The following is a 975,090-nucleotide window of genomic DNA, read 5'->3' on the forward strand; positions in this document are numbered from 1 at the left end:
TGTTACTAGCATACTGTAGGAAATAACTTCCGAATTCTACATTATCTAGGACTAAAGTACCTAGAATGTAAATATCTGTTATTTTACGAACACACCTATTCATTTTTAAAATTGTTATGTATTAATCAATGTTTTAGAAAATTTACAAATAAAATAAATGTCATATTGTAAAAAATAACATTATTATACTATTAATCTTTGGGGAAATATCACTATACTCATACATAACTATACGTAATAAAGTAATCTTATTAAATAATATTAGGGTACTTTTTAGAATGTTCTTATTTAACATACTTGCAATAGCTATAAGGAAAGAATAATTAAGGATAATATAACTTCTATTCTTGGTTTTACGATAGCACTAGATATTAGGGAAGCTAAAATCAATTTTTTACAGTAGTTTCCCCTCTATGATGTACTTTTATGGTATTAATGGGAATTTTGGCTTGATAAAGGCACATTCCTGATGCAACAAAAGTTGATGACAAGAACTGTCAAAATATTAGACTATTGACTTAAAGGTGTTCATAATTTTTACATAATGAACTTTTAGTAATCACAAAGTCACGTGAGTATAGTCTTTTGTTTCTCACTACAGTAGTACCAGTTATATTGGTTTTTGAGTATTATAATGTTGTGTGCAATTTTATCTAATAAACAATTAATAAAAAAATATATTAAGATAAATTTAGTTTAGATTTTCACAATAAAAATTTATCTCTGAATGCTAGTATTATATTATAGTTATTACCTATTCTGTTTGCTTTGTCTGACTTTCAACTTTTAAATAAAATGTCTAGGATTTCATCAAAGGAGTATTTTACCCCGACATTTATAATGTCATCTGTGCAGCGGGCTTTTACTCAAAAATTGAGTAAACAGCATGCAGCTGACGTTAGACGTCAGATTGCTACCTCTACCTCATATTCACGTGATCTGTCAAAGAGTGGCAGCTCATTCTCAGGCTTTTCTTCCACGGTACATCCTGAATTGCAATTTGTCTACATAAGTTGTAATTCGTACATCAATGTAATTAATAAAAATATTTTAAAGATGTCACTATGTGAGGTATTAGAGCCACTAGACTATGAAGAATTTTTGGCTCAACATCAGTCAGTTCTTGACCGTGATCCTCTTAAATCAATATTAGATTTTCCACCTGGTGATGTTGAATTAAAAGTTGTAAAAAGAAAAATCAGAACAGAGGAACCAATTGTGCCTCATGAATCTATGTAAGATTTTTTATATCTTACAACCAACAAAATCATTATTTTTGCATTTATATTAATTTTATTGAATTTTTGCATTTATATTAATTTTATTGAATTTTTTAGGGACATAGTATCTCCTTATGTCAGAAGATGTATTGAAAGTTTCACTTCAGATTGGGTAATAGTGCACAGAAAATATAAACGTCGAGTTTCTCCAATAGCAAGAGACAGACTTCTTCAGGATACTCCAAGACAAGATTTTGAGGTGCTTGAATAAAAATAAAATATGCATGGCATATAATTGAAGAACACATTTAAATCAGATATAAAATAGGTGGATCAAGAGGATACAAATGGTTCAGGATCACCAAATGAAGAGGAAGATTTATCTAATTGTGGAGATACACCAAGAGGATCCTGGGCAAGTTTAGATTTAAGACATTCGCAACATGATCCTCTTCTTCCCACCTTATTGGACAGAGTTTGTCCAGAAACCATTGATCAAATGAACGAGCAAAAACGATCAGAAGATCGTCAAGTGAGTACTGTATGCACAAGCAAGATTAGATTTTAGTAATTCTGATCTACTGATATTAATTTTAGGAAGCATTATTTCCACTCTATGCACCTCCAGCTTCCCCTGATGATGAGTGGCAGGAAATTGGCATAGCACCAGAACCTACAGAACCTTTTTCACATAAAATTCTTGTGAAATGTCTCCAACTGAAATTGGAATTGGAAGTTGAACCAATATTCGCGAGTTTAGCTTTATACGATGCCAAAGAAAAGAAGAAGGTATATGAAAATAAAAAATCTTGAAAGATATTTACACATAATTTTCGTTTTCCTAATTTCTTTGGAATCTATAGGTATCTGAGAACTTTTATGTAGACATGAATTCGGAAGGCTTAAAAAGGATGCTTGGTAGTCATATTGCATACAGTGATGCCAGTACTTTAGCAAGAAGCTGTGTTATGAGTATCAGCAAGCCTAGTCCAGATTTATTTTTAGTTGTTAGACTTGAAAAGGTATTGCAAGGTGATATCTCTGAATGTGCTGAACCATATTTGCGTGAAGATAAAAACAAAGAAAAAGTAATACATCAAATACAATCCATAAATCATTAAATTATAAATGTGCTGAATAAGGTAATAAGAAAAATTTGATCCAAAATAGGTAAGGGCAGCTGCTGCAGCTGCATGTGAGCGTTTAGGTCGATATAGAATGCCACTTGCATGGACTGCCATTCACATTTCTGGTGTGATAGGAGGAGGTGGAGATACAGATAGCACAGGAAGTGCTGGATCTTTAGACAGAAAATCGGGTGGACTGGAACAGTGGCGTAAAAAAGTGGAACCACCCGCCAGAAGAGGATCTTTAGAAAGAAGAAGTTCAGATAAAAGACGTAGTTGGTCGCCAGACGATTTTGCTAATTGTCTTGATACATTTAGGTGGATATTTTTATAATTTTTTTTACATCTAACGTTTTTTATATTTTTAAATAAATTACTAATATTATTAATTTCTAAATTATATGTTTAATTTTTTAGGCCTATCACATTGACTGTTTCAAGTTTCTTTAAACAAGAAAGTGAACGACTGAGAGACGAAGATTTATACAAACTTTTAGTCGAACTACGGAGACCTGGTTCTAATTTAAAGAGATTAAAATGTCTACCAGGTATACTAAAATTGGACCTTAGTCCTAGACCAGAAGAACTGCCTAGATGCTTGGATCCTGATCTCAGAAGATTAGTGCCATATCCTGATGAAAAGAGTCGGCCAGTCAAAGAAATACTTGAATTTCCGAGCGAAGTTATTTCGCCAGATTTGACGTATCGAAATCTCCTATACATTTATCCAAAGGTAAATTATCATTTAGCTCTTTAATACTTAATTACTGCTTACCATGAATAAACAAAATATACTTTTTATTACAGGAAGCAAACTTCAGTTCAAGGACTGGTTCTGCACGAAACATCGCCGTAAGAATTCAACTTATGGGTGGTGAACAGGAGGCTGATGCACTAACAGCTATTTTTGGAAGATCATCGTGTCCCGAAATGACTCACGAATGCTTCACTTCCGTTTCTTATCACAATAAGAATCCAAACTTTTACGACGAAGTGAAAATTCGACTTCCTGCTGATTTGAGTGCAAAACATCATTTGCTATTTACGTTTTATCATATTAGTTGCCAGAAGAAGGCGGAACAACCGAATGTTGAGACTGCTGTAGCATATACAGTAAATAATATGAAGTCAAATTCTAATCAAAATATATTATTTCATGTAAATTACACTGAAAGATATTCTTAATATTTCTTTTATTTAGTGGTTGCCACTTTTGAGAGATGGACATCTACAATCAGGGGAATTCAGTCTACCCGCGATGCTGGATCCACCACCAGCAAATTATTCATACATTGCACCTGATGTTCTTCTACCAGGTACAAGATGGGTGGATGCTCATAGAGGCGTTTTTACTGTGATTTTGGAACCAGTTTCTAGTGTTCATCCTCAGGATAAATACATTGATAGGTAATATTCCAGAAACTTGAGCTTTTAATTAGATATTTCAATGAAAATATTTCAATAAAATTAATAATCTTATGATCATTAATGGATTAATAATACTATTAATATTTTAACGGCAACACAAAAATTATAGATTTCTATCACTGTGTGGTTTTTTGGAAACTGGTCAAGTACCTCCACGCATTGGTGAAGCAGGGATGGAATCGGAATTAAAATCAGCTCTATTGGAATTGGCAAGAGCATCACATTCTGCTTTAGTACGATCGCTACCTCAATTGCTAGATCAATTAATATCCCTATTAGTGCGACCTCCAACACTACCATCTCAACCACTGAATGTGGCAGCAACCGCATTCGAGGCTATAGGTTTGCTAGTACGAAATATTACCAATCTACCTGATGGTCAATTAGATGCTCACGGGAGACACGCGCTTCTAGCAACCTATATTGCTTATCAATGCTCTTTACCAAGGATGACACATGCTCCTGGTATTGTTCGAGCTCAAAGCAACCCTGACCTGCCTCTAGAAGATTTAGAAATGGAGGTACACTCCAGAGGATTGGATCGAACAGCCTCTATGCGTCAAGAATCGCCTTCTATAAATAGTCAACCTACCAGAAGGCTTCTACACGAAGAACTAGCGTTACATTGGGTTGTATCGACAGGACAGGCACGAGAATTGGCTGTTACATATTCATGGTTCTTCTTGGAATTGATCGTTCGCTCTATGGTTGTGACATTAGCAGAAATGGGAATGTTGGAGGCTCCTCGAAAGTCGAGGTTCTCTCCCCAGTTCTGTGATGACGTGGCAACACTTACTGCAACGTTGACTTCAGAGGTGACTTCACGATGTGGAAAGGAAAACAGGATACCCAATAATCTAATATCGAGTCTAGGCAACTTTCTTTCTGATCTACTATCAGTGATGGACAGAGGATTCGTTTTGTCCCTAACTCGTGCTGCCTGTTGCTCTCTGTCAGATGCATCTATGCACATTCCTGATTCAGCTGCACTTTACGCGTTGAAATTGGACCTCGTACGGACAATATGCTCTCACGAGCATTATGTGGCACTGAATTTGCCGTTTGGAACTGGATATACGTCGGGATCGGCGCCAGCTTCTCCCAGTCCATCAACTGGAAGTTCTGGCAGTCTGATATCTACCCTAGTACCTGGAGATCGAGCTAGATTTTCTGAGCTCAGTCAGGAGTTCCGACAGCAACACTTTTTAGTAGGAATTGTTTTATCAGATTTGTCGAATACTCTAGAAATACCAAATCCTATGCTTCAAAACAAAGCTATTGGGACCATTCGACATCTTATGGCGTGCCATGACGTTGATTCACGATATTCTGATCCTGCTGCGAAAGCTAGAGTCGCTGCTCTCTATCTGCCACTTTTGAACATTATAATGGATGCTCTACCACAACTCTATCATTGGGATTCAAAGGACAAGAGCGTTTATCCTGACGAATCTGGTTCTATTACACAATCTGTGGCTTTAGCCATAGCTGGTGGAGTTTCTGCAGACACTGCAGGAACTCAATGTAGAGTTTCCTTGAGTTCAGAGGCTACAAGACATCTCTTGATGTGTGTCTTGTGGGTACTTAAGGGGTTGGAACAGTCTGCTTTAACACAGTGGTGTTCAGAACTAAGTTCTAGACGTATACTGTGTCTTCTTCAAGTTCTCAATATTGCCACTGCAGCTTTTGAATATAAAGGGAAAAAGGCGCTGAAGAGACTGCCTCCACAGGCGGCAGCTACAAGTGATATTCGATCTAGATTGGAGGATGTGATTCTTGGCCAAGGAAGCGCCAGAAGCGAGATGATGTTGAGAAGAAAAGAGAGAATGAGTGGGGACAAACTTAGGTGGCGTAAAGATCAGATGCCTTATAGGTAGGTAAACTTCTGTATCTACACTACAGACATTTATGCAAATTCATTTCTTTCTCAATATAATTAAAGTGAAGATTTTAAATCTGAACAATCTTTTTTTGTTTAAGATCCTGCGAACAGTCAGAAGGCAGAGCTGTGGAGCAAGATGCTCATATAGAAGGTGCATTAGCAGCAGAAGCTTCCCTGGTAGTTTTGGATACTTTAGAAACAGTTGTCCAAGCTGATGGAGGAGGAGGTATATATATGTACTTATACAATATTTTTTATAAGTTTTGTACCTTTATATTTACAAAATTTTTGTGCTTTCTAGGTGCGGTTGTAGGAGCCGTATTAAAAGTGCTTTTGAGAGCATTAGCAAGAAATCAGAGCACATCTGTGTTACAACATATGTTTAATACTCAGAGAGCTTTGGTATTTAAGTATCATAGTGCTCTGTTTGATGAGGAAAGCGAAAGGTGCGGAGATCTGTGTTTGACATTACTCACTAGATGCAGCTCACCTCTAAGTGCTGTTCGGAGTCATGCTGCTGCCAGTCTTTATTTATTAATGAGGCAAAATTTCGAAATTGGAAACGTAAATATCTTAGTAATATACTTCAATAGATCTATAATGATTTATTTTATAAATATATTAATTAATTTAATATGTTTAGAATTTTGCCAGAGTTAAAATGCAAGTCACCACGTCTTTGTCTGCCCTTGTTGGAAGAGGGAGAGCTCCTAGTGAAGGAGCACTTAGGAGAGCATTAAAAACAGTGTTAGTATATGCTGAAAGGGATACAGAATTAGCAGACACAAGCTTTCCAGAACAAGTGAAGGATCTTTTGTTCAATCTACATATGATCCTGTCTGATACTGTTAAAATGAAGGAATTCCAGGAGGATCCAGAAATGCTTTTAGATCTCATGTATAGGTAATTGTGTTAAAAACAGAAACTTCTGATAAAATATGATATATGTAGCATATTGAATCAAAATTGACGATTTCACAGAATTGCAAAGGGATATCAAGGTTCACCAGATCTTAGACTCACATGGCTGGCAAATATGGCTCAGCAGCATATGGAAAGAAAGAATCACACAGAGGCAGCTATGTGTTTAGTGCACAGTGCTGCTTTAGTAGCAGAATATTTACACCTTTTGGAACCAGGAGGCGGCGGGCGACCAGTAGGAGCTGTTGCTTTAGCTCCTATCACACCAAATGCTTTAGAAGAGAGTGCAGTAGGAGATGATGTACTGGCAAGAAGAGAAGAAGGTTTATGTTTAGGACCAGACTTTTCAGAAAGTGGTTTAGCTGGTTTGCTGGAACATGCTGCCAGCTCTTTTCATACAGCTGGAATGTATGAAGCTATTCCTGATGTATACAAGGTGCTGCTTCCAATAGCAGAAGCCGCACACGATTACAAAAAATTAGCTAATATTCATGGGTATGATATCCTTCAGATTTTGAAAAACTTAATATGAAAACGAATCTATGTCTTAATTTATGATCCTCTAATCACAGGAAACTTCATGAAGCATATACACGAGTAGAACAATTAGCGGGAAAACGAGTATTTGGAACATATTTCAGAGTAGGATTTTATGGTGGGCGTTTTGGTGATCTTGCTGGTGAAGAATTCGTTTATAAAGAACCGACTTTGACAAAGCTACCAGAGATATTCTCGAGACTCGAGAATTTCTATGCTGAACGATTTGGCGCGGAAAATATTGTGATAATAAAAGATTCGAACCCTGTAGACTCCAGCAAGTTAGAACTAGATAAAGCCTATGTTCAGATCACATATGTGGAACCATATTTCGAGCCACATGAGCTCAGGCATAGACCAACTATTTTTCATAGGAATTTTAATATTAGTAAGTCCTGTTCTGAAGAACTTTAAATAACTTAACAAAATTAATTTTCCATTTATATTAATGTTTTCAATCATGTTTAGAGCGATTTGTATATGCAACGCCATTTACTCCTGGTGGTAAAGCTCATGGAGAATTAAGAGAACAGTGCAAACGTAAAACTATACTAACAGTAGCTACACACTTTCCTTATCTAAAGACAAGGATTCGCGTGGTTGCTAGGAAGCAAATAGTTTTAAGTCCAATTGAAGTTGCAATTGAAGATATACAAAAGAAAACTGCAGAGGTATGTATATATGTTCTTCTGTTATAAGATAAATTCTTCTTTTATAAATTAACTCTGTTTTATGTAAATTTGTTGAATCAGGTTGCAGCAGCTACAGCTCAAGAACCACCTGATGCAAAGATGCTGCAGATGGTTCTTCAAGGTTGCATTGGAACAACAGTTAATCAAGGTCCTGCAGAAGTTGCTGTTGTGTTTCTTTCTGGATTAAGGGAACAGAATGCACAGCCCACTCGACTGCAGCATAAATTACGCCTATGTTTCAAGGATTTCTCAAAGAAATGTTTGGATGCTTTGAAAAGAAACAAAAATTTAATTGGGCCAGATCAACGAGACTATCAACGAGAATTGGAAAGAAATTACCAAAGATTAACAGAAAGACTTTCTCCTCTTATTGCATGGAGGTATGAGAAATTTAGTTGAAATAAATAATAGTTTAGCCCAATATCTGTTACAATATGTCTATCTTTTTCTTCTTCTTGATAATACAGTGGACCTTCATTAACAAATCAACAAAGTGTACCATCAACATCACCTCGTTGGTAAAATGGCTGAATACTGCTAATCAACAGTTACCAAAGATCACTGATGCAAGTATTTAGTGTTCATAAAATATCAGCAGCATGTGCTCTTATATAGACATATATATTATATTTATATCCATTCATTTTCTATAAGGATAAAGCATTTTGATCTGCTGGTATCAGAGTGTCTGCCTTAGACAGTTTAAAAATATAAGACTAGATCAAAATATAAGATTAGATCATTATTATTAATTTAGAACGATTATTAAGTAGAGAAGGGCAACTTATTTGAGACAACAGACTTTTTGATAATAATAAAATGAAAGCATTATTTCTTATAGAAATAACTCATTTTTTCAAACAGATGATACAGACACATGGGAATTGATATTTTGCTTTTCATAGTCTTTTTATACACTGCTTTTGACTAAACATTACGTAGTGACAATTAACGTAGTAAGTAAACAAGAATGTCAATACTAAAGTTATAACAATAATTTTTTATCTAACCGTCTTTTCAATAATTGTATTTTGTAATTATATTTAACATGAATTTATTTACTGTGTTTATGTTTTGCATTCTAATGCATAACATACTGCCTAGAATATAGAAGTTAAATGTCTATTTATGTATTTAGCTACTAAGGAAGCTGTGATCTTTCGATTAAACATGGAATTATCATAACTGCAGAAGCTTGTAACAATAGATATTTTATCCAAAAGACTTGTTTTTTTTTATAACTGACAAATAAATTTATTTATAACGTACAATTTATATTCTTGCAAGAAAATTTCTTTGGTTTGTGATTAGTATTTTATATATGATTATCTTTTAGTTCTTTTATGATGATAGTTTTATGAGATCTAATTATTGTATCGAATAACAAGTCTATTATTAGAAGTTTCTTCAAAGTTTCTAGAACATCATTAATGATTGTCTCAATGTAAAGAATGTTTGAAGAATGCTAAATCTCAATATAATTGACAAATATGCTTTTTACAGTACTAGGCACATTTTTAACAAATCTATTAGATTTTTCAAAACTATAAGCTTCTAGTCGAAGACGCAAGTAATCTTGTCATTTAGAGTAATGCATTGCTCTCTAAATTAACTAATGTTTGATGATATTTTATATGAATATACTTATATTCATTAATATTGGTAGCGTGATTTTGCAAGTAAATTAAAAGATTGACAAATGAAAAGATTTATATGTATCATTTCGATAAAAATTATTTCACGCAATTAAGAGACTATTATAGAAAAGCTTGTGAAAACTTCTTCAAACATTATAAAATTTTACTTTAAAAATCCGTTACTTGCAATGGCAACACACATTATATTTATACGGAGTAATTTAGCGAAACTGCCGTGGATGTAAACTTTTGTATGTCACAGAATATTCAAAATATATATCCATTTTATACTTCGCTATTTCTGAACTTTTTCTACTTTGTTTTACGAATAACAAGCGTAATAAAGAATGCAACTCACCGAGAAACTCCTGCTATCACGATTCCAAAGCGCGGTAAACTAAGATGGCGTTGTTGATTCTTTCCGTTTATATAGAAAAGTTAGTGAACAACATAGAAAAAAAAATAAAATATAAAAGCAGAAAACTATCCATTAACATCACCGAGGAATCTTTCAATTAGTAAGAAGTAAACAATAATTATACTACAGATATATATGTTTCTCCTACAACATATACATATATACATGGTAGAAATTCAAATTTTAAAAAATGCGGGAAATCATCAGTAGTTTTAAAATAGTACAAATAATCCTATACAAACTGGAATGTCTATTGGATTACTTTTTCCCATTCCATTGTTCGTTTAACGAAACTTGTTACTTACTAGCGATCCCATAAAAAGAGAAAAAAGAACAAATAAACAAATAGAAAAAAGAAAACCTGGTATTGGAAAACGGGAATCGTGTGTTAATTATCGGAACGGTTACAGTTTACACGTGCAACTGTTTTTCTTTCATTAAAGGTAACCATTCGTTATCGAAGATTGACATTCTTTGGTCCGGATATATTTGAAGCGAATCGTTGCTCTAAATTAAACGTCCGAATCCGATTTTCAGCTTAATCCCTTTGTCCAGAACGAAAGGATTGAGCGCAGATAAAGATATCACGAGTTCAAAGGGGTACTTAATTAACAGACACAAGTATTGATAATCGCCGCGTATTACAATGAAACACTTTGTACCCATTTGAAAATAGTCCCCGTAATTTACATTTTGAAATTACCACTTATAATTAATATTTCAATGTTTCGTTACATCCCATTTTCTAATAAAACTGCTGTCTGTATTTTAAAATCCTGCTTTAAATAAAAAGACTTACAAACCTTTAATGAAAATATCAAAAGTTTTACAATCAACTTAGAAAAATTTTATTTTAATTGAATACTTCCATTTTATCGTTTTATATATCTTTAAGTAATTTCTTATATGCCTTTTTCTTAATTCTTCTCTACGTTGAAGTAATTTATATTTATTTATAGATTGTGAATATTTATATAAGTTCATAATTTTATGAAAAAATAGAAATTTGTTCCATTGTACCGAATATTATAACGAACACTTTGGATATTTCACATATATACCTCTGCATGTTTCACATAACCTGTGCATTTTTGCACTTTTAAATTTTTTACGACATCTGCAATGCACTTAAATATAAGCAAAGAGAATCCCGATCACAGAGAGATTTAACTAGCATTTTCCTTCTATAACTGAAATCTTTATAACTTTTCACGCTAAATCGTTTGCAAGCCATGAAATCTCCGCTCAAATATTCACCAAGCAATATATGGTGTAACGGTGATCATGTTACGACATAACGCATAAAGGTAAAACACGAATAATAGGACGATATAAAAACGGTCATGGAAAAGATTGCCTGGACGATTTCGGAAAAATAATATTCCCTGACGAACCCACTCTGCGGAATGCAGTCACATAACCGGCAACTCTAAACGGCGTATCGTCGGTCGCTAATCTGTCTAATCTGTCCCCGAAATGAAATAGTTGCGATTCTTTCAATGGCGTGCCCCATCCTTGTGACGCGTTTAAGTGGCTGAAAACACTTGACCCCCGTGGCTCGATGAAGGGGATGGTGGACGAGTAGTTCACAGCAAGAGGGGATCACATTCGAGGGACAAAATGACTGTCGAAGATAGGATCGTTCTTCCCTTTAATCGGCTACGGCAACATGCCGGCTGACCTTTGATCCAGCACCCTCGCGCGCGCAAGAAACGTTTAATGAATCCATGCGAAATTCCTGATGCTTTGCTCCGCTCGTTAACGCTCTCATCGCTAGATGTATCAGGTTTGATCGGTTCAGCTCCCGTGGATCGTAAATGATAGAATATAAAATCGCCTTCTCGATATATGAGGTTGTGTGTGTGTATTTTGAAGATGGAATTGACCGTGGGCTTTACACGTATGAGAATATTTGAAGGATTGAAGATCACTACAAAACAGAGGCTGAAGATAATATGTACAGTCTTTTAATTTCTAAAATAAAATTCTATTTGCGCTACTTTTTCTTTTTTTTATGACATTCACAAAAAATTAAATCATAAAAAGAATCTTTCTTGTGGAAAACAATACGAAGACTCAAAATGAAGAAATCTATTACGTTTATTCCGTAGTAAAATTAGGCACATAAAATTAAAGTAATAATTTTCTACTTTCTTTAAATTTGAAAGATACACGATCGTCTCTCGATAACAAAGTAAGAAATCTAATTTATAGTAATTTTAAAGGAAACAATGCTTGGTGCAATTCTATAAAAAGAATTCATATTCTAAAGAATGAAATTATATTCTGAAATTTATACATATTTTGAAATTTTAAAGAATAAAGCCTTGCATTGCTTCTAATCTCATCGTTTCGCGTTAATTATACACGCACATAATCTGCGTTCATATAAATGGATATAGAGGAAAGATACAGAGGTTTGTGGAAAAAATTCGTGGACGGAGAACGTTACACAATAACGTAGGTCCGCATCGTTGCTCCCTCGTCGCTTTTTGATTCACCTACGTTCCTCTGCCATCCCTCCAGTTCTCCAGGCGAAGGTGGGGACATAGCAGGAAGAGTAGGAGGGAGTGGTGACTTTTATTACCCCGCCTGATGTTATGAATGCGAGCTGTACGCAACCCCTCTGCGTACATCCCCCGTTCACCTCGCGTTCCAACAAAGCGGTTATGCTTTTTACGACATGTATATTCGTGGTCGCGATTAGCGACAGCTATAAACCGAGAAAATACTCGAAGTTCTACTTTCTGGAAAATCCCGAAATAAATAATTAAATGGAAATTCGAGGAAACCTCTCAAGTGTTTAATATCTTTTTATCGTTGTGTATGCTGTTTCATAAAGCATAGTTTTCGTATGTTGAAATATTCTTTTAATTTATCTAATATAAAATGCGACGTTCTAGGTATAATTTCGATTTATATTTATGGAAAATTTGATAAATAATAATTTTGATACGAAAATTAGATAAATATGTAAATAAAGAAAAGATCATTTCAGTTATAGAGTATTATAACAGAATCATATATTTCTGTGGAATACTTAAATTTTTTTGTAAAAGATATTGCTTTCCAGTGTAATATCTATAGAATTTTGTGAATTGTTGATTAGTAATTTTGAACCTTAGGAAAATTTATAAAACTGATATTTATTCAATTTTACAGTCTTTACGAAAATGGACTACATTTATAGATTTGTATCTTAAGAATTATTTGTTAGATTCCATTCATCTCTCAAAAAAGTTAATTTTGTTCTGTGAAATGTCAGCGATCTGCTGGTTCGTAGCTACCACTAGATAGGGTTTGAATGAGATTGCATCGTTATTGAAGCTCCTCGTGCGGTGGCGAGACCCGTGATCGAAGTGATGATATATGGTTGCCGGGTTTCAGAGATGCAGGTGCAGTCGGACGGCGACGACGACTAATCGTAACGGAAATATTTGTATGCTTCTCGCCCCTTAATAACAGGAGCATCGGTCATGCTGTTCGGTGACGCTGGACGACGAATCTCGGAAGAATATTGCAATTTGTCGCTTCGTTGTACGATAAATTAAACACGGGCCACTTGTTATCGCATCTACAACGTTAATTGGACCGGTCGACCTGGGCCACCGTTGCCTCTTATATAATCATTGAACGACGCGCAATAATCTTCTGCTTTGCGGATTTTATGCTGCGTCTTCTTCTTATTCCACCTAATTGCTTCTTTTTGCTCCTCGATGTAAATTGATTCAATTAATTTGTGACCGACCGTCTGTTTGCTCTTAGAAAAAGCGTTTAAGGCTGGAATGAGTAATAGGAAGAGGAGAATTAGGTTTTTATTATTTAATCCCATTTATTAGCAGGCGTTTAATATTTGGAGATATCGATATGGTATAATACATTAATAATAATGCATCCCAGTTCTTTTATATTGATTCTAATTAGAAGTATTTGAACTATAACAAATATAAAAATCTTTTCATTCAATTGTATTAAATATCCAAATTACTTACGGATTAATACATGGGTATGTATCCGAAACATTTGACTTCTATCACAAATTATTAACAGTCGCTGAAAGACATTTAGAGAATTATGGAACAATATCAAGATTTTATTAAATATAGCAAGATAAAGAAATATTCGACGTACAAAGCGAATCGAATGGTTGATTGCTTATGCCAATTATAGATTCAGTTACGGTTCGATATGAATCTAACGCGGCTTGCCGGTATGTTTCGCGCAGAGGAATGTTCTTTGATCGTGCCGACATATCCCGCGATCGCAGCCTCCTACGCATCGCTGCAATTATTCCCTTTGCTCTTTGAAAAATTCGTAATAAACGAAATATTAGGGACTCGTATCTCTCACGATATTACGTAGGACGATATATCAAAAAGGGTACGGTTAAGTATCTCTGAAATTTCCCTTTGACAATGTACGGATACAAAAGGCGAAGGAAATGATTCACCTAAAGTCAGTTTCTTTATCGTTTTATCCTAATATTCGAAGGAAAAGATTTAACGTGCAGGGTAAAATTGTCTGATGCTTTGAAAATTTTAAAACATGGGAATTTGTTCAATTGCTATATCTTCTTAACTAAAAGATTTAATCTATGTATTTTTCAAAAAGAATTTTTCAATTTCTCTCTCTCTCTCTCTGTTTCTTTTTCTTTTAACAAAAATTGAAATTATCCTCTACCTATATATCTAGACTATCGTAGTGAAAGGGTTAAGATAACAAGTCACTGAAAAATGCGGAGAAACTTCCGGTAACACTAACGATAGAAGCTGATCATACAATAACATCTCTTTCTCCATTCAAAAGTAAAAATCGTGTCTCTTGCCATCAATATTCGTACCGAACAATTGCCATCAATTTAAACAAAACCTAAATCTCTGCAAATTTCCGCTAAAAACAATAGTCAAACTCGGAATACCTTACCCTCTCTCATCCAAACTTACAAATCGTATTTCTTAGCATCAATATTCTTTATACAAATAAAAGCCAAATATGTCTACAACAGCAACCACGTATTCACAGTACGTTTCTTGCCAGGAAATCTCATCAAAGTGTACGCGACATCAGTCTCCCTTGTCAAATCAAAGAATAAACGAATACCGAAAAAAATCGTCCCCCTGTTTGGCCGACCAACACGTTGCTCTCCTGAAAACGGGATCTGCATGCACACGGGCGCTCTTATGCACACAAACACACATACATACGCACACAGAGAAAGAGAGAGAGAGAAAGAGAGAGAGAGAAAGAGAGAGAGAGAACAGGGCGAGGGTCGCCAAGGCTAATTGAAATCGGAGGAAACCGCTCGTGACGTTTCCCCGCGGCCGGCCGCGACGAAGCGGCAACACAAATTTTATTACGGCGCGCCTCTATCCACTTCGTTAGATACCACTTTGTTTATCATTCGCGGATATTAAAATCGGCCTGGTGTTTCATAAATGTGCATCACACACCCACAAAACACGAACACGTACGTACATCGTCCGATTTCCATAAATCCGTGCGACATTCTTTTTTACTTGTCTCTCTCTCTTTTGGTATCTTTCAACCCACTCTGGCCTACGTTCTTTTTTGGAGAACGCGGCTCTCGGTGTACCTACGGAACGAATTCGAGATTAAAATCCACGCTCGCTAAGGATTTCAACGTTCGAGCGAACAAAACTCTTTTTCATCGTCCTCTGCGGTGGATACGCGGAATTATTACCTACATGGTATTTTTTCGCTAATTGCCGCGCCATGAACGAGCGTCCTCGAGCGACGGAGAATGATTGAAAACCGGGCCGGTAGAGATCGATGTAACGGCGGAATTATGTCAAAGCCCGGCCGCGCGTTATTAAATATAGATTTTTTAATCGGCCACGAGCACCGGCCAATTGTGATCAAATATTTGTAATTTTATCAGGCTTGATGGGGTAGCGTTCGAGCACCGTTCGATTCAATCATACCGACGAATGATTTTTCGGTATTCGTTTATCTAGCTTTGTGAAACAGATTTTTAAATGCTTTATTTGAAGTTAGAATAGGCCACTAGAATGAGGCATCGTTGCTTCAAAGTATCTTGACTATTTCTCCTAGGAAACCGAATCAAACGCCGCGTTCTCCAAAAAATTCTATCGAAACGAAGGACAGAATCGCAGCATGTATCGTGGCATAAAAACGAGGGGAAAAAAAGCATATGCACCTTCTACGTGTATGTATGTACATCGTAGCTATACGCGCGTGTGAAACAGAGACAGATTCCGGGTAGTAACCAGCCGGAAAGCAGGAAGAAGAAAGGAACGATCGCGAGAAAGAGGAAGAGCGATACGAGGCAGCCGGAAAGAGAAGCGACGGTTAACCTGGCGGGGGTGAAAGAGGGAAGGAGACAGTTTACCAGGGGATAGGGGGTGAGACCCCACAAAGGCAGTGGGGCTCTTTTGATTCGCGAGCTAATTGGAATGCCGCGGATGCCAACGACGATGGAACACCGGGGGTTGGGTTACCCCCTCTGCACGGGGGTGGAGGGTCCCAGGGGGTTCTTGGAAGTACCGGTGTAACCCCAGGGATAGGCGGAGCTTACATCTCGCGCAGGGGGTGTAGCTCGAGATATCGAGGCTTATCACCTCTGCCGCTCTTTTCTCTCCCTCTTTGTTGCTTTCTCGCGCGGCGAATTTCTATCGCGTCGTGATTCCTTCCCGCGAAATAATCTTACTTATACTGCAACTGGGATACGGTTCGATTCAACTGAGTTCGATATACATAATAGGATGGTTTGATGGTGTCTCTGCAGGTTTTATTGTCTGATTAGAAGATGATTTTCTTAATACACTTTTAGTATCTTGAAATAAGGGATAAGAGATATTAGGGTGGATTAGTATGTAGAGCAATTTAATTTTGGTTGATATCTTGTAGCTTCTGTGGGCAAAGAAAACTCTATGTTACTGTTGAATTATACAGTTTAAGTGGAAGGCGAGGAAAGTGTCAAGAAAAGGAAAAGTTCAAATAACAGAGTAAAAAGAATAATTAGATAAAACATGCGGTAGAAAATGCTGGTACAATTTTTCCTACCTCTTAAGGAAATTCCAAGTATATCCAAAATAAAAGTGCAGACGAGAATAAACAAAAACTAACAATCACTTGTTCTTTATATTAAAGATCTTTATTTCTGATATATACTTACATTGTATGTTATTTCGCTTCCTTTATTTTAGATTAGATTTATTGGATTCAATTCATATTATAAAAATTGGAGATCTCATGAGTGAAGATTTTGCTGTATGATTCTACTACTACAGAGACAGCATCGTATTTTTCACATTTTTTACTTCCAATCTCTTTAGCGTGACCTATTTCCTAAATGCGACATTTTTACCATCGTTTAATGTGTATTTGTTTCAACAGAGCAAATTTAAAACAATTCTAGTCGTTCGCGCTTCAAGAACGAGATTGCTTACCTCCATATCGGCTTACCACCTGCACAATCGAACCGAAACATCGAGTCGAAGGAATTAACGTTAGTCACGACTCTATTAACGCGATTATTGTCTAATGGAGGCAAACGTTGCATCGAACGGAGGCCGATTTGACAAACAGATTAGACAGTGGGGCATCTTTCATTCCCGATCGATATCACTGATGCTTCCAGCTTGATAGCGAAGTTCGTATGATTCTCCATCGAAGGTTTGCTTTCTTTGTGGCCCTTTGACATGGGTCGACGGCTAATTTATCACGTCGACAAAAGGGCTGCACGTAACGAGCGAATATTAGTTACCGACGTCATCCGCGTCAGATTTTTCCATCATGGAATTTCGTTGCCGGATGGACGCGCGGATATCTCGCGACGATTACAATTTTCTGCCCGTTTCACGTTGGCTGACGTTCGATTTGCTTACGCTACTTGGCTCCGTGGAATTTAGAATCAGCAGAGGCAGAGAGAGAAAATCTTACTTCAGCAATTTTTCGTAGTCTTTTTTTCAGCAATTATACTGATATCGAAAAGTTCTTTCGGAATTAGATTAAAACAAAGGTAGACGAATATAAGATTGCATGTGATGTCTATATACATAGTAATTAATTATAAAGCTAGAAACGAATGTTTTTAAAAATTTTGTATACTACTTTAGACTAACCACAGTTCAAATAATGTACCTATTCCTAGATATGATAAAAAATTCACATAGTTGAAATCCAAATGATTGAAATGAATCCAAATATACTACAGTCCTCCTTACATAAAAAATATTAGAATAAATATAAAACATTATACGAATGGAAAATATAATATATATTGATTCGTTAATAACAACTGTTGAGAGCGAGATTGAGATATAGAAATTCTAGGATAACAGCGTAGTTAAATGAACATGGCAATACAGCGATTGTATGCTTCTTCTAAACCCTTATATAAATCTGAAACTATATACAAGATTTAATTCCCCACCAATTTCCGCCGGAACGAAAAACAACAGAACCCCGGTTTCGAAGGGAAAGCTGGCTTCCTCATCCCACGGCGACCCGTTTTCCCGACTTTCGCCGCAATAAATAATATCCGCTTTCGACGCTCCGATATAATAAAGATATTAAGTTTAATTGAACAAAGCACGGCCTTCCGCCCGCGGTCAGAGAGCGACAGAGTTTCCCCGCGTTATTAATATTTAAACAAAAGCTCAGGCGAAAGCAGCCGCCTTTGTGGTTCGACAAAAAGCTGCACCCCGCTCGTACCTTCGCGAATAAAATTACGGAAAGAACGTAAGACACGCCGCTAATTAATTAGTACCAATTGCTGCACGGAAAAAGACGATTCGGAGAAAGTTCCTCCGGGGTTTGTTCTTCTACCCGTTCTGAACCGAGAAACCAGTCTGTTTCCGGTTTATTTTTGGTTCTAAGAGTACATATTAAAATTTTAACCTTTGAAATTTCATGAATAATTTTATGGATTTTTTGTTTGGATTATATTTTGTATTGCTTTGCATGTTGAATCTTAATTATAGTTTCTCAAAAATTTGTTCTTGTGATGTTTCCAGATTTTTCTAGGATTCTTCTCTGTATTTTATTGTTTTTGACTTTTAAATCGTATTTCTTAAATTTTGATTAATTTTTTGTATTGATCTATTTTATTATTTTGTATTGAATTTCACTAATTTTGGAAGAAACGTGAATTATGTTTCATAAAACAACAGATTTTCCTATTTAATTTTCGAACCTTTTGTAAGAAATAGTTTTTAAATATTGTTGTTCTGCAAATCAACCTTGCGTGTTCCAATCCTTGAATTTTCCTTAAGAAATATAAATGTTATATATTTAATTTTCAAAATTTGTTATTTTCGAAAGAAACTTGGAAATGAAATTGGAATACACTGCGGGATACTTCCATGTTGCAGAATCATTATTCATCCATTACCTTTCTCTCCAACTCTTCCCAACGTGCTTCCACTTTCACCAAATTATTCTTCTCCCTAGGAAAGTCTTAAAAATCAATCTAGGAGGTACGGAATATCATTTTCCTCCGGTTCCTTCTACCATCTTGCCTCTTCTGTCAAACAACTTTCTCATCTAATAATATTTCAAAAATCAATCGCAACAATAAGGAATAATATGAGGACGAGATAAAGTAGACTGGGCTCGGTGCACAGATTCGAGGATTTATTCTTCTTGCGAACATGTACGCGTACATGTGTACACAGAAATCGTAATCGAAATCGTGGGTGTCTTGTATATACAGTCGATTTCGTGCCGAGGGGAACGGTGATATTACCATTTAGAAGATCATCGAACACCGAAGACGTGAAGCAAAAGATTTCTTTTTTTGACGGTCACGTTTAAAATCTAATCGATTTCACCTAATGCGTATGTACATCGTGCAACTAACGTTAGCCTCGGACAATACGTACAGTGTAACATCTACAAGACCCGAGAGGACAGTTACAAAAATATATATTACACAACCAGTAGAAGGGAAACGATCGAATAGGAGCGATTCTTTTCTTTTTTTTTCTTTTTTTTTTTTTATTCTTTGCTCTACGATGGCCTTTCCGTTGCTCTCGTGGATCGAGTCTCTCACGTTGATGAGTTGCAACGAAATGGACTTTGTTTCTACCTTGTTCGACACACACATCCTTAAACAGCGATACAAGGACGAATTCCTTATACGAAAATAGTCGCGAGAATCGCATGGAAACGAGGGAAAGGATTTTCGATCCTGAAATGTTACTAGAATGTTCGTGGGATTGCTTCAATGATTAAATTCTTTTCACAAGATTCGATTCGATATTTTTTTCTCGAGTCCAACGCTTATACAATCTTCTCGGTTCGTTGTTCTTCTTCTTTGATCTCCCGAGGAGTCAAAAAAACGATTTTATTCGACGTGTCGAAAAGATGTACGCGCAGTACCGTGAGAAGTGTGCAACGACCGTTTCAATTTTTCCGTGTACGCGTCCGTAAGTTTTCTTTGGTATCTCGATAAGGATCGCGGATAGTCGGTCGAGAGCTTGTCCTGGCTTTGCTCTGGCACCTCGTAGATAGTTGGGGATTTTACTTCGCGGGATCTGCGCGATTTCATGGTGTATAAGGGCGACGGGATGTCAGTGGCACCGCAGGGATCCTTGGAGTTGTACCTCACGTTGCAGCGGCCGCAGAATGTTTGCTCGTGGTTCTCGGACTCGTCGCCTGAACATTTGAAAGAAGAAATGGTAATCGGTTAAGAAATTGTGGCTTGCTTGAGACGAGTATTTTATCGTTTCTATTTTATAATTTACTATGTCTGTTCATTAACGTAAGTACTACAAAGTTTAATTAGAATCAAAATCTTACATTGTTTCATTTATGCATATACTAGACAGTATATTTTTATGCAAATTCATATTTTTGAAAATATTATTTGAGAAGTACAGATTCTACAGAAAAATATTTCACCTGTTAAATATTTTCCCGTGCAATTTTTCACTTTAAAATTTCGTATAAATGCGCAAAAACTGTCAGTATGATCCATGTATTCCATGACACGGTATAATGAAATACAAAATACAATGCCCAAAATTCCAAAGTATAACGATACAATATCAAAAAGCAGAGTTAAATACAGAATCTTACCGATTGGTCCCTTGATAGGAATATTCGCACAATCGTCGAATCTACAGCTATTCTTCAGAGGCGGTTCGTTCTTTTTGCTCGACAGGTTACCACAACGATTGCACCTTTTCGTTCTGTTCAACTCCGACTCTATCAGCCGATCCACATCCGGTTTAGTACGGGCTCGTCGAGTCGTATGGATCAACGTCGTCGTGTCGTCGTATCGATCAGGTTCGTTTCTCGATGACGACCATTGGCGATAGTTCGCAGGTTGCCGTCTCGGCGGACTTTTCAGCGACGTTCGGACGAAGTCTTCTTCTGATAAGGGCTCGGGTACTTCGTGCTCAGCCACGTTGCGGTAGTACCTAATCGGAACTACGTTTCAAAATAACGATCTTCCATTTCGAATCGAAGATCTTTAACTTGCTTCATAAATGAAACGAGTCCCGTTCATCAAATAATTTCAACACTATGGTTTCATTCTTAACAGTGATATTCTTCTTCCATTGGTTTGAATTTATTGTTAGAAAAATGTCTGATTTTATCGTTATGTGTGCAGGATTTAAATTGTGTGTATATAAATATAATTTATGAACAATGTAATATGCTTCTAAAATCTGGTATCATACTTCAAAAACGTACTAAATTTATTCGAATAGTGTGAAGACGATGTTTTCAACTAAAACTTCAAAGTGTGTTTATGGAAGTAATGTAAAATGATAAAAACAGACGATGATTGTAAGAATCAAAGGCTACCAAATTAGTAAGTAAAATAACACGGAAGTGTCAACCTCCTTAAGATTGAAACATTTTCAAAGAATTTCCGATCTTACCTGGGGGATGAAGGATGATTGTGTATCATAGCCACATGTTGCTGGTAACGAAGTTTTCGCGTATCTGGCTGCTGCTCTACGTTTCCCCATCGCTGTTGTCTCAGCAATGCCTCTGTTTTACCTCCTCTCGGAGATCTATGAGTCTGCGGTGACCCGTCAGATTCGTCGTCTATTTCATCGTCCGCTTCTTGTTCCTCGTAATCCTTGTCCAAGAATTCAGCTGGCACTTCGCGATCGTCCTCTGCCACGAAAAATTCCAAGTTTTATAAACTCTCTCTCTCTTTCCCTCTCTCTCTCTTCCCATATGTTGTATTTCATAGCATCACGAAAATTATAGTATGTTATTTGTATCGGATTACAAATACACAGAAATATAATTTAACTTAAAGAATTTGAAACTCAAATAAAATAAACCTGTAAGTTCCTCTTCAACGTCTTCTACTATATGGTCTTCTATAAGATTTCCTAATCCTTCGTCGGTAAATTTCAATTTATCGATATCTCCCAGCTCATCGTCATAATGGGTCTTCCCCTTCGATGAAAATTTCGAGGAATAACTCGAGGAATGCTTATCTCGGTTGGGTTTAGAATGAGTCCGGATATGCGGTGCGTCGGTACTGTGAACCGACGTGTTCTTCGGGTACGTCAGACTGGAACATACGTGACTCTTCTGTGGCTTGTAAGAAGTCGACGAGGAATAGTAGTTCGTGGTCGATTCCGGATTCCTTAAGAAGATTCCCATGAGAAAGTGTTTTCCTAGCTTCTGGCGAAAGTTATGTTTAAATCGTTTTAGGAATAGAATTCTTTGACCCTGTGTAATAGTACACCTACACACAATTTCATTAATCCTATATAATATGGAATATTGTTGTACTATAACCATGAAAACTAAGCGAAAGATTAGAGAAGACATCACTTTATTAATATAAAACTCAAGTTTAAATGAGTTAAGATTGGAATTTTAGAATAGCTAAAATAAAAATAAAGGGGAAATGCAGTTTTATAATATTATAGTATCCTAGAGTTAGGCGAAATCTTTGAAATTCGTTGAATGAATATGTTATTCATAGAGTATATAAACCATAAGAATATCATAAACCATAGAAATCTTGCATAAATCATTTATATAAATGATACGTTTTATTTTTATTAACTATTTAATTACAATGCTTTTTTTATTTCCCCTATTTTTTATATTCTTTATAAACTAGTAGTATTCTATTAAATAATACGTGTAATTTTAAAGATGGGGCTTAGAAGAATTACATTTCCAAATTTTCCTAGAAATCTCAAAGAAAAATTGATTAGACGTTCAAATACTCACTTGCTGATTTTACTAATCGGAAAAGACTGACTCCTCTTCTGCGTATGCCTCCAACACGAATCAGGGAGATCCCTCGTGCCAAGATGCGAATGGATGCATTTTGACTTGTAATTTTCTACTTGTTTCATCGTTAAATTTCGTCGTTCGTCCACAGCGTCCGGGAAAGAATCGTGGAACAGTAATCCTTTCACTTCTACACTTATTAGACGATAATTTACATATTTCGTTTAAAAAATTGTGTCTTTTATTTCCTCATGGCGTAATGGTGTCGATACAACACCAAAGATCGAACAATAAAATGAATCAATCAATCCTATCTTCCTTTCCAACAAGGCTCACGAATCCTTCAAAATCTTCATTGAAAATCCATCCAAGATCTCAATATTCAAAAGTAAACGAATCGTTTCCTCCTCCGATTACATCAATCGTAACATTGAGTTTATCTTTGCTAAACCTTCGTTCAAAACCGCACGAATCTGATTTCCAGTTTAATATCCTCAAGATCTACAACTTCCTCCACGAGACTATCAACGTTCTACGTTGCTGCAACCTTTCTCTTCATGTTCCACACGAAATCAATCTAACCTCAAAAGGATCGACCTCAAAGTCTTCGCAAGAATCAGAGACTCATCCGAAGGAGTTGGAAACGAAGGAACACTTATTTGGAAATACGATCGAACGTATTCGGTAGAATCCTTTTGAAAAATGGTCAAAGCGCGTCGAAGCCGCGAGAGAATCGTCCTTGGCCGTCGATCAAGCCCTCCTCGAACGCGAGCAGTCGAATATTTCTAAGATCGGAAAACGGAAGAAGCAGGGGGGAAACGAAGAAACGAAGTGGTGCTTCTCGATCGAGGAACGCGGTCTCTTTTCACCATTTGTCGGTCTCGTTACTGTCCTCGTGTTCCAGCGAAGAGTTCAGCGACCGTTGGAACTCGTGCACCCTTTGGCTCTGTTGCTCGTGATGATGTTTCCTCCACTTGATGCGTCGGTTTTGGAACCACACCTTCACCTGGGCCTCGGTCAGCCTGAGTGCGTGCGCCAGGTACAACCTCTCCGGCCCGACCATGTACTGTTGTCGCGCAAATTCTCCCTCCAACCGTTCCAGCTGTTCCGCAGTGAAGATCGTACGCACCCTCTTTAGCTTGCCGCCGCCGCCGGAGCACGAGCTTGAACCGCCGTTCTTCGTCCCGCCTTCCTGACCTACGGTTCGATTTTTTATGTAGAGAAAAGTAATTCCTTCTGAATATATGATTTTTTAAAAATTCTGTTTCTTTTCTTCGATTGCCAGGTGCGTGATATTTATAGACTGATCGCTTCTTTGAGATTAGCACAACTCAGGGTGGTAAAATTTCTTCGTGATATTTTTCTGGCCGATGATTCAATTTTTTTTTATGTGGAGAGCGATACGCGTTATATTTAGAAACTGAGGTGATTGAATTCAATTTTAGCAATTGAATTTATGTTATTTTCTTTAACACATTCGGGAGCTGCAATTTTATGGACATTTTAAAACAGAGAATTGCAAGTTTTGCTTTGGAATTTTTAAAATCTTTTAGTTTAGGATTCTTTGTAATTAATAGAAGGATGCGAATTTGGATAGTTTGTTTTCAAATATTGTACTTTGTGCCACTGATTATGTTTAGTATTCGTGATATTCTAACCATAAAGAAATGTAGTATTGTAATTATGTAAGTATTCATGCAATGAAACTTTCCTTGTACGATAATCTATGTATATTTTATAATATCTGTCATCTATGCCATAGGCGAATTCAAGCTTGTTATAAAATTTATTAGTATTGGTAATTTGTAATCTGTATCTATTGATTTAATTTTAAATTAGAATGTCAAATTGAAAAAATATATATTTGATGATGGAAGATGGATGATGGAATAATAATTGCTAAATATCTATTAACTACCGAGAATTTTATACTATTTGTCAATATGATAAACAGATACTTTTTAAAATACGATGATATTTTCCTAGTAATACGATGGGAAAGGTTCCGAGATGCTATTATCAAAATTTGTGATATTCCTCGATTCTTTCTCAGGTTAACGAGAATTTTGCAGATCATGAGCACGATTGACAGCAAGATTTTCACCACAGCTATCGTCACGCTATTTGCATTTGTTTTTAGCGAAAATACACCTGAAGTTTGATAGAACTAATTTACAAGGAGCTGTTTTAATAATAATCTGCCGAAGATTTGCATACATAATTGAATCATTCTTTAGTTCTGATTATTTTAATTAATTTTCATAATATACCTGCGCTAAAAAATAGTTAATAATTGTATTTCTAAGTATATAAACAAATAACAAATATAGTAAACGCGTTGTAGTGTGACAATATCCTTGACAATTAATTTTAATATATTATTAAATAATGTACGATTTATTTTTATGATGAATCTAAAACTACAACTCTACACTCTACAAATTCGGATTATTGTACTGTCTAAAATGACCAAATTCAACTATCAGATTTGGAGCTTCACGACTCAATGAAAATCTCTGTATTTCAAAACTTTAAAAAGATCAGGAGCATAGAAGAATCAAATTTCGAATGACTGGAATTCATTCAATAATTTCACTTAAAATTCCTACGATTCTCCCGTCATGAAATTCATGCAACATGCAACAATCTAAAAAAACCATCAAAAACGTCATTTCAAACACCTTGATGCTTTCTGTACTGTTGCTGCTGACTTCGTTTCTCCCTGGGATTATTCCTCAAACCAAGAATCGCGTCGATAGTAAACGACTTAGCCTGTTGTTGCTGTTGCTGCTGCGAGTGCTGCATCTGTGTGATAGAATGCGGATGTGGTATCTGCGTGGACAAATTTTGTGCCGAGAGATCGGCTCCCAACAAGTGCGATCTTCTCATACGTTCCAACGCGATAGCTTCCAAATCCTGGTTCCTCGGTTGCATCTGCATACTTTTCAACTCATTATGCTCTAATATCGGTGGATTTTCCAGCAATCCAGCTCCCCCTCGAAGTCTCTCCAGAGCAAAATTCCCAATGTGACTATCCCTCATCCTATCCAACGACAGATTAAACTCCTTCATCCGATCCAGACTGTAATTCTTGAGCAATCCAAAGTCCTTGATATCCTTCTCTGACACAGCAAAATTCAAATCCTTGCCGTACCTATCGAGAGACAACGTTGCGTGAGCATTTTTGTGCCTGTTCTCGCGAAGATTGAACAACAAATCCTTGGCCGTCGGATTCTTGGTCCTGCACAGGTTAGCCGTTTCCAGAGACTCGTCATTTTCACTAGATCTGTCCAAGGGATAGGCCATCTCGTTTAAACTACCGGTAATATAACCAAAATCCTTGCCTTTGTTCAATGATAGTGGAAGGTTCCTGCTACTATTTTCAAATTCGTCGAAGGACGAACGAATAGAGGTTCTACCAGGTTCCAAACCTAGATGAAAGTCTTTAGGTTCAATCGCAGGATCTTCCTTTGACTTGTCCACAGATAAGTTCAGTTCCTTGATGCGTTCGTAGTCTTGGAAGGCTCTCAATTGGCTCTCCGAGTGACTGCTCTCGCTCCTGCAGTCGGACAAATCCTCGACGGTCAATCTTGCCGACGGATCGTTCGGCTCCATACTCGTCCAAAGTATTCCTATTTGCAAACTCACTTTTCAACCTCAAAACTCGAAATCCAACAAATCAACAAATCAATCTTCCAAGTCCAATTACTTTGATGTCAAACAATATCTTTCTTTGACACAGATATTACGGCGAACCATACCACGAATCGTCCATGTTTCTAAAAGCTAATGCCAGATTTTTAATCTACCTCGGTCCCGCAGTTTCCGAACAATTTTTCCGTCACCACGTCCACGTCGTCGAAGTATCACGTCACGAAGATGCAACTCGATCGTAGAACCGTGTTTGCCGCACCAACATCACAGTGCAAACGATTCCGACTATACGAGTTAGGTGGCGAAACACGGTATCGGCAAACACACGGGAGAGAAGGGCAAAACACGAGGAACCGAACTGGAACGATACGAGGGATGGCCTCGAAGGATGGTCTCACCGCGCTGGCGCTGAACGGCGTCCCAGGATAATGATGTCAGGCACGAGGATCACCGCTATCAGAGAGGGTTGGCGAGCAGGACTAAGGATATCCGGCTAATGATCCCGTACGTGACGAGGGGGGTATTCACCCGGCGGTATCCAACTCCCCTGCACCCCGTTCGCCACTTTCCTGGCAATCAGTCCGACGTTGTGTTTCACCTCCGCAACCCCCAAATGGACCGCAGAATACCCCCTCGCCACGGTCAATATTTTTTCATTCGACCAGGCTAGCCTACGGCGGGGTTGTTCGGGGAATTCTGATTGGCCGAACGCTGCCATCACCATACAGCCAGACCACGCCTACAGGGAACATTGTGGGGGTTATTTGCCGGGAGTCTGTTACTTTTTTTCCACCCTCCACCTCAAACAATCCAGCCACGAGCAGCAGAAGCTCGAGCAGCAGCTTTCAAGGCCCGTGTACACTCGTTCTTCCTCTAGCTGCTGTTCTAGGCCTTTTACCCCCCCCCCCCCCCCTCGACCATCCCCCATTAATAAGCTTTCACCCCCGTGTACAGAGATCCGTCTCATCCTCTCTGACTTGGTCGTCACACAGACACAACTGGGTACAGGATGGTGAGGAGGGTGGTTTTGTAGGGATGAGAGGCTGTCTCGCGTCTTCCACTCGGTAGCTCGATTGTCTGTGCTCGTCGACGATGTCACCGCGTCTAAGACGTTCCCGGTAATTAGGTGGTCGCGTTCTAATGATGATGAGGTCGTTTAATTTTGTCCCGGTGATCTTTCTTGCCTCCAACGAGCAGGATTGAGATAGTCGACGATGCTGAAGGATTCACTCGGTTGATTTCGGTGAGGATGATTTTAGTTAGGCGGCTTTGTTGTATGGCAACGCGAAATTTATATTTTTTCTGTCTTTCGTTTCTTTCTCTTTCATTTTTCAATCAAGGGGATAGAAAAGTGAACGTTGTGATTTTAAAACTGTGAATATAAATAACGAATTCTATAAAAATTTTGTCACCTTAGGTTGAAAAATCATTTCTCCGCTGAAAGTTTCCATCGTTTTCATTTTTACTCGACAGAAACACGTAGCTAAATACGTAGTTCGTTACGTTGTTATAAAACGTGTTTTTGTAAACTGTACGATCTATATAATAACGAACAAAAGATTTTTACTATCAAATTTGTATTTGAGAATGTCGTTATATTATTCGCGAATAATCGAAAATCATCAAGTTGCTATTGTGCGCAGATCCTTCAAGAGCTAGAGCAAACACGGTTTTCCTAATTGCTCCTTTCCAGCCTGAATCTTCATCCGCAATCCCCTCATTAGACGTTGACGGGTATGCGGGAATTTCAGTGCCTCGGAAAACCTCTAAGGAGCTCAAGTTCAAGAGCAAGAGCTTAATTACGATAATGTTTTATGTCGTCTTGACTTTTCTCTTCTCCGTCATTATTTTATTACCTCCGTTTTACCTCGTTGCCAAATATGTCATAATTACTGATACGTCAGATTATAGTTTGATAATTAGCACACATGTGTAATTAAGTATTCAATTATATAGGAAATCCTAACAATAGTAACTATCACGTGGGCGACGACAGACAAAGGAATCGAAAAGTTTTCTGGATGGTCATTTTTAATTACCATTACTTTTATAGAAAATTTCATTCAGTGTACAATTTTTCGGTATTTATTTATTTCGGCATATATATGAATATAAATATTACGATACATTACAATATTAAAAAATTACGAATATGGGATATTATTTTAAATATTCTATTTATAGAAGCAGAATATTACTAATATAGTGATAGTGCATTATTGGTTACTGTAATAGTTAAATTGTAACGTTCTATTAGCATTGAAATTGGCTGGTTTTCGTTGCATAAAATATAAGAAAATTATTCGCCATATTAATTGCAAGCTTAAGCATGACACGAAATATTCTGTAATTTTTCAATAATTTAGCCAATATCGTAACAATTTAAGGATTTTTAAGTTACGCTTTTTACAAACGAAATAATAAATCTCGTTTTAATGGACGAAGAGTTCAGCCCCCACGAAAAGTTCCACGGAGCCATTATGAAGTTGAGATTGAGCGATAAATCCGAAATTTACTTCGGCCGTGTCTTGCATATTTTAGAAACCGAATAATAGATCCGCGCGTAATTGCGTCGTATATTTCCCGATGACGCTAAGTTCGCGTTCACCCATTTGAGTTGCTCAAGAAACGCCATAAAACTGAACGTTAAGAGCATTTCTAATTCACACATTACGTCGATCATGGTAGTTCAAATACATATAATTTTGTAAATTTCATCTATCGGAAGATTCTTCGTCTTCTTTGAAATCTAATTTATTTTTCCATCAATAATAGGAATTTCTATTAAGGAATACTTCAACTCAAATAAAATCTACGAAATTTATAGAATCAATTATATCTCTAAAAATTGCGTTATGGAATTCTATATGCTTATCTTTAAATCTTAAATCTCTGTTATGACGTATAATTTTGTAACATTCTAAATTTCTCCAACGAAAGACAACAAAACCATAACCATCCCCAAAATTAAATTTCCAAAACGTTTTCTAGTATTAGTATTTATTCTATTCCACAATTCTTAATCCAAATTCACTTTTTCTATAACCCAATCAATCCACTTTCCAATAAATAATAAATATCATTAACCAGAGATGCTCCTTAATTTCTCGTCGAATTGCGTAAAATCTAACGAATAAGATACAAATTCCCCAGAACTGTTCTACAAAGCACAATATCGTAAAATCCTTAACTTCTTCACCAAAGGGTAGGAAAATTACTCCGTTACACCCTAAACGCTATCGCTGTACAATTTCACGACTGTACATTTTAATTTCGATAACAACTCAACAACCCAACTTTTGCATCCGTACCCACTTACCAAGGCAACGATATTAGCAAACTCACCCTTTTGCAAGTTCTTACCCTGTCTCCACTATGTTCAGAACTGGTAATTATTAGCTTTCGACTGGAAGAAACTGGAGACACAGATCGAATGAGATCAGCGACAAATGTTTAAATTAAACGATGTTGCGCGCGCGCGCGCGCGAGCTTCCACGACGACGCGGTGCGACGGTGGGGGTTGGAAAGAATTTCTATTGAAGCACCGATAACCCACCCTCTTCGTGAGCCCGGCCAAATGACTTGCGACTCACCCTTATTACAGGCTGAAATTTATCACGGAAATTTCGGAGAGTATTTTACCCGGATAATTGCTCCGCTTTATAAGAGCCACCCTTACGAGCCAATATAGAAGACGAAGACGACGATCCAACGAGTCTCGTTCGAGCCGCCGACGAAATTTCCCTTCGTCTTTAATTAGTCCTCGTTCCACGAGCTGGGAAAAATGAACACGCTCGGATGAACGAGTGATTTCATCTTCGAGATTATGGAGCTGCTCTTTCAGCAAAATTCTTCGTGCTTTCTTCGGAGGTTTTGGAATCTCATTTTTGGGCGCTTTTGGAGGAAACAGGGAATTATATGAAAAGGCAGATTAGTGGAATTGGTTTTGGTTTTGGATTAGTTGGATTGGAATTTATTGGAAGCGTAGAACTAACCATTTAGAAAGACCAGGAGAGAGAACAAAGCAGAAGTCGATTGATCAACTCCATTGAAGTCAATCAATTGATGTTTCGACAATTAAATGTTTATCGTTAATACCAGAATTAAGAAATTTTCAGGAAATAGGATTCAGTGTCAGGTTCAGCAGTATCAGTGTAGCTTCTCAGTGACTCATATATGATACGAATATTGTTAACATATCCATTCTTTGAGAATTTGGACATTTTATACGTCGATCATTACAGAAAAGCTATATCACCCAAGACGTTTGTGGTTATGCAAAGAGTGAGTTAGTAAAGATAATAAGCAGATTTCATATAAATTTCTCAAAGATTCCTATAACTTCTCCTATTTTTTATTCACGATCCTTATAACATTCGTCAATTCCTTAAACTCACTTTTGTTAGTAAAAATTACTCGAAACTTTAGGTAAGGTTCTTTCTCGAAATTTCCAAAATAAATCTCCTTACATCTCAGGCCGGAAATTCGCAAAACGAATCTCTCGAAATCGATGACTCTACAGAACCAACCACATAAATGCGGGACATCATCGAGCAATGACGGTGAAAATAGACTCGGCCGTTCTCGTCGATCAATCTCTCAGTTACGCATCGGCTCCTCGATCATCGTCGGGATCATTAATAAAGCAAACCGGCCATTGGCAAATTGGCCCCGGAAATCCTACCGTGTATCGCAATGCACCACGTAAAATCCGCAAATATGCACGCGTACATCGCCTATGCACCCCGTTTTCTCCACCCTTTGCCGTTGTCCACCCTCTTTTCTCTGTTCGATGTAGATGTCACAGAGAGGATGCACACAAAACGGGCGCAGCCTCCGTTTCCCCGGCTGCTCTTCGGCATATTCTGCTGCCTTATCATCCTCTCCGCCCCTCCACAAGTTCTCATTCCACGCGTGATATTAAAGCCAGGGCAATTAGCGGTGGGGGTTGCTAGAAGAGGGGGTGGAGGCCGAGGACGACAGTTTCAGCCGGTTCTTCCAGTCTCGGATATAGCCGTGGTGGGGCTGTCTTGGATATGATTGGCTGTCAGACGGGGTTAATCCCGGGTCCGGCCACACCCCACCGCGTCTCAATCCACCTCCGTCGTGGCGATTTTGCGGCGCGGATGGCCGCGGGGGCGTACGGCGCGCGTCTTTCGAGACACGGTCACGGATTGATTGAGATCTTCGCCGTTGCGACCCGGTCGTCGAGAGGGAAATCTTGATGGACTCGCCGAGGAAACGTTCAACGTAAGCCTGATAGGGTTGAGGTAAGTAAGGAGTAAAGAGTATCGCGTAGCTCGCTAGCTTCCAGATTATCGGCTTGTTTTTGCGAGAATTCCTGAAGGTTGCTGCGTGTTTGTGATTCTTAGGCAGGTATTTTGAGTGTTTTGCTTTTGGGGTTTTTGAAATTGTGCCAATTAATTATGAAAAAGGGATAATTATTCGGAATAGGCAACTCGTTGATTTTGATGAACTTAAAGTATGTTATCAAGGTCAACATTTTTGAATAACTTTACCCTATGCGTGTATATAAAGCCGTCCGGCCTTATTATTAGAACTATAGTTCTAAAGAACTATAAGCAAAAGTATTTTTAGACCTATATACGTGTTCAATTTATGACAAAGTAATGCCGTCCTAAGTATTATAGCTCACTATATATACACTTCTCGACTGGTTCCACATTTTTTCAATACAATCACAATAGCCGTGTTTCATTATAATGAAATTTCACGAAGTTTTGTATAACGCACGTAAAAAGGTTGCTGGATGGTAATGAATTGTTCGTTTAATAGGGGCCGCATAATAAAAGTGCTGGCGTAAGGAGAAAGGGAAAATGGAGGAAGAGGCAGGAAATGGAATCCAGGAACACGGGGGAATGGTGAGCGCTTGATGAGAAGGAAAATGAGGATTTTTCGTTCGAAAGATCACAAGGAGGTAATAATCGTCCTAGAGTTAGTTTCTTACGTTAATACTGTATAGAGATAATTCTCCTTAATCCGATTTCCGGCTTATAGCTTCGTTTTGTTATATGCCGTTGAATTTAAGCGTGCAATTCTTCCTTCATTTAATGCTTCTTGAATTTCGAATAATGTGTTAGCTATAACATATATCCATTTCATTTTACTGTGGAATTCAGCATGAGAATTTCTATCCACAGGAACGAAATTATAATTGATATAATGACTAATATTGTTTCCAATGTTACTATTTAATTTTTACATACACATATTCCATAATTAATATTATTGTTAAAACCATTCGTATTTTCAAAATTTCCACCACCTATTAACATACTTAGTTATTTTACAATCTCAAAGATATATCCAACTATCTACAGCAATCTACTCACTAATATTTAATCAGTTCTGTTTTAACTGTTAACGCATTTAGATTTTTTACAATCTCAAGGAAATATCATTCTATAGCAATTTATCAAAATTTAATTATTTTTTTTTTAGTCAGTTAGTGGAAAATATTTCTATGATCAGCACGATTACAATATTTTAGCATATCTTCCTTCGGCTGACGTATGCGTGCCGTCACGTCAATTACAGCACAGTAATTGCAGCTGAACATTATTTTCTTTAAATAATGGAACACAGCTCAGTACCTCAATCTCTGCGGAGTGCGTCTCACTTGTTCGTCGTTCCTAGAAGTCTTTTGACGAATTCAACCGCTAGGAAGCGTAATTCTACCTGTAAGATGTTCGACTGGACATTTTTCAAACGGAAGCAGACTTCCCAATCAAAGATCGCGCACAACACCCACGGAAATACTTGGATCAGGTCATTCCCAAAAGTTCTCTGGGTGGGACTCACCTCAATGTGAGTACCATTGAATTTCAAATGCATAATATATCACAACACATTATTAACAGTATTCTACATTATTAACTATAATTTTTAATGTAATCTTGAAACAAAAAATCATTTTAAGCTCGCTTTTTGAGAATATTTAAACCGAACTCCGTCTCGCTTTTCTAAAAAAATATTTCCCTCTATTTTTTTAGGCACAATTGCTTGTTTTATTAATTAAAATTTTTTACTCTTGCAAAAAAAGATAATAAAATTCTACAATTTATACGTTTTTTTCGCTACGTAACTTCCACAATCTGTGATTTTGCAAAAATTGTGCAGAATATTCCAATCGTTTAACGATCATGGATAAACGCTTGATTAAATTTGTCATTGTACTCGAATCCAAAGGTGATAATTGAAACGATGATAGTTTCAATTGCCTCTCTGAAAATTCCGGTTGTGCCTATCAAATGAAAAATAATCTTTTAAACGTCAGCAATCGTCGTTAACAATAATTTTGCTTAAATTGCTGGTTACGTGAAATGTAATTTGAGTGATGTCACAATTATTATTGCTGTTAATGCAGAATCATACGTGACACACGCGCTCTTATCAGCATATTTTAGCGGTTAATATGCAATGTTGAGGAAGGATGTCAGATTTCAGGCCGGAACCTTCAGCAGTATCATACTTCGGGGAATAACATCTATTTCCTTATTGTTATATTTATCACTTAATTATGACATGCATCATGGGGAAAAGAATGCGATATAGAGTGAAAAAGGGAGCAGTAAGTACGTGCTCGATTTTATTAGAATCGTGGTAATAATAGCGTTTTTCCCACATATGATTTCAGATTTAATATTTTAAGATCTATATATAACACGGTTGCAAGCGATAGACATACGAGTACACTGTGGTTCAAGAGTATGTGAACACCAATTTTATTTTCATTTTACTTTCCTTTTAAAGAACCCAATCAAAATTAAACAAAAATTAATAATTTTGAACCAATATTCGAAATTTATTTTTATATCACTTTTTTTTAAAGAACGCACTCAAAATTAAATTAAACTCCATAATGTCATAATAACGCTTGAAACGAGAACTAATTTCAAAAATAAAATAATCACAAATACAAATAGTAATCACTCTTTTGTCAAGTTTCTTCCAAATTACGAAACATCCTATGTAACATCATATTTTCGTTCTACTTTCATTAAAATGAACAATATAAACTCTTGATTTCAAAGTGACGGTAAAAATTCAAATCCTATAATTCGACGAAGTATGATGGATATACTTAATTGAAGTCTTCGAGGGAAGGAAATTTTTTAAGAGACCTTAATGTACCAGAGGAACTTCTACAAGTCCTATTTCCGATGACTTACAGACTCAGTGCACAGTGTAATTTGTATAAGCAAACGTTTTTTAAGCAAATCGAAATCGGGGAACCCAACATCGGAGCTGGTGGGAAGTCATGAGTGCCCCTACTCCGAGTAGAACAGCTTGCGACCAACTACATACTATATAGTACTTCCATTTGGAGAACATTCACGTACTTATTGTGAGTGTGGCTCGAGCTCAGTTCTACAGTTTTGCGCGCGCTATTCACACGAGCCACATTGTACCCTAAACCCCGAACAGTCATAACAACATAAATGAAACTGTCGTATTTGAAAGTGAAAATGAAGTCTTTAATACTCATCGCGTAACGGTGCCATAAACTTTTACACTTGCTTCGAGCGAAACATTCAAAAAATCATAACGAATCCTGGAACGAATATGTTATGAGTACTGAGAAAATTATACACCACTTTCTATAACGATGTTAGCTATTTTTGAGAAGCTGAAACATCGTCGTAAGAAGTCGTCTAAACGTTTATCTTTTAAGTCAACCGAGGTTAGAAACATAGTGTTAGAATTTGAGAAAACAAAGGATAAGAAGAAGGCGTATAAAAATAAGTTTACGTCAACTGGTATTAAAACCAAAGTTTTCGGATATAGGAAAGCAAAGGATACAAAGGTTCGTAACAAAAAATATTTGCCTTCTAAATCAAGCGAGATTGAAAACGGTGTTCCAAAGTATGAGAAAACAAAGGATTCTCGTCCGTATAATGAAAAATATTTGTCTCCTAAATCGAGTGAGATTAAAAACAGTGCTTTGAAATATGAGATAACAAAAGGCACAGAGGTGTATAATAAAGAATATTTGACAAATAAGAATTTATCGATTATGACTGACGACGAATCTGACTCATGTGTAGAAAATTCTTTTGTTGGGGTGAATTTAATGGAGAAGAAATCTGGCAAGGCTAATGATCTTTCGAGGAGAAGTTTAGACGAATATATAATTGTGAGTATCGAAGAAAAGCCTGCGACACTTATCACGAAGAATGTACATGATAATAGTGATTCAGAAAGCGTGAAGACGAGTATTGTCTCGGGGAAGAACTGCTGTACAGCATGTAACGATAGATGGTATAGGAGGTTCAAGCAACTAGTTTCGAGGACAAATAGGATTTCTCCTTGTGTGGTAACAGGGTGAGTGTAATTTACGAATATGGAAAATTTATTAATGATAAAATTTGTTAAGTGGTCAATTGTTACATTATACTGGATTAGTAAGAAGAAATTCGTACGTTGAAAAATAAATTGATTTGAAATCTTTCTTTGGAGAAAATGCTGCAGAATAAAATTTTCTAATTGTACATATGCGTATATCATGCATGTCCCGTCAAAGTATTGTGAATTATGAAAGTAAATTCATATAAGGAAAGTACGATAACATTCGAAATCATGTTTCCACGTAGAACCATATGAATGAACCATGGCAACTTGGATGAACAAATTGCCTGATTATTACGTTCTCAGAATCGCATTAAGTATCAAATCGTATGCAAATCCACATGCCGTTTGTTTTCTCTTTTCTGGATGTATTCTTCCATAGTGGCTTAAATAACTCGATGAACGAGTAACAATTAAAATTTATGTATACGCATCGCAATCGATGAAACTGTTATCGATTTTGCTAATTTAAGGTTGAGGATGTTCGATGTCGGAAGCGAAACAAACGATATCAAAGTATTATACGCTTATAATACAGTATTATATCATATAGTATCATATCATACATTATATAGACATCATATGTCACTAAAGTACGTTTCGTCTAAATATTACAAACAAAACTGAGCTAAAAAATATAGATTTAACAAATTTCAAAAACTCAATTCGAGTCGCAAATCTCTCTGATCTAGATAGTATCACGACATAGAATTGCTAATTCGTTATCAAACACGATGCACCTGACGACGAAATCGATTAACAGTGGCATCGAAGAGGCTACAGTCGTCGAGTCGATTGGATCGTTGGGTGGCCATCGTGTTTATACACCGAATAGATAGAGAGCCACGGAGAAATCGACGGATGTGACCGACGATAATGCACTTCTCACGGTTAGAAGACACGGTGCACGTGGCAAGGGAGTTTAAAGACCCGCTGGAAAAGCCGGCAGCCGTTGTTTATGCAGGGAAACCAGCGTCGGTGAGTCATTCGAGTAAATGACAGCGTGGTGTAACGCTTGCGTGCCCACCATCGCACGAAACGATAGCCAAAACGATAGTTGAATAGATTGTACGTGGGGAATATTTAATTTTACATTCAATAGACAAGAGGTTTAAGGCAATCTGTTGTATAGGTTTAACAAAGAAGTAGGTTTCTAAGACGATTTCGTCGATTTTGAAAATTAGTTACGTAATTTATTGTTAATAATCTATTAAGGACCAACATTGCATCAACGTTGACTATTGTTCGAATCGTTTTGAATAAATATTTATCTACGACAATTATCCGGACAAATTCCTTTTGTTGGAACGACTATAATTGAACTCGGGATACGATAAGATAAAATTTTAAGAATAACTTTGATGAGATTAATTGTTGAGTGTGGCGTACTTCTAATTAAATTATATTGTGTTGTATTTCAGCGATTTTAAAAGAATTTCATTCTCATGTCGTTTTCTCGAAATCTGAGAATATACATCAAGTAGTATTATGTTCAAAAATAGCCATACTCGCTTATGCGTGTCGACAATACGAAACGTCGTTGCGCACAATAGTTTCTAATTACGTATTACCCAAGGGCCCTGTTCGAACTTCATTCAGCCCTAAGTACACGGTACGTGAGTCGAGTGGCTGTGTATGCGACAGGATCTTGCGCAGAACGTGCGTAATGGACTTCCTGCGTGCATCGAACCTGAACACGCCTGTCTCTGTATTCTGGCATTGGACGCGGCTTTTTCATCTTCCTGGAAACGACTATTTTCATGCTATACGTGGAACGTGAATCCTTGATCGACTGACTATCGATTCGATTGATTTATATAGTCCTTAGTGTCATTTCGAGAATAAAATGGCCAACCTCTTGTAAACAAGCATATTTTCACAATTTCCGTGAACAAAATTGTTTATATTCACATCTAATGTTTTTATTATTCTGAGCTTCCGAAACGTCTGCAAAAATGTTGGGACGCACATTAAAGTCTTTACTATACAAATAATTTTTCAGTCAAACGTTCGAAAGGTTTCTCAAAAAAAATTAAAATTCGCTTCGAAGAAATTCACGAGTGGAATTTCACTGGGATCGTAAGAGATCCGCGTAATGTACGATAGGTTAGTGCATAGGTTAGTTCCTAATTCAGAATTTTCAGGTATTTACTCTGTCGACATAGACTTCGAAATTTGAATGAAATACTATTTATACAGATAGATCATTCTTCCTACAACGTTGCATATTTCTTCAGCGATTTGTGTCATCTTTAGATTTAAAAAAAAGGAAGTGATTAAGAAAAGATAATGATAATAAAGATATGAAAAGAGAGGAAAGACTAGATGCAACTTAATTCGCGGTTGTGAGGTTGTACTTCGATGTACGTTCATACACGCACAAGAAACATTCTCTATATTTGTTGCGATAAACATACGTAAAAATGTGAATAAAAGCTATTGATTATTGTAGATTCAGGAAAATATGAGTTACAAGAATATGTGAAATAAAATAAAAAGAATACTCATAAGTTAGGAAGAAGATATTAGATTTTGCGTGCATTTCTGCTGGCAGTTTGAACGATTGCGTTTGATAAATTTGAGTGTCATACAGAATAAAGAACGTTTCATATCTTGGGAAACTATAGATGTCATGCATTTTTCTTGTAAATTGCTGAAAATTACTGTTACCTGCAAGTAAATAAATTATATAAGTTGGAAGATTAGAAGAAATAGCTATATAAACTTCTTGATCTATTGTATTTTAGGATTTATAGGGTCCTTAGCAAGTGTACGATGCCCGATATGAATGATACTAATTTCAAAAAATATATCTTGATAATTCATAAATTTCTTTTCTTTTACATTAGACAAATATTATATTATATATAATATTATTTACTAATAATATTTATATAGTTTATTTCATTCGTCTTGTCTATGAAATCTATAAAAATTATGAAATTAAAAATTTTTATTGAGAAGCTCAAAGATAAGATTAAAAAAATATAAAATTCGATTCTTTTAAATAACAATCCATAACACTTTGTAATAATTTAATTAAAATAATTAGTTAAAATAGTAAATGGAGGGTAGGAAAATAAATTAATACAGATTTATCACAATAGAGATCCGAAGGATTTTATTTCGCACTTTTGTTTCACAAAGCTGTGTTAATATATATTAAGTACATTTAACAAATTGCCTGAAAATAAATTATGACTGAAATGAAATTCTTCAATAATTTGTATTTACTACATTGGATAAATTTATTTATTATATTTATTTACAACTATTTTGAAGATTACATAGAACTTTTGTGGTTTATTCAGAATTAATTATTCTCAGAATTAATAATTAAAAAGAGGATATTCACGTGAGATTAAATCGATAATTTTATCGTATTCAGAAAAATGCAACGATCCATGTTGACGGTTCCATTCGTCGTCAAATTCTAAAGAAGTTTCCTCACTCGCAATTGGTCCAAAACAGTATAAGGAAGAAACGAAGCCCATAGTTTCCATGAATATCATGACTAAAAGAAGATTATTAGCAAGAGAAGTCAGCATATCTTTATTGGTCGCGTTTCGATGTTTGGTTAGGTGATTCATTGATTTCATTAGACTATTCATAGAGCTGTCCACATCTTTTATTATCTCTGTAAATGAAACATTTATCTATATTACGTTCGTACTTCATGCTTAATAATATACTTTATATCTTCTTCGTACAAAGTTTATAAAGAAAATTTCTATGTATTTAATGTTTGGCGAATAAAAGGGAAATTATCGGACCTACCATGACCCGAAAAATTTCTTATAATAAAATGAATAAAATATCTAATTCAACTGTAATGTAATATAAATCGTGGTAACCTAATTTAGGACGAGCTACAACACGCTCCCGGATATTTTCAGAATCCAAATCTTCGTCGCTATTCCACTCGACTTGCGATGTGCTCGTGTCTGACGAGCTCGTGTCTGACGAGTGCGGTTCCTTCCCACTGGAGCTTCCGCCGCTGTGGAGTTCCAGTAGCTTGGTCATCCAGTCCATCAGACTAGATAAAACCTTCACGTGGCTCTGCCAAGCTTCCTTAAAGGTATCTCTCATTCCCTCCGCGAAGAATTTTTCAAAATCGACCGCAGACCGGTGCATTTTATTTATCGCTCCGAACGTTCTTACCATCGCTCCCTTTTTGTATGATTTCAGAGCTTCCGAGATTTCACTGCGCCTGGTTGAAAAGCATATATGTATAACTTTCACATTTCTAAATTTTTATAGAAATTTTTTAATTCCTTTTGATTATTAACCCTTCTAAAGGATTCTAGTTACACATACTAAAATTTAATTAAATCAACTTCAATCGTATAAAATTTAATCATACTAACTTCACCGCTGCCTTTTTGTTCTTACTCGCGGATTTTGAAAATCTACTTAGTTTCTTTTTGCCATCCTCGTAAATACCAAAGTATTGGCACAACTCATCGATAAATCTTTGTCCCCACTCGCTTTCCGAAAATGTATCGCTAAGATCACTAACAGCACGATGGAAAGAAGATCCTCTGGGTATCTTTCTGTCCAATATTCTTTCAAACACGTACTTCGTTTTCTTTTTAATTTTTCGTGGCATTCTTCGATCGGGTTTACAAGAGACCTCCGTTTCTCCATATTTATCTTCCATAGTTTTGCAATGACTCAATCTTCGAATCGCCCTTGTCCACGATTTCGCGTCAAAATTATGCATTTTCATATTCGATGATTGTTTCGAGCTGCTTAGACATTCATCGAAGCGTTGCAATTCGCGAATGCACTCGTCGTAATCGATTCCCCTGTTTCTCGCCGTTGAAAGACAAAAGAAAATGTGCCAGGACTTTCGTCCTGGATGATTCTTTAGAACATTCGTTTGTGAGATGTTCCTTAAACTAGTTTCCAAAGTTTTAAGGGTGGTTTCCGGTGTATGTTTCATCAGGTCGAGGATTGCTCGATTTAGACTGAAAGAAGATCTACGCTTCCTATTGTTCGTTATTTGCAGCAGACATTGCGATAATCTGTCGCTAAATTCTGCTGCATCGTTCACTACGCCGAGGAATTTGAAGCCGTTAGCGTGTCTATTCAGTTGCTGGAACTGTGTGAATATTTTAGCTTATGAATTTTTGGAAGAGTTAATCGTAAAGATAGTACCGAAAAATTTCCTAGGAATCTTTAAAACTTGTATAATTGATTATCAGGTTGTTTGCTGATATACATACATAGAATAAAAGGTTTCACATTTTTCAAGTTTTCGATAGTTTTCGAGTTTTAGTAATAAAAATTAATAACATAGAATTAATTACATATTCTATACTTTGATGCAGTAATTTACCTTATTAACAGAATTTTAGTGTCATATTACTATATTAATTGTTTTAATTTATTATCAATTATATATTGATACATAAGTTCACCAATTAATTACTTGAAAGACAGAAATCTTTATCATTAAAAACATTGACTATACAACGTAAAGCACAATTAACAAGCAAAATACCTCGTTCAATTTTCTCATTTGCACAAACCTTACTTTCTCGGAAAGTCGTATTTCCTTCTCCAAGATACAAACCAGTCGATGATCTAATTTCATTAATCATGTTTCCTAAGTCTCGTATCACGTATATACTTTGCAGCAGCAACTCAGAGAACCAATCATCGGACAATGGATCCTGACTCGAACGTTTTTCGTATCGTTGAACGGTATTAATTAGTCCACAATCATTAGCGAATTGCATGAGCTTTTTCCTTATACTTTCACATACTTCTCGAATAGTTGATAGCAGACCATATGAATTAGACGATGTAGATCTTAACACAATCGGTTTGTCTATAGGCTCTGCTATTTTCGAAAAGAAATTTCGTATCGTCCTTTCCAAACGATGCACTTGATTTGGATTAACTAACACAAAGGTATTTGGATCTGATCGAGTATCATTTGGAATTGGAGAATTGCTTCCAGTGGTATGTTTAGAAGTTGAAGAACATAAAATGAGGCCTGTGTGAAAATATAAGTCTCTCTTGAGAATCTTTCAATTTATGCAATTAGTTAAAAAATATGAATAACTGAGAAAGGAAAAGAATTCAGTTTTAGAGGCTTACCTAAGAATACGAGAAACGAAATTAGCTTGAAAATCATGGTGAAAATAATATACTCGTCTGTAACACTGCTCCTTCTTCGCTATTTTATATATACTTCGGTATATCTAACTTTCTCGTTCTCAAAATATCGAAGAAGACACATTTTTGATAACACGATATGAAATATTGCATCGTTCTGCTATTCTCAAGTGCATTACAGATTAAACTACCATATGTAAACCCTCATAAACGTCGCTTTACATCTGCAGTTTTTATGAATGTCTAGTGAAATATTACCAAAGAAACGAAATAAATAGAGATAAGTAACAGAAAGCGAGACTTACAACGTTAAAAATAGGATCGAGGATACATTGAGTAAAAAATTCAAGGACTTCTTTGCAGATTCTTTTGGTTTCCTCCAACCACTACCAGCCAACAATACGATATACGCTCCCGTTCATAACTATTAGGCCACTTACAGAAAATGAAATAAACTCAATTCTATTTCTACTTATTAAATTCCTCGTGTAATTCTTGCAAATAATTTTTATAAATCTTTTGGACGTCATCCTGCATGAATGCAAAGTTATGATCGACTAAATCTTAATAATTTCAACCAACCATCAAAATTAGGAAGTGTCCTCGTACGAACCGTACTTTGTAATGACATTGTACTTTGTGGAAAAATACTCAGAGAAATACAGAAGACACTTAAGTAGCCAGCGATAAGAATAGAAGCCACAGGGAGGAAAAATTAGCATTTGTTAGACAAAGGATCATCGACTTCCGACAAAACAGATGTACCGCGATGCCAACGACACTCGACGAATTCGAAAATCATCTCAGTTACTTAAATCATCCTTGGCAACGATCTGTAAATTCTTTTGACACACCTGCCGTGTAAACAGCACGGTACCATTCTGATGACAATTCTCGTTTCTGAACGTTGACTCACCGGTGCTATTTGAGAATCATGGCGCCATCAGGATTACCAGTACCGACCAGTTACCAAGATTCACACATCTCAGTTTCCACGGAACGATGTTCGTGTAAATCCGCGTTTCCTATCTCCGTGCGAGCTATCTTCGATTAAAGAATAATTGAACAGATAAGGAAGATTGTAAACGCGTCAGATAAGAAAGTAGAAGATCAAGGATAGTCGAGAAGTTATTGACGCGCGGTCTGTGAGCATCCGCCATCTGGTGGCTGGAGAGGAAGCAACAGTGAATGGAAAATGTCAAGGCGTGTTATTCACGGCAGTGTTGACTGCTTCGAGCTGACCTACCGGTGTTAACTTGTTGTTCGCCGGAATTTCTGACGATACTCGTTGAACATTGCGTGATTTTAGCAATGAGCGACCCGTGGCTCTTGCTCGAGCTATAGAAGTGACGTTTCATCGACGAGAGAAAGTTAATTTGGTCTATTAAAGAACGTGTAGGAGGATGTTATGAATTTCATTTGGGCGTAAAGAACATACCTGCCAGAATGGACGAGGAGACGATGTGGAAAGATTTCTATCACAAGATTGTTGTGGAGAAGGAAACGAAGGAAAAGGAGGAGCAAGAAAAATCGGAACACGAAACAAGGTAGAGAGAAAAAGAGAGAGAAAGAGAGAGAGAGAGAGAGAGAGAGAGAGAGAGGAACCTCTGCAATAGACAATTAATAGACTGGAAACCATAACTTTCATTTTCTTATTTACGTGTGTTAGTCTTTAACATATCGTTTGCGCTATTAACAGAGAAATGGGACTGTGCTCGTGGAATATATGTAATCATAAACGTATTAATAATTAATCTTACGCGCTTATAAGGATTAATGCAGTAACGTACAAACATTTCACTTTATATCGCAAAAGTAATATTTTAAAGAATTGTAACTAATATTACATAATCACATAATAGTTTTTACATGTACTGTTATTTGCTAGCGTTTACTTGCCATCCTGTAATGCAGTTAACATTAATTGTTAGCTGAGATTTGTTTAGTTTTTAGTTATTAACTAAAATTAGTAGATCTGTAGTCGCATACAAACGTAGATTAGTTCTTTTAATAGAATTAGTCATGCTGCAAAATAAATTTCTATTAATTCTAATTTATGCGACTGGAGTTATTTGATTTAACTTTTCAAATCCAAAGCGAAACAGTAAGCTTCTTCAGTATCATTTCCAAAAATGGACAGGTGTCGTTCAGTAACCAATCGCTTTTGTAGAAATTATAACTCTCCAAAATAAGGCAACTTCAAAGAGGAATTTTGTTCGATCACAAGCATTCAAATGCAAATACTTCTCGCTTAAACGGAGTCTGTAGCACGTCGATCTTATGACTCAGAATGATTGCCAATGCAAAATGTAATAGATAAAAATGAATCAGGTGACATAAACGGCGGAAAGAGTCGCTTAACTTGTTTCTGTTTCTCATGCACTTTTCTCCACGTTTTATCGTTTTCGAGAAAAGTTCAGTGTTAAAAGTTAACGTATTCGTCGATGTTTTCACGATGGAATACCACGTGTTCGTCTGTGATGAGTCGTTGTTGCAGCGGTCTCGTTCCAGAACAGACGCTCGTTGCGTTTTACTCGTTGGCACGTTGGAATGACGATCTGAAACTCTCGTATGTACCACATACGCGCGATCTATTATTAAAACCAGACTAACGCGCGTTGTCCGGAACATCTGTAGAGGAATTGTTTCTCCAGGTCGCGCGAACGAGCGTAACGAGCCACTGGGATCCGTGACTCAAGGTCGACGTTTCGCGATTTATTGCCAACGTAATTTAAGGTATCGCGATAATCGCAGTGACAAAATATTAATTGCATCATAGAGATATGCAAAGTATGATTGCAATGGCAAGTGCGACAATTGTAACGGAGAAATATTAATTGCGATACGCTAATGGCGATTGCAATGCAAATTTGACGGTACAAATTTGTTGCAAGATTGGGGTAATCCATATGGAATTCGTTTTTAATTGCAGACGTTGAACGCGTTAAATAGGAAGTTTTACATAAAAAAAAAAACAGACAACTTAAAATTACAGTATCTTTTAACGAAGAATCTATCGAAATACAAAAAAAATTGAGAATTACAATTGACCAGAGATTTATTAATATAGATGCAATTGATAAAATGATTCGAAATTTTTGGACGTCATTTGGATTTCATTACGTGTATAAGAAAGCGTCTTTGTTTATATCAAGCGGCATCTATAAATATGCCAGACAGAAGAGTTGGTCATCCGTTGATGTCACACGAGGAAAAACAGTTTGCACAAAAGTAAAATGCAAAGGAGGTTTCATCCTACTCATACAAATACTCTACGAAGTATAGCGTGTAAACTATATAACGAGACTGTCGTATTCCACACGATCTCCTTAAACAGAAAAGAAGCAATGTGCAGACATACGTGTTAATTAATTCTTTCATGATGTCTCAACTATTGCATTGCCGTCGATGACAGAAGCTCTACGAGACGACTAAAGTGGCTACTACAATCTGTTCAGGAACCATTAAACGTGTATATAAAACGTTACGAACGAATACCATTAATTCTTCTTATCATTTACAAATATTTAGTAAAATCTAAATATACATGACTCTTGTGGAAACCAATGATAAAGGCAAGAAAACTAAAAAATAGGCTAATAGGAAACGTATGTAGCAATAAAGAACAGACAAATTTTGGACGTAGAATCGTTTTAACAGAATTAAAAAGATAAATTAATATAAAATATACTAATAGACAAAAACATAGACACAGTGTATATACACGTTATAACTACATATATCGTCCATCTCCAAAAAAATAATTTCACACGTTGTTCACTTGTAATTACAATTACTGAAAAAATATAAAAATATACATGTATATTCTTTTTAAAAGCCAACGACGAATAGCAAAATTACATTTCTAACAAATTAATACGAAATAGACGTAGTAGGAAAAGTCAGTATAAAGTGAGAAACAATACACATACGATCTTATACCAAGAATATACAAATGCTATAAATTACTAGCTTACCTATTTTCAAAAAACCATTTCTCACGATCATGCGTTTAATTAATAAAAAAGACGTAACACTATACGATTTTCCAATTATGAAATGTTCATAATCAACAATAGCGAAGTGAGTTAATTAACTGCAATTGTCGGTGTTACTACGTATCTAGTCAGCAGAAATCGCGATGCTTTTTCCCATAGGTCAACGATATACCAATGTCGGTGAAGACGTCATCCTGACTACCCCGGGAATTCCTTGTTTCCGTGGCGGATACGCAACTGTGCAGAACGTTAAATCATCAGCGCGTAGGTGTACGTCCCACGGGAAATTAACGTTTAAAAACAGGTTACAGGATAAAGGAAAATATTGATAAGCTTGAAGGCGTACGAATATAATTTTGATACTTTTTTGAAAATAATACAATGACCATTTTTCGTTTGCATTTGTCCTCGAAAATTACAACGTGTACATGGTCACGCGAAATCACATAAATAATCGGACATAGAAGTTAACGCGAAGCGGATCGAGTCCGCTCGAATTTTGTAACGATAGGGACCACTGAAGGCCGTTCGTGACTTACATCACTGAGGACCTTGTGCTTCTTGCTCGCAAGACAACAACGTTGCGTTACAGTCGTATATCTGTAAAAGATTACGTAAAATTACAATATATACACGGTGTCTCGTCTAAGTATATTCTCTGAATAGATTAAACGTTTATTTTCTGGAACTTTTGAGAACAAATATCCAACATTAAAACGTTGTATGCAATTATTAATACATTCTCAGTTTGTATTTTGTTAAATATAGGGAACAAAGAACTAATTAAGTTCGATAATATTATGTACTTCTTAAACCATTGAAACTGATTCAAATGAAACACGCTGTATGTACGCTGTATATGTATATTAATGCAAATACACATATATCAGATGCAAAATCACCCATAATTATTCGAGAGACGAAGAAAGAGAGAATTATTATAAAAATAAGATATCTTGCGAATGTTAGAATACACGTTCCTTTATGAGAATGGTTAATATTGCTCCTATTTTACGTTGCAATTGTACGTGCCTTAAATCTAAACTATTTAAGCAACGTACGTTAAATTCTGAAACCGTCCAAAATGGTAAGTTCGAATTGAATCAGAAATAATTATGAGCAACAGCTTAAATAATTACAGCCGAATATTTTGCGTAATTATCGAATACTTTTCTTTATTTTGAAATTGTCTACATTTCGTACAGTTCATTATTTAATCATTTTTACAATAATTTTGGAATGAATTATTTAAAAAATGATTATTAGATTGCATTAGTATTACTTTATGACACAGGATTTTAGTTGCATATAGTTTTCCAGAATGTTACTATAAAGCGTAGCTAATTGAACTATAATTTATACTTCACGCTGATATTTTCCATATCCTGTATGCTGAAAGCAAAAGACTGCAATTTACCATGATAGTAATCTCGTTGAAGCATATCTTTAACATTTTGATGTATGTATATTATAATGATATACAGATTTAGTTATTTTTTTCGTAACCTGTTTTAAAAAATATATTCCCTTCGTGTAGTCAAGTTAATCCACGAGTCAATCCACATAAAGTCTATTAATAATTTAAAAAAGAATTCTCAAAGTTTCTAAAAATATACATCACCGTGAAAAATAATTAAAGAGCATAGTATAAAGAGCAAGAAAGTATTTTTGTTCCACTTAAAAAATATCTTTCAAGCAGATTTTTTAATTCTTCGATATTTCAAAACTGTTATGTAACTCAGGACATTTAACAACTCAGTGCATATTTTAGCACACGATAATTATCGTAGGTCGAACAAGTTGTGCTATCATCGTTTTCTATGTGGTCATTTAAAGAACAAAAAATTTGCAAGTTATAAATGGTAATCGGTACCCGATATACTCGCGCCAATCAAGCGATTACAAAGCGTAAAAACAAAAGCAAAAAGTAGAAACGTGTTTGGAGAGCCAATCCGCGATAGTGTACCAAGACGAAGAATGTAGTTCGGTGAATCATGTCTCTTCGGTCAAGTTAAAAATAAAAGAGGCTAGTTGGAAGCAAGATGTACCGTAAAATAAAGATGTTAGAAATACCGTAAGAGCGTGTGGTTTTCCTTTCCCTGCTACGCGAAAGCTTGAAAAAAGGGGAAATGTGTGCGTGTGTGATTTCGCCCATTTTACAACACAAATATTTTATCATTTTATGCCATTAGTATTTTGATATTACATTACATTAAAAATATTATTGACATGTAAAGGAGTGTGAAAATTTCCTTAATTTTCATATCTTCCAAGTTAAAAGAGTTTCCTTAATTTTAATGATCTTTAAATTGCTAAATTTTCTTACATATTATCATATTTTAAGATGAATAACTGCTCTTAATTTCGTTATCTTCTAACAAGGCTTATTCAGTGACAAAACAGAAATTTATAGAAAATCCAGAATAGTTTGCAATTAAATGCAATGACTGGGAATTGGAACAAAAGAGCACCTTGAAATTGCAAACAAAGTTCCGGAGAATCTACAGCTTCTACGATACACATGCATTTATTATCTTTTTTATTGATCCAGAAGTAAACGTGAATCATGCATATACCGATATTTCCAGTAGAGTATTTATTGCACAAGTAGAGTCTGTGAATTGGTACAGGGAAGGTAATAAGCGGGGAAGTTCTGATTTTATTAATTATTCTCGAGAAGAGCTGATCGTATTCCAGCTAAACAATCGAGAAATTACTATGTATGTTGTTACAATATATCGTGAAAGTAGTTTCATTGTTAGGAATCGTTGTATCGTATCGAAATAATGAACAAAGCGGTGACAGTAATTAAAATGATTGAAACTCGCATTGCTTCGTTTTCTCGATGAACGAGAAATAGTTGGATAGTCACATTATTATCAATTACTTTCATAAACAGCACATTTCAAAAGTATAATATAAAGGCATCTAATTTTCTTATTTCATTCAATTTCATTGGACAGCAATTTTAGTATAATAATTTTAGTAATTTTCTCGCAATAGCAAAATACCAAAAAATTGTTAGCAGATATACTAAACCAAACTTTATTCTCTATTCGCTAGTAATTAATTATATTTACGAAATTCTACAACTTAACTACAAACTGTAGATCAGTTACACTATAATTTTAGTAGAATAATATTATTAATGTTTCAATAATATAAAAGTTCCTAAAATCGTTAAAAGATATGATAAATTAAACATTATTTTTTATTCCCTGCCAATTATATTTATCAAACTCTACAATTCTCCAGTTCTACGATGCTACGATACGGTTCTTGAGCTATAAAATATACGTAACAAGAGATGCAATAATGATACCTGACGCGCTTGAATTATGGGAAAGTTTGATGTACCATTGATGTTGATATTGCACGATATCTACTTCCTTCTTCTCTGGTTCGCCTGAAGTCCTCCGGCAGTTTGTTGTCAGACATGCTCCGACTGACACATTTTACATCGACGTCTCATTCTCCTGCAAGTATACCGTTCTACTAATAGCAGGTCTAACAGTGAAGTGAGCATTTATCATACATTATGATAAATTAACCGCGCAGATCAGTCAAATATTACGTGCAGTGAGGTTTAACAAATATTACTATAAAATCACAGAATTATTAAAACATTTATGTTTATTCTTCGGTGAAGGATTTCAGGATATTTTTCTGGAAATTACGTTTGACGATTATCATAATTATATAATTTTTAATAAAATTCTATAATTTAAAATAAAATAATTCTGAATTTCAATTTTATGGTTAATAATTAAATAATTTCGAATATAATTTTATGATTAAAAATTAAATAATTTCAAATATAAATTTAAATTGTGAAATTAACTGTTTAACAAAGTGAGATATAACATTATAGAATACAAAAATTTGTGGAGCAGGAAATATAAATATTCATTTGCAAAAAAGGAAATAAGAATGTAAGTACATTATCAAATATCATTGGACGCACAGTCTGATCAAATCTACTTTCCGTATGCACAACCATGATACGAATTTATCTGTCTTCCAATTATGACTCTTCGATAATTCCTTAACGGCACAGAAACCATTGAGAAATGATACACAGAAGCATAAACACTTGGATAAATTATTTCATAAAAGTAAAATTATTTCCTAAGAAACAATTTATTTCACATATTGATTGGTTTCTAACTAAATCAAATACAGACTCTCGTAAAATAATTAGTATGCCTATGTTGGATCGATTTTTCAATTATTTCAAATGGGAATTGCTCATAACTATCAGACATATAAAAATTGTCAACCAGTCAGCCAAAAACAATTAGAGCGTTTCGTGAATCGTCAGTGTTATTTCGTGAAGCACGTGTGAAATGGAGAATTTGTGTTTTTCTTCCGAAGGAGAGAGAGTCGAAAAATGGCGCACTTCCAAAAGCTGGACGAGACGCATCCTTACTACGCGATCGCCGCGGCTCGAATGTCGCAAAAGCCGGAAACGAAACCGGTCACCGTAGGCAGATTCTATTGGAAATTCGCTGCGTTCAACTTCATTCATAAAAGGTGAATTGTGTTGTTCGTTGCTTAAGTAACGGGAGTGTACTATGCGACAGAGCTGTATACTTTCTCTTTTCAATTGCGAAATTTTACAAAAATTTACTTACATGCTTTTTCTTAGAAAAATTTTGAAACATATACGTACACACCATTGGCCAAATATCGAATCATTAATATTCCATAAAATTTAAGAAGTTAGGATATAATTATTTATTTGAAGTCGTAGTCACTTTTTATGTCCAGCTCTGAAGTATAGTCTACTAAATGGACTCTACCTGATTTATATAGTAGAATTCAGCGTAGTTGCTTTCCAAAATATGTTTGAACGCTGCAAGGTTTCATTGTTTTTCTATGAAACTTGTGACTTATCTATAAGTCATAATCGCATGACTATGACTGATAGTATGCATATTTATCTTTCTTGAGTTATACGATTATTGATTTTCTGATAATGCTTATTTACGTGGGTACGAAACACATTAAATATCAATAAGTCCTATAATATGATTTTCACGAGGTATTAGGTTATTCTATAAACGGTGCAATTTTTCTGTTAGATATAAGTTATAATATTTACGAAAACACGAATTCTTCATAAATTGCCAAAAAATAATAAAATAATTTTTTACGAAGAAGAATAAAGAATGTAAACGTTCACATTGGCCGTGAAAATGAGCTATTATGCAGTCGGTGGTTTCAAATAGCTCGTTTTTCAGCACACTTAGCGAAATCGGTCGGAGACGAAGAAAACAGGAGTTGCTTCGCATCACAATTAACGTGGCATTAAATAAGACATTTGCTTTCATCATTCACCACTAGCTTCTTGCAACTTATTCTTAATATTCCACCTATTAACCGCAACGTTTTCCTTTAAATTATCACGCAATATTTTAAACGATCATCGCAAACATAGCATTTGCTTCAATGGAACATTGATCCTTTATACTTCACTAGCGCCACTAAATTGATACAGTAAAACTTTCATCCGATTTCTTTCTCACCCGTGAAAATTGAAAAAATAAAAGAAAGCTATTATTTAATACAAAAAATTTACAAAAATTCATAATTTCTTTTATACGAAATTTTTTCTGACTTTAATCGACGCTACTATAAAATTATGTTGAAATCGTTGATCGATGCAACAAAAAATTCTCAGAGTAAAAAGGATTGATATAAATGTTTAGATACAATTTTTAGTATTATCTTCTACAATTAATTTCCTTGTTTCCTAATACGTATGTACAGAATACAAGAGACCGACGGCGGTTTTTTCGAAAATCTTGGAACATTATTGGCTGAGAAGGTTCGGGCGCAGGAACAGGAGGAAGGACCGCTTCCAAAGAAGAAAAATGAGGTTCAGGAAACGGGAGAGGAAGAGGACAATTTCAGTGAAGAAGGTAGTATCGAGGAGCCTGTCGATGCACTTTTGGAGACTGACAGCGACAGGGACGAAAATGAGCATGCCACGAATTTCTTAGCCGAATCTATGGGATGGAACGTGAGTTATATACCACTTTTATTTTTTTCAGTGTATTTTAAGTTACCGGATATTATTTATTATCAATTTGTTTTTTTACTATGATCATTGATACGAGATACATTTCTATCGAATTTTTAGACAAATTTAAATTGTCACTATATATGACAATTTTGTTAAAAGATTCTAATTATTCCTGCCGAACTTTTTGAAAAATTTCTATTGCATTTCGCCGTATTTAAAATTATCGACAGTTCTCTATTATTATTTTATTTTGAATGATAAGATTTAAGATCATTGTATTTCAAAGATGCTACAAAATATACATTTTAAGACAATTGACGCGCGTTTCTATCGAAATTTCCTGAAGAATCGTGTGCAACCCAAAGAAACGTTGTTCCTCTCTTCACTCAAGATTCGATTATTTAATCAACACATAAAATCGCTTAATGTTTCTTCTAATTCCTCCAAGAAATTTTATCGAGTCTTCTAATTTTCAGAATTTCATTTGCTTCGAAATCTCCGACTTTGAAAACATACGTAACCACAGTGTACTCTTCCTAATTGCGAATCGGCCATAAAATCTTTCATTTTTTCGTTTGTCCGTCTGTTGATTTAAATGGCGGATGTTAAATGTCCGCCACATCTCGAAGTTCGAGTGTTTCTTTTCTTGGCTTGCTGAAATTTCGAGAGCCACCGGATAACTCGAAATATCAATGACTTCCGCGAATGGAACGCTCGACGCCTCATCGAACCGCTTAAAATACTCTGATAGACTTATCTACGCCAATACGAATACGAGTGGTCTGTTTATCGTTATTTGCTTGGTTTATAGAATGCTCTGTGGGAAGTTATGGGAAACAGATGGAGAAAAGTCGTGGGAAAGTATCTTGAAATAATGATCAAATATAATGTATACATAGTGAAGAGCATCGTAACCTGATGGTATTAATCTTGGATTTAATTTTCGATTTAATTTACTGATAAGCAATTAATCCCTAAAACAAATTTTAATTACATGGTTCGGGAAGTAACCTGTTCTGCTAAAATTTTTTTTCGTTTAACTTAAAATATTATGTTTAATAAAAAATTGAACCCTGAAGTGAATTCCAATCCAAGATTACTTGACAAATAGAGCTTTAAACTAATAAATAATAGATCTGAGAAATAGAAATAGATTACTTAATTTAAAAAACTTAATTCTTAACATGGATTTCAATCAGATTATTCTCGATAGGTAACATTTTGCTTAAATTAGTTTTGTTGCCTTTGTGTGATAGAATTTTTGCAAATTTCCCTCTAAAAAATCAAATTTTTCAAAGAACCGAATTTCTGTTTTTTCAATTTTTTTTTCAATCTTCGTCCTATAGTTACAATGTTTAAAGTATTATAATCAAATATTCTATAACTACGTTCGAATATCATTGTATTCTTTATTTATCTCGATATTGGATATTGATGACTGAATCATGCCGCCGGCATATTGCATCGTAGGGTGGTAACAAGACGATATTGATCCCACAAAGGCCCCAGTTCGAATCGAATGTCCGAACAAGTTACGTGTCCTGGCACGAGCAACATTTTGGTCGCCTGAAAATGTGGTAACTTTCAGGTTACCTGAAATATTAGCGCACCCTCGATTATATCTCAATTTCCGTGTTGAGAATAATGCGACTGGGGATATACGACTGGCCAGTTTCCCTTCGGCTCGACGAGAAATATGTGAGTACTATAACGTTCTTATGAAGGTAGTAGAGTTGTTTCAACTTGTAGTACTCCATAGGATACATTTTATTATATCATTTTTACTTTTAGTTGAACAATTATTAGAATTAACTTCATTTTATCCTGTTTTTTATTTTGGACTCTAGCGACTTATTATGTTTCATCTCCACCCTTTTGTTAGTTTTACTATGGTGTGTAAAAATAGAACTATGCTTGTATCTGTATTCAATAGTATTTTTATGCCATAATAATTTTTACGTATCTCTTAATTCGCAATTTAGTCCGTAATTGCTGAAGGATCGTGTCTATCCAATTTATGAAAGGACAGACTATGAGATTTATTTCACGGATTCCGCTACATGAATCTTTCAGTGACATTGCTATACATATTTTCTTAATTAGGGCTTTATAATATACTGTTTCACGTATTCCCTAATTTTCTTCTTGAACTCGATCCAATTTCAAAGGATCAATTCATCGAATTATTAACACGGATTTGGATTGGCCGAATTTGAAAAAAATATCAGAATTCCTCCAGAAGCATTGATAATTTCTGCAATAAATAATTCGCATAATCCATTCATGAAAATTTCTTCAGTTTCTTCGACAAGTTTTCCTTAATAGTTTTCCCCAATATTCCATAATTTTTCTCGTATTCTTCCAACTTCCACCAATTTTTGAACTTTTTCCTAACTTTTCGTAATATTTCTTACTTTCTCCTAAAATTTTCCGTAAAATATTTATATATAGTCCGCTGAACATTATATACAGTCTACTACAATTATCCTTCTCTAATTTTATCCCGTACCGTAGTAAAATAATTTTCTGATTCTACCAATGTTATTTAAGAAATGTTATCTAAGAAAATGTTATCTAAATGTATAATCATTTTAATCGTTCGATTCCCGACAAAATCATCCGAAATAGAAGATCAAAGGGAAAGAACAGGTAACGTGAATGATTGCGTAATATTATTTCACCGATAGAATGGAACGGTAGTACAACCGGTAGGGTGTTATCCTCTAAGCTCAATTAACAGTTAAGCTCAATTTGAAACGCGACTCTGGTTTTGTAGCGTAGCCAGCGTGTGACGCTAGTTGAATCGTCGACGTTGTCGACGACGACTCCGATCTGTCCGTCCATCTATTCCTGGCAGTGTGCTACTCGCCTTCGTCAGGCTCCTTTCTAGCTGACGAGCTACCACGATTGTCCTGTCCGTGTACTTCCGTCTGGAGCTACCACCACGGAAGTGCTGGATGCCTCTATTTGAAAAGTGTAACACAAAATGATCAAACATTATAAGGACGTATCGTAATCTGCCAATAGAGTAAAACGTGTGTAAAAAACAATGAAAGAAACTGTGGTGTGGACTTTGTATCGTCTCAGTGTGTGGAAAAGTACTCCGAAATGAAATATCCAAAATTCTGCCCCTCTTCTCGCTTCTAAATTAATTTCATACCTTGATTGAAATTTTAAATAAATATAAATAAATAAACATTTAAATAAGAATTATTGAAATTATCGTTCGATCGGTGTGAAACGCGCGGTGATAGAAATTTGTCAGGTAACAGGAAGCAATGGGATCGAAGGTATGTAACGTTGATGGGAATTGTTGAGGGTCGAGATGTGGTGATCGTGGTTTCAGCTCAAGAGGATAAGTTGGTATTGTGTGGCAATTGGCTATTCGACAGAGTCTTATTTGTTGGCAATTAAGGCGCAAAAGCCCGCTCATCGAAAGTCAGGCAGCAGTCATAAAAATAAATCAAACCTAGCGAGAAAACTGGGTTGATCAATCGCATTCTGCTATGTCTTCAAAAATTGACAAACTATCAGTAACATAGCTTCATTCTGTATAGAAATGTTCGTAAAAAATTTCTCCAAGACATAGACCTTGAAGAACATCGTATTTCATACGTTGTTGACATAAAGCGTTTAAAATGTCTAAAAATTTATTGCAGCCCAAATAACACGATTTCAAATTAATTAAAATAGAGAAAATTATAAGTACGTTTCGTTTAAATTGTATGGTTTGCAAAAATTGAATGAAAAATAATTATAGTTAGAAGATCTTTCGGTAGATTCTAGATATTTATATATATATATATATATATATATATATATATATATATATATATATATATATGTATGTATGTATCTTGGAATTTTCATGTTATAATTAGAAGATCAGTGGAATCTCAGACTAAATTCAATTCCATGTAGCTCGAAGTACATTTTTTTCGCTGTCAAAAAATTTCCAATTTCTCAGTGAACTTTTTGGCCGTTTGCTCAAACGCGTAATAACTTTGATGTCGACGATCAAGAACCTTTAATACGAAATTTGGAATTCGTTGTCAATCGACAACTGTTTTAAAAGGTTGTTGCTGAATGTTTCGCATACCCTTCTTTAAAATTCATGCTGAGGTCAAGCTTTCCACAGACAGTGTATATTTTCGAAACATGCAATAGCATCAAAAAATAAACCCGATTCTATGCAACGCGAAGTCGATTCAGTTTGCCAAAACTTTACACGAATTCTTATTTTCTACCGTTTTTAAAATTTCCCAAGCTTCTCTGGAAAACTTTTGCAATTAGAGATTGTCTTAAATTTTCCATCGGCATTGGGCAACAATAATTATTCATAGTTCGGCGAAACGTGCGCGATTCGATTTACCAGAACGTTTTACATGAATTCTCATTTGTTTCTGCTTTAAAAATTGTTAAAATTTCTCTAAAAAATCTTTGGAATTAACGATAACATTCCACCAACGTTAGCAACAAAAATCATTCGTGATTTGGCGAAACGAGCGCCATTCGATTTACCAAAACGCTTTACGCGAATTCTTATTCATTTCTGCGCTCAAAATTGTTAACATTTCCCTGAAAAATCTTTGTAACTAACGATAATTCGTAACATTTCGCCAATATCAGATAGCAATAAAAATCATTCATGGCTCAGCGAAATGTCCTAGAGGCATCCGTCTCCGAAATTAATTCCTGTTCCCGTAGCAAAATAAATCCGGCTGGTACGTGGGCGGTCGAATTTAGGCGAACTTGCATAATGCATCGTGAAAATCGGGACTGGTCACGAAGGACGGGAACGTCGACGTCGGCGTCGTAGGCTATCTACGCGTGCCTCCTCCGGTCAATGAGCTAATTGCCGTGGTATATCAATTTTCATTGGGCGCAATTGTGCGAACACACGAATACGCATTGTGGTTGCACTTGTCCCGTGGGTCGCTTCAAACAGGATACGGCATAGTTTCCCTTTGTGCAGATTCATTGTCTTGTTTTCGCGTTTTCCATTGGTCAGCCAGTTAACCGAGCGACCAATGAGTACGCCAGATCTTCGGTATTTAAATTGCCGCCGTGCACGGCGTAGAGAAATGGGCGAAAGAAATGTGAGACCGCGAGCAAATGTCGTGCATCTTTGTTCCGTTTCAGATTGAATTGTAATTTGAATGGGAAAGGAAATTGCTCTTCCTTTTTATTTAATGATTGGCTTCTGTCGATGACCTTTCGGATTCGTTGTACGGTCCCAAAAAAATTTTAATCGTATTAATCGAATTTATATTATCTAGATATGTTGAAATTTTCTTGTAACTGCATAACGTTATAATTAAACCGCGGATTTTTATGTAAATTTGTATCTTTACGAACACGATTAGAAACGTAGAAACAAAATAGAGCGCTTCTTCACCCTCTAAATATCGTCCTTTACCTGTATACAGGGTGGTTGGTAACTGGTGGTACAAGCGGAAAGGGGGTGGTTCTACGCGAAAAAAGAAATCGAAAATATAGAATAAAAATTTTTCGTTTCGATCTCACTGTAGATTTTTAAAAAAATTTAAAAAAAAAGAAAAATTAAAAAAAAAATTTTATTCTATATTTTCGACTTCTTTTTTCGCGTAGAATCACCCCCTTTCCGCTTGCACCACCAGTTACCAGCCACCCTGTATATTTAATTGGATTTTGAGATACAAAAGAGTCAAAAGTATTCGTATAGTTGATTTCCTGTAGAGATAAAAACGGAAATATTACCTATGTTATTAAATATATTCAAATATATTTAACTGCATATTATATACAGACATTTAATCCGCAAATAGCATATAATATCATCAATCAATAAAATCTAAGTCAGTAAGACAAATATTATTCCCGCTCTAAGGCTTGATCAAGCCAAAAGGGCCAATGTTAGGCGAACCACAAAACGCGTACAAATAAATGGAATCTCATTGTCAGAGTCAATCGGTCTTGGCAACCACTAGTATGCGACGATGTTAAAGGCTATGGCCCAGTTTTTCTGATTCTCAGTGAGTCGCTGGTCCAAACGGATTTTCTATCTCTCTTTTATATTCCTCCCTTTCATTAGATATAATCAGTTTCAAAGAGACTCTTCTCTGTTTAAGCCAACGACGAAGTATCTTGGTCGATTCACCAAGTCTTTTTGCTGCATTGAAGAAGAAGTTAGATAATTCAATTTGATGATTGAAAAAGATTTTGCAACTATCACGATGAACGATTCTCTGTAAGTAGCAAAGGAGAAACAACTATTTTGGTCAGAAGTCGTCGCGTTGACGACGTTCTTTTCAAGAGGTCGATCGAGAGGAACGCGCTAAAAAAAGAGTAACCTTAGAAATTTGTCTGCTACAAGGCGAGCAGAACGAATGATTTACAAGTGATGCTTACGCAATGGAAAATCCAGAAAAATGTGGAATATAAGTGGTATCAGAGTAGATTCTGCGTTACCGGATTGCGGACTGAGAACGACGAGGTGAAGATTAAATATAAACTTAGCGAAAAACTCCTGATAAAAAATTGTTAACTCTCCGTGGTAGAAACAATTTTTTGTTTATCGCATTATAAATGGTTAATTTTGAGGTAATTCCTAATAATGCTCGAAATAACATCAATAGCTTTCTATAAATAATAAATTCGATTGCCTGGCAATGATCCATCGAAGATTAAATATAAATTAATCTGAAAGTTTGTAATATCGAATTATTAAATATGAATTAGTTGAACTAAACATATGGAACGATTTCTTGGAATAACTCCCTTCAACTGAAATTTAATAAATAGTTTTATAATAGCCCCTTATAAGAAATAAATGCGATTAGATTATTATAAAAATGGTATCTGGAAGATTAAGTAGAAATCTCATAAAATAAAAAAATAAAAATACTTCAGAGGCTGAAAAATTCTGATATTCACTTTTTGCGTATGAATCAGTTCTAAAGATATGGAACCGTTTATTGGAATAAGTTACTTGAAATAAAACTAAAAATATATGAAGTCTATAAGTAACTCCATTTGATTATACAGACGGCTTATTGAAGAATACATATAAATTAACTACGTTAAATATAAAAATATTTCAAAAATATGAAACATCTATTGAAATGAGATTAGATTTTATGATTGATGAATGAATGAATTATGATTGATGATGAACAGTTTCATAAAGAATTCATCGAGATTTCATAGAACATTGATAGAAAGTTCATGAATTATACATTTAGAAGTTACAAATAACAATGGAAATAACAATAAATTATGTATAGACTGAGATTTAAATTCAAGATGACCATCGTTATTCAGCACAAGTTTTAATTATTCTTTTGTCTGGTCATACCACTTCCGAACCACTTTCTAAACAGGAAGGTGCATTTGTAACTCTCCATTTCGCTGAGTAATTAATTAAATGGACAAATGTAGCCGCTCTACATACTGGAATTAGGTCAATGCCGTGAGAAACATCACAGAGTTTCTCCATAAATTTCATCATATACCATTGGTAACTAAAACTAATATCCAAATTAATCTTTGATTTCGAAACCAAACAGCAGGTATGCAGTTAATCTCCAAAAATTTGTAAATCAAGATCTATTTTAAGACCACTAGATTGAAATAAAACTATCTATCTATCTGTTTAGTTAATTTCCAGCGAATAATCGAATTTTGTTATACCGACTTCGAAAGAATAGGCAGGAAGCTATCTCAATTCAATGAGTACATATTTTTTCTTATTCCATTGTTTATAATACTTATTTCTGTTACTATTTACTCGTCCTATGTTTACAAAATCTTTCAAAGGCAAGAAGATAATACAAATTTTATGTTTCGAAGTCTTCGTCAATGTTCGTTAATGTTCCACGATTTCGTTTTTCAAGTAACTAATTTTATCAATATATGTTATGCTGTTTATTTATCTCAGCCATTTAGCAAGTATTGATAAATTTAATAAATTCGGATTTGCAAAATCTTCTAAACACAAAAAAGCCATTGATATTCCATTATCTGTACTTCTATATTATCTTTGCCTTTCCTCAAACAACGTCCACGTTCTCGTAAGTTGGACTAGATACTACTCTTCGATTATGCATACTGCATAAGCGCGCCCGAATAAATATACGTAGCACCGATAACAAAGGTCGCGGTCGTCGAAGTTCATCATCGGCCAACAATGTACTAGCATACGCTACGATTCTTGCTTTTTAGAGCAGTTCGATACTCGTCGTGTGTGCAGCACTTTCGAAACTTTGCCGATCCTCGAGCATCCGTATCGACCCTCCTATTCTACCAAAGTCATCTCAATCCAAAATGGAATAGTAAATATTTCGTTATTCTTCGAGCATTTACATATAATTATTAGACTGCAGATTTTTACACAATTTTATATTTTCATTTCATTGAAGAAATTGAATCTAAATTGGAGCCTACTAAATATCATAACAGATTTATTATTAAAAATTGAAGAAGCTTGCGTCCCACATTACGACTGGACATTAGAATTTTACAAGATTGCAAGATTTTCAGAACTTACATATTAAAAAATTTTCGTTATAAATTACAACGTAATGTAACGTCACAAGACTTTCATAATATATCGAATATTTTATATATTTTTGTATGTTTTGTCTACACTTTCAAATTCCCTGTAAATGCATAAATATCCGTAGTCTCTTTATAATATTCATCTGTACCTTATCCCAATCTGTACGTGATTATAAATCTCTACCATTTGTACAGCGAGTGGTTATTCTAATTCAAAGATGAAAGTGTCAATAAGAGGAAGTGAGGTCTCGATCGAGTGTCAGTGCATAAACTATATTGTTCTTGGCTGACAGTTTGTTCGTTCTTTCGAAATCGTGTTTCGACATCGTTTAAGAGGAAACCTTGACAGTTAGTCGTGGCAATGAATGAAAGATTTTCTTCGAACAGACGGTGCACAGAAAGCTCGGACGAATCGATGTTTACATCAGATGTTGAATATATAAAAGTGTAGCATGTCGTGATACGTGATATTGGTTTTGTTCTTTGAAAGTCATCTAGAAGTGAAGTTTAACGAGATGAGATAGTATAGTGCTGAAAAATAAGAAAATGGTGAGCACCAACCCACCCCTCGGGGTGGCCACGCTGAATCGGGGAAGGAACACTTTCCGTGGCGTGCCCAAAGCGGAAATCGAGCGCAGAACCAATACTCTGCTTCAGGCTATGACGGTGAGTCTATTCGGTGATGATTTCAGTTTGTTGATAGAAATATTAAATACGATGGTGGTATGTCATACGTACTGAAAATTTTGTGGTTGATATGATATAATGTATCATACAAATTTCACAATGTTTGACAGTAGAATTACTAACTTGATATACTAAAAAAATATATCACATAAATAATTATAATAAAAGTGGTGTAATACAAATAGATAGGTACATAAGTATAATTCCGTGTCAATAAAGATCAAAGCTAATCTTATATAATATATTTTTATATCAATTAGCGAAATGTGAAATCCACGCTAATTTGCAACAAATAATTATCAAGTATAAAAAACTTCCAACTTGCAACGAGGATCTGTAAACCTGTACGAGTCTCGCAATTTTGTAAATCTGAATAAATATCATAACGTAGAATAAAAGCTTTTTAGAAGCAATAAGAAGCTTTAAATTTTGCAAAGTTTACAACCTTGCAAATCTTCCTGTAAATTTTATTGCATAATATATTTGTTAAATTAAACAGCTGGATTTTAAATTCATTACGTAAAAAGAGAAATAATTTTCTCTGCATGTAAAAAGAAGAACGGTGAAAATAAAGTGGTTTTGAACTTATGCGCAGTTCATTACTCAACTATATCTGAATATTTGAAGGTGCCACTAATAAAAAGTAAACAAAATTGTTCACACAATACGTATCTGTTCGCTGCCAATCATGTGCTCGATTGAAGCATGCGTTTAATGCTCCGGCTGAAGAACTTTGAACTGTGAGTATATCGTACCACGAGCGATGCTTCGACAAACGACTAGCAGCTAAAATCTCCTCGCTGTGTCTTATCAACGCATCTTGTGACTAGCAGATGGTACAATTATGTGTGACGTAAATCGATTGCACATTGTTCTTACATTATTTAATTATCAACATTTGTAAACCAATTGAAGGTTATTTACTGATGTTTACGATACGTTTGAGAAGTAATTGCCCTTCTATTTACTTCTAAATACTTGTGTAACTTATTAATTTATTTTTTAGAAAAGATTCGATAGAAATGTGTCCTATTTTATTAGATTGTGTAATATGTACTTTCATTCACGTATCAGTGAATCAGCTATGTTTTGTGGAATATTATAGATATTATTATATTACATATATCAGCTGCAATGGACAATGATGTATTAAGTGATACAGAATGTCTATAATTGTGCCATTTAGTGACAGTAATAGAGAGAAAACGAATATTATCAATGTTTAGTAAAAGAATTTCTTATTATTGTTACATACAATGATGATACCACAAGGGAAGAAGAAGTCACATTTTATCTTTTTGCACCGAGTATCTAGATATTAAAATATTATGTCCTGTCCACTCCTCTGTTAATAGTTATATCTTTGACCTTAGTTTATAACGTTTGATATTACTGTAGATTGAGGAGCTCTATGCTGCTTTGGTGTTCATGACCCAACACCAAGTCGGTTATGACGTTTCTAAAGAGTGTGAATTGGAAACTCTGTTGAACTACCTTCAAAATGCGTTCAAAGTCGACAACGACATGCACGAGAGAGTTTTGCACGAGACAAAAAACATGGAGGTAAGAATTTCGTCGCCAATTCCAATTCCACGTGTCAATATTTCAACAAATTATAAAATTGTAAGTCACTTATTTATAATTTATATAGCCACCGGAAATGCATTTGAACGTCGAAGTGATCGAAGCCAAAGAACTTGTGTCGAAAGATTCTAATGGTAAAAGCGACCCTTTCTGCGCCCTTTACCTCGAATCTGCTCCCACGAGGAGGTACAACACTGCCGTGAAAACATCCACACTGAGCCCAGTGTGGGAGGAACACTTCGAACTGTGAGTTGACAGACGTATGTTTGTTTAAAGTGAAGTTTAAGAAAATGTTGTTTGACAAAAATCACGTTTTTTCGTTATATGAATCGTCCAGAAAGCATACATTGGAAGAGTAGAGAAATAATGATATTACGAATATCGTTTATTAAAATTTACCTTAATTTACCCATTTATTAAAAATACTAGAAATTTACGACTATTCATTCCATTTTTTATGATAAATAACCTTGAGGATATACGCAATTTCTTTTTTGAGAAGTTGGACGCTAATCATGTACTGTAATAATTAAATTAATATTAGCATTATCTAATACATATTACAGTATTATCATTATTTTCATGAATAAATAATCAAATATTTGAAATAGTGCTGAATTTTAATTCATAGGCCAATAAAGTATAAAATATTAAGGTGAAATATAATATAAGGTATTAGAATCTATTAGATTAAATTTCGGCACTGTGATGCATAAATTGTAATATAACTTCAATCATGATTTCTTGTAGCCCTCTAGACGACCCAGAAAACGACGTACTGTATCTAGAAGTGTGGTAAGTTTATAACGAAGACTGTAATCGGAGTAAAATTTGTTAACAACATGTTTAGATATGATCTTTTTATTCCTCGATTTAAAGGGACTTCGACGCTGCTGAAACAGTTCCTGAGAAAATGAGTAAAGTAAAAGACGTGAAGGGTGTTCGAGGGCTGGTAAAACTAGCGAAGGAAATTGCTGTTACTGCCACTACTGGTTGCCATGATAACGAATTTATCGGTCGCTGTAGGATACCTTTGAAGGTACATAAAATAATCAAACGTCACTATCATTATTTAACTTCTACTCTCAGTTTGCTTAAATTCATCCTCTGATTTGTCACTAAAAATCTAGTTTAACTGCCAGTAGTCCAGAGCACTAAATATGTAGGAGTTTTTCCTACTTTCTTTTTTAAATCAGAAACTACTTGCTAAAAAAATGTTAACTAGAATTCAGATCGTAAGAAGCTTTAATCTTCATATAATCGCAGATCAAGAACAATTTCGTTTCACAGAACTATTACATTCCTTAGAAGATTCTTCAGATAATTTACATTAAAGTCTACTACAGATGAATTTCTCATAACATATCAATTCTCATTAGTGCATTAATAAATTATGAATCTACTAAGATTGATTTCTCGTTCAATATCAGGACATACCAACAACAGGCCATACAATGTGGTATTCCCTCGAGAAGAAGAACAAATCAAAACGACGTGGTGTAGTGAAACTAAGGCTGGCCTTCAGTGCCGAGCACAATGCACAGGTGGCCGCACAAGAGTACAGACACCTGATCAGGGTGCTATTGTTATACGAAATAGAGACCCAGAAAATAGAGAAATACTGTTGGTGCGGTCGATGGTCAGCGCCAGCGGAAGTTCTTCTTCTTCAGCACAGTGCTCAACGTGGTTTACTAGCCAGAAACGTGACGCTAGCTCAATGGATAGAATATTCAAGGATCCATCAAGAACATCCGTTAAACTTTATTGTCTTCAATAAATTAGCGATCGACCTTCTGAGGCCCATGGAGAATGGTCTTTTCTCGGCAGACGAAACAAGATTATTTTGGGATGCCACGAAGAAGTTGTTATACTCGTGTCTGAACAGTATTCGCAAGATCAGGAGGCTCACGATTGGAGACAAGAACGCCATGACACAGTTGTCCGCGATTTTGGGGTGATTATTAATAAACTATGTGAATCCTAAGTACAGAATTTCCGTGTTAGCTGGTCGTAGCTTGGGATCGTATCTGATCAACTATCAAGGAAAATAGAATTCTAGAGAATTGGTGTATTTCGTTTGCATTGAATGCAAATGAAGTAAGAATCTAGTTAAAAAATTTTAGAACAGTTGCTATATTAGCTGCAAATTGGAAAAAGTTTAATACATAATCTACGTTAAACGTTAATGTTTTGCTAGAAATAGAAGATGCTCTAAGATTATTAACCAGAATCTTACGTAATATCTCACGCAATACTTCACGTAGAATCGATTCAAAATCTGTTAAAACAATTCTTACAGAATACTCGTTTATACAAAGAGATTAAATTTATACTTTATTATCACAATCTAAAAGAGAATTTTAAAAGCTGCAATTGATATGATTTTAAGAAATAAAATTATCAGATAATCTAAGAAATTACAAGCGTGTACCAATGTAAAGAATAAGAACAGCAATAATCAGCTAGCGAAGATATTACTGTATTTGTGTTTAAAAGTTTATGAAAACAGTCAATCTTCGAGGTTCTCAAAGCGAATTTTTCTCTTTCATTAGAATTCTGTCGTCGATTTCGTCCCTTAAAGTGCCTGAAGACATTAACCTATTCCCTGCAAAAATGTATCCCTGGTTTCCAGACCCTGACGAGACACTAAGTGTCCTTCAAGCTTTAGAGTACACTGTTGAACAGGGTGGTATCGAATGGTGAGCGTTTGTACAATCTTAAGAAAACATTAAAACTTATAAATAGCGAATTAAATAATTGTACATTTTATTTCTATGGTATTTTAGGTTTGACCATATATTGAATAATAATTTCCCGGAAAACGAATCGGACGAAGATGCGCTGAAGTATCACATCAAAGTGATTCAACTTGTTAGAGCAGATTTACAAAATGCTATTGATAATTACGATAGGCTGTTCATCAAGTGAGAATTAAAAATCTTTTAGACAGAATTCTAGCATGATGTTGAATATTGTTTAAAATTAATTTCATTGTAATTTCAGGCGAATTAATTTTCCTTATGCAAGATGTCTGTACATGATGTACGAGAAGAGGATCAGTGATATATGTATGATTGTTATAGAGGATGTCTGCGGCAGGTTGAAGAGAATTGAAATTGAAAACGCCGATGTGGAATTAAATCTGGGAACGACTTTATTCGAACTGTATCTTGCGTTGCAGAGATACGTTATGTAAGTCGTTATGTGTTCTGTATATAATTTTTTAGCTGCCAATATTCTAATATTCAGAAATAACTATAAAATATAATTTTTTTAGCCTTGGTCAAGTGCTATGCGCCGAAGGGCAGCTGGAAGGGATGAAAGTACAGACTTACTATAACTGGTTCAGAGCTGGTGTGGCACATTGGCTCGATATAGCGGTGTACAAGGCCCTGAAACGAATAGACAGAGCCGTGGAGTTTGACACGTTGCAAGCAGTCGATAACTCCGTCCAATACAGCTCAAGTGCTGTGGATACATTAACGATATTCTACCAAATCAAAGTCTTTTGGACACAACTCGCATGGCCGGACACGGAAGGCTCCTACACTTTCATTGCCAAAATTATAGACGTAAGTCCATAGAGAACGACTTTTTGATCGAAAAATTTGGAATATTTATTTCTTATTTTGCTACATACATGCATATCTTAAGATCCAGATATAATCCAAAATCCATATTAAATTGTACTGGCAATCCTAGCTCTAATTTTTTAATATTACTTATGTTCGTGGGAAGTGATTCAAACTTCGTCTTTCTTATTACGAAATAAAAATTTCATAATAATTCTACTATGGAAAATACATTTGATACCTATACACGTAATATACCATAGACATGCAGATTCTTTTCTCAGAAAACTCCTAAACTGTACGAGTTAATTGTATCTTAGTATAGCTATTAATGAAAGAAAAGTGCAAACTTTGAAAATATTTCTATTTCCTGAAAAATATATCGCATTACATATTTTTAGGATATCTGCAAATGTTCTATTGCATACGCAGATAAAATGGCAAAGAAGGCGGAATTGACCACAGAATTGGAACAGTTGTCAGAAAGTAGCGTGTACGAAAGGAAGTTCTCCGTATCAACGGCGTGGTGTTTCGCGATCAATAATATCGATTACATTAGAACGTCAATTGCGCCATTAGCCAACGATCTAGGACTTCAGAACATCGTGGATGAGCTAGCGGAAAAGAAAACCCAAGAAGACGCAGACAGATGTAAACAGACGCTTCAGCTGATCATCGATAATGCCACTGACACTGTTAAAAACAAGATTATAGAACTTTTACAAGTCGTCGCGGATAAGATGTCTCCTGCCATGAACAGGTAATTATAGCAAACTTTTCACATTTTATGTAATCCCAATTATCGAAACTTATAGGATAAACGGTTCATAGGTTCGATAATTTTTCTCCCCATCTATTATTTTACGTTCCATACATATTTTACGTCCATAGTTCACGTTCATATAAATGGGTTTAATTTTAAAAATTTAACTAAAATTTCGTTCCATTAAATGAGGTTCTACTGTATTTAATTTCTCATTAATTGTTACCTTTATAATTTGGATAAAGGTATCTCATGGAGGGGGCAGAGTTGATAGACGCGACCAGCAATACCATGGATCGACTTCTACAGTATCTTGATAGTAACTTATCGACGTTGCACGATCATCTTAATGAAGACAATTTTGAGAGGATCTTGCATGTTATTTGGGACACGCTATCGGAAAGCTTATATCAATTAGTACATAATAACCTAGAGGTACTAGAAACTATTCTTCGTCATTCTTTTATTCTTTTTTCTCCAATTATTTTTCCCTCTTTAAACAATCTTGCTCTTATATAAATGGCAAGAAAATGGTTTTTAGTAATTTGCGTATCGAAAAAGTATGAAAGCTGAAAATCTTTGCATTACAGAGAAGAAGGCCACCATCGTTTTATTCAAACCTCCATCGCACTCTGCATACCCTCATTCGATATTTTAATGTTGGAGCTGACGAGACGGCGAACGTGAAGGTTCTGGAAAAGATCGAACACCTTCTGGAGCTCCACGGCCTGGAGACAGCTGAGCTGATACATCGTTACCATCAGGAACGAATAAAGGAACAGAACGAGTTGGAAGAATCCGAGTACGGACAGATCACCGTGAAGGCCCAGTTCGTGGATAATTCGTTGAACATTCAGATATTGAACGCGAGGAAGTTACGACCGGTCGACAGTAACGGTAAGAGAAGAAAAATTGACATTATTTTCTAAAGAACATTTGAATTCGAAATTACAATTTAAGGCATGAATGTTAAAAACAATATTTTAGACGAGACATAATTTATTATACACTTTTTAATTTCTACGGGTGGTTCTGATGAAGCGAAAAGTGCGATTATCTTTGGAATTCATAGAATACAAAAGAGTTTGATTTGAAACTTAAATATTGTTTCTACTGTACGACGTCTTTTTGATAACCAAATATTTTAGCAAATCAATTGTCACATATGTATCATATAGAATGTATAAAAATGTTGAATGATTTATTCGTAGAAAAGTTAATGCTATAAATAATTGTTATCGATGACATATTCATTATCTACAGACGGAATACATAGAAAACTATAATGTGCATTTAAAAATTACAAAGCAGACGTAATTAATTCATGAAAAATTCTTTACTGTAATATTTATAACTTGTCATCTACAAAATTAACTGTGCATAGGTCAAGTACCTTTTATTTCTTTATTTAGTTAGAAAAAGAAATTTATTAAGAGAATTTCTTTCAGAAATTTTGCAAAATCGTTTAATTAAAAAATGATAATCGCATCAGTCGTTTTATGAGCATCACTCAATACGTTATACCGAATCATCAAAGAGAAGCAGAATTGCACACGTCGATAGACAAAACGCAAAGCTCCATCATCGACGTAAATTGAACTTAGATTTTCATTCTGTAGCTCGTTAACGTTTGCTTGTTTCACTGTACATCGGTTACGGGAATGAGCGGGTGGTTCGCGACAAAGAGAATGACCTTTTCTTTCGATTTTGTAGGCGATTTGGTAGGCAAGGTGTCTACTCTCAAGCACAAGCTTCATACAAAATCTAAACAAAGACTGAAAGAAGGGAAGACAAGTATGTAAACCGTGGATGTCAAATAAAGAAATAAACAAAAAAAAAAAAAAAACACGCTCTTCCTCATCACTGTTAAAATTAGAATCTCTCATGCCTGCCCTCGCAACAATTAGACTTACAGATTTGCATGAACACGGCTGACCAAACTGTTATATTACATTTTCTGTTACTATGTATTTGTAACTAGAGAATGTACGAGTATTTTAGCATATCGAATAATTTCCCTAAGTTAGAAACATGGAATTGATCACGAGTGATGCAAACTTCTATAAGGTTCCAAACATAACAAATAATTTAAAAATTATTTAACGAATGTTTAACCGTTGTAAAATGTGTGTTTTTTCGTTTATGTCATATTAAATTGCTGCATAAGTTCTGTGTATGTTCATCAGAGTAGATTTACAAATTCGATTTACTACATTTATCCGTAAATCCTTATATCTTTATTTTATAAATACCATTTTATAAATACGAAACACCATTCTCATAAAATGATTTTATCGTAAATTGTCTATTTGAAACTGTTTTTCTTGTCAACTTGTCTTCTTATCTTCAGAAACAGATATTACTTTGTCTTCAACCTAATAAAAATCCTTCTGAGTGGATGATTATTGACGGATCTGAATGGACTAGTGAGAATAGTTTATGTCGATTTACATAGCGATATTATATTTATTATAACATTGATAGCGTGTTTATATGAACGAAACGACGAAGAAAATTTATGCAGCAATTTAATATATTAAATGTTGTTGACACTGTGGAACCTCATAGACAAAAGACCCATCAAGAATACAGACAGTCACCTTTCATCGTGCATGAGCCTATATCGGGGTCTTTCTGGTGTTTCGAAAGAGCAGTTTGAAAATACTGTTCCACCTATCTTCCAGGTAGTTGCGATTCATATGTGAAGGTGAAGCTACTTCCGGAGGAAAAGTTCGCCGACGTAAAATTGCCTAAAACGCATGTGCAAAAGGAAAACCTCTATCCGCTGTACGACGAAATTTTCAACATGTGAGTAATAGTCAAACTTTTTTTTTCGATAGAGAATGGATCGTTGGAAACATTACATGTAAATATTATATTATATCTGCCCATAATAGATGTATGTATAATACGTAGAAATATTAAGAGAATTGAATACATAAACAAGATATAGATTGTGGATGAAAATATTATATAAACAGAGAAGAGTTGAGAAAAGTATAAAATTAAATTTCTTCATCCGTAGTTTATTTTTCAAGAATATCGATTTTGAGAATCTTACTTACATAGATGATATATAGTTTATCGAAAGACAAGAAAAATATCAAACGTTCTAATATCAATGTGACATTTTGGTACTACAATATACAGTGTGGTTGGTAACTGGTGGTACAAGCGGAAAGGGGGTGATTCTACGCGAAAAAAGAAGTCGAAAAAATAGAATAAAAGTTATTTTTTTAATTTTTTTTTTTAATTTTTCCATCGAGACAACGATCTACAGTGAGATCCGTTATAACGAGACGTGATAAAGTGCACGCGTACCGAGCGAAAATTCAAAGTCGATTTTCTCGAAAACAAAGCCTCAAACGAAAAATTTTTATTCTATATTTTCGACTTCTTTTTTCGCGTAGGATCGCCCCCTTTCCGCTTGTACCGCCAGTTACCAACCACCCTGTATAAGTACGTTTATAAATAAAAAGTAAACTTTGGATACAAAAATTTTAATTTTTACATATTTTACTTCCTTTTCCATAACAGACCACCTTTCGCCTAATTTTATAACATTTCAAAAACACCATATTATTATTCTCCAAAATGTTATTCATTTCCAAAATTTCCGATTTAACTAATGTAAATACTTTCAGACCTCTAACAAGCGAACAAAGAGCCACAGAAAACGCAATCGTAGTTTTCGAACTAAAGGACAAAGATTTTCTTCGATCGAGATTCATGGCAGAGGCTTTCCTACCATTCAGCGAAATTCCTGAAACGGGACCAGATCAAGGAATTGAGTCTCTCGACCAAATTCACTTGAATCTTTCACGTCCTACAAGGAAAAGTAGGTTTTCTTTACTTTTCCTCTAATCATAACCAACTAATTGCCTTTATCTAATCTACTTTTATCTCTTACATTTTGATTGTTGTTCTATGTTCAGGTACGGACGTAATTCAAGCGTTAGAACACAGAAAGGGAGACAATCAGGCGACAGAGTTCTTATCGAAGCTTAGTTCTAAGGCTGAACGAAAATAATGCCTATCGCTTGTAAGAAAGGCGATTGAAATTATTTTCTATGTCATACGACAACGAAGCAACGCTCCCAATATCTAACTGATGCTGATGCCCAATATCTAAATGAATAAAAATGAAGGAATTGTTAATTTTACGAGATACGTAATTTAACTCAATACGTGAATCGTTAAATTGTATTATTACTAAAGTTTAAGACTATTTTACATCGTCACTATTTTTGTAATTAATTTATCTCAAACCATTTCACAAGAAAACTCGATACGTAATAAGCATTTCTTAAAATCTTCAACATCAGACATAAAGTTACTTAAAGGATTTTTGTTATTTTAAATATTACGTTAACAGCTACAAATTTTGTAATTTATTAAAATCAATATTTTTAATTGTTCATGAGTCGATGCGTCGATCATTTTATCATATGAAATTAAATAAATTAGCTAGTCCACGAGGAACAGAATGCAAAGAAATAATGAACTATTTTTATAAAGTTTTCATAAGTATAGGTACGCTGTTGTTAACAGCTAATACCCATTTCTAGGCTGTGTATCGCTTCGAATATTAAACATCAAATGTATTTTCCTTCGCGAGACACGAAACGTCGCATTTCAAGACTAGGAAAACTGTAAGGCTGAGTAAGTACTACTTACGAGCAACATTGCTATTTACCATTAAGTCCAAAATACACGTAATTGCAATAAATACGAATCAAAAGAGTTTCTGACAAGAAAACTATAAGAATAAGAAGAAATCAAAATGATGTTTGTAATATACGTGTAGATAGAATTGCTACTATGAATCGAACGCATATATGTTTTATACGATGTTGTTTACAATGTATGTATAACGAAAGTATATGTTTTATCTAGTATTATTATCTTTGTCGAATCGATCAATTCAGAAGGAAATCGCGGTCGAGAAATTTGTTATCGAGAGATTCTGAGTACTCTTTGTTTATCAAACTATGCTGCATTATATTGCGTATAATATCACGAAGTTTATAAAATATATAAAATGAAACTTGTTCAACATTTTTTATTATGCGTTATTCAAATTTGGGGAAATTAATTATGTTATTAGTTCAGGAAGTTATTTTATTCACAGAATAGACAAAGAGTAATCATAATATTATTGTTTTAAATATTATCTATATTTGTACGCGAAGCAACTCAAAGTTACGAAATGTAATGAACGTTGAATAAATTATTAAAACATATTAACACGAGCATTGTTATTTTCGTGAGGGCTGCTTAAAAATTCTATAATACTCGATTAATTTCTCGAATTGTAACAAGTTATTATTAAATTCATCTGTTATTTACGAAAGGAATTCCACACTGTGCACGTGGTTAATGTTTTCTCGTTCCTCGTTCCTGTCTACGTGGAATGCGTTCTGTTTAAAATTACATGCACTTTATTCAGTTTGCGTGCTCGGCAACGCAGTTAGAATCGATTATTCTCTTGAATTCTGTTCGCAGAAATGTTAAAATTTCATTAGTTGCACTACAGAGGTCTACTATATCATCCGCTGCTCATAAAGATCTCAACAAAGATCCCCAATATTAAATATGTTCATCCTGATTTTTTAGAAATATTCTCCAGTTCCTTATATAATTCGTATTCTAATTAAAAATATTTATTTTCTTTGTATCAATGTATTTAAGTTTCATTAAAATAAAATTTTTCACGTTCTTTTCTATTTTAGTTTGTAATGGATAGATTATAACGAATGATTTATTTGTGTTTATCAATTCATTTAAATAATAAATTTGATCAAAATGATTTATTGTATTTCACTCATTATCTTCGAGTCTTTCAAAATACAAAATTTCATGTTCTTTCTCAAAAATTTTATTTGATAATGAATAGGTTGTCGTTATCATAGAAGATACATATATTTCTGTTTATCAATCGAGTTAAGTGATAGGTTTATTTAAAATCATGATACGATTGTGTGTCTATTGTGAATAGATTGATTGCGGTTTTCTTTTCAGTACACAATTCAATTTTTATCTTACCACTTTGCGATCACGTTACCGATACTGATGTTCTGGAAATAGGCTAGTACCACAATGCGTCATCATCGAAGACTGGAAGAGGGAGCTGAAATATCGAAAACGAACTTTACTCGAGATTATACCACTTTTTGTTACGTTAATCTTAATTTTATCTTGTATAACTTTTCTTTCAAACATATCACATGGAGAATTTATTTTATGATAAAATGATTTTAATGAAAAACGTTAAATGTTAACTAAATATTCCTTGTGTATTCAATGGTTATATATATATATATATATAATATCTGAAATTTTAAATGATTCTTTAATATTCTTTGATAAATACATAAAAATTCCGTAAACACAACATTATCAAAAAATATAGATATAGTAGCTTATTTATTGTTCTGTCATAATACAGAAATTTTAATAGATATTTCAGAAATACAAAAGGAATTCCTGCGATTGAGAAAAGAATTAAGAATTAGATGATTGTGAAGTTTATCATAATGCTATAAACATGTCAATATTTTCGAACTCCAGAAAATTGTAAGCTATAGGATGTGACGAAAAAGATATTTAAGCAAATGCTCGATATTGAGAAACAGAATTCAATAATGTAGATTGCCTGAGAAAAGATTACAAATGTGATATATTGCGCTAGAGCAATGTAGACGGTTAATGGGTCAAATGACAAGATTTAACGATCATGAATAAATGTATGACTTCCCTTAGCGATAACTAACCCAGTGTTATTTTTCCAAACAAGAATCGTGTTGAAAACCCAATATTGCGTGGCTAATGCGTGTAACTCGGATTACTTAATTGACTCTATTTCGTAACACGTTATCTCGTTATCATGGCCCTTTGCGTTGATGATTCAGTGGCGTGCAGAAAGTCATCTACGTAACTCTCACAGCTACAAGTGCACGCAATGCGAACTAATATTGCAATTTTCTATTATAGCTCCATTTTCCCTTCTCCTTTTTATCTTTTCTATACATATGTATCACAGAAAACGAAAAGAGAAGAAAGAAAGAAGATACGAAGGCTATAGGGGAGGACGATGATAGGTCATACAGCTTCTATCTTTTAATGTACATAATTTTAAAATTCAATACACTATGTGTATGTATATGTATATCAATGAGTTTCATATTATCCAAACTATATTTTCATTTATCCTAGGATTAAATATATGTCTTTGTTATCCGTCTACTCTTGAGCATATTAAAAATATCGATAGTAGTCTTGCCAAGTGACATAAGAATTAGAAAATCGACAGACTTATCGTGTCTTTCGCGTGTGACCTTTACACGTATAATATGTAAAGATTCCATTCCAATCGAAATGTTACAGAAAATGGATATGACAATTTTATTAATAGGATACTCTGCAAAAATATATAACGAGGAATATGCTCAGGGGATCGGGTACAGGTTAATAGAAGTAAAATGAGGTTTGCCTTTTGGCGTATTAATTAAAATACGCAAACAAAGGTTCCCCTTAATGATCACGTCGATAGCACAGACACTGTGCCTTATTCGAACTGCGACGCTGGACCCCAGTAATTGCATATAATGAAATCTATGGCATCGTTTTAAAGAAAGATCGGAAAAACTGTTTAAAATTCAAATGAATGCGGCCCGCCGCGGTCAATGCAAACAGAGCGCAATAACCGGCGCTCACTTTTCGATCGAGTTTCGGAAGTTTTATGCGCGAGACAACGATGGCTCTCCGCTTTAATTGCCTTACAATTGATTTCATATTACTCCGATTGAGTTTGCTCCGTGCCGGTACTACGATTACGTTCCGAAAGGAGGATCCCTCAAAAGTTACGAAATTAGATATCATTCGGTTTTGTGATCAAGCAAATTGTGCGAATAATAAAATCTTCAGTGAAAAGAAGGAAGCTTGCGGGATTACTTTACGTACATATGTGTATATATAGGCAAAGTACGTATGAGCATACACTGAATAAAATTTGAATACACCACAATATGGAAGTACATGTTACATCATCGTACCTTGTTTTGTGCACTTTGTATCTTTAAACAAAAATCAAATGATAATTGTCTAAATGTAGCAATTGGAAAAATTACAAATAATGTAGTTTAATACAGAAATGATCAGTAATCATAAATCGGAAGGAAATTCCTACCTATTGTTGTAATAATCTACGATTGCAATGTAGATAGGATATCTTCAAGAGAATAGTGAAAAATTATGAAATTTATCCTTGAGACCAGATATCGATAGATTTTTATTTAATCCAGTAACTACAAAATGATATAAAGGAAAAACTTAGTAAAATGAAGAATTTCAAAGGAGTAACGTAATAATTTAGGATCGAATCTTAAAATATCTGAAAAAAAATCTTAACGTCGTCAAGGAATTGAAACAGTTTTAAAAAATAATATGCAATAAATAATAAAATATTTTTAAGCGTGGATTGATCTAGTATCTGAAGAATTTGCGAAAAATTAAGAAAAATTGTCCTAGAAAACAATAAATTATATTATTTGTTAGTAAATGCTATTAGGATAAAAATATTTTAAATATTTCAAAGCATAAAATAACATAGTAAATTGCTTTAGATTTCCTCCTAATATTTTTATTCTTACATTAAGGTAATGTACAGATCTGTGAATCTGCGAACACAATCACAAACAAACATAAAAGGATAAAACTGCGTCGTTATATAAGAGATACGAGGTACATACTTTACATAAATATCATTATTAATAACTCAAGACGAAACTCCGCGCCACGTTAACTTTCCGCCCCTGTCCATGACTCGACGATGCACCGGATACTTTCTTGTCTCGATGTTTATTAAAATTTTCGGTGCACCGCCGGAGACGAAGGACCCTTTTTGTCATGCATAACCTCGCCCGTGGCTCAAAGGGAAGCTTCTAAAAACGAAGATCGTGTGCCTGTGCAGAAAAAAAGGAGAAAAGAAGGAAAAAAACGGGTTGCCACTTTCGCGGAGGAGCCGCCTCCTGTAACGGAATGCGAAGTTTCGTCGCGACAGAGTGTCCTTAAACGAAACTTTTCGGTCGCCGGAGATAACCTCGGATTATTACGCGGAACTTTTCGGCGTAGACAGCCAGAGGAATATCTCTGGCGATATATATTCATGCATAGAGTGTTTTTTTAGAAACCACATTGCTACTAGCTCGCAATCATTTTGAGCACTTGAAATTCTTCGAAAATATTGACACGAATTATGTTCGGTCATATCGTGAACGATATTCAAGGAGTGTTTTGTCAGGTGTTCAGAGAGATCGTTAGAACGATATACACAGGACATGATTTGGAATGCACTACCGCTTTTATCTGGTCGTTAGTCATCAATTTTTTCCCGTAATTGACAGTCGGCAGCCGCTGGACTCGCGTGTAACGGATCCAGTTATATCAAGTAGCTTTTCACGCGATCAATTGGAAATCTTGTATACATTCGAGTCGAATCTTGATTTAGTTTACAGTACATACAGAGGCTACTGAAAATGACGTTGTTCGCATTTGATAAGGATTTTATCGGCTCTAATCACTTTCGCGTTTTTTCAACCCCGTTCGATCGAGGAACTTCGCGACGAACGAAGCGATAGGAGATCGCTGTTTTTACCGGTGCATGATGAAACCGAGATATACATGTATATCGAGTTCCTTGCCACGACATTTTTCTACCCGGTACACGATACGGCGCAGATAAGTCGTATGCTCGGCTACCTTCAGATCTGATACGCGAAACAATAATAAAGTATGTCAGGAACGTCACGGTGCAATCTTCCACGATAAATAATCTCTCGGAGAAACGACGATGAATCGCTGAGTAAAATTTGCATGGCGGATGCGCGGTGTTCCGAGGAATAAGAAAATTCTCTGAACAGAGTATATTTCTCGTTGGATCTCTGTCATTTACACACGTTTTGTTTGCCACACACCGATATTGCATAACAGTGTGTATGGACGTAGATCCAGCAGTACAAATATGAGACAATTAAGGAGCTTGAGACGTGCAGATAAACTCGTAATTACAGTGACGAAGAAACGCGATAGCCATAGAACGGTCGCTTCCACTGGATGTCTGTTTTCACTATTAGCTGGGGACAATTTAACGACGTTAAACAGAACTTTAGATAACGTTCCTTTTTTGATGGATTACATTGTATAAACCTGTTTGCATCATTTTTTATCCATGTTATTTCAGTGCCAGGGAAATGAACAAAGTTCTTGATTTGATATCAACGATCCGAGATACTTCATAATTCAATGAATTCGTCTGTGTATTAGATAAGTACCATTTCCACCAGAGCAATAGAGACAGCGAGTTTATAAAATAAAATGTATAACGTGATAAAAATGAATATTTGCTGTCAAATAGGTACTCGTAAATGAGGGAAATATCCTTAAAGAGGAATTTAAATATGCTGTTATTTTAGTAAAAATATTTAGTTTTCACGCTAGAAATAGCAACCTTTTTCCCATTGGTATTTTTGCTTTATTTTATTAATATCCATTAATCTTCCTTTCAACTTTATTAATATTTTATTACTGTTTACTCTGATACTGGAAATATCGAAGCTTTCCCTTTAAAAACACGAGAAAGATGCTCATCTTTAAAACCGAAGACTTTCGAATTATTCTACTTATTACAAGATATAACAATACTTACCGATTAATTAATAAACCAAAATAACCTAACTGGTCTTTACAGGGTTAGATAAAATATCCAAAAATGTTGAAATTTGTAACTATGTTTTTCCCGAAATGTCTAAAGAACAAGACACGATGGTTCTTTTTCACAGGTAGGTCGTATTAGTGAAAGTTTACGAGTCACAAACTACCAGTACTAACAAACTGTCTTGTATAACAATACGCCAGGACAATTAACAGACTAAGATAAATTTAGAAATCAAAGTTTATAAATTACAAATTATCTAATTATCCTATTCGACACAGAATTCAATCATAAAAGAGGTAAAATCATAAAAGAGTAAAATCATAAAAGAGGAGACTGAACCTGCAATTTATGACTTATTAATTTATTAATATTATCGACTGCTAAAGTATTGTTCCAGAAGTAAATCGTTTGAAGCACATTTGCCTGCGAATATCCAAATTTCGAAGAAGTCCACGGCTGTTTGGACCAGGATACCTAACCTACAAAAATCAGCGGAAGTCAGTCCATCTATCCGCGTCGGAAAACACTGGTACAGAGAAACGAGTGGTCGCAAATCAAACTGAATGCCGCGCACAGTGAGCGACCAATTTTTTAGCTGTATCCAGGAAAGTATCTAACTCGGTCGCCTCTTCCTGCGGCGAACGCCATTTTATTGGCAACGTGGAACGTGTTTGTGACACGTTTCACGGAACCGTCGCGTCGTGACACACGCGAACTGAAGTCTTTGTAAGGTGTTTGTGTGCGTGTTTGCATACGTATCCGCCAATGTGTATGTATATGTGACATGCTATATACGTGTGTATGCGAGCGCATAATAGCGACACGGCAGCGTTCTACAGACAATACGTAATTACCGGGAATGTCGATCGATACGAGGCGGCTATGTAAACTGACCAATGATGACTGTTGACCGATAACAATCGTTTCGAAACGTGCAATCTAAAACGACTTTAAAGCAGCGGGACACCGGCTATTTACGACGATGCGGCAACCGCCGGTTACATCCTCTCTCTTTTCTCCTTTTTCCCTGCCCTTTGCCATATCCTCCTCGTCTTCATCCTATTTTTTCTTGTCTCTTCTCTCACTCTCTCTCCCCCCTTTTTTTTTTGTTGTCTTTGTAATTTCATCGTATCACGTCATGCAATTTTGAGCCTTGTAATTACACACGCAACACGTATGCATAATGTTTGCTCGTGGAAAAAGAGATTCAACGGGCGCGACGAGAAAAATGAGTAGTTGTTTGGCCAATTTAGCGTTGTTTAACTGTGACGTTGCGCTGCCGCGTGAATAAAAAAAACGACACAGAGATATACGCAAGAGCTGTGCTATTATCGGCACCTGTGTGGAACGCCATTTCTGTGAAAACAATTGTCGAAAAACAACGTTCCACGGTGCAGAGACGATTTCACGTTTAAACGCTTGGAGATTTGTAATAATATAAAAAGTTCCAGGAATCTTTTAAGTAATTAATTATAAACCCCTATATGTTAAGCAAAATTCCTTCTTTTCCTCTATGAACATGTACAATGTACAGATACGATAAATGCACCCAATATTGCCTAGTCATGGTATAAAATGAAAAAATTATTGATGCAACTTGGTGAGAGATCATTATGTATAGTATAGAAACAAAGCCCGACGAGAAATACTAAAGACACAAATACAAAACAATTTTACTCCGTACGTTTTTTTCTTTTTCGCTTTTTTAGTATTTCAACGGATGAATCGAATCCGGCCAGTAATGAAACACGCGACGAAGCCCATGTTCCAACGCAATGCGTGTTGATACGTTCAGTGAAAAACTTTTAATCTGACGCTCTTAGTGCGTAGTTTCGCTGCCGAAATGAAAGGATTCTCGGTGACAAAGAGAGATCCGAAGCCTATTGAAGCGTCGGTTATTATTTTCATTGAGAGGTACGCGCGAATCGAGAACCGGATTTTAATCCGGCGTGACAGTGACGAGACGCTGACACGAAGATCCGCACGAACAATTCGTGGACTCACACCCCTAAGCAGCTCATTCAACAGCCTTTGGAATTAGCATAAGCGTCATCGTGGTCCATACCACGCCACCGTAAATGAAGGTACATGATATATTGGATTGTTCGGAAAGTTCATTTTCGTCACTGGATTTATTTTATTCTATTCTCTGTATTCATTGCGTACTTTTACAAAAAAATTACTGGCTAATATTTAGGTTTCGGTTGGACATCTATATAACAATCAGAGAAAATATCTGTGGTATTGATTAACAGAAAGATCCTCGTTTTTCAAGAAGAAAGGAGGATGTTACATATTTCAATAAGAAGTTTATATAAGATGCTTGATATTTGTTAAGAATTTACTGATGAATAAAATAACATCTTCAAATTCTGGCTATATTTCATTATGAAGTTTCCAAAAAATCCTTCTTTGACGCAATCATAAAAGTAGAGAACATTTAACCGAGTCAAGCAATTCAAGTAGATAAGGGCGTTATTCAACAGACATATGCTGTGCTTAAATGCCAAAATCACCTGAAAATCAACTAATTATTATATCTATGACTTTTTCATCATTGTAGTAAAATGATAATAAAAGTGCAGATATAGAAATTATTTAATAATATACAAATCCTACAAGGATATATTAAATATCGATTGTACAGGTGGAACAGATGTTTTCTTTAATTCTTCGCTATTTTTTCTTTAATGTGATTGATGATTAAAAAGTGGGTAAAATGAGTTAAAAACACTACTTTCTAACATTCACCTAGGTATAATACTGTTATTTATGCTCTATTGTGATAGGTGAACTTATAGAAGTAAAATTGGGAATTGAACATTACTCATGTTTCATACGTAATAAAATTTATTTGCTTTACAACGTTAAGAACCCTACAAAGTTAATGTTGAAAAATTTACAAAAACAATTTTTCGTTCCTGAGAGGCTCAATTGACGATCAGACAAAATTTTATAAATGACACTGATTCGTCAAATTCGAACTTGAATGAATCGATATTTTATATGCACCAAACTAATAATATTATGCACAAAATTTTCGTTCGATACGGTACTGTAATAATACTTTTGCTGCATCGATATTTTATTTTTTTCTTCTTCAGTTTTCGTTGTTTTTCCTTTCTTGGTGGAGTAGGCCGAGTGTTCACGGAACACTTGCATCGTCGAAGCGGTGGAAAATGTAATCGACTGGGGGTAAAATTGTTTAGGGCGTGTTATTTTATCCTTGCTCTTTTCTTTCCTTTAAATAAATACAAACCACACAGGAGAGAAAGAAAAAAATGACATATTTTCCATATCGCGGACGAAGAAAGCTTTTTCTGGAATCACCAAAGGCTGACCGCAATTTGCGGCTTGTAGCTTCAAAGGATTAATAATAATTATCCGATCTACGATTATAGCTTAATCGTCCTTTTATAACAACCAATCGCCTCGTATTATTTTTCTTTTTTTCTTTTTTCCTCTCATATCGAATCGACGTTTTCGCCCCAGTTCTCCGAACAGACCTTTTACTTTATATAATGCTTTGACCAATATATATCATGCAGAAGAAAATAGGAACAATATGGGAGAGAATACAGGAACAGAATTTTGTATTGTCTTCGAAAGAAACATTAGCTTCCATTATGTATTTTACTACAAATATATCACTTGAAATTATTGTGCAACTTTATAGTTCAAGAGTTTCAATTCTATTCCAGTCTAATTACATGCCAATCGTTATTGCACATCGAGCATCTAATGATCTAACAATCGAACAATTATTTATCTCTTCAACATATTCAACATTATATAAATTACCTAAGAAATGTACCTTACAGATTGACTTTCGAATCGCATGGACAATATGTACCCTCTTCACAGGATCATTCTATCAACCTCCCACTCAATTTCCAAAACAACCTACTACATCCAGGGCTCTCAACTTCATTCAATATACTTCAAACAAAAAGTAAAAAAGAGAGATCCCTCATCCCAAGGGATATCCCGTCACATTCACCCTAAAAAACAGACAAATACCCTATCAAAAACTATACCGTGATAAACAATAAGGCGCCGCGTGAAGGTAAGAAGAAAATCCGACAATCCAGGCTGGAAAAGTGAAGTATAAAAAGCGGGCGAGTGTCGGATGTGCGAGCAATTACCATCAATACATACGAGGATGTTGTACCTGAGCAGTCGATCCAGATGGTGGCAAAACGAGGCTTAAGCCGCCGCCCGCTTGCCATGGCACGCAGCAACATTGGCAACACCCTCGTACGACCGTAATTTCGACTTAACGTCGATTTATCGCGCGACCATGAGCCGGTCAGAAACGCGACACGCGTCTTTTTTTGTTGTCCAGTGTCGTAATAGTGTCGAAGGTGCGCCGGTCACGTTCGTTATATCAATGCCCAGTCGTTTCTCAGTTCTTCGACTCGTTCTTTTCTCCATCGTCGTCCCTTTTCTTCGTCTTCCTCGAATCGTCAAAGCCGTGAAGGAACGGTTCGTGACAAGTATCGGCGGAACAGGATCGACGTCGAGCTCCTTTTTCTAGCGTCTTCTCCACCGAGACAGCCAGAGGCCAGTTCGCTCGCGAAGGGCAATCCGCTTCTTCCACCTTGGCTTCCTCCTTTCTTCGTGAAACAAGGCCGTCGCAGGAAGTGGATCTTTTTCGTCTAAGACGCAAGAACTCGTAGAGAGAAATCGTCCCATCCTGAATGATGGTGCTAAGTGGAACACGAGATAGTTCGCGTTTATGGCGGGATGAAAAGTATTCTTGCCCCGCGGTGATTCGCTTTGTGACGAAACGCGATTTTGCATGCTTTTGTGGACGCGGAAGCTGACGGAAGTAGATGCTCGGAGGAGTTTAAGTGACCCATTCTGGAAAATTTGACAGTCGCTATGCTAGACGTTGCTATGCTAGATGGATTTGTACCCTTTTAAAGGCATTGATATCTATAGCCAGTTTGGAGTACTTTAAACGTTTTGGCCGCTGAGAGCTTGTTCTTTATTGTAGTAGAGTATCCAAAAACAAAAAAGGATGAAAATTGTCAAAAGTGACAGTTCTGAGATTATTTTCACGAAATAGCTCCCATTGTGGAAACTTTGGTAGTGGAAATTGTATATTTGGTGGAATGCTACGTGAATTGCGCACCCTTTCAAAAAAATTCTTTCGAAATACAAAACATATTTTTCACGTTATAAAATGAAGTATTGAGGAACAGAAATAACGACAACAATTTTACGGGAGAACTAAATTCTTATATTAAAGTAATAATCTTCTGTCTCTAGAAAACATTTTAAGGATAAAGTTTTGTATTGCAGAACTATGTCCTAATGAAAGTTCAATCGAGGAAAGTGTTTAAAAGTGTAAAAATCTCAAAAGACGGGTATTTTAAGCGCGTCAATATTTTGATACTTTTCGGAGGAAATACCGTTTCGGATTTCGTTAGTTTTGCTAATAAATGGAAACGTTGCTCCGTCGTACATACATGATGTTACGACACGAAGATTTGATTACGTACGCCGCGCCGTTGCGTACGATCAATGGAACGGGTCGTAAATGAAAGCACGGAGTAGCAGAGTGCTTCGACGTGAAAGTAACTCGACCTTTGCGGTCCGACCAGTCTCCGTTATCTTCGTGTAACGAAGCCGAATCTCATTCTTGCCTTAAAGCGTTTCAAGTAATACCTTTTTGTCAAAGAGAATCGTTTAAGCTCCAAGGAATTAGCTCAAAATCTCGAAATATTTAAAGCAATTTGAACTTCAACTACTGGAGCTCTTTCTTTCCGCAAAGGTTCAAGAGACCTGTATTTTCAACCGCTTAATATTAATTACTTCCAAAAAGTATTAACTTCAATTTTGATAACTTCCATTAACATTTAGGAATTGATAGGTGTGGTATGAAATAAAGTAGAATAGATCAATATCATTCATAACAATTGTTAGACGTAATTGTTCTGATTAGATAAAATATTAATTAATGCTTGTAACAGTTACTAGATATAATTGCCTTTATCAGTTAAACCTACTAAAAGTTCAACTTGTTCATTCTCGATGATGCGTACGTGCGATAATACGCTTCAACAAATTATCAATTAACAAAACGATAAATGTAATTGTTTCCAATATAACTGGTATTAAAATGTTACTAGAATTGTAAAATATTATGTCTTCATTACGAAAACATTAGAACAGATGTGTTTTTACCATTAATAATTAAACTAATAAAAAAGAATTTTTTTAGCCAGTCTCAAAAAAATTCAGCTCTAAAAGTGTTAGAAGGTAAAGATTGCAGAGTAAGTTCAAACTATGAAGTCTTGATTGACTTTTGGCAAAATACCTAGGATGTAGAATCGAGTAATGGGGTGGAATCAGCAGGAGCAAATGTACAAGATACTATTTCTAATGGCTTCCCTTCCCATTCCATACCTTCACTTCCTTTTGTTTGCTATCCTTTTTCTTTACTTTCTTCATTTGCTCCTCTTCCTGCCTCCTCTTTATTTTCTTTCTTTCCGTTCCACTTTTCCTTTCCCTTCTTCTTTTCTATTCGCTTCTTTCCCTTGTTTATTTCATTTCTTCCCTTCTCTTTCTTTTATTCATTTGTAAATTCCCTCTTCTGTACAATCATCTCTCCCTTCCTTCATAGTTTAACACTACGGACGTAAATGTAACGTGCATTTCTTTTACATACAACTAATATTAATCGTTCGTGGGAGTACATCGTCGGAACGATGCTGAATGATTATGATATCTCGAGTTGTACACAGCCCCTACCGTTTGATCCTCAGAAAGCGTGATAATTGGCACACAAAGAAGCACATTAATGCGCATAAAATGGGAACAGGGAACGGTGAGTTGCATTATCTCCGCCACCGCAAGTAAATAGCAAGAAAGTCCTTTGATCGTACGTACAAAATACCACGCCTTTACCATAACGGCGCGAACTTCTGTTACCACGAGCACCACGCGAAATTAAATCGTCCCTGTGACGTCTGCCGCTTTGAACCAAACGGAACGCAAACTTTTTCGTTCCTGAACAGAGGGAAAAATACATAGGCCAGCGAAAGATGTTGAAGAAATGGCTTTCTCTTTGTTGCTTCACTCGATTATGTGATTATACTAATGTTTCGATCCACTTTTATTCGTGAGAATAAAAGGGCGTTTTCACAAATTCATATAGGCACATGCAGTTGAAAATTCTCATCTGTTATTTAATAATAGCTTGTTTACTTGTTCCAAATAAAAAAGGAAAACAACATACGCCACAATTCATTCCACGATTTTTCCAAAGATATCAGATAAGGTGTTATAACCGCTAGAAAATTCGAAATCATTGCAAAATTATTGACTAAAATTTATTTTTTAAGATATATACAATAATATAGGAGAATTAATTATTTCATATACGTGAAAAAGATGTTATAGAATGATCGCTAGAAACATGCAGAAGGTTGTTATTTTCTTTAAACGAAGTGACCTAGTAAGTTTTTTTAGTCAACTAGTGTTTCTATTGAGTTTAATAAGACTTGAGATTGTTTTGCCTTACATAATTATAGAGTTACGCCAGAGAATGCTCTTCTCAAAAGAAACTTCGACAAAACCTCAGGAAATATTTAAAATAAATTAAAAGATCTAAATAATTTATCAGCTGAAAATTATTTGGATAATACATTTTACTATATGTTTTAAATAAATAATGCCACATAGTATTATCACTCTTTTCATTAAAAAATATTGCAAGTAGAGTCGATGTCACGATGCCATTTAAAAAGCGACAGAAATTGCGAGTTTTGTTCGAAGACTCGTTTCTATCGCATGATCGGAGAAATATGAATGCGTACACGAGAGTAAACGGAGAATCATCGATTATTTAGTGAATGCCGCGGCGAGCATAGTTCCAACCGTAGCCGGTACCGGGTTGATAAAGTACGATCGTTAAATTCGAGTCCCAGAAAAGTGGCCTCTCTCGTGGCAAACGCGGCGTAAGCGTCGTTAAAGCATAGTTGACGTTCCTCTTAAAATTAATAGTACGTATCGTTAAAACCGGTATGCGAAGAAACGGAGCGCGCTTCGAAATTTTACGACACGGCCCGCGCCTTCTAAAAGCTTATTGCGGAACGATACGGTTTTGGGCCTTGGGCGATGCGAAACGTACGCTTTCAGAACGATCCCGCCGGAAGAAATTCGCGAGTGGAATTTTCTATTGCTCTAATGGTACTTGCTATTTGCTAGAATTAAAGTTGAAGGCTTAAAATGTTTAGTATCCCAGGTGATTTCTGGTGTTAAATTCCGGTGAACTTTGAAATATCGTTTCACGCAATATGAGATGTGTTCATATATAGAATAACACGAACGGCTAGAAATACATCAATATAGAAACAATTTAATTTTATACAAGAAATATTCTGACAACTGCGTAGATCAATGAATCGACTGACGAACTTTTTTATCTATTTCAGTATAACAGCGGAAATTTTATTATTTGTTTAGTCAGAATATAAATAGCAGCTACCTGAGTATATCGAACCAAGAAAATTGTCTACTCTTCTGTCAATTAGAATTCCTACTTCTTAATCACCATATATTTTCATGCGAATACCTTAATCATTTTAAACACAAAAGAAGCGAAAAATGGATCTCTTTCTCTCTCAAAGTTGAGCAAGAAGATCGATTCTTTCCGCCCCACGTAAGTCATTCGAAGAACAGAGAAACGCAGGTGAAGGGAAACTAGTTTCTGATCCGCTGCTGCCGTTCCAGAACGAGATTCCCAGTCTGGTGGTCGGCGAATGAACAACGACTTCCGGTGTCGCCTCTTCTTCGCTATAAAGGGGTACTCGAGGCGGGTAACCGCGGAACACAAGAAGCAAGGTGCGCTCCGATAAGGAGCGACTGTACAGAAGGTGTCGCGGTGGTTGTGTTGGAAAAACAAGTTAATCGTAACTCGTTTAGGGAGTTGGTTCGCGGAGGAACAATTCCTCCTCCGCGCTGAATGCATTAAAGGGCGTCCAAGTCTGAATCTAATCCGAGAGTCAGTGTTTCGGCGATCTGGCGGATGGGGTGGGTCGGTCGCGAAGTTTTATCACGGTTAAAGTGGCGGCCACGGCGGAGGTATTAGTCGCTTTCGAGCGGCAGATAACTGTAACGAGGAGCTCGTTAAGAACTCACTTAAATCCCACTTGCCGGAAACAAACCGAGTTCGAGTGTGTTTCAAAATTGCGCCGCGAGCGCTGAATATCATCTCGAGCTACTTTACGACCTGTTGAAACAAAAAGTTGATGCCGATTCTGTCAATTACGAATCCGGTGCGAGTGTGCAATCCGTTACGTATTGCAAAAAGTGTATATTGCGAGTAGAGAAAAACGCACAATCTCTTGACTCTCCAGAAGACGATATAAAATCTTTAAGTATATTTTTTAAAAAACATCAAATGATCTTATAAGATTTAACGACACAATTTTGATGATCATCCGTTGAAAGTAATCAATATAATATCAAATCAATATAATCGACGATAATATAAATTTGACGATTTCCTGTGATTTGCAAATCTTTCCCCAGTGATACTACCTCGATGACCTTTTATCAGCTGCAAATCGCATTATACCATAACCAAACGTTATGACCTTTTCATAAAGCTCGTGTGAGCTTTAAACGATCGATATGTGACATTAGATACCAATGTCATGACTTTAAACTTCGATATCATGACCTTAATAATTTTCATAGTCTTGGAGTAATGTAGAATGTCAATATCATGACCTTGATAGTGTTGTCATCGTAATATAGTAATATTGTACAACACTCATCCCCTTTTAGTGCCACGAGAATGTTTAAAGTAATTATGAGATGAGATTTTACATTACACGATGATACTGTGACTCAAAAGTAACCTTGTAATTCATTTTACATTGCTGGCTGAATTATTAAACTCTTGCCTGATGCGCGTGGTAATCGAAGCGGGCATCCATTCATTTGATAATTTGGCCAAATGCGAATTCGCCACTGAAACGTAGTTAACGCTGACGCGAGTCTATGACGCGCTTTTAATTGCATACGAGTACGAATCGTGATCAAAGCGGGTGACGGGCGCGGACTATGGTCGGCGCTTAACATTAACGAGGGATGAAGAGAAAGAGAACGAGAAAGAGAGAGAGAGAGAGAGAGAGAGAGAGAGGGAGAGAGAGAGAAGCTGCCCTGTTTAAACCCTTTGAAGGAAAAGTCAAACAGGAACAACCGCAGAAAGTTCTCATCGGGAATTGCAAGACTTTTCTGCCGTGTTTAAATGCGAGAAGAAAGTCTGTTTCTGGAAGCTCGTTCCTATGCAAAACTGAATTGCCGTTGTTGTCCAGCCAAGCGCTGCCAGCAAACTCGACGTAATCCTGGCTACGCGGCGAATTTGAAATATACTTTTACGAGGAAGCGTGTCCGTATTTAACGAGGCCTTAATGCTACGACTATCGACAAACCACCAACCGCCAAGTTGGAGCGTGGCGAAATTTCAAGGGCGACTTCCTCCCTTGAAACGTTCTCTCTGCGACACTGCTCTATTTACACAAGACACCAACGGCCCATTCCCCACAAGCTGATTCCTCCGTTGGAATCCTCACCATCGGCACAATTAAATCGTAGTAATGGACCGAGAAGTAGCTTCTTTATTCTAATAAACGTTTTACGTTGGGAATTCGGTTTAACGCCGTCGTTTCGTGCTCAAGTAAACTCAAATTCCGTCGAACGGTATGATACTTACGAGGAAACGCTCGAAACTGTTGCACCGGAAATTAATACCGTCACCTATGATTTTGTAGTTTTAGTAGAGGATATATGGGCTATAAAACGCACTTATAATCTTTTAATTTCCGGCCTAACAGTCCCCTTAAATCTAATGATCGAAAAGAGTCAGCTTTGAATTCAATTTGCGGGTTAAATTGTTCATAGAATGGGAGTTCACCATGTGGATTTGAAATATGTGAATTTATTCAACGAAAGTTCGGTTAATTCAGCAATAAGTAGTTAAAATTCCATTCATTCAACCAAACGTAGTTCTACGCTATGAGAAACATATGTAATATTGTACCGTGAAAGTTTATGCATTTATGAGAATGCACAGAATGTATATAATATGTAAAAATATAGAAAATATCTAAAATGAAATGTTTTTTTATACATGTCTTCTTTATTTACCGGTACTCGCGAAAGTTTGTCTACACTTTATTAAAACCTATTTTTGTTTAAGTAAAAAATGTGTAACTGTGTATAACATAAACGATAACGCAATAATAAAACATCTCGTAGCCGCCTGATCATAAAAAGAACTAACTTTGTAATAAAACGTAGCATTCCATTTTAATAAAAATTTCCTGTTTATAGAATATTTTCGTTATTGGCGTGTTTACCTACGGATCGACATTGAATTTAAATCGAAGTAAGATTATATCAAAAATACCACAATTACTAAAACCAAAATAGTATCAACAGGAATTAGTCCATATGATAATATCTTAATAGGCATAATTTGGACGTGTTCGATTTAACAGCGAGTGAACGGACGCATGTTAAAATCGAGGGAAATTTTTGTCGGTCACGATGATCGCTGTCGGTGTCATAACGCGTAGCAATATCGGCGGGTAACAACGACCTAGCCGGGCCGCATTCAGCATGGCCTTTTACGAGTATTTTCTTAACATTATGCAAAACGATTCCCAGCGGAATTACCGAAGGCACTCGGATAATTCACGGGAGCGCGCCTCCGGGGGTACCGACTGGATTCCGTGTTGTGCACGAATGGAAAGTCGTTTCGGGGAAAAATTCGCGTCACTCGGGGCGACCGAACTACAGATACTAGGACCTTGTGTCCCGATGTATACCAAGAGGGCGGCCTGAAAAAAAGCATTATGTGAAACCCCCTGTGGAATTACTAGGGAAAGACGGAGGGAGCGAAAATAAAGAACAGAGACGGCGAGATACTGGCAGAGGGGTGATGGACGCGGAAGATCGTAAGTACATGCGACTATAGGTCGTAATAAACGAACACGAAGTCGATATGAAGGGAACTTTCTTTCGACGCTCATGTTTTTCGGTCGTCGTCGTCTTTCGTATCCTGTTACGTCTGCAAAGGAAGTTGCGTAAAAGTTACGTAACGTTACATGGGTTGGTTCACTGCAAAGAGATCCCGCGGAGATTTAAGGTGGCATGGACGTAGATACGCATGGTGTTATATTATGAGGCCGCGTGTTTTTCGTTATCGAATAAGCGAATATTTATCGACGCTTGCATTTTATGACTGTTTATATTGTATGCATTTTACTCCGGGCGGTAAACTGACAATATTTGCAAATATTTTGCCCCTCGTGTATTTCGAATAAACACACCAGCGTTTTTTAAGTAATATTTATCGAGGAAAATACATCAAGTACCGTATACAGGTGTATTGAGGAGCACCGCGGTTTTTGTAATTACCGAAATGAGAATAAGGATGATAAATACACGGTAAAATGACGATTTTTGAGCCGTGTAATTATTATTTGTGATGTACGAGGTATCGTTGAAGTAGATTTATAATGTATTGCCACGATATTGGTTAAATAAAAGCTGAAAATCTGACGATGTTAATATTGATACATTTCATGATGTCAGATTTTGAAAAATTCAATTTGCTGCTTTTTCTATATACGTATATACTCTGCCGGTTATAAATATTTGATACAGTTATTCCTTACAGTTATTTGAAAAGTCTAACAAATTTTACTTTATTTATTATTTTACGTTATAAAATACGTATGTTGCAAATGAGACAACAGATTTATAACAAAATATGAAACGCGAAAATACAAGCAGCGAAAAACATTCAATTTGTACGAAACATCAACAAATTTCTCTAGCACTATTAAACTAATATTATTATTTTTCAATAAGTTCAATGAAATTTTATAAGTCATAGGTCATAAATTACCAGCACTGATAAATTTTTTTGTATGATAGTAACAAATAAATTTTTATAAACAAATTTCTCAAACCACAGATCATTTGATTATTCTATTCGTCGTAAGATTACAAAAATACATACAGTACTCATTATCAATATTTAAATCGTGAAACTAAACAACACTATTTACATTCCATTTCTGTAGTTGTATGTATAAAAATACATATGAATTTGCACAAACATCATAGTTTAATTATGAAGGAAAAGTCTATAATTTGCAATTTGTAACTTGTTAATTTACTGATATTATTAATTGGTAAATTATTGTGCAAAAAGGTCCAGGTTAACAATGTAAATATTTTATCCTTCTCCACTTCTATGCATAATATATAGATACTTCGTAAAAATTTCCTAACCTTTCTTCGGATATAACAACGCATTAATTTGTTAACCAAATTTATCAATAAGGAAAATAAGGCTCAAAAATCAGAATCAAATGTCATTTTTACAATTTACAGTTTACTTCATTGAAAAACGTATGTTCGAAATTGTGTCGCCATCGCAAAAACTTTGTTCATTTAACAAATTTTATGAATTAGACATTAAATAAGTATAACTAACTGTAACTCCTTTTAATTCATAAAAAAATGCCAACTACGTCGAAGCGAAGAAATCGAATATGCGACAGTTAAAGGGTATCTAAGGGAATGCTCAAGAGGAATTTCGGTAGGTGAAGACGTCAAAGAAGATAGTCTAACAAGTAGTATTGATAATAGAGTTCTGTTACGTTTCGTTTCCCACCGAACTTTCTCCTTGATATTCTAATGCCTCCCCCGACTTCCTTCAACCCTCACATATTCACCGTTCAACTCTCAATGTACTTTCCCATATATATCCATTTATAGATTAAAATGAGTCACCCCTACGCATGCAAAACTATAAATCTCCTGTCTACTATATTGCGCGTTCCTTTGTAGAGTAATGAATTCATATAACATATCAGTTATAAAAGTGGTGCGAAATACCTTCATATTTTTCTTGAGAAACTTGTTTATTACATGCATTTGTTTGGATTTTTTCATTCTGATAAGCATTCGTAAAGGTTAGGACTTTATGATAACCATTCAAATCAATTTTAAAGCGTTGTACCAAATAAAAGTTCCAGTCAGGTTAAGTTTCATAATTGTCATATTACGCAATTTTGTTCTTATCTGCATATGATAACCATAAACGACAAAAAAATGCATGTTTCAAAGACTATTTTCATTTATCGATTGCATATGATAAATAAAATAATATAGATATGACACATGCACACTAAAAAGAAGATGAACCGACTTACAGTATCGATGTGCAATAGTTACAGTTTTTCCTTGATACGTACTCTAGTTGTGGTTTCTTCTTCACACGCATTCTTTAGTTACAATTTCTTTTTCACACGTACTTTAGTTTCAGCTTCTTTTTACACGCACTGTCTTACGAGTCACATTTAAATAAGGTTACATTCAGAATAAAAAATAAACTACACTTAGAGCGAATGTAAGGGCAGACCTAAACTGCCCCCTGGCGGCGTTCTCGCAAACTACTGCGCATTCTTTTAGCGCATTACATACATACATTTTTGTCACCATGTCAGTTTATGTAAAAATGGCGCGAAGGAATGTCGAAAGTGTCGAAGTGTTGCAAATCGCAAGGAATATACACGGATCTTAGCACGCGACAGCGAAGAGTTTATGTACGCTGGAGGCTGCGTCTAAGAAGCAACAACTTTACATCCGTGAAAATACAGATCAACCACGGGTCATCCTTTAAATCTATCTGTAAGTAGCTCGAACGATCCTGTTACTGCAGTAATGGCGACAGGTCGTATGGCGAAACGTATCAAGTTTCCACCATGATGATTTGTCGAGATTCTCGGAGTAACGACCAAGTTGGAAAGTATAGTCGACGGTCGAACGACTAACAAGAATAACGTTTTACGGAAACTTACACGGAAGTGATCGGGACCTTTGCACGATTACGTTCGTCGAAGTGTTCGACTCAAGGAACTCCGCGAGAGGAAAAATTGAATGGCCATCGCTACCCTTGTATAGAGTTTCCCGATAAAAGAGCGAGAGTGACGAAGAAAGGGAACGAAAAAGAAAAAGAAAGAACGACAGGGATGAGGGAGTGAGAGAGTACAGCGACACGCATTTCCGCGGCGGGGGAGGGGGAAGGAGCAATGCCGTGACGGGGGTTAAACCTAAGGTACGATACACACGAGGCAAAGTCGCGGCGCGCCGCGCAGTCTCGACTCCGATTGGCCCATGAGAAATCCGCGCCAACGAGCGGAGACCAGTTGAGCGCGAGACTCCGAGCCGAACGGTTGTACGCACGGACGCAGCCCGGTGACTGAATCTACGATACGATTTCGTACCAAGCATTTCGTAACATAGTTTTTGCCCTTAATCGGAAGTATTCACTGTCATATTTCGCTATTGCCTACTCTCTGAAATAGTCGGATATATTAATACAATTATTTCGAACTTGTGACAAGTGACACGTAATCGCGTATGTGGTGATCGATTGTCATCGAGTCTAAACAGTGACTCTGTGGATTTCTCAAGTTGGCGTTTTGACGTTTCTCCGAGGGAATTCGAGTGGCAGAAAGCATCGTGTCATCCGGTATCCACCGGTGAGTCGTTGCATTTCATTTTTTATTTACACGTCTTTCCTTGTATTTTAAACCGCGATCGTATTTTTCTACGGACGAAATGAAGTGTCTTGAGGGTCTCGTATCGCGGTACTTTGCGGGTTTCTTGCGTGTATCGATGCACGACATGGAACGCGTCGCAATATTCTTTTTTTCTCGATGTTCGTGCGTCGAACAGGAAATAATGCGAAGACCTTTAACAGTTCGGGCAGCTGCCACCGACAAGCAAGAAAAAAACTGGTCCGGTGTTGTGCCGGTGCGTTGAAATACCGTGGCTGTGGTGTCTGGCACGTGACTAGCCGACTGCTTCCGAGTTACCGCGATTACCGATCGAAATTTCGCTGATTGTTTCGTGTTCAGTTTTGTTTTCTCTCCTCACACTGGCGTGTTATACGAATTCCTTAGCTGTAGACAGCAAGGTGAACGGAAGTGGATGAGATAAGCGTCAGACAGACGGAAATTTGGCGGGCGTTTGAAGTGCACGGTGTCTGCTGTTTTCGTTGAAGTTTATCGGTCGAAAATTAGATAGACGCCGTTCTTAGAGAGCGTCTGGCGATTTGAATTTCGTCTCGAACGTAGAGATGGATAAAGAGAGACACGGTGAACGTCTGGAATGTTTCTCCGCTCGTCTCAAAGCGGTGTAATGTTCAGATTAATCGAGTGGCTTTGAAACGTTTTACCTTTGACGATGATGCGCCTTTATCGTGAAAGCGAAATTGCCGAAAACGTTTCCATCATATAAGTGCACAATATAAGTTGACGATTCTTTCCAATGATTTGTATCATCGATTATACGGAAGCATTTTCTCGCGTTGGAAGTTTTGCCGAGATCGTCGTGTCCGGCTATTAGGTTATAGAACTAAGTGCGCGCGGCAACGTCTGTAATTATACCGTGAGCTGAGCAATTTCTTCGTGCTGGCCTATATCGTTGACGTTTAATTTCACTCGTGTAGTCCCGTCGTTACAACATGTTAACTTTCTAGCGTGAAGGTGAAGTGCAATCAATAATTCGAAAAACAAATTGCTGTGGAACGATTTTGAGACAAGTGTCGGATAGTTTTCGTTTCTATGTGTTTTCCCTTTGTTTTGCAGTTCTGTTTTGGTTTCTTCTAATCTGTTGTGTGGTGTTTCGTAGAAATCCTGCGTATCTAGTATTCTCCGCACAATAATTTACCAAATGATAGTACCTGTAAACTAGTCGCGAGATCTGTTGCTACAATTTTTTGTACGATAATCGGTTGGCTTGAATTTTGCTTGTTTTTATAACTTATGACCTGTAGAATTTCTTCGAAACGATTTTAAGCTATGCATCTGGTATTTTCGTTCCTATTTGTTTTTGTTGTTCTTTTTTGTCCGTGTTCAGTTTCTTCTAATCTGTTGTGGTAATTCGTGGAAGAGAAGTAATAATTCTAAGTACTTGGTCTTCGTTGCGCAATAATTTACGAAACGATAATATTTATGAATTGGTGACAAGTTTTACTCTAACAAATTTACGTCGAATATGATAAATAGTCGATTTCTAGGATCATGCATGTTTTCGTAACAAACTAGTTTTTATACGTCGTGATTTATGAAATTTCGCTAATAATGTTAAATAGTACAAAAAGACTATGGTGATTTTAAATGTAGTAATCGTAGTGATCGTGTTCACTGTAAGGTGTAATTGATATTTGTCTGAAAATCGACTTGTTAGTTATTTTTATTCGAAGTTGTTTCTGACAAGAAATTATGATTCTCTTATTACATATTACATCAGGATATTTTTAATTGAAAAGTCAGTTTTTGAATTATGAAGGTATCATTCTGTACCTTCATGTTAACACGCGGTATAAAATTATCGCGCAGTTATAACAGTGAATTATTGGAAGCAAGCAAATAAATCTCGTATTAAAATTGTGATTGTCATTGTTATCAGTATAGCAGGTTGTAAGAATAATTCTGAGGTATAGCTCATTTAATCACTACATGATCATTTCTTTTTCGAATATAAGCCTACTCTGATGGAAAATCATAAACGGCTTAAAGTGATTTCTGACTGTAATACGTTCTTTTAATTGACAATACATTTTCATATCACGATACATTATTCCGTGCATTTGTGCCAGGAGAACATAAAATATTGCGGAATGTATTAAAATACTAAATTATTTGAATCACGCGAATAAATTCTGTGTTAAAATCATGATTAGTACTGCCACTCCTATGAATATAGCAGTTCGTTGGTATAATTCTGAGATATAGCTCATTTAATCGTTACATCATGAATATTACAAATTTGCCTGCGGGACTTGACACGTTCTGTACTGTATTTATTAGCAGGATGCAAATAACTTGAATATTCTAATATTTTGAGCAACGTGCCGTCTCGAATCTTTCTCCAGTGAGTCATGAAATCATTTCGCCAAAGTTGTGTTATATAGTGAACAAAAAATAATACATATTGTGCTTTTATAGCAACTAAACTAACAAAACTGCGAATGCTAATACGTAAATATGCAGAAATATATAAAATATATATAGGTATGTTAAAATGTATAAAATTTCCAACATACTGTGTACGTAATTCGTTTCTTGGCTGACCAATTTAATATTGGGATATTGAAACACTTTTCAGACATTACTTTATTTATGACGAGAAAAGGAAAAACCACCATGTCGATAAACTGGTTTTTAAATTAACTTAAAAATACCATATCCATACTACGGAAATTAAACAATAGAAACGAAGTAATTTAAAACAGATCAAAAGAAAAGAACAAGATTCTAAACAACATCGTATTCTTTTCTCTCTTTCGAAAGTCGCTTCGTCGCGGCACGGCGTTATTCTGGCGGAAAAACTCGTGACAATTAAGGAAGCTGGCGAGAACTCAAACATTTGCATAACGTCAGATTTACGAGAGTCGTTGCCTCCGCGGAATTATCATATTTATACGTTACTTAACGCGGCTCCCGTGTATTTCACGCCGAAAAGTTGCCGTGAGCCAGAGCCCACGGTGGTCGACAACGATAACTTCTCTCGCGATTAAAAGTTTCCAAGGCTTGTCTCTCGGAGCTCCTCGAAACCGAGTAGTTTCTGATATCGAAACCCGTGGCCGGGAAAACAGAGGGGACACTGCAATTGGTTCGCTCGGATGCTCTCATAAGAGGGGTAGATTCTGCGACGAGAATCGATGACGAAATTGAAACTCCGGTGAAACAATGAGACGTAGAAATCGTGATGCAGGAATAGAGGGAAGGTAAGGTGCGTAGAACGGAGTGAAAAGTTGGAAAAATCGAGTGGAAAGTAGGCCTCCGATGGAGCAACGTGTCCCGGGGAGAAGCGAAGACACTGACGAGATCGATCCACTTTGTCAGCGTGAAAGACGGGGGTGGAACTTGAGACACGGAGGGGTTGGCCGAGTCCCTTTTTAAAAAGGAGCCAACCAAAGGGAGCCTGCCGGTACTTTCGACCGCGTTGAAAATCTTTCTCTTTCTCTGGCTCGTTTCAATAGATTCCGTGGTATATACGTCTGGTTAGGTGTTTACTCGCGATCGTAAGGAGAGTTTTCTCGTGGACTGAAAGAATGAAACCCCCTCGGCGAATGGGAATAGAAAAAGGTGGATGTCGTTTAGTGGCGCGTGGGGCGTGGCGATCTCTATTTCGAGGACCACAGCTTCTCCCGGTAAGCTTTATTGCATAAAGAAGGCAAAGTTGCCATGAATCGAGGTCGCAAACAAAAAGTGTAACGTCGAACAGGGTTCGTTCCAGTCTGTGCATCGGTGCTCGCATTTTTACCGCTAGTCCGTTAAGCCGCTTACTTATCTCCTTTATCGAACCCTATTAGGGCTAACAGGAATATCCGTTCCTCGATAACGAAAACGCTCCGTTTATCGGTCTAGGTAAACTGCACACAGTCTGATCCGATCTATCTGATAAACGGCCGACGTCGATCACCGCGAATCTCTCGATCGATCGTCGAGATCGTTTTAATTGTTTCTTCTAGATGATCTTGATAGGTTTTCTGGTTTCCACGGAGCTTCGAGATGGTTTGGAGATTAGTCAAGCTATTTGAATTTGAATTTATGCAAATCGAGTTACTTGACTTTGAATCATTTAATTGAAGACCTAATCTGATTTCAAGTGTATATAATGAAAACTGGTGCTATTAGATTCAAAAAGGGTAGTTTAAAAAAAGTTGGTTTAAGAGTTAATCAGCAAGCATAAAATGACATTACGTTATCTATCGACTGTTATTCTTATCAAGTCAAGGAATAGTTGGTAAAACCTCTATCGCACTTAAGTCTGTCTGTTTAGAAAAATTTAAATTTTATTTATCTATCATTAAAGTTTTAGAAATTAATGTTTCAGAAATTACGTGAACCTATGTAAATGGCAGATATTTCCGTTTGAATTAAAAATAATTATATGAAAGATGTGAATGTAAAAGCGGTAATAGTAGAATAGTTTCAAGTTGGTTAAACTCCGAAAACTTGGTTAATCAGGATGAGGTTTCTTTGGGTTTGTGAGGTGCAAAAGATTTTCTGTGCCGATTATGCTGGACAGATTCGTATCTTTGTCGCGTATCGTTACGTTCACCTTCGGACGACATTTTTTTAGTCTCGTTCATTAAACGCGGTGACTCATGACGTCGGGCTCGTTATGCCTCGTCATAATTTTCTCGAGTACTCTGAGATTACGACGCGCGATAAATCCATAACGGCTTAGGAATTCGTGGCTATTCGTGGGCCTCGTTTGTCAACCATTTCCGTGCGCTTTGTTGCCTGCTAAGTGGCTGAAGAAATCGGAACTGGCGCCGTACTTAAATTTCTGGTTTTAGCTGTGATATCTGAAATCTCCGAGATTTCATATACAGATCTCCATAATTCTTCATCACTGAACATCGTATAACAACAATGTGATTATATAACTCTCTGTTGGGAGTTGTATTATATTGTATTGGATAAAGTATTAGACATTTTGGAATATTCGTATGTTTATTCAAATTAATTTAAAAATATCGTTTCGATACACGACATCTTTTTATGTTATAGAATGGTGTATATTTGACTTATTTTTACTTTATACATACACCTACGTATATACTTACATACAAGCCTCTGGAAAATCAAACTGATCAACTGCACCCTTTGTTAATTACCCTAATCACATTATATAACTAGAAGATTAATATTCAATTCCCAATAAACAAATTACTCAATGTCATAAGTTGGTCGCGAGGGAATTACATAAGGAATAGTGATTTCCAAGATGAATTTAAAAAATAATTTGTAATACCAGCAATTTATATACTTTTCAATCTATGAAATTGATCAGAGTGATTTCTCAACGGCTCGAACAGAAGCATTCCGTTCTATGAGAATTTCTAGTTTTCTCTTTAGCATAGACACTTACCTCTAGATATACGAATCTAAAATATGTACATACACTTAAATATACTTTACATGGATAACTGTAATTTAGATAACAGGATAAAGATGATATGTGCCTTCATAAAAGTCAACATCATTTCTCTCTAAAGATTGCGTACACATTTTTAGTCATTTCAAAGCAAATACCTTAAAACCTTTCGTTTCAACACGTTCATTAATTCCGACGTTAATTCATTATCCTGCAATCTCCCAATTCGTTTACAACCTTCCAACTCATTCGCAACTATCTTCACCAATGTCCCCACGATTCTTCGATATCCTTCCGGAACACTAACTCCACACCTCTGTAAGCCCACCCATTTGCCTGCCGTTCCTCGAAACCCCGGAACAATAGCAAAATCGAATCGAAACTTGCCGCTTAATTGCTCCCGACAGAATTCGGCCCGTGCCGGTCCTAATCTTGTTTCGAGTTTCTGAAAACACGGTAGCCCATCCCTCTCCGGTCCCGTGAAACATTTTATGCAACCATCGGACGCACAATGGACGTCTCAATTCCTGGCCGATCCACGAGACGCGAAGTTTCGCTTGGCGAAGCACGCGGCGACATATTCGTGGGGTTCTGTCGACGGAACAAAATCCATTTGTCTCGCATCGGGCCGGGTACCGGCCTTAAAAAGCCTTTCCATCTCGCCTCTTTGCCCGTCTCCGCTCGACGGCCGGATGAAAATTACTCGTAACAAGATTTATTTCATTTAAATGAGGATGTGCGCTAGGCGCCCGGCTAGAGACATTCCATCTCGCTTAGTCGTTCTTTTTCTTCCAATTTTTTTCTTTCTCCAATTCTTCCTTTCTTCTCGTTTTTGTTCACGTGGCCGCCACCGGTTAAATAACGCGGCCGTGCAGTCGGCCATCTCGAAGGCGTGAAACGAATCGTCCTTTAGCGTGCTCTTTCTCGACTATTAGAGAAACAGGTCGACGATCGATCGATCCGACTTTCTCCCCTCCTCGATCGGAATATGTCTGTCGATAACAGGCAGATTTCACCCCCGTCTACTATCCTGCCGCGTGTACGCGAGTCTTAAAGCGTGTAACGTGTTTCAGCCGAAAGGACGGTTAGAAGGCTGAAGCTAATTTAGCTTCAAAGCGTCTCGTTGCTCCATTCGACTACACTGGTTAAGAATTATATCTATGTTTCACTGTGGTTCATTCAATTACCAAACTTTCTCTTAACCCGGCTGTCCATCTATTTCGCATTTTCTACACGCAGCTCACACGCCAGGCTGGGAAAATTTGTCCCAGATCTTTCATACTAGCCGGCTTACCCAACACCCACTACGGAGAGCCATAAATCAGCGTCAGCCGACTCGCGTTCCGGCGAAACCTCGGAATCATTCTCTAATAAGACGCCTAAAATAACCCGCTAGTGAAACCTCGAGGAATAACGCGATTCCGCGACTGGAATCCAAAGAGAACTTATTAGATCGTCATTTCCACGAAAGAAGTAGTTCGTTTCCTTCCATTATCGACGTCTTCGATCGAACTTTCGGATGCATCGCGTGCCAGAGGGACTAGGTAGTGAATGGGAATCAACTCTCGCCAGTGGAAGAACGTCGATACGTGGCATCCACTCGAGGACTCGTCTTTTGCTCTTACGTTCTCAAAACTTTTTCGTTCTGATCGCCTGTAATGTGTATGATGCATGCTTGGATACTTATTAAGAGTGACGTAACTGAGAAAAGTAGATTTTCATAGGAAACGGTGTAAAATAGAAAGCTTGAGTTGGAAAATTATGAATTACTTTAATAGCATTTAATAGAATATTGTCTATGCGTATTGGCTATTATCAGAAGATGGATTAAAAATATTTCGAATTTTACTATTTTGGTTTGACACATTATTCTGGTTATATAATACAGTGAGATTCATTAATTACGCTAGAATCGCTAAAAGGTTGACTTTGTATAGAAAAATTGTTTTAAGCAGCGTAGATGAATTTTAATAAGCAACTAAAATCTAGTAATGACTGTTCGATCAGCGTAATAAATTTCTACAAATATAACTTATATATAATCGCCTAAAGGTATCCGTCTATATTTCAAATAAGTATGAAACGATTCAACGCGTATCGTCGATAATACATGCAACACGAGGGACATGTTATAACAGAATAGCCATAAATCCAGTCTGAGAAGGTGCTGGCATCTCGTCGTAAAAGAATACCTACGTAAGAGGCGTGTCGGGGCGAGGCATCAGGGCGCACGTTTTCGAGCTATATTCCTGCGTTTGAGCGAAAACTTTGCCCGTATAAGTCGACGTTCGCGATCTTATAAACCTGTAGCCGTTGGATGTGTTGCGACTATCGTTAGGAATCGGGGCGGTGAATATTTCATAGCCTCAAGGTATTGCCCAGTCAGTGGCGGCAATTTGTCGTTGCCTCGAATTCGCGGCCGGTAATCTGCATAAATCGGCTTGTTACTCTCGCGGAGGACTTTTTAAAAAAGTAACTCGCCTGCCGTCGGAAGTTTGTTCGAGGAGCTTCTGAGTTACGAGTGGCTGTTCGTTTGCTGCGCCTTGGAACTTTTCGTAGCAGATTCGATCCGGCAAGGAACACGAGGGATCAAGGCGTTTGTATCGCCAGTCGTATTTGAGTTACAGATCTTTCGGGGGAATTTCATTGGCCCGGAACCATTGATACGATTGCCTGCGAGTAGTTTATCTGTTCTTTAATCCGGGTCTCGATCGAGAGATCCCGTCCGTTGTCTAGGGTCGCTTTTTGTGTTTGATCGAGTACAAAGCAGTTGTGTTAATCCTGTCGACCGAATGAAGAAAGTAGATTGGATATTATTGACAATGAACTACGTTTTCATGTAGTTTCGGGTCATTTTTCAACCATCGTTTCGTTTCGGGAAGCTGAACCTTTTTCTCGGTTCTTTCGAAACAATTTGAAAACATTAACCGTATGTTAACATTAACCGGAATGGATATTTGGTTTGAACAGAAACGACTTTAGGATGGCCGGCGATGCTCTTATATTTGTATGAAAATCAAGCGTTGAATTAACTGCGCCATCTCAGCAGGACGGAACTATTAGACGGCAAACAAGCGGCGGACATTACGCGCGATGGCGCATAAACGGTTCAAGAAAATTGCCTCGTCGAAAGTAGAACGGTGTTCCGCTTGAGATTTCGATACAACTGGCTACGAATTAAAGAAGGCGACGCAACATTGTGTTAGATATAACTTCCAACCGTTAATCCCTTCGGTACGAAGGGTGTATAAACATGAAGAACGCAGGTGAAAAATATATGTTATACATATATACGTACTCCCTGTTTTTTTTTATAGAAGAGCAATTTTAAAATTCAGTATATAGTTAACCAATTCTTTATTGAAGCTATCTTTCCATTTTTATATAACTTTAATATTCCATACGTGCTTTTGTCGTCTTGAACATTTAAAGAGTCTCTCTTAAAGAATTTCCTGACTTGAATATTTAAAGAGTCTCTCTTAAAGAATCTCCTGACTTTATCACTCGTTTTTAAATTACTTGTTCTTTCGAATTCTGGTTTTCAACTATAGAAAGACACGAAAATCAGAAAAATCTGAAACAGAATGGACTTATCGCGTTTGCTTCCTACGATCTTCGATTAATTTATCATATTTTTCTCGTATAATCATCAAATGTTTACGCGCGTGTAGCTTTTCTATTAATGAAAACTGCTTTGCTGAAAGTACTTCAGTTTCATGTGTGACGTATCGAAAAGTTGTTGGAAGCTTTCACGAAGAACGAAGGAAAAAATGGTTCTTTGAAATCTTTGTAAATTTTCCCCTCGTTGTTTGCCACGTATGTAAATGTATCTCGAGTTTCCTGCGACGATCCAGGAGCCTCGATTTCTTCCCCCATACTTGGGTCGGTCCCTCCGTTCGAAAAACTCTTCCTTCCGGCGGCCTTTCTGTCTCGACCTCTCGATGCTGCATTTTAGACGCGATAAAGAGCATAGGATGGAAGATCAGCCGGCATAAATTCGCCGGTGTTGGAGAAGGGTGCCCGTCAGATCATCGGAGTAGATCTACTTGGTGCAAATTCGAGGCTCTTCGGTGACATCGATTGTCAGCGCGCTTGTCAGCCATACTTTCACCAGGACGTGGCACGTCGAGATGGGGACAATCCCCGATCGAAGAAACAGAATCTTGTTTTCCTTTTTGTCTTCTTTTCCGTGTCCCACGTGACGAGACTAGTCGACATCTGTCGCGTGTCATACGGAAGGACACGTGTCAACGCGCTCGTAAACGCTCGTCAACCAAATTTGATCTCTCTGGTTTGTACGTCTGGTTCGAACTGTTCGTCGTTTTCAAAAATGGTAGGAAATATGTACAGTTACTTCGAGAAATATTCGGATGGTAAGAACATTTGAATACCTATATTGTGAAGTATCTAATTGGGTCCTAATTATCGAAGAATTTAGTCGAACCGAACTCCGTATCGCTAGTTTAATACATTTTTATTTTACTTTTATGTACAAAATGTTTATATATATAATATGTTCATTTATTCCGAGATAAAGATATTCGTTTATCGGTTTATTAAATTTTAAAGTAATTTAGTAGAAATGTTTCTTTAGAATCACCGATATAATTGTAATATTTAAGAATACTCCAGCCACGAGAAAACGTAATATTGCATCATTAACTGTTGATGAATTGACATAGTTACATTATCACACGGAAAAAGGAAATAACCTAAATAAAGTAAGAGTGGTACTCTAGAACATTGAGCAAGATAAATTTAAAACTCACCAAGCTAATTTAAAAGCCACTAAGATCAGGGCTAACGAGATTAAAGTCGAAAAAAAAACAATAGTAAATACGCAGACGACTAAAGAAAGATTAGTCGTAAACCGAGTTATATCATTTTTATGGGAACAGTTAGACTGCGAGCCTGGCCAGGTGGTAGGTTGGTAATTAATTACAAGAACGGCATAAACTACGACATTTTCCAGTGTTATACGTATGTTCTGTAATTAATTAGGACTCAGACGTGCACGTGTGAGACGAGGCATCTTAATTAACAGGACTCTGCGTCGCTTTTTACTCGACCGCGTAAGAAGGCAAGCGACTGTTATTTAGCGGAGACGTACCGTGACGCGGCTTTTCGACCGGATAAAGAGCTGGTGGCGACCGTAAAAGACAGACGCTCGAGTGTTCCAAGCCGCGTGAAAGCTATTTGTTAAGTCAAGAAAAGTTAAAACACGGGTGAATTGCGGTTTACGCGAAATTTGCGTGATCTGCGGTTACGAGCTACCTTTCATTCAGCCCAGGATCGAACCGGTCTGCTCAATTTTTCTGCCTTTCTTCGTGGTCGAAGACGTGGTTCGAGCTGCGTTCAAGGTCTGATAGACAGAGATAAGAGCGATTTTTATGGGCAGCACGTTACGAAATTCGGAGGTTGGCCGATGTTTGTCACAAGAGATAAGATGTTAACGTCTCTTTGTATCCTTCGAGCTGTTGAAACCTTCCTTTCATGATAGTTTTTGCTCGATAGAGTGGAAAGTATAGGAAGTAGGTATCCGGACATTCGAAAAGATCGTTAGAATTGTTATTTGGAAATCTTGTTGGATATTTTTTAGAATCTTATTTAATATTTTAACATTATTACAAATGACGAAAAGACACATGTTTCGTTTCAAGACCAAATAGGAAGATAATTTTGGCATGGGACTGATTGATAACATACTGAATTTTAAAACTGCTGTTCCATATAAAATGTTTGACTTGTCGTGCTCTTTCTCTATACTCTTCATTTATATAAACAAATAATATTTGTTGATTATTTATTTCGATAAGAAGTTGGCAATTTTCGTTTATTTATCTTAAGGAATGATAGGAATAAACTGAAATTTAAATTTTTATCTCCTCTTTTATTTCATTTCAAAGGCGAAGAAGAATCGATCCTTCTCTTCATAAGTATGATCGATTGAAACAAAAACCGATCAAATTACAGTGAAATAACTATTAACCGAAATTTTTCCAATTTTTCTTGTACTTTCGATTTAGAATTTATTCAAAAGAAGCAACTTTCAAATTTTTCTGATCAGAAACGGAGTTCTGCTCCTTTTTCCGATCTGGTTCTTTTCGACAGATAACACGAGTTTCTCGAGATCTTCCTCTCGCTGAAAGTTTCACGTGCAAGTTGTCGAAACGAGAATCGAAGTTCAGACGGCACTCGTTGAGTTGCATCACGTTTCGATCGATTGCTCGGCGAGTTAACGCGCGTCGGCCGAATTATAACGACGGACGCGTACGCACCTTGTCACACGGTACGCCGATTTCTATCGGGAATTCTCCGTGTTTGGTGACACACAAAGAGAACGTGAAAGGAAGAAAAGGAGAGAGAAATAGCGTCGGCATATCGTCAGCAGACTTCAAACGCGTACACTCATACGCCGCGTTTCTCGCATTACTTGCACCATAAAATCTCGAAAGAGGAACCACGGGGAAACAGGGCCACCCTGCGCGTTTTACGGCAGCCGATTTGAATTTTAAATCTTCTACCCGGCTTTTGCGTACTTCGCTAATTTTCAGCGGCATCATCGCGTCCGCTCAGGCTCTACCGGAAAAATAATTTATTCGACTTTCTTTTTTCGCCGGTTTGCAGATCGTACGCTATTCAATTGCCGGTAGTACGACCCGTAGTGAACGAGGGAAAATGTTTCGAAAGGGATTCTTCGTTTTCTACCAACGAGTTCGCGATGCGTTTCGTGGCGGAACCAGTGAAATAGTGATAATTCAACGATTCTATATGTTCGTTTGTATCCGGAGAAAATATGTTGAAACGGAGGATTAAAATACACTGCGTTCTGTAACGTGTTGAATTATAAATCTTGTTAATTCTTTTATACGATATTCTTCGTAAAATCATACCTGTTGGATTCATTTGGATAATCGCGTAATTGTTCGGATACATTTATCCCTCCTGCGTTCAGATATCTTTCGTAACAAATATCGCATTCGGAGAAATTGTATTTCGCGAGGTGAATATCATAAGTATCATTTTTAAACTTTGTTTCGAACGATGGACTTGATGAGGTATCGTTTAAATATATTTTACGTCAAGTTTTATAATGAAAGACACTTTCTATGCAATAGTTGCAGACTGACTTGAGAAAGCACCTGGTATGTTGCAACAGGTTGATTCCAAACCTACCCTAATAACTTACAGTATCTTATATATAGTTGGTCATAAAGGTACTTATTAGATTACGTTAGATATTTTGTATATTTTATTTAAAATCGTAAAACCGCAAGAAGACTGATATAAAAGACATTTATTTCTGACAGATATTTATTGCTTTATGTTACAAGCATAGCGTGAAAGTTTGAAAATAAAGTATGACGTTATACTATATTTGACATCGTTTCCCGACGCTAATTTTTAGTACCAAAACTTAATTACTTACCTTTATGCTTTATCAATGGCATATTCCTCGCCGCTTTTTCACTGTCGATTCCATTCCAACAAATTTTAAATATTTTATATCACAAACCTGCTTCACAGACTGCGTTTAAAATATTGTGCCAGTCAAATATTTTTACGATCAATTGCATCAATTGTATCAGAAATGTATATACCATTCGCTTTTTTATTTTTATCAAAGTCTCAATACAAAAAAAAACCTGTTCTATTCTCACGTACAACAAAAAGGGACACGAATTCTATTTAGTCGCAAGTTACAAACCGCGCATCCCGTCTATTGATTTTTCATCACGGGACTGGAGGAACGAGCGCGTGTCTGTGTGAATCTCTTTTACCGTGGCGCATTCCATTTATAGATTCAAATGGAAACACCCTATGAATCTCGAGCGTTCGTACTCGACGCATCGTCGACGTAATCGTCCAGCGCAGCAGGTACCCCCATAAATTTCGTGAACATTATTATTAATAAAAGCAGGGCATAAAAGCGACCAGGACGTTTACCTAAATTTCCCCGGCGTTTTCAGCGGCGACGACAAGTACTGTTTTTATCGGCGGAGCTACGCCTGTTTTCCTTCTTGCTCGTAAAAACAAGCGTCCCAGAAAATCATTCGAATTCATGCTCTACCGATAAGGGTGGAGAAAAGAAAGTGCGTATAACAATCGTAAAAGAGAAAAATCGGACCACGTAACGAGCGATGGGTGTAAAAAGTACATACTCGTTAATCGTGATTGACAAGGATTGGTACCGGTGTTACGCGACATTTAATTGCTCGAAATGACGTACAGCGAAACAATACGTGTAACACACTTGTTCTATGGGATTGTGTTCATAAAGTATAATCCGCGTGTAAAATGGTCGCAACAACCATTATTTCCGAACGGGCAAATCCTTTTTACCGAAACTCGCTGTAATCCGTTGATTTATGCTCGATATTGGCGTTAAATAGTTCGCGGTTCCAATATCTGCTAACGTCGTGAAAGAACACAGTGATCTCTTTTTATTCATCTGACGTGTTTTGATTTGAATTGATGGGAATTTATATCATCGCGTATTGTTAAAATTCTTTTGTGATACTGATTTTCTAACTGAGTCTTGTCGAAGTGAAATATAGGAAATTCCAACGCGGATTTCAATTTTCGAAGAGTGGTTAAAACAGTGGAAAAATTTGATCGGATTAAATTAAAATCCCGATCGAGGGGAGAATTATATAATTTTGTGGTATGCTGGAAAAAAAGTTCAGGCACCATATCTCTATAAACGAACTATCAAAGTCAGCACACGAGTAACAGAAACAATTTTCTCCGCTTGAAATTCAGGAACTAAAAATTTCTTCGTATTCTGAACGTTATGAAACTCTTTTGAAGCATCGCGAAAGCTAAAGAAAACTATATTCAGGGAAATATATCCGGAAGCAGAGTCGACACGGAATGACCTGTCTGACATTCGAGGTTATAAGAAAGGAAGTTCCCTTGCTGTCATTCTCGATCTAGCCGTTTCAATCTCGTCGGAAGGGGTACGTCTTCTTTCACGTGACTTTCTTCTTCTTTGGATGATAAGGGGAGAACAAGAGAATTCGTCGACTTCACTTCGGTTCTTTCACATTCTCTCCGAAGGCGAGGTTATTTCGTGCAAACTCTTGTCGTGCGAAAGCCTTCTCCCTCTTCCTCTGGCCGTCTGCTTAACCTTACGGTGCCGCGATCTCCCTAGAAACGCCTCTAAACTCTCCGAGATTCCTACTTTCTGCCGTTCTTGATATTGATTACGTTAATAAAACACGCAGGGTAAACAACGTAACCGTATAAGCTTAGGGAAATTTCGCCTCCTAAAAGTATAGTATAACGCCGGCGAAAAATGATCTCGAGACATTTTATTTTGGCTTTTCCTGCAACTTTATTAAACTACATAGATATATGGTGGGCAATTGATACGATAATGTTACTGAAAGAACGAATTACGATTCAGGAGTAATTATTTTTGACTTAATGCTCTTTGAATTATGCTTATTAAATGGATTGTGCTTATTAATTAAAGTATAGCTTTCGATACGGATTGCATTTTATGGTACACATTAATGTTGAGTAAGGGGGTTCTTTATTCGAGAACAAATAAATGCGGAAATAAGGCTCAAAATCAGAGTTTCGATAGTACACTTTTATCAATTTTTTGTATTTTATATAAAAATACAAATAAGAACCTTTGTCTCTTGATTTTTTACACGTGTACGTTTACAAAAGTGTACATCACGTACAGACTCTAATTAGAACACTGGTTGGATTAAGAAAAGACGCTCGATATTCCGATTGTGAAGAATATAACCACGAATTTCAATGAACATTGGTCATAACAACGGAATATTTTCTGATAACTACGCGTATTCATAAACAAATTGGTTTCTGCTTAACATTAGTAATAATGGATTTCAGATTTCTCGTTTTTGTGATTACTTAAAACACGCTATAAACGTGCATTTGGTAAAATTAATGTTGACTTTTATTGAGATGGAAACATAATTATACCCATTTATTTTCATTACACTTCAATTATAATTATTTATGTGCAGTATATTGTATTTAATATGTCACGTAGTTAGGTAATTTTAGTATTAACATGTATGAACTGTTCTGAAACCACTGATCAACTCTATAAATTAAAAGAATACGCAAGTAATAATTTTGCAGATATTATTTAGTAAAACGTAGCTTGAAATTTACGATAATTTATTCCACTTCTTTATCGTAAGTAACTGTACGGTACTAAGCCATTTATCTTTTAAGAAGTACAGTCATGCACACGGATAACGAAATTAAAAATTTATAAAAAGTGGAGTTCATCAATTTGGTTTCTGAGAAGCTCATATATCAAGACGTAGGCATTTGCTAATTTATTGAAGCTATTACTTCGTACATGTCTGCTTTTTCAATTAATTACTAGAACATGGGAAAGATATTTCTGTTGAACTAAATCGATATATGAAAGCAAATCGTTAGAGAATATACGGTAAAATCTTATATCGATAGACATCTATATTCTGCTCTCCTTAGTTAAAATATCTTGTCTAATAGTTTGTCATTTTTAAAATATATTTAAATGCTAACTCTTTTTACCCTTGAAGTACAGCTATATCATAAAGACTGTTATAAAATTGGACTAGACGAAGAAAAACAGAGATTGCATAGAGAAAATGATAGGACGTCAATTTTCTTTAATTTCGAAATGGTACATAAGCCATTTTAAGAAGGGCAGGATTACTTTAGATTAAAAATTGAACGAATTTATAAAAATGATAAAACCATCTTGATTTCTGAGACTTATACAAGCATTCCTTTGATCAAGATCGGATGATCGTATCGGCATAAACTTTTACATTTCCACTAAAATTTTCGAAATCTTCGTTTCACGAAAAAATCACGTTTTAACAGACCACTCGAGTCCTCTGTCGTTTATCTAGCATTTCCTTCTCAAAACGCGTTGGCACAGCTTGGTCGTTAAAGTTGGCGACACCCTGTATAAATCTGCTGAACAACACGGCGATATTTTTCTCCGCGAGGTGTGCAGCGCCGTGCTTGATTCATGAATTCGCTCCGATCATAAACTCCAAGGTAATGGCGAATAGGATACAAGGTAATAAACGGTCTTCTATCTTGAGCAAGGGTCAGACAAGTTTCTCCCTTTTCCTCCCCTTCTCTTCTATCCGCGAAGACGTCCTCCGACGCGTTTATCTATTCGCTCGCGAGTCCTCGTGCGTAAAGTTAAATTGGCCCGGGGAACGACAAAAGCGTGTAAACCGACATCGCGAACGAAACGAAACAGCGAATATTGTTAACGACTTTGTCCGCTTCCGAGCACGCCCCGGCCGATAACATTTTCATTTTAATACGTTCGACGTAAATCATCCGGCCGGCGACTTGGATGAAATATGGAAATTTCGTACGCACCTCTTCCTCTTGTCTTTTTCGTCGCATTTCTTTTTTCGAATCTTCTTCTTGTCCCTTCCCATCGGCGAGCCATTATCGGAATATAAATTCACCGAGTTCGTTCGCTGTTTATACGCGAGGCTCAAGCTAAACGCGCAGACGAGGAAAAATCGTGCAATACCGAGGGAGATCGCGAAACACACGCTGCGCTTGGGACCTTTATATTTTACGTGAGTTCTGACCTCCCATTTGTCCGATTTCAGTCATGCGACTCGTCCGCTCTTTCATACCTACGTTTTCTCGTTTCTCCCTGTTCGTTGATATTTTTTTCCCTTTCTTTCTTCTTTTTTTCTCCCTGTTTCTTTCGTTTGGTCCGTATGCTCCGATTCGCGCTTCTCCGCGGCTCTCTCCGCCACGCCGGGTCCAGCTTCCATTTAAATTCATTAGTCCATTCACGATTCCTTCTTTGTTCTTGTTTCGCCCGCTGCTCGACCCTTGTCACCTATTCGATGAAGTAGGTTGTAGTTCTCGGCCTTCACTCCACTCGAGCCTCGTGCATTTCATTGTAAGGACCTGCACAAGCTTGCCTGGAAATTCTCGCCGATCGTGATTTGCACTGAACTTGCGAGGTGTGCTCGGAATGGTGACCTATCTCTGCTTTCTTTTTCACTCAGGACTCGAGGGGATTCGTTGTATGGAAAATAATTATAATTCTTTTTAAGAAAGTTGAAGAGAGTTCCTATTCTTACATTTGGTCTTTAGAAGATGTGTAGCGTTATATAACGGCATAAATCGGAGGGTGTAATATTTTAGGGAAGTAGAAAAATATTACGTTATTTATTCTTGATTGAATCGTTTCCGTAATTTTGCTTCAATCCTCTAGTATAGCACTATATAATTTAGCGATTATACTTGTATACAGTGTCTATTCGAATGGTATGGAATTAAACTAATATTATTCGTTTCTTATAACATTTCGCGGATTCATGACTATTTTCAAAATGTTTATACTTCCGAATTCATCTCGTATTTTATATTAAGATACTTCTTGGCAACTGAATAATATAAAAGTTAAAAAGTCATCAAATATAGATTTACTATATTCTTCTCGCGAAATCTTTAATTTCTTCTTCTTACAACTCAATAGAATTCCACTTACAAAAAATTTTAAGTCTTTCCTTGCCACGAAGCAATCCCCAAAATTTTATTCAACCGCGACACAAGTTTCGCTCGAGTCTGAAGTCTCGAAGCTAATTTCCTCTCCCGCAAGCTAATTCAAGTCACTTCGCCAAACATAAAATACCTCGAAAAACCGTGAAGTCGGAGGAAATACACAGGCTGCAGACGTTTCGGCCAGATTTATTTATCCCCGCCTACCAATCGAAACGAAAGGAGACCACGGTTACGTCCTCGTTCCTTTAAATTTAGTCCTAACCTCTGACAGAGGCGTCCAAACGGGAGAAGCATTAATAACTCGGTGACGACGGGCGGCCTTCGAGCGACACTCGTCGGACATCGTGCGACGAAAATGTTCGTCGATGATCGCCGCGGCGTTTAATTTATAGAGAGAAAGATGTGAAACGAGGGAGGAAAGGACCGCGCGGCTGCCTGGTCCATCGTGGCAGTTGAATTATTCATGCTTCTGCCATTGAACCGATGATAAGGAGGGCTGAATAGGGAGCCGCAGATCCTCGTAAATTTCAATTTACAAAACTGTTAACCGTCCGACCATGCGTTCGGTTTTTACCTGCCTGCGACTCTCTTTTTTTTTGGCAATCTCTATGCCCGCGCGTATGTATAAAGAGCGGTACACAAAAATCGTGCGATTCTATCAAGGAAGAAAAAGGCAGAGACAGGGCGAAAAAGGAGAATCGTGACCCGGTGATTATGCAAATATTATGAAAAACAAACCGATTTAAGGGCTTGTAAGTTGCCACACGGTTCGCTTTGCTAATTTCTAGTCACATAGAGTAAGGCAAAATATTATCCAAAAGATATTCAAATTGGCGTGTAAATTTTTTGCTGCGCGAGAGAGTCGGAATTAATACAGAGACTATTGGAAACAGCGTTCAACAAATATAAATCGACATTAAAATGTACGTGTAGATTCCTTTCACCGTAGTAATTTCTCGAAATTACCAAGTCCCGGTTGAAGATACTGGACCACGGTTAAATTCCATTCTCCCGAAAATCCTGACACGAGTAAAGAGGTCCATTTCGCGATTTTGTTGCACTTTTCGCCGAGCACTTGCTCGGCAACCGGTTGCGCACCGATTTTCGCCTCGCCCTTCACGCATACAGTCAAGCGCCATCGATCTCTCTCGCTCTTTCACGGCTGTCGTCGTGTACGTGCACGTTCCGTTCCACCTGTCCTGTTTTACCGCGTTTCCGTCGTGTTGTACCTATAAAACGAGCCCTAGCTGGCTCCCATGGGGTCGTGCTAATGTTCGCCGAGAGGATGAGGAATGCCTACGCGTGTACGGGGAACCGGCACACAGCCGCGTGACCGCTTCCATGCCTTTCTGTCGATGTATAAATACGTGGATGTGTTTCGTCGTATGGTTGCGTATGGTTGTATGTGGATAGATTTGAGAGGCGTGTGTTAGCTTGCCCTATAGGGGGTATTTCGCATACCTCAAGCGGTGGCTTTTCTTCCCACGTTTTGAGGGGTGAAAATGTGCCCCTGGCGAGCAGGAAGGGTAGGTAATTGTTTTGCTCGAACTATTCCTGTCCTCGTTCCTCATTCCTGCGAGGCTCTTCTTGCCATATGACCCTCCAACTATCTCCCTCGCGGGTAGCACCCTTTCAGATATGGCGGAAAAGGCGCTGGCATTAAGTCGTTTCCCGCAAACGGGTATTTTTTCCCCCTTTTTTTCGGCTCAATTTTTCTTCCTTTCTCTCTTTTAGTGTGTTGAAACGTCTTGCTCTCTTTTTACCTTCCTCTCTTGCGAAAAGAACTTACCTGCTGCTCGATGACTGGTGTGTCGGGGGAAATGGAAAACACACGCGCTTCTGTTCGCTTTTGCGAGCCCACGTGTGCTTTTCTCCCTTTCGTGGTCGCTGCCTTTGAAATTTTAGTGTTGTGGATTCTCTTCCTGTTCTTCTTCATCTCTTTTATTTTCTGCTAGCGTTTTTCCCTTCTTTCTTTTTTAATTGAAAATACACCGCTTTGGAGTTAAAAACGCGGGCACTTTTGCGTGAGGTGGCCTTTCCGAGCTCGCTCTCTGATGCGCATTGTATATCTTGAGAAACCTCTTGCGAACGCACTTCATTTTTTCGTTAAACAATACTCCTCTGTGTCTTTGGTATATCGTTTTTGATGAATGGTGAATGGGCTATGTTCTGCATAGAAATTCAGTACTGAGAGACACGAAAGAAAGGAAGACGATATAATATATGTCAGCATTTGAGTAAAGATCAAATGATTTAACTAACGCTAAATATGCTTCGCATCTGAATTGGTACTTTCATGTAGGAGAATAAGTAATTCAAGAAATTGTTCGAAAGCTTCCATACTAATTCACGTGAAGCACGTATAGAAAGTCAGAAATCGATCGGAATAAGCCAGTCTCTCGTTAAACATGACTCACACCGTGTAAGTATCTTTTCATTGCAAAAAAGACTTTCAGTCAATGAAATGTATTTGACCATCAGAACATAATCATTTATTAAATCATTTTATACGATGACTAAACTGTTTCGTTGACTGAAAGTTTTCGCAATGAAAGGATAATTTAATTTCCAATCAACCTCATAGCAATTCCTCCATCTTTTACAATCGTTGAACATCCATGTTTCCAAATTTCTATTAGTCAAATAATCTGATGCCAAATAATTTAAAAAAAAGAGGTCTAATTTCCGATTAACCCTATAACAATATTCATATTATTTATTATATTATTATATTTGTCAAAATTTACAAACGAGCGACAAGAGGCGAAAAACTTAGGAACCACGGCATGATCGCGGCTTAGTTCTTCCACTCGAGTCGCTAACAAGGATCGACATCCTCACGAACCGCGTTCTCGATGGTCGCGATGAGCCGCACAACCTTCCATTTGACACCGGGGGGTCAGCTCGTTCGACGTACACAGCCGGCATACGGTATTTGGCATAGCTCGTGGCCAAAAGATCCGCCGCTGCTTTCGGTATGTATGGCGGATAGCCTGAGGGAGATGGAAAAGGATGTCAGGTTAAAGGCGTGTGCCCGTCTCTGATACACGAACACACACACACGTATACACCGCGAAGCCTTCTAAAATCGCAGCGTCACAGTCGCGATATTTATCATAATTCACGGTAGTCGACATACTTTTCCCCGGGAAGCTCGTGAAACGAGAATTTCACCGTCCTCTATCAGCCCCTACTACCACCCCTGTCTGCTTTCTGTTCCCTGTCTGTTCCTCCTTCCTTTCTTCCGCGCTATCTTTCCTCCGTTGCTCGGCTGGCCGCCTCTATCTGGCTGATCCAACCTCTCCTGGACTGCCTGCACGGAATAAAGAATAAAGCTGCGAGACCCGTGGCTGATCGCTATCTATAGCGAAAGAGCGCATCTCCCCGTCGTTGTGGTCCCGGTACTCGTGATTCTGTACGTACCACGCCGATGTATACAGGGTGTATTGCGATTCTACGTCCGCGTACACACGCCTCCCGTCCTGTCGAGGTATTTAGGGGAAATGGAAGTCCCGTCTCTTCTTCCCTCTTCGTTCTCCGTCTTGTTTTAAAGTTGACTCGAGACGAGCTTTGTTCTTTATCGTCGACTGCCGCGATAATTGCAGAAGTAGGTCTTTGTGTCTCCGTCGTTTTGTTCTACTTTATCGCCGAGTAAACGCTCGGATATATTGTCTGCTGATGTAGTCGTCGCTAGCTAACGCGTTCTTGACTATCGGTGACCCGTGATAGGCACTGCACGTGAAACTTTAATTAGGCAGAAGGTAGTCTTCGTTGTATTGTCGAGTGAGATAAATGGATAGATTAAGAGACTATTTCTTTGCTTTTGGCTGAGTGCTCTACCGAAGCACTTTCACTTAGATTTGGAACTCTGCCAGAGAGCTTGGGTACTTATCTACGGGCACAAGTGTCAAACCCTGAAACTCTGGGCTAGAAACACTGAATTGGACACTTTAAACTTCCTTTTGAAGTATCAAAAATTTCTGATCGATTTCGATAACAGACAGACTGACAGAGGATACTACGCTAGTGCATACGGAGATTAGGAAACTGTTGAAATCTGACCTAAATTCAAGATTAACCGTAATCTGATTCAAACTGTAACTCAAACGTGACTTAACCTAGTTGAAATCTAAACTAGAACTGAAACCTAACTCAAACACAACGTCACTACGTTGTGCTATATACTACAAATGCACTACGTCGTGCATTTATTTTTCTTCGTCAAATTCGGCTCAAATTATTTGTCTCCCATATGAAGACAAGAAGAGTTAATAAACTCAAATGTTACAGCTTTCTCGTGTCATACAATCGTATTTTACACAGGATAAAAAACATAGATGTAAGAGATATAAACCCCGGGTGCCAAATATTCGTTCCGCCCATAGAAAAGAAAAAAGGGACCCGTTATTTCTATCTCTTTCTCGACGAAGCCATTTTCTCGACACGACATCCTTGGCCTATGCCTCTTATGTCTATAATAAAAAACATTTAGATCGCAAATCGATCAAAGATTGCCTGAAATCAAAATTTAACTCTCCTTTTATTGCCAATCAAGATTATACAAATCTCAGCAGTATGGTGTATCACATGCTCTACGACTACAATTTGTATGTAAGTTGTATCAAAGAAGCTAATCAAGCCGCACAATGTACAACCGTAAAGCGCATACGTCACAACACGAACAACTCCGCCTTCAGCCTCGTTAACTAAACGTCGTCTACCTGACGTAATCTCATTCAAAAAAACTACACGACGGAATTTCAGCGCGCGTGCACGCGTACTCATTTTAACACTCGATAAGCGACATAATTGATTAACAACGAAACGGAAACGTGCGCATTTCCTGCGCAACGGTTCTAGGGTGGTTCAAGAGGGAGGATGGCAGCAACGTGTACGAGCAACGAATTAGCAGCGCTTGCTAATGCACCGGCATCGTTATCGGCCGGTGAATCGAGATTTGAAGCACCCGGTGAACCACGACGAGGCGCACGCTCGCGCGCGCGTGATCGATCGTGCTTAAGTGCAACGAACAAATTTGTTCTTTGTGTGCTGAATCATGCATCGATAGACTCGTGATACACCCTGTATACAGCACGCGGCGGGCACACGAGAAATTTGTGTGTTGAAGCGCGCCACCGTGAACGTACTCGTGTACACGTGCATTTTCCCCGCCAGTCGAAGATAGGCTGATCTTCATCCTTTATCCCCGGATAGCAGCCTGCATTATTTCCGTGTTGAACCATGGGAAGAGAGGGCTTTTCAGGGCTAACGATGAGTGGCTTCGCGAAGTGCATCGACGTGTCTGGGCAACTTAACGTTCCCGGTGAAATATGTTTTTCTCGTTACACCCTGACGAATGGAATTTTACATATGAAGGAATGGTTAGTAGATATTGGTTTGGAAATTATAGATCTCCGTGCTACATCTAGGTAGTGTTTAACGTACTCGGGTAAGGTTGTATGCCGGGCTCGATGTCAATATTTAATGCTACTCTACTTCCTTATTTTATGGAATTACATTATGTATAGGAAGCTCCAAGAGGTCAGGCTCATCCATTTTTTGTTAATTTTATAAATATATAATCTCATAAATATAGCACTGCTATTCGATTCTCAAAAAACAAACGATGTTTCGTATGTTATCCGTTGAATTGTAGAATTGAATCCGTGATCTTGTAGAATTGTGCTAACTTTATGATATAAATATAAGGATCGATTCTCAGGATTGAAATAATGACTTATACGATGATGTAGTAGAATATAGAAAGTATTACAATCTTTCGCAGGTTTATGATTATGACTTCGAATATTCCTTTGTAATGTTTCCTTTTTTCTTTTCCAAGTAAAAGATCGTTTACTATAAAAATAAAAATTCTTTCTGACAAAAGAACAAAATTATAGAAGTTTAAATAAGAAATAAAGGACCGAATGAACGACATATTCACCACGCGTTACGTTCCACTTTAGTCACTCCTATTCGCCTTCATGATATTATCGACATACCAATAAATAATCGTTACTAATATGTCTATTTTACGCCGTGACATTTACTACGTGATTAAACTTTAGTGCCGTTAAAATTTATTGTTCTTTACTATAGGCTCGACAACGGTATACAGATATATACTATTGTCCTTTTTTTCTTCTAAAATTACCTCATTCCAACAATAGTTGGAGAAATTAATTAAACTGACGGATATCCAGAATTCTCAAATGAGCGCGTACATCATGAATAACGCTTGATACTGTATATTACATGGCATAGTCAGCTTAACGTCAAGTATTACTAATCCGCTGCTAATTAATCAAGTTCAGTCTACTCGAGAACAACGAAGCATCGAAAGGCAACCACACGATTTTCAAAGGAAACTCGGTCACTGAAGCCACAGTACAATAACTCTCTATCTCGAATCCGCGATTTCTGCATCCATCTGCGACCGTTCTTATCTCGTATAGTTTCTTACGTACTTATTCTCGTTAATTTTCTTCCTTAGAATTTCTTATACGTGCACGTTTATCCGTCACCGTCGATTTTCCAACTCCATTCGACATGAAATACACATCGGAAGACGCAGAAAATTGCGCAACCGAACATCCACCATTAATCACGCGGATAGATTCCGTGGAATTAAAAAATAAACGAGGTATAGCTGGCCCACGTGAACGCGGAAAGGCGTAAATAACACATTCGGAGTGGGAACAACGCCGGTTTCCGCAGTATTTCATTCCACGTCGTGTTTCACAGCCTCGAACGATGCGTTCGAGGGACACCTATACTTAGGTGGTTTGTTCTCGTGCACGCGTGCGCCTGTACGATCATGGTGACGTGTAGTTACACGCGGGTCAGAGCCGTATCTACGTTCATGCGGCCAATTTCCAGAACTGTTGTTTGTGAAATGATAACGAGCCATCGCGACGACAACGACGCTTTAAGATAGGACACCGACGAAATGACACGGACCGTATCGAAGCGTTTAAAGTTTAGATCGTTCGGGGAAGCGGTGATTTTCTTTGTTAAGGATCGTTCAGAGAAATCGGGAGTATATTTATTAAGAGACAATCGTTGAAGGAAATGAGTTTTATAAATGTATATATTTATTAAGCGGAACAAAGTTATCTAATGCAATAATTAACATACCTATGTTAATGTTAAATATGAGAAGTAATTCGTGAGAAATACGAAATATACAAATATAGATGAAAATATATAAGAGATGATGTAGCTACATTCTTTTTATGGATCGAGACTATAAGAAAAGTCTCTTCCAAATTTCGTGGTTTATTTAACATTCATATTTGAATTCATCTCGTGTATTGTAAAATTCACGTTTCGATTCACAGAGAATTCATGTCACGAACGTGTTAATGAGCAATTATCAACACAAAGGGATTTTGTAAATTTGAATCGGATACAATCTTTACAGAATTCCATATCACAATTTTTAATTCGTTAATACGATGGATTTTTATAAAAATTTTTATATAATTGAAATGCAGGTTTTCCGAGTTTCTACAACTTTTTAATTTATTTTATGCTCTCCATTTTAATCCTTTCTCATTTGTTTTACTCTTTTATTTCGATTATTTGGGATCAAAATAACAATTTTTGTTCTTAGAAAAAATTTATGAAAGGATCCTATTCGTGGAAATGATTCGTGTAACAAGTAAATGCCGCGCATCGATATTCGTGCAAACAATACGGCATTCTATCAACTCCCATCATTGTTTGAATATCATATTGATTTGTATGGAATTCTATGCAGAACTTTATTATTTTGTTTTTATATTTTTATTTAATTTTTTATATTTTACCCGACTGCTCTGATAATATTAAAAATATGATCTTCTATAATATTTAGCTTCTTATTAATAATAAAATTTTTAATAAATTTCTAGTATTATGATTCTTAATATTCTTCAATATTTTTAATTACGTGTTACAATTGTCATTTCCATATATTTTATATTATCTACTTTTAAAAATTTATCGTTCATTCAAAGTGAATCACTTTACTCCTTTTCTCTTTGCTGTATTCGACGAAAATCGAAATAGATACACACACACACATATATATATATTCTTTTATTCAATCCCCGATAACAGGGTTCCTTCGATACTCAATAATATTTCAATATTCGCAGTCACGGTCTGAGCAATGCAGTTCTTCCAGTTTCCCCGCGGCGTAAGGAGTGCAGTTGATTATGCAGCCGATTATGCAGTTATCAGAAGCGAAACGCCTCTATCAAGTTGTTCATCTTATCAGAGACACGCTGTTTCGCTCGCCGCCGCGTTTGTACGAACTCACATTAACCCTTCTCTAACCTGCGGCTTACCTGAACGATTCTCGTTCTAGATCCCGTACTTATCAATAATTACATCCACGTACAAGCTGCAAACACCATATCAAAACATCTTCACCTACCTCGTACAAAAATTATCACGTTATTCGCGTCTCACGATCCATCGTTTTCACCCAAAAACAGTTCCTTCTATCTCGCAAGCTGGCCATTGTCTTCTAGGAAAAAGAAATTCGACAGTTGGAAGTGTAACTCTTGGAAAAGGAGCAAAAATCTGGCGGATTCTTTCAGGGACCATTATAGATTTGCCATTAGCACGCGTGGATGACGTTATTTAACGTGAAAGAGTCTGCCGGTTGAAGAACGTCGAGTCTAAATTCACTTTTTTCTTAGACCTATCTCTTTCTCTCTCTTTCTCTTTCTGTTCTTGATGGAGTCGAATGCTCGATAGCGAAACGGTTGGGAATGGATTTTCTTGCACTGTCTGCGTGTCGTATGATTGATACGTCGCGTGATAAGGCGGCGGAGTGTCAATATTGGTACACGATGGGCTCGGACATTGTCTCGCGCGTTAAACACCATTCACCGGACGTACCGCGTCCACCCGATAAGGGTGGAAAGTTTGATGACCTCCTCGGATCAATGACAACTCCTGTTCCTGTACGGTTACTTTGTTGGGATTGTTCAACGTATGAATTTCCTCTATGGGATTCGACGAGATAGTCCGACGACTCGTTTGGTGTACACGCGGAGTACGTTGCTCCGACGATTCATTGATATGATAATATAAACCTTGACCGTCGATTTTCACGTAGCCTCATTGCTCCTATGACCCCTACTTGCCCTCGTTCGGTCAATTGACATACTTATGTGCTCCAATGATCCCGACGCATTCCTCGTCTATTAGGAGAGGATGGTCGTAAATGTTTTAGGATGCTTTCATGAGTATTCGTGTCTAGCTATCGATTAGACTCGTTAAGGGTGACTTTTTTTTTAATACGACGTATATTAATTCATTGGTTTGGAATAGCTTTACTACCGGAACGAAATTTAAATAAAGCAGCACATTACACTAAGAGAGAAACTATTTCAAAATGTATAAGCTTGCGAAGAATTTGTTAATTCCTGTTAGTTGAATTCTTTGCAAAATTCCGAGTCTTTGAAAATATATTTAAAAGGTATAGGCTTAAATCTACTCAGTACTCAATCCTTTATATTTTAAGTTATATGTTTTAAATGAAAAATTTGCGACAAAAGAAGGACGCTACGTATCAATACAAACCAGTCACTGCTTTTGAACTTTGTTTTTAAAAAATAACGTATCATATCACATAAAGAGTTATACCTTTCTCGAATCTTCGACGACATTTGACGCCCAAGAGCACCCAAACCTCTTAATTCGAAATGATTCACGAACGATTCGTTCTCGAGGCAAGAAAGGAAGAAAGAACAAAGAGCGAGAGAATCGAAATGGTCAGGTTTACTTCGGAGATGACAGCTTCGCTCTCGATATCACTAGTTCCGGGTAACGGAAAGCGAACAGGTCCGAGTGAAATCCTCCATCTATCTAGGCAGACGATTGCTGACGTGTCCCGCGAACGTTAACTCGAGAGGCAAGAAAAGTGTCCCCTTGGAACTGAAGTGGTGGGAGTAAAGAAGAAATGGTCAAAGAGAGAGGAAGATCGCCGAAGAGGGAAACGAGGATTTCGTAGGACAGGAAGGTTGGAAGGATAGCAGAGAGCCAGAGTCTAGACCGATTAGCGTTTGGCCGCCGGAACTCGGAGACAGGCTCAGAAAACCGACGGAAGTGGCTAGACTTTCCCTCCCAATAGCGGTGAGATGGAAAGAGGGCTGGGAAGACAAATAGAATTCGGAAGGAGTTTTTGCCACCCGGCAAGATTTAATGGCCCATACGTTCGTCCACCCTTCGGATGGCTCTCTCTCCCTTGGCTGAGCCTTGATACACGCGGCCTGAGTGCATTGCTTTGCACGATTGACGTCCATCGATCTGTTGAATGGTCCTGGGTAGTCCATATATTTGTCATTTGATGCATACAGCAATCCTATTTCTATTATACGTTGTTATTTGAAGATACGTTTGATTGCGATTATTTCCAAATAGAATGGGTGATATACTAAAAAACAGAAGATTAGAAGGTTATAATATTATAATAATCCAGTGTTCCTTGTAAACTGTTACTTGAGAAAGAATTAGTTTCAAATTTTGGTTGGAATCAATTGCAGTAGAATCGAGGTTATTATAAAAGGACATTATAGAATTTAATAAATAATACGTCAATATCGGCTAAGAGATCATGATCATACTAGATTAAGAGATTATAATAAAAAATTAAACTAAAATTTAGTAATGCCACAAAGTAACTTTCTCGGAGTTAGCGGACAAATGAACTTAAACGGATTATATTTTGTTTGTTTCCAGATAGAAATTCTATAAGCTGGTGATACGTATACTGATAGGGTTAATGACATTTGATGTCTGATTAATGCTTATTGTTCGGTCGGTTGATTCGGAAATCATTTTTGACCAGATAAAGAGCGAGCGCTTGATTTCCGCGAAATCAATTGAAGCATAAATTGCGAGACGTTTGGTATGCTATTTCATCGACGAAGCAGTCGGTACTTACCCGTTGTTTATGACAGAGTGCACTCGTTAATTAGCATATTTGGTATAGTGAACAGGCATATCGTAAATAACGCGATACAAAATCGTGTATTGCACTTTCCTGTTTCGTGTTTCCTGCAGTCTCCTGTGGCTTAAACTGGCTATAGTTTATATTTGTCTCTTGACCCGTACGGTCTTGGAAATGGTCCTGAGATAAAACGGTTAAACAGGAACTCGGTCGATTCATTCGTTTTTGAAAAATATACTTTTTTTCCTTCAAAATTTTTGATACTCTACGAATATCGCATTGATACAACATTTAATCAAATACGCGATCCATCGCACCCTTCTAATAATATGAAAGTTCCAAGATAACTGAATTTTACACCGAATCCTTTTGCTAATTCTTGTCTCTTATGAATCACGTAGTAATTCGAAATTTATGTTATTTATAAACCAACGATACATACCAATTCGATATACATGCGCATCAAATTACCATCAAAATCACTAAACATTAAACATCAAACCCCCAAGAAGAAATCTTTGTAATTCTGCACAAATGTTCACCTGTCCACCACGAAGCAAACCCGAACGCGTTAATTATCAAGCAGGCCACTCCCAGTGCACCAGGAAGAAACAGCCTTCGGAGTTCTCCATGGAAAAAACCTCATCTCTCGATCCGAATACCGAATCGAGCAGCGAACCCCTCGGCCACGGTTCCGCGTGCAACCGTTCCCCGTAGACGTTGCGTGAGATAATTGGAGACAGGCGACACAGGCCGAAACGTGTGGTCGGCGATCGGCCAAAGAGAAAGAGACCAGAGAGTAGCGAGAGTGCCGAGGACCAGATTTCTTCTGCATCCCCTTGTCCGGCGATGGCTGTGCTGGCAAGCACGCAATGCCCGTGTACTCGCTAATCAATGCGGTATCGCGCAAGAAAATTTATAGATCCGCTGTAGGTGACTCGTAATCTAATATACGATAATATATACGGGGACAGTTAGCCGCAGGTGGTTGTTGAACTGTTCGGTAGCGGTCGTCTCGCGATACTACATACGTCTGGTAATACAGGTCCGTTATCTTAGCGCGGTATCGCGTGGCGGCTGGGTTTTTCTCGGTTTTTAAACACCGTTCTCCATGCAGTCTAATTGAATGGTCGAGGAACGTTAATCGGTTGAAATTATCGCTGGCCAGCTTAGACCTGGCGGAGATACTGGCGGTCTCTCTTTCTCGATTTATCGACGGAATTTCAGGATCGAACTTCTTGCCGGAACATCGAGATTTCGTTGGTTTCCGTCTTGTACCTGTAAATTGTCATAATTACGGGAATATATTATCTCGTATTAAGTTCACAGTCTTAGAAAATAGGAGAAAAGCATTTGATATTTTATTTCTAGAGTAGGATAGGGTTAATCGAGTCAGAAGTAATTTGCCCCGTAATTCACCAAATTGGGTAAATGATTGGATGAGCAACTTTTAAGCAATCTCTATTCGAAAACAGGATATTTAACTCGTTACGCTGACAGTGATTTAAACGACAAAGTGCGTATATCATTTACATTCAAGAGGTCTTTTCTCGTGTTGGAATAGATTCGAATCTCAACAGTCTGAAAGAGCTTCGAATCGCTTTAAAGTTAAGATTCGATCGCCACCCGTGCCTCACGTGCCAGGGACACGCGCGGTTTATTCTCGCAATTTCTGAGCCAACGTCAGCCCAGGAAACCTTTTAATTGATGGAAAAAGGAAACTTTAGTTCGCTGGCGGAGCACGATTTATGAGACTGGTTTGTGCTGCACTTGTTGCCGCGCGTGAAGTGCTTGTTTCTCGTTGCCTGGAATGAATATAATGAATCTTGTTTAGGGAAATAACTGTATTAACGTAAGTGCTAAAATGGTATTGTGATTTAGCATTTCGTTCTCTGTGGATGGTTCTTTGAAGCATAAGTAGGTATATTTAGGTGAAATACGATTATACCACTGACGAAATAATATTTCTCTGACCGATATTGAATATATTATATACGTTTTACGAATTGAAAATTTTATTATGGATCCCGTATTAATCCGTTAACAGTTAACCTGGATTAGGATAAAACCTGGATGGAAAGAAAAGTATAACGAAAATTGTTGAAATTCTGTTTTGTAATTGCAATGATAAAAATCAAATTTCAGTAACATGAATCGACTGCGAAAGATATTTCTATGTACTGAAATTTCAACTATTATGGATCATTTAGCGAACCTAACTCAACAACGACTAATCGATGACCATAAATTGCCACGCATCGTCCACCCAGCAAGTTCGCGTCATCTTTCCTAATTCGTTATCATTCCCGGGACTCCGAGTATCGATTCGTGGCAATCACCGACGTGTCGATACACCGTCCAGAAATACTACCTACTGGATAATCCTTTCTTGTCCCGTGTTGTTCCCCGAGGGTCGCAAAACTGGATGCTCGAACGAATGAAAGAAGATCCTTTCCCGATTAATACACTGCCTCGTCTCCGATGTCGCCAAGGGCCGTTCGTGTTCCATTTGACCCTCTCTTTTTCCCATGGACCACCTCTTAACCACGTTGAAAGGTGAAAGAGAGAAGGGTGGTCGCGCGAACAAGCGCGCGCGCGCGCGCGTGTGTTCACTAAGGGTGGAGGTCCAATTCGTATCTAGTGTGATTTCCCCGGGGTAAAGTCGACCGATCAACCGATCGAGTGGGTGGTTGAAAACCGCACTGGGAAACCTAATATCCGAGGGTCTTCCCTTCTTACTTTCACGTTGAGAGATCTGTAAAACCTATAAAAAAAGGTATACTCGTCAGTGTGGCGAGAAAGCGTGATCCAGACTTCGTCGAAGCTGTTCCATTTGTTGTGTCAGCTCGATATGATTCTCCGTAGCGATGCTTCTTTTTTAAGCCGGTGATAAGGCGTGCAGGCAGGGTTAGCAGGTTATTTCGTTTCTTTATCGGTAGTGGATGAAACGTTTTAGCGATGGAAGTTCAACGACATTCTTTGATGCGACGTTCTCTTTCTTTTTTGTCTTAGTCCAATATATTTAATGCATCTTACCGTTCGTGTTACAAAACATACAAGAAATGTAACATTTAACTAAAATCACTTGATCATTTATATCATTTCTATAAAAGTATATAACTTCTAAATTTTTCTCAAACTTCGCCACGATATTCCCAAAACACTTGCTAAATCTCTAAATTTTTTAAGCCCTCTATATTCGTCTGTTTTATCTCATCCCTATTAGCTTTCTCCATTTCCCGCCACATCATTTATCGAACATCCCACGTTGTCGTTACCGGTATCAGCGTTTCCATTTGTAATTCAATGATCTCATCCGCAAAATGGAAAGCTCTCGCACGTGTCCTATCGTCCTCATTGGCCGTCTATCGGACGTCGATGCAATTAAATTCACCGTGAAGGCGCGAATGGTGGATTTAAAAAGCGTGCACCTGCGCGGCTATGCTGGTTACGATCGATGTTCGTCGATACTACTAGCTGATGTACTAGACCGCGTTCATTATGCGTCCATGGAGGGCCGGATAACAGTTACGTCGTCCCTATCGGCTTTCGATCATCGCCACTCTCTCAGTCGCACACATACGAGTGTCAACATCGATTTTCGATCGGTCGCGGCACGTTCGTTCCCGACGGGCCCGTCTTTAAACGGAGACCTTAAAAATCCATTTCGCACGGGCCATTAGGCACACATGTTAACCAAACATCTCCGCTTCCAAAGCAAACCATGGCTCCAGGAAGTTTTTCACGAAAAATCATCCACCTTGCCTCTGTGTATGTATGTGTGTTCTCGGTGGCATAGTAGTCTGTACAGGAAGCCTTTAGTGTCGTGCTGCAGGGAAACCGTGTTACGGGAAAAGTTTGAAGGAAATGGGAAAAGGAGCGCGTGCCGCTGTTATGCTTTCTGCCGTTACGGTCTTCTGTTTTAAAAGGGGATGGATGCCGCCCTCTCTCGATCTTCCTCTTCGAATTAAGTGGCGAACCTTAGCGTGTGTTACGATTTAAGGTTGCCGGGTTTAAAGTCTGTTTTTGTAATAAAATTCGTGTTCGAGCTTTACCTTGTCTCTTTTTTCCAGTTTTTTGTATGGATCCCGAATTTTGAATTCTTATTTTATTTCCCCTATTTTGGTTCTCTTTATTTCGTATCCTTATACAAAATACTGGATTAAAACTCTTATTATCGCCACAATCGTACACGTCATATATTTTCCAAGGAAATGTTTCCTTGAAACAATTTTATGAACACTGTCACTTGTTCCGCTCGTTCACTAAACAATTTCACTGCGAATTACCATACTCAAATAATATATTACCTATACTTGTCACTTGTTGCAGTAACTCGCAGAACATGTAGTAAACGATTAATTACAAACTCAGCCGTTCTTAAAACCACTGAACGAGAACGTTCAACGTTTCACTTACCACCTAGGAAGTCATAACTTGGCTTAATTACTAATTACAGTCATTGCGCCACAAAGTAAAATTCCAATAGTTATTACCTCTCGAACACCAAGCCCTTTCTGTTTCTCAATAAAACCTAAGAAAAATCTATGCTTTGACTCGGAGGATTCTAAGCGAAACTTTTTATTAGTTCCGTTACCAAACGAAATAACAAAGAGAGAGAGTGTGTGTGTGTGTGTGTGCGTGTGTGTGTGTGAGAGAGAGAGAGAGAGAAGGAAGAAGGAAGAAGTAAACGAAATGTGGAATAGAAGAACTTCCGTTCGCCATAAACTCTCAACTCCTTTTCCTTCCTTTGTTTCGTCGAGCTTTCGACAAATAATCGGTTCCTCCCCTCTGGCGCAATATAATGATATACCTCGAAGGAATACCTTCGTGTATATCCACCTGTCTACATTCGTGCCCGCATCGAATGAAATTGTCTCGCGAAGTGGCTTACAAATATATTACAATAAGGACGCAATATTCCAGCTTCGTCGCCGTATTGGCTATCCCAGAACCGTCTGATTTTCCCTTCTGTTCGGCTCAAAGGGATTCCGGCTCTGTCTATATGTTGTATACCGGTACGCGAGCTCCACAGAACCCGTCTATACGACGAATACGTACCATGCCGGCCAGGGAAAATATAATTCAGTCGATACGTCGGTCTGTTCTGCTCGAAATAGTCGATAGAATCGCTCAGTTCTCGATATTAGTTTCTCCATTCTCTCGTTTTCCAACGAGTTCATTTAACCCTTGTGTTGGCCATCAAGCTGTTGTTCGTGAATCTTCGTAACGATTGTTCTTGCCTTTTCCATTTCAATGTTCCACGGTGATTAGATGATACATTTACGGGTTTACATTTACGTTCCTCGGTTTTCAATTAATACGTTCCGCTTTTCAGGTATGCCTTGAAGAAGTGAACTGGAATGTTCATAAAACGACGGAACAAAGCGCCACGAATAAAATGTCGCGCCGCAATTGAAACGCGAAGAAGCAAATATGTGAATTTTTTGTATTCTCGTAAAAATATCACGAATCTTCAGTTTTCCGTTCTTTCAGTACCTTTATATCAATTTACATTTTCAAAATAAGAATTTATGCACTTTTAAATATTAACCGTTGCGTGGGTAATTGGATAGCATATTTTAAACAACTTTTATCCTACGAAAATATCGCAAATAGATCTGATATATCGGAGTGGAAGTTTGTCCGCGAAAATGTTGATCTTAGAATGCGAAGATTTTATCTGCAAAAGTCGAACGAACTTTTTCATTCGCCCTACTATTTAAGAAATTTGCACCGTCTATTTGCACGGTTAATTTGATTAAAACCGAACGCAGCATATGTCTGTCGGTTTGCGTTTTACTCCAAGGTGCACGAGGCCTCGCAACGTTGCAGGGGGTCGCGTCGTATCTCTGTCAATATTGTCCCTTCTGTCCTTTTTCGTGCAGGATGGGAGGGGTGCATCAGCGGAGCTATTGTTTGGCCAGGAATTTTAAAAGCATTAACGCACTCTTCAAACAGGCGACGTTAGAAAAATAAAGAAACAGAAGCGAAAGGGGAGAACAAGGTGGACGAAAATCGTGAACGGAATCATGTGTTTATCGACGAGAACGGCGTTGAAGTGTCAATCAGTCGAGCGTCGAGAGGTCAAATATTTGTGCTGACAATTATTCCGTCGACACGCGAGTCGACGACGACAAGGGACTTCAAGGCTCCAGTGTTCATCCCTTTCACCCTGGAACAACCTACAGCGGCTCACGAAAGTATTCGAATATCTATAGAAACATTTTACGGATATATTATGCGTGCTATAGGAAATTTCATTTTGAAATTTCATTAGCATCCCGACTAGACCTGACTATCGGGATTGCATTCGTAAATTTCCAAACGAATTTGAAAATGTACATAAAGATTACAAGTTATTTATGTCTTTTTAAAAGTCAAACTAATCAACTCCGCTTGTTATTCGTTTCTCAATTCCGTTATATAAGTACACGATTAAATATTCAATTTCGAGAAACTTACTTCATATAAAATGTTTTACATAACACGCATAATGAACTCATAAATACGTAATGATAATAATACACGTTTTCTATAGCAAGTGCTCGAACACTTTCATCAGGCACAGTACGTTCGCGCACTTCGTTTGCCAGTAGCACGATTTATCGTAAAGTATAATTTCCCCAATTACGTCGAATCTACACGCACCGTGCGTGTCGCGGCGAACAACACGGTGCTCGATCGGAGGAGAGAATCGATTTTCCTCCCTCTCTCGACGTCTTGTTCACGCGTTATACGTGGCGATATATCGGAAAGGGTTGACGCGACACGGGGCGAAAAGAAAAAGTTTCGAACACCGACGCTCGCTACTTTGCCTCAATTAATGCGAGCTAACGTTATTAATTAATGCCGAGCACCCGTGAAACGAACGCTGGAGGTAGGGGGTGGGGTTGAAAAGAGGGCGAGGAAGAAGGATTCCTCTGGACGATCTCTCGTCTGGTCGATGTGTCACATCGAAACGGTTCGCCACCCCTCGGCGTCTTAACTTCGAACATCAGAGGCTGCCAGGGCTCTGGAGATATTATCTGCAGGAGAGTGCTCGAGAATATTATACGTGCGTGGTGTACACACCCCCTCTAACCGATCCTCTGTATCGAGGGCTGGCTACTTTAACCGTATACTCGAGCGTGGCTCGAGTATCTACAGAGAAGACGCGTCCCACCTAACTATTCTCAGTGTCGACTACTGCTAATCGAATTATCGATCCCTGTCCCCTGGCTCACTCCGGAGGGAATATTAGATTTTCCACGAATTTCAATGCGAGACGCGAGCCATCTACGTCACCGTACGGGCTTCTTTCGCATTCCTGCGAGTTTTGTCGCGCTTCTTGATACGATCGAGAAATGGATCGGATAGTAATTTTGGAGAATGTTGATTGTGAATCGATTTAAACTAATTCGAAACTAGAGTTTTGTTATGGAACAAATTCTTTTAGATCGTGTCACAGGATGAAAGAAGCAATGTACCTGCTGCGTTGTTGACGGTTTTCGATTAAGAAGGAATTACGCATTTGAGTTCTCTTGCAAAATAATTTATTATATAATCGTTGACCAACGATTTGCCAATTGACAGATTACAAATTATAGGCTATAAATTTCTCCTTTATAATTTTACAATTTTACATCAAGAGAGATTGTAAAATTTACTTGTAAAATTGAATTTCTCGTATTATCAAATTATCGTTATGCAACAGGATTTGTTCGTACTAGTAGCTTGTAACTCTCGACTTTTCACATTTTATACACGTGCTATAAACTATATACTATGTTGAACTGGATTGCATCATTTATTCTTGCACTTGAGCCTGATCCAAAATCATGTCGATGGGAAAGTCGGTCAATATAAGCTTGGCAGCAAGAAGGCAGAGTCATTGCTTCAGTCATATGGGTTTAAGTTGCGACGAATTTCAAATTAGACGTCAAGTCTTTGTTTTATCCTTCTGCAGTTGTTTGACGAATATTATCGAATTCTCTGCCGCTTGGAATAACGAGCACCCTTCAGAGTTCTTTATCCTCTGCTAACAAGTATGTTTGACAAATATTGAAGTTACGCAGTCAACATGTGCGGCTGCTTTAATGTATATAATTCAGTGCCGTAGCTGTTATTTTCTAACCAAAGTAGAGAATTATTTAATGGATCAGTTTTGTTAATCGTATATTATATTACGTTACCTACTCTAACAGAATAATCGAAATGGGGACATTTTTATTTCCATATTTCAATAATGTCAACTTTCCTAAATTATCTTTTCGTTCGGTGTCAAGAAAATCGTAACATCGTGGATAAAAAACTACAAAATTTCAGAACACTAATCACACAGATTTTCTAAAAACTGCGAGCTTCGATTTCGCTATTTTCAACTTCCAATTGTGAAATAATTGGAGCCTATCTTATCTTCTCCTATAAAATAACCAATGATCCGCATACAAAAGATTCAAAAAATAACAGAACGGAGGTAAAAATCCTGTAAAAGCCGGGGTTTTCCCTGGAAGTCAGCCTGCAATTTCCAGCCCTAATAGAAACTGCCAGACGCGCAACTTAAGCCAGGGAACAGCCGGGACCGCGTATTATTTCGCGCAGTGGCCACGACAGACATTCTATTTCCAGGTGTTCCCAGGTAGTGATAAATCGTGAAAACGTATCCGGGGGCACTTAGGAGCGCGAGCAACATGTATATGAGGGACATCACGTGCGTTCAAGGCACGTTTGCATGGCAGACGAGCGCGGGCGCGGGGGAAATGAAAGAAAGCGGTTGGAGATGGTGTTTCAGCGGAGACGAAGGAGGAAGAACGTCGGAGAGAAATTCCAATATGCCTCGCAACTCGGAACGGCTGTGCATGGAATGCGTTCGAGTCCTTGATTGTGCTTCGAAAGCATATTTTTCTCGTACTTCCGATATTGCAACGGCGAGTTCCTCTCTTTGTAACTGGCTGCGCCATTCGGTTCTCTCTCCGCTTCCTTCTCTTCTCCTTCGTCTTGCTGGAAAACGAGACGCATCTGCTTACAAGATGGAAGATGTATTTTTCGGTGACGCGTGCACACAGGCACGCGAGCACGCTACCGCGGAGGGGATGAAAAAAGAAAATATTGTCTGCCACGTTGAATCGCGATATCTAGTCGCGCGAAGGGGGACTAACGCGGCCTCCCTTCCGCCACCGGAGAATGTATGCAACTTCCGCCGATGGGGGAATATATATCATGCGTGCACGGAAAACACCTATCCGACCGACTGAATTGCGGCTCTATCGCGGTCGAGCTTGTACCTGCCTCTCTCGAGCAACTTCCGCCTTTAAATATCCGCTGGGAGACATCCGCGTGCATACCGAGCTAGAGTTATTAAAACTCGGTCGCGTAGCTTGTTCGATGAAAAATTTCTCGAGTACAGCTGGTACGTAATATATATATGTATACTCAAGAAAGGTGTTTCCTTGTTACAGGTGATGCATCACTGTCGCATCGAGCGTGTAGAAGAAACGACTGGCAAATCGACTCACCAATCGCCGACTATAATGCCCGCGTAACGAGCAATCGACAATCGAGAAAGCCAGAGTGAACGGAAGCTCGAGTAGGGGAAAGAAGAAACTGACAAGCGTTAGCCGTAGAGCTTCGTCGAGCACGGGAGAGTGTAAAGCGACACGCGTTTCGTAGCCCGAGTATACACGCGTATGTAACACGCGTACAACCACAGCGCGATATCTGTGCACAACGTGAGAGTTAGATTAATGATCAGCGATTAGAAATAGTCGACTAGAGGGACATTGGACGGAGAGTGAAACGCGGCATATAGGAAATTGGTAAATGACTTTGGCCGTACTGTCGCTGGACGCGCTTCCCGCGGCAAGGACCACGTACCCGCGTCGGGTACGGTAGAAACTAGGGCACAGACCAGCGTCAAGATAAAGTCAGTGAGAGCGGTGCCCCAGGATGCGCAGGAACGGGTGGTGCCGTTAGTGGTGTCCAACAGCTTGTCGGAGGGGCGCGTAGAACGAGAAGGGGGCCACGAACACGGCCCCCAAAAGGGCCTGCTGGATGGTCTAGCTCACGAGCAGCCATCGTCAGTACCCGGTGGTGGATCGCGGATCGACTCTATAGAGGCAGACCGCGAAAAGGTCGTCGAGATATCGACGGAGGACCTTGGTACCGCGTGTGGTCCAGGTCAGAGGGACGTGGATGCTGGTCAAAAAACGAGCTTCACGGTGGACGAGCAATCGAACAGTATCGTTGTTGGGCAATCAAAAGCCTGCGAGGCGTTGAGGATCGAGGATCGCGGCGGTGGCGTGACGTTGACGGAGACGCCTGTGTTGGTCCATCAGTGGCGTCATCAGGAGGCAGCGTTGGATCTGCAGTTGATAGCCGACAACGGATCGGGGGTCCGTTCGAAGCGACCGAGAAACACGTCGTCGTCGGCCGATAGCGTGGTCGTTGGTGAACCGTACGAGAGACGGGGAGTGTGTCAGGCGCATAGGCAGCGGGCGACTGGCATTTCGGGCAGACATCACGTGGACGGCGCGCGAAGGAATTCGAATCGATCGTGTCGGGTTCATGGTCGAAGGAGGGATCGATCGCGAGGAAAAACCACGGAACGACATCAGAGTCAGAATACACGGGATTTGACGTCAAACGAGTTCGAGTGCTCTGTTATACGATTGGAACAGGATCCTATTCTCGAGCCGGTACGGATACTCGGTTGTCCACCAGCCGAAGGATTGGAAATCTCGTCGTTCTTGGAGCCGGCGCCCAATTACGTTTATCCGGGCATCAACGTCGGTCGGCTGGCGGGCAACGAGGCAGCCTGCTTCAGTCTGTACGATCCGAACAATATTCGGCCGAAGAGCCGGGCCGGGAGCATCGCCAAAATCCTCGAGGGACCTAATCGTGCTGTGAAGGACATTAATCGGAAGGTCTTGGCGATGGCACGTGCCATGACGCCGGCTTGGTCGCTGCGTTTGCTCGGCGTCAGCTGCGGTTCCGTGGTCTGCGCCTGGGGACTTCTGCTGATATTGTCCGTGCTGGGCGGTGGCGCCTCTCATGGTACCGCCCTCGGTAACTTCGGTCTCGGAAGTTTGTCGGGTACGATGGAGGAGATGAACAGTGGTAGATGCCCGTGGTTGTGCACGTGTACCGGTCAAGAGGTCGACTGCTCTCAACAGGGACTCACGCAGATTCCTGGAGACCTGGCCAGCCTTCTTCTCGCCGAAAAACTGTGAGTGCTTTGATTGGCTTTGTTTTTTTTTTTTTTCTTTATTTACTTTAAATTACGCTGAAAGTTCACTGCGAAAACCTATGCTTTCATGGCGAATTTAAAAATGCAAGAACGTATGCGGCACAAAAATGTATACAAAGTATCCGGGTAATGTTTGGTAGGTGAAAGAAATAGCTATTCAATTTTCATTTTTTTTCTTTTTTTTTTTTAGTCATGACCATAGTAATAACGTTGTATAAAAAGCCGCAGTCTGTAACTACGAATAGCGCAGTTTTCTGCAAGTTGTGTCTAAAATTTCGAAGATGTTACGCGTACGTAGATTTAAAACGTGGTACATTATAATAAAAATAAAAACTTATTCGCAATTTATCTTCCTCTTATTATTCAACGAGACGAATCGATTATCTCGGATAAATTGCCCATCTTGCGAGCAACTCTTTTAGCTGTAATCTTCAAAAATCGACACTTCTATCGAACTCTTAATCCACGCAGCCATCCGCGATATAAATTAAAAAGCAGGCGAACATATTGACAACGGTCTAACCGATAACCGGACCGAGTAGCAGGTTGATCGCGAGGTATTCAGAAAAATGGGGCTGTTCCGACTCACTTAACCTGAAAATTACTCGTGAAAGCTCTTTGTGTGGGGGTTGCATTAGTCGATTGGAAAAGAACGACGAAGGCACATGCGTATATCGGTGGCTCTTGATAATAGAGCTCTACGTAGCCATCGCGATTATTGTTCATCTTGCGTTCGACGACAGGTCGAATTGCTTTTCTTTTTTAAATGGAAGGAAATATTGAATTGTTTGAAAATTTCGTTGCGAAATGGAAGAGAAATTTAAAGACGGTGTATTTTTGTAGAATTAACGGTTCATGGAATAATGGTTGGTTTCTTTCGATGACTTTCGATGTTAAATAAATCATCGCTTCGAAACCTGCTTACTTCAGGCCTGCAAATCGTACAGGTATTCAGTTTTTCATCATTGAGGAAATGTTATGAAAAGAAAAGGATGAATGATGCATAACATACGTTATTCGAATAACAGAACAATTCTTTTCTCGTATCAAAGATCGTTTATTGTTGACTGTTCTATAAATATTAATATCAAACAGAGACAGACACTTTCGAATAAAAATATAACATTTTTTTTAATTTCTATTCTTGTTTCTCAATCTTTCTAACGACTGGTTATCTTCAAATCTTCTCTCAATTAATGTCCCGGTAATTGATTGTTCCCGTAATCGATAGTCTGCTAATAATACAGCTTCTATTGTACTTGTGCTATATTTGGTAAGATGGTGAGATATCTATATTTGGTGAGATGAAATTAGATTTACTATATATGTAATATCTAGTTCACATCAACCCGCAATGCAATTTTAGTGACGAACGACACCATTTTAAATAATTAATTCCAATTTTCGTCTTAAAATAGGAATAGCGTTTAATTAAATTTTGCATTTTAATATTCGATAAAAAATTTACGATCAGCCAAATTTTTTTCAATGTATTATTAAAATGTCAATAAAATTTCAAGATCTTTTGTATAACATGTATAATATTTATAAATTTTTCTGTAAGCATTGAAATAATTTCATGAACCGTTGTGTCAGGTTGTAACATATGTATGTTCGTCTCATTTTCTCCTCCTATTGTTATGTCAGTTTCTCTTATCAATCTCGGATCAATGTCAGATCAACATGATCTTATTAACTTCATGTCTAAAAATTAAAAATTCATTTCATTTTATTCAGCTTGATACAAACGTATTACGACAGGTGACGCCTGCTATTTTTCATGAAATTCCAAACATATCGGAAACTAAATGATATTTCAAACCTATTTTATAAATATCGTGTAATAAAATATAGAAAGAGGAGAAATTTACGTTACAACCTAATATATCCATTGTCAAAAACTTTCCAAATAACTCACTATTATACGATGTACCAAAACGGTTCACAGTACTCGCTTCATGCTTTTCTGCTCGTTTTCGCTCGACAAAGTTATCGCACAAGAAGCCGGTAATTTAAATGAAATTGCTTTTAGTCGAATGTCGATGCATCGGCAGACAACTAAAAAACGAGGAAAGAAGAGAGGATGAGAATTGAACGGTTGGTCGTTAAGCAGCGTGCATATTTCCTCGCAATGCGATGTGGCCACACGGTAGGAACGTCGGTTTAATAGTTTTGCATTTCCTCGGAGTGACGGTGGTCGAAGTGGCGCAATAAAAACGCAACGGGTGCAATAAAACGCGTTACAACGCGGCCAGAGCGCAAGAATAAAACGTCAAGAGTATCCTGTATCCTCGAAGGACTGCGTCGCTATTTTATCGATGCAGGATCGCGATGAACGACGTGTTCGCTAGAGTGTTCGTAATTTGCGACGTAGATAGGCAAAACGCTGCCACCGAACAATGTTGTAAAATTATTAAACGCGGAAACGTTGCTGCTGCATCTTGCTCGATGACACGTCAATAACGCTTAAGAGTTCTCCACTACGAGTACGTAGCTATCGACCACACGTCCTCGCGACGAAGTCGAGTAATTGATGGTTATGAATTAGACCCGTGTACAGTGACTCGTGAAAGTATTTGCAGACTTACCATAGAAAGCTTTTCTGAATATATTATGTGTCTTATATGAAACTGCTTGAAACTTGATTAGCATTCTAACGAGACAAAATTATTATGATTATATCAGTAAAATGTAGAATCAACCAGAAAATGTATATAGAAGTTTACCGCAAGTATATATTTACTAAGTATACAGGGTGGTTGGTAACTGGTGGTACAAGCAGAAAGGGGGTGATTCTACGCGAAAAAAGAAGTCGAAAATATAGAATAAAAATTTTTTTTTATTTTTTATTTTTTTATTTTTTATTTTTATTTTTTTTCAATTTTTCCATCGAGACAAGGATCTACAGCGAGATCCGTTATAACGAGACGTGATAAAGTGCACTCGTATCGAGCGAAAATTCAAAGTCGATTTTCTCGAAAACAAAGCCTCAAACGAAAAATTTTTATTCTATATTTTCGACTTCTTTTTTCGCGTAGAATAACCCCCTTTCCGCTTGTACCACCAGTTACCAACCACCCTGTATATTTAGTATGTTAATGGATAATCCCTTTGAACATTGAAGTTTATTTGTATAATGGATAATATACATATGCTTATTATAATATTATTATAAATATACATATGCTTTTGCTAAATGTCCTGTTGCTTCTTCGTACGTTTCTACATTTGTTGAAAACTTTAGTAGTGTAATCGTGATAATCGGATTTCATTATAGTGCTAAGCTTAGAATGTTTCGTGTATCGCATATAATATATTCATAAAAGGTGCCAGTAAGTGCTTGAATATTCTCGCGAGCCCCTTTACTTCTCGGTGTATGTTAGCGTTCAATTAGAGAGGAGAGTAAATGACTACGAGAAGCAACAAAATGATCTACCAAACAAATAGCTTCTTGTCTTATTGCTTTCTTTCGCAGGTTTGCGTCGCGACGAACTCGATGTAACGGAGATCCATTAATGACGACTGATTAGCATACTATTAATATGCCGCCGACAGACCAGAGGACATCGTGAATAATTAAATCCTCGAAATACGTTATTACCGACGCCGAAATGAAAGCTCGGTGCTTCTAGCTTTGGAATGAAACGCCAAAACCTCACTTGGATTGCATTTGTAATTTTTGGTCGATGCGAAGTTTTCTCTTTTTATTGCCGTTGTTCTTCTTAGCGATCAGATGATATGAATATTTCCCTCGTGTGCTTTTCATATTTTAATATCAAGTATTCAACTGTTACAATGACCAATCTCATAAAATGCGGATAAGTCACGAGGTTGCATATTACTATTAATTATGGTACATGTTATTTTTAAAAATTTATCTTAAAGTCCGACTATTTGCACGTTTTCTTACAAAGTATAAATTGATGTGAGTAAGTCTTATTATTCCTTAAAACATGAACGTTAATAATGTATCTCTGTAACGAAATTGCAAAATTTATAAAAAATAGAATTGTCCTGCTTATTTTTTGGGGGAGCACAAAAAAGAAAATACTTGTGTTAAGTAGAAATCGATGGTTATATGAAAGCAAATTGGTAGATAGTACCTATATCGCACTCGCGAAAATGACAAAATCCAATATTATACTCGTGTCGCGATCGACAGCTATTCCATTGGACTACAAAACGAACGAATCTATAAAAGCGATAGAATTATTCTCGTTTTTTCCCTCTCTTGTTAAATTTGACCCAGTACGAGAAATATATTTTATTCCGGTCAGACAGATATGAATCACTCGGGTAAATAATTCCAGATAGTAAATCAACCATCATAGAATATTAAAGATTATCTCATTTATAACAGCACGTCGAACCATTGAATACATCGAATGGTTTACAAAGTCACTGAAGGATTTTTCTCATTTTCAATACTGGTTATATTTTTATCTTGCCACAGTATCTGTATATTAATCAACAATTCTATAGAAGTACTTTATCATTCTTTTTATATGTTCTATTCAAACGATTCTGAGATTCTTACGTTATTTCATAATTTTCTTCAACTTTTTATTTTACGTTTTTCTTTGTAACTATTTTTCCTAGTATTAGTTGATACAATGAAAGTGATAGGTCATGCGTAAATCTCAATTTTATAAATCAAATCGATACCTGGGATCGATAACATTTCAATCTCTTTATATCTCGCCTCTTTATACTAAATATCTTTCATAACAACATTCTTTGAAATGCAGTGAGAGTTAAAATTGTGATTCGTATAATCTTGACTTACCTACGGACTCTTACCTATGTTTTTTATTCCTACATATTCCTTATATCTTTCCAATCAATTTTCAATTTATGCAACATACGTGTATGAGTTTTGTATTATTATATATTTGCGTATACTCACTTTTGATCCTCGCTGCGTCAAATCATTTGATGAAATATCCTGTCGTATTTAGATAAAACAAAAATATAAAAAAAAACATGATAAAGTATGTATCAAAAAGAATACAAGTTACATATATACGTTTGTTTCCAAATCACAAGCGCTGATGAATCCCCCTTCGTGTTGCTCCTTCATTTTCTTGCCTCGCAGGAATTTCTACCTGTTCGCTCGCAGCTGGCCGCCGTCAAGATAATTAGGGACTGGGACGGTCAGATCTAGTTGTTTGTAACCCTATCTAAATCTGCGGTCTGCGGACCGCTAAACAGTATTGCGTTATACACGGGTGCAGGTACATCGATTGTCAGTGACACTCAGGACCATAGAAGTTTCCAAAGCGGATCTTCGGAGGTTCTCGTACTTCCGTTTCTAATGAAGTGGCCGAGTCTTCGCAAGTGATTTTGATAATCTCATGAAACGAAAGATACGATTGCTTCGCCGTTTATCGATATCTAGATCGATCTTGCGTGTCAAAACTAGATGGCAATTTCGAAATTTCTAATTTGAATATATAAATTTGATGCTATTCCTAAGTTCTTTTAGGTCAGTGTTTTCCAATACTTTTCCAGTCACGAATCTTGTTTACAATAGTCAAATAACTTGCAATCTTTTTTTTTTTTAATATCTACGGCTTGAAATAGTTTCCTCTCATTTATTTAAGATTGCCACATAGATCAGACAAAAGTCAAAACTATTAATATATATTACGAAATAATCTTATATATATAATTTTTTTTATTATATATATATGTTATTATTTTATTAATAAATATTATATATATATAATTAACATATATAGTCACAGCCTTTAGTGGAATATTTCAGCCATATTGAAATAAGCAAATATTGAAAATCTTCATGATGAAATTTTCTGTATTAATAATTATAACTGAAAAAGAGTGACCCCGTTTAGTTGTCAGAACATCCCTTATGATTCACATATTAAAGTTTCATAGTAGTATAAAAATATTTTGAGGAAATACGAATGAGAAATATATTTCTGGCAATGAGTGAAACGTCCAGTTTCGTTTAATATGTCGATCATCAGACTCGATGATTACATACGTGTGTGCACGATAACTATAGAGGAAATCGAGTTTGTTTATTCGGAGCCTTGTTACCATTTCTACCATGGGCAAATTGCCAATGATTCTGAAAATAGTCGTGCAGAGAGACAACCAATCGATCATAAGCAGGGACAAGAAACTATCACTGTTTGTTCTACTTTCACAACGTGAGAAAATGTGAAGTATGTACAGCATCCGATATTTCAATTATCTCTGTCAATCGTCAAGCTAATATTGATAATCCAATTTCAATTCACACAAGCCAAATCATGTAATCAATATTCGATCGATATCACACACATGTTACACGTGTACTATTCTAATTAGAACCACCCTAATTCCCCCTTGAAAATACAGGGATTTTCGTTTTAGATTCGATTTCGTTTTCGAGTAAACAGATTATATACAAATTTTCTAACATTAAAATTACCTTAATTATTGCGATACAGGTTGCTGAAATTTCGTGGATATAAAAACTCATGAATTCGAAAAATCACAAAATGAAAATTTGGGAATTTGGAAGTTCGCGAATTCGAAGATTTTGAAATCTGGAAATTAACAAGTTTGCAAATTCAGAAATTAGAAAATTTGGAAATTTGAAGAATCGGAAATTTGACAATTTTACTTAATAGTTTAACGCTTCACAGATTCTGTTTATTTCTGTTTACTTCTACTTAAATTACACTACAATTTTTAATCATAACAATATCAATCAAAAGAACTTAAACCCACTCCCATGGGAGATCACATCCGTTTCGGGCGTTAATCACGGCAATCTAAAGACCAATAACAACTCATCCAACAAACACATCATCGAGAGATCGAGTATCTGTTTTTCCACAAGCGTTCCCGATAAAACCAACCCCTTTTTCCATAAAACAACCACTACAAGGAGGAACGGGTGCTTATGATTTTTCGATTAGGCTGTGCAAACAGTAGCACGCGGCAAGGAAAACAATCGTAACGGCTGAGCTAAGTGTTTGAGGAAGCTCCATGTTTTTCCAAGTAACGTCTGCGGGAGACATCGTCCTACATTTCCTGCCACGTATCTTCAGCACGTTTTTCGTCGCCTCGTGAATGTCCAACGTGCCACGTGGATGCCATCAGAATGTTCCGATGTAACTCAAATTTTGTATACTTCTTAATAAATTCAGCATTCCAATTCTGATATTCTTGTATGCATCTCATACTTGGAGGTCTCATAACTTCAACGACCTTTGTCTATGCTTTTTTTCTTGCTCGAGAGCAAATGAATGCTCCATTTTATCTTCTATTCGGTGAAAGTGTAAAATTTTTATTGGCTGACGAATCAAGATATTTTATAGATGGATACGTAGAGGACATGTATATTTTTTTAATAGCAATATATATTTTTTATTATGCGATACAACTATTCATTATATATAAAAAAGATTTTGATGGAAAGGAAAGCTAAAAGATATTTATGTGAAGAAGCTATTAGTTCAAGATATATTTTAACTTCGCTGTAATCGTAACTATGAATGGATCTGTCTGCAAGAGTTTCATTGCATGTCTAAGCCCTTAAACCGGCCTTTCATAAACCAACAATTCCATAATTTATTTATTTAATCGCATCTCCTGAATATCCAACGCGTCACGTGGCCATTTCCGCTACGATCAATATCTCCTGTGTCCTAACTCGATTTTTCCTCCCGCGCAGCTTCCTTCCTCCACGTTCCCGTCGAAACGTTCGCCAGAAACTTTGTCCCCGCTGTCGCGTCTTGGTCCTGTGTACTTGGAGATTCTTCTTGCTAGGAGGCTTAATAAAATTCATCAGAGCCGATAAGCAAGCTAATGATCCAAGTTAATCCGATTTGGCTGGTTCAAAGGAGAGACGCGTCGAGCCGCCTCGATTATCCTCTCCCAGGAACGAAGGACAGCCTTTCGAACAGTGTGACGAGAGCGAAAAGAAGAAAAGAGAGGAGAGCCGAGTAAATTCGCGATTTCTTTCTCGTTGGTATATCTCTCGACATCGGTGCCGACCAACCCTGCCGAGAATTGTAATTAAATTTTTTCGTCGCGATGTCCCGTGCCTGGCGGCGCGTGAAATCGAGGGACACGCGCGCTGTCCCATTCGGATTCCTCGAGTGCAAACGCGGTAGCCCGCATAGTTGCTCGCGCGGCGTGAAACTGCGCGTGTCACCGCACCGTAGGCGCGGGCCGAACTCGCGAAACCGTCCACATGTCTCTAAACGGCATCGTATTTCAACCTCTCTCTTTTTCAATTGCGAACAGCGGCTCATTTCGTCACATTTCGACGCATTTCGTCGAATTCCGGCGGATTTTTCTACCTTCCTCCTTTTTTCTTGCTTCACGCTGTGTTTCGCGCATTCCGTTTTGTTTTGTCGCGTTTTTCAAGACTTCTTCGTATTTTTGCCCGTTTCATAGGCATTTTATTTTGTTTTGCAATTTTTCACAGATTCCATCGTGTTTTGATGCTGTCTGTTTTGTTTTAATGCTATCTGTCGCGTTTCAACTATTACGCGTTCCATCGAATTCCGACGGATTTTTTTCACTTTCCTCCCTTATCGATGCTTCACGCTATGTTTCACTGCATTTCCAGCCACTCTGCTATGTTTCGATGCGCCTGTCACTTTCAAAGCTTTTTTCGTATTTTAACTCTTTTCATGGAATTCAGACGTTCTTCTACTTCGTCAAATACCATTTCCTTTTAATATTATTTATCATATCTCGACACATTCTTCTTACGTTCCATTGTACATATTACGACGCGTTTTGTATCATTTTCATGCGTTTTATTTCTTTGTTCGCTTTGAAATAAATAATCATTGCAACTACAATTGAAACGAGAAAAGATGTAACAACTTGCTAATAGAATTACAAGATTCAGACAATTTATCTTTCCTAGAATATACGTTGTTTATATTAATGATGATCATGATATGATCATGATGATGATGATGATATGCCGGTTAGTTAATCAAACAGAGTATTATGAGGCTAAACAAAAAATAAATCATTGTACCGTAAGTTTTTCATTATAACATTAATTTTTACGTCCTTAACAATGTTCGAACAGCCAGCACACAGTTGTGGAGGATGAAAGTTCACGGAAGACCACGATTTTATAAAATAGAATTATATTTAACAACAAAAACAATGAATGAGTGTAACATGTATCTATCCCAGAATAGGTTGCCAATATGGCAGACGATGTCAAGTACGAAATTATTAATTTTAACGTTTTCTTTGTCAAGCCATATATTTTTCTTGTATTTCCCAATGTGCCCATATCAAGCTCGGACATTCTTGTCCAACAGTTGTGGCGTTAGAAAGGAATCAGTTTCCTCATTTTCCAGTAGACCTCAGTGTCTTCCTGTTTTTATGGATCCTCTCACGAATTCTGTCACGTTTCGTGTCGTTTTAGACGATTCGTCGCAAGAAGCAAGACCTAAAATCGTCGGCGACCGGACGGGGCAACCGCTGGGCGGTTTTCATCGTGCAACTATTTCCCGTAGCCATGCATAATACGCAGAGGTTCGCCACTATATACTAACCGGCTGGATGGCAGTTGCTACATTTCGCTGCCGCAAAACGGGGAAACGGTCGGCTAACCGCAAATATTTTACCGCCTTCGAGCGGGTCTCGCGAAGCTTCGTTTAGCCGCGGTACACGGTCTCGAGACTCGAGTTCTGTGTCTCCTGGACCTGGCACGCTTCCCTCGTTCCCCGGGGATTCCAATTCCGTGCACGCGCGCACCTCCGTTGCAAAGGATACGTCTAATGGCGTCGAACGACCATGTCGTCTTATCTTCGATTTCCTGCGAAGGAATGTTCCCTAGCTCAATCGTTGCACTCGATACTTGAAGCTGTTGATAATCGTTTTATTTCGAGTTTGTAACTTTTGGTCGCTACGGATTTAGGTATTAACTGTGATTTCGAAGCCAGTTTATGACTTTTAGGTTTTAAAGCGTGTGCAAAGAAATGAGGGAATTTTCTATTCTCTCGAGAGCGAGTTCCTTTTAAACTGTCGAAAAAATATATTTCTATTAATTATTAGTAATAGATACATAATTTTCCTGAAGCTTTTATATTATTTTATTACGATATTTGTTCTAAGGGTTAGATGCATCCTGCTCTTTAATTCGAAGCGTTTTAACTTCGAGTTTTTGGTAACTAAAATTTTCAACACTAATGTATGTAATCTCATAATAATCTAATTTCCTCGTGTATGTTATTTATACATTTTTACCGTGTTTCGTTTCAAAATCTTTCCTTTTTTCCCAAATATATGAGTTAACGTAAAAACTTCTTATAAATTGATTGAGCACAAAATGAACGAATAACTTGCGGTTATGCAACCAGCGCAATCAACGCAATAAATACTTTTAGCTGTAAAACGCAAGATAATTTCATATCGCCGTCAGGGGACTACTTATTCAATATGACAAACTCCCAAGCACAACAATTACGATAATCAGCCAAAGAAAAACAGAGTAGATAAACATCTAACTAGTATCAAACGCAACCATACAACCTGTCCACACAAATTGACTCGTAATTATTATGCTGTGTGCCCCAATTGCTCACAAAGCACCTAGATCATTTGATAAAAGTCGATGTTACGTCCGTGTGCCGCGATTTTACCTTCTAATTCGTTTCACGGCGTAGTTTCACGTCTAAATGTTTTCCAAGTCTATCCAGCACTGAAGGCCGCTATCGTTGTATCTTCGCCTGTCACGGCCCCCCGACTGTAGCTGTAATTAATCCGCCGATCTATAATTAAGTCGATGATAAACGGAGCGTCCGCACGATGATTAGCATTATTATTTATAATAACACTGCGAGCTGTCGAGCGTAACGCGCCTCCAAGCGTGTGTAACACCGTACGACAATTAATCACTCGCTCAAACAACAATTACGTCCGATTATACCGCTCGTGGACCGATCGGGATGTTTCGTAATTAGTATCGTTGCGTCGAGTTGACGTACGTATTCTTGAGAAAGTAGCTTAAGATGAAGATGCTTCGTAATGGAGAGGCTTGAGCATTCTGTTGGCCTTTTCTCACGAATTTTCTTCTTTTTTAGATAATTCTTTTTTCTTTTTTTTTTTTTTGGCATATTTTAGTGTTTATCGCATGTAGTGGTAATAATAATAATTTGTACAAACTGTGACATTTGTCATGGTTAACGACACGTGCACGATATTTTGCATATTGTGAAACGTCTTACAATTGACAAGTATTAAAAAACATTAATGTATTTTGTGTGAATTTCTCTACAAAAATATTAAATTTTTTAAATTCCTACCCTACAGTATTCAGAGGTTTAAAATACCTTCCTTACCAGAAGAACGTTTTACTATATTTTATTCGCAGCACTGCATTTTATTGTCGCTTATTTCAGCACGATATACATATTGTAATATGCGTATAATGTACATCTTATTAAAAACTAAAATCGTGTAAGCGTTTTATGGCGCATTTAGTATTCATTTTACGTTATTATCGTAGAATTAAAAAAAGATTAAAAATTTTACGCGCATGACTGTTTATGTCATTCGAATACGCACTTCCATTAATTCTGGCAGACAATACGTTAATTGGGTTCTTTATACGTGGAATATTGGATGATCAGTGAATATTCTCGACATAAAAGTGCTTTTTGCGCTATTATTACTTAAAAAGATGAATATGCATTAGATTTTGAAAGATGGACATTTTTGTCTCGTTCGAAAAGTAATACGATTCTTTACTGCTTTTTGGACATGTGTTTTTTAAATATTCTCTGGAATGTCCCTTTTTGATCTTTGTTTTTGATTTTTGTTTTAAATGATCTTTGTCCACATGCTGCGAGTGACTTGGAAGTATCCCATCTTGCCGAGATTACGTCAGATTTGTCTCGAAAGTTGTTTCAAACTTGCTGTCATGAGGAATTCTGAAATATATTTCGTCAAAGGTATGAATGCGCTAACGAGAAGGCACACGTGGTTTCTCTTCGAAAGTGCCTTTAATGATGCTGAGTGGCAGTCGAAGTACTAATGACAAGCTTGATTGAAAGATCACATAGTCATACAACTGAAACGTAAATTTCAATTTAATATTTGTTAAAAGTATTTAATTATCTATGATTACACAAAGCAATCGGTTGAAGGTGAATTTTACGAATATATTATAAAAGTAAATCAATTATGTGTTTTCTATTATCGTTTGCTAGAATTCTTGCACTGCTTTGGAACTTTTCTTCACGCCATCTTCATAGAGAAAAGCTGATTTTGATGTTATTGTTCGGCTTGAATAGTTCTTTCTTTATATTACTTCCATTTAAATATTATATAATATAATATTTATACCTTTTTAAAGTTCATTTGCTGTAACTGACTGAATACAGATGTTGTTTACACTCTCTGTGTACGTGTGCTATGTGGTTAAGTTAATATTGCTCAATCAATACTGATTTCTACGGTCAATGCTTTATAAGTACAGAATACGATTATAAGATAATTCTTATTTTATTATATCTATTGCTATTAATAATCCACATTGTAAAATCTTTTATTTAGAGTAATCTTTATAAAATAATTTTATCCTGAACTATGATGTATGACCCATCCAACATTCAAAAATCTATATTACCTTCGCATCGACTGAATACTTAGATTGTATTACACGAATGAACTTCGTAAACATCACACGTGACATTCTCGTGCATCAATTTCCAAAGATAAGAGTTTAGAAAGTGCGAAAGGTATCAAAGATCTGTTCTATGTATGCGAGTCTGTTCCGAATGAATGGATTTTAGAAATCCGACAGAAGTTTGAAGCGTGAGAAGATGCATACTACTGGTATACATATATTGTGCATACACCGGCGTACAAAGTACGATAGAATCAAAGAGGAAGTTTGGTTCTGTTCGGGGAAGTTACGGGCAGAGAGTGGAGCACTACGGAGAAACTGCATAGCCAAAGAGAGAATCAAGATAATTACAATGTTCATGCATATGCAACGTCTAAAACCATCGAAATAATAACGAAGAATACACTGTATATGTAGTGATGTATAGCTCGAATCTTGGAAGTTTCGGAGCTGAAACTTAAAATGAAGTTTCTAGAACTGACATCACGAAGCTCGAAGATTCTACAACCCTTCAACCTTCCGCGATTTTATGTAAAATTGTTCTCGATATTCTTTCAGTCGATTTTTTCTAATAGTCATCGTAGAACGTTCTACATTTTAGAGCTCGATCAGAGTTTAAAGAGATTTTTAAAGCCTGAAACCAGAGAGTTGTAGAGTTTACGGTTTGTACCACAACTCGAACCGACTTATTTTAACAACAACCGAAGAACGTATAATCGAGCGCGAAACCTTCCACGAATATTCCAAAAGCTGCGCAAATACCGTAACACTTTGTAAACTTCAAATTCCACAGATTTTTCTGGAAGTTGTTTCATTCGATTCGAAGAGAAATCGCCTTACAAATTTTCATCGATGAAAATCCAATATACTCCATAAAATCTGGAGCAATCGGGTATCTTCTCAAAATTGTTGGTTGCCTCTTTAGATCGATTCGCGGAGATCGCCGAGAAATCTGGTACACGACGCGTTTTCCCCACACACAGAAGAGAAAGAAGGCTTCCGTATCGTCTCGATTCTCGCAACACCATCTCCACCCCCTGGCATTGGCGTTGGTTTTCTTTTATTGTTGTCTGTTTGGGGCATACCTACGAGTGCACTTTCATCGAGAGAGCGGCGAAACTTCCATTAGACGGTTGCGGGAGTTTCCATTGGAATTCAGGAAAGGGTGTCGATATGTCTGGCCCGCACGATTTTCTACCTGAGGTCTGGCCCGGTCCATTCTGATGCTGAAATTAATGGTTTTTTCTCGACGTGAGAGTGCGCGCGGGGGTCAAACAAAGAATTATCGTGACCGAATAGAGATGGCCAAAAGGGAGGAGGAAGGGTTTGTCGAGCTACATTTTTCCACGTTACCAGGATTTTAAAGTCCTCAGATTTCTACCGAATATCGTTCCTCGATGGCGAACTATTACGTTGATAAACGATTCTGTTTTGCTAATTGAAAGGATTTTAACGTTGGTATGTAACGAGGAAGTTGTATTTCCCACGCATTTTTGTTATATTTCTTTAATTTCCATTAATCGATGTTCGGATAATCGATCGTTCCATTAATCAATGTTTTAATAATCAAACTTCCGACATACTATTATCACAAACCGATCAAAGTATATTCAACTCTCGGTGCTCTCTGAAATTCGATATTAACCACGTGTCCATCTTGTCCTACCATCATTCCAGAGACATTTAATCACAAGCTGCTTCGTTCCTCGCTCCTGAATTCCAAACGAATCACCCATCTAAATTCACTAATTTCATTCTCCCTCGCTTTTTATGCAAAAATTAATGGCGCTGTCACCCTACCTCCTTCAAAGAGGCAACCAGCCAAACAAAGAAATTAGTCTCTGGAAGGGAAGAAGTTGGTGCGTTTCTTCGCGTTTTTTATCCGTCTTTTTTTCTTTCTCTCTGCCCTTCCTTTTTCATTCCGGCATAATGGACTCCCGCTGCGTGTATACCGAGCCCGGGACTCTCGTCACGGGGGCTGTAACCGTTCGGGGGCCATTTCCGCGGCCGGATTAATCGACCACCGTAACACCTGGTAATCATGGACGCGTGGCACGTGACTATGCATCGGTCGCGCGACATTTCCGAATTTTTCGCGGATATCCTGGCCCAGCCGGTTTACACGTGTCCCTTTATGCACGGGCACGTTTTAAAATCCCCGCTTGATCGCCTCGGTGGTCGGTCCCCTTTTTATCTGCTCATTTCATCGATGTCGCGGACGCTCGCGATGCTCTACCAATACCAAACGAGCATGATCGTCGGTGACATTACCGGTAGCCAGCGGCGTTTTCAGGCGTTTTTTGACGACGTGTGACGTGGTTTATAGGCGGACGTGGGATTTGTGACAGGAAGAGTAGACGATGTCGCAGGAATTGTGAAAATGTGGATACGTTTATGACCGGGGGGCGAGTTTTCTCGAGGATGAGTTGTGTACGCGGTGAATGAGAATATAGAAAAATAGGAGATTCCCTCTGATATGCTTTGTGAAATATGAATATGTTGTAGTCGGGATAAAAAAAGAACTGGACAATGTATAATTCATGATTTTTCCTTGATATCCTGATATCGAGGGTCGGGGTTCCTTTGTAGATAAATAGGAAAGATAGATTTCAATGTATGGGGAAAAGCTTTTGTGTAATGCAATTAATCACTCGATGTTTGTGTCGCAAAAAGTGAAATGATATATGATATAGGTTAATTAGGTTCGGATATTGGTCGTTATCGAACTTCGTTTTTCAGTTTCCGAAGGATAAGTTAATTATATTGGTTTCTTTAATACTTTTAGATAAGAGGCTGATACAGTACGATTTAATTTGCAGTTAATATCGAAAATCGAAATTTAAATTTGATTATTCAGGACTGATACAATATGAAGCACCTACGCTGTTATTGTACACAAGGTATTGAAAAATTCATACTACACATGCCAAACACTTACGCTATTCCCAAAACGATTCTCTAAAACATTTCTGTTATCACGATGAAACCATCATTTTTACTATCAAATTACGATTCCTTATTACAAGACTCATCTTCAAATTATTGATAAATCTCGTTATTCGTCAGACACTAAAAAATTGACACGCTGCTTCCGAAACGATTCTTATCATCAACGAACCTAACCCCATTGAAACAATCAATTCATCGCTTCTATTATCAACGCATCTCGGCTCCTAATCATCGACGCCACAATTCAATATTATCCAACCCGAAGAAAGGGTACACAACGGTTTCTCGATCAGAACGTGTATCGGCTGGATCGTTGAAATCCATTCATGAGAGCCTGTTCGATCGATCGGAATTGAACGCGGTTGGGGGGCAATCGGGCGGAAACATTTTCCAAGGGCATACTTTGGCTGTCGTTAACGTTCGGCCGGATTAGTCTCGGCCGATAATCTCGTAAAATGTGCCGCTGTAACCGTCGTGGCACCCTTCAACAGGTTCTCCGGTGCAATTGAAAACCCGAAATCTGACGATGCTCAAACGGGTTCTCTGCGCGCGCGCGAGAGTGAGAGAGAGAGAGAGAGAGAGAGATCGTAGCCTCGGGATCTCTGCATGGGCGCGTAATCCTCTGACAATGGCCCCTCTAAACGGAGATTTGTCCGCTGACAGCGGCGCCCTTATGCTCACGGTTCGACGTCCTTTGACTAAATCGACCATGCCCCGGCAGCCCTGAGCCCTAATTCTGATTTATCGACGATTTCACGTAAACTCAGCCGAAACTTGCCCGTTACGCCGATCATGGCTCGTTCTTTACTGGTCCATTAAGGGCAACCTCGTAATCTCTGCCGACAGATATGTTCGAAATGACGAGAATCGCGACGGTAATGGAGAGAAGTCAGTTGTCTGGCGAAATGTTCGGCGAAGTTCAGAAAAGAATGGCAGTTTTATTTGATTTGGGTTCGGGAGGTGGAATTTAGATCGCTTGGGAAGTTCGGATCTGTTTGCTTGCGATATTTGTCGAATACTAGTGTAGTAATGGCTATTTTAGAAGTCTTATTGATTCGGAAATTCTTTGGTCGCGTACGTTCTAACGGTACTTTGCAAGAATTCGTTGTAAGAGTGAGATAAGGTTCGATGTAGTTTGTGTAAAGGTGGTAGTTTTATTTGATTTGAACTTGATGAGTAAAATAGATCTTGGAAAACCTTTGGTTATATATATATATATTCTTTTCTAACAGTACTACCAGCAGGAATCTTTTCCTTTACGAAGAATAACTTGGAACGAATATTATCGACGTTGCATTATTCTATCTATATTATTCTACCTACTAATAAAATTACTTACACAAAATTATTGTTACTGCGCAAACACCTGAGGACACACCTGTAGAACAACTTATCTGTAAGATAAAATGTCAGATTATTTTCTTTCTAATAAAATGTAATTATTCCATCCTTGCAACGACATCGATGTACCTTAGCATTCTAACAAACTTTACATCGTACCAAGGATATCTCTCTCTCTAAAAAAAAAAAAAAAAATTAATCATGCAAAAAAACAAAGATACGCTCTATCTCCGGTACTTCATCTCCCATCCACATTACCGCAACAACCCAAGAATCCATCGAACTTATCAGGTCCAACGAGACGCTTAAAAAACAGCCAGGAGGATGCTAGTACCCGTGTTTGTGCTGGAAATTCACACGAAATGACGCCCGGAGAACGACGCGAACAACGCTCAGTTAACTGGCCCGTAGATCAGGCAGCCCGTCGCAAAACGACATCGTTCCCTGCCACAGATAAATCCGTGTGTCCCCTTTGATCGTAAGTTTTCACAGTGGCGGCACCGGCGTGAGTACGCGCGCGGGGCATTCCTCAAGGAGTATCCGGAATCTCGGCAGGAACGTAAATAACGGGAAAGAGGGCCGGGTACGGGCCGGTTGGATGATGTAGAACATCGCGGTTTTCACCGCGGAACGCCCCTGGACTTTTGGATCGTGTCCTCCACCCCAGGGGGCGAGACTGCGCGTCCGCCTCGAAGCGCATGAATCACCCGGTGCATGCAAACGAAAAAGGTGTGTGCGGGGGTGGAAGCGACTTTCAAAAGATCGTAAGTGTCGAGGTGAGGGAAGGAGGAGGAACAACACAGTGATTTCGAGCGAAGGATGAGGGAAGAGAGATGAGCGATGGGGAAGCGGAGAATTCTTTTTTCCGCAGGACAAACACGTAAGCGCGCGGCGAAAATGTTGCGGTTGCTCTCGGTCACCGAAATTTATTGCGATGCGGCGCTACATGGCCCGCCACGGGAACACGCAGCTGTACGCGAGAACCGTGTTGCGCTGCCCCTTGTAGCACCAGATTTGGGGTAAAGAGTATTTTGAGGAACGTCTTTATTATGGGTGGGAAGATGCGAGATTGGAAATCGAGATTGGTTTGGGATTGGTTTGGAATTGATTTAGGTAGAGATTTTGTGGCTGACGAAGCGAGTTGAAGTATCTTCTGGATAAACTATTTCCAGGCACGAGTTTCTCCAGGCACATATTTTTGCATAGAGAGAAAAAAGATGCATTGATACTCGTAGTATGACTTAAGGGAGACAATGATAATCTGGAAATTTTTTAGACGTTTCCACTTTCAAGACACGTGCATCATTTGAAATTATTTGTTTTGTTCAATGAAGTATATTTATATTCCTTACATATTGTTCTTTTACATTTACGTTTTTAATGAATCAATTGTGAAGCATCTTTCTATCGAATAATAGCTTGGGTAACGTAAAACTATCATCTAGTATAGTATAATTAAGATAATCAAATTTTTGTACACACGCATGGTCCTAATTGAATGTCCAAGGACAATTTGCTATTTATGGCATAGTGTCGCAATTACAAAAGTGAGATACCACGCGATCCTACTTCTACGGCCATGAACCGTCCTTCTCTGTATCTCTGTAACGAAAGAACATTACAATACCACTCCACATCAGCAACTTCCATATTCAAAAACCCCAGAGTATTCAATTCCTTAGACACCTCTACCGCAGTCTGTTAGCTATCGCATAAACGTTGGAAAGTGTCGTATCGAAGGTAGACGACAGACACATCTACACCCTTGTAGAAGGGTGGGTAGAAAGCAGGAAAAGGGTCGAGAAACATATAAAGCGGTGGAATCGTTCGGACGGACATTTCCATGCGTTTTCCCTGCGGTTTCGCCATCGAGCCGTACATCTTCGTTCCGTCGTCTTCTAGATCGTTTAAATTTATCTTTTTCTTCTTTCTCTTTTTTCGTTCGCGTCTAACACCATTAACATTTATATTGGACAGGTTTTCGGTTTCACCGTCAGTGCTCCACATTTTTTGGACAATATAGACCGCCCGCGGAGAACCGCGCGAGAATCCACGCTCCAAAGGTTCCAGGTGCTATTATTATTCGCGCGAACTGCGCCACAAACACCTGGGGGTCAGCGTGTGAATTTCACCAGGTTGACACGGGATGGAATTTCGAGATCAATCAAATGGAACTCTTGACCCCTGAAACAAGCCTCGGTTACGCGGCAGCCTTTATATCCAACTCCGGTTTTCCTTTGTCAAGCGACGAGAACGTTTCCTCTTCTATTTTTTTAGTTTTTTTTTCTGTTGGTTAATATACGGCTTGTTCTTTCTGTCGGTACTAATACGGCTAGTTGCTTTGTTTATTGATAGGTTTAGAGGCTTTCGAAGTTTTAAAAAGCTGGTGTGAATTTTTATTGTACGCGGACTTCGAATACGTTGATGATCGTTAGGGATTAGAATTTTTCTAATGCTTCTGTTCATTCTATTTATTGGTATTGGATTTGGATACGCTGAAAACTGAAAAATTATATAGTTTGTTTTATAATACATATATGTGTTATTTAATAAAATTACAAAATTCTACGTATCGTTTTTGCGATAAGTCGTATAAAGTGTAGAGGTTCGACGATTGTAATAAAAATGTTTCGCTTGAAGTGCCGTTTTAGATTGATAAATTTTTCCTATCTGTGTCTAGGACTCTACATTTCTTAATTTCGGACGTAATGACACGTTTTAATATTTTTTGTATGATAATCTTTATTTGTAAGACAGCCAAGGTAGAGAAGGAATAAATAAATAAATGACATGTAAATTCATCAACACGATAACATTCATAATATTCATCGCATTATTTGATACAAAAATAAAAATGACAGAAGCATAAAATACAAATCAGCTATAACATGTGTAATATAAATGATCGCAGAATCTTTCACATGAGCACAGAATATATTGATCGACTACATCAATATATATCGTTCTATTTTTGGAAGTTTAAGCATTAATCGTATACTCTGATACAAAAATTTTATGAAATTTCTACAATATTGATAAGTCAACCAGCGTGAAACGTTTCGTTTCTGAAAAGTTACAAATTAATCGTATACACTGGCGAAACCTCAAAATTCATAAAAACAGAAACCAATCGATTAAATTTACGAATAGCTGAAACAACACAAAAAACATCGAAACAACAGGCATAACGATCTTGCCCGACAAACTGTCCCAAGTATTCGTATTCGTTGGACAAATTTTACAGCCCAACCTCCGAAATAAAGAATGTGCGCCCATCAACTACGCTAACCATCGATTGCCAATACGAAACTTCAATGAACCTCCTCTTCGCGAACCCCGCCAGGCGAAATATCACTAGCGTTAAGAAGCTGCCAACGTGCCACACAATCTGTTATTAATCCAACGTGAAGAACACACTGACATCTTAAAACGTCTCGAACGGAAGAGTGGATCCGGTACTTCGAGATTTCATCGTCGAACGATCGCGATAGAAAGAAAGAAGGGGTAGGGTCGTACTGTCGTGATATTTTAACAGGGCGAGGTGTCGCGGTTGCTTATTTTTTGGCGGAGGATCCGGTAGGCGATGATGCGCGGGTGTTGAGCGCGAATAAGATTTATGTGGGCAGCGACGCGAAGGAAAATAAGGGCACGCGCGACGACGAGATGTTAGAGGATTGAGCGGGATGATAGGAGACGAAAGAAGGAGGACGACGTATAGAGCCTCGCAAAAATATGGGAATACTTGTCATTAGACTACGGGCTATCGTGTATTTCTGGGAAATTCTAAAGTGCAAAATACACATAATGCATATATATATGACGTGCAAAAATATATAAAATATTCAAATTTAGATGATGAAATAAATTTCTATTTGGTTTTCAAATTTCTTTAATTATGTCGATTAAAGTATAAAAATGCACAAATATGCAGAATCTACGTATCATGGAACAATTTTATGGATATATTGTGTGTGCCATATGGAATTTTGTGAAATTTTATCAGCACTGTGACAATGATTATTATAGTGTTCTTGGCAAAATTTAAAATCAATCTAAAAATGTATATATATAATGGACAAATGTTCTTGTAGCAGCGTTACATAGTTTGAATTTTTACGCTGTTGTATTTTGTGATAGACAAATAATAGTAGTAATATGTGTGTTTTTATGTGTCAGATTGGTTTTAAATTTTACCAGTATAACTTATAATGGCCATTTCTCCTTGCAGTGCTAATGAAATTTCAAAATGTTTGGTTGCCATAAGAAGTTTTTATAAGTGTTTAAATATTGTAGGATGAAAGGGAAGTGGGTCGTCCAAAAGACGAGCAAACAAAATACGTGCGTATATATCTTTGGCGTCTGTCAAAACAAGCGACGCCTCGCCAGAAAGCTTTCTGAACAGCACCCATCATCATCGCTTTCTTTCTCTTTTTCTCCTCCTCCTCTTGTTTTCAAGCTTTTTCTTCGCCACTTTTGACTGACAGGGGCCAGCTTGAATAGCACGTTTGGTGTTTTAATACTTTGTTAGAAATTTGTCGAATTTTTTAGACTTGCGACTGACAGGAAAACAATTTGGATAGTAAACTTTGGGGAACTGATTTGTAAGAGGAATATTTTGTACTTTGGTAACACTCGAGATGACGATTACGGATATCGGGAAAAAAAATGTCTTAACGTTTGAGGAAACTCCTAGGAGTGGAATCGAACTGATTGGTTTTCATTTGCGCGAAGCAGTTGCTTTGACCGACTCTCGTCTTCGGGAAATTGTCGAAATTTCTTTGACTTAAATATTTTTCTCAGATTTATGCTGAGAGATAATCGTCTTTACAAAGAAATCCAAAAAGAAACAAAGACATAGAGTCCCACATTCAGGAAGAAATATCGTCCCAACCCAATTCTTTACAAACATTCCACGATACATATCCTCTATTTCACAAACTAAATCCTCCACTCAGCAGCCACAATAAAGAAAATGGAGAAAACGGCTATAAAGTCATCATCAATTCAACACGCATTACCATAATTACAGCATGACCGAACAAGCCACCGTTATCGAATTTTTTTTCCCCCTTCGTCGATACCTTGAAGACTCTATTCAGAGTCTCTTTGATCGGGCCGGCGTCGATTAATTAACCAACTCGTTCACGTGTTCCATCATCCGTTGCTCGCCGAGGCCACCGAAAAATTGATTAATTCCCGAAACAGGCGGAACCGAGCTATATATCCTGTCAGACGTTTCGAAACCAGCCTTCCGGTTCGATCGATGAGAAAAAGGAGACAGGGAAGGTTTAGTAAAGTAAAGAGAGGAGCGGTGGAATTTGGTCGTAAGCCTGGATTAAGTTATGACAGTGTTCCTCCGGGTCTCCCTCGGTCTTTTTTCCGCGTGGACGTCGCGCGGAGATACACTGGCTCGGATTCACTTCCGTTCCACGGGTCTATCGGCACCGGTTCCCCGTCGTTATTGTTTCCCTTCGCAGCAGAAAAGCCAGGGTTGAAAATAATGGCGAGGATAGGCCGAAAGAAGAGTAAGAAGTTGGATGGAAAGGGCGCACAGAAAAAGAGGGTTGGGTGCTGGTCGAAACAATTAGGAGATCGCCTTTATGGATTCCGTTCGTGGTAGGAGTAAGCAAATATCGGGGATGAAAGGAATGCCCTGTATTTAATGCGCGGATGAAAGGAGCAGCCTGTGTTTAATGCAGCGACTTAAAAGGTGCCACGGTGTTTTCGAGTTCTGCAAGAGTGGCGAGGGATTTCGTCGAAGTACCAAAGTGCTATGGAATTGTGAATTTGATGCGTTTAAGTGGCGAAGTGGGACAGAGTGGTGTCCTTTTCGGAGAGCACTCCCCCCTCCCCCTTCGCAAATGGGCATTTGCTGTCTGACTTTTTCTCAGACGGTGTGGGTTGGAGTTTAGTATTCTTAATTTCTTTTTGTTGTTTGAAATCGGCTGGGAATAGTTAACGATTTTTTTATGAGGAATGACGTAGACGATAGAATTAGCATTTCCGTTTCCGAGTTAAATATCTAATATAATAGATACAAACATTTCTTTGTAGCCTCCTTTTTGCTGCTAGACGCGTCGAACTTGTTGAGATTACAAGTGAAATAAGACTTTCCAGGAATTCTATAATTAATTTCTGACGAGAGTAACTTGCAGTTAATAATTTTACATTTGTACTCATACCTAATACTATCAGGAGAACAAGCGAATTAATTAACGCTGTATAAATCGTTATCGCTATGTAAATAAAGACTATTGTTTCCATTATTCATTCTATTTATTCGTAATAAAATCCCAATAGGAAAGTATATCAAATACAAAAAATATATACTTTCACGTTTTTATACGTAATGATCGCTATTAATAGTCGTGTTACACAGAACAAAATTCCAAATGTTTAAATTTATATTAGAAACATTGTGACAAGCGTTACACCGTTAGAAGGTAATCCATGTCATCGTCATTCTTCGAAATTTAGTCCGAAATATTTTTTCACCAAAAGCATCCGCTCCCATTAAATACGTTTCGATAAATCGTCCTTTATCTTCCCCCATTTCTCTTCTTCTGATTTAATTTCTTGTTACGAAATCAGTGATCTTCGAACGATTCGTGAAGTTTAGAGCATAGCCTAGGCGTATTAGAGCCTAGTTGAATTGGTCGTTAGTAGGGGCTCGTCTCTCTCTTTGTAAGTACATCACCGCGCGTTCCTGCGTGTTCCTCCGCCAGCATGAAACGAGGAAACGGCGGTTCGCCTTATCGGGAGCACCGTCCGGGATATCATTTCCTCCGGAAAATTACCATCTCTTGTGAGCGGGACGATCTTTCGCTACGGGGATGACAGAAATACCTCTTATTGCTGCGTCTGATGATGAGACGTCAAGCGTTTCAGGCCTGGTTTCCATCGCAACGTCGATGGTTCGCTCCACCGTCGAAGACGTTTAATCACGAGGCCGGAGAAACGTGACGCAATGCCGGGGGAGCAGCGAAAAACTTGTCTCGGATGTTAATACCGGCATCGATTCCACGGATTCGAGAGTCTATCGTGGAAGAAAACAGGATTCTTCCAATGGGAAGCCTGGAGTTTTTTTTTATTGGGCTTGAAATTATTAGACGACGGGGATCGAAGGTATTTTAAGAAAATGTTCTTGTAGACAGCTCGTATGTATCGCTTTGAAGCCGAGATATATAAATCTTAACTCTTTCTACATAACAAGGATTATGACATATTCAAGTTTAGAAACAAGTAAGTTATCTAATAGGATCATATATACCGATAAATTTCAGTAGCGTGAGAAAAATTACAGAAATCAGAGAGCAATCTTTCCGAAACACTATCCTGAAACTTATTGTCTCGTTAATGCGAAAATTCGTAAACTCGTACCAAGCAAAGTGCAAGAATCGATCAATAGCCAAAACCTCTGGCAATATATAGAAAGTTCTCGCGAAAAAGTTTAAAGAATAACTAGGCCCGTGAGGTGAAACATTGGAACGCAAACCCGTGGAACGCTGGAGATTTCGGCCGATTTACGGCTGAGCCACGAGAGGACAGGTCGACGTTTATTCGATGCCACGTTATTCCCAGAAATATGCATGAAATTCGTTCGAAACGCGTGCATTATGCCGTCGAACAACAACGATGCGGAGCGCCGTTTTTCCGATAAACACGCCACCAACCGGCCATGTATACACGTCGGAGAAAATGATTCGCCGCATGAATCTTACCTTCGAACGTGTTTCTATCCCATTTATTCGGCGCATTGTGGGCTGATTTAGTGACGCATGATCATCTCTTTTCCTACCTAACCTCCGTTATATGTGTACATTATAGGGTATATATGTATGCTACGTATATATGTGTAGTGGATGGAACTCGTTTATTGGTTTCGCAGTTGTGCATCGAGCAAAATAATAGCGAATCCGTGCTGCCAATACTCGATATCCGCGGGATCGAATTTAAAGGGAATCGTCGTCCAGGGGGTGGAAATCGGGTCGAGGACGAGTCTGCGAGAGAAATCTCGTGGTTCAGGGGAAAAATGTGGGCAAACAATTAGCCGGGTAAACGAGCGGCGGGCGATTAACCGAAGATTCGCTCGCGGTTCTCTGAACATCGACAGCTGATTCCAATGGCTCGGTTTTATTGTCATTTCGAACGGTTCGATTGGATCCAAAGCTTTGCCCGGGATTTTCGCCCCGAATACGGGAATGCATTATCGTACTTTCAAAGTACTTTGCCTCCAAGTATTACGAAACTGCAAATGACGCTAATTGCTTTGATAATTGTTCTCCCTTCGAGGCAACAGAGTTGCCGCGATTCGACACAGATTTTCTACAACAAAGAGGATTTTTATATTTCTGGTATCGGGATACGTTTAATACTTTCGTGAAGGGGTTGATTATGTATTTTTCATGATTTATGTAACGAGATTAAATTCGTTACGTGAATTTACCTATCTTTATAATTTGTGTGAATTATTTTCATACTCTTTATGTATTCTACGTATTAGACTGACTCTGTTTACGCATTTATGAAACCATACATTGATAGTATGGAAATAGAATAATTGTGAATTTATATATATAAGCAAATGTGATGGATAAATTAATGTCCCATAAACCCACTTTCGACATCGTCTAAACAGTGCTATTATCTGATTTGATAAAAAAAGAAATTTTATTTTATTCGTGATACTGTCAGGGCCAGCATTTAAAATTTGATAAGTTGTTGAAATTATCCTATTATGAATATAAAGATGATTCATTCTTTTGTAAAAATTTGTTGCATTTAGCGAATAAAAATCGTCTCTGAAATTCGACCCGCGAATTTTAATTTCGATTATCAAAATCAAATAGGAAAATTTAAAAGCAACATTTAGATATCCTCAAACTGTATTGAATACCTTCAGTAAGCGAAAAATGCAAATATATATATCGTTATGCACAATAATAATATAAAATCCATTACGCGATAAAAATATAATAATTATGTTGAACGCGTAACAAATAACATAAACGTTTAATAATTGTGATCGTCGCGTAATATCTGTGACACCATAATATCTGCTACACCATGCTAGGATTAAGTACCCTATCAAAGCTTTTCATCGCCCTCTCTCATCCAAGACCAAGCCGATATCGGTCCATCAAATTACACTCTTTATCGCGTTCCGCTGAATAACCTCCACTAAACAATCGGTGGTTGACACGATGCAGGCATTTCCTAACACCTATCGAGGATCCGTCAACAGTTGGCCGTTGCTGTCCAACGGAGAGATGTACAACTGTGATGTAAAAGTGAAAGCGTGAAGAATGGCGATTCCCTTCGGTACAGTGGTATCGGTGCGTCACGATCTTCTAACAGCGCGAAAACACAGAGTCGAAGGCGCGCGGATTCCAGGCGATCCCCTCGAAAGCGTAGAAAGTATGAAATCCAAACAGGCGAGGATCGCCGACGGGTATAGTTATTTGTTCAAAGGCGAGCGTGGCAGCGTTTCTCAGCCGTAATCGCACCGCCACGGAACACACCTCTGCTCCGCCTTAATTTATTGCCGGTGCACCGCTTCGAACTCCATTTATACTATATCATTACACTTTCCAACGGTCTTCCTCCCTCGTTCGAGCCGCGCAATTAACGATCGGCCTTAAGCGCGCTCCGTGAATCCCTCTTGTCCCGCGGACGGCCAACACATTTCGCCAATTATTAATTGCGATGGGCCGGCGAGCCTGTTATCCACCTCTGCTAGCTGGTATTTTGTTTAAACAGTGAAACTTTCGGCGGAAAGTTATCTATCAGGGTTTAGTGTGGATTTTATTTGGTGGAAATGAACGACGCACCGGTTGCATCGTATATCGTACATATATATTGTAGCGGACACATTTAGGAATGGACATTGGACACGTGTGATTTTGTCTTTTCCATTTGTTTTTGCTAATATTTCATAGATAAGATGAAATATTTTATAGCACTGTACGAGGATAAAATTGGTATACGATCTATCATACTCGGCATAAGCGTTCTTTTGTGTAAGTTCTGCGCGATTAATTATGTGAAAAGTAATATCGTCGAAATTTATTTAAGCATGAAAATAGCCTGGTAGATGCATCAATTCTTGCATGAAGTATCTCACAAAGAAATGTTACCTCAATATAAGAAATGTTATCTCAAAAGAATGTTACTGCTACTTGAGAAAGTTGAAACAAGCAATATTGATTCTGAAAGTGAACCATTTTCTAGGTTGTTATTCTAACAAGATCTTCGATTTCAAATGAATTCATTTGATTTTACGATTAACTCACTTTCGGTGAAAGGAGGGAGAGAAAGAACGTATCGGTGCTAAGGTGCAAACAGCGAGTGAACGTTGAAAAACTTCAGGATGCCAATTATTAAGGATTGCAAAAGGAACCTGCAGAACAGGTTAACCTAAATGTTACGCAAAATCGGACAGAGCCGAAGACGTATATTCTTAAGGAAGCACTCGATAAACCAACATATTCATTCTGACCTAGAACGCTTTACAGGGAATAAGAGTTTTCTTTTATTTATTCGCATATAAAGTCAAATGTCTGATGTTGCATAGCAATCGATAATTCAGAATCATCTATGATTCAGGCCTTTGTAATATTAACTGCTTGGCACGAAATGATGTTTCTAGCATATCATGCGTTTCCCACGCTCAGGTGTTGTTATCAGAAATATGACTCGGCGTCAAGTAGCAGAGTGACTTTGTATTACGGGAAAACATTTTCTTATAGACAAAATATATGACAAAACAAAAAAGAGAAAAAATTTTGCAAGCATTAAATACCATATATCGTTACAATGAACTGTCCATAAATTGTCAATAGCTATTTTATATAACACACATAATACATACATAAAAATCTTCCATGGTAAAGTTGAAATAAACAATATTAATTCTAGAAACGAACCGCTTACTGGATGTAATTTTATTTCATACGAATCTCGAACACACACGTTTCCATGGTAGATGTTCAAATACTTTCGCGAGCATGTGTAGGTTTCAAAAAATATCGAAGAATCGTTCCAAGTCCATTCACGCGAAATTTCCCGCATTCTCCGCTTCTCTTCTTCTCGCGAGCACCGTTGGAACTGGCTGGTGCACAATACAGCCGCGATTAACTTTATTACTTAAGAGCTGAGCATTAAAAGGGCCGGTCCCTCGCGGCACCTGCACGGCATCGGTTTGAACATCGGATACGAGGCGACGTAATTGCTTTCGGTTTTGATCCAACGTGTTCCCGAAACGGAGATTTATCGCCGCACGGTCGTCGATGCTAATCTACACGAGGATACACGGCTCGGGCTTTTGTATCTCGTTGTTCAGTCTTTTGTTGCATCGAGCCGCGGATCCGTTGGTCAACTCGTACAATTGAATTCGAGCCGTGCTTCTCGTGGTGATTGCTCCTTTGTACGCGCACCACGATGAAATACCGGATTACGAGACAAGAAACGTGTGTTCAATGATCGCGCGAAACCATTCCTTCCTCGGTTTACAGTTTGTGTCGGTTTTGTTCCGGTCGTTTATTAATGGATGGAAAAGGATGGTTTATTGGGAATGTTCAGTGGATTGATTGCAGTCTTTGTTTGCGTTGGATTGGCTGGTTTTTTGAGGAAAGTGGTTCTAATGTTATTTGTTTTATATTGATTCATATATCTTTTTGAGGGAGGCAATCAATTATGGAGCGTTGCTTCGTGTGAAAATAATTGGTGTGATTGAATTTTGTACAACAGGACGTAAATCATTCTTATCACATTCTTCGTCTGTGTATGTATGCGTTCATCATCTTTTCTAAAAAGGTAGGAAATAATTATCGGTTCTTGCGAACAGGTATTGACGAAATGCATAAAATCTAACGGTTATATATTTTTCACAGAAATAAGAAAAATAATTACTCTTTTCTTGTCTTGGAAAATTTGCCCGCGAATAAAATACCTGTATAATTAAAAAGATAATTAAAAGCATAATTGATTGCAGATTTAATCAAACCTACCAGAAGGGAATATATACAATTTCACTGTGGGTACTAAAAATACACCATAGATTGCCAAGAGTTCGAAGACTTAAAACATTCGGGACTATTTAACGACCACCGACTTCGAAAACTGAAACTGCCCTAATCCATCGAAATCCTCTCCTGTACGAGCTTAAAACAACCCGGCGAGAAAGGTACTACGAAACTTCGGTTTATATACTTTTTCATCATCGAAGTAAACAGAACAGTTTCCTTTAAGAGAGCCATCTCGCCTCGAGAACTACGAAGCGACGTTAAACTTTGGGGCGAAAGAGTTTTCGTAACGTCGATCGCGCCGGAAACGGTGATCGTCACGGAGGAAACGGTTGTCCTCGCGGAAATAAATGTCCGAACACTCGTAACTGTCGTGTCGGAGCGAATCGAATTACAGTCAAACGTTTCGACAACGAAGATGCTCCTCACCAAAGGAAATGATAGGAGAACTCGTCATTGTTTTACTGTAAAATTGATTCCGCGCTACAATTACTTCCAAAAGTATCTGGACCGTAACAAATTCGACTATGTGTTGTTTTATTGTGAGATAAAACAACCTGCCTTGATTATGTTGGTACATAACATTTTCAATCAGTCTGAAAATAATATACAAGTTATAAGATGACATATTTGTGATTTTTCTGGCTCCAATCGTGTTATTAGTAAGATGGATTAGATCATTTACGCTTTGTCCGGATATTTCGCGAACATCTCAGTTCATGTCTTCGAGACAGACTTGAAAATTTTTATAATTGAAAAAATAACAAAATATTTATCACAAACATACATATATTTAGTATAAAATTAGTACACAGCACGAGTTAGCCATGCCAAGCATATAGTAATACTGATGGCCAGGTTTCATTACGGTATTAACGAAATATCGAAGTGTTTGGTATAACACACGCGATAAAAGAGGTTTGCAAATGTTCGAATAATTTCGCGAAACACTCATTTTACTGACATTCGAATTTTGTTACTAAGAATCAGCTAAAATGTTCGAATATTTATAAACGCTAACATATCTCATTATTAACCTAAGTCTCAAAGAATTTTTATGTTCCTACATTGCTACAGAGTGGAAGATCATTTTAGGAGTACGTATAATACGAAAGTTTATTCCGAGACCGGTAACGTCGACATCAGTTGTCGTCGTCGACGTCGCGCCATTTTACATCCACGTGTTCGTCGTCGTACGACGGCGAAACTCAAACGTCAAGTTACTGGCTGACGGTTAAATTCGTTAAGAGCAGTCGTAATAAGGTTGGGACAAAGTTTTGCGATGGTGCAGCTGCCGACGCGGATCCGCGACAGACGGTAGTCAACTGCTGTTTTCATACGTCTGTAAACGTGATTAGCCATCGAAATTCGAGCGTCGGTGTGAAATTTATGTGGGCAAATAAGATCAGTTTATGTAGATAAATATGATCAATCTGTGTGGAACTTTTTACAAGATTTGCGGACGTGTGCAATTTATCGTTTCTTTGACATATCGTTACATGGGGCAAATTAAAATAATTAAAATAACGTATGTATAGTATAAGCGAAATATCGTAAGATTATATTAATAAAATTATCGACGCGTACAAACGGAACTGAAAGTATGTAAGCTTTCTGTTGGAAGCTCTGTTACCTACTTTCTTACGAATTCATCGGTTTTCATTTGGTTTTGGAAGGAAGGAACTTTTGGTCTTTCTTTTTCAAACAGAGATTCAATTTTCTTGATGATGAGTTACTTCCAAAGGCAGTGGTGTAGTTAGGAATAGGATCCTCATAAAGTAAGACATACTTTTAATGTATCTTTAAAATTGCTTTGATTTTCGATGCGATCAAACTCCCACCCCTTTTGATAGGACTTGATAGGACTTTTAATCATCTTTAAGAGGGTCTAATACTCTTTTATAATATTACATAATATTTTAATACATCTGTATAAAGTTGAATTTTCTTCTTCATAACCTTTTCAATAAATTTCCTTAAAGAATCGAATTAATTGTACAATTAATGATTATCATTAGTCGTATTATATGTTTCACTTTTTCACAATTTGCCGTCTTTCCCAGAAAATTGTCATAATCATGTATTTCAAACATGATTAAGGGCTTTAACATATTTAATCCTCTTTTTTTTTCTTTCTATCTTAACCGAGATGTTTCCAGCAAAATTATTTTGTCCCATGAAATGAAACAGGCGACGTTCGCTAATTTACTTTTAAAAACTCGTAACCGCGCTAATTATATAAAACTAATTAGAAATCGCAAAACTCCTACGAAAATGAATAAGTTCTCCGAAAATCCCAACTAATCGCTCCGAGCCTCACCGAATATGTTAGTAAAATCCGTTAACCCAAACGACATTCTAACCTGCTTCCACATTTTAATCTACCGATCTCTCATCAGCAAATTAAACTCCGTAGACGTGTACCGAAAATGAGAAGACAGCGAACTCGATGCTTCGATCTTCCGTGAACAATTTGTCCCCGCTTCGAGTATCGAGCAATTTCCACTCGAACCACTTGGCCCACATAACGAGCACGTCGAACGCGAGAACGTAACGCGCGCGCGACTCGCATTGGGTCACTGGTGCGCGGGGTTAATGGGATTCGTTTGGCCCCAACCATCTCCAACCGCATCGCTTATCGTTCGTATAACGTCTATGCAACGAAATAATCACCGGAGCGTGCAGCTCCTTCGGGAACGCGAACTGTATCTACGATTAGGATTAGCTCATGGTTGTTCAAACGGTGATTAAAAGCTATGATGACACAGTTAGGCTATGACGCGTACCGTTTCTGCTAGATCATCGATTAAATTGAGATTAAGCTTATTATGGGAATTATTAGGTACTTGTATTTTATAGATTTTTTTTTTATTTTTTCCAACATTTTTCCCTCCAGTTCCCTAGCAAAATTTTAATACTAGCTTTTAATTTAACCTGCTTGAATTAATAGCGAACTTAAGCATGCTACCCTCGGATACCCTACGATCCTCGGATTTTCATATTTCGTATTTCATATTATTATTTCATGGATGGTATCCCACTGGGGGTAGCCACCCACATGATAATCAAACAGCTAAAACATTCTACCAAATATCCAAACTGGACAAATTGTGAATTTAAAGAATTAAATAAAAAAAAAAAGATATATTATTATTTCATATTTCATATTATTTGCACATTGCTCCATTTATTTTAGCAAATAAGGAGGGTTTGTAATATTTTATGAAGTTTAATGTGAAATTCAAGTGGGAAACACGTATAATAATTTTTCATATCTATTTCATATTTGAGATATTTTTAAAGGTGGGAAAATACAATTGGATCGAATACGAAAGAAAGGGTTTATTAATTTCTTATTTCTTTTAATCATTTTCTATTATACTTTCTAGTGAAAACATTACGAAACCGCACTGGTTCTCTATAATGGAACAGGTATAAAAGATTAACACAATGAGAATTCTGTAGGAATAAAGAGAGCACATTAATAATTAAACGACGCTTGCTTGCATCTAGACTTTTTAAAATCTTCTTTCTTCACTTTGATGAAGTCTCTGACAATTCTCTCACGACTCTCGGATAATAACTTTGGCTTTTCAGTTATACTACACTCTTAACCCTTTGCAGACTGAGACCCCAGTGCAGTATTCAACATGCTATTCCAACTTTCATAACGAATGAGCTACTTTCAGAAGCTGTTCATAATACGAATACACTCTCTATACTTCCTAACTAATGACGTATCCCATTTATATTTTTCCATCGAATTAAATTATTAAATTATAGCGGGAAAGAAGAAAGAGCAAAGAGCTACGTAACTACCTTTTATGAAAACCTACGGAATTGGAAAACCACCAAGTACGTCTTTAAACGTCGCCGAAACATTTTATATTATTTTACGTTTTAAACATAATTACATTTTAAATAATTAAGAGGATGCATTTCATCGATAGCGGCGAATGTGATTTCACATATGCACTGCACATTCTCATCTATGTTCTATCTTACAGTCAAATTCCTATGCATTCCAGTCAGGCCACGCGTTCTCAGAACCCTTTTCTCACCATCCATACTCCTCAGTCACTCGTCATCGACACAAATTTTATCACTGCCACAAAGGAGAACACCAGAATGCATAGCGCCCGCTTTGGTTTTGTTTTAACGACTTCCCGTTGCTGATTTAAATGGGGCCAGCCGAGTGGCGGAAAATTAGCTTTCTCCGTCGTAAAAACGGTAATAACCGTGGCTTCCTGCGCGTACGGGGCCTATTTCGATCCACGTGGAGACCGGAGAAAGAGGAGGAGAAGTCGACGGCCTTTCGTCGCGACGATGCACCGTCTTCTCTCGAAAAGGGCGGCTACCTACTACCACGGCCAGCCGAGTGATTAACCGTGCACGCATTTATTTCTCGCTGGGCAATTTGTCGCGTTAATTAGCCGTGTAACGAGGGCCTAGACACGCGCGTCGCTTCTTCGAGCGTCCTCCAAAGTGGCTCGAATATGGCGACCCGTCACGCCATCTTAGAGATCGCCACCGATGAATTCGACGCGTGAAAAAGTCACTGGACCGATACCGACGTCGTAAGCCCGACTCGTAACTCACGTCACCAGATTCGAATGAGTTACGGATTCCATTCATCTGAACGTATTAACCGCCGACGGACGAAAATTTCAATTCACGACCGATCTCGATCCCACTATGTCACTGTCGTCCCGTTTCTACGGCTTCTGCTTGGCCCACGTGCGTTCGGCTCGAGCTTGAACAGGCTACCGCCGGGTTATTTACGGCCTTGTAATGAGCTTTCGACGCTCGGAATGATCTTTTTGACGGCGCGTTACGTCTCGAGGGTTGACACGCTCGCGCATTCGGGTCCGGGGCTGTCGCGAACTTTGACGCGTCTTCACCCGGGGTTAATTGCTCACCGATGCCTCGTTTTTGGCTTGGATATTCTGGAATTTCTGTTTACGTTACCTGGTTTCGCGGTGTGATTTATTGGTAATTTAAGGGACGTCTACATATCTTGTCTTTTTATTCTTTAAATGTGGATGCTACGTTTTCTCGTTATGAGCGGAGAATTAAGTTTCGTGCCCTTTTAAGTTTCGGAAGTTAGGTATGTTTCTGCATTTTTCGACTTAGGAATGCATAGTGACGAGAGAAGTAGTCCATGTTATAAATACTAGTTTTAAAAATATACTTTAAAATTCACTATTATCTATGCTATATTTTACAGTAGATAAACTTGGAAGGAGAAGTCATCTCATTTCATCGTGATTTTTAGAGGTTGAACGCTAATAATATATCTGGAAAATGAAATTTGATAAATTGGCTAATCGTGTAGTTTAATCAATTCTGTTTCCCAGGAGTTCATTTGTGTTAAAGAAAATTTCAATATCGTATTAACCACAAGCCGCGATCAAGAACAGCCAATTTAACATAGGATTCCAATAGATTGAAAACAAAGAATCGTTCGATTCGCGATTCATGTGACGATAAAATTGGACCAAAACCAAGCACACCGTGATTCGGTTTAATCAGTTCGTTAAATTCCCGATTTAACAACGCATATACGACAGACATAGCTTTGTCTATCGGATGGAAACAAACGTTAAGTTGCGTTTCATAACTCGAAGATAGCAGTCGTATTACGAAATACTCGATTCCCCAAAATGTATGATGACAAGGACACGCAACCACTGGGGCTGCATTACGCACATGGTACTCGGTAACTTAAGCTGTAGCACGATAAAACGGAGCTAAAGCCCATTCTCGTTTATCCGTTGCGCTCGTTTGACACCGATTGCGGACATAAATCTCTACGCATCCCGTGCAGTTTTGTAATAATGTCCACCGGTCCTCTGAGACGTCATCAAATATGCTATATTACGTTGTTTCAGCCGGCGACCAAGGTTTTATCTAAATTATCCTACTCCCTGCGGTCATCCTGTTTTGCTGATTACTTCGCAGTTATTGCTCGCGGTTCTTCCCCAAATTTTTGGCAATGACGCGCCCGTGCTATGTCAATTATTTTGGAGTCTTTCGGGGAAAAAGAATTTGAGAAATATCGAATTACTGAAAATTTAGTTAAATTAGGATTGTTAGGATCGCGCTAAATATTTGGATGATCTGTCGTTACCACGGTGTAAATAGTAAAATAAAATAAAATAAAATAAGTTAAAGTAAAATAAGTGTATCAATAGAAAATAGAGTATTATTTCTTCTGTTAAAATGTTTAAAAGTTTGTATTTCGATCGATTCAAAAATACTGGTGAAATTCGGTGAAATTGCTCATGTTCCTATAAACTTACATACATGGAAACTGATATCTATATATAAAGGACATTATAATTTACAATTAGATTGAAAAAGGAAATTTCAGAATTGTAAATGATCTGGTTTCGTCGTCATAATTATTACTTTATTTCATTCCTCGAATCATAGAATTTTTGTTATTTAAATTTTGATCCGAGCAGATATTTGATATTGAATAGAGAATATTGGATATTAGCGAGTATAACGCAACAACACCAGCACAACCCAACCAAAGCCACGAATCCTGCAAACTTCTGTGATTCAACTCTGCGCCACTTCCTTTCACCGAACGTTAACATTTATACCCCTCTTTCAGCCGGGTAAACGGAAGACCCGGAGAAGCGCAAAAAGAGAAACTTCCATCCACCACACGCCACGATCACATTCATTCGAAGAGAGCCTCTATTATGCAACCGCGAGTCCCGTTTCAACCCATTATATCGATCCGTACCCTTCTTTAAATACATTACGGCTACGGCACGAGCTCCGTCTCAAAAGCACCGTCTGATGCTGCACGCTGGTGGATAGGTGGCGGAAGGATGCGCAATTTCGGCGATACATCGCCTTTGGTAAGAGTTAGAACCGGCACAAAGTGAAAGAATGGACAAACGCGACACTAAATAAAAACGATTCTCGCGAGAGAGCGCAAAAGCTTTAGCCGGTTGTACGGCCGGCTGCGCTCGTTCTCGTCTAAAACACACTTAACGCCAGAAGCTATTTATTTCACAAGGGTTATTCCCTCGGCGTGTAGTGTGTACGCCTAACATTTTTGTAATTAGTTTGCTCGCGACTCCGTGGAAGAAGGGAACAAAGGAGGGTTGAAACGCGACCGAGACGACGGAACACCGGCATTTATGGATACGCGTGTGCTGTGCCTGTGTCTCACCACCACCATCGCCGTCGTCGTCGTCGTCGTCGTCGTCGTCACGGACAAACTGTAAAAGGTAGTTTGCCAAAGAACAGTTAGCGAGTGAAAGAAGAAAAGTCGGGAGAGTGGGACACGAGAGGGGTGAGAGGGGATTCGCGTTTCCGTGTAGACGATCGCGAAGGGAAAAAGGGGACAGAATACGAGAAGGGGTGCGTTTGAGGGGATGAGAAACAGAGTAGGATAGAAAGGAAGGGAAGAAACGTAGCGAGTAAGGGCTGTGAGTAGTCTGAGTCTGAGAAAGAGAGCGAGAAAGTGAAAACCGGAGGTGGAAGGAACAGAAATTACGACGTATGCGATACGAGCGCCTAATTGCTGCCGGCGCGTTACGGGTGATTATTTTTTAATTGCTGCGATTAAAAGAGAACAAGATCACCACGCATCGGTGCGTGCATTGGTCGCGTTTGATGTCCGCACTGGTCGAAACGCCTTCTCGACAAGGGAAACAGCCCGTGAGAACGATCTTCGTGGGGGATCGAGTATATGGAGAGAACAGAGGGTGTGCAGTCCTTGGGATTAAAAGTCACTGTCGTGTATTGTCGGTCGCGCGTGAGTGCGTGTCTTCGTGCAATGTCGTTCGAAATGTTTTACGATCGCTTAAATATCATCGAAGATCTCAATGCCGGGATATTTGGATTATTTGAAGACACGGGTACCGTTAATGGAATGTTGTTTTTCGAGAAAGCAATTATTAGAATGGAATTAAGTTCTTCCCTTCCAAGATGATGAGTGATTGATTATTGTACCTCGTACGCCACTAGTAGCAAGAGATCACGTGTGGTTTATAAAATTTCGAATACGAAGAATTCTAAATAGATTTTGATGCCATTTCTATCGAGATTTATAAACACGATTACGACATTTACAATTTACTTCGCCCTATGATACTTTCATCCTTTCTAGCAATTTTAAAAATACAATTCCAATTACGTAGATACATAGTTTGTCGCATCACATGGAGCAACATGCTATTCTTCGGATACCATTTCAGTTCGACTTTCTGTGACTAATCTCACAAAATTCAAATCGAAAGGCGTCGCGTGTCGTCGTTGCAAGCAAGCGTGGCTGGATTTACAATCCCGCGCTATTCAAGATTACCAACCTGTAGTACGCAGGATGTAGCGTAGCGAATGATGCGTTGCCTCGTTTCAGATTGGGTTTCACGTAACGACACGGTGAAATCGCGACGGAATCAAAAAGAATTCTGTGTCTCTTCCTTCTGCCCAGTGAACTCGCAGGACACGTAGAGGCAGTCCATTTGAGCCACTCTCTTACACCGGCCCTCTCCCTCGGTTCGTCATCGATTTTACACGGCTCGTTATTTGCATACTTTACGCCGATACGTTGTCGCCGCCTCCGCGTTGCCACCTAACCATTGACAAATTTATTAGACGACCCGACCCGATGGACTTTACCGGTGGATAAGTAGTCTTCGTTAAATCGAGCGGCGAAATCGGCATACGTTCTGTTCAAGCTGCGATTTTTTTTCCGTGGAACTAACCTTCGGGGCTAACTTGGACGATGCCATGGTGTATATATGTGGATATTTCGTTGACATTTTCGATTTGCAGCTTTTGCGCGTATAGTACCTACTGCTCAAAGGTTTTTGACAGGATCACGTATTTCACGAAACGAGCATCTTTTATATAGCAGAGTATAGGGAAGAGTTACGAACATTATGAGAAGTTAATTGTCTAATAAGATAAAATGATATGATGTTTGTAATATATTAGAATAACCTTCGCACTGGAACGTTTTATAATTTTTAACGCTTTTATTTCTACGTTACGTGGAACTGTTCGTAGTAGACGACTTAAATGTAAACGTGACGATACACGATGAGCAGATCTTATACTATTAGATCTTTAAATATAAAAAAAATAATCGACTACGTTATTTTTTCTTTTTTAAATCGTGAACATTAAAAGTAAAAAAACCGAGAGGGATGGTATAGAAGAAGAGATCGTATAAATTGTTAAGATTGAATGAATGTAGTTTGATGTATCGTACCTTTGTAGAGGAAATGGTTTTTCAAATTATTCCGTTAGATTGGTCCTCTTTTATCTAATCGTAAGAGTTTTTCACCTACGATTTCGATATTTATTTATGGAACGGGATAAACGCGGGAGAAATGAATTTGATGGAGCTGACTTGATTATAGAAGGAGATTTGTGTGCATGTTCATTTCTATTTTTTTCCTTTTTTTTTTTTTTTTTTTTACAAAGATATTCGCTTCTTGTAAATATTTATATTGTCCTGGTATGAATATTTATACCGTGACCGGAGCTGATTGTATTTTATGAAGCCGAACGGTGTAGAGCTGTGTCTTTATTTCGTATCGACGAATACGAAACATTTTATGAAAATTTAACTATCACATGCATTATTTGTTACACAAATAATTCATTCCTGGTAATTTAGATGTATCTCTGAAAAAGGTCAATAAAGTACACGAGTTGCGCTGTTTTCATTTGTTTCAAAACTTATCTAGAAATGTATCAAGCTGCAATAGTAAACTTCGTCGACGTCCATCCCTTTCAAAAGTAATATACTACGAATCCCAAACAATATCCAATAAACATCACAGGAATTCTGCAAAAAGTATGTCCGAGCAAAATAAATAAAACAAATTACCAAAAATTCCAGAAAGAACGTAAAACGCAAAATGCCATAGTGATAGCCGTTATCGTGAAAATAATACGCCAAAAATTTTACGAAAAATTCTTCAAAGAAGGCATCGTCTATTAAAGCAAATAGAAAAAGAAAGAAAAATTAAAAATTCTAACGGTGCAAAGTGCGTTTCTCTGATTTTTTACCGGTGGACGCGAATGGTTGGGGCGGCATAGCGCCAGCGGCGTCAGCGGTAATGCATTAGTCGGGACATTAGCGGAGATATCGAGCCAGCCATCGTATCGTATCGTCATCAGGTTGGTATGCTAAAATACCGTGTAATCTCGAGGAAATTACACGGTCGGTATACGCGCACGCCTCTTTCCCTCTCTGTTTCGCCGCGGTAATATCATTGTCATACATATTTAGAAAATGACACCGATCGCGATAAAGTAGCGGCGAAGTCGTCTCGTTGAGACGTGGGTATAACCTTCGCTCAAAATTCGATCAGCAGAAAACCACGAAGATAATTTCGATTTCAGCGATCGACGTCGCAAGCTTTTGCTGCAATTTTCGAGCTCCTGTTCTCGCAGCGTGAAGCAATTAGTTTGTCGAAGAACCAACCTCCTTTTTGTCCACGTTTTGTCCTCTTTAGGCTCATTTCGATATTCGAGTTTAACGTTGGTTTAAATTTTTCTCCGACTTTTCCGATTTCTTTGAATGAGATTGGATCATAACTAACGGAAGCGATGGGATGATATTCGAATATCACTCGCGTGTCAGATCGTGGATGTTTAGGCATATGCGACAAATTTAAATGTACAAATATGTACAGTTTATCGATTTATTCTTAGGATTTAGATTCTACTCCTTTATTCGTTTTTACATGTAGTCTTAGTATTATTATGTAGAATTTGCATACAGCGAACAAAGGACAAATTTGAACTTCTATTTCTCCATCCATTCTTCTATGATTATTATTTTACACGGCTGAAGGAATTTCATACTTAACGCTTGTACAAATGGAACACTTAGTATTAAATTCGTGTTTTAGTCTTTAATCTCCTTGAAAAAAATTTTCATCCCTATAGAAGACAGTTTTATTTTACGTACGGGACGATTGTACTTAATGGTGAAATTCGTAATAAACATCACAGAATTTTCCTAGATTTATTAAGAGATTAAAACAGTAAAAAGGTTAGGTTTGGATATGAATGATATGATCAACCTAGTTAGTTCATGGACTGTGAGAAATTGCGTTTACCTGTCGAGAGTTAATTATCGAAATCATATCAGACTTTCGTGCCTGATATCGCAGATACAAATGCCTTAAAGCATTCGTATATAAAATAGACATCTTTTATCTCCATTTCATTTTTCCTCCTAATTTACTATATAGTACGAAGAGGATAGTTTATTTTATCTTATTTCACTGAAATGATTATATACATATAATATAATCTAATATCTTAATTATTTTACCGTTATATCACGAAATTATCGTATTATTAGAACCCTAGATTTCGTTATTATGAAAAGATATTCACTCTGCGAATTAAAAATTTAATCAAAATTTTAGTTTGACACAGAGAAGACGATAAAAAATTGTTGGAAAGAAATTCATAATACTTTCCTTAAATCTTATTAAATCCTATTAAATCTAACGACTCAAAAGCAACTTATTATATCAGATAAAGAATCACCAGTGAGATTAAAGAAATTGATACGAAGAATACCGTAAGAAATAACATAACCGATGCACATTAGCGAAATATTAAAAAAACACTGTCATATCGCAATTTCTAACATTCCGCAACACGTCTCAAAATCAGGTAATGAAACCTCGCGTTCGCTTGAATTCGCAACACGCTAGGGAATTTTCATCGGTTTCTCATCACCTTTCGAGTTACATTCGAGCTGAGCATCGAATTCCTGTCTCGCGTCGAGTAGGGTCGCGAAAATCGCTACGTCGGTAATTACAATCGAACGAGGTTCGTGATCGGCTTTCGGGAAAAATCGAATCTCCTCGTAGGAGGATCGAAGCAACGATTATCCAACGTCACCGATAGCGCTGATCGGTGTAATAAACGGGTATGTGTACGGGACGCACTCGGGTAACGGGCGAGAAGCCCGTTGCCAGCTAATGAGTCGGTCGCTTTGAAACGGTGTTTCTCTCTTTTCTCTCGCTTCCGCCGGTTTCGCCCGGTCGCTGTTGCTCCCCATGCTCGTCACGCTTGTAGAAATGTACGTGGGACGGCGGGCGGGACACGCGAGGTTATAGTAATAATTAATTTCGAAGTCGCTTTGAAGTCAGCTGCGACGAACGCCGGGACTCTGCCGGCTTTGAGAGAGGCGTAAACGTCAGACGAATATCCGCGCTACTCGCGCACCCCATCGCCCTCTATGCTTGCACCCTCGGATCCACCTGAATACCTCGAATTTAGCCCACCTATTCCAGGGCACAATGGCCGATATGTTGATACAAAGGGGTTCGATTTGACGCCACTCCAAGACAATTAACGGCTGCTGGAATTTATGCAAATCCGAGGTACGCGATCGCTTTATTCCCGCGTTGGCTCGTGCTGATCCGCTTCCGCGATTCCGAAAGAGGAATCGGCTTTTGCCGTGTCGACTCGTTTCGAACTACGTTGTCAATGTTATGAGTTTTCATGCAGATAAGCTTAGCAAGATTGGCTAGTTCTAAGGGAAACGGAGGTTGTTTTTAAAAACTAATTAAAGTTAAATGTTTTAGATGCATTAGGTATTGTATACTTCCGTCCACAAGTCACGGAATACTTGATAATCTTGAACAGAATCTTTTTCTTAATAAAATAGGTCTGTAGTAAAATGTCTGGAATATAGTTGAATTTAATTTTCATAACGTAACGAGTATATTTTAATTTGATTATGGAATTGTAACGTCGAGTTATTTTTACCTTAATAGATTAAATGTTCCATTAGCTGTTGAACGATATTATAAGTACTCGTTAGTTTAGGTATTATGTAATTATTATGTGATATGATGTTTTTATTAATAGCTGTGAAAATAAGTACATAAATATATTATCGTCCATCTTTCTTACTCTTATTACTATTAGTAACACAGAATATTTCAATAAAAGTTATGTCATTTTGTTAAAGTAATTCATTAACGTTAGAAATATCGTACTAATTCTTATCTGCACGTGAGAAAATTATTTTTGCTAAAGACTATAGTGTTGATTTTCGTTAATATTCTATGGAAACATGATACAAAATTAACGGAAACGCTGGATCGCAGTCATGATAACAAAACAGTCCTGACACATTACGCATTTCACAGATAGTTTGTGAAATACTCACCTGGTCGTTCCTTCCGGCTGTCCAACTGTATGTGAATTATCCCACAGGTTGTCGAGATTTTGTGTATGACGAAGTGATGAATTGTACTATGTTCGAATAGTTCGAAACACGAGACCATGACAAAATCGAAAATGCAAACCAGTTAGCGATATTTAAATGTTTCCATTTGGAATTAAAAAATTTAGAAACTTGGACATTTCACAATTGAACTTCGCCGTTTAGACTTTCAAAAATTCTACGTATCCTTTCTAACAGATACAATTTCAAAAATGCTTATCTGATCTCTGCATCGAATAACCTTATATGTACTAATTCCGGATTAAGTTTAAAAGTCTCACGTTTCCTGAGAAAATCTAAAACTTTCCTATTTTCCAGAGATTCGGACCATGTTTTCGTATCTCTTCGTATTTGGTGCCTCGCAACCCCTTCGTTTCACGAGTGATTAGAGTTTGAACTAATTCTTACCAGTTTTTATTGTATCCATAATGGATAAAGCCCTGCTTTAGCACCTGATAGAAACACGCGGCGAGTCTGCACGCGATCCTCGAAAGAAGGTTTAAGTAATAATAACGATAAACTACAGAGACCGCTAATCTGCCGGAGAGGATTAATCTAACGTTGCGACAGGTTTCCATTTGACGTGAGGCCGTTGGGAAAGTCCGTTTTCATTTGGTTTATCGATAAAATCAGTCTCACACGGCCAGTGACATTTAATCCATACACTCTTTCTCTCTCTCCTTCTCTCTCTCTCTCTCTCTCTTTCTCTTTCACTCCTTTTCCCCATACTCTTTCTTTTCATTACCGAGTTCAAGGGGTAAAGCGAAGTTTCTTGCACGCAAGAAACGAAGTGGACGCGAAGCTTAGAGTTTCATTGCAAACTAAATTATCGAAGCTTTGGGGCGTTTTTACACCACCTTGGTTTGAAAAAACCAACCTTTGAAGAGCACCGCGCGGGCAGTTTTAAATATTTCAGAACGGAAGTTGGACTGCCAATCTAACCTACCGATCTGCTTTAACACCGACGTTTTTCTTCGCTGTAACATATTTGCTAAGTTAATTATGTTCTCTGTTCTCTGTTCACGTCGGAGTAGATTATATGGTATCCGTGTGTGTTTATCGGAGTGGATAAAACTTTAACAAGTTGATTTCTCTCGGAATAGTAGCTATTAAGATACAGATATTGACTAAACACAGGAATTAAAAATACCTAATATTCGATGTGTGATACTTGAGCAGTTAACATTCGGTGTTTTTGGTATTTACGATTTTAGTATTCTACTTTGGTAAGTAGCTGATACTTTAGCTATTTCTTATTCGGTACTCGTTACCTATGGTATTCGATATTTTAATTTGAGTTATTCTCGGAATTCGATATTCGGAAACTTAATATCTTAATCCTTGGTACTCTCGGCACTCGAGTCTTCAATACTTGATATTTATTACCTTAAAATTTGGAATCTTAAATTTTGTGTATTCGATATTTTGGCGTTTGCTATTCTTGGTATCTGGTATCTTGAAAGCCATTATTCTCGTACATGAGTCGTATTTGATATTTATAATATTTAAGATTTCTGCAAGCAATATGTACGTATGTAGTGTGCATGCCATATAGGTATATGTATAGTGTAATAACTTAATGCTAAATACTCGGTGCTCTCGGTATTTAATACCTCAAAACTCGATATCACGAGTGTTCAATTAAATTATCGGAACCTCAATATGTACTACTCCTAGTATTTGGAACTTTAACGGACGCTAATCTTGGTATTAAGTATTTCAATATCTGGCATTTATTGCCTAGAATCCAGCACTTGTTATCCTTATGTTCATTTCGTAAATCGTAAGGCCAATCGTGTTCGTTAGAAACAGCATTCACCATTGTATAAATCAGAAAACTTTATTGATCTTGAACTTGTAGCCTATACTCGTACATTACAACTGTTCCCGCCCGTGCTAAGGCGTGTAGCAAAACCAGATCTGCAATGTTGCTTTAGACTCAGCAGCCGGAGAACCTTAACACAATCTTCCACGCTCTTCAAACGTTCAATTCGATCCTTTGTTCTCAGCCAGTGACCATAAAATTTATTCCTCCTGGCTTTATGCCTCGTATCGCTTACTCCCAGGCTTAAGTTTTACAACAGCAATTTGTGCTTAACCTCCGCCATGCCTGTACACGCTCTACTCCATTCCGTAACATTTCATTTCCAGTTCGAACAGTGCGTGTATCCACATCATCTTCCTGTTCTCTCATTTTCACATATGAGAAAACAACGCCAATCGCTATTAATTCTACCCGACAAAATCTAACCACCGTGTTTTGCATAAATAACGCTATGCGTGAAACTGTGGAACAGAACACTATCGGAGTTCTAAAAAATTTTTTATTTTAAAAGAAAGATAAAGTTCTAAATAATTCCAAATTGGCCCCTCCTCGATATTTCAAATGAACGATCGACGATAATCAATTTTCCGATAATCATATCCTGGAAAAATTAGTCACCGCATTTGTTTGAACCACCGTCAACCGCGGATACGTGAGTTTTACTTTTATTCGAGTATCACGCAAAGATCCAAGCCCATCCTCACAAAGATTCGTTCTGAACCGCTAAAGACGACGGACAATTTGCGGTCTGAGCCAGTTCGCCGCTACTAATATATCGTCGACTGACGTGGGAGTCCGTATTTTCCGGTCGAATATGATGCCATCTCGGATGCCGGCCAAACGTTATTGCTACGGAACGACGAGAGAGATAGATCCGTTAAAACGGGGCTGTCTTCGTGGTTCGCCGCCGTTAACGACGTCGTTACGCCTTCGATCCATCTGCATTCGCCGGTGATGCACGCGCGCCGCGGCGCCGCAGACACGCGTTCATCGCGGACGCCGTGAAGATGAGCTTTTCGTGGACCGCATCTGGTGACCACCGGTCAGGCGGAATTACGCTCGACTCGCGATCATCGTTTTCGTCTCATCAACGCTCGTAAATCACGATTAAAAGATCGTGCAAAAGGCCACGCGGCTAAATCATGCCTCGACAACCTATACTTAGATGCACTAAGGGGGTTGATCCTGAAGTATACCGTTGGACTTTTATTTTTCATCGGTGCTGCTGGACCGGTAGCCGCGCAAATGTTTATGACGATGGTGATTGGAATCTCTACCGGCGGTTATACTTATCGGGATTCTTACTCGCGTAAAATTTTTTGCACCTTCCTAAAGATTCTCTTTTTGACAAAAGTTGGTTTTATCGTTGTTGAAGAGAACGTTACGTTTCGAATTTTAGGTAGTTTTATCAACTAGGAATTAAGAAGAAACTCGCATCTTTTCGATTTTTCTTTATGATACGGTACCTAAATCTTGTTTTTATAGAAAAGGAGCTTTTATTCATCGAGTTAGTTGATAGTTTTTGTGCACGTTTCAAATTTTAAGATAGCGTGTTTCTATCTATCGAATGCGTATAATTAATAAAAATCATCTTACGAGCGAAACAAATGAAACAAAATTCGACGCTGAGTCCACGCCTACGTAGAATCGCGAGGGGTTAATTCTTTGTTTTAACAATAATTCAGTCTTCTCTGTCAAATTCATCGATAAAATAAATTTCATTGAAACACAAAGAGTAACTAAAAAATTTCATAAAGAGTTACGGAAATCACCAATTCGAAGAACATTATCTACACAATCCCAGCAGGTCTTTTGTGTTACGTATTCAATGAAGCCAGAGCATGGTAGATCCCTTCCCAGAAGCGGGGTTCCTTTTGGAAGGTTATTAAGTAATGAAATACTCCTCAGTGGAATGTAAAGGCGCATGACAGACAGCTAATGTCCGTGGCGGGATAAAGGAAGGCGTAGCGTGGACTGGCAGGTCAAACAAAACCTGTTCACCCATGTCGCCGAACAGTGAACACACGGAGTCACGTTGTTTGTTTCTGCAAAACGATCCACTCCTCGCGTGAATTACGATCGTCTGGCACGATCTTGCTTCGTCGGCGTGTGAGGTCCAGTAGAGCTCCTCGATTTCGCGTATATATATAACCACCGTGCACCATTATTCGCTTTTCCCACGTTCTTCCTCACCTTTGACATCTCTTTTTCACTTGTTCATTTCTCTGAAGTCCTCTGCATCCAATTTAAGCAGTCATCCTGGGAAATTCCTAACGATGACGCTTCGTTGGATTCGAATCTGGAAAATTTGAATATTTTTCCAAAGTCGAAAAATTGACTGTCCTCGGACTAGTTTTTATTGCAGAATGAAATTGTTCTAAGATATTCAATTGTTTAAACGAAAAGAAGATTCGATGTTTTCTGTAACAAGGACATTTGAGAAATTCAAATCTTTTGCTGCAGAATGAACTTTCGTTAAATTTGGTTTGAATTACGGGATGATTGTTAAAAAGAATTATTAGATTACATTTTACTAGAATAAAGACACTTATGACAAAAATATAGAGGGATTAACGTTCTTTAAAATTCGTCACTGCCAGGAGAATTCAATATCAATGGTATAAAAACAGATTTGTTCGATAAAAAGATCTTAAAAGCTTTAATCTGTTTTATTTTTGGTACTGTATCCTAAAGAAGAATTAAATAGATTATTTGTAAATATTTACAATTAAATAGACTTTCTACGTTGCTCTTATCCTAAACAAAGAACATTTAGTCGTCACATCCATCAATTTCACACGTTTCACGTTTCTATCGAGCACTGTACGTTGCCTCCACGAATCGCTCGTCCTTTAATCATATTCTCACCACCGTTGTCATCAGCTTGTTCAGACGCCAGCGCATCGATGTATCTTTCCTTTCGTCGACGCCTCCGTCGTTGCAGCATCCACGCGGCTCGTTAAAGCGCGAAAGGCAAACGGGCATCGCGAGACGATCAGGTTACCCTCCGCGGGCTTCGATGTCTCGTATTCCTTCCGATTGTCTTCCACGTCCGCGCGATACATCATCATCTCGTAGTAGAAGCTCGTAATACGAGTTTCCCTCGCATTAAGTCGTTTTCACGCGAAACTCTCTACTCTTGTACAAAGTAGTTTCTTCTTAACACTGAATAATGAAACACACGTTTTAGCATTCTGTTCGTGTGGAAAATGAGATTGGGAATAGGGGTTAACTCATTCGAAACTAGACTATCTTGTAACACTATTTCGGAAAATTAGTTGTGAATTGTTGAACAGTTTATATGTTTGATTAATTTTAAATAAGCTTTTTCATTTTAACCAAAGTTTTATTTAATTCATTCAACTAGTGCTGTTGTGCTTATGTCTGGTATAATTTTGATGAATTTTTAAATACTCGTTTAATTCTTCAATTCGTCTAATTCAAATTTTATGCTTCGAATTTCCAATAATTCTTTCTTAGCATTAATTTACATGTTATCTTTTTAAGAGCTTTTTAACAGTATGATGGTATTTAGTATTATTGACGAGTCTCGTGTAATAGGTCATCGATTGTACCGAATAGATAACGTAGTGCGCATTCCGTGTTATACAGTCATCGATAGTTTAATGATCTATAATTCCGAACCTCGAAAGAGTAAACTAAATTTGTTCATATTGATTTGTACTCCATATTTTAAGAATGTGAAACAAAAAACTCGAAGTTTTATCAATTATATCAGTTAAAAGTGCAACAAATGCGCAAAATCTAAAAATCTAAGACAATAACCCAAAGAACCCAAAAAATTTGCAACTCTGAAAACATCGTCCCTTCAATTTTCTCACATTCCGAAACCTTTTCACCCTCAAAATATTCTCGCCCGAGAAATCAAATGGAACTAGTCGAAATCATCGTTCGTCGCGTTCGAGCCAATATTTTCCCACCCTTGTAACGCTTGTCGAAGGTAAACCGCAAGAGTTATCCGATATCGGGTTACAAATCGAATAATCCACGCGCTTCTATCTACTCTAGACCTGTAGATAAATCGTCAGGTCAAACTCTTTATCAGAAAGGGTGTGTTAAATCGACGACGCCCTTCAACGTGGTTCTGCAACTTCCTCTTCGTGTAACAGATACACGTGAGATTATCGAGTGACTATCTTTCGTTTAGTTATGATTCACGAGCGGTTAACAAGATAAACGGCACAGCTTAACACATTGACTGGCATGGTAATCATCAATGATCCATGCTACTACATTTTTTTTAGAACGGTTAAAATAAGATAGGTTTCATGGAATGAAAAATGTTGAACAATGTGAATTGGCACACGGCAATTTAGATAACATTGGTAAACACAGTGTGACATTTTGCAAAAATTAAGCGTTATGAAATAATAGTTGTGTTTCAATCTAATCGCGGTTCCCACGGAAAAATACATAAAATTTGCGTGGCAACGGACGCGTTAAAGATCAGTTAAAAGCAACTTAGTTCAAAGACAGCAAAAGTTAGTTCAAAGTCACGCAACTGAATGAGTTACACCGTGGCTGGAAACTTCTAAGGAGCCCTCTAAGAGTAATTGCTACGTGCAAACCGTCAGTTCTCGAAGTTACACCCAATTGGAAATGGACTTAGTACATATACAAATGGTGCGTGTGTTTTTTGTATTATCAGAAGGCTTCCAGCAAGGCTGATGAAGTTAAAGTCTAGGACCAGCGTTTCCTGCGCTAAGGCAATAGGCTGCCGGCCTCTCCTCTCTTTTCTGTTGGCTACTCAGACGAGTGCAAGAGTCCTCGGGGATCCCTCGTATGACTCGTATCCCTCCGCAGCGTGTGCCTCTCTCTTCATTCGTACACTTCGTATCCCTGCGTGCTCCAATTACGAGAAGGAATGCTCATTTGCCGCGCGACGGGGGACTCGTAATGGTCAGCGACCACTCGAAACTATTATCGAGCGCCGGCCAAAAGGGCGGACGTATCCTTCCTCTCCCCTCCCCCCCTTTTTTGCAGTCCACACTCTCATCCAGAGATCTCTCCCGGCCGCCGAATTTTTAATCCGACCGGCAATCTCACGGAAAGCACTTTCCGGTTGAAACAACGACGACGCTGGTCTGGTGGCGTCTTTCTAAGAAGCCCACCACCCAAGGAGACGACCACCGGCTTGCATTTCTTATCGTGGTGATGGTGCACCGCCGCTCGAGTGGAAACACCAATCGAGCGATGGAGATTGCGACGCTAACCTCCGGGAAAAGCCTTTTCTTCTAGAAGCTTCCTCTACCTCTTGTTCTCCCTTTCTCTTCACTTTCCTTCTCGCTCGTTTTCTTCTTTGCAATGCTTAGCCGTCTCTTGTCTCTTCGTCTTCATATTCGTCGCGAAGATCCCCGATCTTGCATATTCGATGCGTCGCCTCCGAGAGATTAGATTCCTGCCCTTGTTGAAAGGTTTCCTGAACGGTTTCAGACCGTGGCCGACCCTCTCTAACGGACTGTGGAGGTTTGAAACCGTGGTTCTAGAGGATAATGGTCAATGGAGAGATTCGGGGTGGAAGGTGATTAATGCTCGGAACACGTTCTGACAGTGAAAATTTGCTGTGATTGCTTATAGATCGTCTTTCAAGGGGCTTGTTCTGGGGGTTTTGATACGCACGTATTTGGAGGTGGTTTTGTGGAATAAAATTTTGTGTCTTGGAAAACTTGTCAAGCAAACAAAATAGTTGTGGTAAAACCTTATATCGTGGGAAATAGCACGTTTACTAGAATTTTTCATCCTTTTGCTTTCTCTGAGGTTCAAATGTGATAGTTGTTGCTGGTTAAATAATAACATAAACGAAAATGAAAGAAGCAATATATATATATATATATACATATATATTGTTTATATATTGATATATATATATATATATATATATATATATATATATATATATATATATATATAGCGTTGTGTTAGATCGCAGTGACTACTAGGATCGAGGAAGTTTGTGCATTTTCGTGTACTGGCGGCAGAATGTCTTAAGTCAATTTGAAAGTGATGAACATCGTAAAGGGTTTCGCTAACGAGGAGGGCTCGCGAATACAAGTACATTTAATACACCGAAAACCTTTGAGATTGGAGTTTCAACAGTCCGTGTACAGACCGCTTAGACTCCGATACTACTTATACTTTAAGGCTCTGAATAATGAACATCTAAGTACATGTAACTCCATAGTCAGTCCACGGTTAACTAATGACCAGCCAGACGTTAGCTTTCACACTTACATTAGCCACACCGCTTGTTCGGACTCTCCTTTTACAAGGGTCGAGAAACGCTTTTGTTCGAGTGACATCGACATTTGCTCAAGAACAGAAGAAGGAACGTGATTCTTGGTTTAAGAGGAGAGGACAAACACGCCAAAAGGATGACCAATACTATTCACTTTGCCAAGAGGGTGGAACAAATTGTTAAGTTGTTATGTGACAGACGATCATCTTTTAAGAGACTACTTCTGGCCATACTTAATATAATACTGTGGTATCGCTACGTTGTTAGTATATACGTTATTTCTCTGTATGATTAATTAAAGATGTAATTAAATGCCAGTAAAGTTTGTACTTCACGAATATAAGGATTATGTAGTTAGCAAATTAAAATTCTGTTAGATTTAATTGAACATATTTTGTAAAATTACATAGAGTCGCGTGTTAGATTTTATTCACTCGATTAACCCATTCTCTCAAACTTTACTCGACGACTGCAGAGATGAAAAATGTAATAGTATGCAAAAAGACAATTGTAGTAACGTGATAGTGATCGTCATTGTACTGAATTTTCAAACTGTTTTCTTGTAAAGGATCATACTTTTCCCCGCTTTATTTTTCCACGTGTATTTTCTCAACAATCGAATGCTTTAACGATCTACCGCTGTTGAAACAAACGATTCTCCAAAAGTTGGAAAATCGTCTGAAAAGCTCGCGCGCCTCTCTTAATTAAAACAAGCGATTAAGTCATCGCGACACGAAACACCAACTCTTCGAATAATAACAATGTTTCTACATTCTCGATTCGCGTGCGTGGCCAACTGACGAGGCACGATAGCAACGGCACGTGCGTGCCAACTATTGCCCAGCATGAACGTAGAAAAAATAAGGAAATCGTATAATCCGGAGGAAGCAGAGTGCCGCCCAGGGGAAAAAGACGATCTAATTTATTTTTAAAATCAGGCAAGGTATTAACGTTCTTCGCGCCATACATACGCGTCCAGATAGCCGGCCCTCGGCGCTTACATTAACCATTTTTATCCGATACGCGGTAAAATGGTTCTCGTGTAGTTTTATCAGCCGCAGGTACCAACCGCGTGTGCAATTGATACGCGTGTAAAGGAATTTAGTGGATTAGGATCGGCGTGATTAATCGGGATTGTCGCTTTATTCCGTCGCAGGGGGGGAATTCAAATGAACTACCCTAAGGGGACACGTGTACCGTGATCCACAACGAGCTCGTACGATCGCTCGAATTTTTGAGTATCGTGTAAGGTACTTATGTACCGTGAGTATAGTATGGCGTGGGAATGCAGGTTCGCCTTGTTGGGAATTATCTGTTAGGGAAGTGGCACTGTTTCTTGGGAACTAGATCGTAGCTCTTTCACAGTGTAATAAAGTTAGGAATTAAAACAGAGGGTAAGTGTGTTTCTTTTTTTTTCTTTTTTTCAAAAAAGTGGGTTATGTATAGAGAACGATACATAAGATAAGAATAATGCAATAATTTAATAACACAACGACGCGACACTTATTTTTATTTACGATTTTTGGAAAAGCTGTCTGTTATTCGCTTTTCTTTGATTCTGCATTAACTAAGCTATCTAAATACGTATATGAATATGTGGAGAAGTATTTTGAATTTCGAAACCTTCATGAGTAATTTTATATCGAGTTTCGTTTCAACTGCGCTGTGATAGTGTTAGATGTGAATTCTTCCGCTATAGTAAAAGAATACCCTTGATGTACTGGAAAGAAGATAGAATTTTTTGTAAGATCTGACAAATTCTATGTCAGCAAACCTGTAAATTCAAATTGAACGGAATTAAATGCAGCTTCTGAACTTTGAGAACTTCGCCCGCAAAGAGATAAAGATCGTATGCATGCGAAGAGTAAAAAAAATAAGAGGAGGGAAAAGCTAACAGCGATGATGGGTAAAAAATGGAGAATATTTTTCCAAGCCCGTGGGATACGAAACTGCCCCAGCTAACGGACATTACGAAAACGTTTGCCGCCTGGTGTACAAATATTAGCGCGGCTATTATTTCCTGTAATTATCCGCCGCAAGAACAAAAGTCCTTGCAACGATAATTTACCCTTATGCTCGCGGCCACCCTTAATCGTTATCGTATACGAAGCTATATTCTCGTAGCGCAACCCCTTTTTCGCAGACATTGCGTACAGTACTTGCACGCAGCCTCGATGCGTGTAACGTGCAAGCCGCGGCAAACAGTTTTCTCGTGTTTCTCTAAAGTTCCACTGGTATACTCAGGAATTCTAGCGAGAGGAGGCCACCCTCTCTAAAACGGCTGATTCTATTAGCCAGAACTCCTGTTTCTGAACTTCATTTGGCGCAAGAATGTTCATGGTTGTTTTGCCGCAGCTTCCCCTTTCTACTTCGGCTACTTTAGCTACTTAATGTACGGAACAACCTCTGGCTTTCGATTATTCGATATTAAACGAAGAGTCTCGGCTGCATGGTAATGAGCATAACGAGGCGTTATGTTTTGTGTGAAATTCGGTAGGGCTCGAATGCGAATATCTTGAAATATGGAAAGATGAAAGAGGAATTTTGAAGATATATAGGACCTCTGTGTATTATGCTGTAGTGTAAGTACATTTTGTCAAGGTTCGCTTAAAATACTGTTGGAAGGAAATAATAATGATGCGTAAATAAAGAATGAATTTTAATGTCGCACGATTTCTATTTTCATTCTTGGCGTACAATGTAATATTAGGTAAGTTTTATTGCGTATTTTACGGAGAATTTATGTATAGATCTCGCGAGTACACGATTATAATGTAGTAATTTCCGTGGGTTTGGGACACGTCAATAGCTATTGAAAGTCAGAGCGGGACTCCATTCCCCTATTCACAAGTGCTCATCGACATTCCCAAGCTTTCTCAGCTCTCGTATAAAGAAATCGAGACTCAAAGAATAGTGTTCATATAAAATCCATAAAAAGAGTTTCATTTCCTCCAATCTTCTTCTACTCGAAATGTCAAGCATCTCTTCCACCGTCCAATTTTTCTCTTCACAATTTCAACGACCCCCGACCGATCCAAATCCTTCCGCATCAAAAGTTGTCAAACCAGAATTGCGAAGGTATACGCTCATTGTTCGAATGTTAAAAACAAGATTATTAAGCGAAATAAAGTCTTCTTATTTTGTCAAAATAAGAAAACTGAAGTCTAAGCTAGATCCTTCATAGAAAGTTGTTACACATTAGAACATTAGATATCGCTGGACAAGTACAGATCTCACATCTTGCTTCCTCAGAGAAATGCGCTTATACTATTTCTCTAGTCTCCGATTCTACCAATTCCATCGATGAATTTAAACGAATAAAGTTCGACTTTGCCTTGAAAGCTGAAGCTACGAAAGAAAAGACGTCATAAGTTACAAGTAACGAAATAACCCTTTTGTCAAAGAGACACAAAAATCCCCATCACGCTTCGCGAACAGAAACACACCGCCGATTCTCGATACATACTTCCCGTCACGGAGCAGCTCTGGCATACGCGTTCGTTTATTTTACGTGTCAGAAATAGATCGACAGTGAGCGTGAGAATTGGACAGCGGTCCTGGAGTGTGTTTGCGCGCGCGCGTAAGAGCGTGTAAGAGTGCGTGCCCACGCGTTGAATGCCTCAATCACTGCGGGCTGATTGTGCGTATCCAGCCGCGTCACGTAGCCTCCTCTTTGTCCGTGTAAAAGTGGATGCGTTTCCTCTCTGTGTGCGCTTGTACATTCAACTGTTTTAAAAAGGATCTAAATTGTCTCGAGGAACCGAACGAGAGAAGCAGAGAAATGGAGGGAGAGAAAGCGCCTGAAGAATATCGAGGGATCGCACCACCACCGTGCCGTTAGGAATCTATACCTCCTCTTTTGGCACTCTGCGGAGTACCATTCGAAATTCGCATTATCGCAACGAGTGTACTTTATGAGACTCCGTGTTGCAACGAACGAGGCAACCGGTGAAACAGAGAGACGGTGGAAGTGGTTTGAAGAAGGTTGAGAGGTTCGAGCAAAGGATTTTCTGGCAATCGTTGCTTGTTGAATGCAAAATATATGTCTTTTTAGGCTGCTGCTTGGTTTTTATCGAGATAGAGCGATAGAATCGTAGAAGCAGAGACAAGTATCTTCTTGTGTACGTATAATTGTAATTACCTGAATAATATTATGAAATAGCGAAAGTATCGGTAAAATAACAGCAGCACTGTTACGCTGCAAAACTCAATAGTACACTTATACTATGTCAAATTGACTAAGATATGTCGTATGCAAATGTTCATACATTTCTAAGAAATAGACATATTATTTATGAGATCACCTAATATATCTTTTCATTTTTATTCGATTTAATATTTCTTTTTTAGAGCTCGGTTAGCCTGTTCGATCGCATCTGTCAGGTGTAAGATCGGTGAAAAATTATAGATACTCGTTCTTCAAAAGTATGTATTAGCTAGATAGCCGAGGAAACGAGTGAATTGAATTAATGATGATTTATTTGACACATGATCGTTAGGTCGTGTACAAGTATCGATGATTACCTATGATAGGATTGCTTGTGAGCTGCAAGAGATTTGAATAATTTTATTGAGAGTCTCGAAGGAAGGTGATTGACTCGATGTGTCATATTACGTTACTTTCGATTAATTTTGATCATTTTCACCAATGATAGATAATAAATACCGAAACGGCGATAAAAATAGAATCTCTTCTTCATTTTTACCACGTGAAATCCCTTCGAATGAGAGAATCTTTAATGGAGTTTGACGCGCTTCCAACGGTAAATTAGTGAATTAAAAATTCGTTTCGCTGTCCCATAGATAAACGGGGAATTTAAAACATCGTTTAACAGCCCTTTATGTAAATCCGCCTCTCTACCGTCTCTTGAAACACGCCGGAAGAGAATTCTCATTGTAACCTGATACACGTGTATCGCAATAATGCTCACTTTCTTCCCTTTCACCTTTGATTTCCTTCTCGGAACGAAGTACAGGGGAACCGTGTTCGTCTCATTGCGGCGAATTACGCATAATTTGCCATTCAATCTATTTGTTGTGTCGGATGACAGCCGACTATACCGTGTGACTCACTGATCAACATATACAAACTTCTTTGTCGCGATAACGAGTTCCTGCGTAAGCAATCTAATTGCAAATTTCATCGGGGAATATACGTACATATAGATACGCGATACGCGATGCAGATTCAGAATCAAAGTTTTATACCTTTTAATCCGGGCACATTTGCTGAACAAAACGAAGCATAGTAGCTTCGATGATATAGCGAGATTTTAAATTAAAGTTTTGATTGCAGTATACTAAATCTATATTCATGTGATCTTAACATCATTTATTTCACTTTTTCCATTATGCTATTACTATTAGATCTAAATGGTTAATTTTTCAAGATTCTATCGGACTTTTAGAGTTACGCTTCGATTATATCCCATCTACTGTGCGTAGGTACTTAAGTTTGTATTTCGATACATACGTACATTAGATATAATGCAAGTATCAGGCGATACAGAATTTGAAAATTATCGTAAGATCTTAAATAACTACGGATTGCATTGCTACGGGCACTTACGTATTATTAAACCATTTTATTAAACCACTCGATACGAAAAAGGGTGATTTTGGAATTTTGGACAGAATTTTAAAAGAAATTCCAGGAACAAGAACTTGCATGGCACGAGAAATTCCAGCAACAGAGTGTAACTTGAGACTAACAAGAAAAAAATCCCAGCAATAAAAATAGCAAAGCGAGAAAATTTTGAAAGGAATTCCAGTAACAAAAAAACGCAAATTCTGCTAATTGAGGAATTCAAGCAATAAAGTAATTGGTATGAGAATATTCTGAGGAACGTTCTAATAACGAAAGGCAATTCAAAAACACGCAGAAGGGAATTCTACAAATAGAAAGAATAGAGCAATTTCAGTTACAAAAAATATATACGTTATACAACCAGTTGGATCAGTCAGTGGCCATTATTTAGTGATCACATTCTTCAAAATAGTTTTGCGCAACGATGTGACTACCGTGAACATTTTTCAAGCTTTTCTGCTATTTCTAATTGTTTTCCTGGACAGTTTCCATTTCAAATACGTGACAGGCAATAATTTATCATACTGACTTTCCCTTTGGTACTAATACCAGCCGCACAATTTCGAGAGTAAAATAAAGAACAAAAGTCGAATAAAAAGAAAGTACAATAGCACGTCAAGAAAAGAGTAATCTTACCAATATAAAGCGTAGCTCGGATATACTAAAAAAAAAAAAAAAACGAAAAATGATTCTAGGAATAAAAATCCAACGAAAAGATGCGAGGGAAGAATATCCAACTATTTCAAGACCAAATGCAATACGCAAACCGCTGCCGATGGAAACGATCAAAATCGAGAGCAAAATTTCAATCCGTGTTGCTCCCTTTTTTCTCTGCTGTCATCCGGCTCCGGGAGCAATGTAATTTCCCCGGCCTTCCTCTCCTTATCTCGAACTTTAATTACTTCGTTTTATTCCGAAAGGAGGGTTCCATAATGAGAAGTCGACGGCGATGTCTGCCCCTTCTGTCATCGGCGTTTCGTTCTGCCAACAGGATGGAGAGCAGGAGGAAGAGAAAAGAGATGAGACTTAACGGTTGGAAAAGGCGGACGATGAGAGACGAACGGCTGCGAGAGCTAACTTCCGCGTCCGGAGTCCGGGTTTCCGGTCTTTCCTTGCAGGGCGTCGTCTACAAAAGAGAGGATGCGGTGACCAGTTTTAATTAGCCTGAAACGCGGTGGCGATCCACTTATTGAAACGACCGAAAGACCTGTCCCTTTGGCCGGATCGGTCATTTGTACACCGTCTTTCCTCGCTTTTATTAACCCCAGCCGTCCCTTCTCGTCTCGTTCACGGCTGTTCTGCGTCTTGGCTCGTTCAGCCGCTCCAATATCACCGTTATTGCACTCCGCCGCCTGCAGTGTCGCTATAACGTGGCCCCAAGTGTGTAGGTGGTTGCTCATCTAGCTCCTCCCTGGTTCGATTTATTTCCCTTTCTCGTTCCATATACAAGAGAAAGAAAAAGAGAGGATACCGTTCTCCATCGTGCTGCTTTATTTCCACCTGCTCGGTGTGTCCACAATACGCGGCAATAACCGAGAAATCGACGGTTAGCTCTCGATACCGCACCAGTGTCCGCCCACCGAGTCTCGTGACAAAGCTACGCCGAGAAGACTCTTTGTCCGGCTCTGTCTCGTGCCTTTTCGTGGCTTTTCTTCTTTCGCCTTTCTTCGTTCACCATACACCGATCTCTTTCGCCTCTGTTCTACACGACACGCGCAGCTCACGACTTTTCGCTGCTCGATCCTATCGCTCGATCTAAATCAAACTGCTCGTCGCGTGGAACGAACGCGAGTCAGTTGGTTCGACGTGAAGTTCCTGCGCCTGAGGGGAAATTGTGTCCCCTTTTTCCATGGAATCGCTGTCGAATCGATGCTGTCTGATAACGTTATGAAGATACGACCGGGGAAACTTGTTACCGAATGAATGGGCCACGGTGTAGATGAATGGAGCTTCCGTCGATCGGTTGTTGTGTATCTTAATAAAACTCTCTTTCGGTGAACAGGTTTGAGCTGTTCTCTTAAGGAGACTATTGTGAAATTTAGCTGTTTTTAGTCTTGGGTGAGTGGATGGATTAGGAAATACAGTGACGAGTGAAAGATATTTAAAACATAAGTGGTACGAAAATGTACAGCTTTTATATTCAAAGCTAAACTTATCAACTCAATTTTTTATAAATTTCTTAGTTTTAAGATTCGAAAGATTCGGTATCTTTTTACTTTTTAGTATTACGAAATTATTACGATACTATTTAATCCTAAATATTATTGAACACTTAGTACACTGATAATATCTATCTCATGATGATCCTAAATAAAAATGAGTTAATTTATTTTGACATTTGCACAACTTATTTTTATATTTTCTACTTACATCATTTAGCATAAACCCTATGACCAACGATTTCTTCGTTAATTACAACGAAATTTCTATTTCTTTCATACAATAAGTCAGACAAATGTCCAGTCTCATTTCCACGACATAAATCACCTGTATTTAAAATAATGGAAGGTATAACCTTCTAATTTTATAGTACACTACGCAACGGGCGTGTCGTTATTAATCAATATACTTTTTTTCTGTTTCAGGTAAGTTCAATGCACTCACACTCTACTTACGCGGCGATCCCCTACCAGCGGTATGTCAAGCATTTCATTCAGCCACTTTCTCTCGAGGTCCACTTAATTCACAATTCCGTTTCGATCCAAGTCTCTTTTTCCCCCCTCTACTTTCGCGTCCACGTGCTTGATGGTTTCTCACTCTAAAAAAGAAGGACCATTTCCATAGCTACAAACTCGGTAAAATTCATGATCGTAACGTCGTCGTATCTCGTAAAATACTGGCCAAAGCCGGAAGACGAATCGGATGGCCAGTCGACGGTAACTTAATAGAAAACCCCGATGTCCATAACCGATGTTCCAACGCTGGACACGCGGTATCCATCAGTTTGAATCGTTCATCTTCCACGGGCCACTCCTCTTTATAGCCCAGAGAATCGTTCGACGAGCGATCGTTTCCTCCTCGTACGGATCGTATTTTTACGACTAATTTCCAAATTCATTAGCACAATTTACGACATCGGTACGTACGTTGGTCCCGAGTAACGTGATTCCGAATCGGTCCATTAGTTCAGCTCATCGATTTCTTATAAACGGTTCCAAGGGACTTCGATCGTGAAATCCGTAGACCGCGAATTTTCATTAGTCTATGAAGGGTACTCTCACGAGTTTAAAGTACATAACTGGTGACGTGGTGCGCGTGAGATATTGCACGTTTTACGAGTTCCGATTCCGGCACTATGTAATGGAGATAATGGAAAGCATTCCGCCAGCGCATCTGGTGCTGGCCGCTTGTGGATTTTTCTGTTTTTTTTTTCCTCGACTTTGAGAGAACCGCGTATGCAATTTGCTGAGCTTAGTTTTCGATCGATATTTTTGAATCGTGGTACGTATTGGACTGCAATACGACATTTCTTACCAAAAGGAAAATAAACGAACGAATTTTATTTATAAAACACCGGCCCAAAAAGGCCAAACATTTATTACGTGCAATTTCACTTTTACAGACTCTGATAAAAATTACCTTTGATAATTGACGATTGTGATGAACAATGGTATTATTGGTATTATTGATATATTGGTGGTATTATTAGATAGAATACTAGGTGGTCAAAGTTCTTAAAAACAGCATCATCTTATATTAGAAAAATATACATTTGAAAAGAAGTTAGAAATGTAAACATACTTAAATGATGATATTTATGAGCCGATTTTGATAACGACATAAGTTCCTAAAGAAAAGCAACAAACTGTTTCATCATCGAAGATAAAATCTGTAGTTGTTAACGACTTTGGCAAAAATGTAATTTTTGTCGTTCCCACAATTTATACTCAAATAGTTTGGAATCGTTGATTAAATACTAAAAAAAACTTTTTATTTCCGACCTAATACATATTAATAAAACGATATAAGAAACGAAAATTCTTCGCGACCAATACAAAGGAATATCCTAGTGCAACATACGCATATATTAGACACACAAGACTCAAAACGAACATAACACTAACACAAGTTTCTCAACTAACTGATATACGGAAGAGGAACAATGGAATAAGAAAGGCATTGGTTTCCGTGCGCCGTCAAATTTTTGTTTCTCCCTCCCTGCTTCTCCCACGCCGTTCCATTTCCATATGAACAAGCCAGTAATTCGATTGTTCGTTTTTCATAAGCACACCGGGACAAGTGCATAAGCAATGCAGCCCGGTAGTTGCAACACTCGATGCTATGCATGATTATTAACGCTGGCCGCACCCCTCGCCATACTCTTCCCTCTCTTACTTCCTTTCTTTTTCCAGGTCGAGATACAGTGACTCAAGAAAGTATTTGAACATCCGTAGAAACTTTTTATGAATACATTATCGGTATCATAGAATGAACTCTGAATTTTCGTCGGTGTCGTAACGAGATGCGATTATCGTGATTATACATATCGCTAACATTTGAGCGAAAACTGAGAATCTACATACACAGAAGTTACAAACTATTTCGTATCTATACATTTGAGTCGTTCATTTACCAAATCGATAAACTCCGCGAAACTAAAAATAGAGAAAGTGGAATTGTATAAAGAGAAGATGTTTTATGTAATACGTGAAATATATAGAAATTTTCAGAATCATAGGTAGATTTGTGTACCAGAATGTTAAGAGCTCGCGTAATTCCTCGTTGCAGCTTTAAAATCAAGCTTCGTTCCTCCCAACTTATAAAAAGGAAACTCTATAAAAGGGATTGACACTCTCCCAAGCGAAAACAAACGCCACAAAGTCACCCGCAGATGCTATTAAAGTCAGTTTTCATAATTCCCATTATTTACGTTCTGACCACCCTCGTAGTTCCAACCTCAACTCTTAACCTATTCCACTCAGCGCGCACTATTTCCTTTCATTGAACGCTATTTTTCTCATTCGAAACTCAAACACGAAGTCCATCAACGCCGATGGAAATTATTCCACGATCGTTCGACAGTCCCTGGAACGATCGGTAAGCGATGTGTCGCGGCCAATAATTTCGACACGTTCACAACGTAACGGGCCACTTAATTTCCACGAGGGAGATCGTAATGAATCACGGGCCTCGGTCACCGTGAATAATGCTGGTCGAATGGGCAGAGGCGGTCAACAAAATCCTCTGTATGGTGTCGTGGCGAGCCGCCGCCTTTTTCCTCGACCTCCTTCATAATATAATCTTCCCGCGAGTAGTTACGATCTCGAATTACATTATAGATGAACCACACTGTGGGACGATCCGGCATATTTGTCAAAAGAGATCCGGGCTCCTCTCCGCTCTCGTATAAGATTACAGGCTGCGTGAACATTGTCTGAGCACGTGTGTCCTTCCACTTTTCGTCGTGCAAGATGCCGCTCGAACATGCGAATCGGTATCGTGGTTTCGTTTTCGAGTCTTGGATTCGCCAAAAATCGATCGAGATTCAGCGTTTATCCAAGGATGAGTTAAAAGTTTAGTTAGGTGCAAAGTTGCCGTTGCACATTTTCTTTATCGTCATTATAATTCCGCTCGATAGTTAACAGCCGTCGTTGCTTCTTAGACAAAACAGACTTTCTCGTATATGTTTCTGAAAGGTAATCGTTATCTCCAAAATGAATGGAACAGGATTGGTTTCGGAGGGTGGATAAGGGAAGATATGAAACAAGGTTCTTCTGTGCTTTCTAATGGTTTATCCATTTCTTGGAACAATTTTCGAAATTTCAAATTGAGAATAGTTTGCGGTTACCTGCGGAGTGTTCTTCGTAATTGTAAATCTAGTTTTTATTCTTCTTTCTTCATTTCTTGGTAGAATATTAAAAAAGCAAGAATAATTGCTAATATCGATTACTATAAGCAAAATTATAAGTAAAAAATATGCGTTACAATATTTTGCTAATATTCTAATTTCGTTATAAAAAAATGGAGTTCTCCGTAAGCCGTAAACATTCCTAAAATATAGTTGAATTTAAATTAGGTTTTGAGCGATTAATTCAAGTAATCGTAACGTTAAATCATTAACGACAAGTGATGTGATCTTATTATATAAATAAGAGTTTTAAAAAAATGGTAAATCCGATAAACATTTATTATGATAGTGTTTGCGGAGAAAAGATTTATCAAAATTATGATTACGTTTAAAAAGTATCATTTTCTACATATAGCAATGTTTCTTATTGTTAAATAGAATAAGGAAATTTTCTTTCTACAGAATGTACTAATCGTAATAGGTAAAACCTAGCAAACATTATGATTCGATTATTATCGAAGTTTCCGGAATCTATTGATAATCGAAGCTTTTTGACGGCTTTCTGTGAAAGCCTATCTGCTCATTCGACCACAAATGATGTTGTGAATCCACGGCAACCACAAATGAAATGGAAGCGGTCCACCGTGTTATCGAAAATCCATTTTTCCGACTTTTACGTTGCATTCGATTGCGCGAACCTCCTCTTTCATCCAACCTTTAACAGGCAAACCTTCGACTATCCTACTTAATCAAGATCTATCAAAACCTAATTACTTTTAATCCATCTTACGAATTCCTCGAAATTCACTGTCATTTACGGGACTAGTTCCAGCTACGAAACGACTCAAGTTCTAGCCTCGTCAGCGAGAATCCAGCGAGCTTGCTCGAGCAGAAAACAGTTTCCAAAACAAGTTGAAACTACCAGAGACAAACAACTTCAACCGCTATTTCACCAATTTTCTGGCAAACCGTGAAAGTGTTCGTATTCGTTGTTATCATTTTCGTTACAAAAATTAGAGAAATTAAAATGTAGGAAAATGTATCGATTTACTCCAATATACTTTATTCGTCTAATTTATGTATAATTTTTCGATATCAAATTAGGATCACAATCATTTCGCTTTTCCAGTTACAAGATCATATGTCATAAATAGTAAATCGTTTTTGGCTATCCAAGTTATTATTAAATATGCAAATGATATAATAGTAATTATACGATTTCTTTGACATATTACTAAAGTATATGGCAGAATAAACAAAAACGTGGAATTTCATTTCCTCGAATTTGACAAGAAAGACGAAAACTAGAAGAAACAACAGTGTACTCGTTGAAAAGAGTAAAGATTACGTACAGATAATGAAATTGAAAAATTGACGAACACTGAAATTGATCAACGTGATTTCTAAAAAATCCACTTTGCTATGTACGTATCACTTCATTTGCGAGTCTTTCAATTTTCACATTACTCCGTTATTATCGCTTCGTTCGTGATTACAGTAATCCCAGTTTACGATCATTCATTAAAGATACAAATTTATTACATCGGTTCTACTTTGCCGAAGTGCTTTAAATTCTAATCGAGCTTCGCTCCATCACTATCCCTAATCTCCTTACCATTTTACGATTCATTCGAAATTCACTAAACGTGAAAGCTACTACCTAATTTACTGTCACCATTAATCTAACTGCCTTAACTCTTCTAAACTTCGATCACCGAATGTCAAACGTTCGAACGAGCAATTACCGCCGAAATTACAAAGAATCAGTGTTCTAATGTCTTTTGCCCTTTCCATCGAGCACGAGAAACGATTGTTCTCGAATTCGCCCCCGACCTATCATTCCAGAAGAAAAAGGGGGGAAAGGAGCAAGTTAAGGCAATAACGAGTCTTTGGACAGCGTTAACCCGAAATTAATTGACCCCAATCGACTGGTCGCAGCCGGTCGTCGGTTCGCAACGCGATTTGTCCGGCACATCTGCCGAATCGAGCGTGCGCTCGAATTAAGTTGGAGCGAAATCGTGGCCCTCGACGACTATCGACCGTCTGTCAGTTATGGAGACGGAAGAAGAGAAGCTGCAGATGCTCTCTTACTGCTCGTTTTTTCAATAACTTTGGTCCAGGCGAATCCGGAAACCAATAGGCGTAAATGAATTATATTAGAATTGTTGTCTTTGTTAAGGTATCGCTTTCTTTGTGATTGTTCGATTTACAGCATGGAATCTTTAGACGGGGAAAAAATCAAATTAGACCCAGATAAGCCCAGTTGTACGGAAAACAATATTGAGTTTACCATTTAACGCGATTCACGAGTTTATAATTTTTATGAGTGACAAAGCTTTGCGTATTATATAAAATTGAAAGAATAAATGAACACAGTTATTACACTACACAAACCAGTTACATCCTCTTACATCCAAACTTTTTGTACTCTGTCTCCAATCTTAATTTATCTATCTTTATTCTGATTCATACAAAATGAGGACAACGCTATTCGCGTTCGAAAGTATAGTAAAGTAATAAGCATAGTAAATCTTCTAATACTTGTAACTTAATTTGTAACTCAATCCCTTCTTGACCTAACGGCAGGTATAGGAGGATCACAAGACCATCACCTAGGAGCTATAACAATGACAATCATCGTAGTTATTTTCGTCAATTAATTTTGGACTTACACGTTATTTGATAAATACAGCGTAGGAACGTAATAATAAGCCACTGAAAAGACAAACCAATCAACCTTGTTTTCGGAAAACTTCTTAATTTCATTATCAGCTAGTGTTCAGTATAGGGGAAAGCAAATTAATTCAGCTTCTTGTGTATCCCATTATATGGTACATAGTATTAAAGTTACGGAAAGTTATCAAAGAAAGCTTCGCAAAATTTAATCGCTAATTTTCTCAAGGTAACTTGGAATTCCGGCAAGAATTAACAAAACCTCGAAGACTAACCTGAACCCATTGTCTCGGTACTTCGATCGGAGTTTCGGGGCTAATTTCTTGGCACGCGAAACAGTGCGGACTCGCCAAACACGGGGAGAACCTAGAGACACGAACGAGAGATCGTCTACGCGGAAGAGAAGGAAAGACACGTTGGAGATAAGGTCGAAAAGGTAATCAAACTCTCGCGCCAGCGTGGCTATTAATTACTGCCTGCCGCTTACGCGCCACGAATTCCAAAACTCTCATCGTCGTCTACCCCCGACCTGTGTATCGTATCGTCTGAAACTCGACGCGGGCGTCGCGACGCCCGGACCCAGCGGCCCGCCGCCAGCTCTCTTCGCGAGCTTTGACTTTATAATCCCCTTCTCCTCTACAGCAGGCTGCCTCTTCTCCCCGCGGAATGAAATTCCGCCTGACAACCGAAACCGTCTGAATAAACATGAATGCGAGAGCGCGGCAGTGTCGACGGGCGCGACACAGCTTCTCGCGTAATTAGCGCGAAAGACGCAATTTAGTTTGGAGAACGAGTATCTCTCGTTGAACCCCGTGAACCTCGGGATAGGCGGTTGCCGCTGTATGCTGCCGACGTTTATTGTTCTCACCAGCACCGCCTGCCGTTTTGTCGAAGTTGCGGCTTTCCTAGCCGCGTTCGAGGCTTTTCGCACGCGCGGAGGTTGTTGAATTGGGTCAGGAGACTGGATCGGAATCGGGCTATGGTCTAGGGATTGATAGTGTGGTTTATGGTGGTTGTTTTTGCGTTGCGACGGTGTTTTCCTTGTTTCGCGTGAATCAGGCTGACGTTCGGGAAATTGGAATTGGAGGTGAAGATTCGTTTACGAATTAAAGTGTTTTGAACAATTTGTGATGTGATATTGATCGTGTTTCTTGATTGTTAATTTTTGATGGAATGTTGAACGAGAGGAAGATTATTTAGATACCGAGCTACTTCAATTTTTGATGGAATGTTGAATGAGAGGAAGATTATTTACATATTGAGCTACTACAATTATGAGCATACATAATTAATCACTGTGTGACACGTGGTTATATTAATTTTGTAGAAAAATATTTTGACTTTAATGTGAGATAAATGTAAGTCCTTTATTCCAATTCTTTTTACTTGCTTCATCTAACAGATTTAAATTTTAATGAATTGTGGTGTATGATAGGTATGGAAAGATGATTCTTCTGCTTTTTTTTATGTATGAATAGAGTCTCGACTTATATTCAGAGATTCCATGTTAAATTAAATACGGACGAAAATTTATTTTTCCAAGCGTCGAACACGTTCCTTTGTAATCTTAAAGAAGGTATGATTGCGCAAGTGATTGAAGCAGCCTTTTAATCGTTTGAGATGTTTTAATCATGTATCAGAGTAAAGTAGGTCGAGATTCTTCTCAAAAGAGTGATAGAAGACACTTGCCTTTGTTGACGGTACGCTTTGATTTCCCTATCTTTGAGAAACAGTCCTCAAGTGTTCGCAAACGTTTCACTCTTTGAAGATCCTGAGTCGATTCACCTGCCATAAATTAGATTGCGCCCCTTTCGAGTGATATTGCCAGGGCTGAGTTATGAAAAGAACGTAAAAGTACGAACTATTGGCACATAACGATTGAAAAAATATTTCATGACACCCTTATATTTCTCTACCCAATTTAACGTCTCAGTTCCTCCACTTCCTCGTTTGCTCGCCTCCAAATTATATTTCGCAAAAGAGCTCTTCTAAGTTTATTAAAAGGGAATTCGCGTACCTCTGTATATCGTGTATTTTTTAACGTGTATTAATTTATTCGTGTATTAATTAACGATTAACATAATGTTTTAATCTTACACCTACATGTTTCTGTGTCTAATTTATTTCTTGTCTATACAAGCATTTTAACTGTCGAACTTTTCCTCTATTTCTTTCATGTTCATTCACATACATTTCATGTACATTTTTGTATTACAGATTCCTTTAATGGAAACAGATCGATATAAATTACTAATTGGTGATGAGAGTTCGAAAATACAGACAAATTACGAACAACTTTTTAAGAATAAATTATCAAATATGAAGGTTACGATAACATCGAATGTAATTCTGACTGTACAAATCTTTTTGAGATAGGATTCAAACACCTTGTAATTTTGCTATTTCGTTACTTCTCAACTATCTAATCTCCTCCATCCTTAAAATCAATATACATCATCTTTTCGACGATCAAAAAAATATCACATTAAATCTATATACTTCTATATTTAATTTACCTTTCACCAATGAACGTTTCACTTGTTAAAATTTTCAGTCTTTCTTCCTTATCCTATGCTGTACTTACTTCAACCACTTACTTTCTTTATCCCGCTAAACCTACTTCGAGTATTTATTTTCTCTGAAGTACAATATACTTGCTTCACGTTATTATCCAAAATACGTTCACAAATCTATAAAAACGGATTTGCACATCGCAATTTCATTGTTCTCATCAGTCTTCGTCCGCGTGTATCTGGAAAATCAATATACACCACTCATCCGGCTGGATCCCTCGGGTTATCCAGCGCGATAAATTCAAAGATAGACGCGGTGTTTAACTCCGTGTAAGGGGCGCGATCGCGGGGCGGACTCGTATATCGCGTCGCGGCGCCTGGAATCGGGATCAAGTTAACCGTACCCCTTGTAACAATCGTCGAGTGCTGCGGTAAGCGCCTTACAGGATGTACAACTTGACGCATGAAGGGTGCAAGAAACCCCGTCACCATTGTTTTCGGCTTATAACCCTGTACGCACTGAACCCGCTCCGTCTTCTCTCTTTCTTCTTCTGTCTCTCTTTCATTTACGGGTCTCTCGCCTGCTCCCTATTCTCTCCTTTGGGGTCTTGAATCTAACACAATGAACAGTCTTCAATGACCGTCTGCCTCTGTCGAGATCACTGCCTTTCTTCCTTTTTCTTCTTCTTCTTCTTCTTCTCCCTTTTTGCTCCTTCTATTCGACCAGCGAATGGTGGTGAAATTTGTCGAGTTTCGATGGTCTACTTGGACGTAGCTATTACCATCGGGGAATTCAGATCATCGAGATTAGCTTTAGTCTGAGATAGTTTCGTTCTCACTATGGTCTAACTTATATTCCTTATATGCGTTATGTTGTATAGTTATTATAAAAATTAATGGTCACGTCGTCCAGTACATAAATTATTTATACTTCTTTTATATTTCTTTTCGTCGTTTTCGCATTATGCACTGCCGCTGTAATACAAAGATAGGATATTAGCGTTAGAATTTTTCAAATATTTAAGTCAGGTTTCTTCTATATCATTACCTTGTCACGTAGAGATTACGAATTGCTTGTTTCTTGAGACGTTAGTTCTTCTCATTTGTTATGTTACTGTTCGGTGTTCGTAATCAATTTATTGTATTTAAGCTAAAATATTTTATGACGATGAACATACTTCAAAAAAGAGAAAGCACGAAGCTAGGCCTCGTTAGTACGGTCCAGTTGCCCGCGCGATTAACTGGAAACCAATGAGCCCTCTCAAACCGAGTTCCGCGATAGAGGGGAAGTGCAGGCTGTGGCTAACAGCGGATCGTCTGTTTTCTTCGTTGGGAAAGTGATTACCGGCTGCTAGCCACGCTCTACCGGCGGCGAACTGGAAAAGCGACGCTCGATTTTCTACCGGGGTAATTAATAGGAGATATGTAGGACTCCCCGTAGATCGGTTTTTCCAGTCAGCCTCCGTGTCGTGAACCGAGATCAGCCATTAATCGCGACTCTGGAAGTTTCCCCGTTTTAGCCGGTGTCGTTCGTGATGCGTCGCGAACAGCAAGATTGAAAGTGATGGCCGGGTTTTGTTTAAAATAGTTTTATATATGGTTAGAATCTCCTATGTGAGTCTATTCCGTTATCAAAGTGGTTCAATGTTTTTGATTAAGTTGTACATTTAGCGGAATTGTTGTTTAACGATAAAATTAATGACCGTAAATCTTTTATGAAAATAAAATGAAAATGAAAAAGAGAAATAATAGTGCATGGGATAAATATGCAGTTCATAATTTTTCATAGTAATTTTATCGGTAAGTATCGATAAGGATGAAGATATATGGTGTTTTTAAGGCTGCGATACTGATTAAGAAACACTCTGTATAATAATACTATACCACAGTGGAAAACTTTTAAATCTCACTGTATACGTAATTTCTACGACAAAGAGAAAGCCCGAAAAAGAAGACTGGTATCTTTGGGTATTAAATAATCCTTAATCTTTCTATAAAATCGTGTTTTAATTCAGGATTTCATTTGGATCGGGAGTTGCAGATTAACGAACGTTAATTAATGCATTTTATCCTTTTCAAATAATGGCGTTATAATTAAGAAACACTCTGTATAATAATACTATACCACAGTGGAAAACTTTTAAATCTCACTGTATACGTAATTTCTACGACAAAGAGGAAGTCCGAAAAAGAAGACTGGTATCTTTGGGTATTAAATAATCCTTAATCTTTCTATAAAATCGTGTTTTAATTCAGGATTTCATTTGGATCGGGAGTTGCAGATTAACGAACGTTAATTAATCCATTTTATCCTTTTCAAATAATGGCGTTATATTTAATAGGAAGATTGATAAAAATGTTGATTAAAAATAAACGACAGATCCCTGGAGGTATTGGTAATCTGGATCAGTATCAATTCAACATATATCTCTCAGTGGATATATTGTAACTTGAAATAGAATACGATTCAGAAATAGGAATCTACTTCAATTTTAAACAGCGTTTGGACAGGCGATCTTTCAGTTTCTCTTGTACATGAATCTTTTACAATTTCGAGAGTCATTTATTGTTCCAAGTTACTGAATTCTCATTTATGGCTCCAAAGTAAAGTTGAACGTTACTCGAATAGAAGTATACTCGAGCAATAGTTAGAACAAACTTTTCGACTAAAATATTCTATATGAAGATTGTTCAATTAAAAGCGTGGGATTTGATTTTCTTAAAATTCTGTGCTCTTCGAATGAAAGTGACTAATTAAAGGAAATAATTCGTTATAAGGAACAAATTTTTACTCTTATTTTCTTTATTATTAAAACACCGTGCCCCATTCAGTTCTGAAATTTATTCATCACAGAGTTCACCGAATAAAATCGTTATTCACGAATAAATCTTGGGCTTTTATTTATTATTTGCTCGGCGCAATAAACTTTATATCCATTGGTTTGGTTTTTTTATTTTAGACGGGTCGAAATGAAAGTTGTCCAATGTTAGTGCCCAGAGTAAATGGGGCAGCGCATTTATTTACGTCAAAATTCTGATTTTTCGTGGAATTTTCGGCAGCTGGAACACACTGTACTTACGTAAACCTTTCAAAACGAAGAGATGATTGATTAGAACGTTCATTTCGTCGTCGAAGGTTTCTTTTTAAAATCGTAGTGTGTGTTCTAGCAAATCCTGGAAAGGATCAAGTTGGGTCTTCTAAAGGACTATAGTACACTTGGTCCAAGTCGACCGCTATAAGGGGTATTCTTGACGTCGTTAGCTGAAGTTTCACCGTTGCACTCATTAGTTACGCAAGATTTAGCCAGTGTGCGACATGTTAGGCTACCGAAACCTGCGTTAAATCAGGCACGTCAAACTTCTTTTTGGTTAAACTGATTGCTTCTTGGAATTCACGTGAAACGCTCGTTTCCAAATTTTTTATCCCGATTTTTTATGATTAATTAAAGTTTCGATTTTAAGAATATAGCGCTTCAAGTAGATAGCATGTATTCGGCAGATTCCTTTTTGCTTCTATATCATTAAAATTTCTTTAAATTGCGATTCATTATATGAAATTTAAATAAAAAGCCATTTTTAAAAATAATATCTAAAAATTAAATCTAGAAAATAGATATTGTAAAAATTCTTTTTATATTTTTATATGAACCAAACCAAAGTGTCCAACGCTCGAAAGCTTTCAATCTTTAACGTCACATTACAATTGCAACAGACCTAAAGGAAATCTGAAAAAGATACACCTTTCGTCGACAGGTTGGCCTTAAAATAAACACGTAATTCGAATTTATTAACCAAGTGCTCTTTGATTTTTTCGCGTGCGGCTGGTCGTTGGAACGGCTGGAACGAGGTTAACCATACAAAAACGGCTCGAGGTACGACGTTGTATCATTACGGGCGTCATTACAGTAATTTCGCGGCAACGAAAACTCTGGGACGAATAATTAAGCAGCCTGAGCTGGGATTGAGTGCCGCTGATGCTCGCCGACCCTCTCACTGACTATCGTCGATAATAGGAAAGCACTTCGCATAATTTCGATGCCTTTTCGTCGGTTCGCCTGTTAATAAGTCGAAAATGCTGGCCAGGCCGTGTTGCGAATTCATGCGGCAAGTCCAATCTCGGCCAGCGAGATTCAATTATACGCGCGTTTAAGCAATTCCGAAAATGAGCCCTGTTGCCTATATACGTATGTATGTATATACTCGCTCATCTCTTCCGAATCCACAGACTTCATTGGAGAGATCTTTCGTTAACGGTGCGTGATACCTTCCAATGCAATATCACCAACTAGTATTAGAGAATTCAGAATTTATTGCTTCTGATATTGCTTTGAAGCGTATTTTTCTTATATCCTTGGATTAGTTGTTAGAAAAAAATCTGTTACTATTCTAAATGAAGCATAGACATTGTGATTAACCATTGCACGAATAAATCAATTAACAATTTTCTCATTATTTATCAGTGACGTCTGTGCCGTTCAAAATCATTTTATAAATCTATGGAATATATTTTTCGTTTTGATGATGTTTTAAGATGTCGATATAAATACTTTCTGAATATTCCGAGAGGTAGAATTTTTTACCTTCATTGAGGATGGTAAATTGAGCGTGTGAAACGGTGGTATGAAAAGATCTTTTTAAAAAATTGCTAGCGTGATTAATGATTTACTTCCTTAAGATCGTCGATTTTTTATCTTCAGCCTTTCCAGTTGATGTAACGTAGTTTCCAAAAAATGTACGAGTAATGACCCTGCAAGCTTCGTATAGACTTTTTTATTTGTAATAAATAAAACGTCATTTTGTATTGTTGTCTGTATGATAAAAAAGCGAAGGAGAAAGTTTTATTAAATGTAAATTCGGCATATGAAGTACTCTTTGCTGTTTAGTTCACTATTCATCATCATTTCAGATTAGATGTATGATATTGTACTTTAACAATTACTAATTAAGTAACAATTACTAATTACGTATTTTTTCTTTATAACTTATAACTTGCTTTCTTTATATTTCTTCTTATTAATAATTGATAAGAAAAACGATTTTTCTCACATTTTTATGCAAATTCTTAAAGGATCGATAAAGTGGATTTATCTGAACATTTTTATTTATCTCACTTTCACCATATCACCAAAGTTTCAATGACACGCAAAGGTAGCCAGTCACTGAAATCACTAAAATGATCAAATAGAACAGAGCTCGTCACGACCCGCCGAAACTCGAGCCCCTAAAAAGGTGATCATAAATCTCGCCAAACACAATCACACTCAGCGCCCCCGTTACACGGATTAACAGCCCCTAAGACAGCGAACTTGTGAAAACGACGGAAGAAAAAATCGTCGCCGGGAAAATTAAATTAGAAGCTCCTTCCAGTCATCGCGTTTGCCTCCTGCCGAGCAAACAGATTCCATGGAACGATCCTCGCCAACTAATTACGATTAATCGTCGACAGGGGTGTACACCCCTGACGCGGCGAATATCTGAAAATTACACGACGCGTTAACGCGTGGCGAATCGTGAGACCTAACGGAAAACAGGCCGATCTTCTCATACAACACGAGGCGAAAGGGGCAAAGTCAAATAACTCGGGATCACGTAGCAGACGGAGGAAATCAAGGTTAGGTTTATGGTACGTGGGGCTGGATGAAGGTAGAAGCGTGAAAAGAAAACTGACATGAGGTTGTAAGAAGAAAACAGGATGCTTTCGAAGGATAAAAAAAAAAAGAAGAGGGGTAGAACATAGAGGGGAGGAGAAGGAATCGTCTTCAACGATCGGTCGTCAGGTTTGTTGCCGTTAAATGGCAACGCGAAGCGCATTATCGTGGTCTCACGTTCCGAGGTAGCGACGTCGAAAATGCTTCGAGGTAACTTCTGTTGGTCGGTTTTTATCCTTTTAAAGCCTTTAGTCGGCCGGAAGTATCGGATTACCGGTCTCGTGTACTTGCGTACGGTTTTCTGAGCCCTCGAACCCTTTATATATGTGTCTATATATATGAAAAATGGACTTAAATCCCTGTTCTTTCAACCTGAATTTTTCTTTCCTTTCTCTCTCTCTTCTTCGTCTTTCTCTTCTTTCGTGTGAGGGAACTGGATCCTGTGCTGGAATTAAGACGAATTTATAGGACGACTACGTGGCCTTCGAGATACGAGGGAATTTGATGTTCAGAGAAGAACAGCGGATTTTTTTTAATGGTATCTTTGTCTTTGAGACGATGCACTGATCGTTAAAGCTAGCGATGGACCGGTAACTATCTCTCCAAATAGTTGAAGTTGTTCGATGTTTTAGGAAGCTTGTTGTCCCATTTAAGAGCGGTACGTAGATCCTGGCAGCGTTTTAGGGGATACAGTAGCTGCTTTTAGATGCCAGTCGCTTGGTCGTTCATACTTGATAAAGGATTTAAAAATTCATGGATTCATTCGTATACATTCATGAATGGAAATAGACTCGGTTATGAACGTTTTTATTTCATTGTGAAGTTCTATTTCAGTCCTGCTGCAGATGGTGATTTATATATCTCCTATTGCGCGAGTAATGCGTTCGTAAAAATGAATCGCGTTAATTCATTTCACAAGAATTTTATAAGTACTTATATGTTATTGGGAAATTTACAGAAGGAGATTTTTGAAAGAAAAATTCATTTAAAAATATATATATTTTTATCATTATCATTATCATTATCTCCTCTCATAATGATCTTATATATATCATATCACTCATAAAAGTGAAATTTGCTTGAAAACATGTACGAATTAGTATAAATCAATATAAAAGAAAATTATATTGTGCGAAACGAAAGAGGATTGATACAAAAAAACCCGTTGATGTATGTATACGTCACTTTCAAAATTCATTTATTACAGATCAATAAAGAGAGATTATATAATAAGTAAAATAGAATTCGCAAGAGTCAAACTCAATTAAAAAAGATATAATTCAATATAAAAGACTATACTATGTGGAACAAAAGAGGGCCCCCCCCCCAAAAAAAGTTCAATTGATCTGTACATCTCTATCGAGATTCATTTAAGTGGAAAATTCGATTGCAAAAGTTCATCCCCTCTTTCAATCAGCGGATAGAATCAGGTCGAAAAGATACGACGCACTGGTTTTGCAACACGATTGGTGGAGGAATATTTCGAAGCGGAGATCGGGCTCAAGACAAAGGACACTCCGGTTGTCCAAACACCCTGGGATCCTAATCATTGATCCCACGAACCACTCATGAATTCAAATGCCCGGGATCCGTCGGAGTGAAGAATTAAATCTCAAGGCTTCTCAAACTCCGTGCAAATTGAGCGTCGATAGCCGCCGGCGGGATGAATAATTTGCATCGGATCCGTGGGAACTGAACCTAATTCCTGGGTTAATTTCTGGCCGTGAGATTTGCTCGCGCAGTTTACCAGGAGTTTCAATGGAAATGTAAAACTATAATGCCGAAACGTTCGCTTGGCGTCCAACCTAGAAGACTGATCGTCGTTGCTTCATAAATAAGCAAATCTTTGGGATTGATTCGGTCAAACTTCTAGAATCGACAAGCTTCGTAATTGAATCGGTGTATTTGAGGGAAATTGCAGAATTATGGGTAATTCTGGAAAGCGTAACTTGGAACGTTCATACATTTTATCAGTTTTGCTGTTGAAATTTTTATGTCAATATTAGATGTGACTCATGCTTCGAGATTCTTTTCACGAACTGTATAATAGTTGCACAGTATAATACGAAAGAATATAGTACACGACTCAGGTAATTTGCCAAATATAGTACTATAAATTTCACATTTTTGATGTTGCTAAATATAACGTAATTATTAAAATTGATTATATGTCAAAAGCTGAAAAAGTCAATTTATAATATTTAACTTCTGTATTCATCTCCTGCAAGTGCAAGGAATCCAGATGATAAAAGAATTATCTTCCATGTCGGTCTGCCTGAATTTTTCATATTTATATTCCGTAAAGTTTAATTTAGTACCCAACAAAGGCAAGTTCCACGAGGCTCATTTCTGATATCTCCAAACAAATCTTTCATCTTCATCTCGCTACAATTTTCTAATTTATATGTATGATTCTTAATCTCACTTTCGTTTCAACAAACGTAAAAGCTTTTAGATTCTTTCAAAACACACCTACTTTTTAAACTTTCAAATATCATCGATTTCCAACTTACCACACAGTCTTCCCCATAATTGTTCGAATTCCCATCCCATATTACCATTCTAATCACAATTTCCCAAGGCAAAGGGCATACTTCGTACAAGTTACATTTAACACGTGTTACGATAACTCGATTCTCGAATCTGACTAAAAGTATATCCATTCTAACTAAAAGTATCGCGAGGCCAATCCCGCGAAAGAACCGAGATGTCACGAACTATGGGAGGTTAGCCTCGCAGGTTCTCGGCATAAACTCGTCGCAGTTAAAAAGCAGCGTGGAAGGGACTACGGAGGTGGTGAACGCGTGCAGTTTGTCCACAAGGTATCAGAGACGGCGGTTGCATAGTCGTTCCTCGGATTCCTTCGCTTTTACGAGGCGAAACTCATTTACGCGCTGGGATTTACGGCGCCCTCGACTCGCTCGACCTTCTAAATGGACTTGGAGGCTCACCTTTCCGCGGTGTCTACGTCTCGCGGTTTTCCTCGAGAAATTATCGAGCCTCGACGGTGCCTTTGGTATCGAACACTTCCGATTGGTATTTTTAAAGCGAACCGTGCGGAATTCCAGTGAATACCACTGATGTTGCAACATTCCTGACTCGATGTCGCGATACTTTTCGTGTATTCGTGTAGTTAAAATTGTATTGTAAAAATTCGGATAATTATTTACAAAACGGTTGGCATGGATATGTTCGATAGCCTTGAAATGGGAGAATGTTTCTGATAGAAAAATAAATATATGTTCGAGCGTAATCGAATATTACGTAGCCGAACAACACAAATGAAAGAATTCATTACGTCAAAGTGGACAAGAAACTTTTATTGGTCATTAAAGTGTAGATAACTAAGAACAGAGCTTTCCTTGTCTTATATTTTTTACTTTGAATTTTTAACAATGTTTTGGAGAAAAAAATTGGTTCTTCTTTCTATTACTCATTATTATTTAACGTCTTGTATGAAGTTGACGATGTCAAATGTACAAAGCTATCAATATAATTAACTACGTTCACATTTACCTTCAAATGAACTACATTAGAGGCTGATTACCCCTAAATATTTCATTAGTCCCAAATAACATCCTTCGTTATCTATAATTAATAACTTTCTTCTGACAATTACGAATAGTCACATTTTTCATTTCCGTCCATCTAGATCTACAATACATTTCGACTACACTACGACATAGTAAATCCTTTTCCGACTGGATATTAATCTTCTTTTGCTTCTTTCTCTCCGATAATGTTTGAGCCATTTTTTTTATCTACGTAGCTCTCGATTTTGCTGAATCTTTTTCTCTTTTTTTAGCGGATTTAGCGGTGTAGAGGAAGATAGGGAGATAGAAGAATGGAAAGATAGTCGAAGCTTGGATGGTTGATCTATGAGTGTAAAATGGAGACGCGAAGGTGGATTCGATCGTAGACGGTAAAGGGTGTGTGGGTGGTTGGAGGGTTTTCTAGTTAGATACGGCGGCGCGTTGCTGCAAGTGGACATTCGATGTCAGGAAAAGTTGGGGTAGATAAGAACGAGGCTTGTTGGAAGGTCTTTTAGTGACTGCTATGGTACGAGAAGTTACTGTGTTCTTTTCTTTTTTTGTTATTTGGGAAGAGTTCATAACTAAACAAATACTTATTTTATTAATTTTTCTTGTAATTGTAGAGTCTAGAATTTTTTTCCTATTTTTTAATGATAAACTGCTTCCATAATTCCGTAAAAGAATTACAGGAAAAGCACTCCATTTTATCATAATCTTTGTCCGACCTCAATATACCTACGTTCATCAGCCGATATTATTAAGATTCTATCTTTAAAACGAGTGATAGGATGAAACAAATATAAAGGAGAAAGTGAAGAAATGTAGTATTGTGAAGTATTATAATAGCTGTGAGCTCACTGATTTTACATATGAATCAAAATATCCCTTAAACTAACGTTATTTCAATTAACTTTATTACGCGAAGTATTTCTGCTACGATTAAAATTTCATGAAAATGTTTTCCACAAAAATTACATAGTTTCGTGGGAAGGCAACGTGCAGTAAATACGTACATGTAGCAGTAGTTTATTCTGTTGGAGAAGGTTAATGAAATAAAAGAGACAACTTTGTTTTAAATAGAATGTCCTATTTTATTTGTTTGTATGTGCTGGCCACTTTACAGATGGATTCAACCACCTGCCATATTAAAATCTCCAAGCCATCAAAGACTATATTAATAATTTTTTCTAATTTCTAATTTTCATCAATGGCTTTGCAAAATAATTTTTTATTTACGCTTCATTTTTTGGGAATGCTTCGTTATAAATGATTCATCACTTTCCTTCATCACATACTGTACTTCATTTTGAAATCACAATTTCGCAATATGTGTATGATTTGAGTCGATTTGAATATGATTTCACGTTGATCGGAACTAATGATAAAGTTAGATGAAACATCGTACAATTTCTATTCTAAAGCTTCAATATATTCTAAAATATACGTCACATATATTTTATTTTATACATCTTGCATGTTATATTTTATATTGTTAAATGGAACACTTCATATTTAGCAAAATTTATTATACCTTATTTTATTATTATATTTAGGTATTTTATTTTATAAAATACATCATATTGCATACTTTATTGTTATTAACTTCTTCTCCAGTATCGTTTTGTATCTTGTGTATTATATCTGCATATTATATTTTGTATCTTATTTCATAAAATGATCCTCTATAATATCCTCTATAGAATATATTACAAATATAATAAATTTCACCAAACTGTGCCATTGCAAAAGTTCCAATACAAAGTTCGATATCATATAGAACAGTGTGTTACGTAACAAATACATTGTACATTCTTTACGAAACCACCTAACAGCCGCACGTTCCTTTTCCGAAAACTGTTCCTACAACCGGACTTCCTCTTGCAGCATGTTCAAAGCAGCTCGCATCTAGCTTGGTCTATGGTTAAACCGGACGCATCTCGTTTCTCTCGCGGCTTCTTCCGCAACTTGCCACATTTCTAGGAATTCCAACGGTTCGCATAAAACAGGGTAGCCACGCGAACGCATGGACCCGTCGTGGTCGCCTCGACAAAGGGTTGCTGGAAAATACTGCGGACCTCCCGGCGCTGGGAAAAAAACTTTTCACTTAAAGTTACACGGTTAATTCGCGAAAACCACTGTAAAATCGTGGTAAAAGTCGAATTCCGGCTCGTTGAAGCCAGAGAAACCGTTTCTTTGTGGGAATTTGTTGTTTCTCTCGTAAAACGAACGAGAACTGCGTTCTAAAAGAAATAATGCTAATCAGGGATTAAAGACTTTGGCGAATATTGGTTGGCTCCCTAGTGCTGTCGGGTTAATCGAGCGACTAGTCTAACGAATTATATGCCAGAATGAGATGAAATAGGGTTCGTTGGATTAAGCTGGCGTTGGAATGTCGTGGAATTGGAAGTTGGAATGGCGTTTCCGAGGCGGATAAATCGGAAACGTTTCTTGTGAGTCTGATCTTTGACTGATTTGTTTAAGGTGTGTAATTGACTCTGTAATCGCAGTTTCAGAAAATGCCATTATTAATTAAGGAGGATAATTTTTAGAACTCTTGAAATAGGTTTCAGCTGTTATTTAATAATTCTTCTATTAGGTTTGACGCGAAATAATTCAAAAGACCATAAAGAATTAGAGAAAAGATATGGGATGACACAACCAATATTTTCTACAATTTACATTCAAATTTACCATTAATTATATCATCTTTTTGTAGTAAATAAACTTATACAAATAGTTCGTTTATTTAGGTTTTGAAAAATTCAATATAATCATATACCTGAATAATAAAGTTGAGAAAACAAAACATGAAATTGGTCACCATATATATACAAGTTATATGTTTCTTATTAATTACAAATCTTGGAGCGTTATAAACATTAAAATTTATATATTGTATAGAAAATAGTTTTGGTAATTTGGAATGTGTTTGAACAAGATGTTATCAAGAATCGATTGAAATTTGATGAAATATATATTCGGAAGACAAATAGATTTTACAGGATATTTTTTAGTACGTGCTTAGGTTACTTTAAACAATAACATTAGATTATTATCACATCATAAATATCCTTAAAGTGTATTGTGTAGTTAGTCTGTCCTCATCTTGAGGCATCTCTCGTACGTTTTCTTCTGTCTCATAAGAATGTAAGTATGTACACGTAGTATGTATTTCAAGGAGTGGTAGGCTGGTGCCTGCAAGATGAATTAGAATGATTATCATACGATTTGAAATAGCCAGGCGTGCAAGCAACAGTGTCACGTAGGAATAAGTCAATCATCCATTCATGACCGATTTAGTCGATGACTTTAAACTAAAGCTTGCCTTAATGCACTGGGTGTTTACTAGACAGCGAGCAGCATCTAATCACTTGGAACGCCTCGATTAGCTATCAAGTATATGAACTGCAGTGTACTTACGAGAAGCTATTATTACTGTGTTCAACATTTTTATAGACATAACAGCTTATTAGATCAGATTGCGATGACACAGTCAGCTTCGAAAATTCAACTTCAGGTTATGATACAAGGCAAGACACAAAGCATGAAATATCAACGATACTGTATTGTTGATACCGTATATAAGCATAATTCTTTAATAAATGACTCCTTTTACGGTTCATATTTATCCGATTATGCATACACATGTTATACGTACAATTTCATGGAATAATTTTTCAAAAGCAAAAATTCTCATTTTACAATCATTAGAATTTAAATACAGTCATGAAATTCTAAAAGACTAGTGCTTATATCATTGATATCAGAGGTCTATGCGAGCACAAGTATATTCCTTTTGTATTAGAATTTGAAATTAGCTCGAAGAAACTAGCACGTACTTGCAATTAGCACCAGTGTTCTATATACATGTGTATTTATTTTCATATGAGAATTTTAATAAAATGGTTCTTTGAAATACCTTCGGAACAGAACTTAAATCACCACCTCAAGAATAGCGTCGAGTTGAATACAGGGGGAGCTCGTGGCTCACCGGTAATCCGGTAATCGTACAGCGACCTCTCGTTCTCGTGACACTCGTTCATTCGTAGAACGAAAGTATAAATTTTACTTTCGATGCTGTATTGCCGGGACGAAGGATCGCAGCGTGGCCAGGGTGGGCGGAACAAATGGGATCGCACGGAAAACAGCGTAGAGGAGGGCCGGCACGTCATAAGATTTCCGTCGGGAAACAAACAACCTCTATTACTAGCTGGCCGACACGAGAGGCAGGCTTAAGCGGCCGCCTAATGATCCGCCGGGACACAATGTAGATCTGGCTGTTCGTTTGTCTTCCGGGCCAAAGCAGGACGGTCTGTAGTACCACGCTTTGAATATGAAAACGCTAACAGGATTCTGATCGTTCGCGAGACCAGAAACTCTCTGCCAACTTCTCCTCGTATAAGGCCACGTATGCACTGATCACTGTAAAATGGCTGACATTTGCATATATCCCGTTGCACACAATTCCATACAATGGCTATGAAAAGTATTTACATATCGTTGTATTTATTATAGGATTTACATATTAATCGAACACGCTCAAGTATGTTAACCTTCATATCATCTAGTAGTTTCGTAGGACTTCAAAATGTTACGAATATAACGCGATGAATATAACGAAATGTATCATACAAATAACATATCAATTTAGCAGCCGATTGGATAATTCATTGCTTTTGTCCTCTTGATTGGTGTAATAGAATCGTTCATACTACTGGCCCTACAATTGTTTTGAACGTTGTATTCCAAGATGAGTAATATATCTTTATTTGTAAGGAAGTTACTAATTACTTAGTATACTATATGTAAGAATTTGGTTCCGATTATTTCATCTCGGTATATTGTATTCGCATCCTCCGCTGTGAAACCACTCCATTTGTAAATGTGACAATTGCAAACAATAGTAAAAATTCGTATGTTTGGAACGGGTCTAAACTTCTTGCGTAACGGTATCGTTGAAAATGCCTCCGGGGCGGTCGAGGGACGTGAAATTAATCGTCTCGCGATTTATCATCGCGTTATCTGCAGCTCGCGTGATAAGGAATAGTAAAAATACCAGGGAGTCGGAGAACAGAACGCCGACGCATTTGTGAGTTCCTACTCCGCTTTACGATTATTCTTGACGCAGTTTTTTTTTTTCTTCTTTTCGAGCGGCTTGCGGTCTGAATGGTTGGGTTTGGGGTTTTCGTTAAAGTAGTAAAGGAAGGGCTAGATGATACGCGTTGGGAGCGGTTGTGGTGAAATTTGTTGAGGTTCTTGATGAGGTTTTGTGGCGGTGGTCACTGAATTAGACCTAATGAGCCTGTTTCAGTTGCACTCGCTAATTCTTTACCGCTCTTTTCGTGTAAGCTCGCTGCATTTAGAATATCTCAACCCCTGTACCGTTTAGTGGGAGAAAGGTTCGCCAAGTGACCAAGGAAATCGTGGCTCAACATGTATTAAACGCAACGCTGCTGTTAAAATTTGTTTTAGCCGCGACAAATTATTTTCTTTCTATACTTCGTTCAGCAGGATTACTTGTAAAGGGACTATCAACTTTAAAGACTTTTTTATTGCGTTATTTTTACAATACTTGTAACTTACAAAATTAAAATTATTGCTTTGTTACAATGTTACAAAAATCAGAAAATTCAAATGAAAAATTTATATTATTTTATTTTTCAATGTAAGGAGGAGTATTTTTCAGTCACATAATATCGATCAAATTATATTGAAACAACAAAATTCTGATCTTTCGTTGAAAAATGTGAAAAAGATAATTACTCTATAAATAATAAATTTACTCAATTTCTGCAGAATTTACCCAGAGCAAAAGGATCGATAATAACAAGCAGCAAAATACCAAGCGTCGATCGTTTCCCGAAACAAGTTATCGTGGTTTAAGACGCGTCGAAATCGTCCCTCGAAACAAAGAAGTCGGAAGTCCGTTTGGGATGGTATTGTGTCCTGTAGATTGGTTTGCATTGTACCAGGGAGAGAAACGGGATACGAAGCGTCCCACGTCAAAGGACCAAGTGTCCCGGGCCGAAAAGTTGGAAGATCTTTGTAAAATGCTGGCAATTCAGCCGCGTTTCTTGCGGGATCGCAAGAAAGGCCGTTGGCATTCTCTCAAGCTCGCGACAAGGTCCAAGGGAAACCGAGGAGAGGTTAACTTCTTAGGTCGTTTCTATCCGCTTCTCTGAATCGTTCCGCCTCGCCGCGATGAAATTAAACGTACCCTCGAATTTCTTTATTCCTCGACGATCGCTCGCCCGATTTTCCTCGAATAATCCTGTTTTAATTAACGTTTTTGCTTCGATGATTGATCGTATAATAGATCGTAACGTTCGTCGTATTTTGAGACTTACTGACAAACATTCCGTATTTTCTCAGTTTTTAGTTTATTTCGTTGTTGTAGAAGGGAAGCATTTTTAATTCTGTGTCGTTTAAACAATTCTCGAGTCGTTTGAACAATCCGCAGGGGCGGCTTGTATCGCTCGGAAACTATTTTTATTTTAATTTTTATCTCATATTCAATAACATATAATTCACCATAAGTTTGAAAATAATAAAGTTGCTTTTCCATGTTTAGAATTATTCGAACGATCCGCTGTACTTATTTCGTGCGCGTTGTGATAAAATCACGAACAGAGAGTCTCCGTTCCCACACGTTTAAATAATTTCAAACTTCTTCATTTCTCTCGCTAATTTTCTTCATCTACAATCCAAGAAACAAAAATGCAAATCTTCGTACTTCAATAATTTTCTTATATCAATAACCATCAAACAATTACCGACACGATACTGCATGGCTGAACAACCCCTGCAACATGCACTTCCATGCGTTCTCCATTCATACACCTATCATAATCTTACGTAATCTTCAAATTATATCCAACAACATATCCCCAAGTTCTCACATAAATTCTCCGAAATCTGTTTTCACATCTTCCTTCCTTTTCAGAAAGAATTTCGCAAATAAAAATTCATGATCTACATACTCTGTACAAAGATCAACGCATAACAAAGAATGGAAAAATCACTTGTCCCGAAATTACTTACTTCCTCTTGAATACCTGCGCATCGTCTCATGGTGTATCCCATGAAAATCGCAATTATTAGCAATGATATACGAGCAGGCGGTATAGTTTGCTCGAAACGCCACGAGACTCGTAATTAGCCATGGATAAAGTCGGAAGAGTACACTTTTACAACCCTTCGTCGGTTTGCACGCAACCAGCGTGACTTTCTCAAGGAATAATCGTTGGAAAACAATTCCCTTGTTACCGGTGGACGCGTTCGTGTCTTCGTAAAAGAGTTTCGAGAGAAAGGGATAGAAAGGGAAAGGGGGTAATGTACACGGGACAAGTTTCTGTTGCTTGGCTCGGTGAACGATTAAGTATATCCTACACGCTGCTGCGGCTTCCTTCGAATCTCGTTGCGTTTTCATTTTCCGTCTTCCTCGTCTGCGGTGTTGGTTCCGCTGGCTATTTCGTTTACCTTAAACGGGGACTCTATGTTGATTGCCAAGCACCACGTGGAACATCACAGGCTCTGCCAGGAGTCTTCTTCTTCGGTGACTAGTTTGAGGATTAAGTAGTGAATAAAACTCGGTTATGGACATTAAATTGTGTCTATTTCTTGGGGGCAAACGAATCGTAATGTTTAGCTGTCGTTCAGTTTCTGTGAACTATCTTTCGTTGCTGAAGAATGATTTTCACTGTTCTTAGAAGGTTTCATTTACGAACACGTTAAACATACGAATTTTCATCGTTTGAACAGTAAGTGATCTATGTATCTTTTCTAAATAAAACATGTAGTTATCATAATATACATAGTTTGTATGGTATACGTGAATATAGAAAGAATTAGATCAATATGTTATTAAATATTTTATCGCATGAGGCTAGTATAAACGTAACCTTGGTAAACGGAACGATACTAACTGTCGTAAGAACGTGAAAAATTATTATTCTTATTAGAAATTACAATTAAGTGTTAAAAGTTAGATTCAGTTCTTTGACCCAATAATACTAAAACGGCTCTCACGTGAAATTTGAAACTTCGAAGTCTCGCTTACTACGCTACATCACTTTACCTAATATCGAGAATACTCGGAGAAATACTAGTCTGTCTCTCGTAGCAGTCCATCTCCATCCGAATTATCCTCAACATCCCCAGGGGAATCAGCTGAACCGATCGCGAAGTCGCATTCCCATGCGTCGCGCGCGATATCTTGAATTACGACCCCGATAAAGAAACTGGATCAAAATCCTCGCCTTTCATCCCCCGTAAATTCCCGGTGACACAAAGCTCTCGAGTACGGCCATGGAGGATCGTAAAAGCTGGGAAATCGGAGGCGCGACTGCACAGAGAAGTTACTAGAAACGAGAGAGAAAGAGAGAGAGAAACACGGAAGTTGGGAGCCTTTTTCACCTTTCGCCGAGCGTCACGCATCTGTTGCATGCTCGGTATTAATTACGGGATTATCCTTTCGACGAACGAGCCCTGTTGGCGTTACTACGGCGTTTCATACTCGTTTTCCCTGGCCGATGGAACAGGTGGATAGCGGCGAAAGATCGTTTCGAGTGGCTTTCGAGTCGGAAACCGTACATTTTTGTCCCGTTTCCGCGAGGATTAGCTTAATGCGACTTACAGTTGCGCGTCCATTGTTCTCGCGGAACAAACATCCGAAGACCTATGAGTTTCCAAGCGCGCGGAGGAAGTTGCAAACCGGTCGAACTTCTTCCCTCTCCGTACGATGTGGACGTCGCGGAACTTGAAACTTGGAAAAGTTTAACGGGAAATCGCGATGTTTACTCTGACGACAGCGTTTCGCGGCTACTGATGCGATCATAACGAGATTAATTAAAAGAGATAGAGATTGAGATAGAGAGAAAGCCTCCAAGATGACAAGTTTTTTTATAACAGCGTTTGTTTTGCGATCCGATGAATGAGATTCGAGTTACTGGTATGGTATTTAATCTGAAGTACACGAGCGTACGATACTTCTCTTTTGAATTAACGAAGATGAAGGATATGTTAGAACAAAAGCTCTTTTTAAATTACGTTAAATATTATTCTTTAAAAAAACATTCCTGTATTTGTAGTCATGAAAGAAGATTAAACGTATAAAATGCAATTATGTGACGTTATGGAGGTGGAATTTTAAATTAATATACGATAAATATAATATTTCGGAGGTGGATTTAAACGACTAATTCACCCCTTTAAATTGTATTTCACTTTTTAAATAAATTGCTTGTTTGCGAAACCTTTAATGTTTAATTTTATTATTATGCACGAACGTGGTAAAGTTTACTTTAGGCAAACAGAATTAATTCGTTAAGAAGCTTTGATTGAAATCCTATTATTTATTAATATGTAGGAACATATTCCATTTGTTAGGGCGTATGAATATTTGTTACAAAGATTGCAAAGTTAAGCGATTCAAAAATAACCGAATACCTTTCTATGTAATTATACAGGACAATATTTTTACTGCCCAGTGACATTCGATGCTAAATTAATAATGGTAAGATCGAAGAATTAGGTACGAAAAGTGAAAATCATTTTATCAGCAATTGAACAAACTTTTGAGGAACTTAGAATGTGCACTATTCCGTCGAGGATTTCTACCAATTTTACGTCAATATAATATTAACTTCAATTCGAAAAATGATTATTAAATCGTAATCTTTCGTCTCGGTTCTATTTACGTTGAATATTTGTTTTTCGAGCACAGAAAATCTCTTAATTATTTCATGAAACTCTTTTATCTGTTATTTCATCTCTTAACAGGATGATAATTTCAATTCATTATGTCTGTCAAATCGAAAGCTCTAACTCTATTTTTACTTATATACTTAGTAAATATCTGTTTATATATAAGCCAGAATATCTTTCAACCACTTTGTAAAGTCTGACAATTTAAATTGCATCTGGATTCGTAATCTACACATACGGTCACTCTACAAATTTTTACCTTTAAGTTTCCCATAAATGCATAAACATCCGCGGTCTACTAATCGCTAACTTCGCCCAATTCCTTCCAATTCGTCTCAAGAATCCCTACTAAACTCTCAAGACTCTCGATTACTTAATTTACCCAACTTCACCAACTACCGCTAGAAAAAAAAGAAAGGATCCTCCACCGCAACGATCTTTTTCCCGGAGCAGAAATTGAGGCAATCGCGTAGCATCAGGACAAAAAAGTGGGTTGTAGAAACTGGTGGCCGAGCAAACATCGATGCGACGCACGCCGCCGCCGGCTGGCCGGGAAACTATATTTCAACTGTCGTCGTCGAGAATTTCGCGAGTAAATAGAGAAGTTGGCCGGCCTGTATGCGACACTAACGAGCCGGCGAAACTTTGCAGTTCGCTCGGCTGATCGCAGCAAGATCCGGTAGCCCTGATCAGGCCACTTTCCAAGTCCTGGGACGCGTCCGTTTTTCCATTCCTGTTGAGTTTCCTCTCTCATAGCCTCAAGTTCCCGCGGGACCTGGTCCCGAGGACTTTTGCTCAGATCTGACGATCCGTTGGCCGCGAGGTCGGCCAACTTATCGCGGCAATTAAGGATCAATTAACGGGCCACCGCCAGGATCGATCTCTAATTGGCCGCTAAATTGCCCCGGGAACCGGAGATGCTCGATTTCGTCGATCGGAATTACGCGGCCGATTATAGGAGCCGAGGAAAAGGTTTTCTGACACGGCGTGTAATTGCTCTATCTAACACGATGCAGTTTCGATCGAGCAAACGAGAGAAAGAGAGAGAGAGAGAGAGAGAGCCGCTTGATTGAAACGTTTGTTCCTCGAATGATAATTTGTTTCCATGGGGTAGAAGTAAGCGATTAGCTCGGCGATTTGCAAGCGATCGATGCCCGCTTTCGGTGATTTTCGTGGAACGCTGCTTCACGGTGGAGAAAACAGAGGTGTTCGATTAACATTTAAAGCAAGGTTTTCCTAGAATTCTGCTACGGTTCTGAGTTTCGCTTTTTGTATTTGAAATACGAGTTTGAATAGAGATGGGTAAATGGCTTTTCGTGGCGGAAGATTGCGGTTCTGGTTTTGAGAAAGAGATAAGTTAACGTGAGGTAATTTAATAAACGAAAAAGTATTTATAATTTATTAGAAACAATTATATTCTTGAGTTTTGATAACTCAGGTGTTAAGGAGTCAAATACAAAGATTTCGCTCTCTTATACTTAACGAACGAAGACTTCGATTTGTCACGCGTGAAAAATAAAAATTCGAAGAATCCTCAATCTCGCGTATTCTCTATTCTTGGATGTCGCTTACGTAGTTCAAACATTGAGATGTCAGACAATTCCAATGCTTTACGATTTAAATAGGAACACATCAATCCTCGCAAAACAAAAAGCGTCAAACATTAAGAAAATAAACGCACCTAATCCTTCACGTGTCATCTGAAAGCAGTCAATCTTCGAGACCTACCTCCGCGAGCACGACTAAAAAATCCCAACTCACTGGCCGCTCCCTGAAACAAGAAGGGGGAAAAAAGAAAAGCCATAGACAATAGAGCAAAAGGAGCAGCTCGATGTGACAATCGCGGGGCCGGATGGATTTACGATCAAAGAATCGCGCTTGTCGAGGCAATCAAGGCCGGACGGTAAATCCTACAGACTATGTGCGAGCTCGCTGACTCGAGAGGTCGATCCGCGAGTAGAGAGATCGGCTCGTCTGCGCCGCGGAATTATTTAATTTCCACCCCTTCCAGCTCTTGCTGGCTCCTCGAGGCTGCAACTTTCCGGCGAAATCGTTAGCGCGGCTCGCAGACGGGACTCTCGCCGGATCCTCGGAAAAGTGAATAAAACTCGCGTCGTTTCACGGCGAGGGGTGGATGCCGTGTTCGGTAAGAGATTCGAGAGCTACGGATGGGACACGTTTACAGGGTGTGCTGAAAATATGCCGTTCACTGTCGAAACGAATAAAAGCGCAGGTACGAAGAGAAAGGTTTTGTCAGAAATCGGGTTTAAACGGAGAAAGTATTTGTTTCTTCTTTCGTGTTGAAATAATTCGAGGGTGGATTAACATCTGACTCTTGGCTTCACATGATTTTATATGATTAGTGGAGATCGTTTTGAGCGTGCGTGAACGATATGGGAGCGTGGAAATGGTTAATTAGGGACGTTATGTTTAGTGCTTTTTGAAATGGATGGATGGAAGACACGTACAATACATATTTTTGTCATGTACGGCAAGAGTGATGGTACTATGTATTCCAGTCCACTCGTACATTTTACGAATTGCTTCTCACTCGTTATCGATATTTTAATATGAACATTCGCTTGGTCCTTTATTAATCGTCATCCACGCGAATTTATCTTCGTCGATATATTACAAAAATTCTCATCCTGGTATATTAAAAATTCTGTCAAATCAACCTTAAGGAAGAACAAATATTAACGATCCGACTTACCATCGAAATCAATCAATTCCGTAACTCCGAATTAACTTCAAATTCTCATTCAAATTCTACCTAATCTCATTTCAAAACGATTACTTTTAAATCACCCTCAGAGCGTCTCCAAAGCTCCGTACCTTGTCTACCAAATCTCGAACCTTCCGCTCCGCATCTGGGATAACTACCCCCTAGAAACGTTTCGTAAACCTCACCCTCGCGATTCGAAACTTCTCGACACACCTTGTAGACCTCATCCCCTAGGACCGGTTAGGAAAAATGTGCCTCCGTCGGATGCTTCCCCGAGCATCGCCAGAGCGTCACGGCGGCGCCCGACGACGACGAGTTGATAATTGGACGCCTCGTTACTCCGCGTTACTTTCATCCCCGTGCCCCTCTAGAAGTTTATTCTTCGGTCGAGCTGGGGCTCGAAAAACATCGCGGCCGCCTGTTTAAATCCTGGCAGTGGTGGGCCGGCGTGGAAGTCGGTTCGTTAGTCGGAAAAAGCAAGAGGAACTCCTCTTCGCGTATACAGAGTCGCCTCTCGTTAACGGTTGCTGCAGGTGTGCAGCCCGTGAAATTACACCGTCGGTGTGTATCGCGCGTGACGAAATCCACGTCCATGGCTGGCTTTTTAGACGAGCATTATGCACGTAAGGGTTAACGCAGTCGGCTAATAAATCTAGCGCGAGATCCGCGGAAGATGGTGTCTCTTTCTCTGCTTATCTGCTTCTGAATCTGATTATTCGTTGCCGTAAAAGTAAAGGTGGCTGTGTTAAAGCGACAGAGCGAGTTCTGTAAAAGTTGGATGAAGAGCAAAATTGTAGAATTTCAACGTTACTTTCAGATTTGATTCAGCGAATCTTGAACTGTTTATAAGGTTTTCTTAAAGGGAATTTTTATTCTAGTTTTATTCTTTGGAAATAATAGCTAACAATTTATTACATAGATTGGTGGCTATATTTGCGTTGAAGGTTTTATATTCGGGAAATTGATTTGATGAATTTTTATTAAACTGTTTACAGGATACATCTGAGCAATTTTTGTTTTAATTCTATTTTCTCTTTAGCTGACATCTACACATAGTTACATTTGAATTGCGAAGTTCATGAAATGTTATTTTTACTTTCATAATGTTATGTTAATTTTATCTTCAACTTCGTATAATTATAATTATAATTTACAAATGTATTTAATAAAATCATATATTGTATGGTATGTATATACAGTATTTTTATGAAATGATAGACGAAGTTAGTTTCAACAAATACAATAATAGCAACCATGTAAAGCAACCTCTCATCAAACAAATATTCCACAACCGTTCAATTAAACAATTCTCTCTCTCTCTCTCTCTCTCTCTCTCTCTCTCTCTCTCTCTCTATACTACCAAAATTAATCTCTCACGCTCAACCAATTGCAAAAGCTATCATCGCACGGCAATGCTCCATGATGTTTCAAATCTTCCAATCCAAGTGATGACTTCTCCTTGGCCAGTTGGTTGGTGTCGATTCTCAATTACGAGAGTTCAGTAAAGGACAGCTCGTTATCGTAAGCCGAAGACAGACTAAGCAACGAGTGGACGATATCTGGACACAGGACACAAGGAAATTTGACGTGCTGGGTGTGTGATATGGTGGTAGAAACGAGGATACCGGAAAGGGCGGTATAACGATAGAGTAAGGAAAAAGTTGTCCGTCACAGGCCATATGCGAACGTCTGCACTTCTAGAAATGATCACGTGTCCGGGAAAAACTCGTGCTCATCGGTTGGACGTGTGACTGGGGAGAAAAGCTGAAACGTAGTCGGGTGGGGAAAAGGTCGCGAAATTGGGCCAATAATTGGTTTCTCGAGTTGAACAACTTGGTACGTGGATCGTTCAAAGAACGAACGAAGAATACAGTAGAATTGCACATAAGAAAGGAATTGGTTAACTTTGCCCCTCGATCGGGAAAAAATGAAAGACCAAAGTATGTTTCAAGATTTAATTAAACGGTTAAAGAGTTGAGCTTCGTTAGCGAGTTAGTTAACGTTACTGTTAAGCTGTTAAGAGGGAAATTAGGGAAGTTGCGCGGTAAGAAAAACAGTAGACAAATACTAAATACGTTTAAGTGGACACTGAAGAATTTTGAAAGCGGAAGCACGAGTTGCGAGAATTTTATTCGATATCGACGAAGTAGACAATCGTGCAATTAGAATAATTTGTCAAGTATTTCATACTTTGCTAATTTTGCATTCGTGAGTTTTAATTTTTATCTCCTTAATATCTGAACAATTTCCCAATAAATAAATTGAGTAGATATCTTGAATTTTTCGATTCTAGATCTATCACACATATCTAGAACAAATTCCAATTTCAAAAAAACACATTTCAAAAACACCACATTACAGTTTAAAACATTATTCAACGGAACAATCTTTCACAAGCACTTGTGAGAGCCAACGTATTGAACCGCAAAAATAAACTACACTTTACTCGTTACCTATTATCACATTCAAAAATCCCATCTCACCGAAACCAAACGCCATAAAAATATCAGCATCTCATTCCACGCTTCCATTCGCCGTCGTCACCTTTGCAAAGTTCGCCACTCCCAAACAAGCACCCATAGTCTACCGATCGAAGGGTGCGTGGACTCCACTAACAGCGAAGATCTCGGTGTACATCGCTGTCGTCTGGCTCATGAAATATCACGGGGTCAGGTCGCTTGGCGCTCGGCAAGTCTTAACAAGGCTCGAACCGGAGGAGGCGTCCCTTTATTTCGCAGGAGCGTCGGGGCCAATTTTCCCCGGGCGCAAGTGTCTCGCGTACGCGTGGTCGGTGACACGCGATAGCCGAATAGTTGGGCCGGAAGCGGAGGACCCAGGAGGCGGAGGCGTCGAACAAAGACCACGCCAGTTAGCCCGGAGCTACTTCCGATCCCTAATTGAGAAGCTCGTTCGGATATCTGTTCTCGTGGATCAGAACTCTATCTGAGCTCGACGATCTCTTCCAGTCTGTCTGTCTCTGTCTCTCTCTCTCTCTTTCTCTCTCACTCTGTCTCTCTCTCTTGGTTCGTCCTCGCGTTACTAGTGCGGAGAACGAAGGAGTCTCTGTCCGGGTCGAAGGCATTCGACACCTCGGGCCCTCGCTCGAAACACCCGTCTCGACTCTGTACGAAGTTTTGACGACGGTCGAACTTCTCGAATCCCTTCCTTTTACCTGTTGAGGCTGGCGAAATACGCTGATATATCGCGAGAGTTCAAGCGTGGGTCATTAAAGAGAGGAACATTTTCTCCGATCCGAGGAACCAATGGAGGTGGTGTTGCAAAAGATCAGTCACTGACAAGGTCAACAGACCAAAGTGGTTAACTCTAATTATAAAATTGCTGAAATTCTAGTACCAAAGCCCTTGATATAATTTTCTTATTTAATTTCTTCAATTTTCTCTATGTTTAGTTTCGTGAAGTTAACCGATTAGGTAAACAGGGGGAACATATACTGACTTGATTAAGTACTTTTACAAATCATTATAACACGTGCGATTTTTACTAATGTAGGGAGGTTAATTCGTGAACAACTGAAATCCGATAGACACTGCAAACGCTTCGGATCGTAGGAAAGTAGAATCGTTGGATCGTTAAACGTTCGATGAACGAGTATTTCTGATCTAGTTTTGTTTCTGCGTATTCGTGTCTCGATGAATCATTAGACAATAACGGTAAAAGATTTTTGAATACGTTTGTAGAGGTTTGAATAGGTTCGAAGGTAAGGTATCGTGAATGGGAGATAGAGGTGGGTTCGTTTGGCCAGAGAAAGGATCGTGTTGTACTCCCACGACTATGGCCGCTTATCAAACTGCGATCACCGCTCCTAGAGGTTTGCCTTTTCGAAACTGGAACGAGATGTAACGATCGACGCTTCGACCTGCCGAAGTCACGCTCCGGGATACAACTGACTGGTGTTGAATCGAATGATTTCGTGGGACTTTAGAGAACTAAGGAGATTAAATCGTTTCAAAATAGATTCTATTCTTTTTTATTTTAGTTGTTAGATTCTGTTTAATTTGGAGATTAGATCGTTTGTTAAATTGGAATTGTCTTTTATCGATAAAATAAAATTAGACTTTGAGGGCATAGAGCATGCAAGTACAATTCGGGAAAATTTTGTAAATAGGTATATACTATATCTGTTACTAACGTAAGTAAAACACCTTTTCAGTCGTAGGTATTTTTTTCAGAGTATTAGATTGTCCGAAAAGTTTCTTTCGTTTCATAAGGTGATAATAGATGAACAACAATTTCTGTTTTATGTTATTTTATTGAATTAGATATGATATATTTCGTTCTATTTCTATTATTATATTCGTGCATAATTCAATAAACTAATATAAAACAAAAAACATTGTGCGTCTATTATTTCCTTATAAAACGAAAGAAACTTTTCGGAGAATCTAATAATATTAAATCGAGATACAAGAAATTTCGTATAAAATCAACGTACTTTTTATGTGACCATTTGCTTAATCACTGATGCTATAATAAAGATATCTCTTTGTATAATAGATATAAGATTCCTTACGATAGAAATTAAAACAACTTCCTTCTTATTCGCAGATAATTTTCTCAATATGAAAACCTAAATTTATTTCAAGCAATCAAGAATCGTCGATGCAAACACAGCGATAAGTCGTCCACTCAGAATAGTTCGCTGAAACGATTTTACACGATCGTTCGAGCGGCGTCGAAAATAAATTGATGGTTGTATCGAAACGGAATAAATGTACGGAGACTGGCAGGTGAAGCCGCGTATGTCGCATTTTTCCTGAGTTTCATCCGGTCGTCGAACGTTAAGCGGCGCGATGCCTAATTAAAAAGTTCCGGGACGCGTGGAACGCGACGTCAATTATAATTTCCAGCCGGTATTAATTGTTCCGTTTCCGCGAACCCGCGGTCGGACAATGCGAATCTCGACAAGGTTGTTAATTTTTCCGTGGAGGACGTCGCTTCGTTAGTTCTCGCGGGTCGAGCGTAATTTCGTCGCGACTCCCGATATCACAGTAAATAACGAACCCGCAGAGTCCAAGATAATTTCCAATCGATTTTTAAACGCCGCTTTGTTATTGGGAAATGTTCGGGAGCTCTAAGAAAATCTTCTAACGAAGATAATTAAAAAGGAATGAATTAATTCTTTCGATTTTCAATTATAACTAGTAGAATTAACGAAACAATTAAAATTACTTGTATAGGGTACATTACTTTGGAGTTATTGCAAATATAATAAACGTCTTTGATGAATGTTGGTGTTAGTGGTATTGAGACAGAAACATGATTACATGTATTAATGGTTGGTAGTTTTAGTGTCGAAGATTACCAATGTGAAATTTCACCTTACAGATTTTTGTTTGTATACTATTGTAATAATTAGCGAAAATAGTAATGTTTCTATTTCCTGCATAGTGTATTAAACAATATTAAAATATTCAATTACATTTGCTTCACTTTATTGATTTCAGAAGTTAAAAAGAATTTGGATGAATTTTCATATACAGGAGGAATTTGTTAAAGAGTAAAAGGAAAAGCTTATTTAATGGCTAGATTGCGGATGTTTATGCATTCGTGAGAAATCCGAAGATGAAAATATACAAACATACGTAGAATACTGATAGTAAAGCACTGCTTATAAAACTCAGTATGAAAATGGATATATCCTCGGATGAAAGACGCCTCTGATTAGATTACATTTTTTTACTCTTATTCGCAAAAGTATGAATTTCCATAAACACATCCGCAAATTTATTAACGGCAAATGTGGGCTGACATAACTTTAAATCGACCCTCGTAATCGTTTTAAATCACGTTTGATAACGGATCGTAATCATGTAAAATCTTAATAAAGAGAGAAGGGAGGAAATGGTTTGGAATAATCGAAGTAGAACGCATTCGCATAAACGATTTCTCGTGCTGCTGACACGTTCGTAGTGCGTGTCGTTTATTTTTCGTAGGAGCGTATAATTTCCAAGGAACCGTACGCGGTGGCACGTATTATTATCGGTATCGCGAGTAATTGCGACTGGCGTATCGATAATTGACTACAAGCGAGGGGCGTGTTGATCGAACTCGAATCGGCAGCTCGAGATGAGAGGCTTAAGAGAAGGTATGTGGTATAACAGAAAGAGAGTGAAAAGGATCTAAGAAATTTGAACAGATAAAAGACATACAAGACGAGAGTAAAAGTAGTAAAAAATGACACGAAAGAAAGATAAGAAAAGAAGGTAAAAGAGATAAGAGAAAAAGAGGTTATAAAAAATTTCTGAAAAAGAGACGGAGTATTATGAAGAGAGACGAAAGAAGAAAGAAGTGGGAAAGATGTAATTTTTGAGTAAGAAAACAATGGGTATGAGAAAATAGTAAATTTAAAAGTAAGTGCAAGAAATGTGACAAGAGGGGACAATGGGGAATGAGAATTAAGTACATGTAAGATTTGTACCATGCAAGGGTTGGTAAAGGGTTGAATATATTTAAAAAAGAATTACAGTCGAGTGTAAAAAATTAGAACATGTAAGACGTATTCAAGTAAAATATGTAGAACATGGAGTAATTTAGATAAAAGAGAAAAGAATTATAGTCGGGGAGTCATTAAAGTCAAGCATACGAAAATAGTCAACGGTACGAAAATATCAAATATAAAGTATAAAGAGAACTAAAAACGACTGAAAACACAGAGTAAAATAATATAGTCAAACAGTCACTACCAATAAAGTCACGATGTACAAAGGGATCGAGGTAAAAGCAGACGCTTCAATTTAAAATCACAAAACTCTGAAATTAATAAAGTATGAATTATCAAAAGAACCTTCTTACCAAACAACAGTATATATGTATTTAACATCTTATAAAACCAACGCTATATAATTCTAACGTTAACAAAGTACAGGTTATTAAGAGGATCTCTTCACAGAACAATGCTTTAACTCTATATGACAGGGTAAAATGCTAAAGAAAAAGAGAATATAATAGCTTTACGTATACAAGCCATAAAAATCAAGCCAAAGAGAAACACCGAAAACAGAATAAAACGAGTATAACTAAGATACAAGATAAGCTCGAAGACATTAAAAGGTTCCAGTAAGCCCAGAAACAAAAGCAAGACAAAGAACCATCCATAACGACTGTCCATAAGCGAGAAGGACGCATGTATGGTAATTAAATCTCAGCAGAGTAACGTAAGCGTAACTGGCCGTGGAGGATTCGTTCCAGCGATGGGATATTTATCGTCGACCGGTGTAATCGAGTACCCTGTCGATGATTTAGCGCGTTTCTTTCTACTCTCGCGAATTGGCGGCCGAATGATGGTGGAAAGCGATCCGTTCGCGGAAAAAGTCCACGACGATATATATCGCCGACCGTGGATTATCGCCGAAACGGCGACATAATCAACGATTCCCCATTAACTATTGAGCCCGGCGACGTTTATTGCCGGCCAGCTGATTTATCGACGCTGATTCCCCGCGACGTTTCCACTCGACTCTCTGTCCCACGGTTTCCGAACGATTCTACTGAATCCACGCTCTTTCCTTCTCTGTCTTGGGATAGTAGCTTCGCGGCAGTATTCGTTTCAAGGCTAATTGTTCTGGGGTTCTGGATTTGTAGAAGTTCGATTTTTCTTCCTTCCTGGCTCGTTCTTGGGATTTCTGGTTGTTTTTGATCTTTTGTAAGTTTTGCGAAATGCGAAACACTTTTGGCGAAAGTTGAAAATGTTAAAAGTTGAGAGGAATTTTTACACCTTGACAAGTAAAAATGTTTTATAGTAAAATTTTATATTATTTAAGAAATCAGGAAATATTACGTATCCTTAAGAATTCGATTATCCGTTTCTAAAAATTCATGAATTTTTTCAGAAAATAGTTCCGGGATGATTCCGTTAACATTTATAAATTTAATTAGAAAATCAATGTTCTCTTTGCTATCTAATTGCTTTCCCAACGTCGTCCGCTATTGTTCATTACCGAGCATAGTTTGCTTCCTCCAATTAACAAATCCCAATCACTCGGATACAGTCAATCTCGCGTTACTAACCTCGTTAGTCCATCTCCAACTTCTTCTTTCCCATCTTCAGTCATTCACATCAGCGCTATTAATTCTACAATTAATTAAACGTAGATTGCAGCAACCAGCAGAATTCACCTTTTAATCAATCTCCCGGGCATGGCCAATACCTTCTAGCCATCTCCATTAATCCCCAAAGACTCTCCATTCCCGTCAACGATATTTATCTCGCAATTACCCTTCCGAAAAACCAAAAGGAGAAAAAGTCGAAATTCGCAAATGGTCGAACGAACAGAGCCAATTTCCAGGCGAACGTTTAATCAAGAGTTCCTCTACCTATGGACGTCGCAAAATCAACGAATCTCTCCTCCCATTCGATCATGGGTTCCACGTCCTAACTAGTCGACATTCGTTTCGTTGGTCAATCGAAACGGAAGGCTCTTGGCCGTGTCTTAATGCGTCGCGAGGTCGATTCGTCGCGGATACGATGTTCTGTCGGTCGAAGGAATTTGTAGTAAGCCGCCATGTCGAATTGGACGGTTCTCCACCGAATTTACGATCGTCACTTAACGAGTTCTCTCTCTGCGCTAGTTTTAAAGAAGGATCACAAGAATGGATTCGGTCGTTAATCCTCGTCGGAGTCGAAAGAATCGTCACGAAACAGCGTTCGATGTCTTGTCCGCGTCTGCTCGGTTGGTCCATTAGCATGTTTACGAGGAAACTGTTTCAAGTGTCCACTCCAACGTTATTGAAAAGCACGCACGACGAGACACTTAACGCGTCGCGTGCTGCCTCGTGCGCTACCATTAACTACTTGGCTACCGCAACTTTCCAGCCAGTCCATTGTTCCAACGAATCTCTGGCTACCCTTAACGAATCGGCCATCGATCTTTGTTTCCCCCGACTACATAGACTGACCGTGCTCTCGCGTCGATTGCGACGTTGGGGTGGAGTTGCGGTTGAAATTGAAATCGCCAAGGCTCGCTTAATAAGGAACGCTTGAATATCGAAGAATATAAGGAGCGGGTGGGTGAAGTATTGAGCGCTGCGGTATTAAGGATTCCAAAGTCTTCGGAGTGAGGTATTTGTGAAATCAGAGATTCGGAGATATAGTTTTCGAGAGTGAGGTATTTGTGTAATCAGAGACTAAAGGATACAGAAATGTAGATAGATGTTCAGAGCTTCGAGAGTTAAGACTGCAAAGGTATAGAGATTTATGGTTTCTAAAGGTTTCAGACGTCGAGAATTCAAGAAAGCAGGAGTTCAAAGGATCAAGAATTCAAGCATGGTATTTTTAAATCCCTCAAGTGAAAATAAAAATATTCGAGAATCCCGAAGAATATGGAAAGCGGTAGTTTAAAGGATCAAACATTTTCGAATCTTGCAAGCGAGAATATAAACATTTGAAGATTCCAAGAATTCCAAGGATTCGTAAGATCCAGTACCAGCTCGATCAAACTCCATTGATATCTATTTCCATTACCTGTCCTTTTATCTTTGTGCCTAACTATAAATTCCCTTCTCGAAATTTTCTAAATAACCACTGCTTTCGATCGTCCGGTGAATACGTCGAACGTCGTTCGTTCCACGCGTTACAATTTGCGCATGGAAGAATGAAACAACGAGGAAACAGAAGGTAGGAAGGCGTAAGACGAGGGACACGAATGACAGGGGTAGAAGAATGTCGGGGAGTCTGGCTGAAGGTGGAAGAAAAGAAGGGAGGAGAAGGGTCGAATAAGAGGCGAGAGAGAGAGAGAAAGAGAGAGAGAGAGAGAAAGAGAGAGAGAGAGAGAGAGAGAGAATCAGGCGAGGAGAAGCAAAAAGCACGAAACTCGCATTTCCCTAAGTATAACGTATGCTCTTAATCCTGGAATTTATGCGAGCGGAATTAACGCGCGCTCGCTCGGCCTGCCTCCAGCCGGCTCGTCTCGATTGCACGGGTGTGGCGTACGCCGGACTGAGAGCTCGACTTAAGTACTGTCGCGAACGACGTTGTGTGTGTTCACGTGCGTGTGCATCGATAACTGCAGGTATCGACCACGTCGATGAAAGTGCAAGTTGAGTTTTTTGGGGGAGTCCTGTTGGGATTTTGTGGATGTTGAAGAGTGGAGAAAGAATTGGATTATGATAGGTTTGATCGATCGTTTTTATACATATTCTATCAAACGTATGCGGTTTAACCCTGTTACGTTCCTTGAGTAACTTTCGACTCAATCCTATCTTTGTATCGTTAAGAAGTTTCGTGAATTTCAGAAAAATATGACGCGATCGTTATCGATGATCTCTCGTTTGAATATTACGTTACAAATCTCCTTAGAACGTTAAACCCGTTTTTACGGCGATTCCAAATTCTAAAGGCAACTCACCAAAACGTAAAAATTCATATAAAGGAACTTCGTTAAAACCAGAAAGCCAGAGGCAGTCTGAATATGAAAATCCTACTAAACGTTATCAAAATTTAAACCAATCTCGACTTTAATCAACCAAATCTAAGATACTTGCTTATCACCCTGTACTCAGATAACATAAACCCAAATCATATCCCACGCTCTCTAAACAATTTCCCTCGTCCCTCTCTCCATAGCACCCTTGCCACAAACTCAACACTTCCTCCCTCGTCCATTATACCATTCCAACCCTCATAGAAGTTCGAGCGCGTCCAAACACGATCCACCCTTCACTTCCGACGTTAGAACAAAAACGGTCGGTCGGAACGGTGTCTAGGTCCAGCTTGATCGTCATTGTATCGATTCGTAGGTCGCCTTCGTTGCCGGATTGCGCGCAATCACGGGTAAATCGCGCGAAATTACGAACCGCTGGCCGCAGAGAATTCCTTTACGGGGTCGCTGTTTGCCAGCGAACAGGGTGGCGTCTGTCGCCAAAGGTCTCTTCGGCTCACGCACCAACGCATTCCAACCCTTTCGTGTCCCTTTCGAAAAGGGTCTCTGTCGGGTCTCCGCGCGGCAAGACGATTCTCGGGGCCGGGTGCGCTCATGCGTTTTCTACTGAGTGCACGGGGGGATGATGAGGAGAGGAGGAGGAGAGAGAGAGAGAGAGAGCGAGAGAAAGGGACGGACGCACGCACGAGAATCCAGGAGTGGAGCGTCTGAGAGGACGGGAGTCACCTTTTGGCTTAAAGGGAAACGGGGTGGTTTGAGGATGTTTGAATGGGAGGGTCTGCGTGATTGTCGCTGGACGGATTTTAATTTGAGGGAGAATGTGTGTTGTTGCGTTGGGAAGACAAGGAAATTTGGGTGGGGGGGGGGGAGTAGTAAGGGTGGTAAGAGTAGGCGGATGTTTATGCAAATTCTAAATTTTGATCAAACAATTGAAGAAGTATCTAAATAAAGGACTGTTTCACTCTCTAAATATTGTAACGATTACTTTATTTTGGATATTTCGTATGTTCTTACATATTACGCGCGTTCTGCGTATCTTCGCTTTACGTATATTTAATTCTTTTTATTAAACGATTAAGGAAATGGGATCTCAGTAGATACTTGTTTCGTTTTCTAAATTTAAATATTAATGGTCACTTCGTATCAAGAAACATGACAAAAGTTCGACATTTTGTACTCGGATACAAAACATTAATACACAAATTTTGAAGAATCAAAAAGTCTGTGTAAAATTGACCAGTTTGGTTTCTGTAAGACTCAATAATCAATTTACGACCACACTGTTGGAAGCAATGACTTGAAAGTGAGATTGCAACTCGACCATAAAATAAATTCCTCTTACGCTCAAAGTGAAAATTGCGACTTACATACAATAGCGTTCGAGAAAAGCTAGGAAAATGCGAAGTAACATGGCGGGACCAGGTTAATAGGCTGTTTGACGTGGCGAGTAGCGAATTGTCGCTGACACACGCTAGCGTTTCACTACGAATCAAATTAGATCGCGTTCTTCGAACGTGGCCGGTAAATCGTCCGCTCTATCGACACTTGAATGACTTCTTTCCCAGAGTTGCATTGGAACGCCCGTCACGTCGCACGCTCGACGCGATCGCCTTTTAAAAAGCCCGAGACAATCGAGATTTTTCCGTTCACGGCACTCCGTTCCTACCGACTGTGAACAGTTATTAACCCTCCCCGTGATTGCCTCCGTGTTACTGAGTCGAGAGTGGATTTTGTTTTTCCTCTCGTTGCGTTATTGCGCTCCTTCGTTCCTACTTTCTCGCCTTTCTTCAATATCTTCAGAGGTAAAGTGCTTCCTTATGACTGAAAATAGTTATTCCGTGATAAAGAGATTTCATCTTTGAAAAATTAATGTCCCCTCAGATGTCAAACGTATTTTTAAAGGAAAGTAGAACTTTTTATAAGTAGATTCCGTTTTAAGGCAGAATTCGAAGGGTGAACTTTTGTTAAGATATAACATTTTGCGTACTATATTTTCTTTATCGATATCTATTTTTCTTTATTATTATATTCTTCTCTGTTAAACATTTTTCAAATTTCTGATATTTTGGGGAATTTTTATAAAAAATTACAGATGTTTGTATTTTTACTATCACTTTCGTTATTGTCACAGATGTGTACATAATCTCTCAAATTATTTGGTAATCTTAATTATTAAATCACTGCTTTACAAAAATCTGACAATTATCTTCTTTAATGATACGTTTATACATATTTGTATTTACTTATAATTGAAAGCTACTTAAATGCCAGATTTTCTGAAATTGATGAAATTATGGTTACGTTTGTCACTCCTATATGATGTGTTAAAGTAGATATTATTTAATAAGAAGGAATGGTGACAGAGAATGGAGAATGTCGAAAGCAAAAAAGACGATAGGTTTCAGTACTTATTGTCGCTCATAAATGAAGCGGAGTAGTTTTAAAAGTATCCAGTCTCCTATATTTATTGCTACAATTGCAATTATAGTTGAAGTGACACAAGCGAAGGAATTCGTTCTTGCATCAGGAACGTCACAGAGCCACTATGTCACTGCAATCTTTAACCGCAATCTTTAAATGCAATCTAGTTCTTGAATTATTTATTCATTCTAATGCACATGTCTTCTGTGCATTGAATATTGCCAAAGGGTAGAATGTAATAACAACCTCTCGCTTTGGGACATTGATCATGACTACTATATCATGATTCAGTTATAAATCATTAGCTATCGGGTACTTATAACCGATAAAAACGACCAATGGAAACTTTTGCACCCTTAGATTTTTGTCGTAACTCTAACACTAAGTGAATAATTCAGAAAACACAGTAAAACTTTCAATATCAGAATTATTAGAAAAACATGATCATTCAATTGGAGTTAAATTTGGACTAATACAATGGGGGATAAAAATCGCTGCTATAGAAATATAATATTGTTTGCATTATATTCATGGACGAAAGAAATTTTTATTGCTGTTGTTTATATTTGTAGCATTGAATCGTACAAAGATAAAATGTATGTAACATAAGCGTAACATTTTTTAATTATATTGATGAGTAAAAAATATCTTTATTAGTGTTCATCAGCTATTTATTACTGAATGGTACAAATTGTTCAATTTATCGTGTAATCTAACGTTAACAAATCACATTTCTATCCATCGTTCCGTAATGATGATCACAATCTCAAATCATCTTGAACATCTCGAAGAGAAAAAGAACTTCATTCTCCTATTGCACCTACGATATTTGTCAATTTGTTACAAATCTATCTCTAAACCTAAATGAAAAGTCGTTCAACCGAATTCTACTCGCCTGGAAACGAAAATCATGCATGTCCGTGCAGAGAGGTTTGAAAACGTTCATAGTGATTACGAAATCAGCGATAGGCTCGTCGAGTGTAACAGGTACCGTAAATTGACGGCGGACGTAGGATCTGGAGCGATTTGTTGGGGGACGGGGTGCGATCGAAGATGAAAATCGGCCGGTCGGACGCGGCTTAAGTGATATCGTTGCTGTCGATCGCGGGAGGAGGCGGTGAACCGTGATCGAGTAGGTGTTAGATCGTATCTGTTGTTGCTCGTGTCCTATGAATAATGGAGGTAATAACGCACGGCCAAAGGGATTTTTGACCCGTTCGAACGCTGACGAGCGTTCTCGCGAACAGAGAACGGTCTTTCTTTTTTCCTTTTCCCTCGTTCCCCTTCGAGAAATCATTCGCGACGTAAGCGTTGCTTGGAAATGTTCCGAGCGTCGATTGGAAACGCGGTCGCGTAAATTATAGTGTTGCACACCTTGCTGCGCCCTCTATGCTAAATCAATGGCGGCGAAGGGTATCAGGGCGAATGGAATTATTAAAATTCCTTTTGGTTAGAATGGATAAGTTGGAAGTAGATTTATCGCGATTTGTTGTTGGCCACAGGTCGATGCTTTTACTCGTTGCTGACCCTTTGATCTTGTTTCGGTATTGTTCAGGCAGTTGTGCTCTTTGATATTAGAGAAACGTCTTGTCTGTTTCTTGGTTTTAGTTTTGAAAGCTTCATGGAAAATGGAAAATGAGGTACCGTGCGGAGAGAAGATTAACATTCAGTGTGTAAATTGGTACATCAAAGATTAATGATTCGGTATAAGAATCCTTTAGTCGATTAATTTTGCCTTCACCTTTCAAAGGCTACATATACAGGGTGGTTGGTAACTGGTGATACAAGCGGAAAGGGGGTGATTCTACGCGAAAAAAGAAGTCGAAAATATAGAATAAAAATTTTTCGTTTGAGGCTTTGTTTTCGAGAAAATCGACTTTGAATTTTCGCTCGGTACGCGTGCGGTACGTTATAACAGATCTCACTGTAGATCATTATCTCGATGGAAAAATTAAAAAAAAAAATAAAAATAAAAAAAAATGTCTATTCTATATTTTCGACTTCTTTTTGCGCGTAGAATTACCCCTTTTCCGCTTGTACCACCAGTTACCAACCACCCTGTATAAGCATTTTTTATTAACTGTGTTGTAAGTAGTAATTGATAACCTTTAATCTGAAGAATTGAATCTATAAAGTTAGAATTATAAGTAAAGTTTTTGAAGCTTCCTATGCTCAGACAACGATTAGAAAAATCATATTGATCGAAAGGTGGATCGTAAAATAAAGACTATAACGTTGCTATTAGTATTTAAAGAAAACCCAAAGTCTGTCACATAATATACCTCTTAGTTCTTTTAATTTTTGTTATAATTGAAAAGATATAGTCAATTTCTGAAAGCTATCTATCTTATAATGATTGCAGTCAGTGTTGAGCGAGTTAGATAGGAAAGAAAGTAGAATGTTATAGAAGCTGAGGGTTATGGCAGGAGCATAAAACTAACGTGACAAAAGGTTCTCAAATCTGTGGTTCTAGCCATCGAGTATAATACCAAAGTAAAATATAATCTTGATACTAAGATTACCTAAAATTAACTTCAACCACTGCCTTAACATAATAAAAAAATATTTCAACGAAATGATCAACCCCCTGTCTGTTCTTTATTTTCCCAACTTAATACACCTTTTGATATTACATCGACACAAGTCTTTTATTGAAAAAATTTTATTAATTCTTTTATTGAGAAAGAAAAATAATACAATTTCTATACATTCGGGTACAAAATCGTTTATATTATTTATGAATAATAAACTAAACTTTTCGTGTGTAAAATTAACGAAGAGGGAAATACGCAAGGGTTTACAAACAGAAGTTGATGCAAAAATTAAAAAAATGGTCATCGACATTTAGTCTCGTCTGCAATTATAGGGATTACAGCGGCTGCTACGTTTTCTTTCTCGTTGCTCGTAGCTACGTGATCGTAAAACGAGGCATCGAGATCGTGTGCAGTCGAACGCAGCTGGATCTGAGTCGAAATTAAATTCCTCGTATCGCAACCGAATCGCTATACCGCGTTGATTCTAGATTGCGTGGAATTCCTTTCAAAGGTCAACTTCGTCTAATCAGACTGGCAGTGAGGTCTTTTCACGGTGCTGCCGTTTAGATCGAAAAATCCGAACAGAAAGTCTTTTTTTTTACGATTCTTCAATAGTTATCGTAACGTGCCCCCGCTATTTCTAAGCGGATACGTGACAAATTGAAAGTGAATAATGAAAGAGCAGAAATCACAATATCTATGATGCAATCTGTCGCTTTCGTAATAAGAATCGTAAATTGTGCAATTCTTTCGACTCGAAATGTTCGTCGCGAACGGTATTTTAATTGTCTATCTATATTCGTTATAGATTGTGATTGATATCATGTCAATATTCTGCATTATTAACTTTAACTCGAATGAATTCGTTTGATCGTTACTGACATTTCTAGGAAGATTGGAAATTCATTTTTTTGTCATATTTCCTATGATAGATATTTCCATCCATAAGTCAATGAATATTTCACAATCGTAATTGAACACGAGGTAGCTGATCACTACATTCGTATAATATCATTAGTTCAGGCTAAGACTACGTTTCTTATGTAATTTAATCTATTCTATGTCATATTCATGTTTAAATGAAAATGAAGTTAAAATTCATGCCTTTCGTTAATGGGGAAGAACTACGCTAACAGTGGAAATATAGATATTGCTCGAAAAAGGTAATAAATCTATTCTTCTTAAATTATTAAAGATATAAGGTATAAGATATGAAAATAGAAAAATCAATAATTAAAATGACCCTTAGCTTTTGTACCTGAAAGAGTTAAGATGAAATCTATCTCTCAGCCAGAGAGAACAACAAACAAATCTTACAAAAGGAACCATTCCATCAACAATAAATTTTACGATCAAGATACGAATGCACGCGACAAGAGATTTTCCCGCAAAACGACGATTAGAAACAGTCGACAAAAATCTGTTTACCATACGGTAGGCTATTCGTAGAGCTACTTTTTGCTCGTGTAATTAACGAGATCGCTCGCGAACCAAATTTTTCTCCGCGCGTGATGGAGATCTCTAAATGGAGATTCCTTGGGAAGTTAAATGTTTTGGTCACGTGACCGCATAATTTTTCATTGCGTCACGATGCACGCTCATCACCACGAATTATACCCTGTAACACATTCGAACTACGATCTACGAACTCGTGATAGATATTTCCACTACGATACTTGCGCCAGAGAAACGATTTTCTTTTTTACAGCTGAACGAACTCTGCGCCAGTGAAATCGTAGATCGTTCGTGAAACGCGAGGCGATCGTTCTACCGCGTATTATTCGCTTGAGATTGTTCGATGGCCTTGTTAATGGGTAAAGATCGACCTGATAGGAAGTCTACAACCTGGAATATTTCGTTATTTCGATATTTACTTTGAATCGCGATCTGCTGTGCGCTCTGTCTAGTGTGTACTCGGCCAGTCAGCGTTTCGATTACCTAGTCGATGCGAGCTAGTTTCGTTTTGTTAGGAAGTTTGCTATTGGATAAACAAATTGAATATTAATCGGTTTTCGACGGTATGTAGTTCAGTGGGTTCGAACGTTTACAATTTAGAATTGTTTCTTTGCTTTAGGAAGTCCCGCAACTGCTCGAGTACTTGGTAACATAGTTGGTTTATTGATCTATTAAGGCGTTTCGAAGTGAATCAGTGGACTTTTCACTCAAGTGGAGAACAAAAGATTTTTTGTCTATATTGTTACTCAATACCAAATAGCGATAATACTCAGAAACCCATATGGTCTAGAAATCTTATTTTATTTTATATCGCCCTCTCTATCCCTCGTTCACAGAAAAAGAATATAACACGAAGGAAAAAAAGACAAAAAAGGAACATAACACGAAATCGGTGAAATCATCGTGCCAAACTTATCAAGTATGTAAACGATGCTTATTTCCATTCACCAGAGGGCATGGTCTAAGGGATCTTATACAGATTCTGGTCGCGTACGAAGCACGCAAACCGATTATAATAAAAATGGCGAATTGCAGATCGAAAGCAAGATGGTCCAGGCAATTTCTGCGGTTCCCAATCACGCAGATTTACATTTTTAATTTCCGCCCTTGGTCGCCGGCCCCTCCACACCGCTTTAATTGACGTTTCCTCGCTTCTTATATCTGCCGCTTGTCGTCTCCTCTTTTCCTCGTTTTCCTCCTCGCGGGTATCGACTTCCTTCCAAGCTATTGACAATTTTTCAATTACTCGAGCGTAAGCGAAGTAAATTAATTGTTACGCCGACTCGCTCAGTTTCCTTTCCCTCCTCCGTCACTTTCTTCCCTTCGTCTTCGTCTTGTTTCTCGTCGTTCCTCCTCCCCTTCCTCTCTGCCTCCCTTCGTCTGTTGCTACGTCTTTTGCTCGCCGTCGACTGGAACAGCGACGTAGTCTGTTCACAGGGGAAATGAGAAGTCTGCAGGCCATCGAATTTCTCCCTGGTTGCGGGATACACTTCGTTAAAATTGGCGGAAAGCTCGGAGGAAAAGAAGCAACGCGGATTTAGAAGGTCGAATTCGTCTGGAAGCCTAGCAGTCCAGGGTACGAATTCCATGGTCTTGAAATTGGCTACCGTACGGCGAGTTGCTTACACTCGGCAGGATCGCTGATAAATTAGATAAACCACTGTAGACCGGAGCTTGTAATCGGTAGAAAAGTTTAATCGCGATCGATCGGTTTTCTTGTTACGTCGAATACCAGACGAAGTTTATTGACTCTTAATGCGTCCGTTGGAAGGCTGTTTGTATCTGCCAATTTGACAGATAATAGCGAATTATTTGATAGGTAATTATTTTGAAGCCTTTATATACATAGTTATACTAATGAAATATTAAGAGAAAAATATGATCTATTGGGTTGACAACTAAGTAATTGCGGATTTTGTCAATACCACTTAATGACAAAATCCGCAATCACTTAGTTGCCAATATATCTGAAATACATAAAAGTATAGTTCAGCTTTTAATATTTATGCATTACTTATGAATGTCAAAATATCTATGTCGATAGAAGCTAGCCCATAAAAGGTATAGCAATGATCAGCTTGGTTATTTTTCCCGTTCCTTCATCTGTGTGTAAGTTTCTTCCATTTCCAGTGTTTTACAATCTGTTTTTTCTATCTTATTACGTATGTCTTTTATTCCTGTTAGGTATCTCTATTTCATCCAGCGCGCTTTTAGAGCAGACCATTAGTAGCTTTAGAAACAACGTTGAAATAATTAAAGAGAATACATATTATAGTTGACTACGGTGTGAAAATTGTTTACCGAGCGAACAATCGTCTGCGTTTTATTTCCCTGCGAAACAAGCAGACCGTTTAACAAGACGGTTTTCCAGGTAAAAATGAAACGAGTCACGTTAGGAATAACGATAATAATAACAATATCCACTTTATTACTGCACGAGTGACAACAAGTGAGGGCGCGCTATAATGTGTGTTTCGCAAAGAGAAAGTTAGGGAAAAGCGCGGTGGGCGAGGTTTGGCATAAACTACTGTTGTAAAATCTAAATTCAAAGGAAAAAGTATAAATTGTAACAGCAGCAGAAATGAATTGTATAAAATGCGAAAACGAAAAATCGGACTCAATGTGTGAAAGTGGTAAGTTACTGTTCTAATATTTCTCTAATGGTCGATTATTTAACTTGTAAAATTATAGAGAGAAACTGTTGCAGTAGTTGGCCATATAAGATCACTGTGTTGTGGATACCGAGTAAATATGTATATACTTGTGTACTATTAAGAGCTTAGTATTGAATTAATCGTCAAAAATCTTGAAAATCGAAAACCGCTAGATTCCAGAATTTTGAAATTCGTAGATTCGAGATTTAGTAATTAGAGAATGGAGAACTTGAAAAGTTGGGAACTTACGAACTTGAGAATTTATATGGACTTCAGGAACCGAAGAATTCGTGATCTTGGGAAATCGACAACTTTAACGAGGAATTTAAGAAGTCGACAGTTTGAGAATTTGAAAATGTTAGGATTCGGAAGATTAGAAATTCAAGGAACTTACGAAATGGAGGGCCTGGAAGGTTAAGTATTATCGAAGATTTGAAAATTTGATGTTTTTGGAACTCGGTGACTTAGGAACTTGAGAAATTCAGAATCCGAAGATTCGAGGAGAGCTTAGGATCTTGAGAGCTTGAGAACTTCGAAACTCGAGAACTCGGGAGTTTCGAAACCCTGGAATTTGGGAACTCAAGAACTTGGAAATTATAAAATGTAGAACCTCGGGAAAATAGTTATTTAGAAATTAAAACCTGGTAAGATTTCAAAATTCGAGAGTTTAGGGATTCTGGTCTTGGAAGCTTCTTGACCATCGGATTTTCAGAGCTTCCGAGTGTCAGATCTTTCAATCTCTGGGTTTTTGGATCCTCGTAACTATAGATCTTCGAATCTTCAAAATTTTGTAACTTTGAAACTTAACATCTCGTGAACTTAGAAATTAAAAAATTTGGAAACCTGAAAACTTACTAACTCGGGCTGCCTAAGAACTCGAAAATTTAAAAATCGGTTACAGATAATCCTGATTTTCTTCTGAAATACTCGTACGAAACTATTGAAAACTCATTGCTATTCCAAAGACGATGAGATCGGATTTCTTAGCGATGAGAGGGAACAGGATGTGGAAGATGGAGACCGAATTTTATTGAGACGTCTCCGATCGAATTGCAAGTTCTCATTTTCCTGGATATGACAGGCGATTGACCGGTTTCGACAAAGATTTCTCTTCTCGTAGCACGAAAAATTGATAGAGTGCCGGCTCGCTCAGCCTAGGGGAATTTCATATTTTTCCTCGTGGCCGTCCGCACGGCGAATGAGAAACAGCTAATGGCACCAGGTGCGGCTGTTCGATGGAATATAAATAAATACGAGACGATCGATCAAAAGCATCGAGTGCGCACGGACCGCGAAGCGACACGCATCGTTGATCGCGAGGGGCGATGTTTCCTACGGTTCTTTCGGCGGGGAACCCGTCGGTTGGCGATTCGTCAACGCTTTGTCGACCAGTTGCGCCTGATTGCACACAAAACTTGACCAGTTCCATAGAATTTCGTGTTCCTCCACTCGATATGTACTCTTTTCCGTGTTCCATTTTCCTTTTACTTGGAATATTCTCGGGCAAGAAACCTTGATCTAAGATCGTATGTGACAGTAAAGTATTTTATCGAAAATGGAATACCGATTCTTTCATAGCAATGTATAATTTCTCCCTAGAGTCACATGTTGATACGTCAAGTTGCGTGTACCTATAATATCGACGAAATGTGAATTAAAAATCACGGAAAGGATAAATAATTTCATAAAAATCCATATTAACCTTAGGAAGCTATCGCGGATGGAAGTTCACTGCAGCACGTCGTTTTTAAATTAAAAAATTAATAATGTTAAATACAGTGTTTCAGTTAAATGAAGTTAAATATAGTATTAGATGAAGAGTAGAGAAACGCCAAGTTTCAGTGGTTACAACATATGTAGTAACATGATCATTGTATTATTATAGGACAATAATACTAGAACAAAATTCCTATGATGCTAAATTAAGTTATACAGCTAATTTTTCTATGAAATTACGCTGATAAAAGTACTTGTACAAATATTCTCGAAAGAGAAACCTACAAGCCATTATTCATCTAAAAGTACATCCTGCCAGCTTTTCCCACAAAAACGTAAAAAGAATCAATTCTAAGTAACTTCTCGTTACTCTTCTAACGAGTTTGCTGAAAAACTTCTTCAGATTGCTCTTTTTCTCCTAGTCGCGTTTCCACTCAAGTCGTAATTTAAGAAACGAGAAAGGTGACGCGCTGTAACGACCAAGATTTTTGAATGATTAATGTCGTGTCGCAAGCAAGGTTTAAGTCGGTGCTCGATTAATGCCAGGCCAAGGGCCCGAATCATTTTTCTTCCATTGAGTGATGCCTGTTCAGCTTGGAAACGTTCCGGACGCGACGATGAAACGCGATACACGAACCCTCTGTCAATCTCTACGATGCTCCGGGATTTTCTTGTTCTTCGTTGGCCACGCATGTTACTCGTACACTGTTTCAATCTAGTCACAAACTTCCTACATGTTACGACCTTAAGATTTCTTGTACACTACCTGTGCCTTCCAGGTGGCTTCGATTCACAAGCAGTTTGGAAAAGGCATGTCGATCTGGCGTGTTCGATTTGTGTCTGTAGCTTATTGTGTTACATGGTTTCGTTATGTTCTCTAATGTGGATTAGAATGTGTTGTAGCTATTTGCATAATTTAGGTTTTGTAGCTCGTCTACGATATTTATGTTTTTGGCGAGTGTGATTTAAATCTCGTGGTTTATTTATTGATTCTTATGATTTTATTGTTTATGTTCACTTAATTTTTTTACTTTGTTTATTAGGGTTTTTAGTTTGTAATCATTGGGTTATATATTGCACTTAGAATTTTTATATTTATATTAATCGAGCATTTCTTACATTTAAGGATATTATAACCTACTGGAATTTCACTTACATTCATTGAATTTTTCATCACTTATATCCATTAATTTTTTCTTTAAGTTTACTGAAATGTTTGCTTTCATTCAATGGGATTTTTGTTTACATATACTGGAAAAATTTATATTCACTGAGCTTTTTATTCTCATTTATCTAGATCTTTATTTACATCTACTGAATTTCTTCGCTTAAATTCACAGGATTTTTTAATGTACCTTTCGATTGTTTATCTATACATTTTTTAATACTGTAGAAAGTGGATGAAATAGTTATAAGATAGAAATATATTTGTAGGTTCATTTCTAACATAAAATTATTTTTCGATACAAAATTTTAGTACAAATCTCCAGCAAATGTTAATAACTTTCTTTTTTCTGTTTCAGGTAAGTGTACCATACATTGCATCAACGCCTAGCATTAGCTTTGGTATGTGAAAGACTACGTCAGTTCTTATCATCTCCCTTCAAGTTCGTGTAATGCCAAACCCCTTACATGTTCTTAAAATCAAGAATCTATTTATCAACCCTTTCCCATTTTATCTAACCGCACCATTCGATCACCTAATCTAATCGCTATCGACGAAGCTCGACTAGGGGGGTCCAGCCATGTCCAAGTAACGTTAGTCAACCGGGCTATATTTTTCACCGAACGCAAACAGTTTATTCTTGGCCGGTCATTCTATTCTAACCAGGATGAACGGAGGGAACCGAAAAAGTCGCGGCAAGTAAATACGAACGATTAGCGTGTCATCCATCATCCAGCGTGACGCTCAGTTACCAAACATTCGTTTGGACAACGTGGTCGCGTCCTGTCGCATTTCAGTTGTCCCTGTCCCTCTCTTTCGGGACCTGTACCCGACCAAGCTGGAGCAGACGTCCCCTTCCGGTGGCTGGAAACGAGCTTTTTATCGCTAATCGGATTTTCTGAATTCCTCGTCAGAGATAAATAGATTCTTCTGTAGTAGAATCAGTGCTACGAAGCGTCGATCCACGAGTCTGTCGATGGACATCGACGTGGTCGATGAAGATGGCGAACGACATTGGCTGAAGATCACGAGAGATCGGTCTATAATAAGATCGTTGGATCAATGAGGTTGTTAGGGTGCAGGAAATAGGGAGAAGCCTCGCGACGTATAATATCGGCCGTCGCTTTTGAAGACTCGTTCAACGAGAATTGCGTTATTGACGGGAAGTGGGTCTGTTCGACGAAGATTTTGCTTCTTACCGAGATGACAAGTGTATAGATTCGCTAGAATCTCAGGCTCCGTTGTGAAAAGACGAATCGGAGATTTATTGCGACATTGTCGAACGATTGGAGCAATTGTGTTTTCTATCGTCGCTCCTCTGTGATACGCTTGTCGATAGTTTCTTTTCTGAGAAATGCTTTTGGGCAACTTGAAAATATTCTGATATTCTAGACACGATTCTGTATGACATACTTATGAATTAAAAGATGTATATAGTGGACGAGGAATTTGACACTGGCTTTGAATCGTACGATGTCAACTAGAGATTATTTTTCCTTTCGTGTTAGAAATATTTAAACCTTTTTTTAAAAAGTACATGCCTCGATTTATTTATTTTTGCATGAAATATTTTTGAAGATTAATAAATCGAATACGACTTTTTCAAAGATTTTCATACTTGCGTAAAATATATTTAAAGATTAATAAATCGAATACAACTTTTTCAAACACTTTCAATTTATATCGCTATATCGTTTTCATCGATTGTACATACTTAGGAGTTGAAATTCAAAATAGATATAAATTTGTAGCAGTTAGAAATAGGTCAAATTTTGCGAAAGGGGATGCTATAAGGAATATGTAAATTAAGTTGGTTACAAATGTGAGGTTGTAATCAAACAAATTTCTGTCACAAGTGTCTCGCGCGCAATGCCTGCGTCTTTCTGTTAGCGACGGTAATGAAATTTTCGTATTCTTCACTCTAAAAGTACCTATGAGAAAGTTCTTCTAGTTCCTCTCTTGTGGATCCAGCAGCGAAACTTCGGATGGCAAAAGTTCTGCTTCCTTCTTCTTCTTGACGTGACGATTTTCAGCAACTCTTTCGTGTATCTTCCGCTGAAATATCGCGGGATATTTCGCCCGAGAAAATGGCAGAAATTTACGCAGCATGTGTGATCGTCATATTCGTTATTCCTCACATCTTGTATTCATTAAACTTGTCGGCTATCTCTAATTTTCTGGAATTCTGTTTTCGCTATTCGCATTTCCCTATTGTCTTATGCTCATGCTACACTTGGTGAATTCAGGAGCCGAAACCGGACAAATTCAGTTTTTCAAAAAATGTTAGCATTGGCATATACATGTAATTATTGATTCATTTTTCAAACCAAACAATTAGATTTGATTAATTTAATTCTTGTGCAGTTTATTACCGACTGGAAATACGATCATATTATTTTGAACGATTCGAAAAGAAACATTTTTTTACTTTCATTAATATGTAAAAAAAAGGCATAGTCTATTTACAAAGAAAAATAATTTTTCTTTAGAATCTCTCTCAATATTCTACATATAGAGTTATTTATACTACATCTTCGTAGAAATACATACTTCTTTGATATCTTCAGACTTTTTCAATTAAAGAAACTAAATTCAATTTATTGAGATATGTGTAATTTTGTGTGTTACACTAGATTAGCCGCGTAGTAGTGATACACATATATGAGTATGAGTGTGTAGAAGTATGTACGTGCACCGCGTCTCGTAAAACAGAATGCAACTGTTCCATTAGTAGTGTGGTAAAGAAGATAGTGAGACAAAGATAGTATTGAGACGCGTGCAAACGTGTATCGACGAATATCTTGTAAATCACGTATCAAATAAATCTGAAACTATTTTGATATCGATTCTAGGCGTAATCTAAGTGTTCCTATACATTTATTTCGGCGATTAAGATCCACAATTCCCAACACAATTAAAGAAAATTGAAGAAATTAAGGTTCTGAATATCCTCTTTATCGTTCTTCAAGATTCTAATAGTCTTGATATATATCCATCGAAAACCCTAATATTTGGAAATAAACGCGAGTTTGGAAACAACGTTCCACCATATCCTTCCATTCTTACGTAACTTGTTCCGAATTTCGGACATCTATACCATGCATCTCATAAAAGTGCGAGAAATCCTCAAGAAGGAATAACCTCCGACGCCGAAACAAGCAACGCCACGTTCTTCAATATCCTCCAACTTCCAAACAGGTTTCCTATTATTCTTTCTTAGTTATAGCTGCGCACTCGTAAGACTTTTAAATCACTCTGTATACCGTAGTCGGTTTCCCGTTGTTTCTTCTCCCGTTCGACTTCAGAAAACAAGACTTTCCGCTGGAAACAAACGAGCCAAATCCACCTTCCGTAAAACCTAGCCGTGATCCCGAAGGAAAGAGAATAGGAAGCAATAGAGGGTTGCGAGGAACGATCGCGAGATGGTCGAGTGGTCGCGTTCGCAATTCCACTGACCAAACGACCGCGTCGCGAACTTGTTTTAAGCTGGTCCACGCTCACGATGGTTCGTTAAGCTCGGCCATCGCCATCAACATAAAATTCCACGAACACCGACACGAACTTTAATTCCATACGCTAGCGTACGGTCGTTTCTTGCTACGAGAATACCCGCAGACTCATAGAAACGAGTCTTAAGCCTCGAGTCATTCGCAAATTCGCCAGAGTATTGTACGTTTTCTTGCCGAGCGATCAATTGCATCGAGCTGGCACTACCACTGGCATCCGCCGGAAAATTTACCATCCCGGATTCCCGATAATTCATCGTCTTTGGGCCCAGTCCAACAGCCACGCGACCGCATTTCTCACGGCCATTTTGTCTCATTATTGCGCGCCACGACCAAGAAAAGGACATTCAGATGAACTGGTCGGTCGGCTCTTGCTGGTTGAGCAATTTGATTCATAACGGTTGTCGGTTAGAGGTTATTTCATGTTATTACGATCGTTTCTACGTTCGACTATTTAAGAATTTTAAGAGGAGTTAAAAGATTTTTCTGGATTTCTTTTCTTTTGTAGAATATATAGGGTAGTGTAGCAGAAAAGAGTTATCTATGTATCTTTGTATTTATAATTAGTGTGTTGATGGGTTCTTTAAATAAATAATAAGACCAACGAGTGAATAATAAAATAATTGTAGAAATATACATAATTGAAATAAACAATTTATGACTTTGCTAATTTATGTATGTAAAATCCTTGTGTTACCCAAATTTGACTGAATTAAACAACTGCTCAACTTCAATAAGGTTCGAATTTCTTTGAAGTTAATGTTATGTTAATAAAATTATGATAGTTAGAGAACACAATGCTCCAGTATAATTGGGTTGTAAGATTAAATATAGAAATAATTTTTAGCTTTCCTTAATTCACGTGTTATTTAAATTATTACACATGCAAATGCATTAAGATCTCAAATATTTAATAATTTAATTTTAGTACCATTTCCTATGACACAACGATTACGTTTTAAGTAACAAAATGATTTGGAAGTCGAAAACGTTTCACGGTTAATTTCGTTTGGTGAATTCTCACATGGACTGCTAGCAAATCACAATTACCGCCGCGTGTATAAATTCCTGAATCGACCACGATAAGGTGCGGAACACGGAGATCCATGGGATCGATAGGGACACGATCACGTCGTCTTTCCGTCGAGAAATTGCGCGTTTCTCGTGTCGTCGGCTCGTAAGGTGTTCGTCGCGCCTCGTGAAACGAGCAACGTGCACGAAACCCCTTATATACTCTGTGTTTCGACAGAAAAAGCTTTCTCTGCTTTGCTCTTTTTCCGCAAAGGATGTTTGATGTAATCTTTAAATCCTTTTAGGAGGCAACAAAAAATGTCAATTCCTATAATCACTACACGAAGCTTTGGTTTTATCAAAGTGGGACAAAATAATGGGAATAGAATCGATTTATTATTTCTTTCTTTTTCATGAAACTACCTACGTATAGTAAATCTAAAAAGATTTCTTCATACTAAACAAGAATTAAGTATATTAAAAATACTGGTCGAATACCGTTTTTGTAAAATTTTATATAATTTAAGAAAGCGGAAATCCAGAAGAGATACTAACTACTAAAACTACTACCTGAGCTACTCTAAGTAACGCAACTAACCACACTAAACTACTCCACATACTAACGAATCCACTATTTGCAACAATTAGAGCCAAACTTCCATTCGTCACCTCCTTACTTGTAGCTCTAAACCACCCCAAAGTCGCATAACGCTCGCAAATCACTTTGACCATCGTTCTCGTACCATCCCAAACGATACCTGTTCTCAATATTTTCAAAAGACCATCTAAATGTCTTCCAGAAATGTCATATTTTAGCTGAAATCTCGATTTACTCTTGATTCAAAATATTTCAAGATATTTTCATAATTCCACGCTTCTGGTTCTATAAAGAAAGTTAATTTATTCTATGTATGCGTATATAACCAAACGAAGCAAAGCAATGTTTCTCAAACTACGAACGAGTTATCTGAAAATCCTTCAAAACGTTACACATCTGTATCAAAACGAATATCCACGATATTCCAAGACACTCGACGTTCCTGGTTCCATGTGAAAAATTAATTTATTTTATCGGACTATTCATCACCAAACTTCAAAGGACCATCTACAAATCCTCTGAAACATTACACAGAATCCATAATCTGTATCCGAGTGAGCATCCCAGATATTCTAAGATACACTACATCCCTGGTTTTACATTGAAAATAAACCCCGAGGTTCGCGAACATGATTGATTTCATCGTGCTCGTCCCCACGAGCATCGACAAAAACGTACAGTGAGCCCAGGAAAAAAAAGAAAGAGAAGAGAAGTCATCGAACCGTGGTCTGGCTAACCCTCCGATACGGATGCTTGGCTGCGTGAACGTAGAAACACGTGACGGGTGGCGGGGGTGTGGATCGATCGCTCTTGTTTCTCTTTTTTCATTCCTCGTACACTCTTTCTGTGTCTATCTTTCTCCATTTCTCTCCCTGTACGTTAGTCGGCAGAAGTAGAGGCATATCGTCGAGCAGTATCTACGTTTCTCACCGAGGGCAATAAAAGTCTCCGCAAATCATGCGACACGCCAGCTTCTCGGCCAAGCGATTTCCCGTTTGGTTCGCTGGCTCGTTCGTTTTCCACTGGGGCAGTTGGGACAATTAGCACCTGCCCTGCGGCGCGCCCTCCGCGTTTCTCTTCATCCGTCCCCGCACGCATCTATCTGTTCGAGCTAGTCTTTTTGCAATACGCGCGCGACTTTCTGCATTAACCTGACACCGCGGCGCTGATTTCCACGCGTATTTTCTTTCCATTCTTTCGCATCTATACTTTTTGGGTTAGGATTTTTGGAGGTTCTTTGTCTGCGAACGATACGTCCATGGATGATTATGCAGATTTATATTTTTCTGAATGTAGCTAAAGGAGTGGAGCTCGAGTAAAAGCTTCACGACAAAATAGCGCTTTAATATAATAAAGGCTTCCTCTTAAGATTTTTATACAGTACTATACGTTCTGTGCATTTTTGCACACTTAAATTTCCCATAAACGCACAAACATACACATTCTCCGCTTTACTAGCCTACTAAACATAACCATTGCTTGTTTCATCTTCACAATAAATACCAATCTCGGGGAAACCTTCTTCTTTCAAATTACATCTCGTAAGAACAAGCGAACTTCTTTTGAGTTCTTGTCGCGTGTTTCTACCCCTTTATGCCGTTCACCTTAATAAAAAGCTGGAAACTCGTCGGATGTACCAGATGGCCATTAACCGTGGAAAGTATTCACGGAACAGGTTTGACGAACGAGGCAGATTGAAATTTCGCGCTAAGAAGCAAAGGAAGGAGGCACCTGGTTTTATTAAATCTTTTTCGTAAAACGATAAACAAAGTTACGTCGTTCGGGCAGGACAAAGTTCCTCAGTTTGTCAACAATTTTTCTCGCATTATCCGTCTAACTTTCGCTTGGTCGCAATTAAACTAGCTAGCCTAGAGAGCGGAACTTTCTTCCGGCACGAAGGGGGAGAGAGAGAGAGAGAGAGAGAGAGAGAGGGAGAGAAAAAAGAAAGAAAGAGATAGGGCGAGAGTGAGAGAGCGTGAACCACCAGGCAAAATAGTAAACGGCCGCTGGTCCCGGGCCAAATTCGTGTGCCTGCCAAAAACGCTAATGAATGCCAACGCCGCGCGCGTCCCTTTCGCGCGATCCGCAATAAACGGCTCCGGGCAGACACATTGTGTGTCTGGCTCGAACCTGCAAGCTGCCCACGAATGTTTGTGGCAGTCGAGAATTGAGAGATTAACCGTCACCGGTGGAAGTTTTCTTTCGTGTCTTCTCAACGAGGAAAATCGTTAGCACTGACATGGGGGGTGATTTATGGCTCGTTCCGCGAGGCTGTTTCGGGGGTTGAATATTGAGATTAAGAGGTGTCACCGAAGAGTCCTTTTTTTTGCGACCCACGGTAGGCTGGATTAAGATAGCCGGCCCTGACAGTTGATTTTTCGGTTATATATTAATCTTGCGCTTTATGATAGTTCTAAGGGGTAGGTATTTAAGTATCTCTCTGATTACGGTGGTACTTTGTTTATGTACATTCCATTTATTTGAATAAAAATTTGGTCGCTGTTCGACTAAATGAACTTCTGAGAATTGCGTATAGTTAATTAAACGTACGTGTTCATTATGTTAACTAGAAATCAGGTATAGCGTTCAAATATAGAATTTTGATAAGAGATGAGTTCAAATATGAACTCTTACAAAATATAGTTTTCATGAGCCAGTTTTGAAATTTTACAAATTAAAATCTCTATCTGGAACTCAACATCTTACTATACTTTTGAAGCTTCTTCAAGTACATATTCTTTTCTATATTCGAGGAACTTTATATTATTCTCTAATGTCAGGGAATTCGTAGTGGAATAATTCAAGCAAAACACATGAGACGTAATACACAGTTATTTTTAATCCTCTTACAGTTGGCTAGTCAGATAACAGGTTCATACTTCATGCGTGATCAGTTGGCTTGTAATAGTTAAACAAATTGCTCAAAAAAATGCAAAGATTTATATACCGCTGCATGTAAAAAAATAAGAAGTCTTGTGCTCTTATCCCGTCTGATAAATGTTACACAAGGACCATCAAGCAAAGACACCTGAGCCATCGATATATTTTCTATATTACATTACAGACATCGCATACACTCGACGGAATTCATCCTATAAAAACTGAAATTAGTTAATGTCTACTAATACTTATCTTCATCGTATATATCTGTCATCTATTTATAATTTTATACACTGCCAATCAAAAAAATGACAACGCCGTAAATACAAGAATCCTATTTATATTCTACTCTAGCACAGTAACGGTACGATATAATTTTTATTCAACAACAACAAGACAACAATAAAATAGAGTAGAGCGATAATAGAATAATAACATGATACAATTTTTATTCAACAACCGAAAATTTCCCAATATTTGCTCTCTATCTCCAAATTCTCTATTCCTCAATTCTTCTTCAAAATCGAATTCTCAACCCTTGCGCGAAACGCGGACGAAAAGACGGTTGGCATACGTAATCGCGTGGACACTCGATAGATTCAAGGTCCTCGTAAGCAAACAGCATCGCGACGATCGATTCGAGCGAGGGAAAGGGGCCACGTAACAGGAATTAAATTCACGTTCGCCGGTATTTGTCGAGTGTAGCATGGACGCGAGTAGAAGGGTGGTCTGTCGGTGGTGGCTCGCGAGAATCGACTTTGGTCCGCGGAAGAGAGGGCCTCGGGCGGTTCCAGCGGCTTTTACACCGGCAGAATATCAAGCGGCCCCGAGCAGAGGGCTGTCTATGAAAATAGGGGAAGCCGTGCAAAGTGGCTGTTATCAGTCAGAACCGTCAGCGGCACTGGGTTGCCTCGAAATCGACCGAATAAATTCCCGTCACGGGGTACTAGCTTACGTGGTCTCTCGAATAATCGGTTATTTTGTCCCCGCCACTGGCGTCGTCTCACCACCCCCACCCACACTGTCTACCCCTCCCTCCCGTAGAATCTGTTATAGAAAAGATTTACGAATATTATTTCGACCCCTACCTACGCCAGCCGCCTTCCATTTCCGAGTTCCCTGTGGCTTCCCTTTTCGGTCTACACCTGCGTCTAGCGGCGATAACTCGTTGCGAGATTTGCCTGGCTACGGCTCCTGGCCACGATGAAGTCGACGCCACCAAGAGGGGTGGCTCGAGTGTAATTGAAATATTATTTACTCTGAAAGGAAGAAAATCGGTTGCCAGGACCCCGGCCACCGGTGGAATTTACTGGAACGTTGCCTGGCTCGAAGTTAGTCTACTTCTAGATTAGAATTCGGCAGAGGGAGTTTGGGTATTGTCGACTGCCGTTTGTTTTGGAGAATTGACGAGGAATGGCGAAATAGATGGGGGAGTTAATTATTAGTTAGGTTGGGAAAGTTTTGAGTTCAATCTGTTGCGTGACAGTTTTTCCTAACCTTCATTACGTCGTAAATAATTAACTTCTATTACATTATTATATATTACGTTATTCAGCTTTTAGTTTGTCGTTTAAACAAGCTCTTATGCAAAGATTTTCGTGTTTCAATGTACATATATGTATTAAGTTTAGGGCATACGTTTAGCTCCTTTTCTTCTTTCCATTATGTATTGATTAGATCGAATGTATGAATGTATATCATACATTATGTAAGCATTTAATACAATTTGTAATTATATATACAGGGTGGTTGGTAACTGGTGGTACAAGCGGAAAGCGGGTGATTCTACGCGAAAAAAGAAGTCGAAAATATAGAATAAAAATTTTTCGTTTGAGGCTTTGTTTTCGAGAAAATCGACTTTAAATTTTCGCTCGGTACGCGTGCGGTACGTTATAACGGATCTCACTGTAAAATTAAAAAAAAAATTTTTATTCTATATGTTCGACTTCTTTTTTCGCGTAGAATCATCCCCCTTCCGCTTGTACCACCAGTTACCAACCATCCTGTATATATATGTAATGTCTATAAATTCTCGAACAAGGACATATACATATAATACGTATTTAATCCAAAGATGAATTTTATATTCACAAGTGTGTCAAGTTACTGTTACAAACCACAGAGAACACTTCTTCAAGCCTTGCGTAAAAGCGCAAATACTAATGTGAAAAGGAAGATAAGAGACCATACGTAAAAATGAAATTCGTTTCACCTCGAATCGTCGATCGTTGTCAAATTCCTACAAGCTCAAGTATTAAAAACGACCCGGTAACGATCGTGCAACTACGATGCCCGAAAAGAACCACAAGAAAGAAACGATAAACACACACAAGAGAATCGAGTTACAACGCGGATACACGGAACACGCGACACCTCCGCGTTGTCACTAGCGGCAGAGGATCGTAATTGAATCTCGTTTCCAAACGGATAAGCGAAGCCGCAAACGCGATCGAACCGATGGCACGCCGTTATTAACGCAGCTACCGGCCGAGGAAAACAGAGGACACTAATTATACGAGGCTTGATGGAAAGAGAGGGCCGACGGTTGACAGGGAATGGCTGACGGTTTGAACCGTTGTAAAAGTGTGCGGTGATGGTTACCGGAGGGAAAGGCTACCCCGTCTGCGGATCGAAAGGGCGAGAGCCCGGGGGCGATGACGTTAATTACAAACGCTTGAAACGTTGTCGTCGTCTGGCCCGTGGATTTCAAAAAGTAAAGTGTGCATCGCGGCCGATCGGCGTGGCCGGCCAGCCGAAAACGCGCTACTCTTTCGCGCGTGTATCAAAATCGAACGCGATTACCCCGTTTCGCGAGTCGTTGCATCCCCTGCTCTTCGCTGGGGTTGCCGCTCGCTCTGTATAAATACACGAAGGGGATGGCTTGCTAAATCGAAGCGACCGCGAACGCGTCGACGGTATTTCAAATACAAATTCCAAACGCGATGATTGTCGTTCGATTTGATACATTTTTACAAAGCTATACAGGCTTTTCCCGGATTTTCTTCTTTTTTGTGACCATGTGGGAGGACAGAGGAGGAGATTTTATTGCGAATGGTGTTAGGATTTTGGGGTAGACTGTTGCCTATGATTTGTTGCGGCTTCGTTGTTGCGCGTAATATTTTTCTTTTGCTGTTTTCGGTAAAGCGTGAAGGATTTATTGAATTTTGTGCTGTTTTTTTGATGTATGTGGGTTTTAACTCTTTAATTCACGAGATTTTCTTTAGCGTGTAGGTGAAAATAACAGAATTTATTAGGTGTGTGTTATTTTTGTAATACATGATATATTATTATTATATGTTAATATATTTTAATTACGACGTCATATAACTTATTCAGAATAATTAAATTAGTAAAGAATAATGGCTTCAGTAGTGGGTAAACCATAATTTACAGTAATGGATGTTTCTCTTTTAATCTTCCAAAAATTTAAGTTACGCTGTTATAATATTGTCAGGTAGATAATGATTTGTTGCCTTAAAACAAACAATCCTTTGAGATGACACGTCAAAATCTTTAGACGAGCTACACATATTTTAATAATTCGCTTCAAGATGAATTTGTTGGTAAATGAACGAAGAATCTCTTGAAATATCCATGTACACGGTAGTATCAAATCTTACTTACCTCAAACCATCTTCATATCCAAACTATCCCAAACTCATCAAACCCACCTCAAACCTTATCCTCACTTTCTCATACCATCATGATCAAAGCGATTCAACCCCTGAATCCAGGCAAGCTCGCATAAAATCCTTCGAAGAACTTCTCAACCGTGCGACATCCGACAAGATCTTTCAACGTAGGACGTAATCCAATGAACCGTCGCGACTCGTTCTTTTCCCCCAGCGGATCCGGATGATCCGGAGGAAAATCGACGCATTTCCCGTTGAAGCCTCGACCCAGTTCCTCCAGGAAACTTTTCCTTCCGTCGGCTGCAAAATGTTTCGCGAGTTTGCACGTCGACTTTCCTCTTCCCCTATCTTCTTCCTCGAGGTGACTCGTTGAGTACACGAGAAACGCTCGCGCGTGTCCTTAATTCCTTATTAGCCCTCTTGGTTAGGATAGAGAGAGAAAGAGATGAAATTGCGAACATGACGACAAAGGAGGGTGAAAGGAGAGGGGTGCGCGTGACTAGATGGCGTAGAGTTTCTTTTGCGTTTCCGCGAGGAGAGGCGATCGTATCTGCGCTCACGATTTCTGATCGTGTCGAGGAGCCGACGTCCCATCGTCGGACGACATAAATTATTAATGTAACCGCGCCGCGATCGTGAACAGCCGCCAGAGATGGCATCGATCGAAGAAATCGGCCGACCGAGCGCGGAACGTATCGTTTCGGGAATAATCGACGAAAGGAATTCGTCGATTCGATGGATTTTGTCCGTGAGTTTCTTCTTGAGGCCGATGGACGCGGAATTTAAAGTTTATTTTCCAGGCTTCTAACGTGAAGTTTGTTTAATGGTTCTTGAGAAATAGCGAGCAGTAGTTGAACCTTTTCAAAGAAAATGTGAAAATTTATTGTGTTATAGAATAGATTAGGAATAAGATATTACGTATTACCGAAAAGAAGTTGACTGTCATGATAAGCTTTTCCTGTGGAAGGTGCGAAAAAGGAGTTTTGAATTTATCGTGTTACTTTTTACCGTAAATTCGTTGATAAGATTGATACTATTTGTTTTAATATTTTTTGTTGTTTACACGAGTTTCATTTTGAAGCCTTTGAGTTCTCTTTGAAACAAATGGAAGTGTCAATGAATTTTACAACTTCCTATTAAAATCGCATAGAGCTTATCTGGATTATTAAATAGTAGTGAGCGATAATCACTTTTTTTAAAGGGATAACAGTAATTTTGTTATGAAGTAGGTTAGGAACAAGAGGTTATGTATCGCTGAAAGGAAGGTGAATGTCATGCACGCTCATTGCAAGAGAATCTTGAGTTTCATGAATATTCAATTAATGTGAATTTCATGGATGTTCGAAGAACTGAAGATTCTATCTTCCTTCGCACGGAATTGAATATAGTTTCGCCGTGCAACAAGTTGCGGAATTTATTGCTATTTGTTGCTGCTCGCCGTTTAGATGGCACTTCCTCCTTTTCGATTCTAATACCTATTCTTAAGAGCTCAACCGGTAAAAATTCGTGAATAGCCAATATCGTGCATGTTGCGTCGTTGCTTTGCAAGGGTTAAATCATAGCAGGAAATACTTTATTCGCAAAAAATTTTTGAATAGCCGATGTCGTATACATTGGGCCGCCGTGTATTACTTTGTAAAGTTAAGTCGAAGCGGGATATAATTTATTCGATCTGTGAGAATCGAAGAGACTACGGATTTCAAACATCGATTATAAAAGTCGTTACATGACTCGTTTAATTTATTTAATTTGCTAGACGCTGGTCATTTTGATTATTCATTGCTATTAATCAAGTCTTTCGAATATGTTTTAGAATAAGATGTAAAGAAGTTTATTTAATTGGCTTCGAAATTGAACTCTTTCAGATGATGTTTGGAATAAGACTATCTCTGCTTTACGATTAAAGAAACTGCATTAAGGAAAAGCGTGGAATTGGTACAATATTTGTTAATTTGTTTGAACTTCACAATTTTAATTTATAAGTTCAGATATACATTTTTTATCGAAATGGTAGAAGAAACCTATCAAAGACTTAATACATTTCCACTTTATTCCATTTCCATACCACGAAAATCCTTAGTTTAACGTTGTCCATCTAAAAAAATCCAAATACTTGGCCTCGTTAAATCACCAAAGTCCTTTCCTTCGTAATCAATCAACTAAACATGAAATTTCAACATTTATCCAACTCCGAAAAAAAAAGGCTACAACACGTACATTAATGCTCTTTCGATTCTTAAATTCCATCGGCTTCAAAGAACCGCGAGTTTCTCTCTGGCGCGTATAGTAAAGAAAAGTCGGAGTCGTTCGGTCGCGCAACAAGTTACGAACTCGGTTCCTCGGGCGAGAAGGTCGCGAGTTCCGTCTGTCGCGCGAGACAAACCGGTGGAATCGAAATCGAGAAGAGGAATTACACTTGTCAACAGAGCCGGTTCGGGGCCCTGTCTCCTCAGATGTCATTAGATGCAATTCCATCGACCGCGGCTTTTTCCAAGCGAAGTTTGCCTCGGTTCTTTTCAACGGCCCAGGCGAAACCGTCCGCGTCGTAAATTCCGGAATCGAATCCTAGCCCTTTTCCTCGCCTTTCTTTCCCTCCTACCTCGGCTTTTTCGCCGCCTCGAATCAGCGGACGGTGCATTACGTGATCTCCTCCTATACTCGATTTTTCAACTAGATGAATATTCGTGTGCGCTAGATCAAAGGGAATCTCGGTAGGTTTTGCTGCTACAAAGCTGAATATTAAGTGGATTAGGTACTGACCTCGTGTAATTTTATAGCTGGTATTTTTTTATTTTTGTTCTTTTATCAGGGAGCTTGTTGTGTGCCTGAAGATTTTCAAGTTTGAAATATAGAGGATGAGTGAGATGATGCGGATTGGTCTTTGAAAATCAATCCGCGTAGGTTAAGTTTGGGACAGATGAATCTTGTTGTATATTTTAGGAATATCGAATATTATACTTGTCGGTTTCTATAGTGAATTATTTTTTATTGGATATTCTATGAAGCTATACTACAGAATCTTTATGGAATAATTCTATAGAATATTTTTACCTGCATTACGCTTGTGTAAGTTAGATAATTACGAAATTCAAAATAAAAATAGATATTCGGAGCTAGATCAAACATAAATCTTTCATAAAGATCTTTGAACATTATTATTCTTCCAAAACTTCGATACCTTCTCACAAAATAATCTAAGAAAGAAAATTCTATATACTTGATCTAAAGCCAAGATCCTAACATCACATCAAAGTTATAATACTTCCGCTACTAAACCTACACTTATAGGCCACGGAAGAAGCTAGATTAGCTACTGAAACTTCCCGAAATTATGTTTCCCAAGCCAATAATTTAAAAACCGAGACCTAAGCCCGAGATCCTCTAGAAATTTGCATTGGAGACGTCCCAAAATGCAGTCTATAATCTCACCTTCTGCTGGCCCACATCCAGTCAAAGCAGAAGCTCACCAAAAAGAGCATAACAGTCGGCAATCTTCGGCTAAACACACTCTAACAAGATTCTAGTTAACAGTATCCACAGATTGAGCGATCGTAGACGAAGCTGGCTGGCCGATTTTCAAGGAGAATGCTCGCCAAAGAGGTTATTCAACAGAAGCGAGCTTATGGTCGATCCTTGATCCCTCCGTCTCAGCCAGAATCGTTCGGGATTAGCCGTTCGAAACTTTGATTGAAATACGTTTTGCTGCCGCTCACCGAGCTGCGGTCGTATTCTGGTTATAAGCTTGACCATAGCGACCGCATCTCGTCCACAATATCCCTAGGAAACAGTCGAGAGCATCATCAAACGAATTGTCCACTGAATGATCAGCAAATTTCTTGCCAGGCCAACGCCTTCTTCCATAATTATCGCGTTCCCTCCTTTTCTCGCAAATGAGATATTATTAGAAAGTACGCAATGAAGTTATGGAATTTTTTCCTATACGAAAAATTGGAGTATTTAGAATATTTCGTAAGTTTTGAGGTATTTAAATAAGGGGAACGGGGAGTATTTGGAGATTTAACGATACGTACTAATTTCTCATTGTTAGTAGGACGTCTCATTATTTATTTTGGTAAATTTTCGATAGATTTTAGTGACCGTACTTTATAAACTTAAATATATGTTATGTTTCATAAGGAGATTTTTTATTAAACGGGAATATTAGAGAGTGAATTTAGATACATTGCTCGTAAAATGTCTTGTCGTTCAATTCAAATGTTTCAAGAAAATTTTCGAGGCTGATAACTGGAACGACTGGAGAGTTGGATTAATAATAATGTAACAGGTATATTAATACATAGTAAAATATATAATTAACATTACCGTGCAAAAATATAGATGCAACGAAATCGTAAAAATATCCTAGTATGCATGTATAAGAAAGAATATTATTTCCCAAGTAAATTCTCAAAATTTAACTGATTTAACTATGAAATTTAACTATGATTCACGCATAGGAATATCATTCCTAATATACATATTTAAGGTAATATATTAATAACTGTATAACTATAGATACAGTTACAAAAGTGATTCTAAATTGTTCATCTACGAACGAGGTATCATCTATACATATATTCATAAAAGGGCTTGCCTTGCAGCTACATCAGCATGGTAGAGCACTCGATGAATTGTTTTTCAACGATCGACGTTTTGACTTCTGTCTATTTGCATGTGTCTACATCGTATCATCGACACTGCCCGGAGGTTAACGTTTCAGTGAAGAATGCGGGACAGGCCTGCTCAGACGTGATTGCCATCATCGTGCCGATTAAGTACAGACTTCCTCGGTTCACGTGAATGAGACGCTCCCCGTTGCGTACTCATCATCGCCTATTATATGATCATGCCGCCATTATATTGTCACGAAGCGCGTCTATCGTTCGAAGGCAGAATATGTTGAATGCTTGAATTGATCTGAGGATTCTCGAACAAAAAATCGCTTATAAAATCAGTCTATTCGTTGATAGAATTATGCTCCTTTTTCTCGACCGTCTTATGGAACGTTTTTCTAGAGGTTAAGAAGGGAAGATTTTGTCGAAGGTAGAAATAGGGGCAAGAGTAGAGGATATTGATTTATAAACTTAATCCCACGTTACTGTTAGGTCGTCACGTTTCGATTTTTTAAGCTCAGAATTACTTCTGAATGGAAGAGATCTGTTTACGGTGACTTAGGGTCACTGAATAAGTTTAGGGTTGAATCGTTCTATTGTGCTGTCACGTTTCAACCTCTGAATATAGAACTCTATAGAACTTTGTACAAGTAGATTATAATAGATAATAATATAATCCTGTAACAAAAGCAGGTAATATAGTTATTGATAATGTTTTTTAAAATATAACAAATTATAGAATGAATGTGTTGTCACGCGACGAATCTTGTAAAGGAAAATAGAAAGTGTCAACAAACTTGCTCGCCGCCCATAAAAGTAAAATCACCAGTACACGCATCCTCAAAACAAACTTCCATTATTTATTACGACGCGATAATCCAACAGAAGAGCACTAAAAGCTCGCCTTCTCCTAGCGGAAGCCATATCCGTAATCAAGAGGTATCAACCCATAATCTGTCAGCGATCGAACATTCCCATTCAACGTAGTTGTACATCGCACGGACCTCGAGAATCTCCTCTCGAAGAAACGGGAAACTCCTCGACGGAGGTTTACGCGCGTATCCAGTGACGAAAAGCGTCGGATAAAAGGGGTGTCTACGGTCCATGAAGAGGAACTTTTTACGGAGCCTGGTCCGTGTGTACGTGGCGCAAACGCGAAGGAAGTCAGAGAGGGTGGTATTCGACTTTTCAGAGGCGACGTTCGACGGCATCGAAAATCCATAAACGGTCGAGGCCCGCGTAGAAACGTCGTTCGTCGATACACTTTTAGCAAGGAAAGCAGAGACGACGACGCCGCTCTGTCTCCTTTTGGACGATCGCGAAATATTGTTTTGAAGAATATTCTCGGACTGTCGTACGCCCTTATTGCTTCTCGCTCCGCTGGCCCGGAATACGATTGTTTTATTATACGGTCTTCGTCGCGGACTTGGAAACTTCCGTAGCTCTTTTTCGCTCTCTCTTTTTCTCTTTCTCTCTCGCTCTCTATTTCCTTTTCCTTCCTGCTGATTCCTTCTTTTCACTGGCCCCGGTGTCGCCTCGATTCCGCGTTTCGTATATCATCGTTTTACTGCCGTCGAACAACGTGCCTCGGCGAACAACTTCGATCGTTTTGCCTCCGGCTTCGGAGACTCTCGCATGCTCTTGATAAACAAGCAAGATTTTTCATCGAACGACTCGTTCGCCACTCGTTGCCGGCGACGTTTATTAACCTCTTCCGGAATGATGACTGATCTAGTACCTTGCGTGGATCCGCTCGCAATCGACCTCGAATGGAACTTTGGATTTTTGTAGATTTGAGAAGATTCTTCTTTATGCTGTTCGTGGCGCATGCTATTAAGTGTTATAAATTGCAGTTATGTTAGTTATGAGATTAGACACAAGAAATTTGATATTTCAGTTGAGCGGAATTTTTATTTAATTTGTAGAAGTAGAAATTTAAGATCTGGGAATGGTAATCTTGTTAATCGCTCTTACGTTGCTTTTAGGTCGTAATTCGAGTAATAGATTCGTATTAAATGTCCCTATCTGATGTTGCTTTTGCTAATGGATAAGAGAAATTGTGTCAGGGTTTAATAGTTGAATTGCTATAAAAGTCATCATTTACGCACTACAACAATGCAATCGTGAATAAGTAAAATGAAAATAAAAAGACAGGCATATACATAAATGTTCGTAACTTGCAAGTGACGTAGCATTGTAGACGGTTAACACATATTCTCCAACCAAAACTACCAAAAAGTAGACCCGTATTCTCATTTGACATTCTCAACTCGACAACCCCAATTTTTACTGCTGCAAGAATCCTCCGTATCTCCATAAAGATCCGCATCACCCTCGGCTCCTTTGCATCGTGCAATCTCCTCGCTTCCACCCGATCCATCTACCTCTCGAAAAAAAAGGAGCACACGGGGTAATTCCGGAAGTCAGTCATCAATCCCTCCGTCCCTCGTAACTTCGCCAAAGACGTAACAGTGAACGAATCACGAGCGAAATCCGGACGAGTCACCCGGTGACGTTTCGAACGCGACGATTATCCTTCCGGCACGCGATGGACGTCCATGGTTTTGCACGAGTGGTGAAACGAATCGTTCGACTGGCAAGGAGTGGAGCGACGAAAAAACCACATTCCTGGATCGTGCCATTTTTCTTAGCGACGCCACGGCACAACGATGTGGCAAAAAGCGAAATAATCAGCCGGCGAACTCGCGCTGGACTCTGTTCATTTTTCGTGCCAGTAGGGGGTCGATGGAAATTGACTATCCCCCTGGCCGAGACCATTGCCCTCTTTTCCTCTCCTCTCCTCTGTTTTTTGCCCCCCTCCCCTCTATTCCCTTTGTTGCCCCACTGATTCATCGAATCTCTGTGGACGACTTCTCGTCGTTGTCGCTGATTGCTCACGAGCCGCCCGCAATCCTCGTTTTATCGCGGCTTTCGTAACGAATTGATTTGCAGGAAATAGTATAAGAAGCTTTGGGAATAGATGGTGTTGATTGAGATAGCGTTTCGCGTACGCTTCGTGCGAATTTAGTATCTCGAGTGACAAAAATTTACACATGACATAAATGTCACACTTTGCACTGTTATATTTACTACTATCGGAGTTAATATTCTTTGAGCTACAACAAATAGAACTTCTTATTTAATGCATCTACTATTCAGAATATAAAAATTGTTATCCGTATTGCCTTTACCAATAAAAAGTGAAAGAAGAATGATCTTTACTTCAAGATACGCGAATCAAATTCTAAATATCGATTCACCTTTCTATCTACCTCGAAACAGACCTCCTCAGCCAACCAACGAAGTCGCCTCTGCGATTTAATTAAAATCCAAATTACCACCTTAACCTCTTAAACACTCGGCAAACAGACGACAGAAAAGATATTTCTTTCCTGTAGGAGATCCAAACGCAATTTCAGGGAGCGTGGGCCGATTCATCGCGTTGACTGAACTATCGAAGGGATGAACCGGAAGTCCTGCGACTCAGCCTGTTTCCCCCCTGTTCTAGCTTCCGGCATGCAGGGGTTAGCTCTGGCTTTGTTCACCGGAGATAGTACAACGATCGTTGTACCATCATCCTAACCACCGTCTTCATCCTCCCATCTTCCCCCTACGTCCTCTTGTTCTTCATCGACCCGTTCCTTCGAGTGTTAGGGGCGGTGCACACCATCTTCGTCGGTCGAAGGAACAGCGAAAGTCACCCTCGGAAGCCGTCAGCCGCCTGCCAATTCGTTTCTTCGCTTTGTTCGAAAGGGTGTGGGGGCTTGAACCACCCCATTACGCGGACGATGAATAAGCAGATACGCCGTGTCGACGAAGTCTTTGCTGGTCGGAAGTCGACGTCGAGCAGGCTCGTTTGCGTGTCGTTAAAGTCGAGAGAACGCGTGCCAGAGGGAAAGGCATAGGGGATGGTTCGATAAAAGCGGAATTGTTTTTTTCACCTCGATTCCGTCTTGTTCGACTATGAGGTGGTTTAGAGGTGGAGGGAGGTTTGCTGGGGGAATCTGTGGGGAAGATTGATCGCTATTTAATTCTGAGAACATTCGCGCCGGAATTAGTGTATTACGGATCGTTCGCGAACGCGTGCCGGGACTGACAGCCTGATCACCATGGATTACAACGTCTTCGGGGCCCCTTTCGATCTGTTTTATTAAGAGAATATATCTGTTAAATAGAGGAGGTTGAGGGAACGCGGGGCGGTCCAAACGGCTGCTCAATTACTTATGGATCGAAAATTTTTTAAATCATGTAAGGAATGCATAAACACGATTACTTCTTTCTTTTTTTGTAGGTTGATTGGGTGGTTTGTTTTGATATAATAGGGAGGGTAATTCTTTATTTGTGCAAATATGGAAACAGCTGAGTTCAGAATTATAAATGTAATATTCGATTGTTAACGTACATGCTTCGAAGTTTAATTATGCGATGTTGGGAATGATATGCTTTAAAGGAAGAAATTAATTTAGAACTTATTAAATACTATTACTATTTCTTGTTGGTCCTATTTTAAATTATAATATTGTTCTTATTAAATACCATTATTTTAATGGACAATTAACCTCTCATCCTAGTCAATAGCTCACTTCTAGAATGAATCTCTAAAAATATCTGAAAATTGACAATCTTTGAAAATACATACATAAAAAATCAACGATACATTAACCGATTAACTAACAATGATACGCATTAGCAGAAGTGAATTTCTCTTCTGGCTTCGAATGCTAACAAAATTGCTTCGGTGCCGACAACTCACACGGCAATTTGCATTCTTGTAATCCTCCGCGGAGTCGGTGTTGCGGTATGGCCCATGCATCAGCCTGGATTTCGTTATCTTACAGCGAATAGTAACATCTCGAAGACACATAATTGAGAAAGGGGACACGGTGGCGGAAACACGACCGGATATCTCGAATGCCCCAGGCCAATTTCCATTCGAGTTATTAGTGCGGGATTCGATGTGTTTGTGCGAACATGCGACAGCTGCACATCCGAATACGAAGATTCGACTCGATAACGCGGAATCGGGGCCATCTGAACGCGAGAGTAGCTCTATTCGCGACAAAGTTCCATGATGTTTCGGAGATCATGGATTGACCTCAGGTCGATCGCTCGAATTTCTGTAGGATGCAGATTTTCACGTAAGAAGTAGGATCATTTGGTATTTCGATAATTGGTACTTTAGATATCGGGTAGGAGAAAGGGGGAGCAAAATGTTTTCCATTTTAATTATTCACCAGGTTATTTTATGATACTAGTTTCTGGGTTAATTCTTGATTGAGTTGTTCAAATATGAAAAGCAGTATTTATAAATAGATAATTATGAAGGTAAATTAAAAACGATCAATGTGAAGTTAATTCGTTGCTTAATTACTTAGACTCTATGTCTAAGTTGTATCTCGTAAGCTTAACTTTAAGCTAATCGCAAATCTCTCTACGTTTACTTTTTCCTAGAATTTGACTTACGAGTAGAAATACAATGTTCGAATTCCTGAATTTAAATTTTAAATATTGATTGGTCTAAAATAAGAGTGTCAGCGATGGAAATTTGAACATAAAACTTTGGAGATGGCATTTGGCTGCTTTTACATACCTGGTGAAATATCGTCGTGATATTTTCACCGAAGTCATTTTTTAGGATTTTTATTCCAACGCAACTGGAACGTGTCAAAATCGCTTGGATACTTTATGGGGCATTAAAAATGTTTGTCGAACGACGCTGTTGCGAAAATACTGCCTGTTTGCAGGGAAAATATGTGCACCATGATTTCCAACATTACTTTTCCAGATGCCTGATGTTTGTTGTACGAGTCCATAACGAGAGACGTTCAACCAGTTTACCTATGATCTGTTATTAGCAACACCCTACTTCAGTTATGCTTCTGCCTTCTGAAAAAGGCAATTTAAATCATATATAATCTAGGTCTACATTTCACTGTTAAATAGGATATGTGGTACTATCGAACTAACAATTATAGTAATCATACTTGCCTTTTCAGAATAAAAGTACAAAGATGGGGCTATCATAGAAATTCTAAAAAGGAATATATTATGTATCGATGTAATTTTAACGCTGTCTGCAGAAGAACCAGAATTTCAAATTATCTAAATTGTCTCAACACCGAAATATTTATACTCCTCATAAAGATTGTAGATTATAGTTGATCGTAGCAAAGACACGTCGTATTTGTAATAACGCGATCGTTTCAACTATAATTTCAACTGCGCTTTCTTAGCATGAATTATTGAATACAAATTATGGATAATTTTATAATATTTTTCACTTGATACCAAGGGTATCTAAACTCTCAAGCGAGGGATAAACCATTCACAGAGCTGAGAAATTTGCAATTATTTACAAAATTCGCAAAAATATCGTTACAGAAGTATATTTGTCGATACATGACTACTCACAGGAATTCATAAAAAATGAGTACAACGAACCTTAATTAAGTAACTATCAAAAACGTTCATAAGACATGAGATACAAGAACTGACAATTTGCGATTACTCTCAAGAATTTCCCCAAAATTCTTATAACAGTCGAACAACGTCCACTCGAATATCTACGTATATAAAAAATCTTGAAGCAAATAAAGGATAACTCCCAAGGAAACTCCCAATAACACGATCTACCATCAGTTGGAAACACAAATCAAGGCCAATGCCAGCCATTAAACGAAGCCAGACAACTCCTTGAACCTAATTCTCAAGTTCCCCATACAGGAGGAAACAGCGTCTCCCAGAAGGAAACTCCAACAGCCAAATCACTCTAGGACCAGCAAGTTTTCCGTAATTCACGGAAGACGTAAACGTCTGGTCTCCGGCAGTCGTTCCCACCCTCGAACTCGTGCATTGCGCAAGAACAAGTTAACCGTGATTTAGCATGTCGCTAGAGAAGGGTTAAGATCGGTGTTCGAATGGTCGCGTAGACGCTCGGAGGAAGCTCGTGATTGACTGAGGCGGCGAACGCTGGACCACGTTATATCGGTACTTTGTCGTTGTCCTCGTAAAACCCGGCCAGAGACCCGGGGTTAACTTATTTACAAGACGACCGCGGTTATGGTCGTGTAAACACGTCCAGCGTATTTACAGGTCCATAACCCGATACGACGAGACGCATGTCTCGCCGCTGCTGCATCCTCTTAAAGGCGCTACGCGCGTCCTTTTGGCGTCGATAGCAAGCGTGAAATATAGTTTTCTGCCACGTTTCTCAGCGGACCGCGATCACTTCGCTCGAGTGTATGCTCGAGCGTCGATGTTGTTACGTGGTAGCGATTGTCGTCCGGATAATGTTCCATAGTTGATAGCTAATGGTAATTGCAAGGGAGGTTTTGATTGCGTGCGGCTCTTTCCATGATGGATGTGTCTTTCTACTGGGATTGCGATGGTTTATTTTATGGTAGGGATCGTGAGATTAATAATGTTAGTAAGGTCAATGTTTATGGGAAATGTGAATGTATTTCTTGATTATGAGTTGCGGTGATTTTATTGTTTCGGCAAAAGTTAGAAGAGTGAAATATTTTAATGAGTCTGCAATAGTAAAGGATTTAATTTTCAATAGGCGATGGATGTATTTGAATTTCTTATATGGATTTTGTTAATTTACTTTGTTGGTAAAAATGATATAAATGTGATATCTTGGAGAGGAGACTAATTTTGAAAGATTTTGTACGTTTAATTTTTGATTATTTTATTATTTAATTATGATTGTTTTCATTCCCTAATAAAAATGTTAATAATATCATACGGATTTCGTCTCGTTCAATCTCGATGAAAAATAGATGTGTCTCCTTATTGATTTGTAATTGCATAACTAGATATAAATTGGTATTGAATCGACATTGAGATACAAATTGATCTAATAAAATAGATTACTTAGATTACGTTCTGATCCTGGTAATGGTGAAAGTATTTAAAGGAAGTCTAATGTTAACGACGTTATTACATTAAAGAACCATTTTATCATCTCAAAATATTGCACATCTATCCACGTAATTACATCCACGTCCTCTTCAAAAGCCATCCTTGAAAAGCTTCCTTTCTGACCCTGAACAAAAAGTACAACAAATTCACCAACTCGAAAGCATCCAGAATTTTCCGGCAAACTTCCCGAATGGTTGGTATCCTGGAAGTCAGTAAAAGCTCGTGTGAGGCGTATTTTCTTTACTGTCGCATTCCATGTCGGGGAAAGTTCGCCAGCAGGCGTAATGGCGGCGGCTCGTCGGATACGTGGTCCCGTAAAAGAGGAGGATAAAACGTCTGCCCATTAAGCCTGGTCGTTTCTGCCGGTCGAAGGACACTGGTCGCAAAATCAATTACGTCACAGCCTGTGGACGAGCTGTAGCCTTGGCTGGAAGGATCAGAAGGATCTAGGGGTCGAAAGTGCAAGGACAGACGTAGTAACGGGTGGAGAGAGGATTCTTGATACAGATATGTGTAGGTACTTACATACATCTTTCCACTTGTACTTTTGGCAACAACAAGAAATGGAATTTTTTTTTAATGTGACGACTTTGATCATTTTTCGGAGGATGAATTCAGTGATATTTTGAAAGAATTAAAAGTAGGACAATGAATACAATGAATTTAGTGCTTAACGATAATGCTTCAAATTTAAAATTTAAAAATAGAGAAGCTTATATGTTAAATAGTTAGGAAGCTGAAAATTTGCCTGTAAGGATAGTCTTTGTAAAAATCGGTAAAGATTAAAATGTTTGAACGTCTGTACTTTTTATGCAATTTCGATGTCCCAAAATGGTGATTTAAACTGCCCTTATTTTCGTATGAACTACAACGACCAATGTTCGTTTAGTTAAAATCGGTCCAAAATCATAAAAAGAAGATGTGTTTCTATTGTTAATGACTAACGACAAAGAAACTTTGTACGCAATGTATAAAAATTCGGCTCCTAAAAGGATCAGAGAAGAATAAAAATGTGATCCTAACAGATCTTAGCACCACCACTTATCAGCATTCCTTTCGCATCTCGAATCTCGAATTTCTTACAATCCTCTAAAAACACTTTCTTCTGTTCAACAATACAACATATCCTTTTCCAAATATCTATAATAGCAGATAAAAAAATCGGCCACCCCTTATATACGAATGAAGACGAAATTCATAATTCTGGCAGAGTTGGCGAGAAGTAAAGCGCGGATACAGACGTTGTCCGTCTTCCGTGCATCCGGCGTGTTTCTCTGCCGTAGCCTTTTGCTACGGATTCACTTTTGTTCGCTGCGACATTATGCCGTCGTTAATCATGCCGTGGCGGTCGTTGGAAAGGCAAGGAAAAAAAATGGAGAATAAAAGGAGAGACTGGGGCAAACGTCCCGATTCTTTCGCGGAACTCGCGTTGGTACATTGAAAAAACTAGGACTTCCGGCGAGGCGGAGGAGGAACCCGTACGTAAGTTTCTTTTCGCGATCGAGAACGGTAGCTGTTTCGAAGATAAGCGGTCGGAGTGTTATTCCACCGGTTATGGAAACAAAACGTAGCAGTCGAGCTGAAGGTATCGTTAGCAGTGAGTTTTCCCGAGCCGAGGCAAAACATTTTTCTAGGATGAGCTGAGTACGATTGTTACGTTTGTCGTACCACGATCTCGCGATATTAATATTTAGATCAGTCGTCGAACCGATCCCTTGGGGCAAACTTACGACGAATCGTTTTTCATAAAAGCTACTACCGTGTTGTTACTGTAGATCATCGTTTGAATTTTATTCATCCTTGATGGTTCTTTAGAAATTTCCTTCTTATAATTTCGTTCCTTAGTTTCTTCGAGTTATCGTTGTGAATGATCATCCTACAGGAATATAAGTTTATGATGAGTTTAGTCAGTTGGTAATAAATCATGGGATTTATGAACACAAGAGAAGACTTAGGGAATTTAAATATTTTATATATTTTTACACAATTACTTATTTATTATGAAATTTTCCATTATACTTAAAGATTACCAGGAAATAAGGTGACAAATCACATTTTCTATTTTTTATAGACAAGCGCTTTTAAGATTCTGCATGTTATTGATTAATTCTATAGTATCGAAATTGTTTTTATATCCGATTTTGAAGCTAAACACTTGTTTTATTACCTCTATCAAAATTTTGAAAGTATTGCTCGTCATAATATTATAATATAGGAGATATTAGAATGTCATTGGTGTTAGTAATTATGCCTTTGCCTTGTATCAAATTTTGTCCACTTATTAATTATTTTTGAAAGGCTTACATCTTTGAACGTAATAGTTTCTTATATTGAAATCCTCCTGTTTAATCGTAAAATGGATTTAAAATCAGAAAACCGACAAAAACGTACTTATCATACTTCTTTCCTGTAATCGTCATTTGTTATGTTGTCGAGTAGATTTGTCAGAATTTCCTACGTAAATTTTCGCAAATTTTTTCCATGCTATTTAGATTAAGAGTAACAAAAGTCGCATAATTGTTCATTCGCTATTTTTCTCTGTTACATGTAGTTTTTACAAATTTTTACTAAATATCTTAACACAAATATAAAATAGTTTTACTCATAATCTGGATTAATAATCGCGTTTCGTACGAAATTTGTAGACGTCCTGGTACTTACGAACGTTGATGTATATCAGGTTGTCGTTCATTCGTCGTGGAATTCGAAACGAGAAACCTGAGACAATTGTTACTGCTTGGTATTCTCTGCCCCTCTGGCAATGAGTGTGTGTCTGTGTGTGTGAGTGTGAAAATTGCAGGATGGACGAGCGAGAAGGTAATGGGGTAAGAGGGAATGTGGAATGAAGTGGATGAGAGACACACGGGGGTTGTATTGCGTTCGCCGTGTGAAATAATGCACTTTTAGGGGTGTGAAGATCCATCCGTGAGATCGTTGTAAGTGTAGCGACTGTGATTGATGGGCTAGAGCGTACAGGTGTAAATATTAATTTGAAGAAGGGCGGATAGCCCGAGGGAAAGGGTGAAAGTCGAGTGAAAATAAATAGCGAAAAAGCGTGTAAATAGAGCCGAGTAAATGAGAACAGAAGGGTGGTTAGAAGAAATGAGGAGTGTTTGAGTCAATAGGATAAAAATGCCGTTTCAGCCAGTGTAAACCGTTGATAATTATTGTAAATTTCCCTTTGTAGAAATTGAGTTCATCGAAATTCTGATTTACGCCAAAAAATTTAGGATTAGTACGTATTATAATTTTTATACTAACACGCATTACATACTAACATTAACACGCGCTGTTTTACGTTATTCTGAAGCATATAAGGTATAACAAAATATAGAGATTTATAGGGTTGATTCTAGACATTGAAATGATAAAAGAAGTTCGTGTATAAAAATGTTTGAAGCCTATTTCGTAAGTGACAAACAATTTCATTTTACGCTACAATGAAATATAATTGCTTTTTGTAAAATTATGATGCTTTTTTCCGCTTACCTACTAAATTTTCTCTTCTCTACCACTGTAGGTTGCAGACTATACATTTTTGTATGCAAACTACGGAGAAAAAGTGAAAAATGTTTAATTTTTAATTTTTAATAAAATATAAATATTCCCTCGGATATAATTCGTTGCGAACGAATATAAAAAATGACGAATTGAATAAATTAATTAGAATTCTCCATTGATAGATGTGTAACATCGATCATATAAATAATATTAATATGTTTGAATTTCTCACATTCATAAAAGTATGGGGAAATACGCATCACGATATAAGCTTATTTATTACGAATATGAAACATGTATCGTGATATTAGCTACTTTTTATCGATAAACTTTGTTAAATAAGACCCATTTAAAAATTAATACCGTTTCCCATTTAATTTTCCAAAAAACCTCTTCAAGATTAACCGATCACTATTTTCTATTTAAATAAAAATTAATATTCCGCTTTGCGAGAGAAAGGTAGGCCATTTCTTTGTAAAAATTTCAAAAATATCTGTTATTTTTGGTACGAAACACTTTCGCAGTCGTTTGAGGGTAATAAGAGGAGAGAAAACACAGAATTTCAGAATACCTACCTTAACGTGGCATCCGAGCAGTCGGCAATCACACTGGCCAGCCTGTCGACCTTAATAAGAGGCAGACGCAGTCACAAAGGGATGCCACGGGAACCTCCTATGTCTCGAAGATGGGAAGCGGTCAAAGGACGCTCGAAGCATGCCTTTTCCAACCTTCCCTGCCGCGCTTTTTCCGCTTTAAATGCAAATAACGCAATTACCACAGCCGTTCGGTGACAGCTGCGCGCTTCTTCGGACATAATTCATGTTTCCGTGGGTTTTGGGGTGGGTCAGGGTTGGGGGAGACGGAGAATTAATTCCTTGCGTCCGGTACGACGTACTGTTAATCGAAAGGATTTCCGGGTTTCGATCGATGGGATTCGGTTCGATTTGGCCTGGGGTTGCTAGTAGTTTCAGAAATGCAGTATTCATTGCCGTCTCTTATGGTTTCCTAATTAGAGATATGGAACAATAGAATTGGGATTTCAATGGTAGCTTCTACGATTGGTCACAATTGTCTACAAGAAATTGTTACAACATTCGATTAAGTAGTTATTAGAAATATCGCAAAACAAAGGGGAAGTTATTCACAACGATTTGGGTACAACTACTCGCAAAAAATTCATTAGAAATTATTAAACTAACGCCTATTTAAATGTTTACTAAAAAAATAGCAAAAGGCAAATAGTTAGATATCCATAAGAATCTAGTACTTATACAATTTTCTTTAGAGATTTGGAACATTGTAACGAATGCAGAACTACTTAAGTTTCATTGGCTAGTTCAACCGTAAATGTACGATAATTATAAAGAATACGCAGCTACAAAGATTTAAATGCAGTTCGTAGACTGTACTTCGTTACATTTACGCTTACGTTTAATTATCAATGAAATAGATTAGTTCTGTAATCTATAATCTAGTAGTCTACAATATATAGAATAGTTAACAGGTCTAGTATATACAATATAATAATAGCATAGCAATCGCAATATACCTATCTATTAAATGCATCGCGCGACTACTTTTAATAGAATTCTCCGCAACCCGGCAATTTCTCCCAAGGAGCAAAAAGCATTTGTTCCATCTCCCTGAGAACTTCCTAAAAGAATAACGAATCCACAAAGGAAGGAATTTCCCAGCGCCACTTTAGGACTCGGACCAATTTAAAAAGAGCCGCGAAAAACCTTAATCACCTTCTCCGCCGACATCAGTATCCAGCATCAAATTTACCAGTGGGAATAAAACGGAACGCTCGGCCGCAAAGCGGTATCACGGCGAATTAAGTAGAGGAGCGTCTAAGTACTCCGCGTTACTCCACTAATTTCCTTCTCGCGAGACAAGGAGGACCCCGTCAATTTGCTAGATTTCCACGAAGCCGCGAGGGTACGCCGCATCCGGCAGCATTTACAATAAGCGTGAAGAAAGAAAAAGAAGGAAGAAAAAGAAGAAAAAGGAATAAACAGGAAAGGAAGAGGGAAAAAGGAGTCGCGAGACGCACTTAGAGCAACTAAAGGGGTGAAGGAGAGGGGGTAGGAAAGTAATCAGCAGCTCTCATCTTTCGGAACGCGTTTTAACAATTACTTCGTCCCAGGCGAAGAAGGAAGTTCCGCGACGCGTTACGCTCCCTCGTGACTTTCTTTTCAGCCCCTTGGGCTGCTTTCCACCACGAAAATTCCTGGCTAGTAGCCGGTTTCACCACCTCTTTCTCGCGATACGATACCCAGCCATTTACCCTCCCCTCAGCCTCGTCCGGCTCTCTCTTATTTTCTTATCGTTGCTGGTCCTCAGTCTTCGCAACCCTCTTCGTCATCCAGCCCTCGTTTCTCCTAGAGAAACCCTCCACCCTTCGCGTGGCAATGTCGTCTCGGCCTCCACGACCGAAGGGACAGCTATTCGTAAAAGGGAATGGGAAGAGAACCGGCCAGGGCAAATTGATATTAAATGCGGAGGTTGGACACCTTGTATATTTCTTTATTAACTTCCCGCCAATGGACCCACGCGTTACACCCTCTATACGTTCTTATGTGAGGGTGTTTTCGAAGAGTCCGTTACGTGGATCGTAGGGTGGAAATTTTAGGTGAATCTGGCTAGAGATGGTGGGTTTCGGCAGGGTTGTGGGGTAATTTGGGTTTGTGGATCGTTCTCGGGTTATTTGTTGCGGCAGGTGGGGTAGAGTTACGTGGTTGAATAATGGAGGAAGTGGAGTTTCGTTTGAGATATTGTTTAGCTGCAGAATTTTATTTAGAAGTTGTTGGAATTAGATTAAATGGAGATGAAATTATTTGGACAAATTTAGTGGAAGCATAACGGTTCGTATTGATAAATTGTTAGAACTAGAAACATAGGTGTCTTTTGGATGTAATGATATCTTTTATCAATTTTGGCAGAATATGACGAATATATTAAAAAATGGACATTACTTTAGTACGTCCCAGTGAAGTGAGTGCCAACAGCGCTTATTTTTTCATTTGCTCCCTTCTTTACGTTTGTTTCATTCTTTCACTTAAACCTTTTACATTTTCAATCCAGTTATCCTCGCATATTTAGCAACAATCCCCAAGAAATCCAAAACTCATCTTCTCTAACTTTCCACAATGCATATTCATATTCTCAGCAGCTACTGTAATTCACCATAATCCTGGAATCAAAATAGAGAAAGGAACTCCAAAGGATGCTACCTAAATCTTCCCTAAATTCTACAAAACGCGTCTTCTAAACTCAAATCACCCATTTTCAACTTCCTTCGACCTTCTTTACAAACTTTCTCTGCTGTCAAGCAAGCAACTTCCAGCAGCAAGAACAAAGTCCCTTGGCAAGATAAACGATCAAAGAAACGAAGAGACGGTGATTGAAAAAAATCGGCCGGTGAAATTCGTCACGCGATCGAGGTCTTGGCTCTTGCTCCTCGCCTCGACTTCCTCGCGACGCTTCCTGAGGGAAAAAACCTGGCTAATCCGGCCGATCGTTCGGTTGGTAGGCGCAGCAGGTCTCGTTTAATTAACAGACACGTGCGTCTCATTAACGGAGTTTCAGCCACAAATCACGGCGAACGCGGCCACAGGCATAAATACCAATTATAGCAGCGAAACGGGCCGGCTGCCCGAAGCTGCGAAGGGTTCGCGAGGCGTTCCCTAAAACGAAGCCACCCGAATATAATTATAATCCATATAGACTGGCGAGGGGTTGCTCGAGATTAAAAACTCCTTTCTCGAAATTAGTCTCTGTTCTGTTCCTATATACAGAACCTTAGTATTTCTTTCTTTCGATCCGGCCAATTCTTGAGTTTAGATATGTCGAGTCGAGAATGAAACGATTGGGTTGCTTTATATGGAATTTTAATAGCGATAGGAGTAACAATGGAAAAATGGATTCGTACGAAGGTTATTGTATTATAATTCAATATATGATAATATAATTAGCGAAGTATTTTTAAAATTATTGGACGATCTGAGATTTTGATGTAGGTCAATGGCAAATGATAGCGGTTTCTACATTCGAAAATCGTGCTAAGATTTTGTAGACTTTTGAGACGTGATAAGGTTTGAAAGAGGTTCTTTAATATTTGAAAGGATGATTCTTTCACCAATGGTTTGTGGAATTTAAATCTTAAATTGTGCGCAGTATTTCGTGGTCAGTGGAAGCTTTTCTAGTATTCTCATATTTTGTCATCTCGTTCAATCGTTTCTGGAAAAAGGTCTCAGTGGGGAAGGAGTCCAAACTTATCACGTTGAGCCGAAGCGAAGGGTAGTTTTAAAGTTCTAAAATTCTGCAGGACACGTCTCCGTTTCAACAGAGTAGATAGAACAAAGCGACAGCGAGCATATCATGCTGTAATCCACACTTATCAAATCGCGAACTCGAGGAACTTGCTGAGTTTCACAGAGCACATATTTTTGTCTTTTTGCTACAAAGTGACAGTTGGAGACGTGCGTCGCTTGTTAAACAAAGAATTTCTCGCGAAGCAAATTCGAAACTCAGAAAATGTATTCTTCTTTCTTGGATGGTATCATCATTCTCTAACGACAATATCTAAAGTAGATGGATAAAAATACAGTTACGTTGTAACACATGAGATATCTAATTTTTAACTCTTTTCAAACGAATTCTAAAAAAACTTCACTGTATTAGTTTCTCATTTCTTTTCTTAATTTCATTAGTCAGGTACATTATTAACGTTCAACTCGTTAACAAATGAACAAATGATTCATTTCTATAAGTTTGTTCATTGCAAGTGACATTTTTACGAATACAAAACCCAAGGGAATCCGAAGTTTCAAAATCACCAAACATTTCAGCTACGCATTGGTTAAATAAAAATGTGCACCACCTGTAGCTATAACGTACCAAGTTTCGCATGATGAAGCTGTAGACTCGCAATATACCAGATTTTTAAAGATAACATTGTTTCAATGACAAGAATAATATGGTAGAAACGAGAGATGGCTAGTCGCTATGGTTACTAAATCCTTCACAGAGTATTACATTTAGTAAATTTTAGACATAGTCATTTGGTTTTCATCCTAGTTGATGTTAATGCAGCAAGTGTTTCAGAGAGTATAATAAATCTAAAGCCTGAAGGCATTCAGTTTCTGAAAAGAGCACATCATATTGTCGAGACTGTGGACATGTTAAGATATCCAACATTAGTGCTGTGTTTCAAAGAGTTCCGAGCTTGGTAAATCCTAAACCCTATGGCTTTAGAAAGCACGGAGCTTTGGTAACAAACTGAATAACATAAAATAGTTGTGGTTTAATCAGTGAGATTCAGAGATTTATCTAATTTTAATCAAATTTCATTGTCTTGTTAGTGTTGTACTATCAATTTAACCCTCTCTATTCGTTATATTATAGCACATCATTAGAATTACATAAATTGTGCGAATAAATATCGCCATAATGCTAACGAAAGCAAGACTTCGTATTATTTCGTATTACGTCGTTCGTAGAACAAACGTATTTAGACAAACGCAAACAAAAATTCACTTAATCCAAATTACTAAAGAGCTACCCCTTAGCAAAATTCCCACTCCAAAAGCGTCTTATGTAGGGAAAGAAAACACGAGGTGCGAAACTACTCGTCGTTCATCGAATAAAACAAACGTATTCATACGAGAGCAAACAAAAATCCACTTAATCCAAACTATTACAGAACTACTTCCTAACAAAATTCCCACCCCCAAAGCGTCTCTTCTATGAAAAGAAAACACAAGACACGGAAATACGTCGAATGAAGTAAACCTACCCATACAAAAACTAACTCAGTGCTCCTAACTCTGAGGAACTTGGCGAACAAGTCTCAGGTCGAAGAAACCGCTCGGTCCCGGTTGAAGGCTCGTTGTCTCAGTAGTGTGTCCGCTTATCAAGCCACAGCACGCTCGATCCTCGAGACGAACGGTCCCAGTTTCTCCCCCTTTTTACTGGCGAAATGTAAACGCGTGCACGCGCGTTTGTAGAAGTTTTCGGCGACAAAGAGGCGACAGAGGGCGAGAGAGGCATCGGGTTCGTTCGCGAGCACTTTGCAGCCGCCATTAGCGAAGTTTCTGCCGGTGATTAAACCCGGAGCAAGTCACTCAGAAGCTTTTCGACGTTAACTCAGGAAGAGCCGGCATTCAAGATCTCGAGCAATTTCGTCGTAGCCGTAGCATCATTGTCCTCTGTCGCTCTTGTCTGTTCTCTGTCTGTCGTTGTCGACAGACAACTCGTCTTCTCGCGCCTCCAATTGTTCGGTTCCGGACCCAAAGAAAGAAGATAAGACGCGCAAAATCGCCGGCGCTTGCCTGTTTGGACTGAAAGCAAGACCAGATTCTCCGCGCTTCTATTAGCCTGCTAACGGTAATTGAAAGAAAACACTCGCGACGACTTCTTAGAACGTCACGCGACAGTTTAGGATGCTTTTGCGTTGATGCGTTTGCGTTAGTCTACTTTGTGATGGTGTTTGCTAACTAATTTTAGTTACAGTTTGGTATATGAGAGGGTTTGTTTGTTTGGGAAGGTGACGATAGATTGCGTGTATCAGGGGTGGATTTTATTGCGATGATTGGGGTTGGTGTTTATTGTGAGACGAGGAAAAATACGATTGTTCTGTGCATGATCGTAAGAAGCGCCTTTTTATGATAGTCAAACATTAAATATGTGATTCAATGAGTATATGTGAAAATATAATATGAAAATACAACGATATCATATGATATACGTATAACATTGCACTGTTAGTTACGAGGATACAAAAATATATCCAAAACACGCGCGGCATTAAAAAGGAGCATGTTGGATGCGGATCAATTGGAAAGAAATTGATACGAGTAAACCACCTAACCCAAATGACACAACCTGTCCTTAAAAATCTACCTCCTTAAACCTCCGTATCCCACTAAATCCTCTTCATCGATGAATCTAAATTTTTCACCGTGTCCTCCCTCTCGTCAAACATAATGAAAATCGTAATAACCCCTCTTCCTCGCTTATAGTAGATAAAGACGTATTCTCCCTAACGCAGGGAGGAGAAGGGACCGGAAATGATGGCGCTTGGAATGGCATCGACTCGCGTAATACATTGTTAGGATATTCGGTAAGTTGGCATGAATAGGGCCATAATATCGGCAGATACGCGCCTCGTCTCCGGAGGAATACGCGCAAGGGATGATCGGTAATGGGCGAAACGCTGCCCCGGGGCTTCCTGCGAGACTGCGGGGGATTCTTTATTTAATATCCCCGGGCTGGTGTCAAGGAATATCGTATATTACCGAGTCGTCTGCGCTCCGCTGGTTAATCGCATCCTTCTTTGGACTCTACTTCTTTATTCGCCTCAATTTGTAGGCCGAATGGAAGAATGTATCTCGCCTCGCCTCGGTTTCTTGGTCGAGCATACACTGGAATAACCATGCTAGAGGAGGGGGATGATGGAAAACGAGGTTACGGTTGAGTGGTAGTTCCGCAGCGTTCGAGTACATGCGGAGATTTCGACTGTGGTTTTAGTGGGTGCGATGCCCTGATCCTGCTACGTTTCCTTCGCTGTTGCTCGAGGGTCCGAATTGTTTCGCCAAGATTCCCCGAGATTGTTTGCAACCTGTTTTCGAGATTTCAAGGTTTTTGTGTGGTGAGAATTTTATGGTTATTGGCTTCTTCGGATAGATCTTTTGTATATCCGAAATTTGAAAGTTTAGAAGGTATTGGGAATTTTCATGGTGCAGGATTCTTGGAGTTGGAAATCTTGAACGTTTCGAAGGTCTTAAAATTCGTAAAACCAGAGATAGTTGAGACCTTTTTATTTTTTAAATGATTTTTTAATGGTTTCAAGATGCTGCGGCCGTGAATTCTTGGGAATGTTGAAGAATTCCTAAATTGTTGAATCGTGGATTCAATGAAAAACATCCTGGAAAGTTCTGAATTTTGAGTTTTTCGAAATTCCTGAAGATATTGGATTTCTCGAAATTCTGAAGAATTTTGGAGGAAGTTGATTTCTTAAAGAGCTTAAAAATATCGATCATTTCAGGATTTTTCAAATTCTTGATGAACTCAAGAGCAGTAAAATATAAAAAAATTTCTGAATTTTTGAAAATTTTAAAATTTTCAGCAATTTTGAAGTTCATAGAAATCTTAACGCTCTGAAAAAGAATTCTAAAAATTCTGAAAGATCTTAAACTAGTTATATTCTTAGAAATCTTGAACAGGTATCTCAAAATTTCATCAAGTTTTAAAAACTTTGTAAAACTTCAAACCCTCGAGGCTGTACCATACTCTAAGAAACTTCGATGTCCTAAAACTTGTAAAAATTTCAGAAACCCTGATCCCTAAAAAATTTCAAAAGTACCCAAATCAAATTCTTACGATCTTCGTGCGCAATCTGCGAAGGTAATCATTTCGAACAACTTCACAAATACCAGGAATCTCTGAAATATTTTTCTGTAGTAAACGTTTATTTCCTTTTAAATCACCAACACGCTGACCTCAGTTTAATAATTCCACGCGGTAAGTTCGAAAGAGGCGGGAACCTTTCGGGCGCAATAACCGAGAGCACAAATTAACCCGGCGTAGATTTCGATTTGAATCTACCGCTTCGGTAACTTTTCTTCCGCTTTGATGTCGCGCGATTTCTCCCGCTTCATGGTTTCGTAACGAACAACCCCCTTAATAGAGTCGGCTTTTCGTCAAACCGTCGCGCAGAGAAGAAACAGAGAAACGAAAACGCGAAACGTATTTCTTGCACGTACCGCGAGGGAAACTTCGATATGATGAACCCGAGAACTTGGAAACTTTTGCCCGAGTGAAACTGTTACACACGAAGCACCACCACTTTTCCTCGCTACTCGATACGTCGCCAAACTCTTCGAGAAGTCGCTGAAAGAGCATCGAACCGTGCTCATCTCTCGCGTATTTTATTCGACGACCAACGCACACGCCAAGAACATAGTCCTTTCGAAAAGACCGAGATTGGAAGCTGACTTGACACGAGATCATCCGTGTCTATAACTTCGACGGTGGTTAAGAACGAGGTGGAATTTTCAATCCTGACCCTTCCAAAAATCTGATCTTACAACTTCGATTTATATTTCAATGTAGAAAAGAGTGATACAGTCGACATACATATTTATTCGTCCATCTAGGACCTTTTGGGTTTTTCATTGAATTCGGCATTTCTGTTAAATATTTATACTTTATACTTTAATACTAAGGCAAACGTGAAATTAGTAGAAATGCAGTAAAGAATATTTGCTATCCATCAACGACAATTTTATCACCGGTTTGTTGCTATGAGACGTTTGAAAACTCAACTTTAAAATTTAAGTAATGATTATGTTGAGACTAGAGCCTCTAAAAGTATATATGTTGCTGTGGTTTTGCGAATTCATCGACAATGAAATATGGACCTTAAACTACGCACTATACGTTCCTGGTTCTCCTCGTCATGTTCCTTAGCCAAGAAAGAGAAATGGAACGGCAATGGATTCGAGCAGAAGAGAAACGCTAAGCAATTTCACACAAACATGGCGGTCGCTGCCACGCCAAGTAAATATCGTTCGCGACGATGTTCTGTATTTACAGGACGATATCTGTTAGTCCCGGAGACACGTGAAATTGAAGGGGACACCCTCTATGTATCGCGGCCTCGCAATATCCAGCAGCCCCCTATCCTCATTCTCTTTCTCTTTCTCTCTCTGTCTCTCACTCTCTTGTGTACAATCTGGCTTACGTACACGGAAGGCGAAACGAAACTCGGATAAAATCACCTGACGCGTGTAATGCGTTTTTTATTAAAGTCTCTCGCCGCCACGAGCGGACGACAAGTTTCGTCGCGTCGCCGCTCGCGTTACGTTTATAATATACACGTATACGTATAATGCGCCACGCGTGTACCAGCCTCTATTTTCACACTCTGCGTAACTTTAATTTCCCTCGTTTCGCGAATTTCACGGATCCCTTTGTGACCATTCTACATTCTTCCTTTTCTTTGTTTGTTTCAGGTAAGTGAACGTCTTTTTTACCGGACCGGTTTGGGTACTTTGCAGTTAATCGCTGCTTGAATTGGATTTTACATTTCTACCATGTGAGTAATAGTTGCTAGATGTTTGAAGAGCTTTTTGGAATTAGAATTTTGGAGGATTTATCTAGCGGTTGAGTTTTTATTTGAGAATTACACCTTTGAGTACTTTGAGGTTAATCGTGGCTCGAATTGGCTTTTAGTTATCTACTGTGTAATAGGTATAAATGTTTTAAAAGCTTCCTAGGATTGAAAGTTGAGAGGGTTTCTCTTTTGGCTGAGATTTTATTTGAAAATTAGATCTTTGGGTACTTTGTGGTTAATCTTGACTTGAATTGAATTTCAGACTATTACTAATTTTGTGAGTAGTAGTTAACAGGTGTTTTAAGAGTTTTCCGGGGTTAAATATTGGAAGTTTTTCTTTCTTAGTTGGGGTTTTAGTTAGGCAACTTGATTTTGTTTGAAAACTTGATCCTGAGTTCTTTGGGGTTAATCGTAACTTGAACCGAACTTTAGACAATTTTTACCGAGTGATAAGTAGTTAATAAATATTTCAAGATCTTTGTGTGTGTGAAGATTGAGTGGTTTCTTCTCCTGGTTGAGTTTTTATTTGGAAATGGGGGAATAAGATGGGGATCGATGGACTATTTCTATCTTTCTCGTGGATTTTTTTCCCTCTTTTCACCCTCCTTAGGTGCCATCGTTTGCGAGATTGGAAATAATTGAGTCATAAAAGTCGTAAATAATTGTAAGGTTGGAAGTAATTTATAACCTGTTTCATTTGGAAATTTCTCTCTGCAATCATAAATTATACTTTCTTCTACCGTAAAAAAGTTGCAAAAGTACTTTATAAAAGAATTTCTATAAAAGTTTCTATAAAAACTGTTGGATGAAATATCTATATGTCTTATAAAAAATATATCGCACATCTACTTAAACTGTTGGTTTTGTCATTTTCAAGAAGAAATCCGAAGAAATATATGCATTAAAAGGCCAAAAAAAAGATTAGAAACAACTAACCGTGAATTCATATATGTTCCATATGAATGGATCGATCAATAATGTTAATCAAGCCTGACATCTACAATAAATGTGGTTCTAATCGTAAAAACAAGAATCAGAAAAAACTCATCCAATTTATCAAAGTGTCTAAATAATCACAACCATCAGAAAGAAATTAACGAAGAATACAGTAATTAAATTTACTCAACGCGAACTTCAACATTTCCCTCTATTCCACTCCGCAAACAGAAACGAAACCTCCAAATAGAAGAGTATTATGTACAAAGACATTCGATCACACTGTTAGTGCAATATCAGCAATTATTAACTCGTTGATTACATTACTTTGCAGAAATATCGCGACCATCGGTATCAAACGAACGCGTCAGGTTCAATGGTCAAAGAATCGAAATCGTTATACTGCGTGATAAATGGTATACTATTTAAAGCTTGTCATAAAAAAATGGTCGCCATGGTGACCGAACGCGTCAATATCTAATAATTATTGCGCGAATGGCAGACATCGCGGTGGATCAGCGTTTCGCGAAAATCTAATTACCGCGTGTGCTCCCGTCCTCGACTTATCGTCGCCGCGCATCTAATTGGTCGCGCAAAAACCGATTTCCGTCCCGGCGACGTACCGTTATCGTGTGCACCGATCCGATAGCAACGATAATTTTTGCTACCAGCCTCTGAACTCGAGCCAAACAGATCGACGAGAAACAAAGGAAAAAGTATGCAAGAGAAAACAGAAACTCGGGGACACAGAGAAAGAGAAAGAGAGAGGGAGAATGGGACGCGGTTTACGCGTTCCGCAGCGATTTTTCGCTTTTGGGGCCACCGCTGCGTGCATAATTCGTCGCGTCCCGCCTCGAAATCGATGCACGGGAAATTACGAGGCGCACCCTCTCTCGAAATGCGCGGCTCGTCATGATTCAACGTTAAATTTCGTCTCTTACAAACGTACCATTTTCAAGATACCACTCTGCAACCGTGTGGAAGAACGTTTTTCATCGTTATGCTACCAGACCTTGTTCATTCTAACTTATATGTCTCTTTTCTTGGATTTTTTCAAAGCTTTAAGAGTTGTTTCGTTTGTTTTTCATTGTTATGCTACTAGGCGTTGCTCTTTCTAACTTATGTCTCTTTTCTTGGATTTTTTCGAAGCTTTAGGAATTGTTTCGTTTCATTTATATTTGTGTTCTGAGCGGACTAGTTTTGGTAAAGTAAGGTACGATTATTTGATTTATCAGTGTACTTGAGTTAAGTTAAGTAAATTGTCTCGTAATTCGTCAAACTTTTTATGTTATTTATATTTAAAAACAGGCTAATTAACTCGTTACTAGCGACATAGCGATGAACGATGAAATATACAATGACTAGATAAGGTATTGTACTTATTATAGCATTACGTAATAATTAATCCGAATATGTTCAATATCATGTCATTTCATACCCAATATTTACCTTCACATGAGCACAAAAGGTTGATACTATCAAAATCATATGTAGAACCTGATAAAAAAAAAAAATGTTTCATCAGAGAATAATTTCGACGGCTATAATTTTCTATGAGGATATACCCTCTACTCATCAAAAGGAATGAAGTTTGTTCGATTAATGTTAATACCGTCACTCGTAATTATCATAATTCATTGCGCATTTCTTTATTCCTAGAAGGTATTTTACTGTTTATTTTAGTAATTCTTATCGAATACTTCCTCGTTGACTCGAATAACGTTGCTATAGTATCGTTTAAATCGTCCTCTCGTTTTTAATATATCTTTTTGCTGAATCTAAAGTATATACAACATCGTCTCATTCTTTCGTTATTTTGCTAAAGACTAACTGATGCATAGAGAAACATAAAATGTAATTCACCTATCTAGAACTGCGAGACCTACCATTTTGTACAGTTATATATTATAGAAGCGCCATTTGCAAAGACAAAGTGTCGACGCATGATCTAACGGGAATATTTTATATGATATACTTTGGAATATATTATACAAGTTGTACAGTATTAGCAAAGTTCCTCGGACTCTTATGTAAGAGCCCACTGGCGCAGCTTTACGAAGGTAGGAAGAAACGCCCGAGATCTGTGTAATCTGATTTCAAAGTAGAACATTTGGATGTCAAGCTTTCCTTAAGCATTTCTCGATCAGAATCTTTATCTCAGAAATATTTTATAGAGAAGGTAGCTGTTCTTACTTTACGAGCGGACAATCTTCACAAAAAGAGAAAAGAACTCAAGGAAGTTGTGCTTTCACGAGAAGATTCCCTTACAGAGCTCCATGAACAGAAAGAAATCCGAAACCTCTACGATCTATTCTTTCTCTCTGTTCTTATGCTGAAGCAGATCGCTTCAACGTCAAATTCTTCTCAGTTTTCTCACTTTTATTAGTTCAGTCGGCAGCTTTATTAATCAAATACCATCTATTAAGCTATTTAAACAATTCTGTTTCCTTTCCAATCACAATCATTTACTTTGTAAATACTGTTTATTAGAAGGAATTTATTAGGAGATAAATGAAATGCAGATTGGAATTAAAGGAAATTTTATGATAGTAGTTTACTTCACAGTTTATTATCTTTCGAGGTTAGTAAGCGATTACTAATAAGCGGTCTATTATCATTCTAAACACAGAAAAATATGCATACCTTTTTTCCCTCTTGTGTTTTACTGTTCATAATTTAATTTTAGAAATGCCAGGATTTTTTGGTTATTTAGGTAGTAAGCAATATTAGTATATCATTGTTTCAAAAACAGAAAAACATTCGTGTTCTCATTTTTTAATTTGAAGGCAACAAGTTTCAAACGATTATAGTTACCGGTGAAAACAATAGCTTTCTAGAATTTATTCATGGACCATTTTCAACCCATTGTTCTTTTACTGTTAAAATGTATTTCTTCCCCGAATGCTCCTCTTTTTTTCTCTTTTTTCGAACAATGGGCTGCGCTCCTTTTGTATTTTGTAATACATATATATTTTTCTCTTTTATATTCTCGAAGCAATTATCAAAGATCTTTCTGATATTACTTTAGCCGCAGAAAAATATCGTTTTTTATTTGATTGCAACAAGTTTCAAATAATCGTATATAGGTAATGTTGAAAATTATAGCTTTCATGAATTTTTCAGCGGACCACATTTCAACCATATTATTCTTTCAACATTAAAGTACGTTTATTCCTCGAATATCCCATTTCCTTTCGAGTTACCACGAACAATCCATTCCATTTTATTCATATTTTATTACATTTTCATTTTTTGCATTTTAAACCATACCAGTCTCTTATCGTTTTAAACATAAAACAACTTCTAAGTTCTTTTAACATTAGCAAATTTCAAATTACTCTACGTTGAAATACCATGAATTTATTAAAGGACCATTACAACCTCAATGCTTTCTCAATATTAAAATATTCTTTGCTTATTCATATCCATAACCCGCTTATTACCTAAGCTTGTAACGAGCGAATGCTTAACCCCTTAACCTACGATTTACGTTCAAGAATTTACGTTTGGTCCGATCATCTACTACGGGCTATGCCCGTAGTTGTAGGTTAATGGGTTAACATAATAACAATAGTAACAGCAATAATAATAATAAAATACATTAATCCTTTGAACGTTACATTTTGTAACTTCTTTCGAACAATATGATCCCAACTATCATTATGACAAATGTGTTATATTAGTTTAAACACAGGAAATCACTTATGTGTCTTTCGAGTTAACATCCGACTCACATAAACTTTTTCAATTAGATTTAGGTCAGGAGAAATTTGTTTCGATGTTTCGTAAGTAGACTGGGGATTCTTCTACAATTTTATACGTTCGTCGACACAGCTAGAAAAATAGAACTTAGATGGAGGTTCGTTTTATCTACGATAAATTAGAGAAATATACGATGTATATTTTTGCATCACTAAATTTCCGCATTTTGCTTATTACCACTTAAACTGCTCAAATATCGTTCGCTCGACTAAAGAACACATAAGTGCAAAGCACGAGGACGGCAACAAAGAAGAAGAAAAACATGAAGAAGGCGAGGAGATGGAGATGGAAAAAAAGAACGGAGGCGTGTCGCGTGCATTGGAGAGAGGACAGGGGGGTCGTTTCGATATCAGCGGACACGGTATCGGGGATCTTGGCTCGGTTGGTTCGCGCGGCGTCGGACGAGCGTCGTAATTTGCAAAAATCGCCGGCCGATCGCGATAAGCGAGCTCGGCCGATGTTTGCCAATTAGCGTGCAACAGCCATGTGCAGAGAGGATAGATGGCGGGGTGAAAGAGAGAAAGAGAAAAACAGAGAGAGAGAGAGAGAACAGTCGCGTTGCACGACGGGTGTCGGCTAATGGCAAAGCCGCGTCTCGTTTTCTCCGCGCGACACGACCCGTCTGACACCCCGAAGCGCACCGAACAGGGCACAAGTGCAACAGCAACAGCAACAGCAACCCTGTTTCCTCGCCGCGGATCTCTTCCTGTTGTCCCGCGGTTTAATGGCGCCACACTCTCTTCCTTTGTTCCGTGCGTCTTCCGACTTTCGTCCGTCATTTCTGACCAGTCTCGGCTTCTCCATGACGTCGGATGATTAGGGAGAACAGATGAGTGGGCGGTGTTTGGAGATCTGTAGTGCGTGGCAGGTGAAAGAAAAGTAAGAGTTTGGGAGATTGTTGAGAGAAACTCGAGTACGAACGAGGAATAGTAAAAATTTGATTTGGATGTACAGTCTGGGTCGAGGTATAGCGAGATCGCAAGATGAATTAGAAGTTAAGGTAAATATGGTTTAGGTGGCAGACATTTTTCTTCTTGTCAGAAGACTGTTTTGGCCGTAAAACTGTGTTTGGTCGTATGACAAGATATTTGGTCGAACGTCAATGTATTCATAAGCGAAGTTAATTATACAATAGAACGATACGGTTAGGACAAATAGATTTTTTCAGAAAATAATTTGAAGTAAAAAGTTCCAGCATTTAACAATGAAAGCATTTCTTTCTCCTATAGTTTGTTAAAGTTTGTGTTTTGAGGAAACAAGTTTTTAAAAAATGCCATTTCGGCATTTCGGGTTTCCAGATCCAAAATTTTGAGCTAGAAAGGAGGTTTACATTTTCTTACCATGTTCTGACTTTCAATGCAGCTTTCATATTCGGTCAGAGTTGTTGAGGGTAATTAAGATTAAGCGTTGTAATAAAAAAAAGAAGAAGAATAAGTAAAGACAATTATAAAAACAATGGAAATCAAATTAGTGGATCTGTTCTTGGATGAAGATTTCTGAGAGTTCAAAATTGTTCAATATTGGGGGGAAGGGGATAATTGATGAAGGAAAATCCCTTCAATAACTAACGTGTGCGCATAAATATATCTTAATTCTGATTAATGTGAAACTAGACCAAAGTTAATTAAAATGAAACTTAGTTCAAGCCTTAATGGATTTAATGGATTATGCTTCTGATCGAGTTTCTGCGTTAGATATGTTTGCAATGATTATAATTGGAACTTAATCCACGTCTTGTTCGTGCAATTCATACTAAGGAATCTCTAGTTAAGTTGTGCACACAGTCAAACTTAAGGCCAGAGGTCCACTTAAATATAAATATGGGTTTACACTTCAAATTGGTACACAAATAATTTGCGCTTAGGAACTAGCTCGATTCGAAATTGCACCTGGACAGACGTACCCTAGAAGATAGATCTACCTCAGGCTTAACGTGGAAGTAATCCAGACTAATCCAGTATAGTTCACGCTTAGCTCATACTGTAGCCAGTGAAACTTAATCCAGTTCAAGATCAGACCAATCCCAGATTTATCTCAAATCTAACACAGATATGACCTAGCCCAATCTACCTTTAATTAACTCAACTTTTGAAGAGTGACTTTAAATTTCTTTGAAAGCTTTCCATTCGATCAAGCAGCTAAATTGACTAAAATAAGCGAAGCTATACTTAACGTTTCTAACGAAGTAAGTCAATTACATATCTTCAGTTTATATTTGTCGCTTAACCTCCCAACTTTATTACATTCCGTAAGATAATCCTTTTAATTTCGTCTTCTATTTTTACGAATTTTATACACTTCAAATTTTCAAGTTATCTAATTTTCAAGCTTTAGGAGGATGACTTTTCCAATTTCCGGATTCCCGAGTTCTCAGGCACTCGTGTTCTTAAATTTCTAAATTTTCGAATAGCGACGTCTTAATGATAACAAAATATTGTACAATAACTGAAAAATTAAACTAATCGTTCGACTATCATCGCACGACCTAAATGTACAAATCTCTTTCATGCAATTAAGTTATCTCGAGAGAATTAAAAAATTCTCAAATCAATTTACTACTTCCATCGGTTTTATCGACGATAGAACGCAAGAAAATTCACATCATGGCGTAACAAATTTCATTCTGTCACAATAACACGTCTGTTCGTTTCGCTGTAAGTCATCACGAGCTTAGCCAAAAAACGAGAAAAGCGATGGATACCGCCGCAGTGGGGATATGGCGTTATTAACTCCATAAACACGAGCAACTTCTCGCGGTAGTTTTGTTCCGCGCGTGGAAATTCTGCAACAAATCCGTTAGTCCGGAGAACGCGATATTTAGCTAATCGGCATCAACAAGAAAAACTGGCAAAATAATCGAGTCATCACGAAACGTAAAGCCACGGAAGACGGTTTCGAAGCTTTCAGGCTTATTAGATATTCCGAGTGAAATGGTACGCGGATTAACGGAATCTCTCGAAATAATTAAGCTGTGGATAATCCGATGCAGCTGCTTAAGATTTCTGTCGCTGATCTGATAGTTCGAGCGATCGTGATCCAAACGTGTTTACGTCGAACCTCGCTCGACGAGATCTTTGACGAGAAGAATCGAAAGATGCCGGTAGAGTCTAATTGCTAGCTCTTTAGAAACTGATTTCCTTTTCGTAGTTCCGTGTTTCGAAGACATTCGAGGATCTTACGCAGGAAATCTTGTGCATTTAGATACAGTGAAAATTTGGAAAAGAAGGCGTTAATTTGGACAAGCAATACTTGGATTTAATAACTAAGTTCACGATTAAATTCATACGTAAGTTCCAATTTTCGTGCATTCCGGAGGCCTGAAGTTTCTGAATCTTTTGCTTTCTTAAGCATCTGAATTAATAGATTTCCGTATTTTTGAGACTCAGAATACCGGAGTTCCTGCAACCTGAGATCCTACGATTCTCGAGTTCTCAACTATCCAAGTTCCTAAAGTCTTAACTATTTAAGTTCCCTATTTCTTAACTATTCAAGTTCTTGTATTCTTGAGTTCTTCAGATTTGGAGTTTCTGTTTTTTCAAATTCTCAAATAGAAGGTTAACGAAACTTACTTTTGTATTAACATATGTACCAAGAACTCAACAAAAATATTCTTAATCCATTGAATTGTAATTCTGTTACGAATGATATAGAATTTCATTCCGAATTAATTGATCAAAGCTATCCTCCTCTATTTGCTCGTGGATACGTACCGCCACAAACTTCGTAAATACAGATCGATGTAATCTGTAGAACAGATATAATCTCAGGTCAGTGATCCTCCAAAAACACGTTACAAATCTTCGCTTCCTTCGACAATAAACCGCTAGCAAACCTCCCTCATCTTCACCTTTCTCTCTTATGTCAAAGAAGTAAGAAAGGACGAGAAGTGTTTTCCTCGAGAATCATCGCGCAATTTCAGCATCGGTTGGTTAACGGTCGCGGTTTCGCGCGTCCATACGAGCGGAAAAATCGACGAGAAGGGTTCTCGTGGAGCGGAAACTCCGAGCAACGGCGTTCAACGGCCGCGTCTCGCGCACGCTTCTCCTCTCCCCCTTGTCGACGGGTAAAATTAATTTCGGTCGTGGCGCGATAACTCACGGCCGCTCGTCGACGCTTTGACGCGCATAAAAATCTCACCGCGGTCAGCCGTTGGCGGAACTGCGCGCGTCCAGCCGCCGCGGCGCCGGCGACGCGTCCCATTCGTCGCCCTCGGGAAAAGGAACGGCCGCGACAATGCGGCCCATTTAAACGTACCGTTCTTAATATTCTTTGCGGTCACCGCAACATTTCGTCCCAGCTGCCTCGTGCTCATTTAGTTTTTAATTATTTTGGAAATTAAGTTTTCGTCTGCCACCTCTCTTGCGTCTGATATCCTGTTTGTCGCGTGTTTCTTCTTCAAGCAAGGCTTAAGCACGGAATAAGCGTGGTTTGTTAGTAACATTGTGAACTTGATGGTTGTAATATGAAACTGTAAACGAAAATTTGGTACTTGTTGTTTTGACGCGGGATGTATTAAGCTTAATAAAAAAAAAAAAAAAGGAGAAAGAAGAAGTTGCTGTTTTTTATCATTTGGGAATGTTTGAAAATGTGTAAATGAATCTTACGAGATCCATTTATTGGCCAGCATATGCGAGTTTCTCGGAAAGTAAACTGATCAGCTGCATATTTTACAAGTTTCTTAATGTCATTATTCGGGTACATGATTTCGGTTCAACTTTTAAGAAACCAGTATGAAATTATTTGTTAATACCTACACAATAACGTGTTGAATCGAATCTATCCCAGATGCAGTGGCTACAGAAAGTATTTGTACGCGAATGTATTTATTATAGCGCTACGTTAATTCATTAATTATTTAGCAATTATTAACTGTTTGAGCCCCAAGCAGCGCGATCACGCTATTTAGATTTTGTGTCGAAAAGTCCCAGTACATCTGAACGCTACGGACGACTGACGGTATTTTGTGTTTCATTGTTATCTTCTGAACAATTTTTATTCACAAAGCTTGAAATATTTATAAGCTAATAGTACGCGTATATAATAATATAGATATATTTCATAAAAATAACAAATATGACGAGCGCTATTACGCCGCTTATTTCTCTTTGCAATCGATTAGGACAAGCGCTATCGCGCTGTTCGATATTTTTCGACCCTGTCTTTTCAGACCCCTGGGGCTCAAACGGTTAATTACCTTGCATTTAACAGCACATAATTTTATATGGCTGCAAAAATTTGAAACTGTGAAAATGAAATGAACCCGATAGAAAGACGCTGTATTGACAAATGAATGAACGTGTGCTGCATTAATTTATATATCCATTTCTCCTTACGTATTCAGCTGATCTCAAACAACTCGAATCGAAGCGATTTCAGGTCAAATAACTTGACCAGCATAAACGTAAATTGAAATCACTAAATTCGAGTAACTCGACTAATCTAGCCACGGGTTTAAGTAGAGGAAGTACGCCCACACGCGAGCACCCTTGAAACGAGGATTTAATTTAAGAAACCCGCGATAAAAACGAACATATCGGGCAGGGCTTGAACGACGTGGCGGCAAATTGATTCTCAAGCCGCTCGTTCTAAGGTCAAAAGCCGTTCAAGAATCGCATTAACGATGCCTACTACCACTGTGTCGAAGCAGCGACGAATCTCGCAATTAGTCCATTACTTCAATTACGCTGCTTATTATACACTGTGGTTTCTGGCCGTGCTGGCCGCTTTGCCGGCCTTCAAAGAGCAATTGTGCCATCGCCGTTCAACGATCATCCTGTCCGCCTCGATGGAATGTTGCTGCACGTCATTATGCAGTTATTAATATTATATCGTTGTCGTAAGTGCATTCAAAGACGGAGGTTAAGTTCTGAAATGGCAATAAGAATGATTTACCTTCTCCTTATTTGTAGTCAAGTGTTCGTGATTTTATGTGCGATAAGATTATTTTTCTGCTGTCTGAGTGTCGAATTATCAAGTCGTAGAATAATAAGTAGCCTGTGGATATTTATGCAAATTCATATTTTTATGAATACGTCTATAACTATACTTGCAATATTTTATAAGCTTCTCCGTGCATATTATGCGTTTCCGAATATTCTCGTGCCTTTAGATCTTACTACAAATACGTAACTATCACGTCAACTACCGCAATTATCGCATAAATTTGTGAATAAAAATAATAAAGTAGTCTAAGAGAGGAAGAGCAAACCGAGTTAGTCTCGTAGTTTTCCAAAGCCAACACCATTTCCGTCAAACAAAAAGGATACATTATATAAAAAAAAAAAGCCACCCTCCTACGCAGAACATCTTTCGTTAAGCGATCTTGCCCTGGAACTCGAAGCAGAATGTGAGATTTTCACTGTACTCGCTCCGACAGAACAACGCTCCTACCCCTTGTGTCTTTCTTTCCTTCGCCGAATTTCGTCCGTATGACTCTTTCCTTTCTTTCAAAAAGGGAACGGCCATAGGGGGACACACGAAATTCCGAGAATTTATTGCCACGAACATGGATTTCGAATTTCACGAGAGACGAAGAAAGAGCGCGAGATGTTTTCGGCGCAAACAAGCAAAACAGGCCATCGTATTAAATAATTAAACGATTACGTGTTGCAGAATATCGAATAAAAGGTCGAGCTTCAAGCGGACCGACAATAATAAATCGAAAGATTACGCGATTCATTATTAACGATATTCTATTATACACGGCCATTTAAATAAATTGCACCGGATCGATCGGCGATAAATCGCGTTACCATGCCGCGTCCCATTAAACGCGGCCGCGGCAAATATTTCCGAATGTCTTCCTTTTTTCAATATTTCCCGCTCTGCATGAATTTTTGGACAATTAACTGGTTGGACAGAGAAAGAAGGAGGATTGCTTGTTTGTGCCGCGCGTAATTGCATCGAATGAAATTCTTCAATTTCATATAAAAGTGAGGAATTTTCGTTTTTGTTTATAATTTATTATATTTTTATAACTGTCTATTGATACATTATCTTAAATATTCACTAGAGTCCTCATTCGCGTTTTCATCGAGTGAAATTAAAAAACAATTAACTATCTACATGTATTGAACTTTCATAACGTGTTGTTCGTCGTTTGTTCATTATTTGATTATTATACAGGATTTCGTAAATGCAATACGATCTGAATTTTAATATTACAATACATTTATACAACAAATATTTCTAAATTGTTTATTCAATGTTATTCAAATTAGATATTATCTATTTAAAATACTTATGTCCTATGTCTACAATTTGCAATTGGATTAAGCAATGATTTGGTTCACTTTTCGTTAATGTATATATGTATATGTTTCCAAGAACATTATAAAAATTATTTACAGAATGTAAAGATACATATCTGATTTTCAAATATGTCTGTAAAGAAATGGGATAAATAAATTATTCTTTGATTTCATACAGATTCTATAAGAAACAAATGACACTTGAAGAGCTCTTCAATAAAATATAGAAAAGCAATAAACATGCTCTATGAAGTATTAGGCTATTAATTAATTCCACCTACCTACGAAACCTACTATTTACCATCGACCAGTTTCTCCCAGAAAATTCAAGCAGCTCCAATCACTCAGTCCTTCAACCAGTTCCCTCATCAAATAATTTTCATTCAATCAACACCCACCGGGTGTCCATCCACGCTCACTTGTACTTGCAACTACTACGAACTTCCAACCATACAAGCAAACCTACACCATCCACAGTGAACAATCTTACACACATCTAATCTATCCCATCAGCATCCATCTCCTACCACCTGAAACCCTGAAAACGACGTTTTCTGAATCGGAAACGTCATTCCACCCACTCGACTCTTTTTCGAATCTTCGAAGGCGGTGCTGAATTCGCCCTCGTGAGTTCCAGGGACTTTTTCACTGGACACAGGGGATCTGCGGGCAGATTACGAGGTCGAGAATCGCGGGAGGCGTGGGAGGGTGGAGACGCGGCCCTAACGAGATAAGTAGGTACGTAAATGCAGGCTGGCTACGGCGTGCGAGCTCCTATGAGAGGAGACGTTGGAACGGGCCAGGAACCAGATACGAGAGAGAGATTTGCCGAGGTTCCGGGTCGTTGGATGTGTGCAACGCCTACGCAGAAACGGGCCCACTTCCACGACTTGTCTTTCTCGCTCTTAGCGCTTCTTATATTTGTTCGACTCCTTTTGACGTTCTTCGTCTTTTGTTTTCGCCGTTTAACGCGATCCTCGGCTACGAAGGTCGCCTGCCGAGGATAAGGACTCGCGTGGCGTTGATTTCCGGGAACGGAATGTTCCATGACAATGGACGTGCTCTCCGTCTTCTTGAGAAAGTTCCAGTCCTCGTTGCAATCCGCGAGGTTTATTCTTCAATTTTGAATTTTCCAATTTTCGTTTGGTCGGACGCGTTCTACGCGTTCTTGGTCTACAGAAAATTTCAATCGGCTGATGAAATTTATTCTTCAATATTGAACTTTTCAATCGTCCATTGCTTGGACACGTTCTTAGTCTTCTTCGAGAAGTTAGACTGTTTGTTAAGATTACTGAAGTTTATTCTTCAATCTTGATTTTTTCAATTTTCGATTGGTTGGACGTAGTTCTTGGTCTTTCCGCGGAAATTTTAGTCTTTGTATTCTTTGATTTTTGGTTATAGGGAGATAATTTTGAGAATATTTGTTGTTAATAATAGGGATGCGGCGAATATAAGGGCCAAGAGCTTGAAAGCAAGATTCTAAAGATGAGCGCGCAACCATCTGAGATCTTTCTGACTACGAACAATTTCTTGTGTTCAAACTTCTCCATCCAAAGGCTGAAGCAAATGCTGATAAAGCATCTATTGGAACAGCGTAAAACACAAACTGCCTACGTTTCACACAATGCTCCTGATAATCAAACAACGTTTTTGATCTACTTTACTAGTTCCCGATTCAAACTTCTCAAAAATTTACTTTCAACGATTAACAAAACAAATGAGATTTTAATTATGTTCGCTAAAGAAACCAGAATGGAAATAGACTGGTTATTTATAGACTCAAAGTCCACAGTCTTGCCCCTCCTTTAATTTAAAACTTCTTTGAAATGAGGGAAAGCAGTTGTTCTGGGTGAATAGTTTGCCAGAAGAAGGTGGATCTCCGCGATCGTTAAAGTATCGTTTCGCTCTAAGGCATTACGCAAGCTTTCGGAGAGGTTATTACGAAGTTTTGTAAGCGATAAGTCTTCCGAAGTATCAGGGCGCATGTGGTGTATCCCGCAATCTTCTTCCCACCGCGGATCTGCCGCTGTAATCTCAATTAGGAAGCCTAACGAGTTTACAGGAAGCTGGCGATATTAAATCGCAATAATTACCCAATTTTGCCGCGCCCGGATTACGAAAACCGCCCCGCGACAATTTCCTGAATATGAACTCTGTGTGCTGGAGTACCTGTTGTAACATCTTTAAACTTCTACCCGTTTGTTCCATGGAACTTGTGTTGTACAACTGCTGTCTTGAAATTAATATTGCAAAGACCTACTTTCAATTGAGTTACAGCCGCTTCAGAAGCGGCGGTTCTATTCTGCTTTGGAATTGAAGATTGAGATTTTGATGCCAGACGGGTTGAACTTTGAATGACGGCGGGATTTTATTATTAATTTATTAGAGTAGTTATTACAACAATTATTAGAAATGCGATTTAAACGTTGTAATTAGCGTATCATCTATTCTATGAGAATTATTGTTCGAGTATTTTTGTTCTTCAACCTTCATTTGTTAAAATAAGTTGTGAGAATTTTTTTCAGAAACTTAACAGAAACTTGCGCAGGAACATAGTGGATCTAACTTTTAAGAATTCTCCTAAAAAATTCTTAAAACAATGAATTATTAATTCGAAATTCGTTACTGAGCTAAAAGCATGTCGTCGTCTCTTACAAACCCATCAAAAACAAACAACAGTATCCTAATGATAAAACGTTACGATCGAAAATCCATCTTAACGAGAGAAGTCATGGACCTAAAGTCCAAAATAAAAATATGTACGACGAACTTAACTTCTAAGGATGTTCTCCAAACGTTTACGAAACACAACTTTTAATAACTTTTAATTGCTATATAGTAACTTTCCTTTTAATCGCTTACTAACTTTTACAAAAATTACGAAATATTTATAAGATACATTCAGACCCAATCTCATTCTAATTTCATTAAATTCATCCCTATTTGTCTTTCAATTCGAACAAAGATCGTAGCGGGAAGAAGTTACGCTGTCGTTAATAACGCGTGTTCGCGGACCACGAACTTTCGCATTTATGAACAACGAGGGTAAGAGGCACGCTGCGACACGGCGAGTTTCCACGACAGCACAGACCCCTACGGCTTTCCGTATTCATCGCGCGGCGCAACGCGAGCGGATCTCGTTCCGCACTTCGCCTCGAGTTCGCTTCCTTCCTTCCTTCCGCCAACTTGCCGGCGAAATTACGCAACACCAGGACAAAGGTGATGCGTCCGTGACGCGCGTTCGTGGCCGGGATGCTCTCCAGATTTCTATGATCGTCAGTCAGGCTCGAGTCAAACCGGTCCAAGGTGTCCTCGAGTTTCGATCGGCTGAACTTCAAAACGTGATCTCCTCTGAGGGATAGAATCGCTTATTTTCAGGCGGAATCTTGAAAAATGAATGCAAAGAGTTGTCGGAATTTTTATCAGAGTTGGTTCGAAGCTTTATACCGAAGGGTGATATTTTTCTGGAAGATTTGTGCGGGGTATTTGACATTGTTTTGTGTTCTTTTTCTGTTAGATACGTTTTTTACATTAGAATTGTCAATATTTAATATGTAGCTAAAAATATACATAATGTAATCGTGTTCTTATCTCGATAAAATAATCCTAGAAATAAAACATCTGAAATTCGTCATTGTAGTAAGTTCGCTAATTTTAGTATTAAACTACCGGAGTAGTTTTTATGGAAAAATTAAACACTTCTCGAGAAAGAGAAAATGAAACCTTATGATAGTATGATTTCTGTTTGTATTAATTGTTTTTTTATTAATTACTCTAGTAACTTCTTATTAATTATTTGACTTGTGTAGGATATTTTAATATACAGGGTGAAAATATAGAATAAAAATTTTTCGTTTGAGGATTTGTTTTCGAGAAAATCGACTTTGAATTTTCGCTCGGTACGCGTGCGGTACGTTATAACGGATCTCACCATAGATCGTTGTCTCGATGGAAAAATGAAAAAAGAACAGAAATTTTTATTCTATACTCTCGACTTCTTTTTCGCGTAGAATCACTCCCTTTCAGCTTGTACCACCAGTTACCAAACACCCTGTATATTTTTAGTTCACAAATTGTATTAACTTTAGACCAACTTATACATGTCTTTAAATCTTTCCTAGTTTAATTTTGAACGAATGTCGCCGACACTTCGCAGAACGCGAACGTCACAAAATTCTTCGACCATAATTTCATGGAAAATAAAGAGGTCAAGCTATCCATTAGCAGTCTTCACCTGCCACTTCTAGCTGACAGCTGCTTTCTAGCGTCCTCACTTCCTTCTAATCATCCAATTATTATACTTTATTTCTACAACCTGAAGCAAACGACTCGAAGCTGCGATCGTTTTCTCTTATATCCTGTATCCCCTTTCTTCGTTAAGAAACGTGCCACTTGTTAAATTATCTGCAGTAACTTCTTCATTAATCAAATCTCATGCCAATAAATTAAATTTCCTATTCTCCAAAAAGGTTTTTAACCGGATTCCAAGAAACATTTATTAGTAAAGTTGGTCGTCTATCTTTGTAAAAATTATAAGACATAACGAGGAAACGTCGTATTAATGAATTTTTGGAAATATTTCTTCCTTCATGGTGTATTAATTCAATTTTACACGATAAAAACACCTTAAATCTTAATAAGAAATTTCCTCTTCTACACTGGTATAGTTCACAAAGATATATTGAAAATTATTAAAAAATTTGTATAATAAGAATCAACAAAGTACTTGATCGAGATAATCACAACTCCACTGTATTTAATTTCCAACACAAAGCGCGATAAACTCAAAGGAAGAAAACAAAGGTAACCGATACGAATCTTCAAGCATCGCTACACCTCTCCAGCCACTTTCTCGACTTCCACTTCGCTTCCCCTAATCGCACCATGTTAAACGACACATCGAAATTGCCATAATCGCGAGATACAAGCCAGACGATTCCTCCACTCGCGGCAGCTTTCACCTGTTCCACGTCGAACCGCGATCTCCGCTCGTGTAGATTTCACGGCCGTGAGTTTCGCGCGTGCAAATCTACGCGATCCCTGTTTCTGATCTGCCCCTTCTGCCCCTTTCTGGATGCCTCTCTCTGGTGTCCTCCCTCTTCCTCCCTCTCTCTCTCTCTCTCTCTGTCTTCACATAGAAAGGCGTCCGCCGTAACCTAAGCGGCTTGCACTTAGTGCCTGTTTATCTCGTTAGAAGCGGGCCTCTAACCTTCCGGAACATCTAGCCGCGCGATCTACTCGTAATCTCGTTTGACTGTTCGTGCTCCACGCCGTGTCGCTGGGAAATCCCATTACCGGGCACGGATCATAGGCATTCCGCAAACATAAAATTCAGGGAACCGCCTCGCGATACCGCCATCGCCATTTGCTGCTTCCAAAGATCCGATCGATCGATCCTAGGCATACGCTGGAGGAACTTCTATGGATGTTACGATGGATGATACGTACGTGCGTGTAGGTACGTGTCCTTTGGTTGAAGGGAATCTGCTCTGTTGCAGATGCTAGGTATTGAGATATTGATAGGTTTGGTGAAACGATTGGGACGAAATGCTGAGGAGACGATTATAGACTTGATATTTAACACAATTGCACAGTTATCAGTTATTCGATTTTTGTTCAATTAGGGTGTGAGTAGATTTTTGTTTACTGTAGATGAAATATGCAAGATATACAAAGTACATCGATACACGATTGAAATTTCTAAAAGACAAAGAAAATTTCTATGTACTTCTGAATCTTTCTTACCAGTTTTCTGAATCAGTTTAAATGTGAAAATGTTTATAGAAATTTATGTTTTTGTGAATGCAATTAAAGGGATGGCACGTAAATAGAGAAATTATTCATACGCCGAATATTATAACTGGTGGAGTGCTATATTTCAGATATCTTATACAGGGTGGTTGGTAATTGGTGGTACAAGCGGAAAGGGGGTGATTCTACGCGAAAAGAGAAGTCGAAAGTATAGTAAAAATTTTTCGTTTGAGGCTTCACGATTATCGATTCCTCTCCAAGCGACACAAGGCACAACTTGCGTGCGTTGTGAGTTAATTTGAAACTTAGCCGAAGCGCCATAAGCTTGTTGAAATGTTGTCAGATGAATATTGGTTTCGTTGTTCGATCGAGGATGTGTAGCCCTAATCAATTGGAACATCTAGGAAGTCAACTAGGATATGTTACATGGGAAGAACCTTTGCTCTTACTAGGCCCTAAAAAAAAAAAAAATTAAAAAAAAAAAATTTTTATTCTATATTTTCGACTTTTTTTTTCGCGTAGAATCACTCCCTTTCCGTTTGTACCACCAGTTACCAACCACCCTGTATATCTCTTCATATTACGTGTCAACAGAAGGTAAATTTCTATTTCTAATTCGGGTGTTCTATTACCAATTTTCTATAAAGTTTTGTTTACCTGTATCGCCATCGTATTCTTGTTATTTCGAAAATAAGTTTATTTCGAGTTTAAAGAAACTGCTCTTGAGGAATTTTTCCAGATACATATTGGTATTATTCAACATGCGTGCATATCTACATATTGTAGCTTTTGGTTCGGGGGAAACTGGTCTGTTGCAGATGTTCACTATTGAGATGCTGGCAACTTGGGTGGAATGATAAGGGATGTGGTATTGAGAGGACAAGTGCGGATTCGATATCGTTTCTGTGCTATTACTATTTACTTCAATTGTAATATGAAATATGTAACACTTTATAACCACTTTTTATGGTCAGTTTACATAAAATTCATTTGTTCGTAAGCTTCCAATTATACTTGATTTTATCTATATTTGAATATCAATTTGCATGAACGTTCAATTACCAACGTTCAGTTACCAATTACTATCAATCTTCGAGTGCAATTACTCTTTGAATATTCGATTTCTTGTATTGAGAGATTGAAACATTTGCACCATTTTAACCTATGCATCTTCTCCAAAAGATTTCAACAACAACCTGATAATTATATTCCTACCCTGAAAACTCTTAAAACTTTCCTCGGCAAACGAATTAGAATGTTTAACGATTCTAGAATGTATGAAACACGTATCGATTTCAGTTGTATATTTTACTCTAGTCTATTTCTACACATTATATAAATTCTGTATATTAGGTTGTCCGAAAAGTTTCGTTTCGTATCATCGTTATGATAATAGATAAACAATGATTTCTGTTTTGTATTATTTTATTGAATTAAGTGTGTTCCATTTCGTTCTATTTCTATTATTATGTTCGTGTATAATTCAATAAATTAATATAAAACAAAAAACATTGTGCGTCTACTATTTCCTTATAAAACGAAAGAAACATTTCGGACAACTTAATATTTTCATCTTCATATTTAATTTTCTACCCTCTTTATAATTAATTTTTCACAAACCTACTACTAACTATATATACTACCTTTCTTGATTGTTTAAGAATTTATAGAATTCTCAATATTTCTGTGGATTTCTATGAGCTCTAGTATACTATTTACGTAACTAAATAACCACGATACTATACGCGATTTAAAGTAACCAGTTGTTGGAGGGACTTTAGCCGTTTCACAGTATCGGTGGCGCGTTTTTCAAAAAGCAGCATGTCTGGAATCGTGGGCGGCTACAAGGCCCCCGGTATCGGAACGCGTCGCACAGAGACTTTCAGATCGTCTGACACGTATTATCCGTGGCGTGTAACGACAACTTATTCGACGTTGCGTTCGTATGTTCGCGGGACAGTGCGAGAACAACGCGTGTAAGTGGAACATCGTTCGTATTGATTTTCTTGCTGCTAATAGCGCAACGTCCCCAAGAAACCATACAGTCGACCGATGAGACTGTTGCGTCGCGGCTGTTGTGGGAAAGAACGACAAATATAGGCCACCATTGGGGTGTCCAATGAGGAGGAAATAGGTATAAGACTTCGGTAAATTGAAAAAGTTAATTTACGAAATGTTGGTTATATTTTGCTGCATTCTATTGAAGTATCGTTTATCTTTATGTCACTGACTGATTTAGCAATTTATAAATTTTACGTATCTAGTTAGCCAGATTCAGATTGAAAGTAACTTTTCCATTCATTAAAATATTACGTAGCAGTTGTTGAAAAAAGATAACATAAAGTAAAGTAATTGGAGAAAACAATTTTTCGGACGATGAAAAGAAAACTTTATTTATAATTGGGTATGTTTTTTAATCAAATAATGAATACATTGTTCGTTGGTCAACAACAAAATAATTTCCGGCATTGTTCGGCTACTTTCTACGTTACATTGATGTATATTATCTGACAATATCTGATATTGCACTTGTATAAAACTAATAAGAGCTATATAAAAATAATAAAATATATTAATCTGTAGTTCCATTTCTGCGCTGAAATGATTGAAAGCATAATATGACATGAAGAATCTTAATTTACATAACAGGGTAATCAATGACTAAAGAATCAATCACGGTATAATCGACATTCTGAATAATAGATGGTTGCGCTGCATCTTGGTGCATTTTTGATGATCGAACGAATTATGTATACTTAAAAGTTCCTATACGATATTCTAAATATATAATATTAAATTTTTATCCAAAAGCTAGTTATTTCTTAGTAAATTTTTTTCCAACGATACTATACGAAATAAAACAACGATGAAGATCTTCAAATTCTTGTAGCTTAAATGTCGCAAGTTATGAGCACGAAAAGAAATTTTAATATTTACATATTAAGAAAGAAATATTTCCAATTTATCCAATGCTTTTTTTGAAATAACCAAAAAGAACAAAACACTTTCTGATTTATTCTATTTAAAATGGTACATGAAAATACATCGTAATAACTAAAGAACATTTATGACCAAAGCCCTCACAAACAATAGAATAATGTTCAACGATCGATACAAAGTTGGTACCAAACGAAAAAGATAATAAACTCATAATTTGCTAACAAAATAAAAAAGATATAAGAACGTAATCGAGTTTCATGCAAAACCAACCAGTTTAACTTCCCTCGCAAAACCAACTAACACTTATAACACCATTCCACCTTTCCACCTCGCAACAGAGTCCGAAGGCCGGGAACGACGCGACGATTCCTCCTCGAGGCACACGGTGAGCCTCGTACGAGAGAGGAACAAGGTCTCGAGCGTGGTTAAAGAGTTCGACCGCGGTGTCGGGCAGGTGTGTTTTGCAGCGAGGTGCCGTAGCCAGTGGAGGAGGCAAAGAACGGCAACACGTGAATGACCTTCGACCCTGCCAGGCTGCCTGCTATTCCTCTGTTCTTCTTCTTACATCCGTGGCCGCCTGCATGGCCTCCCCTTAGCCGCACGCCATTCGTCTTCGTACCTACATGCCGTCGCGTCCCGATTGATTTTCTCTTGCACACGGGGGACCCATGCTTCTTGCCCGTTCGACGCTCTGTCTTGCAAATTTTCCAGCAACCTGTGATCACGAGAATCTTGCAGGGGAATCTTGAAAGATACAACAGAGGTTTTAGTTGGTTTTGTTGCAGGTTGATGAAACCGTCTATAGTATGAAACACGGAGGCTATAAAAGATTCTCGTACACCGTTGTATCATTGTACTAATTATAAAGTATATTAGATTTCATTTTGTTTATATTGTATTATTTATGTTTTGTTTATTATAGATTTACATTTTGTTGATCGCTTTCATACGACTACAAAAACTTGACGCTACGAGAATACACAATTTCTGATGAAAAAGCGTTTCATTGGAGTATAAGGCTATGTACCGATACTTCTTGTAGCCACTGTATGTAGAATTGACTGTTTGACGCATATGTTTTACCGATCTAATACTTTACATGTTCAAGTGATAATTAGTAGTGCAACTGTCGGGTTTCTGTTTTTATGGATTTCAATGAAGAGAGTTAGAAATGTAAACGAAACAAAAAGCAAAGCACTTAAAACGAGCATTATTAGTTAAATCAAGAATATGTTTGATGAAACAAGTACACGCAACAGGTACTAGTGGTAACGAATGTGCTAATTAACGAGGTAGTCGCAAGGAAGATTTTTGTAACGAAACTGCTGAAGCAACATTAGCAAATAATTAACATATATTAAAAGAGAGACAGAGCAATAACTTTGTGCGTCTTATTACAAAACTTGTTTTATTACAATATCTTCAAACCTTCCCATAACCCTGAACACCAAACTACCCGACGCCATAGTACCTAAATTTCTCAAACAATCCTATCCACCTCCAGCAACTCTTATTTCGCACTTTCGGCCTGCAACTTCCTAAACTACCCTCGTTCGTAGAAGAAACCCGATAACGTGGAACAGTCTCTACAAATCCGCGCCATATCTCACTCTACCCTCGGCCGTGGTCTCCATTTATCCTCAAGACACGAGATCCACCTCCAAAAAAACGTGTCTTCCTCCCCAAACTCTATTCCACAATCTAGCAGCGGCATAGTGATTTTTAAATACATATTCATTGTTGCAACAACAATCCCATCATGTAGAAATATCATTAATTTTTCCTTATTATATTTTATTTATATATATTTTTCTCTCCGTTACTTATGAATCTTAGCATTTGTACTATTCCATGTTAATTAAATATTTTCTGCATAAAGTTTAAATTATGAAAATCGTGAACGTGAATACTACTTTCTTACAACTTGTGCAAATCGTTTTCACAGATATTTCCTGCATATTCTGAATCGTTTTCAATTATGTCGTATTAGAATCTTCTTAATCGTAACATGATATCGAAATCAGGAAAAACAGTAACAAAGTACTTATTATGATTTTCTCCTGTCACGTTCTGTTTATACTGAAAATTCTCACTCGTGGTGCTCGCTATACATCATTCACCTCTTCAACTCCTCAATTATCGATCGAAACGAATCGAAAGATCGGTGCAGTCGAAACGATCTTACAGACAGAGAGAACAGCTCGGAAAGCCGGTCGAAGGAGGAGCTCGTGACGCGTCGAAGGAGCAGGATCTTCTCCGTTCCCGCGGCTCATCGCGATCTCGCGATCGTGAGGTTGCATTAACAGTACCTTACGTTCGCCTGGCTCGAATGTTGACCCTGACAGCGCGTGTCTGTGTGCGCCATCCTTCGTATCCGCCTCCGCCTTCGAACGCAGCCGCCCCCATCCTCCAGTAGATTCGTGCGCTCTCTTCGCGAAACTAACACTACTTCACCGAACAAATCGCATGTGTATCGCAAAAGTGACACAATTGAAATAGGTTTTTCAGGAGGAGCGAGAAACTACTTGGAAGCTAACCAAATAATTATTTATCGAATATTTATTTATCGAATGTTCTTGTGAGGGTTTATGTGTATAATGTAAATATCAGTGTACAAATAAGTACATGTAAATATTATTATTTATATAACGATATTATTAATGAAATAATAATGTTGTACTAAATATTGTTAATAATGTTATTTGTAAAAGTAAGTGTAAATATTAATATCATTCATAAATATTAATGAATTTGAATTTGTAAGAGTTTCTTACACTGTTATTATCCAGACTTTTAATTTTCTGTTAAAGAAAGAAACTGGAATGAAATGAAACTGTCGATTTCTTATAAAACTCATCGGACCGATAACACTGCTCGTCGAAACACTTTGTTCCAACTTGGCTAATCAAAATCTTCTCTTACACTGGTAAAATTAAAAAGTTCAAAAGCAAACAAGCTCCCGGGCAAGACCTCCGTTTTATAATCCAACTTTTTACCGCGTACAGTGCAATAAAGAGCAGCAACATCATTACCCTGTAGTCGATAAAGAAAACTTTTTCCTGGAAGTACATCACGTTACAGTACGTTATTTCGTTCTGTTATTCAAACTTCTCAAATAGATCGACTCCATCTGTTTAAAATTTCGAAAAGTACATCATGATGGATTTCTTAGCAAGAAATGAGAATGGAGATGTATCTCAATGGTGCTTGCGCCTTCTTACACAATTGAACCAACGTTATTAATGAAATCCTGCAAGTTCGAAGTCATAAATTACTGTTAATAATTTGTCTTGTAGATATCCTTTTATTTATATCCGCCGAATACATACAAGTTCACCTGACAAAATTTGAGACGTCCTGTAAAATACAAATTAGATAGAATATTTTAAAATCATTGTTACATTTAAGAAACAGATTAAACGAATAAAAACAAGATAAAATAAATGTTATATATAGATATGACGATTACAAATTCTGACTCTGAATACATTAGTAGCTTAACCAACGAAACTTCACTCTCTATAATTAGACGTTTCTTTACTTATGATTTATGAGAATGAAAATTATGATTGCTCTGAATAAATTATTTCACGTCGATATATCGAGTGATATAATGATAAAATAAAATAGCACTTATTAAACACGATAAGTCACGATGGTTTAAAACATTTATCATATACTATGAACTTCCCACGTTGCAAAATAAATAACGCTGTTTTAAAAAATAACTTTTAGCAAAACCACGAAGAAGTTCAACAAATTCTTTCTATTACCCCGCTGAGGTTTTCCGTAAATAAAATATTCGCTGATAAACACGCTCCATTCGTCGATCATTCACCCCCCCCCCCCAACAATCCCCAAAGATTTCTGCCACGCGAGTTACGACAGAATTCTGCCTGATCTTTTATGCAAACGATTCCCGCGACGCGTGCTGTTACGACTCATTAAACAGCCGGAATGGAAACGGCCCGGGCATTTACTTATCGAGAGTCTTCGCGTTCCTCGTTTACGCGGCACAGATCGCCGGAAAAGCGACGCACCAAGAAATAACCGCTTATCGAACCTCGTCGCCACCCTCGTTTGCTTATCAATTGATTTCTGCCTCCATCGTCGTCGAGTCAACGAATATACGAGGACCATCGTGACAATTAGCAAACCATAACATTGCAAACGAGTTGCCCACGGGTTGAAGTTTATCAGAGCACTTAGGGTAAGATACGATATCGAATTTTAACCCTTAACTAGTATCGTTTAAAATATATCGTACAATGGGTAATAAACATTATGTTAACAAATTTATGTTAGCGATATGTAGAAACAATTATATGTCGCATCTACATAATTTTTGTCTTTGTCACGAACAAGATTACGCTATAATAAAGTAGAAATTGTATAGTCTCCAAATGTTAATCAAATCATCCTAAAACCATCATAAAAGAACGATGATTTATATAACGAATAATATGGAATTTTTTTGACAGTTATCAAAGTCACTTATAACGATTTGCAAAAAAGAAAGAGCATCAATGAGACAGAAGAACGATATAATGCCAATCACAGGCGAAAAATAGCTTCTTAATACTCAGAACCTTCTTTTAATCCCTTTTCCAGCACCTCAATGATCGTTACCTAAAACCCAACCCAAACGGACAAACTGAACCGAGGCTCCCCATCTTCCACAACAGCGCTTCTGCCAACCCGAAATCTCCTTTCTTCCGCATACTCTGTTCTTCGTTTCAAGGAGCACAGTGCCACCCAAGTCTCACCCAAGACAACTCGGTAGCGATCGCAACTTTCCAGTCATCGGTCTCGTTGTCTGGGATCCCAGCAACGCTCGAAACAGCTCTCAAAGGCTCGCAACTTTGAGACAGTGGAGAGATCCGTCTGTCTCTCTTCCATGAAACGGTATCCTTTGGTCTATGGCCCCTCGAAGTTGGTTCTTCGACGAATTACCGCTAATCTCCAGCACCCTCTCCCACTCGTCTTTCTCTCACGCGTTATGTCGTTACAGCCTACCTGTCTCTCTCGTAGATGCTCGAATGGCGTCTAAGCGGCCTCATGGTAGTCAAAAGAGGTTCTGTGATGCTAGGAATATATAGTCGTAATTCAACGCAAGAATATGTAAGGGACTATTACATATATGTCGGAGATGAAAGGAAAACCGGAGCCTTCCCTTTGCAATTTTGAGGAAGCCTTCTAATGCTTTAGCCTAGATTTTATCATAACTGTAATTAAGCAATTGTCATTTGTAATTGTTTGATATTTGTGAAAGCGAAAGTGGGTTCGAGGTGACAACTGGTCGCCGAACGTAGCCACGGTCACGGGATAAACGTTTTGCCTGACGAAGGTGTGGATCGGTTGTATTGTTCTCCCTAGAAATCACATAGAATTGTACTTTAGAGATGTCGATATAATGGGACACACGTTGTATTAGGGATCAATCTCCAGACAGAAACTGCCTAGCAACGGCGTTTGGATCTTTCTCGATGTTTCCAAAGAGTATACAACAAACTTTTGACAGAAATTGCCTAGCAACAACGATTGGAACCTTCTCGATGCCTCCAGCGAGCATATAACAAACAAATGCAGTCGTATAGCAAAAAAAGATTTTCATCAGATATTCATTCGTGTGATCGCCTTGGAAAGTGATACATCGAGCAATTTACCGAGTGTCTCAGCAATCGTATTTTTGTGTTAAAAATTATTCTACGTATAGTAAAGAGTTATCCCGTTGACCGTGGATTCGTTTGAACCCCGGAACATTGTTAATAGCGTTAATTAAATTCATTATTCGTAAAACCTATCAATCGTTAATCTCATTATTCGTTAAATTTATTATTCGTAAGACATATTATTCGTTCCTCTTATTGTTCGTTAAACTTATTATTCTTTAATCTAATTATTAGTTAAACTTATCGTTTGTTAATCTTATCATTTATTAAACTCATTATTCATAATATTTTGTAAAATCTTGTTTATTCGCGTAAATATATTCTCTGTTTCGTAAAACAATGGCTAATTCAAACGAAGAATCATTACGCGCCTAAAATCCTAATGATAACCCGACATATATAATAGTGACTTGTTAATGTGCAAACATCACTGTGTTCAAGAGATTGCTGCAGTACAAGTATATTCGTTTATAGTAATATTATTGAACTAATTGTTTTTTGAGATACTCATAATAGTTGGTAGAAGTATATATTCTATTTATTTCAAACAAATACATTATCGTTCATAGGCTCGGACATTTTCAAAGTATGCATTACAAATATGTAAAACATCATTTTCTAAGCGTTCATGTAAAATAATTATTTTTGTGTTGCTGTTAAATTTTTAAGATTGATACCCAAGTTTCAAACTTGCTCTATACATATTCTTAGTATAGTACAGTCGATTTCTTAAAGAAAGGAAAATAGAAGCTAAATGGAAAAATATGGAAGAATTCATGTCGATCTTGATGAAACTAAAAACGTCTATCTTACTTTTACTTACGTGTTGTCGTGGAAAATGTGACCAATAAGACAAAGGATAAAATTCAGGAATGGAGGATGACTAGTTCAAAAAATATTGCTGTTGATTTAAAAAGTTCAATTCCATCGTGCTTCATCATCTCCATCGTTCCTCTATGTCCCTTTCATCCTTGTATTCTCTCAGTATAGTATTACGAGAATGCCTTAGTCGGATCTGGCGCCTCTGGCCACTCGCCACTTTAAAATTCCTCCTAATCTTGGTAACAGAGCTCGCGTTCCACGTAAGCCGCTCGTCTTCTCCTTCTGGGTTTCTTCTTCTTTCTCGTGGGTCTCTGGCCGACCTTCAGCGTTAATGACGACGATAAAAAGATTAACCGGGATTGGCCGGCGCGGATTCAGAGCCGGCTCGAGCGGAATTAGGACCAGACCATGCGACGAGGGAGCCCGACTTTAAGGGCGGCAGGTTGAAAGCCTCTCCAGAGACGCTGGCTCCGATTGAGTGCTCTCACGGACTCGAACTTGGTTATCGTTGCTCTAATGCGAGTACGCTTTGCTCTTTGAGCGACGTCCGCGGAGGGTAGCCGTCGGTGTTTCCGTTTTTGAGTGTCCGACGTGGTATGTGGTATGACGATAAGGAGTGTGGAATTCTAGAAGCGTGTGTCTCCTATTTGGCTTCATCCATTAGAATTGCATACACGAATTTATGTGAAACTGGATTAAGATTTAGCAGGAGAAATTATAATATGTACGACTGATCTTATTTTTTTTTTTTTTTATTTTCCGTGTGACAATGTTCTACTCATTAAGAAAGAAACTCTGTTTTTCCAATTCTCAAAATATGGAGCACGGTTTTATTCCACGACTTTAAAGGTCATTTCGCTGCAGTGGTACAATTGTATATAGGTTGTTCGAAAAATTTTTTCGTTTTATGAGGAAATAATAGACGCACAACGTTTTTTGTTCTATATTATTTTGTCCAATTACGCAAGATCCATTTTATTCTGTTGAGATAAATACCGCGACATTTCACAGACTTGATTTCACGTTTGTATGAAGATGCATTGTTGTAAAAATCGCGTTTGCCCAGAAAAGACACTTTCCGGACAAACTAACAGAATGGTTGTTAGTCGCTGTGGTAATAGCGTGTTAAACGAAGAATATTAAAACATTTTACGACATTTGTATTTAGTAATTGCAAACCTGTAAAGTTGTAATTAAGGTTAGAATTCAGAATACACTTCCCTGCGACAAAAACTTGTTTCCATGTTTAAAATATCATCCAGCATTCGTTATTTAAAAAGTCATAGATACATTGATTTGCATTATATTAGAACATTCGCGTTCTAATAAACAAAGGATTGTACGATAGACTATTGTGGAATATTCAATTATACAAGCATGACGTTTTCTCTTCTCGCAAATATTTTGTTCGATAAATCGAAAAATATCGTTACATTTGCACTGGAAGTTCTGTCTTTAGTTGAGAATAGCTTCGTAGATAATTAATAGGATAAACTCTTATCGGAACTATTTACTGTATTGTTCAAGTAACGTGGATGAGAACGAGGATTGAATGTCTACAACTTGATATAAGGAGTTATTTTTGCTCAATGACTTACTATAAATTCTCCAATTCGATATGCATGTATTTTTGGAACATTTGGTCTTTTACTGATAGTATATATGTATTCGTATATAAAGGAATAAAAACGCTGACGTGTACAGAGCATTCTTCGAAAATAAAAAGAAACGCTCTAGATGCTCTGATTTCTACAGAAGGCAGAATCTCGAGAAAGGACAAGATAATAAATTTACAAACAGCGCCTAATCTTTTTTTCATCTCTTTACATCCTGCCTGTTCTAAAACTCTTCTTTTCTTACAATTTAAAAGCATATTTCTGCGATATCAGGAACAAGGAAGAAGTTTAAAGAGCAAGAACAACGGAAGTAGCTTCAAAAGTTAATTCATTCTTTTGAATCACACTCCAAAGTCAAACTAACGTCTAACATAATAATACGAGACGGAGAAGCCAGAAGTCATAAGAAAAGCGCGAAAGAAATTTCAAGCTTAATCAGAACAGCGTCCTTCCGCGTACACGAGGTCCCTTTCTTCGTAACAAGACCGGATTCCTTTCGTCCTGTTTCACAATTCATCGAATACTCTCGCACTGATTGCAACGCATTAAAAGAAACATCGCTAAAAAGTCCGTATGGAATTCTGAACTTCAACTTCCAGTAACCGCTGACGTCGTTTTATACGAATGTGCCTTAACTTTAACTCGCTTTTTGTTACTGGCACTTGTACAAGTTCAAAAAGCTACTTGTTCAATCACATAGGTAGACTGGTAGTATTTGCAGACGCTTTTGTTTAAATGCAAGTTCGGTTACTTAATGATACTAATGGTTTCAAGAACTGCATGAGAATCTCGAGTAATGGTCTAAGACAGATTTAGCAGAAATTATGAAAAAGAATTTTTAAATTACTTTGTCCCATAAGTTTCAAGCAGCTAACGTGCTTCTTGTGTTCAACATTATATCGCCTTCTGAGGAAATATCTACACTGGTTAGTGTGTGTTAAAACACCAACAGGGATTGTATAAGAGATTCGAAATTCCAAATAAAATGATTAAAGATAATGTTTGTGACGTGATTGTCTCTCTTTACATTAACATTTATAGTTTCAAGCAACAATAAAGTAAAATGAACATTCATCTTCCTAATAAAGTATCCAAACTAATAATGGAAAGCGTGTATAGCTTTCATAAGAAAAAAGAAACACCTCAAATTTTCACTATACATATATTTATCATTTCCAATCCTTTCCAAAAAATTCTCACAAAAGCACGTTCACAATAATACACTTTTTTTCAAATTTCTAACATGTAATACATCTTCCTTCATACTAGAAAGTTATCGTTCAGTAAAAACAAAATTTCTAATCCTCTCTCTCTTTAAAAAAAGGATTTCCAATTTTTCTTAATTCAAACTTTAGTGTTTCCATTTGCCTATATATACACACACAGACACACACAAAAAGAAGATCGGAGAGGAAAAAGCAAAATAAAATATTCAGGAGCCTCCATGTATTACGAGCCAACTGTCACATCTCGTTTACCATTTCCGGCAAACCAAACCTCACACTTTCGCGAACCACAAACCGCAACACAAATTCAAAAAACCTGGTCCCAACGTCGTTATATCGAACGGTGGACCGCGCGGCGGAAAAATGCAGCGATCTGTGAATCGCATAAATTAAAATACAGCCCTTGGTCAGGTCGCCATGCATCTGGTTCGACATTATCGTTGGAAAACGGGGGCTCGAATTCGGTCGGGCTTCCGCGGAACAGGCCGTGGCCGGGCCATCGAAAAATAATTGATCGCGCGTTAATTGCGGCCTGTCGGGCCGCGTAATGCCGTACCACGAATTATATGTAAATAACAAATGACCTGGCCCTCCGTTCGCTGGGATGATAAACGCCCGACGCGCGACAAGCGTTTCCCAATTAATGGATTTCCGGCTTTATCCCTGCTGTTAAGCGGAAACAGGCATCCGACTGGTTCGAACAAGTGCGTCGCGACGAAAAGTGTCGGCTAAACGCTGTTTCCGCCACCTTTGTGCGTAAACGTTGAATTAATTGTTTCTCTGGCTGGCGAAATTGCGAATTCTCCGTGAATTTCTTGCGAGCTTGTGGATTCGTTCTGAAGATGAAATACCCGATTTGTATTTTGCAGGCGGGAAAATGTGACTGAGAATAATTGAAGAGCAGAGTACAGCAATAAGGAATGTTGCGAAACAGTTTCATTGAGAAAATTAATTTTAGATACCGTGAAAATTTAAATTTTGGTAGATTATAACGAATAGAGCAATGATTGCTATCGTTTGATGAAACTTCTAAACGTATTCCTATGATATCGATTTTATAATTTTGTGGTTTAATTTCATTCCATTAATAAATAGATCGATAGCCGCGAAGAAAATTTAGGAACATCCCTGATCTGTAAAATGTTTCTTCTTATTTTTACATATGTTGATGGTACTTTACTGAAAACGTACATTTTACGTTAAAAATTCCTTAAAAATTGATCCGTAAAATATTTCATTAGGATGAAAATAACGTAATGCTTCACATAACAATTCGTTCTATTTTCTTTCCCAAAAGTTCGAAACACGAACGATCGCTATTCAGAGTAACTGTAGGCCATCACGAAGAATATAACCACACTCGCGTGATGGAAACTGTTCTTCTCCCTCCTGTAATTGCAATTACGTCGACTGATTAGCTTTAAACGCGGTTAAAAAAACGTTGAAGTTCACACCGTGTTTTCAGCCCTGTTAAAATTAACGATAACGACAGTAACGGTTGGTTAATTGACCTGGCAATTCGACAAGGTAACGGTTTGCAAGTGGTAAAATAATTACGAGAAAGCGGATAATATCATCGAGCCTGGTGGATACGTTTCGTTTTATCCTGTAAACCGCACAAGACGGCTTAGTGTAAGATAAAACGAAACATGGGGTGCTTCTGCCCCGTAGGGTTTCCGCAGTTCGACTGTCGCTGCAATTTAAGTCGCCGCGATAAAGAAGCTTGTCAAACGCGCGCGAAGAGCAGCACCAGACAAAGCTTCTTTTCGTGTCGATGAAAATTTCATTTTCTACTTGTCGGCAAAATCTAAAGTTACTATAACGTCGTAAAGTAAATTTTATGAAAAATTTAATGGAGAAATTGGAAAATGAAATGGAATTCAGGGGATAGTTATTCAGAATTGTATGTAAGGCACTGTAGACTGGACGCTGGAAAAGAATATATTAAACGTTTGGATAAAATATTAGCGGGTGCAGCTTTCGTTATTAATTCGTCATTATTACTTCATTTCTTTAAATTTAACTTAACAAAATTACATTAACAACAATTAAATTTTCTTTCTTTAGGCAAACTTCTTGTACAATAAATATCGCGTGTTTGTTCATGATCTAGGTATCACATATCCATCAAAGATTTTATATGAATCTTTGGCAAAAACTGAAGCACAAAAAATTCAAAAGTGAATTTTACCCGTAAAATACACACATTCCACTACGCAAACCACATTTTTCCGAAAAGCTGCTTTTTACCAAATTTCCCTAACTACCTTGTCCCTTAAAAAGATGCAGGATAAACGTTTTACCATAAAAGAGCTGGAAAATCCCTTCAAAGAGGCTGAGAAAGGGTAATGTTTGCGGATAGAGTTCGTACAACACGTTTTTCTTTCGTCGCCTTACACTTTGGCCAAATATTTTGCGAACACAGCTTGTACAAAGGGGTGCCGCAGAGATGCTGGTCGATTTTGCGGACGAAGACACGAAGAGAAAGAGAGGAGAGAGAGAGAGAGAGAGAGAGAGTGCAAGTTGCACCGATCGAAGCAACCGCGTGTGGTATTGTGCCGGGGCTTCGGAGCTTAGAATTACAAACAAACGCGATTACGCCACACCCTGTGCCTCTCTACGCTGCTCAGAGATCGTGTCCGCGTTGGACACAGATCCATCGATCCACGATCGAACCGCCGATATCAATGTCACCAACGCGATTCAACCGGGACCTCGCCCTTTTCATGCTCGAAATGTTTCCTTCGTGGGAAGTTTGCGGTAGCAAGATTCTCGCTTAACATCTTCGATGCTTTTACCCGACTTTCCAACCACCCTACCGTATACCAAAATTGGCACACGTTTCAAAGTTTGATGAAAATGCTCGAATTACTCACTTTTTAATATTTCTTCGTTTTTTACATTTTTTTAAAATTTGTTCGAATCGTTTAGTTCTTAAATTTAGGCGTTAACATTTTTCCTTTTTCTATCTTTTGTTTTCGTAAATGAAGTCGTATATGAAGAACGATGGTGATGAATTTAGTTTCTATTGTTGGAAGAGTTGCATCGGCTAGCCATTAATTTTGAGGATAAAGAGTGAGATTGATAAGACGGCTGTTGTACTTTAAGCTTCTTATTGGGCGAACGGCTGAGCTCTTTTGGGACGTGATCGATGTTTCTCGAAGTGATCAATTTTATAATAGCTGAGAGCAATTGTTCCCAATAGAAACTGTTCGAAAGTATTTAGGCCTTCATTGATTGATTCTCGTACATTAGAATATACTCTGGATCTTGAATTAATAAATATTGTAACATTTGGTTAGTACTTCAGTTTAGTAATCCGTTGATAACAATTGAACAATAAAATGACTAAAATATTAAAAACATTGTGGAATAAATTACACATAGAATGTGCACGTAAAATCTGTAGAATATTATAGAATATAGAAACAAAAATACTCGAACAATTAATCGATAATTTTATCGTGGCTACGATAGGGAAAAAACTATCGAGACATTTTATTTCAAATAAAATTCCTGCGAAAGTTTTTTTAGGATTACTACTAAATTGACATTTTTTAGCTTTTCCGAAAATCGTCGATCAGAATCTTCCATTAGCTCTCTGCAATAAACTCCAATTACTCGAAACAATGGAATCTCCATTCACGAGATCCACTACAAAGTGAACTTAACCTTATCTCACACCGAGAACTTTTCACTCTCCCTTCTTCTAAAATTCTCGAAAGTTTCCTATCCTTTGTACCACCAAATCGCCGCACCATGCACCACCGTCTCACCAGGATTGTTCCAGTTTCGGAAATACGAAATCTGAATGCGGCAGCAGACTACGCGCATTTATCTATGTCACTTTTAGCCACGATACCGTCGCATGACATTTAGATAGGAAGGCGTATCCAGCGACGAAAGTCGAATAGACTGGTCGTAAAGTTCGCGGGGCCGCAACGGAATAGAAGTACGAAAATGTCCCTATTTCTATGCGGTTTTTGACAGTGGCGCGGCCGCGAGCAACGCCTCTATCAGCGTTTTATCCCCGTTTCCTCCCTGGCGGCGCGCAGCGTAAATCAAACGGGAATTCCGGACCGACGTGGCTCTCTTTCTTTTTCCGGTAACTCGTTTCTTCGCTGTTCCTTTCTGCGGAGAATATACATTGCTGTACGAGAGTCACAGACTATTTATCAAACGGAAATGATTTGCTTTTACGAATAAATTAAAGCAATCTTAATATTACTTTCAAAGTGTGGGTATCAAATACGCAATATAAAATTTATCTATCGATTTAAAACAATTGGATCAGAAAAAAATCAGACAAACAGATTTTCGAAAAGTTACACAAAAGTTACACGGTAGGTAATCGTATAGTATGGAATTAAAATAAAGGAGTTTCTTAAAAGAGTAAGCTTCGTCCGTATCAACGATTTCCACATGGAAAGATATGAGAAAGAATATTCTTGTTTCACATCTGGGTTGAATGTATTTCTGGCACATACTAATGTAATATGGTATGTAGTGTCACACGTGGACGTTCCATGGATAAATATTTTTTGAGCCGAAAAGAATTATAGGAGAAATTTATGTCGGTTCTATAATAATAGGGTACACGTTAATAATGGAAGAAATATATTTTAAGAGCATTTCCAACACGTGTGAAAATATCACATACGCAAATATCTCGACAACGTGCTTTAGAGTTCTTTAAAGTAACTTCGGTATGAAAAAGGAGACTATCTACAAAACCATGTACAACACTATTTAAACAATTACCTAGAAAGCCACTCCTCTTAAAAAGTATGCAAAGCATTATCTAAGCTTAATTCGTTATTTCTACAAAATTGCCTACTATTTCTAAAAAATTTCCCATGAGAAGTTTAAAGTTTTCAAGTTAAAAATTTTTAACTGAACTGTATAAATGTTAAAAGAGCGAAATTCTCTCTAAATAATCTCTGGATCAAAAGACGATATATTATGGTAATAAACAAAGGTTAAATTAAAAAGATTAGCTTTTCCTTAATTTAAGCCTAGTACTAATGAATTCCTGTGCATAACATTAACAGATCTAATAATAAAACAAATAAAGTTCTGCACAAGTAACCAGGTACTAACCAAGTAATCTTGCAATTCTACAGGTTACCAACTATGTATCCTATTCGAAATAAAATTATAGAATTGCCAAAAACTGCTCGTGCAACTAAAATCCACAATCTGTTGCTTGTCAATTCGCTAATATCATTAATTAGTTAATTACCAGTTCTGTGGGTCCAGCACTGGGCATGTTACACGCACTTGTATTGAATACAATTATCATTTCCTGACCTTAATAAATTTGTCTCTTAAAAAGATTAAAGCCATCCTACCAAATGGTCCAAAAAATTAAAAGAAGAAAAAAGAAAGAAACTGAACCGCAATTAAGATGACCGAAGAGGCAAGTGAAAAAAAGAAAAAGCCGAAAGTAATACTATCTTTAGCAGAGTGGCAAAAAGAAAGAGAAAAGCAGTTCGCGCGTCCAATTCCACGGAGACCAGGTAACTCGAAATCATAAAGCAGGAGGAACGGCATGGGGACAGGCTATTAAAATTCCAAGCGTTCAAGTAGGCCCGGTCACCGGATAAGGCGGTGAATTTATCGACAGAAGTTAATTAAATCGGCGAAAGCTCTCGGCGAACACATCGGCGGCGATCAGCCTCGCGTGTTATATGCCCGCATAGATCCAACGTAATTGCGACGCTTAAGGGCTATCCTCATCGGGCGCGACTCCATGAAGCTATCACAGGCGCCGCTAATTCAGCGATTAATTCGAATCGTCAGTCGTAAGGCTGGGATTGCGTTCCACTGTTAACGGTAATTAGGCGGCTTGATTGCGGCTTCGCCTATCGTCTATCGACTTTTCCTCTGTTTTCCACGATGGTGCCTCGCCTCGCTTTATAGAGTCTTGGATAATGCGTGGTGTTTAACCTTCTAATCGGTGGTTCGTGATCGCATGGGGTTTCGGTGGGAAGTCGCGAATTAAGATATCTGTGCGTGTGCTTTACGAGCTACTGGGTGGTCTGTCATGTTGCCGCTGGATTAGAGCTTCTTTACGAAATAGATCTTTGGTCCCTTATTCTTTTTATTATTATTATTATCTCTCTAGTAGCAGATGAACCTTCGGTTTCATTTCTCCTTTTATTACCAACATATGTTCTTTCACTAGGCTGAATACAAATATCGAATATACTAATTTCGAGTAATAAAAAACCTTTTAAGCTTCCTTCGTTAATAATACAAAAGTATAGATAAAACGGAAGATCGAAATATTTCAAATTGAAATTAGAATTTCATCGCGTAACTGTGTCAAGCGACAATTAATTTCTGCCAGGAAATAAAATTAATTTAGTCGTCGACTTTCATTAAAATCTGAACTATAACAAGAAACTCTCAAGTTGTCGTCGATTCATATTTCCGCCGTGACAAACGTAAATTGGCAGCAGAGGTTCCTCTTCGCCTGGTGTCGAACGAACACGACTGGATGGATGACAGTGTTTGCAACTTAAACATTGTCGAAGTAGCGTTTCATTGAATTCGATATTCCCCGTGTCCCGGGGTGCAAGTAGCGCAAAAGGAAGCAAACAGAGTCGTAATTTACAAGTGAGACAGTCAACAGAGAAGCTTCCACAGTCAAACCATCCATCTCTGCGAGCGCAAACTTTGTAATCAAATAAAGCTGAAGATTTGCACGTGCCACTACATTACATCGTTCATTGTGCCGCTCATACTTTGCATTCTCTGCAGCTAATATCAATCTTACGCTTCTTTAATCCAGTTTATCCTGGTGAACAGGTCGGAGGTGGAACCCGAGAGTACACAACCTTTCTCAGGATCGTAGTTTTTCCATTAGTCTCGTAAATTAATCAATGAAAGTTATTGCTTTGAATAGTCTACAGTAAGCTGTATTAACAGCGACTCCTCAGTTTTAAGTTTATCGAGGATTTTATATTATTATGCAGTGTAATGCATTGTAAATATTCTTAAAAATCAACATCTTTGACTAAAGAATCGTAAACAAACTTTTAAGAAAATATGAAACGTGTGTGAACTGAATTGTTTCTAAATATCTAAACAAATTCAGCAGAGAATTTAGAAGAAACTTTATTGTTTAAAAGCATCAAAGAAGTTTTCAGGAAATATTTTGTAGAAATTTGATTCTTTCAAGAAATGAAACTCTTTTTTCTGCAAAAAAGTTTCCAAGAAATAAGAAAGATTTTGAAGGAATATTTTATACACATTTTAATCCTTAATCTTTACGTTATTTTTATTAAAGTATATATTTCATAGAAACTTTGTAGAAATGTTATACTTCCGAAAAAGTCTATATACCTTTACGAAGAAAAATAAGATTCTAAAAATTAGAATAGTGAAAGTACGATGAGAAAAGTGCAAAGCATTTACAAACAGAGGAGCTTCTGTAGCATGGCACGATCTCATTTGCATGCACCGTCAACGTTTGGCATCGGCGCGGTTAACTTATCTCCCGAAACGGGCGACACTCTTCTCTGGGATACTTCATCTTCGCAACGGCTGCGGAATATACAGAAACGCGGAGGTAGACGGCTATACTTAGAAGTTCTAAACACTTGGCCACGTTCCCGAAAGAGTCGAAAAATATATGGCCCGTCAAAACAACAGGAGGCCGTAACACCCGCACAACAACGCTCGCGAAACGTGTTCCCTTCCGAGATATAATTAGATAATTAATGTCGCTGCTGGCACAAGCGAATGGGTTTCTCTTCGCGAGTTTTCCACGATTCTGTTGTATCTTTTCGCTAACGCTTCGAATTCTTCTTCTATATATACATCACATTATAAATTATATAAATTTAATACAATATAATTGTGTAACTCCTTGAAATTTATTTGGCATAATTTAACACTCCATAGTTTCCACTAAAGTTTATTACCATCTAAATTATGCTAAAATATATTCGGAAAGCGAAGGTTCACAAGAAATAAAATAAAATGTATTTTCCAAACGGAAAGTTTTCTATCGTATGGAAACTTATTGAAAAAGCGAATGGAATATAATAATATATATCCTGGACCAACTTAATAGTCCATATCATTCACAAACGCAGGCTATTAAATTATATACCGAAATTTACAAGTCACATCAAAACCAAAGTAAATATCTCCACTTTAAGGACTCTTATTTCAATCATACAGTAAAATTGATCGAGTTTATTCATTTCAGATTCGAAGTTACACGGATAATCCCCATGACGTGACAGAGCGACGGCATCGTCTCAGCTCCGCGTTCCCTTGCATCCGAAACGGTCTATGAAACAAGTTTGCGATATGAAAGACATCGATTCGATTATCTACGAAACGCGTTTCGACGGACAATTATCAACGCGTGTCTCTAACTCGTTCCGCCAGAATTCTATTCGTAACTTGCCACGATGAAAGAGAAACGGATAAAAAACAGAAAAATAGATGGACAAAATTCGGTGACGATTATTAAAACAGGAGAATCCAGCGGTGAGTCCGGCGGGTTCGTTCGATACTCGCGGATCGTTAAAACGTTCGTGATTAATTGCCACTGGTTAGGTCGGTGTAACGAGCCCCTTCAGACGCGAATAAAAATAAAGGATCGCGAACGCGCGGATGTAATGGCCGGTCGATAAATGAATTTTAATTGTATGGGCCCGGCCAGCCAGGCAGATTCTACACGAACGAGAGAATTTGACGATTGCGGATCGATGCTCCACAATGCATTCTACTGTTTCCTTGATTAAAACGCCTTACAGCAGAATTTTTAGTTTTTGAAAATTGGAAGAATCGAAATAAAAATAATTTTTCATCGAGGTTCTTTTAATATCGGCTAATTATCTGACTGAATTTGAGTCCTTTTGGTGTTCCTTTTTAATTGAAATATTTTAAGATGGATTCTCTAAATGTTTGGAATAGTGTAGTTAGGAATTTTGAAAAGTTGGAAGGACTCGAATAAAAAAATTATCGGAACGTTTTCCAATAATGGCTGACGAGTATAGATATCCGATGAAGTTAAAGTTTTATTTGATCTCTCTTTTGATGGAACCGTTTAATATAAGTGGTCGCAAGTATAAATCGTGAAGGTTTAAAAACTGGATAAGAAGATTTCTTTTTTTCTCTATCGATAAATCTAGAACACAAATCAATGGAAATACATTTCACCTACACTCATCCTAACTTCAACAACAACTTCTGAAAGATTCTTCTCTTTCATACAGTGGCTGCACAAATCGTTCATAGCCTTATTTCCCATGAATTTTCCTAGTATTAAATTTTTGTAATCGTACGAAAATACTACCAAATGGTATGAAACTTAATGCACTTACACTTCAATTAATTACAATATAAATGATACAATAAACGCAAAGCTGTAGCCACTGTACTACAAACCGAATCCGCCATAAAACACAGAATACAACAGCCGAGATATTTCAAGCCTTTCAACGCGCTGCTGCCTCGATACTTCACGAACACGCAACCATAGTTTCGTCTATTCACTGTTCCGTTTTATCCAAACCGCGAAGCCTCACGATCTTCAGGATTTCGTGGCGCGATCCGCGAGCGGCTCACCCGTTGGCCGCCCGTCGTTTATGAATAATGATAATGACGTGTTTAGCCCCGTAGGAACAATAGACGAGTTGTAGCCCACTGCTCGTGGGTGGAGGGACTCGAAAAGATAACGGATATACGAGCGTGTCTTCATCGGCTCGATTCGCTTAATTAAGCCCGCGTGGCTCCGCGCTGGCCCGAGCGCAAATGAGGCTTGTTTTTCTGCGAGGAACCGAGACCGAGGCTGTTTTGGCACCGCGGGCTATGAAGCCTCGTCTTCACGATGACGAATGAGTTCTTGACTATGCTGAATGGAATACGCTTCGCGACCACTTTGTTCGATTTTTTCAGATTGGTTCTAATTCGCCGTTTTCTTTTGTTTGTTTCAAGTAAGTTGGAGATAAGCACTTATTGGACGATAATGGAGACTTTGATACTGCGGAGTCTCTGCGTGTGTGGTAAGCTCCGGGTAAATTAGGGTACAATTGAATTTACAGGTCTTGGAAAACGGTATAAATGGATCGTGAATATTTATGCAAATTTATAGTTTTATGGACGTAAGTAAAGAACTGGAATCTTCGCGGAGATTTATTTTATTCGTAGAAATATCGAAATGTCTTTATACGTAAAAGTATTAGATTGTAATCGCTGCTCTATCATTCCGTAGAAATATTCTACTCAGCATTTAGAATATGATATAACCTCCGTCACGTAAATTAATCACATCATAATAATAATATGATTCTTATTTTCCGGTTTTCCTTATAAGACGTCATCCTTAAATTTTCCATTGATCGATCTTCAAGCAAGCTATTATTCCGTTAATCAATGACCATTGTGATGATCAATAGTCTACGGTATTAGACTTCAACGTCCGAGATTCGAGAAACCTTAGCAATCGTAGGATAAGTTTCACCACATAGCTCCATAGGAAATCATACTTCTGAGAGAAATCATGGCTCGCGTGATCGAACAACTCAAAGTCATCGACGAGACGTCAGTCACGTTTCATGTAAACGTTCCATCTATCGAGTAATCGAGCAAAGTACAAGATACCCTCGCGATACACGGTGACAGGTAAAACTGACTGGATAAAGACAAAAGCCTCGTAGCATCGCCTCGAAAACCCTGTTTAGCCTGGTGTGGCATCGGGTTTGGAAAGCATTCGTGGTCGACGTAACCGCAACATAAACGAACGCGGTCTCGAAAAACAAGCTTGACCAACAAAAAAACATGATTCACCACGTTGAAATTCGCTCCGTGTTTCTCGTCGTTAATTCTTGCATTGTTCTCGTCTCGACTCGCTTCCTTTCCGCAATTTCCTATCGATCTCGAGAAATCGAGTCGGTCGTTCTACTTGAGAAACAATAGCTATACGTGTTTCTAATACATCCGTATCAAAAGTCTTCTTTTCTCAGATTTATATTTCTTCGTCTTTCTAGAGAAGCTTTTTTGCCCACTAAGGTCGGACGTTGCATTGCATAACGTTGCATCGAAACAACATTTTAATCGCAACTTTTTGTCTTTATGGATTTTAATTATTGTTTTCTGGCTTTTAATACTGTGACTTTAGCTCTTAAAATATTGATGCTGAATATTAAGTGTTGAAATCTTAAAATCTCTAAATATTAAAACATTCAAACATTCAAATTCTCTAAATTTTCAAAATTGTAAATTTCGTTTCCCAAGTATATTTTGTTTGATAGATGGATGTACCTAGTAGCGTGTCTGTGGCAATCAATTTCTATCGAAGGACATAATTCATGAAGAATAGGATACAGATTAGCAGTTAATTATAGAATTTTTAATAAAATAATCTTTTTAAATACAGAGATGTTTATGTTATTTTTGTCCTTGCAGTTTAATATTTACCTGGTAACTGGGTCGTTCCCTTATCAGAAGCTCCTTCAGTTGCAATTAAAAATTAACAAAGACGAAACGTTTTTAATTAAATCCGTTTTAATTCCTGGAAACACAAATACGCCAGATGTAATGCATTTTTAGCATAAATGAAACATTCTATTTAGTAAATGAGGAAATTCTGGGTAAATGAGTTATTATGTCCAAAGCTTATTAGCACTGTTGATAAATAATTTAACGATTTAACTCTTTCTCGCCGATAAATGAATTAAAAATACATTTATTGTTATTATTTTATCATTTATATTGATAATTATGCATGTGCAAATTAAGAAATTCTGATTGAGACTGTAAATACAATGGCAGACAAAGACAAGCTCAAGTTTTGTATTAAATATGCTGCAAATACTTTTCCATCATATTCGTAATAATTAAAAATAAAGTAGTTTCGCTATCACAGATAGGAAGATAGGAACTATTGTTATGAATTTCATTTAACAAATACATTTATGTATTACTCTCGTTATATCTACTTTTACTCCAATTTTATACGAACTACAAACTGCGGCGAAAATAGAAAATTGCACAAATTGTAAAATAGAGGCTGTGTTGTATAATGAGGTATTATGGAACTATAAAACTACAAAGAGGTTATAAAAGTTATCCTGTATAATATATTTGAGATGCTACGAAGCTATTGAAACTTGAAACTGTATTGCTTAATAAAGCTTGAAAAATTAAACTTTATTCTCACATTAAATTACTTAATATACTCTGTCTCTTCGAAACATATTAAAGTATATTACATAAATATTTTTAAAATTAGTCGCTTCGTATTTCGAGATTTTGAAATGACGTAACCATATTCATGCGATGGTTAAGCTTTCTTTTGTTCGCCATTGTAACTATATGAAAAATTACACGGAAACGCCTTTGTTACAAAAGAAACCAAGTAATTTCGAAGTTGTCTAAGAGAATAGCTCGTGTATACAAGTTATTAACCACTAAGCCTGAAACTTATGATCGATGATGCATAACAATGAACGAGATGGTCTGGAACCTTATGACCCGTGGCACAAGTGGCTGTACCACATTTGCCATGTTTTTCCTTGGTGCGAGATTACGAAACCGCTATTGTAGACTGTGCGCATAAACGCTCGAAAACTGCCGATTTCAATTAGAGATCGGTAAATGTTACCGGCAGAGATGAATTAAGCAGTCGTGACAGTGAAAGGGAAACGTGTCTCCTTTGTTCACGAAGCAAACTCTCGGCACGTGAAAGCGGCTGTTTAGAACGTGTTCGTTGTATCGATTATTGTTCGTATTGTTTCGAGACCTGTGAAAAGAATTCCGCGGGTGTTACCCGCGTAATACTTTATCATCCGACAGCGCAACATTTTCCATTATCCACGTGCGCGAATCATAAACTACGAAGTGAGAGAAGAGAGAATTTTTTCATATGAAAATTCTGAAACAAAACGGAGGATTTTTTTAATGACAAAATGTTCCATAAAAGGGAGGACGTTTTACGAGAGAAATTTTCGAGAAAACAGCTTATTTTTGGTAAAAAGATTTCTAAAGAACATTTTGTTTATAAAAACTGTTATTTTATCTTTGATAAATGGAATATTTTTTAATTCTTGGAATATTTTTGTGGATTTTATTTAAATTACGTGATCGGATTGTCCGAGATTTTTTCGTGGTAATGTTCAGTAGTTCAAGCATTTTTCTGATGAAATATTCCTTTATTGTTTCATATTCCATGAACTGGGGAATCATTAGGAGATTTTATCGATAGGTGAGAGAAGCGCAAGAAACGCGAGAAACTATCCATCACGGATGCTTCTTCTCTTCCGAAGACGGGATAACATGATTAAAGACCCGGTTGTGATCTAGGTCGGAAAACAAACTTCTTATCTCCTCACTGGTGTGTACCTGGTTGCCATTCTTCCATTGTAATCTTTTACTCATAACTGGTTTTGCGAATGATGTATAAATAATTATATAGATAACCATCGATTATTAACCACTTTGTACGAAGAATGATATCGATTAATAATGTGGTAAAGTATATGTTCTGCAATACAGAACAACTGTTAGTCCCATTTATACATTGCATTATGATTAATCATACAAAATATATAATTTCATATCATTTCTATGACTGGAAAAATGAAATGTAGAAGCTGGTAAAAGTACACTTTGTTAAAAGTAAGCAAAAAATGGCCTCATCTTAAATTGTAGCCACTGTATTTCATCCATATAAGTGAAAACTGTGTTTACATCATTTCAATGAATAATACCAAAATGTTGACCGAGAAAGGTATCGCGAAAAAATTGAATCGTAATCAATGCGATGCTACGTTAAAAATGACGACGTTTGAAGCTTCCAACAAGATCCGAATATCCACCGAATAGCATCCGCGAAAAATATTTTTGCCGTGCAAATCGACGAGGTATACTAGTTTGCCGAGCGTTATCGAGATAGTTTCATTATCGTTTCACTTGATTAGGAAGCCGGCTTGCTGGCGGATCGCGGTTCATGCGATTACAAAATCGAACGATCCGGACGCCACCTAATACGCAACCCAACGGAATCTCGTTGGTATAATGAACACGAGTCCGAAAACGGAGAAAGAGAGGACGAACCTGTGGGGATGGTTGTTCGAGTATCGAATGTTGAATCTCCGGATCGATCGATCGCCTGGCTACGCTCGTCGTTTAACCAGATTATTCACGCTCCACCAATGAAAAGGGGCCAATGAAATTGCGATAAAGCCGAAATTGTGAGCTCGCGAGCACGTACAGGGTTGAAGTGAGAGAAACAGAGAGACAGAGAGGAGGTGAATGGGGATGGGGTTTGGTGATCAGGCCGGCAGCAAATATCGCCGGACGACTTTCATTTTCAGCGCACTAATTATTCACCTAGCCCCAGAGCTCGTTCGTTTGTTTCTGCCGCGTTCGCAAATAAAAGCGCGAGCCGAAATGGATGCGCCGCGACGAAATCGCGACCCAACCCCGGCCTCGTGAAATGTCCAGGACCAACCGTGGCTATTGGCTGGTTTTGGGCCTCCAGAAAATCGTCGACGACCCCGCATCCTCTTTTCCTTGAATTATCCCTATTTTCCAAGGTTTTATTTACTGGGAAATGTTGCGAGAAAAGATTTCTCTTGGGTTATTTCCTCGTTACGAGAGGTTTGTTTGAGCTGCAGGAGAAACGCTTTGACAGGCAGAACGTTGTTCCGTTATGTGCAGGATTATTAGTTTACTGTTAGTCATTTGACATGAGCGGATCATTATTTGAGATTTTAACAGGTTATTTGAAGTTTGTTACGGGGGTACATACCGGTTTTGCCTTTTTCTTTGTGCTAAGTTTTATCATACTGCCCCCCCCCCTTATTTGAAATGTTCTGTCCGAATAAAAGAGACTGCATAAAACCGAAGTTTCGCATTGTTTTCGTTCGTACAACTTGAAATAATTATTTCTTGAAACAACCTATATAATATAACTTTACTTAAAACGTAAAAAACGCAAGGAACTTCAATTATTTCAATTCCAGGCTACCAATCCAATCACTGTAGCACTCCCCTCCTTCCAAATTACCTCAACATTTCACCAAAATTCACTCTGTCGCAAACCCTTTTTAATAACCAACTCTCATCGCACTTCATCACTCATGATCCACAAAACTTCATCGAGAAACAGTTGCCAAACTCTCGGCCGCAGACAGAGCGTGGAAAACGCGACCGACTCCGGCAGAGACGGACCGATTTGTCTAATTAAATCAAGCGGAGAGGTGCGGAGGGTTATGTGTCGCGCGGCCATCCACCGTACGAAATTGCAATGGACCAGAGGAAAGGGTATGGATTAATGGCCCCAGCCGATGATATGTTCGGCCGTGCACGGCACGGTTAAAAGCGATAATTTCCTCGTAATCCCGAAACGTCCTCTCGTTATTATTAATTGGCCGGTGTCAGTTCGCCGGCCCGTGTCAGACCGCCTAGCGCCTGACCAAACGTATCGTGGCAATTTTCTCCGCAACACCCCCTTTGCAGCGCAGCGTCGTGGCCGCTCGGGCGCGCAAAATTTGTCTGGATCGTCTCCCATGCTCGTTAAACTGCTAGTGAAAGCTGAGATCCAAACGCGTCGAACACGACACCCTAACTCCCTGTCGGAGTTATCGCGGCGAATTGGTTTATCAAGCGACACGCTGACCGATTATTTATGGTTACCGGCAGTCAAGGTTACGCTCGGTGGACAAGCGTCGATTAATCGCGCGTGTCCTGCGTTCCAGCGCTCGGCTGCTGCCTCTTGCTTATGGCGATATCGTAGCTGCAATAGGAGAATGTGATTACGCAGGTGATTACGGGGGATTGTTAAGGAGGTGAAAACGTAATTATAGAGGTTTGATGAAACGGGAATCGAATGCTTGCCGAGCTGATGCTTTGGATGATGACGAGACTGTAGAAAAGTGAAGTCATGAGTGATTATTTAGATTTTTCGTATATATGGCAGGGATAAGCTTCGGAATATTTGGTTTTGTTTAGTATTGCGTGGTATAATGATTCGATGATAGGAAAGCAGAGTTACGAATGATTTAATATGTATAGTATGAAAAGGGGAATTCTAGAATATCTGGATTTGTATTGGTGTTATTTGATATTATGACGAGATGGTGGAAAATTGAGATTATAAGTAATTACTTATATATAGTTTCACTAAAATTTTTAACGCGGCTAATTAATTAATATTCTAAAAAAGTTTTTTTAGAATATTTGGCTATATATCGGAGTTGTTTGAAGGTAACTTGTTTGATAATGTTGCTCAAAATTTGTCAACTGAAATCTGGTTAAAGAGGTAGTACATAGTACAGATAGTACTAGATAGTACATAGTACATACATGGCATAAAATATATTCATTAGGTCACTAGAAAAATTCTTCCGTTAGAATTTACGTAGAATATATTAGTACAGAAAAAGTATAGTGTAATAATAGGAGATGGGTGAAAATTTTTCTGTGTTATGCATGGGCAGGATAATATGAGAGTAACATTTCCGTTAATGTCGTTTAACATGATAAAAAATGATGACAAGATCAGATATAAAAATGGAAGTTCATTAAAAATATAAAATAGTGTATGTAAATGGTAGACGATTTTTCTCCAGAATATTTTGTTAAATCTTAAATGCGTTAATTCAATCCTGCTTTTACGAGGCTGAATTCCGTAATCGGCTTAAGAGAGAAAGCTACTTGTGGAAATGTAACGTACGATAAAAAATAATACTGTGAATACTAAATAGTTTCGGATAAATTATACAAAACTCATTAGAGTTTACATAACACGTGCAATGTAGAATTAATTCGAATTTTCCTTAAATTTGTCACGACAAAATCGTACTGGAACGCACACATTCGTCACGCCATATGTAATTAAACTTAACACACAGCATTGGCAATCACAGCTGAAATTTCAGTGGGGACCATCCAGTAGCATTAAATTTCGTGTCCATTGTATCACGAGCTTTCAATCAAACGCGAAATGTAGGGCACTGAAAAACACCGGCAAAATCGTTTGTAGAAATCAGTAGGAATAATCAATCGTGATATAAATTAATTAAACCTTTACATGCCATTTATATAAAATATACAGTTTTTACGAAAAAATACCGCTCTATGAAATTCAATCCTCCTGATATATCATCCTCACTTTAACGTAACTTTTTTACAGTTTAACATTTTTTTTTATCGAACTATTCTTCTCGATTGGTTTGGTTTGTATAAAATGAAAATGAGAGATAAAATCTGCAAAATATATAACGAAAGTTTTGTTTCTGTCGAATAAATCTACATTTGTGTCTGTGGTGAGAAATATTCAAGCTGGCTACGGTATTTTTCGAAACATTCTTCAAAAAATTATCTTTCTAAAAGAATATTCTGTACAGTGTACAATACCTATAATAAACATATAAGATATAATAGATATAATATAATAAACAAAATTCACAAAAAATTCACGAATTCACAGAGATTATAGGATTCTAAATTAAAATGCCGTTTTTTTCTAAGAGCGAAAAATTTCATTTGAAATACTCGTACTATAAGCGTGAACTATGTCAGCGACATAGAGTTTGTGAACTAAGACTTGTAAAGTAAGAAAAGATTAATTTTAAATGAAGACCTCTTCCTTCCAAATTTCAACTTCAATCACGCCAAGAAGTAGAAAGAAAGGGTAAGATCATGAAGAGGTTACGGAATGAAAAGAATTCAAATTACTTCGATTCTCATCGCCCCCTTTCATGAAATTCACGAAGGAAACAGCCGCGGAATCGCGAGTCCCGTTAGTTAGCCCGCAATTTGTTCCAGCTAACGAGAAGTTCGCGCCGGCGAGATTTATAAGGCGGGTTCTCGTTAAAATAGTCGACGCGCCGCTCGAGCCATGCAACCAACCATCGTTGGAAAAACAAAAGTTTCCTCGGGTGAATTCGCGCGATTCCGCGAACGTTTGTTTAATTCGATCTGGACCAGGATGCAATTCTGAAGCGCCGCCTGGTTACAACCACGGCCGAGTTCCAATTATCGCGTTAACTTTTTCATTTACTCGCCATCCTGGTGTATAATCCAACGTTAAATGCGTTTAAACTTCGTCTCCGTGGGACGCGATCTCCCAGTGACGATTGCGAAACAATTCACGTTGCAATGAGCTGAAACACGAATTTCGAGCTCTGTCTGCTTGAAGTAAATGAAACAGCGTTGTTTTCGTGGAAAATGAGAGTTTAAGTAATTCGAAAATATATTGGTACTATCTTTGTTGCGTTGATTTTGTTGTTAATTCAAAATTAATGTTAGCGATACTAATAATTTGACTGTGAATATTTATGAAGATACATTTATGGAGATAAGTAAAGAAATAGAACTTGCATAAGAATTTGTTTCATCTATTAAATATTATAATGAATACGCCTTACTTTAAATTTCTTATATATTTGTACGTTTGGATTTTTTTGTACTTTTTAATTTCTCACGAATATATAAAAATCCAGTCTATTCATAAAAATAGTCCCGACTTTAATAAAAATTTCTATCAAAAGTCAAAAGTTTGTTGTAAAAATATGATAACAGAATAACAAACTGACCTTAAAAATTTCAGATTTTTATGAAGTAAATTGTGATAGCAAATTTTTCGCCAGAGATGTGATCTGAAGGATATTACAAGGAAACAATAGAGATCGACGTTAATATCTCGAAATGATCATAAATTTTGCAAGTGGTTTAATATAGGAGGTACAATTAGAGGAAAGTTATACCGAAGTTGGAATAATTCGATAATGCGTAAATGCTGTATTGAAATAAGCGACAGGTAGATAAAGCATACAAAATTCATTCATCAGTCAATGCGTTATTAATCGTTTGCAGCTCTAATCACATATTATTATAACATAACCACAGCTAAACATCTATAACCACGGCTTTCGTGTATTAAACTTTACCACACTACAAAAGCTCACTTAAAATTCACTCTCTTCGAATTGATGAATTGATGAATCTATTAAACAAAAGGATTTTCTCACATTTCACTCACGTATTTAGAAATGAAATAAATATCAAGTGCTTGAGGAATTAACAATTTTGCTGAAAGATAAAAACAATAACAGTAAATTAGAGTATACTCATATGTCACATTTCTGTTAAACGTTCACGTTCTATTTTTCGAAAATAAACTATATATCAAGAGCAGAATTACTCTTTCAAAGATAAACATAACGATAAATTACAGCAGGTGCAGAGTATTTAGAAGCTTAGTTACACGAATCTCACTGCAACAGGCACGAAATGTAGCGAGAAGGACCAAAGCATCTGCACATCTCCCATTTAGCAGCCGGAATCCGCGAGGATCCTTTAATCAAGTCTTTCAAAGCATGGTTCATTAGATTTTTAGGTAAAGGTTTGTTTGCACATCGAGATAGCGACAGTCGTTGTCGTTCCTTTTTACGTAGCTATCGATAAATTAACCGTAGAGCCAGTGGAACTGGTCAAGCCGCAAACTTCGATACTCGCGGAGCAAAATTTCGTTCTGTCGCGGTGGTTCGCGGCCGAGACACGCACAATGGACGTCGGGACGCGATAATTGCCAGGCGCGTTGCCAATTCGACGTCCTCCTGTTAATTGATTCGCCAGAGAACGGTTGTTAGGCCGGTCGTTAACGAGCCTGCTCCGCTAATCGCGGATACAACGCTTTCAGACACGGACGAGTGTCTCTTCCGATTAGACGGCCCACGAACAGGTGTATTTGTTCTGCTTTTAGGAACCGATCTTACTATTTCACGTATTTTCCTATATATGTTAAACGTAGAACTTAGGTCGATAATTACGTATGTATGAAAAGGACACACCTCACCGATTTCATTGACTTTGATATCTAGAGTGACTCACGAAAGTATTCTGATCGCAGAAAATGGATATATTTTCAATTTCAAGTAATTTCTCAAGATAGTTTTTTACAAGATTTCACTTGTTAAATAACTATATGTAACGTTTGTTACTAACGACTTAGATATTAACGTCTGAGTATTTCTTTTTTTTTATTTTTATTCTTTATCACGAAACAAAATATAAAATGTCGCTCATCGTGTTCTTTCCTTGTGATGTTCATACGTAGGTATACTAATCCTACGATGGTGCTGAAATGAAAAATTGTTTATAACAAACATTGTTTCTTCACTGAAAGCTATATTACACATGTTATTGATATAACCCACCCCATTAATGATAATTGTGATCAAGTTCGATCGAATCACATTACAAGAATTTTTTAAATAAACCATCCAAATCTCTCCGAAATCCTTCGATTCTACTCTTTCCAAAACGAGTTGCGAAATTTAGCCCAGCGGCCTAGATCGACGTTAAATCTGAATTTATTCGCGTTCCTTAACCTTCGATATCAATTTCGCGAGAAATTCGAGCTGGCAAAGAGCCGGAAGCTAGATGCTTCACTTTGCAGTCTCTATATAATCAATTACATTAATACGCGAGAAACGTCGCGTCGAGTAGCAAGAGCGCGAGAGAGTGAGCGTGCGCTTAATCGCATCGGCCGCGACAAAGTGGCGGGCTAATGTTTTCCTTTTGAGTCAATTACACCGCAACCGCGGTTTCGTTCCCCAGCTGACGCTCTTCCACGTATACCCCTTCGGTTCTGACAAGCCTCAGACATCTTAATTACCCTAATACATTTTGCGGTAATCGGACGATTCCAGAGGAACTTTCGCGGACGTAGCTCTGGATGGACCAGTGGATAACTTTTTACTCCCGGTGGTGCCAGTAACGAAAAACCGGGCAAGTTAGCGAGTGGTGGGCCGACCGCTTGAATATATACGACGCCTTTGTAGCGTTCGTTGAAATTTCTTGTTCTAGCTTGGAAGCGAAATTAAGGTTTGTTAATATTGCAGGAAAGATGAACAAAGGTATTCTTTGTTCAAATTCAATTGCCCGCTCCGGTTGGTCCAAAGGTGAATTTTCTACTGTACACTGTATCGTTTAGTAACAAGTTGTACTGTGTTACTTTGTCTTTAGTTTTTGTCCTTTCCTGCGATTGTTGTACTTTGTAATTTGCTTCGAAGCCGGAGTTGGAAATCTGGCTACGGCGAGATGGTGAAGAAAAGGGTTTTGTTGAATGACTTCTTTGGAATGGGAACGGTGGTCTTGAGGAACTAAGTGATTTCAGAGGATACTTTTCTAACCTTCGTTTTCAGTTTGTCTTTAAAGCATCGTCTTTTCGCATATTTTATTCTTTTCTTTACCGTTGTTCAATTTAAAGCTTTAATGAAATAGGTCTACAGTAAAATAGTTTCAAAACAGAATATAATTTTCTTCTCCTTCTCTAATACACGTGACTGATAAGTATTAACTTTATTTTGTAATTAAAACATTTATTTATGTATATCTTAACAATAAGCCTACTATATTCCGTGACTGATATGGATAGTAGAACATTGTACAATACACGATATAAAAGTAAAATCGAAGTAAACTAATAAAATTAATTAAACTTGGATAATAAAATTAAACTCCTATTTCAATTTATAGAAATAAACCGTACATGTCATCCCCTTTTACACATAATGAATCCATCACAAACTTCAAAATTCTCGTCAAAGTGGGACATCAAAGTAGCCACCATTATCGAACAGAATAGATCCAAACTAATTTTAACTACGTTTCCAGAGTATCTTTCATCGTCAAACAGGATCGAAACCTTTTTCCCTTCGACGAGAAACGATAAAGGTTTGAAGGAAGCCGGCGACGTGGCTCGCGAGACGAGGCAGGCAGACGCGATAAAAATTTCAACATACGTCACCCCTCGTTGGAGGGAGTCGTTTCAGTGCTGGCTGTTCCGCTCGTCTTCGTTCTCTTTCACGGGCGAAACAAAAATTACAGATCGTTTGTTGTCGACTGTTAAATAAATAATACGCAAGTCGTTAGGTTCCCAGTGGAAGGTGCTCGGCCTTGTGTGGCCAATCGATGTCATTTCGACGCGTTTTCGTCACGGGGACACGCAACTCCCTTTTTTCTTCCTCCCCTTATCAATTACATCCCTCGGGGACATGGTTCCACTCGTGAATGGAAAAACTTGCGAAAGGCAAATCGATTCAATGACCTAACCGTTCTTGGCTCGTCGAAATTCGTCTCACGATATGACGGAATTGGTCCAACTGATCGATGAGTTTATCGATATTTGAGCCAGTTTGAGAGGTACACGAATTTCTGTGGCTCGAATTGTGCTCGATGAGAGGGCGACGAAGTGGCGAATGGGGTGAAAAGTTATGTCTTGCACTTGAGAATGATAAGTAGTACATATGTACAGTATTGTTGCATTACACGGTAAATTTAGGAAGTTTTGGGTGGTTTAGGGTTCTTCGAGCTTCTTTTTGTAACCGTGTCTTCAAGATCTCTTCTTTATTTTCAATCATTCTTCGCGAATTGTAAGGTAGGTTTAAAATTATAATAATATAATAAGGTGGGTTATAAATATTATCATTATAACTTGTATCGTATGTATATTCCCTTTGTTAAGATAATAACCTTCGTATAATAAATCTCCAAAAATCAAACTTTTCCTTTGTTTTCAATTGTTCTTCGTATTTTTATTTTGCTCGTTTCAAACTGTCCTCATATGTTCCTGTTATACTTGTCAACTATTCCTCATATACAGTAGACGCTTGCTTATTTAGGTTTGCTAATTGATCACATTTTCATCAAGGGGCAAAAATAATATAATATTGTGGTGAGAAATATTAAAGGACAAGATAATTCGTTTGTCATTTATATACAAATACGTACTTTTTGTAGAAACATAATTTTGCTGCAAGAAACAAATTTAAATGGAAAGAGTTATTGAAAATTATTATTTTATCCCTGTACAAAATAGCAACGATGTACTTCCTGGATGGAATTAACTTACTCTACGTGACTCTTGTTATAATAAATTCTTGATACATGCATGATTCAAGCAACTTCCAGTTACGTGAAGTGAAAATATCGACGTACTACTTCACATAGAAATTGAGAATATTCTGGCTTACTCAGGAATTTATTTCCCTTTCCTATTTGACATACATTTGCTCTCAATGATACTATGTACTTGCATTACCACGTATCTGCTATGAAATGAAGGTTACACATGGTGAAAACCGTTTCACTTTGATCTGTCTTTTCCACGATAGAGAGAATAAAATTCTGTAATTTGTTACAAAGGATTAATTAGGATGCGGGAGTACCAGTTACACGAAAATTTGGATTAACAGGGTTTCTGGGTAGTTTGAATATTAGCATTCCCCACGAGGAAACGATAATTTTGAGTTTGATTTACTACGAAATTCTGGAACTACTTAGTCCCAATAGACAGCTTATTTTGCGATCTGCTTCCCTTAGAATTTCCCTTTTTAAACATTCTGTTCTAAACCAAGATACACGTGGTTGCTTATTTTAGATAATAAATGAAATAAAAGAACAGGAAAGATTAGGATGAGAAATGTGAATCTTTTGCACAAGTTTTCGTCAAAGTGTCAAGTATGGAAATCCAAGTTACGTGAAAAGTTTTGTCATTATTTAAAAGCATTTCTTTTTTTAATGTTCTGTGAGCCATTCGGAAAGCATACCGATCACGGTTATAAATTGAAAAATGCGATGATAGTAGGAACATTATTTTTGAAAATTTTTCTCAAAATTTTTGTCAAGTAAATTTATGGGCGGAAATAGAGCACTAATTTTCTAGTCACTCTGACTTTTTACGAATTTGTACAATTTCGTAAATAATTCATGTGCTTCGGTGTAATTTCAACTATTTGTATACTTACAATGTAGAACATAATTGAAACAATAATCACGGATGGCAAATCATTTTTCATTGCCATTAATATCAAGATACACAAAATGTAAACATAAGAAAAGTTTTATATAATTGAAGCTAATCTGTACTATTTACTTATTCCAAAGTGTAATTAAAGCAATTGTAAAAGTTGATGGATTGTGGACTAAATGCTACCAAGTTATCAAGGCTAAATGATTTTATTGCTAAAAACACTATACGAAATTGAATTTGTAAAAATGAATTGTAAATCAAAATATATGAATTCTATGGATGTGAAAAATGGATATACTTTTACATAATTTACTGTTCAGCAGAAAAGACGTATTTTTACATGACCGTAGTGAAAGATGACTAAATGATATATTACATCGCCAGACATTACCAAAAAATGCCAAAACTTCCTACGAGACCCAATGAATACGTTGAACAAAGAACAGATTGTTGAACGAAGTGGAAGATCGTGACAAGATGACCCGTGAGGTACTTTTACGGCAACGAGACGGTTCTACATAAGACAGGGAAAATAAGACGAGCCGAAGAGTGTCGTGTCACGCAGGCAGTGACACGTTTTCGATAGCTTATGCGACGAGTTTTCGCGAAATCTCATTTGAAAGTTTGATTAAAATTTCTGCCGAGCCGACCATGTAATAGATAAACTTTTTTCAGCCGGACGGAGTTTTATGCACGGAGGCTGCGGCGATTTTATAAAACGTAAGAGCTGCTTTACGCCTGGCCATGCATAAATTACCTTCGAGATGTCCCAATCGACCGACTCACCTGCTCCACAAATATATTACTCCTCTGTCTACTTCGCTATCTAGGACTATACACGCGCTAGTGACAATTTGTCACGCGACAGCTTTGTCGCTTCAGCTCGCATAAATATACATCAATTTCTTCTCTTTCTAATAACAAAAACGTTGTTCTGCAATCGCGTCTGTTACATACCTTAACAATGATTGAATTATCGATTCTACTACGGCATGAAACTGATGGAATTTCTTTTTTTGTGTATTTATAGCTTTAGTCGGTAAAATCAAATTTATTTAAGTGTAGATGGTCACGTTTGAGGTCGCGTGATAAAAATAAATGATAATAATAGAATTATTATTAGAAATGAATAATTTCATTCTCCTTTATGAAATCATTTTAATTAGACACGGAATGGAAGAAATTATAGACAGGAAAGATTACAGATTGACAGTAAATGAGATAATAGACAAAATACACGTGTATCTGGTAGATTTTTAAAATCATTCTTTTCAGAAACGAAATGTCACTTACGAAAATTTCACTCGACTTGTTCGGTTATCCTATTTGATTGTAGATAATATAAATATTTAATCGTGTACGATAGCTTGGAAGTTAGTTTCGAAAGGTAAATGTTCAAATTACCTGGGATGAAAAATGTAAATCCCATTTTTCAACACCTTTATCTACCTCACCCTAGCAAACCTAAAGCAGGACCTCCTTTCTGCACTCACAAACAACGAATTTCCAAAGCTTTCCGATACGGACCTCAAGCACGGAACGAACCTTTTCTCTCTCTTTTCTCTCTTTCCACACATACACACGCATACACAAACACAAATACACACATTAGCAAAGGGTTCACCTGTAATCTCGCGGGACAAGGGCCTGCTGACGTGCTGTGTCGCTGACGGCTTAATTAATTCCGAACGGGAAGCCGGAACGTGGTCCTGTGTTCGTAACCCAGATACAACCGAAGCAAGAAAAGAACGTGGAGACGAGAGGTGAAAAAAGGAGATGAGAAAGAAAACGACGAAAGGAAGAGGAGGAAGGAAAGGAGGAAATTTAAGCGATTACAGAGGAAGTCGAGCGCAGCGGGAACGCGCTGCGAATCCGGAAACAGATGCCTCTCGATTTAACAGGCTCGCCGTATAACTCGGACTCTGCTACAACCGAAATCTGACATGGCCACGTGTTCGGATGCTACGCGTTAGTTCTGACGGCTTAATTAAGCTCGGGGCCAGAGAGGGTTAGAGTGTTCCTCGGATATTCAACGGCTGCTCCTGCTGCCCCATACCCCACCGTTTCTCTGCAACCCCCAGCGCACGACGATGCCGTCGCACGGACGCGGAGGAACACGAGGGAGTTACCGACCTCCAAATATTTATAAAGTCTGTCGGTGCGCGTTGATTTATATACAAGCGTTCTGCACCGTCCTGAAGAAAAAAGGAAAAGAAAGTGTTGGAGGCTCATAAATACGATAGGTTCGGATGAAGATGAAGAGAGAGGGAGAAAGAGAGAGGAGATATGAGGTTGTTCTTTTTCTTTGCCATTATGATGGTCGGAATGAAAATTGTTTGATGACTTAACGATCATTTAAGATATAAATCTTGTGTAGGTTTATCATTAGGAGACCTTTACTGCGATGCAAAAAAGGAACGAAAAAAGTGGAAAAAAAGGGAAAGTGGAAAAGAGCTCTGCGGTTAGCGGGTTAATAAAATTGCGTTCGAAAATAAATTTGCGCTATTACTCTTGAATATATGTAGAATTGTTACGTACTTATGTAAGTATCCGGATACTTCTGTGCACTTGTGATAAAGTGTAAAAACGAATAAGTAATACTAAGTACTGGTAAGGGACAGTACCTTGCTATGTAGTTGCAGATTCTAAATGTAGATTAATTAAATTGGAGTTGTCTATTAAAATTATCTGCTTCTTGCTGTTTTCTTTATTCTGCCGTTTGGGATGAGAAAGCAAATAGGTGGTTTAAGCTTGAATGCGAGAGGTTAGGTTTAGGTCGGTGCTGTTTGGTGCATCCGAAATACTGTTTTGTCTATTGAAGTGTGACTAGTTTGACTAGTGGGACTGGGAAGGGTTAGTTGAGAAATTGTTTCGGGATTTGAGTGGAGAGGAACTGTATGGGGATTTGTGCATATTTGTGCTAGAATATTGTACCATTGGTGCTTGATGTAATATTAGCATTATATGTTAGTATAATATAATATTAGTATACAGTATTAGTATTATATTATATTATATGAATATAACGGAAGCTTCGAGGAATTTCACATAAACAAGTTAAATATATTTAAATAAAATATAGAATGCAATTATAAAACCATTCAAACCACAGAATCCGTTCTCCAATAATTTAAACATTTTTAAATACTTCAAATAGTAAGTATTACAATATTTTGATAAAATAATTTTCAAAATTCACAAGAAAAAGATATCAACATTCACACTTAGTGGCAGCCACAGATACGGTTCAAAAAGTCTGCCATGACACAGATAATGAGTAATGACTAATGACATGACCTCCGAAATCTTCATCTCTTCAACACCCGACAAGATGCCCAATCTCGTTCCTTCCGTTCCAAGTTACAAATGGTCACACGATGTTCACATCTCTGAACCGGGATCGTACGACCCTCGTGGGTGGATGATGAAAGATAGAAGGCATGCAAGAATTGCTCTAGAGTGCCAGAAAATTCTTTTAAAGAAGCGAAATATTACAAAAAATTATTTATTGACCATTAATAATTGCATTAATCTCTGTTTCAGGATCAGTCTACCAATCTTCCATAAGCTTTTTGTAATTTCTAACATTAATTGAATATTAACATTACTAACACTAGCTATTAATATTGGATCAGTCAAGAAGTAATAATTTATGACATATAAAGTAGCGTAGTATTAATTCAGAATTACCTTTGCTTTCGTATATTTAATAAAATTGTATACAGCATAATATCCTGGAAAGGGGTTCTAAAAATACATAGTTTACTATTTTTCACAAAATACACGCATATGATAAAGAAAATTATTGAAAATATCAAATCACGAAGAATTTTTGTACTCTGAAATTTAATTTGATTTAATTTACAATTTCACTATATATCTTACACCAATTATATTTTCCTTACAAAAAAACACGACAAAGCAATCACACTGTTGTTCATCATTTCATAACAGGATCTGTAAATCCAAGTACAATCAATCAGTTGATTAAAATTCTATTCATGCATTTCCAAAATTTTGGTATGTAATTTTCTCTGTAACTTGCTGTAAATCAAAACGATTCTCATTTTTAATCGATTTTCGATTTTTTTTTTTCCGAAACGAGAGTTATACAAGAGGCAACTGTTTCTCGAAGGAATTTTCCAGGATCGAAGATTTCCTCTGAAAATATAATATTTCGTAGATAGGAGACCGTCGAAACTCAATTTCAGCGATGACGAGGCGCGATCGGTTCGTTTCGATGCAAAGCCTGGTGTCTCCACGATCGCGTCCGAAATAGCTGTCCCCGCGGTTGTCAAAAAGTCAATTTGGGAGCAGATATTTCCAGGGAAAATTGCGATCCGCAGGTGTGCGTGTGTGACAAAGCCTGTGACACGATTTCCTGGTCATGGAGCGAGAGAAACAGAGAGCGAGAGACAACGAGGATTCGCGTTTAAGTTGAGTTGCGTCGGATAAACGAAAAATTCGCATCGAACGGCCTCGCATCGACGCGCTTACAATCCCGGAAACGTGTTTCTGACTTTGACACGCTTTGACGACGTTCTGCCATCAATCTCCCCGTTTCGTGGTTATTCCCTTTTTTTGTGTGACACATTTTGTGTAATATAACACATTCTGTGTAACACCTGTCGTTATTCTGATCGCGATGACGTGTGCCGGAAGCTTGTCGCTTATACTGCTCACCTTATCGTTAGTTAAAATGCCTACAAAGTTAAAACATTCTATCTAACTTCCGCGAAAATTGAAGTTTTATTATTTTCCTTCTGTCATTTTTGCTTTCTTCGTTCAATTTGGAATATTTGACGATTACTTTATAACGACCAATCTAATTGTTATCAATGATATTACCAATCGATGTATAAATAGAGTATTTTAACTTTCTAAAAAAAATGAGATAGAATATTTTAATACAATGTATACGAAACAAATTTCTATGGTAAATATCAAATATGTTCGTGAGTCTCTGTATGCATGTGCTGCAATAAAATGTTCTATCTCTATTGAAACTTAATATCACACTATAACGCAATAGCACTGTGCTATAATACACATGATATTATAAATTAATAGAACTACCCGAAGAATAGTTAGGATCTAAAAAATTAGAGTCCAAATTAATTGTCTTATTTCTAGATTTCTGCGAAGCACCTAAGGTTTTCTAATTTTACCTAAAAGATAAAAAAAACCGAGGAATTTCAAATACTTCAACGTACTTGCAGAATGAAAAAACGCTAAGTAGGATATTTTATGTAAGAAGGCGCAATATCGTGATCTTGTTAGAAAGAAATAGAATACAGGACCTGAGATTGGATGCTTCTATTACTATTGATGAAACAGAACAGTCCGAATGGAGGTCGACAAGAATTTATTAGATGAACGGGATCAGAAAGCCAAGCAGTATGGTTATCAATGCGCGGATCGACTAAACACGGAACAGGGATATTCTGTTTGGCAGGCTTTCGAGCATAGTTTGAAGGTGGATAGGTATTTCGCGAGAAATTTGCAACCAGTCTGCGAAATTTCGTACGCCTCTGCCGACAGTAACGAATTTCCTTCGACATTGTATGGAATCAAGGAAATTTCGCCTCCTTCCTGTCTCGATATACATATAACACTCTGATTGCGTGGTATTCGAAGAATGCTGAGTTTTGGGTTGACAAAAGCGGGGATTAAAAAATGGAAACTATATTGTTTTATCTAAAAATATTTGGAGACAGTAGAGAGAAAATATGACAAGTAAACTGCGGGATTTAATACAAATCCAAATTTTTATGGATATTTTTCAATATTACATTTTTATACATTTAAATTTCCCACAAATGCATAAAGATCCTCTTTAGTTTTAGTAAAGAAATATTTACTCAAATAAAGAAATGACATTACCTTCTAACAATTGGCTCGTCTTACCCGACTGACAGATCTTTCGAGACACCGACATATGCCTGTACAGCTTCTAGATTACATCGACTTACACCGCCTTAAAAGTTCCAATCGAGAATTACAGCTGTTGCGAAAGAACCTAAACACATCGACCATATTACGTCGCGTTCTCCGTACACGAGACACTTTCAGCTGGCCTATCGATTAGCGACACTTACGGCTCGTTATCGCGCCGCGAATCGACCTTTCACAAGGAACAGCGACGCGGAACGACAAAGAGGCATCCACACAGATTTTTCAAGCCACGCTCGCCGCCTTTCTTTTCGCCTGTCCCACGTCGTTTCAACACGGCGTTAATGGTGCTCGAGGCTATCTATCACCGTGCACAGCCACTACGTATTTCACGCTGTCTGGGATGTCTCTAGCTTGTCTCGAATAATGCTCCTTTTGTTTCCTGATGCGCCTACTTTCGCGTCCCGCCAGAGGAATCCGGATAGCGGTCTACGAACGCGACAAGCTTCCACGTTCCCAACCGTGGAAGAGCCATTGGGTTAAGGATACCCTTGATCCTCGATCTTCAGGAATCCTCCTTCTTTGGATCTGCACAGTCATGAATTCTTACGACACTGAAGGTTTCGTAGGAGGTACTTCAGACTTTCTGGATTTCGAGTTTCGATCATAGAAGGATAAGCGATATTTTAACGCGTGGGCTTTTTCGTGTAGAAATTTATCTTATTGATGGTTAAGTGGAGTTTCATGATGTCTTAATGAAAATGTTTCGTAGTTTCATATTTTTCGAGTAACTTTGGATTTTAGAAGAGTAGGAGGTTGAAAAGTTAGGTGTAATGTTATTGATGAAGGAAGGTGTAGAGGAATTAATGAGGTTAATTGTTAGATGGAGTTTGGTGGTACTTTAACGAGAATGTGTTTTTGTTTGTTTATAATTGAGTATTTTCAAAGTTCTACTAGATAAATTGTTTTAAGTTGAAAACTCAGTTGGAAATCTTTTTGTCTAAGACTGAAATTTCTGTTTAATAATAAGCTTTGAATAATTAAATTGTATTGAATTATTTCTGTGTAAGGAAACATCTCCTGAAACTTATCATTTTGCTAGTGTAATAAATACAAAGGAAATAAATTTTGTCTTCGAATAATGATTCAACGATTGCAGTGTTTCCCTCTAGAAAGATATTTGCCATTTTATAAAATACGTAGCACCGCGTCACGTATAAAAATGAAAAGTTATCAAAGCAAGCTTGATAAGCACTTTCTAAATCTTTCTCGACTTTATATTCCGTTCTGTTGATGATAAAGTCTTCGAGAGGATCATTTCCCTGAGTCACGCGTACGTTACGTTACGCGAAGGACAGCGCATAAAGTGATACTGCAGCCAAAGAGACGAAGCTGGAGATCCACGGAAACGCAATTACAATCTACAAGAAGACGCTATAATTCACGAAACGAGTTTACAGTCTACGAGAGACAACGCTGCGGACCACAAAACCGCTTTACAGGCTACAAAACGACGTAGCAATCTACCTCTCTATCAGTTACCCGTGTTCCCTGGCCATGCTCGTGTCGGTCGAGCGTTCATTTCACTCATTTTTAGTTGTTTGCCAGCTTTCCGTGCGCCGAGATTGCTCGTGGATGTTGTTCCAAACGTTAAACGACGAGATTTATACTTGGACAACGTGTTCGGTCGCGTGGCTTCGTAAATTTCGTAGCTCGTTTAATCGAGAATTTTCTCAGAATCCTTTAAGAGGTTCTGATTGCGATAATACCAATGGCCTGTAGTTTCAATTGAAATCTCTTGTAGTCGTCGAATGATTGTAACATGAGGCCACGATTCTTGTTGCTTCTCGACTTGCTTGTTACATTAATTAACAAGGTTCAACCGGATAGCTTTACGTCACTCGAAACCTTCGTTCAATTTGCTACCTGACGTTTTCAATGAAATTTCTTATTTAATTATCTGTGTTTGAAATCTGCAGAAATATATATTACAAACGGATCAAATCCCGCATTAAAACTTTCTTTGTGGAAGACTTGTAAGATTTGAATCGATCGAATAGAAGGATTAACCCTTTGTAAATTATTTGTAATTTAGAAATGAAAAACTAACGATAATGTAAATTGTAGCTAGTTTGAAAATTGCCTATCTACTTATATGTATATTATGTTATTCACTATCATCCGTAACATTGATTTAGTATTAGATTGTCTGAAAAGATTCTTTCGTTTTGTAAGGAAATAATAGACGCACAATGTTTTCAGTTTTATCTCAGTTTATTGAATTATGCACGAACGTAATAATAGAAATATAACGAAATGCATCATACCTAATTCAATAAAATAATACAAAACGGAAATTGTTGTTCATCTATTATCACCTTATGAAACGAAAGAAACTTTTCGGACAACCTAATATTTACATCTGGGATATAGATAAACGATCTTTCGAATCACAAAATGAAATTTGTTACGCTTACTGATTATCATTCTTCATTATTACAAGGTGAACTAAGTTATATTATATTATTATATTTCAAATTACGAAATGCTTAGCCATTGTCAAACAAAAATGTACGTACTCATTCGCATATATATACAATACTGCCTACGATGCTACATATATGCACTAGAAGAAATACAATACGTTATTGCTACCATTCTCCCACCCATCCAGCTACCCACATAAAATTTCATTCTTTCCTAGCCACAGCCAAAGAATAACAGTCTCCCTCGTAGATATTCCAGCATACGCAGCCCCTCTAAAACCTGCAAGAAAATTCTCAATTCACCTCGAACCCATTCCTACATCTTGTACGCGTGCAGTCAGCTTCGTAGAAACCTTCGACCGCTGTCGCTTTCCGTCCCCAAGCCGAAAGTCAGAAGAAAAGACGAAACGCTGGCTGCAGCAAGGAAAAAAGAAACAGAGCTATACAGGAAGGCGCAACGCGGCCAGTTCAATCCAGGAACGTAATACACCGAAATAATTCAACGGGCCATGGTATTGAACGTAAAAAAGTATCCAGACTGGCCGGCACGGCTATAAAACGCAGCACGCGCTCTACCTCGCCTCGGCCACCTCCCCTCGGCAGCACCCCCACGATCAGAGCGAAAGTAAAGGTTTAAGTATTACCTCGATGCGGCTAGGGCAGGCATAAGCCATCGGTTACACGCACGAATACTCGCGAGGACTCGGTCGATGTACCACGGATTTAAATGGTCTGCCCGTATCCTGTATTCACGACGGATTTATTATTGAGAAGCACGGATTACTTTCAAGAGATAGCAGGTAAAGAGAAACAGAGGGAGAGAGAGAAATAGAAGCTGGTACACCGTGTGTGGGTATATATCGCGCGGCACGCTTTATTTACGAGCAGAAAAATGCAGACACATGATGGTATGGCCATCGAGCAGAGAGGAGAGGGCAGCCCTCCCCTGTGATCGTCTCTCTATCCCATTTCTCTTTTGCCGCGGGCCTTCCCTTTTTCGCATCGTTCCCTCCGTTCTTCATTTGCCTAAAAGACCCCTTTGTCCACTCGTCTTCGTCCTTCGCTCGCTCGCTAAGTCCTCCACGCTCTTACTATCTTTATCTTTCTGTTATATCGTCGAGCGAGCCTGTTTCTTGTGTTTCTGTCTCGTTTCACGTCCATCTATTGATGGCTACCTCGGACAGCAGCGTGATTACAGGTTCTAGGAATTCCTTTGAAGGATCGCGCTCGATGGACTCTACACTGATTCCGATCGCCGATGAATCTTCCGAATATTGGCGAGCTGTTTAGGTAGTCGAAGAAGAATCTAGGGTACAAAGCAAGAATTTTGAAGAATTTGTGGAGTGTGTAATAAAAGATTGTACACACAGTTAAATCTAATTTCAGAGCGAATAACGTATATTTGTTTAACTGAATAGAAAGTAGCGTAGAATCTCACTTATTGCAACGAAATTATAGTTAATATCCGAGGCAACTGCGTTTTTGCCGATTGAAGTCACCTATTTGAACGTCAGCTCTTATTATACGAAGGAGAAATAACAGGTAGTGGGAAAAGTAAATGAGCTACAATTATATAAACTGTCGCTTGACAAGTTCAGACAAATGAACTTCTACTGTAATTAACACTTTAATCTAACCTAAGGATAAATAACTATTCTCAACTGTAACCAAATACAAAATAGTATAAATTTCTCTAGCCTCAAAATTACAAATTAAACTTAGTCCGAATTAACTGAATACGAGGTAGCGTAACAACAACTCAAGATGACATAAACTCGCTTTTAACTCGCTACAAGATAGCATAAACAGAAGTAAAACCCAGTTTAAAAACGGATAACACATCAAATTTATCTTAAACAATTATTGTCAGCTATAATCCGGCGATACCAATTAAGCTTTCGTACCTGTTCGCTGTTTCACTGAGAAAGTACCAATTTAATGTGATATTTCTCTTGGACGAAAGCTTGGCATCCAAAAGCAAATTGTCGGTGAGAATAAACGTAATCCTAGCAGTGCGAGCTGTTTAATAAATCAAAATAAGCCAGACACACGGTATATTAAGCAGCGAAGACACGAAGGTACTACCCTCGGTCGCAATTACTGGGCTGGCCACAAGAAACGGCAACTGGGCGACAAGAAAACGCAATAACCGTGATTAGGCGCGAGAACATCGGAAGCAGCGCGACGATGAATCTTTTATTTCTATTCATTAGAGGTAACAGGCGAGTTTGAGCGTGCAGTGTCGGCCCGTACGCATTGTACGCTTCGAGGAGGGTAAAGCCGCCTCATTAATAAGTCAATGCTCATAATGTACGTGGGCTAAGTGGAGCATTAAGCGAGCGTGGGCCGAAACGCTTGCGAAAGAACGAGCCTCATATTTCTCCTGGCCGGTTTCCCGACCGGAGAAACCGATTATTTCTGCATGCGGATTAGCGAGCTCGCGAGACCGATAATGCGCGACCTTTGCCTAGGAAGATTCATTCGAGCGTATTAAGAGTCGAAGAGTCTTTTTAAGGTGTTGAAGACTTGTCAGGCCACCTATGGCGAGGCACGATATCACCTTTCTTTACCTCTTACGTCATTTTCATTACAATGCTATTATGGATCAAGTATGCTTACAGTTCTGTTATTTAGAATTACAGTAGAATTAGACAAACATTTATTACCTTAGACCAGTAGAATAATTACTAATGAAACGAAAATCGATCAATGAGAATGGGGAATGGTTCCTCTTGCAAGAAAAATTAGTAGAACGCAAATAGAAACTGAATGAAATCGTGACGTATTTATTTAAACATTGTTTTTCCTGTTTGGCTCTGGTATTCATAACATATAATTCAAAATAAATAATGTTCTCTTATATGAAAACGAAATTATTCGATTATTCGAACAGTATATTTGTATATCATAACTCATTCGAATAACCAAGTGTTTCTTCTTACCCCATTTCTCTATCTAAAGAAATAGAAGTTCATATTCATGAATAAATTGTTATAATATATGATAAAACAATCATTGAATCTTGGTATGTTTCTCATCACAGTTCTCTGTATGAATAAGAAAATTATTGATATTTAAAAATGATTTTTTGACGATTTTCTCTCTCTCCCTCTCTCTTTATCTAAATTGGTGAATATACTCATAATCTAAACAATATCAATAAAAGAATTCTTCACTGAAAGACAATCAAGTCTCTAAAATTGAAGCTTCAGAAAATCACCAAACAGAAGGTGAAATTTCTCGATATACGTAACAAAGCACTTACATAAAAATAACCCATAACAATATCTATCACAGCAACAATCAAACTCGCGACGAATTTAGCCCATTTAGACCGGTATTCGCCTGCAATTATCGAGCCTCGCCGTGCAAGAAACGCTGGTGGCGATAAAAATGGGGATGAATAATTCAACGGCAAAAATTCGCCGTTTTCGCGATGAAAAACGATTACGTAACGCGGAAACAATGCCACGCTCGTCGAAGTCCGGCCGAAGAATTCGAGATTGAGGGGGCGGTTTCGTGACGAATAGCGGCGGCTAGTCGACTACCCCACGAGCCAAAGGAAACCTTCTCGTGCTGCTTTTCAAATTGAGCTTACAACCAAAGCTTTCTATATCTTTGAATTATTTAAAAATTGTGAAGCGTTTGTTCTTCCTCTTGCTTTCTGTTACAACTAATATCTATTTCAACATGCTCCATATGCATTGCTGTGTTATTTAATTATTCTAAACTAGCTAAATGTTCTAAACTTTTGTCTTCGAATGAAATAAAATAATAGTCGACGATAACACAGATCACTTTTTTCGTTTTATAAAGATCCTATCTTTTCATTCTATTTTAGAATTTCATATGTTTGGCAACCTCTTCTCTCATAAAACTTCGTGAATTTCTATACATTATTCCTATCTCAATTTCGTAATAACGTTCTTTATTCTCCAAATATTAACACGAAGCTCAGAGAAGGAAGAAAAATCGCCTTGTCCTCGCCATATCTTTCTCATATTTTAGTTTAAAAAATCAAATTTCTGAATGTGATTTTTCAATTGCCAGAGACTGTAATTCTGTATTTTAGCGAACGAGCTGCGTAAACGTAGTCCCAGCGTTATTCGAACATCCGTCGAATTGCGTAGGCGATTCGCGTGTTCGCGTGACTGGCCGACATTTACGCATTGGGCGCAACCCTGTCATTTTTTCCTTTCTTCCGTGGATTCCGTGGCACGCCATCCACCAGGTTACGTCCTCCTCTCTGCGCGCGTCTAAACATCGGCTTATGATTTCGTCGTAACTACTGTTCTTCGCCCTCTTAGGGTTCCTTTCTTTCTTAAGGCATCGTACATTTTCCACCTCCCTCCTTCTAGCGTGCTTGCTCGCCCTTACTTTGTTTCTCGTTGGGTTTTTAGTTTTCTCGAAGCTCACCTTTATTGGTTTATTTGCGGGGAAGGCAGAAGGGTTTATGATAGGGTTTGTGCCCTTTTTAGCTGGGTGTTTGTAAAGTGAGTAACGAGTATTGGGGGCGAGTTTGCCAACGATTTAAACGCTCGACGAGGTTCGGATGGAAGTTTTAACGTCTGTTTTCTTAACAAATTTACTATGTGATATGTCTTAGTTTGGAGTTGATATGTTTCTATTCCTATTTAATATTAATACTTACAAAATATTTTAAAATAAATCGCATCTTACAATCGCATTAATCACTGTGATAGGCTAGCAACGACTCAGCTGGAATCATAGATCGTATCATTTAGTAGCGCTCTTGTATGACTACAAAAATCTGGTACTATGAAAATGATAAAAGAATGCTTCGTTAATATGTGTCAATAATTTTTATTACCACTTATATTACTCCTTTATAATTATCAGAGGTAACTGTTGTATTTTAATTTGGTAGTAATTCCAATATATCATATTTTGATCCAGCAGAAGTAGAATATCTCTTTTCTACGGAAATAGAATATCTCGCTACTCAATTTGATTTTTTTAGTCAGCCTGAAGTTTATATTCTAATCTTAAAATCTATGTGTATCAATTTATCAAATTAATATACATAGATTAAAGCGGAAAAAGGAAAACAATTCTCAGAAATAAACAACATTCAAATTGGAACAGCCTTCAAATCCTTGAGAATTTCAGAATATAAAAGCACAATTGAGAATGAAATAAATACCAGGTAATATGGTAAAAATGGTATGTTTTGTGCGGCAAAGCAGTTGCTTGAAAGCATGTTTCCCTGTTTCTGGAAACGGTTCTCGTTGACTGTAGATAAAATCGCGGGGACGCGTGTCTTGGCAAATTGCACGTTCGAAAACGCAGAGGGGGTCTATCGTCGTTATCAGCGGTGGCAATTAGCTGCGAGGCGTGGAAACTCGGCCGTGGCGAGTAGGGAATTTCTTTGGAAACGGGGGCCGATTACCGATGACGTACGCGTCATGAATACTTAATTCCAGCCGGTCGACCGCCACGGCAAAACGTGTGAAAGTAATTGCGCATAATGAGAACGTTACCGACCGACTGTCGCGCGATAATCTTACGAAAATCATAATATCCTGCTATTAAGCAAATTACCCCCCACGGCCGATAAATCTGTATACAACATGTGAAAACGTCCCGCTGTTCCACTACTCCCTCTTTCCTTCTGCTCTGCTTTTTTGCTTTCGTTTTTATCATCCAGTATAGCTTCTTTAAAACGAACAATGGAATTTCTATGGAAATTCGAGGTTAATATTTCTGTGAAAATAAAGAGGTTGAATGACAAATGAAGTTGGAGTTGGATAATTGAAGATGTTTTTTCGTGGCTTATGATTTTGTATTATTATCAAAATAAACTGCTGGCAAGTGGGGTTTATAATCCATTATGATTTCTGGTTCATTACCATTTTTAGTCCATTACGATTCTGATTACGGTTTTATAAATATGATCAAAAAAGACACATAAGTTTATGATGGTTGATTTGATTATAGGTCGTTCGCAGAACTTATTTATCATTATTTCCTATATCTTGTGGTATGTTGCCACATTTGTTTCCCACAATTGTCACGGACACATATTTGTAAAGAAATACATGAAGTACAAATAGATGGAATAAACAAAGTCATAAAAGGGTGTACCATCCCTATCGTACAATAAAATAATATCCCATGTATCGAAAATATAAACCATGTGTAAAGAATACATACGAAAACTTGAAGAATTAGAAGAGGAATAGCGTATATTCACAAATTTCCAGTTGTTCAAATATCTAAGTAATTTGCCAAAATCCATTGTTGGAAACGAAGAACGTACAAAAGCAGCATTCGAAGAATTTCTAAATACTAAAATCGTTTTTATAAATTTAGAAGAATGAAAATAAAACACAATAATTGGATAATAGAGGTTGATTTCAAAAATCGGATAATTAAATTGAACGATAAAATTGAATAATGAGTAATTAAAAAATCTACGCCATTAAATCCTTTTTTTAAAGAAAAAGTGTCTTTTGTCTCGTGTGTAGCAATGTAATACTTGCACCAAATTTCATACTCGACCCAGACCTAACATAACCTCTCGGAAACCAAGTAGAATTCGTTTCCAAGAAACCAACCAGCACGATCCATGAGAATTCTCTGGTTGAAGCCAGACGGCGCATGCAGCGGTCGTAAAAACCGTCTGCAAGAGCGCATAGGTTCCGCGAGCCAACGTTAGAAGACAAAAGGAACCTCGGGTACGGTTACGTCCGCTGTCATCTTCGACAATCACGGCCGCTCGCGTACGTGCTGCTTGGTAAATTTGTTCGGGCTAGTAGCCCGGTCGCAGCGCGTGCTGCAAGTTGTGCAAACAGCGTGGACGCGTGCTTGAGAAGCGAAGAAAGTAAAGCGGATACACGATCTCTCTACCGGCTCGTTCCCTTTTCCCCAGCACTGGACATCCGCGTCTTCTAATTACTCGCTCGGCCACTTACGACTTAGCACAGTTCAAGACGCTCTTTCACTCTTTTGCCGATCGATCACGCAACTGTGATAAGAATTTCTGACGATTCGATTGAATAATCGTGATTTTTTTAAATCAGGATTAGGTCTGAGTTAGATTTTCTTCCGTGAATGTGGTTTTTTTTATTTTAGGAATGAATTTTTGTCTAGTTAATTTGACCATTTGAGATTTTATTGAAAGTGATATAGTATACTATAGAATTATGGATTGGTTCGTTCTCCAAAAATGTAAAAACGTCTCCTTTTTTTTACAATTTTCACAGGTAGTAATTAAAATTAGATAAACATACAATTAATCGCAGTGTATGAAAGGTAAAATTGTGTATAAGGGAAGAGCAGTATTGGAAACGGCGGAAAAAGTTTATTAAACATATAGTTTAAGTAATCGTAGAACTCGAGTAATTAAATTACATAAAAAATCATATCTCTCCGTTTTCCATTAAAAAATTCTTAGTTATACAGTGTACATATCAAACTTCCTCAATGCACAAAGTTTATAAAAACTTTGCACCAGCAGAGGAACGAGCACAATAAAAAGTGAAAAGCTAGGTTATTGAATCCTCTCGGACACAATAGAATATAATATAATATTTGGAAAAGTTATCGATACGCTGCAAAAATACCTGTTGAAAAAAGGGAGGTATAAAGTCTCGTAACTTGCAATATAGGAATTCTCGATGAACAAAACGACGAAAAAACATTGGATAGAAAGAAACTGAAACTAGATCGCAGAATCCTCGGAATAATTGGACGTTTTCTGCACTAAGGAGGAGCAAAACCCGATAATCGATGGGTTTTCACAAAAAACCGCCGACCATCCTCTCTGAATTCTTCGTTATTCGTAGCTTTTCGTTGAATAAACGCGCGGGAGAGCGCACGATGGGTAAACACAGCGCGAAAATCAGACTTATTGTAACGTGCGTGCCGTTGAATATGTTGAAACGCGGCTCTGTGTTTGCCATCGGTTGCATAACGAAAAAAAGTGATTCCTTTGTCTCAAAGACGAACAATGACGGAATGTAGCTGTTTCTTTGTTCTGGTCGCCGTTGTGCGCGCCGGTCCCGCTTAATTACTTTTTCACGACTGTCAATTCGACGAGGCAGCCTCGCTGGATCACACGAAAAACACTAATCCAATCGAACTTTCTCGTACACCTTTTTCATCCCCAAGAACTACCAATCAATTTCATGGATCTGCGAGTGTCAATTCTATAAAGTTTCAATCCCCATTAAAGTATTCTGGGTGTTTTGGAATGATAGAGCGACGTTTTTTAGATTATTTTGAGGATTTCGCCGGAAAGAGATTTCACGAATTTACGAAAATCAATTGGGTGAAGTTTCATCCGCTTTAAGGTATACTGGTTTCGAATGGTATTTCTTACTTGGAATATTTTCCAGAGAAACCACAAGATATCTTTGTATCGGGCTTTTCACACTTATCTATAAATGTTTCAAGAATATCCAGTATTTTTTTCAAGTGAAAATGATCAATACAACATATTATAATATCGTAACAATTTATCATTAATTTCATTTATCGTCAATAAAAACATTTTCGAAAGATTCACATACCATTGTTACAAATCGAATAACAAAAATAAAAAAGTATCTTCGATAGCATGGATTGCCTTTGATGAAACTTAACAATAAAAAAAAAATCCCGAAAATTTTAAGAATATCATTTTGAAATTAGAGTATCGATTTTGGTCTATGGAAAGCTCGTAAGCTCTCCACAGCAAAAAATACGAAATAGCGCAATGCGGTTTGAACGCCACGAGACGCATGTTCGATCTTTTTGCTTTTCGCCATGGTAATCGTTACCAGAAAGTCCATGGAAGCTGGCGATCGGAATATCCGATAGCAACCGTGACCCATAACCACCCCCTATCCAATTGCGCTTTCTATAGAAAGAGCGAGATGGTTCTCTCAAAGACAAGAAGGAAAAGAAAGGAAAAGGCAACGTTTTCCATCGTGTTTCCTCCACGAGACTGCATACCTCAGACATTACCGCGACACGAACACAGCGCAAAGTATTTCCATTACTGGACGATATGTTTCACTGTTGCATACCTCGTACTTTGCGATTTTTCACCATTTGAATTGTAAACGTCGATTTTCCGCCGAGTTCGATTTCGTTGGAAAAAGCCTCGTCGTCGCTCATTTTCCCTCGATACGACGCTGCTCTCGATGGTTCTTCGATGGGAACGAAGTTTCACGGAAATTTCGTTTGTCTAGGAAGGGTTTATCTTGAGAGAGAGCTTTTTGGGAGATTGGTTTGTTTTTACTGCTATCTTTTACTTTATTGTTACGTTTTTCCTTTTACTGGCTTTCATGTTTTGTAGTTAGTCTGTTAGATATGATTTTATTATCATTTATTGACCCTACTCTGATTCATAAACAAAAATAAAAAATATTTGTGATGTTTTGAGAAGACGTTTACAATTTTTTCATTCTTCACTTTTTTCATTTTGTATATGATAGATTATATATCATAGATAGATATATATCATATTATTTTGTATATCATAGAACTCATAAAGAATCATAGAAATCATAATGTAATGTAATGGTGTAATGTTCATGATACTAGAACATGAAATACTTTGTTTCGATTTATGCTGCTTTTAAATGTTACTGAAATATTCATATTTCCATATCAGCCAGTGTAATACTATAAATACGGATATTCCAGAAAAAGTAATTGTCATCTGCAATTGTAAAAAATATGAAATACAAGACACGAAAAGGAATCAGATTTAATTAATACTTGTATCAATAACATTAAAACGTTTTCTGCGCTTGAGTTAAAAGGTATTAAATATCAACAAATAAATCTGTCATAGAATATCATTGTAATATCAAACTGATTCTTAATTGACTATAAAGAATAAAAATACTAGTACGTCGTTATTTAATTTACTGCTTCATATTCAACTTGCTCTATGTAAATTACTAACTTGCAATAAGAGATGATGGAATGCATAAACGTTTCCAGTGTATGAAGGTGATTAACAATAACTATATACTTAAAGAGAAGTAGAAAATTAGTCTCGCGATAGCAGAGATAAATTTACCAGTTAAATTAATTCACGATTTGATTTTCACGGAAATGAACTTTACCTTAATCGAGGATGTACATATATAAAGTTTTCTGACTGTGCTATTATGAGCGATGGCAGAAGAGCGAGTAGTACACGGGTCGTGCATTTTCCACCGCTGCCTCGACATTTTATATTCAGATATTTTCTCAGATATTTCGCGAAAGTTTCACCCGTTTCGCAGTTGTTTATCGCATCTCCCGCCCGACACAGAGAAAGGAAAAAATGTAATCACGTTTCCTCGTTTTCGATAAATATTTTATGCGTTTCTAATAATTACAAAACTACAAATGGAAAAATAGGACTTTTCCACGATTGTGAAAGCCGATTAGTTATGCTGTGTGATATGTATCAATGCTTCGTATCCATTGCGACACATCGAATGAATCATTATTCTATGCTTTGCATTCTAACTTTTACTAAGAGAGAGAATCCAATTATTAATTCATCACTAATTTGTACATTTTGGCCAAACACAAATAATATTATTATAAATCGACTAACGTGCCTGAATACTCATAAACGTTACTATAAACATTACGTAGTTCACCACGACGAATTAGATGATAATAATAATAATACAATTTAAGCTCCGAATTAAATAATAATATAATCTTAAATAAATAATAATTATATAATTGAAACTGAGAAACGAACACAAAACCAAGATTGAATAAAATTGCACTCTTCTCAAGCCCTCGAACCGGATCAGTCGACCGATCGACAAACCTGAATACCTGAAAGATTCGCAAAAACTTCGGTCCGACGATAATTCGTCCGCGAGGTACAAAAACGGAAAGCCGAGTCGTGCATTTTTCCAGCACTATCTCGACATTTTATGACGTACCTTACGTGGCTGATTAGCTGTCACGCTCGTGCATTATAAATGTACGAATCTACATCTGATCTATGAATAATGCGGCCGGGTCCCGGCCTGATATTCGCTTCGTGCGCTATTCGAATCGTTCGTGAAACGTGGCCACGGCGCGCGAAACGAGGATGGAAAAAGAGGGACACGAGGCTTGTTGTTTGGCCCGTGTTTTGCGAATACGACGCTACGTGTGGCGTGTCGCCAGTATTTCTAGTCGGTTCTCTGTGTTTGTCACGCCGAATAAACGGAGGTCGATACGAAAAAGATGAGATTCGATCGGAAATTCGGGTGTCTTGCGATCGAGAACGATAAGAACCATGTGATAGGGAGGATTTGCGAAATGCGACGCGTTTCTACGGACGGGAATGAGCATTATCACGGCTTATTGTTAACTACGTGCATGCATCGAAGCCAGAGAGAAGCATGGCCTGCCTTATCCGTTCCTACGGTGCTCACGCGAGCTTCCGTTTCCTTCGCAACTGTACACATAATTATTATCTATTGTGGCCGACCTCTTTTCTTTCTTTCTTTTCTCTCTGTTTCTATGTTTCTCCCTAGTATACAAATACACGCGTATTACCGTTGATTTTTTTTCTTTTTTTTATTCAGCCACGAGTACAAGTTAGTTGCATTAACGTTATCGGAGCGAGTGTAGCCGCGGCCTTTTCAAACAACGCAGCCAGACGCGACGCAATCAAACGGGAATCAAATGCTACTAGCACGCGCGCTACCGTTGGTGAGGGCTCTATTCCAGCTGTTTAGTTTAAAAAATCGGAGACATTGCGCGAGGGTTGCGCTCGTTTATATTTCATTTACGAGAGAAATTACAGCGGTCGCGATTATCGACCGCCGCTGGGCAATTTGTACGATGCAAACGAGAGAGAGGGTCCGCGATGAGTCGTCTGGTCGAGCAAGGGGTTCCAGGTCTTCAAGTAATTGTAATAGGACTTTGATTCTTGTCTAACCCTTGTACGGCGCTGGAATAAGTGTTACGTTGATATGGGTGCGGGTGGAATTAAGGATATGGATGATTTCTGTCATGAATTCAACCATTAGGAATCAAGTAGTAAAATAATGCAAAATTTTTATGATGATAATATTTATGATAACAATAATGAGATCTAAGTGGAAGGAAGAAATATATATTAAACGAATCTTTGGAACTTTCAGCTATAATAATAATGTCAAACCACGGAATTGAATAATGTAAATTGACTGAGCAAAATTGCAAATAAAATGTGGCGTTAACGCAACGCTGCTTTTTAATGGATAAAATAATACATTTACTTTCTTTGCCTACTGTTGACAATAATTAATATATTTTATACGCATCATATATTAAGAGAATTGTATTTTACGAAGGAAATTAATATTATCTGATATTATTTGATATTATTCTGGAATACTTTATTTAATGCTAAATATTCTTTTCAAAATAAAAAGGAAGTTTTTATGAAAAAATGTCATTAAAATACGAATTATGATAATACAGTGAAAGTTACAAGGTAATGTAGTTATTTTTACAAATCCCCCCCCCCCCCGGAAAGAAGGAATTAATTACGAACGATCAACATATTGTAATCCATGATGTAATTCAGATTAATCGGAACACAAGTTGCGAATACGACTTTGTCAGACAGGCCAGACAGTCTGATCTAGATTAGAGTACTAGAAACCATAATGTAATCCAGGCCTATCAATGCACCATAGACCCAAGTGTGTCCCAGATCGCAGTGCTGAGACCAGTGATGCAATCCAGATTAGTATGCTCTGTATTCTACGATATGATTCAAATCAATCTATTACAGTTCGTACTATCATTGTGATCCAAGTTATTGAGCAACCGATATCACAAAGGGATCTGAGTTATTATACCGCAGCTAGTACATAGTATGAAACAAGTTACACGACATGATCTACCGTGTAGGATAACCTAGTCTGGATTTAGACGATGATTATCTTAAAGAAATTGCAAATTACTCTATGGTTTAACCTTTGTGCATTTACTATTTCGTATTTGCTATTACAATTATTCTGAAGAAGTGTTAGCTTTATACCCTTTAATCCCCAATTCCTTTTGCATTTTTTATATTACCAGTATACTCGTATACGTAGGAATCCGGACTCTTCGATCATTTTGTAATAATAACATATAAATAATATTAACTTACATAGATTAATGACAAACTAATTAATGGAATATTATTTCATAAATTAATTAATGCAGCCTTCTGGAAACAATAAACGTGCTAATAGTACACTGAAATTAAATATTCATCGATGTACCCAATAATTTGAAATACTTTACTTGAATTACTTAAATTACTACTTCAATTTTCACAGCAGTCTCTCCATTAGGTTGAAAGGATCCTCTTTATTTAATTTGCAGTAAAAAGATTAAGTAATTGAATACATGCAAACAGCAATTTTGTAAGTATACATTTAGATTTTAGAAAGTAATCTCACTGCATCGTAGTAATCCGCTATACATAATAGTAATAACAAAAAATTAAATCGGCGCGAGTTTTTTCATGTATAAGTATAAAATCCTCGATCATTCCTTTATACATACGTATGTACATATATCTTTATACAATTAACATTTTTTCAGAATTATCAAGCAATAATCACATGATTCTACTGTAGGATCACTAATAATTCACTCACAACTCTCTAGTTCACTCGGATTTCTGAGAACCAGGGAAGGGTGGTCTTTGATAAGTATTCGAACCAGCATTACTCCAAACAGAAAGTGATATCGTTGCTTACTCTGCCTTTCGGTTCGTGTTACCTCAAATTTTGATAATTTCTCTTTGACCATAAGAGGAACGGCCACGAATTGAGTGGCCAAAAGAGAAATAGTCGCGGGAGGATAGCGTATATTACCGTGGCTCCTCCAAACGAGATTTGAATCTCACCTAAATTGCGCCCTTATCCACCCGTATCTTCGAATTTCCTCTAATCTTGTTACAAATTCCGAATTCTTTAACCACCTTTCAAACCGTTAAATAAAAAAATAGCAAAGGAAAAAATTAAATACAGGGTTGTATACTACTATAATAAGTTACTATATAAGTATTCTAAGTTACTATATATACTAAATAAGTATTCGGACACTTTACTCGATTTGTAGTAATTCGATTTGTGTTTATGTTTGACCAAAGTGTACACATTAATTATTCACGAATTAACGAAGTAACTTCTTAATGCTCTAACAAATTTAATGAAATCTAGTCAAAAAATGGTTACCTGCTTTCTTCAGAAATGGGATAGGATATCTTATTGCAAGATAAAGAGAAGTAAAGATGAGATAAATAAGAGAAAATTTTTTAAATGAAAATAAATTCACGATATTCTTCATTTTATACTATAAAGAATAAAGTCGTTGCAGTTCGATTTATTCGTAATTTTCTAATTAACTAGCTAAAGGCAATTCTGTAATAAAGTTGGATAGTATCTGACATAATCAAATATGGATGATTTCTAGCGGTGATATAAATGTCACGGATCATATTTTCATAAGAGGAAGTCTGTTTTAATTTCCAACTAAAATAGAGGCTGAGAGCCATGTACGACTCTGAGAACACGGACTTTCGGTTCGTGCATCCGCATTTTTCGCGACGTCTAATATTAGTTTTTACGAGCGGTGCCGGGTAACCAAGCAGATTTTTCGCGAATTTCGCCCGGATGCCGAATTAACGTGGCGCGAAGATTAAATGTAAATAGAATTCGTGAAGCACGACGCTGAAGGCTCGCGGTACGCCTGGTTCCTCTATTCAGCCGGGTACGCTGGCGACTGTGAAATATTCCGCGGCTTTTAAATTTACATCGTTAACAGCCCGACGAGCGGCTTCCGGTGTATAAGATTTTTGCGAAAGCCCAACGCGTCTGGCCGAGAGAAACGCGCGAAAAATGACCGGCGCGTAAGTAACGAGCGAAATTTCAGTTATTATTCGGGATTAAAGCGGAGGTTGATATGCGCCATTGTGAAAAGAGGTGTACGTAATGTATGATTAAGAGGATGAAAGTTTACATACTTTGGAAACGCGGCAAGCATCGGTTAATGGATTCTGATGAAGCTATATGCAGTGGGATATCTCGATTACTAGTCAATTACCAAATGGAAATTTGGTGATAGCACTTTGGGGAAAAAATTGCAAAACGAAAATAGATAGCGAAAAAGATTGTTACATTTTTATTTGGTGCTTTTTATTCCCATTTAGCAAAAATAGTTCTAAAAGAAATAAATCAAAATAAATACTTTTTAATGGTTTACAATCTCATCAATCATTGTAATAGACTACTAGCCACTCAATTGAAATTATACATAGAAGAGGTTTCATAATTGTTACAAAAGATCTGCGTATGCTAAAGATTCTAATATTTAATAATATTTGATTGGAAAAACTTGACCCTCAACAAAACGTATATGGTGATTAATTCGGTAATCAAGATTCCATTACAGTGGCTACAAAAAGTATTTTTCCACCATTATATTTATTATAGTATATTAATTAATTAGCTCCATGTGTGTTAAATTTCATATCATTTAATAGTACTTTCGTGTAATTACGAAGATATTATGAAAAAAGAATATAGAATCTTTATTGGAAAATAATATTGTATGTGCAAATACTTTTTGTAGCCACTGTATACAAGAAAATCTTCCTAGTGTCAGTCAAGGCAATCAAGGCTCTCCACTGGCGTCGTGAAAACCGTCGCACCATACTTCCGGCAGCGTAGATCAAACACGGCGGAACGGTCAATCGCGTCTGCCTCAGCTCGCCAGGGCTTGACACAATTACCAAAGCTATTAATCGCGCTGCGTGCGGTGTCATTCGGTACTCGACAGGTCAAAAAGCAGGCGCCCCGCGGGGACACCATTAGTTATACCCGAGTGAACACGCTTCTGCAGCCAGTGTCGGTCAGAGGGAGAGTCAGGCCAGACGCTCATTCAGCGGCCCTTAGGGCGCCTCGAAAAGGGTATGCTCTCACCCTCTGCGCGACCAAGGACGCGCCACCTCGAAAAGGGTATCTCGGTTGGCCGCGCGCCCGGAAACTTGAAAACGGCCACGAAAGGAACCCGATATAAACGGTCGAAGGTGTCTCAAAGCTTTCACATTCCATTGAAAGGATCGCGTGTCGAACGTTGTCGATCTATCGTATCTACAGGGTGTTCTAAGAAGTTGTGGATAAAATTCACTACCCTCCTTTCTTAAAATATCTGGTCTAGTGTCTTTACAATTTTCAATTTACGTCGAAGCGTTTCAAGTGCCTCCTGTTTTTCATACTTTAAGCAAGGTTAAAGAAGTTTCAAGTGCTTTGTAAAGATCTAGGAACAGTCTACTCTGTTCGTACTAATCGCTTTACTAATTTATAAAATAGTTGCCACAGTTTATGCGTCATTTAGTAACGATAAAGTAGATGGTAACTATGTTTGGATGCACATAACACATTTTATTGTACATGGAATTTGAAACAAGTCTGAAAATGAAAATAGAAGTTACAAGATATTTGTCACAAATGTACATTTCACAGAGGTCATCAAATTATTTGAATTGTCAATTATTCATTATACCAATAATCCTCAATTTTTAGTAGGTTCACTTGTAGCACTAATTATGTGTGTTTAAGGTAAAAATACGTACTGTATACTAATTTCTTTTACTAAGATCTTACAATGTTACATAGGTTGAAAACATTTTAGCGAAACTAGTGATACTTGGAAACATGTTTATTAAAACTCTTGCACTTGTTTTAATGGCTAGTACGTGCTTCTGAAATTTGATCCTAATTTATTTTAAATACCCTATATGTTTGAATTTTTAATTCATATAAACAATAATTAGGATTTACGCTTACCACGTGACGCGACTGATTCTTTCATCCTTAATGGGTTAACGAGCTCCGAGGGTAGAGGAACAGGGTCGAATCAGGCCTCTGAAAGTTTTATTATAGTTGCGGACTACCTGGTTAACGATAATGGCTCTTGAATAAGTTTTTCTACCTTGGTTTAGGAGCTGGTGAGGTTGGCCCGCTTGGTTTCAGCTATGATGGAAAGAACTTTGCGTTAATTTGAAATATTTCGTGGTTGGAATTCTTTCGGCTCCTAATTAGAATACGAATTATTGACATTAGTCGTGGAAGAATGTACCAATTTATCCTTTACTATAAAAGTAATAAAAATCTTTTAAAATTCTAATAATGTTAAATAGAAATTAAAATTTATTCATTCAACGTCACTCTTTCAATTTAAATTTCTTACGATGTATGTAATTGATTCCGAAAAAAGATAATTAGCGTTGCTTACGATCATTTATTTCCTACTAATTAATACATTTCAATAACATTCACATATTATTAATACAAAAAAGAAATATGTATCGTAAAACGTTAAACGTAAATATTCAAGGCATTGTCTCAACATGTAAGAAAAGTCTCCAAAGAAGAACAAAATGGGAGCAACGTCAGATAACTAACGAATACACTATTTTTCCGATCGTTTCAATCTGGAACAGAGGAGCGATCTTCGAGAAACTTTTCATGCAAAGCTTCGATGTTTCTCTAATCGAGGTTTCATTATTCACCGACGGTCCCGGTTATACTTTCGTCTCTTCTATCCTTTTCTGAGTAACGCAGTCGCGAAAATTGTGCCTCTTTCCGGTAGAATAATACGTTCCTCATCGAGTCGAATTGTTTTCGTTCGTTCTGCTCGTCTCTGTTTCCCAACAGAGGTTCGTGTTCGTTTCACGAATTTCCCACAAGTTCACCGTGGCGGAATGAAAATTTTATTCGTTTGTCCGCCGGTTTTCATTAAATCCGCAGACACCTCTCGACACCGTCTGGCCGGCCCGGCGTCTCTTTGAGGGTCCCGCCAAATATTTTCGTAATAACGGATTATCGAACCGCGTAAGTGGCTCGACAACAGTCCAGACAACGTTGTGTCACTTTTTTCCTTTCGTCCTTTCGAAAAAATACACCGTTCTTTCACTGTATCGAACACGGCTTTTTCGCGGTTTTCCTCTCTCGTCTATGGAATTTTTCTTTAGGGTTCCTCTGCATCGCGAACCCGTGCTATTAAATTCGTTTGAATTACGAGCTTGTTATTCGCTTTTTACGAACGTACCTTTCTACCATAGAATTTTAATTATCGGAAAGCGCGGGATTATTCGCGGCACACCAAGGGCCGAAGTTGTATTGAGTCTGCGTTGAAAGCTTGAACGCGAGTGGACCTTACGAGTGGAAGCACTTTCGCCATCTCATAAATACAGACTCTAGTGCAAATTGGATTAGGGTCGTATAGTTCTGTAGATTGTATGATAGGTTTGTACAAGTGTTTGAATATTGTGAGTTCGGAGATGGTCGGGATTGAAGGTATTCATGGAATATGTTGATGAGAGGCTCTTTAGTTACGGCATTTAACAGTAGAACTATCAAACTCTTCGAAATGACGATCTCCAGATTTTTTAGGTGCACTACAATAGATTGCAGATCGTTGTGTAAATTTCTATTTATATACAAAAAGAATAGAATCTACGAAAAAATTATGACGAATATTCTATTTTTGAAATTTTATATATTTATCCGTATTACATGCACTCTACCCATTTTCAATATCTTTAACTTTCACATAAATGCATAAAAAACCATGGTCTGATTACTAAATATATATACCTACGTGCTTCGTCATATTTTATATTGACTTTTATTCAAATAACGTATTGTATTGAAAGTTATGAAATATTTTTCTCAAAATTGAATTACACGAGTTAATAAGTTAGTACCGTTTAGTCTGTGAGCAAGCTAATGGCACTTAAAATGAAGAATGCATCCTGCTTGATTGTGCAATGTGCAAGCTTAAAATAACACATTAAAGAACGTGAAACGAAAGAAGTCTACTCGAGAACAGCTGTAAGGCTATCATACTTCTATTCTCTATAAAGACTCTTGACATATTTTTTTACAATGTTCTAAATCTCCTTGACAGTTTAATTAAAATTCCTCGTGTCTTCGTCGACCGAACTTGACAATTATCGGTTCCACGTAAATTGTATATTGTTTACTGCTATTTTATTATTAGGTTCGCGCAACGGTACGTATGAAATGTTGTCTTTCCAAGTTTAAACGTAAACACATTCCTAACCATATCTTTTCTGTGTAATAGGATCCTATCTCGTAAAATATCACAATTATCGATAGGATTTTCTGGCATTTCTCGTCATTCATTTTCTAACGGAAAATTTAATTACTAAGTTTGAATGTCACGAACCAACGACGGACTATCCCGACATTTACATAATCCTCTGCAAATGTTAAGGTGACGTTGCGGGCAATTTTTGCGACACTTCTAACAAGTTTAAACTCTTATAAAGATATTACACGATACCATAGTAGAGAAAGCATGATAATTTTGTTATTTTCATATTACTTGATAACTAAGGAAAAGGAGTAACCTTATGCTCAAAAATCAATGATTTGTCGTCTAAATATATAAGCGATCTACGATGTTTATTACTATGTAAAAACGCTATGGCGTTAGGTAATATTATGACAATCGATATTTTTAAAGCACTGAAGGGAACCGACATTAAAAATTTGTTAATTGTTCTCTTATATGAAATAAAAATCTGTATGTGATAAAATATATTTTCAGTGTACTTGTGCTTATAACATATAACGACGTATATATTTAATTACGTTTATGAATTACATGTACATATTTGAATAGTATTAACTTATCAGATTCAAACTCCAAATAAATAACATTTCACATCTACCAAATATTTCATCCTATAATAATATATAAATATACATATCCATACGATAATAGATTTCACTTAATCCTAATAGCGTATAAATGTTTCGAGATCAATATTTCATCGCACACAAGGACACACAACGCACTAAATTCATCATAACAGCCAAACAACTAGATCAATCTTCCTCCAACTCATCAAACACGCCATTGAACATCTATATACAACACTACGATAACAAATACTGCAGTACGCTAACAAATTACCTGGTTTATATTCGTTGTTTAAAAAAGTCCATTGGAAACTCTGGGAAGATACACGATCCCGATTGGGGACGTTGTCTCCTCGATTGGATAGCGAGCTCGCGTCTCTCCGCGAGAGGAGGATACAGTAATTCATATTCGATTCCCTCGGTCATCGGAGAAAAATGAATGAGCTGACGGCGCATGACTGAAATGCGATAACAAAATTCGCGACGTTTCGTCAAACGGCTCGCGCAAAGTACAACCTCGTGAAATTTTCAAGCGTTTCGAAGCTGCTAGACTCGCCGCCCTGTATTATCCCGGTAATCGCGGGCGCACGGCTATAGAGTCTCCGTCTCGCTCGGAATCGACATCAATTTTGCATCCTGCGAAAGGCCACGGGCACACTCTCACGCGACCCAGGGAATAAAGACGTCGCGAGCCTCGCTTTCCGTTTCTCTGCTTGACATTCGCCTAGAAAATTCTCCTCGATTGACGTTTCGTGGGTTATCGAAGAGCAAATTGTTCGGCTGTTAACAGATTTTTGCGTGCACGTTTGCGAATGATTTAGATGGCTGTTTGTAGAATACATTGGCGTTCTTTATAGCGTGAAATTTGATGCCTTGTTGATGTATCAATGTGTTTTGTATTACGGCAGATGTATTCAGACGTGTCTCATCCAGGGAGAGTTTAAATTATTGTATCAGGTTATCATAACTTCAAATTGATAAAGCGTCATTATAGAAAATGTGAGTGCATTTATCATTCATCTTTTGACAGGTTAGATTCCTTTTTCGAAATTTTTGCATACTGTAATCGCAAATTTCTTGCAACAAATTAAAAATTCACAATATAAAAACTTTGCATTAAAAAATAAGTTACAATAACCATTCCTACTTCTCGAAAAGTTATCTCTTTTTAATATTCGAAAATAATGAAAACAATGTTATTTCAGTATACAAATTGTATACTTCTTTTTGTACAATAAAAGAATTAAAGAAATTAAAAAGTAATTTTCAATAAAACACTCTTTCTTTAGAATAACTATTACTGTCTGCGAATACTTGCAATACTAATATATTGTTGACTATATACAATGAAATAAATTTTACACGATCTTCGACACATTTTTACGAAATATATCAACGTTTATAAAATGTGCCACGTCTCCAGTTCTCAACGTTTAAAAAATTAAATACCGTCGGTTCACGTCTCCCGTTAACAATGTGTTAACATCGATGTCGAATTTATAAGCCGAATACACCGGGACTCTTAACGTCGAAGAAATAACAAATCACACCCTGGCACGTAGCAAGCGGCAAACATTCGATCGTATCGAGCCGCTGTCAGCTACAGAGCTGCTCTCTCCCTTTGGCGTGCATTGCCTCGGCGAGAAAGCTCGTCCAACAGGCCCGTACCGTTATTGAGACTAGAGAATTCCTTGCAAATCCCTTCTTATGATTGACATGTACGACGCCGCGGCGGGCTGCACGCAAAAACTCTACACGAAATGGTTCAAAGGTCGTGAGACCGTCGACCTTTTGGCATTGCCACCCGCTAAACCATCAACAAGATCGAACGGTAGTTCGTCCGTCGTTCCGAGGATCACAGGCTAGTTCAAAGGAAAGGAAAGGTAAGGAAATGCAATTAAACCGTGTGTCTGGCTAGTCTCTTTCCCTCTGTAAGTTGCTTGCACAGGAATTTCCGCGTTCGAACCCTGTCGAACGATCGACGCCAGTTACTTCCTTGAATTTCCCACGACTTCTACCTTCATGAAATTCTCCTAGCAGTCGAGGTTTCTGTGTTCTTTCTTACTTCTTTTCTTATTTAAATAGTCTTTTAAATGACTCTGTACAGTCATGGTTTAGTTAATGATGAGAGGAAAATTGTGTAAATTTAATAGAAATCGAAGATACAATTTGTTTATTCGAATTAAAGAGCAGTTCTTTTAATTTCATTTCAGTCTCCATTTGATACTTTGTTTTAAAATACTGTATCTTAAATGAAGAAATTGCTCAGTCATACATAAGAAAGAACAACGTATGAACAATGTATGAGACCATTGTACCAAGCAAGTACTGAATATTCAATAGTAAATTCATATTCTAGTGGATCGCAAAATTGACTGGAAGTAATATGAGTGTAAGGACACTAAATAACAGGAACATGTGTATTTGACCATTTTACTACATTAAACACACATATAAGTTCTCGCGAATATCGTTCAGTATAATATGACAGCACTATATGTAATCATTTCTGCAACTATGGACTCCTATATGAGTTTCTGTACAAAGTTCATTGTCTATGAACTATTGGCTAATACATGCGTACATCAAACTTTACGTAGTTTTGTCAAATACCTTTCAAAATTTCAAAAAACGACATTAAAATTGTTTAACAAAATTGTCAGTTGTTCGCAATTTCGGAATAGAACATTTAAAAAATTGCTCAAAATAACTATACAATACTTACCTGTATCATCTGTATCGTCTATACCTGAACGCTACTATCAAACTTCAGTGATATCCTATCAATAGAATATTAAAATTGAATTAAATTGAAATCAACCCAGCTTACAAATGAAAAACGTATACCAACACTTAGACTGCGTATGCAATAAGAAAGTTTTCAAACATGAAACTACGATATTTCCAACACCTCTCGTTTCATTTCCCAGGACAACCCATAAAATGGCCTCATTCAAGATCCTCAAAACTTCACCTTCTGCAAATCCCTGTCACGTTACCCAAAGCCTCTTTCTTTTGCGCCATCCAACAAGCAAATTCGCATTGACAGGCGGAAACGGACCCGGAAAGGAAACGCTCTGTGTCGGAATTCTCGAGATTCCATTACGTTACGTCCTTACTGGAAGCTGGATTCGACGTTTCCTCCAGGACGAAACTTGGAACCTGTGGCGGGAGTGCAATAAAAACGGCGTGGCAACAATTCCTCAGCAGTTGCACGACTCTATCGTTTCGAGCGTGCCGACTTGACGAGCGTTCGTCGGCCCTCCCGGTGGAATTTCTCGGTCCTTTGGACGAAGAGATGCAAGAGAGGCGCGATCCTGGCCGGAAGAAATTCCCTCGAAATTCCGGCCACTCGTCCTACTCGTGTGCAGCGGTAGTGTACCGGTCGAATATTACGTAGTTTCCTGTGTCCCGCTATCCTCTTTTTATCGACGAGTATAAAACGCGGTAAAACGATTCCGCGTCTCTGTCCTTGCGGACCCTCTCGTTTCTTCCCATGTGGCCGCTCGTTCCTGCGGAGATACAGCTATGGAAGATCCTGGCTGACTTCATATCTGCCGGTGTCATTTACCTTGTGATCGATCGTTTCGGCTTTTCTTTCTTTTCGTTCTTTGTTCCTTTTATTGTTGAGGCGAAGAGAGTGGAGGCAGAGGAAGGTGTTGGTCGAACCTGACTAAGAGATTGCGGATTTTTCTGTAATTTCATATTTCTAACCTGATTAACCTGATTAAAGAAATGAAGCTTATATAAAAATTGCTTTCTCCCATGCATAAGAATCTGATGATTCTTTATTGATTAGGAGTTGGAAATATTTAAGTGCCTCGATGGCAAGTGTCAAGGGTTGTTTGTGAACATTTTGAAGATTCAAAGCTGGTGTTGAAATTGTGAACTTTATTTGGCTGCTTTTCGTTGCGAAATTATTACTCTTCCACCTTTTACGGTAACTATGGTAACATTCAACTATTTAACGTCTATATACTCGTTCACTATGAAATTCCATTTTACTTCACGTACGATATAAAATGATACATTATTATATAAATAATATATAGAGCGAGATACAAGTTGGAAACTAAAGAACTTTTTGTCTAAAATTGATACCTTTTATGGGAAATTGGAGAAATTGTTTATTGTAAAGGTCACGGTTGAAATATGTGGGATGGATGGCTGGATTTAATAACATATTCGTAAGTTAGTTTCATGGAGAATATTATGAATATATTCGTTATATAATATTCTAGAGGGAATTTTAAAGTAAATTTGCATTTTCTCTGTGTTAAAATTTTTGGATTCATTAATATGTACATTGGTTATTACCATTAATGGGTTAAATAAAATGGCAAATGATAATGTTGAATTGAAATTTAACATTCTAAAGTAGAAAAATAAGGTGATCTACGGTTAAGGGTAATTTTATTCGCATATAATCACGAGTTTATCGAGATAGTAAAATTACATAACTCTACAAACATGAATTAAAATTTTATAATCGACGCAAATGAAAATACAAGGAAATTATAAAAGATGGATAAAACGTTTCATAGTATATTTATGAGGCCAATAAAGGTTGAAATTATACAAGAAAATTGGGTAATAAAAATGTGAATAATTCATCCATATTGCAAACTTTTCGATGGGAATATCAGATGCACAAAGTGTTCGAAAAAAAGTTCAACGAAACTTTTGGAAGATCGTTTTATTAACTGCGCTGTAAAGTTGCATCACAAAGAATGTTTGAGGGATGATTGATCAAGGAGAGATAAAAAATTACGGTGAAGTTCACTGCAGTAGAAACATTATAGACTCTATCTATTCCTCTATAACCTCGTGTAAGTTTCCCCTAGCTTTGAACATCAGAGAGAATCCAACCCTTCCTTCCAGAAGAAAGTTCTGTGCAGATTAAGGCCTGTTCGACTGTTATGAAAAGGAACGGTGCATATGCTACTGAACGGGCAATCGATTTCACTGAATATTTTACATTTTCATGTTATTGACAAATACAGCTGCATCATCAGAAAAGAGGTCTCTCTTTGAAGCAGACTTCGTTTCAAATTTGTGCTCCTTACAAATCTCGTCAAATGCCCTACGAATTTATTTATTCGATATTCCCAATTTATTTTTAAAATTTTACGAAACTATATCTTCCTATTTGAATGATAAATTATTCTTATCCTGCTACTGTTGGTATTTCGCTAAATTAATTATTAAATGGCATCCTAGTCTATAAGTTTATGTACTTACTTCTTTTTATTTATTCTCAGAATTTTAAATTTCTTGCCGCCTGGATGAATTATTATTCTTACTTGGTCACAATTACAATTTCATGAAACTTGTTAGGTAATATTGTAGTCTATGTAAATCGATGTCTAATAACGATAACGAAAAACAAAGAGTTATAAGGTAATAAAAGATTCGTAGATAAAAATGTTTACAAACTCACAAAGAGGTTCGAAACGATTATAAATATACTCATCAGTGAACAAAATTTCATCCTCCTTTAAAATAAAATTTAATCTGTAAGCTCTCCACGGTTACTCGGTTAGTTTGAAAACAATAATTCCATGATAAAAGTCTTTATTACAACTCTGTTCTCTGTATACAGAAACGTTCCGTACTACAAACTGTCACGTGATGTAGAAATTACCGCATACACACAAAAATCCCTATCAGCTCTACCTGCAAAGATTAAAGAAACACTAGACTTCAAAGACGAACCTACATCAGAAGGTCTGCGTAAACAGCCCCGTGTCAATTATCATTAACAATGGAACGAAGAGAAGAAAGAAATGGAAATGTCAATGTATATGTATACACAAAAAGTACTTCAAGCATTCTACTGTATTCTTTGCTAATAATTTAACACATTATTTGGTTAAAAATTGGTAATTAATATTATTGAAAATTATACAAGAGAAAGGTTTGCAAGAGGAAGTTGAGCGTCGATAAATAATTTAGCGTATTATTTAACTAATAATAATTTGCAACAGATAAAAGTTTTGTCAATCATAAAAATTATGTAAATCAACATTTATGCTGGAGTGAAATGACGAAAATTTCTTTTAATGTGTCACTAATTTAAGCAGATCTATCGACAACTAAATGTATCCGCAAGAAATGAACGTTTTTTCAATTGCAAAATATGTATTAAGGAAAACTTCATGTTCTGAAATCAACAATAAAAGGTAGTACTCCTAAGTAAACTCCCATTGGAATCGTGAGAACGTGAAAGACGCGCGAGGATCAGTAAAAATTTGGCTTACGTCGATTCTTTTTCTTGAAAGAAAGATCGAGAGGAAAAATAGCGAGACGTTGTTCACAATTTCCGGTTCCGTTCGTGGCCAGACTATACTCGCTTTCTATATTTCACAAAACTAACTTCCGCCAGCCGTGTTTCTCGGCCATTGGCCGTCGTACGTTGGAATTCGCCGGACAGCACCACTTCCTTTTCTCTAGAATATTATATTCGCGTAATACGGCGACCGAGAAGAAGGACATCGCCGCAGAAATATCGGTATTACACACGGAAACAGGACAAGAAGCGACACAGTACCGCGTGAAACGGAAAGCGATACGCAGAAAGGGATGGGAGTGTTGGGAGGAGGGTAAGACAGGTGGACTGGGAGGGCGGGAAGGGGTGGCAGAAGGAGAAAGTAAAGTGGTTCTTGCAATAAGGGTGAGAACGAGCATGTGCCGTCGCTTTGAGTACCTGGAATGTACAGGGTAACTCGCTTTGCTCGACGTAGTATGTTCAGTGTTGATTTTGTATTGATTCAATCTTGATAAGTTACATTTTTTCATTTTTTACAGGTCCATATTTTACAAATCCAGTATGCTGTCGATTAATCTCCTCTTATCGATATTGTTCTTTTATCTGATTTTAAAGTTAAACATGCGTGTATTGTTTTTCTTTATAATTTTAAAAATCAAAATCATAATTATAACATTGAGATATTGTATATCTTGAATTATATATTTGGCTTCTATAAACATTCGTCGTTCTTCGTATCTAACAGATTCTTGTCACTTTTAGTTGTTTCATATCACGCTAGACATAAAGTCTCACTGCAACAAAAAGGCTGAAGAAAATGTACCTGTCGCGATCTTTCTTGATCTCCTTATAGAAAATTCATTCGATAATTCATTTCATACAAAAAACTTATTATAAAGTTCAGAACAATACCATGAACTCTATGATTTCGTAATATGCGTGTAATTTATTGTCTCGAAACCATATCGTAAGTCTTTTCAATATCAAGACACATGCAGTGACTACAAATGAACTTAAAGAGTTTAGTTTAAGGATTTATAATCTTTACGAGATATAATCTTGAATAAACGTTCTTTTGCAATCTAAATTGAACAAAGTACACTTACGCAGTTTCTTTAATTTCACTGCTCAAAATGAAAAGATTAAAAGATTCTTAATAAATCTAAATATTGTATCTTTTAATATTTTCTTTTTCAATTTCCTAATAATTATTTACAATGTACATAACAATAAATGACAGATCTTTGATGCATGATGCTATTTGTGCCTATCGACTCGGAAGTATATATGTACCAAGTTTAGCTCCTATTTACATTTTCTTCCATAACTTTCATAAACTACGTTTCACGAAAGCGATTTTCCACATGTTCTGCGCCTATAATGGGATGCGCAATGTATAGGACGTGCAAAATGTACACATACTGTGAAATGAATTAGAATATAGAATATAGGAAGCATCATTTTCGTATCATAATATGAATTTTTTTAGTAACACGTTTAAAAACCTATATTTACATACTTTAATATACATATATGAAATATATCAATGAGTTTGCGAATGTTACTATTGAACCACCTTGTGTGTAGCCCGATATTCCGCTGCTCTCGGCAAGAAACAAAGATCGACTTTTAAAGGAAGGCTCGGCGAGCAAAGAGGCAAAGAGAAAAACTTGTTCGAAATGACATTTCAGAAATAAACGGTTCACTGCGAACGATACGAGCTGAGCGTTTAATGAATGATGCATTTCGATTGTTTTCTCTGTTGACTGGCTGGAAACGGAACAGTTAATTGAGAAAGTAACAACACGCGAAACAATGGGACGATGATTGAAAATTCGTGCACGAATAACGTGTAACTCGCTTGATTATTTTGCGGCGTTGAAATTGCATTATTGAGAGAGAAGATATCAAATGGAAGTTACGATAATACGGTCGGTTGTTAAAATTCAGTGGATACACTGTATGAAATGATAAAAGCACAAATATTCATTCAAAAGTGGCGCCGTCGTTTTTCAGTGCACTTTAAAAAATTCGCTTTTCAAGAAAATTAAGTATTCTTTTTTATCTGTGCATTTTTCGATGTCGCTTTTAATTGTTTTAAATTCGCCATCAATAAACATCGCAGATTAATTTAAATATTTGAAATTGAATTAAAAATATTCATAGCGCAAAATGTGGAAAACTTTAAGGTAAAACTGGACAGAATCTGTAACTAAATATTTCAACTGAACATATATACTTTTATAAATGACGGGGTCGATTTCAATCAATTTTAGAGAAATAATCAAAGACTAGGTCAATAAGAAGATTCTTTTTTTCTCATAATATTAATAGATATATTGTAAATTACGAGAATTATAAATTATAGCAAGGTTAAGAATAAAAATATACCACTAAGAACCCTAAAGAGAACATGAAAATAATCTCGATTTTTCTTTCCATTAAACGACTCTAATCATATTCATCTATTTTGCATCGTGATCGAAACACAATTTCTATCGTAAGGTTCCAAAAAGAGCTGCAAAACCTCTAACTACTCCGTTATCGATAAGAAACAAGTTTTTTGAAAGAGCAAACAGAAAATATTCGATATAGTTTCCATCGCTTTCACCTGTAGCCGCTATTTTGCTCTTTTCCTCATCTCCCACATTTTCCTCTCCTTCTCTGCCAAGAATAACCACTTTGCTGCCGCTCATAAGATCTCTCATATCCTTCTTTCTTTATTGCATTCGTGATCTTCTGCTTTTTATATGGGTTTGCTACTTGTTTATTAAAACACTAAGTTGGGAAACCAGACTCTTGAGATCCAATGCAAATGAATGGTGCGATCTCGTACCCACAATGTGTAATTTGGCAGGTTCAATGTATTCTATAAATATGTAAATTAGTTTGATGTATTTGAGTCTTATCTAAACTTATCAGCTTGTAGTAGTTTGTACTTTCCTGTTCTATTATAAATTTTAAGAAGCTTTGCTTGACATCGTTCAATACTAGAAATTATTCTAATAGTTTGCTTTTTCTTTCGTTTGTTTCAGGTAAGTTGAGATGCAACTAAGCATGGAGTCTTTTCTGCCGTGACGTTTCCGAATGTGGTGAGATCGGGGCAAATTGTACTAAAATCGAACTTCCAAATTCAGAGAAACTTTATAGGTAGACCGCGGATATCTTCGCAAATTCATATTTCCATAAACACAGTTGAAACCAACTCTAAGCCTGACGGAATAATTTTTAATACTTTTTTTTATCATACTATATTATTTGTTTACTAGATATATGTATGTTTGCGGTAAATATCTTGCCGCCTCTGAATTTTCAAACTGCTTTCAAATGTGCTCGGTATAATATCGCAGTCGTGTCTCAAATTACGCTGTTAGAAAAATTTCACAGTGTTTTATATAACGCGTGAAAGTTTTCTACGGTGAATGTTCAAATACTTTGTTGAGCCACTGTGTATACATACAAAGAGAGTTACACAGGGGGATTGAATTCGCGAAGAGGCGACGAAGCGGTGGCCGGGCGTTTTTGCGCACTCGCGCTTGTCAAAGCGGCGGTTCTTGCGGCGTTCGGTAATTCAGAGGGACGGCCAACTCACGATGAGAACCGGAGAAAAAGGTAATGGCGTGTAATGTAACTTTGTGACTGTCCGATCCGCCGTTCTCCACGCTGCGCGCGACCCGCTAGCAAACCGCGTGGGTGGCAGTAAGATACGCGCGACTGGCGCGAATTGTTCGCTGTCTGGGATGGTTCTGCGCGTGAAATTAACGCGGGATAAGTTGGAATGCTGGAGGATTGGGAAATTCGAGGTCGCGCTGCCAAGAAGATGGCGGCGAGAGAACAGAGAGGCCGGTTATCGAAAGGATGATTCGCGGGATGTTGCGTGTTGAAGAATTTTAGGTTGATAGATCGCGATAATCAGATAATGTGAAGTGACGTGGATGGAGAAACAAAGATTGATTTCTGAGAATGTTGGTTTATGTTCAATCGTCAAGTAATTTTACCGAGTGATAACTATGGTGATGCAATAGTGATAATTTGGGTTACGATATTTAATTAAGGTGACAAAAACTGTTAATAATTTTTCTTATAAAATGTAAAAGAATATAGAATAGGAATTACGTATGCTAACGTATCATGATCATTTACAGTCTGTTAATAATGTAACTTAGAAATTAATGTTTAACTCTGAACATTTTTACAGAAAATTTACTCGATAATCCTTAAAAAAACGATATGAATTGTACAATTCTTCGACATGTGTCTATTCGTTGTGAAATCATATTTAGAGGCTACTTGACGTGATTTTGCCAACGATGAAGTAGCTGTCGTAGGATTTGAATATGAAAGACGATAGGAGAGATAGATTAACATAGAAGTGAATAAAATATCGAAGAAAGAATCTTCGTAAGAGATCGTGAAAGGAGGAAAAGAATGAAAACGTTCAAGAGCGAAGATACGATAGATTTTCTTCGAAGCTGTTAGTAGTTGCTGAGAAATTGGATTGGAAGACGTTACAGTATTAAAAAATTTAAGTTTAACGATGGAGGAAGTGATTTATATGGATTTTGAAATTAGTGGGTCCAGGAAATGTTTCACTATCGTAAGCTATAAAATTGAGAAGGAAAAAGCGATGATACGTACATTGTGGCGTATAACAAGGCAGTTTGAAATCTAAATCTCGAATATTCAAAATGATTTTTCCAAAAATGAAGATTGCGAGATAGGATTGTCGCTTACTGTATTATGACAAGAAAGTTGCCAACGTTCGTTTTTTGAAGTCATAAAAAACGCAATAGACGCTTGGATTTACATCGTTGTTTCATGCTCAAACATTAAAGTAACTTGTGGTTTTCATTATCATTTCTACTTAAATCTACGGTAGAAGAAGAGTCATTATAAACTTCGAAAGAAATTCTAATTAGAAAATGGGCTTATTAAAAAAAAAATAATACACACAGTTTATCCAAGACTAATAAAAAATCCATCGTTTACAAAATCAAATTATAATCTAATAAGTTCCAATACCAATTACTATAAATTAACAAATTCTCAAAATACTTCAAAGTTCTAATTCTGTTGAAATCACCACAACTCTTAAGAAGATTCGCAAACCACGAATTCCTGTTTCTCGATTCACACGGCGTTGCCAGCCGCTCAGAAAATCAACTATTCCCATCGCAATCATTCCTCAAGGAGGGGAAGGAGCATCTTGTCCAATCGACTATTTCCATCGTGGCCGTTCAAAGAGTGCCACCACGTCCAGTCGCGCTAGATCGTCAACTGAACGTCATCGATAACGCCAACGTGTGCAGACTTCGTGTCGACGTTTCTCACTTTGAAGCTACAGAGCATGACTGGCCTGGTCCAACTGCAAACAACACAGGCAACACGTAAGATGTCGGCGTTTCGTCGAGATCAAAGCGAGTCCGAGAAACATGTGCGTACCTGCAAACACGCGAAGCTTCGTCTGAATCGTATTCTCCAGCCTTGTTCCCGTTGTTTGTTAATATCCGGTTGACTTTGATCGGTTTGCCGAACTCGAATACGGCCGTCGCTGTACGAAAGAATTATTCAGTGAATTTATAGGCATTATGATAACATCGTTTCGAATGTTTGATTAATTCTAATTCGGTAATAATCCTTTGAAAATAGAAATCTTTGAAGAATTTCTTGAAATCTTTAGGATCCGTTGAATGCTCAACTAGAATTTCTTTCTAGAATATTTTTAAGGTTTTTTTTTTTATTTTGGAAAGTTTATTTGTTAAAGATTAAAATCTGAAATATACGTGACTATTTGTAATGTAATAAATCTAACAAATTTGCAATGTTGTACAAATGTGCGATATAACAAATTTATGGTATAATATTGCAATAAATAATGAATTTTCCAGCTTCCGCTTATTTTAGGACGGCTAAATAGGAAAATTTAATTTTAGATCAAGTGCTTAATTTTCAAGCTTTCATTTATTCGTTTCATTATAATACAATGAATGTTCAATGAATAATTTTCACCAAATTTATAACGTAATACTGTAATAAAAGATAAATTTTCAAGCTTTCATATTTATTTAAGCAAGATTTAAATCTGGATTACACGGTTGTTTATACTGTGAGAAATGTAACAAATACATAATGTAAAATAGAACTAAAGAGGACAGAATATTGCAGTAAAATGACTTATATTTTTAGAGTTGTTGAAGGACAGTAAGAAATAAAATATCGTATCGATAATTCGAGCCGAACCACGCAACTCCTGGCATTTAATTCTATGTGTCAATATTCGCTGTTTTGTAACGTTGTACACGTAACTTAATTATAACGTTTGTATTAGAAACTAATGTGGTGCTGTTGAAACTAGTTTGAACTAGGGATTTGTTGTAGTTTCCCTCATTTACGAGGTACACGCGCAACATTAGGTCGGTCATGTCCCTATGGAAACTGGTACAAACGTGACTTCTTCAAACTTCACATGTCTTCTATTGTTACGAACACTGACAATCTGGCCTCGTTCGAAAAGACAAAGAAGACTATCGGTCCTTAGCGACCGGAAATATTGATTAATCAAGAACAGTATTCCGTGAAATTTCACAGCGAATAGCTACATGTCCAAGAAACGTATAATTTATATCATAAAATGATTATTATTTCATATTTTAAAGTTATCTTGTTTCCGATTATCAATTAGATTCTTTATAGCATTTTTCCACTTATTACTTTTTATTACTTTCTTATTTATTGCTAGGAATATGCATATAATTTATTCGACTCTGCCACCGCCGTGTTATTCATGAAAAATGGCGCTCTTGCATTGTCCTGTTGTATGTTCCAATTTATCATGAGTTCGGGCCATTTATAATATTATTTCTTTACTATTTTCTTTCTATCGAAAAATATGTAGAATTTCTTCAACTTTATCTCCGTCTCGTCCATGAAAAATAGCACTTTCATAGTATTTACTATACATTATACGTTATACATTTTACTATACATATATTCAAATTTGTTACATATCCAAGTCATTCATAAGATTCTTCCAAACTCGAATTTTCTCTTCCACAAGCATTATATGTACATATGTAATCACATCTCTATGAAAGATGTCTCTACTATGCAGCTTCGATACCCTGACACAAGAACCGTGAGACAATATCCTTCTTCTATCATTTTATTTTATCTCTTTCAATAATTTTTGAGAATTTATTCAAAAGACAACGTTTCCTGAAATCATGAAATGGCTTCAGACCTAAGTAACCAAAGTACCTAGAGCGAGACGTTACGCAGAAAACATTATCCCATCGGATCCAAAAAACAGAAAGAATACTTGGTGCAATAAAATTCTCCACAAGGAGTAAGTACTCCTGTCTTTAAAAAGTCAACCAATGAAAAGCTCTACGCCACGATGCATCGTGAAAGATCACAATTAGGAGGCGCCACTCTACCCCTGGTCGTTCATTGTCCCATCGTTATTTGCCTGGCCGTTAATTAGGCCGGGCTCTCTGTTCCATTAAGGCATCGGTGCTGTTCTGAAGGAACATCCTCGGGGCCGGAATCGGCCTTTAATAACGGCTCACCCTTTTCTTGGGACAATCGTGGCGCGCGCGGGGAGGCCTATCCTACCGAAAGTTACCCTTTGAAGTGGATCCCGCGACGAGGGTGGCTTCCATCGCGCGGAGAAGAAACGGGCACCCTCAAAGAGATCGCGATCGCTGACAGGTGCACGATAAATTGGCTGTGCACAGTAATAAGCGGTAAGTCGCTGTTGCCCCCGGGCCAGGACCAGGATACTTTTCTGCCGCTGACATCGTAAATCGTTCACCGAAACAACGTGCAATTTCGACACGTCGTAAATCCGATGTGTTCTCTTGCCTCTTTTTAGTCTTTTCTTGGTTTTTAGGCTATCGGGGCAGAATTGAAAAAGTCGGGGTAGAACAGTGTCTGTAATTGGTAGTGGTAGGCTCGTTTTGAGGTCTAATAGCAGCCAGTGATTGGTACCGATGGAGCTGGGAAAGATTGATAGATGAGGATTTTACAGTGTGGTAACGTTTTATCGAAGTTTCTGAGGCATTGGTACTCTGTGAATGAGATTGTGATATTCCCTGAAGCAGTATGTTTGATCAGTGATACGATGTACGATGCTGCGTAGAATTCCTAATTATGATAATGATTTTATTATGGTGATCGAATATATTTTTAGAAAACGTTTTTAAATTTTGTAATGTATTTTGTTTTTAAATACTCTCTGTATGGTTCCTCACTGTCTGTAGCCGCCTCTGGTTCACGAATTTTTAATTTGATAATTAAACACAGTTGCAAATTAAATGTTACAAAATATATATAGAACGATTTAGATGGAGTTCCTCATAGAAATACTATTTGACAATGTCTCCGAAACAATTTTTGTTGTTAAGGGAATAAGAAAATATCACTTGATTTGATAATTATTTTTAGTCAATCAATGTTTTTTGTAACAAAATACCAATAATTCTTGAATTAAGACGCGATAACAGATTTAAAATATACTAATATAACTCTTTCCGATTAGATAGATGATTATGTTACAGTATTGTAAAGAGTACTAAATCAATGATATCCTGACGAATTATGGGACTTCATATAATAGTGATAATTCAGTGAAAAAGTTTAAAAAGAATATAGAAGAATCCATCAAAAAATATCAAGTTCGTTCTGAGCCAAACTTTCATTTTCCGAATGGAACATCCACGTTAAACTCGATACATCCCTTTCGACGAACAACAGAAAAAAAAAAAAAAAGAAAAAAGACAGAAAAGTGAGCGAAACAAAAAGGAACAAAAAGTCTATCGATAACGCGAGAAATGCCAACTTGTTGCGCCGTGTCGTCGGTTCGCGAAAGCGATATGGTACATCCGGAAAACGTTCCGGGGCTGGCTCGATCTTCAGGATAAACGATTTGTCGCGCAATAAAGCAGACGTTAGCCGCCATTAGCGGCACGATAACGCACGCTGGATCCGTAATTTCGAGGTTGATTAAGTCGGTCATGTATGCGAGTTTGGCGAAACGCGAGCGCAAGCGGACGCATCACGTCGTGTTTGGCAAAGTAAAACTCGATTAACTCTAGCCGTTATTTGCGCTTCTGGCGAACACGATGGAGCAATTCCTAGAAAGAGAAACCGTTCTCTAGGATTTGTGCTATGGTGAATTCGAGATGTCGACGTTTCTGTCTAACAGAAAATTACTAAAAACGTTTAACGTTTGAATAATGATTGAACCTTATACGATTGAAATCTTGTTTGTTTACGAAGAAATTGCGGCTTTTTATGCATTTATGAGAATTTTAAACTTGAACAAATGTGTAGAATGCACATAATATGCAAAAATATGTAGGTGTAATGTTTAGTAGGCAAATGAATTCTCTATCTAGATTCCATTTTTCTAATTTATATTCATCAAAATGTGAATTTGCATAACTATCCGCAGTCTACTTTTAGGAAAGTATTTAAAGATTCAGTTACTTCGAACTTCATTTGTAAAATAGAAACTGATAATTATTGTGAACTGATTGTCTGATATTGATATACCGATGTAGGAATAAAATGCAAAGCATTTTACAGGTTTTCGTACAGATTTTACTTTCCTATTTTGCAACTAAAAACAGTATAAAAATATGAGGTACACGACGGAATCAATTGTAATTAATTGAGCTAAACAAAGGTTCTCGGAGATTTGTTAAAATGTTGTCATTAGTAATAAAAAGAACCAAATGTCCTTTGATTAAATGTCAAAAATTAATTTAATTTAAATAATGAAAATATGGAACGTGAAAGAAATAACAATGGCTTTATTTTCAATACAACACAGGGCAAATATAAATGAATGGTATTTATCTCCTGTAAGGTTGGTTATTAAATTAATATAATATAACGATTTTCTGAATGAATGTTTTTAATCTCAAACGAAAATCATTAAAAGTAATATTGAATTTGCTCGATTAACAAGATTTTAACTCAGTAAACAAATTTTCATCCGTATGAAATATTATTTCTCCTTTTATCTTTCAAAATACATCGAGTCAATTAATTATTGTTTCCTTTGTACTTTATATCTGTATTGCGCCTTTTTAATACAGCATTTACATATTTATCTCATTTTTCTTTAAATAAGAGAGGAAATTTTCCACGATAAACACTGTATAATAACAAACAAACAAAAGCAAGTGAAAATATGTAGAAATGCAACTATCAAGATTTATGGCTTTGTAAATGGTTAAGTGAAGAAAATATCACTAGTTAAAACTGTCTGATGAAGTGCAATTAAGGATTCAGAGAATAATTCGTTGTAACGAATTGTTCATGTACATTGTTGCGACTGGTTGCTCCCGTTTCATCGATTCGTTTCGAGGTATCGTTGAAGACTAACGTTCCCTCGAGGTACTTGTCCGCTCGCTACCAATTAATTCCAACAGCTGTCTGCGCCTCGACTAAAGATTTTTCTTTCCAATGATCGTCTGGATGCTGTTCTTTCTGCTTCAGATAATGTGCTCAGCTAATATTCGTAAATTGTGGAAGTTCATGTGCATATGCATCGAAGAAAATTGAAGAAATTATAAAATATCTTATTACTTATGTCTAAAACTATTTATCTCAAATTGTAAATATTAGTTTAGCATTAAATCTTGTTTTACTGTCAATTATCAACCGCATTAAAGGAGAAATATGAAGTCGAAATAAATTATATATATTCGATGTAAGAATTACAAGAATATCAAAATTTCATTATGCCGACTATTGTGGCTATCAGAACAATTATGTGATTTTCTTATGTGACTATAAATTTGGGAAAAGTGACGTGGAATTTAGTGGAAACATAAATTTAGTATTTGAGGGTGGTTACAGAATTTTTTAATAGACAAATTACTTTCATTCTAATTGTTCTTAAGTTCTAAAACTAACAATTCTTACAAATTTGAATAACTTGACAAAGAAAATGTCGATATTTGAACGTAATATATCCAATTGTTACGCCATGCGGCTTGCCATAGATCATATTCTTAACTGTCGGTCGCGGCACTATAATGTCGTAGACGGATTGTCGCGGCTGCCCGGCAAACATTGTAGTGGCAAGCGCATGGTTCATTAAGCAGGGCGACCTCCAGAAACGTCGATTCGTGGCCGTTATTTTATCTGACGTAAAAGAATGTGGCGTGATCCGAACGTAGTGGGGGTCGCCTTCCAGAAAAAACGGAAAAAATCGAAAGGCGTGCAGAACGTTTCGAGAAGCCGAATAGTCAACATATATCTTATATCGCGCATTACGTAGTTACATTTCTTTTTGTTGTTCCATTTATATCTTTCTAGTTAATAAGTTGTTGCAATAAACATTAATTTATTGTGTTAATTCTGTGAAATTTCATTGAACTACCCTTATTATCATAATCGAAATAAGGGAATCGATCAGTTCGTGGCGTCGATTGTTTAATCGTAACGGGAACTTACAACTCTCGTTGACGTGATATCTCGCGGTCGCGTCTCTCCGCGAATGATCGAAACACCAATATTAGAAAACGTTCAATGAAGAGAGTTATCACACTCGAAATCTGCACAAAGTAACAAAACCAAAATGCAATGAAAAATTATTTTGGTAATATGAAACATTTCAAACCAAACAAATATCGTTGCACTAACTATTATAAAAATATCTATCAGTAGAAACTTGATTAAAAACACCAATCACAATCTGTTCTATTAAATTTTATTAATCCTATTAAATGATCACTCACTTTAGCATATCAAATGAAATCTTTAGTAGAATGGGCCTATCTCTTATAACATCATTTGCAATTGTGAATATTTCTTTATCTCCAATCTTTAACTCCAAAATAAATAAAATACATCAAAACAGAAGAAGAGACAACGAAAATATTACAACTCTATCTAAACTTCCACCATCGTTTGTCAAAAATATCCCATCGGATAATCCTTAAATCTCTCCCCCCCCCCCCCCCACCCCAAATAATAAAAAATAAAAAAGGGAGGAAATGTTCGATCGAAAGACGACGTTCTCGCCGCGAATTGATTTCAATTCAAATATCCTCGACCAGCAGGGAGTTGCGAGGTCACAGAAATGGTTTCCGGTCCCAGGCCCCGATGACGGAATCCTGGTTTGCTTTTTAATTAAAAATCCGCCAGGTTCGCGCCGAAAGTACCGTCATCTCGTGTGACAACTGGTGTCGCGTCGGGACGCGCGGTCGCTTCTCGTCATCGCTATGCAAAACGCGCGTTCGATTTTGCCTTCTCGCGGCAGAACGGAGAGAACAGCTTCCATAAATAAATATCTCGCGCGAAAATGGCTGCGAACCGATCGACGCACGCTCTCACGAAGGGAAAGGGGGTGGTTTTTAATCGGCGAGGGAAAGAAACAAACGCCAGATTGGATGATAGCATTTTTTCTTCCCTCTTTTTTTTTTTTTATCTGACGCCCAGGCCAATCTATTCTCGAAATTCTGTCTCTATTCCCTCGTTCCTCTTTTTTTTTCTTTTATAATGAAAAAACAGATTTTGTTGGGATCATGGAAACAGTTAAGGGAGATATTGGATATTTCGCTAGGGCATTGCAGATTCACTTTTGTGGGAACGAATTACACGGAAAGGATTTTTTTCACAGATTTTATTCAAGTTTTATTGAATTTTTTTTTGGAAATATGAGATATTTCCACGATAAAGTGTATTATAGTTTATTCTGGTGTAATTTTATATCTTTGTTTCCACTCGTCGAACTGAATATCAGCGAAAACACGAAGATGTTTTGTGCTCAGTTTATATGAAAATTTAACTTTCTTTAATCGGACATTTTTTATTAATAAATTTTTTATTATTACTATTGCTAAAGATTCGAACACATATGCGCGCCGATACAATTTATATTATATACTCTTATATACTCTCTCCCTATAATTTATATTAAATACTATATTATATACTCATTATATACTTTCTGTCCAATATTTCTCTATATTCAGGAAATCAAACAAACATTTACGTAAAGGGTTTAAAAGAAGGAAAATTTCGTTGGGTCAAGGGAAGGACTGAAACCTTCAACAGCTTCCGTTCGGCAGGTTTAACCGAGCGAACGTAATCGTGGTTAGTGACACGTGGTTATGCAACTCGAAGCGTTGTCAAGAGCGGCTTTCGAACGCTCTCAATTTTTTACAACCACGTGCCTGGCAGCCCTTGTCGATGGACATCCAGTCAAAACAATCAGCGTTTAGAACATCTGTGCCCCGAACACTTCACGTCCCGCTGCGATCACTTAACACAGTTTCGAAAAAAGCCCTTTGACGACTCTGCTTGACATTAATGACACTAGCGTATATATAAAAAAGAAGGAAAAATATACCATGTTTTACGAAGAAAAAAATAGCTTCCACGCCAAAAGACGAGGCATAACAACGTGTTAGACAGCCGAAGATGAAATGTTACTTTAGGGAACAGTAACTTGTAAAGTTGATATTTTTCTAATAGTTTTGGACACTTTAGAACTGTGCACGACGATGACTTTTTGGAATATGTTTACATCCTTGTTTTATCGGATCTTTCCCGTTTGTATTATAGCGGCACATGAGCGTAGAAGAAGTCAACAGAAAATTCGAATTTTGGAGAGAGACTCATATTATTGTGCCTTTGAATACCAACGATTGTTTTGGTTTACAAGGTCTAGAGGCAAACGAACTTGGGACAGATTCTAGCCTTCTTCTACGTAAGAAAGTTAACTTTTTGTGGCAACGTCCGTCGATATAAATGTTTGAACGTGCTCCCTAGGAGTATTGTTATCCTTTCTGCGATCGACATAGTAGCATCGAGCGAGCGACGATTATTTGGCATACACTATCTATTGTACTTATACTGATTTTAATACAACTGACTATTACGATTTCATCTATTCGTTTCTTATTAAACAACCTACACATTTAATCCACCTGTGTATATTTTATTGAGTATCTTATATCCTAAAATGAGAAAACGAAAAATTATAGTTACGAATTTTATTCAATGTATGAAACTATGAAACTGAGAAAACTATCGAAACTGTATTATGTTATGAACATCATAGAACTATAACGCGCTATAAATCTGAAGCTACGAAGCTATAACAGCTATAATGCAAGACGAATAACAAAACTTATGAACACTATGATACAATATGGCAAGTTTATATTAGATAATGAAGATTACAAAATCGAATTCTGTTGTTCACATACATTTTTCTCCTCTTTTTATAACATCAGATGCGATACAAATACATATATTTTCTATTTCGTCCAACACTTAATTTTTAAATGATCCAATTACGTAGGTAGGTTGCGCGAGGATTAAAATGTCTTCTCCTTTCTTTAATGTTTAAAGAGTAGGTCTACTTTTTGTAATAAAAAAATACAGCAAGTATGTGATAATAGGAAAGCTTGAAGAAAAATTGATATTCTGGTATTGGAATTTACATGATGTTGAAGCATAAACTTTTACAAATTACACTTTCTTATATTCCACACATTAAATATTATTTGAAAGGAATATCTTTTTCAAACATCATAAAATCTAACACAGCGAAACTCATATCCAATGAAGAAAAGGAGCAAATACGATCGCTACTGGGTTTACCATCGAGCAATAATGAGCCATTTCATTTTCACACGATTCGAGATCGACGAATGATCCATGTATTTATACGTAACTAACGCGAAGCGTGCTAACAAGTTGTACGTGCGCGTATAACGCGTTTAACACGAGGCGCCTCGTCTCGTTCATTTGAATGTAAACTAGCGACGGATAGCGGGGAAAAAAGTGAAAAAAGCTGGAGAACGGAAGTCAACAAGAAGGTTAAAATTTCTGCGATTCGGAGGCTGGCTGCGTGCGCAGCTGGCATTAACACTTTTAAGCGGTTGCATAGAATGCGCAAAAAGGGGTGGAACACGATAACTAAACCGATTTAGGATGAAGATACGCAGGTTGCGACTATTTTTGACTGCCCTCGTGGCTTTAACAGTGGGAAGCGAACGATACATTTTGACTGAAAATGGTCGGTTTGCGTGTGTTTCTCATTTCGATCGATCACATCAACGGGACTCGTATGAAAAATCAATCGAATTTATATTTCGAATATGGAATTGTCGATTATCCAACTGAAATTGAATTGTATTCGAAATTGAGCGTCGACACGAATTCGAAAACGTTTTATTTGAAACTGCGATCGATTTGCCTTGCGCCCCACCGATTATCCGCGTGTCAATTATACAAAGCTTCGAACGATTTGCATTTCATTCGTACGTTCGATAAATGAGACTCGCGTCAGCTTTTTTCTTTTGATACTGTGTCTGGTTTAAAGTGGCTTTGAAAAAAACATTTTTAATCTAGTTTGTCTTTTTTCTTGTGGAGATCGTGAAATCATAATTCGTTCTTCGCGAGAAGAAGATCTGGTTTAAAAACAGACTTGCTTTTTGCGAATGTAGATCATTATTTTGTTCTGTTTTTGTTGGACCAAATTATTTGGACCAAATAAAACGTCGCATATCTGAATCAATCCATTCTAAAGATAAATATAACGCAAGGAAGGATATGGCGTTCTTACAAAATTCACGATAACGTTCATAAAAATATTATGGATATTATATTGTATTTACATAAATAAAAATGTCATAAGAATATTATTCCATTAGCTAGTATTTATATACATCAAAATTCTATATTATACAAATCCACTATAACTCCATAACAATTTCAAGCGGCAAAATATTCCACAAAGAGGAACATATTTTTCCTCTAAATCTGTTATAATCTTATTCCACAAAAATGTTATACTGATATTTATACGCATAAAAATTTAGTACCCTATAACCTAGTACTTACACTTTGCACACACAAAAATATTGTGCCATAAGGATACGACAATATAACCAAGTGTATAAAAATTCCAACAACGAAAAGTCCTTCGTATCGTCGATTCTGAGAGCCATGTCCTTCTCTCCTCCTTCTCCTCAAAAAAAAGAAGAAGAAGAAAAAAGAATGGAAAGAATAAAAAGAATAAAAAGAAAGAAGGGAGCCATTCACCTCGGTCGACAATGTCTCCATCGCAACGTTATCATACGGTGTGTCGCATGAACATTTCTCGAACATGCGTCGACCATTTGCTCCGCTCTCTTCGCAGTCTGGACGCAGAGAATAGGAGGCTGCTGGTAGACGGAGTCTTCACGAAGCGGGCGACGTCGCACGTTCGCGGCGGCGGCGACGGCGGTGGCGGCAGCGGCGCGGCATTGTGAGAAAAACAATGCGATTGTTTCTAGCTAATGTGGAAGGCCGCGTCGCGCGCGTCCATTAGACAAGAGCCGAGGGACTCGTTTCCGGAATCAACATGCGTTCCCAGTCTCCTTTCCATGCGCTTTGTGGCCTCTGCCCGTCGTTAATCCGCGCCTGATCCATTGTACAACGGCCAGAGTCACGTTGCGGCTACCTTCGAGACGTTGTAATTCACATTGGGACCGAGCTTTTGTCCGACCTCCGACCCTTTCCCCATCCACCATCACCAAATCGAATTCTTGTTGTTAATTATGGATGTTAACTCTGTGTCGATACGGCTCTGTCCGGTCGAAAAGTGTTGCCGCGAGTACGAGTTAGCGGTTAGAGGGGAAATGCTGACGTTAAATGTTCGCCAATTTTATGGTACTTTTGGAACAGGGTGGTTGTTGCGGACCGACGTGTTCGATTGGTATCGGGTGATGGCTCATAAACCCAGTTTGCTGGGCATATGGAATTTCGATGATATCTGCGAAATGTGCAATTTCATCATCGTCGGATTTTTGGAAATTTGAAGAGACTTCTTTTAGTAGCTTTCAGTTATTTTTTCATTCGCGAGTGAGTTTGTTATGAGTTTTTTATGAATGAAACACTTATGAAACACATTTATGAAACACTTTGTTGTACCATATTTAACAATATTGGGTTTCTATTTTTACCGTTATCAATATTTCGAAACAGAACTGATTTGTATTTACTAATCTGATATAAAATACAAGATACGGATATCTAATAATGTCATTGATCTATAATATGACTTCTGTACGCTGGAAATGGAACGCTATAGAAGCAAAATTACAAATTTGAAGAAGAATAAACGCTTTTATACCAACCTTAAGTTCAATTAAACAAACCGATTATTATTTATATATATTATAGCGGAAAACGGTCTCAAGAGTAGATTAACCGTAAAAGCAACAAAGAATCTCCAATTACTAGACTGTGGATTTTTACGTATTTATGGGAAATCTTGAATATGAGGAAGTACATAAAATGCGTGTAACATGCAAAAGCATATAAATTATGAAAAACGGAGTAATAATATTTAGTAGGAAATGTGAATTTTTCCTTAGTTTCTGTCTCTTCGATTGTATTTATAAAAATATTTTTATTTGCATAAGTATGCACAGTTCATTAATCACTGCTAGATTACTAAACCAACTAAGACCAGGCGGCGAGGAATCTCTAATCGTTATTCGAGAACACGGCTTAGAGACGCATAATCAATCGTTCCAATTTATCCCCCTAATTGTCATCAACGAGCGGTGCAACTCGCCTCTAATTGGCGCTGCGCGGTCTGCGGCCTGGCATCGCGATGCCACCGGCTCTGACCAAGGACTCTGTGGACCTTGAGCGTTTTGCTGAATGGCCGTGCGCCGTTGGCAATTTATAACCAGCCAGGACCGATTTTGTTCGGCCTGTTCGGTGTGCGTACACGCAGACACTCGCGACCGGACCTGGCCTGGAACTGGAAGAACGGGATTGGTACTTGCACGACCTTAATGCGGCCGAAACTCATTTCATTCAGCGATCCGACCGCCAGGACCCTCGTCTTTCCTCCTTTTTAGCTCTCGCGTGCATTCTCTTTCTCTGTTCGACGCAAGCTAGCTGAGTAATGGTTTGGCCATAACCTACAATTTTATGCCCGACATTTAATAGAGAGCCGGTGCAGAAGAAACGTAATGACCGGTGGACGAGGAGGGGACCAAGGTGTATTATCGTTGCATCGACGACCTGCTCGAAGCAACGGAGTCGATTGAAATGAGATTTCTACGGTGATGGTCGACCGGCTGCGCAGGTTGGCAGCACTGGCTGCGATCACTTTTGGCCAAGAAGTTTAGACCGATATTCTGAGTTTTGTTTCTTGGTGTTGGAAATTGATCTCATTTATGGAGTTTCGCAGATGTATCGCAACGCAGAGATATGTATTTATAAGGATTGTAGGGCTTTATTTAACGTACGTTTCTGCTGAAAAATATTCTTAAATACGTCTGATATGTTAATTCTACTAATTTTATACTAACACAATGGAATATCGTTTAAATTAATGCTATATAGGACAAAGAAAGTAGCTGGTGGATAAATTTGTATGAAAAGAGGATGTTAAACACCAAAGAAATGATCAGATTCTGTGATATTATAAAAGCAGTATCGTGAAGCTTGTTTCTTTATACTATATACAGCAAATAAAGATAATTTTATGAGCTGTTTTCATAAAAGATTAATGATGCGCGAGTATCAGTAAGTTCTTAGCATGCGAAAAACTAAAGAAAAATAAGTTTATCTAATATGCAGTCGTAAATCAAGTCTCTCAGACGAAGCCGCGGTTTTTGCAACGATAATGCAAGATATTTATCCGGCTCACGTTTCGTATCTGCATGTTGAAAATGATAGATCATTAAAAGGTACACGGAGATGTGTCTTCATTCTATTAACATGCAAATTAGACACGCTTCCGTCATCAAACAATTAATTAAATCGATGTACGTATATTATCTGAATAAACTCATCTCTGCATATTTTTTTCTACAATATCCTGTCTAAGATTGGAAATTTAAATTATTCTTTAGTATCAACTAATTGAAGTCGAAGACCAGCTATAAATATACATAAATGATCTATATAACAGATAATAATTTATCTTGCGAAAAAAAATTGCGTCAACGAAATCATTAAACTGAACCGTCACTGAGATATTTACTCGTATCATAATCGCAGAATCATATCAAGTAATAATAACAAACGCGGTATTGTTAGGTAACTAGAGCACTATCACGAAGTACAATCTACAAAAGATGTTGAAAAGTGACGATCGTCATTGCATAATCGTCGTGATCATAGATCACTCGTATATAATAGAAATACATATGTTTCTGGTATATTGGCCGTACACCATTTCTTTATTCCTATATTTTCATATTTTTAAACTCAGAAGTAAAACTATAGAATCATACCATTCTCCATTTCATTAAAAATTTTTCGCCTCCGTGTCGTACACCATCTCTTTATCATTGCTACATTGCGTCGTTAAAAAGTCTTAAAACGATACTGTACAGTCAATTAAAAATATATTTGCGTAATAAACTGTTTAGTTCCGCAACCTATTTTATCTTCTAGCGTATTTTCCCAGAAAATGAAAGGAAGTAAAGCGGAAAAGTTGATTAATCGTCTGTGTTGGGGGACGCTTTCATCGGTGGCCTTCCAGTTCTAATTTCAACGCCATTGTCTCGCGCTTTACGGCGGCGCGATCGCGCGCTAAAACGCGAGATTACTTCCGAAACGTGAAATATCGCAGGGCTCACCTGTTGCATGGGGCTCCGCAAGATTTTATTCCGTACGCAGCCGGAGAATGTTGCTTAATGATCCACCCTTAGGCGGAAATAACGTTTGCCAATACGCGACCCTTTGAAAGTCGCCGCGAGCGTCGAAAATTTCCAGGTTCTCGGTAAATTCGGTTGAGAAATTTATCGGGTGCCGCGTTTCGAAACTATCACGGATGATACGGGATCATCTGAGCGATTTCAAAGGATTTGAAACCGAGAGGAACCTACGATGAAATGGAAAATGTCGCTCCTTCATAGCTTTCTCTGTTGTGTTTAAAAATAGGAAAATATAGAAGCGGGGAGATTATCTACGAGGGATTTAACACATCTAAAGCTACTTTATTTTATTTTTATTTTTTATGTTATGCGTATGTATATCTATTATTTATTTATAATTGAAATAAATCTTCATTGAAGTTCAAGTGCATAGTAAAAAGACAGAAAAAGGGGAAAAGCATAGCGTTTGAATATGAGACTGAAAACTTCCTGATCTGTTTCTCTTTCTCGTTTGGTACTTTCGTATACAAAAATAATTTTATTAATTACATTCACAATTAGTCCTTTTATTAGTCACTTACTACCATCTCCACTAATTTATTTCATATTAAGATATATGTATATTCTGGTTATTTTTTACCAAATTTTTGGTAAAAAAAGGAGGGACAGAATATATATTACATTAAAAAAGACAGAAATATATTTACACTTCAGAAGGACAAAAAGGCTGCGTATAAAAATTTGTGTGCGTGCAATGGATGAAAAAAAATATTGCAACACTTATACACTGACAGTATTCGAATTCCCTTCGATGGATTTCACTGCTCGTAAACCCAAGTCAATTTCGGAAGACAGTCTCAAAAGCTTCGAACCATCGTTCAATCTATAAACGAAGCTCATTTTGAACAAGGTAGCATTAATGGGTGCCACTGCGGCCACTAATTGGCTATCAGTTTTAAAACCAACAATTAAAGCCTCTCTCGTAAGAGCGACATGCTAAGACCTGCGGCCTCTAACTTCAGTGATTAGTATTCGACGAAAATTACGAAGGTTGGCTACTTTATGTTAGTCTACCTGGAACAATGTTTCATCTAAAAATTGATCGATGGTCGAGTTTATGGAGCTCCTACTAACTGGAAGGAGTAATAACTTTCCTAGGCTATTATATAGGACGATGTTAAATGGTTTTTGTCTCGAGCACACGAAGTTTAAGCACAGTCATAATGTGTCGGCTTTAATATTAATTGGCATTGTCTACAGTTACTATGTTTGTTAATAATATACCGCGTTAATTCTGTTAACATGTTGAGATATACGGTCGTATTGATCGATGTTGTTAGCCAGTGTGTTAACTGGCGGAGTTAATTAGTTCAGTGGCACCTTGAATCATCGAGTCTCAATTGTACCCTGTGGTTCAATTATACTCCGCGTCGAGTAACAGTGATTGATTGGGGTACCGTGAAGTGTACCACGTTTTAAGCGATTTTTCTTCCTTTTAACTAATTATCATTAAGAGTGTATTACATATTATGGTACATAGTGATCATTTGCTACAATTCCTTTTGAAAATATAAATTTTCTTCGTGAATTTAAGTAAAAATGACAGTTTTACCTACAAATACAAATTTTCTCGAGTCAATTTAAAAAAAGGGAGATAAATGTCTAGTTATCATATTGCGAAAATTTTAGTTAAAAATATAAACTTTTTGAGCGAAAGAATTAAAAAGAAAAAATAGGTCTATAAGTAGTATAAATTCTTATAAATTGCGGATATAGTTTCGTCAACTATGTTTTCTCTTGAATTTTCAATGTACACTATTGTACATGGTTATATATATATATATAATAGAGAAAATTTGTGGATAACATAAGATAATTTGAGAGTCAACGGCGTTCGAGACTGTATCATTGACGTTCAAGACCATTTTATTATTGTGGATAGTCATTGAATGAACATTTTAAGTCATTAACCTGATAATAAATAACTCTAACATATCTAAAGTATACATTCACTAATATTATGCGCGCAAAAGTATATTAACTACAATGGTGCTTGCCTGAAAGGATGAATACACAGTATTTTAAAATAGCAAATTACGTTCCTTCTATGTCATACAAAACTATTTGAAACTCACGACAGCTTTCAAAAGAGGCTCAGTCCATTGTCAACGAAAGAGCTTCTGCATTCTCAAACATTTTTCGCCTACCGTTCCGCAATACTCTGATAACTTCCCCACCTTATAGACGTCCTCTACAAGCAGCGACGACGACGTTCTCAAACCGGACGATAAATAACTCGCAAAAACTCACCTTGCACCGCGTCTCCGGTGGAACAGCGTCCATACTTCGTCATCGAACGACGAAAGAGAGCCGTTCGACACGGAACGATGAATATTTATCGATTTCCCCCTTTCCACAAGGTAGACCAAGTGAAATGAACGCGTAAACCTCTTTGCTATTTCTAATATTCCTAATATTTCACTGGACGGACAAGCAACACGCGTTCCTCGTTAAAAATCCTCCGTGTATTCCGAGCGTGTCTCGGAAGATTCGCACCTGTTCCCCAGCTTCGGGACGTTTATTTTTGGCGGGTGAACGGGGACGGGGACAACGTCTAACAACGTTCGTTCCGTGGAAAGAAAACGCGCTAGTAAGGACCGCTCCTGTTGTATATACGTGCGAAGAGATGTATACCGGAGGAATGGCTGGACGAAAGAGAGAGAGAAGGCAGACACGTACGATATAACTACCGGCACCTGGCGCATAAAGTGCTGCACTGCATACGTTATGAGGGACTGCAGGTCCGCATGCACCACCCGTGACGTTCTCGATTCCGGACTCTGCGTTTTTTACATGACGCTTTTAACGGCCACGGCGATACGCCGATCGAAACGACTTTGATCGGCCCGGTTGCTCCGACCGGAGAAAAGTTGTTTGAAACGGGATTTTTGTCGGATGCACTTTTGGGACTGGATTTTATAATCTTGAAGTTGGGATGGAGTAAATGATGGAAGCGATAGAAGTGAAAGCTTTTAATGCGAAAGGACGTTTGTGTTGAATTTGTAACATTTGTAACATTCATCGCTTAAGCGCTATGCATTTTCAGCACCTGCATTTTTATAGACTTAGTGTTAGAGGGAATAGAAAGGCTGATTAAATTTAGGACGATAAGTGCTAAAAACATCTATCATGAAATCTGTTCTGTCTATTAATTATAATACGACTTCGAATTTTCGAAGCGACGAGTGAACTGAACCAAAGTTTCATTTAAGTAAAGATAAATATACGAAGTAATTAATGGAAAGATTGCAGTGAAGTTTATGTACAGATTTATCTGTAAAGATTTATAGAACGAGTTTGTTGTTCTTTTTTGGATATCTGGGATTGATTAACGAGTTAAGGCGTTTGAATAATTTTAGAAGAATGGAGTTTTATGTAGGAATATACCTAAATACTTTATGAGACTGAACATAGAAGTGTACGCTATCTGTATAGATGTTTGCGATATTCAATATTTATTCCAGTCCTCGATCCACAAAACTCAAAACAAAGACTCATAATCAAAAATTCACACTGCTACATCATCCCTATAGTAGTTGTCAATAGCATCGATAACCAGTCATCATACACTCCACCCCGGTATGTCACGAGCAAACAAATTTCCCGCGAACTCGTCGAGTTCCCGAGAATAGAACAAAAGGCTGACAGTTCTCGTCAACACGAGAATCCCATTTGCTGGCCTAAGACACCCTTTAGGGTTGATCATTGCTCAGCAAACCTTCTATCGTGCTGGATAAATCTCGCAGATCCCTCTCGCCCAAAGAAAACACGCAATCTCTCTTTCCCAAATCCAGAACTGGCTATTTGATGATTCGACGAAGGGTTGAAGATCTCATATTTTTTGGTGTCCCTATGTGTTATACTAGAAATAAGTATAGCACTAATTACTAAATTCAAACGAATCGATATAGGAGGATTCCAATATTTATAACTCGGCATGGACAGCTAAATAACGTGAAAATTTTCAGGTCTGCCTTGAAAAAGTGAACTGAAATTTTCATAAAAAATGTAAAACGCATCGTACTGCTGGTACATAAACGTAAAACATAATATGTACGATATTTATTTGTTCATCTTTCTTGTTGGAAAACTCTGAAACGATCGACGTACTGATCTCTTTCCCAGAATTTAGGATTCAATGATGTGGGTGGCTAGAGAAACCTAGGATTCACGGAACTCGCGTGGCATCCAACTATGAGGTGTACAATGGCGCGAGTGTTCGTGGCGTGCACACGCGTGCAACTGTCCAAACACAGGCACGAGCGTAATATACGCGCGCGGCATCGCGTTATCCCTACGCGTCTGTCCATTATTGCGATAGCAGGCTGCGTCAATATTGGCCCAAAGGGTTTCGCCGTGATTGTCTTCGACGCATGCACACACATCGACTCTGCATTCCCTGACCGTGTTGTATGATTCCGTTCTTCTCGTCTGGTTCGTAGAGTGGGATCGTACCGATGATTTCAGACATTCTGAAGCTTCCTCGATAATTCCGAACGGATCTAGGACGGTTTCTAGGACCGGACGATTGGCGCACGTGAATGAGGAGAGATAATCGCTTTATGGGTGTCTGCCACTGGACTGGCTCGATGGCCTTGGTGAATTTGATGAGATGTTAATGTACTGCGAGTCAGATGGGTTAGCTTGTCCGACTGTCCAGCAGAATTAGATATTAGGCACAAAACATTCTAAAAAGTGCTTCATCATTGTGAAAGTCAGGTTCTTTCTTTATTTATCAGAGATTTAGTTTTAGGTTTTTTGATCATAATTAAGACCGTATTAAATGATAGAATACCTATTAAAATATTTTTTGTGAAATGATAAGTTTCATGTTTAATTCGACTGGACTACATGGAGAACGACAGCTTCTGTTAAAGAATCAATCTAAAACCAAAGAGAAAATTTTTAAGATAAATCGAAGATCCTACGAAATTTAAGATTTAGGATGATGTTAAATTAAACGGTCGTGTTTTCATTTTTAATTGTCTCATGTTTTTAATGATGCAGCTACGCGTGACAACTTGTTGCGAGTGATTGATGCAGGTTTCGGAGACGCGATTAGATTCGACCAGTTTAATCCCGGCAACCCGGGATCCTGCAGATTGCGAACCTAATGGAAGATGACGTTGTAAAATACAACGAGCTTCCGGAAGATAAATCCTCGTAAGACGAAAATAAATCATCGTCCGTACAAAATTGAATCTCCATCGTCGACCCGCCTCCTTCATCTATTGGGCCGAGTTTTTGTGCAAAAATCTTACAACAAAATTGCCTCTTTTTATCCCTGAACGTTTGTCATTAATCCATATAGGAAACATCGATAGAATCGTTTTTCTCGAGCGATAGCGATCCTTATATGTCTATTATTAATTAATATTGATATTCTAATTATATACATCATAATTTGCGAGAGACAGAATACCAGTTTAACTGCATTTCAGATTATTTATAAAATTAGATTATTTTTCATTTAGAAATATAATTGTACATTGAAAAATTCTTCATATTGAAATTAATATTGTAATACATTTGAAATAAAATTTGTTAAAATTAAAATTTAGATTTGGAGATGTTACTTTAATTAGATGCACTTTATTTATAAGTTGAGATCATTTTTAACTTAATAGTACGTACCTATACGAACTATGAACTATGACTACTTGAAATTAAAATTTACATTCGACAATGTTACTTGAAATCTAAAAAAATGATATATCTACCCCAAACGAACGTTAAGATTTCTCAAAGAAAATGGATTTAAACTAATTCTATCTTTTCCAATCCCACGTAGCAATTGGAAGAAAGACGTTGTTTACTCACGAAATGCTGCAACCACCTCAAAGTAATCTTCTAGAAGGCGTTTCTAGCGCGTTCAAAGAGAAAGAGGCGAGAATCTCGTGGCGAAAAACAAGATACTCGGTGGAATTTATCGTTCATCCGAGGAAGTGGATTCAAATGGGATAAGGAATCGTCAAAGCTGATCTATTGTAATGAGACGAGACAAAGGAGGACGTCGAATGACGAACGAGCCAAGATCCCTCGCCACGGTTTCTCTGCTCGTTTATCTTTATCGCGAGACACGGCTGCCGTGTTTCAATAGTAAACCCGCGTATTTCACTTTTATCTGACCTGCTCCCTCACCGAACGACCATAATACACGTATACAGCCTGAAAACCTTCCACCGTGAAATATGAATTTGTTTGGAGGAACGAAGACCCTTTCTCTTTCAACTTCCATTGCTCCTTTGGGATTCTATCGATTCATCGAGATTGAAGGTATTAATTGAGCCACTTAGGAGATAGAATGGCCGACTCTGCTTTTTGAAAATTTTGTAATTGTTATAAGAGTCTTTTCTTTTTGTTTTGTGTTATATTTTAATTCATTTTTTAGAGACCAAAGTGTTAATCTTGGTAACGTCGATTAAACGCTACTGATCAATTCCATTTACTGGAAATTTTCAAATTAGCGAAAGGATTTTTTTCTTTTTCCTTTCTTTTAATTAACTGTCGAAAATGATTTGAAGATGAATAACATTTAAAAATCCTCTAGTTCTTTTTATTATTTACTTATTATACTGGTTTGTTTGAAGTGAATAAAGAGGAGGTTGGGTAATTAAATTACTGGCAGACTTTCGTTCTTTGTGTCTAATACGATGCTTTAAAAATTAATTTAAAAAAAGGCATGCGACGTTCTGAAGAATTCGCATAGAAGAACTGCTGCTAAAAAAGATTTTGTGCTCGAAAAAGCATGTAAAGTAGCGGAAGTAGGTCGGAAAGTAGCATACTCCTGTCGTTATTTTCTCTAGAAAGTACTGCTGTAGGTAAAGTTCAGTGAAATTAAATTAACAGTATCACTATTCTCATTCTAAGCTCACTCGGTGAATTTTCTTTCCTTTTCTAGTGAATCGTAAAAATTAGCGAATGCTAGTCTAAAACAATGTTCTTAAAATTGTAAATTCTACGTAAACGCTATTTTTTTTTTTTCTTTCTAAATAAGTAATTTCACAGACGAGGAACAACAAAGGGGAAAAGAAGGGAAAAATATTCTCTGGAAGAGCAAAGACATCTTTTTAAAGGAACACAAAGGATCAATAATTAAGACGCGGGATCAGTAAAATGGAAGAAATAAATGGATTTCAAAATAAACGCTAGAATTAAATCCTATTTTCCAAAGACGAGAATTCAATAATTTTCAAACGTAGCTATTGGATATCTCCTGAATCAAAAATTAAATAATTTCCAAATACAAGAATTAAAAGTTATCGAACTAGAGAATTAGATAATTTTCAAATATAAGAATCAACTAACTATCAAACGCAGGAATTAAATAATTTTTACAAAATGCAATTAAGTAATTTCCAAATATACAATAATTAAATATAACAACTTGCAAATGTACGAAAATCGACTACGATAATTTCCAAAAGCACGAATCGGATAATCCCCAACTGTAAAAATTGCAAAAAAATCCCGAACTAAACCAAATTATCGTTAAATTTTTCCACTCGCTTACATCTCTTTCCTTAGAAGCTCATCGATGGAGTGAGAGAGTTCGCACGTACACTCGGTTTCTTAGCCGCTTCCCAGGTGTGTCTCGAGGCTTTTCACGGCCAGATGAGAGCTGGTGGCTCGAGTAACTTTATGGCGGCGTTGTTTTAATTAGCTGCAGGCACAATTAGTTCGGTTTAATTCGACGCCCGTTTCGCAGGCTTTAGAGACGCCTCCCTCTTAATTGAAGAGAGCGCCGAATAATTGGCCCCCGATCAATTCTGTCGATCTAATTAATCGCGATGACCGTCACGTTTCTTTCTCTCTGTCCTTCTCTCTTCCTTTCTGACTTCACGCAATCCATTTCTACCAAGTATCGAGGAATTTTCTCGTTCATGAAGTCTCGAGACGCTTTCACGAGACGAGAGCTACGTTCATTTGGCAAAGGAGAAATAATTAAGGGGGCGCGTTGCTTCCCGACGCCTGCGAGTTCCCCAGAACGACAAATGGATCGGCGGAAACACCTTCGATGTGCCTCTTTCTCACTTCCGCTGTCGCGTGAGCCCGGATAATGACTGTTCCTCTTTCAACCTCCGTTGCAGACTTTCCACGGCTTACCGCCGTAAAACTGTCGAGATAATCTTGCTTCGGAAAACTGCCGAGGTGAGACATCGCCAGTTGCTGTAAACATTCAGAGAAGTAATTTCACATTTAGCTAATTGCACGCGGCGCATATTTCGTCAAAAGTATCGAATGGAAATAACAGTTTTTGGTGTAGTGTGAAATTTATTAAATATTGTGAAAGTATAGGAAAACAGATTGAGTTATAGGAAGTTTGAAAAATACTTACATCATTTCAATTTTTATTATCGTACAAAAGTTCATTTTTATTAGAAGTAGTAACAATTGGATAAACCGTAGCTCGTATAATGAATCATTGTGATCGAATACAATTCCATGACCTGATAATACTAATTTTTCCTTACCAATACAATTTTTGTCAAAGATATCAACATCGAACTTTTACTTAGCAGAACTTCATATTTCCCAACTCATCATCTAAGTAACGTTCCATTTCTTACGAAACATATTTCTCAAAAATCACATTCCTATGTTTTCTAAAGACGGATACCATCGACGAGCAAGATTCGAAGATATCAATAGCTGCTGAAGAACGCTTCCTCAGAAAATTATTTCCCCTTCTTACTCGACCCTTCTTGACGACAGTGCTTCATAAAATTCAACTAGATCTGACATTACGCGACTCTAAGAAGCGAATAAATTGCCGTTTCGCTGATTCCAAGGCGGCCGTTTCTTCTTCCATAACTGGAACCCTCACCCCGGATAGAAGTTGCCGATGAGTTTTTTGGGTTGACAAAACTTTCACGATATATCTCCAGGGTCAAGGGTGGAGAAGTTTCCGTAGGAATTTCAGTAGCGGCTTGCGCCGGAAGTCCTCGCTTAACAATGATGCACGGTCCAAGTCTTTTTACAATCTACTATCGCTGTCGTAGCGATACAGGACTGTTAATCCAATAAATATATAAGAAAGCATAAAGTAAATCGCAACTATTTCTAATTCACAACTCTGTTATTTACAAGTATATAAATTAATAAAAAGTGGAATATGATTAATCTTTAAGAACTATCATTGGTAAGATTTCAGACCATGTGAATTTTATTGTAATCTGTAACCCTACTATCTTGGTGTTATTTATAATCATTTTAAGGTTTATAGATATAACAGTAGTTTTTCTAGTCTTAGTATGATATTGAATAATAATAATAATAGAGTATTTAATTGTATTTTTTTACTCTATCGATTTAAAAAATAAAAGTATCAAATATCATAATGGAAGTAGATTTAATTAAAACTGTTTAACTTTAGTCAGGGAAGTTGATCTTTTGATTTTCCGAGAAATTTTAGGTCTTTTTGATCAGTTTGAAACTTCCGATACGTGCTTGGTGCACGGTGAAGATTTTCAAGTAGATTGCGTTATATAATTTGCCTTCTGCTCTGTATTGTAGCGTGTCAGTAAGTAAAATTAGGTTGAAGTCGAGGATGGAGTTGGATATTGCTGTTAAATGATGTAGAAAAGAGGTGCTGCTTTGATAAACGAGCGTGTAATTAGGTTGAGGTGAACGGAGTTCGTTTTGAATACGGAAGTTCCACTGTGCGATTAATTATTCGATAAGGTCTCACGAGATTCTGCGAAATCGTTGTTTTTCAGAATATTACTTTATTGGAGATTCTTTTTTCGAGTTATAGAATAAATGTTTTGTATATCAGTTGCAATTTGAACTTCAATTTTTCATAAATTATAACAGTTTCGTGCGTAATTATAGCGTTTAATACTAAACTTTAAATCATATACGTGAAACCGTGCGATTAATAAGAGAAAACTATACATGACCCCAATCAACATATTCACTGAAATGAGCTGAACATTTCAAGTTAATATGATAATCAATTACGAAATCCTAGTTACAAACATTTCAATACTATTCAGCGATATCTACTACCTGTCTTTTATTTACCAAATAATCAACTTCTCACACAAAACCATGCAACTGACAGTACTAGAAAAATGTATAGCTAAAAGCAACATTTTTACTCGACAACGAAAACCTCTTAAACTAGCAGCTTCGTCCCCTAACTAATTTCGTACAATAATTCATATACACATCGATATAGAAATTTCAGTACTATTGAGCGATACTACCGCTCTTCCATTTACCGTAATCCTAATTGCTCACACAATATCATGCAATTAATAATACCAGACAACACACAGCTTAAGACAAAATTAGGTTGTCCGGAAAGTGTCTTTTCTTTGTGAACGCCTCTTTTACAACACATCTTTATACAAACATGAAACCTAATCTGTCGAACGTTGTGAGCTTTAGGTTGATAGAATAAAATGGATCATATGTAATTCGATAAAATAATATAAAACGGAAAATGTTGTGCATCCATTATTTCCTTATAAAACGAAAGAAACTTTTCGGACTACTTCATATACACATACCAAGCAATATTTTTTTTATTTATTGTTTATGGTCTGGTAAATCCTCTGGTAAGATATTAGTGACTATAGTTACATGTATCCTATAAATATATAAATGTTTACATGCTCAGTTTAATACAGTTATCCTAGTTAGCGTTGTTAATTAGTAAGTAATTAGTTATCTAGGAAGTTGGTACGATTCGTACTTTTCTATAAACGGCGCAGGAGGCCTATTTCTTTTAGGAAGCTTACAGCTTTGTTTACATTGTGTTTTATTAGTTAGAAGTGACTGTACATCGTTGAGTATTCTGAAGTCTTCGGATTTTATGGAGTAGCAAAATTGATGTTCCATGGTGTTGGTGTTGCAATATTCATAGGTTTTGAGTCATTGAGTCTGCTCTGTAGTTACAAAGATCATAGCCGACTTATTTCATGTGTGTTTCTTCTGGATTTATGTAAAAAGCTGTTGCGATTCTGATAGTTGTTCCATTCTTCCCTTATCTTTGTTTTTATGAGGTGTTTGTCTTTTGAGTCTTTGTTACCACTTAGTCCTTGAAATGTGGTGTTGCTTTAGTGAAATGTGGTGTAGGTATGTTTGAACTCTTACGTGAAATGGCTTGACTGCACGTGCTTTTTCCGTGTAATGTGAACCGGTGGGCAGTTTTACTAATATTTTATGCACTTGATTGTTGCGAATATGGTGACATATGAGAGTGTGAATTATTTCCTTCGGAATTCCAGTCGTATTAGATTTGCTTCGGCGAAAATGCCGGAGACTGAGCTCGTTCGGTACGCTCCTATTATTATTCTGGCGTCTGTGTTATGGATAAGGTTTAGAACGTCGAGTTGCTCTTGATGATGCTGAATTATGTACGTCGCAACCATAATCTATTTCGGAGGATATTAAAGATTTATAGGTAAGTCAGTAATATTTATGCTAAGCAAAACATCTCGAATTAACAGTTTTACCCAATAACCAATTACCAAATTATAGAAAATGCAGGAGTCTCATTAGAACAACCCCTTTAGTAGCTCAAAAACCAATCTTTAATTACACTCAACCTTCTCAACGCAGGACAAGAAACAAGCTCATGCTTCACCATCGAAGCCCCAATCAGTTGAACTTGCGAACAGGAGGGTACCTGCCCGAATCGCGGCCGGTTTCAATTGTTCCATTTTGGAAGTCCTGCCTCCGACCCTCCACGGTGCAACCCCTCAAACTTTCCCCTCGTCCCGCGTACAAGCTTTTCTCTATGCCAGGGCAGATAGGTTGCAGTTGCGCGTTTCCACCCCATCGCAGCTTTTAACCCTTGTTTCGGAGTGTCCCGCGCAAGGCCCAACGAGACCCGTGCTATCGACTCCTCTCGAATCCGGTCCAACGGTGATTAAAAGCGTGCCATCGTACGCTAGCAGCGACCTTCGCTCGATCATCGAGCGTGTACGCTCGCCACATGCCCGAGAAATCGAGATCCGTCGGGTTTTGCAAATTACGGATTGGTTTAAAAGCTGCGCAGAGGATTTGCAGAATGTTTTATATCTTGAGATTTTCTCTTGCATTCGGGAATCTTTCGTTCCGGGAAATTTAAATCTACCAGTGGTGGCCAATGGAAGACATAGTAGTCTGGCTTAGAATATTTAATTTAGTTTGTAATCTATATTTAGATAATGAAAGTTTTAAATAGTTACATAGCTTACAAAGCTTTTTATAGTTACATGACTACAGTGGTCGCAAAAATTTTGAAAAATCTCATCCATTTTCCAATAGCACAGTGCAAACTTCCTTTCTGTTGTTTTACAAGTACTCCGATTTTAGCAATTACCATGTTAAGATAAGATCTGCAAGATTATTCGACAGAGCTTTTGCATCATCCAGTAAATATCTTCATATATGGAAACTAAAATTGGACGATACAATCTATTATACTACATAGTTTAACATACACCTATAGTTCGACGATAGTAGCCGAAATTTGAACGAATAATGAAATTAACCACAGCAAAATGTTACCGAAGTTATTGCGGTAGAATTAAATACAAATTCCAATAATACGGTGCAAACTTTGTTTTGACTATTTTTAAGCGTTTCAACTTTCCTAATTGCAATGCCAAGAGAACACTTGCAGATTATTCTACGGGACGTTCGAAACACCCAGTACAGAAACGATTGCTCGGATTGCAGCCACCGTTTGCCTCCGTTTAATCGCCGTAGACATAGTCGAAACGAAGTTGCAGATCGAGCTTAAGACGTTTATCGTCGCGCTAGCTCCAGGCGATGCCAAGTTGCGCGCCGAGTTTGATTGAAATCTAGCGAAGAGAAAGACAAAGAGATAGACAGAGAAAGAGAGAGGGAGATAGAGAGAGCGAGCGTGCAGGGAAACAGAAAGAGAATGTGGGAGAGAACCAAGCCCTTGGGGATCGTTGTTCGGCTATGCTTCTAGCTGGAACACCCGTATCGAGTTTTCCCGATGTTTCCGGTCTTTCACGGTTATTGTGCTTTCTAGTTCAAGCTTTCTCAGCGTTGGCCACACTCGATTTCGCTCTTTGGCTTGGGCCACTGCGCTTGACGGAATTTTCGGCTCGTTGCCGCTTTCTGTTCTAAATAGTCGATATTCCATAGAGTTGCCTTTTCGCTCAGAATACTGGAGTTAGATTGATGCACAATGTTGACGATGTTTGGTGTTTGTACAGGATTGATGTCACGATACGAGCATCATGTTCGTACTTAGACGTTGTTGCACAAGTTTCGAGCCGATGGGTATTTTTCGGTCTGATGGCGCGTGGTACTGACAACGAGATGCTTGTTATATTTATGTGAAATTCTGTTTATCGTGAACACATCCAATACTTCTTGTTGGGAAACTTTGAGATTGATAGCATGGTACCTATCGTTATTTGTAATTTATTCTGCGTAAACGTAGCTCTTATAAATGTAATTTATTTGTATTTCGTCTATTAAATAATTAAGATTTGTTAGTTTTCGATATTGTATATTTTAGAATTATTAATTTCTTTTGTTGCAGAAGTTTAAAGGGGTTGATTGCTCGTTGTTTTTTTTAGCATACCTTGATATGTGATATCGACAATAAGATGTTTAGTACGTAGATATTGTAAATGTAGAATTTTATTTGTTAAATACTTCATTAGTTTCGTGTTTTGGATATTTATGATTTGTCGGAGAAATTTGACACGGATAAGATATACTATTATCTTTTAGGATCTTAATTTGGCATCGTAATGATATCGACAATGAGATATTTGGAACGTAGGCGTTATAAAAGTAGAATTTTGTCTGTCAAATATTTAAGATTATGTCTTGTGTTTTGAATTCTTAAGATGTACTGTTCCCCTTAATCTTGCTTGTTGGACAAGTTTGACAAGATTGACGGGCTGATATTGTGTGGAATTTTAATGCGAGATATTAATCAATGTCAAATGTTTGGCATATTTCGATGAACTTATACCTATATAGATATTATAAATGTAAAATTTTGTTTATTGGGCATTGGAAATTTATAAATCTCGGTTGAGAAACTGATGGGGTCGTATTTTGTTGATATGTTAATATGTAGTACTGACAATGGGTGGATTTATTACACACCTACGCAAATATTATAAATATGAAGTGTTATCTGTTGAATATTTAAGATTTACATTATACTTGTGCGTTGAATATTTAAGATTTATTAATCGCTTTCATAAGTTAAATATATTTAGATTTATTCATCTTTCTTGGGTATGAACTTCTTTAAAATTGGATTGCAAAGCAGTTCTATGCCCTGAAACTCTTATAAATATTTATATTTCACTCTATTAATTACATTCTATAAATTGTAGTGCCTTCACGTTGCCATGAAACATCTTTAAGAAAAATACTAAATACTACCCAATCTAGTATTTCGCATTTATATAAGTACGTTTCTAATTAATTTAGCTTTGTAGACTGAATACAATATCAAGTTACATAGAATTCAAACACAGCGTGAATTAGTGAAGTAGATGTAGTTTCAGCTTCATAGGAGCTTAGATTGCTCGATCTATGTAATATGGCAGAAACTAAATAAATATTGATTCATTGTGCCATTTGTGCATGTCGATTCAATCCCAATCTAATCTTAATCTTGTATTATCTTAACATTACAGTCTTTCAATACGCAATATGCGTATTTTGTATTAATATGTATTTTGATAACATAATGAGAACAACTATATTTATCGATACGAATGTTAATTAATTAACAGCTACGCATAACTAATTTAGATTTGCAAATTTGAAATAGACGTCTTTATAAGTTGATCGAACCACGACATTACAAGGCGATTTTCCAATAAGACTCGGAATCGATCAATGTTTTCGCGTGCATTATAGACTTTCGATTATAGATAGCCGTATGATCGTAAATTTATTCCCAGACAATATTACAGTCCTCAAACCTTTGATCGGGCTCGGCCTTCCAACGAGAATTCGCTTTGGACAGTGTTCTTGCCTCCAGACGAAACTTTCGGACGCAGACCGTATAAATATGCAAATCTATTCTGATATAGTGCTCGAATCCTTAGATCTCTGACGAAGTTAATTACTATGCTGATAAACTGACTGAAGGTGTTAGTATTTTTTCCGATGAATATGTATGCGAATCGGCGTGTCCTTATCGACGAACTTTCCTATCCGTGTGTCCGCGTGGATTTCTAATTTATTCCGATACACGGTGGCCATATATCCTACCATAATTTTTAATAAACTCCAAACGTTATCGAAACATCCAAATTATTAGTTAGTAAATTATTATTAACTGCGATCACGGCGAAATAAATTATAACGATTCCCGCCAATTGATATTCCTTTTTCGAATAAACGTTATTGAAAGGTTATTGAAATCCAAATTATTAGTTAGTAAATTATTATTACTTGCGAAACCGGTGAAATAAATTATAACGACCAAATTTCCCGTCACACTGATTGATATCCTTTTCTCTCTTAATGAAATTATATGCTATCGAAATACTACAAGTAATTAGTATAAAATTTTATAGTAACATGGGTGTCACTCAATACGAATCGCTGCTATATATAATTTGCTAACTAATAATTTGGGTGTTTCGATATTTATAAATAATTACTATAAATTCTTATCATGTAGAAGTTTATTTTCAATGTTAACGTGAGTTGTCTTTATTATAAATAGATACTATTCTAACTATTAGCTGTATAATTATTATGCTCCAGTTGAATACTTAAAGCTAACCTAGACTGATAAGATCAAAAAGCAGATTATTAAAAACGAAATAACAATATATGACAGCACCTTTATTAAATATACATATAGTAATTTTATATTACTATATATAAGATATATTTTTCCTGATGGTAACAAAATTTCTTACTTTTGCTTTTAACTAAAAATTGCTTAAAACAAATTGCCTAAAATACAATTGCTTAAGACCAATGAAATAGCTCGCAATTTAAATCTCCCGTTATACTAAGTGATAGCTAATTTTCTGTTTCAGGTAAGTTCAAAGAAGTTTCACGCTGTCTGTCCAATCGATAAGAGTTTTCGGACTCGTGAGTATGGGAAATACAAATTATGTTCGAATCAGATAGGAACTCGTGGAAAGCGCTGTTTGGATAAACATAGCCAAACGCATTTGCCAGATAGCGCAACGAGCGGTTTTATTTGTTCTTTAAATATCGTTTCAGGTACCATTTGCATTCGCTCAAATATTTTATTCCCTGCTATGGATTTATGTCAAACAATAATTGTTGAATTGCATTTTATTCACTCGTTCCCAAGCCAATATCAATCGTAATTTTGTATTTCGCGATTCCGTGGATAAACCATCGTTGAATCCATCTGACCGTTCAATCTGTAATATAAACGGCTGCCGAACGTTACACATATTTTGTCTCCAAATAAAGAGGATACGTTACTTAATAATTTGTAAAGAGGTGAAAAATAGAGGAAGTTGGAACAGTGAGCGAAAGAATCGACGTATTGTACCCACAACGTAACACGTACTGCTCTGGATTCGTGATAAAATTATGAATCTCTTTATTCGTGATTTTATTTATTCAGTATTTATTAATGGGTTAATAATGCAGAAACCATGTCTTTGAATATTTCATGTTTAAAATTTATACTAAATTTTCGCATTTTCCTGCCGGATCTCGGAATATTGCATTAAATTAAGGTTTTAACCTGATTTTAAAAGTTATAAATATTGATAGGAATTCTGTATGCCCGAATCAAACATACGCGTGGGTATATACAGCTCTCTGAATGTGAAATAACAATTTCGATTTATTATAAATTTTGAGAAATCCTGGATTTCTGTATTTTATATTTTACGTTGAACATTTCAAATTTATTAATTTTTCTTGTCGGAGAAACTAAAAGTCTGTAATTCATATTTGTTTGCTATCTCGAGATATATTTGCTATGAGGATTAAAAAAATTTATATATTTAATTACAGCATATGTACAGTAATAAATATGCGATGTTGAACAGGATTACAGGCACCTAATACCTCATGGATACTTAAAAAAAGATGCAAAAAAATCACGAGACCAAGAAAAATGAACACGATCGACACGGATGATCCATAAATATCTAACGTCGCGACGTCTGAAAGTCTACTTATGTGGACCAGATTGTACGCTGGTTCTCCTTGAGTAGTAGCTCTTATAAATCACATTGTAGGCCGCGAGCAGCGACAACCTCAATTCAGCGTTCGATTAAACGATAACGTGTACCCTTATCGTCGCTTATTTAGTTATTCACCGGTCGTCACTGAAGATATTTTAGTCGATCGAGATATCACCTCTAGGGAATTCATTTGTCCCTGTCGCGATGTCAATTACGTGACGAAAGGAAACTGTCACTCATTTTACACACCGATCTTCGAATTCTCGCGATCTTGGTAAATTTCCAGATGGTCGACTTCCGTGTTAAATTAGCGGAACGGAATTGGTAAAGAAAACAGGGGCATGAGTTTTATTCAAATTCATAAATAGAAGATAAACAGGAGATTTGAAAATAACTTTTGTGGACAGGAGACAGGTTTGACCTATTACTTAATAGATGAAAAGCGAAGTTTCATTTTAATTTGAATTAAAGCAAATGTATTTTAAAAATTTTATATGGTTTATTTATTAGGTATGAAAATCAATTCTAAATTAGTGATCTTTAAATGAAATTCTAGTCTTTACTAAAATTAGTTATCAAGGAAAAATAGAATTTTATTTGTAGATCACGTAATATTAAATTAATCATTGAAACATCTTGATCCTTTAATCAAACTCTAAATAGTATTTACAATAAGAAGAACACTAATGGATGTCCTGTATTGGTATTTCTGCTGTCCTTATATAATTTTTCTAACGATGATACGTTTCATAAAAGAAGTCCTAGAGACGCTATATTCGCCATTATTTCGTAAAAAATATTTTAATATGAAAATCCTCATTTGAAAGTAAAATTGTATAATTTAAAAGAAGCTTAACCCAAAAACTCGATGTACACGTTCCACATAAAATACAATAACGAAACTTCATAAAACTCGTTCACCCACCAAGAATCTGAAAGTCCACCCCAGAGTTTCATCCTCGTCTGAAAGCCTGTCAAACTCCAGCCTCACCCTATCAGACTAATAATAGTCCTTAATATTTTTTCGCACACCCGGCCACCTATGAAATTATTCAAAAGCCCGTGACAGACACGACAGATCCTTTACATCGGTGTATCTCATGAGACGGGTGCACCGTGTGATATTAGCATAATATTGGTTCCGAAATATGAGAGAATGGGGCCAGCTCGGGGAGAAAAGGGGTTCAAGGCTGACGAGCCTAGCCCCGGCTGCTTTTCAGCCATTCGTCCAATAATGCATAAAAGATAAGAGAAGGCTAGCCGACGAGGACCGGGAAACTTGTGCGTGGAAAACCGAAAGAAAAAGATGGCGGTCCAAGGAGAGAGGAGAGAGAAAGTTCCCCGGAGAAACTCGCCAGTCCGTCTCCGGTGCTTCAAAGTTATTCCGAAGAATTATTGAAAGTCTTCGACCGTCTGCACCTTCCACCAACCGTCCACACCCTTCGAGGTCCTCCACGAGGTATCCTCGAGCTGACTGCAGTTTTGCCAGAGGTAGCGGCGAGATAAGGCGGCCACCGCCTCTCCCGCGCCCACTTCCGGTCTAATGAATGGGATCTTAATGGATGCCGCGTTGTTTACGATCCGAGTTTCTCCGATTAATTACCGGCCGTAGACGCGGGCACCGGTTAACACAGTGAACGGCTAACTTTCTGGAAGGCTCGCGCGGACGATCATCTAACCATGAACTACGAAAAAGAGGAGGCTCAAGGAGCAGAAAGAGGATGGCTGGTCCAAGATGGCGTGCTGCACTCGAAGAGAAACGCCAAGGCGAAGGCTCGCCAGGCGAGAGAACAACTTTCTACCGGGATCCTTCAGAATTTCTAACAAATTTTTCACTTCCATCGTTCCATCCCTCTTGAACAGACGGATTGAGATTCGCGGGCCGAAAACTACGTAGTTGCCTCGAGCAAATAACGCAACTGCTGTGGATGATCGACGGAGTTTTCGGGAACGAAGAGAAGCCAATTTCAGTGTTTCCTTTCGTGTTTACCGTTCGTTTATGTGGATCCTTATAGAGCGATAGGTTAGAAGATGTATTTTGATCATCGTACGCATGGATTTACGTGTAGTTCTTTTGAATGTATTTGAAGCGAAAGATAAGCTCATGGAGAAAATTTGATTGCTTTTTTTTAAATTAATTTCTACTAGTTTAGAGTTAAACTTTTATTTTATTCTAGTTGGAAGAGATTTAACATTTGATTTTTATATAAATGTGCGTATGCATTTGTATTTCATGTGGGTATGTATGCAGTTTCATTATTCCCTTCTTAAAGAGTTCTACACATATCATGATGATGATGAAGTATCGCGCAACAATAGTTCGTTGCAACAAACGGATCTTTCATTACAAAGGAATACCATTCGCTTAAAACTGCAATCAATATCTTCGTTCTACCAATCAGAATATCGAAGATAACAAAGATCTCCGAGAACCAACTTCTCCAGTCACTCGAAATTCCCAAGGATTCCACAAAGTACACGAAAATACGAGTGTACAACTGCAGGCATCGCTAAACTCCGAACATCTCGATTCCTTGTAGCGGAGATAAAGGAGCGATTGTCCAGGAGTATCGGTGGGGAAGAAATCCGAGGAACGCGACTGCAGCGGTGAATTTTACTTTTATTGCCGGTGCATCCGTAGAAGAAAACGAGCTTTTATCTAGCTCGCGTATTCCCGTTGGGCTTGCAACGAAAATTTTGTGAACTGCGTCGCTAGTACACGGAGAAAGAAGAACGAGAAACAACAGGCACGAAGGAATGGAAGGGAGGAAGAGGGCATATGAATAGGAGTACACGCGTTAGATCCTTGTCCGTAGAGCCACAGCTGGAGAAACCAGTTGCAGCGGATTCCGTGGCATTAACCGATAACAACTTTGTTTGCCCTTTCCTCTTTTCACCGCAGACAGGCAATTCAGCTTCCTATCGCCGCGCTCCGTGGACTTCATTCATGCGCTGTTCGCGGTGTCACGATGTTCCTTCCAGTTCCGTTCTTCCGTGTGGATTAATATCCCACTTTCTTCTGTTTTATGTGAGACAATATTTGGAGTAGGTTTTGGCAAAGCTTCTTTTACGGCGGACTGAATGTGGAACTCTGGTGAATTAATCTTTGGGCAGTATAATATCTTTTTAATTTTAATAATTTTCTAACACAAGAATTGTGGAGAATTAAAAAATATTTGCACGTTATAAGCAATGAGGAGACTCCACGGTTTACAACCATCGTTTTCCTTCTGGATATTTAACTTACAAGATATGAATAGACACCTACAGATTTGAAACATATTATTAAATTTGAGGAACGAAATATTTATTTTACGTTTATAATTGAAGTATAAAATATATCGTCAATCGTAAGCAGAAAAATTAACATATTATAATAAAACCAAATATGCAAAAACTCATCAGACTCGTAGAGCCAAGGCGCCAAATTATTCGCATTCCCCATTCACCCTCCAGTTCCAGCTTTCGCCCGGCATCTAACAACCCTTTATAAAAAAAAGGACCATTCCATTACACGTTGCACGCGTCCATACACGAACGACACTTACATTTACACTTGCCAGGGACGTGTAAAAATTCCAGTAAATTCGCGATCAAAGAAACAATTTCGAGAGGGGGTGGTCGGCGAGGGTAGGTCGCTGGCGTGGCACAAAGGGTCGATTGCTACCCGATATCGCGCTGGTAACTCGATTCCAACAGCTTTTCATATTTATAAGCGCGAGCTGCGCGAGGCCGTATAGAGGAAAGAACGATTTTTCCAGCACGGTTCACGGAGTAGTTCGCGCGACCAAACAGATAGAACAAAACGAGAAAAAAGAATGAAAAGAAAGGAAAGAAGAAGACACAAAGAAAAAATGGAGGAAGAAAGACGAGGGAAATAGATCCGTGTAGAACGCGTGTATAATGGCTTGTGTGTGTCTTTCAGACTGGCCAACCGGTGCCGGCAACCCCCGTGCAACGTTACCAGGTACGAAATTATTGTATGATACACAAAGGATAACCGCGGTCTCTCGATGATAGCCGGTCCCCGCGTCGAAAGGGTTAGCAGAGCATACTGAAGTGCTTTCCCATTGGTCCAGGGGAACACGGTTGCACCGTGTTTGCAGTGTTCAGAATGGACGAAGGACCCCATTGTCCCGGAGAGCTTGTTTCTATGCAGATGAGATATACGAGCACCGACGGATGAACGGACAGACGGACGGAGATTCTCTTTCCTTCGTTCCTCCACGCTTCTCTTCATCCTATATCCCGCTATTCGTGGTTTCTCTTTTACCCCCCTTTCCTCATCCGGTTCAAGCTTCTCGTATTCTGGTTCTCGTTCGTAACAGCTTGTTCGCGCGTGAGCTTCGAACGAGCCTCGTTGTTCGACGGGCTTCCAACGGGAAACTCAACCGAGGCGGTTTATTACTGTGACCGTAATAAAGAATTAAGGCGAACGTCGCTGGTAAAAATACGGTCGTTTAGGGGTGCTTTCGTAACCTCGTTTTGGGGTGGTTAATCCCGCCTCGAGCGGTAATTCGTGGTCCAAGCGGACACCCTTTTGACCAGAGGATTTTTTCTAGTTTCTTTTCTTGCTTTTTTTTAAAGGGTCGCTGCGAGTGGGATGTACACGTCGATCTCTTGATGGGATTTTCGGGATTATTTTTCAACCGCTCTGAATATGAATTTTAAATGAAATGTGTATGAAAGGGTAGAGTGGGTTTATAACATGTGTTCTGCAGAATGAAATATACAACTGTTGTTAAGAATGAAAAATCAAAGAACAAAAGAGATATTCTCAAGAATATTTTATGCAACGCTTTATATAATTTTATGTACTACAATTACGATATTAAACATGATATTTTATGAATTATTTTTCGACCGTTCTAAATATGTATTTTCAGTGAAATGTGTAGAGTGCGGTGGTTGAAATAATAGAAGGAAATGTGAAAAATATCCTGTATGAAATAACAATGAAATATATGAAAAAAAATGAAACGTATATATATAAATGTATATATATAAAATTTTAAATTCAAGAAAACTATTGTTCTGGTATGCACGAATTAATTCTTCAAAGTATAAGCTGGAATGTTTATTATTTTAATTTTATTTCAATTATCAATTTCAATAAATAAACTGCCCTTTATTTCCTATTAAGTATTTTATCTGAGAGAAATTTTGTACTACAACTGTTCGTTTTGTAGAACTTGTTAATCCCATTCTTACCCATGTCGAGGATTTTACGTGAATCCTTACTGACGATCACAGGTCTCTTATCAGGAAACATCGACACCTGTCCCGAGCGATCGCATTCCACGAAACTCTCAGGTATCTCAGGTAACATCAAATTATCGAAGAATCAGGTCATTAGAAACAGGTCTGAAATACTACAAGTTCGACAACGTTGATCCGCTTTCCCCCAAAAGCCGTAAATATCCTACAGGTGAAACAACTTCGAACCTAGACTCTATCGCTACATTAGATCAGACTGATCATCGTTGTGGAAAAGTCTCGTTTCGTGAAGAGAAAACGATGTTTCTTAAAGGAATGTTTGGGTTACATGATCTTGTATTAAATTTTACAAAATTATCGAGTATCAAGTTTCCGAGATGTTCCGATTAATATCTGCTTCGTCATCTGGAAGGAAAATTGGCTAACTTTTATGTTTCGATGCTCTAATATCAAAAATCTTAAATATCGATGTTTTGATTTCTACATAATATTTTACATTTATATGATACATATTTAAAACTCAGAGTTAGAGGTTTCATCGCGTCTTCCAATATAAGCTGTGTAAAAACGATCAGTACTGTTCCTGTTTATTATCTATGCGTAAAATACAAAACTTCATAATCTAATATCTAACAATTTTAGAAAGAAATTCTAACAGTTTTACAATTTTAGAATCTTCTACAGTCTTATAACCCTACAGTTTTACGTCGAATGGAATAATCACATGGCTTGCAATTTGTAGCATTCTCTTCTAGAATCTCACTTATCGATCATATAAAAGAATTTATTAATCTCGATAACTCGTAATTTGTGACTTATAAAATTTAATTAAAATTATAATATTACCCCAAATATCCATTGTTTCAGTCAACCAACATTGAACTTCAACATTCAATCAACAATATATCGTACATACAACAAAGTTCATAGGATCCTCGTAACCAAACAACGAACACCCAAAATTCCACATTGTCCATCTATGAGCCATTAAACGATTCAAAGACGCCAGATTTCCTTCCTCCTACTCTCATTTCCCTCCCCACCCCTTTACTCTTTCTGTGCGCAGGAGAGTCCGATCTCCGGTCCCGTCTTTCCATCATTTCCTCCGTGTCCCGTCTGGCTCTTTCCCTCCGTTGTTCCAGGACACTGGTTCCGTTCTACTCCTCCCTCGTTCAGCCGTCACGGAAGCAGAGACGAGCGCGAAAGGGGCGAAAGGGGTTGGTCGATGGGAGTTGCGGGGGTTGGAGCGAAACCGACTCCCGACCGACGCTCTTTCCTCTCCGTTGACTGGAAAAAAGAGCGAGAATGTGCGGGGATGCGGCGATCCCCCGTCCACGACAGTTGCTAATAAGAAGGCTGGCTTCCGCCAGTCGCGATCTCTCGACTTCTGGCACAGCGAACTGAAAAATAGACCGGCTGCTCCCGCTTCGAGATGAAGAATAAAGAAAAAAAGAAAAAAAAATAAAGAAAGGAAGAAAGAGAAACGAGAGGGTGGAGGTTGAAAAGCGGGTTGGACAAGCCTCGTCGCGGGACAGCTTGTTATTTCTATGCAGATTCCCGGCACGGATTTGCCATGATAACATTTTAATCGAGAGTGGGCTGGATCCAATTTGGCTGGTCGCGTTGACTAGAAATTGATATCGCGTGGGGCATTAGCGGCATTAGAATCGACCATTTCTATGATTAACAGCTGATTTAATTAAAACCGATGTGCTCCGCCAATGCGCGTCGAGCTTGTACAGCGCACACGTCCCAATGCGCGTGATGAGCGTTGGTTTGGGATTTTAGATTTATTGCATTCGGGAATTTTTCTGTTTTCGTTGTGTAGAAGGGAGTTGATGTATGGGAGGAACGGGATGATTTTAATTGAAATTCATATTTTTGTGACTGTGGTTAGTAAAGAAGTGGAATTTGAAAGGATTCGTTATATCTTCTGGAGATTCTAAATGTTACAACGAGCTCTTCATTTTTCCTAACATAATTTTGTTTTTTAACATAAAATTCACACTGTGATAAAAAGGACCAGCAATGACAGGTATAGTGAGAAACGAAATTGTTTCCATCGTTCACAAATTATAAAGCAAGTACTGTACTGTTATCTGTATCTCTGTATTGTTTATATTTGTGGACTATTTCACTTTTTTAAACGAATATTAGAATTGAGAAATCAGATGTAAAAGCAGAACATAATATTACTTTATGATTTACATTACTTCAAGTTTCTAAAATGCATATTTCAAAGAATAACAAAGTAACATTCCAACATAATCGTTCATTTCCATATAATCCAAAGTACCATAAAATCATTGAACTTCCGCAAAGGAGGAAGTCAAAACATTTATAAATTTGTTCATAAAGTACCCTCGTTCCTATCTCCACTTATCATCGATGAAATGAATACAAAAAACAATTTTCACGTCATCGATACTGTTATAGCGGTATATTTACTACAGGTTAATTAACTCCTCGAATCACGCAAGAAGTCAGCATACCTTCAGAAAATTAGTAAAGCTCATACGATCCTCGAAGTCATTTCTCTTGGCAGAATTACTGGTATCCTAAGAGAAAATTCAATTCCTTCTTCTTCCTCTACCTCTCTCTTTCTCATTTTTTACAAGAAAAATGCGGTCATTGTTCGTCTTCATAATTTTCTATCACCCGAGGGAGCGCCGTGCGTTTGTAATTTGACGGTAATGGCATGACGACAGTCTTGAGAAGGGCACTGACGAGCACGCGAAAGGATTTTGCATCGTGTCGAGATGTTTCTTGGCAACGGCGTGGGTGTCTCGAGTGAATGTTTCACGAGTCACTTTGCATATATCGGCGACCATTGTGCCAAGCTTTGATGTATGCTCGCGCGTTCCGGACACGCTGACGAATGGCCCAAGTTAATGGAAAGATTGTGTTTAAGCGACTTAATGGCTGTTGATCGATTACTCATCTTCGTCATTTCTACGTTATTGAGTTATTCATTTTTCTACCGCGGACCTTTTGATTTTTAGTCTATTAAGAGCTTTGGAATCCCACGTGAGACCTGATACGTGGGAGTTTGAACATTGGTAAATTCGAATACAGAGAAGTTACGTTGGAGAGATATTGCTAGACTCAGATGATTTATGCAAATTTATACAACGTAGAATTTCAAGGGTATGGATGTCCGCTTTTAATGGATTTATAATTACTAATTTTATTAGCGGTAACTGGAAGTATACAACGATTCTTTTTATTTTCTCAAGTTTGATTAGGGTAGGAGTTTCACATCATGTGAGGAAATTCCAAAAATTGTATAATTACACATACGATCATCTTAAAACTCACCTAACCAAAATGAAATAGAAAACCAGGAACCTTGAACTTTTCCACTCAAGTTGACAACCTAGGTACTGCATACTCGTAACCTCCAAAATATAAAAATAAAGTATAATATAATAAAATAAATTTTTTATAAAACTGAGATATTCGATGATTTCAAAAACCAAGAAAGACAAAGTAGAATACGAGGAACCTGCAACTTTCCCAAACAAGTCAACGACCCAAGTACCATATACACTCGTGATCTCCAAAACCCAAGAGACCGTAGTCACACACGTGTCACGGAAGGAACATGGAAACTCGTTTAGGTCCTTGGAACAAGGCGCCACTGAGCCTAGTGACTTACTAATTTATTAACTATCCCATCTTGATTTATTACACCGACCCGTTGCTAAACGACGCCGGCAGAGGCTCAATTGGAGCCGTCGTCGTCCGAATGAATATTTAAATGCGCGATTAGAATTCGCGCGAGCCGAGTAGCCAGCGTGCAAACGACTCTTCGTTCTGCCCCGTCCGCGAATTTATCCGGCTACTCGGATGCAACGAACGTGCATTAGCATTAGCATTTCGCGCGCGACTCGGCTCTCCACCGAGGAACGTCGCGTCGTCGCGACTTTAAAAAGGACACACAGAAGCAAGAAAGAGAAGAGAAATAGAGAAAATTCTCTCTTTCTGTACAGATTCTCCTCGACGTGTGCATAAAAACCGCGCGCGTCTCTTTTTCCGGCAAGTTTCGCTCGGACTTTCCCCGTCTCTATCGTCCGTCTTTCTCGTCTCTTTCATCCGGCAGGGCACAATGCAAAAATTGCTCGACGGCCGCTCCATTGTCCCGCATAGACGTTACAAACTTGCAAAATTGAAAAACGCCGCGTTTCAATGCTTATATTATACATACACGCGTACACGTTTTCTATATACACGGTCACGTGGGTAGCGTATCGTGTATGTGTATATGAACAAATACATTCACGTGGATAGATGTGGGAATACGTATACAGAAGCAGAAGAGACACGTAGGAAAAGAGAGAGAGAGAGAGACTCACCGAGGAACACGAGCATAGAGAACAGTCGATCGTTATTCCAGCGAACCCTTCGTTCCAACACGCTCGCTCGCGCAGCCAGCGGATACAGGGAACGATGACAACGATGACAATGGTGACAATGATGAGTATGACGAACATGGGGTCCCCGTTGGTACAATGGTCAAGTCGCGAGGCTGCATAGATTTTTCCTCTCTTTCTCCTGTAAACTCTGTGTCGCCGCATCTCTCCCTCTGTTCGCTCTGCATCGAAAATCATTTCGTTGGAACACGAACCGTATTTGCGCCGCGGCTGCTCGATTGTTGCTTCCTTCGAAAGCGCGCGTCCACTGTTCTGCCGCTATTATTTATCGGAGATTATATTCGGTGGGGATTTTCCGGGCCGATACGATCGGTTAGAAATTTTTTGACAGCGCGTTTCGGTTGTTCTCCGACAAAGATTCGAACGGTTTTGGTCGACGGCGCGGAATTAGCCGTTGTGCCGGTGATAGCATGGAAAAATGGACAGAAGACGTAGAACGACATTTTTTTGTGGAGGTCGCAGTTTCGTGGGAAATCGAGTTCGAAAATTCGTACAGCGCTCCATCGACTGGCCTTCCATATATTTTTTCTTTTTATCTTCGTTTTTTCAGCGCTGCAACTGTGCGTTATTGTTACACATTGGTGTTACACGTATGATTTTTGAAAATATGATTTGATTTTTCTTTCGTAGGATTAATTGGACTAAATGAACGCATAGCGAACAAATTTTGAAGTTTCTCGAAAACGAAGCCCTGTAGGAAGAAACTTTATTCCACGTCATCGACGTAATTCACATGAAATCGTTGGTAGAAATCGATTTTAAACAAAACTTTCGGCAAACACGCTGAGTTTGACGAGAATGGTAATTTATATAGCTACTGTACAAAATTCCAACTAGAACTGTTAATCCAAATGTTATGAAACGTAGCCACGAGTTTCGTGTGCGCTTCAATTACACCAAGCTCTTGTGGTGGGACAACTCAGGCTACCCAGCCAACAAAATTCTGTCCCCGAACTCGAAACACAATTTTCCTTGGGATTGTGTCGTTAATGTTTGTGTCGTTTAAAATTACCCCGTTTGCTGAAATTCGAGGGTAAGATGCATTCAAAGTATTTAGTTCGACGACTACAATTTGAAAAGTAAGATTAGGTTAAGATAGTTCATGAAGCATTGCGATTTGTCAGCAAAACTCTTTTGTTCGCGATTTAAAACGTACGAAACGTTTCTTCGTTAATCGAGTTTTATGACTGAACAAATTTTCCATTCGAATATTTTCGTGATATTTACGTAAAACATGTATGTAAACATTTTTACATTTTACATATAAATATCTTTCTTCGCCGCTTTATCATGAAGAAATTGGGAAAATAGTATGACTGTATAAATTCGAAAGTTTTTTGCCAATTGTTTGAAAAAATAATAGCAGTTTCTTCCTTTTTAGTAAAAATAAATTCACTAAAGATCTATAAGCCTAATACATATTTGTATCTGCTTTTCTTTCGTTCTTTTATTAGAGCTGGCAATTGTTATTTCCCAGTGGATTTAAACTTGAATAATTTTTCTAGCGGGATAAGTAGCTTTATTATTCTCAATCGCGAGTTCTCACGGTTCGATTGCGGTAAATCACATACTACGTGGTCCCCTTAATCCAATCCCCATGGAATTCTCGCGGCAAACAACCCTTCAGTGACCAAAGTAAACGTCCAACTAACAGGAATCAATAACTATCCAAATCACAATAGAACAATAAACATTATGCGACTGCACGCCTATGGTTAGTCTGTGCGTGCGCATAAATCGGCCCGTAATTAGATAATTGTTCGATAATCCTACCCTAGAGTCGCATACACAGGGATCTAGTTTGTAACTCAAGGGATTTATACACTATTCTGTCCTTAAAATGAATTATACAAACTAATTCTCAAATATTTAGTATTTCGTATTCGAAGGATTTGCACTCTCTGTGTAAATGTGTCTTTTCTGACATAATTTATGAAGAGACTCTCAAATATAAAATTTTATATATGTAGTCATATTAGTTAATCGCTATAACACGGTAATATTATCATTAGTATTTTCTGTTTCGTACAGTTTCCATTTTTATTACGATTTTTACTTTCATTCTAGCTATTAATATTACATTAATACATTAAATTATTACATTGTGCACGTCACAAAAAAAACTGGAGGAAAATTATTCAATTGAAATTAAACTTACTTCTTTTATTTTCAAAATTTTCTGAGATACGAGATTTTATTTCTAATATGCTATATAGTATCTTTGTATTACCATTAGCATTTTCCGTACTTCTTCTTCGTACCATAATCTTCACTTTTAATTTCATTTTTATTTTAATTTTTTTCATCGGCGTCATTTATCTTCATTGCTCTAAGTTTGTCTCCTTTCTTCTATACAATTCTGTAAAAGGCAGCAACGTTTACCTTAATTCCTATCTTTACTTTTACTTTTAATTTCATTTCTGTCCGTATTTTTCCCGCCGCCGTCATTTATCTCCATTCCTATAAGATCGTCTCCTTTCTCCCTCGAAATTCTATAAAACTTAACAACGTCCATTTATTGTACTAAAAGTACTCAACCGTCGTTCCACTGATAGCGTTATTTACCTACCAAGTAACTTTATTGCACTCGCTTTAAACAACAGTGCCGCGTACTCAAGCACTTATCTACACCTCCGAAACACAAATAACGAAACGAAAGGGCCGAAGTAACCGTCCGGAGGATCTTTCGCCAGTCACTTCCGGCTATCTTTCTCGAGGATCGCTGTAACGAGCGCAGCAAACGTTGCTTTCGAAGGGATACAGCCCCCAACGCGAAGATATTTTGTCTTCTCCGGCGAGCTTCGTGCGAACGCATCGAGAATGAGAGCTACGCAACGAAGGGAGGGGGTGGCGCGAGGCTTCAAATGCAAACTAAGCTTTTCGCCGCGGGTCTAATAAATGTAAACCACCAACCCATTGTGATGAAGCTCCATTGAAAAGTTTCGTATGGGCCACCCTTCTCATCCCCACTCCCTTGGCCACGAAAAGCCCCGAGGGTGGCTGACCGCCACTCACCCGTTGTCCACCCCCGCGGCCGGATGGATTTACGTTTGTGTGTCGACACAAAGCCACCCCGCGAACTTTGCAATTTTCTCGCTCGTCCTCACCGCACTGGCCCTTCTCTTTGTCACGCAGATTTTTTTTCTTCTCCTTCTGTTTCATCCCCATTTCGAGATACGCGATACGCGATCATGTTAGGCGCAGCAGGATACTGTGGAGTTTGGAGGTTGAATGGAGATACGGAGTTTTTAGTTGAGTTTGTGACCAAGTTATGACGTGTAGAATATTAAACTACCTCCGAATTAAGAAATTAAGCACTTTCCGGGTGATCGGGTGCTTTGTAGTGTACTTCGTGGAGAAAATATATCGTGGAGATGGGTGGAAAGTGGGAGATTTGAGTTGTTTTTAAGAAATTGGGTAGATTTTACGAAATCAAGTATCCTATGTTTTGAGTAATTAGGTAATTTGTTTTCTTGGGTGGATTGATAATCGGAATTAAGAATTTTCTGCATGATTGGCTACATTGTGTTGTATTTCATGAAGAGGGTGTGTTAAAAATTTCTCTAATTTTATTTTAATTGTATTTAAAGAAACTTTTTTGAAATAAATTGCTTATATTGTTGGGGAAATAACCAATTTACTTTACTCGTACTTTAATATTCTGATATCTTATATTCAACAAGGTAAACAGCGAGGCCATAAAATATCACAAGATTGGATTTCGTATACGTTCCCAAATATCGAATAATTATTTGCTAAAATGCTGATATACTCTTCGTGTAACTTAGTATCATTTTTATGTTATATTTTGTATTTGTTATATCATAACTAATCACACACGGTATACAAATGTTCACGTGCTACAATCTACACAAAGAATCTACATACCAAAAATGCTTTCAGTTCCTATATAAATTACCATAACGAAAGGCTCAAGATAGGTCCTCCATCACCACTGGACCTCCACTATCGTAAGATTTCAATTATCATAATTTACCATGGAATTTTTGCCTACATTCAACTAGACGCCATACAATACTTTCACCTATATATCTCATCGGCAGACAAACAAGCGAACCACCGAAACAAGTATTCGACTCTCACGAGATCAACACCCGCTTCCGCCATTAATCACCGTGAAATAATCCAGTCGAGCCTACCAATAACCCGCTCGGAAAGTGTCTCGTCCAATGATTAATTGCCGAACAACTCGAAGATAATTAACATTCGTGAAGAAACAGTCGGGCCAGGCCAGCCAAGCTGGAAGGAGACGTCGAAAAAGGAGCGAAAGAAATTGTTGAAACGCCGGTGGCATTCGTAATTACGCAAAGCTGAAGCGGAGAAATCTAGTTTCGCCGGCGTTTCCTCTTCTATTGGTTGGTGAATAAAGTTCACAGTGGAATCGATTCTGGAATTATTATGTTCGATCGTGTGCAAGGCTTGCTTTTCGACGGGGCGGCGCAAGCGGTTTGCACCTGTACGTTCGGCGAACGCGCGAGCAGTCAGGACACGCTGTGCTCGTTGTTTAATTTAATTAGCCGGCCAGCAGCACCGAGGTTATCCGCGCTTTCGGTCTTGTTATGGACCCCCAACACTGGCCACCTGCGGTCCGTGGCGGACTTGGCCTCGGCGCGAATTTTCCGCTCGAGAATAATCGATCCAAACGCGCATGGACCTAGGTTTAGTGAGGTTTGAAACAGGTCCGATTGCAGACACGGTTCGATGGATCGTTTGAGATTCAAACGATACTAAGGCGATACACTTGAGGAAAAATATTGGAAAAATGTTTTTACATATTTTTGACACTAGAATAATTGACAATGGAATAATTATAATTGAATAATATAATTTACAATAGAATAATTGTTAGTTGTTATATATTCTTAATATACTATTGGTGAATATGATATTCTTCTTGAGATAATATTCTCAATACTCGATCGTATTGTGATCCTATGATTGAGGTAGCATATATTTTAACGAATCGATTCTTGGATTTGAATTGCTGCGGAGCATTAGTGCGATTGTTTCATGAAACAATAGTGGAGATGCAGATGTGATCGTTTCGTGCTAGGTCGGGAATTAAGTAAAGCGGTTTGATGTTCTGATTGGTACATATTGCAAATTTCCAAGATTGGAAAGCAAGCATATTTGGAAACAAAAGGTCTGATCTTTTGTACTGAATTGTGCAAAGTATATGCTTATATATTTAAGATTATTATAGTGCTACGAAAATATTTAACTTTGAAAATAATAATTTAATCACTTTTATGTGACCATTTAATTTTTTCGTATATTCAGACAATTAGTGTTCTGAATCAGTTATCTGTCATATTAAAAATTCCTCATAGCGTAATTACGACACTGAATTTATAAACTCATCTCGAAATTAAAAAATAGGATAGAATGGTTTCAAAATATTTGCCAATACAAACCATGGAATAATAAACGAGTGCCACGCGAAACGAACGCGTCGTTAGCAAGGAGAATAAAAAGCGGGCGTATAATCGCAATATTAATAGAAGCACGTGTCAGGGTCTCTTTAATTAATACCCCAACAGCTTTTCAGCCACGTTTCACGGTAGCTACCTGCGATGAGCTTTTTATGCCCGATATTATGAGCCTCCGACAAGCTGCAGGGCTGATCAATCTTCTTAATGGTTATTGTTGGGTTCACGGGGCTCTGACATGACGTGCCACGCGGTCCCGGCGCGGTTACTTTGCCTCCAAGCCGCGTCCAAAGGTGTCTGTCATTAATAGTGAACTGATACGACGGCCTTTGTGTACCTGTACAAACAGACCGTCGAAATTTGTACACATCTCCACGCTAATTTCGTCACTGTTCTTCGTGAAACGTCGATCAACGAATTGCACGTTTAAGAGGGCTTGCAAATAAATTGGCTAAGCTTTGGGGAAAATAGAACTAACGAAGAATACACGCATCTTGGTTTATTGAAAATTGTGTTGGTGGAAATTGTATTGATTTGGTTTTAAACGAGGAAGGATCGAAGAAGATGAGTACATTTTTCAAGTTCTACTTCAGAATTTACAATGGCAAAGTTTTGCTTCAAGTTTCGTAATCAAAGTGACAAAATAATAGGATGAAACGAGTCAAAGGATAATGCTATTATCTTATAGCATTCACGTACTATTTACAATTAAGATCAAATATATTAAACTTCGTATCATTTATTACTACTCTATCCTCGTATGACTACAGAAATTTGATATCTACTATGAAACTGCAACTGTAGAACCTGATAAAAAAACGCTTCATTGGGAAATGAAGTATATGCAAATACTTTCTCTAACCACTTTACATGTATATTCCACTTTCTTCCTTCTCTGCGTATACCAGGTAGACTCGCAAAAAAAAAAAAAAAAAAAAAGAAAAGAAAACGGATAAAAGAGAGAAAAACGCGGAAGCAAGAGGTAGCGTGCGATTTCCTGGGAGGGTTTCAGCGAAACTTTCGAACTGTTATCGGCCGCGGAATCTATGAATGGTTGGACCTAAGATTACATTACGCGATAGCCGTGCTATGAGACGCCTCTGGCTAAAGGTAAGAGGGATGAGAAAAAATACGCGTAGGAGGTGCAGGGTGGTTGTATTAGCGAGCGGCGTTATAACGAACGAGATTAAAGGGATAAAGGTTCCAAGATGTTTTACGACGGCGGACATGAAACTCCGTTGTGTCCTAGGTCGTAAAAGTTTGACGCGTACTCAGGTGGTTGGAAGAGGATGGAAAAAGACAGAAAGAGGGGAAAGGGAAAGGGAAAAAATCGGAGGACCAGTCAACGTTAAGCGCGCTTTAAAAGATTCTACCGGCGATTTACAGTTGTTGCAAAGAAAGTAAACCGACGCCACTGGTAATTTTATGACCAGATAAATCTGATTATTTATGATTCCATGGCGTTTTAAGCAGCTTAAGGCCTGGTTACGGATACGCCTCGCTCGTGCATGCTTATTCGGAACAGAAATCCTTGTTCCTGGAAATATTGGAAAGTAGGGGAACACCTTTACCATAGGGGAATAATATAATGTTTGAAAAGAGATTTGTATTTACCATATCCAAGTATCATGTGATGTCAAAGGTTTTTCATGCAAGTCTATTCAATTTCATTGTTGGTGAAAAATTAAACCATGGATGTTTATGCATACACGTATTTTTGTAAATATTGTTAAAGAAATGAAACGAGATCTATCCAGAGATGAATATAAGTATTAAAGTTAGAAGAGAATAATTATGTACTTTCTACTTTTATTGAAGAACATTCATTCGTGGTAATATTGATTGTATTTTTTTGGAATCGATATCGTAATTTTTTGCATAATATTTCTCGAAGTGATACGAAGGTAAAAGATATAGGATCTGAGAGATTTATTTTTAAATATTGCTTGATTTCAGAAGTTTTTCATACGCAAATGTTAATATTGTTAGTTATCAGTAGACGTTTATATCTTCTGCACAGATAAATAATTACACAAAAATATGCTTTGCCTATATTATCACTTAATTGCACATCTGTTTAAACTATACATTTAATACTTCTCAATTAGCATAATTTTTCTGGAAAGAAATTTTAACAAGAATTTTGCCAGACAATTAAAACTAAGTTTTTGCAGGTGACAAATGTAATGCGGGATATATTAAATGAATGTTTCTCTGAGCAAGGGAGCGCTCGTTACAAAGCATCAAGTAATAATATCTGCAACACATACACAACTTAATATTACACTATAATAAATAGAAATTAATACATTAAATGCTAGTAGCTATCTACACTAGGTTCATGTTCATTTCAAATTCTATACAATATTATTCTCTTTCTCTCTCTCCTTTTCTCTCTCTCTTTCTCCCAATCGTGCATAATTAATATCCATTGGGTAGAATATGTTAACATCAAACATTACATGCATATATACCTGCCTTTGTTACAATGTACAATGTACAAGTTACAATGTACAATGCTAATAAAATTCTTACACACCGAGACAAATTCGCAGTAACATAACACGTATAACATTCGACCACGTCAGTGTTAGTTTTCATCGATTAGCCCTTTAAGTTCTATAGATGTTATACACACGGTGAATGTCATTCATGTAGGCCATAGACTGATGGATATTTGCCACACACTTGTATTTGCGCGCGAACCGTAAGTGGAAACAACGCAACCGTCGCGGTAGCGGGTATACGTGTGTATATTCGTGTATATGTAGTACTAGTGACAAAGAAATGTAACGGTTAGGGAAGTAAAATATACGTACGCTGGAAGAATATTATATGTACAATTGTATCCATTTATTATATCTTTAATCGCGAATATCAATTATTATAACCACAATGTGAACACAATGGCCAGATAGTAAGCAGATAAAAGAAAATTTGAAATCGATACATTATGAATTTTAGTAACTTTTGTACTAACAATCCTTCACCATGTTGATAACAGTCATTTATCCTGTGGTACATATCATATTTATTCATCGCTCTTATTAAACGTAAGTCCATTTTGAAAAATTATAGTCTCTTTTTATGCTTTTTATATTATAAACTTCTGTTTCGTCCGTCACTGTATATGAACAACTCAGAAGTCATATTGATCAACTTCAAAAATTAAAAACTAGTGAAGAGATATGCAAACACTTTTTAAAATTTACCTCGGTATTTACAATTGCTTATTTATTATTTTTTAGAAGTTGCCTCGGTATTTGTCAAATATGCAAAAATATACAAGATAGAGCAAGGTATAATTATGGTAGCGTATTTAGCAACATGATTATGGTAATGCTAATGAGATTTCAAAATCTTTCGTATAACGCACATAATATATTCATAAAAACATGTCTATAAGCGTTCAAATACTTTCATGAGCTACTTTCCGTATAAAAAACAGTACACAATAAATTTTAGAATACCTCTGCAAAGTAACACCGGTGGTCTGCATTTTTCTTCGCGACGAAAGAGTCACGAGCTCGCAAAGCCGCGTTAACACAGCGGAATTCGGGACGAATGTAGTAAATTGGCGTTCGTTTCGTGGGCGAGATGCGTGTTTCACGTCAGCTGGCACGGAATAAAGCGGACGTTCGCAATATGGAGGATCTTGCCCCGCGAACGAGTGTCAAAGAGGCGGACGACGAGCGATCGTAAACACAATTAGCGTCCCACAGTGGAGAGCTATGCATAACGCGGCCTCGGTCTCTCGTATTTACCGAAATTTAAGGCCCATCGCGGCGCGCTTAATTCCCTTAATTAAAATTCTGACTGGCCGTGAAGCGGTTAAAAATAAGACGACCTCGGGCCGCGCGTTTATTCGCGGTGGCCGCAGCCACTGACGAATATTTCCTTCGCCAGACTTTCGTAATTCCTTACCCAACGCGAGCTTTTCGTACGCTGTTCGTTATACTAACTGCATGGCATATACTAACTATGGCCTGCATTTGCACACGAGTTTCCAACTTCGGTTGTGTCAGATAAGTTGTCCGAATGATTCTTTGCAATTCGTATTACATTCGATATTTCATTCGAATCTATTTCCATTTGATAAGCTGCTTTCGAAAGCTACCCATTGTATCTAAGCATATTTTTGCATCTTCGTAACCAATGATTTTTATACAAATTGACATTATTTACATTAGCTCATTGAGGATGAAGCAATGGTTTATCATAATCGTGTTATAATACCTATACTTATTCTTTTTCGCAAAATTGTACAATCTAAATGGTAGTGACAAAAAAGATATTAAGCCAATTCTTGGATTCCTTTGTCGTAGCTGTAACGTTAACCAACAGAATTTCATAATGTAAATTGATTAAAAGAAATTTTGATTAAAATGTTGCATTAAGGCAACGTTGGCCGGTAATGGATTAAACCAATTTCTAATGTAAAAGAGTATATTTTGTATTTATTGCACTATAAATAAACGAAACTGTGAAATAAACGAAACGAAGTAAAATGTCGAGACCAGGTCGACGTAGGACTGTAAATAGATATTTCTTAGACAGATTTTAATTTGTCCTTTTCTGTTTGTTTCAGGTAAGTTGGAATGCAATATAGTCATTGCAGAATGGAGTTTTTAATGCTGTGGAGTTTCTGAATATGCTAAGATTGGAATTAAGGTAACGTTGGGCTTGTAAATTAAGCAAAACCTTACAAGTAGACTGCGAATATTTATTCTATGTATTATTTTGGACACAGCTATAAAATAAAATTTATAATAAATATTATTTCATAACAGATTCTATACTTTGGTTTTTTTACATTTATTTTGTAAAAATCCGCAGTCTACATACACTAATTAAATAATATATTTATATATAATTATTTGTCTTAAATAATGTTAAAATCCTCTACGAGGATAAAAATTAGCAAAATTCATTTCAAAATAAATACAAACTATCTCCTTTTACAAACAAGTGTTCTACAAAGTCCATTAGTTAAATCTAGACTGGAGATTATAGATGAAGGTCCTGGACATATCTGTCAGCTTGTTTGTAATGCTCGATCAAAGGTGCTAACAACAAAAATGCGAATATTACGGGATCAGTATACCTGTCGCGTTTGTTCACGGTCGACGGATTAATCGTAGAAGCAAACTGTTTAGAAAAGTAGCTACAGCAACCTGAATCGCCCTGTGTGTTCCAGACACCATGTGTATCGCGTAACGCTACGTTATCAACAGTTATCGGAACTTGTTTAACAAGTAGGGCAACTTGAAGTCAAAGGGCTGGTAATTAGGGTTTCATAGAACTCGTGATGCATTCGATGCTCCGATAAACTCGGTGGCAAACTCGAGTAATTGCTAATCAATTTCCATATTATTGCATTACACCATATTATCGCAATGTACACCGTTCGTACAACTTCGTCACTTGTTTCACCGAATTTGTGTAACTTTCGTCCATCGAATTTTAGTCTCAACTTATGTTTTGTTAGTCTACAAATTTGGAGAAATGTTTGCCTATACGAAACAATGAAAGTTTTATTGGACTTTTCCATTAGGTTGTCCGAAAAGTGTCTTTCTCTTACAGACACGTCTTTTACAACAACGCATCTTTATACAAACATGAAACCTAATCTGTCTGTAATCTTTATCTTGATAGAACAAAATGGATCATACGTAATTCGAGAAAATAATGTAAAACGGAGAATGTTGTGCATCCATTATTTCCTTATAAAACGAAAGAAACTTTTCGGACGACCTAATACATATTTATTTCATCCTTCCTCGTGTTTCCTCATTAATTGGTAATTGGGATGATTCTAATGACGAAGTGAAATATTTATTTTACCATCAAGAACGAACATTTTTTAAGTTCTATTATGGTTAACTCTGCATCGGGGAAATTTTAATTCGTTTTATAATGAATTAAGGCTTGTAGATACATATAAAAGAATATTTTATTTTTTGAATATAGTAAATGTAGGTTTTTACATATTCTTTCCTTCGTGCATATCTTTTCGCCTTCTTTATTCGCAGTCCAATAATTACTTAAACTATGTTTTCGTTATCTATCACTGTTCAAATTCACTCTTATTCACTTGTCATCCATCTCCTCACACAAAACAACCTTTTAGTCAACTACCCCTATCGGGAAACCCCTATCAGACACAGCCAGCCTATACAACTCAACAAAACTCTCTTTTCAACTTCTCTTCTGGAAATTACTCTTCCAGAGGCATCCTTATGAATGTACATAAACGACACAACGTTATTCGTAAAACTGTGCGCATCATCCGTTTCCAACCTATAAGACATTGGAGTGGATCGGTTTCACGATAAGGTACACTTCTATCTCGTTTTCTGTGGGAATTTTCTCGCCACCGGTTGTCGCAACGATCGTCATGGGCGGAAGTTTTCGGTGAATGTTTCACACGATTCCCGGGAATAGGCGTCCGTGATATGCGACGAGTGAAATAGCGTCTAGCGACGTTGAACATTTTTCAACGCGAACATTTCTCGCCCGTCGACGCGATGGTCCTCGTGGACGGCCGGAAGTCGGCTCCCCGCGTCCTCGCCGACTCACTCGGACGTCGTCGAATTTTAAATCGATCTCTGCTTTCAAGCGAATTTGCGCCCGTTTTCCAAAAAGGGGCCACGGCGTGACGGCGATCTTATCGGGAATGTTACAGGAATTATTTGAGGTGGAAATTTACGTGGAAAGGTGATCGATGGATCTATGGTGGAATAATATCACTGATAGATGAGTATGATAGATGGATCTGTTCAGAGTGGAAGAAGAATTATTTTCGGAAAAGTTCGTCATTAATTATCTGAAATTGAATGGAAAAACTTGAAAAATAATGTGAAATTTCGATCATTAGTTTTATGCAATAGGGAAGCAGCTGCTCTTATTAATTTCTGATCTTCATAAAGTTTATGGGGTTCTAAGATGAGATAATTATGTAACTTATAATCAAATGGGAAATATGTCTTTCCACTCCATTTTGATTAAAACTTTTCTTTTATAGCTTCATCTAACGTTCTCTTCTTTCTCATATTAATTTCTTTTCATACTCTTTTATGAATAAAATCTTCATATGCATTGATATCATTAATACCGTTTTATTAGGTCACTTTACAAAAAAAAAAGAAATTCTTTCAAAAAATAGATTTCAAACTAAATTCTCAGAAAAGGAAAGTGAGATCACTTGAGATGCTATGGTCTAATAATAAATCACGATATTACAATGAATTTTGATAGTATTGAAATTTTGTGATCTCTAGATGCATCATACAATTTCAACAGGAACCAGTGGAGTTTATCAATTAATACTTCGAAGCACTAGCAAAGCTTCCAAGGTGTCTGTGTGTCATCTATACATATCATTGCCATAGATCAACACGTGTTATTTTCTGTTGGCACCGTTTTAACGAATGAAACGTGTCGTAAAATAGCTGCCAAGAAACAAAGAGATCATGGACAGGTGACAATCCAATTTCGTATTCAAAATTCCTTGATTTCATCTCGTTGAGCGCGAAGCAAAATTATTTTCGTCTAAAGACGAAGGGATAAACGGAATGTGAGAGTAAAGCGGCAGTGTGTTCCGGGAGCAACCATGAATCTTTTAGCGGTGTACCTTTTCACGGTAATTGCGTGGTGCCGTGGATAGTTAGCGTCTTCTGCCAACGATGGCTGGTTCTTCGTTTAATTGGCCAGTTAGACGAACGACCGGAAGTGCCGCTGCAGAAAAAGGCCATACACCTTCTGCCGCCTTTGTGGACGTATATCGTCGACGTTGTCCATTTCCTTGTTATTAAAGAAATCGAGGATTTTACGCAGGAGTTTTATTTTCGTCCATATTGGATAAATTCACGGGAACTTTAACTTTCGTAGTTTAAATTTCATGACTCGTTAACTGTTTAAAACCTTGGAATTCCAAGTTTCTTGGATTTTTAAGTATTGGAGAAGACTTCTTCCTCGTAGTCAATTTGTAGAAAATTTCAACCTCAATGATTTAAGTTTCAAGATCCAGTAATTGTAGAATTCTAAATTTCTTTCGTTATTAAATATTCGAAAGCCTTCGTTTATTATTAACTTTTATAATTGCTTTTACCTACGAAAGAATTCATGTAATACTGTGATAACAGAATATTTGAAGCGTGATGTTAATCCTGAATTATAAATCACTCTCTGAGAGGAGACTGATTTTTTATTTCATTACCGCAATCTAGACGGACATTTATGAAACACCAACAATTAGACATCTGCAAATATGAAATACAAGTCCAAGTATTAAAAACTCGATTAAAACAAAGGTCACCTACGTTTAAAATAAAATTTCCATGAAATTCATTAACTTCAAATTGATTTTGCAAGACATTTTGTAAATTAATCATCTAGTTAGTAGTTAATCATCTAGAATCATCTAGAAAAGACTTAATAAATTAAAATATTTAAAAGACACTTCAACGACAAGGACGATTTCTCGCAAAATCTGTCTTATTCTCTCGAATGGTAAGAAAATTCCTTTGTATTTACATCGCTTGAACTCTGTCGACGTCGACACTTTATTATCGAAATTAAATCCATGTACATGCGTTTAACACCTGGTCCAGGACAACTTATCGACGCTACGCGACGCTAGAACCAATCCATTACGAGCGTGTTCAATGCATTAACAATTACCTTCGATTACCGACCAGTCAGTCGTTCTGGATGACACGCAAACACGACGCCTAATCGCGAAAACAATTAGAAGCGAGGTGGTAGAGCTCGTCGTTAGGCAAACGAGAAGTAGAACGAGTCGCGTCGTTAATCCTGCGACGATGGTAGCGTTCACTGTGACACTCATGACACACCATCGTGCACCATTATTTTTGTGTAGTACTCAAATTTATTTAAATATTATATAATATTCCAAAACATTTTATGTCTTACAATATTTTTATAAAATCCTATACATATTTAAATTTTTTTTTTATTTTATATTTCTCATTCGTGTTTTGTTAGAATATAGAATATACATTAAAAATAAATTGCTCATAATATAATTGTAGTTTAATATATGCATTTATTTACAAAAATAACTACAGTTCAAAATAACTGCAGCAATCTACCAATAGACGCTTTGCACCTTTTTTGGACTTGTTGATTTACAAGTAAGAAGAAATAGTTAGTTTAAAATTTAAGCGATAGTTCAAGTTTAAACGATGATGAAATACGATGTGTATTAAAGTTTGGAATCCCTATCTTAGTTACACGTATTCACAACAAATCTGTGACGAATGTTTTGTGACAGTCTTCTACCATAGAAGAAATATTTATTCTTGTTAATCATTCGAACTTTTACTTATTTTTATGGTTAAGATATGAGGTACATACTTAGTTTATTTAAATACGTATAGATGTAATATTGTAGATTAAATTTGGCGTTGCAAATTGTTTGAAATATAATAGTCATTGCGATAAGAATTAATTGAGATAATATTTTCGATAAAAGACGCGAATTAGAAGAAGTGCCCATACGTTGCTCAGATTGAAATTTCGTGCTGACGCGATATCCGAGAACGTACATCCGGTTAACAAACATTGACGCAGAGAATACTGTCCAGTTCCGAATTGCTCTTAGTCAAACATCGATCGCATAAAAACTGCATAAATCGGCTGTCGAGTTCAACAACGAGAGCAAGGGTTCTGGCAACTACGTAACCAGCGTGCAATTTCCAATCACCCCTGTCGTTCATCGTAGCTATAAAAATTGCATAAATCGAGCTTTGGATCACCGAACTTCTCATCAACCCTCGATCTCTCGGTATTTCCCTGGAAACCACCTCAAACAAACAAGAATCGGTAATCACCGGTATAATTGACGGAACAAGCGTAGGCAATATGCCTCAAATTCCGACGCGTATTCTATAGTGAACTGTGTATATAGAATATACCTGTAAAGAAGTGTGTTTTCCAAATCGAAAAGCGAGACTTAAAATGGTTGATGGTCAAAGAAAATTATTAATTTCTACAGAGTTGTGACTGAATAAAAATCAGAATTAACTCGACGAATGGCAATAAGTTTACGAAGGAATCTCGTAATTCTTCTACTTTCTCTGTCATTTATATTTTTGGTTTGTAGCTTCTCTTTGTTTAGAAAATAATTTCAAGTTTCAAACGGCTAAACGAAATTTTCTATTTATCGAACGTTATCTTCTCACAATCGCTCTCTTTCACGTCTTTCTTCCATTTATCTCAATTACAATATCCACCATAGATACAACGTCGGACATTATCCTCCAACCTATTACAATCATGCAAGTCCAGCCTATCGACTTTCTCCGAAACTGGTCCATCATTAAGCCCACCCAAAAACACCCTAAAACAGTACCACCGATATTCAAACCTTTTGACCACACAACGTTCTACTGTTTCCAACAGTCGTATATTGCGAGCAGAATCTCCCAAGATTCTCTGAGCAGCCAAAGACGTCGGTCAGAGAGGAAAACGAGAAAATGGATCGTGCCTACAACAGCCATTATCGCATTTCCTCGAAGGGATGCCGAAACGTAGAACGAAATCTTCTTTTCCTTATCACTCGACTGTTCCCTCTATCGTTTCTTCTTCGACGTCGCGTTAAAAAGGGGTCACCCTTGGCACTGGGCCTGTTTTCTCAGGGCGGGAGGGGCAGGGGGGAACAATTTGAAAGGCAATTTGTGCGCCCGTAAGAACGATCGCGATTACCGGTAGACCGGGACTAATGATGATGGCATGGGGAGAGCTCCTCGATTCTCGTTCACGGCCATCGAACATGGAAGACACGGGGAAAATTTCGTTCGACGAGATCCCAGTCCGTTTCTTGCATTTTTCTTCCCGGTTTCTCTTACTTTGTTACGCGGTGAATGGTAGAACGGCTAAGCATGTTTCTCTTCGTCGAGGATTCTCTTTTCGTGGTCTGTCCGCAGGGTTAATCGGAACTGGCGATGCTCTTGCGAGAGGGTATGTTTGGAATGCGATTGTTAGCGAGGGACAGCAGATCGTGGAAGAAATAAATGATCCAGCATAGAAGGTGGAAGATCGATGGATGAGTAATGAGGTGGTTGGTATCTATGCCATTTTCGTGATTGGAGAGTCTTTTGTGGACGGTGACTATTAGATTATGAATGTTTATGCGTTTATAAGAAATTTGATGACGCAGAAATGTATATATCGAGCGTGATATGCAAAAATATATAAAATATGTGTAGAACATCTATGAATAATTTTATTGGATGAAGCAAAAGAGATTCCGTTTTTTTAGTTTCTGATTCTGGTTATGTTTCCTTTATGATCTCGTCGCAAGAAATATAATTATCACGTTACCAAGTATGGTAGGATGTATACGAGTATGTAGAATTAAATTTTTCTTGAATTAACGCTCTTCCAGGATACTGCGCATACGCGTATAAAATAGTTTTATGGCAAACATTCAATTTTCATAGCGGGAAATGAAAGTTCTCAATTTTCGTCATCATTAGTAGATTGCAGATGTTTAGGTATATAAATAATCGAAGCACAATAATCACTGCAATATTTAATGAATGAAATCTTTTCTTAGGTTCCAGGATAATATAACATTGTTTGAATTATTTTCTTATTTTTTATTATACTAGATTATATTAGGAAATGGTAAAAGAAGTTCAAGATTAAGTTTTAAAACATCGAGGTTTAACTGACTCAGATAACTTTATCTTACTCTATTTCTCTTTAATTCGAAAAATGAGTTTATAACGTGAAAACACGAGTTCGCATAAAAATCTGTTGGTTCGTTATTAGATATAATTCTCAAGTTGCTTCAATTTTTGTTGACCGATGTAAAATTGTGAAATAAAGCGTAAAATAATTAATGAGATTTTGTGGCGATGTGGTGTTTGCTTTTATGTATCGAAGTGTAAAAGTGATTGGTGAGGCGATGATAAGGTTTCGTTGATCAATACCTGTTTATTATGGATTTAATATCATATCCGAATTTAATACTGTTTTAAATGAATATTGTGTAATTGATCACTGACGAATGTTCACAACTTCATTACGATATTAATCGGATATAAAAAATATATATTCAATTGTGGTTCGCTTTTGAGTACACTGAAAATACATCTGAAATTAATTGATTCATTTGGACAATTACTCTCGAATGTATTGAAATGTTTCTATGGCTTACCAGGTTTAAAATAGTATTGAAAATGATACGAACATTTTGATAAGGAACATTTTATAAATATTAAATAACATTTTAAGTAATACTCGATGTAAGATAAAAAATTATGATGGATCAGGTTTAAGTTCAATATAAAAGTAATGTCTTTCAGTTTTATTGCCGCATATATTCAATATAATAATAAATATTCTTTAAAATATTTCAAAATTTCAAAGCTTTATTCGTCGAAGAAACATTTTAAATCAATGTCGAGTTTCGAATTCTAATATTTATATACGTTTTACGTACATAAAAGCAACATTTTATCATTTTTTATCACTTTTATACACAATATATTCCTTAACACATTTCAGAACTAAAAAATTTCTCTTCCACTGAAAAATGGTTCAAAAAGTAATATCAGATCAGATGTTTACGTTATATAAAAATAATATTACACACAGATAATACTCCCCGATACATTTCAAAATCTAAAACTCATTCCTCAAAAGATTCTCATATCGTTCAGAGAGAGTGTTTTAAAAATGATCGATGCTCGTTGAACGCTGCCCTCGGGCAAAGAACTCCGCTTATTTGTTAAACAACGGCCGTCGTGTAATTCACTTTCGCTGAATCCCATTTCTCTAGATGTCACTGGAGCCTCCTCGTCTCTCGCGTTGGAGTCGAGTTCCCGGTGTTTCAATTATTCACAGCGAACCTACAGCCGCTCATTGGATTGACTTACGAGCGTTGTACGCGGCCAGCCGCGTTGAAAACTCGCCCGATCGATCCTGAACAAGTCGTAACAACGGTGCCCGCGCACTCGTATCTCGTAATTTCGATACGCGATGAAAGATGCGGTCTCGTTACTTCGGCATCAAGGCATTCATCTTCGAATAAATATTTTTCATTTCCAAAATGGCGGGTGATTATCGTACCACGAAATTACAGGGATTCGTCATTATTGTTCGCTCTTGTTATAGGTTTGTGTAATTAGGATTTCAGTGTTCCTGGCTCATATCGAATATTATAAATTTAAAACACGATATAAGACAAAATATTGATTGATAGAAGATCAGAAGATTAAAAAGTTGTTCAGGATGATTTTCGATTACTGGCAATGTCCTTCCGAGAGAGGATTCATCTTCTATTTATTTAAACACAAATTTACTTTTGATCACCAATTTTATCAATAGAAGATCAAATGTAGAGGCTATTAGCCTTGGCTGTCCAACAATCTAATAGCCACAGCAAGAAGAAACAGCATCACAATAGCGATTTAATGGAGCAAAACACTATTACGTTTTTGTCTCGCAAACAGAAACACATGGGTTCGCATAAAATATTCGAGGCGATCTACAGTCCCGTTAATTATCGGTCCAAATTAAAGATTCCTTTTCTCAGCAAGAAAAGATCGCAATTAATTTCTGCTATTAACCAAACGAGTCTCGATACTTCTTCCTTTCTGCGAAACCGTTTCTTTTCTTATTTCCTCTAAAAACATTCTGCTCGAATAACACCGCGGATAATTCGGATAACGAGATAATCTCAAACGCTGAAGAGTCATCGAAACTGAAGGTAGAACGAAGAAAGAAAAATAAAGGAACAATCGTAGAAGCGGAGATCGACACGAATATTGAGATCGACGATGCTTTTATTTAATGGAAGGATTTATAAATCGTTTCTTCGGGATACTTTAAACACGAACGATCAAATTTGTCCCAGCCGTTTGTTCGTCTCTGAGAATGCGGCCATTATATGATAATTGCCGGAGGGCCCGTCTGTTTATTATTCATGCGTCTTCTTTCTGTGAATTTACGTTTACGACGCATCGTTTCGGAACTGTAATTGCGTATTGCCGTATTAACGATCCCGTTACCAGCGTGTGAGCATCTTTAGTATGCACTAATCCGACCAACTTTCCATTTAAACGCAAGTTTAAACTGGTGGGTCATTCCGATGCAATAGAGAAAACGAGTTATACTCTAATTTTTCATTCTGACGAGTATTGCACGAAGAGGTTCGTGGCTATCGAGTCACGGATAATTAGCTACGGAAGGTTTTCTTTTGTCATTAAGTCGGAAAATGTGTGTACATAGACAACATAGAGATAGAAATAAAGATAAGAAAGTATATATATAGAAACATATACATATAGTTAGTAAGTTTAATTAAATCAAATTTTTAATAGTTCAGGGTTAAATATAGTTTGAACGTTCCAATTTTTAATCGAATTTCAGGTTTATTAGATATGTCAATAATCTTATGGAATCTGAATAAGAAATTTGAAAGTGAATCAATTTTTATGATGAAAGAAAATTAACTTCTCTTACAATAAATGAAGTAACGAAGTAATGACCAGATAAAACGCAATTTGGAGAGCATAAATATATATACACACACCATAGTTCATAAATTACTTGGTACTTATCGTTAAGCCAGACATAAGTAGATATTATAATCGCAAAATATATTTCATACTTATTTGCTGCGTGTATTATAAGAAAGATTAGATCATACGATAATTTAAAAATTTCATTAGAAGCTTATGTTACCAGAGCTTACGTTACAAATTTCGCAATGTCCAGTAGCTAATGAAAGGAATATAACTTTTAATTACAAAATACTTCAGGGGCTTACAATCTATAAATCAACGATAGTTCTTCTCGAATAGCGTGCCAAGCGAATCATCCTTTCATCCCAAAAACAGCAATTTCAAGTCGAACACCCGAAGCTCGTAAGACGACATTCGTCGCTTTCATTCTCAAGAATCGATCTCTGTAGAACAAAGGAGCCGCCCCTGAACGAGACGAATCGGCATACCTTTCACCCCATGCCGTTCTCCAATATTTTTTCTCCCTTTTTTCCCGGCGAGATAATCGGCCCAATCGGCGAGCTTTGTTCCCGCGGCGATCCGTATGGCGGATATGCATGTGCGAGGAACGAAAAAATTGGGTGGCCAGGACAGATCGATGCGTAATGGAAGGACCGGGAACCACGACCGATGGCCGGGTATTACTTTATCGGTGATCGGGCACCGGTCGAAAATTGAAAAACGACGGGGACATCGGCGACGAAAGTGGGTCGTTGTGGCCACGTTTCCAATAAACGGACGTTCGACGGGAATTTCTGGTTTCTTCGAAATGGCTGGATGACGCTGTTTGACGAGACATCAAAGAGGATTGAAGGAAGTAGCGCTTGAATGGTAATGAATGATCGATGAAGATGATGAACTCAAGGCGCGGTGTGTTGGAAAATTTGAAAGCTTTTGGGATTTCATGAAAGATGGGTAGACTATGGTATGTATGCACAGGTGATTAGAAAGTAATTTTTTAAATTTTTGTTTGAACTTTCTGTTATCCGAACAACATATTTCTTATTAGAACGCTGTAAGTAAATGTACAAAATTTATTTATTTTCTTCTGTAGAATGAAATTTGTTCACGATAACTGTATCTCGAATGTACCTCGAGGGCCGCGCATCGTTACATACATACTTTACATGCAGTGAAAATGATCGCTTTAATCAATTGAAAAATACATATGTATAAATAACGTAAATAACATACATATATATTATTTGAATGAGCTTTTTGGGAGATTATCAGCACAACTATATAAGTATTTCAATTGGGTCATATTTAATTAATCTAGTCATTCATCGTATAAAAGTCCTATAAAATATTTTAGGTAGCATATATTCTGTAATGTAAATTCTTTATATTCTTCTATTTTCTATACGAACATTCTCCATATGCTCTCAATTATATATTCTTAAGATATTTTATATTTTCTATTTAAATACTATGAGCCTGTTAAATTTCACGAATTTAACAGTTTCAATAAGGAAATTCGTAATTAAAAGGAGTACAAAAGGGAAAAGAACAATTTTAACATCGGTTTCCATTATTACTATCCTTGTTCGCATTTAAAAAGGTAGTAGATACCATCTGGGACAAATTCTTCACTAGCACGACTATTTTCCAACGTCTACTGCAAACAGGCTTCGTTTAGAGCTTCAGCCCACCGTGCAGAAACTCGATCGTCAATATCGTTCGATTTTTTTCTTGGCTTTCCTTTCCGTTTCCCCTGAACTGCCTTAATGCTGCTGATTCGCGAGAATCCCACGCGTTTACCGATACGCTTCGAAGCTCGCAGAGACGAAATAACTCTCCGGACGATCGTGAAAAAAACAGGAATCGCTGACGGGAGGAAAGTGTTTTCCAGAGAAGACGCTGAAGGTAGCGGAACGATGCGCTTTCGCGCACAGAAATATTAATGCTGCGATGCCGGATTTTCAGTTTCCTCTGCTTCTTTTTCTATTTTTCTTCTTTTTATATCGATCGTTCGTAATAATCCTAATTTAAAAATATAAATGCTTGGAAAGTTTGAAAAATATAAGTATTTTACGCGGAAAATAGGAAGAGCGATTAATCATAAGAAAAGTGGCGGTAAGATTAAAAAAATATATAAAATAAGTTCTTTTTTCTGCGAAGTTCAATTCTTCAGAAACTTTCTGTCATAAGATTTATTTATTTTATCGACTTTTATTTATTTTTTCGGTTACACCATACTGTGATCTCAACTTTGCTGTTTTCTGTATTGCTACAAAACAGAAATGTAGCAGCTGATACAAATGAAAAATGCCATTTGTCGTCAGCAAATATTTTCGTAAAAAAATATAGATTGAAAATACGAAATAAAATCTGTTTCCTGTAAAACTTTATTTTTCAGACATTCTCTGCCATGAAATTTATTTATTTCGACGAATGATTTTGATTAATTATTCCAATTACGCCAAGCTTTGATTTGAAATTCGTGCGTTAAGCGCCACGAACGTTCGCCGTCAATTCTCTCGAAAAAATAAAAACGGATGCTCGCTTGAATAAACCGTTATCACATTTCCGCGATTTATTTTTTCATGCAGCATCTGTATATCATCCGATGTAACAATTGACTCGTCGCTAACGCCAGAAAATCCCTCGTCGCAAAATGAAACGGTCCAGACTCGAACAGTCGACACTATCAAAACAGAGACACTATCAAAAACACTCAGCCGTTTCAGTTGAGCTTCAAAGGAAATCCCTCGCGATATAATCTTCAATAAATCAAATTCCTGTAACTATCCTTTCACTCGTAGTTTTTAATCCTTCTCGAATATAATAGGTACAATCTGCACGATTTTATATAGAAATGATTTTCATACTACCATTGAAGATAACCTTTTCAACTTTCAACAAAAATAAATTTTGAACATTAGAAAAATCATCTCCTTGTCATTAATTCTCTACGTTCGCTGAAATTCATTTCAAATTCTTCCTGTGACGCGTTTCATCACAGATTATTTTAGTAACTCTGTAGAAAATCTGAAATTCCCTTTTAAATCTTTTTCATTGCATATTTTATGGTGCTATAGACATGCTAGAATTTTTTATAATAAGTCATTGATTGCCTATTCACGATTTTTCACTAAAATAGTAGGAGCTCATCGATAATCGAACATTAACTGAATATTCCTTTCCAATAAAAATGTAGATAAATGAAAATTTGCATTTCTTAGGAAATTCCAAAAGTTGTTAATGCCAGGGAAGGAAACGATTTTTAAACAAATCTCCAGCTTTATGATACTATTCTTAAGTATGAGGAACGCATGAAAGAATCGTTATTAATAGATTGCGGATTTCTCTTGGAAATTTACATTTTATGCACGTAATTGAAGTTATTCGTTCTAATTATTAGAGATTATAACGAGTATTCTGGTATATCATATATTTCTCTATGTTATATGCATTTTTGTACCTTCAAATTCTGCATAAATGCATAAAAATCTACTAGTTATTAAATATTCATGATTTCGCATTTCAATCTCATAATAAATTTCCCAACTCGATCTTACGCTTTTTCGTAACAAGACGAAAATTTAGACAAAATATAGCCCGATTTGTTGCTTAGATCTCATAGTAAATTATACAACTGAATCTTACAATTTCTTGAAAAGAGACCCAAATTTAGACAAAATGTCGCTTCGTAATCGCTTTCTGCCTGCGTCAACTTCTCTGCCATCTCCATTCGCTTTCCTTAGTCGCGATTGCGACACAGGGATCGTCAATGACCCTTTAAAGATTTTCCTTCCTGGAACGGGCAAGATGCACGCGCGTACGTACAGTGCCATTTATGCGGCGGTGCACTCGCGAGCAGAGGCACGAATACCCATCGGCACGAATGCACGTGTTACGGATGTAAACGGTGAGCGTGGCGGTGAATTTAAAATCAGGGAATAACTTGCACGATCGGCCGCCTCTTCGACCGCTCTCTTCCCGTTTGCATTGGATCCGCATTTCTTTCCTCAATCTTTTTTCCATCCTCCAGTTTGCTCCCTGCCCTCGTCCGTGAGATTTAACTTCTGTTTCCAAGCATAATTGCGCCATGTTTGTTACACGTTATCGACGTTGAGGAATACAAAATCGCAACTGTTTATAAAATGTGGATATTCAGTGCTGTACGGGATACGCGGGTGCTTCGCGAACATTACTCTCAGTTTTAGGGCGAGCAGCGTAATGGCAGACAGTTTATTGGCGCGTTTCGGGAACGTGGATCGTTTGGGTTGCCAGCAACTCGGTTTACGATGTGAATGCAATTATTCCCAGTTTTTCGAATCCACCGAACTTGTTCCATCTACCTTTGTCTCGCTGCTCTAGTCTGTGGCTGTTTACGGCGGGAAATTTGAAATTGTTATCGGGGATACTTGTAATTTCCTTCATGATCGAATTAATATTGTATAGTGAGATTTTATAAATTACAGTCACCATGACAGCTGATTTTGCATATTAATAACGGTGATAACACGAATAAAGTTTCGTAAGTACAATTTATTTATTAGGGGTTAGTTGATTATCCTGTTTGACGTTTTTGGATTACGTGCGATGACAGGAGTAAGTTTATCAAGTATGTACAAATGAAGAAAACGATTAACCAATACTTAATAAAGTGTCTTCAATCTACTATCACTTGATAGAAGCAACTCATAAGATTATAAAAATCGTTCGTGTAAAAAAATCTACAATCTTCAAATATTAGTATTACTTTTACTATTACTCGTTAATATTTCCTTCCAATTATTATTATGAATATTCTTCGCTATTATCATTCGCTAATTGATATCACTCGTCAACATCATTAATTAGCAAATTATTGTGCGAGAATGCATTGAATGTTCTTTTCTTTGTGCTCCCCAGTGACAATTGAACCGTTATAAATTTACGCAAATTCAGCGTCTGTTTTTCAACTTGATACAAGCAATTATCATGTAGACCGGAAATCTTCGCGGGTTCCGTGATCGCAGTGCTGTCAAAGAGGCAATTCGTTACAGTTGAATGGGTTGCGATCAACGCGGAACGCGACGACGCGAAATGTAATTGGAGTGTAAAGCTCATTACGAGCCGGGACGAAGAATAATTAGCTTCTTCATAATTAACGAGTGCGCCGGATACCGCGATCATTGTGCTTCCCCCGTGGCCTAGGCGGCGATAGAATTCATTCTTCTACGATTCTCGTCGTATGATTATGCTTATTAAGTGACTTCGATAAGAATTCGAGTTTTTGCCTATCGTAATAAAAGTGGAAAATAAATAGGAAACTAGTAAATTAAATAGGAAATGTAAATAAATTTTTGTAATGTAATCCTCGTTTATTCGTCATGTATTAAAAGATAAAAATAAACAAACACCTTAGTTTTGGTTACGAACGATGAATTGTAGATATTTTACGCACAAATTATCGCGTATTAAATGTTACATCGTTATAACGGAAAAATATAAAACTAATGATATAGTTTTATTAGGTTTACTAGGAAACATCGGCTCGTCGGATCGAAATTTCGGGGAAATGGCATTTCATGTGCACCGTCTTAATAGAAGAAATATTCGTAGGTTGAAAATTTCGCGCTATACTATGTATTTATTTGAATCGAACACTGGTGATCGATTGTCCTCGTTACTGTCAAGTTAGACGATATTGTTACAGGTAATCCACGGCAATAGTTCTCCTAATAAGCGACGAAAGAGTTAATTAAACGAAACTCCCTCATCGGAGCTTTGATACTTTGTTAGTGCTAATTACTCTTTGTCGTAGCGACGAGCGAGTTTTACACTTCAATTACAGCCGCCCATAGCTATAGTCTTCGATCAACGGCCGTTCAATTATAACGAACGGATCCTTTGATAATCGTTATTCCTGTAGAAAATTCCTGAAAGGACTGTCTCCTGTCGGTTCAAAGAGAAATGAAATCTCTCTTTCTTTATCCTTTTAGAGCGAATAGACAAACTATCTCTGAACAATCCGCAACTTTGTCTTAAAGCAGGATATCGTTACAGCAGAGAAAGGTTTTTATCGAGGAGAAGAAATTCTAATAAGCCGATGATCATTTCGTTCAACGAAAATGAAACTTTAGTGAAAATTATAAAATCTCATTAACCCAGATATTCTCGAACGTTTTATAACGTTTTTCAAAACAATGTAATTGTCCTGTCGTCTGAATCTGTTAATTAAATTTTTGTATTTCTAACTAACTTTTAACTGGTTTTAAAGCAGCTTTTATAAAATAATTGTATAAAATGGCTTTTTCAAGTGATATTGGGTAGTACGAATAGAGCAAAAATCGAAAAATATAACAGTATCACCTCCCTGTCATTCTTTTTCCAGGATATCGAAGTTACTACATTCATCAACCGCTAATAATATTTCCGCGATGATTTTAATTATTTCGATGGAATTGTAAAAAATTAACAAAAACGATTTCAGAGATTCGACACTTTTTAGGAAGTATTTTCAAATTTTTATATGTTTATAAATTTTACATATAATCGAATTTGTATACGTATTTACTTTACGCTATTATTTGTTAGTACAATAGCTTCACCGGTTAACAAACAATAAACTTTAATAAAACAGAATCCTAAACTAAACGTTATGAAACAATTTATAGCGAACGGAGGAAAACTCATTAATTTTCTACTAATAAACAGCATGCAGAAACGTTGTCCGATCTTCATAAATATGAACTTTGCCAAGCTGTCGTGAAACAGCAATGATATCAAATATTTCCGAAGCTAAAATCAATAAATTCATAATTGCGCGGACAAATCAAATCGAATGTTGAAACGCAAATAGCTTTTTACATAATTTTCGACACTTACGAATCGCGTACACCTCTCATAAATGGAGATTATCGAAGGAATTTATCGTTCGACATGGAACGTGAAAAATCGAAAAATCATGTCATCCGTTTGATTGCGCGGTGTCGACGAGGATTGATCACCGCGTTCAAACCAAAAATTGTATGTTTCTAGAATTTTTCGCACGATTCCACCTACACTATGTAAGCGTCGTTCTATAAAAGCATCGATAGCTTCAATGACACTTTGCCGGCTTATGAAGCGTAACAATGGAAAAGCAAATTGCTCGTAGAAATTTATTTTATACGAAGCTAATGGGATGAGAGTCCAAACCGTAAATTTTTATTACATTTCCGGGGTCAAACCCGGCGGGACTTCGATGAAATAATTCCTTTTTCCATTGTAGCCTCGAGTCGAGTTAAACGTGGAAAGATATTGGCCGCTCATATTTCTGTCCACGTGACAAAAAGATTTTATCGGGTAACAGTTTCTTTTCAATTTTAGAGGACGATTCTACGCGAGCCGATTTTCCAAGTTCTCTGCAATAAAGGGATACTGTACGACGTCCGCTGATTATACAATCAGCAGGTTGAATTTAAAGTGCTCGATTTTAAAAGCAACGAGCGTTCGATTTTTATACAGTTGTATCCAATATTCTGTTCTATGACATATAATATTAATTAAGTATCTTACCAAAGCAAAACAAAAATAATAAAGACCGTAATGAATAAAACACGGATATAATTACCTACGCATACAAATAGTAGAAACACAATGATATTAAAAATGTTTCAGTTAATTACAAAAAGTCTCGATAAAAATACATGTTGAAAGAATTAATTTTAATCGTCACAGAATGTTCATTGTTATATCAGTATTATTTTTCAGCTGTTTGTAACAATATAATGAAGGAATATTACAAACGACTGGAATAACAAAGGAACAATTGCACTGAAAGGGGAAAATAATATAATGATCATAAACATATTGGAAATACATTTTTTCGCTATAAAAGTTTCTTAAATGAAACTGTATTACTATCATATATTATAGAGAATACTAATATGAATAAAGATTAAGCTTTTATTTATACAATACCAAGTTTATGGTAACTGAAATCGTAGTAGTACGACGTATTGGCTCAATTTGTGTACTTATTGTATTACCACAATTTATTTCTATAAAACCTTCATATAAAACAACATATAACTAGCTGGAGTTATATTTTTTTCCACAGTCTGGAGTGGACTTTTTTCCACACTGTTGCAGAAGAAGAGAAAGTTACATTAGTAAAATTTTAAAAACCTAGTCTACTCTTCAAATTCACCGAAGATCAATATCATTTTAAAGAATTTCACTATATGGTTAAATCTCAGATGCTTAATTTCCCAAAATCTGTCAATTGCATTCAAATCTTGTCTAACTCTGTCAACAGAAATACAGAAATGTAGAGCCTTTATCTGAAATGATATCCATTAGCAACCACTTTTCTCGCATATCGTTGCTCCTGAATCTTTTTACGAACCGTCTAATGCATGAATTATCAACGAATGCGTGTAAAATTATAGCTAAAGGCTCAAAGAATAGAACACGAAATACGCGTTATGTACGTAATTGATCAGAGGTATGATAGTTGCAGACGTTGTGATCATATTTTTCTTTACTCATAAAAAGATTCCATTGGTCGGTTCGAATAGGTCAGCCACACAGCCTACATGCTCGACCCGTTACCCAGGCCCGTAGATCTCCGCGTCTCCATCGTTTTATTTGGCAGAAGCGGTGGTCGTCGAACCATCGACCAGAACAATGGTCCATTTCAACGGATACAAGTTGCCCTCGTTCCTTCGTCTCGTGTTCGCGTTCCTGCGGTTGCGGACGAGCGTCCCGATCGCAAATTGCGTTTCGCGCCAATCCAGGAATAAGCTTCTCGCGAATTTAACCCCAATTTTGGATAGTAGATATTATTTTCCTATTTTTGGCCAGAATAGATTACGCTTTTTTCCTTCGTTAAAGAGCAAACTATTGCAGCCTTTTCAACACTTTCGGAATAGGATTGCTATGGGGAGTAATTTTTACTCGATACGATGATTTTATTAAAATAGCATCGAGTACGTCGGTGCTTTTTTTTTTAGGTATTTAATGTAATTAAATAATTATTTCACTTAAGTTTTATGACTTTCTGCGAACATTTCTATGTGTATTGTTATATGTATGTATAACATATTGAACGATGTAATTAATCGTTTCTTTTCTGAATTTAAAAGTTTCGAAAATGTCATTTGCGTCGCCTTGTTTCCTAGTACCTCAATTATCGTAACTACCAAAACTCTGAATATTGGAAAGCAATTCTCCTTAAACACCGATTACTGTAACTCATTCTCAATCCTGTAACTTCAACTTAAAAATCCTACGTAACCTACGTAATCTGACGTTTCCTGACTAACGACAACAGCAAACAGGACGTAACTAAAGACGCAAACACTTCTGTACCACTTTCTCCACTCTTCTGTTCTTCTTAAAGATCCAGACAAACTACTTACAATCGTCTAGCGTTTACCATAAAAACCTTCTGTAAGCGATTGTGACGAAACGCGAACCGTGAAAGAGGAGGAGCTTCAAAATACTAAATATTCTACAACTGTACACAAAATCGTTCGAAATGGCCATGTATACGTAGTACGATCGGCGTTCGAGGACGTATGGATTTTTCGTTTCCTTGTCCCTAAAAAACAATATCGTTCACGTGAACTGGAATAAGAAATGAGAAACGAGAAACGTAGAGAAGTCATGTAGGTCAGGGCTTTAAAAAGTACTAAATATGAATGCGAACGGATGAAGTAGGAAAGGATGTAAAGACGTAAAGGTAGCAAAAGAGTTGAAGCTGAAAGCAGTTCGTTAGAGCGGACAGTGATAAGCGGGTCAACAGGATACGATGAGCTTCATAAATGTAGAAAGCGAGAAACGGCCGAAAAGAGCCTCTTGCCTTTTTCCTACCACTTGGTACGCGTACATTTTATACAGAAAATTCACCGATTCCGCTGGAAATTTGGCGGAAATTGAAAGCAGGATACATACATATGTGTACATACATATATAGGGTACAAACCCCCTTTTGGTTCATCTGCGGCTGTTCCGCGTGCTTTATCCGTATATCGTTCCTTCTTCGGACGTTCGAAATATATGGTAACGTAATAGGACGGTACCTTGGAGAACGTAAAGTATCGTGGTAGTAAACTTCTACGGGGAGAAAATAGTCAACTTTTCCACCCGGTAGAAATGCTATGCCAAGCTGGAAATCTCGCGGACGTTTAATAGTAGAACCACCAAGGATTCCAGATCTTTTGTTATTTATTTAGCATAAAATAAAAATGTCGTATAAAAATATCCCAAAAGATTTTCATCTGCTCGTAAATATCCCATTGCAAGGTTGGCAACTCTACCATCTTTCAAGCTATATACGATCCTGAAATCCGAAACTTCCTTCAACAACATAGAAACTCTCTCGCCCCTGAACGAAACGTATATAAAATCAGTCTCACAATTTCTCACGATTTGCCCGCGAATCCCTCGATGAAACTCCCAAAAGCTGTTTCCAAACGGAGCGAGAAATCGTTGCGAAAACATCCCCTGACGCATCGTGTCAGTTTACACGATTTAATCTAGTTGAAAAACCGCGAACCATCGTCTTTCTGTCACTGGTATAATCAATGGTGACGCAACAACAGCGTCGATTAACCTTCGTTGCCAATCGGTGGAAGCGTGGACGAGATCCCCCTGGATCGTGTTCGTCGCCGAGCCAGGCGCAACAATGGCGATTACACGGTGTGTTCATTGTGCACGGTATTTGAGCGACAAAATGAGCGTGCATCGGACGAGTCTGTTAGCTGGGCGACAGGTCGACGATTCGCGGCCACTTTCTGTCTCTTTTCCTCTTGTTATCTGGCTCTTTCTCTGCAGTTGGCAGGAAATAATTAAAAATAAATTGTACGGTCTGGGTTGGAGGCCGGATAATCAGCGCAAAGCGTTTCGCCTTACCAATTACACCCGGACGGATAACGATTTTGTCCTGTAACGCTATTACTTGCTATAACGTCGTTACGTTGGCGTAACGCAACGTAAAAAGTGCCTCTCCCCGTTTCTGGTTCCGGTCTACCCTGTTCCACTCCCGCGATAGCCTCGGTCGCAACCCTCCACGTGATCGTCTGCCAGTCGTGATCACTCTTTTTCCTCCTTTTTTCCCTTTCGATTCTTCCGTCTTTTTTCTTTCTATTCTTTATTATCGTCGAGCCTCTTCATTGCGAAAGATTGAAAAGGCAACGAGACGAACGGTTCAACGGCCGCCAATGCTTCGTAAATTCTGATCGGACGAGGCGCACCCGAAATTGGGCTGCCCTCGATACACCGTGGGGTGATTTCGAGGGTTTTGATAATTGCGCCGAAACGAGCGTTCGATCCGATGCTCTCTCCTTCTCTCTTTTTCTCTCTCTTTCTCCATCGTCGACGCACACGCGCTGCTTCAAAGAGAATTTTTCCGAACGACTTTAGTGGAAATGGACAAGGTTATGGCGGTCCGAGTAGATCAGTATCGAGTGGCTTCGTCTGTATTGCGGTTTTCGAGGGTGTAGTTACGATATCGGGAATGTAGCTTTCGATTTCTTGCAGAATTGGCAATTGATTTTTGACCGAAGAATTTGTGGGAGAAGTGGAAGGAGAAGATCGGCGAGATCTGCGCTTTTTATGAAATTTTATATTTTATATAAAACCCTTAGGTTATGCGATGATAAAATTTTTACCTTTTTCACTTGCTTCAGTATTTCTTCTTTTATGATATGCAAAAGAGATCGTTTTTAATTAAATGATTCGCTCTGTTAGAACATAACTGATACGATTTGGGAAACAGTACAATTTTGTGAACATTCTACTTACAATCAGAAAGATTTCACGTTATACCGTACATTATACAACATTATACGTATCATACGTTATACGTAAAATACAAAAATTAACAAGTTGAAGAATTAGAAACAGGTCATCGTAGATGTGTAATACTACGAACTTTGTTCAACTAAAATTTACATATCTACGCGAAACATCTTACTAGTCTCTCACCTACATTACTTATAAAAGTTAAACTAATCTAAGAATCATCTTATGCAACGTAGTAAGCATGACTTAAAGATTTACATATTACATACGTTTATTTGCAGTAAAAAGAGAACTAAGAAATTTATCTCTGTTGAACCGAGATTTATTAGCAAGCTCCAATGCAGACCTTTGTCACGATAGATTCTTTCTTGAAGAGACGACCAGGTACAGTCACGTGACTTTCTTTGCAAAGAAGCGCAGTACGAGGTAACGTCACGTTGCTTTTCATTAGAATATCGAGGAATGCAGTCGCATCGGTTTCGCCAGGACAACAAACAGACACGTCACGTTGCCATTCGATAGAATAACGAAGAACACGATTCGTGGCAGCATTCAAAATCACTTTGCTGTACAGCCTCGGCGTGTACTTAAGAAGAAGAACCGTGTCACGTTTACTCCGTCTGTTAAAAAGAAGAATTAGAGAAAAAGAATAACATCGGTACCGACCCTCTTTTCTGCAATATTCGGAACAACTTTGAGAGTACAATTATTTCTTAAAGAGCGATTCCTACGAGGATCATTATGCTCGAGAGCTCGTAATCGATTTTATCCTCGAAGTGTGCCGTTAAACGCTGAAATCCAATAGACGTTTTTCTTTTTCCTTGAGATGTTGAAAGATCGCGATTGGAAATCGTCGTTCGATGGATGATGAATTTTATCCTCGTAAATTATCCCCTAAGTGGAGCTTGTTATGGGTATCGATGGAAAGATTCATTCTTAAAGTATCATTTTATGTTTTTTAGAACAATACTAATCATCGATCGTCTCTTAATCAGAATCTTCAGTGATTATAAAGCTACAAATTAATGAAAATTATAAATTTCAGTCAGGTCTGACCAGACAGGCTTTAATTCCTAATAACCTTGCATTCGTACATTAAAAATGAATTTTCAAAATCGGGAAGCTACGATCAACGAAATCAAATGAAATTTTATTGGTTCTACGATATTACCTCTTCGTGTATTTTTATACTTTTACGAACCTAATTAAAGAAATGGAACCTAAATAAAGATTCGTTTCATCCACAATAAATTTATCATATTAAAACAGGAAAAAAATAACTTTTCCCTCAATGAGCCAGAAAAGAAAACCGTGTGAACCGGCTCGACAGCAGACCGAGTTGTCCTTATTAATTAAATAGCAGCGATAGTTCCATGCCGATAAGTTCGACCAGGTTGGGCGGAAGTGAAACGGGTCTCTCTCTCTCTCTCTCTCTCTCTATCCCTCTCGGATGGTCGTTAGATCGTTGCAAGATTTTTATCACAGATCCGAAGTAACAGAAAGACAATCAAATCGGCCGAACTGAATCACGATTTGAACCCCCGGTTAAAGTCGAGGTCCCGTGCGCTGCTTTCCAGTCAGTCCCGTAATTTTTTCTTCTGGAACCGTGCTCGGACCGACCGATAAAACAATGGCGTTTCTTCGGTGCCAGGGAGTCACTTAGCCCTCGACGTGCATCGGCTACAGGGAACCAATCACGGATAATTAATAGCCCGGTCTCTATCGATCAGAGTCGACGCCACGAGATCCGGAGTAGAACGAACACAATACCACGGTAATTGCTTTATACTTATAAGTTGGCTGGACCGGGCCCTCCATCGCGTATCGTACTGTGTAAAATGCGCACGATACGTGTGCTCGTGATGCCATTATACAAGGTGTTCTGAAAGTAGCCTTGTTTTGGTTTCAAGGAAGATCATTTGCGAAGATGTGCGCGTTAATGGCTTTCTTGAACCTTACAGTGTAATACAACAGTTTTGTTTGCAAGAGCGGTTGAAGCTTCTATGACAGGATTTGTACCATTTTGAAAATATATCACATTAGTGGTAATATATGAGTTTCTCATGTAGAAAGTGCTAAACTGATCAACTCCCTTTTTATTAATTTCTCAATTTCATTGCACAAGTAAGCGATTAATATACTAATTAATAATTAATATGAATTAATTAATGGTTAATATGAATTCTAAGTGTAACCTTAGTGTTCCTTTTATTTCGGCAATTAATTACAATTAATTACAATTCTCAAGACATAAATGAGTCACTTCTATGGATTCATTAATTTCTATAAGTTCACTCATTTCCATAAGTTCACTCGAAAAGACGATATAAAGAATGGTAAATTCTTAAGTAGATTTAGAAATCAGTGTTTGTGATATCATCCGTTTCTATCATCTGTACTTTTTAATTTACAGAGTTGATCAGTGTGTCTTCTGAACGGCTTATGTGTAATAAATTCAACAATCTGAAAATATTCTTTATCTCAGATTAGATAGAGGTATTTTAACCTACTATAATATAGTAACATTTATCGTAACAGAATAAAAGGCAGCGTGTAAAAATTCAAAGACTTTCTTGCCCTTCTATTTTCAATTTTATATCGATTTATAGAACTTTACTCTTAAATAGGGAGGTTACGTTCTGCTGTGTTCCTATTTTAGAAAGATGAAAGACATTTATTATGGCTCAAATACCTAAACCAGTACTGTGACCATATTTTTCGTTATTCACAACCAAGGAAACGCGATTATGTAACTCTTTGAAGTAACAAACTCTGATCACGGCCTCTCAATGAAGCATCGAAGTGTATCGTGTCGATTTTTTATATACCATCGAAAATTACTGTCACACTGCTCTTTACCAGAGAAACATCGAGAAATACCACAGTGATCTAATAAAATAATGAACCTTCCATGACTATGTTAGCGTGTAATAGAAAGTGTACCAGTTGAAATTCTTGTCCTGCTAAAAGAAAGAAAACTCTCGATGATAGTGGTCTGGAATTTCTGTAAAATCCGTTGGTATCGTGCATAGAATGTGCACGGACGTGCATTTTTTACGCAGATTCTTGGAGGTCTGCCTTCCGTACAAAAGTTTTCTTACAATATTTTCTACATACTTCGCATTCTTTACTTTGGTGGAACATCCTTCAATCGACGGAAATACGCAATTCCAAGAAAAATTTGAAAGAAAATGTTTATATTTCATGGATTATTTGAAAATTTTTATACTTTACGAATCAGTATGAAATATTTTACTTAGTTTACTTAATTCAGAGATAAATATAAATTTACCTAAATTAACGAATTTCAAAGTGATTATAAGTAATTGAAATTTTATTATTCAATTAATTAAAATATTCTACCAAAATACGGAATTGTATCAAAAGGAAATTCTTATACTCCACAAGTCTTTTCGTGGAAAAGGAAGAGAAAAAATCTCTACCCACGATGATTTAATTCTTCCACTAATTCATTAAAATATTCAATAAATAGAAGGAACGAAAGACTGAACATGTCCATCGAGCTACCACACTTCAACTATACACCTAGCCGCCAAAAAAAAAAAAAAAAACGCTATCCGCAATAACGTAATTTTTCCACTAGTTGATTAAAACATTGAATAAATAGAAGAAGTAAAAAAAAAAGGTACAACATGCCCATCGAGTTATCACGCTTCGACAGTGCATCTCGCTACGAAAAATCCAAAAGCTTCGAATAAATGTCCTCCGCGCAAAATCTTTTTTCCTAGCAAAAATTCGAAACCAAAGCTTTTTCCAGAGACTGAAACAGAGCGTACATAGCCCAGTGCTGATGTTCTTCCATTTTCTCTTTCGGACCATTATATCTAGATCACTTAATATACACCTGGCGACAGGTATCAGCGAAACACCCTGTACATATTTATAGGAACGCCCATTCGAATGGCTCCCACGCGACCAGAGAAAAAGCTCGTTACCGTGACTTTCTAGGTCCACCTCCTTTCTGGCTTGGCATCTTCTTTCTCTGCGCTTCGCTCGTTCTTCCTCTATCCGACACTGGTCTCTCCCCTTTCTGGTTCAATTACACGGCCAAAGTAATGATTGATACGCGGCTTATCGAGCCCGGGCAACAGCCAAGATCCATTTCATGCCCCTCTTTCTCTCGTTCAATGTCCACGAGATCGTGCCTGTGCACGCTAAAATAATAACGAGTCTCTGCATCAGAGTATACTCGTATGAGTTTATGTACGTGTGTATGAACCTGTGTACACGAGAGTGTTACCGGTACGCCGGATTTATGGGGTTGACTGGTTGTTTTACCGGCCAAGGAACCCCGGTGTACTGGGACTGAATTTATGTCTATATAACTGCGGTATAGTTTTCGGCGCCATGTTGCGATCCCTGACGCTCTACTTCCGTTCGATCGAACCTTCGTATCGGCCTTTATGAAATAATACCGATTCCTTTCGATTCGTTCCGTTCTTTACGAATCACCAGTCGCGATTACTTTGCCTTCTCGTAATATTTCCTGTTCAACGTTACTGATTGAAGTTTTAGAATGAAGAAAGCACGGGACAAGAGATAGTTTGTACGAGAGATATTAGTGATTGAGATGATTTAGAATTTGATGAAATGTTATGAATGTATTTTCTATAATTCCTTTATTTAGAGGATATTCTATTTTTTCTTTAAAGTTAATCACAGTATCTTGTAATAAAACTTCCTTTAATAATTTCTTTTTAGTTAGAATATCTTATGTCTCTTTGTTGGAAATTTTATGGAAATATTTTTTATTGCGAATTTCTTTGTTTTCTTTGGTTAGGGAGTAGTACGTTTCTTTTTCTGACAACATTCTGTGCAAATATTAAAAAGTTTTCTGATTTCTTTGGTTAGAAAGTACCACGTTCTTATTTTACCTTATGAATTTATCTTATGAAGATATTTTTTTGTATTAAAAGTTTCTTTAATTCCTTTAGCTAAAAAGTAATACGGCTCTTTCTCTGAAATTTTTTATTAAAAATGATTCCGTTAATTGCTAAGTATTACGTTTAATTCTTAAAAATTTTATGGAAGTATTTATTTGAAAAGTATTAAACTGGAAAATATTCTGTTATTACTGTTACGTGATAATATAATTTTACGACGATATAAAAAAGATTGACCAGTTGTTTAAATAAAACGAAATATAAATCGCTCGTGTATCAAAATGAACTGAAAGTACGTGACGTTAAAATAACTGAAATTTTAGCAAACGAAATATTACGCCCATTAGTATATGTCACACTGAAAGCACTTGGCGCGCTGATTTTATAAAATTTTCGATGATTCCGCGGAATTATTGATTCCGTTTGTGCATATTACAGGCTAAAATGTTCCTCTGAATGCACGATTTCTCACTTACAGTCATTAACGCAACTTGCGTCAAAGTCCTCCAAATTTCCTCTCTTAACGAATATTTAAAACACGAACTAACGACCACCAAACCCTTATACACTCAAATAACCTTCATAAAATAGAAGAATAATTTTCGATTAATTAAAGTAACCGAATCTCGATGATTTAATCCCATTTTTGAGTTCACGACAATCATTTTAATCAATGAGTCTTCGTACTTTCGACGAAAATACATCATAAAAGAAGATCTTATCGTAATCCAATTTTGCCAAACGCCGTATTTACAATTAGCGAAGTCTCTAGTGACTTATGGACGAGGATCTACCTATGTCGTACGAATAAATTCCGTTAGCCTCTCTTCTGTCGAGCAAAAATTCAGCCGGAAACCGGCACGAAAGCGTCCAGCGTTATCGGTTCTCTGCTAGCCCATCCTTTTCCCCGTAACTGCACCCTTCAACGGGCCCGTTGAAGCGAATCGCTGCTGGAGCACCGAGCGGCTGGCTTATCTGTGCCGCAGCCTCGGCTCTGTTTAAACAAAATACTCGGCGGCGGTCGTAGCCAGCGAGAAGCCCCTCGTAAAATCGACGGTCGTACGACGTACGACGCGACCTGCTGTGCCATCCTCCCATAAACGCCGATTACTTATGTACTCACGTTCACCCCGACGATCTTCTTCCTTCCTCGAGTTAGCGAAATGAAGAAGGAGAACGACACGAAGGAAGCGAGCAAGAGACAGCCTTCGGTCTGTTTCAAGAGCATGTTGCTTTCGATAAATTGTTCTTTACCGTTCGATAGGCGGACGATGGTGAGTATAACCTTGAAAGAGCAGATTTTTTATTGAGATTCGCTTTGTAATAAATTGGTAATGCGTGATTGGTTTATTGGACTGTGATGAAAATTTATGGTAAATGGTATAAAGGATGTGTACCCCTTTATCTTTGAAAGAAATTTAGTATGGATCTTCAATTAGAGGACGTCAAATTTGGTATTTGGGATCGTTGTTAATTTACAATTCGTAACGGTTGGGTGGTTTATTGGATTTTGATAGAAATTTATGGAAAGCATGAGGAGAATATATTTTTTAGTTTCTTAGGAAGTTTAATATAAATTCTCGGTTAGAGACAGAAAAAGTTAATTCGTTAATATAATAAACTCGTAATGCGTGATTTATCGAATAATACTAGAAATTTATAGAAGGAAATTATGCCCTTTGCTTTATGAGAAATTCTCCTATGGATCTATCAAGATCTGTGAATTCTGGTACAATCGTTACCTTCAGTTTTTAATAGATCGGTATGTGCATTGGATTGATTTACTTACTTATGATATCAATTTATAGAAAACACTATCTTCATTGGAGAAGAAAGGGGCTAGGTCAGTTTAATTATCAAAGAGTGGAAAGGGATAATCAAACCAGAACAGATGCCCTGACATCAAAACGATATGTTTTCATATAGAGTGAAATCAAGACACAGTGGTGTCGCGTTAATTCGACTAGTATTATCCGCACCACGTTTTGGAATTAATCCAAGAGAGCGATTGGTCACTGCGTCAGTATCATATTTCAACGATGCAGGGATGGCTCCAGTAGTCTCTCAGAGGGAAACTCCCTAGTGTCTCGTCTATTCAACGTTTCGTCGAGATCATAGTAGCCTATAGTAGGTCAAGCGTTAAAGTTTGCCTATTCAAGACATGCGAGCAAATTGATAGTACTTGAAACAGGTAAGTATCAAAAAGCTCAGTAAAGATTTAATATTATTAAAAAAGATATTGTTTAATGACTTTAAATTTTATTGTAGTGATCGATTTCGTCACATGATGGATTTTCTATACTATAGTAGAACTAGTCTATGTTATACGTGGTGTCTATGGTAGCCAATATACTCTTTGTACCTTTAAATTTCCCATAAATGTATATAAATCTACAGTTCAGTAATCTGTGTTCAATTATTGCAAACCTACATTACATAATATACTAACTTATCAGTAATTTACTGCTACAAACACGTAACTTTCTTCAGGGGAGATTCTTCCTCAATTATTTTGAGAAACTTTGAATGAGGCAGTCATCCGATATAATTAAAAATTATGATGTCTGTCAATTAATTTGATAAGGACACGCAACCCATTTGGGGAGAGTCGAGAGCTCCTTTGGAACATCGACAATAAGGGAGGATTTCGGAAAAGGGGTCGAAAATGCCAGGAGTGGCGCAATTACCATGGCTGGCCATCGGACGCTAGCTATGCAAGCAGATTGCGTTACCGTAATTGATTAGGCGACGGTAATTGCTGGTAATTAGAGGATCGGGAGCAACGCGGTCCTCCCTGTCTCTGGTGTTCTGCTCTCGATCCCGCGAGTTTCTGGACTGGCAATTACGTGATAACTTGAACCGGCTGCTCGTTTGACAATACAGGATGAAACGGAAATCACGTGTTGCCGTATGAGCTAACTAAGTATTAGAAGCTTGCACGATGTATCTATATCGTACGTCGAAAGTGACCATCAAAGGACGTATCCTCGTGGAAGGAGAACTAGAGATTTTTGGATTAGGGCTTAACATTACACGCTAATTTAATAACTTGATGGACAGTAAATTAAGATAAATTATTACAGATGTTTCTGGATTAGAGATCATTGTTACTGGTTAATTTAATTAGTTGATACATTGGGTTAATAAATTAGGATATATAATAATAGAGATTTTTCGATTAGAGTTTAATATTGCAGATTTTAATTCAATAAATTGATGGATTAGGGTTATAAATTAAAGTGAATGGTAAGCAGTGAGAGATGATAAATCATGATAGATGATAATAATTGACGAATAATATATTTGACCACATAAACATCTCCTTGTACCAAGGAGCATAATAAAAGTTTGAAAAATCATTTCTAATATGTTTCTAGTATTAACAATTTAATGAAATTTAACGGATAAGTAATAGGACGAAAGAAATTCATATTTCTTCGTCTCTAATTTCGAAGTAATTTTGTCATGAATATTACTCAAATCGAACGTGAGAAAGATAAACGACTTAAACTTAGCTGAAGATCTGCAAAAGTAATTTTTGCTTTAAATATTTCTTACTTTGACGTTGCAGTATTGTCTGACATAAAAGTAGTCTGTGTAGGAATAGTCTGTTTGTTTCATACTATTTTAAGATCGTCGTCTTAAAATCCTCATTTAACCCGAGACAAGTTTTAATAAAACATTGTTTTGGTAAAGTAGGATCTAAGAGAAGATAGAATCTGTATGCATCAGTCTAAAGTAAGAAGTTTCCTGCAGAAAATGTCAATAAGATAAAATACTGAATTCAGTAAATTTCGTTTTTTTATATATTTTAAATTATACTTATTTATAGTTACGAAATGACTAAAAATTTCTTGGCACCTATACATTATTAAAAAAAGAAGAAATACAAACTTTAAACATTTAAAAATAAATAAATATTTACAATCGACATTTAAAATGTGTAAATATTACAAGCCCATTTTTTAGAAAGCCCCGCAAATATGCAATAAATTTACAATTGTTATTAACCAAAGGCTTCATCACATTACACAAGGCCAATTCTGATTTTTATAATGGCGATTGGTTGGGAGGGCGCGTATACGTCGAATTGGATTTAAAAAATGGCGTAGTTAGCGGAGTATCAGACGCGAAAACGATGTTGTCGCTTAAATATTGGTTTTGCTCGCGCCAACTGTCTCGACATGCATATTTATGGGCGACAATTTGAAGGCAAATATTGGAAAATCGAACGGGGGTGGTCCAGTCGTTTCGCGTCTCTGTAAATAGGAAAAGTTAATCTTCGCGGGGCTTAAGTGTTGCACGGTTTCGATATAATTTTATCGGGAATTTTCCTCCACCATGTTTTCCATTCGTCTACGCCACCTTTCCCCATATTTTTCTCCGATTATTCCGTTGCAAGGTTATGGATTTCGAAGAGGGAAATTTACATTCGACGGATTGTTTTACTAAAACGCATCCTCTGTTACGTTATGCATCGTGCGACACGTTTGACATCGAACGATGTTGAAACTGTGACGTTGATTAAACTGAAATCACCTTTCATAGCTGGAAATGTAATTTTGTCGTATGCTGCTTATTATATTTGCGCGCAAACACGAGATAACGTTCGTGATAAAGCATTGACGCCGCTTGTCCGGCCTGATGTCCGATTGAATTATACAAGTTATTGAAATTTTCATTCACTCCAGGTATTGTCAGTCTTTTGCCGGCCTGTTCTTACAAATTTATCGACTGTATAATCAGTTTAGCAAAAGAATTTCTCTTGTAAAAATCTTCCAGAAAAACCAATCTTTTTTAAAAATGATAAAGCCCGATTTATGACCTCGACAGAGTCGCTAATAACCTGTCGTAATAAAAGGTTATACGATACGACTATAAACAGTCGATTTAAAAATAAACAGACCAGCTCACAATCTTAAAACACCTCGTTACATAATAAAACACGTCCCTGCTTTCCAATTTTCGCAACCCGATAGCTTCCATTTGCAGCGTTTTTCATGAAATGTCCTCGAAGAACAGCGGTCTTTAACACACCGTCGACATCCGGCGGAATGCCTACTTCGTTCAGATTATTGGGTAAAGCGGATTTACGTGCGTTTACGTGGCGCAATGGAGCAGACAGCCATCGAACGAGCCGTTATCGATAAGCGGCGGCGAGGTTCGATCCTATCGGGACACGGCTATCGCGTGCGGCCACGCTCACGTTGCCTTTGAAGCGCGAACCTTCGCGCGCCAACCACTTCCCGTGGACGCTATGGGATCGTTTGTTCGCCGGATGACCTCGATTTCTCGAACAGTCTCCATGGTACCGGAATCTTTCCCCATGAGAAGGAAAAGTATTGCCTGCATTGCACCTTCCTGAACTGCTCGGTGGACTGTCTTTGATTTTTAGAGATCCGGAAAAACAATGCAGTATATTGGAGGCATTTGCATAAAAAGCATTCAAAAATCATTCGTATTAAATCGTGCTGAGCTATTTGTAAAATTCGTAATGGAATTTAAAAAGGTAGTCTATGTAAAATATTTGTGTACAAGTGGAATTTCGCTGAATAACGTGTACCATTTCGTTCGATGATTTCCCTTGTTTGTATATATTCTACAGATGCTTTCTCGATAAATTATTATTCCTTTTTGTTAATGAATTGCCTTGAGTATATTTTATATAAACTCTTAGAGTGCTAAATCTTTTGAATAGATTTTGCAATGGCCACGATAAATATTTAACAGGATCGTACTATATCGAGGAAATAACCAGATCGTGAATTTTCACGCATTTATGGAAAATTTGAAATTGCAATGGTATAATACTCATAACATCCAATGAAATGAAACTTCCTAATTAGCTCCCGCTAATTTAACCAGATTTATATAGAAATTTGAAGTCTAATCACAACCCACGATGATATCGAATACCTTAAACATTCGTTCGCATTAAATATGTATCCCTATTTAGATCTTGCATTATTTAACAAATTTCACGTCTTCAAATATCATTAGTGTCAGTGTTCCTGGAGAAGTCAGACGTCTATCTTCATTTAAGAATTCTCATCCATATAAACATCGAAGTCACGAGAAATTCCTCGCTCAAAGCCGTGCGTCGTCGAAATTCCATCTCAGCAAATATTAATTACCCAGCGGCAAACAAAGCGGAGTTGGGAAGGAAACGAGAGCAACGAAAGCGGAGAATCCGGTGCAATGGAACACGGAGCCACGGGTTGCACTGGCGTTCCCGAGGGTGCATCGAAAATAGAAGAGAGGCAAATAGAGAAGAGGATGGATTAGGTAGCGGCACGTAAACTCTGGCGAACGCCACTGGTCACTGCCACCGATGTGTACAAGCTCGACGTTTGTTTGCGTTCGATTTTAAGTCTGCTGCAGCAGTCGCCGTTGCTCGTTCGACGAAACTCTCAACCGCTTCCCTCTAATTATTGTTGACTGCAGTCTGCGCCGATAATAGGCTTACGCGCCCGATTATTTCCGCGTTTCCAGGATGGCTGGCCATGGTCGTGGTCGTGGTCGTGGTCGTGGTCGTTGCCGCGTAACGCGGTCTGACAGCTTCCGTGGACGCTCGATCGTCGAGAACGTGTTCTGGCTTCCCCTGTTCCGCTGTTGTCGCGCTCATTGTTCTGTCCGCTCGCTTTCAGCTTCGATCGTTTCCAGTATCGAAAGAGTGTGTACACTGGTACGTACATAAGATAGCATCTGGTCGTGCAAATGACGATCATGGATGAATGTCGTAGGTTCAGTTCCTTGGTTAGAGGATTTATGCTTTTGTAGTATGATATGGTTCTGCAGCGGAGTTGGAATAGGATTTTTGTTGATTTACAACGGAACGATTTTGACTCGTATATAGAAACTTAGGTAGAGGCTTGTCTTTCTAAAGATTACAACAAATACTTTGGCTGGTTTTTTGGCTTCTGTTCCGACTTTTGTTAACCGAATATGTAATTGATGCAGAAATAATTTTCAATTTGGATTTTAATACGCTTTATTGCCATCTATTCTTTGAAAATCGTTATTCGTATTTCATAACATTTAATTATAACATAACTAAATCATAACATAATCAACAAATGAATATTTATATTCATAATCTTTAGTTATTATTAACAAATGAATATCTGTATTTCATAATTTTTAATTATATTTGGAATATAAGTAAAAAATTTGGAAATTCATAGAAGATATTTTGCAAAGCATTTCAGGTACTTCTATAACGTTTTGGAGAATGTACTTAATAATAGTTTAGACGATCGAGACAATTCCCATAGGAGGCTAGAGGCGTTCTAGCACGGAAGAACGGCGATTATCAGTGGCAACAACGAGAGAACTTATATAGTTCTGTTCGATTATTGGGTCAAAACTGGTTTCGTATCTTCGCTACAAGAATTTCTGATTGCATACCTTGATAATCGGGAGTCAGAGTTCAATCTGGATAACCAGTTCCTTTGGCGAAATGGTTCTCAAGGTTCCCATTTCAAAAATTGGCTACGTCCGAGACTCTTGTGAGTCACTCTCCGTCAAAATGTTTGTTGCCAATTATGATCATTACAGGATTTGTTTAAAAATTCTCAGTATATCATTTCTGTTCTCTGAGGTATAATCGAAAAGTCATTTCAAAACGTGAAACTAGATTTCAAATATGTTGCTGTAAAATTTTTCATCAATAGAATACATTTGTATGCAGTTATACGAAATTTTAAAAGTGTGCAGAATACAAAAATGCATAAAATATCCAAAGTAAAATATCAATTTGTCATCGTTTTTAGCAGGCAAAACACTATTTAATATTTTATTCATTATTTTCTATTTTCGTTTCTTGTTTGTTCAGAGTTATTTTATTACTCTGTCAAGCATTTAATTTCTAGAATGAATTAATCAGATTTTGCAAATATCTGCAACTGTAACTTATTTAACCATACTGAGAAATACGAATGATTTAATATTCTAACTATAATATTTATGAACATTTATGAACAGTCATCTAATAATCTGCTCTAATTGTTATCTTGATCGATTTTGAAAGTATCTATGCCAGTTTAAATCCCCAAAGAATACTAATTTAAATTTTAGAACTAATTTTCCTGTATCTAAAATTACTTACACACGTCAATTTAAATTACCTTAGTTGATTAAAATTTTTAAATTGATTTCCTGTATTTGAAGTTATCTATGTCAATTTAAATTCCAGGAAAATATCAATTTAAATTTCAGAATTAATTTTTTTATATTTAAAATTACCTGTGTCGATTTAAATTCTGGAAAAGCGCTAAAAAATAGAGCTAGATCTCGAGTTTTGTAACAAAATCCGTGGTATGGCAACGCAAGCGACGATCGTTAGTAATCACAGAGCGAAATGATTTATTTTTTTAATAAAGCTATATCAGCCGGTGTGTACTCTGTCGGGAGGGACCGACGTTGTTTCGTGCTCGTATTAAATCGCTCGTTCTCGTACGGCCAAACATCGGCTGTTTGCTTTGAAATCGTACGTAAACCTGGCGCAACCTCGAATCGATACGTGAAACGAAATCGGCCGCGGATTAAATGACAAAATGGGGGCTGCAGACGATCAGGAAACAACGGGCGGAATTGTCAACATTACAAGGAAAGCGGCGCAGTTTCAGCCTGGATGTTTGGAGACAATACACTTGCTTACCGATCTTCTTATCGAGCCGCTGTTTTCCAGTCGAAATTCTTACAAAAGGAAATTTCATTTGCTCGAGTTTTACTTCTGATCTTCTTACATACATTTACCCGATGCAAGACGATATCAAGGGTCGTTTTTCATTGTTCTTCTTTGACGATAATTTCTTGAATTGCAAATTGAATACTTTCTCTGCACATAATTATTAATTATGATATTTAAAGTGGAGAATAAAATATTTTTTTTATTTTTGTATTCATATGGATGTTTTTTGAATATTTGTAATTAAACATTGTTTTATAAAGACTTAATAATATGACTGAATATTTTTGTAAGATACATTAGACGACTAATACTATACTTTATGGACATTTATTATCTATTTATATCAACTTTTATCAGAATTTGTATTTTGAATCTATAATAATTCTCAAATAAGAATCACGATCATTCACGCTAAATACTAACTTGTACTATTATCTCTCTGTTCCAGGTAAGTCTCTCTCAACTCCAATACCATCAAACTGTTCTTCCAGCTACATAAAATCCTCGGAACAATCCAGACAATCGGTGAGCAACGTGTCAAACCAATATCAGCATAAACAAAAATCCAGTCTCCGTGTAAGTCGCGAGAGGATCAAGACGGCGGCACCAGACGATTCTCAGACTGGGGCGAAAATACGCTGGAAAACAGACGGAAAACGGAATGTCGCGACGCGTCTGGTTGTGGGTGGAAAGTTAAGTGCGTTTTGCGAAACAGCAGAGATTCCTTTGAAGCCTCGTTCCGCGAGAATAAGAAAGGGTTCACTGTCCGCTCCTTTCTCTCTCTCTCTCTCTTTCTTTCTCTTCTCTTCCCTCTATTCTCTTTCCTTCTCTCTCTGTAATCCTCTCTTGTACGTTTTCGCGCGGGGTGACATGCAGATGCCGAGCTCAGCCTTTAAACTCGAAGCTGCTTTCACCCCAGTCCTCGTCACACCGGAGGTCCCGTCGACTCGGATCAAGCTTTCCGCCATTCGTCTCTGTGCGCAAGCTACCTAACCTCTCCGCGAGATTTTCTATCGAACAACAGCGAGCCCACGCGGCTATAAATAATCGGTATCCTTCGTTGCTTGTACCACCGTCTCCCTTGTGACGATTTTTGATTTACTATTTAGGTACTTTGCGCCGTAAAGCGATACAATGCCGAGAAAATCGCGACGTCTACGGTCCCCATGGAATATGGCGGCGGGATTGGCTCGGGACTGGGGTTTGCCCGTGACAGAGAGATAAGAGATTGCTGCGGAGGTGTATTGGGATTGGCGAATGTTTCGTGATTATGATTGAATGGTTCACGTAATTCGATATTAATTTTTAGGGTGTTTTTAGGTCGGGATCAATGTTTGGAGGGCGTGGAATTTAGGTTGAAGTTAGGATGAGGATCTAATTTGAAACTGGAGAGACGTTTAGAATTTATTGATTTAGGGAGACTAATTCTTTTGCTTAAACGGCAATAATAGCGAATATATTGATCTGATATTGTATTTGCACTCAGTATTTGGAATTATTTCTAATATCGCCCGAAGTTCTAATTTGAATGTGATTTGGAATTTTAGAGAGAGATTCGCTGCTTGAACTTGTGTCCGGGCTGAAATTAGGACTGGGATTTAGAATCGGCAGTTACAAATTGACTTGCTCTTTCAATTTATGCTCGACATTCGCAGTCATATGGGTTGTTCAAAGTTTAAGTTGGCAATTAGTTTCCGATATTCGCACCTAAAATCCGATTTCAGCTACGTACATAAGTAGAGCGCAACCAGTTTTCGAAAATTTCAAATGAAATGGAAATATGAAATTTACATTTAAATGAAAAAATATCGATCGTAAATTCGAAACTTTAATTTAAATTAAAGACATGAAGTCGATATTTTTTATGCAATTTTCAAACTTAAATACAAATTTATAAACATCGAAGTTTTAATATGAAATTCAAATTTAAATTTCAACCTAGATAGGAATATTTTATAACCATCGGCATTTAAGCTTCCTTTGTTGCGTAGTCTAGTTATTACAATTTTTATACGAAATTCAATTTTAAGCCTAAACATACATATTAGAAATACGATATCAGTCTTCGCGACTACCACTATATCTCTTTATTTTTAGATCCCTCAATTTCTGTATAAGAAACCAGATTAAAAAAATGTTCCAAACCTGGTAGAAGAACTTTATATGTTAATACTATACTAAAAATATACATATAGCAAAGTGTAAAACATATTATTGTTACACATTTTAATATTCAATTTAAATTTTTTACGCATTTTATGTATTTATGGGCAATTTGAAGACGCCTATTAATTTAACACCTAAAATACTTTTCTACTTAGGTTTTATATTTCTAAATTGCGATATATTGATAAAAGTATGCGTCTGCATAAATATCCGTAGTCCGATCATTACACTCTGTACGCTTTAATCAAACTCAAATATTGTTACTACAAGCTGAATACTTTAATCCCTGGTAGTGTACGTACTTCCACCTGAAGACATTTGTGACCTCTCTCCATCCATTCAACTATCTTACTCGACACTGACATTAAGAAGAAGAGGCTCAATTCCTCTCGCGGCGCGGAGACGAAGAAAGAAACGTAGTCGCATAGCGGCCGACTAATCGTCACTGAAAGAAGTGCCGGCGCCGCCCACAGTTGGCTGTAAATAGCTGGTCGCAGCGGGCGGTAATAAGCGCTTATCTTTAACGCGATAGTAAAGAGCCGCCGTTAACGCCGCGGACAATCGCACGGCCCGTGAGAACGGAAGAAGTCACTCGAGGCGATCTAACGCAAACCTCGGAAGGGACGATGCCTCGAATACCTATCTCGGATTTTCTTCCTACCCTGGCCGGTGCACATGTGCACGAGCCCGCGCGATTGAATCGTGTTCCATACCGTAAAAACGTCCCCTGCCGGAGAACGGCTTTTTTCTGTTAGACATGTTCTCTTGCTCGATTGAACTACGTGCTTTTTATTATCTTTGGATCGCGCGCGTCCTTCCTCTCCTGCCTTTCAACTGACGAGCTCGCGGGAAGAAATGAAGATACCTTTCATGTAGCTGGGAAAGCGTATAGGATTTTTTGATGGCTGATTTCTTAACGAATCATGTCACTATGGTATATGTGGTATATTTTTCTTATAGCTGGTTCATCATTCTTAAGTTTGTTGTAATTTTGTATAATTTCGTAGTAATTTATGTAAAAATGTGCAATAAATGTGTATGTAGTAACGTAAAGTGTATAATAATTGGAAAGTCTTGGAAAAGATCGATAGAAATTGAAGCAGAATTGTGCACATGTGCAGTCTACTTTCTGAAACGTTCCCATAAAAACTATTAGTCGAGAGAGTGAACTTTTCTATCGAACACACGCTTCGCTTAATCGAGGTATTGTACGAAACTTTTAATTACTAATTACTTTTTAAACTGGAACGACTCTTTGCGAAACTAAATACGATCCTCGTATCAAAAGAATACACCATAAATGTGTATTATTGGGTTGTAGACTCACAGAAATTTAGATTAAGGTATAAATAATTTACGCTAATTTACATCCTGTATTTTACACGACATACATCATCGACAGTATTTATTACGTAAAAAGCAGATTGATAATTAAAATCAAACTAAAATAAAAATAACCTAACTAAAATCTACCTTAAATTGTTGTGATCGCTCAAACAGTATCGATTGAGAGTTAGATTTAAAACCAAAGGCAGCAATAGATTCACTGTAATTCATTCGACAAACAAAAGGAGATGCTTAAAATTGGCTAAACAACTAGAACCACCGAAACAACTCCTAATTTCCAGGTTGATTAACATCCGATTCGTACTCGGACCACGTCGATGTTTCCACCGTTGACTCTGATTACCTACTAACGTACATAACACAGAGAATTTCGTCGTGGTGCTCCGGATTCGAAACGGGCAACGCGCAATGCGCTCGAATTACGGAAGCGTAGGGCGTTAAATAACACTAACTCAAAGCGGTCCATTGCGAATTGCAGGAGCTGCGTCGATGCACACGTGCGCCCAGCGGATCTTAATACGTCGCGAGGGACGCGCGTTTCAGCCAATTAACATTCGTACAAGCAGCGGAAACCAAAGCTAATTACATGGAAGCGTAACATCGACTAGAACCATCGTGATTCCCAAAACGGAAACTTGTGTTCATCGTGATAGAGAAATGGATCTTCCTTTGAGTCGAGAAGAATCGAGGAGTTTGAAATGATAAACGATGCAAGTGGCAACAAAAGCAAAGAAACGATCTTTTTAGCGGGAAAATATGTAAATTGTAGAAGGAATACGGCGAAAGATTGTAAACGATAGTAGTATAATGGTATACTTCATTTTAGCTTTTAGAATTATGATAGTATAAAGTTATGGTCGTACAGTTATTCATAAAAATGTGCATACATTCTATAAAAGGCCAATTTTTATTAAAGTTATCTAAAGTTATCTAAAATATATTGAACTGTTGAAATAGTAATTATATTTCAGAAGTATTCGCAGAGATAAAAAGATCGTTATCTTCTCATAACTCTTACAAATAACGTTTAGGAACTTTTGTTCGTATTCTGAAACATCATGTTACATGAATATATTTCTCACGAATTAATCGTTTCATTGATAATCTGGTCGTTATCCTAATTCTTATGTGGATATGTATGGTTTACAATTTCAGCTTGTCAGTTCTATACATTATAATTTTCTCTCTGCTCTTCTTGGATACTAGTTCCGTTGCTTCATGCTAAATGAGCTTCCTCTTCCATCCCGCTGAAGCCGTTTTACTCCTAACTACCGAGATACTCGAGTTAATCCGCGACGAAAAAGTTTTCCTCCGCGAAACGACACGCAGATTTATCTGGTAGTGGTTGAATAATAAATTGGGCGGAATTGAGTCTGCTTTTCTCTCTTCTTTTTTTTTTTTTTTTTTTTGGATAGAGTGGTGACTTTGATATATTCTTTGGTCATTTTACCGGGTAAAATGATTGATGAGTTTTCTTCAGCGTTTTTTGACCGAATTTGCTAAGCAAAAACGGACGTTATTGTTCTTTTTTATCGCATCGTTTTAAAACTGATCCGACTTTTTCTAAACAGGCAGATGCCATTCTATATTATCCGTATTTTATTCGCAAATCTTTTGCTATTCAAGTCAAGTTTCATTTCAATTGGTTAATAATATTCTGTCTGTTTACGTAAAATCCATCCTCCTCAAATCAATCACAAAAGCCAAACTTAAACATAATAAGCAAAAGTTTATTATTTCCTATTTTTCCTATTTCTTTTTCTATATTTTCCTTTTTTTCTATTTGACCTGAAAATGAAGCAGGCAACACATTTTGGCATCTTAAATTTTCCATTGAAAAATGAAACATTTAAAATTTATTGAAAAGAAATAAAAATTGAAAAATATATTGAAAAGACCAATTTCCATTTCTCTGGCCACTGAATGATATCAAAGGATCAAATCCGTTAAATTAAACAATAAAACTTGGCAAAGAAAGCCTGCAGCCAAGATGAACCTCGTCGCTCTTCCATCCGTTCAACGACCATGTCGCGAAGCTGGAAGGCCCGGATGCAAGGACAGACTCTTGTGCACTCTCTACAAGCCGAATCGTTTCTCCCGGCGGCGACGTGGAGGAAAAAGAGGCGGAAAGGAAAAAAGAAAAAAGAGGCGGAAAGGAGAAGGGCAAAAAGAAAACCCGAAGAAGAGGAAGAGAGAAAGAGAGGCGGAGGAGCACGAAATAACGGCCGTGGCCGGACCATTTGTCACTCCGCGAACGTCCCTCGCGAAGGGTCGCCCGGGATCAAAATGTATTCCAAGGAGACCACGAACAGCCAGCCTCCAATTTGGTCCGAGACGAACACAGGTAACGGCCTGTACTCTTCGATAGGATCTTCTTCTAATATATTCGGCCGTTCTCTAGCCTCTACTCGTTCCACCAAACCCTCTCGTGTGTGTCGCCCTTCTTGTCGCGTTTCCTTTGCATTTCTTCTGGCCCTCAGGACCCGGTAACCACTTTTCCTTTGAGAAACCTTCACGCTCGATAAAACCGGGTGGCCACGAATCACGATCCTCCCGGTCAAATTGTCGGAGACCGGTCAGGATGGATCTAACTTGACGTCTCTTCAACCGACTTCCGGCTTACCGGCGTCGCTTCCGGGAGCACCGCATGTTCCGCTTTATCTGCTCGAGACTTTTTGATATCCTTCGGGACAATTCTATGGATCGGCGGTGAATATTTTTGGAGAAGGAAGGATGGTATAAGAAGCATGAATAGGTTAAGGGTACAGGAGGTTGAAGATTCTCATTAAAGTAGGTTTGAGTTCGGTAATTATTATGTTTGGAATTTTGTTATTATTATATATTTAGATATTCAATTTTAGATGCTGAATTTTTCCATCTTATCACGAGTTTCCGAGTTATTAAACAAGTTACCTGTCTAATTCCTATGATCGAAACGAACTTTTACTATGAATCTAATTTTATAATTGTTTTTACTGAAATTTTGTCTTTCTATTGTTACTTGTCTCCTATCTTAATAAAACGGCGATGTACGTAGAAATTTCTTCTTTTACGACATTACCGAAACTTTGTTTTATTATTATTTACCATATTTCACAGGCTTGTTTCTTTTATCGTAATAAAAAGGTAAGAGGAAAGATGGCTGGTTATTTAAGCTACACGACAAAGAAAATGCCTTCCCTGTCCTGACTAGTCAAGATCTCCACTACAGTTTCACTGTTCCACTGTTCCACGGAGAGTTAAAGACGCAGAAATAGCCTCGCAGAATTTCCGCGTTTCTACTGGCCACACGCGTTTCTACGGTCTCTCCTATTCTCAATAACGGTTCACATATCGTAGATCCACGGCACAACCTTCACAGTTGGTGACTTCGAACAATCAATATCTTTTAAATTCAAATCTTGCAGTTTCCTTTCAAAAGAAGTTTGCGTCCATATAAAGGCAAATATTTTAACACATCTTTTATTCAATCAAAATGACTGCTATCAAATCTTTTGTTCTAAAAACGTGCAAGGATTTTTGTTAATGTTGATGTTTACTTTTATGAAGCCAGGATCGTGATCATAATATTATATATATGTACCTAGTTATTTTCTTTAATATTAATTAATTACATATAATATAAGAATGTACATGTGATTCAATTATGTTTCTCTCCTATGATCTTTATTTGAATTCTACAAAACTTCGTCAACTTTATCTCTGGACCTGATAGTTTCTTTTGGCTACTTTTGGCTTCTTTTCCTACTTAAAAAAAAAAAAAAAAAAAACAATCGATTGGGAGAAACAAATCAAGTAAATTAACTTTAAATTGCCTCTTTATTTACCTAGCCTCTCGAGCTTCGAAATTAGTCGCCACGAACCCAGTGAATAAAACATCGCGTCCAACTTCCAGAGTTAACACCACAGTAGTATTTAGACATTTATAGGTAGTAGCGGGATAGAGGGAAAATCCGGGACAAAATGAGCGAAAGAGGGAGCACCTGCTACAAACACAGTTAATCTCGGTAGGAAACATATCCGAGCGAGGGGATACCTTAAACACCGACAGCAGCCGTGACCAGCGAACGTAGCGTGTCGCAAGGAAGAAGAAACGGTCTCTGTTTCTTCAAATCCCGTGTCCGTCGCGCAGATTCCCTATTCGCGTCGGAAATGAAACAATGACCGGAAAACGAGGAGAAAATAAAATTCGCCATCGTCCGTGTATTTCGTTAGAAGTGTTGTTCTCCATTCCCATCCTCGGAGGCTTCTAGACTCCGAGCTTTCTTTTCATTCTGTTCTCGATGTGAAATGGCAAGGGTGAAAGGGAAAGAGGAAAAATGCGGAGGAGAAAATAAGGCGTGGATGGAGAAGAATCCATTATGACGCCAAGCAGAGACGATCTTCTGGCGACCAAGGAGGTCCACAGGAGGAAGAGACACTCGGTAGGAATTGAATAAACATGCGCGGAGAGAAGCGAACGTCCCAAGTCGAAAATTAATGTCCCTGTAGAAGCGGTCGCGGCGGGGGACCTTCGGCCGAAGGGCAGCCCTTTAACTCCGTCGCGACGACCTTTTTCAGGAATCCAGTCTGGTACAACCACCGCAAGAACCGACGTAGACCTGGTGCACACGACGAGACTCCTCTTATTGTACACGAGCAATTTAACATATCCGCGAGATCACAGAGTGACTTCCCTTTCTTTCTCTGTCTGTTTCTACGTGAGAGTCCTTCGAAAACTTTCTAAGTTATGATTCAGCTTTGACGATGATTACGTAATGTTCAGAACTTTTTATATAGATTTTAAATGTTGAGATCGTAACAGATCGTTTGAGATTTGAAATCGTAATATTCCTCTTTCCCTGGTTGAGACTTTCGGATATTCTTGAAAAGAATTGTATGTATCGTTGGTGAATATTTCTGGACAAAAAGAATGGTATGAGAAGCGGGAATAAGATTAGCATAGTAGACGCTAGAGTATTTCGAGACTAGCTTCAAGACAGGCAGCGATTATGTAATATTCAGAATATTATATGTAAATTTGGAATCTTTAAATGTTTCGAATAATTCCATGCCTTTATTCGTTGGATTTTATCTGGTTGAGACTTTTTAATGTCCTTGGAAACAACATTTTTAATATTATTTATTGGAAACACATATTCTGTATTGGAAATTGTGTTTAGTCCAGGTTGTTGTTCCAACTTGGAACTGTATCAATCACGATGGATTTCTTAATCGTTCGTATGACGAGGCTTCTCCGATTGTCTACGACCAATTTAACATATTCGCGAGATTACAGAATGGCTTTCTCCTGTCTCTCCCTCTCTCTCTCTCCTTTTCTCTGTACGTGCCAGATCGAAAGGAGGATTTCTCTGGTTGGAGAGAAGTCTTCGATGGTAATGGGAAAAGGGAGAGGGAGAGGGAGTGGCCCAAACCCCGTAGCTCTTGTCGAAGAGCCGATGCCAAGTGAACGGGAAATTCGTGTCCCTTCGAGCTGTGTGCTCCATGGAGCGTCATGAAAATTTATGGGATTAAAGGAAACTTGTTCCCTGATCGCTTTGTCGTCGACCAGTGACGTCGCCAGGTGACGTATTGTGTAAGCGCGACAGCGGACGTTCTTTTGTTTGTTCGCGGCGATGTCGGGGAAATTGGTTACTATGTACGTGGAAGACGGCCTTTGGTAGCTCGCGTGAATATTGTGTCTCGAGCACAGGCCTATGAATAACTGATTACTCTTTTTTTCAGGATGTTAAAAAATGGAAAGTGAATGACTAGCGATTTCTGTTATGCTTGATACCAGCTTTGAGACGTTTTACATTCGACTGTGCTCCATTTCAATCGTCAGATTTCTTAATTTAGAAGATAAATGACGCTTCCTTTGTATTAATTGTTTTGTCTTGGTTTTCAATCGATTGTGCATTTTTATGTTGTCAATAGATGTAGTAATGTTAAGGATATCTATGTGTTCTTTTGCTGCATACACGATTCGTGTCTAAATTTTTGGGCTCTAAACAAGTAATTTCAAGGCAATTGATCAGTTTAGCTCTTCACGGCTCATATAAAATTTGAGGCTGAATATCTTGACAAATATGGAATCTACCAATAACTACTATTTATTTTTTTATTCATAACTTCGTAGAAATCTTTTAAGTGACATGTCATACATCATATGTAGACATTTATGCGAATTCCTACCTTTATGAATACAACTACAGAAAGAAACTACTCAGAGATTTGTTCCACTCACTAAATTATACTTTGAATATTTCACATATTTTAGCGAATTGTACATTCCATACATTTTCCCACCTTTAAACTTCCCGTAAATACATAAAATTCCCGAGTCTATTTGTCACTCGCCTTACAAAAACAACATACAAAACATTCTATTTATTTATTAAAATAATGTCCACGATATCGAATAAAAATGCTCTCGAAGTAATCAGGATCGAGTTTTCACGCGGCGCGATCGCTCATAACGCCACCACTACTCCGTGAAATCTGTCATAAAAATATTTCCAGCCGACGTAATATCTTCTCATTTCGGCGCCAGAATTCCCGGATGCTTATCTCGCGATTTCTTGGTCGCTCGTGCGAGAAGCCCGCCTCGTAGGTGGGAGGGTTTCCTCTTCCTCTCCGAATCGAATCGACTTCCGGTCCCGTGAACGGTATCATCCGTCGACGCGATGAGAATTCGAAAGCCGTGCCTTCGTTGCACAGTACACGTGTGCCGCACGTGTATCGGTTAAAAAACGGTTTAGTCCTTTCCCTCTGTGTTCGTCTTCCACTGCTGAGGAATCGATATTCCGTCGCAAACCATCACGATTCGGACATCGGCCGCGCAATTTACTTCCTTCACGAGTCGGGCACGCGTTTATCGTCCGTTTCTTCCGTTCTGATTCCGCTTGCGGCTCACCAACGTCACACCGCTAGATATCGAGAATGGAATTTGATTTTAGACGCAGATCGCTGCGCAGAATGGCCAAGATGCTCGAGAGATATATTGGATTGGGAGAGAAATGGATCGAGACGCCTTCATGGCTTTCTTCGGGGGATGATGGGGATGGAAGATTTAGATTTTATCATTTTTGGCCGTGGCGAATTGTTTCCTTGAGGTGTTTCGTTTCTTTCTTAGTTTTATTTAAAGTAAAATATTCAATTTGCCTTATTTATTTCTATGCCTTTTATTGTTGATTTATTTCATAATATTTAGAATATGTAAGATTTTTTAATGCCATTTAATGTGGTAATATTTGATTTGTTTTACTGCTTCTTCGTTTTAAGCATTTTGGAATTAGGGTTTATTTTTTAATATACCTAATATATTTAGTATTTTAGTATTCGTTTTCGAATGAAAGTATTTTTGAACGTTTATACTTGTTGGTGGGTTAAATAACGGATAGGAAAATCGAAATTCTATTGTTTTATGATCTTTAAGTCTGTATTGCTTGTGCAAAAGTGCGTACAAATATCCCGAAGTTGGGGATGTTAAATAATTCGAGAAGTTAGTTGAACCGTTCAGAGGAAAGAGGCTGGAAGAAGAAATTTCATCTTCAATGACGAATCTTTTACTTTGAGAACTGCCTTGTAATTTAAATTTGATGTAATAAAATGAAAATCTATAATTTATACCTCAACAAATTCCAAGCCTTCTATTCGAGGGTTTTGTCATACGTAATATGATTTACTGTATTTACTGTATTTTGTTTCTCTTTCTGCCTTAACTACATTCAATAATAAATCAGTGAATGAACAGAGCAACACGTAGTTTCTATAGATAAATACAATTAATACCTGTAACAGATACTTGTAATTATATCGAACAGGGTATGAAATTATGAAACAGCTCATTACTTTTAATCCTCTGAAGTCTATTAACTCTAGTGCGATCAATGTTTTGCGTACTCAATACTGTGCTTGACGAGTTGTTAATCAATTAAGCGATAAATGTACTTGTTTTCGCTAAAACTGGTTGTCAATTTCAATGTATGATATCTTCTTTACAAAGACATTTGAAAAGATTTGTTTCTATTACTAATAATTAATAAAAAAAGAAAGAAATTTTTCTATAGCCTCAAAAGGATTCAGTTTTGAAACTTAAATACTATTAGTAAGAATAATATCAATACTTGCTTTTCAGAAAAATATATCTTATTCCTTTGTGTTATTATTATATTTTTCGTAGTAATGTATTGAAATTCCCTTTCTGCGTGTAACTGATTAAATAAAATCCCTTCAATTTGAATTCCCAGCGAAACTTTAATTCTCAAAGCAACTATTTCCAGTGGAAACTAGCTATTACAGGGCGAGTTCCCTGAAACTAAAAAAGGAATAAAGGGGTAGGAAAAATGCGACGCCGGAGGATAGTCATTTCCGACAAATAGCGTGGAAAGAAACGGGGATCGCTCGGAATTTTTCGTTTTATTCTCCCAGTGCGTACAACACGTGTCAAATCTTCTCCTCTCCTACGCAGAGAATTTCGAAAAACCTTTTTCCCCTAGTAAAATGCTGTGACAAAGCCGAACTCGAAATTAAATTTCATTTTCGATCACACTAAACTCATTTTACTATTGATCCGAATCGCTTTACGGAGAATTCACTGGTATCAACATGCATGGAGAACATAATTTCCTGTCTGTGTCTATAGAATTCGAATGGCGATTTCAACCATTGATCAGATATGGTAAAATTAGGTGTGAAATTCCAAAAACGTGACAAACGGATAGAATTGCGGATCCTGCTCGTCCAAACGGATTGTAATTCTCGATCGGTCATCGACGAATCGTGATTTGTGGATTTATCGCTTTGCACCGGAAAAATTTCCAATTAGAGGATTCGTTAATGACGTTTCCAGCCATGTGTAAAGTCGCTGGACGTTATGATGACCATGAACATGAGGGAGACAAAGAATCTGATATTTGGTTTATTGATTACAGGGATTTATTTAAAGTGCCACTGGAGTTTTAAGTGTAGATAGAAAAACCCAACTCGTGACAGTGGCTACGAAAAATATTGGCACATAGCTTTCTTCTTCAAGCGTTTTTTACGAGGTGTTCTACGTTTCATTTTTAAAGTATCAAATTATTGTAACAGTTAGGTGAAAATATATGTTACCAGTTATTTGGGTTCAACTAATTAACACACAAATGTTATAATAAATAGAACGGCGTGACAACAATTATTGTAACTATGTATTTCTTAAATAATTTGGGAATGAAACCTACTATGAGTGTTTTAGGAAAACTTATTTTTTACTTTTTCCTATAATCAAATTTCAGAATCCACCTTCTTCGCATCAATCACCTACCTAACATGCTAATCTTCCAGTTCCAGTTCGATCACTGGAACAGACTGCCATCGAAGAACCTTATCCACCTACTCGCTTCCCCCCTCGCTCTCTCTGTCTCACTCTCTCTCTCTCTCTCTCTCTCTCTCAACTCCCATCCTCTATATCCCACGGTGCAAGAGCAGAAAAGGACGTTCGAAGAGTAGGCGCGGCCGACAGCGAAGTGACGTGCTGCCAACGACGCGTTGTCTCGACAGATATAAATCTGCCGAAATTAATTAGGGTAGGTAAGCCGCAATTTAACATAGCGCCAGCCAGTGCCGAGACAAAATTGTCCCTCTCTCTCTCTGTCTCTCCTCTCGTAACACCCACTCACACTCTCTGCGTTCTCTCCCGCCCTTACCTGCTTGCTGACTCGCTTCCTTACCTCAGCCACGCAGTATAATATCCCTTATTAGAACACGCCTGGCAGAAACTGCGGAACGTTGGGTATCGGTAGAGGAACACGAGAAACGACGGTTCAGGGAGCGCGGATACGGTTGACGGTGGTTTACTTGGCAAGTCAAACATCCTACAGCTTGCAATATCCTGCCTGGCCAGGCCTGTAAGATACCGTTAAGGTCGAATTGAACGCAACGATCTCGCCCCTTTTGCCGGTTCCCCTTCCTCTTCCTCAGACTGTTGGGATCGTTGAAACGGAGTGGGTGGTTAGCTGTGGAAGCTTTGGTCCTGACCACATCAAATGGACTGGGCCGCCTCTCGGTATGCAAAGTATGCGAGCTAGGGAAACCGTGCGCGAAGTTTGCCCAGCGTAGGCTTTCGATAGCTACCCGCGTGATTAGAGCGAACCAGGTGACGCGACACCGTTGCAAATTGATCGATGTCTCGTCTGACCGGAAGCAAAAGATCGATTCAATTTGGGTGGGTTGTCTAACGCGCTAACTGAAAAGGTTGGTCATCGATGACCAACGTTATTTAAGGTTTTTAGAATGATTAAAGTAAGATGAATTTCACGGAGCAAGAAGTTTTCAACGATGTGAGTGACTTAAATAACCTTGTCAAAAAGATACGCAAACACAGTATAATATTTTGCAACATTCAACGTCATAGTATAGCGTATTTCTATCCGCTGTGGCTCTCACAGCAAAGTGTATGAAATTTGTGAAAAGGTTTAAATATTCAACACTCGAGCTACACTCAAAATTCCAATCCAATCACCAGCCCACCTAGTTCTCGAACTTCTTCTAACATATCAGCCCGATTCACAATTCACTCCACTCCAATCGAGTTTAATTCTACGTGGAACATCTTCGAGCAAACAGAATTGACGCACCCCAACGAAACACCTCGAGAATCACCTTCAACAATCGTATATTGTCCGAGTTAAGCGTAGCAAGGGAGGCAAACAAATTTGACAGGCGGAGAAACGGCGTCGAGAGACAAGAATATGCCAACAATCCCATCCGCATGACGTTTTACCAACAGAGGAGAACGAGCAAAAGACCAAGAAAGAGAAAGCGGTGCAACGATCGAAGAGCTGTCTCGAGCACGTTCGCGCGGAGTCAGGCGGAGCATCGAGATGTCTGGAGTCTCGTCGAGTATAGGACGTAGTAGAACGCGCGTAGAAGAATTTCGAAGCGTGCGTCGGGTTTCATCGACGAACGAAACGGAATGTGACGCGGTGTATCGAGGCGTGCTCGGTATATAATATTCCCGGTGGCTCCTCGTTCTTCCCCAACCCTCGTGTTTCGCTTCCGTCCACGTCGACGGAGCAAGGCACGTGTTTTCACAGCAAACATCGCGAAGAAGCGTCTCCGTGTAAGAGTCTGGAGCCGAGCAACAAGGGTGCCCCGTTGGATTTTCCTTCCTTTCCACGTCCCCTTTTCCTACTCACTGTTTCGATCACCGTGTCCCTCGCTTGTTCTTCCTGCAAGCCTTCCGAACGATTGCTCGCGCGGAACAGAAAAAGCAAACGTACCAAGGGGGTTGGTTGGGAGACTGGAGTTCGATTCGGGGCTGAGGCGTGTGGTTGAATCTTATTCGACGCGTCGAAGGTTTAGAAGCTATGTATTTTCGTGCTGTATGATGGCATTAGGAGTTTATGGGCGAACAGGGATGCGTTTGGGATTTCATGAGGTATTTTGAGTGGCTGGAGTGCTTGGAGTGATTGGTTTAAGATGGGGTTTGTAGGAAATTGAAGGTCGAGGTTATAGAGTTGAGATATCATAAGAGACTGGAAATATATGTTATGTGTCATAGAAATTTAGTAGATGTGGTTGAAGGAAAAGTGCACAGAATGCGAATAGACTAGGCGTACTCAATCTTCTGGCCAGTCGTATCGCTTCATTTATATTTTATATTATTATGCAATGGCGAACAAAATAAAGCTTAAAGTTGATACTTTGTATTTGAATATAACCAAAATCCATATTACACATTTTGTCTGTGCTAAACACTCCCGTCACTGCACAATATGTGCTATAGTAATACCGTATTATTATATTTCTTCCAGTTTGTAAATTAATTATAATTCCATCCTATGAGATTGGAAACACTATTAATTTTCTTACTAATCCAACCCACCAAATAGTCGCTTTCATAAACTCAATTTCGCTTCCAATCCTATTACCCCGACTTACCTCTTGGAAAAGAGATACTTCCTCAAAAACTATAAAATGCTCACATACACGCATGAACAGAGAAAAGTATGAAACACACGAAGACTAAAAGGGGTGGTTGGTGAGTAACCAAAGATATTTTCCAGGCGAAGCGGTTTCTGAGCGCGTGTCCGCGCGACCGAGCAGGCCGAGTACACCCTGCTTAATTCGATTCGCGTTAATTGACGGCTTCTAACGAACGTTCTCCCGCCCCCTCCTTGGTCCCCCCGTCACTTCCACCCCTAGGCTGTTCGCAGCCGCCCCTCCTCCGTGATAGCCGCATTGCAGCTGCAGCCTCGCAATTTGCAAACGCGGAAAATCCTCTGCGGATGGCTCGATCCCACCGGCGGATTTCTCCGGCCGCTTGAATATGAATAAACTAAAATGCTACTTCTCTGTTCCACCCTCTCTCCCTCCTCTTTCACCTGCGTTGGAATTCCTTTCTACCTCTCCTTTCGTCTCGCAGCGGCCTGCCATCCAGAAACTCGTTACGCTAGTTATGCATTCGACAACGGGGTTGGTGGGGAGCGGGTGGGGGGGAGGGTAGAACGATAATTAAAGGAGAGAAGACGACGCTAGTTCGAGTTCTTACTCGAAGGGGTGGGCGACGAGTTCCACGGGTCGACGGGTCTTTTAATGTTCTTCCGGGGGATAGACGCCTGAACGACGCTCGTTTCTTGCTCGTTCGTCACGTGTTTCCTTTTGACGAATCGATTGCCGCGATAGGGGTTGAAACATCGCGCGAGTTTGATGTATGGTTTTGACTGCTGTTGGTCTCTGTTCTCGGACGCAAAGAGCGTAGAAAGTTGTATCCTTTAGGGGATTAGTTTTAGATTTTGATAGCTTTTCAATTATTCACTGGAGACGATGAATTACCATGGTAATCAAACAAGTCATATTCTGGTCATGGTGATTCTTCAAGCCCTTTTAATATATCAATTGTATTCGTATTGTTTGTTCATCCTTTGTTTTAAAATTGGAGTAGAATCTTCTGATTCAGTTGAACAACTGTTCACGTTACTTTGTTGGAATCGATATTTTTCAAATTGTTAATCGAAATGATAATGGTTATTATTGTTATACTCACATAGACTGTATCTTGGACGTGATAATTTGTTTGCGATGATTTTTATGTGAAAGGATTATATTAAATTAGTTTGCAGCATTAGTACGACATATGACTAAAAAATGTCTACCTAACCAACAAAGTAAAGAAGGCTTAAGATACGTTGGATATATAAAAGAGAAATAATTTGTACTAATTTTTATAAAGAATTAAATTGTAATTAAATAACTACCAGTAAAATTGGTCGGTAACTTGTTAATTCAATGGATAATATGCCTCCAACACGATTTTTTTGGGGAGCCCTTCTTGAAAGATAAATATTCATTCAACCCTCGCTCGACACCCTTTTTGTCCTTTCAACTTTTTTTTTTTGAATAGACCCCAACCTAGTTACATAACAAGTGCTCCACCCTTCTACTTGTAGCTTAATCGATTATATTTACATTCTTCGTCGTTTTTGCTATTCCTTGATATCTTTTTGATACCATTTTCGTGGAATGAATTCTCCTTTGTGGGTGAGTTCTGGAACACTGCCCAGTCGATACTCTTCTTGTTCCTTCAGACCTTTTTTATCGCGATTAAATTGATTCTACGCTAGTAATGTAACAAGTATCCCGTCCATCCCATTCCTCAGTATTCTTTTCCCATTTTTATCGATACCTATAGGAATAATCTTTATTTCATCACTCTTTTCCTCTTACCTATTTTTCTGCTTAATTTTCTCGTTACCTAAATACAATTTTATAATCCTTAAAGGGAATTGCTTTTGGAGTCACTATAATTTTTATATTGTTAATAATAAATATCGCTAATGCGATTTTCTCTGAACCATGTTTTCTCCATGCTCCAAATCTACGAAAAAAGCTAATACATATAACAAAAATTTCAGCCTTTTCTTCATTCAGTGTGTTTTTGTTGTATTGCTATTAATAGAGAAATTTTTTATTCACATAAATACAATGACCGTTCGAAAATTCTTAAAGCGAATTGTTTTCAATAATTTTCACATTTTTATCAGTATATGAGAATGTGATCCGTTCAAAAACTGTTTTAGTCGCTTATAATTACGCGAGCAAACATCAAAGCTAGAAAAAAGTTACCATTCGATAAATCTTTATCATTTCTAATATTTCCATTTATAGTGGCAATCATATATATGAAAGAATGCTTACTCAACTAATTACAAGCTAATTACAGATATAAACATATATTTCATATACTTTACAGTAGTATAGGTGTAAAATTCTACTAAAATTTTCATTTTTAGTAACAATCACAAACTAAATTAGATTAAAGCTGATAAAAGAATATTTCCTCCATCATTTATTTCATTCATTTCATCTCTGCAAACTTGAAAACTATAATAAAAATCAATTCTAAAAAATCTCGCATTTTCAATACTTTCACCGTTCCTTATTCCAGTGCACCCAATGTTTCCCTCGAAACACAGTCACGAATGGTCTCAATCTACATCGATCCCACGAAAGGATCTCCGTCGCGAACTGAATCGGGGCTAATTTCGCACGCTAACAGTTCCTCCCTCGACGTACGTTCTCTCCGTATACGATAGCGAATCCACCCACGGTCGTCTACAATCGAACACGCAGCGTGTGTCGCACGCACAACTCGTTCGAAGCTCGATACGCCTTTTTCTTCGAACGAGAACCTCGTGCAGAGGACACTGATTGCAATAAATTGGCATGCGTTGGTTCGCGTGTCGCCGCGCGGCGTGCGGTGGCTCGTCCCACCCTCTCCTTCTCACGGTCGATACTGCCTTCTGTGCAGGATTCAATTTGGCGAAATTATCCTTTTCTTGTTCGGGAAGTAATTTCATAGAAACGACGGATCGATAATTGCCGCGACGGCGGGCCAGCAAGGTTTTAGGTAAATGCAACGTTGATTGCGGTAAGTTCATTAACCCCTCGTCGCGGCTAGGGAGTGTGTAGAAAATTGCTACTCTTGCCTCTTCTACCTTAGCCGAGGGAGTGGATCCGTCGGGTTAGCCGCATACCTGGCTTCTGTTTTATCTCTTCGAGACCTCGAGAAAGTGAAATTTCACTTGCGGAGAAATGGAGAGGAATACGTTGTTGCTTGACAAAGGAACAGCGCAAATATTCCGATTCCAATTATTCTGCATTTCCCTAGTTTTCTGCTTGCCGGTTGGAAAATGTGGTTAATTTTCGTTCCACCGAGTCCCTGTCTTGTGGAATTGCTTTTTGTTAATAGATCCTGTACCAGGTGGATCGTTAATGGAACATAATAATTGGAGGAAGTAAGTTTCTCTGTGTAAGGAACGATGGATTTTATTGAGTCGTTGAAAGTAGGTATGGAGGTTGGACAAAGTTCTTTAATTAAATATTCTGTTTTATCTCGACTTTAAAATTGTGTTGGAATCTTAGTTTTTTGTTGACATGGGAAGTTAATAAAGGATATTGAGAATGGTCAGAGAATATTATAAGGAATACGCTAATGGAACGAAGGGAAGTAAAAGGAATGGCATAGATTTACGATGAATAAAAAGTATAGTATGACAGATCTAGGGAGACGATTAATGATTATTATCAGTTGAGTATTCATAAAGACTTAGAAATTCATAATACAATTCTGCAAATATCTTTGTGCTCGTATCTTGTTCTTGGTAGAAAAGGAAAGAAATCCATTACCTCAATTAGAATAGTAGACCAATTACTTCGATAATTATCAGGTCTGTTCCACTGTATAATAACGCGAGAAACATACTTCCTCTGATGCTTACATAAATTTCATAATTTGTATTAAAAAATGCTTGCTCTGTTATTATTCTTATTGCCGAATGTAAAACATCAACTACCGTACACCTTCCTTTACGAAACAACTGACATTACAGCCTCGTTATCTACAATATACCCGTTATCAACGACCATTATTAGAGTTATAAAGCACAGGAACCATGGTCGTTGCTTATAAAAGTCCAGTCTGCTGCTCGAAGAAGGAACGTTTATCGAAAAAAGAGGGGTCGAACCACGTTACAATTTTCATCGGCTAATGGCATCGTAACAAGATCAAACAGAGTGGAAGAGAACTGGAGGATCGGTCGTAACGATACACAGTGTTTTTAAAGGGCACTGAAATAGTTAGAAAAAATCGAATTTCAAAAAGACTTGCAGTTTCAAACGTATAGAATATTGCGTGAAAGCGGTTTATTAAAATTTGAAATTCAGATTTAATCGCACTATTAACATCTTTCTTGCGTTTTTCTCGAAATTATATTTTCTAACTTGGCTGCTACAAAATCTCTAGAACTACATATTTCATTTTTTTCGTATAATTTGAAAGAATATCCTATGCGTGTATTCTATAATGTAGCGTAGGATTTATTTGGTATTTCAGTTATTGGATTTTTAGGAACGTTTAAAGTTGATTTCTCTGGGCAAAAAAAGGTTTGCTTTTCTTCGAATTGCTGCACATTTGAACGATTATTAAAATATTTGAGCAATTCTGTACCAAATTTCAGATGATAGATTTTACTTTATGAATCGAAGGGAATATTTTATTTGAAACGTTAAACGTTAAGACAATAGTGTACATATTATTGTATATTCTGTGTATGTATTTAAATAATTTTTATAGATAAATAACATTCTAATTAAGGCTCCTTAACCCTTAAGAGCTACCAAAGCTATCAAAGAAAGAAAGATAAAATACCCGCTTAACAGGTTCAGGATTAAGAATATAACGACTTAAAGAAACCAAGGACCAAATAATAGAAAACGATAAAAGTTACGACTTTTTTCCCAGTCGGGCAGGTGTTCTCAAATACCGAGAGACAATTGGGCAATTGGTCCCGTAGTCAGGAGGCTAAAAACCGTCCCGTGCAAACACGTGGGCCGTGGCGTGAATTAAAACAATGTAACGCAAACAGATTAGCCAGCGATGAATTCCGTAATGGCGTTCGGTAGTATTTATACAAAGTAGTCCATGTCTTGGCTGTTTGACGAGGCCAGGCCAGGCTAGTCGGGGTTGTTTGAACGAACAGACGGCCGTGTATTTACTTTACTCTTCGCCTTGTCACTGGCCATTTCTCTTCGCGAGCAATTACACCGGCGACTCGGTGTTTCGCCGTTTAACATATTTGTTAATGTCACGGTAACCAGGAGCGACGGCCCGTCCTGGAAACTTTCGATCGACCAACGTACGTGCTATATCGTTTTAACTGTTTCTTTGCCTTGCTCTTCTTCTTCTTTTTTTTTTTTTTTTTTTTTTTGAGGTCAGAGAAGTTTGATGGTGAAGAGGGAAGTAAGTACTTGTGATAGGCTCTGGTAGAGTATAGTAATCATCGAGAAATTCGGTTTTAGTTCTGTTTGAATTTCTACGTGCATTCTGTTCATCTTCATTCACAGCGAAAGCTGATGACGATACGTGTATATGTTGGTAATATGAAAAATGAAAAAAGGAGATCGAAGACCAAAGAATTCTCTTCTTTTTCAAATTAATTCTCATCCATTTACTTGCTAACAAATGAACGAATTGGAAAATGTAATACCAAATACTTTATATCAAAGAAAATTATACTTCTGCCATTTGTCATGGTTAAACCATACAATAAGATACAACAATACAATACAATACAAGAGACGATAAGGAAGATAATAGAAGAAGAAAGAGACAGAAAGAGGTGTTCTATCATAAAACAAAGCTTCTCGTTTGGGACCAACATCGTGTCGCATTTTATCACTGCATCGGGGGACTTGTTGAATCTTGGAAAGAGTCCACGGGCAACAGAAGCACCGTGAAAGGAGGAGCCATAAATTGCGTGGTTTGATAACTTTGATACAGCGCTGGTTGGCTCGTGTATTCTGTATTTTTGGGACGAGCACCGAGCACCGGCACTGTCGCGTGAACGCCACAGAGAAAACACGGGTCTAATCGCATTATGATCTGGTACACGGGCCTCGCCACTTCCGAATGCGTGTTCTGGCGTTAAATCGTTAAGCGGCTTACACAACGGTCCCGTTCCTGGATCGTCTTGAGAAACGTTTATTTGTTTCTAAGCGTCAGACAAATAACGTTGAAATCCTTGGAATTGTCGAAATTACTCGGACATCATTTTAATAGTGATATATATAGTAAATTACTAATAGAAATTAGTAATAGAATAGTAAATTAGTTTAGATAATATATTTAATTAATCTTTAATAAGAATATTTAAGGTTAACATTTGGTATTAACAATTTGGATTATTTTAGAAAGAAAGGAATAAAAATTCAAACTGTATTAGAATAATTAAAATCGTTAAAAATATTCGGTCACTATTTTAATATTAGCATGAAAAAACGGGTATAAGTTGATATGGAAAATTAATTGACTTAAGTTTTGGGATTAGATAAAAAAGTAAAAGACAAAAAATTCGAATCGTTCTGAAATGATAGAAATTGTTTGAAATTGAAAAACCATGTACAAATTAAATTAGAAAAATTGTTTCAATCAAATTTGTGTTACTTTAAAAAAAAGATTAAAATTCCAAACTGTGTTGAAATGTCCGAAATTGTCGGAATTATTCTGACACTATTTCCATAGTGACGTGGAAAATTGATTTAGAAATATTGTTTGAGAAGGTAAAAAACCGTATTGATATGCTGGAAATTGCTGCACCTATGCTGTCACAAGTTTAATTGTGATGTAGAGTGATCGTTTGATTTGAACAAAATATTGCAGCCAGATTGAAAACTAAAATTCCGCACTGTGGTCGCAGTGTTTAAATTGTTGAAATTACTCAGTTACTATTTTGATGGTGATATGGAACAATCACGTGTAAATTGATTTAGAAAAATTGTTCGGGTAGTTTAACGATCTAAAAACCGAAACCGTGTTTCAAATTAATGAACTTATTCTGCCATTACCTTAATAAGAATGTAAAATGATGATGTACAAATTAACCTATAGAAAAGATTTGGTATCTTATGTAAATTAAATAATTATAATGATTATATAAATACAAAGAAATATATAGAAATGTGGAAGAGGAAATGACTTAAAAAAAAAAAAAAAAAAAAACAGTGAAGGAATCATAGAAGAAAAATTAATTTTTATAGACGACAAAACATACAGTACCCATAAAAACTCCATAAAAAGAAACCAGCAACATTACCGTTTCTTGTTTTTTCTTCAATCATAAATACCCACTACATAACATTTTATACCTGACACGCTCCCTTATCCTGTCCATAAACATGTCTCACTAAAACTTTTACATCCAGCAAAGAACTTCACGAAATGACCGTCTAAACTAAAAAGAGTTATTCCTGGAAGTGGAAATTAGTCCGAAACAGCGATATCAACTAAAGTAACTTAACGATCTGGAAGCCGGACAACTCGCGACATTTGACGACACGCGATCTTATTTCTTCTTTTTTCTTACTTAGGAACGGGACAGAGCACGTGAAGGGACGTAATCATGCGAAGAGATAACGCAGAGTGTCACGCGGCCATTTTCCATAAATGATCGTTCCTATTACACATAAAATCGCCGTATCGACGCGGTCGGCCCGAGTAACATGTTACTCGCAATTAACCGTCCGTTAGTTCCGCCTAATAAACTTCGCGCGGTTCGACATATTTTCACGCTCGATAAATGTTTCGACACTTACCGAGAATTATTCATCCGGGGCCACCTATATGCAACCAAGACGGAGTACAGTCCCATTTCGATCCGCGAAGAATAACGATTCATCGTAAGCGAAGCATGAGATACGGGTGAAGGGAGAAACGTCTGTTTGAACGTTGGATTCGGATGCGGTGAAATTTCCTTTGATTGAAGGCTTCGGGCGGTTAGCTTCAGGAGAATACCGGGAGATTTGATAAGGAGCTCGGCTTGGAGATTTGGAATGCTTGTGGATTGTGGGGAGGATGAGACTCCGATATTTTGAGCAAACTTGGTATTTTGCTAGGTTGGAGATTTTAGGATAATGGCAACGCGTTTTAAATAATACGTATTTTGAGAACTCCGGAAGATTGATGATCTTGTTGGATTTTGAAGTTTTCACTTAGTAATTTTCCAATTTAAAAGTACAATCTCGGATGACTTGAAAATTGTCAAGAATTCAAAACGAGGTTTTATTGAATTTTTAAGTTTCAATATATCAGAAAAGTGTAGATGTCAATCTGAGAAGGAACTTTTATTTTCTGGTAAACAACCAAAGATGCTTGAACTGAAAGAGTTGAACTTCAATATTCTAAGATATCTAAAAACTGTCAAGCTAGGATAAAAAAAGGTTTGAAAATCATAAAGAAGCTAAGAAAATGTGAAATAAACAATCTGAAACACACGAAATATCGATGAATTAGTAAAACTTTACATCTTCCAATTTCAAATACAATGTTATCTTCATTTTCCAACAAAATTTGTAAATACCTCGGACAAATGTTAGAACAAAACCCAATATTTCTAAGAACCTCAAACGAACCTTAAAATTAGAAAATTACGTATCATAAAATATTTAGAAGCGAGACAGCCTTTCGAATCAATCAACGAGCCTCTTAACAAACCCATCTTCCGACAATCTCACTATTCTTCTCTGAATGGGATTCATTCCATTTTCCCACAAAAGAAACCATAATTGCATGGAAACAGCGCGAATAGCTCGCCATCGCGATAAAAAGCCCTTCGTATCTTGATAATATCTGAAAACAAAGCGCGTAACGACTCTCGTTACGTCGGCTCCGCGTGAATTTCTTCAAAGGCTCGCCCTTTTCTCTGCGTCCCTGCCGCGAACGGGACACGGGCGCGAATAATATTCTGAAAAGCGCGGTTCGAGGCCGGGAGAGGGTGCAAAGACGCGTCCCGTGGATCGCGGCGTCGGTGAATTACATTGAAGAGCCGGTTGAATGACAGCATTTATCCGCTTGTAAGCCAGAGGGACGCGTGCGGATGCGGAATAACCAGTCGGATAAACGCGTGTACGCAGGTAACCTGCTGAAATTTCCACCGGGGGATGGTGGTTAACGCGATTCCACGTGGAAAATAGAGCAAAGTACACGACCACCGTCCCGGCTTTAAGTGGATTACAACAAATTACGCGTATTAAAGGGCCTGGACTAAACCCCCATTGATTCCTTTTCCTCTTTCGCATGTTCCGTACGAGTTACGTTGCTTTCGGACAACAGAACCAACCGTGGTTGGCTAATGCATGGTTTTGAGATGATAATAATGCGCGAATGTGTATAGGTAACAAAGGTATTTGGGAAGCACGATGTCAGTTGTCCTTTGATCTTCTTATCAGTGCTGTTCGGGCCAGTCTCGAGTTTATGATAGGGTTGAGATTACTTGATATTTGTAAGGATTGCTGTATTCTCATTTTGCTATGTTATTTTACATAATTGGAAAAGTGACAAACGCATAATTGATATTTAACAGAAGAATTGTCAGAATGTTCAGAGTTCTATCGACTAACGAAACATTGCTAATGTTTTATGTTGGCAAATGGTTGTTCCATTTTTTAAATAATCGGATTAACGAACGTTGTAGAACTGGACATAGTAGCGGTATGTTGCAGTATAGTTGGTACAACAAGAGAAAATAATGGATAAGATGAGGTGAAAATTGAGGTGTGAATGGAACCGGAGGAATATTTGGAATTTTTTAAAGCTCCAGTGGTTTTTGAACATTTTAGAACTTTATAGTATTTTTTAAGACATCTTCGCGAAATCTTGTTAAATAAAGCTCTCTAGGCCTTTTAGGGTTTCAAGATTTTCCGCCCTTTCGAAGAAGATTTTTTAGCATGTCAATATCCTATTACCTCTCTGATTTTTAAAGTCCTACACATTTTGATTTGCTAAATACAGCAGAGGCAAGATAAATTTACTATAATGCATATATGTAATTATGAACTTAAATATCTGTGATAACAATATACTAAACAGCTTTGACGCATCTCTTAAGCCTCTCTCGAGCCAAACTATTCCGTACTTGACGCTCTACTCGAGTCTCGTTCACTTTGGTAAACTGTCAAAGGGTTAAGTATCATTATCTACATGAAGCAGAGCATTTAAGATTAAAGGGAATATCTATTTTGCAATTTTGTACATTCAATTAACATTTACTGTTGCAATCGTTCCTCCTTTAATTACACTGTAATTCTCACATTGTTATGATTCATATGGTAATAAAACACTCTGTAAGCAACTAACAATAAGACATGTTAGCCTGCAAAAATGTGTATGAGTGCAGTGTTTAAGGACAAGTGATTAAATCACCCCCAGCGATGAAATCGTTAAGAAGTTAATTAGATAACGAGGGTTAACCAGAGACTGAGGGACCAATTCTAAATCCAGCAATCAGCTGACTAAGATAGACATTTATCATAAAAATGACCACTCTGATACCGAATGACCAACGATCTAAACTTAGCGACCAGCTCAGCAGTTAATAACCCATCAGACGATGCATGTGACGTTAAAAGGTTATACTTGTAGCTGGTTTAACCGATTATTATTATAGGAATGTGTATTATCGTAGGTATAATGGGAAGGTAGCAGCATGAGGCAGTTCCAATATCGAGGTAGAAATATAATCAGATACATTAACATCAAAATTATTAATGACAAAGGTATAAAATTTGTACAAAATGTAAGAAAATTAGTCAAGTCTTTAAAACTATACTATTGCAAATTTATAAAATTTCCGTAAGAATTTATGGATTATCATAAGTCTAATACTGAAGCATTTCGAAGTCACAAAAGCATAGTGCAGTATTTCAACGATTATTAGTATTCATGAAGTAACCCATTCAAATACATGTTTACCAAGCCATAAATTAGTCCTCTCTTTTCTTCCTCTTTTTCACAGCTTCTTTATCTTACTTCAGGCACACTACACAAATATTCACCTGACATAATACATTCTAAACCTTGGCTGATCGTAGTACGTACTACGTACTACGTACGTACGTACTTTCCTTTCATACCCTCAACAACAAGGATGATTTAAATCTATCCAATTCAAATGTCGCGACGATGATATTTTTCTAGCATTCAAAATTTCTCACAACATAAAAGATTCAAAACGGATGTAGGTGATCTGGAATGTAGTGAGTCGCGAAGCAATTCTCTGATTAGAAAAAGAAGCAATTGGAAAACCCTGATGCAAATATTAAACGTCGCAATTAACACAATTAGGTTCTCGTATTTTCGTGGTCGATCGACCATTTCGAGATTCGGCTAGCCACCGATGCAGTTGGAAAGGGATTATTAAGGATTCATAAAGCGGAAGAGGAGTTCTGATGGCTGGTCTCAGGACATTACCGCGCGAAATTCATGGAACGTCGAGGTAAAAAGAGGCGAGTTTCTCTCGCGAAGGGAGGCTGGATCTACGAGAGAATAGCCCGATGGATATTTGATGATAGCATTCTTCGTTTCGTGAATTAATGATCGTGTTTGAACAGGGATACGCGCTTTTGTCCGAGCCCCAGCCGGGAAAATTCGAAAATACGAGTTTGGAAATTGTGTAAACAAACGTGGGTGGTAAATACGGGGGATTAACTTCGCGGGAATTCGGGGGTGGCCAGAGTTTAGGGCTTCTCTGTTGGTTGACAATGAAAATAAATTTTTAGTGAAACGCACGGGACCTATCAACTTGGTCCATTTTAAATTATCTCTATTGTTTCAATTATACGTGTAATACACGAATTTTATGTGTAGGGAATTTAGAGCAGTTTTCTTAGAGAAGTGGATATAACACGACTACAATACAGGCACACATTCCTTCTGAATAAATTGTAAAGGTCCTCGGAGTTAATAGAAAAAATATCTCTTCTTATGTTCGAAATACTGAGCATAGAATCGAACAAGCAGAATCGAATAACGTACCTGTAGATAGCTATATTATTGTCTGTAACAAAATGTTAATCTAACCTTTTATTAATAATTAAAAAAGAATCAAATTGTACTGTAAAATTGCATTAACTTAACGATTAATCATTATACGGTAAAAACTCGAACGAACCCAATACTAAAATTACAAAAATACAAAACTACAAAACAACCTCTCAAAAGATCCATATACGTAAAAGTCAATTTAAAATAAATATTCTTACTGAAATTGGCTTTAAAATTACTGCGCAAAAGCCAACAAGAAGAATGCTGAAAAATCGGTCGGAATTAAACCCACAAAACCTCCAATATCTGCGGCCTATTTACGTCAAAGCGCGGGCAACATTCGGTTCCAAATAGCCATACACGTAATCCTATAGTAAAAAGAACAAAAAGTAAAACCAGAGCGGGAGAAAAAGAAACAGGCAAACGAAACGATACGTTGCGCCCCAGTTTCGGCAAATCGCAGCCTGGATATTCGACTAATTCCAACTCTAACGTATCACGGCAATATTCGAGCTTAATTGCGACTGGTCCCCGACTCTGTGGGAAAAAAGCATTGTTTGTCGTCGTCGTCGATCGAGCCCAGTCGATTCGATGCGAGTCGATCGAGGCGGCCGGCTGTTTGCCCGGCTAGATTTTTAATTACGCCGACGACAGTGGTTTTACGGTCGAGCTGGGGAGACAAAACCCATCCGGTATTCTCCACGGGCGACAATTCAGACTGGTTGCTCGGCCAGTGGATCGTCTCGCGTCTAATAAAAGTCGAATGCCGCCCGGTTTCTCGATCGCGAGCCAACGTATCGCGTTGTCCATGTCACGCTTCGGAAAATTTATTTTTTCCTCCCCCTTCTTTCCTCAATGTTCTTGGTCTTAGTCCTTCTTTTCGTCCTGGCGGTTTTATTCTCTGGAGTTTCGGTTAAATTGTGGCTGATAGAAAGATTGCCTTAGGGATGAAGAAGCTGGTAGCCATTCTTCGTGGAGAACTTTATTGGAAAGTTTTGTATTTTATTGGTAATCAATATTTTATTCCCCTGATTATTAGATTGATATTTGGTATTACATTGAAATGTAAATTTAAAATGTTGCTTTCTTTAGTGAGAAACTTTATTGGGAAACTTCTGCTGGTCTGTATTTTATTATTACCCGTAATCAATGTTAATATTATGTTCATCGTTATATTGAACTCCGGTATCGTTTTCGAATGGAAAATATAATTACATTCGATTACATCGAAATGCTGTTTCCTCAAGTGCGACATTTTATTGCAAAGGTCGTTGACATTGTATTTTATTAATCAATTATTATTATTAATCAACATCATATTGCATTGAGTACTATATTAAAGCTCAGTATTATTTTGAGATGTGAAATATAATTATATCAGCTTGTATTGAAATGTCGGATTCTTAAGTAATGCAGTGGGCTCTATAGGTGACATGTTTCATTTGTATTCTTATGCTCAATACGTATATATATTTGTGTACTCGAAGATGATATGAAAAAAATCTGAAGGTGTTCCAGGAAATAATACATTTTTAAATAGCTCACAAAGAGAAAGATTCGAAAAGGAACATGGCTGATGCAATTCTCTTAGACAAAAGGCACACGCGTACACAGCCACAGAAACTAAATAGTGAACATAGTTTCCGCTTTCGATACAGACCGCGCGAGGTTAGTACAAACAAAATTAGGTTGACAGGTACTTTCACTAGCTGACACGAAACGAAAGCAAATAATTTTGCTCAAACAATCAGACTATGCCAAATAATTAAATAACCTCGATAACGAACTTCGTTCTGGTAATCGTAAATACAAATTTCGTATTAACCTAAAGAAATCACATAGTCAAACATCCACGATTTATTCGAAATTTATCCACATTTTATCATCGTGCAAGATTTTACCCTGAAAATAATAAAATCCTTAGAAAAATAATCAAATCCTTTAAATCACAAATATTTTTCCTTCAACTTACAATTCACAAAATCCCCCGAAAGTCATAATCCGCACAGTCGGTATCGTGCAATCGGTGAGCACTGGAAATAAACGGGACGGGAACGATCAACCGGAAGCAATAAAAGAAAGGGTAACCGCGTGAGGCGTCTGTCAAGGTCTCATCGCGAAAGAATCCGTAAGCGTCGCGAATCATCGATGGCCCAGGACGCCGCAAAAATCCTTCGTCTGCTCGATTATCGCTTTAAATGAAGAACTGAATGAAGCTGGGACCGTGAGTGTAACCGCGTGGGCGGTTGTATAAATACCTTGGCCCTCCGGCTCGCTCGTAAGTCGGACCCTCTTCGCGTTTCTTAAAGAAGGCACGCGTATAAAGTCCCGCAAAAAGACAAGTCTCAACGAATGGTCGAAAGAGAGAGAGAGAAAAGAACGGAGAAATAAAAAAAAAAGAGGAGAGTAAAAGAGAAGTTTCGAAAGAAGACGCACGTGGAATGGACGCAGGATGTTGAGACACCGTAGCCCCACAGACGAATTAATGGTCGACCTCCTCTCAGACGAGAGGACAATTATCCAGGGAATTTTATTTAGCTGCCAAGCTTCCTGCCGCCGTCAAAATATTTCCAGTTTCCTCCGATGATCGACCATCCACCGCTCTACCTTTCTTCTTTATTTTTGTCTGAGGGTGGCTCGACGCCAGTGTTCACCGTCTCGCTCTTTCGCTTATATCTTTCGCATGGTTCTTCGTACTGGCTTCTTCCGCTTCTTTTTTTGCTCGTCGCCTCTCTTTTGGATTATACTTGGCCAAGGGGAAATGTATCGTACGACTGACAACTACATTTTTCGACACGCGCGTCTTTTGTGCCGGATAATGGGCTGCGGGAACCGCGGACCGTTTCCTCAAGGAATTGGGGAGATTGAGATGATGGGAAGTTTACGTGAGGATCTCGATGTTGGACGTGTTATAATTGGTCGTTATTTGTTTCGAGGGAATCATTGTCCGAAAGAATTGACGTTAAAGATTAATGAATCTTTTAGTTTCTTTAGGTTGCTTTCAACTTACCCTGGAACTCAATACTAGCTTATTCGTATAAACGAGGTTCTACGATACTAGAATACTACGATGTGGAATACAATACTACGGTATTGCAACGAAATTTTAGATAATGCCCAATCAATTGAACTATTGCTGATTGAATTCACTTACATGAACGTGACCTCTCATTATATGAACTTCGATTGTATAAATTGTTTGTTCTCCAACAAGTACTGATAAATGGAGTTCCACTGTACGTGATAAGTAGCAGTACTTTTGAAACGAAATGGTCAAATAAATGGTACTTTTCTTTTAGTTGAAATGACAAAAGTTGAAAATCTTCTTGTAATTTAACTAATAGAAAAATGTAATAAAGATTTCATTTTTCTTAGTAATTTAGTTTTATTGAAGTGTCTTGCGTTCGTTGGGTAGGAAACTTCGCTTTTCGGATAATTCGCAGCTGTTCACAGTGAAAACCAAGTTTTTACATTTCGACGATCATGTAGCTCGTGACGAAATTCGGAACGCCCCATTTCGTTGCAACAGAACTTCCGTAATCCTTCTCCGACTAGCAACAGCCTGAACAAAACTCATCTGAAATTCATACAAAGTTGCTTCTCCGATATTAAAACTGTCTTGTACCATCTTCTATGCGGACGTAGTCTTATTTACTTCCAACTCGAACTTTCATTGATCCGTGCTCCACTTTTCCTCATGCAAAACTACCAACTTGCAATTCTGACCGTCTTTCTACCTCAAAATATCGTTCACATTCGAAATTGGTGTGATTTTAATCAAAAACTTTGCCATAATATTTACAACAAATATTCTACAATGTACAATACTATCTATCTATTAAAGAACTTAACAAATAAAAGGATATTCAAGATATAGATGATATTTTTCATACAAGTTACTTAATGAAACAAAGAGTTCAAAATATTATATTTTTTACCGTATCATTAGAAAATTAAGACAGTAAACTCAAAGTAATAAACACATAATTATTACAAGAAACAATATCGTGCAAGAAAATTCTACATTTTTGATCGGTTACATAGAATGAAACTGTACGTTGAAAGGTTAACGCCTTCGTATTTATCAGTTTCCGGCTAGCACTTGCATGTGAATGTAGGCTCGCGGCTCACAATGGATTTAATTTCGCGTTCAGTAGCATCGTCAGCCAACGTCAGCCATCGTTCGGTAATTGCGCTTACCGATACGACGAGGGATTATGTCTACTTACATGCTGCCAGTCTTCGATCGTCTCGAAGAAAAAGGAAAACGCGTGGGTTCCCCATTCAGGTAGGCGTCTCGTAGTCGAGTTAATGACGAGGAAAGTGTTGGTGTCGCTAACTATCGAACCAACGTCGATATGAAGCTCGACAGACACTATCGAATTCGTGAAACAAACACCGAGGGCAGGAATAAACAAGGCCAGAGGCACGCGGCTGAATAATAGCCGGAATAACAGCCCCCACTGCCCAGGAATTTCCATTGTAGCGTACGAGTGTCCGGCAGGCTTAATGATTTAATGCTCATTGTTGGCTCCTTCACGTGATTATGCCGCGCGGCCATTGTACCCAGCCGCTAATGCGACACAGGAAAGTGTATCTGCCCGCGCATCGAAGGATGCGCCGGAATTCTGTGACTTGATTGTCCGGGATGGATTAGGTAACTCTGGGAATGGAGCTCTTCAGAGAGTTGAGATGTCCATTAAGATGGTTATCGTCTGTCAATTAGATATTTTATTCATTGTAAGTTCTCTATTATTAGCCTAATAACATAGTAACCTTTAATCTATTTGAAATTTCAAATGATTTATTTTTCCGCTGAAAGCTGAGCGTCAAGTAAACTCCAAAATATCCTAATTCTGCTGTTTAAACTTAGCATCCTATAAACATATAATTTCTGCAAACACATTAATTCATATTCATTAAAAACTAATACAGTTATACAGTTTGTATATTTTTATCATTTATATTTGTATAATATTGTAATACTTGATCTCTTAAAAATGTTCAATTGTCACTATCCACTTGAAATTTCACAGTATCTACTTATCACATAAATGTCAACTTCCAAGTATATTTTAAGAAATTCTATCGTCTTCATTTTCTTTTATTACTTCAACGATTCTAATTAAACGCCTCCAAAATTTCATTTTCTTCGACTACTTAAATTTTATTCTATTTGATAAAAAATTTCAATTAAAATTCGACATTAAAAAAGAACTATTTAAAATCCAATATCCAAATATTAAAAATCCAATATTATTCAAATTTGCAAATGAATTATAAGAGGTTCAAACACACTCAATAAACACGCTACTTGTCTCCACTCCATACTAACATTATTATCCTTTTCCATTAATTAGCATATTACATATTAAAAATTACGTATTAAAAATCTTAAAATCTGGAAAATCTAAAAATCTTATGAATAATAAAAAAATACAATGAAGGAAGTCCTACTGTCTTCAGCAGTCGACTGTCAGCTCATTTATCGTCTGTTTCCCTCGATTAATTCGACGATTCTGGCTAGATATCTCGGAAATCCTGATGCCTTTCGAAGCAATTAAGACGCCCTTTCCCTTGGTGCTTCTCGTAAAACGCAGACTCGTCCGTTCGACTTTTCTGACCCATTTAATCCGCGGACGCCAGCCAGAAAGCGTCCACGCGGACCATAGTTCTCTCTAAACCGGAAGTAAAGAGATGAAAAGCCTGAAACGAGCCGGTCGTCCGGTTCGAACGCGCCCTAAGTACTCGAATCGTAAACTTGGAAATATCCCGGAGAAATAATTCGATCCAGAACTGCGCTAAGTAAATGCACGATGAATAAGTAAGACGAAAGCTTCTATGGGTGGCCCCTGGTGGAAACCTCGTCTCAGGGGAACCGATTATCGTGCAGTATCTGATATACTGGACAATAACGGACACACAGAGCTACGAGCCATTGACCTGTATCGGGAACTGATCGAACATCAGGGAACCAGGGAAGATGTTTTAAGGGGAGGTGACATTTTCGAAGAAGATAACGTCGATGCGATTCTCTGCGGATCCTTTGTAGGTCTATTCTGCGTTCATTGTAGAAGTGTGATCAGATCATAGAGAAGATTTCATAGCTGGTAATGAGTTTAGGTGGTGCGGTATTGATATTTCGTGTGTGAGATTTTGGGTTGAGATATGGATCTTAACGGAATGAGATCTTTTGAAAGAGGGAAGGGTATGTTCTTCGTGGGATAGATCTCTGATACTGTTCAGGGTATTCCGGTATTTAATGTTAGAACCATTGATGAATAAAGTACAACATTCGTAATAAAGAAGTCGAAATGTGTATTTACATATTTTACGAAACATTGTTCAGAATCATATAACTTATAGCAAAAGAAATACATATTTGCATGTGCTGTTTAAAATTAAGAATGAAACTGATTAATTTCTAACAAGATCATGATAAATTGATAAATAAAAGTAATACAGTAGTAATTAACGTATATGAAACAATATTATCAAATATAATCAGATGTATATGTATATGTTTTAAACGCAATAGTTTTTAGAAGATGAAGTTATTGAAAACTTTTAAATTATTAGTTTAATAGATCATTTACAACTGCATTACACAAATCTTGATACTTAAGCAATCACTAAAAATATCAAAGAAACTTTTCAATTCCTCCAAATCGACTTCCTAATCACAACATCAAGCTGAAGAAACGCTTTACAATATCAAAGGAGGAAAGCGATCGATCTTAGCGAATTTCCCAAATCGAAAGTCCAATGAAATTACTTAAAGCCATTCCGGAATCCAGTGAGAACCGAGGGAAATCCAGTCTATTAGGATACGATCGTCCCTCGACGGCGGCGAGATACATCTTTAATGGATATTTTTCGGTAAAGTTATCAATAATTGAGCGAGACGTACGTGAGATGAAGGTATATCAGGCTCTCGTTCGAAAATATCTCGAGTTGGAAGAAAGTTGGTTGAATTTGCCCGGCCCATCGCGTGTCCATCGACGTTGAAGAATTGCATTCCGGAAGAGAGCGAGGGTAGAGGAAATATGCGCCAACAGTAGTCAGAGAGTTTTTAAGTCTTAGCTATGTATATACTTGTTCCTTTATAGTCGAGCTCGAAACTGTTTCTGCTAATTCGATCCACTGGTCGGGAAGTCCAAGTTTTCGTGTTTCTGAAAGATTCTTCAGGCGTTTCAGACAATTTATTAAGAGAAACGTCTAACAGTTTCGTATTTTAGCCAGTGCTTTATGTTTCATTAACTCTTAGTATACTAAAGTGAAGTCACTCAGTTAGAAACTTCAAAACTCGCTCATTAAGGAGCATCGATAAGTTTTGTGCTCCATTAGCACCACTACAAGACATTAAAATTGTTGTTTTTATTGACTCTGATTATGTCTATCATTATTATGTCTATTTGACCATTGTCTCTAATAAAATACAACGATACAAATTAATAACACAGTGATAGAATAAAAACAGTGAAAAGAACGTTGTGAATTATGTGATGAAGAACATTGATCATTTCATCTTGTTACATATATTTAAAAAGATAATTTCATCAATGGAAAATGGACTTCGAATCTTATTTAGCTTGCTAAATGCATGTTGTAATTCACACACAATTAGCTCGATGAAGCACTTGGACAATGCTTACAATGCTTCAAACAAGACTCATCAATGTCTAATGACAAGAGTTTGGGCAAGTTTAGCCGAGAATTGTAGCCATTAAAGACTAGTTAGCTCGACTCGTTTACTTTACTTAGCTGTAAATTTTAAATTTAATAGATCAGATAGTTAGCTAAGAATTAAGAAACTAACTGCACTAATTTAAGAAATTATTAAACTCTCCTTGTCATTATTTCAATCACGTCTTATAGATAAAGACAAATTTTCCATCTGGATTTTTCAATCCGATACCCTATATCATTACTTACATATCAACAGCTAATTAAAATTAGCATTTAGATAACACTCGTAGGATTTTAAACGGTCCAACGATTTAATTACATGATTCGGGACAACATTCAGCAATCAAGAGCTATTCGACGAGAACCAAACGGCTTCTGCACCTTTTGCGTAACTCACTAGAACTGACGAAAAAACATTAATTTCTAGCCCGGTGGTCTGTAATTATTAACTATGTAGTAAGAAGCAAACTGAACCAATCGACCGGTACATTAAGATTATTTGCATTTAGACAACATCGCGGAAATTTAAATAGAGAACTCGTCGAAATGCTCGTAAATCTGCGAATGACTCTATAATATCCGCACAAATTACACGGGACACCAGGGGAATCCATTTTTCGTCCGCCATTACGTTATACATAACCTAAAAATATGTTGTCGTGGATCTCTTCGATCGATCATTGACGTGCTTTTCTCAGGGAAAATGATGATTTTTTGTTAAACAGCAGATGGTCATGAAATATAGAGTCCAGATGACACGGTTCGTTCGATCATAAACGACACCATAAAATGTTCCGCAACGTTTGTCGTCGCCACTAATGAAGGTGCACGCGCGCGGACAAGTTGCGCGCCGCGCCGATAATTAATGGACACTGTAATTACACGGCGGACCGGTTATCATCGAGTTTTCTTCCTGATACTATGTACACGCATGTGCTTATAAATACATGCATGTATAGGTATATACAGTGCGTATACAGGGTATTTCAAAAAATTGGAATCACACACATTAGAAACATGTAGTACTCAGAAAAACAAGCAAAATAGTCTTAATAAATACAGGTTCAAATATCATTAGTTTCAAAGTTGTAAGACGTTTTCAACTGCGTATCTGCAATCAGCGTAAGAGAATTTATTTATTTATTGCTAAACACTGAACACTTATCATGGAAAATTTTTGTGAATACATTCGGTATGTTTTGCGAAACTTTATCAAGCTTCGTTAGCACTGTAACGAAGGATGATTGTAGTGCTTATGTTGATGAGCTTTGAAACTAATCTTCAAATTTTGAAACACCTTGTACATTTAAAATATTCACTATGTTCTCCGATTGACCGAATAAAATCGATCAGGCACGCACGGTTTTCCGTGTAATTCGGCTGGCTCGGTCACACGTGAAGAAACGAATGCGTCGAAACGTTAATTGCTTTTATCCGAGGGAAATCGATACGGTTCGCGAGATCGTGTCTCGACACACGGAGGGTGACGAAACATATGCATGCACATAATTATTTATGCGTTATAGAGAAAACTCAAGGGAATGTGTTATTAAGTTGTATAATTACTTTGTTAGCACCTTCAGATTTTGGAAAGAAAAATTTTTCATAGAGAAATTGAAATTCTATTTGTAATTTTTCAATGTAAAACTAGTTTATTACCCTTATTATTTAGAATGGAATGAAAGAAAATCACGTTCGTACTATTAATCAATCATAATCGGAATTTTGTTTACTTGCGATAAAAAATAATTGTGATTGATTAGTTCCTTATTTTAATTTGAGTATAATAATTGCTACAAGAACTTGAATTACCTAACATCATATAATATTTATTATGTAATAGTTCTATTAGAAATCATTGCAAATCGATATGTTAATTCTTATTCGAAATAGCAATATTTCCATATGATGCTATTCAAAAATGAATGTCGCTTTAACAATAAATCACGGTTTACCGCTGTACGAAGCGTTAATTGTTCGAGGATTTTCGATACCAGATACACCTATTTGTTTGGTTCCAAATCTGTTTCAGAAATACCTCGAATCAAAGCAAACGATAGGATTACTGCGGGTAATTTATAATACATTGGTCACGGTAATCTTTCGAATGGAGTCCCATCAATTAGCCGCAGAGTGAAGTTGACAAGCTACTAAATAAATACTATTTGAAATCGAAAGAGCAATCTTGGAAAACAACTTAAGAATAATGGAAATATTATCGTTATCACGCAAATAAACTTAAAAAACGACAATGTTACTTTAATAAAAAGATACAGATAATAAAATAGCATTTACTAGAAGTGAAAATGGATTGTCTACTTTCCTTTAATTATTTACGTAGGTAAATATAAGAGATGTATAACGCAAGAGAAAAGTTGAATTATTTATTGTATACAGTAACTCACGCCACGTCGCTGTATTTTAATGAGTTTCACGAATTTTCAATCTTCTCGCGACAATTTAATGATATGAGGATATTTTATTATTGAAGATCGTGTGGTGAGGATTGAATAAATTATTTTAAGCTTAAAATTAGTACAATTAGTTACTTATAATTCGTGTGTGTGATTTGATATTATAAAATAAATTTTTTATTTTTGAGATCTGATATATTCGATATATCTTTTGCTAAATAGTAAGTATGTAATTACTTAAATATCAAAAAAGTGGAAAATAGATGATTCAATAATGATCAAAATTTGAAAAAAGGGGAACTTACAAGAGATTATCAAACAAGATTAATATGGGAAAATCAAGAAAATGGAATTTAATGGAAATAAGTCGAGAATACTTAGCTCGTTCACTAATGATTTATCATTAATGATTAGCATGTTATCTTATAAATTCTTTTGTCTGTGATATGATTACTCTTATATTGATATTGAATATTTCTTTTCAGTTACACAAGTTTTTCTACGGTTTTCCTCTTAAATTAAAAACAAAATTTTACATAAAAAGATGTATCCTTTTGGAGGCCAGCAGGCATTACTAGAAATCGAATTTTTCTCGAACGTAATATTAGGTCGAAATACAAGAATTTATTTTTGTGAAGACATGCATTTTTATGTGTCCAGCGTAGAATGTGTTACCAGTTTTCTAATGTGGAATTTCAAACCGAGATACAATAATTTTCTATGAAAAAGATTTATTTTTACGCCTGACTACCATGAAATGTGCTTTTAGAGACCAATCTTATCCCAAAGTAAAACTTTAAATTAGAATACATCAATTTCACAAAAAAAAAAAATTGTTTTTTCACGTAATCACGACGAATTATGCCATCAGAAATCAATCTTTTACGAATACAATTTCTAGTCAAGATATCTGAATTGTATGTATTTTTATTTGATAATAAAATTGATTTTTAATGACACGTTCTATGTTTTAGCGAGATTTGTTTAAAATACGATATTTACGTCTAGAACTTCCCGATAAAAAAATAAACATTCGATTCGAAATTTTAATTTAACTCGAATCGAGATGATTTATTGTTTCATAATACTTAGCTATTCAATTCATCTATATAATCGGGACATTATCCTCGTTCGAGCTCGATCGCCAATTTTTGAACGTCGATGTATACAAACTCATACGCAAAGATATATGTATGTATATGCATAAAGAGAAGAGGGAGATAAAGTGCAGTGTAGCGAGGTTCTGAAAATCGTTGGACGTGTTCCGCGAGTAATATGGAATTGATAAGCACGTCGATTTGCGTTAAGTACACTTTTGATGCGACGATACGCAATCGCCGAGTAAAATATTTAAACTGGCCCCTGATAAATGTCGAACGTTGATTGGATTTTAATTACACTTGTGAGCGCAATTTCGCGTGTCCGCGCAAATAACGCGCAGCCCCTTTCCCCGCTTAACCCCTCCGCCGCGCTTTTTGCGCCCGTTTTGCTACGCGGCGCAAGCGAAAAATAATAGGAGGGAGGAAATTTTTGAGAGAAAAGATCAGTGCCGAGAAAAAATCTGGTTTGTTGATTTTTATTTCGCTTTCAATGGAAATTTCTCCGAATTACACATGTGTACGTGGTGCCAGCTGTAGTGTAATTTGTTATTAAACATTGATGCATTATAGAACTAATTTTGATTAGCTCTGGTTACATTTTAATAGGAAGAGAGGTTGATATGAATTAATTATAATTGGTTTTTGGGTTGGATTAAAGGTAGTCACGATTTGATATTAAATTATGTAATAATTCTATATAATTTAAGCGTGATAGACCTGTAATCTGAAAAATAATCTGTAAAAAAGCAGGTTCGCAGGATTAATTTTAAATCTGATTAGAATTCTGAATTCGACTAACGTTAACCTATTCTAACTTAGTTTAATTTAGATTGAGATTATCTTGAACCTAGTTTGAATGCAATATTCGTTTTTTACAAAGAAACTTTTAATTTTGATATTACAGAAAAAATTATAAATTAAACATTTCTTTGTAAAAAAAGAATATAGTAACATTGAAGCGAAAAATTAGGTTTCAAATAATTCTAATTTGAACCTAAATTAAACTAGATTCGAATCAGTTAGAGTTAATCGAACTCTATTATAAATTTTAACCGGGTCCAATTTCAAACCTTAATAGCCTTTAATTATAAAAAAATTAAACAGAAATCAAGAATTTCTTTGTAGTAGTAAAACTTAAAATATTTCTGAAATTACTTTTTGTTTTAAATTAATTTTTAACGAATTGACGATTGACATTTGTAAAAGTTCGATAGAACTTCGGATGCTAATAGAAGTCATCATTAAACTGTACCTTCCTTAATTGATTGATCTGCCGATAATACCGACCAAGTGACGTTCAATGTTCGCTGGCACTTGTAATCGCTTATGGTCGAACGTTATTTTCATTGTTTTACCAAATATTGACCAGCCTGCTTCCGTGCAATATATTTGTCGGCTGTCAAATAAGACCAATCAATGTTTCGTGTAATCAACGTACGCGCACTCGAATAGCCCCTCGTTCGATCGAAATTCGTTCATATTTTCGGATCGTTTATTCGACTAAAACTGCGCGGCAAACCAATTCCCGATTCTTTTGACCACGCGTTATGTCGAATTTTAATTAGATTTCGGGTTAAAATAAATATACTAATGGCTTTGATTTTACTAGCAATAGATCTAATTTGGGCTCAGAAGATACCATAAACTATTATACTAGAAACTATTATAGAAACATTATAAACTTCATTTTCGAATTATAAATTAGGTTAAGAAGAATTTTGTAATCTGATAGGAATACTTCTGATATTAATACAACTAATGATATTCAAATGGTAAATATATGCAATAAAATATATTATTGCTACGTTTTTAAATAGACAATTAAGATTTATAGACCGATGAGCTGCTCCTACTTATAAAATCATTATTAATTTGTACACTTCGGTGAAATTCACATACTGTTGTTATAAACCAGCTAAAATATCCGGACATTTAGAAGCAGTGCTATGTTTCATTACAATCTAGTATTTTAAGTTATATAGTGGCCAATATCGATATAATAATAGTTTTAATAATATTCCAATGACTTTTTATATTACGTACTTACTATACCTTTTTAAGTGCCTTTTTTTAATACTCCTGAATAGAGGTGAATATGAACTTTTTCTCTCGCGCATATAACAAAAGCACGATAAAAAATCGCGGTCTCAATTGTTCCCCGGTTATTCCAGCAACAAATAACAATTACTAGCAACAGCTATTTACCAGCGATAGACAAGCACGCACGTCGAAAATACGCGGTTGCAAACACACACGCACATACAAACACAAACATCGACGATTAACATGCGCCGCGTGAAAATCGATGCGCAGGTTCTAATGTTTTCAAGCAACACGAGCCGAAACCTGGATCCGTACGGTTTATCCGTGCCTATCAGCAGGCCATTTCTCGCGCGGACGAGTGGTTCGTTAAAGCAATTTACAAGCTCGTTTGTAAACAAGCCGCGGTGCCAGTTTGTTCGCGCCTACGTGTCGGCCATCGACGCGTTCGCTTTATAGACGCGAATTAATGTCGAATTCTCTACTCGTTGTGAAGAGTCGCGTTGCAGACGTGTGTTATCCACGTGTCAGTACACGTGGATAACGGAAAGTTAACTAATTCTACTGTGGAAAGTCGGTGGAAGTCGGTTCAGAATAGTTAACACATTTATACAGTAGTTGAAAAAGATTTCTCGAATATGATGACGTAATTTGTTTGAGTTTTTTGTTATGTGTTGTGGGGTCGGTGTTATGTTGACTTTCGATATGTAGTATGTCACGCAGACGTCAAACGAGGGTTAAGGAACATTATCATGGCGAATAAAATGGATTAGTGATGATAACTGCGAGTTAAGAGCGAAGAAGGAGAATTGTAATGGAGATAAAGGTAAGTTATTTTTAGTATTTTACAGAAAATAGGTTTAATAACCTAAATAGTAGACTTAAAATTAAAAATAATACACTATTTGATTCGCTTTGTGCAAGAAATTAAGTACTAAATTGAGAATTTTTATTCATTTATGTCACAAAGATCTATTTTTGTTATTATAAATGTGAAAATATGTAAAATATTACAAGTAATGTATATAAATATAAAAGATAAGACACATATTTATTTAGGTTTAGATTGTTTAACAATATTCTTTGATATTTGCACTTTGTTGGTTATCTTTTTATATGTAAAAATTTGAATGAAGTAAACGAAAATGTTTAATACATATGATGGTACACATGTATAATATATCTACATATATGACGTGAAATGTGAATAAAAATAGTCAATGTATTGAAAATATGAAATATATTGGTACAAATAAGATATTTATAATAGTTAATGGTATATGAAAAGTTCTGATTTTAATAGATTTCACTTCCCTGACTAAAAGTGTGTACTTTTAATGTGTAGTGATAGCCAATATCTTTGAAGTATTTTTATTTGAAATATCAATTAATATTTTCGAAATATTTATATTTAAAATGTCAATCAATATTTTTACGGATATTTTTGAAATATTTAACAAGTTGGTAAAAATACATATGTGATCGTATAATAAATTATATTTTATACTACTACGAAGAACTGATATATAATATGTAGAGCTCCAGTTCCTTAAATAACAAGATACGTTTTAACACGTTCTAATTTCTCAAATAACTAGATATATTCTCATAATAGTAATATCTACCAGTCAAAATTCTTGATCTAGCAGATTCTAAAATAATTTGATCTTATTCATACTATCATTCATACTATATTAATATCTCCATAATTTCTTTCTTCCTCGTTTGAAGGACTTTCTCTTTTATTTCTTATCGCTCAATTTTTATTTCTATTACTGTTTAAATGCGTTTCATGATCTGATCTGTATTATTTTATATTATTTATATATCGTATTTACTTATAGTTAAATGTATAATTAATCCTCCTTTTTTTTTAAGAAACTTCAATTATAGTCTAGATATTTCAACGTTTAAAGTTAAATGAAACCTTAATTCAAGCTTCTCAAGTGATTATATCTCTCATATTGTCCATCATTTAGCTTCGATCTTCTGTTTGAATCTTTCTAATATTCGAACACGCTCGAACAATCTTCGTACTAACGAAATTCTTTTCAAACTTTCAAAACATTTACACTTGTTCCCTCTTTCCAACAAACAATAGCCTCGATCCGCACGACATGTTGAAACAGTTTACTCTGCTAGAGCTTGTCTGTCGTGCTGGACATTCGTCAGTGGTCAGCGTCTACCCTTTTATCGAGATCGGCTTCGATACTTCATACTTGCTTCGATAATCACGTACCAACCGCGTGACTGGAACAATTACCGACAGCAGCGAGTCGTAAGAGAGAAAATGGGCTGACCGTTCTTCGCTCGCGCGTCAGTTTTGTTCGCACGAAATTGGATTTGTCCGGAATGTAAATTGAGAACCGGACCGTAGAGTTCGACGTTCATCCCCTGAACTATGGAAAAATTTACGGAGGAAGGAGCCTCTATTAATTCTTCTATTCTTTCGCCCCGTTGTCGTTCTTGCTTCGTCTTTTTTCTCCCTTTTTTTTTATTCTTTCCTTTTTCTATTCGTTCGTTTATTTCTCCGTTTTAATTCCTTCGTCGTCGAGGCCGGCTTCATCGACGTCGTTGTTTTTGTTTTACGCTCGCCTCGGAGCTTTGTGTACCGTTTTTGTCTAATTGTCGCGTTAAAGTCTCGGAATTAAAGAACCGAGGTATTCGCGCGTCTTTGCTTGGTCTGTTGATGAAAATATAATTTCTAGAACGTTGTTTGGAATTTTAATGAAAACCTGCAGTTCGAAGTGATTCGCTTTAATACTCGAGAAATTGTCATTGTTAAGAGAGAAAAGAGTAATAATATTTTTTCTGATTATTTTACAAAAGAGGGGAAGTTTCGCGAAATATCCGATTGTCACGCGGGAGTAACATTTCTGCAAAATCTTAATACTCTTAGGAATGCTCCATATTTATGGGATAATATATGAAAATAACTACTGCACAGTTGAAGGATAGGTATTAAAAATACTCAATTGTACTAACTTCATGTCCTAGATTTTTGTTTTAAACGATTAAAAAGCTAAATTTTAAAAATTTAAAGATTTTCAGTTAAAGAAGTCATCGTCAAAACTTAAATGTTATGGTTATAGTACATTCCAATCTGTTACGGCTCTCAGAGCAAAATATATATTAGGTTGTCCGAAAAATTTCCTTCGTTTTATAAGAAAATAATAGACACACAATGTTGTTTTATATTAGTTTATTGAATTATGCACGAATGCAATAATAGAAATGGAACGAAATGGATCATAGCTAATTCAATAAAACAATATGAAACAGAAATTGTTGTTCATCTATTATCGCCTTATGAAACGAAAAAAAAACTTTTCGGACAACCCAATAAAATTCGGAACAAGTTATTCTAGGACTCCTCAACAAATATAAATATTCTCCATTAACAACACTAAAAATTACAATCTCAATTAACCGTGCATCTTGCACACATCATGTTTAACGAAACAGAAATGTTGACTGCTGTGACAGATGTCGCGAGTCCATTCGCCCATCGAGATATCGTCTCGATTTTGATCGTCGTTGGCGAATAAAATTCTGGCTTTCGAAGTTTTCAGACGGATTCGTATGATGGAACAAGTGGCTCGAGCGTATATGTATATCGGTCTCGACACAAGAAACGTAACGTTATCGGGAATACGTACACCACGAGGTTTACATTCGCCCGTAAGCCGCACGGTGACGTGCAGCGAAACATAAAACACCATCGTCGATGGCTGCCGGTAACGGTAAAAGAGGTCTGTGTTATATAGAAACGCGACGAGTGTAAAATGATAATTCGAAATGGCACCGCGACAATTTCTCCACTTGCAGTGTCCACGTAATCGGTGCTGTGGGAAGATCGCGGAGAAACAACTTGATGGTATCGTAAATTGTAGACCACTCTCCCGTAGAGATAACAATATCGACAATTGTGAATGGATATCATGCTCTTTTACAAGCTTCTCGAATATGCTTTGCGTATTGTTAAATTCCAAATGGATCTAGGACCATTTCGTAATATAATTTAATATTTGTAATATATTAATCTTCCAATATTATTTTGAAGTATTTCATCATTCACTTACGAATTTTATGTATTTTTGGGACAAAGGGTGCATTCATTTTCGAAATGTAATATCGTTCACTTGAAAAAAAATGTTCACCAAAATGGTTCAAGTTTTGCTTTACCGCAAGATAATAATGTACAACAAATAATGTACATATCGCGAGACATTTTATCTTACGAAGTACTTGCCAGCTTGTAGCTATATTTACAATCTGATATCGACTAACAGAATTTCAAATAGGAAATTTCACTTTGTGAGCTAATTGACATGAATTATCAAGAACACGTTAATCTAGTTCACTCACATACAGCCTACATAAAGTAGAACTGTTATAAACTACTAGTTTTATGCATCATAATTGTCTTTTTCCGCTATTTTCTTTTTTTTTTTATAAAATTTCTACTCTTTTTAAAAACATGGTAAAGTTCTCTTTGAAGATACACATTCAAAACACATAAACTCTATAAAAGTAGAAGTTAATTTAATTATAGATGAAACGTAGATAAAATTTCACAGTTTTGATACATGTATCGCGTATCAACCATTAAAGCTACATACAAGTCAGAACCAGATTAAAACTTTTGAAACTTTAATTTGTAAGTACTTTTGAAAGCTTGACTCGGTAAAGCTGGATGCATATTGATCCTAGTTCTACTTAATGTAGATTTAATCTAGATATCGTTTACAATTGACATTAGTGTGAATCATAGAGCCATAAAATCCGAAACCAACATTTAACTCAAAATCTAACTAGGCCCAAGTTCGATTTAATCTAAATTCTAGAAACATAGTCGCGTAGTTTGCTAACTTGTCTAAACTCTAATCCAAATAATATAAATACATACGTAGATTGTAGGTATACAGCTGAGAATTTGGAATCACTTTATCAATTGTACCTGTACTAAATCTTTTGCTTATTCTCTTATTAATTAGAAATCGGCTCTATAGATATCCATAATTTGTTTAATTCAAATAAAATTGTTGGAATCATTTTCTCAATTCAGTACTGGATCTCCTGCTAATGTTTAATTAATAATAACAATGGAAAAATTTATATTAAGGAATATTTAGAATAAAGCATTTCTAATAACAGTAATCTTCTTTATCTCGATAGATCTTTCATGAAAAAATTTTCTAACCTAACCCGAAACCTTAATCCGAGTTTTCTCTAAATTGTGAAATTCTGTAAAATTCATAGTGATCTCACACTTTTTTTCAATAGTGTAACTAACTTCTATTAGAGCAAATCTTCATTATTCTATCACAAAATCGAACGTGAAAGATCCCAAACTCGAACTGTAACCTCGTTTCAAAATTAAAAAATCGTAGAAGAAGAATATCAGTTTCTATTTTCGTAAAGCCGATCGACAATTACTTCCACGAAGAACGAAAAAATCTACGCTCTTTCAGGGAGAAACACCGACGTTCGGATGAAACGCGAGCAAAAAGAAGAATCGACAGCTCCGATTCCACGAAGAAGAGGAGTAGCCCAGAGAAAGGCTAATCGGATTTCGTTCGATTTATAAGAAGTATTCGCGCATCCTGTCGGCCAGAGGAAACGCTCGCAATAGGAAAACCGTGAAATCTTACTTTCCATTCGGTAGATTGCCTCTGAAGACCGTCGATATTTTCAACCGGTTTTCAAATCTCCTTGGTGCAAGAACAAACGCCGATATTTTTGTCAGGGGCGATGTTATAGACACCTTTTGGAGCTTTTGAGGCCACGGTCCGATTAATTAATAATTAAGAGTCTCTGCCACAGAACCAGGCACGTACGTTTCGTTAAAAACGTTGACGAACCGCGATGTACTTGTCAACGAGACAGCGCAGTTGCTTCGTTCCATTGACTATTAACCCTCCAAACTTTATTACCCGGCACAAAGAAAATAGCGGAGGATTACTCCTTTTTACCTCAGTTTTTACTGTTCCTTATTCTTTTGTTACTCTTTATTTAAGTTGGTTATCGACTTTTCTGTTGATTTCTTATTTTGAAGGTATCGAGCTTTGATCTGAATTGTGTCACTCGCAACGCTATTTTCACTCTAAAGTTGTTGTGCCAAACGATGAAGCAATTATTCTTTCTAAACGGCCAGCGAAAAAATATATTAACGAAAAGAAAACTGTCAAAATCGTTAAAAATTCTGAATCTTACAATACCTAACATAATTTTCGTTTAAAAATCATTATGCCAAACCACGACTCCATTATTCTTCCCAAACGAACCCCAAAAGAAGAATATTCAAAAAAGATTGGTCGAGATAGAGCAAATTATCGTGGCACATTTCCTCCGAAGCAGCGCATTATGCGTTCCGGCCGCGAAGTCGAGGGGTTCGCTTCATTAGTCGGAAGAAAGGGTCGTGGGGCCGCGTAAAAAAATCGCAAATGAATGCGGGTCCGTGGCGAAAAATTCCTCGCGGCGGGTTTCGTGCTTAACACGCTAATTCGTGAATGTGGGTCGGCACTGTCGAAAGGGCCACTGAGGAATGGGGGTCGAGTGCCGAATGCATCAGCGTCTACAACGTGAAAGAAAGTCCAAGCGTCGTGCAACGGCGCCTGGCCTTCGCGAATTTCCGTAATTACCGTATGAAAGTCGCGGATTATCGGGGTCGACTCAAGAGGTCGAGTCGCCGACTCGTGTTCTAGAGTATACACTATACACTATGGAAAGAGTCGAGTGTATCGCGTGACCACGATGATCCGTGTCCTCCCCCTGTGGCTTAAATAATTCAACGATCTTGATCTATAGGATGGAATAGCCGAGCTACTCGTCCACGTTGGCTCGAGGCTCTCGTTTGTCGTGGCTGGCTGACCGACTGCCAACCATGTTTCTTTACGAAGGGGCTGGAAGAGGGAAACTTATCGAGGGTGAAGAAAAAATTGGTTCGAACGAAGTGGTGAATGTTTAAAGTGATTTCGGAGTGAGTCGAGACGGTGACTGGTACGATGATCGATGTAACTCGCTGGTTAAGCTTCTCAACGGTTAGTGAAGATAGTGTAGCTATTCATTCGCTGTCGTTAGAGTCTATTGATTAAGCGGAAATTTTTAAAACTTTTTAATGTATCGATCAGCGAGTTGCAATGGCGAGATTATGAAGAGTAGATTGATTTATTTCTTACTAAAGGCTTCACGAAATGATTAAGAAATATTCCGAAGTTTGTTCAATTTGTAAATAGTCATGTTCATTGGCAACTTAATATTTGGAGGCTGTTGACAACGTAAGAATATGGAAGATTTCGACAACGCGTTAGTTAACGATCTACAACAGTAAGATTTGGAAGAATGTGATAGGTTATTGAATAACGTTCAACTGTTTCTAAAGGACGTGTGTTCATTAATATTCTAATCATCGTTAAGGTTGATTAACAAGACGAAGATTTTGTATCTTAGAATAATTGATAAGACGAGATTGAAATACTAATTAGTACCGCATAAGATAATTAGAGAGCGGAAACTTCAGAATGTTAATTAGGATATTAATTAACGCTTGTCATGCGAGAATAAATCAGCATGGCGCGAAATTCAAACGTTAATTAATACCTTAATTAATATTATAACTGTTTTATACGGTCGCCTCCGAGTTAAAAGTTGTTTCCTTTAATTAACGTTCTAATTAATATTTTGTCAACGTGGTGATTCTATCAACCGAAAGTTATAAACGTTATTAGCATACGAAATTAGTCCGTATCACGAAACCGATATAAATTCAAAATCAATATTATAATTAATTCCTTAAACAGATTGAACGATTCGAATATCACTAAATGCTTCAAATCACTTCGAAAAGAACTAAACAGCCTGTTGGATCTTTCCCGGCCATAAACATCATAATAACATCAACGATCAGTTGTGCATTCATATCGGTATACAGAATAAACAGTCGAAACATTACGCATTTAATACCTGAACGATTACGCTAATCGGTAGAGCAATCACGTTGACTACTTACAAATGCATTAATCATTCGGACCAGTGTCCACGTCGCGTTCTTTCGAACATCAATAAATACATTGATCGTGCATTAATGAATACATCGGTGGCTGGTGCCGTTTATTACAAGCGTCGCTTAATTTTGTACCTTTCCATCTATCGTCTCACGTAATAATCGTCGCTGTGAAACCTCGCATTATCGTGAGGGCAAATAAAAATTAGCACACCTCCATCGAGATCACGTGTTCTCAAGCTCTAAAGAATATTAGCGCCCTGCCCGTTGCGAAACATCGCGCGATAATTATCGTGGATTAGTAACAATATCCTGAAAGGTCAGAACTAGCCCCAGGAATACGTTTCCTAGGGATCAGATTAAACTTTCGAACAATATTTCTTCGGAGCGTGCTACCCTGTCTCTTTCTTTCTTTTTCTTTTCCTCTCTTTCCCCGTCGTAAAGCGTGCAAGGGAACATTTAAATTTTTTTACTGCAATTCTCGGTGCAGCGACAGCGCCACCAAGTTACTGCGTGTCCAGATGCTGACCAGGGGAGTCGGGGACCATAAATCACCGGTTGATTTCCACGGCGACGACGCGACGCGATCCGTGCCTTGCCGGATGAATATACATAAAAGTGCCCCGGCGTACGTGTTTCGCGAGATGATTTTATCGAGCCGCGGGACCGAGGACATTAATTCCCATTGCAGCGCATTACACAGATCATAAAACTACAAGGCACACGTCCAGACGAGTATCTATAACGAAGATCGTTCTGTCGATAATCGTGCCTGGCCCGTCCTCCCTTTTTCTTTACTTCTCTTAAGAGCAGATCAATTGAGCTTTTTAATGGCGTTCGATGAGGTTTTATGAGCAATGTGGATATTCATTAATGTTAAAGAGTTTCAAGTTGAGTATTGTGTTTTTGAGATAGTAATACGATGGGTTATCAGTTATACTTAAGTACGAGCTGGGTTATAGATTTAGATTTATTAACCATAGTATTTATACTATTTACTAAAGATTGGTCTCTAACGAAGTCTTAATTCGATCTGCAACGTGTCACGACACCGTATTGATGCGACACCTAACACAATAAACTTATCAAAACTATCTCGTGTGAAAGGGACTTAACGGAACAGTGGGGCCACGCTTCGTTCCCCATGTGCGAGCGGGCCTTCATTTTCAGCGGCAAGAGAGAGAGTCGCTATCTTTTCGATGGATCTAATTAAGTCCTGTCTTTTGAACGTAAGCTGATACGCGATAAGTGATACGCGCATTAAGATTGCGCCCGTCTCCATTGTGCCAGCTGTATTTTTCTCATCAGATCGCTATCGGGGTTGGACGTACAAGATGCTCGCGTGGCTCGATCAAGACTGAAATTAAAATCCTTTCACGGTGCACGACTGTACGAGCAGCATTTACATCCCGTGATATTTCAATTCGCAAATTCGTTATCTATGTCTGAGATAATTCGTTGAGGCTTGTTTCGGACGAGTTATTTCGCGACATCAATGATGGTGAATTCTTACTGTTTATGCATATTAACTGCTTTTATATGTATAGAGATAATGTCTTATTTAATGTGATCATTCAAGATAAAAGTGTTTAACAAATGATGTAAAAAATTTATATTTAATAAATAGTACAAATATAGTGACTATTAAATGATATCGTATAATGTATATTTTACTCTATTTGATCATGATTTTGTTATTGTTGTAACTGTTTGATCTGAAATTGGACATTTTATTACAATTATAGTTTGTTTGATATAATCTGGACTTGCATTTTAACTTACAAAATTCTTTTCTCAGTAGATGTATAAATATATAGTAGTGTACAATAGAATAAATATTTCATATTTCTCAAACTTCATCATCAAACAAATTATTGAATCTAAATGAAAGACAGGTAATGACTAGCAAAGTATCAAACAAATCTTTGAAATTACTTTTTATAACAATGCTATATACTATAATACAATATTCTATATGTACCATTATAATGTAATAATGTACAAAAATAGAATCCAATAATATAAATCAATCGAAAAAATTTGCAAATCAAACCATGCATTAATACAGCACCGGTCGTTAGTATTAATATTAGCTTTTAGAAACGCTGCAAATTTTTCAAACCAATCGAATGCATTACGTATTAATTAACTATCGCGTGATTGAAGATATTTCAATATTTGGTATTCCACTGGCTACTATTATAGTAAAACGCTTCATGGAGGAATGTTCCGTCCAACACAGGCCTTAATATCTTAGAACCACAAAGAAAGGATTGGAGAGGTTTCTCGACGAGAACGTTTAGCGCATCTCGTTAATGAAGTCCTGCCAGACTTCGAAGAAACTTGCAGCTCGGCTCGGTGGTTCCTTCCGGTGCAGTTGCCCGCGTACTTTCCGAAATGACTTGCGATCGATCAAAACGGCCCCGATGTTTCTTCCCGGAAATATTAATTTATCGCGGCCGTGCACTTTGCGGGATTAGAAAGTGGCGTCTCACGGTGTTCCAACCTTAATTTCGTCACGAGTTCGGGTCATTAAGAGGCAGCAAGGCGTCTTCTTTTGCACTGCAGCCACGCAAATTACGACTAAGAAGTGGCGTTCCAAAAAATAAACGGCGACCAATAAAAAGACGACCGGGCCATATATTAAATAGCGTTTATGGATATTCCGCGAAATAGCTGCTGCTTAATTTTAATTAACGACCAAACTTTACTCGAAAATTATATTTCTTCGTTAAACGACCTGGTTCGCATTGAACGTGAATTTTGGCTCATTTATAACAGATTTTTATAATATTTTTTTTTGTTTTCCACCACTTTTCATATTAATTAATAACCTGTATTTTTTTTATTGTGCACGACTGATCTAAAATTATGTGCAAATATCGTGATGTTACTCTATTTCATTTTTAACCAGTGAAGTTTTAAATCCACACGAATATAAAGGGGTATTGAAATGCATCAAGCATTATTAAATACATATATAGACATCTTTTTTTAAGTATTACGTATTCACATCTTGGATCTGAAGTCTTTTCTGTGCATTTATTAAAAATCTGTCTTACTTATCACAAGTCATTCAAGCAACATATACGAATGTTTTTCTTATGAATTATGGACCAAAGTATTGTTTTCTCTGTATTTCGTATTTTTATTATAACTTTTTAATAGAGCTACAAATGGATTATATAATATTCTTTGCTCGATTATACTAATAGAGTATAACTACGAAGTTTGGCTGTTAAGTCCTGGGAAACCTTGTATAATTGTATGTAGCAAAGTTTGTCCACTGTTATCATTTCTTGTCTAAACGAATAATACAAACGAACATTATTTCGTAAACAGCCGACGACAGTTCACGATTTTTTTTATGACGATTCAATATCCTTGACTATGTTGACATCGAATCGGCAAATAGATTTATATCAGATGAATCTGCTTCGAATTGTTCGGATTTATTCCGTAAGGATACCTCTTGATTCTCGTATGCGTCTTTCGTTAGCATTTTTAGAACCGCCCGTGTGCGGAATGGTACCATCGAATCGCGATTCCATTTCAATTTTACCGTCGCTGCAATTTATCGCAGCTACTTTGTAAACTCGTAGAATTTCCATCTGCTCGGAACGCTCGTTCGAGAAGAAGAAGAAAAGAAAAAAGGAGCATGCCGATATTCTGCGGCATTTTATAATGTATATTTAAATGAAATAAAGTGGAGGGATGCCCGGAGGTATTTCGTATGAAGATAAAATTTCATTTTCCGCGACACTCTTGCACTTGAATTATGCTGATGCAGTACTACGGAGTAGAAACATTAAATTAGTCACGTTCCTTGATTATTCCGGAGTGTTTAATCGCGCTGTGACAAAATAGCCTCACATTTATAAGTACCCTGTGGAATAATAGACATTTAGGTTAACTCTACGTTTTCTTGGCTGTATTATCGCGCTAACACTTCCACACCGAATGACGTTTACGTGTTTATACATTTGTTTTTAAAGCCAACAGTGGAATCAAAATTCTCTTCAATTAGCTTAGACAGACAGACTTTATTTTACAGTGTAACTGTTATTAGACGCTTTACTGTCCACAGTTGGAAATAAAAAAAAAGAAAATATGGCTGATTTGAAATTTTCTTACAACGAAATTGTTCTTATTTTTCAGTATAATCTTCCATGATATTAATACGCCTAGATTAACGGTAATTCAAAATATTATTACCAAACTCTAGTTTGTCAAATATTTATCAACGATTTTCTGTATTTGGTTTCAATTTTCTGAAAGAAATTTTCCTTTTCAATAAGGAATTTGCTAAGAAAAGAAAGATAAATTTATTGAGATAATTTCTTAATTCTTAAAGTACTTCCGAAGCGATGCTAAATTGATACGATCGTTACTAACTATCGAATATAGCTATCAATTTAACCACAAATTAAAATTGTTATCCGTATTTCATTTCGGGAACTCTTCAAATGATCCGTATTACGCGAAGAAATTACCCAAATCAGTCTAGAAAAAAAAGAAAAAGAATTAGAAAGGGACCATTATAAAAGGTGAGAGAAGAACGGCTGTTAATGATAACGAAACTAGATGGAAAGCTTTGCAACGAGCTTGAACTCAAAGCCTGTGGAGCTCGGCGAATTCACCAATAATCGCCTCGCTACTCGTAAAACGTCCCAATACGCGTCGACGGTGAACGCTGCAACAAAGGAACAATGCTCCAGACGAGCGACAATATTCGATAATAAGGGAGCAGATATCATTCTTCAGTCGGTGCATTCGAGAGTCGAAGAATCGATGCGGCGTCTGGAACGATACAAAAGGGTTGGGTATTCGACGAGTTTCTCTAGCGTTCGTCGACGTATTATTCCGTCGACGACTCCCTGTAACACACTTCACGAAATATCCATTTGTCGTGGCCCGCCGGTCGGAGTATTACTTTTATTCGGGCGTTATTGATAAACGATAAAATCTAGTCGGAAGTGGCCTGCCCATAAATCCCGCGCCACTTCCGTTCGACGGACCGCCTCGCGACGAATAAATCACTCGCAATTTTTTTTTCGTCCCGTTCTTCCTTTTTTTCCCCATCCGTTTTTTTTTCTCTCATCCCTTTTTCAGCGTGCACGGCGGCGGTGAAAGCTCCGTTCCATGGGTAACCGTAATTCGAGCATCGGCGAATTAAGGAGACGACTCGTTGAAATTATGATGGCGACGTGATTTACGCGCGGACGATTTTCATCGCGACGATGTTGCGTCCTCGGGAAAGTCTGAACGGTCCGCACGGAAATATTGGGGAATTATTTATCGTAGCTGTCTACTTGCTGGAATATTACTTCGTGTAGTTTGTTGCATCGTCGAGTTTAAAGGAGATGTTTGTCAATTTGATGGCTGGTACCGCGGTATATCGATTTTTTGCTGAAAATTCGATGGTTCGAGGCAAACGAATGGAATTGAGGGCGGAACAAGTTGATTTCTTTACTTGGTGAAATTTTTACGTAAATAAAGAAACATAAAAGCTTAGAATGCACTTATCGTGTTTCTAATTCCGACATATAGGTATTTTTACTTTTCAAACCTTTCTCTATTAACACTGTAATTTCTTTAATACGAAAACCACGAGAAAAAATATAATAACTAAATTTTTTCTATCTTCTGGCTATTACGTTACTTAATAGCTAAAAAAGAGAATTGATTGAACAATACACGCCTCTAGAATGTTCAACACTGCGCTACTAAAAAGTACAATTGAAAAAATATAGAAACGACCTACGATTCGTCACTGTCAATCCATTTGCATTGCTACTTGCATAGTAAATTATCGTGAAGAAGCTCGTAAATGAATTGGAACCGAAATTAATCCAAAAAAATCTTGCAATAACGATATTCGTTATTCCTTAATCAATTGTGACCGTCCCAAGAAATTTTTTCTCATCGAATCGATCCATCATATATGGAAGTAGTCATCCGTGGTTACAGGCTGATATACAGCATTCAGAACTATCTCTTCATAAGAAAAATCGGAAACAGTCTCGTAGGCAGAAGCAGCGCGGAATGTAGAACGGTTCCCATTGGTTGCACCCTCTTTCTCCCTTGTATCACGTCGCGACGCTGGTACCCCGCTCACAGAATGCTGCCACGCTGAATTACTTATGGCGTTCCACATTCTGAAACCCGTAAGTACATAGCCGTATTTCGAATGGAAATGTAACTACACGCATGCCCGACGTGCCATCCCCCTTTTCTTCTTCCTGTTTCTTTTTCTCCCTTACGCCTCGACTTCTCTACCCTTCGGCTACTTCGGATGTTTCTGCTGAATTCTTTTTTCTCGCATCTTTGAGAACGCTTCCCTTTCATCTCGAAACCGGCTGCGTCCTAGAACTCTCTCGCGAAGGATTCAAATTATATTTTGTCGTAAAACGCGTCGACGGAAGTAGGCTCGTCGAGCTGGATACAGGGTGACAGTGAAGTTGTAAGGAAGTCTTGAGGATGAATCTTGACTCGGCAAAGAAATTCTAGACGCGTTGCTAGCCCGCCAAAATTGGTAAATTGTATGGCGCAGCAGATTAAGTTGAAGGGAGGTGATTTTAATGAGAAACGAGTGGATATGAATTTGTATCAGAGGTGCGTGAATATTAGGCGTATGAATATCATCACGTGAGGTGAGAGAGAATTTGAGTGATAATTTTCTAAGATATTGAGTTACGAGATTAGGAGGTTGAATTTTGGTAGTATCTACCTATCAAATGTGATAGGAAATTTTAATATAATTGGATTTTGGTGGTAGGATAGGATAGCGTTATTTGAGTCGGCTAAACTTCGATGTCTTGAAATTCAATCTTCAATTTTACACATAGTAATGGAACTTGTTGTGTATCATGAGATGTTATATATCAGTTTTAATAACAAGAGAATGAGAAAATATCGTATACTCTAGATCCACCAAGAAAAATGAGAAAATGATCTTAAGGTAGGTTTGTTTGAATCAACCAGGAAGTACATATTTAGTATGCTGGGAATCGTAGGTGTAAGAAAGTTTTAAAAATATTAGTTATTCGTGTTTTACACGCAATCTGTAAAAGTGTTATTCTCCTAATTCGATAGCCAATCAAATTATTCTTGTTTTTACTGGTATTAAATATCGAGATTATCGAACTTTGGCATCATCGATTTTTTGAAATACTGTGATACTAAATTTTTATGCTACAGAACTTTCGATAATATCCAATTGTGACGCTATTAAATTTCGGCGCTATTGATTTTGAACGGTATCGAATTTTGAGAATACCAAATTTCGATGCTATTGAATTTTGATAGTAGTATAGAATACTGACACTATTCAGTTTCGATAATATCGAATTTTGACGATATCGATCTCTGACGCTACTATATTTACGTCTTTGATTTTGAGTGTTAACAAATTTTGACGCCATCGAATTTTGATAGTACCGAATATTGACACTTTCAGTTTTGATATTATCGAATTTTGGATATTACCGATTTCAGACGTTATCGAATTTCAATACTATTAACTTTTTACATTACGACTTTTGATCTGCATGGCATCCTAATTATCAACTTAGATCATAGCTACCTACTCTTACATTCGTTTTTCTGTCACTTTCCTTTTCCAACTCATCACTCAATCCAAATATAGGATTCAATTTCGCTTCTAAAATTACCACTAAATATTCCTTCAACCCAAAAACACACTCTCAGAAACAAACAAAAAAAGAAAAGCTGAACTCCTCGAACCTCATTAAACCCGTAAAACAATTGCTTAAAGTGACGCGACAGAAAGAGTTTCGCCCTCGTGAACACTTTGTTTCCTGTTTACCGTCTGCATTTTTGCGCGTTTTCAATTACAGCCGGGTTGAAATTTTTTCGTCGTAGCTAGTGGACGATACATCAAGGTGCCACATGCACGAAATTCGAGCACGTTGCTCTCCGCTATACTTGACATAAAAATTCACTGCGTTTCATGTGCGTATTTTTTCCATCGTGCTACCATCACCATCGTGACGGTGTCCCCTCCATAACACAGTCGGGCTATCTGGCTATCAATCCGGCCGCGTAACGTGTCACCCCGTGCACAAGAGGGTTGGATAACCGTGAAGCACGATGAGCCGTGCAGCCGTAATCTAATTAAACTACCGATGCCCATAGACGAAGACCCTAACCCTAGCCTCTATGCAGCTGTATATATATCGGGGCGCAATTGTCTGATTTGCATGTAAAACAACGCTAGGCCACGTCGAATAGTCGGAGACTCTATGATTATTAACGGGGCTACGACACGCGTCTACAACGGGCGGAATTCATACGCGTCAGGCGCCGCGGTATTTTGGCGCCTCCGGGTTCGGTCGTCGGTGAAATTTTGATGGGTAAATTTAGGTGACGAGGAAATACTTGGCTGCCGTAAAGTGGCGCGGGGAGCTCTTGCCGCGATGAACATCGGCAACCCTGTGGTATTCAAAGAGAAACAGTTTGAGAAGAGAGAGAGAGAGAGAGAGAGAGAGTGAAGCTAAGGTGGTGTATTTCAGGGATGTTGAATCTTTCGTGAACTAATATCTATATTATGGGGCTTATGCACGATCGATATTGTCAATACTTCAAGGATTAATATTCAATTGATATCGTTTGGCTGTAGGTGAGATTAGAAGTGTTTATTAAATGGCATTAAGGGTGATATATAAATTGAAATTAAATTTAAATGAAATTGTCTTTTTGATTTTGATTTTGAAACAGGGAATACATCATTGTTTGTGTGTCGTGTTCACCATCGTTAATGTCTTACAGTCTGTGTGTATTTTGTAGGAGGAAAATCATTGCTACTGAGCACTATTTTTCTATTTTCTATATCGTTCGAAGTAAATAGTATGTATAAGATAGACAATATTTGAAATGTATCTTATATAGATGTTTTTTAGGTTTTAATTCATCATTTTCTTTTGTTTCAGGTAAGTTGAAATCTGTACCTACTTATGGAATATCGAGTTTTTGATGCTATGGCGTTTCTACATGCGGTAAGTCTTGGAAATTTAGAGAAAACCTACAAGTAGACCGCAGATGTTTATGCAGATCTTTATGAACACAATTATAAAATAAATCAAAATGTTATAACAAGTATCGCAATTTGGATATTTTATATATTTTTGTCTATTGCATATCCTTTGCGTATTCTTACGCCTTTAAATTTTCCATAATACGTACTATTCGGATAATCAAATAACTAACATTATTTGTTTTGAGCTCTTTTATAAATTTATGTATTCTTAAACACTTTTTCATTATATATTCTGTAACAATTGGACAAATAATGAATTTTTCTATTTTTTATTTTTTTTTGAATTAATAGAATCATATAAAAATTTGGTCATTTCAACATATCGATGTTATACGCTGTTTTAATTCATCACTTTTCATTAATTTGTCTTCTTCATATTGTCTTTTTATGTAAAATATCAACGCAGCAAAAGTATAGACTGTCAATCAATAAATTGTAACTCGATATTGTTAAATATCGACAAACATTAAAAGTGACGTTTAAAGTTTCCTATTTAATCTATACATTTATTTATAAAGTTACATTTAACCCAATTATGTTACATTTATTTCAAAGTTATTATCGCTTGTAGTTAATAATTTTCAGCTTGTTGCTCTATGCTTCTGTCTTTATCTGTTTTTTAGATAATTCTACCTTTATATAGGCAATAATTTTTTGTGACTTGTAGAATCGACAATTTTCCATTTTTTGATGTCGATGTTTTGTCAGAACTCTTTAATGTCGCTGTAATATAACCAAAATGCAGTGATATCGGATCTTAATTAAGCGAAATATCCATTCTGTACATGTCAACGTTTCTGTACCTCTGTATCTGGATATTTCGATGCTATCAAATGTCAACGCTACCATATTGTCACGTTGATAAATTTAGACGCTAATGAATTTCCATCTTTGCCAGGTTTCAATGTTATCAAATTTCACTACAGCGAATCAGGGCGTTCCTAAATACGGACTTTGGTAAATTTCTCTCAAATCTAATCCAGATTTAACTCAAGTCAAACCTAAACTCGAATCAAACCCAATTTAAAACAAAGTGAATTTTAACGTTTCGAGTTTTCAAATGTACTTTGCAACCTCGAAACTAACCAAGGTTTAACTTAAATGTAACTAAATTAAGCTTCCACGTTTACAAATCTCAACTACAGCTTTCAATGTACGTAAACTTGAACCTAACTTAAATCTGATCTAAATCGAATCTTTAATGTTTTCGAACTTCAAGATTTACGATGTTCAATACTTTCAAATTCAAAGATAACTTAAACTCGGTCCAAACTGAGTTTCAACAATTTTAATTTTCAATAGTCGTGAAAAATACGAAGCTCGAAAATTTTGATTAGTTTTGTGTTCAAGACTATCGTGTTTCAATATCCGCGAATTCCAGCACTCGCTTTTCATATCTGGATACCACCAAAAATCTAGACAATAATCTTATTTCCATTAACCTCAAAATCTATTCGAACGCAGCCAAATTAAAACGTCCATATGTTCGATATTACGAAAAAGTCGCAACACTTGCAAATCCATGCAACTTCAATTTCTCCCTTTTCATCGAGTCGCATCGATCATTCGCCTATTCGAAGACCTCCCTCCCCCCTCCTGCCACGCAGTATACGTACAAAAAGCAGACAAAAAAATAACGAAAAGAGGACAAAAAAGACACCGATGACGCGTTGACCATCGGGAATCAAATTCAGCTAGAGTTGGGGGCAGGAGGAGCGAAATAGTATGCAGAGCTGGCGCGTGGTTCGTTGAACCCGGTATTGAAAAAACGAGTCCAATCGCGGCCAGGAATAACCTAGGCCAGCTCGACGTTGGCATTTCTGCCTACGCTTTCTACTCAATCCATCTTGCTTTCTCGATTTTAGCCTAGAATTTCAAGGCGAAATGATTCTGGTATTCGCGAGTCCAAACTACCCTTTCATCCTCTATCTACATCGTGTATCTATATTAGTGGCACAACTGAAATCAAGGAATATTCTATGACTCAGAATGAGACAGAAGTCAAGAATAGAAAAATTGCGTTAGAAGCCAGGATTTGGAGGAACTTGAACTCCAAATTTGCGATAAGATAGAAATTCAGATACATTTCAGAAATTATTGAAACGTTTAAGAGTCTCGCTTGAAACTTTGGATAACGGTGAATTGAGATTTTGGAATCTTAGATGTAGAAGAAAATTTTGTATGTAATTTTGTAGCAAAGATCTCACGTTCTAGTATTTGCGAACAGAGGTATATGCCTGGCTAATTCTTGATTGGACAAAAGTGAACAATTGACAGAAGATTATTCTATATGTGGAAATCTAAATAATAAATATATGTGCGTACAATATATAATAGTAGATGTAATATATTAATATATTAAAATAGATATTTTAACAGATATCTCTAGATAAGTATTCTTTATGTAACCTAGGTATTATAAATTATAGTCTAGTAACTCCACAAAGAAATAGTAAATTTCTACTGTTTTTTAATTATCAACTCATTATTAACTTGTACACATTGATCAAATTTACATACTGTTACTACAAATCGACTGAGACATCTTCAAATACTTCCATACAATAGCATGTACATGTGTATCGGTTTCTTTTTTCTGTTCGTCAACAACGTTACATCCACTGCTTTTGACAAACTAATTTGTCGCGAAACAATGATGACGCGGTATGCTTGACATCGACAAGGAACAACGGCGACGACGCGACGACGACGATAGCAACGACGACGTGAAGGCGAATGGAATGTGTCCAATCATCAGCCAGACAGAGAACGTTACATCGCGTCAACGTCTCGCCCTCGTGAATAGCCTGCAGCGTTCTCCCTTGTTCGCTTTCTCCTCCTTCAATGTCTCGCTCTCTGTCCCTCTTTTTGTATATGTATATATCTATCTTGTATCTTTGTCTAACTCTGTTCGTCACCTTTACTTATCTAACCATTCGCTTATCCGATCGCTTGTCTACTCGGTCGATCTTCCTGATGGTATCAGTGTAGTCGGGGGTGAGCACCGGGTTTCGCTGCCTCTGCGAAATCAAGATCGACGTGGTCGTTGAATAGCGATACTGATCGTTCGATAAGTAGCGTGCACTGCACCGTGGCTGAGACCCGCTCTTGCACGCGTTCGAGGGTCAGTTAATTAGCTGATTAGGACGAGAGTGTTGATGTGTGACCATTAGGAGATGTAAGAATGTTGGCACAGTAGAATTTTGGTGCTTAGGTTAGGTTAGAAAAAGTAAAATGTGGACTTGAAATAGAAGCTTTTTACAAGTAACAGAGATTATTGTTAGGAATGGACTGTATAAATTGAAAAGTAGATGAAAGTGATGATGTTCTACAAACTCAATTTTTTAGATTCCTCTTTGAATTTGTTACTGTTTATGACATCCTCCCTAATAAACAACCTCGTGGAAGCTCATAATTTGTTCTGTGAAGATCGAACATTAATCGTGTACTCGTATAACAAAAATGAGAAATTGACCAAAAACTGAAGTTGGTTAGTTCAGCTTCTGGTTCAAATAACAGTATCAAAATGAAAAGCTACAAGCTTGGCAACGAATTTCCAAACAATAATCAACCCAGTCACCTATAATTATCAAAGAAACCGCTGTCTCTTATTAACCGCGGCAGTCGATCGCTTTAATCTGACGCCACGAGCGGGATGGCGAGGGCTATAGAGTTTTGATCGCAAGAGAAATATTCACTTGCGTGGAGAAAGAGCGTAGCGGCAAAGGTGGAGGAATGATAACAGGGCAGAGCGGCGTGGCAAAGAAACTGAAAGAGAACGAGATTGTTGGGGAGCGTCAAAGGACTTTGAAATTTTATTTCCGCCCGAGATAGCACCCCCGCGGCTATGGTATTTGCGTGGCGGCGTAGCAGAGTGCCGTAATTACCTACAATCAGTCACAGGATTACGTGGTCCCTGCGACTCCACCTGGTTTCGTTTCTCGTTTTCCTCTTTTCTTTCTTCTGTACCACGCACGCACTCTTCTTCGTCCGTGTGAATTTCCGCCCAAGACAGGTGAGAGAGAAACGTCTACGCAAGAGATTTTTTCTAATCTTCCCTCAGCAGTGTCCCTGCGATTTGTTTCAGTCGAGATCCGTAGAAAATAAGATTAGGCGCAATGGTTGCGCATTTTTTCGCGTCCAGCTGAACATCGTGCGAAAAGGGTCTGTGATTTAATCTCGTTAGCGAAGAGAGTTTTTTTTGGGTCGCTGATGTTGCTTTGGGATTCGTTCGAGTGGTTCAAGGTGGAATTGCGAGCGGTGGTTCAGTTAAATTTGATTCAGAGGAATTTTGTCGGTATGTATTAATTTGGCAGAAGTGAGTCAGTGTCTGGAGCAGCTTTTTCTTTAAACCTTTGAGAATATTTAACGATATCGAAATTGTTGTATTAACATTCCCCATAATTAGAATAAAATTTCCTCAATTGTATTTTCAACGTCTTTCATTTACCGCAGTCCCCTACGATTATTCAGAATTATAGATCGTAATCTAATATTCTCCTCAACAATTCATAATCCACAATCATCAACCAAAACCTCGCTCTTCCCTCCTGTAGCCATTCAATTACAAACCCTTAGGAATTCTCTAAAACGTAAACCCCCAGTCGCAGGGACAAAACCTCTCTCGTTTGGATTCGAACAACATCGGGAGCGTAGCGCACGTAGGAAATTCGTAACGTTTAATGAAGCCCAGCCCTCTCGATTGTCTTTTTCAATCGACCACTCCAACCCCGGCGAGTGTGTCGCGGATACTCCGCAATAGGGTGAAACAGCCACGGCGATGATGAACGATCGCTGGCGAAGCCACCCCCGTTGCCGTGGCACGGGGGTGCGTATGCAGTTATGCAGAGTTCACCGATGCGTCACTCCGGCTGCATTATACAACGTGCCCCAGGATCCCGTATTCCCCGGAGAGATCCTTTGCTAGGGTTTCTCTTGAAATATATTCCCGTTGTCACGTGGAGCGACGCCTGACTCCGGTACCCGTGCATGCCGCGAATCCAACGACGAAGAATTCTTTTCTCAAATCAAAGAGAGAGAGAGAGAGAGAGAGAGAGAGAGAGAGAGAGATCGATACTTTGTCGTTTGTTGATTACGTTTCAACCGGGAATATCCAATTCGGGGTTGATTGGGTTCTTTTTACGTTACGGTCAAGTATCGAATTTCTTTTATTTCGCTCGTTTGTTTTCGTTGCTGCTTTTCTATGGGCTAGGTTACCTTTTTCTTTCTTTTTAGCGAAGTAAAATCGTTTTTCAGGGAATTGAAAGTTATTTGATAGCGTGGGCTGGTTCTGCAGGGCGATTTGTTAATTATCCTGCAGATCGAAGGTTTTTGAAAATTCTATTATGGAGGAAAGAAATCTAGAAATTAAATTCTATTCGAATCTCTCTTATTATTGATTTAAAGCAATGTTTCGATTATAAGACGCGAGTAACTGTAATATTTGGAATCGTTTAATCGTTTGAATTCGTTTAGCGTTTATAACATCATGGATTTAAAGATTCAATGTGGCATTGTATTATAAGGGATCTTTCGAAATTTTTCTCCTTAAGATATTTTATTCTATGTTTTAATTTTTTCATTCTTTTGAAACTCAAAAGGTAGAATGAGATTTTAGTTTCCTAAATAGCCTTAGATATTGTGAGTTTCAAGGGGTACGGACACGTAAGGGAATAGAATCGTACGAATATATAGAGGCTTCTGTGAGATATAAAGAACGATTTGTACATCTACCAGTCGACCTTTAAAGGTTAAAGTATTTTATTTGCACCCTCCTCTTTTATGCACGGTGGAAACTTTCCCCTTTTCCATCGCTTTCCTTTTCTTCGCAGAACAATCATATTGTCGCATGGAAAATTGATTTTTCTTCACGTGTCTTATTTTAATGGCAACGAGTTTCCAGTCTTGTTATTTCCTGTACTTTCTACTACTTGAAAACAATTCTTAAAGAGAATTGCTTGAAGTCATACGAACGAGTCGATTTCTAAAACTCACTAAGATTCACACTTATCAAATCCATACAAATTTAACTCCTTGAGAACTTATTGAAATAACCAAATGGTTAAAAAAACATCCAATTAATATATTATTCGAAATACTTGTTGCGAATAATATGAAAATATATGTTTTTAAATTTCTTCTTACCTAAATATTTTAGTAATTGCTTCTTGCAAGTCTATTTCATTATTTCGGCAATCACATCTTGTTTCTTCTGTAAAGTTTCCATTTCGGTATATCTGCGGTACAATGAAAGATACACTGCCGCCGTGCATCTCTTTTTACTTTACTTGATCATAAATTTCCTATAGTACGTGACTCTCTTAAAAAGTAGAAGAACAGAGTGCAACACATTAATAATAAAATGCGTCGTTTATTCGTCATGTTACAATATATCATTTTAATATTTGAACCTCCTATAACGTAAACCATTTGTTTCAAGTATCACAGGCAGCTCGTACGACACGACGTACGTATAATGTCATATAAAATTACGTTCTTATGTGTTTAATCTTTTTTTATTCCATGTTATTCTTTTACCAAGGTATTATTACATTTTATTAATTCATCATCCTACCATCATTTTATCAAATCATTTGCTTCTAATCTTTTACTTTCACCACATGACAATTTATTACTTCCCAGATTATAATGCTCTTCAATGTTGGAACAAGGTTAAAGCCAATTTAAAAAAAGTGAATTTTTTACTATACAGAATTAAATACTCGGATGATTAATGACACTACTATGCAAAAAATAAAGCTACAATTCGGTTCTATACAATGCATCCACTACGGCTCGCCTTACGAACCGCGAAACTTATTCCATCGACACCCTCTGAATATCAATAACCTAACCCGAATATAGTTTCCAAAAATCCATCACGTAAAAACTCTCATCCTGAAAAGGACAAACAACAATAAAAAAAAAAGAAAAAAAGAAATGGTAAACAACGAAAAAAGATCGATCGAAAAGCGTTGGTTACGCAACAGCGGCGTGGCTAACGATGGAAATGCCGCGACAACATTAACATTATCAAACATTGAAATTACATTGGACGCTAAACGTGGCGTGCAGGGGCGTCCGGGGTGCACTGATTAATCCGATCAAACGTAATCTCATTTGGCTGTACCCGAGATCGTATCGCGTGTCCTCGTCCCGATACATTGTTAGAAGATTTGCTAATGAGAGAACGTCACGCAGAAGTGCGCGATCATCGGATTTAATTACCAATATCGAGCGCACTACGCCCGATAGGCGGGTTGGCTGGTATTTGCGAACGAGAGCAGTATTTAATCCGTCGCTCGATCGGTTTTCACGACCGGAGTCGAATATTGCAGGCCCGGTTAATAAGGCCGTTTTCATGATAGATTACCTCGCGAAAGCCCATTATTTCTGCTCTAACCCGTTCTAACCCTCTCTGCCCCGTCATTGCTTCCTTTGGCAAGGCGACAGATTCCATCAGTTTTTCCATCGGCGGAGGGAAACGAATTTTGCGCGACCTGTTTACACGCTGTCCCGACGCGAATGAATTCTTCGTGAAAGAAGCAGGATTTTAATGAGCGGTCGAGATTCACCCTTGGACGAAGTTCAATCGAGAAGATGCTGAACGAGGGTTTAATGACCGAGATGGATTAATAATTCAGAGGAGGTGGGGTTCGAGATTTTTCTGGTGAATGGGACTATGACCCGATAAATGGGTTTACTCGAGTCTGCAATTGGCGACGGTCGAATAATACGGATTTTGAAGTGATTAAATTTCAGGAATTATTATTTTGAAAACGTACATTTTGAAACAATTATTGGTACGAACGTTTTGATAGTTATTGGGCAGAGATGTCTTAAGCGGATAACGTGGGTTTTGCACTGATCCAATTTTAGAAAATGGAGAAAATTAACTTTTTAATGATTATTGACATTGGGAATGATTTGATATTTACGCAGTGAAAATCTTACATGGTTTATTAAATGGATTAGGCTTCGGGATAATTTTTAATGGTGTTTTGCTCTTAAAAATGAATTTTAGACGTTTGTTGTTATTTAGTTGTGTTGGTATTTGTTAAGAAGTATCGAATTCGAGATTTTCGTAAAAATATTTCATTCAAATGCCTAATTAAGAAATATTGATTATTTTAAATAATTGGTATTTTACGTTTTTTTGGTTGTCTAGATGATGTATGTTCGGGAATGCTGTCGAATAATTTTTTAACAATGTCGTCTCATCGTTTCTTTTTCAGTATCTTAAGAAGCTTCCTTTTCGTCTCTTCTTGTAAGGCTTTTATGTGATTTATGTTGCCTTTATAAAATTTAGGTCAAACTGGAGTATGATATTTATGGTAGCATTTTTAATAATGTATGAAACAGAAAAAGCCATAAATTGTGTTGTCCTTTCTTATTAATGAAATGCTTCTTTTATCATAGCATAAAAAATTAATATTCATTTTTCAATGAATTTTTGTTAGAAACTGATTCTAGAGATTGATTGAAGATTATCTTATTACTTGCCTTTCTCTAAACATGATAATACTACGAAAATACATATCAGCCAAAGAAACAATTCCAAACTTATTGCTCGCCTACGAATATTTATTCAAATCGATATCTTTATGGCCATAATTAATGAAATAGAATCTAAGTGGAAGCAAATGCTACAATTACTTTGTTTTAAATATCATATATATTTTTGCATACTATATTCATTCCAAACATCTTCGTATTGTCAACTTTTCCATAAGCAAAATACATAAATGAATATTTCCCTCACGAAATATTATAACGAATACTTCAAACTTCTCAAATATTTCTGCACATTCTTATTCTTTCAAATTTCTCATTCTCAGTTTGATTACCACACTCGCGTAACTTCACACCACACATCATACTTCTATAGTTAATTCTAATTACACCAATCAATCACCCGGAACATAAACTTTCCCTCTTCAACCCCTTTCATGCAACATCTAAGACACTACACACCCTAGCAAAACTGCACGATAATTTCGATACACAAACTTCTTAAACACTGTACCTCAGGCATACACACCTATACAGAGGATGTGTGTTATCTTCGTAAATACAGGCGTGGTGTGTACACAATTTTGCGGGCCACGTTCGGGAAAATCGGTCCTATCGATCACAGACTGTAATTAAGAGGTGCCGTAGGAGGGATGGGTTAACGAACCGCTGTTTCGATGGTATAATAATCGAGCAATGCGGACACGTCGCGAAGGGGTTGAATGCCAGCTTCCACAGCGTGATAATGCCGCGAAAGGGATGCACTCGCGAAGATTGATTGCGACTGATCGAGTCACGACAGCTCGAAGAACACTCGATGCTCGTCGAGCTTATGCTTTTCGGAAACTGATAGTTCCTCATTTTCTGGATCGAATCGGAAGTAGCGGGTTAACGGGGTAAAAGAAGGTAAAAGACGGGGTCAAGAAATCGAAGACATCGGCTTGTTGAGAAAATTTGTCAAATATTAAACTTCCAACGTGGAGTAACTTTAATATTGGTTTTTTTCGCATCGAAAGTAGAGGGTTAGTAGAAGATAAAATGCTTAAGAATTTGGAGACATGTACGTCTTCAGGAAAGTAAAATATTCCAGTATCAAACTGTTCTAGCATTTTTTTTTTTTTTTAGGTTGTAAAGTAAAAAGTGGAAATATTTGCAAAATATTCAAGCTTCAACGTGGGGTAGTTTTAGTATTTTTTGGGAAATTTGCGAGAAGTATAGAAAGCAGAAAGAAATTTATAAAATATTGAAGTTTTAGTATTTTTTAGGAAGTTGTGAATCGAAGTTTGAATTCGTTAAGGCTATTTATTTATTTAGGCTTTTATTAAGTTAATTTGTGGACTTTAGAATCTTGAAATATTTATTTTTAAGAGGAAATTATTAAAGACTTCAGACTTCTGGATTAAATATTGCAAGATTATTATAAAATGGAAATATTAAAGAAATAGGAAAGAAAATTTCGTACTACTTTAATGATAAATTGTAACAAATTAATAATTAAATTATTTAAAATATATATTATTTTGATAATAGAATTCAACGCTCTGAAAGACTTAAATATTCAACATTTTTTAAGAAACAGAGTTCTTCGAGTATCATTTATACTGAGGATGATCTTTAGCGAAGATCGTGGGTTAGGTTTATCGAAGATTAATATATTCTAGCTGTGCATACAGTTATTATAGCACACGAGGGAATTGTGCAGGAGCATGTAACGCGTGTAATTATATAGATTTTAACGACACGCCGACTTCGGACAAGGCAACAATAGGACATTGTAGTTGCGACGCGCATGGTTCGAACGGTGAATTGAAACGACGCGACGTGATTCTGCCTAGAACATGAATGCAGTTATAGTTATAATAATTACCCCCGTGATGTTGTAACAAACTCCGTGCTACGCAAACACCGATCAATTTCTTAAACATTACCGTGCTAGATGCTCCTTTAGAACTTCGTGTGTCGCAACTGCGATCAACCGCGAATACAGTCACGAACAATCGTATAATTTGCATGATTCGCGTAATATTAGGAGAAACTTTCCGAAGAATCAAAGAATGAAGGTACTTGGCTAATTTTTCTTTGGTGGGAAGAAGTATCGAATCATAGTTTCATAAAAATTTGAAGATTAAGTTAATTCTGGTGTACATAATTTTAATTTACAAGAGTTCCACGTTTTATGTAACGAATAATTTCGATGACATTTATTATTTGAAATACAGAATACATAAATACCAAATGAATAGTCTTCCTTTTGGTATACCACGTCTAATTTATATTATCGATTTCATATAATCGATATCAACAGGGAAATTTATCGTATGAAGTATAGAATATAAATTGTAATTAAAGAGCCCTAAATTTGCAATGCCTCTCTTCTGGAAGACTGTCTATAAACAAGGTCTTATTTCTATAAATAGCCTCAGAATTAAAAATAATGTATGAGTAGAAAGAACTGAAATAAAAATTTGAACGAATACAGCATAGAGAATAATAATTCACAAAAGATTAAAAAACAAATATTAATTTCTCCAGTACCTGTAGGAAGACCTCCGCTCAATCAAACGTCTATCCGATCAAACCGATATATTATCCAGTCCACACGTCCCGTAAACAATTCTCCCTTTCCTCGTTCGTCTACCATCTCATCCAAAAATCCTTCGTAGAATATTCCACCCCGAGCGCATAACCATATATTTACCAGCGTGTCTCCTTTTCAAAGTATCCCCTCCTCAGCGTCCACCCACAGCAACAAAATCGCTACATTTGGTCCGGATCAATTGAATCGATCAACCCCCTCGTAATTAAGGGCTGTCCCGACTGGACGCCACATTTTGATGGTATAATAATCGAGGCAGAGAGAGTCAAAGCTGGGGCGGTGGCGCGCAGATAATCCAGCCGGATCAGGAGGAGACGAACGACGCCGCCTCGTAAATTCCACGATGTGTCGCGTGACTCACGACCAAGGGGGTTGCACGACCAGCGTCCTTCCTCCTGCAGCCGATTCTCCTCGTCACGGACTTCGCAAAAACTCGTTTCGACGCGGCGAAATGAGACGCCAGCCCGTCCAAGCGAAAACTTCCTCAGGGAACCGCGGGCCAAAAAGGGGAAAGTCGCGACTACTCGCGCAGATGGACGATGTTGTGCGCTTCGATACGCGCGGAATCCACCCGTGATCAGCGGCACGGAGCTTCGAAAAGTTGCGATTCTGCGTAGATGGACAACGAATCCGCCTAGGAAAAACGGAAACTCGATTTAGAGTACGATTTTCAGGCAACACCATTATAGTCAATTTTGCACAATATTATATCGTATTTGAATCTTTCCTCTGACAATGTTATCCAAGTCATTGACATTGCTGAGAACTTTTTAATCCATCAAATTCATCTTGTTTCAATTACTATACTACACATTTTCATGCATTTAAGAAATTTGAAAGTGCAATAGGGTTTTCTACAATAGTTGCTACATCAAACGATTTTCTGTCTAACCTCTGCTTTCTTAATTATATTGTCAAAAAGGTGCTTGAAAATCCGCTGTTTGTTAGCCATTTTAGAAAATTCAAAGAAACGTAGGTTATCTATGATACCGAACACAATCAATATATCACCGTGCGTAATAATACTAATAGATACTTAAACCCCACAAATGGAAATTCTTCAGAACTTGGGTATGAAACCATGCAACACACAAACCCCATAACACAATTTCATCCCAATACATGCCAAATCCATCAAAATTCCGTCTCGCAACCGGCTGCGCAACCTCCATCCCCGTCGGCAGGAAAAAAGCTCGGAGAAATAAGAGAATCCTCTCTCTCTCTCTGTCTCTCTGTCTCGCTGTCTCTCTGTCTCGCTGTCTCTCTGTCTCGCTGTCTCTCTGTCTCTCTGTCTTGCTGTCTCTCTGTCTCTCTGTCTGTCTGTCTCTCTGTCTCTCTCTCCGCAAAGTGAAGACGGGAGGTGTGCAGACTATCCCGAAATCACTAAGAGCCATTCACGTCTTGGCTACCCCTTGGCAGCCCGGAGGCAAACATTTAAATCCACCAGCCCACTCGAGGTTCCCACAAAAGGAGAACGCATCGTGCGAGCACGTTCTCTCCGCCATTGTCGCCCTTCTTTTCTACCTATGCCCGCAGGTTGTACGTGAACGGTGGAACGGGTAGAAAAGAGGGTAGCACCATCGAGGAAATAACGCGGCACAATGGCCTGGTAGAGTGGCTTCTTAGCATTCGCGATTGCATTAGTCAAATTCTGTCGCTGCCGCTCGGATTAAGGAGCTTGGCGTCTTCTTAAAGAGGTGGAAGGTAGACGCGACAAGAAAAGAAAAGTGAAAAGAAGAATAGGAATGGAGAAACAAATTTCTCCGGGGAGAACGAAAGGGAAAGGTGGTCATTTGAAATCTTGGGAAAGCTTACAATCTACTTTCACATTTTACTTTCAAACACTCGATCCTTCTACGTATTTCGGACGCTCACAATTCAATCGCCTGCAATAAAAATTCGTCAAATCGTTATTTTCATACCATAAATTCAAAATCATATGAAACTCGATTTATTCATAAATTCTTGATCTTTTCACAAGCGAAAAGCATAAGGGAGAATACGAGGAATCAGTTCTTTTGTCGTTTACGAGTAAGCAATTAAAACATTTTAAATACATTGTCAATCAATTGTTTTGTTACTCGATCAATTTTCAAACATAGTCTTTTCACTATTTGATCTAGGAATTAGCTAATTAAACATAAGTTTCTTCCACTGTGTTGGAAAAGCATAAATTACCATAATATTAAGTTTTTGACTTTGTACAAGACTTTATGGACTTATATCCTACCTTTAAAAGACCTATAGTTTTAAATCTAGAAGACTATTTTCTCCTCCGGCAATAAAATAATACACAATATCAAATTATACAAATACATAAACAAATATATAACGTATGAAAATTAGAAAATCAGTAATCATCCTATAAATTATCATTAATAATAATAGTCACAAATTATTTTACGAGAATCATAAATTATTATCTTGTTCTCATGCGATTCGCGAACCGCGTATCACCAAATTCGAAATTACAAAATTCCCATACCACCGCAAAAAACTCGCGATTGCGTTGATCAAATTCAGATGCTCGATTAAAGAAGTCTACGTGTTCCAAAGGAACGAGAAGGTAGAAAAGACGCGAAGAGAAGATGAAGAAGGGAGCAGAGCGAAGTTGACCGAAGAAACGAATTTCCCGGCAAAGAGGAAAGGGTAAGGGTGGTATGGGAAGAACAATCGCACCCCGTGGGGACGTAGAGGCCACCGTACGTCGTATTGTAATGCGAAACTAAAACAGAATTATCCGATGGCCCGTGTCCTGAGGGCGAGTCGGAGGCGAGGGTGGCTGTCGCCTGGCGCGACACTTCCCTGCTAGAGGGTGCATTTTAACGCGGCTAAAAAACGACCTGCTTAAAGGTCCGCCCCGCCCTATAGAATTCTTCTGCCTGTCGCGTGTGTACCGTATATCTACGCGCGTACATACGTATACCGTGTTCCAGCGATCTCCTGCTTTAGATTTGCTAATGCAGCCGAGGGATGACGGTCCATTGATTTATATCGTTTGGGACGAAGTGCGAGCGTAGATAACGGGGGAGGGGGGGGGGGGGGACTCTGCTTCGTTCATCGTTTTTCCGTATTCTTTTTGTTGGTATGCTTTTAGATGGGATGGTTGAATTTTTGATGAATCGTTTGTTTCTTGAAAAATTTGAAAATTTTGGATTAGTTTAATGGAGGTTTGTTGTAGGTAAAGATTACAGTTTGGTACTTTTATAGTTATCGTTGACTGATTTGATTTATTTGCTTATATATATTTATTTGACACTTATGTATTATAGCTACAGATTCGTAGGTATAATGATCGTAGTTACCAGATATAATACAGTTTTTTAAGCAGCGTGCTGTTTGAATGACTAATTATATTACTTAAATTATATTACTTGGAGAGATATTAGTTTCAATTAATTAATTTAAATTATTCTAATTTTATAGCACAATATAAAGTATAATTTTGCAGAACAACAATTTTAAATAGTATCATTTAGAAACGTATTACTGATCTAAATGTTATGTGTTCTAGTCAAATGTATTATTTAATTCCTTCCTTAGAATGGTCCAACCGCTTGATTCTTTTTACTCAATCGTCTAGACAATATAATATACAGTAAGAAAATAGAAGTAAAAATTCCCAGATTACACGATTGATCGATTTATTGGGACCACGCGATAAATTAAACAGAGAATGCAAGAAGAAAAGCGACAGACGAAGTTTAATCTACCACAGCATGGAATGCACGATTCCAGGTAGAAATATAAAAATTTTAAAAGGATAGATCTCTACACATTTTCTACCCGATATCGTATATCTCCTCGATACTTTTTTATTTTTCTCTTCATCATCATCATATTTCCTTCGTCGACATAACCGTCGTTTCTCTTAACAGCCCCCTCCCTTCTTCCGCTTTTAAACCAACTCCTTCTCCGTAGTCGGTTTCCTCTAATCCTCTCCACTTCTCCACTGGCATCGACTCGAATTCCCTTCAATCCCCGTAGACAAGGAACCTCGCCATACCAAAAGAAATCGATTCTGCGGTAGGTGATCCGTGCTCGTCCAGCGTTTCGAATGCAAGTTCACGAACAACCAGTTTGTCAGACGACGAGGCGAACGGAAGTGGATTGGCCCCATGATGGAACGCCGTTTTCCACCCACGAATCCAGCTGGTAAAAACGAGGAAAAGCGATCTTATTGGCCCGTTCTCGCGCTACTCCACGGCCAACCGTGTCACAAAATAAGCTCGCGAATTACATTCCTGTTCATAAGTCACTACACACTTATCTACTTTGATCAAAATGATTGTCAGGATATAGAATACATTGTATTTTTCAGAAAATACAAGATATAAATATAGTATAACATAATGTAATATAATATAATACAATTTTATATTTCTTACAAAAAAATATATAATGTTTTTAAAACAACATATTTTTTACATGATATCATTTTGCCCAAAATAAGCAAGTGTCTAGTCATGAACGGGAATATACAATCGGAGATAAAGCAAGCGAAAAACACGTATCAATGAAGCTTGATCGAACTAATGCCAGTGTTATACACTAGAATTTTATCTGCTATATATTTTTATAGTACATAGATTACGTGCCAAGTAATTGAAATTAACTTCTTTTTTTATATATAAGCCATATTTAATGAAATTTCATCGATACTTAGTTCTATTACCTGTCTACTTGTTTTTGTCCTCGACTGTATGTTTGGCGCTTCCATTGCCAAATTTCCTCATTGCTGCTCCTTTTGACTACCACTAGTCAGATTTTACGAACAAAAGAGAGTGACGTGTCGCGACGTCCTTGCGAGACGACCTGAAAACTTGCCAATTTCTTTGTTCAAGAGTACAGTCCATGATCGACACGGCAGAACGATTCCATTTGGCAGCAATCGTTTTCTCAACCGGAATACCGGTTGATGATTTTCTCTGCTTTAGTGATTTCACGGTTCTTGTTGTTTAAATGGGAAAGGAAACGTGGGTGTTGGATGCTTTAGACTTGTTTAGAGGATTCGGGTCTCCATTGAAGAAGATAGGATGTAACGGTAGGACAAGAGAATTGTATTTTAGAAAGAGAAACGAGTGAATGGTTGCTTTTATTTGGAAAATACTGAGACGTTAAGCGATGAAATAGGATTTACTGTTGGCGGTTGTTCTAGGAAATTCTTGTTTGAAGGGGGATGTTTATTTATAACAAGTTTCTTAGAATAAATTTTGAGATTGTGGATTGTTATATCGTGCTCGATGTAAATTAAGTACTTGACAGAGTATAAATTATAGGTAAATATTGCCATCTGTACAAGTTTTAGTCAGTAACTTTCATAAAATATTTGCCAATATCGTTTTCTGTTCTGAAAAAGATTGAATTTTGGTATTGACTGACAAATGCTCACATATTTAAATACAATTTTAATTCAATCACGGATTTGCATAAAATATTTAATAATTTTCATTTCCATGGAATCTAATTTCGTAAAATATCGAATGTTCAATACTGTGACATTTTCACGTGTTCAAATTTCAATTACCAATATCCATAAAATATTTACTACTATGTCTATTCACATAAAAGTGTAATTTTACTAAATATCGAATATCAACATATATTATCATCCGTTCGAATTTCCATCACTATGGAATACTTCACAAAAATAGCCAAATAAAGAGTTTACTGTCATTCCCATTCTCGTAATACTCTGATTACACGAAATATTAAACGTCGTCATCCTCCAACACGAATCATTACATTTCCCATTAAAAATATACCACGAAATAAACTATCCGATCTCGTAGAAAAACTTGTTTAATAACAAAATCTCTGTGACAGTCCGCATCGAATTACAAGTAGACCATCCGATACCGTGTTCAGCTTATCCCTTTTCCTCCCTTTTTTTCCTTCTCTTTTGATATCAACGACCGTTGATAAAGCGAAATACATCCCTGCAGCAAGGGTATCGGTGTTGGTCGGCTTTCTAAAGATCGTCACGTCTCTAAACACGTCCACGTACAAGAGTATTCGGTTTCAATGATATCGATGCCATCGTACCGATACTCTTCGACCAACCCCTGTTGAGAAAGGGTGGCCGTGGGTTGGATAGGACGTTACCTGCTTCGCTATGATGCCGTGACATGGATCGTTCGTTGTTTTTCTCCTTTTTTCGGTATCGTGGAAACGGGCCGTTGTCTCTGGTTACGTGACGAAACGACGGTGTACGAAGAGATTTATAGCTCGACGTTAGAACTGGCTTCTCTCCGTGCATTCTCTTCACCAACTGCTGGAATTTTACCGAGTAACGAAGGAATTTTATCGTAACGCCAATGAGGTAACGGAATGACACAGTTCTGGAAGGAATCGCTTTGATTGGAAACTCTTGCGAGATTCTTTCTAAAGAATGTTGGTTAAGAGTTCAAAGTATGCAAATTGGTTTTAGATTGTTGTAAATTGTTTATTCATTGATAGTATCATGCTACAGCGAAAGGTGAAGATGGCTATTACGAGATGGAGCAGCATGGAGATTGGTGAATGGATGATTCCATTTCTTTGGAATGGAAGGACTTTGCTAAAAGAATTGTAACGTAGAGAATAAATATTAAGACACTCCCTGGTATTTGATACAAAGTGAATGCTTTCCTCTACTTTTAGTTTCTAGTTATTTTATCGTAAATCTGTTACAGGAGTGCAAGGTAATACTTAATTAGGTTATCGTGATATATTTTCACTTTATTTTTTCCGAAATAATTTAATTCTCTACCGAATATTATGATTTAATTTAATGTGATATTTGTGTCGGCACCAATTTTCTACGTATCAAGTTCTATGTTATTCAATTTTAAACGTACATTTAATTCCAATGCAAAATTTGCAATGGATCCGATGGAGCTACAGCTCGATCTCAAACATCAAACTCAGAATTCTACATTAAAGGGCGAAAACTCTCCAATTCCAAATGTCAGATCCAAGTTACAAAAGTCAAATCTCAAATGTCAAATTTCAGAATCTTTTCTCTGGCAAAGCGTCAAATTCCAAATCACGTTCCTTGCTTCTTAAAAACTCTCTAACGCCCATTTCCAGACACCCCCTACTTCCAAGAAACTCTGCTCAGCCATCAGTCATCACGACACGAATCCCGCAAACAATTCATCGTCAAGCTCGATCCTACGTGATCGAAATATCACGGCGCTCATCTTGCTCGCTAAAATCTTACATGAATCAACGGAGAAGAACGACAAGCTGGAACATCAGGCGCCGACTACTCCGGAGCCAGACGAGAGCAGCGCGTGCCGTTTCTCTCAGATGGCAGCCATCGTGGATACGTGGAGCTGTTCGGTAATCGAATCGCACGTGGCACGCGCGTTTCGACGTATCGTCGCGTGTTTCCAGGCTCCAATCAAGCCGGCATTCATCGCGTTTGTTGCCAGCCTGGCGGTGTTCCCCATGCAGCCGTGGATAAGTGCATTATCGAGCCGCGTGTCCGCGTGACGAGACGCGCGATGACGCGCGAATCAACGCCTCGAAAATCGGGAAACCCGTGGTCTTGCTTGTCTGCTCTGATGAGCGTCGATTCCGAGCCACGCAAAATTCTATCAGCCATCGCGCGTGTCACAGCTGACAGGAAATAAAATTTCACTCTGTGATCGAGAATTATAATGTTATTTTCGATGTGCAGGCCTTTGACCTCAACACCGGAGCTTGTTGATAGCCGGATTAACGATCGGAATGAGTCGTTTCTTCGGCTACGGCGACGCTTGAAGAGGACTCTGATGAACAAGGAGAAGTATTATTATGAGACCTCCACTCGACCAGTCGTAAAATAAACTAGTCGAACGCACGATTGCTCGATGAATTTAGCCGAATGGATATCTGCCGAAGCTTTGTGTGGTTGGTGGTAGCGTGTGAAAATTTTGGAATACGTGGGCAGAAATGTGTTGATATACGTGGCTAGAAATATTATATCATCGGTGTACAGAGAATACTATAGTATATGCGATACAGTGGCGGATAAAAGAAAGCTTAAAATTGACGCACTATGAATTTTAATAACTTTTGTAGTAAAAATGTTTTACCACGTTGGTAACTATTATTTATTATAATTATTCGTTGCTCTTATTAAATATAAATCCATCTTGTAAAATTATGCTATCTTTTTGTACTTTTTATTTTATAAACTTTCTGTTCTGCGCTACTGTATATGTAAATGTTATTAATGAAAGTAAAGTAAAGGTATTAATTTTATATGTAAATATGATATAAGTACACTATTTTACGACTTCGATTTAAGGTTCATATTTAGAGTGTCGGATTGAGAACTTGAGAGATGCAAAACTTGCACCTAGATATTTACAATTCCTCGTTCTAAAATTACATATTACTTCTTACCAATTTCTAATCAAAGTCCCCCACAGCAATCACAAAATATCACGATGTCTTCAAAATCACACAAAAGTAAACGTCCAATAAACCAACCCCTAAACCATCCAAGCATACACTGTCGTGACACTTTCTTAATATACGTCTCCAGTCCCCCAACATCGAACTCGACATTGACAAGACCGAGATCGACCAACTGTCAAACATCCTACACCCTTATTACCTTCTTAATCCCCCAAATAATTCCGTTTATTCCTCTTTCCCTACCATTGAAACCACCCTTACTTCGGTTTCCATTTCATCTTCGTGTACCATAATATTCTCTATGCATCATAGACCTAAATTCATGACAAAATCGAGGAGACTTTATTACTCAAAGTAATGACAATTACAAATATCATATTTGAAAATTTCCCGTGGATTATTTATGCCATCTCCATGTGATAAATAAATTTACAAAAATAAGATTTCCTTTCTCAGACGTTGAATACACGTTACGTACCTGGATAATGTGAAATTGATTACTTTACAAAGAGTGAAGTTAATCCATTTGGCTTCTGAGAGGCTCAATTGAACGTATCAAACTCAATCGCGTCAAAAATGGCACTTCAAGCGAACAAATTTTACTCTACGCTTTCGCATATAGAATAATCTTCTGCCAATTGTCCACAATCCAGCATTAGACAAATAAAAGTATATTTGACAAGTTTCCGAGCTCGATTATCTGGAAATAAAGCTACTAAAGCAATTTCATTATCCTTGATCTTCGTCTTGTTTCGAGTCACAGAAGCTCTCTGGCTTCGCTCGTACTACGAAATTAAGCCCGCAGGTGCGTGTTATAGCTAGCAACGCATAACGCCGAACAAACGCGAGTAGGTACAAACCTATCCATGAAACATCACACGGTTTCAGGATCGGAATCAGAAATTCTGACAGATAAGCAATAACGCATCGTAAGATGCAATTCCATGGTGCACCGCGAGGCAACGTTCTCCCAGTGGATTCCAGTGGTACGGTGGGATCTCTGCTTGGATTACGGAATGCCTTTGACGTACGTAACAGAACAGTGGCTGTAATAGATTCATGCGAAATCCCAGGTAAACATAATTACAATAATTCTGTGGCCGCTCGATCAAAGGGCAATCGTGGCCCGGTCATCAATTACGTGTAACATTATTACGTAGTTGCAACACGTCGAGACATTCTGAGTGTTCGTCGTTTTTCGTTTGGTAATTCGCATAATTCATGGATGATTTTCGAGTATGCGAGGGGACAGGGCGAACCCTGTAATAAGCACGCGTAAATTCCTTCACGGCACAAGCGATATTCTCTGTTCATTGGCGAAAGATGGATGGTTCTCTTTTGGCTGGTTTCTCAAGTCGTTCTTCAGGGGTTGTTTGGCTGGTTGCTTAGAGAACGATGATGTTTGATAAGAATGAGGGAAACTTTGATAATTATTGAAAAATGATTATGTCATGTTTTTAGTGGTTTTAGGGAAGAAGATAGTAGTTATCGATCGTTTATACGAAAAGCGAATAAATACGACAGCAATGTTCTTCGTATAATTTCTATGGATATTGATCGGTTGTAAAATTTAAGATAGCATAAACTATACCCGCCATTGAGAACAGGAGTTCCTTGTTTTACGAACCAGATATCGAAGCATGTTCTTACGTGTACCGTTATCCTGAAAGATGTAATTTACATACTTAAATTTTCTATAATTAGCGAGGATACCCTGAGATACTTCGACAAACATAATAGCAAATTTATAGCGTAGGAACTTTATATAAAAGCCAACGTAAAACCATATAACTCTCAATGAGGAAATTTTTCTTCTGGGTTTAATAAAAAATGATACGTTAATATTTTATAAACAATGTACATAGCGCAGTCACGAAATTTCTAAATATTTTCTGCTCAGAAGATAGTAAAAAGTGTGCTCTTGATAATGCATTTTGATTTAAATCGATATCTCAATTGGTTCTCGAGATATAGCGTTATAAACTACATACAATAGACGTATCTAAATCTATAGAATTGTGAATGGCAGCCCGCAGTGTCTGACCTACATTTTTTCCAGGAAACGCGTACGCTTAGTTGTAGCAATAGTAAAAAAAAAAAAACGCAAACGCTGTCTGTCACTGACCAGCGCACTATTAAGCAGGCTGTGATTGGTCAGTGACGCGGTGCGAGCGAGAGGTCCGTGCGTGCGAGAGAAACAGCGATAGAGAAAAATTCGGTTCTCTTCAAACGATGATATCTCAGTAACAGAGACTCGAATCGAAATGAAATAAAAAGCATCTTGCAGGAGAAGGTTCACTCTTTCGGACGATTCCAACAGGATTTAGAAATCTTCATTAGGTTTGCAACAGTGATTGTTTAAATTTTGTATGGTTTTAATAGATGTTACTTGTGTGTTTAGGGTTTATTGGAATAAACGTGTATACTTTTTGAACAGAATCGTTCATAATGGTATTGTTAATGGCTTCTAATCTAGTGATAATGCAAAAAGAATGTTATAAACACAAAAATATGATCGTGTCATAATCGACAATGTATGGTCCACGCGGTATACCATGTGAATATGAATACTTATAGAACACACACATAGACACATACGAAAATCAAAATATGATAAAAAGTAATCTTCTACACACATTTCATAAAAAAAAATCACATTCTACACCGTGATTTATAAATCTACCCTTCCTCTTCAAATCTTCTTCAACAGGCATAACCTGATACAAAATTGTGATCCAAAATGTATGTACATATATACGGCGCCTTAAATTATCCACTCTCTCTCTCTCTCTCTCTATATATATATATATATATATATATATATATATATATATATATATATATTTATATATATATATATATATTCAACTCTGCATTACAACCTCATCAGCCTGTCTCTCCAATCCTACAACACCAAAATAAAAAACACAGGATCTCTACCCAGCCAATCTAACCTGCAGCACCTCAAACCTTTCTCACCTATCATCACCATTTCTCGCAGACTCCACTTTCTCATTTAACCAACAACGACCACTATCCCCTAAATACAAATACACAGAGGAAAAGACCTCTGAGAAATATTCAACTTTCTGAATCATCACTCTATCCGTCGCAACGATTCCTATTCTTTTCGAAAGAACGTGGCATATTGTCAGAGACTGGTGTAACTCGCAGAGATTGGAACGAAGACTCGAGCAGGAATGATGCAATCTCCGCGGGGCTTTCTTCGTTGAAAGGTAGCTGAATAACCTTATGCAAATGAGAGAATCTAGTAGAAGAATCGGCTGAGACCGACGCGAGCTCGTCGCCCCGTTCATCGCTGGTTTTCACGGAAACGGCAAAAATCGGTGGATTATGCAGATCAAGGCGGGGATCGGTCGGTCGGTCTTCCTGTGGCGCGCCAGTACCGGCGTCAATGGAGGAATCGCAATCGTTAATCTGGCTGGAAGGCCTTGCTTATCGCGCTGGATGAATTAAGATCGGTCGCCGTGGGGGCTGCGGGAGCGCTTTTAAATAAGGAACGCGATCGCGTAATAACAGGCCGATCGGCTTCTGTACGGTCGAGTGGTGCACGTCACACACGTCCCCTCGGGCCGATCGTTGCATCGTGCCTCTTCTGGCTCCTGTTGCATGCTTCGAGACCGGCCAGTCACGCCTCGAGAACGTCTCGAGTGCTACTTGAGTCGTCTGAACACGATGGACTTACGATCGAGTTGCGATCGGAATTTTTGGATTGACTTTGTGGATTCAGGTGTTTGCAACAATTATCGTACTTAATACTGACGTCGTACTGATAACTGGGTAGTTTCGATGGTAGTTTCCGCGTCAGAGGTTAAAAAAATGATGGAAATTCAATAATTCGGGATACGTATTTGAAAGACGAAAGGGAAGTGGTAATAAGTGGATTAGGAATGTTTAAGTAAATTTGTGTTTTTGTTGTAATAACTAAAGAACTTAAACAGAGAGTTGTTTTATCTCCGATATTCTCCAGAAAATCGACATTTTATTCGTAACTTTTAAGCGCAACTAACATTAGTTTGAATTTTATAATGCTTTATGTACTTCAATTATTTTTGAAAATCTATAGAACTTATTTCGCGTTATCGCATCTGCGTTTAAATTCACATTCATATTACAAGAACAGAATGGAGTTTGAACATTTCTAAGCATAGAGTAACTAACTAATTTACTTCATGGAATCTTTGTTTCTCTATTTCCAATTGTACATATTAACTATATTTGCTATTTCTAACTATGAATATTCTAGCGAATTATACTGAATGATATACCAATACTTTTATCTAATTAACAATAGGTATTTTGAATGGAATTTAACCTCGACTCAATTGCTCTGAAGAAAGGAGGTAATTAAGCAATTTATTTACACGACAGACTTTAATTAAAAATATAACTTCTAATTAAAGCTTGTTTGCCGTGTCTCCTAATTAAAAATTTCTTCGAGAAGTCGAGATTCCGTTTGAAAGATATGTGCTTCGTATATCTCGAAGCTAGTAAGTTAGGATTTCGACAAGGAATAACCAGATGAAAATTAATTATCACGAGCAGATAAAAAGTAATGGAAAGTTAGAAACAACAAAACGCATTTCTTTTCCTGTATTGACTTTACGATGCATCTGGTGCACTTTCGATAATTTATGTATTATACTTTTTTGGTTTGGTAATTTATAAGAGTAATTGGTAATTAAATATTCAATATTCACCTATCGCTTTTACATAAACATTCGAGTTAGTAGGTTGATGTATTTCATTGTTTTAAAACACCATACGATGCTCCATATCATTGTTTTACATTAGATTTTTCCAAGTTAATATTTGAAAATTTTAGATGAGATAGAAGAATTCACGCGCTAACAATAAAATACATGGGAAATTACATTTACTATGGTGATATATCTATAGAAGTCAGCGCAGACAATAGTCTGCCATTTTGAATATCTATTTGCAACAATAGCCTATAATTCTGTATTATATTACGTACGTACGAATATTTCTCAAAATTAATCTTTAAAAATTTCATAAAATATCCTACGCTTCTACAATGAAATATAAAATATGCCTTACTTTGCAATAAAATACATCTACAGAAAATTACAATATGGCGATATATAATGTCTATCTAGATAGTAGTCAGGCATTTTGAGTATCTTGAAAATGGATCGCTCAATCTTGATAACAGCTCAGTAATAATTTAAAAGAAACCTTACTGTGCATATGTGAAAAGACTATTCCAATCAGCGGTAGAACATTGTTCAGTTAGGTTATGTATCGCGTGACCATTGCATTCATAGTAATAGAACGTGTAGATCAACGAATTTGCATCAAATTTAAAATTTTGATAAAACTTAATTCTCCTAAGTTCATTGTATATTGCAATTTGTAATCTTGTCGAAAGGTAAAATCGCTATTAGAAGAAGTGGAAATTTCAAAGCATGGATGAAATTATGGAATGGAAATGAAAGAACAGAATCGCTAAAATAAGCGTGCAAAATTCCAAAAGGAGTGTATTTTGAAAAGGATCAGAATCATTGTTCCATATTTCTATTTCTCTATTTCTTCTCTTCTATATTCAATTGCTGGACATATTCGAGAAATTGCTTTAAAAAATTGAAGGAATGAATGAAATAAATATAAAAAATTCCCAAAATAATATCTTTGATGAAATGAAGAAGCTCGTTGTCCTCTAGTCATTTTTCCATTCCCCTTTCCTTCCTTTAATATTAAATTGCAGACAGACAAATAACAAACAGACTTCAAAGTCTTATTCAGTCGACGTACGTGCGATATATACGAAAAAACATGCCTGGATATTCGATCGCGGGCGTATTCCAGTTTAGAAAGTCGGAAGAGAGGCACGGTGTGTGGCAATGACCCAGTTGGGAACGAAAAATCGGCGAACTGGAGCCGTTAACTCAGGAAGTTGCGGTTCGCTGGTAATCCGAAAAATTGTGTAAAGCTCGCAACATGAATTTCCAATGCCATCATACGTGAGGCAGTTGGCAAAACGTTCTTGTAACAAGCATCGTCTAAACTGTTGTAAAGAAATATACGGTCGACCGATCGAAATACGTTTTATGAAATCCAAGCAACGTTGCTCTTATTTCTTGTTGGAATTTCTGATAAAATAAATGGCCACGTATAACGATATCGAGATCGAAGTAATAATTAATAATAATATCGCTGACAGAGAGAGAGAGAGAGGGAGAGAGAAAGATTTCCTAGTTTAGATAATTCATAACGAATGGACTTAAATTATATTTAATCTAGATTTATCTAGAGGTAAACTTTGATTTAGATTCGATTCGTTATTAACCTTTCAACTGGACTTAGCATTAATCATAGCTCAGGCGTGTACACTTCGTGTCATGAGTGAATTTAGATTTAGCTTCGATCTGATTAAAACTCGTGGTCACGTATCGATAAAATTTAATAGGAGTCAGAAGAAATGTGATCCGGCCATTAGTTAGGGAAATATGTAAAATTGGACCTAGTTAAGACCTAACTCAGGCCTCCTTTCAGAATCGTGTCTAATGTAACCACAATTTAGAGTGGACACGAGACTAATAAAGATAACCAGTTCTTGGATTTATACCAGTTTTATTCAAATCTAGTCTAATTACGATAGAAACATAATCGAGAGCTGATCTACGCAAAAGTTAGCTGCGATCCAGACATAAGCTATACTCGAACTAGTCGCAATCGCGATGCCAATTTAATTCGAAGTGGTTATCGTTTGCTAGATAACGATCATCGTCGTAACCGATGCCTCGATCGCGATCTAAATTTAATCTGAAATCCAATCAAAGATGCAAAGAGGCAATTGCCTCGAGTTTGAGAAACTCGCATGTATATTCTAATTCTAAGGAATTCCCTTGATAATTTTCTGTACAGAACTTCGAACAAATTGAGTATCTTGTCACTGAAGGTTGATTATCATTGAAAGTTGAGAAGAAATTAGAAGTCATTAAAAGTTATAAAAAGGATTTATGATCGAAGATCAACAAAAGCATTTCCTTTTATTAGTAATTTTTTAAGTGCACAGTAAATGAAACATTGTTTTAACATGGAGGATAATTAATTTTTTATTTAATTTGTCTCAAACAAAACAGAGATTGTTTGTAATCTTTTTTTTTAAACTTTATAATTTTTAGAGGATTTTTTTGTAGGAACTTGGACTATTTGGAAAATTTTCTTGAGGAAATTAAGTAATTTTAGCGAATTTCTATTTGAAGTTTAGAAAATTCTCACACACATGGAAACAATTGCCTATCATGTAATTCCATTTCTAAAAAATTCCCTAATGGGCCATCTTCTCGATTTATTGATTTGCCATTACTGAAACATTCTGCCACTTTCCACTATTCCCAGAGTGCTTCAAATTTAATCGAAACACCATCAAAGATATCACTAGAAAATAGGTCACTTTCCACTCAAATTAGACCTTACTTGTGGCTTCTCTTTTACGACATCTAAATCAATGGTCAGCAGAGATCGTTTCTCAATAAAAATTCCAATTTCAATGCTTTCCTGTATTTCGTTAATTTCACCGATACGTCATTTTCAATCGTTGTTTCTATAGTAGCATGAGAACAGAATATTTTATTTACCGAATATACCTGTCAATCAATTGGCTTAATTCATTTGAGAAAACGAATCGATAAAGAGCGACGCCCTGAAATTCAATACATACATACATATTACACGCAGATACGATATAGATGTGTTATGATACAGTATGAACAAACTAAATGTTGCATGTGTGTATATCGATTTTCCAGAATAGCTATAGACATCGATGTGGCATGGCGATTAATAGTAGAACAATTGTTGGTCAACGCGCCGCTGTTTCCATTTAGTGTTCGGTTAGCGGCGATAATGGAACTGTAAATCGTTCGACGTTTGTAATTAATCAGGGTCGACTAGTCGATTCGACGGCGCGCCACGTGCAAACGATTTCTCCAATGCCGCCACTCGAACGAAGATTGTCGTTGAAGAAACGAACCTGATCGGGATCGTTTTCCGCTCGATTTCTCTTACTGACGACCGAGAGACAAATTATTCTAGTTTTCTACCGTTCGACGCAGCTTCCGATTAAACTCATTTATTCATTCTGGATTAAATTAGAGAATAAACGTGCTCTGCTCGAAGTGAATTATCCGCAGTAGCTTGGATTAGCTCTTTTCGATAGAATGGTAAATTTTGTTCTGTTATATAATTGTTATTTGCTAAATAATTGTATCATTAGCATACTCGTAAATGTAAATATTACAAATATTAAGACCTTTTCAAAGAAAACAAATCTATTTCTTTTAGTTCTTAAAAGGACAAAATACAGGACGTGACTATTTTTTTACCGATGTTAAAACGTTGGTTAAATTAAAAAATGAATTTTATGAGAATTTTATGTTGCATATACAATATACATACGATATTGTATATACATATATGAAAGCAAACTTTCCATATTGCTTTGTTTCGAAAATATAACTTTGTAACGATATATGCGATACACTAAAATTTGAAACACGAGTTGTTCAATATTTTGTACTTGATCAGCATATTGTAAAAAAATTGCCCGATAGGAAACGATCATAAATTTAAGTATAAGTTATGTGTCTGTTAAATATTCATATATATTGTACTATACGCGTGGTAATATCCATATAGTATATTGTGTGTTTTTTAAATGTTGAAAATTGAAAGAACTAGTTTTGTTTGATTTCTTGTAACACCGGACCATCTCTTTTAAAGATCTAAAGTTTTCTCATCGGAGGTGTCTCGACAAATTTCAACAGCTTGGTTTTCCTCTTTTTGGAGCATTCGATAGATTTCATCGTATCGATATAGATTTGAAGTGCCGATTCCTTGTGAAGCTTCGCCGGTAGAATATTAGGTCAGGAAGTTATTGTTCCGGGTAAAAATTACGTTCGAATGGAGGATAGGAGTTTCAGGAGATATCGAATTTTGAAGCTCTTGGAGAAATTGTAACGTTTCGCGTGACAACTACGTTCACGGCAAAGGCGATTTCTTTCCGGTGGCGATTTATTGGCTTCTGTTTTGTATCGGCGATCGAAATCGAATCTCGAAAATTAGGAATTTCCGTCGCATCTCTGGAATCTCCGAATGGTGAAAAAGTTAAACTGCCTTTGTAAAAGTTACAGAAATTCAGCGAAAAAGAAATTAACTATTTTCACATACAGTGTATAATAATATGAATTTTTCGATAAAAATGATTCTATAAGTTTTAATCTAAGTAACATAATAATTAACAAGTTAATGTTAATTTCCTATAAACAAATTTGTTCATCTACATTTGAGACTAGGTTTACTGGCTAAGACTAAGACAAATAATATCAATGACGTAATAACGTGAATTGTTAAATAAAACAATGAAGATTATATTTAATAATGAACCAACAATCCTTCAATAAAGGATAAAAGTTCTTTTTTGAAAAATCCAAAAGAAATATTTCACACGATCTACGATAAAAGATTTATCCATGAAAGTTTACGATTTCGCAAATTTAAACAAATTCATTGGAAATTCCATAATAATAAATTCATCATCATTTTTTACCAAATCAAATATTTGGAAGCTGTAAATTAAACAAATTTTTAAGAAGGTAGGAGAGTGAAATGCCCTGAAACTTATTTCAAACTTTTTAACAATAAATCAAACTTCACTTAATCTTTCACCGAATTAACAAACGAAATTGAAAGCTCGTGCTTTCGAAGAACAAAAAATCTACGAAAAAATACGAAAAAGTAGAAAGCACACGATAAAGCTTTCGAAGGCACTTGACGTGTACCGTGTACCTGTACCGTGGTCCCAAAATATCGAGCTTTCATCTCAGTAGTCATGCTGGCTCATAAATAACTCTCGATACCGAACAGGTACGCGGTGCTTAAAAAAGCTCATGGGTTTTCAGACTCACATCGACCGATCGAAATGATATATGAACAGTCGACTCGTAGAAGCTTGTCCCGCATAATGAAGTTACACGCAACGCTGGCTTTGTACGATTTTATTTATCTTTTCCGCAGCTTATGATTCATGGTCCCGGCACCGATCGAAGCTCCGTTAACGTTTCCGCTCCGGTCGAGCATTAACGATACTATACGACACTGTGATTAGCATACTAGACGGGTGCAAAAAGCGTAAAATGTCGAGATCCAGCTCGATTTTCAGGCTGGCGAGCCTGAAAGCAAACCGGTACAGTTTAAAGCTCTCGTCCATCGGACGTCTGTAATAATTTGAACAGGAACGAAGACAATTGATCGTAAATATGACGAGCAACTGGAAGCTTGTTATGTGAGAGCTGATTACTTTCTGAGCTATGGTATATTACTGTGTTCTTGTAATTGTAGACGATTGGAGAAATCGATATTTGGAAAATTTTTCCGCTTTGGAAAAATTGACAGGATAAATATTTCAGGCCATTACACGTTATTACATGGTGCGTTATGGTGTTTGGAATGATTGGAAAAATTTTAGTGTTCAACCTCCCAAAGAACGAATAACTTATTATTTCCATAATTCTATATGTTGAGAGTAGATGAAATAAATAAACCTAAATTGTCAGACAAATTTTAAGAAATAATATTTACGATGTAATTCCTTTCTCTAGCTTTTAATGTATGAAACCGATCAGAGTGATAATTGGTATCCTAATATCGTTTTAACGCTTCAAAGGTATTAAGTTGCATTTCGAAATAAATATCACAGTTTACGTTGTATTAATCCTTTGTATATGTTTTGTTATTATTATATCTTACACATATTCATATCAATATTGTTCGTATTATATTGCATGTTACGTATTATTACCATTATAAATATTCTTATTAATATATATTATCATATATTTCATTGGTATTATAATGTTTTAAAAAAGTCAAATTTTTTAGACAAATAGTTTAAATTCGTATTATTTATTTCGAAACGAACGATCGTCGAAACAATGCGATACGAAACGATGCATAGATAGGGTCTGGCACGCGAAAAATTTGTCACTGGCTATTGTAACACGATCAGATAAATCAGTCGCATTCCATGGTCGGATGATTCTGCCAGAGCGCTTTGATGTGCCTATTAATTAGATAAGCATTGATTTCGGATTAAACGGATAATTAGCCTCTTTGTTGGAACCGTCGCGTCTGGTTCAGTGATCTCGACAAATATGAAAATATTTCCAACATTTACAATGTCAATCTTCAATAGTGTTGTTGTATCGTTAGATATTTTCATTTGTTAATAACCAGTTACAAAATTCTATCTAGTATTTTCATAGATATACGTAAATGTTATTCTTTACATTTTAATGAAACTTTCTGTTGAGTTTTACGTAAACAAATTTCTGCTTCTTTTTCTGTAACTTTCGTCGAAACTATCTGGGCTGAGTAATATTGAGGAAAAACCAATGTGAAAAATTGCAACATTTCAATATTTATAACGTTGAATTCCAATTTGCCTAGCGTATTATTGAAGTATGTTCGCCTTTTAATTACTGAACAGAAAACAATCATAAACTTCCAGGAATTATATATTTTCATAAAGATGCAATTATCCTACATGTTTCAAGAAATTCACCTTCCAACTTTTAGTATTGAAAACCTTATAATATCTTAATATAATTGACAAATTTTAAGTATATGAATATTTTCTGGATGTTTCTTGCAATTTAACAAGAGAAATATTCCGAAGTTCAATAAGCATGCACGATCGCGTGAGAAATAAGCTCGATCTATTTTATTTCCTATTAGCATTGTACATATACATACTGCATACTAAAAGTACATGTACCAATAATTATTACTTAATTCGTTGCTTATTCTACGTATTATCACTGGCCTAGTTTCAAATCATATTCATGTATATCCATCTAGAATATTCTTAATCTAATTTATGTACGTAACATTGTTTGAATTACCCTTTTCACTCTGTTTTAACGTAGCTACTGTTAATGTATACTGTTTTATTATATTAGATTAGTGAGATATTAGTGAGATTAGTTTTACTGTGATAAAGTAAATTACAGAGAAAGCAGCAATTTTAAAAATTAGCATTTAAAAATTAGTAGCAAGTTACTATGCAAAGCTTATATAATTCATGAACAATTAACGTTTTACTAAGGCGGAAAATGTATTATTTTCGCACATAAATGTGTTAATATTAAGCATTCTTAGTGTCGTAATTTAATTAAATTTAATTGAGGACAAGATTTACTTAAGCATAAGTTAACGAAACAATAAGTTCAAGAGAAAATAAAGAGATTGAAAGGAATATCCCGTGTGCAAAAACAAAACTAAATAGAACATCCATTATTCGAAATATCGGTTCCTCGCTGTGAATATCAATCGCTTAGGCGAATACCACATAAACAAAAATACTGATTCTATATTTCCCTGATTTTGTTCATATAACTATTTATACCACATGGAGCAATTTTTTTGTAATATCTTAACATATTATTTTCACATACGAATTAACCAAAATTATATCAACGTTTAATCCTGTGACATCCAGATTATCAAAGTTTAATCGTATAATACCGCGTTTTAACTACGATATATTCACCATAATTCCGTCATATAAAAACTACGTGCAAAGAAAATCGAAAGAAACCACGCGAGTTAAAATAATGCTTTGAATAATTTCATCAGCGAGCGGCAGCGGAGGTAACAGACGCGGTAGGAAATGTGGAAAGTCGTATAATCGGCGGAAAAGTCGGCCGTACCGCGACATTTTTCTCGAAGAGCATGGTACCTCGACGCGTTATTGCGTTAGCGCGTTTCCGCATACAAATTTCTACGGGAACGACGTGATAATATAATCTTTTTTCTTCTCTTCTTTCTACCTCTTTCTTCTTCTCTCTCTTATGGCAACGCTGACCGGCGAGCGCGCCCCTTGAACATGTGTTGCAGCGCTGGCTAATTTTGCATATAAATTGCCTGCCGGCCGGGGAGAAATGGGAAACCGGTATTCAAGGTACTCTTTTCACTGTGTTGCATGCGACAGAGACAGAGAGAATAGCGTGAATACGATTAAAACGCTCTCTCGTGCACGGCCTTGGTCACTGAACAAATTTCCTGCTTCCGACCGGCAGAAGGAAGTATATCACGTCGCGTCGGCCTACTTAATTCCCTATGAATCGCGATGGAACGCCTGCTAGTCTAGAACGGAATGTGTAATGGGGGGGGGGGGGGGGGTTGCCGTGGAGAACGCGCGCCCGACCAGCGAAACGCCGTAATCGAGGAAAATCCTTCGGAAGGTAACCGGAGCCCTCGAGTGTCGGGCAAATATGTAGGTTAGAGGAGACGGGGATGGATCGAGGACAAAATTCTTGTCAGATGATGGAACGTGTCCATGAACGCGGGGTTGAAACGAAGAGTAGAGGAAGTGGGACGGTTTAGCGTAGTTAATGTGTTTTATGCTTTGGGGTGAAATTTTGTTTTAGGTTCAATGGTGAAAATCTTTTTACCAACTTTATTGTCTCGTTGTTGTAAAATGTTTGATGGACTTTGACAATAAAAATTGTACGTGTCCTGTCCTACGGTTTATTTTAGTGCAGTTTCTGTTGTTGAGGCAAACGTGTAGGTAACGTAAGTAAGTAGCAAGGAATTGTATCGAATGAGATTATCAGTCTATTATGTCTTTCTGCTTTTTTTAACCCTCCATCCGGTTATCTTACTTTCTCTTGCTTACCTTCTATTTCCGTTCGTTCAAACTCTGTCATATTTAGAGGATGATTTCGTTTAAGTCTTCTACTAGATATATGTGAAGTGGTTTGAATAATCAGCATTTGAGCGATTAAGAGGCGTATGGCGTGACTAATTGGAATGTCAGAAATAGCGTTTTGTACTGTTGTGATACTCGTGAGAATGAGTACCTATTTGAATTTCGTACTGTATTTCGTACGTACCGATTTGAGTTTGTCTTTGGAGGCTCTCAGGAAAAGTTTGAGGCTCTGAATTGTGGCTATTTTTTGCGCTAGTTTGCGAAGCAGAGCAAATGCTAAAGCTACATAGACAGTGGCTACAAAATGTACTTGTACACGTCTTTAGTTCTCAATGATGCGACTTTTTATTATAGATTCTACATTTCATTTGCATGTTATCAAATGCTTATAACTATTGCAGTCAGATCGAATTAATATATAAATGAAATTACAAATGTAGTAGTACACAGATACTTCTCGTAGCCATTGTAAGATCCAATAAAATCTAATCGCACGATATTCCGAAAACAACCTCTCAAAACCTCCATATTTCTCATTTTATGTCCTCTCTAACGAACCGAACACAGCGAATCAGCCTTCGAGTTTTACCGGTGTTCGAGCAGCAGAACGCGTAAAATCGCGACAGAGTACGAGTTCGACATGCGTCCACGTGATCCCGTTATTTATCGTCACGGCAATCGACCGGCCGACGAGGAATTAATGAGGCAAAATTGAACGTCGTATCGAGACTTGAATCAAAGTCGTTGGCCGTTGGGGCGAGAGTTGAGCGCTACTCAATCGAGTAGGAAAACTATGAATGGAGCAGCGATCCAGAACACGCCAGCTGCTACCGGCGTTTCCATCTTCGTCAGTTTCGCACGTACAGCGACGAGATTTCCCTTGTGTTCTGCACAATTACCTCTGAGGGAAGTGCGCCTCTCGGTCACGGTCTCTCCGTCCCTTTCTTTTTTTTTTTTCATCCCACTCCTATTCCCCGACTCGTTCCTTCGAGAAGAGAACGAATAAATTCCGCGCCGCGGGCAAATCTCGAACGCCGCAGGAGCAATCGTTCCACGAGACCAGAGTTGCTTGTTTTGTCTCCTTTTGCGACCATGTATAGAGCCATTATACGAGCCTCTCGGAAGTCAACCCGATCAACTCAGCTTTCTATCAATTTCTCAATTTCATTACATAGATACATCTCTCCCAAAACACATTTTTCAAATTATGAAAAAACTTCTGATCCAGAGATACGATATATATGGAATAGGTAGAGTACATAGAACGTAGTTTCTAAACAGAGACGAGAAAATAACAAGATTAAAATCTGTAAACAAGGTGCCTACGAAAAAGGTTACAAAAGAGATTATTAACCGATAATAATTATTGACTAAATAAATGTTTGTCTCCTTTCGCAACCCTGAAATGGAGAACATGTCAGCTAACGGGTTAAGTCAAACAGTTGCGCGTAGTCATCCGCAGAACGTCAGCTTCGTCGAAAAGCGTTTCCGGTGCGTTATGCGGCATCTTCACGTCCGACGCACAATCCGCAATATTAACGAGCCTGACGACGATAAGCACACTCTGGCATCGGTTTTTGGATAATTATCCCGGTAGCCGGTTCGCAGCTTCCCTCCTGGATCAAGCGCAGCCATTTGTCGAGGAGGTCCACGAGTGCCGCGTGTCTGGAGGCTTAGAATTCGAAGAGGCCACTCCAGAGAAGGTGAGTCTCGAGATAAAATCGAAGACTCGCTTCGTTCGCGGCGCATGTCGCCGTTTCAGGTATGTCAGCGTGACTTGCAAACACTTGAACGTCGAAAAAACCATAGATAGAACATGATCTTTGAACACGAGTCGTTTGTAATCTTGCAACGTTTAGCATTTGAATTCTGCCTTTTGAACGAGTTTGAATTTTTTGAGAAATAGTAATTTGTTTTATTTTCCAGTATTTTTAAATTTGGTACAGGACAAATTTCTTCAAATACTTTGACTTTTTATTCTGTTTTTACATAAAGCGTTCTAATTCATTTCCATCAGTCAACAGTCCCTACAATAAAAGTTGCTATTGCGAAAGAGAGAGAGAGCAGTAAGAAAATATCCTTAAAAAAACTTTCTAATATTAAACGCTCTTAACAAGATTCCTAATAACCAACTATCGTTGTCCAATAAAATAAAACTCATCCATAACAATAAAAAAGAAAGCTTCTCGATCCCAATCCTGGCCAGCCCGATCCATTTACATTTATTTACAGTATTATTTAGAGAGAAACAAACGATAAGAAGCTCTCTAAATTCTCCACCAATTTTCTCACGAAGTTTCTGATGACTAGATTGTGAATCTTTCTGCCAACGTATGCGTTTATGAACATTTTTCCAACTTGACTAGAGGTTCGACTTACCTATTACAAATTTACATTACACAGTTTACTAAAAATTACTCATCCTTCCCTCAAAAAACAAAGAAATGAAAAAACAAACGAAAGAAAGAAGCTCCTGATCTTCAAAAACCACAAAATATTCATCACTCGTATAACCAAAGCCTCTTACCAGTCACACAAATCTCTAAAGTAGTTCTCGATGAGTGTACAACAAAAAACCGCGCGACCATTTACCCAAAGCGCCGAAGACTAACCAAGAAGCAAGACGAAAAAAAGGGTAACAAGGAGTCTGTGCATAGAAAGTAGAGGGATCATAGGTGTCTGTAGAAAGGGGTACCGTAGGGATCAGACACGAAAGCTGCCCCGTGGCCAGGTTGTTCGTGTCGGGCTTGCCGCAGGTCCGGCATGTATATGCATAAAAGATGCTAATCTGAAACGGTAGCTCGCATTGCCGCGAGTGGAGCAGGCTCTCTGTCGAGCGGTTCGCCAACTGTTCACTTGGCCGCTGTGGACTGACGGCACCAGGAGATCCTGGAGCAAGATTGCGAGCCCATTCATGGGAGAGCTGCTGTGTATATTACTGTGTATACGTGTGCGCCGCGTCCGACGATCTCCGCACTCGTTAGCGCCGCTAAATGGACACCCTGATATATCGGGGCCGGAGCTCATTAGACGCCCTCGTAATCGGCCGTTCGATTTGCCCGGGAAAAACGTCTAATTGCCGGTGTTGACTTTATAATTGGCTCGAGTGGGTCGCGGATATCGCCAGTCTTTTCCGCGATCAGCGAAACCATGATCGGCTTGTAGCAGTTAATTCACCATCAGTCGCTTTTAAGATTGCGAAGGCTTGCTCGTTTGGTTGATACGAGTAGGTGGGTCTGGTATGTGCTTTTCTTGGAACCTTGGATGGATTTGGTTTCAGGTAAGTTCGTTGTTAGATCTTGAGGATGTTGACTAGTGCGGATAAGCTTGATTTGATGGATTCTTCTGATTACTTACATGTATGAACTAGAAGAATTTTATATCTGATGAATTTTTCGAATCTCCTGGTAGGATATCTATTTTCTACCTGATACCAATGTTGATAAGGTATAGTAATCTGAAGAAATTACTAGGGATATGTACCTTAAAAATTGTGCAAGTTCTATTCGATAACACGCTATTTATCCAGTAATATAACTAAGATGTAAAAATCATAAATGGCTTAAGTCAATTTACTACTAATTTTGAAAATACAGCATTCTGCATTTATTATTACAAAAAGATTCATTGAATTTCTCAAATCGTAAAAGCGCATCGAGAATAAAATGATTAAAAATTGAAGGATATGACTATTCTTCGTATTCTCAATATCTTGACTTACGATTTTCACAGTTCACCGTATATTAATGTTTAATAGCTGTACACGAGAACGACTGAAAGAAGTAAGACCACTTATCCACTCTGACGCTTATTAAACTCAACGTTCGATGTCTATCTACCAATTATACAGTGCATTCGACAACTCCAACTAGCCACTCTGATTAAGACATCACTAGGGAACGCATTTACAACATTCTAATCTTTCTCTCAATCTTCAGTGACGAACCCTCGGAAAAAAAGACCTGAGAACAAAAAATAAAAATGCCGCACCCAGCAAGAACCAGTGGAACACCCGCAGAGCGGAATCTAAATCACCCAGCGGGGCTGAACGAACTTAGCCTCGTCCAATTTACATCCAATGCATGAACATTGCACTCGGAGTAATTACCGTGGCCGGTCTAACGCGGGACAAAGTAATTGGTTCTCGCTGGTCGACCGATATCGGCCTCTACGGTGGCGTTCGCGCGTGCAACGTTTCTCCTTTCACTCGCGTGCTCGCGCATCAATATTTAACACCTGCTAGATTATGTGATTCTTAGCGCGATTCCGAGTCAGCCTCGTTCGTTCTGATAAAAATGCTCGCGGAACTGTAACGTAACTTGTATATATATAGCATCATACGAAATTACAGATTGTAATTTTTCAGCTTTCAATCGTGTTATTAGTACGTTGCGCGTTGTTTCCAACTGGAATGCGAGTGATTGAAGCTTAATCTTCGAAGGTTAAAATATATGAAACGTTCGTTCGATCTCCTCGGATTCCTTAGTTGCATTGTATTAAGAAATGTTGGTGTATTTCTCGCTTGAAATAGTGCTGGAAATTCTTTAACAAAGATGCAGTAACCCAAATGGTCGATAAATTGAATATTTATTGACTAAAATAGATTGGACCATAAAATATTGAGCGTAATAACCGATTTCGTTATGTTACCTAGGTCTGCTTTGAAAAAAAATGAATTTGCCTCTTATACGATTAATACGAGTTAGCTCACATTCAGAAAAAATATAACAGCCGAATTTCTAATCAACTTTCCGATTCAACTGCTATTACAATAATTGTTTAAGCTTTAGTTAATCTGCTGGCAAAATGTTATTCGCATATTTATGATATTTTGTATAATAGATCAGTTATTCTTTATCAATGAAACATACAGAAAAAGATTAATTGGAAAATCTAGAACGTCTTGTGTAATCCGGTTTGTACTAGATATAATACGTTTGATCAATAACAAAACATCATGTACCATTCTATTCGTACAACGATATTTTTTATCAATTAAACATACTGAAAATGTTTAATCGGAAGATCTAGAATACTCTGTGTAATCCGATTTGTACTAGACATAACACTTTTGATCGATAACAAAACATCATACGCTCTATATCTTTCTGATTCTATGAAAACGAATAAGTTTTATGCGCTATAATCAATAAAACCTGTATTCCTTCCGTGTGCCAATTTCCTTGCTGTGCACAATCCGCGGGACGTGGGATCGCGCCGATGAAAAAGCCAGCCGTGCAGATTCAAACGGCGAGAATTATAATCCATTCACGGAATAACGCGTGCATGCGTGCGTGTGCCGTGCACAACGTTAGCGGAATGGAATTGCACTCGTTACCATTGTAAATGGATGCGCATCTCTCGTTGGAAGGGGTCGTGTACACGCCTCCCCACGGCTAAACGCTTCGGTAATCGCTCGGCTGATTTATTAGGGAAAAATTAAGTAAACGTTGGATGTTAGCTTTGCAATTTCGCGGGGTACTTGAAAATCGCGCCGCTTCCCTCGCGCACAAGCTTCAATGGATCCAGTTGGTACTCCTTTTTAATCCGCCAGAACGCTCGTTCGTCTCGCGGGTATCACGAAGGGAAGGGCGATAATCGTGGTCGAATTGTACGTGATCGAGGGAAAATTGCCACTGTTTACCGAAGTGGGGAGCTTTATGGAGTCTACAGAGGAGGGGTTAGTTCGTTCACCTCGTACGATGTCGAATGGATTGAGATTTTGGTGTTTCAGTTTACGTGGCTGAGATTTGGTATTTAAGTATGTAGTAGTTAGATAAATTTTGTTTCTGATGCGTGTTATTTGATTTAGAGAACAAATTAAAGAAAATATCAGCTTTCTTTGGACTTTTTATTTCTAAGGTATATTTTAGATATAGTACGGAGATCGATGAAACTATTTAATTTTTATGTATGTGCTATAGATCACAGGTTTGCTGTCATCACGTTTCGCAGAACCTAAACATTTTTAAAGCGAAATCATAATTCTTCGTTTCAGGATACTTTTTTAGCCAAGAATTTGTCAAAATACTAAATGACAACTACTGGCAGATTCTTTGCTGAAACATATTTTATCGATGCCAGAATCAAAATCCACCAGTCGTGACATCAGCTTTAAGCCTTCACCCCAAGTAACTACCCTTAAAGTCACCCTCATTCGTTACCTCGAAAAATCATTAATCGAATTAGTCGTAATCACTTCCACGAAAGATAGCGCGATCTCAGCCTGAAACCAGCAAGGTATCCACTAGCTACAATCACGAGGCTCTGATAAGCATTGGGTCAAACGTGTTTATTAAAATAATGACAGGATGGCGGGGAGGCGCGCGTAGAATCAATATAGAGCAGCAGCGTCCCGACGAAGAAAAGAGAGAAAACCGTCGGGAACAAACAAGCCTCTCTCGGCTCTGTCACGCGACAGAGGAGGGTAGCGTTCTTTTTCAGCGCCGTCGAGCTTTTCAAGCGAGTTCCACGGCCGTTGAACGAGACGATCTCTTGCATCACATCCGCTTACGTTCGTCATGCTGCCCCGAAAAGGTTCGCGAGCTATGCCGACTGCGCACTCGCTGCCTACACTAACAGATCTAGGGCCGAGATTGCGACCCATTCACGAGATAATACTCGTGCATCATCTTCGTGTTTCGCTTGTTAGTCGCGGTTGTGTCCCGTGGATTACACTGACAGCCGTTTGCAGGCCTACGGGCTATGAATCCCGAATCCACTTTCGGGATGCGACGACCTGTGAATCATTTAGGAATCGCTCGCTGTGAAATACAGTGGCAATCAAAGCTTTGTATCACTTTTTCAATTGCATCGTGCACTTTTACTTGTCGTATTATTTTCGTAATCCGATCGTTTGCTATTTTTATAATCCCTTTAACGTCAATAACAATATCCTCGAATTCAATGAGATTTGTTATCAAAGAGTTCTTTCAACGTAGCTAAAGAGTTTCACATTGATTCTTTTCTTTAATGTTATTGAAACGCGTAGCAATTCTAAAGTTTGCGAAGGAAGTGTAATTTCGGAGAATTATAACCATTGGCTGTTTTTCAACTTTCATGACCAGTCACGATCATTTAAAATAAAAACTTGCATTTAAACTTCCAGCAAGATTTAATAACCTTTTGTACAGTTGCAAAATCACAATCCGGATAATAGTTCTAAAAATGTAAAGTCACACCATTGTAAAGGTATTATATTACAAATAGAAACATTTAAAATATTACAAGAAAAATACAGAATTTAATCGTGATAACTCTTCTTGTTGTTCCAACTGCATCCACTCTTCAAAAAATCTTCTAAAAAAGATGCTTACCGACTTACTGACGCAGATGTCGAAGTACTCTTCATGAAGAATGTAAGAATTCTTGAATAAGCTAAGGGTTAGTAAATTCTGCAGACTCCTTTAAAACACTCGACCTTCAGCTGAAGAAAATATACTTCGATATAGTACCGGGCAATTTCATAATGTAAAAATTACTTTTTCAAAAGATTTCCAGAAGAAATGCCTTCTATATCTATCAATTCCTTTCATGGACGACTTTTTTTAACAATTATTCTTAGTTTGACTAGTCGCTCGTACTTCGGTATATAATGCTTTCTGTCGCTATCGATTCGTTTACGACTGATTCCCTTGTGGTCTATTCATCGTTTCCGTCACGGTCGATTCGCTTACGATCCGACTGGGCAACCATCTTTATTTACGACTGCTTCTCTCGCGACGTGCAATCTACAACACACGTGTTCTTTTTGCGATAGTTTCATGTATGTGTGCGAAACGATAAGCGTTTACATACGAATGGACAAGATGACAGAGCCTAAAGGACAGTATCGTGCGAGATCGCGTAACTGGTGTTCGTGTAGTTTCGCTGATCTAAGCTTGAATCACTGTATTCGGAAGTTACACGGATCTTCTTGGAAAACGTGATGTCTGATGTATAAACTCGTTAATTTTGCTCTACGTGGACTTGAACTATTAAACATAATAACCTTGTATGTTTTACATATTCTGTGATGCATTTTAGTTGGCTTATTTTTATTTAATAAATAAAATCTAATGAACGTTTGATGATCGATAATTAAAATCATCACATATTTATTTTACTGAGAGTTATAAGCTTTCTTATAATTCTTGTATTGGTTATAACATGGTTGACAATATCATTTTATAAAATATTTGTTGCATTCAGTTTTGAAGCGAAAGTGTAACTTATTCGTACAACTTGTATTCTCCTATCGAATTTAAAATCAAAATTCGTTCAACCAACTCACCTACACATCCCAACCTAAAAATTCACTCTCTTCCAATCTCTCTCCGACTCGGAGAGTTCGCATCAACTTCCACATCGCGCCATGAAACACCAAATTATTAAAAATTCACCGTATCATCGTCCCATCTTCATCCTACACGATCCATTTCCTGCAACATACACCATAGTCGAGTTCCTTCCTGGTTCCAGGAGAACCTTCGCAAACTTCCGCCGTCCTTATCAGGCTCATTCTCAATCAACCTCGAGATATCAAGTCGACTGAAAGAAGTATAACAATTCCTGGAGTCACTTGCTCGCAAGAAAAGCGGGTAACATAATCAATTCTCTCTCGGTGGTTCTGTGTGTCGACTCCGCGAGATAAATTTTTTACTCCGCGTTTCACTCGACTCGGTCGAGCCCGGGGAGCTCATGAAACGCAAATGGCCGGTGCTCGCGAAGCGGCTCCGCGATAAGTTTGCCCCGGTGTAGGCCTTGAAAAGGACTCGCTGTTGCCCGCCAACTGTTCACTCGTTGCTGCTGCTACTGTAGCTCGAGATCTAGGGGTGAGATTGCCGCTTCATTCAGCGTATAATGCGTACAGGTTGCGCGGCATATCGTCGTCGTCGAGCCGCACTCGTTAACTACCGGCCAAACAGACCGACAGAGTCGTGCGAATCGACTCTCCGTTAGTCCCTCTCTCGAACTAGAGATAGTCATCTTCCAATTCAATGATTAATGTTTCAGTCGATGTAATAGTGACGATTCAGATGGATTTTGGATCGTTATTTTTGACCTTTTTATAGTTTAATTAGGTTTGTTTGATTCTAAACTCAAGCTTGACGACAGTGTTTCGGTAGAATTTGTGTGTGTACGAAACTAAATTAATTATTGTGAAATTGTTATTACTGATCTTATAAGTAGTACGGGGTCTCTGAGAACTGGATTCGAAATAATACTAAACTTGCTATCGTGGAAGTTTCATAAAATTGTTGTAATGTATGTATGTATGTATAAAAATTTGTAAAAGAAGTTAAAAAATCGTCATTATAGAAATTCAAATACACTGGCGGATAAAAGTAAGTTTAAAGTTGATGTACTGTGAACTTTTATACTAAAAGCTGTTCACCATATTGGTAACAGCCTGTATATTTATTCATTGCTCTTATTAAATATTAATCTACTTTCTAAAATTGTGATATCTTTCCAAGTTTCTTATTTCATGAACTTTCAAGTTTTCCAAGAAGCAGAATGTCGAGTGGAATCTCATTAGATAGAACAATACTAGGCTAAGCAATAAGCTCAGTTACATAATCAGATCGATCTGATAGATCCCGATCGTCCGTTAGTCCCGATTACACTTTAACAACACCAGCGGGGAATTCCCTGCGGCCTATGGAACATGAACAAACCGATGTTTGCACGCGATACACGAAAACCTGTTGAATTGCGTTTCGAATAAGTTTGTTTCGAAACTCATACAGGCTAGACGGGGCCAATCAATATGTAACGGACAAGTTTGTTTCGACCTGTTCCGACGATGGCCACACCACCGCCAACGGTTGAGTTACTTTCCACTTGGCGAATGTAATTAGTTCGGTCAGATGTAATAAACACTTCTCTGCTTCACCACTGCGTTTGTTCGCCGAACAATAGACAGCTGATAATCCAGCTCCGAATTTGCTCTCTGCCTGGTGTCAAGAGTGCAAAAATTGGTTTGTAGTTTGTGGCTTGCGGGTTATTGTCACAGAGAATTAATCGTTTTATCGTGTCGAGTTTATTTGTTACGTGTTCAAAGGGTATTTATTTGTTATTCAACTGTAGAGATATTGTGAAATATTTGCAGAAAATATTTGAATAATCCTAGAAAATGGGGATTCGATGATAGGGGTAACTTTGAGGTATATGTACATTAAAATTTTATTTTAATACTTTCATATTTCTATGTATTTTATATTATACGGTAATAAAGTATCGTCTTTGTCGATAATAGTTCTTTAATATCGAATTTATTCATATTCATGGGAAATTTATTTATTCTTTAATGACAAAGCTATAGCGATAGGAAGTATCTAGGTAATTTTAAAAACTTATCAATTTAAAAAGCTTCTGTTATATTTAAAAATGTTAAGATATCTACTTTATCTCTATTTCACCTACAATAATATTATTCTTTCTGTTTCAGGTAAGTCTCCGTCAGTACAAATGAACGACTGCTCCGAAAGGAATCCAATATGCAATTCCATCGTTTGGTAAAGTAAAAGCATAAAAATTTATAATATACAGCTTACTTAATTTTGATGTCAAATAGAAACGTAGATATTTCTCACATGCATAAAATGGAAACAATTTTCGAACCAATTGTTCGAATATTCTCTGGTAAAATATTCAGAAGCAGTGAGAAGGGGGAGAACAGGCATAGATAAAAGTTTTAGCAGTGCTGTAAAACTTTATCGCCATCATAACCGTGGTTCGGTTAGTTTATTTCAATTACCGTCTATTCCATTTCACCCATATTCGCTGTTAATCCGCCATATTAGCCACGTCAATTATTTCGCTCGTCAGATTCCACTCACCCTGTATCTCTCGCACACCCCTTTTCAAATTCTTCGTATAAATATGCGTACGGGACGATAAGCACCGATAACGCGTGTTACCCGTGATCCAAGCAAGTATGGAGCGTGCGTGCGGGCTAAATCGGAGAATTAGATCGAACCAACGTTTAATTCGATTCGTAGAGCAACGTGGACGCTTAATTGGCGATGCCCGTGTTGCTCGATGATCAAATTTTGCTTCCAGGTTGCGTCTTTGTTTCCTCTAGACAAATTTCGGATAAAACTGGAAATTCTTTAATTCCCATGCACATAGCTCAGATTGCGGTGCAATTTGGAAAATTTTGTTCAATTCTATTTCTATTGATATAAGACAAAACAGCTCTTAAGAGCTTGTTTCGAACTGTATGCAAAATATATCTTTCCCTTATTTTCGTTAGAAATTGCAAATTTTGTTTATCAAATTTCGTTATTCTAACGAAAAGCTAGAAAGTGCAATTTTATAATAAACGATCGAAGAGTGATGTGTTGAAATATATAATAAATTAGAATGCATCTGTATAACGTCGATTATGTGTAAATTATCAATTTGTTTATGCTGTAGAATAGATGAAAAACAGTATTTGCAATTTCTATGAGAAACGGAAAATTGGATTTAAAAAAAAAAGAAATGATACTTAGGGTGAAGGATATAAGATGGAGGATATAAAAGAGGATATGGTACTTGTTTATGATCATTGAAATTTTTATTCAGAATTTTATCGCGGGTCATCGAGCTATAACGGCCAGCACGATTTTACTCGGCGATATAGAGCGGGTAAAGCCTCTATGCTTTTCGGTCGAGCATCGATCGAAAAGCGTTCTTCCGGTTGCCTGATCTCGAATTTTCGTCGAGCGTTTAACGACTAATCGCGTGCTTGTCGTTTGAGCACTTTGAAATAGGAATCGGAGTGTTAGGCGCTTTCTCAAAATCGCATCGGTCGCCCGAAGGGAAACGAGCTAGCGAACACAGCTAATGGATTCGCGCAGCGATCGTGCTGGCATACAGGCCGATTCAAGTGATTTGTTCTTTTCTTAACTGTTTGCACAATTGAATTTTTTATGTATTCGGCAAACTTTAAATACATATACAGGTAAAATTTTCTTCACTTATTATTTGTTTACTTTTCATTTGTTTCGTTCTATCATTGTTATCTCTGGTTACTTTCGTAAGGACACTCAGTACCATTGTTCTTGATATTTTAATTACATCGTGGTAATTGCAAATTCACAGATGATCCAATTCGATATACAGGGTGGTTGGTAACTGGTGGTACAAGCGGAAAGGGGGGTGATTCTACGCGAAAAAGAAGTCGAAAATATAGAATAAGAATTTTTTTTATTTTTTTTTTTTATTTTTCCATCGAGACAACGATCTACAGTGAGATCCGTTATAACGTACCGCACGCGTACCGAGCGAAAATTCAAAGTCGATTTTCTCGAAAACAAAGCCTCAAACGAAAAATTTTTATTCTATATTTTCGACTTCTTTTTTCGCGTAGAATCGCCCCCTTTCCGCTTGTATCGCCAGTTAACAAACCACCCTGTATAATACAATTTTAAAGCAATATTAACATTCTTGGAATTCTCTTCTTCCAATTGCATATAATTTCTATTTAATTTAAATGTAGTATAATTTGTATTTGATTTTATTATAAAATGGAAGCATTGAAAATTAAAATAATTTGTAATTAGAAAATAGGTTTAGATCTACATTGCACGTCGTTATGCTTTCAAATTGTCCAATATTTCGGTTCTAAATAAATTGATCAATCTTATCCACGCGATGTATAATAAGAAGGAAAAATATTCAACGAGTAACATGAATCAGCCTGTAGACACTCATACAGATGAACAGGAAGGTAATGTTTGTTGCGTGGGCGCGGCGTGACACGTAGTAATGGCAAAGGGAAAGGGAGCCGGCCCATGGCCCGGAGGGCAGCCGAAAATCCGCAGGAATTAACACAACTGAATTTCAAGTGGCCATGTCGAATTTCGCCTCGGAGCACTTCCATTCAGCCTGTTTCGTTCGGAATCTTGATTATAACGCGGCGCAGTAGTTTTAATGACCGTACATTGCCGTTTATGATCATTCGAACAGCTTGAGAAGTTTATCGAGGTTGCTTCAATAATTCTATAATACAATGACCAGTGGAAGTTGTTAGTCAAAATTTAGTTTTATTACGCCGCGTCGTTGAGACAAACTAAGGGAAACGAGTAAAGAAGATAGAGAAGCAATAATATTTTATAGTTTTATTTATTTTAATTTTTCAAGTTTTCGATTTATTACATTATCAATATATTACATATACATTTTGTGTCTATGTAATAAACTACAAAATATCATTCTACTTTTAGTCTGCTTGCTAGATGAGTGTATAATTTACGTTAAAAGTTACGTTTAAAGAGATACATTAAGATTAAAATTTGACCAGACATTTTTCGTAACTACTGTACATACATTGAAAACAGTGCATTATTATTAATATTAATTATGTTATTAAAAGTGATTTATATACGCTAACAATAGCATATATAACATTCATCTACCACTCATAATTAACTCGAAGTAAAATATAAAATTGTTTCCGTTTGAACAATTATAAGTGCTACTTGCCTCGTTCCTATCAAGGCAAAAGAACATGATCTTTTGAATTAAAACGCAGACATGCAGCCGTGATGCAACGTTGAATTATCTTATGACGTCATTGGATAACCACGTGAAGTTCTCTTTCTCTCTTTGAGTTTTGAGTAACCAAAGTTGCGAACAGGAATTTCAGACGAGATGCTGCTCGTGAAACCACTAATTTCGGCCAACAACCATGGAGATCGTGATGGTACCCGGAGGATCACCGTGGCCGATTTTATTGAGGTCGTGTTGGTATAGTGATGTGGGTTCGATATTTTTGTGGTTGCAAAAGTTTTCTTCTTTTAAAACGTTTATCTTAGCTGGAAAAACGAAGCCTTTCACTTGTCTTTTAAGATTTGTCAATTATAATTTTGTTGGATTTACATGTATGTAACTCCTAAGTATTATTCGTAAATACGAATTTTCAAAGTTTTATTTATACTTTTTTAATTTTGTTCTTTTTATTACCTTAATCATTTGTTGCGGGAACAGATGTCTATAATTTTCCAAGATAATAAGATACATTTCTTATAAATATAAATCCTCAATATATATTTTCTTGAAAATCTTCCTAGTAACAGATATCTCCGATTTCTTAATTATAAAATAACTTCATTATATTTGTACAGATATCGATAATTTTCTTGCAATAGTAAGCGTGTCTGGCTGTCGTGATTATAACATTAAGGCAGGTTTCCTTATCCGCGGATTTCTAGTGACAGAAAGTTTGATAAATCTCCATACAGCTGCATACAAGTTGTAATAAACGTTCTTTTCCTGAGAGCATTTTCTTAAGTTCAAATTAATTAATTAGTTCACCCAGATTCGATTTCTAAAGACTTTTCTGTAAATACAGGTTTTACACTAGTCAGTCTCAACAATTTTCCACGATGGCCTGTCTAGAAACATTTTTCAGTCTTTTTACGTTTGGAGAGTATACTAATTGATTTTTCCATAGGAATGAGACTCATTAGTTTACCGCTGCAACAAATCATGCTACTCGACCGTTCCATGATAATGGCTACTAATATTTCTCCGTCAGTAAATCGTGCTAATAGATTCCTTTCTGAGAAACCTACCACACGTGACATTAATTCATGTTTCCATAGAAGTCGTTCTCATTCATTTCTCTGAGACATTGGAACGTGTCGCTTTCCTTATATCGATTGATTATTTTCTCACAGTGTGTTTCACTGTGTTCCTTGCAAGAAATACATAAATCTTCTTCGCTCTGCCATTACTTCTATTGGTATTTGAACGCTTCATTTCAATGTTTAAGTCTCTATCGTGTTAAATTAATCTTCAACGTCCTATTCTTTTATCACGTATTCATGGAAATCAAGATTTGATCAACGATGAGTTTTATTAATCGTTTTGTTTATGAAAATTAAAACAGGTGGTGGGTATATGAGTATAAATTTATATCTATGGATAAATACGTACAAGAAATAAGTTATTTGAAAGTGGGTATTAATTATTTTAATTAATTTAATATTATTTCAAGTATGTATTAGGTCGTCAGAAACGTTTCTTTCGTTTTACAAAGAAATAATAGATGCACAACATTTTTCGTTTTGTATTATTTTATCGAATTACGTATGAACCATTTTGTTCTATCAAAATAAAGATCACGACGTTCGACAGATTAGGTTTCATGTTTGTATAAAGATGCATCGTTGTAAAAGACATGTCTGTAAAAGAAAGACACTTTTCGAACAACCTAACAATATGTGATATATTTTCTTCCATGATATAAATAGGTATAAGTACCACACAATATAATCCCATAAGAGATACAAAAATTACATATAGATAAGTAAAATAAAAAAATCTACATAACAAAGAGAACAATGTAAACGTGACAGCTGAAGTAAACCACGCAATTGTTAAATAAAGAAAGGAAAAATATCAATTTGCCAGATATTTTGCCAGTAACTCTAGAACAAGACACTCTGCATAATTTGATTTGGTATCCAATTTCCTTCCATTGATTACTCCAATTTCCCTGGAACATCCGGTCAATCCTTCCCCCGCGTCTTCGCCTCACCCTTCGATCTGGATCTTCCCACAGAAAGACCTTACGTGATTTCCTCTAATCCGCGTAATGGACATTGAGGCGAACCAGAAACGCTAATGGGAATTAACCAATTTCTTCTACGAACAACCACCATCTAACGCGCCACAACACGGTTACACAATACCCAGGCGATTCGTCTCTTTGCAGTTCCTTTTTCCCCGTTACGTAAATCCCTTGCCATCTCCCTCCTTATGGTGCATTTACACCAAGCGGATGAATGCTCGTTCGCTCCCCACTCTAGTAAAATTAAAAAATGAAAGTAGAAACGTGTATCTGTTCATGGCTTCACGACGCGACGTACGCGTGCAAACGTCTGTAGAGATTATACGCGTACGTTGTGAAGCCATGAACGGATACACGTTTCCACATTCATTTTTTATGTTTATTGAAGTAAACTTGCCTTTATACAATCTTGACTCGTTCTAACTTCTCATTCGATTTTCGTGTAAAAGCTGCACACGCTGATTTAGTTGCATTGGTTCTGGCGATTATGCGAGGTATTGTCCACAAACCGGTACACTCGCGATCACAGTGCGAGCGCTATTTGCTCGTGTATTGTCGGCGAATTGCCGTGGCGACCTTTTCGAAGTGTCTCGAAAGGAAACGGGCCGCAATATGTCAGGCACAGGCGAACGAGCAGCGCTGGTGAATGAAGTCGTTGATTGGGCGCTCGCCGTAAGTGAATTTTTTCCCGTGTTCAACGTGAATTACGACGCGGCCAGTCGGTGTCTTGCATTAATTAGGCTTGTGTAAAGGATCTTGTGTAAATAAATGTTACTTCGTACGTTTTATTTATGCTCGATATCTCAGATCTACCAGAGACTTGGGATTTATCGTTTCTCTTGATGAAGAATTTTTCTTCGAATTTTTGTTTCTGTGTTTTAGAGTCGTTGATTATTTCCTGGACTATTATTGAACTTTTTGTGAAGTTGCTGGGTAATCGATAGATGATATGGAAGCGTAATTCTGGATGTTTATGGAACTGATATGCAGTATTTTATACCGTATTCTTGTTTCTTTCGTTCAAGTCGGTATTTGGGTCATTTTTAATTGGAAACTCCTGTAATCACGGAAATCAGCTTTAATTATGTTTTGTACGATTTTTGGGAGCATTGTTCAAATTGACATCGCTCTTCTACTTACACTGTTGAATAATTAAATAATAAACAACAACAAGTAAATAAATAATAAGTACTTTGAGAAACATTTTAAAAGAAGGGTCTGAAAATATCTACGTTACTGTTTCGAACGAATCTTTCATGTCATTCTTCGATATTGAATTTTCCATATTTTTAATTATTATACATTTTACGATATTAAAAACTAGTTTATGAATATTAATTTTTAATCTAATATCCGAAAAAAAATATTGAGTTTGATAATATTTTAGTGTTTATCGAGAAATAATTAAAAAGTAGCGAAGATTGTTCGAAAGTTATTCTGTAGATACTATGCTTGACAAGTTCGCACTTACCAGTAATTTACTTGTCTAGTTTCTTTACCTGTAATGAAACGCGAATTTAAATGAATGTATGCGATTCAGTAGTAACAATATAGTATAAACGATGTACTTTAAATGTGACTACTTAATCATTGCATATTCTGAATGAAACAGATATTCCCTAAGAAACCAGTGCTAGAATGTATACTTCACATACCATAAATTCCGCATCTACCGTTGCAAACATTGGGGAAACTGCATAGAAATATGAAATTATAATATTTCCATAGAGAATATACTCGTTTATTACAAACTCTATAAATCTGTTAACTCGAGAATACAAAATTTGTACAAATTTTTAAAGAGAATCAAAATCTGCAGCAAGCTCTTATCTCAAATAAGTTTGATTTATTTTAAACAAAATTTTTTATTTTTCTTAGGCACTAGAGAGAATTATTTCGACAAAATTCCCAACTACGTTCTTTCAGAATTTTAATCCGCATTTTCATAAAATTTAAAGATATAAGAACAAACTGTAAATATAATTTTTGCAAAGCTTTAGAAACAGTATTCATATAGTCCTCGACAGAACTTCTCTTACAAAATTCTAGAAAGAAATCTGTTAAAATTTCAAATTAAACGTTAAATAGAATATTTATGAAATTCCAAACAAAATTCTTTCGATGTTCTAGATAAAATTTTTCTGAAACCTTGAACCAAATCCTAAATAAAATTTCCACAAGTTACTGTGCAAAATTCTCCGAGGATTCCAAATAAAGTTCTTATAAATCCCTAAATCAAACATTTTAGATAAACTTCTTCCAACTATTCCAAAGAGAATTTTTTCAAAATTCTAGAACAATCGTTGCATAATGTTCGAAAAATAATTCTTTCAAAAATCTCATCATAGTTTCTTTCTATATTAAATGATCTCTACAGGAGTTTGCCAGCACGAATCAAATTTCAGCGTGCTTATTTCGATATCCGATTTTCTACATGGGAAATTCCATATGGTTTCAGCGGATCCTTCGGCCGCGCTTCCATTAATGGTCTCCCAGAAACTCTGGCCCGTTCGAGGACACGACGATACCATAACTATGCCAAATGTTAAAGCGTACGCTCCGCTCGCTCAATTATGCAACGTGCCGCGAGCGCGTCAAAGGATAGTGTCGGTTCGCTATTTTGCATGGGATTCGCCAGGGCTGCGTCTGCCCCAGGCAATGCGAAACTTCGCCGCGGAACCAGCCAATTCTATGAAACATTCTACCGCAAGGATCTCCACGGGAACTATGCTAGTTTCTATGTAGCAAAGTTAGACGCCTTTTTCGTCAACGTAGCAGGCTTAAAGCAGATCGTCGGAGATTTTAATCGTTTATATATGTGCATTTCATAGTTTATAACTAGATTACGGATTTTTATCCTATTTCATATTTTTATTAACATACTATAAGCGATGCCTATCAAATGATATGAAAACTAATTCATTTTGAATAAGTTTTATATTTTGTAACTCACTCCAGATACAAATTCTCCCATAGGACAATTCATTCAATGAATTATATCAGAAAATTTCATTCATTTCTCCTTCATACTACTGAACCTATAAAACTTTAAATGCAAAACCTCCTTTCGCCTAAATCACATCGAGAAACGATAAAATAATGAAGAAGAGGAAAACATTTTTCCAGAGAAGAATTGATCTTATAAATTAAATGAGAAAACTTCCTTCACCTTTTCTTTATCCTACTCGTAAGTATCGAACTTATAAAACTTCAAATGCAAGATCCCCGTTCGCCTAAATTACTTCGAAGAATCTATAAGACAATAAAAAAAAGGCAAACACGGAGAAGAAACCTTGTGAAGCTCTTTATTCACCAATACTCGGTGAAAATTGCGTCACATCCGAGTCGTTATCGTCCCCAAGTCTGAGTGCATTCGAGTTAGGACCAGAGAGTTATCGTTTCGAAAGGCAGCCACTCGAAACGTAGCCTGAGAATTATCGTTACAGGTCCTCCGTGGTATATCCAATTCCCTTACTGGTTTCAGAAAATGTAAGAAACCCTCTGTGAGATATTTTTCCTCTTTTTTCCTCTCTCCAAAGGTCCAACCTGACATACAGCTTCGTGGTTGGAAAATCGAAAGGACAGACTATCGCGTAAGTAGTCTCGACTTGAGAAGGGGACGGAAGTACGATGTGGAAGACGGAAATTTGATCGAAACGCTTGATAACCTATGCCCTTTTCCATCGCGACACTCAGGTTTGACAGGCATTCGTGTTCACACACAAGTGTTCATCGACCATTTTTCATACTGCATGCTCTTTCCTGTCAAGAACTCTCGAATGGATAGGGATACGCACTCTTTCAGCTTATTACAGGGAACAGTTACTAGTTTGAGAATCGATTGATACGCGAGAATGATAAGTTTGTGAACTGAAGGAGAATTTCTAGTATCTGTCACCGATAGCTTTTTGAATTTAAGGAGTCAGAAAGAGGAAGAGAAGGAGAATGTGATAAGTATTAGGAATCAGCTAGCACTGATTGGTGAGATAGCTGTACTTTTGTAAATTTTAATTTTACCAGATTAGAAATGAAACAGAACAGTCTTTGCCAAAGAAGGGCAGGTATCGATCACACCAGACTTTGTCATATTCTTTGTAATAGCGTTTAACGTCAAAATATTGGTAATTGGAGGGTTCAAACTTTGGATTGGATCTAACTGCAAAACCTTGGATTCATTATGGAAAAGTGAAATACGTAACACAGGAGAGGTTGACGCGTTAACTTTTTGACCGATCGAAGCACTGTATCCGTAGCGATCGTTATTCCTTGGCCGGAAGCCACGGCCAGGCATGCGTTTACCCTAAGCACGTACACGCACGTGCGTGTGTCATTCCAGTGTGACGCGTGAGATCCAATAACGCTCGACGAAACACTCGTCTATATGATAATGAAGCGGCGTCGCCGAAATTAATGCCGCTGTGTTACGAGGCCTCCCGTTGAATCGATCGAGACACATTCGACTGGATGCCTCGCACGCATAGGATATGACTTCCGCGATCCGCCACAGCCGAATGAAAATTCAAATCCGCCCTCGACAGGCTGGCTGGTTACAACGGTGTCTATTACCCCCCTTAATCGGCGAGGGTTCGTGGCAATTTTCCCGATGCTAGATTACGTTCCGATCGACGGTTGGAGAATCTGGGTCAGTTTCGATCGGTTAAGAGTCGTTTCGCGATCGTTGTCTGGCAACACTGATTTATCGCGATCGAATACCTATGCGTAACAAGGGAATTGGCAAACTCACACCTCGTACGGCGATGTTTATGGACTACTGATATATATATATATACAGAGTTTGTTTTCAACAGTGATTTTTAAATGAAGTTGGTAATTGCATTTGTGGTTTAATCTAGTAACTGGGTCGTCTCTTAATCAGAAAATTTTCGAATTGTTGAATTAAAATCAGACATTTCCACGGTTATGAATTTGAGAGCAAAAAGTTTTACAATTACGAAGTTACAAGTTGGTAGGAGCAAATTATTTTCAGCAGATATGGTGTAATTTATTGTAACACTTCAAAATAACACGTATGTACATATACATATATATAAAAATAGAGAATATCCAAAAGATTGCCAATCTAATTATAAATGAAATTATTTCTTAATTGAAACATTAAGCTTGTAACACTGTGTAATTATATATAACGCTGCTAATACTCAAAAACGCTTTCGTCTCTGCATGCCAGAAAATTATCACGTAATATAAGTAATAAAGAATATCCAAACGGACACGGACATTATATGTCTACAAAAAGGAACGAATAATACTCCACGAACTTTTTGCTATACATATTATAAGATTTTACTTATTTATTTGTATTCAAAATGGATTAAAGAGGAAACGATGGTTATTTAACGTGAACTAAATACAATAATGTACTATAATTAAGACAATTAAATATAATAGTTAATTTACAACTCTCGTCACCACGGTTCCAACGTTATCTTTCACGCTGACCACGCTCCTCGACAACGCTGACAACACTCTGACTTCTCAATTCACACTGACTGTTAATTCGTCTTTCTCCCTTAAACATCCCTTTGCCTACACCCCATAAAAGTTACACCTGAATATTCAGGCAACGTCAACAAATCAAATTAAATCAATTTATCCTTACAATTTACCAGTTTTTCATCATTTTTACTTGAAAAGAGAGAGCACTAATACAATACTTATAATTCACTCTTTCTCTCCAATCTTCAGACAAAATTATACACACCTATACTCAGATTAATAAGAACAACCCTAGTTGCAGCAATAGGATACGTTCGACGCATCTTTCGCGGCACACAATTTCCTCGATAAACGAGCTGGATAATTCAGGCCCGTGCTGATTCACGGTTCGCCAGCGGGCAACGAGAGACGCGGAGGGCTGTCGCTATCCCACGGGATTGAATTAGGAGGGCCGATCGCGCGTCCTCAACCCCGTAAACTGCTTCGATCGTCCTTGGCGCTCTTGCGAAGGGCGCGTCGTGAGAAGGGGCAGCTGCCGCTTTTGTCTTTCGCTCTCTGGAAACGATATTAAGCGTTGTTCGATGTTATCGGGCCCGAGACGTGTTCGTCCCAACGAATCAGTCGACGAATTCGATCACTTGCCTCTTTTTCCCGCTAGATTTCGTGTCAATGGCTGATTTTTCCATGAGAAAGAAGATGAACATGGTATTTGATACGGTACATAGAGTTTTCTTTTTTAAATACATTTCTAGGCATACGCTTAACCTTACTGCATTCCTTGGAACATGTTACAACTACCATAATCCAATCGTGCGTTTTTTATCGTTAACAAATCTCTCAAGTTCGAGGAAGTATGAAAAGTAGTTCTTAGCACGTATTATTTCTTATGTTAAACGTATAACAAAGCTTTCCTTAAAACATTTGTGGAGAACTGTTGGTCGTGTGGTAGTTTAAATGACGAGATTACTCGATGTTGAAACCGTCAAACATATTTTAAATATTTATAAATACAGAGTCAGCCGTAGATTCCTCAATACTGGTCGTTAAAAGAATGTTCGATTAGGCGTTCGGTACTAACTGATTCGCTAAGGACTGCGTATTGATCGCTCAAGACTGAGACTGAAAAACTGGTCATCTTGCGATCGCGTTCGTTTATTTATATTGGTTGGGGGAGTACCGGAAAGTTTATTATTGTTTATTATTACATTATGTATATCCTAACGATGTTGATACTCCGAGGCAAAACAACAACATAATTCGGATTGTCCTCTAGTTCATGTGTCGCTACACATTGCTTATTAAGGCAAGAAAATCATCTGCTGTTATTTAAAATAAAATTCTTATTTTCTCCTTCAAAGTAAAAATATTTGCCAATAATTATATCTGTTAGCAAAATAGTTATTTTCACTTGCCGTAGTGTGTGAAAATATCCTTTATTTTCAGAAGAAAATTTCACTAAAAATCACTTCGATACTACCGACCCTAAAAATGTACTTCCTAGATTCACCTAAACTCACGACAGCCTCTCATTAACAGCTGAAAATCCGGTGTCACCCGTTATACCTCGTCGAGTCGAACCATCCTTCTTGCTTTCTCCGTCGACCTATATCCTCATCAAACCATTGTGAATCACCAGCTGGTATCAGTCCTCCATTGTCATCGCGGTCGTCTCGAAAGAAACGAATAAAACGCGATTCGTTTCGCATGCAAACAGCCAGTCTCGTAACTCGATGGAAGCAGAGGAGTAGATCTGTCCAAACGAGCTTTCAACCGAGCCATGAAATTATTTAACCTCTAGTTACGCGAATCGCTCGCGTCGTCCTCGAGAGCGGCGCATTATGCATCTGGCCGGGCGCAGCCGGCCGTTTGGCCCGTTAAATATTCGTATTCATGTATTCATTGAATAATTGCGGGATATGCGTGTCTCGTGGTGTCCCGCCGGAGGGAACCTACGCGCTGTGCTTCCCGCAGGAACAAGCAGGACACGCCCCGACGATCAGACACGCGGCCAGACTCGCGACGAACCTCGACTTTCACGGCTCGTCGGTCTGACGAAGGGTCGCCTCCTCTTTCGTTTAGAAGGATCACTGGTAGCACCTGTTACCCTCTCGGTGGACAAGTGTTTTTAGGAACATCGAGCGCCCTTTTGTCTCCTCTCTAAGGGGAAACAGCTTTTAGATGGCATGAGAGAGCACGAAAAGGGTGGACGCGTACTGTGAATGCAGCCGTTTAATTGATCGCGCGATGCTACCTTTGCGTTCTCTGAGTCAACGTCGATGATGGGATATCCAGCTATGAATTGCTAATTCTGTCATCGGTTTGATGGGTTGGCTGGTTGTAATGGGTTCAGAGGGATCATCGTTTATTTGGTGTTTGATGTTTGCGGTTTTTAAAGACTTGGGCCTAGGGCAAGTAGGAGTGAGAATATATGGTAATAGATACTTTGGTCATTTTGGTTAGTTCCGTTTATTTTATTCGTCGGATTTTTATGTTTAGCTACGTAAGGGTTGCAAGAATTTTTGCGATACTACTCATATTATTATATCGGTTAGTCACGAATGTCTTTATGTGCACCAATTTATGCAATTATTACAATACAAAGTTGCGTAAGTTGTTAAGTATAGCATTGCTTATTGAGTCGATAAATATTGTATTTTGTTGTTATTGTCGTACAATAATTAACCTCGGTCATTATCAAAACAATGATTAATCAATAATTGCAAAATAACGATACAGAATATATAGTAATAATTTTCAAAAGCCATTTCCAAAGAGGTAATGAATCGAGGACTGTATATATGTATATATAACCTCATTGACAATGTGTTGAATGAATTATTTTCGTTTTCATATAATATTACATTTTTCGTAAAGCAAACTTTCCAAGAAAATTGGCAAGCTCGTTAACTGTCACTCTTTGATTTAAGACACTCCAATATCAGCTATTATGAATATAAATGAAGAGGCTCAAACGTAACCCTGGGGAAAAGGACGAAGGAGTCCCTGCGTTCGAGGACGAACGTGATGTATTAAATCAGGAGCCAGGAGGTTCGTGCTTAACTAGTTATCGAGTAACAAGGATTAGACCTGTGTTATATTATTTAACCACTTGTCACTTGTTGTCGTAAAGTAGTACTCTAACAATCTTATGATAAAATTGGCGCGTCGTTATTGAAATATTGAAGCTAAAATCACTGAAGACAGTACGAAACTACGAAATATTCAATAGGTGGAGGATTAATTCATAAGGGAAGTTTGAGCGTTTTCATGTAATGAAATTTCGATAATTTACACATAGTTCAACGACCATCTATTATCCTCGTTATGTTGCGCTTAGGTTCTCAATACGTTCAGTAATGCTCCATTACTGTTAAATATTGCATTAGCTGTCACAAGTTTATCGACAAGCACACACGTGGATCGCTCCTTTGGTCAGAACTTAGTAATTAATTGCTTTCGAGATTTACGTCTTATCTTTCCTGGTATCTCTAAATAGTTTCTCTAAAAAAAAAAATCCTTCGCTGTCTGATTTTATAAAGTCCACTAATGTTTAAAACATCTACTAGAGTTTAGAATATTCTTTTAGTTTTTAATTTTTGGTTAATACAAAGAATGTATTAAGTCTTCGGCTTTATCTTATTTGCTCTTATCACAAATTACAAATACAAAAAGGATAATAAAAAAGTAAATACAAAAAATGTAATAAATTTCCATCTAATAACTCCACGGCTTCATAGCTTAAAAATGAAAACTTCAACCACTTAAAAAACAATTTCACCTCTATCTCCACTCAATTTGAAAGACACCGTAAAAAAATATTTATCCAAACAGCGTTCATAACGATGTGCCATGCTCGCAAATATAGAAGGTATAATAAACTTCCATCCAACAATTACAACTTCTCCTAACTTAAAAATACAAATTCTTTTAAATAACAGTTTCACCCTTTATCTACACCTAATTTGCAAAACATCGTAAGAAAACCATTTATCCAGCGGAAAGCTAAACAAACACCGCTCACAACATTATCCATCGTAACAAAAGCAAAAAGCGCACATATACACGCGTCACAGTGCACCCGTCAAATCTACGAAGCGTAGAATTAGAAATTGGATCCGGTGCCGTGTATATTCCCCCTTCGTCCATTAACCACGTCTCGGTTAATCCCATCGGCTGTGCAGAGAAAAAGACGAAAGGGGGCCCCCTGGATGTGGCAAGTGGAGCGAGCCCCATATTACTCGACCTGCATAGTCATGGATCCTATAGGGCACGCGTGCTCGACGAGGTGGCGGAAAATAGTTACAAAACAGGCGCGATCCGGGGTAGCTGTGCGAGAAAAGGGGGTTCGCAATGACAGGACAGGGAGTGTGAAAATATTCGAAGGGCGCCCCCTGTTCTCGCAATGTCTCATGCGGACCAGAATCCGTGGGGAGGCAGGAAAAAGATTAAGTATCCCTTGCTTTGTGTGCACGTGGATCCTTTCTCGTTAAATGCGTCACGCTGTTTCTCTATTTCTCTCTTTCCATCTTCTTCTCTGTTGTTAAGCTTGTCGATATTAATGTATGGATATAGGTGCGTGAGGAAGGATAATATAATATATCGAACAAAGGATCTCGTTAGCGACCGTGACCGATTTATGTACCTTTGCTGCGAAGGAAGAGAGGTGTCTTTGTCTCGGATTTAATTGCGTTCAGTTGGGAAAGGTGTTATTACGAGGACGAAATGGTTCTGGTTATGGAGGATCGTATGATTTATCGCGATGCACGCCGCGGTTAATATTCTTTTCGTTTGGGAAAGGAGAGCTGCGGTTATGCAAGTCGTGCTGCTTTGGATTAGGGAACGTCTTTCGGTAACGACTTCTTTGTTCCTGGTCTGGTTCGTGTGTTTCTGTAATTTATATCTTTTATAAGCGAAAATGTTGGACACGTGTAGCTTCGTATACCTATAGGAGCTTTTAGTGATGTTGATATTGCAAAGAAATGCTTCTTGTAATAATTCAAAATACTTTTTAGACAGTCGTAATGAAAGGAAAATCATGGGGGTACGTAGCTGCGTGTATGTATAGAAGTTGTTAATAATATTAATAATGAAAAGAAATGGTCCTTGTAATATATTCATGAAATTTTTTAAACAATCAGAACGAAATAAAGTTGATCGTGAGTATGATTTATAACCTTCATAGACTGGCATGTTATCTATATTATATTAATGTAAAATAAAAGCATTTAATAATACAGTAATGAAAATAATAAAACATAATTACTATAATTCAAAATATTAGAAGACATTCTAAGGCATTTCTAAATATAAAAATCCTTAAAAAATTTTTACACTGACTTCATAAAACACGAAAACCATCCATTATCGTTTTTGAAGATTAAACGCCAATCTTCGTGATGAATCTTGAAACTCGATCTAAGGGGATCAAACTGCAGAAGGCAGCCGTCTGAAATAATCGAAACGAATATCATCGAACATTTTGTAAAAAAAGGAAAACTTAAAAGGAAAAAAAACGTAAAAAAGATCGTAAATCAGACTCGGACGAATGAAACTAGAGAAGAGAGATCGATCGCAACAGGGCATTCCTCGAAAGGGAGATTTGCACCCCCGGCGAGTTGCACAATGCAAAAATCCCCAAGCAAGCTGGACGCGACCCCAAGGGAGAAGTTTTCGTGCTGCTGGACTCGCACGCGGGGAATTAGATTAAAAACATTAAAGCCACCCCCTTCGACCGCTCTGTTCACCCCCTCAACTTTGAAACTAGGAGAAAGAGAAACAGAGAACCGTGTATCTTCGCGCCACTAGTCATTTCGTGATTACCCTCGCGTCGAATGCTCGCTGGACCGCGAAACGAAATTAGAGTTCTAATAATACGCGGGATTTAAAAGTTCCCGTGGATGAACAACAGATGCGCCGTCTCGACGCTCCACCAACTCGCTGTGGGAATCTCGATTAACCGTTTTGTCGAATGGCTACGCCGTTATGGCCGTGGATAAACGTGGCTTCTGTGTTATATTGGGTATTGGTTACTTTTCTTTTTGTTAGAGATAAGAGGTATTCTTTAGGGGTTACAGATTTGAAGGGTGTTCTTTTTTTCTTGTGGTTGGAGTATCAGAATTATTTGTGCTATTAAGTTTGTTGGAAAATTGTTGTAGATAATACATTTACCGGTCGGAAACTTCTTAAGTTGTTGTTAATAAGGTTGTAGGTTTTATATTAATTATTTTTATTGTGAATTTAATATACAATTTGACAAAACGTGAAAAAATTGCTGGTGGAAGTTAACTCATATTTTTTGCTTGCTCCAACCTCGTAAGACAACCTCTATATCCGCCACTAATTCTGCGTATATAATATTGAGAGATATTATTCACGACGAACGACAAAACGATCCATCAAAGTCCACGTCGATTTTCCAGCGACAGAATTTCTAATCTCGGACATAATCGGCGCACCTTTGGTTACCCCCACGTTCCGTTCCTCCGCTCGTAACCCTCGAATGCCGTGCTGAACGCATTACCATACTAATTGCAAGCAAAGTTCCAAGCGGCGATTTATCGGGCCGCCCGGTGTATCGGCGATAAAACGTCCACCAGGCCCAACCGATTATATTCATGCGAACCTTCCTCTCTCTCTCTCTCTTTCTCTCTCTCTCTCTCTCTCTCTCTCTCTCAACACCCTCACTCGAGCGAACAGCCCCTCGTTTCGGGGCCGATATCGCCGCGGAGAATTCAATGTTCAACGCCCTCCGACATCGAGGAAACCGTTCGGCCTAATGGGCGGAAGTCCAGGGCCGAGTTATGCGTCGCGTGTTCATTAGGCGAGGTATCGTCTATCGGTGAGAATTGAACGGTCAGCTGGTGGATTGATTGGTAATTGATTTTGTGGGAGTCGAGGTTTCTTAACTGAATGAAGATCGATTAGTTTCTGCTGCGAGGTTTGACACGAGCTTGTGATTTATTCGCGTATTATATATTATTTATTCGTTATTTTTATCGAATATTAGTTGCGTTGAGAAATTTTTTCAGGACCGAATTTCTTTTAGTCTGTGAGAAAAGTTGTTTCTTCGTTAGTTATTGATCTTTGGAGAGTTCGTGACAATAATTGAACCTGGTCGAAAAGGAGGTAATCAGAAATTGTTTACAACTTAAATTTAATTAGACGTGTCTCACCTGTATTTTGATGTCTTTTATTATTCTTTTGTTAGTTTAAAATGTTTTCTACAATTTTTGGTAATCGATTCTTATTAGAATTTCTCGTTTCAAAGTATGGATTATGTCTTGAGTTTCTCAGGATTTTATGGAAGGTTTCAGGTTTCAACTGGACGACTACTTGCCTCGAAAAAATTAGCATACGTTTCAATGAATTATAGGACTGCAGAGTTCTCATATTCAAACAGGTTCTTTGTTTTTTAAGCTACTCGTCTCGTTTACGGAAGTTGAAACGCGACCCTTAGATTAATCGCATCACACCGCTAATTAGCAATAATTCAATAGGCACAGCTGTGCGTCCCGTTGCATAATTGATTGTTTAGAACGGTGCATATGTAATCGTGCATTTCGCTGCTGATCGTATTAACCGTGGTACACGATAATCTAACGTATTAGGCGGAAATGGACGGATGGACGTACAGCTAATGGAACGATGGGAGCGAACAGTGACACGTGTTAAATGACCAATAGAACAAAATGCAGAGATATCGAAGCAAAAATGTGTATTTACGGAACGAAGAAATAATTATAAATTCTTCAAAAAATCTACTCGAGGATCTACAAAAGGATATTAAACATTAAAAAAAAGAGTTGAAAATCTAAAATCTTAAAATATAGATAACAGTGCTCGAAAAACAGCTACAAAGAAAAAATCAAATAAGTATATGAAATGTTTTAACACTAATATTGCAGTATGTAGATAGAAAGAAAATGAAGAATTTACAATGAGAATCACACAACTAATTAAAAATATCGCGGATAATCAAAATATAAAACACAACGAATTTTAGTCAGATTAATTTTATTTTAAATCGTTTCTTCGTTTTAAGAGAAGACTTTGTGGCAGCTGAAAAATCTGTTTCATAGAAGCTAACATTTGCATGCCTAATCCGAGAGAATATAGATGCAAGATGTTTTCACTATAAGAAAAGAGTCGCATAATTTTGATGTTTTCATTTCACTCTGTGTCAATGAATATCCATCCTGCTCTCCGCTCTCTGCAAATCCTACGTACAGAAAGATCCACGAAGACTCCTCGTTCGCGCACCGTAGCTCCATGTTTTTCATGACCACCATTAAGTCCCATCGCACGCGGTGGCACGTGCTGTTTTACGACGGGTGCGTGGCGTAACGAGCGCGACCATTCGGGCATCGAAAACGCGAAACTGGCCGACCATCGTAAATCACTGGCCACCCGGCTCGAATAACGCAGGCCTAATCAGTTTAAGTGATTTCGAAAGGCGCTCAGCTTTCCACCAAGCCAGGCCACGGCTACCACCTCCGGCGATCCTTTTGCGCCTTCTCTGCACCGTGGTGGTCCAGGTTCGTGCGTGGGTGGACAAACGCGTGCACCGAGTTACGCGGTGGACCCGCGTCAACCCACTCTTCGCCGTGGACACGTCCAACGGAATGGAAAACACCGAGACCCGACTCTCCTTCGGGCTCGTGATCGATCGGCTTCGAATTATATCTTTATGGGGGATCTCGATCGTTCTATTGTTCTTTCCTCGTGTTCTTATACGAGGCAACGATTCTCAAGGCGTTCGCCGTTTAGCCTTGCTTCGGTCTATGGTGATTTGTGACTCTTTGTTTCGGCTTCTTCCCCCTGTATATTCTTTGTTTCTTGCTTTCCTTTTCGGCTGGCTTGGGTATGCGCACGTTTTTGTTGGATTTTATGGTTAGGCTTGATTTGTATGTAAGTGGTGGGTCTGCCAGACTTTTTAAAGCTGGTGGAAAGAATTATTTGTACTTTTTAGGGGTATTGTTTGGCGTAGTTTTTTCTTGATGTTTCGAGCGCCATCGTCAGTCTCATGAAAAAGCCCTAAAAAGAGGAATATAATCTCAAGAGGATCAGAAAGAGCCTCCGACGCACTTTAACGCCTCGACACTTCGAGGTACGTCATACTGGCACGTTAATCCGATAGTAAAATTTGCTCTTTGCGTCCAACTGGAAAAAAACAAAATGGCCAGCGAACCGACACGATTGTGAAACTGGTTTCCAGTCAGCGATACGCTGATTTATTAGTCGAAAGACCGGGGGAGAAGAGAGGAGGCTGGCTGATGAACGAGCAACGAAGAGCGTGCTGTCAGGCCTGGAACTCTTCAATCTATCTCCTGATGCTCGCGAGGTGTCGCCATTAACTTTAATACCGGCCTCATTACACCGTCTGGCCGATATTAAAACGCGAAAGATAGGAGCCTCAAGCCAAATGATTAATCCGCGTAATTGCGTTTACTCGATTCCGCGATCAATCCAATCGTCGTGCAAACGTGGCCTTAATATTCATTCGAGCCCGCGTAATTGTCGGGGATAGGATAGAACCGGCGAAACGGTTCACTCGACGACGAAAGGAAAGGAACGTGGCAAGTCAGCAGTCGATTGGAAACACCTCGTCATCCATATGAATCGAAACGATCGCGAGTATTCCATGCAGCAGACTGCTACGTGCGATAGTACATCGGAATTGCTTTATTTTTAAATTCAATCTGATATCAAGGAGATTTGTATAAAATGTTGATGAGGATGTCAGTGAAACGTGAATCGAGCACCGAAGCCGAACACCGACTCCAACAGTGATTGTTGAAGAAATTAAGGAGGTGGGTGGCGATGAATATGTAAGAGACAGAACAGGAGAGAGAGAAGGAGAGAAAAAGTGGTTTAGTGGCGTAACGAAAGATTTGTATTTCGTCGTGCATTTATGATGATCGTTCTGGGAACGACTCCAGGTTTTACGCTGCATGCAAACATTTAGCATTTAAAGACATCTTCCCCTCAGACGTTATAGGCTAGTGTTATATTTCTTTCAAGAATACAAAGTCCTACGTAATAGTTAAAAGATAAAAATGAAATTATATATATATATGTGTGTGTGTGTGTGTGTGTTTAACATAAATATGCAAAATGCTTATCATAAAATGGTACATCTACTGATACGTTCAATCCCTACAAAACTCAAATTCTCTTCACGATATATATACAAAATTTCTGTCGTAAAATGACACGCTTGTACAAATGTTTGATTTCAATAAAATACTTCCAAAATAGATTAATGCGAAATTTGAAAGATTACAAAGAAAGTAGTGCAAGTTTGGGAGGACATCCAAGATTTACAGAGGCCTGGTACTTCCCAACGTTCTAAAAACACGTGAGCGTATATATCACGTAAATTATCATCTCCAGGCGCGTTTAAACACGCATCTACCTTCCTTCTTGTCTTTTTTCGCCCACGGGGTCCAGGAGGGCCGTACATTCACCCCTGTTAGCCGAGATATTGTAACCACGACGAGAAATTTCATCCTGCTTTAATTACCAGCGAAGTAAAGCGGTTCTAGTGCGGTGGACTCACAGTATAATAAAACGAACGCGTTTCTCCTTTTATTTTTTCTCCCATTTCTCTCTTTTCAAGAGGTCGCATTATTCGTCCCTAACTTGTCCAATTAACTGAAGGAAGGGGTCGAGGCCCGTGCAGGTGCATACCTAAACCTCCTTCTGGCCTAAAACGTGAATTTAACCGTGGAATTAAGTCGTGCAATTAAACGTGTCTCGCATAAAATAATATAGAACTAATTGGGCTAGGAAAGCAGGCCGGATTTCCGTGGTTTACTGCGTCCAAATTATCGAGCTTGGGAACGACTCGTTTCACTCGCGCGTACAACATATCCCATTTATATCTACGCGCGGATGTATTGCTGTAAGTTGCGTCACGTTCTGCCAATTGGAATCCTTGGCATTTTATTACATAATTGGTGGAATTAAATTTCTTATAGAAATTTTATATCTTTAATTTTGTGTATTTAATGTAGATTTTGAGTATATCTATGCGCCATAATAATTACAGTATTATTTCTTAAATGTGTTTTATATCTGACAAGTGTATCCATTCAAAATAGAATATATCATATAATTATATAATTATATATAGTAAACAAAGCATTAATGAAGAAACCTATAGACACAAAATAGAAAGCTCATATCCAAGAGTGTACTAGTAAAGGATTAATAAAAGAAAGAATATTGCCCATAGTCAAAATAAAGGCAAATACAAAATTAAAAAAAATATATCATGAAAACGTTGAGCACCACTAAAACACAAAAACCCACACACGCTAAATTAGTACGTACTATCAAAACAATTCATCTAACTCTTCATTCGTCCTCCACTTCAGTCTAACCTTCAATTCCGACAATCCAACATTCGGTTACTAACAAAGAAAAAAAAAAAGAAAGGAAAAGGCATTGCCTGATCGATGGCCCTTAAATCGACATCATCCAACATCGTTAAAATCCCCGGAGTTTTGTAGGGTGAATCAGGACGTGACGTAACGTCGATTCGGATGGTCGATCCAAGGAACGATCTTCTGGAACGATACGTCTCATCGAGCCAGCTGATCAGCGGATCAGGTTCACGGGACATTTGGCCCCGATCGTCTTCATTTTCCAGTCTACACGCGGGATTAATGCCTTGGCTTAAATGTTTACCGCCCGCGCGCGAAAACGGGCGCAGCAGCGTGTCAAGTGATGGAATTAATCGTAGATGGTTCCCTGGAGGGTGGTGCATGATTCACCGAGAACCACATCGCGCCACACCCCGCCACAAAATGGTGTGCACGTTGCACACGATTATGCGACAGCGGGGTGCGTGCCGGATAGGTGAACGGGCAAGTGAGTCCGCGCGCGCGCACGCGTGACCGACAGTGTGTTGGCACCCATGCAGGATATGCGGGATACATAGGGGTTACGACAAGGGGACAAGCTGTAGTGACAGGTGGGGGCGAGCTTTGTTATTTGAGTTGTAGATAAATATGCTTCGATACAGATGCAGATTCTCGGAAATTTCTTCCTTGAGATGACTTCCTTTTTTAGTTCGACATTTTTTCGTGAGTAGAAAAAAATTTATGTAAACTGAAACCAGCAAGTGTCGACCTTCAAATATATAATATTGGGATTATATATATGAGAATATGTACAATGAAGGAATGATTCCACAACTTTCAATGACTTTATCATGCAGAAAACGGTTTTGTAACTTTGTAGTCACAATGGGGTACAATGTCTGTCTAAAAATGAAATTGTACTGAAAGAACGTCAATATATCAGTACGTGACTTCGATGTTGCACAGCGTTATGGATAGTTAAAGTTCAGACTTCAATTTTTCGTATATAATTATATTTTTTCACATTGGGCAAATAAGATATTGTATTATAGGTGTGTTAATAGTAAAAATATATTTCGATATCGATACAGTTTGTCGGCGAACGAAAGATCGCTCATCGATAAAAATAACGAAAGAAAATATAGAAATTTTACAAAATTGTACATTCATTTTTTTTTAAGGTTAAACTTCATTTTTTCGTTGAATTTTTTTTCTTTCTTTATATATTTGATGAGCAAGTTATTATAATAAGATCGGATATTTGTAATATATCGATGGAGTTTCTCGGAGAACGGAAGTTTGTTCATCATTAAATCGGCAGAGGAGGATGTTGATCTTCTTTAAAATTATGAACTTCGTAAATCAAGTGTATTCTCTTGTCGGATAAGCATTCTTTATCCTTATAATATACACAATTATACTAACTACCATAAATTACTACTAAAATTCCAATCACTTTCCCGAACAAATACACACGTGCGAGCATATCCAAACAAGCAGCCAACATACATTCTACAAACAACTCAGCCTCCTTACATTTCACAAAAACAAGCCCACCCGATCGCCCCAAACAGCAGGCCCCTTTCGCGGCGTCTGTTCACCCATCAATTCGTCCAACAATTCACCGAAAATGAAGAGAATCGACGTAACATCACCGAAGAGTACAATCGACGTCTCCTGTATCGTCGGTAAACGCGCCATATTGCGTGGGCTCTTCGAAGCCGACTATTATTTATGAAGCGGGGGCCCCTGGACGCAATAATCGCGGGCGCACCCCCTCTGATCCGTACCACGATCCCGTTGCGTGGCTCCCTTGTACGTAACCGTGCCGAATCCCTTCCGATTATCATGCCAATATTGTCCCCGGTGTGTGATCGATGCTCTTACTGTTCGCGCAGATACGACGATCCCTCGGAGACATGCGTCGGCAGCCATACGTGCACCAACACCGGCTGTGTGTAGAGATTCGACCGCAGAATATCACAACATATGCTGCCTGCACGCTACCGCGAACGATTCCTCCGCATTTGCATATTTACACGACCGTCCAAAAGTACTCAATCATTCGCCTGTTTTTGATGCACGATGTATTTCTCAACTATAAAATTATAAATAAATTGGAGCTGCAATCAGTTTATTCCTCCTAATCATCATAACTGTGTACGCGTAATTGAATTTGACGCGATTAAATCGATTACGGGAAATCAATATGCATTAATACAACTGGTGATTACAGTTGTTAGATCTTGTAGAACTATTTCTTACTTCCATAACTTTATCGTAAGGTTCTTTCATTTCTGAATTGATGATCATTGATGAGTATATTCATATATTTGATTTTCTGATTCTAATGTTTAATCATGAAAGTCTAATCATTAATCGGTATATCCGTACACTTTTATTATATTTAAATATGGCTACCGTAAGTTGAATAAAGTGTCCAGATACTTATGATTGTAATGTAGCTATAATGTAATATAAATACTAATAATGTAGCTACTCAGACAAGGAAAGCTTCTTTCGGTAGAATATTTCTTTCTGCAATGTTAACTGGCGCTTCTTGTTTTTGTTTGGATTGAACAGTTTCAGATTGAACGGTTTAATAGAGTTTTAGGAAGAAGCGAAGTTGACTGTGGTTAGTTCTTGAGGAAAGTATCGTGTGTTAGAGAAGAAGAAATGGTCGAAGAAATTGGGGAAGGTTGTGTCTTAGGTCATGGTCGAAGAGAGTTTGATTTCAGCAGTTTCTTGAACTTTCAGTGTTGCGCAAGGTTTCGTTAGACTTGAAAACTTTCATACAATGGATTTTGTGGAAATTATATTTTTAAACATCCAATTTTTGTTTACCCTCGTTCATTCTTTGCGACAAATTTGATGCGCTGAATATAAATTAATATAAATAAACAATGTGGATACTCGAATGTATGGAATTTTAATTTTCTTACTTCTGATAAACTACCCAAAAAGTCGTAAAAATGAAACGGACAAGGGATATCAATTAGCCTACCAAATTCTATTATTTCAACAAGTAAGCCATACGTACACCTGAATCACACGTGTCAACTAACTGCTATTCAAATGTAAGTCGCGAGCTATGTCACCGCCTTTGCCCCTGCGACGTTGCGATAATTAATAATTATATCCGAGAAAGTAGGGGTCGGTCGAAGTTATAATTACACCGGGAATAATCAACAACTAGTAACGTGGAACACGTCGACGGGGTGGGCAAGGGTGGTCGAGTTCGACGGCGGAATCACAAAGGGTTGGGGGCAAGGAAACTCCGAGCCGAGTCTCTCGAGACACCGTACACCCAAGCTTGACAGGGAACTTTATTCCTTACAGTCTCGTCTCCCTTTTTTTCTGCCTTCTTCCTCATCCAGCCCCCTTCATCCTTTTTTCCTATTTCCTTCTCTTTTTTTTCATCCCTGCAGCTCCTTTATCCAAAGGTCTCGGCCCTCAAGTGTACGAGAGTCTCTGACCCGTCTTCTCTCCACTCATTCAGTTTATCTCGGCCCTTTCTCTTGGACGGCCGTCTTCCTGCTTCCGGGCACTTCATTCAACCGTGAAAGGAAAAGTTTGCAATGAAATAAGTAGCGAGCCGAGCCCCGGGGATCATTATGCTCCGAAGTCTGAAGAGGATGGTCCAAGGTTCCGTAACCTGGCTACTTGTAATCGTTACTTTCGAACCGAGAGTATTCGACTGGAAGAACGCGCGCGGAAACGGAAGAGGAAGAACGCCACAAGGTGTGCGTGCATGTATGATGGGGGTGGGATAATTAACCCCTGGAGCCTCCTTTCTTTGAACAATTTTGTGACGTGACTCGAGCAGACTTCGTCCGCTGCTGCCCGTCTTAATTATTACTGGCTTTCCAAGACTTAATTCAGAATCTAGGGAGCCTGGGGTGGCAGTGGAAATTTTCATGGCCGGAATGGAAATTTTTCTTTAGGACAATATTGAAATACGTTTGTGATAGACATCGTTGAGGATGAATTGACAATTTAAAGTCAGATTATTAACGAGCATAGTAGATGCACGTATGTCATAATTAACGTTGCAAATATGAACAACAATTTTTTATATTTCAATAGATAACAACGTAACAATTTTCTTGTACAACACAATTTCTAACTCTTCGCCATATGTGTAATCTCACCCATCTTACTTCGATACTATTGTCTCATAATAACAACACCACTGTAGTGTTATTTTTATATTTAAAAATATGTGTAAGAATATTGAAAGTAGATTATGAATATTGTCTACGTCAGGCGAACATGAGCACGATCGATAGCTACGGTGAATAATTCCAAAGTAGGTCCCCGGACGTGCATCAACGTGGCCCTGTACAAACTAGTACCAGGTCTACGTATCTCTCGTTATTCAAGAATACATAGGTAATGGACGGACGAACGTTGGATAGGGAATAAAGAGAAAGGATAGAGGGAAAGGAAGGCTCTTGGACGACCGGTGCACATGCACACACCTAGGATTATTTGTGGGCTGCGTTACATTATCCTCATTTAGAATTCACGCTCCCCGGGCGTCTATCTGCTCCATGCATCTGCCGCATATTTCGCTCTTACGGAACGAGCCACGCGGGTGGGTGTGCTTGCAGCGCGAGACATCCAGGCCGAAAGTGCTCTACTCGTGTACTGGCAAAACGCTGAACCCCCGAAGACGATGTAATAGAGGCCGTGTAATAGAGACCCTGGTTTCTCTCCTGATGGGACAATAATAATGTTGTCTGGCTAGTTTGTTGTTCGTGTACTGTTTCAATGCATACCAGTCAACTCGTACGGGCTATTCCAACGTGTATGTACTTTCTGATGAGTTTTAGAAGCTGGTGGGGTTTGATTTTGGATTGCCGAGATAATGAATTTTGTTTGTGAACATTGTGGCATGTTAATTGTGCCTTGCAATATAGTATCGCATAGTGATATGAATTATAATTGCTATTCAACAAAGATCGTATTTTTCTAAAAAAGAAAACAAGAAACTTTGGTTTGACTCCGACTGATGATCTTCAAATAAAAAGTACGTGCATATGCACGATACTTTGATGTTTCACGTCAGATATGGTATTACGGCAGTAAATAATCTCTTATATAAATATTACAAAAATTGTAATATGAGAGGCTAAGCTGGATGATTTTAGTTAAATCTTATAAGGTTTCGTCTTTATTCGCATTTTGTTTTAAAAAATGTATTATTTTTAATAATAATAATATAACATACAGAAGCTTCGGTTCGATTCAGCATAGAATGGCACGAAGAGTGAAATGTTATCAGCAAGTATTATTAGAAACCGGTTAACATTTGACAACTGCTGACCCGGGAGATTAATCGTCGAAATAAAACGCTTTATACTTCGCATAATATTTCATTATTCCCTCCAGCGAATTGCTTACAGCGATGTCAATATGATCGGTTGAGTTCAAGTGATATAGATTGTTCTACGATTGTCAAGTAAATAACGTTGTAATAATATCACTTTGATCACTTGATTGAACGGACAACAGTTTCGTTACGCGTCTGAGTAGTTAAACCGGTTAAAACTTTCTTCAGGCTAGTGGTTGCCTTCTTATAATCTTAATGTCATATCTATTATAAATTCTCGATCTTCTGTCACACGAATGAAATTTTAACATATCTTCATCATCGTCAAGAAATAAATTCATGAATTGTATCATAAATCTCATAAGATTTTTAAAGGTAATTCAACTGAATCATTTAATTCCTAAACAGAGATTCGAAGATTTCACGATATGATATCATAGAATTATCAAACCTTTTGGAAGAAATATCTCGTATCTTTGGAAATAAAAACGTCTATACGTTCTCTTCAAATCCTATCAAAATGTATCCCTCCTTCTAAAATTCGTCCCTTTCAAATCTTCTCGAAGAGTTTCTACTACAAATCTTCGAACTCCCATACTAGGAAAATGCAAAAATAGATCACCAAAGGTATCAGGAAGCCAACGCATCTTTACGTATGTCGATGGACCACGACGATTCAATCTCCGCATTCCAGCTGAAACGAAACTGTCGCACCGTTTCTGCCAGATATCGATATACACGTATGCAGTACGAAAATAGACGCGTAGCCGCATATCGTTCGCGCTGACCACAGCGGTGGCAGAAAACGGAGAGGAGCCACGATTCTGCTTAACATTCAGCCCGACACGCTCGCTGATTGGCTATTAATTATCCGACCGACAAGAATAACGATTAACTTGGCGTATCGCGTGTTGGCTCGACGCGCCCCCTCGATCCTCCTCCAGCTGGCGCGGATCGATCGTGGATCAACGAAAAGGGGCTCTGTGTACGCATCGTAAATCAAACGTGTCTCGCTCGTAAATTCGAACCGGCGCGGGCCAACTCATCGTTTGATCATCGATCGGTTCCCTGGACATGAACGTCGAGCGATTTCCAGGCTAAAGAGCCTTTCCTGCCCCCCGCCATCTACGAGAGAAAAAAAAAGCGAACTCTCCATGTAATTGAGAAGTTGCTAATTGATTCGGTGATGGATAGCGATTTTAGCGAGCGGCGAACAGGAAAAACCAGACACCGAAAGAATGCGCGTTGGTCGAACCAGCCACCGAGATCGGGGATAAAGAGGCTTAATCGATTCGAGAGGCTTGTGGCTTGGCGAGTTGCTGAGTTGGTTTTAGTTGCCTTGTTCTAATTTGGATTTTCCTTGAACGTGGAACGATCCTTGGGTGGTCCACGGTGGAATGAAGACTACATATGGTTTTTGGTTTAATTTTCTAGTAATCGTTGCGAACTATTTGTTATGTTTCTTTTCTAAGCTACTTGGTATTTTATTTAGTGTATTCAAATAGATTCAACTCCAACCATCAATTACAGCACTCAGTTTATTCTCTAAACTATTAATTCACCTCCTCTAAACTAGGACCAAAATCCCATAAATTATGTGTTTATTTTAGGTCCATCATATGCAACTACACCATTAAACACCACCCTCAATAATATCTCAGTAACTGTGTATCTTAATACAGGTCAAATATTTGCAGAAATGTAATTATGCAAAAATATACAAACATGTACGTGATATAGCAACGTAGAGTTATTTGAGTCTGGGAAGAGGTATTATATAGGAATTAACGAAATAAGTAACAAAATAATTTCTAAAAACAAACTAATATACACACGTTATTGTAGTATGATAATTGCGGCTAAGAATATCAACAGGAGTTGACTAAACTTCTCTCCTCATGAAAAACCGCGATTACCGAGCTGTCAATTGTTATTAAATAATAATACATCTCACTGTTTATCGCGTCATCAATGACGAGGCTGTTTTCAAGTACAGATCGTTTAAAAATTGTTGATGATCGAATTTGGCAAATTGCAAAGCAAAATGCTTATCTTCACTGAAATATCATATCAAATATTTGACCTAATTTATCATATACATATTATATATTATTTATTCCATACAGAGGCACAAAAAGAATATTCCAAACAAAATCTCGTCATATTTAAACGATGGATTTATAAAGATATAAATTTGCATAAATATCGCCAGCTTGATAATAATCAACGACAAAATCTCGTTAAAAGTACTACCGGAAACGAGTATCAATGCGAAAACGATTCGATTAAAGAACAGTGACATTGCTTTAATTAGCGCGGTCATCGAACGCGGTCGTTTATTCGGTGAAATTGCAAATTCATCGTGAAGGCGCGGCTGCCTTAAACGTTCGACCGGCTTTAAATTTCATGGCGCAGCGTCGTAAACGGCTGCGGGAATCGCGATAATATTCGGCGGAACGGCTGCTTGGCAACGATAATTAGCAACCGTGGAATTACGAGGAGACGACCATTCCGCTTTATGAAGCTATCGTCCGTACGCGTAGCTGGCGATACGTTTATGTCCGGACCACAGGACTTATACTACGCGACCGAATGGCTCTCTCGGTGAAGGATTATATGGCGACTATATACCCTCGCCTATATCATCGATTCGTGTTTCCTCCATTACTGTTCGCGTCAAAGCTTTGATTTTACGTATGTCTTGAGTGACGAATGGTCTGGGAAGACTTTGACCGCTGTCCTTATAGATTTTTTAACGTTTGAGAGAAATTGAATTCACTCTGTTGAATATCTATGTACATATAAGTATACCATTGTTAAATACAATTAAAAAATAAAGTATATGTGAGAGAAATCATAAGAAATTAATGATATTAACAATTTGTCCCTGAAGAGGTTTGAACTACTCAAAAATATTTTTTCAAATTTCTTGAACTAAAACGATAACAGTACCAAACAATCTTAAAATTGACACAAATGCAGCACGCTAAAAATCAACAGAAAAAATTAATTTTCCTTTGAATAAATTCCTTCTTTAAAAAAGTCTAAATTGCTGAAATGAAAACGATAGTAAACCCCAAATAATCCCAAAACTGGTAAGAAAAGCACAGGAAAAATCCGCAGGAAATCCTTCGGAAAGCGCATCGCTAGACCCTAAAAAGGAATTCGAGATGAGAGAAAGTAGGTCCAGGATTTCGAGTCATTAGCCATTTAAAACGGCGATTTCTCTTTTTCTCTCTCTACCTAAAAGCTATCTCGCGCCGCCATCGCAGCTAGCTTTAATTAATTTCCCGGTTACTTTTTGTCCATGGTTTGGTTCGATGAAAATTCACGCGATGTATTTACCGAACGTCACGTTTTCCAATTACGCGGTATCGCTGATGCCCCCGCGTTTTAATCGCGGTGAATATTAAGCCACGCTAAAAACGTTGAATAACACATACATACACTCGCTCGCACACACAGACGAACCGTGTACCGACCGTGGTTTCGTTGGTATTTTAATTGCAACGTCTTTCACGGAATCATTTTATTCGGGTAAAAACCATGCCAATGCTTCTTCTCGCGCTATCTTTTTCTCCTTTAACAGCAAAAACAGAAAGAGAGAAAGAAAGCGTCGTAACTGGGACCAGTTGGTTTTCAACGTCTGCAAGATGGTAAACGCTTTCTCGCGGAGATCGTCGATTATCAATTTCTTCGGCTGTCACCATTAAACGTTACGTAAGCCAGCGACGAATTTATGGATTCCTCGAATATCGCGTTGCACCGTTTTCTGTACAGTTATACTAGTATCACTAGTCGTTTGTCTTTTACCTACTGGTAGCGATGGGTTCAAATCCAATGTGTATATTTATACAATAGATCAAACCTAGAAATACAATCGAGTACCCAAAGTTCGTTTCATCCTACTTGTGAAATATGTATTTGATCTCCACAAGCTGTTTTCAAACGTCAAAACGACTTTGTTTATACAAAAATGCTTCAATATTTTAACGAATCGTGAGAATCATTAATACGCATTACTATATTATTAAATTTTTATAACAAATTTAGAAAAATTGTGGAGATTATATACGTACATGTCCTAGCTATCTATTTTTGAATAGGTTTCAAAAACGTTGATTGTGATAATATTAGTTATTCTGTTGGTTTTATACAAAACCTCTTGAATTTTTCACTTATTTTTAAGAGGTAATATATTTTCTACATAGGAGATCATTTTTCTTGTTTCTATTTATAGTAATCATGTTACTCTGTTTTAGTCAGCAAATAATATCAAAATCGGAAAAATAATTTTCATTTGCGAGATGCTTAAGTCCATCACTATCTAAAGGGTGTCTCATAAATATCGGTTTATTGTGAGACGCTGAAGTTGTTGAACGCTGTTTTCGATTGTAAATATTCAGGCAGTGGCGATGGGCCTTGTTTGAGAATGGAATACTCGATATGGTGCAAGATTTAAGACCTTGCTTCTTTTATTTGCTGAGAATTTATGAAGTTTCCGTGACTCTGTTTTGGGATAGTGTAAATTCTGATAGCTGCTTTCCAGTACATGGTACATGAAAGTTTTATAAGATCTACTTTAAATAAAACTACTACGTGACATTTTCGCGGAGACAAATCTTAAACATATATTGGTAGATTATATAGGACAGAATAGTTAAGTTTAATTAAACAGATTAGGTACAGCTGATGCATAGTAGTCAAAATTCGCGTAAAAAATTTCATTTTTATTTACCACACTCAGCTGCTGTGTATCTACTTTGCTTGGGAGTTGGGTTATCGAATACAAAACATCTCACGTGCAGCAATCGTAGTAAAAGCGAGCCGAACACGCCACACGTTTCAACTTCGATGACGATTTCTATCTTTACAGCTTAATCCCATTAATTTGCGACGTCTCTCTCTCTCTAGCGTTCTTACTGTTTTATAATTTTCGAGGAAAAGAAAGAATTAAAAAAAAATATGATTCAATTGAAAATAACTGAAAGAACGCAGCAAGATTAACCTATTCAAATTCTTATCACGAATCGAACATACCGTCTCTTATTTCTACTAGATAGCCATCAACATCTGTGATTAATTTCCAACCTGAAAACTGCAAAAGCTATAGAAAAGCTGAATTTCACTGCTTCCAAAGTAGCCGATCCAGCCTACTCCCCTGTCGCGTCTGCTTACCGCGACATGTCCTCGACCCACACATTTCCAACTCGAAAACGTTCCTTTACCCACGAGTAGCCATTCTGGTCGTTCAAAGTAGCGAACTTCGCATGCAAAGTGGCTGACATGCGGTAATTGCGGCGAAAAAAAGCCACGTGAACCCGGTTCACGTTCTGTGAACGACGCTTCGGCATTCGAATTGCACCTGGTCAGATTTAAAGAAGCACTGGAACCACGCTTCAACGTGATCCTTCGCGACGTGGAGACGAGAGGACGGAGAAAGAGGTGACACGCACGTCCAGACCCGTGTTACTTACGGCTCGAAAGTAATTCCGTATTTACTTTGACGCTAGCGGGCTAAATTAACACCCGGGGCACGTTTTACGAGCAATTTGCTGCACTTACGTGCACCCTTACATAAGTCGCCGTAAGTACGGTCGACGTGAGCGCGAGCCCCGTATCCGCGTGACGTTTCAACAAGCACCATACCCCTTCACCAACGTGTTCCCCGAGGCCACGGGAAATTACGATCTTCCTTCTTGATGAAAGTGCACCGATCAAAAGTTCGACTGTAGCTGCGATGCAACTGTTAGGTAGACACGAACCAATTGGTTGCTTGCTTTGATCCTTATTCTGACGTAATTTGTACAATAACTTGAACATACAATGGCTACGAAAATTATTATATTTATTGTAACATTTATATACTAATTGATTATGTGTATTAAGTTTTGTATTATTATTGGATAATATCTTCGCACGATTATAAAAATCGAGTCACTATGAAATTACCATCTCTCCTTCCTAATTTGTAATTCATAATTGGAAAGTAAACGAATGTGCAATGAACAACTCTACAAAATCTCTGATTCTGAAACAAAAGGATATTTTGTAAAATTTGAAATACACCAAAATGTATCTTGCAGAACACCTTGCAGAGAATCAACCTGACCCATCTCATTAAAAAATTCCCGCAACACGATACTCGTTCAATATCATCGTGTACTTTCCCCGAACACACGTTCTTTCAAGAAACTTCCTGGCAGCGCGCCGCATAGCTTTGCTGCAAATTCGTCAGGTTACTCGTTTCAGTTCGTTAAAACTTTTTACCCGGCCGTACAAGGGCATGGCCGTGTCGCGAACTTCGCTTCATCGTCTTGGAACGTCTTAGATCATGCAGGCCACTTTTACAACGTCATTTTCCCCGGGCATATACACTTCGAGCTCGTTAGCTCGAACTTCCTCCGTGCAAAAGGGCTCGTTTTGCCGCTAATTTCCTACGGCGGTGTAGCTGATGGAAATTTCTAGGTCTTCGCGGTACGCTTTAATAAGAAATTCCACGCGAGCTGCTCGTGTTAGCCACGTGACATTACATGCTCTTAATACCCAATTTTCAACCGGTCAATTTCCAACTGGCGAACGTTAGAACCGGTAATGCCTTCTTTTTCTTCCGCAAGGAAAATATTTGAAAGAAGCAATCATGCGACGATTACGAAGAAGCAAATCTCATTCGCCGGGTTATTCTATTGGACTGTTCGTTAAAAATAATCGTCCGTCACGTAGTATGTGTTTAATGGAAGTGTATGTACATAAAATTACAACAGCTTATCGGGCAGTTGTCGAATCGTCTTAGCCCGCTAAAATTTGCTGTGTGATTCCATCGGTAGAAATTGGAATTATTCGTGAAAGAATATCAACACGGATATTACCGAATGTTCGGATTATATTTTTCAGGATAATTATAATTCTTTGTTCAATATGTAGCGGCAAATAAGTAGAGGACAATTCAAATCATGTTGTTGTTTTGTCTCGGAGTATCAAGATCGTTAAGATACACGTAATGTAACAATAAAGAAACTCCAGGCAAAACAATGTCGCCGCTACGTGCAACCGTTGAACAAAGACGAATTTGAATTTTCCGGCTCTTCCCCGACCAGTATAAATAAACAGACGCGATCGCGAGCGAATCAGTATATACCGAGTATCTACGAAGTGTCGATCGATATCTACGAGTTATCAGCGAGTAATTATACACTGTCTTAGCGAATACGTTTGTACGAACGTCTCTCGACAGTATTTATATTTATTAATGTATTTAATTCTTTTAAATACATTTGACGGGTTGTAACAGCAAGTTCTCGTTATTCTATATTACAAGTGCTCTACATTGGTGACCCCGACGTGATCTAAGCGAAAGAGGTAATTGTGAGAGTGCTATCAAGATTTTAAACACCGCGAATATAAAAGAGTTCAAGATGACGAGTACCGACAGCCAACTTCGTACAGAATTTGCAGACTCAAACGGTTCAGGACTATACTGGGAGTTTGAGAACGAAGAAATGGGCGATAGAACGCCGTCTCAAAAATCGCAACAGCCCGGCCTCTGTTATTATCACGCGACGTTCCAGGATGGCGCGAAGAAGTACCGCTCCCCATGCACCTGGAATCAGAAACGGGATCAGCCGTCTGTAAACGCGGCAAACGACGACGGCTTGGGAACTCGCCGTATCTTCGTCACGGACAAAAACACGAAAATTTCATTCTTAATGGACATCGTTGCCGACACATGTGTGTATCCGCGCAACAAGATACGTGAACCGGCGAACAAAAGCGACTACGAACTGTTCGCGACCAACGGAACGCGGATTCCGACGTATGGCACCATCACCGTGTCCCTCAACCTATCACTACGTCGAGCCTTCAAGTGGCGTTTTGTAGTTGTGCAAACGCCCATCATCGGTGTCGATTTCCTGAGCCATTATGGGTTGCTCGTAGACCCACGAAATAAACGGCTCCTTGACACGACTACACAACTGTCGACAAAGGGATTTGCCGCCACAGCCGACGTAGTATCAATCAAAACCATCGACGGAGAATCACCGTACCACAGACTACTGGCGGAATTCCCAAATTTAACGAGACCGCTCGTTTTCCGGAGAAGTTCTCTACGGCATGATGTGCAGCACCATATTAAGACGACGCCCGGACCGCCGGTCCACGCCTAACCATGCCGCCTCGCCCCCGACCGACTCAAACTGGCGAAGATGGAATTCGAAGTCATGATAGAGCAAGGCGTGATGCAGCCATCGAGAAGCCCATGGGCATCACCGTTGCACATCGTTCCAAAGAAGGACGGAGGGATTCGACCTTGTGGCGATTATCGGGCATTGAATGCTCGTACCATTCCGGATAGATACACACCACCACACATAGAGGACTTCGCGCAGAATCTGTATGGTAAGCGTATCTTTTCTAGAATCGATCTCGTTTGCGCTTACTATCAAATTCCGATCGCGCCGGAGGACGTAGAAAAGACTGCGATCACGACGCCTTTTGGTCTTTTCGAAGCGACCAACATGATGTTTGGGCTTCGAAACGCCGCTCAAACGTGTCAGAGATTCGTGGACGAAATCACGAGAGGCCTTGATTTCGTCTACGTATACATAGACAATTTTTTGATTGCATCCGAAAACGAAGAACGACACCGCGAACACTTGCGGATTTTGTTTAAACGCCTTGACGAGTACGGGCTCGTAATAAATCTCGCGAAATGTGAATTCGGCGTGAGCGAAATAAAATTCCTCGGTTACACCGTAACCGCCGAGGGGATAAAACCATTAGCCGAACGCGTTGACGCTATAGTTAAAGTACCGTTACCCGCGACCGTTAAAGACCTACGAAGGTATGATCGGTATGATCAACTTTTACCGACGTTTCATACCGGAGGCTGCGAAGATTCTTCAACCACTCAACGACTTGTTGAAAGGCACAAAGAAATGCAACGCGTCCATTGATTGGTTCGAACAAACTGAAAAGAGCTTCCGCGAGTCGAAAAGCGCCTTAGCTGATGCGACAATGTTAGCGCATCCGATTCCCGACGCACCCGTTAGCCTCGCTGTCGACGCATCCGATTACGCCATAGGTGCGGTACTTCAACAGAGCGTCAACGATACTTGGCAGCCCTTAGGTTTTATGACGAAATCGTTATCCCCCGCGCAACAAAAGTACAGCGTGTACGCGTTTAACCAAAATCTTGACAAGTGTTCGCCAAGACAATTCAGTCATCTCGACCACGTTGGACAATTTACGACTGATATTCGGTACATTAAAGAGATAGAGAACAACGTAGACGACGCTCTATCCCGGATCGAAGCGATCGGGAAATCTGTAGATTATCAAACGTTAGCTGCAGCACAAAGGAATGATAACGAGCTACGCGAAATTATTAACTCTGGCTCTGGCGCGCTGCAACTCAAAAAGCTGCTATTTCCCGATCAAAATGTCAGTATATATTGCGATATTTCGACCGAAACCTTGCGACCGTTCGTACCGGAACCGTTACGACGCAACGTATTCCAATCGTTACATGAACTTTCCCATCCGGGGATACGTGCTACGCAAAAACTGGTGACGACGCGTTTCGTCTGGCCGTCCATTAATAAAGATTGTCGAACGTGGACGCGGCAATGCATACCGTGTCAACGTTGCAAAGTCACCAGGCATGTATCCTCACACGTCGGAACGTTCAACGCGTTAGCAGGCCGATTCGAACACATATACTTAGACATTATCGTCATGGAATACTCACAAGGTTATCGATATTGTGTAACGTTTATCGATCGTTTTTCGTGTTGGCCCGAAGCCGTTCCCATCGCCGACATGGAAGCGCCAACCATTGCTTCGGCCCTCCTTTCTACATGGATATCTCATTTTGGAGTACCCTTAACAATCACGACCGATCAAGGACACCAATTCGAATCGCGTGTATTTGAGGAATTATGCCAATTGCTCGGGATCAAGCACTTGCGCAAGACGGCCTATCATCCCGCGTCTAATGGGATGGTAGAACGCCTACAAAGACAACTCAAAACGGCGATCAAGTGTCACGACTCGAGCAACTGGGTCGAAATTCTGCCGATCGTTCTGTTAGGCATTAGAACCGCGATAAAGGAGGACCTTGACGCAACGGCAGCCGAAATGGTTTACGGCACCGGCATACGCTTGCCGGCGGAATTCTTTCTATCAACAAGTTAACGGGCCAATTCGGAATTGTTGGAATACAACGATATCAGTCGCATGCGGATAGAGTGTTTGATCATACGGATTCTTCCGTTCGTTGCCCAGCGCCATCCCCACCAGCGTGCGTTCGTGAGATGCACCACGGCAGTTAGCACGTGCATGCTTTTCCAAAAACGCCGGAAGAAGCGTGAGGATATAGATGGAACATTCTAGATGGGCACGTCGAGAAGCTACTAGAAGGTTCTGTGCCACATGTGACGCCACACAGACACCCACACAGGTCACACTCATTACTGCATAGAGAGTGGGGCTCAAAACCTTTTCAGGGGCCATGGGTCACTAAGCCAGTCTGTGAATAACTAGCCAACTGTCTACATTCCAGAACGCACATTTATAACTCTTGAAATAATTGTTTAATAAATATCACATTGTATTATTTCAACACAAACATTGTGTCTTCCACAGAATATTAATCCTAATTCCAAGATTAAATTCTAACAGGAATACGCGAACCGGCTAAAATAACGGATGGAGGAAGTCAGACCATACTCGGTTACGTGTCATGGCGAAAAGAAAAATCTTCGTCTTCAAAGAATTAGAATCATCGCCGTACGTATTTTTGCGTCATGAGGCGATTGGAGGCCCTTTACAGCCGCCATACGACAAAAAGAGGCGAAAAGACATACGTAATTAAAGTAAACAATCACGACGTACCGGTTTGCGTAGACCGGTTGAAGCTTGCTTTTGTAGTACCTTAGAAGTGTTAGAAGTTAGTACCTTGTAGTACCTTACTTAGAAGAAAAAAGCCGCCGAAACTCGTAGCGTGCTGATTCCAGTAGAATAAACGAATGCTCGCGACGAAAGCAGTGCAAATAACAATAGCCGAACGACGGAAGAAAACACCAGGAATAGGTACGTTGCGCGGTCTGGACGAAGAGTTTCCCGATTAATTTCAGGCAGGTTTCGGTTAAGAGTCGTAAATTGTTGGACACAGGATGTATCGGTAACTTTCAAAATAACGACGACTAGGGAAAAAACAGTGTAAATAATTCTATAAATATAACTTAATAAAAATGTTATCACTGGTAGGGGGGGGGGGGGGGCGATGTAGCGGCACATGGGTAAAGGACAATTCAAATCATGTTCTTGTTTTACCTCGGAGTATCAAGATCGTTAGGATACACGTAATGTAATAATAAATAAACTCCGGGCAAAACAATGTCGCTGCTACGTGCAACCGTTGAACAAAGACGAATTTGAATTTTCCGGCTATTCCCCGACCTGTATAAATAAACAGACGCGATCGCGAGCGAATCAGTATATACCGAGTATCTACGAAGTATCGATCAATATCTACGAGTTATCAGCGAGCAATTATACACTGTCTTAACAAATACGCTTGTACGAGCGTCTCTCGACAGTATTTATATTTATTAATGTATTTAATTCTTTTAAATACATTTGACGGGTTGTAACAGCAAATTCTCGTTATTCTATATTACAATCCTCTACAAGTCCTCTACAGATATTTAATTTCAAAATAATTAAAAATGTATTACTTAAATTTTTCTATTGTATTACACTGTTTATTATTTTTTTAGTGTTACAATTCTAGTAATAGAACAATGATGTTAAGCGTAAATAATTCTTTCCATGGAACTTTTTGCCACTTTCTTCATGGAATAATAAGTATATCTGTGTCAAATCTGTGTCTCCTTGTTACAATTCTGTTAATGATTTACACAAGTAATAAAAGTAGCTGTTTAGTACTTTATCTTTTTATTAAAAAATAAGTATTTGTATATTTGGTATGAAATCCAATAAAAAATTTTTTTTCAAATCCAAAAATATCCAAAAAAAGTATTTTTTCTAAAATTAGAGAAATTTTGTCATCGAAAGTTAAATTACATTGAATTGGGGATAACTCAAAGAACATGGAAAGGTTAAACGTGGAAGCAGAGTTTCCAGGTTGTAAAGGGAATTCACGCTCCGCTTAAATCCTGCTACAGTGCCAGCTTTTTTTGCAGTTGTACACGTAAAGGTGGGCAAAGTTGTTGCAACGATTCAAATCGATTCCCTCTGACAAATTTTTTTCTCTTTTTGTGACTTTTGATACTGGACGTGTAAAATTTAGAGGAACGCTGATTCCACAGAAATCCGCGATAACATAAAATATTACATAGGATATCCCGCAATATGTAGTATGTAGTATTGAATCAGATCAGATTTTCTCTTTAAAAGATGGATAATATAATATACTTTATTACTCCCTATTTATATTGTATATTTAATGAGTAATAAGTCTTTAAGCTATCGTTTTTAGCAGATTCTTACATTCTTTTAAGTACTGAGAGAGGAAATTGGTATATTTTTGATCGTGTTACTCTCAAACGATAAATTATGTAAATAAAGTACATAATACGATTATTATTATAATACAATATTATTATTTAATATGAAATAATAATGTATTTCATATTAAATGTATAATTAAATTTACATTTCCATTATATACCGAATATAGTATATTATATTATGTATATCTCATTTTACAGCATACGCTGTTATATGAATATACACCTTGGAGAACACACTGTATAAAACGTGTTGCAGGCTTTGAGTAAATGAAACGTAACAATAATGTCACGCGGTGACAGGAAATAATAAAAGCAACGGGGACAAAATAAAATGCGAAGTCGGTGGGAATTGTATACGGGTAGCGCGAAAAGTTTTTGCGAAAGAACGAAATACATTGAAGAATTCTATAATTATATGAAGCAAGCGACACGCGAGAAACAAAATGCGCGACGAAACAGAGCACACGGAGATGCAAAAATGTTTGATATAAAGTGAAATATGAACATGGAGGAAGCTATAACAATAATGAGGCGCACGTTGTAAAATGTTTATGAAGCAATGAAATCCGCTGTATGGAACATAACAATGCAAACCACGTGGCACGGAAAACGTGCCCCAAGGTGGTTGAATAATACAAAGGCATAAAAAATTTGGTAACGAAGGAAACTGTTATACCAGCTCCCAAAAGGAAACCGACATATGTTCCGATAAAAATACATACGTAGCCTGTAAGGCTATTCTGTTTCATCAACAAAATCTCGACACAATTCGGCAAATTCTTAAAAAACAGTGCAACAAGATTATTATGAAAGCTGTGAAATTTTGACTGAGTTACCATTTCAAAGAAATTCAATGCGTTTTAATTTAATTAGGTTTCTCTTCGAATCATTTAACGTTCGTAATAAATATGAGAAATGATACTTTAGATTATATATAGAAAAGGTTACGCGAAAAATTCTATGAAAATAGATTTGTACTAAATGTAAGAATAATATATAAATTCATTACAAAGTTTTAAGAAAAATGAAGCATTTATTTCGAATATTCCATCAAAGAGAATTTTCTTAATTTCTCATAAAATATATTACACATTAAGGAAAAAATTCGAATTCTGCCAGCTTCAATAAGAAAATGTTACAAAACTTTGAGAATTAAGGATCTAATAATATCGCCTGCGTATTTAGAAACGAAAGCATTATTATTTCATTCGACGAATTCCCAAAGAGATCATATTATATACACATGCTCGAAAAGAAACAATAGCCATAATTTCACTCCGCTAAAAAGAACCTATTAAACCTGGCTGAAATTTGATAGAAATATTCGCCAAAATAAAAAGTACAATTTTAATCAACCTCGCTGAGCGATACAATGCAACCCCTGAATCGTGTTTCCGGTAACAAAACGAAACCGTTTCAACAACAGACTGCAATTATTCTGCCTTATTCCACGAAGAAACCCATAACCGAATAATGTTCTGACAAAAGCTACAAAAAGGTAGAAAAAACGAAACTTGAACCGACCTAACGCAAGATACAACAAGGAAACGAGTATACGAAAGGCACTTTGCGCAACAAAACGGAACTGTTTGCTCAACGAAATTGCCAGCAAACGGAAGCTCGTGTTAGCAGCTGGTAATAAACGAAGCAGCACGATCATTATTCGGGTACGAAATTAACCACGAGCTCGCATCGATGGCTTGTAACCATTTTTGCGCTGGTCGAGCACGCCAAGAGAGGAGAAAAATCCGCTCGACGATGCTCTTTTGTGCATACTTTTCTTCAGGTGAGCCACTTGAACGCGCCACAAACGAGCAAGTACGCGTTTCCGCTTTTCGTCCGCGAAACTTCGAAGATCCGCCCCTATTACCCGTCTTTCCGGCCGTGAAACTTGAATCACGCCTACTTCCGGCACACTTCGAAGACAGTTTCGAGTACTTCCAACAAACTTTGTCACATTGTGCTTGTTGGAGATGTTGGTTGAGGAGGAAAAATTGCTTTAAGTCTATGGTTTGGGTGATTTTAATGTTCTCTTTTTGCTGTTGTTGCCTGGTTTGTGTAACTTTCGAAATACTTTGAAGACTTATCGAGCGATTTTATTTACAGTCTATAGTCTGGTATGACTAGAGTTATACCTCGGATATTCTATGTAATTTTGTATGTTACGTATATATTTACATCCTCGAATTTCCTATAAACAAATAAAAATCTGTAGTCTGAATGTAACTGTCAATTTCAGAAATTGTCAGAATAATGTACAAACTATTTATAACGCTTAATGTCCACGGTCTAAAACTATTTGTGTATAAATATTTATATATATCTCGTTAATCCTTGCATTTTTTAACGTAACCGCAGAAGCATCTTCCAATAAGAATTTCTTAGGAAATGCTCCTTTTCCGTTTAATCTTCTGTACGTATAGTATCTCGCTTAATGTTCGAATATTTATAGACATTTGTTAACATCTTAATATCTTTCAATAATTCCGATATACAATATTATGATCATATTTCGCTTTAAACACCACATAAAAAGATAATTTTGATAACGTAAGATTGATTGTAAATGTAAATGTACGTTTACTGGTTGTAAAAGATAGGAAATACGATTTGCCGTGTTCTTCCGCCGTAATCTTCAATTATTTTGCAACCATTCTTCCTCTTGTCATATCTATTAAAAGAATTTTCCTAACAGAATGGTCGACGATCCTATGCAATCGTGAAAATCACGCTGACAAACATTAACAGACTATAGAAGGATCCCGAGTATCGGCAAGAAATCTTGGGGCCATCCCCGCAGTACAGAGATTTCGGTCGAATAAAAGCAGCCTCGCCAGCTCCTTTGCGGACGCAGTTATTTGCTGGGAATGACTTCCGAAATTGCTCTTCCCTTCCTCTTCCTCTCTTGAAGCCTCTCCAGGCACGATGCTCGTTACACAACGAACCAAGCTCATCGTTGAAGCCAGCTCCTGTATCGGTGTACACAGACGCTATGCCATGGGGTACAGGGTTATACCGTCATGTCGTGCAGTACATATTATTGTGTGTATTAGCCCTATGTATGTTTATTAGATAGCAGGCGTATACGATGCAGTATGTTGGTTCAAGGGTTCCGTCGTTTACGAGGTAGCTCGTTAGCACCGAAATTTATATTGTAACCAGGCCAGTGTGCGCCCCTGGCCAAATCTTGCTGCCATGTTAACGATAGCGATCCTACGATGACACGACGACGTTTCGTAACTGCTGATGGCCGCCCGTATTTCTGCCTTCGAGAGCGCCATTAAGTAATTGCCAATCGCTGTAACACTGTCCTTCGGGAATCCTCGATATCACGTGTCTGTCGGTTGCCTAAATTTCGTACAGATTTACGCCTACTAATTTTCGCAGATTGAACATTAGGAAGTCTGGGTTATGATCGCGTGACCATTTACAGCGATTCACGAAAGTATCCTAACTGTTGCCATAGAAAACTTTTAGGTATACAGAGTGGTTGGTAACTGGTGGTACAAGCGGAAAGGAAGTGATTCTACGCGAAAAAAGAAGTCGAAAATATAGAATAAAAAAATTAAAAAAAATTTTTTTTTTTAATTTTTCCATCGATCAACGATCAACAATGATCTACAGTGAGATCCGTTATAACGTGCCGCACGCGTACCGAGCGAAAATTCAAAGTCGATTTTCTCGAAAACAAAGGCTCAAACGAAAAATTTTTATTCTATATTTTCGACTTCTTTTTTCGCGTAGAATCACCCCCCTTTCTACTTGTACCATCAGTTACCATCCACCCTGTATATGGTATATGTTATGTAAGACGTTTTTGGAATTTCATTAGCACTGTAGTGAAATATGATTGGGCATAATTATATTGGAAAAATTTGAAACAAATCTGAGAATTTCCATGAAGGTCTTAGTCTTAAATCTTTGTGATAAAAATATGAAGTTATTTCCGCATCTAGATTTTCCATAAATACGTAAGAATCCACAGTTTATTAATAAGTATATGTAAGTACTTATGAACGAGGGTATGGATATTTGGCGTTACGAATAGCAACGACGTAGAACAGAGTCCCAAACGTGGGATAAAAACGAAATGTAGTTACACGTTACATGTGATAATTAACGACGGTACCCAGCCGAATATTTTAACAAACCTGGTAAATGTAACAACCTCATCAGTTTCAGTGACGCAGTGCCACCGTGTTATCGTGACGTTTCCGCCGGGCAATTGCCTCAGCCTCATGCATAGAGAAGCACGATTTGCACCAAGTTCCGGATTCCCTTCTGATTCGTTTTTTGGACATGATTTTGTAGCTTGTTTTCGACAGCTGGTTTTTGGAGATTTTTTTTCAATTTTAGTGGAGTTTCGAATAGCTTGTTTTAGAATTTTGGGAGAGAGGTATAGGTCGAATGAAAAGTGATATTTTTATACTGGAAAGGAGATGGAATATTTGTCGAAAATTAAACGTTGTGAAAAAATATACAAAAAAATTTCGCCAAACATTTAAAAAAATATACAATTATGGGAATAAGAAAACTTTTTGGTGATTTGTATCTCGATTTACGTTAACGAATTTTTATATTCACGTGTAATTAAAATATCAAACGGATCGATTTGTCCTCAACAAAACAATTCTAGCAATTATTTCAACAATGCAGCATTATTAATATGCAAAAATTGAAATTATCCTATCGAATAGATAAGTAGAGTGCTTCAACCATGTGACAATTATAATGAATTATTATGTATAGTGCAATATAATTAATAGTCTTTTTAGAACATAAATCTCTAAAATTTCAATGGATAGTATCTTTGATTTAAATGACTGTATTATTCTTGTAATTGTTAGAAATATGAAAAGGTTATTCATATAGAAGTTGTTTGATTTAATAGAGAGAAAATAAATTACAAAATATTCACACAGAATATGTATATATATATACATACATACATAAGCTTTTTAAAAGTAACGTGAATGTAACAGATAATTGAATTTTTAATAGAATATTTGAATCTTTATAGAGATCCCAATACCAATTTTAGTAGAACTTCATGTACCAAAAAGTTTTTTTAATACCACGAAACTATCAGTTTCATCGCACTTTTATATCGAAATTTTTTCAAATCAAACGCTCGTTATTTCTAAAAGAAGACGTTTAATGCCATATTAAGTACCAATGTAAAGAAAAGCTTTCCTTCTTCTGCTAAAATAAAATTTAAACACCGTGTTCCTTCGTCGAACAAAGACCCATCGATATAATAACATATCTTGATACATTATATATAAATTTATAACTTATAAATCAATTCTTCTAACAATTAAAATACTAAAAATATTAAAAATATAAAATCACATAATCGCCTTATGGTAATCATATGCCATAAACTACTGCAACCACGAATAACATTAAAACCATGAACGATATGAGGCAACACTCACACGGGCACTCCCCAATTACTCAACCGTAAGGAACAACCTCCGCCATTCTGTGGCGCAACACGGCGTCCGGTACCGGAATAACAATCGCCAGGTTTAATGCAATCAGATGCACACAGTGCGGACGTTGTCCAAAACGTCCAAAGCGAGCGTGTACACGAAGAGATACGTCCGAGAATTTTTCCACCGTGAACAAGCTTACGTTACAACTCCGAGACCCGGTTCCCGTGGCAAGGTTAGACGAGACGAGATAAATATCCCCGCAAGCTGCAACGTGTTACACGGTAGCAGACGTCCTCCGTTTTTCCACGACTGACGTCACACAAACGAATGCACACGCATGTACATTACCGTTCATAAGTATCCGGACGCTTTGCTCGATTTGTAATAGTTAGAGTGCAGATTTTTATGCATATTCATATCTTTGAAGACGTCGTTAAAAACGTAGAAGCTCGGTAGAAAATTGATTTACCCGTTAAATATTATATAGAAAGCGGCGAGTTACGTACTAGAGGAAGCATACTTTGGATATTTTATAATACTTTCTTGAAAACCTGGAATGATGAAATTAACTACTCATTGAGAAAATGTACGAAACGATATGAAAGTTACGATACTTTGATTAATGGTACAATATTTTGTTAGCAGTTAACGTTTCATTTCAAAAAACGACGTACGCGCTAACACGATAGAAGCAACGCTACGTTCTTATAAAAATCAGCAGACTATAATGTTAAATTACAATGCTGTTAAGAAGAAAAGAATTTTATGAAATTAATGATTTATCCGTAATCGTACAATTAAAATACATCTTGTCAAAGATAAACAAGCGTCCGGATACTTTTGAGCGGTAGTGTATAGCGTACAAAGATACATTTAATCCGCGATGCACGGTACACGTTATCCGCGACGTTGCATTTGAGCCAAGCTACGCATCGAGATAACGACGTTCCGTGGCTTATTGAGATATCGCAGTAAAGCGTGCATTGCGTTTTACAGGCCACCACCGACCGCCATTATGACCAGGGTACATTGTGGCTGTGATTCGTACCGTACTGGGTAAAATACGTTGAACGATATCGATGGAACTACTACGTGCTTCGTGTTTTATGCGAACGAAGACGTGCAGGTCAGCCTGCCAGAAAGGTTAAGGCCCTCGTGTTCCAAGGATATGGCTTTGTCATGGCTTCTTAATTTTACGTTACATAAAGTTATATGAGGGCGACTGTAAAGAGACCGATATTGGATTTGCTGTCTGGAAGTACGGAGACTCTGAATTCTTTAGCACCTCTGTTTAAAGGCTGCAGGCAGTATAACGCGTCGTTAGGGAGTTAACACTTAACTCTGTCCGTGGTCGTTTGAGCATTTTGCCAGCCAATTGTATTTTTCTAACGTCAAAGGATATTTCAAGTTCGAATAAAATGCGGAGAAATTGATACGCACGAAGAGATTTATCTTTTTAACTTTATGTTAGCGTTTTCTTGGAATATTATAAATTCTTCTTGTTAAAATCAGAGCAGAGTTGAAACACAAATAAAGATTCGAAGATCGTAACAGGATTGGAGATTGAAATAACTGGAGAAATTTCGAACTGGAATAGAGATGTAGATCATAGTCACATAGCGATGGAGATTGTTGAATTTCGAAACTCGAAATGAAATTCTGGAATAAATTGTTACTTTGATTCCTTCTTCTCAAATTGAATTAAACCATTACCTTAAACTAGTCAATTGCTTAATGTTATTAGCTGGTAAATTATTGTGCGAAAGAACCATGGTAATGAATTAAAAATTCATAATATCTCAAACGGACGGTCTATAATTACGCGTCAAAAAAGAACTTCACAATACAGAATAAAGCTTTGCAAAGAAGAAACGATCCAATTAGAAAATCCATGTTTAATATCGAAGCGTCTTAAACCAGCCGAAAAACTTTCATCCTTAATGGCTTGTTGGCAGCTGCGACTTCCGGGACACCGTGTAGACGGTCCGCGCGACAAGCAGGCGCGCCGGTTTCATTTAAGCCCAGAAATTGGAATAAAAGCACAGCGCGACTCAATTAACCGCCGGCAAATATTTAATTACAAACGCAAATCTTGCTTGGTTCGGTTCTCCTTTGAGGCGGAATGGTCGGGAAGGAGCCATTCAAACCAGCCACCGTCTGCCTTTCTGCTCGCAGTTTCCGTGAACTTGCCATTGAATGCAACCATCGAAAGGGGAAGGGGAAGAGAAAAGAAAGAGGAACGAACGGAAAGATGTGGGAAGGGCAGTGGAATAAGGCAGCCACCACTTCAGCCAGACACAATTTCTCTTTCTCCGATTTGCCAACCGTCGCATTAATCCAATCGAGAGTCAGCGGGTCGCCACAACAAAAGATAAACGGGTGCTGGTTTAATGTTGCCTCATCCGCTGAAGTTAACTACTTCGACGTTATTAAGGTTTAATTATTTCCTGTCTAAAAAAGGTATCTGACGAAGGGCGATTGACGATTAACGAGTTTAGGAGAGAGCCTGTTTCTTAGGTTACATGTCTCGAGGGAAAACGAAGAGTGTGTCGTGTGTTTATTGCCTTATTAAGTGAAATTAACTGGAACAGATTTTTTATCAGCTTGATATATATGAAATGTCGTTTTAGAGTATCATGGTTAAATATCAAAGGCGGATAGGTAGTTAGTATTTTAGGACTTGTCAAGAAAACTTGTCAAAATGAGGGATTCAAATCTTTCGTCTTTATAATCGATAGAAATATGGAATATGGAATAATACTTGATCATTAAAGGTATTGATATAACGATTGGAAAAAATATGTATTGTTAAATAGAAACATGTGTGAGAGCTTAAAACGTGAACTTTTTCACGGGACTCATCTGCGTTCTAAGTTTTCGATGTAATTGATGTTTAAACTAATTTTCTGCTCGTTTTCTATTTTATTTGCAAGAAACGTGTAATATAAAATGGACAGGAAAATTGCAGGTTTACACAAAGCATAATCAAAAATGATAGCACGTCTCTGCTAGTAGGCTATTTTCCCCAGACCACCGGTTCTTCGCAAACCACCAGTTATCTCGCCGCACGTGACACGCATCCCCAAAACTCGCGTTCCGCTGAAAAAATATTCATCCCCTTTTCCACTCGCTTGACACCCTTTTAAACTCCCCTGTTCACATTTTCTATCAAAATAGTCCAAACCATTACTAATTCCTCTAACCAATAATTCCGTATTTTATTTCATGAATTTAATTCTTTATTTTTCTCCAAATGTTGTATCCGAATAACATCGTTATCTATTTATCCACACATTTAAATGTTTAGTTCGAGAAACAAAATGAACTTAAAGTCACTAAAGAAGATACTCATCTTCTTTTACTTTCTTGATCTAGCCCTGTAATTTCATTATTTCACACTTTCATTAATTCCTTCAACCAGTAGTTCATCCAAAAGAAATTTATTCTCTTTAACCAATAATTCATGGAAAAATTTAATCGAACTTCCTTATCCCACATTTTCTAATATAATAATTCAAACTGCAATGAATTTTGTGGGCTCATTTCCACCATCAATCAATCAACTATTTATCTACGAAACTGATTCTTTTCAATACATTTTCTTAATCACTCTAATATACCTAAAATTCCTGGATTTAGCTTTTTCCTACCAAAAATGTCCCCATCTTCATTTTCATTTCCCGTTAAAGTGAACCAAGTAGTTTGCTAAAAACATACTTATTTTCTTTCTCGCTTCTTTAACATTCGTCCACGCTTTTACACCACTCATTTTCTCCCGTAAAATAATCAAAACGATTACGAGGTTTTGCAAACAACAATTCATTCAAAGAACCAGTTCTTAATTAACTTCATGGGCTTCATCTATTACTTTACGTCCTCGCTTCATATTTTCTGTCAAAATAATACAAATTGTCTGCTAAAAAAGGTACTTACGGTCGTTCCCACTTTACACTTTCTACTCATTGAAATTCCTGCATTCCACATTTAAATTTTACCATACATTTTTAATCAAAAGAATCCAGGTCATCGTCGGTTTTTCTCATTTGCTCTCAATGACTTACCGTCTTCTTTCTTACACAATTGCAAATACTTACATAGTCTGATCAAAAAATTCCCAATTCATCCCAATTCACTCCATACACTTAGTTTACGTTCTTAACACCCGATATGTAGTGGTCGGCCGTGCTAAGTGCATAGTTGGGAATTTTACAAAGCAGTACCGGTTAGACGGGCTAGCCTTCGGCCTGGCAACGATTGCGATTCCCTTTAGCCCGGCAGGTGCACGGCTTCGCGTCGCGTAACTTATGTATATCGGGTCGTTTTGGCCCCGTTCGCATCGCGCCGCCACTTTTACACGAGCTTCCAGTGTTCCGCCTACGGGCCGCTCTCACTCGCGAACACAAAGTGTTTCCGCGCGAGGCGGAACACAGTGGCTAGTGAATTCCCTCGCGGCGATATCTTCATCGTGTTCTCTTCTTTTACTGCGAATCGAATCGAATCGATTCAAGCATTCCATACATGGCTGGCAGTTATGGGGAAGTTTTGCATAGTCAGGTTTCATTCATGAGTTAGGCGTAGGTATTTGTGCGGGATGATTGAAAGCGAGAAATTTCAATGATTTTGATTAATTTCCGATGCAACTGGATATTATGGCGAGGTTTAGGGAATATTTAGGATTTTAGTTTTATATTAAAATGGTATTTTGAAACATCACTTTTAAAATTGTGTGAATCTTTGTCGAAAATTGTGTAAATCGAGGTTTCGTGAAATAATTACTTTGTAGTAAATAAATTTGGATGCTAGTTGCGTATAATTAAAGTTGTGAAAAAAATCTGAATATTAGAAATGACGAATTCTAATAATTACAGATAATAATTACAGATGAAGAGGGTAGGATACAAATGATTCATTAAAGTGTAACCTGAGTTTCGCGAGAGTATAAGGTTGGTGGGAATTAAGTGTATTCCGGATGGAACGCGGTTCCATTTTCGAAGCGAACGATATTTATGACGCCGACCACGACAGACCAGTCGCTGCGACCGTTCGCGGAAAATTAAAATTATCTGTCAGCGGACACATGGCGTTGAGGGTTTTAAAGGGTGAGACGAATTGCTGTAACGAGCTGGGTCACGTTTTACGCTACATTCCGCGAGTCTCTCCCGTTTCGTCCCTTCGAATGGTTCAGTTCACAAGTATACGAAAGCACGTGTAGCATAAATTTCCATTTCAAAATTGACGTAGAACAAATTCGATATTACGATTGAAATTCAATCATCGAATGACATTTAATCTGTCTTGCAGCGACGTTATTTAAATTCTACTTCACGATTCTTCCTGTTCCATTCGAAATATTATACGCAATATTATGTGTTAAGAAAACATGTTCATTGCTAATCGGAAGTAAACTCATTCTTTCGTCGCCTTTAAAATTTTAAACGTGTAGTTCATCATAATATTGCAATATTGAAGATATTAATAGTCATCTCGATAGTTTAATAATTTTATATTACAGTGGCTTCCAGAAAACTTCGTCAATTTATCAGTTATTCTTAAAAGACTTACGTCTTTAAACCAAACATGTTGTTTCCATTTTCAGTTATGTCATACCAAAATCCATCCATTTGATCACAAAGTGACATTAATATGTATATATAATGCGCATAAATATGTATGCGATCGAAATCATCTGCGACACCATATACACGAAAGAAAATTCTAAAAACTCCGATACCTTTCTATTCTTCAAAGAGACGAACTTAGTTTATTCTTTATTTCGTGTTCAAAGGTGTTACGTATGTATTGGGTAAAAATATCATAAAACGAAGAATTCTGTCCTATCCTATCGGAAAAAGCTCGAACATGGAACGAGAAACAGCAGTGTTGGAGCAAGAAAAAGGGCGGCAAAGGGGAGACTTCTGTCTCGTTCTGTGAAAATCAAAAAGCCTCTATCATGGAGGGTTTCTTGGCCCTTGATCCGTTAGACCAGCCGCGTTAAAAGGCCCTTCAGAAATCTACATGGAAATTGCCGACCGGTACTCGGCTTTCACAAACGCTTCAAAAACGTCGGAACGTAACGATTTCCTCCGCTGGCTCTTTTGGAGCGGAAAAGAAACGAAAAGAAGCGAGAGGTAGTGGGTGATGGCCTTGGTGCATCGCGACGAGCACGTCGAAAATTGAGGGGACTCGTTGCCTATCGTCACACGCGACGCGAAGAACGAAACTCGCAGAGAGAAAGGATCCGTTAATAAATCTTCCGTCTGCCTCTTCCGAGAGAACTCAACCGTTTAATCTCTTTTATCCACACTCGCTACTTACGCAGTGGTTCTCAGAGCCCTATAAGTTTAGGATTTATAAGGGATGAAGTGTGAGTTTCTTTTTTGGGAAAGTTTTTGGATGTAAATCAAGTTACTGAAGGGAATTTTGTTATTTGCATATATGAATATAACGAGGGATGAAGTATGTACGTTTATGGTAAAAACGTGAATAAGAAGAACTGTACCTTGTGCTGTGTCATATCCTTTTTTCTTTCAATCTTTCAAAGTAGTACTTTCAATCTTTTTTTTTTTTTAAGTACTTTATTACACACATACTATAATTTTATATGACAAGAAATAAGAAGGATATTTTCTTAAAGAGAAAAAGATTCTATGTTATAAAAGGATGTTTTTTATTCGCCTCTATGCGAGTAGAGTCAAACGTTCATAGAAACTTCCGAGTTGATAGTAATTTCGTAAAAGTGAGCGCTTTCCTAAAGAACGTTCGAGGTTGAAATCTTTCTCTGGCTTGAAAAAACTATTAATAAAAATAATTTATCGTTATCGTCATTATTATTATTAGATTATTATCATACAAATAATATGTTTAATAACTGCATTGTATAGAATGGCTTCCAGTAATACCAAACTGACACACAAACGAACAAACTCACATTTTTGTCATTTCAATTACGTCCTATGCAAATGCAAATTTCCTATTCTCCAAATCGAATCTATAGAATTTATTTCTTCTCTTTTATCTCGACCGCTGCATTAATCCAATTTCCCCAAAAATCCAATCACCAAAAAACCAACCGAACGTCGACCAATTACCAAACCACCCGGAACAAGTCACGGAACAAAGGCCACCATGAAAATGATTTGTCCGTTAATTAGCTCGAAAGTATTCAGCCCGAGTGACCCACAGTTAAACCGATTAACGAGAATTTAAATCGCGACATGGGAGTAAGGGAAGGGAGTGGAGATTATACAAATCAGCGAGCCGTGCGATGATTTCATGGTTCGCGGGGCAAAGTGGATTCGTCGCTCGCGGGTTATGGCCACGCGTCTGCAGGTGAACACGATGCTGGTTTACTATCTGGCTGAGCCTGGTATACAGCTTGAAAGACAACAGAACATTTTTAATAAAACGTATGTCACTTTGTACGGTAGGGTGAAAGTGGCTGACTAGGAGCGAGTTGCCTTCGGCGACTCCACCATTTAATTCCGAACCTCTTTGATGCGAACCAACTGTGTCCCAACGCTCGTTTCATGCTTCATGTGTATTCAAGCCGCTCGTTGTCGCGCAGAGGAGCGTCTTTATTGAGTCAATCCGTCGAATAGATCGCTATTTAAACGAACTATTCGAAAAGCTGGTAGATTGATACGATTTTCTGGATTGCATCCGATTCTACGAACCTTCTCCGGTTTTCTCTCTGTTTGTCCCTTGGATTCATTTGCGATGTCTGTAAGTTATACAGAGTATTCAGTACAATCTTTCACTTTCGAGTAAATCGAATTTTTAAATTTGGTATGTGCGCATTCACAGGACTAATCCCTTCGAATTCTACTTTGTCGGAAATAAGGCCTCAAAGAAACAAATTTTATTTTACATTGTAACATAATTGTTATTGTATATATTTTATGTATAGAGCAACATATAATCGATTATTCTGTCTACTAGTGGGATACGAATATTCGCACGTACTTGACGTTTTTTTAAATTCAATTTTCTCGAAAAGGAAACTTCGTATGAAAAAATTCTATTCGAAATTTTCGACTCGTTTTTATATGTAAAATAACATACTGTCGATTGTCCTATACAAACGCGAAACAACCAAATTCACGTAGATACATTTAACTGGTTTTCAAACTCACTTTTCTCCGAAACGAAGCACCATATGAAAAAATCATGCTCTATGTTTTGAATTAATTCTTTTACGTATGTTTAGAATTATTCGGTATTTAATTCTGTAGCGGGGCATCCTATGTAGCCTTTGGAAGAGAACGTGTAATCGAGAAGCATTTAACGAGTTGAATGTCGGGTATTTTGAAGATTGAAAGCGTTCGATTTACCCAAGTTACATGGAAATTAGAGTGGATGAACGGGAGAAGCGAGGCTCGAGCGTTAAAGAGATCTTTGTTACCTGGGAATTTCGGTATTAAACGGGATTTCGAGGTAAATTTACCGGGTTCGTACTTATTACAAGGAGCGCCAGGTATTCGGTGATTAATCGAGAAAATAAATATAACTCGTGAGGACGGGGTTACGTTGGATGTTGGACGGAAAACGAGAGAAGTTCGTGATGCAGGTGTTGCATAAGACGAAGGAAATACTTATAAATTTACGTTGAACTTCTGAAAGGCGATAAATTCTCGCAGCTTTGACTGTTTAATTCTGCTTTTAGAATAAATTCGTTTGAAAATCACTTTAACTTTTAGAGTTATCGTTCGTTTTACTCTGTATGAAATTTATCGACTTTAAAATTATTTTATATTTTGATTTTTTCGCAGAAAAGCAATTCTAAACTTCTAAATGCTTTCAGTAACTTTAATGATATCAGGGTTGTGTTTTCATTTGGTTTTTAAATCACCTGCCTGGTTTTTAAATCCATTAGGCACTTTTCTACCTGCAATCGAGCAAAATATGACAAAATTCTTATTCATATACATGATGTTTCTTTTCAATTTCATGTTAAGTATCTTAAAACATTACAAATCCATATTGTTTGCTGAAATAGAAGCGAGGTTTAAATCTAAAAAGAGTCAAAATTCCTAAGATCTATGTCAGACACACTAATTCTAAACTTTTAGCCAATAGTATACTTATACCCAGAACCTAACCCCACTAGATGAGAGGCCGATGGATCAAAATTATTCAACGAATTCCTCGCTAGTGAGATAATCATACGAGAATCCATCTTAATCTCGCACAGACGTCGGCTATCTTCTTCGAGCCAAACTTAATACCAACAGCAAAAAGAAATAAAGAGAAGATAGCAACAGAGAGAGAGAGAGAGAGAGAGACATAGCAAGAGACTGTATTTTTAGACAGGTCTCTAAACTCGATACAGCGTTACCCCACGGTATAGTCCACTTTGATCTCGTTCAATTCGACCTGGTAATCCATCTGCGCCGATAGATACGAAAGACGGGGGTGAAACGAACGAAGGAAGCCAGAAGTCGATAGCTTCCGCACGAAACGCTCTCCTGCACTCGTCTTCTCTGTATTTAACTGTCGAGTTATCAAGGGTGAACAACGTTCGATGAGATTCCGACCTCAAAGTACCGGGGCCAGGCTTGCCAACGGCGAATGCACTCTCCCTAATAATTGCATCCTCCTCCTTCAGTCGTACCACCCACCAGGCCGGAACCTTCCTTCATTCGTAAGCACGCTGGCGCACAGATCTTTGAGTTAATTCAATTTCGTTCTCAAGGCAAGAGCGCTTTCCCTCACTTTTGACGCGGCTGATCTACTTAATCACGCGTTTCAAGTGCATTTGTTTAATTGACGCTGCCTCTGTTATTTCACTAGCGAGTAGTATTTTGGTCGTTTGTAGATAAGCATTATTTCTACGTTCTATGTTTAGACCGATAATAATTAACATAATTAGGTGAAAGTATCAGAATTGTTTACTTAAACTACATACTTGAAAGTAGTTTGATGATCTTCTGCAGAATTATTAAATATTTAAGATTTATTAAATATTTAAAATGCGTCTAAATTGCTTTTGTGGAAAGGAATCGTCAAATAAGCGTGGAAAAGAGGAATGTAGAGGAATGTAATTCACGAGATTGTACATCAATACCAAATTGATAAAGGTTTTATATGATGTTCGATCTCTTTATATAAAGTTTCTCGGGTAAAAGAAAATCAGCTACTAACTATTTCGAAGAAAGAAAATATAATTTCGAACAAATTAGTATAAACATGATATTTATGATTGTAATTTGCTATATTCGAATCAGATACAATGAAAACCGTCGAAATTGTTAGGATGACTAATAATGATTATAATTTATGTGTAATATATATGGATAAATATACTATTGCACAATAGATCAATAGCTTTGATGTTGAGCAGCATGTTGTACGAAAGGAATGATCGAGGAACTATTTTCTATTTTTTTCTTTTTGTATTAACATTCCTCGCCTCTGAAAAAAGGCAGACGGATTCAAAGGAACGTTCTCTCGATTCGTCGATTTTCGATGATCCTCTCGCTCACTTGCCTTCTCTTCTTTGCTCACAGGACTAGGTGGTCCATTCCCAATGGGATTTTCAGGGTATGAAGGCGCTTTAAAAGGGAACAGTCAAAATTTCTCCAAGCCAAAGATTTAGAAATCTACTTTCTGCTTTCCCTCACAGGCAGATGCCTCCTTTCAGAACTGTGTCCTCCGCTTTGACCTTTGACGAGAGCGGATTACCGGCTCAAGCAACTGCCTGAAACCATTATTGGTAACATCGTTTCGAAAATGCCGCGTTAGTGTACAACGAAAGCAAAAAAAATACCGTGTATTTAATATCTTCGATATGTTTAACGTAAAAGCGCGTATGTGTTTATAATTGTTTAATCATTTCTGGAAGAAATAAAAACGATCTTTATCCTTACCTTCATATAATTTATTATGTCACTTTCTATTTGGTAAACTTTAAAAGTCTTTCTTTTAATTTATTACACATCTAGTGGATTTTAAGGTTTTTGTTATAATTTATCGAACTCTAGAAACGCTAGAAGGCCTCGTTCGAATGTATCGAACACCAAAAAACTCTAAAAGTCTATATTTTAATTGCCGAATTCTATAAGACTCCAGAAAACTTTATATTAATTTATATAAGTTCAGAAAACGAGTAGATGTAATTAACTATGTTGCAACAGTGTTGAGTCAAAATGAATCGAGACTCAGTATTTGAAGATTCTTTTATACAAAAATTATATCTGTTACAGAATATTGTTGGATTTATTTTAAAATTGAAATTGATATAGAAATATATACTTTTCCAATATTTCAAAACGAATGTTCAAAGAAACCTTCAAGTGTAATATAACTTTACTGAATCATAAACCTTCGGTTTTACAACATTTTTTAAATATACGTGCGACGTAAAAAAAGAATGAAAGAAAATTTTCGAACACCTACGCAGTTCATACCTTTCAATCTTCTCTTTTGAACTGTTTTACGTTTCAAAGAAAGGCATTGTAAAAGATTCTACATAGTTCTGTCACGACGATTTACAATGATTCATGCCGTAAAATTTTTACTCACAAAGTTTCTATGTGCCATGAAAACTGAAGGACTTCAAAATTCTGCAAACCTCAAACTTTCCGAATAAATCTACTTCCAGGGTTCTCTTGGACAACTGAACTCGTGTTATCAGTGAAATTTTACAAGTCACGAGTTATAAGTTACTACACCTAATAAATTCTCTTGCATGATAATAACAAGTTTGATAATAAAGCAAGTAAAGTTTTTCAAGTTGATATTACAAATTACAAAATATTTGATTGTCCTGTCCGACGCAAAATCAAATCATGATATATGAAATGTCTAATTTTGTGATATTAATTTTCTGAACCTGTAATTCATTATCATATACTTACATATGTACATAATGAAATAAATAAAGGTAGCAAATGCATTAACATTCGGCGCAGTAGAACAATCATAAAGTTAAACGAGAAGATTCCATATAGGAAACAATATTTATTTCAATATACAATATTGTATACCTGATGTAATATATAGACTTCTGAGCGAATGTTTTAGTAATGCAAAAGAAAGAATGCTATTAAATATGCAACATAAACTAAAGCTTTGGAATAAATAATAGAAAAAATTGTTTTAAAAAAAGTAATAACGAGGATGAATATTTGTCAGTGGAAATGTGTCTTTAAAAAATAAAGATGCAATGCAATATAAAATCTTAGAACACCTAATAAACCAAAAGGGATCTCAAGAACGAATAAAACAGTATATCGAAATTCCAAGGAACTATGAACCAGCCAACTTACAATATCTTTTTCTTTTTTTTTTTTTTTATTTGGATGAATTTTACAACCAATTCTCATTGAGAATTATAAGTAAATAACTTACAATATAATAACTAAATATTCATGATGAACAAACTTAAACTTAGCAACGTAATAATAAATAATAACAAATAGTAATAAGCGGTGTTTCAATTTAATTAGCATTCAAGCAGTACTATTAAGAGCAAATGTGCAAAGGATCCATATTAATGGAAAAGAAATATCAGCCGTGTTACAATTAAAATGTCGTCCAGTTCAGTTTGGCGGAATTTTCCCAACTGAAGGGACGGGTTATCGAGTGAGACGATCTCGCGGAAAATAAATCTCAGTCTGATCTCAGTTGGCCGCAGATCCTTTTTCCGGCGACGAGTACACCGCTTCCAGGGACCATCGTCCGAGAGCTTCCTTCGTTGATTAAAAACCGCGATACAAATCGTCTGTACACGACGAACGTGGGTGTCAGCTTATTCTCACCGACATCACCGTCTTTCAGGGATCTCTCAACGTTATATGAATGCTACAAGCAACCGAGTGCTCAGAGGGAAGTATTTCTTTCGAAGAATTATTCTATACGCGATTGTGACGCGTTCAGAAATAAAAGGGCGAAGAACTAGCTAGAAGAGAGCTAGAAGAGGAGACGAATGAATTAGAAATTCAGTGCGAATTTTGGTGAATTTTTGTAATCTTCTTGTATTAATATCTTACAATTCTTAAAATTTTGATTTTTCCTCTTTGCGAAATCAAAATAATTTATCGGAGGGAAGAATTAGGTCTTTAAAAAAAAATATCATTTATTCTTCAAGATATTATACGAACCAAGAGAACTCTATTTTTCACTACAGGGATCAGGGAAGTCGTGGAAATGAAACTTTAAAAAACATGTTTGCAGCCAATTACTCTGTTTAGCCAGACTTTCAGCTCCTTTGGCTCACGTAATTAACTAAAAAATCACAAGGAAGCTTGAACGAATTAAGGGGATCCAATTTTCCGATATTTTGAGGCGGCAGGAAATTAGTCTCGAAGGAGGAAGGAAAGTTAATTTCTTCTCTTGCTTGTAGGAGAAAAAACCCACGGCGTAGAATTAACTAAAAGTACTAAATTAATATTGACTTCCTTCCTCGAACGGAAAAAAGAAAAGGAATTATGCCAGAACAGGATATAACATTTTTTTAATTCAAATCTCCATAAAACCATTTACGGTTCATTAATTACATTTAAGCTACTTGTACTTTTTTTCTATGATAAATATTAGGAAAACGCGCAATGAACATTTTCAGTGTTATAGTACCTAAAGACATCTGAAATTGTAAGAAACCATTATCCTATAGGAGTAATATCACATTCGAATAAATGTAATTCGCGTTTCATTCTCTTTTTTAATGTAAAACCGGGATATGGGTTTAAAGGAGATACTTTATCGGAGAAGAACCGACAGGAGAAGAGAAACGAATTATAAAGACGTAACTGAAACGATTCAATTATTTCTATCGGTATAGTTAACAGCTTAAAGGTCTTCGTAAGTCGGATTAAATTTTCACGGCTTTCGGATCGCCACGAGTCAATTCCATCGAACAGAGAATAAAACGATTAAAGTTTCGCTCGTTTAATTGTATCTCGAGGATTCCAAGAACTTTCCACGTGCTTCTATCATAATCAATCTTCGATATCCTTTTCTTTTCATAAAAAAAAGAACAAAAATATATGCTGGTAATAACAGTAATAATAATAGTATCAGTTACTATTCTTCATAAAATAATATTCACATCAATATCATACCTATATCTACACGCACACATAAAATTCAAGCTTCCAATATTTTCACTGTTCCTAGTTTTCGAAGAAACGGAAAAATTCTGAGAGATTTATTGACGTCTCTGATATTAGGTTGTCCGAAAAGTGTCTTTCTTTTACAGACACGCTTTTTACAACGATGCATCTTTATACAAACATGAAACCTGATCTGTCGAACGTTCTAATCTTTATCTTGATAGAACAGAATCGATCATACGTAATTCACGTACGAATAATAATCACGAACGAATAATAGAAATAGAACGAAATGGACCATACCTAATTCAATAAAATAATATAAAACAGAAAATGTTGTGCATTCATTATTTCCTTATAAAACAAAAGAAACTTTTCGGACGATCGTTCGTCGAGTTAAACATTTGAAACTTTCTTCGATAAAGATAAGGATATTTTTCGAAGAATTCAAAGTTGGAACTTCGCTTAATTTATTATTGACACTGATTGAATAAACCACTGAACATATTTATTCGAAACCTTCGATAATCATGCATAATTTTGCTTAACACGACAGCGTAAAATAAAGTAACATTTTATTTTTGCAAGTTGAATTCTATCGCATTTTTCACACGTTGAGTATTTTAAATCAAATATTCATTGTTCAGTTATTCGTCCACCATCCTGTTTCCAATACTCTTTGATAAAAACCAATAATACCTAACAAATTACAGAAAGAGAAAGAAACAGAAGAAAGAAACGATACGTAATAATTGACTAATCTAATTTCAGTTTTTCTGCGGTCTCGTTTAAACTTGTGGCGGAAAGTGATCGCGACTCGATCTGCATATTTCATCCGGTAACCTGCGAGGCTAATAGAATAATTCTGCCGACGAATCTTTCATCCAACGTTTAAAGAGTTTTTTCTCGCGAAGAAGCGCTATTCTTCCGCGGAAGCATTTTAGCTTTCATGGGTAATTCCTTCCTTTTTTCCTTCCTGCTTTTGTCTATTTCTCTTTTTAGTTTTTATAAGAGAATTCCACTCGAAGAGAACGGGATGGAGAGGACAGAAAGGAGGATTAATAAGGCGGTTTCAAGCACTCGTGAATAATTTACTTAAAGTTAAGTCCTCTTGTCTACTGGCGTTTCGCGATTCTTTGTGCTTTACATTCCGTTCGAGAATCTTCAAGTTGTTTCACATTTCCATGCCGGACGTAATGTAGAACAGTAATGACAACGGTAAGGGAATACTAATAAAGATAATGTTGGAAACAAGAGCTATAAGTAACATCACATTGTAAATTACATGTAACATTATAACAATATGTCATGATTTGGACAACGCACACTGGCTAATGAAAGTATTTGAATTATAGAAAATTTGTGTATACATAACTATTATGTTTTATAATAAAACATCCTGATCAGCACTGTAACGAAACACAACTGTCGTTGCTATATTGGTAAACAATCTGAAAATATATATAGAAATTCCAAGTTATTTACCGCGAATGTATATTTAATAAAATGTTAATATTTAGCATGAATTATCATTTTCAGCTTATAATAGAAGATAAAAATGATGCCACTGAATATGTGTTGACGTTTTTTAATATAACGAAAACTGATTATTTAAGTACTTGTGCGATCTCTGCTTATTCATCTTCTCTTTTGTTGTACAATGCAAACACTAACACGTCCTAAAAATCTATTTATCATCCCTGTTGGTAAAAAAATGCCTATTTCATTCGTCGCAACACTTTATCTTCTCTTTTTTCTACGATGCAATTAATAACGCGCTAGCCCCAAAAATTCTGCTGTAGTGGCACCAAAAGTATCGATATTCAAAATTCCATCTACCTCCATACCCTTTCGATTCGTTGCTGTTTCCTTTCTGTACAACGCGGACGCTAACACGCAAATCCTAAACAATCCTCCCCCGAAGCTACCACTAGCCAAAATTCCATCAATTCCTTCAAAACCACCTGCCCTCTCACTCGCCACTCGCACATAAAAACATCAATTAACAACGAATTCGACCCGATCCTGCGAATCCCGTACAAACAAAACGAGTCTTTCCAAAGAGGTTTACCCCTCGAGCGATCGATTCCTCATTCGCGGACAAGGACTCGAAAAGACTCTCCGACACGTAGCTACCGATATCGGTTCGATCGGGCACCATCGATTACGGAGCTTTAATTAAAGTCCCCGGCACGACAATGACGAAGAAATTGGACGTGACGCAGGGGGATATCCGTGGAACGATGAGCGATCACACGAGCCTGCGGAGAAACGAACCGAGAACGAAACGAACGGAACGGGTTTACCATTCGGTGTTGTGGAACACGGTGGTTGACCGAGACGCACTGTCTATTCCTTCGAGCCCTTCGGCCACTATGACAGCTGACTTTGAAAAGTTGCACCCGTCCGACAGGCCTGTCATCCGGACGACTTGTTACGAGCCGCGTGGCTAACTGACGGAGACAAAAATACGCTTCTACACGCCGGCTACCATGTTCGTTTACGCGCCACCGTGACCGAGTTCCTCCTCTTACCCCCTCCCGTGTACACGCCACAGAATAAATTATCGCCTCCAAATGATTTGCATAAGTCGATAAAATCGCTGCTTGTCGAATTCGAACGACCCCGTCCCTGCTCGTTATCGCGCTCGCGACGCGTATCGCCGCGCGGCAAAATGTTCGACAGATGTTCTACGCGTGGAAGCTTGATTTCTCGCGTGTCGTGCCTTCTAGTGGAACTGCAAGAGGAAACACTGCTCCTCTGTCTTTTCTTTGTTTCTTTATTCGGTGTTGAAACGTCGAGAACAAATAATTTTAATGTTTTGAAGGTTCGTAGCGTGAACATGATTTAATTGTCATTTAATGAGTTTTAGATTCCCTAGAGGAAATACAAAAAAGTCGAAGAAAATCCATATAGAAGCATATGGTACTCGTGAAAACGAGCAAAAACTTGTTAATAAATATGGGTTCGAAAACCAGTAGTTTGTAAGTTACGAGGTGTTTTTGCCAGGAAGGCATTACCTTTACAGCATACACCTATGTTTCATATGTCCACCATTTATGTCAAGACACACTTCGACACGTTTTCTCATAGAAGCACGCACACGTTGAAAGATCCCCGGTATTTCTCTTATCTCTTGGCAGCAGTTTTCCATTCGCTGCATCAGCTGAATCTACGAAGCAACTGTTTACTATACTAGTTTACTAGTGTACTATACGTTAAACGCTATATGTACTTTTATCCACTAAACGTGTCGTAACCCCAAAACTGATGGTTTTTCGGATCATATTTATTATAAGATTTTTTGCTTGTTTACACGCTTCTAAAGCTTCCTGCTAACTTTTTTGTATACCCTGTATATTATATTGGTGTATATGAAAGAAGATCAATCTTATCTGCCAAATATTATAATAATTTCAAATTTCTTGTATCTACTTAATCGCATATATCAAGCTACTCGTGCAAGGATCCGCGATGCAACATTCGTCTTCTTTTTGATCTTGTGCCGGTGTAATTTTTTTATGGTGGTTGTTCAAAGTGTCTGAAGAAGACTCGTTACGTCGATGAAGTTTATTAACGGTGCGTACGGCAGGAGTAATTTGTTGCGTTGCGTGATTGAACTGGATGTTGCGTCCAACGATGAGTTTTATTTTCTGAACATCGACGATATGTTTATATGGCGGAATCGATGTGACGTTATTCCGAGAGAGGATTAGCGGTTTTGGTGGACGTTTTGCTGGGCAATTGATTTCTCATGACGAAGTTTATCGGGCACGAGATCACCGATATCGTTTGTGATAAATAGTCATGTTGTATTTACCTGATTGAGATTGGAATCTTTTGATAATAACAGTATTTCGTGTTTTTGAGACGATAGTGTTTATGACAGTATTTAATATTCCTGATAATAGAATTGATAATAACGTTCATATACAATGTGATTATAGCAATTGAACAAATTTATAGCTGTGTTAGGTTGCTCTGTTTTATTAGGTTGTACCCAATGAAGTTGAAAGATTATAGAGACATATTTTAGTCTATCATTTTGATATTGTGAAGCGAGCATATCGATATTCTCACAGAGCGTATTTCCCGTTTTAATGATCATACGGTATTTTTGTATAAATCGATCGTATGAGATTTTGTACGAATAAAAGATATAAAGAAAAGTTTAGGAAAGTTCAATATTTTGTAACATATTCGATTTTTTTCATGTTTTAAACAACTTCTTCTATGATTCTTAACACTTTTTATTATATCGTTTAGTTGCTATTGTAACGTTGCTAATTGATGATAATGAAAATACCATAATGGTATAAATTGAATAAACAATTGAGTAGAAATAGTTTATGAATAAAAAGATAAGAACTTATATTTATAACGTCGTCGCTTCCTCAACTTATCAATTGTGTCTGTAAATGGAAAAGTTGAGGAAGCGACGACTTTGTAAACATAAGTTCTTATCTTTTTATTCATAAACTATTTCTACTCAATTGTTTATTTAAATCACATCAATTGTGTCTGTAAATGGAAGTGACTTCTGAACGATTCAATTAACAACGTTCACACGAGATTTACGCGGAAAGTATCGATTGCATCCGTCAGCTCATTCGATTTAGTTAATTATTTCACGAGTCTCGTCTCTTCTCGGTAAACCACGCATTAATGGCTGTCGATTGAAGCATTATCGAGACGATCCAAACGCTTGAATAATATAAGCAAGCCCGGGTCACGTAGCAACCGAACGTTGTCCTAATAACATGGTCGCCTGTAGAATCTGTCATTACTCGGAATTAACCGGATTATCCGGATAACGCCGATATCCAACCTATCCAGGTAACACCGATACGCATACCTTAATGAAACGAGATGTTGCATTTACTTCAATATCTCAAGATGTCGATAATATGCATAAGAAATGCATACGATAAAATGTACCGTTAATTATCCTCCAATTAGTAGGATCGCCCATACAGTTAAGAAAATAAATTTTCAATTCGGTATTTTTAGTATCGATTTGACACTAAAGGAAATATTATAATTTGGACCTTACTATATTAATCTCTTAATCTGTTAATTACATCGTCAGGTTCCTTGTTTCATTAATCCTACTTTTCGTAAATTTTTCAGTCCTCTTTATCTAAATAGGTGATCACTATACAACTTTTCAAAAGACAATCGACTAATTTACCATTTTATGTATCAAAGCAAGTGATATCAAGGTAGATGAGTCATAAAACTTATTTACAACGCTTTCCTGTATTTTTAAATTACAAAGTTGGTCGACGTGTCACTTGAGTCTCGTTCGAAATAAATGATATCGTGTTTATTAGAAGATTATTTTGTAAAACTTTGATAGGATTCTAACAACTTCGAATCTCTTTTTTTAGAGTTTAAAAAACGATCCGCAAAATCGAGTTATTTTACGTAAATACCAATTGGACAAATATGTTTAGGAGAAACGTAGATTGTAGAGATTTTACAGTAGATAGGAACGTTTGTCTCGCCGCCATTATTTGCACGATGCTGGCCACTAGCTGACACCTGGATATCTCGATGATCGTGCCCCTGATTCCTGGATGACACGTCCACCTAGGACCTGATAAGCGGTCACAGTGTAACAGCGCACTATATATCACTCGTAATAAAGCGAGAAGTCTGACCGAATGAATTAACGACTATATCATAGGACAGTTTCAATCGAAAACAAAAGCTTATAAGCGAATTACTTGGCGATGATTTATTTTTTCTTGAAATAAGCAAACTTTAATGACGCGAATGATTTAGAAAATACGATAAATTTTCCAGATTAAGAACTATCCAATACTGTGAATATTTTGAATAACAACGTCAGGAAAATGTGCGCAAATACAATATAATATTTCACAGAAAAATTAAATATTATCGTGTAGTATCTGGATTTATCGCGGTTTCCAAAGCAGAATATAGAAAATTCCCGTAGCAGTCAACGTGTTGACCAAATCCTCGCCACCCTTTGAGAAGGAGACTTCTATCGTATTCCAAAGTTATACCTCTTAATACTCATAAACCATAAAGTAAACTCTTGCCCGTTTAAAACGTGAAACTTTCCAATGTATATGCGAATCGAAAATCCCTGGACGTCACGAAGGGATGAATTAGATGAATTCATTCCGACTGTTTCCACTCATAGCGGCACGAGTGGCCGCTGGCCTCGAAATCTCAGTGCGATATTACGGTGCCGCTGGTTGGCTCGCGCCTCGAGCTGTGGCCCGTTCTCAACGGATTTAAGCGTTATCCAGCTGTAGTTCCGAAGTAAACGCGCGTGACTTTAATCGAGCATAAAGTTGAAACGGAGCATAAACTCGCCCCAACGGCGGCGGGTCGATACCAACCCGTATATGACGGTGTTCGCCGACGTTTCGCGCTTTTAAGTTATTTCAGTCACGATCCCTTCACCACCTCCACCCACACCTTATGAATTATCGTTATTATCCTTCGAGCGTTTCTGTTCAAGAATTCTACAATGAAAACGGTGTTCTGTGATCGACGGTCCTCCAGAGCTTTCTGTTATACCAACCCTCGTTTGTCAGCATTCAACGTTCCGCTGCCATTTTTTAAGGATTTTGTGAGTTTCTCTGATCGAACAATGAATTTCATATCGAATCGGTGTCGTTACAGCGAACCCAACGTATTTTACTCTTTTAGAAGTTTGTTGGAATATTTCGTAGGTTCTTGCAGTTGAATTGATTGAAGAGACATGTTGAACTGCTTGGTTAAAACTCTTTGGAGGAAATAAAAGTCGTGTTTTTTACTATTCATATATTAGGTTGTCCAAAAAGTGTCTTTCTTTCGCAAATGTGTTTTTTACAACCAAGTCTGTGAAACGTCGCGGTGTTTATCTCAACAGAACAAAATGGATCGTACGTAACTCGACAAAATAATATAAAATAAAAAACGTTGTGCGTGTATTATTTCCTCATAAAACGAAAGAAACTTTTCGGACAACCTAATATTAGTCATAGTTATTTTAATTTAACTTGAATAACGGGAATAATCTTAGGAATCTTAGGAAAGTTAAATAATAATTATAATAAATAAATTGATTATATGGTTGTATGATATTTTATGTATATTGGTTGTATGTAATTCTTACTTCCCATAGAAAATATCTAGTTTGTAATTGTTACGATTCTATCTAATCTATTTAGATTCTTTATCCACTATCTTCTAATGAACTTACTGTTCTACATTATTAGTTAATACATTTATCATTTCATTTACAGGTCATTATCCAAACAATCGTACTAATTGGACAGTTAGTCAAAGTTACATCTTCTGAATACCATTGTCATTAAGAGGTTTAATTTGTTAACTGTGAAAGCATAGCTGTTAGCTTAATTCATCAACTGACGCGACGTCTTCTTCCTTTATTTACTGACGCTCTCGGCTACTAGTCATTAGTCAGGGAGCTGCATGTTTAACTTGCATTCTATTCATCCTTGATTGTTACGTGCATTGTTCTTACTAGGCACGTCTATTAGCTTCATATTATTTTAGCTTCATATTCCTTCTTTCTATAGGAAAAATGTACAATTCTTAGCCCTTCAGTTGTTTCACTTTATTTAATTTATTTGCGTATCTTATATAGTTGGCTGTCAAAATTTCAATTTAAAAATCATTATTAGAATTAATTAAAAAGTAATACACATAAAAAATTGTTTATAGTTTATTATTATATAGTAAATATGTACTTTGTATATTCCATATATTTTTCTGTACTATGTGTAATCTATGCACTTTTCACCTACCAAATCTCCCGTAACTGCATAAAAATCTGCTGTCTATTTATTACGCTATTTTATTATACTGTACGAGATGTAACGTTAAAATATAATTATTACTGATAGTTATCCTTCTAGATATTAACTTTCAACAGTGTTATTAGCAGAGAGGTAGTTCATTTTAATGAAATTGGTACAATTATCGCAAACTGTGCACACATCAAGATTCCGCGCACCAATGGCTGCTGAATGAAAAAAGCAAAAGAGATAGGTGGGAAATGCGTGTTTGCAGAACGTACTGGGTAGGGAATTACATGATCCCTTTGCTTTCGTTAAACCACGTTCTTACGATCGAATCGCTGTAATCGCGTGCTCGAATATAACGAAACGTGGTTTTCGACTGATCTCAAGGTAGTCCACGGGATCACGTACTAGACGATGGGTTTATTATAAGGAAGGAAAATCAAACACAACGGCGGCTGCGTAGGATCACGTCGATTTAATCTACGTTCTTGTTAATCCAAATCGATGTCCAAATAATTATGAACTCCAGATGGAAATATATAATCGTATTTATCTACTATTATTTATCTTCGTAATATTTTTAACTCTTTGAACATTTGGTCTGTATATCGTATTAGAAATGAGGAATGTATCGGAATTTTTAGTTTGATGTCATATGAATTTCATATACTTGAAATAAACTTTATATTTTATGGTAATAAAATGATTTCGATATTGCAGACAACCAGACGTAAAATCTATATTCTTCTGACGCATTTTTATTTCTCGAAATTTAAGGGTAGGAAGATTTTAAAGATCTCATCACGTCATGTTAAATACTTTGAAACAAATTTAACTACTTATCTACAAACGTCATGTTAGAATATTGTAAAAAGACACGTTGCAACGTAACGAAGAGACATTAAATACTTTAAAAATAATAATATATAATATAAAATATGAATAATATAATAATATATAATAATATATAATATAAAATATATAATATAAAATATAAATATATATCTAATATAAACGTTGTTATGAACGTATATATCTACGTTTGATAGGAAGACATTTCTACATATGTATATGGAATATAGAAAATCCATTAATTATAAGCGAACTAATTGTATGCAGAAAGAAATTCATAATGATAATAAAGTTATGTATTCTTCGATTTAAACTGTATCATATGGCGAGTAGTTATTTTAAATTAGGGAAGAAGAGATTAAAGTATGCGCACGTATAATACATGATTGTTATTGATTATTTTAATAAATGTTCGAAGAAGATTAAAATTAACTCTTAATTAACGCGTTAGCTTATGTTAGCTTATAGTTGAAGCTTATGTAATTCGTATCTCATATATCTGACACAATAAAATTCATTAATTTCTTTCCTAGGTAAAACACAGGATATAAATTGAAATGAAGTATTCTAAAATTATCATCAGCTGAAATGCAGCAATATCAATAGTAATTCCCATCATATCAATCATTTGTAAGGTTATAAAATAAGATCGTGGCAAATAAGGCAGACTCGATATTCCGTACATAATTTGAATTTTCAGACGGCGAGAGAAAGTTAGGTAAAAATAACTCGTCGAGGAAATTTGCTAGACACCTTGCTTTCGAATGTTCTGAAGTCCTCCATCCCTGGTGGAGATGGGGCCGGAAGTCAGTCACGCCGTTATCGTAGTCGCGTAACTCTTCAAACTCTTCCCCGGTCGGTCTCGATCGCGGAACTTCCCGTTCGGCGAGAGTGGCGAAACCACGAGGAACAGTTTCTTCTTTCGTGAAACTTCTGATAAAACTCGCGTGTACCGTGGAGCACAGCAGAAATCTTGACGGAGAGCGATTTCTTATGCAAAAATGGAATGAAGAAGGTGCACCCGGTTTCCTCTGCGCCATTTTTTATTTTTCTTTTAAATTTAGAATTTTTCGCTCAACGATGTAGACTTCGTATGTCCTATTTGAATATCAGAACCAGACGGCAAGTTTTCCCAAACTTCTGACACTTTTCGTTTCTTAAAAATGAAATTTCTCGTGGAAAAATATTATTCCGCTCTTTCCATTGGATTTTCTTTTTCAGAATTATTCTGTCGTGTTTTTATTTTCTAAAAATGTTATCTTTGTATATTTCGTTAAGCATTTGACAAGGAAGGAGAAGTCTTTAATCTGTGGTTTCTTTAAAACAAAGTCTAACGCACAAAAGTTCCATTGTACTTCTCTTTTATACTCAATATTATCTTCTCGCAAATTGGTTTTTACTCCCAAAGTAATTACACGATAAAATCACATGTACAATCATCGCCAATTCTCATCACACCCTGTACATTTAGCTTAAATTCATAAGAAACGACGATCGGTCGAGCTGAACGCTTTCACTCCAACCCTGGTTGGCTCCAGTTCATGGTGTTCCATTAGTTTCTACGTCGGTCGGGAAGTTCTGGAGCTCGCCGTTTATAAATAAGAAGCCCGTCGACCGTCTTTCGCGAATCGCACGTGGCTCGTTCCTCTCGTCGAACAACCGGCTCGTTGAACTCCTGAGAGGGCGGCACTCGAACCTCCGAGAGGTCGATCACCGTCGATTATCGTGCCATGAATCTGGCTACACGCGAAATCCACTCGGTGTCCCGGGAATAGCGGATCATCATCGTTCGCAAAGGAAACGATTCATCGTGATTTCTCTGACCCTCGATTCGCTACTTCCGTTCTCGAGCTACGACACCGAAACACTGATCGTGATTCATACATCGCGAGGCAACTCTTTTTAACACTGACACCTGTTGTATACGCCTCGATATTGTTGAGAATTGTATCGTTAGTATTTATTATTATTATTAAAAATATATTTGTACCCGCGTAGAATATAGAACAGACACCATGTCTGTACCATTTATCCATATCACAGATACATTAAAAATTCTATCATGTCATCATTAATCTTTTCAATCTCTATAAATGTCTGTATAAGTCTTAAGCAAAATCCATCCTCCTATCTTATGAATAAATCATATAAAATCTGAATTACTTTTTGATAATACTATAATACTTCAAATTCTTTTTTTCTTTCATTTTCTGCTTTCAAGTTTCAAATTTAATAATCTAAATAATCAAACTTCACGTTAACGCAAGATTGGCAACGTAAATGGTCAACCTTCCAGTCAACCTTTCTGTTAAACGTTCACGGAAATACGAGACGTTCGTCGTAAAGGAGTCGCACAAAATCTCGCATTGCGGACTCATCTGGCTAACCAAATGGACAGATACTGCGAAAACGACGTCCAGAAGCCGAGGCGATTACACGACGGATTCAATCGCCAGACGATCCCGGGGATCGCAATAACGATTACGCCGACGTTGACAATTATTTATCACGGCACGGTGAAACGTCTCGCGTCGGTCTCTGCAAATGACTAGAACAGACGCAATTTCAGCGTTCCTCTTGGCCGTTTGCCTCGTCGTGTGTGTGTCTCGTGGCCGTCATTAATTAAAGCTTCAAAGTCGTCGTCTGCGCCAGCCACCCTCGTCACCCCGGATGCCGTGGATACCCGAAAGATCAAGAAACAGAGGCCGAAGGCTGGACGTTATTAACGTGACATAATGCTATAACCGTAGAACCTTCTTCTTCGTTCCTGCCCCCACCATCACTAGCACCAGTAGCGATGGAATCAAGTTGTAATATATGTTTGTAAATCCGAATCAAATCTAATGTCTAAAGTTCAAGTCATAGCATTAGAATATTACTCGTAACTAGACTGCGGATTTTTATGCAAATTCAGATTCTTGAGAATGTAATTAAAAAAATAATACCTCGATAGAAAATTGTTCTACCTCTACCAAGTATTATGTTAGGTTGTCCGAAAAGTTTCTTTTATTTCATAAAGTGATTATAGATGAACAACAATTTCTGTTTTATATTATTTTATTGAATTAGGTATGGTCCATTTCGTTCTATTTCTATTATTCATTTGTGCATAATTCAATAAACTAATATAAAACATAGAACATTGTGCGTCCACTATTTCCTTATAAAACGAAAGAAACATTTCGGACAACCTAATAGAAAGCACTATACTTCGGATATCTTAAATATTTGTTCATATTCTATGCATTCTACGCAGTTTTACATTTTCAAATCTCTTATAAATACTACTAAGTCTACTATGTCGTACAATGGTCCATTCATTGTGTTTGCGAAGAATTTGATCTTCAACTTCAGTTTCCGAGGCCCGGAATAAGCGAGTAATGCAACTTTCAAAAATCTGCCTGCAAACTAACTCAACTACGCTCTTACGAGTACCTAGTGATCCAGTCTTAAGAGTCAGCAAGGTGCTATGTACCTTCGAAATTTTATTTTGTCGCTTCTACTATACCTATGTAAAAATAATATTTGATTTACGATATTTCGTACAAAACTATAATAGTAGATTTCGATGATAAAAAAAAAAAGGTGAGGTTTCAAACCTATTCGATCAATATTTCATTCCACTTTGCGGTTTTTCCTTTATTTCTCTATGTACTCTCAGAGGATTCGATTCTGTCTGAAAGTACTGCTTTTTTCTTCCGAAATACTTATACAGAACCAACCATCTGTTCGGAACTACTTGTATCGTACTTGAGCCCATCACTAACCACCACCACGTCTCACCATAAAGAGAACGAAACGTGAAAACGGAAAAGCCATGGCCACGGGTAGAAGTTATATTTAGGGACGACACCCTCGCCTCGACACGCGAAAAAGATACGCTTGGTTTTGCACGTGCTTCTCCGACTTCTCGGAAGATTGAATCGGTGGGTAACTAACGAGGCCAAGGAGCGAACACATGGAGGATTCGACCGGTTTTTGGTCTTTTTTGCGAGTTAATTGACTATGGTATCGAGGATTGGGTGCAGGTTTTTGGGTGCTGCGAGGGTCAAGTGGTTTTAATTGAGCGAGGTTATGTCGTTCTGGTTAGAGATTTTCGTTCTTTCAGAATGTAGAGATTCGGGAAAGTTGTCGAAAGTTTGTACCGACGGACAGGAGAAAGTTTATAATTGATACTTGTGTATCAAACAGTATAAGTAGAATTTGATTTAAATGTTTCTTTTGTATTAAACACGTGTTTATTATAGGGCACATAATTTTATTGCACATACATTCACTTCTCTTGTCAGATTGTAATTACAGCGTCTTACTCGTTGAACTTTCTTTTGTCCTTTGTCCTTTTATTCGTTTACTCCTTTGTCCCTTTTGTTCAGCCTGTTGATTACTATAGTATAGTAGAAATTTAATTATCATTAACTAAATTAATAGATGTACAAAAGGCATCACTCATTTGTTGAACAGAAAACAAGTATTTTCAGTTTAAATCGCAAGTATATTACCTCTGTCCATAAAAGATAATAAACTAAAGACTTGTTAAATATAATACGGTAGATCATTCGGCTCTATTTTTCTAGGTAAGTTTTAATTGACTGTGTTCTTTCGCTTGTTTCAGGTAAGTTGGAATATATACTCGTTGGAAGATGGAGTTTTCAATGCTATGGCGTTTCTGAATGTGGTAAGATTGGGGTTGCAGGTGCAGACAAATTTTACAAATAAACTTGGATATTCATATAAATTTACACAAACCGAAATATTATATGTTTCAACTTGTACTTAGTTATTTTTAGATAAAGATCGGAAGATCGTATTGGAAATTTATTAAAATAATCGCGTGAACATTTACCAGATAACTATTTCAAGTGTACACTAGGTTATAATTCTTATAATAAATGTTTAGAATTTATTAAACGATCTTCTTCTGTGAAATATATAATCGGACTTCTATTCTCTGTCTCGCTATCTATGAAATGTAATGTTCCTTAATTTTGCGAATTATCGAACCAATAATTTCCCATTTATCAGCATAAACTTAGGAATTATCGAGTCACAGTAAATAATGTTTAACGAAAATAATGTCGTCGTCGATCACGCGTTTCGCCTACGACCACGAGATTTCTGAACGAATTCGCTCGGGCAGCCGAGATCTTCTCCCCTAAGCCTGATAATATCGACCAGAGTAGTTGATATTGTTTCAACGAGAGCCCGAGGGACGCGCTATTACCGGCTTGCTGCACCGTGATAATTTAATGTTTGGAACTGGGTCAATGCCGTTGAGACAGCCCGCTTTTGTGCCCCTCAGCATGGCTGATTTGCATTTTGAGGAAGACATCGTGCGAAGCCCCCCTTCCGTCAGGCTCGCTGCGTTGATTTGTTGCTTCGTTCCCAACCCACTTTATGGTCGACTGGTTACGCATCCGAGATTCAACTCTTCGGACACAATGAAAATATCACGAAGAATGAGAAATAATCCATTCGTAAAAAGATTTACACTGTCTTGTTATATTTTATTGTTTGGTGCTTGGCCACAGAACAAGAAATTCAAGATTGGATCTTTTATTTTGTGATAAGAGGAATAGGATGTAATAGAATGTAATTATCAAAGATAGGTTACGAAGTAATATTATAATGCAAATATTGGTTACATATGTGTTGTATAACCACGTTGTATAATTTATGTAACACAGCAACATAGGATAGCATTACAGTAGTATAAGAGTAAAATGGAATATATCAAGCATACCCGATAATATCTAAAAAATATACGAACGATCAGGTCAGGCATGCAGCTTTTTATTCAAAATGCAACAAAATTTCATTTATCACGCTTGTACACGTTTATCATACATAAACCATAAAAATCAAGTCACGAAAAGCTAACACATGAAATACGTAAATCCACCTACACTATTTGATGAAAAATAGCAGCGAATAGCTTACTATCTAATTGAGGAATCTACTTTGAACTATACGATTTCACACCTTTGAATTTCTCATAAATTCACAGACATGCGCGATCTAATAATCACATCTACAAAAAATCCACACAAACACCATAAAAGTCGAGCGTCAAAGAGTTAACGCACACGAAACAACGTACCCCATCTCTAAACCGTCCCAGCCCCATCCCTTTGCTTTCCTTGCTAGCAGATTGAGGGCAAAATCATCGGGCATTAAGCCGGATCTGCATTGTCCAACCGATGTCAAACACGCGAGAAGACTACCGGTCACGGATGGCCGGTAATACCCGGACGAGCGTTGTAAAAGCGAATTTTTCGACGCTTTGGGGCAATAGAATAGGGGTGGGCACGGGGGTTGGAAGGGACGATAAAGCTGAAAACGAGCGCGTTTTACCGGTCCAGAACGGCGGGCCGGATTTTATGGAATTATTACGGCTAATGGACTGCCCTCTGGCTCTGTTACAATTACCAAGCCTCGATGATAAAAAGGCCGGCCGTGGATTCGCGAAAGGGACATCCGGACAGATCCGCGTGAAACATGCATGACGCGGCTCGATGCAAATGTAATTATCGCTGAGAGGATTGATATTTCGCCGGCAGCATTGAAAATCGCCCGTGGTGCTGTACCGGGGATTCGAGAGTTGGTCGATGGTTTTTCCGCGATCAAACCGAACCAGTGCTTGCGATATTCTGTGTCCCGGATATTTTTCGGGATAAAGCGGAATGCCACGGTTGTTTGCCCAACCAAGTTTTGATCGTGTTGAAAGACAATCGATGGTTGATTGGTTTTTTTTTTTAAGTTAGAACGTCGAATTCGAGAGATTTTCGAAGTATTAATATTGCTAACCCTTTCGAAATCTAATTCATCTTGGACTGGGAAAAGTTCTTGTTTTTGTTCGAGGAATTATTAGTAAGGGACATACATTCCTTCCGGTGTTTTCCAAAATCGAACTCATTAACTTCTCGTTTTATCAATTTTTCAGTTCTCGACTCACTACGACCAAACATTCAAATCAAAAGGCCTTCGAAAAATAAATTAGGTAGAACATGAGTTTTCAACACATATGTTTCATACATAATAGGATAAATAACTTTTATTAATAATTTACAGAGTAGATTACCAGAGAAGTTTATGAAAGAGTTTAATAACATAAAACGCTAAAAATGTACTCCTTAGTATATAAAAAACAAGTTAGAAAATTGCAATATTATACACAGTTGCATTATATATTGCCAATTATCCCTAGACTTCACATTTACCACAAAATACACGCTCCAATTCCACCAAGAATTACCATCCCTCTTTATACAGCACCCTATCAACGACTTAATTAGCCAGGATCTGCAACGCTAACTATCCCAGAATTTTTCCCTTCAATCGCCGTGCAATATAAACAGCTTCCAGTATCTTAATTACCGCGTCGCAACAGATTATCTTCTAATTGCTTTATCTTATCTGGAATTGCTCCGCGCAACACGGTACTCCATAAACCAGCTATGATAACAAACATGCCACGAACCACCTCATCTTTGCTTTAAAAAAAGGAGAAAAGAAAAAATAAATATTTTTACCACCTTTCCTTCTGAAACCAGTCTCCATAAAGCAACGAGTTCCATAATTAACGAGAGATCCAAAAAGAATTCGTCTAAAAAACGGATTCGAATGAAAGATAAAAGGGGCATAAAAACTGGCTGTAAACCGCCCCTCCTCTCTTCAATCATATCGTTTCGCTGCGGTGTTGCGGGAACAACAAGGTTTCGCGCCGTGTTCCGACACCGTTCTATGGGGTTCTCGGTCGATGGGGCATTAAACCGGCAATAATTACCCGCAGGCTCGCGGTACGCCGTCGTAATGTCTTTATGGTGCTTCCTCGCGGCCAATTAATATCAATCCGATATTGCGGGTTTATCGCGTGCAGCCTGCCACAGGGGTCATTAATCGACCTCGTTCTTAGACCATCGTTCCCTGTTCGACTCAAAAGTATGCTTGTCAAACGAGCGAACTGTTTCTGGTAGCTCACGCTCATTCGTGCAGCTACGGAATCTCGTTTCGTTCACCAGTGACACCGTTTTTGAATTAAACCGGTGAATCAGAATTCGTGACGATGTTTCGAAGAGTGGCGATTATCCTTCGAATATTCGTGGAGTGGTAACAATATTATCGTGACGAAAATGTTTTCCTTTTTTAGAATGTTGCGTTGAAGGAATTATGATTGAGAGAATACAAAATTTTATGTACTGGACAGTGATAAACGCTCTTACGTAATGGAAGTATACTTTTTAAAAAATTATACACTATCTTTTTTATTCTAAATTTTAAGATTAATAGCTTTTAATCTAATTCTGTTAATTATTTATATAGTCATATTTAAAATTATTTTTGTTACGTAGCTACAGTCTGCAAATTAAATTCTCAATTCATAATCCGTGTTCACTTGGCTCAAATACAGGAGATTTTAATGAAATAAATTACTAGAATCTTCCTACTACTCGTCTTATACGTAGGCGTGCTACAATCTCACTATTTGCATCCTGCTGCGAAGAGAAAGGATTTAGAATTTGAAGTAAACAGAACAGCAGGTCTTTAACAAAACTAAACTTTGTGTTCTGAAAGATAGTAAACCTACTTACCATAGTTTATAGCACATTGCTATTTTATATAGCATAATCTGTTAGCCTGTAGACGACAGGATTTTATTATATTCGAACAACATATTTCATTCCACTATTCCATTGCAGAATTTAATTTTGTCATTCAGATTTATACTACTCGTATATTTTCTGTATTTTTGTGTATTCCAATATTTTTAGAACATAATTCTACGACAAACAGTCAACAGAAAAAATTGAAATCTCTCAAGAATAGTTGAAAGAATTAAATATACGCTCCACAGAGTTTAAAAGCATCCCATCGCCTAATTTCATTTTCTCTTTGTACGGTTACTGCAAACATCCAACAATCGATCAATTTCCGTTCATTTTTATTTTCTCTTCTCAACAGTTACAAACAAAGATTCTCTCGATAATGAGAAATATATCCCTTATATTGTCACTCTTTGGACATTCCACAAGTCACTTCCCGATAATACAAAAGAAAGGTCCAACGAGGATTGAAAAACTGTCTGACAACTTGGAGAAATAATCCAGGGGACGTGAAGAAATTCCGAAAGCCGCCGCAAACTTCCCAAAACTTCCCTGCCGCCAAGTTGCGAGTCGACTTCGCCGGCAAATTGCAACAAAGGAAATTAATTGAATTTTGATTAGACGTTACCCGTGAATCGGTTATAGAAGGAGCTGCAAAAAGCTCAAGGCGAACGAGAGCAGCGATTATTAGGCGTGGTAGCGGCCTCGGCTACTTAGAATAATTTTCATTAGAAGTTCGAGAAGAATTTCAAGGGAGGAAAAGGTTGTTGGAGGGTGGAATGGGGTGAAAAAGGGAAGAAAAGGGCCAGAGGGATTGGGGAATCGAGGAGAAAAGGGGTTTGGCATGATTATGCCAAGGCAATATTGAATCGAGCACGAACACGCGAGGTCGGACGTATTAAGATTATGAATCCATTAGGCAGAAACGAGTAGATGAGGTCGAAACAGTTCTTGGTAGTATTGCTCTCTAATGGAACTCTATTTTTTATTACCCCTATCCCTTGCTTCCGGTATAAAATTCTCTCTCTCTCTCTCTCTCTCAGCCACTTAACGGCGACTGGAATAATTTTCAACTGGTAATCGTAAAGATCCTGGGACCATTAGAATTCTTGCGCGCAAGAAACACGGAAGAATAGAGTGAGACCTTTTAAATATCTGCTTGATATTTGCTTGATGATCTGCTTAAATATATGTTTGGTTAGTCGACTTTAACTCCGATTTTAACTCCTTTTACTTGAAACTCTTGGATCCATCTCTTTTGTTGAGAATATCATTATGTGTATCAGATAATGATATAGTGCACTTTATGGAGCAACATAGTCGAGTAAGATTTATCTTTTGCCCAGTGTAGATTGAATCTCTGTAAGAAGACTTTTTACTTGATAACTAAACGTGATAACTGAATTAACTTATAAAGTAAAGCTGTTCGTACATCGTGTACAGAATAATAATACTTATAATATATAATATATTATATAGTATTCTAAATATTATTGTGTTTCAATGAACAATAAGAAATTAATAATCATTATTATTTTATTGCTATCGTGTTAGTAAAATGTCAGTTTAGTACAAGTTTTATATTGATAATATTTGATATAAACGAAATTTGTTCGAACGAAGCTTGTATATGGACAGAGATAAGTTGGAACCATCGAACAATACTCGCTCGTAAAGAAGGTTTTACCAGATGTAGGTTAGCTATGAATTAGATCTGAGTTAGGTAAGTCTTATTGATGGTTGCCAGCAACAGGAACAGGAGGAAACACGGAACTTTTATCCCCTGGTTTTCTTTATTCTCGCTTAGTGGCACGCCTTTTGATTGTCACGATAGCCTGCTTTATAGGGAATGGGAACTTATCACGTACCATTGACAAGCTTGCGAATATATATGTAAAACAACAATGTTACAATTTAAAAGGGCACTGATATACACCAGAGATAAATCCTCAGACTTTTCTGCAAATTTTTTCAATTTCTCTTATTGTACTTCCTAAAGGTATATTTTCTATTTCATGCTTTCAACTTGGTTATTTTTATATTTGAAAATACGTCGTAGCGATAGTATAAAATTTATATAGAATTATCGCTATAAATCTAACAATAACGATCAACAAATTTTAGTAGGTTTGGAGTTGGAGAAATAAAAATTAAATTAAATTGAAGTGTGTGTGTGTGTGTGTGTGTGTGTGTGTGTGTGTGTGTGTGTGTGTGTGTGTGTAAGCAAACGAAAGAAATTTTCATTCAAAGCAATAACATCTAACATTTTCATTCAGAAACAAGTGAAAATTAGAGTACATGTGCCAAAGCGACAAACCTTAACACAAAATTTCCTCATTTGGAAAATACCATCATATAAATCCTCGAATAGTATCTCTATTACAGCCAGGAGTGTACTAGCATAATCTCAACAATATTTTACAAAACGTTCGATCGCTTTCCACGCTGACACATCCACCCCCATTAAAACCCCGTTTCAACTCATCAATTCCAGACTCCATTCATACTTTAATTACTACCTCGGTACTATAACACTCACATACAAACACCCCGATTACTAACATACGGCAACGAAAATCGTCCAATTAAATCGCTACTGTAAAGATTCGTATTCCGTCTTGTTCCTTTTTTTCGCCCGACTTCTTCCACCAATTAAACCGAATTCTATCTCATTGAAGCACATATTCGAACCGACAAGTCTACGTAGTGTATCCCTTAAAACGACTTCATTGGTTCTTCGAACCGCATTCCCGATGGTTCGTGTAATTAAACGAACGAGTCGGATTTCAACCGCGATTTCGAAGAAAAAGCGAGGCTCTTTCAACGATCGACGACCGGCCTCAACGATATCAGCCGATGCTCGCGTTCGTTACACGGCGACGCTTTTATAATTACCAGCAGGGTGGTTGTGGAAGGGCGAAGGGGGCAATTAAAAGCGCGCGAGATACTCACGATAAATGCCGGCCAATTAAGCTGCCGCATTATGTTAATTAAAACGTTGATATTTATTGAAGACGTTTCCACGCTCGTTGCCGCGGCCATCTCTCAAAGTAACAACGAAGTCTGCTACTCGCGCCTCTTCGTTTTGTATACGCCTTAATTGCCCGGTAAACAGGCAACGAAGAGAATATAATATATATTTTGCGTGGGTGTATTCCGATGAAACGGAAAGTTTGGGTGAATTGTTGAATAGTCGGAGAAGATTAAAAGCGTTGTTAATCTTTTGGAAGAGACTTAGTTATTTGATTTAATTGGATGATTAGTTGTTCGTGCAATAGGTGCATGAACCTATAGGACGAACGAATAGGAATCAGAGAAAAGTTTGCGGACAGAAATAGAACGTGCGACGAAAGATTTAGAGAAAAAGAATAAGTTGATAGAAGATATGAAAAATCAATTTGAACACAGTACAAATACTTTGAAAGAGCAGTTGCAAAAAGCTGCAGAAACGATAGAAAATATTAAAAGAAAGATGTATGTTTGCGAGTGGCGCATTGGGCACTTTTAATTGAACAATTTGATTATAAAATCGAGCATAGATCAGATACGGCGATGCGTCATGTGGACGCGCTTAGTCGGAATACAGTGGAAGTGTTTTTAGTACAGGAGGGCCGAAGCGGTTTGATTGATCGAGTTCAAAAAGCTTCAGAAGAAGATGACGAACATGAAGACAACGAAGGATAATCGTCATCCATTGAGGTTAATAGTCGATGCAGAATAGCAAGAAATCAGAAGCGCAAGTGTAATTAGTAATATTGGGCATATCTGAGGGCAGATGTGTTTGTCAGAATGGCCGAAGTTGTGGGATGGTGTGACGTCAGGAAAGGACGTGGCGTGAGGGGTGATTGTTTATAAACGTTGTCAAGATATGTTAATGTTGTCAAGGAGTGTTGTGGGCGTTATTAAGGTTTGTTAAGGGAAAAATGAGTGTGGAAAGTGCTGTCAGAGTTGAATTTATCGTGGTCGAGAGAAGTTCGTCGTGTTGTGACGTAGAATTAGTGAGAAACGAATACACGAAACGCGGTATTATATTCGATTTTGTGTGAGTGCTACGATGTCGTATTTATCATACTGTTTTCTATTAACTAATAATATAACATTCCTACATTTATTTGAAACGGTGAGCGAATAAGTCAGTAGAGTGGGCCACTACAGTGGCGCGTCGGAATACAAGATGACATCCGCAAAAGCAACTATAGTGGCGCATCGTACCTAAGAGGTTAAGAGATATATCGTTAAAATGTAACATAATGCGTAACAAGGTACGTTTTTAATTTCTTTGATAAATCAGACGTACAAAACTCAATAGGTGTACGTAGACTTTTGTCTTTACTTAAACTGACTTTAGATAATAATACTACATATATAAAAAGCTAAATTCCTTTCTCCATTTCCGCCAAATCCCAATATTTTTAATTAAAACATAGCGCATTTCATAAATAAGCTATTCCATCATCATGATTATCTTTAAAAACCCATTTTTTTCACTTTTCAAAATCACTGAATTTTTTCATTTATTCCAGCTTCTCATATTTTAAATTGTACACCTATTCACGTGCAACGTTAATATGGCCATGAATACAGCTCCAAACTCTCAAACGCAAAATAAAATGCAAAATTTAGTTTTGCTGAGATTCGTAGTCTCGATAATGATCGTTAACCATAAATAAACGTATTTATTCCGCCATTATATTATACGGTACGTTTCACGTAAAACACTCGGTACAATTATGCTTAATATAATATTCCATGCAGAATATCAATCCCAGCATCGCGGGTGCCCAGCGAACGATAAATAAAAGTCTCGCCGACATTTTCCATCGCTCTAAAAACGTCGAAAATCGTACGTTTGCACCGCACCTGCTGTGTTACCAGCCACTCATAATGTATTACAAAACGCACGCGTTCGGTGACATTTCACGCGAGTACATGTACACTGTCGTCCATAAGTATCTAGACACCCTCTTCTAAATTACTACGAATATATAAAAAATATTTTTGTTTATTTAAAGCTACTCAAACCTCTTGGATAAAATTGTCTAAATCTGAAGATTACGTTCTTCAAAATATTGTTCTTTTTTTTTTTTTTTTGAAAAACACGTTCTAAAGATCTTATACCACGTTCAGTGAGGAGAAGTTTTATATTGAACGGATATATTTTACATTTTCTTGATTAAGTTTCAATCAGTGTAAGTCTCTGATTATTCTATAATAAGATCTTACATTTCAAAGTTACGAGTCAAATTTAGAGCTTTTAGGTAAACATGAAATTTGGGTGATGCTGGCACATGTCTTGTCTCAGTTGAAAAGCACAGTATTTGATTCTGGCTATAGCAAGAGGCAAAGAATTGACAGTAGAGGAATGTTCTTCTATCATAACTTGGAAAATACAATTACGAATAAAAAAGGAGTTTATAAAATGAGAAGTATAAAAAGACACTAAGACAGAAACAGGGAAGATGGATTTATATTTGATAGGAGCAATGATTAAAGATAATACTCGTACATATCACAGAATGGATGACTGTTACCAATATGAGGACAAACTTTTAATCCAAAAGTTACGAAAATTCATAGCGTAACAATTTTTAAATTTTCTCTTACCGCCATTGTATAACAAAAACATTAATCTTTTGATAGAATTACACCAGGTATCCAAATACTTATGGATGGTAGTGTATTACTCGTCTGGACGCGATTTCCGTTATCTGGGCCGCGCGATCTGCCCCGTGGTCCCAGGCAAAAACGGCCGAATAATAAAGCGAATTCACCGGGAGCGACGTTATCGTCGCGTTTTTCCTCTCCTTTTGTCGTCTCTCTTTCTGTTCCACTTGATGCCGCGGTTCCACAGTCCGAGTTACAATGAAATGCAAATTCGAGGAAGGAGGATTCTGCCCAGCGGTGGGTAAGGACGCCGTTTAATGGACCAACCGGATATTTTCCCGGCTCGTCGCCGATAATCCCGCCGTTTTATGCGCGAACGTGTCGTTTTGATACTTGATGGGATTAAACGCGGAAGTTTCTCGAGATTTCCCTTCTCCCCCCCCCCTCTCTCTCTCTCTCTCTCTCTCTCTTCTCTATCTATCTCCTTTCATTTGCTGCTTCATTTGGACGGATGACACAGTTACCAAAGTTTGCCAGGAGATTCTCGTTTGCGCTTAACACCAAGTGGGAGACACTTCCTCGAGACTTGGTCGAAGAGGATCCTATTGTTACTAGTTGCCGCGTCCGGATCGATTAGAATGATAAATCTAGCTTTCGTGGGGTTGGGAGTATGTTTCAGATGTTTCCTGCTTTAGTTTCTTTGATTTAGTTGGTTTTGCTTTTTACTGTGCAATTTATGGTCTGTGTGACTTTTTAAGTTTCTAAAAATTTACCTAATATTACAGCTGCGATATTACATGTTCATAACTATTGGTTTCTAGCATATTAGACGAATTACTGCGATCGTTGGGATTTTTAAATGTCCGTTTGTTAAGAAACATGGTTGCATTTAAAAAAATTGAAGAAAACCATAAAAATATCGAAGCCGTATATTTATTTAACACTTTACTTTAGAGTATATCATTATTGCTATATAAATATGTATTAAAAATTACTATACGAATAATATGAATATATAATATGTGATACACCCTAAGAAAGGTTACAACAAAATCTAACAAAATATTAAACAGTAACTATAACTCACGGAAAACTAAAAATTCAAACATCAAAACGAGTAGATCCATAGCTAGGAGCCTGCAGCTCGTATCGATTCACACCCACAACAGGGTTGGCTCGACGAACGGTCGCATAATTTATCAATGACGGCGTTATCAGGACGAAAGTGAGCCGCGGGCTTTCCCAGTTTGCGTATCGCGTTCACCTGAAGCGTCGCGTTGCCAAAACGGGCCGGTGTTCGCCGCAACAACACCTGACAGAACTATAGAACGGACGCGAAAACCGCTCCGCTTTTGCAGCAGATAGCGCCGATTCAATGGCTCCGATACACCGTGAATATCTTTGGGCGAAGGCCGCCACCCCTGAAGTTTCGCGGAAAAACCAACGCTCTATCAGTTACTGTCGCTGATAATCGATGGAGTCTTTGGTGAATTGTTGGTCGGAGATGAGCTTGCCTTGGCCAACGACGGAGATATGGGATGAAAAGTGGCGTGGAATGTTTAATGAGCAACGCGGAGCTTTGCAAACGTGGAACAGATGCGAAGTAAGTTTTGAAGTTTCTCTTCATAGCGCAGTATTGGAATTTTTTTTTTATTATTATTTAATTTTTACTTTGCAATTTGTTCAGCTGGACATTTGGTAAATTTTTCTAACTTAATTGCTAAATAACATGTGGAATACCCCCAGCGGAATACCATCTTCGAGTTTAAATATTTTATTCCTTTAGTGAGGAGAGTGGGGTATTTTCCTTTTAGTTTTTTTTCTATGAAAGTTTTCCTCGCTTCAGCAGCCAGCTGGTTTGGATGTGTTGTCGTTCTTTCCTTGTTTTTTTTTTTTTGCGTACCTACTGATTTCCTCTTTGACCGTTGGTATTTTTAAGTCTTTGCGAATATCCTCGTTTCTGACATACCATGGGGCGTTGACTGTTGTTCTCAGTATCTTCGATTGTAGCAACTCTAGTTTATTTATGTGGCTCATTGCTGCTGTCCCCCATAGCGGTACTCCGTACGTCCAGATTGGTTTTATTATCGTTTTGTAGATTTTTAGTTTATTTTCTATACTGAGTTTAGATTTTCAACTAGTTAGCCAGTACATCTGTCTTCTTTTCATCCGTATTTTGTCTATAAATGATTTAGTATGTTGTTTCCATGTAAGTTGTGTGTCTAAGTGGAGTCCTAGGTATTTAACTTACCTTGTTTGTATTATGTGCATGCCATTCAATTGGATATTTGGTAGTTTCTGTTTTCTTAGTGTAAATGTAATATGGCTGCATTTACTCGAATTTGCTTTTATTTGTTTATCTTGTAGCCATTTTTCTGTTTTTGTGGTCTGCACTTGTGATAATGTGACTGCTGTTTCTAGGTTAGTGTGCCTGACTAGTACAGCCATGTCAGTATTTTGCTGTTGGTAGTTGTTGGTATGTCGGCCATGTATAATGTATATAATATTGGTCCTAAGACGCTTCCCTGCAGTACCCCTGCCTTGATGTGTTTTACTTCAGAATATACATTCTTTATTTTTACTACAAAGATTCTGTTAGGAATGATTTGAGTAAGTGATGGATTTGTTCCGGGAAGTGTTTTTTGATTGTTTGTAAGAGACTTTCATGGTTCATTTCGTGTTGGAATTTAATGAAATTTCTTAACGACAATCATAAGTTTGAAATTTTAGCCAATATCTTTATAGAATCTCCCATTTATAAAACAGTGGTGTAACCCACTGGTCGTTGCATGATTCTATCGTTCGAATATTTGAAATGTGAAGAACACTTGTACGTAGATTTGATAAATTTGTTAAAGGCAATTGGAAGTTTGGTATTTTAACTGGAATTTCTATATAATCTAGATCCTGTACATCAAATAATGGTAATTATTATTTGATATTAACGATTCGAATATTAACGTTTGAGTATCTTTTGATTTTCAGTCTCCATTTCGAAATATTAAATTATACATTCGTGAAACCTATATACGTGAGTTCGTTATTCTGATCTGTGCATCCTGTAAAACTACCTAAACCATGACTTATTCTACGTTTCTGACAGGATGCTCTTAACTACTCTTACAACTGCCGACGTTTCCCACAGTAAGAGGTTCAAATTTCCAAAGTTAGTTCGTGTCAAGAATCTACTGTATGTAGTGTTATGAATAAAATGACAAGCACCCTGCCCAACATTATGCATTACGATAACAAAATAGAGTACTAGAATCTTCGCAAGAATTATATTAGGTTGTCCGAAAAGTTTCTTTCGTTTCATAAGGTGATAATAGATGAACAACAATTTCTGTTTTATATTATTTTTTGAATTAGGTATGATCCAGTTCTATTTCTATTATTATATTCGTGCATAATTCAGTAAACTGATATAAAATAAAAAACATTGTGCATCTATTATTTCCTTATAAAACGAAAGAAACTTTTCAACCTAATATTTTCTATACTTACCATTTTAGCGTACAAGTTCCATTATTAACGGAATAAAATTTTCTTGTATCTATTTGTTTTGCGCAAGTAAATCAAGCAGTCGATAAATACCAAATTTCTAGGATCAGAAATGCAACAGATGCAATATTTCTCTATAAATCTATAAAACTTGTCAACAATTGAAAATCTCGCTGGAGATAAACGCGAACTGAATTCACTGTAAAGCAATTGCATTACAGCAAGCACCGTCACGTTATCGCGACAAAATGGCGCAAAGACGAAGACACCTGAGTACTTAAGTCGTTGGCCGTAAAATAGAGTCCACCTCGACGGCGTGAAACGTATATTTCCACACAGGCTGCGTTCTAAGGTAGCGGCAGCAGTTCCTCGTTATCGTCCCTTCGAAATAAAGCCTCATAAATTAACGATACGCTCGAATAAAAGTCTCTGAAGCTGCGTAAGGCATAATTTTTCTCGGAAAAGAAAAACGAAGGAAAAAACGGGCAGAGGGAACGAAACGGAAGAAAAATAGGAGAAATGGAGGAAAACAGATTGCAAGTTGCTTTAACCACGGGGCACGCGGGCATCGTTAGCTGGCAATAAACTTGCATAATGTGAAAAATATTTGTCTAAAGTATCTGACAGCGAAATGGAGGGCTGTAATTACGTAAAAAAGTGGCGTTTAACTAAAACGCATTACACCGCGATTTAACGCCAGTTCGCGCCGTTGCCGATGAATAACAAGCTGCGATTAACGCGTTACTCTGCAAATAGTTTATTCACTAAGAAGAAAAAACCAGAACGATGATGATGTGAAATAAATACTTAACGAAAAGAGAAGAAGGTGCGTTGTATCGGTGGAAAACGAGAGAGCGAATGCAGAGGTATTATATCGGCGGAAAAATAAATCCAAACGTTCTTTCTCGGTCTTAATCTGCTCGTTTTACGACGGTTTAGACATTTTTAAGCTTGTATTTCTCCCCTCGTTACTTATTGCTGTAACATAATTTATTACCGTCGCTGCGTCATTTATAGCCGACGTATATCTCGCGATACGCGACACCCTCTGCCACCGCGCACTCTCCAGAAAGAAAAGTGTAAATCTTCATTTAGATCATCTTCGAGAACGGGACGATGTTAATAAAATATGTCCATAAGTTCAGAAGGTAAGCAAGAGGGATATTGAAGCTTCTACGTAACTCGCGAAGTTAATTATTCAACGAATAATTAAATTATACGTTAATTGCTAATAAGTATAGACGGGTTACAAGTCTACTGTGTAAATTAATTATAACACATGTTGGACGTTTCGAAGTAAAAATAGATACGGTGAATTGATGAATTGACAAAAGGAACAATTCGTAATTCTTAATGTTATAATTACTTTACGTATAATTTGATGTTAGAACGATATAACAAGATTACTCTTCAAGTTTTGAATGTCACAACTATTAACTTGTATTTCTATAATAAAATAAGATATAAAAGGTATAAAATACTCTCATCTCCGCCATAAACATTACTAGTAATTTCAATTATCCGGGAAAAAGGACTAGTGAAAGTTGGCTGAAAGAAATAAGAGGGAGGAAAGCAGTGTAAGAATGCTTGAAACATGTAAAAAACTTAAAAGGGCGGCGAGGCAAAATCGTGCAAGCGTTTTCCGTTCAATTTAACATGAAGGTTGCGACGAAATATTAACAACGACGTTAATTGAGATAAGCAAGAGATCGAGTCGCGGTCACGCCATCGTCAGGTGACAAAAATTTGATTTCTAGTCGTTACACGGAGCACCGAGCGCGAAATGAATCGGCAATTTCACCGGTGCCACCGCGAATGTGTTTTTTCACCCCCGTCGCGCGCCTTCGTTCATGCTAGATTAGCATCGTTCCACCTAGAGAAAAGATTTAATTCCTGTTCGTGTGCCGGGCTTCTTTTCATAACCGTGGCGTTATCGAGTTTTTATGTGAGCGTATGGCCGCGAGGGTCGAGGGAAACGAACGAATGAAAATAAGGGAAGAAGGTATAAATCAGGGAAATCGTGGTTAGCGGAAGATAGTTGGCCATTTTTTAACAAATGAATTACAGGGACGATTAGTCACAACGATGTAGATATTGAAACTGATATGAATATTAACGGAAGTGTACTGTGACGGTGGTTCTTTAAGAAAGTCGAACGCTCGCCGAGGTGTAAAGACGCGCTGAAATACTCAAAATCTTCCGAAGCTTCCTTTTTTACGAGATGTAGGAAGATCTTTAAGGCGGTGCAGTTTCTCACGTGACCTATTTAGAGTTTCAGGATTTTCGTAAGACGCGGCGTGAAAGGTTTCAGAGTTCGTAAAATTTCTATTTTTATCGCGATTAGGGTAGCTTGTATTAGGTCGTCCGAAAAGTTTCTTCCGTTTTATAAGGAAATAATGGATGCACAACATTTTTCGTTTTGTATTATTTTACCGAATTACGTATGATGCATTTTGTTCTATCAAGATAAAGATCACAACGTTTGATAGATTAGGTCTTATGTTTGTATAAAGATGCGTTGTTGTAAAAGACGTGTCTGTAAAAGAAAGACACTTTTCGGACAACCTAATAGTTTCAAGAAATTTGAAGTATTCGAGGTTCTAGAGTGGTAAAGTTGTTTAGGGACATTAAGATACTTCTGTGCAATGTTCGTGAATTGTAGAAAGTTTAATAGTCTGGTAGCGTCTTGAATAATATATGATGTGTAATAATTCATACTTTCAAGAGTTTCGAGATAGTCGGTCCTTTCAAGCAGGACTTCTAAGATTGTCAGCGCTTTCAAAAGATATGATTTATACAGCTATAGTTATCGGATATAAGTTCCAATACCACTATAGTTGTTTAAGCTTTTGTTGCATTTCTAACTTTTAATATTAAAATTCCAACTGAAATGTTCAACTTCTTCTTCTCTTAGATCACTGAGAAGTTTTAAAATATACAAAATTTTCGAGATATTTTAATCATCGACTATTTGTTTATTTAATCTTGCTTCGCTGCAACTTCTTTTTACAACAACGATTCATTGTCATTACAGGTGAAAAATTTCTATACGAAGCTTTTGTTAAATTCTTTTTTCAATTTCTTTTATTGGATTCTTCGATGAATTTACGCAGACAAATGGGTAGTTTACTCTTCAACTAAGTTGCTTTCGTTATGGTAACAAAATATTAATTACAAGTATACGTTCTTTTTCTAATTTCTATTCTTCCTTTCGTTTGTTTCGCATGGACTTTATAAATCAACCATATTAAAAACAACATATTTTTCACACTTTCCTAAATAAATGTAATACGAACTAAAGTATTTCAGTCTTCTTTAACAACAATTGAATAAAATCTGAGTAATCATCACAGATATGCTTGCTCTTCAAACGAAACATAAAGCAAAATTGAAAAACGAAGCACAAAAACACGCCTAGTTATTCTTTTCAATTGACAAAACGCACCACACCATAATTAGCAATTTATCTCAAACGCATTAACCTCGTCAGACCTAATATCACTGGAGCTTCCAGTCAATTAAGTCACACGAGAGTTCGTGGAACAGTGGGAATCGAACTGGTTAGCAGAAGAACCACACGTCTCTCAACCACCCAGGCCACGTGTATTCCAGCGAAGTTTTCGCGGTTGTCACGGTTGTTATGATTTGCGACAGGCAGTCCGCATCGCGGTTGATAAATCACGGACGACGTTCGTGGCGTGTGACGCGTGATGAACACGCGTGGTGAACACGCGTGATGAACATGCACGAAACTCGAACACGTGCTCGCGCGAACATTCGCGCGCGCTAGTGGAACCAGCAGCGCCGACAAGTTGAAAGGGTGCGTGCTGTACAATGTGCTTTCATGCTCGGAAATCAGGCGTCTAAATCTAAACGGCGCCGCGACACGACGCCTCTCGCCGCGCGTCGACTAATTACCGTTAACTCGAGCCGCTTAATTAACGGCAACTTTAATATCTCGCAACTGAGCCCCTATCTGCGCTCTCAGCTCGCTTTTCTACGTATCGCTTTCTCATTTACGCTGCTGGATGCTACTTGAAAGTCAGGTGTTCAAGTCGGTGCATAGAGTCGGAGATGCGCTCTTTTAACACAAATATACACGGTGTCCTGATAACCAATAGCACGATCGAGCATGAGGTGATTCCTCATAAAAAGATAAATTGGAAATGTAGAAAGAAATTTATGAACTCGAGGCTTCGTTTTCGAGACAAACTATTTACTCACAGACAAACATGTATACTGATGATAAATCTTAGTCCTGACTTGACGAAGTTCTATTGAACACATGATGTTTTATTTTAAGAAAAAAGTGTATTTTAAAGATAGCAGAGTATTGTAGGACCAGTATATTTCCATTTTCTTGAACATTTCAATAATATTAATTTGTCATAACATTATGCCATTGGTTTGTTTATTAGCTCCTACACATGTGGGTATTTCGACAATGCTTGTATCTTTATGTATAAAGTAATACCGAAATTAGAAAATCTCTTTCCTGTAGTCTTCATATAATTAACAAAATGAACCCGTTATAAGAACATATAAAATAAATCACAGAATACATTCGCTGAAATGAAACTCGTAAATAAAATTTCACAAAATTTAATTTTCTTTTGTGGCCATTAATTAACCAAAAGTGCAAGATCAAATACACAAAATCATAAAATCTGATAGCTTAGATGGAACTTGTATATAAAGTATCTCGTCAAATCTTCAAAAATCTCACAAAACTTGACATTCTTTCTCTATTAAACTTGGCAAGAAAATTTCAGTGAAAGCATAAATAAAGCTCGTTGTGAGTTATCGTCAGGCTATCGGTGTTTCATTGAGGTATGTATTTATACGCGAAAGTTGCTACGTCGGGCATCAAGAAGAATTATAGTACGTTCCGTGCACGCCATACGCTTGTACTCGATACAACGTTGTCGATAGATATACTTCGTGGGCCGTAGAAACTTTGCCCGCTTCGTAAGTTCACGACTTAATAGCTCCATTACGGTTTCTCACCTCGTATCCTATCTCACTTTCTCTCCTCTACTTCTTCGTCCATTCCGTATCACTTTCTCGTACGTCGAAACACTTCAATTTCCTTCGAACGTATTTAACATGGCAATCACGCAACTTCGCTTTCGTCTCTTCGATTTCGCCTTCTTTAGCTTGAGCTGCCAGTTCATAAAAAGGTTCAAGCTAAGGTCGAACCTTGCTCTTATCGTACCGTTTCAACCGATCTGCATACTTTCGCTTATTGAAATTTTGTAATATTAAACGGTTTGGAAGGTTTCTCACGGAATTAAACTATCAAAATCTTGCGGTAATTTGTGTAAAAATTGTTGCACATCTTTCGGTTTAATAATGTTGCACGAACCACTTGGAAATCAAATTGATCAACGCTATCTTTCAAAAGTTTCTTATCTCTTAGGATATAACGAGTGTCTAATTTTTTTAAAGTCTTTAATTTGTCTAAGTCGTTAATCTTGATGGATAATCAACTCGACATTTGTAATTCTCAGAATGTCACATTCGAAAATATTATGTTAGGGATCTATTAAATTCTATGAAATCGATATAACAAGGTAATATCTTCTCTTCGAAATTCTCCAAATCAATACGTTCTCACTTTCCCTTAGAATTGCCCCAAAACACCGATTTCAATTCGCGTGTTCAAGTGACACGAGTGATAAATCGGCAAAAAGCTGGCCACGCAGAAGCGTCAGGTCCGGATTATTTCAAACAGAGATATTCGAGTCGGACGCGCGTTGGACGCATTTTCTGTCGGAACATCGAAAAAACACTGGCGGCTGGCGTGGATTTTACTTTTTTCATTTCTCTCCGTTTTCATGAACGTGTACAGGGTGAAACAGTTAAATAAGATCAGCTAAATATTTGTATTGTTTACCACTGTTTATCTTTTATTCTAAATCTATCAAACACCTCCACCGGATCATACGTCATTCAAAATGACTAAATTTTACCTAATGAAATTTGCATCTTCTATCGCTTTGGATCTTTAGATAAATTCATCGGTCGACGTATAAAAATATATAAACTTCCATAAGAAGAATACCGATAACATAACAATTTCGTAATCCCGAGAAATAATTCTTTTCGTTCTTAAAATCTTAGCTTCTTCTTAAAATAAGGAAATGAACTCGAGACAAATTTCTCCTCTATTACTTGCATACGAAGTAGTGGAAAGGTAGAATGGCGGAATGCCTCTTGAAATAACGTAATTTCGTCCTAAGAAGTTTCTCCATCCGATACTAAGTAACACGAATATTTAGGCGACCTCATTCATCCGATTCACCCTGTATATTATGCGTTTATTGCAGTGCGAGGCACGTTCATTAAAAGCCAGTGCATTATTTACACGAATTCGTTCAGCCAGGCAGAAAAACGTGGCGGTCTCGCGTGTCACTCGCGCGATACACGCATGAATCCGCGCGAAACTCCCTCGGGCCATGACTGCTATAGCTACAATTATCGTCGAGAGGGAGGAAGGATCGTTGTTTGTCGACTCTATTATAAAAGAACGGTGAGAAGGAGGACAGGAATGGAAGAACCGGTTCAGGCTCCACTTTAATATTTAACAATGTCTGCGGCGAAACTACGATCGTTCTTGTTTAATTATCCTGATTACAATGTTGCGACAGCTGAGAACCCGTTGATCGCGTGGAAATAAAAGTAAGCACATACGATTCGACTCTTTTAACCTTCTTTCTGAAGTTCTCAGTCGCATCTCACTGTCACCACTGACATTTTCCCTTCGTTACGGGCACAATTGATGTGGGATCGATTTTCTTTTCGGCGGTTCTCTCGGAATAAATTTCTATTCCGAATGAACGATTTTTTTTTGTTAATCCAAACAGAGGTAATAGAAAAGAATAAGTGTCACATTTTTTTTACGATTTGCTCGTTTTTGTTTCATCGTATGCATTATAAACGCGAACAAAAATGAAGTTGGGTACAAAGAAAAGTTGTTTTTATCGGTTCGTTGCTAAGACTATACAATTCCATTTACTATATTTGAATTGTATTTATCGTCAATTGAATCCATTTATTCAAACGCCAACTCTTATTATACCAACGAAAAGTAATAGAAAATTGCTAGATTTATATTGCACGAACTGCATGCTCCCCGATGAATTCACATAAATTGCGTGTTAGAATAAATCCTGTTACTGCGTTGCAAATTTGCCTGACCTCAAATAAGCCATCCGTAAAAACGCGTCTTTAAAATTTTAAACATACCGAGAATTGTTGCATAACCAAAGCTCCACGTCGACCGCTAATTTCTATGTGCTTTATTACGTGCATACAATTTCACTGAAGAGTCTGGTCTGTTCGATTGGTCGCGTGGGCGGTATTGGCGGCGGAGCTCCTATGCAAATCGCGTAACGTCTATCGAATCGTGACCCCGGTATACGAGGCGCGCCCGGTACAGTCGCGAAAAGTGACAGAGGAGGGGTAAAGAAGAAAGAAACCGCGGTCCCGACCCCGATAACATCATAACGATCGAGAATCAGCGCTCCGAGAACGCTGGTCAACCGTTCGATTGTCGGCGATTGCACGGTTTCAACTGGCGAGCGTTAAGCATCGATCTGGTCGCGATTTTTTCTCGTGTACCGGCTGGCTGAAGATTTACGAGCTGAACAACGCGACGAGATTTTTCCACGAGCTCGGTCGATGAGTGTGCCGCGAGAACCAGTGAACCGGAAGACGCTGGGTTCCGCCTTGGACAGAACCAATCGGATCGTGAGATGGAAACTTCGTTATTATTTACCTTGGGGTTATAACTTGCTTTTATTTTGTAAAATTTTGGGATGTTTATTAAAACAAAATTTATAGTAAACGCGAGCAAAATGGAGCAGTTAAGTGGATTTAGAATTTCACTCAGTATTTATTACTTGCACTTGTGCTTTTCTTCTTTTTTATACGTTAAATTTAACAAGATCTTAATTAAAGTATCTTTTAAATTGTTTTAAGCCTTTTCGAACACGAATATCTTATAATGCTCTTTAGTAGAGAATGGATAAAAGAACAAAAAGTGTGAGAAGTATGCGATTTCATTTACACAAAGCGAAAATGTAAGAGAATGTTATTATCTATATTCAATAAGTTAAAAATTGTTAAGCAATATTGGCTTGTTCCTTTATCTTCTCAATTATAAATAGATCTTTCATATCGTTCAATAATGTAGAATCGATCATAAATTGTTGATCAGTTGAGATGCTGATAGCTTGTTTACTTCAGATTCGAGATCTAAAGTTCGATGTTGATTAGAACGTATAGTTATGTCTATCTAGGATAGATTTATTCGTGATTAGTATGGAATTATTCATGCTGTTACAGTGTTATTCTTTAATCTGTTATTAGTTACGGTATAATCGGAAGTATCTATAAGCATCAAAATACTTCAGAAATATTTATTAGGTTGTCCGAAAAGTTTCTTTCGTTTCATAACGTGATAATAGATGAACAACAATTTCTGTTTTATATTATTTTATTGAATTAGGTATGATCCATTTTGTCGTATTTCTATTATTATGTTCGTGCATAATTCAATAAACTAATATAAAACAAAAAACATTGTGCGTCTATTATTTCCTTATAAAACAAAAGGAACTTTTCGGACAACCTAACATATACTGCATTGACTTCTATCCTTTTTTTTATCAAAAAATTATCTCAGAATAAACGATACAAATTCCTTAATAGCTTCAAGTTTCCTTAATTCAAACAAATATGTCACGAAAATTCAAATAAATACGAAAACAGAAAAGAGAAATCGCGTTTAATATGCAACTGAGTATTTATGACTTACATTTGTGCTTTTCTTCTTTTTTATACGTTAAATTTAACAAGATCTTAATTAAGGTATCTTTTAAATTGTTTTAAACCTTTTCGAACACGAATATCTTATAATACTCTTTGGTAGAATATAGCTAAAAGGACACACAAAGAGTGTGAGAAGTATGCGATTTCGTTTACACAAAGCGGAAATGCCGTTAAAATTCTTAAATCTCTTTTATTAGCGCGGTACAACGTTTAAAACCATTTCTCTTTATTCCATAATATTCTCGTCTACATTCTGCCCTTTATATTTCAAACGTATGACTTACGATCTTCAATTGCATAGCTATATACATACATATCACCGCCATGAACGTCCATGGGTTTGCTTCAAAGTAAATTCTACATCAAAGTCTGCATATTTTTCCCTCGTTTGCAATTCCTTCCTCAAAACAAACATATTATGTGACTCTGTGCACATGTACAAATACATCAAACAGAAACCACACGTTTTATAAATGACCTAATTAAAATCCAGTGTGTCGTTGCATAAGCGTTTCTCGACGAAAAAGAAAAAGAACAACAAAACAAGAAGAAATAGTGCGAGGATTGAAAAGTAGGAAAAGACAAAAAAGTTCAAGAAATAAAGTAAAATGAAATCTCAACTAAGAAGAAATGGAATAAAAACCAAGGAGAAAGTGAAATGTATAATATAAAATAAAACCTCAACCAACAACGGAAACCGTAAAAATAGAACGAAACGAACTGAAATCGTATCGTCGTGCCTACCAACGTGGAGACAATTAAGGAAACGGTCGTTAGGAGATGAAAGGCACGAAGAAACGAAGCCATGCGATTCAGACGAATCATGGAACGTCCACGGATTACAATAAACGGAATTACCGGGCGGAAAGTCGGTTGTAAATTTGTGCTCGTTCTGGTTTCGCGGGTGCCACGCGGCGTAACATTTTCCTCGTGGCCACGATTCCATTAGTCGACGTATTTAGCGGCTCGTGTTTCGTTGTGAAACCGAAGCAAACCAAGAGAGAAAGAGAGAGAAAGAGAGAGAGAGAGAGAGACTGACGTTTTTTTTACGACACCACAGCAAGTTGCGGATGTAAAACAAACGCGATAAACTTTACGTCAGCCATAGCCAGCGTGCGGCTGGTTCCTCTGATAAGAGATCGGTCTGCCTGGCTTGAAGAACGCGGAAAAATAGAGAGGCCCTGTAACAACGACTATCTGAAATCTAGCTGTGCTACGTTTCTAATCTTGCCTACTGCAGTTGTTACTCGTTCACGGTGAAATGTCGAGCATGAAATTCGAGATTATGGGATACAATTATTCGTCGGAACGTTTTGCTATCGTCAGCTGCACCGAGTTGTGGATGTTTATCAGTTGTTTCGTTTAGTAGGTTAATGGATGCTTATGTTCTACTTGATCCTTTCGCTGAAATTCAAGATTGTTTATATACAGTATCGTTCGTGAGTATTGAGACATCTATTGATCTCATACAAAACCTGATAATTAACCTATATCGTCAGATAAAGGTAGAATTTGTTAGAATCATGTAATTGTGCGAGATAAATGAACGAGATAATTAGAAAAAAGTTGTTGAAATTGTGTGCGAAAATGATGAAAAAAACAGCGAATTGATAATTGTATAACCATAATTCTTTGATTTAGATTTTGATCATTTAAGCATTTAAAAGATTAACAAAGATTCAAAGAATTGGAAAAATCTGAATTTAATTTGTGGAACTGTCATTTCTTGATCATTAAAGATTATGAGTGATAAGTAAGTAATATTAATACACCATCGGACCAGAACTTTAATAATAATTATTCTTTGCTATATTTTGGAGGAAAATTTACGGAGGAAGCGCTACAGAATCCCAAGATTTCTTTCCTGTGAAAGTTTTCTTATCGTAATATTGTTGTTGAATTATTGAGAAAATTTCAATAGTGAATGTTAAACAGCTAGTTTATTATGTATATTTTTTAAGATAAAACTTCACATTGTGGAGCATTAATTCTAAATACAAAGCACGGTTGTAACCAACTTCCTTCCTATCCCTCCAATCTTTACCAAGTTTCCAATGAACATGTTTGCTTTTAGTTTTAAATAGAACTTGATTAAGTACCATCTTCCTAGGCCACACGTAGTCTTAACGACTTTCTTCCATTTTGAGAATCTTCTATTTGAATATTTAACATCTAAGTTAATCTAAGAAAAATCTTATCTCGTGATTGATGGAATTAACTTGAAATTGTATTAAAAAATATTTAAGATCGGCACAATTTCACATAATTTCATTCCATTGCGGACAGTTACTAATTATTATCGTATCAACCTGAAGAAACTGCATGTGAAATTGCATTCGAAGTTGGTGCTCCAGGGCTCTACTCAAGCCTCATAAATCGAAGAAAAGTTTTTCTTTGCAACATGGTACAAAACATACATGACAAATCTAGTTTACAACTTCTACAATAAGCTAACTTACCTCCATAGCGAATTAATAGTAGATTCTCATCTATCGGGACTCTCGCTCGCACTCTATTCAACAAATCACCGAACCATCTATAACAATTTTCTTCCAGCCCCGCAACGATATCTCCTATCCACCCACAAGACCCGAAGGCAGTACGAATAAATCCTGCGGTTCGTGCGGGCAACGGAACAATGAAACCTCCAATCAAGCGGAGACAATGAAACGTGCGATTAGCCACGATTGTCTGGACGGCGTAAACACGCCAATTACCCTAGAAACCAGCGTGGAAAAGCGACCACGGTAATAATCAGGGATGAGATCAATTTCAATATGCACTCGCGAATCTGTTTCGGTGCAAAATTTTCGCTCTGTAGCATTCGATCGCTGTTCATAGGATCTGATGTACAATATTTTTCTGTTTATAAAGTACACGGATCATCCAAGCTGATTTTATGGTTTGGAACGACTTAGAAGTACTTTGACATTTCGAAGAATCTTGTAAAGATAGAAGTTGAAAAACAGAAAATTGCGATATTAGTGAAAGTAACATAGACTGTGATGCTCATACGTTTGCATAAAATACAAAGATTAAAATAGAAATTCATAGAACACTTGAATCTATAACGAGTATGTATTAGATTGTCTAAAAACTGTCTTTCTTTCGCAAACGTGTTTTTTACAACAGTGCGCCTTTATACAAACGTAAAATCAAGTCTGTGAAATGACGCGGTGTTTATCTCGACAGAACAAAATGGATCGTACGTAATTCAACAAAATAATATAAAACAAAAAACGTTGTGCGTCTATTATTTTCTCATAAAACGAAAGAAACTTTTCGGACAACCTAATACTTGGTCAAGAATTCACTGTACTTAAAACTATCCTTTGCATTTCTCAAAGTACGTATCATCGTTCTTCGAGACATTTTCCAAGGTACTCGTGAAACGTTCGAAAACTTCCTCGTCAACTTCAAACATAATAAATTCAAAAACTACATTTTGCACCCAACAACGATCATACTGTTCGCAAAAAAAAAGATGTTCTATCTGGCCATGTGTAATTTAGTAATCGAGGAAACCAGGCCAGTCTATTTAACGTATAATAAAATCTTCCAAGAGGTTCCGTTCAGCGTCTCGTTCGTTCTTCTCCATGATATTTGGCCAGGGTTTCGTTGACGTCGCTCGTTAGACCGTCGTGCTTGCATTTGTCTTTGCTAAAGCAGTCGCGTCAGCTAACGAATCACCTGTCGCCGGAACAATGCTGTTCCCTGGCACACGGTTCCGTGTGTACTCACGGAACAATTCTCCGTGTCAATTCCGCCAGCAGACGTTAACGGGCCAACGCATTGTGGATTTGAAACCGTAAAACGCGAGCAACGATGGGATCGATGATCGGTAGACCGACATCGATGGCCTGTTGAACCTGTGATTCGCCGGTTCGGTCCAGCTGCGGCTACAGCATTGTAAATTCGAGTCGATATTTGGGATTATGCTGTATTTGCAGTATATAACAAAATACTGCTGTGTAATAAACTGTTTTCTATCCTTGTTAAGTGTAATGTGATCTAGTAAAAAAGGATCGTGGTGCGAAAAATTCGACTTGAGCTGTTTTACGTTTTTTTATAGTCAAAAGTATTCTCTTTGCAACAAAACCATCACTAATTTCATAGGATAATTATTGGCTTGACAATTCGCAATTAAAATTACGTATTAATAACGAAGAAGTAGACAATTATTTGCTACGTTGATAAAAATTGCAAATTATTTTCAAGTGATTTTAATCATCATCTTTTATTTCATCGTTTGTCAGCAAATTTTCGAGTTCTCACGAAGCCTTTCGCACTCAGCCAGTAAAGCGATGATTATGAATAGCCCACTACGAAACGATGAAAAATATTCTGTGCACGAAAAATATTCTTTCGGTTAATAAATGACCGTAATATGTGAAACATATATAATGTGTGAAACACTTCCCCAGTCTGAAATTCTACAAAATAGCAAAAAACTAAAATATCCAAAAATACAAAACGTACGTAATTCTCAAATTAGCCTGAACATTGCTCAAAGCCAGCAACCAACTACTCACCACTGCATCAACTCGACATTGTACAATCTCAGCTGAGTTAATACCCTATCTAAACGTGTCCTACGTACAACGAACAAGCTCGTAACGCGACAACTCGCGGTTCTCCGCTCGAAAAAGACGAACGACGCGGACAAACGATGGTACCAGTTTCACCATTCGCAGAAACGGCGCGATCGGGCTGGACATTTCATTTAATTAAGCAAAACGAAAACGCCTGTTCAAACTGACACGCGCAAACGATGCCGGCAGACCATTTTTCTCCGGCGCGTTTTCCGGCAGGTTCCTGCTGCTGCGAATGGAATCGAGAGTGTACACCGAGTGACATAGATATCATGTGAACAATTTTTGAGATTTTTGTCAGTAAGCTTGAAAAGCAACGAAATGTCGAGAGAGATTATTTCATTTATTTATTATTTAGGGGAATGTAAAAAATGTTTGAAAAAATGTTTCTTACTTAATATAAAATGCAATCAATTATTAAATCCAGTTGTTAGTAAACCGCGGATTTATATTTTTATCTGCGAATTCTACAAACTAATATTTTCATGCATACGGTTAAAGAAACGACAATTAAAAAATTAGCTTAAGTAGAAATAATTTGTTTTGTCTGTGAAAAAAATTAAAGAAGAGTAATTTATTTGGGATATTGTACATATGCATATTTATTATATGCGTATATATTTTCCATATTGTACATATATATTTCACATAAATACGTAAAAATCCCTAGTCATTAGTATCAGATTGCAACGTTTTCAAATTTTTATTATCGCAGTCAATTATGTTAACGAAGGAAGATGAAGGAAAACACTCACAACCGTAAACATCTTACAAATCCTTCTGTTTTCTACGTTTTATTTTAGCTCTTTCCAGAAAACTGCCATCTCCTCTCTAACCAGATAACAACATAGAACTCGATCTCGAGTCTGCTAGGGAGTAGAACATGTTATACAGCCGTCTGTCAATCGTCGCGCGCTATTTTCGCGGCCTGACGCAAGGATAATACATCACGCGTGGTCTCCGTGTCATCGTGTTACATCGTAAAACAGCAGTCGCGCGATTCCATCCGCCGGCAGATCGTTAATATTTAATTTTACTAGGTTGACGGGGATGAAGAACAAACGTGAGGACTGGTTACGAGAAAAGGGAGTCGGCATTGGCTCGCCTCCAGGCGAGCCAGCTCGATAAATTCAGACGAAGTGTTTCGTAACGGTTCTACGTCTCGCGGTTGGTATCCTTGTCCTGGCTGCATCTTCGTTCCAATGGCTGACAGGTGAAAGGTATTGCAAACACTTCGCGTATAACATGATCGTGGCAATAAAATCTGAATATTATGATACGCTGAAGAGGGCGGATCAATTTTAAGCCGTGCCTACCAAGCGAAACTCGGATTCGGTTCGCTGCGATTCTTAGTGCTTTCTGTCTTACAGAGTTGCTTCCTGTATATACGATGTATTATTTTCTGGTAGGTGGAAGTGCATCGAGAATCGAACGATTGTGGGTGTCAGGAGTTGCTTGAGAAAGGTGGATTTGAGAGATAAGAAGGATTGCGTTGCTTGATAGCTGTGAATCGTTGATTGGAAAGTCTTGACGTTGGATTTTATTTGCACGCGTGCAAATATGTGCAGATTTATGAACTAGAATTGACTTCTTCGAATATTAAAAAAACTCATTTTAATACATATTAAAAATATTAATTTTTTACATATTAAACATGTTAGAAACATTAAACATATTAAAAATATTAAACAAAGAACATATTTAAAAAGGAAAAAAATGAAAAACATGAAACAAAATGTAATGTCCGTCGATGATTTGATCTACACAGCGCCAATTAAGCGAAGTTTCATTCATAGATTTCCATCCTACGAATTTTTATATTTACATATTATGAAAAGTTTCAAACATTTAACGACCGCGGAGCACAGTACAGCTGTTAATAAATGTCACAAAATTTTTCCAAATTTCTCAAAAGCCAGAAACAATTAAAAATTCTAGGTGTTGCCATAAACGACCCTGATTACCTGTGGAGTATGAAAAATTATGTTTAGCTACAGAAGATTAATTAACGGCCGATTTTAACAGACACGTTAATACGCCATTGAAACGCTGTGCACTATCCAACAAGAAGAATTTAATTCGGAAAGATTAATTTCTCTTCTAGCTGTTATCATACTGCGGCATTCTAAGCAGCTATTCTATCACTCTATATCACAAGCCATCGAATGATTAATTGCTACTTGGACGATTGCGAAACGGTTTAGTTGGCGATCCAAATATTTGCTTTGATAGATCGATTGGAGATCTAAACAGCTGCACAATCAGCTTCGTCGGGATCTAAGCAATTCAAGCAGGCGGTTACTCCCAGATTGAAACGGTTAAGTAATAGTTAGCTCGTCATAGTTGCAAGCAGTTATGTAATCTTTCGCTTCTGGAGATGTGAATGTGGCTGACCTCCATTAGAGGTTTGAATAATTACGCTATCGATTTCTTCCTGATCGAAATAATTGTGTTATCGTTTACTTAGAGATCTAAGCGGTCTTGCGATAGTAGATTTGAATAGTCGTACGACCAGTTGCAGGGAGATTAAGTACGCGTGTGATCGTACGATTAGAAAACTAAACACTCATCGTACGATCTGAACATCTGGCTAGTTCGTTAAAGGTTGTTATAATTATCCAATCGATCGGCATTGACTTCCGTGCAGCGACGATGGATTTGAGCGATCGTGGCTTGGATTAAGCTAACGACTTCGTTTTGTTTCAGCTCATTTAAACAATGTGAAAGTAGCTCGTGACTTTCAACGAGGAATCGAGGGTTCTTTGAATTGGAACATTAGAAGAATTAAACGAACGAGAATATTTGAGAACTAAATCGAATGAATAAATATTATACAACAAACATACGTACCTCTCACGTACACTCTTACTCATACAGAACTTGATAAGTTGGAACGAAAGTCCAGCTTATTAAATTCTATGATCTTACATTTCCAATTATCTCAATAAAGTTTTCAATTCACTATCAACTTAATTTCCATCAGAAAAGCACAACAGTATTCCTGATTAGACACGAGCGCGAATATTTTATTTACCAAAAAACGAAGAACAAAAGACGCTTGACCAGCATAGAGAACGTGCGTGGGGAATGGAAGCGGAAGTGGGCGAGAAACGAAATAATTCACGCGTGAAATCTGTCGTCGGGACCAAGTTAAAGAAAGCAAGAAACAATCGATCGATTCAATTTACCAAAAGTGCTCGTTTTTTCCGCCGCCTCACGCGTATAAATTTGTCTCCATTTGCGACGGAACGCGAGACGCGTCTATATACAGGGTGAAAATGGACGACGCGCCTCGCATTCTTTCCGTTCTTCCTGTCACGATTATTCGTGAGTAGCAAGCGGAGCGGAAAGCCGTCGATACGTCAAATCGACTCCGAAGCCAGCCCTTTTTCTTCTCCTCGAGCGCCCTTCGTGCCACTCAACCCTCATGAACCAACCCCCATGAAACGCTGCGATGGTTCGACGCCGCTCCGCTAAACTCAATCAAGAGATTCCATTTGCATTTCGACGCGCGTACGTAGACGGTGTTTCGTGAGCAGCTATGTACGTACATGGCAAATGGAAGGCAGCTTCCTGGATCTATTTGGACTCGAAAGGATCCTCCATCGTTCTTCGTGTCGTTTCCTTTCGATGGTCTTCTGGCTTATCGGGTTCTTTCGCTCGAAAGAGTTAAATATATGTAGAAAAGTTTAAAAGTTCGTATGGAGTGTTTAGAACGCTGAAGTGTCGTCATTTATCTCCGCATAATACGTTGTTACGTTATGTACATATAAATTATCATTATGCATGAAAAATATTACTTAATATAATTTCATCCTTTCGTAAAAAATATTATAATTTTGATGCATTATATAGTGTAAACGTATGTAGATACATAACTTTGAAGAAGAAATTTTTCCGATCTTTGTTCCTTTAATTTTTCGAAGTTTATTGCGCAATTGATAAATATTCTATTATTAATTTAATTTATTAGTTGCAACTGCGAACGTCTATACATTTATGGAAAATTTAAACGCGCTAAATTGTATGAAATGCACGTGTCGTGTAAACGTGTACAAAATATCCAAAGTAATGGAAGCTCTGCTTATATATCTCACAAATGCACTAAACAGTAATTAATTTACCAAATCTACGTATAATCACATTTTGAACTTTACACAAAACCAACTCTCTCAAATACGTTGAAATTCGCATTATTCATACCCTACGAAACCAGCCCGGAAACCTCGTTGCCAAACCTCGAACAAAACCAACACCACATAATCCCAATCCACAAATACCTAAGTCACACACTGCCAATCGACAAAATTCGATATTCCTAGGCCAACCATTTCATATCGCTACATATCGCGTGGAGGATGCATTCGAATATCGCCACGACGCATCGTGAAAAACAGGCACATCCGGTAGGACTTGTCTCTCTCGGTGCCACCAGAGAAGTCTCAAGAGTGGTTGTCTACAAACTTTGATTACATCTGCCAGCGGTCCATTTCTAAGCCACGACGATGCAAATATAGACGCGTACCGACACCTTATTCCTGGACGTCGTCGCAGTCGTTCAACCTCTATCTTCGTCTTGGCCGTATTTCTCGTCGTCCGCTTCTACTCCTCCTTCTCTTCCAACTTCCTCCTTCGAAGACTGTCCTGGCAGATTTACCAGGCCCGGTTCCGGCCGTGGAAACCCATGGAAACGTATTTAAGCGGATGTCCCGACGACGCGAAAAGTAATTTCGTTAGGCGGTAGCACGTGAGCCGCCTGTCAAAAGTACGCGTCGACGATGAAAATGTGCCTCCGGGACACGATTGGATTTCCGGCGGACGTCATTGTAGCCGGCGAATTGAATCAACCGAGAAGGTATACCGGGGGCTCCGAATCGTAGATTCGCGGCCGATAAGCGACCCGTAGCGAAGCCAATTTGCTCCCGTTATTTCGTCCGACCTACTCCTCCTTCTTCTTCTCCTTCATCTTCTTTTCCCGTAGTGTTCTGCTATTTCCTCTTTCATCCCTATCGTCGACGTTTTCATACGTGACAATGAACGAGATATCGTTACGTGTCTTGCATGTAATCCACTTGATTTCGACCTTTTTTAATTCTCGATCTTTGTGTTCAAGCTTCTAGCGTTTTGCAAGATATAGCCGTACAGTGAGACGGAGAGGTTTTGTACGTTTTATTATACGACCGTTTTCACTGGAACGAATCCTTCTTAGGTTTCATTGCGGAATTTTGACTTCGAGTTTTGAAAGATACACAGCCACTCATAGAAGACTTGGTGCATTTTATCATAGCACTTTCTATCAAAGTGAAATTCTCAGGTAGTTGTCCCAGTTATACGCGGACAGAAATAAAAAAAAATATAAATCGCGTGTGTTTGGACACATGCTTGTGCGTTATTTCCCTCATTACCTATATTCTCGACTTACTTATTCATAACGAATCACTGTCTACCATATTGTACCACGATCGCAAGGACACCCAGTATAATACACCTGTGATAAACCAAGATGGAACAAGCACCGTTCGCAACTGGCAGTTCCTGGAGCCGCTTCAATTAGCGTCTCACCTTAACTTCTTCGTTAACTTCAGCCGGCGAGCAATCGAGCCGCTCCACCCGGAAATTAATTACACCGCGATAAAGCGGCGGGAGGTCCCTCTATATCGAGACAGAATCGCTGGAAGCCATTGGAGTCCGGACCACGGTCCGATTTAATAACCGAAGGAATCTCGACCACCGATAACGCGGCCGATTACCATTATCGCCAAGATGGCGGCGCCGCTTTTAATTGAACGCAACGAACGCAGACCACCGTGGACAACCGCGTTTGCGTTCCGAGAAGCACAAATCTGTCGAGTAAAACGGAACGGACGTCGTTTCTACGAGTTCCCGCCTGCCAAGTCGTATAGTATGCAATATCGGTTTGTCTATAGAGGCTCTTACAGAATTATGGGTCGATTAGGGAACAATCGGCAGAGGAGAATGAAGGGACGTGTATTTTTCAGCTTGATGAGGTTTTTGGATTTTTATCTTTCCATCTTGATCTCATTTTAGCAAACAAAAAGTATTTGTAACGTTTTAAACCTTTCACCGTGGATTAAGATGACGGTATGTTGCAATAACTTGCGTTGCAAAGTGTAAAGAAGGTATTTCATGTGGATAATCGTAGCGAGGAATTATGCACAGAAGATTCTTTTCATATTCTTTTCAAGCTGTACGTTTGCTACAAAGATATTTTTTACCATTGGAAAATTATAATTGTGTGAAAAACAACCGAAAGAGCGTAATAGGATTAATTGTTAAATTAAGAGATGGTATAATTTAATACGTCGTTATCGTCGTATCATTCTTTATCTCGTATGTGCACTTTTTATTTCATCGATTTTAATCATATCTTCGTTCTTGTTAACCTCAATTTTGAAACGTCCTATACTTATACCTCGTCGACAATGAATAGCGAATCTATGCATATTCTTCGACCAGCGACTTACTTTAGGCGGAACCATGGGCATGAAAGATTCTTCGAAATTTGAGTTTCAAGTACGTATCGAGATATTTCTGAGTTTGCAAGAAAACAGAGGCTTGGTTGTTACAGCGTCGTAAACGACGCATTATTGTATCATTTTGTTCATGGAAGTCGAGTAGCTGTTGAAGTAGCGCTATGAGTTCCGAGAAGGTGTTTCCGGCTATCCTTAACTGGTAGCTGGAATGAGAAGCACGTTTTCGATAATCGATACGCTGAAAATGTCGAGATGGTTGGATTGCTGTAAAACGAAGGAAGAAAAATTGTGAAACTATCGGAGCTTGTCTTTTTAATTTATGTCGAGATATTGAATACAATAGAGAGAAATAGTAAACTACAAATAAAATAAAAATGTAATGCCATGTTAAATCTACAAATATAAAAATATTTAATAAGAACGAAGAACTTTAGAAAATTGATAAAATATAGGTTACAGCTTAATAAATTTTCTCGGTATTCAAAATATGTAGCAAATATGTTCTTTTTTAATGTGGTTGATAATTGTCGATAGACGACAATATTTAATAATTGTTATTGGAATCTCAAAGAAACGACCTTTCATATGCAGCAGCCTGATAAGTATTGTTCTTATTCTTAATAATTCTTCCTCCACGAGATACTTCGCTGAATTTCTTCATTTCCATGTAATATAATTTCGTTCGAAACACCATAGAGAAGTCAATGAAGTTACGTGGGAAGATAAAAGAATATTAAACGTCAAGTGAAAAATACATGAACAGATAGTAACTTCTTGGTCTTAGAGCGTCTCATAAAACTTGCTTTACCGTTGTGCAAAACATTGACGTAGCGATATTAAAAACGCAGTAAGAAAACTAAAGGAAGCTTTCAATGACATTAAAGAGCATAGAAAAAGCGAGACAGAGATGGTGAAAAGTGGTGGAGATACGTACGACAGAGAAAGACGAATATAGGCTTGCTAAAGTATGCTGAGCTTCAACTCGTCTACATTACAACTTCTGTAACAAAATTAAAAAAGTTTTCGCAGTATATTAAAGGGAAATATGCGGAACACGGTGTTATTAGAGACTCAATAGACGGATGAATAGACTTAGAGTAACATCGGATAACGTTGCACTATTACGAAGAATGTAGTTACATTAAATTAGCATTGTCCCGGGAGATTTGTTGGAAAATGAATTTGGCGAATATTTCGCAGATTATGAGTTCAACCTGATTCGTTTCAGAACGTTCCCGGAAGTGAAATATGTTACAAGCGTTTTAATACAATTAATCTACTTTAACTTTCTATATCTGATAACATTTTATATTATAGCATCATTTAACTACTTTTCAAATATCCAGAATAAAGATTGTGATATCAAATTTAAGACGAAAGAGATATATCATAGTTCATAAATATCAATTCTTTCTTAAAAGATTAATCTCTTAAGGGCAAATTTTTCCTTGGTTTATTAATCAAGGGAATTGATAAAAAGCAACTCATGATGCAACTAAATATAAAATATATATTTTCTCAGGCATATAGATATTTTAGTACATACAATATCACAGCTGTAAAAAAATCCATAAATCAATTACAAAAATCATGGACTAAATTACAAACAATTTACGCTCGTATGCGTCATGCGACAAGTGTGTTAATTAGTTACAGATAGATTAATCCTATAATAAAACTGATATAATCTTTAAATCAAAGAGTTCAGTAACAAATGCTATATCATAATAGCGGAGCAACAATTAGTACAGGTAAATGTAAAATGTTTTTTTCTGACAATGTTACCTAACTCATTCACATTCGTGAAAATTTGTTAATTCATAAAATTTGTTTTATTTTCACCAATCTAATAAATTTATCAACATGATTCACCGATCATCATCGTGAGTCATGTCATCGTTAAATGACTCATGTAAGTGAGTAACAGTTTATTTTTGCTGCTCGAAACACCGCATTTTCCGTCTTGAGATGGAACGATCGCATTTCGCAGAACAGATAATTCGAGGAACGTCGTTTGCAGATCGTGGGACGATCGATCGCGTTATCAAATCAGATGCAGCTGAGTCTTGCTGCATAATCCACTTTATCGTCGATTCGATTAACCCTGAACGAGGTAAAACGAGCGTGGTTGGCAGCAATGGCTAACGAAGCCAATGCGAAGAACACGACGACGCCATGTTATCATCCCTCCACTTTGTCCTCCTCTACGTGGCGTCGATTGAAAAGCTTCGAAGAAAAAGGCAACGGTGAATTGCTAGCTGCTAAAGCGGTAATATGTCTACCTAGCGAATGAAATATCGACAGAGAATCGATAGAGAATGTTTGATACAGAATATTCTTCGGCGATATAAATCATGCCGGTACGATGGAATGCAGAAGTTATGGATCTGCAGGGGATGATTCTGAAAACTACATTTTTTTCCGATATTGTCTTTTCTGAAGAAAATAATATGGATAAACGGTGCAAGAAATTTGCAAAATTATAGAAAATGTTTGTAAAATTGTATGAGATATTATCTTTCGCGGAGAACTTCTATTTTATGATGAGAGGTAAAATATTTTTTAAAGAGTAAATAATAAATAATGAATGATAGTAGAAACTAGAAGAAACTAAAGGATATATACTTAAGTTAATGCTATTTACATAATTTAAAACAATAGTCAAAAACAAAAAGTGAACTAATAGGAAATATGTTTATGAATAGACGTAGAATAATTCTGGTCGATTTATTTATCTTATTTTTGACCAGAGGAAAAGGGATTCTCCGCTCCCTTTTTAAATAGATCGTGTAATTTAAGAGAGTTGATGTTGGAAAAATTATACAGTCTATTTAATAAGCGTTTTATTTAAAGAAGTTTTAAGGAAGTCGCTTTTAAAGCTCGTTGGCTACTCTCGTTTATTTCAACCGAAAGTTAAAGTCGTAAGTTACCTTTGGTATTCAATTAACTGCTGCATAAGAAACAAGAAAGTTAAGATAATAAGTGGGTTAAACTTCGAAATCATTACGTATTCTCTCGGAATTAACTTTGATGAAGAATTGTTACACGAGTATCGTACGAAATCTGGCTCATTTTTTAATAATTCTATTGTAAAATAGTAATATTGTAGAATTGTTTCTATTATTGTGAAGATTCCAGATTTAAAAATCTAATTAAATCATTAAGAATCATATGATGAAGTAATAGGTAAATAAAATAATTTATATTAGTTTTGTCAAAATACGAGTACAAAAAATAAATTAAGATAATGGATGCTTTTAACACAGTTTTACGATACGAGTCAGAGACATAACAAAATTATCATGATTTAAAGAAAAATACTTTATCATAGCGTTGTAAAATAAATACTTCAATTTCTTCGAACTTTACAAAGCTATTATTGCATCTAAATAATCGAACTAACAGTGATGATTAGTAAGAAAGATATTAAGCATATTCCTGAACTTTCTTTTCATAACCACGATGTTAAAAAGAATTCAATAGTTTAAACTGTCTAAGACAGAATATTGACCTTTAGTATGCCAAAAGTGACAAGCAAGTCTTTGGAATTTCTTTAAGTTAAATAAATGTAAAATATCAGTATTAAGTAATATAATGTAAGTATCCTTGTTTTATATTTAAAACAACGTGTTACAAATTTATACTCTAATTCGTTTATTCGCTAGACATAAAACAAAGATTTTTAAAAACCAACATCCTAATATTTCCGCCGATAAAAGAATTCTAAAATCCGTAAAAATATTTCTCTATACATGCTGATACTATGATGTATCAATGATTTCTAGCTATTGTTTCATTAATCTCCATCGTGTGGACAATTTAAGCCTTTCATTGGCAAACATATACGTATTTTCCAATTTTGTGTAATGAAATCTTCGTCAGAAAATTTCCCCGTGTCTACCATTCTGTATAACCACGTATTCATTACCATAATTCCCTTTGCCATTCGTCTATTAACCATGTCACTACCTTTAACTAGAAATTTCTGTCATATCTTTTTATAATTAATTCTTTATACTTCACTGCAGCAACTATGAAGATCTCGATAATGTGACAATTCTTTTATCTTACATTATTTTCACCGATAAAAAGTGCAGAGAGAAAGGAAATTACTGCATAAATAAAATTAAAAATTATGCATAAACTTTCGAAGAAACTCCTTCGAAGCGACACTCTTAATTTCAATAAATTTTGCTGCAAAAATGTATTTATTTCGAGGCTTGCTTTTTCTTCTGGACTTCAACGTTCCAGCTGAAGCCGTAACAAACTTTCAAACTGAAATTCAAAATTCCGTCAAAAATGTTTACCACTGGGAAAAGCTATACTCGACCAGGAATTTTTTTCGGAGCAAACGTTTCCGTAGTTCGAAATTGGAAAACGGTGAACAGGGAAAAGTTTGCGCTGCCCTTTTTCGACGGCCGATTTTCACTAGTATGAGCTCTCTTCACAAGCGAAAAGTCACACGCGTAGGTGGACGCGAAAAACAAGTGTTTATCGATGTCACGTACCGATCCCGCTTCGACAGATTTTTTCGCGCTGCTGTTTACCCACCGTCAACACGCTTTTTTCATTTAACGATTATCAAGAGGATTGCCGCCTATCTCTGCTGTCGTACTCTTCTCCATCGATGAAATGCTCCGGGGTTGCATTTTAAATATTTTCTGTCTGTCTGTCTCTCTCTCTCTCTCTCTCTCTCTCTCTTTCTACTCTCTATATGCTGTTCGATACTCTCTTTTTCTCTATTCTCACTATTTCTCTTCTTCTCCCGTCTTTTCCTTTCTATTTTGCAACTCTTTCGCTAAATTGTTTCTGACCATCGTCAACGAGATGCCATGGTTACGAACGCTATACCAAACTATTCGTGGTTTGATCTCCCGATTAAAAGATATCTTCGCTCAAAATCCACTTTGTTTCCACTCGCTTATTTTTACGTCAGTCACTCTTTATTGCTATCGCTGTGTTTTCCTTCTTAGTCTCGCTGTCGGAATTTTATTTATCCTTATGCCTTAATTACTCGACTTTGTGTTCTCTATGTTTCTACGCGCTTGATTTTCCAAACGTAACACTTGTTTGTTATTAATTTACTGTTATTTTATGTAAAATAATTACAGAAGAGATGCAGCGAATTATTTTCCGTAATAAATTATCATCATTTTTAAAACGTATAATTGTATATCGTAAGTATCTTCAGAAATAACTGTGGAAATAAGTAAATATATAATAATAGGAAGTAAAATTTGGAAAGTTTAAATTTTTCAGGGTACAAAGCTCGAAAATGTGGAATTTTATAAAATTAAGAATTTGAAATTAGAAATTTAAAGATTTAAGAATTGGAAGGATTAAATCTATAATTACGCGAGTTCTACTTATCATTCTACAACCGATAGTTTGAGAAATAATTGCCATCTCTTCCTACAATCAATGTTTCTACGTGTTTTATTAATTACTTGTATTTTTATCTTCCATTGTCGTTTGTTTATCGTTTCGGTTCATTATTTGCTTCGTAATTCTATGTTAAGAATCTTAAATTTCCATCGGTTTAAATCATCGATTTGAAAAAGCTTGTTTTCCCTTGTAACCCAAATACCCCGACAGCTTACAAGTTTATCGATTTCGCTCGAATTACGATTGGACAAACACGTTGAACGATCTCTGTAATAAATCGGATACTAACACGAGTGATGGAAATCCAAAAATACAACCCGATTTGTCCAGATTTATCATCCATTGCAAACAATCCTCAACCTTTCTGCTTTCAAAACAACCAGTAAATTGTCGCGTTCCAGTGCAGAGAAATTATATTTTCACGTGAAATATCGCGATTACGATCGAAATTTGTAATTAGACGAAATAACATCGTCTTGTAACAACGTATATTATACATTGCCTCATATTTCCTGCATATATTATTCCGTTTCAGTGTAATACGATGATAAATCTATTTTATATGCGAAGAAAACGCTATAATTTACGTATTATAGAAGCTATGTTCCAGGTAAATTTAAGAATTAATAGAATTATAAATTGACAAATTATATTATTAATTTAGCAGAGGATTACTTGAGGATTACTTATTATTTAAAAGTAAAGAATACTTCAAATCATTATTATGATTTATCATAATTATGGTGTTATCATTAATATTATATTATACATACTAGATTTATAATTTTGGAATTTAATATTATTTAAAAATATTAGTTTCTAAATTCTATCAAGTTTAGTGTCATTAAGAATTTTATATTTCATAATATATCATTCAATTTAAATATGATTCTCTAAACAGATACATCAAACACAATTTATCAGTTTAATAGCTGTGATAAAATTATAAACTCATTTACGTATTATACACATCGTGCAGCACTCTGACTTTGATACGTAAGAAGATCAAACTCTATAGTATTGTACTATCGTGGACAAATTGTCTAAGAAATATCGGGTGAACCATAAACAATGTTGCGAGAAAGCCTAATTGCCGACAGGCCAAAAGGGTTTGGACACTTCAATGGATCGAACAACCCATCAATATGTCGTCGGTGTTTCAGTCGAATAGTTACGCGGAAAAAAGTGACCATAAACGCGGACGGTTGCGGAACATGTACGTGGTAGGGCTATGAGAAAAGACAAAGGAATGCTTAAGGGAGAAAGACGAATTAACAGGCAGTAGTTAGTTGAAAAATCAAAGTGTTGTCAGCGTCGTCAGAGAGAGTGCTGTCAGCGTTGTCGAGGAGGATGGTCCGCGTGAAAGAGAGTCAAATTAACTGTGGCGGCACTCAACAGCAAATACCACCACTCGACACTAACTAGTGTCGGACGACGGCAGTGGTTAGCGCCTTAGGTTACGAGCGTTCGGGAAATCCGATTTTTCTTCCACGCATCTAAAATTGGAAGAAAAATAACAGTACCCCATCAGCGACATATACAGCCAACAGCTACAATTATCACGGACAACACATACGCCTCATAACTACTCGGTTGTCTTAGTTATAGCACATTACTGTATTTAGTTCACGTTAAATAACCATCGTTTCCTGTTTAATCTATTCTAAATAAATAAAAAAAATCCTACAGTATCTCTGCGCGACATTAGGAAGTTGATTAAATTCCAATCGTGTGTTTCAAGCGAATTAAAGACGACAAAAGGATACCGCGGTGAGTCAATGGTTTACAATTATCCTCTCTCCGGAGCCTTTCGATAGTTGAAATCGAACCGGAAATATATCAAACGACTGATTCTCGCAGCGCGTTCCGCTGCTTTGGCTCGACATTCACCTGTGCCCGGGTCTCTCACGGCAATTATTCCGGGGCGGCGCGACGACAATATCCAGGCAGGCGAGAATGGAAAAACGACGAGGAGGAAAGCAACCGGTCGGATCCGAAAAAAGGCCATGGCCGCCACGGTTGAAATTAAAATCTCACGCAAGACTTAAAAGAGCCGCTAAAAACAGTGCTTCGCTTCTCGTTTCGTCGTTGAACCGGCGTGTCTGGCTACGAAAACGAGGAAATAATTTACGTTCCACCGTGTCGTTGTCGTCAACGTTTCAACAAGAAGACCACGGAATCAGGAAGAGAGAAAAAGAAAGAATAAGAAAAAGAAAGAGGATGAAGAAATAGAGGAGGTCGTTGAGTAGGCCTGACTCGTTACTCATTCCTATGTCTGGCGTTTTTTGTCAGGTAAAAAATTTCCACGGGAAAAGGAACCAATTTAATAAGGTCTTAATAATTTGCCAGCAAGGGAGAGCAGACGGCTGTGTTTGACGGTTAACCCTCTTGGTCTCTGCTCTCCTTTCGCGAGAAAAGCAAATTCACGCTTTCTGTTTACCACACCGTTCGAACGAATGATATTTGGCTCGACTGGTTTGCGCGAACGTTTCAACGTTTTCATCTGTTTAGAAATATTGGGAAATTTATTAGCAATAAGTAAGTTAAAGTAAAATAAAGAGACATTTGAACCAATCGAATCTTTGGAACGTCGAGAAACATTTCAATTTTGGGAAAATGTAGAGAAATGTTCTTATCGTTCACCATTGTTTCTCGTTTTAATCTTAACACTTCGACTACCACGCCGAAATTGCATGTTTCGCACAGGGCGCCACAGTGTTTTAACACAGTGCACCGTTAGATGCAAGATTTCTTCTCATTTTTTCTTTATTGATGTTCTAATAAAAATGTTTAATTGTTTAATGGGGCACTTTTTATTTCAAAGTATCTTCTATTTATCGGTTATATTCAAAATGTCCTAACTGTCAATTTTCATTCTATTTTTACAATTGTAAGAAGTTCAAGCGCTCCGGTCACCAATGACCACCGTGATGTCACACGAGAAACCGTGACCAGCCATGTATGACCAACGTGGCAGTCAAAGTGTTAACATCTTCAAAAGTTACAGATCCGTTTTCTTTGCTGATGTTGAGAATTATGGATCGTAATCGCCGAAATAAATATGTAGGAACACTTTCATCACATGTAGAGATGATAATAAAATAGTTTTGTATTTATTCAATATGCGATTTACGAGATGTTCATAGATACTCATTACACGTGTTTCAGTACTCATTTAGTCTCACTTTTACCATGCGTACGGATCAGTGACATTCTTTTGTTCTATGAGACGCTGCGCACGCACATATATTCACGCACATACTCACACACATATATGTGTATCACTACTGCGCGGCTGATCCGGTGGAGCTCACAAATCACATATATTCCAATAGCTGAAACGAAAGCAAGATCGACATATAAAAATTCGAGGATCGTAGCAGAATTAAATTTGTCGTAAATACATAAAAATCCGTAGTCTAATTGTTACATTCACGTCATATTGCGCAATGTAAATCAAGGCAAAAATAACGCGACAAAGTATCGAACAAAATCAGGGTTTACGGTCCAGTAGGCCGGTTTTCACGATCAGCAGAGTGGTCTCGTCGTAGCGGAAGGTTGCTTTGAGCGGCGCGTAAACGACAACGTTTTAAAACGAGGGAAAAAGGGCTGGCGATAAAATTTCTCCGAAGTTTGCTCTTTGTACTGGCGCTCCCTTTCGCGACGAGACAAATATTTGCACCAACCAGGGAAACAGAAATACTTATTCGCGACAAATAAATACGATGAACACAGGAGGGAGGTTTCAGAGGGCTGAGGGGTTGCTTACGAACGATACAAAGTAGAGGGTGAAAGTTGAAATGGAATTAGTTAAGCACCACTGTCGAGTGGTTCTCTCATCTCTTGTTCTCGTGTAAAAGGAGGAACAACGTGCGTATCTCGAGATAGCGAGATTTTTATGAGATTTTTTGAAAGGAAGGAAAATGAAATTTTTGCCCGGCGACCAAACGACGGACGTATTATTGACTCGTTCCACTGTGTCACTGCGAGATTAATTCAACGCTGCGTTACTCTTTGTTCCAGGGACCTCCAAGGGAACAATATCTCGGTGATATTCAAGACGGACTTTGAGGATATGGCCACGCTTCACGTTCTGTGAGTATCTGTTCGTTAAATAACGAAGCGCGTCGTATACTAGTTGAATTGCGACGCTAGATAGCGATGGGATCAAGTTCGAGTATCGTTGTTTTGGTAGGAAAGTGATACAACGAAGAGAAGTACATTCTTCAGGGAATTGGTTGGAAATTGTTTGGACTAGTGGATATGGAAAATTATTAACTCTAAGAACGTTTAGTAAAGTATGAAGTCTCGAAAAATATAGAAAATGATCAATTATTAGAAAGTGTAGAAAATTGTTATACTTGTCTTCTTACAATTTAGCAATTAGTCTTTCGGCTTTGTTACGTTTCTCAAAGTGTTTATAAAAAATTAATTCCACTTACAGTGCAAGACGACAATCTTCATACAGTTGGAATGTAGAAGAAAAAGAGCGATGTTCTTTTATATTATTAGTAGACTTTGAATATTTATGTAATTATACAGGGTGGTTGGTAACTGGTGGTACAAGCGGAAAGGGGGTGATTCTATGCGAAAAAAGAAGTCGAAAATATAGAATAAAAATTCTTTTTTTTATTTTTTTTTTTTTTCTTTAATTTTTCCATCGAGACAACGATCTACAGCGAGATCCATTATAACGTACCGCACGCGTACCGAGCGAAAATTCAAAGTCGATTTTCTCGAAAACAAAGCCTCAAACGAAAAATTTTTGTTCTATATTTTCGACTTCTTTTTCCGCGTAGAATCACCCCCTTCCCGCTTGTACCATCAGTTACCAACCACCCTGTATATTTATGAAAGCAACGAAGTCCAAACAGAACATTGTTTTGCCAAATGCACAGAATGTATGTAATACAAAAAAGTATCTAAATTATCCAAAGTGTAACTCGTTATAATATTTAGCAAGAAAATTTTTCAAAGATGCATACAAGTCTGCCATTTAATTACTCAATATACAAGGGAACATTTATCTCTGAAAATATCTATGTATGATACACATACAGTAGTACAATATAAAAATATCACTCTTACTATCTGTACATCCCAATTGTACGAATATTTTTGTTTCTCGCCGTGTCTAGTCTAAATTCGGATCTTCCTACAATGTTCTCTTTTTTTCGTAGTTTTGAAGAAAATTTTCAAAGTTATACCTTCGAACCTGGTTACAATGCGCTTGATCCCGTCACTAACAAAAGGCAAGGGACGGATAGCTTTGGTCGCGTGCTGCAAATAGAATTGAATAGAGCCACGAGCTGAAGCCCGTTGAAGCGACTCTTAGGGGAGCGAAAAGTTGGCGAAATTCCGGTAAATTTGTCGCAAACGTCGTCCGCGTGGACGCCATTGTTGCAACAAGAAGGCAAAGTTGCTCGAATTCTGTGTGAAACTCGCTCTATGCATAGAGATTGTATTCTTTTCTCGACTGTTTTCAGCTCCGTGACTTTCCTCCGAAGGGCGTAAAGTTTCTTGCACGTTTCGAAACGCGAAGAACGAAATTTCAAGATGAGATCGGCGTGAAACGAAAGTAATTAACGCTAACTGGGTCGACAGATTTGTTCGTGTTCATAATGCAGAAATAGTTAAAACTTTTGCACGCGCATCACATGCACGATATTATCTTATAATATATGAAACGTCCGTTTTTCAACAATCCATTTTTCGCTGAATTCTAAGGATACGTTTGTACATATACGTACACGAAGAAAAATGAAAATCCTATACTAGAGAGAAAAAAAGATGCGATTTTGTAACGATATACTATAATGACAAACTCTTTAGTTAAAAACAAAACCTTTAGTTTAGTTACGAACAAAATCTTTAGTTAACTGATATAACAAATTCGGTGTTCAATGCGTCTTTTGCAGTTGCCTATCGAATAATCAAATTCACACCATAGAAAGAGGTGCCTTCCAGGATTTAGTCGGTGTCGAGAAGCTACGTCTGAACAATAATCAAATACGTCACATCCCCGATCTTCTCTTTAGCAACATGATGAATTTAAAGCGCCTGTGAGTACCGTAGAATTAAATGAAATTATCCTTCCACTTATTTATTATTATTTCTGCATGAATTAATAGTGTACTTAATTGATAAACAGACTGAAATAATTAATTCGTTTTTCTGTGAAAAAATTTGTCGTAAAAATGGCGTTCATTTAAGGGAATATTTGTAACACGAAATAATATTTTTCGAGAGTATTACATCCATCGATTTAACGCATCAGTTGTATTGAAAATACTAAGTAGAAAAGCTGGTAATGGATTTTGTGAGAAAAGAGGATAAAAAAACTTAATTCTGTAAATATCCCAAAATTATTTTGCATTAGATAAATACCAATGGATGATCCCTCTCAGTGAATAAACTTCCAACAAAAAGGTAAAGATCCCGCGACTCGTTTACGTAAATTAAAAAGTAACTTTACCGTGCATAAACTCATACACGAAGAGACAAGTAAGTGGCCTTTTTCGCAAGCTAATAAATAATCTTTGCGAATAAAAATTCATTCATCTTCAAAAGTTAAAAAAATTTTTTTTGCGCGCATCTGTCTGGCTGAATAAAAACCTCCAACCCCAAAAACTCCAAATCCCACGACTACCGTATGACAAACAAACAAAAAAGAAGGAAATAGCTTTTAAATGCATAAGCTGCAAATATACATAGCGCTTTGGTCGAAACTCAAAATCCCAAGTAATCTTCGTTGAAAAAATATCAAGCCGGAAAAAGAACATACGCTTCCATATTACTCGTCATTCAATGGGACGTTCTTTAAACAAGGAAAAGCGAACAGCTACCTACATAACGAAATCATATCAGTGCCGTGCGACGGCCGCGTTTTACAATTCGTTCGACCGTTGACAGGCGTGTTTTGATATCGCGAATTTGTTTAAAACGCGTGGCAGCCGTACACGCGGAAAGTCCACGCGGGCGATTCCTCGTCAGTGTCGGGCGCAGCACGGAGGTTATCGCATAAACTTTTCAGACGATGGCCTACATACCACCCACGCGCTCGTGTATACACGCGGAAGTACGCGAGTTCGGTTTGTGAAAGCCGCTTTCCTCCTCTTCCCCCCCCCCTCCCCGCCCCCGACTCTGCCCATATTGAACACGCATGACTTTGCCGCTCTGGGTTTAAACCTATTTTGCCTCCTCTGTTCTGCTCCTTTTTTAAAGCCGATCGTTCGCTTCTCGCTTTCGAGTTTCTGCCTCCTATACTTTAAAAAATAGAATAGCAAAGATGAGAAAAGAATGGGAGGGAAAAGCGAACGGAAGTTTCATCTATCGACTACTGGGCTACCGCCGCATTTTTAGAAAGCGACTTTTCCAATTTTTTTTTATGTTACCCACACCTGAACGATGTTACGAACGAAGGCTATTGTTCGCGGAAAATGGAGCAGGTTTTTCAACGATCTGTTCTTCTCAGCTCTGTCGCGGTATGCGAATTATTTTTCGAATGAATTGTGTTTTAGAAGGACGAATCTGTATTCGATACTTCTCTTTGCTATTTTTGTAGGATACGTATTTTTAGTTAGTATACTTCGTTGTTGTTTTATTATTTCATCGTCGGTGCTTGTATTATCGTATTATTAAAAATTGTTGTTAGGAAAATATCCTTCAAACATACCGATGTATAATACGTAATTTAGGAGTATCGTTAATTAGAAATTGCCAGATTCGCGATCGCAGCGTAAAATAAGCATCGTTAAAACAGCTTTACACGAATAAAGTATAAATAATACTAGAAAAATCCTCAAAAGAAATTATAATTTATTAGTAATTATATGAGCGACTTACAATACTTGGATGATCAGTATATAAAAACTGAAATGGAAGAAAACACTCGCTGCTCCTTTCTACAATCCCATTCTACCTTTATCTACAATCAACCAGTCAGTCGAAAAATTCATGCTTCATAACCGACCCCGGATCAAGGAGCAGTCAGCCGCTGGCCAGCAGGAAGATCGAGCACCCAGCGTCAGGAATGCGATCTAGCGAGATTAACACGAAGATCCACTTTTCCCTTGGAGTGCTTCTCGATCCTGAATCTTAATCAACTGATCCCAAGTCCGTCACTTGGTCTAGGATAAAAAGGAGAATGGGAACACACCCAACCTCTATCATGATTAAACAGACATAGCTTCTGTGTGAATGGTACGCCATGTTAACCTGCTCGATGGTCAAGAAATTTGTTCACTATGAAAAAAAGAAAGGGACGTTTCTTCTATTTATGTGATCTTCGATGATATAGAAGTGAAAGGGGAAGAAAGATAAGAAAAGAAGACCAGAAGAGAAAAACAAAAGAAGATGTAAGGTTAAGAAAGGAATATGGCGGAGAATGGGCCCATCTATCACGTTGTGAAGTGGTCAGATGAGAACTCGAAAGTTCTACGAGTCTCGAGGCCTTCCACTCTGCCCTCGGACACGAAAACCTATAGTCTCTGATGATAAGGCCGGGATCAGCCAGCTTACAAAAGGACGTATTATGTTGCGAGATTCTCACGGGCATCCGGACGCTTGATAATCCTTCATCCAGCGTGGATAAGTCGATGCCCCTGTAGGAAACCAGAGAAGGTTAACACACGGATGGGGGTGTTGCTTGGCGAAACAGAATAGGACGTTTCTATAATATTGGGTTGTCCCAAAAGTCCCTTTCGTTTTATAAGGAAATAATAGATGCGCAATATTTTTTGTTTTATATTATTTTATTGAATTATGTGGATCATACGGTTTTTATAATTTCCGAACAATATAGTGCGATTGTAAATGGAAGTTTTAACGATCAAAGTTTATACGACAATTTTTAAACTTCAATTCTTCCGATCGAAAATTAGTACACAATTAGCTATATAATTAAAGGAAACGAAGCTACACAGAACACACGTTTATATGAATTTTTTCGAAAAAGAAGTATTAGTAATTAAGGAATGTATTCGAATAAAACGTGTTCTCAATCTTCTGTCATCAATTTTATAGCAATTAAAATAGATCCACCTATTATGAAGCTTCCAGATATGGGACGTAAAAAAGAGTTAGAAAGAACAGTATTTAAGTAATTATTCCAATATGAGAATCAACGTAAGTAAAGCGTGGAATACTTTTATAGTAACAGTAAAAATATTTTCTTCAAAGAAAGATATTTAACCAGAGTAAGTATATTACAGCGACGCGGTAATGATACGCAGATTAATCGACCTACGTTTAAGCTTATTAAGCTTAAGCTTTTTGAATTTAAAAACACGGATTGGCTTTTCTCTTGAAAGTAATTAGTAATACGAAACTAAGGTATTGTATGAAATATTCTCTTCACTGAAACTTAATTAGTTACGATCTCATCTCATTGAAACCATTTACTTTAAAATCTTTATTAACATTCACGTTGAAAGCTACATTATTTAACACGCGCAATTTTATCCAACATGAAATCACGCTAAGTAATTAATTTTATCTTACCGCGAATCTAACAAAATTATAAAATTATAAATATAATAGTAAGCTTACTCAGAATGTATTTATAATATATGTTAAAACAACAACTAGCGTAGATTTTTGCATCGTTATCGTACGTGTACGTAATACGTACAAACTACATTATTAAATTTACATTATACACATTTCCTTTGCATCTTATTTGTAAATATGTAAATTCTGTTTTCGCTTGTAAACGATGTACCACGTATACATAACGAGTTACGTTATCGACTTTCGAATCTTCAAATCGATTTCAAATTTTATCAATACATACGTATATAATCGTGACAACGATGCCTCATTAAAATGCTAATGAACATTGGAGAAGCTTTATGCAAATATACGTAACATGAGAAAGCGAACTGGCTAACTTTACTTTTTTACCAAATCCTGAATTGCATTACTCAGATACATAATTAATATTAAACATCTTTCGAAACAAATTACTTATTCTCATCAAATTATTTATCAACAGGATACACCATAAATAATCGCAAATTCCGAGATAAATATTAAAAAATAATGTTCGTAACTTGTATGGAAAAAAACTCCACCTTATGGAAAATAAAAAAACGTAAAAACTACCCAACAATACAATTTTGCGATCAGTAAAAAATGACAGATTTATTCACAGCAATTATTCCAGACTCATTCTATCCTACGTACATTTTTCTAACGTACCGAGAAAATTGATTAATCACGCTGCACCGTCCCACGAGAGATTTCCGTACAAGCTAGCAATCAGAAGGCGCAAAATATTAATTAACTGTACACGAAGATTCCTTCGATTCTGTGATGTGATCGTGTACCATCGTTCTGCGAAGAGCTTCGTAGTGTTTTCTGAGGTACCGTGGAGCACAGACGGAACAGCGTAGAACGGAAACATGTGATTAACCCATCGCGCAAATGTAGAAAGCTATTCGAGGTGGTAAGAGGATGAAGCTCCGCTGGTAATAAATGGTTTGACACAATGGAAAGGGGCGCGGACACGCGGCTGATTAGTATCACTACGTCGTGTGCAAGCATATTGCTCTCAGCTTGAAACGCGATACCCCTCGAACCTGTGGTGAACGTACAAGCTTGTATTTACGAGGCAATAACATTTGTTCGCTGTACACTTAAGCCGATAATAACCGGGACAAACGTTAGCCACGTACGCTTTGACAACCTGGTGTTGCGGTGATTTAAGCAACGAAACGGTCCACTGAACGTCTTGCGATTCCTAGCCATCAAAATTTATGGACGAAATGGTATTTCGTCGCGTAAGAGACTAGGCTTCTTTGATTCTAGATATGGTTGCACGAAACGTTGTTCTGTTTACATTTACAATAGCGACAGGTCGACACGCGTCTTATTTTCCAATGAACTCTTTTCTTAATCAAATTCAACATTTCATTTTCATAGGTATTAAATTTGTATAGCCATGTGAATCAAGCGCGTGTTACCATTTAAATTTCATATTATATGAAACTAATTATTTCATTTTAGAATTAGATATGTATCCTTATCAGTCTCTTGAAAATTTCGAGAAATATTAGTCTTTATAATAGTAACATATAATATTAATCTGAAAATGCTGGAGGTAGAGTTATTAATTTTGAAAAATTGTTAAATATCAAAGTGGAAAGCGTAAATGAGAAATATGGAGGAAATCTTAATAAACGAATATTAATAAAAGATCAAATAGAAAGAGACAGAGAGATGCATTTGGTTTAATAATAGAAATAATATATCGAACAAGAAACGAAGCCAGGACGAAGAAGGAAAATTGAATGTAATTTTCAGCAATTTTGCGCGTAACATCGTTTATCATAGTTAGCCCGCAGATATTGCATGCAAATACAGCGTAATTTATCATTAACCATGAATGTACCTAAGTTCCTTGAATATTTGCGTAATTATTTTGTGCGAAATTGGGTCATGAATACAATGTTAAATAACTCGAACCTTATAATTATTGCACCAATCATTTCTACGAATATTAAGATTCCCTGATTTTCCGTCTAAACTATGATATACAGGGTACAAATGAAAATGCCGTAGACAACAGATAATTGCTTGTGCAAAAATGAATTAAAAGCCTGAAATACAATTTCTTCATTCAAGATTTAGTAAGAATTAATTTTTAAGATCCGCTACATGCAGCATTTATGTAGTCTTTTTACGAGTTATTGGTCTGGAGCAAGTACAAAGAAATGTATTTTATCAACGACGATTTATTTTATCTATTGCAAAGACAGACAATTTCTCAAGCAAGATAATACCACTTCGTTTTCAATTTTCCAAAAATATTACATTTTTTAACGTGTAATTAACACTATACCTAAATTATAGTTACAAGCTACGAATAGTGTTTTACGGAAGACAAACTATTCCCTTATGATCTCAAAAGCGGTCACCAATCAGGTTCCGTTTCACCCAACTCTTATCGCGGTAACACAAAGCACAGTACCAGCAACATTTGGAATCGAGCACTGACTAGAGAGACAGAGAGACAGAGGAAGAGGTGGAAAGAGGAAGAAAGATAGAGAGACAGAGAGAGAGAGAGAGAGAGATGAGAGAGGTCCAGAAGGTCCTTTTGTTAGTTCCACCGAAGGAGCGACTACGTCGAAATTCAGTAATTGCTTTCTGGATTGGCTGGGAGCGCGGTGGGAGTTTAATCTACCGGCACTGATCTCAGGCAACGCGTTCGAAATTATTGAAATTCTAGGGAATTTACGGGGGACAAAAGTGCTACATCGACACGTGGACACTGCTTTTCATCAAGGAAAAGGAAAAGAGTAGGAAGTAAATTTAATTATCCCTTGTAACCCTTCTTCGAATCGCACCGTCAACGGAATAGAAGCATTCCACTCATGGTCGTACCAAATTGCTTGTTCAAATTAGGAACTTATCATGATCAAGCTACAACACCAGTCCCAAATGAAACCGGCACCACTAAAAGCCTGGCCTTCTCCTTTTGCTCCCGGCACGTCTGCGTGGCCGAAATTCGGTAATTGCTTCCAGGATTGGCTCTGGTAAGCAACAGTCTAAATTTGCTGGTTCTTGCTTTATCAAAGCGTTTCGAGTACGTGGAAAATAAATATTGCAATTCAATTTATTCAACATTTTTCCCTTATTTAGTCTGAGAATTAATTATACATTAGTTTAGTTCTAAATAGTAAAAATTACATGGTATGTATATGGATGATTATGTATACATTTTCATATGTGTGTACACTTACTGACGAAAGTATTTGAATATTTACCATAGAAAACTTGTATATCCATATTCTACGTGTTACACATTACAAAGCATTTCTAGATTTCAGTAGATGTTAAATATGGTTCTATTGAATATTTGTGCTTTACCAATATAACTGACAATCGACCGACTTAAATACTCTTCTGATATCTATGAAATATATACTTGTTTCAAACATCTTGCAATTTCTATACATCTCTCTAAACTCGTTTCAAACTCTACCCACATAATCGTGATAGTCTTGTTACAGTGTCAATGAACTTTCGAAACGTTTTATATAACACACACAATGTATTCATAAAAAACATGTATAAGTGTTCCAGTAGTTTGGTGAACCAGTGTATATTTCTACATGGATACAATACCATGTTAATTCAGCGTACTTAAAATTTACGTGAAATCGTAATAAAATTGTAAAATTATAAAATTACAAGAAAAAAGTGTATAACTTACAACTTATAAATTATTAGGCAAGAGGAAATTTTCAAATTAATTATAGAAATAGATACGATATATTATTCAATACAGATTTCCCTTACTTATTCCGGATTTCCTTGACTCCACCGAGCTTCCCTTTCGAGCCTTTATCTCTTATTTTTGTTACCTCGTATTCGTCTTGTCGAGATGCTTTGTCCGTAGCCTCGGATAGCGGACATAATTACAGACTGCGAGTCTCGTAGCCAATGGATGGTCAACGGTGAACCAAGCGCCGAGACCTCTAACCTATCATCGCGAACGTCTGGTTAAACTCGTGCATCGAGAAAAGGTTCGAACGGATGGATCTTTGCGGAGGAACGCGAGACGTAACGCAATCTATTTAAATGAACCCTACGGTTTAGCGAGGGATCCATTATCGTGATTGACTCTACCGTTAAGCGCGCGTTGCACTCGAAAAACGTTGCGTTGCCATGCATTATTCATGGTGTTCGCGTACCGAGGAAATTATGACGATAAATATGATGAAGCGCATTCTGTTAAGAAAACATTTTCCGGTTAATTTCGCAACCTTATCCCGTGGTAAATATCAAAAATATGTCGTACTATATCGATTATCAATAGCAAATATGTGGATATGGTATAAGTTAACGATAGCGTTGGTAATTGAAATTAAATTTAACATGCATGTTGATTACGTTAAGATATAGGATGAGAGATGTTAATGGTTATTTTATGTATACCATCGAGAGTTATTTCATTAACAAGTTTCTTGATTTAAATTTATCGTATCGGTATATTAATAGTTTTGCAAACAATGTTATTTGTGAGTTTTTGATGGTAGGTAACTTAATATGCTTTATAGTCATCCAATATCTCATCGAATATCTCATAAAGGATTGAAGGTATCAATGAAAGGCTTCTATAAAAATTAATTAGTATAGAGGAAATGAATTGTTCCTTCGTATTTCTATGATCAACGATTTGATTCAATGTCAAGTTAATTAATTTTATAGAAGAGGCTACGCTTTTTTATTACCATAATATCATGTCCTTTTGTTAAAATAATTTTCACGATCTATTACGGAAAAAGTAATCTATTTCGTATTTTAAAAGATTATAAAATTGTGAAGAACTGTAGCGTCGCAAGTCAGACGTTCTACATTAAATTAAATCATATATTATTAAATCACATTTAAACTGTTTTAATGTCAATCTCTGTCGATACTGGTATAGATAATTCATTTTACTGTTATTCTTAATTATTAATCTGAAACTGTATCTAACGTTTTCGTAACTAACGTAAATATTTTCTACAAGTGACAACGTAACGCTTTCTTTGAAGAGACATTGCTATTCCATAGAGAGAGAGAGACGTGTCACGTGAAGCCGCGGAAATGGTGACTCGTTACTCGTGTAACGACCCTGTGAAACCTTAAAGAAGGCTATAGCCACCCACGTGACTGGCGCACGTGCACGCGGTCACACGTGAGTTGTGGACTGTCTCCGAAGAATTTCCATGGGGAGGAGGGTCATCCATGGAACTGTAGTACATAGTTGACACTCGACAACTTCTTAAATTATTGATCACATGTAGAGCGAACTTGATACCAACTGTAGCGAAGTGGAACATACACCGGTGTTGTTCCACCATTGGAAATCAGACTTTAATTCTAAGACAGAAAACTTAGTAAAAGGTCAATGCACCAAGTATTAGAGTTCAACTTTCTTGCTTTTCATGATCGATGACGAGCTCCTTTACAAACATTGCATTTAAATAAATAATTAATCGTAGCAATGTAATCGTTTCCGTAAACGACGTTTGTTGAATTTTTCATTGTATTTTTATCGAAAATTTGCCGAGTTTCTCAGAAAAAAAAGAAACTAACCGAGTCGATAATTAGTTTTCTTAAAGAGAAAAACGAGTAATTTTGATTTACTCATAATCATCAGGCGATTAAGATGGTTTTGTTTTTGTTAATGTTCTTCACAGTGTTCCTGTTCAAGGATTAACAGACTGTCAAATAAGACTGGAAAAAAGTTGTATTTAATAATGGGAAACATGTTTTAAATTAAGTTATTTTGTAACTTTTTAAGGAAAGTAGTAAGGTTGATATAAAAGAACAGCACTTCTTTATGATTCAAGTCAATATTGAATTGTGTAATAAAAATATTCCCATTTAATGTACGCCATGGTACAAATATTTCTGTTTTAAAAAAAATTGTTCTACCGAACTAAATTTTAATTTTTAGTATTATTGTAACATCTAATAACGATCATTTTTTCCGTAATAATTAATGGTGTCCTGTTGCAGAGACCTTAGCCACAATCAGATTGCCACGATTGGACCAAAGACACTCAGAGGGATTTCATCCCTAAAGTATTTGTAAGTGCAATCTTAACAATTCCTGTGGACAATATCATCGAAGTACCGTAATTGAAACTCTGAGTAAAGTCAAACGCAAACTAGTAGAAGCGATCAAAGATGCGTGCTCTGTGCAGTAGTATCAGTCGCATTAGTCAGACACTAGTCCCATAAAGAGAATCGAATTTTTATGAATAAAACAATTTTTTCTTATATCGTATAAAAATAAGCGTAGGAGCATTAAAATACAAAGAATTTGTCATTAATTTATATCAAGATAAACAAATTTTGTTATCAGGTATCTCGACAACAATGTGTTAACCTGCATTGACGAGGCATCGATACGAGAGCTAAAGGATTTGGAAGTATTGTAAGCAGATAAATACAATGCAATTATAATTTGTCGATCGACGATTAAATAAATAATTTTTATATACTGTTGTTCTGTTGCAGAATGTTGAACAACAATAAGTTAACGACATTGGGCAAAGAAATGCTCAGTGGCTTTTCACATTTGCGAACATTAAAGCTGGTGGATAACCCATTATCTTGCGATTGTCACTTAGCTTGGCTCTCTCGACATTTAAAAACCTATCCGAGACTTGGACAACACACGCGATGCAGCTCTCCAATTCATTTGAAGGATCGAAATATCGCCGATTTACAGGTTTGATCGATGCCAAATATTCTTACGCGTTTTCAATTCCGCGGAAAACATAACCAATGGATTGGAATAAAGCAACATTTAGAACTGAAATAATCAATACTTCGTTTTAAACGTTGTACAATTCTTTCACATACGCCTGTCCACGATGGTATTTCTACTTCGTCTAGTTTTCCATTAATCAATACTTCCGGTCAGTAAGGATCTGTACTCTTCTTCTTCTATTCGTATGAGATCAATTTTTAAAAGAAATTTACTTTATCTTTATAACACTGTCAGTATTCAAAATATCGACGTTTACTACTGATTTTTTTAAATAAAAATTTATCTTTAGAGATTTAATACTAAAACTACCAATATGTAATGTGTTTGTGCTTCTAGATTTACTGTACATGGAATATTACAATTAAAATATGACAAACGATCGCTGTGCATTTACTTAGTCCACCTATGTTCATTCATGTAGAAGAGATTATCAACCCTTTGGAATATTTTAATCAATGTTTAAATATCCACAACTGATAGACAGTCCCCAAACTAAATCTTTTATTCTTCATCTTCATCATAATGTAGCTTGTAGAAGCAGTTTTTAAATTTTCTACCATCTCTTGTTAAACGATTTATATTCATATTCCTTTTACAGTATTGTAATAATTAAGAATAAAAGCTAATATCATAATAATTTGCTAAAAGAACTTACAAATTTTTAACAATTACTAACACAAAATGTCTCTCCTGAAAAGTTTTCTCTACATAGTCGCAAAAAATTGGTAATTTTAGTATTAAATTATATTTACCACGTTTCGTCTTAAACAAAATATTTTCTGGTATAATCTGGCGAATTTTTAAAGCAGTGTCTTTATCGTACTAAAATCTTTCATGTGTCTGTCCGCGAAACAGGAGCACGAATTCAAGTGTTCCGGGCTGGTTGAACGTACAGGATCAGAGTGCAGCGCGGAACCGCAGTGCCCGCATCCTTGCAGATGCGCTGATGGTATCGTCGACTGCAGAGAGAATTCTTTAACGAAAGTACCCACCCATCTGCCGGAGGATACCACAGAACTGTTCGTACACACTATTTTGTCACAACCTCCGAATAGAATTGCCAATTGTCTCCTAAACATCGAATTTAACGGACAAAGACAATCGAATTTCAAATTTAACGATAGTAACTAAATGAATTCGTATTTAACCAATGTAACGTAAATATCTTAGGATAAATAAAATAACAAGTAAATGTAGTAAAATTTGGTTAAAATTTTTCTCAATTTTATCTAAAAATTAAGAACGAATAATTCCACGAATAAACTGCCTGTTGCTGGCACAACAATAAAATGAATGAAATCAAATCTGAATTTACAAGAATAAACAAAGTTACAAATAATAAGAATAAATAAATAGCAAGTGCAAAAACAAATCAGTTGCATTACAATTGGAAAACTCGTGCACATTCATTCTCAACACGTTAGAAATTGTCACGGTCGTTAATAAAAACCAATTAATTTGATATCCACGAAAATTTCTCCGTATTCCATTCCCGAGGCAATTTCTACGCGGAAAATCAAGCGGTCGTTAGCTTGAGAGTTTGTTAACTTATTCTCTATGTTGTCAATCATTCGCAGACGTTTGGAGCAGAACCGTATCACGGAAATCCCGCCGAAGGCTTTCTCCCCGTACAGAAAACTGCGCAGAATGTGAGTGACGTTCGCGATTAATCCAATTTATGTTTTTCTTCATGTTGTGTTCCGAACGCGATTTCATTTCGCCTGACGATGTTTTAATCTTTACCATTTTTTTCATCGCTCGTCAACAGCGACCTCAGCAACAATCAAATTAAAAAGGTGGCGGCCGACGCGTTCCACGGCTTGAAATCGTTGGAGTCACTGTACGTATAATGTATAATAGCAAAATTTACAGCTGATTCGAAATTAGAATATTTTTCTGACTGAAGCTTTTCGCTTGATTACAGTGTGCTGTATGGAAATAAGATCACCGAATTACCTGGTGGGTTGTTCCAAGGCTTGACCAATTTGCAGTTACTGTAAGTCGACATAGAAATCGTTTACATTTTATTTCGTATACGCGTTTAATATATCATCGATAAACTTGATTAATTTGAAGAAGTAAAATTTAATGGGGAAATTATTTTGAAATTTCATTAGCATTGTGATTATTTTAGTAATTGTATTATATTATATTGGTAAAACTTCAAACAGATCTGAAAATTTATATAGAACGTACGAACTATTTACTGGGAATATGTATGTACTTCATACAGAAGTAGTAGTATCAAAAGTAGTATCAGTAATCGTCTGAAACGATATAATTAATGCTATATATAGTTTCATTAAATGTTCAGCATTGATAAAAGTTGTTCAAACGTTAAATGCTATCATAGACAAAATTTCTTTATTACTTATTTATTTAATCAGTTTTTCATTTAAAAATAGATATGCTGCAGTAAACTTTCGTCCACTTGATAGCTTTTAACAGTTAATTTGAATTGATTGTAAAATAAATTCCTACACACATATTGCTTAATTATTGCACGAGAAAATGGATGCATCGCAACGATATTGTAAATTGTAAACGATATTGTAAAAAACGATAGTAAATTGACGAGACAATACAAACTTTTCAGGCTGCTGAACGCGAACGAGATATCCTGCATACGAACCGATCTGTTCCGAGATCTGACCAGCCTGACTCTGTTGTCGCTCTACGATAACAACATCAGATCCCTGGCCAATGGAACTTTCGCCAATCTACGAAGCATTGAAACGCTGTTTGTATCCCGCCATTGAACCGTTAATTTATACAAATTACCGCGGCTTTAACGCTTCGAGCCCTTTCCAACGCGTTGTGCAGGATCGAATTGCAAACTCGTGTCACCGTACACGTTCGTTTCGCTGTGTACCACGGGCTCAACAGAATATTCTGGCCTCGGTTGTTCGCTGATTGACACTCTTTCAGCGTTTTCGCTGTTTCATGAAAATATGGGCAAATTGTTAGATTCTGTTTGAATTAATTGTATTATCACGATATTATTCGTTTGAAACTATTAGAGAATAGCAACGATGGATATCAACGAGTAATCGTAATATTCGAAAAATGTCAGACATCATGATAGAAATTTGAATAGTTTTGAAAATTATTGGCACATAGGGAAAAAGCTTTAATTTTGCATTTTTTTGATTTTTTATTGATTTATAATCGTAATTTCAAATGATACTTGAGTTATAGAAAAAAGTAAGTTGAGATGCGATAATATGATGATTGGATGCAAGAATAATCTCTGAATATTTATAATAAGGTCTTCTTTTGCATAAAATACATAAATAGATTTCTTATTCCTTCGTACGTATTACAGATTCTATCGTCGTGTCTTTAAAAGTAACGAAGTTGGTAAATTTTATGAATCGATAACACTGGACTCTGAGCTAGATCTTTTACCATTTAAATTCTTTCTCTAAAATAAGGAAAAATATTTCTTTCCATATAGTTATGTCTTTCATCTCAGAAAAATGTGAAAAGGTTTTAAAATTGTCCAAGTAAAATATCTCTTTAAATAATTCCAAATGGCGTAAATTAATCTCATCAGGCGTATAGAATAATAATAAAATTATGAAATGGTAAAGTGAAGTAATGATCCTAAATGAAATCCCAAACCTGTTGGAAAGGGTTGAATAAAAAGAGATTGATCAAAGTAGAAAATGATTTCCAAGAAATTCCTCTCGCTTTTCCGCAGGCATTTGGCAAGAAACCCGTTCATCTGCGACTGCAATCTACGATGGCTGAACGCGTATCTTCACGCGCACCCCATCGAGACGTCGGGAGCCAAGTGCGAGTCGCCGAAGAGGGCGCAGAAGCGGAAGATCGATTCGATGCGGGACGACAAGTTCAAATGTAAGGGTAAGCACGACCCGATTTCTCTGATATTTCTCTTCTAAACGCATCACCGGAACTCACGGATACCAGTTGGTAATACACGAGGATATTTTCCATCTTTTGGATGACAGAAATCGTTGCTCATAGTATTTGGTGTAGCTTAAGAAATGATTCAGTGATTTAAAGTTTCATGAAGTTCTTCTTATTTTGCCTTAAATGATTCAACTGAATATTTTGATATATTAGTTGTCGTTAATTGACATTTTATCGAAGAAACGCTTCTACTATGAACGATTGGTTATCATCGGGATCATTTTCAGTAAAATTATTTAAATCAATCGTGATACTAGTACAAAGACTAAAAGACTACATTTTGCATCTTTCATAAAAGTGCAATTATAGAATTCACTATATTCACAATGAATTCTACATCAACACTATCAGTAATCAAATAATCAATCAATTCTATGTCAACACTATCAGTGACCAATAATCAATCAATTCCATATTAACACAATTTTGATTAACACACATTTGACATTGGAATTAAATATGTATTCTATTACCACCTTCAACATTTCAAAAGTATTAATAGAATTAGTTGCAGTTAATTCAGTTAAAACCACGATGATTCATAGGAAACGCATAATTTTCGTTTAGCTATGTGAGTTTATCATATATGTTGAAAACGCTTGTCTCTTTGAATGTACCAAATTATTCCTTTCTCTAACTATTTCATATTAATATAATTTTCTTTATTACGTCCCTCATAGATAACGCAAGTTAATTAACGTAACTTATTAAATGTTAAAATTAGAAGGCCATTGTATAACGATCTTGTTAACGATCAAAATTCTACAAGCGTAGAAATAATTAATTACATCGATTAGCTTCTGTGAGTATTACTCTCGAGATTGCAACTACAATAGAGTGACAAAGCAGAATAAATTGCACTGTCATCTTTTAATCAATTTGTTAACTCATGCAACCATCGTAAATTCTTGCAAACCTTTGTCAAGCATATTTCTGATAGCGCGTTTCATCTTGAACCACTCAAAACATAATCCATATGCAGTAATAAATTAACGAAACTTTTTATCAATGTTTCGATCTTCTTTTATAGCAATCAAATATCCTGCGACTTCCTCCACTAAATTTGCATAAAAGAGAACTTTTTAGTAACGTCAGAAAACACATTTCCACCCGTTAAATTAGAAACTTAAAATGTTTCCAAAAACAATATTAAAATAAAGTTTCTAATATTTTAAAAAAAGTATTACACGGAGAAAAATAAATAAATAAATAAGTAAAAAAAAAGCAATCAGTCGAGGAATTAATTCGATTAAAATATACAATATGCAATTTTAACTCTTCTGATCGTAAATTTCATTTTTATGCTTATTCTTGTCAATCTAAACTAAAGGCATCATAATCCAACAAAATAGGTCCAAAACTGATTCATTACGTGAATTAAATGCGTGAAACAAATTCTCTAGTCTTTTCGGTTGCTAATCTTAAATCTAACAAGCGTTTCCAAGCTTTCGCGAATTTCAATCGACAGAGAATCGAATAACATTCGCGAATTACGAAACGACAGACAGAAAATAAGTGACAAAGAAGAGATAGTCGAGAAGGCGTACCATTGTACTATACGCGTAGAACATCTTGAGGCGTGCGTGTTCAAGAATAACAAAAGCGACATCGTGCTTTTCCTTTTCATGCTTGTATATTTCACCTAATTGCACTTAGCCGAGCGGAATATAATCGCATTTCTCCCCACCCGTGTCTCTTTCGTGAGTGGAGTAAATGACACCGGAAAATAAACACATCGCTGGCACGTATGTGGGTGGCTATACTCGCACATTATCGTTATGCCGCGTTCCCAGTAAACGAGAACTTACAGGACAGTGGCGTGAAACTTAGAAACTTTTGTAACTTTTGAAAAATTTACGTAAAACACTTGAGCCGGTTTGCAAGCTATTTCCAGAAAATTTAGAAGACATGCCATTCTCTTGCTCTTTTAGTATTTTAGGAATTTAAAAGAAGTTGGAGCTTTTCTGCGTGAAGAATTTATAGATTTTAAAGAAATTTATTTGAGATATTATTTGAATAAATGGAATGTTAATAATCGACGAATGTATTCGACAAAATAAAGATCCTTGTTGAGGTTGACTGATAGAGGAACGAGTGGATGAATTTGTAATAGAAAAAAAAAAATTGAAATAAGTATAGGTATAAGTACAGATATAGTATATGCTGATCCAGATCCTCATTCTTTCAATATTACATAGACACGTTCATATATTTATAACAAAAGACATTACCAAAAGTTAACCTTGGTGTGCAGCTTTAGCTAAAGGCTACAAGAAACAGCAATAGAAATCTACTTATAACTCTTTGGTTTCTAGACCTTGTAACCGAAAATAAAATTTATACTCAAGGACACAATAATATGAACCTTTCCTTATTTTCAATTTTTTTCACTAAATTCTATTCTCTTCGTAACAGCGATCTCTAAGTCACGGATATACGAAAGAAAAAGGTGTAGAGTTTTCCTTGAAGTAATTACTTGAACAATTCCCGATCTGAGTCGTTGGAAATTAAGAGATGTTTAATATCAATGTAACAGTAGCTTCTAATAATTAAGAAATATATCGTGTATCACTAGAATTACACTCTTCTTCGATTATGCAATCAATTCCATTATTATTCTATTATTTAACACTTTGACTGCCACGCCGAAATCACATGTTTCGCTCAGGACGCCAAGAGAGTATTTTTATTATTCAAAGCATATAATGGCAAAATAATGATAAATTGATGATGTAAGACAACATTCTTCCCCAATGGACCGTTCATCTTATTGGTGATCACGGATAACCACCGTGACGCCTTGGTAACAGTTGATAGCGACATATTATAACAAGGCCTCGTTTATTTCGACAAACCATTTCGCATTCGTTATTTCGTCGTAAGCAAAACGACCAGAATATATTGTTGAAACGTGTAGAAGATATTAGTAAACAGTATTTGCTCATTCTATATATAATAGTAAGGTATGTTCACACTCCTAACTTCAATTATATGATTATAAATCAGCCTTTACGATTATTTTCTAAGGTGTGTTTTTGTAATATTCGTAGATCACCCCTTAAAGATATGAATGCAATACAGTGCACCGTTAGATGCAAGATTTCTTGTCATTTCTTTTTTATTGACGTTCTAATAAAAATGTTTAATTGTTGAATGGGGCACTTTTTATTTCAAAGTATCTTCTATTTATCGGTTATATTCAAAATGCCCTAACTCTCAATTTTCATTGAATTTTTACAATTGTAAGAAGTTCAAGCGCTCCGGTCGCCAATGACCACCATGCCGTCACTGGAGAAACCGTGGTCGGTCATATATGACCAACGTGGCAGTCAAAGTATTAAAAATTCTATTATCTCGATATTTACTCCAGTGTATGAAAATCTTCAAGGCTTTGCCGTATGTTATCAAATTTCTTGGACTCATAATCAGACCCAGCCATTTAAAAATTAAATTCCAACGATCAAAAATACATCGATTAATCCAAGTCAAAGATCGACGACCGGCTGATCTGTTCGCACCAGGTTACCATGTTAACTTGGTCGGCGATAAATTTTGATAATGAACAGTAGTAGCGGCGATATCATTAAATTAAGCATCGACGCGACGCCGCGCTTGCTCTCTCGCACGTTAATTGAGTGTTGAATGTCATGGTGCTCCGAGGTGAATATGTTTATGTATGAGTACGTGCACGCGCGCGCTGGTGATTTATCATCGCATTATACGCCGCATTACAAATTGTCCGCTGCGATACACGCGCGTAATTATATCGGTAATTTGCGTCCCGCGTTTAATAACGTGCAGCTACACGCGGTGTCGCGTGGTCACTTTCTCCGCGGGTTTCCTTTCTTCCTCCATCTCACTGCTGTCATAATCGAATACGATCGAATCGGGTCTTAACGCTTCCACGATCGATGATCTGATACGAAACTTACACAATGTATGTATATAATTATGTACTCATATTAAATATTCGAATGCAGGACTAACACCCCCCATAAGAGAGAATTGTTTAAATATCGTGTTGCTTGTTCTACTTATACTGGACAATATGTAAACAAATTTTTCCTAATAATAACATTTAATTGTTTAATAGATTTAGAAGAAAGAAGAGGTTTCTCTCTTTTATATCTTCCAATATCTGCTACGATTTATAATAATAGTGGTGCAATTTCACGATAACTTTTGCCCCATTTCTCTATGATATATTACAAGTTGTCTTTTATCAAAACTAGTTTTCTCTCCTTTTCATGACACATCTTTGAAGCAGTATAAAAATATCGGTGTTAATTTCTTGTGGCATTAATTGTAGAAAATAAATCTATCTCGCAGTTCAAATTGTTTTTAAGAATTGCTAAATCGCAGAACAAGTATCAGAATATTACTGTGACAAGAAAATAAGATAAATTTTTGTTAAGAATCTATTGTATAATTAAACACGCACGAGTACTATCATAGTTCGATTTTGAGAATATATTTTCATACGTGAGTGTAACTCATAAATATCGTCTTTACGTGTTTTCTTTCATTTCTCAGCTATCGAAAGTCGTAATTTATCGACGTGATATTCACGAATTAGACGATCTCCTAATACGATATTACATTTTTATATAAATTGAAGTTGAGAGCCCCCATAATGGTACCGCAATTTCTACTTTATAAAAGCCGAGGGGCCATTAACGTGCCAGTACTGTGTCATTTCGTGAGTAAAAGCTGACAGCATGTGACATCATATTATATCTCTTTCGTTCATCGATGTTAGCAGTGATAATCCTCGCAGCTCTCCGTAAACTGAAGTTACAGGTTTAAACAGTAATTACCAATTCTATAACTTATTATATTGTATTATTCAATCGACTTAAATTAATGATCACCGATATAAAAACTTCGTTTCATGAACGATTAATTCATACTAGGATTCTCTGCAATGATAATTACCGAATTTTTTAATATATACGTTGACCAATTGGATTGAGAACTATTGCATTGTTTAATTTATTAAAATTAAAAAGCAGTGGTGTGAAAGTTTGTCCTGCCATAAACGGATACGACCATAATATAATATAAATATTGATTTCATAAATTCAATTCTCTCGCAAAGGAAAAGTTATCGTATTAGTCAATGAGTTTCAGCTAAGCAAGAACCACTATCATAAAAGTCATGTAACATCGTTTCAAGATCTAAAACTATCAATTTTTAATACAACGTTACGTTTTGAAGCTTTCAAACACTTTAATCACTGACTCATTTAAGAGCGACGCTCTGTGGTCCTGAGAAGGAAAAGCAGATTAGACGAGATTGCTTGGAGTAGATTTTGTATTCGACTGTTTGTATTTAGGCGACGAGGAGCTCTTGACGAAGAGAGCTGGCGAGTGTATCCTGCCTGGAGAATGCCCAGAACCGTGCATTTGCAACGGAGCGACCATCGATTGCTCGAACAAGAAACTAACATCGATACCAAAAGAACTACCGATCTACACGTCCACCTTGTGAGTACAGTCTAATGATTTCAGATTATTCGATCAAAACGACTTTATCGATTTAAATTGTAATCACAGTTGGCTGAGATCTTTTCTTTTTTTTTTCGCTTTCAATAGAATAAAATGAAAATTAAATATTTTAATATTAACTAGCTCGCTTTGATCCAAACTATCACCATCTATCACCGAAAGAAACCAATTCATTCATAACAATGATTCGTAATATCGGTACAAAGAGAAAAGATCGATCCAGTCAGTCGATCGTGACGAATGTTGATCCAGGCCCCTTCGGGCGAGAAAATTAATTCAAACGGCCGACAAGATAATTATCTAATTAAAAGCTGGTCCGTTGTACAGACGGCGTGGCGGGGTAGAGAGCAGAACAATGAATCGTCAAGCTATTATTCGAAATAAATTATTCGAACTCGTTTAATGGATCGACGCCCTGTAGCGCGATTAATTGCTCGCCGTATCAGACGCTGGCGATAAACTCTAACTTTCTCGTTCCTCGGCTTTCTTTGTCCTTGCGCCCAGACTGTTGGCCAACAATGAGCTGGATAAGATCAAAGCGGATGGCGTGTTCGAAAAGCTGCCGGAGCTGCAGCATCTGGACCTCAGGAAGAATAAAATCTCGCGCATCGAGGCCTCTGCGTTTTCAGGCGCTCACAAACTCACCGACTTGTAAGTTACTGCATTCCTTTTTCCTTCTTTTTTGGGGAGAGGAGGGAGGGGAGAATATTTGATAATTTTTAATGATTCAACGGTTATTAATATAATTGAAGAGGAACTTTCTCAGCGATGAAATTTTTCTCATTTTTAAGGAAAAGGTGTTCGGTGATTTTTAATAATTTGAAGAGAAATTGTTCGATGAGTTTTAATATAATTAAGGGATGAAGCTCCAGAGGGTGGATATTTATTTCCATCTTCAAAAAAAATATTCCGTTGTCTTAAGTAGTTCGAAGGAAGATCATTCGTTAATTTTTTATATAATTAAGATACTTTACCGAATTGGAAATTGTTCATTAAATAAATTATCTTGGCCTTAGAGCATCGTAGAATGAGACAGTTTTCTAATTTATATTTCAGTTTTCGTCATTTTGATTGTTAGTCTCATTTTATTAAGATACTTGTTTGAGATACTTGTTTGTTAGTGAAACGTAATAATTAATAATTAGCCGGGATGAATTGAAGATAAAGATAGGTTGTTTACATTTTTTGTTCGGCAGCATAATTCGATTTGTCAGAAAATTGTTGTTTGTTCTTTTTTCTCTGCTGAAACGTTTCTTGGATGAGAAAGTTTCGAATAACGGGGCTGTATTCAGACCGTCGAGATTACTTGCGTTATTTGTGCCTAACTCGATCGGGACTTTGAAACGAGCTTTAACGAAGCAGAATAGGATTTAATTTTCAAAGGCAATTAACGGGACAATGGGTCGATTAATTAGATAGCAGGAGGAGCAGAGGGTGGCTGTAACTCGTGTGTATTTTAGTCTGGACGAATGCAAAGCACGAATCGAAGTGACGCATGTTCCCTAAAGAAAAATCAATCGAACGATAAATATTTTCGTTTGAATATGAATTCGACATACTTTATGAATATATGAATAGATTTGTACAAATATTTCTAGATCTTAAGAGGATAGATACTATGAATTATTCATAAGTTCTACGCCCCGTTCTTCTTCTTATTTTATGCCATTAAGGACCAAAATAACCTCTAGATATAGAAGAATATTACAAAAATAATTTTCAAGGGGAAATTTTTGATCAGATTGCAAACCACAGGTATATCTCGTATATAAGTTAGGTATATATATAAAGATAGTTTCTAAATAGAAAATGGTGATAAAAACGCAAAAGCGTACCATATTGATAATTGAACTCTTAATATTTTTTTTCCAACTTAATTTACGGAAAATACAGTAGCAGAGATTTTACGCGATACGATAATAATTTCTGTTCGAATTTTACATGGCCTCAATGATGCAACGATGCGTGCGAGCATCGATTCCCATTGACGCGTAAAGGGAATCCCTATAGAGCGGAGCGACCCTATTCCTCTTTAATATTTAGCAACCATACGCCTTATTCACGTGTAATAACGAGCCCTCGTTTCGCAGACTCTTATCGGAGAACAGGCTGAGGGAAGTTCACAACAAGATGTTCACCGGCCTGACGAATCTTAAGACGCTGTGAGTAGAAACTTTTATGTCTCTTCATAAAACGGTATCACCCGGCAACTGTATAAACCCGTCAAACATCATTTTCACAGGAACCTGCACGGAAACGCTATAACCTGCGTTATGCACGGCTCGTTCGACGGATTGACGCACATACGCACCATGTAAGTATACTTCGAACCCGGCTTTTTACTAGTTTTCCCACCCTACGCCTTTTTAAACGTAAAATCGATTCCCATCAGATGCGAAAAGAGTTATTGAATTTTATTTTTCCTTTCAGAAATACTGACGAAATTTGTTCAGCGGCTCGCTAAAGTATTCGAACACTCGAAAAAATTTTTTATCCGTATGTCGCGTGAAACGTTTTGAAATTTCACTACTACGCTACTACGAGACGCGATTGGCATGCTTACACTGGTAAAATTTGAAACCAATCTAAAAATGTATGTAGAAGTTAAACGATGTTTACTGGAAGCGTAAAAAAAATACAAGTATAAAGTATCAATAGAAAGATATGAATAGTCGCTTTAAGCATATAGTATGCAAGTATGTATTAAAGCTAATGTATAAAGCTCCGTAGTCTATTTATTAATGTTGCGAGTGATTGGCTGTGTCAATACTTTTGCAATCTCTGTGGAATATATATTAATTAAAATATCTTGTAACTTCTATATATGCTTTTAGAATCGTGAAAGATTTAACCAATATAATCGCGCCAATTAAAATGTTACTGATATTTCGAAATACTTCGTATAATACGCGTAATATGTTGATAACTCGTAAACGTGATATATTAACGAAATTCCGTTCTTTCTTCTACTTGCTTTTAATTATTCTGAAGAATATTGGGTGAGATTTCCGTGTTAATTGGCGATAATTATCAATCGCGATGTACAGAAGTTAATGAAAATGGACCAGTAGAGTGTTATCGAGAACTTCATAACGACAGCTATTATGTATCATCGAGTGGTAACGAAATTAATTCGTTATTAATTATGTAATTATAACAACATGCGTAGATCGTTTCGAAGTAAAACACGAGAATCAATAATAACGATCCAGTAATGTTTCAACTTTTCCCGAAACGAGACGCACTTGCTATATTATAACGTAAATATTTAATCAGATTAGTATTATGATTATACGAATTACGCTTCATCAATATTAATGAGACAACGATATGGATTTATTAATTATTACGTGTATCTGTACACGTTTTCAATATGTTTTACTGTTGACTTCGCCGGTTCTCCGGCCGGCGAAATATATTTCGTGCTTCCGTGCGCATAATTAATAGCAGTCTAATAAATTGCCTCGTATTTTCAGTAACATGCAAAGCAATCCTTTGTCGTGTAATTGTCATCTCGCGTGGTTCGCCGGATGGCTGAGAAAACGCGACATGTCTGGCGTTGTGGGACACTGTCACGACCCTCCACGATTGAAGAGCGCAATCATCAAAGATATACCCCATCACGAGTTCAAATGCAACAGTAAGATCACTCCTTTGCATTTTTTTAACTTTTTATATTAATATCGGGAAGTATTTTAACATCTTTCTTGGACAACACTAACTTCTAATAACAATATCCCAAATGATATGTACGATCAGTACTATTGCAGTAAAATTACGATACTCTGAAAAAATGTTTGATTGAAATTAATACAAACAGTGGCTGGAAAAGTACTTATATCAAAGTACAAGTACCTTAAATAGCATGAAAGATGTTTTAAAAAAGCAACTGTTATTAATTACTTCGTTCCGCTATTAATACGATCTTCCTCGAAATTATTAAGTGAGTCACAAGTTCGTTCACATTTTGTTAAATAAATGTGATAAAGTGTGTCTAACCAAGGAGTAACTTATTTCGTATCTTTTTCATATAACTACGTATCTTCCATGAAAAAATTCAGGCGTATTTTTACATTTTTCAAATAATATTTATAACATTTTTTGAGATCCATAGGCTGGTGAAAGACGAAGGAATTTTTTACTTAACCCAATATCTATCTCTTCGATACGATATCTACATCTTTGATTGCTGCAATTGATCTCGAAATTAACGATACATCGTCTGTCTATTTTACGAACCGCAGACGACAGCGTGGGTTGCCTAGGTGACGATTACTGTCCACCCCAATGTAATTGCGCCGGGTCAGTGGTGAGATGTTCGAGGTCTCAGCTTACAGAGATTCCACGTGGGATTCCGCCGGAAACCACCGAGCTGTATTTGGACGTGAACGACATCAAGACGATCCAGCCCGAGAGACTGAACCACCTGAGGATTCTCACTAGACTGTAAATAAAATACACGTGTGATGTTGTAACGTTGCCGAGATTGAAAAGAGAAGAAGAGACTGAAATCTCGTTTTCTTTCTTTGCTTTTCAGAGACCTAAGCAACAATCAGATTGGAATGCTGTCCAACGATACCTTCAGGAACCTCACCAAACTGTCCCACCTGTAAGTCGACACCTTGATTTTCTCTGCGAAATGCCACTTTTGCAGATAAAATATTCTTTCAGCTTTTTATTCACAATTTTATATTTTGATGTAGGGAATATTTTAATTGAATAATTTATCTGTAAGATTTTCTAACCAAGGAAGTTTTGTTACTTCTTTTCTGAAAGAAAATATAGAAGCAAAAATTCTGAGATTTTTATTTATACTTTTCTTATCCGTAACACGTTACTGAAACTTGATATTAGATAGTTAAATTCAACTTCAATATTTTGTTTCGTCAATATTTCTTCTTTAATATTTTAAAATGTAAATTATGATCTTGGAGGATGAGAAAATTCTTTGATGTCATTTCTTCAGCCCTTCTATTTCTAACTATTTTATTATTAAAAATATTATATCAACCTCTAACACATTTGAAGAAGGATTTCATCTTTAATTAGTTTTATTTTATTTTGGTTTGCTTGCATTATAAGTATACGAGGCTATCTCTTCACCGTAGACCCTTTTTATTCTAATTATAAAAACAAGAGAAAAATAGATAAAAATTATACAAGAGAAAAATATAACAGATCCTCCTTCTTATGTATCTACTTAATTATCAAACGATGCTATAAAAAATAATCAATAATCTATTATCAAATTATATTACAAAAAATATTCAATGATTCATCACTAAGTAATATCAGAAAAAAATAACACATGGCCAATACATTTTCAGAATTATCAGCTACAATAAGCTGCAGTGTGTCCAACGAAATGCCCTGGCCGGCTTGAAATCATTGCGGATAATGTGAGTTTCGAATTGCATAATTTTTATTCACGAACAATGCATAGATTTATACCTTCCTTTCACACGCATTGAATATTTCGAATCGCGTTTCATAAATCACGAGGAAAGAATTACACGAAATGACGCGGTAAAAGAGAGCGAAAATCGTGAATACAGTGGCGAGGGACCATTTTTCTCGCGGAAGTACCATTTTCTGGACGAAACACCGGAGCTTTCAGTATGCTTTCGGTTCTTTGTGAATGCGTGAATTCGCCTGTAGTTGGGGAAAAACAATTGATAATGGTACATACATTAAGTTTCGGTAATGGAATAAATAAAAGCAACGATATGGGGGGAGCGATCTGTATTAAATTAATGGGCGAAAGCGTGCCATTTTGTCGATCACAATCGTTCAATGATTTATTGTTTATTCCGCTGATTGCGGTATTAATTTCTTGATGCGGGCAATTTGGGGAATAATTGTTCTTTAACACCGTAATTATTATAATTAATTCGTTAAATCATTTGCATGTATATAAAGGCATAAACAAAACAATTTATCGAGATCGATATTACGAAATTGATTCGCTTTAAGCGGTCGTAAGGGAATGTATCATATTATATTAGTAAATAATTACTCGAGTACCGATAGAAACTCTATGGCGATGCTGTGTAGTAATATCGATTTTGCTCATAATAATAGTTATTAATATTACACACTTGAAGAATTTTGAAGTATCGTGAAAAAACGTAGTCTTATCAATATAAACATTAAATGAAGATGCGTATGATGTATTTTTCTCCATCTTTTACAATTGTTATCTTTCTGACTTTTCTGTTTCTCCTCTTTCTTAAAGCTTTCATTACTTTAAATCCAGCTTTCAAAAAAATTATATTATTTGTGGGATGAATTTATTTATTGGATATTTTGAAATCTTCTTTCAAAATTTATATTAGAGCTTCCGCATGAATATCATGGATATATCATATTAGTAACGAGTATGAAGCAAATTCTAATCCTATATCATCTATAAAAATCTTAATCTTATATCAAGATTACATTAGTATCCTTTGTACTGCGTCATTGTCACAGTGTCCTATTGTTACAGTGTAATATTACGTTCTACCATGATGATACACGAATACAAAATTAATTTTCCTATAATACCACGTTCTGATTAATCAAATATTTTGCATCATCTGTAGCAAATTCCCTTACGGTCTTCAAATACAATACCCCTTTATTGCATCGAAACTATAATGCGATCCATAGCATAATAAGCAGACTACGGATTTTTATGCGTCTACACAAAATAACACTTGTTATAATACTTAAGGAAGTAAACAAATTCTCTAGCTAAATTCCATTTTCTCATTCATCTTTCTAACAATATGAGTTTGCATGAACATCTGCAGTCTAACGATAAGATAACGCGCAGAAACCGTTCCGATAAGAAGTTAACGCCACTTTATTAATTGTTCGCGAATCTACTCGTAAAATCAGCTTAATATGCATGGAACATAAACTAGAACACCATAACGTAGACTACTTCAATAATGATCGTTTAAAACCCCGATTTACACTAGGTCTCTACACGGTAACGACATATCGGTGATCCCTGAGGGCGCGTTCGAGGATCTTCAATCTATAACACACCTGTGAGTACCCTCTCTCTTGCGTTGCCCAAGCTAACGCACTGGTTTCTCTAGTGTCGATAATTCACCAACTGGTGTGTTTATAGCGCTCTGGGGTCCAACCCGCTCTACTGCGACTGCAGCATGCGATGGTTGGCCGAATGGGTGAAGAAGGATTACGTGGAGGCCGGTATCGCGAGATGCATGGAGCCACCAGCGATGAGGGACAAGCTGTTGCTTACGACACCTGCGACCGCATTCCAATGCAAAAGTATGTATTTCCTCGACAGTTATCGCGATCGTGGCGAAAGCGGCCAGCTGTTGGTGATCAGGTTTATCCAGTAATTGAATATGACGGATTTTACGCTGACTTCGCAGGAATGTCTTTTGAATATGAATTCTAAACGTTGTTACTTTGTACACGGTGTGTCCGATAAACGATATTGAAAGTTCAACAGTTGGATAAAATCGATACAGGTCGAAATAAGATAAAAATGAAGATTATAGAAATTGTGATTGACGCTCCGTTCGTTGATTATGGATATTTAAAAAATTATTGAAATAAGATCGAGCCACGACAAACAAACTACACGAAAGAATGCAAAGCAGTGTAAGAGGATGTATTGAGTTGGAAATTAAATGATTGCGGATTTTGTCATTACCACGTAATGATTATGGAGTATTGATCCTCGAGTCCAGCAAATATTAATAGTATACTGATACTACTAAGTATCTAAAACGGTATATAAGAATACATTTTATTTATTATTGGTATAATAATAAAATAGCATTACCTAGTTATGTATTTTTACGAAAAAATGTTAAATATCAAAACGATTTCATTCAACGTTCTTAAAACCTTACTCCAAAAATTGAGAAATTGAAACGGTAAACGGCGTAAATAGCAACAGTATGAGAAACCTTTTTTTTAATGGAAAGAATAATGTAAATTCTATACAGAATATAATATGGTGGAAAAGGTTAGGAACGTTAGAACTATTTATTCTATTTAGAACTATCTGTGTTAACCTTCCGGACAAAGCTTTTTAGTTCCTTTGGGGAAATAAAACTAGTGATCATAAACATAAATTAGATCGTTGTTAAAAAAGAGGAAAGTATAATCTATAAATAAATAAATTTATCATTTCAATGCACTTTCTACCATTCACTCTTCCTCAAAATATGTAAAGATAATAAGCACGGTATGTGCATAGTATTCGGGTTATAAATAATGTAAAACAAGAATGCGTTCTTTTTCTTTCTATTAAAAATCTTCGTTTCTGACACTTGTGCTCCTCGTTTATCAATTTCAGCTCCTCAGTTTCCAAACTATTCTGATCAGCTGGCCACTATCGCTCAACGATCGACAAAATGTTCCGCACGTGCAGATGTTTTTGATTTCTCACTGACCCGTGACGCAGTCTGTTTAGTTCATGGTTTTTTGGCCCGTTGTCACAATGGGGTACTAAAATTGCTCATTAATCGTAGACCTTTCTTCCGCGCAGCCAACCAACAGCCAGCCGAAGTCCTGGCCAAGTGCGACCTGTGCTACACCTCGCCATGCCAGAACGGAGGATTTTGCGAGGCGCTCCCGGACCGGAAGTTCCGTTGCAAATGCGCGCCAGGATATCATGGGGACCGGTGTGAACATAAAATTGACGCGTGCTATGGAAATCCTTGCCGGAACGCCGGAACTTGTAAAGTATTGGAAGAAGGAAGATTCAGGTATCAAACGTCTTGACTAACCTAATGTAGAGAATTTCTTGGCAAGCTCGTTCGGGTCTGATTTCTATTTGCTCGTTCAGTGGTGCCCGTAGAAACAACGTCTGCAAGGAATTGTAATCCAACAATGACGATTTCCATTTCCCATTTTTTAAAATGATCTTTTGTCGATTTACTAATATATGATAGGATGGAATGTATTGAAATGAATATATTTTCGACGAAAATTGCATTTATTTCACGTAGAAAAATAATTCAGTGCTCTGTGTGCTCATCAGCACGTATCAAAACGTATATTTATTTTAAAAAATTGAAATATACTTTTTACTTTTACTATCTGAAATAATGTTTACTAATATTGGAATACAATTAATCTCTAAAAAGGATTGTTGATATTTTTCATACGTAAAACCTGTCAATGTTCTGTCATTGAGATTGCAGTATTAAACAGATACTTTATTATATTTACAACTACTTTTTATTCATATCAGAATTCTAAATAGTATCGTATTATTTAAAAAATTAGTTTATATAATATCTCAAGTATGTATTTAAAAAATTTTAATAATTATAGACATATTAAAGATCTCGAAGATATCTCAATTTGAAAAAATAAAATAAATTAGAAAAATAAAAGCACAGAGTTGTTCATACATCTAATATTTCATATAATTTTTGATATTGAGATTTCCAGTTGGACTAAAATTCTGCTGCAAACACAAAATCACGAGATCGAACGTGTGCATTTGCTGTAGCTCTGCCGATTTCTTTTGAATCTTCTACTGATACGGAAGGCAGTAGTGTTGGTCAAAAATTGAGTAGACGTGCACGAAACGTACCGATGTATTTAGCAAGACAGTAGCTTTGAGCATCTACTGTGTAGAGTATTGTATTGATCATGTCAAAAGTTGAAATTGGTATCGTTAAATAGAAGCCTATAATTTGGCAAAAGTATATTTCACTGTCTAGTAGTTTAAGTCAATGATTTATGAATCCATCTGTCGGATTCAATATTTCCTTTTTCCTTTTTTACATTTTTTTTTCTTTTTTTTTTTAATTTATGAACATGCGATGGAAGACTTAATATTGCTCCGGTGATGTATTTTCTGAAAAAAATACACAGGCAAGTGTATTTGCATTGTAAAAGCGTTGTTTAACGTATAAGTAGAGTATGAAATGTAGTTTCAGTAGCAGTAAATTGCACGTACAAAACGCGTACACTGTTGTATGAATAAATAAAACGGGACCTCTGCACGTGAGCCCCGAAGAGTAGAAGGTACACGTAACAATCTATCGACGAAGTGATTATGATTCAGTGGTTCTTTCTTCGAAAGCAATCATCGAGCTCGGACCTTGTTTTTGCTGAAAAATATCATGGTGAAATATCTTAAGGAAAAATTACTATCACAAATTATTAATCACCGAGAATTACCATCGAAGCAATTGTGCCAATCGTAATTTTTATTAAGTCAATATATTAGGACAAATTGCTGATACAAGTCTGAATATTAAATATACTAGATGGATTAGGCTCGTAAAATTTTACTAAACTTATTTAATTTTATTGACACGCTATATTTTTAGTTCGGTAATAAACAAAGAATGCTCCAAAATTAAAAAATTGTAAATTAACCGAACTCCAAAAAATCGATCAAATGTTAAGAAAATTATTCGTCGATAAATTAGTTACGTGTACCAAGGTCGATTGGCGGATATACCGCGATCGAAGGTCATGGTCAATGTCTCGATTGACGATCAGTCGGTGTGTGACAGTTGCGACTGCGCCCCCGGGTACAAGGGACTTCGATGCGAGAACAACGTCGACGACTGCGAGAACAACAAGTGCGCGAATAACGCAACCTGCGTCGACCTCGTACAGGCCTACAGATGCGACTGCACCCCAGGATTCATGGGCGAGTATTGCGAGGAGAAGATACCCTTTTGCACAAAAGGGCACGACCCCTGCGAGAACGGAGGTCGCTGCGTCGACCACGGGACCCACTATAGCTGCGAATGCCCAATCGGGTTCACCGGCCTCAATTGTTCCACCAACCTGGATGACTGCGTTGATCATATGTGCCAGGTACCTATTTTTTATTCTTTTTTCTTTCTCATCCGACTCTTGCACCATTTTCCACTCATACGTGGCATTTTCTATGACTGAAACACTTCTTCTTAATTCTAATCTTTGAAATCTAGATGACGGATTCTATTTTTTCTATTTTTTAAGAAATAATTATTAATATTAGAATTATTAACGCGAGAATAAATGAAAAATTTAACTTAATTTAGTGTTAACTAAAATCGAAAAAATGAACTTGCATTATTGTTACGACCGTTCGCGGAGAGACGCGGTCGCGAGGAAAACGCGTCAGCGAGAGGCGTAAATTCTCGCTACGATTCGGTGAATCGACGCCGCGAAGTAGTCGTTCCCCTGTTTCGGTTAGGATAACAGAGGTGGTTGATATGAATATGACACAGTAGTAAGTTATATTTCACCGTTTATTCCACAACTTATAACGAGGATAGTTACACTGGTGCGTATGTACGAGATGAGTGACTGAGTGATCTGCGGGTGTGTATACCCGCTCGAAGGATGTTGACCGTTCGAAGGATGCAAAAACAGTACTCTTGGGAGACGATGCTGTCTCGGAGGAGAGCTAAGGATGGGTGTGTCTAGCGCACGGGACCATCGGATTTGTTGGTGCCGATGTTATTTAGGAGAGTGAGGGAATAGGCTTCGTTTTTAATTGGTTCAACGAAGGGTCTTAACCGCCCTCGAGGGAAAGTGGTTAGTGGGAGGAAAGTTGCAGCGTACATGACAAAAACTAACTTTCCCTTTTTCGCCGTGGTAGACAATAGTCTTTAGAAATTCTTCCGAACCAGATGTTTGTTTTGTTTGAAGGACCTTTTCTAGGAAATCTATGAAATTTATGGAAGGTCCTTGAAACTATGGAGGATACGCTGCGAGTATCCGAAGACATCTGGTTGCCATATTGCCCGCGGTGTGTGGCCTCGGCTAGGTAGAGTGTTACGCGACGTAACAATTATGATTTTTAAATTACAAATTGCACTTGGGACGAAAAGTGTAGAAATTTCTTATTTTCAACTACACGAACCGTAATAAAATACATTGTGTTTTATGCGACAAATATTCTTGTATTTTTCAGAACGGTGCTACTTGCATCGACGGCATAAACAATTACGAATGTAAGTGCGCGGCGGAATATACAGGCAGATATTGCGAGGCAGCACCGTCGACAGCCATGCTCTATCCACAAACTAGTCCATGTGCACACCATGACTGTCAGCACGGTGCATGCTTCCAACCTGCTCCCGCTTCCGCCGCGGACTATCTTTGCCAGTGCCACCCCGGCTACACCGGTAAGTGACTTCTTTCATAATTTTAGACTAAATAAAGACCACTATATTTCGATTTTACGTTCTACCATCAAATGTAAAGATAAATTTCTTCGACCCCTAAAATTCCGCCAGAATGCAATCATATTATATTAGTCATGAAATAAACTAAACATAAAATTCGAAATAGAAATATATTAAATTTAACTAAATGATCGATGTATTCAAATAGAAAATGATATGGCTAAATAAAAATTGTCAAACAATAGAGCGCAATATTAAATATAGCATTTACGGGAAAAATCCAATAACGCGTCTTTATAAAAACACCATCGATACTCACCGACAACCGTATGATTAGATAAATATTTTTCAAAAAGCGGAGTGAAATATTAAAATAACATACGAAAAAAGAGTTCCACGCGAAATACCATCGATTTTTATGAAAAACCGTATGACTAAACAATATAATAAAAATTCTCCAAATAGTAGAATATAATATAACAATAATAGCATTGAAATATAAATAATGGAATGCAATATTAAAATATTCTTCATAAAAAAGATTCGGTAATAGTATACAAAAATATCATCGGCCTTTTACACAGAAGTATTATTTAAACTAATAAAAAAGTCTCATATATTTAAATAAAAGTTTTTCAAACAGCAGACTGCAAGATTGCAACAATACTGATACAATTATACCATACAAATGTCCACTATTGTTTGAAACAGTGGATTGCGATATTAAAATCCATCTGTTATATACCACACATTACATAAAATTATGCAATATGAAAAATAATCGATTCGTCAAGTAATTTGATCAAAAGTTATCTTATGTAAAAACCTAACTGCAGGAAAACGATGCGAGTACCTGACGAGTTTGAGCTTCGTGGACAACAGCTCGCTGGTCGAGCTGGAGCCGCTACGCATGAGGCCCGAAGCGAACGTGACCATCGTCTTCACGACCACGCAGGAAAACGGGGTTCTCCTCTACGACGGCCAAAACGGTGATCACATCGCCGTCGAATTATTTAATGGCCGTGTCAGAGTCTCATACGACGTGGGTAACTATCCAACCTCGACGATGTACAGCTACGAAATGATCGCCGATGGTAAACCTCACGTGGCTGAGCTTCTTGCGATCAAGAAGAACTTCACGATGAGGGTCGACCGTGGCCCTGCTAGAAGCATTATTAACGAGGGTCCGAAGGAGTACCTGAAACTCATCACGCCTATGTATGTCGGCGGCGTCGCTCCGGAAGTCGCCAACATCGCGTTTACAGAGTTTCATCTGAGGAACATCACCAGCTTCCAAGGTAAGCCTCGAGTTGAAAACTGATTAGGTGATCGAGTGAAATATATGAATGTGTTTTAGAATGATTTTGCTTGACACATTGTACAGAATTTTTTGTTTATGATATTTATATATATATATTTTTTTTATTAGGATATTTGCCTTGTATTTGAAATTTAAATTAAATATATTAACTTAAATTCAAAATATCAAGCTATTAGAATCGAGCAAGAAAATTTTCATCCCAATAATTCTCTTTCTTCTGATTATCAGGCTGCATCACCGAGATGTGGATCAATCACAAATTGGTAGATTTTAGCAACGCGGCGAAGATGCACCGCGTAACTCCTGGATGCATGTCGAACGAGGAAGAAGCTGACGAGGCGCGAGACGTCATGGAAGCAGAAGGAATTATGGGCGGCAGCAGCAACGAGGAATCGATGCTACAAGAAAATATGGCTCACGAACACTCCGGTATAGTTCAACGACTTTAAGCCTTATTGATCAATTTAATATTGTATAGTATACACAAATATTTTATATCCTGTTACATTAAATATTTAATATTAATATCATAATACACGGAACTAATCCTACACAAGCAAACGTGTATTTTCATAGTCTACAGGTAAATTGGATCTACATCTGTCTAATTGTTTTACTGTTCCGAGGTTTGAAAATTTTTTCTTGCAATTCAAGTTGAAATTCTTTTTAAAGAAATTGAAAGATAAAATTTTACTCAAGTTGTCGAAGGATCAATTTGCCTACGGGAAGTTCATGTTAATATTACTGATATTAAGTTATTAATTAACATTAGATGAGATATAAATCTAATAGTAAGTGTTATACGTAACATTAATATTTGAAGGATAGCAGGCTAATAACACATTTCTTATTGCAGACATCGTTATGACAGGACCTGGCGCGATAATTTCCGATCCCTGTGCGACACACGAGTGCAGAAAAGGTTCGCAGTGCGTGCCATCGCCAATGGGAAACGGATATACGTGCCGGTGTCAAACTGGGTGGCAAGGACGGTATTGCGAGAAAGGTATACAAATTTTTAGTATGCTCGATGGATTTCACCCATTATTAATATTTTTTTATATTATATTCATATATTCATATTCATTTAAATATACATACATTAAAATACAAATATTTACAGTAAAATAAATGATGAAATATTAATATGTCTTATTGAAGTTTTATATTCATAAATTACTTAGTATAGAATAAGCCATATACATTCCATGATTTTGAAAAATTGCTTAAAATATCCATTTTAAAAAATTGTAAAAGTATTACAATGGTTGTGCAAGTGTCTCTGCAAAAAATACATAACGAAAATTTTTTAAATGAAGTAATAACTACAAATTTTTGGCAAATTTCTATCGTGTATTTTGTTAAAATAAGCGTCATGGAAATGAAAGGAAAAGATTAAAAAATTTGGTAAATGGGGTGCATCTGTTGCAGCACCGACGTGTCGCAAAGAGCACACCAGAGAGTATTACAGCGAGAACGGATGTCGGAGTCGACGACCAGTGAAACTTGCCAAGTGTTGGGGTAGTTGTGGCAACTCATGCTGCCTCCCACGGAAGACGAAACGGCGTAAGGTACGATTTAATTACGCGAAGTACTTGCTGCTTCAATATTTACCCTCTTATCAGTAGTATAAACCTTGCCATAGTCAGGCATACACAGAGTGTTAGACGAAAGCGGACAGAGACAAGTAACGCAAATTTTTATATACACGAACAATAGCTTGGTTTCGGCCACATTTTCAAGAAAAATTAAATGTTATCTTCATATTTATTTAAACCAATTCTTTTAAATATTATAATATTATAATATTTATGCTTGTAAATATTTTCCTAGACATTGTTATTGAAACATAATTGCAGGAAAAATTTATTTTATTATGTTTCTGACTATATTTAATCTTATTCTTCTACCTATATCGTTACAAATGTAATAAAACAAATGTAATAATACAGTAATAAAAAAAAGTTAATATATTCAATTTAGAAACCGAATAGAGAAAATTGCGTTATTTTAAAAAGCATTGTATGAGAAAATTATAACATTGATATATTAATTGAGAAAAAGTGATTGAGAAATAAATGATATGTAATACGATTAAAATACCATTATTTGACTTTATAGAGTGTAAACCGTATGCAATCATATCATGTTTCATCAACGTTGCAATTAGCTTCCTCAAGAGAGATGCAGATATGATACATGTCATTTATAAATGAAACACTGATTGTGATAATAAAATAGAATATAATGATAATAATAAAATAACTATGTAAATGATATAAACGAGTCACGGATGACACATTTATTTGTGTATCGCTGCGATATAATTCCTGCTGGATATGATTTTCACTTCAAAGATTCGAATAATAATAATTGTATAAACTTACAGTATGAAAGCATTAAAATATCAGGCGATTATTAAAATCGGGACATCTATGGCACATTTATAGAGGTCGTATTTCTTCCAAATATTGCGGAATAATTCCTGCTGAATATGATTTTCGCTTCAAAGATTCGAATAATAATAATTGTATAAACTTACAGTATGAAAGCATTAAAATATCAGACGATTATTAAAATCGGGACATCTATGGCACATTTATAGAGGTCGTATTTCTTCCAAGTATTGTGGAATAATTGAAATATTTGAGATATTTAGAATATCTGAAAAAAATATGTCTGCGAAACTTTGATTTTACTAATTATTCCATAATTATTTCCAAACTTTATTTCTGTTATTCTCAAATCTATTGCAACCTGAATTTCATTGAAAATTAACAACGAAACGTTGACTAACCGTAGGTTCGATTGATCTGCGTCGACGGTATGCGGTACACGAAGGACGTCGATCTAGTGCGCAAATGTACGTGCACCCGGAAATGTTACTAGCCAGGACCGAGGGACGTCGAGCGCCACAGGTGTTCCATAAATACGCGTCGAGACGTATCGAGACTGAGAGGAAACCCCCGAGAACCGAGACAGTGTCCCAATTCGAACTTTCTACGTTCACGAGCGATATGGCGAGAGTCGATCGCCGATTTGCGGATAAAAACCTTGCTCGACGCATCCTCGTCGAACGCGTGACGAAAGCATTGGGGCCGACGGCACTGCCAGGCCGAACAATATTTAAAACAAGTATCGAAGATAAAAAGAAAAGAAAAAGATGGACACACACTCGCAAAAATACAGCACACAGCCGGCTCAGTGTGATAAATATTCGAACGTGCAGGAAAGAATTATATTGTGCGTGCGTGCGGATCATGGACATATTCGAAGGATATTCGGGGAGAGAACAGTAACAACGCATACAGCGCTAGGTATTATATTAACCGACGTATGTTCAACAATTTTTGGAGTGGAAAGTGGAAATTTTGGTGCGAGAACACGGACCGCAGACGACACACGCGTGTTCGTGCATATTCGCCGTAACCACGCGCATGAATCGTTCGCTCAGTGTGAAATAGATCTAATGGATATGAACGGTTAGTGGTGAGTTGGTGGTGGTGGATTATGTTACGATCGAATGTAAAAAAATTCACGCTTAACGTTGACCGATCTCTCAGAGATTTCTCCTCGTTCGACGCGTTTCGATCACGAGCGACGTCAAACGGGAGGCAATCCTTTTAGCTCGAAAGAAAAATATGAGAACACGGTGGACGTAACAATTTTTCGAATAATCGTTCTAGAGAATGTTGTTAACCAAATTCACGAAAACCTTCGTTGTATGTTCAGTGTGGCAAGCTTCGGTTTTTCGATGTGAACAAGAATTTAGTCTGAGAGGTCGAGATTTATCGCTGAAGAAACGTTTCCGCCAGAAACGGTGGAGATTGTGAACGCTTACGCTAGCGTTGCTGAGCTTTCTGCAACTATTTTCCGAAACCTGACCATTTGTAACTGTAACTTAAGCGCAACTCAATCGAAAAAAGAGAAACGAACGCAAGCAAGATGTTAACAAATGTGTAAAAGACAGCCGCGTAAGTATTAAAGATGTATAGCAAGTTTACGTGTTTCTCTGAAAAAAAATATTCAATTTTCCCAGTTAATCGTGGAACTTGATGGATTGTTAGGTCTATTGTCCTCTGAGTAAACGTTTATATAAAACAAGTTCTCGAACAGGTAGTTATGTTTACACCGGTTAAAAACGATCGATATCTGGCAGATGATTCTCGAATAATACACACACATGCACATACACAAACACACACTGAAAGATTAATTATAATTGGATCGACAAACATTTCCATTTCGACTCGTTTCGTCTTGTTATTACGTATTTTAATTACCCTGTATCGTTTAAGCTATATTTACTTTTTATGAAGATTTAACCTCTCGGTATTTAGTAGTGGGATAATTTAACGCAGCGGAGTAAAGTATATATTTAAAAAGACGTGCCGCGTGTTTCTTGCCTTTTTCGAACGTTTCGTTGCAATATTGGCGATTCTCTATGGTAAAATTACTATTTGACACGATTATAACGTTGGTTTATTCGAAGAGTGAGCCAACAAAAAAAAAAATTTATTTACAATAAAAAAATTCTTAATTACTCAATTATCGAACAACGATCAAATTTTGTTAAATAAATTAGGCTTAAGGGTTTTGAAGTTCTCTAGTAAAAAAGATTGAAATAGAGTTATTTTGAATGGCGATGTTGCTTCTATTAGATAATTTAACGCAATAATTTTTCTTCTAATTGTTACCTAATAAACAATCGATATCACTTCTAGTTAATCTTTACAGATATCTAAAAATTCTCAAATTTTCAATTCTTTTATCAAATCAACGAATATATTTTTCTATTTTAAAAAAAAGCAACCTTAAATAATTAAATAGAGCTAAGGCGATTTCCTTTCGCAATATAATGTTCAATAAAAGGCAAGAAATCACCAGAGGTAAACCAAGGTCTCTGAAAAAGGACCAAAAGCGACACCTAGAGCCTCGAATATTTCATTCCACGGCCTAAGGTACTGTCTTCGAGGGTCGATCGCGCGAATTGCATCTTCGGGTAGTCGCGATGAAGAGGAACAGGTCGACGAAATTCGACGACCTCGTGTAGAAAGACGAATTGTAATGGTGAAGAATAAAATGAGCGTAGCTAACGCGAGTTTGGGGTCAGAGGATCGCGTAATTATTTTTATATGAGCGCATTATTTAAATGATCGAGCGTCAACGATGAGTTTTCTGATTGTTTTCATCGGGGGAGGCGTGATTCGTTCGAAAACTACTTAAGTCCCTTTTAATGTTTCGCGTACCTATTTAAAGAATCGTGTACCTACTCTGCGGATAACTGCCTTGCATCTTCCACTGCCAGTATTTAAGTCGTATATTTATATCCGTCGTTACGAACGACCCAAATCGCTTGCTGGATCTATTGTCATCGATCGATTGTTCTTCTCGCACTTTCAAACACCACTCTTGTAGAACCCGATTTGTTCGAAGCAAACGAACTTTCTACAGTGCACAATCGAGCCCTTTGCACTTTGAACTTCGCAGGAAGATGATCTTGTTTGATTTGAATATTTGATTCATCCTATCTTTTAACAATTTAATTCTTCTCCCTCTTACTATTTCTATTAAAATGACGGATTTAAGAGGAATTAGTACGTTTTCTTTTTATCATTTTAACATCAAAGAAGTTATGTTCATTTTTTACAATTTGAAATACAGAGAACAAAAGAACCTACTACAAAAACACGATTGTCCCTTTTGTATTTTAATCTTCATAGGCAGATAATTTTGTTTGATTAGAATATTTAATCAACTGAATATATTTGATTCTTTTTCTTTTTATCGTTTTTATATATATAAAAAAAAAGAATGAGGGGGCTAGGTTCATTTTCTTCAAAGGTAATTTAAAGCACAAAGTAATTTTCTATAGAGTACGATGGAGCCCTTTGTACTTTTACTTCTACGAGAAGATCAGCTTATTTGATTCAAATTTTTGACCCATTGAATCTTTCAAGAATTTCATTACTCTTTCATTTCTTATTTTTGTTAAGAAAGGCGAGAAAAAGATTTAGGTTCATCTTCTTGGAAGACAATTTAAAACACAAAGGGTTAATTCAGTCGACAAAATACTCAGCAGTACGTGCACGGTGTTCAGCGTTTTCCAACCCTTTCGGTACGAGCGATACTTTTACTTTGGAGAACGAAATCGATGCCTGAACGAAAACGAGTCGAATGCCCGCTGCGATTCTCCGATCTAGACGTTGGATAATTCACCAATTTTCTTTAGATTTTTTTATATTGAACGATTTTGTAATCTTTATACGTTAAGGATTAATTAAGTTAATATATTACTTATATTCGAAGTTACACGAGTTATTCGTGTAATTTTCTACGTTTATATAATATGAATTTTTGTAGAAAGTGTAAAATGAGCGAATATTTATGAAATAAATATTTATCGAGAAGGTTCGAATTATCGATTACAATTGAAAGTCGTACCGAAAGGGGACCAACGAGAAAAAAGAAATCAATCTTTCTTATTACATTTAGATTAGATCGTATTATAGTCATTCGTATAATTTTTAAGCACGACGAATTAATATCTTTATTTCATGTTATCGTCACTTCTATCAATATCTTCGATTACTTCGTATCGTTCGGTTTGTATAGAATTCTTTACGATCGAATTATTTTACTATTTGTCCATTCGTTTCTTTCGAATGAGGGTATCGAACAAAAAAGTGAAGGAAAAAGCAAAAACGAGACGAAACTTATATCGTAGCGATCATGTCGAATGTGTTACTTATCGTTATTGATTTTCTTTTTCTCTTTGTATGCAGTAGAAGGAAAAAGGTAATAGGTGTACCATAGCGACATATTTTACGAGTTCATAGTATTAGTAGTAACATAAGTTGCCTATCGCGTTGCGTTTGGAAAATTATTTCTTCGAAATTGCTAAAATTTAGTTTCACAGCCACAGGTCACTGGAAATTGTTGTTGTTGTTAACACGTTGTTCGTTAATCCAGAATTTTATACATTTTTTTTAGGACGTAACTTTCTTTTTTAGTAAAACTTTTCAACTTACAACACGCGTAAATTTCCATAATATATGGTTTTTAATCTTTTCCTAATTTCGATTAGTAAATGAATTGTATTAATTCTTTTTATATTAAAAAAAAAGTAATAATAATAAAACGATGGCGAGCAACGTGTCGAATTGAGTACTTGTAAATGAAATTGAGAACAGGATAAATAGATACGATCGAAAGCTTTCAGAATTTTGATGACTTTGATGATTTAAATCTTCCATACCGACGTAGAAGACTGACCGTTAACTCCATCTTCAGCACAAAAGATGTGTGATGAATGAGTAAGAGATAAAGTAGAACAAAATTGCTTTGATCAAAAAAATTGTATCAGCAAATTAAGTGAAAAATTGCGCGAACAATGTTTTCCAAATATTTTATATAATTGTTAATTTACAAAAGTTCTCAAGTGAGAAACATGGTCCTCGCAGACTTTCCATTAAAATTCTAACTCACCTTTCAGTAATTAATTTTTAATTCAAAAATAATTTTTTATAAAGAGTTTCTCTCAAAGAGAAGAGATATTTTAAGAGATATCTTTTACCATATACATGCCAGCAATTTTGTATCTGGAACATGAAATTGAGAAAAATAAAATCAAGTTAAAGTTTGTATCCAAAAATGATCAAATCAGTAAAGAAAGTTTACATTCTTCAAAATTGTTCAAATTGCAAACTAAGACGCCTTCTTAGAAAATTTGTTATCACGGTGGAAAATATAAAGAGACGGTTCTGTTATTTGCAAATTCTAATAAGTTACTGGAAAAGAACATAAAAATATAAATTATTCCAAATATGAAACTCTATTTTACTTTTCGGTTGCAAGAACATGGAGATCGAGTTACAGAAACTCAGTAACTTCACTTCTAGTCGCGTATTTCCGTATTCTTTGTAATTATCAATTAACATCGATATGCTGAAAGCTGGTCGATTCCTTAGAGAGAAAAAGAAAGGAAGAAAAATAGGATAGCAGAGGCCAGGCTGAGACAGAACGAGTTTAGAACCAACATTGCCGGTTACACGAAGGAAGTTGCGAGGGCCGTAGTCATTAATCCCGCATTCGACCAAACATAACGTGCGAGTAATTCTCCTTGTAACGAGATTAACGTTCGCGCGGGACGTTTAACGAGAGGATGAAAGAACGAAAAGAGAAAGGGAATCGATAGAAAGGTGTAAAGGGGGCGAATGGGAGAGAAAGATATAGGATTTTCTACGAAGCTTAACGTCTATAACTGGACAATAATTGAGATGAGGCGATCGAGGATTCGATTTAAAGAAAAAAAGTAAAAATAAAAATAAAAATCGTACGGGTGGGGAGAGAGAGAGAGAGAGAGAGAGAGAAAGATGAAGAAGTGTTCGAGACTTGTGATTGCTCGAAATTCCTAACGAGTTATATTTGTACATTTACTTTACGAGAAACCTTAATATATTTCACTCGATCGGTGGATTATAGCGCATGCGACTGAAGTATACCAGTTTTAAGAGTCTTACGCTTAAAAGTATAGCAAATGCTTTTTCGTTCTCGGACCAGCCTACGAATGTATTATTCCTCGAATAGGAAAAGAACGACGAAGGCGCGCTCGACCGCGCGTCCATGTCCGAGGCAGCTCGTTTCGTTTATTCGGGAAAAAAGAATGGAAAACGTAACTAAAAAAAAAAAGAAGCATTTGTTTCGTCGACTCAACTCACTACCTAAATAACTGTAAACTGCGTAATAAATATAATTATTATTGTTCCTTCTCGATATTCTTGTCTACTCGTTTTATTTTCCTTCGTTCCCCTAGGTATTGAAAACCCCTGACAAAACTGTACACTTATGGTTCTAGATCCGTAACTTCGTATAGTTGTAAAGATAATAGAAACGTTCTGTTTCTCGGTATGTAATACTTTCTTTGTTTCTTAAAAACTACTTAACTTAAAGATTAGCAGTTACTCGGAAAGAAACGCCGAAGAGAAGAAAAAAAACTACATGTCTAAACATAATTTATAGCCGTACGATACATACGTAGTAGTTTAAAACGAAGATATCTATGTTTACGTAATGTAATAAATTCTCGAACTGCAGACACTACAAAATAGATACGTATATGCAGAATTTAATAAACTTTAAATACAAGTACTTTCGATTTATTAAAAGAGATATCGTTGACTTTCTGTAATATCCGTAATTTAATTTTAAAATAAATTCTTTATATAAAATAATAAAATTCTTTATATTTAAAGACTTTCGATAATTCGATCTAATCGTACTTTAATTATTAAAGTGATCGCTCTTTCTTTCGATTCTGAGATATATTTGTTCCTTTGGTAGCATGGTTAATTGATAATAGTTTATAGTACTTTATATTTGAAGTAAAATATATTAAACAAGGTATCGTATTATCGTAATTAGTTTGATTGAGGCAATTTGTTGAAACGAGCTAGGATCCAATTCTTTCTTATCATTATATCTTATTTCGCAGTTACGTAAATAGTAGTATGTGAGGTAATATGTCAGCCAGCTCGTGACCATGAATACATCGTTTTAATCGATTCATAAATTATGCTGTGCAAATCATTATACATTACGCATTAATCTTATATAAATATTTTAGCATCAAGTGTCTCGCTGTTTAACCAATGAGATTAACTGTGTTTTTGGTATGCAGTTACTATGTAAAACATACGTAAGAAATAAAGGTTGTTATGATAGTGCGAGAACTTGCGAGAGGAATATTGTGTAATTAACCACGATATGAAAAATAAATTAACGTAATAAATAATATTCTCAAGTGAACTCACAAGATATAAAAAAATCACTAACAAAAATCAGTAATGTACAATTAAAAAAAATCGTGTTAGTACAGTTATATATTAGTTATCGTTACATAATTTCAAATAAACATCATTATATTAAAAAAACATTGTCGGCAAAAGATATAATAAAAGTGTATCGTATATATCGTTAGATAAAAACTTCTTTCTTTTTTTAATTGCAAGTTTAAGGTTTCAAACTGCCCGTTTAAATAACGAAAGCTAATTCGAAGATCGCTGATTCCTTTTTATAGTCACGAACTTTAAATCGATTCTAGAAATTATGTACTATCAACTTTCGGCTTAAATTCTAGTCATGAGAGGTATGTCAAATGTAGAGAATAAAAATTCAGAATTCGATATTAGAGAACTAGATCGTTGCTTTGAATTGTATTATTTGTCGTCGTCAATATAGATAGAAATAGAGCAAAAGATCGCAAATGGACATTTTCGCTAAGTGGAATCAACGTCAACGACTCCATTACGCAATACACAGTTGCTAGAAACAACGTTATCCATGCAATTAAACTCAATCTCGTTGCATCCCGTTATCCAGTTCCCGATACGCGATACTGTGAGTTTTCTCGCAGAACTTGTGTACAATTTGAGCAAAGTCGATCGCTATTTATTATTGAAAACCAGTTTTAATGATGCACATGATGCATCCATAGAAAATGGAAGCTATACTGAACAACTGTGGCCGGCGTGGAATAAAAGTCGTGAAACGAACCTATTGACAACGTGAAAACCAAACAGGTAAAACATGGTAAATCCGTTGGTATCGATTTTTTATTTTGGTGATACTTGGCTAAATGGAAGTATTGAAAGTATCATAGTTGAAAATACGAACAATCTAATAGAAGCCCAAAGTTATAACTAGTCATCAGATTCACTATATGACTATCGTATGACTGTAATAAAACTGAATATGTATCGGTATAATGATAGTAATGACAATACTATTTTAATTACATGGTAATGAAAAATGAAACGTTTGTTTTTCCTCTATAATCTTTGTATGAAACTACATATTAAAATATGTAACATATAAAACACATTCCTGAAACAAAAGTAACATTGAGCTTAGAAATACGAGATCATAGAGGACTTGTAATGCTCCAAATTTTCACTTGTTCTGGAATTTTGAAGGACTAGAAACGATTAACGAAGCCCATTGTTTAAACTCAATTGCGATCTCATAGAAACTACGTTAAATATTTCTTATAGCAAAATTCTTTAACACTTGGATACGACTGCTGAACTCGTCCCTAAATGGATCACATTCAGTTTCATTTAACTCTATCTTTTGTGTTGCTCATTTTTCTTCACTACATGTGATTTTAAATGCGTGCGGTTTTAATATTTTAACGTGGAATATATTTTTCAGAAAATAAGATGTGTGTATTAAAAAGATATGAGATATATTTCGTATTTTTATAAGAATATGTATATTTCTATACGCTTTTAAATCGAAATAGTAAACAATTTTTAATTTTCTCTTGTTCTCTATTTCCAATAAAATGTAACTTTAAATTCAATCAAATTCAAGTTAATTCGAAAATCAAACTGTACCACTAGTGTCTCTGTCACGTTATTTTTGTTTACTCTACTTTCCATTTGTTTAATATTTCGTTTTATTTTTAGTCGCGACGTCTCAAAAATTTCCTTACTAAATGCAATTTGACGACATCGTGCAATCAATTCAACTTTTACTTAGATATCTTTTCTTAGATATCTTTTAACGATCCTTGCTGTAGTTTCTGCATGTAACACGCGAATTTTGCATAGCTTCGTGGTTTCATTGTAATTTCTTCCAGCTTTTACTTAAATCGTCAAGCGACACATACATAATGCATACATTCGTTGTATGTGTCCTGCATAAAAAGTCAAACAAGGACGATTGCGCCATCACATATATTTTGTTATTTACAAAGCATTCGTTAGAAAAGTAAATCTTTCGATCATCTAACAGTAACATAACACGATTTCATCGTCGCTAGACTGCGGATCTTTATGCAAATTTACATATTTATAAATACATCTACGATTTCGTGAGCCACTGTAGATAGAAATGTGCTTTATCCTGCTAAATATATTATACCATGAATATTCAAAGGATAAATTTTCCATAAATGCATAAAAATTCACAGTCTAATCGTCACACGCTGCAAGATAATTCTTTCAACACTTACCTATTTATCCTACATTTTCCTATCACGGTACGTATCACGTAATTTCACGGAGAGAGATAGAAATTCCTTCGATACGAAGCTACTGCATAATTATTTATTACCGAGGCACGAGTAAACATGGTTATAAAGGTACGCGTAACGTGTGACAGCCATCAAACACTGTTAATTTTGTTACGAATAGTTGTTAAGTAATTTCGACATCGTGAGCTAAATAACAGTTGCACGGTGTGCAGCTAAGTGATACACATTGCAACATGTAGGCCAAACATTTTAGCAATAATTACCGCGTAATGATCGCGCGTCGTTTATTAAACGATCGTTAAACGTGTTAAATTGACAAATTTGGGGATCGATAGTCGTCACTGAGTCATTAACGGCTGCCTATTATGTTTTAATTAAATGTGTCAACAAAATGAACTTGCAATGAACGTAAATGAAAGAAAAAGATGCGATTGTAACTTTGTTTCTTGTAACTTTGTTAAATGTTTTTCTATGAATATTGCAAGAGCAAGAAGTAAATATATATTAAATTATACATAAAAAAAAAATAATTAAGAACTACGATAAAACAAACAGACAATAATAAATAAAATTAAATGGAGGTTTCCATGGTCGAGATGATTCATGATTCAGCAAACGAGAACAAGACTTACACGACTATTCAATCGAGTATCGTCAGAAGTGTAATAAATAAATCGGATAACAAGATAATAGACAAATTGACCCTATATGCATCTGACCCGTTATTAGCCGAGTATTAGAAGGTCGCGTTTCGTCCACGTCGGAAGGGTTATTGATCTCCATCGTACATACTAAGAATCATTTCTTAATATTCAATTCGAGCTAATATACACAGATCCCAGTACCATTGTTCCATGAGAATCTGTTTCACCAACAAATATACTAATCTCATTTTTTCTGACTTTCTTCTTAATCATTTTTCGTCCATCGTTGATTCTTCCCTCTTCCTGTTGAGTCTTTTTCTTTCATCGTTTGGGATGCACAAAAGATGAAAAAGATTAGTTTAGAATATTCTCTTTTAAGACTATTCTCCTTTTATCTGTGATAAAAATTCTAAAAAATTAAGTCTGGAATATTCCCTTTATCGTAACTACAAATTCTACTAACCACTGAGAAAAATTTCTAGTGTACAATAAAATGAAAAAGAACCGTATCATGTGTAACCACATATTAAGCAACTCGATATATTCATTTACTCTAACAATTCTTACTCTACAATAAATCTACGAAGTAACCAAAGCGAAATAATTTTTCTTTGAATTATTTTATTAATAATTGGATATGATTATTTATTTTATTTTTTTATTTGAATAAGTATTTTTTGAAATAATCCCTCGAATAATCTCTGATTGTATTATAGCAATTTCGTTAGAGATATTAATATCGGTAATATTAAAACCGTTTATATTTCGTAGTCTCGATGATCAACGATCAACAAACATTTCTGGTAGCCAATTGAAGAGAGTTTCACGAAGGAACTGACGAGTTAACTGGACACTTCCGAGACACCTTCTACAGAACTAGACCTCGTGATAGTACCCTCAATTGATACGCGGTTGGCTGCGTGGGTGGAGGAAAAGCCTGTAGTAGCACGGCGGCTTGGAGAATGAGTTAATGTGTCAGTCGTAAGCGCGATTCCGTCGCGTCGCGCACTTCGACACACCAAAAGACAGAATATCGTTTCAAACAAATTCTTTTTACAAATTTTACAAACGAGCCTGATAACAGAAAATTCTTCTATCGCGAATAACTTTAATAACGTAATATTTTTTCTGTCGCGAGTGAACAATGATCAGTGTGCTTGTTTAGAAGGTGTTCTCTTTGACTTCTTGTGAAGATTTTATGACTATGTTTGAAACGTGTAAGTAATTTAGTTTCGAATGAGGATAATATTGATAAGAATTAGTTGTTAGTTTCGGAATAATTTTTGGAGAGGGGGAACTGAAATTCAAAGGAAATGATTAATTTGGAAATTTATGGAAGTGTCATCATCATCAGAAAAATGAAAGAAACGAGTAACAGTAATTTGGTAAAAACAAAAGTGCAGAAATTTGCTAATATCGAACTAATTTATGTCACTGAACTATCTAAAAAATTTATTAACGTGAACTTAATTATCTGTAATAATCGGTGGAGAAATTACTATAAACAAACTTAAAACAATTTTGAAATTTTGAAATCGAAAAAATTCGACCTACCGAATCGTCTTCAGACGCGACAAAACGTCTCACAATATCATGGTTCGCGAAAAAGTGTAAATTGTTATTCAAAAGTCGACAAAACAAATATTTTTCTCTTCCAAATACTTGCTTTTGACACTTTTTTCAAAAGACAAAGCACACTTCTGTACCCTCTGCTAAAAATAAAGATCTTCAAATTTGTTACTCGACTAACTGAAAAAATGAAGTTCTACAAGGATTTGGCCTTAATTTCTTATAAACAGTACATTCGACGAGAGGAGAAAAAGTGTGTAAAGCAAAGAAGGGGAACATTTTTAAAGCATGACACAAACGCACTCGAGCGACACAGCGATTATTAATCGCATCAATTAGAAGATCGTTCTTAAAGATTCAATTCGGTTAATGAAGCAGACTATCTCTGAATAAGAATCAGCGCCGAGATGCAAACAGAGATGCAGTTTCCTTTAAAAAAACACTTTCGATCTTTAGTTCAACGTTTGAGGAAACTGTATATACACAAAGAATTATCGCTATCACGCTAACTTCTTATGCACTTGGCTCGTGCTACTATTTCCATTATATCAACCTGTTGGATCATCCATAGACGCAGCCAGGTTTAAGCAAATTTTATTCGAAATAAAAATAAAGAATGACAAATCGTTCGTAATGACGAATCGTTTTAACCAATTTATTACTTTTGAAATTAACTTTGTCTTCTATTAGAATCGATTTAAATTTTCGAATAATTTTTTATTTCGATTATTGCTTTCGAATAATACTATTTAATTGATAGTGTCTAACAATTTACAATTACTCCAAAGAATTTTAAAAAGTGCTGTACAACCAACAAGATAAATAATTTATGGCATTCTCATATTATACATAATAAAATACTTTATTATATTTCGAAAAAACACGCATTCGAGAATTAAATGACGCCTATACAAACCTAGAGGCGACAATGAAAACCGCCGCACAAAAATTTTCTTATGCGTAAGAGAAGCAACGTGCAATGATCCTAGACAATAGTTACATCAAACTGATTCATACTGGTTAATTCATCTTTTCTCATTGATATGCGCGTTAGCGTTCAACTCTTAGAGGATAAACTTCCTTTATGTAAATCCTAAATCGTTTCCCTTCAAAGGATAAGATCGGTGTAGCGCCCTACGTGATTTCCGGCCATGCGACAGTCCTCTGGTCTTAAATAAAATTGATCCCGTGCGTGGAGATGGATTATGAGTAATGGATTGCTTTTCATTCGAGGAATCGAGAAACGACGATAGTATTCAAATTCAGTGGATGCTGATTCGTGACCCGGATACATTAGGTGTTCGGTTAAAGTGTAATTCCTTTTCTTAGGGAAGCGTCTCCTTAACGTGTGAGCTGGGAAAAACGACTTTTGATAAGATGACTTTTAACATTTTCACGATACTCTCAATCTTCTTGATCCTGATAAGACAAAATAAAATTTGAACAATTAACTTTTACATTTGTTTTTGCAATATTCTCTGATATTTTTAACTCTAAACCAAGCTACGTTTACATCGTGTGGATCATAGATGACCAGCAACCGTTTGGATTAAATTATGTACTTCTCAAGAATAAAATGCTTCCTGTATTTTATGTGACGAAAGCTATCATCGCTGATATTTATCCATTATAAGATGGATATCATAGGATATATAAATTAGAATTAAATATTCTGAAATTAAGTAACCTGAGTCGAGTTTAAAAATACATTGTCATATTGTCGATCGTAAGATTCGAGACATGTTGATTCAGCCTTTGTAATTTTCAACCCTACACGGAAAAATATAACATTACAAGATTCAGATTTTCAACCATTTGTTCGTTTCATTTAATCTCATTCGTTTCAATTTAATCAAGTTTATATCCATAAAAGAAAAGAAGTGAGAAAATCATTTCTCAGAAAAATGAAACGTTGTTGCTCTAAAAATATAACGAAATCAGTGAAAAAAATAATAGCAGTAGAACCTCCTGGTTTTTTTTATAAGAAATGAAACAAAATTTTCTTGAAAAACGATATTCTGTTCTTCTTTTAAAATTACTTTTCAAAGAAGTTACATCAATTACACGAACGTAGTTATTGTGTGGCGTTATGACTTTACTACGGAATATTACATTTTGTCATAGAGTCAGAAACTACATTTTTATTATACGATAACTTTTTATTTCTATTTCGATATGAAGGAAGAGTTTAAATTTACTCCACATTCACTTTAACTAGGTTAGCTTGAAAAAAATTGTATTGATTTTTGAACCGTTTAATTAATCAGGAATTCTAAGGAAGAAAAAGAAGTAAGAAATTTGATTGCTCATTACGTAAATGGAGAGCAGGAATTCTCTTCCTTTTCTTCGAGCCTTCGCTTTAAAGCCTGCTCGCTACAATGACCTACTCGCCAGGTTTGCTCGATATATCGATTTTCTGAGGACAACAGGAGTGTTCATGAAGAGCTTGCTACCTTGCTGTTTCAAAATAAGAAACTCGTCTACTGTGATTCGCAAGTGAAATAATATGGAAAGTGAACTAAATTGTTCGATTGCCTGAGATGCGAATTTACCTTACTTGTGCGTTTTTGAATTATTTAAGTGAAACGCGTTAATGTTTCTTCGGACAATTAGTAACGAAATTAAATCAGTAGGCTAATAATGAAATTTCAAAAATGTTCTGCTCAATTCCGAGGCTCGAGTTTGTTGTCATTTGCCAATCTTAATGTTCGTAAGGATTTTGTATTAGAGTTCCATTTAAATCGATAAATTTCGATTTTGGTGCTTCAAATTCGATAATCTTGGTATTTAAATCTACTGAAACCATATTTATTCGTAGGTGCGTTAAATGGTTTCATGAGAGGAACTTTGGTATTTCTAAAATGAGTCTTATTCGGGTCACGGTATTCTAGAAGCTGTACATGTAAGTTCATTTTTCTCATAAAGAAAATTAGAAATTTAAAAGAACTTTAAATTCAAGAAACAGTATTAAACATTTCGGAAAATATGAATGGCAAATTAGTCTGACGCTGTAATTATTCACATACATATATTCGATACGAAAAGAGTAAAGAGCCATTTATGAATCTTCCACGATAATTTTTGAAATTTTATTCGAAAAGTAAAACTTCACGTTAGACCGTTCGAAAATTTCTCTCTTAAATTAATGATGAAATATAAACCAACGAAAACCAGAGGTTAAAGAGATAAAGGGATTATGCGAAAACACATTGTTGGTTACGGGGTCGCAATGGAAGTCAATAAACCATGACGAGTAAGAGACGTGTAACAGTCGGAGTGGTATTAATAAATTAGTGTCTAGTTGCTACAAGCAGCGGCAATGGCAGCAACAGGAGCATTAACAGAAGATGGTGGAATAACAGATAGGAAAAAGGAAGAAGAATAGGAAGAGGTGGCGACAATGATGGAAACGAAGATGAATAGCAACGCACTTTCGATTCACTTTCTCGCATGTTTTCCAGCTGTTTAGTCCCTTCAAGGTGCGATTCATATTGAACTTGGAAACATTCTATTATGTATACTATATATGTATAATCAATAATTTTTTATGTTAACCATTTGTAATATATTTTGAGAAACATTGAATGTTTTGGAAAAGTGGCATTTCTTGACAATTTCTTAATCTACTAAATTCAAATAAAATATTTCTAACACATTTTTGCAAGTATTGAAACTCTTGGAAAAACAAAACTTTTTTTATAAATTTTGATTCATAAATTAAACTTTTCGTCAGAGACATATACCTGCTAAGAATAATCAGTGAACATGTTGAAATACCGAATACCGATATTAATAGCTACAGAATAGTTACAGAATATATTGACCTTTGTATCATAGTAATCACGAGTCCGTTACAGTACTCTTATAGAACATTTTCCTCTTATTTATGCTTGTAAACAAAGTTTGGTCAGAAAAACTGGGCACCCTATATGATTATCAACGACAGTTTTGTTATGATGGAATTGTATTTATCTGAACCATGTAGATACTTCGTGTAATTGGAATTTATTGATTATACATACCATTATCCACGATTGCTCGTTCGAATAATAGGGATTTAGTTAATCAAACATTAAATCAAATTTTCCTGCAATTAATGGATTTCAAATAAACGTAGTTCTATTATATTAAATGATTCAATTGCGACAACGAGATTACGAAAATCACTGACCATGTTAAACATAACAATTTCGTTCAACAAGGCTAAAACAAACAATTGAAGAGCAATAGAAAATTCTTGCTTCTTTCACATCTGCCCTGTTTCTTTTTTAAAATTCAACAACTCGTAGATCAAAATACAATTTCATCTTAAACAATTTCGTCCTAAAACAATTTCATCAAACAAAAAATCGAACGAAAAGATCAAATTTCTGCTTGCTTCCTTTCCAACTCGAAGTCCAAAAACTTACAAAAATGACACGTTCAAAAGCACACTCGTATCATAGCAAATCGACCGAAACTAACATCACACAAACATCCACCCAACACCAACAAACACCTACATTCGAGTGCTCGCGATTAAGGCCATAGTTACAGCGAATGCGTATTCAGACGAACTGGCGTTCTGACGAACGAAACATCTGAACACTACGACGCGTACACTTATACAAATCTACAGGGTGGTTGGTAACTGGTGGTACAAGCGGAAAAGGAGTGATTCTACGCGAAAAAAGAAGTCAAAAATACAGAATAAACATTTTTTTATTTTTTTTTTATTTTTTTTAAAATCTACAGTGAGATCCGTTATAACGAGACGCGATAAAGTGCACGCGTACCGAGCGGAAATTCAAAGTCGATTTTCTCGAAAACAAAGCCTCAAACGAAAAATTTTTATTCTATATTTTCAACTTCTTTTTTCGCGTAGAATCACCTCCTTTCCGCTTGTACCACCAGTTACCAACCACCCTGTATATACATACTTTTAATTGTTGAAAATAATAAGAATAATATAAATTGTCGATTACGTCGACACATTGAGTTCGTCAGAACATCGAGTCGTCGAAATATGCATCCGCCTTAATCGTAGCCTAAAACTCCACCCAATACAGTCTGTCCCACAAGAGTGGCGTACTGGCGATATCCACGAAAGTTTATATCTAATGAGACAAAGATCGAGTTTATATCTAACGAGGTCCTATCGAATAAGCCTTGCCTTATAATATTTCAATTTCGTTTAAAGTCTACATTATTGAAAGATTATTGAAAGATGCATATGTTTGAAGCTATCGTCTACGATGACACTGCGTTGGACTAATCGTCCGAGTCATCCGATGCAGATCTCAAAAAAAATGTTTGGTATTACGAAATCCAAATTGAAAGATGTTTTAAAGTCAAGAACTCTAATAAAAGAAAAATATATTCGCGCGTTCGTAAAATATATAGGGTACTACCTGTATCCGTATCTGTGGCAGGCTGAAAAATGAGTAGAAAGCGTGCCGAAACTTTGCCAAATTCTCCAATTTGCCAATCGATAACACAGAAAATTGGACGTGTTATTAAGTAAAAGCGTATTAATAGTTTAAGTGTACTATCGATCCATACAAAATTATTTGCAATTATATTTACTTTTGTTGAGGTTTATATTAAAATCCATATTAAATTTTGTACAAATATATTCATTTTCGCTGAGATATCACCAATACGCTCTCGTAGGACAGACTGTACTCCTCTGGCGTTTATCCCTCGACCAACGTTGGTGAATCGATTGAAAATCTTTGCGGCCGGTTCCTCGAAGAGACTGGAATCATCTCGATGCGATCGGCCGTTCGCGATGCCGACGAAGAAGGTGGCATTGTAAGAGCGCCTCTGATCGTTGATCGAGAAGGTGGCAGAGTGTCGCGTTCGAACGAAGAAGAGGAGGAGACGCTTATCGTGGCCGGGCCGTGACGGTGCGTGGCGGCGTGTGCACACGCGTGTCGTTCGTGTGGGATCAGATTATCGGTGTGTCAGTGCGAAAGAAGACAATTGACTCGCAGCCGCCGTCGTGCTTGCCGGGGGCCTTCTGACGTCACATCCTGTCCTCTAGCTAGTCGCGATCTCGTTTGGACCACGGCACATCAAGGTACGCAGATTCGTGCGTCCTCAATGTTTGGACGCAGAAAACTGTCACAGACCGGCCTAGCACGTGAGATCCGACCGCATCTCGCCGATCTGCTCGATCGTTAAACTTTGTCTTTTCCTCTTTTCCCATCTTCGTACTTGCGCTTTGCTCTTCTTCCACGAAGCGACCACACAATTCAAAACGTGAAACGTGCAGAATGAAATTGGAGGATGTGGGTACAGGAGAAACCTACTTCGAGAGTGATCTGTTTCGGTTGGATTTTTTATGTGCATTATGGGCGGGGGAGCGCCGTTGAGAGCGGTGGCTAGGAAAGTGTGTGGTACGGTGAAAACCGAAGAAAGGACTAATTAGAGTGTGTAATTAAGTTGAGTTTCCGGGACAGTGTGTCAGGTGTGAGTAGCAGTCCAGATTGATATTAATGATCCTTGTCGATGGAAGTGCGGATTTGAGATTGGTTTTTAATTAAATTTTTCGACCGTTTATTTGAGAGTAAAACTGATGTACCATAATTCAACTATTCAGTGACCGCGCTAATTAACTACATTTTTTAAATTTTGATATCACGGTAGATTAATTTCTTAATTTTCTTCATTTCTTCGTATTCTTAGATTCTTCAGAAATAAGACGATTAATATTGATGGAATTGGTAAGCTTAGTTTTATATGGATCAATTGGATTTCGTTGAAACACGTATGTATTTAAATCGTTGTTTAAAATTAAGTACCGATTTTTCTGCATTTCCTAAAAATGATTTGCAAACAAGATAGATCGATAAAAATAATACAAATATTTTCATTCACGAACGTTCCTTTCGAAATTTTCTTTACTTCGGAAATCGTCGTTGATAATGGTGCTACATTCTTGATTAAGATTAACTCTCTGCTCTCTTACCTGATACTATTCTTATTTTCTAAAAATAGTTACTAAGCGTTTGTTTTTAAATTAATGAAAGTAACATCACGATCTTTTTAAGACGAAATTTTCAGCAATGATTTTTGCTATACCATGCACTCTGTGCATTTTTGCACCTTTAAAACTAAGATGCACAAACATCTGAAATCTACCAATAACAATCCTAGATTTCTTGTTGAAACTATTTGTTTAATTGTTCACATTTCCCAAAAATTATTCCTAGAAACGATTGTACGATAGATGTATAAAAATAACACCAACATTATTTTAACTACTCGATATTTTTTGCAAAACAGTTCTAGCACTCTGTTCTCTCTTTCACATTTTCCAAAAATTATTTCTAAAAATTATCAAGCTATAGAAACTAATAAAAGTAACTCTGGAATTATCCTAACTTATCCGGCATTCTCTATACGAAACCTTTTTTGCTTTCAACAATCCACAACAACAGCATTCTCTAAATAAAACACGAAATACTAGATGAACGTTGCCCGATTTTTCAGCAAGAAAACAACGATGATCGACCACAAAAGATGGATCTTCAGAATCCTCGTTTGGGCATACGTTTACGCGATCGTTTCAGCGAATTTAACAGATTCGTCAGAGATCGATCTGTCTAACGAAATGGACACGTCCACTACCACGAAGAGGACGTTTCCTGACAGGTGTCTCGTGAAAACTGAACCAGGACCATGCAAGCAGAACGTTCAGAAATGGACGTTCATCAAGACTGAAGGAAAATGCAGGACTTTTCTTTACGGTGGCTGCTTAGGAAACGAGAATCGTTTCAATTCGGAAGTCGAGTGTCTTTACCATTGCGTGGGTGGTCCTGAACGTAAGGAAATACTTTGATTACTTTTGTCATTTATTCAATTATTTGAATATCGTGATTGGATAATGTACTAGAAAGAGATGAGGTAATTGGAAGGTACAAACCGATTAGTATAAAAATACAAAAATAAAAAGAGATAGTAAACTTCTATTAACATCGATACTTCCAGAATAATCAATACGTCCAATTGCTAATTTTTTACAGAAATTTTATAAATTTACAACGATGCATTTTTAGGCGTTTGAATAATTTTTTTTTTTTGTATAACATGTGAATGAAATTTTTTCTCCTTGTATTGCACATTCTTTTTTATATAATCAACTAGAAAAATCTTTGCACAGTTTGTCTCCTGAAAGAGACAGATATCACGTAAAATCGTAGAACGCAGTAAACTAAAAGATGCCACGGAAAATTTTTCCATGATTTAATTTTGATAAAAACTTGGTGCCTTTCCAGAGAAAATGTAATTCTCGTGGTATTTTTACTGAATTTCTGGTTTCTTAGATACACTGCCACCTTATTTGATCACAAAGGGAAACGTATTTGTAACGAGCACTGCAACCACGAACACACTGCCTTCTACCACGGCCATCACTCCACGACCAACGTTTACACCGCCGGAACCAACAAAACCACCTGTACCAAAGTACAAAAGAGGAAAGGTGAACTAACTTCCCTAAATCTGCCTCAAAATCTATGGCATACGATACAAATATATTTAATTTGATTGAGACAAATAATTCAAATATTTCATAATATCACGGTATTAACTATAATTAATCTAATAATTCATCGCTTAACAAAGGAAATGATTAGGATAGCAAATTTGTTAACGAGAGTACACTCAAAGAATTACTCGACAGGAACTAACTTTCATGGAGTCTGGCTACGAGAAGACTTTTATGTTCGCGCAAAGTAACACGTTTATTCAGCTGGACGGTAGCGGTATAAAACCTTTTCAACTTCGGTGAGTAATCTTAACTATGCTTCAAAGAATTTTAAATTGTACGCATGAATCACACGAAGGACAAACTGATTAACGACATTAGTATATAAATCCTTCCGTATCTTTAACATTGAAATTGAGAAATCTGTAAAGAATGGGATCGATCAGTTCCACTTTTGAACAATTTATATAATCAAGCCAGTGTCGAGTTATCAATCTCTTGATACAAAAATACAAGAAATCAACGTTAATAGGAAAATCCTGATCCACTATTTTAAATATGGCTCTAATTTGCAGACTGTGTCGCGAGATATCTTTCAAATTTCGCACGAAATTACCCCATGGTCTGCTGGTCTACCACAGCGTGAAGGATCGACCAGAGAGCTTAGACCCTTATGCTCTGTACGTGATCGTAGAGAAGGGCCAGCTGAAAGTGGTGCACGTGTTCGGAAAGCGGTCAACCAGCCTGACCGTCGGCGAGGGGTTGAACAGGGACGAATGGCATAGCGTTCTGGTGAGAATCGACGTCCACGGAGCGAAATTGATCGCCAGGGTGGACGATAAACAGGAGGAGACGACGCTCGAAGTTCTGGAGCACGCAGTCAATTACGGAGTGTCCGAAGAACTCGCGTCTGTCGTCCTTATTGGAGGTAATGAAACTTATTTTTTACTTTTGATTTACTGATTTCTGATTATATATCTTTAACAGAAGTTTAAGCGTGAAGAGTTTAACGAAGTAAACGTACATAATATGTATAGAGACCTACCTAATACATAGATACCTACGTGGTACTCACTGAAAGAAGCTTAGTTAACCGTACAATTTTTAATGAGTTTCCGTATTTCTGTTTGTAATTTGCATTCGATTAATTCATATACTTTAATATCACGAGCGGTTCTTCCTCTATAAAAAAATGTCCCGAAATATTTAAATTATTGCTAAAGCCAAGAAAAAGAAGAGACGATCTTGTCGGAAAACTCAGCCAATAATTTCAACTGATTCTAAGTCGCTAATAGTCCATTGATACAGCTATAAACAGTGAGAATTAAGAACAATAAGAAAAGAAACCTTAGAATATATTAAATCAGTTTTCTCACGAATTACACAATTTTCGTTAGGGTTGAGTTCCGAGGAGAGGCTGCACGGCGTGAAATATATAATAGAATCGTTTGTTGGCTGCATAAGAGATATGGTTCTCAGCTCAGGCAAATCGGCCAGCGATTTGTTGCCCATTCAGCCTCTGATTGCCACGAAGCACGAAAATGTGAAAGAGGGCTGCATAGACAAGTAAGAGACTCGTTGAAACATATTACGATAATTGTTATCGCTATATTCGAATGATTCGCTTGATAAACAAATTTCAGATGTAGAACACGAGAGAATCTCTGTTTCATCTCGAGCCAATGTGTGAACCACTATAATAGTTTAACTTGCGACTGCTTTGGGACGAAGTACGAAGGAGAACGATGCGATGTATACAGTACGTAAAAAGAAAATAGTCCTTCGTCGTTTACTTACATCAGGAAAATAAATAACTCGCTTATAAAATGATAATTTTATATTTGATCATAGTTATAATTATAGAATTTTTATTTATTTAGAAATATTAGAAATTAAAGTTTCCAATGATTTCTATCCTATATGATAAGTTTATTGATAGATAGAATTTATTATTTATGGTTCACCCGATATTTCCTAGGCCATTTATCCACGATACTACATAATAAAATTTTATTTCCATGAAATATAAACGTACAGAATTTTTGTTTCTCGAAGAGTCGAAAGAATTTCATATATTTAATTTAATTATTGACCGTGTCACTAGGATATGAACGTAAACAATATATTTTACCTACGAAGGATTAACATATAGAATTTAGACTCAAACTTTTGTCCAAACTTTCTGATACATCTTGTATAAAAGAATGATATATTTCAGCGGCCACGATCTTAACATTAAGAGGTTCTTCATACGTCTCGTTCCGCGTTTACGATTGGAAGGACAGAGTTCACTCGTCTGTGAACAGGATAAGCCTTGCATTCAAGGTACTTAATAAAGAAATTTTTATCTCCATCCGTAAAGAAATTTCTCTAATATTTCTATTAACTTTTATAAAGACAAAATGGGACGACTCGGCTTTATTTTACGCGTCTGGTGAAATCGATGGGACGCCACACTACATAGCAGCATACATCATGAATGGATCAGTTCACGTTGCATTAGACTTCGGCCACAAGTCGAAGATCACGACGAAACTAGGCGATTATATCACCTCGAACCATTGGAATAATTTAACGATATTTCATAATGGATCTTTGGTCTTCGTTAGTTTGGACGATGAAATCAAAGTGCTTGAAATTCCTGGCGAGAATTATAATATGATCATCGATCCTGAGATCTACATTGGCGGTGGTCCTGAATTGCACAAGAAGAAAGGCCTTCGGTCGTATAATAATTTTGCAGGTACGAATCTTTGTCAATTATTATAATACTTAAACTACAGCCAGTTACTTTGAAATTTTATATATCAAATCAAGGTAATTTCCATTTTCACTAGAAAAATTGTAAATTATTCATCCGCTACGCGATTAAGAAATATCAATTTCTCTCTTCTATATGTCACTTTATCAATTTACTTTTCATAACTTTTTAAGGTATAATACAGGGAAATTAGTCGGACAGTTACTCGAAAGAAATTTATCCTTTGAATAGGACCATAAATTCTTTAAAATTGACGACTCTTTTTCCAAGTTAACTTTTGCTCGTCTAAGACCTGTAGCGATTTTCATATTTGATATTTGATTCCTTTTTAAGTGTCAACAAATTTACATGACTCGATCACCTAAGAACATCTTGTCGCTGTCGTTTAATGATTCAGTGATCTGGATACGTTTAGAAGACGCATATTTATAGCAGTAGCACATGCTCGTATGCCGACTCCAAAAGATCGATAGAAATCGATTGAATTGGTTTCAGGTTCGCTGAAGTACGTTTTCTTCAACGACAAGTCCATTATTTATGAGCTGAAACGTTCCAACCCCATGGTGCATTATATCGGTGTATTGGCGCCAGAGTATTACGAGGCAGATGTTGATGTGATTCCAATAACGTATCCGTTCGCGGACAGCCACATTTGGTGGCCAATAGCACGCACCGATTCCCTTAAACTGAGCTTCGACTTCAAAAGTTCGAAACCGGTGGCTGTGGTCGCGTCAGGGAATGTGACAAGTAATCGTAGTCTTGGATACTGGGAGGTATGTTACGGACATCTTATTCAAAAACGATAAACAAGACGAATAGATTCGTTCAGAAATATCAATTTTTCTAGTAAAGTTATAGACAAATTTTCTAGCAAAACTTGCATAGTAAAGTTATTGGGGAAGTGTTTAAGAAACTGCGATTTTCAAAAAAACTTATATACATTAATTTAGCATATCATCTATAACTTTACTCTACTATATAAATTTATACTTTGTTCGTTGGAATCCCATAAGAATTCTATTTCACACTTGCTGCCTTTAGTATCGAATTATAAGATTAGATCATTCTATAAATAATAGTGTCTCGTTTTTTAGCCAACCTTCGAAATAAAATAGAATTTAACTGTTTTAATTTTAATCCAAACGATGGTTTCATTATTATTTAAAGTTTGCTCAGATTCTTCGCATTATTCTTCCAATGTAACAAAATTTCAAGCTGACTTCCTTCTACCTCGATGTAGAATTTCGATTAAAAAAGACATTCTAAAGTATCATCAAATTTAAACTGTCAAGTATCGTAAAGTAACAGTATCTTTAATTGCCTATTACGATTTACGAATTTACAAATGATCAGCTGCGCGTGATAAACGACGAAATTCGCTTTCAACTGATCCCGGTGTTAACGGAGAACATCACGGTATCCACCGCCGTCAAATTTCCCCCTTACAATACCTCTTGGCATGCGGTCGAATTGAATTACACGAGAGGAGAGCTCAGTGTCCTGGTGGATTACCGGAACAAACACAGCAAACTTTTCTCCATGGCGTTCGAATTGGGCGACAAAGTTATCATCGGAAGTGGAAAAAGTAACGCGGGTAAATTCAACATTTTTTTTTAGAAACTACGTGACCAGAACGTTAGATTATAACGCGTTGCACTCTGCCTCAGGTCTGGTTGGATGTATGCGTGAAATACAGGTGAACGACGAGAGAATAGAACCTAGACACGTGATCAATACCGATAGAGTGATCGGCGAGGTAGCCTTGGATAATTGCCAATTCGTCGATCCTTGTACCAGGCCGAACACTTGTGAACATCAGGGGAAATGTTCGGTGACAGAGGACAGAATTACTTGTGACTGTACAGGCACTGGCTACATCGGGAAAAATTGTCACTTTAGTAAGTAAATTTGTAGATTTATTCGAAATATTCGAAATAACGTGAAAAATTGCATTTTTAATTAATCTGGACTATCTCATCCTATGCTGCAATACATTTTTTGCCGCTAGAGTATTAATTTCTGTTTTGTAAAGAAAGAAAAAAATAATAATCAAACATTACGACTACTAAAATTTTTTAAACAAACTAATCTTTTCCAAGAATATTGAAGCTCGACTGAGTAGCCAACAACGTAATAATCTATTAGGCTGTCCGAAAAGTGTCTTTCTTTTACAGACACGTCTTTTACGTTGTGATCTTTATTTTGATAGTGCAAAATGGATCATACGTAATTCGATAAAATAACATAAAACGGAAAATGTTGTGCATCCATTATTTCCTTATAAAACGAAAGAAACTTTTCGGACGACCTAATATTATAGCGTAATAATCTATCGTGGTAAGAGAATTAATAACGCGAGTAAAAAATGATACAAAAATATGTAAAATTTCAGCTATATACAGAAAAACCTGCGAGGAGCTAGCATTATTGGGATATACCCAGGACAGAGCTTACACAATCGACATTGATGGAAACGGTAGATTCCCTCCAGCGAATGTAAAGTGCGAGTTCCAGTCTATCGAGGACTCGACAAAGACTATAGTAGAACACAATCTGCCCTCGCAAGTCGATGTTAGATCCACTGCAGAATCCGATTTTTCTTTCGACATCAAATACAGAGAGTTCACTGCAGAGATGCTACAAGAATTGATCTCACATTCGTTGTACTGTAGTCAATACATCAAGTACGATTGCTACAAAGCGCCATTGGAATTGCATAGTGCTACGTGGTTCATTAGCTCGAAAGGAACCACCGTAGACTACATAGGAAATGTGACTAGGGGATCCTGTCCTTGTGGAAGTGAGTATTAGACTTTCACATATTCTATTCGTTATTCGTTAATATAGAAATTAATTATAGCATTCTGTTCATTATATAAAAACCATATTTTAACGAGAATCCATATAATATAAAACGTTTCAGAATGAATTAGTGACTTTAATTATTTCAATCGCGTGATTTTCCGATTTATACGGGACACAAGAAATCTTTATTTAGAGAAACTATGCAGCACAGAAGGGTTAAAAGTGCTTTTTATACTTCGTAAAATAAAGAAGTGAAACAACAATTATCATAAGAAATACTTGAGATTTGATATCATAGCAAACGTTATAACGATTTTATATTTCGTATCTTCTACGTAGAAATGGAACTTTCGTAAATAGCGTTCTATTACATTTTTGATTGGAAATTATCGTAATAATCAATAAAGCTGGCAATGCATTAATATTAATGAAATATCGATTTCACATTTATGTTTAGTGAACAGGACATGCGTCGATGCAAATCTAAGCTGTAACTGTGATGTTCTCGCCGGAACCGCAGGAAAATGGCTATCTGACGAAGGATATTACGAAAGACCAGACTCCTTAGGCATCACCAGTATGGTGTTTTTGCAACAAAAAGATCTCGAAGACGATGCACAGGGACGAATTACTTTGGGACCGTTAGAATGTGTCGAAACTAGTAAGCGATGTTTCTTTATCAAATTAAATTAAACTGTTTAGAGTAATTGGTTCTTTAGATTCAATAGCTCTCATGACGCATCTTTTACATTCTACACCGATTCGTAGATTTACAAATTTAATCGCACTCGAGAATCGTTAACTATCGTTAATTATTACGTTCGTTAATTTTTAGATACACAGAAATACGTTGTCACTTTCACGACCTCGCAATCATACATCGAAGTGCCTGGTTGGAGGAAAGGAGATATAGCATTCAGTTTTCGAACAACTGGAGAAAAGGCCATTCTTCTGTATCAACCACCAATTAGAAGCAATTATCCATCCTTCATGGTTGCTTTGACTTCAGAATTTCGATTGACGTTTAACTTCACTCTAAATACTGGTACTATCAGGGAGTTAGAGGTGCAGAGCATAAGAAAATTGAACAATGGCGACTGGCAAAAAATCTGGATCGACTATAATGATTATCACGTTAGATTCATGATCAATACCGACTATCAAATGGTTGAGTTGTTACCTGAAGAAGAGTTTGGGCCATTCGAAGGTTCTATGTTTATTGGCGGAGCCACCGCGTGAGTATTCTTTTTTAAAGTGTCTTTAAAAAAAAAAAAAGAAATATAGGAATATTTAAAGAACGAAAGGTTTATGGATATTAAAAACATTACGAGAATGAGACTGAATATTAAAACAGTAAAATATTATAAACTATTGGAAATGTTTGAAAATTGAGAAAAGGAGGGAGAACAAAGTACTGTAGAAAAATTAGAAACCTTTCTCAAAAATACCTTAGAAGATAACAAAACCCACGAATTGTTAATGCATATCGTGGAAACCGAATTACGTATTGTGTTAGTTTTTCGTGTATAGTATATTCTCTCGTTTTCGTTAATAATCTCCCAGCTGATGCAACGCTGATTAAACACTAATTGAGAAATAAATATGCGAAAAATTAAAAGAACAAAATATTAGAAGAATTAGAGAAACAAAAGATGCTTAGAGATTTAAAAAATATTAGAAAAATGAGGCTACGAACATAGAAAATATTAGAAACTATTAGGATTGATCGTCATTTGAAATTCCATTCAAAAATGAAAAATATCTTCATAGTTTCAATGACTTGGCCAAAATAAAAGAATAAAAACCGACTCTCGTTTCTTAGAGAACACTTGAGGACTTCTTCAGTTCGCCAAGGACTCATCGGCTGTTTCCGTGGTTTGGTTGTGAATGGGGAGATTTTAGACATTCACAGCTACATGTCGGTCCACCTATCCGAGATCATAAAGGACTGCAAACCCTCCTGTCAACCGAACAAGTGTCAGAACGGTGCCAGATGTGTAGAACTGTGGAGCAACTTCGAGTGCGTCTGCGAGAACAAATGGGCTCACCTTGGCACCTATTGCGAGACGAGTAAGCTTCTGCAGCCAATTTCAAATCTCCACTGTCTCCTATGTATTTCCACATTTTATCTCTCGATTCTCGTTTTATCGATTCGATCATTTAGATATAAACAACAAGGCCTTGACATTCACTTCCCAAGGTGCGTTTCTCAAAAAGAATTATTTTGGTAAGGACGAAGAAAGCGAAGAAACGGTATTGTTGAAGAGTATACTGTTACAAAATATTCTGATCAACTTGAGGACTTATGATACTCATTCGTTGATCTTGTATGCGAATGATCACTTGAATAATTTTGCTCATCTTTACATCTCGAATGGCACCAGTATAGTGTATCTGTTCAACGCTGGTAATGAGATTAAGAACATCACCGTGGAATATCCAGGTAATTAAAAGGGATATTTTATTAGGAATATTATTTCAGAAATATTTTGGGCTCTTTATCGAACCTGCTGCAGTCCGCGAATTGTCCCAATCTTACTGTTATTTTAACAAACGGAACATAGGAAATTATCTTATTTTAAAATTTCATTTTCATAGTATCAATTTTTTGTAGTCGTATGAAAATACTATTAATAATACGAACATTAATATTGTAATATCGGAAAATAAGGATAGAAATTTTTTTTCCGGATTACTTACAATTTATTAATATTAAATTGAATATACAAATATAAACTGGACAGAGAACGATATTTATTTAACGGAAACTAAATGCAATACTCGTATCTATATCAAATAACTTTACAGTTATTTGACCACTCTCGTCACAACGAATCTAACACACACACTCTCTCTTTCTAACAACTCTATCAATTCTCACGACTCTACTCTTCGACGACTCGAAACCTCTAACGACTCTACTCTTCGACGACTCAATTAGCTCTGATCTTCGCCAATACACTCCTGCTCGGTCGTGCTCGCTCTTGCTCTCGTCCTCTCACACACACACACACACACACACACTTTTCGGCTCACATACTCTGGCCTCTCGATTGCCACTCCTTGAAATATGGAACCGTACTTCTGTTTTGACGCTGCTTATCTTTTCTCGCGTCACTGTTACTAGGCGCTCTTGGATGTAAACAAACCACGAAAGACGACGTACACGGTGTTTTCTAATTTCAGCCGATCTCCAATCAAAGCTATTCTACGATATTACAATCGGCCTTTCCTGACAATCACATCTGCCCTCAGATGTGCTCATCATCGCCGCTCGCACTTACATCACTATCGTCAGCATTCCACCATTTCATGTGATCGGCTGCCGTGGAAGTTGTACGTGGCCCTTCGTGCTCCCCCTCTCGCTGCACTATGTATCGGTCATTTCGCAGGACTTTTATCACCCGATACGATCCAAGAAACTTCGGATGCAGCTTTAGCCCGGGACCCTTCTGCATCCTCTCGATTGCCACTAGATCTCCCGTCCTGTACGCTGTCGCCTTCTTGCGTCTCCTGTTATACGCCCGCTTGTTTCGGATTTGAATCTCCTCAATCCGTCTCTTTGCGTCTGCACGCAGCTGATCTCGTTCCTCTTGGAACACCGCGGCCTGTTCGTCCTCGATTAGCTGACTGATCTGTGGATCGTCCCGCAGCCTCATTCGTGTTCCGAACAACAACTGGAACGGGGCAGCGTTCGTACTTACATTGGGAGCTGCATTTAAATACCTCTGCGCTGTCTCCAGGTGTTTGAACCACTTGTCCGGCGTTGGCGCAGATAGCTTCGTCAGCAGTGGAATAAGCGTCCGGTTCACTCTTTCCACTTGTCCATTTGCCCTCGGGATCCCAGTTGTAGTCCGAACGTGCTGTATGCCTTCCTCTCTGCAGTAGTCTTCGAAGGCGCCGGCCGTAAATGCTGTTCCGCGATCGGAGATGATTCTCCCCCTTTTATACTTATTTCAACAGTGTCCAAAAAGTCTGCGCCAATAATAAGCGAATGTTGCATCACTGTGTCTGGAACTACGTGTATGGTTATACAGTACGACTCATTGTCTATAATAATGTTCGTCGAAAATTTCCAGAGCGTAAAATTCCTTCCGGAACCGACACCGCGAAATCCGACGATTTCCCGACTTAATCTGGGCGCTCCGATTTTCACATGCTGATCTGCTCGCATTAGAGTCAGCTCACTACCGGTGTCTATCAACGCGCTCAATTCGAAATTTTCCATCTTAACATCCTTACCACGCCTTGTTTGTAACGACCGAAACATGCTGTAAACTTTTTTTGAGGGCTCACCCAAATTGTCGCAACTTGATGCGATGTGTCCGTACTCCCTACATTTGAAGCATTTAGGTCCTCTCGACTTGCTCGGACACTCCGCACACACGTGCTCCGCATCACCGCAATTGTAGCATCTCGCCTTCCTCGCATCTCCAGATCGACTGGGTTCCTTGTTCCTCTCGGTTTCGGACAGCTTCGCCATCGGCTTTACCCTGCTACTCTTCGGCTCCTCAAATTTCGTCCTCATCTCCATATCTCTTTTTATCGCTTCGTAGCGCCTGAAACGCTCTTTTAATTGCTCGATATTCCTGGCTCCGTATAGCACAGTCTTGTTCGCGACCTCGTCGGGAATGCCTTGAATAATGTAGTCTATCAAGGATTGCGTATCAACCCTTCCTTGTTTTGCAATCCCGCACATGTGATACATATATTGTTGCAGACTCTCATCTGCTTTCTTCTTTCTATGGGATAACTCGCGATGTATCTGTTGGTCGCTTACTACATTTTCAAACTCATTCCTCAACGCCTTTTTTAGCTTTGCCCAGGACTTCGCGCATCGCTCTTGTCGTACGAAGGCCTGAGCGGAGCCTGCGAGTAATTTCTTAGCATAGGCCACCATGTGGGCGTCTGACCAACCCCACACTTCTGCCATTTCCTCGAAGTCTTCCACCCACTGATTTACACTCAGCAGATCATCCCCGCTGAATTTCTCTAATGAGTCTTGCACGTCTTTAAGACTCAACATCGAACCGACGCATACCTTCTGGTGATACTCATCGCGGTCCTGATACACCGCTCGCGTGCCTCTCCTGTATTCTCGCGCGCCTTGTTTGTCGTCCTCGCCTTTACTTTCGTCGGAGCTCTCTTCTTCCGACGATACATCGTCTCCTTCTAGGGCCGCCTGTAGCCGCGCGCGTAGTTCGGGTTTTCTTCCCGTTACCTTCAACCCCAAGCTAGCGAGACGCGCTCTCAGCTCTTTCGTCCTCAGCTTCTCGAGGTCTTCAACGTTCGCCATTTTATTCTATTATTTTTCTACCCCAGCACAAATAGCTCCGCTAAAAGGTGTCGTTTTCTGTCTTATTCAATCCCGGCTGAGCTCCCACTTGTAATATCGGAAAATAAGGATAGAAATTTTTTTTCCGGATTACTTACAATTTATTAATATTAAATTGAATATACAAATATAAATTGGACAGAGAACGATATTTATTTAACGGAAACTAAATGCAATACTCGTATCTATATCAAATAACTTTACAGTTATTTGACCACTCTCGTCACAACGAATCTAACACACACACTCTCTCTCTCTAACAACTCTATCAATTCTCACGATTCTACTCTTCGACGACTCAATTAGCTCTGATCCTCGCCAATACACTCCTGCTCGGTCGTGCTCGCTCTTGCTCTCGTCCTCTCACACACACACACACACACACACTTTTCGGCTCACATACTCTGGCCTCTCGATTGCCACTCCTTGAAATATGGAACCGTACTTCTGTTTTGACGCTGCTTATCTTTTCTCGCGTCACTGTTACTAGGCGCTCTTGGATGTAAACAAACCACGAAAGACGACGTACACGGTGTTTTCTAATTTCAGCCGATCTCCAATCAAAGCTATTCTACGATATTACAATATATTTGAATTATCGACATTTATATTTTTTGCATTAAATAATTAGCATACAAATGCTATAATAGATACAGTGGTGTTCCAATACTTTTTGTAATAATGTATAATATTGTAGCCAGTAATTTATATTATATATCTTGACATAGCAATATGTAACGTACAAGCATCTTCCAGGTGTGAACACAGGAATTTCGGTCCAAATCGCGATAATTCGGAACGAAAAATCAACGACACTTCACGTGAACGAGTACAACTGTACCCTAAACGCCACTCCAATCTTGCTAGACACGTATTCGAATAAACCTTGGATAAATCCAGAAAAGGAAGTACTGGCACCTCAGAGGCCACCAGCGCCGCCCAGCAATTACTTTCAGGTGAGATTTCAGACTTTCAAACTGAATCGAATGTATGCAATGATCAGAAATCTTACATAGGTGAATCTAGGAGGCTTCGATTCGAATGATCTGCTGAGGTTCGGCAAAGAAGATATGCAAATTAAGGGCTATGTCGGTTGTCTTCGTGGATTGATGATCGGAGAATATCTAGTTGATTTGCCTAGCCTCGCGAACGAGGCTAATCACGAGGGTAGCAAAGGAGTGCTACCTAATTGTCAGATGAAATGTGACGCTACCCCGTGCAAGAACAACGGAACTTGTACGGAAGATTTTGGAAGACAGGAGTTTTCTTGTAACTGTGAATTGACGTCGTACTTTGGGGAACATTGCGCCGATGGTGAGATATTTTTGCTTTAAGTTTATTCTTTCGAGGCTCTTTTTTTGTTTCTTTTTTGAGAAAATGATTTGAACAACAAAATTTATCCTTCTTTAGTTTATGAATTATGGAGATATCTTGCAACGCGATATCATTTATACTATTTACGAGATGAAATAGTTTCTGTGTTTTATTATTAGGAAAATTAAAAATATTTTGTCCGACTCATCCGATCATTAAATAATTTAATAGATTTACCTAGTACAATGGCTAATTTATTCGATCACAAAGATGGATTTACTTCTTTTTAAAATATTGTATATATTAATTTAGAATGAATCCATCGATAGAATAAATTGTTTATAACATTTCTCATATATCATTCAGTAAAGAATAATTCGTTCGGTTTCTTTCGTTGATAGAGAGGAATTAAACATAGAAAAATTAGAAAACGTAGTGTTTATTCGACCAATCGCGGGGAGACGTTGTCGCTAGGAGAGACGTCAACGGGAGTCGTAAATTCCCGTTACGATTATAACAATCGACACCACGACTTGATCGATCCCCTGATTTCCGGTGAGATAATAGGGGTGATTGAGTTTGTATAACACTGTGATTCACAGAATTATAAATTATATATTTCCAACACTTAGATTACACTGATGAGCATAGATAGATAGATAATCACTTATCGCACGAAGATAAGATAGATATGTACGTTAGAGCAGGGCTCTTGTAATTGGATTAATGTATTAGTGGACGTAGCACTATAAGATATTTAGGAGAGGAAATGTATGCTCGACAATACCGAGACCGACTCTCGCGTTATGCTTAGACTGCCCCGATAGGCATTAGCGTTAGATTTAGTAGTTGACTTTTCCAACGATGTAGAAGAAGTGAAGTTGAGTGATGCTGTGTCGAAGGAAAGCTAAGGATGGGTGTGTCTAGCGCACGGGACCATCGGATTTGTTGGTGCCGATGTTAGTTAAGAGAGTGAGGGAAATAGGCTTCGTTGTTAATTGGTTAAACAAAGGGTCTTAACCGCCCTCGAGAGAAAGTGGTTAGTGGGAGGAAAGTTGCAGCGTACGTGAGAAAAACTAACTTTCCCTTGTCCCGCCGTGGTAGACAATAGTCTTTAGAAATTCTTCGGAAATAGATGTTTGTTTGGTTTGAAGGACCTTAGCAGGCAAGTGACTGGGGTTTATGACGGGTGCTTAAGGCTATTGAGGGTACGCCGTACGGAAGAGCGGATATCTGGTGTCCGTCTGGCCCGCGGTGTGTGACCTGGGCCAGGCAGAGAGTCGCCCGGCGTAACACGTAGAAAACGATGCTGAATGTAGGAAGACAAGTGTTTTAAATTTTATGTGAAATTCTCTTTCATGTGAAACAACATTTAATTAATTAGTTATAAATATTGAGATATGAAAAATAGGCACGCGAGATATCTTCGAAGAGATCGCGTGAACGACATCATGTCATGATATGATATCTCATCTACGAATATTGCACGCAGTATTCATTAAAGTAAACAAGAAAGAAACCCTTAATAAACTTGGATCTAAAACTCATTTGCGTCGAGGTTAGAAGAGATCGCGTGTTAATAGAAAACGTTTTCACATGTCACAACGTTTAAAATGTCAATTAGTCATTTAGATACAATGCACGTCTCACCAGAAAATATTATATGCTTTTAATAAATAAATCATATACATAAAGATACGATAGATAGGATCTGAAATCTATGTTTCTTAGATATTTATTCTTTCTTTCTTATTTATATTTCTTTTATTTATTTTAGCAGATACACTAAATGTTCTTATGTTTCGATACAACCTTCCTTCGACACTTCCCATAACGATACAGAGACCAATTGAAAAATAAATTAGACCAATAAAAAGATGATGTCACTTAGAGTTTTATGCGATTGTACTTAATAAAATCAATCCTGAAAAATAAAGTCATCGCTCATTTACAAATGATAAGACCTTGAACAACTCATAGATTATCTAAATACTAAAGATATAAATTGTGTTAGATAATATTAAATTACAATAATAAAAATAATTTGAAAAAATAATTTCTGCTACACTGAGAATCAACTATTACATTTGAGAATTATTACATTTCTCTAGAGATTTACAAGGATTTTGAAACTTATCAAATTCAATAATACAAAATTCGCGTTGTTTGTTAGAAAAGGGAGCAGACTTCAGTGGCGAGAGTGTTCTGCAGCGCGAGTTCGACCCGGTTGACAAAGTGAACCAAGTGAAGGTTCAATTAGCATTCTCAACTAATGATGTTCAACAGCATACCATGGTTCTTCTACTTTTACAAACAGAAAATAAGTAGGTTTTTCGTCATTTTTCTATGTTTCTAATCCGTACACTATCAATCAATATATTTTATATTTCGAATTCGTTGCAATGATAATCACGATCTGAAATCGCTCTTGAATCCTAGATGTCTTTTGAAAGATTTTTTTTTCAGAAACTACTACTTGCTGGTTGCCTTGTCGTCACAAGGTGGGCTGATTTTTGAAGAAGACAGAGAAGGCTCCGTATATGAAGTACGTTTACGTCCAGGAAGCTTCGCAAATGGAAACCGACACAGCATTTACTATGTTCGAGATAATAATACGACCACGCTTCTGGTGTGTTATTCTTGCTATTGTTTTAAAGCTTTTCCAGTTTTACAAATAGACTGAGCATTTTTATGCAAATTAGTATTCTTGAGAATTACAAAAGTATATATTCTATATCGGTAGAATATTAATTCACCTATTAAGTATTATAGAAAGCACTATACTTTGGATATTTTATATATTTTTTCATGTTACTTGCATTCCGTTTAATTTTCCACTTTAGAATTTTTTACCTAGATAAATAAAAACAGTCTATTAATAACTACTTATACAGACACGCCGATGAATACTTAAACCAAATCGTATTTGATGTAAATTGAAATGCCTTGCAACATCCGCCGTCGAATATCTGTCGAACAGATTAAATTTGACTTTAGAATGGCATACCATCTCCTAAAATGATTGACAATCCCTTTACTGATTGTAGATCGATCGCCAGCCGGTGCAAATGGTACCAATGCCAGTGTTGAAGCCGAGAGAGGACGAGGACAATAGTCCAGGCGTGACAGAAATTCAACTAGGCGGTCTGAACACGACAGATTCTCGATTCAGCGGCAATGAATACAAGGGATACACCGGCTGTCTGAGCAGTGAGTCCTACGTTAAATCAAGCCGCTATGAAAAACAAAAGTCTGTCGAAAACCGATAACAGTTTATTCGTCGACAGTAAGAGTCGAACCGTGGTTTCTAATAGAATACTGTCTTTCTTATGTTAGACAAAACGATCGTCAGCCACATTGCGATTACGAAATGACGGATACCCTCTTCTTGTAGACGTCGTGGTATCGATCAACGGAGGACCTAGCATGAAACCGCTCGAGGAATATATGCTATTTACGAAACAGGGCAGCGAAACGGTCAGGGCGACGATACTTGCTGGAGTGAGGAGCGCCCAGTGCGCGGTCTTTCACACGGAACCACGTGGCCCTGAACCACCCAGAAACGATAGCGTTGTAAGAAACTTTTTATTATCAAGTACTGTCAATAGTAAAGCATTTATTTTAATATTTTTTATATAGAAAGTCACTTAATTAAATGCTGGTACATACCATTTTGATAGGTTCTGCGATATTAACGCTTTGACTGCCACGTTGAACATATATGACCGGCCACGGTTTCTCCTGTGACGCCACGGTGGTCATTGGTAACCGGAGCGCTTGAACTTCTTACAATTGTAAAAATTCAATGAAAATTGAGAGTTAGGGCATTTTGAATATAACCGATAAATAGAAGATACTTTGAAATAAAAAGTGCCCCATTCAACAATTAAACATTTTTATTAGAACATCAATAAAAAAAAATGAGAATAAATCTTGCATCTAACGGTGCACTGTGTTTGCATTCATATCTTTAAGGGGTAATCTACGAATATTATTATAAACACACCTTAGAAAATAATCGTAAAGGCTGCTTTATAATCATATAGTTGAAGTTAGGAGTGTGAACATACCTTACTATTATATATAGAATGAGCAAATACTGTTTACTAATATCTTCTACACGTTTCAACAATATATTCTGGACGTTTTGCTTACGACGAAATAACGAATGCGAATGGTTTGTTGACATAAACGAAGCCTTGTTATAATATGTCGCTATCAAATGTTACCAAGGCACTACGGTGGTCACCCGTAACCACCAATAAGATGAACGGTTCATTGGGGAAGAATGTTGTCTTATATCATTAATTTATTATTACTTTGCCATTATATGCTTTGAATAATAAAAATATTCCCGTGGCGTCCTCATGTGATTTCGGCGTGGCAGTCACAGTGTTAAACGTTGATGGAATATAGATATTGGTAGAAGAAATCCAATTAATGTAAACTCCGAACAAAATTATTGTATTATATAACTTTTACGTGCACACGTTATCTTACCAAAGAATTTTGATACAATAGCTTTCAATTAAGCTTGACGGCATAGCAAATAACAATATAGCAAGATGAAATAAGCATTAATATAATAAATATGTCAAAGGATCGCAACAGATCCTGGATGGAGGATCCTCCGAAGAGGAATTTATATAAATCGCAGTATTCCGACGCGACACAGGAGGAACAAGGTGCTGGTACTTACATCTTCATCGCATTGTGTTGCGTATTCGTTACCGCGGTGATCGGCTGCATCTATGAAGTTTGGCGAAGCGCAAGAAAGGATCGACGTCGAAGACGCGAAGCCGGGATCGCTGGCTCGCCCGTACTTTCATCCTCCGGATCTCAAAGATGGCAATCTCAACAGTATACGGATCAACTAGCTGGTGCCGTGAAAACGGTAGGCTTCAAGAACGTGACAGAAGATGAGAAAAGACCAAATGGCACGCATAAGTCCGCGGCGAAAGAGTATAAACCGCTGGCCAACGCGGAGTCGAAAGACTTAATTAACGATAAAAGGGTTCATATTAAAGGTAAGTTTAAGATCATGATAAATAAGCTGCAAATTTGTATTTGAAGGTGCAAAAGTGAATAGAATGCATATATGAAATATGTAAAATGTTCAAAATATAGTGATTATTTATTTTATATATTTATTTACAATGATAATCTAGAAAATTAAATATAGAATTTTATGGTTTTCGAGGATTTCAATGTTAATCAACTTTGATAATAACAGAAAGGATTTTGATTGGTTGAGAGGTGTGAAGAGCATAATCGTAAAACATCCTAAATAGAAAAATAGAGTACAGTAATAATTTTGAACGTAATATCGTGCGTGTACTTACTATTTACTGACTACTTACACTTTCTCACTCTTCATCGATACAGAACATCGGTTAAACGGGACTCGGAAAACCGAAACTCTATTGTAATAATAGCTCAATGAAAAGATTCGAAGATGAGCTATACATAGATGGACTACTAAGAGAATTAACGGAATTATTAGAATATAGATTATCGTAGAAATAGATTCGAAATTATTTAAAATTATGTTACAGCAGATGAAGAACCAGAGAGGAAGGAGCTCCTAGGGGTAAATACAGGCATCATCACTAAACCTCCGAAACCAAATCCATTCGTAAAGATTTTTTCTTTTTTTTATAAAAATTACGTATGTTAAGTTCTAAGCAGTTTGCCAAGTGGATTTTTCGGTAGTGTCTCCATCAAGGAAAATTTTTTTTATTCAAATTGACACTATTTCACGATCGATGCGCAACAAATGTTTTATTCGTATTTGTATCTACTTTGCAGGCTCGCTTTGAAATACTTTAAAACATATCGAAATAAATAAACGAATACCTGACCACGATATTTCTTTAGCTATATAATTCTAGTAACGTGAAAAATATTTTACAAAAGAATTACTCTAGAAATTAACGTTTCCTTCTTGGTAAATCAATTCTAGTTTATATATTGTGAAATGTTCTTAGCTTTTAATTTTTACTACGAAGACGATAACATCAAATTTTCATATTCTGATTGAGCATTTGTTATTAAATATCTCAACGACATATGCTACTTTTTACGATACGTTCCAAGGAGTGGAACGATAGAACAGAATTTATAAAAGAATTAGAATACAATAAAACGTACAAGGATTAAATATAAATTCGGTTTCTACGCATCGAATCGTTGATTTCCAGTCGATGGAAGATCTGCAGGAGGAGCCGGAACTGGAAGAATGCGAAGAAGAGGAGGCGGCTGAGGAAGAAGAAGAAGAAAAAGGAGACGATTCCAAAGAACAGAATCCAGATGAGGAGGAGAGACATCAGTTGAAAGGAGAACATACTGACGATAAAGATTTTGTCAAGTCGGTAAGAAAAACATCAAGAAGTTATTCCTTGAATAGATAGGTCTTTGTCCTTGAAATACGAATCCGGTCCGATATCGCAAGAATCTATTTTTCAAAGATCTCAAACTAAACGTGGAACTAAGCTAAATTAAGAAACGGAGAAAAGTGTTGAAAAATGATTTTCATAATTTTATTACTTTGATATTCGTATAAGTTAGTTGACCCATTAAGGACCAAGTAATGGATATGGATACAACATTATCGAGAAACATAAACTTGTCCATATAAAAAATATCGTTTTGTAAACAGAATGTACAGAAACTGTATGCATTGGAATAATAGACACTTTTCAAAGGCACGTTTACTTATTGTATCAAAAAAAAAAACCTGTTTTAAGAAAAGTTTATCATATTGTAATACTACAATATTTGAATTTCTTCCATCTTCGTACTATTATATATAAGAAGAAATGGTATTGAAATAGATTCTAAGCAAAAAGGGCTAAAAAGACAGAGTTCAATAATGTAAATTGACCGGAGCAAATGTAAATGAAATGTTGCATCAACCTGAAATAGTCCTTGGTGGGTTAAACCGTTACTCGATTATATCAAAGTGAAGAAAAATTTGTAGTTTAAGGACAGATTCGATTTCACCACAAAGTAAATGTGTTCAAATTTTGTTGGATATATTCATTATTATTTGGCTGCGATGTGACACACCAGTGTTATTCATATCCATCTATCATACATTTGTTATTTATCTCTGTCAGCTTTGTATGTACGTCCCTTATCCTTTCTTTTTTATATATATATAAATACAAATATAAATATGCAATATTGATTATGTTATACGAACAACGAATAAAACATCCTTAAGGAAATCAATTCTAAAACGTTGTGCCATCTCACTCCTCGTAAACCCACAAAACACATGAAAGAAAATTATACCATAATACCCATAAAAGTCCTAAGACACATAAACATCATTTTCTCGGCAATCAATTAGATCATCATGTCATATGGAACATGAATAAAAAGAAAATCGAGAATAATTCGAAAGTTTCGAATGCGGACGAACATAATCGAAAATATATGTATAATAATTTCAGCCGGAAAATTCGTCTAGGATAAGTGTTGAGGAGAGTGTTGACTCATTAAACAACAATCCCGAACACGATGACACGAAAACGCAGTACGAAGCCTAGAGGTATCAGTGTTATCGTAAAGCTTGTTGCATCGTTTGTTCTTATGATCGTTCATTTGCTTTCTTCATTCTATCCATAATGTAATTTCCGTTCGCCTACTACGATAGTATAATAGTAGATGTAAAGTGAATCCTTCTATGCATCGTGTGTATGTTTTATTTAAAATATTGATGCGAATTACACGACATTGGAATACCTAATATTGCATGATTTAATGCGACTTATCTGCAAGAAAAATTATCCTTTATGCTCTTCGTGTACAATGGTGTGTACAAATTTCCAAATATATCTTTCATTCTATATTCCACAAGCAGTATTATGGAGGATTTTAACTAATATTATATAACTATGTCATAATCTTTTACTTGTTATACCATCATACCCAGTATTAGTTAAAATTCTTTTAGGCATAGCTTTTGAAATATAAAGTGAAAAATCTATCTGAAATTTTTTGCACAACAGCGTATATTGCATTTTTATTATATTAGGCCATAGCATATGAAAATTTATTACTCCTTTTTTTATCGAAACAAAAACGTATGTGTTCGCCTATCATCAGGAACAATGTTTGAATCGATATACCTTTGCTATTGAGATATATGTACATATAACAGTGACTAATATTCATTAGACTGCAGAATAACTAATAGGAAAAAAGCAAAGAGAATAGTAAAAAAAGTATCTAGCAGTACTTTAGTCAAAAAATCCCTATACGAGATTTGTATACTAATCCAATTTTCTATAATTATATATTAAGTACAGAATATCATTACATTATAATGATGTTCAATTTCATATAAATTATGTTGCGGGCCAAGAATGTATTTTGTGATACAATCTGTATACATAAAGGAAGGAATATTATAAGAATTAATGAAATAAATATTACAGTGCTCAACAAGTAAATTACTTTTTTTCGATAATTTTCTCTTTTTTTATAAAAATTGGAAAAGACAATATTACAACTACAGTAAGTAAGGATGAACTTTAATAAATAATGAACTTTAAGAAAATATTTGAAAAAGATATTCAATTGCATGAATGAAACTACGTATTTACCAATTTTTAGCGACAAATAATATGAAAATTTAAAAATTAACTAGAAGGAAAGTAATCTAAAAATTTAAAATTATAAAGATGCATCAATCAATATTGCATGAATCATAAGTATAATGGGAGAAGGATCGATACAGTACATTTGAGTGCATGTTGCATTAAAAGAAATATTTTTATCATAATTTCTACAGCGACTTTCATCCTGTTTTAAGTTCTTCCATTGTTACTTGGAATGAAATCGAAATAATATTTTTTCTATCTAAGATATCGAAGTTGAAAATTACTTAAAACAAGTTTAATCTTATTTAGGCCATCACGCTAAATGGTATTGGACAACGAACGACAGTCAAAAATTTTTCTGCAGGTCAGTATTAGCTTAATTACTTACGAGAAAATTATAATGTGTTAATAAACAATATAATAAAAAAAACATTGTCCCTGTTTCCATATTCCATAACTAAAAAAACTGTATTTTTTACAGTTTATTGCCTTAGAAAATTAAAACTTAAAAGTATAGAAAAATAAATATAATATAAACTTGTCATTTTTAATAAATTTGTAAACTAAATTGATATATCATTACAAAACCAAAAGATGTTATATACGCTATATAAACAAAATATAAACAAAATAAATATATTTTAATCTAGCAACTACAATTAAAGAAAATAAGAAAGTATAATTTTCCCCCAAGAAGTAAGCTTCTTTCGGGAGCTCTGGTCGATTGTTATACAATTATACAGCTTTAATATCTATTCCTAATATATTACTTACTTTGAGAATCTTTACGTGTACCTTTCTAGATTCTGCAAGGCGTTTCATTTTCAATCTACAACCAATCTATTTACCGGACGATCGGAGAATATTTGGATGTCCACTGAACTATGTTGGTATTGGAGAATATCAATCAAGAAATAGAAATTCCGTTGAGTCAGTATTGTCTTTGGATTGATGCTTCCCGAATATATACGAGAATTGTTAATTTCACGCCATGTGCATTGTATACGCGAGCATAACTAATTTCAAAACAAATGCGAAATAAAAGAATCCATATGTGTGACGATATACATACATACAATAACGAATGTTCATTAAACATTTCATGATAGTTTCTACATTCGCGAATACAAGAATCTATAATTTATTTTAAAAATATGTAATACTTACTGTTTGGACGTTAATATAGGTTGACACCAGCAATTTTCGCTGTTTTTTCATACTATATGTTGACAGATGTCGATTAAAGAAGCCCGTGAAAAGTTGATGCGTTTATTGAAAAAAGGAAACAATAAAAATTATTTCTGATACGTTTTTACTTTTATGTAATATTTCCTACAAACACCCCCTTTGTAGTACTTACTTATGTATGTATACACTCTAATATCAGGAAAAAATGTAACTTATTTTCATTTTACTGTACTAGAAACGTTGTTCACTATTGTCAAAACAAACACATATAAAATTAGTATGTATCTAATACTTCTACAATTTTATTCAAGACTCGCCTGATATTATGTCTCACTTCATTGCTTTCTTAAACTTCATAACGAACTGTTATATTCAATATTATCGCGTTCTATAAGTACATATATCGATTATAAAGTTATATCGATTGCTGGTATAGCAATTAGTGATTGAATCTGTCAATGTGTTGTTGTACTGAAACTTAATTAAAATAAAGAAAATCAATGCTGTATATATATTATTAATATCGTAAAATAAAGTAGAAGAAATAAGTACGATTAAGTGTACTGAAAAATATTATCCAAACTATTGGGGACAAATTACATACTAAGGTTATAAATTTTGGTTTTAAAGATAATTACGTTTCTTTATTTCTAAGTAACATTTGAAGAAAAAACAGCGGAAAATGACGAAAGTTGTGGAATTATGTCCTGATAGAAATTTAACAAATCTAAATTTTGAGAAATATCAATTTTGTTCTGATGAAGTTCCAATAGACAGTGAAATAAATTTGAAAACAGGTAAGGATTAATGAACAAAATACATTATTAATTTTTACTATTTTATTATTTTTGATAGAATACATTGTGATCTTAACAGAAACATTGTTACTTATAATTACAGATATACTTAGGTTAGAGTTAACAACCAATCGTGATTCCCTTTTAGAAACACGATTGTTTGCTTTACATAATCATTTATTCAAAAATCCATACGATACATCAGTTTGGTTTATAGATAAAGATTGGGTTGTGTGGCATTTAAAAAAGGATGGCAATTTACAGCAAGTATATACAATCCATAGTTTAAGCGAAAAGATACAGAATTTTCTATATAATCCATCAATTGGATTTACTAGTAACAATATTATTGTAATCTCTGATGGTGGAGACTGTTTAACATTATTAGTAACAGATGCACAAGAACATATCAAATCTTTTATACTAAATGACGCAGAGCCTGGAATTATATTAGATGTACAATATGTGAATAGTATAAGCGCTGTTATGATCGTAATGTGTGATATTAGAAGTACAGGCGAAAAAAAATTTACAAGACTATTACTGCTAACATATATTTGGAGAAATGTAGGAAATGAAGCTGAATACTTTGAGCTAACTGATAAAAAAGCTTTAAAAGTAAATGGTTCTGTTGAATATGTATATATAGAAGAATGCGGAAAATACTTGCATTCTATTTGCCAAGATTATATAACATTTGAATGTCCAAAAACAAAACCATTTACTGACAGTAGGAAGGATATAGAGAAAACTGGAGAACTAAAGATCCCAAAATATTGTTGGTCTCAGGATGAGGATTCAATAACAGTTTGGCTTACAATAGATAAACATCATCATGATAAAGTTCAAGTAAATGTAACACCATTGGAATTATCGGTAACAGTGAATAATAATGTACTAATTGAAGGGCAATGCCAATACAGATTAGATGAAAATTTAACAACATGGAGATATGAACAGGATACATTTAAACTTGAACTGTATAAACATGAAAGCGGTTTGATGTGGAATGAACTAATTAAAGGTGATATTGGTGGAGAGTGTTTGCCTAATGAAACTTTGGCTGCTGAAATCCATTTTAGGTACATTACTTGAAATATTAATGAAAATTCTGTTATATTATTTGTACTTTAATATCTTTTTATTTCATGTTTAGGTTAGCACATTTGTGTGCAGATCAAATAGATAACAAACAAGAAGGTCAACCTTGTTTGGGATTCAATGCTGAACAACTTGAAGAATGTGACCTTGAAAGAAAAGATAATCTTCTACAAAGAATTGACCTTATTACACAGAAAAATACTCATTTAGCTATGCTTGGACTAAACAATCATGTTTTGTATACGTACAAAACAAAATCCGGACAAGCAATATGTTTAAGGCACGATAATGACGGTTGCTTATGGATAACTAACCAAGTAAATGATATGGAATGGAATATAAAGCATCATTACACCTTTCCTGGTTTTGGTTACGTTGAAGCAAGTAAAAGTAACAAAAAGTTTTGCCTTTCACCTGCTGGTAAAGTATTTAGCTAAATTATAAATACAAATTATTTACACATAGTACTTCAACTTATTATATGTTTTAGATGGTTCATATGTAGCTATACTTGAGCACATAAGATATATATTTCTTTATAAAAGACCTGAATCAAATGTTGAAGTTGGTAAGCAATGGATTATAGACTTAGGTATTGAAACTTATCCTATTATGGGAGCAGCTGCCACAAATAGATATCTAATCATTCTAACTAAAAACAAACTGTATCGACTAAATATTTATAATATAATTATAAAATAAATTATACAATCATATAGTACAGTTTAATATCATCATTCATTCCTATAACCATTCATTCATTATATACAATACTGCATATCATTTGTAAAAGTATAATTCATACCAAATAGTATTGCAATTGAGCCACCCAGAAGACAAACTGATTAATTATATTTTCTGAAATTACTTCTATTTATATAGAAATATAATACTAAATACTAAAATATATTATAAGTATTTCATATTCGAAATAACAGTCAACTTAATGGAATTAATCTGTTTGACTTCTACGCAGCTCGAGTCATGTTTCAATATATGTACATTCTGTAGTTTTAATATTTTAAGCTTGTATTATATACAGGACACTTATCTTTAATAAATTTTGCAAATCTGCTCATAGTAAGTGATGAATCATTAGGCCAATGCCAAATAAGGCGATTTTTAAAAGATTCAACGAAGCTTGCTTCTGCTGAACTTGGTCTATGAAGATCGAATATCTTCTCATTTGTTTTGCAATTAAAAACGTATGTCATGGAACGTGTTTTACTAACATACCGATTCCAAGGATTTACGGTACTTCTCAAAAATATTACACTGTGTGGTATGAAATACAATTTGTCGTTATTATAACCATTAACATCTAAAGTCTTCTCTGGGAGTTCGTATACTAAGGCATCGCAATTATTTTTCATTTTACGTTGTGTTACTCGCAACTTTTCACATATATATGAACCAACTGGGAATAGTTCTTTGGCACGTACTCGAGCATAATTATTTCCCGCTGGTTTCCACAAAGCTTCACAGAACAACTTCATATCCTCATTCCTTTAAAAAAAAGTCATACATTAGTATTACATAAAAGTACTCCTTCAAAAAATATTTCATTACTGAAAATCTATAATTTACCTGTTCCTCAAATATTTTTTACTGATGTCCTCTCCTCCTAAGTAGAATGCATCTATAATATGCAATGAAAGTACTTTTTGCTGATGTCTAAATTCCTTAGTCATTTCATATACTACTTCTGCATATATAAGTGTATTTGGTGGTAGTTCTATGGCAATGTCATCGACTAGAACCCAAGAGTTCTTTATATATCGATATACGTTACTCCTTCCCATGCCCATATAAAATGTAGCATTCTTCTTATCATCATCATCCCTTGGCTTTGTACCACATGGCATACAAAACCAGTCATATGGTGATAATAATGCATTTTCAATGTTAAATTCCATCAATTGTGCTGGATTAATAGTAAGGAATGAAGTATCTCTCAAAAGAGTATTCAATTTATCTTTAGGCTTCATTTGCCTTGGAAGTGTTCTAGTTTCATCAGGAAGTTTCCAATACTCTAGACATTGTTTGCGCATATCAGCTTGTTTTGTCTCAACAAGGGTACTATCCTCGCAAAATGCAGCGATTTTACACAGGCCTATTATTTGTTTTCTGCCCAAATCTTCGTTAGAAGCACGTAGATAGTGAACAAATTGTTTTTCCTTTTTTAATTCACTATATGATACTAACTGTAAAACATCGCCATTTTCAGTACCTTTTAAAAGCAGACGATTAACGTGCTTCAAATATTCCACAACATCTTGTGTCCCAGCCCGTTTCTTTTTACATATTAAGTAACGTTCTGAATTTGCTGGTCTGGAAGAGTTTGGTTTAAAAATACAAACTTCTTCAAAGCAGCGATACATTAAATAAACTAAACCAGCACTAAAGGGTGTAAAAAGGTCAAATAATTTTGTCACAAAATGACCACCCTCTCTTACAATCATCAATGCTATTAAACATTGACAAAGATACAATTGTTTTGAAAGAATTTCTTGTATATTTTCTTGTCCTTCTACTGAAAATCCTCCATCAGACATCATGAAATGCACTCCTTTGCCATGGGTATGCTGCATTATAAGATTTGTAAATGCCTCTTGATTATCTGGGTCAAAAACGTCACCATTTTCTTTTGGTCCATAATATGGATGAAATGTTTCACAAGGGCCTGCATAAAAATCTGCTAATTTGAAATCATTTTCATTCCTTAAAGTAAGACCAAATCCTTTAGCACGCCATTTCTTTCGCCATAGAACATATTCACTAAAACCACCTGGTCCAGCACAAACATCTGCGAAGTATAGCAGCTCATTGTCCTTCAAACCTTCTGGTTTGGTAAACATAAAATTACATGCTCTATCTATATTTGCCATTTTAACAGCAGCACGATTTAAGAAAAATGCACCACGAATTGTTTCATAAGGATTGCAACGTGTTCTTGCTCGACGTATTTCAACGCCATCCAAATGATCAAATACTGTTTTTGCATTGATAACATTTTTCACTATATCTTCACAACAGAAATCAATTTCATCATCTATCGTCAACTTTTTTGGTCCCTGATGTAACCAGTGCTGCATTTCTTCTAATGTAGGTGTATTAGGATTTGGATTTCTTATCCATTCCATATCTTCTACACACTTTATTATTTCCTCTGCAGGATTCCACTTAAGACTTGAAGCTTCAAGTCCAGGAACATGATGTCCAAGACCTCTACGACCATGCTGTTTAGGTGCTTGAACTGGCTCTAAACGACCTTGTTTATTTTTTCCAAGACCGTAACCTTCTTTATATCCCATCATTCGCATCATCCTTATGCCCTTATCAAGGGAACTTTTTGGCTCTTGTGTTATTACTTCTTTTCTGTTGTGAACTCTCATTTCATCAATATCCTCCTCGTCAGACTTACTTGAGCTTCTATGAATCTTTTGTCGTTTACTATGGTGATAAGGATCTTCTTCATATGTCTTCCTTTTTGTCCTAGTTTCCAATTCTTCATTACAATTGGATAAATCTTGGACGTAGGCATGATTCTGCATACTTTGACTACAACCTTCATCGGCTGAATCTTGTTCATAAGAGGAATCTTGGTAAACACTATGAGATTTGAATGTGGCTATACTATCCTTCTCACTAGTATTTTCATTATAATAATCTTCATTACCATCACTCTCATTTGAACAAGAAAAATATGATGAATAATTTTCTCTTGTTTCAACACTTCCATCGTTGTCTTGTGAGAAATTTTTGAAACTCACGTTTTCATAATCACTCTCATCTGAGTCTGAAATATTAAAATATACCATGATATTACTATATTTGATACAGCCAAAGAAGGATAAGCGTTAGATATAAGTAAAGGCAATATAAGAGATGTAATCTGGAAGTCGTCCAAAGCCGAAAGGCACGGACTAAGATTAATAAAAAAAAATACTATATTTGATAGATTAAAAGTAGAATTTAATACAAATTAAATTAATTTATAAAAATAAATAATAAGAAGTTAACTAATATAAAACTTTTATGACATGAAATAATTAAGATAAAGCAGTGCTCTACAGTTATAGAATGACAAACTATTCAGATAAAATGATAAATAAATATTGCTAAACGGTATTACTTACTGCTCTTCATTTTTATTTTTATTTCTCTAACTGTTTCCTAACAGTTAATAATTAAATATTTAAAGTATTACTATTGAAATACTTCAATAGACACAAATGAAGAAACAAACGATGGCAATCCTTCTTGTCGTGTAAATATTTAAAAAAATATTTCACTGTTCTTGGAGGTTATGTTTATGCATCAATCGCATAACACTACACTCACGTACAAGAATATGGTCACATTCAGTAATAACGATAGAAGTAACCAGTTCACAAGTATAAAAAGATTATTTTATACACTGTGATGAAATAATATTCAAGAAACGTGTTGAAACGTGTTAAAACATGTATAGAAAATACATGAATCAGACAGAGAAATCACTCCGCACTTTCGCTACTAGCTTCGACACAACCGTCACCATCTAGTCGCAGAGTGAGACTGACCGAGGTCCATTACAAGGAACCCCAAGCGGCTACTGCCGCGCCATCTATATTAACCTGACAACACAGGCTTGGATTCGTTGTTCACTAAATGTAGAATTTATTTATTTTAGCAATATATATATAATGTACAATAATTCACAATAATTCATAATACAGTTTATAACAATATGTAAATTATATTAATTGTCTGACGAACGCAATTTGAGAATAGTAAAGATAGCGACGGGCGTTGCCAATGTGGCCATACCTCTACATCCGGTCGACGCCATCTCTCACCAGCGTATCTACACAATGACACATACGATTCAAAACTTTTGTCGAAATTTTAATGTTTTACTGGGACACTTGTCGTTATTATAATATCTAACTAACAGGCATCTGCCTTCGATGATAGAATAAAACATAAATTTCGTAGCTATGAATTGTTTAAAGTTTCAAATTTAATTCATAATTGCAATAATTTTTTCTAACGAAAAAATTATTAATGTCATTTACCCCCACATTCCTGAAATTCTTTATAAATAATTCGAGTATGCCCTTTGTTTTTCCTGTTCCTACTCGGTCGAAACCATAAATTGCGTTCAAACAGAATCAACTAATTGCAAAAGAACAAATTTCATAAATGAACGAATGCAATTTGAGAAAAATAAAGATGGTGGGCGGTGTTACTCATTAATTAATTAAATTAATCTCACACGCTAAACTATTATGTCCACCCTTCACATGTTTAGTCGAAATTTTAATGTTTTACTGGAACACTTGTCGTTATTATAATATCTAACTAACAGGCATCTGCCTTCGATGATAGAATAAAACATAAATTTCGTAGCTATGAATTGTTTAAAGTTTCAAATTTAATTCATAATTGCAATAATTTTTTCTAACGAAAAAATTATTAATGTCATTTACCCCCACATTCCTGAAATTCTTTATAAATAATTCGAGTATGCCCTTTGTTTTTTCTGTTCCTACTCGGTCGAAACCATAAATTGCGTTCAAACAGAATCAACTAATTGCAAAAGAACAAATTTCATAAATGAACGAATGCAATTTGAGAAAAATAAAGACGGTGAGCGGTGTTACTCATTAATTAATTAAATTAATCTCACACGCTAAACTATTATGTCCACCCTTCACATGTTTAGTCGAAATTTTAATGTTTTACTGGAACACTTGTCGTTATTATAATATCTAACTAACAGGCATCTGCCTTCGATGATAGAATAAAACATAAATTTCGTAGCTATGAATTATTTAAAGTTTCAAATTTAATTCATAATTGCAATAATTTTTTCTAACGAAAAAATTATTAGTCATTTACCCCCACATTCCTGAAATTCTTTATAAATAATTCGAGTATGCCCTTTGTTTTTCCTGTTCCTACTCGGTCGAAACCATAAATTGCGTTCAAACAGAATCAACTAATTGCAAAAGAACAAATTTCATAAATGAACGAATGCAATTTGAGAAAAATAAAGATGGTGGGCGGTGTTACTCATTAATTAATTAAATTAATCTCACACGCTAAACTATTATGTCCACCCTTCACATGTTTAGTCGAAATTTTAATGTTTTACTGGAACACTTGTCGTTATTATAATATCTAACTAACAGGCATCTGCCTTCGATGATAGAATAAAACATAAATTTCGTAGCTATGAATTGTTTAAAGTTTCAAATTTAATTCATAATTGCAATAATTTTTTCTAACGAAAAAATTATTAATGTCATTTACCCCCACATTCCTGAAATTCTTTATAAATAATTCGAGTATGCCCTTTGTTTTTTCTGTTCCTACTCGGTCGAAACCATAAATTGCGTTCAAACAGAATCAACTAATTGCAAAAGAACAAATTTCATAAATGAACGAATGCAATTTGAGAAAAATAAAGACGGTGAGCGGTGTTACTCATTAATTAATTAAATTAATCTCACACGCTAAACTATTATGTCCACCCTTCACATGTTTAGTCGAAATTTTAATGTTTTACTGGAACACTTGTCGTTATTATAATATCTAACTAACAGGCATCTGCCTTCGATGATAGAATAAAACATAAATTTCGTAGCTATGAATTATTTAAAGTTTCAAATTTAATTCATAATTGCAATAATTTTTTCTAACGAAATATGCCTATTATCTATCGTCTCGGTTTGTGCTATAACATTTACTTTATAAAGGGGATATTAAATAAGTTTCGTAAATTGACAGAGAAACAAACAGTTTATTATTGCAGTATTTATTCTTACATTCTATCATAATACTGTGTAACATACAAGAAATGCACTTTAATGAAACCTACAGAAGAGAATCTGAATACAGAAATATTATTTAATATCATATATGCCACATTTTCCTTAAATTGTTCATCTTATACGCTGCCTTATATAAATAATGTGTGTATGCTCTTTAATCTTCTTGTTTCTACACAGGCGAAACCATAAATTGTATTTAAACATGAGCGATCCATAAAATAATTAATTCTAAGGTACTTTTAACAAATGTTAGTTGCTTCCTATCACTCACTGATGATTGCATTAAAATATTCACATTACATATAACTATTGATTTATTTTCCACTTTAAACAGTTGTGTCATGGACAAAGAAAAGAAAAAAATTTTTGTGTTACCTCTCTTTGGTCGTAAAAATTAGTAATTCTGCAGTAAAACGGCTTATACGATTAGACGACGAATATCTCTACCGCGTTCACTCGATGGATTCAAAATGGAGGACAATATAGAACAAAGGAATCAAAACGATAACAAAGTATTCGTACAACTTTGTTTCTCTAGTTGTACTGCTAACACTGGGTCTTTCGTTTTCTTAAAATATCGTTTTAAAATAACATTTTCGTGTCGAGTGTGAACATTATTCGGTACAAAACGCTAGAGATCTTCGTTTCTCTTCCTTTTTTTGCGTCAGAATTCTAAAAATAAATATATCTGAATAATCAAAAACATTTTTCCAGTAAAGTATTACGTACAACAATGTTCGAATCATATTTCAATATTGTTATACTATAAAAAAGATATTAGTTTCAATATACCTTTGCACCCACCAAGAGTCACAATTAACGACAGAATAATTCCGACTAGATTACTTGTCATCTTTAACACATTCACTGCCAAGTTTATCATGGCAAGTGTACACTGTGATAGTTCCTTTGAATGTACTTTTACACAGTCAGTACAAAAGTAAAATTATGAAATATAAGGCAGCAGTGAATCTGTTAATAACGTGATAAGCGATCACTTTTTTTCATTCGTCCAGAATATTCTATGGCATTCGTTTATCCTTGAAAACAATGCTGTCCAAAATAAAGATACAATAACTTAAAAAACACGTTCCTCCTATTCGTCTCCTGTTACACCATATGGTATAGATTTTTAATATTATTACACTAAGCGGATATACAACAAGTACGTATTAACAAGAATAATTATCCTCTATTACAAACATTTAGCTTCTTTGTCCATTAGTAACAACCTTCACGAAAGACAAAGAAGTATTATGTAGTGTCTCCAATTTTGATGGACAGCATTGCTTTGATAGAATATCTTCTTTACTTTTTAGAATCTATGTCTGTATATTTTTGTATATACAAACATATAGTATATTATATATATTTATATTTATATAAAGAACTGATAAATGTATCTTTTTTACGCATAAAATTGACGCAAATATACATATATCCTTGCATGCCTCCTTCGTATATCCTTATATTCAACAAGAATGCAATCACGGTTGTATGCCGTCTTCTGTGCTGCAGTTCGAACAATTCTAGAGCAAACACTTCCTCTTATCTTAATTTATTAGAGGACGACCAAGGAGCGGTTTTTATTTTCTTGTTTTTGTTTCGGATCTAAGAGTGTTCGCAATCTTGTATACACACTTGATGAAAGTTGGCCGAGCTCTTTCATATTGTAAGGCGTGATGAATCAATGAAGCCGTAATAACAGAATACCTATTTGTTCATTTTTTTTTTCTTTAAATGTTCGCCATTTCTGACATCATTGACGGTCTGAAATTCTCTTAACTTTTTCTGATCTCGTAGAAACGACTAAAATTACGCGTTACTAGATTATCAAGTTTCTCGGTTTTTCTCTCCGTAATTTAGCATATTATATTTTTCTTAGCGTTTTTTATTTTATTTTTTCAAACTACTCGCTCTTTCTTTCCTTTTCTTAATACCATTTTCTTTTCCTAATGGGCGTTCAGAACAAACGCATCAACAAATGAACTATTACAACAACAGGAAGTCTACCGTGCTGTAACTGCGTTTCCTCGCAACGATCACGTTAATTCCTATAACATCTTTAATGTTTTTTTTTTCTTAATATCGTCTCGATGCGCTTCACGTCCTATGAGAGGATCATTTTTCGTTTTTTACGATTCGCTGGAAGAAATAAGTGCTTAGTACCATTGGTGATATCACACAAATTATACCTATATTCGAATCCTCGTATTTGAACAATTTTCGACTCCAAGAATAAGTTTGGCAATATATTGAATACGAAATATTATGCGCTTTCAGAAAGACGAAGTACGACGGATTCGTATTTGTTTCACTACTCTGAGAACAATCATGAAAAATGCGAACATTTTCACACAAAGAAAACAATGAATTACATTTACATTGGAATCGAAATCATTTGAAAAATTTAACCCTTTGCCTGATATATTTAATTTATGAAGTCTTTTACTATGAAATACTAATGAATTTTTAATGTTTGTTACGTAAGATATATGTATGTATACATTACTGTATTATTAATATATAAATTAATTTGTTGAATATTCTAAATCTTTAGTTAGTAAATTGTCACAAGTTATTAAAACACAATAAATAACTATTATTTCTTCAATGAAACAGGTAATCTTTAATATGTTAGTAATTTCAATGATTTTCAGTAAAAGGGTTAAATGTACATGAAAAAGAGAGACAATTTCTTTTATAATTACTTGGTTGTTCAGCAAGTAATTACAAAAGCTGAACACACATATACAAAACACTAACATAATAATTATGGAAACAGGTGTACGCAGATCTAACAAATATTTTGTAATCTTCACAAAACATTAGAACATGATACATAAATTAAGAAATCAATTCGTACAGTGTACACCATCACAGAAATTTTTAACGTTATTCTGTGCACTCACTTATTGATCGATACAAATCTCAGTACACGTTTCTCTAATGGAATCATTGTAGTTTAGACGAGATGTATAAGATTTGTTGATTCGAAGATCTCAGCACACATTAAGATTGATTGAAGGTACTGTGTTTTTTCCCGTTGTTTTAAATAGCCCAGGCTTAAATATGTACCACCATTAAAAGACGCATTTTTTAAAAATGATAAATATCTGAATCGTAAACTGTATTTACATCACACAGTTTCGTAAAAGCTTGCACAGTAAATTTTGTTGTCGTGCAGTGTGCAGTGTTCGACACTCATGCATACACTAACAAGTCTACGTTCGACATTAGAAAAGAAACTAAATTTATTACTATTAAAGTTAAAGAAAAAAAAACAGGAAACAAACAAACGATATTACCGTTTATATAGTGAACGGTATCACTTTTCATAAAAAACAATTAATCATTTTTCACGCATATTTCACAACATCAACAAAACAGAAACACATTAATATTATAGATAAATAATGAGACTAATGATATAAATTTGGTTTTCCTAAAATTAATCTTAATATCGTATTCGCTTCTCCATTTCGAAATAGAATTATTTTGGAACTTACATAGCGGAAGAAAAATATTTTTCGCGCATAAGATTAACCCATGACATGGAATCGTGACACGATCATCAATTTTTAAGTAGTACATTTCTCGAGAAATTGATGAAAGGTAATGGTAATGTTACGGCAACGACCGTGACATAGTCGCAGAAGTAATTACAGACTTGGCAATGCACACATGTGACTACACCAATAAAACATTCGCAAGTTTAGCTTTGTTTCTCTAACCAAACAGAACGATACGCAGATAAAATGTGGGAAAATAATTGTTTGACTCATCTTAGCAAAATTTAAGCTGCAATTCATTCACGTTACAAAGAAGAATGCAATATAGGAACTATCATGAAACGGATTGTATTGTTGTTGTTGTAATGTCCCTTTTTATTTCACGAACGATCTAATTGATAAATCGAAAAGAAGCGAAACGTGGCAAGCAATCGTTAGAAACCAAATAAACGATTTTTCTTCTTGTTTTTTCCTTTTCTTGATCGAATCCTTTCTTCGATTCGAATCGAGAGACGAAAATCACAAAATACAGAAGAAAGAAAAATAGGAAACCAGATTCGTGCAACTATTCCAACACCTACGAAAAGTAAACGCGAAATATCTGGTGAATTTCTCATCATGAAACACCGAAGATTAATTAATTCTCGATATGAAAAGAAAATGCACAATACGAACACGCACCCGTTATCGAACTATAACATAATAGTACCGTCCCCATACGGCACTACCAACGTAAAACATATTGTTATAATTAATAATGTACAAATAGTCTATCTGTAGTCTACATAGTATACGAACGTATCTGCGGCTGCTAAACCTGTGTATAAGTTGGCGAGATTCAGTCTTCACATATAAAGGAGAATAGTACTCTTCTTCATTTTTTTTTTTTGTTTAACATTATAATATGCACATTTATGTTTATAATAATAAAAATGTTTATGTACGCGATATCACAGCGTTCAGCATTAATCATTAAAAAGGTACTCATGTTCCCGAGGCTATGTTTAGTATCATCAACGATCGTACGGCACAGAAAACTCGACGACATTAATCGTTCATTCGTCGGCTTGTATTTGCGTGGAGAACATTGTGCCAATTATTGTTTCGTTGATCCTTTTTTTTTGTTTTCCTTTTTGTTGAGGGGAAAAAAACAATATATTAGTACGCAAACAGAAAAAAATTGCATGTTCGATCAACTAGCATAATCTGGATCGGAGTGCTTAATGCAAACGTGAAGATTTCACGAGAATATATCGAACCCTTTCGTCTTTGATTAACAGACGGAAGGCGCGTCACAGATATTTTTGAAAAACCACCCCTCACCTACCCACACCTTCGTTCGGCGTTTATCATCATCGTTGGTGATTGATTAAAAAAATATATACGGTTTATTAGAAATATATCCTAGACCGAGACGTTCGAGTTCATCAATATTGCAAGAGTTTATGGAACACTTTATGAAAGTTCCTTTTATGCTCTTCCATGTTTATAACAATAAAAGGAGCAAGATCTTTTCGGGGAATCTCTCGGTATTAACTAAAGATGACTGGATCTCGTTAGAAATTACGTTAAAAGTACGATTCAATGGACGTTCCCTAACAACGCGTCGAAACGAAATTATAATACAAAAAAGAAAGAATGAATAATTGTCGTCGACTAGTAGGAAGAAAGTAATAGTTCGAAGATTCGATTTTGCTCCCTAGAAGTAAAATTATACCGCATGCCCTACCATGCGAAGAATACGCACCATTTTTGAACAGTCCCCGTGACACTGGACTTAGTACGAATACAAGTGAGTATAAGATTTCTAATTGTTCATTAAAGTAAATAATAAAAAAACAAGTACAAAAGAAAAATTAACAAAAATATTCATAACTGAGCAGTACTGAAGTTTCACGGACTTCTTTGCTAGCAACAAACACGTAAGTATTAGAAGACTATATCTTAACAAACAGACATACAAAATAAAAAGAAACAGTTTCACGATAATTGAGAAAAAAAAGAAACACGAAGAACATCATGTTTACGCTTTTATATAATCGCGTAGGAGATGAAATTGTCGGACTACATAATGAAACGAAAAAGTACGACTTAAGATATTTATGAATAGAACGCTCAGAAATAATAGAAGTTTTCCAATCTTCCAATCCCTTTCTATCTGTTCTTTACCCTGACAATACACGAATTCACACGGCAAACGCAAAAAATAAAAGAATAAAAGGAATACTGATCTTTCGTTTTTTCCTAACAACTTTCGTTTCTCTTCCCTTAAAGTAGACAGCGAGCTCTCGCAGTACACGTCATTTAGGATCACATGATTTGTATACCATGTATAAAACTGATAAGATACGTTCCTTATTTTAATTGTGATGCGCGATAGGTAGATCTATAAATATGCTACATCTTACATATCACAGAGCTACGCGTACACCCACTATCAATTTTCAAAATGCAAGCTGCATTTCGCTAAAACGTTTGCTTTGTTCGGAAGAAACATAAAAACACAAAGTTTCTTACGTTACTGTCAATTGAAATGTAAAAGATATGAACCCTTTGCTGCCCAATGTTCGGTGTTTGTCCTGTGTCCACTTCGTTTGTACTTCGAGCCAAGTATAACATAAAAATTTCTAAGAAAGATTGTAGAAAAGATATGCATATTCGAATTTCATTCAGTCATCGATTTTCATTCTCGCTTTCATCTCATCTTAATTTATGGAAACAAATGCAGCACAGCTGAAAGGGTTACAATTCTGAGGCTTTCTGAAACATTTAGAAGTCTACACTATTGGAATAGAGAACAGCATATACAGAGAACAGAGAATATGTTATAATATTGCTGTCCTCAGAGAATGTAAGATTCTGATAAGTTTTAAACCAGAGTTACGGAAGCGACTGTTCAGTCTCGAACAGAGTGTAATTCTCATCTGGTTGAACAAGTGTCTTGAACTGATAGCAGCCTTTCTGCTCTCCAACAACCCAACTACCTTCTTCGATTGACTCAGGAGATAGTGAAAGTTTAAAAACCTAGATTGAAAGAGAAAAAGAAATATTAATAAATAAAACACAACTTCAATTCATCTATTAAATTCTCACAGATCACAAAGTGTATCTAAAAGCCTCAGTAATTGGTAAATGCATGAAAGATACATCGCTTGCAATATAATGGAATTCCAAGATGTACAGTTGCACTAAGATAATGTCTGCTATTTGGAGTAGACTATATATTCTAACTTTACGACGAAACTATAATCTCTGAAAAAAAGAAATGTTAGTATCTTTCTGACCAATTGTGACGAAAAGATAGATTTAAAGAAAAATTCAAAGCGATAGATGATTTAATAGAGGGCGTACGCAATGTATGAGTATTCAGAATTGTCTAATACTCGTAGCATACGCTTCCTATTATTTATATCACTATTCATTCTGACAACGCAATGTGTTGCAGTCAGATCAACACAGTAGGAGCGTAAGCATTCACAATGTTCAAAAGGGCAAATACAAACAATATACCGCGAATGCCTAACTTCTGCTCGCGACCCCACCACAAACAACATTTTAAATGTATCCGATTTATCGGCTCAGCAAAAGAAGAATATAAAGACTACCACGTGGAAACCTAGAAACGAATCGACAGAGTTTTTTTTCTCAATCTCTTTTATCGAGCAAAATCCGCTTGAAGTATGCGTGTGACGCGCGGTTTTTTGTGAATCAACCGGAAAATGGTATTGTGCACACGTACTGCTTCACAACATTTTCTACTGTGCGTAATTAAGTAACGAACTGTGAGACCGTTTCACGAAAGCGTTACGTATAATTATCACAATAATGTCGTTCGCAAACGAGTCCTTGCTCGAGTGTATATTTCGAGTCTTGCATTCTTCTCTGTTGGCTCTTTTTTTAGTTTCTTTGCTATTCGTTTGTTCGAGTAGTGACGTGTACAGAGTAATCTGGAGGCCCGCAAAAAATTCACTATGCGCTGTCGATAAACGATTTCGTGCCTTCTATCACGGCATGAATTTATATTTTCATTTTTCTAGCATCCTTCATATATCACATGAAATTTTCTCGAGGGTCGCTTCGTAATGGCCATAGCGATATACATATACAACACATGGATCGTTACCATATATATAAGTTAAAAACTCTTTCGTCACGCGTTTCTGTGTTCAATATACATACGTTCACGGCAGCGCATTACTTTTTATAGCTTGAACGTTACGATAGAAAAATGTCTCTCGGATAGTTTGAATCATTCCCTAAAAAATAGCAATAATTTCAGTGAGCACGAACTAAAAAACAGGTACAACTAAATTTTATTCGATTCGCGGCCAGCCTGGCGCGTGCACCTATACATTGTACACGGTCGCGCAAGGACAAGACCACTCAGTGGCCAATTGCATAAACATCAAACAACAATGTTTCTCTTACTTTTTTTTATCTTCGTATAATCATTCGTTGGTTTAACAACAAATTACTTTCGATATATATTATAAAAATAAGGTATCAAACTTTGCGCCGAGGTACACAGCCATTGTGACTACATGCTTAATTTAAGTTGTCCCCTAAAGCCCAAGTTTTCCTTTCTCTTACCCGTTACCGGTTTCAAACTTTGAATTTGTTCCAAAGACACCGGTGTCCAGGATAGATCTCGAAGTACTCACTTTTGTACGCTATATAATTATGCTGGGATTTATCGTTCATCAAAGTTCTTTAATTCTGACGAGATTTAACCATTTCACCCTCTATTATCAAAGAGACACAAAACACCCGGTCTCATTACAGAACAGAGGACACGATGTTTCTTTATATTTGTCGTGTGCTTTGTAAAAACGGGTGTACGGCTTAATTTTTATGCAAAAGGCCTTACATTTTGAAGAGCGTTGCCTGTACATACGTATATATATATATATATGCAAAATATAAATAAATTATCAAATATGAAAACGTTAACCCACGCCCCTTCTATACGTTTCGTGCATTTCGGGAAAGCATTAAATGACGTTTACATAGTTTTATCGCAGAAGATTAATTACTTTTCTTAAGGATATGACCATAGCTACAAGCCTATATTTGCTGGTCATATTCTACATCCAGTATTAATTATATCAATGTATCATTGCTAAATAACTACTACTACTTCAAAAAATTCGACTGGAATGTGCCTCGTGGATTACTGATTCGTAATAATTAATTTTTTCAATTTTTCTTTTTCCTTATTCTTTGGAACGTTTCGCAGTATTACTTCAATTTTTATATTCACCAATAAAGAACAATAAATTATTCGACTATACTATCTCTATGTTCTCTCTTTCTTTGAAATAAGCCCAAGTAATTTATTTCTCGTTATAAGTTTTAACCGGCACTATTCCAGAAAAAAAACAATAAATGACAAAGAAAAGAAGAAAGATTATGGTACTTATATATTCAAAAGAGACCCAACCATCTACACAAATAGTAATATTTAGTGGGCCCGATATAAACAGGAAAATCCGACTTTTTACTTAGCCTGTACTCTTACCGATTTATACCTTGAAATGCGTCACTGCTGTACCGGTGTAGGCGGATAAGGATAAGTATACGGCGGCACAGCTTGGAACTGGCTGTATCCCATCGACTGGTATGCGCATGCCCCGGTATTCGGTGGTGGACGATTTGTCTGGAAAAACTTATTGTTTACAAGGCTCTGCATTCCTGAATCTGTGTGTCCACCAGCAGATGGCATCATGAACGGAGGTGGCATAGAATACACGCTTTGTCCTCCAGCTGTTTGATTAGTGCTGTATGCGTTCTGGCGATTATGGTAACGATTATTTTGGAAACCACCTGTTCTTCCATGGTATCTAGGTATATTTGCATTCTGATAGCCAGCTTGGTAACTATTGCTAGTTTGACAGCTGTTGGTATAAGTATTCGATTGTCGTTGATGTTGTTGCTGCTGATGCTGTTGGTGTTGTTGCTGCTGTGACTGTTGTTGGTGTTGCTGATAATTAGATTGGAAAGTATTCTGGCGGTTGGTCTGGTATGCATTTTGTTGGCGTACAACAGTCCTCTCTTGACTGTTACCATTATTATGTTGAGTACTTTGAACATGTTGAGCTTGCCAATTGTTTGAAATAGGGCTGCTATTGTTTCGCGGACTTCCAGTTGAACTACTATCCTTATTAGAGCGAGAGTGACTCCAACGTTGGCGGCCCTTGCCATATGCAGGTTTTATCGAGTTTGCTAAATCTGCCAGTTGAGGGTTTATCGTCTGACCAGCTTCTTCCAGAACAGAAATCAGTTCCTTCGCTTGTCTAGCGTTATTAGGTGTAAAGTAAGCATATGCTGTACCTGCACTTTGGCAACGTCCGGTTCTCCCTATTCTGTGAATATAATCCTCAGAACTGTTCGGATAATCGAAATTAATTACATACTTTACGTCTTCGACATCCAAGCCACGAGCAGCAACATCGGTAGCAACAAGGATCATTGTTTTTCCGTTTCTGAACTCGGATAACACGTAATCTCTTTCAGGTTGTGATTTGTCACCATGAATAGAGATAGCTGGCCAACCTTCTCGTTTAATAGCTTTGGTGATGTCGTCCACTTTCTTTTTCGTTTCAACAAAAATAATCATCTTGCTTCCTCTGTCTTTGCCAATTTCTCTCAATAGACCTGAAAGTTTAGTTTCTTTCTCGTGTTCTTGACAAATTTCTATGATCTGACGAATATTGTGATTGGCAGCCAATGTCAGAGAACCTATGTTAATTTGAATGTAATCTGAGAGGAAATCTTCAGCCAAAGCTTGCACTTCTTTGGGCCATGTCGCGGACCACATCAATACCTGTCTATCAGGTCTAATCTGTTCAATGATCTTTCGAATTTGCGGCTCGAATCCCATATCCAACATTCTATCTGCCTCATCCAATACAAGATATGTGCATCTGCGCAAGTTCGTGGTTCCCTTCTCGAGAAAATCGATCAGTCTACCGGGAGTTGCGATACATATCTCAACGCCGCGCTCTAAATCGCGAGCTTGAGGTCCTTTCGGGGAACCACCGAAAATGCAAGTGTTACGAATGCACGAGGAGGAACCAAAGTCCCTAGCAACGGATTGAATTTGCTGAGCTAACTCTCTTGTTGGGGCAAGTATTAAAACGATCGGCCCCTCTCCCCGGTTCAAACGTGGTTGATTATTAATGTGTACGGTTGCTGGTAAAATATACTGAAAAATATCCACAACAAAATTTTCTTAACATTTATCTAACTAAAAACATTTTGCCTTAATACCTTGTAGAAGGTGTGTATTTTAATCCTAAACAAAATAAAGTTCTATGCTTTCCTTTTTAATACTTATGTATTATTTCCTTAATGATTTATAGTACCAAATTAAAAATTTTAATTGATATATATACAGGATATCTCACTAACTCTGTTACAAGATGATATATTCGTTACTTTTAATGTATCAAAAAATACCAGAAACATTACAATACTCAAAAATGTGAAAGGAATAAATTGTTTGATTTGGAGGGACAAACATTATGTTAAACAACAATTTCTTTTCACGGTTACATTCAAATATTTTTTAATATACTCAAGATTTTTCATAAAAAAATTATTAATCTACTTATATTGAAAAACTATTAGTTTTGTAGTTATTTTAACTTGTGTTATATAACTGAATATTACAGTCAGCTCATAAATCTCATAAATACAAATACTATACTAATTATTATGTACTCAATAAACAATGAAATGTCAAATACATTATTATAATTACTATTTTTTGAGACTGAAATATTTTAAAAATTTGTATATATAAATAAATTATATTAAAATACATACAGCTAGAGTTTTTCCAGATCCTGTCTGAGCAATTCCAACCAAGTCGCGTCCACTAAGTGCTATTGGCCAGCCCTGTGCCTGAATTGCTGTTGGTTCAGCAAAGCCCTGCTTTCTAATTTCTTCCATCACGTAATCTGGGAAGTTACTTTCTTCGAACGCTTGAATTGGAGAAGGAGTATTGTTTCCTTTTACAGTGATTTCTTTACCAATGTGATATTTGGTAACTTCATCGGTTGATCTTTTTAAAACATTGATATGTGGAATATATAAATTCTTTGTGATCACTGGTAATTTAGCCAGATCCCATATAGGCTTCTTCAATGAATCTCCAGGAGTTCTTCTTTGGACTTGCTTCTTAAGTGACTTCTCTTTCTGTTGCTGCTGGCTGTTCCAATATGTTCCTCCTCCATTACGATTGCTAGAGTCTCTACTTCCCCTGGGTCTGTAACTAATTTTTTTTTAAATCATTTTCAAGTGATATTAACAGTCTTTTAACATATGTTGTATATTCGCTACATAATGAGTTTATAAACCATTGATATGGAATAATAAATGATATTTAACATGAAATATACAATGAACATACACTACAGTGCAGAAATATTTGGACATTTGGTGCAGTTCAACCAAAATACTGATATTTTCATTACATTTTCAAGATTATTATGAAAGAATATTTTTCTGCTGTTAATTGTTACATCTTGCTACAGCTGAGATCAGATGTTGTGCTAAATTACAAAAGAAAACTAAACTTAACAAAAAAGGTAAAGTAAAGTAAATTAAAAAGAACACTAAGACAAAGGAATATACTTTCATTAATCAAGTTTCATATTTATCTCTAACAAATAAGTTACTATATATAAAGTCTATAAAAATGTTCAGAACATGGTTGGAAACACATATTCCAATCATTTTAACATCTCAACATTGAACAGATACACTTAAGTCACTTAAATGAAGTATTTCCATAGAAGCAACTTTTTTTATTTATACTAAACACTTTAACTGTTGTTCTTATCAATATCTACTAACTATATATGGCTAGCTGAGATAATATCATAAGTAAAAATTAGATTGAAGAGCTTCATTTGAAACATACTTCACATACTTTTAATAATTTAGAGGTGTTTAAAGGCTTATATATGATAGTGTAAGCATCAGCTTAAACTCAATTAAAACCCTTTAAAACATAATAACTTTCTGAGATTTTATATAATTTCAGATTTTCGGGAAGCTAGAGGGATTAATTTATTAGATGAAATGTACAAAAATTTTGAACAAATTCCAACTGATCGAAACCGCGAAAAAAATAGTAAAGGCCGCTTTTTACAATCCTTTTATCTGAGTTTATAATGAAAATTTAAAATATACGTTTTATAGATCTATTTCAGCTATACACATGCTAAAAATTTCATCGAAATCGATTGATACAGAAACAAGCCATAGACATCAAAAGGTGTAAGAATATAGATTTATTACAGCTATAGAACGAAAGTCGTGTAAAATCGCGATCTTTAACCGTTTACGCTCATAGCAACATTACTCATTTCAATGAAATTTTCAACATGTATATAACTGAGAAGAATCTACAAAACGTACTGTTTAAATTTTCATTACAGAATCACATAAAAAATTTACAGAAAGCAAACTTTATTTGTTTCTTCGCGATTTCTACTGATTGCAACTATTTCAAAATTCTTTTTGGCACGTTATCTAGTAAACTAATCCTTATTTCTCCAAAAAATTCGTCGTTTGGTCCAATTCTTAAAATGTTATTTTGTTTTAAAAAGTGTGCCAATATTAATGTGCTTCATTGTATAAAGCATATGTAACAAGATAGCAATCTGATATAAAAATCAATAAGATGGTGGCTTGATACAAGGATATCAGGTAATACATATTATTTCAAATATAATTTTTATTTTTTAATTTTACCATTGTCAGTATCTTTCCATTAGATAATGACAGCGCCATTTTATTTTTTATGTCGCATTTAATTTTATTAAAAAATAATACAATACATCTTTTACGTACGCAAATTCCGTTCTACCATGTTTCGGAATAATGAATTTTCATACGATACGAGATTGTTAATTCGACTCATAATTAAGCGATTCGGCAAAAGCTGCGGTCGAGAATATCCACGAACAAAATGGTGAACACCAAGTCGCAAAAAAAAAATTTCTCCAGTTTCAACATTTCACAACGTATGGTATTGTCATATTGCACGTTTAAAAGGCAGAATTTAACGTAACGTACCTGGTACGATTGGAATAACTGTTGTTATACATTTCGGCAAAAGTTCGGAAGAATCTGCTGACACACTACCAATCCCGTAAGAACGATCTTCGATTTTTCGGGAACTATGTCAGTTGTACCAGTTATACCTGCGATAGAAAATAATTATACAAGAAGACTAATAAAACGAAAATATAAAAGAATATATTTATTTCGTAATAATCTCATGCCGAATGACAAAAGTATTCGAATGAAAAAAACTAAGAATATTCGGGCGAACTTACCCTGCAAGACCCGGCGAGCAGAGCGGTAATGGCTGACAGGCACTGGGAAGACGGAAACGAGCGACTGGGCAATGTTTCCGTTTCTCGTCATGCAGGTTCCACACACACATAGAAATGACGTCATTTCATTGGTTCATTCTTTTGTAAAATCGTGATGCTAACACGTTGCCCAATAGTAACGCGACAGAACAAATCAATAAATTCCAGTGTGATATATTTACCGAACTTAAAGGGACGTACTCACGAGAGTAACGACGTAAAGTGAAGTGAAAATTGAACTGAGTTGAAAACGGTCAAACGATTTCCATTGTATTAAAATTTGGTAATAATAAATTAAAAGTTTCATGCAAGCGTTAAAAAAGACCTTTTTATTCATAAGATAATATAATCAATGGATGATATTCATATTGTAATTCATATTGTAATAATACATATATATCTTTTATCGTAGTACAATTATTGAATTTCAACATTATATTCCATATTATTTTTGCCCATAAAAAACAATTAAATTGAGATGATACTAAATTAATAATCGAAGTCATAGTAGACTGGATCATATATAAAACAGGAATTTTTTAGATAAAAATGGAACATTGTAAACAGAAAAATTCTTTTATTGTTATACACACATATGTGTAAAACCATAGAGATATAAAGATAGTGTGCGTGAACGAGCTGTAAAGGCGATATAGCTATAAAAAGAGAACGTACCTTACAGGTAAATAAGTAAGTGTATCACCGATAAACGAGCGGCATTATTTGCCAGTGATGGAAGGGGCCTCTATGTACGTTTTCTTTTCATTCTCATATCGCATCCACTTACACGATAACATAGTAACGTATGTTTTATATGACTGGCGTACTGTAACTTCATATATACTTTTAACCTCTATGTATGAAACTAGTTGCTGCTATGTAGCTTAATTACTTATACGTATAAATTTGCATCTTCAGTACAAGTAGAGCAAGTAAGTGTTAGGGATATTATCGAAGCAGATCATAAAACAACAGGTTCTCGTGCATATGTTTAGTAGAAGAGAGGTCGCCAAACGCATCTTTTGCATAATAATTAAAGAGAAAAAGGTTAATGTTTGAGCTTCAAAATTTTCTTATTCTATCCTTTCCTGTATCTTCTTTTTTAATCATATTTAGAATTTGTATGTATTGTAATGAAAACAGCATATATGTATATATATATAAAAGATCGTTTCTTAATTTATATTCCTTAACTAAAGCAAAGAAGTTTCTCAGCTTATTTAAATATTGATACTTCTCCAATAACTATATAATACATCCGAATACATATTATCTGATCTAAAATGTCATAGAGAATATGCACAAAATATCTTACACGTATAATCAGATTTGATTCATCAGTTTAGCTAGGCAATTTTGACCAAGTAAATGTTACAAACAAAACTTTAGATGCGACCTAACCTTTCTTGGCATTTGAATTCTGCATCTAATATGTACCCTGTGATATTAAATTTCTGGTAAAATTCTATCTATTATCTTGACAAATATTCAGTTATATTAAAAATATTATATGATATCTAAAATACATGTACATTATTGTTATAAATATACAGAGAAAGTTTATAAAAATCAGGGCAAGACATGATATGTAACATTTATATTATTAATTTAAATGAATAATATAATATTATAATAAATATACTATACGATATTATTTACTTACATATATTTACCTAGATATATTCTATACCGTTACATAGTCAAGGTTACAACAAAAATTTCAACAATCCAACTATTGTCCACGGTATTCTTCTATGACCAGTCGCCTGTGTTTAATCAATAAATCATCGAAATCCACTAGCGTGATCCGGAATAAAAATAAAATAATCTTTTAAAAATATCCCACCTTGGTCGATATGATTGGAAATCTGCTTCAATAATGAATCGTTCCCATCGACTATGAAGCATGATTAATCACCATTGTCCAAGCGCTATAATAATAAAACTCGGTATTCCCAAGCTCTTCTTTAAAACTAAACACAAATGAAATTGTATCCAGTCCTTGCTTGATGTACGTATATTTGCATATGTCGATTGCCTTTTTCGTGTAAACACGATTTTCCTTTTATGTTGTGTAACGCTCTGTTATCGTATAATATTTCGTAGTATACGCAAGAGTGCACCATTTTCCATGTTTTTTTCTTCCTATGCAAATTTCTTCCTCGAAACTGTACAGCTTCCATGGAAACGAAGAACTTCGCGATTTGCTGTTTATTACGTACATAAGTTCCTTCTAAGCCAAATACGATTTCACATAATTTGCATCGTCACTTTCCAAATTAGTCCCACGCATTGTGAAATTTCGTGACACGACTTCCGATCAGCGCTCGAAAGAAGTTATATTTTTAGATTACGGACGTTTACCTAAATTTAGGTTTTTATGTATATCATTGTGAATATTATCAATGTATAGTATATTATATAATACATTATAAGTATTAATATAACTTTCTATATTGACCAATAATGTAGAAGTTAAAAATGACTAAGTTTCGAAGAACGAATGAAAGAACGAATAAATGGCAAATAATCAAATAAGGGATTAAAATCGAACAGTATTTAAATGAGCTTTAATTTGAATAAAATGTCATTCTCAAATAACGCACCCTATCCTGCCTTTGGCCCGAGGAAAAAGAAAACAATCATTTGCGTGACTAACGGTAGAGATACTGACACAGTTACAGAGGCAAACGTGGTGTTAATCGATTTTCTATTTATATGAATGGCGATTTATTATCAGCAGAATCTTTTCTGCTGGCTTCGTGATCCTTATCGGTTTTGTCGATTGTTGCGGCTGAATTCGAGGCGCGTGGATAAAATCATGTAACGCTATTTAATGGGATAGGTATGCATAATTGAAAATAAAAGAAGTCCCGTGATTCCGATCCGATGATCCTCGTAATCATCGATTGTTCGAATTTCCCGATCGCGTGTAATTAGTCACCTGTCCAGAAAAGATTCATTCACGTTTAATTCTAATTTTAACTGTCAACTACTATCAATTTTGGCAGTACTTATAGGAGAACATTGATAAATTATGAGTAGACTACAGATTTGTACGTATTTAAGAGATTCTTTTAAATATAAAAAATGGACTACAGACTTTGCGAATTTCAATATTTCATTAACGATGACATTGTTCATCTGCGATTATTTCAAGCATGTTGTTAGGTATTCACTTTTATTAATATTAGTTATTACTGGTATTAGTTGATAAATTATTACGCAAGAGAATCCTAATCAAATGAAAGAATTTTCGGATGGCAATCTAATTAGATCATAGATTTTTTAAAAGTCAAATTTGATAAAACGATTAAATTAAATTTAAGAAAATTCCAAGATAGTAGTACACCAAATGACGGAAAATATTGTCTCTGTAGAACTTTTAGGTTAAATAAAGATCATTTTTTTAGTTCTAGAAGCCTTCTAATTTTAAAAAGTTGCAACCCACACCTCTGTTCAATAAATTAAATTAAATTTAATTTATGATATAACATTTTATTATAGTTATTTATAATTAAATTATAATATAATATTAAGACTTGTAGCATAAACTATATATAATTTATATAATGGTATACTTTATATTATATTACGAAAAATACCTGGAATATGAAACTATTTTTTAAATATAATTGAAATATATATGTATACCTTATTATCTAAAAATATAACCTTCGTGTATGGATATTAATACCGGTCACGCAATTCTAGTGATCGTATATCTTTTATTTGCTGCAAACAAAAAGGGGCTGACGAAATAATATTTGCTCTTTTATGACCTTGCTACCTTTTTTAAATCGATAATAATGGAACAAATATTAAACTTGGTCTTATTTGCAGCCTTCTTTATCTTTTTTTCATAAAATATCATCTTTTCTTATAATAATACTTCAATTCGGCATTTATATTATTCTATTTATAAAAGAAATCAAACGCTCTGAGAAACACGGGCTCGCGGTTATTTTTTCGACTGAAAAACGTCATTCTGGCAGATCTTTTCTTTCAAAATGCGTCATTGGCACATGGTATTAATCAAAATCTCAGAATTAGTTTCTCCAAGAAGATAGCTCATTCATGTATGGCCATATCTATTGGGTGTATTACTATTTAACCATGATATCTTGTTTTCACTGCTGAATCGATATTAGAAAAATTTATAAGTACGTATAAAGTGACATGATTCTACACTTTAAGTATTTATTTCTCGAGAAAATGATTTGCTACTATTGAAAAGGATGATAAATACGATTCCAGCAATAACCCTTCCTTTAAATTCACCCTTGGGAAAACCCACATCTGCGATTACCTTATGCTTCTTCAAGTGTATTAGCTATTCAAACAAATCGTATTTATTATTCCGAAATTGTCTGTTTATACAGAGGTGAGAGACAGATTATTAATGTAAAAGTAACTTAAAAATTCAATGTGAAAATTCAGTGTGTCAAAATCAAAAATAATAAAATTGGATCGAATGCTTCATTTTTTAGGAAATTGAGTTATACAATTTGCCAAATATCATTCATTAGAAAAATTCTTTAATAAAATTAATTTATGTACCAAAGATTACCAAAAAGTGTGTAGCGTTATTATTACAAAAGATTAAGATATTGTAACGAGATATACATAATACGATTGAATTTCTTTTTAAGCATTTACGACTCAATCCTCACTGCGAATTAATTGTTATTCTGAAAATCATTAATATAGTCATTTATGTATGTAATAATTTAGAAATATAATTTAGATGTTTACAATTCGACCCTTATTGTCAGTTACGTGGAGAAGTTAAATACACAGTTAAACCACAAAATTAGTTGATGTTCTACGAAAACATTAAAAGCTATGCGATATTCTTATTAATTATGTTACTAAAAATAATAATAATAATAATGGGCGTTTGTGGCTTCCCCTTTATCGCACATTTTTGTTGAGAAATCCATTGATATATGACGCATGAAGTTAATTCATATTTGGCAGATTATTAAAAATTGTGTAATGTTATTACCCATTAAAGATAAATAAATTGAGGATTTCCCTATTTGGAAATATATATATTTATATTTATATTAAATATAAAAGAAAATATATGAACACGAAGAAGTTTGGAGAAACATTCGATAACAAATGGTGAATTTTCCAAGAAATATAAAGCGGCTACAAAAATTTCGTCGTTGTTGTTTCAGTGGAGATAACGCCCTGGAGTTTGAATGTGTGATAGTGTTTGACTGGTTTGTTTGTTTTTGCTATTGCATGATATCTATCGAAATGTTGAAAAATGTCCGATGAATGTTTTTCTCCGACTATCGAAGATTTGCCACACATGCTTTAAATGCACGCTGATACCTTGAAAATGTTAATTTTTCAATTAACAGCATCCTGAGTGTTACGACAACTCTATTATATGCCCTTGGCGCACCTTCTTTTGGCAAGGACAGGGCGATACCTGAACTGACGCCAGGGATTAGGTTTTTCTGAAAGGTGCAGTTCAGAAAATTCGGCAATCTGTATTGTCACATACAAATAGATATTTATACATGTCAATGTAATACTCCTTCTAAATTACACTTCGTAAAACTTGTTTAAAACAGTTTCTGGGTTTTATTGGAAGTTGGAATATTCTATTCGAATGTCTATCTGTATAACCTTACTATAAACATTTTCGTCTAAGACCTCACAGTGTTCCTCTGTGGGTTTTTCTGTCGGAATAAAATTAATCTCTTTTAATCCGTGTAATGCGCAGAACGATTATAGCTTATCATCGCTAACACGAAATATCACGGCTATATATAACAGAAAAATAATATACATAAAATAAATAACAACATGTATAACATTACAGAAAAATGTAAAATGTAACAAACTTTCTCAGAAAATAGCTTGCGTGTGTTGAATAAATTTTTGTTAAATAATTGGCAATTAATCTAGGTATTCTTTACTTCTTGGGAAACAAGCAAACCAATCCAATTATCATAAGCATTTATTACTTCAAATAACCTTTATGTAATATTGACTTACGCCAAATTTAACGCCCCTGCTTCCTAAATGCTCAAGATATGGCTCAAAGTAAAGTCTTGTATAAACGCTACCTTATCCAAAAATAAATAAAAGATAGAAAATACAATACATATGCAATACATTAAGAATTATGAAAAAGAGCTAACTCAAGAAATGAACGACCTGCCGAAAACAATAAAAAAGAAATAATAAGAATTTACCACAGTCAATAAACAAAAGAAAATTTGAATCGTCATAAGCCAATCATTGCTCGGATCAAGTGTTGTATAATAAGAAGTGGATCCAAAATATGCAGAATTGAAATAAAAAAAATTGGAGTTTGTCTTTCAAATTGATATTGAAAATCTGCTAACGTAAGTATGCATTTGTAAGCGAAATGAAATTTATAGAAAAAACGGGAAATCATTTCACCAAAAATGTAGAATAAAGTTTTTTTCATCTAAAACTTATTTAGATTTTAAGAAAATTAATTTTTGAAGGTTTGTGGAGCGGGCAGATGATTTCTTATACAAAAACAGACTTTGAAAATTAGCTGCGTATACAATAGTACGCATATACTTACATACGTAATTATATGCATACAATACGGTACAGTAACACCATTGTTTCTATATTTAGAATGCCTACGCGACTTTTATAAATAATTAGATTATTAGATTCAACAAAGTACAAATTCAACAAAGCACAAAGAAAAATTTTATCAAGGATACCAAAATCGATTCTCTAAAAAACCAAGGTTTAAATGAAAAGATTTTATTCTACGTTCTCTATTTATTTTATTTTGTTACATAAGTCATCAATACATTGCGAATATTTATGCGAATTCCGCATTTATATAAATGCAACTAAATATGATTTATTTTCAATCGCATTCGGTAGGTCTTTTAAGTTTATGAAAACATACAAAATCATTGACTCTCGGCCTATTCACAAAAAAGAAATACAAGGGCAAAGATTTATTAATATTATAAATTATTATATTAATAAACCGTAGCAAAGATTAGTTTCACCTATTTGTTAAAGCATACTCTACTTTAGATAATCGATACATTTTTCCATGTAATGCCCATTTTGTGTATTTCCCTATAAGTGCGTAAAGGTGCACTCCTTATGTGCTCGTATAATATTTACAATCGCACACCATATGTCCACCAATGCCTCTGATTTCAAGAAAAAGATATAGCACCGTTGACTCTGTCTCGTCACGGAAGCTGCTTTAAAAACGTGATATATATAAATTTTTGATTGTGGAACAGTCACTTATCTAAGAAATCCGTGGGTCAACAATATTTAACAATATTAGTTTTTCATAGGCTGACCCCAGCGCCAAGTTGTTCGATCCGGTCTCTAGAAATGATGTACAGTGACATCCCCTCTTTCGTATATACAAACTGTAGGAAGCACCGCGTACGGCAAGGGGAAGTGGCAGAGACGAAACCGGTAAATACAATAAAGCGCAACGGAGACCGTAGAAACTCAGTCGTCTCGTGGCTGTCGATCTATGAATAAGACGAGTACTGTGTTTCATTCAACCGACAAAGACACGCATGCAGAAGACCTTCGACTTTTTATTAAACGCACGTGACATTTTCATTTTCTTCACCATTCTTTATCCATTATCTCGTTTCACTGTCTTTCACGATACTACGACAAGTAAATTGGCCTCGACGATTTAATTTATCAGTGAAAAGAGCGCACGGTGATCCACTAGAAGCTGCAAGAGAAAGAGACGCGACATTTGGAAGAAGATACTCTGAAGACATTTGAAAAGGTATGTAACAGGACAAGAATCAGAGTGTTCTGTATAAAGATAGTTGAAGGAGGTCGAGGGATTCAGTGATCAGAATGCGGAGCTTGTGTCACATATTCTGATACCTGGCGTAATTCTATCAAAGCATTGAGGTTTTTGTTATATTTTCAAAGTTATGCCTAGACTGCGAATCTTTATGTAAGCTTGTAATTTTGTAAACGCAAACTATAAGGAAGTAAAACTTTAGCAACGATTTGTTTCACCTATTGGATATTAGAACGACTACTATATCTTATATATTTAACGTATTTTAATTGTCTTCATCTTCAAGTTTCTCATAAATGCACAAAAATCTATAATCTAGACAGAGGAATATTGATAGAGCAATATTTCTCTATTGTTCTATTTTTTACATTATGCTATATCTGGAATCTGGAATCAAATACTTTTCTAAATTTAAATTGAAACAAGGAATATATTGCCATTACTCAAATTTCATATCTATCTATAATCAACAGCCGATGCTTCATAAAATCTATACAAAGTTTAATCAGCTAATTCAGGTGTTTTCGCACTATCAGGTTTCGTTCATCTTTGATATATTACTTTTTTATTTATACTAATAAATATTGACAATTGTTTTTATCGATGTCTCAAATATCGATTCGATTGAAACTAAAAGGGGAGACTGAATTAAAACGTTTCATTTGAGAAAAGTAGGAATATATTTTATATATTCGTAATATAATTTCAAAGAGAATGCTCGAACATCTATAGATGACTTTGTAAATACAAGATCGCAGAGAGGTTAAGATATTACTAGAGGTTAATCTCGAAGAGAAAGCTATCGTATGTAAATAAAAATTCATGAATATTTATACCTTTCTTTTTAAGATATGACGTTTGACTAAAGATATTCATTGCAAGTTGAATCATTTATAGAAGCTTTTTGATAGAATGGGATTATATTGGACATTTTGATGAATTTTAAGAAGGTAGAATTAAGTGCTAATAAAACATTTCTATGATAATAATTATAGAAGACTTTTGAAAATTTGGGATTATTAAGTTCTGCATACACGTGAAAGGATATTCGAGTATTTTGGCGATTTTTCGGAAAGTAGAATTCGATGATAATATCGTTTAGGTATAGAACAGTTCAAGTAACACGTGCAGGTATTTTGAATGTTTCAACGAATTTTGAGAAAGAGGAATTGAATTGAATAATAACTGAAATAAGTTATAAATGCTTCTTTCATGATTACATGATTATAATGGAAGTTTTATGGAAGTTCGGAGTACTTTCGTGATTATTCGGGAAATTTTTATGGGAATATAAATTTTGAAGGCACATGAGATTATCTGGAAAGTTCGGATGAATTCTGGAGGACAATTTTTGATTAAAAAGGAGACAGCTTAGAAATCATTGCAATTAATGCATTAAAGAATTTTTTTCTACGTCGAATACGATATACGTTTCATCGTTTAGGAAAGAAATAATACTTATTTGGGATTCTTCTTCCATTCAAATTTTTTTTCTCCAAAAGGACACAGTTACATTCAATGATTTAATAATTTACGTTTTGCGTCAAATAAAGGCAATCTCGAATGTATAATAACTAATCGGTAAACCAGTTTTAAAGAGGCATAGTACTAGCGATAGTAACGACAAGTAGCGATAAACGAGCGATAGTAGCAAATAAACAGAGAAATAATGGTAGCAATGATAAATCGTCGCGTTTGGTCAGACGATGCGAATTCTAACCGATGGAGGCAAATTCCGCGGAGTTTCCGGGAATGTGAAAAATCCAAATATTATTTGCGGAATCAATTTCACAAGGAGCAGATATCCACGTGATTGTGTCGCCAACAATTGCAGTATCCTGTAGCTGAACGCACAATCGCTCGACCGTTTGATTCCGTTTTTAACAGAAAGTAATTCAAAGGATATCACGATTGGAACGACGATATACGTATATGATTTGGAACAATTTTGCTGTTTATTGTTCCCAAACAATGATTATTTCACTACGTCGAATAATGATCATCCGGTCGTCGCCAAATTTCCAGTTACAGTGATTCACAGAAGTATGACACATTCTCCTTTGGCTAAAATATTTACGCACTAAAGCAATATATTAATGATATAAAAATGCAATATAATATAATATAATATAATATAATATAATATAATATAATATAATATAATATAATATAATATAATATAATATAATATAATATAATATAATATAATATAATATAATATAATATAATATAATATAATATAATATAATATAATATAATATAATATAATATAATATAATATAATATAATATAATATAATATAATATAATATAATATAATATAATATAATATAATATAATATAATATAATATAATATTATATTATAAACATACTAGTTTGATACAATGATTAATTAATATAGCAACAAATTATAATATTTATAAAGCAGTAAAGTAATATATTAACCTCAGGTTCTCTTGCACAATTCATCCATCATGATTGGTGAAATTTTACAGATTATCAGTTACAAGTTACCATTGGTAATAAATATCTTTGATTAGCAATAATAAGTTTGAGGATGAAAGAAAATAAGAAAGTTTTGAAAATAAATTTTACATTGTATAAATTATTTGATGATATTATGCGACAAAAGATTACGAAATTGTAAAACAGGAATTTATAATATACAACTTCTAGTTTAAATTATATTATTGATTGAGAAATTGTCGTGCAAGATAGTATCTGTGAATAATAAAACTACCGTGCCTTTCGAAATAACGGGTCTTAAACTTCACATTTTTGCAGTTATTGAAAGTGTGCACGAACAATTTTTGACAGAATTATTCCTGACCTTTACTAAGATGTATAGTTATATACATCTATTTATTTTCATCACATTACCAGTTATAATCCTCTGTCTACTATCTTCTAATATTGACATAAAATTTGTCTGTTTACAAATTCACTGTTTACATTTTGTCTAGAAGCTATTTGAGTCAAAGCTGAATCTTTGTATAACAAAGAAATTCATTTTTCATTCATTGTAGTTTATTGTAGTTTTGTTTTTCTATAACTGGGTTGTATAGTGTATTTAAGGTTTTATTTTTCAGTTGTTAATATTTAAAAGTCCTGAAATTCAATACACCTCGCATAAGTGAGTATACATCATACATAATAAGAAAGATACACGATTTAATACACATTGAAAAGGGCAAATAACACGTCATAGCTTCACCATCAAATAGTAGATACATTATATCATCTGTCTTCTTTATTAATAACTATTCTTTGTATCTTGTAGTACAGGTCCGTCATAGAACACTAGATGACATAATTTGGTAAAGTTCTAGCCAGTATACTTCATTCTGCAATTTTATTGAGCCATTTAAGACTCAGACTAAATAACCACTAAAATTAACCGCTTAGGTTTCTGAATAGTCAGAGTAATAAATAAAACGTACGATGTGATATTAAAATCAAAGAATTATCAAAATGCACGTAGAAACAACTAATTTGACTTCTCAATGATTGAATACATTCTTAAGTATAACTCACTCTTGAACATCTTTTCTCTCTTTTTCTTTCAGTTTCACAATTCATGTTTTATTACTCATAAAACTTATCGATTGTATCGACGCGTAACTAAAAATTGAAGAATTATGGTCGAGCGTATTACATTCGGAATCAGCAGGTGATAAGGTCTTCATACAAGGATATATAAACTATGACGCTTAATGAATTACGATGATATTAAGTTCTTCATCTTCGTTCTCTCTCTATGCCTCGTTGTCCTACACTTTATCAAGGATAACACTTGAATCCTGTTAAATCTTCTTCTATCAGTGATCAGCAATGATCCTTTCAGACACGGATCTTCAACGAAGATGGATAATTATAGAGGGTCATCGAGTTCGTGATAGGCATAAAATTCCTACACTCGAATGACTAGTTTATTGGAGATGCGCTTGTCATGACTATACATGGCAATAAAATAGAGAAAGAGGTAATTGGAAAATCGAACTTTCAAGGAATGGTAGACTTAGTCATTGATGCAATTTTGAGATAGACACCTGCTTCCAAGAAGACAATTTGTAACGAAGGTTAAGAAAATTTTTAGAGATAAAGGTGAATTCTTCGATATTTCTGTTACTGTTCGATTATATTAATTGATGAATTCTGGGGATTTAGATAGTCAGTTTCCTTTTGGGCTTCCATTGTTCTTATTTTGTATGAAATTATATATAGGAGTTACAACAAGCGGAATTTTTCAATTCTGAAAGTAGAATTCGCAACAAGCATTTTGATTGGAAAGGAGATTCTTAAAAGGTCAGGCGCGTGGTATAATCCCGCGTTACCTTTCTTTTGGGTTTCTATTGTTTTGAAACTGCAGATAATTATATTAGAGATATATAGAATTGGACCAGGTGAAAATTGTATTTCTGAAAATAGAATCTCCATGCATAGTTTCAATTGGAAAAAAAATTCTGAAAATATCAGAAATACGAAACTTCTGGCTTTTTGATAAAATATATATTACCAGAAGAAAAACAAGCTTTTATTCATATATTCTATAAAAGGTTATTTAAATTTTCGAAAACACAAATTCCTCGAAATCTATTAAATTTTTACTACAATTACGTACTCGTGTAATCACAAAAATTTCTATAAATCTGCAAGTTAGGTCTTTCGACTATTCCACTACTTCTAATATTAAATTATAAACTATCTCAGTTATCGTGCATTACGAAACATTTCTCCTTCCTTCCAAAAGCGAATTAAACGGATAAACCACGTTCTTCCTACAATTACAAAACATCTCAACAATGTCTTTTAACTATCTCATCCAATATCAAATCTCGTAAGCAGCTGAGTACATTTACCTTTTACGTTTCTTTCAAACAACACTGAAACAATCTTCATCGATCCGTAAAAGTGCACCTGGCCGTTAATACGATTTTACGACGCATATTCGTGCACGTTTATACGTTTCATTCACTTAAAATGTACAGTTGAACTTATGTGTCTCGGCCATGCATCATCATCGTTCATCTCGCAGCCGACTAAGGATAACGTTTGATGTGGGTTTTCCCACTGGATGCTCGCTACCACGATAATGTCAACTCTAATCTTCAATGACGCGAGCAAAAGCATTTTATAGTGTCGTGAAATACCCGCAGACAGATCGATACCTAACGCTATGTGCGTGTAACAATACATTAGTATCTTCGTTTTTCTCTCGCCAGTGGAGGAACGACGTATCTGTTAAATAATACCAAAATTAGCGTCGTTGCTTTCTTAATCGCTTAATGATGATAATGGATAGTGACGTTGTTGTATCGTAATTATTGCTACGTCTTGAAAATTAATGATTGATGTTGAACAAGTTAGGGTAGAGCAAATATCGGATGTAAAGAAAATTATTAATAAATTTTCATCTTGTTCGTTAATTTTTCGATTTGGTAATAGATAAGATGGGAATCGTACTGACATTGATATTCTAATAAATCGGTAAGTTAAATTTTTCTGAGTTTGTCTTAAAATAGGTTCTTAAATATGTTTTCTTTTTGCATAATTGTGTCGTTAACGAAAGAGATATAGAATTTCGATGAATTCAATATTTGGAAAAAAATACTTTTAACAGGAATTTTTGTTGAAAATAAATTTTATTGTTTTTATATGAATTTGTGAAAAAAGAGTTTTTTTGGTAAAATAATTTTTAGGATAAAATACCTGTTAATTAGAAGCTACTTTTCAATATCTTTTAACAAACTGACGCTAATATTTCCATATTTTCAATCTAATTTATTTACAGTGTTTATATAAATAGTTAGTACTATTAGTTAGTAACATATGCAAATAGGAAATTGAAATGACCATATGTATCTTGGTGAAATGATAACGAAACGTTTAAATCAGTTGTAGCATATCATTACAGCAAAACAATTAATTGACAACGATTGAGCTACTTCCTTTTCATTTGCTATTACTTTTCGTTATAAATGAATGTATTTGTTAAAAATAATACCTCTCTGCTTCTTCTTTTCTCCTTCAGCATCCTTTTTCCTTTCCTAACAAATATGTAGAAAGAATGAAGAAGCCCTGCATTCTTAAATTCAAGGAATTTCGCTTTTAAAAGCAGATGGGTTAAGTGTAGTATGCAAATAGAGTTGTGCGATTCCGTAAACGTTGTTTACGTTACTGCACATACTTATAATTTCACGTATAAGAGAAAAAGAAAGAGAAAAAGAAAAAAAGAGTGCATGGATATCATAAGTTTTACGAATATACAGAGAAAATGAATATTTATGAACCAGAAGCTACTGTTTCGAATGTTCTTATACTTTTCGTCGAGGACTTGTTTTATCAATATTTTTCCCCCATCAATCCTCCTATTTAATTTAATTTAATTCTCATTTTTCTCTGATCAGTATTCTTTAAATTCTTTTTTAATGGATTTTAAATATGTATATTCTTCGGTTCAAAATTAAATTTGTCGCGGTCACAGACAAAAATACGCGAAGAATCGAAATAAAGCAGCTAAGTCATCCATTAAGTATTTATCCTCGTTGAGTTTTTCGAAGCTTAAATTCCTATTTCATCTCATTTATCGCACTAATAATTCGACGTTGATTGCGGAATTTACAATTCGTAAAAAAGATGACCACTAAAAGCATATTATATTTATACCTGCACTCGACTGATTAACAACGGTAAAATTCTAAAACAGGTTTTTAAAACATCACCGCTCTCCTCTGGTATATTGGAGGGTAGTTTACAAAGAAAAAACTTTGAAACTATAACTAGAGTGCAGATATTTATGGGCATTCACATTATTTTAATAATAACATTGGAATGTTAGTGTTTTCAGTCATTTATGTGTCATCGTATTTTGCTGATATTCGTATACTAGAGTGCTCAATCATTTACGTATAATATTTTCAATTGACTAACTTTAACAGTTTTGTTCATAACAAATTTCAATTTTCATATTTCGATACTATTAAAATATTCGAATCCTTCACAAAGCACCTGTTTCTAATACTTTACCTTACAATTTTAACTACAAAAATAATTACGCACATATCACAAAAATATGTCTAATTACCATTATCTGCTTTTTTTTTTGCAGAAATGAAGACTGCGCTTATATTCCTGTGTCTCACGGCCACTTGCTTTGGTCAACTAATCTATCCAGACGATAAATTGCTCGCGTCTACAACCGTTCCTTCGTCCATTTTTCCAAATATCCCTCAAAATGTACAGTCACAAGATTCTGTGAAGAGCACAATCAATTCCTATCAAGTAAATTCACAATTACCACGAACTTCACCGCCAATACTTGGACTCGGTGCACCGCGAAGAACAAAGGCATCATATCCAACTACGGCCTATCCGGCTGTTACCGAAAATACGTTGCAAGACTGGGGCGATCATGTAAGCATAAAAACACTTGTTAAAATAAGTACTTAGACTGTACCCGGTTAAGTGTAATTTTTTCTTTATTCATATGAATGATACATATCTAGTTGTATGTACTATACATATGTATATGTGCTTTTTGGAAAATAAGGATACGTGGCAATTGTTTTTGTAGCCACTGTACGTTTAAGACTATTATTCACGCTGTGTATTAATCCTTTTTAAGTCTAAAGTAGCTTCAAAATATCATAGAATCACCCAAAAAGTACTTATCACGTTTTTCTGCTGTGAGCTTGAAATATTGTTTAATGGATGGAAATATACGAAATTCTGTTTAGCGTCTTAACGTATAAAGATTAAGTACGTTTTCGTTCTGCATCGTGAACGCGCTAAGAAATTTTCCAACGACAAAAAAATAGAATTTAATCTAAAAAAAAAACAAATAATGCAAGAGAATTAAGAAGGTATACAGTGAAAGGTTTTGATAGAAGCTTTGGGTGATTACAATTCAATTCATTATCGCATGAGTCACGAAGAGTAGTAGAAGTGTGTAACTTATGAAATTGTGAAATACTCTTGAGAAATTCATGATGAGAATAAAAGGTAGCATCAGTGATGCAAGTTGCCCGGTAAACATTAACAGTTGAACAGTGATCTTGAAGTTTCATACGGATAGATTAATGATACCTTGATGGTAATTTGCGGGTTTTCACTTTTTTCGTATTTTACCAGCGTAAAATGTAATTATGCGTCGAATAAAGGTCTTGAAGTATTTTTGAATTTGTGTAAATCGCCACAATCTTATAGCTTACAGCGCGTTACACAATAGAATACATACTGGGGTCGAAAAAGTTTACAAGTGTTGTTTAACTCTGACTGCACATTTTTCTTTGCAATCGCTGATGACGCGTAAACAGTTTACGTTTATCTCAATTAAACGAGCACGTTTCTTTTTCAAATCAGCGGAAGCTCTCGTAAAAGATATTTATTGACAAAATTAAGAAAATCTTCCATCAATAGAATATACGAACATGTACTATTGGAAGTGGATAATAACAGTGTTTGTTACTACGTTACAGGTGAACAATATCATCGCTAATGGAGTACTAAAATTCGGTCTGGACGTAGAACAAGAGATTCACAGAACTCGAGGCGTATCCTTGATCGAGCAACGGGACAATATAGTTTTGTCGCCAACTAGCCTTGCCGCAATATTGGCAATCGTTCTTGCAGGTTCTGCGGGTAGGACTTTCGATGAAGCGTCCAAGGTTCTTGGATTAGAGGCCGGGATTGATATCTCACAAAATTCTGAGGTTGTTCACCAGATGTTTGGTGTGCTTTTGTCTCAACTTCAAAGTAAAGAATCTGCTGGGATACTTCTACCGCAATTGAATTTCGCCACAGCGGCATACGTGCAGGTAAAATTTCCTTTCACGAGCGAATTAAACTTTAGAAAAATGAAAAAGGAATTGGATTTCATTTGAAGTAAAACGAACGTGTAATTGACTATAATTTTAATGGTTGTGGTTTAGGATGGATTTCCAATACTGCCGCAATTCAAGTTACTTAGCAAAGAGATTTATCAAACCGATATATTCAACGTGGATTTTGCTAGAAATGGAAAAGGGGCAGAGGAGATGATAAACATGTGGGTGCGGCAGAAGACGAAAGGCAAAATTACAAGTATTCTAAACCACGCGCCGGGGTCAGGAACAGCAATGATTCTTTTATCAGCGCTCTACTTTAATGGAGAATGGGACCAATACTTTTTGGATGGAGCTACGAAAAGGTATCATTTTCCTTTATGAAGGAAGTTTATGTAGGTTTTATATAGAGAACATAGACCATTGTAATCTCTTTTCTTTGAGCGCTATGAACGAATCTATGCGTCTAGCAGAAGCTATTTGTGTGTACTAAGGACGCATATATGCGTTTATCAACTTTTTCGACCTCTCCCGCGCTTGAGATTCTTTTACTAGTGTATGAGATGATACATGTGCATTTCTTAGCAACGACATAAACAAAAAAATGCAAGTTCATTTATCTTCTGTATGTGAATATGAATAATACCCCTTTTCACTCCGTTGTCGCCGCCGTGGCGACGTTATAAGAGGAATTAACAATTCCATTGTTGCCGCCATGGTGACGTTGTAAGTGTACAGGTGTACATATACATTATAACTCAGTTGCGCCTTGCCAACCAATATAGTTCACATTAGCAAAAGAAGTATTCATCCACACGAGTTGTTTCCGCTGGGAGTGTTCAATACTCAAAGGGTTTAATAAGAAAAATTTGATTCAATCAACTAGCATTATTGAATTTTGTTTTTTAATATTATAATTATTAAAAAGAAACCAAGGATTTGTGTAATATTTCTTTTCGTTTCTATTTCTTTTTTTACTAAGCTCCTTCAATTTTATAAAAATATTTGTTCTATTCATGTTGTAATGGATTTCTGTAAAGTGCCTGTTATTTTATTACATTTTTTGTACATTAACAAAAGAATATAAGTTATTTCATTTAAGTATTTTAATAATGTAAGCTTTTATACATCATTTCACCGTTTGACTCTTAATGGGTTAATAATCAGTTGCAATTATGGCGCATTATATAATTAATTCGATTGTTTAAATAGGAGACCATTCTTCATTGAGCCAAACGAGACAGTTAATGTCAACATGATGTACAATGGAGGAACGTTTCCGTTCTACTTAGACAAGAAATTGGGCGCGAAGATCATTGGTTTTCCATACAAGGGTCGCGAAGTAAGTATTTTAAAAATTCACAACAGATATAAGCTTTCAAATAATGTTATTTTGTTTCAATTCAAAATTAGTTATTCCAGTCTACTGTGACTAAAATTAAAATTCATCCGATCCTTTAAAAATTTCTATTACATACACATACATATCTTATCAAATTAATCCATAATTTCTTTTCAGCTCTCGATGTACGTTTTGCTTCCAACAGCTCCAGGAGCAAAAGCTCTCCGAGAATTCAAGAACAAACTAACAGTTGACATAATCGAGAATTTAATTAAGAATGCAAAGAACGAAACATGTATCGTCGGTTTTCCACGAATGAAGTTAAGCACCAGCCTAAGTTTAAGGCCTACGCTCGCTGCTTTGGGTCTCGAGTCTTTATTCGATCCAGTAACAGCAGATTTGAGCCTCATATCTCAACCCAATGCCGTAACCAATATGAACGGCAGAAACCAGACGAACGTGAGGCCATCAGAATCACGGCCGAAATCAAATCCTACCATAACTACTTCACAGAATGGTAACGAAAAAAGACCACAGAATCAAATATACAACGACAAGATATACTTCCCCTCTCGTTTCTATCCTTCCTCAGGATCGAGAAACCAAGGTCAAACGGGTCGTATGGTAAAACGAAATTACTTTACATACGAGGACAAAATTCGTGGTTATAACGTGGAACAATGGGCGAATGGGTTTTCCCTCAGAAAGACTCGTGATATTCGTGACATTAAAGGAAAGAAAGATAGGAGCTCGTATACAGTGGAGGGCAGATCCAAAGAATATCACGATAATACAAAGATTGTAAATCTCGAAGAAAACAAGTATCGTTTCGAAGAACAAACAGGAAGAAATAGAAGGCAAACCAGACCAATTGATCAAAACTTCCTGGACTTTGTGAGACATCAGAATCTTCCATCATACGGGCTGGACAGTCTTAGAAATAGCGCAAATCTGGTCAACCCACATCTCTTCGCTACAGATGTTCTTCAAAAGGTAGAAATAGATATCACAGAAAAAGGTACCGAAGCCGCAGCCGTGACTGGCGTTGTATTGGAGCGTGATGGAAGTCAGAAGAGGTTCATTGCGAATCGACCCTTCATCTTCTTCATCAGACACGACCCATCGAAGCTCGTGCTCTTCTGGGGCACGATAAACGTTCCAACGCCAAATTATCCGACTACGTAATCTGAAACACAAGTCTTCCTTAGAATATGACGATGAAGACAACTATCGAAGAAAGTAATCACGTTGAACAATTACTAACATTCTTTCTTCCAATTGGTATTATGTATCACAGTTTATCTTCGCAGTAACGACCGTACATAAATTCATTTCTTCGTGAATAGTACTCGTCATGCGGGTGATTATCATCCTCGAATGAGTAATTTCGTTTGAAGGATCGATAAAAGAAACCGGTTTAGCCGAAGGAAACGGTTTTTCCTTTGCACGCAACAAGTTGATACAAATATTCACGCGCTATTTATTTATACGATTCTTTCCTTGAATCTCCGCCTTCGTAGGTTAGAGTTATACGCGTAATTATGAAAATAATCAAATTGAAAACTATATTTATAGATGCTATATCTGTATTTCCTACCTGTAATGGAACAGTATTTTCTCAGAATTTAATATTATATTATTTTACCTCCGACTACTATTTGACGTTATATTAAATGGTATATTGTTAGCGTAGGATTAAGTTATTGAGAGATTTTATGAAATCATATTGAATAAATGTCTGCGTTTCTTTTTTTCAATTGTGGAAATAATTGATTGAAGCAAAAATAATATCAAAAAGGTTTTGACATTATTATTGTCAAAGCCATATATATATATATATAAATATTAGTTATTACTTTGTTTGATCTACTTATTTTTGGACAATAAAGACAGATTTTTTTTTAGATATAAAGATATGGTTCCAATATTTTAAATTCGCTTCAAATAGACGTGTAAATTTTTCTGTTTTATTCAAAATATTTTACAGTTTATAATACAGCATTACACTTGAGATTTAATGTAAATAAAACAAAATCTTTTTTTGGACGGCTGCATAATGATTTATGATTACAAAACATTTTAACATGTGTTATGATATGTAACCTCATATAATCTTGAAGAATTTACCATTTACAATTTAGACACGTGCGCAAATACAACCGTCTTAAGTAACATTTTTTGATTCTTTGACAAAACATTTTTTCTTTTTATATATATAACACATATGTATAAGTATGTAATATAATTTTCTTTCTGAAAGTTCTATGAATTAAAAACGATACAGCACTCGATGCTTATCATTTCACAATAGTAGTCTATTGCGAAAATTTTTATTCTGCGTTTGTCAACTATAATGTTTTTTTAGTCTTTCGTTTCTTAAATACTAGCAGAATAAATAGATTCATAGCCAAAATGAAATTTTATAGAGAAACATTGCATTATTATAATGACTGTTCTCACAAAGAATTTTTAAACTGCAGTGTCACACACAAAAGGATGACATAAAGCGACCTTTTATTGCATATCACAAAATAAGCATAGTCGTCAGCGACTTCATAAATACTATAATGAAATAAAGGTACTATTTAAGGTCCATGAAATTTTATGATTCTAAGATTTTTCTCTCTTACAACTAAACTTATTTTCTCTTATGCACCTGAAGCAGAAGTATTCTTTTTTTTTTCGCTATCAATCAATAATTTTCATCTGACAATGTTCATTCTATACTTCTTCCGTTACACATTTTTTTAAAACAAAAAAGGCAGAAAGTATATTATCAAGACCAACTGTTCCTTGGCTTTCTCATATACAAAAAGTTCTCTATTTTAAGAGCATAGAAAACTAAATTAAAGCAAGTTTAATCGTGTACATACATTCATTGTATTAAACAGAAGAAGAAAATCGAAAACAAACAAAACCACTGTGTGCTTTATAACGAATATTACCGGTATTTTTTAAATACTTGTGCCAGGCGCATGATATAATTACATCTAATATTACAGTAACTTTCTTATCATCTTCATAAATGTATTGCATACTTTAATACTTTTTACACGTAAAATTTTATTTGATTTACTTACTGTATACTGTTCTGCTGACCTATTAGTGGAAATATCTGTGTTATTTTACCGATTCCTTTAGTACGACCCTCTCGCAATAATAATCGCATACCGACGTGCAAATATTCCGGATGATTGACGAACCTAAACAACACGGATGCCGTATCGTTCGTTTGTAAACCTCTGTCTTTAGCGTCCATTATTCCTTTAATGATACACGTCTGCCTTACATTCCCTACATGCACAGTTGTTTGAAAACCAGAATATATTGCAGTTGCGTGGTACACTATTAATACAGTTGCCTAAGAATATGCACATAAAATTGTAATAAGTAATTTATTTGAATCTTATATGTATTTTAAGTGAGATATCATTATGTTGAACATACTTGAAAAAAAAGTGTAGCATGAGGTTGGTCCCATAGTGATATTAAAACCATTCCAGGTCTTAGATGGGGCAAAGGGGGGCTTCGATTTGTTGGTGGTGCTAATGTTAGGCTAGCACTCTGCGATGCTCTTACTAAACAGCATGGAGTTTTGTTTCGATGTAAGCTGACAACTTTAACAGGACTGAATTCACCGTCTGGTAAAGGGCCTACCAACAATCGAGTTCCAGGAGCGATTGCTCCTCTCACAAGCAATCCTCCCAAAACAGGTTCGTTCAAACCTGCTACTCTATATGAAATAAAAGAAAACAGCTTGACTTTATAATTCATATGGTTACTAAATATAATTCTAATTATATTTTTTAGAAAAAAGTATACACCTGAAAGTTTCGTCAATTTGAAACAGACACGATTCAGGATCTGAATCTGCAGAATTCACGTTATATGGTGATAAATTCTTAATAAAATTTGTTAAATCTTCCAAACCCTCCCCGGTAACGCAACTCACATTGAAAACTGGTATTATATCTGATTCATAATTCCACGACATTTGACTGTTATTATACATTATTAATTGCTTACAATATCCCTGTGCATTAATGGCGTTCTCTAATTGATTTATTGTTTCGGATATACTATAAAAACCAAGATCGATCTTGTTTACAACTATAAAAAATGGAAGTCCCAATGTAAGACATAACGCCATGTGTTCTTGCGACGCTTCATTCATAGGTGGTGCTACAACTAACATCACATGATGAGGTGAATATCCTGAAAGATAAGGTTATAAATTGCTCATTAATAAAATTTACAATTTACCAAGATAACTCGAGTTATCGTACCTGTGAGACCGAGTACCGTAGTCCTTAAATATTTACGATGACCGGCTAAATCTATAAATGTAACAACTTTCGACGCATGCTCGCATATTTCTTCTGCAGTTGCCATTTCCGCATAATTTAGAACATGCCCTTTGCTATCAAAGCCTATAATTTCGTGAGATATCGATGATGTACGACCTGTTTTTATCTCATGAAGGTGTCGCAACATATTCAGCCTTGCTCTCCCTCTACCATTATCTAGCTCACCCTGGGTTAATACTCCTATATACATTTCAGATACATTAAAATTTACATTTCAATTCAATTGTTATAAACTAGATGAACAACGAATTTAGCAGAGTAAACTCTAAGTATATTTCTCTACCTTAAATGTCCTCTGCTAATCCTCTCACCTAAGAGAGTTGATTTTCCAGCATCCTGGGCACCAGTGACTGCAAGTCTCAAATCAATAATACTATCTTGATCCTCTCTATCCCCTTTCCTTAACTTTCTTATTAAAACTTCTGCTATCTGTCTTTCCTCTTTATTGTGATGTGTGGTTATATCTTTATTTTTAGAATTGGCATGTCTTTCACGTAGTATACTTGTTGTAGCACCTAATCTAGCTGCCATATCATTTAGAGTTTTTAATGATGCCTTCATGTCTTCTCTTGATAAGCCTGTTAATTTTCCATTATCTTCCACACCTAATAATTAAATAATGATATGATAAATAATAAAGTCACTAAAGATATATGATTAGATAATTATAATTTATAAAACGGTTTCATACCAATTTGATAAATAGCTTCCCCGTGGCCTTCTCTGAGACGCCATTTCATTTGTGTTACAAGATGTTCAAACCGTTGACTAGATGGATTTATTAGCTTTAGTTTATATTCAACATTACCCTGTTCAGGTTCTGGTGGCAGTCTTTCCTCCTGATCATCATCAATACTTGAATTTTCACAGTCTGAAATTCGATTTCCTTCATTCTCTGAATCATTCCAAGTATCTTTCTGGCTGTGTTTGTTATTATCTGGATCAAACAATTCCAAGAATGACTCCATATCTATAAATAAGAAACAATAACCATCATAAAATATATCTAGAACAATATTTAAAACAGTGTCCTATATTTAATGATTATATTTAATAAACAAAACAATAAATTATTTTACATGCACATAAAATCATTTTGAAAGCTTGAACTATTAATGATCATAACATTCTTTTGTTATTGTGGCCAACAATCTTGACTTAAATCTAGTTCATTACCAATTCATAAATTATAAGTTACATCATATGATATTGCATCATGTCCAAATACCTTAAGTTATATGTAGTGTATATAAAGTGCAATATTACAGTAAGCAGTGTTCATATATATATTATTAATTCATTTTATACATTACAAAAGTGTGCTTAATATAAATTTGCAACATGAGTATAATAAAATCTTAATACAAAAACATTAAAAAATTTAAACTAATAAAATAATTAATATTTAAGATTTTCAAATGATTGATTGGAATTAATTCATAAAAAATAAATGAAATTTATCTACTTGAAAATTTACAATTTTACATTACTAAAATATTTTCAAATTACATAATGTCGAGTAATACAGAGCAATGTTAATCAATATCAATTAATATACATTTTCGCAATAAGCGCTAAATTAAAAATTACGTTATTTATTTATTTATTCATTTTATTCGTGAAATAAAATTCTATCGCTTACATAAATGATATATATGCATTACAAAAGTATTTCATGTAAATAGCTTTTTCTACCCTCACGTTAATTCATGTTTATACAAATTTCTCTGAAGGAGACTTCGAAACATATTTAGGAGGACAACACTTGTAAAATACTCGAGCGCGCCAAATCAATGGATCCACACTACGCTATAACAGCTGTACATATACATATGCAATATCGCTTGACTCAACGAAAACGAAAACAAAACTGTATGCAAACAAAGTTGTTTGTGATCCACGAGCAAGGATGTATTTATGGATCACAGTTGGTCGATTGTATCTGCCAAATACGATATTTACGGAGTTAAAAGATCTTATTGTCGAAACGGGAATGTATTGCAAAATTGAAAATGATCTATATGATAAAGAAAACATCAAATGACTAGACGCGCATTTATGATGATTCAACGAGAAACGGCTAAAAAGACTTACTGCATTTTACAAACAGTAGTTTTCCCTTCGCAGGACGTATACTCCTGAAATCGAAATCGCGTTCGACACCCACGTCAGAGTTGAATAACACAGCATGCGAACCTCTCACTTTCCCTCCCGCTTTTTTCAACACCTGACTGTGCACGATTCAATCGAGATCTGACTGTTACCAGCCTCGACGATTCATTCTTCTGCGCTTGAAACAAATTTAGTTCCAATTCCAATCGAAAATTCGTTGGAGATGACGCTGCGAATGCGTCCATTGTGGCTCCACCTTTAGGGTGAAGAATCTATTAGTTCCATGGAAACGCAGGGTAACAGTTCGTAACAACCGTTCCATGGAATTCGTTTAAACAAAAACAAACCGCGTTATTCTTCGGTGATATCAAAGAAATATATTTTATTGCCACTGCCATTAACGATCAGTAAACCTAACCTCTTTGTCGCTCCAATTCTACCAAGATTTGGACATGGAGTACTTCATCGCGGAATTGTGTATTCGCGCATGATCAGATGTAATATAAATCTTTCGGTGTCAGAAAAATTCCTTCTCTGTGTGTATGCCTTAAACGATTCTGTTATCTGTGAAAGCGTCGTGAACGTAAACAATACTATTTCACACATTATTTTTAACGTTCCGTGTTATTTTCGTTTCGCCTATCGTCGAGCTCATTACAGTTAGCAATGACTGCCGTCGAGGTTTGTTTTCGTGCGACCAGACGGTCTTCTGTGTTCCCAATAATACGTTGTCGTCTGTATGGCTCTATTTACTTAACGTGTCTGAATGCTCGTCTCTCGTAAACCTGTCTCATAGATTTTGTTAATACAGAAATGCGAGGTACAAATGATACATATCGTGCCGCGATTAACTTTTATTTACATGCAGACTAAGTTGACGAGCATAAACATGGCCGTCGCGCTTTGTGATGATTACTTGTGCCAGTTTGAATTCAAGGAAGTCCCTCGAGAATGGAAATAATGGATGGAACGCATGCACCCGAGATATCCAGGTAACGAAACACTTCCGTGCTTCCTGGACGTTCCCGACGTACTCTGTGATTATATCTCTATTTAAGATCTTATTGTATCTCGATATTATCGTCTACCACGTATACCTGCACGCTCGTTATTAGATATGTGCTCCTCATTCTCTTTTTTTTTTTTTTTGTTCTCTATTCTTTCCCCACGTAATCGCGGAGGTGACTGAACTTGCTAAGCGTACGTCATACGCATTGTTACACGTAACGCGATTGCAATCATAGCTCAGCTGACTACTATTGACCTATTGATGTGTTACTGTCAGTAGAAGTTCTCTGGCTTACTGTTTTGTAATGGAGTTACTGGGTGTTCTGCCTTTTTATTTTTTCCTGTGTTGTGTTCTTCACCCTTGCTTTGTCGAATTAGTGGTGTTTTTAGTGGATTTTGTGTTATATTCGTTTAATGTAATGTGTTAGTGCAATTGGGTTTGATTGTACAATTATAAGTGCTTTATTTTTATTTTGTAGTACAAGTAATATATTTTTATCGTATATAGGAATGTAAATATTTATTTACAGTTCTTAGTTATTGTTTGATTTATATTTGGTTTTAATTGTCTCTGTGTTTTTATGAATTAGTTATATTTTGTATTGACGTATATTAAAATTAAAAATGTGTATATTTAAATGTAAAAAAAGTATATTTGAGAAATACATTTGTGTTAAACCAATTTTTGATTGTGTATTACATGTTCCTTTAGAATTATGCTTATGTAAATATGGGATGGAATACTTTGACCCATTTTGATATTTGTAAATGAATGCTCTACTTATACTTTGAATTTGTATATGAATATGTTAAAAAATTGTGTATTGGATATATGTTTGCAAAAAAAGTGTCTAGTAGGAGAATATAAGTGGCAGTTAAATCAGCTGAATACATAATAAATATTATGTAATAATAAGAAGTATATTTGAATTTATATTTTTGTTTAATATTATATAGTATATATTAATATATAAGTAACATATTTTTTAAAAATTATATATTTTGTAAACTTTGATAGCACTTTGGTAGCAAGATTTTTAATACTCACTTTCTTTAATAATATTTTGAAATAAAGTTTTCTCCTTGATATCATCATATTTTATTTTTTGTATGTAAAGTAGATTAAATTTTAAAGGTCATTTAGATATTTATAAATGTTGGAATAAGGTTATATTTAAAGTTTGTTCCATGTACTTCCAATTGCTTATTTTAAGTTTCAAAGGGCAAAGTTGATTGGGATTGCCATTGGTATTAGCATTTCATCTTTAGCGTAAATTAATGAATGCAGTTTTTATGCATTCAGCATTACAATGTCATTGGCCTTTTATTTAATTGATTATATTATAAATATTTTCATTTTTATCATTAAAGATATCAGAATGTGCAAAAAGTTGTACCTATAATAATTAATAGTTGTAATCACTTGAATATTTGTTACATTCAAATGTAATAGACACTGATGATTATTATACAGCATTTAGATGCTTTGTATAGCATTCGACAAAACCAGTTTCATCATCGAGTCATATCTGTCACTTAAAATAATCAAATAAAGATTGCAACTGCACTAGTACACTTGTGACATTATACAATAAAAGAAACTAGTCCAAAGAGGTCACAAATACATCAGTGTTATCAATATTACGCTACTAAGCTAATTCAAAGTATTTGTTTCATTGCATTTGCCTGCGAGCAGTTACTTTTAATAGAGATTAGTGCTTATTTCCAAGGCTTCTGCATAGATGAGGCAAATTAGAGAGTTTTAAAAAGAAATCTTTACCTCCTAGAACAGCTTGATAAGAATAATCCTCGTAAGATTATTATATGACTTTAATATGTCATTCAGCATTTGATGACTTCCAAAAATTTGTTCATTTCAAGCCTCGATAATTTCGTCGGAAATGGATGAAAAATGTATCGAGCATTGAGCGTATCCATTTAAAAGGCGCTTCCGAATTCAATGCAGTGTACTTTCTAGGTAAATATCGTATGTTGGCTAAGAAAGTGAAAGTTTAAGATGCGATCAGCAACTTTCGTTATTTTTACGTAAATCGTTTCGTCACGTGCTTACACGTTCCTTTTTTTTCTTCCTTTTTTCTTTTTGTAAACGAAAAAGTTGGAGCAACACAATGAATAAATAAAAAACATTTTGAATGATATACATTCGAAGACGTTTAAAATAATTCGAGCTTTTTTTTGTAGGCAGTAAATTCGACAAAATGAATTTTTTAGGTAGTATATATAGAATCGATCGTTGTGCATGGTTAAAATTTTAATTGTATTACGGAAAACAAGAATGCATTTGACATCGTTGCTTTGAAATATTGACCTTGATATGCATTAGTTTTCAACATTTTAACAAATATGCACAGGTAATGAATACCGTGTACAATAAAACAAATAGAAAGGAAGAAAGATATTTAAAGAAAAAAAAGAAAGCAAAAAAATTCGATGTCTATATGTGTGTGTGCGTGTGTTAAGATAAAATAGCAACTGATAATTATTTTTTTCCAAGTTGCTATATTTTCTTTTTTACATCATCACTCAAAATATACGATCGCATATTTGGTCAATGTTTAAAGTGACCCGTCTGCGTGGACTTAGATAAGAACGAGACCGGAAAGAAGTTTTTTAACAAAACATTTGTCCAGCGCAGACATTGTAAACTTTTCAATAAAATAACATCGAATAAGAAGTTTTTGCAAATAATATTTTTGTCTTTCGTCTTTTATCATTAAAGTATCTTTATGCGCTGATGTGGATGTTTAACATGTTTTGTGTCACGTGTAAATGATTAAAATATTTAAACGAAATGAATCTAAAGAAGAAGATCATTCTTAGGATTTATTTGCAGATCGTTAAAACTTTAGAAAAAAATATTAAATTTGATATGGTATAAAATTTATTAATGTCGCATAATGTCTATACATTGTTAATGGAAAATAAAATGTTTGAACATATCTTCAGTGGGAATTTCTATTTGACAAATGAAAATAATTATTAGAAACAGGTACTCTTTGAGAAATTCTATGATACGAAACATGTTAATATTCTGACAAAATTTAATTTATAAATTTAATTTGCAATTAAATTTATGTTTAAAATATCTATTAATTACGAAAAGATAAGAGAGACCTTCGAACAAATTTTCATAAACAATTTTGGAAAACAATATTCGAAGTTCGAGCGTGGTAATTACGCGTGATAAACACGAGTGGAATTAAGGAGATGTGTTTATCGTATAAAAGGTGCACAATGATTTCAGGCTGTTGTCTGGGTGAGCAATGAATGTATTCCGAATTTTGACACCGTGTGTATTGCAACGTAGACGACCAAAGGAGGTTGATAATTCCGATAAAAGGGATTGCTGGTTCGTGAAAAGACGGCGTGGAGATGCTTCCTACATGATACATAGAATGGGTGCTTCTGCATCGTCAAGCATTACCAGTGTAGGTGGAGATTCGGTCCAAGCAGCTAGACTTTCATCCTCTGGTAATCCACCTGATCAACATGGCATTGCTATCAGGTATTTAAACATTTAACATTGGATCTCGTTATTTGAATCGCTCCGTTTCTCTTCATCGGCTAGATCTGTATCCTATAGAGATCTTATTTTAACGATATTCGCACAACTGCGGGTATCTTTAGATGCGCTTTAATGAGCTCTGATCTTTGATCTTAAAAATCGTATGTCCAATTTGCAGGGAAAAGAAGAAGAAAATGACGGGGTTCGCGACTTTACGGAAGAAGTTCATTCGAAGACGTCGGTCTTCAAAGGCCTGCGACCATGGTAGGATAATCCGAGATTTAGTCTCAACATGGAGCCATTTAGAGGCAACGGCGCTTTTGGAGGAGTACGAGGCGTTGGCTGCATTAAAGGATCTCCATGTTCAAGCCGAATTAGCTAGACCACCGGCTGCCACATACAAACAGGATTTGTCGATGTTGTACGACTATAAACATTGTTCTGATGTGGATCTCGTCTACCGAGGAGCATGCTTCCCTGTTCACAGAGCCCTGTTGTCAGCCCGTTGTCCCTACTTTAGGGATTTGCTGGCTGGATGCCCGGGTATATAATTTTTCTTGTCTTTGGAGTAATTTAACACGTTCACTGCTTGTTAGCCTTCTATTACTTACTATCTGTATCTTAGCAAGTCATTTTTATATAAATCCTATCTTTATAACGATTTATAATCTTTATAATCTAAGATTTTATATATGAATATAACATGTGAAAAATATGATATAGTATTATGAAATAATCATGTAAAACTCGATGAACTTGTAAGGAGTGCGAACTATAGTGCAGATAAAAGTGAAAGTGCTGATGGGCCAGAAGGGATAGGAAATCCTCATGGGTCATCGGGCTCAGCAACAAGTCCATGCCCCTTTCGGGAAAGGGGGTATCTGGAAAGGCGAACGTGACTATATTTGGTCATAGACTGTAAAAACGCGTGTGTGGTGGGAGTATGAAAACCGTTAAAAGGGACGCTTTGTTGTCTAAATAATTATAGTTTTCTGTTTTGTTCAATCTTGGTTTGAGCCCCCAGAAATTATAGTGATTTTATCTTTTATATATATATATATATATATATATATATATATATATATATATATATATATATATATATATATTTATTAATCTTAGTCCGTGCCTTTCAGCTTTGGACTTGCTGTGCTCCCTCCCTGTCGTTCCTCCCCCTCTTCTACTGCTCTTCTCTTCACTATTATTGCTTTCAGTTCTGCCAGTCCTTCTCCAGTCTCCTTCAGCACTTCCCCCATGTTCCTTGCTCCTCCTGTAATCTCGCATTCCTCTACTATGTGCCTCAGGTCCTCCTCTCCTTTTTTGCATAATCTGCATCCTCTTTCTCCCTCCTCTTTCCAGTGTTCTCTTGCCCTGGTTTCGTTACCACATCTAAATCTTGCTACCATACTTCTGTCCTCCCATTTCATCTTTCCTTCTAGGTACTTTGGTAGTCTTTCTTTTGCTATGTTTCTGTAGTATCTGTTGTATTTAGATTTCCTTATTCTTTTCTCCCTCTCCTCTGTTTCTCTTTTCCTTCTTTCTTCTATGATCTGGTTCGCTGTCATCCTTTCTTGTCTATCTTCTGCCTCTCCTTGAGTCCTTCCCTCCCTCGCCTCCTCTAGCCTCATCTTTCTTTTCCTTGCTCTTTTACCTTCCTGGCCCTTTCCCCAATTCCTTTCTCTCTCCTTTATACATTCTTTCACTAATTCCTTCTTCGATTCCAAGGCTTTCTTCTCATACCTTACTGCTCTTTTCAGTGCCTTTTCTCTAATTTCCTGATTTGATCTTATATATATATATTTACAAATGATAAAACAGATAATTATAATTATTTAACTAAAACTTTCTTAATAAATTAATGTATTACAACTAGAGTAACTAAATCAATACAACTAATCAATTCGTAACCACTAATGACAACTCACAACTCATGTCAATCAATGATAATAACAACTTTTTCCACTAAAGCGTCCCTTTTTAACGGTTTCCGTACTCCCACCACACGCACGTTTTTACAGTTGTCCATGAGCAAATATGGTCACGTTCGCCTTCCCAGGTACTCCTTTTTCTGAAAGGGCCGCGGACATGTCGTTGGGCTCGATGACTTATGGGGATTTCCCATCCCTTCTGGCTCGTCAGAACTTTCGCTTTTGCACTGTAGTTCGTACTCCTTACAAGTTCATCGATTTTTACGCGGTTATTTCACGATACTACATTGATAAGATCATTTTTCTTGATCTTTTTATTTTTATGTCGTTTAGCAACTAAAAGAATTTATTTGAGTATAAAATAGCAGAAGAGAAGGACAACTTGATAGATTTTGAAAACAGATGGTTCATCCATGATAATTTTTAAAAGACGACTAATATTAGTTTAATCATGTTACTTTAGCTTGGTTATCATTCTGCATATATATACATATACAAAGTAATTATAATTTTTTAAATGCTCAAGAAGATAACAAAAATGCATTTAATCCTAAAATCAAATGGAAAAGTAGTTTTAATGTGGAATTAGTTATCAACATATTGTATTTTAAAATCGCTCTTTTATAAAAGACGGGAAATGTGCCTTATTATGTTTTTCATTTGTAACTTTCGTATATGATTTATATGAATTATTATGCAAGATTATTTCCGAACTCTGTATGTTTTAATTTATACTCTATATCAGTACTGCAGTGGACGCGTTAATCGCTTGATGATTGAATTAAACAAATTAATTTTAATTTTGTTAAATCGTAGGATACGGTGCTAGAATATGTTTGGAGCTGAGAACACCGAATCTCGAAGTACAAATGTTTTCAGCATTATTGCGATATCTCTACACTGGTGATATTTGTCCACACGATGCAGCTCTGGAGGCGAATCTCTTGCGACGACTGAGCGAAGAATTCGGCACACCGAATCCGCTGGAACACGATCTCAGATACCTGTTGGACACCGGTGATTACGCGGACGCTGCGTTAGTGTTCACATCGGACAGTGATTACCAGAGACCAGATAGTGGAAGTTCAGAATATGGATTCCGGCCAAAGTTAGAACTGCCATGTCATAAAGCGATACTTTCTGCGAGATCCCCGTTCTTCAGAAACTTAATACAAAGACGGACTAGATCTGGGGAAGATCACACAGAAAGAGCGCTTCATATACCCACTAGAATAGTTTTGGATGAGAGTGTAATACCCAAACGATACGCCAGAGTATTGTTACATGCAGTGTATTTAGATACAGTTGATTTATCGTTAATTATGAGAGGTAATGGTTGCGGGAACAGCGCTGGTAGTCTTGGAGAGGTAATTATATTATTTCCATAAATATACCTTAACTAATTTTTTGAGCCAAGATCAAATGTAGCTTACGTCTATATGAATATTTATTGCTGTTTTTTAAGTACTTTATTTATTATTTAAATAAGAAAGTTCTATTAGTAATTTCAAGAAAGGTAATTTATCGTTTGATTGTAAATTATCCTTGTCCATATGTTTGTTCTCAGGTTCAGGCTCTTACTCATACTGGACGTGTTCGACCAAGTCCCTTAGAAGAAGCGATGGAATTGTACCAAATCGGCAGATTTTTGGAACTAGATATATTGTCACAGGGTTGTGAAGATCTTATTTTAGAATACCTTACATTGGAATCGCTCCCAACTGTTTTGAAGTGAGTTTCCCATAATTTGAAACATTATTAAATGAAATGCACCTTTCAAGAATTCATTGTTCTTATCGATTTTCAATTATATTTTTACAGGTGGGGTAGTCAACCTCACGGATCGGCATGGGTACATAGACAAGCCTTGCATTATTTAAGAGAGGAATTCCAGCCAGTCGCTTCTTCTTCTATTCTCCATCAATTAGACCACGTACATTTGGCGAACGTTTTGCAAAGTCATTTCTTGCAAGCGAGCGAACTTGAAATACTGCAGGCGGTACTCAAGTGGGGGGAACAAGAATTGGTGCGTCGTATGGAAGATCGGGAACCAAATTTGCTCAGTCATACGGTGCACTCTGTGACAAGAAAGGGGTTGAAGAAAAGGGATTTAAGCGATATAGAGTTGCGAGAGATACTTAGCGAGCTTCTACCACTTGTCAGAATGGATCATATATTACCCCCAAATAGTGAAGCGCTGGCTCAAGTACGAAACATTAAACTCGCTCAAATATAGATACCCATCTTCATATGATGCTCAATGAAATTTTTATGTGTTTAGGCTATTAGAAGAGGATTAGTTTCAACTCCACCGAGTCATATGATAGGAGATGAGAGGGAGAATTTACGAATGAATGCATGGATAAGGGGAGGGAAGAAAAATGGATTTTTTGTAAGGCCACGCCTGTTCATGCCTTATTACGAGGAAATAAAGGTAAACGTAATTTTTATTTAAAAAAGAAATGAGTTTTTTAATAAGAAATTATAAGAAAATTAATCTCATTGCTAAAACAAATGTATCGAATAAAAACAAACTTATTTATATTCTGCAAGATTAGTTATGATGAAAATTATTTTATATCGATGACAACGTTGTTTACTAATATTATCATTTAAATCCATTAAGATACTTTGAGAGTGGAGCTTATTAATTATCATATAGAGCATTGTAAACAAAATTGTTGATTTGAAAATTTCTACATTATAACATGAATCAATATACAGAAATATCTTTTAAAATTAAACTGAAATGATTTATTCAAATCATTTATCATCAGTTCTTCTGTTACAGATTATTATATATCTTTCAATAATTATCAAGATACAATATAATTAGTTTGTGCTGATATATTCTAATCTAAGGTAAACAAATCTTTTTACAGTCTTTAGTTGAGGAACAAATGGTCCAAGAAGCAGATTTAGTGAGATTGCGAAGGCCACGGTATGTGGCCGATATTCCCGATGCCTTGTACATGGTTGATGAGAAACCAAGACCAATGGGTACAGCCGGAGTGGATGTTCTCGCCGCGGCGTTTCCAGGTATTTTGATCGCTATTTTCTTATCAAACTGTTTGACAGTTCTATTGTGTTTTGACAAGATATGGAGAAATTCACTCTTCCAAAACGAGAATGGGTATTTGTTATGTGTTCTATTTAAGTTCCAGATTCCGCGACCTTGGCAGCTATGCTGAAGCGAGAGCAGAAATTGAGGCAGTCTCCCAGTTGTCAGAGGGCTATCAGTTTGCCGCTCTCATCGCGACACGAAATTAATAGGCAAGTGCGATTACGTGTTGTGAGGGAGTTCAACCTACCTGACACGGTGGCGGATCTGTTAGAAGTGAGTACTTTTCTCCTCCTGTTTCGTAGAATAATTCTAGAGTCACCTGTACAAACAATTTTGGGATATTTTGAAAAACATAAAAGTCTGCACATCTTACGTAAACGAAATAATCTGCATAAACATTGTCTTGTTAACATACTCCTCGGAATTCAAAACAGAAAATTTTTATTTTTTAAGTTATAAATGAATGTATTTTCAGTTACTGCTTGCTGTTTTTATTATTTTTGCGCTGTCAACGAATATGTCCTGAATTATTGCTTGCTGTTTATATTTCATTTTTTTATTTTATTAACAAACATGATTTACATAAATGTCACTTGCAATCAACGAGAAATGATGGTATTCACTGTAATTGGCTATTTATTGTTTCAACATAGTTAACTCGATTAATCGAGAGAATGAAAATTAGTTTCGATTGATGTGTTTCAATGTCATGTTACATAAAACATGTGTCATTATATCGGGTTCCGCAGGGGCATATCGATGCAAAACGAAATAAGATTTTGCTCGATTCGCCTTTAGAAACCTTTAGAAACTTCTCAGAATTACGATACAATAATAATTACAATATAAATTAGAAAATTAGAAGAAACGAACGATAATGAACTTCAGAATATTGTTATATTATTCATGGGGCCTCATAGATTGGATAAATTTTATTCGTATTATTTTCATGTAATAAAATAGAATTTTTATTTTGAGAAACAAGTATATCTACGTGCAAAATAACATGATGCAGGTATCTACAATAATATTACAGAATCAGTTTTATAAAGTAAACACTTACTTCGAATTTGACTTTTAAACAACTAGTTAATTTTTAAGGCTTAATAATATTAGAGCCCTTATGAACATATTTGGTGTCTTCTAATACTAAACTCTTAAATTGTAAAAGTCTCTAACATCTTTAAAATTCTATATACACTTTTATATATTATAAACAATTTATCATATACATCTTAATAGTACATCATATATCAACATTCCCCTCTCTCCTAACCCCATCATATATCAACATATCAGCCATCCCCTTTTGTCGAATAGAGTCACAATGTGCAATAATTTTCGTTTATATATTACATTATCAGATATATCTATGAAAACATTGCTACCCTCCACGTTCTCTGACTCTGAGGTACTTTTCTTAGGTGCCTGAATCACTTGAGCCATCATGATACATTGATTGAATTTTACAGGCCCACAACGATTCAGAATTTCGTCGAACTTCTGCTTGGAAAATTTCTCCGTGTCTACTTTTAGCGTCTTTAACATTTTAATGAAACAAGAATAATACAAGTCAAACATATGGTCCAGTTTGTTATCCAGAATCTCTTCGTTCGCGCTCGACACGAGAAAGAAGATCAGATCTTTCACACCGTAATCATATGCGGATAATTGAAAATCTACGATCTTCATATCGACTAATTCTCCTTTTTCATCGTGTCGGAACATCATATTGTTCACCCAAAAGTCACTGTGAACAAATGTTGCCCAAGGTTCTTCCGGTTTCTTAAGATTTTTGTTTGCCTCAAGACCGTACTCTATGGTCTTATTAACTCGATCTAAATACGGTCTAATTTCCTCCATGCTCTCTAAATCCGATTTACTTTTCCCAAACATGTCCTTAACACACTTTTCTGTGATTTCATTTGAAACGTCTAAAAATACTTCTGCTGCTATTCTTTCATATAACTGAGGTTTTTTCATCTTTAAAGCAATAGCGAGAGCGTGTAACTTGGCTAGAGATTCGATTGCAAATTCTGTGTGCTTCTTATCCAATCCAAAGATTCGATCGCCCGTATCGTAGCCACTGAGTTTCAGGTTCTCCAAAATGATAGCAGCTTGTTCGTCAAATTGTTCTGGATTTTTCAAACCTAGTCTTCCCCCAAAGAACTTTGGTACCAGATCTCTTGCGTCCTTCTCGTTGACATCACTTTCTATTTGAAGGTTTGTGAATTCCTTCACCATCACGCTGTAGAATTGTAGCTCTTTCCTGAATGTCACTGGACTGTTGAACAAGCCCAATAGATAGGCGGAAGTGGGTGGAAGTTTCGCGACCAGATGAAGAGTTTCCGTTTTGTTGCTTGACCGCGTTAAGGTGACAATGATGGCCAGCATAACGCTTCCAAAGTTCTCGCCTGGCGCGGTTAGAGGCTTCCATTCAATATGCTTTATTTGAAGATCATTACCAAGACTTTGTCTTAAAAGCACGTCCAACTTTTGAACTGACAATGGCTCGACTGACGGGTACATTATTTATCTGAAAGAATATTTGATGGTTCTCATTGTTGTCTTGTAGATATTGAAACCTGCTTTTGCTTGAGTTTAAAGAAAACTATTATTGGGTTGGGATAATAACTTCACTCGTCTTTCACTACTGTTTGCATTTCGAAAAATATTATGAATTTTTTTTATGAAAAACATAAATTTATAGCGAAATGAGATAAATAAGTTATGTTGATTTTAAGAAGTATTAAGAGATGTTGTTCTTTCAACAAATCCTAATATATTTTATTGCATATAAAAATTAACTTATTAATCGGGACATAATGATTTCTTTACTTATGAATGACCTATATTTTAACATGTCGTTGAATGTCTAATAAAATAAATAATGTTATATTTGTGTTTAGAAGAACGAATGATTTGTCATTAATTTTGAAATTCGCGATTATAGAATTTTCCGACTAAAGGACTTTGTTAATTGATTAAATAATATTCTAATTAGAAAAGTTAATGGTAGATTTTGCTTTTAGCTGCATTATCTATTTTTTTGTTTTCTACAATTAGCCAATTACATTATCATTTTGTATTTATTTAATTAATATTATTTGTGTGAAAAATGTTTTAATCTTTACGTAACTAGATGGTTAAAGTGAAGTACTTCGATATTAGATATATCAGAGATTATTTTTCCGGTTACAAATTCCTATCTCTGTTATCTTACGATCAAACACGTTACAGAATAATTTGATATTATTTTGTAATAAACAAATTTTCATAATACATATATGATTGTTCGACAATACGTCCGATGTTAAGATTGTTTGGCGTGAAAATCGGTAAATATGATTTATCGTGTTCTTCTAACATAATTGCAATATTTTCCCTCTATTTTTTGCTTATTTTCCTTAGATGTTTTTCTATTGTATTCAAATTTCATAAGATGTTATCTTTGAAGTTCTCTACAAGCCTTGACTTATCTTGTCATATCAGAAGCACGTTATTCACAAAACCATTGTCGTAGAACGATTAATAAATAATTCCACATCACGTTAGTTATCTATTTTGCAGCCACTTGCAACAGTTGTAATAACATCTTGCTCTCAGAAATTGTGTAATATTTAACGCCTCCACTATGACGAGAATAATGGTTCTTCTACGACACTCACTTGTTTCTTCTGGCTTCCGTTTTCATTCAAGTACTTACATAGATGAAAAAACACGTACGTACGTATTTATATAATTTCCCGTTTATTGGAGGATCCAATATCCTAAGTACGGTTTAGACCAAAGCTAATTGCGAATGTGAATGTTTCGTATTAGAGATACGAATGAAAAACAAAGTCAGTTAAGTAGAAGTGATAACACGCTTATCAGTAATATTCATTTTTCTTTTTGTCATGTTTACCATGTAACTTATGACCAAGTGGTGTTGACACAGGCATGTATACGTATTTTATATCCTGTCGTCGTATAGTATTGTAATTTTTCATTCCTGATCGAGCTTTAAATCAGTTGATTTTTGCTAAATAGAGAACTAACATTCGAGTGGAAAACGGCCAAGGAAGAGAAAACATATAATTAAAGCTAATTAAACGATTCGATTCCAAGTATCGATGAACTATCTGTTCATTGTCTCGACGCATATATGAAATGTAAATTAGTTTTATAGTTCGAGTTACGCTATGCGATCGAGACAGATAAACGCGCGCGTATATGCGTAATTCTGCGTGCTGGTAATTTTGAAAAAAATTGCATCATCGAATTACCATGCATACATAGCGTGTTCCATAGCATATTGCATCGTCTATACGCCTAACGATATAAGTAAAGACGCGTCAAGCCGCTTAAGGATACATAAACAATGCATAGTAATTCATTATTTTGCCTAGTTATTGTAAAGTATTTACACGCTCTCTTGTACGCACCTCAATTCTTTTTGCTTTTTGATATTTATCTAGACTTATATAGATAATTTCTGCTTGCTTTAAGTCTTCATAAAGACTTCTTAAAGAACTTTTTATATAAATAAGTAAATATATCTGGAAAAATCTGGTGAAAAGAATGAAAAATGTCATTAATAGTGATCGAGCAATATATTAAGTATTTCTATATTTTTCGTCTATTTTTTAAATAAAGGGATATATATTTATTTACAAAACGTTTTTGTCACACATGTATATATAATAATTTGTTATGCTCATATATTGAAAACGATTCGTCAGCTCACATTTATTTTTACCTATATGTTTGCGAAATTACAGTTCAACCGTGAATTCTTAAAATCGCCTGTAATTTCCTATTGTTGTATATTTTCACAGTTAAAGTAAGGTCAAGCCGGCTAATTATCAGTGACTGTAGGACGACATTTGATATAAAGCTTATAGATTAAATATATTAGATTATATTAAATAAAATTCTTATGATTTTTTTATTATTATTAAATTATTAATAATATTAAACATTATAGCTTATATAAGATACATTAGAAAAAACTTTGCTTAATTTTCACTTTGTAACTTTCCTGAGTTAGTCAGCGAAATTACAGATCACGAATATGTTATTCATTACGTATTGTTAAGTGTTTGTAAGATACTGGATTTCGTTAATACGTTTAGCTGTTTTTAAACGCAAATGTATTTGAAATGCATTTGCGTTTTAGTCTTACCTGAGCTAGATATTTAAAAGAAACTTATTAAATTTGTGGGTGTACGCTCAAATTCGAAAGGTCTCATTAGCAAAGTGATATTTGAAAATCCAAAAAATCAATATTTCATAGGAGTGAGGCGGGGGGAGGGACAGGGAGGAAAAGAGAGAATTACGTATTTTATGAAATAGATTGTGTAAATAATTTAGATATATTTCTGTTTAAAAGGATATAAACTAGTTTTTGGAATTTTGTTAAAAATAGGAAAACAATTATAAAGATACATTGAAAATGCAATATTTTTAAATAATGTATTGTGTTCGATAGGTTTGAATGACACAAAAGTGGTATACAATTCGACGATAATCTTCACAATTATCTATTCAGTTACCTATCGTAAGTTATCGTGAGTTATAAGGTGAAAGAAGTTATCGACTTTATAGATGGGAAATGTAGCTTCACGATGTAAATTATATATTTTCAAATGCGTCGCATTTTCATCGAACTGAACGTGATAAGTATCGATGCTCTTAGCCATTTTTTAATGCGATTCCCTAAGCTATGTTAAGGACAACGAAAATTGATTTCCAAATTCGTTACACCATAATACTCGATGGAACGAAGGAACTTAATCACGCTTCGAAGTTATTACCAAGTTCAATATTTGCGTATAATTCAGAGTAAGCAAACAAATCTGATGTTATCGTGAATATGTTAAGCTGTTAATTAAACAGATCGCTGAAGCAGTTGCAGGTATGTTTGGAAATAGTTCAGGGTCTACTGTTTGAAGCGTTACATATTTTAAAATATTGTGTAAACCATTTGATGATTTAATACTCACATTTATGACTACGTTTATTTTACTAATCCGCCACTTTGTGCATTTTAATCTCTAAACACGCCTCCGTTTTATAATCTATCTTTTACCGATTGCTTTACAGTATTATGTTTGTAATATGTTAGACAGATATATACACATATACACACACTATATTCAAGTTCTAATTTTGCTCTTTTCTTTATGCATATTATAATTAGATTATAACCAGGATTTGGTTACGTACGGCAAAGAAAAATTATAATTCATGCAAATTTGTACTTTAATCTGGAATTCAGAAATAAAATTTACTTTATTTTGTTACCTAACAAAATTTTGTTAACGAATTATCTAAAGTTGGTATATAAGGGTCTATCAACGAAGCAAGTGAAATAAAATTGATAAAATGCGTGTATATAGATGTGTGATCTCTAAATTGGAGTTATAAAGGGTTAGTCCGTGAAATTAAAATACCGTAGAACTTCTCAATCAATTATTATTCATTCTATTTAGAATTAATATTCTATCTACGCAATTGATTCACTTTTTACCCGCCCCCCATCATATTTGACTCACGTAACTTCCTTATTGGATTCAATTCCAACGATAACTTCCTCATAGTGCAACATTATCAGTAAACAGCAAATATGTATGGAAATGCATATTTTTCTAGAAAATTTGTAATTCAAGCGAAACCTCAATAGAGCTTTGTTTCACCTTTAGAAAGTTTTTAATCGCCTGTTATTTATTTTACATATTTAAATTGTTTTTTAAAGCAAATATACAAACAAATACGTATATATATATATTGTATTTTATTGCATTGTATTGCATATTTCATATTCATCCGCCATATTCATCTTGGAAAGTTTAGTAACTATTGGTTACTGAATTTATTGAAAGAAGCAGTTCATTAGCAAGTAATTGCCACTTACAAGCTATTTATTGATTCTTCACAATTACTGAATGACGTCTAAGAAAGATCTAACGAGTACAAGTGGATATGTTAGCAAAAAATTTATGCTGAAGTGAAATGCAGTTTTGTAGATTAGTAATTAGTTGAGAAACTAAAATTGTTGAGAACGTTACTGGAGTAAGTTTACATATAATATATTTCATATAATACATATAATATATCTCCGTCTGACTGATGTCGAATTAGAAGCTAATTTTAACTGATAAAAATTTGGAATTAATTATGATTAGTTCTTCCTTGCAATAAAAGTATATCGTATTAAGAGAGTCCTGGACTTTCTTGCAATAACGTACTAACTAATAATATTCGTGAATCGACAAGTAACACATTGATAGTTATAGACTTTGGTTTTATAATAGGATAATCGGATAATTTGTGGTTTATACATAAGATTTCCTTGTTAAATTTCATTTTTTGTTTTATTACGAGACCTGTTCCGATTATGTAAGAAAATCTACTGCTACCGATAATTTGTACATGTATGACTAATAATCGAGACATGTACAAGAGGCGAAGTCTATCAGTTTGGATTCTAAGAAGTTTATGAATTCGTACGCACGTTATATTTCATACTCAATTTATCAATTCATTTAGCAAGAATCAGTATTCAGTTTCTTCACCGTTTATCCTTCCATTCCAAAACCATATAGAAAACACCGGAAGATGTGTATGTGTATGCGTAGGTGTATATACCCTTCATTAACATATTGCTTGCCGTAACAAAAGATCGGCTTCCGTGTTCCTACGCGAAAATTAACTTTATAGTGCAATAAAGGAACATCAACGCCTCTTTTACGTTGATCTCTTCGTTTTTCCACGAATTTGCGGGGAACGAACTTCCGTTACATGCGAGACGTTGAGCGCATCGCAATTTTCGTCCACGAAAATTGCATGCGATAAACGTCGACCGGTGTTTTTCGAATACAAAACGCTCGTGACAAATTATTTGCTACAGCAACGCGATATTTATCTCGAATGACTTCCGCGATGCTTCTCGAGTAATGTTTTTGTACGCGAATAGAAGCGAACAGCGGTGGCGGGTCCGAATAAATTGCTAAAATTCTCTGCTGTCCGTCTAGTCGAGTTATTCGTTACGCGGCTTGTCTTTGCTGTATTGTTAAAAAAAAATTTTTTTATTTTCATTTCATCGTTGCATAACGCGATGATGCGCCATCGAGCGGAGCGTATAATTAACAGCTCTTGTGTTAAGAGGTCGGTTATTATCGGCAGTGTCGAGACGCCTTTTCCATTTTTCCAAGAGTTTTTACGCAAGTTTTCGGTTTCTTCCAGTAGTGAATTACTGATGTTTAACTTTTTAACGCACACATTCTTTCTCGGTTTATTAATGGAAATGATTAAACTTTTTAGAATTGACTATTCCGAACAGATTAGGATGGAGTAATTATTCTCTTATTATTTTGAAACTACCTGAGAAAAATCTCTCATCACATATATAAGATTCTTATCTTTTACCAGGTACGATGTATGTAGATCTTTTATTGTATAAAATAAGTATCTTGTATGTGTAAAGATCGATGGTTAAAATAATTAGAAAAATTAAGGACACTCTATGCCACTGTATATTAGGAATATGTGCATCAAGCGATTAATCCTTTGATAGTAAAATAACGAAGAATTTGAAGTGTATCATTTTGAAAATAATTATTTCTTTATCAACATTTCTTGCGTTTCTATCGTCAAATACAACATATATATAGATTTCTCTGAATGTTCAATTGTTAAGAAACTAATTAATCGATTACAGTTTTATACACGTATAACGCTTCAAAATGCAAAGTTCGGTTCAATATGTTGTTATATTCGATTAATATTGGTAACATTAGTGATTATTTTCTTTCAGTAGTATATCTAGATATTAGAGATATGATATTGCTATTTTTCAGACTTAAATCTAGATATTAGTCTTACTCAATCCAAACAGAGATGTCGATATATACTAGTTTCTCGACTACTGTTACAATATTATTATTGGAAGCAGTGCTGATACAGATATTATCATTGCAATAACGATAGCACTGACAACACGTACGTTATACAGGGTGGTTGGTAACTGGTGGTACAAGCGGAAAGAGGATGATTTTACGCGAAAAAAGAAGTCGAAAATGTAGAGTAAATATTTCTTTTTTAATTTTTTTTTTTTAATTTTTCCATCGTGACAACGGTCTACAGTGAGATCCGTTATAACGTATCGCACGCGTACCGAGCGAAAATTCAAAGTCGATTTTCTCGAAAACAAAGCCTCAAACGAAAAATTTTTATTCTATATTTTCGACTTCTTTTTCGCGTGGAACACCCCCTTTCCGCTTGTACCACCAGTTACCAACCACCCCGTATACAACTATACAATGGTATACTATATAATTTTCAGAAGAATCTTGTGACTTCTTATTTATTTAGACGATACATATCGACCGTGATTCTTTTGCAAAAATGATAATTTAACAGCTGAATAGATGTACACGATAACGCAAAGTTATTACAGTTAAGTTGTTCTTTAGGACCTTTCCTAAAAAAAAAATTATTTATGACGCTTGGAACTTCCAAACTGTGTAGTGTTAGAAGGAGTTACAAAGCTTTCAGTTGTATTGCCGTTTTACGTTATATCGAGTCTGTATATCGGAAATAGATTGAAAAGTATTGAAATATGTAAAGTAGGAAGAGCAAATCCTAGTAGAAAGCAAAAGTGACTGTTGCAACTGTAAGCGCAGTTAGAAGGAAATTGCGAGATAATTCGTTCGATATTGTATTACAGTCGATCTTACGTAAGCTCCCAGTATTTGAGTAGAGAGCAAAACGGTGATAGACATTAAATTTCTAGGAAGCAAAGATCGTTTTCTCTATTCCTATTTTCGTAGTTTCGTGTAGAAATTGCAAACAAAAATTTCTGTTCATGATTATGAAAGTATAATCTAAGTAAAAAAAGAATAGAAATTGGATTTAACATTATCCCAATTAACGTCTAACCGTTGCATTGTTAAGTACAATTTACTTCATAACTATTCTATTTAATAGTGATCATTGAATTTTCCGCGATTCTAATCACGCGAAACTCATGCAACGCATGTGTAGTAAAGGTTTTTATTAGGTAAATTCAAAATGATGAGATGATTATGATAAATAAGAAGAAGATTGTAGAAAATTATGAGGATGAGTGTGATGGTGAGAAAAGGTACATTTTCATGTATTGCCTTCGAGAAGACTCGATTATCACGGTGACGCTACTTTTTTCATGTTTTGTTTTCAATTAGTTTCCGGAGAATTAGAAACAACACGTGTGTTAAATACAGTGACAAACAATCTTCATTTTTTCTGAACGATATAACCTTATCATTTTTACAAACATTCCAGAATATTACATACAAATTCCCACTTTTATGAACAAGGAAATCTTCTTTACTTCTTACATTTTTTAATAATTACTCGATTCTGGATATTTTCTCTATTTTTTTTTTCAAAATTATGTATGTTCTGTAATTTTTAAGATTAACTTCTGCACGTTAGATTTTGTCATAAATCCATATGCATGCACAGTCTAACTAGGACAATGTAAATGTTCATTTCAATGAATGAAAAAAATACGTGGACAATGATAACACTAATTTCTTTCCTTACACGTGAGTATATCCATGAAACTTTACTATATTGTTAATCGTATACTTTAGTCGCTATAAAGAGTTTATTTCAATGAAATAATTAGTTTCGTAGTAAGTTAGTTAAAAATGACTGGTTTCAATATTGTCAAGATAACGCAATCACTTAAAGTAGAGAAACAGCCAATAGCCACGAGAAGCCGTCTCATTCAATCAATCTTCATCTCGATCGCGACAAGACTCGAGAAAACGTGATAATGTAAACTGAACGTGATGAGCCTTAATTAATCGATATCATCTTGACTTGTATGTTTTTTGAAACGCGATTTTTCCAAACGTTCAAACGCGTTCGATTTCATCGGTCCTTTCCAAGAAAAATTCTTTGTACACGATCGCTGATACAATTTTTAACCTTGACTTTTAATGGATTATTGTTTCGTTTGAAAAAGATATCAAAGTAGCAAGCAGTAATTCTTGTTGTCATCGAGTTGATCAGATATCTACTTCCTATTGTGTTAATTACATTTCCCTCATAAATATTTACGATATACCTTGTATTTCAACGTTCCTTTACTACAGACAAACAGAGTTAAACTGTTAGGAAGGGAAATATACTGTGTTGATTGCACCTGATGAGATTATCAAAAAAGAAATATTAGATCTTAATCGATGTTCTATTAGGTTCTCTGTTAAAATCGTTTGCGTTTCTTTAACGTCGTATTACGTTTGCTCATATCTTTAAATTTTACTTAAAAAAGTGGAAAATATTGAAAGCTTTGAATGGTGTTAATTTGATAGGCAGGAACTGAAAAAATGAATTATGTGCTCGCTAAATTAAAGCAGATACAATAAATATTAGATTGTGTAACAAGTCCTCGCATCTTTTTTAAAAGAGCGTGTATGATCGTCGTATACAGCATACACTGCGTCAAATTTTCGAAGAAAAGATCCTTCAGTCTTAATAGATATTTTAATCAAAAAAATCGAGGAAGAAAGGTCTATAGGTTTAAGGTAAATATACCTACATATACGTGTTAAATGTATTTTTCAATCAATTATTTGGAATACCATGGAATTTTTATTTGTTTGGTAAATATAAATGTTTAAATGTAGCCATTAAATTAAATTACTATTGGATTAGATTAAAACAAACTAACAAAGTTCTCTAAGAGCTATTAGAATTATCAATTGAAACGTAGCTAATGACTGAAACTGTTCTATCTATGTCTGAATCTTCCGGTTGGATTTGCTCGATTCACGCTTTTTCCATAAATCTCTCCTCAATTGATTTCTTTCTTTTCAATAAAATTCATTATTAATAATTGCATTTCTATTTAAAAAAAAAATTTTCTATTTTAGAAACGCGCAAAGCATAAAATATTCAGAGTATGCAATGATGCACGGTTAATTGCGTATGATTATAAAGCTTAATAACAGATGTCAGAATAAATGTATCAATTTTCTATAAATTTACATAAACATTTACATAAACATTCGATTCTCCATAAAAGTCTCGCATTTGCATAAATATCCCTTGTCAACCACTATAGTGGAGACAATGTTTCTTTTGAAGTCGTTTAAAATGATTTTTAATAAGAAGAAGCTTTTCCATTCGGACAATTGAGAAAATTCAAGTGGCTCTTTATTTTGCAAAAAAAAAAAAAAATACCTTTAAGCTCTAGCCGCACATTCAAAATCGGTTTCGATCGTTCACTCGGTTGTTTCCAATAACTGGCACTCTCTGTTTGACTTCACGCGAATCGGACGAATAAAATGCAACCACGTCAAATGCTTAAAAAACACTGTTAAACAGTCCGTCGTTTGGACGAGACTAACGTCGCTAGAAGCGGACACTATTTATAGTCTGCGCAACGCATCAAGAAATCTAACGTAATGCGATAACTGTCGCACACTCGTCGGAAGTTCTAATGACACAATTCATCTATATCAATTGAATTTGTAAAAAGGGAAACAAACAAAACGTAAGAAGCTAACGATAGGGAAAAAGAGGTTGCAATTATTTGTTTATGAATCACCTTTCTTAAGGACGTAACTGTTGCTATCTAAATTGGTGACTCGTTTTAGAATACTTTCGTAGTTGAATATATTAGATATAGAACGATATTAAAGATAATATCGTTTTATGGATAAATTGTATTCAGAGTATACAGAACGATAAAATGATCTTTTTCTACTTAATAACGATAAAATAATCTTTTTTGGCGGTGTAGTTTTTGATGAACTGGCGAATTCCATAATTGAGAATAATACACACTTTTGTGGTTTTTATAATATTTCTTCCTATAATCATACTTGAAAAAGGGCAAAGGGTTAAACGCGTGATTCTGCGATGATCTCTGCGTGTTACTTGTTCGATAAACTGGTGGTTCGTTTTGAAGATGTTTTCATGTAATTTCTAACGAAGGCATTAAGATTTCATTACACATTGACTCTCAGGAATAATTGCATATTCGTGTGTTCTTCTTATATCAATTCATATTTGGAAAAAGTGTTATAAAAGTGATTGGAAATATTATGACGAGGATGGTTAAAGGTATCTTTTATCCCATCTAGATAATTTCTTAATACGTAAAATGCTTTAAAAGAAATTATAGCAGCTCGATTCGAAGAATTTTTGTATTTTAGCTTCTAATGAAACTAGTGTAGACCAATTTCTTATTAAGAAAGATACATAGAATTTATACGAACATCGCTTTTATCAAATACTGTATGAAACTTCAAAGTAACCAGTTGTTACTTGCGTTAAATTAGTCAAAGTTCTATTTGAAAAAATAACATTTCATATATATCAACTTAATATAAAATAAGCGAGAACAAAATGTCTTTGGTAGCTCCGACGAAATTGCAATAGGAGAAAAGCGTTCCGTTCCTTACACCTCGTTGAATGAACGTAAAAAGTGACTCACTGACTTCCTTTCTGCAGCAGTTCTCTAATTATAAAGATATTTGACCGAGAGAAAGTGTCGGCCAGTAAAATTACAATACTTTTTTACTATCCGATCTATTTACTATCCGATCGATTCATTTTCTGTTCTCTCTATTATTACTTTTATTCATCATTTGCAATTTGTTGACAATTTACTTTTCCCTTTTGATTTATTTTTCTATCTATCTGTTTATTATTTTGTTTTATTTATTTATTTCTCACTTTCGTTACATCGGTCGGATGATAATTAATCTTAATAATATCTAATTTAAACTTGGAAACCTGGTGACAATTGATCATGTTACTCTGTTTATACGAGACAGTTTTACCGATTACCTTGACATTTGGGGTAGTTTCATAGTTTTTAAGGAGCTCTTAACGAAGAAGAGAAACATTATATTATTTACTTGTCTCTTAACATTTGACGACTTTTTACGACTTTCAGACCATATCTAAACGAGACGAAAACATTATACGGTTTAATTAGATTCGTTCTTGAGTTTTCTTAACTCTTCGGGTCAACTCATTGTCTTCAAGGATACTTTAACGAAGAGAAGATTGTGCACCATCTATATTGGTCCTTTACAATTTAAACAAATTTTTGGAGGAAATATCCGCTAATCAAATTTTCTATTAGGAATAAATTTCACCGAAGTGTTATAATAAAGTATGCACAGTTTATTATTTATGTATCATTTTGAAAAAATAAAAATAAAAAAATGAAGAAGTAAATGTTATACTATACGCTGTGAATCATTGAATTATTCATTTGAATAATTGCTCACTTTGAAATTTAGTAGAAAAATTGTAGTAAAGTAAAGATAATCTGTTATTTAAATATGTACATATGTGTATGTGAAATGAGGTGGTAGTGTTATTCGTTGCAATATCATTATTTAATGATGTTATTAGTTAATACGAATTATTGTTAGAAAATGTAGAAAAGCTTTCCAAAGGAAGAATCAAGACATTATTATCAATGTAAGACTTTTACTAAATTAAATAAATACTATCGCAAGACTTGTAATAATAAAATCTATGAATAATTTGCCAGATATACTGAGTATGCTAACATAAAGTGATAGTACTATATATTTACTATAGTAATATTAATAATATCGAATACTATTATTTATATAAATTCAAATTGTATTTTTCATTTAAAAACAGTTCATCTGTATACATAGTATATCCGTATACCTATATGTATATTGTATACTTATATAAAATCACAATTGTGTGTGACTATAATGAATTCTAGTGAAACGAGGCCTAGAACGCTCGCAATTCAATAATAAATAAAGAACAAAGAATATGATGAATATTTATGTTCATAAAATAAAATAAAATAAAATTGTTCGCATTTGAAGAATAAAAGTAATTTTCAAAGACATTCAAATAATAATATCTTAATAACATTTAGTATTTTAACAAAAAATCAATCTTGAGAAGTTGCAAATATTAAGCAGGAAACATTATGCACATTTAAAATATGCTTGATCAGCGTGCATCGCATGTAAATTTATTAAAGCAACGAGGTCTCGCAAGTTCCGACAAGGTGACATCGTTTTATCGCACACGAAAAAGCAGCAATGTTCCTGATATAACTCCAGTAGTTTTCCAATCGATCACTTACATAGGCAAGTCAGCAAGTCTTCTTGTCAGTCAGTTTTGCAATTACGCAATCGCGGTCAGACAACTGACTGCACGAGCGATCGGTGATCGCGTTGCATCGATCGTTTGATGTATCAAGCGGAACTTTGGAAGCTTTAGAGTTTAGAATTTTGGCATGACAATCTTCGGTGTTCTAGAAATCTTGGAAATTTGAAGCTTTGAAGAAATATTAAACATTGAAATCGTGACATTCAAACTTGGAAGTTTTTGTGAGATGATTCAGTTTAATAAATCTTAAAATTTGACAATTACACGTATAATTATTTATTATATTATCATCTTGTTTCTATATAGGTATTTTATACTCACGGAAAAATGTGACGAGTGTACGTTACGATATAATGTTGTTGGACGATGATGAATTTAGAATTCTCGTCGAATCTCGATTCTGCACATCAACTAAAATACAAAAAAATAAATAAGACTTGCGAGTTGCGTAGGAAGACAATCTTATCATCAAAATCTTAGGAACCCTAACAATCTTTAGAACCTTGTGTCAAATGTTTGAAAAAATTTCTAAGATCTTAAACGAAATTTTCGAAATCCAAATAATCTTTAATCGTCTATAGTATTAACAACTTATTGCTGTGTCATTGTATCTTGTTAGGCGTATATGCGTTCCATAACATTGTGATTAAACGATCTTTTTATTGCAATTATAATAATTAGTCATCAGACTTCAACCGTGATAAATTATAACTGCCTTTTTTTGTAATTAATCGAAATCCTAATCGCAAAAAGCTAGAAACTTGCATAAAATCTTAGAAATCAAAACAACGATTGTCAGCAATCTTGCACTAAATCTTCGAAACCCAAACAATTCTTAAAGTCTAAGCCCAAATCGTGCAAGTCCAAACAATTGTTAACAAATCTTAGACATTCAACTAAACTCACCAAACATTCTACAGATATCACCAAACTCTAGCAAAAAAGAAAACAAAGAAATATTTTTGGCAGGTAGATTATGCTCAAAGCTGGGATACGTAACAGCTCGAAGCTCGACCCAGTTTCTAAATTCTTCGTTGACGTAGCTAAACCGAACTACACTGAGTGAAACGGCCTGAATCTTTCCTTATCAAAACGTTATCACTGACAGAGAAGGGTTTGCCCTTTATTTGCGAACAAGTGAAATACCTGTTGCAGCGTCGAAAGAGTTGACAGGTAATTGCAGAAACGGCTGAATGCGGCCGGCTGGTACAGCGATGTCGTGACAACTGAGCCAAGCTTCGTTACCGTTTGACTTTGACCCCTATTCTCCTTCTTTTCGACGTTCATTGATGGTATCCCCATCCTCTAACTTCGATAAGGATTAAATTCGAATGATACGCGTTAGAGGAAGCGCGGATTACACTCTGAGCGAGGAGCACGGGGGGATGATCGTTGACACGCTCGCCGTTATGATATACTGACTCACGTTATTAAATCGTTTCGAGTGATTAAAGTGAGATAAATTTCATTTCAAATTAAATTTTGCCAAAACATTTATTTAATTCCTCGTTACGATCAGCAACAAAGACACTTTTTCAATTTATTCTACCGATTCAAAATGATGCTTGAAGCGTGTCATAATAAGTAAAAAATTTGTTCATAAGTGGTTGACAAGAGAAGATATTATCGATGATCGAACTCCTGATGATTTGCTGTAATTTAAAATTCTTAATGAAATAAAAAGGGAAAACTTACTAAGTGATCTAATAACTTTGTACTCGTCGTTTGACGTCAGACTTTAGAGAAGCTTTTAAGTCACGGGATTTTGGGCAAACCCGCGCGCCTAAATACCTTGGATTTCGGTAGTTAATGAATGTCACTAGGTGTAAGCTTTCCTACGTTCAAGGTTCTAGTTAGGAAGTTTGTTAAGCCTCGCTGCTACGGTTTACAAATTAAACACACTTTTGGTCCTCAGGCAACTTTCCACTTGTTCTCTTGTTAGAGGGACACGTTCTCGATGGTTCGCTACTAGTTTCAATTCTACCGCATAGCTATAATTTAAAACTATATATAACTATAATAACGACACAGTAGTAAAGATATGCGACTACAATTGTGTGGTATGACGTGCATTGCGTTCAACTCATTGAAATTTCCGGCCTCAACGTTCGATCTGTCAAACACGAAACATGACCGTACGCAATGTGCTAACAATGAACTAACTCGTAACAAGGTGCTAAATAGCTCTCGATTAGGTGTCACGTTTATTATAGGAGTTTTGTAGTTTTGTCATGCCTTGTTTCCAGAATACAGCCGCATATAATGCGAAGGAGCAAAACGAGAGGCTGACTGATATCGAAGACATGGATTCGCCTGGCATGGGGATCAACGCAAGAACAATTCCACCTTTGTGCTACGGAAGAAACATGACATTCCCGCGGCCAGCCTCTTCTTGTAGCCACAGACACGAGCTTCCAGCCATTGTCACCGAGGGTGAAAGCTGTAGACGTCTTGCGGAGGTAAGCAGATACTATTAGTCAGGAATAACAATAGTTATATGTACTTCGTTACATTGTGTATGTTTATGCATTTATGGGAAATTGAAAAATGTTAGAATGCCCATAATATATAGAGATATATAAAATATCGGTACATATAAAACGCTCGTGATATTTAGTAGGTGGGATAAATTTCTATGTAGGATGCAACTTTTAGTTTCACTCATAAAACTAGGAAATTGCATAAATATTCACTATCTAGTTGTAAAACAAAGTAAAAAGATCATGCTATGAGAATTGATCGATCATTTTTATCGCTTCTTTCTCTAAAGAAAAAGATTTAATAAATTCTGAAGTATATGAAAAATCTTACATTGCCTATTTTGACTACCTCGATAATTCTAATGTTAAATTAAAATTCCAAATTATCATGATAAATTTGATGAAAAATCGAGTATTTCGACCACTTTGATAGCTTCAATTCTAAAAACAATTCAACTTAAAAAAATTTCAAATTCTATAAAAAATCACGAGTCGACGTTCCGCCATTTCAATTACATTAACAATACCATTAAATATTTCGGTAGTTCTATTGTTAAATTAAATTAAATTAAATAAAAATTCGAAATTTCAAATTCCTCTCAAATGGAAAAATTACACATCTGTAAAATCAATCTCTATCTTTCCATCTCGCTTCAGCAACAAGAGAACAATTCGTGTAGCGATGGACAACTATCGGGTGTGATGCCAGATGTGGCGATGGCGACAGCCTCTTTCGGAGCATTGCAGCTGATCGAGGAGCAAGAACTGGAGCTAGACCTAGGGGATGGAGCTTCTCATCTTCTGCAGCACGTTTCGCCATCGAATGGAACGATGGGTTCCCACAGATCATCGCTTCCTCATCCCCATCAGAGGCACTACACTGGCCCGCCTCCTCCTCCGTACATGTACCACCGAGCTGGCACTGCCTTACCAAGATTTATTTAAGATTTCTACGAGATAAAAGGACTGTATGGCAACTATAACCACCCTTAACCGGGTCGTTCGTTTCGACGAACGAAATGGAATCACTAGGTGTACTCTTCATGTACTGCCGAGTTTGTTTTCTCAGAAGTTAGACTAGCAAAAGAAATATCTCTTGGTTGGTCTCGCGAGGGTTCAAATGAAATTAGATGAATTTAAAGGTTGGATATTTTGATTAAATATTGCTCTTGTCTGCGACCGTATAGGACGCTTCTGAGAAATATAGTTGTAGACGTTTAGAATTATTAATTTGTGTACCTGGCACTTCGAGGCACTTGATCTCGTTAGACGAGAACATTACGAATCGAAGGCTCGTATAAAAGATGATCCTTGTTCGTGTTTGTCTCTCTTCAGAGTGACAAGATACTTGAGCACTTTTTTGTTGCATTTAATACGTTTCAATTCTTCTAAACGATATATTTGTTATACCATATAATCTTAAGTATCGGTAAATTTTCGTTCGATGGTAAATTTGATTATTATAGTGTGTTTAAAAAGTAAAAAATTTTTACACAGGTCATTTTGTTATGAGCTCCTCGATTAACACTATTATCTATTAATACTAATAACATATAATAATATGTTAATACAATATTCGGATACCGCGATGTTAGGTCAGTAAGTCTTCGAATGCTCAAGGAGACGCTGTAATTGGAAAATTATTCAAGCATCCTACACAGTCGTGCAAAATACGTATTAAAATGGAATATTCTAAGGCGATTCGTCCAAATTTCATTCCAATCTTCGACACCAATCTCAGGGCCTTTTTCTCCGCTAAAGAAGTTCAAATCCTAGAAGTATTTTATACTTCGGCGAACGCGAATGGGGCCCGTCCGCTGCACGAGGTGTTAGTTTTTAATTACTTTGTAAAAGGGCGCCTAAAAGGTGGACACTTCGTGCAGGTCTCGCGTCGCGAGTATTCACGATATACGAAATTATTTGAGGTCAACGATTGATTCGTTGAAACGATCGATATTGGTAGGACGTCTGCCGAGGCTTCTGTGATACACGAAGACGTACTTCTTGTGGTTCATATCGCGGCGAAGATTAAGCGCGCTGCGCGTCGATGAAATGAAACTTCGTTCTTGCGGGTACAAATTTACTGATACGACGAAGAAGAATACTATTGTACGTACTGGTTTATTTAAGCGCAGCTTAACGAACGTAGAGGACCCCTTGATTTCCAGGATACTTATGCAGAATATCTCAGGGTTTAACAACTGTGTCGACGTATCTTATGATATCAGTAAGCAAAAAATGTTATATAAATATAGGTCATTTAAGGTTTTATTAAAAAGTTACGATAAATGTAGGTCATAGAAGAATGATACGATATATTACACCTGTTGTTTTTCATATGAGTGCGATTTTAAAATCCAATATCTGGTCAACCTATCGGTTCCTGGGTTCTCTATAAAAATATTTATATAAAAAATATCCATATTTTAGATGTTGGATTTTCCGTAAAACTTCATGCATTTATCATTTATTGCTAAAAGGTCAGTATATTTGAATTGAACAGTTTGTTCCTGCTTTTAACTATGTTATATCAAAGTACACTCTTTTAGCCATTAAATAATATGAGAATCAGAAAATCAAGAATATTGTACTTATATATTTTTCCTGCAATTTTCATACGATATATGAAGGGAACAGTAATGGACTTACGATTACTAAATATGATACAACATAAGAATAAATTTACGATCGATATAACCATTAGCTGTTAATGCCTTAAATTACATTTTAACAAAGCTTTAAACGACTTACGTTTATATAATATTTTGTGTTTGATTAAAGTTCAACCGTTAAACCCTAAAACATTCTGTATATCTATAAATATAAATATAGATATAAATATATATATATATTTATAATTGTAAGCCGAATTTGGGTGACAATTCGATCGTGGAAAGTTCATGCTTGTTAGGTACAATCATGTAATAATAAATGTAACTTCTAGGTGCAGACGCGTGCGAAATGCAGATGCAGCTGTGGTTCATGTACATATGGGCACCGTGTATATGTACATGTGTGGATACAAATTGCGTGTGACTATGTGTTAGGTACACAAATGCGCGAGCTCTCTAAGTACCATTTAAAGTGTTAATTAGACGATGTTGCCAGAGTGAATGAGTGAATTGTCAAAGAAAAGAAAAAGCGATAGAATGTATGAGAGAAGAAAGAATGAATTCTGAGAAAGGACGAGAGATATAGAGAAATTGACAAATGAAGAATTTGAAGAGAGAACGAGAGAGTGTTATCATGCTGGCGTGGAAGAGAAAGAGAATGAAGGTCACACGGAACGTGCAGGTATATATGATCAGTGTTTCTGAACAGTCATTGTTCTTTATTTAAAATGAAACGCCGCTGTGGGGTATGATCTTTGCTAATTCATATTACCTATGATATTCAATAAAAATTATTTAAATATTAGTAGATGCACTTTATCTTCGAGCAGCGTATCGTTAAATTATTATTTTTTACGTCCGGTCGGAGCGTAATCGACTGATTTTTGCGTTTGAAGAGGTGCGCGCAGATCTCTAAGGTTTTTTCGTCGATTCTTCCCGTTGTTAAAGTTACGAAACCTTAAAGTTTCGCATTGTTCGTTCGCTGTACAATATTTCGAACATATCGTGTTCAGATGGTAGCCGAAAAACGTCGATCCTTGTTTTCGTACAACGATAATTCCATAGTTTCTTTCGTTTCTTGTCATGAAAGCAACAAGACAGAAATAAAAGGATGTTCATTAAGAAAGAAAACCTGCGCCTCCGTTATTTTACATGATTATTCGCAGATCGATCTGATGTTGTAAATCTTCGTTCTTTCTTTTCCTTTTTTTTTTTTTTTTTTTTTTTGTTAAAATCCAAGCAGAGAATATAGGATTGAGGACGTGCAATGACGAGACTGCCTTTCACAATACCGTAAGGAAATTATTTCTTTCTCGTTAAATTGGTGAGACTATTACGTAACATCGACATGGATTTTCTCGAATAAGAAATGAGCTTTATTCTATATGAAATCGACAAGATTAATTTGTGGTTCGCTCGTCATTGTTCACGTCTATTTCACTGAATGATGCATACTTTTGTAGCTAGTTATTTCCACTGTTATTACTCGAATTTCTTTTTGTTTATACCGTTGTTATTTTGTCTTTTACCAATTTTTCATTCCGTAGCGAAGACTTGAAGCTTTGTATATGGTATTTTAATTTATAAATTATAAACCCATTTTCTCGAAATTCTTGGCGTTCTTTAATATTTCGATCCACACCAATTTCACGCGTGGTTTCGATCAAAATTCACATTACATACTGTATATATGCCATTTTAATTCACATCGTTGCTCTTTAATTCCTTCGTTTATTATCTTCTTCCTTGTAATTTTACCTCCTATTTCATTGTTTTCTTTCAGTTTCGTTGAATTTAATCCAGTTCCTTGAATCCGAATTTTCTGCATTAAAATAACTTTTCTTCAAGTGGATATTTAATGGAAAATGACGCCAAAGGAAGTAATTACACGTGTTATGATATTAATTATAATTACAAATAGGAACAGCATGTGCATGAGATACGACTAAACATAAAATTCAGAAAATTTGGTTTAGAAAATTTCAATATCATGAATTACAAACTTGTATGTAGAAACAATATTGCATCACCCATATATATCACATACAATGTGATGAAATTATTGTACAGCATCGAGACCATGTCTATAGAAGTAATATTACATCAACTGTTGCTCCTTTGAAATCGAGCAACTATCAAAGAAATCTTAATTTTACTAGAAACATGAAACCTAAAAAATGTTTTAATAGGTTTATATTATCCAAGTGTTTAAAATTACTCGAAGTCAAATAAATTAACGAATAACAATGAATGTAAAGGCTTAGGAGAATATTTCAAATTTACCTTAGCGGTCATAAAGTGATTTCTAGTAGTTTGCTTTTCAAATACGCGCAGGTAGCTTATCATGTAACATGAAAAATTGTCTACATACGGTCTATTATTATAAGAACTATAATTTTCAGCGTTCATAAATCTCTTACAAAGTCTCTTGCTATCTTTTCGGATCTACACTTTCTGCTAATACGAATACAGTTGCCATTCAGTTTCCACGAATACACACTACATATCATTCTAATTCATGTTGTTCTTGCTTTTCGGTCCTATATCAGTTTATCTCATTTTCAGTGTTTGTAAACGAGTTTACAAGTTTTTCTTTTTAAAATCTGTAGTATGATTTAATCGTGATATTGAAGCTTATTTCATTCACAGTTCCGAATTGAATAAACACGTTCGAATGTGCACACGTAATAATTTATGTTATTCTTTCGCCACGGTTCTATTTATATACATGTTGACTTATTCTAGTTCCTCAGTGGTTGTGTATAAATTTCGTTTAACCTTTTTCGAAATTTGTGACGTAATTTAATTGTCGAATCTAAGTTAATTTTATTTATAGCTTCGATTAAAACGAACACAGCCGAATGTACATCATTTCGATTCATGAAACTTATCTATATATCATCTAATTTCAATGGTTATGAATAAATTTCATATAATTTTTTTCGAAATTTATGACATGATTTAACTATTGAACCGAAGTCAATCCCACTCGCAATTTCGTCCACCACGAACACGATTACATCATTTTCATTCCCATCATTCTTCCACTTCGCTGTTCGAACATTTCCCTTATAACTTTACTTTCCGTTCCATTGTTTCCCTAAGCGTTTGTCCGCCAAATACACGGACACAACCTTTTGTTGCGAAACATGAAAAACTGCCTACATATCATCTTATCCCAGTTTCAGTGGTAGTGAATGAGTTTCTTCGCAATATTTTTTTCACTCTCCACTGGAACTCGATATGGCACGCGCGGCGCATCGCAAATAGAACAAGTAGCTCTAAAAGGCAAATTTCAATTTACGTAACTCAGACGCGGCTGAGAAATCGTTGAAGACACTTGCTGCGGGCGGAGTTAATTGCGAACGCAACAACGGACTCGAAGGAAGAAAATTTTCTATATGCCGTAGTCATCGATGGAATTATTTCGTCAAGGTATTAGAGAGAAACAATTCTTTTACATGTTGCGTGTTTATACGTCGATTATCGAGTCTTTCGATCGTTCATCCGTATCTCTATCTTATAATTGTTCGGCGCGAATAAATACTTCGTTAAAAAGTTATAACAAAAATATGAAACCTAGAGTTTATACGTAAGTATGTAGCGGCACATGAGTCATAAGACGAAGCGGATCGAGAACGATTCATATTGTTATTGTTGTGCCTCGGAACACGGACACAACCTTTTTTTTTTTTTTTTTTAATATTTATTAAAATTACAATCAATTCTCGCGTTGAGAATTTTCAGTAATTTTTCTGGCGTGGCGCAGTAACATGGCTAATTATTTATTATAAGTTAATATTTGTTATAGATAAGTATAATTTGCACATAAGTATTGTAATAAGTAAATGTTACTTAATTTAAATAACTAGTTGAATCTATCGTTTAGGTCTAGCGGGTAGTGTCTCTTCAGCCTGCGGATCTGGTCCGTCGTATCAAGTAGTCCAGTGATTAGGGGGTTTCGGTTTTGTTTGTTGACTCTTTTGCTATATCTGTCGCTATATTTTGCTATTTCTTCTTTGACTGTGGGTAACTTGAGGTCGCGGTGTATTGTTTTGTTGGTAACATACCAAGGTGCATCAATTAGGGATCTTAGCGTTGGACACAACGCTCGAAACATATCAATAGCCAAAACAAAGTCAACGTTATGGGCAACCATCGATCTTAGACAAATTCAAATTTTTCGACTGCCCCCCGACCAGTATAAATAAAGGGACGCGATTGGAGGCGAGTTAGTATATACCGAGTGACACGAATTAGCGATCAATATCTACGAGTCGGGTTTTCCGCGAGCGAACATACACTATCGTTGTGAATACAGTAAACGAGCGTCTTTCGACAGATTGTACTTTTATTTATTTATTTATTTATTTAAGTTATTCCAGATATATTTGACGGGTTGTGACAGCAATCTCTCGCTTCCGTTATTTTATATTGTGTATCCTCAACCAATCCTCTATAAGTACTTATGTGTGATGTGAAAAGTTAGTACAAACGAGTTTCACGAACAGCGTATCAGCCGTAAAATTACGCAGTGCAAAATTACAGTTCGTAGCTGCATGGACGTAGAAATAGTTTCGCAGATCCATAATGTCGGCGTTGTATATAGAAGAGACGGCCAGCGCGAGTTACAGAAGTGGTCGTCAAAGGGTTAAATAGTCTCACATCAGCCAAGTAGGTCAGCGAAGTAGATCTGTCCGCTGCAGATTATACGATGCGTATCTGTTCCTTTGCTTCATCTAGAAGCCTCTATGTAGTAAAAGTTGATTCTCTTTTTAACGATGATGAAAAGGATCGAATAATTGGCAGTTGGTCCTTTTCTTCGACTTCTATGGTTATTTCTGGATTACTTCGTTGTTAAGTAATATTCTCTCATGTACGATTTCTTTACGATCAATTTAGTCAAAATTAGATCAGTTCGCTTTAAGAACGAAGTGTCGATTGCGATCAGTGACGTTATTGTTACGTAAATATTTAAAAAAAAAGGGGAGATCGAATTTTGTAGATGAAGTTTTTAAATCGAGATTTATTGCAAATTTGGTTTGCTCTAGGAAGAATACAGAACCTTTTTTTAGAAATTAATCGCTTACGCTTTTTAAGGAGTTAGTTTTAAGAATTGTGTAATCGGTTATTTTTTGCACAAGTATATTTGCAAAGGAGCTTGGAAAAGTAAGATGAATTTTTCTGAACCTATAGAAAGTGAGTTTTTTAATGTAAGAGGAAAATACAGTTGGAAAAAATGTAATGAAGATTTGCAAATAATTCGATTTGCTATACGACGGAGCGTAAGGTTTCTCGAATTGAATCGTTGAGCAGAGTTACGCTCTAATAATCAATTTTAATGTGCACTTAGCGCATGTCTGTATATTCAACGATAAGCCTTATCATACAACGTACTTACATTGTCGCTGTTAGGGCACTGAATATTTTCTCAAAGCGCGCTTCATTGCTTTGATCAAAGTGATTTAGGGTAAGCAATTTAATCTTCGTTAATTTCGAAAGGATTCAAATTTATAAAACGAATAGATCGCGTACTAAATTAAAAATAATTCAATTGTCATCTACATTTTATTTGACATGAAAAGTAAATTTCATAATTTAGAAAGCTTCAGTGTCTTGCTATTTCGCGACGACCATTGCAAATTGAAAAATATCTTTTCTTTGGATCATCGGCATATGTAATTTGTAATAAAAAATATAAATTCAATAATTTTTAATATCTTGATAAAAGGTATTAAAATTGTACCCTTTTTCATTATCTTCGTAAATCTACCACTTACAAAGAAGAAACCTCGTGAACTAATAGCGTGAGCACCCTCAATAAGATAGAATCATCTGTACGAAGAATAAATAGATCTAGTGTAAAACATCGTTAAGAAGTGTAAAAAAGGAGGATTAGTGATTTTAATGATCGATCATGGCTAGTTTATTTTCTGCTGGCTGAAACACGTTATCGGCGGTTCCCTTATAAATTTTCAAAATTTTCTCATCGCCGACCATAAAACAGCAATTTACAAATGATTAAGGCAAACATTTTAAAAATAAGTACACCGGTTCGTCGGTGGCTCGGTTATCTGATGAACCTCCCTCATTAACCCGGCAAGGAATTTTGATTTCAAACATAGATACACACTACGCGACAAACTTAAATAGTGTGTCTGCACACTTCACTAACGTAATCGCGACGTAGCATTAGCGTAGCATTAACGTCACCGCGAAGGAGCGATATTTAAAACAGCTCTTATATCACGTAAATATGGCAAAAAAAGAGTCGTAGCCACTGGTCGTTGCGTTTTGCAAATATAATAGAATATTTTGATATCTTTTATTAGAAGATCATTGAAATTAACCCTTAAATGCACGATGCTTCTAAATATAATGATATATTTTGAAATTTTTTATTACAATTTTGTGCCTTATAATTTTTCAAGAAGATTGGTTTCTTAAAAAAATCTTGGCGTTTCTAACATTTCATTAAAATTTTTATAGAAGAGAGATCAATATTATAGTAGGAGTTAGCAGCAGTAAGTTGCTAGCTAACTAAGAAAAATATTTTAGGTGGCAACATCTTGGCTCAAGTTACTGTATTAATTGAAAGATTGTAAAGAAGATAAAATAATTTTCTTGTAAATAGACGCTCCGTTTATTTGTTTACGTTAATTGAATTAGATATACCACGATAATAGTGGTAGTTTCGAACACACAATGGAGCAATTAATAAATAATCTTATGTTCGATGTATTACGTTACGTTTGAAATACATCTGTGTTGTCGAATGGCAATTTTACGTGTTTAAGGGTTAGAGAGAAGTTTGAAAAGAGAAAAATACGAAGGAAAGATACATGAACTATCGAAACAAGATTCCGTACGTTGCAAGCGTGACGGTAATTATACTTGAAACTGGGTTGCATTCAATAGATAAAATCAATGACAAACGATGTTTTATTCGATAAATTTCGGTGGAACACGATCAATCTTAGGTTTTTGTCTCCGATTCCTCGTGATTATCTATCAGCAGGACCGGTTTTCTTTGTTTCGAAATCGTTGCTTTCGGCCAATTCGTTTTTAGCGAATTTAGCTTTCGATTTTTCACATTGGCAGTATTTTAATCACGAAAACAATCAATTTGGTCTCGACTAAAACTTTCGTAATATATGTATTTAAATAACCCTGATTATCTTAATTAGTAATTTATGCCGATATTGTACATATAAATTTTGACTTTATAGATAATAAATTATACAATACATAAACGAACTTCCCTTCGAAATTAATACATAATAGTTTAATAATGATTGTTTATTAAATAATAATCAATATTATTTCCATAGTAATTTTATTTATAGTAATTTTATTTGCATGTTGGCTCAGGAATGCAGACTTTGATGAATAGAGGTTAATAAATGTCGATCATAATACATATAAGAACACTGTATGTATATTTCTCCATAAGATACAGTATCATCTAGCACGTAAAATCGTTTTCATTCGTATCGGATAAACGGAATACGGTGGTCGGTATCGAATTCAGATTAGCCTCGAGTCGTACAGCATCGGTATCTTAATTTAATAAAGGTAAGCCGTACAAATTGTACTGTGAATCGAATCGATATCCCATGCATTACATGGATGCGAGTATATCGCGCGTTATTCTTCGTATAATTATTCTGTTCTTTATACCTGCGTCTATTAATACCTGCGTTTACTCAGGGTAAAAAACTTATTCTCTAAGTCACGACTGATACAAGTTGAACAAATATTTAACGTCTACATATACATACATATACACGATAATTGCGAAGAAATATAAAAATAGAAGAAAAAAGAAAGGGACAATCGGCGTCCGACGAATTTTCGTCGAAGCGGATTTCGACGCAGGGAAAATGAAATCTCAGTTCTCGACAAGAATTACGTAATAATTGTGGCCTTCCCTGTCGCTGGGAAGCGCTAACGATCTTCATTCGTTTACAAATATAGAAAACAAACACGATACACCTAAATTAATTAGTAATGATAGTCTGCGCGAAAATTTCGCCTTAACCTGCCTTCGCTCCTCCCTTGGCGGGTCTCTGAAATACAAATACGAAAATTGGAAAAGAATTAAATTTAAGCTTTTATTAATTAAATTAATTTAAAATTAATTTTAAATATTCCTTAAAAAGAAACCATGATACATTTCGTCGACTAAAAAATGACGCGAACAATACGAATGACTTAGATTACTTTACCAGACTAAAGGGGCACGGATACGATATAACATTTTGCAAAAATTAAATATTAACTTGTAGTATATTTCGATCTATCGTTGCTCTGAAGGCAAAATATATAAAACTCGCATGGTAGTAAACGCGTGAAAAACTTCTTATATTTACTAAAAAAGTTGAAAAACGAAGTTGAAACGTAAAAATTAAAAATTCGAAGTAAGGTTAAACACTGACGTTAATAATAACTTCCGTTTTTCTATTTATAGAACTCTATAAAATCGCTTTCCTCACCGGAACTTCCTTGCGGCCTATGATCTTGCACTGAGGGCGACCGACCATACCATACTGGTAGTTACATGAGCAATCTTTCTGGAGTTCTAAATTAATGAGTCCATCGACGACCCTTCTTGCCGCTACTTGGACGAATTGTTTCTTCTGGTTCGGCTTGGCTTCCAAGAAGTTGTTAGAACTGAACGCAGCACCACCAGACTACAATATGATATCAGGTAAATGTTCGATTCAGCTTCCTACGTGTTTCTGTCTTTCGAAACGCTCACGAGCTACGTAATAATAGATGAGGATCACTTGTTGAACACTTACAGATACCGCAAAGTCAGCGCAGACGTCGTTGACCGCCGGTGAGAGATTGCTCTTCATGTCGGTATTTCCGGTAAGAGGCTTCTTCTTGCTGTCAGCGAACGTGTACACGCTGTCTTGGTCGTATCCGACGATATTCTTTAGAGGTTTGCCCGAGACGAGCAGCTCTTCGGGATACGACACATGGTAGTAGGTGAGCCCCAAATCACGATATATCTTGTGACCAAGCAAAAGCCTGAGATGTTGCAACTGAAAGAGAAAACATGGTTTAAATATTATTTAATTCCATAAATCGATCAAATTCTACAGTCAAAGTACGTTTTTCTTGACGATTATTAGCAGATATTTATGCAAATACATATCTTCGAGAATATAATTAAAAAAGTAGAAAATTTGTTTTATTTAAAAAGTATCATAGGAAGCAATACACTTGTACCATGCCATATTATGTACCTTTTGTATAATATTTTACTTCCATATTTTTTATAAGCGCATAAAAATTCGCGATCTAATTATTAGGAAATTTAAATTTACATAATTATTCGCGGACAGTCTAATGATTAATGATCATAATTGAGGATTATTTTTCAATTTCTGATCGATTTTATGATGGATTATCTATTCATCAACTATATGTGTGTAGCAAACGTGTTAAACTAGCACTTAACGTCATAGAAAGTCTTACTTACCGAAATAGGGAAAGGACTCTTCTCACAAGGGTTCGCGATCACTGCGATCACAGCTTTGGCCGCACCAGGTCTGAAGGGATATCGAATCGCAGTCTCGTAAGCGTCGGTCAACTTGAATGTACCCAGCTCGACGTCCAATTTCTGGCGTAAATAATTAAGCCTCTTCTCCGTATCGCCCGTCTTTGCTTCCTAGAAATCGTTATTTTCTTTTTTACTACACATAAATCACGCCAGCTACAAAAATGTCGGGACATCCTACGAATCGTGCTAACGTGTATCAAAAAACAAGAAAACAGAAACGAAAAAATACATAGAAATTGATTATTGTTGTTTATCGTTTATTATTTAGGTAATAGTCTCTGAGTTTTGAGGATTTCTAACTGAGAAACTGCTAACTAAGAAATTAGGGTAGTTTTTATACTTTGACACTTCTTGTTATTATAGAGACGTAGAAAATTGTCTTAGAAATCAACAATTTTAAGATATTTACAAAAATTAACTACATATATGTATATATTCTATTCTAATTATCAATACTGTTTCTATTAAATGAAATAAGAATAAATAATGTGGAACCTCGTTCCAGAAAACAAATTACTTTTACTGTTAATTTTTGTACATATCTTAAGGTTCACGATTGTTAAGACATGTCACCATTCCTATACATATATTGTATAGTTAACGATATGCTTTGAAATTGCTCATACGTTCTTCAAATGCAAACGCGTTTAATAGACTTCGACTTCATTTACTAAACAGAATATTCATCGAGCAACGATCTACTATGTATCACGAATAGTTTCTGTCGTACTTATCCATGCAGATTTTCTTGTTTTTCAATCGATTTAGCGATAGTATTTTATATAACTCAGGCAACTGCTAGTAGACGTATCCAATTTTAAGTCACAACAAGGAAAATCAATTTTGAACGGTGAATCAATTTCTTGTTATTGAAAATGAATCGTATAAAACATGCGGGGCGCCGACCACGTGATTTCCACGCGCATCTAGAGAAAAAGTTAATGATATCGGTGAATGGCGTGTAAAAAAACGATCATTACGTCGATCGGAAGTGTAATTGAACTCTTGAATGATCTTTACTGTTCGGTTCATTGCATCAGCCTCTACTTCTGCCACATGTTTCTTTAATGAGATTCGAAGCGTTCATTTGTGGAGTAAATGAAAGGATAATTCGATTTCCTTCGAGACGTTTGAAAAACGTAGCCTTTTTGATAGCTAATGATATTTTGTTGTGTATTTGGTGCCTATGAAAAATTATATTCACGATATTATAAAGTTTTTGATAAATAACTAAATGCTTCGATCAAAGAGGAATTGATCTATTGAAAAGGTACCTCTTGATTTTAATTGGATCGTTTAGCTCATTTATCGGATGTATTAGATTACAGACGAAATAGGCGAATTTTTACTAAAACCTTCAATGAAAATAATAGAGCTTGATCATAATGCAAAACAATTATTTTACCTGATCGTTACAGGTGACTTCTTTTTGTCGATCAGGTTGTTCTTTTTTACATTTGTGTCTCTCGATCTAAATCCTTTATATCAATAGCAACTTATCTGTACTTTTATTGTATTATGTAATATTAATACAGTACAAAAACTGTATTAATATTACGAACATTATACGAACATATTTTGCCTACGTTACGTCCAAGTTTACATCTCTTTAAGAAATATGCTGGAATTTTATTTGGATCTATGTTTTGTTCTAATAAACAATTTGCTGTGTTATGATAATTAATAAAATACTAACTTGGAGTTTAAAAAATCGACTAGCTTCGAGCTTTAAATTAATGTATAATAGATATCATCGAACGGCACGTTTAATTACTAATTTCTGAAATATTGCTTTAAAGTTAGAAACAAGTTTTCCAAGCAACGCGTTCGACAGCATTTTATCCGACAACGCTACGAATCTTCCACTTAAAGTTTCGTGACGAACTTTTCAAATAACTTTGTTTATCTAATATCTTCGTTTATCGTGTCGAGAAAAGTTACTGTTTCCCTATATAATGCCTTAAAGAAGTAGAATTACCTGCCAAGTAACTGCTGGTTTCTTTTCGTGGAACTTCATGTTCTTTACCTCACCGTCAATGTTGGTGTCGCCATTCAACGTATAGTGTTGTGGCCACTTCATATTCTCGCTGAATCCAATAAGTCCAATGTGTACATCTCTGTAAAATTAATTGTAAGGAAAATGGTAAACATTAATCTGGAAAAAATCGGTCAAATATAGTGAAATCTACACAAAAGGAGACAAGAAGTGTGTTCTCTAAATTTCTTTTTAATCCTTAGTTGAGACTGTGATTGAGTTGTTTGAGACATTACTACATTGAGATTTAAGTACGCATATTTTTACATTTCAAAGACAAAATACATGTTAATAATATTGTTACGACCGTTCGCGGAGAGACGCGGTCGCTAGGAAAACGCGTCAGCGAGAGGCGTAAATTCTCGCTACGATTATGTTAATCGACGCTGCGAAATAGTCGTTCCCCTGTTTCGGTTAAGATAACAGAGGTGGTTTAATGAATGTAACACTGTATTAACAGGTTAACATAGAATAATATATTTTACAATAATATGATGAATATGTTACAGAAATTTGACTCGACTTTGCGATATCTCTAGATAAATTCGTTTGCTCGTCAGATTTGTCGAAATGTCACGTTTGACTCGTCAGAAGGAACTGGACGTCCTTCGATTATTCCTTTGTCTCATTTGAAAGACTATGATCACGTATGCCTCTTTTTGTGTGAAAAACGTAACGGTTAAAAATCGACGTTTCTAGAGCTCACTGCTTGGCGACAACTATGCTCTCGTTGATACATTGTATATGATCCGGCGGGCAGATAAGACGGTCTGCCTGCGACATTGTAAGACCGCGAGCGACGGTTAGAAAATACAGCCTGTGGTAAGCCTCGTGGCGTAACAAATATAGTTTGATTTTATATTACGTATCGGCATCCAATATATATTTTTAATAACCTTTGTCTAAAACAGTCTAATATTTATCGAATAATATAACTTTGGTAATTTTTGTATAGTTTCAATTTTGTAATTTTTATTACGCGGTGTTGCTTTTATAGTCTTATTATTGCATAATTAACTATAAGTAGCTATATCGTTTCTAAACTTGTTACAATATTTTATATTTATTTAACTGTGAAATTACTTGAAAAAATGCAGTTGTTTTTATGTGTATAATGCAATGAATTAGGAAATGCATATGAATCAGAAGAAGAGATTTCAAAGATTTGTTTTTATGATAAATCGAAAATCCAACTCACGTAATTCCTTGTTGTTTCAATTCCTCCCTGACCTCAGACATCAAAGGAACAATCATCTCTTTGTAGATTTTGTCGTTCGGTGTCTGTTGTTCGACTACGAAAACAATGTCAGCCTCTTTCTTCGGAACTATCACGCTGAACGTGTCGCCTACCTCGATTTCGTTTGCTCCTACCTTGCAATTCACTGAAAATAGGAGGAAAATACTTAGCTCCATTTATCTCGAACGTTTAGAGTCAATGGTACGCTTTAGAGGGAACTCACCACAAGACGTTGGAAGCTGAGTGCTCATGACGCCTTGCTCGTAACAAGCATAGTGATAAGCTGTGGCAATTATGCAAGCTCCGTTTGGTGTATTAACGGCGGTCGCATGATCGCAAGCTTCGCGATACAGTACTGGATTGACGATATTGAAGCAAGATCTATAATCATATTTTATCAAATATTAGAAAAACTTGAAATTAATATTCAATTTAATATTCATTAATTCATATTTAATATTCGATTAGATATTACAATAATATCATATTATTCAAATAAAAAAGTATAAATACGAGTGATTTGTAATATGGATGAAAAATTTGGGATTATTTATTAAATTAGAAGAAAACTTTGATTTTCTCGGTGAGAGAAATATAAAATTTTATGTTCGATATTTTCAATACGTATAGACGAGTTTTTAGATATAACTGCAAGGAAATTGTAAATTACGATAATTAATGTTAACAATCAAGGTCAAGTTACTGAACTATAGAGGAAAGATATCGTAGATTTCTTATTTTTATGCCACATGACAAAAAAGGAGAGCAACGTCACCGAAACTTAATGCAAATTTGTTAGGTTCGAAGATATAAGCGATTAAAAGGATTTTGTGAAAAAGTAAGATAACTAATTTTATGACGATCAATATTTTTGAAAGGTTCGATGAACTAAAGAAGATACATATCTTATCTTAATACTAAGTAGAAACGTCAAGTTATGTGATATAGGATTGTGTTCACACACACGAAGTATGTTCATCTTTAAAATGGAACTTGCAAACAGAAAGTAGAGTTATCACGTTTTACCCATGAGAGAGTTGTTCGTGTTATTTCGTTAAATGTTATTACTTCAAGAAGAATGTGTATCCAATTAGCAAATAATAGAAGTGGTACGAGCTTGCATAAACTTCTTTTATGTAAAAAGAAAACGTGTACGTACTTCAAAGGCGAATTGGAGCTAGTAAAGTAGTCGGTACAGATTGGAGCGTGGTTTTTGTGGTCCATTGCAGTCGCTTCTGGACATTCACCCTTTAGCTTGTACGCGTTTCCAAATTCTGATCCACTTTCGGTGATCTAAAAATACAAAAAAGATTCGTATTTTCGAATTATATATAGAACAATTATTTTTATTATTTAATTATCCAAACACGAAACAAACATAAATGAAGAGAAATCTAATTTTATCCTGTCCTAAATGGATAAGATTATTGTCGTTCTATTTAAAATGAATATATATTCTTTACATACTAACTACATAATAATTCTTAAAAATTAGTTTTAAACTAGATAATAATTTTTAAAGATTCTGGTAATTTCCTAATGATTTCTCAGATTTACTTAAATTTTAATAATTATCCTGATACGTATGAACGAAAGTGTATCCTTCGTGTTGCTTTTTTTACACAAATTTTGTAGCCTAATCGTTGGTAATTCCAGTGCGAAAAATCTGTATCTCGTTAACTCTTTTCGAAAATGTACCTCACGAATGGAAGCGTTACCCTTTAAAGATCGAACGATACTCCGGTTGGAGCGTGAGCTTTGGTGCCCGTACGGTTTCCACGAGTATCCATTTCCACGAACTCAGAAGCTCTTTAGAGACTTCGTGATACAAGACACATACCTTTCCGGAGGGCAGAGTAAAATCATCGTATGGCTCGTTGTTGCCATCGCCAAGGATTCCACGGAGTTTACCCAAGTAGAAGCCAGAAACATGGACGGCGCAAATCATAGGTGATTTATTGGAGCATGTAACTCGGACACCATAATCGGACTTGATGTTACTGAATGGTGGGAAGAGATAAGCGTGCAGATTCTTCGTGCTCGTTGGGAACTCGGCCGGTTTGTTGTTCATCAGGATCTGAATGAACAGTCACGCTTATATTCAAATGTCACAGATAATACAGATTTATTATTAATTGATACTTTTAATATGATTCGACTATAAACTCAATCGATCGCAAAAAGGAAATTAAAAGGAGAAAATTAACCTTACGAAGAAATTGGATAAAAGTGGAACTCTTTGAATTTTAGGCTATTAGCTAATAACAGTTCAACTCTAATTTTAGATATTTTTAAGCAATTTCGCTCAACTTTCCTTTTTGCAAACGATTTCATAAATTACGAATCATTTGTCAGAAGAAAATTTTCTCACTTACGTTTCCATTGCTCTTGAGGGTGATGCTCTCTTTCAGCTCGGTAACCGTGATGCTGACCAGATTTCCTTCATTGAAGTTTGCTATGACAGAGAAATTTCCATCCTGCATATCTTGTGCTAGAACATAAGTGCAGGTACCCGGCAAGCTCAAATGACGTCCATCAAACGTGAAGAAGTGTCCTCCATGAGTGACGACTCCTGATTTGCTGAAGGGTGGTATGAGATCTTTTAGATGAGCGGTCGGCCTAAATGACAAACGAACATTTTTGTAATTCTATTTGTCTGTGTCAATTTTCAAATTACAGTTGTCAAAAAATGCTGTTTTAACTCTCAAGTATGAGCGTTGTTTCCATCCTTCCATTGTGGACGATATAGAAAGAATAGAGCGAGACATTTAAACGTTTTACAAGATCGTTTATCAAGTTATTTACCTGTAAGCGCGATACAGATCCAAAGGCGTCGGTAGCTCTCTGTTACGTAAGAGATTTACAACAGAGGATTGGATGGCGGAAATGCCTGGGAGTCTGGACAAAAGAGTGAAATCGAGTGGTTGGACTTGAACGAAAGAGAGCAAGTTGCCCCACGAAGACTGTTTTTGCAACAGAGTCAGAACTGATTGAATTGCGGACGAGAGTTGCGAGTAGATCTTCTTCAGTTCGTTCGCCTCGTCGACCTGTAACAGTTTTGTCAATTCTTCTTTGATTTGTCAAAATTAATACTTTCATTGGTTTCATGAGATTATTATTATAACATGGAATTTACGTTATGAATTAATCTAATTACGTATTCATAGATAACGACAACAGTCTAGATCTAGAAGATCAACGGTCTAGAAGAGTGTAAACTTATTGGACGACTTAATAGATGCGACTTCTTCTGAATATCAAATCTATCAAATTTGCATATGTATGCTTGAGGAAACATACCTTCTCTTGTTTGATATGCTTGAAAACATACTGGCAAATGCTGTCGACAAGATGCTGTAATTCCGCAGTAGGCAGAATACTCTTTGTGACCCTGCACAGTTCTTCGATCGGAACCAGAACAGTTTGCGGTATCTCAAAGTTCTTCAGATCTTCCAATTTCTCCTTCAGCACTTCGTAAACAGGCAGGGCCTTCAGTTCGTTCATCAGCAAAGTATAGAATTCTTCGACGCTTCGTTTGGCCTGTTCCAATGCTATCAATACAACCTTCGCGGAGTCTTGAACTATTCCAGAGACTAAACCTATGGTATCATTTATTTCCTTTTGATGCTGATTTATCAAGTCAAGAACCGCGTTAAGATAAATATTGGCGAGTTTTGCCAAGGTCTCGAGGATATCCATAGCTTGATGGAATATCTTTTCGTATGATTGTTTCAATTTAGGACAAATCGACTTAATGGCTTCCTTTAGGTTGGCCGTTATGTTGGTTAATTGTTCTTGAAGTTTATCCAGACCTTTCGCAATTTCTTTCATCATCTCCGTGATAGCTGTCACAAGGACGCCAAAGTATTTGTTCCTTGAAGAGAATGAACGTTTTTAAACATTTCACGTAATCCTTAATTTGTCTTCTTATTCTAACATTGGAACTGTCGATCTTTAATATCTATTTAAATATATCATATAGTAGTTGATTGGAATTAAAGCAGTATAATGAAAATTCCCTAATGCGTGTAATCATATTTCTGTCGCAAGAAAAGCAAGCATTTTGATATCGTTAAAAACACTCGCATGTTTATAGTAATTGCAAAGATAAAAAGTCTCATACCAGTCATTTTGGTTTGGTAGATCCTAGCACTAATTAGGGATAAATTTTCGACACACGAAACTTTCTACTATTTTTGTGATTCGAGACTCAGGTAAATGACAATCTTTATAAATAACTTAGGTGAATGTTGTAATTATATGAATTTAGTTCTGTTCAACTAATAACGATGCAATTAAGTTCGTGTTTTGAGACTTTAGACTTATTTTAATTACTATAATTTTTCCAATAAAGAATTTTTTGATAAAAATTTAACAGTTTAGAAAGTAAGGAAGAAAGAAATAAACGTTCCAGATTTTGAGCTTTAAGTTTAGTTTCGAGTTTCAAACTCTGGTTTTGACCTATTTTTAGTTAAAAGTTTCCTAATATTCTAATATGGACGTTATCTTTATACATAATATAGATCTATATAGATTCTAATATAGAATACTATAATGTATATATGTACATACACGATGTCCCAGGATATTGCAGCGAAATGGTACCAGCATATTCTATGAGTGAAAATAAGAAAAAGATGTCATGTAAACATAAGCTCACGAATGCTTTGTTAAAATGTTATAATAGAAATACGAAATAACAGTGAATTATATTTTTTTCGATATAATGGTTAAACAAATTATCACTTATGGAAGATCACTTGGGAAGTTTCAAAAGTAATTCCAAAGTTTACTAGATAAGAATTAACATAAAGAATTTGTAATATGTTCGATAAAATTATAGGAAATCAATAAGAAATTTGTAATATAATAAATTCTGTATTTACAAGGCAATATCCCGAAATGGAACTAAATATCGCCGATTCACCTTTATGTTTTAACCAAAACCAAAAACCAATCCGTTGTTATATTCGTATTTTTATTATAATTTTTTATATTTAAGCATTTATGAGTCTATGCTTAGTGTACTCTTTTCTTAACTTTACTCTTTTCTTAATTTTATTCATAGAGTATACTAGCACTGTTTGGTGACTATTGTAGTATATATTACATAGTAGGTAATATAATACTATATAATACATAGTTTATAATGTTTTCTAAATAAACAAATACTTCGCTTGGTATGGACTAGACAAACACAATAGTATCATTTCAATTTGTTTTATATATATTTTTACTAGTAAATAATTTTGTCCACCTAATGAAAGTTTCACTGTTATCAATTTCAATATACAAGATATCTCATTCAAAATAGTCTAAACTAACTTTTCTCTACATATATTACACATTTATTAAAGAACATCGGTAAGTTTAAAAAAAGGGAAAGATTATTTGATAACGATTACCGTGATACTGTTTAAATGACTTCACGTAATCTAAACTATATTTAACTATATTTAAAATATATTTAAATTATATTTTTCCAATAGTTTCTGTATCATCACAAGTTAGTACAGAATACGATTAAGTGTCTATTTTATGCGCAATATCCTTTGGCTCATGTTAAATGTCACTATAGGAAATAGAATCTCGTAAGAATACTCACAAGGTAGCCTGGATTTCTTTGATACTCTCGTCAGCATTGAGTTCGTCCTTTATTTTGTTCAATTCTGTTTGATAATAATCTAAAAGTGGCTTCATATTTGGTTGCGCCTTCTTCAGATGTTCGATGAAGTCTGTGCCTTCTGCTTTCACTTGGTTCAATGCGTAGTCGTCGACGTCTTTTAATTTCTTCACAAGCTCGAGAATCTTATTTTTCTTAATTTCCTGTAAAAAGTCAAATCAACGTAGATAGCGAACATTTATGGGATAATTTTACGATGTGTGATCGATCGTATTAACAATTTAATGATGATCAGACTATGGATGTTAATGAAAATTCTTATTTCTAAAGAGAAATGAAACACGTAAGCAGCGATTTGTTTCATTCATCAAATTTAATAGCTAGTGTCTTTTCTTAGGATATTTTCTATATTTTTGTATGTTATACGAATTTTGCGCATTTCTTCATATTTAAATGCATAAACATCAGTGGTGTTTACTTGTCATTTATCTCTGTAGAGACAACAATTCGCTCTTATGAAGAACGCAAACATTACTTGATCAAAGAATCGCAGAATCACAATAATATAATAAAGATCCCTATCGTCATTATCGAACTCTAGTAAATTGCCCTAACTCAATTTATCGCTGGACAATCAAGTTTACTTACCACTAACTCGGCAACATTTTCTTTGTTGAAACCAAAATCGGGTTTCAGGAATTGTTTCTCGTCCAAATGAACCAAACCGTGGAATAGCTCCTTCTTCGCCCCATTTATGATAGCATTCCCATGGATCTCCGCCAGTTGACCAAGAACAACTTGTCCGTTGACGCTAAATTTGACCTTAGGGTTACCTGAAATTAATGCATTCAAAATGAACACACATTGAGATGAACTTTCGAACGTCGACATAAATTTTTTGACAAATTTTTATGAGTTCGATAATTTTGCGTTCTGTAAATCTGAAACGACTTGAAAACGTGTATGCAACTGCAGGGCATCCTGACTGGTTTGCTTGTCTCGCGTACTTTAAGTTACGGTTCGAAGTAACTCGAGCGAGGTAGCTAATCGGGTCAGGCACTGTTCGTGTCAAAATATCAAGCTTACCTTTGAAGTATGTTTCAAACTTGAATGGGTTCAAGTTATTGGCCTCGTAACTCATAACGCGAGGAGCCTCGCCCAAAAGAGACAGTTCTCTGTATATTTTTTGCTTGTTCTTGGAGATATCCAGCTTCCAATCATCCTTGATCAGTTCTTTATCAGGTAAAGTGACAAACAGATAAACATGGCTTGTATCAGCAGAGAAAAGAGCACCCAAAGTTTTTGGTTTTTGTTTCACGTCATTGTAGGTGAAGAAATTGCCGAATCCTATTTGTTTGGTAGATATTGTCAAATGAGATTTCAGATCGAGCTTCAATTGCTGGCCACGGCTATTCACTTCGACCGAACTGGTCAGGTTTCTGCCTTCTGGAAGTTCTTGGTTTTGCACATTCACCGCAATCGTGATCTTCTGACTTTTCTTGGCGAACACGTCTATGTCCAAATTAGCGTTCAATAGTTGTTGCTCCTTGTTACACTGCACATTTCCTTTCACTACCATGTCCTGCAAATGAGAATACACAAAATATTCGACATTTGTATTGTACATTTTTCACTACGAAATTTTTACTTTTCCCTTTTTTTATTTTTAGATAAAGTGTAACTGGGTCGCGAGTTAATTTAAATTTTCCATTGAAAATTTTTCATTCACAGTACGAATCATCGTGTACATTTTGAAAGATTATTCTGGATTTTCTATAAAGGATGTTGCGTTTCGAATCGAAGTTATACAGATACAAATGAAATGTGACTGTTCGTCATTATGTATCATATTAATTTTACCTTGGACTGCGTTGGATACGAGAATTTTGTTTCCCCATTAAGGGACATGCTGTTCTTGTCGATATTAATGTCTCCATTGACAGACAAACTGGTCTTATCAGATGGTTTGTTCTTTCTGTCCAGATAAAGAGACGCGTCGACCTTGTATGACGCGGTCTGTTTGGTCTTAGGTAGATCGTATGTGAAAATGGCAGCTACTTCACGGGAAGGCAAAGATACAATGGAAGCTGCAATCATAGATATTATTAACGTATTAGTTCCATTAACGTTTGAAATTATTTCAATAATTATTCCTCGTTTTTACCAGCTTCTTTGGGATGAATGTATAATTGATAAGTGTATTCGGTCTTGTCCTTTGAAGAATGGAGATAGAGATTCGTTTTGTGGTCGAATATCGGGTTTTTCAACTCCGTCCTGGTCTTCAGACCGAATTCTACAGGTACGTTGAACTTCTTCAGATCGACTTCTACCGTTACTTGATGTTTTAGTAATTTTTTCTCTGAAAATAAAGCATTCGAAGTTTCATTGAAAATCTCATTGAAAATTCTTATACGATTCTGATACGATTTTATCCAAATTAGTAATTGCAATAAGTATTATTAGATTAATAGTTAAAATAAATAAAAATAAATCATGAAATTATTCTAGACATTTTGAATTGATTTTTTACAGGATTTTTTGCCACTAACTTTTTCAACGAAATCTAAGATTGACCTAAGTTGAGTATTTCTTTTAACTCGTTTTCTAACAATTTTGAGAATTCTTTTTCTCACTGCAATAGTCATTCCAATTTGGTTGCTTGAACTCGAACTCCGATTCTAAATCGGATAATTCGACCTGTTGATACGAACCTAAACTTGAAGTTAAATCGATACGATCTGAAGTCAAGTAACCTGCCTAATCTAAACGACGTTTAAGGCTATGGAAACATTACTCACGTTCTACGTTCATAATCGATTGAAGTTTGAACTGAGCGCAGTCCTTGTTCTGCTCGCAGTAGCTATTGAACACATGCAGCTCTTTGTTCGATAGTTTTAGTTCACCCACGATGGCAGATGGCTCGAAATTCACGTTCAACACTATTGCCACGCCAACTTCTCCATCTTTTTCTTGACTCAATTGTTGACGAGTATATTTGAAGGAGGAGCTCCTTGTATCATCGCCGACCTTCATGCTTCCATTGCCCTCCACCACGATCTTTCCATCCTCATCGCGACGCTTGTAGTTTGTGCTGGATATATAATACAACATGTACCTATATTTACATCCTGATTGGGTACATTGTATTAAATTGATAAATAAACTGCGGATTTTCTTCTTATGCATTTATGAAAAATTTTAGGATACATATATAAAATGGCCAATTTTTAGGGAATTGTATTTCACCGATGTCGAAAATACAGACACATTTATATATGTAAAAATAAAATTCCATATGTATTCTATATGTGCAATGTAGAAAAGCATAGAGTAGATTTATTTTTACATCTTTTAATTCCATTTATAAAAATATGGAAAACGAATGAGAAAATATAGGAATTAAAACACACGTAATTATATTGAATACGCGAAATAAGTATCTATTTCATTACGTTTCATTTCGTTAATTACGTTCAGAAAAATATAAATTTGCAAATATCCACAGTCTATTCATAAAGATCATAAAAAAAATTTGAGGGAAATACCTCCCAGTTACGATGTTCTTGCCATCGCTGGTCACAGCCATGGTGATGAGCTTGCCGTTCTTTGGTGTTGGTTTGTTGGCGATTTCAGCATGGATCTTGCGGTGTTTGATTTTGTCGCTATCAAAGTTCGCGTTAATCACGAAATTGTCGATGCTTTCGAGATCCACATGCGCATCAGCCTTCGCGAATCCTTTAGGAGTGTCCACTATCCATTCACCTGTGATATGATACAAAAATTTGGCCATTTGTAATTAATTCAAACAAAAATTCTCAATTTTAAAACAACATATAAAATGATCTACGAAAAGATAAAAATATTTATCAAAAAGAAAAAAGACGTGGAAAATTGAAATTGCTCACTTTATACATATATCACAGTCTAATAATATTATCTTTCTTCCATTTTAGATTTAAATTAAAAGTATTGAATACATTCTTGTAATTGTTAACCAGTTCTTCAGCAAATCTTATCAGTTAACTGTTCTAACAAAAGTACAATACTAAATGCTATAAACAGTGGAGTGAGAAATTGTAAATCAAAATTGCAGTGATCTTTCTAGAAGAATACTATTGATATATCGATGCTCGAGTCACCTTTGTATTCCTTCTCATTTAGCTTTTGGAATTTGGAGAATATCTCGGTTTTTCCATTCGGACATGCAGATGTTACATGGAACAGACTGCTCGTGTCCAAATACTGCATTTCACCATTCAGAGTATATTTGTTACCGTCAGCAACTGCTTTACTGTCGATTGTTAGCTTGTTTTCTTCTTTCAGTCTCTGTAAAATCACACGAAATAAGAAATTAGATGAACAAGTATCCTGCTAGTAAATTTATCAAATTTTGTCGAGTTTTCTATATTAGCATTGTTTTCCAAACTTTAGTCAGATTTTTTTCATTTTGAGGCCTGTTTTGTGTGACCAAGTAATTCTTTCTTATTTTCTAGTCCACTATATTAGAAGTTGTGAATAGCACAACATAATTTTTTATTTACGTCTTTTACACATATATTTCTCATATATTTTATCCCATCCTGAGAAATATTCCTTTCATATTTCATATAACATATAACGATCCGAGGATTACGAGAAGGTTAAAGAATCAAAGCCAAAATAAAAATACTTAAATCGTAAAATACCTTGTAAGCGAGTTGCAAATCAACGTTGCGCAATTTCTCATGGAGTAAGTTGGCTTTAGCCTTGATGTTGACGATAGAAACTGTAGGAAGGTATTCGTTATCAGATCTAAACGAAATTGCCTTCTCTCCAAACTGGCCATCTAAATTCACCATAGCTGTCTTCTTCTCTGGCGTTGGATTGTACTTATAGTTGCTCGATAATTGTATACGAGGGAGATTCACAATGTCCAAAGTAAGTCTTCCTTGACCTTCGCTGGGACCTTCCATGTCCTTATTTAATCCTTTCAGCTCGATTTCTGAATTTAATTCGATCTTGTGATCGTTGTTGTATGTTAGCTTTATGTTATCTGTAGCTTTCATGATATCCGCCTCATCAGAGTCCAACATACTTGAGGACAGCTCGAGCTTCAGGTTTTGGAGCTTTTCGCTAGGCAATTTCATTTCCAGATCACAATCCGCTCTGTATGGTTTATCGACATTGTTTCCGTGTCTTAGATTTACCTTGCTCTATAAAATTGGAAATTAATCTCAATTAATATTATTGATAACTACAATTTTGTTGATTTTCTGATTTTTAATGTTATTTAGTAGTTGAAAAGTTATTAAAAATATCTACTTAAATATAGTTACTCTTATTAAGTGCCCTAGATGGGTAGCTTTATCAATTCTTTTAATTTGAAAGAACTCGCATATTTAGCTTTCAAATTTGTTCAAAATAGCCTTTAGAATTGGAAAAAAATTCAGGAAATTTCTTACCGCCAACGAGAAATCATCTCCGACAGACGACTCGACGTTGTACGTTCCAGTATTGGCATCATGAACGCAGCCAAGCTGAACTTGTAGCTTCTTCGGAATATTCGCTCCGTCCAAGTTTATGCTCAATTCTCTCAGCTTTCCCTTATCCGCTTGTTCCACGTTCTTTCCACTCCATGTTAATCGCACATCCTTTCCGTCCTTATTGATGTACTTCAAGTTAGCGTTGCCTTTGAACGTTATCGCCACCAGATCAAGATCTTGTATGTTAGTATCGTAAATGAATTTCCTCGATGGTCCACCCTTTTGTTCGTAATCTGCCAATTCACTCGACACGCGTATATCATATTTGTTCTCCTTCTTCGCGCTGTTACGTTTTCCTTTGTACACGAGGTGTCGACCATTGGGTAAAGTAACGTCAGCTTCTAGTTGTAACTGGCCATCCTGTAGGGTGCCTTGTAACTGACCTTTGGCGTTAGCTTCCAACTTGTATTTCAAGAACTCTATCACGTTCTTCGTGTCTACGGACGTCTTTGTGATATCAGATACAGTAGAAACTTTGAGACGTTTGCTAGGATCCTTCTCAGCATCGTACAAAAGCTCGAGATTGCCTACATGTTGAGATCCAGAAACAGTTAAAGTACCGGTAGCCTTGATTTTTCGGTTGATCTTAGGAATATCCACGTTCAGGTTTGCGTCTCCTTGACCACCTTTATAAGAGTAATGACCATTAGCTGTTAAATAGTTCTTCAAGTTAACACTCAGTGTACCACTTGGATTTGGACTATGTTTGGTCTTCAATTGGAAGTTGATGTAGGTCGCACCATCGACTTTCATTTCGATGACAGAGTTAAGAAGTTGAGGATTAGCCTCCAGACCAGTGTCAACTTTCACCTTCACTCCATTCAGATTTAAGTGTCCATCCAGTTGTAGGTTCACGTTGTTCTTGCTAATATCATGGATCACCATCCCATCGGCGCTGTATTTGCCACCTGGTTTCATTTCGAGAGAATTGGTGAATTGGCTCTTGTGTCCATCCAGAATGATGCGCTTGCCTTTCACTTCGATGCTGTTTTCCATAAATTCAACTTCCAGTTCAACTTCATAGTCACCAGGTTTCTCCGTGTCTCTCTTGGCAGATAATTCGGTCCCATACTTGAACAATTTATATTTCACTTCGATGTCAGTATTGACCGATTTGCGGGTTAGCTTTCCATCGTACTTCAATTTGAGATTGATCACCGGGTACGTGAGCTCGCTGTATACAGACCAAAGGAGATCCTTGGGATCTAATTTGTAAACAACTTTCTGTGTTAAGGACAAGCGATTGGTTTCAGACTTTGGATCAGGTCCGTAAATGAACACGAGCTTTTGTCCCATTTCATTCGGTTCTCTGTTGAACTCCCAGTTCAGGTTGAATGCACTGTTCGGATCGTTTGGAATGGCAGAAACTGAGAGCTTGTAGTCGTCGTTGCTTTTCTTGCCATCCAATTTGAATACTATGTTCCTGTTTGATTCTTGACTGATAACCGTGTCCACGTTAATGCTGGTAGGTGTCCATGCGAGATTACCATCAACAACAATTACTTTTGCACCACCAATAACGAAAGCTACCTTTTCGAACACGTACTTTTGACCACCTTCGTAATCAGAAACATCTATCGTGCCTTCCAGATTGTATTTGTATGGTGTCAGCTTCCCTGGGCCAGCAAGTTTTACGACATGCTCGGGTACCTTGTACTCCAATACAGGCTTGTATTTGCTTCCACTAGCTATTACCCCTATAACACCGTAGTATTCTACCTGATCGTGAAGAATAGTGACACTCACAGTACGTTCCTTTGGAGTATTCTTAAGTACAGCTTCCACGGAAGCTTTCTTAATAGGCGTGTCCAAAGCTGCTTTGATGTACCTGTTAGGTTCCACACCTGTTTCGACGATCAACGCTAGACGCTTGTTAGACCCGCTACTTTCATTGTCCAGCAAAAGTTCGAAGGAACGTTTCTTCTCGTCTTTGATATTGAGGTCAAGTTTGAAGTGATATTTGTTGATTTGTGGATTATTCAAGGTGATTGCAAATTTGGCTGGTCCGCTTAGGGGGAACAGAGGCTTTTGGATAACGGTACCTAGATCTTGATAAGGATATGATACTTTTCCGCAGATGGTTATACCAAGAATACTGGCTAGTTGTTCGAAGCAACCGGAGTGTTCCTTGCCCTTTGCGAATTTAGGAGCTACATATTCACTTCCTTTGGCTCCAGAGGAGAGTAGGACCTCGCTCTCCACGTTGATGATCTCCTGCGTCTTCTCAGGAATGCTATAGTGGATATCAATGCCGTGCCCGTCTAATACGGAGGCAATCAATTCATTGCTGGTAGCTGAATGAAGAGTGGTAACGATCTTCATTCCAGATTCGGCTCCAGGTGCTTTTACGAGCATATTTCCGACGATGTTGACAGAAACACTTGCTTCAGTAAGGAGTTTAAATTCGGCGTTCTTTGGATCATTCAAAATAGCTTTGAGATCTAGTTTTCCACCAGTCTTCAAACGAAGTGCGCTTGTTCCAGTCAGGCCAAGACTTAATGCGCTTCCCAAACCGGTGGGATACACTAAATCACTGTCGAGAAACTGGAGACAGTTCTCAAAGTCGTAGTCTAAGTCTTTGACAACGCCGAAGCCTTTCTCGAGGCTGTCGAAGATTTTGTCGATGATGGCTTTAGGATTCAGCTTGTGGGTATCACCTTGATAGCTCAAGTGCGCGAGTTCGACACCAAACAATTTGGCAGATAAGTCTACATCTAATTCCTGATCGACCTCGTTGTTTCTCAAGTGCACATTCTTCGCGAATTTATCCAATTCTGCCTGTTTCACATCACGTTTAGGTCTAATTTTCTCATACCGTTCCTTAATATATTTACCAAGCGAGGTAGCGGTATTGGTACTTTCAGTGTTCAAGTCGTCCAAGACCTCCCAGACTTTTCCCTTGGGTCCAAAGTAGTGCTCAATCACTCTGTCCAAATTCTCCACACGTGTATTCAATTCAAGAAAATTGAAGTTGCGTCCGAAGAGCTCCATTGTCATGTTTAAGTTTGTGGAACGTGGCACAAAACTATTTTGACTGTATATAACATTGTTCTCAAGGGTAGAACCGATACCAAGCGAGTCCATCTTATAAGATAATTCGTTATTGAAGGAGAATTTCCTGAAGTCTTCCGGGAATTTTGTTCGAGGCTTGATCAGTCCAAGGTGATTCTTGGCATTCAGTTTGCTAGGATCTGTCGAGGCTCTCAGGTTTCTCAAGTGACTTTGGATGAAAGATCCTACCTGATTGACAGTCTCCTTATCCAGCACCTCTTTCAGAAGACTGGCTGTGTGTGGACAAGGACAGGCGACCATAGACAAATAAGACTTGATCCTAATTTCACTGTCTTCCTCTCGATCAGCTAGCACCTTAAACAGGATATTCTTCCATTTCATCGTGCACCTGGTTGGCAAAGCTTCAATAGCAGCGACTCGTACACGATTTCGTACGTTCTTATCAGCACCGATATTGGCCAATTTCTGCAAGGTAGCGTCATCAAGGAACTGAGTGTTACCTAGAGCTTTAAGAGCAGAGACGACGATGTTCTCCTGTTCCCTGGTCTTGGTTTTGCCGTTACCTACTTTCTCACGAATCTTGTGCACCGCCTGCTTCACTTCTGGCACATTGTCACAGGAGTGTACTTGGCAGTACTTGCCGATTACTTGACCAACTCCAAGGTAGCCAAGTCGGGGTAGGTTAGGCTGGTCCAGAAGAGTCGTTATGGCTGACACTGATGGCAGATGAACATGGCGAATGATAGTTAGACTGGCATAGAAGAGAAGAGTCTGGACAGTTGAGAGATCTTTGCTCTTCATTAGTTCTACTCCAACTTCAGCTGCTTCACCGCTTCCAGTTTGGAACAGAGCATCCAGTAATAGCTTCTGATCATTTTTGTCGGAACGAACCTTCCGATACACAGAAAGGATGTCATTCTTGTTGCTTAACCTGAGAACCTTCACAAGATCAGCGAATTTCGCAGCTGCTTCTGGTCTCACGGTACGCCGTGAGGCTACTTCAGTTTTGGCAGCTTTCAACGCATTGTTAATGGCTTCCGGAGAGGATTTCAATACTGGGTGTGGAGCTTCGAATATGATAGACTTTGGCTGGGATACTTCTGCGGTGGGATTGTCACTCTTTTCGTTCTTTAATGTTAATGTAGTTTCTACAATAGTCTTGGCACCGGCACTTCCATGGCTGAATGGAACGAGGTTGTACACTTCTTTGGATATAGCCTTGGTTAAAATACCGCGTTTGAAACGTTGCTCGATCGATTGTTGCGAACCGAGGACTGGAGAGGATTTCCAACCAGCCGCTGTGTCCATGCTGCCAGATACGAGTGCCTGGTCCACGTTCTCCCGGAATGCACACATAGCAAGATTTCTATTCTTATTCACGATCAGAGAGTCACCTTCCTTGCGGAAGTTAAACTCTGTTGGACAGGTTCCCATCACGTCAGTCTGAAAAGATGATTGATGTGATTATGATAATGTTTGGTTTATGTACAGTGGCCGACGAAAGGAAGTTTAGAAGATAGATAATGCGCAAAAATATATCATTTTACAAACTGAGGTTATATTCGATAAGAATAACGAATAACTACTCTCAGCATAAAAAATATATACTATAGAAATTACTAATCTTCATATATCAAATTTATATTTTCTTCTCTCTATTGCCGTAGGTGAGTATGCACTAAACATTGACGAAAGATTCATCTTTCATGTACATACTAAGTGTTCCATATAACTAGAACTAGCGATATCTTTAAAACAGTTATAGATAGAAAAGAATATTTTAGCAATATTTTTGGAAAATTAAATAGATCGAGATGATGCATTTAGTCGTATTAATCTTGTGTATTTTTGTGCATTGATGTATGTATAAAATGAAACTGCAGCTTTTATTTAAATTGTATTCTATGCTTTTGAATGCAGTCGATACATTCTTCAATTCACTACAGGAAAACTCTAAAATTCTAAAAATCTTAAGCGTTAAAGAATATATTAGTTTCAAAGTTATTGCAATTTGAAATTTATTATATTAATTTCATCATTGTTATAAGCAAATACAAAGGATTTTGATTAGATTCTAGATTTTTGAGATGTCCACTTTTATTACATATCCCATAGTGTAAACAATGAAGACTATTTATGTCTGTTATCCTAAATTGTAGTCAGCCATTTGATTATGACTGAACATTAGCAAATAAAAATATTTTATACAAAGTATAGTACTTTGGACCTGTGATTAATATTTTTGTTCCTATAAAATTAAGTTTATATTAGAAAATTCACTAAATTTCTAAAGGTTATATAAGGTTATTGTTGAGAAAGGAAATTAGCTATGAATCATGTTGAATAATATTATTTCAGGTTTCACGAACCTCGTGACGCGTGGTTACACCGTTATCCTGCATAACAGCCGATTGAAACATGGAAACAGCTGCTCTCTTGATATTAAGAGATGCTTGGGAGTCAGCTGAGTCGGTGCAGAGCTGAGTGTCAATATGGCCATCGTGGTAATTGAATTGAATCGGAAATTGTTCAACGTCTGGTGTCGACGGTGGCTGAAAAATGTATTTCACATCGTCAGCAAATGTAAGTACATATCTATTTTGTATGTTATATGTGGATTGCGGATATCATTGAAAATTTATGACTTTGCAGATAGAGTAGGTAAAGAAGTAAAAGAATAAGTAGAGCAAGTAAAAAAGAAGAAATTAAATAGGGATTCATATTACTTATTAAAAATTATAATGAATATTCTGCTGATAGGTGTATCATATTTTTGTATATTACATGTACTCTGTGCATTCTATCATCTTCAAATTTCAAAAATGCATCAAGCGTCTACAAAGTGTGATACACGAAACTATGTTTATGTTAAGGCATCGAAATCGATAAGAAGGTAGCTATTGGTATCACCTTATTTATATGTATGGAAAAATTGACGTCAGATTAGAATGCAGAAATAGAGAAAAAAGAAAGTTAAAATAGTACCGCTCCGTTGATTTGGACGTTCTTCAACCGCAGTTGATGCACACAATCCGGTTTCACAGACAATTCTACGGTGGCTGCCAGTTTAAGAGTTGCATCTCCTTGCGCGCCAGTGACAGACGTCACCGATGTACCCTCTAAGTTGTATACGTACGTATGCCCTTCCTGATACGCCTTTTTTGGGTGCACTATTTAAAAAGACAAAGAAGTGTTGTTAAACAAACTACGAGTGTCGTGGCTTTTCGAATTAACCGTCTGCCCGTTTACGATCTTTTGGAAGATTTTTCATGCATTAACATATTGTAACATCGAATGCAAATTAAATCTCGAAAACAAAATATCGAAATATATGCAAAATATTTGTATGTAATATAATCATTTCGAAAAGTTAAAGTTACAGTTAAAGTTGAAACTGAGCATCATCACACACGAAGTCTGTATTTGTTGAATTGTAATTATCAAATGATAAAATGATACAAATATATCGTGGATTTTGATTGAACGTTATAAGGCAAAGGGATAAAAAATGTTTAAGATCAAATACTTACTTCCACGGCAACCGACTGTGCATCCTGATTTAGCTGCAACAATAGAAATAAAGAGTACATTAAAAAGATTGTACTAACGATAGATCTTATTATCATTAGACTATGAATGTTTATACAAATTCAAATTTTTCTAAACGAAACTAACGAAATGTAACCTAAATGAAGATTTGTTTCATTCTTTAAGTATTATTATATAAACAGTATTTTACTTTGAATATTTTGTATATCCCTGTATATTAAATATGCTCTGTATATCTTTGCATATTTAGATTTTCCATTGATGAATGCATAAACATTCTGCTCGTCATCGTCTATTGTTATCGAAAACGATCAGAATTCACTGCTACAATAAAATCTTCGCAGACATCAATTAAAGAATCTCAGAATCGCAACAAAGTAACAAAAGATCTTAATCTTCAGTGTTCAACCACGGTCCTATTGTCGGCATTAATTTTAATTGCCCTAACTTATTCCATCGCTGGACGTTGTCAGTCAATTTTGGTAACGATTTATAACGCTCAATAAAGCAGCAAAGAGGGAGAGTTGCATTGAATAAGTCGGGCCGGTGCTTAAAACGCCCACTTGAATTCGTCATTAAGGGGCCAATAGTTGGTCACATCGAGATTTGTTTTGACGTCGCATAAACACGGGCCAGCCAGTGCATAATAATGTGTAACAGCATAATAACTAAATCATACCCAATCACCCAATGTAATAGCATAACAACGATACTAATCGTATCGTAATCCACAATAATATCTTTGATCGTTTCATAGGTCCTGTCGTTTTTCATTATCCATCTTCAACAAATTATCGTTCTCCACTTCTCAAAGCCACGTCGTGGTTCAAATAGGCTCAAATTCTATATGACTGTTTTAAGGGCTAAAGTTGATACCACAGCTATTTTTAACCACTGAAGCTCGTGCTTTTGCAAAAGAGTTTAACGAAAGATCATATTCTACGCTAAAAGTATGAATGTTCTTGTTCATCGCTATTTTGCATGGATATTTATTTACTTATACGAAATGTAAGATTATAAAAATGTAGAGAATGCATATAATATAAAAAATACATAAAATAATTAAGAAAAATCATTCGTTATAATATTTAGCGAGTGGAACAAATATCTATAGACATAAATTTTATTTTCTTAGCTACGTTTAGGAAAATATGAAATTACATAAAAACTCGCAGTCCATTCGTCAGTACGTTATTGCAATAATAGAAACGATGAAACATTGTCTCCATTAGGCTGGTCTAATATTACTCGCAACTTAGTCGAAATTAATTCGTCCGTCGTATTTAATCGACTTTCGCTGTATAGCCACTAGACTCCCTCGAGAACCATTTTGTTCTTCTTGCCGTGGCACACGCAGTGAAACTTCTGCGTTGCTGAAGGATTTCGGCACGTGACGCGAAATCTAGACTCGTTTCGAGTTGGTTCTGATAAATTGGTCGGCGAGAAACGAAAAAGAAAATACGCTTCACCCTCGGTCCAGTGGTAGTCACGCGCTCGAAATTCAGAGTCTGTTCGACAGTTCTACCGAATATTTCGGCTTGTCAGCGAAGCGATATCCCGATGAAATTTCCAATTCACTCGGGGTAGTTCGATAGTTTGGATCATAGATTGGAGTAGAATAATGTTGTTGACATAGTATGTTCATGTAATAAAGTTGAAACAGTGATTTGAGTTGCTTCACAAATTATTACTGTGATAAAAACTTATTTAGGGATCTTTAGATTATTTAGGATTATTAATTATTTTTTCCTATAAAGTTATTACCTTCAGAGTCCTTCATCATTTTGTTCTAACGTCGTTTAAATTATTTATCAGTCACAAGCATTCGTCTGTTACACCTTTGTGTATCAAGAAATTATCAACGAATAAATAATTTATAGAGATATCGACGAATCGATAATTTGACGAATAATTATTTTGTTGGTATCGTTTGAAAGATCTTCCGTTGATAATTATATATTCGTTTATATAATTAATTCGTATATATAATATAATCGAATATAATAATGGAAATACAAATATATAATTATATGATCGTTTGTATTTCCATTATTCGTTGCCATTTGATAAATTAAATTTCTTAAATGCCGCATATTTTTCTTGTCTTATTTCTGTCCGAAATCTGAATTAAGATTATTTAATTTAAGATTAATTGAAAATAAAAACTGGATGTTACGATATTAATTTTAATTAGTTCCAATGGTAAAAATTAAGATTTATATATCTTAATTAAAGTTTCGCATAAAATTTTGTAAAATAATTGACTCTACTTAATTCTAATGGCAAAGATTGAGCTTAATCTTAATTAAAATTTAGAATAAATGATTTGTACAATAAGTGAAATATTAGAAATTTTATTCATCGGGACGAAATAATCGATTAACTTCTATAGAAAAATGAATAGAATATTATATTAAGCAAAAATTCGATAACATCTTTCATCATCATTTGAATGTAGAAGTAAAATTCGTTTGGGAAAACTCGGCCACTCTATAAAATATTAAAGTAACGAATTTTTTGTTCTATAAGACTCGTTAAAATTCAGCGATGCATGCAGAAGATAGCTAGGCAAACGATATAAAAAATATGCACGGCGAATGTTTATGAAAAGTCTCGTGTTTAAGAAGCTTCTATCACCGAGCTACTTTATCCCATTTTTATCCACCATGTAGATTTCCAGCGGATAATAATGTAGAAAGTAGATAACGTCGTAGAAAATGCGCGCATAGGAGGCTTACGGCGGCTTCATTCGCTGGAAAACTTTTAATAACTCTTGCCTTCTTTATCGAGCAATATTTTACTATCTCTTGCCCTTTCCATTAGCACAACGTTTCTTCTTCGTTTACTTAAGTGACCCTTTAAACAAGAATTTTAGATTATTACACTTTTTAAGCCCTTTGACGTTAAACGTTTAAAAAGCTTGTACCTTGAACCTCTTTTCATCTTTACACTTTCAACCTAAACATTTTTCATTCGATAGCTATACTTATCGTCAGGAAAGATCCGAAATTTTTATAAACAAGGTATATTCTCGTTCTTTAAAATGCATTATTATAATTGCTCAAGTATTGTATTTTATATCGATATCAATGATTTATCTTCGTGTTTCGAATGTATTAATTAATTTGAAACAATGGACTAACCAATGGAAATATGCGTACATGTTGTTTAAACGCAAACTTATTGAAAAATATTAAAATGTAAGTTGTATTATTATTTTATCAGGATATAAGAAGTATATTGGAATATAGTTGGATGTTTTACAGAAACTCGCGATCGTGATAATTTCTATAAAACACATATACCTAATTTTGCGTCCCAGCATCAAGAACCAATCGACTAAAAATAAGCGTTTCAAGATCGAGGGTCAGCAAAGTCAGCGATTATCGTGTTATCGACGCGACCTTACTACGAGGTTCAGGCCTCTTTTGCACAAATATGTCGCTCTTCCCCCCGGGGGCTAATCAGTGTCTCGCGTAAAAATGTTATCGATTATAAAACGAGTCAATAAGATTTTTTATCGTGTCCGCAGGGTTTTCCTTCTTGTCGGCAGTGTATCGTGCATTGCGAGAGGCTAAGTGATCCATCATTTAGACTTTATCATGGCCTTTGAGATTTTTAGAAACAAACGACACTATCCAATCGACGTTAATATTCCAGCTGATTCTTTTTTAAACTCTCGAATCATCTTACGTGAAACGTGAAGTTCTTACAGTTACCGATATTTTCACTTTATCACGATCCTCAAGCTTTGTGCATTTCAACCTGCTTTTCGTTAAACACGAGAACAAAGTAGTTTCAACGATTGTAAAAATACGATCAACGTGAAATTGAAACGAAAAATCACGAAAAGAAATGTCTTTATTAGAAAAATACAGAGTTCGATCGAAAATAATGCAAGAAACAAATATAATATCGTTACTGTTTTTCACGTCTATGATTATAATTCGAATTGCTTTCGATTTCTGTGTTGTAATTTGACTTAGATCAAAAGGAACGTGATACGACAACATTTTTTTCTATTAATTATGCCGATATCAGCTAAGTTGTTTAAAGCTGTGTGGCACTAAGAAAAAATTAAAAAGGTATCGCGAAGAAAAGAAATGAATAGAATTACCAAACAAGTTTACTTGTCCGGAATATTTATATTGTGATCTCTATGTATCGTAATCAGCTACATGTTTTTTACTAAATCCAAATAAAGCATAAAAGAGTTGTAGCGCAAACAGGCAATTAACGTGATATTGATTATTTATTAAGTGCAGACTTCTGTAATATTAGTTTCACAATCTAAAGTAGCGTTTTCGAAATATCTTAACGTCCTGTAATGTATTTATAACGTTGACATTTCAATTTTAAAATATGGTGACATTTGTTATTTTGTTTCTGATAGAACTTGGTAAACGATTACGAGTACAATGACTGCCGATAAACTGCATGCTTAACATAGCGTTTTTCTCGGGTTTTAGCTGAACAAAAACTACGTCGAAGTTATTGCAATGATTTTCTTTTACCACTGGTGATATTTTCGTAACATACAAAAGTAACGTTAGAGATATTGCCTATAACCTTAATAAGAATAACAATAATTATTTAATTAATTGCATCGTTATCATTGATACAATTTCATTTACATTTTTTCTGACATTTTATATTATCAAACCCTGTTTTTTTTTTAATTGTCACAGTGAAAGGGAATTCCAATGATTTGTTTTCTGTCATTATGTTTGCTTCCATTTAGATCCGATAATTTCATGAAGTTTAAAAAGATCGAAATATTCATAACGCTAATATACTAAATTGCAGTAGATAAGTTATTTAGGAACTATTTTCCAATAAGTATATTATTATAAACTAATAATTATAAAGGAATAATAGTTCATAATATAGTTGTTTCTTTTTTATTTCCGATTGAATGAAATCTCAGATATTTCAAACTATTAACAATATAATAGGAATATTTCAAGAAATTTTGTTTTCTGATGTGCACGTTTAATATAGCAATATACCAATTTGTAACTTCTTTAGGAAATTGTCAAAGAAGATTTCTAAAATCTTTTATTTTCTTGTCGTTAGTCTCAGATTGAATTAAATATGAAGATTTTAGATCGCTGAGAATATGATTCAAATATTTCAAGGAATTCCATTTTTCCATCTCCAAGTTTATCATAATAAGATGGTAAAAAGCAAGAGCAAACATCCTCTACGTGTTCTGCTGCAATCTACTTTTTCCTTCTTCTTCCTGTTTTTTTAATAATGACAGCAATTTTTGAATGTAAAGAGATTATTTCGGTATTCTGCTAACGTTTTTCTGAAATAAATAACGTAACGTCGGTACTCTTTTGTAAGAAAGGTCATGATAAATTACGATAAAGAGTGCTCTGGACCTCTGAGCGTTTCCTGTCACGTAGTGCTTCGCTATTTCTCCCTTTTACTGAATCCAGATTGGATTTAGCTAGAATGGAGTCTGTTGGTCACAGAAGATTGAAATTAATACCGATCCTCATATAAGCACAATCCTTCTGGTCAACAGTATTATCTAGATAGGAACTATAATACGAAAAAAGACGATCAACCATTTTATCATCGTTAATGCTTCTCTTTTATCCGTATTAATAATTTATTTCGCGTTTTACGATTTCGTGAATTAATAATCTTTTTCTTCTTCGTACATTTTTTGTCGATTAATAATATTTCTCACTTTTTCCATATTTATGAGTATACAAAAAGTATATAAAATATTCGACGTTATAATTTACAAATTACAAATTACAAGTTACAAATTACCAAAAGGATACTCTTTACAATTTTTAGTAGATGAAACAGATTTTTATGGGACTTCCATTTTTTCAGTTCCGTTCGTAAAAACATGAAATTGCGCAAAAGTCAGTTGTCTATTCACGAGGCTTAATAATTTGATTCATTTATATATCAGCATATAAAGATTGATAATTTGGATCATTTTTTGATATTCACGCGAATAAATAATTTTCGTAAATTAATAATTTGGGTCATTTGTATTTATTTAATCCTTCCTTCCCATTTTTTATAATTTCCCTGATTAATCATTTATTTTATCTTGTATATTTTGGTTGGTTAATTACTTGATTTATTCCTTCATATTTTCATGGATCAACTAATTTGTTTCGTTTTTTTTTTTTTTAGATATATGTGACTTAATAATTTCTCTTCTTTTCTCATATTTTCGTGAATTGATAGCCCTTTTATATTCTTAATAGCCGTATTCTTTTATATCTTGTAAGAAAAATGGGAACATTTCTTCCATTATGTTGGTTAAGAAATATTTTTGCCAGATCTTCGGATTATAATATTACGTAATACTTTTAAGAGACTAGAAATAAGTTTTTAGAGAGAGATTGAAAAATTGTTAAATTGATAACGCAAGACACAGTGGAATTATGGAAACGTTTTGCTAAAGTTTATATGCAAGAAGAATTTTTACTTGTATCGAAAAATTCTCCTTTTTCATTTTTAAATGTTTTCGTGTAACAACATAAATTCCTTCGCAACGCTCCTCGTAAACTGTAAAAATGATTAAATATACTTCTCCCCCGAGAGAATAATTCTTGTTTTGCCGGACATGTTTAAATCATTATAACCGATACTATATGACAGCAGCGAAGAGGGGAATGACTCTTTCATATAACATTCGTAATGTTCTGTCGAACGCATATCGTTGAATTATTTTTGACGGGTGATCAAACCCTCCAGTTCCTCAAACAGAAACGTCTCGATACATTCAGAAACCATCAAAATCCCAAAAATCTGAAAATCATTTTGAAATCGCGGATTGACAGATATTTTCTATCGATCTATTTTCCTACTTATTTTGAAGGAAATCGATAAATTATTTGTTTACGCGTACCAAAATCAAATTGGTCAATTTTTTACTAATTTCTTTTACTAAAAATAGAATCAATTCCATCGAGATTAATCGTTCTCACGGATGACAATTAATATATTTGAGATATTTTGGAAGGCGGTAAAAATATATATTTAATCCGAAAGCTAGACAAAAACATAGTTTTCGTTTTATGGGTTTGATAAACGGCGCATCGAATATTAAAATCGCTCTCTTCTGTAACGTCATCTGAAAATGTCAAAACCAAACAATGTCATTTCTTTTCTCTGTGTTCTTCGATTATCAGTTTCCTATAAAAGAAGAAATTTCTGCAATAAAGAATCGGACAATGATTTTGCGAATTTACAATCTAACTTCGTATTTCGACGTATGTACAATGTACATAGATTTTATTTTAAATTAGCAATTTCACATCCTACGATTTAATATGTTCCAACCACCTACAATTTATACGAATCTTCAAATAGAGTTGGAAATGTAGAAAGCGGAAATCTGGAGGCAGGACATTCCTATTGACTGGAAGAATCTCGTAAAATGGCCTACTCAACGTTAAGGATAAGGCAGCAACCGCGAGCAATTTTTATCGAACAAATCCCCGACGCAATCTCAAAACGAAATGAAACGATCCTCGAAAGAACCTCGAGGCTTCCGTCTCGTTTCGAACGAGCAGCAGGGAGCTCGCAATGGGGCGGCAAATTAATCGGTCGGCCGCAATCGCAGTCTCTTTCTCTCTCTTTCTCTCTCTCCCTGCTCTTCCATTATCCGATTATCAGAGATTCGCCGGTCGGCGTAGCGTCGCGGCGCGCGTAATCGCCGCTGGGTTGCACATGAAAATTGCAAGTGTCACGCGCTCTGCAGTGCTTGAAATTTTAGTCCCGTGGAAATGCCAGCTGTTGTTTTATGTGACCACTTTCGTATGTTATATATCACGTGTCGAAATAAATTTACATAGTGTAATTTATCGAAGTTTGTTCGTGAGAAGAAACAGCATGGAATTTTATAATACGGTCAGTCACGATAGTCTGCGTATACTTATTGAATTTCGTGTGTCTGAGTTCTAGAACACATTGAAAACACACTTTTGTCACAAAACTACTTGTACTTGCATATCGATACAATTACTGTCAACGTGTTGTCAAGAGGAACACAAAATTTAAAATATTTAAAGATTAAGATTGTTACTAAAAGTTTAGATAACTTTTTCCACGAATTGTTTAGAAATTTATTACTAAATACCTTAAGAAGTTTTTACAATTTTTTCACGTGGATATCATTTTTAAGAAATTATCATTATTCGAGACTTTAGCTCGCTTCTTCCGATAAATTATTTTCAGATTACACGTGTAGATATGGAAAAGCAGCTCCCTCGCGTTTTATTCTTCCCATGGCGGCATTTTCGCGCGAATCACAGGGAAAATCGGGCGGAAAATCCGACGGAAGACAGCGGATCGTTTAAGGGCGTCTCGAGTGATGGTAGAAATGAATTTTCGATGCGACTCGTGCAACTGTAGTCGACCTGGGATAATTGCAGCACTGCAGCCGCGATAAGCGGATGTGCAGCCGTGTAGTTTTCCACGCGATGAGCACGTGAAAGCTCCATGGCTTCCAACAATGTATCACCCGGGAATTATAAGTGGCGTAAATTACGGCTGAAGGTTGCACACAACTTAGCCTTACAATCTAACTTTCGTTTTAAACGACTATAATTCTGCTAATGAAGACACATCGTCTGGAACAGTTGAATCGACAGAGCGACTTGCAAATGATATTGCTTCGAAAACCTTCCATTTCCTTTGTTTTTGCTTATTGCGTTTTACTGTTTCTCTTTAGCGCCTTCCACAAGGATATTTGCAAAATATCTCTCTAATAGGCTATGAAAGGAAATTTCCAAACGTAGAATACATTCCTCTCCCATTTCATTCTTTCCTATTCTTTCGTAGCGGCACTCGACAGTAAACTTTCCAACGGTTTCTGTTCCGTGGCTCGCTACACAAAGACCCTATCCTTCGGACAAGATGATTACTAGATGTCGATACATTTTTACGGAATATTTTCGCATGGACCCAAGTTCGAACTTGTAATCGCGAACCGCGAACCGAAATTAGTAACCGCGAGTTTTACGCCAGGTGTACACAGAGAATATATTGTTAATAAATATTTGTTGTTAAATATATTGTTGTTAGATATCGTGTTTTCTCAGTACCTACCATGCCTATCACCTCACTTTGTTTTCCTTAAATAGCTGTATCTTAATTTATTTTATCAATAAAGCCCTACCTTTTGTCATACTCTAAGTCTATAAGTTGTTTGGAAAAAATTGTCTAAGCATACTTCTCATTTAAAACTAAAAATTCAAAGATATAAAATACAATGAAACCTAGTTGTTTTAAGTTCTAGGATAAAATACTCCATTAAGGTAATTAACTGTTTGAGTCCCAGGGGTCTTTGAAAACACAGGGTCGAAAAATGCCGAACGGAGCAATAGCGATTATCATATTTGTTATTTTATGAAATACATCTATATTATTATATATGCGTGCTATTAGTTTATAAATATTCCAAGTTTTGTTCAATAAAAATTATTCAGAAGATAACAATGAAGTATAAAATACCATCAGTCGTCTGTAGCGTTCAAATGTACTGGGACTTTTCGGCACAAAATCTAAACAGCGCGATCCCGATGCTTGGAACTCAAACGGTTAAGAAACACGGTTGTCCCTGTAGAATTAAGTTAATCGAAGATTGGTCGTAAAATGCAGCGACAACGTCGCGCGGTTCAGTCTATTCTGTGGTAATTTAACACCGTATCAAGAGTACCTAAAATCATCTTGGACCGCTAATGCACATAGTTCGCGGCATATAACTGGCTGGAACGAGGTCTATATCATTGAAACGATTACAGGTCCCCTATGTTCAACCGGACATTTGGTAAATTGATTTGATCTCGACTTCCCAATAAAACAGACGAGATACGACATAGGGCCGGTTGCATCGCCGTACCTACATCAACTTCGACTTTGGAAAAAATTGAAACACGCATGAAGGGTATAAAGAGGCGAGGAAGCTGCAATGCGATAAGAAGACAAGCCTCGCTTTCCATCAATTTGAGTGAACCCACAAGATCTAACCATAAATCAAATACTTTTTCGAATGTGTTACAAATTCATGAATTCTTATTCGTATCATCAAAATTTGATATTTGTAATAGGTAAAGTATTACATTCTTCGATATGAAATTTCTATCTTTCCTCTTCTTCAACAAATACGATTTAAATATACAAATCCTTTAATTATTATTTTATTCGATCTTTTGCGCAAAAATATTCAACGACATTTGAATAGTAAAAGAAATTTCAAATTTAACGATAATACGAACTTTTATAAATTTGCACAATCTATTTCTTACGAATAACATTTAATGAACATACGGAATAATGAAATTAGCTAGGTAAGGAATAATAAAAAGCTCCTTGACGTCAAATGATGTCTCTTGCACGTTATTGTACACGTTCGAAAACGTATTACGTATTGGGACGTCATTTGATATAAAAAACTAGTAATGTATTCATCGTACAAATATAATATTCATAGAAGTTCATTTATACAAAATTCTCAGAAATGTGAAATCTAACTTGGAACAAAAACGAGTCGTGACTCTTTACCTTTTTAAGTAATAATTCGTTAATTTATAGAAAACGATTAATTCACGTCTATGGAGAATTCTGCGAACTTGAAAAATATTTAAGAATTTTTTATGTATTCGCTTAAAGAATGATAATGACAAGTAGACAAGCGATGGAAGCTTTCTTTAGTAGAGCAACGACGTGTGAAATAATCGATTCTCTAATATAACGAACCAAAGGTTGCTTCAAGACCGAAATTCTTGTAATTGTAAGGTAACTTTCATTGCGTCCAATAGGAATCATAAGCCACGCAATAGCCCCAAGTGCTCTTTATTTCTTCATTTACTTGGACCTCGAAACTTCTTAACTCCTGGTGTCTTGTGCTGAAATGTATATTTCTCAGAGAAACCGATGGTCCCTTGTAAATATTTAAATAGCAAATGTTTCTTCGGTTGATGAAGGAAAACCGCTCATTGCTCCTTGAAAGTTTAATGCTGTTATACATTCCAATAAAAAGTTTGATACAAAATTTAGCATTTAATCTTTTTTAAGACTACATTCATTAAGTCTGATATAAAAGATAGATATTTTCTATCTTTTTTCACAAAAATAATATTCAAATATGTAGTCATGGACATTGAGATTTAGTACACATTCGTAGAAGGATTTTATTCATTCAGAAATAATTGGGTAGCCTGTCGTTGTCTGAAATAAAAATCAAAGTATTCGTACGCAACCATTTTACAAACCACTCGTAAATATTCGTAGCTAATAATATTTGTAGTAGCTTTGAAAATCTTTTACACACCTCTTGCAGTATCTGTAGTATTTATTAATATCTCTGAAGGAGTGAAGAGGGCAACTCATTCATATTAAGTTGATTGTACACGTGAAAGGAAATTCTTTATCAATGGAAAAAGATTCTTAGTAATTTAATGTAAAATTATTCTTAAGAATATCTCGAACATAGATGCTCGAACGCAAGTAACTGTCGGTACTTAACGACTAGCTGGGAATGTTTACGCATTTATAGGAAATAAAATTTACTCAAACGTAATATAACGTGAAATGTTTACGAGAAATCTAAATATGCATCGAGTATTCGTTATAACATCAGGACGGAACAAATATGTCTCTAGGTTAGTTTTTCTTAATTATTTCATCATAAAAATATGAGTTTGCGTAACAGTTCACAGTCTACCTATTAATAGAATTCCTATGACACTGGAAAAATAACGCGCAATGATGTTTACACGCGTGAAAGATTAACAATATTGTTTGCCAAGTCATAATTATTTGTCTATCTCTAACGCGCGATAAAGCACACTTTGTTCGTTCCACGGGGCTCGATAAATCGGTAGAACAGCCACCATAGGAGAAACTCGATCTAGCTAATCATGACGGGTCTTAATAAGAACTCCTCGCCGCACTGGTACTCATTTTATGCGGACTAGTTCGAAAGCGACTTTTCTAATTTTCTACGATTACACCTCGGAGGAAAATGAAATTTTGATTAATTCAAAATTACTGTACAGTTGTGAAGGAGAATTTATGGGAGTTGCTTTTGGCTCTTTCCCTTTAAAATTCGGACGATTGTTAATTCATACGAATATTAATATTCATTTCACTTTTCAGTTCTTTAAACTTCTTGTAAAAACTTTTTCATATTTTTCCATCATAATTTCGCTACTCTTATTTTGCTTAAATAAGAAAGGAAATAACAGTATCGTCTCGGCTGTTTCTTACTATTCTAATTTTATGTATTTAAATTATTCTAAAGGTTTTTTGGTTTCAAAGGTGATTTGTACTCTTTTGTTGTTCTCGCTCTTCTAAATCGTTTTAAGAGTTAACAAATATTTATTTTAGTATAAATATCGATTTATGTTACTTGCTAGTTTCGTTTAAATTTTTAATTTTCTTATCGAATCAAACCTTTTTCTGTTCTAAAAAAATCTTCCAATTTTTAAAAAAATTATAATAGTGTTTTTCTTCGTTATTCACATTTTACTCAAATTATTCAGGTAATTTTCCTTCTTCAAAAATATTATATAATTTCTTTGAAAATGATTCTCGTTTTTTCATTATTTTTGTCGCAGGTACTCAAATCATTAAAAAATTTCTTTAATTTTCTTCTTTCTTTTTTATAAGTATTTTCATATTCTTTTTCCATTTAAATCATTATTTCTAACAATTTATTTTTTATTCTCTTTGAATAAACGTCGCATGCACTCTTTATTATTCCCTGTTTAATTAGATCCTTCAATGAGATTTTTTATCAAATCAAATATACGTGAATTTCTTTATCTCACTTCCTGTGATTGAAGAGCAAACGAAGCTGTTAAAAAAATATTCTCATATTCTATGATTTCAAAACCTATTATTTAAAGCGACACGTAATGAACTTTAAACATTGTCTAGCTGCCGCGGATGTGGGGCAACAATAAACGACGGCCATTGACAATGATTCAAAGAACTCGCGGGCTAATCATTGTCCATCATCGTCCATCTAACTCCGGCAATGGGATCGCGCCAAGTGGAGGAAGTCTCTTAGATCATTGATCTCGCTGATCCGTGTCACGTTTTGTAAACACTCGTTCAAAATACCAAACTAATAAAAAAGAACAAAAAATCGAGAAACGCGAACTATTCAATTTTTTGACATACGATATACCGTTTATTTTGGAGAAAATTGGTAATTTTGAGTTCTTGGAAATTTCCAGCTTCGATCAAACGCCAACGTAGCTTCGCATGTCCTCAGGGACTCGACCCATTTCTTCGTAACATTCCATTTTCAAGATGGAACTTTGAAAAATTTATTCGAAACTCGACAATGCGTTTCTTCCTTTTTTCGCCCTGTTTGCTTGATATACCCATTTTTTCCTTTTTAAAATCTTTACGATATATAAAGATGTACCATAGGAATTTATTCTATTCCCATCTTAAAGATTTCTTCTTCTTCGTGAGGGTAAATTTCGTTTGTTAGTGGAGAATGTATGTAGGGATTTATGTAATTTCAAATGTGATTTTACTATATTATAAAATCAATTATGTTACTCTCTGTTTTATCGTAGAAATTTCGTTGAGGATTTGTTTATGCGATAGGAATTTATACTGGCTCTATAAAATTTGTCTTCTTTCCCCAACATGAGGTTTTACTTGTGAATGAAAATCTGAATAATAATTTATCAAAATTTTAGAAACTTTGATAAAATAACAATAAAAAAAAACGTTTGATCAGTTGACAATCAAATTTTGAATAAATAATCCACGATACTTTGTATCCATAGTACTTTTATAAATTACATAATTCTGTCGTTGAATAAAAAGAATTGATTGCTACAGTATTAAATATTGAATGCAATAAGTATATAATTCGTATTAACTTACAAATGATCTAGTTTCGACAAATATAACAATGACAAGAGTTTAATTATTATATAATCATACAATTTATATATGGTTATACTACAAAGTCAGGATCTATTTTGTGATAAAAACTTCTTCAACAATTTTTTCAATTAAGCATCTATTTTGATCTATCTATCCATTTTATGAACAGTGTAATTACATCAAATTTCTCATCAAATTAAGAAGAACAAAGATCATAGAGTACAATTTTATAAACTGGATATATATATATGGACTGGTGTTTTCAAATACAAAAATATAGCAGAAGCAGTTTAATAGTTTAATTGCACCAGTTCGAAGGATTATTTAAGAAATGTTAACTATAAGTAGCATGCTTGTTATTTCATGGCAAGTGTCTCCACGGTCGTAAATTATTCATTTCATTTTCGATATTACTGCCTGATAAGTGTAGTGGTTTATACAGTGTTTTACGATCAGCGGAAATAAAGATAGCGAACACGCAACGCTGATGGTTCGTCGGAAAACGAAACACGTTGAAAAAGCTTTTTCCCTTGATGCATCGTCTGTAACGATTGTCAGGAAACGCACGTAAGTCCATGACGGTAAGAGCGTAATAATAAGTTAAATGTCACGGATAAGTTTTATCGCGAAATAAAATAAAGAACGAAAAAGAGGAAGGGAATACTCTCTACGTTTCTCTTGTTACATTACGCTATTTTCTTTTTCTTTTATCAAATTCACAGAAATTAGAATTTTTCCTTAACTGAACGCAATTTTCGTACAAGATATTAAACAGATAAGAAAGATACTAATCTGCATGAATAGAAAATGAAAGTTCTACTCTACTACTATTCTCTGTTTTAATTAATTTAAAAAAGGTTACTAATATTAGGTTCTTTTTTAATTGATAGAATTTTAAGGAAACGATCACATTTTGAAATTTTTAAAAATATGAAGGCACTGAAGCTACGAGATAAAAATCGAAAATTATACGTTTCTGTTATTATTACACTGCTAATATTTTGCTTCATTCTATTTCTCCTAGATCAACAGATATTAAAACTGTTTAAACGTTATGTTATTTTAATAAAAGAAAAAAGAAATAATTACATCTTCTGTGAAGCTATGAAGAGTGATAAGAGAAATATCAAGACTACATTTCTATTAACTTCTTTTTAATATTTAAAATCTCTTATTCAAAATTATTTCTTATTAATCTCAATAGAAAGGAATATTTGAAAAATTGAAACTTCAAGTATTTTAAAAGTGCTAGACGTTATCATAAAAGAATTTAAACAAAAATAAGGAAAATGTTACAAACATATTCATGAAAGAAAATATTCTTCAAATCAGATATTATCTATTATTTACTACTCCTTTTGGATTTCCTTTCGAAGAATCCGTCGATCGGTTTCAAAGTCCATACCGTGATCTCAACCGATTTGAACTTTTTGTAAAGGCCAAAAAATCGTGAGTTTACGGGTCAATAATAATCAAACGAATCGATTTTGTTATCTGCGTTGCTTTGCAGATTATTGCTACGCCGACCGGCTTTTATATCTGTGCTCTTACAGTACGTGTTTATTTGTCGTTATTAATAGGATTATAAGAATCTATAGGATATAAGGATTATAAGAATTTCGAAGAAAAGTTATTTCGTAAAAGATTCAATTAATTCTGAATATCTTCAAATAGATGTGAAATAAAAAAAAATTAATATCTAACAAATAATTCCAAATAACTCCATAAAAAGCTATAAGAATTAACAAAAGAAGTATCAAAATTAAAGTAAATATAGTTACAGATATTGAAGAACTCATCGATTGCACATGTAAAAACATTCCTTATACAAAAATAGACTATTAAAACGGGTTTAAGATAAGCACAAAGAAACGTAAACAGTCAAGAAAAGTAGAAAAATGGCAAGTTGCGTTTCAAGCGACAAGAATAAAGACAAATAACTAGTAGAAATTCGATTGAAACAAAAGCATGCTGCATTATGGCAAAGCCATTGGACGCAGAATACTTTAGTAGCCATTAGCAAAGTATACCGACGTCTAGAGTGACGCAGCTTACTCTATGAATAGTCACTGAAGCTAAACTAGACCAAGCATGACAAAAGACATGACATGACAAAACGAACCAAATATTCCTAAAAAAAAAAAATAAAAAAAAAAGACAGCGGTACATAAAGTCTTTTATAATCGAGGAGAAATGTGTATTCAAAACCAGAAAAAAAAAAACAAGAATTTCGCGGTAACCGCCGTTAATTTGTTCGAGTCCTATCTGTCGAAATTAATCTCTGATTTCGACATCCGTCTGTTAACGTTAATCTCTGCATCCTTGACACGGCGAATAACCTTTTAACACGACGAACCGCACGGAGCTTGAAGCTCGTTGACCCTTTCTATCGTTCGGGATACCACAATGTATATCATTGGTCGAGAAATTTGCGTAAAGTTGAAAGTACGATTAACGATCAACTGATTGTGCATTTATGCATTTGTAGAAGATTGGGAAATACGCTGTTGACTACAAGTATCAAGGAACAAGCTGATGTATATATGATGTATATGATGTAACAAGCTGTGATGGTTTTCATTGTTCATACTTTCGAATTATCTCGGTATAAATCTGTTACTTGGGTCGCATTAGTGTGGAAAATATGATGTGAAATAGAATTTGTTGGAGTTTTTTAATAAATGTAACGAGTAAGTATCCCGCTGTTTATGGCTGGCGGTATATATATTATATTGGGGATTTTTATATATTTATGATAAATTTGAAGTTGCACATACGCACAGAACGTATATGATACACAAGGATATATAAAATATCCATAGTGATATATATTGCTATAATTTTCAGTAGATGAAACATATTTCTACAAAAGCTCCATTTCTTTAGTATTGTTCATAAAAGTGCAGAATCGCATAAAAATCCTCATTTTATACGTAAGGCGTGTGGAGAGAAATATATAAAATATTCAAAGTAATGTACTTGTTACAATATTTAATATTCTTCTTTTTTAATCGTGTTCATAAAAGTACGAATCTGCGTAAATAATATGACAGATCGAATCACTTCAAATATGATACGCTATTTAAGAATGTTGAAAATCTTGATAAGCTTTAATATGTCTTTCTATGTTTGAACTTTGATAAGACTCGAAAGTCTTGTCAGATCTTGAAAGCTTTTGGAATCTCGGCAATCTTGAAATAGACGGATATTCTGCATCTTACATCTTCGATTTTATATCTACAAACTCTTACATTATATTCCACCTACAGTATCTTATCTGCAAGATCTTATCTTCTATCTATCTCTTATATCTTATGTATCTCTAATATTTTATACAAAATATAAGTTTCGTCTTGGAAGTCTCGAGAGCTTAGCGTAAATATAAAATTTTCGTTAGAAAAATTAATACTCGCCTAGATTTTCAGGAAAGATTGTCAAGACCTATCTAAACTTTAAAGGTTCGTAAATATTGAAAATTTAAATATGACATATTATCATTAAACTACGAATTTTGATGCACTTATAGGAAATTTAAATCAGAAAAAGAGGAAAGTTCAAAACATAGAAAACAACAAAAATAAAGTTCATCGCCTATTAGAATATTCAGTAGATAAAACAAATTTCTGTTCAAGTTTTATCACTTTATTTACCTTCAGAAAAATATGAATTTCCATAAATATCTGTGACCATATACTCATTTGCATTCATGACTATGCTATTCCACTTAAAACACAAAGCAATTACTTTAAAGACATACGAGTATTTTGCTATTCTCTGAACAGTCGTGTTTCCCTATTAATTCATATACCGCACATTTCGCTGTATATTTTAATATACGACCGTATTATACCGTATTCTCATTCAAATTGTATACAGTTCGTCGAACCGTGGTATCGTCGAAAAAACACCTTAGACGCGTCCCTACCCTAGATACCCTGCGTTTCCACGAAAACTTTTATGCGAGATACGTATCTGCGAGGGTGGAACTTATTTACCTGGTCTACACAGAATTCCTGTGGGACTGCAAAGGGGTAGTTCCATGCATTTTAGAGGTGGCCTGAGCCACACTGAACAAACTTCTAACGGAATGTTGTTGTGACGTGAGGGTGACTCCTCACCCCATTGTGACTCGCCCCTGATGCTTTTCTCGCATAAATTCAATTTATCAGCCTGTTAAAAAATATTTCGCCACCGTCTCCCCTACACACTTTCTCTGTTTTTCTGCCTGCCTTTATCTTCGTCACGTTATCAACGTGGTAATGGGCCTGGGAAAAAGTTTCACGACGGTGTAACGAGTTTCGAGTTCGGGTATATGGAGTTACGTAGCAGACACCCGTCGGCCGTATGGCGACTTGAAAAATTGATGGATCGTGATGGGACGCGGAGACGTTGTTTATCACGTCGTTAGAAAAAAACGAAAGATATTTTGCTTGTCTATGGATAGTGAGCGAGCTCCGTTTCTTTTTTCTTTCTCCTGAAGAGAGGAAGTTCCGGTTTTCAGCGCCGAGTTTGTTTTCACTTTGCAAGTTCGCAGCAAGCGAAAGAAGCATGCACGGTGATTTAGGTCTGTTTCTAAAGTTGTTTTTTTTTGCTATTCGTACGTTTTCATTCTTCTGAGATTTTTTAAATTCCAGAAGTACCATGATCTGATTCTACTTTTCACGTTGTTTCCAAATCAATCTTAGGATTCTTTTATTGTTCAAACATTTAAGAAAAAAAAAAAAAGAGAAACTAAAAAATTTGGGGAGTACGATATGTAACTTAAATTCAGTTTCAGGTTATTTTCAAGAATTTAAGTTGTAATTAAGTGAAGTTTCAAGCATTTTTATCTTTAGTAGTAGAAAGCACTATAGCTGATATAATTTATTCGTTATTAAAAAATTCCTCAAGTTCGAAAATTTGTTAAATTGTTAATATACGCGTGATTTCTCCACTCTCTTTTGTTGCGTGTTTACCGTCGCCTCGAATGATGATTTCTTTGTCATTAGCCACTCATTAGATTGGAAAATTATACGTATTTCTTGATACAGCTTTCTATCCTCTAGGAAGTTTAAACTACTTGTTACGTGGGCTTGCGACATCGAGATTGCGCGGTGAGTGCAATTTGTATTTCGCTCTTTGGTTTTTGTATTTTTTACAGTCGAACAATAGTAGTTGGTTGTCAAAGTTTGGTTACGCAAGCTGTAAAAGGTTAATTCCGTTTTTTCCAGTTCGTGTTGGTGTATTATTTTGCAGCATCCTGCAGTGAGCCTGCATTGTCACAATTGCTCTTTCCTTTTCAGTCATATTGTGGGTGGACCTTTGTCGCTAAAAGTTCTCTACAATGTCGTGGTTTTTCGTTTCTCTTGACTTGGTCAATATTCTGTTTCATTCTTCTTTTCCGGTTACGTGCAGCGAGATGGCAAGATTTTCATACGCAGTTTCGTTCGCTGGAAGGAATGTTGCCTCTTTGGCCTTGGTGAAATGGAACCCACGTAAAAATCACGCGTTTGCCATTCTTGTTAAATTCTTTGTAAGTCTCTTGGATGTTTCCTATGATTTCGCGTTCGTTCTTATTATTTGGATTTCTCCTATAACGTTCATTAAACTCATGTCATTGTAGTCAGTATATTATGTATAATGATTGCTATTTCTTTGTATCTATTTGAGGGATCCGAGGACGGGATATGCTTCAACTGTAAAAGCAGACGTGGCTTTAGGAAGTTATTGTTTTCTGGTTATGTCGTTGCAAATAAAACCGAATGTAACTGGTCTGTTTTTCATGCATCGATATATGTTTCATTGTGATAAGAGTATTTGTTGTCTAAGCTGGAAAATCCAATTTTATGCTCTATGTTAATTGTTATTTTTGTTAGACTCGTGTTTATTTGGGGGATCTTTACGACCCAGGGTGCTAATTTTCCGTAGCTGCCCGTTATAACCGCTATCGATGTGTACCTTCAGTTATATTCGAATATTTTCGATATGCTTATATGGAGAAAGGGTGTGGCATTTTTGGTCTTTTTGTCCTATAGGTCTGCGTATCCACGTGTAGTTACGTCATTGTAGGGGTTGTTTGGGGTAGAAGATAATTTAGCAGCGTATTTTAGGCTCACGTGCTTTCTTCTTCGTTCTCTAGTGAGGTTTTTATAGCTTCGAAGGGTATACTGTTTATTGGTGTTGTGCGATAGCTTCCAGTGGTTCGTTTCAGTGCCATGTTACGGATCGTATTCATGTTTCATGGCGTTTGCGTAGGATGATTTTGGTTCTGTTCCGTTGCGAGTTTGAATTTTCAGTGTGCGGATAGCTGTCGGAGGATTACTGTGCTCAGGGATTCTGTTTGTGTGTGTTTATACAGACGAGTGTATGTATGCACGTGCCTGTGATAAATCGCGTGTCAGTGGTGGGATCACCATCACTATCCCGTTGTCACTAACACTATTACACTTTCTCTTGTTCTAACTCTCACTGTGCATGGCACTCGCGGAAGGTACCGATACAATCAAGCACGTTCCATCGCGTTGACAGTGGTCTGGGAACTGCGTGATTTCCTGTTTCAATTTTATGCTAAGTTGAATTATTGAAAGCTTTTGTTTGATAAAACGAAAGTGAAATTGGAATATAAAAAATAAGACATACAAATGAGGATAAAAATTCTAAAGACAAATTCAAGAATGAAATCTCAGCATTTTCCTATGGAGGATTGATGATGATGATGTATATTACAATCTGATTATGGTAATGTATTTTAGTATGAAAGAAACTTTATAAACATTACGGATGTATTTATGAAAGTTTAAGTTTAGTTACGGGTCTCTTCATCCGTAAATTAAAATAAGAAACTGCATTTCCACGGGACTCGTTGTTAAGTTGAAAAATCATAAGATAATCTAGAAAAGTTCCCTAACGAAGAAAATGACTGTCATCTTATTTCGACAAGACGAGGTTAAATTTAATTCAAACGAAGAAGAAATGGAAAAAAGCAACGATAAGATATGCGAATGTGTATGGAATTTTGTATAACGTCGCAGAACTAATTTGACCTGTTGTTGCGTTAATCTTGTTATAAATTCTTAAATAACATTGATCTATTTTTGCAGTGACAGTGAAATTACAACTGAATAGAAATTATTAAGTCGTCCGATTTGAAATAATTTTGTGTAACGTGCATAAGTAATTTGACCTGTTGTTACGTTAACATTGTTATAAATTCTTAAATAACATTAATCCATCTTTTGCAGTGACAGTGAAATTACAATTGAATAGGAACCATTAAATAATCCGATTTGAAATACTATAATTTCGATTAAAATATTGAAATTCAATTCGATTTTCGAGCTATCGAGATTCGTTCGATAACGAACAAGTCTTCGAATTAAAAAAGTTTCGAAGAAATTAAGAGGTTCCAAGAGGTTAAAATTCTATTACGATTTCTTAATGATTATAGCTTTTAACGATAAAAAGAAAGACTCGCCAAATACATATTGCTAATCTGCGAGTTAGATAACGCTTACAAGAGCTTATGCTAACTATTTCGCAAGCTAGATAACTAGTTGATCGAACCAGTTTTGTTGTCATTGGTTTCTTCCTTTCATATATCTCGAATGGAAGATATTTCCACGAATAATTCGATTCAGGGAAGAGTATTTCTTAAAATTTTGTGTCTAAAATGATACTAATATCATCGAAATACTTAAAAAAAGAGCGATGGATTTTATCTGTTTATATTTATATGTCTTTTATCGCTTGTCGAAAATATATGGAATGTTCAGGAGTTCGATATCATCCAATTCCATGAATTTTGCCCCCGATTCGTCAATTATTTATGTTATATCATAATTCAACTGTAATGTACATAATTTTTTCTTTTTAAACGAATCTACTTATTTCTGAACATTTCTTTTTTTTTTTTTTAATAAATGAGTTTTGAAATTTTTAAAAATAATTATCATTCTTTGAGATAAAAAAGATTGCGATATATGTGTTTATTCTTGCAATTCCGATATCGTGAACTTTTTCAGTAAAAGTTCAACGAAAAGATAGTTCTATCATTTTCTATATGAAAGGATAACAAATTTTCATATAGAAAGGAATCTTTAAGAATGTTTTAAAACGAGCTACTTCCATTCAAAGGAAAACTGTTTTGAGACATCCAATTTTTTAGCACATTCCCAACAAAAGAGTTTCTTAACGGAAGAAAGTGACTTAAGTTCTAACGAAGATGTGCTATCTTCTTTCTTCTGAAATATCCTGCTCCAAAAGAACCGTTTTTATGACAAAGAAGAGTCGTTGTTTCTTCCCTTCTGAGAGTCACAGAAGACCCCGAGAAACTTTGGTTAACGCGAGCGTGTCATTTATCTCCTAATTCGTCGTCTCGCAAAAAGGCCATTTTAGAGATAAAAGAGAATACTTGTCGTTCGTTTTTGTTTCATCGAGGCTTCATATTTCTCTCCGATAAGATTATATTACTATTTTACAGACAGTTATTTATATGAAATAATAATTTAAAAGTATAGGATATTATAAATTTATTCTACGAGCTTTCTCATTTCATTTCGAATGTATACACATGTTCATATTTGCCCCTCTTTATTTAAAAAAAAGAGTCTACCGCTGGTCTTTGTTTCGTTACCTATCTTCACCAGAATTTAGTTCTTATGATTCGCGCATAAGCACATGAACGCTAAAAAATTTTAATCTTTAATTAAAATATTGCGTTGCAAAGATCAAATAATATATCACAATGTGTAGGCGACAAAAATGTGAAAAAGTTGACTATGAGAGAGTGCATAGAGAAAATTACTTTTAAAAGAAGTTCCAGTTATATCCCGAAACTACAACATTCTCTTTCTAATTTAGCTACTTTCGAGGAAATCCTAACGCCTCCATTGCTAATCCTATTTTCGATTGTTCAGTCTCAATAATACATTATTACAACCTCGAAAGATCAACTTTCTAACACAACTCAATACAGTAGACTTCTAATTTGTTTAAACTCCATTTATACAAGCTGTGACCCTTACATTCATACATCTAATTTTCTAACTAACACATTCTGAGATTCCAACGGTATGAAAAATATACAAATATTACTATGGTTTTGTATTACTGTACATTTTTTACTATACATATTTTGTATTACTACAGTTTTACATACTTTTTATTATATTATACAATTGACTCGTAAGTATAACGTTTAAAAGACACCTCAGAAAAATAGAACAAAAATAAAGATTTAAACAACTAAGAGTCAATGAAATACAGGAATTACTATAGAGAATGATGAATCCAATAAAGACAATTTTCGTTCCCTTAATTAACTGTAATGTAGGCAGTCGAGTATCCGAACACTCGTATTTGTTTTCACAATTTAGAAATTTTCTAACGAAAATATGACGAAGCGGTTCCGGATCTACGTTCTTTACATCATGCTCTCGCGCAAAAATTTATGCAGAAATATGCATGAAGTATTCAAGTTTGAAAATTATACGCTTCTTGGATGAACCGGAGAATTTTGGTTGCAGTAAGCATTGAAGATAAGATTATAAGTGGTACTTACATGCTGATTCGGTAACCACGAACAGAAATAAGAGGCAAACGAGGGTCGCTTTCCTAAGTCGAGGTGGATGTCCCATGATCGTTGTCCTAGTAGGCAGATAAGTCTCGCACTGTCGCACAATGTATATCAGCCTGGGGCACGGGAGATGCGACCACGGGAGAAACACCACAAAAGCATGGACGCTTTTCTTCGTCCGTGCTTTTATGCTCTTGCGGCCCCCCTCTCGCACTTTACCACTTGACCAAGCTGCTGGACATTGGCATACGGTTCGTGTGTGCTCCATTCGTCACGCCGACACTGAGATAACGAGACCCCGTGGCAGGTCGCATAAAGTGGCTTACACACGCTGTAACATGTTGCGATCCATCGGCTTTGAGGTTTCGTTAAAACACTTCGGGTTCGACTTTCCACTAGTATTCACTTACTGAGATACAGTCCCGCTGGGAAATTATTTTGAACTTTTGCACCTCGTTTGGTTTTCACTTACAGTGTTTCGGTTTCTCTCTCTCTCTCCCTCGAAAAAAAAGAAAAAACTATTACACGGTGAAAGAGAAGAGAATTTTGATGTTTCTTTGGTACCTTTGTTCTTTTTTTTATTATCATTATTTAATTTGTACTTTACAATTTGTCCAACTGGACATTCGGAAAATTGATACCTTTGTATCCTCTTTTTTTTCCAAAGTAACAAATAACCTTGAGTTTCTTCTGATATTTGCTACGACAAGTTTATTCGTAATTTATGTAGACGAATTGATTTTACATATCTCAGATCAAGCAAGATGTGGACACGTTTTATGAATATGTGTGTTATATATGAAACATTCTCAAATTTCATTGTTCTCCCTGACATTCGATTGTTACGATTGAAAATCATGGTACTGGTTTTGAAAAATTTCTGAAAATATACATAGATCTTATAGGATATTTGAGGTAGCTATTTATTTCATAGAAATCGCGAAAAAGTTTCAACAATTATCTATTGAAAATAAAAAATTATAACACGTAACGAACTTTACTGAATATTGCACTGAATATTTATGTGGAGTCCTAGGTATTTGACTTGCCTTGTTTGTAATATGCGCGTGCCGTTAAGAAAGATGTTTGGTGGTATCTGTTTTCGCAGTGTGAATGTAATATGGTTGCATTTACTGGGGTTTGCTTTAATTTGTTTAACTTGTAGCCACTTTTCTATTTTTGTGATATGTTCTTGTAGTAATGTGACTGCTGTTACAGGGTTACTATGCCTGACTAGTACCGCTGTGTCGTCCGCGAATGTCAGTATTTTGCTATTGGTAGTCGTTGGTATGTTGGCCGTGTATAGTGTGTATAATATTGGTCCTAAGACGCTTCCTTGCGGAACCCCTGCCTTGATGTCTTTGACTTCGGAGTATGTGTCCTTGATTTTTATTACGAAGGTTCTGCTGCTTAAGTAGGATTTTATTAATTGGTATATTTGTTCCGGGAATTGTTTCCTGATTGTTTGTAGAAGGCATTTGTGGTTTATTTTGTCGAATGCCTTCTCTATGTCCATAAAGAAGGCTGTACGGTATTGCTTGCTTTCCAGTGTTATTATTATTTCGTTGACCAGTCTGTGCATTTGCTCTATAGCGGAGAGAATGCGAGTGAAGAAGCGCAGTGTGAGTTGAGAGGTCACGGAGTGTGAATCGGGAAGTCAGAGAGTGTAAGTAGAGGAGCGGGATAGTATGATAATAAGACGTACGACGATATTGTAATCGGTCTTTTGTTATTGAGTATCGCTTATTAAACTACATTAAACTCTAAATAAAACATCATTACTTGTCCTTACTCTAAGATCCATGAGTTACTACATATAGAATAAAATTTTTTCATGTAACGTTTCCTTTTCGAGAAAAACGAGTTTGAAAATTTGTTACTTTTGTTAGTGTAGCATGATTGTTGGGATAGCCTGTATCAATAGGCTCCGATATTCAGCAAAATTATCGTTAACACTTGTTACATATTCAAGATGATATGATGACTACTCATGCCGTATACTAACTTTTTACTATATCTTGTAATTTTTATATTTTTTTCAATTTCAGATTGGTTTCAAATCTTGCCAATATAATCGTTCAAAATCATTTTATATAGCAAGCATGATATACACATAAAAGAGAATTTTCTACTGTATGTGTTCAAATATTTTCGCGACATATTATATTTCAATGTGTGTAGGTCGATTAAGGAAACACCTACGTAATTGTGAATGAATGAACAAACTGAATAGACAAAACAGACGAAGCGAATCACTCGATTGATGTCTAATGTCTAAACATCTAAGCAATTTACCTGACATTACACACGTCGACAATCAAGTCGAGAATATCCTTTGTGCCTTTCGAACAGCTGATCATACCGTCTTCGGCATATGCCATGTGGTACTTGCTATTCGTCACCCGTTTGTTATTCTCTTGTGCACTGTTCGAATGAATGAACGAGGTCTTAGGTGTTTTTATTGGCAACGAAGGAGATCGGGGAATGATCGTAATGGGTGATTTAGGTGGCTTTGGTAGACGGTTTTGGGGTGCAGGTGTTCCGTGGGATGGAATTTTATGGCGGATCGGGGTAGAGGAAGTAGATTGCCTGGTCGTTTCAGGCGGAATAAATTTTGTTATTTCGGAGTAGAAAATTGCTGGAGGATCATTGGTGGATTATTTGATTAATTATGCGGGAGAATTATAATAATGTTTTTCCCTTCCAATTTTATGAAAATCACTTCAATATTTAAGGTAAAAACACTCCTGGGTCGAATGAAAATAGCTAACATTGGAAAAAGCGACTAAACTGCATAATTAGCACTGCTTCTCTTGCTATTCATCGTACTGTGTCTATGTAATTCGTCTGGAAAAATTAGAAACACCCTGTATATTATTCGGGATACTGTGGGCCGTTCATTTGTAACAATGGTTATTTGCTTTCTAACGCAACGATATAGTTTATTATTCAAGTAATTGCAAAGTATTGTTAACTGGAATCTTTATGAGAATTAATTGAGTACTTTAAAGGGTAGTATGCGCGTGGCTTTCTTATCGAGTCATTTTTTTCTTTTGTAACGTTACAAAGGGCTGGTTAGATCCTTTAGCAGATCTTTTAGAAATGGTACTTGATTGTGACTATTACGATAAAGTTATTTCATAGAATTTAATGAATGACTCGTTTCCAAACAAAACGATAAACGATAGTTCCGACCTGCGCTAATCTTGTTTGCTACGAGTACTGACTTGTGTTCTGATAAGATTGATTTTCCCAATGGTCGTCCAAAATCATTGAAACATTTACTTTCAGATAAACATACACGAACATTCAGCTTTTATCTTTATTTACATTTTAACTTAATTTACGTTATAATGCAATAGAACGTTCTTGTACAAGATTATACAATTTGCATTGATCAATAAAGGCCATGATATATTTTTTAAATCTACGAAAATTATTGTGTGCGAATAATAGATCTATATTTTAATTAATTTATACGACAGCAAAATAGAATATTTTTATACGATATTGTAATATAATTTTATTAATAGCCCCAAGAAAAATTAAATTGTGATTTAGCACAGGGTATCAGACATTCCTCAAATTTGTGGAAAATAGCTTTTATAAATTTTGAAGCGCCACTCATGATCTCTATTATTCAATTCGTGTCAACTAATTTACATCGCAACACGATAGAATATTCTTATGTATTATTACGATAAAATCAGGCGATGATGAGAGACGTCACGCACTGAGACATGTCGCAAAATAAATGAAGTAATAAAATTTCTGACTCCTCTATACATGAAAGATAACTCGGAGCTTCGTTGAAAGGAACGCGAAGGGCATCCTTAGAATCAAAAGAAATGAAAATTAATGTGTAGAGACGCGGCCAGCCAAGTGTATTTTACACGAGGTTTTAGACCTAAACGAGACTAAATTCATCGTCCTTTCGCCTACCGCTACCTTGAAATTGTACGCAGACGTAATTATTTCTTTTCAAACCGACATTAAAAAAAAAGGACGAAAAAATAAGAGAAAAAAGAGGGAAAAAGCCAATGTTGAATAGCAGCTTTGATAAATTAATTAAAGTCAAATTACACGGAAAGCTCAACGAAATTTTGTCTTAGTCGGAGAAAGTTAAACTTACATTTTTATCTCGTTCCTCGATGCATTCAAATTACTTCGAGACGAGTGAACGTCTTTCTCTTGGAAAAGATAAAAAAGAAGATGAGAAAGAAAAAGGAAGGAAAGACAAAACCCGGCGAAAAGGTACATAATGTTAAATGAAGCCTCTTGTAAATTAATTAAAGTTGAATTAATGCAAAAAGTTCGCCTTTAATCGAATCTTTTTTAGCCGAAGATTAACGTCGTTCTTTCGACGATTCTCCGGCTTCTCCAACTGGGTACAATGCAATTACGCTCGAAACAGTAAACCTCGCTAGAAAATTGTTCTGTATCTCCATCTCGTTTGGCTTCCATGTCATCCACGTCGCAGTGTTTCGGTTCTCTTCCAAAAAAAAAAAAAAAAAAAAAAATCAACTAAATAATATGAATTATACATGAATATAGTGATAGATGAATAAAGTAATAAAAGAAAAACTCCAAGGTTCTTTTGATATCTTTGTTTTTTCTTCCTATTCAATGTGACGAATAATCTAAATTTTGTTGCTCCTAAAATTGTGCGATAACAAGTTTATTTTGATTTGACGAGTAGATTTTTAATATCTCAGGTTAAATAAAATTCAGTAAAAAACGAAATACAATAGGTACAGTGTTTTTATTTTGCAGAGATGTATTTATAGAGTCGTAATGGCTATTCACCATGTACATTGTTTTCTTACTAAATACATGTTTGCAGTATCTCGTAACTCCTATAAACATTTACAAATTTTATCAATATAATCGTTTTCTCAGGTTAATGAAATTATAAAATATTTTATATAAACAATACGTTCAAACGTAAGTATTCTATCACTTTTATGAGCCACTATACGTATTTATAATATTCTAATAATTAAATCTACGAAGTATGTACATAAAAAGATTTCTACTATACTATGCGACACTGAATGTACAATTTGTTTGAAACGTTATATAAGCGAGTGACTCAGAAATACCTTGTACTACACGCGACCAAAATGAATCCAATCTTCCGATGACCCAAGATTTTTAATAATCATCGGTCTGAATATCGAAATTACGCGTCCAGAATTTCCACTTAATTTTATTAATCTTGACGTTTATGAAATAATGTTTCTGTGAAATTTTAATATGAATTTGATATAAATGTACATTCATCGTACAGTAAATTTCAACACATGTATCAAATTCTTCGAAAATTCATATCTGAAAATTCTCTACTTGTCTATGTTGATTTTAATGGGAAAACAAGATTACTCGTAGCAATCTCGTCGAGAATTGAATGCGTGAAGTTTCAATACGTAAACACGTCGACAGATAATTGGACGAGACAACGATACAAGACAGATTTGAATGGAAAATTGTCAGTAAACGAATTAATCATTGGTTTATAGTAACAACGACGACATTGTGGAAAGTAACACGGACTTTAACTAGCAAACGTATCGTGATAACGCCATGTTTTCCAACTACCAACTCTACGATATGGTGAACAAAAGTTTGTAATTTTAGTCGATTAAGAAGACCGTTTTTAAAGTAAATATACTTTAAATGTACAAAATGCCTGGTCATATGTGTAACTTGGAGGAATCGAAGTTTTCGAACTCGATTTTCTAAAATATAAAATCTCCAACGTAATTTCATTATTCTTAACTTTTATCGTATTTTGAGCCACAGGATCTCCTTGGTTTCACCTGCACCACGAAATCGCTGCCACTGTAGTTGATATGATTTGTTGACATGATCAAAATATTTGAAATGATTCGATTTAGTAAAGCGTAAGAGGACAAATTGGAGCGATGTCACCCCAATTTCAATCTATTTAAAAATGTCACTGCGCACAATCCGTGCATGACTTTGCCGGTCGACGCGTCATTAACATATTCCGGCTATCAGATGGGGCTCTCTACACTTAACGTTGCTCTCTGGTATCGTCGGTATCTAGAATATTGTTTTGATAATGCGCGTTTCGTATGTTTGCCGAGGGTTTGCTACATATTTGCTAATCGAGAATGGTTGCTACATGATGTGGTACAAATTGAAAATCGAAAACGAATTAAATAAGAAAGCAAAGCATCGAAATACGGAGAAATTGAAACGGTGAGTGATATGAATGGTGAAGAGATAAAACACCATCTTTTGTAACGATAAAGGTAAGTTATATTATTAGGTTGTCCGAAAAGTTTCTTTCGTTGTATGAGGAAATAATAGACGCACAACGTTTTTTGTTTTATATTACGTACGATCTATTTTATTCTGTTGAGATAAACACCGCGACATTTCACAGACTTGGTTTCACGTTTGTATAAAGGTGCACTGTTGTAAAAGACACGTTGAAAGATACTTTTCGGACAACCTAATATATAGATTCCATAACAACTGAAATGTCGTATCCATAATACCATTTCGAGAAATTTTGTCATTTTCTTTATGACTTCTTCGTCTTTGCATATTCAAATTTTTCTAAATATCCGCAGCGTATTCGTCAAAAAACCTTACCTTAAATATTTCTAATATTTCGTTTAACTTGAAAGTAATAAAGAAAAACCTTTTATATTTTGGAGCATGCGCCGAGTACATGTAAAAAGCTCCCCGAAAAGAATTATTTTCCGATATCTCGCCTATGATTTTGATTTATAAACTTGTAACCTCATTTAGCGTGTTACGTGAAAATCGAACTCGAATAGAATTAATATGCGACCAACTTTGTTATTAATAAGCTGCGTGTAACAAGCTTAGAAGTGATAACACCGTGACCGTTGCTCCATCCAGAAAAATGGAAAAATGCCATTCGAGTCGAGAGTCCATTCGGAGTTCTTCTTCATCTCGGAAACTTTATTAAACTTCTATAGAAAACGAGTTTCTTTTCGATAGAGCGTTACACAGTCAGGACTACGGAAGGTGTTAAAAAAGATGAATGTTAATTATTTATAAATAATTAAAAAGATCCATATATTTTCGTTTTTATTTCACTCACTCTTTTTGTTTCTTACTCTGAACTTAACGAATCGAAACAGCTGACAACGAGATTAAAAGTTCGAACAAGAACATTTAGCAGATTTTTGGATTTTTAAGTTACACTTTTTCATAACTTTCAAACATCCAGTGTATTTCTTGTGTTCAACGTTACACCGCTTTCTTACGAAATATCTGCAACCTGCATGTAGTAAAATGATCGACAGCTATACTAGAACTATACTGTTAATTCGACTGTGGCCAAAATGTACTATGGATCCTTTTTGAGATTTCCATTCAGCTTGTTGAAAACACACGGTAATTAAAATCCGATAGGCGGTATCTATCGTCGCTTCTCAAATTTGAAGTTCGGTTAAATAACATTACATACACAGTAACTCGATTAAAATACAATCTTGCCAAAGATAAGCGAATGTTCGAGTACTTTTATCGTAGACGACAACGATCGATCTCGAATAACAATCATTCCAGTGGATCTCTATTCGTCGATGAGAATTATTCAATTTTCGTTCGTCGATCGATCCTCGATGATCCTTCAATGACCCTTCCGTTCGAGGATCGCCGCGTATATTTTCCTCTTTGTGGATTTCCATCCACGAACAGGTTGTTCCGCGATCAAAGGAACGCGTGGACGTATCGTTGAAAATCGTGTTGCGTATCCTGTGTGTTACCGCGTTTTTGAGGGGACACCAAACAAACAGCAACACCAGCTCCTTTGTACCTTTTGATTACACGCCGGTGAACGAGCGTAACCGATGTACACGGTGCATGGAATGTGATCATTTGGTCACCCCTGCGTCGAGCTTAAAAGAGAGTATGAAAATGGAGAACGATGGCACACTGTTAAAGTCACGAGTATCAGATTATTTCTTGGCGAACGACATGCATCCATTTTAGGAAATTTCTCGAATAAAAAGTAAAGTTATAGTTATAAGTAAGATATCGAACTAAAACGGTAGAAACGCGGGAGCAATAAATCGAATAAAAGTTACATGGAGAGATACGGATTACAATAACTATAAAATTATTTTTACTACTTTTTGAGTGAGATATCTTTGCTAATTTTGTTCAATCTGCTTAAATTAAGGATGAGGCTATGAAATAACGCGTAAAATATACGTAAAAGAAACGATCATTGCGCAGTAAAAAATTTGAGAATCTAAAAAGTTCAGAGTATTCGTTATGTCTTTCTTTAGTTTAGGCGATACATATCCGTATACGTAAATATTCTACTTATTTCAATTTTGTTCTTTTCGAACACTTTCTTTTTATTCGTTTTATTTATTTTAATCGTTTTAAACATCATAATTTTATTATGCGCGAGTAGGTTAAACTGTATATTAAGTAGTTTATATTCCTATAAAATGATAGAAAATTATCTTTATCAATTTGATGTTTACTATGAGCGTTAAAAATTTTAGATTGTAATATTTTAACATTTTGCACATTTCGTCGTTTTCTATGTTTATATTATGTATCGATATAATTCCTTCATGTTTTATTCTACACAATTCATTTCGTAGTTTTGGGCTTTTGTCGCTTCTAATCCGAGATTTTGTATCGGGTCTGTACTTCCTTTTCTTGATTCTCGATATTCCTCTTTTCATGTAAGCATGATATCAACGGTTATCGGGAAGAATGCTAATCGCTTACGACAGTATCAATTCTGTCAATTTTTGCTCAACTGTTTCCGCGCTCTTTTTTCCTTCGTCGTTGTGCGTTATCTACGTAGCAAATTCTTTTATAATAAAGATGTAATAAAAAGGTCAAGTAACGTTTGATAGCCTCGTTATGCTACCATTAGATTATGTAATGAACACACACTAAATTTAAACGAGCTTCTCATTCACGTCCTGTGAAAAATGGTTACTTTGAATATTTACAATATAGCATTAAGGCGCTATACAATAATATAGTATCAAAACAGTTAAAACGATAAAGAAAAATTTGCAAAAATATCTTGAAAAATTACACAGTCTAAGATTATTAAAATTTTAATATAGTTGACCATATTTACTGTGCTTGAAACTTTCGATTTTCTATTGAGAAAACTCTATATCTAGATCAATAAAATATAGAATGTTCTACATCGTTTTCTTATCACGTTTACGATAATCTAATAAAATCAAAGTAATTAAAATTATCCTATTCTATAATTAAACTAAATAACTATAATTAAAAGTATGCTAAGTATTGGAACTGTCTTTAAAGTATTGTGTCAATGTATGTTGTATATATACGTATATTGATTTCGTAGGTACGACCACGTGGCAACCCTCTTTCCAAGGACGAAAAGCAGGAAAATAGAGTTATCTATCTAATTATGTAAAATTGAACTACGTTAAATGGGTTAAGTATAAAGTTAATAATCATCTTTGAAAATACTTTTCTTTTTCGCAGTGAATTTAAAATTACCTTTTTTTAAATAAACCATGTAATTTTTTCCGTTATATTTCGGCGAATTATTTTTTTTTTTTTTTTTTAGTCTTATTCAGTAAATATTATGTTTGTCCGATAAAACGAAGAACGATAAATATACGAATACGAACGATAGAATAAAGACAAATGTAGCGAATTAAATTAGCTTTGATCTGCATTTCTGTCATAGATTGCGAATATCAGAAATAACCTAAATTTTTAAACAATACACATACACGTACACCTACTTACAATATATTCTACGTAATCACTCTCATTTTACGTCATGTTTTTTGAAACGTTAGAAGGCCGAGGAAAAATTAGACAAAGTGACGCGGTGTCGAATGACGCTGATATTTTTCCGGAAGTGGAGGACCAGTAATTTAAACTCGTAGCCCTTGTAAACGAAACTATCTACTTTCCTATATACTAATCGATAGTATTTTTCTATTTTCTCTATAAACAATATACTACGTCCAAATATGAATGACATTCAATACGAAGCAAGCAAATTTTCAAATTCGTTTCTCCCGAGAACGAAGTCACAAACGAAAACGGTTTACTCTGTATTTTCAACTTCGTCTTGCTCGTAGCATAAACGCCGAGACACTATGAATAATAAATAATACTAAGACGTAACGTGGAAAGATTTCTCTTATTACTTCTAGTTTCTTATTAATTCCTTTTTATGGAAATGTTCTCCCTCAAGCTTTATTTCCTCGTGAATTGTATTCCTATCTTCGATCGACAATTAAACTTGAGAAATTCAGATAACAGAATCGAGGATTTTTCTAATAGCCAATAGCGAACAATGGTCGCGTTGTCCCAGAATCTGTCGAAGAAGGAAAGTGCCGATGCGATTTTTATTGTGCATCTCAATTACGCTCTAATATCATATTCTGATGCATCGTCGTATCTTCCGCCCAGAGATCAACGAATAAAAAACAAGTCCATGTGAACTGGGAGAAATGTCGCATCGTGGCATTTGTACGAACACATTCGTTTGTTTTACTGGAAGAAGTTTATCAACGAATTTTTCCTGAATATTATCGCATCTTTACTAAACACGAGCAAAGGAAATTATTAGTCACCCTGTATATTATACGATTGAAGTATACAGAACGATGTATTGGCTAATAATTTTATAATTTGATAGTTTCCTGTATGGCTCTTTGTGTTTCCTATAGAACGAATTAAGAATTTCGCAGATTGAGAATTTCTTCGTTAAAAATTATTATTCAGCTTAGCATGGATCTTATAAAACCAGTCGAATTATTATGCGCAATATGAAGATATTTTTAAATTGCAGATTGAAAATAGCGTTGAAGAACTTTTCAAATTGATAAATTTCTATTCGGTCAATTTATGATTACGGAAGTTTTTCAATTAGGTTGTTCTTTGACACATAAATCTCTCGTAGGTTTTTAGATAGAAACAAAATTGCATCCAAAGTATTTTATACCTGAGAATTTTCTAAATGATCAAATTTTAAAATGAAAAATTTCCCAATTGTTCGACTAGTTTCGAACGCTTTGGATTTGCTCAAAATTTTTAAATTACAATGCAGGGTTTTTGTGGATTTTTCGAAATTAGAATTTTTTGAATCGTAGTCAAAGTTTCAAAGTGAAAGCTTTATTTTCTTGAAGTGTTTAACGTTTTGAATGAAGAAATTCGTAAATAAGAATCAGTAAATACCTGATTTAAAAACTATGCAATTCATTCATTAAATTTGTATTTATGTACTTGTTTACTTCAATATCTATTTATTATATTTTGATATAACATTAATAAAATTAAAATATCAAAAATTCTACTATATTGTTATATAATTTCGACGTACAATATCCTTAAACAGAAAGCTTACGAACGTAAAGAAACTAGTTTCTTCAAATTCGAGAGCTTTCTATAGACTTCAAAGGCTGGTAAAACGAGAAATTTTTCGAATCAAAGAGAATATTTCATCTCTCTTTCCTAAATATTTTAAAGTTTCAATTAACTAAATTGAGAACTTTTCAATCGAAATATCTCTTGCTTGTGAAGCATTCAAGCTTGATTAAAAAATTATCTTCGAAAAATGAACTCCCGTATTTTCATTTCTAAAATTTTTGATTAACGGTGCCTAAAAGTATATACAATAAAATACGTCTGAAATTATATAAGAACGATCGCCTTATCAAGTAGATTTTTCTGTCACATTTCTTCCTTTTATTGTTATTATTTATTTTATTAATGGATGCGTCAACTATTTTTCTATGGTCAAATGTCATTTCTTTATTGAGAGTCACGCAATTTATGTTTGGGAATGTTAAGATTATCGAATCTTTCAGCTGCAAACCTACGAATTTTTATCGCTTGCGTCACGATGCATTTTCGTTTGATTAATGAAACGCAAATGAATTGAATCATTTCCAATGTGGAGGCCGTTCGATAGAACAAGACGATCGTTAGATTTAACTAGTATCCTTCCGCTATCGCCGAGTGCATGCTACAAACAAACAAATGACTCAGGATTTAATACGAACGAAGTCCACGATCGTTGATTTAGAGACGGCAAATCAGATCCAATCTTCATCGACGTCCACCAAACGAATATATGTAATTGTATGTTATACATAGACATTTACACTAGTTTTTCCTTATTATCATTTTCTACATAGTTATAATAATAAATGTTAATTGAATTATACGATAACGTTTTGACATTAAATATTTCGACAAGTATTTTAACAGATTTTTAATGACAACATTTAAAATTTTAAATATTCCGCAAAGCAAAATGAAATATTCTCTTTGACTCGAAAAGTTTCTCGCTTTATCAGTTTTTTTTTTTACAAAAAATGATAACATTTTATCGAAACAAAAACATTGCTGCCGTACTATCGATTAATTTCCGTGTTTCAATTAATATTCAGTGCGCTTCCTGTTTCGACAAATAATTTATGTGCGATCTATTGGATATGGATAAATAAATTTCTAACAAACTTTGATTCTATGTGAAGATCACAGAAAAAAGCATGATACTTCATTGACTTTTTATTTTAATGTTATTTTATGACTAAAGAGAAAATCAAAAGAATCAAAAGTTAGTTACAGAGGCATAGTCGATGAAGTTTTGAAACAATATTTCAATATTAAGACAGGAGCAATATCCTTAAAATTATGGAATTTTGATGACATGAGATTAGTTAACAATGAATTTTATATGAAATATTGAATTTTAAAAAGTACTCTCCTGTAAAAAGAGGAAGAAGTGACTAATCGTGTCCTCCTATAGGTTTCATAGTTCCCAGCTTCTTCCAAAGATTCTTTAAGGTATTCTTTCGATGTTATAAGATATTTGCAAACTAATTTCTGTTTTTATATACGTTTCTACTCGAAAATATCTGCGTATAATATACAATTACATATACTTGAATACCTATAATAATATAAGAAATCTTTTAATTCAACAACGAACTAACTGTACAAATACTTCCATTTCTTGCTGGAACTTTGAATAAGCTTGATACGCAACGCGTAAACTCACACGTGTTTACAAAATTCTCTCAAAGATATTCAAAGTTGCATTTCGTGTCGCGAAGATACACAAAAATTCTATTTCTGTCCCATCGATCCTCCATCTCCTCTGTTTCTCCTCCATACAGATCGAGCGTAACAAACGTTTTTTCTGGGGAGAAAAAAAAAGAAGAAAAAAAAACAAAACGGTTGCGAGCGAAAAAAACGGGCGTCCTAAATTTAGTTCGCTTTATTTATAGAGCCGACGTTAACTCTTTTGGAGCTCTCGCGTGTGGCGTTTCACCCCTTCGCGCAAAACCAACCACTTTCCCCGTTTCGTCCGTCACCCTTTAATTCTCGTCGCATCGCTTTAATTCTCGTTTATTTCGCGAAATATCATCACCAATTTGGCGGTCTTTGTTTAAACGAGGAGAGAGAGAGAGAGGTTGATCCGCACGTGGAGGCCCCGGCCGTGAATCGCTGAACTTTACGTAATGTGTCGCGACATTTCCAGTCGGCAATTTATATTGATCGGATAACATCCTGGAATACGGGGTGCTTTCGTCGGGGTGTCGAGCGTCGTCGTTTCCGATACCGCGCCTGTTACAAGCGTACAAATCGTTTACACTGCCATTCTGTTCGCTCTCGCATGTTTCCTGTAACACGATGCACCAGTTCTACTCGAGACACACGATTCGAGGTACACTCTCGTGTCTGTCGGTACTAATAAAAGTTTCATTCGATTGCTTTTTTTTTTTTTACCAGAGAGGAATATTAAATTTTAGTAAATCGCGAGCTTACTGTCTCTCCCGAATCGTATCACTTTTATATCGCTCTTTGGAAAATTCTTTATTGTCTCTGATGGCTTGCAAATGGTCAGATATTAAATATTTAGCAAGGAATCGAATTTTGTTGTATAAACAAGATAAGTAAATGATTTTTTAATTATATGATAAGCATTTATAAATGCTGGGTAAGGGTAACATTTGTAACCTTTTGAGGGATATTTATATTTCATATATTTGTGTGAGGGATATGTGTGAAATATTAATATTAATATTAATATGATACTATCGAGTAGTTTGGCTTGCTTGATAAATATTAGCAAATTGTAGATTTTGTTATTTTATAAATTTTCTCTTCAGTGTGTTTTTATTTGGAAAATTTTTCATGTGAAATATTTATTAAAATATTGTACCCTTAATTCCATCCTCTTCGTATCTGACAAAATTCAACTTTCCGATACAATACTCAATAAATTTAACGAATAACACAGGTGAATCCTATAAGGTTAACAACCTTTTATTTCGCTCTAAATGACAAACAACAAATTGGTTAAATTTCATTCGAACTGCCATTTTAACGTGTTAAATGATCATAAATTGATTTTGTTTCAGCCGTATTATTCTTTTTTCCAAACTAAACACGATTCACATTTGAAACACAAAAAGGTTATTCGAAATATGAGAGATTTGTTTTTCTTTTGTTTCACGCAACTTGTTATAGTTTCTGTAACAGTGTTGTATCAATATGATTTAGCATAGATATCCTGATGGAATTCTTAAAATAAAATTTCTCAGAAAATTTGAGCGATTTCGACGCGTATTACATTCGGGTCACGATACGAAAGCTGACGTCACTATTCCTATAAATCTATGTGGATATCGAACAATGACGTAATCGGACATCCGTGATCGGAATATTTACGCGAACCATTAAACGTTACACAGCTATGACCAATATTACGATGAATATTCCATATACGCTACCGTTCAAAATATCAGGACGCTTTGGTAGATTTGTGATAACATTGTGATACATTAGCTACAGTTGTGTTATATTAATTACAGCATTTAGATACTAGTTAATTAGATACAAATATATTAGCTACATTTAATACCTTTTAATAGAATTTTCATTATTCATGTACCTGCAGAAATTTTATACTATGCAAACGAAATATTCAACTTGATAAAAAAATTCCTCATCGGAAGATAAGAAAAATCTGTGCAGATACTTTTTGTAGCCACTGTATATAAATTTTATTGATTTTTCAAATTAACTCTTATAGTCTCAGTGTTGCATTAACGTAACACTTATTTTTTGAAATGTGTCAAACTCTACCCTTGTTCAATATTTAATCTATTTTGGCAAAGTTCTTTTATTTTGTAGTGCAAATACTTTTTATAGCCACTGTATATAAATGTATATGTGTATATAAAAAAGTCGCAGCTATCATACACGTATATAATTTTATATGTCGTGGATTTAGTGCGCTATCGCTGCAAATTGACTAAAATATTCGACTATGTATGTTTTCAATGCCACTGTGTGTATACGACACGACTACAGTTTATTGCAGTTTATTGTTAGATAGAAAGATACAGTGGTCAGTTGATAAAAATTGTATAATTTTTTGCTTGGTTTCTATTTCTCGCTATAAATAACGACAGAATTTTGCACGGAGGAAACGAGACAAGGGATGAAATAAAATATACAAGTAATTCAGATGTACTACAAAGCACGAGTAATTGCTAGAATTTTTATGAAAAGAATAAAATGTTTCTAATTGCGGCTATGCACTCTATTGTCCTAAAACATTTTTTTATGCATATAAAAGGTACAATCATTATTAAAATTATTGGAATTACAAAAAATTATTAGTTAGAACATTCTTCTAATGTTCTTTAATTCCAAAATTAACGATATTTACGTAAATTAATATGTACAGTTCAAGTTTATTATTTTAAAACAAATACACGTGATATATGATAATAAAAAAAGGTGAAGGTATAAAAAAAACGTTTAAAAACGTCCATTAACTATTAAATTTTCAATCCATTAAAAATCCATTAAAAAAATTGCAATAGGAAAAATGTTACAAAAATTGACTTTTGAAAAGTTTAAAAAATAAAATAGAAAACCGCTTTCAACATTCATATTTAAAAATTCGTTACGAGAAACTTTAAAATTATTTGAATAATTTATATATTCAAAACCGTCGACTTTCTAATTAAAAATATTGTCAAGGTATCCAACTATGGAAAAAGCTCTTTGTTTAAAAAATCCCATGCTGAGAACTTTTTGAAATTGTCAACTTCGCGAAAATTACGTATTATCCAATCAAGCCATTTTGAAATTCATTACTCGATTTAAAATTGACGGACGAGAAAAATTGTAAAAAAAAAAATTGTTGGACGAAAATCTCCACGAAATCAATAAATTAGATAGTAATTTATTCACGAACTTAATTATCTATTATTAATAGTAATACGACTAGCATAGAAATATTTTTAAAATTTTTCGGAAATTTTAGAATTTCCGAAAGTCATTGATTATATAATTTACAGCACATCCTTACAAACTTATTGCCTAATGAAACTCTATAGAGGAACGCTTCGTAAGTAAAAAAAGCTACTCGATAGAGACGATACTTCTTTATTAGGTCACTTGATCAATATAGGTCAAGTAATTTATTAGTAAAATTGTTTCTATCGATAATTATGTACATATTTCGTAATGGCGATTACAGTTATTAAAGTAATGTACATCGTTAAATGTCTCGAAACCAGTAACCTGAACTTTCATAATAACGCTCCCTGAAGAGTTGAACAATGTGGGTGCAGGATGCAATGAAATTAACAATAACAGGGGACTATAAATTGTCATCGACCGTGGAACTACATTAACGAAGAACTTCCAACGCACAGAGTTCGCCACTTGGAAATTTTATGTAGTTGCTCCGAATTGGAAGTTCGATAATTTGCATTGCGAGAATACGCTCTACGATCGAAACTTGTGTTGTAGATCTCAACCAGACAACGAAGCGGAATTGAAACAAACGTGATCTGTCGTTATCTTAATTTTCTTAAGAGTTAAATTATTTTATAGGGTATAATCAGTTTGCAAATCTACGTTTAACTCGTTGTTCTAGAAAAAAATAATTTCGGAAGTTTAACTAGTTTAATAATTTCTTTGCTTCAGAGACGTTTAAATTAGAATGAAAATTGAGAAAGGTTTGAACATTTTCATTTGGAGATAATATATCTGCTAACCGTGAAATGAAAAAAATGCTCTAATTTCCATAGTTACGTAGTTGTATAAAATCTTGAATGCATTATTCCATAAAGAAATAATTAAAAAGCAACTATAAGAATATTTGTTCATTCGTTTAGAGATTTAAAATCATAGAATAAGACAGAAGAACGTAAAAAATTTTGAGAATGTCCCATTCCAAGATATTACGCAAAATATTATTAAAAAAAGAAAGAAAATGTCTAAAAATTTAGATATTATAGAATATCATATAAATTTACGCATAAAATGTAATTCGTTATTTTGTCAAAAATTAGTTTTATAAAATGTTGAACAGTTTAGGATTTTCGCTCGGTCAGTGAGCTATTTTACTGGAGCGGAAACCTTTCCTCAACTATATGTGAGAATAAATGGTGTCGGAAAGAACGTTCCTCCACCTGTTGAGTATCTCTGCTGTGTTAAGAGGACAATTCTTTTAATAAAAAGTATTGACACGCCTTTTTCTGAAGGAACGTTCCGTAATGGCGAAGAAAAGACTCCTTTTTCGCCTACGATCCTTGGGAATAGCATCACCGTTACTACCGGGTGTTTCGCAATTTCAAAACAAAGTACCATTTCCTTCTCCAACCAAATGTTTGTATATAAATATTTGAGTTCCAGCGTTACTTCAGCTGTCGTATACATTAATACGAATTAGTTAGTGTTAACGTGCAGTGACTTACGAAAGTATCGGAGCACTTTCTATGGAAAACTTTTATCAATGTATCACGCGAGTTGCGTGAAATTTTTTGAAATTTTGTCAGCGCTATAAAAAGACACGACTATCGTGATGGTCTCATTAAATATTAATATATCGAATAATTGACTGTTCAAATGCTTTGGTAATTTTCACGAAGTAAAGCTATTTTACAACATTTTATCTTGTAACTTTTATATACATCTTTAGATACGTTTCAAATTTTACCGATATAATCACGACGAATCAGTCGTGTCTGATTGATCGTGACAGCCCCAATGACACTTGCAAATGTTTTGTATAATATACGTATACGTGAAAAGTTTCTGGAAGTGTTCCAGTACTTTCGGGAGTCGTATTCGTCAAATTATTCACAGATGAAAATATTGTTCTATCTAAAATATTTTCTTGAATATTCTCTCTCTTATCGAATCATTCCATAATAACAGAGCAACAATTTTTAGCTCTATAGTAAGAATTGAAGTTGAAAATACGATTGTACATATTTGTTACGAATAACGAATGACCGCGTTTGTCATTTCTCTGTTGATGTTGTGAGCCACTTATGAGTAGCAGCCTATCTTATGCACGCATTGTTCTATTGCATAAAAGTAGTTGTCAACGCAGATGTTATTTGCTCGGTACGCGGTTAGATGATCGCAGAAAAGGAGAAAAGAGAATATTCAATAAGATCTATTATAATGAAAAAACACGTGCAGGGGGAATCAGTTACAAAGCAAGCGTGCCGTTTATCAATATGTATTGTAATAATTTCTATTTATCTGAACGCGCGGCTATTTATCTTGGTACGAAACGTCAGTTGGAAAATTTCATTCTGACGTATCTCTTCTGCGGGACAGCGATTGCCAATGTTAATGGAATTCCAGAAATATTGGTAATTGAATCAAACTGAAATTTTAAAATCTTTGAGCGTCGCAAATTAAATATTTTCGAATGTTGAAAGTTCAAAGTTTCGCAGTTCGACAAATTTCTTTTCCAAATTTTTCTATTAGTAGATCTTTTTTCCGTCTAAGTTGTAGAATTCTCTTGGTTTCTACGATTTATGTGATTACATAATCGTACAAAAATGTGTAAAGCTTTTGATCAATTCCCGAAATTTTAAAGTCCTTTTCTTCATCGAAGTTCCAAAAATTACCCGAAATCATTTTAAGGAACCTGTGAATTTTTACTTCTATTGGAACATTCGAACAGTGACTGGAGATTTTTTATACCATTTACTTTGCATGTTTAAAATATCTCGAACCATTTTTACAGCCGTTACTTTTTAGAGATCCTTGTCTGGACATTTTATTTGCGGCTCTTGATACTCTCGACGATTGTTTTATTTTATCCTACTTACTTTATTCTGCTTCATTCTAACCATTTCGAAGTGTGTCGTTCCAGCTCCGTTTCGTTTGCGCGACAAAAAAAAAAAAAAAAAAAAGAAGAAAAAATGGCTAGGAACGAAGGAAGGGGTTCGTTGAAACAGCTGTGTGAAACGCGCAGCGAACTTTGGTATTAAAAGTACAGCCTCGTGAATATTGAACCGTTCAATTATCCTGACGACCGGACGCAACCACATCGCGCGAGTTCGTCAAACATTTGTTAAATTGAATCGGTTTGCAGCTACCGGGCTTTGCGAGAGTTTAATTTTTAACGCGGATGCAAATGTCGAGCGACTGACGATGCGCGATATCACAATTAGAAAATACAAACAGGCGATATGAAGTTTTTCCGGGTTTGAATTTTGTCCGCGCTTATGTCGTGTCGATGTGAAAATTGCGAGGTTGTTTGTGGAAGCAAAAATTGTGCACGGAGTGTTACAGAAGAGAGAGTCTAAAAGTTTAAAAATGTGTAATATTTATTAACCCTTTGAGAGCTATGAACGCATATATGCGTTCACACACAACCATTCAATTTAGGCTATGAACGCATATATGCGTTCTCACATTATCGTTCAATTTAAGCTAAAAGTGGCGTTAAAGTGGCGTGATAAAAAAGACGTAAATGTAACATACAAAAAGTTATGTTAAAACTAAAAAAAAAAAAAAAGACAACGATTATCGTGTTTCGTGGTTTTCCTCTTACGAATTTATCTTCTTCGAGTTATCAGGACTAGCCATCTTCGTTAGGTGGGATTAACGCAGTGTATTAAAAGTATTACGTTTTTTATACACCAATCGATGGATTTTTTATTCCCTAGAAGAAGAGTAAAATAATTTATCGGGCCAGATAATTTCTTCTTTAACTTCATACGTTGCTGCTAATTCATTCAAGCGATTTCTTTAACCATAAATAATGGGAGAAACAGGAGCCAAGATGTGGATATTTAGCACGTCATAAACTTATTAAAACTTCAAATTCGACCATCAAGGTGTAAGTTGAAATTGCAATTTTGCGTGTAAGCAATGGACGTGAATATACGAGAGAACATGAGAATGCAGGATGCAACTATTAAAAGTTAGAAATGATAGTTCGTAAAATCCTTGGAGCTAACCTAACCTAACCTTACGTACAATATGTCCTTTGCTGCGGGAGGATCTTTTGAAGGTTAGAGGTTGAAGCGAGGGCGTGTGGACACCTATGAGGTTCTTCGGATGGCTTCACATTATGCAAAAAGCCTTTGAAAAGCTGATGCAACCCGAGAAGAACAAGATTTGTAGAAAGGAAAAAAAGCCAAAAAAAAGCAACAACCTTGCGACGATCACCAACACGTGGTGAAATACCCACGCACTCGTATCTACCTACGGAACTCACCTAAACGCAGAACTACGTACGCACCTACACGAAGGTCTGTGTATATCATGAGTTGTTGCATACAAAATGAGTATCGTAGCGTGATACGTGTACTTGACAAAGTAAAAAAATCGATTTTTCTGAATAAAGGAATTCGCGTGGAAGAAAATTATTCCATGTTTTGAGTTTCCATTTTTTGCCATTGGGAATTTTACCCCATACACCATTCAATGAAAAAAAAGAGTATAGGTAAAAAGAAAAAGGCAAAGTTGGTATTGTTTAACGCAAATATACTTAACAAACTACAGAAATCGATTTTCTTTAGTTTTCTTTAACAAAATTCATATTTCATCGACAGCATTGTCCGCGTAATAAAATTGTCAAATTCGATTCCGAAGTGCTCTTCCTGTCGTTAAACGAAAGTATTTTTCACATAATAGAATTTCCAAGCTCTATTTCGAAATGTTCTTCGTACTGTCAAATCGTCCGATTTCATTCCAAAGTACTTTCACATCACGAAATTTTCTTTCGAAATATTCTTCTTACCGTCAAAACGTCAAATACCATTCCAAAGTATTTTCATATCATTAGATTGTCTTTTAGAAATATTCACCGTGTGGCCAAATCGTCAAATTTCGTTTAAAAGTATTTTCCATGTCTAACAGCTGTCTAATCATATGTGTAAAATATAATAATATTCTCTTCATCATCAATCATTGAATTTCATTCTGAAACATATTTCACCCACGATAATTCTATAATAATTCTGTAATGAAAGAAATCGAAACGTTGAGATTAAATAGCCAATCATTTCGTAATTTCAGTTAACCTCACGCGCGATAATTTTCAAAGGAGCATTATACTTAATATAACATAGAGGAGCACTCGATAGGAGGAGTTCCTTGAATCCAGCGAGCTCGTTAGTAATCTCCGAAGTCCTGAAACGTGTCTGTAACGCGTTTCAGGATATCCCTGGTTGGTTTCAATTCATAGGAGATCCGCTGACGAGCAGAGAAACGCTCGTGAGGGTGTTTTACCCCTGACGCTGAAAGGCTTCCAAGGATTCCAGCCACTCATCCAAGAGATTCGAAGAAGATAAAGAAAGCTTCGTATCCTCTGGTTGAGAATTAACCGAGCATCCCCCGATGAATCTCAGGAAATGCCAGAGTCGATTCCCTTCGTCTTTGAGTAAACCGTATCTCCCATCTGACTCCTTAGTGCTTGAATCTTGTTCCCTCAAGACTTTTTTTTGCAGCTTTGTTAACGCGAACTACGTTCGACTCTACGCGTCACAGTGGAATCTTTTTGTCTCGTCGGATTCGAATAGTAAAATAAATATTAGGTTGTCCGAAAAGTGTCTTTCTTTTACAGACGCGTCTTTCACAACGACGCATCTTTATATAAACATGAAACCTAATCTGTCTGTCGTTGTGATCTTTATTTTGATAGAACAAAATGGATCATACGTAATTCGACAAAATAATATGAAACGAAAAATGTTGTGCATACATCATTTCCTTATAAAAAGAAAGAAAGTTGTCGGACAACCTAATATTAACGTTTCGTTATATAAAGGAAGCAATGGCTTTCAACTAGCGTTGCTTGTATTTGAATTGAATTGAAGCACGCTACAGTTCATAAGTAAGTATTTATTTTAATTGATTCGTAGCAATATTATTTAAATTATACCAAAAAATACAGATTCATAATATATCGATAATTGGAAGCAGCATTTACTACGTTTTTATGGAATTGAAACACTATAAATTGAAATTATCCATTAAAGGACATGGTGATAATTCATTTTACTATTTGCAATGTATAGTTAGTTGCATGTACAGTTAATGTGAGTAAAATGAAACGCTGCAGATATACGGAAACTGGTATCTGAACAGGCACAAATATCACACCAAACGAAATCATTTTGTTCAATTTTTCAATTGCTTTACTAGAAACGATATAAAAATGTACGTGTGACGATAGTCTAACTTAAGTATATACCTTAAATTATTGTATACAAGACATATCATTCTTGATGCTACTGACATTTTTTAATTTCCATCTTAATCTTATCTCCGATATAAAGGAGTCAGCTGTGAATCGACTTATTTGTTCAGGATTCGTATGATAAATAAAACGTAATTTTTTTTGTAGGAATACGTAAGAGGTTTTGAATAATTTTGTTTCTAAGAGATTGGAACCTGAAGTATAATACTAGAAAGCACTGTATAAGAGAGGTTAAAAGATGTGTTTCATAAGCGAATAATTTGAGAAAGAGTGAGTTCTAAGAAACGTATAAGAACTACTATGATTATAATTAAATAATGAAGATAAATTGATGATAGACAATAAACGATTTAAGTAATTAGTTTTCCTTCTGAAACATTGAAATATCAATGCATCGAGATATAAATTTCTCTAATTAAAAATTTCCATTCCATTCGTGTACATAAATCTTTACGATGAAACTCCATGTAAAGACAGGAAAATACACAACGCGGAAACGTTTCGCAGATTGAAGAACATCGATTTCGCCAGAAATACGTCTATGGGTCGTAGAGCGTTGCGTATTGCATCGAAAGTTAAAAGCAAACAACTATTTGCAATCGCGCATCGAAACGTGCCCACTCTCGTTTGTATCGGTATTCTTTGATAATTTTCGTTCCAGTTACGAATCTCTTTCTGATAACGCGCCTACGTAACGTTCTATTATGAAGGGAAAGGTTGCCAGGTTAACCGATGATTTAAGATCGAACCAGGCTATTCATTTTCAAACAAAAATTATCTTTCGTAATACCACGCACCGAGAACGATAGGACCTCTGTAAACTTTCTATGATATTTTCCCCGTGGGGGGTTTCAGCAAGGCTATTACTCATTATTATCTCAATAACATAGGGAGAAAGAAAGGTTGAAGGAAAAAAGCACGAGGAAAAATGCTTGGCCATGACAAAAAAGGGAATGAAAAATAGAACGAAAGATTCAAGGATATGGCGAGCCACGACGAAACTTTTCTCTCGCGTTTTTCTCATTTTTCACGAACTGTTTCGTTCTTGGATAGTCTCGCTAATAGAAAAGTTCGCGAATTGTTTTCGACGATACACGTACCAACGCTGGAATATCATCTTGAATAATGCGAGAAGAGTAAATAGTGGTTTTATGGTTTGTTCGAGTTTTAATAACCGTAATGATCTTGCTGGAAAGTTTTTCAGTCAGTTTTACAAAAGTCTGCGTACGCTTCTTAAATATAAAATATTACAGTGAGAATGTTAACTCTGTGAATTTCTTTGACACGTTAAAACGCATATCGTTAAAACGTAACGCAGTTTCATTTAACATAATGTATTATCACCTTTCCCATGTAATTTTGTTCGCAAGATTTTTGTAAGTTAAACGCTTCAATTGTCTTAATTCTTTTTAAAAATGTATTTGTGATAGCTACATCGACGCGCGAGTATAAATAATTTTGTGACAAATTTGATAGGCGGACTTTTTCGACTGACTGCATATTCATTGACCTAATAATTTTTATTATTCAGAAGGATAATACAAAGATGTCATTCTCTTAAACGATTTTTTATAGTCATAGCGATTTTCGTAGAAATAAAGGAATGCTTTTTCTTGGAAGGAAGCTTAAAAATTTCATTTCACTACAACAGAGAGTTATCAAGCAGAAAATAGGACAAGACAACTAAGACATGGTTAGTACCAATAGCAATAATAATAATCTCAATGGATCTCAAAAATTGCCTTTTCATGTAGATCCATTAGCGCCGACTATATTCATAGTAATGTTAAGATACTGCGTTAATTAAGTAATTTGAGAAATATTACAAACACATCAATCATCCGCGATTATTATACAGAATCCAGCTTGACTATCCATAATAATAATTATTACAACCTTCGTAATTATCTCTCCTACAAACGTTAATATAGCAACATTCTTAACGACCACGTCGTAAAGCGCAATTATAATATAACAACCACACCCACAAACCTCGATCACCATAGTATTTGTATCCGCCATGATCCTGGTTGGAAAGCAGCCGCCTCGCCCACAAACGCCGCCACTTCGTTAATCTCCAACCGTCACCCCCATTAAAGAATCCACTTCAAAACAGCTGGCGTTCCACAACCACGAATACATCCAACGGTAACAGAGTCACGGTCCCTTCGAAGAAAAGCCCCGTTCGTTATCATACCAGCTTTGGAAACACCTATATCGCCCCTAGTTTCTACGGTAATTTACCCCTTACGTGGAAACACGGAAAGGGGTGATCCACAGCGACACCAGGAAACGAAATCGTGACCACGGTTTCTATTTCTAGCGGCGAATCACTATTCACAATTAACACGTAGTCACCTGTGTTTTTCATGTAACATTTAGTTTCTCGGAGAAGTTTGTGTTTGGTTTCAGGTTTATGGTAGTTTTAGGCAGAATTTGTTTGTGAAGGTATTAGTGGAGCGAATGACTGAGAAAACACTGTACTTTTCTATATTATTGTACAAAGTAGGATATTTTAGCGTAGATGATGTTGGATAGAACCAACGAACGTTACAGCTGGATATCGGATGTCTATGTAAATTCATACGTTTATAGAGTGGCAGGAGAAACAGAATTAAAATGCAGCAATTTTATTTATCAATAATAGTATGTCAATTCATCGGTTATGTATAATAATTGCATTACATTAATGGTAACTTTATTATACTATACACTTGTTATAGTAGTGAAAACAGTTATCTGTTTTATATTTATTCATAATCTAATTGTTCTTGTCAGAATATTATATTAATATAATAATTAATATTTATACATATTATATATTATATAATATTATATATAAATATATTATTATACATATAATATATATAATATATATTACTATATATAATTATATATTATATATTAATATAATACAATAATTAATATAATATTATATTAATATAATATTTTTTGTAAAATTGTGGTGCTTTTTATATTGCTTATACTTTATGCTTTCTTTTGTTCTCTGCTGTAAATAAAATTAAGAATGTGGATGGTAGATAGAGATCATTCTCTAAATATTCTAATAAATAGTCCACTTTGGGTACAGGGAAAAATTATGTACGTATTTTCAAGCTACACACTAAATCGTTCATATTCTCGCAAAACAACAATACGATATTTAAATTATTCTCTTTTATACAAAACAAAAAGTTCAGAAATAATGCTGCGTCCGAATATTAATCTGACTGCATATGTATACGACTGCAACTAAGAGTGTAAGAAATTTCTATATCTCGAGGAGGGATAAGAGAGGGATGAAAAATATAAAAGGGAGGTAAAGAGAAAAACAGAATCGAGAGAAAGAAGGTAGGATGGGAAGAAAAAGAGGAAAGAGGAAGGAAAGTCGAAGAAGCAAGAGAGCGGGAAGGAAAGAAATGTAAGGAAGGGGAAGAAGAGAAGAAGAAAAAGATAAAAAGGGATGATAGGCCAAGCATGGAACGTAAAGCAGGGATGAAAGAAGGGAAGAAGAAAGAAGGGAGTAGAAAGTGCAGGAAGGGAAAAAAGTGAAAGAAGAAAGCAAGATAACAAAGAAAGGGATAAAAGAGCAAGGAAAAAAAGGTAGATAGGCGTAGGCGGAAGATACGGAAAAAGGGTTGTAATACACAATTACGATTAATACAATTATTACATGTAGGATATCATCATAATCGTATTTTATAATTATAGCTATTACACTGAACATCTTTAGTTAATTATATTGGCTTATTTTTAATGCAGAGCATTTTTTTCTCAAGCTCAATTTTTCACATTAACTTTTACCGCGTTATATTAATGGTATAACGTAAGAAAATGGTTCGGATCAAATATTGCTTCGTAATTTAATATATTTTTAATTGCAATATGATTTGTTGCGTATTTTGTTCCTATTAATAACACTATATTCAGCTTTAGTCACTAAATTCTGAACGATTTTATACGCGCGTAAAATTAATCTTTCCGCGTGCAACAATCAAATAAAGTAGAATCGTAGTATTAAGTCGAACCATGTTAGAAAGCCTCTGAAACTATTGAGCCACGCCCTGGTTGGTTGTTCGAGCGAGCAGCTTTCGATGCTTTAAATCAGACCTTTCCCTCTTCGTTCGAGACGTTTATTTCTCGTTTATTCTTAAGTCGTGAATTCGAATACGTAATCTTTTCAAATCTAATAAAACGTTTGATTGATGATGGTTTATGTGCTAGAAAATCATAGGAAATTAATTAAGAAAATTCGTCTTATTTTTCCTGAATTTTTATATTTCAAAGAATTAATTACCAGATATATATATAACACACGTAGACCATATAAATAAATCACAAATTAATTATCCTACAAATATTATACAATAAAGTACGTTAGCTTAGATTGATTGCATGACACAGTTTCTAAAATATTTCAGCATATTGGTAATTTTAAATACGAAAGAAAAGACAATAGGTATGAATAATATTAAGATATTCTGGTTTTGATGTATGTCTATGTATAGTAAGATAGAAAAATACAAACAGCTTTTCTTCGTAGATAGGCGACTTATTTATTCGTTCACGTCGAGGCTTTATACTTTGATAGTATAAATACATTGCATCACATCAGTGCAGTAACTGTTAAACATAGAAAATGTGGGTATATTTCCAAATGGTAACAATATACTTGACACCAAAGTGAACGACGACTAAAATACTAAAATTCTACCGAAGAAATTGAAATCAAGGATATATAAAAAATATATATAACGCAGAGAAAAATAAATGCTTTTATGTATAATGTATACAAATGATTATTTAGGTTTTCAAAAATGCGTGTATAATATTTTTATAGAAAATGTAAAAGTACATGTAGTAGAAGCACGTTTTAGTAGATGTACTGCTAAAAAGTAAGCGGTACTATAAATACAACATAATTTTACAAAACGAAATCGGCTAGTTGAAATGGCAAACGACATAAATATCAGTAATATAGATTTTCAGTTTAAAATTAACATTAATAATTTTAGCTTCGTCTTGCAATTGTTTTGGAAGTTAAAATAAATTATTCTAACATTTACACCATTTAACTCTGTATTTGACATAAAACTTACATTCCTTTCCACCGTATTTGTTCTTTTCGCAGCTTTTATATAATAGTTAGCCACAAAAGTCTGTGTACAATCTACAGGAAGACCATTTCTATTAAAATAAAATACTGCAAGTTTTCACCGCAAAACTAGTATGTTTTATGCCAAAGCAATTACAACCACTGTTTTATTATTGCTTTATATATTAAAAAATAAATATGTGACTATTAAGCTACGAATATATATTTATGCATGAAATTCAGAGGTACATAGATACACGAAAACATGAAATATTTAAACTATAGTATTCGCTATAATACAAAATCTCTGTCCTAAACATAAACTAAACATAAATAATTATTAGCGAGTTATTAAAATCTTTAAATTTTAAGGCATCCAATGGAAAAGAGGCATCATATTTCACTATATCATAAAATGGGAAAAAAGGGAAATGTTTAGAAGGAATAGTTTCCTCAATAATATTCAATATAAAATTATTTCAACTGGTAATTGAAATGTTTGCTATTATATATATTATTCTTATAATATATTATATATTATGAATATTATATAATATTTATAATATATATACATACATCATTACGCAGTAGTATGTTTCATTTAAGCGAAAGTAATCTTTCAAAGTATACGAGAACTACTGTGATATATCGGTAACGTAATACTGAAAAGGAAGTACAAAACGTAAGCTTGGATTTAGTCCCTCAATGGTCGGAGATCTACAGTGTTTCAAGTTAGTCCTTTACCCTCGACGTATTTTCGTGGTGGTTTTCAGACGTTGTTAGGATGATTCGAGGGCATGGTTTAGCAACCACCTTTGATTTCTGGCATTGCAGGGTGTAATCTGTTGCACAAGGGAGCGACCGACGGCTGGGCGTCGCGTCCTGGCTCTGTGTGGTTTCCGTGCATAATGACGCTTTCGTGGATTATGGTCGTGACGCCGCTTCTCTCAACGAAATATTCTGGAAGCTGAATCGATCGCAGACGCGGCCGTGCTCTGTACCCTGGTCTCGTGTGCACGTCGCCGAATCGGCCTGTCGGCTTTCTTCCTTCTACCCTGCCTTCCTTTCTTTTTCTTTTGGTTCATCGTTTTACTTTGCTCTCTATCGAAAATATAATTTTTGAAACTCGTTTCAATAAACTCCGCTTATACCTGGATTTTGTTTCCATTCGACTGAATTTTTGGATTTGTTCTTTTTTTCGGCCGTTCAGAAACATGACTTCTTTTTTCATTTGATTCGTTTTACTTTGGTTTCTATCATAATGTTTAGAATTTATATTTAGAAAACATAATGTTTAGAATTTTCTTCGTGTATTTATTTTTTTTATAAATCCTCAATTCTCTTGGGCTATTTAAAAATATGAGCTTTTCCTTTTTTCATTCGATTCATTTTACATTGCTTTTTATCGAAGATATAACTATTAGAATTTTATTTGCTTATTCGCTTATTTGTAAATATTGTTTCCATTCGTATATCGAATACTTAATTTTCTCGAACTGTTTGGAAACATTCTGAGCTTTTATATGATCGTGCCAAAATTACAAATTAAATTTTAAAAGCTAATGTTCAGTACCAAATAATAAATCCGTATGAATTAATTACCTTCATTATTAATATTATTAACAATACTATATTATTAATTATTAAGCAACTTTAGAAATAACAATAAATTTGGTGCTTCCTCTTTCATTTTCACATTAATTTCACGCGATTGTTTCAATAATCAACTAAGCATTCACCTTTCAATCCGGATCGCGACATGTTTTACTTCACACGTTTTAATTAAATCGAGGATATTTATGAGATCTCGAGGTATTAAATTTTAATTAATTTTGAAAAACCCGACGTTTCAGAGAAATCAATAATATCTGCTGTTCTTTATTTTAACCGTACTACGACCAAATGGTCTGTAATTATCAGAAAGAAGCATTGAAAAACCAGACGAGACGTCGTGGCGTGCACAAATTATAATTATGAATTAACATTCCTCTGTGTCGACGAAACAAGAGCGAGGAACGTTTTTCACGCTGGCTAGTATACACATTTCATCGAGACGGTCTTAATTTCGCATTTTCTAGATTAAACTATCGTGTCGTGTACGATGGTGTAACACGAACCAACGAAAATAAACGCGTTTCCCACACGCAGTAGAATATGCCCCTCATATGTCAGACACGCGGCTGATTTAAATTTACGAGCTACGAAATGTTGCTGATGTTCTCGTGATTGAAATTTAACCTTTCACTTTACGGATGGAAAGTTGTTCAAAGCGATTAAATGTCAGTGCCAATGATAAATGTTAATGTCGAATTAAAATAACTAAATTTATTTAGACTGGGAAGACTCACAAAACAAAAATACGAAACATGGAAAGTACGATGAAGATAAAAATTAAAAGGAAATTAAGTAATAAATGAAGATGGCTGATGAGTAAAATGATGATAAACAGCTAGTAAATTACAATAGTTGAAAGATTGAGCAAGGACAATGGGTAATTACATAACTATATTTTAAGGTTGAAGTTAAAAAAATGTAAAAATTGAGCCAAATTCCATGAAAGTTTATAAACGTAAAGAAATAAATCTAATAGAAAATACTATTAAATATTATTGAATGTCTTTGCTTTGAAAGTTTCTTAAAACGTAGAAAATTTCTAAATTTGTTATTGTCTAAATGCGGCATACGAATAAATAATTATAAAGAATAAATATTCGTAATAGTTGTGATAAATATTTTGTAGCAAATATTTATTGTAAAGAATAAATATTTATAAGAACTTTGAAGTATACTTTTAGAAATTATACAATTAGATATTAACTGATTTGTGTAAAAAAATATTTATTGGTAACTAATGAAACAGGAGTTTAATGGAGAAAAAATATCAAGTAGTCAAACTACGATAGAAATAAAATTGAAAGTAAATGAAAAAATAGATCTATTGGAAATACAAATAAAAAGTAGACTAATAAGGAACTATTAATTGAAGAAATTTAAATCTTACGATAAAAATTTAATAAAGCACATATAAATCAGGGTAACTTGCTCGAAAATGTAATTATTAACCTGAATAAACCTAACAAACCTAATAAAGACTCTTAATCAGGGACTTAGATTTTATAATGAAAGTTTAAGAAGTATAAAGATAGAGCTAAATTGCTTGAAAATGCAATTATACATATGAAGAAATCAATGTGATAAAAAAGGATGTTAAATAAAAGAAAATTTCCCCTTTTGTCTGAGAAGTTTCTTAAAGTGTAAAAAAGCACCGAGGGTTCTTTAAAATTTCTAAAACGGTGTACTTGAACTTTACATCGTGTCCTTCGCATTAAGTCCTTAATTTTTTCTTATCAGTATTTTCCTGGTTTAATTTAGCAAGCACTATAGCGAACCACTTTTATAAGATCTATTAAAAAAATTCCTTTGTTTAAGACGAAACTAGATATTTCTATTTACAATGAATGGACAATTACCATAATAAAATAGTCAATATAATCAGTTTGTACCTCGTTACTTCAATTTCGTTAAATATGCCACTTTCGCTTATTTTAGAAAATTATATCAGAGTGCAAAGCGAAACACGTGGAATTCCTTTTCGAGCAGAAATGGGAAATTTTTGGCAAATACTTAAGTTATAAAAGTACGTAAATACCTTTATGTTTTTTAAGTATTATTTATAAAATGTAAAATTAAAATAATCTATAATTTTTACGAAAATGTTTCTTTTGATTTCTGTTATTAAATTAATATTTAACTTTAAAAATCTATATTAAATGAGAACATCTATTTGATGATGTATCTACTTATACAATTTAATTTAATTCAATTTAATATTTTATCTATCTAAGTGTCTATTTCTGTCAACCATATGTGATTTATTGAAACAGTCCAAATGTCATTAATAAAAATGTGGCATGTGATGGGAATGGAAATAAATTTACATATGTGTGAATGATAATACAATACAAAGCAAGAGTAACTAAATGAGGTTTCATGTTTCATATTAATTTATTAAATTGTGTATAGCGAGTTAAATAGGTATATTAAATAACAAATTAGTTTGCCGAATAAATTCAATAATTCGTTGATATTACATTGCATCTATGCATTCTCGTATTTTCAAAGTATTGTCGACTATTACCGACATAATCTGAAAATCTCAACACACTACTATATTTATTCGCCAAAAGAATTTATACGATACTTTCATCTTACTTTTAGTCATAGAACGCTGTAGCAAAATTTATACGAAAATCTATGACATCACATACATATATGTATGTATATAATAATTCCAATGTAATAATATTCTGATTATTATATATAATAAATTACTCAAAAATTCACGGATTACCACCTGTACGTATAATAATTTGATAGTAATAATTTAATAATAACGATAATTTTAATTATTACTAGAATATTATATCTCGACATATGTCATGCATACGTCTCACATTATATCAACAAAATAATCAAAATTAATTCTCTGCAAAACCAAACTATAAATCAGGCCAGCTTGTAGAGCCAATTTACTAAATTATTTCTCCTATTTATTATCAAACTATGTAGGCGAGCTCGCGAATAAATAACGAAATTATCGGAACATATTGCATACACGTACTTTCGATTTCGTGTCTGAAACCAATGTTTACCGTCGGAAGCGACAGTCTAAATAGCACTTGTTAAACGACGAATGCAAGCACATCAAGTTATTGAATATGTCTCGTACTGTTCGCGTGGAATTGTGCAATCTGACGTCAGGGTCACGTGGAAGTAGACATGCGCAATGATACCACTTGTTAAAGAGTGCCTTTTCACACCAACACCTACTGACTGTCTTTTTCATCCCGTGTAACCACGCTCCATGCCCCTTTCCAGCTGTCAAACGTTCAGCCCTTAATTTTCTGCAAATATACCGTCTAATTAAACATACATTATCATCCATAAATGTTTAGACGTTCTCAAATTCTTACCTCTGACAACCATACACACTTTGTAGATATAAATAAAAATAATAATTATTATCGATTAGTATGAATAAAAGAGCAATTGAAAGTGGACGAAAATTGATGACAAGGAAAGATACCTGGCTTTTATTCCAGGAATGCTTTTATTCGAGAAAAATAACTTTTCAAAGTTGCTAAGTGCACACGTCTCTTTACACTTTTGTTGGATTAAAGGATGACAAGGTACTTGTCCTTTTCCAATCCAAAAAGACAAAAGAAAAGTATTGTAACGTCTGCAATTTCTGGTCGATATATCTCAATCTTTTTAAACAAAATATTTATCGTGTTACTACATTATTTACGTAACATATGTTGGCATACATTTAGTAGTATCTTTATACGATTATAGAAATTTATTTACTATAAAAATAAAATGTAGGACGTCTGTAGAGAAATTATTTCATTGGGAAATAATGGTAAGTGCAAATACGTGCTTTCTGTAACTGTGCCCTGTACATTTCTTGTTTCAGTTCAAACGTACAGATTGTTTCATTCCAATTACACGACATAAAGAATCAACTGAAACACTTATGGACAGTGTATATCTGTACTTTGTGTATGAGTATACACTTTTAGTTTGGAATTTCTTCTAACATGCCGAAATTACATCACACTCTCGAAGATCTTTAAGGTTGGGTTTGGAAAACTTGGAACGTCCCTTGGCTGTTCTTGAATTGAATTTGCCGCCGACGTTCAAGAGTTCCAGGTTGCTGAATATTTTGACAGTGTTGAATGGAATTCTTTAGCGTCTCGAAAATCTCAGGAAATATTTAGTATCTTAAATTGGACAAGCTGGAATAGCGTTAATCTTGCAAGTTTTAGATTAGTCTCTTTTTCCATTTGTTTGCATGTATGCAGAAGAGACAGAGATTGGGTTAGTTTTATGTACACGATAAAGAAGTTAGAATGATGTTTAAAATACAAACTTACGAGAGCTTAAAACTGGGTAAAGTTCACGGTGGCTGCAAAATTATCAAGGTAGATATTATTTAATTCGTTGATTACCATCGAATTATAGATAATTGTGTAATTGTGAGAACTTTAAACATGTGAAAAAATAAAATAACGGGTTTGCCATAATATTGGATTGTTGGGGAAGTTGGTAATATTTTTGGTGATTGATAAACATATTTTATTACATGAGATTGAAAGGGAATACAATTTTTTTTATTTAATTCTGTTAAGTAAGTTAGATTCTGTTAAGTAACAAGGTGCAGAACTAGGTTAAACATTAAGTTCAATAAATAATGAAAAAGATGTAACGAATAGATTAATAGAAAAGATATTTTTCAACGAGATTTCGTTGGGCTTTTTAATCGTCTTTTCTTCTATTTATTCCTAATTCTTAGCAAAATTTTAAGTAATATCTATAATAATATAATAATAAGAAAGTAATATCTAATCTTTATGCGAAATATAAAAACACAAAAATGCGAGAAATATCGAAAATATAATATTTCGTTGTAATATTTAGAAAATGAAACAACCTACTTAAATTCACAAAGATATGAAGATTTGCATAATCCGTAATCTTGTTCAGACATTTAGTAGGAAGCCAGTGTTTCAGGACAGTAAAGCTCGCTTATATTAATGTCGAGAAAGGACAGAGAAGCAACTGAAGATAAATTGAAACTGTTAATTTTAAAAGTTCAGGAAAAAAAGAACAGCTCGTATATTAATCAGATGCAAGTATGTTTAAAACGAGTAAAATATAAATTTAGCAAGGTTGGACATTGTGCTTTGCATACGTTTAAACGTTATACATTTGTTATGCAAAGTTCTGAAGCTACTAGTCGTTAATATTCACACGGCGGCGATAATTCATTACAGCCAGCGTCAATGGAACCGACGTCCCCATCAATCTCGATTAAATTCATAACGAGACCAGGAAATTAGTAGTCGCGATTGAGCTTTCCGTACGGTTAATAATTAATAAAATGTATTATAATTGACTAGCGTGTTACGCGGCCAACGTATTTCATCGCCCAATAATCTGGCACTTTATGATCATCTATAGTGTTGATCAGAAACAATTATACGTTGAGTAAATATAAACCACTATTCGCTAAATGAATAAATTATTATTTCAAATAATACAAGGTATATCGACAAACAAGGAATTTTGTAATCATTTTTATGATTCACTGCAGTTAGTCGCAGTTTATCGTCGATTAAACACGTATCATTATCCGCTGCATGAATAAATTGCTATTTCATATGGTAGAAGATTTGCCATCGACAAATTTCGATGAATTTTATGATAATTTGTGCTTGTATACGATATACAAAACTGTACAAAATAACCAAAGTAAAATCCTCGTTATAGCATTTAGAGGATGAAGCAAATTTTAGTTAAAGTTCGTTTCTTTAGTTGGTTCCATAGAATTAAGTGTTTCTATAAATTATGCGGACGCATAAACATGAAAACAGTCTAATTAATAGCTATTCAGTAAACTATTATGCAAAAGGTCTCTGATTATACAAGTTCCGTTGCAGTTCCATTGAAAGACGAGACAAAGTCGAATTAGGAAATTCGGTGCAAGAAAGTGGATCGATAGACGAGCGTGTCATGCCCAAAAGGCACGATAATGTGGTTCGTTTCATGGTCCGACGGATGAACTCGTTTATTTAGAGCAACAAGTGCCTGCACATTACGCAAAGCTCCGTTGTATCAGGGCTGAACAAGAAATCTTTTGTCAAAGCGACGCTGAATCAGGCGATTTCAGCCAAGAAAATAACGTCAAAGCCGAAAGACAATAACGGGATAAATCAGTCGAGCCTTTTGTGCAATTTAATTCTACGAATAGTATTAACGACGATCGCCCGTTTAAGCCTTGTATCGCTTCTTCGTCGATCGATTATCTTCGTCAAAGGATCGATCAATTATGCAATTAAGCGCTGATCGCTTAGTGAAGCCGATTGATTAGTAAACAGCTACACAGTGTTCCACGATGTAATCGGATTTCGCTAATAGAAGGGATTTTCAATGGTAAGTGGCAAGTTCTTGGTTACTACTGAAAGGGGAAAATTGGAAGATGACTCGATGAAAGGTATTATTAAGTGATGACTGTTTATTGGATGTTCGTTATTTTCATATCGTTCATTCGGCTAGAGACTATTTGATGTTTTATAATTTTCAACGAATTTCATGTGATTTGATCGGTGAAGTTTTGTATTTTGAATTCTATAAACCTTACGCATTGTTAAAATTATATGGGTTAAGCGTGGAAGATCAAAATGTGACGAACTCTTAGTTGAGAATTTCACATTCTAATTTTAAGCACAGAAACTTTGAACTTCGGATCCTATAAGCTGAACACTTAGTTATTCTTTGGTTAAGCATAAAATATTCAAATTTCAAGATTTTCTACTACGTTCACTTATTTTTCTACTATGTCGCATTCTTAGGCTTACATTTGTTATTCTTTCATTATACTCTTGAACATAAGGTATTCGAATAATAATTTCTTAGTCGGGTTCTGTATTTTCAATCTTCTGCACTTTGGATTCTTCAGGTATATTGTTCGTTTAAGCATAGAAAAAATACAAGCTTTTGATTCGTCTAAATATAAAAAACTGTTCAAAATTTTGTCAATTAGGAAATTTGTATTTTTTTAGACTTTGCAGTCTAGTCGATTCGTTTTAAATTCAAAGATTAAAACGAGCTTTGATCTGTAATTTTTAAGGATAAAAAATGTATTCTTTGCATTCGATATTTTGATGCTGAAATAGTTTGTAACGTTAGACTTTCACTCTTCAACTTTAGGCTTTTGGTTTTCCGACTTTGATCCTTTAATCTTTAAGCCTTAATTTTCGATTTTCAACTTGACCTTTTGACTATTAAACTTCGATTTAGAACTTTGGACTTTTGTCCTTTGATTTTCAACTTTGATGTCCTAACATCAAATTGAAAATTGCGAGCTTTACGTCTCTAGACAATAAATCTTAAACCTTACATTTTTAAACATTGATTTTTCGATCCTCCAGCCTTCAATCTTACATTTAGGGGAACCTTAAATTCTGTATTCTGTACTCTAAAAATCGATACTGAAGCCATTACCGAAACCATGTCCAAATAGAACCTATCAAAGGAACCAACCTCGTTTATTTCACATCACAATCCACTCCTTCAGAGAATGATTTTAATCTCTGAGAAAGCGATATAAATATCGATAGCCTACAGCAATTGAAGTATTAATGATATTTTCAATCATTCAGACGTTTTAATTGTTTCTCTCTATCGTATAGAATATCATACTAATTGAAAAATGACGATCTGTCTAAACTAACTAAAAATCCTATCTGAGTCACTTACATTGTTCAACATTTTATAGTCCATGAAATTTATCTTAAATTTTTAATCATTAAATTTTGCGAATTTTTACGTAAATTCATATTTTGGGGGATATAATTAAAAAAGTAGAACCTCGGTAGAAAATCGTTTCAGCTAATAAGCATCGCATTACAAAGCACTACACTTTGTATATCTCAAATATTTCCTCAAATCAAGTGCATTTCGCGAAATCACTTCGTAGACTACCTACGAATGCCTGTTAATCATTCCGCAATTTAAATATCCCATGTTTAAAAATACGGTGCACAAAAAACGTAACAAATGTAATTCCAAGAATCCAAGGGTTGCGCGTTCAAAAAAAAAAGTTCATTCAATTCGTTCTGAAAGATTTAGTAAAACACGGGTCAACAACGATCGTCCACCTTGACAGTTAACGTGTTGATTAGACCAGGCACAGAGTACGCGGTTAATTAAAGTTACTGCGCACGTTCATTCTGCGACGAAACATCGTATACCCACCACCCTCTGCTGCATAACGTTCACCATCCGGCGTTATAGCCTTTCTTTTGCTTCCCGCACCCATGGCGCAGGGCCGACGTTTAGGAACATTGCGGACACGCCGTAAAACGCCCACAAGGCTGTGATGACGCGATCAATGACGATCACCCGAACCATCCTGTTAATCTGGAAATTTGTTTTTAGTCGCCCGCGGACGGAAGGCGTCTACCACGCCATAAAACCACGATAATGACATTGTCGATGGGTCTTTTTTTCTTTCAGCTACTTTTTTCCCCCCTGGATATCATTTTTATGGTTATGGAAGCTACTTTGTGAGCCAGGCTGCGAGCTCGAAATCGATAGCGAACGAGGTACACGGGCCTTGTATCCTTTGCGGAAAAAATTATGATCGCCGTTAACGTTACGTGTTCCCTTTCCGATGTGTAAACTTTGGGTACTTAGGTTTTCGTCGGATTTGGAGGAAGTTTTGGATATTGCTATATATAGATCCTCAAAGTTTGGATCATGAATTGATTTCCAGAATCCTCGCAGGATAAATTTGCTCTTTTATTTATTTTAATTAACAGCACGTATTTTTTTCATCGATTACATATAGTTGCATAAGATAAGATCAAAGGCCAAAAAGAAATGAAATAGGTTTATTTGAACTATATTTCACGTTTCAGCATCTAAACTTTCGCGGCGAATAGATGACACGAATGTGTCTTCGAGTTTCGATCGTGGTTTTATTAATACGTTGTGCTTTTGTTCCGACGTTTCACTTTATCAGACCAGACCCGAACAATTTTTCGTATTAATAAAACCACGATTGAAACATGAGTTACACTTGAAAGAATCCCAATACATACAGTGTATTCCCGTACTACGCGGGAAATACGGAACTCGAAGAACCATAAATGTTATATTTCGTACGATTGGAATCGTTTCAAAGAGTTCCGATACGGTGCACCCTCATACTACGCGCGAAATACGTCTGACAATACGAACCACACGTGTAAAAGTATTTTACTATAGAAAAAGTTGGCATGTTAAATTTATCTAACGCGTTACATACAAAAGCGTTTATGGCGTATTCTGAGTACTGATCGCAATTCTTTCATCACATGGTATTATACTTACAGGGCAACAACATACAGGCGTGCTACCATATTTATATAAAATATGCACGTAGCGTGTCATGGTGCACAGATTCTTTGATAAATAAACGGATTGAATTTTGAAACGTCGTAGAGTTTGTAACGGAACGCTTACGTAACAATTTTCCAGCAAGGTTTGCATTCAATCAGGCATATGTTCGAACAGAATCTATCAGGAAAAATGCGATTGTATTATGCATGAACCAAGCCGTGGAACTCTTCGAAGTCTTCGGGATCGATCCATTCTTCGTTCGAGTGATCGATGAAGAAGGATAAGGAGATATAAGTTGAGATTGGTAAAATTGTGTCGGAAATCGAAAGCTTTTTGGGGAATAATTATTGATAGAATTTTCACCGTAATTTTACCAGAGAAGATTTTACAATAGAAAATAAATAGAAAAGTTACGTGTCGTATTCCGTGGAAACAATGGCATTAAATATTGTGTTAATCGTATATTTCGAACTTTCTGTGTCGATCTACATTCGGTGATCGATAGAGTAGAATTAAACAAAAAACATGGAGGTTGGTAGAATTGCGTGTAAAATCGAAATATTTTTCCAAGGAAATTGACATTTACACACACATGGAAATTTTATAATAGATAGAAAATTAATCGAGAGCGCGTATTTGCCATTCTGTGGCAAGAATTAAATTAAATGTTACATTATATTTATTATATGTTGTTTCAAAGTTTTTGTCTCGATTTATTCATCTTATCGAATTCATTCGATAATCGATGGACTAGATTAGTGGAACAAATTGAGATTGGCAGAATTGTTGATTTATGTCGAAAGTTAAAATTTCGTCGAGAAAATTTATCGAAAAAATTTCCATTCAAATTTCATCAATGGAAAATTAATTCAAAAATTATATAGGTATTTCACGTTTCGACAAAAAATTGAATTAAATATTACGTTAATTGTGTAGTTTTCATTAAATGATCCGTGGGGCGAAATAGCAAAATAAATTGAAATTGATAGAATTGTCGATATGTGTTGAAGGCCAAACATTTTTCGAGCTTTATATGTCGTTGGAAGATTAATTGAAGGATTAAAATAATTGAAAAATTACACTTGAACACTTTATGTGTGCTGATTGTATATTGAATGATTTTATTCAAATGATGTTTTCCGAAGCTTAACGGAATATTCAATAACACGTCACATATTCGAATATCTGCTGATTTCATACAAAACATGATAATTGGTCCAGATTGTCAGCGAAAGAATTTAATCGATCAGAATCTTATATCAATACAAAATAACGATTCACAATCTACAGTAAATATTTGTAAAAATGATGAATTAAGAGCAGTGTATTTATAAATATTCATCATAAACATATATTTCTCTTCCGATGTTTGAGAAAATGTAATATACATACAAAGGAAATTTATTACAATATAATATAATCTAAATATATTTATTATAATATAATATAAGTTTATTATAATACAGAAAGATCGTTTGGATCGCTTTTATTTATTAACGAATTATACAACATAGAAATTATTGTTTACAGTAATAAATACAATTAAAAATTGTCTATGATTGAAAATCGTTGCTTTTAAAAGAAAATAGATGTCTTGACCAAAATAATATCTAGCATATTGTTTTCTACTCCTTACTTATACAATATAAAAGGAATAATATCGAAAAAGGATATCAGAAGAGAAACTCTCATATTTTGAATTCTTAATTAATAATTGCGGAGCACAAACAATGTGCAAAAATATGCAGAATATCTTAAGCAAAGTAAGATTATGAAATTTAACCGCATAGCATAGTCAATCCATCTGATATTTGACAGTTTCATTATTTTAACCATTGACATGTATAATATAAATCCAAGCTTATATTAAAACATATATTAAAAAAGTATATATCATACACGTAATGTAAAACATATAAAATTTATATTATTTATAAAGGATCACATCCATTTTCATCATATTCATTTTATTGTAAACAAATTTAATTATTTTAAAAGGAAGAAACATTTGTACATTGCGAACTGAAAGTATGAAACAGACTTCTATTTATATTCCGCTATTTTGTGAATCTGTATAAGCATTAGCAATTTAACAATCGTTTTGCATTTAATTCTACCAATTTTTCGATCTTTCCTTTACACCTTCCTTTTCTTTGTGTTTCATTATAATACGTTTAAAAAACTTATTCGTTATTCACCGGGTAACCAGACAGAATAATAACATTGTTCTTTTGTATATGACGGGAAACAAATGGATAGAAGTTTCGTTATCGCCAACTTTGATAGGAAAAATATATTGAAGGCAACGAAACATCCTTCGTGGAGAACAATAAGAATAGAAACGGTGTTCGCGTGAATATGAAAGTGAAGGACCGTCGTAACGCTAAAGCATGAAAACCAAGAAAATCCACCTAAGCGATCGCTTTAGAATGAACGCCTTGGCGTAACCTTTAAGCCATAAAGCCATGTTCAAAGTATAAATAAGCAGAGCAGAGGATATCTCGATTTCTTTATATTCCATAAAGTAGCGTCCGATCTTCTCCTTCCTTCTTTCTTACGGTGCAAAACACAATATCAGTGTTTTAAGAAGCCACTTCAATGAGAGAAAAACGGAAATACGAATATATTAACGAAGAAACAGTAGATTGAAAAAATGAAAATTATTCCTTTCAAAAACGAAATTTTGTTAGCCTACCAGCTGCCTTTTCTTTTTTTTTTTTTTTTTTTTTTGGTGGTAGAAACTTTTCGAAAAAAGGCATAATAGTAGCTTCAAGATACGATTCTTTTATCTACACGTTTTGTCTAAACATAATCTTATACTTAAACGATATTAATGTTATTCTCGTGTTATATTGTCTGAAGTAATACGGCCTTGTAAATATTATCTAAAATAATATTATCTTATGTCTCGACTAAATATTGTCTGAAAATATCTGACTGTTTATATTTTGTCAGGTTAAAATCAGATTTATCTAAATTTCACGTTTCACCCGTAACATAACTATGCTACATGAGTAAAGCGTGGAACCTTGCAAATTTAAATATTATCAAATATGACGAGCGTGGTAACTGTGCTATCAAAATAAGGAAGTTCTCTTCTATGGCACTGTGGTATGGAAACTTAGTCGAACTGTTCTAATTATTGGATTTTATGAGTACTTCGTAACATGTTAACACTTCCCTTGATCGTAAAGGTATCCCTCAAGAACACAAGAAACTATGAAGTTTCGTGGCTAGCGAACAACTTAGCAAATTCAATGGAAGTTGGTTTTGAATTACAGGAAGCAAGTAAATATGAGAGTATAAGCCAGCTGCGGTTGTTTATGCATTTATCGCAAGTGTAAATATGAAAAATGTAAAGGGAAAACATATTTTTATTCGTGCTCTGTGAAAATATGAATTTCTGCAAAACATTTGTATATAAACATCTACAATATAGAAAAACTGCGAAAATATTTTTTACGAATGATTAGTAACAAGTATAGTGAATTTTATTGTTCAATATGATTGCGCTCTTTTCTCAAACAAATTATTTATAAAGTTTCACTAAATAATAATTCTTCGCTCGATACTGCGTTATTATACCAAATAACAGAAATTTATTTAACAATTTTTCTAAATTAAATAATGAAAATAATCTAGGAAATTTAATAGACTAAATAATAAATCAAAAAATACAAATAATTTTGCCGATTTTCATTAAACTATATGTACTATACAAGTGAAGTATATTTTTTATATATTTTTCTACATCTAGGTTTCTTTAGATCAAAGCACTGCCACAAGCAGTGAAAATAAACAATTCAATAAATTTTCACCAAACGATATTTCAAATAAATCAATTTCAAAGAAAGATATTTTATCTTCAAGTTTGTACTGGCGGTATAAAAAAAAGTATAAAATACTCGATTCCTAACTAGAAACCAAACCAGCAAAATGTTTCACAACACGTTAAAGCGAAGTGTTTCGACAATCATCGTCTGACTCGTTGGGGCTATTAAAATGATGCATTAATCTAACCAGCCATTGTTTCGTGCCATTAAATCCTCCCGAGATGTCTATCAACCAACCCCGACGATCGTATTTGCTGACTTCCTTACGAGCTTTCCGCGAAAGCAGAGTAAATAACAGTTTGTTGAACTTTGTAAAGAGAGTGCAACATTGAATGGATGCTCATCAATCACGGTAGCCACGTGTATTCGAATCTTGCTTGTCTGCGTTCACACTTGTCGTGTCACGCATATTTCACTTGTAAAATCCGTTTCCACTAGCATATACGATTCGATGTTGAATGAAAGTGTCAACGATTTGGTTATATACATATCGCTTTTATGCTGTCAGAATATTCATCGTTGAAATATCGCTGGCTATCAAACTCTGGCTGAGATATTTATTAGATAGAATTTGTAATAACACATCGAGCACCTCCGTTTCACGTGGGTTGACTAGCTAGTGCAGTTTAAACACCCGCAGATCAATATCTTTAAACTTCTTCCCAAACACCAAAGCCATTTATTCTATGCATATAGAAACAAAACTATTAATAATAACCCATTTTGTGGATCCTTATCTTTCTTTAGAACTTATATCTTATTTATATGTTCTATTTTATCTACATTCTAAGCTACTTCACGCATTTACCTAATTTACATTTACACGATTATACCTTTATCTATAGTAATTCAACAGGGTATTTTACAAGGCTGTTTAAATATGTAATAATTATTCGATTTAATGGTTTAACAAATTATCGTTAAGTTCAAGGTACTTATTTGAAAAAGGTAAGAACAATTAAACAAATTTTACCGAGTCAAATAGACAAACAGGTTTGGACACGCAATTAACAAATATCATCGTAGTAAATCATCCCAAGTGTTTATCTAGCAGCACAACATCCCAAAACCTTAATAACCAAAGAACCAAAACAACATATTCTTTCATAAACAGATGAAATTAATCGAATAAATATGTATTTGCCAAACTAAGTAGCCGATAATCCCAGATAATTGTCTTACGATCTTGCTTATTAACCTCATTCATAAAATATTTTATGAATCCAATGAGATCATCTTCGACTCAATCGTCTCATAAACCAACCTACCACAACCAAAAAGTCCTCGAGACCAGCCATCACTCGACAACCGTCTGATTCAATTTCTTTTGCAAGTTGCCCACATTTACCCGCAACAGCTGTTAAGTTGGCGAAACGGTGACTACATGGAGGCAGCAGTCTGCCGCCCGCCACTCGCCCGCTATAAAACCTCTCTCCATAAAAGACCTCTTTTTCAAGACCCAGACATATCCAAGACCCACAGAATCACGCGCGAGTTGGATTCGAAAAGCACGTTAAAACGAACAGAAAAAAAAAGAAACGCAAAACAAAGGAAAATAAAAGAGAGAGAGAGAGAGAGAGAGAGAAAGGGAGAGAAAGAGAGAGACAGAAGGAGGAAAAGGCACAAGTGTTGGCCGGTGTGTGCGACTCGTTGCGGAACGGAAGCGTGAACGATGCACGGGGTGGCCGGGGCCGGGTTAGCAGCGTTAGAGTCCGGGGGTGAAAAGGGAAGAGAACGGCAGGTGTCTCGATGGGGTGGTAGGGAGATGCGCGGTGTATTAAACCCGGTGACTCTTGCCGCGCAGCGTGGGAGTTAGTTCTGGTGAGGGCGCCAGCCAGCTCACTCGCTAAACTAACCCACCGTCCCAACCCTTCGATCCTCCATCCCTCGACTTTCGGCCAACAAAGCAACATCCACGGCCGCAACCTCCTTTTACCGACTCCGCAGCCGCTGTTTTTTCGCGACTTCCTGCCCGGCCCGCGTCTAAATACCGTACGACGTACTGAGAAAGGAAAAGGAATCGGTGACCATTCAACAAACAGGGAAAGAACAACTTTTCTTTGGCATTCTCGCGTCTCCCAGAACCTACGTGTATACGTACGTTACGTATACTCTGCTCGCGGCAAAGGCGAGCATGCGAGCAACACAAACTCGTAGCAAGAGAACGTAACAGCTGAGCATAGAAGAATAGTAGAAGAAAGTGAATTCATTTTTGAAGAGGTTCGAACGAGCAACGAATAGTACGAGGCAGCGGGATATAACAAGATTAGAAAGAAAGGAGGAAACAGGTTGGTCCCCGTGGTTACGTCGATCGACGCGTTTTTAACCGGACGTTCTCGACGTCATCGTCGTGGATGACGAGTATCAGCGAACGACAGCCAGCAACATGTTAGTGGACTGGTGTTCGCACCATTTTGTGTTCGCGTGATCCGGTCCGTCGGTGATGAACAAACTGGATGAAACGGTAGCCCGTCACGGCAAGAATAAGCTAGCCGCTGAATAAACCAAGTTTAAACACGAGTACGTTTACGGGTATTGTAATCGACTGTAAAACGAGTTTCCACGAGTAGAAGGTCGTTGAAAGTTGTTCAAAGAGTATCGACGATCATCGATCAGACTTTAGAGGATTTTACGTGCAAGAACTGCGAGGAAGAAGAAGAAGAAGAAGAGTGTTATGTGCGACGGGAAACGGAAGATTTGAACTTGGCAGGGAAGGTTATCTGTTAGTCGTATCGCATGAGAAAAGGTCCCACGGTGGGAAGGAGGCGCAGAAGGGCGAAGATATCGCAGCACGCAGTCACAGAAGCAAGTATTTCGCACAGAAACACACGTTAAATCATATGTAAACACATCATATTCTGTTAATACACTGGGTAATGTTCCGCAACTGCACCTCTGCCCGATAACTTTCTTTTTTCTCTATATATACGTGCACATAATATATATATATATATATTGTATTCTCTCTCTGTTCACACGCGCCGCCTGTGTTGTGTCACACTCTATCACTGTATGATCGATGTGCGTACTATGTTCTTCTACTCCTTCGGTGTTTTCGACGTCACGACGACCAGCTGTGTCGTCCGGCGCCTTAATTAATCCCCTTCCTTCCCACCCCCTCATCCCCTAAACCAGGAGCACGGTTTTGCACATTTTTCGGGCACCTGTTGATCTCTCTCGTACTACATAGCCACTTTTCCGCACTTTAAAGTCGTTCGGAGAGTTCGATGTCACCGCTGCACGCCGTGTCACACCGCACGTAGAATCTCGTATAACGCCTCACTGGCACACAAGCACTTCCAAAAGTCAAGCACCGTGAACCGACACACGAGGCCCTTCGACAGCATGGAAACCAGAGATAGAAAGCAGTTTTCTATGACGTCATCGAGGACAGTAAGTGTCTAATTTAAGACAGAAACCAGTATAGAGAATCTGCAGACGCAGCCAAGGGACCGTAAGTGGTCGTGGATCCTGGAAATTGGACTTTCGATTTCTACCGGGGAAAGTAGAGGGATCAGAAAGTGGAGAGTAGTATGTTGTAATAGTGACAGAGGAGAGAAAGAATCGCGATGCAGGCAACAGGGAGAGAGGACAGGGGTAAGAGCAGGAGGACCAGGAGAAAAATCGAATTTCGTTGTTGCCCACACTATCGAGCACCTTAATAAGCATCCACGACCAGCACCAGCACCATTCATCACTGGCACTGCATATTATTCTCCAGACACACGCCTTAGTGTCGACTAAGAGCCATCCTTTTTTTTTTACTAACGGCCTGATTTCAGGACGCGGAAATCCTCGAGAGCCTCTGTTGACATTGAGTGGAACAAATCGTCGGGAATTTTCGGAAATGCGACATTAACGAGACACGATCGTGGACTGTGCAACGATCGCCGACCGAATCGAGTCGAATCGAAGAGAAACGAAGACAAGAAGGAAATCGAAAGAGAATAGAATAGGTGATGTTCTTATTGATCTCCCTATTCCGATTATATCCGAAAATTTAGAAGAGTGTCCGATGAAAGAAGAAAAGCAGCAAAGTAGAAAAACGAGAGATAGAATAAAAGTAGTTGAACGCGTTTAAGAAACGTTTCGTTTCCCATGTAACGGATGCCTACACGGTTATCGATTGATCGCCGGTCATCGCTCATCGTCCGCGTTTTCTTCCCTCAAGTCGCTCCCTACAGAAACGCTTCCTCCCCCTGCACAGCTAACGAAAAGTCGGCCTAAACTCTCAGCGTCGTGCCTTTTGACTGGCAAACGAAAATCGAGCGCGGTACGTGTATACAATAAAAAGCGCTAAAAACGAAACAACATACAAAAAAAAAAAAAAGAAAAAGTAGCAAAGGCGAAGCTACATAAAGAATCGATTCAAGAAGAGAGAAAAGAAGAAAAGGAGAAAAATAAAAGACACTTAATTTTTAATCGATTCGAAAGCCAGCCCGGTTAAATCCGGTGAAAATTGTGACATATATGATGGCGGTGTGCATGTTCTGGCTTCTCACGTACGTGGGACAAGGGCTGGACCTGGCCGTGGGGAATCGTCCGGTGATCATCATGCAGGGTGCACAGGAGCAGGACTACCGGCACGGTAGCGGGATCAGAAAGAAGAGCGAGCTAAACTCGGTAGGCAATAACCTGTTGCACTTCAGGATATATCCTCCCGAGGCCTCTCACCGAGACGACCTGTCCAACTGGTTGCTATTGAACGACGAGCCACGGATCTCCTCGTGGACACCAGCTGGTATATTGATCGACGATATGATCAGAGAGCCTAGGGAGCTACAGACTGTATTCTTTGCCCTGTCACCCGCTATGTTGAACATGCTCTACTCGGAATACATGAACACGGCGACACAACCGGGCGAACAATTTCTACACGAGGATCAGCAACAACAGCCAATGGGCGGTGGCCCTCTGGGTAATCAACGTACTAAGAAGCTACGAATCGACTGTAGACACTCGAGAAATACGGTCAGCCTGCCTATAAGAGTATGCGACGACGAAACAGGACGCAAGAGCTTTCAAGAAACCAGACAATCGAACTACGACGACCTCTTCGAGCAGAAGTTAAACACTGCTGCGAACATGAAGACTGACTCGATATCACGGGGACCTGAGAAGTACAGGGATTATCAGAACGGCGCGACGTTTATGTCGAGGCCGCCGTTTGGCCTGGACACAGCCAAGCCTCCCGGAAAGAGGAGCCAAACTCTTGTCGGACGCCGCTCCATCGACCTCTCCGGAGACTCGACTCCGCATCAAGCTCAACCGCCGTCCTCCCTCGGGAACGGCATCAACGTCGCTTCTCAAATTATGTTCAGATCTACCAGGGGAAGCATACAGTACGACGTACCGCAAATCGGTGAGTGTTGCATTTTCGTGTTTGTTTGAATGGGATTTGGGCTGTGGAGAAAGTTCGTGGTGTTTTTCGTAGTTGAATTATAGCTCCCATAGCTCGTTATACATACATACAGTAACTTATGGAAGTAATTTCAAAATTTATAGAAACGTTTTGCGAATATATTACGCGTGCTATACGAAACATTTCGCAACTGTAAATTTCGCTAGCAACGAGATTTGACTACCATGATTATGTTGTAATCTCTGTGTATGCATATTTAGATTTGTTTTAAATTTTATCAATATAGTCATGATAATTGTACCTCGTTACAATGCTAAGGAAATTTGTTAATATTTTATATAACACATATAATATATAATATGCTCGATTATGAAGAAAGTATCTATTGAAGAACAAATTTGTAACAAGTCGATATACCAAAACTTTTGCATTAACATTAGTGTACTAACATTTTAAACAGTGATGCTTTATAATAAAAGTACTTACTGTTTTTCTTCTTTATGTCTACTGAGTTTTGTCTAAAACTAATGAAACTTAAAATAGTGAAATCTCTGCTATCATGAATTTTTTTATTTAAGTATTATCTACGGGAAACACATACATTTTTAAATTTTTCTTTATAGAAATCTTATTTTTCGGAGAGTCTTAGAGAGTTTTGAGTTTACAGGAAAATACGGTTTCTTCGTTTGTATTTTTAAGGAAGTTTATACTTTCAGAGAAATTATCGAAACTTTTAAGTTACAGTTGGATAAAATCTTCTCTTAGAATATGAATTTTTTATGTGTATAGGGCCGACGAAGAACTTAGAGTTTTATGTCTAGTTGTATTTCTATTTTTAAAGAAAATGTAGAAGATTTGACTCAAAAAATTGATTCAAGCTACAGCTAAATTAGACTTTTGCTTTATATTTTGATGGTAGAAGTTTTTTTTACATTAAAAATCGATTAGCGGAAAATAGACGTTCTGTTCTTTCAATAATTATTGAGAATCCTGAATTCGGTCTAAATCTCGTACTTATTCGACAGTATCATTGATCCTGAATAACGTAATAGTAGATAGATGTCGGTATTTATAAATCTGTCACCGAGTTCTGTCTATAGAAGCAATCTATAATAGTTCTAAGAAACTTAAATCTGAAGTACACATCTAATTTCATAAAAAATTTGACCAACAAATAGTTTCGTTAGAGAGCTATTTAATAGGAAAATACATTTCTGTTAAAATTGAAATGTTAAAAATATGTTAAAACTATATATATTTACATATAAATATTGACATTAGATATTAGTATTATAATTTATATATTATAACATAATATATTATGCAATAATTTATTGCATTATTGCAATGACTGACTAGTTTTATTATTCCAGATTTATAGGAACTACTATTTCTGTTCAAAAATTGTAATGAAGCTGTTGCAGTTCCATGATTTATGGTTTCTTTTTAAATTAACATATCAAAAAATTGTCTAAATAAAATAACTGATCCGTGTTCCTATATAGCAATATTTATAACACTTTTATAAACTGATATAAGAAAATTACAGGGTTACCATAATTCTTCAAAATAGTCAGTAATTAAATTTCGGTACTTTTATTATGAATCTCTCTAACATTCAATATCTTGCGATGGTTTACAGGAAATTTCTTTCTCTTCAACCTTTTGCTCTGAAATATCGAATTATGTCCCTACATAGCCCAGATTATAGATCAAATACGACGAATGTAAGCTGTTCTAATATCAAAGCTCAACTTTAACTCTGACTTCACTTATATTAAGAGACTATAGTTTGCTGAATATAAATTATCCATAATATTTTGTGGGTTTGCTTTGGACATTATACTAAAGCAATAAATAGGTAACATTATAGTACATATAGATGTACTTATGAGCTAAATCATAAGCCAGAAAATTAATGTGGCTGACAAGGTCGATATGTGAGAATTTAATAGACGATGCTGACCTGTCAAATTCGAACTTCGGAAAGACGATATTTCACGCATACAGTAACAAAACTTCAACTATTTCTTGCAACTAAATTTGTCTTGAAACTAATTCAAACTAGTACGACAGACTCAAATTGAACATACGTCGAGTTCATTTCGACACGTGTAACTGTGACTGTATAAGGTACAGTTGTCCTTCAGAATGCAAGTTATTCCTCGAGCTCGTCCTCTGAAATCCATTTACTCCAAATTACAGGAATTTTCACTATTCTTTTACGTGTGTAGCGTGGTGGCTCGAAACTAATTTCGAAAGTCGCCATACACGTATTTTCCAAACATACAGAGTACGAACGCAATTGTTTCTATAGCAATTTGTCTCTGATCATCGTTTCATTCCCAACAACATTCTGCTTTCGTTGTTTACAATACCATCTCATCCAACCTGTTTTCTTTAACAAAGAAAAGCTACAAAGGGCGTATAAGCTGTCTCGTATCGAGCAATCATTTTGCTTCCCACCAGTCTTTATAGATTCGACATTTCTCTAATCTAGTACTATAAATTTTCTCTATAATATGTATGTATCTAGAGTCACTTTTATTTCGATTTATAACATCGTTTAAAAAGCATAACTTGTGCTCTACTGCACTGATTTTATTAGTCTTTACGATCATTGTAGCTATATATGATAGTAAAGCATCACAACCTGATAGAATTGATTTATAAGTGGTACTCAAAAAGCTGTGCATGTTTAAACAAAGTCACATTTTTATGGACATTAGGCAAACAAATAAAATTTAAATAGAAATTTATTTCTATCACTTGGTAGATATTTTAATATATAAATATATGTAAATAATAAATACTTTATTTTGAATACTTTGTATATGTTTTACACTTATACATGTGTTATGTGCATTCTGTACATTTTCGTACTTGAAAATTTTCTATAAATACAACATTTGTAGCCTATTTATTTAAGTGTATAATTAAACTTTCATACACATAGGTTGTCGTATTAACAAAAACTAGTCCGGTCTGCATAGTAGAAGTGCTTTCAGTAATGCTACACTCACACCGAGCGAAAGGGTTTAATCTACCATGCTGAATATTCAGATCGATTTAGTTGAAATTATTCGAAGCGTTAAAACTTCTCGTCGCTCTGTGTCAGGGATTTAATCGCGTTCTCTCGATATCTTGCAATTGATAAACGTTTGAAGTGCTTAAAAGTTTATAGCGAAATGTTCGAAATCTTTAGACGCTAATATATTTCTATGAAAATAGAATGTTTTTTTGCAGTTACTTTTTGCAGTTTCAATTCAGTAATTTCGTGACTTCTCGATGAAAATCTTTGAAGTAATTTTTATTGATCTCTACAGTATTCAATTTCTTGCTATAAAACAAGCATCATACATGAAACCACAGAAAAAGAACAGGATGCATCTTCTTTGACTTTTTAATTTAATGTCACTTTCATTTAATTTAATGTCGTTTCGTTCAAAGATGTAATTGACAACTTTTTGTAGAAGCCAAAGGCTATAACAATTAAGACAAACAATATTTCAATGCTTCTATTATTTTAATATCGCGATATTTTTAAAATTAGCATTATAAAATGAAAATATACACGTTTAGCTCTAAAATTAAAAGGGCAATTTTTGTAACACAGCATTAATCAACAATGTACTAAATTTTAAAATTGCTTCTCTGTGAAAAAAATTGAGAGATCTTCCTCTGTTAAGCAACGCTAAGGAAATTTCAAACTTTTTCGTATAATGTAATACTTAGTGCATTCGTAAAATATTTTCAAGTGTTCGAATACTTTCGTGAGTCACTGTATCATATCTTTCGCCTGTGATTTTCAAATAGTCCTCCAATCTCACCACATATATAATAAAATATATCAACCGTGAAACAGGTCGAAATGTTTTCGAGCAAATCGGTTAGAGATGGGTAAACGTCGGAGCAGAAAATTTTGAAGAAATTGAACATTTTCAAGAATCCGCGTAATGCAATGGAAAATCGATCTATTCAATACGGAATCGTTTTTCTGTATGGTATGAGGTTAGCTGTGTTTGACGAACTCTCGAATTCAATGAGAGGAAACTAATTAATTGGATATCTCGCCTTGAACTCAAAACGAGCGATTTTTCATTCGTGTGAAAAATTGAGGGGCCGAAAAGAGATGACGCTGGAAAAATGGAGGGCAATTTCTTGCCGATGCTACTCGTCGAGTGTCCTTTACATGTCAACCCCTCGGGGACCAATTTTCCGTATACATTACCATTTGCAAAAAGCCCTTGGGCTACTTTGAATTACTGTGTATAATATCCTCGATAACCGACCTGACCAAGAACTGATCATTTGTATCTCTTGTTTTAGTATTTAATGAAAAGTTTCATTTGCGTGATATTATCGGTATTTAAATAATGCTATCAGATATGTTTCATTCGAACCTCTCCAAAGCCAAACTGACCAAGTCCATCTTTTGTCAATTTCTTAAATTTAATTGTATACAATTGCGGTCAAAAGAATGTTTAAAATTTGAACCAGCATATGAGTATTAGTAACTTTGTACTAAATATTTTTCACTATGTAGTAACAGTCATCTATTTCGAGAGATATATAGTACGTCTATTCATCGCTCCTGTAAAATAGAATTGCGTTTTCTACTAAATTCCTGTAATAAGATTATAGTATTACCTCTCAAACTTGAGTTCGTTCATCACTGTAAGTACACAGTTAATGTTCAATTTCTAAAAAGGAAATTATATACTTCCATGAGTTCATTCGTTACATTTACAACATATTTTTATTTAAATCTGAGTAACACAGACCAACACGCGTAAACGATATTTCAGCAGAGAGCTTGAAAACCTAAGATTATTATGATTATTATTAGCTGAATCATAGAAGAAACAAAATTTCTTCGTTCCTCAATAGTAGAATAATTAATAACGTTTTTCTACCTTTCTACATTTTATACCAAAGCGATTTTTTTTTAATGCATTCTTCTTATATATATCACTCTTCCAGTAGAACCTGTAATTTATGCTTTTACATCAAAACGATAAATTTTGTCTGACGTATAGCCATTCATAAGATCGGAAAGATTAATCATGAGATCGCTGCGCGTAATTAGCGTAGAACTTTTTGCTCATTAGCTAGTATCGATTTTTTTTTTCAAGCAGCGATACGCGTGGTTTCAGCTCTTTAATGACTTTTATCGCTACTGGTGATCACGATGGCACACCCTGTGACCGATGTCCAGTTGGATTACGGCGAAGCGACAATTTAATCGCCGGTTCCGTTTCACCGTTGCACGCTGTCCGTTTCCGGAAAATGAAAAGTGACGGACGCTTGAGGGTCACAACGTTAATTCTGTTCGAATAACCTTTTGGGGGCGGACAGAGAATCGGTTTATCGGATTTTAGCCCGGTTGATACTCTGCTACCTGTACGCTACGCGAGGTGTCACTGATTAAATGATGCTGCATGCTGTCATTTACTCCTTCAACTTTTCTTTCTGCCTTTCGTTTGCTTTATCAACGTAGAATACGGTAAAAATGTTGCACACAAGTAGTTGAATAGCCGTGATTAAACTTTGTTTAACAATGACCGTTACGATTTACAGTTACAGGCTGGTGAAAGTATTTTTGAAACGTTTACAGTAGAAAACTTTTATGAATATATTATGTGCGTTTTAGTAAACTTCTTGAAATTTCGTTACCACTGCAACGTGTCACGACTGCGGTAATTATAACAGTACAATTTCAAACTCGCTACAACTCGCTACAATTACAAGTTATGTTAATTACAATTTTCAACAAGTCACAAACTACAAGTTATTATAGTGTACTAATAAATTCTCTTGTTATATCTTGATAACAAATTTGAGAAGAAAATAAATGATATTGTAGGAACAAATTTTACAAGCTACGAGTCAGCTTATGCTGTTTCACATAGAATTATAAAATTTTAAAAGAGAAGTCTATAATCTAACTTCTAGCTTGCGTCCCCGTTAATATTATTACGTGGTTGGTGAATGATTATACAAGAGAGCACATATATACCTGTCAATCAATAAAAGTACTTAAAATTCATTGTAGAATATCTTTCACTCCATATCATCTCATTTTGTCTTGAAACATCTTTTTCTATCTGTTATTCCGGCTTTAAAAATGCAACCTGAACCAATTGTACGTATGAACAAATCTTTAAAAATCGTAATATCGAACGAACAAAAAAAAAAGGAGCAAGCGGCGAAAAAACAGTCGCGACAAGTGATAGAAAAGACAAGCGCGTTGAAATTATTTCAACTGTTTGACCACAACATCTGTCCGTAATTTTCCTTCCTATTGTATGACAGTTATGAACTATTCAAATATTTTAACATTTAAAAACGTGTTAAAATGTTGTCCAAAACAAATAAAACTTATTCATATGATATTCCGCTTCACAATTCTAAACATTTAGTCACACAATTACACCATAATACTGAATTATTATTTATTATTAACTTTAATTTCATCATTCTATAATCTCTATAATGAAATTTCATTGGAGAATAAAATTCTAAATATAATATCTGACTAAAAAATAAGCCTGTTTATAGTGCATTTAATATGTTACGCAATTTATCACTGTAAACATGGAAAACATCGAAAATTTTATATCTGTGACTGTTTATTCAGTTCAAAAACTAACTGTTTATTTAGTATTAAAATTTTGATACATCGAAAGTCTGTTTCGTTTGTTTAATTTGTCAATTTTGCGACTGTGACTGTTCGTTAACGCATATTATAATTAAATCTATCATTGCTGATTACCGGTGGCCTTTACGGCGTCACTGACATGCATAATATCAGCCACCGCCATCACAGACATGTTAATCGTAGGAATTACGAATCGCCAAAATTATCTCCGTTTGTTTGAAAATATTTGCCGGTATGGTATTTCAAGGGAAAGTATTTTACGGGTTGAGTGTTTTCGTGGATGTGATTGGGGTGATTGAAGGGGTTGTTTGAAAGGGATGCTTTTGTTTTTTGACCGTTGGTAATGGTTTTCCCCGAGGGAGAATACTCAAATAAGAGTTCATCTTGCGAAGGAAGAGATTAATGGGAACGTAGTGATAATTGATCGGTATTGTTGGTGAAACCGATATAGCAGCTCGTGAAATCGGTCAGGTGCGAAAGTTTACATATATATTTCGAGCGTCGAAACCACAATTTGAAACATCGATCCTAGTCCCAGATTGTATCACTATCAGTCACCGGAGTCCTTTAAAAATAAAATAGTATAATAAAAACGTTAGCTCCATGAATTTTGTTGACACGTTATGACGCATATTGTTAAAATGCAGCACAATTTATTTGCTCCCACATTTATTTAGGTAAAAGAAGTAAAAAAATTATACAACATAATGTTACAAAAATTACCTCCTTAGTATTGGGGCGATTAAATGTTTCGTAACTTGGGATGTAATTTTGTTCCGAAGTTTTTTGAGTAAAATAAATGCTTTAATTTTCCAAATTTCTTCTAGAAACACATTAACAATAGTCGTATTCATACGCGTGTTAATTCAAAGTTGATTTTACCTTGAATTAACAACTGAATTGAATATTTTTTAATTCTTTATTTTATTGAGGTAATGTAAAATGAAATGTAGTAAATAATCTAATATGGTAATGAAAAATAAATTTAAAAAATTGCTTCTTTCTTTGTATTTGCTATTCTCTTATAAAATGAAGAAACATTTGGAAATATTAAATATCGATTTACAAATAATTTTTGAAATATAAAACATAAGATGCTACTGTAAAATATGTCCAATTATGGGTATCGGCTTTTAACCCTCCTACGCCCTTTCATCACCTTCAACCTAATTCAGTTTATATATATTTATTCTCGTTTGAATTTTATGTTAAAGACGTTTTAAAACATTCAACATCTTCTTCTTTGTTAAAACGAAAATATGATGGAGATATAAAAATTGGCCAGTGTTTCGATTTGTATTCCTTTTTATTAAGTTTGAGGTAGAAATTGACGAATGTTATTGTACTACCAGTCCTTGATATTACACATTATACGGTAATATAGCACTAGTACTTTATATTGTTATAGTCCAAACTACTGATATGCAAATTCGTGTAATCCCATTCTTCAGTAATGCGTTATTATTAGCATCCACGTCATGTTATAGATTGTACTAGCCATGGAAAATAATAGTGCCGTGTATTATTACTTTATGACATTACGATAGTATAAATTGTTGCTATAACATTAACATATGTCAGAACTGTGATACTATTAATCAACTTATAACACCCATATGTATTCATCGCTATCCCCGACTTTACTCGGTAATTTTAACTCAAAATTCTCCAATAGTATGTTTTACTACTCCTTTATCCTTCTTTATAATTCTTATCGAATTAGAATCACAGGCAAAAATTTTACTTCTCCAAATATATTATATATAGACATGCTATGTTAAATAAATTGCAAATTGTCCTTGACTGTTATTTTTAATAACTATTATTAAATATATACGTAGACGATTGTACTGGAAAAAATTACTTAATTTGTTTAATTTATAAATATGACTTATAACAGTGGGGTAATTATTGAAAAATTATATAAATCTTATTAGATTCCAGATAACCATTAGAAAATTATCAAATTTTATTGAAGGTTTAAATTAGTAAAAAACTCATATGTTTCATATGGTAATACAAATTTCATGGATTAAATGCATATAATAAGTTTAAATGCTTTCTTTGTTCATGTTTTGATATTCGAATTATTAAATTATCATTGTTATTAAACTTTGATATTTGTATTATTAACTTCCTGATTCAACTCCTTAAATCAAATGTAGACTTTAGGCTATTTGATTCATTTCAAATTGTTTCAATGAGATTTAAATCAAAGAATGATACAAGCACCAACATGTAATTATTGATTTATTATTTCTAAAATTCTTGCGAATAGTTTCCACAATTTTTCGTCGTGTATTTTGCATCATTATGAAACTACAAAATTCTAATCTAATCCTTAATTATTTTCTTAGTAACCCAGATCAATTATCATATTCTATACCAGTGCAGCAGGTGTTCTAATATTTATAAACGTGGGTGTATATGTATATAACACCTCAGTAACTAGTAAACTCTGTTATTACAGTTTGCTCATGTTACTCAATTTTACTAAAAATGCAGAAAAATATCGTAAATTTTGAATGGCTCTAATTCGATGACAGGGAGATGGATTATATGTTCACCAGACTAAATCATATACGACGAATAAGATACAAAATTTAACTTTACAATGATATTGCTCGCAGATTAAAGAGAGCGGGTGACATTTCAGATATAAGAAGTTAAATAAATGCATTTCCCTCTTTCAGCGACTTACTATTCATCCAAACTTATTTATCTCTGCTCATAGAATATAGTAACCATATTCGATTACCTAACTTTGCGACACCTTATACAATTTCCTAACCGCCCCCAAACACCTACGTAACACGTTTCCCCTCGACTTCACCTTGACGCAGCGTTTCCTCGAAATTAAAGGAGTCCCCAGACTACGCAAAATATTCGCGAGATTAAAGGCAACGAAATATGTATTCGCGGCCACATCGAAATTCATTTTCATATCAAAATAGAGAATTTTCATCGCTTATATATAGATCACTTATCGTACAAATATTTTACTATTTTTATTTATTTATTTATTGTCGCAATGACTCATCATTAGCTAGCGCAATGCAGAAATATTGTACGATTACTTTTCTTAAAATTGAAGCAAATTCTTCAAATTCCTATAATTATACATCTGAGCTAAAAAAACATGCTATTTCGTATTCAATTTTTATTTCTCTGTTAACTCTTCCTTATCTTTTTCAAACTAAACAATTATTTGTCAGCGACGAGAAAACGTATTAGTTCGAAAATAATAGAAAAAATCATGGATATACACACGTAGCTAATAGACGTAACATATCTCGATCGCACTAGAAATCGTTTGACGTAACCATCAACTTCATCGGCACAGTAATCACCCGGATAGATTGAAATGATGACAATTACCGGGTGATCATTACCGATACGCGAGATTCGCACCTGTTGCGGACCGCACACCAGCGCGGTTACGCGTGTCACCACGCGATACCAATTTCTGATTCCACGTCATCCGGTTGAAAACCAGCTAAAATAGAAAATGCGTCACTTTCTAATCAAGGCCACGCTTGACGGTATAAAGTTACACGTATATTTGTAGAAAAGATATAGTGACGTTATAAAGTAGCCCTTCGTGTACACTTCTTTTTTAGCACACTTGTTTCTTGGTTATAATATGTACACTAATATATTTTATTCAAAACATATACATAAATAGATGTACATAAATTGGAGAATATCTTTGAAAAAAAGAAAATATTTTCAATAGAAAACTTATCTAATATATTTTGTCACAAAACCAAGTCCATTTCCAAGCTGTGAATCCGAGATAAAATAAAATGAATAAATAATATTTAATATATTTTAATAATATTTAATATATTTACTGTTTAAATACTACTACTTGCATCAATAGCTTTTCCATCAATTTAAAAGAATTTTTTTATTTTTACTTATATCCAGAAATCAAAGAATTGAAAGATAAAAAGCTTGTCAAACGACAGAATAATAATTTTACAAGGTTTCATCACGAACTGATAACTCATCTAATTAACTTATATATATACGCAACGAGAATAATCATCTTGTCTACAATTGTTATTGAAATAAAGAGTACATTATAACCTGTTACCTCAGCGTTATAATTAATTCAACTACCTTTATTATCTTAAACGAAATAGGGGATCGATCAGTTTCATGGCGTCGATTGTAAAATCGTAAAGGGAATTTACGACTCCCGTTGACGCGCTTCCTTGAGATCGCGTCTCTCCACGAACGGTCGACAAAACACGTTAATTTTCTTGTTACATATATTAAAATTTTTATTTCATTTAATCCTGTCGTAACATTTTATTATACGTACACATAATAATTATTTTACCTTGCGGTTCGATGTGTTCGGGATTTTGTTCGATTTATCCGTTAGTAGAAATTTTGTGATTGAAATGTCGGAATATTTACGTACGACAATGTATATAAATATCACCTGCATATATTCGTGAATCGTTAGAGATGTCGACGTTTTCAAAGTTTCACTTTTTCCAAGCCTTTATCTGTTTCATTTCATTCCTCCTCATCGTGGTTCGCTATCAACAATTCCATCGGTGACTTTTATTGCCTCGTAACGACGTTAAAGTGTAATTACCACAGTGGGAAAACTCTAACTGTTTCTTTTTACTGGTAAAGTAAAAATTTGCGTCTCTTCTGTTTAATAGAAAGTTTGCAAAGCTGCGTTAATAATTAATAAACTCTTCTTCTTTGATATCATAAAGATACAGCGGTAAATGAATGAAAATTGAAGAACTAAATGACAAAAAAGTACCATTTACCACGAAACAAAATTGAAGAATTGAAATATTGAATGGTGTTAACCCCGGTTTTCAATATGGACAAGAAATATTATTTTAAATTTTTCATTTACAATTTTAACTGTACTTTACTTGTTGTTTCGAAAGTTAAATAAAATGAATTACAGATTTATCTTTCATGCACTTACAATGGTAAGCATTTAACGTGGTTTGTAATTATTATTCGAAATATCTGAGAGCCATTCTGTATTCACATACGATACCTTTAAAGTTCAAAAGAACATCATAGCGGTGCAATTAATTGAATTTACGAATATTTTCCTGTTTATATCGTGGTATACACTCTCTTGTACGAGAGTTTAAATTCCTCAATTATAATTGACAAAAGAAAGATGAATGAATATACAGGGTGGTTGGTAACTGGTGGTACAAGCGGAAAGGGGGTGATTCTACGCGAAAAAAGAGGTCGAAAATATAGAATAAAAATTTTTCGTTTGAGGCTTTGTTTTCGAGAAAATCGACTTTGAATTTTCGCTTTATCACGTCTCGTTATAATGGATCTCACTGTACATCGTTGTCTCGATGGAAAAATTTAAAAAAAAAAATAAAAAAAAATTGTTATTCTATATTACCAACCACCCTGTATATTGCAGAATAGGTTTAATACAAAAATTTAGGTTTAATACTTATTCGTAGAAGTGTTAATTTTCAATTTTCCTCTGTTCGCTACTTACGAATATACATATATACAATTTTTATGTAGTTTTTGATGAATTACACGTTGTTTCGACGCTCGTTTATTAATTAAACGAGAAATTGTTTCAGTATAAAGTAATTATATTTCGTTAATTAACGAGTTCTGTTGTGATACGCTGGATGGTAAAAATATTTCCGATGCATGGAATGAGATAATTTTTATTTTACGTTACAGTTGTATACCTATAAATATATTTGAACAAATAATGAAGCAAAGGAACACGTGCTATGGAATATACGTGCTTATTTTTTTGTAAATTATTATCCAATTTGGAGGATGTGTTTGCGTTTCGTTCATAAATAATGCAAACCGATATTTATCCTAGACTTTTCATAATTCGTGGAAAAGAAATACAATTAAAACTTGTTATATTTGTCACGTACGTCGTATCACGCCCGAACTATCACAAAACATATATTTCATAAAAGAAAAATCTATCGACGATCGTTACAACCTACGAAAAGTCTGTCCAAGAAGTAACATGGCGTACACCTGTCACGTTCCCTATGCTCTATTCCTGCTTTCATCCCTGTCTAAATCCCAAAGATTTCCAAACCGTCGCTCTCATATTGTTTGTCAGTGGTGGAACGACGAGAACTCCGGATTACAGCTTTAATCGCTCTTTAAGTGCATCCACGCTGCCTTTAATCTCAAAAGGAAGCTTGTCCCGATTGAACTCGAAGCATAGTGACGACTTAAACAAAAAAAGAAAAAAGGAAAAATTTCTATCCCTCTTTCGTCACTTACTCGACCTAGAAAATGTCGATTCTTTAAGGTCTAGTGAATTCTTTTCCTCTTTCACTCGATTTCATCTTTTCTCCCTGTTTCATCTACTTTTTTCTTTATCCTGTTCTGAAGAAAGTGGGTTAACAAATTCCACCGTGAATTATATTTATTGGTTTAATATGAATCAGGGTGAAATCAATCGAGATGAAAGTGCTTAACCTATTAAGGACTAACGTTGGGTCAATGTAGCGTCTCTTTCGTAATTCCTTTAGTTATAGTTATATTTGTTATATTATTGGATTGTATTTTATAATATTACAACGAGACATTCTTTAAAATTCTATTCTCTAGATATTCTATAAAATATGTACTCAACCCCTAACTTTGATGGTTCAATATGAATTTTGACAGGTAAAAAGATACCTTTTCGAAAAATACATCGCGCACAAATTCGATAAAAGCCAGCAATGTATACGTGGAGATAATCCTTCGTTAATCATTTAAAAGTACAAAGAGCAAAAACAGAATAAAACTTATAAATATAAATAAAAATTATTATAATATTATAGGTTGCATAGATACAGGTACAGTATGAGTGACTTAGATGATCAAAGGCTGAATTTCATAATTTTTGGAAAGGATTGATTTCTTTAATAAAACTTCATGATATTTAATTACAATACTTTATGTTACGTCTTATGCAAGAGATTCGTTAAAATACAAATCTGCGATAATTCTCAGTAAAGATTTATAGCTATTATAATTTTATTATCATAATTATTATTATTTCACTAATTGGCCCTTGTGTGGTAAAGGCAACCTTGACTTGATTTAAACAACGATATTTCCGTCGTTTCGTTTCGAATGGACACGCGTCTTCGAGGGGGTGTGGCGATCGCCTACAACCACGGGGTTTGTCAGAAATAGTCGTGCATTGTTAGCAGCCTCGACTGGTCGGAAAGTTGTTTTAGAATTTGCACTGGGAGTTACTGGAAATATCGTTGGACAGGGGAGAAGACGTATCCTTTTTATTCGACCATTGTCCTGCCTTCTAACAAAGGCTTTATTAAGAATCGATCGGGGGCACGAGCATGTACGATGGAAATTAATGGAAATCCCAAATGCACGTATTACACCGACACAGATAATTTGTGAATTTTTCGAGTATTCGTGTAAGATCGATTTTCAGAATTTCTCAGTTTCAGTGATCTCTTGGGAGGAGGAAGCGAATGATAGATGGTGACAAATGACGAGGAAAAGTGGAGGATGAAAGAGTAATGAAACGGTTGATTTTGGCGGAGAAAAGTTGGATGTTGGAAAAGTTTGGAAATTGAGAAATAGAAAAGTAGTGGAATGGTTAATTCGAGGTTGGAGAAGTTAAGTGTTTGAAAGGTTTAAAAATCAGAAAATTGAAAAAGTGTTGAAGTAATTTTAACAGGGAAAGTTGGATATCGAGAAGATTTAAGAATTAGAAAATAGAGGAACTGATTAACTTCAGCAAAGAAAAGTTAGATACTGGGAAGATAAAAAATATTGAAAATGGGAAAAATTGTAAAAATAATAAATTGTAACGCGAAATGATTGGGTATCGATTTACAGATTAAAAACTACAAGAGTAATGAATAAATTAATTTTGGCGCAGAACAAGCTATAATAAAAAGCTATATAAAATAACTAATTGCAGCAGAGAAAAATTAATTTGAAAAGCTTATGGAATGCCTAAATAAAAAATATTCTAAAAGAAAATATGAAAATGACAGAATAAAAAATCTAAAAATTATTATATTTTATATTTTATTTTAAATACATTAAAAACGATAACATATTAAAATCATATTGAAAATACAAAGTCGTAGAAATTATCATATTCTTTTCATACGATCATTTCAGTTTACAAAGTGAATTTTTCCACGTTGATTAATAAGGAACGCATTGTCGAAACGCTAATAGAATATTTCGAAACTCACGAACATACGTAGGATACTTTTTAGTCTACCATTTTATTGGCGAGGTCCGATGTTTCGGAGATGATGTCATATTCAAGGTTGTTCCACTCTAATCGATCTCGGGTAAATAAGTTGATGATGCTCGTCTGAAACGAAGAACGAATCGAGCGAATGTCATGGCAGAATAAAGGATGTCCTATCAAACTAATATTATTTGTAATCTAATTAATTTAACCAGATCAGATACAATTTTTTTGACACAATGATAAAAAATAACAGCTAGTGAAAGCGAATTACCCTTTGTTTCAAAAATAACATACGGAAAATAATTTTAGTTTGCATTAAGATAAGTAAATAATCAAATAATTTGAAAACAAATCGTTTGTTAATTCAAACGAAATAAACGTATAATTATTTCAAAATATCGTATAGATATGTATAATGTTTAGTCAAATGAATATAATTATAATATTTTGTTACGTAATCATAAATATTTTACAAATATTTTATTCAAATAATACACAAGCCCAATATTAATTTTTAATACAAGATGTAAAATAAAAGTTAGCGTTACTCGCGAACTGATAAGAATAAAGTCATTTTAGAATCTACTTGCAACAAAACGCTTTTTTATCTCCGAGGCATGAAGCAATTTTCAATTGGCAATTTTCAAGAGCAAAAAAGCTTATATCCCTCCAGTTTTCCAGCGATCGTATTTCAAAATGAAAAAGCTTTCGAACGTACACAAGAATTTCGATACAACCGTTAATCCTTGATACTCGATTCAATTGCACGCAACAAGAACAAGCTAATCGAATTCGCTTTTTGTTAAATTTACCGAGACGATTTACGTTTATTACGCGTACAAAATGAAACAAACGCGTTCTATAAATCGATAAAACGAAACTGTCAGCAAGAGCCTTGGCATTTTTCCGCTGCCTTTGAATTTCATACGACGCAGCCTCTAAAACACGTTTTCTCGCAAGGTTGCAGCAAAATTTCGCGCAAACAGACGCTGCTGCGATCCGGGGGCGGGGGAGGGCTCGAGTCGATCTTTGCATAAAAATAGTATACGCTCGATAGCGTGTGAACAATGTAATAGAAAAATTATATGAAAATTATAGGAAACGATGGTACATTAATAAAAATGCAAGATATCGAAGAGACTCGCGAAACGACGAAAATACGAGCGCGATAGAAATAAATAGAAAAATACAGTGATGAAGTGGGAAAATAACGAAGTTGTAGAATGGAGACGAAGAATTGGTGATGCTGAAAGGAATAACGAGGTATCGGGACAGTTAGAGGCGTTGAAGGTAGAAAATAGAGGGTAAGAGGGCGATTAAAGGAAAGAATGGGAGAAGTAATGGTGTACAGAAATTGGAAAATCTCAGATCGATAAAATAACGAAACAAGGAGATAATTGATCACTTGGTAAAAATTCTTCCTTCGCTTTATGGTACAACCAAAGAATTATACTTTTATGAACACAACGAAATAAATCTTTTAAATGTTATAATCACAACAGTTTGGAAATTTTACATAAATATATAAAAATAAAAGGAAGAAATATGGTAACACTTACCCTTGTGGATATAAAGCCTATAGAAATATTATTATAACGTTAGTAATATCAAATAATAAATATCAAATTATTGATACTTCATGTTATTGGAATGTTCTTAATATTGAGGCAAAAAGGCAAGGAAGTAAAAGAATTACGAATTTTTTACTAGCATTGCAGTGTAATTTTTCAATTCTTTCCTTTCCAGAATGTCCAATCTCCGAAGACGGGATGGAAAGGTTTGCGTGTCCCACAGCGGACAGAATGGGTAGATACCATTGCATCGACGATCACGCCTTGTGCGACGGTTTCATAGACTGCCCTACAGGCGAAGACGAGGACAGGCAAGCCTGCATGTTTTACAAAACTGTAAGTCTCCAATTAGTCATCTCGCGACGGTGTATAATTACGTTATTAATCAATAACACGATCAATACCCCACAATTTCTTGCAATTATCATGCAATACAGTTTATCAATCTGCGTAATATACTTTCTTTTTATTTCTTACTATTGAACGAATAGAATAGAAGGAATGCAAAAGTGTTATTAATTGAACGTGTACGTTATGCTTTATGTTAGTATTTGGTACATATAATTAATAATTAGTGCGAAAATGTGATTAATTTCGTGTGTCATGTCTCGTAATATTATTTTTTTAGTAATACATTTTGCATGAAATAAGAAATTTATGCTATTATTTCTTAGTTTGATATTTATTATCTTCCAAGGAGAATAAAGTCTATAAATATCATAGTCATCAATTTTGTTTTAAAAAGAACTCTTTTTTTATAATGTCCTTCGATTTTCTTTAACTGACATTTACATTATCACTGTGCCGAGTTAAATCTTAAAACTCTTCACTCTTTATTTCTTTAACATTCCAATCCTTACTTTCTTCATTTATTACATTCTTTAATTTAACGTCTTATTCGTAGAACCTCTCACCCAATTCCGTATCAAAATTTCTTCTATGCTATCTATAGACTGTCGCAACCCTCGAAGACGAACAACCTTCACCGTGCATCGCCGTTTCGCTAATTTTACACGCAATTGCGCCGTCTCCAACCCCTTCGCGGCATAGTTCATCATCTAATGCGCACGCAAATACTCAAAAGCCGCGGGGAACTAATCTCGCGAACTCGACAAAGCTCAATTTACACTGTCTGGCGAGCCCGTAAATCTCTAAAAAGCTTCGTCGCCTTAATTCTTCCGGCCCTTAAGTACAAAGGCATTCTCCTCCGCCTTTGCCATCGTGAAAAAACGACCGGTAGAATAAAGACTAGAGAGACAAGAGAGAGAGAGAGAGAGAGAGAGAGAGAGAGAGCGGAGAGACAAACCAAGGGAAGAAGAGAAAACAATTGCTCCTGATTTCCACGAGAATTCTCGCTCGCGAAAGGACAGAAGGAAACGAGTGGATGAAAGAAGCAGATTAGAGCACGGTTAGCACGCGCTGCAAGAGATAAGTTTTACGTACAAATCGCTTGAAAAGTGGAACGAGCATACAAATGGTGCTACAGTGGCTCGCGAAAGTGTTCCAACACTCCTAGAAACGACTTATGTATATATTATAGGAAACATTTTAAAATATTATTAGCGCTGTAACGAGACACAACTGTCGTGATTATATCAAGAAAATTTAAAGCAGATGTGAAAATGTACTTAAAAATAATAAGATATTTATGGCAAGTATGCACTTCGCAAAGATAACTGAAATATTTGAGGAGTCAATTATTCACTATATCAATGAGTTACAATGTTTAGCGGAACCATCTTTGGCAGTAATTAATATTTGTTGAAGACTGCTGTTCGTGCTGTATATTAACCTTCCGCTAACAATAAGTGCGTGTTTGTAAGAAATCTCTTTTAACTTCAATTTACGTCGTCGGACTGGTTTCAAAGTTTACTAGCGTAATCACGATGGTCGTGACTCATTATAGTAGCAACGCAATTTCAAAAAGTTTCGTATAATGTACATAATATGTTGGTACAAATTCTTTGTGGTAAATGTCAAAATGCTTTTTTGAGCTACTATATGTATTTCAAATGTTCCAATGTTTTTATACACAGTATACATATACAGTAGCTAATAACGTAATACATAATGTGTAATATTTTAATATTTTATTATCTTACTATCATAATGAAAAAAACTGAACAAATAAATTTTTGTAATATTGTATGCTCTTTTTATAATCACACTTTACTATTTCTATTAAACATAATCACAATCTCGTTCATGCAAGTAATTACTATACAATCTTAAAATATTCATCGCCGATGACTATCATGACGGTAAACGTGTTAATTAAATTCATTTAAATTAAGATTTATAATATATCGTATAAATTGCAAATTATTTCGTTCACATAAACTGCCAGTTGTTTGAAAAATCTGAGATTTTTAAACAATCCAAATATACACACAGAAACAGGCAACACTTTTTTAATTTAAAAAAGTTAATTTTTAAATTTATAAATAGAATCAATATTATGAAACATGTGTAAAGGTCGATGTTTAATTTCAAGTAATGCAATAAAACGCTTGCCTTCGAGTTCAGTTAATTAACAACGAACATTACGCATTTGTGTATATGCAAACAACTTGGAGTAACGAACTTGAACCTAAAACCTACACGCTAATTACACAAACACGTTACTTGCATAAACATAGCAATCGTGATACCTCGCATCCCACGTACGAATCGCCGGAACAACAAAATTAAAACTGTCAACTGACTACCCTCTCAGAAAAATTCACGCGACGTTTACGTTCGCAATGGTATTTTATTTCTCATGTATCGATACTATACATGTATCGATTCTATATTCGTTCAAACGCTTCCGTGAATCAGGATGCGAAGATAAGCTCGATTTAATCAGTTTATAGTACGCTAATATTCGTATGCAACTATTGTGATTATAATGAACCAAATCATTTTTTGTTGAAGTTGATTTGAAGCATATCGAAGTTTGATTTGATCATGTACTTTTCCAATTAAAATATGTCTCATCAAGAAGAATCAACTGTCCAAATACCTTTCAGTAGCAGTATATTTGCTTAACGTTGTGATATTTTCTCATAATGACTGCCTCATCATGTCTTCTGGTCGTATATTAGCGACCTCGTTACGTTTCTCCCAATTGCTACATCCACCCTCTTCCACCTACCTGTTTCCTGTAACAAACAAAAAACAGAGAGGACCTTGTCGAAGAAAGAAGAGAAAAAAGAAAAAGGAAATCTGAGCAACGTTTCGCCCTCTCGCGGATTTATCATCCCTCACATCCGGCGAACGGTTGACCTTTCTCTCCGGCTGATTCCGGGCCGGCCTCTCCGCCTCTTTGAAATCGATATTTGCTTCTTTTCCTTCCGGCTGGTCGAGCCGCGCCGCCGCCAGTCTCTCTCTCTCTCTCTCTCTCTCTCTCTCTTTTATTCTCTTTCTTCCACCATTTCCACCTCGTAACGGAAGAACACGGCCAAAGAAGAAGAACGCGGAACGGACCGTGTTGTCGAAACAGAATTGGCCCGATCAACGTGGGCGGCCCCCGGATCTGATTAAACTACATCGCCTCGAACTCGAACCGGAGAATTAGATTTTCCAAAGTAGCGAGATGCTCTCTCGAACTCGATCAGCTTTCGAAAAGTAGTAGACGCCCGCGAGAACGCACGCGGATTTTCGAAGGGAAAGTTCGCTAACTGACTTAACGAATTTTTTGCCGAGAACCCGGCTGGGGATGCGTAGGGGCTGGATCGGAATATCGAACGAGCTATCGGGCCACACGAATGGCTCGGGATGAGTTTAGACGATGGTCCTTTTTACGGAGCTGGCGGTATTCTTTCGGTTGTTCGTCCTTTTTGGGTTCTAGATGAAGGTTAGGAGTTTTAGGGATTCTTTTCGTATATTTCTTTCTGTATGTTTTACAGTGGCGCACGAAAGTACCCGAACACTTAACACAGAATTCTTTCGAGAATATATTGTGTGCATTGTGGGAAACTTTTTGAAATTTCCTTAACGCTGTAATGAGATATAACTACCACGACTACAATGGTAAAGTTTGGAACAGAACCGAACAGTTTTTCACGTTTAATGCATGTATAGAAGTTATGTGTAATAGAATTGAATGGCTTTCGATGTTATAAATGAAAATCAGGCGTTTCATGGGATTCTCCTTATGTTTGTTTTCTGTATTAAGCTTTGAACGTAGCATTTTAGAACGATAGAAATTGGATAATCTGTTCAAGATTATCCACACAATTATTTCATCGTCGTTTTAGTGAACAGTGAAAGGATCAACAAGAAGATATTTATCAGGCAAATTTCCTATTTTTCATCGCTTTAACCTTTACTATAATTTGAATGTGAAATATACGTAGGTACATGCGTGCATTTGTCAGCTAAACACGTTACTTTCATGTCGAACCAGGCTATCAAGAGCAAACGCTATTTTCTGTCTCTGTTCCAGACGAAAGCTCACCTTGACGTATTGGCAGATGCCATTTTGCGATGGGCAAGAGGACGCTAATTCCTTTGTTGACGATGAACCTCTGACCTATGCATAAAATCATAAGTCTGACGAGTTTACTTCTTTATACATTCACGTATATATATATATATATATATATTTATACATATAATATATATATATTTGTATATATATAATATATGTATAATATAGCATATAATATGTATATGATATATTCCCATGTATGTGTACGTGTACTCACACTCTTGCGTACCCGCACACATATTCAGGGTTTTCGTTTCGTTGCTAGCGGACGTTTCTCTTGCGAGCAGTTCCAGAGGGGGATGAAGGCAGTTGAGGTAATTCTTCCTTACTTTTCGCAGAAAAATGCGATAAAAGAGAAGGAAACTTATTAACAAGGTCAAAACTAATTGTTGGATTTCGATTGAAAAAAGATCGGGTATGAAATGAATAATCCCAAATAATTGGACTTAGATGTGAAATTGTGGATTCGGTGCAGTTTTGAAAATAAAGAAACGATAGCTTATTTGATGTATTCGTTTAATTCGAACGAACATGTACTTTCAAAATTCTTCGACAGTTTTGCAAGCGCAATATTAAAATATTTGCATCTTTCTAAATGTATCATTTTGATCTAATTGGTATCCCTGCTATAAAGAAAAGGCTTTATTAAAATTGAATATATTGAAACCTCCAGGATAAAACGAAAGGAGAAATCATTAGACTGCTATGCTAAATGCTTATGTACTTATGAGACACAAGAATGCTCGCAAAAGACACAGCATTCTAAAACACAGATTGCCTCGAACCTCTGTTTAAATTGTACTTCTTCAGTTGCATTCGTGAAGATATGAATCCGTAGAAACATCCGCACTCTAAAAATCATTTAGTCTCCAAAAAACGGAACGAGAGGAGAGAATCTGGATCTATCATCGATCTACGGTGCTTCTAAAAATTTTTTAAAATTCTTCTAAAATTCCAAGAAAACCTAACGTCACACGAATCTGACCCTAGCGAAATCGCATTCCAAATTCCACGAACAACTTCACGAATCACTGGAATTACTTTACGCGGTCACGTTTCACCGTGGATGCGACTGCAAAGCATCCCCTCCTATATTCTCGGCGATTTAATCCGCTCGCAAAAGGAACGCGTGCTGACTAGAAGACGAATATCCTGCTCGCATTCTCCCCGTTCTCCCGCATCATCTATTTTGCAGAGAGTTTTCCCTTTCTCCCGTGTATAACCGTAAAGGAAAACACACACACACACACACACACACACACAGACATACACACACAAACACAAACACATAATGAGAGATAGAGAGAGCTTGCGTGTGTGCATGCGGAAACGTGTGAAAGAAAGAGAGAGAGAGAGAGAGAGAGTGCGCGCGCGAGAGTGAGATGTTCACGTTGAAATCAAACTCAGGGGAACGTAAAGATGAATCGTCTCTCGAGCAACACTCAGCCAAAAAATATGGCGGATCCGTGCTCGATTCTTCGAGGGGTGCGGATTGATTCTGACGCGGCCTCGTTTACACGCGTTCGCTACGTATTCTCCCGCGAGAATATCGCTGAATCGATAATATTTCGATAGACAGGCCGTTGCTTGTTAATTAAATGGACGTGTTCTGCGGCTTGACGTTTAGAAGATGATAGCGAAGCCAGGAAGTTGCGATACGTTTGCCGCGATTAACGCGAGCTTTCGACTGGTTCGGTGATACGTTCTGAGATACATACTGTTGATGGATGACCGGAAGAGGGATATCGCGCGATTCTATCGTGAAACTTGTTCGTTCGATTTTTCTTTCTTTTTTTTTTTCCTTACATAGAATCGCAGAATTGATCGGAGTTACGGCGGATCAATTGTGGAGAATTTCCGAATTATTAAAGTTTGTGTTAAAGATATCGAAATTATTGGAGTATCTGAGAAGTTTAAGAATTTTTCGTGTTATTATTATTCGTAGAAATCTTTGAGTATTTTATCGTTATACGGTTCGTCGCAAAAAATAGTCGAACATTGTAAAAATAACGAAGCAGAGGCATCGTATCGAGGAAAATGTTCTATTTTATTCAAAACACGTTTCTCTTGTGGCGATACAACGATTTGCACCCTCAACTAATGCGTCAAATAATTGTTGCGCGTCTTTTTATGGAATTCCTTTGAGAATGCTCGTCACAGCCTTCCGGATGTCTCGAATGTTGTCACAGCGTTTCTCCTTCGTTGTTGTTCGAAGCCGAGGAGATAGAAAGTAATTGCACGATGCTAAGACCGGCGAATAGAGTAGCTAGTGCAATATTTTAATTTATTTGTTTTCAAGAGAAGCAGTTATGGCCGCTGCATTATGAGCCGCTGCATTATTATATATATACATTATTGCACAATAACACCATATTTTTCCGCGCGTGAACCAACTCTACTCCAATGTTAGTTGTTATAATTCTGCTCCTAATGATGACGATGACGAAGGGTGTATTTCTATGTGATCAAATTTTCGTATTGATGTCGCTACTGGGTTTTTTTTTAAATCTTAAGTAGCTCCGTTATTTTTGGAACAGACTGTGTATTTTTATTCTACCTTTTGGTAAAATTGTAAAATGTAGCAGGATGCTGGAAGATTTGAAAATTATTAGAGTTTGTTAAAAATATTGGAAATATTGGAATATTTAATTGTCGATGTTATTATTATTTGTGAAAGCATTAGTGTATTTTGAGAATGTATAATTTTGTGTCGTTTTAAAAGACTTTGGAAGTAATTTGTTGCGGATATTGAAACTGTTGGAACATTTAGAAAATTCTTTTATTACTATAGGAGATTTTTGAAAGGTTGAATGTTTCAAAGTAATTTATTATTATTTTTCTATTGTTTGAAAGAATTGGAATTATTGATAGACTGTTTATCTAAAATTGAGAATTAGCTTGGTGTAGATGTTGGAAATATTGAGAAATTTAAGAAGTTAGTATAATTATTCGGTTTGTAAAATACTTCGTTGTAAATGTTGAAAATTTTGAAGTAGACATTTTACGAAACATATTAAAATTAGTTTTCCGTATTCTTTTAGGATAATTATGAGCTTAGTACGAATATTATATATAAACAATTTATACGTTGGTTTCGTAGAAAAGACATTGAGAAATTGAAATGTCTGTTCTTTAGTAAAATCCTTTCAAATTAATTTAAGTTATTTATACAAGATTTATAACTTCATTTATTTCATCGAGAATCTCAGCGTTTTATTCTTTTGTACAATTTCTTGAAGTAAAGGTATAAAACGAAAATCTTTTATGAATAATTTTTCTCTCCTGTTAGAATTCTACAATTTCCTGTCATCGAGAACGAACGATCAATTTTCTTGCTGTCGGAAACCCATTTCTACGTCCAGAATCATCTGTCACTACAAGGGAAAGAATTTCATCTGTCATTTCGGACAGGATTTCGTTGTTCTCTGACACTGTTTTCCAACACGATACCTCCTACATCTAACGACTATGTAATTTATGAAAAATAATGACAATGATTAATCTCGAATTAATAATAATAATGAATTGTACATCTCTCGATTAACGAATTGTTGTTTACAAATTAGATAACAGAAACAGATGCATAAATTCACCTTTTTTTGCTGACAAAAATCTACATAAAATATATATATATTGCGATATAAGGGCGGGAAACGATTAAAAGTATTTGCTCGAATAATTATAGTACAAGGTTAACAATTTAATCACTTTAATCCAAAAATCTCTCATTCAAAATATATTTTAAAATATGAGAACCTTCCTCGATTTCCTCGTTCACTGAAGAGCAGGAAAAGTAATCTATTGAGATTAAAGATTATTAAAGATTAAAAAATAATTGCGTTCTTTTCTCTCTTATCTATTTTTCATATTTATTTATTGTAACTAATTAATTATTATTCTCTTAATTTATACTAAATTTTAATACTCACACGAGTACGAAAATTCCTTTTACGATATTTGCATGAAACGGATGAATATTGTTGGTGGTATATTTCTATTGACCGAAATTTACGCTTCCTGTTATAAAGTCTCTATCAACCGAAATGTAGCCTCAATTTAAACATCCTCAGAAGTGAATCCCTATTAAAAGTTTGCCACCAACCAAAATTTACATTCAATTTAGATACTACTAATAGAAATACACGAATTTCTGTTACGAAGTTTTTATCAACTGAAATTTACATCAAATTTGGGCACTATAGAAATAAGATTCTACTAAATCCTCTGTCGAACAAAATTTATATTAAATTTACACACTAGATCCTTTCAAAATCTCTTGAAATCACTTACAATTCTCCAAGTTACCAACTGAAATTACAATATAACTCTACTCATCGAAACTCATTAGGGGCAGTTCACGTAATTAGACTTCATACGATAGCTATGATAGGAGACGAGTTACTATCCTTTTTATTTATGATTTTTCATTCAAATAACGCAGTCATAGATTCAATCCTCTCAGACAGTATCTGATGCGAAATGCTAGAAACCATAAAAAGATAATTAAATCGTTTATTTCGAATTCTACTTCGTTTTAATAAATGGAGTTCTACTATAATACACAAGAAAAATTTATAAATTAACCCCTTTGAAGATCATTGTGAAATAACATTCCACGCATAAAATCAAACCTTATGGTAACTGATTGCATGATTAAAGAAACGATGTTTAATCTCTCTTTCCTCGTCATAAATGAAGTGATTTAAAGCGTGTCAGCTTTATTGGTTATTTAAAAACTAAATTAAATAAACATAACACGTGAGTACGGAAGAATTACATACAAAATAAACATCAAGTTGCAGACGCGTCCAGGACAAACTATATCGATTTTCGCCTAACAGAAAACGCGTGAAAACGAGGCCGCCCATCATGGTAACCAGGTATCCTCATGTTAAAGTACAAATTAAGGGTGTCCGAGGTTTCAAGGGGCGTATAACAGTAACGTTCGTACGGCGGCACCAGAAGATCCATCCGGTTCGATATTGGCGCCGTCGCGTCGATCCATCCGCAGTCTCTTTGACTGCGACTTAACAAAACAATCGAGCGATTCCCGCGAGCCGTGTGAACTCAAAACCTTCGACGACTTTATTTTCGTACGACGCGAACGCAGACTACAGATTTCGAAGACTGAGAACGAAAATAAAAAAAAAGCCACTTTTAGTTGGCGCGTGGAATCCTATTGGACGACGACTTCCGATTTCAAGGGACGACAAGCGTCCAATACGATTTCTGTGCATCGATCGTTCAGCCATTTATGCTCGAGTACACGCGGTAAGATCGGACATTTTTTGCATGCGCGTTTAATCAAACTGTTTCTCACGATAAATAATCTTATGAAACTTAACGAAAGATCGATGGAGAAAGAATCGATGAGCAATCATAAATGGGCTGAATCATCCCCCTCTTGGTTTCCTCCTGCTGGATTTCTCCTGTTGCGTTCCTGACGATCCCTGTTCTTCTTCTTGTTTCTTTAAACCTCCTCGTTAGACCGTACGTATTATATAGCTTAGCGGTAAATGTTTGACTGTGTCTCAAGCGATACCTTAACTTTAATCTACAAATCTGTTCGTGAATCACGTAAATATGTGAAACGTTAGAGCTTGTAAAGATCGAGGAAATATAGTTGTATCCTGTAACCTTGGAATGGTGAGTTTTGAATTTTACCAAAATTGCAGAGAAATTTTATCAGAATGGGAGAAAACAAAATTCGATGCTTTTTCGATATTTCGATATTAATACTTTTCCGGTGGGTAGGTATCACTGAGAAAAATGGTTTTATTTCGAAAAGAAATTAATTAAATTAATTGCAATATTCATATGAAAATTTTGACTACTGTTTTTACGTTTGTTTTAATATTATTTCATTACTCGTAAGGTACCAATTGGCCTGGCCTGTCGTTGAAGTGTTAATTCGTATATTATCTAACGAAAAATGAATCAAACTTGGATTTTATTAAACAACCTCTTGAATGAATTGAATTTTTCAGATAGGGAAAGAACAAATTTATTCACGGATTTAAAAATTGTATTTATTTAAAGGATCACGTACTCAAAAACTCTTTCCAAGGTTGTCTAAAAAAAATATAGAAAAAGGAAGGAAGAGTAAGTCCTACAATATAAACAAAACCTCGAGAAAATTACGAGCTCGCTTGTCCACGTCACGAAAAAATGATCAGGCTGTCGACTATCGAGGCGTCTCGAGAGAAACGAGACAAGCGTTTGCTGTACTGCCGTGTGTTTGCTTGTTTATAAAAAAAAAAAAGAAAAAAAGAAAAAAAGGGAACGTGAAAACGCACGTGGTCCGGAGAATGTGCAGCCTTCTAGAATTTGTTGAAATACATTACATATATATACACTTTTGTTTCGTCGAACTAGTCTGTAAGGATTTACGATTTAACAAAAGAAAAAAAAACAGATAAAAATACCAAAAAAAAAAGGAAAAAGGAAAAGAATAAAAAACCTCCTAGGATTATGCGAATAAAAATATATACCGATCTATCGATAGAATATAAATCTCGGATTGAAAGAATGAGAAAAATATTGGCGAACACCGACGAGACTCAACTACGCAATATTACAACGTGTATGAATTGAAAAGGAAGAAGATCGAATCGTGGAAGTAACAGAAGAAGTAGAAGAGACGTTTAGAGGCAGAGAGGAAAAAATTCGCGAATATACGTCAAGCGAAAATTCCCTTCTTGCAAAAGGTCAATTCAGTATTACAGAGCGTTTAGATTGTACATTGTGAAGTTTCATTTCGCGCTCGAACGAACGATACGAAGCGATCCGACGCGATTGGCTCGCGTTGTTTCTTGGTCCTCGATCGTTTCCAGACGGCTAATCTTGCGGTACTTGATCTCTAAACTCTCCAGTCTGGATCGCTCGTAGATCTTGAGGATCCGCGAGCTGCCATATCTCGTTTCTAACAACGCGTCAAGTGCGAGAGATTCGCTCGCAGTAGACGCTTTTCCGTTTCGTAGTTTGACGTAATTCGAGGAAGAAAAGCGCGTTTACTCGACAACTTTGCTTAATCGAGTCATCTGAATACAGGGTTGCACCCTTAACCCTCCGGGACCCATTGTCACATTTCACAGCTTCGAACGTTTCGTCTTTTTCAATGATAGAATGATTAGACATATATATATATATATATATATATATATATATATATATATATATATATATATATACGTTGATTGCTTTGAACGTCTTGCTTTTTCGTTGTTGTTTATTTTGGGTGCATTCTCGTTTATAAATCACCGGACCACCAGGTAATTTTAAACAGAAACTTTATTAACCCACCCGCGTGTCAATTTCCTTCTCCTAATTCTATTTGTATATTTATGCTAATCTTTTTTGACGCAGAAATTAAATCAAAATTGCAGCTTGGAACTTTATTCGAACGAAATATGTTCCCGTTTGAGATTGTAAATACGCGATAACGATGATGAGAGGAACTTTTTCATGATGATTCAATTTTAATTCAAACGAAATACATTTTGCGTTAAGATCGAATTAGAATCGAAATTGTAGAGTGCAGCAGCGATGATGATTAAATCTAATTTTGAGCGCGATTGAGTTTAAATGGATCTTCAATCAAATTTTAGAAGCTTAGTATAATTTGTTTTCTCTTGTGGTAAAGATACTTGGTAAATATCAGTTTCGCTTTTGTAATTAGATATATAACATTAATTTATTTCGATCTTAAATAAACTAAATATCTGGTGACTTATGGATGATGGTTTGCACATTTGCAACAGCTTGAACAGCTTCCAATGTCTTTTAGAAATTATTTAGGAGACCCTGAGTTCACGGAGGGCTAAGCGAACTGAACATATCAGAATCTACGCTACGTATTTTTCATCAGAACAGAATATTTTTAATATTCACCGTGAACGACGCGCATATTTAGAACACTTCCTGTTGCTCAGCGGTTGTCTCTGGGGCATTCGGCGGCACGCATGCGAATTCCTTTTTCGGTGTACGATGTTCCAACAAGTGTTATCATGTTAAACGCTTAACCGGTCGTCTTGAGGCTTTTGTTTCGTGTGACTTCCATGATTAATCTTGGCGAAGGAGTGAGAAGTTCAATGAAATTTCATATTTCATTTCATTTCTGACGTCTGGCGGATATGTAATTGAACGTTTGCATTCAAATTATGTCTTCGAGAATCAAATGCTACTTAAATCGCTTTATAATAAGAATTCTAATACATTAAAATGATCCCAGAAATACTTGAAACATCAAGTTGTATATTACTAATCCTGAATTATTCCAAAGACATACATTATGTATCAATAAAAAAACACACACACAAAGAGATTCTCAATTAATGAGAAAAAATTCGAAATAATTTTTATTTTAAAATTATTATCGTTTTCGTTACTATCGCAGAATGTTAAAAATGTAAAAGGGGAGGTTTAAAACTTTTAAAGCGCATAGTACATACTTACAAAGAGCAGGGAAAAATATTTGATCAACATAAATTCTATTTAAAAGACAGACACGTTAAACAGATATTAAGCAAAGAGAAAATAGAATTTTGTGCCTCGTTGCAAGCTTTTATCAATGTCAACGATAGTCTCTCTTTTAGATTTCTTTATGATTAATTTCTTATTCCTAACAAACACATGTTCGTATTATTCCCATATACAAAGTTGCACTTTATTGTAAAGAAATTATTATTAAACTCTATGTTGATTAAACATTTTTTACTCCTCTCAGTGAATAGTTTTAGACGTTTATTGTTTAATCACTTAGCGCGCATTTTAACCGCTTAACTTGCGTCTAACAATCTACTTACTTTAACCTTTTATCTTTACAGATTTAAATTACTGTACCTTACACTAAAATATATATTATATAAAAAAAATATCACTTCTCTTCTTATTATCAATTGTTTCTCATTGTACAAAAATTTCATTATTTTCTATCAACAAACTGAAGAAAAACTCTGCATGTTTGCTGCGTATGATCAATCTGAACTCGAACCGAAACATTGCAAACGAAAGATTCTCTCATTGAACCTTCGCTCTCGTGAGTTTTTTCGAGTTTCTCGATCAGGACGAAACATTGCAATTAATACAGCCGGTTGAGCGTCTCGACGAATCGAGAAATCGATGTAACAGAGCGACGAAGCTCGGAGAACAATCAGAACAATCACGTTAGACGACACCGGCAGTAAGTGTCGTGCAAATGATAAAAAGAAGCGTCCAGTGGATGGTGAGAACAATCTATCAAGACGTAACACACGTTTAAGGTTCGATGCAAACGTACGATGCGACGTCATTGGAATTTTGTGTCGAAATGATATTATAAAATTTTGCATATTTATTTGTACATTTATGATTAAATCGGCAGTTTATCAATTCATATATTTAAACATATAAAATAAATAAATATATTCGAATGCATCGAACATACATAGATGTGCAAGAATATATGAAAAATGTAGAAATATGCAGAAAACTATATGCATATGTATAAACATATAAAATATTCGATAATTCGTTATAATATTCGATAAATGGAACAAATCTTTGCTTACGTTCTATTTCCTTAGATGTGTTGGTAAAAATCTGAAATTGCATAAACATTTGCAGTTTACTAATGATACTATGCACAGAAGCGTGTCATCCGGTTATCGCAGATATAAAGTTATTGAATTATATAACGTTACTCGGAAAGGATGACAGGAACTCTCAAATCAACGTAAAATATTTATATCGATGGTGAATATTTCGCAGAAAATTATTGAAACAATTATAAACGATAATAAAATAATTAACGGTAAAATTGTCAAGCTGGTCGAATTAACGAATCTCAAATTTTTTATTACAATATTAGAGATTTATGACCGCATCGTAAGGAAGTTGATTAATTTTTTCACTGATTTAATCCTCTCTGTCATAAACTCGTGTGCATTGCATCATGAGAGATATAAATTTATCGAATCTGGTCTACATTTACCGATACAAAATCGCAAAGAAATCGCATCACTGGTACACACGAAACCTTAAATACTCGCTACAAACCAACAACGCTACATCGCATCGTTCTGAAAGCAGCTTCTTTTTTTATACGACGACTAGCTTTAATCTCTACACAGCGTGTGGAGACAAATTTTCCCTGTCATTGTCCTGTTAAATGGAACATAAAATGAGATGAGACGAGAACTGTTGTACACACCGTTGAGATACGTAGGCGTTGCTACTTAACGTGCATTTTTATTGTCGCCAGCTCCGAGGATATATTTTTAGACGATACATCCGTATTAGGCTGGCTCATATTTTCGTCTTTTGAATTTATTTCGCGCCATCCCGCGGAATCGTTGCAATTAATAAACACACAATCTGTGCCATAAATTTTGTTCCTCCACCTCGATCGGATCAAAATAATTATTTAAATGCTTATGAAATCGGTTTTATTCTTTTATCCTCAAAAAGTATTAGTTATATTAAAAGAACTGTATCAGACAAAAGTTGTAGATCTAGACAAGACGCGTTTTATATGTTCTACTACCTTTTTTCGTACGAAATAAAGTTTTCGAAAAGAATGAAGAAAAACCAAGAAAGATCGTAAGAATTTTTTTCTAATTTTGAAAATTAAAAGACGTTGAAATCAATTTTCGTTCACGAGATAATCCGTTTTTATAAGCATTTAAATAATTATTTTAATGTTTAAGAGCCCAGAGGTACGCCTATCCGTTACCCGATCGAGCTCAAATTTTGCGCAGATCATTTCTCTTTATTAATTGAATTTATTGGAATTATTATAAAGAAAGGAGAGCGAAAGAAACCTTGAATAAATTTTTCATCAAGTGTAAATAAGAACCAGCCTAATCCGTATATACGCAGACATATCATACAGACATACTATATACGCAGAGTGGGACATTTTATGTAAATTTTTCGACCGGTGCCGTTTTTCCTTTTCGCGTGACAAAACGCCGCCGAATCTCGACCGAATCTCGCCTGTTTCTTTTTCATGCTTCTCGAATAAATGCGCGATACTTGTTTCATCCAGATCGAGCTTTCTTACTCTTCTACGTTCTCCCGGCACTTTTCTTTCGTGATTTTCCTGGTAGTATAGATATACGATAACCACACGTAATATTGAATACCCGATTTTTAAGGCTTGATATATTAAATTACTACATAAATTCTGTGTCCGTTGAAATACATCTAGGGATTTGATTTGCAACATTCATTTCTGCATATACTACGTTATACTTCTTTTATAAAAATTCACCGTTAAATTTGTCAGTAAAAGAAAGCACTTGTTATAATTTTGATAACCTGAAAATTATTCGAGATTTATCGTTCAAACCGTTTTACTGGAAAAACATAACATAATATGCAAAAATATGTAGATTCAATGTACATAGAATATTCCTTAGAACAACAATTACTTAATAGATGAAACGATACGTTATTTAAGTAGAATTTTTCAAATTATATTTATAATAATATTAATTTGCATAAATGTCACGGTCTAATTACATTAGTACTTTAAATTGAATTTATGCATGTATGAGTAATATTCTTTTTATGTTTTACCTATAGTCGTGAAAAGCGTAAAAAGAACAGTCATTCGATGTCTATGCCGCAAAGTTAAACGCGTAAAGTTAGGCTAAGCTAAAGTAAAGTAAGTGAGTGAAGGCAAGGGAAGTTGGATTTTTATCGAAATTTGGGAAATTGGATTTTAATGAAAAACGAGCCAGATCGTAACATTTTGGTCTCTTTAATTGAAATTATAGGATCAGTTGGCGACAAACGACTCAAAGCGAACAAAAAGAATAGATCACGAGAGGATGACGTGTAAACGCATGAAAATTGGATAATGTTTTAATCCGGTTGGTATTACGTGACGCGGTGAGAAGTAATTAAAGTGGCGTTTGAATCCAATTGAAGTTATGCGCTCGCTTGTGAATCGTTAATTACATCGCGAAAATGCGTTCCTCGGAAGTTAACTTCGTGTGAGTTAGGCTAAAGTTACATGATCCCGTGAAGATATTAAGGGATGCAAGGAAGTCAAAGGGAAATTAATGTTTGGCAAATTAATGCGATATAAACGAGATAACGTAAAATAAAAATTCTTTAACTAGTGAAACGTCATATAAGAAGAAAATGTATAAATCAACGCATTAATTAATATAGGGTTTTTTTGAACGAGTGGTATAATCCAGAAAAAGATACGTTTACTATGTATGAAGAAATAAATTGAAAATGTAGAGTGAACATGAATAACCATGATTTTTTACCTATACGAGATTGGATATAAATCCGAATGAAATGTTTTTCAAGTAATTCGATACGTCAATCGGAATATAAAAGAGTTATTGTTTCTATCGCTTTCTATTTCATCTATTAATACCTGCCTCTTTCTTTTTTTTTTTTTTTTTTGCTTCTTTTAGGTGATAAATAAATTATATTCGAGCTTTGAACGAAACAGAAAAGTTATGTATTTTCAGCAATTTTCTCTGTGGAACATTCGGCGAACGCATTCAACAGGTGATTTAAAAAACATCATCTTCCCAGCCGTGAATTAAATGCTATCGTAACTTTTAATATTTTCCTATGAAATCAGCCGCTAAATGTCGGCTAATTAGTCGGCGGATGTAACGCGGCTTAAAACAAACGCGAACAAGCGGCTTTGTTAATAATTAATCAATTTCTCCCGCGGAGGTCGCTGGTAAAATTCTGACGCTTTACTTGCACCGCTGATTCAACCCAGTAGACAATCACTACCTGTATTTATCTGATTAATATGTAAAAGAAACGTTCAACGTTATTGATATTTAAAATGAAAATTAAACAACATCGGATGAAATATTTTTCCAATGTAATTATAACTTGAATGATCGATATACATAAATATTTAGGAGCTTTTCCATATATTTTTCAACTGAATTGCCAGTATCTAGAAAATAATCCCAGGTCGTGATTCGACGGTTGCGCGTTCCATTTCTAAAGAGTGGCCAGAAATACTTGACAAGGAAAGTGCAATATATTCGATCTATCATTTTATTTGAACCTTTCAACATCGGTAGATATCGTTATTTTGTTTATAAAAATACCATGTAAACACCTTGTTTATACAAACATAATATAAAAATATTCTGTTTATAAAAATATAAGAACTGCATGCACTCTCGTTATAAGAGATGTATTCTATATCTTTCTAAACAACTTTGACATATTTCAAAACGACAGCATGTTTTTCATGAAACAATTGATCGATCGATCGATCGTTTCTCGTATTACGAGACGCTTTATTCGGAATTTCCCAACGATGTCTGGCTTTTTACTTCGTGGAAGGTAAGGACGATCGCACGATGACCAGGAAGAACTTGAACGAAGAGAAAAAGAGCTTTGGTGTAACGTTCGGAGAACGTATATCCAGGAGAAACGATCGATTGCGCGTGCGTTATACGTCAAGTGTAATATGTACTACGTGTATGATAAGCTGCGACGATGCGATGGTGAAACTATAGGAGAGACGTATCGTGTGCGACGCTTTCTGAACTGTTGCAGCTGATCGTTTTAATCGTTTCGACAAAACAATTATACGTTGTACCTTACGTCGATTTAGACTAAGATTAACAGCGAAATTTCGATCAGATTCTCTGTCTTTATTCCACCTACGTGTTATAATTTACAGGTAACAATAAAGGTTTGCGTTGAGACACTTCGTTGCAATTGTATTTTTTCTCCCTTTTCCTTCCTCTTGTTGAGCGGCAGTATGATATAGATTCTACACAAAGAGAGTCATAATTTTTGCTACAGCCCTTTAGATCGGATTTTTATTCCATTTTATTACTAATCATTATTATTTTATAATTACTATTTCTTTTTCCTACCGCTCGAAAATTTCGATATTTAATTTATATCAGAGAAATTAGCCTTGTGGTAATTACAAGTGTTTTACGAACATTTTTTTTTTCGGTATGTAATACTTTTTCAATTAGAATATTTATATGAAATTAGAGGCTTAATTCATATCAGAGCATGAGTTAATGATGTTTATTAACAATTGCGAATATAATGTTTGTCTATGGTTCTCTTTATATAGGAGTTGCGTGTATAAGCATTTGTTTAATTATTCCAAAATTAGTATGAAACATAATCTTAAACGTTAATAGACAAATTTTCTCTAATGATTAATCAAATCTGGTAAATAAAAGTCTCATTTTGTTAGACTGTAATTTTATGAAGATTTTAAAGTAGAACAACTTGTACTACTATTATTATTGATACAAATATTTAAAAAAAAGCACAAATTCCCTCTAATCAATTTATAATTTTGTTGTCAATAGTGTGTAGATGAGCCTTCTTTTTCTTGTTCTAGTTTTGATGTATAATTGTTTTATTCTATAAACTTCGCATGATATCGTATTAGTTTAATAATATATTACAAGATATAATGACTAAATTTCCGAATAAACTGTCTATTAAATATTCTCCTCTTGTTAGTTACTATCACAGCAAAAAGAAATTTTATTACAACGCAGATATATCAAGTTTGTAACTGAACCTATAAATATCAAATTATTCGAGTAATATTTTTATATACGTTTAAACTTGGAAACAGTGACGTAAAACTTGTTGTAAAAATAACTTTACCATTTCGAGAAGGTTATGTAAATGTTATGACAGTTTAATATCGGTTCGTGAAATTCCAGGCTGCTGGTTTTTCATTATAAAATGAATCAAGAGAGAGGTCAGAAAATGTCATCGACAATGGTGTTTTAACAAATATTTCTGAAAATATTATGTACGTGCACGTGTCTGATTTCGATGATACTACGTTGTACTTTACACCCGCCGAATTAACTACGGCTGACTTTTATTAACACGGATACAACGATACTTGACTCTCCGATCGTTCAGAGTTGATCTTGAGTAAGATCGTTCGAAAACGTAAAGCTTCACTGACACTGACAACTGATGGTCACGATCGATCGAACGATACTTTACTCCACGAATGCTTGGAAACAATTAATAAGTCGAAAACTCAGACGAGACTGTCTCTCAGATCGCTGAGAGACTAAACGATTCTTATCTCGCGACCGATGGAGATGACGTTGACGATACGAAAGCTCGTAAAAAACTCACCATGCTAGATTAATCGGGCGTCCAACAAGAATCCTAAAAGGGAAATAATGAATATGTGCACACTAATTGGTTTTCAACGAACGCAAGACAACGGCCAACTAGCATACTCGCTCGCTGAATGTCAACTCCAACTGCGTTTCCGAGCGACCGAAATGCGAACGTGAGACTTCAGATTTAATTCGGTAAGAACTGCGGAAATTCTTCCCTGTGCTTAATTAGAATATTAGCTTAATTAGAATTAATTAGAAAATTTAAAGCACTGTTGCAATTGTTAAAAGAAATCGTCCTGGGTGTTAACGTCCAGACTCTAAAGTAGAGTCTTTGGTATTATTATTATTATTATTATTATTATTATTATTATTATTAGTAGTAGTAGTAGTAGTAGTAGTAGTAGTAGTAGTAGTAGTAGTATTAGTAGTAGTAGTATTGTAAAGTAATTACCCACGAAAATCCCAACGTTTTTGTTTGTTCGGACGAAACACGATATTTGGTCAGATATTATCGACAACAAGCTATTTCTACCATTGTTCTTATCATTCGATTAAAACAGGAAAATTAAAGCGAAAGTAATTAAATGATAGGTGTATGAAAGTTTGTACGATCGGAAAGCTTTAAGAGTTGAAAAATAAAATTTAGCATTTTTCGAATTTTTCCCGAGGGAACAGGCACGGAAATCTTCAACGTCTCGCAATCTCACGATATGTGAAGTTTCCCGTGAGGTTTTTGACATTTCGCGATCCAACTACGTGCAAGTTTTGATAAGTTTCACCGCCTGACAATTTCCTGACGAATAAACTTCCTCTTCGAGTTATCGTCAACTTTTCAGCGAGTTTTGGCAGCTTACAATTTTCCAATACGATATACATATATTCGACAGTGAACATATAACACGTACAGGCGAAACGAAAGCAACTTGAATTATAAATAATTTGAAATAATGGAAATTGCTGCGGATGAAATATTTAATAAAATTATATCGGCCAGAGAGTTTTAGTTACAAAATAAATTGCAAAATATTAACGAAGAAATTACCGATTACCTTCGAATTAGATATCTTAAAATTGATTAATCGAAAATAGTGAAAACAATTTTAACGCGAAATTACAACGATGTGTGTACGCTATAGAGTTAAAATAAAAAGCCAACATAACCGTCAAACGCAATTTTCGAATTTTTCAACGAAACTAATTTTATTTCACAGAAACTAGAAACTAGGAACAGAAGTGAATAAAGCGAGAGAAAAGCAAAGGATAAACAACTATATATGTGCTAATTGCACGTCTGACCAATAATGGCTAGCGCTCAAATCCTCCCAACACATTAGCTTGTATTTTACGATGTCGATTTCGCGGAATCAGATTTATTATTAATTAAAAATGTCCTCGGTCCGCTTCGGCGAATGTTCGTTCGGAATAAACATGAGCATTCGATCAAGATTAAAGAGCAAGAGTGGCCGCGATAAAACCGCGTGTTTATCGGCCGACATGCTCGTAGTACACGAGCCTCCGTCCGCTTGAAACGCAACCCTAAATTTAGGGGTTGAACCGGTGCAAATTTTAATTTTAATATCACGACGCTATTTTAAGCCGATTATCGATCAGCCGTCGGTCTTACCAGGGTAAAACTTCGACTGGAAACTTTCGTTCATCCCTCTCCTTGTTCCTTGTAAGATTTCGTTCGTCGTGTTGCGATAAGAAACGAGGAAGACGAGTTTTTAACATTTTCGACTGATTGATCGAATTGATAAAATTCCTACCGCGTTTATGTGAACGATCCTTCCTTCCCCTTTGATAATTATGGTATTTTTGGCCATGAATTTCGTAACTTCTATAATTTTGGTAATTTCGGTAATTTTGTAGTTAATTTGGAAACTTGTGTAATTTTCGACATTTCGCGATGAGTATGTAATCAGTTTGGAAACTCCTGTAATTTCGTCGAATTAGTTTGATAATTCCTGTAATCCTGAAAATTTCGGTATCTTCGTAAGTAATTTAGTAATT

At 36.4% G+C, this 975,090-nt stretch overlaps 16 protein-coding genes and 5 long non-coding RNA genes across 68 annotated transcripts; 9 read left to right on the forward strand and 12 right to left on the reverse strand.

Annotated features, from left to right (window-relative positions):
• The first annotated feature begins 386 nt into the window (after positions 1–386).
• LOC126874085 (dedicator of cytokinesis protein 7) lies at positions 387–9,742 on the forward strand. The gene is made up of 20 exons (XM_050635700.1): positions 387–571; positions 804–981; positions 1,057–1,235; positions 1,338–1,479; positions 1,549–1,752; positions 1,818–2,009; positions 2,084–2,308; positions 2,391–2,665; positions 2,765–3,080; positions 3,155–3,460; positions 3,549–3,754; positions 3,885–5,648; positions 5,756–5,883; positions 5,959–6,221; positions 6,301–6,560; positions 6,639–7,073; positions 7,151–7,503; positions 7,584–7,786; positions 7,868–8,187; positions 8,275–9,742. The coding sequence occupies exons 2-20, from the start codon at positions 841–843 to the stop codon at positions 8,327–8,329; spliced, it is 5,967 nt and encodes a 1,988-aa protein (XP_050491657.1). The 5' UTR covers positions 387–571; positions 804–840; the 3' UTR covers positions 8,330–9,742.
• Positions 9,743–19,471: 9,729 nt separating this feature from the next.
• Positions 19,472–23,208, reverse strand: LOC126873603 (uncharacterized). Of its 4 annotated transcripts, none has more exons than XM_050634637.1 (5): positions 23,063–23,208; positions 22,153–22,388; positions 21,739–21,979; positions 20,927–21,270; positions 19,472–20,503 (listed from the first exon to the last, which is right to left on the reverse strand). In XM_050634637.1, exons 1-5 carry the CDS (start codon positions 23,188–23,190, stop codon positions 20,193–20,195), a joined length of 1,260 nt encoding a protein of 419 aa, XP_050490594.1. In that variant the 5' UTR covers positions 23,191–23,208; the 3' UTR covers positions 19,472–20,192. The 4 variants fall into 4 exon arrangements, with proteins under 4 accessions (XP_050490594.1, XP_050490593.1, XP_050490595.1 ...); XM_050634636.1 differs by having other exon boundaries at positions 22,153–22,463; XM_050634638.1 differs by having other exon boundaries at positions 22,153–22,498; positions 23,059–23,201.
• A 718-nt stretch (positions 23,209–23,926) lies between these two features.
• Positions 23,927–27,309, reverse strand: LOC126873605 (uncharacterized). Its single transcript, XM_050634639.1, has 2 exons — positions 25,747–27,309; positions 23,927–24,262 (listed from the first exon to the last, which is right to left on the reverse strand). The coding sequence occupies exons 1-2, from the start codon at positions 26,678–26,680 to the stop codon at positions 23,931–23,933; spliced, it is 1,266 nt and encodes a 421-aa protein (XP_050490596.1). The 5' UTR covers positions 26,681–27,309; the 3' UTR covers positions 23,927–23,930.
• Positions 27,310–35,333: 8,024 nt separating this feature from the next.
• Positions 35,334–72,627, forward strand: LOC126873691 (protein unc-13 homolog 4B). Of its 12 annotated transcripts, none has more exons than XM_050634805.1 (19): positions 43,463–43,761; positions 50,587–50,745; positions 51,985–52,237; positions 62,864–63,028; positions 63,117–63,295; positions 63,800–63,844; positions 63,929–64,088; positions 64,480–65,003; positions 65,602–65,748; positions 65,836–65,973; positions 66,053–66,241; positions 66,327–66,621; positions 67,023–67,381; positions 67,630–67,819; positions 67,975–68,281; positions 69,098–69,178; positions 70,069–70,192; positions 71,029–71,222; positions 71,320–72,627. In XM_050634805.1, exons 1-19 carry the CDS (start codon positions 43,661–43,663, stop codon positions 71,412–71,414), a joined length of 3,705 nt encoding a protein of 1,234 aa, XP_050490762.1. In that variant the 5' UTR covers positions 43,463–43,660; the 3' UTR covers positions 71,415–72,627. The 12 variants fall into 12 exon arrangements, with proteins under 12 accessions (XP_050490760.1, XP_050490761.1, XP_050490762.1 ...); XM_050634815.1 differs by lacking the exon at positions 43,463–43,761 and adding an exon at positions 49,588–49,730; XM_050634803.1 differs by lacking the exons at positions 43,463–43,761; positions 50,587–50,745 and adding an exon at positions 35,334–36,064.
• Positions 39,324–45,140, reverse strand: LOC126873716 (uncharacterized). Its single transcript, XM_050634885.1, has 8 exons — positions 44,679–45,140; positions 42,828–43,258; positions 42,520–42,745; positions 42,197–42,438; positions 41,623–42,092; positions 40,456–41,192; positions 39,943–40,298; positions 39,324–39,725 (listed from the first exon to the last, which is right to left on the reverse strand). Exons 4-8 carry the CDS (start codon positions 42,231–42,233, stop codon positions 39,418–39,420), a joined length of 1,908 nt encoding a protein of 635 aa, XP_050490842.1. The 5' UTR covers positions 42,234–42,438; positions 42,520–42,745; positions 42,828–43,258; positions 44,679–45,140; the 3' UTR covers positions 39,324–39,417.
• Positions 46,547–49,635, reverse strand: LOC126873765 (uncharacterized). The gene is made up of 2 exons (XR_007692526.1): positions 49,535–49,635; positions 46,547–46,812 (listed from the first exon to the last, which is right to left on the reverse strand). It is a non-coding gene; the product is annotated as an uncharacterized LOC126873765 (long non-coding RNA).
• A 20,444-nt stretch (positions 72,628–93,071) lies between the features above and the next one.
• On the forward strand, positions 93,072–722,462 carry LOC126873690 (protein slit). 2 transcript variants are annotated; one of them, XM_050634802.1, is made up of 31 exons: positions 93,072–93,679; positions 132,018–133,783; positions 678,554–678,625; positions 680,449–680,592; positions 690,044–690,115; positions 690,393–690,464; positions 690,548–690,761; positions 691,659–691,822; positions 692,381–692,452; positions 692,572–692,643; positions 692,728–692,799; positions 693,400–693,543; positions 694,507–694,670; positions 700,076–700,226; positions 700,752–700,898; positions 702,338–702,409; positions 702,490–702,561; positions 703,724–703,887; positions 704,492–704,693; positions 704,785–704,856; positions 705,575–705,646; positions 707,213–707,284; positions 707,368–707,531; positions 708,766–708,985; positions 710,756–711,065; positions 712,153–712,366; positions 713,203–713,664; positions 713,916–714,116; positions 714,544–714,693; positions 715,119–715,258; positions 716,490–722,462. In XM_050634802.1, exons 2-31 carry the CDS (start codon positions 133,491–133,493, stop codon positions 716,574–716,576), a joined length of 4,527 nt encoding a protein of 1,508 aa, XP_050490759.1. In that variant the 5' UTR covers positions 93,072–93,679; positions 132,018–133,490; the 3' UTR covers positions 716,577–722,462. The 2 variants fall into 2 exon arrangements, with proteins under 2 accessions (XP_050490759.1, XP_050490758.1); XM_050634801.1 differs by lacking the exon at positions 93,072–93,679 and having other exon boundaries at positions 132,367–133,783; positions 694,507–694,664.
• On the reverse strand, positions 668,573–758,457 carry LOC126873769 (uncharacterized). Its single transcript, XR_007692531.1, has 3 exons — positions 758,402–758,457; positions 670,080–670,145; positions 668,573–669,348 (listed from the first exon to the last, which is right to left on the reverse strand). It is a non-coding gene; the product is annotated as an uncharacterized LOC126873769 (long non-coding RNA).
• LOC126873689 (axotactin) lies at positions 727,373–758,541 on the forward strand. Of its 9 annotated transcripts, XR_007692509.1 has the most exons (29): positions 734,017–734,250; positions 735,414–735,745; positions 736,247–736,404; positions 736,606–736,709; positions 736,986–737,338; positions 737,808–737,976; positions 738,054–738,169; positions 738,629–738,735; positions 738,808–739,153; positions 739,667–739,944; positions 740,525–740,765; positions 740,839–741,069; positions 741,564–741,971; positions 742,434–742,637; positions 742,812–743,211; positions 743,799–744,046; positions 744,141–744,419; positions 748,068–748,267; positions 748,328–748,625; positions 750,799–750,949; positions 751,092–751,254; positions 751,673–751,835; positions 752,020–752,198; positions 753,226–753,652; positions 754,181–754,260; positions 754,826–754,996; positions 756,083–756,180; positions 757,544–757,598; positions 758,038–758,131. XR_007692509.1 is itself a non-coding variant. In XM_050634798.1 (28 exons), the coding sequence occupies exons 2-28, from the start codon at positions 735,427–735,429 to the stop codon at positions 758,184–758,186; spliced, it is 5,997 nt and encodes a 1,998-aa protein (XP_050490755.1). In that variant the 5' UTR covers positions 727,373–727,585; positions 735,414–735,426; the 3' UTR covers positions 758,187–758,541. The 9 variants fall into 9 exon arrangements, 8 of the variants coding, with proteins under 8 accessions (XP_050490755.1, XP_050490751.1, XP_050490756.1 ...); XM_050634798.1 differs by lacking the exons at positions 734,017–734,250; positions 756,083–756,180 and adding an exon at positions 727,373–727,585 and having other exon boundaries at positions 758,038–758,541; XM_050634794.1 differs by lacking the exons at positions 734,017–734,250; positions 756,083–756,180 and adding an exon at positions 731,373–731,416 and having other exon boundaries at positions 758,038–758,541.
• A 303-nt stretch (positions 758,542–758,844) lies between these two features.
• LOC126873723 (nudC domain-containing protein 1) lies at positions 758,845–761,041 on the forward strand. Its single transcript, XM_050634901.1, has 4 exons — positions 758,845–759,219; positions 759,323–760,301; positions 760,376–760,740; positions 760,811–761,041. Exons 1-4 carry the CDS (start codon positions 759,105–759,107, stop codon positions 761,020–761,022), a joined length of 1,671 nt encoding a protein of 556 aa, XP_050490858.1. The 5' UTR covers positions 758,845–759,104; the 3' UTR covers positions 761,023–761,041.
• LOC126873702 (cap-specific mRNA (nucleoside-2'-O-)-methyltransferase 1) lies at positions 760,989–764,875 on the reverse strand. The gene is made up of 3 exons (XM_050634843.1): positions 764,460–764,875; positions 761,908–764,119; positions 760,989–761,826 (listed from the first exon to the last, which is right to left on the reverse strand). The coding sequence occupies exons 1-3, from the start codon at positions 764,467–764,469 to the stop codon at positions 761,334–761,336; spliced, it is 2,715 nt and encodes a 904-aa protein (XP_050490800.1). The 5' UTR covers positions 764,470–764,875; the 3' UTR covers positions 760,989–761,333.
• An 83-nt stretch (positions 764,876–764,958) lies between these two features.
• LOC126873710 (uncharacterized) lies at positions 764,959–781,151 on the reverse strand. 4 transcript variants are annotated; one of them, XM_050634870.1, is made up of 5 exons: positions 781,003–781,151; positions 780,740–780,867; positions 778,481–778,928; positions 776,172–777,857; positions 764,959–765,169 (listed from the first exon to the last, which is right to left on the reverse strand). In XM_050634870.1, exons 2-4 carry the CDS (start codon positions 780,769–780,771, stop codon positions 776,193–776,195), a joined length of 2,145 nt encoding a protein of 714 aa, XP_050490827.1. In that variant the 5' UTR covers positions 780,772–780,867; positions 781,003–781,151; the 3' UTR covers positions 764,959–765,169; positions 776,172–776,192. The 4 variants fall into 4 exon arrangements, with proteins under 4 accessions (XP_050490827.1, XP_050490826.1, XP_050490828.1 ...); XM_050634869.1 differs by lacking the exon at positions 764,959–765,169 and adding an exon at positions 767,091–773,677; XM_050634871.1 differs by lacking the exon at positions 764,959–765,169 and having other exon boundaries at positions 767,091–777,857; positions 778,481–778,922.
• Positions 781,152–781,615: 464 nt separating this feature from the next.
• Positions 781,616–800,775, forward strand: LOC126873712 (leukocyte elastase inhibitor). 4 transcript variants are annotated; one of them, XM_050634881.1, is made up of 7 exons: positions 791,278–794,222; positions 794,300–794,341; positions 795,963–796,267; positions 797,332–797,670; positions 797,785–798,041; positions 798,889–799,018; positions 799,196–800,775. In XM_050634881.1, the coding sequence occupies exons 3-7, from the start codon at positions 795,965–795,967 to the stop codon at positions 800,201–800,203; spliced, it is 2,037 nt and encodes a 678-aa protein (XP_050490838.1). In that variant the 5' UTR covers positions 791,278–794,222; positions 794,300–794,341; positions 795,963–795,964; the 3' UTR covers positions 800,204–800,775. The 4 variants fall into 4 exon arrangements, with proteins under 4 accessions (XP_050490839.1, XP_050490836.1, XP_050490838.1 ...); XM_050634882.1 differs by lacking the exons at positions 791,278–794,222; positions 794,300–794,341 and adding an exon at positions 781,616–781,790; XM_050634879.1 differs by lacking the exons at positions 791,278–794,222; positions 794,300–794,341 and adding an exon at positions 788,542–788,830.
• LOC126873758 (uncharacterized) lies at positions 781,797–787,933 on the reverse strand. 3 transcript variants are annotated; one of them, XR_007692515.1, is made up of 3 exons: positions 783,648–787,933; positions 782,443–783,405; positions 781,797–782,319 (listed from the first exon to the last, which is right to left on the reverse strand). It is a non-coding gene; the product is annotated as an uncharacterized LOC126873758 (long non-coding RNA). The 3 variants fall into 3 exon arrangements; XR_007692514.1 differs by lacking the exon at positions 781,797–782,319 and having other exon boundaries at positions 782,527–782,558; positions 782,705–783,405; XR_007692513.1 differs by lacking the exon at positions 781,797–782,319 and having other exon boundaries at positions 782,624–782,807; positions 782,888–783,405.
• Positions 800,776–800,963: 188 nt separating the features above from the next.
• LOC126873717 (GTP-binding protein 2) lies at positions 800,964–832,300 on the reverse strand. Of its 3 annotated transcripts, none has more exons than XM_050634886.1 (10): positions 831,329–832,297; positions 830,504–830,593; positions 805,480–805,753; positions 804,077–804,355; positions 803,697–803,990; positions 803,305–803,565; positions 802,843–803,233; positions 802,466–802,751; positions 802,099–802,379; positions 800,964–801,580 (listed from the first exon to the last, which is right to left on the reverse strand). In XM_050634886.1, exons 4-10 carry the CDS (start codon positions 804,351–804,353, stop codon positions 801,475–801,477), a joined length of 1,896 nt encoding a protein of 631 aa, XP_050490843.1. In that variant the 5' UTR covers positions 804,354–804,355; positions 805,480–805,753; positions 830,504–830,593; positions 831,329–832,297; the 3' UTR covers positions 800,964–801,474. The 3 variants fall into 3 exon arrangements, with proteins under 3 accessions (XP_050490843.1, XP_050490845.1, XP_050490846.1); XM_050634888.1 differs by lacking the exon at positions 831,329–832,297 and adding an exon at positions 831,089–831,280; XM_050634889.1 differs by lacking the exon at positions 805,480–805,753 and having other exon boundaries at positions 831,329–832,300.
• On the forward strand, positions 805,761–836,405 carry LOC126873703 (BTB/POZ domain-containing protein 7). 8 transcript variants are annotated; one of them, XR_007692510.1, is made up of 12 exons: positions 805,761–806,489; positions 808,387–808,483; positions 809,771–810,031; positions 810,210–810,574; positions 812,776–813,326; positions 813,527–813,690; positions 813,781–814,165; positions 814,241–814,393; positions 814,842–814,998; positions 815,118–815,296; positions 818,594–818,745; positions 832,429–832,574. XR_007692510.1 is itself a non-coding variant. In XM_050634846.1 (12 exons), the coding sequence occupies exons 3-12, from the start codon at positions 809,790–809,792 to the stop codon at positions 833,605–833,607; spliced, it is 2,697 nt and encodes an 898-aa protein (XP_050490803.1). In that variant the 5' UTR covers positions 805,761–806,489; positions 808,387–808,483; positions 809,754–809,789; the 3' UTR covers positions 833,608–836,405. The 8 variants fall into 8 exon arrangements, 7 of the variants coding, with proteins under 7 accessions (XP_050490803.1, XP_050490801.1, XP_050490805.1 ...); XM_050634846.1 differs by lacking the exon at positions 818,594–818,745 and adding an exon at positions 833,320–836,405 and having other exon boundaries at positions 809,754–810,031; positions 832,429–832,641; XM_050634844.1 differs by lacking the exon at positions 818,594–818,745 and adding an exon at positions 833,320–836,405 and having other exon boundaries at positions 832,429–832,641.
• On the reverse strand, positions 815,447–827,419 carry LOC126873737 (uncharacterized). The gene is made up of 2 exons (XM_050634933.1): positions 827,243–827,419; positions 815,447–817,559 (listed from the first exon to the last, which is right to left on the reverse strand). The coding sequence occupies exon 2, from the start codon at positions 817,550–817,552 to the stop codon at positions 816,311–816,313; it is 1,242 nt and encodes a 413-aa protein (XP_050490890.1). The 5' UTR covers positions 817,553–817,559; positions 827,243–827,419; the 3' UTR covers positions 815,447–816,310.
• A 2,362-nt stretch (positions 836,406–838,767) lies between the features above and the next one.
• Positions 838,768–844,280, forward strand: LOC126873759 (uncharacterized). Of its 3 annotated transcripts, none has more exons than XR_007692518.1 (3): positions 838,768–839,758; positions 843,745–843,984; positions 844,053–844,280. It is a non-coding gene; the product is annotated as an uncharacterized LOC126873759 (long non-coding RNA). The 3 variants fall into 3 exon arrangements; XR_007692516.1 differs by lacking the exon at positions 838,768–839,758 and adding an exon at positions 839,786–839,952; XR_007692517.1 differs by lacking the exon at positions 838,768–839,758 and adding an exon at positions 840,373–841,081.
• On the reverse strand, positions 843,209–889,441 carry LOC126873684 (apolipophorins). 2 transcript variants are annotated; one of them, XM_050634783.1, is made up of 26 exons: positions 889,258–889,441; positions 865,805–865,837; positions 865,260–865,444; positions 864,644–864,826; positions 859,182–863,717; positions 858,426–858,932; positions 857,880–858,066; positions 857,286–857,502; positions 856,539–856,831; positions 855,905–856,099; positions 855,601–855,827; positions 854,827–855,322; positions 854,389–854,573; positions 853,723–853,943; positions 851,418–851,991; positions 850,923–851,164; positions 850,493–850,736; positions 849,958–850,194; positions 849,277–849,410; positions 848,341–848,498; positions 848,079–848,262; positions 846,824–846,962; positions 844,765–844,953; positions 844,079–844,324; positions 843,770–843,967; positions 843,209–843,343 (listed from the first exon to the last, which is right to left on the reverse strand). In XM_050634783.1, the coding sequence occupies exons 1-26, from the start codon at positions 889,331–889,333 to the stop codon at positions 843,311–843,313; spliced, it is 10,119 nt and encodes a 3,372-aa protein (XP_050490740.1). In that variant the 5' UTR covers positions 889,334–889,441; the 3' UTR covers positions 843,209–843,310. The 2 variants fall into 2 exon arrangements, with proteins under 2 accessions (XP_050490740.1, XP_050490739.1); XM_050634782.1 differs by having other exon boundaries at positions 856,539–856,855.
• Positions 864,711–962,200, forward strand: LOC126873736 (uncharacterized). 5 transcript variants are annotated; one of them, XM_050634929.1, is made up of 4 exons: positions 864,711–864,857; positions 935,458–937,037; positions 953,675–953,835; positions 954,452–956,423. In XM_050634929.1, exons 2-4 carry the CDS (start codon positions 936,146–936,148, stop codon positions 954,644–954,646), a joined length of 1,248 nt encoding a protein of 415 aa, XP_050490886.1. In that variant the 5' UTR covers positions 864,711–864,857; positions 935,458–936,145; the 3' UTR covers positions 954,647–956,423. The 5 variants fall into 5 exon arrangements, with proteins under 5 accessions (XP_050490886.1, XP_050490884.1, XP_050490885.1 ...); XM_050634927.1 differs by lacking the exon at positions 864,711–864,857 and adding an exon at positions 891,127–895,497 and having other exon boundaries at positions 926,976–937,037; XM_050634928.1 differs by lacking the exon at positions 864,711–864,857 and adding an exon at positions 891,127–895,497 and having other exon boundaries at positions 933,010–937,037.
• Positions 871,964–874,640, reverse strand: LOC126873764 (uncharacterized). Its single transcript, XR_007692525.1, has 2 exons — positions 873,943–874,640; positions 871,964–873,763 (listed from the first exon to the last, which is right to left on the reverse strand). It is a non-coding gene; the product is annotated as an uncharacterized LOC126873764 (long non-coding RNA).
• Positions 962,201–975,090: the final 12,890 nt, after the last annotated feature.

The sequence above is a fragment of the Bombus huntii genome, chromosome 15 (genome assembly GCF_024542735.1).
Source record: "Bombus huntii isolate Logan2020A chromosome 15, iyBomHunt1.1, whole genome shotgun sequence".
In the NCBI taxonomy this organism is placed as follows: domain Eukaryota; kingdom Metazoa; phylum Arthropoda; class Insecta; order Hymenoptera; family Apidae; genus Bombus; species Bombus huntii.

Bases quoted from the DNA above. Each gene is read 5' to 3' on its own strand.
- LOC126873702 (XM_050634843.1), bottom strand. The intron at 761,827-761,907 runs GTAAATTATAGA...TTTTTTTTAAAG, and splicing joins AAAAAATATTTGAGGAACAG to GAATGAGGATATGAAGTTGT.
- LOC126873716 (XM_050634885.1), bottom strand. From the start codon at position 42,233: ATGATTTTCAAGCTAATTTCGTTTCTCGTATTCTTAG. The intron at 42,093-42,196 runs GTAAGCCTCTAA...ATTTTCACACAG, and splicing joins TTCGTTTCTCGTATTCTTAG to GCCTCATTTTATGTTCTTCA. The intron at 40,299-40,455 runs GTTAGTATGATT...CTTTTCAACCAG, and splicing joins AACAAAAAGGCAGCGGTGAA to GCGCAGTGAAATCTCGGAAG.
- LOC126874085 (XM_050635700.1), top strand. From the start codon at position 841: ATGTCATCTGTGCAGCGGGCTTTTACTCAAAAATTGAGTAAACAGCAT. The intron at 3,755-3,884 runs GTAATATTCCAG...CAAAAATTATAG, and splicing joins CAGGATAAATACATTGATAG to ATTTCTATCACTGTGTGGTT. The intron at 5,649-5,755 runs GTAGGTAAACTT...TTTTTGTTTAAG, and splicing joins AAAGATCAGATGCCTTATAG to ATCCTGCGAACAGTCAGAAG.
- LOC126873690 (XM_050634802.1), top strand. From the start codon at position 133,491: ATGGCACGTGCCATGACGCCGGCTTGGTCGCTGCGTTTGCTCGGCGTC. The intron at 133,784-678,553 runs GTGAGTGCTTTG...TCTTTGTTCCAG, and splicing joins CTTCTTCTCGCCGAAAAACT to GGACCTCCAAGGGAACAATA. The intron at 680,593-690,043 runs GTGAGTACCGTA...GTCCTGTTGCAG, and splicing joins ATGATGAATTTAAAGCGCCT to AGACCTTAGCCACAATCAGA.
- LOC126873691 (XM_050634803.1), top strand. From the start codon at position 35,349: ATGTTAGCTATTTTTGAGAAGCTGAAACATCGTCGTAAGAAGTCGTCT. The intron at 63,296-63,799 runs GTGAGTTGACAG...GATTTCTTGTAG, and splicing joins TGGGAGGAACACTTCGAACT to CCCTCTAGACGACCCAGAAA. The intron at 65,749-65,835 runs GTGAGCGTTTGT...ATGGTATTTTAG, and splicing joins GAACAGGGTGGTATCGAATG to GTTTGACCATATATTGAATA.
- LOC126873689 (XM_050634792.1), top strand. From the start codon at position 734,195: ATGAAATTGGAGGATGTGGGTACAGGAGAAACCTACTTCGAGAGTGAT. The intron at 741,972-742,433 runs GTGAGTATTAGA...ATTTATGTTTAG, and splicing joins GGGATCCTGTCCTTGTGGAA to TGAACAGGACATGCGTCGAT. The intron at 754,261-754,825 runs GTAAAGATTTTT...GTTGATTTCCAG, and splicing joins CTCCGAAACCAAATCCATTC to TCGATGGAAGATCTGCAGGA.
- LOC126873723 (XM_050634901.1), top strand. From the start codon at position 759,105: ATGACGAAAGTTGTGGAATTATGTCCTGATAGAAATTTAACAAATCTA. The intron at 759,220-759,322 runs GTAAGGATTAAT...TTATAATTACAG, and splicing joins TGAAATAAATTTGAAAACAG to ATATACTTAGGTTAGAGTTA. The intron at 760,741-760,810 runs GTAAAGTATTTA...TATATGTTTTAG, and splicing joins GTTTTGCCTTTCACCTGCTG to ATGGTTCATATGTAGCTATA.
- LOC126873703 (XM_050634846.1), top strand. From the start codon at position 809,790: ATGAATGTATTCCGAATTTTGACACCGTGTGTATTGCAACGTAGACGA. The intron at 813,691-813,780 runs GTGAGTTTCCCA...ATATTTTTACAG, and splicing joins TCGCTCCCAACTGTTTTGAA to GTGGGGTAGTCAACCTCACG. The intron at 832,642-833,319 runs GTAAGCAGATAC...ATCTCGCTTCAG, and splicing joins GCTGTAGACGTCTTGCGGAG to CAACAAGAGAACAATTCGTG.
- LOC126873717 (XM_050634889.1), bottom strand. From the start codon at position 804,353: ATGGAGTCATTCTTGGAATTGTTTGATCCAGATAATAACAAACACAGC. The intron at 802,752-802,842 runs GTGTATACTTTT...TATTTCATATAG, and splicing joins CAAATTGACGAAACTTTCAG to AGTAGCAGGTTTGAACGAAC. The intron at 802,380-802,465 runs GTATGTTCAACA...GCATATTCTTAG, and splicing joins ATGCTACACTTTTTTTTCAA to GCAACTGTATTAATAGTGTA.
- LOC126873603 (XM_050634635.1), bottom strand. From the start codon at position 22,651: ATGTCTTCTCTAATCTTTCGCTTAGTTTTCATGGTTATAGTACAACAA. The intron at 21,980-22,152 runs GTTTATTTTATT...TTTTCGTGGCAG, and splicing joins CGTTGAAGAGGAACTTACAG to AGGACGATCGCGAAGTGCCA. The intron at 21,271-21,738 runs GTAAGATCGGAA...AGTTCCGATTAG, and splicing joins AATCATCCTTCATCCCCCAG to GTACTACCGCAACGTGGCTG.
- LOC126873684 (XM_050634782.1), bottom strand. From the start codon at position 889,333: ATGGGACATCCACCTCGACTTAGGAAAGCGACCCTCGTTTGCCTCTTA. The intron at 865,838-889,257 runs GTAAGTACCACT...CTATTGTTGCAG, and splicing joins CGTGGTTACCGAATCAGCAT to CTAAATCAGGATGCACAGTC. The intron at 843,968-844,078 runs GTAAGTGTTCAA...ATCATATTGTAG, and splicing joins GCGCTGACTTTGCGGTATCT to TCTGGTGGTGCTGCGTTCAG.
- LOC126873710 (XM_050634870.1), bottom strand. From the start codon at position 780,771: ATGTATAACAACAGTTATTCCAATCGTACCAG. The intron at 778,929-780,739 runs GTACGTTACGTT...AAAAAAAATTAG, and splicing joins AGTTATTCCAATCGTACCAG to TTACAGACCCAGGGGAAGTA. The intron at 777,858-778,480 runs GTATGTATTTTA...GATATTTTTCAG, and splicing joins GATCTGGAAAAACTCTAGCT to TATATTTTACCAGCAACCGT.
- LOC126873737 (XM_050634933.1), bottom strand. From the start codon at position 817,552: ATGTACCCGTCAGTCGAGCCATTGTCAGTTCAAAAGTTGGACGTGCTT.
- LOC126873605 (XM_050634639.1), bottom strand. From the start codon at position 26,680: ATGGAGCCGAACGATCCGTCGGCAAGATTGACCGTCGAGGATTTGTCC. The intron at 24,263-25,746 runs GTGTTTGAAATG...ATCGAACCGTAG, and splicing joins ACAGTACAGAAAGCATCAAG to GTCAGGAAGGCGGGACGAAG.
- LOC126873736 (XM_050634929.1), top strand. From the start codon at position 936,146: ATGATGGCGGTGTGCATGTTCTGGCTTCTCACGTACGTGGGACAAGGG. The intron at 937,038-953,674 runs GTGAGTGTTGCA...TTTCCTTTCCAG, and splicing joins GTACGACGTACCGCAAATCG to AATGTCCAATCTCCGAAGAC. The intron at 953,836-954,451 runs GTAAGTCTCCAA...TGCTATCTATAG, and splicing joins CCTGCATGTTTTACAAAACT to ACTGTCGCAACCCTCGAAGA.
- LOC126873712 (XM_050634882.1), top strand. From the start codon at position 795,965: ATGAAGACTGCGCTTATATTCCTGTGTCTCACGGCCACTTGCTTTGGT. The intron at 796,268-797,331 runs GTAAGCATAAAA...ACTACGTTACAG, and splicing joins TGCAAGACTGGGGCGATCAT to GTGAACAATATCATCGCTAA. The intron at 797,671-797,784 runs GTAAAATTTCCT...GTTGTGGTTTAG, and splicing joins CCACAGCGGCATACGTGCAG to GATGGATTTCCAATACTGCC.